The following is a 1,005,000-nucleotide window of genomic DNA, read 5'->3' on the forward strand; positions in this document are numbered from 1 at the left end:
TTACCTAGTGCGTTCAAGTCATGTCGGAAAAAGATTGCATTCACAAAGTCGTAATTACGAGATTTTGTTTGAGTTATAAAACTAGCCAAGTTGCATGTAGCCTACAAAACACTTAAGTATTGTCCAACATCGACAGAATGGCATATAGGCCTATAGGCCTACGATCAGTTTAAGGCACCGATAAATTGTAGCTATAAACATGAAAAAGAAAAACACACCCAGTGCACATTATTTATTTATAATTTTGTAGAAGATGTACAAATGGGCAGTGCTGCAATTCACAAATGCACAGGAAACGATTCACACTCAAAAAACAATGTAGGCCTTAGCCTTTTTTAAGATTTACGCAATTGAATTAATAGTAAAATTCTATCAAATTGAATTGAATAATCCTTACATATTTTAACTGAATAAGAGAATAAACATTGTTCAATTAAAATACAGAAGGATTATGTTTTTTTTTATCATACCTACCCCTACCCTTAAAACAATGCAAATATTTAGTCAAATAAATAAATATTGAAGTGCGCAAACTGCGCATGCGCAGTAGGACAATCTGACGGGTAAGATGAAATGTCAGGACACCGCATTTGCGCATGGAAGAGTGCAGCGAACAGTAGACGGCTGAGAGGACAGGAAAGTTCGCTTTTCTGAGGTGAGATTGAGAAACGTTTAATTTCGTAAGTTACGAAAATAACTTAAGAATAAAATAGGCTAATGACACTGACATAAAGCCTGACAATATCTCATCCGACCGCAAATTAGGCTGAATCGGAACAACACGTTTTTCTCAGGCACTCTTTACTTAAACTGCGTCTGACAAAAGTGTCAACAGCTTTTACGCACGGCTTTCAAAATCAAAGTCTCGCATAAGAAAAACAGAATTAATGTTGTTGTTTCTTTCACTGCGCGGTCTTGCGATTCACCAGTTGAAACACTGTGGACTTGTTCTTAGCCGAAGTCCTATTATCGCCTGGCTGGTTGTTGCAAAATAAACCCCAACCACTGGTTGGGGTTTATTTTGCAATCGTGACCATATCCTTGCATTTATATTCCGATATAGGCTACTTGAAGAAATGTTTCTCAGAGTTGGACTCAGGCCCATAATACAGCATTATCAAAGTAATAGCACAATCAAGACTAATAAGAGCGCTTACTTGCTGTGAATCAGGCAAAACCGCAGCCCCATAATATTTAGATGTGGGTGGCTGATATAGCGGGTTTAGTGTATGAAGTCTTGCAATCTCTCTCTTTTTATTTAATCCTGCTTGAGGACATACAATACATAATTAGACTACAGTGCTTAGAAACATTTATTATAATGAGCTGGAATGGCATGGTTCAATGGACTTTATGCGAAATCCATAACTTTAAGATTTAAGGTTTGTAATATTGTCATAAAATCAGTATTGTGTTCAAGCCCCAAGTCTTTTACTCTCTCTCTCTCTCTCTCTCTCTCTCTCTCTCTCTCTCTCTCTCTCTCTCTCTCTCTCTCTCTCTCTCTCTCTCTCTCTCTCTCTCTCTCTCTCTCTCTCTCTCTCTCTCTCTCTCTCTCTCTCTCTCTCTCTCTCTCTCTCTCTCTCTCTCTCTCACACACCCCTTTGAGCATCTTCATAGGAAAACCTAACACATTATTATGATCACACTGCACCTTATCATGTACAATAGAGACTTGAAATAAAAATGTATTGAGATCTAAACCCTAAATACTCAGGCTTTTTCCAACAATAGGGAAAGCGGCAAACATGTAATTTTCTCTCAAGGAGATAAGTAGGCCTACTTGCTTTTCAGCATGCAGGGTCCCTCTCCCCCACTATGCCACAGAGGCTTTAATTTCCCCTGTAATGATAGGGAAAGGTGACGCATAAACAGTGAAGCTCCTGACAGAAGCTTTGTGAAGACATTCAGTTTGAGACTAATTGTCTAAAGGTAAACACCTGCAGGTGCGCTTCAAGGCTGGTTAATGATACTACTCTACTGAAACTGAGATAAAGAAGGACTGAGGTAATGTAACTTAATCATAGCATGTACAGTTATGAAAAGGCAAATGCCAGTTTCTTGGCTTATTCGATTTAAATACAGAAAATACTGCAATATTTCATTAAAAATAAAAAATAAAATTATGAAAATTTTGGTGGCTTGACACATTTCTAACATTTCATTCAATTGACACCAAGGTACACCACAGCACAAACTATTGAACGGATATTGAACTTCAACTTCCAGTTGTCTGCTTTAATTAATCACTAGCCTAGCTGATGATTTGCAAATCGTTAGTCATTTTTTAATTAATTATTTCTTAGCCAATTATGCTATGAGGCTAACGAAATGTATCATTATGTTATTACTTAACATGGCTGATTGTTAATATGTCATTTTGGTTTTGACATCCACACTAAGCCATGGATTTCAATTATCTGTTTATTAGTTAAGCATGAATGAATGGATATTAGTGCACCCGTATTTTAAAGTGTTAACACTTTTTTCTATGCTTTCGTGCAAATCACCAAAATGTAGTTCTGTCATGAAATCTCTCGGAGCGTTTGACATGGTAATGCATATGACAATGTTGATATGTTTTGTCTTGGCGGAATAGATCTGCTGCGCTGCTGTTGGTTATTGCTGCCAATACATACACGACACACTGCTGTGAGCAAGTAAGACATGCTGCTGCTGTGCAATATAGCGTACATGAATTACCCGTAGCAGATCTATACAGGTGGAGCTGGGGAAGGTGGAGGGTTTCTGAAAGCGTTGCAACTGCTAAAGCAAATGCTGACCGAGTATTTGAAGGTTGAGCAGCGAGCTCATTGGCTACTGATACATCAGCTGTGTCCTTAGAGAACAATGTGATTGCAAGCAGATTGAGTTAAGGACCTTTCAGCCTGCGCCATCTAGAGTTTCATGACAGAACTTTGTATTTATGTTTTCTCATGAGATCCGGTTGGGTTTAGCGCTAACCGTTTCATGCTCTCAGAGCATTTTCTCCTTTTATGTTCAGGGTTTTCTTTAGTAATGTAGAAACTACACTGTAAAAAGTGAACAGTTGGATCAACTTAAAAAAAATTACTTCAATTGGTAACACCTAAAGAAATTAAGTTTTCTCAACTTAAATTATCACGTTTTATCATGAAAAATGTGATAATTTAAGTTGAGAAAACTTAATTTCTTTAGGTGTTACCAATTAAAGTAATTTTTTAAGTTGATCCAACTGTTCACTTTTTACAGTGTAGAAAGTTTAGAAAGTAAAATTTAAACGTTTTATATAACTAAACGCCAGTCAAAAATACTAGTGTTAAGTTATATACAAACAGAATCGTTTGAATTTTTGGTCATTGCTTTTGTAACCTCTTTAACTGAATAATTATTTAGAAATAATAAATCTGCTGTAGATTGATTCAGAGGAGTTTAATGATTAATTAAGATCATGATTTTTATAAAAGCCTTTTGTTTATTTATGGTCCCCGTCTTATCTCTGTGATTAAATGCCTTCAATATTTCTACTTGCTCTGCCCATACATCTGCATTTCCAAGCAGTGAACAGTTCTCATCTTTCACCCGCAAGACGAATTGATGTTCCCTGAGAAGTGAAGAGAGAGTTTATTTCTATTGCACATCTTCCAGCCATCACAAAATGTTTCCTTTGTGTTCCTCTCATGTGCGGCGCTTATGTTGCATTGACCCCTGCAAGCTGCCAGCGGGATGAATTATGACTGCGTGCCTGCGATGGATGCCCGCACCGTGTTGTGATGCAGGTCTCTGGTGCGTGTGTAGACTGGGGATGACCGAGTGACTGTTCATCATCAGCGCAGACTGAAGTAACAGCCCTGCAGGCCTGCCCAGATCGCGCTCTCAATTTCTTTCTCTCTTCGCCAGGACTCTTGTTGCCATGATAATGAATACAAATCTATCATCCGACTGTGTGCGATTGTGCCTCAGTGTATTGCTCAAAATTGCAGAAGCTTTGTGTCAGAGCAGCACAGTCTCTTGAAATGTTTCCAATCGCCTTTTCAAAAACAGTTTTTTGTGTTCGCGCAGTTTAAAGAGTGACCCGCTTTTTGTTCTCGCTCTCAGTCTCTCTTACACTTTCATGTGGTGCTCAGTCACCATGAAACCATGTTATGCATGTTTATTGTTTTCTGGCTTTACTCTCACCGTGTGCTAAGTTGAAATGATGGCTCCAATTTTAGACAGTCTCTTGTTGTTGACATATGTTTCTATATGGGGTGGCCGAGAGGATTTGCATCTAGAATTCACAGGAGGCTCAAATTCATCGAGCCCCGAACTGTCATTGCCCCTCTTAGGGGTTGAAACCAAGTCACAGCCATAGACTGTGTGCTCTCAATGTTTTTCATATTATAATCTTTGTTCAGAAAAGTTCACAGACTTTGCGACGTGTCCTCTAAATTTAAACTTTTTTTAATCACAATAAGCTCTGATAGTCTTTGTGTACTCGCTACTGTGTTTAGCTGTTACTAATAAGTGGAACACCAGAAAAGTATCTACTGACAGGAGTACTTTCCGACATTATCTGAGATATGGATGTGTGTGATGACAAGACAAAGTGTCTCTGACCTCTCTTCACCTCTTTCAAGTGTCTAATGCTCTCAGGTTGATAGCGGCATTGACCCAGGAAATGGAGCAGTGTGTGGGTGAAAGCTGAGGTAACGCATGGCCTGGAGACTGGCAGAGAGGACAGAAATTATATAATATTATACCATGGTCTGGGTGAATACTCGATTCTGATTGGCTGCAGGGTGTCCGTTAAAAAGTGATAATGTACACCTAAATAAACCGTCAGGTGTAACCAAGGAAACCAAGTTATTGTTTGTAACTTGTAACTTTAGATTTCGAATGTAAAACTAATTAAAATATAAACTAATGTTTTAAAAATGTGTTATTTGGCAAGTGACCATGGTATAAGCGGGTTAATGCCCTTCGAGGTGTCCATTGTCAGGTATTAATGGACTTCCGACCTCCGCTGCGCGTCGGACGGTTCACGCCTCGCCGTCGTCCATTAATACCTGATAAATAAAATAGCATAATATAAAAAAATTATGAAAAAAAATATATATAAAGATTTTTTTTATAATTAAATGTAAATAATATATAATATAAAAATAATATAAATAAAAAAAAAATGATGCCATTCAAGTACATTAGGGGTGAAATACAATTACAAACAAAATCTCTTTTGCAGGCTTTTTAGAGGCTGATCTTAAGTTTTTTTTTTACCAGTGCATTTCTGCAAATTTCAAAGGAGCAAAGATTTCAGTGTAGCAATGGGGACTGTCTTAATGAAACAGAAGTAGTGACAGATCTTTTCTTCCACATTGCGATGCACATCCAAATATAGCGATTTATGAAAAAAGAAAAGAAATTGTAGGGCAGGGACTATGGTTCTATGCATCGGTTTTTGATTTTGATGTCAGGGTATAAAGGACTCAAAAATGAATGCAACTTTGCAATCAGAAATGGATAAAATACTTCATAAAATAGATTTTATTTCATGCTGACTCTAAAAATGGCTAACCCCCTTGCTAGTGCACTGACAACTGAAGTAATGAGCAGACTGAGACACTATATTATATATAAAATATATTTATAAAAAAGATTTTAGAGTGACGTATAGAATGATTTCTGCAACTGCATTCTGAGCTTGTGAGTTAAAAATGTTTGGTAACCCAGACAAACACTATTGCAGCAGTCTATGTAACAAGCAAGTGAATGAATTTCTCAGAGAGGAAACAACAATACATAGATCCAGATAGTAAACCAAGTAGTGTAAGTTTGATATTTTTCTGACCGGTAGTGAACAGTCTTGTGAGGGCAGTGGAGAGTCTGCTAGCAGAGAGTCTTGTGCTGCTGATTACAGTGAAGTCTTCAATCAGATCAGACAGCTGACTGCTCCAATCAGCCTCCCTTTCCCTGCTTAGTTTGGACCAATCCGGTCAAACCCAATTACTGGAGTCACACTCTAATTGTCTGCCGACCCCATTGAACCACCACCACAATGAACTGGGTCAAAGACACAGCAGTAAGTTATTATTCTGATGTGACACAGCATGTGGCATACATGCATTATTGTTTGGGTATAGGACCTTTGTGATAGTAATTGATTGAAGATTGCGATTCCCTCTTGCTCATAGCTGTAGTTCTCAAATGACTTGCTGCTGGGAGGTAAAGTGAAGCTCTCGTTCACAGTGTGGGAACAGCTTTGTCACAGAACCCCAAACCATATGGGTTCATTCATTAAAGCCTGTTCTTTCTATGTGCGCACAGAACCTAATAATAGCACACAGTTCCTCAAGAGCTCCTTTATTTATTCTCAAAATTCAAAGCTGTGTCTTGTGAGGAGTTCAATACACCCTTATACATTCTGTATAGTCATGAGAGTTTCCCTGGTGATCCACCTTTTAGATTCGCCAGACCATTTTTAGCTACATGCATACTGTGCCCGAGGAAGAACTCTGAGTTGTGAGTAATGTTGACTCTGTCTATGTCTGTGTGGGTCACATTGGTCAGTGAGGCGATTTGCTGGCTCTAGGGTTTTCCTTAGACACTGTGGCTTCCAAACCACTGGCACCAGGAATATACAAGTCATTTTTTAAAAGAAAACATAAAAATATTACCAAAAAAATACCAACAAAAATAATAAATCTGTCACGTTTTTCACCCTCGTGTCATTCCAAACCTGTATGACTTTCTTCTCTGGAATTTAGAGAAAATATTTTACATAATACAGAATAAAAGCTTAAAGCTGCATTCCATAACTTTTTTGGGTTAAAAATGATCCAAAATATTTTGTTGAGCAAGTACATAACCAGGCAGTGTTCAAAACTATCTGCTTGCCTTAGCTCGATTCAAAATGGTAAGTTTGTAATAATGTTTTTAATTCCAGTGGTACTGCTGGATTTCTGTGGGAAATTCGAGCATGTCTTTGCGTCATTACGTCACATCTGTGCACATAAAGAAGGGGTCGCAGCTAGGTTGTATTGCGTGTGAGGATGTTGGAGGTGGAGATTTATAGCCTTTTCTCACAGCACTTGATATGATTAAACTTATCAATTTGATGACGGATCCAGAAAGGTTCAAATGACAATCACCAGTGACAAGTGGAAATTCACCCGTTGTAAAATGCAAAAGACTTCGGACTTCGGAGTGGCTACAGAAAAAAAGAGACTGCAACAGGGCCCATGCGAAAACAAGGATAAATATCCTTGGCATTCACGCAATGCTGATGTTGGTAACATTAACAATTTGAGAACAAAGTATAATTTGCACGGTTTGACGTGATATGATAAGCGATCGTTAGATTTAATCAGCCTTAAATTTCCCTTAGTTGGTCAGAACAAAAGTGGATGTTACTTGTTCAGACGACATTTTCCAGTGAAAATTCTTATGTTGGTCATACTTCCAAAAAGTAGAATCTGAGATTGCGAATGACACAGTATCCACACCGGAGCGGTTACTGACAGACACACATCTTCCTCAAAACATTGGATTCATCCGCGCTGTGCCATGCCGAGGCACAACCCACGTAAAGTTGATAATTCCGCGAATAACTGCAATTGCAGATTTCGAACAGAGATGGCGACAAAGAGGAGAAACTACAGATTGCAGCTTTAATAAAAGTTTGGAATGACATGAAGGCAGAATTTTCATATTTGGTCGAACTTTCCCTTTAACTCACACAACATGCAGTAAAAAACAACAACAAAATTCTTATTTCACACCCTGTTTATTGACCTTCTATGATGTACATGTGTTGAGTGACATGACTAATAGTGAAAAAGATTAACAGTGCTTATTTTTTCAACCCACTGCTTTTGTGTACATTAGTGCAGGAAGAGCCATAGTTCTCATTCATTGTCCGGCGAGTCGAATAGATAAAACCCACCGACAGCAATGAATGTGAATCAGGACCCAGAGCTGTGACAGTAGATGCAGAATACAGTCTCTCGCTTCACTGATCAGCTGGGACAGCTTTAGAGACACTACAGCAGCCATCTTGGCCAGCTCAGCAACAAAATGGACTCGCACATGTAGTTGCTGGCACTCAGAAGGTCCGTGTGGTCGGAGTGTGTTCAAGAGGCAGGGTACACTCAACACTCGATGGTTTCTTTGACTTGCAAACTCACCGACAGCGTTGAATGTTCACTGAGACTCGCCTTGGACTGCATATACTTTGGAAATGCTGGAATTGTGTGATTTGATAGACATGCACACCAAAAAAATTACATAAACACAGTTACGTACCTCACATGATACTACTTACATTCCCACCCCAACTAGTTTCAAATATGTTAACCACTTTAATACACATTAATAAATCTACGACCCATCCCTACAGTATGGTATATGTATTGAATATGTTTTCTTGGCCCTTAAAATACATATTGCAATGAAATTGCAATCAACCCAGCCTATATTTAGCATATATTTTGACCAGGACAAATACATGTTTGGGCCATATGAGACTGTGCTCTCACAGTCGCTGAGGGGAAGTTTTGTGTGAGCATTGGAGGCTTTGGAGATCTGGTCATATGCACAGGGAAGCGGGCGTAGAGCGCTGCATGAAGTATAGCATGAGCTCTGTGGGGTCTATTATCTGATTGTGGGGGGAAGGGACCAGGAGCTGAGAGTGAGCGGGAACAGAGGGTTGCCGATTGGAGAGAAAGAGAAAAATGTAAGGGGGAAGGAGGAATCAAGAGAGCGGGCAGAGTGGAGGTGGTGAGTGCATGTCTGGGCAAGGGGGTGTTGATCGATTCCAGGCTATGCATTTCCAGACAGACTGAATGGCAAAGGTCAAAGGGTCTCATTTCCTATGAAAGAGGGGCTGTCTGAAATGCGCCTCGTCCGTTTGTTTGCTCGATGCATTTGGAACACGCTCACGTATGCACGTGCAAACAGACGGTGCGGTGTGTATGCAATCTCAAACATGAAAGCAAGTTTTAAAAGACTTTTGGAAGGTTACATAACAACTATTTGCCATCAAAAATGGCAAAGAAACTGTTCTCAAGACCCACATCTGCAAGAAACGGGACCAGCTGTTGGCCTATGAGGTGAAGGTTGATCTTTGACTATATATGAGCAGGCAAAAGTAACAGGCCTGATGTTCATGTTTGTCCAGCCATTGAAATGACGGCCGTGTGAGATGCGGAAAAGAAAGGGGGAAGGGTCTGGAAGAAAAAATAAGGCTACCATGGCAGCCCCCCTCCCCCACTTGGGACTTGAACTCATGACCCTTTGGTGAATGAGTTCATAGGCATCACAGCCAGTTTTGTGGACCCGACAAGCTCGCTGGGAAACTTTTAAAACTGGATTTTAGAGTGTGAAACACGTAATTAGGAAACTTTAGCATATCTGACAAACTTATTAAAAGAAGCCAGGCTTTTACAACAATTTAAAAATCGTCTTAAAATAAAAAAATGACATCACGTTGACATTAGACATGAAAACAATACAAAAAAATCATAACACAAAGACACAAACCGCACATTTCCTGGGATGAAAAAAGTTCAGAAGTAGCACATTGTAACATGCTTGTGAAGTTCACATAGTAGTCTGTATGTTTGTATCTGTGCAAAAGCTGATCATTCATAGCATCCAAAAACTTCACGTCATTATTGTGCCGGTCAGTGCAATTTTGGGTGCAAGAGGATTATTGATGAAGATGTGGATAGCCCTTCCCCCTCGTCTGGCCAACTGGGTGTATGTCTACCTGCTCCAGACTAAATCAATAGTTTAATCCAATTGCCATTCACTTCCATGGGGATTGATATCACCTCACATGCATACACAAACATATGCGCTCACACACACACACACCATTAGGAGACCATTACACTCTCCATACTAATGTTTACAACCAACAATTAGTCAAAGTTAGCAGTTAAAAATGAAATAAAATACATTTATGTTTCTTAAAAAAAGAAAAATACAAGCCACGAAAATGTCCCAAAGCTTTAACTAGCATGCAAACACATGCAAACACAACACACATGCATGCCTTGGTGGATAACATCACATTAAAATGTCCTGCAGTGATGTCTGACCGCATAAGCAACACTTGTCACATTTGTCAAATCAAATTTGTATCACATTCTAACAGCATGACAATGCATCCTAATGAAAAAGTCCTCTCTCGCATGCGCTCAAACAGTCACAGTAGATCACAGGCTCTTGGTTTAGGGAGGTGGCAGGGGTTCGAGAAGAAAAACACACTTACCACAGTGACTCTCTCAGATGCATACACCCAGTCTGGCTCCAGTCGATCTCTGCCCCCCTCCATACGTCGAGCTTGGCCGTTCCACCCCTGCATTCCTTCACCTCCCTTTTTCTCTCTTCTATTTTAAAACTCTTCGTTCTCTTTCTACTCACCTTCCACCCTGACATCCCTTCGTGAATTCCATACCACCTCTTTCTATTCTCACCCCTTCCACCAGTCTCCTCTGGTTTTCTCGTCCCGGTCTCTCACTCTTCTTGAAGCCATCCTCTAGCCGCTGTTAACTTAACTGCAGTCGGTCTGGTGTTTCTCTTGCTGTGTGTGTGTGTGTCCGTGTAGAGAGAGAGAGGGAGTGCAAATCGGGACACACAGGCTAAGTCAGTTTGAATGAAAATTGTGAATGCGCTCCGCTTCCTTCTCCTCCCCCTCTCCCTCTGCCTCTCTCTCTCTCTCTCTCCCTCACTCTTCATTTCCTTCCCTCCCCCTTCATCCCCACCCTACTCTCTTGCGCACTCTTTTTTTCTCACTCTCTTTTGGGTGGCTGCTCCATCTGTATTTCCTCACATCTTCAAACATTTTCACACTCCAGACAGACATTTATATTTTTATACTTCCCCCCTTCCCTCGTGTTTCTCTCTCATCACTCTCTCTTTTTCTCCTCATTTAAACAAATGCACACACATTCATGCTTTCCTCACTGTGCGCCAGACACTTAACCATTTGTGTTCTGTGAGCCACTACCCTAAAAATAGTGTATACCGCTTGGTGCCAGACAATCTCAATGTTTATTTATTTTTTTATTTTTTTATTATTAATTTTCACATTTGTGTTTTGATTATTCTTACATATTATCCATATTTTGCTGTTTTTTTTGTTTTGTTTTTTAGCTTCAGTAACCAGTTTTGTAAATGCTCATTTGAACTCATCTTATGCTTAACTGTTTAATACACTGAAATTTAAGTATTTACAAAAGTTTATTTTACCCTATATTTAAACTCACACTATACTTTCAGATGCTGCATTAACGGATCCAGTGTCTGGTTGTGTCGCCATGCCTTTAACATTTTCCTCCCTCTCGTGCTCTCCATACTCTCTTCCTTTATGGTGACATATTGATCAGACATTACGGGAGGGGGTGGTGGAGTTGTAGTTTCTGAGGTCAGCGCCATGGCTAGACTGCCTCACCCCTACGCATGACCCCCGGCCCCCTCCCAACATGCCCTTGCTGAACCCAAGCTCCCCCTTTCCACACTGACCACTGATCGGCCTCAGCCACCATATCCGTCTGACATTGGCAACTGAGTATATGGATAGAGTGACAGTCAATAGTCAATACAGGACAGGTTGTGGAGGGTGGGGGAGGATCCAAGTCGATCGAAGGATGAATGAGGGAGACTGTAACATAGTACAAGGGATGAAAATTCATGTTGCGTTAAACCTGTTTGACTTTTTTTCTTCTGTGGAACATAAAATAAAATATCCAGAAAAATGCCTTAGTGCACTCAGAAAAATTCAGTTAAGCTTGTTCAGTGAACTTAATAAAATAAAGGAAAACGCCATGAAATTAGTTTAGGGCTGTTCAACAAGACTAAAACTAGTTCATTTAAACAAATAATGTTTTGCTGAACCACATGAATCAAGTTCCTGTGTTAGATAACTAGCAATAGCATGTTAGCATGAAAAAGACAATTGCATTTATTGTTATATGTAACATGAGGTGAGCAAGTAAGTTGCAGCTGATCTCATTACTGGGATGTAGTACTTCTTACTACTACTTGGTATATAGTTGTTGTTCACTGAGTGAAGCAATAGACTCCATGATCATCATGTAACCTCCTTCAGCACAATGGTAACCACACAACCTTAAAACAATAGAAACTCTTCAAAATATCCATCATAAGTGAGCATTAAACATTAACAAGCCTTTCTTTTTACTGAAAAATACATGCAATTATACTTAATTAATACTCTCCTAATGCAGTCTCAACTGCCCAGTTAAATGTCAATAAAAACGATTAACTTTGATATTTTTTTTTTGTCCACACTTTGGATATTCAGAATATCTCCTTTTGAGTTCCCTAAAAAGAAAGAATGTCACTTAGGTTTGGAACAACATGAGTGTGAATAAATGATGACAGACTTTTCATTTTTGGCCGAACTATCCTTTAAATATTGAATTAGCCATTTTAGTGTCATGGGGTTATGCGAACATTGCTTTTGACAATTGAGACCCAAGGATTCATGAAATATAAAGACAAAACAAAAGCAAAAATGAATGAGAAACAGTTTTCCATCTCCATCATCATTTAGCCTAGAATAAAGAGCAAACAAGACAGCAGTGACACTACCTGAAAAAACATGGTGGGCTTCCACTCCATTGCTTTCCACTGCCTATTATCTCAGTTCAGTGAGCTTGAAGGCAATAAGGCAGGCCAGGGACAGCACTTTTTAAAGCATTGGGACGCAGCAGTGGTGTGTCTGAGCTGAGAGTGTCTTGCAGAAAGTGCTACACTGTTAGAAAAGCTCCTCCATTTAGCAATCAGCCAATGTCTGGGTCCCTGTGGACACCCTGATTGACAGACAGAGTGCTTCAGTACATTATGAGGATTGAGAAACATCAGATACCGCTGCCCGAGGCTAAAGCAACATCCTCCTACCGGCTGAAAATCTTTAGTGATTGGATAACAGCAGTGTGATAATGCTAAGTGACCATTTCAATATACAACAGTAAGAGTAATTTATAACAGTGGAGAAGTTAAAAGCGGATCGTTAGGATTTCAGATGGTTCAGCCTCTGCCTGAAGCAAGCCATAGGTTTTCTCTCATTAATACTCGTCTCGAGTGACATGCGATATTTCTGTTAGGCATTTTGTAAATGCACCCTAATGACATTATTATTTCAACATTGACTGTAGCGGGGTTAAGTTACACACAGATAAGCCCCTGCAGTCTGCCACTGTTACATTATTAGAAACGTCTTCAAATGGGCTCCTACGCTTTCATTAGTGTATCTTAAGTGCATTTCATCATTAAGTGTGTTTCATTATTTGGCCTTTTACTGAAAATATGACCTTGTCTAGTTTGACATGAACGGGTCAGCTCTGCATTCACATGCTTTATTGCAGGAGAACTGCACGATCAGAATGAACAATCCTCTCCAGGAGCTGAGATACCAATCAGAAAAAAAAAGAGGCGAATGCTGCTTCGTGAGCCAGTGAATCAATACCAACCATCTTAGAAAGGACTGCATGGGGGAGCGAGCGAAAGACTAATGGAGGAGGACAAGCCTGAGAGAGGAAGAGTAAAGAGATTAATGTAAAAGAGGATTTCCCTTGAAAATGAATCAAAGTCAGCCATTGAAACAGAAGGTCAAAGGTAATGGGATTAATGGAGATAATTAACCCAACTCTTTTTTTTAAATTAACTCCTTTTAAAAGGCAGCAAAGATATTATTGGTTAGTTACGAAGAAACCATATGCTCACCAATCAAAAATACAGTAAAAAATGAGATATTATTACAATTCAAAAGAACTGTTTTCTACTTTAATATATTTTAAAATGTAGCCTAATCTATTCCAGTGATGGCAAAGCTGAATCTTTACTCCGGTCTTCAGAGTCACATGATCCTTCAGAAATCATTCTAATATGATTTGATGCTCAAGAAACATTTATTATTATCAATGTTAAAAACAGTTGCGCCGCTTAATGAATAGAAATTTCAAAAGAACAGCATATATATATACTTATACATGTAAATAAATATTTATTTTTGTAACATTGTAATTTTTGCAAAATATTGCTACGTAAAAGAAATTTGACAAAGAGATATATTTTTGATCAGTTTATTTAGTGTTGTGCTATTCTGTCATATAAAACAAGGTCAGCATGTTTTAATGTATTTGCAGTCAGCCACTTATTTGCACAACTTTAGCAGTAAAGTAACAGACTACAATATAATGTTGCTTACTTCCATAAACACATTATAATAATGATTCCCACTCACATTTTTTACTTTTCAATTCTTATCAACAGCTGATTCTTGCAAGCATGATCAATGGGGTCATTTGTGAGATACAGCATTCAATCTAACATGTTCATAAAGAAGTCTGTGCTTTCTATGTTATGTTGCTTTCCTTTCCTTTAACAGAAATGTCCAGGTCTTTTTGTATACCATCTAATTCATTGCTCTCATCCTCCATCACCACAGCTTTCCACGATTCCTGATGAAGCTTTTCATTCCTTTCAGTTATCTGGGGAGACGGGGGGGCTGTTGCCACCAGAGCAGGAGGAAGATGTTTGAACTCCTCCTCATTTATATCAAAATCCTTCATTTTATGATCAAGCACCCACCAGCGTCCCACAAAGCCCACATCCAGCACACGTTTGGGCAGCTCTGTCCAGGGCACCGAGATTGCTGAACAACGCGCCTCATACAGGCTGGACTCAGAGTTGTAGTCTGTGTAATAAGTCAAAGAGGCAATGCCCAGACTGGCATAGCGCAGCTTGCCCTCATTTCGCAGTTTCACGAGGGTCTGGACGTGTCCATCTGAGGTGCCACTGCGTATCCATGGTGACAAGAGAGCCAGGCGGTTGGAGGTTTCCAGCAGGCTGGTCTCAAAGGAACCATCATCGGGGTTGGTGTAATAGCAGGCGTACATTCCTCCTAGGAGACCCAGGTATACTGAAGCTTTGAGGGGTCGATCCCGAGCCCCCAAAACTGCCTCGCGACAAGCTTCCTTATAATCGCTTAAAAGACTACGGCACCATACACCTGAAAACAGTGAAGAAAATAGCAGATCTTGATTAACAACATTCAATTAATACAATTTTCCTATTGACACATTATACATAAAATAATGCAATAAAAAAAAAGTATACATGCAATACGGAAGCATCTTCTTCTTAGTAACAGACAGAGTTAGAAAATAGTCAGCAAACTAAATAGTTTTTTTTCCCCTCTGGTTTTCAATGCCATTCCATCTCCTATGGTTGTTTTTTCTAAAAACTTTAAGACTACGTTTGGATTTACTTGGTTAAAAACCTTTTCGAAAGTATCAACAGAATCCCCAGAAGCATTACAGCCCAGCAAAATAAGTTAAATTGACATTAGATTCTGACAGGATGAACACTGGTGAATTTTCTCATGATAGTTAAGAATTATGTGCGAGTCTTGAGTGTCCTATCCGTCATCGTGTAAATGACTTGATTCCAACAATTTGGTTATTTCAATGGAATATATGTTTAATACAAATACAGTTGTATATCTGTTGATACAATTAACACGCCTGCACTGCAGCAAATTCAGTGAACTAAAAGAAATGTACAAATGATTCACGTGACTGACCACCTAAAGGCAATATGAACATGAATTATCTTTCAACTTATGTACGACTACGAAGCAAAAAGAATACGCGTGTCTTAGTCCTACCTGCGCGACTGTTTATCAGTCTTTGCCATCGTGTGCCCTTGGTTGTCACTGTGGCTGCTGTGGAGCACCATCTCTTCAGCAGCCACGAGGCGGCCATGTTAGCAAATGAACTCACGAACTGTCACAGTTTACAGTTCACGGTGGATATAGCACAGGAAGAGCTTTCAGAAGACAGTTTCCAAACAGTCTCGACGCAGCAACGGTGGCGAAGGTGAAACTGAAGAGCCAAAATGGCGAGACGCACGGTACGTGAAATGTTATTAGTCCGGTGGGGAAACACAAAATGTCCTTTTCCGTCCCACCATGAAAAAATAAACCAAAAAGAGGGGAAGGGGTATTATTTGTCAGTATGTTTTTTTCAAATAATGTTTTTAAAGCGTTTTTGTCCTTATATTTTGTCCTTATATTAACTGAGTTATTGCTCAGTTTCTTTCATAAAAAATAAAGAGGTCTTTAATTTTTAAAATCTGTCCTTATTAATAAATATGTTTGTCAAAAGTATTTAATTATTACATAACAGTCAGAAACTTTAATTTATTTGATCAAAATAGTCAACAATGACAAAAAAAATAAAAATAGGACACAGAGGTTTTATTTAATCAAAACCCTTTTGGTTTTAGATGTAATACAACGTGCCTTGACGGTCCCTCATTTTGTGCCATCAATATACTGGAAAAATTATGAACAGGTAAAAAACAGAAAACAAAAACAGTTTTAATTCCGGCTTTGTTCCGGTCACATGTTCGTGTTTTGACGCACCGGAACCCTGCAGGTGACGTGGAATATGGGGACGATAACGTTAAATCCCTGATATTAAGACGGTATCAAATCTATTCTGGCTTCAATCGAATCGGTCAATGATTTTTTTTTAAATATCAGTTGATCAAAGTATACTGTTAAATAGCATCCGAGCTGACGGAACAATTTTTTTTTACCTGCTAGCTTGAAACAATCTAAATAGTTGAAGTTGCCAGAAGGAGTCAGCGTTGGCATAACGTTACTCCAGGATTAACGTTACCATATTGTAGCAGCCAGGTGAGTGAATTAGTGTAAATCTGATCTGATTTTAGTACTGACGGCTGTCGAATGATTTTGTTATGTTTATTTTCTTTTTCCCTCGCAGATATTATTCTAATGAGAACTCCCTGAGAGACGTGTAATCTCCAGTCATGACTAGCCCAGATGATTTAAAGTTTCAGGGTAACGTTAAATTAATCTGCCTCTGATATGTGCCACCTTGTTCTTGTCTCTGTCTCTCTGCTTTAATCTTCATTCTGCTCGTTTCCAGAGTTTGATGAAGCCGCAGATCTCCTGTCTTCAAATCCTGGAGCCTCAACCCTCAGCATCTCCAGCCCAGCAGCTGCAGCCTCCTCTGAAGAGGTGAAAGTTGACCTGTCAGACGATGAAGACAACCAGCAAGAGAGTTCAGAGGTGAGCTGCAGAACAAAACGGCAAATAAGGGCACACAAGTAGCTGCTTGCTTCACATGCCTCTTAGTTAGGATCAATGGTATAAGCCAGTTTGTTCATTATTCCCACAGTTGCTTGGAGGTGAAAAACAAACTGGTGGTTTTTGGACGTTTGAATACTATCAGTCGTTCTTCAACGTAGATACATTGCAGGTACGTTGATTTTTATATATATATATATATATATATATATATATATATATATATATATATATATATATATATATATATATATATATTAGCATTGTAAAATGTAGAAAAGGATTTCTACAGAACATCAACAACTCGGGTGCCCTAGTAATTGTATGTGCTGTTATCTTTATTATTGTAGGTGCTGGATAGGATAAAGGGCTCAGTTATGCCTTTACCAGGACGGAATTTCGTCAAACACCACATTAGAAGTAACCCTGACCTATATGGTAACGTACCATATTATTTTTAACCACTTTACAACACACCCAAACAATTTCTTTTATATTTGAGTGTATTGCTGGATTCTCAGACAGTTGATTTTTTTTGTTCCCCTTGCTCTCTGTCAGGTCCTTTCTGGATCTGTGTGACTCTAGTGTTCTCAGTGGCTATCAGTGGAAATCTCTCCAAATTTCTGAGTGAGATGGGAAACACAGATTTTCACAACAGGCCTGAATTCCACAGAGGTGAGAGGGCAGTAGGGATGGGAATTTGTAGAGAATGATTCTGCTTCTGATTTGACCTAACAATATACTTTACAAATATATTAAACAAAAAGAATAGAACTTGTTGTTAACATTTGTTTTTAATTCATATACATTAATTACATACTTATATGAACCTCCAATCAGATTTTAGATTCAGTGAACCCACAACTAATTTGAGTGTTTTCAAGTCATGTAGCGGTTTTGTTTCTGTCATTCGCTTCTGAATATACTAAAGGTTTTGTTCTGTTTTAGTCTCGATTGCAGCAGTGACCGTGTTCCTCTATGCATGGCTGGTGCCTCTAGGAGTTTGGGGCTTCCTAACGTGGCGTCAAAGTGTTGAGAGACAGATCAGCGGTTACACGTTTTTAGAGACTGTGTGTGTCTACGGTTACTCTCTCTTCATATATATCCCTACCTCGGTAAGTTTGAGATCATGTTCAAAAACACACGATCAAACTTCATCATGTTAGACCCAATAAGTCATGATCTCTGTTTTTAGATATTATGGACCATTCCCTTCAACTGGCTTCAGTGGCTGTTGATTGTTATTGCCATGGTGATCTCTGGCTCCGTGTTGGTCATGACATTCTGGCCGGCTGTTCGCGATGATACAAAACTAACGGCTTTCGCTACCATGGCAGTTATAGTGTCACTTCATGCTCTTCTGGCTGTCGGCTGCAAGGTGAGAGAAACTCATCAACTGAATATTCCAGGTCAAATACACCTTAAAAGTATTTAGCTATATCACAGAGAATATGTTTTTTGGTGCAATTCATTACTATAATTCCTGTTATCTATTTGTTGAAAGATTGCAGATTATTTGAAACAGTTTGATAGCACAGGGAATAAACATTTTAATATATGCTTTGTGCTTTCTTTCAAGTCTGTTACGTTTTACAAATCAAAGGATTGAGATCATATTATTTTCTGTGATATTTGACAACAGATGCCGTTAATAGAAGGTCAAGTGATTTATAATCTGGCATACACTACTATTCAAAAGTTTGGGGTCAGTATTTTATTTTTTTAAGAAATTTAAATTCTTTTTTAGCAAGGACCCATTAAATTGATCAAATGACAGTAAAGACATTTATAATGTTACAAAGATGTACATGAAAAAATTGTTTCAAATTAAGAAATATTTCTTGAGCTTCAAATCATATTAGAATGATTTCTTAAGGATCATGTGACACTGAAGACTTGATTAATGATGCTGAAAATTCAGCTTTGCATAAAAGGAATACATTTCAAATTCAATATAAATTTTGATCAAATAAATGTAGCCTTGGTGAGCATAAGAGTTAAAACCTGTTAACTCTTCTGTTAAAAACATTCAAATATATTACCGACCCCAAGCTTTTGAACGGTTGTGTATCCTTTGAGAATGACTGAAATACATAAAGCATAAACTCCCCTTTCAATTGTACATGAAGTGTCATTTGTGATTTCTTCTGGTACAGTTACACCATCCATTAAGACAAACGCTCAGCTTTAGTATTTAATACATTTTCTTCTCTCGTTTTAGCTCTACTTTTTCCAAGTGGCAGTGTACACAGGACCATCACACTCCGGAGAACAGATTACCCCAGCCTCAAATCACACATCATTTACCTCGGGAAAACCTCAATGACCAACTGAACTCAAGGGTCTTTAGATTCAAAGGACATGGAAAATGCAATGAAGTATGAGGTCTTAGAAGTGCAAAGTGTTATTAGTCTGTAACTAACCCAGCAGATAAAATAACCTCCCTCAGATCACAATTAAAATGATTTACTGATGACTTTAGTTTGTACTATTTTTCATGTACATATAGTGACCTGCCTGATATTATTTTCCTTGAGTGTTATGGTCACTTGTGTCAATTTTTGTGTTTCTTTTATTCAAGATGAAGTAATTTAAAAGTGATCATGCATTACTGTGAACTGATTTGAGGTTTGCCTTATAACCCCTGGCTGCTTTCTTTCCTTACAAGGCTACTTTATATTTTCTGTAAATTAAGAGAGGAAATACATGTATTAAGTATTTAATTTTGCTTTCCTGGGCAGTTTTCAGTTTGATGACACTGTGGAATAAAATTATTTTTGTCAGGGTGGACCTTTTCATTTTGAGCTTGTTTGGTATGCATGGATGTTCAGCCAGAATATCCATTACTCTCTGTCATTAACTCACCTCATGACTTTCCAAACACATATGACTTTTTTCTTCTTCTGTGGAACATAGATAATATTTTGAAGAATGTTGGTAAAAAAAAAACGTTTTGGTGTCCATTTACTTGCATTGTATGAAATAAAAACAACAAAAAAAACCCAAGACATTTCTCAGGATATATTTTATGCTCCACAGAAGAAACTCGTAGTTTTGAAATGACAAAAAGCAGAACTATCCTTTTCAGAAAGAAGATTCACCCAGAAATAGTTCAGATCATTCCCAAACCCTCATGTTGCTCCAAACCCGTATGACTTTCTTAACTAATCCAATCTACTCATTTTCATACAACAAATATGGACAGAGACCAATGGCTGACGAGCAGAAAGGGCATAAAAGCACCTTAAAAGTAGTATTCTGAAAAAAATACAATAGCTTTGTGTGATAGACAAATCTGTGTAGTTTTAATTCTATAGAAAAGAGCAGCTTAAACAGGCTGCAAAATTTCTTTTTTTGCGTTTCATGAAAGACAAAGCTAGAAAGTCATAAGTGTTGAACAACATGAGATATTAACACTTTACAATAATGCTTTGTGTGTTAATACAATAGCTAGCATGAACTAACAATTAACTCTTTTGAAGCTTTTATCTTGGTTAATATTAATTTCTACATATATTTTATACAACATTTCAAGTTGTAGGCTATAAATTAACATTACCACAAACAAATGAATTGACAATGAACAATAGTATATGTATAAACTAACATTAACCTTGATTAATAAATACTGTAAAAATTGTTAGTTCATAATATCAAATTTATATTAACAAACTGAACATCAATGTAAAATGTACTGAATTTATTTAATTTTTAATCTGTTTAAGATCTTCTTCACTGGAAAGCAGAAAATGAATCTTTAGCCATCTACAACCTATCCAGATCACGTGATTCCTCAAACCATCAAGTCTGATTTTATACTTTTTTTTTTGCACACTCATCCATAAAACATAACAAATGCTACTGTAAGCAGCCACACGTAGGGACTTCTCCATTAACATTTAATTTGCTCCTTTTTTTGTCTGTTGCTTTTTTTGTGAAAGAAAACTGAAACAAAACGTTAATTCTACAAACTAACAGACATGGTTGTTTTCATCTCATGAAAGTTGCTATTTCAAACCAAATGAACAGAAAAAAAAAATTGACTGGAAGCGGTGCATACGACTTCAAAGTCTTTGATGGGGTTTTCGTCATATCCCCGGTGTGGGAGGGGAAGGAGGGAGAGAGAGGAGGAAATGAGGAGGAAAGTTATAGCTAGTCGGGCGTCACTTGATCTCCTCCTTTCCTCAACGAGTCTCACAACACACAGAAGTTGACAAAATAAAGGTTCAAGGGATGTAAACTAGGATACTGCCATTCCAAACAGTTGTCCCACTGCAGCGGTCAGTGTGTGTCCACGGACCTCACGGTTTATATCATTTATCCTTCTGTCTTCTTCCCCCAGTTGCCGACTGTCCGTCCCAGCACTCCGCCGTCCTCCTTGGCTGGTAGTGGAGGGTTTGTTGCTGGTCTTTTTATTCCTGAAACCTTTTATGTCCTTAAAATTGACTGAGAATGAATCCGTCAATTTATAAGTCAGATTTGCTTCGTGTTGGAGTCGGGGGGGGGCGACAGAAGCGGTCTCGATAAAACCACGCTCAGAATTCACCTCAGGGAACACCAAGCAAAATACATAAATCTGGGACTGCACTACGTTAAAACAGTCAGAAATGGAATGAAAAGTAAGACGATCTCTATCTACGCTATGCTTGTCTACAGGCAGGATCCAGCGGTACTGTGCTAGTAGTCGTAATGAACTCTGCGAGCCTACAGCACGTGTCCATCTCTTCAGGTGAGCGATGAAAGGTTGTGAACATTACAGGTGAGTCGAGGTGGCTGTCAGAAGCCCATGCTGAGAGAGTCGAGATGTGATGGCCAGTCGATGGAAATGTAAAAAAGCAAACGGTGAAGAGTAGGTTCAACGTAGCTGGGCTTGTCAGGAACAGTAGCAAGATCCTGTAATAGATCTCCAATTCATATCAATAGTCAGTCGATGATGCGGCTAAAAAAAAAGTGGGAGTTCATGAAGGAAGGGGGAACATGTGCAGATTTGTAAAGCATTTATATATTTAAAAAAAAAACGTGTCCCGGCGACAGCGTTTCTCGGACCGAGTCCTTTCTGTTGAGTCTTGAGTCTCTGGTTTGTGCTTTTTCAGCATGCTTACAGACAAGTGCTGCCTCCTAGTGGCTGGTGTGGAGCAGGCGCTGCGTGCGGCTGGGGAGGGGAAGAGTAACAATGACACACCTCAGACGTGTTGAACTGGCCGAATGCCTGTGCACAGGGTCGTGGGACGGATATGTAAGAATAAAACACCAGTGAGATAAAGAAAGAGTTTAGAATATATATATACGTATACATGTATATCTATATATAGAGATAGCGAGAGAGAATATAAAGTCATGGTCAGAAACTGGTGCACTGGTTTTGGTATTCTGAATTTGGCTGTGGTTGATCTTCAGGGGTGGGGTGGTTGGGGGAATTGGACATGCAGAGGCCATCCCTTGGCCTTAGCTCCCGTAGTGCATGGTGTTGCTGGGGATGGCCATAGGAGATGCCATGGAGATAGCTGGGCCGCCCATGGTGAACTGGTTGGTAACGGGGTAATGAGGACTGCTGCTGCTGGGACCCTGCTGGGCAGTTGTGGCCCCTGAGAAGAGATAAAAGCAATTAGCAACATTGCATCCTTTGCATTTATGAACGCTTGGCGTCCAAGATGTTAAAGTCCAAGTCGGCTTGCTGTGATAGTCGGTGTTGGGCGGCGGTCGTCGTTCTGATTTTTATAGTAATAAAAATCATTCAGTTCAGTTAGAGAACAGACACTACAATTAAAAAACTGAACGTGTCTGCTTAATGCAGCTTGAGCCGAACGAGAGTCGCAGCCCAGATCAGCGGCAGGAGACAGATTTGATTTGACGATGGCAGATTTGGTTTCAAAGAGAAATGTAAAAGCGCTTATTTGGCAATATTTTGGATTTAAACCCAATGCTAATAGGGAACCTGCAAAGGATTAGCTGTGTTTTTCATTAAGAATAATAATAATAATAAATCCACCATTCAAACAATTGCTGCAAACAATTTTGGTGCCAATTCAAAAAATGCGCACGGACATTCATAAAGGTGCGTGTCCACTGGGGCACAGCGAGCGAGTGTTTTCAGTTCATTACAAGCGGCAACTTTCGTGTCTCTCTCTTGAAACCAACACGGAAGTGACTTAAACTGCAATTCGTCGACTGGCCGCTAGAGACTGGATGCAAAAGAGAGTCAATCCCATGTTAATATGCCCAACTTTACAGCAGAAAAAATATGTTTGCAGCCTGGTGCAAAAAGTGGTTTTGGTCTATATAGCTAATTTTGCCCTTTATGACAACTGTGAGGGGGGTGCATTTTTTATAATTCATCCGTTTAAATTATATTAAGCCTTAAAGGTCTGCATAATTAAGGCCGTGGTCACTTGGGTGACAGGTGGATTGTCGCTGGATCTCTGCCATGTTTGTGCTTTTTTCGGGATTATTAATTCATACAATTTAATTCACGCATTATACCTTCGTCCATGCCTTTGGATTCCGTCGTTGTCGAGTAGCGAGAGAACAGCGCTGTTTTTCAGTTGTTTTCCTCTGTGAACATGCACTAATGAACGTCTGACAATTTCGTTGCTTTTTTTTTTATTTTTAGATTTAAAAACGTCTATAGATATAGAGGCTACACTCGTTCTGCGGTACGGTTGCTCTCACGGAACAGATAGACTATAAATGCTTATTTAACTTTTTAGTGTTAAATATAAAGTACCGTCAGAAGAAATCCCGCAGGTGCTTCCTCCGTCCATGCAATAAATGCACATCCTTGAATGAGCGCGGATTTCGAGTGCATTTACTTGAACTTCTTAGGTAATATCTATGGTTTGACCCATTTGAGGGGCGGCCAAAATCTGAATTTAAAATGGACTGAATAAAGCTCTCTACGAACTATACTTTGGACTTAAGAGATCAAATCAAAGATCAATCACCACTAGGAATGTGCAAAACTACCTTTTTAACTAGTTAACTAATTATTTACGGTAGTCCCCCCCCCCATTTCATGAGAAAAAAATGAAAATTCTGTCATCATTCACTCATCAGTCATTCCAAACCCACACGACAAATGTTCATCTTTAGTCGAACATAAATGAAGATATTTGTAATATTCTTTCATCATCACAGGAGATCAAACCAATGAGGTTTCTTCTCAAGCATGAAACATCAACATCTCGCACATCAAGCGATGATCAATGTTTATATTTTAAATCTGTTCATTATATAAAGCATGTCATGTCTCTTTAGAAGACTTTGATTAAACCGCTCAATTCAGATTACTTTTACAATGTCTATGTAATTAACTGTGAAATGTTTGCTTACATGGACTTTCAATGAATGGACAAAAATATCTTCATTTGTGTTCTGAAAATGAACAACAGTCTTATTTTTTGTTTGATACAACATGGTGAGTAAATTACAGAATTAACCTTTCTGGGTGAACTATCACTTTAACCTGTAAAAGTGCAGGTCTTGTTTAACTATGTGAGGACATTAAGAGAAGCGACACTCACCCTGGACGATTCCGGTGCTCATTATAGAGCCCATTCTGGAGTGAGTGTGGTTCACAATCCCCGTGTTCACTGATGGGGAAAAAGACAAGACACCTCTCTTCAATTTACACAAAAGGAAAATGTGATTAACAAGAAACGTACACTTGACATGAAGCTGACGGAGACTAACTGTACTGTAGAATAGAAAATCTTAAACTTTAGTACTGTTGTGTAGAAAACCTTTCAATATCAATTAAATTCAATTGATTGTCCTGTAAATGGTTTTAGAAGAGATATATAATGTAAGCATGTAATGCATAGCTTACACTGAAGGGGTCATATCATACATACATTTTTTTCCCTGATGTCCAATCTGTTTTCTGCACTAACAATGGTTTAATGGCCATATTCAACCCTCTCCCAACCTTTATTATATACTAAGCTATACATTACATAATAATCTTGTCTCAAATGATCAAGTTAAAGATCAAAATATGATCCTTCATAAAGTGGCCCCTTTAAAATCACAATTTTTTAAAATTTTTGTTTATCTCAGCCTTTGGTTCATAAAGGGATAGTTCACCCAAAAATGTAAAATCTGACATTTACTCACCCTCATATTGTTCCAAACCTGCATGAATTATTTTCATCCTCAGAATATATTTTTAATATTCACTCATCATTTTTGTCCATCCACTAAGTTTTTGGTTGTGTGCAAAAAGACTCCTGGAACCAGCTAATCAAGCTCTAACCAGGCATACTAGAAAGTGTTGAGGCAAGCTAAACTCTGCAGGACAGTGGCCCTCCATGAGCAGGTTTGGAGACCCCTGCTTTATATAATGAACAGATTTAATTTAGGCTTTTATTCATATATAAACATTGATTGATCAACACGCTTGAGAACCAATGAGGTCTGAGCTTCTTTTTGAGCTTTACTTTTACCATGTCTTTCTGTAGAGTGGATTTGATGATGAGACAAGATTACAAAAATCTTTATTTGTGTTTCAAAGATTAAATAAAGTTAAGGATTTGGAGACAGAATTTTCATTTTTGGGTGAATGGTCTCTTTAATTGAACCACACCAGAGAACATTTCACTCCACATGTGTGTGTATGTGTGAGTGTGTATGTGTGTGTGTGTGTGTGTGTGTGTAAATATCCATACGTGCATGCGTGTCTGTACCAAGGGGGATGAGATTGTTGTGGGAGACTGTTGTCCCACTGCCGCCGATGACAGTGCTGAGATCATAAGCTGTAGGCATCCCTGACAGAGACAGCAAAATTTGAGTGACATTACTCCAGTTATGCAAAAGCAGTTGGATGGGAGGAATTGTGGCCAACTGCTGTAAATGTGAAAAGAAGACAAGAATGATTGTGTAAGAGCTACCTGACACGGCCATGCCTTGGCTCATGCTATAGGTTCCCCCAGTGTTCCACATGTTCTCTGAGGGGGAGGAATAGTGTGACCCTGGAGGTGGGGTGGGTGTTGTGCCCGTGTACCTGCAGAACACAACATAGCGTAAGCAACACACGTTTCAGACATCCTCTTATCGGTTTCCAAAGCGATGCGTCCTCTCACCGGAAGAAGGGGTTCTTGAGATCAAGTAGATTACTGGACTTGGAGCCTGTCTGGTCCACTTGAGCAACAATACTAATGTCATAGCTTTGTCTGTGAGGAAGTGGAAACAAATGAGGGAGTTAACCACCTAACGATAACGACCTGAGGGTTAACACAAAGAATTGAGTGTGCTCACCTCTTGTTGGCGATTAAAAGTGCAGTGCCTGACATTGTGTCCCCTGCCTTGGCAAAGAGAGGTGACTGCAGCAGACAGCGCACCTGGTACCAGTGAGTGAGGGGTTCGGTGGGGGCCGTAGAGAGCCACACGGTCATCCTGTACACAGAGAGACAGCACAAGTCACAACACTGGGATTACAAAACATTAAAATAAAACAAAATCCCCCTCACATACAAATTTCAAAATCACAAACATGATAATTGAATTAATGATTTAATGGAAAGAGAGGTGACTCAAGTGTGAAATCACTGTGAAGAGAATGTTTCGGAACATACGCTGATCCAATGAATGCGACATCAAACCAAAAAGCCAGCCCATGTACAAGCCCTGAATGCATCATGTGGAATTTGAAGGGGATTTCTATCCTGGGAAGAGCAAGAAAAGAACATATTAAAACATTTGACAGGCCAACACACTTCTTTTATACCATATTTTAAAATAAAAAAGGCTGCATTTAAATGCAATAAAATTATGCATTTGGTGGACCCATACTTGTAAAGATCGTCTTCTTTAGCTTCTAAAAAGTTGACCGTATATTTCACTGATTTGGCCATAAGGATCCTGATATCAAAAGTGTCCTGAAAGAAATGAGAGAATAAATGAGAGGTGGCAAGACATCCCAATATAACACTCATTTTTGCATGCGGAGGACGAAGAAACGGGTCAAATCAAACAGGACGACATGCTGTGAGGCCTCTTGTCAAGGACTGAGCCACAGTAAATCAGACTCAGTCCTAGCTCAGAGGGCTCTCCCGCCACAGCCTGAACTCTGGAGGATACTACAACAGCGCCCCCTAGAGCCAGACCACAGCAGGTCACTGTCCCAGCAGTGCAACACCATTACAGACACAACAAATGCCTGAACAGCTGACTATTGCTGGATATGAACCATACGCACAGACTTTAAACTACAATTATCATGTATGGAAATCAGTGGACTGAAAACAGAGCACACAATCGACAAGTTAAATTGGCCTCTCAAGGACACGAAAGTGGAAATAGCTCTGATGGCTTTCAAAACACTGAGGAGCCTAGATGAAAATCAACAACTAGAATTACATGCGTTCTCGTTCACAAAGACATGCTTCATAAACCTTCCTTGATGGATATAAATTTATTGCATACCCCCTGACCACAGACAAACAGCGAGCTGTACTTCACACATACTTCCCCGTGTCCTACATGAAACTACCATTGAAAACATTTTCCTAATCCATGAAGCATGGTGCCTTTCTCCATTTCCTAGAAACATCCTCACTGTTCTCATTTGGGCTCAAGTACGTAACTCAATCCTGTCCGTATTTACCCTCAAGCCCTCTATAGCCAGCTAGGAGACAAATCTCCAGTTACCTTCATACTTCATACACTATTTATCAGTATAATCTTTCCTCTGAAGGCACAAACACAAGCTAATGTGTTTTTATGGCTTTCTGCTTCATGAACTTTCCAAACCGTGGCTAACTCTAAAAAGCTAGCATGTACTTATGAATTAACTAGCATACACTCAATCTGCAAGTCATTCCCTCCCATTTCTCACCACAATAGGCTGTCTGAAGTATTCATCAACTGCAGCTCCTCTCAGCGCAGACAAATCCACCCCATGGAAAGATGGCTGGTACCTGAAAGACAGGAAATTTAAGTTTTTCAAGTATAAACAAAAGAAATCTTCCAGTTGTGTCTTAGTCATCTGCAACTATCTGTTTATTTACACTTTGAGTCTATCATTTGACATCTGCTACCTGTTACATGCTTATTTACTCACACTCGTAGTACATTTTGTGTCTTAACTCCCTCCCCACCCAATGTCTTATCCTCCTTTTAGAAAGCTCACCAGAAATTGGCCTTCGTAAACTGCTCCATGTAAAGCTGCTCATCTGTGAAAGGAGCGAGGTGAACGTCTCCAATGGTTGGAAACATTTTGCCTGTATAGAGAACAGAGGTGTGATATGTACAAATTGATGAAATAGTAGGGGGTCTAACGGTATATGCATTCATCCTGAAAATTTCCGGTAAGGGTCTTACGGTGCGGCATGTATGTGTACCAAACAAATACAGTGTTGTTTTAACCACTGCACATGCAGAGGTTCTCTGTGTTGGCAGTGTAATTTAAAAATGTTTACCCCCAAAACGGGACAATATAGTTTATTTTCGATATACAGTGATGTTGCGAACACATCTGAAAAATAACGAAGGACACAGTGAGCTACTGCCAGTTAAGTGCACGATACAAGTGGTCTTAAACATGAGACGTACTTTATATTAAGCGCTTCAAACTAAATCATAAACCTGCGTGGTTTGCCCTACTGTCAGATGCATGCGTTTAATGCGATTGAGATGCGTAGTCCTCAGTCCACAAATTGCATCTTACGGTTGTATACTTACTAGTAAATGTTTCAAATTAATGCAAGTATTTCCATTTTGCAAGCGAGTATGTTTAACTCAGCAGACTTTAATGAATGCTGGCGTACATATGTGTGTCAAATATAAGCACTTCAAACCCACCCAATTACAACCGCGCCATAAACTGCAGTGTGTGTTGCTGCCATTTGTTCAGTAAACCACTGATTAATGATAATAAGAAAAACGTGTTATTTTTCCACCCGTTGTAATGAAAGCATACCTAACCGTCATAGTGTACCGTTACACACCTTTATGACCTAAGCACATGTTAATCTTTTGTTGATTGGTTCTTTTTACTGAATAACCCTTTTCTTCTTACCGCTAGGCTTGAGGAATTTCTTGGCATGTAGATAGCTCTCCAGCATCCTTTCGTTGAACAACATGTAGCCCATGGGTTCAGAGATAATAATGTCCACCTGCTCGGGTAGGGACACTTCCTCCACTTTCCCAGGAATCACCACAACACGCTCTGACAACCTATTGCTGTTCACAAGAACCTGTGGACGCACAATTATTAGCACTACTATCACAACTTAGAATGACTTTCGATAAGTCAAGGTCAAAGGCAATCTTATAACCTCCTAGGGTTCTAACTTGTATCGATATTGGCTTTGGCATGATACCACATTTTGGTATTAATACTAAATTATTTTTTTGTCATACATTCCGATCCTTTTTCAGGAGGAGTAAAAATGACTCTCTATATTACTCAATACTTAATATATAAAATAATAATAATAATATTAATTTCATTATACAACCATACTTATTTAGTACCAGTATACTACACAACTCAATTATCTGCATATTTATTAACGTTAAACGTGATTTATTAATGATTCAATGTGATGTATACTCGTGAAATAAACACTACCATTTAAAACTTTGGGGTCAGTAAGAATTTTTGGAAAGAAATTAATAGCAACGATGCATTAAATAGATAAAATAATTAAATAAACAATAAAGACAGGTTAAAAAATATTTTTCTTTCAAAAAAAAAAATCACTTGATATTCATCAAAGAATCCTTAAATGTATCATGGTTTCCACAAAAATATTAATCAGGTATTTACTGGTTTCAACATTGATAAGAAATGCTTCTTGAGCAGCCAATCATCATATCAGAATGATTGAATACTGGAGTAATGATGCTGAAAATTCAGCTTTGTCAAGGGACTTCTTTTTGTAAACTTTTGAATGCTAGTGTTTGTTAGTGATTGAGGAATCTGTATGTCATACCTCTGCATGTTGAGCCATGGTGCTGGCCTCCACAGCATAAACTTTCCGGGCACCAGCCTGAGCTGCGAAAAATGATAGAATTCCAGAGCCACAACCTACATCCAGCACCACCTGAGACAAGGAGGACACAAGAGGGAGGAATGAGAACAAGAATCAATGCATTCAGATAATAATGCATTCAGAGAAGAATTCACAAAGGAATAACCTTTTTATTAAATGGAGTGTTTTACTTAATTGTAATAAGTTAACTGTTCCAGTTTCAGATATTTAGGTCTGGATAACATTAAATCTAAAAGTCAAGGTCATAACAGCCAAAATATTCAATAGCCACATTTTTTTCAAAAAAAAAAAAAAAAAAGAGAACAAGAAGTGCTACGGTAAGCTCAGAGAAAGCAGTTCTGAAACTACTCAACTCCATGCCAAGTCCTTTTAAAGTAGTAATTAATTTTTTTTTTGGCCAAAAATAGCCTTTAAGTTTCAGAATTCAGAAAATATCCTTGTTAGCTCAAAAACAGCTTTTATTGAAACCAAGCTCTTGTTCCTAATTTTGTCACATAGTGACATAAGAGTGTGACTAAAGACCGCCTCTGCAGAAGAAAATCAATGCCTACTTCTACATCACATCGTTGGCCCTGTTCACAGGTGCGTTAGTTAGATTAGAAGGAGAGAAGAGAGATACAGGATCACCGGACTAAAAATAACATCACCTTCCAAAGGATCCCAATACTAGGAAAGTGGTTATTTATTATGTGAATGTGACTGTCTCAGTAGAGCATTATTTGTTTGTTCGGAACATTTCACTGTGGATTCTTTAGTAAATCAGTCGCAATTTCAGTGCTGGCTTTGCAAACAGACTTTTCCTGTAAGATATGAACCCAACAGAAATACGACAAGTAACTAACTGTGTTAAATTCTAATGCCTGATCTGTGACAAGTGATTTCTAATTATGTAATGATTAATGTACAGTCAGACGTTCTTTATTGTCTTAAAACCGCTTATTGCCGTTTATGCGTCAGTAAATCAAGCCAGTGACTAAACGATCAATTTCACATTGTTTCTCTTAGTAGCATGAAAACAATGTTTTTTTTTTTTAAATTGTGATTAAATTATATACAGAAAGTGATCAAAGAACGCACAATCAGAGCGCAAGTTTATCAGTGACTGGTTCTGGACTCTCGCCAGAACTCCCGTTATAATCAATGACGCTGTCTACACTGCACAATGAATCTCTTACTGTATTCACATCGTGTTTACACTGTTAGTTATGATGGAAGCATTCATGAGAGTGCAGAAATAGAGTGGCAATGATGAGATCACTGCATTCACACGATCAACAGACTGTCTATCATCGGCTAATGCTTGTTGCTGCAATCTTTCATGCGATGGGAGTAGATCTAAATATAATGCTGTAATCAACACTTTCCACAATTAGTTAATCTTGACAGCTTTGATAGTAAAAACGTAGTAAAAAGATTTTAAGAGAGTTCCACATTTAATATTTATTTCATATGCAAAGATGAAAATGAAAATCGTAAGTGGGCATTTAAACTAAAGTCTCACCGCAGACACACCCCTTTCCAACAGGGTGGTCAAATCAGAAGTGCTCCCTTGTACCACTCAAATCTCACTGCTGACATTAGGTATGCTAACTTTCCACAGGGATTGAAAAATCAATTCCTATTAGTTCTATCTATTACATTATAACTGCACCTCAGGACACATTATATTTATAAAAAGAAAAGTTCATGACCCCTCCCTTTAACAGTACAAAGAGAGAAATAACAGTACTTTATCCTTGAAGTCTGTATGATTCTGGAGGATGGCTCGTTGATATGTTCCAGTTCGCACGTAATCCTGCATCATGTTTTGTTGCTGAGAGAGGTAGCCATAAAACTGAGAGAATAAAAATGAAAGACATTCAGAACATGATGGACCATTAGAATACAAAAGAACATTAGAGATTAAATGGTCGTCCGGATTCCTGTTATAACTCATTTAAAATGATCTCTTAAGGTTTTAAGATGAGTAAGAACAGGTTCATCAAATGTCGCCTTTGCATATGCATGTCAATTTGTGGCAAAACAAACCTGAAAATACTGTACAGCTGAGGACTCCTCCGTCCTCTCACTGAAGACCGAACGTTCGCCCCTGTGTCCACGGCAATTCTTCAGGAGGTTATAGAATGATGAGAAATCTGGCAAACAAAACAACAGTGGACACATTAGGAGATTACATGCTTCATTGCACCATCTCTTTATTCAGGTTTGCCTATAATCATTTAAATGAGTTTGTACACTATGAGTGACTGCAGCTGTGCTTGTCTGAATGTCTCAGCGAACTGATAAATCACCGTAAAGGGTGATGCGCTTGTAAAAGGAGGTGAACTTTACCTGCTGGAGATGCAAACTGCAGGAGGACACTGTTACAGCCCAGAGTAATGATGAAGGACTGCTTCCCAACACGACTGCATTCGGTCTCCCTTGATACTGAACACTTAAAGACACATGTCTCCTCATCTGTGGAGAAAAGCAATTACACGGATATTAACATTCATGTATGATAATCAATTTATACTAATTAATATAAAACAAACAGAAAATCCTGCCCAAAAAAGATCAATGTTTGATATTCATTGAAGAAAAACAGAATAAATGATTTGACAAATGATATTTAAGAGAGACACAAATTCTTCATAAACAAACAATTGTGTTCCATAGGGAAAAAAAAGAAAGTCATACAGGTTAAAAGATTTGGAACAACATGAAGGAGAGTAAATGACAGAATGTTCGCTTTTTGGGTGAACCATCGCTTTAAGATGGGTCAGTAGAAAGTTCAACAACAACAGCAACATTACTTTCAGCTTTATTTGAACTACACTAGCTCCTTAAAGGTTACTACTACAACCTAAACAAAAATGAAACCAAGCAAACCAAATTAGTCCTGTTCAAAGACACCCTGGCCTTCTAATCACTGCAACAGTAATCGGTAATGTTAGGATGAGGGATTTTGTCATTTATTTCCCCAGCTGTTGTAAGATTAGGTCAAGTCAAGTCAAGTCAAGTCAAGTTTATTTATATAGCGCTTTTCACAACACAGGCTGTATCAAAGCAGCTTCACAGCAATAAATTAGAACAATACATCAATGTTTGTTTCTAGTGGAACGTCTACGTTTGGTAATGCTCATCAATAGTATCGTTGATTGATTAATTAAATTAAATATCCCCAAATATCCCCAACTGAGCAAGCCAAAGGCAACAGTGGCAAGGAACCGAAAAACTCCATCAGGTGACCTAATGGAGAAAAAAAAAAACCTTGGGAGAACCCGGGCTCAGTCGGGGGCCAGTTCTCCTCTGGCGTTTAACTAGAGGTCGGATTTAACTGTAAGATTAAAAGTATTATATGAATGCCTGGCTGAAGAGATGCGTCTTTAATCTAGTTTTAAACTGGGAGAGCGAGTCTGAGCAACGAACAGTATCCGGAAGACTATTCCAGAGTTTTGGTGCTAAATGTGAAAATGCTCTCCCTCCTTTGGTGGATCTGGATATCCTAGGTATGACCAAAAGCCTCGAATTTAGTGATCTTAAAGAGCGCGATGGATTATAGGGCGATAGAAGATCCGTTAAATAGACTGGAGCTAAGCCGTTTAGGGCTTTATAAGTCAGTAGCAATACCTTGTAATTAATACGGGACTTTATAGGTAACCAATGTAGTGATGATAAAATCGGTGTTATATGATCATATTTTCTTGATCTAGTTAGAACTCTAGCGGCGGCATTTTGGACTAACTGTAGCTTGTTTATTGAGGATGCAGGACAACCGGCTAATAACGCATTACAGTAATCTAGTCTCGAGGTCATGAACGCATGAACTAACTTTTCTGCATCAGAAACAGATAGCATATTACGTAGCTTAGCAATGTTTCTAAGGTGGAAAAAGGCTGTTCTTGTAACATATGAAATATGATTTTCAAAAGACAGGTTGCGGTCTAATATAACACCCAGGTCTTTTACTGTAGAGGATGAAGTAACAGGACATCCTACTATGTTAAAGTTGTATTGCGAGAGGTTTTGTGGGTGGTTTTTTGAACCGATAAGTAGTACCTCTGTCTTGTCTGGATTTAATAAAAGAAAATTACGCGTCATCCAATCTTTTATATCTTTAACACACTCTGTCAATTTGGATAATTTAACGTTTTCATCCGGCCTTGATGAAATATAGATTTGAGTGTCATCAGCATAACAATGGAAACTAATTCCATGTTTCCTTATAATATTTCCAAGTGGCAGCATATATATTGAGAATAATAGAGGACCTAACACAGATCCCTGCGGCACTCCATAGTTTACTGGAGTTATGATAGATTTTTCTCCATTTAAATAAACAAAATGGTAGCGGTCAGATAAATACGATCTAAACCAGCTTAATGCTTGTCCTTGAACACCAGTATAATTTTGTAATCGATCTAAGAGTATTGTATGATCTATAGTATCGAACGCAGCACTAAGATCAAGTAAAACTAGTATTGAGATACAGCCTTGGTCAGAAGCTAAAAGTAAATCATTTGTGATTTTAACGAGCGCAGTTTCAGTGCTATGATGCGGCCTGAACCCAGATTGAAACTTTTCATAGACGTCATTTTCTTGTAAGAAAGAGCCCAGTTGAGCGGACACAACTTTTTCTAGTATTTTAGACATAAAAGGTAGATTTGAAATGGGTCTATAATTTACTAGATTATTCGGATCTAATTGTGGTTTCTTAATGAGAGGTTTTATAACTGCCAGTTTAAATGTTTTTGGAACATAACCTAAAGATAAAGACGAGTTAATAATATTGAGGAGAGGCTCTGCCACTACAGGTAACACTTCTTTCAATAGTTTAGTTGGTATAGGATCTAGTAAACATGTTGTTGTTTTAGATGAAGTAAAAAGTTTATTTAACTCTTTTTGTTCTATAGTTGTAAAGCACTGTAATTGTTCTTGCGGGGTGATAATTGAGGCTGAATTATAAGGCGCGATTGAGGATTGAACGTTTACAATTGTGGTTCTGATGTTTTCTATTTTCTCAGTGAAGAACTTCATGAAATCATTACTACTAAACTGTAATGGAATATTTTGTTCAGGAGACATCTGTTTATTTGTTAGTCTCGCCACGGTGTTAAATAAGAACTTAGGATTGTTATGGTTGTTTTCTATTAGTTTGCGGAGATGCTCAGCCCTGGCCGCTTTTAGGGCCTTTTTATAACGTGACATACTGTCTTTCCATGCGATTCTAAAGACCTCTAAGTTAGTTTGTTTCCATTTACGCTCTAAATTACGGGTTTCTCTCTTTAGAACACGCGTAGTATTGTTGTACCATGGTGCTTTACTTTTCTCTCTGACCTTTTTTAATCTAATGGGCGCAACAATATCCAATGATCCAGAGAGAATGGTGCTCATAGTGCTAGTTAATTCCTCAAGTTCATCTGTTTGTTTGGGTTCACTGAGCAGCTGAGACAGATCCAATAAGCTATTTGAAAAATGATCTATGGTGGATGGAAGGATTGTTCTGCCTAATCGATAACGCGGCGCAGCATGATATATTACAGGAGTACGTAATATGCAAGTTACCATGTAATGGTCAGTGACATCGTCACTTTGTGGAATGATATCTATATCGGTTGGATCGGTTCCATGTGATATAATTAAATCGAGTGTATGATTAAATCGATGAGTTGGTCCGGTAACGTTTTGCTTGACCCCAAAGGAGTTTAATAAATCTGTAAACGCAGCCCCTAACACATCATTTTGATTATCTACATGGATATTAAAGTCTCCAACAATTAATGCTTTATCGAAGTTAACTAATAGGTCTGAGAGAAGATCTGCAAACTCTTTTAGGAAATCAGCGTAAGGCCCAGGCGGTCTATATACGGTAGCCAAGGCTAGAGATAATAGGGATGTTTTTCGAACATCTAAGAGCGTAACATTTAGTACAAGTACTTCAAATGAAATAAACTTATAACCCGTTTTCTGAGTAACATTGAGAAAATCTCTATAGATTGTTGCAACACCGCCGCCACGACCATTCAGACGGGGCTCGTGCTTATAGGAGTATCCTGATGGAGTAGACTCATTTAGACCGAAATAATCATTTGGTTTAAGCCAGGTTTCAGTAAGGCAAAGTACATCGAAGCTATTATCTGTGACTATTTCATTTACAATAACTGCCTTAGGTGTGAGTGATCTAATGTTTAGAAGACCTAGCTTTAGAAATTGTTTTTGATTACCAATAGCAACATTTTCTGGTTTAATAACAATTAGATTTTTTCTAGATCCTGCAGTAGATTTATTATTTGATCTCACTAAACGAGGAATAGACACAGTTTCTATGCAATGTTCTACACTATTTATATCAGTTAATTTGGTGCAGCAGAGACTATGATTTGGACTTTTGGTTACTAGTCAAAAGGTATTTAACATTTTGGAGATGTTATCTGACAGAAGATCCGATCCGAATCTGCTTGGGTGTAAGCCATCAGCACGGTAAAGCCTAGGACGCTCCCAAAACAGATTCCAATTATTTACAAAGAGCAGTTTCTGCTCATTACACCATGACATTAACCATTCATTTAGCGCGAATAATCTACTAAACTTTTCATGACCTAGTCGGTACGTGGGAAGCGGTCCTGACACAATAATCGTTATATCAGGCGATGTGCTGCGTACCGTATCGATCAGATTCCTGAAGTTTTTCTTCAGAACTTCCGTCTGGCGCAGCCTGATGTCGGCCCCTCCCGCGTGCAGGACAACAGTTCCGACGCGCTCGTTCAGAATCTCGGGAACGTGAGCAGCGATTTCAGAAACACGAGCACCAGGAAAGCAGTGATTATGCACCTTACTTTTATTTAACGTAGCGTGTACGTGTCGAACGATGGAATCGCCGATGATCACAGCATCGCGTTCTGTTTCGCGAAGAGGGGAGAAACGGTTTTGTGTGGATATCTCGAAAACCGGGAGGGTCGGAGAGAGTTTTCTTGGTCTAGACCTGGCTCGCGTCTTCCGCTGCGGAAAAATCCAGGCTTCGTGATGGCATGTTGGAGCCGGGGTGAACGAGACCATGGCTGATCGCGACCTCGACGTTCGGGACCGATGTTGAGGAACGCACGGAGTAGACGAGGTCGGAGTCAGCGGGTTAGTAACGTTAATCTCTGATTTGTGTGCCTCGGCGCGCGATGTTTCAAGAGCTAACCGCCGGTCTATCAGCTCGGCTTTTCTTATTAAAAGGTCGTGGATCTGTTTCTCAACAGCTTCCAGCTCAGACTGCACCGCGTGCAGCTCAAATGTGTCCTCACCTGCACCAAAAGGTAAACTACTTACATTTGATATATTCGCCATTTCAGATGGACAGTAAGTTAAGTTAGCAACGACGCTACCAGTGATGCTATCAGTATTAATACTAATTTATGGCTTAAGTCTTGGATATAATCCGTCTTTTTACGGGTACGGGTGTAGAGTAGACGCACGATAGGCGAAAAAAATGTTTGTTTGTAAATGAGTGCGGAGAAGACGCGTTCAGCCGTGATCCACGGACGTAACCTATAAGAGTATCCAGCGTTGGATCACTATAGGTCAGGCTGTCCATAGACAGATTAGGCTAGTATTCATTTATATAAAACAAGTACAGTCTCTCTCTCTACAGTAATTTAAGAAAATACCTCTGAAACAGGGGCAGGGCACTGAAGCCATGAAAATCTAAGCATTAGAACAGGAGTGGTTCTTGGCATCTACTGTTCATAACGAACATCCTAAAAGACTTTTTACAACAAGCTAAAGAGACAACAGGTGTACCACAGTGAAAGTGAAAGAAACAAAGTGCTATAAAAACATGAATTAACAAGTCACAAGAGTGTGGAAGAGAGGAATTACTTCCTTAAAGTTGCATTCAACATGTTTTATTGGCTAAAAGTACAGTACAATAGTTTGGACTGGTGAATTTCACACAATTTGTTTTGTTTAAGCTTTGTAAAGCACTGGCTAAAAGTACAACACAAATACATTATTATTATTATTATTAACCCAGTCAATTGCACATTCACAACAACATGGACCATGTGACGTCAACATGGCAGCTAAGGGGGCGACCCGCTCCATGCATAATAAATGACTCGTATTCAATAATTATTCATCTCACACCAGTGTAAATCATTTTTATATTTCCACAAAATGTAAAAAAAAAAAAAAAAAACCTTCAGCACATTACCATCTCTTTATACGCAACAATGAATGAATATTTAAGAGCGTACAATCTCACGTGTGTACGCATAAAACGCGCAAAATATCCCTCTATCATAATATGCATTTTATATGCATATGGATTAGTGGCATGCATTTGGAGCTCGAAGAATCCAAACTTTTAAATAAGAAATCTATGGGCTGTGGGTCACGCATCTGTTTAAGTAAGACATTCATCTCATCCACGGGACATCGGCAGCATGAGGCTCCAAACAAAAGCCCTGAGATCTGAATGAACAGGCGGGACACTGGAGAAAAGGAGGCGGGGGACCCGCTATTGTTCCCCGCAGAACAAAGATGAATGGCCAAACGGTGCTGCCGTAAGAAACCTCCGCGTAATTTTACATTACTTTCGCAATGTTTTCTGCACTTTGTGAAAGCGAACCCGGACTGTTTCATGGTCCAGTATAGTAAAAGTAGAGAGGTGGCGCAGAACTGCGCAATCAATCAAGTTAACTCACAGCATCCATTCAGCCCAGCATCCAACCAGGTTAAAACAATTTCAATAAACACATCAAATGTTTACATAAATAAAACCAACGCAAATCATAACCAAAGAGGTTTCTGAAGCGTGATAGTATGACTCAAGGTTTAACTCAGACTGCGGCTAACTTTGTAGGCGCCAATCCACATTATCCAAATCTTTCCTTACTACCAGCTAATAATGTCTGGAAGAAAGCCTGACTGCCCGGGACATACATCTGGGAAAAAACCTCAAGCACAGGACATGCATTTATATTGTATACTGTAGAAACGCACTCAGTGCTGAATTCCTGAATCTCGTGCGTATTAGCTGGGTAGCTGCTAACTATAAGCAGCTTAACACAATACGAAGTGTTTACGGATGCTAACATGCTACGATCAACGTGGTTTGTGGCATGCATGTTACAACCGAAGCCCTGGCTCCAGCAACTTTACATGTTTTAGAGAGCATACAAGGGCACGAGAGCCGCATCTGAGGTCACAACAACTCAAAAGCAGCCTGTCCCTGTGATCAGGGCTTGCAACACACGCACATGCCGCACGCACATCACTCTCATTAAGCTAAGCTAGGATACACCGCTCAGCTGAGGCCGGATGCAAAGAGTTTAAAGCCAGCATCTACTCACTGTTCGAGAGGCTTATGAGAGCCGCGTCCTGGTTGGTTTTGATCTCTAGTCGCAGAGGCTGCTGCTCTGAATGTCGCTGTATGTCTCCATTGGCGTCTCCGATGGAGAGGAGGCGCACGCCTGGGAACACGGACACCGCCATCTTCGATCTGGGGAGAGTCATACAGGCAGCTCGCAGCGGCTCAGATCTCCCCTGGAGGAGTCAATGGTCAAGATACTAGGCCTGACTTACTACTGCCTCCACATGGCCACATCTTTTTTTTTTTTTTTTTTTTTTTTCAGCTGTAGTTCAATTTAAGACATTATATGGGTTATTAAGAAAAAAAAAGCAGGAGAGTAAACTAATAAACATGATATAGGAAATGTGTGGCATAAACCTGCTTTATTGTACAGTATGTGTAAATTTATTTTAAAGTAGGACACCACAGGTGAATATGGTAACAAAAAACAAAACAAACAAAAATATTAATCAGTACATAATAATACAGTTTTGAATGACGTTTTGTGAAATTTTATGTTTCAATATGCAAATATGACTATGTAATTTGCATACCTTTCCACAGAAATCTGAACAGTGAATAAAGCCAGGATAAAAATACTTTTGTTAACATATTAGTGATAAATGTTTCTACATGGGGGATTTTGGAAATCTTATTTTTTAATGACACCAGAAATCAAAAGATTTGTCATAAGCCAGAAAAACATGTTTTTAGGAATAAAATGCTATAAATCAGGAGGATATGTACAAACCCCTCTCTTCGTAATATAAACTTTGTTGTGTTTGCTACATACATTGGAGATATACTGTTATAGGTTTTATTCATATTTTAAATTATCTTTTGTTTTTATATTTTCTCTTTTCATTTTAAATGTTACTATAATTTACTATTTTTTGGTGTGTAATTTTGTGCTTATTTGTTTAAATATTTCTATATAGATTTCTTTTTATTTAAATTTTTTTTTACTTGTTTTAGTGCTTCAAATTCAAGGCAGCATCTCTATTATTCGTTTCATTTAGTCTAATATTTATATTTTGTCAGCTTTATTTCAATTAACCAATATTTGTAATAGTTTTATTAGTTAACAATGTTGTAAAAAAAACCTGTTGTAGTTGCTTTTAAAACCATAGAAAATTAAAATGTTGTTCAAACAGTTCAGACTCATTTTTATTAAATTTTTTTGAACGACATTTTGATTCAGTTTTTATATATATATATATATAAAAATGTATAGTATATAGTTAAGTATGTCTTAGTGCACACAAATCGAATGTTGTTCATTTAGGCACGATCACACTTAAAAGGCAAGACATACATGAGGTAAACAGACTGAAAAAGTTAACGACACAGGGCAGCAGAAAAACCCATGTACAAATGCCATTTGCATGAATGTCCAGTGGTTGACTGATAAAGACACAGTACAGATACATTTGCATGCAAGGGCAGAAAGTATATGCAAAAACAGGCCAGCTGATATGCTGCTCACAGTCAGTGGTGTTCAATTCATAGACTAAAGGTGCAACAGACAGACAGCACTCTTTCATGAGCAAATATCAGTAAAAAATAAAGATAAAAAAGATAATTCTCCACTTGAGTCTCTTGTGTAAACACTGTTTAACATTTATGAAACTACCATTACCCACCAGAAAATACATTTGACCAAAAAGTAGTACCTCACTCAGAAATTATTAAGAAAAGTGAATATATATCAGAAACAGCATCGATCTTTATCAAAAAAGAACCTGAGATTCAAGACATCTCTCTCCTTCAATGATTAATACAATTACCTTACACAAGTTTCTTGGCAATAACTGCCCATGTATAAGCCTAATCGTATCAATGAACAAATAAAGAGATTCAGTATTTCATCATAGACCGAACACATTACAACAAGAAAGAATTTCTTTTCTTTTTTTTTTATGGCTGGCATTCAAATTGACTTGGCTACACAGTAAGAAATGTATTGCATATTTTTACATACATGCCATCACTTCTCCAATGGACTGTTTGACCAACTGAGCACTTTAATTTCCTCCTGAAACCACCTACTAATGTAAGTTTTGCACTAGTATGTCCTTAATTAACAGTATACAAATTAACACTTTTAATCCACCCTTCAGGGGTTTTCTTCATAAATCACATTATTGAACGTGCAAGACTTCAAGTCACAATGCAGCTTACAAATTAAACAATTTAGTGTAATAGTGCTGATCCAGCTCTCAGCTCTGGGTAAAGGGGAACTGAGGGTAGTGTAGTGAAAGAGGAATGTTCAGTTTCTCCAGATTCTTCATGACTCCTTTAGAGGGAAGAGAGAGATAGACGTTCATATTCCTGCTTACATTCCGGTTAAACAGGAAATGTACAGAAAATAAAAAAAAGTAACACTGAGCTGATTGTTGGTACCTCAGAAGAGCGCACATGATTTGGGGGGTCGGAAAGGGTTGTCGCTGGATGGTACCCCCATGAGGAGAGGGTCCTTCTGGGCATTTTGCAAGCAGAAAGTCTTCAGATCTGCCGCAGCTTGAGAAACCTAGGAGGAAGGAAATATTATATAAAATATAGACAGAGAGAAACACCTTCTCCGTCAGTGGTTTTATTTTTATTAATCTCAACATTAATTACAAAGACATCCAAACTACCTTGTGAATCTGATGCCATGAGTGTGCCAAGCTGTCTTTCTACTTTGGACAATCTAAAATATAAAACATATTCTGGGTTGTTTAACACTTTTTTTGTTGTTGTTTACTAATTCCATATGTGTTCTTTCAAAGTTTGGATGTCTTCACCAATTACCATGCTGTATGAAAAGTGCTAATATAAATGCCTTGCCTTGAGTGTAAACGTACAATGAAGAAAATGATAAAAAATAAAGAAAAACCACTGAAGGAGAAGGTGTCCAAACTATTGGTTGGTACTGGATATATGCATATATCCAGATAAAAGTGGTTTGTGGAGCAATAAAGGCTTAACTGGCCATCACATTTTCCTAAATCACGCGGTCAGGAGTTACAGAGTTTATTTGATAAAGGGGTGGTGTGGCGCAATGGATAAGACACATGCCTTTGGTGTGAGAGACCCGGGTTCGAATCCACTGTGAGACACCAATGTGTCCCTGAGCAAGACACTTAACCCCTAGTTGCTCCAGAGGCGTGCGACCTCTGACATATATAGCAATTGTAAGTCGCTTTGGATAAAAGCGTCAGCTAAATGAATAAATGTAAATGTAATGATTCATGATAAATTTAATAATAACACAAAGCCTTGTGTTGTTTTTAGAATAGTGTGCTTTGGGGCCAGTGGTTACTAATATAGATTTGGATTATTCCGGCCAGCAAATGTGAGATTGTGTCACACACTCACAATCAACAAAGAGCTCCACTGTGCGATGCGCGCGACACCTCAACACACAGCAGTGTCGTGCGCGCGCTATTGCCTGAAAGTGAGTGGAGAGAGGGTTAAATCAAACACGACTGTGCACGAGAAATAGGTTGGAGCCTTTTAAGTTGAACTGTGATTATTATACACTTTACAAACGTTTAAAAATATTACTGTTAGGTGACAACGTTTGATTGCATCCGATTAAAAGCTAATAAGAAACCGAAGGTAATTGCAGATCCAGCCATTACGGTAGAAGCTGGCAAACAACTAAAATATGTATTATCAAATATTTTGTGGTATTACGCTTCATGTGTATTAACGTTAGATGTTGTAAAAGCTCTCACAAGGATCAAGAATTTTTTAAAAACAAAACAATAAATACACAAAGTAGCAGGATGTTCGGACAGGATCGACAGGTCTGTCAAGTCACACCCTGTTAGCAAAGATTCCCAATCTTTTGGGCTTTTTATTTTTTTTTATTCTCACTCACCTTAATTCTGCGGATTCCGGCTTCGAATCGCAGCTGCTTGACGGTTTTCTGCAGGCTCATCACACCGCTTGCGCTGTTGTTCGACATGTCTCCTGACAGATCGGGGAAAGTTTGCAACAAATGTCAAGACGAGCCTGACTTGACTTTGGGAATGACAACAACTGACTCAACTGCGCCTCTATCTTCGAAACCGACGCTGCGCCTGCGCATGAGGACAGATGTAACAAACTATCAAGATACAGGTTAAATAATTAACCCGAATATACCCCGTTGGCTTGTGTTGTTTTATGAGCTCATCATATTTCCTATTTTCTACCCACAACCCACTTTTTCTACATTTCATTTATTTTTATGTTTATATTACACTTTTTCTTTCTCTCGTGGGGACGTTAGCTGTCTGCACTTGTAATTTTAGGTTTCACTGGCTAAGACAAACGAATGAAAACGTGGGTTAAGTTGGTAAATGCATTATTAATATTGATGCTAATAAGACAATTTACACAAAAAGAAAGATTATGAATAAAGTCTCTCTACAGTGAATTGCGCCATCTTGCGTTGGCATCTAGTTTCACCATGTGGATCCGCTTCACCAGAGCCCTTTTCCAAGAGGAGCCTCCAAAGTCAGCTAAACATATTTCCTGTTCAGTTTGAATGGAAGCAACGGAGAAGATGTAACTTAGTCATGGTAGCAGAGACAAACTAACAAGATTAAAACATAACATATACAACATGATATAAAATTCCACAAAAAAAAAAAAACAAAAAACAAAAAAAAAAAACATTAAAACCTAATTAATCAGGAAAAAGTTTCATGCCTCCTTCAAACTCTTTATTATGCCTTATATTCACCAATAAATGTGGCTAATTTTTAATTATTCTGCATATTTTATTCTATATACTGTGTTTGTGTGGGGAAAGCTTGTCATATAGCCTAATAAATGTATTATATTCGCTATCTGTTTTACTTCTGATACAATTTTCCATGTCCACCCATTAAATCTTTGAGTAAAACAAAGATAGACAAGGCATCAGCAGACGTTATAGTAACACTTTCTCGACTTCACCATATCTCTCCTCAATGAGAGTCTCTGGCTTCACTATGAAGCTGCTGAATATATCACATCCGGGTCAATAGGGGTCGCGTGAGGGTTGCTCAATAAAAACATGCTGTTACGTGTGAGTATTAAACCGCCTTCTGTAAATTAAGAATTCATTTTAAAAAATGTGTCTCAGTATGTGAAACAACTCTTACCTTACTACAGTAGCAATGACATTTATGATAAACACGCTATTGTACAAATATTATTTTGCCAGCAGGATTGCTTTATGTAAAACTACTTGGTGTCTGTAAGTTTATGACTCAAATGTTTCGCTCGGTTTCACAAAATTTGCGTTTTTTAATTGACGCGTAATGTCAGCATTAAGTTGATTTGTGCTCGGCTGAGCGTCCCAGATATGTCAAGCTCGACCTTGGATACATGATGTTGACACTCTTTTCGTCCACTGCTCATCACCACAATAACTGTTGTCTTTTCAGAGGGTCTTACATTGTGGTGTTTCTGCACTCAAAGTCAACCGGTCCATTCATCTGAGTGCGCCATGGAGAAGTCCACTTATACCTATAGTTGTGGAGCAGACGGTAAGAGCACATTAGAAGCACGTTAATTACTTGCTGATCATATAGTATCATGACGTTACCTTTAGAGCCACTATCTGTAAATTGAACGGTTATCTTATTAAAGATGCAGCTTTTCAGTGTTGCAGGAACTTGACAGCTAGTCTTTCGTCTGTTTCAGGGACGAGGAGAGCGAGCCTATGACATCTACTCAAGGCTGCTTAGAGAGAGGATCATATGTGTTATGGGCCCAGTACGTTCAAATGAAAGGAACAACACACAGTAATCTAAAATGATTTCCAAAAAGCCTGTTCCAGTTGTTTTCTACCTGTTTTTCTGTCCTTTTCTTCATCTAGATCGATGACACTGTAGCTTCTCTGGTTATCGCTCAACTGCTCTTCCTTCAGTCAGAGAGCAACAATAAGCCTATTCACATGTACATCAACAGTCCTGGTGAGAGACACATACGTGCATTGACAGAAAAAAAAATTAAGCAGCTTCGTACTCTGATTATCAGGTTTATTAATTAGCATGGTCTAAATCTGTCCAGTTAAACATTTTCTGATGAGATTGCTTGATTCCTTTTTGGGAATTCACAGTCACAACAATATAGTACTGTAAATGAGATGGCAAATTGTGGATCAGAAATTACATTTTTATGTATGCACTACCATGTGCTGTATGCAGACAACACTTGAAAATGTGTATCTCAATTTCCATTCATTCACTTCAGTGTGACATCTTTACAGTGTCATAATGAGCACACGAAAAACAATTCTGAAATAGTCAGAATAAGTAATATGACAAAAGTGAATAATTTTTTTTTGTGTGTGTTTGAGGCATCATGTTTTGTCTCCGTCTTGCAGGTGGTGTGGTTACGGCTGGACTTGCGATCTATGACACCATGCAGTACATCTTAAATCCCATCTCTACCTGGTGTGTGGGCCAGGCTGCCAGTATGGGCAGTCTTCTTCTGGCCGCAGGAACCGCAGGCATGAGGCATTCCCTGCCCAATGCCCGAATCATGGTGCACCAACCCTCTGGAGGGACAAGGGTAATAATAGTGGATTAAAAGAAAAAAAAAGAGGGGGCTGCTTTCATAACTATGCCGAAAACTTTAACGCCATTATTTATCATTTCAGGGGCAAGCAACCGATATTGCCATCCAGGCAGAGGAGATTCTCAAACTGAAAAGACAGATCAACTACATCTATTCCAAACACACAGGGCAGAAATTGGAGATTATAGGTAATGTTGCTGTTACACACCTTTCATTAATATTATAATAATAGCTTTTTTTTATTTGGGTTATTGTGTCACTTCCTGACATCGTCACGTTTTGTTGTCTCTGCTTAGAGGGCGTGATGGAGAGAGACCGGTACATGAGCCCGATGGAAGCACAGGATTTCGGGATTATCGACAAGGTCCTGGTTCATCCACCACAGGCTGGGCAAGACGAGCCAGAACTTGTTCAAAAAGAACCCACTAGCCCTGCAAGCGCCTCCACCTCCCCTCAGCCTCAAGCCTCTGAGCCGGGCCAGTCCGGCAGCAACCCTCCCTCCTCATACAAACCTGAACCCTGAAATAGACTCCCAGCAGGAGCGAGTCAACTACTGCATCGCTGGTTCAGCGTTTCTTCTGGCAGATGTTTGAGGGGACAGTCACCAGCTCACACATCATATCTGAACCCTGCGACCTGCCTTTTGTATCTTTCATTTTATTATGTCTCACTAAGTCTAGTCCTGAGACACAGTACTGGAATCTGGACATTACAGATACAAGTGTGATGACACTCAGTCTGTTTTGTATTCTGCAAAAATGAGGTTTGATGCAAACAAACTAAATGGGAACACAAGATTACAGTACATGGCTTGATGTCTGTATATTATTTAGCCAGAGTATTACCATGTCACACAATAAAATACTTTGGATTGTAAATGTGCCCCTCAGTTTAATATAATCCCTATCAAAATTATTTGAAGCAAGAGTGTTTGTAAATTTTATTCAAATAAAATTTTGGGTAAATTAGGATGGTTTTCCTGTCTTTTTTTAAACTTTGTAATATTACTAAACTTGAAAGAGTACAAACGGCTCATGAAATCAGAATAGTTTACCACAGTCAAGTCAAGTCACCTTTATTTATATAGCACTTTACACAATTCAGATATAGTTTTAAAGCTGCTTTATAGTGATTACAGGAGAATTATTCATGGATGCAAACAGTTCATTTCTGCTGTAAAGAAGCTCTAAAGAAAGTAGTGTCATTCTTCAGCAGAAGTCAGTTCAGTGTTGATTCAGTTTGTTGTGAAGATCATGAATTATTTAGTTTATTTAATCTATAAATCAGTTCTGAAGAAAACAGTGTTGTCATCGTCCAACTCAATTCAGTTCTCATACAACAGCGTCAGTGCAGTCAGATCAATAATATAGCTGAATATTAAGAGGGACACTCTCATTCAAAACTTGGGCTTGGTATATATATATATATATATATATATATATATATATATTTTTTTTTTTTTTTTTTTTTTAAGAAATTAAAATAAGTATGCATTACATTTTTTAAAGTGACAGTAAAGACTTTTACATTACTATTTCAATTTCAAATAAATTCTGTTCTTTTGAACTTACTATTCATCAAAGAATCTAAAAAAAAAAAAATCACGGTTTCTACAGAAAGTACACATATTAACATTGATAATAATGAGAAATGTTTGTTAAGCAGCAAATCAGCATATCAGAATGATTTCTGAAGGATCATGTGACACTGAAGACTGGAGTAATGATGCTGAAAATTCAGCTTTGTCAGTTTTAATTTTTTTATGTTTTTCAATTTAAGTCTCTTATTTTTTACCAAGGTTGTAATTCATTTGATAAAAAATACAGTAAAAATGTGAAATATTATAACTACTTAAAATATTTCACATTTTTACTGTATTTTTTATCAAATGAATTACAACCTTGGTAAAAAATAAGAGACTTAAATTGAAAAACATAAAAAAATTAATCACAGACCCCAAACTTTTCAACATACTCTATGTCAAATGTCACTGAAACGTGTGTGATGTAATTTTCTAATGAATTAATGGTTGCAACATAAACCAAATTCCCAAAAGTAAAACAAAACCAAGAAACATGAACAAATGCAATCACACACATATAAATCCCCATCATGTTTCCTGAGGGTAAACATGTTTGACAGACTTTATTTTTGTACTCAACCATTCAGATGAAAATGACACATCAAGTATACAACTCATAAACTATAAATGCTTCTATATATTCCCCAATAGAAAACCCTAAACTGTATAGCAAAATATGTAGCAGTATATGATACTAAATTACCTCATTAAGTATCCAAACATAATGCTATCCATGTCCCTACAGTATTTAATTACAAATATGGATGATCCATTTCATTAAATTTCCCTAGACTGGGTTATTTTTTTATCCACAGATGTGAATAAACACATAAAAGTAGTGTATTAGAACAATGGTAGTTAAAATAAACTAATTATTATCAAGTAAATGGCCTCTTTCTCACCACAGAAGCATCCCGAAGAAGCAACTTATCTCAATGCTGACCTCTGGTGGTGTTTTGAATAACATCACAATTAAAAACCGAAATACAAAGGTTTGTGACACAGGCCAAATGCACGGTGACCAGACTCACTGTAACCAAACATTGGTGAAAGCCAAGGCATATGTTTTTGGCTCCCTGGCTGCAATCTGTCAGCATCAGACACATAACAGCCCTCACATAACAGAGCATGATGCCCAGCCCTTCTTCTTGGCAGTGGTGGCCCAGCGCAGCCAGCTGAGATTGCTTTCAGTATAGGGGGGGTAGCGCAGCACATTGACGCGCTCCAGCCCCCAGCCCCTCATCATGCAGCCACGCTTGTGACTGAATGTCTCAAAGCTCCAGCGACCGTGGTAGTTGCCCATCCCACTGGCACCTGGGCCGAACACAAACAAAAAGTCAGATTTTGCCTTCAATCACCTGAAGAAATGCACTGCAGTTGTAATTAAATTAAAGAAATGCATTCCGACTTACCCACTCCGCCAAAGGGTAAACCAGGAAGGGTCATGTGAGCTATTCCATCATTGGAACAGAAGCCTCCACTGCTGGTCCTCTCCAGAACTGTATTAACAACCTTAACAAAAATAGAGATATGCATCAATTCATAGCTCACTTCACACATTACTGTGTTAATCTAGTTAATGACTTTTGTTCTTTCCTTCCTTACTTGAGACTCATCAGAGAAGGCATAAAGTGCCAGGGGCTTTTCCCTCTCGTTCATGAAATTGATTCCTTCATCGAGCGACTTGATGGTCAGAATGGGGAGAATGGGGCCAAAAATCTCCTCCTGCATTAAAGCATCCGACTCCTTTACATCCACGACCACAGTAGGGGCTGAGATAGTCCAAGGAAAAGTAAAAGAGAGAGAATTCAGAATGTATTAATAGCTTAGTTGCCTTTTTATGTGAATGTATACTGCACATTTTAGGAAAAAATGCACACTACATACTGCAGAGGTAGTAAGAGTAGTATATAAGTATGATACAATACACTGAACTTCAAATGGATTTAAAAAAAGTATTATACAGAAGTCTTACCCAGGCTGCATTTATTTGATCAAAAATACAGTAAAAACAGTAATCTTGAAAATAATATTGATTTTACAATAAAATATATATTTATCACTAATATATTAAATATATATTTATGTTTATTACAATTAATCACATCTAACATAAGTTTTTGTTTATATATATGTGTGCATATATATATATATTAAATAAATAAATAAATAAATATATATATATATATAATATATATATATGTGTGTGTGTGTGTGTGCGCGTCACACACACGCGTGTATTTATTTAATATATATGCGCACATATATTATATAAACAAAAATTTTAATGTTAGATGCGATTAATCGTGATTAATACACACACACACACACACGTATATATATGTATATATATGTATATGTAATTTAGTAATACAACCCTAATCAATTTTGCTGTTGTGTCTAAATTGAACCAAATTCAATATGTATGTATGTATATGTGTATATATATATATATATATATATATATATATATATATATATATATATATATATATATATATATATATATAAATGTAATTTATTTATTCCTGTAATGGAATAAGTGAGTTGGTACTTATGATAATTTCTGATATTATCATCAAAATCCATTGTGCTGCTTAATATTTTGTGGAAACGGTGGTATATATATTTTTTTATATTCTTTGAATGATTGAATTTTTTTTTTTTTAATCGAAATCGTATGTAATAATAAATGCCTTTGCCCCTTTTGATCAATTGCAAAAAGTATTAGTTTCTTAAAAATAAATCTCACTGACCCCACACTTTGTGTCTATATACTGTACTTACCAAAGTACTTGGTCTCTTTGACACTCTCTCCTCCAATCACTACCTTTCCCTCAGACTTTTTTAGCAGCTCAACCAGTCGGTTCCAGTGCCTGTCTGTCACAATACGTCCCATGTCTGGGCTTTGCTGGGGCTCAGATCCGTAAAAGCTCTCCAGAGCCTCTTTTATAAAAGGTAACAGCATTTCTCTCGTCTCAGCGGTGCATAAAACATAGTCTGGAGCCACACAGCTCTGTCCAGCATTGAAAAACTTGGCCCACACCAGCCTCTTAGCAGCAGCTTTCATGTCTAGCCGGCCATATATTAAACAAGGGCACTTGCCACCCAGCTCCAGAGTAACTGGGGTGAGGTGAACCACTGCGGCCTGCAGGATGCAACGAGCCACTGACTGCGAGCCTGGAGGAGAAAAGACATGAGATGTTGAAGCAAATATGGAAAGGTGACAGCTTTTCTTGAATCTGTCTTTGATAACAATGAAAACTCAAACCTGTGTAGAAGATATGATCAAATCTATTCTCCAGCAATGTCTTGGTCTCTTCTGCTCCACCACAAATGACTGCATAACACTCCTACAAGACAAAACAAACACGGCACACATTACAGACCTTATCATGAACACAGTAGCACCATGAGACCAAGAAGTGTGAAGTTAGATCATATGGGTGTTTCCCAAAGATTACCTGGGACAGGTACTTAGGAATGAGTTCAGCAATAAGTTTTTCGGTTGCTTGACTTATTTCTGATGGCTTCAGAATCGCACAGTTACCTAATAAAAAAGATATTGCTATTAAACATATTGCAGATGTGATATAAGGCGTTGTTTGTGATTTTTTCAATGGAAGTCACCATGAAATCAAAATGGGCATTTCTTATTTTTTTATGAAATATTGCCGTGTTTATTACAAATGATTAATCTATGCACATCATTATTTTTTTTTTATTCATGAGCCCTTGTAATCTTTAATCAAATAACTTTCGTTTGGCTAAAATTCGTTTGGGTACTATACGGTTATCCGGACCACACATGACCACACGTAAATAAAATACACACACACACACACACACACACACACACACACACACACACACACACACACACACACACACACACACACACACACACACACACACTCACTCACACACACACACTCACACACACTCACACACACACTTAACCCTAACCCTCATGTGTGGTCCGGATAACCGTATAGTACCTTTGTTTGTTTTATATATGCTACAGATGTAGAAGACTAAATCGATGCAGGACTGAATCGATAACGACAGTAAAGGTGATTATAATGTATGTTCTCGCTTTGGTTCATAATTCAAAATTGGCAGATATAATTGGGTCTGAAGACACTGCAGTAGTTATTACAGTGAAAACTTGAGTAAAATTTAGAAGAAATAATAATTGTTCTTTTTATTTGGGGTTGGGTTTACCCAAACATCTCATACGGTGTTATCAAAAAGTAAATTCGGTAGTTTTCCATACATTAAATTGCAGGGCGATGACTGGCAGTCGAGATCAGTTGCAATTTTGCTTGGTTCATTGTACAATTTATAGTATAATACGATTTGAACCCAACTCCAATGCATACTATAAAATTACACCACTAGACTATCGTGACCATGGCCATATAACAGAAAAAGATATAGATGGTACCTGCAGCGATGGCACCAATCAAAGGTGACACAATTAGCTGAAGAGGATAGTTCCATGCTCCAATAATCAAAACGACACCTAATGGCTCCCTGCGGACAAAACAGTAATCCAGCTTTGTTGCCTGAAACACAAATGAAATAGGGAGAGGCAACAAATTAAAGTATTTTCAGGGAGATCATCCTCACATCTGTATTGACTAAACTTTTGGAAGGTTTCCATTAAACAATATTTGTTGGAGCTTTTTAATATTTGTGACCCTGGAACTCAAAACCAGTCACATGGGTCAATTTTTTTAAATTGAGATTTATACATCGTCTGAAAGCTGAATAAATAAACTTTCCATTGATGTATGGTTTGTTAGGATAGGGCAATATTTGGCCGAGATACAACTATTGAAAATCTAGAATCTGAGGGTGCAAAAAAATCGAAACATTGAGAAAATCGCCTTTAAATTTTTATATTTATGTTCGCGATTGTGCAGCATTCACTCACAAAAATAAATGTTTTATATATTTACGGGAGGAAATTTACTAAATATATTCATGGAACATGATCTTTACTTAATAACCTAATGATTTTTGGCATAAAAGAAAAATCGATAATTTTGACCCATACAATTTATTATTGGCTATTGCCACAAATATACCTGTGCGACATGTGACTGGTTTTGTGATACAGGGTCACATTTAGTAAGTGTTATAGCTCAAATATCAGTGTACGCGAAATTGTATTATTATCTTACCAAGTTTGTGTCCACATAAGAGTCCTGCATCCAGGTTTGCAGGTTGCTGATGGCGCAGCAAATGTCATTCACCACTATGTCAATCTCTGACAGCACTGCCTCAAACTTGGGCTGCAGGACAGACAAGATTAAAGCATCATTTGTGTGTCGAATTTAAAGTAATTGCATGTGAACCAGTGAATGTTTATACCTTAGCAAGGTCTTTATGCATTGCCTCCAATATCTGTGTTTCATTGTCTTCAAAAAGTGACATCATGGCCTTCAGTTGAGTCAAACGGAACTGGATGGGACGGGTCACACCAGAGCGGAAAGCACCCCGCAGCTTCTCCAGCACCTGTTTCTGGCTCTCCATAGTGAGAACACCTGTGCTGGAAATGGGGTTACAGAGGATGTCAAAAATGTGTGTGTACACAATATTTAGAATGTGAAACTTTCTAGATAAAGCGCAAGAAACGTCTTGGATCTGTACGTGTGCTCAGTGGGTTTCTCCATGGGATGATATGTAAGGGGCTTTAAAAACCAAACCCTCCATTTAGCCACATTTGTATTTTTTTTTTCTGCTTAAAACTGAAATCATACAAATGTGTTATTTCCCTACTACCTGACACAAATGTAAACCTGCAATAGCAGCTGTTTACAAATCATTACCCAGCAATCACAAACGATTGTGATTAGTCATGCTGACCAGCACTGAGAAAAGTAACAGGAACAAAGTAATAAACCCGTTGACGTCAAGTGGTTGTTGTCTGTCTGGACAATGATTGAATAACAGCACTGCGACACTTCGATGTGAAATACGTAGTGGACATTTAAAATAGGCGAATTATTATTTAGACATTACGCACCTCACAAATGTCAAACAACTTCCGGGCCGCGAAGCCTCGCCCATTTCGTTTCATTTAGATTACCCGCTTTTCTGTTTCTACAGTTATCTCCAGATTCGTTCGCTGTTAGCTACCTCACATATTTAATAGAAGGGGTTGTTTTGTAATCAAAATCCTACAACTCAACACAAGGGGAGAGATGCAGACAGGTCTCTAATATATGTCGCTTATAATAATAATTTGTCTCTCAGCTCTGCACAGTATGTTTGCACATCGCTATTGTTACTTTTTTCGCATTACCAAATCACAAAAATGCAATAGGCTATACAACGGAAAATAGAGAAGAGCCTTAAATAACACAACATGCTACAAAACATGTATGATAAATCGCAAGCACTTAACAAGATCGTCCAAGTGTGACAAACTATAGGCTACATACGATGAATAATCTTACCTTTAATGAAATAAACGTACCTTTCTCAGAAAATAATTCTTCTTACTGGTAGCCTACAACCCAGTGTTTTTCACTAACACGTGAAGACTATTTCCGGGTGTTCGAGTTTCATTCAAAAATTCAAGTTTGTCGAGTTTGGCATCTTAGTCATATACTGAAGCCCGAAAAACCTGCTGTTTATCCTTAACTTTGTAATCATACTAACACTTCAAACACACACACACACACATTGTTGTCGCGTATGTGTAAAGATCAACAACATGCAGCAGTTAGAGAAGTGCTCAACACGTTGGGCAAACTTTTGGACGCCTTTGTAGGCTAATATAAAAAGGGAGTTCATGTGGAACTAAACCTAAAATAACAGTTTATTAAAACAGAAACCAGATTTTTTTTCTCTATTTTCTTCTTCTTCTTCAAATAGGCCTGTTCAGACGGGAAATATAATCTTGCACTGACAGTTAATGTAGCTTTTTTGATCACACTAATAGCCGTTAATGCATATTACATTTGCACATAATAATCACCATTATCAGGCTTCGAAGCCCATATTAGACTTATTTTGTTAAAGCTGGCTTGTGCATATAGGCTAAGTAGCCTAATATTAAAATAAAATGTAACAATAAGGTAGCCAATGCCATTTGTGAGAATGTGATCAGAATTCTTGGAAGGAAGTGAGTAATGTGACCACTAGTCTCTATAAATTATCCATGGGTAATCTTTCAAATCATATAAATATCAAAAAGGATATTCAGATAGCCTATTAATTTAAGTTTTTTTTTTTAAATGTGTACAAGCTAAATGGCTGTTATAAGCATACACTTTAAAGGTAAAGAAGATTTTAAAGTGTAAGCCCCTTTTTATGATTTTTAATGATAATTTAATAAAACTGTTTGACCAGTGCATATTTAGATAATTCAGTCCCTGCTATACTGGAAATTAATAGTGATTTTACATTTGTTGCATCTTGCATATCTTTCTGTGTGTATTTAAAAAAAAAAAAAACTATTTTATTTAATGTTTTTTTTTATTTACGCATTTTTTATTTATTTTTTATTATTTATTAATTTTTAATGCACACTCTTTTAAAATTTATGAAAATATGTACTATTACCCCCCACCCCCCACATAAACACCATGTTAAAAAAAGAGCTAATGCACAGGTGCATGGCACAGCTGTTGATGTTTTGACTAACAAAATGAGTCGGTGTAACGCTTGAAAGCTTCACTAGTTTTAAGGGTGTTTCAGTGAGCTGTAATAAGCTTTGACCATATATTCTCTTGGGTAGACATGGTTTCAGGACTTGCCCCAGAGAATTTGACTCCTTCGAGTGGGCTAAAACTAGTTTCTTTCTTTTTGCATTATCATATGGTTGTGTTTGTGTCATTTTCATAAAATGACAGGTTAAATTTCACATTAAAAACTTTTTAATATTATTATATTCAATAAAATCTAAATTCCATCTACCGCATTTTGGACATTTAAAGACCAGAAAGATTTAATCTTTTGAAATTATATTTGTAATGTAAATCTACATAGTTTAGCTTAAAAAACCTGAAATCGTCATTTATTGTGTCAGTGAATAGTTTGACAAAAAGGGAACACTTTTTGTTACTTTTAAATGATGGTCATAGGGTGGATGAAGCTGTTTTCTCGCTAAAGGACAAATATATTTTTCGGTTTCTTTCTTTCTTATTTTATCTCCAATAAATTGTCATCACACAATGATAACTTGTCAGTCCCTAAATGGCCGTTGTTGTCTTAATCTGGTTTGAAAAAGTGGCTTCCACTTTTTGAGATTTAAGCAGACAAATAAAAATGAACAGCTTTTTAAATTGAAGAATTGAACAGCTACTATAAAATGATGCCATGTGAAATCATTATTCATAAAAGTATTTAGAGTGTAAAAATGATATTAGAAATAAATGTCAGCATTTTGATATTAACTGCATACTCTCAATAATTGTACAATTCATACAATTCAACAAAATGTAGTCTAAATATTTTGAAACAGCAATTTGTCTTTTTTTATCTGCGTGACGTCACCACCCTACAATTGACTTGGATATATATGATCAGTCCTCCATTGCATCTCATATGAGGTCTCTTCTTTGACTCAATCATGTCCAACAACCTGCTTTACCTTCTGCTTTTACTGGCCTTTGCAAGTGTGTGCTGTAATGTGAACCCTTATACCATCTCATATTGTACAGTAGAAATTGTTGTGTTCTTATTTCTGTTTTATTTTTCAATAGGAGTGAAAGGTCAGAATATGGAGTCCATTTCTTCTGAATCAGTGGCAAAGCCTGGAGAAACTCTGAGTCTTTCCTGTAGAGGATCAGGATTTACTTTCGGAAGCTACCACATGCACTGGGTCAGACAGCAACCTGGGAAAGCTCTGATGTGGATGGGCCGTGTCTATGCTAGTGGACAAGGACATGACTATGCCAAAAGTTTTGAGGGACGAATAGAAATGACTAGAGACAATTCAAAAAGCATGATGTATCTAAAACTATCTGGACTGACAGAAGAGGACACGGCTGTGTATTTCTGTGCAAGACAAGCACAGTGTCATGAACCTGTGTGCAAATAATACTAAAACTGTCAAAACACACATACGGTGTAAAACTGCAGTTATCATTTGTGTCAGTAGGTTGCAGTAGAATCCAAATAAAGTCAACAAGAAAAGTGACTCACAATCACAGAATATTTGCTTTTAAACACCTTCTCAAACATTCTAATTCATATTATATTAGGTTTGGTCTTTTAAGTGAATGAAAACAAAATATATAGATATGAAAAATTTCATACCAATCAAATAATGAAATTTAGAAATGTAATCAATGTTAAGTTGCCCTTCATACATTGGATTCTGGTTATCATCTTTGTAACCGTGGCTAATGGTCATCTCAGTGAACTTCCATCATATCCTCATTATGCAAATTCCCTAAATCCATTATGATACAAGTATTTATATGCTGCTGACTGAGTTGAGTGATGCTAGAAGTCTCATCAAATAGAGATGAAGATGAAGAATATACTCTTAATACTTATTTTGTTCAACCTATACTGTGAGTTATTTTAGGAGATATATACAGTATATCTTATGTATGTATATGTATATACATATATTGTTTAATAAAATAAAAAAACTACCCTACTTTCCCTTACAGGCGTGCAATGTCAAAAAATGGAGTCCATTGAAAGCACAGTTCAGAAAAAGCCTGGAGAAACTCTGACTCTGTCCTGTAGAGGATCTGGGTTCAACTTTGACTGCTGTAGCATGCACTGGATCAGACAACAAGCTGGAAAACCTCTTGTGTGGATGGGCCTGGGCTACAGTTCGGGAAGTGGACACAAGGCAGAATCCTTTAAGGAAAGACTTGAAATCAGCAGAGATGATTCGAAAAGCATGATGTATCTGAAACTGTCCGGACTGACAGAAGAGGACTCAGCTGTGTATTTCTGTGCTAAACAACCACTGTGACACAAACGTATGTGAAAATGATACAAAAACTGGTTTAGAAAGATATGACACACTTACAGTCTAAAACTGCAGTTCTCAATTTTGTCAGTAGGTTACAGTGTAATACAAGAAAAAAAGTCGTCCACTACACAGTGACTCACAGTCACAGAATGCATTTTTTTTTTTTTTTACTTCTCAAAACTTTATCAGGCACTCTATTAACAATCAAGATACATTGCTTATGGTTCCTCTTCACTGGATAAACACTTCACAAACACTTTGATTTTATTAGTTTTTCTCCTTTAAGTGCAATTAAGCTATATATACACTGTTAGAAAAATCTGTAGAAATTACAGTATTACTGGCAGCTACTTGCCAGTAACTTACTGTAGATTTAAATTGATGTTATTTACTGGCAATAATTTGTTTAAAATTAAATGAACATTAAACATTAACAAGTCTTTATCTTTACAGAATAAAACTAAAATAACATCCTCATGCAAAGCATTCTGGGAACCAAAATCTGAAGGAAAAAAACAGAAAAAGGATGATGAAGATTTCTGGTTCCCAGAATGCTTTGCATTAGATTGTAATTTTATAATTTTATTCTTTAAAGACAAAGACTTGTTAATGTATAATGTTCATTTAACTTTGAACAAACTGTTGCCAGTAAATAACATAAATTTAAATCTACAGTAAGGTACTGGCAAACAGCTGCAAAATTACAGCAAATTTTTTACAGTGTATATATGACATATGAATTTAAGCACTTAGCTACTACAGATATATGAATTCATATATTCAGTTCGTATATCATATAAACAGTCAAACCAAAACTTATTCAGACACCAGATATAATATTTTTTTTTTTACTAGTGGGTGCAGGACGTTCTAAATTATATCTTAATGCACTCATTTAATAAATCTCCTGTCAAAAATTGTTTGGAATTTTAAGAGGACAATTTCTAAAAAAAAAAAAAAAAAAAAAAAAAAGGTTTTTATGACACCATGCACCATCTAAATTATTAAATCTTGACAATGGTTTGAAACATGATTATTAGCCTACTGTATGTCATTAGACGGCAAGCATAGACTTTCCATTTTCATTCCGTGTAATAAAATCAATGTTTTCAGGCCACAATGATTTAAAATGATTCTAGCCTACTAATTTTTATTAATAAATTATTGTTTTGACATAATTTAACTAAAGAAAAAAAGCAACAACTAACACATGTGTTTATGTAAATTTTTTGCTTCAGATATAACCAGTGGACACGAGTCAGTTCATCTGATCTCTAGAGAAAGGGAAGAACTGTTCCTTTTCATTCAATCTGTCACGTCACCATGTTCTCTGCAGTTTTAGTCTTGCTTCTGGCAAGTGTATAAACTGTAAGTTTTTTTGAACATACAATTTTCTTGCAGATTTAGATGAAGCTTGTTAATAATCATTTTGTATGATTATTATTTTTCCCAACAGGTATTGATTCTTATGAACTCACTCAGCCTGAGTCTCTGACTGTCCGTCCTGATGCCTCTCTATCTATCACCTGTAAAGTCTCCTATTCAGTTACTAGCTATCATACAGGCTGGATTCGTCAGCCTGCAGGAAAAGCTCTGGAATGGATCGGAGTGATCTTGACTGATGGAAGGTTATTCTACAAGGATTCACTGAAAAGCAAGTTCAGCATCACCAGAGACACCACCAGTAACACAATAACACTGCTGGGAAATAATATGCAAGCTCAAGAAACAGCTGTGTATTATTGTGCCAGACGTACACAGTGAGTGACACCAACAGCCTCTCTGTACAAAAACATCTTCATATTCACATTAGGGTATTTATAATTTTGTCCTCAAAGGTTCACAACCGATATTCATAAAATGTTCATCATTCACAGCTGATATTCATTTGATGACATTAAAATGTATGTACACCAAATCATTTGTAAAAACAAGAATTACCTAATAAATCATTTGTAAACTGTCATTAACAGACACTAATACAGCATTATTTGTATCAACAAAAAGTCAATATTTCAGGCCATTACTCCATCAGCTCTTGCATCACTTTGCTTTCATCGCCTGTCAGTAAAGTTCTGTTTTGATAGAGCTTGTTTTGACCCAGTGTTACTGTTGTCTCAGAGGAAGATTGGAGTTTTCAGCCACTGTTTGAGCAGCACTTAAGAGTCTCATCCACAGATCTGTGTCCGCCAATGAACTGAAGTGCTTATTCTGTTTCTGTGTGCATGGAGTAGAAGCATAATAATGATTAAGTATGAAAGATAAAATAAAAAATGGATATTCAGGTCAAAACAACTCAAAATGATTTTACTGATATTCTACAAATGTTTGTTTTTGAAAATTATAACGTTGATGTCATTAAACTAAAGCAAAAGCTAATATATGTAAAGCAACAACAACTAATACAAATGTATATGTAAATATTTTGTTTCTTATTCAACTAGTGGACATGAGACAGATCATCTGATCTCTAGAGGAAGGGGAGAACTGTTCCTTTTCATTCAGTCTGTCCTGAAAACGTCACCATGTTCTCTGCAGTTTTAGTCTTGCTTCTGGCAAGTGTAAACTGTAAGTTTTGTGAACATACAATTTTCTTGCAGATTTAGATGGAGCTTGTTGATAATCATTTTGTATGATTATTATTTTCTCCAACAGGTATTGATTCATATGAACTCACTCAGCCTGAGTCTCTGACTGTCCGTCCTGATGCCTCTCTAACTATCAGCTGTAAAGTCTCCTATTCAGTTACTAGCTATCATACAGCCTGGATTCGTCAGCCTGCAGGAAAAGCTCTGGAATGGATCGGAGTGATCTTGACTGATGGAAGGTTATTCTACAAGGATTCACTGAAAAGCAAGTTCAGCATCACCAGAGACACCACCAGTAACACAATAACACTGCTGGGAAATAATATGCAAGCTCAAGACACAGCTGTGTATTATTGTGCCAGAGAATCACAGTGACAGATGCCAACAGCCACTCTGTACAAAAACTTAAATTAGGGTATTCATCATGTTTTTCATTAACAACAGATAACAGATTTACAGAACAAGAGATTTACAGATAAAGTATTCTTTGTTTCAATAAGAAGTCATTAAAATCAATAATCTCTTCTGTCTGTCACATTGGCTTTGCCTTCTTTGCTTAAGCCAGACTAGAAGGAAAATTGATGATTTTTATGGCTCTGCCTTTTGGTCAATAAAGTTCTGTATTGATGGCTTGTTTTCACAGTGTGTCAGAGTTTTTAGACACTGTTTCATCACCACAGATTTATGTCAGTCAATGAACGTCTCGGTTACGTTTGTAACCCTCGTTCCCTGAGTAGGGAATGGAGATGTTACGTCGGATGACGACGAATGGGGTTTCGCTTAGAAAGCCTATCATCTTCGAGTATATAAAACGAGCCAATGGCAATGAACGTAACGTCTCCCTTCCCTACTCAGGGAACGAGGGTTACATACGTAACCGAGACGTTCCCTTTCGTAGTCACTCCGAGTTACGTCGGATGACGACGAATGGGGTTCCCAGTGTAATCACGCCACCTCTCGACTGTCTTCCAGTGCCCTGCGTAAGTCTGAGCTCCCTGTCGTAAGACTGGCATGGACGAAGGACTCCTACTTAACACAGGAATACCAAGGTACACTGGGAAGCATATCTCAGTGGAAATATGCAATTATGCCCAACCCGAAGGGGGGGACTTGGAATACACATATGACCCCGAGGAGCTGCATATGGAGAATCACTGGGGTGTCCAGCCGCAGGTGGAATATTTCAACCCCAGGGGTGGCAAGGTGGCTTGCCAAGGGAAAGACACATGCTCAAAGAGGCTTACAGTGGAATACACATGTGGGGGTCGCCCAGTGGGGGAACCATGCACATGGAGGCACCTAGCCAAATGCGTGAAAGCTGCCAGTGGCATAACTCTGGTGTTGACGTCAACAGTGCTGGAGGAGACTCAGGGCTTATGAGGAGAATATCGCACGTATCCCGTCCGTGGAGAGGAATGGCGAGCAAGCGAAGACACCTGAGCAGAATCTAGCACCGGCTAGTTGAAGCGAGTACATGAAAAGAAACTGGCTCAACTCGGAGATTGTAGAATCTCGCGAATGTGTTAGGTGTCACCCAGCCTGCAGCTCTGCAGATGTCTGTTAGCGAGGCGCCATGCGCTAGAGCCCAAGAGGATGCCACACTCCGAGTGGAGTGGGCCGTCACACCAAGGGGGCATGGTCGACCTTGCTGCTGGTAAGCCAAAGCAATGGCGCCCACTATCCAGTGAGACAACCTTTGCTTGGAGAGAGCCTTTCCCTTCAGCTTCCATAACCATGACAGACAAAGAGCTGGTCTGAGGTCCTGAAACACTGCGTTCTGTCTACGTAAGCACGGAGGGCGCGTACTGGACAGAGCAGTGCCAAGGCTGGGTCTGCCTCCTCCAAGGGCAGCGCTTGCAGGTTCACCACCTGGTCTCGAAAGGGTGTGGTGGGAACCTTGGGCACATATCCAGGCCGGGGTCTCAGGATCACGTGAGAGTTAGCCGGCCCCAATTCCAGGCACGCTTCGTCAACCGAGAATGCCTGCAGGTCCCCTACCCTCTTGATGGAGGCCAATGCAACCAGGAGCGCTGTCTTCATAGACAGGAACTTAAGCTCCACTGATTGCAGAGGCTCAAAGGGAGCACTCTGCAGGGCAGTTAGAACCACTGAGAGGTCCCAAGAGGGAACAAGAGGAGGGCGAGGAGGATTTAGTCTCCTCGCTCCTCTCAGGAACCTGATGACCAAGTCTGCTTTCCAACGGACTTACCTTCGACTGCGTCGTGATGTGCGGCAATAGCGACAACGTACACTTTCAGGGTGGAGGGAGACAGCCTTCGCTCCAACCCTTCTTGCAGGAAGGAAAGCACAACACTGATCGGGCATTTCGTGGGTTCTTGTTGTTTAAAAGAACACCAGTTGACGAAGAGGTCTGTGGACAAGGCATAGGCATGGCATGTCTCGTGGGCAATGCTCTAGCGGAAGTGATGGTAGCCACCACCGCTGGTGGTAGGGTACTCAAACCTACCTCGTCCCGTCCAGGAACCACACGTGGAGGTTCCAAGATCGGGACGAGGGTGCCATAGGGTGCCCCGTCCCTGAGAAAGCAGGTCCTTCCTCAGAGGAATTGGCCAGGGAGGTGCTGTCGCGAGGAGAACTAGTTCTGGGAACCAGGTGTGGTTGTGCCAATAGGGGGCAACCAATATGACCTGCTCCTCGTCCTCCCTGATCTTGCGCAAGGTCTGCGCAAGAAGGCTCACTGGGGAAAACGCATACTTGCGGCCCCGCGGCCAGCTGTGCGCCAGTGCATCCGTGCCGAGCGTGCCCTCGGTCAGGGAATAAACAGGTCGCAGTGGGACGAGTTGAGAGAGGCAAACAGATCTATCTGAGCGTCCCCGAACTGATCCCAAATCAGCTGGACCGACTGGGGATGGAGTCTCCATTCTCCAGCGAGAGGCCGAAGCCGAGACAGCTCGTCGGCCGCCTGGTTCAGGTTTCCGGGATATAAATGGCTCGAAGCGACCTCAGATGCTTCTGACTCTAGGGCTGTCACTTTTGTGAAAAAATCCTGTTCGATTTTTTAAACATAAGTGTTCATTGAATCGATTGTAAAATCGATTTTCCATGTCTAAAGACGTTTCCATTTTAAACGCCAAATATGGGCAAATCAACGGACAACTAACAGGCATTAGGACGAACTTAAAGAGGGCTCGCCGCGCTTGAGACACGCACAAGTCAGCAATATTCCTGATGATTTATTGGCGTGAAGTTTCGTGCACAATGACAAACAGGAGTGCAACATTCTCGAAAAACAATAAGCAGAGTGGACTGCCATGACATCAATGAAAAACATTACTGCAGTCTTCAACGTGGCTGTGTTTACGATTAGAAATGTCAAACAAATTTCACCTACGTAAGCGATTGTAGACCGTAGTCCGAATCTGTATCTGCATGCATGAGACTGTCTGAATACTGGCAGAATTCAGTTTTGTTGTAAAAAGAGACACATTACGAAGAAGAAGAATTTGCTGTTTTGTGTGTTTGTCAGAGCCTGCAGTTGCTGTGAGAGGCGCGTTCGCTGCGTGCGTATCGTAACGAGCTGGACGCGCTCCGAGAAAAAAGACCGTTATAATCGATTCTCTATTTTCGTTTTCGAAACTTGCGTTGGTTGGTCTGATCGATTGTGCGATCGATTTTCGAACGAAAAGTGACAGCCCTATCTGACTCCATATGAGGAGGTGGCGGGCGAGTTGCGACATACGGCGGGAGCGTAGACCACCTTGTTGGTTGATGTACGCTACTGTCGCGGTATTGTCTGATCGGACTAGTACGTGTTGGCCCCTGAGCAACACATGGAAGCGGTGCAGGGCGAGACGTACAGCCAGCAACTCGAGGCAATTGACATGCCAAAGGCGCTGGGGTCCTGTCCAGGAGCCCGCGGCAGCATGACCATTGCACATGGCACCCCAACCCGTGGCAGAGGCATCCGTTGATACAACAACATGCCTGGAAGCTCGTTCTAAGGGAACTCCGGCCCGTAGAAAATTGAGGTTCGACCACGGGGTGAAGCTCTGACGGCAGGTCGGAGTCACTGGGACTCGGAGCGTGCCGTGTTGCCATGCCCACCTCAGGACTCGATTGCGAAGCCAAAGCTGAAGCGGTCTCATATGAAGCAATCCGAGCGGCGTTACTGCGGCTGCGGATGCCATATGCCCCAGGAGCCTCTGAAATAGTTTCAGTGGAACCGCACTCTTGCCCTCGAATTGGCGAAGGCAAGTCAGCAGTGACTGTGCGTGCCCGCTCGTAAGCTGCGCGCACATGGCAACCGAGTCAATTTCCATACCTAGAAAAGAGATCCTTTGCACGGGGCAGAGTTTACTCTTTTCCCAGTTGACCCGAAGGCCCAGACGAGCTAGGTGCCGGTGCACTAGGTCCCTGTGTTCGCAAACCTGGTCTCGAGAGTGAGCTAGGACTAGCCAGTCGTCGAGATAGTTCAGGATGCGAACCCCGTGTTCCCGTAGAGGAACAAGGGCTGCCTCGACGACCTTCGTGAAGACGCGAGGAGACAGGGCTAGCCCGAAAGGGAGAACCGCGTACTGGTATGCCTGCCCCTCGAAAGCAACCCGTAGGAACGGTCTGTGTCGAGGAAGAATGGTGACATAGATGTAGACGTCCTTCAGGTCGATCGCTGTCCTCGGTACAATGAAGTAGGGGCTGTAGAAGCCGGACTTCATTTCGGCTGGAGGGACAATCTCGATCGCACCCTTCGCCAGTAGGGTGGCGACCTCCACTCCACTCATGACAGGGGCATAGCCACCGACCATAGTGAAGCGGACTCCCCTGAAGCGGGGAGGAGACTGAGCGAACTGAATCGCGTAGCCGAGCCTGATGGTTCTCGCGACCCAACCGGACAGTCTGGGAAAGCTCCCAAAAGCTGTACCAGCGGGGTCAAGCGGACCAGACGTACACTGGTGGAGCAGCGAAGCGGAATGACCGGCCCGGACGTGGGTGGCATAGCAGCCCGGTGTGGGGGCATGGTCATTAGCCGCGCCCTGCCAGAGGAGGCCAGGGGGGGACCAGCGTCCCACGGGGGCGTGCTCTGGCAGGGGTCTGGCGACAGAGGGGGACGAGAGTGTCGAGGCTCGTGAGCGGCGCACACTGTCATCCAAAGCCTCTTGGAGCTCGGAGGAAGGGGCATCAGTTCTTGAAACAAAAGATTCTCCCCCGGCCCTCCACCGGGGGACGGAGTGGCCCTGCTACCAACTCCTGAGAAGAACTGAGCCCTAACTCCAAGCTGCCCGTCTCGAAAGTGCTGCTTAGCCTGGTGTTTGGCCAGCTAAGGGGCGGAGATGGGCCGTGCCGCCCTCCTGCATCCCCCTCCAGCCCGGGGCCGGTGAAGGCCCGAGGGGAGGAGCCGCAGGGAGGCGGCCTCGGCGGGGAGTAGACTAAGGAGACCGCTCGGGAGGATGACCATTGGTGCAGAAGGCCTCAGTCCACTTCAGGGGAGGGTCGAAGACTGTTGGGCGCAGTCCTCAACCACACCGCCGAGCAAACCACTCGTCTCAAGAATGCTGCTTAGCCTGGTGTTTGGCCGGCTAAGGGGCGGAGACGGCGGTGCCGCCCTCCTGCAACCCTCTCCTGCCCGGGGCCAGTGAAGGCTCAAGGGGAGGGGCTGCAGGGAGGCGGCCTCGGCGGGAAGCAGACTAAGGAGACCGCACAGACGGATGACCGTCAGTGCGGAAGGCCTCAGTCTGCTTCTGGGGGGTCAAAGACTGTAGGGTACAGTCCTCAACCACACCGCCGAGGAGCCCAGCCTGGGACATGGGGGAGCTGAGAAAATGAATTCCCAGACCCCCTCACATCAACCTGGCTGAGCCCATTCCTGGACCACAGCTGTGGACATCACCTGGCCCCGGGATCACGCAGGTACCGATGTCGCCCGTAGAACGAGGTCAGTAGTGTGCGTGGCGGATCGACCAGCCCAGACATGGGAGGCATAGCGTCCCTGCGTGGGGGCGTGGTCGAGTTTCCGCGTTCTGTCAGTGTTGGCCAGGGAAGGACCAGCGTTCCACGGCGGCCTGGTCTGACAGAACTCCCGAGTCAGCACTGCCTCGAAGGCGAAGGCGACACACAGCACTGCATGCCTGTGCCACGATAGTGACAGATAACATGATCGCCACGCGATCGAGTGCAGCGAAGGCGGAGGACGCCTGCGGGGCGCGACAAGTCACTGGACTCTCGCGAGCCGGAGGCGTCCTGATGCATGTCCGGGAGAAAGGCACTGGGAGCGAGTGCTGAGAGCAACACGCGCCCAGGAACCAATCGTAAGCCTACAGCGCTCGGGGGGAGGGCGACGCCACTCCAACCGATGCTTTCAGCTGCCCGGGAAAGCATGGCCATCAGCTCTGGATCTGACCCGACTAACGCTGACACTCCAGAGGGAGGCAACACAGTCGAATCCTCATTTCCAGAGGAATCAAGCCCGCTTTGTGATGCTGTGAGTGACATGACACCACCTGCTGGAGCCCCGAATGAAAACACTGGGTCCCCGAGAGGAACCAGGCATACACGGAAGCCCCACGGTTTGCGATGTGGAGGGAGGCGTGGCCCGAGGAATGCTCGTCGGTATTATGCCACACTGTAACCCTCAGATTTATACAGATCTCAAACATTAAAATATAAATCTGGACCAAACATATGTCAGCCTTTCATACCACCAGTTCTTTGATTTGAATATATGCAAATCACCTTCCCACTTTAAATGTGTCAATGTCTTGTTCAATGATCTAACCAGACATCTGAACTCTAGGAACAAAGTCTGTCTTTCTGGTTTAAACTTAACATACACCATGTTCTCCATGTCTCCAATCACTTCCTCATTCACATATACAGATGAGGAATTGCATAGAAATATTAAATAAAAAGCTCATTCCATCCCGCCCCAAACGAAGGCACAACAGAATTAACCATCAGGTCTCCGAGCAAAATGGACAAAATGGAAATCAAATTCGACGAACAGCATATATTTTGTATAATTTGAATGAGCAAACATATAGTTCATTATTATCGTTATTTCTCTTCCAAAAACATGAAATTATTTCCACAGAATAAACAAACTGCTTTTTAACAGAGTGTGCAGGTGCTCCTAACCATACATGTTACAGCAATACTTTTTCATTATTAAAGCAAACATTTATTTAAAATAAAGTTCATCACAGTATAATGCCAAATAATTTCAACATTTTTGTTGTTTGAGCATATAGAGGCCATTAGCTCTGATGAAAGTTGGATCTATGTTCAGTGTAAATGGCAATTCACAAATACGTAAAAAACTTTTTGAATGAATAAAATATAGAACATTTGAACATACTGATATGTGCAGAACTGTATGCAAATATTCTTTCTCCTCCTCTTTGTTTTAGTATTAAGGGGAAAAGAAACAGCTTACACTCTCACTTCTCAAACCATGGTCTCCTCATCTCTCTGGTTGTTTCTGCTGCTAGCAGCCGTCTCTCGTAAGTCTTCATAGTTTCTATAGAAATATTTCATAATAAAAATGTCTTATATGATTTTACAAAATGTTTATGTCTCTAAGATGTCAGGCCATATTTGTTTTCCCAGGTGTCCACTGTGTTGAACTGACCCAGACTGAATCTATAGTCTTAAGGCCTGGTCAGGTTTTGTCACTGTCCTGTAAGATCTCTGGATATTCAGTGACTGACAGCAGCTACTGCACTGGCTTCATACGACAGCCTGCAGGAAAAGCTCTGGAATGGGTCGGAGAGATATGTGGTGGCGGTGCCACATATTACAGTGATAAACTGAAAAGTAGATTTAAAGTTACCAGAGACTCTTCCAGCAGCACAGTGACTCTACAAGGACAGAATATGCGGACTGAGGACACATCTGTGTATTTCTGTGCCAGAGAGTCACAGTGACACAAACCACAAGCAGCTTTGTTCAAAAACATCTTGAATGAAAAGAGCAAGAGAAAGTTCCCCTACAGTAGGAATACAAAAATAACTTTTCAAAAGAGTTTTTGAATTTTTTTCTGAATGTAATTATTATTATTATTTTTTATATATTGTACAAGTTTGAAACATCACTGTTTACACAAACAGCCAACAAATGTTTGAGAAATGAGCTGCAGACCGGTCTTTGTTGGTGTAACCTAAGACAGTCATGTTGGTTCAATTAGATTAAATAATATTTTTGACTTAAATGCAACTAGTTCATTAGAAACCACATGAAATATATCTTTCATGTCGTGACTTCTAATGAACTGGTTATGACCCCTTTTTGTTGCTGTGTGCAGTCAGAGTAAAGTTATTAATCTCTAATGAGAATACTGCTGATATTACAATAGAGGGCACTGTCTGCCTTTGTGATGCCCAGTCCAGCAGATCAGATATTGTAGTATTAATGTAAATGGCCTTTTTATTTTTCTCTTGCTACATTTTCAAGCAATGAAACATACTGCTAATTTTAAAACTTTTTTTAAAGCATTGAAAAATCCCAACAAAACAGTCAAAAGAAACACACACACACACACACACACACACACGCACGCACGCACGCACGCACGCACGCACACACACACGTAATTCATACATAATTGAAATACATACACATTCATATAAATACTTCCCAACATAAATATAAAATATGGAAAAATGACCAAAAAACTAAAACAAAAAAACAAACAAAGGAGAATTACTCAAGTTCAGGAGCTTAAATTAATGAGTAAACAGAAATAAAAAACTGGTAAAGAAAAGTGATCATCTCAACCAGGCTTTCAGTTTTATTGCAATTCACTGATATGGGGAGAAAAGCAAATGTTTCTGATGTAGGCTCAACAGAAACGTATATACAGTATATATGTACACATAAATACATATGCATACATACAATACACATACATATGTGTAGATATATTATATATTTACACTAAATTCAAGGGCTAACAATTCTTTCTTTCTTTCTCAAAACACTGAGTTTTGTTGTCTAAGTGATCAATTCATGTATAAATGTTTCACACATGATCACTGGCTGTTGGTCATCAGTAAATGAATGTGGCATTTGAATGGCAGTGTTTCCCAAATGAAACAAAAGAGCTGTTAGTTTTTAATGATGTGTCTAATGTAGAGAACTGTGAGATATTTTTCATTTGCAAACTGAGTGTAAAGCGTATAATGTGCTTGCAGTTTTGCAGACTTGGTCTGAAGAGAAGGAACATGAGTGAAGGGTTTCAGTGAGTGGGCCTCAAGATCCACAAGCAATGAGAAAATACTCTAATTCTTTTTTGTCACTTTGATGTTCAACTCCACAAAAATACAACATTAAATGAGGAAAAATAAATAAAAATAATATAAAATAATAATAATTAAAACATTAATGTTGGTAATGTTTATGTAAAAGGCCTGATATATCCAAATAATGCAAGCATGAACAAAAACATTAGCTAAATTCTTTCAAATCAGATTTTGCTCTCATTAAATGTAAGTTTTGCATGATTCAGAGTGATACTGTAATAATTCAGTCAAAGAATACTTTCTTGATTTTATATTTTGATAGTTTGAATCACTTCAGTCATTATAATCTGTTTGTATTTTCTGCAAATGGACTTTAAATAAATGACTGACATCATCAAATTAAAAACTAAAAGGCTTGGACAGTGTGATGCCTTTTCATGTAATCCCAATATTCATGTTTGAGCATGTGAAGTTGCTTCGTTACTCTGTATGTTTATGTAAATCATCAGCTGCATATATTTAAACACCAGGCATGAGTCAGTTTATACATTCATCTGATCACTAGAGGGAGGGAAGAACCGCTTCAGTCCATTCAAACTGTGCCGTGAAACCATGATCTCTTTATCTTTAGTGTTTCTGGCTGTAGTATCCTGTAAGTTTAGTCGACTTTTCTGTGTGATACATCATTTTGTTGCAAAAAAAAAAGCTTGTTGTTAATGGTCTTTAAACTTCATACTATTTTACTAACAGGTATTATTTCATTTGATACAGGTATTGATTCATATGAACTCACTCAGCCTGAGTCTCTGACTGTCCGTCCTGATGCCTCTCTATCTATCAGCTGTAAAGTCTCCTATTCAGTTACTAGCTATGGTACAGGCTGGATTCGTCAGCCTGCAGGAAAAGCTCTGGAATGGATCGGAGTGATCTGGAGTGGTGGAAGCTTATACTACAAGGATTCACTGAAAAGCAAGTTCAGCATCACCAGAGACACCTCCAGTAACACAATAACACTACAGGGAAATAATATGCAAGCTCAAGACACAGCTGTGTATTATTGTGCCAGAGAATCACAGTGGCAGACGCCAACAGCCTCCCTGTACAAAAACTTAAATTAGGGTATTCATCATGTTTTTCATTAACAACAGATAACAGATTTACAGAACATGAGATTTACAGATAAAGTATTATATGTTTCAATAGGAAGTCATTAAAATCAATAATCTCTTCTATCTGTCACATTGGCTTTGCTTTCTTTGCCTAAGCCAGACTAGAAGGAAAATTTTTATGATTTTTATGGCTCTGCCTTTTGGTCAATAAAGTTCTGTATTGATGGCTTGTTTTCACAGTGTGTCAGAGTTTTTAGACACTGTTTCATCACCACAGATTTATGTCAGTCAATGAACTAAAATCTTTCTGTGTGATATGAGTCGCTTACAACAGTATTGATCAAAATTGATCTTCAATATTCTTTTTATTGATTTTAAAATTGCAATGCTGTTTTATTTAAAAAATGTAGACATAATATTCTTGTAATTTCATATTTTATAATATTCATATCTGAATTTTATATTATAATTAATAGCAATTACATTAAAATCCATTAAAGAATTTAAAATGAAAAGTAATGACTTTGTTCTCTAATAATAGAAAAATAACGGTATGTTTATACAGATCTCAAACATTAAAATCTAAATCTGGACCAAACATATGTCAGCCTTTCTTACCACCAGTTCTTTGATTTGAATATATGCAAATCACCTTCCCACTTTAAATGTGTCAATGTCTTGTTCAATGATCTAACCAGACATCTGAACTCTAGGAACAAAGTCTGTCTCTCTGGTTTAAACTTAACATACACCATGTTTAAAAAGTTTCTTCTATTTGTAATTCTGGCAGTTTTACCATGTAAGTCGCTGCATAGAATAATCATTATGAGTGCAATTTAACATTATAACATCTTCATAAATTTAATATTGTTTCTTTTTCCACAGGTATTGAATGTCAGACATTCACTCAGTCGGAGACAGTGGTTAAAAAACCGGGAGACTCTCATAAACTTACATGTACAATAACTGGATTTACATTCAGCAATCTCTATCTAAACTGGATCAGACAGAGCCCTGGGAAAGGTCTGGAGTGGATTGCATACATCAGCACATCCAGTTCTTATATCTACTATTCCCAGTCGGTCCAGGGAAGGTTCACAGTGTCCAGAGATGACTCCAGCAGTAAACTGTATCTACAGATGAACAGCCTCAAGACTGAAGACACTGCTGTGTATTACTGTGCTGGAGAGTCACTGTGAATGAGTTCAGGGTCAAAGCAATACAAAAAACACTTCCTCATTCACATATACAGATTAGGAATAGGCCTATTGACTGTATCAGTTGCATTGCATAGAAATATTAAATTAAAAACTCATTCAGTCCTGCCCCTATTTTGTGTTTGTAGAATTCGTCTGGTCTAAAATGCTCATGGATGCTTTTTACTGAATCAGAATCACAGTACTGTACAGTTCCCTTAGTCATCAAAAAACAAACATGCTCATATAATGACAAACTTAACAACACAAACAATGTTATCAGCACAGCTGTGAGTAGTCATCACAGATGTGATTATAGGCCTATTCAGAACAAAGGCACAATTGTGATATTGCTTTTAATACAATAGTTTGATAAACACTAAGTTAATACTGAGTAACAATGCCAGTTACTTTTCCTATTTTCAGTCTATCAACGAAGATATTTCCAAACGAAGCCACAACAGACATAACCATCACGTCTCCGAGCAACACACACTTATTACTTCCTGAATGAATCAGTGTTTTTGAACGAATAGGTTAAATAATGACTTATGAATGATTCACTCAGAAACTTGGCCATCTACTGGCGTAACGCTTTATCCTGCAGAAAGAATCGCGGCTCTCCCACACCAAGGCAAACTAGTCCGTCTGGATCGAGGAAATAGATGACAAAATGGAAATCAAATTCGACGAACAGCATATATTTTGTATAATTTGAATGAGCAAACATATAGTTAATTATTATCTTTATTTCTCTTCCAAAAACATTAAATTATTTCCACAGAATAAAAAACTGCTTTTTAACAGAGTGTGCACGTGCTCCTAACCATACATGTTACAGCAAGACTTTTTCATCATTAAAGCAAACATTTATTTAAAATAAAGTTCATCACAGTATAATGCCAAATAATTTCAACATTTTTGTTGTTTGAGCATATAGAGGCAATTAGCTCTGATGAAAGTTGGATCTATATGTTCAGTGTAAATGACAATTCACAAATACGTAAAAAACTTTTTGAATGAATAAAATATAGAACATTTGAACATACTGATATGTGCAGAACTGTATGCAAATATTCTTTCTCCTCCTCTTTGTTTTAGTATTAAGGGGAAAAGAAACAGCTTACTCTCTCACTTCTCAAACCATGGTCTCCTCATCTCTCTGGTTGTTTCTGCTGCTAGCAGCCGTCTCTCGTAAGTCTTCATAGTTTCTATAGAAATATTTCATAATAAAAATGTCTTATATGATTTTACAAAATGTTTATGTCTCTAAGATGTCAGGCCATATTTGTTTTCCCAGGTGTCCACTGTGTTGAACTGACCCAGACTGAATCTATGGTCTTAAGGCCTGGTCAGGTTTTGTCACTGTCCTGTAAGATCTCTGGATATTCAGTGACTGACAGCAGCTACTGCACTGGCTTCATACGACAGCCTGCAGGAAAAGCTCTGGAATGGGTTGGAATGATATGTGGTGGCGGTGCCACATATTACAGTGATAAACTGAAAAGTAGATTTAAAGTTACCAGAGACTCTTCCAGCAGCACAGTGACTCTACAAGGACAGAATATGCAGACTGAGGACACATCTGTGTATTTCTGTGCCAGAGAGTCACAGTGACACAAACCACAAGCAGCTTTGTTCAAAAACATCTTGAATGAAAAGAGCAAGAGAAAGTTCCCCTACAGTAGGAATACAAAAATAACTTTTCTAAAAGAGTTTTTGAATTTTTTCTGAATGTAATTATTATTATTTTGTTAAATATATTGTACAAATTTGAAACGTCAATGTTTACACAAACGGCCAACAAACGTTTGAGAAATGAGCTGCAGACCGGTCTTTGTTGGTGTAACCTAAGACAGTCATGTTGGTTCAATTAGATTAAATAATATTTTTGACTTAAATGCAACTAGTTCATTAGAAGCCACATGAAATATATCTTTCATGTCGGGACTTCTAATGAACTGGTTATGACCCCTTTTTGTTGCTGTGTGCAGTCACAGAAAAGTTATTAATCTCTAATGAGAATACTGCTGATATTACAATAGAGGGCACTGTCTGCCTTTGTGATGCCCAGTCCAGCAGATCAGATATTGTAGTATTAATGTAAATGGCCTTTTTATTTTTCTCTTGCTACATTTTCAAGCAATGAAACATACTGCTAATTTTAAAACTTTTTTTTAAAACATTGAAAAATCCCAACACACACACACACACACACACACACACACACACACACACACACACACACACACACACACACACACACACACACACACACACACACACACACACGCGTAATTCAAATACATACATAATTCATATAAATACTTCCAAACATAAATATAAAATATGGAAAATGAACAAAAAAAATAAAAGAAAAAAACAAACAAAGGAGAATTACTCAAGTTCAGGAGCTTAAATGAATGAGTAAACAGAAATAAAAATCAGGTAAAGAAAAGTGATCATCTCAACCAGGCTTTCAGTGACTCAGCAACAGTGTGAAACTACAGAGATTCTTTAAGCAGATTCGAGCAGAAGACAGTTCTAGAAAAATCACATCCAAAAATGTAATAATCCAACATTTAACAGAAAGTGAATGATGAGGTTTCCATCTTAATGCAATCATCTTTTTAGCAGCTGTGAGGCCAGCTAGAACTGTGTGTTTATGCTGATAATTAATATTCAACATTGTTAGCTTATTCAATAACAAGACAGACACCGTTACAGGTATTGTTGCTGAAACCAGATCAGACAATCTGATGATATAATAAAAATGTATTGCAATTCACTGATATGGGGAGAAAAGCAAATGTTTCTGATGTAGGCTCAACAGAAACGTATATACAGTATGTACACATAAATTATGCATACATAATACACACATACATATGTGTAGATATATTATATATTTAAACCATAAACAGAAATTCAAGGGCTAACAGTTCTTTCTTTCTCTCTCAAAACACTGAGTTTTGATGTCTAAGTGATCAATTCATGTATAAGTGTTTCACACATGATCACTGGGTGTTGGTCATCAGTAAATGAATGTGGCATTTGAATGGCAGTGTTTCCCAAATGAAACAAAAGAGCTGTTAGTTTTTAATGATGTGTCTAATGTAGAGAACTGTGAGATATTTTTCATTTGCAAACTGAGTGTAAAGCGTATAATGTGCTTGCAGTTTTGCAGACTTGGTCTGAAGAGAAGGAACATGAGTGAAGGGTTTCAGTGAGTGGGCCTCAAGATCCACAAGCAATGAGAAAATACTCTAATTCTTTTTTGTCACTTTGATGTTCAACTCCACAAAAATACAACATTAAATGAGGAAAAATAAATAAAAAGTATATAAAATAATAATACTTAAAACATTAATGTTGGTAATGTTTATGTAAAAGGCCTGATATATCCAAATAATGCAAGCATGAACAAAAACATTAGCTAAATTCTTTCAAATCAGATTTTGCTCTCATTAAATGTAAGTTTTGCATGATTCAGAGTGATACTGTAATAATTCAATCAAAGAATACTTCCTTAATTTTATATTTTGATAGTTTGAATCACTTCAGTCATTATAATCTGTTTGTATTTTCTGCAAATGGACTTTAAATAAATGACTGACATCATCAAATTAAAAACTAAAAGGCTTGGACAGTGTGATGCCTTTTCATGTAATCCCAATATTCATGTTTGAGCATGTGAAGTTGCTTCGTTACTCTGTATGTTTATGTAAATCATCAGCTGCATATATTTAAACACCAGGCATGAGTCAGTTTATACATTCATCTGATCACTAGAGGGAGGGAAGAACCGCTTCAGTCCATTCAAACTGTGCCGTGAAACCATGATCTCTTTATCTTTAGTGTTTCTGGCTGTAGTATCCTGTAAGTTTAGTCGACTTTTCTGTGTGATACATCATTTTGTTGCAAAAAAGCTTGTTGTTAAAGGTCTTTAAACTTCATACTATTTTACTAACAGGTATTACTTCATTTGATACAGGTATTGATTCATATGAACTCACTCAGCCTGAGTCTCTGACTGTCCGTCCTGATGCCTCTCTCTATCAGCTGTAAAGTCTCCTATTCAGTTACTAGCTATCATACAGGCTGGATTCGTCAGCCTGCAGGAAAAGCTCTGGAATGGATCGGAGTGATCTGGAGTAGTGGAGGCTTAGACTACAAGGATTCACTGAAAAGCAAGTTCAGCATCACCAGAGACACCTCCAGTAACACAATAACACTGCTGGGAAAGAATATGCAAGCTCAAGACACAGCTGTGTATTATTGTGCCAGAGAATCACAGTGGCAGACGCCAACAGCCTCCCTGTACAAAAACTTAAATTAGGGTATTCATCATGTTTTTCATTAACAACAGATAACAGATTTACAGAACATGAGATTTACAGATAAAGTATTATATGTTTCAATAGGAAGTCATTAAAATCAATAATCTCTTCTATCTGTCACATTGGCTTTGCTTTCTTTGCCTAAGCCAGACTAGAAGGAACATTTAGATGATTTTTATGGCTCTGCCTTTTGGTCAATAAAGTTCTGTATTGATGGCTTGTTTTCACAGTGTGTCAGAGTTTTAGACACAGTTTCATCACCACCAGTGGCGGACTGGCACCAAAAAGAGGCCCTGGCAATTTTAGCAGAGAGGCCACATTTGTCTTCTCAAGTCATCTGCAACCAACAAAGAAACATAACATTACACAAACAACACACTCCAATAATAGCTTAACCAAGACATGAAAAATAAATGTTTTACCTTCATGTGGTTACAGTAGCAGGTTGCGCAATAATTTGCTTTTCTCTGCCACTCTGTCAATCACATCATCTGTATCCAGTCTCATGAGGATCTCCTTCTCTGTTGCCATCAACATGAAGGCTTCCAAATTTTCCTCTCGCATTCTGCTCCTTAGACGACTCTTGATGAACTTCAGTGTCGAGAAGCTTCTTTCACATGCCACTTATGTGCAGGACAGGGTCAGCAAAAATTTGTAGGCCAACTGTATTTTGTGGTATGCATGTGAAAAAAACTTCAGCTGCTGGAGGAGAAAGTAGCAACACACAGCACAGTTCCTGCTGGCTGTGCATCTTTTGCTTACTAGATCAATTTCCTCCATGTCCTCCTGATTGTCTTCTTCCTCAGAGGTAAGAGACTGTGACTCTCTGGTTGTGTACTCACTGAGAGGGGACTTTTTAATAGTGTTCCAGTGGAGGGCCAGACTGCACAACTCAGACAGTAAATGTTCAACTGTTGCATCTTCATCAAATGGAATGAGGCATTTACTTATGTCCTCAAGTGCATTATGAGGGAGTCCATTTGAATTTATTTCTGGAAAATGAAGCGGATCAAGTAGTGATAAGTCAGCATAAAGTTTCCCGTGCTGCAGGAAGCGGCGGTGCATACATTCAGAGACTGTATCAAGAATGATGTTGTGAACATTGATCCTGTAAGCTGTCAGTGAGTCTTCAGTTGTGTTTTCTTCATCGGTAGACTCTCCTGGCATTGTTTTTCTTTTTTTCATCCGTTTTGATGGCAGTGAAGCCTGCACTTCCATCTCAGAATCCACATTTTGGAATCCACCATTAGCCCATTTCACAAAATTGTCTGCTGCGTCTTTCACTGTGTCAAAGTCTCTGACAAAGTCTTTAAGTTTGTGGTGTGTTTCTGTCACCATGCGATGGGCAGTCAAGAGATCCATGGCATTGGTTTGGAGATACTTTGACAAAGGCGATGTGAGTGTGAAAACACGCAGGAACAACTGTGCAGTGAGAACTGTCTCATATTTGAGGAGTGACTCAATGAAGGCATGTGCTTTTACACGTACAGCTGGCTTAAAGTGTGAATTGTCCTGAATTTTGGACAATGTTTCAACTAAGTCCACATACAAAGCATTCTTTGGCTGGGCAAAGGATCCAAAGATCTTCTTTAATGCAGCATCCTTTGAAGACCATTTTGTTTCCCCAATCAGGGAAATTCTTCTGTGTTGGGGGTCCTGACTTACACCTTCCCAAACATTCATTCTCTGATATGAGTCACGAAGAAACACTGCAATCTCATTAATCAACCCAAATAATGATGCTGCTGTTATCACAACCCCTGTGGTTTCAGACATAACCAGGTTTAGAACATGGGCATAACACCATATGTGCATTTGGGTTGGGACTTCTTTTGACAACCAGGCAGAGAACCCCCTGTATTGCCCCTGCATATTTGCAGCCCCATCTGTTGAGTTTCCAATGCAGTTTTTCACATCAATTTTGCAAGTGGCCAACGTCTCCTTGATGCTGCTGTCTGTTACATAGCGAACTACAACACTGCACTGATCTTTTGAGGTTATATCTTGAGTTGTGTCTATCTGTACAGTGTACATTTCAGCCTGGATTACTTCAGTCGCAATTCTTTCCTTGATGAGTTGCCGGATAGCCTCCACAACTGAACATACAGTAGTTTTGGACATTAATGTCACTAGTGAGCCTCTTCCTTTGCTTGATTGGCTTTTTTGGATGCAGTCTTGAACATGCTGCTGCAAACAGCTGTCATATTTGCTAAGAAGCAGAACAATTTCAAGAAAGTTCCCATGATCCACAGACATGTCTGCTAATGAGTGAGCTGCCTCATTTTTACTTCCACGGTAACTGAGTGCGCGTTTTCCTATCAGTTTTACCACATCAATGACACGCTCTAGGACTTGTCGCCTCTTGCGCACCTGTTCTCGGTGAGCTGACATCATATTTAAATCCAGCAGGTTAGGAATGTCTGCCTTATTTAACCATGAAAGGTAAGCATTCACACATTCTAGATGAATATGTGTGTTTTCATGACTGTTGAGCCTCTGATGTATGTGTCTCCAATCCTTACATCCTTGAATAAAGGCATTTGTGTCTGTCTTTTTAGAAAATGCCATACAAACTGCACAAAATAATGAGGGGTTTTCAGCATCATAACTCACCCATTTTCTTTGGGATCCATCTTTATGGCTGTAGCATTTCTTGACAGATTCCTGTGCATCAGAAGGCTGTTTTGGATTAAACTTGAAAAAAAATTCTCATTCCTCGATCCATTTTCTTTCACTCCGTGTTGTTGATATGCTCTCATTACCCATCATTCACTTGTCATTATCTATCATCTCATCAGGTCAATGATCGCGAGAAATTCCACATTCTCATCCTAGGGCGTCATATACTGACGCTTTTGAAAATTCTTCAATATCCGACGCACAGGGCACCCTTAGGCATCTCCGCTTTATTTATTTATTTAGCCTTTTTATATGGTTGTGCGCCACAAGTTGTGATGAGTGGCGAGCGAGCCGCTGGTGGTGCTGCCGCTTGCAGCCATTGCGCCAATAGGCGGCCGCTTCCTCGCTTTATTTAGCCTATTTATTTGTTTGTGATGCGGCCACGCAGTGGCATTTGCCCACATTGCCCAATGGCCAGTCCGTCACTGATCACCACAGATTTATGTCAGTCAATGAACTAAAATCTTTCCGTGTGATATGAGTCGCTTACAACAGTATTGATCAAAATTGATCTTCAATTTTCTTTTTATTGATTTTAAAATTACAATGCTGTTTTATTTAAAAAATGTAGACTTACTATTCTTGTAATTTCATATTTTATAATATTCATATCTGAATTTTATATTATAATTAATAGCAATTACATTAAAATCCATTAAAGAATTTAAAATGAAAAGTAATGACTTTGTTCTCTAATAACAGAAAAATAACGGTATGTTTATACAGATCTCAAACATTAAAATCTAAATCTGGACCAAACATATGTCAGCCTTTCATACCACCAGTTCTTTGATTTGAATATATGCAAATCACCTTCCCACTTTAAATGTGTCAATGTCTTGTTCAATGATCTAACCAGACATCTGAACTCTAGGAACAAAGTCTGTCTCTCTGGTTTAAACTTAACATACACCATGTTCTCCATGTCTCCAATCACTTCCTCATTCACATATACAGATGAGGAATTGCATAGAAATATTAAATAAAAAGCTCATTCAGTCCCGCCCCAAACGAAGTCACAACAGAATTAACCATCAGGTCTCCGAGCAAAATGGACAAAATGGAAATCAAATTCGACAAACAGCATATTTTGTATAATTTGAATGAGCAAACATATAGTTCATTATTAGGGCCCGAGCACCGATGGTGAGAGGACCCTATTGTTTTTGCTCCGTTTCTTCTTCTTCTTCTTCTTCTTCTTCTTCTTCTTCTTCTTCTTCTTCTTCTTCTTCTTCTTCTTCTTCAAAGTGAATCGCTTTTTAGAGGGCCTAAACATGCTCGAAAACTCATGAAACTTTGCACACGCTTCAGAAGTGGTGAAAATTTACGTGTGATATGGTTTTTTAAAATTGGGGGGGGGGGGGGGGGGGCAAATTCGGTACATTATTGCCCCCACATTTTGCCCCGGCTCCTGGTTTCACGTACAGGTATGAAATTTGGTACATACATGTAATGACCCAATACCTACAAAAAAGTCTCTTGGAGCATAGCCCTAAACACAACAGGAAGTGAGCTATTTTGAACTTCCTCTCAGATTTTGGGCAGTTTTTGCCATTTCCTGATGTTGTACTTTAACGAACTCCTCCTACAGTTTTGATCTGATCCTCTTCAAATTTGGTGAGTGTAATCTTAAGACCTTTGCGACGTTAAATTGCGAAGATCTTGAGTTTTCGTTGAAGGGTGTGCCCTCGGCGGCCTGACAAACGTACACCCAATTTCGGCCTTTTGGTGATATATGCATGATCAGATAAGTTCTCCGTCATTATTGCTTGCAGTTCCGATGTTGCTAGGCAACCACAGACAGCCTGCAGTAACTCAGGCATACATTTTTCAATCTGCCCCAAACTTCACATGTTTGATAAGAGTCCTGTCCTGAACACATGACCATGCCACTGATCTATGGACCATGCTCATATTTGATTATAGCAATAGCGCCACCTGCTGGTAGCAGGAAGTGTGGCAAATACAAAACGTGCTCGAAAAATCATGAAACTTTGCACACGCTTCAGAAGTGGTGAAAATTTACATGTGATATGGTTTTCAAAATTGGGTGGGGCAAAATGGCTTACTTATTGCCCCTACATTTTGCCCCGGCTCGACGTTTCACGTACAGGTATGAAATTCGGTACATACATGTAATGACCCAATACCTATAAAAAAGTCTCTTAGAGCATAGCCCTAAACACAACAGGAAGTCAGCTATTTTGAACTTCCTCTCAGATTTTAAGCAGTTTTCGCCATTTCCTGATGTTGTACTTTAACGCAGCGGTCCCCAACCTTTTTTGCGCCACGGACCGGTTTAATATCAGACAATATTTTCACGGACCGGCCTTTAAGGTGCGGCGAATAAATACAACAAAATATAAAAAAAATATAAAAAATAATTAAATATAATAATAAACGTGAATCCAATGTGTAGGCTTACTTGCAATTTTATTAACAGGGTACTCGTAATATCGCGCCTAAAGACAACTGAGAAAGCCTGAACACAAACAAAAAGCCCCCCAAAAGAAAAAATCTCCATGTTTACGGTGCTGATGCGATGTAAGGGTGGCGCTGCCAATAAAGCACCTAAAAGCTGTCACAAAGAACCGATTTTAAGAACCAAAATTAATGATTATGATTATGTAAAATATAGCAGGAGACATTTTAATTGTTTAATAATAAACAAGTGTTTTCTGTGCAAAGATGAAGTTGACAATGCTGACTCGATCTTCGCAGTATGCCTAGTGAACGCGCCAGAGAGAAATGCACATTTCATACCAATTACATAAGCAGAGAACAGTCAGTTTTCTTTTGTTTTGAATTGTTCTGTTTAAAATTAGACATTTCAAGCTTTCTATATCTCAGGTCTGTGGGGCAAGTAGGCTACCTTATACGCTGAATTTCGGTTAATTTATGAGATCAGCTCCAGTTCACGCGCCCGCGCCTCCGTGTCCTGATTAAATATTTTCTATTATATTTACTTCTTATTAAATCCAGGCAATTGGGTGATGAAACATTGATTAAAATTAAGATACAATTAATACAAAACGAAATACAATTTAAAGACTTTCTTTTTGTGCCGCTTTCAGAGCGCTCACGTCCGTAAGGGTGAACTGTCCCATCCGAACAATTATTATTATTATTATTATTATTTTTATTTTTTTGTGAAATAGGCTACATTTCTAAATGAATGCGACTTATAGTCCAGTGCGACTTAGGCTATATTCCCCTGGTTTCACAGACAGAGCTTAAGACTAGTCCTAGACTAAAATGTAAGTCTGAGCTGTTTCCACTGAAATAAACTTGCACTGACTGATCTTAAAAATATATCAGTGCCTTTTTAGTTTTAAGATGCACATCGGTAATGTTTTTTTCTAAGCATGTTTATAAAAATTACTTAAATGTCCTAATTGATCTATGGTCTAATCCTGGCTTAGTCTAAGCCCTGTCTGTGAAACCGGGCCATTATGTTTTTTCTTCTTCATGACGCATTTTTTTACTGATGCGACATATAGGCCTACTCCGGAGCGATTTATAGTCCGGAAAATACGTTGTTATATATTCTTTCTTTGAGGCCCGGAACCAAATGTCCCACGGACCGGTACCGGTCCGCGGCCCGGGGGTTGGGGACCTCTGCTTTAACGAACTCCTCATACAGTTTTGATCTGATCCTCTTCAAATTTGGTGAGTGTAATCTTAAGGTCTTTCCTAAAGGCGCCGGGTGGCGGCGGCAGGGGTGCAAGGGCCCTTTTCATCGCTGCTTGCAGCTTTAATTATCGTTATTTCTCTTCGAAAACATGAAATTATTTCCACAGAATAAACAAACTGCTTTTTAACAAAGTGTGAAGGTGCTTCCTAACCATACATGTTACAGCAAAACTTTTTCATCATTAAAGCAAACATTTATTTAAAATAAAGTCCATCACAGTATAATGCCAAATAATTTCAACATTTTTGTTGTTTGCGCATATAGAGGCCATTAGCTCTGATGAAAGTTGGATCTATGTTCAGTGTAAATGACAATTCACAAACTCGTAAAAACTTTTTGAATGAATAAAATATAGAACATTTGAACATACTGATATGTGCAGAACTGTATGCAAATATTCTTTCTCCTCCTCTTTGTTTTAGTATTAAGGGGAAAAGAAACAGCTTACTCTCTCACTTCTCAAACCATGGTCTCCTCATCTCTCTGGTTGTTTCTGCTGCTAGCAGCCGTCTCTCGTAAGTCTTCATAGTTTCTATAGAAATATTTCATAATAAAAATGTCTTATATGATTTTACAAAATCTTTATGTCTCTAAGATGTCAGGCCATATTTGTTTTCCCAGGTGTCCACTGTGTTGAACTGAGCCAGACTGAATCTATGGTCTTAAGGCCTGGTCAGGTTTTGACACTGTCCTGTAAGATCTCTGGATATTCAGTGACTGACAGCAGCTACTGCACTCATTGGATACGACAGCCTGCAGGAAAAGCTCTGGAATGGGTCGGAGCGATATGTGGTAGCGGTAGCACATATTACAGTGATAAACTGAAAAGTAGATTTAAAGTTACCAGAGACTCTTCCAGCAGCACAGTGACTCTACAAGGACAGAATATGCAGACTGAGGACACATCTGTGTATTTCTGTGCCAGAGAGTCACAGTGACACAAACCACAAGCAGCTTTGTTCAAAAACATCTTGAATGAAAAGAGCAAGAGAAAGTTCCCCTACAGTAGGAATACAAAAATAACTTTTCTAAAAGAGTTTTAGATTTTTTTCTGAATGTAATTATTATTATTTTGTTAAATATATTGTACAAATTTGAAACGTCAATGTTTACACAAACGCCCAATAAACGTTTGAGAAATGAGCTGCAGACCGGTCTTTGTTGGTGTAACCTAAGACAGTTATGTTGGTTCAATTAGATTAAATAATATTTTTTGACTTAAATGCAACTAGTTCATTAGAAGCCACATGAAATATATCTTTCATGTCGTGACTTCTAATGAACTGGTTATGACCCCTTTTTGTTGCTGTGTGCAGTCAGAGTAAAGTTATTAATCTCTAATGAGAATACTGCTGATATTACAATAGAGGGCACTGTCTGCCTTTGTGATGCCCAGTCCAGCAGATCAGATATTGTAGTATTAATGTAAATGGCCTTTTTATTTTTCTCTTGCTACATTTTCAAGCAATGAAACATACTGCTAATTTTAAAACTTTTTTTAAAACATTGGAAAATCCCAACAAAACAGTCAAAATACACACACACACACACACACACACACACACACACACACACACACACACACACACACACACACACACACACACACACACACACACACACAAACAGGCGCACACATCTTTGTGGGGACTCTCCATAGACGTAATGGTTTTTATACTGTACAAACTGTATATTCTGTCCCCTTACACTAACCCTACCCCTAAACCTACCCATCACAGGAAACTTTCTGCATTTTTACATTTTCAAAATAATATAATTTAGTATGTTTATTAACCCATTTCCCTCGTGGGGACCGCATGGTCCCCACAATGGAGGTGATCTCATGTTTTACTATCCTTGTGGGGACATTTGGTTCCCACAATGTAATATAAACAAAAACACACACACACACACACACACACACACACACACACACACACACACACACACACACACACACACACACACACACACACACACACACACACACACACACACGTAACTACAGAGATTCTTTAAGCAGATTCGAGCAGAAGACAGTTCTAGAAAAATCACATCCAAAAATGTAATAATCCAACATTTAACAGAAAGTGAATGATGAGGTTTCCATCTTAATGCAATCATCTTTTTAGCAGCTGTGAGGCCAGCTAGTACTGTGTGTTTATGCTGATAATTAATATTCAACATTGTTAGCTTATTCAATAACAAGACAGACACCGTTACAGGTATTGTTGCTGAAACCAGATCAGACAATCTGATGATATAATAAAAATGTATTGCAATTCACTGATATGGGGAGAAAAGCAAATGTTTCTGATGTAGGCTCAACAGAAACGTATATACAGTATGTACACATAAATATATACATACATACAATACACATACATATGTGTAAATATATTATATATTTACACTATAAACAGAAATTCAAGGGGTAATAATTCTTTCTTTCTCAAAACACTGAGTTTTGATGTCTAAGTGATCAATTCATGTATAAGTGTTTCACACATGATCACTGGCTGTTGGTCATCAGTAAATGAATGTGGCATTTGAATGGCAGTGTTTCCCAAATGAAACAAAAGAGCTGTTAGTTTTTAATGATGTGTCTAATGTAGAGAACTGTGAGATATTTTTCATTTGCAAACTGAGTGTAAAGCGTATAATGTACTTGCAGTTTTGCAGACTTGGTCTGAAGAGAAGGAACATGAGTGAAGGGTTTCAGTGAGTGGGCCTCAAGATCCACAAGCAATGAGAAAATACTCTAATTCTTTTTTGTCACTTTGATGTTCAACTCCACAAAAATACAACATTAAATGAGGAAAAATAAATAAAAAGTATACAATATAATAATATTTAAAACATTAATGTTGGTAATGTTTATGTATTTTCTGCAAATGGACTTTAAATAAATGACTGACAGCATCAAATTAAAAACTAAAAGGCTTGGACAGTGTGATGCCTTTTCATGTAATCCCAAAATTCATGTTTGAGCATGAGAAGTTGCTTCGTTACTCTGTATGTTTATGTAAATCATCAGTTGCATATATTTAAACACCAGGCATGAGTCAGTTTATACATTCATCTGATCACTAGAGGGAGGGAAGAACCGCTTCAGTCCATTCAAACTGTGCCGTGAAACCATGATCTCTTTATCTTTAGTGTTTCTGGCTGTAGTATCCTGTAAGTTTAGTCGACTTTTCTGTGTGATACATCATTTTGTTGCAAAAAAACCTTGTTGTTAAAGGTCTTTAAACTTCATGCTATTTTACTAACAGGTATTATTTCATTTGATACAGGTATTGATTCATATGAACTCACTCAGCCTGAGTCTCTGACTGTCCGTCCTGATGCCTCTCTCTATCAGCTGTAAAGTCTCCTATTCAGTTACTAGCTATCATACAGGCTGGATTCGTCAGCCTGCAGGAAAAGCTCTGGAATGGATCGGAGTGATCTGGAGTAGTGGAGGCTTAGACTACAAGGATTCACTGAAAAGCAAGTTCAGCATCACCAGAGACACCTCCAGTAACACAATAACACTGCTGGGAAAGAATATGCAAGCTCAAGACACAGCTGTGTATTATTGTGCCAGAGAATCACAGTGACAGACGCCAACAGCCTCCCTGTACAAAAACTTAAATTAGGGTATTCATCATGTTTTTCATTAACAACAGATAACAGATTTACAGAACAACAGATTTACAGATAAAGTATTCTCTGTTTCAATAGGAAGTCATTAAAATCAATAATCTCTTCTATCTGTCACATTGGCTTTGCTTTCTTTGCTTAAGCCAGACTCAAAGGAACATTTAGATGATTTTTATGGCTCTGCCTTTTGGTCAATAAAGTTCTGTATTGATGGCTTGTTTTCACAGTGTGTCAGAGTTTTCCAATCACTTCCTCATTCACATATACAGATGAGGAATTGCATAGAAATATTAAATAAAAAGCTCATTCAGTCCCGCCCCAAACGAAGGCACAACAGAATTAACCATCAGGTCTCCGAGCAAAATGGACAAAATGGAAATCAAATTCGACGAACAGCAAATATTGTATAATTTGAATGAGCAAACATATAGTTAATTATTATCTTTATTTCTCTTCCAAAACATGAAATTATTTCCACAGAATAAACAAACTGCTTTTTAACAGAGTGTGCAGGTGCTCCTAACCATACATGTTACAGCAAGACTTTTTCATCATTAAAGCAAACATTTATTTAAAATAAAGTTCATCACAGTATAATGCCAAATAATTTCAACATTTTTGTTGTTTGAGCATATAGAGGCCATTAGCTCTGATGAAAGTTGGATCTATGTTCAGTGTAAATGACAATTCACAAATACGTAAAAAACTTTTTGAATGAATAAAATATAGAACATTTGAACATACTGATATGTGCAGAACTGTATGCAAATATTCTTTCTCCTCCTCTTTGTTTTAGTATTAAGGGGAAAAGAAACAGCTTACTCTCTCACTTCTCAAACCATGGTCTCCTCATCTCTCTGGTTGTTTCTGCTGCTAGCAGCCGTCTCTCGTAAGTCTTCATAGTTTCTATAGAAATATTTCATAATAAAAATGTCTTATATGATTTTACAAAATGTTTATGTCTCTAAGATGTCAGGCCATATTTGTTTTCCCAGGTGTCCACTGTGTTGAACTGACCCAGACTGAATCTATGGTCTTAAGGCCTGGTCAGGTTTTGTCACTGTCCTGTAAGATCTCTGGATATTCAGTGACTGACAGCAGCTACTGCACTCATTGGATACGACAGCCTGCAGGAAAAGCTCTGGAATGGGTTGGAATGATATGTGGTGGCGGTGCCACATATTACAGTGATAAACTGAAAAGTAGATTTAAAGTTACCAGAGACTCTTCCAGCAGCACAGTGACTCTACAAGGACAGAATATGCAGACTGAGGACACATCTGTGTATTTCTGTGCCAGAGAGTCACAGTGACACAAACCACAAGCAGCTTTGTTCAAAAACATCTTGAATGAAAAGAGCAAGAGAAACAGTAGGAATACAAAAATAACTTTTCAAAAGAGTTTTTGAATTTTTTCTGAATGTAATTATTATTATTTTTTTTATATACAGTGCAATGCATAAGTTTAGATACCCATGCTAAAGTTGACTAAAAAGAGGAATAAAAAATCATCTTTTGGAAATTGAACTTAATGCCTTAATTTAAAAAATTAGGAAAAATCCAACCTTTAAGGACACCAATTTTCTTTGTGAATGAATAATGTTCTTCCTTAAAATACAGGGTGCATAAGTTTGGACACCCCTATGTTAAATTCCCATAGAGGCAGGCAGATGTACACACTTATGCACCCTGTATTTTAAGGAAGAACATTTATTTATTTACGATACATTATTCATTCAGACCGGTCTTTGTTGGTGTAACCTAAGACAGTCATGTTGGTTCAATTAGATTAAATAATATTTTTGACTTAAATGCAACTAGTTCATTAGAAGCCACATGAAATATATCTTTCATGTCATGACTTCTAATGAACTGGTTATGACCCCTTTTTGTTGCTGTGTGCAGTCAGAGTAAAGTTATTAATCTCTAATGAGAATACTGCTGATATTACAATAGAGGGCACTGTCTGCCTTTGTGATGCCCAGTCCAGCAGATCAGATATTGTAGTATTAATGTAAATGGCCTTTTTATTTTTCTCTTGCTACATTTTCAAGCAATGAAACATACTGCTAATTTTAAAACTTTTTTTAAAGCATTGAAAAATCCCAACAAAACAGTCAAAAGAAACACACACACACACACACACACACACACACACACACACACACACACACACACACGCACGCACGCACGCACGCACGCACGCACGCACGCACACACGTAATTCATACATAATTGAAATACATACACATTCATATAAATACTTCCCAACATAAATATAAAATATGGAAAAATGACCAAAAAACTAAAACAAAAAAAGAAAAAAAAGGAGAATTACTCAAGTTCAGGAGCTTAAATTAATGAGTAAACAGAAATAAAAATCAGGTAAAGAAAAGTGATCATCTCAACCAGGCTTTCAGTTTTATTGTAATTCACTGATATGGGGAGAAAAGCAAATGAAGAGTTCAGATGCAAAAACCTCTAAATGCAATCTGAAATTTCCTCCTTGAATGATCATTTTTATGAAGCTTGTATATTTAAGTTCAGTAATTTCACTTAAATAGCAATGAAAATTACCTATTAATTGCCATTTAAGTAAAATTATTGAAATTAAATATACGAGCTTGATAAAAATGATCATTCTAGATGAAAATTTAAGATGGCATTTAGAGGTTTTTGCATCTGAACTCTTCAAATGTTTCTGATGTAGGCTCAACAGAAACGTATATACTGTATGTATATACTGTATGTGCACATAAATATATACATATGCATTCATACAATACACACATACTATAAACAGAAATTCAAGGGCTAACAATTATTTCTTTCTTTCTTTCTCAAAACACTGAGTTTTGTTGTCTAAGTGATCAATTCATGTATAAGTGTTTCACACATGATCACTGGCTGTTGGTCATCAGTAAATGAATGTGGCATTTGAATGGCAGTGTTTCCCAAATGAAACAAAAGAGCTGTTTGTTTTTAATGATGTGTCTAATGTAGAGAACTGTGAGATATTTTTCATTTGCAAACTGAGTGTAAAGCGTATAATGTGCTTGCAGTTTTGCAGACTTGGTCTGAAGAGAAGGAACATGAGTGAAGGGTTTCAGTGAGTGGGCCTCAAGATCCACAAGCAATGAGAAAATACTCTAATTCTTTTTTGTCACTTTGATGTTCAACTCCACAAAAATACAACATTAAATGAGGAAAAATAAATAAAAAGTATATAAAATAATAATATTTAAAACATTAATGTTGGTAATGTTTATGTAAAAGGCCTGATATATCCAAATAATGCAAGCATGAACAAAAACATTAGCTAAATTCTTTCAAATCAGATTTTGCTCTCATTAAACGTAAGGTTTGCATGATTCAGAGTGATACTGTAATAATTCAGTCAAAGAATACTTCCTTCATTTTATATTTTGATAGTTTGAATCACTTCAGTCATTATAATCTGTTTGTATTTTCTGCAAATGGACTTTAAATAAATGACTGACATCATCAAATTAAAAACTAAAAGGCTTGGACAGTGTGATGCCTTTTCATGTAATCCCAATATTCATGTTTGAGCATGTGAAGTTGCTTCGTTACTCTGTATGTTTATGTAAATCATCAGCTGCATATATTTAAACACCAGGCATGAGTCAGTTTATACATTCATCTGATCACTAGAGGGAGGGAAGAACCGCTTCAGTCCATTCAAACTGTGCCGTGAAACCATGATCTCTTTATCTTTAGTGTTTCTGGCTGTAGTATCCTGTAAGTTTAGTCGACTTTTCTGTGTGATACATCATTTTGTTGCAAAAAAACCTTGTTGTTAAAGGTCTTTAAACTTCATGCTATTTTACTAACAGGTATTATTTCATTTGATACAGGTATTGATTCATATGAACTCACTCAGCCTGAGTCTCTGACTGTCCGTCCTGATGCCTCTCTATCTATCAGCTGTAAAGTCTCCTATTCAGTTACTAGCTATCATACAGGCTGGATTCGTCAGCCTGCAGGAAAAGCTCTGGAATGGATCGGAGTGATCTGGAGTGGTGGAGGCTTAGCCTACAAGGATTCACTGAAAAGCAAGTTCAGCATCACCAGAGACACCTCCAGTAACACAATAACACTGCTGGGAAAGAATATGCAAGCTCAAGACACAGCTGTGTATTATTGTGCCAGAGAATCACAGTGACAGACGCCAACAGCCTCCCTGTACAAAAACTTAAATTAGGGTATTCATCATGTTTTTCATTAACAACAGATAACAGATTTACAGAACAACAGATTTACAGATAAAGTATTCTCTGTTTCAATAGGAAGTCATTAAAATCAATAATCTCTTCTATCTGTCACATTGGCTTTGCTTTCTTTGCTTAAGCCAGACTCAAAGGAACATTTAGATGATTTTTATGGCTCTGCCTTTTGGTCAATAAAGTTCTGTATTGATGGCTTGTTTTCACAGTGTGTCAGAGTTTTCCAATCACTTTCTCATTCACATATACAGATGAGGAATTGCATAGAAATATTAAATAAAAAGCTCATTCAGTCCCGCCCCAAACGAAGGCACAACAGAATTAACCATCAGGTCTCCGAGCAAAATGGACAAAATGGAAATCAAATTCGACGAACAGCATATTTTGTATAATTTGAATGAGCAAACATAGTTAATTATTATATTTATTTCTCTTCCAAAAACATGAAATTATTTCCACAGAATAAAAAACTGCTTTTTAACAGAGTGTGCACGTGCTCCTAACCATACATGTTACAGCAAGACTTTTTCATCATTAAAGCAAACATTTATTTAAAATAAAGTTCATCACAGTATAATGCCAAATAATTTCAACATTTTTGTAGTTTGAGCATATAGAGGCCATTAGCTCTGATGAAAGTTGGATCTATGTTCAGTGTAAATGACAATTCACAAATACGTAAAAAACTTTTTGAATGAATAAAATATAGAACATTTGAACATACTGATATGTGCAGAACTGTATGCAAATATTCTTTCTCCTCCTCTTTGTTTTAGTATTAAGGGGAAAAGAAACAGCTTACTCTCTCACTTCTCAAACCATGGTCTCCTCATCTCTCTGGTTGTTTCTGCTGCTAGCAGCCGTCTCTCGTAAGTCTTCATAGTTTCTATAGAAATATTTCATAAAAAAAATGTCTTATACAAAATGTTTCCATGTCTCTAAGATGTCAGGCCATATTTGTTTTCCCAGGTGTCCACTGTGTTGAACTGACCCAGACTGAATCTATGGTCTTAAGGCCTGGTCAGGTTTTGTCACTGTCCTGTAAGATCTCTGGATATTCAGTGACTGACAGCAGCTACTGCACTGGCTTCATACGACAGCCTGCAGGAAAAGCTCTGGAATGGGTCGGAGAGATATGTGGTAGCGGTAACACATATTACAGTGATAAACTGAAAAGTAGATTTAAAGTTACCAGAGACTCTTCCAGCAGCACAGTGACTCTACAAGGACAGAATATGCAGACTGAGGACACATCTGTGTATTTCTGTGCCAGAGAGTCACAGTGACACAAACCACAAGCAGCTTTGTTCAAAAACATCTTGAATGAAAAGAGCAAGAGAAAGTTCCCCTACAGTAGGAATACAAAAATAACTTTTCAAAAGAGTTTTTGAATTTTTTCTGAATGTAATTATTATTATTTTGTTAAATATATTGTACAAATTTGAAACGTCAATGTTTACACAAACGCCCAACAAACGTTTGAGAAATGAGCTGCAGACCGGTCTTTGTTGGTGTAACCTAAGACAGTCATGTTGGTTCAATTAGATTAAATAATATTTTTGACTTAAATGCAACTAGTTCATTAGAAGCCACATGAAATATATCTTTCATGTCGTGACTTCTAATGAACTGGTTATGACCCCTTTTTGTTGCTGTGTGCAGTCAGAGTAAAGTTATTAATCTCTAATGAGAATACTGCTGATATTACAATAGAGGGCACTGTCTGCCTTTGTGATGCCCAGTCCAGCAGATCAGATATTGTAGTATTAATGTAAATGGCCTTTTTATTTTTCTCTTGCTACATTTTCAAGCAATGAAACATACTGCTAATTTTAAAACTTTTTTTTAAAAACATTGAAAAATCCCAACACACACACACACACACACACACACACACACACACACACACACACACACACACACACACACACACACACACACACACACACACACACACACACACGCAATTCATACATAATTCATATACATATACATTCATATAAATACTTCCCAACATAAATATAAAATATGGAAAAATGAACAAAAAACTAAAAAAACAAAAACAAAAACAAAGGAGAATTACTCAAGTTCAGGAGCTTAAATTAATGACTAAACAGAAATAAAAATCAGGTAAAGAAAAGTGATCATCTCAACCAGGCTTTCAGTTTTATTGTAATTCACTGATATGGGGAGAAAAGCAAATGTTTCTGATGTAGGCTCAACAGAAACGTATATACTGTATGTGCACATAAATATATACATATGCATTCATACAATACACACATACTATAAACAGAAATTCAAGGGCTAACAATTATTTCTTTCTTTCTCAAAACACTGGGTTTTGATGTCTAAGTGATCAATTCATGTATAAGTGTTTCACACATGATCACTGGCTGTTGGTCATCAGTAAATGAATGTGGCATTTGAATGGCAGTGTTTCCCAAATGAAACAAAAGAGCTGTTTGTTTTTAATGATGTGTCTAATGTAGAGAACTGTGAGATATTTTTCATTTGCAAACTGAGTGTAAAGCGTATAATGTGCTTGCAGTTTTGCAGACTTGGTCTGAAGAGAAGGAACATGAGTGAAGGGTTTCAGTGAGTGGGCCTCAAGATCCACAAGCAATGAGAAAATACTCTAATTCTTTTTTGTCACTTTGGTGTTCAACTCCACAAAAATACAACATTAAATGAGGAAAAATAAATAAAAAGTATATAAAATAATAATACTTAAAACATTAATGTTGGTAATGTTTATGTAAAAGGCCTGATATATCCAAATAATGCAAGCATGAACAAAAACATTAGCTAAATTCTTTCAAATCAGATTTTGCTCTCATTAAACGTAAGGTTTGCATGATTCAGAGTGATACTGTAATAATTCAGTCAAAGAATACTTCCTTCATTTTATATTTTGATAGTTTGAATCACTTCAGTCATTATAATCTGTTTGTATTTTCTGCAAATGGACTTTAAATAAATGACTGACATCATCAAATTAAAAACTAAAAGGCTTGGACAGTGTGATGCCTTTTCATGTAATCCCAATATTCATGTTTGAGCATGTGAAGTTGCTTCGTTACTCTGTATGTTTATGTAAATCATCAGCTGCATATATTTAAACACCAGGCATGAGTCAGTTTATACATTCATCTGATCACTAGAGGGAGGGAAGAACCGCTTCAGTCCATTCAAACTGTGCCGTGAAACCATGATCTCTTTATCTTTAGTGTTTCTGGCTGTAGTATCCTGTAAGTTTAGTCGACTTTTCTGTGTGATACATCATTTTGTTGCAAAAAAAAAAAGCTGGTTGTTAATGGTCTTTAAACTTCATACTATTTTACTAACAGGTATTATTTCATTTGATACAGGTATTGATTCATATGAACTCACTCAGCCTGAGTCTCTGACTGTCCGTCCTGATGCCTCTCTATCTATCAGCTGTAAAGTCTCCTATTCAGTTACTAGCTATCATACAGGCTGGATTCGTCAGCCTGCAGGAAAAGCTCTGGAATGGATCGGAGTGATCTGGAGTAGTGGAGGCTTAGCCTACAAGGATTCACTGAAAAGCAAGTTCAGCATCACCAGAGACACCTCCAGTAACACAATAACACTGCTGGGAAAGAATATGCAAGCTCAAGACACAGCTGTGTATTATTGTGCCAGAGAATCACAGTGACAGACGCCAACAGCCTCCCTGTACAAAAACATCATCATATCACAAATAAAGGCATTTAATATATTAAAATTCATTACAACAATTCTATCCTTAAAAAACATATTACACTAGTTCATAAAAGTGTGAGATGTTGTGGTTCTCATTACATTTTGTATTACAACCATGATGACTAGATTAAACGCTTACAAAAACTAAATAGACAGATTTTTTGAATACTTTTATTTACTCTGCAATGCAAAATAGGTAATAATAAAGCATGTGAATTCTAAAATGTTTAGAATTTAAAATATGGATCCAACATTGTTTAACACACATTGACATGCACCTGTTCCCACAGCCAACCTGTTCAAAGTAACTGTTAGGTCTGCTTACCGCAGGCTCGCACTTTCTCATCTCTGTCTTTATCCTCCTCACTATCCTCATCACTATCCTCATCATCAGCCACTGGAGCTGATGAAGGTCCTGCTGCTGCAGAAAACATTATGACACATTTTACAGCGTCTGCTTGAAGGGCCTGTGTCTATTTTTCACGCTATTTCTCTGCACATTCCTTGCGTTTCTTCTCCATCTCTCAGACTATTTTGACAGATACACACTGCACGCTCGCTCAAAGCCCAAAGGGGGAGGTGTTTAAAGATGTGATTGGACCAGCCCAGTGTCAATTAAGAAAAGATCCAATGGGCCAAGGTGTTTCATGGGCCGGTCTTAACGGACCATAAAACTCATACATCGGCGGCCCATTCGTTTTGCTTAATTGGCGGCGCTGGGTTAAGTGCGTGCCGGTGTAATGCATTAGTTAAAAAAAGTCTGCGTCAGTTTTTTTTATTTTTTTCTGATAAGTCCGTTCTATGAATACATTTAAGATTAGTAACGAGCCGTTCACAAAATACAACGAATCTTGCATAATTACCATTGCCCGCCTATATGTCATATTTCTTATATTTCGTTTACTTTGTGATATGGACCTAAGGGTCTGAAATAAAGAATGAATGAATATTCACGATAGTACAATATATTATGGCACATTACAGTCTTACAATAGCTCACATTATTCCTGTAAGGAGGCCAGCTAGCTACATCTCTCACTCAGATATTGATATTGACCTACATAGAGTTAGTATATTGTGTGTATACTGTTTCGTTTTTAATGCATCTTTATTTTTCACACTGTTCTAAGTATGAGTGCCATCATAAATTAATTAATTCTCATTTTAAGTACTATTTTAAATCTACATTTTAAGTACTAATTTAAATCTAATTTAAAAAGTACTATTTAAATCTATTTTAAGTAAGTTACTAATGTAAAAATGTTTATGGTTCTATTATTTCCATAGAACATCGATGAGAGTCAGTGTTGCAGTGGACAACTGTGAGGATGATCACAGCCACATGCCCCAGACCTGTGATGCAGAAACACAATGGGAGGATCCATCTGTCTCTGACCACAACTACGCTCCAAAATCTCAACTCTGCTGAGAAACGACCACCTTTGTCAGCTCTACACAGGGTCGACATTGATGCATTCCACTCAGTTGCTGAGCACCTTACCAGTTCATACACCAACAGCTTTCAGCTACACACTTAGTATCAGCTCCTGATGACTCTGATGAAGCTGCGTCTTAAAGGGTTAGTTCACCCAAAAATGAAAACTCTGTCAGTAATTACTCTCCCTCATGTTGTTCCAACCCCGTAAGACCTTCGTTCATCTTCGGAACACAAATTAAGATATTTTTGATTAAACTGAGAGCTGTCTCACTCCTCCATTTTTTTTATTATTATTATTTTTTTTGTTTTTCTTAATTTGTGTTCCGAAGATGAACGAAGGTCTTACGGGGTTGGAACAACATGAGGGTGAGTGATTACTGACAGAATTTTCATTTTTGGGTGAACTAACCCTTTAATTTATTGCAGGGTGATCTTGCTGAAAGGTTTGGTGTTTCTCAGTTCATTGTAAGCAAGGTGATTTCGCGTTGGCTTGACATCATGGAGGAGAAGTGTTTCAGAGAGCAGTTTCCAAACACAACATGTAGAGCACAATATATCAAAATATCGCAAATGTATATATCGCAATATGCATTTTTTTTTTTGCTTTAATAAGCTTTAATCAGTTTATATAATTCATACAGTGGAAAACTAAGCAGTGTTTTACTTTTACATTTGATTATTCAGTTTCTGTTGTTAAATAGACCTAATGTAGGATAACCTGAACCCCGTGGTTTACACTGATGTTAAAATAACACTTCTATATACAGTAAAACACTGATGTTCACTTTCACAAGTTGAAGGGATGTTTTCTTGTTACAAAAAGAATGTGAAACACATGTAGGTTATATAATTTTAAATCTAATTTAAGTTAATTTTATATACTTTAAGCATTATTGTATCGAAAATCGCATTGTTTAACGAGTTATCGCATTTTTCTTCAATATCGTGCACTTAATAACTTCGTCCAGGCGATGAAGTAATGGCAGATAGAGGCTTCACCATTACCGATCTCCTCTATGAAAGGAAGGTGAAACTTGTCCTCCTTGTGAATCTTGTAAAACAGATGTTACCTGTTATGAATAGTTATTTTTATAAACCTTGCAGTGTGAGCAGATGTTACCTGTTATGAATAGTTATTTTTATAAACCTTTACAATGTGCCCAGATGTTACCTGTTATGAATAGTTATTTTTATAAACCTTTACAATGTTCCCAGATGTTACCTGTTATGAATAGTTATTTTTATAAACCTTTACAATGTGCCCAGATGTTACCTGTTATGAATAGTTATTTTTATAAACCTTGCAGTGTGAGCAGATGTTACCTGTTATGAATAGTTATTTTTATAAACCTTTACAATGTGCCCAGATGTTACCTGTTATGAATAGTTATTTTTATAAACCTTTACAATGTGCCCAGATGTTACCTGTTATGAATAGTTATTTGTATAAACCTTTACAATGTGCCCAGATGTTACCTGTTATGAAGTTTTTTTAATAAACCTTTACAATGTGCCCAGATGTTACCTGTTATGAATAGTTATTTGTATAAACCTTTACAATGTGCCCAGATGTTACCTGTTATGAATAGTTATTTGTATAAACCTTTACAATGTGCCCAGATGTTACCTGTTATGAAGTTTTTTTAATAAACCTTTACAATGTGCCCAGATGTTACCTGTTATGAATAGTTATTTGTATAAACCTTTACAATGTGCCCAGATGTTACCTGTTATGAATAGTTATTTGTATAAACCTTTACAATGTGCCCAGATGTTACCTGTTATGAAGTTTTTTTAATAAACCTTTACAATGTGACCAATGTTACCTGTTATGAATAGTTATTTGTATAAACCTTTACAATGTGCCCAGATGTTACCTGTTATGAATAGTTATTTGTATAAACCTTTACAATGTGCCCAGATGTTACCTGTTATGAAGTTTTTTTAATAAACCTTTACAATGTGACCAATGTTACCTGTTATGAATAGTTATTTGTATAAACCTTTACAGTGTGAGCAATTTTACCTGTTATGAATAGTTATTTGTATAAACCTTTACAATGTGCCCAGATGTTACCTGTTATGAAGTTATTTTTATAAACCTTTACAGTGTGAGCAGATTTTACCTGTCAGTCATTTATTATAAAACAATATAATGTGAGCTCTGTAGATTCTCCTTAAAACTTAAATGAATTAAGTCTTCTAGTTAGAAGGAATAAGTCACGTCAAGTTTGCAAATGAATACCATCTTGGTTTATTACTTCCTGAAAACATCAAACACTTCTTACAACTGATTTAAAGTAACAACATGTAACTTTTCAACCTTCATAATATATTTCCAAGACCCTTGTGATAGTACATCGACTTACAATAGGTTGAATGAGACGTCTGCCAGAGCCTGACGGGGTCTGTATCGCTTTTACTGGCACTATGTAACTTCGGGGTGCGGGTAGTAACCAGCGCTCAAAAAGAACTACAAAATTCGACTGCTTTACGGCATACGTCACTTCGCCCACCACTTCCTCAAATGTGGCCAACCAGTGCGTTTGTTTTCGTACGTCTGTTTTCGTCATGGCTGAAGCAGCAGCGAAACGTAAGAAGTCCAAGGTTTTGTCGGAGTAGAGTCGGAAGAGGAAAAGGGAGAGTGATAAACTGAAAGGCAGGACGAGGATCAATATTGGTCGAGCGTTTGCTCGCTGGCGTTAGCTTATGGAGGAGGAGAGTTACCAGACCGATGCTGACTTGGCCGTCATGCTGTTGAACTAGTAAGTAACTGTAAATTGCTTGCATACTATCTTTAGTTTTTCTAATCTGTTGTCTGCCTGGCTACGTTACGGAAACTATCTGGTCCTCCATTTATCTTCATGAATCAGCTAGTAGATGAGCGAATTATCAATCTGGTAGCTAGTAAACTCTAACATGGTAGTTTTAGATGGTTAGGATGCTATCACTATCATTCTCGTTCAGATTTGAGCATTGCAATCGACATGCAAATCGCAAATGTTTGAGTTAAAATGTTTAGTCTACTAAACATGTATAAATTATGAAAGGGGGAAGATTAATAATATTATCATTGCCCATATGAAAAAAACCTGCATGCTTCATATACAGTAACCGTAAATCATTTTACGACAGCGGTAATGGACAATTCCGCTTCCAACCTGTAGGGCGACCGCAGAGGAAAAGTTCCATGTTGTTGCTTTAATACAACTTATTTAATCGTTCATATTTAACCAATTACCTAATCTCCTATCTTTAACCCTAAATATTCTCATTCCTTATTATTTACAAATAATTTTTTATTGCTGCTCCATCAACTCCTTCTGACAGGACGTAAGTTAGTTAAATATTCCCATAGGTTAACCTCTGGCCACGTTAACAATGACGATGGATGAGACAATGACTACGTTTACATGCAGCCAATATCCGGGTTAGGGTCACTATTTGGGTTTCTGAAACATTCGGAATAACCCGTTTACATGCGTGAGCAGAGAGAGTTACTCCTGTATACATGGAATTTGTAATCAGTTGGGAATATCCCGATGTAAACGGCGACGCACGGTTAGCGTCAGGACGTACGGACAACCTTAAGACGCAATATGCGTCATTTCCGATTCTTCTTCCTGTATCCAAAGACAACAACAACAGCAGCAGCACCCGGATAATGAATAGTTCGGGGCAGATAGCGATCGTCTTTGTTTGCGCTTTCCTTCTCGCTCCAAAAGTGTGTTGCTGTGCTGTGTCTCGCCATGTTAACCTCTACTTCTTGTTTACTTCCGGTATACTGCACGTGGGTTTTTTGTATGCGCCGTCTCTACTCAAAAGACCAAGATTCCTTGCGAATAGAACATGCGCAGAACACAAATCAATGTTCCTTTTGATGGGGATATGCCGATGCGCGTTTACATGACCAAATATTCGGGTTAGAAAAGGGGTACCCCAGGGGTAATATCCGGGTTTTTAAAAACCGGGATATGAGCATATCCGGGTTTTTGCCGGTGTTTACATGGCCGTGCGCGACCGGGTTATTGCTAATATCCCGGTTTTGAACGGGTTATTGGCTGCATGTAAACGTAGTCACTGTGAGATGAACTGATAGTCATACGAAGTTTTCTCCGTGCTCCCAATTTAAAACATTTACGGTATTAACGTTATTTGTCATTTTGATAAAGTTTTGGCTAACTATAAACAATCTTCTAACTACTGAAATAGCTACCGGATGTGCTGTGTCAGTTTAGCGGAAGTCGGATGACAAAATGCGGAAGCGCGAAGTATTAAAAGTGGGCGGGGCGGAATAAGGTGAATAGTCTAGTAAAGTAGTGTAGTTACCGATATTTTTAGTGTAATGCGTTACTTTACTTCGTTACCCAAAAAAGTAATATCGTTACTGTAATCCATTACTTTGTAACTCGTTACCCCCAACACTGGTTAATACTGAGTAACAATGCCAGTTACTTTGCCTATTTTCAGTCTATCAACGAAGATATTTCCAAACGAAGCAAAAAAAGAATTAACCGCCATCACGTCTCCGAGCAACACACACTTATTACTTCCTGAATGAATCAGTGTTTTTGAACGAATAGGTTAAATAATGACTTATGAATGATTCACTCAGAAACTTCGCCATCTACTGGCGTAACGCTTTATCCTGCAGAAAGAATCGCGGCTCTCCCACACCAAGGTAAACTAGTCCGTCTGGATCGAGGAAATAGATGACAAAATGGAAAGCAAATTCGACGAACAGCATATATTTTGTATAATTTGAATGAGCAAACATATAGTTAATTATTATCTTTATTTCTCTTCCAAAAACATTAAATTATTTCCACAGAATAAAAAACTGCTTTTTAACAGAGTGTGCACGTGCTCCTAACCATACATGTTACAGCTAGACTTTTTCATTATTAAAGCAAACATTTTTTTAAGATAAAGTTCATCACAGTATAATGCCAAATAATTTCAACATTTTTGTTGTTTGAGCATATAGAGGCCATTAGCTCTGATGAAAGTTGGATCTATGTTCAGTGTAATTGACAATTCACAAACTCGTAAAAACTTTTTGAATGAATAAAATATAGAACATTTGAACATACTGATATGTGCAGAACTGTATGCAAATATTCTTTCTCCTCCTCTTTGTTTTAGTATTAAAGGGAAAAGAAACAGCTTACTCTCTCACTTCTCAAACCATGGTCTCCTCATCTCTCTGGTTGTTTCTGCTGCTAGCAGCCGTCTCTCGTAAGTCTTCATAGTTTCTATAGAAATATTTCATAATAAAAATGTCTTATACAAAATGTTTCCATGTCTCTAAGATGTCAGGCCATATTTGTTTTCCCAGGTGTCCACTGTGTTGAACTGACCCAGACTGAATCTATGGTCTTAAGGCCTGGTCAGGTTTTGTCACTGTCCTGTAAGATCTCTGGATATTCAGTGACTGACAGCAGATACTGCACTGGCTTCATACGACAGCCTGCAGGAAAAGCTCTGGAATGGATCGGAGTGATCTGGAGTAGTGGAGGCTTAGACTACAAGGATTCACTGAAAAGCAAGTTCAGCATCACCAGAGACACCTCCAGTAACACAATAACACTGCTGGGAAAGAATATGCAAGCTCAAGACACAGCTGTGTATTATTGTGCCAGAGAATCACAGTGACAGACGCCAACAGCCTCCCTGTACAAAAACATCATCATCATACAGATTAAAAATGTTATGACGGTTTTCCGCAACAGTCTGATTTTCTCAGGAGCACATTAGGTTTGCAAAAGTCATAATGACATTATAGACATTAATTCAGCTGGTAAAAAATAAAATAAAAAATCCTATAAAAAATAAAATAAAATCAAGCCTAATGATACATTTGTGTAAATGAATTATTTATCAGCAGGAATTTGCACAAAAGAAATAAAAAACTCAGCAATCATCATCTTTTGCAGCACTTCATTTTGATATTTGCTTCAAGTTCTTTACAATTACAATTGAACTTTTAAATAAACTTTGATTTAAGGTAGTAGCCAGAAGCAAAACAATTAATTAATTAATTAATAAATGATAAAATAAAATGCATGAAAGTGTCATGATGACAACTGGTATGATAAATGTATACAAATTTGATTGCATATTACAGTATTTGAAAAGGTCAAAGTAATTCACAAAACAACAAATATAGTGAACATTAAAAAACTTTTTTTTTTTTTTCTTGATTCTTGATACAAATATCTTACAAATATCCTACAACTGTATACGGGATTCTGTTGGTAGTGACTCGTCAACAGTGCCATTAGATCTTAATATAGTATTAGATGTTAAAGCTCCACCCAAATGTAAATGACATAATGTACAGTATTTCTACCAGCAGTATTCAGTGACATTGTAGCAGTTGGTCTTCCTACATCGTCTGAAATGGCAGACATTTCATTCTTATTTTTTCTCCTGATGTGCTTTACTAGTATGTATCTCTATTTCTTGCTATTATTATTTAATTCTGGCTCCAGAATGTATTAATGGGTGTACTGTATATGATACTGTGGACAGGTCATCATAACTTTCAATTTTTTAGGTGTTAATGGTCAGAACCTGGAGTCCATCCCATCAAGTTCTGTTACCAAAAAGCCTGGAGAAATTTTGAACCTGTCCTGTAGAGGATCTGGATTTGATTTTGGACAATATGGCATGCACTGGATCAGGCAGCCAGCAGGGAAAGCACTGAACTGGATGGGAGCTATCTGGTATGATGCCAGTAAAACAGTGTATGCAAAAAGTGTTGAGGGACGAATAGAGATCACCAGAGATAATTCAAACAGCATCGTGTACCTGAAACTCTCTGGTCTGACAACAGAGGACTCAGCTGTTTATTACTGTGCAAGACATACACAATGGTGCAAAAAAAGCACTGGGCTGTACAAAAACATGTCAGGGAGGAAAATGGAGGGGTAGGGGTGGGAGAACCCCAACAGATGACGCTAGAGCACAGTACAACTTTGATCCAAAGAAACAAACACACCTCCCGCTGAAGGATAAAATGCATAAGCTTTATAAGAATATAAACTATTTAAATGCCCTTATTCCTGACCCTACTATATATGCCCTGAATGATCTTGACTGAATATATTTATCAATACTTAATTTATCATGAATTTAAAGTGTGTTCTATACTGTTCATATCACAGACAATACTAAAATATAACTTCATATACCACAGTACACCCATCATTATGTAAAAAAAAAAGAAAAAAAAAAAAAGCCCATAATACAAAATTATACATATAGTCTTCATAGTTTCTATAGAAATACTTCATAATAAAAATGTATTATATATTTATACAAAATGTTTCCATGTCTCTAAGATGTCAGGCCATATTTGTTTTCCCAGGTGTCCACTGTGTAGAACTGACCCAGACTGAATCTATGGTCAGACTGAAGTGTTGGTTGTGAAGATGTCAAGTGTGTTTAGACCTTTTGATTATTTGAAGGGACAACATTGTGTTGTAAAATTGTAAGTAAGGTTTTTACAGAGCTTTATTTGCACTTTTTGATTTTCAATACTTTGTACATTTAAATAAACTTCTAAATGTCTGTCCCTGTGCAACAGACAACAAAAAGCAGCTACAAACGTTTTATAAAATACATATACTCATCCTTGCACCAATTAATTGTGCAGCACTTTACATTTTACAATAAATTATATGTAATATCTAATGAAATTAACTTAGCTATACTGTGTAAGTTTTCCTAAAGTTTTATGATTTCATAAATGCACATGAATGATGGGATATGCTTAGCCTCAAATCTCTGAAGCGGTTGTCACCATAGATATCATATAATAACGGCTAGATGTCTCGTCCGCGCTGCTGGCCAATGGAGGTCGACGTCCGCACACGGCGGCCATCTTGCCACAGGGAGCTCGCTCACTCGTAACATTGTGTTTTATTGGTGCATGTACTTTTTAAATAACCATAACTTGCACAATGTTCTACCGATTTTCAAGCGGTTTGGTTTGTTATAAACGTCAGAGATGTAGTTATGACACTGCATACATATGAATAATTATAACAATGGACTTCCATATGAAAGAATTATAGCCACGTTAATAACGTTTGTAAGAAACCAAACCGTTTGTAAATCCGTCAAGTTTTCAGCGAGATAAGAGGATTTGTGTGTGTGCTGATCACTCAACTTAATTCAGATACTACAGAGCTCGCCAGAAAGCTTCCCTGTGACAAGATGGCCGCCGGTGATGCCTTCTTCTTCTTCTTCTTCTTTGGTGTTTATTGGCGGTTGGCAACCTAGCTTATTGGTGCATTACCGCCACCAACTGGAATGGAATATGGATCAAGTTATTTGCTTTTATACAAAACAAATAAACATAACAACCAAGTAAAACAAATAAACAAACTGGAAATAAAACATAACAAATAAACAAAAAACAAAACAAAACCGCTATATTCTATTATATAATTTACTTTCTTTCACAAATTTAATGATTTCATCATACAACTTACTATCTGTTTCCCTTAATAGACCTGAGAAAGTAAAGTCATGATGTTTTACTTTCTTCAATGCTTGAATAAGGTGACATCTCTCATTATTATATTTCCTACAATGGATTAATACATGCTCAACTGTTTCTTGTTGGCTACAGTGTATGCATTCCCCAGTTGGGTGTTTTCCAATTTTATATAGTGTACTGTTAAGTCCAGTATGACCTATTCTCATCCGAGTTATGATACTTCCTTCTCTTCGATTCCTACTCTCCCTCCTCCCAGCACCAACTTGTTTTTGTATGTTGTATAAATGTCTACCGGTTTCATTATCATCCCAATATATCTGCCATACTGATTGTACATATGTTCTTATGAGTACTTTTGCTTCTGCTTTGCTTAATGGGACCTGAAAATCTACTTGCTTTATTCTTAAAGTTTGTTTAGCCAGTATATCCACCTTCTCATTTCCTTCCACACCAACATGAGCAGGAACCCAAATGAAATGTGTAGAAATACCCATAACTTCCATATTATACATTTTACTGAATATTTCATTGATAATATCCATCCTAACTAATGACCTGCCAGACTGTATACTTTCTAGTGATGAGTAGCTATCTGATGCAATGACCGTGTTTTTAATTTTCTTCTCCTCTATCCACTGCAGGGCCAGTAATATTGCCAACAGTTCTGTTGCATATACTGACAAATGATTGGTTACTCTTTTCTTAATAAAACAATCTCTCACTGGAATATATACTGCTGCACCTGCAAATCCTGTTTCAGGATCTTTGGACGCCGGTGATGCCATTCGAGACTCCGCCTTAAGACATCTAGCCTTATATGGATATCTATGGTTGTCACCACCACGCCATCACCTTATCATGGATTGTCTGCACCTGTGCTCGTTTGTCCCTAATTAGTTTACCTTCTACACCTGTCTAGTTAGTTTCCTTCTGTGTATTTATACTCCCTGTTCTGTTCAGTCCTTGGTCGGTTCTCGTTTATGGTGATATGCTTCAGGTGTTTGTGTCTGTTCTGTCTGCATTTGTTAAATAAACCTTATTATTACCTTCATCATCGTCTGTTACCTTCAACAACCACATTATGAAATAAATGTTTTTCTCCAAAACACCCTAAAAGTTTTGACGAGTAAAATATCTCTGAAGTATATTCCCATTAATATTTACCTTTTTTTTAGCACACCAGGGTGACTAGGAACATGACATTGTCTAGCTTTGACTTCTTGTTTCACAGGAGTTTAAATATGAGGAAACACAAAGGCCAAATTCCCTAAATCATCCATCACAATGAGTAAAACCAAAGAATATAGTTCTGATGTGCATCAAAAGATTGTTGAGCATCACAAAATAGAAAGTGGCTGTAAGAAAATAGCTAAAGAATTGAAAATCCCCATTTTGACCATCAGGGCAAAATTTAAGATGTTCCAATCAACTAAAGATGTTACGAATCTGCTAGGAAGAGAATGTGTGTCTATATTGTCTTAATGCACGGTGAGGAGGAAAGTTTGAGTGGCCAAAGACTCTCCAAGGATCAAAGATGGAGAATTGCAGAGATTAGTTGAGGCTTGGGGTCAGAAGCCTACCAAAATAAAAAATAAATCAAACAACCCCTACATCCGCACATGTTGTTTGGGAGGGTTTCAAGAAAAATCCTCCTCGCTCCTCCAAAAACAAACTCCAGCATATTCAGTTTTCAAACGGCACAGGGTTCTGTGGTCAGATGACACAAAAAAAAAAGCTTTTTGGCAGCAAACACGCTAGATGGGTTTGGTGCACACAAGGATAAAAAGTACCCCATGTGTACAATTTAATATACCGTTTGATCTTTAATGTTGTGGGCATATTTTTCTGCTGGAGGTCCTGGACATCTTATTCAGATACATGGCATCGTGGATTCTATCAAATATCAACAGATAAAAAAACAAAACCTGACTGCCTGTGCTAGAAATCTTATAATGGGCCGTGGTTGGATCTACCAACAGGACAATGATCCAAAACAAACATCAAAATCAACACAAAAATGTGTTACGGAGAACAAAATGTAGCTTCTGCCATCACCGTCCCAGTTCCCTGACCTGATGAGTGGAGTGAACTGAAGAGAAGAAGCACCAACATGAATCTGGGAATCTGAAGGATCTGGAGAGATTCTGTATGAAGGAATGGTCTCTGATCTCGTCAGTTATTCTCCAAACTCATCAGGTATTATAGGAGTAAACTCAGAGCTGTTATCTTGGCAAAAGAAGATTGCAAAAAGTATTTAATAAAAGGGTGCCAATAATTGTGGCCAACGTGTTTCGGAGAAAAACATTTATTTCATTAAGTGTGTCCCCCCCCCCCCCACTTTCAATTATTTTACTTCAATGAAAGGTTAGATTTTTGCACATTCTTTGAATGAAAGATCAAAAGGATAAACAATGCAGATTTATTTTTTACAGCAATTTGTTATCATATTTAACAGGGGTGCCATTAATTTTGGCCACAACTGTACATGCATGTGCTCACATCATCTTTATTTATATAGTGCTTTATACAATAAAGATCGTTTCAAAGCAGCTTTACAGGGATAAACAGAAAAATAATGAGTCAGTGATGAAAACAGATTTAAATTCTGCTGTAAAAGAAAATAGTGTCATTGTTCAGCTGAGGTCAGTTCAGTGTTGATTCAGTTCGGTTCAATAACTGTGTAAAGATCATCAAATGCGACCCTGGATCACAAAACCAGTCACAAGTCGCACGCGTATATTTGTGGCAATAGCCAACAATACATTGTGGGTCAAAATTATCGATTTTTCTTTTATGCCAAAAATCATTAGGATATTAAGTAAAGATCATGTTCCATGAAGATATTTTGTAAATTTCCTACCATAAATATATAAAACATTTATTTTTGTGAGTGAATGCAGCACAATCCCGAACATAAATGGACAACTTTAAAGGCGATTTTCTCAATGTTTCCATTTTTTTGCACCCTCAGATTCCAAATTTTTAAATAGTTGTATCTCGGCCAAATATTGTCCTATCCTAACGAACCATACATCAATGGAAAGCGTATTTATTCAGCTTTCAGATGTGTAAATCATAATTTCAAAAAATGTATCCATGTGACTGGTTTTGTGGTCCAGGGTCACAAATATGAAATTAGTTCAATTCAGGTATCAGCTCCGGAGAAAACATTGATGTCATCATCCAGGGGTGCGTTTCCTGAAAGCATCGTTGGCCAACTATGGTCGCAAGTTCCGTCGTTACCAATAGAGTTCAATGGACATTGCGATGAACTTGCGACCATAGTTGGCCAACGATGCTTTCGGGAAACGCACCCCAGCTCAGTTCAGTTCTCATCCAATTGTGTCAGTACAGTCAGATCAATAATATTGTTGAATATTACGTGTCCCCAACTAAGCAAGCCAGAAGTGACAAGGAACCCAAACTCCATCAGTGACAGAAATGGAGAAATAAAAAACCTTGGGAGAAACTAGGCTCAGTTGGGGGAGATGTTCTCCTCTGGTCAAACAAACAAACATAGTGTGATTATGATTCCAGGCTTTATCACAAGTCAGATTGTGGACTGGCATCATTTAGAAAATTTCATCCAGTTCCTTCATCTTGAAGATTGGGATATATTACGCAGGCATATGGTGGTGAGGAGTCAAAGGGTCTGTGCAGAGGACTTATCTGGTTCTGGTCTTTGCTGAGGATCTGTGCGGATGGCTGTCGTATCGATGAGGTCTTCACAGGGGATCTGTCTCTAGGGCTTTTCTAGTTGTCATGGTCTTCGCTGACATTCAGTAGGCCTCTGACTCACGAATCCATCAATTGTATCTACCTGGCCTTTTGTAAAAGATGCCGCAGGCAATACCCTACTGTAGTTGTGGTCGTCATCAGGTGCAGGTCCGCAAGTGTGTATTGAGACAGGCCCTCTGAGTAGTTACTTGTTTTTGAATAATAATTACTTTACAACCATTAAAAAGGTAGCCTACATTCTGTGTAGAATGATTGTATGCAGAATGAATGCAATCCAGACGTACACATTTGTCATGTTGTCACTGTCATGTGACCCACCAGAGTTGGTCAATTCACTGCCATTCATAAATCCTCTTCTGTGGCTTCATGGGATAGTAAAGTGTCCACTGGATGCACACTTTGGAATCTTGTCAGAAGTAGTATGTCATCCAGGTATTTTTCGTCTACTTTTTTATGAATACTGAATTCGGACATACTACACTTTTCACATACTGTTTTTTAACTAAGTATTTAAGTATGTGTTTTTAACTACTATAGGGAAGCATGCGAGGTTAAGCTTTATTCCGATGGTTCACTTTAGACACTCTACGATCTAGTAACTTTGCAACTACATGTCAACTAACTCTCATTAGAGTATTAGTAGACTGTAGAAGACTGTTAGTAGACTAATAGTTTAGGGTTAGGTGTTAGGTTAGTAGAATAAGTTTCCATGTTTTAGCAAAGTTACTTATAGTCAGCAGAATATATAAAGTGGAAAAACTAAATAAAGTGTTACCATATGCGTTTTCAGATATAGCAAGAACGTTTCACTAAATATTAAAGAAAATCCTCATTGGCTGCTGCCCTTGATGCCCACAATGTTGTTTGGTGATGTGAAGAGCGAAAATTAGCTCATAAGCATCAGCTTCCTTTTATTACATGCATGTTCCTGTTTTCTTCTGTTTCCTTAATGTGTGTTAATAGTTCTCTTATGAGAGATTCTCTCGTACTGCGTAGAATACGCTAGGGGAAAATCCTTTTCCACGAGAATACTGAAGCCAAAAAATTATCCTTAATTTTTTATTAATGTAAAACGCGTTGCGGCAGAATACAGACATAGGCGAGGCAGCTCGAGCGCCTATTGGCTGGTCTGCTGGCAACTGCTTAAGCCTATCGAGCGAGACCTAGAGTGACGTCAGACCCAATGAGGGCGCTTCGTGCCCTCTTGCGTCACGTCCCGCCAAAACGGGCGTGGCTTAGGTCTATAAATACCGCTCGCAGGCCTTATATCTCTGATTTTTCATCCTTCAGCGAAGCAACTCACATCGCTGGATCCGAGAAGAAGCCGCGCTGTTGAAGAAGCACTTCAGCGGGACGAGTCGAGAAGCTGCTGGCCGCGCCACCTTCATCGCCTTCCTGCTGCGCTATCCGGCGTTATATCCTTTTCTCTTCTACTGTGCCTTGTGTGTGCTCGCCGCCGCGACACACACTCTCATTGGACTAAAAGAGCCGGGCGTCTTTTTCAAGACGCCCCTTTCCCGAGGATCACGCAGTTCTCGCGCTCGCTGACGGCGACTGCCCTCACTGCGAGCTAGGTACTGCCTATGGTGACTCTGAGGACTCACCTGGCATCCTTCTCCGAGACTGCTTCTCCGCCCTTCCAAGCCGCAAAGCTCGCCGGTTCGCCCGCTTGCCTTGCCTGCTTGGGGGATGATGCCTGCTCGCCCTCTGTTCGAGCTGCGCAACCGCGCCGTTCACAGGGGATGTCTGGAGCGGACCGTCATGGGGCTGGCTTTCTCTCTCCCTCTGTTCGAGCCGCGCAAACTGCGCTGCTCACAAGGGAGGCTGGAAGCGGATGGTCGGGGTTAGTTTTTCTCTACGTTACAAGAAAGCTACCTTACCCTGCGCCCCATTCACGCGTCACTCACCGGCGAAAGGAGAAAAGTGTTTACAGTCCCGTCGAGACCGGACTGACCTCATTTCTCACACATGTCTCAGTTCCCTGATCAGGCGACTGGAAATGTCTATACTGCAGCAAACGTGCCTGCTTTTTAATACACGCACGCCTGCAAGCAAACGCCGAAGAAAACATGTTGACGCTCTTTTATATGCTCGTGCATCTCAAAACCTTTGTGTTTCCCCCCTGTGGCTCAGTGGTGGAATCCAAGGTTTTTCACACGGGAGACCGGTGTTCGAATCCCGGTCTAACGGCAGATAAATTATGCCGCCAATGCTTCGTTCTGTCAGTTCCCTGGAAGGCGACTGCAGACGTGCATTTTGCAGCCGACGAGCGCGTTGTACAACCCGCTCGCCTGCACCCAGACACCGTTTCTATGGTTCCCGTGCGTCACTGGCGAAAGGAGAAAAGAGTGCTCTAGTCCCGCTGCGGCCGGGCCGATCTCAATTTCTCACACATTTCTCATTCCCCTCTGAAATTCAGGCGACTGGAAATGTCTATACTGCAGCAAACGTGCCTGTTTTTTAATACACGCACACCTGCAAGCAAACGCCGAAGAAAACATGTTGACGCTCTTTATATGCTCGTGCATCTAAAAGCCTTTGTGTTTCCCCCCTGTGGCTCAGTGGCGGAATCCTAGGTTTCTTCACACGGGAGACCGGTGTTCAAATCCCGGTCTAACGGCAGATAAATTATGCCGCCAATGCTTCGTTCTGTCAGTTCCCTGGAAGGCGACTACAGATGTGCATTTTGCAGCCGACGAGCGCGTTGTACAACCCGCTCGCCTGCACCCAGACACCGTTCCTATGGTTCCCGTGCGTCACTGGCGAAAGGAGAAAAGAGTGTTCTAGTCCCGCTGTGGCCGGGCCGATCTCAATTTCTCACACATTTCTCATTCCCCTCTGAAATTCAGGCGACTGGAAATGTCTTTATTGCAGTGAGCGAGCCTGTTGTTACACGCACGCCTGCAAACAAACGCCAGCATGTTGACGCTCTCTGATAATACTCGCGCTGACTGAAATCCTGTGTGTCTTCCCCTGTGGGCCAGTGGCAGATTCACAGACTTCCGCACGAGAGACCCGTGTTCGATCCCGGGTCTACCAGCAAATAAAATTATGCCGTCAATGCTCGCTCTGTCAGTTCCCTGAATAGGCGACTGCAGATGTGTATTTTGCAGCCAACGAGTGCATTGTACAACCCCCTCGCCTGCACCCAAACCTTGACGCTCGTCCAGTTCCACGAAATGTGACTGGTCCAGCGTATTTAGCAGCCAACAAGCCGGTTCCATTGCCCGCTTGCCTGCACAAAAAAAGCCATTTTTACGGCTACCCAGATAAATCCCTTAAAGAGTGTATTTTCTGGTGTCCCGGCCACGGCCGATGGTGTTTTCATGTGTAGAAAAAATGCCCACTACTCAGTGCCCATTCCTACACACAAGCACAGCCCTTCACACAGGGCTCGCGCACATAAAATCGATTGCGCTTTAAACGTAGCAAACGTGCCCACTACCCAGTGCCCACAAACGCTACTTCCCACATGTCTCACGGTCTCTGTAAATACAGGACCAGTATGCATACGCTCTGCTCACGCGAGCAATGCTGTAAAATTGGTGTATGTGCCCGCTGCTCTGCGCCCACGCCCACACACAGACATGAAACTAGCCCAGCCCTCCCCCTCTCAGTTAGACACTGCAGAGGAGTCGAGCGCGGGCATTCTGCCCGCTGTTATCAGCGCGCCCCCTGCCTCAGATGTCATGAGCGCGACGCTTATGTCCCAGCACACAAAAGCCGCTGTATCGCGAGCCGATCAGAGCGTGCTTCGCATCCAGCCCCTAGCTACTCGCGCACTTGCGTGGGAAAAGCTTCCCGGGGTTTCGAGATGGGTGCTGAACATCATAAAAGAAGGCTATTCGCTGCAGTTTCGCCGGCGCCCTCGCCGCTTCATGGCGCGCGTCGAGACCACGGTAGAATCGAAAGTAGCTCATCTACTTCGAGCCGAGATTCTGAAACTGTTGAGCAAAGGGGCTATAGAACCCCTATCTCAAGCTCAAAGCGAAGGGGGGCTTTACAGCAGAGACTTCCTGGTGCCCAAGAAGGACGCGTATTTTCAAATACAGATAGCGTCACGTCACAGGCAATTTTGAGATTCGCCTTTGAGGGCCAGGCATATCAGTACACAGTCCTGCCTTTTCGGCTTGTCCCTGGCACCCCGTACATTTACGAAGTGCATGGATGCAGCGCTCGCACCCCTCAGACTACGGGGTATACGAGAGCTGAACTATCTGGACGTCTGGCTGATTCTAGCCCAATCTCACTCTGAGCTTGTAGAGCACAGGACCATTTTACTCAATCACCTCGAGAATCTCGGTCTCACAGTGAACTGGGAAAAGAGCTCGCTATTCCCCAGTCAGATTATATCTTTTCTGGGAATAGAGCTGAACTCGCTGCTAATGACAGCACGCCTGTCATCTCAGCGCACACTGGACATTCGGCGCACAGCCGGCTCGTTCCGCTGCGGCGCGTTAGTCCCTCTCAAAACATTTTAAAGGATGCTAGGTCTGATGGCCTCAGCATCTTCAGTTCTCCAGTTGGGCCTTCTGCGCATGCGCCCACTGCAGTTCTGGCTCAGAAAGAGAGTACCACGCACAGCGTGGGCCTCCGGTCGGCTTCGCTTCAAGGTCAATCAAGCGTGCATTGCAGCTTTGAAACCTTGGGAGGCAAAAGACTGGTACCAATCAGGTGTAAGCCTGGGGACTTCCTCGAGAGTGATGGTGGTTTCCACGGGCGCATCCACCTCGGGATGGGGAGCACTCCTCGAGGGCAGACCGCTTTTTGGCCAATGGTCAAAGCAGGAGAAGCTCTTACATATCAACTGCCTCGAAATGTTGGCAGTGAGCAAAGCGCTCACGCGCTTTTGTCCCCTCATAAAGGGACACCACGTGCTAATACGTTCAGACAACGTCTCAGTGGTGTCCTACATAAATCGCCAGGGCAGCCTCAGGTCCCTGATTCTGTACAGGCTAACCAAGCGCCTCCTGATATGGGCCCGCAGCAACCTGCCCTCGCTGAGAGCGGCGCACGTGCCAGGGCTCCTAAATATAGGACCAGACAGACTGTCCAGGAACCAGGTTCCGACAGGGGAATGGTCTTTGCACCCGCAGACAGTCCAGCTGCTGTGGAAGAAATTCGGCAGAGCGGAAGTAGACCTGTTCGCGTCTCAAGAAAACGCTCACTGTCCAGAATTTTTCTCGAAGAGCAAGGACGCGCTGACCCACGAGTGGTCTCGCCGTCCTCTCTACGTTTTTCCCTCCGTCTCCCTCCTGACTCAGGTGGTAGAACGGGTCAGGGAAGAAGGATGCTCAGTGCTGCTTGTAGCCCCACTTTGGATGAGCCAACCTTGGTTCCCAATTGTGATGCAGTTAGCGAGCACCGCCCCGTGGCCAGTGCCTCTGAGGAGGGATCTCCTCTCTCAAGCCAACGGCTCGATCTGGCATCCTCACCCAAGAGCTGTGGTCCCTCCATGTGTGGGCCATCAACGGGTACCCGCTGACCTCCCACAGGGAGTGTTAAACACTATCACACAGGCCAGAGCTCCGTCTACGCGACGTCTCTATGCCTCAAAATGGTCAGTGTTCTCTAGCTGGTGCACAGCTCGTTGTGTGTCACCCCTGCATTGCGGTGTGACGGAGGTTCTCTCCTTCCTACAGGAGCTGTTGGATAAGGGCAGGTCCCCTTCCACGCTCAAAGTCTATGTAGCGGCCATAGCAGTGTTCTCTTCGACCACGCTTGGCCAGTCTATTGGAAGGAACGATTTAGTCATTCGCTTCCTTAGAGGAGCTAAGAGACTGAATCCTCCCAGACCTCCCACAGTCCCTATATGGGACCTTTCTACGGTACTGGAAGCCATGAAAGGTCAACCATTCGAGCCCTTGCAGAAGATTGATCTTAAACACCTGTCTTTCAAGACGGCGTTTCTTCTGGCTCTCGCTTCAGTGAAGCGCATAGGGGACTAACACGCGCTCTCAGTAAGCGCGACGTGCATGGAATTTGGGCCGAATGACTCTAGAGTTATACTCAAACCTAAGCACGGTTATGTTCCTAAATCCCTCAATACACCGTTCAGAGCACAGGTCATCTCCCTGTCTGCTCTGCCGGTCACTGAAGGAAATATGGACGAAAGCTCCCTTTGCCCAGTCAGGGCGTTAAGAGCTTATGTGTCTCGCTCGTCTGTTTTCTGACAGACGGAGCAGCTCTTTGTTTCGTTCAGCGGGCGTTCTAAGGGACTAGCCGCTTCGAAACAGACCCTATCCAGATGGGTAGTGGACGCAATAGCGCTAGCTTGCACAACCAAGGGCATGCAGTGCCCGCTGGGTGTCAAAGCGCACTCCACGAGAAGCATGGCTTCATCGTGGGCCTGGTAGAGTGGGATTGCCTTGCAAGATATTTGTATGGCGGCAGGCTGGGCCTCTCCGTCTACATTTATAAGGTTTTACAACCTAGAGGTTCCCGCACTACAGGCCAGACTACTGTCGGTCTAGTATGGCCAAATCTCATAAACTGACGCTGTCAGTTATGCAGCTATTTGAGTATTGCAGTCCTTGCTCTATGCTGCCATAAAGGAAGATAGTGGCTAAACCCCTCCTCTTCCAGGATTCCCTGTGAGTCCCCTGGGTGATTGTGTACTGTATGAACTCCGGGCTGTCACCCTTGAGTCTATAGTATCAGATCCCAGCACGCACGGCGTTTTACAGTAGGTTCCCCTAGCGTATTCTATGCAGTACGAGAGAATCTCTCGTAAGAGAACGTACTCGGTTACTAACGTAACCTCGGTTCTCTCTAGAGAGAGGAACGAGTACTGCGTATCCTGCCGTGCCTGCACGCGCTCTGGTTGCTTCGACTATGAAAAACCAGAGATATAAGGCCTGCGAGCGGTATTTATAGACCTAAGCCACGCCCGTTTCGGCGGGACGTGACGCAAGAGGGCACGAAGCGCCCTCATTGGGTCTGACGTCACTCTAGGTCTCGCTCGATAGGCTTAAGCAGTTGCCAGCAGACCAGCCAATAGGCGCGCGAGCTGCCTCGCCTATGTCTGTATGCTGCCGCAACGCGTTTTACATTAATACAAAATTAAGGATAATTTTTTGGCTTCAGTATTCTCGTGGAAAAGGATTTTCCCCTAGCGTATTCTACGCAGTACTCGTTCCTCTCTCTAGAGAGAACCGAGGTTACGTTAGTAACCGAGTACGTTTTCATCAGCTAACTCTTTTTGGTATGAAACATTTGTGACTTGCTGCATGCTAAGTTTTGCTCTACCCCTGCAGAACTGTATGCAAATATTATTTATCCTCCTCTTTGTTTTAGTATTAAGGGGAAAAGAAACAGCTTACTCTCTCACTTCTCAAACCATGGTCTCCTCATCTCTCTGGTTGTTTCTGCTGCTAGCAGCCGTCTCTCGTAAGTCTTCAAGTTTCTATAGAACTATTTCATAATAAAAATGTTTTACAGTATATGACTATACAAAATGTTTCCATGTCTCTAAGATGTCAGGCCATATTTGTTTTCCCAGGTGTCCACTGTGTTGAACTGACCCAGACTGAATCTATGGTCTTAAGGCCTGGTCAGGTTTTGTCACTGTCCTGTAAGATCTCTGGATATTCAGTGACTGACAGCAGCTACTGCACTCATTGGAGACGAAAGCCTGCAGGAAAAGCTCTGGAATGGGTCGGAGAGATATGTGGTGATGGTAGCACATAATACAGTGATAAACTGAAAAGTAGATTTAAAGTTACCAGAGACTCTTCCAGCAGCACAGTGACTCTACAAGGACAGAATATGCAGACTGAGGACACATCTGTGTATTTCTGCGACAGAGAGTCACAGTGACACAAACCACAAGCAGCTTTGTTCAAAAACATCTTGAATAAAAAGAGCAAGAGAAAGTTCCCCTACAGTAGGAATACAAAAATAACTTTTCCAAAAGAGTTTTAGAATTAGAGAAATGAAAGCTTTAGCATAAGTTCTGCCGGGAAGACTCAATTACTACGTCACCTATTGCCTTCACTTCTATCCAATCATATTCTTATGCTCACTGTATAAATCTCGGTACTTACACATGTTGAATTCGCAGATACTGAAGCGACGATTACACCCATCCTCCCCACCACCACCAGGATGGTCCTGTCCATACCTCCCGGGGGGGTCGACTGCGCCCCTGCCTTCGTCATCAGGCAGGAATTGCAGATCCGATACCCTCGGATTATGCATTACGGACACGGGGCCTATACGCCAAATGAGATCGTGTATTATCAGCTTGCTGAGCTGTCAACCCTGGTGAAAAAAAAATATGTTAAGTATACTTGAAGCCAGACTAATTATTAGTATACTTCAAGTGTGTTAATGATTAGTTAACTTAAAGTGTGCTATTTTGAAACAACTAATTTTGTACTAAGTATATTTTAGTAGTAATTAAGTTGTAGTAAAGCATAACTTTAAATGTATTTAGTGTACTTTTGTGTACTAAATTGGAACAACTTTAAGTATATTTAGTATATTTTAAGTATATGCCTGTGTAGGGACTAGTTACATACTTGATTAGTGTATTAAAGTGTACTTTATTTGTGTTACAAGTACATTACAAATTAATTACAAGTGTCTTCGAAATATACAAGAAATATACTGTAAATTTATTAAAAATCTATACTAAGTATACTTGCAGCCACACTAATTATAAGTATACTTCAAGTGTGTTAAGGATTAGTTAACTTTAAGTGTGCTATTTTGAAACAACTAATTTTGTACTAAGTATATTTTAGTTGTATTTAAATTGTAGTAAAGCATAACTTTAAGTCTATTTAGTGTACTTTTGTGTGCTAAATTGGAACAGCTTCAAGTATACTTAGTATACTTTAAGTATATGCCTGTGTAGGGACTATTTACATACTTGATAAGTGATAATAAAGTGTACTTTATCTGTGTTACAAGTACATTACAAAATCATTACGAGCAATATACAAGTCTATTATTTTTGAGTAAAAATGATTATTCTCCGTAATACCTTTGGCTTAATCCAAATACTACAAATAGCACACTTTGTCTTCAATAACAAATGCACATTAATAAACAAATATTACTTAGCTATACTTTGTACAATATACTTTAAAGCTATAGTAGGTAATGTTGGAGAGCTAGCAAGAAAGCGGCACCTCTTCTAAGCTCCACCCCCTCCCGTCAGTACTCCGTCCAAAGCTACGCCCCCACAAACATGAACGCGCATCCACAGTTGGAGTCAGCTGCAGGTCACAGAAAAGCAGAGTATTTTTGTCATGTTGGAATAAATATTTTGAAACGATAAATGCCTTTCCTTTACCATTTCAGCATAAACAAGCTATTACTTTTCTTACCTCCTTACATGCTAAATGAATAATGACAATGAATGTGGTATAACACTTTTTGTTTTATTTTTTTAAAAAACGAACAAGAGAGACCTAAGAGAAATACTTTTTTACACAAGTATCTGTACTTTCGCTGCTTTTGATTGTCATAAACAATCTGTATTTACATATAATAAATAATAAATAAATATATATAAGAAAAGGAGTGTCCAGGGATGGCTGACAGGTCAGGCTTTGCATGAGGCGTCGTCTGCTGTGGTGATCTACTCCTTTGGCAGTGATTTACCTTTAGGAAGAATATCACAATTACACATCTGACAATAATTACTGCATCTCAAAGACACACAAAGAATGACAACAAAACTTTGTTTCCATTTCACACAGTAACAAAAATTTCTTCTCGTAGCTAACAAAACACATATGCCACATCACCACAGTTGTCCCGTTTATAAGCAATATTAACGTCATTTTATCACAATTATAATGCAGACACTTGCGACTATGACTGTGCAATATGTTCAAAATGGCATGTCCTATAAGTCAGATAAGCAGACCTGTAACGCAACTGGCTTACACCGACAGAGAAGCTAATGTTAGCATTGCTAGTTAGCACTAGCTACGTGGCCTAACGTAACATATATCATGGAAATAACAAATCCCCCCGAAGCAAAACAAATAATTACCTGTTCAGCAGAAAGAACGCAACCTCGGCATCGCTTTTCATCACTTTTGCTCCCTCAGTTGTCTCCACCATTCAAATGCTGCAATGTTGACGCAAGTTTGTTCTCTGGCTTTATCCAGTGCCTGTTTCGTTGCAGCCTTTTCTGCCTCCGATTTTCTTTTTTTTAGGCTTTTTATCAGGTCGAGCAGTTACCAGCAAAGCTGGCACTGGTAGATTTTGCTGCATTTTCTCTTCCATTGTGCCGCAAACTCCTGCTTACTCGGTGTAAGATGCTGAGACCTATGTTTCCGAGAACGGTGACATGTGATGAGTGCACGCAGGGCAGCGCACGCAGTGGGGCTCGGGCACGAGACATGAAGGCATCTGATTGGTTCTTTACACTCGGACCGAGTGGCAGTGATTGGTCAGAGTTTTTACTGTCCTGCACCTGCTACAGAGGTCTGATTTTTTTTCATTCCTTTTTCTGAACACATAATGTTGACTACTCTCAGGATGGAAGGACCATTTCACCCAGTATAAAAAAAAGTGTTTCTGAACAGGATACCCTAGTGAGTGAACTTCCATTTTTGGCCATGCAATATAGCCAGTGTTTACTTGGCTGCATATTAAACGGCCACTTGTGACATCACAACCCAGTAGCTGCCACTTTCTGTACAGTAGAAAACACATTTTCTTGTGTGTTCCAATGGTGTGATTGTTGATGTAAAATTTGTAATGGATTTGTGTTTATTGTACATTGTGCCTATCTTTAACATTGTATAAACTTAAATTAAAAATCCTTAAATCACAATTACAAAAGTAGCCATTTGTACACTGCATACTCAAATCTATTTTAAGTAGATCAACAAAAGTATGTTTTCTTTAAATACACAAAAACTTAAAAGAACTTGTAGTGTACTTTTTAGAAATATGTTAAAAGTGTGCTTGTTTTTAGCATATTTCTTAAAAGTGTAATTAAGCATATATTTATTACCAATTTACTTATAGTGCACTTGTTAGAAATATATTGAAAGTATGCTTGATTTTAGCATATTTCTTAAAAATGTAATTAAGCATATATTTATTACCAATGTACTTATAGTGCACTTGTTAGAAATATATTGAAAGTATGCTTGATTTTAGCATATTTCTTAAAAATGTAATTAAGCATATATTTATTACCAATGTACTTATAGTGAACTTGTTAGAAATATATTAAAAGTATGCTTGTTTTTAGCATATTTCTTAAAAGTGTAATTAAGCATATATTTATTACCAATGTACTTATAGTGCACTTGTTAGAAATATGTTAAAAGTATGCTTGTTTTTAGCATATTTCTTAAAAGTGTAATTAAGCATATATTTATTACCAATGTACTTATAGTGCACTTGTTAGAAATATGTTAAAAGTATGCTTGCTTTTAAATATATTTTTTGAAAATATACTAAAGTACTATTATTTTAAAGTGTGTTAAAAGTTGTATTATAAAAATAGATAAAAAGCATGATGCTAATATACTTTTAAGATATTTAAAGATAGTATATTTTTTTTAAATATATTTGCAATGTACTATTGAAAAAGGGAATATATTTCAAATATAATAAAGTATACTTTTTTTTCACCAGGGAATAAATGTACGATTTGTTGAAATAATTCTCCCGAGTCTTTCTGGTAGAACTGTGAGATATTTTTCAATTGCAAACTGAGTGTAAAGCGTATAATGTGCTTGCAGTTTTGCAGACTTGGTCTGAAGAGAAGGAACATGAGTGAAGGGTTTCAGTGAGTGGGCCTCAAGATCCACAAGCAATGTGAAAAAAACTAATTCTTTTTTGTCACTTTGGTGTTCAACTCCACAAAAATACAACATTAAATGAGGAAAAATAAATAAAAAGTATATAAAATAATAATAATTAAAACATTAATGTTGGTAATGTTTATGTAAAAGGCCTGATATATCCAAATAATGCATGCATTAAAATTTGCTCTCATTAAATGTAAGTTTTGCATGATTCAGAGTGATAATAATTCAGTCAAAGAATACTTCCTTCATTTTATATTTTGATAGTTTGAATTACTTCAGTCATTATAATCTGTTTGTATTTTCTGCAAATGGACTTTAAATAAATGACTGACATCATCAAATTAAAAAACTAAAAGGCTGTGATGCCTTTTCATGTAATCCCAATATTCATGTTTGAGCATGTGAAGATGCTTCGTTACTCTGTATGTTTATGTAAATCATCAGTTGCATATATTTAAACACCAGGCATGAGTCAGTTTATACATTCATCTGATCACTAGAGGGAGGGAAGAACCGCTTCAGTCCATTCAAACTGTGCCGTGAAACCATGATCTCTTTATCTTTAGTGTTTCTGGCTGTAGTATCCTGTAAGTTTAGTCGACTTTTCTGTGTGATACATCATTTTGTTGCAAAAAAAAAGCTTGATGTTAATGGTCTTTAAACTTCATACTATTACTAACAGGTATTATTTCATTTGATACAGGTATTGATTCATATGAACTCACTCAGCCTGAGTCTCTGACTGTCCGTCCTGATGCCTCTCTCTATCAGCTGTAAAGTCTCCTATTCAGTTACTAGCTCTCATACAGCCTGGATTCGTCAGCCTGCAGGAAAAGCTCTGGAATGGATCGGAGTGATCTGGAGTGATGGAGATTTAGCCTACAAGGATTCACTGAAAAGCAAGTTCAGCATCACCAGAGACACCTCCAGTAACACAATAACACTGCTGGGAAATAATATGCAAGCTCAAGACACAGCTGTGTATTATTGTGCCAGAGAATCACAGTGACAGACGCCAACAGCCTCCCTGTACAAAAACATCATCATATCACAAATAAAGGCATTTAATATATTAAAATTCATTACAACAATTCTATCCTTAAAGAACATATTACTCTAGTTCATAAAAGTGTGAGATATTGTGGTTCTCCTTACAATTAGTATTACAACCATGATGACTATATTAAACGCTTACAAAAACGAAATAGATAGATTTTTTGAATACTTTTATTTACTCTGCAATGCAAAATAGGTAATAATAAAGCATGTGAATTCTAAAATGTTTAGAATTTAAAATATGGATCCAACATTGTTTAACACACATTGACATGCACCTGTTCCCACATCAGATTACTCTTTTTTTTTCGATTCTCTTTTCTGTTGATTCAGTTCAATTCAAGCAGCATGAATATATCATGTTATCTTTGACACTGCAAACAGCAGGAGCACATGTGTGGATGTGACACAATCAACAAACAAAAAATTAAATGAAGAAAATATACATTTCTTAATTTGTGTCCCATTTACAGAGAATTCTGTATTAAACATAACGGTGAACGGAAAGGTGTATGTTCACATTCACATCATACTGTTCTTAAATAATTTGGCCCTTCAGTCATGATTGTACCTTGTGACCCTCCCAATGCAAATCTAAACAATCCTGTATGTTTGCTTAGTATTTATGTGCTTCTGATTGGATCTGGAGAGTTACATCACCACTTTCAAGATGAACAATTTACTCTGCTTACTGCTGCTCTCATTCAGCGTATACCGTGAGTTTTCTCATGAGACACATTTCTATTATCAGCTCAAATACATATATTTCAAATTAAATCAGTCTTTTCAATCTTCCTTTTAGGTATATGTAACACAGGTCATTAACTCGGGTCACTAATATTAATAATTAGTATTCTTTTATTTATATCACTATAAACAAATAGTAAGAAAAGAACAACACAAAGTAAAATTTATTTATTTCATTATAAATAATCCAAAACAAAGAAGTTGAACTAAATCCTTATTGGTGAGGTGAAAGGTTAGCTCCGCCCCTGTTGGAAAGTTTCCAAAAAAAGATTGCGTACAAGCAGAGATGAGAGAGAGTAAAGCCGGTCGCACACCGGACGCGCAGCTCAGCGCCGCGCAGCTCAGCGCCACGTCTTTTAAATTCGAACACATTATTCTCTATGAGAGTACACACACCGGCGGCGTCTGTCCGCGGCGCCCAGCAACGGCTCAGGACCGTGTTCAAAACCCTGCCGCGCCACACAGCGCCATTTACATAGTTTTATATTAAATTTATATTTATGTGTCTCAAATCGTAGTTAATGTATATACGGACTTAACCCCGTGCTGCAATATACATTTAGTTTTATATTTATTTACAGAAATCAGAAAATTGCTGATGCTAACCGATTTTCAGGTGACAGTTGTCCTAGACGTGGCGCTGCGCGGCGCTGAGCTGCGCGTCCGGTGTGTGGCCGGCTTGGTCAGGGTATATTCTGGCAAACCGTTTGCCAATCACGTCTAGCAATCGGCAAAGCAAACTGTGGCACACGCCATTTACCAACAAGCGATGGGTAATTCGCAAAGCACAATGTTATTTTCTGTTTCCCCAGCACGATACCATTGAACGGCATAAAGTAAGAGGTTTGAGAAGTAAGAGGCGGGGCACCAGTTAAAAAATTTCAAAGTTAAAGTTCACGCAAACTGGTAGCCTATTAATAGACCAGGTTTAGTCAAATATTGATTGTTTATAGCTGAATTAGTTATAGGCTATATAGCCTACAATTATACACAACCGATTTTATTGGTTTATAGCCTACAGCAATCCTACGCATGTAGGCTACACGTCTGGTACGAGTTTATGAATGATCTATGACGCTGTTTGGCCGTAGGCTAGCCTACTACAGAAATATTAAGTGATAACGATTTCAGTAACAATCAATTGGATAATGTTTTGATGAACTTACGAATCAAGTTAGATGAAGTTACTGTAAAAATGTATTCGTATATAGCCTAGAGCTCAATTCACATCGTTTTCGTTTAAAAGTTTTACAAAAAAGTCATATTGTAAGCTTTATGGCTAGACGATATCACGAAATTTGTTGCTGATAAATGATACACTGTTTGAGAGTTAGCCTAGTTATATTAAATTAATTTACCCGATATATCAGTGCCACTTTTAGTGAGCAATGAGCATGACTGCATGAAATTACTGGCATGTCAAAGTCTGATATAGACAATATATTTTCCGCATGCTATGCATGGCTTCGTAATTTTACTTCATGCTTCTTCGTTTTTCCATTAGGATCTGTGAATAAACACAACATCGGGATTTTACACATGGTGTAGGCCTAATTCACTGTAGGCTATTTCAGTAAAACATCAGAAAACATCTTTATTTTAAAGCAAAACCACCGTGACAAATAAGACCATAATAGGCTACCAAATAGAACACAAGCCCTGCATGGCCATTGGGTTTTGTGCGTAAAATGGGAATAAAAACCGCGCAGTGCTAAAATGTGAAAATAAATAAAGAAATATATATTTTTTACTAAAACAGATATTATGTCGATCTTTAGGTTATGCAGATAGCTATATGTGACTGTTAATATTTGAAACCATTTTTATATACATTACACGCAGATTAAAACATGAACACACAATGCGGGGGTAGATAAATAAATAATTGGATTTTTAATGTCACAGTCGTAGGGCCTATGTGTCAGGTTTTAAAATCATCGGTGCCGTCACCAAGAGTTTGTTTGCAGCCGGTGTGAAAGCACAATGGGCACGCACGCGCAGCAAACGCTCTTTCCGACGCGCCACTCAGGCGTGCTGTATGAAACCGGCCTTAAAATAATTGTAATGTGGCGATCGGGTGCGGATATCTATAAATCAGAGAAAATTATGTTGCGGGTGGGTGGCGGTGCATTATTAATTAGAAGCAGCCGATTCGGGTGACGTTTAATATGATCCGCGCATCTAATGTAGGCCTATAGCCTCAGTATTAAACGATCAAGCTTTAGATGATTTTTTTTCCACAGAAAATGAATGACACAAAACCATTTAAAACTTACCATACATAGCCTACATGAAATAATAGCCTAGAATGCGTTATGCAATGATTTAATAAATTATGTTGGTTGGAAGTCTTATTTCTCTGATGATTGGCTACACTGAATTTCTGAAAATTTCTATAGTTCATAAAACGTTTTAAGTGTGGCTAGGCTACCCTGTACCATCTGGAAGCTTTACAGCATGGCCACCAGTTTGAGAACCACTATTAGGCTAAAATCTGTGTTAACGGACTTTACAATTATATTACAAAATGGAGGTATGAACTTAGATATTAAATTCGATATTTTATTAAGATATTACATAAGAATGGGGTTGCTCATGCCAATATCTTATATCGTTGGATTCTTTATTGGATTATAGGGGAGAGCGGGGCACAAAGTAACGCTTTTTGACTTTCTCAGTTTGTGTAAATCTACTTATGGTTCAGAGTATTTTTTTTCCCACATTAATTTACCACATGTCTTCTACAATTATGTGTTTTTGTTTTATTAATACAGTATATACTTTTTTCTTGATATACCCCGAAAGAATGGAAGTGAAATGTGACATGCCCCATAGGTAGGGTACATTGTAACATGTGTGGGGCACATTGTAACATGTGACCATATGACAGCTTAAAATGTTATCTGATCTAATAAAAAATATATACAAAACAAACTAAAATATTTTCTAAATAAAATAAATTAAAAAACGTTTTCATAATGACAATTTTTAATAATTAAATATAAACTCATTTTTGACTTTTGACTACGAACACATGAAAACACAGCTATACAACATAGTTCAAAACAAATAAATAATTAGTAATTTCTGAACATTGACTCTCAGTCAGTTATCACCTTTTTCTCACGTTTTCTCAATAAAATTAATAAAAGTATAGAATATAATACCATATTTCTAATAGGGGCACATTGTAACGCAGAGTGACAACATGCCCCCGCCTGCACAACTGGGATTTAAACCCGGCTAGTGTCTTCTGCTAGTTAGCGAAGCATTAAACAACTATCTCAACTGTTAAATAACATCTTAGAGATTAAAATAATATCAGATTTGTCTAATTTTAAATAAACACAAAAAATAGAGATGAAAAATTAATTTAAGTAAGAAATTTACTTTTGCTATGGTTTAATAAATGTCAATGGATATCTTCCAAAAAAAAAAAAATATATATATATATATATACACAAAGTTTCGTCATCCAAGCATGTGCGGAAGTATTTAAAACAAGCGTGTAACAACTAGCCCCGCGTTAGGTTGTGCCCCGCACTCCCATAGGCTATATTCTATCTATGTTCCAAATATAATTGCGTTCTACTAATTCAGCTATAAACAATCAATATTTGACTATTAAAATATAGACCTTGTCTATTAATACCTGTTTGCGTGAACTTTAACTTTGAAATTTTTTAACTGGTGCCCCGCCTCTTACTTCTCAAACCTCTTACTTTATGCCGTTCAATGGTATCGTGCTGGGAGAACAGAAAATAACATTGTGCTTTGCGAATTACCCATCGCTTGTTGGTAAATGGCGTGTGCCACAGTTTGCTTTGCCGATTGCTAGACGTGATTGGCAAACGGTTTGCCAGAATATACCCTGACCCGGCTTAAGAGAGATTGCGAACGACACGAGAGACACGAGAGATACCGAACGACACGACAGTGATAGCAGAGTAAATGATTTGAGAATAGCTGTTTAATAATCCAGCAATAGATCGTTAAAAGTGAGAAGTGGATTTATGTTTGAGTTTTGAGAAGTTCGTTGTGAACCTGATTGCGACAAGAAGATAAAACTAACGTGATAGGATCAATCTGGCGATCTTTTTCCTTGAAACTTTTTCTTCCTTTTGTTCTCTGATTTATATTTCTTCTTGGTGAGTACCGATTTCTTTATAAGAAATGTATTTTGGGAATGTGGAAACTGTTTTTGTAATCTTAATGTGTAAAATACATTGAAAAAATTATGAGTGATGTAAAAAAATTAGTTTGAAAATGCTTTAAGTGTTTCTGATATAATATATTAGTGCATATAGTTATGTTTAAATGTTTGAAAGACATACTTTTTGTTGAGATTATATTTTTCTCTATTGTAAAGTGTGTGCCATGCGGTGCTAGCTTTGCTAGCTCTGCATATAGACTCTAGTGTGTTAATTAAGCACATGGTGACTAGCATGTATTTGTTTCCTGTATCCAAATAATTGAATCAGACATTTTAGTAATTTGAAACTGTTTATTTGTATGTGTTTAACTGATGATTGTTTTGGCTTTGTTTTTGCAAGGCCGTTTTTTTTGTGTTTCTTGTTTTATTTCTCTCTTTTGTGAGTTCTGAATTGCTGCTGTGATCTTGAATTCTGTCCTGGCTGTGGATCCTTATCCCTGGTTTGGACTGGCGAGCCATCCCATATTCTCGTACCTGGAAACAGAGCAAAAGAGTTGTGAGAGTTGCAAGAAAGAGTTTTCTGATTGGTAGGACAGACTGCACACATTACGTTTTGTTTCTTTTTCCAAATTTTTCCTGGATTTCCCTGAGGACAAAGTTTTTTTCTTCTTCTTCTTCTATCTTCATGGACTGAACTCATTAATTCATTTTTTATGAACATTCCTATTTTTTGGGGGGGAATTTGAAATTGAGACATTGAACTTGAAATTGAGACACTGAGGTCAAATTTCAGAAACTGACATTGGGAATTGTTGACTGTTTCTGTGTTTATCATTTATTTCAAATACTGTGTTACTGTTATTCATTTGTTTTTATTTTGTTTTATTTCATTCTGCCAATTTCGAAAAATACAACATATGCAAGACAACAAACAAAGAGAAAAGAAATACACTTACCTTTTAATTAGCTACATTCCAGTATTCCGAGTGGTTCATTTATTTTATTAATTTTTACTATCATCTTTGCTAATAATTGCTTCTGTGAGTCGATCCGAAAATCTTCTGTTTCTGGTCCATGGTTTTGATTTTGTAGGATCTAGTATCTAGCCGGGTGTTACATATAAAATGTCAAACAATGGAGTCCATTGAAAGCACGGTACAGAAAAAGCCTGGAGAAACTCTGACTCTGTCCTGTAGAGGATCTGGGTTCAGCTTTGACTGCTGTAGCATGCACTGGATCAGACAACAAGCTGGAAAACCTCTTGTGTGGATTGGACGTGTTAATAGTGATAGCAGTGGACATGACTACACAGAATCCTTCAATAGACGAACTGAAATCACTAGAGATAATCAAAGAATATGGTATATCTGAAACTATCAGGCCTGTCAACAGAAGACTCAGCCACATATTACTGTGCAAGACAAACACAGTGACACAAAGTTATTGCACGGCTGAACAAAAAACACTTTGAGTGTTTCATCTCTTGTTGAGTTCAACAGGTGGCAGCAGAGAATAAACAATCCTGAAAATACAGACTAATGAGAAGATATACCATCACTGGTACTGTCACAGCATTATTATAGCCTATATTATAGTTACATTTACAGTGTAGTACATATGCTCAAACATTACACAGCACAAAGGTATATCTGACTCCTTTACCACAACACATGTTTTTTATATAGATTTGTGGTAGTGGCTACACATTTTACAGTGACAAACTAAAAAGTATGTTTCAGGTAACCAGAGACTCTTCCAGGAGTCTACAAGTGAAAGTGACTCTAAAAGGGCAGAATATAATAATAATATCAGCATCTTACTGTGCAGTGAATACAGTAATGAACTACAGGCAGTTCTGTTCTAAAACATCTTGAATGAAAAGTATAAAACAAAATCCTCTGACATATAGGAATATAAAAAAATGCATATTAATTGTATCCTAATTCAAGGGATTTCCCCGCCTTTTTTCCATTTACGTTTGCTTCATTATTACAGGTAAAAGCGAGGCCTTTAGACTCTCTGATGCAGGTCCAACTGACCTACTGCTATTGTTGCTTTCCAATATTGCAGTATAAGTTATATCAACCCCTGAAAAAGAATTAAAGTAGATGGAAAATTATAAAAAAAAAATCTTAATAAAACAAGCTTGATGTCATAAAATTCTCTAACGAAAGCAATAAATGATATGAACGTAACTTAGATATTTGTTAGCATGCAGAGTTGGTTAGTTACTCTGTATGTTTATGTAAATCATCAGTTGCATATATTTAAACACCAGGCATGAGTCAGTTTATACATTCATCTGATCACTAGAGGGAGGGAAGAACCGCTTCAGTCCATTCAAACTGTGCCGTGAAACCATGATCTCTTTATCTTTAGTGTTTCTGGCTGTAGTATCCTGTAAGTTTAGTCGACTTTTCTGTGTGATACATCATTTTGTTGCAAAAAAAAACTTGCTGTTAATGGTCTTTAAACTTCATGCTATTTTACTAACAGGTATTATTTCATTTGATACAGGTATTGATTCATATGAACTCACTCAGCCTGAGTTTCTGACTGTCCGTCCTGATGCCTCTCTATCTATCATCTGTAAAGTCTCCTATTCAGTTACTAGCTATAGTACAGCCTGGATTCGTCAGCCTGCAGGAAAAGCTCTGGAATGGATTGGATTGAGATTGCCAGAGAATCACAGTGACAGACGCCAACAGCCTCCCTGTACAAAAACTTAAATTAGGGTATTCATCATGTTTTTCATTAACAACAGATAACAGATTTACAGAACAACAGATTTACAGATAAAGTATTATATGTTTCAATAGGAAGTCATTAAAATCAATAATCTCTTCTATCTGTCACATTGGCTTTGCTTTCTTTGCCTAAGCCAGACTAGAAGGAACATTTAGATGATTTTTATGGCTCTGCCTTTTGGTCAATAAAGTTCTGTATTGATGGCTTGTTTTCACAGTGTGTCAGAGTTTTTAGACACTGTTTCATCACCACAGATTTATGTCAGTCAATGAACTAAAATATTTCTGTGTGATATGAGTCGCTTACAACAGTATTGATCAAAATTGATCTTCAACAATGTTTTTATTGATTTTAAAATTACAATGTTGTTTTATTTAAAAAATGTAGACTTACTATTCTTGTAATTTCATATTTTATAATATTCGTATCTGAATTTTATATTATAATTAATAGCAATTACATTAAAATCGATTAAAGAATTTAACATTAAAAGTAATGACTTTGTTCTCTAATAATAGAAAAATAACGGTATGTTTATACAGATCTCAAATATTAAAATCTAAATCTGGACCAAACATATGTCAGCCTTTCATACCACCAGTTCTTTGATTTGAATATATGCAAATCACCTTCCCACTTTAAATGTGTCAATGTCTTGTTCAATGATCTAACCAGACATCTGAACTCTAGGAACAAAGTCTGTCTTTCTGGTTTAAACTTAACATACACCATGTTCTCCATGTCTCCAATCACTTCCTCATTCACATATACAGATGAGGAATTGCATAGAAATATTAAATAAAAAGCTCATTCAGTCCCGCCCCAAACGAAGGCACAACAGAATTAACCATCAGGTCTCCGAGCAAAATGGACAAAATGGAAATCAAATTCGATGAACAGCATATATTTTGTATAATTTGAATGAGCAAACATATAGTTCATTATTATCGTTATTTCTCTTCCAAAAACATGAAATTATTTCCACAGAATAAACAATCTGCTTTTTAACAGAGTGTGCAGGTGCTCCTAACCATACATGTTACAGCAAGACTTTTTCATCATTAAAGCAAACATTTATTTAAAATAAAGTCCATCACAGTATAATGCCAAATCATTTCAACATTTTTGTTGTTTGAGCATATAGAGGCCATTAGCTCTGATGAAAGTTGGATCTATATGTTCAGTGTAAATGACAATTCACAAATACGTAAAAAACTTTTTGAATGAATAAAATATAGAACATTTGAACATACTGATATGTGCAGAACTGTATGCAAATATTCTTTCTCCTCCTCTTTGTTTTAGTATTAAGGGGAAAAGAAACAGCTTACTCTCTCACTTCTCAAACCATGGTCTCCTCATCTCTCTGGTTGTTTCTGCTGCTAGCAGCCGTCTCTCGTAAGTCTTCATAGTTTCTATAGAAATATTTCATAATAAAAATGTCTTATATGATTTTACAAAATGTTTATGTCTCTAAGATGTCAGGCCATATTTGTTTTCCCAGGTGTCCACTGTGTTGAACTGACCCAGACTGAATCTATAGTCTTAAGGCCTGGTCAGGTTTTGACACTGTCCTGTAAGATCTCTGGATATTCAGTGACTGACAGCAGCTACTGCACTAATTGGATACGACAGCCTGCAGGAAAAGCTCTGGAATGGGTTGGAAGGATATGTGGTAGCGGTAACACATATTACAGTGATAAACTGAAAAGTAGATTTAAAGTTACCAGAGACTCTTCCAGCAGCACAGTGACTCTACAAGGACAGAATATGCAGACTGAGGACACATCTGTGTATTTCTGTGCCAGAGAGTCACAGTGACACAAACCACAAGCAGCTTTGTTCAAAAACATCTTGAATGAAAAGAGCAAGAGAAAGTTCCCCTACAGTAGGAATACAAAAATAACTTTTCTAAAAGAGTTTTTGAATTTTTTCTGAATGTAATTATTATTATTTTGTTAAATATATTGTACAAATTTGAAACGTCAATGTTTACACAAACGGCCAACAAACGTTTGAGAAATGAGCTGCAGACCGGTCTTTGTTGGTGTAACCTAAGACAGTCATGTTGGTTCAATTAGATTAAATAATATTTTTGACTTAAATGCAACTAGTTCATTAGAAGCCACATGAAATATATCTTTCATGTCGTGACTTCTAATGAACTGGTTATGACCCCTTTTTGTTGCGTTGCTGTGTGCAGTCACAATAAAGTTATTAATCACTAATGAGAATACTGCTGATATTACAATAGAGGGCACTGTCTGCCTTTGTGATGCCCAGTCCAGCAGATCAGATATTGTAGTATTAATGTAAATGGCCTTTTTATTTTTCTCTTGCTACATTTTCAAGCAATGAAACATACTGCTAATTTTAAAACTTTTTTTTTAAAACATTGAAAAATCCCAACAAAACAGTCAAAATACACACACACACACACACACACACACACACACACACACACACACACGTAACTACAGAGATTCTTTAAGCAGATTCGAGCAGAAGACAGTTCTAGAAAAATCACATCCAAAAATGTAATAATCCAACATTTAACAGAAAGTGAATGATGAGGTTTCCATCTCAATGCAATCATCTTTTTAGCAGATGTGAGGCCAGCTATTACTGTGTGTTTATGCTGATAGGCCTAATTAATATTAAACATTGTTATCTTATTCAATAACAAGACAGGCACCGTTACAGGTATTGTTGCTGAAACCAGATCAGACAATCTGATGATACAATAAAAATGTATTGCAATTCACTGATATGGGGAGAAAATGTTTCTGATGTGGGCTCAACAGAAACGTATATACAGTATGTACACATAAATATATACATATGCATACATAATACACACATACATATGTGTAGATATATTATATATTTAAACTATAAACAGAAATTCAACGGCTAACAATTCTTTCTTTCTTTCTTAAAACACTGAGTTTTGATGTCTAAGTGATCAATTCATGTATAAGTGTTTCACACATGATCACTGGGTGTTGTTCATCAGTAAATGAATGTGGTATTTGAATGGCAGTGTTTCCCAAATGAAACAAAAGAGCTGTTAGTTTTTAATGATGTGTCTAATGTAGAGAACGTACTTGGTTACTTACGTAACCTCGGTTCCCTTAGAGATAAGGGAACGAGTACTGCGTTGAAAACGCTGTGGGAAAAGTCCTTTTCTCGAGAATATTGAAGCCTTTATTTTAAAACGCATTGCTGCAGCACATGCGAGAGCTAGAAGCTCGCGTGAGCATGCTGATTGGCTTGTGCAAAGCAACTGCACGAACCAATGGCGGAACAGCAGAGGAGCGCGAGCCAATCGGGGCGCTTGGCACTCTGCCAGAGTCAAGCGCGCGAAACTGCACGTGACAGAAGAGTATAAATTCACAGAGAATCCGCCATTTGACAGGTTTAAATCGACTGAAGCGAAAAGACACCTGCCATAAGAGACAATAGCACGGCAAGGCAACGCAGTACTCGTTCCCTTATCTCTAAGGGAACCGAGGTTACGTAAGTAACCAAGTACGTTCCCTTACGAGAACGTTCTCTCGTACTGCGTTGAAAACGCTGTGGGAACACTATTTAAAACGCCGTGCTTGTCGTCTTTGGCCAATCTGACTCACCGAGAGCTCCAGGAAGTACAGAATAGGATAAAGAGACCGAATCTTCGGGCCCTTAGATATCCAAACAGATAAAGCTGGGCCAAGGGCCAGTCTTAAGAATCCCACAACTCGAGATGACAACCAGTGTCTGAGTCAAAAACTAGTCTGGGTCCACAGAGCCAGCGTTAGATAGAGACTACTCATGCCTAAAAGGCAGGTACCATAGAGGTTTAAGATGCGGACGGAACGGACCAGCCGGCCGCCGCATACGTTAGATAGAGACTACTCATGCCTATAAGGCAGGTACCATAGAGGTTTAAGATGCGGACGGAACGGACCAGCCGGCCGCCGCATACGTTAGATAGAGACTTACTCATGCCTATAAGGCAGGTACCATAGAGGTTTAAGGTGCGGACGGAACGGACCAGCCGGCCGCCGCATAAGGTCCTACATAGGCATTTTCGTAACTAGTCTGGATCCATAGAGCCAGGGCCTAGCTAGAGAGAATTTGTACCTGCGGAGCAGGGACTTTTGGGTTGTAACGTTTCACAAATGTGGACGAAACAGACTAGCCGGTCATTGCACAAATGTGACAGAAGGAAATGTCAAAACTAGCCTGGGTCCGCAGAGCCAGAGCTTAGATAGAGAGAACTCGTGCCTGCAGAGCAGGAACTTCCAGGTTGTAAAATCTCACAAATGGGGACGGGACGGACCATCCGGCCGCCGCACAAATGTCTTCGATAGGAACACCACTTGACCAGGCCCACGAGGAGGCGACGCCTCTCGTGGAGTGAGCTCTAACACCTATGGGACATGTAAGGCCCAGTGAGGTGTAGGCCAGAGCAATGGCATCCACTATCCACCTGGACAGCATGAGCTTCGTGACAGGAAGACCTTTGGTTCGGCCCCCGAAGCAAACAAAAAGCTGTTCAGACTGTCTGAAAGAGGCTGAACGCTCTAAATAAATCCTCAAAGCCCTGACAGGGCAGAGTGTGAGAACATCACTGAACTCTTCTGAGATGGGAAGAGCTGACAGAGAAATAACCTGGGCTCTGAACGGAGTTGAGAGCACCTTAGGAATATATCCATGTCTTGGCCTAAGGATGACCTTAGAGTCATTGGGGCCGAATTCCAGACAGGAAGCGCTAGTAGAGAGCGCCTGTAAGTCACTTACTCTCTTGACTGACGCCAGTGCCAACAGCAGGGCGGTTTTCAGGGAGAGAGGTTTCAGGTCGGCTGACCGAAGTGGTTCAAAGGGAGGTCCCTTAAGAGCCCGCAGAACCAAAGAAAGGTCCCATGCTGGGACAGATGGCGGCCGAGCCGGGTTAAGCCTTCTGGCGCCCTTAAGGAAGCGAACTATAAGGTCGCATTTTCCTAAGGAGGCTCCGGCTTCCAATACATGCTGTGCAGCAATGGCTGCTACGTATACCTTGAGAGTGGAGGGGGAGCGACCCGCATCCAGCATCTCCTGGAGAAAGGATAGCACTCTTGGAATTTCACAAGTGTGTGGGTCGAGGTTTCGAGCTAAACACCAGCTGGAAAACACTGACCATTTATGGTGGTAGAGGCGTCTGGTAGATGGAGCTCTAGCTTCCCTGATCGTGTTCAGGACGCCCTCTGGGAGGTCCTGGGGTACCCGTTGAGTGGCCAAGCGTGTAGGGCCCACAAATCGGGACGGGGATGCCATATAGCCCTGCTGGCCTGAGCCAGGAGGTCGCGCCTCACTGGGATTGGCCAAGGGTCTGTCACAGACAGCCATATCAGCTCCGGGAACCAAGACTGGGTTCGCCATAGAGGAGCTATCAGGAGCACTGCGCATTTCGTGTCTCTGATCCATTCGATGACCTGAGGGAGCATCGAGACCGGAGGAAAAGCATAGAGGGGAAGGCTGGGCCAATCGTGGGCCAACGCATCCCTGCTCTTTGAAAAGAAGATTGGGCAGTGACGATTGTCTTCTGAGGCGAAGAGATCTACTTCCGCCTTCCCGAAGACCTCCCAAAGTAGGAGAATCGTCTGAGGGTGGAGAGACCATTCCTCTGGGGGAACCCTGCCCCGAGAGAGCATGTCTGCTCCTGTGTTCAACGTGCCCGGCACGTGAGCTGCCCTGAGCGAGCGCAGATTGGTGTGAGCCCATAACAGTAGCTGTGTGGCTATGGCAAGCAGGTTGCGGGACCTGAGGCCGCCCTGGCGAATTATGTAAGATACCACTGACATGTTGTCCGTCCGGACCAATACGTGGTGTCCAGCCAGGTATGGGAGGAAGGTTTTCAGGGCCAGAAAAACTGCCCTCATTTCGAGGCAGTTTATGTGTAGGCGTTTCTCCGAGCTCAACCAGAGGCCGGAGGCAGGCCTGCCCTCGTACAGGGCTCCCCAACCTAAGTTGGAAGCGTCTGTTGAAATCACTCTCCTCTTGGAGACCACCCCCATACTCACGCCCTGCTGAAACCAGCTGGCGTTCGTCCAAGGGGCCAGGGCTTGAACACAGCGCTGATCCACCTTGATAATCAATCGGCCTGAGTGCCAGGCGTGGGGTGGCACCCGAGGTGCTAGCCATAGCTGAAGAGGACGCATGCGCAGTAGGCCTAGTTGGAGTACTGATGATGCTGAGGCCATAAGGCCAAGGATCCTCTGAAACGTTCTGAGGGGTGCATGAGAGCCCTCCGTGAACGATGCGGCGAGCCGCTGAATCGATAGAGCACGGGCCGGGGAGGGCCATGCTCTCATAAGAACGGAGTCGAATACTGTCCCCAGGAACATGATACGTTGGCTGGGTGACAGAATACTCTTTGAAAAGTTCACCCTGAGCCCTAGACATTCTAGATGGCTGAGGAGCCAGGCTTTGTGAGTATGTGACTCCGCCTCTGACTGAGTCAGAATGAGCCAGTCGTCGAGGTAGTTTAGAATGCGCATTCCCCGCTGTCTCAGGGGGGAGAGAGCTGCATCCATGCACTTCGTGAATGTACGAGGTGCCAGAGCCAGTCCAAACGGTAGAACCGTGTACTGGTATGTCTGCCCCTCGAAGGCGAATCTCAAGAATGGCCTGTGGTGGGGATTCACTTGAATGTGAAAGTAAGCGTCTTTCAGATCTACTGAGAAAAACCAGTCGCCTGGGCGAATTTGCGCCAGTATATGTCTGGTCGTGAGCATCCTGAACGGCCGTGACATGAGAGCCTTGTTCAGATGCCTGAGATCTAAAATGGGCCTCAGGCCGCCGTCTTTCTTCGGAACGAGAAAGTAACGGCTGTAAAAGCCTGACTCGCTTAGAGAAGGAGGAACCCTCTCGATAGCCCCTTTTGCTAGCAGACTTAGTACTTCGGTGCGGAGGACATGACACAGTGTGCTGCTGACCGAGGTTTGAACCACAGCGCGAAAGCGCGGGGGTCTGCGTGCAAACTGAAGCGAGTAGCCGTGCTTTATGATGTTTATCACCCATTTTGAAACTCCTGGGATAGCCTGCCAGGCTAGAGCCCGAAGAGCCAAAGGCATCATCATATCTGGAACGCCCAGAGACGGGGGCTCGAACTGATATGAAGTCAGGGGAGAAATTTTGCTCGTTTTGTGCTCTGTGTGGGTCGCCGTTAAAACAGCGTTTGGGTGCAGGGGTGCGTAACACGTGACGGGCCCATTGTCTGCATACACAACTGCTCCAGCCGCCTGAACTGAAGAGGGGGCTGTGAGAAGCACTCGAGCGATCTTCGGGGCTGGTCCGGCCGCGGCGGGACATAGACCCCTTTTTCTGCCGGTTAGGACGGCTTCTTGGGCTCATGGTCGAGCGTCAGCTTCGGTCGAGGGCCCTGGCGCCTGGGAAACGGGAATCGTTTTGCTGGCTTCAGGCGTCGAGTGGTGTCAGCCGCGGGGCGGGGCTGGAGAACCTGAGACGCGGGCTTTTCCGGTCGCGGCGTGCTCTTGGGGCGCCGTTGGACCGAGCTAGAGCGCTTGGGCAGGAAGTGCCTCATAGCACTTGAAGCTTTCTGAGCCTCCGTGAAGCGATCAGCGAAGCCACTTACAGAAGGGCCGAAGAGACCTGATGGAGAGACTGGAGAGTCGAGGAAGGCAGTTTTGTCAGCGTCCCTGATCTCCGTTAAAGTGAGCCACAGGTGGCGCTCTAAGACAACCAGGCTAGACATATTGCGGCCCAGTGCTTGCGCGGTGGTCTTCGTGGCCCTCAGCGCCAAATCTGTAGCACTCCTGAGGTCTTTGAAGGTGTCTGGATCCGGGCCAGACTCGTCCATAGTGCGGAGGAGCTTAGCTTGAAACACCTGCAGGGTCGCCATAGCGTGGAGTGCAGAGGTGGCTTGACCGGCGGCAGCATAAGCGCGGCTGGCGAGAGCCGAAGTGGTCCTGCACGGCTTAGAGGGGTGCACGGTTTTAGCCCTCCAACCCCCAGCAGTGGGGGGGCATAAGTGTGCAGCGACCGCTTCCTCTAATGGAGGGAGAGAAACATACCCCTTCTCTTCAGCGCCGTCGACAGAGGAGAGCGTTGAAGAAGCTGAAGAGCGCGTTCGCGCTGAAAAGGGCGCGGGCCAGCTTTTAGTGAGCTCATCATGGACCTCGGGCATAGAGGGGGCGGCACGTTGACGAGGGGCCTGTTGGCGCCCCGGCAGGTACCATTCGTCGAGGCGGCTTTTGGTAGGCTCAGCTGGGGAAAGCCAGTCGAGTCCCAGTTCTTCGACAGCGCGAGACATGACACGGAAGAGTTCGGCGTCAATGCTCGCTCGAGTGTCAGTGGGATCCAGCTGAGAGAGGGGGGCGGGGTCCGCGGAGCCCGACCATTCCTCACTTTCAGATGCTGCCATAGAAACAGCGTCGTCCAGTTCTTCTGTTGACAGACCGAAAGAGACGAGACCTGCCGCTTCAGAAGAGGGGCGTTGGTCGCTCTGGGAGAACAGGACTGGAGATGAAGGCGCGGGCGAAGCGTGCGGGGAGAGACCCGGCGTGCATTCGTCCAGATGAGCGCGTTCAGGAGGCCTCTGGTCGCGCCGCTTCTTCCTACGGGGCTCACGGGGCGCCGGAGATGGAAGGTGGGCGGGAACACTCAGCGAGGCGGCGGAAGATCTGGCACGGAGCGTGGCAACAGGCATTCCGTCACAGTGGAGGCAGCCGCCTTTAGTGAGCGCTGCCTCGGCGTGCTCAGGGCCGAGGCAGGCAACACACCGAGAGTGTGTGTCAGAGGCGTGCAGGGAGACCCCGCATGAGTCACACACGGTGAGCGCCATTTGAAACAACGCCGCGCGCTGTGAAAACAGCGATTTGCTCTCTTAGAATGCTCTTTTGAGTTAGAAAAAAGGATACTCGTCGGATGCCACAGGGAAACGCTCAGCTTGGCAGACGCCGAGATGCGAAGCAGTTCCACTGGAAGGCTGTTCGACGACGAGCGGCTTCACTCTGGAGAGAATCAGCGACGAGGTGAGTCGAAAGCTGAAGGAGATAAAATCTGTCAAATGGCGGATTCTCTGTGTATTTATACTCTTCTGTCACGTGCAGTTTCGCGCGCTTGACTCTGGCAGAGTGCCAAGCACCCCGATTGGCTCGCGCTCCTCTGCTGTTCCGCCATTGGTTCGTGCAGTTGCTTTGCACAAGCCAATCAGCACGCTCACGCGAGCTTCTAGCTCTCGCATGTGCTGCAGCAATGCGTTTTAAAATAAAGGCTTCAATATTCTCGAGAAAAGGACTTTTCCCACAGCGTTTTCAACGCAGTACGAGAGAACGTTCTCGTAAGGGAACTGTGAGATATTTTTCATTTGCAAACTGAGTGTAAAGCGTATAATGTGCTTGCAGTTTTGCAGACTTGGTCTGAAGAGAAGGAACATGAGTGAAGGGTTTCAGTGAGTGGGCCTCAAGATCCACAAGCAATGAGAAAATACTCTAATTCTTTTTTGTCACTTTGGTGTTCAACTCCACAAAAATACAACATTAAATGAGGAAAAATAAATAAAAAGTATATAATATAATAATATTTAAAACATTAATGTTGGTAATGTTTATGTAAAAGGCCTGATATATCCAAATAATGCAAGCATAAAAAAAAAAAGCTAAATTCTTTCAAATCAGATTTTGCTCTCATTAAATGTAAGGTTTGCATGATTCAGAGTGATACTGTAATAATTCAGTCAAAGAATACTTCCTTCATTTTATATTTTGATAGTTTGAATCACTTCAGTCATTATAATCTGTTTGTATTTTCTGCAAATGGACTTTAAATAAATGACTGACATCATCAAATTAAAAACTAAAAGGCTTGGACAGTGTGATGCCTTTTCATGTAATCCCAATATTCATGTTTGAGCATGTGAAGATGCTTCGTTACTCTGTATGTTTATGTAAATCATCAGCTGCATATATTTAAACACCAGGCATGAGTCAGTTTATACATTTATCTGATCACTAGAGGGAGGGAAGAACCGCTTCAGTCCATTCAAACTGTGCCGTGAAACCATGATCTCTTTATCTTTAGTGTTTCTGGCTGTAGTATCCTGTAAGTTTAGTCGACTTTTCTGTGTGATACATCATTTTGTTGCAAAAAAAAAGCTTGTTGTTAATGGTCTTTAAACTTCATGCTATTTTACTAACAGGTATTATTTCATTTGATACAGGTATTGATTCATATGAACTCACTCAGCCTGATTCTCTGACTGTCCGTCCTGATGCCTCTCTATCTATCAGCTGTAAAGTCTCCTATTCAGTTACTAGCTATCATACAGCCTGGATTCGTCAGCCTGCAGGAAAAGCTCTGGAATGGATTGGAGTGATCTTGACTGATGGAAGCTTATACTACAAGGATTCACTGAAAAGCAAGTTCAGCATCACCAGAGACACCTCCAGTAACACAATAACACTGCAGGGAAATAATATGCAAGCTCAAGAAACAGCTGTGTATTATTGTGCCAGACGTACACAGTGAGAGACACCAACATCCTCTCTGTACAAAAACATCTTCATATTCACATTAGGGTATTTATAATTTTGTCCTCAAAGGTTCACAACCGATATTCATAAAATGTTCATCATTCACAGCTGATATTCATTTGATGACATTAAAATGTATGTACACCAAATCATTTGTAAAAACAAGAATTACCCAATAAATCATTTGTAAACTGTCATTAACAGACACTAATACAGCATTATTTGTATCAACAAAAAGTCAATATTTCAGGCCATGACTCCATCAGCTCCATCACCTGTCAGTAAAGTTCTGTTTTGATAGAGCTTGTTTTGACCCAGTGTTACTGTTGTCTCAGAGGAAGATTGGAGTTCCCTTTCGAAAGGGAACTCTACACTACGTCAGAATGACGCTATGGGGAACGCCTCAGGCGTGACAGGTGTCTGAAATAAATATCAACTCACGTCAATCATGTTGACCGGCGACAGCCCGTGAATCATCAGCTTGATTGATTAACACGCAACCTGGATGTATAAAGGGAAGCCTTGCACACATGACAACATCTTTTCGTCTTCAGGGACTGTTTTGTCTGGTAAGAATATCGCTTACAAAAAAATATGAAACGTGCAGAGAAGAAGCAGAGCTTCCGTAAGTGTGCAGACCCGTGCCCAAGGTTTTTGACGCCGGGTGACACACACGATCTGTGCGTTTTTTGTTTGGGTGAAGAGCATGCACGAGAGGTTCTCGAGAGAGCTTCTTGTGCGAACTTCGAGTGTTTTTCTTTGAAGACTCGCCGCTCTCGTCTGACCCTTTTCTCGAGGGAATAGGGTTCAGCTTCTGAGCCCCGTGGTACGGGTCCCGCTCGGGCTGAGGCTCAGCGGCGACTCTCATCATGGGGGTCCCAGAAGGAGCTGGCCGAGCGTCTTGAGAAGGAGGTTCACCTCTCAGACAGCTCGTCCGCTGACGAGAGTGAGCTGCAGGTAGATGATGACGTATTATCACCATCACCTAATGCGTCTGCAGCTGCTGCTCTTCCGGACGGGCAGGATATGGTTGATGTCGTCAGTCTGGCAGATACTGAGCCATCTCAACCATCCTGCCCTGTGTATGCAGAGCTGGTGGATGTTATGGGGTGCGCCACCGACAGATTACAGCTGCCGTGGAGGCGCGTCAGGGAAGAAGCCGCTCGTGGTCGTCTCAACGATCGGTTTCTTCCCAGCCATAGGCCACCAGCTCAGGTGAGCCTTCCATTCCTTCCAGATCTCCATGCTGAGATCAAGAAGGCATGGAAGAACCCATACTCTGCCCGTATTCATCCACATCAGCGGGGTAGTTTCGCTGCTGTGGATGGAATGGCGGAGCATGGGTATGTGTCAATGCCGCCCGTTGACGAGACGTTGGCTAACTATCTCGTCTCTGGGCAGGCGTCGACACTAAGAGCTCCTACCCTGCCATCCAAGCCGCTAAAAACAACTTCGCGCTTGATGGCAGAGCATACACAGCAGCGGGTCAGGCCGGTGCTGCTCTGCACACTCTCGCTGTGTTACAGGCATATCAGGCCGACCTGCTGCGGGATCTCGACCAGGGGGCAGGATTGTCCCCTGAGGCGGTCATTGAGCTGCGCCTTACCACGGATCTGGCTCTACGGGCTACCAAAAAATCTGCTGCCGCCATTGGCCGGTCAATGGCGGCTATGGTGGCCACGGAGAGGCATCTGTGGCTTAACCTGGCTGACATCGGGGAGAAAGAGAAAACCTTTCTTCTCGATTCGCCGGTTTCGCCCGCTGAACTTTTTGGCCCCTCCGTTCAGACAGTGGTTGAAAGGTTCAGGGAGGCGAGGGCGCGCTCAGCTGCGTTTAAGAGCTGCATACCGCTGAGATCCGAGTCCGCGCCCAAACAGGCGGGAAGGCCTGGCCAGTCTTGGTCTGAGGGCCATAGACAGGCCCAGAGGGTCAGCGTCTCTTCTCGTGCGCCTCCTCCTGTCCAGAGTAGGTCACAGAGGAGACGCAGTTCCCGCAGGAAGAAGGATCTGAGGGAGGTTATCCAGCAAAAGCGCACTCAGCGGCGCTAGGGATGATCTCCCCGGATGCCTTCTTCTAATGTTCCCCAGGTGTTTCTTACATCAGGCCTGGGGCTGGGCCTATGATGATAGTATCATGTCTGATGGCCCCCTCAGCCTGGTTAGTATGAGCGCCTCTTTCAGGCATGTAAGTGGTGAACCCAGGTACTCTTTTGGGAAAGAGGGAATTCCTGACGTGTCTTTACTTCACACGCCGCAGGTGTACTGTCTGGTCTTCCTTGTGTAATGTTTTTTGTGCGCAAATAACATATTTCTGTTTCTCTTACAGACCGAGTATCCTGTATAGAGTTTGGGGGCATGTTTTTGGTAAGAAGGTAAAAATCTAAGGGTCTTCCTTTTGGAGGTGCTGTATGGCAGGTAGTAGGCCTTTGCAGGCCTCCTTGACCAGACAGTCCTCTTTAAAAAAAAAAAAAAAAAAAAAAGGATATTGTGGTTATCAGGTCAGAGGCCTCACCAGGCCTTCCTGAATATGAGCTCCCACATACTGTGGTTGTATTTGAGCTCCCACATACTGTGGTTAGCAGGTCAGAGGCCTCACCAGGCCTTCCTGTATTTGAGCTCCCACATACTGTGGTTAGCAGGTCAGAGGCCTCACCAGGCCTTCCTGAATGTGAGCTTCCACATATTGTGGTTGAAGATGAGTTCCCACATACTGTGGTTAGCAGGTCAGAGGCCTCACTAGGCCTTCCTGAATATGAGCTCCCACACACTGTGGTTGAATATGAGCTCCCACATTCTGTGGTTATCAAGTTATAGGCCTCACTAGGCCTTCTTGAATATGAACTCCCACATGCTGTGGTTGTCAGGTCACAGGCCTCACTAGGCCTTCCTGAGTATGAGCTCCCACATACTGTGGTTGAATATGAGCTTCCACATACTGTAGTTGCCAGGTTATAGGCCTCACCAGGCCTTCCTGGTTATGAGCTTCCACATGTCAGGTTACAGGCCTCACCGGCCTTCCTGAATGTGAGCCCCCACATACTGTGGTCATCAGGTTACAGGTCTCATCAGGCCTTCCGGGTTATGAGCTCCCACATACTGTGGTCGCCAGGTTATAGGCCTCATCTGGCCTTCCTGGTTATGAGCTCCCACATACTGGGATATCAGGTTACAGGCCTCGCCAGGCCTTCCTGGTTATGAGCTCCCACATACTGTGGCGCCAGGTTACAGGCCTCACTGGCCTTCCTGAATGTGAGCTCCCACATACTGTGGTTGAATATGAGCTCCCATGTTATGTGGTTATCAGGTCAGAGGCCTCACTAGGCCTTCCTGAGTATGAGCTCCCACATACTGTGGTTGTATATGAGCTCCCACATACTGTAGTCGCCAGGTTATAGGCCTCACCAGGCCTTCTTGGTTAGGAGCCTCCACAGGTCAAGTTACAGGCCTCACCGGCCTTCCTGAATGTGAGCTCCTACATACTGTGGTCATCAGGTTACAGGCCTCATCTGGCCTTCCTGTATATGAGCCCCCACATTCAGTGGTCGGATATGAGCTCCCACTTACTGTGGTTATCAAGTCATAGGCCTCACCAGGCCTTCTTGAATATGAGCTCCCACGTGCTGTGGTCGCTAGGTCACAGGCCTCACCGGCCTTCCTGAGTTTTAACCTTCCACAATTAGTGGTCACCAGGCTTTAGGCCTCTTCGGGCTTTCCTGATTATAGGTTCCCACGTACGGTGGTTCCCTGGTTACAGGCCTCACCAGGCCTTCCTGGGTTTGAGCTTTCTCATGTCAGGTTACAGGCCTCTCCCGGCCTTCCCGAATGTGGGCTCACACATACTGTGATTTTAGAGTGATGAAGTACGTGCAAACCTTTACTTCATTCCTTTTGGTACATACGTTCCGTACCTTCTTTAACCCATGCTTTTGGTAAGTCACTCGACTTATGTCTTGTGTACTTTCTAAATCCATTTTCTATGGTAAGGGTCATGCGCGTATCGCTTCTGTCCCTTCCTATGTGGCTTAGACCCTGGTCTTTCACTTCGGGTCCCACTCTAGATACGTCCTGTCGTCACTTTATTACGACAGACGTTTTTCTCTAGCTAACTTCCACATTATGATGAGCTCCCACACACTGTGGTCATCGTGTTTCAGGCCTCACCGGCCTTCGCGAGTATGAGCTCCCACATGCTGTGGTCGCCAGGTTAGAGGCCTCATCAGGCCTTCTTGAGTTCAGAATGGCTAAGTACATGCACTTTCTTTCATGTTCTTTCTATATCCATATTTATGGTAAGGGTTGTGCGCTGTACGCTTATTCCCTTTTTTACGTGGCCCAGACTTTGGTTCTAGGGCTTTTCTGTAAGTAAGTTCCCACAAGTTGTGGTCCCCAGGTTACAGGCCTCACAGGCCTTCCTGAGTATGAGCTCCCACATACTGTGGTCGCCGGGTTACAGGCCTCACAGGCCTTCCTGAGTATGAGCTCCCACATATGGTGGTCGCCAGGTTACAGGCCTCACAGGCCTTCCTGAGTATGAGCTCCCACATACTGTGGTCGCCAGGTTTCAGGCCTCATAGGCCTTCCTGAGTATGAGCTCCCACATACTGTGGTCGCCAGGTTACAGGCCTCACAGGCCTTCCTGAGTATGAGCTCCCACATACTGTGGTCGCCAGGTTACAGGCCTCACAGGCCTTCCTGAGTATGAGCTCCTACATACTGTGGTCGCCAGGTTACAGGCGTCACAGGCCTTCCTGAAGGTAAGCTCCCACATATTGTGGTTGAATACAAGCTTCCCCATGTTGTGGTCGCCAGGTTAGAGGTCCTACCAGGCCTTCCTGGAGGTAAGCTCCCTTTAGGCCCTCACAGGCCTCCTCAGTGTTTTGAAACACAAACACTGGGTAGATCCATGGATCGAGTAGAGAAACTCCCCTCGCTGGTAAGGGTTGTAAAGCACTATGCTGAGTTATACTCTCCGGGATGTCCCGTCTCTGAGATCCGGGCTGAGTGGTTCACTGCCTGCTTCGCAGTCCCTCGGGTTGGATGCCTTCCTAAGGCAAGTTCCAGAGGCTCTGTCTTCAGACAGACAGGAAGTGGCCAGACTTTAGTGTCTTATGTAGTGACACCAGGTCAGGCCTGCCTGGTGGTATTTCAGGTGGCACGTTCCCCTGAGCAGTGACTGGCTGGGGTTCCCTCGAGTCCCCTAGCCACATTCCCTAGAAGGGACCCTTTCTAGTTTTTGAATTGTGGTCCTAGGCCTTTGAGCTGGCCCAGGTAGACCTTCCTTTAAAACTGTGAGGTTTTCTATGGTATCCTTTAGCTTGGGCTATGACCGTAGGGAATGCTGTCACTGACAGCCCAGTGTGACCTGAGGGCATGCACTCCCCTTAGCATGGTGGCGTTGGTATATCGTTCCCCATAGCGTCATTCTGACGTAGTGTAGAGTTCCCTTTCGAAAGGGAACGTCTCAGGTTACGACTGTAACCTATATGTTCCCTGAGAACAGGGAACGAGACACTACGTCTTCCTGCCATGCCTTGGGGCCTGCCTGCAACAGTCCCTTCAGATGATAGGATGTTGTCATGTGTGCAAGGCTTCCCTTTATACATCCAGGTTGCGTGTTAATCAATCAAGCTGATGATTCACGGGCTGTCGCCGGTCAACATGATTGACGTGAGTTGATATTTATTTCAGACACCTGTCACGCCTGAGGCGTTCCCCATAGCGTCATTCTGACGTAGTGTCTCGTTCCCTGTTCTCAGGGAACATAGGTTACAGTCGTAACCTGAGACGTTTTCAGCCACTGTTTGAGCAGCACTTAAGAGTCTCATCCACAGATCTGTGTCCGCCAATGAACTGAAGTGCTTATTCTGTTTCTGTGTGCATGGAGTAGAAGCATAATAATGATTAAGTATGAAAGATAAAATAAAAAATGGATATTCAGGTCAAAACAACTCAAAATGATTTTACTGATATTCTACAAATGTTTGTTTTTGAAAATTATAACGTTGATCTCATTAAACTAAAGGAAAAGCTAATATATGTAAAGCAACAACAACTAATACAAATGTATATGTAAATGTTTTGTTTCTTATTCAACTAGTGGACATGAGACAGTTCATCTGATCTCTAGAGGAAGGGAAGAACTGTTCCTTTTCATTCAGTCTGTCCTGAAAACGTCACCATGTTCTCTGCAGTTTTAGTCTTGCTTCTGGCAAGTGTAAACTGTAAGTTTTTTGAACATACAATTTTCTTGCAGATTTAGATAGAGCTTGTTAATAATCATTTTGTATGATTATTATTTTCCCCAACAGGTATTGATTCATATGAACTCACTCAGCCTGAGTCTCTGACTGTCCGTCCTGATGCCTCTCTATCTATCAGCTGTAAAGTCTCCTATTCAGTTACTAGCTATAGTACAGCCTGGATTCGTCAGCCTGCAGGAAAAGCTCTGGAATAGATCGGAGTGATCTGGAGTGGTGGAGGCTTATACTACAAGGATTCACTGAAAAGCAAGTTCAGCATCACCAGAGACACCTCCAGTAACACAATAACACTGCAGGGAAAGAATATGCAAGCTCAAGACACAGCTGTGTATTATTGTGCCAGAGAATCACAGTGACAGACGCCAACAGCCTCCCTGTACAAAAACTTAAATTAGGGTATTCATCATGTTTTTCATTAACAACAGATAACAGATTTACAGAACAACAGATTTACAGATAAAGTATTATATGTTTCAATAGGATGTCATTAAAATCAATAATCTCTTCTATCTGTCACATTGGCTTTGCTTTCTTTGCCTAAGCCAGACTCAAAGGAACATTTTGATGATTTTTATGGCTCTGCCTTTTGGTCAATAAAGTTCTGTATTGATGGCTTGTTTTCACAGTGTGTCAGAGTTTTTAGACACTGTTTCATCACCACAGATTTATGTCAGTCAATGAACTAAAATATTTCTGTGTGATATGAGTCGCTTACAACAGTATTGATCAAAATTGATCTTCAGTATTGTTTTTATTGATTTTAAAATTACAATGCTGTTTTATTTAAAAAATTTAGACTTACTATTCTTGTAATTTCATATTTTATAATATTCATATTGGAATTTTATATTATAATTAATAGCAATTACATTAAAATCCATTAAAGAATTTAAAATGAAAAGTAATGACTTTGTTCTCTAATAATAGAAAAATAACGGTATGTTTATACAGATCTCAAACATTAAAATCTAAATCTGGACCAAACATATGTCAGCCTTTCATACCACCAGTTCTTTGATTTGAATATATGCAAATCACCTTCCCACTTTAAATGTGTCAATGTCTTGTTCAATGATCTAACCAGACATCTGAACTCTAGGAACAAAGTCTGTCTTTCTGGTTTAAACTTAACATACACCATGTTTAAAAAATTTCTTGAATTTGTAATTCTGGCAGTTTTACCATGTAAGTCGCTGCATAGAATAATCATTATGAGTGCAACAATTTAACATTATAACATCTTCATAAATTTAATATTGTTTCTTTTTCCACAGGTATTGAATGTCAGACATTCACTCAGTCGAAGACAGTGGTTAAAAAAACGGGAGACTCTCATAAACTTACATGTACAATAACTGGATTTACATTCAGCAGTCTCTATCTAAACTGGATCAGACAGAGCCCTGGGAAAGGTCTGGAGTGGATTGCATACATCAGCACATCCAGTTCTCCTATCTACTATTCCCAGTCGGTCCAGGGAAGGTTCACAGTGTCCAGAGATGACTCCAGCAGTAAACTGTATCTACAGATGAACAGCCTCAAGACTGAAGACACTGCTGTGTACAGGCCCGGATTAAGAGGACTTTGGGCCCTGGGGCTATAGCAACACCAAGGGCCCCCTTTCATCTGATTGCCACGCCACAGTCTTCTACTGCAATAAATTTGTTTTATTGTTTTTAATCAATGTATTTAATTAATGTTTTTCTTTATCATTATTTATTATTATTATTTTTGCACACTAAATAGTCCAGGCTATTTAACACATTAACCCTCTACTGCACAGATTTTGATGGAACATCATGATAAAAATTACTCCACATAATTTCAAGGGACAAAGTAAGCATTAATAAAACATTTGCTTTCTAAAGCCCTAGATGGTAATTGTTTCTCATGTGGATATCTGTAAAAAAAATATTAATACATTTACACTGCATTTACAATTACATAAATGCTATGATTGTTATTTTATTTAATATTTAAATATAAAAATATTTATTTTTTAATTTCTAATTAAAGGGTACATTAAGTATGAAACTAAAACTACCAGTAGGTGGCAGCAAGTCACTGTCTTAATAAGCGAGTCATTCATTCATCCGATTTGTTCAAACGGCTGTTTGATTCAACGACGAAGCAAACGAGGAGTCAATGTATCATTAAATGAACCCATTCGTTCAAAACACAGATTATTCAGTAACGAATCACCCCTATCAGTTTCAGAGATTGTTTCTGCTGTGGTTTCATTTTGGAATTTCCATCGGCGAAATGACGATAAACTAAAACGTAACTCTCAATGTTAACTTATTGGTCAACCTGATTGTTGCATAACATATATAACATTGGCAATTGTGCTGATATTTGGGGAAAACTGCGCTTTTACTTGTGTGATATATTTATTTTATATTATGTAATATTACAATAAGACAAAAACTCATCGGGGCAAAAAATGCCCATGTACCTTGGATATATTGGACCTTGATGTTCGTAATTCGGCGGGGATTTTTACGCAGGTGGGTGGTGGGAGAAAAAACACTGACATTCCGATTCAAACTGCAAAAAATCACCTACTATATTCTATATAGCCCGTATTGAAAATACCTTACGACTCCACGAGAAACATCCAAATAGTGCTTAACTCATTAACTTACTTCAGCTGCTTGCTTCCCTTCTTCGACGTATAAAACACGCGGATCGGTGACGAGGCAGGAGGGTGAAGCTAACTGTGGGCTGCTGCCGCCATAGACATTATGTCTATGGCTGCCGCTGCACTCGGTGTCTTCCACGGGCACGGATGAAAGTGAACCCAAGTAGTTAGTTAGTTTAGGAATTTTTGCATCCCTTTTCTGCCTTTCGAGTTTGTTTTTCCTTTTTTGTGCACCACTATCACTTTTTTTTCATCATTTTTGAACTCCTGCGAGCGATTTATTCCCATGTTCTATATGAAAGCATAACGAAAAGAGGCGTTTCCCAACGTCATAGCGCAAATTGTAGAGTTAATTTGATTGGCCGGTGAATTATATCAGTCAGGCACATTTTCCAATAACTTCTTGTTATTTTATTATACACAAATCAACCACCTATGACTTGATAATCTCATTTCCTCCAGCCAATCACGGGCCCCCTAATCCCGTGGGCCCTGGGGCTTCAGCCCCACCTAGCCCTTATGTTAATCCGGCCCTGGCTGTGTATTACTGTGCTGGAGAGTCACTGTGAATGAGTTCAGGGTCAAAGCAATACAAAAAACACTTCCTCATTCACATATAAATATTAGGAATATTGACTTTATCAGTTGCATTGCATAGAAATATAAAATTAAAAACTCATTCTGTCCTGCCCCTATTTTGTGTTTGTAGAATTCTTCTGGTCTAAAATACTCATGGATGCTTTTTACTGAATCAGAATCACAGTGGCTACTGTACAGTTCCCTTAGTCATCAAAAAACAAACATGCTCATATAATGATGTCACGGGTGACAAAATGCTGGGAAAAGCGGAACCTTTGTTTTCTTTCCATGTTCCCCGAGGGGAATTATTTTGGTGTAACGCCTCACTCCGGTTCCGGGTGTAGCGGAGATATTGTCCGACCTGATTACCGCTGATGCACGGCAGGTGTGAGAGAGAGAGGAGCGGTGTTTGCACAGGTTTTCCGCTTCACAAGAGGAGGATAAAAGAGCCATTCAGAGTCGAGTTGAGGTCGACATCGACAGAGAAACAACTGCGGAAAGTTGAGCACGAGTCGACGAGCAGAGACATTGCTGAAGAGGAAGGTTTTTGTTTTGTTATTTCTTAGTTGCTTTGTTTATTTTGTTTGTTTTGTTTGCGGGTTCATGGCATAATCTGATTTGTGACTGGATCAGAATGGCAAATTATAGTGGAGTTTCAGAGGATGAAGATATGCAGATGGGTTGGGAAAAGAGTACGAGTAGGAAAGGAGGAGGGAGAAAAGAGTATAGAAAGAGTCAGATGACAAATAAGAGAACATTAGAAGAGGATGAAGAAATTCAAGAAGTAAGGAAAAAGATAATGATGGAAGAGTTTAAGATCATTCTTAAATTTAAAGTGGGGAATGAAATTACATCAGTTAGCCCGATCACTCTTACAAATGGATTGAAGAAAACGATTGGGGAAATAGAAATGGCGAAAGTGTTGCGTGATGGGAGTCTATTGGTGAAATGCAAAAATGTTGAGCAGAAAAATAAAACTATGAAACTGCAGTCAGTATTTAAGAAAGAAATAGTGGAGAAGAAAGTAATTGGTGAGAAGAGAGGAACTAAGGGAGTGATAACAGGAATTCCCATAGAAGAGAATCTGGAAGAACTAAGGGAAGTGATTAAAGGAGGAATGATCACAGAAATCACTCGAATGCAGGCTTTCAGGAATGGGGAAAAAACTGATAGCGAGTCCGTACTGCTACAGTTTAAAGATGAGGTGCTACCTATGAAAGTGATGGTAGGATATATGAGCTTTAACGTCAGAGAATATGTACCTCCTCCATTAAGATGTTATAAATGTCAGCGGTATGGACATACTGCAAATGTATGTAAAGGGAAACAGAGATGTGGTAGATGTGGAGGAGAACATGCATATGGAGAATGTGGGAGTAATGTTACAATAAAGTGTTGTAACTGTGGAGGGAACCACACAGCAGCATATGGGGGCTGTGAAGTCCGGAAAAAGGCAGTAGAGGTTCAAAAAGTGAAATCAAATCAGAAAGTAACATATGCAGAGGCTGTGAAAATATGTAATAATGAAAGAGGAAAAGAAGACATTGTTACGAATAAGGAAGGAACAGGGTCAGAACAGGAAAATACAGGAATGCTAATGGATAGGATAGTGCTTTTTGTAGCATATGTCATAAATTGTTCTGAACAAGCAAAAACAAAAACAGAGAAGATTAAAATCATAGTTAAGGCAGCAGCTAAGTTCCTAAACATGAAAGATTTGTCTTGGGAAAAGATACATTATGACCTTAACCATGGAGAAGGGAATGCAGATACGGCTTCTCAAAGCATAACTTAATGTTGGTAATTCAATGGAATGCTAGAAGTCTGTTAGCAAATGGATATGAGTTTAAGGGATATATTAATAAACTAGGAAAGAAACCAGATATCATTTGCGTTCAGGAAACATGGCTCAAACCTAATCTGGATTTCATTATTAAAGGATATAATACCATACGTGAAGATAGAATTGGAGGGGGGTGTGCAATATTTATTAAAGAGGGTATAGTTTATAGGAGGTTAAAAACAGTACAAGAATTAGAGGTAATAGTTATTGAAATATGGAACAAGAAGGAAAAGATTAAAGTGATTAACTTCTATAATCCATGTAAAAAGCTAGAGAGAGTACAACTAGAATCAATTCTGGAGGAGTGGAGAGGGAAAATTATCTGGTGCGGGGATTTTAATGCACATAGCAGAGTCGGCGCCAGGGCAGATCTACTGGAGGGGCATTGGGTCATCGGCGGGGGGGCACTGACGTTTGACAAATATTTTGACGCAGTGGCGACATCATAGTCCAACACAGCACAAATGCTATATAAAACTAAACACGTTTATTATTATTATTATTATTATTATTACAATTACATGGCTTGGTTGAATTCTAATATATAATGCGGTCTGTTATTTCTTGATAACAGCCGCTGCTAAGTATAACGTTAACACACCATTGCCATGAAAAACAGAGCCTTGCTATGGACGCAGGATTCTAACCGTAGAGACGGAACGGATTATTTTCTTTAGCGGACGCAATACAATAGTTTTTAAATAAATAAACTCCTTTTTAAATCAATATTTTGTGTCAAATTATTGATTTATTTTGTTGGTAGCCATGTAATGCAACCGCCTCGCTCTACATGATCCCTTACATATCTTCTTACAGGCAGCCAAGTATACACAAATGCAGATATTACTACACATTAATTGCGCAGATATTAACATAAATAAATACATAATCTCTGTATTACATACATACTACATTACATACATAGTCTCCAATACCATCTCTGCTGTTCTTCTTCGTGCAAATTTTTTTATTCCCCAAACTACTTCAGAGGACACTAACGTTAACAACTCGCTGGCAGACAAGACAGACCAGCTTTTGATATGAAGCAAAGTCTCATTTGGTAATTTCAAACACTTCAACTTTCAAATTTGGTAATTTTTTAAAGAAATGTAAACAATACCGTTTTGTGGCTCTTGAATGTGTCGGACAGATCGCTGTAGAGCCTCAGTTAAAGCTGCTCGTGAACCAATCATCTCTACCTTCTAGTTAATTTATATTTATAGCATCAAATAAACATGAATGAATATAAAAAGGAATGTTGTTTTGGAAAGACGTTTGTTGCCTACCCTCCGTTTTTCAAGTTCAAATCCTCATGTTAATCTACTATGATTGGTCAGATCGCCTGTCAAACAAACTGCTGTTTGAATACACCAAACACTAAAACTAAAACTCCCTAAAACTACCCGTCATTGTAACCTTAACCAATGAAATAAGCTGCAGGGCGGGATTTCTGCTTAACTGGTTTGCGCCCAGTGGAATTTTTTAAAAATATTTTTATAGAAAGATTAAAAATACGGGAGAAATTCGGGGAAATATTTAAACGGGATGATAGCGGGATAGTAATGTAAAATACGGGAGAATCCCGGTAAAAACGGGAGGGTTGACAGGTATGGGTAGGAGGGGCATCAATAACCGCTAGGGGGGGCACGGCCCTCGAATGCCCCACCACAGCGCCGACGCTGGCACATAGTAAGGTGTGGGGTGAAAAAGATGATTTAAATGGAGAAATTTTAGAAGAAATAATGGAAGAAAAGGAATTAGTATGTCTAAATGATGGGTCTGGTACAAGGATAAATTTAAGTAAGGGTACAGAAACTGCAATAGATCTTATGTTGATGTCCCAGTCTTTGGTAGGGATAAGTAGTTGGGAAGTAAATAAGGAAAGTACTATAGGGAGTGATCATTATCCTGTATATACAGAAATTGGAATAGAAAGGGACATGAAAAAGAAAGAGAGAGTAAGTAGGTGGAAATTTGAGGAAGCAGATTGGAACAAGTTTAGAATATTGTCTAAAGGGAAATTAAAGGAGGTTTGTATAAATCAGGGAGTTGAAGATCTGAATGAAGAAATAAGTGGTATTATTTTAGGTGCAGCTAAAGAGTCGATACCAAAAAGAGGAGGCAGTAGCAGAAAGAAAATAGTTCCTTGGTGGACGCAAGAATGCACAAAGGTAATTAAAGAGAGAAATAAAGCATTTAAAGTCCTGAAAAGTACACATAACTTTCAGAATTTAATTGAATATAAAAGGAAGCAGGCTGTAGTAAGGAAGACAATAAGGAGAGTTAAGAAAAACTTTTGGGGGAAGTATTGTGAGTCTCTAGGAAGAAGTACACCATTAGATAGAGTATGGGGTATGATTAAGAGAATGTCAGGAAATAAAAGAGAGTATGGTTATCCTATAATGAAAGAAGGAGAGAAAATAATAGTAGAGAGCAAAGGTAAAGCAGAGTTGCTGGCAAGGACATTTGTGAAAATACATAGCGATGGTAATTTGAGTAATGAGGAAAAGATACAGAGGGAGAAAACAATAAGAGATAGTGTCGAAGTAATACAGGTTGATGGGGACAATGAAAGTACCATAAATGTGATGTTTACAATGGGTGAGTTGAATAATGTCTTAAGGAAATCGGGAAAAACTACGCCAGGGAATGATCAAATAAGTTATTGTATGATAAAAAATTTAAATGATGAGAGTAAAGAAACATTATTAAAGTTATATAATAAGGTATGGGAAGTGGGATGTTTGCCAAAACAGTGGAAAGAATCAATTATTGTTCCCATATGTAAGTCAGGTAAGGATCCGACATTGGCAGATAGTTATAGACCGATTGCTTTAACTTCACATGTAGGGAAAATTATGGAAAAAATGATAAATGAAAGATTAAAGTATTATTTGGAGACAAAGGAATTGATAAAGGATTACCAGAGTGGGTTTAGAAAGGGACGAAGCACAATAGATCCGGCTATATGTTTAGAGAGTGAAATTAGAAAAGCTCAAATTAATAAAGAAAGTATAGTATCTGTATTTTTTTATGTTGAGAAAGCATACGATATGTTGTGGAAACAAGGACTAATGATTATGATTTATCAAATGGGAATAAGAGGGAGAATGTATAGCTGGATTAAAAACTTTTTAACTGATAGGTGGATCGCAATAAGAGTAGGGAAAGAATTGAGTACAAAGTATTTAGTGGAAAATGGAACTCCTCAAGGGAGTATAGTTAGTCCAGTTTTGTTTTCAATTATGATGAATGAAGTGTTTAGTAGAGTTGATAGATCTATAAGTGTTGCTTTATTTGCAGATGACGGGGTTATGTGGAAAAAGGGAAGGAATATAGAATATATAGTGAGGAAGATGCAAGAGGCTATTGGGAAGGTAGAGAGTTGGGGAATGGAATGGGGTTTTAGGTTTTCAGTGGCAAAGGCCAAAGTAGTCTGTTTTTCTCAAAGGAAAAATCAAGAACAGATTCAACTTAAACTTTATGATAAAAATCTAGAGAAAGTGGAATGTTTTAAATATCTCGGGATGTGGTTTGACAAAAAACTTAACTGGAAAATACATATTGAGAAAATTGTTGAGAAATGTAAAAGAATATTGAATGTAGTAAGATGTCTGAGAGGTAGAGAGTGGGGAGCAAGTAGGACCTCATTGAAAGCAGTATATATTGGGTTAATTAGGGCAGTTATTGATTATGGTTGTACAGTTTACCATTCTGCTTCAAGAATATTATTAAAAAAGTTGGATGTTATTCAAAGTCAGGCGCTGAGACTATGTTGTGGTGCTTTTAAAACAACCCCAGTAGCGGCTTTACAAGTAGAGATGAATGAGATGCCATTGGAGAATAGAAGAAATCAGATAGCATTAACGTACTGGGCAAATTTAAAAGGGCATAAGGAAAGACACCCGACTCAGAAGGTGTTACAACCTTGTCAAGAAAGGGAAAGACGACAGATTAAGAGCTTTGGTTGGATAATAATCGATGCAGTCAATGAGATAGGGATAGGAGATATGACGTTAAGTCCAACTGTGCCATTATCTAATGTTCCACCTTGGTTATTAGGGGAGTTAGAGGTAGATTTGCATCTTTTAGAGTTGAAAAAAGAGAATAGTATTAACAGGTGTCAGGTTTATAGATACATAGAGGAGAAGTATTCTATGTTTACTAAGATATATACAGATGCATCAAAAACAGAAGATAATAGAGTAGGAGCTGCGTTCATTATACCAGAAATGAATGTTATGTTAAATAAGAGAATTAATGACAAATTGTCAGTGTTCACAGGAGAAATGCTGGCCATGCTCTTAGCCCTTGAGTGGGTTGAAAATAGTAGGTCAAGGGAAGTGTTAATAGGGTCAGATTCATGCAGTGCGTTAATCAGTATTAAGAACATGCAATCAGAAGCAAGACAGGATATTTTGTTGGAGATAGCCCAAGCTGTTTATAGAATTAATAGAGTAGGTGTAGTGGTAAAATTCATCTGGATTCCAGCCCATATAGGAGTAGAAGGAAATGAATTGGCTGATAAATATGCCAAAAATGCTACCAAAAAAAACAGAGATAGATATGGTAATAAGGTATAGTAAGGCAGAAGTTAAAAGCATAATTAAAGCAGAAATGAGAAAGAAGTGGCAAGAGGAGTGGAATATAGAAACAAAAGCAATGTACTACAGTATCCAGAAGAGGGTAGGAGGTATGAGAGAAAATAATAGGAACAAAAAGGAAGAGGACATTATTTCGAGAATGAGATTTGGGCATACTGGATTAAATAGTACGCTTAAAATAATAGGGAAACATGAAACTGGGATGTGTGAGGTCTGTAATATTAACGAAACAGTAGAACATGTAATTATGAATTGTCATAGGTATAAGGAGGAAAGGATGAGGCTGAAAGACTGGTTTAGGAAAGAAAAAATTATATTTGAAATGAGGGAAATACTACAAATGAATTCAGGGCATGTAGGGTATAGAGCGATATTTGTGTTTTTGAATAAAACAGGGCTTAGTAGAAGGATATGAGTTTAGTTGTTTTAGAAAGTTGTATGTAATAATAATGATAAAGTATGAATATTAATAATGTTATTAGATATTTATGAAGCTATTTATTGGTTTTATATATGTATTTATTTATTTATTTATTTAAAGGATAGTGAGAGAAGGCTATTGTGATCCACACTCCATATCAGAAGGTGGCGGTAATGCACACTGAAAAGTTGTTTGCCAACCGCCATTAAAAGAAAGAAGAAGAAGAAGAAGAAGAAGAGTTGAGGTCGAGGTTGGAACTGGTAAAAGTCAATCGGTGTCCAGTTGATTAGTTGTTTGGCTGGGTCTCTGTCGTTGTGTTTTGGGGTAGAAGATCTCCTGTTTGAGTGCTTACATTTGATGCTGTGATCTTGTGTAAGTGAAGAACTGCCATTGGAGTCTGTCGTTTAGAACTGCTTGTGGAATACTACTGGATTGAACTGCTGCTTGGATTTGCGCTGGAGGAGGAAGGAAGAAAGATAAGTGAATTAATTTCATCATTGAATCAAATGTAAAGCTTGAAGAAAAGACTGTGAACGTGAAATTTACTGTTGAGGAGGACATCTGTTTCAGATACATTGGAGAGGAATTGAGAGTTGAATATTCCCGTTGAAATGCATGGATGAAGCGAGGCTTCTGATCAGCCCTACTGTGTGAGTGATTTGCAGTTGTTTGCCTTACCTGATGCACGTCGAATTAATGCTGTGGATTTGTAGTGAACACGAGTGCTGTGTGCTATGCTGAGAAGAGTCTTCCAACGCCTGCTTTCATTCTCGTGAGATGATCTACTGGTCTCCATCTAAATCCCAGAACGATACAACTGAACTGGTGAAGTAGCCTAATGCTTTGTATTGTCCTCTCTTCCACTGGATATTGTCGTGAAGTAATTCCTCATTGAAGGCTCCTGTTAATCCTCTCCTTCTCTCTGAAAGTACAAGTCTCGTGAAGAACCGTATGGCTGTGGAAAAGTCTGAATCGTTATACTTACTGACCGAGCTCTGAAGATGTACAACATCGCTGGTAAAGCTGCCTATTGAGTCTCTCGCTAATGTCTGATGAAAGTGTGTTGATGTTAAAGGTGCCATCCTTCAAAAAAAATAAATTCATACACCACATTCCATACCAGACGGGGGCAGTATACCTCCAGAAAGTGAGTTGGTCTACTCTAGAGTATGAATATGACATCTTCAAGCTACTCCCCTTCACCTTTGCCAGTGAATATGTTCATATTCGTTTTGTTCATATTACATTTTTATTGTTAGTTTAAATTACATTAATTTGACAGACTGCATTCGCTGATGTTGACCAAGCTAGCGCCAACTCCGAGCTGCCAACTCTCACGCATTCACCGTGAGACACACGCAATTGACACTTTTCACACGCTCTCACATCACACATAAATTTTCCCACGCACGGAAAAATCGCGAAGCAAAGAGGACACGGATACCGACAGACTAGACAGAGCGGGTTAGTTATGATATAAAAAAAATCTCAGCTCTCAGATTCTGTCAATTTTATTACTGAATTCAAACAATAAATACCGTTTTGGCGCTTGTAATTGTTACACGACAGATCCCTATCGCACGTGAACCGATCAACTCTACTAACGTTAGCTAATAGTAAAAAAAACACGAACTCTGTTGAAAGATACAGTAGGCTACAACTTACCAAAATGTATTCCTCATACTCCTACATAATATCGACCAATCAGTGTTTTTTATCAGCGTGAAGAGGTCAATAACACAGCTGGAGAACAATTATGTCAGATTTACCTCAGGAAAGCCATTTAATAAACATAATATAGGTCACGTAGTTGGCAAGAAAAAAGAGCTATAGAGATTGTGCTATGTGTACTATTACAATACTATATTTATGTGCGTTATATATACGTTTATCGAACAGCCTTCGATACGTTTCTATGTTATAACTTCCCGAAAAAACTACACAAACATATAAAACAAACTTCTAACGAAATACTAACAGCATCTTACTTCCCAATCCAAAAGAAATGTTGCAAGTTTGGAGTCGAACCTCATTTCTTTCATGTCCACTAGTTGTCTCCAGCGATGGAAAGCAGGTCCAATGTTTACTCTGGTTTTGTTCCTTTTTTTTATCAGATTTTATTTGAATGTAGTAGTGGGCTGTAGGCTACTTTCCACACGATTGACATCAGGTTCAAGTATGCCCACAAGCCGTGCGAGTTATTCGTGTATTGCATGTTTGACTGACTGGTGGTTATGTTGCCCGCATACCGCCTCCCATGGCCGAAACTGGTATTACGACACCTGTCGGGCCGTGGCTAGTAATGCTAATGCTAATTAAAGTTGATATCTCTGCAGCACTAACTTGACATTTTTTTAATGACATCATCGCCCTTATTTCTTCTCATTCTTTTGATGCGTGTAGGTCATTTTTTGGATATTTTTACCTCAATTTTTACATATGGCACCTTTAAGAGAAGAAACCTTACCTGTTACCTACCGTCCGAGTCCTGCAGATGTGCTGCAACGCTGTGAAGTGAGTTTTAAAGTCACCATTTCCCTCTCACGTCCTGATAAGCGAAGCTGCTGTTAAGAGAAGAAACCTTACCTGTTACCTACCGTCCGAGTCCTGCAGATGTGCAGCAACGCTGTGAAGGGAGTTTTAAAGTCACAATTTCCCTTTTCATGTCCTGATAAGATAATCTGCTGTTGGGTGAAGAAACATTACTTGTCACTTACCGTCTGAGACCTGCAGATGTACAGCAACGCTGAAGTGAGTTTTAAAGTTACGATTTCCCTTGCATGTCCTGATAAGAGAATCTGCTGCTGGGAGAAGAAACCTTGCCTGTTACTTACCGTCTGAATCCTGCAGATGTGCAGCAACGCTGTGGAGTAAGCCTTCCCAGCCACTATTACACCATTGGGTCTCGAAGACAGTGAATAATCGATCCAGCGGCTACTCCGGTCGAATAGCCTTAGAAGACAAGAGTTGCTTATTCTTTCCTCAAGTTGATTATTATTCAATAAAGATTGTTACTTGTGAACTAAATTACTTGCCTCTGTCTGTCTGTTGCGTGCCTGTGGTGTCGGCTCCTCACGGTGGTGTCTGGAGTCAAGGGCGGCTGGTCATCCGAGTCCGCCCCGGCCTGCACCGTGACAATGACAAACTTAACAACACAATGTTATCAGCACAGCTGTGAGTAGTCATCACAGATGTGATTATAGGCCTATTCAGAACAAAGGCACAATTGTGATATTGCTTTTAATACAATAGTTTGATAAACACTAAGTTAATACTGAGTAACAATGCCAGTTACTTTTCCTATTTTCAGTCTATCAACGAAGATATTTCCAAACGAAGCCACAACAGAATTAACCATCACGTCTCCGAGCAACACACACACTTATTACTTCCTGAATGAATCAGTGTTTTTTAATGAATAGGTTAAATAATGACTTATGAATGATTCATTCATCTACTGGCGTAACGCTTTATCCTGCAGAAAGAATCGCGGCTCTCCCACACCAAGGCAAACTAGTCCGTCTGGATCGAGGAAATAGATGACAAAATGGAAATCAAATTCGATGAACAGCATATATTTTGTATAATTTGAATGAGCAAACATATAGTTAATTATTATCGTTATTTCTCTTCCAAAAACATGAAATTATTTCCACAGAATAAAAAACTGCTTTTTAACAGAGTGTGCACGTGCTCCTAACCATACATGTTACAGCAAGACTTTTTCATCATTAAAGCAAACATTTATTTAAAATAAAGTTCATCACAGTATAATGCCAAATCATTTAAACATTTTTGTTGTTTGAGCATATAGAGGCCATTAGCTCTGATGAAAGTTGGATCTATGTTCAGTGTAAATGACAATTCACAAATACGTAAAAAACTTTTTGAATGAATAAAATATAGAACATTTGAACATACTGATATGTGCAGAACTGTATGCAAATATTCTTTCTCCTCCTCTTTGTTTTAGTATTAAGGGGAAAAGAAACAGCTTACTCTCTCACTTCTCAAACCATGGTCTCCTCATCTCTCTGGTTGTTTCTGCTGCTAGCAGCCGTCTCTCGTAAGTCTTCATAGTTTCTATAGAAATATTTCATAATAAAAATGTCTTATACAAAATGTTTCCATGTCTCTAAGATGTCAGGCCATATTTGTTTTCCCAGGTGTCCACTGTGTTGAACTGACCCAGACTGAATCTATGGTCTTAAGACCTGGTCAGGTTTTGTCACTGTCCTGTAAGATCTCTGGATATTCAGTGACTGACAGCAGCTACTGCACTGGCTTCATACGACAGCCTGCAGGAAAAGCTCTGGAATTGGTTGGAAGGATATGTGGTGGCGGTGCCACATATTACAGTGATAAACTGAAAAGTAGATTTAAAGTTACCAGAGACTCTTCCAGCAGCACAGTGACTCTACAAGGACAGAATATGCAGACTGAGGACACATCTGTGTATTTCTGCGCCAGATATAGACACAGTGACACAGAACAGTTACTGCCTTGTTCAAAAACAACATTGTCACTCACCACATGAATAATTTCAGTTCCAGATTATATTCAATGTCCAAAACATGTTCTAACCTTTGAAATTTGTTAGTAAAAGTTAAAATATTTATTTTTTATTTTTAAATAAGCAAATATTTCATTCATATCTGTCTTCACTACTTTCCACCCGAAAGCTCAGTACACTGACATAATCCTGCGTCCTATTAAATTGTGTTACAAGTGAATACTTGGCACATTTCACAAGAGGGCGCACTGCTCTCACATGTAGTCAAATCATGGAAAATACAATCTGATTCTCAGTAGAAAGATTCTCTAGATCTCTCTTTCCACTTCTAACACATTATTTCATGACAGTGAAGTCTCTTTTTATCGATATATAAAAAGTGCAATCTTCAGACAGAATAGATATAATTGCTGATACTGTGATCACTGAATTGTTGATTTATCGATCCATTCTCATGAACCTCATGATTATGAAAGCTTGACTAACCATTAACCTAATTTTCTGCAGTAATGTTAATAGTGCACGCTTGATATTTGTATCTGTAAAGTACTAAAAGTGTGTGTTGTATTTCTGTGTCTGAGAGCAGCTTTTCTACTTACTGAACACAACATGACTTAAGGAAATATTTATTGCCTGTACAGTGACCAAATTTAAGGGATTCTGTGTATATTCCAAGATACCCCCAGAAATATAATGAATCATAAAGGCCTTATAAGCATAGAATAAAGCCCAGAACACAAAAAGGCTACATTTAGTAAAAAGTTAATGTGTGTTCATATCTCGGTAAATTTGTAGCAAGACTTATAAAAACATTTATCACTTTAAATAATAATAATAATAATTACTATTACTGAAACAATAGAGAAATATTTGGAGACAAGAGAGTGTATATAAATAGTCACATTTACTGATGAGTTCCCCCTCAGGAAACACCTGTGTTTGGTTATTGCCTCTAAGAAAATAAGTGAATTTGCATGTATAGTTTCATAAGACTTGTTTAAACTCTATAACTATAATAAAGCATACATTTTTTTAAAGTAGCTATATCTAGTAACATACTCGCTCAAACATAAATGGAAGACATACAATCAAGAAATAGTTATTTTAAGTCTTCTCAGCAAATTATATCAGAATCAAATTATGTGACCCTAATGACTGTAAAATAATTGTAGAGAAGATCATACTTTTATTAAATTTTTTTATTTAAATACTGCTAATCAAACTAAACTAATTGTGACGTTTCATTAAAACTGCATGATTAATCGGACCTCACCTGCATTTTTGCCTTCAGCCTCTCCATCTCCCTGCTCTGTATGAGGTTGTCTGGGGGTTCTATTTATGTTGTCTTTAGGTTGATAAGAGCTGTGTCCACTCTGACCCGTTCCAATGCTTTCTGACCTACGATCATAAGAATTTCGGGGTTCTGGATTTTGCCATTCAATGTTGTCAAAAGATAGTTCAAAGGAAGAAGAAGTGCATGCCAAAACATTTAGAGACTGCTGAGGGAAGCCCATAAAAGATTATGGAAGGTTCCAACACCCATAAAGACTAAGAACATTAGAGCAATGATTGTCACAACCAGAGCCACTGTGTTGGCCCTACATGCTCGCCGTTGCATGCATGCATGTGCATGTTGTGTGTGTGCATGTGTTATCGCATGCAGTTTTCTTGTATTGTTCTAAATGTGTGATGTGCGTTTCCATCAACTCCCACCTTTGTGGTGTGAAAACTTTGTGACCTATTTTCATTCTGGATGATACAACTTTGTGAACTGCAATGTCATACACAAGTAGGGGTGGTAACACTACACAAATTGATATGTGCAAAAGCATGCATTATAGCATAATGTGTTTATTCTTACCTATTTCTGTGGTGGAATTCAAATGTAACTTGCAGAATGTGTCTCTGAAAAAATCTCACTATAATGCACAGACAAGCGGAGTGATACAAACAATGAAAAGTCGAAAACCTGTTGGACTTCATCCCTGGAAAGAATTTGAGGGCGGAACTAACGTTGCATAAAACATATACAGTATATAATGATTCATTCTTCGTAGACTTTAAAATAAGAACATTCTGTACGGACTATTTTTGAAAGGGCAAAGTTGTCAGACTAAGAACATTTTCAGTCTGAGTAAATATCAACAGCTTTCAAATATAGATTAAAACCAAAGTAAAATGAATTGCCTATTGAGACCAGTAACCAGTTGAAGTGCAGGTACAACTATCAAACAACATATCTAATCAGATTTTCTGTGCAAGCAGACGAAAAGAAAATGTGTTCGAGGAAACATACGTTTCATCCAAATCTAAAGACAAATATGATTAAATCAAATCAGTTTAATGAGAAAAGCATTGTTTACGTCTTGCACAACTAAATGGCTGTATGCAAATCTTCCTTCTTCTCTTTGTACAAAAGTGGAGTGTGTGTGTCTGTGTTTCATCAGGGGAAGTCAAATTACATTTATTTAAGCACCAAATCATGATCTTCTCATCAGCTATTCTACTGTTGGCAGCAGCTGCATCATGTGAGCTTCACTGATGGTTTATTTAAAGCACAAAATTAATGTCTTGACATACAAAATGTTTTGAGGCACAACTAATAATAACACATTAATCCATTGTTATTTTCAGGTGGTGTTTACTGTGTTGAGCTCACTCAACCTCAAGAGTCATTCTCCATTTGCAGGATTTCAGAACCAAGCTATTGCATTCACTGGATTCGTCAACCTACTGGAAAAGCACTGGAATGGCTGGGATATCTTTGCAGTAGTGGTAGCAGTAATATTACATATTAATTAAAGCTGCAAGCAGCATTTATCGGGGTTCAAGCAGTTAAGGCCTTTAAGCACAAAAGCATCAAAAGTTATTAAGTTTTATTGAACAAGCATGTAACCACTGATATAATAGATGGAAAAGACCATTTACAGCCAATACAGGCAATTTACCATAGGAAATATATGGTTTTAAAGCTTTTTAACAGTTATAGTACCACCTATGGTCCGATCTCCATGAAATTGTGCAGGCTAATTAAGGATGTTATGTCACATATGCTCACCAATTTTTTTTTAGGCTTTATAGGATTTTGCCACGCCCATTTTATAAATGACCCTATTAAAGCCATCCAAATGCAAAAGTTCAACTTTTTTTTATAATTATTGATCTAGAGAGTCCAGAGAATTGTCCTAGACTGGTTTGGTTCCGATCGGGCAAAAAACCTAGGACTAGTTTGCAAAAGTAGGTTTTTAACATGTTCACAAATATTTGTTGAACGGTTTGATTGACAGCAGTAGTTCTTGAGCCAAAGTTGTTCAGTATGAGGAGATCTATCAAATGATATGCATAATGTGTGGATGTGTGCAACACCACGTGATTACAGAGCCATACAACTCGTTAGCGCCAACTAGTGGCCGATTTGTTTCAAAATTCTTACAGACCTCTAGGGCCATAAGTCGAACATTCCATTGAGTTTTGTTCTGATCGACCTCCGTTAATCTTGTCTAATAGGTGCGCAACTTCATTGGCCGATGTCGGCCATGTTTTTTGAGATACGCCAATGTCCTCATAGACATACATGGCACCTTGGACCAAGACACTGCATACCAATTTTCAAGTCAATCGGACTAACGGTCAGGTGGTTGTAGCCCTTTTCACCCCCGTCACCTCAGATTGAGCTCTTACATACGTGTACCGAGTTTGGTGAAGCTATCTCATTTACTTCTCGAGTTATAGCTGTTTTAGTAAAATAGGCTCCTCCCACAACATCCTTTTTGGCGCCCCTTAGTGACCGTGAATAAAAATGTCAACTTTTTTTCGATAATTACTGATGTTCAGACTCCAGAGAACATTTCTGCACTGGTTTGGTTCCGATCGGGCGAAAAACCTAGGACTAGTTTGCAAAAGTAGGTTTTTAACTAAATTCAAAATGGCGGAAAAATTTGCATACCGGAAATGAGATCGGAGATATACGTTTTGTCTGTCCTGAGCCAAGGATTACAGTGATATAAGACGCTTGAGTCTACACCAAACCGTCTAGGAGTTATTAGCGATTTCATACTTTTGCTTGCTATAGCGCCACCTATTGGCCAATCGGGGTCATACTCTCTCAACCTCTCCTCGATTTTTGTACTACGATCTAGCAAAGTTTCAAGTCTCCAGCACTTACGGTTTGGGCTGCACAATGCGTTTTACAGCAGAAGAAAAATAATAAAAATCTGGACAATTACAATAGGGTTTCAGCACTACGTGCTTGAACCCCTAAATATTAAAGACAAGATCAGTTTCACGCAGGACACGTCCAAAAACACAGTGTTTCTAGGGAAAGTATTTTCAGACTGAAGACACAGCTGTATTACTGTGCAAGACAGACAAAGTGACATTAATCAGATATACCATCCATCCATCCATCAATCATCCAATAATGCTTTAAGATATGAAATTCATTTAGACAACATGTAAAAAAAAATTTGTGCAATTTATTTGGCCCCATCATCATTCCACAATTACATATTACAAATTTCTGTTTTTCATGAACAAAGGTTACAAGCAATGAAAGACTGGGGGAGGAGTTTATGCAAAACTGTGATGCATATTTCTCATAAGTGCTTTGTACCAGTGGAGTGTGTCTGTGTTCACTGACTGTATGTGGTTCCTGTAGAGGAGCAGCAATAATCCGCAATGACATCAATAATCAGTTCACTCCTGATATTTCTGTTTTTACATGGTCTGAATCTCATTCATAAATAATAATTTATGAATGCATATTTAATTTGTATTTGCTATTTAAATAACGTGGCACAAGATGTGAAAATAACTGCGTCAGGCTGAAAATATAGCAAAAAACACTTGTCGCACCTGGCGCTGGGTGTCTAAAATGGCCCTATAAATGCAAATGCACTTATTTTCTTTTTATAATTATTTAAATTATTTTTTTTGAAAAAAAAAGAGGAAAAGTCTTTTATCTATCTCTTATACATTTTTAGTGAGACTAATAAAAACATGTATCAATTTAAATAATTATAATAATTACTATTATTGAAACAACAAATCTATATGTAGACAAGAGAGTGTCTATAAAAAAAGACGCACTTACTGATGCGGTCAGGAAACATCTGTGTTTGGTTATTGCCTCTAAGAAAATAAGTGCATTTGCATTTATAGGGCCATTTTAGACACCCAGCGCCAGGTGCGACAAGTGTTTTTTGCTATATTTTCAGCCTGACGCAGTTATTTTCACATCTTGTGCCACGTTATTTAAATAGCAAATACATTTGCACCCAATTGTGCGCATATGGTCTGAAAACGAGGTGTGTTCAGGCGCATTGTTGGCGTGTTGCTATTTTGAGGCAACTGAAATAAACTGCGCCATTGACCAACTGAAACCTGGTCTAAAGTCAATGGCGCAGTATTTTTTTGTTATTTAAAGAGCGTGTTAGTAATGTGCGCCTATAGGCAGGTCCACAACGCGCGTACACTCTTCTTATTACACACACAGATATGCGCAGCAGCACGCAAATAAAAAAAAAACGAGTCAAATATTAAAAATAAAATAATTTCAGTGTAAAAGATTAATATTGTGTACATAAAGATATGGTGGAATCTGGCTTGTCACGTCGATGGTCTGCAGTCGTGCTTTAACCTCGCACAGGAGCAGATCCTTTTGCTCTCTGGAGACGTGTTCAGTCTTTCCGCTTGCAAATTCTTCCATGTAAATAGCGAATCAGACATGGCGTGAGTGCAACTGGCTTTTAAAGCGAATGGGAAATTACACGGATTGTTTTTTTCACGTTACGCCCTAAACACACCCATTACTCATTAATAGAATAGGGACAACCCTTTTAGACCATGCGCTGGGTGCGCCGACCATTTTTCCTGTCATTAAACTAGCAAAAGTGGATTTGGACACGCCTTAAGTGAACTTGCGCCCTGCGCTTTACACCATGCGCTTAGATCGTTAAAATAGGGCCCCATAGTTTCATAAGACTTGTTTAAACTCTAGAACAATAATATGTATGGGTAACTATAAAAACACATTTTGTTAAGCTATCTAGTATCTAGCAACATATAGCCTACTCACTCAAACAATAAATGGAAGACAGCACAACCAAGAAATGGTTATAAGTCTTCTCAGCAAATTATATCAGAATCAAATTGATTGACCCTGGTGACTAAAATAATTGTAGAAAATATCTTACTTTTTTTTTACTAAACTGATTGTGAAGTTTCAATAAAACTAGAGTTGGTTTATTGCACCTCACTTGTATTTCTGCCTTCAGCCTCTCCATCTCCCTGCACTGAGGAGTTCTATATTGAATTTAGGTTGATAAGAGCTGTAACGACTGAGACAAATAAACAAAGAATCTATAAAACCCCTCACCAACCACAAAACAGTGACAACCCCCAAAGGAACAGGCCTCTGGTTGCCATGGTTTTATGACCTGAAAGACTGCAGATCCTTGTTCTATAGGAAAGGAAAGACGCAACACAGACTCTTCAGCATTTATTTATACACTCACCTAAAGGATTATTAGGAACACCTGTTCAATTTCTCATTAATGCAATTATCTAATCAACCAATCACATGGCAGCTGCTTCAATGCATTTAGGGGTGTGGTCCTGGTCAAGACAATCTCCTGAACTCCAAACCAGAGAATGTCTAATATGGCGAGAAGTTTCACTCTCAGTACACTTCCGGCTTCTGAACTGGTTGCAGTTCCTCTCTGATTCCACATGAGGATGCTCACAGGACGAGTGCAGAATGAATGGAGGTCTATGGTGCTATACCAATAAAAATATACCACTTTTCTCAGGATATAATTTTTTGTCTAGTAATTTGAATGTTGTATTCGAAAGGAGATGCAAATAAATTACACATTGCTGGGTGTTAGATTTTTTGAGTCACTTATTTGCTTTAAAAAGTCTTTTAAAGTGTCAATGACGTCATACACATGTACGACCAGAGATACTGCTTTACGGCAATCCTTCAGTCACTCTGGTGCATTCGCGCTCTGCACTTTCTTTTCTCTCGAGGCATCGACAACACAGCTGACACAGGTAAATACACGTGCTAGACTTGTTTTTGTTTTGTTTGTTTGTGGTCCTGCTTTGGATGCCACGATGCCATCAAGCGGTATCTCTGGTCGTAATCAGTCCTTCACTAACCAATCAGCGTCCATTAGCAGAATTCTAGCGTGTTATGGGCAACAACAACTCAACCTGTAAGAAAACAAAAGGACATAAGTACTCGTTCATTCAACTTTCGACCTAAAACCCATGTTGAACTTGCAAAATCTACAATCAGATCTGAGATTTCTCAACGGCAATTGGGTGAAAGAGACAAATTTAGCCCCATTGACTCCCATTCATTTTGCACTCATGGCGATCGGCCCCAGTGGAACTCTGGTGGAACTACAACCAAAATTCGGTACAATAGGGCTTAATAGGGAGTGGGCAGGCTCTCCGTAGACGGGCTCTGTCCAAACTGAATGTCAGAATGGTGAAAGAAAGGAAGAAAGGTGATTTAAGCAATTTTGAGCGTGGCATGGTTGTTGGTGCCAGACGGGCCGGTCTGAGTATTTCACAATCTGCTCAGTTACTGGGATTTTCACGCACCAACCATTTCTAGGGTTTACAAAGAATGGTGTGAAAAGGGAAAAACATCCAGTATGCGGCAGTCCTGTGGGCGAAAATGCCTTGTTGATGCTAGACGTCAGAGGAGAATGGGCCGACTGATTCAAGCTGATAGAAGAGCAATTTTGACTGAAATAACCACTCGTTACAACCGAGGTATGCAGCAAAGCATTTGTGAAGCCACAACACGCTCAACCTTGAGGCGGATGGGCTATAACAGCAGAAGACCCCACCGGGTACCACTCATCTCCACTACAAATAGGAAAAAGAGGCTACAATTTGCACAAGCTCACCAAAATTGGACAGCTGAAGACTGGAAAAATGTTGCCTGGTCTGATGAGTCTCGATTTCTGTTGAGACATTCAGATGGTAGAGTCAGAATTTGGCGTAAACAGAATGAGAACATGGATCCATCATGCCTTGTTACCACTGTGCAGGCTAGCCTGGTGGTGGTGGTTGTAATGGTGTGGGGGAATCATTTCAAATTGGTTTCTTGAACATGACAATGAGTTCACTGTACTAAAATGCCCCCCACAGTCACCAGATCTCAACCCAATAGAGCATCTTTGGGATGTGGTGGAACGGGAGCTTCGTGCCCTGAATGTGCATCCCACAAATCTCCATCAACTGCAAAATGTTATCCTATCAATATGGGCCAACATTTCTAAAGAATGCTTTCAGCGCCTTGTTGAATCAATGCCACGTAGAATTAGGGCAGTTCTGAAGGCGAAAGGGGGTCAAACACAGTATTAGTATGGTGTTCCTAATAATCCTTTAGGTGAGTGTAGACAAACTGTTCTATGAATGAACGTGCACCCCAGGACATTGTGTATATGATTATTATTATGTCTTGTATAGTTTCTCTTGCATTTGTGTTTATTTCATGCATGCATTATGAGAGAACGTACTCGGTTACCTAACGTAACCTCTGTTCTCTCTAGAGAGGGAACGAGTATTGCGTAAGTTTAGCTTACGCTACGGGTAAAGTCATCTTTTCTCGAGATATGAAGCCAAAAATTATCCTTAATTTTTATATCTTGTCAACGCAGTGCGGCAGCAAGCAGACCTAGAGCAGGCAATCTAGCGTGCTGATAGGCTGCTCTGCGGCAACTGCAGCAGCCTATCACTGAGCCCTTGGCGTGACGTCACGCCCAATGAGCGCGAGCAGCGCGCCTACGCGTCACGGCCCGAGGCGGGGCGTGGCAGAGGGTATAAATATGGGCTGAGAGGCTGCTTTCACTGGTTTTTGTCGCAGAATCGAGAGAGCTCGTGGCGCGAGCACGGCGGGTTACGCAATACTCGTTCCCTCTCTAGAGAGAACAGAGGTTACGTTAGGTAACCGAGTACGTTCTCTTACGAGAGGTTCTCTCGTATTGCGTAAGTTTAGCTTACGCTACGGGAACTCCCTTGTCAACGCCGTGCGCGCCCGGCATCCACTGAATGAGTCCCAGGGAAGCCCGGGGAACACGAGAGTGTGAGCCAGGCGGCCAATGATATGGCTAGCGCAAGTACATAAGCACATAGTAGGGGGAACAGAACGGCGCGGCCGGTCTGACTAACCAACCCTTATATTGTACAGCTCAACCCGGAGGGCTAAATCAAACAGCAGTAGCCCGCGCACAGAAGTGGGCCGGCCTACGCGAGATTTAGACTGATAAAAGTTTAGCCTGCAGGGCGGGAACTTCTAGATTGTAAAATCTAACAAATGTAGACGGGGAGGCCCAGCCCGCCGCCGTACAAATGTCATGAATAGAAATTCCGCTAGACCAAGCCCATGACGAGGCCATGCCTCTAGTAGAGTGGGCTCTGATGCCCAAAGGGCATTGCAGGTCTTTAGACGCATAAGCAGCTGCAATAGCGTCCACTATCCATCTGGACAGAGTGTGTTTCGAGGCGGCGAGACCCTTGGTGCGCCCACCAAACGAAACGAAAAGCTGCTCCGAGCGCCTCATGGCGGCGGAGCGCGTAAAGTAATTTCTCAGCGCTCTGACAGGGCAAAGGAGATTACTGTCAACTTCGCTGCCGGTAGCCGGCAAAGCTGAGAGAGAAATGACCTGTGCTCTGAAGGGTGTGCCCAACACTTTGGGGACATAACCGTGTCTCGGTTTGAGAATGACTTTAGAGTCATTAGGTCCGAACTCGAGACATGCCGCGTTAACTGATAACGCATGCAGGTCACCCACACGTTTGACTGAAGACAGGGCTATCAGAAAAACGGTTTTGAGCGTGAGGTATTTCATATCCACAGTTTCCATGGGTTCAAAGGGATGCGCTTTCATGGCCTCTAAGACCAGGGAAAGATCCCAAATAGGAACCGAGGGGGGTCGCGGGGGGTTCATCCTCCTAGCTCCTCTAAGGAAGCGGATAATGAACTCATTCCTCCCTAATGCGCGGCCCAGCGCCGAGTCGGAAAAAGCTGATATGGCCGCAACATATACTTTGAGCGTGGAGGGGGACCTGCCCATGTCCAACAGCTCTTGGAGGAAACAAAGCACACGCGACACCTCACATGTTTGTGGATCCAGCCCTTGGGCGGTGCACCATTTATTAAACACAGACCATTTAGATGTGTAGAGCCGCCTCGTAGAGGGAGCTCTAGACTGTGTGATCGTGTTCACAACCCCTATTGGCAAGTCAACGGGTATCCGTTGACTATCCATACATGCAGAGACCAGCGCTCTGGATGAGGATGCCAGATCGAGCCGCGGGCTTGAGAGAGAAGGTCTCTTCTCACCAGTATCGGCCAGGGGTGTGTGTCCGCCAGCCGTATTAGATCTGGGAACCACGTTTGATTCTCCCAATACGGGGCTATGAGGAGCACCGTGTGGCGCGCTTCCCTGATTCTCCCGATGACTTGTGGCAGCAGAGAGACAGGGGGAAAAGCGTAAAGCGGGCCGCTGGGCCAGGTTTGGGCCAGCGCGTCCTCGCTCTTGGAAAAGAACCGTGGGCAGTGCGCATTGTCTTTTGACGCAAAGAGGTCGACTTTCGCTCTGCCGAAACGGCGCCACAGTGACTGGACTGTTTGGGGATGCAAAGACCACTCGCCCAGGGGAACGTTGTCCCTGGACAGTCTGTCTGGACCCTCGTTCAGGAGACCCGGCACATGCGCGGCTCTCAGCGAGCGCAGTGAGTGCTGAGCCCACACAAGGAGGCGTTCCGCCAGGGCGCAGAGTGTTTTGGATCTGACACCGCCCTGACGGTTCACATAGGCTACCACTGACATGTTGTCCGTGCGGACTAGTACATGGTGGCCCTGTAGGTATGGGAGGAAGTGCTTGAGCGCTTTCTCGACCGCCAGCATCTCTAGACAGTTTATATGAAGGTGACTCTCCTGGTCTGACCAAGGGCCATAGACCGGTCTGCCCTCTAATAGCGCTCCCCAACCTAGGTTGGACGCATCTGTCGAGACAACTTTCCGGTGCGAGACAACTCCCATCGTCACTCCCGTGCGATACCATTCGGCTGCTAGCCAGGGCTGCAGGGCTGAAACACAGCCATGATTCACTCTGACTCGTAAGCAGCCGGCCGTCCAGGCTCGGTGAGGCACTCGCGCTTTCAGCCAGCGTTGAAGCGGGCGCATGCGCAGTAAGCCCAGCTGGAGCACTGCTGCAGCTGAGGCCATATGCCCCAGGACTCGCTGGAATGTCCTCAGCGGAACCTGACTGCCCGTCTGGAAAGACGCGGCGAGATGTCGAATGCGGCGCGCGCGCTGCTCTGACAATCTGGCCGTCATAGCCACCGAGTCCAGTTCTATTCCGAGAAAGGAAGTCGACTGGCGGGGCAGTAATGAGCTCTTGGTCCAGTTGACCGAGAGACCCAAGCATTCCAGATGGCTGAGAAGCGCTGTTCTGTGAGACAAAAGCTCTGCCTCTGACTGCGCGAGAACTAGCCAGTCGTCCAGATAATTCAGTATCCGCATTCCTTGTCTCCTCAGAGGAGAGAGAGCCGCGTCCATGCACTTCGTAAATGTACGGGGTGCTAAAGATAGACCGAACGGCAGGACGGTGTACTGATATACCCGACCGTCGAAGGCGAATCTCAAGAATGGCCTGTGACGGGGTATTATCTGAATCTGAAAATATGCGTCCTTTAGATCGAGAGAGATGAACCAGTCTCCCGGGCGAATTTGCGCGAGGATTTGTCTGGTTGTGATCATTTTGAACGGCCGTCTCATGAGGGCTTTGTTCAAATGTCTCAGATCTAAAATAGGTCTCAGCGCTCCGTCCTTCTTGGGTACGAGGAAATAACGGCTGTAAAAGCCCGACTCGCTCAGAGAAGGATGCACCTGTTCTATAGCCCCTTTGTGCAGCAGCTTTGCTATTTCTGCCTGAAGCAGATGCGCTACTTCTGTATTCACTCTCGTCTCTGTCCGTGCTAGAAAGCGCGGGGGACGGCGAGCGAATTGAAGCGAATAGCCGTGCATTATAGTATTCAGCACCCATTCTGACACGCCCTGGATAGCTTGCCATGCTTTCGCACACATAGCTAGGGGTCGAATGATCTCTGGGTTCGGATCGCCGCGTTGGGCGGGATGGGGAACCTCTATCAGAGAGGACGGGGCGGCGCGCGCACTGCCGGTGCTCGAATACGGGGGCTCGCGAACAATAGTGACTGGCTGTACAGCACATAACGGCTCGGTCACTGGGGACGGGGCACATTCTGATGCTAGAAACCCGTGGCGCGAGAGCGGCATGGGGTTTAACGTGTTTGTTAGTAAGTGCGCGCGCTCGTGAGCGGGCACAGGGCTTACATATGCAACACGGCCAGTGTAAGGGAGCTTTAGAGGATCTGCATCCCGGGATAACTGTGTGACAGAGCGGGCAGTGGGTAGGTGTGGGCACGGGAGAGTGGGCACATTCTCTACCTTTAGCACTCGAGCGGCGCGTGCCCGCTTTATGAGAGTGCGCTCTGTGAGCGTTACCGGGGAGATCGTGTTTGCGTGTAGTGGTGAGCACTGGGGCGTGGGCACATATTCTACACTCATGACACCTTCGGCGTGAGCCGGAAAACCCGAAACCATACTCTTTATGAGATTTCTCTGGGTCGCCGTGAAAACGGCGTTTGTGTGCAGGCGAGAGAGTTGTATTACTGGCTCGTTGGCTGCGATGTAAGCTGCTGCAGTAGCCTTTTCTAAGGGGACTGACAGAGCTGGGCGCTTTGATGGCGGTCCGGCCGCAGCGGGACTCAGCCATCTTTTCCTCCTTGCAGCCGCTAGGAGGACTTCGCGGGCTCAGGCTTGAGCGTCACCTTGGGCCGGGGTCCCCGAGGGGGAGGCGGTCTGTGACGGCTGGTTGAGCGCGATCTAGGGCGGCCGCCCTGTCGTCACTGCGAAGACGGAGGCTGGGCAGAGCGCTGAGACGAGCTTCGTGCAGGAGGCTGATTCTGAGAGCGGCCTGCAGAAGAGCTCGAGCGGCGGGGCAGGAAGAGATTCATTGCCTGCGACGCCTTCTGCACCTCCGAGAAGCGATCGACGATCCCGGCGACCGCTGGGCCGAACAGGCCGGTGGGAGAGAGCGGTGCGTTGAGAAACACGGAACGCTCAGATTCGCTCATATCCGCCAGCGTCAACCAAAGGTGCCTTTCGGTGACGGTGAGCGAGGCCATAGATCTCCCGATGGCTTGTGCAGCGGACTTTGTGGCGCGAAGGGAGAGGTCCGTCGCGCTGCGCAGGTCCGTGAGAACGGCGTGATCCGGGCCTTTCTCGTCCAGCTCGCGGAGGAGATCGGCCTGGAGGATCTGGAGCACAGCCATAGAATGCAGGGCGGAAGCAGCCTGGCCGGCGGCGGAAAAGGCGCGGCCGACGAGTGCTGATGTGGTCCTGCAGGCCTTGGACGGCAGGGCAGACTTTGAGCGCCATCTCGCGGATGGCGGGCAAAGGTGCGTTGCCACAGCATCTTCCACCGGGGGAATTTGAGTATATCCCTTCTCGACGGCCCCGTCCACTTGGGAGAGGGTCGAAGAGACCGGTGAGCGGAGTCTAGCGGAGAATGGGGCGTTCCACGACTTAGAGAGCTCAGCGTGAAGCTCAGGCAGGAAGGGTGCTGACCTAGAGGCAGGCGCTGGGCGGCGGCTAGGCAGAAAACACCCGTCGAGTCGGTTAGGCGCGGGCGCCCTCGGTGGGGACCAGTCGAGTCCCAATTGGTCAACCGCTTTGGTGAGGAGGCGGAGAAGTTCCGCGTCGACACTGGCGCGGGACCGGCTAGACTCCTGTGCAGAGGAGGTGGAGCGGAGAGATCCAGACCACTCCTCGCTGTCCGAGGCCAGGAGAGAGCAGCTGTCCGTTAAAGCAGCGTCGTCCGCTTCATCCCCCGAGGCGACGGCAGTGCGGGCGAAGGCCGGCCGCTGCGCGTCGGGAGGGGGGAGAGGGGAAGGAGACAGCGAAGCTCGCGGGAGGGGTTCCGGCGCTTCTGAGAGCGGCGCTTCTTCTTGCGCGGCCCGGTGGAGGCAGACGGAGAGACAGCTGGAGCGTCGAACAAGGCGAGTCGAGCCCGCAGGGTCGACATCGGCAGTTCTTCGCACAGTTCACAGCCGCCCGCCGTGAGGGCGAGGACGGCGTGGTCCGGTCCCAGGCAGAGAGTGCAGATAACATGGCGGTCTCTGTCGCTGAGCGGAGCTTTACATGAAATACAATGCATAGTGAAAAGGATATATTCGCCGGATAGCGAAGCAGGCAGGGATTGCTGAAGGCGGCGAAGGCGGCCGGCTTCCTCAGGCAGAATCCTCGGCTTGCAAGGCGCTGGTTTCAACGGCGGCTTCCTCGGAGATCAGCGATGCGTAGAGCCTCGCTGAAAAGACAAAAATCAGTGAAAGCAGCCTCTCAGCCCATATTTATACCCTCTGCCACGCCCCGCCTCGGGCCGTGACGCGTAGGCGCGCTGCTCGCGCTCATTGGGCGTGACGTCACGCCAAGGGCTCAGTGATAGGCTGCTGCAGTTGCCGCAGAGCAGCCTATCAGCACGCTAGATTGCCTGCTCTAGGTCTGCTTGCTGCCGCACTGCGTTGACAAGATATAAAAATTAAGGATAATTTTTGGCTTCATATCTCGAGAAAAGATGACTTTACCCGTAGCGTAAGCTAAACTTACGCAATACGAGAGAACCTCTCGTAAGAGAACTACTAGTTAATGTAACCCCACCTTTATCGTGTCTCCTATCTAATTAATGCTCATTTAACGACTCACACTTTAGTGGACATCACCTCCTCATAGAATGCATTGTGTGTTTGTTATATTAACCAGATTATAAATGGACACAAACTGCCAGACCCGTTCTAACCATGCTCCATATGGATCATAAACCTCCCAACAGAGGAATTTTCCCACTTGGAAATTAGAGATGCACTGATACTAAATTTCTCACGATAGTTAGATTTTTCTTATGGAAAAGAAATCTCTCCCAAATAATGCTGCAAACTATACAGGGAACCCTCTCACTTGGTACACTATAATGTAAGAGTTTAAAATTAACAACAGAGCTATTATACTCAACTGCTATTTATTTCCAAATATAATATTTAGACTCAAATAAAAGCTGAAATGTTTGTATACAACTCAGTCACAGATAAGGTAGGTTTCATAAACACTTCACTGCAAATTTATTCAAACATACATATATAATTAACAGTAAATAAGCTCTTTAGTGTTTTTATAGCCAACTAATGAACTGACCACTGTTATAACTTTCCTGAGGTAAATGCAACATTAAGTGATATTGTTCACAAGAAGTTGGCTTCAAAACGTCATTTATTGTTTGAATTTCGTGAAACAATGTACAGAATTTGAAAGCTGAGACTTTGTTTCTTATCAGAAATAACAGAGCACAAAGGTCTTTGCGATGGGAGGCGCAACAAATAATGTTTTACTGTTTTACTGTAGAGAAAAACAGATGCAAATCTGGCAACCCTGCAAACTACAGGTGATTCATAGGATCAAATAAAGCCTGCATTAATGTCGCTATTTTTTAACTGTTTAAGTGTTATTGTTGCGTTAACTTCGACAGCCCTAAATTCAACACAAGAGAGATTTTCTTCACACACAGTATAAATTGTAGTCTGACACGTTTTTCAGCCCCCTTTTGATTGACAGGATATAATCAGCACTGACTCAGCTGTTTTCAAACAATCAGCCGACAGCAAAAATAATAGCTTTAATTGGCCGATACATCAGTGCATCTCTATTGAAAATTCCATCTTTCTCATTGGTCAAGCCAACCCTGAGAGGTGTGACTTTTCCCAGACTTTAGCATCCACACAAGTTCCTACCTCTCTTCCTGCTTCTGCTGGTCACTGTGCGTGTGTGGAACCGGAAACACATCGCGCCATGTGTAATTTCCTCGACCATGACGGAGTTGAACTAACCGTGCAAGTTCATCATATCTTCTTCATTCAACGCAGAAGAAATCGATTGTAACTTCAACACCATCGACTCACGGAGCCATCAAATCAGGTTTAGTAATAAGCCGTGAACCCTTCTACAAGGCTTTGAAAATAATAAGCTGATGGCTCTTTTCCATTACTTCGTTCCCTGTTTCCGTTTCCAGTTTCATTCTGTCACTTACCTCTTTACCCTGTATGAGTGATTGTGTGTATGTGTTGTGTAGATTAGTTGTGTTCGTGATTTAGTTAAAACTTGTGCACAATAAATATTTGGTTCTGATTCTCTGCTTGCCGCAAAGTCATAACGACTTCTGGTCTTGTTACATGCTCCAAGTGTAACAACAGAATGGAACAGACAGGTGAGTAAATGTAAAATGTGACGTTTATTTAAAGCAGAGGGTGGAGATGGCAGCGGGAACCAGGCGATGGTGACTTAGCTGGCTGTTGACTGATGTTTGGTTTCTGTACAGATGGTGAAGAGTTGAGACGGCAGACGAACTGGATCTTGAAGACTTGATGAACGGCAGATGGAAGACAGGACATCGAAGTGGCGAACTCAGGTGAGTATATACAGGTAAGAAGTCTGGATGTTTGTGTAGGACTGATGAGACAAGACCCTGATGTGAAGGTGAAGAAGGTTGATGAAGGAGTGCAGGTGCAGAGAATCAGTATACAGGTGATGATCTGCAGCAGGTGTGGTGATGGCTGACTAAGTGCAGGTGGGGACCAGGAGGGATGCTGGGAAATGTAGTGCTGTCGGGTACTGAGCTGGTGACTGGTGACTGTGACACTAAGCAATGTGCATGTTAAGAAATAATTATTTTTCTGTGGCCATGAAAAATACCCTTTCTTAGAATTAATGAATAATCAAAAGTGTTCGCTGGACAAACTGATTAATTGATTGTAATATGAATTTAGCTACATCAAGTTAATCAGATTAACTGATCCACATATTCATAATTAATCATAACAAGCATTTCCTCTTTGAGCTAATTTGTTACAGAGCTGTATCCACTTTGACCTGTTCCACTGCTTTCTGTCCTACGATCGTGAACATTTCGGTGCTATATGTATACATTGTCAGACTAAGTAATTTTTTTTTGTCTGAGTAAACAATGAGTTTGCAGTGCACTCTATGTTGGTCTCCCAAATCGATCCATCAAAAAATGACAATATATTCAAAACTCAGCCGCCCGGTTATTGACATACACAACTGCTCGTCAATATATTTCCCTGGTACTCTATGACTTGCATTGGCTGCCTATACAAGCACGTATCGAATTCAAAACACTGGTTTTTAACATATAAAGATATTCATTGGACGGCCCCTGGCTATCTCTGCAGTTTAGTTACCTCTCATACTCCAGCTCGCTCTCTGTGCTCTTCTAGGTCATGTATCCTTCAGCAGCCTCAATATATATTAAAGTCTATGGGTGGTCGAGCATTTTCGGTCTCAGCACCACGTCTATGGAATGCTCTACCATCGGGAATTAGAGACTCTCCAACGTTGGACTGGTTTAAGAATTATTTAAAGACACACCTTTTTAGAGCTGCTTATTGTAACTGAATGTGTTTGTTTTATTGTATTTTATTGTTGTTATTCTCTTTTTGTGTATTGTAGTGCTTTGAGTCTAAGAAAAGTGCATCAGAAATAAAAATTATTATTATTATTAAACATAGAAAGCTTTCAAATATAGATTAAAACCAAAGTACAATGTATTGCCTATAGAATCTATAATCATTTGTAAGTGAAGGTACAAAATCAAACAACGTAATTAGATTTTCTGTGCAAGCAGATGCAAAGAAAATGTGTTCAGGGAATTGAAATGTCCATCCAAATCTAATGACAAATATGATGAAATCAAATCAGTTTAATAAGAAAAGCATTGTTTTTTTACATCTTGTACAACTAAATGGCTGTGTCCAAATCTTCCTTCTGCTCTTTGTACAAAAGTGGAGTGTGTGTGTCTGTGGGTCATCAGGGGAAGTCAAATTACATTTATTTAAGCACCAAATCATGATCTTCTCATCAGCTCTTTACTGTTGGCAGCAGCTGCATCATGTGAGCTTCACTGATGGTTTATTTAAACTCTAAAGCACAAAATTAAGGTATTTACATATAGCCTAAATGTTTTGAGACATAATTAATAATAACACATTCTTTCATTGTTATTTTCAGGTGGTGTTTACTGTGTCGAGCTCACTCAACCTCCATCTTTGGTTGTGAAACCTCAAGAGTCATTCTCCATCTCCTGCAGGATTTCAGAACCAAGCTACTGCATTAACTGAATAGCCTACGTCAAAAAGCACTGGAATGGCTGGGATATCTTTGCATGGATGGTATCACTACTACAGACTCAGAAAAAATCATTTTCACGCAGGACACGTCCAAAAACAGTGTTTCTACAGGGAAATAATTTTTAGACCAAAGACACAGCTGTATTATTGTGCAATATACACTCTGAATGACCAAGACAGCTCTATACAAAAACGTGAATACATACATACTACTGCCATCCATCCATCCATCCATCCAATTATGCTTTAAAATATAAAAAAAACGACAATAATTTAAAATTTAGCCAACATCTTGTCATACATTTCATAAACACAAATATAATTTTGCTTACTTAATTTAGGCCCATTACATTTTTACAAATTTCTGTTTTTCATAAATAGGTACAAACAAGCAGTGATAGACTGGGGGAGGAGTTCATGCAAAACTGTGATGTATATTTCCCATGACTTGCACTGTACCTTTGGAGTGTGTCGGTGTTCACTGACTGTATGTAGAGGTGAATCGATCAGCAATGACAACAATAATCAATTCACTCCTGTTATTCCTATTTGTACATGGTCTGTAACTCATTCTTAAATAATAATTTATGAATGCCTATATATTTTTAGCAAGTTTTACATTTTGCTGTCCTCTCTCTTCAGATATCCATTGTCAGACCTTCACTCAGTCTCAGGCTGAGGTAAAAAGACCTGGTGAATCTTTTCGGCTGATCTGTACCGCCTCTGGATTTACATTCAGCAGCTACGCGGCTGCTGTGGTGAGACAGGGTCACGGTAAAGGACTGGAGTGGGTTGCATACATCAGCACATCCAGTTCTTATATCTACTATTCCCAGTCAGTCCAGGGAAGGTTCACAGTGTCCAGAGATGACTCCAGCAGTAAACTGTATCTACAGATGAACAGCCTCAAGACTGAAGACACTGCTGTGTATTACTGTGCTAGAGAGTCACTGTGAATGAGTTCAGGGTCAAAGCAATACAAAAACCACTTCCTTTCCTGTTGACTTCACTTATGATCCAGATGTACTGTTGCATTTCCAAGAGGTGGCGCTCGTCAAGTAGTCTTATCTGAGTGTTTTGAGCATCACTAAATTAATATTTTTCTTTGCTTTCTTTTTATGTATGGATTTTGTGTGTGTGTGTGTGTAAAATCTATGCCTATTGCATTGATCAAAGATAATAATTTACAGATATTTTTCAAAAATATATATATTTTCAAAAAGTCAAAGAAACGAACAAAAATAAAACTTCTTTTTGTTTTGTTTTTACAAACACACAAACACAAGAACATATTTTAATGGTTAAGCTACCTTAAGACTGCTTATTTAGACTTGGTTTCACAGACAGGGCTTAGATTAAGCCAGGATAAGGCCTTAGTTCAGTTAGGACATTTAAGTAGCTTTTATAAACATGCCTTATAAAAAAACATTACTGGTGTGCATCTTGATATAAAACAATGGCAGGGACATATTTTAAGATATGTCAGTGCAAGTTGCTTTCCGTTAAAACAGCTCAAACATGCATTTTAGTCTGGGACTATTAGGCTTAAGCCTTGCCTTTGAAACCGGTGGGCAATGTTTTCAGTAATGTAAGAATGTACTTCATCTATTATTCAAACACTTCTTTATGTAAAAAAAAAATGCTTTAAAAATATCAAATAGCCATAATCATTTAACATTTATGACATTTATGCAACACATTTTTTTTTTTTTGCTTACTTTATGTAGTACTATTATGCTCTTTCATTATGCATTATGGTCTTCGTTATTTATAAATTTGTGTATACAAATTCCTGTTTTTCACACACATAGGTACAAACAAGCATTGACAGACTGGAGGAGGAGTTCATGCAAAACTGTGATGTATATTTCTGTGTGTTCGTGTTCACTGACTGTATGTAGTTCCTGTAGACGAGAATCAAACAGCAATGACAACAATAATCAGTTCAGTTATTGTCCTGATATTACTACTTTTACATGGTTTGTTAATTTCTAAATAATAACAATAATATATGTATAAATAATTTTAGAAAGCACACTACAACAGGTCATTTTTTTTTCTTTTTTATAGTTTTACATCTTTCTGACTTTTTAGTCTTTTTTCTCTCTCTTCCACAGATATTCACTGTCAGACCTTCACTCAGTCTCAGGCTGAGGTAAAAAGACCTGGTGAATCTTTTCGGCTGGTCTGTACCGCCTCTGGATTTACATTCAGCAGCTACGAGGCTGCTGTGGTGAGACAGGGTCACGGTAAAGGACTGGAATGGGTTGCATTTATCAGCACATCCAGTTCTCCTATCTACTATTCCCAGTCAGTCCAGGGAAGGTTCACAGTGTCCAGAGATGACTCCAGCAGTAAACTGTATCTACAGATGAACAGCCTCAAGACTGAAGACACTGCTGTGTATTACTGTGCTAGAGAGTCACTGTGAATGAGTTCAGGGTCAAAGCAATACAAAAACCACTTCCTTTCCTGTTGACTTCACTTATGATCCTGTTGCATTTCCAAGAGGTGGCGCTCTTGCCACGCAGTCTTGGTTGCCTTTTTTGAGGATTACTCAATGAACTTTTGTCTTCTTGACCAAGAAACAGACAGTACAATTTTGAAAGTCTGAAGAAACATAAATAATTCTTCATACAGCAGCAGCTTTAGAGTAGCTTCATCATAAAATCGGTTCTCGACTGTGTGTGTCACATGTATGCTCTGTTTCAGTGTAGTTTCTGTATTCCCTTTTTCCTTTGTGGCCGTTTACACAACACCGTTTTCAACTAATAACACGACAACGCCATTTGAAAACGCGTTTGAAAGTGCAAGTTTTTGAAAATGATACAGTTATCATCTCAGTGTATTAAACTACAAAAACGCAAATATGTGAAAACTGTGGCGCCGTGTGCATGCGTATTACGTGTTCAGTCTATAGGCGCGCGTAGTGTTTCTTTTCAAATGACCTCGCCAACTACTGGCCTGGCATAGCCCTACAGTGTATTTAGTCATTTTCTTTAGTTCATTGTCTGGTATTGTAAACATTTTTGATTTACATGGTTGTGCATTCTTGTTGATCCTGTGTTTTCCTACATGATTCTGTTGGATTTTGTAAATTACTGCTCGGATTCTCCTGCGTTGTGCGCTCATTACAGCCACCGATCTGTTACAGTGTGTTTATAAAAAGTATATTTAATAACTTATTTTATAAAATATCAGTTAATTAACAGCTTTGATCAATGCAATAGGTGCCACAGGATATGTTTGCCCATTTTTTTTTAAAAAGGAAAAAGGATAAAAGTACACAAAAATTGTATTTCTGTAGTGCTGCGTTGAGATCTGTAAATTGTTCATGCGCTGAATAATGACAGATGGAATTTCTATAATTAGATTTATCATCCTTGTATAATTTTTTTATAAAACAGAAAAGAAACAAACAGAATATATTTTATCATTTTAATGACTCATTTATAATAAGCAAAATAGACTGCAATGTTGTCCTTTTTATTTAGGGACATTTTCATTTTAGGGTTGTCAGTTTAATTTAATTTGTTCACTAAAAAGCATTGATGCAAATCTCCTTCCTTATGTAAACAGGAGCATACAGACACAATAAAGAGCTTTTCAAGTCCTGTGGTGGAGAGTCACAGGTCCCATCTGAGAGACTTCAGACAGATAGAATCATGTACTTTATATTATTGGTGATGATTTTATCTACTGCGCTCAGTGAGTATCAGAATCAACACTGTAACACTATACTGTTTTATTAATGTTTTTCAGATGCTTGTCCTTTAAAATACAATTAGTCCAGGTTAATTTTGAAAGTGACAATGTGCATAACTCAATTCAATCAATGACAATATTTTTGTATGGATATTCCCAGGTGGTAATTGCATTGAGTTGAATCAGCCTGCTCTAATGGTGGTAAAACCTGGGGAATCATTTTCCATCGGCTGCGAGATTACAGGATATTCAGCGTCAGGAGGTGACTGTACTGTACCAACTGGATACGACAGTTAACTGGAAAAGCGATGGAATGGATAGGCTGGTTCTGTAGTTCTGGTAATACAGGGCACCAGCAACACAATGAAGAATAAGATCAGCTTCACAGCTGAAACTTCCAGCAACACAGTTTTCTTACGAGGTCAAAACTTTCAGACTGAGGACTCAGCGGTATATTATTGTGCACGAAATACACAGTGCCACAAATTGTCTGGGGACCCGTGCAATAATTCTTATATTTTCTCCATACCAGACTGTTTGGAAAGACACAAACTGAATATAATAAAAGTTTCTTGAATATTTCATTTATCATTTATTTGCATTTTATAAAACGTCTTTCTTCAGGTGCTATGTGACAGCTGCATCATTTATTTGCTTCTTCAGCTTCAATCTTGGTATATGAATTGTTTTTGCATTAGACATTTTGCACTATTTGGTGCTGACAGAACTGCCTCTGTAGATGATCTGTGTTCTACAAACCCAGTAAACTTAATAAACTACTTCATAAATTCATAAATCACACTCCTAAATTTTTTGATCACTGGAAATCATCTGGCATCATACGCTCTCCTTAAAGGATTTTGCAGGCGCTAACCTTTTAGAGGTTTCCCATCATGGGATCATTTGGGATGTCATTTTAATGCATACATTTTTTTTTTATATAATTACATTTTATGAATTAAACAGCTCATGCATGTACTTTATATATATATTTTTAAATAATCTCCTTATATAGAACCTTTTTGGTTAAAAAAGTTCTTTAAAATTGAGTGAAGCACTATTATAGGGCTCTATATAACCCACAGTTTGTGTTTGAATGGCAGCACAGGTTAACAGCTGTGTGTCATCAAGAGCCCTGAAGTTTAACTTCACATGGAATGGAATTAGAAGGAATTTGCAACTATACGGCAAATAGTTCAGTGTTTTGAATGAAATTCTTGAGGAACTTGAGGATTTTACAGTTCTCCATAAAATGATTGATGAATATTTCTACCTACACTTATTTTACCAATACTTTCATTAGACACTGGAATCAGATGAACTCAACAGACAAGTTAAAATATATGTTTATTAAACAATCTTAGATGTTAACAAAATGCATTAAAGTGCTTATAATGTGTCTTTTCAGTATGTTTCCTTCATCTGTTTATTTGGTCACATATGTTGTTATTTTATGTGGAAAGCAACTATACCAAATAAATGACAATCGCAACATCTTGGACAACTGAAGAGCTGTATGCAATTTTTCTACTTGTTCTTTATACAAAAGAGAAGTATCTACTTTGTAGATCTGTAGGAGTAATAAAGCTGCGTTCACTTCAAATCATGATCCTCTCATTAGCTCTTACACTGCTTGCATGAGCTTCACTGATGATTTATTTAAACTCTAAAGCAATAAAATGGGCTTCATAACTTACATTTACATTTCATCATTTAGCAGGCACTTTTTATTCAAATGAGGAGAACAATAGAAGTGACCAAACCAACAATAGGGCAACAAAAGTGCTGTGACAGTTTGCTCAGTACATTTAGCAAGGTGTTATTTATTTATTATTATTAAATAGATATATAGAGTCTATATGTATTAATGTGTCTAGTGTTGACGAGAACTTTAAGAGTCATTCTCCATCTCCTGCAGGATTTCAGAATCAAGCTATTGCATTCACTGGATACGTCAACCCACTGGAAAAGCACTGGAATGGCTGGGATATCTTTGCAGTGGTGGTAGCAGTAATATTAAAGACTCCATAACAACAAGATCAGTTTCAAGCAGGATATACATATACATATACATATACATCAAATTTCTGTTTTTCATAAACACAGGTAACAAGAAAGACTGGGGGAGGAGTTTATGCAAAACTGTGATGCATATTTCCCATAAGTGCTTTATACCAGTGGAGTGTGTCTGTGTTCACTGACTGTATGTGGTTCCTGTAGAGGAGCAGCAATAATCAGCAATGACATCAATAATCAGTTCAATCCTGATATTTCTGTTTTTACATGGTCTGTAACTCATTCATAAATAATAATTTATGAATGCATATTTAATTTTAGCAAGTTTACATTTAGCTGACTCTTAAGTTTTTTTCTCTCTCTTCCACAGATATTCACTGTCAGACCTTCACTCAGTCTCAGGCTGAGGTAAAAAGACCTGGTGAATCTTTTCGACTGGTCTGTACCGCCTCTGGATTTACATTCAGCAGCTACTGGGCTGCTGTGGTGAGACAGGGTCACGGTAAAGGACTGGAATGGGTTGCAACTATTGGCACATCCAATCAGATCTACTATTCCCAGTCAGTCCAGGGAAGGTTCACAGTGTCCAGAGATGACTCCAGCAGTAAACTGTATCTACAGATGAACAGCCTCAAGCAGTGCCGGCCCGAGCCTTTTGGGGGCCCTAAGCAGAATTTGATTTGGGGGCCCTCTCCCACCACGCGGAGTCACCTGTGCTTGACGATTATTGACACAATGTCACTCTATAATGTTACATTATAAATTAATACAATGAGGTTATGTATTAATACAAAATAAATAGCCTACTTAATAAAAAATAGATACTTAAATAAAAATGTTTTAACTTTTTCTTTACTCTTTTACTAACTCTTTGAAACTTCTGAAAACAAACTGTCAAAAAACATATAAAAAAAAAAAATATTTGCAAAATATCCTCCAACGTTTTGCAACCCTTTGCAGTTTGAATGATGTCTTATATGAACATGACGGAGTATGTGTTTATGTTTCCACTGTTCGATCACGCCTGCGCCTCACACACACACACACACACACACACACACACACACACACACTCACACACACACACACAACATATTCCAGCACTGCAATCTTGACATCGCAGCCTGTTCGTTATAGCCGTAATAAAATATAATAATAAAATAGTCAAACTAACATATAAAAATTACACTGCTCTTTAATAGTCAGTAGTAGCCTACAATTCGTACCATTCAGCGCTGCACCGCTCCACTGTGATGTTTCCAAGCACATTTTTGCGCATGTGAAGAGAATGATTTTTTCCCTCGATATTGGATTTCAAGCACATTTTTGCGCTTGTGAAGAGGATGATTTTTTCCCTCGATATTGGAACGTGGGTGAAGTACAAAGAAGCCTATAATAAAGAATAGTTTACCATCCAAATCCATCGCGAATGTTGAAACATTTTGATTCTAATGAGAGAGATCCGCTTTCACTTTCGCTTTAAATTATTTCGTTTTGGCTTGTTTATAGTTATTTTTTTATTCTTGTTCTGTTCTGAATATCAATAAATTTAAAGGATAAATCATTGATCAAATCAAATTTGTGTGAAATGGCTTAACATTACCGTGACTTTGCGCACGAATTTTCTATGCACGCGAGGTTATGCGCATATGACTCAAACACTGGCAGACACAGCAGCAGTTGTAGGCAGGTATATTGATCATGAAATCAGAATATTCTTGTCTTGAATTATTAATCCATTCATTAATTTATGTCACTTGTTTAATTTAATTAATATGTAAAAAAAAAAAAAAAAAAAAAAACTCGCTTGGGGGCCCCCTGGTGGCGAGGGGGCCCCAAGCAGCCGCTTAGTTCGCTTATGCCTCGGGCCGGCCCTGGCCTCAAGACTGAAGACACTGCTGTGTATTACTGTGCTAGAGCGTCACTGTGAATGAGTTCAGGGTCAAAGCAATACAAAAACCACTTCCTTTCCTGTTGTCTTTACTTATGATCCAGATGTACTGTTGCATTTCCAAGAGGTGGCGCTCTTGCCACGCAGTCTTGGTTGCCTTTTTTGAGGATCACTCAATGAACTTTTGTCTTCTTGACCAAGAAACAGACAGTACAATTTTGAAACTCTGAAGAAGCAAATAATTCTTTATTCAACAGCAGCTTTAGAGTAGCTTCATCATAAAATCGGTTCTCGACTTTGTGTGTCCCATGTATGCTCTATTTCAGTTCTACCAGAAAGACTCGGGAGATAAAATGATAACAAGTGTACATTAATAGCTCAGCAAGCATAATTTTATAAAGTCTTTGGCGTAGGCCCCGTCCTTAGCAAGCAATGCGAGGGTAACGGAATCTGCAAATCCCGCCTGAAGATGAAGGCAGATAATGGCTATAAAGCACAAGGTCGTGATGACCACACAGAAACGAAGCAGCGATGGACCACTTGACCCTGATAGGCTGCACATAAAAGCCATTGAGGCGCCAGGTAGTGATAGACCACATAAACATAATCCACATAAAGGTCAAGCTTGACCACAAGGCCACGATGGACCGCACATAAACACAAGGTCATGCTTGACCACACATAAGGCCGCGATGGACCAACATACCTCAAAGGGCACATGCAGACAAGCCATGCAGACTACACGGCCATGATAGACCACATATAGCTGGCCACGATGGCCATGAGACGCAAAAGACCACACACGGGACAGGCCACGATAGACCGAATGGCCATTGGACCACATAAAACCAAGGCCATGATGAGCCACGAGGCCATAATAGCCGCATATAGGACAAGGCAACGGTAGATGGGAGACCACATAGACGAGACCGCTTAGGAGCCACAACGGCCGCTAAAGCCACACAAAGACAACTTATGAGACAAGGCTGCTAAGCCACATAAAACCAAGGTCACGAGGACCACAGACCGCGATCGGCCACACTTAGGACAAGGCCACGATAGGCCACACTTAACAAAGGCCACAATGGACCACAGACCACGAATGGCCACACATAGGACAAGGCCGCAATAAGCCACAAAGCCGCTAAAGACCACACATAAACGGGCTAAACATAAACACGGCCATAAAGCCACATGAAACCACGACCTCTAGAGGTCACTAGACCACGATGGGCCTTGCAGGACAAGGCCACAGTAGGCCACACGGCCATGGGAGACCACAGAGACGAGACCGCTTAGGAGCCACAACGGCCGCTAATGCCACACAAAAGACAAGTTTCACGAGACAAGGCCGCTAGGCCACACAAAACCAAGGCCACGATGGACCACAAGACCACGATGGACCACAAGACCACGATGGGCCATAAGGACAAGGCCACAATAGGCTACATGGCCATAATCGACCACACAGAACACGGCTATGATAGCCACTCAGGACAAGTCCACAAACGGCCACAAGGCTGTGATGGACCACACATAGACGAGAGACAAGACCAGACCGGCCACACGAAAACGAGCCACATGGAGACAGACCACATTATCCGCTTATCGGGTAATGCGAGCTAGAGCTTCAGTGCAGATTAACTGAGACATGAAACACCACCACCACCAGTATTTGCATGAGGATTTACCTGAATCGTTACTGAAGAGCTTGCTGAGCTTCCAGAATGATTTTAGAATCAGTTCTTATATAATACTCGAATGCAGAGGAAAACCATCTGCCCAGCATCTTGATAGCTGAAGTAGAAATGCCACGATCAGCTGCTGTAGTGGCTGCCCCAATCCTGAAGGAATGACCAGTATGCTGGAAGGGAGACAGCTGTAGCTTTTGAGGACAGAACTAGATGAGTCCTGAACCAGGCTTTAGAGAGAGATGCTTCGTTAGGTAAGAAAATAGGGGGAGTGATCTGAGAATCTAGGGTGGATTTTTAGGAATTTAATCATAGATAGAAGGGACAAAATGTATTGCTAATTTTAGAAATTGTTAATGTGATACCAGAAACTTGAGTCCTTTGGAGTGCTTAAGAAAGAGTAAAGAAATTAGGTGAGAACGTGAATCAGAAAAAGAAAGACCATGGCAAGATCTGAGTGTTTAGATCTGAAGTAAATTCCCCTGGGTGCATGAGCCATGAATGCTGTTAAAACATGGCTACAATCTGAATATGAAAATAGAAAGAGAAGAGACCATTTCGGATGGGAGGTAATTAAAAGGGGGGTTCAATGGATTTCACTTTCTGTAATCCTGCTGTTAAAGCATTTCAACAACTGCAAAGTTACAACGCACAAAGTTAAGCATGGAAGATTTAATTAAAGTTATAATTTAACGGCATTAATTGCTGTTGTTTTATGTTTGAAAAATAGAGTGGTATATTACAGAAAACGAGCTGAGATCCGTAAAATAATATGCCCCCTATTGATTGGTTGAAGTCTGCAATCATCTAGGTATAAGTCGAGTTCTCTTACGAGAGGTCTCTCGTACTGCGTAAGTATCTTACGCTAGGGGAAAATCCCTTTCCCACGAGATACTGAAGCCAAGAAAATTATCCTTAATTTTGTATTAATGTAAAACGCGTTGCGGCAGCATGCAGACATAGGCAAGACGGCTCGTGTGCCTATTGGCTGCTCTGCGGCAACTGCAGCAGCCTATCGAGCGAGGCCTAGCGTGACGTCAGACCCAATGGGGTGCTTCGCGCCCACTGCGTCACGTCCCGCCGAAACGGGCGTGGCCTAGGCCTATAAATTCAGCTCGCAGGCAGCTATTTCTGATTTTTCATCTCTTCAGCGAAGCACACGCATCGCTGGATCCCGAGAGAAGCCGCGCCGTCTGAGAAAGCCTTTTCAGCGGGACGAGTCGTCACTGAAGTCGCTGGCCGCGGCGCCTTCAATCGCCTTTCTGCTGCGCTATCCGGCGTTATATCCTTTCTCTTCTACTGTGCTTTGTGTATGTGTGTGTGCTCGCCGCCGCGACACACACTCTCATTGCACTAAAAGAGCCGGGCGTCTTTTTCAAGACGCCCCTTTCCTGAGGATCACGCAGCTCTCGCGCTCGCTGACGGCGACTGCCCTCACTGCGAGCTAGTTACTGCCTATGGTGACTCTGAGGACTCACCTGGCATCCTTCTCCGAGACTGCTCCTCCGCCCTTCCAACCCGCAAAGCTCGCCGGTTCGCCCGCTTGCCTTGCCTGCTTGGGGGATGATACCTGCTCTCCCTCTGTTCGAGCTGTGCAACCGCGCCGTTCACAGGGGATGTCTGGAGAGGACGGTCACGGGGCTGGCTTTCTCTCTCCCTCTGTTCGAGCCGCGCAAACTGTGCCGCTCACAAGGGAGGCTGGAAGCGGATGGTCGGGGTTAGTTTTTCTTTACGTTACAAGAAAGCTACCCTGCCCCTGCGCCCCATTCACGCGTCACTCACCGGCGAAAGGAGAAAAGTGTTTACAGTCCCGTCGAGACCGGACTGACCTCATTTCTCACACATGTCAAACAAACAAACGCCAGCATGTTGACACTCTCTGATAATACTCGCGCTAACTGCATGCTTATGTGTCTTCCCCTGTGGGCCAGTGGCAGATTCTCAGATTTTCGCATGAGAGACCCGTGTTCGATCCCGGGTCTAACGACAATCAAAATTATGCCGTCAATGCTCGCTCTGTCAGTTCCCTGAAGAGGCGACTGCAGATGTGTATTTTGCAGCCAACGAGTGCGTTGTACAACCCCCTCGCCTGCACCAAAACAACGTTTCTATGGTTTTCTGTGCGTCACTGGAAAAAAGGAGAAAAGAGAGCGTTTATAGTCCCGCTGCGGCAGGACCGACCTCCATTTCTCATTTCCCTCTGAAGTTCAGGCGACTGGAAATGTCGATATTGCAGTTAGGGTTGCAAAATTCTGGGAATTTTCAAAGATGGAAACTTTCCATGGGAATTAATGGGAATTAATGGGAATTTAAGGGAATTAACAGGAATTTATGGGAATAAACGGGAATAAACTGGGAATTTTCAAAGTTGAAGGTTGGCTCTTATAGGGAACTTAAATATAGTTGAGGAAAGTATATTTTAGCATAATCTTGACTAAAACAAACAGATGCCATTCAAATACACTTGAATATCCATGCCATTCCTCAATCACATGCACATAGCACACTGCTTACTGCATGGCTGAGACCACACCCCCTACTGGCACTGTGCATGCCTCAATCACATGTACAGAAGCCCAAAGCACAAGACTATTGAAGGCACACATTTGAGCCTGTGGACTAAACAAAGTGAAGTAAGTTTTGATGATATTATGGGGAAATATATTTATTAAATGTTTAAATTGCAAATATCACATACAAATGTATTCATCTAGTAGATAGCAAGCTGATAAGTTAGATGCTAAATAAGCTAGCATAACTTTATTTACCACATAAGTAGGGCTGGGCGGTATGACGGTATATATCGTTACCGCGGAAGAAAATGTCAACCGTAACAGATTTTTTTATTCCGTGTATACCGCAACATGTAAATAAGTAGGCGTGGTTAACTCATGTGCAGCGTGCGTGAGACTGAGACACTGATATTTGTCAAAGAAATATGAAGAAAGACCAAGAGGATCCACAAAAGGAATTACGTTTTCAAAATTAACGTGATATTTTCAGGGGGAAGGCGCAGAAGTCAACTAGAGCAGTGCAGCACACTGAACGTTTAGAGAGACGCACATGCTCGCAACGGGGCTTACTTGACAACAAGTTCATATATCAATATCCTAACGAATAGAAATAACCTTAAATAATGTATCTATCCGTCTCTTATGTGTACAGTTACTTTCAGAGTGGACGCGCAAGCGGTTGCCATGGTAATGAATATTTCCAAAATTCCCCAGCTTAACTTCCCATGGAAATTTACCGGAAACTTTCCGGAAATTTACCAGAAATTTTCCGCCCCTTTGCAACCCTAATTGCAGTGAACGAGCCTGTTGTAATACATGCACGCCTGCAAACAAAAGCCAGCATGTTGACGCTCTCTGTTTCTATGGCAACTTCTCGCTCGTTCAGTTCCAGTAAATGCGACTGTTCCAGTGTATTCTGCAGTAAACAAGTCGGCGACACAAATGCCTGCACACAAATGCCGCTTTCACGGCTACCCAGATAAATCTCATAAGAGTGTATTTTCTGGTGTCCCGGCCACGGCCGATGGTGTTATATGTGTAGACAAAATGCCCACTGCCCAGTGCTCATTCCTACACACAAACACAGCCCGTCACACAGGGCTCGCGCACATGAAATCGACCCAGCTCGATTGCGCATTAAACGTAGCAGATGTGCCCACTGCCCAGTGCCCACAATCACTACGTTCTGCATGTCTCCAGGTTTCTGTAAAAACGAAACCAGTGTGCATTCGCTCTGCCCAGGCGGACAATGCTTTCGGTGTGATAAATGTGCCCGCTATTCCGCGCCCACATCCACACATAGACATGACAAATCCTACAGGATTCGCCCAGCCCTCCCCCTCTCGGTTTACCAGCGCAGAGGAGTCGAGCGCGGGCAATCTGCCCGCTGTCATCAGCGCGCCGTCTGCCTCAAGTGTCATAAACGCGACGCTTATGTTGCAGCACACCGAAGCCCCCCGGTCGCCAAGCGACCAGCGCGCGCTTCGCATTCAACCCTAGCCACCCGTGCAGATGCATGGGCGAGGCTGCCCGGGGTTTCGAAATGGGTGCTAGACATTATAGAAAGAGGCTATTCGCTACAGTTTCGCCGACGCCCGCGGCGCTATACAGTGAGCGTTGAGACCACGGTAAAAACAGAAGTAGCACACCTACTTCGAGCCGAAATTTTGAAACTATTGAGCAAAGGGGCCATAGAGCCGTTAACTCAAGCTCAGAGCGAAGGAGGGCTGTACAGCAGATACTTCCTGGTATCGAAAAAAGACGGGGGTCTCAGACCCATTCTAGATCTGAGGCAGCTGAACAAAGTGCTTGCAAAGCGACAGTTCAGAATGCTCACGACCAGAAAAATTCTCGCGCAGATTCGCAGAGAAGATTGGTTTGTGTCAATAGATCTGAAAGACGCGTATTTTCAAATACAGATAGCGTCACGTCACAGGCGATATTCGAGATTCGCCTTCGAGGGCCAGGCATATCAGTACACAGTCCTTCCGTTCGGCTTGTCCCTGGCACCCCGTACATTTACGATGTGCATGGACGCGGCGCTCGCACCCCTCAGACTACGAGGCATGCGAGTATTGAACTACTTGGACGATTGGCTGATTCTAGCTCAACCTCACTCGGTGCTCATAGAGTACAGGACCATTTTGCTCGATCACCTCGAGAATCTGGGTCTCAGAGTCAATTGGGCAAAGAGTTCTTTGTTCCCCAGACAGATAATATCTTTTCTGGGCACAGAACTGGACTCGCTGTCTATGATAGCACGACTGACACATTCAGCGCGCAGCGAGCTCTTTCCGCTGCGGCGCGTCTGTCCCGCTCAGGAAATTTCAGAGGATGCTGGGTCTCATGGCCTCAGCATCGTCAGTACTTCAGTTGGGCTTGCTACGCATGCGCCCGCTACAGTTCTGGCTGAAAGCGCGAGTTCCGTGCCGAGCGTGGGCTTCCGGTCTGCTTCGTCTCAAGGTCAATCAGAAATGCATCGCAGCTCTGAAACCTTGGAAAGCAAACGACTGGTACCAATCAGGTGTAAGCCTGGGGACTTCCTCGAGTGTGAAGGTAGTGTCTACGGACGCGTCCTCCACGGGATGGGGAGCGCTGCTCGAGGGCAGACCGTTCTTCGGCCAATGGTCAGAATGGGAGAAGCTTCTCCATATAAACTGCCTCGAAATGCTGGCGGTAGACAACGCGCTGACGCGTTTTCGTCCCCAAATACGAGGACACCACGTCCTGGTCCGCTCGGACAACATGTCAGTGGTGTCCTACATAAACCGCCAGGGCGGCCTCAGGTCCAGAAACCTGTACAGGCTGGCAGAACGCCTCCTGGTGTGGGCTCAGAGCAACCTGCTCTCGCTGAGAGCAGCGCATGTGCCAGGGCTCCTGAACGTAGGACCGGACAGACTGTCCAGGAACAATGTTCCAACAGGCGAGTGGTCTCTACACCCACAGACAGTCCAGCTTCTGTGGAGGAAATTCGGCAGAGCGGAGATAGACCTGTTCGCGTCTCAAGAAACGCTCACTGTCCAGAATTTTTCTCCAAGAGCAGGGACGCGCTGGCTCATGTTTGGCCTCGCCACCCGCTCTATGCATTTCCTCCCGTCTCTCTCCTGACTCAGGTGATAGAGCGGATCAGGGAAGAAGGATGCTCAGTGCTACTAGTAGCGCCGTTCTGGAAGAACCAGCCCTGGTTCCCAGTTCTGATGCAGCTAGAGAGCACTGCCCCATGGCCAGTGCCAGTGAGGAGGGACCTCCTCTCTCAGGCCAAGGGCTCGATTTGGCATCCGCGCCCAGAGCTGTGGTCCCTTCACGTTTGGGCCATCAACGGGTACCCGCTGACCTCCCAAGTGGAGTGTTAAACACGATCACGCAGGCTAGAGCTCCGTCTACGCGACGTCTCTATTCCTCAAAATGGTCAGTGTTCTCCAGCTGGTGCACGGCTCGTGGCGTGTCGCCCCCGGACTGTGGGGTGACGGAGGTTCTCTCCTTCCTACAAGAGCTGTTGGATAAGGGCATGACCCCTTCCACGCTCAAAGTTTATGTGGCGGCCATTGCAGCGTTCTCAAATGCAAAGCTTGGTCAGTCAATAGGAAGGAACGATCTAGTCATCTGCTTCCTTAGAGGAGCTAAGAGACTGAATCCTCCCAGACCTCCCTCAGTCCCCGCATGGGACCTTTCCACGGTGCTAGAGGCCATGAAAGGTCACCCATTCGAGCCTTTGCAGACCATTGGTCTTAAACACCTGTCTCTCAAGACAGTGTTTCTTCTGGCTCTCGCTTCAGTGAAGCGCATAGGGGACTTACACGCGCTCTCAGTGAGTGCGGGCCTAATGACTCAAGAGTTATACTCAAACCTAGGCACGGTTACGTTCCAAAATCCCTCAACACACCGTTTAGGGCGCAGGTCATTTCCCTGTCAGCCCTACCGGTCTCTGATGAGGAAGGAGACGCGAGCTTCCTTTGCCCAGTCAGGGCATTAAGAGCTTATGTGTCTCGCTCATCTGTCTTCAGACAGATGGAGCAACTCTTTGTTTCGTTTAGCGGACGCTCCAAGGGGCTGGCCGCGTCGAAACAGAGCCAATCCAGATGGATAGTTGACGCCATTGCGCTGGCATACACTTCCAAGGGCATGCAGTGTCCGTTGGGTGTCAGAGCGCACTCCACGAGAAGCATGGCTTCATCGTGGGCCTGATCGAGTGGGATTGCCTTACAAGATATATGTATGGCGGCAGGCTGGGCCTCCCCGTCTACATTTATAAGGTTCTATAACCTAGAGGTTCCCGCCTTACAGGCCAGGCTGTTGTCGGTCTAAATGCACCAGTACTGTCTGTCCCGATGCTATTGGTTCAGCATACTGTGTCTGCTGAGCGCTGCTCAACAGCAATGCTCACTGATCGACGTATAAATGGCAGGACCCACGATTTCCCATCAGCTCAGGCCGCACTCCGCCCTGGCTGTATGATGACATTTGCGTCTTAAGGACGCTGTTGCATGTGGAAGAGCGCGGCTCCGCCCCTCCCTCTTCCCGGACTCCCTGTGAGTTCCCCTGGCGATTATGCACTATATGAACCCCGGGCTTCGCCCCTGGGTCTTTGGTGTTGATCCCAGCACGCACAGCGTTTTACATTGGGTCCCCTAGCGTAAGATATTTATGCAGTACGAGAGACCTCTCGTAAGAGAACGTACTCGGTTACTAACGTAACCTCGGTTCTCTCTAGAAGAGGGAACGAGTACTGCGTATCTTGCCGTGCATGCACACGCTCTGGTTAAGCTTCGGCGATGAAAAACCAGAAATAGCTGCCTGCGAGCTGAATTTATAGGCCTAGGCCACGCCCGTTTCGGCGGGACGTGACGCAGTGGGCGCGAAGCACCCCATTGGGTCTGACGTCACGCTAGGCCTCGCTCGATAGGCTGCTGCAGTTGCCGCAGAGCAGCCAATAGGCACACGAGCCGTCTTGCCTATGTCTGCATGCTGCCGCAACGCGTTTTACATTAATACAAAATTAAGGATAATTTTCTTGGCTTCAGTATCTCGTGGAAAAGGGATTTTCCCCTAGCGTAAGATACTTACGCAGTTCGTTCCCTCTTCTAGAGAGAACCGAGGTTATGTTAGTAACCGAGTACAATCTTCCCGGCGGTCGGTTGACAAAACATCTCCATAAATGCCGAAACAATAACGAATTCAGAAAAGGGCGTAAAACAAGTTGAATAGGTAACTTAGGCCTACTGCTCCTTTAAGATGGAAGGCACTCTCACATTGGTGAGTGAGCAGATGAGTAGCGCGAGCTATAATATGGCATATGCATATAAAGCTGATTTAATATCTTAGTTGCTGTTAAGCTTGTTTTAATTTTATTCAGCAACCCAGTTGTTAGTATTTTCCAACTGCCCATGAGTGCATGGGATCAACGACGCTGAAAATAGATTACCACTGCGCTGTGGGATATCAGTTATGTGAATCTTTGCATACACTGTCTTGCTATAACCATTTCAGCGAGCTATCCGGCCCTACTGTTTAAAGCGTTACAGTATGTTGCATTACAGACTGCAGTATCGGCAGGTTTTTAAAAATTTATTTTTAAGAAAACTACCACGTCACCACAGTCGCCATTTGAACTTTACCGCTGATGAAGTGAACAGTAGAGTAGCAAGTTAATATACTTACCGGAATGAAGTTTAATCAAAGTAAAGGGGACATGTAAACAGTGGCCACTGGAAGCGCATACCAACGTAAAGCCTTGAAAGTGAAACTTGAAAAACCCTGTGTGGAGATCGTCTCTTATGAGATTTAAAGCTGCCATGCGCTTGTTTCCTACACAAGTGTGTCGCACTCGCGCACCGCAAAAGTTGCTGAGATCAACGATATGACTTGTGTTGTTATGGTTGGAATCGAAACGCGAGTGAGTGAACGCCGGCGTCGGTTTCTGCGAACTGAATGGAAGCTTAATTGGCGCCGTATCTGCGAACTCAGGCGAATGTAAGTACCATTCTTTTATACTGAGAGTGTTAACACGTGATTGGTTAGAAGTGAGTTAATACATGACGCGATGATTGAGTCTTCCTGGCAGAACTTAACGCTAAGCTTACATTTTAGTTTCTGTATTCCCTTTTTCCTTTGTGGACGTTTACAGGACACCGTTTTCAACTAACAACACGACAACACGTTTTAAGGGCCATTTGAAAACGCGTTTGAAAGTGCAAGTTTTTTAAATTGATACAGTTATCATCTCAGTGTAAACTACAAAAATGCAAATATGTGAAAACTGGCGCTATGCGCATGCGTATTACATGTTCAGTCTATAGGCGCGCGTAGTGTTTATTTTCAAAGTGACCTCGCCAACTACTGGCCTGGCATAGCCCTACAGCGTATTTAGTTGTTTTCACCGATCTGTGGGAATGGGGACTGTCTGTATGCGAAAAACACAAAGGAAAAAGTACATTGTTGTTCTGTAAACTTTCCCCAGTCAGTCTCCTAGATTGTTAATTTATCACCACACCTGTTTCTGTTCTCCCTGGCCTGACTACTCCACATCGATATAATGCTGCGTTCCAGGCAGGTTTTTGAGCACGTAAATCACGACTTCAAACCACGACTCACGACTTTGTAGCGTTCCAGGCCAGTCACGCCAAACTACCTGAGCACAAGAAATTGTGGTAGCTAGATGTAAACAAACCAGCATGGCGGACCTTACAGGGCTTATGCACATTTGTAATAATTTCTGTCGCCAAAGGTGCTTACTCCTTGTTTATTTATTATTATTAGGCCTATATTATTATTAATTTGACTGCAACGTTATATTGTCCTAAAGTGTATTCTTACCGTGTACCGCCTGCAGAGACACTGCATCCATAGGGGCTGCCATTGTTGTTTTGTATGGTTTCGCGGGCTATGTGATGTCAGAGCTCGTAACTAGGAGTACATCGATCTAGTATGAGTTCACGGGTGGGAAGTCACGGGTTTGACTGCCGTTCCAGTGCACTTTCACGGGTATAAGGTTGGAAAAACACTGGTTACAGGTTGCCTGGAACGCACCAAAAGCCCTGAGTTTTCTTTAGTTCATTGTCTGGTATTGTAAACATTTTTGATTTACATGTTTGTGCATTCTTGTTGATCCTGTGTTTTCCTACATGATTCTGTTGGATTTTGTAAATTACTGCTCAGATTCTCCTGCGTTGTGCGCTCATTACAGCCACCGATCTGTTACAGTGTGTTTATAAAAAGTATATTTAATAACTTATTTATAAAATATCAGTTAATTAACAGCGTTGATCAATGCAATAGGTGCCACAGGATATGTTTGGCCTTTTTTTTTTTAAAGGAAAAAGGATTAAAGTACACCAAAATTGTATTTCTGTAGTGCTGCGTTGAGATCTGTAAATTGTTCATGCGCTGAATAATGATAGATGGAATTTCTATATTTAGATTTATCATCCTTGTTATCATTTTTAATAAAACCACTGTCTAAAAGAAACAAACAAAAGATATTTTATCATTTTAATGACTCATTTACAATAAGCAAAATAGACTGCAATGTTGTTATTTTTATTTAGGGACATTTTCATTTTAGGGTTGCCATTTTCCTTTAATTTTTTCACTAAAAAGCATTGATGCAAATCTCCTTCCTTATGTGCATACAGACACAATAAAGAGCTTTTCAAGTCCTGTGGTGGAGAGTCACAGGTCCCATCTGAGAGACTTCAGACAGATAGAATCATGTACTTTATATTATTGGTGATGATTTTATCTACTGCGCTCAGTGAGTATCAGAATCAACACTGTAACACTATACTGTTTTATTAATGTTTTTCAGATGCTTGTCAGTCCAGGTTAATTTTGAGAGTGACAATGTGCATAACTCAATTCAATCAAGGACAATATTTTTTAAATGGATATTCCCAGGTGGTAATTGCATTGAGTTGAATCAGCCTGCTCTAATGGTGGTAAAACCTGGGGAATCATTTTCCATCGGCTGCAAGATTACAGGATTCAGCGTCAGGAGGTGACTGTACCAACTGGATACGACAGTTAACTGGAAAAGCGATGGAATGGATAGGCTGGTTCTGTAGTTCTGGTGATACAGGCACCAGCAACACAATGAAGAATAAGATCAGCTTCACAGCTGAAACTTCCAGCAACACAGTTTTCTTACGAGGTCAAAACTTTCAGACTGAGGACTCAGCGGTATATTATTGTGCACGAAATACACAGTGCCACAATGCACGATATAACCCACAGTTTGCGTTTGAATGGCAGCACAGGTTAACAGCTGTGTGTCATCAAGAGCCCTGAAGTTTAACTTCATATGGAAAGGAATTAGAAGGAATTTGCAACTATACGGCAAATAGTTCAGTGTTTTGAATGAAATTCTTGAGGAACTTGAGGATTTTACAGTTCTTCATAAAATGATTGATGAAAATTTCTACCTACACTTATTTTACCAATACTTTCATTAGACACTGGAATCAGATGAACCCAACAGACAAGTTAAAATATATGTTTATTAAACAATCTTAACAAAATGCATTAAAGTGCTTATAATGTGTCTTTTCAGTATGAAAGTTTCCTTCATCTGTTTATTTGGTCACATATGTTGTTATTTTATGTGGAAAGCAACTATACCAAATAAATGACAATCGCAACATCTTGGACAACTGAAGAGCTGTATGCAATTTTTCTACTTGTTCTTTATACAAAAGAGAAGTATCTGCTTAGTAGATCTGTAGGAGTAATAAAGCTGCGTTCACTTCAAATCATGATCCTCTCATTAGCTCTTACACTGCTTGCATGAGCTTCACTGATGATTTATTTAAATTCTAAAGCAATAAAATGGGCTTCATAACTTACATTTACATGTCATCAATTAGCAGGCACTTTTTATTCAAATGAGAAGAACAATAGAAGTGACCAAACCAACAATAGGGCAACAATATGTAAGTGCTGTGACAGTTTGCTCAGTACATTTAGCAAGGTGTTATTTATTTATTTATTTATTTATTTATTATTAAATAGATATATAGAATAGTTAGTGTTAGTATTAATGGGTCTAGTGTTGACGAGAACCTTAAGAGTCATTGACACGAAACGAGCGGTTTGTGTGAGAAAACTAACAGTATTTATAGCGTTTTTACCTCTTATACACAGCCACGTCCAAGTGATCTGATCTGACGTGTACGCAGACTGGTGCATAGATATATACACTAGATGTCGCCTTGTCTACAGCAGTTCATTGGAACGAATGTCTTCAAGGCGACATCTAGTGTATATATCTATGCACCAGTCTGCGTACACGTCAGATCAGATCACTTGGACGTGGCTGTGTATAAGAGGTAAAAACGATATAAATACTGTTCGTTTTCTCACACAAACCGCTCGTTTCGTGTCTTAGGCCATCAATGTGTACTTATGATGGGGAATTGTTTCATTTGGACGATGGGGAATTGTTTCAATTTGGACTCTGTGCTTGTGTTTTGAGACAGTGACCATAGACCTGCATTATATGACTGACAGACAAGAACGGTTTGACCTAAAAATATCAAAATTGAAACTACTGCGGAAACAAAGACACCTACATCTTGGATGCCCTTGAGGTAAGCTAAAACATATCAAAAATTAATTTCAAAGTGAACTATCCCTTTAATCAGATATAGCCTACCATCCCTCATCACACATCCATCTATCCACACTTTTCACCGATCCAAAAAAATGCTTTATAAATATCAAATAGCCATAATCATTTAACATTTATGACATTTATGCAACACTTTTTTTTTTTTTTTGCTTACTTTATGTAGTACCATTATGCCATATCTTTATGCCATATCCATATCATAGTACCATCTCTTTCATTATGCATTATGGTCTTCATTATTTATAAATTTGTGTATACAAATTCCTGTTTTTCACACACATAGGTACAAACAAGCATTGACAGACTGGAGGAGGAGTTCATGCAAAACTGTGATGTATATTTCTGTGTGTTCGTGTTCACTGACTGTATGTAGTTCCTGTAGACGAGAATCAAACAGCAATGACAACAATAATCAGTTCAGTTATTGTCCTGATATTACTACTTTTACATGGTTTGTTAATATCTAAATAATAACAATAATATATGTATAAATAATTTTACAACAGGTAATTATTTTTCTTTTTCATAGTTTTACATCTTTCTGACGTTTTAGTCTTTTTTCTCTCTCTTCCACAGATATTCATTGTCAGACCTTCACTCAGTCTCAGGCTGAGGTAAAAAGACCTGGTGAATCTTTTCGGCTGGTCTGTACTGCCTCTGGATTTACATTCAGCAGCTACGCGGCTGCTGTGGTGAGACAGGGTCACGGTAAAGGACTGGAGTGGATTGCATATATTGGTACATCCAGTTCTCCTATAAGCTATTCCCAGTCAGTCCAGGGAAGGTTCACAGTGTCCAGAGATGACTCCAGCAGTAAACTGTATCTACAGATGAACAGCCTCAAGACTGAAGACACTGCTGTGTATTACTGTGCTAGAGAGTCACTGTGAATGAGTTCAGGGTCAAAGCAATACAAAAACCACTTCCTTTCCTGTTGACTTCACTTATGATCCAGATGTACTGTTCCATTTCCAAGCAGTGGCACTCTTGTCAAGCAGTCTTATCTGACTGTTTTGAGCATCACTAAATTAACTTTTTTTTTGGTTTGTTGCTTTCTATGTATGGATTTTTTTCTGTGTGTAAAATCTACACCTATTGCATTGATCAAAGATGATAATTTACAAAATAAAAAAATAACAATAAAAGAGTCAAAACCCTTTTGTTTTTGTTTTGTTTTTACAAACACACAAACACAAGAACAAATTTAAAGGTTAAGCTACCTTAAGACTGCTGATTTAGACCTGGTTTCACAGACATGGCTTAGATTAAGCCAGGATAAGGCCTTAGTTCAGTTAGGACATTTAAGTAGCTTTTATAAACATGCCTTATAAAAAAATAAAACATTACTGATGTGCATCTTGAGATAAAACGTCTCGGGTTAGCTTCCCTGAGAAGGGAACGAGACACAGCGTCGTAAAAACGACACTTTGGGGACGCTCCCTAAGCATACGCCTCTGAAGTATGAATTAAACTATTCCAATCCTGATTGGTGTTGCGTCATGACGTAACATGTGACGGCATACCCGGAAGTATAAAGTTCCTTCCGAGGGAACAACAACACTTTGAGGAACGAATGCCCACTATGCCACGCACCAAATATGCCTGCCCTATGTGAAACTGTCTCAGGCACAAGCTAGGACAAGAGCTTGTCCCACGCCAACCTGGCGTGTTGGGGAGGTGCAGACTGTAAAACCTGATAAAGGTGTGTGGGGTAGCCCAACTGGCTGCCTCACAGATCTCCTGGAGAGGCAATCCCGAGTAGAGGGCCCTAGAGGACGCCATACCCCTAGTGGAATGAGCCCTCACGGCCAAAGTTGAAGGCAAATTACGCACCTGGTAGGCCGAGGCAATAGCTTGTATAATTAAATTGCTAATTGTTTGTTTGGATGCAGGGAGCCCCTTCTTAGGTGACCCAAAACACACCAACACTCAGTCCGACCTCCTCCAAGAAGAGGACCTCTCAAGGTAAATACTCTAACAGGACAGAGCACTTGGAGCCTCTCTTCTTCTGTCGACACATGTGGTGGAGGATGAAATTTCTGCAGGACCGTAGACCGTGCCATACTGAAGGGCACCTTGGCCACATAGCCAGGTCTCGGATGCAAGACGGTCTGAACTCCTGCCGGGGAAAACTCCAAGCATGCTGGCGATATTGCCAGGGCCTGGAGATCTCCAACCCTCTTAAGCGAGGTAATGGCAAGGAGAAAGGCCATCTTAAGCGTCAGGTCCTTAGCTGCTGCCGACTGAAGTGGTTCGAAGTGGGCCAGGGAGAACCCTTCAAGAACCACCGCCAGGTCCCAGGCTGGAACTCTGGTCCTGGTCTCAGAGGGATCTGCCATGGTGGACCTGCCAGGACTGCTAACCATACTCGGGCCGTCCAGAACGGGGCTACTAGAAGTAGTTTGACTCCGTCTCGAAGGACCCTCTCCAGAACTCCAGGGAGCAGGATTGGGGGAAATGCGTTCAAGCGCAGCCTCGGCCACACCTGTACCATGGCATCCAACCCCAGTGGGGCTGGATGTGTGAGAGAAAACCAAAGTGGACAGTGGGACGTCTCTCGAGACGCGAACAAGTCCACTTCCAATGGGCCAAATCTCTCCCATATCGACTTCACCACCTCTGGGTGAAGTCTCCATTCCCCGGGCCTCAGCCCCTGCCTCGACAGGATGTCTACTCCCTGATTCTGTACCCCCCGGGACATACATTGCTCTGAGAGACAACAGTTTCACAGGAGGATCTGATGCGCCAGTCTGGATAGAGGGCGTGATCTGAGTCCCCCCTGTCGATTCAGATAAGTGACCACCGTTATCCGACTGTATCAGGACGTGGTAGCCTTTGATGTCTGGGAGGAAGCTCCTCAGAGCTCTGAACACAGCCAACCTCTCTAGGCAGTTTATATGCCAAGAGCGATGATGGTCCTGCCACAGACCCCTGGCAAAGCGGCCGTCCATGACCCAACCAGTGAGAGAGGCGTCTGTCGAAACGGTTTTCCAGCAACATGACGCTCCCAACATTGGACCTTGGGACAGAAACCAAGGTTTCTTCCATATTGATAGGGAACGATGGCATCTGCGCGTAACCCTGATCATACGGAATGGACTTCCCCTTGGGGAAAACCCCTTGGCTGTCAGACACCACTGAAGGGGTCTCATGTGCAGGCCCAAAGGTATTATGTTGGACACAGCTGCCATGAGGCTCAGCAGTCTTTGAAATTGCTTTACATTGATGGAGTCTCAAGAGTCTCATAGGACCTCTTTCCCAAAGCCCTCTTCGCCTGAAGGACACCCTTCTGGGCAGAAGACTTCGAGTGAGAGCGTTTTCTCTGTTGCCAGGCTCCTGAGGGAGGGGCTCTAGAGGCAACGCTCTCCTTTTGTACCTGACGGTATGAGGAGCTTGTTGACGGCTGAGGCTGACCAGTCGGTACATCCTTCTTGGACTTGGATCTTGAGCGGCGAGGGAGAAATTGCTGGAACGCCGCAGACTGCTTCCTCGCCTCCTGAAACCTGTCAACGACAGTGTTTACTGCGTCACCGAACAGGCCAGAAGGCGAGAGTGGCGCATCCAGGAGAAATGACTTATCCTTCTCTTTTATACCTGATAGGTTCAGCCACAGATGTCTCTCCGTGGCTACAAGAGTTGCCATGGAGCGGCCAATGGCACAGTTCGTCTGAACTGTTCACTCGCCATAATGATCTGATATGAGACAGACAACACCAGATAGTACAGACAACAACAGAGAGCGCTTGCTGAAGAGCGAAAGCTAACGCGTGTGTGTGCTGGCATCACTTTTTATACTTCCGGGTATGCCGTCACATGTTACGTCATGACGCAACACCAATCAGGATTGGAATAGTTTCATTCATACTTCAGAGGCGTACACTTAGGGAGCGTCCCCAAAGTGTCGTTCTTATGACGCAGTCCGAGTTCGAAAGGGAACTCTGGCAGTGACATAATCTAAGATATGTCAGTGCAAGCTGCTTTCTGCTAAAACAGCTCAAACATGCATTTTAGTCTGCATAATAATTCTCCTGTAGGCAATAGACTGTAGCTAAAAATAACATTTAAAGAATATTTTTTTAACTACTGTAGATTTATTTTACCAATGCTTTTATTACACTTGAGAGACATGTTAATACCTTAACAAAACTTTAAAACAAACAAAGTCTTAGAAGTTAAAAAATGTCTTAAAGTGCTATAATGCATCTTTCCAGTTTTCTTCATGTTTATGTGGTCACAGATATTGTCATCTTTTGTGGAAAGCAATTATTATCTACCGAATAAATGACCAATCACAAAATCTTGGACAACCGAAGAGCTGTATGCAAATTCAATACTTGCTCTCTATATAAAAGAAGAGTATTTACTTTGTGCATCAGTAGGAGTAATAAAGCTGCATTCACTTCAAATCATGATCCTCTCATCAGCTCTTACACTGCTGGCAGCAGCTGCATCCTGTGAGCTTCACTGATGATTTATTTATACTAAGGGAATGAAATAAGCTTTATAACTGTTAACAGAAGTTTTGAGGCATAATTAATAACACATTCTTCCATTGTTATTTTCAGGTGGTGTTTACTGTGTCGAGCTCACTCAACCTCCATCTTTGGTTGTGAAACCTCAAGAGTCAATCTCCATCTCCTGCAGGATTTCAGAATCAAGCTATTGCATTCACTGGATACGTCAACCCACTGGAAAAGCACTGGAATGGCTGGGATATCTTTGTAGTGGTGGTAGCAGTAATATTAAAGACTCCATAAAAAACAAGATCAGTTTCACGCAGGACACGTCCAAAAAACACAGTGTTTCTACAGGGAAATAATTTTCAGGCTGAAGACACTGCTGTGTATTACTGTGCAAGAGACACAGTGATTAAACCAGACGCAGTTCTGTACAAGTACCTGAACACATTAATCAGATATACCATCCCTCATCACACATCCATCTATCCACACTTTTCATCAATCCAAAAAAATGCTTTAAAAATATAAAATAGCCATAATCATTTAACATTTATGAAACGTTCTGAAACATTTATGCAACAAATAATTTTTTTGCTTCCTACCATTATTTCTATATATTTGTGTACACAAATTCCTGTTTTTCATACACATAGGTACAAACAAGCATTGACAGACTGGAGGAGGAGTTCATGCAAAATTGTGATGTATTTCTGCGTGTTCGTGTTCACTGACTGTATGTAGTTCCTGTAGACGAGAATCAAACAGCAATGACAACAATAATCAGTTCAGTTATTGTCCTGATATTACTACTTTTACATGGTTTGTTAATTTCTAAATAATAACAATTATATATATAAATAATTTTAGAAAGCACACTACAACAGGTCATTTTTTTTCTTTTTTATAGTTTTATATCTTTCTGACTTTTTAGTCTTTTTTCTCTCTCTTCCACAGATATTCACTGTCAGACCTTCACTCAGTCTCAGGCTGAGGTAAAAAGACCTGGTGAATCTTTTCGGCTGGTCTGTACCGCCTCTGGATTTACATTCAGCAGCTACGCGGCTGCTGTGGTGAGACAGGGTCACGGTAAAGGACTGGAATGGGTTGCAACTATTGGCACATCCAGTTCTCCTATCTACTATTCCCAGTCAGTCCAGGGAAGGTTCACAGTGTCCAGAGATGACTCCAGCAGTAAACTGTATCTACAGATGAACAGCCTCAAGACTGAAGACACTGCTGTGTATTACTGTGCTAGAGAGTCACTGTGAATGAGTTCAGGGTCAAAGCAATACAAAAACCACTTCCTTTCCTGTTGTCTTTACTTATGATCCAGATGTACTGTTGCATTTCCAAGAGGTGGCGCTCTTGCCACGCAGTCTTAGTTGCCTTTTTTGAGGATCACTCAATGAACTTTTGTCTTCTTGACCAAGAAACAGACAGTACAATTTTGAAAGTCTGAAGAAACATAAATAATTCTTCATACAGCAGCAGCTTTAGAGTAGCTTCATCATAAAATCGGTTCTCGACTGTGTGTGTCACATGTATGCTCTGTTTCAGTGTAGTTTCTGTATTCCCTTTTTCCTTTGGGGCCGTTTACACAACACCGTTTTCAACTAATAACACGACAACGCCATTTGAAAACGCGTTTGAAAGTGCAAGTTTTTGAAAATGATACAGTTATCATCTCAGCGTAAACTACAAAAACGCAAATATGTGAAAACTGTGGCGCCGTGCGCATGCGTATTACGTGTTCAATCTATAGGCCAAGTAGTGTTTCTTTTCAAAGTGACCTCGCCAACTACTGGCCTGGCATAGCCCTACAGTGTATTTAGTCATTTTCTTTAGTTCATTGTCTGGTATTGTAAACGTTTTTGATTTACATGGTTGTGCATTCTTGTTGATCCTGTGTTTTCCTACATGATTCTGTTGGATTTTGTAAATTACTGCTCGTATTCTCCTGCGTTGTGCGCTCATTACAGCCACCAATCTGTTACAGTGTGTTTATAAAAAGTATATTTAATAATTTATTTTATAAAATATCAGTTAATTAACAGCTTTGATCAATGCAATAGGTGCCACAGGATATGTTTGGCCTTTTTTTTTAAAAAGGAAAAAGGATAAAAGTACACCAAAATTGTATTTCTGTAGTGCTGCGTTGAGATCTGTAAATTGTTCATGCGCTGAATAATGACAGATGGAATTTCTATAATTAGATTTATCATCCTTGTTATCATTTTTTAATAAAACAGAAAAGAAACAAACAGAAGATATTTGATAATTTTAATGATTCATTTATAATAAGCAAAATAGACTGCAATGTTGTTATTTTTATTTAGGGACATTTTCATTTTAGGGTTGTCAGTTTAATTTAATTTGTTCACTAAAAAGCATTGATGCAAATCTCCTTCCTTATGTAAACAGGAGCATACAGACACAATAAAGAGCTTTTCAAGTCCTGTGGTGGAGAGTCACAGGTCCCATCTGAGAGACTTCAGACAGATAGAATCATGTACTTTATATTATTGGTGATGATTTTATCTACTGCGCTCAGTGAGTATCAGAATCAACACTGTAACACTATACTGTTTTATTAATGTTTTTCAGATGCTTGTCCTTTAAAATACAATTAGTCCAGGTTCATTTTGAGAGTGACAATGTGCATAACTCAATTCAATCAATGACAATATTTTTGTATGGATATTCCCAGGTGGTAATTGCATTGAGTTGAATCAGCCTGCTCTAATGGTGGTAAAACCTGGGGAATCATTTTCCATCGGCTGCAAGATTACAGGATATTCAGCGTCAGGAGGTGACTGTACTGTACCAACTGGATACGACAGTTAACTGGAAAAGCGATGGAATGGATAGGCTGGTTCTGTAGTTCTGGTAATACAGGGCACCAGCAACACAATGAAGAATAAGATCAGCTTCACAGCTGAAACTTCCAGCAACACAGTTTTCTTACGAGGTCAAAACTTTCAGACTGAGGACTCAGCGGTATATTATTGTGCACGAAATACACAGTGCCACAAATTGTCTGGGGACCCGTGCAATAATTCTTATATTTTCTCCATACCAGACTGTTTGGAAAGACACAAACTGAATATAATAAAAGTTTCTTGAATATTTCATTTATCATTTATTTGCATTTTATAAAACGTCTTTCTTCAGGTGCTATGTGACAGCTGCATCATTTATTTGCTTCTTCAGCTTCAATCTTGGTATATGAATTGTTTTTGCATGAGACATTTTGCACTATTTGGTGCTGACAGAACTGCCTCTGTAGATGATCTGTGTTCTACAAACCCAGTAAACTTAATAAACTACTTCATAAATTCATAAATCACACTCCTAAATTTTTTGATCACTGGCAATCATCTGGCATCATACGCTCTCCTTAAAGGATTTTGCAGGCGCTAACCTTTTAGAGGTTCCCATCATGGGATCATTTGGGATGTCATTTTAATGCATACATTTTTTTTTTATATAATTACATTTTATGAATTAAACAGCTCATGCATGTACTTTATATATATATATTTTTAAATAATCTCCTTATATAGAACCTTTTTGGTTAAAAAAGTTCTTTAAAATTGAGTGAAGCACTATTATAGGGCTCTATATAACCCACAGTTTGTGTTTGAATGGCAGCACAGGTTAACAGCTGTGTGTCATCAAGAGCCCTGAAGTTTAACTTCACATGGAATGGAATTAGAAGGAATTTGCAACTATACGGCAAATAGTTCAGTGTTTTGAATGAAATTCTTGAGGATTTTTAAGGTTCTCCATAAAATGATTGATCAATATTTCTACCTACACTTATTTTACCAATACTTTCATTAGGAATCAGATGAACCCAACAGACAAGTTAAAATATATGTTTATTAAACAATCTTAGATGTTAACAAAATGCATTAAAGTGCTTATAATGTGTCTTTTCAGTATGTTTCCTTCATCTGTTTATTTGGTCACATATGTTGTTATTTTATGTGGAAAGCAACTATACCAAATAAATGACAATCGCAACATCTTGGACAACTGAAGAGCTGTATGCAATTTTTCTACTTGTTCTCAAAAGAGAAGTATCTACTTTGTAGATCTGTAGGAGTAATAAAGCTGCGTTCACTTCAAATCATGATCCTCTCATCAGCTCTTACACTGCTTGCATGAGCTTCACTGATGATTTATTTAAACTCTAAAGCAATAAAATGGGCTTCATAACTTACATTTACATTTCATCAATTAGCAGGCACTTTTTATTCAAATGAGGAGAACAATAGAAGTGACCAAACCAACAATAGGGCAACAATATGTAAGTGCTGTGACAGTTTGCTCAGTACATTTAGCAAGGTGTTATTTATTTATTATTATTAAATAGATATATAGAATATTTAGTTTTAGTATTATGGGTCTAGTGTTGACGAGAACATTAAGAGTCATTCTCCATCTCCTGCAGGATTTCAGAATCAAGCTATTGCATTCATTAGAGACGTCAACCCACTGGAAAAAGCACTGGAATGGCTGGGATATCTTTGCAGTAGTGGTAGCAGTAATATTAAAGACTCCATAAAAACAAGATCAGTTTCACGCAGGACACGTATATATATATATATATATAACAAATTTCTGTTTTTCATGAACAAAGGTAACAAGCAATGAAAGACTGGGGGAGGAGTTTATGCAAAACTGTGATGCATATTTCCCATAAGTGCTTTGTACCAGTGGAGTGTGTCTGTGTTCACTGACTGTATGAGGTTCCTGTAGAGGAGCAGCAATAATCCGCAATGACATCAATAATCAGTTCAATCCTGATATTTCTGTTTTTACATGGTCTGTAACTCATTCATAAATAATAAATTATGAATGCATATTTAATTTGAGCAAGTTTACATTTAGCTGACTCTTAAGTTTTTTTCTCTCTCTTCCACAGATATTCACTGTCAGACCTTCACTCAGTCTCAGGCTGAGGTAAAAAGACCTGGTGAATCTTTTCGGCTGGTCTGTACCGCCTCTGGATTTACATTCAGCAGCTACTGGGCTGCTGTGGTGAGACAGGGTCACGGTAAAGGACTGGAATGGGTTGCAACTATTAGCACATCCAGCTCTTATATCTACTATTCCCAGTCAGTCCAGGGAAGGTTCACAGTGTCCAGAGATGACTCCAGCAGTAAACTGTATCTACAGATGAACAGCCTCAAGACTGAAGACACTGCTGTGTATTACTGTGCTAGAGCGTCACTGTGAATGAGTTCAGGGTCAAAGCAATACAAAAACCACTTCCTTTCCTGTTGACTTCACTTATGATCCAGATGTACTGTTGCATTTCCAAGCAGTGGCGCTCGTCAAGTAGTCTTATCTGAGTGTTTTGAGCATCACTAAATTAACTTTTGTTTTTTCTTTGCTTTCTTTTTATGTATGGATTTTTTTTTTTTTTTGTAAAATCTATACACACCTATTGCATTGATCAAAGATGATTATTTTCAGATAATTTTCAAAAATAAATAAATAAATAAAAATAAAAGAGTCAAAGAAACAAAGAAAAACCTTTTCTTTTTGTTTTGTTTTTACAAACACACAAACACAAGAACATATATGGTTAAGCTACCTTAAAACTGCTGATTTAGACTTGGTTTCACAGACAGGGCTTAGATTAAGCCAGGATAAGGCCTTAGTTCAGTTAGGACATTTAAGTAGCTTTTATAAACATGCCTTATAAAGAAACATTACTGATGTGCATCTCAGTAGGAGGGATGCACATCAGTAGAAAGTAGGAGGGAGCACAGGCTCAGCTCCCTCCTACTTTCACTCACTCCTACGAGCCTACATCCCTACCAGAAGCCTACGATTGGTCAATGAGCGACGTCTCGTGGTTCCATTACAGAAAGCCACAAAATCACTTTCCAGAACATTCTCATTCACGGTTCCATGCTGGTGGAATACTCTCCCCACCCTCATCAGGAATGCAGAATCCCTGACAAAAGACAGCTGAAAACCCATCTCTTCCGTGAGCACTTAACCTCATAAAAAATAAAAAAATTAAATCTTTCCTTTTCTTTTAATCCTCACTAATCGGGCTTATGCTACTCTGACCAATGCCTGACTTTCGTATTTTGAGCACTTCTTCTGTTGTTTTTGCCTCCTCACAATGACTCGCTTAATTTAGTCCTAATTTGTAAGTTTCTTTGGACAAAAGCGTCTGCTAAATGACTAAATGTAAATGCATCTTGAGATAAAACGTCTCGGGTTACGTCTGTAACCCTTGTTCCCTTAGAAGGGAACGAGACACAGCGTCGTAAGAACGACACTTTGGGGACGCTCCCTAAGCATACGCCTCTGAAGTATGAATGAAACTATTCCAATCCTGATTGGTGTTGCGTCATGACGTAACATGTGACGGCATACCCGGAAGTATAAAGTTCCTTCCGAGGGAACTCGCACTGAGGGAACTCGCACTGCGTCGTAAGAACGACACTTTGGGGAACGAATGCCCACTATGCCACGCACCAAATATGCCTGCCCTATGTGAAACTGTCTCAGGCACAAGCTAGAACAAGAGCACTCGTGCACCCGGCGTGTTGGGGAGGTGCAGACTGTAAAACCTGATAAAGGTGTGTGGGGTAGCCCAACCGGCTGCCTCACAGATCTCCTAGAGGGGCACTCCTGAGTAGAGGGCCCTAGAGTACGCCATACGGACGCCATACGTACCAACGGTACAAGGAGCTTGTTGACGGCTGAGGCTGACCACTCGGTACAGCCTACTTGGACTTGGATCTTGAGCGGCGAGGGATTGCTTCCTCGCCTCCTGAAACCTGTCAACGACAGTGTTTACTGCGTCACCGAACAGGCCAGAAGGTGAGAGTGGCGCATCCAGGAGAAACGACTTATCCTTCTCTTTTATTCCAGATAAGTTCAGCCACAGATGTCTCTCCGTGGCTACAAGAGCTGCCATGGAGCGGCCAATGGCACGGGCCATCTCCTTAGTAGCCCGGAGAGACAAATCTGTGGTTTTACGCAACTCTGCAATATCTTCAGGAGTTGGTCCCTCGCCCAAGTCCTTTAAAAGGTCGGCCTGGTATGCCTAAAGAATAGCCATTGAGTGCAGACATGAACCAGCCCACTCGTTAGGAATCTAGGGCAGGGGTGCACACATCGTCTGAACTGTTCACTCGCCATAATGATCTGATATGAGACAGACAACACCAAATAGTACAGACAACAACAGAGAGCGCTTTCTGAAGAGTGAAAGCTAACGCGTGTGTGTGCCGGCATCACTTTTTATACTTCCGGGTATGCCGTCACATGTTACGTCATGACGCAACACCAATCAGGATTGGAATAGTTTTATTCACACTTCAGAGGCGTACACTTAGGGAGTGTCCCCAAAGTGTCGTTCTTACGACGCAGTGCGAGTTCCCTCGAAAGGGAACTATGGTAGTGACATATATGTCAGTGCAAGTTGCTTTCCATTAAAACAGCTCAAACATGCATTTTAGTCTGGGACTATACACTGTAAAAAAAAATCCTAATTTTACAGGAAATAACTGTAATTTTTTTTTAATTTTTTTTTTATTTTTTTTTAAAATTGTACTCAAAACACTGTAAAATTACAAATAATAGCTGTAAAATAAAAATTCTGCTGTTATTTTAGGTATTGTGACATTAATGACAAATTCCAGTAATTCACATTTTTTATACAGAAAATTTATTGTATTTTTCTTACAGTATTTGTTCCGTTTTCTTAAATTACATAAAAATGTATGTAAAATTACAAATATAATCTGTAATTAAACAGTAACAGAACAGTTAAATGATTAAATGGTCAAATGACTGTGAGCCCCCCAAAAAACTGTAAAACATCCTAAATTAAATAAACTTAAAAACACAGTTATTTTACAGGTATTTCCTGAATAATCACAATCATATACCTTCGTTGTAAAAACAATCGTAAAAAAAGGGTCAAATGACTGGCAGCTGCGGCTGCCAAACAAAAACCATAAAATTAAAGTAAAATATGCTAATTTAAATAAAGTGTAAAAATCTTTAAAATAAATTTGATGTCACCATGATTGAGATCAGTGTCTGCTTTAGTTGGGCTCATGACCCTTGAGTTTATAACTTTTGTTTTTCTCTTGCTGCTTTAAACTGTGTATTTGATACACATTTGTTATAGCAATAAATGCAGAAGAAGATATAAGATGATCTTGGTCAGTTAATGGTGATGTTATAGTCATCATGTGATGATCTGATTCACTGATATAACAGGCAAATCTCTTAATATATTAGTTTAGATTACATAATATGTAGATGGAATTTAGCTTTATACAAAGTCTATAATTAATGTCATAATTTTTCACATGACCCTTGAAATATTGTGGCATCTGTACTATAACAATCTGAAATTTAAAAACATATACTGTATATTATACAGAAAAGTTTTGAGCTGGTTCAATTATTTTAGTAGTATAGAGACATCAAGAATCAACATATGAATCTCAACCATGGTGACAACCAACAAAGCCTTTTTGTGACTTTATAGTAGTTAAGATTTTTTTTCATTGTCACCATTGTTGTGATTCATACGCTGATTCTTGATGTCTGAGTGAGTCTATATGATCCTGTCAAAACATTTTCTGTGTTATTACTTCATAAAATCTGAGTATCACAGCACTGCACCCAGCTAACAATTTTTGGTTTCCATAACGTTAGTTTTTGGTACCCAGAACATTCTCAGAATGTTAGTTTATGGTTTATTTTTTATGGTAACCACCCAGCAACGTTCTGGGAACGTTATTTTATTGTTACATAAAAATAAAACCAAAAAAGAACGTTCCCCTAACGTAAGTATTTGGTTCCCACAAAAATAACCAAAAAATAACATTAGGGGAACGTTCTGTGTTAACTGGGCAGGATCTTCTATAGAAGTTTTGTCATGTAAAGTTGACAACTAATATTTAACGACTTAATCAGACATTATACTTCAGATGGTATCAATGAAGCAGGACACTACATGATGACTATTATCACTAAAAAGTGACCAACATCATCTGATTCTGAGTTTCTCTTGGATTCCTACCATAACAAATATGCATCAGAGACTCACAGTTAAAGCAACCAGAGTAAAACTCATGTTAAACATGAAAAGGTCAAGAGCCCAACTAAAGCAAACACTGATCTCCATCATGGTGACATCAAACTTTATTCTTTTTAATAAAGCTTCAACTTCTAAACCACTGTTAATTCTCAATAAGAATGTTAGTATGAAAGAAATAAAGTCTGGATTGTAATAAGTGAAAATGCTGAGATCCTGAGATCTGGGGCCCGTTCTTCGTACGTCGCTAACTCACTTAGCTGGATTTGATTGTTGGGGATTTGGCATGATCTTGGATTGTTTGGTTCTTCGACGCTCATCCTGGACTTGCTGTCATAGCAACAGGTGCGCAATCTTAAACCTGCTCGGGAGCAGGCTTATTTCATGTTATCAGGATTAGACTGCGGCTTCATAAGCGGAGCTGATACGGGAAGTCCAGCGCAGCGCGATAGTGCACTCTCTGAGATATATATTTTTTCTCGTGACTCGTGAGATTGTCGTTTACATTATTAATTTGTTGGAAACGCACATTTATTTTCGACTTGTCGGAGTCTGGCTTTAACTACAGCACAAACTGTTTGCATTGCCCTAAGATTATTTGCGAGTGGCTCTTTCCTTTACACTATTGGAGATGCGGAGAACTTGATGGAAAGTGCTGTCTGTCGTGTCATTCGGAGTTTACCTGGCGCTTTTAGGTTTAAAAAAACAGGTTTAGGTTTTTTTTGTGTGGAATTTCCAAGCCACTTAAGACCCAATGTTGTAAAGCATTTTTTTTTAAAGCTTTTTTTTTTTATTTATTTTTTTTAGGCTGTCATAATTTTTTATGAAGATCATGCAATCATGACCATGCCGATTACAGTATATGTCACTCAGGCTTCACTAACGTGATTGGTAGACTATAGGCTATAGACTGCCATCAAGGCCTCAATAAGGGGATTATGTGAACAGATAGGGGGTTCACAATGTAAATGTGCAGCCCAGTTACTATTGTGATTCTTAATATTCCAGATTAGTAATATTATATAAAAAAAAAAAAGAAGGCAATTGACTAAAATCTTCCATATCACAAATGTGAAAGCAAAATGGCCAGGGTCTGTGCATGACTTAAGCATTTTCAGAGATTCACATTTATGCACATTATTTGAAAGTGGTAAGAAAAGTTACACAATTAAATATCAAGCTCACTGTATTACATACACTTATGCTGATCCTAACAGAACTGCATTTTTTCATAGGTGATTATGACATGTTCCTGCCTGCAGACAGGTGTTTTATGACCCCATTGACCCAAACCAGTTACAATGCAGCTCCAGGACAAGGGCACACATTGAAATGAACTTTGGCTAACTAAAGGGAAGATGTCAGTGTCTGAAAACTCTTGAGGGTTGCACACCTGACAGGGCCTGTGACATTGTTGCATGTGCCATATTACACAACATTGCCAAAAAAACACACTTTTCATTAAATGTTTAATAAAATACAAATATGCTTAGTTCCTTGAGTTTTATTTCAGTTGTTCTTTGTAAAGAAAAGCCAGTAGTCAAGTGATATTAGACACATGCCTCATGCAACAAATAAAAAGGAAAAGTTGGCTATACACTGCCCACCTGTAGGCCTATGTCTCCTCTGTCTGTGCAGACTCTTCTGTAGGCCTTTCTGTAGATGTGGAATCCTGAAACTTATATTGCAGCCATAAAGCATACAAGTATAAATGAAGTAAAGTTATTTATGCACTTGCAGGTAGGCTAGTTCCTCCATATGACAGTTATCTGAGAGGGTTTATTCACTGTCCAGTGCAATGGAAACAAATGGACATTATAAAGTCTTATACTTTATTTATTTTGGAAAGTTAGAAAATGTCCACTTACTGCACATATTTCAGCCACCACTTTCTTGGGAACAGATACAAGTGTTAATATTTTTACATTAACATAAGTTTATCAGTTTTCACTTTCACAAGTCAAAGCAATTCATCATTACTCAAGATTTAACAGTTGAAATGACTATATGGCCTTCATTTAATGCAGCTAAAATTATTTTACAGTGTAGGCTACTAAGATCTTTTCTTTTCTCAGCCTTTTTCTTGGTTGCTTTTATAATCAGACAACCATTTATTTAACAGTGCCTTTTATAAAAGAGACTATATAACAAAAAATACCATTTTGTAGAATATTTTTGTACTTCACTTTTATTTGTTCCCATGTTCTAGTGTGGTGACTCTGACATTACAATGAACAAAGTAATTATGCAATTATTAAAATACAAAAATATAGGCTAATAAGTGATAAAAACATCTAACATGGCCACTTCTAACGGATTTAAATTGTCTGCTGCTTTTTGCCAGCCCTCTCTCCTGGCTTTTGCAGACTTTGAGGTATTCCCTGGCGTTTTAATTAAACATTAAAATTCCGAATAAACTTTGACTATTAGTTCTTGCTCTGCTAAGGAGAAAAACTGAGCGCGCTCTTTGGCCACGCCCACGCTGAGCAGCCAATAGCAGCGTTGCTGATCAATGTTTCTACTATCGATACATATCCCCTTTTAACCAGCGCATGAACGCGCAATTATCTCAGATGACTCAAACCAGCTATACTAATCATATCCGGCAAGTGTGTTCGAAGAACCGAGTTAGCCAGGTCATGATTAGCACGATGATATCATCTTGGATGTCTCATTTGATCTCGGATGTTTTAAGCAACGTACGAAGAACGGGCCCCTGTTAGTGTTTAATGTTCTGTTGGGGTTTAAAGTGTTTCTGTATGGTGTGTGTTGTGTGTCACCATTGTGTTGAAGAGTAGAGCCTGAGCTTCAGTCCAGGATGAGCAAAGAAACACTGAAGAAATACTGAAAGAAAAATTCTGTAAAAGTTTTTTGCACTTCATTTAAATTAGGCTATTTTACTTTATTTTTACGGGTTTTTTTTGGCAGCCGTAGCTGACAGTCATTGGCCGTTTTTTAAAGATTTTATTATGACCGCTGCTAGCATAGCTAGCGAAAGCGGTCATATAGGGATTGTCAAAGTTTTTTTTTTTTTTTTTTTTGTCATCTACTGAATTTTTTCAGTAGATGACACTGAACCCCCCCGCACTGGGCCCCCCAAACCCAAAAAATTCAGTTTTTCCTAAATAACTACCTGAACCGTGGCACCGAGGATGAAGAAATGTTTATGGTATGTTGGTCTTAAGGGCCCACATCAACCTAGCCCATAATCGATTGTCAAAGTTTTTTTTTTTTTTTTTTTGGTCATCTACTGAATTTTTCGTCAACGATACCAGGGACACCGAAACACCGGGGAACATGAAATTTGGTGGGCATGTAGCCCCACTAGACTTTTACGGAAAAATTTCGTTTGGTCCCCGGGGGCCACTCCCCCCCTCGCGCTGGGCCCCCCCAAACCCCAAAAATGCAGTTTTTCCTAAATAACTACCTGAACCGTGGCACCGAGGATGAAGACATTGTTATGGTATGTTGGTCTTAAGGGCCCACATCAACCTAGCCCATAATCACTTATTAGTGATTTGCGCCCCTTCCCATAAAAAATGAAAATGCAATATTATTCTGCTTTAATCGCCCCTATCGCAGTTGAGATGTTCAGAACTGCACCATATTTCATGTGTATGATTAACTTGACATCCTCTGGGGGTATGCTAAGTTTCGTAGAATTTCATCCATGGGGGGGTATCAAATAAATTAATTTATGTGCACATTTAGTGACTGTACACTCATCGGCCTGTAGATGGTGCTGTTGAGCGAAGGGTTGCTGGTTTAGGATGATACTGTCACACACACACATGCAGGAATACAAACAAACGCAAGCATGCACACACACTGACATCCACATGCACAGACACACACACACACAAACACACACGCACACACATATGTACGCACGCATACATACACGCACAGACACACACACACACACACACACACAGACACACACATACACAAACACACACACATACACACACACACACACACAGACATGCACATACTACTACTTTTTTTAGGTATCAGCCATATACCCGATTTACCAATACCCAATGTGTTATGCTTGGGCAGTATACTAATGAGGTGGGTGGGACATGTTTCATGCCATGTTAGATCACATCCTGAGAGTCTACGCTTTCAGAAAATATATAGTTTATATTATTATTTATTTGTTCTTCCCTTTTATTATACAACAGTTTCAACATCATGCATGTGACAGTTAGACTTATATTGGTAGATACAATGCCTTAAACATAGATAAAATTAGTATCAGTGAATTAATTTACATAACTTTTAATGTAACCTCTGTCCTCTGATTCTTGCAAAATCCTCACATTTCATATAATATTTTACATCCTATGAATACATTTTAGCAGTGTTATGGACATAACATGAAATACACACACTTTACAAGTGTCCTACAAACTCTGTAAATTATTAAACAAACTACCAATGTAGCATGAAAAAGACTTGCTTGAACACAATAAGTGTGTTTTTGAAACTCATTTTTATAATACATTATGTAGGGAAAACCACTGTTATGAATGTGACATTTTCACATTACGGATGTTAAGTGTCTAAACTAATGACTTTTGATATAAAACTTAAATAGTAATAGCAAATAATTACAAAACTCTAAATTATCCATGATCCACAGGAATACTCCAGACAGTCTTTTAAAATATACAACTTATATACATAAACACGCAATACAGCCAAATTGCTCCACGTCATTTATTTTTGTGGAAAGCCAGTGCAGGCCTGAGCGGCGGTCATATTTTGTACCGCCATGCGGTACATCTAGTTTTTTACAGTGTAGGCTTAAGCCTTGTCTTTGAAACCGGTGGGCAATGTTTTCAGTAATGTAAGAATATACAATATACTTCATCCATTATTCAAACACTGCTTTATGTAAGTTATCTGTCAGGAGTGTGATGAAAGTATTGGTAAAATAATTCTCCTGTAGACAACAGACTGTAGCTAAAAATAACATTTGAAGAATATTTTTTTAATTAACTACAGTAGATTTATTTTACCAATGCTTTTATTACACTTGAGAGACACGTTTATACCTTAACAAAACTTTAAAACAAACAAACAAACAGTCTTAAAGTGCTATAATGCATCTTTCCAGTTTTCTTCATGTTTATGTGGTCCCAGATATTGTTATCTTTTGTGGAAAGCAATTATTATCTACCAAATAAATGACCAATCACAAAATCTTGGACAACCGAAGAGCTGTATGCAAATTCAATACTTGCTCTCTATATAAAAGAGGAGTATTTACTTTGTGCATCAGTAGGAGTAATAAAGCTGCATTCACTTCAAATCATGATCCTCTCATCAGCTCTTATACTGCTGGCAGCAGCTGCATCCTGTGAGCTTCACTGATGATTTATTTATACTAAGGGAATGAAATAAGCTTTATAACTGTTAACAGAAGTTTTGAGGCATAATTACACATTCTTCCATTGTTATTTTCAGGTGGTGTTTACTGTGTCGAGCTCACTCAACCTCCATCTTTGGTTGTGAAACCTCAAGAGTCAATCTCCATCTCCTGCAGGATTTCAGAATCAAGCTATTTCAGAATCAGAATCAGAATCAGAAAGAGCTTTATTGCCAAGTGTGCTTGCACCCACAAGGAATTTTTCTTGGTACTGAAGCTTCCAGTGCACATATACAAATACAAATACAACAAGAACATAGTAATACAAATTCTAAGAATGAAAATATATAAAAAATAAATAAAAATAGTATAAAAGTAAAAAAGTAGGGTCACAGTTGGGTTTAGTCTGAATAAACATTTACAGATTATGAACATATTTACAGTATTTTGAGTAGTATGAATAATATAAATATCACCTGAATTAGATAATATTACACTAGACAGTGGGAGTCTAGCGCATGTTACAGATTATAAACATATTTACAGTATTTTGAGTAGTATGAATAATATAGATATAAATATCACCTGAGTTTATTGCACTAGACAGTGGGAGTATTGCACTTACAATAAGTGCAAGAGCTGGGGGGCATGTTAAGTGTTCAGAAGGGAAATGGCCTGTGGAAAGAAACTGTTCCTGTGCCTGGAAGTTCTTGTGGCCAGTGATCTGTGTCGCCGTCCTGACGGTAACAGTTCAAACAGGGGGTGTCCAGGGTGAGTGGAGTCTGTGATGATTTTACCTGCTCTCTTCCTCACTCTGGAAGAGTACAGGTCCTGGAGGGTTGGCAGGGGGGCACCAATAATCCTCTCTGCAGTCCGGACTGTCCGTTGTAGTCTCCTGATGTCCGATTTGGTAGCTGAACCAAACCAGACAGTGATGGAAGTGCTTAAGACAGACTCAATGATGGCTGAGTAGAACTGGATCAGCAGCTCCTGTGGCAGATTGAACTTCTTCAGCTGGCGAAGGAAGTACAGTCTCTGCTGGGCCTTTTTCACAATGGAGTCAATGTGATTTGCCCACTTCAGGTCCTGAGAGATGGTAGAGCCCAGGAACCTGAATGACTCCACTGCTTCCACAGTGCTGTTCATGATGGTGAGAGGGGGGAGTGCTGGGGTGTTTCTCCTGAAGTCCACGATCATCTCCACTGTTTTGAGCGTGTTCAGCTCAAGGTTGTTATAACTGCACCAGACAGCCAGCTGTTCAACCCCCAGTCTGTAAGCAGACTCGTCACCATTTTGGATGAGACCGATGACAGTGGTGTCGTCTGCAAATTTCAGGAGCTTGACAGAGGGGTCTTTAGAAGTGCAGTCATTAGTGTACAGGGAGAAGAGCAGTGGGGAGAGAACGCACCCTTGGGGGGCACCAGTGCTGATGGTGAGGGTCCTGGATGTGAGTTTCCCCAGTCTCACTAGCTGCTGCCGGTCCGTCAGGAAGCTGGAGATCCACTGACAGATTGTGGTCTTGTGGTCTTGTGAACCACCTTTTCTTGTGAACTTATTGTATTAACTGGATACGTCAACCCACTGGAAAAGCACTGGAATGGCTGGGATATCTTTGTAGTGGTGGTAGCAGTAATATTAAAGACTCCATAAAAAACAAGATCAGTTTCACGCAGGACACGTCCAAAAACACAGTGTTTCTACAAGGAAAGAATTTTCAGACTGAAAACACTGCTGTGTATTACTGTGCAAGAGACACAGTGAGTGATTAAACAACACATTAATCAGATATAGCCTACCATCCCTCATCACACATCCATCTATCCACACTTTTCACCGATCCAAAAAAATGCTTTAACCCTTTCACTACAGTGGACAGCTATTAAAAAAGCATTTTCTTGAATTTGCATGGGTTTTTATGGCAAAGTTGCACATCAGCCTCTTCATTGGACCCTGGTGCATCATCCTATAAATTGCAACCAAGTGGCAAGCCGTTGTGTTTCGATTTTTTCCCCCTCCAAACCAAGATGGCCAAGGGTCAGTCAGACATTCCAAGTAGCTCCGGAATATCCACCCTTTCCTTCTATCCTAGGAGACTCTTGTAGGTAAAAAAAAATATTGTAGCATCAAGCAATATCTAATGAGTCATATCACAGTAAAATTTTCCAAGTTTTGATTTTAGATTGAGAGAAAACTCTGATTAATCACATGTCCACTGTAGTGGACGTCATGCATCAATTGCTATATTTCAGCGACAATTCATAATTATAATGTGAATATTGTTTTTGAAACTTAAAACTTAAAAACTTAAAAACTTAATCTGCAGTGACTTTTTTTACTGTAAATAAATGTATTTGTATTATTAGAATGTAATTTTCATTGACATCGAAAAAAATCATGTGATTACATAATGTATGACACTTGTAATGCATTACTTTACTTGTTAGATCAAAAAGTAATCTGATTTCGTTTTGCACGTTATTGTAATGCGTTTTTTTACTCATAACATCAAAAAGTAATCTGATTAGGTAATGCACATTACTTGTAGTTAATTACTTGTTAGATCAAAAAGTAATCTGATTAGGTAATGCATGTTACAATACATTACTCGTAACATAAAAAACAAATCTGATTACGTAATGCATGTAACACTTGTAACACATTACTTTACTTGTAACATCAAATAAATAATCTGAATGTTTTATGCATGTTACTTGTAATGCGTTACCCCCAACACTGATCATTTCAGATGAGATTGAAAAAACGTATCGCTAGGTTTTCTCAGAGGAGGGCTATGATAGAAATGTGCATGTCCATCTTGAACATAATCAGAATTATCAGCTAATAAGGGTAAATCTCCATACTCTGGTGCACTGGAGGGAGCATCTGAGTGGTTTCCACAGTTGTACCTTGACAGGCTGTAGAAAATTCTGATGGAATCATGTCCTCATGTTCTGATATCAAAGATACGCGAGGTGCAACTTGTATGAAGCCTTTGCAATATTTCGCATTTATATTTTTTGTATATATTTTATAGTTTTCACATGATTTGATATAATTGTATTGATTAGTTTGTTAAATTCACATACTTTATCTGTTTGATTATTGTCTTATATTTAATACAGTATATCTTCAGTTTAAACCATAACCACATGCTGTCCACTCAAGTGGACATCTGAAGATCTCTTTGAAAAATTGGTAAAAAAATAAAATAAAAATCAATTCTTGTTTTTCATGCCCTAAGAGCAATAAAAACACATAGGAAAAAAATCCTGACTGAGGTTATCATAATTCATTCATGAAAGGATTTTTGCTTACTTTGTAGTACTATTATGCTCTTTCATTATGCATTATGGTCTTCATTATTTATAAATTTGTGTATACAAATTCCTGTTTTTCATACACATAGGAACAAACAAGCATTGACAGACTGGAGGAGGAGTTCATGCAAAACTGTGATGTATATTTCTGTGTGTTCGTGTTCACTGACTGTATGTGGTTCCTGTAGACGAGAATCAAACAGCAATGACAACAATAATCAGTTCAGTTATTGTCCTGATATTACTACTTTTACATGGTTTGTTAATTTCTAAATAATAATTATATATATAAATAATTTTAGAAAGCACACTACAACAGGTCATTTTTTTTTCTTTTTTATAGTTTTACATCTTTCTGACTTTTTAGTCTTTTTTTCTCTCTCTTCCACAGATATTCACTGTCAGACCTTCACTCAGTCTCAGGCTGAGGTAAAAAGACCTGGTGAATCTTTTCGGCTGGTCTGTACCGCCTCTGGATTTACATTCAGCAGCTACGAGGCTGCTGTGGTGAGACAGGGTCACGGTAAAGGACTGGAATGGGTTGCAACTATTGGCACATCCAGTTCTCCTATCTACTATTCCCAGTCAGTCCAGGGAAGGTTCACAGTGTCCAGAGATGACTCCAGCAGTAAACTGTATCTACAGATGAACAGCCTCAAGACTGAAGACACTGCTGTGTATTACTGTGCTAGAGAGTCACTGTGAATGAGTTCAGGGTCAAAGCAATACAAAAACCACTTCCTTTCCTGTTGACTTCACTTATGATCCAGATGTACTGTTGCATTTCCAAGAGGTGGCGCTCTTGCCACGCAGTCTTAGTTGCCTTTTTTGAGGATCACTCAATGAACTTTTGTCTTCTTGACCAAGAAACAGACAGTACAATTTTGAAAGTCTGAAGAAACATAAATAATTCTTCATACAGCAGCAGCCTTAGAGTAGCTTCATCATAAAATCGGTTCTCGACTGTGTGTGTCACATGTATGCTCTGTTTCAGTGTAGTTTCTGTATTCCCTTTTTCCTTTGTGGCCGTTTACACGACACCGTTTTCAACTAATAACACGACAACACGTTTTAAGGGCCATTTGAAAACGCGTTTGAAAGTGCAAGTTTTCTTTAGTTCATTGTCTGGTATTGTAAACATTTTGGATTTACATGGTTGTGCATTCTTGTTGATGTGTTTTCCTACATGATTCTGTTGGATTTTGTAAATTACTGCTCAGATTCTCCTGCGTTGTGCGCTCATTACAGCCACCGATCTGTTACAGTGTGTTTATAACAAGTATATTTAATAACTTATATATAAAATATCAGTTAATTAACAGCTTTGATCAATGCAATAGGTGCCACAGGATATGTTTGCCCATTTATTTAAAAAGGAAAAAGGATTAAAGTACACCAAAATTGTATTTCTGTAGTGCTGCGTTGAGATCTGTAAATTGTTCATGTGCTGAATAATGACAGATGGAATTTCTATAATTAGATTTATCATCTTTGTTATCATTTTTAATAAAACCGCTGTCTAAAAGAAACAAACAGAAGATATTTTATCATTTTAATGACTCATTTACAATAAGCAAAATAGACTGCAATGTTGTTATTTTTATTTAGGGACATTTTCATTTTAGGGTTGCCATTTTCCTTTAATTTGTTCACTAAAAAGCATTGATGCAAATCTCCTTCCTTATGTAAACAGGAGCATACAGACACAATAAAGAGCTTTTCAAGTCCTGTGGTGGAGAGTCACAGGTCCCATCTGAGAGACTTCAGACAGATAGAATCATGTACTTTATATTATTGGTGATGATTTTATCTACTGCGCTCAGTGAGTATCAGAATCAACACTGTAACACTATACTGTTTTATTAATGTTTTTCAGATGCTTGTCCTTTAAAATACAATCAGTCCAGGTTCATTTTGAGAGTGACAATGTGCATAACTCAATTCAATCAATGACAATATTTTTTAAATGGATATTCCCAGGTGGTAATTGCATTGAGTTGAATCAGCCTGCTCTAATGGTGGTAAAACCTGGGGAATCATTTTCCATCGGCTGCAAGATTACAGGATATTTAGCGTCAGGAGGTGACTGTACTGTACCAACTGGATACGACAGTTAACTGGAAAAGCGATGGAATGGATAGGCTGGTTCTGTAGTTCTGGTAATACAGGGCACCAGCAACACAATGAAGAATAAGATCAGCTTCACAGCTGAAACTTCCAGCAACACAGTTTTCTTACGAGGTCAAAACTTTCAGACTGAGGACTCAGCGGTATATTATTGTGCACGAAATACACAGTGCCACAAATTGTCTGGGGACCCGTGCAATAATTCTCATATTTTCTCAATACCAGATTGTTTGGAAATACACAAACTGCATATAATACAAGTTTCTTGAATATTTCATTTATCATTTATTTGCATTTTATAAAACGTCTTTCTTCAGGTGCTATGTGACAGCTGCATCATTTATATCTACTTCTGCTGTTCAGCTTCAGTCTTGGTATATTAATTGTTTTTGCATGAGACATTTTGCACTATTTGGTGCTGACAGAACTGCCTGTGTAGATTATCTGTGTTCTACAAACCCAGTAAACTTAATAAATTACTTCATAAATTCATAAATCACACTCCTAAATTTTTTGATCACTGGAAATCATCAGGCATCATACGCTCTCCTTAAAGGATTTTGCAGGCGCTAACCTTTTAGAGGTTCCCATCATGGGATCATTTTGGATGTCATTTTAATGCATACATTTTTTTTAAATATAATTACATTTTATGAATTAAACAGCTCATGAATGTACATTATAATTTTTTTATTTTTTTTATAATCTCCTTATATGGAACCTTTTTGGTTTAAAAAGTTCTTTAAAATTGAGTGAAGCACTATTATAGGGCTCTATATAACCCACAGTTTGTGTTTGAATGGCAGCACAGGTTAACAGCTGTGTGTCATCAAGAGCCCTGAAGTTTAACTTCACATGGAATGAAATTAGAAGGAATTTGCAACTATACGCCAAATAGTTCAGTGTTTTGAATGAAAATAAAACACAATTCTCACTAGATACAAAATACAGAATTTTGGACATGCAACTTGGTGTGAACCATGTGAAATTCTTGAGGAACTTGAGGATTTTACAGTTCTCCATAAAATGATTGATGAATATTTCTACCTACTATTTTACCAATACTTTCATTAGACACAGGAATCAGATGAACCTGACAGACAAGTTCAAATATATGTTTATTAAACAATCTTAAATGTTAACAAAATGCATTAAAGTGCTTATAATGTGTCTTTTCAGTATGTTTCCTTCATCTGTTTATTTGGTCACATATGTTGTTATTTTATGTGGAAAGCAACTATACCAAATAAATGACAATCGCAACATCTTGGACAACTGAAGAGCTGTATGCAATTTTTCGACTTGTTCTTTATACAAAAGAGAAGTATCTACTTTGTAGATCAGTAGGAGTAATAAAGCTGCGTTTCACTTCAAATCATGATCCTCTCATCAGCTCTTACACTGCTTGCATGAGCTTCACTGATGATTTATTTAAAGTCTAAAGCAATAAAATGGGCTTCATAACTTACATTTACATTTCATCAATTAGCAGGCACTTTTTATTCAAATGAGGAGAACAATAGAAGTGACCAAACCAACAATAGGGCAACAATATGTAAGTGCTGTGACAGTTTGCTCAGTACATTTAGCAAGGTGTTATTTATTTATTATTATTAAATAGATATATAGAATAGTTAGTGTTAGTATTAATGGGTCTAGTGTTGACGAGAACCTTAAGAGTCATTCTCCATCTCCTGCAGGATTTCAGAATCAAGCTATTGCATTCATTGGAGACGTCAACCCACTGGAAAAGCACTGGAATGGCTGGGATATCTTTGCAGTAGTGGTAGCAGTAATATTAAAGACTAGGCTTCAAGACCATAAAAACAAGATCAGTTTCACGCAGGACACGTATATATATATATATATATATATATATAACAAATTTCTGTTTTTCATGAACAAAGGTAACAAGCAATGAAAGACTGGGGGAGGAGTTTATGCAAAACTGTGATGCATATTTCCCATAAGTGCTTTGTACCAGTGGAGTGTGTCTGTGTTCACTGACTGTATGAGGTTCCTGTAGAGGAGCAGCAATAATCCGCAATGACATCAATAATCAGTTCAATCCTGATATTTCTGTTTTTACATGGTCTGAATCTCATTCATAAATAATAATTTATGAATGCATATTTAATTTGAGCAAGTTTACATTTAGCTGACTCTTAAGTTTTTTTCTCTCTCTTCCACAGATATTCACTGTCAGACCTTCACTCAGTCTCAGGCTGAGGTAAAAAGACCTGGTGAATCTTTTCGGCTGGTCTGTACCGCCTCTGGATTTACATTCAGCAGCTACTGGGCTGCTGTGGTGAGACAGGGTCACGGTAAAGGACTGGAATGGGTTGCAACTATTAGCACATCCAGTACTTATATCTACTATTCCCAGTCAGTCCAGGGAAGGTTCACAGTGTCCAGAGATGACTCCAGCAGTAAACTGTATCTACAGATGAACAGCCTCAAGACTGAAGACACTGCTGTGTATTACTGTGCTAGAGAGTCACTGTGAATGAGTTCAGGGTCAAAGCAATACAAAAACCACTTCCTTTCCTGTTGACTTCACTTATGATCCAGATGTACTGTTGCATTTCCAAGAGGTGGCGCTCAACAAGTAGTCTTATCTGACTGTTTTGAGCATCACTAAATTAACTTTAGTTTTTTCTTTGCTTTCTTTTTATGTATGGATTTTTTTGTGAGTGTAAAATCTATACACACCTATTGCATTGATCAAAGATGATTATTTTCAGATAATTTTCAAAAATAAATAAATAAATAAAAATAAAAGAGTCAAAAAAAAAAAAAAAAAAACTTTTCTTTTTGTTTTGTTTTCACAAACACACAAACACAAGAACATATTTTAATGGTTAAGCTACCTTAAGACTGCTGATTTAGACCTGGTTTCACAGACAGGGCTTAGATTAAGCCAGGATAAGGCCTTAGTTCAGTTAGGACATTTAAGTAGCTTTTATAAACATGCCTTATAAAGAAACATTACTGATGTGCATCTCAGTAGGAGGGATGCACATCAGTAGAAAGTAGGAGGGAGCACAGGCTCAGCTCCCTCCTACTTTCACTCACTCCTACGAGCCTACATCCCTACCAGAAGCCTACGATTGGTCAATGAGCGACGTCTCGTGGTTCCATTACAGAAAGCCAAAAAATCACTTTCCAGAACATTCTCATTCACGGAGCAGAATCCCTGACAAAAGACAGCTGAAAACCCATCTCTTCCGTGAGCACTTAACCTCATAAAAAAATGAGTTTCCTTTTCTTTTCTTCTTCTTTAGTGATGCCTAATGGCGTGTGCGACTTCACGATGATATTGGTCCCGGTCTAGTACGGCGTGTAGAGTTTGTGCTGTTGTTAATTGTAGCCATGTTTTGATGTTACTGAGCCATGTCGTTTTTGGCCGTCCTGGTCGTTTTTTTCCTTCGATTTTTCCTTGCTGGATTTGCTTTAATAGCTGGTATTTTTGGTCGTTTCGGGCAATGTGGCCTAAGCAGTGACACTTCCTGCTAATGATGGTCTTCAGCAGTTGCCTGTCAGTGCCCATGTCTTGCAGAACTTGTGTGTTGGTGGTTTTGGCTGTCCATGGGATTTTCAGCATTCTTCGATACAGCCACATTTCGAAAGCTTCGAGCCTTTTTGTTGCTGTTGTTGTCAGTGTCCACGTCTCTACTCCGTACAGCAAAATTGACCAGATGTAGCATTTCAGTGTGCGCAGTTTCAGTGATGTACTCAAGTTGCGGCCTGAGAGGAGTGTTTTCCATTTAATAAATGCTTGCCTTGCTTGTTCAATTCTGCTCTTGATTTCGACTTCATGGTTCAACTGATCGTCAATGATTACACCAAGGTATTTAAATCGGTGTACTTGTTCCAATTTTTCGCTGCCCAGCTTGATTGTTGTTTCGCTTGTAGTTCGGCTGACCTTCATAACCTTTGTTTTCTTTTTGTTAATTCGTAAGCCCCATATTTGACTCTCTGCGGCAACTTCATCCAAGATTTGTTGTAGGTCTTGTTCCGAATCGGCCAGCAGTGCAGTGTCGTCGGCATATCTGATGTTGTTGATGTACTGTCCATTGACTTTAATACCAATGTTTTTGTCTGCTAGTGTTCGATCAAAAATCTGCTCCGAGTAGATGTTGAAAAGGATCGGTGACAGTGGGCAGCCTTGTCGTACACCTTTTTGTATTGGTGTTGGGTCTGTCAGTTCGTTGTCATATCGGAGTTGGGCTGTTTGCTTCCAATAAAGAGCAATGATGAAGTTGGTGTCGTTTTTATCTAGTCCCAGTTGTTTTAATAGAGCTGCTAGTCGGTCGTGGTCTACTGAGTCAAAGGCTTTCTCGTAATCTATGAAGCGCGGCGCCAAAGAGTTTGTGTATATAGTTTGTCCAGGTGTCCATTTTTTCTTGTTTATTTAGGATTGGTTGGTTGTTGTCCGCATACAAGGTTGCTGTTGGGGCTGGTCTGTAGATGTTACCAGCTTCTTTGAGCTTCTTGTGCAGATTAAAATTGTCATGTTTTTTAATTAGTTCTTAAATCTCTGCGCATTGTTCTTCCATCCACTTTTCTTTTGCCTGTCAGATTGCTTCTCTGATCTTCTGTTGCATTTGTTTGTACTTCTCCATGTTGTTGTTTTTGTACATTCTTCGTTTTCTCATTAGATCGAGAATATATTGTGTCATACATCGTTGTTTCTTTTTCGGTGACTGGTGTCCCAGCATGACTTCTGTTGTTTCTGTGATGCATTGTTTGAACGAGCGCCAGTACTCCTGAACATCTGCTGTTTCTGTTGTTATTGAGCAGATGCTATCGTTGAGATGTTGCTGTACTTGTCTTTTATTGGTGCTGTTCTTCAGTTTCTCCAGGTCTGCTCGTCTCGTCTTTGTACATTGTATTGATCGCAATTTGAGTCTTATTGTAGCTGTTACTGGGTTGTGATCTGACGATATATCGGCTCCAGGGTAGGTTTTTGCTGTAAGCACACTGGACTTAAACCTGATGTTAATTAGGATATAATCAATTTGATTCCTGACGATGTTGTTGTCGGAGTCTTGCGGCGAGGTCCATGTGTACAGTCGTCGAGGTGGTAATTGGAACCACGTGTTAGCAATACTGAAACGTTCTTCTTGGCAGAATTGAACCAGTCTGTCGCCTCGTCCATTCCTTGTTCCTAGTCCGTGCTCTCCGACAATGTTCTGCATTCGACCATGTCCGACCTTGGCGTTGAAGTCGCCAAGGATTATGGTGATGTCTTGTTTCTTCAGCGGCTTCAGCGTGTCGGTTAGTTGCTCATAGAACGATTCGATTTCATGATCTTGTTTGTCTGCTGTTGGAGCATAAACCTGTAAAATGTTCACGTTGACTTTGTTGCCTGCTAATTGTAGTAGTGCTATTCGTTCTGATACTGGGGTAAAGTTGATGACTTTATTTGCTAATTTCTTGTGTACTATAAAGGCGACACCGTATGTTTGTTTGGTGTTTTCTTCTCCTCTGGAGCAGAAGATGTGGTGTTCGCTCGATATAATCTTTTTTGTTCCAGGCCATTTAGTTTCGCTTAGACCAATTATGTTGATTTTAAGTCGATCCATTTCTTGTAATACATTGGCTAGTTTTCCTGCTTGAAGTAAGCTTCGAACGTTCCAAGTTGCTACTTTGAAAGGGTTCTTTGACGCAAGCTCGGAGATTCTTAGCACCCCTGTCCCATTTAAGGGATGCCGATACTCAGGGCCTTTGTTGATTTTGCTTGTCATTGAAGTTTTCAAGGGAGTTTGTTTGGCGGCTGAGGCTGACCACTCGGTACAGCCTACTTGGACTTGGATCTTGAGCGGCGAGGGATTGCTTCCTCGCCTCCTGAAACCTGTCAACGACAGTGTTTACTGCGTCACCGAACAGGCCAGAAGGTGAGAGCGGCGCATCCAGGAGAAACGACTTATCCCTCTCTTTTATTCCAGATAAGTTCAGCCATATGTAACCTTTGGCTAAATTATTAACTCCGACTACGCCACCTAGGTTACCTCTCAACCCAGGAAAGTAAATAATAAAAAATTACCACTAAAAGGAAATTTAAACCAAATGAATTACCACAATGAGAAGGACCCTGCTGGTTCGGTTTGCATCAAAGACAGAGACGTGACTTACAAAAGTACAATATTTATTGCTCACAGGAAAATTATTTAATTAAAAACCTCTAATAGGTCTCATTCACAGTTTACCAATTAGTTACCCACATTAAACAAGAGACCACAATTAGCTCACTTTCACAGAAAGGACAACCCACACAGCAAACCTGTGAGAAAACAATATTTAAAGCCGGTGACACCCAAAAATAAAACAAATACAAAAAGAAGGAAAATACACTCCCCCCTTCGGTTAAGCTTCACTATCGCAGTTCTTGCGGTGGTCAAATAGAGGCAAACTGGCAATTAGATTTATAAACAGCAAACAAACCAGAGAACAAAAAGAAAAGAAATGACAAACAGTCACAATGAAATTGCACTTCCAGTAGGGGCTAATGGCAATTAGATTTACCAAAAACAAACAATCAAAACAAGAAAAAAAGAAAAAGAAAATTACACGGTCACAATGACATTGCACTTCCTCCTTAAAACTAATATTTAAGATCGTTCAAGTGGCGCTAAATAGACTCCGCTACCAGCATAGTAATTGGATATAACAGCTCCCAGAGCGCAGTAGCATGACCTTTCATATGCGAGCAGAGCTCACAACGAGCGTGGTCGGAACCGTAGTCCAAAGCACTCCGCGTCAGTCGGGCGAACGGGACAGCGAATCAATTTCACCAATGGTAGTATTAAAAGAGAACAGCAGCTAGCGCTCCTGGGCCGCACCTATAATAAAAACATGAATAGGCTACATTATTTTCAATTGAGTTAACCCCCGAAGAGGAAACCGATCATAATGTTTCTTACCTCGTAGGGGAATTAAGTTAAAGCGAACGTTATACTCCCTGCACTTGCCACTTCACGCACACACCTTCCTGATGACAAACATGGGCTATATTTAGATCATAATAATCTGCGACTGAAAAGGACAATAAATCAAACCGCTCACCAGAAGATGCAAAGCAAAATACACCGGTATCCTATTTCTGGGCACCACACAGAGAGGAATCACAATGCTCCGCTTAAACAGGCTTTTTATCATGCCCTAGAACCTAACGCACCATCTATAATTGTGCCGCACAGGTGTTCTCACTATCAGGCTGCAGTTCAACGCCAGTAGGCGTGCCTTGCCAATTAAAATATACGCAACCACTTAGAGTTACCCCATTCCACTGAACCAAAACAAACACTCCAGATTATCCACCTGTCACATTCTACCCCCTGGTTTTAAATCCGGCGACCCGACGATATTAGCTCCAGGGCCTAAAAAGAGTGGGAAAATTGTTACTAACAGTTACTTGAGAATTCACAAGACCTCCTCCGCCCCCCATTGTCTCTGGCAAATGATGGACATTGGAATGGTAGCCTGCAGTTGTTCGGGTGGTCCGACGTAATGGTGCTCCTACCGTAATAGCGGTATCTTCAGAGGTCACAGAGGGATCACTAGGCAAATGACCATGGACCAGAGGAGGCTCAAGAACTGTACTAGATGATGTGGAGGCACCCTCAAGAGGTTGAGGCAGAAGAGGGACACCACGTGGGGGTGAATGAACAGTGAAGGGTACCGTCGTCGGGGGAGGGACTTCTTGCTCTGACGGCACCACCAGCCAGGTATCCAGTGCATCATCCTCCCCAGAGTCCTCCGATGATTGATCAGACTCGACAAGGAAAGAATTAAAGGGTTCTGCCACATTCTGGCCGGTCGGTTGGACTCTTAGCAGAGTACGGTGCACGTGTCTAACTTTCTTCAAATCCTCAACAGGAGCAATAGTATACACTGACCCCCCAGGTGTCGGGGCTCGCAGCACTTTATAAGGAACAGAACTCCAGCAATCTTGGATCTTTGCCCGGCCTCGCACACAAAGGTCCCGCAAATACACCAGCTGACCTTGACTCAAAGGCTCATCCTGTACTCTCCGATCATGTCGCTCTTTCCTACAGTCCGCTGCAGCCTTCATGCGACTTCTAGCTCCATCAAAGGCCACCTGAAGTCTTGCTTGGTGATCATTAATCCAATCGTGGACACTGCCGTGAGTCGGTGCATCAATTCTGCCCAAGAGGAAATCAACAGGCAACTGTGGGTCTTGCCCAAACATTAAGAAATATGGGGATTCACCTGTAGACTGGTGTGGAGTAGTGTTATACGAAAAAACCACTTGAGGGAGATAGGCTGCCCAGTTCTTCTTCTTACAGGAAGGCAGAGTACGCAGCAGATTGTGCAGCATGCGATTGAATCGCTCACATTGGCCATTTCCAGTAGGATGGGCTGGGGTGGTCCGACTCCGTTCAATGCCATACAAGGCACACAACTGTTGGATAAGAGTGCTTTCAAAATTCCTCCCCTGGTCCGAGTGGATGCGACCAGGAACTCCAAACTTGTAGAACCATTCATTCGCCAAAACCGTTGCCACCGTAGATGCTCTCTGGTCACGGGTAGGCACAGCTTGGGTGTACTTGGAAAACACATCTGTCAGCACGAGAACATTCTCCATTCCATCCTGGGATGGCTCAATCAAAGTGAAGTCGATGGCCAGAATTTGGTTAGGCCTTGAAGCCAACAAATGACCCATATATGTCTGCACTCGAGGGAAGACATCCTTAGCAACAGTACATCGTTCACATTGCTGGCACCAACGTTTCACATCCTCACTCATACCTGGCCAGAAACACCTTTGTCGCACCAGCTCGGTTGTACGCTCCACTCCCTGATGGCCGTGCTCATCATGAAGCTGCTGCATCACCATAGTCTTTAACGATGTCGGGAGCAACAGTTGAAGGAAGGCCTCACCGCCCTGGGGATGGTAACACTGACGATACACTACGCCATCCTTCACCTGTAAACGCTTCCACTGTTTCAGGAGTTTACCCGCATCTGCACACAGCTCTCGCCGCTCCTCAGGTGAAGGGTATTTCCCTCTTTTCCATAACTTCAGGAATACTCCCAATGCTGCATCTGCTTCCTGTAGCCTGTGTAAATCCGTAGAAGAATAGCCAGGGAAAGCGGTAATGGATGCTTGTACCCCTCTCATGGGTCTAATAGAAGCGACTTGTTGGAGAGGCTCTGGCAGGGAACTTCCTGGAATCATAGCCTCAAGCACAGGTCCAGCGGGATGCTGTCGCGAGAGGGCATCAGCGTTACGATTACTCCGTCCAGAGCGATACTTGATGCTGAAGTCAAAAGCGGCGAGTTGGGCAGCCCATCTCTGTTCTAAAGCGCCGAGTTTAGCGGTATTGAGGTAACTCAGGGGATTATTGTCCGTATATACCACACACTTGTGTCCAAGTAAATACTCACGGAACTTCTCGCTCATTGCCCATTTAAGGGCAAGAAATTCAAGTTTCATGGAACTATAATTGGACATGTTCCTCTCCGAAGGCCTTAAGCCGCGACTCGCATAGGCTACTGGTCGAACTCTGCCCTCCTGTTCCTGTGACAGGACGGCTCCCAATCCGCTATAACTGGCATCCACTTCTAAAATGAATGGCAAGGAGAAGTCAGCATAAGCCAGCACTGGAGCACTCACCAACCGTTGCTTCAGCGTATCAAAGCTCTGCTGACACTCCTCTGTCCAGGCCTCCTTGCAAGAACGGGCTGGGCCCTTCCGGTTAGCTCCAGTCAGGTCAGCTACCAGGCGATGAAGTGGGGCAGCCATTTTGGCAAAAGACTCCACGAATCGCCTGTAATAGCTTGCGAAGCCCAGAAATGACCGAAGTTCTGAAACCTGCTGGGGGGGCTGCCAATTAGCAACTGCCTCAATTTTCTTTGGATCAGTAGCCACTCCTTGGGCAGTAATCAAATGCCCCAGGTAGTTCACCTCAGACTGAAGAAACGAGCACTTCTCCAATTTGGCCTTTAATCCCTCTTGTTGTAGACGCTTCAGGACCACCTCCAGCCGTTGCAAATGTTCAGACACGGTGGAGGAAAAGACAATAACATCGTCCAAATACAGCAACAACGATTGGAAATGTTGCGAGCCAAACATACGCTCCATCAATCTCTGAAATGTGCTAGGTGCATTGCACAGGCCGAAGGCCATCCTATTCCACTCATATAGCCCAAAAGGTGTGCAGAAGGCAGTCTTCGGTCTGTCCTTTTCAACCACAGGGACCTGATTGTAGCCACTAGCAAGGTCCATTGTGGTGAACCACCTGGCACCTGCAAGAGCATCCAAGGATTCCTCAATTCTTGGTAAAGGAAACGAATCCTTTCTGGTCTTGCTGTTAAGTTGACGATAGTCAACACACAGTCGCAGGCTACCATCCTTTTTCTTCACCAGGACAATGGGAGAAGCATAGGGGCTGCTACTTTCTCTTATAATCTTAGTTTCCAACAACTGATTGATGTGAGCCTTAACGGCCTCATATTCTGATGGAGGAATGCGTCTATACCGCTGCCTAACAGGAACCTCATCAATTAAGGGAATCTCATGTGTGATCAACGTAGTACAGCCCAGATCACTATCATGCGTCGAAAACACAGAAGAATACCTGGACAATAAAGCCCTGACTTGACACTGTTCTTCAGGGGTCATCGGAGACAGATCAAGAGAATCTATCTTGTCTTGTAGAAGACCTACAGTCATTTGGGAAGATACGGTGGCCTGCAAGCGCAAGGGAACATCCTCTACACCTTGGGTTAAACTCACCACAGTTACAGGGCTGATAGTACCAAGAACCGTTCGTGCATAAAGGTTAACATCCACTACTCCCACATTAATGACTGGAACATAAACCTGTCCACGAACTACCCTAACAATGGCAGGGGAAGTCAAAAGACCGGCTGCTAGCCCACCACCAGAAGGCTCAAATACTACAGTCGATCCAGTATGCTGCTGGGAACAAGTCGCCGGAATAAACTTCAGGGTGCCACCTGGTACACAAATACACCTGCCCCCTCGAACCCGTACGCGAGCTGAAGAGTCCAAAGGGGCCTGAACTTGAGCTTGATGACACTTTTGTAAGGCTTGTTGCCAAGAGTCAGGGGCATGCTGCACTAAAGCGGTTTCAAAAAGAGTCGGTCCATACTGCCCAAACAATTCGTGGTAACATTCTCGAATGACATTCATGCCCAAAATACCGGAGACCTTAGTAGGAGTACCTGAAGAATCTTTAACTATGAGCACCCCACGTTTAGGAATCACTTTGCCAAAAACTTCCACATCCAACTCTAAATAGCCTATATATGGAATATCTAGACCATTGGCCGCCTTAAGCTGCAACCAGTGACATGAGTGGAGTTTTTCCGCACCCCACGGTTCAAAGTTCTGCAAATAAAAACTTTCCGTCACCGTTGACACCATTGAACCGGTGTCTAACAAGCAGGGAACTAACACCCCACCCACACTAACCGTCACATGGGGGCATGGTGATAATAACGGGGCCATGTGCTCTACCGGGGGAAAAACAGTATCTGAGCCAAACACATAACCTTCTGAACTGTGGCTCGGGAGCACAGAAGATTCTAGTTTTCCTGAAAGGTAACAGTGGACTGGGATCTTGGCACTACTGGCTGAGGGTGACGTGAAGGGGGGGGATTAACCCTCGGTGACAAACTTTGGGAACTACATTCACGGGCAAAATGACCAGGCTGTTGGCACTTCCTACAGATAACTGAACCCCTATTAAAGGGCGTTGGGGAAAAAGGGAGACTTCTTGGGGCATTTTGAAGCAAAGTCATATTACGGGTTAACTGATCAAGCTGTTCTTGTTGCTTTTTGAGCATCTCTTTTAGCTCCGATAATTCAGAGTTTGTGGAAGCTGGCGCAGCCCCATAAACCCCATACTGCTGCCCATAAGTAGAAGAGGTTGACAAACTACGAACCCCAGTACCCCTCAACATACCCTCCCTTTCCCATCTGATGGCTTCCCCTCTGACATCAAGTAAAGTCGCCCTAGAGTGTTGGCGTACAAACTGCTTTAATTCCCTGCGAAGGGCAGAATCCAGCACATACTCTACGAATTGGTCACGCAACAAGACCTCAGAATTGGGCATACCATTTGGAGCATTTTTAATTACTTTTGACATTAAGCCAAGAAGGGCATGTGAAAATTCCTGGAGTGTCCTGGATTCCTGGATGAAATCCTGCCGACTATACGCCAATTTGTAACCTTTGGCTAAATTATTAACTCCGACTACGCCACCTAGGTTACCTCTCAACCCAGGAAAGTAAATAATAAAAAATTACCACTAAAAGGAAATTTAAACCAAATGAATTACCACAATGAGAAGGACCCTGCTGGTTCGGTTTGCATCAAAGACAGAGACGTGACTTACAAAAGTACAATATTTATTGCTCACAGGAAAAATTATTTAATTAAAAACCTCTAATAGGTCTCATTCACAGTTTACCAATTAGTTACCCACATTAAACAAGAGACCACAATTAGCTCACTTTCACAGAAAGGACAACCCACACAGCAAACCTGTGAGAAAACAATATTTAAAGCCGGTGACACCCAAAAATAAAACAAATACAAAAAGAAGGAAAATACACTCCCCCCTTCGGTTAAGCTTCACTATCGCAGTTCTTGCGGTGGTCAAATAGAGGCAAACTGGCAATTAGATTTATAAACAGCAAACAAACCAGAGAACAAAAAGAAAAGAAATGACAAACAGTCACAATGAAATTGCACTTCCAGTAGGGGCTAATGGCAATTAGATTTACCAAAAACAAACAATCAAAACAAGAAAAAAAGAAAAAGAAAATTACACGGTCACAATGACATTGCACTTCCTCCTTAAAACTAATATTTAAGATCGTTCAAGTGGCGCTAAATAGACTCCGCTACCAGCATAGTTATTGGATATAACAGCTCCCAGAGCGCAGTAGCATGACCTTTCATATGCGAGCAGAGCTCACAACGAGCGCGGTCGGAACCGTAGTCCAAAGCACTCCGCGTCAGTCGGGCGAACGGGACAGCGAATCAATTTCACCAATGGTAGTATTAAAAGAGAACAGCAGCTAGCGCTCCTGGGCCGCACCTATAATAAAAACATGAATAGGCTACATTATTTTCAATTGAGTTAACCCCCGAAGAGGAAACCGATCATAATGTTTCTTACCTCGTAGGGGAATTAAGTTAAAGCGAACGTTATACTCCCTGCACTTGCCACTTCACGCACACACCTTCCTGATGACAAACATGGGCTATATTTAGATCATAATAATCTGCGACTGAAAAGGACAATAAATCAAACCGCTCACCAGAAGATGCAAAGCAAAATACACCGGTATCCTATTTCTGGGCACCACACAGAGAGGAATCACAATGCTCCGCTTAAACAGGCTTTTTATCATGCCCTAGAACCTAACGCACCATCTATAATTGTGCCGCACAGGTGTTCTCACTATCAGGCTGCAGTTCAACGCCAGTAGGCGTGCCTTGCCAATTAAAATATACGCAACCACTTAGAGTTACCCCATTCCACTGAACCAAAACAAACACTCCAGATTATCCACCTGTCACACATAGATGTCTCTCCGTGGCTACAAGAGCTGCCATGGAGCGGCCAATGGCACGGGCCATCTCCTTAGTAGCCCGGAGAGACAAATCTGTGGTTTTACGCAACTCTGCAATATCTTCAGGAGTTGGTCCCTCGCCCAAGTCCTTTAAAAGGTTGGCCTGGTATGCCCACAGAATAGCCATTGAGTGCAGACATGAACCAGCCCACTCGTTAGGAATCTAGGGCAGGGGTGCACACATTGTCTGAACTGTTCACTCGCCATAATGATCTGATATGAGACAGACAACACCAAATAGTACAGACAACAACAGAGAACGCTTGCTGAAGAGCGAAAGCTAACGCGTGTGTGTGCCGGCATCACTTTTTATACTTCCAGGTATGCCGTCACATGTTACGTCATGACGCAACACCAATCAGGATTGGAATAGTTTTATTCACACTTCAGAGGCGTACACTTAGGGAGTGTCCCCAAAGTGTCGTTCTTACGACGCAGTGCGAGTTCCCTCGAAAGGGAACTATGGTAGTGACATATATGTCAGTGCAAGTTGCTTTCCATTAAAACAGCTCAAACATGCATTTTAGTCTGGGACTATACACTGTAAAAAAAAATCCTAATTTTACAGAAAATAACTGTAATTTTTTGACGATCATTTTCTTTAATTTTAAATTGTACTCAAAACACTGTAAAATTACAAATAATAGCTGTAAACTAAAAATTCAGCTGTTATTTTAGGTATTGTGACATTAATGACAAATTCCAGTAATTCACATTTTTTATGCAGACAATTTATTGTATTTTTCTTACAGTATTTGTTCCATTTTCTTAAATTACATAAAAATGTATGTAAAATTACAAATATAATCTGTAATTAAACAGTAACAGAACAGTTAAATGATTAAATGGTCAAATGACTGTCAGCCCCCCAAAAAACTGTAAAACATCCTAAATTAAATAAACTTAAAAACACAGTTATTTTACAGGTATTTCCTGAATAATCACAATCATATACCTTCGTTGTAAAAACAATTGTAAATAAAGGGTCAAATGACTGGCAGCTGCGGCTGCCAAACAAAAACCATAAAATTAAAGTAAAATATGCTAATTTAAATAAAGTGTAAAAAACTTTAAAATAAATTTCATGTCACCATGATTGAGATCAGTGTCTGCTTTAGTTGGGCTCATGACCCTTGAGTTTATAACTTTAGTTTTTCTCTTGCTGCTTTAAACTGTGTATTTGATACACATTTGTTATAGCAATAAATGCAGAAGAAGATATAAGATGATCTTGGTCAGTTAATGGTGATGTTATAGTCATCATGTGATGATCTGATTCACTGATATAACAGTCAAATCTCTTAATAGCCTATATTAGTTTAGATTACATAATATGTAGATGGAATTTAGTTTTATACAAAATCTATAATAATTAATGTCATAATTTTTCACATGACCCTTGAAATATTGTGGCATCTGTACTATAACAATCTGAAATTTAAAAACATATACTGTATATTATACAGAAAAGTTTTGAGCTGGTTCATTTATTTTAGTAGTATAGAGACATCAAGAATCAACATATGAATCTCAACCATGGTGACAACCAACAAAGCCTTTTTGTGACTTTATAGTAGTTAAGATTTTTTTTCATTGTCACCATTGTTGTGATTCATACGCTGATTCTTGATGTCTGAGTGAGTCTATATGATCCTGTCAAAACATTTTCTGTATTATGACTTCATAAAATCTGAGTATCACAGCACTGCAGGCTCTTCTATAGAAGTTTTGTTATGTAAAGTTGACAACTAATATTTAACGACTTAATCAGACATTATACTTCAGATGGTATCAATGAAGCAGGACACTACATGATGACTAATATCACTAAAAAGTGACCAACATCATCTGATTCTGAGTTTTTCTTTGATTCCTACCATAACAAATATGCATCAGAGACTCACAGTTAAAGCAACCAGAGTAAAACTCATGTTAAACATGAAAAGGTCAAGAGCCCAACTAAAGCAAACACTGATCTCCATCATGGTGACATCAAACTTTAGTCTTTTCAATAAAGCTTCAACTTCTAAACCACTGTTAATTCTCAATAAGAATGTTAGTATGAAAGAAATAAAGTCTGGATTGTAATAAGTGAAGATGCTGAGATCCTGAGAGATCTGTTAGTGTTTAATGTTCTGTTGGGGTTTAAAGTGTTTCTGTATGGTGTGTTTCGTGTGTCACCATTGTGTTGAAGAGTAGAGCCTGAGCTTCAGTCCAGGATGAGCAGAGAAACACTGAAGAAATGCTGAAAGAACATTTCTGTAAAAGTTTTTTGCACTTCATTTAAATTAGGATATTTTACTTTATTTTTACGGTTTTTGTTTGGCAGCCGTAGCTGACAGTCATTGACCGTTTTTTTAAAGATTTTATTTTTTACAGTGTAGGCTTAAGCCTTGTCTTTGAAACCGGTGGGCAATGTTTTCAGTAATGTAAGAATGTACAATGTACTTCATCCATTATTCAAACACTGCTTTATGTAAGTTGTCTGTCAGGAGTGTGATAAAAGTATTGGTAAAATAATTCTCCTGTAGACAACAGACTGTAGCTAAAAATAACATTTGAAGAATATTTTTTAATTAACTACAGTAGATTTATTTTACCAATGCTTTTATTACACTTGAGAGACACATTTATACCTTAACAAAACTTTAAAACAAACAAACAGTCATAGAAGTTAAAAATGTCTTAAAGTGCTATAATGCATCTTTCCAGTTTTCTTCATGTTTATGTGGTCCCAGATATTGTTATCTTTTGAGGAAAGCAATTTTTATCTTCCAAATAAATGACCAATCACAAAATCTTAGACAACCGAAGAGCTGTATGCAAATTCAATACTTGCTCTCTATATAAAAGAGGAGTATTTGCTTTGTGCATCAGTAGGAGTAATAAAGCTGCATTCACTTCAAATCATGATCCTCTCATCAGCTCTTATACTGCTGGCAGCAGCTGCATCCTGTGAGCTTCACTGATGATTTATTTATACTAAGGGAATGAAATAAGCTTTATAACTGTTAACAGAAGTTTTGAAGCATAATTAATAACACATTCTTCCATTGTTATTTTCAGGTGGTGTTTACTGTGTCGAGCTCACTCAACCTCCATCTTTGGTTGTGAAACCTCAAGAGTCAATCTCCATCTCCTGCAGGATTTCAGAATCAAGCTATTGCATTCACTGGATACGTCAACCCACTGGAAAAGCACTGGAATGGCTGGGATATCTTTGCAGCGGTGGTAGCAGTGATATTAAAGACTCCATAAAAAACAAGATCAGTTTCACGCAGGACACGTCCAAAAACACAGTGTTTCTACAAGGAAAGAATTTTCAGGCTGAAGACACTGCTGTGTATTACTGTGCAAGAGACACAGTGATTAAACAAGACACAGTTCTGTACAAAAACCTGAACACATTAATCAGATATAACCTACCATCCCTCATCACACATCCATCTATCCACACTTTTCACCGATCCAAAAAAATGCTTTAACCCTTTCACGCATAGTGGTCACTACAGTGGACAGCTATTAAAAAAGCATTTTCTTGAATTTGCATGGGTTTTTATGGCAAAGTTGCACATCAGCCTCTTCATTGGACCCTGGTGCATCATCCTATAAATTGCAACCAAGTGGCAAGACGTTGTGTTTCGATTTTTTCCCCCTCCAAACCAAGATGGCCAAGGGTCAGTCAGACATTCCAAGTAGCTCCGGAATATCCACCCATTCATTCTATCCTAGGAGACTCTTGTAGGTAAAAAAAAATATTGTAGCATCAAGCAATATCTAATGAGTCATATCACAGTAAAATTTTCCAAGTTTTGATTTTAGATTGAGAGAAAACTCTGATTAATCACATGTCCACTGTAGTGGACGTCATGCATCAATTGCTATATTTCAGCGACAATTCATAATTATAATGTGAATATTGTTTTTGAAACTTAAAACTTAAAAACTTAAAAACTTAATCTGCAGTGACTTTTTTTACTGTAAATAAATGTATTTGTATTATTAGAATGTAATTTTCATTGACATCGAAAAAAATCATGTGATTACATAATGTATGACACTTGTAATGCATTACTTTACTTGTTAGATCAAAAAGTAATCTGATTTCGTTATGCACGTTATTGTAATGCGTTTTTTTACTCATAACATCAAAAAGTAATCTGATTACGTAATGCATGTTACTTGTAATGCGTTTCTTTACTCGTTACATCAAAAAGTAATCTGATTAGGTAATGCACATTACTTGTAGTTAATTACTTGTTAGATCAAAAAGTAATCTGATTACGTAATGCATGTTACCTGTAACACATTACTTTACTTGTAACATCAAATAAATAATCTGAATGTGTTATGCATGTTACTTGTAATGCGTTTCTTTACTCGTTACATCAAAAAGTAATCTGATTAGGTAATGCACATTACTTGTAGTTAATTACTTGTTAGATCAAAAAGTAATCTGATTAGGTAATGCATGTTACAATACATTACTCGTAACATAAAAAACAAATCTGATTACGTAATGCATGTTACTTGTAACACATTACATTACTTGTAACATCAAAAAAATCATCTGAATGTGTTATGCATGTTACTTGTAATGTGTTACCCCCAACACTGATCATTTCAGATGAGATTGAAAAAACGTATCGCTAGGTTTTCTCAGAGGAGGGCTATGATAGAAATGTGCATGTCCATCTTGAACATAATCAGAATTATCAGCTAATAAGGGTAAATCCCCATACTCTGGTGCACTGGAGGGAGCATCTGAGTGGTTTCCACAGTTGTACCTTGACAGGCTGTAGAAAATTCTGATGGAATCATGTCCTCATGTTCTGATATCAAAGATACGCGAAGTGCAACTTGTATGAAGCCTTTGCAATATTTCGCATTTATATTTTTTGTATATATTTTATAGTTTTCACATGATTTGATATAATTGTATTGATTAGTTTGTTAAAGGAGAACTTGGTAACTTTTCCTGTTCTGGTGATATTGGTGACTTTCCCCGCTCCCCCCAGCGTTCCCAGGCGGAAAACCAACCTTGCAACTTGGGGACTACCGTCCCGGCAAGATAGAAATTGGAAGTCTCGTGAGAAGCGAGAACTAGAACGAGAACGAGCGCGAAACACAAATTGCTTTTCGGCAATTCGACATAAACAAACACGCATGTATGACGTATTACCAGATTACCCACCTCGGTAGACATAGCTCCGCACGATACAGTTGGCTTGCTCCGATCAAAACAAACGCACATGAGCAGCGGTAGAGAGGGGGAGGAGGCCACCGCAAGTGAGTTTTTTTACGACCGTGTTGTGAAATATACGCCCCCCCCACAGCTGTAGGGGGAGCTCGTGGGGAAAACATGCGACAACAAAAGGGAAAATCAGCGAAGAAGTGACTAGAGTTTGCTAGAGTTACCGAGTTCTCCTTTAAATTCACATACTTTATCTGTTTGAATATTGTATTATATTTAATACAGTATATCTTCAGTTTAAACCATAACCGCATGCTGTCCACTCAAGTGGACATCTGAAGATCTCTTTGAAAAATTTGTAAAAAAATACAATAAAAATCAATTCTTGTTTTTCATGCCCTAAGAGCAATAAAAACACATAGGAAAAAAATCCTGACTGAGGTTATTATAATTCATGCATGAAAGGGTTTTTGCTTACTTTATGTAGTACCATTATGCTCTTTCATTATGCATTATGGTCTTCATTATTTATAAATTTGTGTATACAAATTCCTGTTTTTCATACACATAGGAACAAACAAGCATTGACAGACTGGAGGAGGAGTTCATGCAAAACTGTGATGTATATTTCTGTGTGTTCGTGTTCACTGACTGTATGTGGTTCCTGTAGACGAGAATCAAACAGCAATGACAACAATAATCAGTTCAGTTATTGTCCTGATATTACTACTTTTACATGGTTTGTTCATTTCTAAATAATAAAATAATTTTAGAAAGCACACTACAACAGGTAATTTTTTTTCTTTTTTATAGTTTTATATCTTTCTGACTTTTTAGTCTTTTTTCTCTCTCTTCCACAGATATTCATTGTCAGACCTTCACTCAGTCTCAGGCTGAGGTAAAAAGACCTGGTGAATCTTTTCGACTGGTCTGTACCGCCTCTGGATTTACATTCAGCAGCTACAGGGCTGTTGTGGTGAGACAGGGTCACGGTAAAGGACTGGAATGGGTTGCATACATCAGCACATCCAGTTCTCCTATCTACTATTCCCAGTCAGTCCAGGGAAGGTTCACAGTGTCCAGAGATGACTCCAGCAGTAAACTGTATCTACAGATGAACAGCCTCAAGACTGAAGACACTGCTGTTTATTACTGTGCTAGAGCGTCACTGTGAATGAGTTCAGGGTCAAAGCAATACAAAAACCACTTCCTTTCCTGTTGACTTCACTTATGATCCAGATGTACTGTTGTATTTCCAAGAGGTGGCGCTCTTGCCACGCAGTCTTAGTTGCCTTTTTTGAGGATCACTCAATGAACTTTTGTCTTCTTGACCAAGAAACAGACAGTACAATTTTGAAAGTCTGAAGAAACATAAATAATTCTTCATACAGCAGCAGCTTTAGAGTAGCTTCATCATAAAATCGGTTCTCGACTGTGTGTGTCACATGTATGCTCTGTTTCAGTTTAGTTTCTGTATTCCCTTTTTCCTTTGTGGCCGTTTACACAACACCGTTTTCAACTAACAACACCACGACACGTTTTAAGGGCCATTTGAAAACGCGTTTGAAAGTGCACGTTTTTGTAAATGATACAGTTATCATCTCAGTGTAAACTACAAAAACGCAAATATGTGAAAACTGGCGCTATGCGCGTGCGTATTACGTGTTCAGTCTATAGGCGCGCGTAGTGTTTATTTTCAAAGTGACCTCGCCAACTACTGGCCTGGCATAGCCCTACAGTGTATTTAGTCGTTTTCTTTAGTTCATTGTCTGGTATTGTAAACGTTTTTGATTTACATGGTTGTGCATTCTTGTTGATGTGTTTTCCTACATGATTCTGTTGGATTTTGTAAATTACTGCTCGGATTCTCCTGCGTTGTGCGCTCATTACAGCCACCGATCTGTTACAGTGTGTTTATAAAAAGTATATTTAATAACTTATTTATAAAATATCAGTTAATTAACAGCTTTGATCAATGCAATAGGTGCCACAGGATATGTTTGCCCATTTATTTAAAAAGGAAAAAGGTTAAAAGTACACCAAAATTGTGCTGCGTTGAGATCTGTAAATTGTTCATGAGCTGAATAATGACAGATGGAATTTCTATAATTAAGTGTGCTTGCTGAAAGCAGCACACTTATTGTTCTTCTTAAGTTTTCTTATTAAGTGTGCTTGCTGAAAGCAGCACACTTATTGTTCTTCTTAAGTTTTCTTATTATTATTAAGTGTGCTTGCTGAAAGCAGCACACTTACTGTTCTTCTTAAGTTTTCTTATTATTATTAAGTGTGCTTGCTGAAAGCAGCACACTTATAGTTCTTCTTAAGTTTTCTTCTTCTTCTTCTTCTTCTTCTTCTTCTTCTTCTTCTTCTTCTTCTTCTTATTATTCCCGGGAGAAAAATTTTGGCCAGCTCCTGCGCCTAGGCCCTTTGAGACAGAGACACCGTTCCAACTTTAAAACGTACGGTCAGTACCGGTTTAAGTTGCTCGCGAAGATGACATCACGAGTCCATGTCGTTTGTCCGCCACACTGGATTGAACAGAAAGCGAAACAAAATTTTCACAGGTTACAAATTTAGTCCGAACTTCACGAAACTGGACGTGCATGATCCTTGGACCAAGCCTCACAAAAGTTACTAGAAGGATTTTTGATTTTCGGAAGCGTTTGACCGTCACAGCCAAACGAAATCAGCGGCGTAGTTGCCAAAACAGGAAGTAGTTCATATTTCAGGAACTCTATCACGTATCGAAACCAAACTTTGTACATTAACTCAAGACTCCAATGTGGGGATGTACAAGATCTTTTTTTTTTTTTTTTTATCCAAAATTTTACATAATTTGGCAAACCCCCCCCCAGCTATTTGGTCAGCTCCTGCGCCTAGGCCCTTTGAGACAGAGACACCGTTCCAACTTTAAAACGTCCGGTCAGTACCGGTGTAAGTTGCTCGCGAAGATGACATCACGAGTCCATGTCGTTTGTCCACAATATTGGATTGAACAGAAAGCTAAACTAAAGTTTCACAGGTCACAAATTTGGTCCGAACTTCACGAAACTGGACGTACATGATCCTTGGACCAAGCCTCACAAAAGTTACTAGAAGGATTTTAGATTTTCGGAAACGTTTGCCCGTCACAGCCAAACGAAATCAGCGGCGTAGTCGCCAAACAGGAAGTCGTCCATATCTCAGGAACTCTGTCACGTATCGAAACCAAACTTTATACATGAACTCGGGACTCCAATGTGAGGAAGCACAAGATCTTTCAAGATAATTTTTTTTCATTTCAGGCTAATAGACAAACCCATTTACCTATGTCTATGCAAGAGTTTCACCTTTTAATGTTAATGCATTTAGACAGTAGGTGGCACTGTTGTATTACATTTCACAGAGCAGCCAAGTCAGTGTATAGACTGCATTCGTTTTTACCAGGTTTGTCTTAATAAATGCAGGCATGAATTTAGTTTTTTGCATTGGTCTATTTTAATCATCTTCATTTATTAATATATACAGATTTGTATGCATGAATTGTGCATTTCCAATCCTCAAAGCAGTTAATAATAAAACAAATAATAATAAAAAAAAAACTTTATACAAAATACATCATGCTCTTCTTCGATAACCGAACAAACAATTCATTGTCTGTGGCTGTGTTTGTGCACACGGGAAATATGCTATAATACATATAATACATAACAATAGAAAACAAGGAAAAACGCGCAGTCACATGCTCAAACAATCAACAGGTGCGTTCCATTTGACCATAAGTGGACTGCGAAGTGGACTTCACAGGGTTTTCCGCCATCTTAAGTTAGAGTCTAATCCGAAGGGAGCGAACATGTTCAGTTCGAAGGGCACTGCGCACGGCATAGGAAATAAGGGAACATCGATACATCACTTCACAGGAAGTGGAGAGCGATGATCACATGCACACACCCAACTGTCATTTCGCGCACCACGTCATCACCAGTCAGAACGGTCATACGATGGAGGAGTTTACGTATGTGTGCAAGTAATACATTTCGCCATTGTTATACAAATGACAGTATTTTTAACGGTTATTGTTGTGAATATTACATATACTATTTTTGATGATTATAATTTACCTCAGTGAATGCAGCCAGCTTAGCTAGTTTGTGAAGTAAAGTGATTTTATTTTAGGTAGTTGTAAAATAGTGCAATATAATTGTAAATATATAATATAATAATAAAAAATAAAATATGAATGTAGTCCTATATATATTTATGTTATATCATAATCTGCGCGACTCCGTCGTTGACTTTCTTTGATGACATTTGCAGGGCGTTTCAAATGAGCGGGTATTTTCAGTGAAGTCCACTTCAACTGATACCGTGCTCAGGGAGTAGGGGAGCATTGAACATTGCGCATGGACCCTGTCGAATGGAACGCACATTAGATGTGTAAAAACAAGTGGAAAGCGCGAGCGCGCCGCTGTCTCCTTTCCACAAGCGCTTGTTCTCCTGTGACGTATGTCGTTGCTATGCAACCGTGAACTGCGCTCTCCATGATGACAAGAGCTGTGTCTGAAATCGCTCCCTATCCACTAGTGCCAGTATAGTGCACTATTTAGGGTGTCGGCCATTTTGTAGTGGTGTCCGAATTCTGAGTGAACGACATCATTCCCTACATTCTTCACTACTTTTATCCACAATCCTCTCTGAATTCGAGTGTACATAGGATGTAGTACACTTGCTGAGACACTATTTCCCACAATCCAACACAATAAGGCGATAGAGCGCGAATGAAAAATAAACAAAAAATGTCACCATGGCAACGGTGCACGCGAGTTAGAAAACAATCATTTATAAGACCAGACGCCTGGTTATTTATTTATATATACCGTTATATCTATATTTGAATAAACCAATGTGTTGTGTAGTGTTTTGTTCTCTTTTATTTTCACATATAAATGTAAAAAGTAAATAAATATGACAAGCAAGTGTTTTTATTATCTTTTTTTTAATCAAATAACGCAATAAACGTGAAAAATACATACATACAATTGTTACATACAATTCATACAGCCAAAAAAAGGAAATATTAAAGATGGGTAGGTAATGTTTATGACAAATTGTCTGAGCTCTCTGGCGTGTGATAATTATGTCAGCGTCCGAATTCTTTGCTGATGTAGTGCACTCAACTGCCATTCACTATACGGGATTAGTGAACGAGTGAACGAGTGAGCGGTTTCAGACACAGCTAAGGAAGTATCAGCAAAAGATTAATAGATTTCTAGCCCTTGCATTAGCTTTACTACTAGATATATTTATGGAGATGGAAAATAATAAGGCGCCCTGTACAGCTATGATCAACTGTTCGGCCGAGCATTCAATGTTGTTACGCTGCAAGCTGATGGTTCGTTGCTGCCTCGCTCTATCACTCGCACACCATAAAGAACAAATTGTTTTTTAATGTTTCAATTTCGTGATTAAAATGACATAATTTGGAAGCGGATAATTTCTTCACAAACAGCTCATTATGACTCAATGTTAGAATGCTGCACCTACACTCGATAGTGTGAATAAGATCAGCGCAACGCAGACCACTGTATTGACAGGGTAAAACATATGATCTGTCTACGGCCAGGGCTCAGCGGAAGACAGAAAATGCCGGTCCAGCGCTGATTGAGGAATTAAATTCAAAAATAAAAGACAGTTTTACATCTTTTTTCTCGCATTCTCGCATTTTTTCTCGCATCTCGCATCTATCCACTACCTGCTAACGTTAGTGCACTGCACCCGAGCAAATGCATTTTTCTAGTTAGATTTATCATCTTTGTTATAATTTTTAATAAAACCGCTGTCTAAAAGAAACAAACAGAAGATATTTTATCATTTTAATGACTCGTTTATAATAAGCAAAATAGACTGCAATGTTGTCATTTTTATTAAGGGACATTTTCATTTTAGGGTTGCCATTTTCCTTTAATTTGTTCACTAAAAAACATTGATGCAAATCTCCTTCCTTATGTAAACAGGAGCATACAGACACAATAAAGAGCTTTTCAAGTCCTGTGGTGGAGAGTCACAGGTCCCATCTGAGAGACTTCAGACAGGTAGAATCATGTACTTTATATTATTGGTGATGATTTTATCTACTGCGCTCAGTGAGTATCAGAATCAACACTATACTGTTTTATTAATGTTTTGCAGATGCTTGTCCTTTAAAATACAATCAGTCCAGGTTCATTTTGAGAGTGACAATGTGCATAACTCAATTCAATCAATGACAATATTTTTTAAATGGATATTCCCAGGTGGTAAATGCATTGAGTTGAATCAGCCTGCTCTAATGGTGGTAAAACCTGGGGAATCATTTTCCATCGGCTGCAAGATTACAGGATATTCAGCGTCAGGAGGTGACTGTACCAACTGGATACGACAGTTAACTGGAAAAGCGATGGAATGGATAGGCTGGTTCTGTAGTTCTGGTAATACAGGGCACCAGCAACACAATGAAGAATAAGATCAGCTTCACAGCTGAAACTTCCAGCAACACAGTTTTCTTACGAGGTCAAAACTTTCAGACTGAGGACTCAGCGGTATATTATTGTGCACGAAATACACAGTGCCACAAATTGTCTGGGGACCTGTGCAATAATTCTCATATTTTCTCCATTCCAGACTGTTTGGAAAGACACAGACTGAATATAATACAAGTTTCTTGAATATTTCATTTATCATTTATTTGCATTTTATAAAACGTCTTTCTTCAGGTGCTATGTGACAGCTGCATCATTTATATCTACTTCTGCTGTTCAGCTTCAGTCTTGGTATATGAATTGTTTTTGCATTAGACATTTTGCACTATTTGGTGCTGACAGAACTGCCTCTAGATTCTCTGTGTTCTACAAACCCAGTAAACTTAATAAATTACTCCATAAATTCGTAAATCACACTCCTACATTTTTTGATCACTGGCAATCATCTGGCATCATACGCTCTCCTTAAAGGATTTTGCAGGCGCTAACCTTTTAGAGGTTCCCATCATGGGTTTGCGTTTGAATGGCAGCACAGGTTAACAGCTGTGTGTCATCAAGAGCCCTGAAGTTTAACTTCACATGGAAAGGAATTAGAAGGAATTTGCAACTATACGCCAAATAGTTCAGTGTTTTGAATGAAAATAAAACACAATTCTCACTAGATACAAAATACAGAATTTTGGACATGCAACTTGGTGTGAACCATGTGAAATTCTTGAGGAACTTGAGGATTTTACAGTTCTCCATAAAATGATTGATGACTATTTCTACCTACTATTTTACCAATACTTTCATTAGACACTGGAATCAGATGAACCCAACAGACAAGTTAAAATATATGTTTATTAAACAATCTTAAATGTTAACAAAATGCATTAAAGTGCTTATAATGTGTCTTTCCAGTATGTTTCCTTCATCTGTTTATTTGGTCACATATGTTGTTATTTTATGTGGAAAGCAACTATACCAAATAAATGACAATCGCAACATCTTGGACAACTGAAGAGCTGTATGCAATTTTTGCAATAAGAGAAGTATCTGCTTAGTAGATCTGTAGGAGTAATAAAGCTGCGTTTCACTTCAAATCATGATCCTCTCATCAGCTCTTATACTGCTTGCATAAGCTTCACTGATGATTTATTTAAATTCTAAAGCAATAAAATGGGCTTTATAACTTACATTTACATTTCATCAATTAGCAGGCACTTTTTATTCAAATGAGGAGAACAATAGAAGTGACCAAACCAACAATAGGGCAACAATATGTAAGTGCTGTGACAGTTTGCTCAGTACATTTAGCAAGGTGTTATTTATTATTATTAAATAGATATATAGAATAGTTAGTGTTAGTATTAATGGGTCTAGTGTTGACGAAAACCTTAAGAGTCATTCTCCATCTCCTGCAGGATTTCAGAATCAAGCTATTGCATTCATTGGAGACGTCAACCCACTGGAAAAGCACTGGAATGGCTGGGATATCTTTGCAGTAGTGGTAGCAGTAATATTAAAGACTCCATAAAAAACAAGATCAGTTTCATGATATATATATATATATATATATATATATATATATATATATATATATATATATATATATGTATACGTATATGAAAAACAGAAATTTGTAATATATATATATATATATATATATATATATATATATATATGTATACGTATATGAAAAACAGAAATTTGTAATATATATATATATATATATATATATATATATATATATATATATATAACAAATTTCTGTTTTTCATGAACAAAGGTAACAAGCAATGAAAGACAGGGGGAGGAGTTTATGCAAAACTGTGATGCATATTTCTCATAAGTGCTTTGTACCAGTGGAGTGTGTCTGTGTTCACTGACTGTATGTGGTTCCTGTAGGAGCAGCAATAATCCGCAATGACATCAATAATCAGTTCAATCCTGATATTTCTGTTTTTACATGGTCTGTAACTCATTCATAAATAATAATTTATGAATGCATATTTAATTTTAGCAAGTTTACATTTTGCTGACTCTTAAGTTTTTTTTCTCTCTCTTCCACAGATATTCACTGTCAGACCTTCACTCAGTCTCAGGCTGAGGTAAAAAGACCTGGTGAATCTTTTCGGCTGGTCTGTACCGCCTCTGGATTTACATTCAGCAGCTACTGGGCTGCTGTGGTGAGACAGGGTCACGGTAAAGGACTGGAATGGGTTGCAACTATTGGCACATCCAGTTCTCCTATAAGCTATTCCCAGTCAGTCCAGGGAAGGTTCACAGTGTCCAGAGATGACTCCAGCAGTAAACTGTACCTACAGATGAACAGCCTCAAGACTGAAGACACTGCTGTGTATTACTGTGCTAGAGCGTCACTGTGAATGAGTTCAGGGTCAAAGCAATACAAAAACCACTTCCTTTCCTGTTGACTTCACTTGTATTTCCAAGCAGTGGCGCTCGACAAGCAGTCTTATCTGACTGTTTTGAGCATCACTAAATTAACTTTTGTTTTTTCTTTGCTTTCTTTTTATGTATGGATTTTTTTTGAGTGTGTAAAATCTATACACACCTATTGCATTGATCAAAGATGATTATTTTCAGATAATTTTCAAAAATAAATAAATAAATAAAAATAAAAGAGTCAAAGAAACAAAGAAAAACCTTTTCTTTTTGTTTTGTTTTCACAAACACAAGAACATATATGGTTAAGCTACCTTAAGACTGCTGATTTAGAGTTGGTTTCACAGACAGGGCTTAGATTAAGCCAGGATAAGGCCTTAGTTCAGTTAGGACATTTAAGTAGCTTTTATAAACATGCCTTATAAAGAAACATTACTGATGTGCATCTCAGTAGGAGGGATGCACATCAGTAGAAAGTAGGAGGGAGCACAGGCTCAGCTCCCTCCTACTTTCACTCACTCCTACGAGCCTACATCCCTACCAGAAGCCTACGATTGGTCAATGAGCGACGTCTCGTGGTTCCATTACAGAAAGCCACAAAATCACTTTCCAGAACATTCTCATTCACGGTTCCATGCTGGTGGAATACTCTCCCCACCCTCATCAGGAATGCAGAATCCCTGACAAAAGACAGCTGAAAACCCATCTCTTCCGTGAGCACTTAACCTCATAAAAAAAATAAAAAAATAAAACAATAAAAATTCTTTCCTTTTCTTTTAATCCTCGCTTATCGGGCTTATGCTACTCTGAACAATGCCTGAACTTCGTATTTTGAGCACTTCTTCTGTTGTTTTTGCCTCTTCACAATGACTCGCTTAATTTAGTCCTAATTTGTAAGTCGCTTTGGACAAAAGCGTCTGCTAAATGACTAAATGACTAAATGTAAATACTTCTTGAGATAAAACGTCTCGTCTGTAACCCTTGTTCCCTTAGAGGGGAACGAGACACTGCGTCGTAAGAATGACACTTTGGGGACGCTCCCTAAGCATACGCCTCTGAAGTATGAATGAAACTATTCCAATCCTGATTGGTGTTGCGTCATGACGTAACATGTGACGGCATACCCGGAAGTATAAAGTTCCTTCCGAGGGAACTCGCACTGCGTCATAAGAACGACACTTTGGGGAACGAATGCCCACTATGCCACGCACCAAATATGCCTGCCCTACGTGAAACTGTCTCAGGCACAAGCTAGGACGAGAGAGCACTCGTGCACCCGGCGTGTTGGGGAGGTGCAGACTGTAAAACCTGATAAAGGTGTGTGGGGTAGCCCAACCGGCTGCCTCACAGATCTCCTGGAGGGGCACTCCTGAGTAGAGGGCCCTATAGAGGACCGCATACGGACACCATACGTACTAACGGTACAAGAAGCTTGTTGACGGCTGAGGCTGACCACTCGGTACAGCCTACTTGGACTTGGATCTTGAACGGCGAGGGATTGCTTCCTCGCCTCCTGAAACCTGTCAACGACAGTGTTTACTGCGTCACCGAACAGGCCAGAAGGTGAGAGCGGCGCATCCAGGAGAAACGACTTATCCTTCTCTTTTATTCCAAATTGTTACTAGTAATAATTGAATTAGAGAGCTCTATAATTGTAATTCTTACTAGTAATAACTGAATTAGAGAGCTCTCTAATTGTAATTGCTACTAGTAAGAATTGAATTGTAGAGCTCTCTAATTGAATTCTTACTAGTAAAAATGCATTTACGACGAGTAACGCTGGGTACAATTAAAGCTAAAACGGCTTGCCATAGGCACGATTATCATAATGAGATGGCACTGAATAGTGAGCTCCACAATGCAGTTGTTACTAGTAGGAATAGCTATTGTAGAGCTCTCTAATTGAATTGTTACTACTAATAATTGAATTAAAGAGCTCTACAATTGCATTCTTACTAGTAACAATTGAATTAGAGAGCTCTCTATTTCAATTGTTACTCGTAAGAATTACAATTAGCGAGCTCTCTCATTCAATTCTTACTAGTAACAACTCAATTGCAGAGCTCTTTAATTCAATTAGAGAGCTCTCTATTTCAATTGTTACTAGTAAGAATGCAATTGCAGAGCTCTTTAATTCAATTCTTACTAGTAACAATTTAAATAGAGAGCTCTCTAATTCAATTATTACTAGTAACAATTCCAATTGGAGAGCTCTCTAATTCAGTTGTTACTAGTAAGAATGCAATTGCAGAGCTCTTTAATTCAATTACAGAACTCTGCAATTATACATATCTTTAATTTGTTTTTTTACTAGTAAAAATTAAATTAGAGAGCTCTGTAACTGCATTCTTACTAGTAATAATTGAATTAGAGAGCCCTCTAATTGTAATTCTTTCTTGTAACAATTCAATTGTAGAGCTCTCTAATTGTAATTCTTACTAGTAACAATTCAATTGTAGAGCTCCGTAATTAAAAATGAATGGAAGTCAATGGAGACATATTACTAGTAACAATTCAATTGTAGAGCTCCGTAATTAAAAATGAATGGAAGTCAATGGAGACATATTACTAGTAATAATTCATTTGTAGAGCTCTCTAATTGGAATTGTTACTAGTAAGAATTGAATTAGAGAGCTCTCTAATTGTAATTCTTTCTTGTAACAATTCAATTGTAGAGCTCTCCAATTGTAATTCTTACTAGTAACAATTCAATTGTAGAGCTCCGTAATTAAAAATGAATGGAAGTCAATGGAGACATATTACTAGTAATAATTCATTTGTAGAGCTCTCTAATTGGAATTCTTACTAGTAATAATTGAATTAGAGAGCTCTCTAATTGTAATTTTTACTAGTAATAATTGGATTAGAGAGCTCTCTAATTGTAATTGCTACTAGTAAGAATTTAATTGTAGAGCTCTCTAATTGAATTCTTACTAGTAAAAATGCAATTACGACGAGTAACGCTGGGTACAATTTAAGCTAAAACGGCTTGCCATACTTCCTTTTACAGTACAGTTTCACTTTACTTACTGAGTAAATTGTCATGTTTTCCTTGGTAACGTTGCAGGACATACGAGGTAAAAAAAAAATTGTGACTATGCAGGGAATGATCAGATTATATGGTACAATTCCGGTAATACCATGGAAATAAACAAGGCTTCATTTTACAGTACAGTTGCACCCCAGTAAACACAGAACGTTCCCCTAACGTTCCCATATGGTTCCCATTTGGTTATTTTTTTGGGAACCAAATAAGAACGTTCTAGGAACGTTCTCTGTAGGTTTTATTTTTATAACCTAAAGAGAATGTTCTGGGAACGTTCCCTGCAGGTTATTATTTTATAACCAAAAGAGAACCTTCCCAGAACGTTCCCTGCAGGTTATTTTTAGGTTTTATTTTTATAAGAGAACGTTCTGGGAACGTTCCCTGCAGGTTGTAATTTTATAACCTAAAGAGAACCTTCCCAGAACGTTTCCTGCAGGTTATTATTATAACCTAAAGAGAACGTTCTGGGAACGTTCTCTGCAGGTTATTATTTTAATATCATACGTTCGCAATACCTACATGGCATAAATCCAGCAAAAAGCGCTCCCTAGTGGTGACATGTGATAGCTGATTTTAAAACACAAACCAATATTATATGTCAGCATAAACATACGTCGCTAGACAGGTAATGTCTAATCAAGCAAACGTTCACAATTTATCTATGACTGAAATCTTGCACAAATATGTAGAGGGAAAACTCAAGTGTATACTTTACATTTTGGACAACCATTGTTTTTTTACATTTACATTTTGGTTATTGTTTTTTTTCTCATTTTAGATGCTGGAGAAAACACAGCCAGGCTAAAGCATTCAAAGTGGAAACTTCTGTCGTGGCTCAATAATCCAGGATTGGGATGGTGGAAGGAGCAGATCAGAGATCAGTCAGAGATCTACTGGTGCCCCTGAGGAACTGATTTACCTAATGCGTCAAACATTACCAAACATTTTCATCACTCACCTTCATGTCGTTGCAAACCTGTAAGACTTTCGTTCATCTTTGAAACACAAATGTAGATCTTTTTAATGAAATCTGAGAGCTTTCTGGCCCTCCATTTCACAGTTTATGCAACTACAACTTTCAACCCAGTTAACACAGAACGTTCCCCTAATGTTATTTTTTGGTTATTTTTTTGGGAACCAAATACTTACGTTAGGGGAACGTTCTTTTTTGGTTTTATTTTTATGTAACAATAAAATAACGTTCCCAGAACGTTGCTGGGTGGTTACCATAAAAAATAACGTTCTGGGAACCATAAACTAACATTCTGAGAATGTTCTGGGTACCAAAAACTTACGTTATGGGAACCAAGAATTGTTAGCTGGGAAGGTAGTAAAGACATTATAACAATAATCAATATGACTAGTGGTTTAACCTCAACTTTATGAAGTGAATGCTTTGTGTGTGCAAAAAAAAAAACATTGCATCTTTATTCACAAAATATACATCTCTGACACGTGTTCACGGAGCACCACGATTCATCAGGGTTGTGTTGGCGAGAGAGAGATACATCATTTGTGAATAAAGACGTAATTGTTTGCGCACACAAGGCATCTGTTAAAAATATCTTCATTTGTGTTCTCCACAAAAGTCTTATGGGTTTGGAGCGACATGAGGGTCAGTAATTAATGACAGAATTTACATTTTTGTATGAACTATCCCTTTACTGTTTTCTAATTTGGTTATAATTGGTCATTGTTCTGTTTTATAAACATTTTCAATATTTTTAAGATTTATTGTTTTGAAAAAATGTTTATAAAGAAAAGAAAAATTTGACAAGTCACAGTAAAAACTTTAAAATTGTTTAAAAAAAATTATGTTTCAAATATATGCTGCTCTTTTGAAAGTTCTATTCAAAGAATACTGAAAACTGTATCGTAGTTTCCACAAAAATATGAAGCCGTACAACTGATAGTAATTAATTTTTTTTGAGAATCAAATCATCATATTATAATGATTTCTGAAGGATCATGTGACACTGAAGACTGAAGTAATGATGCTGAAAATTCAGCTTTGCATCACATGAATAAATTACACATTACTATATATTTGTATATTTATGAAAAGTTATTTTTATTGTAGTAATATTTCACAATATAACTGTTTTTAGGGTATGCTTTATCAAATGCAGGCTTAAGATGTGATCAGGAACGTGTTTTTTATGTGAAAGATGTATCTGATGTGTCAATAAATGGTCTGCAAATCTTTTATTAATTGTTTTATTATGAATATTAAATATATTCATTTATTCACGGTTGAAATTAGGCCTGAAAAAGACGTATTTTCAACTCACTTTACAACCTAATTTAGATTTATAATTTATGTTATACTTATATTATAAATTATAATATAGAAATGATATAAATATTAAAGATTTTTAATTTATTTTTCCTTTCGTTACCTTTCGGCAACGTTCCCGGAACGTTCCCCTAACCTATAGGGAACGTTCTGAGAACCTTCCGGGAACGTTCTGAGAACCTTCCGGGAACGTTCCGAGAACCTTCCGGGAACGTTCCGAGAACCTTTCGGCAACGTTCCCGGAACGTTCCCCTAACCTATAGGGAACGTTCTATTAACGTAAAGAAAACTGTTCCTGCGCGGTAGTTACCAGGTAAGTGTAAGGTAAATTATTTGATAAACCCTCTATAAATGTAGCAATGAACAACAACTATGTAAGACAAGGTAATTTATTGGAAACTACCGTCTTAATTTCAAGATAGTAATAAATAAACATGGACTGTTACCAACATAACCCTAGGACAACTACAAACCTAACTTGAATTGATGGGTAATACTGGAGGTGTTTCTAAATATTGCCTACATTCTGAGGAAGTACACAATTAAATTTGAGTTATTACCAACCTAAACAGGTAATAAGTACACAGTACTTTGTTGAGTTGATATTTAACAGTGGTGTTTTTTTTTCCCTGGTAGTTTCTCTGAAATTGCATACTAATTACCTTAAAGGAGAACTCCGGTCAATTTTAACATTGAGCTCATTTTTTTGTACATTTGGAGTGCTGTCAGTACAGAGAACAACGACAAAAATCGGTGTTGCCAACAACGTGTTATCCTCTTTTTAAAATTTGCACCCTGTTGACTTCAATGGGGCAAGTTTTAAACCTGCTTTTAGTCTCTTAACATCCTTGATGTGTCATTACAAGTGCCCAGGTCATGTGAGTGATTCCTTCAGAGTGAACGCGGGTGAATCTGACTGCAGTAGATGTGAAAGATATGAATAAAAATGATGTTTATTCAGCCAGCGCACATACCTGTTACATCCTGTTTTCGGTCGAAGTCCGAAAGTCCGCGCGTGATCATAGGTACTAAACCTACACTGTAAAAAATTTCTAACCCTCCCAAATCAAAAATTTCAAGTGACCGATAACATCTAAATTTTTCAATTGGCCCAAGTGAAATTCTGTAAATAAAATTAAATTGACAGATTTTCACTTGGGCCAATTGAAATTTACAGAATTGCACTTGGGCCAATTGAAAAATTTAGATGTTATCGGTCACTTGAAATTTTTGATTTGGGAGGGTTAGAATTTTTTTACAGTGTATTAGGGGACTGTAAAAGGAAGGGTTACCCACATTACTTTACTTGTAACATCAAAAAAATAATCTGAATGTGTTATGCATGTTACTTGTAATGCGTTACCCCCAACACTGATCATTTCAGATGAGATTGAAAAAACGTATCGCTAGGTTTTCTCAGAGGAGGGCTATGATAGAAATGTGCATGTCCATCTTGAACATAATCAGAATTATCAGCTAATAAGGGCAAATCTCCATACTCTGGTGCACTGGAGGGAGCATCTGAGTGGTTTCCACAGTTGTACCTTGACAGGCTGTAGAAAATTCTGATGGAATCATGTCCTCATGTTCTGATATCAAAGATACGCGAAGTGCAACTTGTATGAAGCCTTTGCAATATTTCGCATTTATATTTTTTGTATATATTTTATAGTTTTCACATGATTTGATGTAATTGTATTGATTAGTTTGTTAAATTCACATACTTTATCTGTTTGATTATTGTCTTATATTTAATACAGTATATCTTCAGTTTAAACCATAACCACATGCTGTCCACTCAAGTGGACATCTGAAGATCTCTTTGAAAAATGTGTAAAAAAATAAAACAAAAATCAATTCTTGTTTTTCATGCCCTAAGAGCAATAAAAACACATAGGAAAAAAATCCTCACTGAGGTTATTATAATTCATGCATTAAAGGGTTTTTGCTTACTTTATGTAGTACTATTATGCTCTTTCATTATGCATTATGGTCTTCATTATTTATAAATTTGTGTATACAAATTCCTGTTTTTCATACACATAGGTATAAACAAGCATTGACAGACTGGAGGAGGAGTTCATGCAAAACTGTGATGTATATTTCTGTGTGTTCGTGTTCACTGACTGTATGTGGTTCCTGCAATGACAACAATAATCAGTTCAGTTATTGTCCTGATATTACTACTTTTACATAGTTTGTTCATTTCTAAATAATAACAATAATATATATATATATAAAAATGATTTTAGAAAGCACACTACAACAGGTCATTTTTTTTCTTTTTTATAGTTTTATATCTTTCTGACTTTTTAGTCTTTTTCTCTCTCTTCCACAGATATTCACTGTCAGACCTTCACTCAGTCTCAGGCTGAGGTAAAAAGACCTGGTGAATCTTTTCGGCTGGTCTGTACCGCCTCTGGATTTACATTCAGCAGCTACGCGGCTGCTGTGGTGAGACAGGGTCACGGTAAAGGACTGGAATGGGTTGCAACTATTGGCACATCCAATGAGATCTACTATTCCCAGTCAGTCCAGGGAAGGTTCACAGTGTCCAGAGATGACTCCAGCAGTAAACTGTATCTACAGATGAACAGCCTCAAGACTGAAGACACTGCTGTGTATTACTGTGCTAGAGCGTCACTGTGAATGAGTTCAGGGTCAAAGCAATTCAAAAACCACTTCCTTTCCTGTTGACTTCACTTATGATCCAGATGTACTGTTGTACTGTTGCATTTCCAAGCAGTGGCACTCGTCAAGTAGTCTTATCTGACTGTTTTGAGCATCACTAAATTAACTTTTGTTTTTTCTTTGCTTTCTTTTTATGTATGGATTTTTTTGTGTGTGTAAAATCTATACACACCTATTGCATTGATCAGAGATGATTATTTTCAGATAATTTTCATAAATAAATAAATAAATAAATAAAAATAAAAGAGTCAAAGAAACAAAGAAAAACCTTTTCTTTTTGTTTTGTTTTCACAAACACTCAAACACAAGAACATATATGGTTAAGCTACCTTAAGACTGCTGATTTAGACTTGGTTTCACAGACAGGGCTTAGATTAAGCCAGGATAAGGCCTTAGTTCAGTTAGGACATTTAAGTAGCTTTTATAAACATGCCTTATAAAGAAACATTACTGATATAGGAGGGATGCACATCAGTAGAAAGTAGGAGAGAGCACAGGCTCAGCTCCCTCCTACTTTCACTCACTCCTACGAGCCTACATCCCTACCAGAAGCCTACGATTGGTCAATGAGCGACGTCTCGTGGTTCCATTACAGAAAGCCACAAAATCACTTTCCAGAACATTCTCATTCACGGTTCCATGCTGGTGGAATACTCTCCCCACCCTCATCAGGAATGCAGAATCCCTGACAAAAGACAGCTGAAAACCCATCTCTTCCGTGAGCACTTAACCTAAAAAAAAAAACAAAAAAAAAAATTCGTTCCTTTTCTTTTAATCCCCGCTAATCGGGCTTATGCTACTCTGACCAATGCCTGAACTTCGTATTTTGAGCACTTCTTCTGTTGTTTTTGCCTCTTCACAATGACTCGCTTAATTTAGTCCTAATTTGTAAGTCGCTTTGGACAAAAGCGTCTGCTAAATGACTAAATGTAAATGCATCTTGAGATAAAACGTCTCGGGTTACGTCTGTAACCCTTGCTCCCTTAGAAGGGAACAAGACACAGCGTCGTAAGAACGACACTTTGGGGATGCTCCCTAAGCATACGCCTCTGAAGGATGAATGAAACTATTCCAATCCTGTATAAAGTATAAAGTTCCTTCCGAGGGAACTCTCACTGAGGGAACTCGCACTGCATCATAAGAATGACACTTTGGGGAACGAATGCCCACTATGCCATGCACCAAATATGCCTGCCCTACGTGAAACTGTCTCAGGCACAAGCTAGGACGAGAGAGCACTCGTGCACCCGGCATGTTGGGGAGGTGCAGACTGTAAAACCTGATAAAGGTGTGTGGGGTAGCCCAACCGGCTGCCTCACAGATCTCCTGGAGGGGCACTCCCGAGTAGAGGGCCCTAGAGGACCGCATACGGACACCATACGTACTAACGGTACAAGAAGCTTGTTGACGGCTGAGGCTGACCACTCGGTACAGCCTACTTGGACTTGGATCTTGAACGGCGAGGGATTGCTTCCTCGCCTCCTGAAACCTGTCAACGACAGTGTTTACTGCGTCACCGAACAGGCCAGAAGGTGAGAGCGGCGCATCCAGGAGAAACGACTTATCCTTCTCTTTTATTCCAGATAAGTTCAGCCACAGATGTCTCTCCGTGGTTACAAGAGCTGCCATGGAGCGGCCAATGGCACGGGCCATCTCCTTAGTAGCCCGGAGAGACAAATCTGTGGTTTTACGCAACTCTGCAATATCTTCAGGAGTTGGTCCCTCGCCCAAGTCCTTTAAAAGGTCGGCCTGGTATGCCTGCAGAATAGCCATTGAGTGCAGACATGAACCAGCCCACTCGTTAGGAATCTAGGGCAGGGGTGCACATATCGTCTGAACTGTTCACTCGCCATAATGATCTGATATGAGACAGACAACACCAAATAGTACAGACAACAACAGAGAACGCTTGCTGAAGAGCGAAAGCTAACGCATGTGTGTGCCGGCATCACTTTTTATACTTCCAGGTATGCCGTCACATGTTACGTCATGACGCAACACCAATCAGGATTGGAATAGTTTTATTCATATTTCAGAGGCGTATGCTTAGGGAGCGTCCCCAAAGTGTCGTTCTTACGACGCAGTGCGAGTTCCCTCGAAAGGGAACTATGGCAGTGACATATATGTCAGTGCAAGTTGCTTTCCGTTAAAACAGCTCAAACATGCATTTTAGTCTGGGACTATAGGCTTAAGCCTTGTCTTTGAAACCGGTGGGCAATGTTTTCAGTAATGTAAGAATATACAATGTACTTCATCCATTATTCAAACACTGCTTTATGTAAGTTGTCTGTCAGGAGTGTGATGAAAGTATTGGTAAAATAATTCTCCTGTAGACAACAGACTGTAGCTAAAAATAACATTTGAAGAATATTTTTTTAATTAACTACAGTAGATTTATTTTACCAATGCTTTTATTACACTTGAGAGACACGTTTATACCTTAACAAAACTTTAAAACAAACAAACAAACAGTCTTAAAGTGCTATAATGCATCTTTCCAGTTTTCTTCATGTTTATGTGGTCCCAGATATTGTTATCTTTTGTGGAAAGCAATTATTATCTACCAAATAAATGACCAATCACAAAATCTTGGACAACCGAAGAGCTGTATGCAAATTCAATACTTGCTCTCTATATAAAAGAGGAGTATTTACTTTGTGCATCAGTAGGAGTAATAAAGCTGCATTCACTTCAAATCATGATCCTCTCATCAGCTCTTATACTGCTGGCAGCAGCTGCATCCTGTGAGCTTCACTGATGATTTATTTATACTAAGGGAATGAAATAAGCTTTATAACTGTTAACAGAAGTTTTGAGGCATAATTAATAACACATTCTTCCATTGTTATTTTCAGGTGGTGTTTACTGTGTCGAGCTCACTCAACCTCCATCTTTGGTTGTGAAACCTCAAGAGTCAATCTCCATCTCCTGCAGGATTTCAGAATCAAGCTATTGTATTAACTGGATACGTCAACCCACTGGAAAAGCACTGGAATGGCTGGGATATCTTTGCAGTAGTGGTGGCAGTAATATTAAAGACTCCATAAAAAACAAGATCAGTTTCACGCAGGACACGTCCAAAAACACAGTGTTTCTACAGGGAAAGAATTTTCAGGCTGAAGACACTGCTGTGTATTACTGTGCAAGAGACACAGTGATTAAACCAGACACAGTTCTGTACAAAAACCTGAACACATTAATCAGATATAGCCTACCATCCGTCATCACACATCCATCTATCCACACTTTTCACCCATCCAAAAAAATGCTTTAAAAATATCAAATAGCCATAATCATTGAACATTTATGACATTTATGCAACACTTTTTTTTTTTTTTTTGCTTACTTTATGTAGTACCATTATGCCATATCTTTATGCCATATCCATATCATAGTACCATATCTTTCATTATGCATTATGGTCTTCATTATTTATAAATTTGTGTATACAAATTCCTGTTTTTCACACACATAGGTACAAACAAGCATTGACAGACTGGAGGAGTTCATGCAAAACTGTGATGTATATTTCTGTGTGTTCGTGTTCACTGACTGTATGTGGTTAGCCTGGGTGCCAGCCCGAACCCCGCCCACAACATTTTTTGGTCGGGAAGTTCGGTCTGGACTCGCTCCGTTGAGGAGCTATTATGCCCGAAAAAAAATTGTTCGGACCAATCAAATTGTCAGGGCGGGCTTTATACGATGACGGACAGATGAGCAACGGTAACGTAATCATCCACGTCACCAAAAGACGACTGCTGCTGGAGAATTGAGATTTCACGAGTTCACATTTACAAATTAGTCAGATAGAATAAATGCGTATATAAGATTTCACACAAATAAGTCGATAGAATAAATGCGTATATGACGTGCTGTCCGAGGAGAGGGCCGTGGGCTCGGTAGCCATACTCCCCGTATTCCTGGTTGTGAGAGAACAAGACAAGAGTGAGGATTCGGGGTGGTGGAGGGATGCTGAAAAACTGTCAAGGAGTGTTAGGTAAGTTGACAGAGTGAATATGCTTCCTCATGCTGATAGATAGGGTAACGTTAGACATGGTATTGTTTGATGACAAGTTGATATTGGATTGATTATTTGTACGTGCTCCTCCCGAACTTTGTTTATGAAACATCATGTGTAGATTCCGCAATCGCGTCTGTTATAGAAGATATCCACAGCGCATTCATTTTAAAAGAGGAACAGAGAGCCGCGACATTTTGTTGGTTGAAAATATGAATGAAGAACATGCGTCATTTACTCCGTTGCTCTGATTGGTTGTAGGTCTATCCAATTGAGTGCAGAGTTATTTTTTTTCCTGGTTCGGTTGAGACACACCCCATAATCAAATCTCTATGGAGAAGTATCAGACTCACATTCTGACTAGAATATGAGTATGACGACGTCAGGCTAGTATGTGGTTCCTTTAGAGGAGAATCAAACAGCAATGACAGTTCGATTATTGTCCTGATATTACTACTTTTACATGGTTTGTTAATATCTAAATAATAACAATAATATATGTATAAATAATTTTACAACAGGTAATTATTTTTATTTTTCATAGTTTTACATCTTTCTGACGTTTTAGTCTTTTTTCTCTCTCTTCCACAGATATTCATTGTCAGACCTTCACTCAGTCTCAGGCTGAGGTAAAAAGACCTGGTGAATCTTTTCGGCTGGTCTGTACTGCCTCTGGATTTACATTCAGCAGCTACGGGGCTGCTGTGGTGAGACAGGGTCACAGTAAAGGACTGGAGTGGATTGCATATATTGGTACATCCAGTTCTCCTATAAGCTAAACCCTTTTGTTTTTGTTTTGTTTTTACAAACACACAAACACAAGAACATATTTTAATGGTTAAGCTACCTTAAGACTGCTGATTTAGACCTGGTTTCACAGACAGGGCTTAGATTAAGCCAGGATAAGGCCTTAGTTCAGTTAGGACATTTAAGTAGCTTTTATAAACATGCCTTATAAAAAAATAAAACATTACTGATGTGCATCTTGAGATAAAACGTCTCGGGTTAGCTTCCCTGAGAAGGGAACGAGACACAGCGTCGTAAAAACGACACTTTGGGGATGCTCCCTAAGCATACGCCTCTGAAGTATGAATTAAACTATTCCAATCCTGATTGGTGTTGCGTCATGACGTAACATGTGACGGCATACCCGGAAGTATAAAGTTCCTTCCGAGGGAACAACAACACTTTGGGGAACGAATGCCCACTATGCCACGCACCAAATATGCCTGCCCTATGTGAAACTGTCTCAGGCACAAGCTAGGACAAGAGCTTGTCCCATGCCATACCCCTATAGTGGAATGAGCCCTCACGGCCAAAGTTGAAGGCAAATTACGCACCTGGTAGGCCGAGGCAATAGCTTGTATAATTCAATTGCCAATTGTTTGCAATTGTCAATCCAAAACAAGTAATAAAAACTCAGTGAGTGTTTTAGCGCAATTTTCTCACGTCATGGGATCACAACACTCAAAATTCAATTTTTGAAGCATAAAGGAAAGATTTTTGATCAAATCTTTTTTTCTAATATTATTGTACATTTTAGAAGCTATCGATTGCAATTTGTTTCAACTCGATAGCTATTATGGTTGCCGAGAAATTTGCAAAAAAATGATTTTTTTCTGGAATTTCCAGGAAATCCAAAATCTTTTCCTGGATTTTTTTTGTGCGTTCCCGAGATTAGACCTTCCTTAACATAATGCCGAAAACCCGAAGTCTCTAGGTGGTCTGGTTGAGGAGTAGATAGAAGTGCAAGATTGGTGCGCACAGACAGAACAGAAATCATGAGTTAACAATCGCAATTTTGTCCGGTGGAAAATTGCGCTAAAAATGCTTTAAAAATATCAAATAGCCATAATCATTTAACATTTATGAAACGTTCTGAAACATTTATGCAACAAATAATTGTTTTGCTTCCTACCATTATTTCTATATATTTGTGTACACAAATTCCTGTTTTTCATACACATAGGTACAAACAAGCATTGACAGACTGGAGGAGGAGTTCATGCAAAATTGTGATGTATATTTCTGCGTGTTCGTGTTCACTGACTGTATGTAGTTCCTGTAGACGAGAATCAAACAGCAATGACAACAATAATCAGTTCAGTTATTGTCCTGATATTACTACTTTTACATGGTTTGTTAATTTCTAAATAATAACAATAATATAAATAATTTTAGAAAGCACACTACAACAGGTCATTTTTTTTCTTTTTTTAGTTTTACATCTTTCTGACTTTTTAGTCTTTTTTCTCTCTCTTCCACAGATATCCACTGTCAGACCTTCACTCAGTCTCAGGCTGAGGTAAAAAGACCTGGTGAATCTTTTCGGCTGGTCTGTACCGCCTCTGGATTTACATTCAGTGACTACTATGCTGCTGTGGTGAGACAGGGTCACGGTAAAGGACTGGAATGGGTTGCAACTATTGGCACATCCAGTTCTCCTATCTACTATTCCCAGTCAGTCCAGGGAAGGTTCACAGTGTCCAGAGATGACTCCAGCAGTAAACTGTATCTACAGATGAACAGCCTCAAGACTGAAGACACTGCTGTGTATTACTGTGCTAGAGCGTCACTGTGAATGAGTTCAGGGTCAAAGCAATACAAAAACCACTTCCTTTCCTGTTGACTTCACTTATGATCCAGATGTACTGTTGTATTTCCAAGAGGTGGCGCTCTTGCCACGCAGTCTTAGTTGCCTTTTTTGAGGATCACTCAATGAACTTTTGTCTTCTTGACCAAGAAACAGACAGTACAATTTTGAAAGTCTGAAGAAACATAAATAATTCTTCATTCAACAGCAGCTTTAGAGTAGCTTCATTATAAAATTGGTTCTCGACTGTGTGTGTCACATGTATGCTCTGTTTCAGTGTAGTTTCTGTATTCCCTTTTTCCTTTGTGGCCGTTTACATGACACCGTTTTCAACTAACAACACGACAACACGTTTTAAGGGCCATTTGAAAATGCGTTTGAAAGTGCAAGTTTCTCAGTGTAAACTACAAAAACGCAAATATGTGAAAACTGTGGCGCCATGCACATGCGTATTACATGTTCAGTCTATAGGCGCACGTAGTTTTCTATTTCGTTCTTCCTGACCGCCAGAGGCAGTGCTTCACACTGGATACTATCTTTCATTGCAAATGCATAGGTCGAGTCTAATACTAACAATGTCCCTCGTGACCAGGATGACTCGGGGTGCTCCCCTATTTAACCCCGTGACTTCCTGCAGACTGTCCCTATAATCTTCTCGTGTGCATGTATGCAGGTCGTAGATTATGTAAAAAAAAAAAAAAAAAAAATCTCGAATCCGTTCTTCACAGCTTCGCAACAGAAAGCATTTGTTGGTGTCTCGCGACTGCGCGTCCTCCAGAGGCTGCAACGGATTCAGTGGGATTCTATTGATAACGAAATAAAGCAACACTGCTGGTGAGTTTGTTTACATTTATGCTGGGGTTCGTTCTCGTTTTCCTGGCATTGTGTTGGTCGCTAGACAGAGTGTTTTCGCTCGTTGAAAGGGCCATAATAATATACACGCATTAATTATAGTATAGGATTTGTTATAGTATATTTTCATGTACACGTCAATAATGGTGTGTGTATAATATATTGTATGGAAATTATTTCTCTTTGGTAAGTTTTCTGGCAAGGCTTGCTTAGGACAGTGACAGTCAGAGTGATTCCGCTCGACCTACCAAATATCTTCCGAAACTAGAATGGAAAAGTTACCTCATAATTGCACATTGTGCATGGCTGTTCTCCAGGCGGATGATGGGCATGACTGCTGCCCTTCCTGTTTAGGCCTAGAACACCTTAAACAGGGCCTCACAGAAGACGCCTGCATGAATTGTAGCGTCATGTCTTGGGAGAGGAGGACTTCGAGGATAACTATGGTGGAAGGGCTTTTGGGAGAGTCGCTACCACCACCTCCACCACGTAAAACAACAAGCAAGCGTAAAAATACTGAATCAATCGGTGCTTCCGCTGGTAAAAGATCCAAGGAAGACCCTTTAGGGAAGAAGGTGGATGTGCTGACGGCTGAGTTTGCTCAGATTAAGTCTTTGCTTATGAAGTTGCAACCGGGCGAGAGACTAGTATCCTCAGTCGAAAGCCCTGCTATGGAGCCGCCTATTGGGGAGGAGGATGTTCTTTCAATGGCGGCTTCTCAAAGCCAATTCTATGATGATGATGATGATAGAGAAGTGGAGGTTATATCTGATCATCAATCCCAATTCTCCCATGATGGCTCCCAGGAAGCTGGCCATGGATCTGCAGAAAGTCCACAGTCAGAGCAAGAGCTGGTGAAGCAAGCTCTTCAGGCGGCATTGGCTCGCTTGGGTCTTGACACAGCCCCTGCGGTGGCAACCTCTTCTAGTGCTTTTTTCAGAGGTTCAGCGCAACCCTCTCCGCTTACAATTCCACCATCAAAGGATTATATCGAGGAGTTGCAAAGATGCTGGGCTAACCCTAGGTCTCTTACACACCCCACTAGTGCAAGCAGGGCATTGGCTGCGATGCAGGATGCAGATATTTATGGCTTGGGTCAGATGCCTAAGGTTGATCCATTTATTGCCTCTTTTGTTCTTTCCCCAGAGGAGGTATTGAGGCCTAATGTTTGTTGCCCCCGGCCTCAATGCAGGATTACAGATAATCATCTTATCCAGGCATATAACACGGCAGCACGAATGGGTCGCATTGGCAATTCTCTCTCCCATCTCATGTTGGCCCTGTCTCAGTCCCTTCAATCATCAGTGAGTGATCCTTTTAACCAAAACTTAAGTGATGCCTCCCTTCAGGCAATAGCATTCATGACAAGAGAGCTGGGAAGGCTTATGTCAACGCTCACACAAGCACGCCGCCAAGTCTGGCTTGCACAATCACCTTGTGTGAGGTGCCCCCCCACTCTAGAGCCTTGCCCCCCCAGCTGCCCCCCTAACTTTAATGATCCAAAAACTGTACTTACAAAAACAACCCACCACTATGTCCAATACATTTACCAAAAGTGAACAATTTAATTTTTAATTTTAAATGTATTATTCGCCCCTCCCCCCTGCCTCTCAAATAGTTACGTCCCTGATTCAAACGTGCAGAGCGGCGTTCGCTCAGTCTGGCTCACACACACAGCAAGTCTGCTGCGGTGCGTTGGTCCTGCAACCCGACTGGAGAGACTGAGCTGCCCCTGACAGAGCCTCTGAAGGTGAAGTGAGTTTCCCCAGGTGTAGTTTAAACACACGTTTAACTTAAAGTTACATTTGTAATGAATGTATTGTATGCTAAAGACGATTCAGTATCAGCAAAAACAGCGAGTCTATATACGTTAGCCAAAATCAGCGGTCAAATCGCTCCCTCGTGATTTGTAAGAGCACTCTTCCCTTTGATTAGCCTAATTTTGATTTTAGTAAAGACAAGAACAGCTTAATAAAAAATATAAAATATTGAGGGGCAGCGCTAGGGCTGGGCTAAGGCTTAAGCCCCGAATGTTTTTAGTAAAGCCCCGAATATGTTGTTAAATTGTCTTTCTCACAGAGCAAAGCAATAATCAGAAAAACAAATGTGAATAAGATTACAGCGGCCGCGATTACCTAATCATGAACAGTGCATATTACATTTTTATTTTTATTTTTCCCTTTGCATTGAAGGTACTTTTGACGTGCTTTTGCAGCGTTGAGCATTGTAGCCAATCACAGATATGTCTGTTGATCACATCGGCCAATCAGAGGCGTTTAAATGAGTCGCTGTGCTGAAGATGTGTTTTGCGCGAGTTCACGTTCGCAAACCTGTCATTATTGGCAATAAACTTAAGATGCAAATAAGAGATTCACTTGATATTATTATTATTGATGCTGCTCTGATGCACTACATCTGATGCACACGCTCTGTTTGTTGTTAGGAAGACTAAAAGTTCAGCGGTCTAACGTTAGCTCATCAATGTCAAAATGATTCAGTTAACGAATGCCTGGTAAAATGTAAGTAGAATTTTTTGTTTTATATTTGACTGTTTTACAATAGAAAAGTTCAACTACCGAGACAAGCAACGTATATTTTGGGCTTCGTGTGCACATCTAAACGATCAAATATGTCAAAATGGCTGTCTTGGAGATTCACTTAAACAGTTTATTCACTTAAATACAGTTTATGTCTTAAATGGGCGTTAATAGTTGGGAGAAAATATGATGCGTAATAATGATTAGATCTGCATTTGGTCTTAAAGGGGCAGCAGTCTAATAAACCTGCTGACGATTGCTCCATTAATGTGAACCAAACAACAAAAGGCAAAGAGAAAATCAGTCGCAGGTCTTGAATGAATAATTTTGGCTTTTATAACTTTAATCTATGATAACCTATGCAGTGTTATTTTAAATCTGACTTTATTAGATGTCTTTTTAGCCCATATTACTCCTGAACAGTAATGCCGACATTACTGAAATTAAAGCACTGGGTATATAATTTGTATATTTGTTTAATTGTTTACTTTTTTTGTTTGACCATGTGTTTGTACTTTGTTTTTGGTGTCCTATGTCTTCTGAATATAAAACACAAAAGCCTGCACCCTTCTGCATAACATGCATGTTTTATTTGTTTTGTTAAAGCATTGCTTTTTCTTTTGCTATAGATATTTATTTTACATTTCAAAATATAAAGCAATATTAAATGTGTTCATAATAGTTTTTTCCCCCTTTTTTTATATAACAAAAAGAACCGATAAGAATACCGTTAAAGTACCGGATCGATAAGGAGTATTGGTAAGAGTAGTAATACCGTTAAAACCTTAACGATACCCATCCCTATTGGCAGCAACGAATTAAAAGTTATGGCCAATTTAACTGCGATTTAAATTCAGTATATATACTTCTGCCATATGTTGCCACCCCTCAAAAATTCCTGCCCCCCTCTCGCCACCCCATAAATATTTTTCTAGATCCGCCCCTGGTCTGAGGCATATATGAGAACACTAAGGGACCTTCCAGTAGTTCCAGGGCAACTTTTTGGGCCAGCTGCACAGGAGACACTGGAGCGTAGTGTCCAGGTGAATCAGACCAGGCAGCAGTTTGCTGACCTGAGGAGAGTTCCACAGGCACAACTAGCACAAGTTCCAAATAGCACAACTCCTAGAGAAAGGTGCCATCGAACCAGTCGATTGGTCAGAACGGCTGGGTGGGTTCTTCTCCATTTACTTCCTCATTCCAAAGAAAGATGGCGGTGTAAGGCCCATACTCGACCTTCGCGGCCTCAACAAGTTCCTGAAGATCTTACCATTTCGTATGTTGCGCATAACCGATGTCCTTCAGGCGGTCAAGCAGCACCACTGGTTTACTACGGTAGACCTAAAGGATGCTTACTTACATATTCCAATTGCTCCTCAACACAGGCCGTTCCTCCGATTTGCATTCCAGGACCAGGTCTATCAATTCCGTGTCCTCCCATTCGGCCTTTCTCTATCGCCACGAGTCTTCACAAGGTGCATGGCGGCCACACTGGCTCCAAATCAAGCCACAGGGCTACAGGTGCTTCCATACTTGGACGACTGGCTCCTTTGCTCCCACTCTCAGGAGCAGGCAGTGTTAGAAATCACACAGCTGCTCGCACATATTACTCGACTGGGCCTTTCTGTGAATTTCAGCAAGAGCCGATTAATTCCAAGTCAGTCTGTGGGGTTCCTAGGTCTCACGCTGGACTCACGGTCAATGAAAGCCACTCCATCAGAACAACGAGTGGACAATGTACTACTCCTCCTTCAACGGTTTCAGAGGCATGCCAGACTTCCATTCAGGTGCTTCCTCAGGCTCACAGGTATGTTGGCGGCAGCAGCGGCAGTCATACCATTGGGCCTCCTTTCATTACGCCCCTTTCAAAGATGGGTGAACAGTCTCCACTTGAACCCCAGTTGGCACAAGAACAGGTTGATCAAGGTGACACCGCGATGCCTTCTGGCCCTGAAGTCTTGGAGGAGCAGATTGTATCTGACCAAGGGGGTTGTTCTGGGCATGATTTCCTCCCGAAGGGAGATAGTCCAGACCGATGCGTCCCTTACTGGCTGGGGGGCAGTCTGGCAACACAGAGCAGTCACAGGACAATGGGGTCCTCGGGAAAAGGGCGAGAATATAAATACCCTGGAACTTCGTGCAGTTTTGCGAGCTCTGAAGCACCTCGTTCCGTTTTTGAAGGGCAGGCATATTCTCGTCCGGTCGGACAACAGATCAGTGGTTTATCACATCAACCATCAAGGGGGCACAAGGTGTAGCCAATCCCCTCAGGTATCGCAGAAACTGCTGACTTGGGCCTTCCCTCGCTTTGCAAGCATCAGAGCAATGCATATTCCAGGGGTATCAAACGTGGTTCCAGATTTCTTGTCGCGCCACAGAATTCCGTCGACGGAGTGGAGGCTCAACCCAGAAGTGGTAGAGATGATATGGCAGCGGTTTGGCAGGGCAGAAGTGGACCTATTTGCCTCGGCGACAACGACCCACTGCCGTCTCTGGTTCTCACTAGCGGAGGAATCCAGTCCGCTGGGGCAGGATGCTCTAGCCCACGCCTGGCCAGATCAATTACTCTATGCCTTTCCTCCGATACCGATGATCGGGGTGACTGTTCACAGGGTTCTTCAAAAGCACCACAGGCTGCTGCTAGTGGCGCCAAACTGGCCGGGGAGACCTTGGTTTCCATTGATGTACAGGCTCCTAGACGGGGATCCTTGGACTCTTCCCAGGAGAAAGGATCTCCTTCAGCAGTTGGAGGGTCAGATTTGGCACCCGAATCCAGACCGCCTGCAGCTCTGTGTGTGGCCTCTGAGGGGCCGGAACCACTCTTTGGAGCCTGCGATCAAGGGGTCCAGAACACCATATTGAACTCGAGAGCACCTTCCACCAGGAGTGCTTATGCCTATCGATGGAAGCTTTTCTCTGATTGGTGTAGGGAGCAAGCAGTGGTCCCAGAACACTGCCCTGTTCCTCTGATTTTACGTTTTTTTGCAGTCACTATTAGAAAATAATAGAGCAGCTGCTACTTTAAGAGTTTATGTGGCTGCAATTTCAGCACATCACGTACGAATAGATGGTCAGCAATTGGGTTCTCATGCCTTGGTTACTCAGTTTCTTAGAGGTGCTCAGTGACTGCGCCCCCCTCAGGCCATTAGGGTTTCTTTATGGGACCTGGGCCTAGTCTTAAAGTCTCTTACATTGCCCCCGTTTGAACCTCAAGAGCAGAGCGATCTGAAGTGGATCTCATTGAAGGCAGCGTTTCTCTTGGCCATTGCTTCGACTAAGCGGGTGAGTGAACTCCACGCGTTATCAGTTAACACATCCTGTATGCGTTGGAACGCAGATGGCTCAGTTGTGACGTTATGGCCCAACCCAGCATTTCTCCCCAAGCGGCTTTCTGCCCTTTTTAGAAACCAGGCTATTGAGCTGGCAGTGTTTAATCCTCCGATGTCAAACACGCTGGAAGAAAGTGGAAGCACAATGCTCTGCCCAGTAAGAGCTCTCCGGGGCTATCTGAGGGCCACAGAAGTTTTTCGACAATCAGACCAACTTTTTCTCTGTTACGGGGGCCCAAAAAGAGGTCAGCCCCTCTCAAAACAGAGATTGTCGCACTGGGTAGTTGAGGTTATCACCCACGCTTACACATCTAATAATTTTCCAGTGCCTTTGGGGGTGAGATGCCATTCGACAAGAGGCATATCAACGTCTTGGGCTGCATTAAAAGGGGTCCTTCTAAGTGACATCTGTGCAGCAGCAGTGGTCATCAACAAATACCTTTGCCAGATACTATAGGGTCAATGTGGCTGCTTCCGGTAATATTGGAACAGCTGTCCTGTCGGGACCCTCAACTTCCTCTTAAGTGTGAGTAGGACCTCCTCGTGACCTTGTTGTTATAAGTCATCCAGTGTGAAGCACTGCCTCTGGCGGTCAGGAAGAACGAAATAGAACGAGAGTTACGTATGTAACTGCGGTTCTATGAGTTCTGGATGACCGCCAAAGCTTTCTTTCACTCGGAGTCAGGCGAGAAGATTCCGTAGGGACAGTCTGCAGGAAGTCACGGGGTTAAATAGGGGAGCACCCCGAGTCATCCTGGTCACGAGGGACATTGTTTGTATTAGACTCGACCTATGCATTTGCAACGAAAGATAGTATCCAGTGTGAAGCACTGCCTCTGGCGGTCATCCAGAACTCATAGAACCGCAGTTACATACGTAACTCTCGTTTCTTTTCAAAGTGACCTCGCCAACTACTGGCCTGGCATAGCCCTACAGCGTATTTAGTCATTTTCACCGATCTGTGGGAATGGGGATCGTTTTGACTGTATGTACGTGAAAAACGCAAAGGAAAAAGTATACATTGTTGTTCTATAAACGTGCCCCAGTCAGTCTCCTAGATTGTTAATTTATCACCACACCTGTTTCTGTTCTCCCTGACTACTCCACATCGATATAAGCCCTGAGTTTTCTTTAGTTCATTGTCTGGTATTGTAAACGTTTTTGATTTACATGGTTGTGCATTCTTGTTGATCCTATGTTTCCTACATGATTCTGTTGGATTTTGTAAATTACTGCTCGGATTCTCCTGCGTTGTCCACTCATTACAGCCACCGATCTGTTACAGTGTGTTTATAAAAAGTATATTTAATAACTTATTTATAAAATATCAGTTAATTAACAGCTTTGATCAATGCAATAGGTGCCACAGGATATGTTTGCCCATTTATTTAAAACGGAAAAAGGATAAAAGTACACCAAAATTTTATTTCTGTGGTGCTGCATTGAGATCTGTAAATTGTTCATGTGCTGAATAATGACAGATGGAATTTATATAATTAGATTTATCATTTTTGTTATCATTTTTAATAAAACCGCTGTCTAAAAGAAACAAACAGAAGATATTTTATCATTTTAATGATTCATTTATAATAAGCAAAATAGACTGCAAGGTTGTCATTTTTATTTAGGGACATTTTCATTTTATGTAAAATTTTGCACATTTAGCAAGGTGTTATTTATTTATTATTATTAAATAGATATATAGAATAGTTAGTGTTAGTATTAATGGGTCTAGTGTTGACGAAAAAAGATGTGTCTTCAGACGTTTCTTGAAAATGAATAAAAACTCAGCAGCTTGGGTTGAGTTAGTCATTCCACCAGCATGGAACAGTCAAGGTGAAGGTCTGTGAAAGTGATTGTGTGCCTCTTTGGGATGGTACCACAAGGCACTGTTCATTTGCAGAATGCAAACTTCTGGAGGGCACATAAGTCTGAAGTAGTGATTAACTGTCAGTAACTGTTACCAGAAGTTTTGAGGCATAATTCATATTCTTTCATTGTTTCATGTGGTTTACTGTGTTGTGCTCACTCAACCCCTGGAATGGCTGGGATATCTTTGCATGGATGGTAGCACTGGTACTACAGACTCAGTAAAAAACAAGATCAGTGTCACCCAGGACACGTCCAAAAACACATTTCTACAGGGAAAGAATTTTATTCTTTTATAATAATAAATCTTATTCTTTTTCTGATATGCTCGAGATTGCTTACATCACCCATAAATTTTATTCTTTTATAATAATAAATCTTATTCTTTTTCTGATATGCTCGAGATTGCTTACATCACCCATAAATTTTTTTAACACATGTAGTGGAAGAAGGAGTTCATGCAAAACTGATGTTTTTTTCTTCTTAAGCTGCAATTGTATGGCTGTATTTTCTGACAGCACAGATCCAAATACCAAAAAAGCTTTATATTTATTTTCAGAATACATTAATAGACATCTAGCAATTGTTCCAGATATCAAACAAGTACAGATTAAATGGTAAAAGCATTGACGTTTTACATCTTAGACAACTGGACGACTTTATGCAAATTATCCATCGGCTTTACGTAATAAAGTGAAGTGTGCCTCGGGGTTAGAAGGAACAATTCCTGTCATCTTAAATCATGATCTTCTCATCAGCTCTTCTACTGTTGGCAGCAGCTGCATCATGTGAGCTTCACTGATGGTTCATTTAAACGCTAAATAAATCAAATAAGGTGAGCTGTAAACATGCATATTTTGAGACAATTAATAATGCATTTCATTGTTTTTTTTCAGGTGGTGTTTACTGTGTCGAGCTCACTCAACCTCCATCTTTGGTTGTGAAACCTCAAGAGTCATTCTCCATCTCCTGCAGGATTTTAGAATCAAGCTATTGCATTCACTGGATACGTCAACCCACTGGAAAAGCACTGGAATGGCTGGGATATATGTGTAATGGTGGTGGCACTGAAACTAAAGAGTCATTAAAAAACAAGATCAGTTTCACGCAGGACCCGTCCAAAAACACAGTGTTTCTACAGGGAAAGAATTTTCAGGCTGAAGACACTGCTGTGTATTACTGTGCAAGAGACACAGTGATTAAACCAGACACAGCTCTGTACAAAAACAAAATACACAGAAGCTTAACTGTTTTATTCAAGTCAAAATATTATTTAACATTACATGACTGAATACATGACTATACAAACAGAAGTATTTTTTATGGTTAAGATCAGGTACAAACAATTCTTTAACAGGTAACAACTGCACATATTCACTTGCAATATATATATATATATATATATATATATATATATATATATATATATATATGCAGATATATATATATATATATATATATATATACACACACACACACACACACACACACACATATATGTATATATATATATATATATATATATATATATATATATATATATATATATATATATATATATATATACATACACACACACACACACACACACACATATATATGTATATATACTGTATACACACACACACACACACACACACACATATATATATACGCTTATGGCTTACTGTCTTGTTGATACCTATACCGATGAGTCTTAAAAAATATCCTTTGTTTTAAATTAAACTCACTTCCTCTGTTCCATACATTCAATTGGCCTACATTTTTAAAAGGTAATATGTGTGTTAGATGTTTTCTTTGCATAAAATTTCTCAGTAGTAGCAAGATATTTACTCCATAAATATGAATAAACACATGGGTATCTTGCTTCTCTTTGAGACTTTATTTTAAACATCAATAATATGATGTCAGGCAAATAAATTTGCATAATTTTTCATAATTATTATACGAACTATCGACAGACACATTTTTACGTTAATTAATTAATTAATGCAAATCTCCGCCTAAACAGGAGCACACAGACATAATAAAGGCTCTTAGTGTTTTACAGAGCCACAGTGAAATACAAACAGAATCATGTACTGCTTTTCAATACTGCTGGTTTTGGCAACTGCACCCTGTGAGTATCCTCAGCTCAACACACAAAAATGATAAACAGAAAACAGAGCTTAATTTGTATTACTGATATAATGCTTTAATGATTGTAGGTCTTTTCTGTATTGAGCTGAATCAGCCTCCTGTCATGGTAGTAAAACCAGGGGAAACATTCACCATCGCCTGTAAGATCACTGGATATTCAGCCTCAGGCGGTGGCTACACAAACTGGATCAGACATTCAAGTGGAAAACCGATGGAGTGGATTGGCTGGTTCTATACTTCCAGTAGCAATGGTGTCAAAGATTCACTGAAAAATAAGATCAGTTTTTCAGCTGAATCCTCCAGCAATGCAGTCATTTTAACTGGACAAAACTTCAACACTGAGGACACAGCTGTGTATTATTGTGCTCGCAATACACTGTGCCACAAACTGCCAAAGGACCTGCACAAGAACCTGTCTCTTCAATAAACACATTTCCAATAAAACAAACAGTTTATTTGTTGGCATAAAACCTCTCAGACTTTTTGTAGTATAGCTTATGACAAAATACCAAAGTTTGTGTGTCAAAGTCAAATAAATAAATATTTTGCACACGTAGGTCAAGTGATGTATTGCGTGTGTAAATCAGTTATCTTTAAGTGTTTGGTAACACTTTAGAATACTGTTCCATCCAGGCCCGGTTCTAGAACCAAATCACTGAGGGTGCTTCTGAATATAGTGAGGGTGCTGCTTACATAATCGTAGGAAATAGCTCAGTCATCAGTCTGAAACATAGTAACTCAAAATTGGGGATGTTGTATACAACAATACTGCTGTAATTGCTGTTAAATTAAACAATATACGATCTGGCAGTAAATTATAGAATAGCATGCAAACAAGCAGCAATCTTCACTTTGCAAAAACATTAACACTTAGTCTACCTACACTATGGTAATGCCTTTGTTGTAACCAACTTCAACGACAATTGAACACTCATTGAAGTCACTGCACACGTCTCTCTCCATGACGGTGAGAGACACATTTTTACATAACCAGGCAGAAAATGTACCAAGAACATCCAATCTAACTTGAACATAAACACACGTAACCAGGGCAGGACTTAGGGTGGTGGGGGCCCCTGGGCTTGAGTCACTTTCGGGTCCTACCTTCTATACTGTACATTACTTTAAATAGAACAAAATGATACATACACAAGCTATGTATTAGAGCTACACAATTCTGGATAAACTGAGTATAAAAATACAGATCACGATTCTGAACAAACAACTAAACAAAATAACACAATTTATGTTAATTGCTGAAGTCTGTTAAAAATGTTTAATTAATCTGAATTATAAAAAAAATAAAAATAAAAAAAAACTTGGGTTTGAATGAATGATTCAATTCCTCAATCAAATGCACTTGTTTCATAGATGAATCAGCATTTTTGAACGAATCTCCTGAATGAACGATTCAATGACAAATGTTTTTTAAAAGTCATTTGTCGCCATCTGGTGGCGTAACAATATAATCGATCCAATCGTTATTTGAAGTGCTAAGCTACTACTTTCAAAAGGTGACTGGTACCATAGATAGACAGTGTTACATGTTAAAAAACGTAATAATTTATTTATATGACCACTGATTGAAGCTTGAAAAAGTTTTTTCCAATAAATAAATAATGATTAAAAAAGTTCAAAGTAATCATAAGTTTATTGCAATGCACAAATGTCTTGGTCAGAATGAGGATAAAACACTTATTTACCTGGAAAACATGTGTTTTGATTGTGGCATTTCTTTGAGATTTAGAATCCAGTATTCCTATAGGCTAATTATTGTTTCTTTTATGAATTTAATGAAGAACTCTGTCTCGTATTCTGTCCAACCGATCCATGTAGGCTATTTTGTGTCCATTCGTTTTTCCTTTTTTAACCCGTAATTGAAAAACGAAAAATGAACGGTTGTTGTCTTTTTAAAGCGCAAAGTTGAACACCAACATTTTAATTTGAACTGGCTACACCAGCTGCTGCGCAAAAAAGTAAATATCGACGAATTTTCAGATTTTTGTTTATGACTTTTTGCCCCTTTATTAAACATTTAAAATATTCACAAATTAATATGGAAAACATGTCGATTTTACTGGTTTCAAAGGCCAAATTAGAACCTGAAATTGATGTTTTTCCCGCAGTGCTGAATGAGAAGAGCCATTAATATTATTAATAAACTATTGCTTTGGCTAAAATCACATCTCCATCTTCGCTGTTAAGCAGATGCGCTTTTAGAGAGAAATGCACATTTCATACAGATTAATCAGAAGGTATTAGCTTTCGATTCGAATTTGTTCATTTTAAAGTGGACATTTCAAGCTTTAGCCTACACAGGCTATATTTTGTTTCAGTTCTCGAGCTCCAGTTTACGGAGATCATGAAAGTGCGTCTGATTGTTTTCTTTTATTTTACAAAAGCACAACGTTTTCTTGTTATTGTGAGTTTACACAAATAAAAGTAGTTGGGAATAATGTATTATTATTTTCTGTATGACCAGAAATGATAGAGTATTTTAAGTTGTTTCCACTGTTGATAGGAAAATGCAAGTGTTCGCGCCCATGCAGTGCCATGCAGTGCGCGCTCCACACTCAGCTTTGTTCCTTTTTTGCATAAAAGCGTCTTCTAAATATAGCCTATTAAATGTTATAATTAAATAATATAAAATTATTATTATTTGCGTAGCTATACATGGACCTCGAACACACTGCGTCTTCTAAGTCAGGTGACTGTAAATGCGCAAAAACTGTTTCCATTGCAGTTTTGCGAAATATTCCTTTATCGAATTGCCTGAAAAACCACCTCATGCGAGCGTAAACATTTTTTTTTTTTTAGATAAACGGGAGTTTTTGCGAAATTGACTTGTTTCCATTGTGTTTATTTTCAATTTCAATTTCAATTTGCGCAATTTGAAGGGTAATGGAAACGCGGCTACTGTCTAATGCAGACAGGTTTTTTTCAACGGTTCGGCAGTAAACGAGGCACTAGCCTACGTAACTGCCAATAACCATCGCAATCAGCAAACCTAAATTATATTTTTCATTGCAGGGCAGGGCCAGGTAACAATGCTAGACCAATCAACAAACTTTAAATGAAAAATTAAATAACTGACATATTATTGAAAAAATCAAACGTAAACGGGCGGGGCCCCCTATTGGGCGGGGCCCATGGGCTTGAGCCCAGTCAAGCCCAATGGTAAGTCCGGCCTTGCACGTAACTTTACTAACACAAACCCCAACCATATTGCTGTAATAACGCATAAATCAACTCCCAACAAACAATTACCCATAATGCACTAGCGCTGACTGCCGGGTCTGTACAATATGACAACCATGACAACACATCAACACCCAATCAGTCATTCATTGTTAGCGTTATGCATAAACATATTGATAAAGCACTTCTGCAGTAACGTTATTACACCAAGGTATTGCTGCTATATTCTTTATGACAACTCCAATAACAACGACAAGCAGTTCAAAACAATTGACAGCAAAAGACCAAGAAGCTGCGCTAGCTTAACGTTACACAACACACATAACGTTACACAAAATACTTATTGAGCATGCTACAATTATTAATAATAATACTTACAGGTTGTGATTCGGAGGAGAAGCTAATCCAAATATATTCAGTACTGTAACCTTCCTTCAAACGGCTTGCTTGAGCCATTTTCTTATGTCCATGATGATTAAAAATGGATCGACACTTATTTTTACGTTACCTAAAGCCCCGTCTCAGAAAGTCAGCTAACAAAATTTCTGAGCGGGAAGCACGCACGCAAGCAAAGTGGGCAATTAAAGAGACAGCTTCACCTTTTGCGTATCGCGATCACGAAAGGACAACTACTACAATGCATTAAACATGAAAGCATAACGAAATAATTTATTTAATATATATATTTGTTTAATTTTATTAATTTATTTATTTTGTGTAGGCTATCCTATTATAGGCAAGAGTGTGAAATCCGTCTGTGTTTTATTTTCGGCAAAATCTCGTTTATGTGTGCTATTAATAATTTTTCATCTGAGGGTGCTTTCACTTTTATTTGAGGGTGCTTAGCACCCTCAAGCACCCCCGTAGAACCGGGCCTGGTTCCATCATTAATGAATAACTACACAGGAACAAATGAGTAATTCACTATTAACATTCTAGTAACTACTATTAACTAATAAGAAACATATCTGATTAATGAATTAGTAAGTAATAATGCTCAGTTGAATGAGGTACTTCACTATTAGCTGATCAGTAACTACTTTTTTTCATACCTTCTGGAGAACTACAGTATGGTTAATAACTAATATGAATAATGCATTATGTATAATTAATTCTAAAGTGAAGATCATGGTTACCCACTAGTAATGATTCAATTGTTACCAAACCCATGGGAAGGAATTACTATCCAAAAAACGAACAAAAACCTCAAAAGCTTACAATGACTGCAGCAATTACTAGGGAGTTATAATGCTTTTTAATTTAGAATACAAAGTTTTCGTAAAGACTACATCAAATGATACATTTAATGCTCTTTATTTAGTCATTTTGGAGTTTGACAGACTTTTTTTTAATTTAAATGGAAAAAGCAGCCAGAATAATCACATTTTCTGTTCCACAGAAGAGAGTAAGTCATACGGGTTGACATGAGATTGAATGATATGAGAGTGAGTAAATGATGACAGAATGTTAATATTTTTGGTGAACTATCCCTTTAATATTCACCCTGTACACACATGGTGGAACTGTCTCCAATACTCAATGCAAATTCTCCAGTATTTATATACCCAGCCCAGCCTTGGCTGTGAATATTTCTTGTGCTCCCACAAAACAGAGAAGAAGAACCACTCATAAAATCATGTTTTATCTGTCTGTACTCCTAATGTCTGCCATGCCTTGTGAGTAAAATTCTTCAAGGTTTTTAGAGGAGCATTAAACTGTTCAACATTGATACATCCATAATAACCACAAAAAGTCCATTTCAAAATGACGTTATTTGTGCTTAATTTGCAGATGTGTGCAGCACTGTGGAGCACAACCAACCAAGCTCACTTTCGGTAAAACCTGGAGAATCTTTTACCATGTCCTGTAAAGTATCAGGTTATGCTCTCAGTGATGGCTCCAAGGCACCTTCCTGGATTAGACAAGCTCAGGGGAAGATCCTCGAGTTCATTGGCATGATCCATGCTGGTGGTAGCATAGACTACAAGGACTCACTGAAAAATAAGTTCACCATCTCCAGAGACACATCTACAAGCACAGTATATCTTAAAGGACAAAATCTGCAATTTGAGGACACGGCTGTGTATTATTGTGTTCGGTATACAGGCACTGTGATGAATACCAGTTTAATGCTCATGCAAAAAACATGTGCACAAATACTTAACATGCATGACTAGTTTGGAAGTTGAATGCCATGGTAAGACCTTAATCATCAGACACGTTAAGAACTCTTTATCATTACTATTGAAAACAAACAATAATAATAATTGTTTTAATTATTTCAAAAAAATATTATTTAAAAAAAATATGTAATATATATATAAAATATTTGAAAATGACACAAAACCATGTTAATTATTAATTTATTTGTTTTTAATTTAAAATAATTTAAAGATACATGAATAATACTAGATACACATCAAACAACTAACTAACTAACTAAATAAATAAATATTAGTTCTAAATACAGATTTGAGTTTTAACATTTATCATGTTCTATATTGCAGATTGCTGGTGTCAGACACTGACAGAGTCTGAAGCTGTAATCACTAAACCTGGAGAATCCCATAAACTGACATGTACTGCCTCTGATTTGGACATTGATAACTACTGGATGGCTTGGATAAGACAGAAGTATGGAAAAGAGTTGGAATGGCTGGCATTGATCAGATATGATGGCCAGGATATGTATTACTCTCAGTCTGCCCAAGGACGGTTCACCATCTCCAGAGACAACAGTAAGAAGCAGGTGTATCTGCAGATGAACAGCCTGAAGAATGAAGACACTGCTGTGTACTATTGTGCCCGAGAGACACAGTGACTGAAATGACTGCAGCACTGTGCACAAAAACTGCCAAGACAATATAATGAGATATTTTCACATTTAATAATGATTGATGAGTTAGAAAACAGCATTTCTGGAGATTGTATTATTTGAATAATATTTTTTTTTAATAAAGCTTATGTTATTCTGTTGTTTGGTGATGTTTTTAACAATAAAAAAGGCGAATAGCTCCCAATGTTCTGTTGTTAAGACAGACTAGAGTCTCTAGAGTCTGTCTTAACAACAGAACATTGCAGAGGCTAAAGACACAGCTGTAGTAATGGGACTCTGCACATTCCTAAAACAGTCCTGTACCCACTCTCACCAGGACACGTCACTGTTTATCTGTTTGAAGAAACTCAGATTAAGTTACATGCTCGTGCCAGCTGTAACGAAAATAAAAAAATATATATATCAAGAGGTGGTACTATTGCCCTTGAAATGAACCTCAATGGACTCAAGCTCCACAAACTACAGTATTTGCTGTCAGGATTTCAATGCAAATTATCTGATGTGTGTTTCATATTTAAACAACTGCACTGTTGACTGGAGAACTCATCACTAGTTCAGCCTTGATATAAATCATGTTCACTTTGTATCTGTTGCTGTTGCTGGCCGCAGTGTCTGGTAAGTATATTCCCTGAACAAACTAAACTCTTTTCTTATTGTAAATACATACATGATCCTAATTATTTGTAAAATGTTTGTTTATCCACAGGTATTGACTCTCAGGTTGTGCTCACACAGTCTGAACAGTCAGTAGTTGTGGCTCCAGGTGGTTCCCACAAACTGACCTGTGCATGTAGTGGGTTTACTGTTAGTGGCACTAGCATGTACTGGATCCGTCAGGCACCTGGAAAAGGACTGGAATGGATTATTTATTATTATTCAGATTCTTCTAAGAGCTCAGCTCAGTCAGTCCAGGGCAGGTTCACAGCAACTAATGACAGCTCTAATTTCTATCTGCACATGAATCAGCTGAAGACTGAAGACACTGCAGTGTATTACTGTGCAAGAGACACTGTGGAAACACTAATACAGGCAGCTGTACAAAAACTCATAAGAAATGAGGTGGACATGGCTGAGTAACACTGAAAAAGGGAAGAGCCTCTGAAGTGACATAATGCCTGTCTGAAGTGTTTTGAATGTATTAAATACAAAAAACGTTAATATTAAAGGGTTAGTTCACCCAAAAATGAAAATTCTGTCAGTAATTACTCACCCTCATGTTGTTACAACCCCATAAGACCTTCGTTCATCTTCAGAACACAAATTAAGATATTTTTGATTAAATCTGACAGCTGTCTCACTCCTCCATAGGCTTCTAAGGGAATGAAACTTGCTGGCCCAAAAAAGTTATTAAAGAGATCGTTAATATAGTCCAAGTGACTACAGTGGCTCAATTTTAAGTTTATCAAGCGACGAGAATACTTTTTGTGCGCAAAAAAACAAACAAAAATAACGACTTTATTCCACTATTCATTTCCTTCTCTCTGGGCCTTGAGTCTTTTCACTTAGTGTTTTAGCGCAGCGCGTCTGTGTTGCACGTCACCACGTAGGCTCACTATTGGCCGACGCTTGTCATGGGTGTGATGCGTGTGATGTGCAACACGGACGTGCTACTAATAAACCTAATAAACTCCAAATCCGGCATACAAGGCAGATACATGTGGAATCACAACCTGTTACTGAAACTGACTTATGCCCAAAACTGACACACTAATCCGGAAAGGAGAGGGAACAACAACAATATACTAAAAAAAACAAATATTCATTCTAAACTAGAAATTAGTTTAGAAATTATAGGCACTGGGCAGTGCCGGTGAATTTCCAAATATGCATCTTTCCCCTGTAGATGCTCTGGTGCTCTGGTTGCATCTCTGAAACATTGACTCAATAACAAATAACAAACCATGAATAAATTACAGAACTGTACACTGATAAAGTAATATATCTTTTCTCACTTATCAAATGTTGGTCAAGATTTTTTCCCTTGTCTACTGTGATAATTTACAGATTACTCCATTAAACTACAGTGTTAGTCTGCAAACCTCCAAAGATGCAAATGATTTTGTGGGAAGGGTCAACGTCTCCCCGACTCCTGAAAGTGTGTTATAAGCTGAACTTTCAGTCAGTGCATGTGTTCAGTGACTAAAACAGCTTCAGTGTAACCTATAACTGTTTTACTGCCTCTTTCTGTTGTAATGGAGATGCTACTATATGGACTCCTACTGATGATTATTGCATGTGAGAAACTCCCATTTGTAGTAGATTATTATTTCATTGTTCTAAATCATCTAACATGATTTTTCCTCTGTATTTCAGGTGTAAGTGGTCAGTCTTTGACCTCCTCAGATTCTGTGGTGAAAAGACCAGGAGAATCAGTCACTCTGTCCTGCGGTGTCTCTGGATTCTCAGTGGGCAGCTATTACATGCACTGGATCCGTCAGAAACCAGGGAGAGGACTGGAGTGGGTTGGACGTATATCTGGCTCAAGTGCATATTATGCTCAGTCTCTACAGGGCCAGTTCTCCATCACCAAAGACACCAGTAAAAACATGCTGTATTTAGAGGTGAAAAGCCTGAAGACTGAAGACACAGCTGTTTATTACTGTGCAAGACAGTCACATGAAGACAAAAGACTGCAGGGCTGCACAAAAACTACTCATGTGATCTCTGAGGGCCCAAGGGCACTTTTTCAGTACACTTCCCTAACATTAAAATGCTACTTTATAAATATATTGATTTAAATCCTTAACATACTTCTTCATGGTCTTTCTAAATTAACCTAAAGCATTGTAAGCATTGATCTAATGCAGACAAATAAGTGACCTTTAATGCTTGTTAAATCCGTATGAGATTTTAGTAATTGACAGGGCTGGACTGGGACAAAAAATCGGCCCGGGCATTTTGGCCCAGACCGGGCCACTATGATCATAAACACCACCCATCTTTGCACGCCCTTAATTATATGCATACCAACTCCTATTCATTAAACCACTAATGCCATGTAATGAGTGAGTATAGGAACGAATGAGAGTTAACAGATGAAATAAGTACAAATTTGACATTTATTAATACAGTTGAACTACACTCCACAGTGGTGAAGCCTAAAACAAACTATAAGCTGCATTGGCATAGCAATACAAGTGTTTCTTACAGGATTTTTGGTAAAACTGTGGTGAGTGGACCTCGGTCCTTCTAGGGGGGTTCGGGGGCATGCAGAACGAAATTTTGACGCAAACTGCATCAAGCTTTTATTTTGGCGGAAAACATGGGTTTACAAATGCCTCTCATTAAATTTCTAGTGAATTGCGGTAATTGTCAACTATGCAGATGTGGAAATAATCTGTAACTGGGTTATGGTTTCCTACACTCATGACATAGCCTAAGTGTTTTGAAAGTAGTTTGGCTTACCGCAGGCTCTACACTTTCTCATCTCTCTCCTGATCCTCCTCACTGTCATCATCTACCACAGGAGCTGATGAAGGTCAGAAAACATATATTTTGACACATAAAGCATCTGCTTTAAGGGCCTGGTTCTATTTTTTCACACTATTTCTCTGCACATTCCTTGCGTTTCTTCTCCATCTCGCAGACTATTTTGACAGATACACACTGACACTGCTGCACGCTCGCTCACTCGTTTAAAGTTGTGATTGGGCCAGCCCAGTGTCAATCAAGAAAATAACCAATGGGCCGCTGATCTACGTGTTTCATGGGCTGGTCTGTCAGACAAAAAAAAACAACTGACTTTTTTTGACCAATGCATTACACCGGTGTGGTGAATAATCCAGTCACTCGGTGTGATGAGTCCGGGCTTAGGACCCCAGTAGTTTGCCTGATCTAAATCTGTTCTCGTGAACTTGTAATATACACAAATAAACATTATTTTATGGCTCTTTTAATAAATAAAAGTGTACTTGTAACATATTGCGCTGATTATTGCGATAAAAAATAATGACATAATTATTTGCATTACGAATTGCTGTGAATACGGTAAGGCAGTATCAGTGCAGTATAAGCTCAGGTAAAGCTCATAGCACGATCATCGGATAACGTTAGCTGTATGCTATGCTATTATCTAAGCTAACTAAAAAACACACTAACAACGTGAAAAGTTTAATTTCACAATCTATAGCTTCGGTTAAATACTAGTATATATAACTTATAATTTAAAATACATTAAATACATTAATGATTTGTTATAACGTAGTACAAACGTCTTCTATAATAAAGTGATTTTGTATGATTTATAACCAGGCACTAAAGCGATTACCCATAAAACGAGCTTTGAACCAATCGGATTGCTTGGGTCCTAAGCCCGGACTCCCACCGGGAAAATGACCGGTATGCCCGATGGCCAGTCCAGCCCTGGTAATTGATGACTTAGTCATGGTCAGAATGATTGGCACCCTTGGTAAATATGATCAAAGATGACTGTGAAAATAACTTTGCGTGGATCACGTTATGAAATGTATGTTGTTCTCCAAAACACATTGGCCACAATTATTGGCATATAAATTATTATGAGTATAATATCTCTGAACTTGAAGTATATTCCCATTAATATATAAAAAATAAAAAAATAAAATATAAGTATAACAGCAGGGTGACTAGGAACATGAAGGAACAGGAGTATAAATATGAGGAAATAAAAAGGCCAAATTCCCGTAATCATCCATCGCAATGACTAAAACCAAAGAATATAGCTCTGATAGATTCAGCACCTACAGTACATCACCACATATTGTTTGGGAGGGTTTCAAGAAAAATCCTCTGCTCTCATCCAAAAAACAAACTCCAGCATATTCAGTTGTCAGACGCTACTCTAAGAAACAAGGCTGGCTTCTATAGTCAAATGAAACAAAAAAATATATTTTTGGCAGATGGGTTTGGTGCAAACAGGGATAATAAATACCCCATGACCACAGTTATACTGCTGGATCTTTAATGATGTGGACCTATTTTTCTGCCAGAGGTCCTGAACATCTTGGCCAGATACATAGCTAATACCAAACAGATACACATTTCAAGCCTCTGCTTGAATTCTTGGCCTGGAGCCTCACGGAAGGTGATCTGGATGAATAAAAGGAAGAGCAATGACAGGGCAAGACAAGAGAGGACCAGGCCTGGGACATTTACATTATGTTTTGTTTATGTGTGTGCGGCAGTCTACCGTATGGGGGCTGCCGCTTTACTTTCATTTTGCGTTGGTTTATTTTATTATTAAAGTGTTGACATGTTTGCTGGTTCCTCATCCTTCTTTCCTGAACAACAAACCTTGTTCCAGCGCATAAAAATAGGTGGACTGAAACATACTGACCACAAAATGAAGCTTCTGCAATGGCCATCCCAGTCCTCTGACCTCAACCCTACAGAAGATGAGTGGTATAAACTGAGAGAATATTGTACTTATATGTAATAAACAAACAATACGTTGAAAGGCAGACATGGTTACAGAGGTTAATAAGGACACAGTAAATGTAAATGTAAATGTACCTTTAGAGGGCAGCCTATGCAAACCTACTTCTCCTTCTCCCCTTTAAAAGCCCCCACTCTATTCATCTACAGACACAAAACTTGTTTATGACTTTCCTGCATCAAGTTCCTATTTTCATAACATGGCAATGGATATTGTGTCTAAACTGTGTTTTATCTTCATGTTTGCCCTCACAGAATGTAAGAAAGGCTCCTGAAAACCTGTTGACAATCAGACATATATTCGTGTGCTGTTGTAAATGTTAATGTTGAACTGTTCATTTTTCAGTCTGTTGGTGTCAGACACTGACTGAGTCTGAGTCAGCGGTTATTAAACCTGGAGGATCTCACAGACTTACCTGTACAGCCTCTGGATTTAGTGGTGACCAGGACTTGTCCTGGATCAGACAGGCTGCAGGAGGAGGTCTGGAGTGGCTGGCATACATCTCATCTAGCAGTAGTTATATACACTACTCTCACTCTGTTCAGGGACGGTTCACCATCTCCAGAGACAACAACAAGAAACAGATGTATCTGCAGATGAATAATATGAAGAATGAAGACACTGCTGTATATTATTGTGCAAGAGAGTCACAGTGACAAATACAACTACAGTACTGTACAAAATCTGAAAACAACCATATAAACATAATCATTATATGCTCCTGTCACGGTGTGGTTGCAGCAAGGAGAGTTTAGGCAGAATCTAGATGCAGCAGTCAACTTTACTTAACAAATAATCAAAATAACAAACATTCAGGATATCAGGAGAATATAAAACGCAGGAGAGAAACAACCACTAACCAAATACATACTAATAGAAATAAGATTTATAGTGGTGTCCAAAACCATAGTGGACGTTATCGAGTGCACTCATTCAGTCCCTTAATACACCCCAATAACGAGTGTACAACTGATGTACGCTCAGTGACTAGAGAATACCCATAAAGCACTGTAAGAGTCGTGCCAAATGAATTCCCACGTCTGACCAGAAGATGGTGCCCACAGCTGAATCATCCATCCATCCATTTTCCAAATGCTGGTCCAATGTGGCTGCAGCGTAATATCATACAGGTATAAATTCATTTTTAATTGATTATTAAATTGTTTAATTAGGTTTATACACACTAGTTTCCATGAAAGAGTTCAAGATGTTTTCATGTTTTCATTTCTACTGGAGCTGCCAGTTTACCAAGATTCACTTGCTTTCATTCACTCCGTCAAGTGGACTATATTAGTGGAGTAATGCAGGGAATAGTGAATGAGGGTATAGGGGGCGATTTAGACCACAGCCAAGGTCAACTAAGGAAGACAGTAAATAAACGCAGGAGGGATCACAAAACTAAGCAAAGACAGAATATGAACCTGACAGGTCCTTAATGTTTTTATAGATATTAAATATTATAGATCCTTACAGATACTACATAATACCATAATACTAAGTATTACAGGCCTGCATACATATTAAATATGATTTAAGAGCAATGATGGACACAAAGCCATTTTTCTTACACAAAGCAATCAAATATCTTCAGGAGACTTCGCATGGAATCACGAGTCATATGGACAAACATCTACTCATGTCCTGTGGAACAATGTCTAACATGCTCCATACAAAAGAAATACAAGATGACAATTACCAAGCTTGGATACAATTTTTCTATATGACAATACAGTATGTAGGGTTGAGGTTTGAACCTGAGTCCCCTTTCTTAATGTCTTAACAATTAGACTTGAAGTACAGGAGAATTCATTCAGTGATCGCTTTCATTATTTTATTTATTTCTTTATTATTTCATCTTTTTATATTTCTAAGAAATTTCTTGTTTCTGGAATAGCAGGCATGATTCTAAACAAAACAACTTTGTATGCATTGACTTTCTTTGTATGGCCAAGGAAAGGCACACTAACAGACACACTAACAGCTATACCAAAAGTTCAAAAAAACAATAATAAAAACATCCAACATTTTCTACACCCACACCAATGATTGATTTATTCACTTTGATTTCCGCACTTGGCCAGAATTAGTAATTAATTAAAGGTGAACTAAGTAACTTTTTTTACCTTAACTGAACAGCTTCGGAGTCATTGGAATGGTTATATTACTTAGTTCGGGTTGAATGGTGGTCGTTTCGCACCCCCCTGGTGCCTGTGAGCGGAAAATATGCACTTGCAACTTTGGGGCGGCGGGCCACCGGCCGCCGCGTCAGGAAGTCTCGCGTGATATCAGGTAAACGATGTAAACAATTGCTTTACGGCCAAAAGAAATCTGCTAAAATGCCATCATTATTGCGCTCCCTCACGCTGTTCGAACCCGAATGAAGAAGACGTTTTAAAGAATGTCCCATCTGCTTTGATGTCGTTGATCTACTAGCCTCTGGTGTCTGAGAATAGCCAACGAGTTTTTACAACAGTGTTGTCAAATATCTATTCCGAAGCTGTGGGGGGAGCTCTAGAGAGAAACCTGCGAGCAAAAAGCGAGAATACAGCGAAGAAATCCCGAAGTTACTGAATGCAGCTTTAAATATAAAACATTGCTGAGAAATAACAAAATATTTTTCTTTCTGCCCAGAGTTTACGTTGATTTTATGATTTATTGCAATTTGAAATGTATTATTACAGACATACAATAAAATGTATGTCATCAAGCCTTTACTATCTTAAAAAATACTAAGATTCAAAGAAAACAGAATGTGAATATTGTATCAAATCAATCAGAATTCAGTCAATAATATTTGAATCCATTTTCTCAGTTCCAGTTTTGCCATAGTTAGGCCTATACCTTGTTTTGCCTTTGTATGCAAATTACCTGATTTAGGGAGGGTCAGTGAACAACTCTAAAAGTATTTGTTATAAAACCGAATTCTCAGTGTCCTGCAGCTGCAGTGCAATTAAATATTTTGCTCATCATTTTAAAGTTTTTGGGGTGATAATGGAAATGCTACTGCATGGAGTTCTGCTGTTGATTATTTCATGTGAGAAACTCTCAGTTCTTCTCAATTAATGGTGCTGTTTTAAATTAAATTAACGTTCATTTTCCATGTTGTTCAGGTGTTAGTGGTCAGTCTTTGACCTCCTCAGATTCTGTGGTGAAAAGACCAGGAGAATCAGTCACTCTGTCCTGCGGTGTCTCTGGATTCTCAGTGGGCAGCTACTGGATGAACTGGATCCGTCAGAAACCAGGGAGAGAACTGGAGTGGGTTGGACGTATAGCTGGCTCAACTGTATATTATGCTCAGTCTCTACAGGGCCAGTTCTCCATCACCACAGACACCAGTAAAAACATGTTGTATTTAGAGGTGAAAAGCCTGAAGACTGAAGACACAGCTGTTTATTACTGTGCAAGAGATTCACAGTAAGACAAAAGACTGCAGGGCTGAACAAAAACTGTCATGATCACTGAAGCAATTACTGCAAATTTTCCCACATTTCAATACATTACTTGTTTAGAGATGTAGTTTAAAATATCTTAATATTTCTGTATAAACAGCTTCCCAAATAAATGAGAGTATGAGTCTAGTCTGGTAATTAAGTAAGGTCCTAATTAAGATAATAGATTCCAAGCTTGGAGGGTTGATCACTGATTACCCTTTTCCTCCAGCATGAACCGGGTGCTATAGTTCAGAGCTAGAGCTATTGCCGGTTAGTGAGATATAGCCTGGTCTCATTGTTAATACGTAGGTATTAATACGTAAATTTCAAAGATAGAAAACATACTTTTTGTACGTTTGGATAGATGCTGAAATGTAGGCTATGGATGTATCTGCAACATTTAAACGTATCATTATTACGATTTTACAGGTACAAAACGTTAACTATTAACGAATCTTTCATATCATAAAGATATCTGTATAATTTCCCTTTTACCGTTTTATAGATAAATGTAAGATCCCTTAACCCTAATCCCAAACCTAAACATACCAATTTATAAACTGCGTAAAACGTATTAATGGACTGAGATGTGTAGGGAAATGGAGCTTTATAAACAATATAGCATTAAAATATAGGTCACTAATCCTACCATTACCATTAACCATTTCTTAAAACTAGAAGGTATTTTTAAGGTTTTAAAGTATAGTCCTGTTTAACTACAGGCTAATCCTTCGAAACGAGTTTGCAGCAGAAGGCACGAACAGAGCGAAATGTTAATATTTCTTAAATTAGCAAACTGCATTTAATAAATGCGACTGAAAACATAATTGATAAGACAATTGAGTGCAATAGAGTCAAAACATTAATGCCACGACTTTAATATGCATAGTTCATACGCAAATAATTTACGTTTTTTTGTGCTGTCTATACATACATATTTTACGTTTTAGTGATGTAAATGTAGCCGGTTCAGGCTCGCGTGTCCCTGTTACTCGGCTACCCCTCTGCGTTGTGTTGTGTTGTGCAATGAATAAAAACTGGAGTCCAATTGCTGGTTCAGAGGTTCTTTATCTGCCTGCATGCATGAGTTGGAAAATGCAGTGATTAATATGTTGCATTCAAAGAAGTGCATTTAGTCAGCCTTCTCCTCGCTCTGCTCAGACCTCCCGCGGACTGAAGCGAGTTCACAATGCACATATGCAATCTCATTTACAGTTATAAAGAATATAAAGAAAATAGTAATAATTAATATCACATCAGGTGCATCAACAGTCAGAGAAATAAAACAATATATATTTATATCTATCTCTAAATATACATTGTCACCAACTAATCTCATATGATATACATCTTTAAATCACCCACATTCCAGCATTTTATATAACCAATTCGGTTGAACACATATAACAAAGAGATCACAAAAACAATTCATAACCATACCTGCATGCATGAGTTGGAAAATGCAGTGATTAATATGTTGCATTCAAAGAAGTGCATTTAGTCAGCCTTCTCCTGTCAAACATTTGAACATAGAAAAAATATCAGCAGACACGCTTCACAGGCCAACTTTCACACTAATGTTAACATACAACACCACGTGAGACTGCATTCACTCGGTTAAACTTTCACTTATGCAGGAAAAACATATTCAAGAGGGAAGATCACATACATGTGCATACTCATTTACATTTTAACAAAACCGATCACTTAATTGGTGATTATTTTCACTTATAACACTCTTGTGAACGGGAGTGCACACAATACATACCTCGCTCTGCTCAGACCTCCCGCGGACTGAAGCGAGAGCGCGCGCAACGCGCAAATGACGTCACAACAGCGACGAACGCAAAACTCATAAACACATAAAAAATAATAATTTTCTTTTCTCTTCTTACATGCATATGTAACAGAAAAATGAGGATTTTGTGTGAATTTAAATTAAAACACAAGTTATAATTAATACCTGTTACATTCATACGTCAGTATTATACGTTTCTGTGTGTATAAAATGTAAGTAAGTGTGGTAGAACTACACTTTATGTAAAAATACACACGTATTCTCATGAGATCACGTTGCAGCCACATAACCTGCAGTGAGTGTACTGAACAGTCATACATAAGCATCTGCAAAATAAATCTGAAAATAATTCATACATTATTTGACTGAGATTCAACAATATTCAATCACAGTAAGATGAACACTAATCTTTATATCTCCATAAAGATAAAACTTTCAAGTGAATTACTGTAGTGGTAAATATCCTTTACAAAGTGCAAGATGAATCCAGTTAGGGTTGAATTTTTTTCTTTTGGTCTGACCTTCCTTTGATATAAAATCTGCTGGAGGATGGGCTATGCAAATTAAAATGTACATTCTGCCTTATAAACTCTTCATATTTATCTCCTTTTCAGTATTCTGTCATTGAGATTTTTAACAAAAACTGCTGCAAAAATGGTCCTCAGAATTACTTGTTGTTTCATTAGCCTTCTAGTCTCCATTGAAAGTAAGTAAGATTTATTTTTAAGCACTTCAGTGCATAAACATTTGATTAATTTTCATCTCTTTGATGTCAAGTCATATCTATTTTTCACTTTATTGATAAACCCCAAGCATCACGTAAATTCTCATTTTATTTTAACAGTGTGCAAAGGTCAAACACTGAACGAACATAAACTGTCCTGTACTTTCTCTGGGATTGAAGTTGATAATGCAGAAATTTCATGGATAAGACAGGCTGAAGGGAAAGGGCTCGAGTGGATCTCATATATTTCTGCTCCAAGCGGCAGTAGCAAATATTACTCTAAAACCGTTGAACGACGATTCACCATCTCCAGAGACAACAGTAAAATGCAGGTGTATCTGCACATGACAAATCTGCAGGCTGAGGACACTGGTGTTTATTACTGTGCCCGAAAAACACAAGAGACGGCTGTGCAGTACAATAACGTATGTGCTTTGGAGACATGCACTGTTCATGCCATATTTTATCAAAAACGCTCCAGATGGGTAATCTGAATTATTATTATTTTTTTTTAAATGACCCTTCTCTCATCAACATGGAAACAACGCATAGTAACGGCGCATAGCATAGACATGGAAGACGACACATAGTAACGACAGAGGGAAACAACGCATAGCAACGACACATAGCAACGACAGAAGGAAACAACGCATAGTAACGACGCATATAGCATAGACATGGAAGACGACACATAAGGTGTTTCTCAATGTCAAGGATACTTCCTTGGCAGGACTGGTCCTTCCAAGTCACTTCCTTCAGAGGCTAGGCGAGGCTCCTCTTTAGCATTCGGAGAACACATAAATGGAACAGGCTAGCAAGTGCACGTCAGTGTGTCATTACGTCAGTGAAAATGAAAAACAGAGCGTTGCTATGGACGCAGTTCTGTTCACTCAGGCAATATAATCGTTTTTTAAATCAATAAACTCCTTTTTAATCATATTGATTATTTGACTGTTAAGTGTGTTTAAACAGTGCGGGTCAATTTGACCCATAACATAATGGATGTAATTATTTTTTTAAACAAATGTTTGGTAACGTAAATATATTTACATTTGAAAGCATATTGATCCGTTAACGTCCAACATTTAGAATTTTTTGAACAAGATAGCAAAGCTGCGTGCATAGGATTGTGGGTGATTGAAAGCGCGAAGGCATCCTTTCCTGTATATGGGATATTTTTCGAACGAAGGACTCAGTCCTTGGTGGAAATTTCGAGGATCCTCGACATTGGAACAGTCCTTCGACGGATGTCGATGACGTAGCATCCTCGAAATTCTGGCTTCCGAGGATCCTTCCTTGACATTGAGAAACGCCTAGTGTAACGACAGAGGGAAACGACGCATAGCAACGACAGAAGGAAACAACGCATAGTAACGGCGCATAGCATAGACATGGAAGACGACACATAGTAACGACAGAAGGAAACAACGCATAGTAACGGCGCATAGCATAGACATGGAAGACGACACATAGTAACGACAGAGGGAAACGACGCATAGCAACGACACATAGCAACGACAAAATGAAAAAAACACATAGTCATGACACATGCAGCATTGACACGCAAGACGACACAGTCAAACGACAAGGACAGATGACAGGAGTAAGTTGAGTGGACAAAGACAAAAGTTGAGTCATGTGGGCAATCACATAGATAGTGAACAGACACATAGACATGGAAGACGACACATAGCAGAGACAGACAGACATGGTCATAAACAGTGAACAGACACATAGACATGGAAGACGACACACAGCATAGACAGATAGCATGTCGACATAATTTCGGCACAAATGGAACCCCATAGTGAGCTGCACTCTGTGGTGTGTCTCGGATGTTGCTGTTACATATGCAAGAGAGAGTTCAAATGTTAACTCTCAGGAGAGCCTTTTGTTTTCTCGAGGGGTAGCCCAGACTTGCTTGAAGAATTATTGATGTGTTGCATGTGTTACAGGTCCCGGGCAGTCGGGAGGACTGTAAGCAGTTTAAAAACTTAACTTAACAGTAAATGAGAGAGAGAGAGACAATAGTTAGTGGTTGCTTAAAGGTCCTCTTTGTTGTCTTTTAATCAATGTTGTACTTCAGAGTCATTAAGGCACTTTGAATCACAGGATTCATAAATACGTTGAAATACATATACCATATAGATACTTAAATCAATTCACAATAAATAAGTAAATAAATAAATCAAGAAACCTTAACCATATGTACAGACATGCTCTAGCCTAATTCACACAACTGGCTGTACTCGTAAGTATACACGAATGGACTTCTTTATGACAAAAGCATGTATGTATATGATATAGGCTATATGACATTAAAACATAAATAATGTTATGTAAAATAAAATAAAATAATGTAATGTAAATAAACATTTGATATGAAAATTAATTAATTTAATAACTAACCTTAACAGTAAATGAGAGAGAGAGAGAGACAATAGTTAGTGGTTGCTTAAAGGTCCTCTTTGTTGTCTGAGGATGCACCACAATCGTCACGGCAACTCCACTCTCTCAACTGTCAACCAGAATTCAGAAGATGCAGCTGAGCTGCCCAATGTAAACTCACTACAATAATAAAACATTTCACGAGTTCACATCTACATATCGTCACCTTCCTAAAATAATTGCCTAAGTCATTTTTTCAGGTTTCTCAGAAAACACAAAAAAAATGAAAAATAACTTCAGAGGTTCGGTCTTCTTGATGCAGCTCCCATCTTGAAAAGCTTGTAAAATTGCCTTTTAAAATGTTAAAATTGCTTGTAAAATCTTTTGACTTAGGCCAAATAAAATGGCCTAAGTCACACTCTTGACATAGGCCATTACACTGCAGGGGTAGAACTGCATGATCTGTTCAACTGAGGATGTGGGGATTTTACCAGAGGTGGCCAGCATCATGAGGAGATGACTTATGCAAAAAAATCATTTTTGTTAAAAAATGACTTAGGCAATTATTTTAGGAAGGTGACGATATAATAGTACAATAAGTTTATGCGTATTTGGCGTGCGGTCCGGGGAGAGGGCTCCGAGCTCGGAGTTAGGCCCGAACCCAGAGTACTCCCCCCAGTTGGTAAGTGTAGATGGAACTGGAAGTGAGGAGATGGGGTGGAGGAGGGATGCTGACAAACTTTCAATGAACAGAGATAGGTCTGTGAATTTATACTCTGTCATTGAGTTGATTACTGATTTATCTCCAGCTGTGCATAATTTGGTTAATTATCTGAACCTGCTCCTCCCGAACTTTGTTAATAAAACATCATTTCAGGAGTTCACATCTACATATAATAGTACAATAAGTTTATGCGTATTTGGCGTGCTGTCCGGGGAGAGAGCTCCGAGCTCGGAGTTAGGCCCGAACCCAGAGTACTCCCCTCATAAAAGCCAGGTGAGCGCAGGACAGCAATCGTAAAATGATGTGGAATTAATCCCCCCAAAAAGTGCAGGGCATGAGAAGGTATTTACTAAAAACAAGCTTGACTGTTCGACCGGGAGGGCTCTCACGACATCCGACGGGAACTTGGATGCTCACGGCATCGGACGGATAAGCCCATTCGGCAGTTGAACTGTCAACTTGATGACGCAAGATTTTTACGAGTGTGATTTGAGAGAGTTTAGCCATTCAACTGGGAGGGCCCTCGCAGCATCCGACGGGAACTTGGATGCTCACGGCATCGGATGGGTAGGCCTCGCCAGCGGAAGGGAGGGCGCCCGCTGGACTCTGTCGGGGGGCTCGACCAGCGCTTCGAAGGGGGCTGGGACACGGGAACAGAACCCTCTCAGCCCGACGAATGGGGAGCCCACACAGCGACACGAGCGCGGCCGTCCCACGACGACTAAGACGGGCAGACTCTCACTGCGATTCGAACAGGAGGGCTCGATCAGCGCTTCGGAAGGGGGGACAGAGCCTGGCCCTTGAACGAGGAGCCGTTACGTGTGCGAACGGGGGAGCCTGCCATTGTTTGTAAAAAAAAAAAAAACGCTGTATTGTAGATGTTTATTGTATCGAGCTTGAACGCAGCGAACCAAATGATACTGGAAGTGGGTTGGAACTTGGTACTGGTACTGAGAGTGACAATGGATGGAGCGCAGCAGGTGATGGAAATGAATGATTTAATTTTGATCTGATGTAGGTTTTGAACGCTTCTGATGTGGGCCGAGTAGGGATTTGAACATTGAACGTTTATACTGCAGTAAATCAACGAGAGTGGTACAGTTGGCGAATTGAAAATATAAACGAAGTGACCTTTTTGCTCGATCAGTTTACTACTTGTTTAATGAAGAAAATATGGTTTCGATATCTACGATCTGTAAATCTGAGATTGAAGGATGGGTATTTGAGTCGACGTTAGATGTCATAGTCAATTCGGAGCGGTGGAGAAAACCGAAGACAGCTAGGACAGACGAGCTTCCAGTGTGCAGACGGAGTTGGTGGAATGGTATGCGAGACAGTGTTGGAATACATTTGGTGAGTATGTCAATTGCAATAGATTGACTGGTATCCGGACGAGTGGGATAAGTTCTTGAATCCTTTAAGAGCATGGATGTTTGAGATTTATGGCGGGGGCAGGCTTACCGTAGACTAATTTATTGAAAACTGAATGCTGGTTAGATAGCTCTATTAAGCTTTTATGCTTCTGGCACCAACGTCCTGAATTTCTGGAAAGAGTAATGGGAGAGAGTCAGCGATTTGATTTTGTGCTCCTGGAATGTGTTTGGCAGTTATTACAAACTGATCAAGCGGAGTTCCAGATGAGGCATCTGAGGAGTGGCAATTAACGCGGGTGAGTAAGAACGACCTTTGCTGATGCAGTTGCCGCGAGGCTTACTTGTTATGAGTTTTAGCCACAAGAAAGCAGCGCGTTAATGACAGAAAATAATTTGGACCTACACCATTTAAACCGTGTTCCCCTCGTTATAACTGAACATCTGAATGCGATGCGAAATTTAACCACGGAGCGGAGCGCTCACGGAGTTCAGCCAACGGGGTTGAGAGCGTAGGCTGGCCGACCGGTACTGAATCTGCGGCGCTGCTCTTTGAGGGCCTGCGGCTTCGGCCTAGAGCTGCTGGAGAAACCCGTTCTTTCGTGTGAAGAGGGCGGCATTGCCCGAAACGCGAGCGTGGTGCTTTGCAGGCCTTATGACCATTCTCCATGGCAGGAAAAACGATACTTGAATGATCTGGTGTAGAATAAAAAAATAAATAAAATAAATGCGGAAGAAGATCGCTGGTATTTCGCCCGTGGTGGCAAGGATCCGTTTATTTGGCTTGACGCCCGCAATATAACACCCGAGGATTCTGGCAAATATTCCAAAAGGACGGAAAATTCCTTCATCGGATGGGAGAGCTTGATTCGGACATGTTGGGAAGATAGGGCGCAGCCAAATGCTGACAAACTTTCAATGAACAGAGATAGGTCTGCTGTGAATTTATACTCTGTCATTGAGTTGATTACTGATACCCCTTTTCCACCAACAAGAACCGGGTGCTGGTTCAGAGCCAGAGCCAGAGCTGGTTCAGAGTTGGTTCGACTGACGAGCTTACTAAGAACCGGTTTGCCTTTCCACCGGCTAGAGAGCCACAACAGAGCCAGATCTTACGTCACTGTATACGTCTCATGTTGCCCAGCAACCGCTAGTGCGGTAGCGCCAAACACAAACACGCCAGGCTTGTTCGAGATGCATCGGCTTCTCGCAGATCGATCGCCGCATGACATCAAAGCACTGCGATAGCGATCTAAAAGCACAAGGAGTCGTATGCTCTCCAAACACTCCCGCAGTTCAGATCGGTCCTCGCCGCTCCGATGCATCTCGAACAAGCCATCAACAATAACGGACGTTGCAATACTATGGATGCTCATGGGTTTGCAAAAATACATCGGAATCCAACGCGTTCGTGCAGCTCGCCGTAACTTACATAGACGGATATTATAATCGAGCTGCTATTAGCTCGACTAGCTGCTATTTAAAAATGGCGGTCACAAGTTTCTATTCGTCTTGTTGGTCACGGTAACCCCGCCCCCAGCCCCTGACGCAAGCGGTTCTTTCTTGGCTCCGTTCTAGACCCTGCAATGATTTGGTGCTACTTAAGAACCAGTTTCACTGGTTCGGAGCTGGTGCTTTGGCGGTGGAAAAACAAAGAACCGATTTGAAACTAGGCTCTGGCTCCGAACCAGCACCAGTTCTGCCTTGGTGGAAAAGGGGTATGATTAATCTCCAGCTGTGCATAATTTGGTTAATTATCTGAACCTGCTTGTTAATAAAACATCATATATATATATATATATATATATACAAGTAAACTGAAATAGACATAGGTAATAAAAGAAAGAAAGAAAGAAAGAAATATATACAAAAAAATCCAATATCCCTGTGACCCAACTAAATTCAGGGTGGTCACACATGCAATACATTGCGTTTTAATATATCGATGTTGCTAAAAGTTTTTTAAAACATCTTTAACATTATCTTTGGTCACTGTAAAACATATTGTAAAAAAAAGTAATTAACCTGGTTGCTTTAAAATTAAAACATTTAGTTAATACAATAAAGCAGATTGGTTTAAATCAACAGAAATGCAAAATATTATGTTATCTGAACCATGTAAATTATCGAAGTTGATTTGACAAAAGAAAAAAAATGTGATGTTACCTTAAAATCAACACGCAAATAAAATCCCATCCTATATCTACTTTCTAAATGCATGTTATGGATCTTATTATGAACAATTCAACCCTTTTTTTTTACCTCATAATCTTTAATGAAAATATCATTACTGGACTGAGAGAAAATAATAAACTGCAGACATATGCAGACTTGTTGCTACTTCTGTTGAATCGTGACACGATAGTTGTTTATGACTTCCTGATGACAACCCCTGTACACCCCGCACAACAGGCGGCTTGGGCGGACCCCAGTCGACTGTCCTGATAAACTCTACGCAGAGCTCGGTTAATCGCAACCAACCTGGGTTTCCTAACCTAAGGGATCTAAAGCCACTATAATATCAGACTTGATGACGCATAAGCGCAAACTTTCTGGATTTCTGAAATGGCTATACGCAATGGCTGATGGAGAGTAACCAAGATGTCGGTAACACCGATTTTGAACATCGAATAATGATGGTATGGGGGATACCATCGGTGTAACAAATCAAAAAAATGAGATGGGTGGGAACGCGCGCTGTGTTAACAAAAGCCGTAATAATGCCGTGTCGTAGTGATGACGCTGAAGCCAGGATCGTTCGCCAGCTGTGAAACGGTACGTAATGCGAAAGTTTATGATCGAGCTTTCCAAACTTAAGACGCTGCTGAGACATTACAAGTCACATCGATGTCACGTGTCTTTACGGGATTTTTACGGGTTGTGTGTGAATGCACTCTCTGATTCAGGAAAATCACTGGCAGTGTGAATGAATCAAAATCAAATCAAATGAACCCGGGTCAAATCCCGGGTCACTTTATCCGTGTATTTTCCAGAATCTTTGTGTGAAAGAGGCTTATTATTGTTTGACTTTGTGTAAGTAATGCTATTTTATAATTTTCTTCACAACTTCAATGTATATTCAACCATTTGAAATAAAAGGCTGAATCACTTAACCTGTTACTCTGAGCTGTGAATGTAATTCCACCACACAGTTCATGAGACGCAATTTCTGACATTCTTTCATACATACTAATGAATAATACATGAGATGAAAAGAATCATGTCAAAGTTATGAAATACTAAAGGAACATGCCCCTTCCCTCGTCTTAATGCTGCTGTGAACCGAAACCGTGTCGCGCAGTTCGCCAACAAAACCCAGCCATGGTATATTAATACCAAATCCCCTCCGCACATCTGTTAGTGGTGATCTAACGGTGCGCCCTAAGTGCACCTCCTGCAGCCGCTCTCCATGTTTTTACATGGCTATAGATTAAGACCAGCTCCCAGTGAATTACATCCTATGTGAGGAGACACAGGATCATTCATATGGCACCACACAAAAAAACACTCACGAGAAAAATCTCATATCTGCGCTTAAATTATTAAATTAGATTAAATTATATGAGAGTGAGTAAATGATGACAGAATGTTTTTTTTTTTTTTGGTGAACTATCCCTTTAATATTCACCCTGTACACACATGGTGGAACTGTCTCCAATACTCAATGCAAATTCTCCAGTATTTATATACCCAGCCCAGCCTTGGCTGTGAATATTTCTTGTGCTCCCACAAAGCAGAGAAGAAGAACCACTCATAAAATCATGTTTTATCTGTCTGTACTCCTAATGTCTGCCATGCCTTGTGAGTAAAATTCTTCAAGGTTTTTAGATTAAACTGTTGAACACATCGAATACACATTGAATACATCCATAATAACCACAAAAAGTCAATTTCAAAATGACGTTATTTGTGCTTAATTTGCAGATGTGTGCAGCACTGTGGAGCACAACCAACCAAGCTCACTTTCGGTAAAACCTGGAGAATCTTTTACCATGTCCTGTAAAGTATCAGGTTATGCTCTCAGTGATGGCTCCAAGGCACCTTCCTGGATTAGACAAGCTCAGGGGAAGATCCTCGAGTTCATTGGCATGATCCATGCTGGTGGTAGCATAGACTACAAGGACTCACTGAAAAATAAGTTCACCATCTCCAGAGACACATCTACAAGCACAGTATATCTTAAAGGACAAAATCTGCAATTTGAGGACACGGCTGTGTATTATTGTGTTCGGTATGCAGGCACTGTGATGAATACCAGTTTAATACTCGTGCAGCGACTTAACACTTAACATGCATGACTAGATTGGAAGTTGAATGCCATGGTAAGACCTTAATCATCAGACACCTTAAGAACTCTTTATCATTACTATTGAAAACAAACTGTGGAAATAATTGTTTTAATTCAAAATTATTACACACACACACACACACACACACACACACACACACACACGAATATGAAACCAAACCATGTTAATTATTAATTTATTTGTTTTTAATTTAAAATCATTTAAAGATACCAGAATAATACTAGATGCACATCAAACAACTAAATACATAAACAAATAAATATTAGAATTTGAAATACAAAGATTTGAGTTCATTACTCTTTATGCCTTGTATGGATCCATTATATATATCTGATTCAGTAATATTCAGTAACCCTTATTCAAATTCAGTACATCCGAAACTGAATATTTAATTAGATTATGCAAATTCATCTTCCTCTTGAACCTTCATAATAAGTTCTGTATCCCTGTACAGCTCGATAATTCAGTACAACAATATGGAGCATAACGTTTTGGGATTTACATACTGTTACTGGCTCCTCGATGTTTGATTCCAGTCTTTAATGCTCATAATATAATGCTTTATTTTTATCTGAATTTACCCACATTTATCATGTTTTATTTTGCAGAGAAGCACCGTGACTGAAATGACTGCAGCACTGTGCACAGAAACTGCCAAGACAGTATAATGAGATATTTTCACATTAATTAATGATTGAGTTAGAAAACAGCATTTCTGAAGATTTTAATATTTGAATAAGAACATTTCAATAAAGCGTACTCGGTTACTAACGTAACCTCGGTTCTCTCTAGAGAGGGAACGAGTACTGCGTAAGTCTTACGCTAGGGGAAAATCTCTTTTCCGCGAGATACTGAAGCCAAAAATTTTTCCCCATTGGAGCTGACGTCATGAAAAGGCCTTATCGATAGGCTGCTGCAGTTGCCGCAGGGCAGCCAATAGGCGCGCGAGCCGTCTCGCCTGTGTCTGCATGCTGCCGCAACGCGTTTTACATTATTTCAAAATTAAGGATAATTTTTGGCTTCAGTATCTCGCGGAAAAGAGATTTTCCCCTAGCGTAAGACTTACGCAGTACGAGAGAACCTCTCGTAAGATAACTTATGTTATTCTGTTGTTTGGTGATGTTTTTAACATAAAAAAAGCGAATAGCTCTCTAGAGTCTGTCTTAACAACAGAACAATGCAGAGGCTAAAGACACAGCTGTAGTAATGGGACTCTGCACATTCCTAAAACAGTCCTGTACCCACTCTCACCAGGACACGTCACTGTTTATCTGTTTGAAGAAACTCAGACTAAGTCACATGCTCGTGCCAGCTGTAACGAAATAAAAAAATGTTATATCAAGAGGTGGTACTATTGCCCTTGAAATGAACCTCAATGGACTCAAGCTCCACAAACTACAGTATTTGCTATCAGGATTTCAATGCAAATTATCTGATGTGTGTTTCATATTTAAACAACTGCACTGTTGACTGGAGAACTCATCACTAGTTCAGCCTTGATATAAATCATGTTCACTTTGTATCTGTTGCTGTTGCTGGCCGCAGTGTCTGGTAAGTATATTCCCTGGACAAACTAAACTCTTTTCTTATTGTAAATACATACATGATCTTAATTATTTGTAAAAAAAATGTTTGTTTGTCCACAGGCATTGACTCTCAGGTTGTGCTCACACAGTCTGAACAGTCAGTAGTTGTGGCTCCAGGTGGTTCCCACAAACTGACCTGTGCATGTAGTGGATTCACTCTTAGTAGCACTGACATGCACTGGATCCGTCAGGCACCTGGAAAAGGACTGGAATGGATTATTTATTATTATTCAGATTCTTCTAAGAGCTCAGCTCAGTCAGTCCAGGGCAGGTTCACAGCAACTAAGGACAGCTCTAATTTCTATCTGCACATGAATCAGCTGAAGACTGAAGACACTGCAGTGTATTACTGTGCAAGAGACACTGTGGAAACACTAATACAGGCAGCTGTACAAAAACTCATCATGAGAAATGAGGTGGACATGGTTACACTGAAAAAGTGGAAGAGCCTCTGAAGTGACATGAAGTGTTTTGAATGTACATACATTAAATACAAAAACCTGTAAATATTAAAATGATTCTTTATTTTTAATCTTAATGAGTCTGTTTCTCACAGTATGTCTCAGTATGAAGTATATCTGTTCAGTTTAGCATTCAGTCCCTTATATTAATAATAAAAACTTCATTACCTTTACTAATACATGGGTATTGTCAAGATGGAGCTTATATATAAAATTAAGATATGATATTTTAAATAATTCAAAAATTAAACTTAACATTCACCATGATGCACCAAGTGCACCTGTAACTCCAGCAACCTTTAACTACATCCTGATAAACTGCAAATTCAGCATACAAGGGAGATACATGTGGAATCACAACCAGTTCATGAAACTACTACTTTTGCCCACAACTGACACACTAATACCAATGTTATACTAATCCAGAAAGGAGAAGAAACAACAGCAATATGAGAAGAAACAACAGCAATTTTGTTACAGTCCTTTATTCACTTTCACATAAACATAACCCATCACATCTGTTTTTAATGTCAGATGAGGTGAGGTTGCATGCTCCTGCCTGCTTTGAAAATAATCACATTTATTCATGCTGCAGAAGGACATTGTTATATCCATATCAAGATGTGGCACTATTGTTCATGAAATGACCCTTAATGGCCACAATATCTAGTTTTTGCTAATTCGGGGTTTCTATGCAAATTATCTGATGTCTGTTTCATATTTAAACAACTGCACTGTTGACTGGAGAACTCATCACTAGTTCAGCCTTGATATAAATCATGTTCACTTTGTATCTGTTGCTGTTGCTGGCCGCAGTGTCTGGTAAGTATATTCCCTGAACAAAATAAACTATTTTCTTATTGTAAATAAATACATGATCCTAATTATTTATTAAAAAAATTGTTTATCCACAGGTATTGATTCTCAGGTTGTGCTCACACAGTCTGAACAGTCAGTAGTTGTGGCTCCAAGTGGTTCCCACAAACTGACCTGTGCATGTAGTGGATTCACTCTTAGTAGCACTGACATGCACTGGATCCGTCAGGCACCTGGAAAAGGACTGGAATGGATTATTTATTATTATTCAGATTCTTATAAGAGCTCAGCTCAGTCAGTCCAGGGCAGGTTCACAGCAACTAAGGACAGCTCTAATTTCTATCTGCACATGAATCAGCTGAAGACTGAAGACACTGCAGTGTATTACTGTGCAAGAGACACTGTGGAAACACTAATACAGGCAGCTGTACAAAAACACGTCATGAGAAATGAGGTGGACATGGTTACACTGAAAAAGTGGAAGAGCCTCTGAAGTGACATGAAGTGTTTTGAATGTAAATACATTAAATACAAAAACCTGTAAATATTAAAATGATTCTTTATTTTTAATCATAATGACTAGTCTGTTTATCACAGTATGTCTCAGTATGAAGTATATCTGTTCAATTTAGCAAACATTCCCTTATATTAATAATGGACTGGATTATTTTTTCTAATAATCCTACCACAAAACGATATATAGATATATAGATGTCTATATATCTATATACACTCACCTAAAAGATTATTAGGAACACCATACTAATACTGTGTTTGACCCCCTTTCGCCTTCAGAACTGCCTTAATTCTACGTGGCATTGATTCAACAAGGTGCTGAAAGCATTCTTTAGAAATGTTGGCCCATATTGATAGGATAGCATCTTGCAGTTGATGGAGATTTGTGGGATGCACATCCAGGGCACGAAGCTCTCGTTTCACCACATCCCAAAGATGCTCTATTGGGTTGAGATCTGGTGACTGTGGGGGCCATTTTAGTACAGTGAACTCCTTGTCATGTTCAAGAAACCAATTTGAAATGATTCGAGCTTTGTGACATGGTGCATTATCCTGCTGGAAGTAGCCATCAGAGGATGGGTACATGGTGGTCATAAAGGGATGGACATGGTCAGAAACAATGCTCAGGTAGGCCGTGGCATTTAAACGATGCCCAGTTGGCACTAAGGGGCCTAAAGTGTGCCAAGAAAACATCCCCCACACCATTACACCACCACCACCAGCCTGCACAGTGGTAGAAAGGCATGATGGATCCATGTTCTCATTCTGTTTACGCCAAATTCTGATTCTACCATCTGAATGTCTCAACAGAAATCGATTCTTTCCCATTCTGACATTCAGTTTGGAGTTCAGGAGATTGTCTTGACCAGGACCACACCCCTAAATGCATTGAAGCAACTGCCATGTGATTGGTTGATTAGATAATTGCATTAATGAGAAATTGAATGATCTATCTATCTATCTATCTATCTATCTATCTATCTATCTATCTATCTATCTATATATATATATATATATATATAATTAGGGGTGTGCATTGGCACTGCCCTCACAATTCGATTCAATTACGATTCACCAGGTAACGATTCGATTCAATTTGATTCTACGATGCATTGCGATGCATCAAAATTCTATTGCACGCAACAAGGCAAATTTTTCATCAGTCATGAGGCAATACAAGCAGTCAGATATTGAACAACAGATTTTATTGGCTGCTATGTGTTAGGGCTGGGCGATATGGACCAAAAGTCATATCCCGATATATTTAGGCTGAATATCGATATACGATATATATCCCGATATTTTTTCCGCAAAGTGAGAGCAAATGTTCAGTCAAAGTCAAAGCCAAATATGACGTCACAAGTAGTTTTATTAAAACCGGCTATTTCAGTGAACAGTTGCAAAATCAAATGAATAAATAATAAACAGGCTTCTTCACCTAAGTTATGGCTGCACGATTATGACAAAAGTCATAATTGCTGATTATTCCCTTCGAATTGTAATTTCGATTTATTAATTATGATTATCAAAGTTTACATTGAATATATATAAACAAATTTTGTGTAAACATGTTATAAGTTGCCTATATATATATATATATATATATATATATATATATACATACATACAAAACACTGAATAGCAGTCCCAAACTAGTTTTTGTTAATACAATGTTGGTATGAGCCACTACACTCATTTAAAAATATAAAAAATAACACAAAGAAAAACAAAGTGGCATTTCGGGGTTAATATGGAAACGACAGTTACCATGGTGAATACACAATATTAACAACAACTGTTAATGAAACATGGAAACTGCTCCTGGTGAATAGAATGAAAATCATACCTGCATTACTTTTATTTCGTGTAATTTACAACGTAGCGTTGCATGCTCGTAGTTTCTTTTGCACTTTATACAGTGAGGCAGTGAGATTTCTGTCATGCTAAGGTCACCTATTTAGGTAAGGAGGTCGGTCATGGAACCGTTCGACCAGTGGATTTTAAAGTTCGTGCCATCATAGATTTTCCCTCTTCTAAGTCAAAAAGAGAACTCCGGCGTTTTCTTGGCATGGCCGGGTATTACAGAAACTTCTGTAAAAACTTCTCAGATGTAGTAAGGCCTCTTACTGATACTCTTCGAAAAGATGTTTCTTTTGTTTGGAATTCTAATTGTCAAATTGCTTTTGATTCTCTAAAAACGTTGTTGGGTAGTTCACCTGTCCTTGCTGCCCCAGATTTCACCAAACCCTTTAAACTCGAAGTGGATGCCAGTGGAACTGGTGCGGGTGCTGTCCTACTACAAGAGGATGAACATGGAATCGACCACCCCGTGTGCTTTTACTCCAAGGAATTCAATCGACATCAGTTAAATTATAGTACTATAGAGAAAAAATGGCGTCAAGCTCCCTACTTTCCCAAAACCAATATTTACAATATATAAACAATCAGACAAACAAACTGAAAAGGGCGGTCCAAATCAGTGTCATAATCAGTAAATAATAATGATATAATTTAAATCACAAATTATGATCCCTTATTTTTCATAAGCCTGAATGCTCTTTAATGCTCCTTTTCAGAGCCTTCCTGACACTGTCTCCTTTCCAATGAATGCCTCTGGTATCAAAGAAATAAATAAAAATCCTTCCTGAGCCAAAAATTGGACTGTTGAAAATAACAGGACATATTGGGTCAATATCAAATATTTATAATTTATCAAATACAAGATTTGTTCCCCTTATTTACTGTAAAAACATTTAGATATTCAGATAATACATTAAACTACAGTGTTAGTCTTCAAACCTCCAAAGATGCAAATTATTTTGTGGGAAGGGTCAACGTCTCCCCGACTCCTGAAAGTGTGTTATAAGCTGAACTTTCAGTCAGTACATGTGTTCAGTGACTAAAACAGCTTCAGTGTAACCTATAACTGTTTTACTGCCTCTTTCTGTTGTAATGGAGATGCTACTATATGGACTCCTACTGATGCTTATTGCATGTGAGAAACTCCCATTTGTAGTAGATTATTATTTCATTGTTCTAAATCATCTAACATTAATTTTCTCTGTTTTTCAGGTGTAAGTGGTCAGTCTTTGACCTCCTCAGATTATGTGGTAAAAAGACTAGGAGAATCAGTCACTCTGTCCTGCGGTGTCTCTGGATTCTCAGTGAGCAGCTATTACATGCACTGGATCCGTCAGAAACCAGGGAGAGGACTGGAGTGGATCGGGTGGATTGACGGTGGCACTGGCACTAGTTTTGCTCAGTCTCTACAGGGCCAGTTCTCCATCACCAAAGACACCAGTAAAAACATGCTGTATTTAGAGGTGAAAAGCCTGAAGACTGAAGACACAGCTGTTTATTACTGTGCAAGAGATTCACAGTAAGACAAAAGACTGCAGGGCTGCACAAAAACTATTCATGTCTCTGAGGGCTCAAGAGCACTTTTTCAGTACACTTCCCTAAAATTCAGCAAGCTACTTTATAATATAAATTGATTTAAATCCTTAACATACTTCTTCATGGAGGTCTTTCTAAATGAGCATAAAGCACTGTGAGCATTGATCTAATGCAGACAAATAAGTGACCTTTAATGCTTGTTAAATCTGAATGAGATTTTAGTATCATGGTCAGAATGATTGGCACCCTTGGTAAATATGATCAAAGATGACTGTGAAAATAACATCACGTGGATCACATTATGAAATATATGTTGTTCTCCAAAACACGTTGGCCACAATTATTGGCATAGAAATTCTTATGAGTATAATATCTCTGAAGTATATTCCCATTGATATAAAAAAAAACAACAACAACTGGTTGACTAGGAAACATGAAATTGTCCAGCCATGACTTCTTGTTCCACAGGAGTGTAAATATGAGGAAATACAAAGGCCAAATTCCCGCAATCATCCATCGCAATGACTAAAACCAAAGAATATAGCTCTGATAGATTCAGCACCTACATCACCACATATTGTTTGGGAGGGTTTCAAGAAAAATCCTCTGCTCTCATCCAAAAAACAAACTCTAGCATATTAAGTTGTCAGACGCTACTCTAAGAAACAGGGCTGGCTTCTATAGTCAAATGGAACAAAAATATATATTTTTGGCAGATGGGTTTGGTGCAAAAAGGGATAAAACATACCCCATGACCACAGTTACACTGCTGGATCTTTAAAGGAGACATATCATGCTTTTAAATCGTTCCTTTTAACATATAAATCATACATTTGTAGTCTATATAAAGCAGAACTGCAATGCTTGGGTCTGAATTCCTCATTATTATAGCTCCACAGGCCCCCTTTTTACCCCTTTTCTGGTGTGCGTCTGACATCAACTCGTTTTGGTGCGGTCTCTTTAAATACAACTGAGACACTTCATACCCCGCCCCCTCTCCAGTTTGTAGAGGTTCAACTCCACCCCGTTCGGCCATTTTTGTAGTTTAATAGCAGAGATACGATTATAGCGGCACAGAAACTTTTTATTCACACGTTATTAACAAAATGTCAACAACGGAAGACTTGTCCAGCCAGCCTTACATGTTCGAGCCAGAGTCCGGAGCCGGAGCGAGATGAAAATGAAGACGACGAACCTGCAGAAGAACGTCTTCATATGGATGTATCGCAATGGTGTGTTACTTACTGTATTTACACATGAAACTTTGGTCTTCCGACCTTTTACCACCGTGTCGATTTATTTTGATTAATATGTGCGAGGGAGAGAGAGCAAGACAGCGTCTAGTATGGAGAAGGTTTACACTTTCGCCAGGGTCTGAAGAGAGAGAGTGAACGCGCGCGCGACCGGGTCTCTCTCTCTCTGCTCGTTCTTTCAGTTAAACATGCGCACTGTCATAAGCGCGGCAGTTCATCTACATTAGACGGTGTAATGAAGCGTATGGGTTACTACATCCAACAACCGAACATTTTAACTTACCCGCTCGTAACTTCTGCATCTTTTAGCTTGGACTACAAAATTGCAGCGAGAAATAATAATGGCGGATCGCTCGAAGTGTTGGGCTGGAAGTCAATGTCCTTATTTGGCAGTTCCGCTGCAAATACTGTGACGTGATTGTTCACAAAACGTCATAGATAACAGAAAAATCTGAACAGGTTGAAAAATATGACCAAAACAGAATATAAAGATATCAACGAAGCACCTGAAGAGAATAATTTCAACTTTTCTGTACTTCTAAACACTCCAAATATACAACAAAATGCATTTAAGGGCTAAAAAAGTGGATTTAGCATGATATGTCCCCTTTAATGATGTGGACCTATTTTTCTGCCAGAGGTCCTGAACATCTTGGCCAGATACATAGCTAATACCAAACAGATACACATTTCAAGCCTCTGCTTGAATTCTTGGCCTGGAGCCTCACGGAAGGTGATCTGGATGAATAAAAGGAAGAGCAATGACAGGGCAAGACAAGAGAGGACCAGGCCTGGGACATTTACATTATGTTTTGTTTATGTGTGTTTTCTTTATTTTCATTTTGCGTTGGTTTATTTTATTATTAAAGTGTTGAAATGTTTGCTGGTTCCTGCCTCCTCCTTTCCTGAACAACAAACCTTGTTTGCGCATAAAAATAGGTGGATTGAAACATACTGACCACAAAATGAAGCTTCTGCAATGGCCATCCCAGTCCTCTGACCTCAACCCTATGAGTGTACCAATATGGACCTAGGACTTTGAAGGACTTTGAAGGATCTGGAGAGATTCTGTATGTAGGAATGGTCTCTGATCTCTTGTCAGGTGTTCTCCAAACTCATCAGGCATTAAATGAGAAGACTCAGAGCTGCCATTAAATAAGATTAGACTTTAGAATTTTTTTAATAAAAGATCAAAAGGATTAAAAATGCAGATTTATTTTTACAGGCTACTTTGTTCATATTTACCCAATGTAATGATATATAATTTTAAAGAAAGAAATGTCAATTTCTAGCTAGAATAAAATCATTCTCAACTTAAAATGTAGTTGAGCTCTATAGCATTTCACTGTGTGATTTTTGAATGATTATCTTTTAAAAAGGGTTTCATTATAAACAGTGCAGAATCAATAATAGTAGTAATAAGCTTCTACAAAATTCATAATTAGCTACTATCTCTGAACTAGTAAATAAGAATAAACAAACAATATGTTGAAAAGCAGACATGGTTACAGAGGTTAATAAGGACACAGTAAATGTAAATGTACCTTTAGAGGGCAGCCTATGCAAACCTACTTCTCCTTCTCCCCTTTAAAAGCCCCCACTCTATTCATCTACAGACACAAAACTTGTTTATGACTTTCCTGCATCAAGTTCCTATTTTCATAACAGGGCAATGGATATTGTGTCTAAACTGTGTTTCATCTTCATGTTTGCTCTCACAGAATGTAAGAAAGGCTCTTGAAAACCTGTTGACAATCAGACATATGTAACCTAGCCCACTTAATGAGCTCACAGGTAAATCATGTTTATAAAATGAACCAGCAGTCAGGACTTTGGTATAAACGCTTTTACAGAGCAGTTTTATTTAACAAGTGCCTTATAGACATATAAAAGACACCTAGTCATCAACAGAACAAAATAAACCAACCCAGGCAGTACACTGAGTTACAAGTGGAGTGAAGAAATTAATACTCAAAACAAACCATTAATTCACCACAGCATTTACCTATATGTGACACCCTCACACCAAACCACTGCATCCAATGAAAGTAAACACCACACGTGCGCCCACTGTCCCTCAAGTGCACTCGCCTGGGAAAAGAACAAACAAAAACAAATTTAAACAAACAACTCAACAATCCTTCATTCCCATCCTTCATTCCATTCTCATTTCCCTACAAATGTCATCAAAGAGGGACTCACTCGACATTTGCTTGTCACACTTAAAACAGTTTCACGCGAGTTCAAGAACTCATTAAAACCTCATATTAGATAAAGACAGTAAGAAACAAAACTCTAAACAGATAACAATCGGTGCCAGTCCTTGTTTTAGTAACTTGTGCTTTCCACTGATATATTAGTCATCAGCCCCGCTCATGCAGAATCACAATGCTTGTTTTAGCAGTTTGCATTATACACTGAATCAGCTCGCCCCAGAACAAACAAAGAGCCCAGCTTCCCGTTCACCTTCTCGTCTACTGATCGTTTGTCTCACTTTAAATATGTTGTTTCACCTGGTCTTAATTGGTGTGATTATTAATTCTAACTAGGGTTGCAAAGGGGCGGAAAATTTCCGGTAAATTTCCGGAAAGTTTCCAGTAAATTTCCATGGGAAGTTAAGCTGGGGAATTTTGGAAATATTCATTACCACGGCAACCGCTTGCGCGTCCACTCTGAAAGTAACTGTACACATAAGAGATGGATAGATACATTATTTAAGGTTATTTCTATTCGTTAGAATATTGATAAATGAACTTGTTGTCAAGTAAGCCACGTTGCGAGCATGTGCATCTCTCTAAACTTTCAGTGTGCTGCACTGCTCTAGTTGACTTCTGCACCTTCCCCCCCGAAAATATCACGTTAATTTTGAAAACGTAATAATTTTTGCGGATCCTCTTGGTCATTCTTCATGTTTCTTTGACAAATATCAGTGTCTCAGTCTCACGCACGCTGCACGTGAGTTAACCACGCCTACTTATTTACATGTCGCGGTATACATGTAATAAAAAAATCTGTTACGGTTGACATTTTCTTCCATGGTAACGATATATACCGTCATACCGCCCAGCCCTACTTATGTGGTAAATAAAGTTATGCTAGCTTATTTAGCATCTAACTTTTCAGCTTGCTATCTACTAGATGAATACATTTGTATGTGATATTTGCAATTTAAACATTTAATAAATATATTTCCCCATAATATCATCAAAACTTACTTCACTTTGTTTAGTCCACAGGCTCAAATGTGTGCCTTCAATAGTCTTGTGCTTTGGGCTTCTGTACATGTGATGGAGGCATGCAAAGTGCCAGCAGGGGGTGTGGTCTCAGCCATGCAGTAAGCAGTGTGCTATGTGCATGTGATTGAGGAATGGCATGGATATTCATTTGAATGGCATCTGTTTGTTTTAGTCAAGATTATGCTAAAATATACTTTCCTCAACTGTATTTAAGTTCCCTATGAAGAGCCAACCCTCAACTTAGAAAATTCCCAGTTTATTCCTGTTTATTCCCATAAATTCCTGTTAATTCCCTTAAATTCCCATTAATTCCCATGGAAAGTTTCCATCTTTGAAAATTCCCAGAATTTTGCAACCCTAATTCTAACACCCTTACCAGTCATGCCCCACACAATTCTTCCCCAGGTCCTAGTGTCCCCCTCTCTGCCACACATATATTCATGTGTGCTGTTGTAAATGTTAATGTTGAACTGTTCATTTTTCAGTCTGTTGGTGTCAGACACTGACTGAGTCTGAGTCAGCGGTTATTAAACCTGGAGGATCTCACAGACTTACCTGTACAGCCTCTGGATTTAGTGGTGACCAGGACTTGTCCTGGATCAGACAGGCTGCAGGAGGAGGTCTGGAGTGGCTGGCATACATCTCATCTAGCAGTAGTTATATACACTACTCTCAGTCTGTTCAGGGACGGTTCACCATCTCCAGAGACAACAGCAAGAAACAGATGTATCTGCAGATGAATAATATGAAGAATGAAGACACTGCTGTATATTATTGTGCAAGAGAGTCACAGTGACAAATACTGTACAAAATTGGAAAACAACCATAAACGTTATCATTCTATGCTCCTGTCACGGTGTGGTTGCAGCAAGGAGAGTTTAGGCAGAATGTAAATGCAGCAGTCAACTTTACTTAACAAATAATCAAAATAACAAACATTCAGGATATCAAGAGAATATAAAACGCAGGAGAGAAACACCCATAACCAAAGACATACTAATAGACATAAGATTTCTAGTGGTGTCCGAAACCATAGTGGACGTTATCGAGTGCACTCATTCAATCCCATAATACACCCCAATAATGAGTGCACAACTGATCGTATGCTCAACGACTATACCATGCACTGTAAGGGTCATGCCAAATGAATTCCCACGTCTGACCAGAAGATGGTGCCCACAGCTGAATCATCCATCCATCCATTTTCCAAATGCTGGTCCAATGTGGCTGCAGTGTAATATCATACAGGTATAATTTCATTTTTAATTGATTATTAAATTGTTTAATTAAGGTTTATACACACTAGTTTCCATGAAAGAGTTCAAGATGTTTTCATCTTTTCATTTCTACTGGCGCTGCCAGTTTACCAAGATTCACTTGCTTTCATTCACTCCGTCATATTTGACATAGTTACCTTGGTTTGCCTTTGTATGCAAATTACCTGATTTAGGGAGGGTCAGTGAACAACTCTAAAAGTACTTGTTATAAAACCGAATTCTCAGTGTCCTGCAGCTGCAGTGCAATTAAATATTTTGCTCATCATTTTACAGTTTTTGGGGTGATAATGGAAATGCTACTGCATGGAGTTCTGCTGTTGATTATTTCATGTGAGAAACTCTCAGTTCTTCTCAATTAATGGTGCTGTTTTAAATTAAATTAACGTTCATTTTCCATGTTGTTCAGGTGTTAGTGGTCAGTCTTTGACCTCCTCAGATTCTGTGGTGAAAAGACCAGGAGAATCAGTCACTCTGTCCTGCGGTGTCTCTGGATTCTCAGTGGGCAGCTACTGGATGAACTGGATCCGTCAGAAACCAGGGAGAGAACTGGAGTGGGTTGGACGTATAGCTGGCTCAACTGTATATTATGCTCAGTCTCTACAGGGCCAGTTCTCCATCACCACAGACACCAGTAAAAACATGTTGTATTTAGAGGTGAAAAGCCTGAAGACTGAAGACACAGCTGTTTATTACTGTGCAAGAGATTCACAGTAAGACAAAAGACTGCAGGGCTGAACAAAAACTGTCATGATCACTGAAGCAATTACTGCAAATTTCCCCACAATTCAATACAGTACTTGTTTAAAGATGTCATTTAAAATATCTTAATATTTCTGAATAAACAGCTTCCCAAATAAATGAGAGTATGAGTCTAGGCTGGTAATTAAGTAAGTTCATAAAGAAAATAGATTCCAAGCTTGGAGGGTTGATCACTGATTACCCTTTTCCACCAGCATGAACCGGGTGCTATAGTTCAGAGCTAGAGCTATTGCCGGTTAGTGAGATACCAGCCTGGTCTCATTGTTAATACGTAGGTATTAATACGTAAATTTCAAAGATAGAAAACATACTTTTTGTACGTTTGGATAGATGCTGAAACGTAGGCTGGATGTATCTGCAACATTTAAACGTATCATTATTACGATTTTACAGGTACAAAACGTTAACTATTTACGAATCTTTCATATCATAAAGATATCTGTATAATTTCCCTTTTACCGTTTTATAGATAAATGTAAGATCCCTTAACCCTAATCCCAAACCTAAACATACCAATTTATAAACTGCGTAAAACGTATTAATGGACTGAGATGTGTAGGGAAATGGAGCTTTATTAACAATATAGCATTAAAATATAGGTCACTAATCCTACTCCTAACGTTACCCCTAAACCTACCCATAACCATTTCTTAAATCAAGAATGTATTTTTAAGGTTTTAAAGTATAGTCCTGTTTAACTACAGTAGGCTAATCCTCCAAAACGAGTTTGCAGCAGAAGGCACGAACAGAGCGAAATGTTAATATTTCTTAAATTAGCAATATGCATTTAATAAATGCGACTGAAAACATAATTGTTAAGACAATTGAGTGCAATAGAGTCGAAACATTAATGCCACGACTTTAATATGCATAGTTCATAATTTACGTTTTTTTTGTGCTGTCTATGCATACATATTTTACGTTTTAGTGATGTAAATACGTCAGTATTATATGTTTCTGTGTGTATAAAAAAAGATAAAACTTTCAAGTGAATTACTGAGTGGTAAATATCCTTTACAAAGTGCAAGATGAATCCAGTTAGGGTTGATTTTTTTTCTTTTGTCCTGACCTTCCTTTGATATAAAATCTGCTGGAGGATGGGCTATGCAAATTAAAATGTACATTCTGCCTTATAAACTCTTCATATTTATCTCCTTTTCAGTATTCTGTCATTGAGATTTTTAACAGAAACTGCTGCAAAAATGGTCCTCAGAATTACTTGTTGTTTCATTAGCCTTCTAGTCTCCATTGAAAGTAAGTAAGATTTATTTTTAAGCATTTCAGTGCATAAACATTTGATTCATTTTCATCTCTTTGATGACAAGTCATCTCTATTTTTCACTTTATTGATAAAACTCAAGCATCACGTAAATTCTCATTTTATTTTAACAGTGTGCAAAGGTCAAACACTGACTGAGTCTGAGTCAGTCGTCATCAAACCTGGGAACGAACATAAACTGACCTGTACTTTCTCTGGGATTGAAGTTAATAATGCAGAAATTTCATGGATAAGACAGGCTGAAGGGAAAGGGCTTGAGTGGATCTCATATATTTCTGCTCCAAGCGGCAGTGACAAATATTACTCTAAAACCGTTGAAGGACGATTCACCATCTCCAGAGACAACAGTAAAATGCAGGTGTATCTGCACATGACAAATCTGCAGGCTGAGGACACTGGTGTTTATTACTGTGCCCGAAAAACACAAGAGACGGCTGTGCAGTACAATAACGTATGTGCTTTGGAGACATGCACTGTTCATGCCATATTTTATCAAAAACGCTCCAGATGGGTAATCTGATTTGTTTTTTTTTTTGTTTTTTTAATGACCCTTCTCTCATTCATCAACATGGAAACAACGCATAGTAACGGCGCATAGCATAGACATGGAAGACGACACATAGTAACGACAGAAGGAAACAACGCATAGTAACGGCGCATAGCATAGACATGGAAGACGACACATAGTAACAACAGAGGGAAACAACGCATAGCAACGACACATAGCAACGACAGAAGGAAACAACGCATAGTAACGACGCATATAGCATAGACATGGAAGACGACACATAAGGTGTTTCTCAATGTCAAGGATACTTCCTTGGCAGGACTGGTCCTTCCAAGTCACTTCCTTCAGAGGCTAGGCGAGGCTCCTCTTTAGCATTCGGAGAACACATAAATGGAACAGGCTAGCAAGTGCACGTCAGTGCGTCATTACGTCAGTGAAAATGAAAAACAGAGCGTTGCTATGGACGCAGTTCTGTTCACTCAGGCAATATAATCATTTTTTAAATCAATAAACTCCTTTTTAATCATAATGATTATTTGACTGTTAAGTGTGTTTAAACAGTGCGGGTCAATTTGACCCATAACATAATGGATGTAATTATTTTTTTAAACAAATGTTTGGTAACGTAAATATATTTACATTTGAAAGCATATTGATCCGTTAACGCTCCGACTCCATTAACGTCCAACATTTTGAATTTTTTGAACAAGATAGCAAAGCTGCGCGCATAGGATTGTGGTTGATTTGAGAGCGCGAAGAGCGCGAAGGCTACACATATGCATCCTTTCCTGTATATGCGATATTTTTCGAACGAAGGACTCAGTCCTTGGTGGAAATTCCGAGGATCCTCGACGTTGGAACAGTCCTTCGACGGATGTCGATGACGTAGCATCCTCGAAATTCTGGCTTCCGAGGATCCTTCCTTGACATTGAGAAACGCCTAGTGTAACGACAGAGGGAAACGACGCATAGCAACGTCAGAAGGAAACAACACATAGTAACGACGCATAGCATAGACATGGAAGACGACACATAGTAACGACAGAAGGAAACAACGCATAGTAACGACACATAGCAACGACAGAATGAAAAAAACACATAGTCATGACACATGCAGCATTGACACGCAAGACGACACAGTCAAACGACAAGGACAGATGACAGGAGTAAGTTGAGTGGACAAAGACAAAAGTTGAGTCATGTTGGCAATCACATAGACAGTGAACAGACACATAGACATGGAAGACGACACATAGCAGAGACAGACAGACATGGACATAAACAGTGAACAGACACATAGACATGGAAGACGACACACAGCATAGACAGATAGCATGTCGACATAATTTCGGCACAAATGGAACCCCATAGTGAGCTGCACTCTGTGGTGTGTCTCGGATGTTGCTGTTACATATGCAAGAAAGAGTTCAAATGTTAACTCTCAGGAGAGCCTTTTGTTTTCTCGAGGGGTAGCCCAGACTTGCTTGAAGAATTATTGATGTGTTGTATGTGTTACAGGTCCCGGGCAGTCGGGAGGACTGTAAGCAGTTTAAAAACTTAACTTAACAGTAAATGAGAGAGAGAGACAATAGTTAGTGGTTGCTTAAAGGTCCTCTTTGTTGTCTTTTAATCAATGTTGTACTTCAGAGTCATTAAGACACTTTGAATCACAGGATTCATAAATACGTTGAAATACATACCATATAGATACTTAAATCAATTCACAATAAATAAGTAAATAAATAAATCAAGAAACCTTAACCATATGTACAGACATGCTCTAGCCTAATTCACACAACTGGCTGTACTCGTAAGTATACACGAATGGAGTTCTTTATGACAAAAGCATGTATGTATATGATATATATGACATTAAAACATAAATAAGGTCCTCTTTGTTGTCTGAGGATGCACCACAATCGTCACGGCAACTCCACTCTCTCAACTGTCAACCAGAATTCAGAAGATGCAGCTGAGCTGCCAAATGTAAACTCACTACAATAATAAAACATTTCACGAGTTCACATCTACATATAATAGTACAATAAGTTTATGCGTATTTGGCGTGCTGTCCGGGGAGAGGGCTCCGAGCTCGGAGTTAGGCCCGAACCCAGAGCACTCCCCCCATAAAAGCCAGGTGAGCGCAGGACAGCAATTGTAAAATGATGTGGAATTAATCCCCCCAAAAAGTGCAGGGCATGAGAAGGTATTTACTAAAAACAAGCTTGACTGTTCGACCAGGAGGGCTCTCGCGACATCCGACAGGAACTTGGATGCTCACGGCATCGGACGGATAAGCCCATTCGGCAGTTGAACTGTCAACTTGATGACGCAAGATTTTTACGAGTGTGATTTGAGAGAGTTTAGCCATTCAACTGGGCGGGCCCTCGCAGCATCCGACGGGAACTTGGATGCTCACGGCATCGGATGGGTAGGCCTCGCCAGCGGAAGGGAGGGCACCCGCTGGACTCTGTCGGGGGGCTCGACCGGTGCTTCGAAGGGGGCTGGGACACGGGAACAGAACCCTCTCAGCCCGAAGAATGGGGAGCCCACACAGCGACACGAGCGCGGCCGTCCCACGACGACTAAGACGGGCAGACTCTCACTGCGATTCGAACGGGAGGGCTCGATCAGCGCTTCGGAAGGGGGGACAGAGCCCGGCCCTTGAACGAGGAGCCGTTACGTGTGCGAACGGGGGAGCCTGCCATTGTTTGTAAAAAAAAAAAAAAAAAAAAAAAAAAAAAAAAAACCACGCTGTATTGTAGATGTTTATTGTATCGAGCTTGAACGCAGCGAACCAAATGATACTGGAAGTGGGTTGGAACTTGGTACTGGTACTGAGAGTGACAATGGATGGAGCGCAGCAGGTGATGGAAATGAATGATTTAATTTTGACTTGGTGAGCATTTGATGTGGAAGCGGCTGGATCTGATGTAGGTTTTGAACGCTTCTGATGTGGGCCGAGTAGGGATTTGAACATTGAACGTTTATACTGCAGTAAATCAACGAGAGTGGTACAGTTGGCGAATTGAAAATATAAACGAAGTGACCTTTTTGCTCGATCAGTTTACTACTTGTTTAATGAAGAAAATATGGTTTCGATATCTACGATCTGTAAATCTGAGATTGAAGGATGGGTATTTGAGTCGACGTTAGATGTCATAGTCAATTCAGAGCGGTGGAGAAAACCGAAGACAGCTAGGACAGACGAGCTTCCAGTGTGCAGACGGAGTTGGTGGAATGGTATGCGAGACAGTGTTGGAATACATTTGGTGAGTATGTCAATTGCAATAGATTGACTGGTATCCGGACGAGTGGGATAAGTTCTTGAATCCTTTAAGAGCATGGATGTTTGAGATTTATGGCGGGGGCAGGCTTACCGTAGACTAATTTATTGAAAACTGAATGCTGGTTAGAAAGCTCTATTAAGCTTTTATGCTTTTGGCACCAACATCCTGAATTTCTGGAAAGAGTAATGGGAGAGAGTCAGCGATTTGATTTTGTGCTCCTGGAATGTGTTTGGCAGTTATTGCAAACTGATCAAGCGGAGTTCCAGATGGAACTCTGGACAAAGGAAAGGACATAAATCTCAAACACTCTTACACAAAGGAAACCCTAATTGAGGAGTGGCAATTAACGCGGGTGAGTAAGAACGACCTTTGTTGATGCAGTGCATAGTTTAGTTTGTCGCGATGGACCAGGATTCTGTTAGTTGACCACTTTCCCCCCTGGGAAAGCCGTGACGACGATTGAAAGGAGCTGTCAACGGCTTAATCGAGGGGGAGAGAGAGATGTAATCGTAGAAAAAGGTTAAGCCATTCCACTGATTAGAGTAAGTTATCCATAAACTTAGGGCGAGGAGGTGCGTGATGAAAGGGCGGCCTTGCGGAATTGTGTATAGCATGGTTTAGGTGGCAGAGCGGCGAGAAGAATTCGCGTTTGGAATTATTTGGGCAGTCTATGAGGTTGGACGGAAGGACTGCCTCCGCTGTGAGAACGATGCTTGGAGAGAAGAGAAAACATAGATGCATGCAGTGTCCACTGGGAGACCAATGCTCGCTGGACAGAGAAGAGAGAAAAATGGATGCATGCAGTGTCCGCTGGGAGACCAATGCTCGCTGGACAGAAGATAAAACTTAGATGCATGCTACAGTACATCCTCTGGGAGACCGAAGCTCGCTGGACGGAGAAAGGCTGTAGCAGAAGATGAGATTAGCCGGAGAAACAGTTCTCCTGCTGGAGCAGACACATCCCTGCTAACAGTAGAGAAAATGAACTGGAGTAACAAATCCTGTGGGAGCAAAGGAAACCTCACTGCTGTGGCAGTAGAGAATTAGCCAGAGAAACAGCTTGTGGGAGCATAGGAGACATCACTACTGCGGCAGGGGAGAAAGTAGCTAGAATAACAGAAATCCTGAGGGAGCAAAGGAACCTCATTGCTGTGGCAGTAGAGAATTAGCCAGAGAAACAGTTCCTGCAGGAGCAGAGGAGACATTGCTGCTGCGGCAGGGGAGAAAATAGCCAGTAACAGAAAACCCATGAGAGCGAAGGAAAACCTTACTGCTGTGGCAGTAGAGAATCGGCCAGAGAAACAGAGCTCTTTCGGGAGCAGGAGACAGCAGTATAGAAAATTAGTCAGAGAAATAGAGTTCCTGCGGGAGCAGAGGAGACATCACTGCAGTGGCAGTAAACAAGATTAGCTAAAGAAACAGGGCTTCTGCGGGAGCAGAGGAGACAGCCTTGTTACAGCAGTATAGAAAATTAGCCAGAGAAATAGAGTTCCTGCGGGAGCAGAGGAGACATCACTGCAGTGGCAGTAAACAAGATTAGCTAAAGAAACAGGGCTTCTGCGGGAGCAGAGGAGACAGTCTTGTTACAGCAGTATAGAAAATTAGCCAGAGAAATAGAGTTCCTGCGGGAACAGAGGAGACATCAGTGCTGTGGCAGTGGAGAAAATAGCCGGAGTAACAGAAAACCTGTGGGAGCAGAGTAGACATCACTCCTGTGGCAGTGGAGAAAATAGCCGGAGTAACAGAAAACCTACGGGAGCAGAGGAGACATCACTGCTGAAGCAGTGGAGAATTAGCTGGAGAAACAGTTCCTGCGGGAGCAGAGAAGACATCACTGCTGAAGCAGTGGAGAATTAGCTGGAGAAACAGTTCCTGCGGGAGCAGAGGAGACATCACAGCTGTGGCAGGGGAGAAAAATAGCGAGAGAAACGGAAATCCTGTGGGAGCAGGGGAGACACTGCAGTGGCAGTAAACAAGATTAGCTAAGGGAACAGAGCTCCTGCGGGAGCAGAGGAGACATCACTGTTGCGGCAATGGAGAAAAAGCCGGAGTAAGATAAAACCTGTGGTAGCAGAAGAAAACATCACTGCTGCGGCAATGGAGCAAATAGCCAGAGTTACGGAGAACCTGTGGGAGCAGAGGAAACATCACTGCTGTGGCAGAGGAAAAAAATAGCCAGAGTAACATGAAACCAGGAAATGAGCTCCTGCAGTGTGTGGATGAGCAAAGGGAGGAGGAGAGTGGGGCTTGGAGAGCCGATGGTCATCTTTTTGTGCGTTAATCTAAGACGCGATGAAGAGGAGGTTAGAGATGAAATCCTTGCAGGATTATGCATTTCTGTTGTTTAAGTGGCCGAGCACAGATATCAGTTTGCTTAGAACGATATTGACTGTCTGAAAGGTGGACGAGATCCGAAAGTCCTATTTATTTATTTATTCTTTGCCGTGAGGACTGGAGATCAACTGTGTTCAAATTAATGGCCACGATTCGATGAGGCTGAACCCATGGTTTTAACCTGCGTTTGGAATCCAGCGCTTAGCCAAACTGCAGGGCTGAAAGATCAATTATTGAACGTTTGATGATTAACAACGTCAAAGTACACTCTGATTTAGATAACGATTGTTCGTTTATCTGTTGCTGGTTTCTAAGGAGACAGCTTACGTAAAAGACGACGCTTTGCATGAATTTAGTTTAGGCACTTTGTGTTTGTTTCAAGATCGCTGGTATTTCGCCCGTGGTGGCAAGGATCCGTTTATTTGGCTTGACGCCCGCAATATAACACCCGAGGATTCTGGCAAATATTCCAAAAGGACGGAAAATTCCTTCATCGGATGGGAGAGCTTGATTCGGACATGTTGGGAAGATAGGGCGCAACCAAATGCTGACAAACTTTCAATGAACAGAGATAGGTCTGCTGTGAATTTATACTCTGTCATTGAGTTGATTACTGATTAATCTCCAGCTGTGCATAATTTGGTTAATTATCTGAACCTGCTCCTCCCGAACTTTGTTAATAAAACATCATATATATATATATATACACAAGTAAACTGAAATAGACATAGGTAATAAAAGAAAGAAAGAAAGAAAGAAAGAAAGAAAGAAAGAAAGAAAGAAAGAAAGAAAGAAAGAAAGAAAGAAATACAAACAATCCAATATCCCTGTGACCCAACTAAATTCAGGGTGGTCACACATGCAATACATTGCGTTTTAATATATCGATGTTGCTAAAAGTTTTTTAAAACATATTTAACATTATCTTTGGTCACTGTAAAAAATATTGTAAAAAAAAGTAATTAACCTGGTTGCTTTAAAATTAAAACATTTAGTTAATACAATAAAGCAGATTGGTTTAAATCAACAGAAATGCAAAATATTATGTTATCTGAACCATGTAAATTATCTAAGTTGATTTGACAAAAGAAAAAAAATGTGACGTTACCTTAAAATCAACACGCAAATAAAATCCCATCCTATCTACTTTCTAAATGCATGTTATGGATCTTATTATGAACAATTCAACCCTTTTTTTTTTACCTCATAATCTTTAATGAAAATATCATTACTGGACTGAGAGAAAATAATAAACTGCAGACACATGCAGACTTGTTGCTACTTCTGTTGAATCGTGACACGATAGTTGTTTATGACTTCCTGATGACAACCCCTGTACAACAGGCGGCTTGGGCGGACCCCCCCAGTTGACTGTCCTGATAAACTCTACGCAGAGCTCGCGGTTATCGCAACCAACCTGGGTTTCCTAACCTAAGGGATCTAAAGCCACTATAATATCAGACTTGATGACGCATCAGCGCAAACTTTCTGGATTTCTGAAATGGCTATACGCAATGGCTGATGGAGAGTAACCAAGATGTCGGTAACACCGATTTTGATCATCGAATAATGATCGTATGGGGGATACCAAACGTGTAACAAATCTAAAAAATGAGATGGGTGCCGTAAGAGGCCTGACAAATTCATGGCCTGATTTGACTAGCGTGTGTATCAACAACAAAGAGCCAATATGTGTAATCCTCAGAAATGTTCTGGACGTGATTTCTGATTGTAGCAATGGGTTTGGAGTTACCGAAGTACTCTGTATGTGTAGGCTACTCTGTGTACACTATGTGTAGCCTACATATGTATCAGATGTATGTGTGACATTGGTTTCACAAATTGCTGATGATATCACCATCGACAATTTTTTTTAAACGCTGGTCAATTATGCCCTAGACCGAAACATGACAGTCTGCAGAGATTTTCTATTCTGGCTAGACCACCTGTAATGTCATTATAGCCCCTTTCACACAGTGCGATGATCCCGGGCAGGATAAATTGGCAGAACGCCTTCTGAGTGAACGCAAACACGACCCGGGATTGATGCCGGCATCGATGCCGGGTTGGGGACCTAGTAACATTGCAGTGTTCAGTCCCGGAACGCGCGCTGTGTTAACAAAAGCCGTAATAATGCCGTGTCGTAGTGATGACGCTGAAGCCAGGATCGTTCGCCAGCTGTGAAACGGTACGTAATGCGAAAGTTTATGATCGAATCATAGAAAAAAAATGCACAAGATCGAATCATAGAAAAAAAATGCACAAGCGTGGAAATCGCAGCTCATAAGCAAACTTAAGACGCTGCTGAGACATTACAAGTCACATCGATGTCACGTGTCTTTACGGGATTTTTACGGGTTGTGTGTGAACGCACTCTCTGATTCCAGAAAATCACTGGCAGTGTGAATGAATCAAAATCAAATGAACCCGGGTCAAATCCCGGGTCACTTTATCCGTGTATTTTCCGGAATCTCTGTGTGAAAGGGGCTTATTATTGTTTGACTTTGTGTAAGTAATGCTATTTTGCCATTTTCTTCACAACTTCAATGTATTCAACCATTTGAAATAAAAGGCTGAATCACTTAACCTGTTACTCTGAGCTGTGAATGTAATTCCACCACACAGTTCATGAGACGCAATTTCTGACATTCTTTCATACATACTAATGAATAATACATGAGATAAAAAGAATCATGTCGAAGTTAAGAAATACTAAAGGAACATGCCCCTTCCATCGTCTTAATGCTGCTGTGAACCGAAACCGTGTCGCGCAGTTCGCCAACAAAACCCAGCCATGGTATATTAATACCAAATCCCCTCCGCACATCTGTTAGTGGCGATCTAACGGTGCGCCCTAAGTGCACCTCCTGCAGCCGCTCTCCATGTTTTTACATGGCTATAGATTAAGACCAGCTCCCAGTGAATTACATCCTATGTGAGGAGACGCAGGATCATTCATATGGCACCACACAAAAAACACTCACGAGAAAAATCTCATATCTGCGCTTAAATTATTAAATTAGATTAAATTATATGAGAGTGAGTAAATGATGACAGAATGTTATTTTATTTTGGTGAACTATCCCTTTAATATTCACACATGGTGGAACTGTCTCCAATACTCAATGCAAATTCTCCAGTATTTATATACCCAGCCCAGCCTTGGCTGTGAATATTTCTTGTGCTCCCACAAAGCAGAGAAGAAGAACCACTCATAAAATCATGTTTTATCTGTCTGTACTCCTAATGTCTGCCATGCCTTGTGAGTAAAATTCTTCAAGGTTTTTAGAGCAGCATTAAACTGTTCAACATTGATACATCCATAATAACCACAAAAAGTCCATTTCAAAATGACGTTATTTGTGCTTAATTTGCAGATGTGTGCAGCACTGTGGAGCACAACCAACCAAGCTCACTTTCTGTAAAACCTGGAGAATCTTTTACCATGTCCTGTAAAGTATCAGGTTATGCTCTCAGTGATGGCTCCAAGGCACCTTCCTGGATTAGACAAGCTCAGGGGAAGATCCTCAAGTTCATTGGCATGATCCATGCTGGTGGTAGAATAGACTACAAGGACTCACTGAAAAATAAGTTCACCATCTCCAGAGACACATCTACAAGCACAGTATATCTTAAAGGACAAAATCTGTAATTTGAGGACACGGCTGTGTATTATTGTGTTCGGTATACAGGCACTGTGATGAATACCAGTTTAATGGTATTAACCAGTTTAACCAGTCACTTAACACTTAACATGCATGACTAGATTGGAAGTTGAATGCCATGGTAAGACCTTAATCATCAGACACGTTAAGAACTCTTTATCATTACTATTGAAAACAAACTGTGGAAATAATTGTTTTAATTATTTAAATAAAATCATTTCTTTATTATTAAAAAAGAAAAACAAAATTATTACACACACACACACGAATATGACACCAAACCATGTTAATTATTAATTTATTTGTTTTTAATTTAAAATCATTTAAAGATACCAGAATAATACTATCAAACAACTAAACAAATAAATAATAGAGTTCGAAATACAAAGATTTTAGTTCATTACTCTGTATGCCTTGTATGGATCCATTATATATATCTGATTCAGTAATATTCAGTAACCCTTATTCAAATTCAGTACATCCGAAACTGAATATTTAATTAGATTATGCAAATTCATCTTCCTCTTGAACCTTCATAATAAGTTCTGTATCCCTGTACAGCTCGATAATTCAGTACAACAATATGGAGCATAACGGTTTGGGATTTACATACTGTTACTGGCTTCTCGATGTTTGATTCCAGTCTTTAATGCTCATAATATAATGCTTTATTTTTATCTGAATTTACACACATTTATCATGTTTTATTTTGCAGAGAAGCACTGTGACTGAAATGACTGCAGCACTGTGCACAAAAACTGCCAAGACAGTATAAAGAGATATTTTCACATTAAATAATGATTGAGTTAGAAAACAGCATTTCTGGAGATTTTCATATTTGAATAAGAACATTTCAATAAAGCTTATGTTATTCTGTTGTTTGGTGATGTTTTTAACATAAAAAGAGTGAATAGCTCTCTAGAGTCTGTCTTAACAACAGAACATTGCAGAGGCTAAAGACACAGCTGTAGTAATGGGACTCTGCCCATTCCTAAAACAGTCCTGTACCCACTCTCACCAGGACACGTCACTGTTTATCTGTTTGAAGAAACTCAGACTAAGTCACATGCTCGTGCCAGCTGTAACGAAAATAAAAATATATATATATCAAGAGGTGGTACTATTGCCCTTGAAATGAACCTCAATGGACTCAAGCTCCACAAACAACAGTATTTGCTGTCAGGATTTCAATGCAAATTATCTGATGTCTGTTTCATATTTAAACAACTGCACTGTTGACTGGAGAACTCATCACTAGTTCAGCCTTGATATAAATCATGTTCACTTTGTATCTGTTGCTGAGAGTGGGTCTTTAAATACATCCTAATAAACTCCAAATCTGGCATACAAGGCAGATTCATGAGGAATCACAACCTGTTACTGAAACTGACTTATGCCCAAAACTGACACACTAATCCGGAAAGGAGAGGGAACAACAACAATATACTAAAAAACAAATATTCATTCTAAACTAGAAATTACTTTAGGAATTAGACAAAAAAATGGCCCGTCACTGGGCAGTGCTGGTGAATTTCAAAATATGCATCTTTCCACTGTAGATGCTCTGGAGCCAGTTGCACCAACAGGGCTTTACTAAGCCTGGTCCTAACTGCTAAGTAGGTCTTAGTTAAGACCAGTCTTTAGAGTTGACCTAACGTCTGTTGCACCAACCAAACTTAAGCCTAGGCTTAACTACGCCTGGTCTTAGCGTTGCGCGTTCATGTGTTCTTGACCAGCAGCGCGCGTTGCTAGGTTACGCTGTAAACTAAGGGCGGTGAGCAGATCGCGGAAGGCGACAGCTCAGTGCCAGTGACACTCTGCGGATGGCCCGACATGCGGTGGATTTGTGGACATTAATCATATCTCCAACAGTGTTTTGAAACGCACCATTTGCATAAAAACGTAGCGCTATTAATAGCTGTAATACTGGTGTCAATGCTGCGTTGTGGTCCGATACATACTGTAAGTCGGATGACAGCTCTTCAACAAGTTCATATATCCCTCCGACAGAATCGAAACCTCTCTATCAGCTCCTCATCATTGTAAAGGTCCAATGGATTGCTTCTGTCCCGAATAACTCTCTTCCGTCTAAAAGCCCGCTCATTGTAAAGTCTGTAACGTTATATAAGGCGCGCCATGTCTTTACTACTGTATTTACTTATGTGGTTACGAAGTGGTTACTATAGAAACATTATCGGATAACGGCTATTAACGCTATTATATGCCTAGATTTTGCATTTACGCCTGCTACTGACTAGGCGTAAGATTTACGCCCGGTCTTAGCGAGAAGAGGACTTAAGCCTGGATGGTGCAACGGTCGTAACTTTTAGGTCGGACTTAGAATGCTGAGTTAAGACCTACTTACCTTAAGACCAGGCGTACGCCCTGTTGGTGCAACTGGCCCCTGGTGCTCTGGTTGCATCTCTGAAACATTGACTCAATAACAAATAACAAACCATGAATAAATTACAGAACAAAGGTGTACACTGATAAAGTAATTTACATTTACATTTACATTTATTCATTTAGCTGACGCTTTTATCCAAAGCGACTTACAATTGCTATATATGTCAGAGGTCGCACGCCTCTGGAGCAACTAGGGGATAAGTGTCTTGCTCAGGGACACATTGGTGTCTCACAGTGGATTCGAACCCGGGTCTCTCACACCAAAGGCATGTGTCTTATCCATTGCGCCACCACCACCAAGTAATATATCTTTTCTAACTTATCAAAATGTTGGTCAAGGTTTTTTCCCTTGTCTACTGTGATAATTTGCAGATTACTGCATTAAACTACTAGCCTGGGTTTCCCCATACTGCCTTAAGCAGCGCGATTTTATTCAGCTGCAAGGTAGTCTGGCTACCATGGGCTAATTTTTCCCCTGAAATAGGGAACCAATCACAGAACGGGGAGGGAGCAGCAAGACGATGACGAAGTATATGCGACACACCGAAGCAGTTTGTTTATCTATGGATCCAACATGACAGACGTAAAAATATATGCATATTTAGTTTAGCAAGCAAACACATCTACAAAAATATGCCTGTATTTCAAGTTGATAAAATAATTTAAAATCCACATCAGTTTATTTGTGCCGACGCACCACCCCTCCCAGGATCTATAACGTTACCTAGGCTACTTCCACTTTTAAAAATTCATCATAACCGCGCGCGCGATCTGCTTGCAGTCGTCGAGATGGATGCTGAGGAGTTGAAGAAAAGAATAGCTAGTGGAGATTGTAAAGTTGTCGACAATACGTCATCAAAAATCAAGTCCAGTGTGTGGGAGAAATTTGGAGTTATCTGAAGAAAATATTTTACAAAGCTTTGCTGCAAACATTTTCGTGTTGGATAGCCGCAAATGTGGAACTTCATCCCTGAGGAAGCATGCAGATAACTGGTAACAAAGCCGTTCTATCGAACGGTATTTTTCATATTTAACACTGTTAGTAGGCCTATGTGTGGTGTGCAGGGCGTGTTTGAACCCAAAATTGTCAGATGTAGGCTAGACGAAATTGCGTGGCATATAGTGGTGTAGCCGCGTCTGTTCGATTTGTGTGGTAACGTTAGCCATGTTCTTCATGTATCGGCCTTTTGACAGCTTCGGCTGAAGTTGTCCTTGTGATAATTGTCGTGTAATAACTTCTGTATGACCTGGCAATAAACATTTTTGTAAGTGTCTATAATGTGATAGTCTAAACTGATTTTATTTCGGGTGCGGGTCGGGTGTCGGTTCTATTTTAAGCGGGTCGGTGCAGATTTTTATTAGTGCTGCTGTCGGAAAACGGGTCAGGTGCGGATTTACAAAATCGGACCCGTGCAGGACTCTCTGGTGTACACATAAATCTCTGACCCATCGTCGTCTTCTTCGTTGAATATCTGTCGCTCTACTTACGTCATCTGGTATAATTTGAAACGATTGGCAATAGAGCTGGTAAGTCCCGCCCCTTCCGTAAAACCCCGCTGGACCTCAAAGTTGAAAAACCGTCAATGCAAGTGAATGGGAGAAAATAATTATTTTCTGATCCCGTTTGAATTGTGCCATGAATTGAACATATGTTGTCTGTGAATTTTTTATATAACTTTTCATGTTACGAGTTTGACAGTATATGGTATGATTCTTCGGCTAGCAGTTGTGGAAAAGACATAACGAGAAAGACTACATATCGCCTATGTGACGTCACCCCATAAAGTTGATTTACCCGTGGTTTTCACCAACCTCAACGATTTTGTCCTCTCCCTGAAAGAAGGCGGTGAAGTGCATCAAAGACACAGCCATGTTTAGCGGGATCCGTGAGCTAGTGTCCGTGTGCTAGTGGTGTTGACGTTTCAAACGCGTCGAGAGTTGTAGTCCACAAAGTGCTCTCACACAAAATCTAACCGTATCAAACTTCTACCCGCTAAATTGTATCATTCTTTACACGAAAAGTTATATAAAAAATTCACAGACAACATATGTTCACATTCATGGCACAATTCAAACGGGACCAGAAAATAATTATTTTCTCCCATTCACTTGCATTGACGGTTTTTCAATTTTGAGGTCCAGCGGGGTTTTGCGGAAGGGGCGGGACTTACCAGCTCTATAAGCTACGTACAGGCGCATTTGATAGACATTTGTAGTGCCCAATAAACGGGTCTGGGCATTCGTAAACCACGCCTCAAATACGAGAAAATGAACATGTAGTATCCAGACCACGTCTCAAAGAGAAAGTGGTCTGATGTTAGCCAGGCTATTAAACTACAGTGTAAGTCTGCAAACCTCCAAAGATGCAAATTATTTTGTGGGAAGGGTCAACGTCTCCCCGCCTCCTGAAAGATTGTGTTATAAGCTGAACTTTCAGTCAGTGCATGTGTTCAGTGACTAAAACAGCTTCAGTGTAACCTATAACTGTTTTACTGGCTTTTTCTGTTATAATGGAGATGCTACTATATGGACTCCTACTGATGATTATTGCATGTGAGAAACTTCCATTTGTAGAAGATTATTATTTCATTGTTCTAAATCATCTAACATGATTTTTCCTCTGTTTTTCAGGTGTTAGTGGTCAGTCTTTGACCTCCTGCAGATTCTGTGATGAAAAAAACAGGAGAATCAGTCACTCTGTCCTGCGGTGTCTCTGGATTCTCAATGGGCAGCTACTGGATGCACTGGATCCGTCAGAAACCAGGGAGAGGACTGGAGTAGATCGGCCGCATTGATGGTGGCACTGGCACTATTTTTGCTCAGTCTCTACAGGGCCAGTTCTCCATCACCAAAGACACCAGTAAAAACATGCTGTATTTAGAGGTGAAAAGCCTAAAGACTGAAGACACAGCTGTTTATTACTGTGCAACAGAGTCACAGTAAGACAAAAGACTGCAGGGCTGCACAAAAACTATTCATGTCTCTGAGGGCTCAAGAGCACTTGATACTTTTGTAACAAGCCACTTTATTGATTTTTACTTTATTAAAATATTGATTTAAATCCTTAACTACTTCTTCGTGGAGGTCTTTCTAAATGAACAACAAACATTATAAGCATACCCGAATTCATGCAACAACAAAACAAAACAAAAAACATTCACAAATTAAAATGCAGCTCAGTTCTATGGCATTCCAATGTGTGATTTTTTTTTTTTTTTAACAACTGGAAAGTTAAATGTTACAGTACATTCATATAATTGAATATCTTTAAATGCTGATCTTTTGGACAGGTTTTCAGACAGAAATCATGCAAAGTTGTAAAGAAGCTTTAGGAAAATATATATAAACATTTTTGTAAAAATTCATAATTAGCTACTATGTCTCTGAACTAGTAAATAAGAATAAAAATATGTTGAAAGGCAGACATGGTTACAGAGGTTATTAAGGTTACAGAAAATAGAAACCTTTAGAGGGCAGGCAAACTTGTCCTCCCTTTTAAGCCCCACTGTATTCATTAACATACTTTATTAATCTACTCATTTGTGACTTTACTGCATCAGGTTACTGATTACATAACATGGTAATGGATATTGTATCTAAACTGTGTTTTATATTCATGTTTGCTCTCACAGAATGTAAGAGGGGCTTCTGAAAACCTGTTGACAATCAGACTTATTCATGTTTTAAATGTTAATGTTGAACTGTTTTTCAATCTGTTGGTGTCAATGCAGTACTTGAGTGTCTTGTTTTATTTATTTTCCTATAAAAGCAACAGAATTTAAATAATATCCAATGTATTCACAACAAAGCACATGAGTGTGAATCACGCAATATCGCCTTTGATTTCATAGGTGTCTGATCCACTATTTGTGCTATACAAGACGTGAGAACAACGGCTCAATGGTGGAAAAGGGCCGATCTGTTTGCCTGTACACATTCAACTACTGCACACTGAACTCTACAACTTCACTACAGTCCTTTATTCACTTTCACATAAACATAACACAACATCACATCTGTTTTAATAGAACTCAGATGAGGTTGCATGCTCCTGCCTGCTTTGAAAATAATCACATTTATTCATTCGGCAGAAAGACATTGTTATATCTATATCAAGATGTGGCACTATTGTTCATGAAATGACCCTTTATGGCCACAAGATCTAGTTTTTGCTAATTCAGGGTTTCTATGCAAATTATATCAAGAGGTGGTACTATTGCCCTTGAAATGAACCTCAATGGACTCAAGCTCCACAAACTACAGTATTTGCTATCAGGATTTCTATGCAAATTATCTGATGTCTGTTTCATATTTAAACAACTGCACTGTTGACTGGAGAACTCATCACTAGTTCAGCCTTGATATAAATCATGTTCACTTTGTATCTGTTGATGTTGCTGGCCGCAGTGTCTGGTAAGTATATTCCCTGAAAAAAAAAAAAAAAAAAAAATATTTTCTTATTGTAAATAAATACACAATACTTATTGTAAAAAAAAAATAAAATAAAAAAATTCTCCACAGGTATTGACTCTCAGGTTGTGCTCACACAGTCTGAACAGTCAGTAGTTGTGGCTCCAGGTGGTTCCCACAAACTGACCTGTGCATGTAGTGGATTCACTCTTAGTAGCACTGAGATGCACTGGATCCGTCAGGCACCTGGAAAAGGACTGGAATGGATTATTTATTATTATTCAGATTCTTATAAGAGCTCAGCTCAGTCAGTCCAGGGCAGGTTCACAGCAACTAAGGACAGCTCTAATTTCTATCTGCACATGAATCAGCTGAAGACTGAAGACACTGCAGTGTATTACTGTGCAAGAGACACTGTGGAAACACTAATACAGGCAGCTGTACAAAAACTCATCATGAGAAATGAGGTGGACATGGTTGAGTAACACTGAAAAAAGGGAAGAGCCTCTGAAGTGACATAAGGCCTGTCTGAAGTGTTTTGAATGTATTAAATACAAAAACCGTTAATATTAAAATGATTCCTTATTTTTAATCATAATGACATCAGTTTCCCACAGTATGTCTTAGTATGTAAGTATAAGCATATCTGTTCTGTTTAGCATACATTCCCTTATATTAATAATGGACTGGATTATTTTTTCTACCACATAACTTCATTAATTCAACTAATACATGGATGTTGTCAGGATGGAGCGATTTCAAACCGCGTTTTTGAGACTGTCTTTGTTCACTGCAGTTTTAAGGAGAAAATACTCAGCAATGGTGTTGACATGAATTTGCACATGGTTTGTCTAAAAGCATATTAAAAAAAAAACACATAGACATATAAACAACATTGAAAACTTGATTGTCACCAAAGGGTGTCTTTAAATACATCCTAATAAACTCCAAATCCGGCATACAAGGCAGATACATGTGGAATCACAACCAGTTACTGAAACTGACTTATGCCCAAAACTGACACACTAATCCGGAAAGGAGAGGGAACAACAACAATACACTAAAAAACAAATATTCATTCTAAACTAGAAATTAGTTTAGAAATTAGACATCTAAAAAAATGGCCTGTCACTGGGCAGTGCTGGTGAATTTCCAAATATGCATCTTCCCACTGTAGATGCTCTGGTGCTCTGGTTGCATCTCTGAAACATTGACTCAATAACAAATAACAAACCATGAATAAATTACAGAACAAAGGTGTACACTGATAAAGTAATATATCTTTTCTCACTTATCAAATGTTGGTCAAGATTTTTTTTCCCTTGTCTACTGTGATAATTTGCAGATTACTCCATTAAACTACAGTGTAAGTCTGCAAACCTCCAAAGATGCAAATTATTTTGTGGGAAGGGTCAACGTCTCCCCGACTCCTGAAAGTGTGTTATAAGCTGAACTTTCAGTCAGTGCATGTGTTCAGTGACTAAAACAGCTGCAGTGTAACCTATAACTGTTTTACTGCCTCTTTCTGTTGTAATGGAGATGCTACTATATGGACTCCTACTGATGATTATTGCATGTGAGAAACTCCCATTTGTAGTAGATTATTATTTAATTGTTCTAAATCATCTAACATGATTTTTCCTCTGTTTTTCAGGTGTTAGTGGTCAGTCTTTGACCTCCTCAGATTCTGTGGTGAAAAGACCAGGAGAATCAGTCACTCTGTCCTGCGGTGTCTCTGGATTCTCAATGGGCAGCTATTACATGCACTGGATCCGTCAGAAACCAGGGAGAGGACTGGAGTGGATCGGCCGCATTGATGGTGGCACTGGCACTATTTTTGCTCAGTCTCTACAGGGCCAGTTCTCCATCACCAAAGACACCAGTAAAAACATGCTGTATTTAGAGGTGAAAAGCCTGAAGACTGAAGACACAGCTGTTTATTACTGTGCAAGAGATTCACAGTAAGACAAAAGACTGCAGGGATGAACAAAAACTACTAATGTGATCTCTGAGAGCTCAAGAGCACTTGATACTTTTGTAACAAGCCACTTTATTGATTTTTACTTTATTCAAATATTGATTTAAATCCTTAACTACTTCTTCGTGGAGGTCTTTCTAAATGAACAACAAGCATTATAAGCATACCCGAATTCATGCAACAACAAAACAACAACAAAAAACATTCACAAATTAAAATGCAGCTGAGTTCTATGGCATTCCAATGTGTGATTTTTTTTTTTTTTTTTAACAACTGGAAAGTTAAATGTTACAGTACATTCATATTATTGAATATCTTTAATAAATGCTGATCTTTTGGACAGGTTTTCAGAAATCATGCAACAAGTTGTAAAGAAGCTTTAGGAAAATATATATAAACATTTTTGTAAAAATTCATAATTAGCTACTATGTCTCTGAACTAGTAAATAAGAATAAAAATGTGTTGAAAGGCAGACATGGTTACAGAGGTTATTAAGGTTACAGAAAATAGAAACCTTTAGAGGGCAGCCTATGCAAACTTGTCCTCCCTTTTAAGCCCCACTGTATTCATTAACATACTTTATTAATCTACTCATTTGTGACTTTACTGCATCAGGTTACTTATTACATAACATGGCAATGGATATTGTGTCTAAACTGTGTTTTATCTTTGTTTTTGCTCTCACAGAATGTAAGAAGGGCTTTTGAAAACCTGTTGACAATCAGACTTATTCATGTTTTAAATGTTAATGTTGAACTGTTTTTCAATCTGTTGGTGTCAATGCAGTACTTTTGGGTGTCTTGTTTTATTTATTTTCATATAAAAGCAACAGAATTTAAATAATATCCAATGTATTAACAACAAAGCACATGAGTGTGAATCACGCAATATCACCTTTAATTTCATAGGTGTCTGGTCCACTATTTGTGCTATACAAGACGTGATAACAATGGCTCAATGGTGGAAAAGGGCTGATCTGTTTGCCTGTACACATTCAACTACTGCACACTGAACTCTACAACTACAGTCCTTTATTCACTTTCACATAAACATAACACAACATCACATCTGTTTTAATGGAACTCAGATGAGGCTTCATGCTCCTGCCTGCTTTGAAAATAATCACATGTATTGATGCTGCAGAAGGACATTGTTATATCCATATCAAGATGTGGCACTATTGTTCATGAAATGACCCTTTATGGCCACAAGATCTAGTTTTTTGCTAATTCGGGGTTTCTATGCAAATTATCTGATGTCTGTTTCATATTTAAACAACTGCACTGTTGACTGGAGAACTCATCACTAGTTCAGCCTTGATATAAATCATGTTCACTTTGTATCTGTTGTTGTTGCTGGCCGCAGTGTCTGGTAAGTATATTCCCTGAACAAAATAAACTCTTTTCTTATTGTAAATAAATACATGATCCTAATTATTTGTAAAAAAAATGTTTATTGTTTATCCACAGGTATTGACTCTCAGGTTGTGCTCACACAGTCTGAACAGTCAGTAGTTGTGGCTCCAGGTGGTTCCCACAAACTGACCTGTGCATGTAGTGGATTCACTCTTAGTAGCACTGAGATGCACTGGATCCGTCAGGCACCTGGAAAAGGACTGGAATGGATTATTTATTATTATTCAGATTCTTCTAAGAGCTCAGCTCAGTCAGTCCAGGGCAGGTTCACAGCAACTAAGGACGGCTCTAATTTCTATCTGCACATGAATCAGCTGAAGACTGAAGACACTGCAGTGTATTACTGTGCAAGAGACACTGTGGAAACACTAATACAGGCAGCTGTACAAAAACTCATAAGAAATGAGGTGGACATGGCTGAGTAACACTGAAAAAAGGGAAGAGCCTCTGAAGTGACATAAGGCCTGTCTGAAGTGTTTTGTATGTATTAAATACAAAAACCCGTTAATATTAAAATGATTCCTTATTTTTAATCATAATGACATCTGTTTTCCACAGTATCTGTTCAGCATACATTCCCTTATATTAATAGTGGACTGGATTATTTTTTTCTACCACATAACTTCGTTAATTCAACTAATACATGGGTATTGTCAGGATGGAGCTTATTTAAATAAAAGATTAAGATATAAATAAATAAAAATTAAACTTGCAACATGCAAATTAGCCCCGCCTCCACTCAATCACTCACACCAGCTCAGAGATCCATTCAGTCAACTTAAATGCTGCACAATGGCAAGTAGAAGTACTGGTTTAATTCAGCCATATATGTTTGAACCAGAAACTGATTCAGAAGAAGAAGTGAAATAATGAATCATACAGGGTCGTACAAGTCGGTGTATCAGAATGGTAATGTGTTTTATGTATCGCTCTCTACAATGTCGAACACATAAAGGCAATTAATATGATTAGTCTTTTGCCTGAGTACGTTATCAAACAGCTAATAATGTGTTGCTAATGTTACACAAACCATGTTCCCGTTCGCCATCTCAGAGACAGACAGCTGCCTTCTAAAAATAAGCATCCTTACAAACGCTTTGAGCAACTCAGAACGTCAGTGGAGAAAATCATGAGACTCCCCTGCTTTGCAATATAGTAATGATATGCTAAAGCCCACCCGCACGTTGACGTGAATGGTTACAAGGTAGTTTGTGATGTAAAAAACACCGGTGATTTCAAACCACGTTTTTGGTTCACTGCAGTTTTAAGGAGAAAATACTCAGCAATGGTGTTGACATGAATTTGCACATGGTTTGTCTAAAAGCATATTATAAAAAGAAAAAAAAACACATAGACATATAAACAACATTGAAAACTTGATTGTCACCAAAGGGTGTCTTTAAATACATCCTAATAAACTACAAATCCGGCCTACAAGGCAGATACATGTGGAATCACAACCAGTTACTGAAACTGACTTATGCCCACACTAATCCGGAAAGGAGAGGGACCAACAACAATATACTAAAAAACAAATATTCATTCTAAACTAGAAATTAGTTTAGAAATTATAGACATCTAAAAAAATGGCCTGTCACTGGACAGTGCTGGTGAATTCCCAAATATGCATCTTTCCACTGTAGATGCTCTGGTGCTCTGGTTGCATCTCTGAAACATTGACTCAATAACAAATAACAAACCATGAATAAATTATAGAACAAAGGTGTACACTGATAAAGTAATATATCTTTTCTCACTTATCCAATGTTGGTCAAGATTTTTTCCCTTGTCTACTGTGATAATTTGCAGATTACTCCATTAAACTACAGTGTAAGTCTGCAAACCTCCAAAAGATGCAAATGATTTTGTGGGAAGGGTCAACGTCTCCCCGACTCCTGAAAGATTGTGTTATAAGCTGAACTTTCAGTCAGTGCATGTGTTCAGTGACTAAAACAGCTTCAGTGTAACCTATAACTGTTTTACTGCCTCTTTCTGTTGTAATGGAGATGCTACTATATGGACTCCTACTGATGATTATTGCATGTGAGAAACTTCCATTTGTAGAAGATTATTATTTCATTGTTCTAAATCATCTAACATGATTTTCCTCTGTATTTCAGGTGTCAGTGGTCAGTCTTTGACCTCCTCAGATTCTGTGGTGAAAAGACCAGGAGAATCAGTCACTCTGTCCTGCGGTGTCTCTGGATTCTCAATGGGCAGCTATTACATGCACTGGATCCGTCAGAAACCAGGGAGAGGACTCGAGTGGATCGGATATATAGACACTGGCTCAAGTGCATATTATGCTCAGTCTCTACAGGGCCAGTTCTCCATCACCAAAGACACCAGTAAAAACATGCTGTATTTAGAGGTGAAAAGCCTGAAGACTGAAGACACAGCTGTTTATTACTGTGCAAGAGATTCACAGTAAGACAAAAGACTGCAGGGCTGCACAAAAACTATTCATGTCTCTGAGGGCTCAAGAGCACTTGATACTTTTGTAACAAGCCACTTTATTGATTTTTACTTTATTAAAATATTGATTTAAATCCTTAACTACTTCTTCATGCAGGTCTTTGTAAGCATTGATCTAATGCATACAAATAAGTGACCTTTAATGCTTGTTAAATCTGTATGATATGTCAAAATGATTGGCACCCTTGGTAAATATGATCAAAGATGACTGTGAAACTAACATCGCGTGGATCACATTATGAAATATATGTTGTTCTCCAAAACACGTTGGCTACAATTATTGGCATATAAATTATTATGAGTATAATATCTCTGAAGTATATTCCCATTAATATAAAAAAAACAACAACAACTGGTTGACTAGGAAACATGAAATTGTCCAGCCATGACTTCTTGTTCCACAGGAGTGTAAATATGAGGAAATACAAAGGCCAAATTCCCGCAATCATCCATCGCAATGACTAAAACCAAAGAATATAGCTCTGATAGATTCAGCTCCTACAGTACATCACCACATATTGTTTGGGAGGGTTTCAAGAAAAATCCTCTGCTCTCATCCAAAAACAAACTCCAGCATATTCAGTTGTCAGACGCTACTCGAAGAAACAGGGCTGGCTTCTATAGTCAAATGAAACAAAAAAATATATTTTTGGCAGATGGGTTTGGTGCAAACAGGGATAAAACATACCCCATGACCACAGTTACACTGCTGGATCTTTAATGATGTGGACCTATTTTTCTGCCAGAGGTCCTGAACATCTTGGCCAGATACAAATACCAAACAGATACACATTTCAAGCCTCTGCTTGAATTCTTGGCCTGGAGCCTCACGGAAGGTGATCTGGATGAATAAAAAGAAGAGCAATGACAGGGCAAGACAAGAGAGGACCAGGCCTGGGACATTTACATTATGTTTTGTTTATGTGTGTGCGGCAGTCGACCGTATGGGGGCTGCCGCTTTATTTTCATTTTGCGTTGGTTTATTTTATTATTAAAGTGCTGAAATGTTTGCTGGTTCCTGCCTCCTCCTTTCCTGAACAACAAACCTTATTTGCGCATAAAAATAGGTGGATTGAAACATACTGACCACAAAATGAAGCTTCTGCAATGGCCATCCCAGTCCTCTGACCTCAACCCTATGAGTGTACCAATATGGACCTAGGACTTTGAAGGACTTTGAAGGATCTGGAGAGATTCTGTATGTAGGAATGGTCTCTGATCTCTTGTCAGGTGTTCTCCAAACTCATCAGGCATTAAATGAGAAGACTCAGAGCTGCCATTAAATAAGATTAGACTTTAGAATTTTTTTAATAAAAGATCAAAAGGGTTAAAAATGCAGATTTATTTTTACAGGCTTCTTTGTTCATATTTACCCAATGTAATGATATATAATTTTAAAGAAAGAAATGTCAATTTCTAGCTAGAATACAATCAATCTCAACTTAAAATGTAGTTGAGCTCTATAGCATATCACTGTGTGATTTTTGAATGATTATCTTTTAAAAAGGGTTTCATTATAAACAGTGCAGAATCAATAATAGTATAAACTTTAGCTATATACATTTATTATTATTATTATTATTATTCATAATTAGATACTATCTCTGAAGTAGTAAATAAGAATAAACAAACAATACATTGAAAGGCAGACATGGTTACAGAGGTTAATAAGGACACAGTAAATGTAAATGTACCTTTAGAGGGCAGCCTATGCAAACCTACTTCTCCTTCTCCCCTTTAAAAGCCCCCACTCTATTCATCTACAGACACAAAACTTGTTTATGACTTTCCTGCATCAAGTTCCTATTTTCATAACATGGCAATGGATATTGTGTCTAAACTGTGTTTCATCTTCATGTTTGCTCTCACAGAATGTAAGAAAGGCTCCTGAAAACCTGTTGGCAATCAGACATATATTCATGTGTGCTGTTGTAAATGTTAATGTTGAACTGTTCATTTTTCAGTCTGTTGGTGTCAGACACTGACTGAGTCTGAGTCAGCGGTCATTAAACCTGGAGGATCTCACAGACTTACCTGTACAGCCTCTGGATTTAGTGGTGACCCGCACTTGGCCTGGATCAGACAGGCTGCAGGAGGAGGTCTGGAGTGGCTGGCATACATCTCATCTGGTGGTGGTTCTATATACTACTCTCAGTCTGTTCAGGGACGGTTCACCATCTCCAGAGACAACAGCAAGAAACAGATGTATCTGCAGATGAATAATATGAAGAATGAAGACACTGCTGTATATTATTGTGCAAGAGAGTCACAGTGACAAATACAACTACAGTACTGTACAAAAATCTGAATGCAACAAACAAATGTTTGTCTGTATTTATGTAAATATAATCAACTGGAGCTTTACAACGTAACAAGTAAAACAGTTTTACATTAATTACTTTTCTCACAAATCACAAATATCATCTGAGCAATTACAGTAAAATTGTGTTAGTTTAAAACAGTTAGTTTTCTACTATAGAAAAATATTTTCATAGGTAGACTAGCCAATATGTATATCTTATGTAATGATAAACTGCCAATAAAAAGAACATGTATACCAATTTATGAGATGTAGGCTAAAAAAATCCTCTGTAGTGAGCATTGTTATGTTGTATTGTACGTTACATACGAATGAGAGGCACAAAACATAATTTCAATGAAATGCACCAAATATAGCTTCATTGTCTGACATAGGCGTACTTTGCAGGTGAGACAGTCGATTTTCCCCAGTCGATTTTCTCTCCACCACCTTTTGAAACATCTTGCTGCATGGATGTACGAAAAATCTCCATTTGATTAGCAATTAGTTCGTTTTGGTGATCTGGAGCTGGAATTTTATGTTTTTTAAACCATGTTGAGCGTTTGTTGCCGCTGTTATCAGATTCTTTATGCTCTTCACACAGACGAGTGCTTCAACCTATTGCTTAACGCCTTTGTGGGGATTCTATTAATTCCAGTGAAATCAGAAAAACAAAATGCACACAAACATGTCCATGCATCTTAATATACAATCACTGGTGATGAACACTTTTGGTTTTAATGAGAAAAAAAGAACCCAGAACCTCTCTGACACGCTTAACAAAAGTTTTACCACCAGGCACTTTTTTGTTTTTTGCACTCTCATGCTAATTTGCCCTATTAGTAAATCTGGCCCTTAAAAGTATAGTTCACCCTAAAATAAAATAAAAAACTTTCCCTTGCCTGATGATCTTTTATGTATGGATTTTGTCCAGTTTTAAGCCAAAATAAATAATTTATTTATTATTTTAAATTATTTGCACATTCGCCAGACGGTGAATGTGCAAGGAATTCAACCTGTTTAAGATACTTTTTCATGCACCAGCCCAAAAAGATGCACCCCAACTCCACTCTTTCATCTGGCTGCTATCGCGGTATAATAAAATTCCTAATTTTGCCGCAGAAGTTGAACCTCTGTCTGTGTACACTCGCATCAGACAGGGCTCAGATTTTGTCTGGTCGGAGGAGGCTCAGCAATGCTTCTTCTCAGTTCTTGTGCATGCGTCGTGGCGCTCTCGTGAACTCATGTCAGAGGCCCACACAGAAGAAAATGAATAGTTGAATAAAGTCGTTATTTTTATTTATTTATTTATTTATTGCGCACAAAATGAATTCTCATCGCTTGATTAACTTAAGGGTGAACCACTGTAGTCACTTGGACTATTTTAACGATGTCTTTACTAACTTTTCTGGGCCGGCAGATGCAATTACCTATAGCAGCCTATGAAGGAGTGACACAGCTCTCAGATTTCATCAAAAATATTTTAATTTGTGTTCCGAAGATGAACGAAAGTCTTACGGGGTTGGAACAACATGAGGGTGAGTAATTACTGACAGAATTTTCATTTTTGGGTGAACTAACCCTCACTGTAAAAAAATTCTAACCCTCCCAAATCAAAAATTTCAAGTGACCGATAACATCTAAATTTTTTCAATTGGCCCAAGTGAAATTCTTGTTGCAATAGTCTGTTAACATTGGCTCAATGAGAAATAATACGTCAGACTAACTGAAAAATTTAGATGTTATCGGTCACTTGAAATTTTTGACTTGGGGATGTAATTTTTTTTACAGTGCTTTAATAGTAAAAATAATGAATTAAGTATGATGTGCCTCCTCAAGTTAAGTCATGACACAATGACGCACTGACAAATCATTAACTAAAATATGAATAAACATATACAATAAGAGTGCCATCCTTATTCCTTTACACCCATGTTACAAAAAAAACAAAGATAAAAATTATGTGTAGTCCTTTTATTTTTATTTATACAAGTAAACATATATGGACTTAACATAAAGGCCAAACATACCTGTAAAGACACACATAAGGCACGTTTACATGTAAAATAGGGCATAAGCTATAAGCTAATGCTAATCAAAGCATATACATTTAAACAAAAAATAAAGTTAATTACTGTACATAACCTCCTGAAAACTCCCAAATACAACATACGTGCTAACAGGTCTTTAATTCTTAATTCTGTTTACCAAAGCAGTCAACATTTATGAGATTAAAATGCCAGCATTACCATATAGGATAACAAACCATAGACAGTATATAAACTGGACACAGCGACCCCATAGGATTCAACGGAGACAAGTGAAGTCAATTAGAAGCACTCACTTCCTGGGGGTTGAGCGTACTGCGCAGACTCAAACTGAGCTTGACGACGTAGATGTGACGTGAGCAACCCGTCTGTCTTCTAGTAGCTGTGCCAAGAGAAATCTGAATCATTCCCTTCCGAAACTTGCAGAGACAGAGAGTGTGAGTAGGAGGTGTCCATGAGCTAGCAGCAGGAGCAACTTTTGCTAAGTATTCTGATTAATTACTTTGTCATTTTGCCTCCACGTCCCCCGATTGCCCGCGAGCTTCTCCTCCTGTCCATACGGTAATTTCTCTAATATCTTCACTAATCATGAGTTCATGTATAAGTAACTATTAATTCAGGTATTAGTACATGATTATTCATGCCCTGTTATTGTAAAGTGTTACCAAAGCATTTTAGGACACAGAAGCTACAAAATCATATCCTGATTTAACTCAGTTAACAATCAAGTCAAGTCACCTTAATTTATATAGCTCTTTTTACAAATTCAGATTGTTTCAAAGCTTTACAGTAATAACAGGAAATGAATGCAAATTATTATTTTGTGGCTGTACAGCAGCTCTAGGAGAAAGTCATTTTCCAGCTTTTTAATATGCAAATGTTCACCATCCACATGAATAAATAAGAGTGTCAGTTCCTTCGAGTAGATCAGTCACTAGGACAAAAGCTTTGTGGATGTCCTGTCTGATTCGGAAATCAATCATGAGTCAAATTCTACTTGTTTTATGTGCCTTTGTGCCATGTGAGTGGATTCATTCAGTCACATCAGAAAAGTGAATCTTTCTGTTGCTGACTATTCAAATATTGATATAGTTAGAAACAGATGAAATGAGACGAAGTTTGGACTGACTCTCACAGTATGTTGTTAATGTTGTCTTTTACAGATGTTTCTGGCATCTCACTGACCTCGTCTCCTGCACAGATTAAAGCTCCTGGTCAATCAGTCAGGTTGTCCTGTCAGATCTCTGGATATGCCCTCAAAGACTATGGCACAGCTTGGATCAGGCAGTCTCCTGGAAAAGCCATGGAGTGGATTGGGATCATATGGGGTGGTGGATCAGTAGACTCTGGAAATTCCTTCAAGAGTCGCTTCACTATTTCCAGAGACACAGACCAGAATGTGCTGTACTTAGACATCAGCAGCCTGCAGACTGAGGACACAGCTGTGTATTACTGTGCAAAGACAGACACAGTGGCTCAGCCTAATGTGAGCAACTGACAAAAACAGATCTGTAAATCATCAACACAGTGATCAACACACTCAATACCTGCTTCATGCTCATGATCATATTCAGACACATTAACACACACACACACACACCAAGTGGACTTAATGTTATGACATCAAACATTATTGTTTTGAGTCTGTGAAACAAAATACTATTTGTTATGTTTCGGTTAAAAAATAAATATAACTTGTATTAATATATTACTATAATTTATATTAATAATAAAACATTTATAAAAGTTTATTGTAGAAATGTATCACAATACTAATATATATTATGGGTGTTTCTGCAACTATACGGGCACTTTTAAAGCTAGGGTAGGTAATATTTTTCAAAAAAAAAAACATTCCAAATTTGTTTAAACTGTCTTTATATACCAATACATAATTAAAATGTAAGTACTCTGAAAAAGAGAATATAAAAATCGAGTGACTGTAGACCTTTTAATCTGCAATAAACACAGCTCATTATTTCCATTCACTCCCACCCCCTCCCTTCTGAGCTCCTTCCAAAGTCACGCCCCCAAAACACATGAACGCGCGACGCCAAACGCTCAGGCTCAGCTGGAAGACGCATTTATTACCTGAGACAAGTGGAGAGGAGGGAGCGCAGTACATACAGTGACATCATGTCAGAATCACATGTAATAAAATACCTAACTTTATCACTATGAATATAAACAAATAAGTTCTCTTACGAGAGATACTCTCGTACTGCGTAGAATACGCTAGGGGAAAATCCTTTTCCACGAGAATACTGAAGCCAACAAAATTATCCTTTAATTTTGCATTAATGTAAAACGCGTTGCGGCAGCATACAGACATAGGCGAGGCAGCTCGCGCGCCTATTGGCTGGTCTGCTGGCAACTGCTTAAGCCTATCGAGCGAGACCTAGAGTGACGTCAGACCCAATGAGGGCGCTTCGCGCCCTCTGCGTCACGTCCCGCCGAAACGGGCGTGGCTTAGGTCTATAAATACCGCTCGCAGGCATTAATTCTCTGATTTTTCATCCTTCAGCGAAGCAACTCACATCGCTGGATCCGAGAAGAACCCGCGCTGTCGAAGGAGCACCTCAGCGGGACGAGTCGAGAAGCTGCTGGCCGCGCCGCCTTCATCGCCTTCCTGCTGCGCTATCCAGCGCCCATATCCTTTTTCTTACTCTGTGTGTGTGTGTTCGCCGGCGCGACTCACACTATCTAAAAGAGCTGCGTCTTTTTCAAGATGCCTGCTTGTGGCTCGTGCAGAGCCCCACTCAGCGACGGGGACCGCCATGTCATCTGCGCTTCCTGCCTGGGTCAAGAACACGCAGCTCTCGCGCTCGCTGATGGCGGCTGCCATCACTGCGAGCTGTTGCCTTTAGCGACTCTGAGGACTCGCTTGGCACTGTTCACCGAGACTGCGCCCACACCTGCTGTTGTGCCGCGCCGTAAAAAGCGCCGCGCTCAGCGGATCCCGGAGCCCTCTCTCAGCCGTCAAAGCTCGCCGGTGCGCCCGCCTGCTTCTCTGGTTTCATCAGCTTCGCTCACGGACGGACAGCGGCCGCGGTCTGCCGCCGCTTCTGTCGATGACGCTGATGAGATCGATGCGCTGCTTCGAGAGGAGGATTCCTGCTCTCTCATAGCATCAGGCAGTGAGGATTGGGCGGGCTCTGAGGACCCCACCCCTCCTGCCCGTGCTTCTACGGGAAAGAGAGCGAGCATTGAGGCGGAGCTCATGCGCGTGCTCACTCAGGCCACGGCGAGCCTCGGCCTCGAGTGGACCACGCCTGAGCAGCCTGCTCATAACCGGCTGGACGGCTTCTTCCTGCCTGGGGAGCGCGTTTCACCTGCATCCAAGCCAGCGCCCTTTCTTCCTGAGCTTCATGAAGAAGTCGCTAAATCTTGGAACTCCCCTTTTTCAACCAGGACTCGGTCCTCTGTCTCTTTGGCGTTCTCCGCTGTCGATGACGCAAAGAACAGAGGCTACCACTCCCTGCCGCCGGTTGAAGAGGCTATCGCAGCGCACTTATGCCCGCCCTCCGCTGGACGGCGTGCTAAGATGGCGCTGCCCTCAAAAGCCTGCCGCACGACGTCGACTCTGCTCCGCCGCGCTTTCTCCGCCGCCGGGCAGGCCGCGTCAGCGTTGCACACCATGGCCACGCTTCAGATATACCAGGCCGATCTCCTCCGCCAGATGGACGAGAAAGGACCTGACGCAATCTGTGTGCCGGACTTGAGGAGCGCTACAGACCTCGCTCTTCGCGCCACCAAGTCAGCAGCACAGGCCATCGGACGGAGCATGGCCTCGCTCACCGTGTCTGAGAGACATCTGTGGCTTACGCTCTCTGACATGTCTGAGTCGGAGCGCACCGCGTTCCTCGACGCGCCGCTTTCCCCTGCCGGCCTCTTCGGAACCTCGGTCAAAGATTTCGCCGATAGGTTCGCTGAGGTGCAGAAAGCGACCCAGGCCATGAAGCACTTCCTCCCGAAGCGCTCCAGTTCTGCAGCAGGCCGTGCGAAACCGTCTGCTCAGAGCTCACAGCCTAAGCCTCCGCCCGCCGCCTCCTCTTCTCAACACCGCCAAGCCCAGAGCTCGAGACCGCGCTCTCGCTCATCCGGCCGCCGCCCCGCCCCGCGTGGCCCGCGGCAGAAGGTTGTGTTGAAGCCAGAGGCCCCGAAATCATCCTAGCACGCCTAGGAAAGCGACGGTGTCCAAGTCCCGCTGCGGCCGGACTTCCACCAAAGCTTGCCGCTCGTCCAGTTCCAGGAAATGTGACTGGTCCAGCGTATTTAGCAGCCAACAAGCCGGTTCCATTACCCGCTTGCCTGCACACAAAAGCCGTTTTTACGGCTACCCAGATAAATCCCTTAAAGAGTGTATTTTCTGGTGTCCCGGCCACGGCCGACGGTGTTTCATGTGTAGAAAAAATGCCCGCTACTCAGCGCCCATTCCTACACACAAGCACAGCCCTTCACACAGGGCGCGCGCACATAAAATAGACTCAGATCGATTGCGCTTCAAATGTAGCAAAAGTGCCCACTACCCAGTGCCCACTAACGCTACTTCCCACATGTCTCACGGTCCCTGTGAATACAGGACCCGTATGCATATGCTCTGCTCACGCGAGCAATGCTGCAAAGGTGGTGTACGTGCCCGCCGCTCCGCGCCCACGCCCACACACAGACATGAAACTAGCCCAGCCCTCCTCCTCTCAGCTAAACACTGCGGAGGAGTCGAGCGCGGGCATTCTGCCCGCTGTTATCAGCGCGCCCCCTGCCTCAGACGTCATGAGCGCGACGCTTATGTCACAGCACACAAAAGCCGCTGCATCGCGAGCCGATCAGAGCGCGCTTCGCATCCGGCCCCTAGCTACTCGCGCACCTGCGTGGGAAAAGCTTCCCGGGGTTTCGAGATGGGTGCTGAACGTCATAAAAGGAGGCTATTCGCTGCAGTTTCGCCGACGCCCCCGCCGCTTCACGGCGCGCGTCGAGACCACGGTAGAATCGAAAGTAGCCCATCTACTTCGAACCGAGATTTTGAAACTGTTGAGCAAAGGGGCTATAGAACCCCTATCTCAAGCTCAAAGCGAGGGGGGGTTGTACAGCAGATACTTCCTGGTGCCCAAGAAAGACGGGGGTCTCAGACCCATACTAGATCTGCGGCAGTTGAACAGAGCGCTTATGAAGCGCCAGTTCAGGATGCTCACAACCAGAAAAATCCTCGCGCACGTCCGCCAGGGGGACTGGTTTGTGTCAATAGATCTAAAAGACGCGTATTTTCAAATACAGATAGCGTCACGTCACAGGCGATTTTTGAGATTCGCCTTCGAGGGCCAGGCATATCAGTACACAGTCCTGCCTTTCGGCTTGTCCCTGGCACCCCGTACATTTACGAAGTGCATGGATGCAGCGCTCGCACCCCTCAGATTACGGGGCATACGAGTGCTGAACTATCTGGACGACTGGCTGATTCTAGCCCAATCTCGCTCAGAGCTCGTAGAGCACAGGACCATTTTACTCGATCACCTCGAGAATCTCGGTCTCACAGTGAATTGGGAGAAGAGCTCACTTTTCCCCAGACAGATTATATCTTTTCTGGGAATAGAGCTGAACTCGCTGCTAATGACAGCACGCCTGTCATCTCAGCGCACACTAGACATTCGTCGCGCAGCCGGCGCGTTCCGCTGCGGCGCGATAGTCCCTCTCAGAGCTTTTCAAAGGATGCTCGGCCTGATGGCCTCAGCATCTTCAGTTCTCCAGTTGGGCCTTCTGCGCATGCGCCCACTGCAGTTCTGGCTCAGAAAGAGAGTACCACGCTCAGCGTGGGCCTCCGGTCGGCTTCGCGTCAAGGTCAATCGAGCATGCATTGCAGCTTTGAAACCTTGGGTGGCAAAAGACTGGTACCAATCAGGTGTAAGCCTGGGGACTTCCTCGAGAGTGATGGTGGTGTCCACGGACGCATCCACCTCGGGATGGGGAGCGCTGCTCGAGGGCAGACCGTTTTTTGGCCTATGGTCAAAGCGGGAGAAGCTCTTACATATCAACTGCCTCGAAATGTTGGCAGTGAGCAAAGCGCTCACGCGCTTTTGTCCCCTCATACAGGGACACCACGTGCTAATACGTTCAGACAACGTCTCAGTGGTGTCCTACATAAATCGCCAGGGCGGCCTCAGGTCCCTGACTCTGTACAGGCTAACCAAGCGCCTCCTGATATGGGCCCGCAGCAACCTGCTCTCGCTGAGAGCAGCGCACGTGCCAGGGCTCCTAAACATAGGACCAGACAGACTGTCCAGGAACCAAGTTCCGACAGGGGAATGGTCTTTGCACCCACAGACAGTCCAGCTGCTGTGGAAGAAATTCGGCAGAGCGGAAGTAGACCTGTTCGCGTCTCAGGAAAACGCTCACTGTCCAGAATTTTTCTCGAAGAGCAAGGACGCGCTGACCCACGAGTGGCCTCGCCGTCCTCTCTACGCTTTTCCCCCCGTCTCCCTCCTGACTCAGGTGATAGAACGGGTCAGGGAAGAAGGATGCTCAGTGCTGCTTGTAGCCCCACTTTGGATGAGCCAACCTTGGTTCCCAATCGTGATGCAGTTAGCAAGCACCGCCCCGTGGCCAGTGCCTCTGAGGAGGGATCTCCTCTCTCAAGCCAACGGCTCGATTTGGCATCCTCACCCAGAGCTGTGGTCCCTCCATGTGTGGGCCATCAACGGGTACCCGCTGACCTCCCACAGGGAGTGCTAAACACTATCACACAGGCCAGAGCTCCGTCTACGCGACGTCTCTATGCCTCAAAATGGTCAGTGTTCTCTAGCTGGTGCACAGCTCGTGGTGTGTCACCCCTGCATTGCGGTGTGACGGAGGTTCTTTCCTTCCTACAGGAGCTGTTGGATAAGGGCAGGTCCCCTTCCACGCTCAAAGTCTATGTAGCGGCCATAGCAGTGTTCTCTTCGACCACGCTCGGCCAGTCTATTGGAAGGAATGATTTAGTTATTCGCTTCCTTCGTGGAGCTAAGAGACTGAATCCTCCCAGACCTCCCACAGTCCCTATATGGGACCTTTCTACGGTACTGGAAGCCATGAAAGGTCATCCATTTGAGCCCTTGCAGGAGATTGATCTTAAACACCTGTCTTTCAAGACGGCGTTTCTTCTGGCTCTCGCTTCAGTGAAGCGCATAGGGGACTTACACGCGCTCTCAGTAAGCGCGACGTGCATGGAATTTGGGCCGAATGACTCTAGAGTTATACTCAAACCTAAGCACGGTTATGTTCCTAAATCCCTCAATACACCGTTCAGAGCACAGGTCATTTCCCTGTCTGCCCTGCCGGTCACTGAAGGAAATATGGATGAAAGCTCCCTTTGCCCAGTCAGGGCGTTAAGAGCTTATGTGTCTCGCTCGTCTGTTTTCAGACAGACGGAGCAGCTATTTGTTTCGTTCAGCGGACGTTCTAAGGGACAAGCCGCTTCGAAACAGACCCTATCCAGATGGGTAGTGGACGCGATAGCGCTAGCTTACACAACCAAGGGCATGCAGTGCCCGCTGGGTGTCAAAGCGCACTCCACGAGAAGCATGGCTTCATCGTGGGCATGGTCAAGTGGGATTGCCTTGCAAGATATTTGTATGGCGGCAGGCTGGGCCTCTCCGTCTACATTTATAAGGTTTTACAACCTAGAGGTTCCCGCACTACAGGCCAGACTACTGTCGGTCTAGTATGGCCAAAATCTCATAGCTGGCGTTGCCAGTTATGCAGCTATTGAGTACTGCAATCCTTGCTCTATGCTGCTATAAGGAAGATAGTGGCTAACCCCCCTTTTTTCTTCCAGGACTCCCTGTGGGTCCCCTGGGTGATTATGTACTGTATGAACTCCGGGCTGTCGCCCTTGAGTCTATGGTATCAGATCCCAGCACGCACGGCGTTTTACATTAGGTTCCCCTAGCGTATTCTACGCAGTACGAGAGTATCTCTCGTAAGAGAACGTACTCGGTTACTAACGTAACCTCGGTTCTCTCTAGAGAGAGGAACGAGTACTGCGTATCCTGCCGTGCCTGCACGCGCTCTGGTTGCTTCGACTATGAAAAACCAGAGAATTAATGCCTGCGAGCGGTATTTATAGACCTAAGCCACGCCCGTTTCGGCGGGACGTGACGCAGAGGGCGCGAAGCGCCCTCATTGGGTCTGACGTCACTCTAGGTCTCGCTCGATAGGCTTAAGCAGTTGCCAGCAGACCAGCCAATAGGCGCGCGAGCTGCCTCGCCTATGTCTGTATGCTGCCGCAACGCGTTTTACATTAATGCAAAATTAAAGGATAATTTTGTTGGCTTCAGTATTCTCGTGGAAAAGGATTTTCCCCTAGCGTATTCTACGCAGTACTCGTTCCTCTCTCTAGAGAGAACCGAGGTTACGTTAGTAACCGAGTACGATTTCTTTTAGTACTCACTATCAAGCTAGCATATCGATACTGGTAAAGTTTGATTCGGTAACGAGCTATAGGTAACGAGCTATACTTATAAGGCAAAACTAAAAACAGGTTGCATTGATACACGTTTTTCCATTACCATCAGTTGCACTGTGATGAAGGTGAATTTCGTGTAAGATTCATAACATATAACTTATGGTGTTTTGCATGTAAGAGTTTCCATGATGAAAACATTGTTGACTCTAATGAAGACTAACGTACACTCCGAGTCCGGAGACAAGTACCGCATCGTCGGTTCGAGGACAGGTCCGGGGTTGAGGGCGAAGCAGAGGAGGTCGTTCAAGAGTGCGGGCAGGGTCCGAGGAAGTAGTTTTTGCCTTGTTTGCCTTCGCTGACTGCATGCAGGTGCTTTGAGCCATAGATATCATATATAAACGCTAGATGCCTTATGGCGCAGTCACTTCCGGCATCATCGTTCGGCCATCTTGTGACAGTGCTCTGTGCATTAAGGTGAATGATCAGCACGCACACAAATCCTCTTATCTCGCTGAAATCTTGACGTATTTACAAACGGTTTGGTTTCTTACAAACGTTATTAACGTGGCTATAATTCCGAATGCTTGAAAATGTATGTTATAATTTTTCATATGTATGCAGTGTATGTATGCAGTGTCATAACTACATCTCTGACGTTTATAACAAACCAAACCGTTTGAAAATCGGTAGAAAAATGAGCAAGTTATGGTTATTTAAAAGTACATGCACCATTGAAGTAGTGAGCGAGTACACTGTCGCAAGATGGCCGCCACGTGCGGACGTCGACCTCCATTGGCCAGCAGTGCGCACGAGACATCTAGCCTTTATATATGATATCTATGCTTTGAGCTGAATATTTCCGGGAACGGTGACATGTGATGAGCGCACGCAGTGGGGCGCGGGCACGAGACATGAAGGCATCTGATTGGTTCTTTACACTCAGACCGAGTGGCAGTGATTGGTCAGAGTTTTTACTGTCCTGCAGCTGCTACAGAGGTCTGATTGTTTTCATTCCTTTTTCTGAACACATAATGTATTGACTACTCTCAGGATGGAAGGACCATTTCACCCAGTATAAAAAAAGTGTTTCTGAACAGGATTACCTACCCTAGCTTTAAGTCCCAGTGGTGAAATTTTAGATTTATGTTAAAATTTGTCATTTGAAGCTTCATAAATATAAACGTAGTGTCAATTCACACCTTGACATAAGAAATAATGAATAAATAATATGATTTAATGTAAAATTATGAAGCATTTATAGGTCCAAACTCCATTTTTGCTCATGTCCCACACCCATGGTTTCAATGTTGAGATACTTAAAATTAGCCCATTCTTTTACTATATGACATTATTTTAAATGAATTAGTTTTATATAGATATGACTTTACACCATCTTAAAGTAATTTTTTTGTTTACTGATTGTTTATATGATGTTTTTCATCTAAATAAACCTGTCCCACAATTTTGAGTCCTTACCGCAACACTGAAAAAGACTCTTAATATGACATTTCTTCAAAGCCAAACAAATCTAGTTTCTATGGAAACAGAAATTAGCATGTGAGCACATGTCTGACAGATTGGTCCACCTCCATTAGGTCACTCACAAGATCCAGAAAAAAATAAGATAAAGATCATCTTTTCTTCTTAAGTATTTATTGTGTGTCCTTACCATTCAGTTTAGTAATTGTGTATTTTGAATTACATTTTAAAAAATTATTTATATTACTGTTGAATACATATATTTGGTTGCTAAAAGTCAAAACTGTATCAGACCTTGCTAGCTGCCAGTTATCTGCAATATTAGCAAAAATGTCATTTCCACAGCACTACAGCATTTTTAGGTGTTGTGGTAAAGACTTTGTGTTGCGGTAGAGACACATTCAAGGTTTATACTGTATATTACATTGATCAGCCACAATATTTAAACCACTGATAGGTGTGGTGAATATAATTTATTATATCAGTACGATGGCACCTGTCAAGAGGATATATTAGGCAGCAACTGAACAGTCAGTTCTTGAATTTCATGAGTTGGAAGCAAAGAAAAGAGTAAGTGAAAAGATCTGAGTGACTTTGACAAGGGCCAAATGGTGATGGCAAGACAACTGCATCAGAACATCTCCAAAACAGCAGGTCTTGAGGGGTGTTTATGGTCTGTAGTGGTTAGCAGAGGTGGGAGTAAGTCACACATGTGCAAGTCACAAGTAAGTCTCAAGTCTTAACCTTCGAGTCTCAAGCAAGTCCAAGTAAATTTTTTTATAAAAGCAAGTCAAGTCAAGTCACTGCTTTATGTCAAGCAAGTCAAGTCGTAGCTTGGGTCACAAGTCACTGGCAAGTCATACAAACGTTTGATGATTTCACTGAATTTATATATTAAAATAAGTTAAAACTACAGAAGTTGTGGACTATGGTTTTATTTGCAATTTTTTTTTTAAATATGCATTTCCACATACAGCTGAGTGGTTACTACAATAAAAATCTAAATGTAACTGAAATTAGGCCAACATTAAAGCATGAAAAAATAAATATGCCTCAAACATTGCAGAAGACCATTAAAAGGTATTAAACAATTCACAATTCAAGTATAATGGTTCCTATGCCACCAAATGACAGTCTTCAAACTGGCATCCCCTTTATATAAGTTATATATTTTTAATTATAAAGTTAAAACCGCCAATAGGTGGCGCCAAATCACCGTCTTAATGTACGAGTCATAGAAGCATTCATTCAACTGATTTGTTCAAAACGGCAGATTCGTTCTGGAACTAAGCAACTAGAGCCGCGTTTCCACCGCAGGAACTTTCCCCAGGAACTAGGAACTTTGGGCTGGTACTCGATGTGTTTACACCGCAGGAACCAGGGTCTAAATGAAGTTCCGGGTAAATATTTCCCCCTCCGATAGTCCCTGCTCACGAGGTAGTACTTTTTCAAAGTTCAGGAACTTTCAGGGGTGGGACTTGTGCGCTGCACAAGCTGATTGGTTGTGTTCACGCCGCATTTTGGTTGGATGACTCCACGCAGCATTTTCTTTATTTTTAACCTCCCTTTTAAAAAGTGGCTTCATGCAGTAAAGTTGTCTGTCTGCAAATATGGAATTTAATAAAAAAAAACTGGGGGACTGGCGACGAGTTTCAGGCTTTATTATTTGGGTATTTGTGGAAGAGGAAACTTTCTGCGCGTTCGTCACAGCCATCTCACGGCCAATGTCCGCAATAGCTGATAACATACAATTTTATATCTAACGTTAGCATTACGAGCTCTGAACACGCTTTATCAGTGCTCGTCTCTTTTCTGCCACAGCTTTTAATATTAAGTCATTATATGTTTACACATTGTCATCTATTGCAAGGCAAACCATGTTACAAATTTACTATAACAGGATTGAAATAGCGCATTGAGGTTGGTAACAAACAACTATTTACAAGACTGTCACTATTTATGATTGATAGACGGGGTTCAGGCTTTTTTTAAGAGTATTTGCGCAAAAGGAAATTTTTGCGCGTTCGTCCCAGTCATCTCACAACGTACCTTGTCTAATTTTATACGCACACGAGCTTTCTGAACACGCTTTAGTGTCAGTGCTCGTCTATTTTGTTATGTTAATTAGCCTACCTCGTTAGTAAACCAATAACTGCAGCACAGTTTGAATCTCCTTCATACTTATAAATGTGGCGCTCAAAACTGATTACTGTCCGTCGCAGACTGGGAGGAGCAGTTGCGCGCAGTTTACCTTCCCGGTACTTTAGACCGCGGTGTAAACGCAGAAAGCAACCGGTCTGGGGCAAAAAAGGTTCCTGGGAAAAAAGTTCCTGGGACAAATTGTTCCGGGTAATTTCGGTGGAAAAGCGGCTTAGGTCACTGAATCACAAATACGCATAATTCTTTCTGTGGCTTGTTTGGAACTAGAAATAGAGCAAAAACAGAGAATATTTGGAATATTATGTCTAAAATGTCACATCACAATATTCACTCTTTGTGAAATGTTTTATAAAATCATTATCACATTTGCAATCGCGCCAATTTTCTGGAAATATTTTTTAATATCATGTTATAATTATGAAAATAACTCATACTAGGGCAATTTTTCCACCACATTTTGAATTTTGGGTGCATATTAAAGGGATAGTTCGGCCAAAAATTATATTTAACCCATGATTTACTCACCCTCAAGCCGTTCGAGATGTATATGTCAATCTTTTTTCAGACGAACACATTTTCAGTTATTTTAGAAAATGTCTTAGATCTTTCAGTGGTTATAATGTGAAGCTATGGGGTCCACCTCCTTTAAGTCCCAAAATGTGCATGCATCCTTCACAAAAGTACTCCATCCGGCTCCAGGGGGATAAACGAAGGCCTTCTGAGGGTAATCCGTGCGGTTTTGTCGTAAAAATATACATATTTAAAACTTTATAAACGAAAATAACTGGCTTCCGGGAGCGGTCGACGCACGTTCACGGAGATGGATGCTGGCGTATGACGTAGCGTAGGAAGCGTTGTGACGTAGAACGAACGTGACAGCGCAGCCAGAGAGCAGAGCAAAACAAAACTCTACGTTCGTTCTACGTCACAACGCTAGTTATTTTCGTTTACAAAAGAAACCAGAGGACAAAACAAAATACTGAAGGCCTCAAATTAAGTTTGTTGTTACAATAGACATGAAAATCCTTTTGTCCCAGTCTTTTCTGCAATATCTCTACTATCTTTGACAAAATACCTTCTGTTTTTATCTGTTACTGTTTTTCTCTACAGTAACCTATTGTTAAGGTTACATTATTAATATGTGTCATTAACATTGTGTCCCTTACTCCTTACCGATACAAACTGTCATTACCGCAGCAATGATTTATTTTAATTATTAATCAGATTTTTGTTTGCAAAAATTATTTTAACACTTCAGTAGAGATGATTTACACATTAAAATAATAATATTTGTCATAAAAAGCAAAATGTTTTATCTTTGGCATGTATGAAAGATATAAGGTTAACATCAACATTTTCCACGGCATAAAGAAAATCATAAAAAAAACTAATTTTAAATTACTTTTTAATATTAGTTTTTACAAAAATGGACAAATCTTGAAAGTAACTATGTAAATGTATACATTTATATAGAAATTAAAAAAGAAAAGTGTTTAAATTTAACGTTATTGTAATGTTGCGGTAAGGGCATTTTGTAAAAAGAAGAGATGAAAACCATAAAAAATAAATATGTTCCAGATTAAAATCTTAACGACTACATTCAGTTTTGGGTACATCTTTTAATGTATTATGGACTGTGATGGTTAAAATTGAAATTCATAAGGTTTTATTATTTTAAATTTGGGAGAGTCAAAAGTGCCCATAGTTGCAGAAACACCCATATAATATAGTGCACGATAGCAGCAGAGCTCCACAAGAGGGAGTCATTTACTTAAAATGAAACATGACCTTTTTCTGAAGACTTAACACAATTATCAAAAAATACATTGTCACATGAAAAATAATCAAAAACCAGCATACTGACATTGTTTAAATTACACACAAACAGCTAAATTTAAGTCCACAATAAACAATTCTGGACTAAGTAACTCCTCCTCCTCTCATAAATAATAATCATATTATAAAAGGCATGAGAAAGCAGACTATGCAAATGTGCTGTTTTACCTCTATATAACACACAAATGCAGCTCACTGTTCACTGTCCAGTGAAATATTATGAGCAGCATTTACATATAGCAAAAGTTTCGACAATGGTGTCAAGGAGCATTTGCCATTTCATCTTTATGGTGATTGTATCTCAACAAGGTAATTTTGACATTTGTGTTATTCTAGCAAACAGCACTTTGATTGATAGAAGCTCAATGTTAATATGATTTATGTCTTTTATGCCACAGGTATCAGGGGTGATGAAATTCGATTAGATCAGTCCTCTGCTGTGATAAAGAGACCAGGAGAAATAGTGAAGATCTCCTGTAAAATATCTGGTTTTACAATGACAGACTACTTCATGCACTGGATCAGACAGAAGCCAGGGAAAGCTCTGGAGTGGATTGGGAGAGTAAATACTGGCAGTAGTTCTAGCTCTGATTATCTTACTTATGCAGACTCTGTGAAAAATCACTTCACCATGAGTGAGGACGTGTCTCAAAGTACACAGTATCTTGAAGCCAAGAGTCTGAGAGAAGAGGACACTGCTGTTTATTACTGTGCTCGACAGACACAGTGACTCCATCTGTTGAAGCAGCTCTACAATAACCACAGAAAGAAAAAACAGGCTATGATTAATATTTTTACTATTATTATAATTCTGTTTTTTTTATTCAGATGCTTTCTTGTTTGAATCTGAAATCCACTCATCATTTCCATGACATTGAAAGGACAGAGTTTACTGATGGTGGGGATTGCAGTTTTTGATCTTTTTACTCCCATTCATTACTTGTTTCTAACTTGAATTATTTTTCTTTAATCCAACTTATCATTTCCAGAATTTGATACAATATTGTCTCTGTTACTCCGGGCCAAAAAGTTATTAATTCAATCAAATATACAGTACTCTTGCTTTAATTGCTTAAGTGATTGATAAGTGGGTACTTAGGGAAACATTGCCATATGGCAACACTGTACCACATTGGAAAATGGTCAAAAAAAGTCTATAAAATTATGATTTTCTTTTTAAATTAATTGCACACTTCTTTTAGAAATTGATAGATTTATATACTTGGAACTCATGCAGACCAAATATCCCTATCATTTAATCCCTATCATATTGCTGTATTTATTTTCTGAAATGAAGAAATCATTTTGTTATTTATACATAAATGCAAGTATACTACAATAAACACTGCAATCATATTGTTGATGATACTATCTATAAACAAATCCCAATGGGGAAATACATTACTGCAATTCCACTGTGGTACAGCATTGCCATATTAAAACATACCTATTTTTCCATATGGTACGGCGTTGCCATATGGCAGCATTGATATTTTCTCAATTTACAGTAAAACTATGTTAGACAAATTTGATTTGTGAATAAAAATATCAAATTTATTTATCAAAGATGCTGCAAAAAAGGACTCCCCCTTGAGAAGAGATGTTTAAAAATTAGAGCATTTTCTGGTGCACTTCAACAGGTGTCTCCGTGTGAGGAGAAAAAAATTGCATTAAGCCTCCCTCCCACTTTTGACCCCATTTAATTTGCTTACAGGGCCAACAGGTCTACAGAGGATTGCCACAGCCCTCCACAAGTCTAATGAGCAGACATACGTCTGGATTACTGCTCTACTGCCTCTATACATATGACTGTATCTCCACATTCTCCTCCAATCACATTATAAAATTTGCAGATGACACTACAGTGATTGGACTAATTTCTGCATGACGAAGTCCAAAAACTGACGTTGTGGGGCTCTGAAAACAACCTGTTTCTAAACACAAAGAAAACTAAAGAACTCACCTTGGACTTCAGGAAGTGCAGAGCTGAGCCCCCCTCCCATCTTTATAAATGGAGACTGTGTGCAAAGAGTTCACAGTTTTAAATTCCTGGGAATCCATATATCTGACAGTCTCTGCTCTTCCACAAACACGACAGCTGCTGTTAAAAAGGCACAACAGCGCCTGCATTTCCTGCAAGTCCTAAAGAAAAAACATCTATGTCCAAAGCTACTGGTGGTCTTCTACCACCCTGCTTCTCTGTGTGGTATGGGGCTGCTCAGAAGCTGACAAAAAAGCTCTACAGAAGGTCATAAACAGCACAGAACATGATTGGCTGCCCTCTCCCTTTACTGCAGGACATTGCAAACACACGCTACCCAGAGCAAAAAACATTGTTAAGGACTCAGGTAGGCGATACGAGGTGATTAAAATGCTCACTGCCAGATTCTTGAACAGTTTCTATCCAAAAGCCATCCAGTCCCAAACTAAGGGCTATCTATTTATATATGTCACTTACTGTGTGTGGACTGTGCAATAACTTTTTGAAACCCTTATCTTGCACTTTCTTATTTTACCTGCTGCATTTAGGTTTATGAAAGGAATGTGACTGTGTGGTTTACATGTATTGTAGCACCGCTGAGCAGTTTCTGAAATTGTTGTATTTCGATACAATGACAATAAAAGGCTTCTAATCTAATCCAATCCTAACCCTCTAGATTCATAACAAAACAATCTACAAAACAAATATAAAAACCTTTTTGATTATGCACAAGAAACATTATACACAAACACAAAGAGTAACAACACTCTAACTCGCATTTGGAGAGAGTCTGGACTGCAATGAGGCTTACATGCACAATCTCTCGCTCTCTCTCTCTGCATGTTGGGGGGTTGAGTTATGGGAGAAAGACACGGGTGAGAAGAGCGATTTGGGTTTTTCTACTATTTTTATGTTTTCTTTTGCTTTGTGTATAAATTGATTAACTTAATTTCAAGTATAATACGCTTCGGTTTTCGAAAGTTTTTGACTTCGTGGCGGAGGCCTGAGATGGAGGCTCACCCGAGTGGGGGTGTACTAGCCTCACTCTCGCTTCGCCATGTGGAATCAGGTATGTACCTGACACGGATTCTAATGTGGAAGACGTGCTTGTCGCTGTTGGTGAACAGATTGGATACGGAAATATAATTTCAGCATCAAGGATGAACAAAGCCGTGGTGGTTTTCCTTAAAGATGAAAGTTTGGTGAGTAAACTAACTGAAACTGACAAAAAAAGGGTGGGAGACATATTTAAATGAGCGATTTATATAAATGTACTCTTTGATTTGATGGTTGATGGGATGTTCAAAAATTAATTTAAACCTTCCTGTCCACCATGTCTCAATTCTGTCTCCTCAATGACCTTTAGCCAAGGCTTAAATGCTGCTTCCAAAAGCTCAAAATACCCATTATAAAAACATCCAACATTTATTAAACACACACAAAGTATATGATTTTTCAATTCATTCTATAAAACAAGAGGAGGGATTGTAAATCTTTAGGTTACTGACATAACCTGATTCCCTTTCTATATGGCAGACCAATCGCTGCAGCGATCAGAGAGTTCTGTCTCACTGTATATAAACCGTACCTGCTGTTTCTCACTTTCTTCCCCGTGGAATATTTTCAGAAGCTGTCATCAGTAGATGTTGGAAATTATTGCTCAACAGTTTACAAATGGAGCCGCAAGGCAATGTCCTAAACGCAATACATTCCTTAGGTTGTAGATGACTTTGTCACTTAAAGTGAGATAACTAACGTGTCAAGGCGGCTTTTCTGCTCTAAGTGTCCAATATACTTTTCCAAGTTTTTGGGGCACCTACCACGCACCAAAAAGAAGGAAAAAGGAGAGCTCTCTATTTGCAGCCCAGCTCAGCAGTTGTCCTGTTGTGGTGGACTTACCATAAAAAGAGGGTGCAGGCTCCATCATGGCCACTGTGAAAGAGCCGGAGGGCCCTGGAGGAAAAGGTCGTCCTCCACATCCTGGCGCTTTTGAAATGTGGATTTCTGCAAAGGGTTCACACGGTCTCTGCATCTCCTGTTTGGGTGCCACCCCTTCATCTGTACCACCCCAAATTGCATTAAATCTTCAAACCAACTTGAACACTAGATAGAAATCAGTATTATATGTTATTTTCTTAAAAGCAGTGTATCTATTCTGGTATTTATGTTACAGGCAATGTCCATATTTGATATCTAAGAGGTGACAGAGGGTCTGACCCATGTCAGGAATTGAACTTCAACTTTGATTCCTGTTCTTCATTGAGCATACGGGTATCTTTATGTGGTGTAACTGTAAATCCACTTACACAGACATAAAATAAAATGCATGTTGGCAAACCTCTGTACTGACCTTAAAAAGATACAGTAGAAAAATATTATCATAGGTACATGTATGTCTCAACTGTTAAACCACCAATAAAAAGAACAATTATACCCATTTATGAGAGTTTTCGGCTTAAACATCCTCTGTAGTGAGCATTGTTTTGTTGTATTGTGTATGTTACATACGAATGAGAGGCATAAAACATCACATCAATGAGATGCATAAAATACAGTGTCATTATAACCCGTCTGATAATGACTCTGTATAATTGTATGTGTTTTCCATAAATGTGTTTTTAGCTCAGTATTGTGTTTGACAAGTGTTTTATACTTGATCATTTTAATATATGCAAAACTGTTCAGTTTTTTTTCACCCCTCCATGTGTTTAAAGAGAGACGTTTATCTCCCAGTGGAGGAGAGAGCTGAAATCAGCATAAATCATGTTCCCTACATCTCTACTGCTGCTTTTGGCAGCAATGACCCGTGAGTGTCTTTATCAGCAAGTAATATAAAACAGATGTTGTGATGTATGTTTTGTTATTCTCTTTTGACAGGTGTGGAATGTAATATTATCCTCACTCAGCCAAACTCTATAGTTCTGCAGCCAGGAGACTCATTTACTCTCAAGTGTGAGGTGTCTGGATATTCTGTTACCGATAATAGTTACGCAACAGCCTGGATACGACAATCTGCAGGAAAAGCTCTGGAGTGGATTGTGCACATATGGGGAGGTGGAGACATAACCAAAAAAGACTCACTGGCAAACAAGTTCAGCATCTCCAAAAGTGACTCCAGCAACACAGTGACTCTTAATGGAAAAAATCTACAGTCTGATGACACAGCTGTGTATTACTGTGCCAGAGGACCACAACATGAGAAAACAGTACAAGCACTGTACAATAACCACTATAACATCCAGCATCTGTTTCTAAATCTCATTCATGGTTATATAACCTTGATTCTATTATCACATATTTTTTGTGTGAACTAATCTCTTTAATGATGCCTAATGAGCTTTCATTGAGTGCATTTTGTCCAGCTCTAAACCAATACAAATTACATGTAAGCCATAAATACAAGCCATGAAACTAGATGGATGTAAATTCAAGATTCATGTAATGTTATTCCTTGCCTGCATAATGTTGTTCCTAGCTCTCTGATCTCTTTGTGATAACGAGCCTATATGCAAACCAAAGATGCAAACACTTTATGAAAGCATTTTCGGTCACAGAAGCTGAAGCTACAAAATCATCCTGATTGAACTCAGTTGATAATATGCAAATGTTCACCATCCACATGAATAAATAAGAGTGTCAGTTCCTTCGAGTATCAGTCACTAGGACAAAAGCTGTGTGGATGTCCTGTCTGATTCGGAAATCAATCATGAGTCAAATTCTACTTGTTTTATGTGCCTTTGTGCCATGTGAGTGGCTTCATTGAGTCACATCAGAAAAGTGAATCTTTCTGTTGCTGACTAAATTATTCAAATATTTATATATTTAGAAACAGATGAAATGAGACTGGAAGTTTGGACTGACTCTCACATGTTGTTAATGTTGTCTTTTACAGATGTTTCTGGCATCTCACTGACCTCGTCTCCTGCACAGATTAAAGCTCCTGGTCAATCAGTCAGGTTGTCCTGTCAGATCTCTGGATATGCCCTCAAAGACTATGGCACAGTTTGGATCAGGCAGTCTCCTGGAAAAGCCATGGAGTGGATTGGGATCATATGGGGCAGTGGATCAGTAGACTCTGGAAATTCCTTCAAGAGTCGCTTCACTATTTCCAGAGACACAGACCAGAATGTGCTGTACTTAGACATCAGCAGCCTGCAGACTGAGGACACAGCTGTGTATTACTGTGCAAAGACAGACACAGTGGCTCAGCCTAATGTGAGCAACTGACAAAAACAGATCTGTAGATCATCAACACAATGATCAACACACTCAATACCTGCTTCATGCTCATGATCATATTCAGACACATTACCACACACACATACCAAATGGACTTAATGTTATGACATCAAACATTATTGTTTTGAGTCTGTGAAACAAAATACTATTTGTTGTTATGTTTTGGTTAAACAATAAATATAACTTGTATTAATATATTACTATAATTTATATTAATAATAAAACATTTATAAAAGTTTATTGTAGAAATGTATCACAATACTAATATATATTATGGGTGTTTCTGCAACTACGGGCACTTTTAAGTCACAGTGGTGAAATTTTAGATTTATGTTAAAATTTGTCATTTGATGCTTCATAAATATGAACGTAGTGTCAATTCACACCTTGACATAAAAAATAATGAATAAATAATATGATTTAATGTAAAATTATGAAGCATTTATAGGTCCAAACTCCATTTTTGCTCATGTCCCACACCCGTGGTTTCAATGTAAATTAGCTCATTCTTTTACAATATGACATTATTTTAAATGAATTAGTTTATATACATATGACTTTACACCATCTTAAAGTTTTTTTTGTTGTTTACTGATTGTTTATATGATTTTTTTCATCTAAATAAACCTGTCCCACACTTTTGAGCCCTTACCGCAACACTGAAAAAGACTCTTAATATGACATTTCTTCAAATCCAATTTTTTTTTTCTATGGAAACAGAAATTAGCATGTGAGCACATGTCTGACAGATTGGTCCACCTCCATTAGGTCACTCACAAGATCCAGAAAAAAATAAGATAAAGATCATCTTTTCTTCTTAAGTATTTATTGTGTGTCCTTACCATTCAGTTTAGTAATTGTGTATTTTGAATTACATTTAAAACAATTATTTATATTACTGTTGAATACATATATTTGGTTGCTAAAAGTCAAAACTGATGTATCAGACCTTGCTAGCTGCTATAGTTATCTGCAATATTAGCAAAAATTTCATTTCCACAGCATTACTTTGCCGCAGCATTTTTAGGTGTTGCAGTAAAGACTTTGTGTTGCGGTAGAGACACATTTAAGGTTTATACTGTGAAGGGGGTGGATTGGAATCCACTGCTGCTTCAATGTATATGTAATGAGTGATTATAATCAAGGGATTAATCAATATTTTTCCTTCTAAATATCAAATGAGTTGAATTACTTCTCTGGAGATTTTACTTTGTTATAGAAATTACCAGTGTGATTACTGAAATGTTCTTTTCATGTATTCTTTAATGTCTGTATTTGATATTTGAATGCAGTAACATTGCTTATTTATCCCAGCTTCCAGAAATTAAATAGGGACTGGTTTTGTGTTTGAGAAAGGTCTTCAACATGTTAAAATACATAGGGGTCATTGAAGTCTATAGTTTAGGGGCCATTTGTCAGTTAAAGCCTATACTTTCCAGTTAGACTAAAATGTAGCTCTTCTTGAGAAAGAACTTGTTATCTTGATGTTTTGAGACGTGACTCCTGTTTATAGTATTTGCCTGGTCCGATCACACAAAAGAGCTAAAAAAATTGCTGAAAAATGTAATGCTGCCCATGATAGAAAGGTGTCAGAACACACAGTGGATAGCAGTTTGCTGGTTTGCAGCAGAACAGACAAAGTCCTATGATGACCCCTGTCCACCACCGAAAGTGCCTACAATGGGCATGTGAGTGTCAGAACTGGACCACCCAACCAAGAGACAGCAGCAGGATGCACTATGGGGAGAAGGCAAACCGGCGTGATGCACAGGGCAATGTTCTGCTGGGAAACTTTGGGTCCTGGCATTCATGTGGATGCTACTTTGACACGTATCACCTACCTAAGATTGTTGCAGACCATGGCAATGGTGTTCCCTGAAGGCAGTGGCCTGTTTCAGCAGGATAATGCACCCTGCCACAATGCAAAAATTGTTCAGGAAGGGTTTGAGGGACATGACAAAGTGTTGCCGTGGCTTCAAAATTCCCCATATCTCAATCCGATTGAGCATCTATGGGATGTGCTTGATGAACAAATCTGATCCATGGAGGCACCACCTCACAACCTGATAACACAGGACACATACGGAGGTCTTGTGGAGTCCGCCTTGACATATCAGAGCTGTTTTGGCAGCATGAGGGGAAACTATGTGATATTAGGCAGGTGGTTTTAATGCTGTGGCTGATCAGTGTATATTGCAAATATTAAATCTATTGTAAACTAAATATAAACATGTCATTTTTGCAACCATTGATGATACCAGATTAACAATACAATGACAGAAGATGGGTAATGAGAAAAGACCCAAACAGATATGAAGAGTTATGGAAAAAGAGCATTAAATAGTCAAGTCAAGTCAAGTATATTTGTATAGCGCTTTTCACAATACAGATTGTATCAAAGCAGCTTCACAGTATTAAATTAAAATAATACAACAAGGTTTGTTTCTAGTGGAATTTATTGATAAAATCAAATTAGATATCCCCAGAATATCCCCAACTGAGCAAGCCAAAGGCAACAGTGGCAAGGAACCGAAAAACTCCATCAAGTGACCTAATAGTGTCCTAAAACTCCATCAGGTGACCCAATGGAGAAAAAAAAACCTTGGGAGAACCCAGGCTCAGTCGGGGGCCAGTTCTCCTCTGGCGTTTATTAACTAGAGGCCGGATTGTAATTTGAACTGTAAGATTAAAAATATTATATGAATGCCTGGCTGAAGAGATGCGACTTTAATCTAGTTTTAAACTGGGAGAGCGAGTCTGAGCAACGAACAGTATCAGGAAGGCTATTCCAGAGTTTTGGAGCTAAATGTGAAAATGCTCTCCCTCCTTTGGTGGTTCTGGATATCCTAGGTATGACCAAAAGCCTTGAATTTAGTGATCTTAAAGAGCGCGATGGATTATAGGGCGATAGAAGATCCGTTAAATAGACTGGAGCTAAGCCGTTTAGGGCTTTATAAGTCAGTAGCAATACCTTGTAATTAATACGGAACTTTATAGGTAACCAATGCAGTGATGATAAAATCGGTGTTATATGATCATATTTTCTTGATCTAGTAAGAACTCTAGCGGCGGCATTTTGGACTAACTGTAGCTTGTTAATTGAGGATGCAGGACAACCGGCTAATAAAGCATTACAGTAATCTAGTCTCGAGGTCATGAATGCATGAACTAACTTTTCTGCATCAGAAACTGATAGCATGTTACGTAGCTTAGCAATGTTTCTAAGGTGGAAAAAGGCGGTTTTTGTAACATATGAAATATGATTTTTGAAAGACAGGTTGCAATCGAGTATAACACCCAGGTCTTTTACTGTAGAGGATAAAGTAACAGGACATCCTACTATATTAAAGTTGTATTGCGAGAGGTTTTGTGGGCGTTTTTTTGAACCGATAAGTAGTACCTCTGTTTTGTCTGGATTTAATAAAAGAAAATTACGCGTCATCCAATCTTTTATATCTTTAACACACTCTGTCAATTTGGATAATTTAGCGTTTTCATCTGGCCGTGATGAAATATATATTTGAGTGTCATCAGCATAACAATGGAAACTAATTCCATGTTTCCTTATAATATTTCCAAGTGGCATCATATATACTGAGAATAATAGAGGGCCTAACACAGATCCCTGCGGCACTCCATAAATAAAAAAATAAAGACAGTGGAGGATAAACAAAAGAAACCAGAGGACAAAACAAAATACTGAAGGCCTCAAATTAAGTTTGTTGTTACAATAGACATGAAAATCCTTTTGTCCCAGTCTTTTCTGCAATATCTCTACTATCTTTGACAAAATACCTTCTGTTTTTATCTGTTACTGTTTTTCTCTACAGTAACCTATTGTTAAGGTTACATTATTAATATGTGTCATTAACATTGTGTCCCTTACTCCTTACCGATACAAACTGTCATTACCGCAGCAATGATTTATTTTAATTATTAATCAGATTTTTGTTTGCAAAAACTATTTTAACACTTCAGTAGAGATGATTTACACATTAAAATAATAATATTTGTCAAAAAAGCTAAATGTTTTATCTTTGGCATGTATGAAAGATATAAGGTTAACATCAACATTTTCCACGGCATAAAGAAAATCATAAAACCCCCTAATTTTAAATTACTTTTTAATATTAGTTTTTACAAAAATGGACAAATCTTGAAAGTAACTATGTAAATGTATACATTTTTATAGAAATTAAAAAAGAAAAGTGTTTCAATTTAACGTTATTGTAATGTTGCGGTAAGGGCATTTTGTAAAAAGAAGAGATGAAAACCATAAAAAAATAAATATGTTCCAGATTAAAATTTAACAACTACATTCAGTTTTGGGTACATCTTTTAATGCACTGTAAACCCGAATAAGTAAGCAGAACTTAAAAAAAGTGAGGCAATCAGTTGCCACAATTTTTTTAAGTTCATAAACTCAAACATTTGAGTACATCATCACTTATATTTTTGGAGTTTATTTTAAATATAATTTTAAATTATAATTAACTTAAATGTACTGATTAAGCAAACTCAAACATTTTCAGTTTCTGCTACTCAGAATATTTATTCATCTTTCTCATTGCAATAATTCAAGAGAACTTAAACATTTCAAGTTAAGAACAATTAAAAGCAGAGTACACTAGTTCATACATTTAACTTAAAACCTTCATGTAATCTCAATGAGAACACTTTCATTAGTATTAACTTATAGTTTAAACAAGCTAGTTTGCTAACATGTTATCATGTTAACAATAGAATGTTATACAGCACTTGCTGTATGAGTACAACAATATAAAGATTTTATTTGCTCTCAAATCAAGCCGCATACACCACTTGTCACCATGATGGTAACTATCCTAAAACCAACAATAACAGAAATTCTACTAAATTAGCATAACAAAACATTAATCACTACTAAATCTCCCACTTAACATTAATATATATATAAAAAAAACATTATATTACACTTAATTTTAGCATTTACTCTCCCATTCAAGTGACATCGGCAAAGCATGCTGGGAAATAGACATCCCAGCCGTTTCAGTTAAACTTAAGTTTGTTTAAATTAAAATAAATCATTTCATAAAACTCAAAACAATGAAACAGTTCAGTTTACTTAAAATATATCAGTTCTGTGAACTTGAAAGAAAAAGAAAGTGCTAAATACTCATAAAAGTTAATTTGACTGAACAAATTAGTTTAATTTAAGTTTGTCCTACTCAAACCAATTAATTATTTTGAGCGTTAGGGTTTACACTGTGTATTATGGACTGTGATGGTTAAAATTGAAATTCATAAGGTTTTATTATTTTAAATTTGGGAGAGTCAAAAGTGCCCATAGTTGCAGAAACACCCATATAATATAGTGCACAATAGCAGCAGAGCTCCACAAGAGGGAGTCATTTACTTAAAATGAAACATGACCTTTTTCTGAAGACTTAACACAATTATCAAAAAATACATTGTCACATGAAAAATAATCAAAAACCAGCATACTGACATTGTTTAAATTACACACAAACAGCTAAATTTGAGTCCACAATAAACAATTCTGGACTAAGTAACTCCTCCTCCTCTCATAAATAATAATCATATTATAAAAGGCATGAGAAAGCAGACTATGCAAATGTGCTGTTTTACCTCTATATAACACACAAATGCAGCTCACTGTTTACTGTCCAGAGAAATAATATGAGCAGCATTTACATATAGCAAAAGTGTCGACAATGGTGTCAAGGAGCATTTGCCATTTCATCTTTATGGTGCTTGTATCTCAACAAGGTAATTTTGACATTTGTGTTATTCTAGCAAACAGCACTTTGATTGATAGAAGCTCACTGTTAATATGATTTATGTCTTTTATGCCACAGGTATCAGTGGTGATGAAATTCGATTAGATCAGTCCTCTGCTGTGATAAAGAGACCAGGAGAAACAGTGAAGATCTCCTGTAAAATATCTGGTTTTACAATGACAAGCTCCTACATGCACTGGATCAGACAGAAGCCAGGGAAAGCTCTGGAGTGGATTGGGAGAGTAAACTCTGGCAGTAGTTCTAGCTCTAATTATCTTACTTATGCAGACTCTGTGAAAAATCACTTCACCATGAGTGAGGACGTGTCTCAAAGTACACAGTATCTTGAAGCCAAGAGTCTGAGAGAAGAGGACACTGCTGTTTATTACTGTGCTCGACAGACACAGTGACTCCATCTGTTGAAGCAGCTCTACAATAACCACAGAAAGAAAATACCAGTTAGGCTATGATTCATATTTTAGCTATTATTATATTCCCTCTGGTTTTTGAATTCAGATGCTTTCTTGTTTATTTCTGAAATCCACTCATCATTTGCACGACATTGAAAGGACAGAGTTTACTGATGATGGAGATCATGGAGTTTTCGATCTTTATACTCCCATTTATATTTCTAGAATTTGATACAATATTGTCTCTGTAACTCCAGGCCAAAAAGTGATTAGTTCGTTCAAATGTACAGTTTGCTTTAATTCCTGTAGTAATGCTAAAAAAATAAGCAAATCCACAGATCTGTCAGTGCCAGCAAGTGCTCAGTAACAACCACCACTCTCAGTCACATCCTGAAATGCCAAAACATCTCACTCCGTCCTCCTCACTGACCTCATTTAGCCAGGCCCTCATCAGGATGTCACACAAGCATCGCAGTCCTCCAGCAACATCATAGACCTACAGTACAAGCAGCTATAGCTAAAAAAAATACCTCATCAGTTGAATGTATATTAATCATGTGACAAATTTCCACATCAAATTATTACATTAATAAAGCTGTATGTAATCATGTCTGTTCGATGTAATCAAACTATTTCTATCTGAATTATCACAATTACACAATTTCTAGAAAATTAAACTTAACTGTATTACATTGACCAGATGTAGTTATAGTTGAGCAATAACTTAAGTGAAATGAAAGACATTTCCAGGTCTGTGACATGCATGACACTTGCAGTGTTTAATGAGCTTTGATGACTGATCTGAAAACAATTGACCATTAAAAAGAACAGCTGAACATCAGTTCACAAATAAAATATACTTGACATATGAAATTTGTGAATGCGTTCTTATAGTTATTTTTGGAATAAAACAAAAAATGCTTAAAAGCACTAACTTTATGAAATACTTAATTTTAATAAACAGAATAATAAACATTAAATTGTTTTCTTAATGTTGTAAGTAAATTTTCTTTAACATGAAAAAATGTCCATATTAAGTGTAAATTCAACATGAATTTACATAAAAACAATAAGAGATTTTGCCTAATTTCAGAACACCACTGCACACCACTGACCCAAACCATCATCTTTACATCACTTGCTGACTGCTACCACTATTACTGTTATGATTTCCCAGAAAATAATAATTATAGTTACAATATCACATTACCATTATTAGACAAAATGAGAAATACACAAATACTAAAACTGTGATGATATGTAAACAAACCTTTATAAATACAAATAATTTTGTAGGAAACCTATTTATAACTGTGCTATAAATCTGTGCTGTCAATTTAATCAGTACTTAAGTTGCAGTGCAGCTAAATATCATCTTATTCTTTTTATTTGACAGTTTTGGGGTAATAATAATATCTGTTACTCTATAGAGAAACAATTTTTCTGTATATTGCGGTCATCACATTGTTCTATTTCATTTATTATTAATTTTCATTATTAATTTTCATTATTAACACATTAATTTTCCATGTTTTTCTTTGACCTCTTGAAGAATCAGTCATTCTGTCTGGTTTCTCAATTAGCAGCTATCAGTGCTCAATTTAATCTTGCATCACACCAATATGAATTAAGCATGCACATTTTAAAAGATATGCAAGATAAAAAAATGTAAAACCTTTCCAAAAACACTGGCATAAAGCCCGTCATATGAAAATGTCATAATAAATAAACTATACTGACCAAATAAAAAAAACCTACAAAAGGACTATTGGGGAAAATGTGCTGAAGGGTTGACTCACACTCTTTTCATAGGTCAATTAAAACTAGTTAGTCTAGTCACTAAATCATTTTTGAGTCTTACATTTTTTTTACACTTCTTTTTTTCATGCTATACTCAACATTCAAATTAAACTTTCCCTCCCTCTTATGATTGGTATAACAGACTTATTCATCTCTCTGTTTCATGTGGTGTTCAATATTTCAGCTCAACCTCTAATAAATCATGTTCTGTATATTTGTTGACACTGGCAGCTTCATCCTGTGAGTTTTCTTTGTTATTATAACTATACTGTTAAGGAAAATTGCAAAAAATATGATAATAAAAGATTAGAGTAGCACAAGGTTTAAAACTGATTAACATTGAGGGCAGCACAGCATATTTTGTTTAGTTTTTAAGACCCTCCCTTATTCAAATGAAGTTTGAATTGTACAGTCCATTCTCTGTGTAATAAATGCTTGGATTTTTAAAAGCTTCTTCACACACCAGAAACATCATTTGGTCTGCATTGGTCTTAAAGGATGATGAACCTGAGTTATTTTACTCTCTTTGTACTGGTTTCATGTAAGTTGAAATCCCAGTCTCAATAAGAAACTTTCTGAATATGAATATTTAAATCCAATTCTGTTTTAATTATGTGAACATTCTGTCTTAGTTCCAGAGGCACATGGTCAATCACTGACCTCTTCTGGCTCTGAGGTAAAGAAACCTGGAGAATCAGTCACACTATCTTGTGTGGTTTCTGGGCTCTCCCTTAGCTGGCTGCACTGGATCCGTCAGAAACCAGGGAGAGGACTGGAGTGGATTGGCCGTATAGAGAGTGGCACTGGCACTATTTTTGCTCAGTCTCTGCAGGGCCAGTTCTCCATCACCAAAGACACCAGCAAAAACATGGTGTACTTGGAGCTAAAAAGCCTGAAGACTGAAGACACAGCTGTTTATTACTGTGCCAAAGAGTCACAGTAAGACAAAAGATTGCAGCGCCAATCAAAAACAGAAGTGCAGTCACATATGACTAGATCATGTTACATCCCTGGGAATTAAAGAGTTGCTCTGTTTGTAGATCCTCTTCAGCTACATTTGCCACTTTATACATTTAGTAAGTTTTGTTACAATAGGATAGATATAATATGCAAACTAAATCACATGAAGAACATACAAATATAATGCTTATTCTGATGAGTTAACGAAGGAGCATTTTGGACCCAATATATAGGCAACTTTAGGAAAATTTAACTTTCCAAGTAATTTACTGCAAGCATAAAAATTAAGTCTTTTTTTATGTTTGTTCGACTAAAAGTTTTCATTTGACTGAAGCACGACTTTATAGTTCCAAAATATTATTAGAACATTACAGTGATCTATGTGCAGCAGTACAGAGGGTTTGTCTTTCTCTTTATATTTGAGCCACTGGATGGCACTTTAAGTATGTTTTTTTTTTTTTTTTTTTTTATCACAATCCATTCATTAACACAAAAATACCTCCTCTTCTCCCAGTCTGCATCAAATTTAAGACCTCAAGAGATAAGCGGTATCTTTGGATGTGCAGCCTGAAAACTGAAGACAAAAACAACAACAGCTATAAAAATTAATCAATCATCAAAGCAAAATATATAGGTACCCTAAATGCTGGGGAATCATAAACCCTGAACACATCAGCAACATTGTTTAATATAATTTAGTTTGCTCAAGACAACTCGGCTAAATTGTTAACATTTGGGGGAATATTTTTGGTCGAATATGTTTGTATGAACATATTTCTCATGTGTAACTGATCTCTAGTTCAAGCTCAAGCATGAACAGAGCATGCTGCACATATTTTATACAATGTTAAATGTTATCACCTGTATGTAAGATTTCAACTTTGTTTTTTGTAATATAACAACAAATTATGAGTAAATGGCACAACAGAATCTTACGATTCTAAACAGTTTTGTATGTGTGTGTGTGTGTGTGTGTGTGTGTGTGTTTTGTATTTTTAATCACCCTTAACGATGTTATGCTATATGTGAGACCTTTATCCACATAGCTGGCTCCAAGCCTTCGATTTCTCTAAACCCTCTAAAAAAATCTATTTCTATGAAAACTATGTTATTTGGCCGACAACCCCTGTTATGGGAAAATTCAGCATTTCTTATAATCATTTGTTTCCAAACTGTTTAATCATATGTTTCTGTGAGGTTTTCCAGCAGCTGAGGAGGGGACAGGAAAGAGCAGGCCAATAAAACAGATGGGCAGGAAGATAGTGAAATACATGAGCACGAGAAAGAGTTTGGTTAGAAGAATACAGGGTTATTTAACTAATAAAAGAAGCACCAGGCTCTCTCCTTAGGGAAGTCATAAATGAAGGCCTTTGGGTGTCTCAGGGACAAAGAACAGTGTGACCTGCACCAGGGGGTAGAAACCAGTCCGAACTAGCTGAAGATAGGGGGTATCTTTCTGGAAATTTACAAGAAACCTGGAAGGAGGAGTTTTTTGCCAAGAAACTGTATAAAATGTCTATGCTTTATTGAGTCTATAGGTATTCTGTTTTCCAAACCGGGTAGCTGCGGTTTTTGTGAAAAGAATCCTCAAAGAATAAACTTTTCTCTTTATAACAGTTTTGCCTCTTGAATGTTTCTTACACCTGTTGATGCTGTGTTTTTTCATTGAGATTTAAAAATTGCTATTACAACCCCCACAGAGGACTGTTTTATAAACTGTTCAATGTCTAACCAATTATAACCACTGTCCACTTTAGTAGCATGCAGCTATATATATCTGAATAATAGGAGGGGCCCACCACTTAAGAACGTATTACTGCAAAATCTTAACATGTTCCCCAGTGTGTAACCACAAACAATAAAAACAGGAATTAACTTTTTATAACTTTATATCAGTTTAGGAAACAGAAGAAATAAACAAAACAATGCATTTATATGAAAATGAAATGAAATGAAACCAGTTAAACAAATGAAAGCAGTATCCACACAGATGGTCTGTAAAGAAAGACTTAATCAATAGAAAAATAATAACAAATGAAAATAAATAAAACTATCTAATCAGTTCAATCTTGTAGTTGAATGATTCTTTGAGTATTTAATGGAATCACTACAAAGAAAGTTGAACTAGTCAATTTTTAGGATGATGTCCAAGTCCAAAAAAAAGCCTTCAAGTGCTCTTCCAGTACTCCAAGGAAATCCACAAAAGAAACTAGATAGCCCACAGTCACATTCTTGTACTTAGGATACTTGATAATCCACAAGGTAATGCAGTGAGATCAATCCATTGGTTAGAAACCACTTGATGTCCATTTCAGTTGAGCCTTAGCAACTCATATGGATTCAACAGTCTCAAAATATAAAGTAACGTATAAAGAGTCCATCTAAAAAAGTAAAAGATATCTATCATATATTATATAAATCAAATGAAAACAATAACACAACATTAAGAGAAACAAAACTTACATGATTGAACTGGAAACAAAGTTTCTCAATCAGGACTCCAATGAGTGTTGCAGGAGGTGCTTGGATAAAACCACACTTCCCTTGTTGAGAAGTTGTGTGTCCCTAAGCGTCAAGGTGCCAAGCATGTGCCACACCCCACTTTGCTTGTTAATTTTCCTATTAAGTTTTAGCTCCACCCACCTAATCTCAAGCCAATTAGGACACTATCAGGCCTTATAAATTGCACCTGTGCCCACAGCACCTTCATTCTGGTGCACATGGATGCACTGTGCAGAGGACTGAGTTCTTCCTTTGTTTTTCCCTGCGTGTGTGTATTTGACCATGTAAGTGCTTATTTTGACACTTAATCATTATTCTGTATTAAGTTTATCCTAAATGTGTTTATTTTGCTGTATTTCTTGCTTAGGCATGTTCTTTAGTTATTTACATATGTATCTGAGATTATATTATGAGTAGATGACTTCATGTATTGTTTAAATTCCTTTATTTCCAGTGGATTTCATGTTGATTTCATGTTATGTTTATTGTGAACTAAAACATTGTATTTCTGTTCTTGTAGAAACCACACGCTCACACACATACATTCCTAATAAAGAAAGATGCCGTGTAATTGAAGTGACTAGACTGGATTGTTCTTACCGACACCTCCACTAGTTTTTTCAAGCCAGCCACCTACACATCTCTATCAATCCTCCTTTTCATGGTCCTTCGAGCCGGAGCTCATTGATGATCAGTGGATATGTCTAGTCACTCCCTGCCCTCATTGTCTCAGCATGAACGCCCACGTCGCCAAGCTCAGCTCCCCGCACGTTATGATGATTTCATCCTACAATATCCTCAGCGGTCGCAACCTACAGCAGAAGCACCAGAACAACAACTGCTCCATCCTGCAGATATTCCTGGTACTGGTCCTCATTATCAACCCTGGAAAGAAGATGAGTCTGAGGAAGAGCCAGAGGAGTTGGAATTGCCCACGGAGGGAGACATTCAGGAGGATATTCCACACCCTTATTCACCTGTCCTATCTGAGAGAGTGCAAACCCCTGAAGTTGAACACCAACATACCTCTCCAATAGCTCCCATTCCTGATACTCAGACTGCACTCCTACAGCAATTGGTAGAAGAATTAAGAAATCAGGGTAGACTAATCCAGCAGTGCATGCTTAGGAGCAGCACCCACTCCTCACGGTCTCGCTTGCCATCCCCTTGCCCTGATAATCTTAACCTTCAATCAGCAGCATCTCCACAAGCCCATACAGAGGACCATAGGCCCCCTCCTCTCCTACTTCAGCCACAGCTTCCATCTCCTCTGCCTCCTGTAAGTCGTGCCCCTCTTACCCAACCTATGCCACAGTCGTTGCAGAGCACGCATCCTCCTGGCTGTGGTCAGTTTCCTGTCACATATCAAGCACCAGCCTCATATAACCCCATGCACCCAGCCTATACACTGCCAAATCAACCTTTGCCTGGTGTTTTGTCCTATTCTGTCCAGCCGGCATACCAGCCTCTCAATGTGCAGCCCCACCACCTGACATCGGCTGCCCCTCTAAACCAGCTAGTTCCTCCTATTGTTCCCCTGCAGTTAAACCATAGGAGGGTAGAAGGTCCTTCTTTCCCTGATCTCACAAGAGAGGATGAATGTCAGTACATGATGTTAAAGATGGCCCTATCCAACTTGTTAGATCCAAGAGAATCAGAGCAATATAAATACCACATCCAATTGGATCATCTAAAGGTGGACCAGGCGAGGAGACTTGCTTTGGCTTATGTTTATGCCCCAGATCCTTATACTCGAGCTATACGAGCCCTAGATGAGCGTTACGGTCAACCTAGACAGCTTGCTTTGAAGGAGCTCCGGTCCATCATGGAGATGCCTGTTATTCGTACAGGTGATGGTAGAGGCTTGGACCAATTTTCTCTTCGAGTGCAAGCATTAGTAGGCCTCCTTCAATCCATGGGCCCTGAGGGTCTCTCTGAGCTTACCTGTGGCTCACATGTTGAGCGACTTCTAGAGAAACTTCCCCATGAGCAGTTCTGTCAGTTTAAGAGATGGATATGCTTGAGTAGACCAGGTTCCCTTTCCTATAACCTCCTAGATTTTTCCAACTGGCTACAACAAGAAGCCCGCTGCCAGCCTAGGAGAGAAAGGACCTTTCAGCCTATCCGGCAGAGGCCTCCTCCACCTCCTCACCCATTAAGAGGTACAACCATACTCCATGGTATTAAAACCTCCTCTCATATGACCTCCTCCAAAGCCCAAGTTCCCTCACCGAAAGTAATTCAGCCTCCTAACAACTTGGCTGAATCCTATCCAGTGTGCGCTTACTGCAATTCTACTGAACATCATGTCAGTAAGTGTGGTGATTTCCTCCAGCTCACCAAAGACCAGATAACTAATTGGATCAAGGAACAGAGACGTTGTTGGCGATGTTTACGAGATCACTTTACAACCCAATGTAACCTGAAAGGACGCTGCAGCCAGTGTAATGGGAAACACCTACACATCCTATGCAACGTTAATCAGAGGCAAGTGCAAAATCTATATCTTGACCACCCTAGTGACTGCAATAAAGTACTACTGAAGGTAGTTGAAGTGACCCTGCGCAGTGGAGACAGATCCTTAGACACTTATGCCATACTGGATGATGGGTCTGAAAGAACAGTCCTCCTTCACCCTGCTGCCCAAACACTTCAGCTAAAAGGTAAATCTGAGAGTCTACAGCTGAGAACCGTGAGACAGGATGTTCAGACTCTTAATGGAGCTTCTGTATCCTTCACCCTTATTCCTAAAGTGCATCCTAATAAGTCCTATGTCATCAGTCAAGCCTTCACTGCTGAACAACTATCCTTGTCAGAACATTCTCACCCGGTGAAATTCCTCCAGCGGCGCTACTCACATCTCCGTCAGTTCCCTCTCAAACAGCTTAATAGAGTAAGGCCACTTCTCCTTATAGGAGCTGATCATACACACCTTATCATCCCAACACAACCTGTCAAATTAGGCCCTCCTGGATCCCCTGTAGCAATCAAGACCCGGCTCGGCTGGACACTGCAGGGTCCTGCAAGAGATCTTTCTAGCTTATCTTCTACTTGTTCTCATTATATCTCCTTTAAATGCCCACCTGATGACATCCAGCATAATGTTCAGAAACTATGGCAGATTGATGCGTTACCACAGAGAAGCATGAAAGCAGTGGTTCGGTCCAAACAGGATCAAGAGGCAATGCACCAGCTTGAGACCCAAACTATCAGGACACCTGTTGACGGCGTTCTACGATATGCAGCACCCCTCCTCCGTGTAGACCCCTGGCCCCCTCTGAAGGCCCCCAAGGAGGCAGTAATTTCCCGTCTCCGCAGCTGTGAAAGGCGACTCCTTCAAAATCCACAACAGGCAAAGAACTATACTGGTGAGATCCAGAAATTAGTTAACGCTGGGTATGTCAAAAAGTTGTCATCCTCTGAAATAGAAGATACTCCTGAGTCCTGGTTCATACCCCACCACAATGTGCATCACAATGGTAAAGATCGCATTGTGTTTGATTGCTCCTTCTCCTTCCGAAATCAGTGTTTGAACTCGCAGTTACTTCCTGGACCAATCCTCGGGCCTTCCCTCCTTGGAGTTTTGCTCCGTTTTAGGCAGCACAAGATTGCAATCAGTGGAGACATTAAATCAATGTTTCACCAGGTGCGCCTATTACCCCAGGATAAACCTCTCCAGCGATTCCTCTGGCGTGACCTGGACTGTAAAGTTCCCCCAACTGTGTATGAATGGCAAGTCCTCCCCTTTGGCACAACCTCAAGCCCTTGCTGTGCCATTTACATCCTCCAGAGGATCATCAAAGATGCTCAGGCAGATGAGTGCATTCACAGTTCCATACACAGTAATTTCTACGTGGATAACTGTTTACAGAGTTTCCCCACTCCAGAGGAAGCCAAAGATCTCCTTAATAGCCTACGCACTACCCTCTCCTCTGGTGGCTTCGAAATCAGACAATGGGCCAGTAATGATCCTCAGGTCATCTGTCACCTCCCTCCTGAAGCCAGGTCAGAACAGACAGAGCTCTGGTTATCACACCATCCTTCTCTTGATCCCTTAGAGTCTACTCTAGGCCTCCTCTGGAACTGCCATACAGATACTCTCAGATACAGGCACAGAGCCATTGAATCTACTACTCCAACTATGCGTCATATTTACAGAGTCCTTGCTAGCCAGTATGATCCTCTTGGCTATATCCTCCCTTAAACCACAAGAGCCAAAATCATCGTCCAGCACTTATGGGGAAAGGCACGAGAATGGGATGACCCTAATCTCCCTCATGATCTCTTAAAAGCCTGTGCCCGGTTGCATAAAGCACCTTAAGTGTAATTTTCCCTTAAGTTCGCCCTTATGTTTCCCTTAAACCTAAGGGTGTTGCAGAAAAAAACCCTTAAGTGTTACTTAAGGGTTTCTTTAAGTGAAACGTCATAAACACTTAGAATTTCCCTTAAATGCTGTTTTTTCACTTAAATAATCCCTTAAAAAGCGTTAAGTGTTGCATAAAACCCCTTAACGGTCATTTCCCTAAGTATAACTTAAGGTTTGGAAATCGTAACCTTAAGGGTAACGCGGACAAAAATAAGACGACATGGCTGAATTTATGGAACCAGCTGAAGATCATTATGTGCCAAGAAGAATTTTTAGGGATAGGGAGAACCCTTTGGACCATTTTAGCGATGAAAAATTGTTGCAAGAATACCGATTTGATCGACGCGCAATATTTGCGCAATACATTGCTAACAAACTAGAGAGCGACCTTGACCATGTCACACATCGCAACCACTCTTTACCTGCGGTGTTACAAATGCTTAGCACTGCAGGTTTTTTTTTTTTTTTTTGCAACTGGGAGTTTTCAGTAGTGGGATATGTTTTACATGTGCATAAATCGGCTACCATTCAATAAATGTAGGCTACAATTAGTGTGTATCGGATTTTCAGGTGATATTCTCAATTCATTCAGTTAACGACGCTCTGAGGTAAAGTGTTCAGACTGCAGACTTATAGCAACGATTATATTTAATTGTACAGTACAGTCATAACATAACGTACAGACATTATCTTAATTCCATAATGTCCTTAAACATAACAATATTGCTGGCCATAAACTGAGAAAGTGCGCGTCCGGTGTGTGATACAGTTGTCCTAGACACGACGCGCGTTTTAGTGTTTTGCGTATCTATGGCAACAACAGACTTTTATAACGTGAATCCAGGATCGCTGTCGTGAAACACTTAAATGTTTCCCTTACCTAAGAGAACCGTTTAAGAGATTATATGCAACACCCTTAAGTTATTCTCTTAGGTAAGGGGAAATCGCCCCTTAAGTATCACACTTAAGGGAAAAACTTAAGGTGCTTTATGCAACCGGGCACTGGCTTTCATGGGAGAATGAACTTCCTAACCTCTCCACCATCACTTTGCCTCGCTGCCTCACACCTCATTCAGTAGACACCTCCTTAACCACTCAAGACCTCCACATCTTCTGTGATGCATCAGAGAAGTCCTATGGTGCGGTTGCCTACATGCGCACAGAAGATTGTCAGCAGCAAGGGAATGTGTCCTTTCTCATGGCGAGGTCCCGCGTTGCTCCCAAAAAACAACTTTCCATTCCACGACTTGAATTATGTGCTGCCCTCATAGGAGCTCAGCTATTCAGTCTCCTCCAAACAGAGCTCACCCTCCATATCAGAAAGACTATTCTGTGGACTGACTCTACCACTGTACTCCATTGGCTCACCTCTGACTCTTGCCGTTACAAAGTTTTCGTTGGAACCAGGGTAGCTGAGATTCAGGAGCTCACTAAAGGCCAGGAGTGGTGTTATGTGGATTCTAAGAACAACCCAGCGGACAACCTAACTAGAGGAAAGCTACTTGCTGAACTTAGTAGGCCCTGCAGGTGGAACCAAGGACCTGCCTTCATGTTTCAATCCCCCGAACTGTGGCCCACTAGCCCTGTCATAGATCAGTCTGATGATGCTGAAGAGTGCCGTAAGCCCAGCTTCTGTGGTGCTGTATCTCTCAGTCCATACCCCTCCATCCCTGACCCTAGTCAATTTGCCACCCTCCAAGATCTCCTTGACTGCATGGCCGCATCTCTTCATGGAGCGGCAAAGCCTCCATCAGCAGAAAACTATCGTGATTCAGAGACAGCCATCCTAAGACAAGCCCAGGTGGATTCCTTCAGGGATGATTTAGCCTGCCTTCAAACCCAAAAGCCCCTTCTTCCTTCAAGCCGTTTACTCTCCCTTGCCCCAGAGCTAGACCCAGCATCAGGGCTTATTCGAGTTGGCGGAAGGTTACGGCGAAGTAGTGATCTACCCCCTGATGCCATTCATCCAGTAGTCCTGGACCCTGCCCATCCAATCACAACGCTTATAATTAAGGATTGTGATGACCACTTACAACATCCTGGGCGAGAGAGGCTATTCGCTGAGTTAAGGAGGCGGTACTGGATCCTGAGGGGTCGTGAGGCAGTAAAAAATATCAGCATAGGTGCCCGAAATGCCAACAGTTCCGAGCACATCCTATTATTCCCCAAATGGCGGATCTCCCTCCCGCTCGCCTTCGCCTGAACACACCTCCATTCTATTCCACTGGGATGGATTGTTTCGGGCCCTATACAGTAAAGATTGGCAGACGAGCTGAGAAAAGGTGGGGAATAATTTTCAAATGTCTGACGACTAGGTGCGTGCATCTTGATCTACTCAGTCACATAAATACAGACTCCTTCCTGATGGCGCTCAGGCGCTTTATTGCTCGCAGAGGTAAACCATTTGAACTACTCTCTGACAGAGGTACCAACTTCATTGGCGGTAAGAGAGAGTTACTTGATGCCTATCAATCCCTGACCCCTGACCTTCAGGAAGCTCTAGCTAAGCAGAGGATTTCCTTCAAATTCAATCCTCCATACGCACCTCACTTTGGTGGAACCTGGGAGCGTGAAATACGCTCCATCAAAATCGCTCTGGAGACTACCCTCGGTGCTCAAATTGTCAGTGAGGAGGTATTACGCACAGTAATGATTGAAATTGAAGGCATCTTAAATTCCAAACCCATAGGCTATGTGTCTTCTGACATTGCTGACCCTGACCCGGTGACCCCTAACTTGCTGCTGATGGGGCGGCATGATGCTTCCCTTCCTCTGGTTACATATCCAGACTCTGAGCTGCACAGTCGCCGTCAATGGCGTCACAGCCAGATCCTTTCTGATCATTTTTGGGCCCATTTCCTTCGAAATTACCTTCCCTCTCTCCAGTCCAGACAGAAGTGGCGCACAGATCATCCTAACCTACAACCTAACACTGTTGTTCTAATACTAGATCCTCAACTTCCCAGATCCCAATGGTCAGTGGGTAAGGTCATCTCCCTTCATTCCAGCAAGGATGGCCGTTGTAGGGTTGCTGATGTCCAAGTCAAGGACAGGACATATACAAGGCCCATTGCCCGCCTCATTCCTCTTCCTGCCCTGCCTGATCTCCCCTGATTGATCAAATTTGCCATACAAATTTGGGGGCGGCTGTTGAGAAGTTGTGTGTCCCTAAGCGTCAAGGTGCCAAGCATGTGCCACACCCCACTTTGCTTGTTAATTTTCCTATTAAGTTTTAGCTCCACCCACCTAATCTCAAGCCAATTAGGACACTATCAGGCCTTATAAATTGCACCTGTGCCCACAGCACCTTCATTCTGGTGCACATGGATGCACTGTGCAGAGGACTGAGTTCTTCCTTTGTTTTTCCCTGCGTGTGTGTATTTGACCATGTAAGTGCTTATTTTGACACTTAATCATTATTCTGTATTAAGTTTATCCTAAATGTGTTTATTTTGCTGTATTTCTTGCTTAGGCATGTTCTTTAGTTATTTACATATGTATCTGAGATTATATTATGAGTAGATGACTTCATGTATTGTTTAAATTCCTTTATTTCCAGTGGATTTCATGTTGATTTCATGTTATGTTTATTGTGAACTAAAACATTGTATTTCTGTTCTTGTAGAAACCACACGCTCACACACATACATTCCTAATAAAGAAAGATGCCGTGTAATTGAAGTGACTAGACTGGATTGTTCTTACCGACACCTCCACTGGTTTTCAAGCCAGCCACCTACACATCTCTATCAATCCTCCTTTTCATCCCTCTTCCAAACAAACTGACTTCTTCTATACTGCTACCCTTTTAAATACAAGAGGTTCTAACGCTCATGCGCCCCCTAGTGGTGAGTATGAAAAAATACCAGAGTAACAGCCAATACTGTTACACAATGACTAATCTAATCTAAATCATCTGCTGTGTGAACTTTTTTTTTTTCTGTGTAGCTTTTTCTGGCAGGTTTGACAATGGAAATGCTACAGTATGTAGTTCTGCTGATGGTTATTTTATGTAAGAAACTCCAATTCATCCTGAATTATTACTCCAATTCATCTCACTGTTCTATTAGCCTACTGTAAATCATCTAACATGAATTCCTGTAGCGTAGAACATGGTGCTTTAGCAATGCCAGTGGATTTATTTCCCAGGAATGCATGATAAAATATGATAAAATCTGTAGGCCTATATCCTGATAGCAGTTTAAGTCACTTTGAATATCACGCAAATCTAATTACTCAAAAATAAATTCCCAGCAAACACATTTACGTTGTGGCAACGTCTGTGGCACGTTGCATTTCTTCTGTGGCAACGTCGCTGTCTACGTGCTCGCAACATTGTAACAACGTAGAATTGTAAGACGCGACAGGGCTGTAGCAACATTGTTGCGCGACATTAAGCAATAGTCAGGTCCCAAAATAGATACATAGCCCTGGATAAGATGCAGTAGGCATTTTTGAGGAAAAGTACTTCAAGTGTTGTTTCTATATGATTTTTAGGTGCTGAATCCATTTCTGCCATATAACAAGTTGTAAACGTCACTGTTTTGGCATAAACAATAAAAACAAAATGGCTGCCAAAAAAAAAAAAGTTTTAATGCATTTATTGCAGTTTAAACATTAAACATTAGAACTAAAACTATGCATTCTCAGAATATTTAAACATGTAAACAATGAAAAAACAACATTAACATGAAAGGGATAGTTTTTAATGGCTGCTGGAATTATGCCAAGGTACACTGGGAAGCATATATCAGTGGAAATATGCAATTATGCCCAGCCCGAAGGGGGGGACTTGGAATACACATGACCCCAGGGGGCTGCATATTGAGAATCACTGGGGTGTCCAGCCGCAAGTGGAATATTTCAAACCCAGGGGTGGCAAGGTAGCTTGCCGAGGGAAAGACACATGCTCAGAGAGGCTTACAGTGGACTAAACACGTGGGGGTTGCCCAGAGGCCGTGTTAGGTGTCGCCCAGCCTGCAGATCTACATATGTCTGTTAGCGAGGCGCCATGCGCTAGAGCCCAAGAGGATGCCACACTCCGGGTGGAGTGGGCCGTCACATCAAGGGGGCATGGTCGACCTTGCTGCTGGTAAGCCAAAGCAATGGCGTCCACTATCCAGTGAGACAACCTTTACTTGGAGAGAGCCTTTCCCTTCAGCTTCCCACCATGACAGACAAAGAGCTGGTCTGAAGTCCTGAAACAATGCATCCTGTCTACGTAAGTATGGAGGGTGCGTACTGGACAGAGCAGTGCCAAGGCTGGGTCTGCGTCCTCCAAGGGCAGCGCTTGCAGGTTCACTACCTGGTCTCGAAAGGGTGTGGTGGGAACCTTGGGCACATATCCAGGCCGGGGTCTCAGGATCACGTAAGAGTTAGCCGGTCCAAATTCCAGGCACGCTTTGTCACCCAAAAATGCCTGCAGGTCCCCTACCCTCTTGATGGAGGCCAATGCAACCAGGAGCACTGTCTTCATTGACAGGAACTTAAGCTCCACTGATTGCAAAGGCTCAAAGGGAGCACTCTGCAGAGCAGTTAAAACCACAGAGAGGTCCCAAGAGGGAACGAGAGGAGGGCGAGGAGGATTCAGTCTCCTCGCTTCTCTCAGGAAACTGATGATCAGGTCGTGCTTTCCAATGCACTTACCATCAACTGCATCATGATGTGTGGCAATGGCGGCACCATACACTTTCAGGGTGGAGGGAGACAACCTTCGCTCCAACCCTTCTTGCAAGAAGGAAAGCACGACACTGATCGGGCCTTTCGTGGGTTCTTTAAGTTTAGAAGAACACCAGTTGACAAATAGGTTCCACTTCAACGCATAGGCATGTCTCGTGGACGATGCTCTAGTCTAGCGGAAGTGATGGTAGCCACCACCGCTGGTGGTAGGGTACTCAAACCTGCCTCGTCCCGTCCAGGAGCCACACATGGGGGTTTCAAAGATCGGGACGAGGGTGTCATAAGGTGCCCCGTCCCTGAGAAAGCAGGTTCTTTCTCAGAGGAATTGGCCAGGGAGGTGCTGTCGCGAAGAGTACTAGTTCTTGGAACCAGGTGCGGTTGAGCCAATACGGGGCAACCAAAATTACCTGCTCCTCGTCCTCCCTGATATTGCGCAAAGTCTACGTAAGAAGGCTCACTGGGGGAAAACGCATACTTGCAGAGGCCCCGCGGCCAGCTGTGCGCCAGTGCATCCGTGCCGAGCGTGCCCTCGGTCAGAGAATAAAACAGGTCGCAGTAGCAAGAGTCGTGGGAGGCAAACAGATCGACCTGTGCGTCCTCGAACTGATCCCAAATCAGATGAACCGACTGGGGATGGAGTCCCCATTCTCCAGCGAGAGGCCGAAACCGAGACATATCAGCTGCACGGTTCAGGTCTCCCGGGATATAAATGGCTCGAAGCGACCTCAGATGCTTCTGACTCAATATGAGGAGGTGGCGAGCGAGTTGCGACATACGGCGGGAGCGCAGACCACCTTGTCGGTTGATGTACACTACTGTGGCGGTATTGTCTGATAGGACTAATACGTGCTGACCCCTGAGCAACGCACAGAAGCGGTGCAGGGTGAGACGTACAGCCAGCAACTCGAGGCAATTGACATGCCAAAGGCGCTGGGGTCTTGTCCAGGAGCCTGCGGCAGCATGTCCATTGCACATGGCGCCCTAGCCCATTATGGAGGCATCTGTTGATACAACAAGATGTCAGGAAACTCGTTCTATGGGCACTCCAGCCCATAGAAAACTGAGGTTCGTCCACGGGGTGAAGGTCTGACGGCAGTTACTGGGACTCGGAGCGTGCCGTGTTGCCATGCCCACCTCGGGACTTGATTGCGAAGCCAAAGCTGAAGCGGTCTCATATGAAGCAAGCCGAGCGACGTTACTGCGGCTGCGGATGCCATATGCCCCAGGAGCCTCTGAAATAGTTTCAGTGGAACCGCACTCTTGCCCTCGAACTGACGAAGGCAAATTAGCAGTGACTGCGCGCGCACACTCATAAGCTGCACGCACATGGCGACCAAGTTGATTTCCATACCGAGAAAAGAGATCCTCTGCACGGAGCAGAGTTTGCTCTTCTCCCAGTTGACCCGAAGGCCCAGACAAGCTAGGTGCCGCAGCACTAGGTTCCTGTGTTCGCAAACCTTGTCTCGAGAGTGAGCTAGGATCAGCCAGTCGTCAAGAGGAACAAGGGCTACCTCGACAACCTTTGTGAAGACGCGAAGAGACAGGGCTAGCCCGAAAGGGAGAACCGCGCACTGGTATGCCTGCCCCTTGAATTTTATATATATATACTGTATATATATATATATATATATATATATATATATATATATATATATATATATATATATATATATATATATATATATATATATATACTGGTATGCCTCATTTGCATATGTAAACATGACATTTCAGAAAACTTGTAATACAAAAAATGTCTGTCTCTATGTAAGTGAAAAACTGGAAAGGTTTTATGGTGATATCTATAACTTAAAATTTTTACCCTATCCACCTGTAGTGTTTTGGCTGTGAATAATGCACCTATTGTTTCAATGACAATTACAAGAAAATGGGACCCTTATTTCAATGTTATACGGTGGATCCTTATTCAGGAGACATTGAACTTTCTAAAAATGTGGTATAACAACTTTTCCTCAAAAATGCCTACAGGGTTACACAATCTTGAAGATTCGGACCTGACTAAACTGAGAGATGACGTTCTGACAATTTTTTGTTTTTATGCTAGATAGGCCTATAGATATCCCCCATTTAGCATTTTATGTTTTGAGGTTAATTTTTAATTAGTCAGATGTTAGATAATTATATAGTTTTTTTTTTATATATTGTTTATCTTTATTATTATTTATGGGGCTATCAATAAATTAGCCTAATTATAATCAACACCTGCAAGTGTACACTTCGAAGAGTAAAAATTACAGAAGGTTACGTTAATTCAACTTTATTAAAACGAAATGCATATTGTAATCAAATTGCACTTCCAAAAGTCATACATTTGTGAAAAAAGAAAAAAAAAAAACTAAATAAATGAATATACACATTTATACATTTATAAAATACATTTCAGAGAAAGTTTTTCTCAATCTTTTACACTGGCCGAATTGTATTTTTAATTTATATTTTTAATGGAAACTGTTTTCTATTTACAGTTAACTATTTTAACTGCACACTGATGTGCACTTGCAATTGAATGTCAAGGATACTTCCTTGGCAGGACTGGTCCTTCCAAGTCACTTCCTTCAGAGGCTAGGCGAGGCTCCTCTTTAGCATTCGGAGAACACGGGTGCTTCTCATTTCTTATTTGTGCATCCTTGTTTCCTTTCCTCGCTTCCTTTCCTCGCGTCTCAGCTCCGCCCCCTGTAGGATGCGAGGGAAGGCTGCAAGGAAAAGACGTGAGGACGGAGGAATCGAATGTAACTTTTTTTTATACATTGGAATCCTTGATCACTCGAGCGTCACTTCATTGCGTCATCAGCAGCGCTCAAAGGATCTGCCCTTATGTTGTTGGAGTTTGTTTATTTAAGAAATTCATAATAAATAATAATAAAGCAAGATACCCTGTTGAAATATGTGAGATGTGTGGTTTATAAACTGCAAAGGTAAAGTATACATTAAAATGATTGTGACCGATGTGAAGGGGGAGGAGAATTTAGACGTGCGTCACGTTTAAAGTGTAAGTTGCAGGTTAAATTTTTCACGAAGATAATGCAATGTGTTTATTAAACATAAAGATAAGAACTGCCCACCATTGTTTTTTATACCAAAATGCTGATATAATATGAAAAGTTGGCACTTTTAACAGTGGTTTTAACCGCTCCCGCTCCCTTCCACTAGATGGAGCGTGACGTCACAAGAGGAACTCACTAGTAGAGTTACCGGCATAGTCATAGCTATAGATGCCTTACATAACTACAGACAAGTTGGTTGTATGTTTTATTTGATAAAAAAATTATGGATAAAATAACTCAACTGTTAACATACTCGTGTGTGCTGACTTCAAGGGGACCGTGATCCTACACTGTTAACGATTTTCTTGTATTTTTACAGTACAGTACTGGCAGCACGGTGGCCAGCAAGTTACTGTATTTTGATTTACAGCAACTTTACTGTAATTTACTTTACAGTACACAATATCAGTACTGTAAACTACAAAACAGTACTTTACTGTATTTTTACTGTATTCTTGTAATGTTTCTGTTTCTGCTGTAATTAATTGTACAGTATTGTACTGTAAAATCTATATTGATACATTATTGCTAAATTTTATAATTTTCAAATTACTAATAATGATAATATTATATTTATATAATATTGAGTTATTATAGTATATACATTTACAGGTAATAATATTATACTGCAACTTCAGAATAACTGCAAATCAATCAATCCAAACAATGTTATTGTCAAAAACATTTTTTATTAATCAATTACACTATTGTGTATTTGTGAAAAAACATTTCATTTAGGAACACTACATGTCCAGTACACCAACACTTTACAGGTAAACAGCTTTTAAAGGGATAGTTAAAGGAACACGCCGACTTTTTGGGACTTCAGCTTATTCACTGTATCCCCCAGAGTTAGATGAGTCCACACACACCCTTCTTATCTCCGTGCGTGCTGTAACTCTGTTTGACGCACCCACCGCTAGCCTAGCTTAGCACAAAGACTGGAGGTAAACTACGGTGGCCGAGAAGGGTCACAACACATACAAACGCCACAACAACTTCATATTCAGAAAACAGCTTCGTCGATTTCACATCACGTACGCTGCAAATATTCACAGCACGAGCAAATAGGGAAACGAACTGCAAACTGCAAAGACACAACGGAAATGTTTCCAGGGGGGCCTTGATCAGTGACGGACCCGCATCCATCTGGTTGTCCTCGCGCTATCTGAATGTGCGCTTTTGTTGTCTATGTCTACAAGAGCAAGAGGTAAGTGTTTCTCTTTTATTATGACAGACTTGTAGACAACAAAAGCGCACATTCAGATATCGCGAGGACAACCAGATGGATGCGGGTCCGTCACTGATCAAGGCCCCCCTGGAAACATTTCCGTTGTGTCTTTGCAGTTTGCAGTTTGTTTCCCTATTTGCTCGTGCTGTGAATATTTGCAGCGTACGTGATGTGAAATCGACGAAGTTGTTTTCTGAATATGAAGTTGTTGTGGCGTTTGTATGTGTTGTGACCCTTCTCGGCCACCGTAGTTTACCTCCAGTCTTTGTGCTAAGCTAGGCTCCAGCTAGCATACTGCTCGCAATAAGTGACAAAATAACGCCAACATTTTCCTATTTACATGTTGTGATTTGTAAAGTCACAGCGTGTACAAATAACAAGGACACATGAGACACAACAATCTTCCAACTGTACACATACTGGGAACTATATTCTCAGAAGGCGAAGCACTGCTACTTCTGCGGAGTGATTTACTCGCAGCACCTGTGGTGAGGAGCAGATAGTTCGCTCAGAGTGTTGCGCTAATCACTCCGCCCAAGTAGTAGTCATTCGCCTACGAGAATATAGTTCTCAGTATGTGTACGGTTAGAAGATGGTTGTGTCTCATGTGACCTTGTTATTTGTACACGCTGTGACGACTATACAAATCACAACATGTAAATAGGAAAATGTTGCCGTTGTTTTGTCACTTATTGGGAGCAGTATGCTAGCTGGAGACATTTACCTCCAGTCTTTGTGTTAAGCTAGGCTAGCGGTGGGTGCGTCAGACAGAGTTACAGCACGCACGGAGATGAAAAGGGTATGTATGGACTTCACTTATCTAACTCTGGGGGATACGGTGAATAAGCTGAAGTTCCAAAAAGTCGGCGTGAGAGGTTGAGAAACTGCATGACTTGCAGCTGTAGATGGACACACTTTAAAATTTGGTTGGGACTTTGAGGTGGTACTGGAACCTGGCGGTGACCAAAACTGAAAAAGACATGACACACAAAAACACGTATGACAAATCCTGTTATCCACAGCACCAATAAAGATGAGCAGACAGTGTAAGAGATCAATTGTAAAATAAAATTTTGTAGAAATAACAAAAATTAAAAAAAACAGCCAATTAAAAAAATAAAAATAAAAATGTAACCTTTAGATTTTAAAACTTTAAGTTTAAAACATTGTATTAACATGGCTAATACTTACAGAAAACTCCTTCCCAGGCTGCAAATAAAATTCCCACGTCCCACACGTACAGCTGTAAGAAATCAAAATACATATTATTCAGTTAACTGTTATGTTTCTTGTTGAGGACATATATTTCATACATCTGCTTACAATACATCTAGGTTAACAAAAATAAGCTTCACTTTAAGCTTCACTTGACCTCTCTAAATATTCTAACTTGCTTTTTGGGCATGCATTTTACTTGTCTTTGTTGCCTAATAGATCATTATTAACTCTGATAGTTTTTTTTATTGATCAATTTACACCTTTATTTATATTTTTAATTATTATAGTAATCATTATTTGTCATTACAAATCACAATGCTACAGAAATGGGTCTCCAGCCTAAATAATAGAAATGAAATAAAAGGCTAAACTGGTACCAATAGCCAAACTCTCTTAGACCAAATCACCCATTTTGCGTTGCAAAGGAAAGTGCAGTATTTTTAACCCGTGTTTTCACGTGTTTTTCTGTCTAAACGACTTAATAAATTTGGTCCAGTATTTATCATAAAAGTTCGTAAAATCATAAAACCATCAAGTTCGCCATCCGAGAAACGGACTGCAAATATAGCATTTTGAGCAAAATAACGTACGTTATGTCTATTATAAGTGCTTGTTTTTACCACTGATGGGCTCGGATGTTATGGAAAGGATCCTTACAGATAACAGTTAACGTTAGACATTTTTGTTATCATAAGATCCTTCAAACGTAACGTTAACGTCAAATGCAGTAATTTTTATCTCGCAGACGATTGTATAACACATAACGTTAATTAACCACCTCGATTTGTCCTTCCACCGTTCCAACAATCACCAAGTCTGTTTTGGTCGAAATAAACCGTAAGGTAATGTTAATTCACTGTTCAAATCTCGAGTTAGATTTGAAAATGTCGAGACGGTCGAGACAAGCAGCGGGGTGAAAGAGCAGATCTAACTAACGGTGTTTTTGCAACCGTCGCTGGCTAAACTTCCACTGTCATTTGTACACTATAGTGTAAAATCCTAAAACCTTATTATAAAATTCAAAATTAACTTACCAAATTTCCAGATATCCGCAGAGTGAGATCCATTCATCCAGCGAGTGATCTGCTGCGATCTGCCTGCAGTTGAGTCTGACGTCAGTCAGGCGCGCGCTCTCTCTGTTTACAGCAACCCTGTATTATTGCCAGGCATTTTACAGCCAGGTTACAGCTAGGTTACAGCAACACTAAAATGTACTGTAAAATGTTCCCGCTCAAACAAAATTACCCACAATACAATGCAAATGACGGTACTTTACTGTAATATAGAAATGCAGTATTGTACTGTAGGTTATTACAGTACTGTGCTGCTAAATCTACAGCGACATTTAACAGTGTACCTGAAATGAGAATAAGCTATTCGCAAAACAAACGGGTTCAGGCACGTCAGATCAGCCGGTCGCGGGTCGAGCTGCTCCACTAAACTAAACGCGTTCACCTCACGGCAGCACACACTCTCCACTGCTGATAGCCCACACACACACAGTGATGGGGACATCGATCTCTCTTTTTCTTTTCTGACAATAAACATCGCTAATTAAATCGTGAGAAATTGATAACGCGTGGACTGAGGAAGGGTATTACATGACGTTTGAGGCGTCGATGAGACTAGCGATTGCGCCTGACGTGCATCTCTAACGTGCAGCTCTGATTTGGACTGACTTAACGTTACTGTAAGTAAATAATGTCTTCAGTCGTTGTCCCTCCTTGCTATTCTACATGACGGCAATATTTTGAAAAGACTTGCTTGTTCTGTTATATTATCCGGGTTAAGTTTGCACCAGGCTAGACTTGCTCTAACGTAGCTAACGTTACTCACCGGGACACCTGGCTAACCCTCCACTCATTCTCCTCACACCAAGCATTAATAACTCTTTGAGTGCCATGGCTCCCCTCTCTCACGCCTGACCAGTTAAAAATTGTAGGGCTGTGGTCCATAAAGAATTTGATGGTTTCCCACATCCTCAGTCGTTCTCCAAATAGCCATAATACAGTAGGAATCTAGCAGAGTATGGGTTGCGAGTTCCTCTTGTGACGTCATCACCCAGTAACTGAAAAACACGCTACGTTTGAAGAAACCCTAATAAATGTTATTTTAACGCATTTTAAGACAGAAATAATTAAATATATACATATAGAGCACTTTAATTTACACATTAATTGGCTGTGGTGGTTAACCTGCAACTTACACTTTAAGTCGTTCAAACTCTTCCGCATAGGATACACCTGTGTATCCTCGCTCATGACTCCTCAGGAAGCCTCCTAACTCCTCGATCCTCGACTCCTCGCGGTGCAATTAGAGAATTGAGATGTCCTTCAAGATGGCTGAGCTCGATCGGTTTCCGGGTCATAGGATGGAGGACGGAGGAGAGAGGAGACGAGGAGGGATATTGAGAAGCACCCCACATAAATGGAACAGGCTAGCAAGTGCACGTCAGTGCGTCATTACGTCAGTGAAAATGAAAAACAGCGTTGCTATGGACGCAGTTCTGTTCACTCAGGCAATATAATCGTTTTTAAATCAATAAACTCCTTTTTAATCATATTGATTATTTGACTGTCAGTGTTTAAACAGTGCGGGTCAATTTGACCCATAACATAATGGATGTAATTATTTTTTAAAACAAATGTTTGGTAACGTAAATATATTTACATTTGAAAGCATATTGATCCGTTAACGCTCCGACTCCATTAACGTCCAACATTTTGAATTTTTTGAACAAGATAGCAAAGCTGCGCGCATAGGATTGTGGGTGATTTGAGAGCGTGAAGAGCGCATCCTTTCCTGTAGGCTATATGGAATATTTTTCGAACAAAGGACTCAGTCCTTGGTGGAAATTCCGAGGATCCTCGACATTGGAACAGTCCTTCGACGGATGTCGATGACGTAGCATCCTCGAAATTCTGGCTTCAGAGGATCCTTCCTTGACATTTAGAAACGCCTTCTGACAATATTTTTATGCTATATCCCCCACTTTTTATCGTTTCTTGTTTATCTATATTATTATTTAATGGGGCTATCAACACCTGCAAGTGTACACTTTGAAGAGTAAAAATGACAGAAAGTTTCATTAATTCAACTATTAAATCTGCATATGGTAATCAAATTGCACTTCCAAAAGTAATACATTTGTAAAAAAAAAAAAAAAAAAAAAAAAGAAATAAACGAATATACAAATTTATAGTAGGCTATAGCCTTATATAGCCTATTATAGATAATAAATAAAACATAAAAAGCAAAGGCAGATCAGACCATTTAATGAACAAAACCGGGTCTGTATGGCAGACAGTAGCCGAAAGCCGGCCGATAAAGGTCGGAACCGGGGAAACATCCACAAATCCAGAGGAGCAAAGAAACGAATGAGATAGCGGAAAAATCAAATGACAAACTAAACAGTGCAAGCGAGGCTACACTAATCACATTAGAAATTAAAGTTGTAGGTTGTGTTTGATAGCTGAGGTAGGCTAAATTAAACGCAATACTCACATATCCTTGCTCGATGATGAATGAGAACACAATGAGCCCAACAGGTGGTTGGAATTTAAAAGGCTGATTTTCGCGCATAGTACATTATGTAGTCCAGTGGTCGTCCAGACACCCTAGGCACAACCTTAAGCAATGGCCATGAACGCTGGTTTAATGTCAACATTGTGACAACGCTGTAACAACCTTCACCACACAACGTATTTATAGCAACCTTTTGGCCATGTTGATAAAACGTTGTTAGAAGGTTGGCTACGTTGTGCCAACGTTCTGTGTTTGCTGGGTTGTATTTCATAATATTGTACGAAATGTTATTAAAATTATTATTATGAATATTACTAGAAATGTGAAATTATCAAGCAACTGTTCCTCTTAGGGTAGCCTACATATTTACATTTTATTATTATTATTATTTTATTTTTTTAAATAAATAAAAAAAAAAAAGTCAAAACAATGATGAAGATAACAGCGAAGCCTGCAAACCAGTATATAAACGCTAGAGGGCGAGAAAACAACATCTCTTTTTAAAAAAGAGATTGGCTTTAGGCAGCAATAATATATGATAGGCTATTTACAGACCGTTTTGTTTGTTTGTTTTTATGGGGACTTGATATTGATTGTTTGTGCATTTTACCTGCGTGTTTGTAAGTTGTTGGGTTTTTTTTTTTTGTTTTTTTTTTGTTTGTTTTTTTTGTTACTGTTTTAGGAGTTTGATCAATTGACTATCAGTAGGCCTGGAATGTTTGTTCGATTGTGGAAAAACGTGAAAATATGCACTTTTTTTCTTAAACGCGAATGCAGTTACTTTTTTAACAGAATTTGTCAAGAATGACACATGACATGCTCGCGCATGGTTTTTGCACTTGTGTGTGTGACTGTGACTACTACGGGGGCACGGCGATAAAGCCCCATACAAAAACTGTTCGGATAAAACCCATGACATATAACAATTATGGAGAGACAGATCCGTGTACATGCATGATTAAATGAATGATCTAATGTAGTCCAGGCTATTATTCGTTTTCGGCATATTCGGCAGGTCCTTCAGTCATGATAGAAACATTATTTTGTCAGGATTCGGAATTCGGTCTGGTTTACGCTTTGTCTTGTAAATATTAAAAAGAATGCATTTCAACTTTTGTAATGCACAAGGAAATTGGACAAATAAACATAGGTTGATATTAAGCAATTACATTTCTGAACTGCTAAAACAAATTCCTCGAAACCATCACCCACTTTATCAAAACCTTAAACACAAAACCAAATCTTTAAACTACATTAGAGAACATCTGACTCTTCTGACAAAACAATTACTGTAACTCAAAACAATTTTATCTGTGCTCAAAATCAAATAATGCTTTTAGATCTTACATCCAGTCAAAAATATAAACACTACAGATCATTTATTAGGCACTAAATGAAAAAAAGGAGGACACCGCATTCAAAGCATGCAGTTACAGGGAAAAAAAATGTATATTGTAACAATTACTAATTTTGCAATTTAAGTAAAAAAGTATAGTAGCCTAATCGCAGCTTAAGTTGTAAGGTGAATACATTTTACAGGCTATGCACTGCAAGTATAGCCTATAGTATTGTAGGCTACTGCATATTGTATAGAACAAGCGTGCCGCACAAGCCCTGAAAAGTGAAGCCAAAACGTCTCGATCGCCCCCCGGTGACTGGTCCTAGTATTAATAGGTCATAAGCCCCGCCTCCCCGTGTTAGTCAACGGGACGTGAGACCAACTAAACAATTAAAATTACACTTCAAATATCTTTTTTCCAAAGGTGGTTTCTTTCATTTGCTGTTGTTTTTATCACGCTGATGTAAGTTCAAGTGTCTGTTTCAAAAATAAGTTGCTTTTTAGTTAGTTACGTGATGCAGTGGTGTAACGTCATGATTGACAGCTGTGATTGACAGGTTCTCTGAGCGAAGTAGTCACTGAAGCACCAACGGACATTTTTTTCGGGATCTTCGGAGGATTGAGGAGATTGTATTTACTTTATTTTAACAAGCCTCTTGTCATACTGCAATATTTTTTTTTAAAAGTGTGCAGAATGCACTCTCCCTGAGTGCATTCTGCGAGAGTGAGGGCGAAGCCAGAGCCCGTCTACGGAGAGCCTGTCCACTCCCTATTAAGCCCTATTGTACCGAATTTTGGTTGTAGTACCACCAGAGTTCCACTGGGGGCGCTCGCCATGAGTGCAAAATGAATGGGAGTCAATGGGGCTAGACGGCTAAATTTGTCTCTTTCACCCGATTGCCGTTGAGAAATCTCAGATGTTATTGTAGATTTTGCAAGTTCAACATGGGTTTTAGGTCGAAAGTTGAATGAACGAGTACTTATGTCGTTTTGATTTCTTACAGGTTGAGTTGTTGTTGCCCATAACACGCTAGCATTCTGCTAATGACGTCAGCATTCTGACGTCATTGACATTTTGAAAGACTTTTTTAAAGCAAATAAGTGACTCTAAAAAATCTAACACCCAGCAATGTGTAATTTCTTTGCATCTCCTTTCGAATACAACATTCAAATTACTAGACAAAAAATTATATCCTGAGAAAAGTGGATTTTGAGGGGTATACCGCCATTGACCTCCATTCATTCTGCACTCGTCCTGTGAGCGCCCTCATATGGAATCAGAGTGGAACTGCAACCAGTTCAGAAGCCGGAAGTGTAGTGAGAGTGAAACTTCTCGCCATATTAGACATTGGGTGTTTCTCAATATGCGTTCTTCAGCAATCTTGCGTCCTTGTGTTCTCGTTTTACGTCATCATTAACCGTCGAAGTTCAGACCCAATCCTCAAGATCGCAAGTACAGAGGACGCATGAAAGAACCCGGATGTGTTCTTGATACCGAGGATGCATCGAATGCAGACTTGAGCTAGTACTCGCCTGGTGTCCCAGAAGTCATTGCGGCCGGTTCCGAGTTCGTTCTTCCAAGGAAGCTTGGCAAGACCGGTCTCCACGAGAACACAAGTCCGTTCTCTGCGTTCTTGGAATTGAGAAACAGCCATTCTCTGGCGAAGCGTTGATTTCGCGGCTTTACTTCCTGCTCACTACTGCGCAGGTCTGGTCCCGAGATCGCTACTGCGCAGGTCTGGTCCCAAGATCGCTACTGCGCAGACTCAAGTTCCAATATGTCAGCGCCATATCAGGACTCTGGCGGCTTCAGTTCTCATCAATGGAAGAGAGCGACAGGGCGTCGTCCATCTTTTTTTACAGTCTATGACTACAAGTAGGCTATAGCCTATAGTGTACTGCATATTATATAGAACTGAATGTCTGTTACACTTGCATACTGTAAAAATACAGTAGTCCAACTGCAAAAGCCCAAAAGGTCAACGAAATCTCTAAATGAAAAGCATGTTACAGAACACTCAAAAGCCTTAGCAACTGCAAAATTAGTCAGTGAGGAATTAATTCTGCCTCAACATCACATCTTGTGCTGGGTCCTCATAGGCAATGTCTCTTGGCAGGCAAAGGGAAAAACCCTATGTGCTGGATTTAGCCTTGACAACACTGTCCACACCTCGCTTTTTCTCGTCCTCATCCTCTTCCTCCTCGTCGCTTACACACACTCTTCCTCCTCTTGCTCTCAGATTGTTTCCATCTATTGTTGGTATCATTATTCAGTCCACCTGTGAACTCTGAACTGGCTCATATTTTGTACAGTTGGTTTGATCACATCATTAGAAATAAGTGTGGACAATTTTGAGTCATTTTGTGTAAACGATGACAACATCCCAGCCAACACACCCATGTGGGGCCCAAACGGGCTGTAAATGGGCTGATATCCGGGGCCAACCTGGGCTACCCAACTGGGAACCCAGCTAATTTTGGCCGCGGTTTCCGTGGTGGCCCCACATGTGTTAGCCCAGATGGGTTGATGATGGGCTCTTGATGGGCTCCATATCGGGCCCATGTGGGTAACCTAGGTAGCACCCATTTAGGGCCTACAGGAGTCTGCCCAGATGGGTTGATGATGGGCTCTTGATGGGCTCCATATCGGGCCCATGTGGGTAACCTAGGTAGCACCCATTTAGGGCCTACAGGAGTCTGCCCAGATGGGTTGATGATGGGCTCGTGATGGGCTCCATATCGGGCCCATATGGGTAACCTAGGTAGCACCCATTTAGGGCCTACAGGAGTCTGCCCACATGGGTTGATGATGGGACCCAGATAGGTCTTATCTAGGGCTCTATGGGCCACAACGGGTATATATATATGGGCTACAATATTTGTCTGTTTGGGTTACCTTATTTTACAGTAAACCCCTAAATACAATCATTACATGTAATCCACTAAACTATACTAAAATGTTAAAGGTATTCAATGAACTGAAACCAGTAGTTCACTTTTAAAGTTACTTTATTAAGTAAGTAGAAGTATCACAAAACAAGAAAAGAAAAAAGTTATATATATATATATATATATATATATATATATATATATATATATATATATATATATATATATATATATATATATATATGCACACGTTATATATGCATATCTGAAAAATTAACCATTTCACAAACAAAACAATAACCGTGCAGCTTCTCACTCCTCTGTTGTCGCTCTCCCAACGGCCCTTTGAAAAGAGAAAATAAATCAGTCAACCATTATGCCACTTTTTAAATTCCTTTTCACAGTTCAATCAGATGTGTCAGGTTAGCCTTTTGGTGCCCCACATCAAGTGTATCTAGATAAGGGGTTTGCAAACCTGTCCTGGAACACCCCCTGCACTGCACATATTGGAAGCACAAAATGTACATTTTGACCAACTTTTACCACTTTGAAGTAATTTCTAAAAAATAATTAGTGTTGTAGATCATTAAACCATTATGCTGCCTCATAAGTCTGTCTGAAATCAGAATAGTTACTGCTCAAATAAATAAAAACTAAACTAAATCGGTTTTGTGAGGCACCTTAGTGTGTAAACGCTGCCTGCTAAGTCGTTGCCTGATAGGGCAGCGAGGCAATGAGTCAGCTGCCTAAGTTTTCAGATGCAGACTTTGTACGTTTCCCTCATCTAATATACCGGATTCATCACATTAGCTCATTTATAGAAACTGCAAGATCTGAAGTGGGTGTGCAGTACTGAGGGTTCCCAGGACAAGTTAGAAAACCAAACATTTGCCCATCATTCATCCAACTCAAATATTGCTTATCACTTGACATGTAAGTAGTAGCAACTTTACAAAGTCTGCTCGCTCTAATGTTATGTTACAGAACATATTTCTCCTGTTTTACAACAATTGCACTGGCTCTTAGTTCAATTTTAAAAACTAAACAAGTTGGCTCCTTTATATCTTCTTCATATACACTTCCTCCACTACATCCTAAGATCGGCTTCTGCACTTACACTTGTTCTTCCACGCACTCGGACAACTTCCACGGGGTCACAAGCTTTTGGTTGTGCTGCTCCTGATGCCATCACTTCCTCTTCACTTCTTGCCTGCTGTCTGTACTATCCTGTATAAATAAAAGCAAGAAAACTCAATACAAAATAAGTCATGTACAAGATTTTCACTTTACAGTTCAATTAGTCGGGTAGAAAACAAAGTATACAACACAATCCATTCTAAAACACATTTTATGTATTCACACAAGCAATTCTTCAGAGCCCCAACAAGGAATTGTAAAAAAAAAAAATATTACTCCCATGTGTCAGTTACGATTGCTATAATGATAAGGTCATGATTTCATCTTTAAAACAGATGAAGAAATCAACAAATTGTGGTGTTGAGCTGAGAGGGTTGTGGACTGTTGCTCTTTGAATTATATCTTTCAATGCAGGTTTATATTGTTTCAACAATTTGCCTGACCCCTGGGGGCTCCGTATATTTCTGATAATATTTGTGGAGAAACATTACACTGTTTTAATTCAGAATCCTAACCATACATTGTAGACTACTAATTAAAAGTAATTTATTAAATCAAGTAAAATAAAAAATAACACAAAAGGCCAATGAATCTGTACCAGAAGTGATAGTGCAATGTAGCAGCTAAATAATAATCCTCCACCAAATTGCCAGTAATCAGCTGGTCCTTGGCGAATCTGAAGAGGGGGAAAGAAGAAATTATTCAATGAAAAGTCCTTAAAAAGCAGTATTTTCTTATATCATTTCTTCAAACAATCTTAAATTTAAAAAAAAAAAAAATGTTTGCCATTATAACATTCACACTACATGAACTGAGTAATGTCAAGGGCTGGGTAAAAAATATTGATTTCTCGATTTTATTTGATTCTCATTTTTACGAAACAATATCAATTCTTAAATCCCAAGAATCGATTAGTCAACCTGTTTTCAGTTGATGAATGAATGGAACATTGTAGCGTGCATCCCATCCAATTATGGAATGATTTTCCGGACTTTTTTCAAAAGGAATTGCAAATTGTATTTGCAATTGCGTTTTCAAATTGTGGACGCATAAAATGTGACATAATCCAAACGCAAATGCAAATCGCGCATTACCGTTTGCATGTTCGTTTAAGCCAGGGGTCACCAAACTAAGGCCCGCGGGCCGACTCAGGCCCGCCACCCCCCTTTGACTGGCCCCCCAGCCCCTCTGCCCCCCACTACTTGAACCGGCCCTATGAGGCAATCCCCAAAAGTCGTCATGGACGGTACGTCATGGTACGGGCGTCACGGTTTGGTGCATACATTTACACGGAGAATACACGGTATAAAAATACATAAAACTTGCGTGCAATTTAATTAATGTAATGCGGAACTACTGTTAGATACGCGGATTCTTAGGGACACCTAATCTGTAGCTCCGCCTTAGCTCTGAAGCTCTGAAGCAGGCTGCGGTGTAATTGCAATGCTGGAATATGTTCAGAGAGAGGTGTGGGCGCGATCGAAAAGTCGTAAAGTGTTTACTTATATTTGTGTGTGTGTGTGTGTGTGTGTGTGTGTGTGTGTGTGTGTGTGTGTGTGTGTGTGTGTGTGTGTGTGTGTGTGTGTGTGTGTTTGTGTGTGTGTGTGTGTGTGTGTGTGTGTGGCGCGGCCGCGATCGAACAGTGGAAACATAAAAACATACTCCGTCATTTAGTTTATGCAGGACATCATTCAAACTGCAAAGTGTTTAAGTTACTGTTAATTACATTTTTAAGGAAAACAAATATATTAATCTGAAATGTAGCAGATTAATTTTCAATTAATTTAGGTACAATTACCAAACATATCAAGGTATTTTTATTAATTGAATTAATGAACTAATTATATAAAACTATTGTCAGTGCACTACAAATAAACTGGTTCTATGCCTTTACTTTATTAATAAAACTTATTAAAAAAAATACAAGGCTTAAGACATTTATTTTTCTTTTGGTGGTCCAGCCTGAGACATGCACAAGCCTTCTGCATTTTTGTTTTGCTTTTCCCTTCATTGTACCCAACCGTGATGTCTGAACCGAGGTATGAACCGAACCGTGACTTCTGTGTACCGTTCCACCCCTAAAAGAGAGTGCAGAGTTTTCAAAGAACAGTGGACCAATGATTATTTGTGAAGAATAACTTTAAATAAAACAAAGTGTGAAGACTCGATTACAAGTTTTGCAAACCACTAGTAAAGATAAACAAATATGTGCCAGGAATCAAGTGTTGATATAGTAGTGTGGATATAGTAGTGGGGATGGCTGTGCCAGGCTAGTAATCTCTACTACACAATGAGGCCTGCTGGTGGTCATTTTGGTCTGGGTCATACAATTCTATGTTATATAGCTGACCCGGCCCCGGCCCCCCATCACAGTCAGGAACGATAATGTGGCCCCCAGAGAAAAAAGTTTGGTGACCCCTGGTTTAAGCGAACGCACAGTGACTGCCAAATTTAAAATGGAAATGCAAAGTCCGTTTGCAACTGTGTTTACCATATCTTACGAGTCTTGACCCTGTCATATTTAAATAGCAATTTCAATTACCACGTCTGCTTTTTCACTTTCTCAGCGTCGCGTATGTAGCCAGCCAAAACTCAAATGAAATCGCAATTCCCTAGTATTTCCATTTCCGATGCCTTACACGGAAACCTGTCAATCAGCGTCAAGGGTGGGATTATGCTATGGGGCGTGTTCGTGTTGGGACGTGACGTCACTCACAGTCGACGGTTAAGAGGTGATGCCCTGAACAGACAGATGCCGATTTACTTTAAACAATGGAGTTGGTGAAATTGTGGAGGACCTTATGATGCTCGCGCAGCAAGTTGATGACAGTACATCCTCTACAGATGTCCTCTTACTCAGAAGCCATTTCATTTTGGATAAGTTAAATGTTTTCGTGGCCTTGACCAACAGCAACATCAGTAATGTTGTCTTCGCCAACCTCAGTGAAGTAGCTAGGCTTTTGTGAAGGACAGGACAACTAAAGAACCTGGACGTCCTTTACTGGACATACCACAAGAGATGAGTGTCGGTGCTAGCTCTCACCCTTTCAAATAAGTGTTCTCAATTTGCGAAATTCAATAAAAATGCTGTCTGTTGCAGTTAAACCTGTGTGTGTGTGTGTGTGTGTGTGTGTGTGTCACTAGCGGCGCAGGATTTTGAATGTAGGTGGGCCTCCAGAAAACTGGATGGGCCAGTTAAAATAAGCCAAAAAAAAAAAAAAAACGGTTCCCCTTCATCTCCGTTTCAGCGCTTTTCTGCGCCACTGAGGACAGCAACTAACTAGCCTACCTGAATTTAATGCATATAGCATAGGTTTAAAAAACAAACCGGATATGTTTTGCTGCTTTTTTAATACAATTACAATTTAATTTAATGTATTGTTTAATACAATTATAGGCCTATTATTTTTTTAGTTTATTAACAGCAACAACAGCTGTAAAGATGAAGTTGACGATCTCCATATAGTGAACGCGCCTATAGAGAGAAATGCACATCATGGATTACATAATCAGAGAGTAGCCTTTTTCTTTTCGTTTTAAATTGTTAAAAAGACATTTTGGGCTTAAGATATATTTCATGTCTGTGAGGCATACGTTAAGTTTCGTTAAGTTAGGATGAGATGCGCTCCTGATCACGAGCAATGCAATGAGCGGTCATCCATGATTTTATTGTCTGCTATATTTCCTGCTTATTTATTAAATCCAGGCAATAAAAAAATTATTGGTTGATAAAAAAAATTATTGAAATTAAGATACAATTTATACAAAACGAAAAAGGCTTTCTACAAAACAAAACGTGGTCAAAATCACGTCTGACCCACATCTCTCGATATGCGCATCCTATCTTACTCGTGCGGTTCACTTTTCATAATCAACATGAAAAAATAACATTATAATATTTTAACAAATATGAAACTAAATGAGCTTATTTAATGGCTACAACACGTATAGTATACAGACTCTCTATTTGTACAAATTGCTGCACATTCATTTTATTCTGAATTTTGCACGCATTTAAAGGCATTTGTTTGCATGCATAGTAAAACATATCTGCAACATTTATCAAGTTCACTGATAATTATGCCTGATAATTATGAGAGAGAGAGAGAGAGAGAGAGAGAGAGAGAGAGAGAGAGAGAGAGAGAGAGAGAGAGAGAGAGAGAGAGAATGTTTGTTCCACTTTACATTTATGGTGTAGTCAATTTGTTTAGATTTATGTGGGATTTAATCATTTTAAATTAATCTCAACTGTGAAATGGACAAAAACAAGATTATACATAGGCTACTTTCAGACCAGTTAAATCAAACCCAGGTTTTTTTGTGTGTTTAGACAAATAATGTTACAAAAGTCACAAAATTCCATGACACTGAGATAAGGGAGATATGTTTTTTTGAATGGGGGGAAAATATCAAATGAGATCCAAACAGAACCCAAAGACAACATGAGGGTTTAAGAAATATTCATTTTAAACTAAACCAAAACCAAATCTTTATCTCAGTGTCATGGAATTTTGTGACTTTTGTTACATTACCTACATCTGTAGAGGATGTACTGTCATCAACTTGCTGCACAAGCATCATAAGGTCCTCCACAATTTCACCAACTCCATTGTTTAAAGTAAATCGGCATCTGTCTGTTCAGGGCATCACCTCTTAACCGTCGACTGTGAGTGACGTCACGTCCCAACACGAACACGCCCCATAGCATAATCCCACCCTTGACGCTGATTGACAGGTTTCCGTGTAAGGCATCGGAAATGGAAATACTAGGGAATTGCGATTTCATTTGAGTTTTGGCTGGCTACATACGCGACGCTGAGAAAGTGAAAAAGCAGACGTGGTAATTGAAATTGCTATTTAAATATGACAGGGTCAAGACTCGTAAGATATGGGAAACACAGTTGCAAACGGACTTTGCATTTCCATTTTAAATTTGGCAGTCACTGTGCGTTCGCTTAAACGAAAATGCAAACGGTAATGCGCGATTTGCATTTGCGTTTGGATTATGTCACATTTTATGCGTCCACAATTTGAAAACGCAATTGCAAATACAATTTGCAATTCCTTTTGAAAAAAGTCCGGAAAATCATTCCATATCCAATAAATCCAGCCCTAGTAATGTCATCTTTGAGACTGTTAGTTGTTACATGATGATTAAAAATGTAAACATAAACTTTAAGCATGGCAATCCCATCAGAAATGTGTATCATAGCAAGGGAAGCACACACATAAAAAACAAACAAAAAAACAATTGGTACCAAAATCAAACCATCAAATAATTTTACCTGCACCCATTTATCCTATTATGACACGTCTGAGGGTCTTTCCCTTTACGGTGTCCAGTGATTAAAGAAAGGACTGATGAAGGTGACATGAATCCACTTTCTGTGCGCCACTTCAGCAGAAAAAAGACAAAAGGACAAAAAAGTTACTCAGACTTGCTATTAGTAACGTTAACATTAAATGTCTTACTTTAAAGGTGAAAATCATACTTAATACTATATATTAAACCCAGTGTAGGTTTTTGAACAGTGGGTAAAATGAACTTACTGTAACAGTTAGTTGGTGAATGGGTCTGTTGGGTGTTCTCCCCAGATAAAAATTATTCCAATGCTTAATCTAAAAAAAAAAAAAAAAAAAAAAAAAAAAAAAGTAAACAAATATATTTCCAATACTGTTATCAGTGTTTGAAGAGGTTATGTAAACATACTTCTAACGAATAAATGACTGTTTTATCACTTTACTCATTCCAACGCTTTTTTTACCTCTCACCCAGCAAACACAGAACGTTCCCCTAACGTTCCCGTTTGGTTCCCATTTGGTTATTTTTTTGGGAACCAAACAAGAACGTTCTGGGAACGTTCCCTGTAGGTTATTTTTAGGATCTTTGTTTATAACATTAAGGGAACGTTCCCAGAACGTTCCCTGTAGGTTATTTTTAGGTTTAAATTTATAACCTAAAGAGAACGTTCTGGGAACATTCCCTGTAGGTTATTTTTTGGATATATTTTTATAACTTTAAGGGAACGTTCCCAGAACGTTCCCTGTAGGTTATTTTTAGGTTTAAATTTATAACCTAAAGAGAACGTTCTGGGAACATTCCCTGTAGGTTATTTTTAGGATCTATTTTTATAACTTTAAGGGAACGTTCCCAGAACGTTCCCTGTAGGTTATTTTTAGGTTTAAATTTATAACCTAAAGAGAACGTTCTGGGAACGTTCCCTGCAGGTTGTTATTTAATAACCTAAAGAGAACCTTCCCAGAACGTTCCCTGCAGGTTATTTTTAGGTTTAATTTTTATAACCTAAAGAGAACCTTCCCAGAACGTTTCCTTGCAGGTTTTAGGTTTTATTTGTATAACCTAAAGAGAACGTTCTGGGAACGTTCTCTGCAGGTTATTATTTTAATATCACTTAGCCTACTATTAACAGGCAGATTACCAACTGACAACGTCGTCAGTACGGTCCCCTAAGGTTATAAGATAACCAACAACGTTCAGATCTATTCGCAATAACTTTTTATTAATGATATTTTAAATTATGTTATATTTTAATTCTATATGTTTATTTAAATGCTGCATGACTTTGAAGTGTTTTAATGCGCATGCGCGTGATCAAACACTGGAGCACGTGCGCTGCTCGAGAGCAGATGGAAACGTCATCGACAACTGACAAACAACAAAACTCCCGTCTCTCGCTGTTGGTTTCACTGCTTTCAGGTAAGTTTAGACAACAAAATCTCACAAATAATACACACAAACGCCCCTGACACATTTCTTACGTGTAATTGACACGCTTCTGTTAAATATTTATTTTAAAGAAATGGTTTTATGTCTTTGAAAAAGTCCGTTAGCATCTACGCTAGCTAACCGGTTTCAAAAGACAACGTTAGGCCTAAGTTACGTTAAGTTGAGGTCTTATTTATGAAAGTTTGGGTTTTTAAACACATATTTAGTGTAGATAACAGTTTTTGATAGTTTTGCTGGTAATTTGTCAATGGGAAGTAAGCTAATTTATTTAGGCTAACCAAAAAGAATGCACTGTATTGTTAACTTAATCAGTGACGTTACTTACCAATATTGCTAAAATGTGATTTCAGAATAGCGAGAGAAAAAATAAAACTCTACAACAAGGGGTGAGTTATTGTTTAATCATGATGATAATTCCATATGCATTTATTTCACAATATATTATCTTAAGATTTGTATATATTTATCTTTTCTGCATTTCACCTCTGTTCTAGCTTGGTTCCTTGTAATAAACCTATCACATGTAATATTTTTGGCTCTGTGACAAACAGCATGTTATGTTCCTAGATCATCATGCTGTGATGGCCTGCTGCACTCCCTGTCCAAGAAAATCTCTATGAACCATATGACTAGTAAGCAAAACCACCTCAAACATGCAGTGCACTGCTGTCCAAAGGTTTGGGGTCTGTAAGATTTATGCTTTTGAAATAAGTCTCACATTTTAAAATCATTAACCCCAAGTTTTTTCAGTGAGATTGTCCTTGAGAAGCCTGTAAGCTAAATAATCAGCTAAATAATAGGCGACTAATACAATATTATAATGGTCATAGTTATAATAATTCATTTAACTATTATGATAACATGATATCCTGATGATTACTATATTTTATTTTATTTCTTTAGGTCTGTTTTGAATTATGTTGGCCAATGAGACTGACAACATACTGTCCAACTCAAAGGTATTTATGTATTTTTTTATTTTTTTTTATTGATCAATACTGAAATTCTTTGTACTTTTAAATGCGGTTCAGGGGGTCGACAACTTTAGGCAGTTATTTTTCACAGATTTATTTATTTAATGTTTATTTGACAGGGACAAATGCATAGAACATTGCTTTATAAAAAATACAAAGTAGATGCCATGCATACAGGTTTATAGCCATGACTAATTTGCAACCCCTAGATATCTTGGGCAGCTGTGGCTCATACTCTTAGCCTTTAAAAATGTTTGAATTGATATCCCCAATGCAATATCAGGGGGTAAATATATCATTAGAGTTCTTAAAGTTATGGCTTTGCTCTTGTTACCAGATGAGATAAAATCCCTATTGTTTGGCCCTGTATTCTTCAGGACAAGACCTTGATGCCATCCACAGTCAGTAGATGAAGAAGGTGAGTTTAGCCGAATTCAGTTCTCTTTCACTTTTTTTTTTTAGCTTAAACAGACACGTGCACGCAAAATGAAGTCAAAATGGCGAGTTTCCTCTTGTCTTGTGTTTTAAACAGAAAGAAAACGGATGCGTGTCATTTATATTAGTTCTGCGCATTCGTCTTAAAGGGACAGCAGCCTAACGTACCCGCAGCTGTGTCGCCAATGGTGATCAAACATCAAAAGAGAGAATGACTTGTAGCTTTAGCAAAGATACATTAATTTTATAGTTATTTTATTTTTACACTGAAGACTTATTTTACATTTTGATAAATCAATTTCTGTACCTGATAAGTTAGATTTAACTGAAAAACATAATGCACTGCTTATTTCAACTGTGTTTTTCTTCTATTGTATTTATCTATGCTTGTTATCTATTGTAATTTTCTATGCAGGTTCACTCTACAAAATCCCCCCAATAGAGGTTATGCGGAGCGCCCAGCGGTTGAACCGGAAAGAGGTCTAAGCATTTCCGCTTTTCACTTCCGTACACATCTGCAGCGGTAGGTGATCTCTGAGTTTACTGTTAATTTTTGCTTATTACACTAAAATTCTTACTTCTGTTTTAATTAAAATGTCACGAAGGCTAAAATATCAGAAAAGGGAACATCCGAACAGCAGTTTTTGTTGTGTGCCGGTCTGCTCTATGTCGGGGAAAATGAGTAGTACAAATAGGTTCTGTACTCATAAAGTGACGTCAACATCAGCAGTAGCATTCGCCGTCAGGCAAGTGTTATTTAAATAAACTCCTGATGTACTTACAAACTTTCCAATGCCTCGTTTAATGAGTACAGAACCTATTTGTACTACTGTAGTAGTTTGGTACCATTCTGGGCATTATTAGTGGGGTAATTTACCAGATACAAACCTGGAGCCGTTAGCGCATGCACTAAACCATACGGCTGATATCTCTAAATAAACTCTAAATTTTTCAATATTGTGCAGCACTAATATTGAGCATATCTTAAAGTGAACCTGGAATGATAATTTGTGATACCAGATGAGATGTATGTATGATAGATTTTGAACTGTACTATTTTTTTATTTCAGGTTTTCTGGGATCCCAGCGGAAGGCATCAAGGCATCAGATGTTGGCCTGGACAGATGCACCTGTAAACTACACCGACCTTTGCTTTTGCATGGATGGCTGATTATTACCATGTTCTGTGAGGGTTTCATTATAGCAAAACTGAGCACCTGTGACAGTGGAATTTGTAGGTGTAAAGTCACAGAGATTAAAAAAAAAAAATTGATAGCAGTTTCAAACTTTTTTTCACTTTCTTTCTCATAAACAACACAGCAGTTACAGGTTTTCAAATTCTTCATTGGAGGTGAGACTTATACATAAAAGGTAGAGCGAATTCGCAGGTCAGAGTTCACTAGACTTAAATATTATTTTCTCTGTTTTTTATTTGACTTCAGAGAGAGAGGCTTAATATGGGTATCCTTACCCCTATATAAAACATTCCTTTTTTGATTTGTAGTCTGAAATAATAAATAGTGCAATATAAATAAATGCAATGTAGTGTTTTGAAATATATAAATTTTTCTATACACATTGATGCTGAAATATCTGAATAAATACATGATACCAGCAGCGCTCGTGCTCATATCTCCTACAGCTTGTGATCCCAATTGTGATCCACAATCCCACCTCACTCTTTTCATTTGCTCCAGATGAATATTAATGCCATTACAGGGCTTGAATTTTGGCATGGGATTGTGTGTCCATGTAACGCGTTGTCTTTTAATTTTCTTGTTAAATTTGCAGATGGTGTTGGGAGTTTAAATGTTTTGAGCGGAGTGAAGATTGGCACATTCATGTATATTGTATATAAATGAATACTTTTTCAACTTTATAGCCAAAGTTATAGGCTACAGTTTGCAAAAAGATCGTTTTAATTAAAATGTTTGTGCAGTTTTATTTGAAATATTTTCATGTTTGAAATATTAAATGTAAATTACTGTTCCTGAATACATTTTGCTAACGCTGTTTTTAATGACTTATTTTAGGTTGATAATTAAACAATGAATAAACAAAAACATGGATTGTGTGCTGATTTATTTATTTAATACAAACTGATTGATTTACTTATTAGTGATAGTTTCTGTAAATTCAATTTATTGTAATAATATATTCATAGGATTCTTAAGTGTTTGAACAATAAACAATGTAGAATATGTTGTTTGTAGACCTACAATTTGTGTACAGGCATATCAGGATGTGTAGACGTTAGGAGAACGTTCCGGGAACGTTCTGGGAACCTTTCGGCAACGTTCCGGGAACGTTCCCCTAACCTTCCGGGAACGTTACGAGAACCTTGCGGGAACCTTTCGGGAACGTTCTGGGAACCTTTCGGGAACGTTCCGGGAACGTTCCCCTAACCTATAGGGAACGTTCTATTAACGTAAAGAAAACTTTCCTGGCTAACCAATAGGGAACGTTCTTGGGAACGTTCTGGGAACCAAAAACTAACGTTCCCAGAACGTTAAATTGTTAGCTGGGCATGCGTTTTTAAACTAACGTTAGCTGACATTAAACACACAACGTTACCAACAACAAAACACAGCAATGTCAGATGGTACTAAATTACATTTAAATACGTGCTTATATTGCTACAGCAGTACAAAAACACACACAGATAACTTATTGAACGTATAAGGTTGCATTAAGCCTATGACTGTTAACGTTACTCATGTCCATAAACGTTAACGTTAATTTAACTGACTGCTATAAGGACTGAAAAATGTTTTCTTACCTGATATCGCCAGTATTTTTACAGACCACGTACGAACCCTTCCTCTGTCCACATTCCAGCTTTTGTTCTTCATTGATATCAACTTAAATTCGCTCAAAATGTAAGAATTCAACAGGCAGATATAAAACTAGATTAAAAAGTTCGTCGAGACAAACTTTAAGTTGGCTTGAGAAAGCCGGACCAGAAAGTTTGAAGAAGTTTAAAATAGTTTGGAGTTTAAAGTAGTTTGAAGTTAGGGTTAGTTTAAAGTTTAAATTAGTTTGAAGTTTAAATTAGTTTAAAGTTTAAATTAGTCTAAAGTTTTAATTAGTTTAAAGTTTAAAGTAGTTTAAAGTTTAAATCAGTTTGAAGTTTAAAGCAGTTTAAAGTATGAAGTAGTTTACAGTTCAAAAGTTGTTGGGGGTTTTCTAGTGGGTTGCTAGGGTGTTCTGGGTGGTTGCTATGGTGTTGCTAGGCGGTTGCTAGGGTGTTCTGGGTGGTTGCTATGGTGTTGCTAGGTGGTTGCTAGGGTATTCTGGGTGGTTGCTAGGTGGTTGCTAGGGTGTTCTGGGTGGTTGCTATGGTGTTACTAGGTGGTTGGTAGTTGTCACAGATGGTTACTATGGAGTCTTTATAGAGTTCTTAGCATGATATAGCACTTAACTAATCGCTATTAGCATGTAGCTATTCACTGCTAGCATGTGTAGCATGTTGGAAGTGCTGTTTGCTAGCATGAGTCAAAAGAGCCAAACCTCATCTCTATACGATGTTCTGATACAGAGATATAGGTCTTGCAAAACGGTTGCTAGGGTACTCAAGTTTGGTTGCTATGGAGTTGCTTGGGAGCTGGAAGCTTTAAACTTAAGTTTAAAGTGGTTTGAAATTTAAAGTAGTTTACGAGTTTAGAGTTTAAGTTTAAATGAGTTTAGAGTGTGTGTGTGTGTGTGTGTGTGTGTGTGTGTGTTCGTTCACACACACACACACAGCACACACACACACACTCAGAGTTTATGAGTTTAGAGTTTATAAGTGTATAAATTGATGAGTTTATAAGTGTAAGAGTTTTTGAGTTTAGAGTTTATAAGTTTTAAATGAGTTTAGAGTGTATAAGTTTTAATGAGTTTAGAGTTTATAAGTTTAAATGAGTTTAAGAGTTCAGAGTTTATTAATTTATGAGTTTAAGAGTTCATAAGTCTATGAATTCATGAGTTTATAAGTTAATTAGTTTATAAGTGTATGAGTTTAGAGTTTATTAGTTTAAATGAGCCTCAATGACTCATATAGTATATAGAACGGCAGTTTGGTTTAGTCTTCAAGGTGTTTAGATTTAAATTTTTGTCGGTTGGTGAGTTTGAATCTAGATTTGAATTTTTTAGAACTCCCCATTGTAAGTCAATGGGAGTTTTTCCTAGTTTTGATCGGCATTTTTAGGAAAACCGTAAGTCCGATCAGTCTGAAAAGATATAGCAACTAACTTCAGATCAGTTTGAGTGTCTGAGCCGAGTTTGGAGTATGTAGAGTTAAAGCTCTAGGACGAGTTTGAGTCAACAGTTTTTAACAGAAGAATAATAATAATAACTAGATGCAAAAGTTCGTCGAGACAAACTTTAAGTTGGCTTGAGAAAGTTTGGACCAGAACGTTTTTTTTGCTAGGCGGTTGCTAGGGTGTTCTGGGTGGTTGCTATGGTGTTGCTAGGCGGTTGCTAAGGTATTTTGGATGGTTGCTAGGCGGTTGCTAGGGTGTTCTGGGTGGTTGCTATGGTGTTGCTAGGCGGTTGCTAGGGTGTTCTGGGTGGTTGCTAGGTGGTTGCTAGGGTGTTTTGAGTGGTTGCTAGGCGGTTGCTAGGGTATTCTGTTTGGTTGCTAGGGTGTTTTGGGTGGTTGCTAAGGTGTTCTGGGTGGTTGCTAGGCGGTTGCTAGGGTGTTCTGGGTGGTTGCTATGGTGTTGCTAGGCGGTTGCTAGGGTGTTCTGGGTGGTTGCTAGGCGGTTGCTAGGGTGTTCTGGGTGGTTGCTAGGCGGTTGCTAGGGTGTTCTGGGTGGTTGCTAGGGTGTTGCTAGGCGGTTGCAAGGGTGTTCTGGGTGGTTGCTAGGTGGTTGCTAGGGTGTTTTGGGTGGTTGCTAGGCGGTTGCTAGGGTATTCTGGTTGGTTGCTAGGGTGTTTTGGGTGGTTGCTAGGGTGTTGCTAAGTGGTTGCTAGGGTATTCTGGGTGGTTGCTATGGTGTTGCTAGGCGGTTGCTAGGGTGTTCTGGGTGGTTGTTATGGTGTTGCTAGGCGGTTGCTAAGGTATTCTGGGTGGTTGCTAGGCGGTTGCTAGGGTGTTATGGGTGGTTGCTAGGCGGTTGCTAGGGTGTTCTGGGTGGTTACTATGGTGTTGCTAGGTGGTTGCTAGGGTATTCTGGGTGGTTGCTAGGCAGTTGCTAGGGTGTTCTGGGTGGTTGCTATGGTATTGCTAGGCGGTTGCTAGGGTGTTCTGGGCTGTTGCTATGGTGTTACTAGGTGGTTGGTAGTTGTCACAGATGGTTACTATGGAGTCTTTACAGAGTTCTTAGCATGATCTTGGCATGATTTAGCACTTAACTAATCGCTATTAGCATGTAGCTATTTACTGCTAGCATGTATAGCATGTTGGAAGTGCTGTTTGCTAGCATGAGTCAAAAGAGCCAAACCTCATCTCTATACGATGTTCTGATACAGAGATATAGGTCTTGCAAAACGGTTGCTAGGGTACTCAAGTTTGGTTGCTATGGAGTTGCTTGGCAGCTGGAAGCTTTAAACTTAAGAAGTTTAAAGTGGTTTGAAGTTTAAAGTAGTTTACGAGTTTTTGAGTTTTGAGTTTATAAGTTTAAATGAGTTTAGAGTTTAAGTTTAAATGAGTTAAGAGTGAGTGTGTGTGTGTGTGTGTGTTCACACACACACACACACACACACTCACTCACTCAGACTTTATGAGTTTAGAGTTTATAAGTGTATAAATGCATGAGTTTATAAGTGTACAAGTTTCTGAGTTTAGTTTATAAGTTTAATTGAGTTTTGAGTTTATAAGTTTAAATGAGTTTAGAGTTTATATGTTTAAATGAGTTTAAAGAGTTCAGAGTTTATTAATTTATGAGTTTAAGAGTTCATAAGTCTATGAATTCATGAGTTTATAAGTTAATTAGTTTATAAGTGTATGAGTTTAGAGTTCATTAGTTTAAATGAGTCTCAATGGCTCTTATAGTATATAGAATGGCAGTTTGGTTTAGTCTTCAAGGTGTTTAGATTTAAATTTTCGTCGGTTGGTGAGTTTGAATCTAAATTTGAATTTTTTAGAACTCCCCAATGCAAGTCAATGGGAGTTTTTCCGAGTTTTGATCGTCATTTTTAGGAAAACCGTAAGTCCGATCAGTCTGAAAAGATATAGCACACTAAGTCAGAACAGTTTGAGTGTCTGAGCCGAGTTTGGAGTATGTAGAGTTAAAGCTCTAGGAGGAGTTTCATATAGAAATTTTTAGTCTCAGAAGAATAATAATAACTAGATGCAAAAGTTCGTCGAGACAAACTTTGAAGTTGGCTTGAGAAAGTTCGGACCAGAACGTTTTTTGCTAGGCGGTTGCTAGGATGTTATGGGTGGTCGCTATGGTGTTGCTAGGCGGTTGCTAGGGTGTTCTGGGTGGTTGCTATGGTGTTGCTAGGCGGTTGCTAGGGTATTCTGAGTGGTTGCTATGGTGTTGCTAGGCGGTTGCTAGGGTGTTCTGGGTGGTTGTTATGCTGTTGCTAGGTGGTTGCTAGGGTGTTCTGGGTGGTTGTTAGGCGGTTGCTAGGGTGTTCTGGGTAGTTGCTATGGTGTTGCTAGGCGGTTGCTAAGGTATTCTGGGTGGTTGCTAGGCGGTTGCTAGGGTGTTCTGGGTGGTTGCTATGCTGTTGCTAGGCGGTTGCTAGGGTATTCTGGGTGGTTGCTAGGCGGTTACTTGGGTGTTTTGGGTGGTTGCTATACTGTTGCTAGGGTGTTCTGGGTGGTTGCTATGCTGTTGCTAGGCGGTTGCTAGGGTGTTTTGGTGGTTGCTATGCTGTTGCTAGGCGGTTGCTATGGTGTTTTGGTGGTTGCTATGCTGTTGCTAGGGTATTATGGGGGGTTGCTAGGGTGTTGCTAGGCGGTTGCCAGGGTGTTCTAGGTGGTTGCTATGATGTTGCTAGGCGGTTGCTAGGGTGTTTTGGTGGTTGCTATGGTGTTGCTAGGCAGTTGCTAGGGTATTCTGGTTGGTTGCTATGGTGTTGCTAGGTGTTGCTATGCTGTTGCTAGGCGGTTGCTAGGGTATTCTGGGGGTTGTTAGGGTGTTGCTAGGCGGTTGCTAGGGTGTTCTAGGTGGTTGCTATGATGTTGCTAGGCGGTTGCTAGGGTGTTTGGGTGGTTGCTATGGTGTTGCTAGGCAGCTGCTAGGGTATGCTTGGTGGTTGCTAGGGTGTTGCTAGGTGGTTGCTAGGGTATTCTAGGTGGTTGCTAGGGTGTTGCTAGGCGGTTGCTAGGGTGTTTTGGTGGTTGCTATGGTGTTGCTAGGCGGTTACTAAGGTATTCTGGGTGGTTGCTAGGCGGTTGCTAGGGTGTTCTGGGTGGTTGCTATGGTGTTGCTAGGCGGTTACTAGGCGGTTGCTAGGGTGTTCTGGGCGGTTGCTATGGTGTTGCTAGGTGGTTGGTAGTTGTCACAGATGGTTACTATGGAGTCTTTATAGAGTTCTTAGCATGATCTTGGCATGATATAGCACTTAACTAATAGTTATTAGCATGTAGCTATTCAGTGCTAGCATGTGTAGCATGTTGGAAGTGCTGTTTGCTAGCATGAGTCAAAAGAGCCAAACCTCATCTCTATACGATGTTCTGATACAGAGATATAGGTCTTGCAAAACGGTTGCTAGGGTACTCAAGTTTGGTTGCTATGGAGTTGCTTGGGAGCTGGAAGCTTTAAACTTAAGAAGTGGTTTGAAGTTTAAAGTAGTTTACGAGTTTTTGAGTTTTGAGTTTATAAGTTTAAATGAGTTTAGAGTTTAAGTTTAAATGAGTTTAGTGTGTGTGTGTGTGTGTGTGTGTGTGTGTTCACACACACACACACACACACACACACACACACACACACACACACACACACACACACACACACACTCAGAGTTTATGAGTTTAGAGTTTATAAGTGTATAAATTGATGAGTTTATAAGTGTAAGAGTTTTTGAGTTTAGAGTTTATGTTTTAAATGAGTTTAGAGTTTATAAGTTTTAATGAGTTTAAAGTTTATAAGTTTAAATGAGTTTAAGAGTTCAGAGTTTATTAATTTATGAGTTTAAGAGTTCATAAGTCTATGAATTCATAAGTTTATAAGTTAATTAGTTTATAAGTGTATGAGTTTAGAGTTTATTAGTTTAAATGAGTCTCAATGGCTCATATAGTATATAGAATGGCAGTTTGGTTTAGTCTTCAAGGTATTTTGATTTAAATTTTGTCGGTTTGAATTTTTTAGAACTCCCCAATGTAAGTCAATGGGAGTTTTTGAATGAGTTTTTTCGAGTTTTGATCGTCATTTTTAGGAAAACCGTAAGTCGGATCAGTCTGAAAAGATATAGCAACGCGAGTCAGATCAGTTTGAGTGTCTGTGCCGAGTTTGGAGTATGTGGAGTTAAAGCTCTAGGAGGAGTTTGAGTTGTAAATTTTTATGGTCAGAAGAATAATAATAATAATAATAATAATAATAAGTTTAAATAGGATTTCAATATGTTGGCTCTCTCAAGCCAACTTAATAATAATAATAATAATAATAATAATAATAAGTTTAAATAGGATTTCAATATGTTGGCTCTCTCAAGCCAACTTAATAATAAGTTTAAATAGGATTTCAGTAAGTTGGCTCTCTCAAGCCAACTTAATAATAATAATAATAATAATAAGTTTAAATAGGATTTCAATATGTTGGCTCTCTCAAGCCAACTTAATAATAATAATAATAATAATAATAAGTTTAAATAGGATTTCAATATGTTGGCTCTCTCAAGCCAACTTTATAATAAGTTTAAATAGGATTTCAGTAAGTTGGCTCTCTCAAGCCAACTTAATAATAAGTTTAAATAGGATTTCAGTAAGTTGGCTCTCTCAAGCCAACTTAATAATAATAAGTTTAAGTACAATATCAGTAAGTTGGCTTTTCCAAGCCAACTTAATGACCCCTCAGGCAGCGCGCCCACTCGCAAAGCAGACAGCCGCGCCTCTGCTACCGCCGGCGTTTTTCCTCATTCGAATATTAATTTTCACCTTCGAAATTCTGTTTTTTAAAACTATTCGAATATATATTCGAATTTAGAATATTCGTTGACAGCCCTATGGGAGTTGTAGTGTCGTAGTGTCACACTTATTTCAGATGCCTTTTGAAAATACTACAATTACTCAACCCGCCAAAGTGGCTAGTTGGAGTGACTGTGTTACCCGCCACGAGCAAAATCCACCCGCATTTGGCGGGTTGGCGGGTGTTAATGTCAAGCCCTGCCCATAACGTGATTGAAATAAATAATATCTGAACTTGTAACAGTTTTGTTGCAAAGCACAATATTATGGTGAAATTAAATCTCGTGTTTGTTGGTTCTCTTCCTATTTGAAGGATAGGACTTTTTCAGTCAGTTTAGGGGATTTTTTTCTTCCATTGCACCTCTTGTGTGTGGGGTTCCACAGGGCCCTATACTGGGACCAATTCTATTTTCCCTTTGCTTCCTCTAGGTTCGATTTTTGAGAAATATGGAATTCAGTAACATCTGTATGCGGATGATTCTCAAATTTATTTACCACTGAAACATGGGCATAAATGTGCCATTCAGTCTCTTCATGCATGTTTGGCCGAAAGTTAAGTGTTGGCTTGCGAATAACTTTCTCCAATTAAATGAGGATAAGACCGAGATGATTTTATTTGGAAATAAGGGGTGTGTGGATGATGACTGCCTGGGGTTGTTTCCAGGGAAAAAACTGTCTAGCGTGAGGAACCTTGGTGTCATTTTTGATTCGGAGCCTAAATTTGACCGGCAAATCAATGCTGTCGTTAAGAATAGTTTCTTCCATCTTAGATCAAAATCTAAATTGAAATCTATCCTTTCTTTTGACAATATGGAGAAGGTTGTTCATGCCTTTGTGTCATCCCGTTTTGATTATTGTAATGTGTTGTATCTGGGTGTGAGTCAGGCTTCTCTCTCCCGTTTGCAGCTCGTTCAGAACTCAGCTGCCAGTCTTTTAACTGGTACTAAGAAGAGAGAGCACATTACTCCGGTGTTAATTAAACCACATTGGTTACCCATACGATACAGAATTCAATACAAAGCGCTGTTGTATGTTTTTAAGTCTCTGCATGACCTAGCACCTGAGTATGTTACTGATTTAATCAGCCGCTGTCAATCCAGTAGATCTCTGCGCTCAAATGATCAACTGCTTCTCATGGTTCCGCAATCCCCGTTTAAAATGAAAAGGTGATCGGGCATTCTCTGTTGCAGCTCCTAGGCTCTGGAATTACCTTCCTCTGTCTGTGAAAACTTGTCCTTCATTGGGTGTTTTTCAGAGTGCGCTTAAAACTTATTTGTTTTCTTTAGCATTTGATAATGCTTTGTAAGTTGTGTGTGTCATGTGTTTGCATTGTTTTATGTCTTTGTTTTTATTTTGCTTTATAAATAAAGTTGAGTTGAGTTGAGTTTGTTAAGTTAAAACGTTTCGGTTACTAACGTAACCTCTGTTCTCTCTAGAAGAGGGAACGAGTATTGCGTAGTTGCTACGCTACGGGAAAGCCTTTCTTTCTCGAGATACTGAAGCCAAAAAATTATCCTTAATTTTTATAATCTTGTCAACGCAGTGCGGCAGCCTGCAGACCTAGGGCAAGCTTACTAGCGTGCCCATTGGCTGCCCTGCGGCAACTGCAGCAGCCTACCGCTGAGCCCTTGGCGTGACGTCACGACCAATGAGCGCGCTTGGCGTGCTTAATGCGTCACAGCCCGCGAAAAGGGGTGTGGCTTAGCGTATATAAACAGGGCTCGGAGGCTGCTTCTCTGGTTTCTGTCGCATGAAGCGAAATGAGCTCGTGGCGCGAGCACGGTGGGCTACGCAATACTCGTTCCCTCTTCTAGAGAGAACAGAGGTTACGTTAGTAACCGAAACGTTCTCTTACGAGAGGTTCTCTCGTATTGCGTAGTTGCTATGCTACGGGAACGCCCTTGTCAACGCCGTGCGCGCCCAGCATCCACTGAATGAGTCCCAGGGAGAGCCCGGGGAACGTGATAGCAGAGAGCCGGGCGGCCCAAGAGGGCTAGCGCCGTACATAAGCACACACTAGGGGGTTAGGAGCGGCACGACCGGTCCGAACTGACAATTCCCTGCATAGTGCAGCTCAACCAGTAGAGCTAAATCACACAACGTAGCCCACGCACAGATAGTGGGCTGGCATACGCGAGACTTAGACTGATAACACTTTCGCCTGCAAGGCGGGAACATCCAGGTTGTAAAACCTAACAAATGTGGAGGGGGAGGCCCAGCCTGCCGCTGCACAAATGTCATGAATGGGAATCCCGCTGGACCACGCCCACGACGAGGCCATGCCTCTGGTGGAGTGAGCTCGAATGCCCAATGGGCACTGCAGGTCTTTAGACGCATAAGCAGCAGCAATAGCGTCCACTATCCATCTGGACAGGCTGTGTTTCGAGGCGGCGAGACCCTTGGTGCGCCCACCAAACGAAACAAAGAGCTGTTCCGAGCGCCTGAAAGCGGCGGACCGTGAAATGTAGTTTCTCAACGCCCTGACCGGGCAGAGGAGATTACTATCGGCCTCGCTGCCGTGCGTTGGCTGGGCTGAGAGGGAAATGACCTGTGCTCTGAAGGGAGTGCCCAAAATTTTGTGAACGTACCCATGCCTCGGTCTGAGAATGACTTTGGAGTCATTAGGTCCGAACTTGAGGCACGCGGCGTTAATAGATAACGCGTGAAGGTCTCCCACTCGTTTGACTAGGGCAAAACGGTTGCTAGGGTACTCAAGTTTGGTTGCTATGGAGTTGCTTGGGAGCTGGAAGCTTTAAACTTAAGAAGTGGTTTGAAGTTTAAAGTAGTTTACGAGTTTTTGAGTTTTGAGTTTATAAGTTTAAATGAGTTTAGAGTTTAAGTTTAAATGAGTTTAGTGTGTGTGTGTGTGTGTGTGTGTGTGTGTGTGTGTGTGTGTGTGTGTGTGTTCACACACACACACACACACACACACACACACACACACACACACACACACTCAGAGTTTATGAGTTTAGAGTTTATAAGTGTATAAATTGATGAGTTTATAAGTGTAAGAGTTTTTGAGTTTAGAGTTTATGTTTTAAATGAGTTTAGAGTTTATAAGTTTTAATGAGTTTAAAGTTTATAAGTTTAAATGAGTTTAAGAGTTCAGAGTTTATTAATTTATGAGTTTAAGAGTTCATAAGTCTATGAATTCATAAGTTTATAAGTTAATTAGTTTATAAGTGTATGAGTTTAGAGTTTATTAGTTTAAATGAGTCTCAATGGCTCATATAGTATATAGAATGGCAGTTTGGTTTAGTCTTCAAGGTATTTTGATTTAAATTTTGTCGGTTTGAATTTTTTAGAACTCCCCAATGTAAGTCAATGGGAGTTTTTGAATGAGTTTTTTCGAGTTTTGATCGTCATTTTTAGGAAAACCGTAAGTCGGATCAGTCTGAAAAGATATAGCAACGCGAGTCAGATCAGTTTGAGTGTCTGTGCCGAGTTTGGAGTATGTGGAGTTAAAGCTCTAGGAGGAGTTTGAGTTGTAAATTTTTACGGTCAGAAGAATAATAATAATAATAATAATAATAATAATAAGTTTAAATAGGATTTCAATATGTTGGCTCTCTCAAGCCAACTTAATAATAATAATAATAATAATAATAATAAGTTTAAATAGGATTTCAATATGTTGGCTCTCTCAAGCCAACTTAATAATAACTAGATTAAAAAGTTCGTCGAGACAAACTTTAAGTTGGCTTGAGAAAGTTTGGACCAGAAAGTTTGAAGAAGTTTAAAATTGTTTGGAGTTTAAATTAGTTTAAAGTAGTTTAAAGTTTAAATTAGTTTGAAGTTTAAATTAGTTTGAAGTTTAAATTAGCCTAAAGTTTAAATTAGTTTAAAGTTTAAATTAGTTTAAAGTTTAAATTAGTTTAAAGTTTAATGTAGTTTAAAGTTTAAATTAGTTTGAAGTTTAAAGTAGTTTAAAGTTTAAATTAGTTTGAAGTTTAAAGTAGTTTAAAGTTTAAATTAGCTTAAAGTTTAAATTAGCTTAAAGTTTAAATTAGCTTAAAGTTTAAATTAGCTTAAAGTTTAAATTAGTTTAAAGTTTAATGTAGTTTAAAGTTTAAATTAGTTTGAAGTTTAAAGTAGTTTAAAGTTTAAATTAGTTTGAAGTTTAAATTAGCTTAAAGTTTAAATTAGTTTGAAGTTTAAAGTAGTTTAAAGTTAAAAAGTTGTTGGGGGGTTTTCTAGTGGGTTGCTAAGGTGTTCTGGGTGGTTGCTAGGGTGTTCTGGGTGGTTGCTAGGGTGTTGCTAAGCGGTTGCTAGGGTATTTTGGGTTGTTGCTAGGGTGTTGCTAGGCGGTTGCTAAGGTATGTTGGGTGGTTGCTAGGCGGTTGCTAGGGTGTTCTGGGTGGTTGCTATGGTGTTGCTAGGCGGTTGCTAAGGTATTTTGGGTGATTGTTAGGGTGTTCTGGGTTGTTGCTAGGTTGTTGCTTGGTGGTTGCTAGGGTGTTCTGGGTGGTTGCTAGGGTGTTTTGGGTGGTTGCTATGGTGTTGCTAGGCGGTTGCTAAGGTATTTTTGGTGGTTGCTAGGGTGTTGCTAGGCAGTTGCTAAGGTATTTTGGTGGTTGCTAGGCGGTTGCTAGGGTGTTATGGGAGGTTGCTATGGTGTTGCTAGGCGGTTGCTAAGGTATTTTGGGTGGTTGCTAGGGTGTTGCTAGGCGGTTGCTATGGTGTTCTGGGTGGTTGCTATGCTGTTGCTAGGCGGTTGCTAGGGTATTCTGGGTGGTTGCTAGGCGGTTACTAGGGTGTTTTGGGTGGTTGCTATGGTGTTGCTAGGCGGTTGCTAGGGTGTTCTGGGTGGTTGCTAGGGTGTTGCTAGGCGGTTGCTAGGGTGTTTTGGGTGGTTGCTATGGTGTTGCTAGGCGGTTGCTAGGGTATTCTGGGTGGTTGCTATGCTGTTGCTAGGTGGTTGCTAGGGTGTTCTGGTTGGTTGCTAGGGTGTTCTGGGTGGTTGCTAGGCGGTTGCTAGGGTGTTCTGGGTGGTTGCTAGGCGGTTGCTTGGGTATTCTGGGTGGTTGCTATGGTGTTGCTAGGCGGTTGCTAGGGTATTCTGGGTGGTTGCTATGCTGTTGCTAGGCGGTTGCTAGGGTGTTCTGGGTGGTTGCTAGGCGGTTGCTAGGGTGTTCTGGGCTGTTGCTATGGTGTTACTGGGTGGTTGGTAGTTGTCACAGATGGTTACTATGGAGTCTTTACAGAGTTCTTAGCATGATCTTGGCATGATTTAGCACTTAACTAATCACTATTAGCATGTAGCTATTTACTGCTAGCATGTGTAGCATGTTGGAAGTGCTGTTTGCTAGCATGAGTCAAAAGAGCCAAACCTCATCTCTATACGATGTTCTGATACAGAGATATAGGTCTTGCAAAACGGTTGCTAGGGTACTCAAGTTTGGTTGCTATGGAGTTGCTTGGGAGCTGGGAGCTTTAAACTTAAGAAGTTTAAAGTGGTTTGAAGTTTAAAGTAGTTTACAAGTTTTTGAGTTTTGAGTTTATAAGTTTAATTGAGTTTAGAGTTTAAGTTTAAATGAGTTTAGAGTGAGTGTGTGTGTGTGTGTGTGTGTGTCTGAACTCTTGAACTCATTTAAACTTATAAACTCTAAACTCATTAAAACTTATAAACTCTAAACTCAAAAACTAGTACACTTATAAACTCATGCATTTATACACTTATAAACTCTAAACTCAAAAACTCTGAGTGTGTGTGTGTGTGTGTGTGTGTGTACACACACACACACACACACACTCAGAGTTTTTGAGTTTAGAGTTTATAAGTGTATAAATGCATGAGTTTATAAGTGTACTAGTTTTTGAGTTTAGTTTATAAGTTTAATTGAGTTTTGAGTTTATAAGTTTTAATGAGTTTAGAGTTTATAAGTTTAAATGAGTTTAGAGTTTATAAGTTTAAATGAGTTTAAGAGTTCAGAGTTTATTAATTTATGAGTTTAAGAGTTCATAGGTCTATGAATTCATGAGTTTATAAGTTAATTAGTTTATAAGTGTATGAGTTTAGAGTTCATTAGTTTAATTGAGTCTCAATGGCTCATATAGTATATAGAATGGCAGTTTGGTTTAGTCTTCAAGGTGTTTAGATTTAAATTTTTGTCGGTTTGAATTTTTTAGAACTCCCCAATGTAAGTCAATGGGAGTTTTTGAATGAGTTTTTCCGAGTTTTGATCGTCATTTTTAGGAAAACCGTAAGTCGGATCAGTCTGAAAAGATATAGCAACGCGAGTCAGATCAGTTTGAGTGTCTGTGCCGAGTTTGGAGTATGTGGAGTTAAAGCTCTAGGAGGAGTTTGAATTGTAAATTTTTACGGTCAGAATAATAATAATAATAATAATAATAATAATAATAATAAGTTTAAATAGGATTTCAATATGTTGGCTCTCTCAAGCCAACTTAACTAGATGCAAAAGTTCGTCGAGACAAACTTTAAGTTGGCTTGAGAAAGTTTGGACCAGAACGCTTTTTGCTAGGCGGTTGCTAGGGTCTTTTGGGTGGTTGCTAGGCGGTTGCTAGGGTCTTTTGGGTGGTTGCTATGCTGTTTCTAGGCGGTTGCTAGGGTATTCTGGGTGGTTGCTAGGCGGTTGCTAGGGTGTTTTGGGTGGTTGCTAGGCGGTTGCTAGGGTGTTCTGGGTGGTTGCTATGGTGTTGCTAGGCGGTTGCTAGGGTATTCTTGGTGATTGCTAGGAGGTTGCTAGGGTGTTCTGGGTGGTTGATATGGTGTTGCTAGGCGGTTGCAAAGGTATTCTGGGTGGTTGCTAGGCGGGTGCTAGGGTGTTCTGAGTGGTTGCTATGCTGTTGCTAGGGTGTTTTGGGTGGTTGCTAGGCGGTTGCTAGGGTGTTCTGGGTGGTTGCTATGGTGTTGCTAGGCGGTTGCTAGGGTATTCTGGGTGGTTGCTAGGCGGTTGCTAGGGTGTTCTGGGTGGTTGCTATGGTGTTGCTAGGCGGTTGCTAGGGTGTTCTGGGTGGTTGCTATGGTGTTGCTAGGCGGTTGCTAGGGTATTCTTGGTGGTTGCTAGGCGGTTGCTAGGGTTATCTGGGTGGTTGATATGGTGTTGCTAGGCGGTTGCTAAGGTATTCTGGGTGGTTGCTAGGCGGTTGCTAGGGTGTTCTGAGTGGTTGCTATGCTGTTGCTAGGGTGTTCTGGGTGGTTGCTAGGCGGTTGCTAGGGTGTTCTGGGTGGTTGCTATGGTGTTGCTAGGCGGTTGCTAGGGTATTCTGGGTGGTTGCTAGGCGGTTGCTAGGGTGTTCTGGGTGGTTGCTATGGTGTTGCTAGTGGGTGGTTGCTATGGTGTTGCTAGGCGGTTGCTAGGGTATTCTGAGTGGTTGCTAGGCGGTTGCTAGGGTGTTCTGGGTGGTTGCTATGGTGTTGCTAGGCGGTTGCTAAGGTATTCTGGGCGGTTACTAGGCGGTTGCTAGGGTGTTCTGGGCGGTTGCTATGGTGTTGCTAGGTGGTTGGTAGTTGTCACAGATGGTTACTATGGAGTCTTTATAGAGTTCTTAGCATGATCTTGGCATGATATAGCACTTAACTAATCGTTATTAGCATGTAGCTATTCAGTGCTAGCATGTGTAGCATGTTGGAAGTGCTGTTTGCTAGCATGAGTCAAAAGAGCCAAACCTCATCTCTATACGATGTTCTGATACAGAGATATAGGTCTTGCAAAACGGTTGCTAGGGTACTCAAGTTTGGTTGCTATGGAGTTGCTTGGGAGCTGGAAGCTTTAAACTTAAGAAGTGATTTGAAGTTTAAAGTAGTTTACGAGTTTTTGAGTTTTGAGTTTATAAGTTTAAATGAGTTTAGAGTTTAAGTTTAAATGAGTTTAGTGTGTGTGTGTGTGTGTGTGTGTGTGTGTGTGTGTGTGTGTGTGTACACACACACACACACACACACACACACACTCAGAGTTTATGAGTTTAGAGTTTATAAGTGTATAAATTGATGAGTTTATAAGTGTAAGAGTTTTTGAGTTTAGAGTTTATAAGTTTTAATGAGTTTAGAGTTTATAAGTTTAAATGAGTTCAAGAGTTCAGAGTTTATTAATTTATGAGTTTAAGAGTTCATAAGTCTATGAATTCATGAGTTTATAAGTGAATTAGTTTATAAGTGTATGAGTTTAGAGTTCATTAGTTTAAATGAGTCTCAATGGCTCATATAGTATATAGAATGGCAGTTTGGTTTAGTCTTCAAGGTATTTTGATTTAAATTTTGTCGGTTTGAATTTTTTAGAACTCCCCAATGTAAGTCAATGGGAGTTTTTGAATGAGTTTTTTCGAGTTTTGATCGTCATTTTTAGGAAAACCGTAAGTCGGATCAGTCTGAAAAGATATAGCAACGCGAGTCAGATCAGTTTGAGTGTCTGTGCCGAGTTTGGAGTATGTGGAGTTAAAGCTCTAGGAGGAGTTTGAGTTGTAAATTTTTACGGTCAGAATAATAATAATAATAATAATAATAATAATAATAAGTTTAAATAGGATTTCAATATGTTGGCTCTCTCAAGCCAACTTAATAATAATAAGTTTAAATAGGATTTCAATATGTTGGCTCTCTCAAGCCAACTTAATAAGTTTAAATACAATATCAGTAAGTTGGCTCTCTCAAGCCAACTTAACTAGATGCGAAAGTTCGTCGAGACAAACTTTAAGTTGGCTTGAGGGAGTTAGGAACAGAAAGTTTTTTGCTAGGCGGTTGCTAGGATATTATGGGTGGTCCCTATGGTGTTGCTAAGGCGGTTGCTAGGGTATTCTGGGTGGTTGCTATGGTGTTGCTAAGCGGTTGCTAAGGTATTTTGGGTGGTTGCTAGGGTGTTGATAGGCAGTTGCTAGGGTGTTCTGGGTGGTTGCTAGGCAGTTGCTAGGGTGTTCTGGGTGGTTGCTAGGCTGTTTTGGGGGGTTGCTAGGGTATTCTGGGTGGTTGCTAGGCGGTTGCTAGGGTATTTTGGGTGGTTGCTAGGCGGTTGCTAGGGTGTTCTGGTGGTTGCTATGGTGTTGCTAGCCGGTTGCTAAGGTATTTTGGGTGGTTGCTAGGTGGTTGCTAGGGTGTTCTGGGTGGTTGCTATGGTGTTGCTAGGCGGTTGCTAGGGTATTTTGGGTGGTTGCTAGGGTATTCTGGGTGGTTGCTAGGGTGTTTTGGGTGGTTGCTAGGCAGTTGCTAGGATATTTTGGGTGGTTGCTAGGGTCTTTTGGGTGGTTGCTAGGCGGTTGCTAGGGTCTTTTGGGTGGTTGCTAGGATATTTTTGGGTGGTTGCTAGGGTCTTTTGGGTGGTTGCTAGGCGGTTGCTAGGGTATTTTGGTTGGTTGCTAGGCGGTTGCTAGGATATTTTGAGTGGTTGCTAGGGTGTTTTGGGTGGTTGCTAGGGTATTTTGGGTGGTTGCTAGGGTGTTTTGGGTGGTTGCTAGGCAGTTGCTAGGGTTTTCTGGGTGGTTGCTAGGGTCTTTTGGGTGGTTGCTAGGGTGTTTTGGGTGGTTGCTAGGCAGTTGCTAGGGTCTTATAGGTGGTTGCTAGGGTCTTATGGGTGGTTGCTAGGGTGTTTTGGGTGGTTGCTAGGGTCTTTTGGGTGGTTGCTAGGGTGTTTTGGGTGGTTGCTAGGCGGTTGCTAGGATGTTTTTGGGTGGTTGCTAGGGTGGTTGCTAGGCGGTTGCTAGGGTGTTATGGGTGGTTGCTAGGCTGTTCTGGGTGGTTGATAGGCGGTTGCTAGGTTGTTATGGGTGGTTGCTATGGTGTTGCTAGGCGGTTGCTAAGGTATTCAGGGCGGTTGATATGGTGTTACTAGGTGGCTGGTAGTTGTCACAGATGGTTACTATGGAGTTTTTAGAGAGTTCTTAGCATGATCTTGGCATGATTTAACACTTAACTAATCACTATTAGCATGTAGCTATTCACTGCTAGCATGTGTAGTATGTTGGAAGTGCTGTTTGCTAGCATGAGTCAAAAGAGCCAAACCTCATCTCTATACGATGTTCTGATACAGAGATATAGGTCTTACAAAACGGTTGCTAGGGTACTCGAGTTTGGTTGCTATGGAGTTGCTTGGGAGCTGGAAGATTTAAACTTAAGAAGTTTATAGTGGTTTGAAGTTTACAGTAGTTTGAAGTTTATGACAGAGATAGATAGATAAATAAGTTATATAGATACACACACACACACACACACACACACACACACTCACTCAGACTACCTCGCTCACACACTCACTCAGACACACACACACACACACACACACTCTCAGAGTTTATGAGTTTAGAGTTTATAAGTGTATAAATTGATGAGTTTATAAGTGTACAAGTTTTTGAGTTTAGAGTTTATAAGTTTAAATGAGTTTAAGAGTTCAGAGTTTATTAATTTATGAGTTTAAGAGTTCATAAGTCTATGAATTCATGAGTTTATTAGTTAATTAGTTATTAAATTTAAGTTAATTAGTTTATAAGTGTATGAGATTAGAGTTTATTAGTTTAAATGAGTTTCATTGGCTAATATAAATAGAACGGCAGTTTGGTTTAGTCTTCAAGGTGTTTAGATTTGAATTTTTGTCGGTTGGTGAGTTTGAATCTGGATTTGAATTTTTAGAATGCCCAATGTTAAGTCAATGGGAGTTTTTCCGAGTTTTGATCGTCATTTGTAGGAAAACCGTAAGTCCGATCAGTCTGAAAAGATATAGCACACCGAGTCAGATCTGTTTTAGTGTCTGAGCCGATTTTGGAGTATGTAGAGTTAAAGCTCTAGGACGAGTTTGAGTCCGATTTTTTAGTAAGAAGAATAATAATAATAACTAGATGCGAAAGTTCGTCGAGACAAACTTTAAGTTGGCTTGAGAAAGTTTGGGCCGCAAAGGTTGCTAGGGTGTTCTGGGTGGTTCCTAATGTATTTTTTAGGGTATTTTGGGCGGTTGCTAGGGTGTTCTGGGTGGTTGCTAGGTGGTTGCTAGGGTGTCCTGGGTGGTTGCTAAGGTCTTTTGGGTGGTTGCTAGGGTATTTTGGGTGGTTGCTAGGGTGTTCTAGGTGGTTGCTAGGGTATTCTGGGTGGTTGCTAGGCGGTTGCTAGGGTTTTCTGGGTGGTTGCTAGGGTCTTTTGGGTGGTTGCTAGGGTCTTTTGAGTGGTTGCTAGGCAGTTGCTAGGGTGTTTTGGGTGGTTGCTAGGATGTTTTGGGTGGTTGCTAGGGTCTTTTGGGTGGTTGCTAGGGTCTTTTGGGTGGTTGCTAGGGTCTTTTGAGTCGTTGCTAGGCAGTTGCTAGGGTGTTTTGGGTGGTTGCTAGGGTCTTTTGGGTGGTTGCTAGGCGGTTGCTAGGGTGTTTTGGGTGGTTGCTAGGATATTTTGGGTGGTTGCTAGGGTCTTTTGGGTGGTTGCTAGGCGGTTGCTAGGGTGTTTTGGGTGGTTTCTAGGATATTTTGGGTGGTTGCTAGGGTCTTTTGGGTGGTTGCTAGGTGGTTGCTAGGGTGTTCTGGGTGGTTGCTAGGGTGTTTTGGGTGGTTGCTAGGGTATTTTGGGTGGTTGCTAGGGTCTTTTGGGTGGTTGCTAGGGTGTTCTGGGTGGTTGCTAAGCGGTTGCTAGGGTGTTCTGGGTGGTTGCTAGGGTCTTTTGGGTGGTTGCTAGGCGGTTGTTAGGGTCTTTTGGGTGGTTGCTAGGCGGTTGCTAGGGTATTTTGGGTGGTTGCTAGGGTGTTCTGGGTGGTTGCTAGGCGGTTGCTAGGATGTTCTGGGGGGTTGCTATGGTATTGAGGGCGGTTGATATGGTGTTACTAGGTGGTTGGTAGTTGTCACAGATGGTTACTATGGAGTTTTTATAGAGTTCTTAGCATGATCTTGGCATGATTCAACACTTAACTAATTGCTATTAGCATGTAGCTATTCACTGCTAGCATGTGTAGCATGTTGGAAGTGCTGTTTGCTAGCATGAGTCAAAAGAGCCAAAACTCATCTCTATACGATGTTCTGATACAGAGATATAGGTCTTGCAAAACGGTTGCTAGGGTACTCAAGTTTGGTTGCTATGGAGTTGCTTGGGAGCTGGAAGCATTAAACTTAAGAAGTTTAAAGTGGTTTGAAGTTTAAAGTAGTTTAAAGTAGTTTGAAGTTTATGATAGATATATAAATAAGTTAGATAGATACACACACACAAACACACACACACACACACACACACACACACACACACACACACACACTCACTCAGACTACCTCGCTCACACACTCACTCAGACACACACACACACTCAGAGTTTATGAGTTTAGAGTTTATAAGTGTACGAGTTTTTGAGTTTAGAGTTTATAAGTTTAAATGAGTTTAGAGTTCAGAGTTTATTAATTTATGAGTTTAAGAGTTCATAAGTCTATGAATTCATGAGTTTATTAGTTAATTAGTTATTAAATTTAAGTTAATTAGTTTATAAGTGTATGAGATTAGAGTTTATTAGTTTAAATGAGTTTCATTGGCTAATATATATAGAACGGCAGTTTGGTTTAGTCTTCAAGGTGTTTAGATTTGAATTTTTGTCGGTTGGTGAGTTTGAATCTGGATTTGAATTTTTTAGAACTCCCCAATGTAAGTCAATGGGAGTTTTTCCGAGTTTTGATCGTCATTTGTAGGAAAACCGTAAGTCCGATCAGTCTGAAAAGATAAAGCAACTCGAGTCAGAACAGTTTGAGTGTCTGAGCCGAGTTTGGAGTATGTAGAGTTAAAGCTCTAGGACGAGTTTGAGTGGAATTTTTTGGTAAGAAGAATAATAATAATAACTAGATGCGAAAGTTCGTCGAGACAAACTTTAAGTTGGCTTGAGAAAGTTTGGAGGAGAATGTTTTTTTGCTGGGCGGTTGCTAGGATGTTATGGGTGGTTGCTATGGTGTTGCTAGGGTATTTTGGGCGGTTGCTAGGGTGTTCTGGGTGGTTGCTAGGCGGTTGCTAGGGTGTTATGAGTGGTTACTAGGATGTTTTGGGTGGTTGCTAGGGTATTTTGGGTGGTTACTATGGTGTTCTGGGTGGTTGCTAGGCGGTTGCTAGGGTATTTTAGGTGGTTGCTAGGGTGTTCTGGGTGGTTGCTAGGGTGTTCTGGGTGGTTGCTAGGGTGTTCTGGGTGGTTGCTAGGCGGTTGCTAGGATATTTTGGGTGGTTGCTAGGGTATTCTGGGTGGTTGCTAGGCGGTTGCTAGGATATTTTGGGTGGTTGCTAGGGTCTTTTGGGTGGTTGCTAGGCGGTTGCTAGGGTATTTTGGGTGGTTGTTATGGTCTTTTGGGTGGTTGCTAGGCGGTTGCTATGGTATTTTCGGTGGTTGCTAGGGTCTTTTAGGTGGTTGCTAGGCAGTTGCTAGGGTATTTTGGGTGGTTGCTAGGGTGTTCTGGGTGGTTGCTAGGCAGTTGCTAGGGTGTTCTGGGTGGTTGCTATGGTGTTGCTAGGGTGTTTTGGGTGGTTGCTAGGCGGTTGCTAGGGTCTTTTGGGTGGTTGCTAGGGTCTTTTGGGTGGTTGCTAGGGTGTTTTGGGTGGTTGCTAGGCGGTTGCTAGGGTGTTCTGGGTGGTTGCTAGGCTGTTTTGGGTGGTTGCTAGGATATTCTGGGTGGTTGCTAGGCGGTTGCTAGGATATTTCTGGTGGTTGCTAGGGTCTTTTGGGTGGTTGCTAGGCGGTTGATAGGATATTTCTGGTGGTTGCTTGGGTCTTTTGGGTGGTTGCTAGGCGGTTGCTAGGGTGTTTTGGGTGGTTGCTAGGGTCTTTTGGGTGGTTGCTAGGCGGTTGCTAGGGTGTTTTGAGTGGTTGCTAGGGTCTTTTGGGTGGTTGCTACGGTGTTCTGGGTGGTTGCTAGGGTCTTTTGGGTGGTTGCTAGGCAGTTGCTAGGGTGTTCTGGGGGGTTGCTATGGAATTCAGGGCGGTTGATATGGTGTTACTAGGTGGTTGGTAGTTGTCACAGATGGTTACTATGGAGTTTTTATAGAGTTTTTAGCATGATCTTGGCATGATTCAACACTTAACTAATCGCTATTAGCATGTAGCTATTCACTGCTAGCATATGTAGCATGTTGGAAGTGCTGTTTGCTAGCATGAGTCAAAAGAGCCAAACCTCATCTCTATACGATGTTCTGATACAGAGATATAGGTCTTGCAAAACGGTTGCTAGGGTACTCAAGTTTGGTTGCTATGGAGTTGCTTGGGAGCTGGGAGCTTTAAACTTAAGAAGTTTAAATTGGTTTAAAGTTTAAAGTAGTTTGAAGTTTATGACAGAGAGATAGATAGATAAATAAGGTAGATAGATACACACACACACACACTCACAGACTACCTCGCTCACACACTCACTCAGACACACACACACACACTCAGAGTTTATGAGTTTAGAGTTTATAAGTGTATAAATTGATGAGTTTATAAGTGTACAAGTTTTTGAGTTTAGAGTTTATAAGTTTAAATGAGTTTAAGAGTTCAGAGTTTATTAATTTATGAGTTTAAGAGTTCATAAGTCTATGAATTCATGAGTTTATTAGTTAATTAGTTATTAAATTTAAGTTAATTAGTTTATAAGTGTATGAGATTAGAGTTTATTAGTTTAAATGAGTTTCATTGGCTAATATAAATAGAACGGCAGTTTGGTTTAGTCTTCAAGGTGTTTAGATTAGAATTTTTGTCGGTTGGTGAGTTTGAATCTGGATTTGAATTTTTTAGAATGCCCAATGTTAAGTCAATGGGAGTTTTTCCGAGTTTTGATCGTCATTTGTAGGAAAACCGTAAGTCCGATCAGTCTGAAAAGATATAGCACACCGAGTCAGATCTGTTTGAGTGTCTGAGCCGATTTTGGAGTATGTAGAGTTAAAGCTCTAGGAGGAGTTTGAGTCAGATTTTTTAGTAAGAAGAATAATAATAACCAGATGCAAAAGTTCGTCGAGACAAACTTTGAAGTTGGCTTGAGAAAGTTCGGACCAGAACGTTTTTTGCTAGGCGGTTGCTAGGATGTTATGGGTGGTCGCTATGGTGTTGCTAGGCGGTTGCTAGGGTGTTCTGGGTGGTTGCTATGGTGTTGCTAGGCGGTTGCTAGGGTATTCTGAGTGGTTGCTATGGTGTTGCTAGGCGGTTGCTAGGGTGTTCTGGGTGGTTGTTATGCTGTTGCTAGGTGGTTGCTAGGGTGTTCTGGGTGGTTGTTAGGCGGTTGCTAGGGTGTTCTGGGTAGTTGCTATGGTGTTGCTAGGCGGTTGCTAAGGTATTCTGGGTGGTTGCTAGGCGGTTGCTAGGGTGTTCTGGGTGGTTGCTATGCTGTTGCTAGGCGGTTGCTAGGGTATTCTGGGTGGTTGCTAGGCGGTTACTAGGGTGTTTTGGGTGGTTGCTATACTGTTGCTAGGGTGTTCTGGGTGGTTGCTATGCTGTTGCTAGGCGGTTGCTAGGGTGTTTTGGTGGTTGCTATGCTGTCGCTAGGCGGTTGCTATGGTGTTTTGGTGGTTGCTATGCTGTTGCTAGGGTATTATGGGGGGTTGCTAGGGTGTTGCTAGGCGGTTGCCAGGGTGTTCTAGGTGGTTGCTATGATGTTGCTAGGCGGTTGCTAGGGTGTTTTGGTGGTTGCTATGGTGTTGCTAGGCAGTTGCTAGGGTATTCTGGTTGGTTGCTATGGTGTTGCTAGGTGTTGCTATGCTGTTGCTAGGCGGTTGCTAGGGTATTCTGGGGGTTGTTAGGGTGTTGCTAGGCGGTTGCTAGGGTGTTCTAGGTGGTTGCTATGATGTTGCTAGGCGGTTGCTAGGGTGTTTGGGTGGTTGCTATGGTGTTGCTAGGCAGCTGCTAGGGTATGCTTGGTGGTTGCTAGGGTGTTGCTAGGTGGTTGCTAGGGTATTCTAGGTGGTTGCTAGGGTGTTGCTAGGCGGTTGCTAGGGTGTTTTGGTGGTTGCTATGGTGTTGCTAGGCGGTTACTAAGGTATTCTGGGTGGTTGCTAGGCGGTTGCTAGGGTGTTCTGGGTGGTTGCTATGGTGTTGCTAGGCGGTTACTAGGCGGTTGCTAGGGTGTTCTGGGCGGTTGCTATGGTGTTGCTAGGTGGTTGGTAGTTGTCACAGATGGTTACTATGGAGTCTTTATAGAGTTCTTAGCATGATCTTGGCATGATATAGCACTTAACTAATAGTTATTAGCATGTAGCTATTCAGTGCTAGCATGTGTAGCATGTTGGAAGTGCTGTTTGCTAGCATGAGTCAAAAGAGCCAAACCTCATCTCTATACGATGTTCTGATACAGAGATATAGGTCTTGCAAAACGGTTGCTAGGGTACTCAAGTTTGGTTGCTATGGAGTTGCTTGGGAGCTGGAAGCTTTAAACTTAAGAAGTGGTTTGAAGTTTAAAGTAGTTTACGAGTTTTTGAGTTTTGAGTTTATAAGTTTAAATGAGTTTAGAGTTTAAGTTTAAATGAGTTTAGTGTGTGTGTGTGTGTGTGTGTGTGTGTGTGTGTGTGTGTGTTCACACACACACACACACACACACACTCAGAGTTTATGAGTTTAGAGTTTATAAGTGTATAAATTGATGAGTTTATAAGTGTAAGAGTTTTTGAGTTTAGAGTTTATGTTTTAAATGAGTTTAGAGTTTATAAGTTTTAATGAGTTTAAAGTTTATAAGTTTAAATGAGTTTAAGAGTTCAGAGTTTATTAATTTATGAGTTTAAGAGTTCATAAGTCTATGAGTTTATAAGTGTATGAGTTTAGAGTTTATTAGTTTAAATGAGTCTCAATGGCTCATATAGTATATAGAATGGCAGTTTGGTTTAGTCTTCAAGGTATTTTGATTTAAATTTTGTCGGTTTGAATTTTTTAGAACTCCCCAATGTAAGTCAATGGAGTTTTTGAATTTGTTTTTTCGAGTTTTGATCGTCATTTTTAGGAAAACCGTAAGTCCGATCAGTCTGAAAAGATATAGCAACGCGAGTCAGATCAGTTTGAGTGTCTGTGCCGAGTTTGGAGTATGTGGAGTTAAAGCTCTAGGAGGAGTTTGAGTTGTAAATTTTTACGGTCAGAAGAATAATAATAATAACTAGATGCAAAAGTTCGTCGAGACAAACTTTGAAGTTGGCTTGAGAAAGTTCGGACCAGAACGTTTTTTGCTAGGCGGTTGCTAGGATGTTATGGGTGGTCGCTATGGTGTTGCTAGGCGGTTGCTAGGGTGTTCTGGGTGGTTGCTATGGTGTTGCTAGGCGGTTGCTAGGGTATTCTGAGTGGTTGCTATGGTGTTGCTAGGCGGTTGCTAGGGTGTTCTGGGTGGTTGTTATGCTGTTGCTAGGTGGTTGCTAGGGTGTTCTGGGTGGTTGTTAGGCGGTTGCTAGGGTGTTCTGGGTAGTTGCTATGGTGTTGCTAGGCGGTTGCTAAGGTATTCTGGGTGGTTGCTAGGCGGTTGCTAGGGTGTTCTGGGTGGTTGCTATGCTGTTGCTAGGCGGTTGCTAGGGTATTCTGGGTGGTTGCTAGGCGGTTACTAGGGTGTTTTGGGTGGTTGCTATACTGTTGCTAGGGTGTTCTGGGTGGTTGCTATGCTGTTGCTAGGCGGTTGCTAGGGTGTTTTGGTGGTTGCTATGCTGTTGCTAGGCGGTTGCTATGGTGTTTTGGTGGTTGCTATGCTGTTGCTAGGGTATTATGGGGGGTTGCTAGGGTGTTGCTAGGCGGTTGCCAGGGTGTTCTAGGTGGTTGCTATGATGTTGCTAGGCGGTTGCTAGGGTGTTTTGGTGGTTGCTATGGTGTTGCTAGGCAGTTGCTAGGGTATTCTGGTTGGTTGCTATGGTGTTGCTAGGTGTTGCTATGCTGTTGCTAGGCGGTTGCTAGGGTATTCTGGGGGTTGTTAGGGTGTTGCTAGGCGGTTGCTAGGGTGTTCTAGGTGGTTGCTATGATGTTGCTAGGCGGTTGCTAGGGTGTTTGGGTGGTTGCTATGGTGTTGCTAGGCAGCTGCTAGGGTATGCTTGGTGGTTGCTAGGGTGTTGCTAGGTGGTTGCTAGGGTATTCTAGGTGGTTGCTAGGGTGTTGCTAGGCGGTTGCTAGGGTGTTTTGGTGGTTGCTATGGTGTTGCTAGGCGGTTACTAAGGTATTCTGGGTGGTTGCTAGGCGGTTGCTAGGGTGTTCTGGGTGGTTGCTATGGTGTTGCTAGGCGGTTGCTAGGGTGTTCTGGGCGGTTGCTATGGTGTTGCTAGGTGGTTGGTAGTTGTCACAGATGGTTACTATGGAGTCTTTATAGAGTTCTTAGCATGATCTTGGCATGATATAGCACTTAACTAATCGTTATTAGCATGTAGCTATTCAGTGCTAGCATGTGTAGCATGTTGGAAGTGCTGTTTGCTAGCATGAGTCAAAAGAGCCAAACCTCATCTCTATACGATGTTCTGATACAGAGATATAGGTCTTGCAAAACGGTTGCTAGGGTACTCAAGTTTGGTTGCTATGGAGTTGCTTGGGAGCTGGAAGCTTTAAACTTAAGAAGTGGTTTGAAGTTTAAAGTAGTTTACGAGTTTTTGAGTTTTGAGTTTATAAGTTTAAATGAGTTTAGAGTTTAAGTTTAAATGAGTTTAGTGTGTGTGTGTGTGTGTGTGTGTGTTCACACACACACACACACACACACACACACTCAGAGTTTATGAGTTTAGAGTTTATAAGTGTATAAATTGATGAGTTTATAAGTGTAAGAGTTTTTGAGTTTAGAGTTTATGTTTTAAATGAGTTTAGAGTTTATAAGTTTTAATGAGTTTACAGTTTATAAGTTTAAATGAGTTTAAGAGTTCAGAGTTTATTAATTTATGAGTTTAAGAGTTCATAAGTCTATGAATTCATAAGTTTATAAGTTAATTAGTTTATAAGTGTATGAGTTTAGAGTTTATTAGTTTAAATGAGTCTCAATGGCTCATATAGTATATAGAATGGCAGTTTGGTTTAGTCTTCAAGGTATTTTGATTTAAATTTTGTCGGTTTGAATTTTTTAGAACTCCCCAATGTAAGTCAATGGGAGTTTTTGAATGAGTTTTTTCGAGTTTTGATCGTCATTTTTAGGAAAACCGTAAGTCGGATCAGTCTGAAAAGATATAGCAACGCGAGTCAGATCAGTTTGAGTGTCTGTGCCGAGTTTGGAGTATGTGGAGTTAAAGCTCTAGGAGGAGTTTGAGTTGTAAATTTTTACGGTCAGAAGAATAATAATAACTAGATGCAAAAGTTCGTCGAGACAAACTTTAAGTTGGCTTGAGAAAGTTTGGACCAGAACGTTTTTTTTGCTAGGCGGTTGCTAGGGTGTTCTGGGTGGTTGCTATGGTGTTGCTAGGCGGTTGCTAAGGTATTTTGGGTGGTTGCTAGGCGGTTGCTAAGGTATTTTGGGTGGTTGCTAGGCGGTTGCTAGGGTGTTCTGGGTGGTTGCTATGGTGTTACTAGGCGGTTGCTAGGGTGTTCTGGGTGGTTGCTAGGTGGTTGCTAGGGTGTTTTGAGTGGTTGCTAGGCGGTTGCTAGGGTATTCTGTTTGGTTGCTAGGGTGTTTTGGGTGGTTGCTAAGGTGTTCTGGGTGGTTGCTAGGCGGTTGCTAGGGTGTTCTGGGTGGTTGCTATGGTGTTGCTAGGCGGTTTCTAGGGTGTTCTGGGTGGTTGCTAGGCGGTTGCTAGGGTGTTCTGGGTGGTTGCTATGGTGTTGCTAGGCGGTTGCTAGGGTATTCTGGGTGGTTGCTAGGCGGTTGCTAAGGTGTTCTGGGTGGTTGCTAGGCGGTTGCTAGGGTGTTCTGGGTGGTTGCTAGGGTGTTGCTAGGCGGTTGCAAGGGTGTTCTGGGTGGTTGCTAGGGTGTTTTGGGTGGTTGCTAGGCGGTTGCTAGGGTATTCTGGTTGGTTGCTAGGGTGTTTTGGGTGGTTGCTAGGGTGTTCTGGGTGGTTGCTATGGTGTTACTAGGTGGTTGCTAGGGTATTCTGGTTGGTTGCTAGGGTGTTCTGGGTGGTTGCTAGGCGGTTGCTAGGGTGTTCTGGGTGGTTGCTATGGTGTTGCTAGGTGGTTGCTAGGGTATTCTGGGTGGTTGCTATGGTGTTGCTAGGCGGTTGCTAGGGTGTTCTGGGTGGTTGTTATGGTGTTGCTAGGCGGTTGCTAAGGTATTCTGGGTGGTTGCTAGGCGGTTGCTAGGGTGTTCTGGGTGGTTGCTAGGCGGTTGCTAGGGTGTTCTGGGTGGTTACTATGGTGTTGCTAGGTGGTTGCTAGGGTATTCTGGGTGGTTGCTAGGCAGTTGCTAGGGTGTTCTGGGTGGTTGCTATGGTATTGCTAGGCGGTTGCTATGGTGTTCTGGGTGGTTGCTATGGTGTTGCTAGGTGGTTGGTAGTTGTCACAGATGGTTACTATGGAGTCTTTATAGAGTTCTTAGCATGATCTTGGCATGATATAGCACTTAACTAATCGCTATTAGCATGTAGCTATTCACTGCTAGCATGTGTAGCATGTTGGAAGTGCTGTTTGCTAGCATGAGTCAAAAGAGCCAAACCTCATCTCTATACGATGTTCTGATACAGAGATATAGGTATTGCAAAACGGTTGCTAGGGTACTCAAGTTTGGTTGCTATGGAGTTGCTTGGGAGCTGGGAGCTTTAAACTTAATAAGTTTAAAGTGGTTTGAAGTTTAAAGTAGTTTACAAGTTTTTGAGTTTTGAGTTTATAAGTTTAAATGAGTTTAGAGTGTGTGTGTGTGTGTGTGTGTGTGTGTGTGTGTGTGTGTACACACACACACACACACACACACACTCAGAGTTTATGAGTGTAGAGTTTATAAGTCTATAAATGGATGAGTTTATAAGTGTACAAGTTTTTGAGTTTAGTTTATAAGTTTAAATGAGTTTTGAGTTTATAAGTTTAAATGAGTTTAGAGTTTATACATTTAAATGAGTTTAAGAGTTCAGAGTTTGTTAATTTATGAGTTTAAGAGTTCATAAGTCTATGAATTCATGAGTTTATAAGTTAATTACTTTAAAAGTGTATGAGTTTAGAGTGCATTAGTTTAAATGAGTCTCAATGGCTCATAGAACGGCAGTTTGGTTTAGTCTTCAAGGTATTTTGATTTGAATTTTCGTCGGTTGGTCAGTTTGAATCTAAATTTGAATTTTTTAGAACTCCCTAATGTAAGTCAATGGGAGTTTTTCCAAGTTTTGATCGTCATTTTTAGGAAAACCGTAAGTCCGATCAGTCTGAAAAGATATAGCAACTAACTTCAGATCAGTTTGAGTGTCTGAGCCGAGTTTGGAGTATGTAGAGTTAAAGCTCTAGGACGAGTTTGAGTCAACAGTTTTTAACAGAAGATTAATAATAATAATAATAAGTTTAAATAGGATTTCAGTAAGTTGGCTCTCTCAAGCCAACTTAATAATAATAATAATAATAATAATAATAATAAGTTTAAATAGGATTTCAATATGTTGGCTCTCTCAAGCCAACTTAATAATAATAATAATAATAATAATAAGTTTAAATAGGATTTCAATATGTTGGCTCTCTCAAGCCAACTTAATAAGTTTAAATAGGATTTCAGTAAGTTGGCTCTCTCAAGCCAACTTAATAAGTTTAAATAGGATTTCAATATGTTGGCTCTCTCAAGCCAACTTAATTAAAGCTGCAAGCAGCGATGAAAGGGCCCTCGCACCCGTGCCATCAACACTCGCTGGCTTTAGGAAGACAGAGCATGGTTGGGCAATGTACATTTAAGGAGGTATATATAGTAAGAGTATGTCAAAGTCAGTTACAAAATGTTTTGTATAATGGTGTTAATAGCATGCTTCATGACTATCTGAATATCGCTATGTAGATGTGTTCAGTGCAGGACTTTTATCAAACATGTGAAGTTTGGGGCAGATTGGACATTGCCTTCTTGAGTAACAACAAAGTCATGTTTCATTGAATTAGCATTCTTTAGCACTTAACTAAGCATTGTTAGCATGTTTTAACATGTTTCTAGCATGTTTAGAACTCAGTGGCATTTTTAACATGTTGCTAGAACGGCATCAACGTGTTAAACATGTCACTTCCTGTTGCCAGTAGGTGGCACTATTACTATAACTGAACATTCTCATGTAGATGTGTTCAGGACAGAACGCTTATCAAAAGTGTGAAGTTTGGGGCAGATTGGACATTCCATGCCTGAGTTACAGCAAATTCATATTTAATTGCAGTAATATCATTCTTTAGCACTAAGCTAAGTGTTTGCTAGCATGTTTTAGCATGTTTCTAGTATGTTGTTAGCATGTTTAGCACATGCTGGCACTTTTTATATGTTATTAGGAGTCCACAACAGTGTTTAACATGTCACTTCCTGTTGCCAGCAGGTGGCGCTATGACTGTAACTGAATATGAGCATGGTCATGTGTTCAGGACAGAACGCTTATCAAAAGTGTGAAGTTTGGGGCAAATTGGACATTGCCTTCTTGAGTAACAACAACATCCTGTTTCATTGAATTAGCATGCTTTAGCACTCAGCTAAGTTTTGCTAGCATGTTTTAACATGTTTCTAGCATGTTTAGAAGTCAATGGCATTTTTAACATGTTGCTAGAACGGCATCAACGTGTTAAACATGACACTTCCTGTTGACAGCAGGTGGCGCTATTACTATAACTGAATATTCTCATGTAGATGTGTTCAGGCCATGACTCTTATCAAACGTGTGAAGTTTGGGGCAGATTGGACATTCCGTGCCTGAGTTACAGCAAATTCCTATTTAATTGCAGTAATAGCATGCTTTAGCACTTAGCTAAGTGTTTGCTAACATGTTTTAGTATGTGTCTAGTATGTTGTTAGCATGTTTAGCACTTGCTGGCACTTTTTTATATGTTATCAGGAGTTCACAACAGTGTTAAACATGTCACTTCCTGTTGCCAGCAGGTGGCGCTATGACTGTAACTGAATATGAGCATGGTCATGTGTTCAGGACAGAACGCTTATCAAAAGTGTGAAGTTTGGGGCAGATTGGACATTCCATGCCTGAGTTACAGCAACTTCCTGTTTCATGGCGAAACATCAAAATTTGTCAGGCCGCCGAGGACCCGCCCTTCGACGAAAACTCAAGATCTTCGCAATTTAACGTCGCAAAGGCCTTAAGATTACACTCACCAAATTTGAAGATGATCAGATTAAAACTGTAGGAGGAGTTCGTTAAAGTACGAGGCCTGAAAATGGCAAAAAGTGCACAAAAATCAGAGAGGAAGTTGAAAATGGCTGACTTCCTGTTGTGTTTAGAGCTATGCTCCAAGAGACTTTTTTGTAGGTATTAGGTCCTTACACATATGTACCGAATTTCGTACACGTACGTGGAACACAGCAGGAGGCGCACTCCGTTGAACTTTTATAGGTGGCGCTATCGAGCCATTTTGACCCGCCCAATTCTGAAACCTATATCAGATGTAAATTTTCGCCAGTTCTGACGCGTGTGCAAAGTTTCGTGAGTTTTCGAGCATGTTTAGGCCCTCAAAAATGCAATTAAATGCGGAGAAGAATAATAATAATAAATATAGCTGCGAGCAGCGATTACGGGCCCAAGCCGGTGGCACCGCAACCCCGGTGCCTTTAGTTACCTAAAGGCACCGGGGTGGCGGTACCGCCGGCTTTGGCCCTCCATCGCTCCTCGCAGCTATATTTATATATATATATATATATATATATATATATATATATATATATATATATATATATATATATATATATATATATATATATATATATTATTGTTCAAAAGTTTGGGGTCAGTAAGATTTTTAATGTTTTTAGGAGAAGTCTCTTCTGCTCACCAAGGCTGCATTTATTGATTAAAAATACAAACAAAAACAGTAATATTGTGAAATATTATTCCAATTTAAAACAGCTGTTTTCAATTTTTAAATATTTTACATAGTAATTCATTTCTGTGATCAAAGTTGAGTTTTCAGCATCATTACTCCAGTCTTCAGTGTCACATGATTCTTCAGAAATCATACGAATATGATGATTGATGCTCAATAAATATTCATTATTATTTTCAATGTTGAAAACAGTTGTGTACAGTTTTTTTTTTTCAAAATGCTTTGATGAATGTAAAGTTCAAAAGAACAGCATATATTTCAAATATATATATTTTTAACATTATAAATGTCTTTACTGTAACTGTTGATCAGTTTAACTCATCCTTCATAAATAAAAGTACTGATTTATTTTATTTATTTCCCCAAAAAATAAAATTTTAATTATTACTAACCCAAAACTTTTGAGCGGTAGTGTTTAACGTTACAAAAGCTTTAGATTTCAGATAAATGCTGTTCTTTTGAACTTTCTATTCATTAAAAGACTGTACACAACTGTTTTCGACATTTAAAATAATAATGAATGTTTCTTGAGTATCAATCATCATATTAGAATAATTTCTGAAGGATCATGTGACAGTGACGACTGGAGTAATGATGCTGAAAACTCAGCTTTGATCACAGGAATAAATAACAGTTTAAAATATATTAAAATAGAAAGCAGCTGTTTTAAATTGGAATAATATTTTACAATATTACTGTTTTTGTTTGTATTTTTAATCAAATAAATGCAGCCTTGGTGAGCAGAAGAAACTTCTCTGTTATGTGCGCGCCACAGACTGCACGCACGTCCGCTTAGAGTTCCGCCTTTTGCCTTCCGTCAATATTACGTTATTAGAAAAATATTTTTTTAGAGAATCGATTTTTTGACATTTGTGAATCGATTCAGAATCGTCCACGTCCGCATCGCGATGCATCTAAGAATACATTTTTTCTCCCACCCCTAGATTTCATACAACAGGTTAATAAACAGTTACAATTAAGTCACTTACATTTTAGATGCAATGTTGACTGTTTTTGTTCTGTTTCAGCAGCGAAAATAGTTAAACAAAGATCACGGCAGAACCATCACGCATCACGTGTTTTCTCATAACTGAACGATTCAGCATTTTTAACGAATCGGTTGACTCAAAGATTGAATGATCAACCCAGAAACATCTGTCTTATTCATGATCGACTCATTCGAACGAATCGTTTGAACGAATGAATCAATGACTCGCTTATTAAGATGGATGCCTGGCGACACCTAATGGCGGTTTAGTGTTGTTTAAAAGCATCATTCTTTCCCACTTGTGTGTGATTTGTGTGTGCAACATTATCATTATTTTTCTTACACTATTATATTAGCGATTTAAAAGCACCCACTCGTGTCACACGTCGATTAACCGGTGGGAAAATATCCTCAGACACATACCTAATACATGTATATTTAAATACAATATTGGCCTACCTGGTAAAAAGTTTTATATACTACCCAGCTAACAGGGGACGTCCCCCGGACTTTTCGAACGTCCCCTTAGGTCCGCATTTGGTCCGCTTTGTAACGTTCCCGAGTGGACGTTCGGAGGACGTCCGCATTTGGTCCGCTTTGTAACGTTCGGTGACGGACATTCCGATGACGTTCGCATTTGGTCCGCTTTGTAACGTTCGGTGACGGACATTCCGATGACGTTCGCATTTGGTCCGCTTTGTAACGTTCGCTGACGGACATTCCGATGACGTTCGCATTTGGTCCGCTTTGTAACGTTCGGTGACGGACGTTCTGAGGACATTTGTCCGGGCCACTGTGCGAACGTCCCTATTTCGTCCCTCACCTGCCATTTCCATGACAACACTTGCAAAATCCAGTCGCACATGCGTTTTCTTTTATCATCAGACCTGACAGCTTGCAACTCAGACAAAAGAATAATTAAACAAAAATATAGGCTAAATGCAAATAAACTAAAAATATTTGAATTAATTGTAAAATTAAATTTGTTAAAAATGTTAGTGTTTTAATTATGTTAAGATAATAAAGTAACTTCTATCACTAGTTAAAGATGTAATCAAATCACAAGACTGTTTTCAGCGTTATAATTTAAACATCAAAATATGATAATTGATTCAAATATCATATTTTAATATGTGACCCTGGACCACAAAACCAGTCTTATGGGTAATGTTTTTTTTTTTTTTTTTTTTTATTGAGATTTATACATCTGGCCACGAACGTGACTCCTAAACGAAGACCATCAGAGGGTTAAGGTGGGATTCGTGGGAAATGTACAAAATATCTTCATGGAACATGATCTTTACTTAATATCCTAATGATTTTTGGTATAGAAGAAAAATCTATAATTTTGACCCATACAATGTTTTGTTGGCTATTGCCACAAATATACCCGTGCAACATAAGACTGGTTTTGTGATCCAGGGTCATATATAAGCTACAATTTATAGGCTATTCATGCATGAAGAAAATAAGGTTGAATGCAGGAGCTCTAAAAGAATGCATCGACTTGAGGAAAACGGCAGCCAAGGAAAACGTGAAGAATGGAAAAGCACATTGCTGGGAAGAAAGTGGAGAATAACACAGGTAAGACATAAAATTATCCTAACTGTCCTATCCTATCCTAAATTATCAAACTGTTGGTCAGGCGAAGGTGACTGGTTTTATTCAAAAGAAGTTATTTTAGGAAAAATGTTATTCTAATTATTGCACAATTATTCTGACTGATAGCACATGCAGCTCAAATAACAAAAAAGGAGTGTAATATAGCTACACGGGGAGAAACAAGCAAGTGACGATCAAGTGCACCTAAGCGAGTGACGTCATTCCTTATGGTACGCACCATGTATCCATGGCAACGCTCAGCTGTAGTGACAGTTATAACGGTCCTCCTCAGACGCGGCCTTGTGTTTTCTCTTTCGTCTGTCTAAAAGGTATTTTTAATTTTTAAATTAGTATACATTAGTTACCGTAACCACTGTCCATCTTTAAATTATATAAAAAATGTTACCTTTTAAAACGTTTGCTTAAGTTGTCTGCCGTGTAACGTTACCGCTGCAAACCGTATGCTAACACTACGAAGCTAATGTTATGATGAGACGAGACGACGTTATATTTAACGTATATGGATATATTATATAGACATATACAATCATAATACTACTGAATGTGTTTATTTTGTTGTTTTAGGTAGATGCCAAGGGGAAGAATTGCTGGACTAACCCCACAGCTGACGGACAAACACACACACACAGCTGCCAGCGCGTTTGAAGACACACACACACACTGAAAGAGCACAACACCTTTGTTCAAATAAAATACATTTACTTTGTTCCTTACAACGTGTGTGTTTTCTTTGGTTAGCCAGAAGTAGAATAAAATATAATGATATTCAGGGGACTAAACGCGAAAGTCCCCTAAACGTTCCGAATGGCCGCTGGTGGTCCTGTGAATGTCCTCTTGAACGTACGGAGGACGTCTTCGCGAACGTCCGCGGGACATCAAGCGGACTCCACATGGGGACGTTCGGGGGGACGTTCGCACAGGCCATTTAGGGGACGTTCTGGGGACCTTTTTTGTTAGCTGGGTATTTTGATATCCTTTTGGACACAAGAGGGCAGTATAGCCCTATGTTTGCTTTTTTGTTGAACCAAATAGCACTAAATAGCCTGTTTTAACTTTTTCATTCTTCTTGAATTGCAAAAACAGAATAAAATGGGTTTAGTTGTGATATTTGTATACTTTTATATAGAAATAAATGGTATATAATTACATTTTTAGAAGATTTTAAGTGTTTCCTTTTTGGACATTATTTAATCCCTCGCCATAGCAAAACCGTTTGAGATATTTATTGTCCATTCACAATTTAGCATATTTAATGTAGTTTCATCAAAAAAGTTTGGTACGAATAAAATAAATAGTTTAAGAGGAGTGGCTAAAAATTCAGAGGCTGATTTTGCAAAAAAATTCACATTCAGACCAAAATATCTGACTTCCTGATGGCCAGAGCTATTGAATGTAAATTTTGTCAAAAGCATGTTGAAAGTGACACACTTCCTGCTGCCAGTTGGTGGCGCTATAACTTTGACTCACAATAGCTACATCCATCTGATCGGCCTCTTACCATGAACACACTGCTGAAGTTTCATCAAGATCAGTTAATGTATGCAGAAGTTATTCCACTTCCGTGTTTCTCTTTTCTCGCCATAAATTCGATTCCTCGCCACAGCCAAACCGTTCGAGATATCAAAAATCCGTCCGCAATTTAGCATCCTCAAAGTCTTGACTACATGCACACCGAGTTTGAAGGGGACACAGTGAATTTTCTAGGAGGAGTATTTCACATTCCACAGCAAGTGTTTTCCAAACAACCCATAATAGCCGACTTCCTGTTGGGCTGGCGTAAAACTTGACCAGGGTAAAGTTGTTCGGCCCGATGAGATCTATATGTGTACCGAGTTTCATATTAATTCATGCGAGCGTGTTTGATATATGGATCAAGTTTTAGAACCCCGTTCAAGGGGGCGCTGTTGAGCCCCCCTGCCACGCCCGGGTACCAACTTCAGCCCGGCCCTGATGGCCGTGGGTTCTGACCTGTGTGCAAAGTTTCAAGAGTTTTTGAGCACGTTAAGGACCCCAAAAGCCCCTGAAACCTTGATTAACAATATAAAAGCAATAGTCAAACCCCCCCCCCCTCCCCTCACACACACACAGACACAGAGAGAGGGAGAGAAAATTCTTCAGAAAATCCACATTCAAACCAAAATATCTCTCTTCCTGTTGGTCGGAGATGGTTCATGTAAATTAGAAAGTTGTCCGTCTTGATGAGAACAATACACATACCAAGTTTTGTTGCTGTTGATAAAACTAACCCCCCCACTTATGACTAAAGGTGGCGCTACTGAGCCCCTCACCACGCCCGTTTCTGAAACTTTGCACATGTCTACTGGATAATAAATGTGATGTGTCTGTCGAGTTTCATGCAATTTCAAGTATGTTAAGAGTCTCAAAAGCATAAAAAAAGAATATTAAAGTTTGATGCGTTGCCACGGCAACAGTATCTAAGATATCAATAATCCTTTCACAGGTTTACATCTGCCGTGTGTCTACATTGTACACATAAAGTTTGAAGCAAATCTGGTAAAAATAAGACAGTGATTTCAAAGCATTTTAATAGTGATGTACTTCCTGCTGCCTGTTGGTGGCGCTATAACTTTGACTCACAATAGTCACATCTCTGCGATCGGCCTCTTACAACGAACACACTGCTGAAGTTTCATCAAGATCAGTTAATGTATGCAGAAGTTATAACACACTTCCTGTTTCATTTTTTCGCCATAAATTCGTTTCCTCGCCACGGCCAAACCGTTCGAGATATCAAAAATCCGTCCGCAATTTAGCATCCTCAATGTCTTGACTTCATGCACACCGAGTTTGGAGGCGAATCGATGAATTCCCTAGGAGGAGTACATTAAATTCCACAGCATGCGTTTCCAAACAACCCTAAATAGCCGACTTCCTGTTGGGCTGGCGTAAAACTTAGAGCACGAAAGTTGTTCGGCCCGATGAGATCTATATGTGTACCGAGTTTCATATTATTACATGCAAGCGTGTCTGATTTATGGACAAGTGTTCGGATCCCGTTCCAGGGGGCGCTGTCGAGCCCCCCTGCCACGCCCGGGTACCAGCTTCAGTCCGGCCCTGATGGCCGCGGGTTCTGACCTGTGTGCAAAATTTCAAGAGTTTTCGAGCATGTTAAGGGCCCCAAAAGTGGCCGAAAGGTTGACAAAATAATAATAATAATAATAATAATAATAATAATAATAATAATAATAATCCTACCGAAAACAATAGGGCCTTCGCCCCTTCAGGGCTTGGGCCCTAATAATAATAATAATAATAATAAATATAGCTGCGAGCAGCGATTACGGGCCCAAGCCGATGGCACCGCAACCCCGGTGCCTTTACCTAAAGGCACCGGGGTGGCGGTACCGCCGGCTTTGGCCCTTCATCGCTGCTCGCAGCTATATTTATATATATATATATATATATATATATATATATATATATATATATATATATATATACATACACATGGCTATAATGAACAGGCTGCGATGTCAAGATTGCAATGCTGGAATGTGTGTGTGTGTGTGTGTGTGTGTGTGTGTGTGTGTGTGTGTGTGTGTGTGTGTGTGTGTGTGTGTGTGTGTGTGTTTGCATGTGTGTGTTTGCATGTGTGTTCATGTTTTTCTATCCCGGTGGGGACTTCAACCTGAATGCACACAGACTCATGGGGACTCGTGTCACAGTGGGGACCTAAATAGAGGTCCCCATGGGTAAACAAGCTTAGAAATCATACACAATGAGTCTTTTTGGAAATGTAAAAATGCAGAAAGTTTTCTGTAATGGGTAGGTTTAGGGGTAGGGTTAGTGTGAGGAGATAGAATATACAGTTTGTAAAGTATAAAAACCATTAAGTCTATGGAGAGTCCCCACAAAGATAGTAAACCGTGTGTGTGTGTGTGTGTGTGTGTGTGTGTGTGTGTGTGTGTGTGTGTGTGTGTGTGTGTGTGTGTGTGTGTGGCGTGGGCGCGATGGAACAGTGGACACATAAAAACATACGTCATTATACAGGACGACATTTAAACTGCAAAGTGTTAACTTATATTTGTGTACTGTCGCAATAAGACACAACATTGTGCTTTTGTAAAATAATTTCAAGCAATCCACCCCCCTGAAAGGCGCTAATTTTAAAATTAAACTAAAATGCTCATGGCTGCACGGGCATTCATGGTGCGCATCCACGACAAGGAACGAGCAGAACAAAGTGGACGTTTTTCAGTTAATTCCTACTTCCAAAGGAATTCATTTGAAACGCCCGCTCAACCGCTCACCCTGTGGTCTGTGTGAGTCCTAATGCCCCAGTGTAGTGACGGGGACACTATACTGCCAAAAGAGCACCGTCCTTCGGATTAGACGTTAAACCGAGGTCCTGACTCTCTGTGGTCATTAAAAATTCCAGGATGTCCTTCGAAAAAGAGTAGGGGTGTAACCCCGGCATCCTGGCCAAATTTGCCCCTTGGCCTCTATCCATCATGGCCTCCTAATCATCCCCATGTACTGATATACTGATTGGCTTCATCACTGTCTCCTCTCCACCAGTAAGCTGGTGTGTGGTGGGCGTTCTGGCGCAATATGGCTGCCGTCGCATCATCCAAGTGGATGCTGCACATTGGTGATGGTTGAGGAGATTCCCCCCATCTATGTAAAGCGCTTTGAGGTCTCAGAAAAAGCGCTATATAAATGTAACAAATTATTATTATTATTATCAACCACTATCAATGTCAGTGCGGACGAAAATATTTACTTTCGTTTTTAAGTTTGCGATTCAAAAGCCCCCAGCGGTGTCACACGTCGATTAACCGGTGGTAAAATATTCTCACCGTCACATACCTAGTATATTTTTATGTAAATACAATAGTCCTACCTGATTTTGAACACAAGAAGGCAGTATAGCTCTATGAATGACTTGACTTTTATGAGACTAAATAGTACAATTTCTATTTTTAAACTTATAAATAATTATTAAATTTAAAAAAAAAAAGAATAAAATGAGTTTGGTTGTGATATTTGTATACTTTTATAGAAATAAATGGTGTATAATTACATTTTTAGAAGATGAGGCTTTTAGTGTTTAATTTTTGTACATTACTTCAGTCCCTCACTATAGCAAAACCATTTGAGATGTTTAATATCCGTTCACAATTTAGCATCTTTAATGTATTTTCATCATTTTGAAAAAGTTTGGTGTGAAAAAATAAGCCAGTTTGGAAGAGTAGCTAAAAACTCAGAGTCTGAAATATCCCAAAAATCCACATTCAAACCAAAATATCTGACTTTCTTTTGCTCTGAGCTAATGACTGTTAATTAGAAAGTTGTCCGGCTCGGTGAGACCAATCTATATACTCATGTTTGTAACTGTTGGTAAAACTAACCCCCCCACTTTTGTCAAAAGCATGTTGAAAGTGACACACTTCCTGCTGCCAGTTGGTGGCGCTATAACTTTGACTCACAATAGTTACATCCATCTGATCGGCCTCTTATCACAAACACACTGCTGAAGTTTCATCAATATCAGTTAATGTATGCAGAAGTTATAACACTTCGTGTCTCTCTTTTCTCGCCATAAATTCATTTCCTCGCCACGGCCAAACCGTTCAAGATATCAAAGATCCGTCCGCAATTTAGCATCCTCAATGCCTTGACTTCACGCTGACCGAGTTTGGAGACGAATCGATGTATTTCCTAGGAGGAGTACATTAAATTCCACAGCAAGCGTTTCCAAACAACCCTAAATAGCCGACTTCCTGTTGGGCTGGCGTAAAACTTAGAGCACGAAAGTTGTTCGGCCCGATGAGATCTATATGTGTACCGAGTTTCAAATTAATTCATGCAAGTGTGTTTGATATATGGACCAAGTTTTAGAACCCCGTTCAAGGGGGCGCTGTCGAGCCCCCCTGCCACGCCCGGCTACCAGATTCAGCCCCGCCCTGATGGCCGCGGGTTCTGACCTGTGTGCAAAGTTTCAAGAGTTTTCGAGCACGTTTAGGGACCCAAAAGCCCCAGAAACCTTGAAAAACAAATGAAAAAGTAAATCTCACTCAACTGACAAATCACCCCCACCCCTCACACACTCAGAGACAGAGAGAGAGAGAGAAAATTCTCCAAAAAATCACATTCAAACCAAAATATCTGACTTTCTGTTGCTTTGTGCTATTAAGTGTAAATTAGAAAGTTGTCCGGCTCGATGAGAACAATATACATACCAATTTTTGTGATTCTAGGAAAAACTAAGGCCCCATTTTTGACTAAAGGTGGCGCTACTGAGCCATTCCACCACGCCCGTTTTTGAAACTTTGCACATGTCTACTGGCTAATAAGTGTGATGTGTCTGTTGAGTTTCATGCAATTTCAAGTATGTTAAGAGTCTCAAAAGCATCAAAAAAGAATAATAAAGTTTGATGCGTTGCCATGGCAACAGTATCTAAGATATCAATAATCCTTTCACAGGTCTACATCTGCCGTGTGTCTACATTATACACATAAAGTTTGAAGCAAATCGGGTAAAAATAAGAGAGTGATTTCAAAGCATTTTGAAAGTGACACACTTCCTGCTGCCAGTTGGTGGCGCTATAACTTTGACTCACAATAGTCACATCCTTGTGTTCGGCCTCTTACAACGAACACACTGCTGAAGTTTCATCAAGATCAGTTAATGTATGCAGAAGTTATAACACACTTCCTGTTTAATTTTTTCGCCATAAATTCGTTTCCTCGCCACGGCCAAACCGTTCGAGATATCAAAAATCCGTCCGCAATTTAGCATCCTCAATGTCTTGACTTCATGCACACCGAGTTTGGAGGCGAATCGATGAATTCCCTAGGAGGAGTACATTAAATTCCACAGCATGCGTTTCCAAACAACCCATAATAGCCGACTTCCTGTTGGGCTGGCGTAAAAAGTAAAAGTACGGAAGTTGTTTGGCCCGATGAGATCTATATGTGTATTGAGTTTCATATTATTATATGCAAGCGTGTCTGATTTATGGACCAAGTTTTCGGACCGCATTCAAGGGGGCGCTGTTGAGCCCCCCTGCCACGCCCGGGTACCAGCTTCAGCCCGGCCCTGATGGCCGCGGGTTCTGACCCGTGTGCAAAATTTCAAGAGTTTTCGAGCATGTTAAAGGCCCCAAAAGTGCCCGAAAGGTTGACAGAAAAATAAGAATAATAATAATAATAATAAATAATCCTACCGGAAACAATAGGGCCTTCGCCCTTTCAGGGCTTGGGCCCTAATTAAAGCTGCAAGCAGCGATGAAAGGGCCCTCGCACCCGTGCCATCAACACTCGGTGGTTTTAGGAAGACAGAGCATGGTTGGGAAATGTACATTTAAGGAGGTATATATAGTAAGAGTATGTCAAAGTCAGTTACAAAATGTTTTGTATAATGGTGATAATAGCATGCTTCATGACTCAGCTAAGTGTTGCTAGCATGTTTAGTCTGTTTCTAGCATGCTCAGTACACAATAATTATGTGGTTAGTACTGCATTACTGTGTTAACCATGTCAGTTTCTGTTGCCAGTAGGTGGCGTTATGACTATAACTGAATATGAGCATGGATGTGTGTTCAGGACAGAACTCTTATCAAACGTGTGAAGTTTGGTGCAAATTGGACATTGCCTTCTTGAGTAACAACAAAGTCATGTTTCATTGAATTAGCATTCTTTAGCACTTAGCTAAGCATTGTTAGCATGTTTTAACATGTTTCTAGCATGTTTAGAACTCAATGGCATTTTTAACATGCTGCTAGAACGGCATCAACGTGTTAAACATGACACTTCCTGTTGCCAGTAGGTGGCGCTATTACTAGAACTGAACATTCTCATGCAGATGTGTTCAGGCCATGACTCTTATCAAAAGTGTGAAGTTTGGGGCAGATTGGACATTCCATGCCTGAGTTACAGCAAATTCCTATTTAATTGCAATAATAGCATGCTTTAGCACTTAGCTAAGAGTTTGCTAGCATGTTTTAGCATGTTTCTAGTATGTTGTTAGCATGTTTAACACTTGCTGGCACTTTTTTATATGTTATTAGGAGTCCATAACAGTGTTAACATGTCACTTCCTGTTGCCAGCAGGTGGTGCTATGACTGTAACTGAATATAAGCATGGTCATGTGTTCAGGACAGAACGCTTATCAAAAGTGTGAAGTTTGACGCAGATTGGACATTCCATGCCTGAGTTACAGCAAATTCCTATTTAATTGCAGTAATATCATTCTTTAGCACTTAGCTAAGTGTTTGCTAGTATGTTTTAACATGTCTCTAGTATGTTGGTAGGATGTTTAGCACCTACTGGCATTTTTTTATATGTTATTAGGAGTCAAGAACAGTGTTAAACGTCACTTCCTGTTGCCAGCAGGTGGCGCTATGACTATAACTAAATATGAGCATGGACATGTGTTCAAGAGATAACTCTTATCAAACGTGTGAAGTTTGGGGTAGATTGTACATTGCCTTCTTGAGTAACAACAAAGTCCTGTTTCATTGAATTAGCATGCTTTAACACTTAGCTAAGTATTGCTAGCATGTTTTAATATGTTTCTAGCATGTTTAGAACTCAATGGCATTTTTAACATGTTGCTAGAACGGCATCAACGTGTTAAACATGTCACTTCCTGTTGCCAGTAGGTGGCGCTATTACTATAACTGAATTTGAGCATAGACGTGTGTTCAGGCCATGATTCTTATCAAACGTGTGAAGTTTGGGGCAGATTGGACATTCCATGCCTGAGTTACAGCAAATTCATATTTAATTGCAGTAATAGCATGCTTTAGCACTTAGCTGAGTGTTTGCTAGCATGTTTCTAGTATGTTGCTAACCTGTTTAGCACTTGCTGGCTCTTTTTTATATGTTATTAGGAGACCACAACAGTGTTAAACATGTCACTTCCTGTTGACAGCAGGTGGCGCTATTACTATAACTGAATATTCTCATGTAGATGTGTTCAGGCCATGACTCTTATCAAACGTGTGAAGTTTGGGGCAGATTGGACATTCCATGCCTGTGTTACAGCAAATTCCTATTTAATTGCAGCAATAGCATGCTTTAGCACTTAGCTAAGTGTTTGCTAGCATGTTTTAGCATGGTTCTAGTATGTTGTTAGCATGTTTAACACTTGATGGCACTTTTTTTATATGTTTTTATATGTCCACAACAGTGTTTAACATGTCACTTCCTGTTGCCTGCAGGTGGCACTATGACTGTAACTGAAAATGAGCATGGTCATGTGTTCAGGACAGAACGTTTATTAAAAGTGTGAAGTTTGGTGCAGAATGGACATTGCCTTCTTGCGTAACAACAACATCCTGTTTCATTGAATTAGCATGCTTTAGCACTTAGCTAAGTATTGCTAGCATGTTTTAACATGTTTCTAGCATGTTTAGAAGTCAATGGCATTTTTAACATGTTGCTAGAATGGCATCAACGTGTTAAACATGACACTTCCTGTTACCAGTAGGTGGCGCTATTTCTATAACTGAATATTCTCATGTAGATGTGTTCAGGACAGAACGCTTATCAAAAGTGTGAAGTTTGGGGCAGATTGGACATTCCATGCCTGAGTTACAGCAAATTCCTATTTAATTGCAATAATAGCATGCTTTAGCACTTAGCTAAGAGTTTGCTAGCATGTTTTAGCATGCTTCTAGTATGTTGTTAGCATGTTTAGCACTTGCTGGCACTTTTTTATATGTTATTAGGAGTCCATAACAGTGTTAAACATGTCACTTCCTGTTGCCAGCAGGTGGCGCTATGACTATAACTGAATATGAGCATGGTCATGTGTTCAGGACAGAACTCTTATCAAACGTGTGAAGTTTGGGGCAGATTGGACATTCCATGCCTGAGTTACAGCAACTTCCTGTTTCATGGCGAAACATCGAAATTTGTCAGGCCGCCGAGGACCCGCCCTTCGACGAAAACTCAAGATCTTTGCAATTTAACGTCGCAAAGGCCTTAAGATTACACTCACCAAATTTGAAGATGATCAGATTAAAACTGTAGGAGGAGTTCGTTAAAGTACGACGCCTGAAAATGGCAAAAACTGCACAAAAATCTGAGAGGAAGTTCAAAATGGCTGACTTCCTGTTGTGTTTAGGGCTATGCTCCAAGAGACTTTTTTGTAGGTATTAGGTCATTACATGTATGTACCGAATTTCGTGCACGTACGTGGAACGTTGCGGGAGGCGCACTCCGTTGAACTTTTATAGGTGGCGCTATCGAGCCATTTTGCCCCGTCCAATTCTGAAACCTATATCAGATGTAAATTTTCGCCAGTTCTGACGCGTGTGCAAAGTTTTGTGAGTTTTCGAGCATGTTTAGGCCCTCAAAAATGCAATTAAATGCGGAGAAGAATAATAATAATTAAAGCTGCAAGCAGCGATGAAAGGGCCCTCGCACCCGTGCCATCAACACTCGGTGGCTTTAGGAAGACAGAGCATGGTTGGGAAATGTACATTTAAGGAGGTATATATAGTAAGAGTATGTCAAAGTCAGTTACAAAATGTTTTGTATAATGGTGATAATAGCATGCTTCATGACTCAGCTAAGTGTTGCTAGCATGTTTAGTGTGTTTCTAGCATGCTTAGTACACAATAATTATGTGGTTAGTACTGCATTACGGTGTTAACCATGTCAGTTTCTGTTGCCAGTAGGTGGCGTTATGGCTATAACTGAATATGAGCATGGATGTGTGTTCAGGACAGAACTCTTGCAAATTGGACATTGCCTTCTTGAGTAACAACAAAGTCATGTTTCATTGAATTAACATTCTTTAGCACTTAGCTAAGCATTGTTAGCATGTTTTAACATGTTTCTAGCATGTTTAGAACTCAATGGCATTTTTAACATGTTGCTAGAACGGCATCAAAGTGTTAAACATGTCACTTCCTGTTGCCAGTAGGTGGCGCTATTACTATAACTGAATTTGAGCATAGACATGTGTTCAGGCCATGATTCTTATCAAATGTGTGAAGTTTGGGGCAGATTGGACATTCCATGCCTGAATTACAGCAAATTCCTATTTAATTGCAATAATAGCATGCTTTAGCACTTAGTTAAGAGTTTGCTAGCATGTTTTAGCATGTTTCTAGTATGTTGTTAGCATGTTTAGCACTTGCTGGCACTTTTTTATATGTTATTAGGAGTCCATAACAGTGTTAAACATGTCACTTCCTGCTGCCAGCAGGTGGCGCTATGACTGTAAGCATGATCATGTGTTCAGGACAGAACGCTTATCAAAAGTGTGAAGTTTGGGGCAGATTGGACATTCCATGCCTGAGTTACAGCAAATTCATATTTAATTGCAGTAATATCATTCTTTAGCACTTAGCTAAGTGTTTGCTAGTATGTTTTAGCATGTCTATAGTATGTTGGTAGGATGTTTAGCACCTACTGGCATTTTTTTATATGTTATTAGGAGTCAAGAACAGTGTTAAACGTCACTTCCTGTTGCCAGCAGGTGGCGCTATGACTATAACTAAATATGAGCATGGACATGTGTTCAAGAGATAACTCTTATCAAACGTGTGACGTTTGGGGTAGATTGTACATTGCCTTCTTGAGTAACAACAAAGTCCTGTTTCATTGAATTAGCATGCTTTAGCACTTAGCTAAGTATTGCTAGTATGTTTTAACATGTTTCTAGCATGTTTAGAAGTCAATGGCATTTTTAACATGTTGCTAGAATGGCATCAACGTGTTAAACATGACACTTCCTGTTACCAGTAGGTGGCGCTATTACTATAACTGAATATTCTCATGTAGATATGTTCAGGACAGAACGCTTATCAAAAGTGTGAAGTTTGGGGCAGATTGGACATTCCATGCCTGAGTTACAGCAAATTCCTATTTAATTGCAATAATAGCATGCTTTAGCACTTAGCTAAGAGTTTGCTAGCATGTTTTAGCATGCTTCTAGTATGTTGTTAGCATGTTTAGCACTTGCTGGCACTTTTTTATATGTTATTAGGAGTCCATAACAGTGTTAAACATGTCACTTCCTGTTGCCAGCAGGTGGCGCTATGACTATAACTAAATATGAGCATGGTCATGTGTTCAGGACAGAACGTTTATTAAAAGTGTGAAGTTTGGCGCAGATTGGACATTGCCTTCTTGAGTAACAACAACATCCTGTTTCATTGAATTAGCATGCTTTAGCACTTAGCTAAGTATTGCTAGTATGTTTTAACATGTTTCTAGCATGTTTAGAAGTCAATGGCATTTTTAACATGTTGCTAGAATGGCATCAACGTGTTAAACATGACACTTCCTGTTACCAGTAGGTGGCGCTATTACTATAACTGAATATTCTCATGTAGATATGTTCAGGACAGAACGCTTATCAAAAGTGTGAAGTTTGGGGCAGATTGGACATTCCATGCCTGAGTTACAGCAAATTCCTATTTAATTGCAATAATAGCATGCTTTAGCACTTAGCTAAGAGTTTGCTAGCATGTTTTAGCATGCTTCTAGTATGTTGTTAGCATGTTTAGCACTTGCTGGCACTTTTTTATATGTTATTAGGAGTCCATAACAGTGTTAAACATGTCACTTCCTGTTGCCAGCAGGTGGCGCTATGACTATAACTGAATATGAGCATGGTCATGTGTTCAGGACAGAACTCTTATCAAACGTATGAAGTTTGGGGCAGATTGGACATTCCATGCCTGAGTTACAGCAACTTCCTGTTTCATGGCGAAACATCAAAATTTGTCAGGCCGCCGAGGACCCGCCCTTCGACGAAAACTCAAGATCTTCGCAATTTAACGTCGCAAAGGCCTTAAGATTACACTCACCAAATTTGAAGATGATCAGATTAAAACTGTAGGAGGAGTTCGTTAAAGTATGAGGCCTGAAAATGTCAAAAACTGCACAAAAATCTGGGAGGAAGTTCAAAATGGCTGACTTCCTGTTGGGTTTAGGGCTATGCTCCAAGAGACTTTTTTGTAGGTATTAGGTCATTACATGTATGTACCGAATTTCGTGCACGTACGTGGAACGTTGCGGGAGGCGCACTCCGTTGAACTTTTATAGGTGGCGCTATCGAGCCGTTTTGCCCCGTCCAATTCTGAAACTTATATATCAGATGTAAATTTTCGCCAGTTCTGACGCGTGTGCAAAGTTTCGTGAGTTTTCGCGCATGTTTAGGCCCTCAAAAATGCAATTGAATGCGGAGAAGAAGAAGAATAATAATAATAATTAAAGCTGCAAGCAGCGATGGAAAGGGCCCTCGCACCCCTGCCACCGCCACCCGGCACCTTTAGGAAAGGCCTTAAGATTACACTCACCAAATTTGAAGAGGATCAGATCAAAACTGTAGGAGGAGTTTGTTAAAGTACAACATCAGGAAATGGCAAAAACTGCCCAAAATCTGAGAGGAAGTTCAAAATAGCTGACTTCCTGTTGTGTTTAGGGCTACGCTCCAAGAGACTTTTTTGTAGGTATTGGGTCATTACATGTATGTACCAAATTTCATACCTGTACGTGAAACGTCGAGCCGGGGCAAAATGTAGGGGCAATAATTAAGCCATTTTGCCCCACCCAATTTTGAAAACCATATCACACGTAAATTTTCACCACTTCTGAAGCGTGTGCAAAGTTTCATGATTTTTCGAGCACGTTTTGTATTTGCCACACTTCCTGCTACCAGCAGGTGGCGCTATTGCTATAACCAAATATGAGCATGGTCATGTGTTCAGGACAGGACTCTTATCAAACATGTGAAGTTTGGGGCAGATTGGAAATTGTATGCCTAAGTTACTGCAGGCTGTCTGTGGTTGCCTAGCAACATCGGAACTGCAAGCAACATTAATATTGAACTTATCTGATCATGCATATATCACCAAAAGGCCGAAATTGGGTGAACTAGTGCAAAAAATGCCCGTGCAAAATCAGTTTTTGTGTGTGTTTTTAGTAATTGTTGGTTTGGTGTGTGCTCATTGTTACAATTACACAGCAAAAGTTCAGTGACATTTTTATTTGTGCATGGTAAAAAGCACACAGTGAACTCTGAGAAAACGCTATGCTTGAGCAAACAGTTTGTGAATAGGCAACTACAAATGATGCCCGTGAAAGAGACTGTGAACGCATTGAATAGGATATGTTTAGTTGGTGAATAGCATAGGCTACTATTACACAGTAGCGACAACGTTAAGCGCACCAGAATGAAATATAATATTCAGAAGTAAACACTAACAGCATAGCTGACTTACAGATTCAGTTTACATCCACAAATGAATAAGCACCTCGATTCAGGGAGCAGTGCAAAGTGCCCGTGCAAAATCAGTTTTTGTGAGCTGATCGCCGTCAAAAAAGTTCAGGAGATATTTCTTGCGATGGCAATATGATCAAAAATAACTTTATATTGATTCAATGGATTAATAGCATTTTGAAAAAAAAAAAAAGTCATGAATTTATTGCATTTTTGGGAAAAAATAATCCGTTTTTATAATAAATCTTAAAAAATTCAAATCCAGATTTTGATTTTCAATGTTGTTATAACCTAAAGATGCTATGTGAAAGTTTGAAACAGAAAATAGTGGTTTTCACACATTTAGTGGTTATCTCACATTCGAGAGATATGCGAATAACACACAGACAGACAGACGGACGTTTCTGTAATTTATAGATAGATGGATTTATCACGTTCGGGAACCAAACTATAATATTCAGAAGTAAACAGTGTAGCTGACTGAGTGTTTATGTCAGAATGTTTATTTTTAAACCACAGCCTTCTTGGGGCTTCTTTGACCGATACAACTCTCTAATGTCAGAATGTTTATTTTTAAACCACAACCTTCTAAAAATGATATATTTAACGATATCTTTTGCATTTCTCATCCAAACAATGTCAAACTTGGCACTGCACTTACTCGTGCCCGTGGCGAGACACCTGTCGAGTTTGAAATCAATCGGACTAACGGTTCGAGAGATATGCGAGGAACAGACACACACACACACACACAGACAGACAGACAGACAGACGTTCCTGTAATTTATAGATAGATGTTTGTCAGGCCGCCGAGGGCACACCCTTCGACGAAAACTCTAGATCTTCGCAATTTAACGTCACAAAGGCCTTAAGATTACACTCACCAAATTTGAAGAGTATCAGATCAAATCTGTAGGAGGAGTTCGTTAAAGTACAACATCAGGAAATTACGAAAAATGCCCAAAATCCAGGAGGAAGTTCAAAATAGCTCACTTCCTGTTGTGTTTAGGGCTATGCTCCAAGAGACTTTTCTGTAGGTATTGGGTCATTACATGTATGTACCAAATTTCATACCTGTACGTGAAACCAGGAGCCGGGGCAAAATGTGGGGGCAATAATTTACCGAATTTGCCCCCCCCCAATTCTGAAAACCATATCACACGTAAATTTTCACCACTTCTGAAGCGTGTGCAAAGTTTCATGAGTTTTCGAGCATGTTTAGGCCCTCTAAAAAGCGATTCACTTTGGAGAAGAAGAATAATAATAAACGGAGCAAAAACAATAGGGTCCTCTCACCATCGGTGCTCGGGCCCTAATTAAAGCTGCAAGCAGCGATGAAAAGGGCCCTCGCACCCCTGCCACCGCCACCCGGCACCTTTAGGAAAGGCCTTAAGATTACACTCACCAAATTTGAAGAGGATCAGATCAAAACTGTAGGAGGAGTTTGTTAAAGTACAACATCAGGAAATGGCAAAAACTGCTCAAAATCTGACAGGAAGTTCAAAATAACTGACTTCCTGTTGTGTTTAGGGCTATGCTCCAAGAGACTTTTTTGTAGGTATTGGGTCCTTACATGTGTGTACCAAATTTCATACCTGTACGTGAAACGTCGAGCCGGGGTAAAATGTAGGGGCAATAAGTAAGCCATTTTGCCCCATCTAATTTTTAAAACCACATCACACGTAAATTGTCACCACTTCTGAAGCGTGTGCAAAGTTTCATGATTTTTCGAGCACGTTTTGTATTTGCCACACTTCCTGCTACCAGCAGGTGGCGCTATTGCTATAATCATAATGAGCATTGGCATGTGTTCAGGACAGGACTCTTATCAAACATGTGAAGTTTGGGGCAGATTGAAAATTGTATGCCTGAGTTACTGCAGGCTGTCTGTGGTTGCCTAGCAACATCAGAACTGCAAGCAACATTAATATTGAACTTATCTGATCATGCATATATCACCAAAAGGCCGAAATTGGGTGAACTAGTGCAAAAAATGCCCGTGCAAAATCAGTTTTTGTGTGTGTTTTTAGTAATTGTTGGTTTGGTGTGTGCTCATTGTTACAATTACACAGCAAAAGTTCAGTGATATTTTTATTTGTGCATGGTAAAAAGCACACAGTGAACTCCGAGAAAACGCTATGCTTGAGCAAACAGTTTGTGAATAGGCAACTACAAATGATGCCCGTGAAAGAGACTGTGAACGCATTGAATAGGATATGTTTAGTTGGTGAATAGCATAGGCTACTATTACACAGTAGCGACAACGTTAAGCGCACCAGAATGAAATATAATATTCAGAAGTAAACACTAACAGCATAGCTGACTTACGCCCGTTTCACACATACTCCGTTTGCAGTGCGTATGGGGTGCGTATTTTTTTCCGTACCCATGTTAACAGGTTAGAGCTTTCACACTGCACACGGATGCAGTCCGGCGATCCGTTCCAGTTGCGGTGCGTATACAGCAGTGCAGCGATCGTTTCCGCACCGAGTCTATTTTTGCTGTGCTGCACGCGCTGAATTAAAGTGACAGTGCATGTTTCGTGGTCAAAATGAACACAGATTGACCTAAAAATGTAGCAATTTCACCATAAATGCGATTAATTAAATAAAATTTAGTAATCTCAACATAAATGTATTTAAATACTTTTTTTTTCACTTTAAGACCGGGGTAAAGCAAGGAAAGCTACAATTTACCTCAACAAGGTGACATAATGAACAACACTTGTCTCATTCGTGGAGGTGGAAAAACAAGTTCTTAGTGATATGCAAGATTTATTGTATTCAAATTTAAATGAAAAAGAAAAGGCATGAGAGTCGGCTGTTTTTGTCAATTTTAAGTTTTAATTTAAAATGTTTGCGATTTAATATAAAGTACATGGTTAAATATTTGCCCACTTGCTTGAGCAACTTAATATAAGTAAAAGTAATCCATTGAATAATAGGCTGACGTTGTTTAAATTGTGTATAAACGTGCGTCTGTTAAAGAGTGTATATGCGTACAAAGACAATCGGAATGCTGAGACGTTAAGATCGGGGTAAATCAAGGGAAAATACCATTTACTTCAATAAGACAACATAATGAACAACACTCGTCTCATTCGTTGAGGTGGAAAAACAAGTTATTAGTGACATGCAAGATTTATTGTATAAAGATTTAAATTATGCAAAAGAAAGGCAAGGGTATGAGTCTGCTGTTTTTGTCAATTTTAAGTTTTAATTTAAAATGTAGGCTATGCGATTTTAATAGTATAGCCTACATGGTAAAACATTTTTACCACTTGCTTGAGCAACTTAATATATAATTATATAGAAGTAATGCTTTTAATAATATGTTGTTTAAATTGTGTTTAAACGTGAATACGTCTATTAAACAGTGTATATGTGTACAAAGAGAATCGCAATGCTGACAAAAAAAAAAACTTTTTTAAAATAAAAGTTGCTGATAACTTCTGGATTTGAAATACAAATAGTGAGTATGTATTCGTGGTATAACAGCAGCGAATCAGTTACGCACTGCAAACGCAGCATATGTGAAAGCACTATTGCGCCTGCTGCTCCTGCACTGCATACGCACTGCAACACGCACCGCATATGCACTGCACACGGAGTATGTGTGAAACGGGCGTTACAGATTCAGTTTACATCCACAAATGAATAAGCACCTCGATTCAGGGAGCAGTGCAAAGTGCCCGTGCAAAATCAGTTTTTGTGAGCTGATCGCCGTCAAAAAAGTTCAGGAGATATTTCTTGCGATGGCAATATGATCAAAAATAACTTTATATTGATTCAATGGATTAATAGCATTTTGAAAAAAAAAAAAAAGTCATGAATTTATTGCATTTTTGGGAAAAAATAATCCGTTTTTATAATAAATCTTAAAAAATTCAAATCCAGATTTTGATTTTCAATGTTGTTATAACCTAAAGATGCTATGTGAAAGTTTGAAACAGAAAATAGTGGTTTTCACACATTTAGTGGTTATCTCACATTCGAGAGATATGCGAATAACACACAGACAGACAGACGGACGTTTCTGTAATTTATAGATAGATGTATTTATCACGTTCGGGAACCAAACTATAATATTCAGAAGTAAACAGTGTAGCTGACTGAGTGTTTATGTCAGAATGTTTATTTTTAAACCACAGCCTTCTTGGGGCTTCTTTGACCGATACAACTCTCTAATGTCAGAATGTTTATTTTTAAACCACAACCTTCTAAAAATGATATATTTAACGATATCTTTTGCATTTCTCATCCAAACAATGTCAAACTTGGCACTGCACTTACTCGTGCCCGTGGCGAGACACCTGTCGAGTTTGAAATCAATCGGACTAACGGTTCGAGAGATATGCGAGGAACAGACACACACACACACAGACAGACAGACAGACAGACGTTCCTGTAATTTATAGATAGATGTTTGTCAGGCCGCCGAGGGCACACCCTTCGACGAAAACTCTAGATCTTCGCAATTTAACGTCACAAAGGCCTTAAGATTACACTCACCAAATTTGAAGAGTATCAGATCAAATCTGTAGGAGGAGTTCGTTAAAGTACAACATCAGGAAATTACGAAAAATGCCCAAAATCCAGGAGGAAGTTCAAAATAGCTCACTTCCTGTTGTGTTTAGGGCTATGCTCCAAGAGACTTTTCTGTAGGTATTGGGTCATTACATGTATGTACCAAATTTCATACCTGTACGTGAAACCAGGAGCCGGGGCAAAATGTGGGGGCAATAATTTACCGAATTTGCCCCCCCCAATTCTGAAAACCATATCACACGTAAATTTTCACCACTTCTGAAGCGTGTGCAAAGTTTCATGAGTTTTCGAGCATGTTTAGGCCCTCTAAAAAGCGATTCACTTTGGAGAAGAAGAATAATAATAAACGGAGCAAAAACAATAGGGTCCTCTCACCATCGGTGCTCGGGCCCTAAATATAGCTGCGAGCAGCGATTACGGGCCCAAGCCGGTGGCACCGCAATCCTGGTGCCAGGGTGGCGGTACCGCCGGCTTTGGCCCTCCATCGCTGCTCGCAGCTATATTTATATTTATATATATACACACACACACACACACACACACACATATATATATATATATATATATGTGTGTGTGTGTGTGTGTGTGTGTGTGTATATATATATATATATATATATATATATATATATATAAATAAATTTAAGGGACAAGACACAGATAATTTTACTTGCCTGACCTGATTAGAACAAAGAAAAAAATTAAATAAAATAATAAGTAGGGGATCACTAAATCGAGAGAATATTCTGATTTTATGATACACTCAAAATATTCCACAACAAATCCTTTAAATGTAATGATATTCAGAACGGAACAAGAATAAATAAATAAAAAAAAACTATAAACAAAGCCAAAACGAAAAAAATAAATATAATAAAAAAAATTTTATTTCAAGCAATCCATGGCATGATTTATTTATTTTTTGGACTAAAACATTCTGGCTTTTTTAAACTCAAACATAATTCTTAAATTGAATAATAATAATAATAAAAGAATAAAATGGGTTTAGTTCTGATTTCGTTGAAATCGCTCGCTCTCCGTACCTAACTTTTCCTGAATACAATCACAATTGAAACAGTGACATTGATTTCATACAACAGGATATTAACAGTTAAAATGAGTCATTTACATTTTAGATACAATATTGACTGTTTTTGTTCTGTTTCAGCAGCGAAAATAGTTAAACAAAGATCACAGAAGAACGCATCTCACAGGAACGTGTTTTCTCATAACTGAATGATTCAGCATTTTGAACGAATTGGTTGACTCAAAGATTGAATGATCAATCCATAAACATCTGTTTATGTTTATGGATTGGATGTTTATGGATCCATGTTTATGGATCTGTAAATGTTTATGGATTACGAATCGTTTGAACGAATTAATCAATGACTCGATCATTAAGACGGTCATTTGGCGACATCTAATGGCGGTTTAGTGTTGTTTAAAAGCATAATTCTTTCCAACGTGTGTGTGATTTGTGTGTGCACCATTATAAATGTCCGTGCGGACGTCCGTATTTTTCTTTCACTTTTATATTAGCGATTTAAAAGCACCCGCTCGTGTCACACACGTCGATTAACCGGTGGGAAAATATCCTCAGACACATACCTAATAAATGTATATTTAAATACATTATTGGCCTAGCTGGTAAAAAGTTTTATATATTATTTTGATGTCCTTTTGGACACAAGAGGGCAGTATAGCCCTATGTATGACTTGAATTTTTTTTTTACTTTACTGTTTTAAAATTTAGAATAAAATTAGAATAAAATTCTTTTAAAAAACAGAATAAAATGGGTTTAGTTGTGATATTTGTATACTTTTATATAGAAATAAATGGTATAAAATTACATTTTTAGAAGATTTGAGGCTTTTAGTGCCTTTTGGAGGCTGATTTTGCAAAAAATCCACATTCAAACCAAAATATCTGACTTCCTGATGGTCGGAGCTAATTACTTTAAATTAGAAAGTTGTCCGGGTCGATGAGATCAACATACGTACTGAGTTGTGCTACTGTAGGTAAAACGACCCCCCCCCCCACTTTTGTCAAAAGCATTTTGAAAGTGACACATTTCCTGCTGCCAGTTGGTGGCGCTTTAACTTTGACACACAATAGTTACATCCATCTGATCGGCCTCTTACCATGAACAAACTGCTGAAGTTTCATAAAGATCAGTTAATGTATGCATTAGTTATAACACTTCGTGTTTCTCTTTTCTCGCCATTAATTCGTTTCCTCGCCACAGCCAAACCGTTCGAGATATCAAAAATCCGTCCGCAATTTAGCATCCTCAATGTCTTGACTTCACGCTGACTGAGTTTGGAGGCGAATCGATGTATTTCCTAGGAGGAGTACATTAAATTCCACAGCAAGCGTTTCCAAACAACCCTAAATAGCCGACTTCCTGTTGGGCTGGCGTAAAACTTAGAGCACGAAAGTTGTTCGGCCCGATGAGATCTATATGTGTATCGAGTTTCAAATTAATTCATGCAAGCGTGTTTGATATATGGACCAAGTTTTAGAACCCCGTTCAAGGGGGCGCTGTTGAGCCCCCCTGCCACGCCCGGTTACCAGATTCAGCCCCGCCCTGATGGCCGCGGGTTCTGACCTGTGTGCAAAGTTTCAAGAGTTTTCGAGCACGTTTAGGGACCCAAAAGCCCCAGAAACCTTGAAAAACAAATGAAAAAGTAAATCTCACTCAACTGACAAATCACCCCCACCCCTCACACACTCAGAGACAGAGAGAGAGAGAAAATTCTCCAAAAAATCACATTCAAACCAAAATATCTGACTTTCTGTTGCTTTGAGCTAATAAGTGTAAATTAGAAAGTTGTCCGGCTCGATAAGAACAATATACATACCAAGTTTTGTGATTCTAGGTAAAACTAAGCCCCCATTTTTGACTAAAGGTGGCGCTACTGAGTCCCTCACCACGCCCGTTTCTGAAACTTTGCCCATGTCTACTGGATAATAAGTGTGATGTGTCTGTCGAGTTTCATGCAATTTCAAGTATGTTAAGAGTCTCAAAAGCATCAAAAAAGAATATTAAAATTTGATGCGTTGCCATGGCAACAGTATCTAAGATATCAATAATCCTTTCACAGGTCTACATCTGCCGTGTGTCTACATTATACACAAAGTTTGAAGCAAATCGGGTAAAAATAAGAGAGTGATTTTAAAGCATTTTGAAAGTGACACACTTCCTGCTGCCAGTTGGTGGCGCTATAACTTTGACTCACAATAGTCACATCCTTGTGTTCGGCCTCTTACAACGAACACACTGCTGAAGTTTTATCAAGATCAGATAATGTATGCTGAAGTTATAACACACTTCCTGTGTCCCTTATTCGCCATAAATTCGTTTCCTTGCCACGGCCAATCCGTTCGAGATATCAAAAATCTGTCCGCAATTTAGCATCCTCAATGTCTTGACTTCATGCTGACCGAGTTTGGAGGCGATTGGATGAATTCTCTAGGAGGAGTACATTAAATTCCACAGCATGCGTTTCAAAACAACCCATAATAGCCGACTTCCTGTTGGGCTGGCGTAAAAAGTAAAAGTACGAAAGTTGTTCGGCCCGATGAGATCTATATGTGTACCGAGTTTCATATTATTACATGCAAGCGTGTCTGATTTATGGACCAAGTTTTCGGACCCCGTTCAAGGGGGCGCTGTCGAGCCCCCCTACCACGCCCGGGTACCAGCTTCAGCCCGGCCCTGATGGCCGTGGGTTCTGACCCGTGTGCAAAGTTTCAAGAGTTTTCGAGCACGTTAAGGGTCTCAAAAGTGCCCAAAAGGTTGACAGAAAAATAAGAATAATAATAATAATAAATATAGCTGCGAGCAGCGATTACGGGCCCAAGCCGGTGGCACCGCAACCCCGGTGCCTTTAGTTACCTAAAGGCACCGGGGTGGCGGTACCGCCGGCTTTGGCCCTCCATCGCTGCTCGCAGCTATATTATATATATATATATATATATATATATATATATATATATATATATATATATATATATATATATATATATACATACATACATACACACACATACATATATATGTGTATATATATATATATATATTATTGTTCAAAGGTTTGGGGTCAGTAAGATTTTTAATGTTTTTAGGAGAAGTCTCTTCTGCTCACCAAGGCTGCATTTATTGATTAAAAATACAAACAAAAACAGTAATATTGTGAAATATAATTCCAATTTAAAACAGCTGTTTTCAATTTTTAAATATTTTACATAGTAATTCATTTCTGTGATCAAAGTTGAGTTTTCAGCATCATTACTCCAGTCTTCAGTGTCACATGATCCTTCAGAAATCATACTAATATGATGATTGATGCTCAATAAATATTCATTATTATTTTCAATGTTGAAAACAGTTGTGTACAGATTTTTTTTTTTTTCAAAATGCTTTGATGAATGTAAAGTTCAAAAGAACAGCATATATTTCAAATATATATATTTTTAACATTATAAATGTCTTTACTGTAACTGTTGATCAGTTTAACTCATCCTTCATAAATAAAAGTACTGATTTATTTTATTTATTTCCCCAAAAAATAAAATTTTAATTATTACTAACCCAAAACTTTTGAGCGGTAGTGTTTAACGTTACAAAAGCTTTAGATTTCAGATAAATGCTGTTCTTTTGAACTTTCTATTCATCAAAGACTGTACACAACTGTTTTCGACATTTAAAATAATAATGAACGTTTCTTGAGTATCAATCATCATAATAGAATAATTTCTGAAGGATCATGTGACAGTGACGACTGGAGTAATGATGCTAAAAACTCAGCTTTGATCACAGGAATAAATAACAGTTTAAAATATATTCAAATAGAAAGCAGCTGTTTTAAATTGGAATAATATTTTACAATATTACTGTTTTTGTTTGTATTTTTAATCAAATAAATGCAGCCTTGGTGAGCAGAAGAAACTTCTCTGTTATGTGCGCGCCACAGACTGCACGCACGTCCGCTTAGAGTTCCGCCTTTTGCCTTCCATCAAAATTACGTTATTAGAAAAATATTTTTTAGAGAATCGATTTTTTGACATTTGTGAATCGATTCAGAATCGTCCACGTCCGCATCGCGATGCATCTAAGAATAAATTTTTTCTCCCACCCCTAGATTTCATACAACAGGTTAATAAACAGTTACAATTAAGTCACTTACATTTTAGATGCAATGTTGACTGTTTTTGTTCTGTTTCAGCAGCGAAAATAGTTAAACAAAGATCACGGCAGAACCATCACGCATCACGTGTTTTCTCATAACTGAACGATTCAGCATTTTTAACGAATCGGTTGACTCAAAGATTGAATGATCAATCCATAAACATCTGTCTTAATCATGATCGACTCATTCGAACAAATCGTTTGAACGAATGAATCAATGACTCGCTTATTAAGATGGATGCCTGGCGACACCTAATGGCGGTTTAGTGTTGTTTAAGAGCATCATTCTTTCCCACATGTGTGTGATTTGTGTGTGCAACATTATCATTATTTTTCATACACTATTATATTAGCGATTTAAAAGCACCCACTCGTGTCACACGTCGATTAACCGGTGGGAAAATATCCTCAGACACATACCTAATAAATGTATATTTAAATACAATATTGGCCTACCTGGTAAAAAGTTTTATATACTATTCTGATGTCCTTTTGGACACAAGAGGGCAGTATAGCCCTATGTTTGCTTTTTTGTTGAACCAAATAGCACTAAATAGCCTGTTTTAACTTTTTCATTCTTCTTGAATTGCAAAAACAGAATAAAATGGGTTTAGTTGTGATATTTGTATACTTTTATATAGAAATAAATGGTAATTACATTTTTAGAAGATTTTTAGTGTTTCCTTTTTGGACATTATTTAATCCCTCGCCATTGCAAAACCGTTTGAGATATTTATTATCCATTCACAATTTAGCATATTTAATGTAGTTTCATCATGTTGAAAAAGTTTGGTACGAATAAAATAAATAGTTTAAGAGGAGTGGCTAAAAATTCAGAGGCTGATTTTGCAAAAAAAATTCACATTCAGACCAAAATATCTGACTGCCTGATGGCCAGAGCTATTGAATATAAATTAGAAAGTTGTCCGGCTTGATGAGAACAATATACAAACTATTTTTTCTTTACTGTAGTTAAAACTAACCCCCCCACTTTTTTCAAAAGCATGTTGAAAGTGACACACTTCCTGCTGCCAGTTGGTGGCGCTATAACTTTGACTCACAATAGCTACATCCATCTGATCGGCCTCTTACCACGAACACACTGCTGAAGTTTCATCAAGATCAGTTAATGTATGCAGAAGTTATTCCACTTCCGTGTTTCTCTTTTCTCGCCATAAATTCGATTCCTCGCCACGGCCTAACCGTTCGAGATCTCAAAAATCCGTCCGCAATTTAGCATCCTCAAAGTCTTGACTACATGCACACCGAGTTTGGAGGGGACACGGTGAATTTTCTAGGAGGAGTACTTCACATTCCACAGCAAGCGTTTTCCAAACAACCCATAATAGCCGACTTCCTGTTGGGCTGGCGTGAAACTTGACAGAGGGAAAGTTGTTCGGCCCGATGAGATCTATATGTGTACCGAGTTTCATATTATTTCATGCAAGCGTGTTTGATATATGGACCAAGTTTTCAAACCCCGTTCAAGGGGGCGCTGTTGATCCCCCCTGCCACACCCCTTTCTGAAACTTTTCACATGTCTACTGGCTAATAAGTGTTATGTTTCTATCGAGTTTCATCCAATTTCAAGCATGCTAAGAGTCTCAAAAGCATCAAAAAAGAATATTAAATTTTGAAGCGTTGCCACGGCAACAGTATCTAAGATATCAATCATCCTTTCGCAGGTCTACATCTGCAGTGTGTCTACATTATACACATAAAGTTTGAAGCAAATCGGGTAAAAATAAGAGGGTGATTTCAAATTATTTTGAAAGTGACACACTTCCTGCTGCCAGTTGGTGGCGCTATAACTTAGACTCACAATAGTCACATCAGTGTGATCGGCCTCTTACAACGAACACACTGCTGAAGTTTCATCAAGATCAGTTAATGTATGCAGAAGTTATAACACACTTCCTGTGTCCCATTATTCGCCATAAATTCGTTTCCTCGCCACGGCCAAACCGTTCGAGATATCAAAAATCCGTTCGCAATTTAGCATCCTCAATGTCTTGACTTCATTCACACCTAGTTTGGTGGCGATCGGATGAATTCCCTAGGAGGAGTATTTCACATTCCATTGTATGCATTTTCCAAACAACGTATAATAACCGACTTCCTGTTGGGCTGGTGTAAAACTCAGAGCACGAAAGTTGTTCGGCCCGATGAGATCTATATGTGTACTGAGTTTCATATTATTACATGCAAGCGTGTTTGATTTATGGACCAATTTTTCCGACATAATTCCAGGGGGCGCTGTCGAGCCCCCGTGCCACGCCCGGTTACCAGCTTCAGTGCGGCCCTGATGGCCGCAGGTTCTGACGTGTGTGCAAAATTTCAAGAGTTTTTGAGCATGTTAAGGGCCCCAAAAGTGCCAGAGAAGTAGAAAATAATAATAATAATAATAATAAATATATATATATATATATAAATATATATAAATATAGCTGCGAGCAGCGATTACGGGCCCAAGCCGGTGGCACCGCAACCCCGGTGCCTTTAGTTACCTAAAGGCACCGGGGTGGCGGTACCGCCGGCTTTGGCCCTCCATCGCTGCTCGCAGCTATATTTATATATATTTATATATATATATATATATATATATATATATATATATATATATATATATATATATATATATATATATATATATATATATATATATACATACATACATACACACACATACATATATATGTGTGTATATATATATATATTATTGTTCAAAGGTTTGGGGTCAGTAAGATTTTTAATGTTTTTAGGAGAAGTCTCTTCTGCTCACCAAGGCTGCATTTATTGATTAAAAATACAAACAAAAACAGTAATATTGTGAAATATAATTCCAATTTAAAACAGCTGTTTTCAATTTTTAAATATTTTACATAGTAATTCATTTCTGTGATCAAAGTTGAGTTTTCAGCATCATTACTCCAGTCTTCAGTGTCACATGATCCTTCAGAAATCATACTAATATGATGATTGATGCTCAATAAATATTCATTATTATTTTCAATGTTGAAAACAGTTGTGTACAGATTTTTTTTTTTCAAAATGCTTTGATGAATGTAAAGTTCAAAAGAACAGCATATATTTCAAATATATATATTTTTAACATTATAAATGTCTTTACTGTAACTGTTGATCAGTTTAACTCATCCTTCATAAATAAAAGTACTGATTTATTTTATTTATTTCCCCAAAAAATAAAATTTTAATTATTACTAACCCAAAACTTTTGAGCGGTAGTGTTTAACGTTACAAAAGCTTTAGATTTCAGATAAATGCTGTTCTTTTGAACTTTCTATTCATCAAAGACTGTACACAACTGTTTTCGACATTTAAAATAATAATGAACGTTTCTTGAGTATCAATCATCATAATAGAATAATTTCTGAAGGATCATGTGACAGTGACGACTGGAGTAATGATGCTAAAAACTCAGCTTTGATCACAGGAATAAATAACAGTTTAAAATATATTCAAATAGAAAGCAGCTGTTTTAAATTGGAATAATATTTTACAATATTACTGTTTTTGTTTGTATTTTTAATCAAATAAATGCAGCCTTGGTGAGCAGAAGAAACTTCTCTGTTATGTGCGCGCCACAGACTGCACGCACGTCCGCTTAGAGTTCCGCCTTTTGCCTTCCATCAAAATTACGTTATTAGAAAAATATTTTTTAGAGAATCGATTTTTTGACATTTGTGAATCGATTCAGAATCGTCCACGTCCGCATCGCGATGCATCTAAGAATAAATTTTTTCTCCCACCCCTAGATTTCATACAACAGGTTAATAAACAGTTACAATTAAGTCACTTACATTTTAGATGCAATGTTGACTGTTTTTGTTCTGTTTCAGCAGCGAAAATAGTTAAACAAAGATCACGGCAGAACCATCACGCATCACGTGTTTTCTCATAACTGAACGATTCAGCATTTTTAACGAATCGGTTGACTCAAAGATTGAATGATCAATCCATAAACATCTGTCTTAATCATGATCGACTCATTCGAACAAATCGTTTGAACGAATGAATCAATGACTCGCTTATTAAGATGGATGCCTGGCGACACCTAATGGCGGTTTAGTGTTGTTTAAGAGCATCATTCTTTCCCACATGTGTGTGATTTGTGTGTGCAACATTATCATTATTTTTCATACACTATTATATTAGCGATTTAAAAGCACCCACTCGTGTCACACGTCGATTAACCGGTGGGAAAATATCCTCAGACACATACCTAATAAATGTATATTTAAATACAATATTGGCCTACCTGGTAAAAAGTTTTATATACTATTCTGATGTCCTTTTGGACACAAGAGGGCAGTATAGCCCTATGTTTGCTTTTTTGTTGAACCAAATAGCACTAAATAGCCTGTTTTAACTTTTTCATTCTTCTTGAATTGCAAAAACAGAATAAAATGGGTTTAGTTGTGATATTTGTATACTTTTATATAGAAATAAATGGTAATTACATTTTTAGAAGATTTTTAGTGTTTCCTTTTTGGACATTATTTAATCCCTCGCCATTGCAAAACCGTTTGAGATATTTATTATCCATTCACAATTTAGCATATTTAATGTAGTTTCATCATGTTGAAAAAGTTTGGTACGAATAAAATAAATAGTTTAAGAGGAGTGGCTAAAAATTCAGAGGCTGATTTTGCAAAAAAAATTCACATTCAGACCAAAATATCTGACTGCCTGATGGCCAGAGCTATTGAATATAAATTAGAAAGTTGTCCGGCTTGATGAGAACAATATACAAACTATTTTTTCTTTACTGTAGTTAAAACTAACCCCCCCACTTTTTTCAAAAGCATGTTGAAAGTGACACACTTCCTGCTGCCAGTTGGTGGCGCTATAACTTTGACTCACAATAGCTACATCCATCTGATCGGCCTCTTACCACGAACACACTGCTGAAGTTTCATCAAGATCAGTTAATGTATGCAGAAGTTATTCCACTTCCGTGTTTCTCTTTTCTCGCCATAAATTCGATTCCTCGCCACGGCCTTACCGTTCGAGATATCAAAAATCCGTCCGCAATTTAGCATCCTCAAAGTCTTGACTACATGCACACCGAGTTTGGAGGGGACACGGTGAATTTTCTAGGAGGAGTACTTCACATTCCACAGCAAGCGTTTTCCAAACAACCCATAATAGCCGACTTCCTGTTGGGCTGGCGTGAAACTTGACAGAGGGAAAGTTGTTCGGCCCGATGAGATCTATATGTGTACCGAGTTTCATATTATTTCATGCAAGCGTGTTTGATATATGGACCAAGTTTTCAAACCCCGTTCAAGGGGGCGCTGTTGATCCCCCCTGCCACACCCCTTTCTGAAACTTTTCACATGTCTACTGGCTAATAAGTGTTATGTTTCTATCGAGTTTCATCCAATTTCAAGCATGCTAAGAGTCTCAAAAGCATCAAAAAAGAATATTAAATTTTGAAGCGTTGCCACGGCAACAGTATCTAAGATATCAATCATCCTTTCGCAGGTCTACATCTGCAGTGTGTCTACATTATACACATAAAGTTTGAAGCAAATCGGGTAAAAATAAGAGGGTGATTTCAAATTATTTTGAAAGTGACACACTTCCTGCTGCCAGTTGGTGGCGCTATAACTTAGACTCACAATAGTCACATCAGTGTGATCGGCCTCTTACAACGAACACACTGCTGAAGTTTCATCAAGATCAGTTAATGTATGCAGAAGTTATAACACACTTCCTGTGTCCCATTATTCGCCATAAATTCGTTTCCTCGCCATGGCCAAACCGTTCGAGATATCAAAAATCCGTTCGCAATTTAGCATCCTCAATGTCTTGACTTCATTCACACCTAGTTTGGTGGCGATCGGATGAATTCCCTAGGAGGAGTATTTCACATTCCATTGTATGCATTTTCCAAACAACGTATAATAACCGACTTCCTGTTGGGCTGGTGTAAAACTTAGAGCACGAAAGTTGTTCGGCCCGATGAGATCTATATGTGTACTGAGTTTCATATTATTACATGCAAGCGTGTTTGATTTATGGACCAATTTTTCCGACATAATTCCAGGGGGCGCTGTCGAGCCCCCGTGCCACGCCCGGGTACCAGCTTTAGTGCGGCCCTGATGGCCGCAGGTTCTGACGTGTGTGCAAAATTTCAAGAGTTTTTGAGCATGTTAAGGGCCCCAAAAGTGCCAGAGAAGTAGAAAAAAAAAATAATAATAATAATAATAATAATAATAATAATAAACAATAATCCTACCGAAAACAATAGGGCCTTCGCCCTTTCAGGGCTTGGGCCCTAATAATAATAAACAATAATCCTACCGAAAACAATAGGGCCTTCGCCCTTTCAGGGCTTGGGCCCTAATAATAATAAATAATCCTACCGAAAACAATAGGGCCTTCGCCCTTTCAGGGCTTGGGCCCTAATAATAAACAGAGCAATTCCAAGAGGGTCCTCACACCATCGGTGCTCGGGCCCTAATAATAATAATAATAATAATAAACAGAGCAATTCCAAGAGGGTCCTCACACCATCGGTGCTCGGGCCCTAATAAATATAGCTGCGAGCAGCGATTACGGGCCCAAGCCGGTGGCACCGCAACCCCAGGCACCGGTGGTGGCGGTACCGCCGGAATATATATATATTTATATGTATTTATATATGTATATATATATATATGTAAGGGATAATGTATAGTGAGCCGGTTGTTATTGTGAATAACAACCCCGACAGGCTGAACGGGATCCCGACGCGAAGCGGAGGGATCTTGAATCAGCCTGAAGGGGTTGTTATTCACTATAACAACCGGCTCACTATACATTATCCCGCTTATTACATGGCTACCTACAAAATAAATAAATAATTTGCCGCGAATTATTGATTTTAAAAGGAGTTTATTGATTTAAAAACGATTGTATTGCTTCCGCCAAAGAAAATAGTCCATTCCGCGTCCATAGCAACGCGCTGTTTTTCATGGCAACGGTCTGTTATACTTCGCAGCGGTCTGTTATAAAGAAATAACAGACCGCATTCTACATTGGAATTCAGCCAAGCCATGTAATAAATATATATATATATATATATATATATATATATATATATATATATATATATATATATGTGTGTGTGTGTGTGTGTGTGTGTGTGTGTGTGTGTGTGTGTGTTTTTAGGAGAAGTCTCTTCTGCTCACCAAGGCTGCATTTATTTGATTAAAAATACAAACAAAAACAGTAATATTGTGAAATATTATTCCAATTTAAAACAGCTGTTTTCTATTTTAAAATATTTTACACTGTAATTAATTTATGTGATCAAAGTTGAGTTTTCAGCATCATTACTCCCGTCTTCAGTGTCACATGATCCTTCAGAAATCATTCTAATATGATGATTGATGGTCAATAAATATTATTATTTTCAATGTTGAAAACAGTTGTGTACAGATTTTTTTTTCAAAATGCGCTGATGAATGTAAAGTTCAAAAGAACAGCATTTATTTAAAATATAATTTGTTTTAACATTATAAATGTCTGTACTATAACTTTTGATCAGTTTAACTCCTTCTCGATGAATAAAAGTATTGATTTATTTTATTTCTTTCACCCAAAAATAAAATTAAAATTATTACTGACCCCAAACTTTTGAACGGTAGTGTTTAATGTTACAAAAGCTTTAGATTTCAGATAAATGCTGTTCTTTTGAACTTTCTATTCATCAAAGACTGTACACAACTGTTTTCGACATTTAAAATAATCATGAATGTTTCTTGAGCATCAATCATCATATTAGAATAATTTCTGAAGGATCATGTGACAGTGACGACTGGAGTAATGATGCTGAAAACTCAGCTTTGATCACAGGAATAAATAACAGTTTAAAATATATTAAAATAGAAAGCAGATGTTTTAAATTGGAATACTATTTTACAATATTACTGTTTTTGTTTGTATTTTTAATCAAATAAATGCAGCCTTGGTGAGCAGAAGAAACTTTGCTTAAAAACATTAAAAATCTTACTGACCCCAAACTTTTGGACAGTAGTGTATATATATTATATAAAAATGTAAGGGACAAGACACAGATAATTTTACTTGCCTGACCTGATTAAAACAATGAAAAAACTTAAATGAAAAAATAACTTGGGAATCACTAAAACGAGTGAATTAATCTGATTTTATGATAGAGTCAAAATATTCTACAACATTCTTTAAATTCAACGATGTTGAGAACGGAACAAGAATAAAAAAAGAACTATAAACAAGCTGAAACTAAATAAAATAAAAATGAAAACGAAATTAAGCAGTGTTGGGCTCACACAACTCTCTCATTAGAATCAAAATGTTTCAACATTTGCGATGAATTTGGATGCTAAACTATCCTTTATCATAGGCTTTGTACTTCACTCACTTTCCAATATCGACGGAAAAAATCATCCTATTCCAATAGAGTCTGGCTGCAGACTTGCACTTGCACTCTCAGACTTGCACTCTCAGACACCAGCGCTTCCTCTGCCTGTGACGTCACTCGCAATCTACACAAATTAACCGGAAATATGTTTCCAACAGTAAATATGTTATATTATTTATTTTTTCAGGAAATAATAATAAAAAAAAAAACGGCATATTTTTTTAAGTTATTAAACATTGTATCGTTAAAGTTGGTATTATAGCTTATATTGCTATCATATACTGTTGTGTACCAACATTAACACAACATTTCCCCAAAATCATGTTTAATCGGAGATACTAGATTTATGACTTGGGAGCAGGGAGATACGAGGTTACGCTGTCATTGATAAGAGTGGTACGGACACTGAAGTCGCTGCTGCCGGTGTTCTGACGGAACGACTGGCAGTGTTCATCAAAGTCTGCGGGCGCGTTGAGCCTTTTGACAAGAGAAGGCTTAAAGAGCTATTCAAATCTAATGATTGTGGTTACATACATCTTCCTAAACTCCATTTTAAACGTTTAAGAGATATGAGTGATGCAATACCAAAATACTAGGCTGTCTAGGCGGAAATTAGCCTAATCTGCACGCAAACTTGCCTTCGTGGCTCACGGGCTTCCTTCTGCACCGAAGCATTACAGTTATCGATTTTTAACAAAACATGCCTACTCAAATGTATCTAACCTAACTATTTTCACTCGTTATTGTCTAAAAAACATACAGAATTATCCAAAGATAGGCTTACTTAGCGCCAGTAACTTAGGCAGACCTTTTTTCTCCCATAAATTAAAACCTTGCTACTTGGGGTATTTTACATGCACAGTGCCAACTTCCAGTCAGTAAAATAATAATAAAAACAATAATTTAATGCTGGTATCCAAAACATTTAATTCAATTCATTATATTAGATACCTTTTAAAACTTCAATGTACACGTGTAATAAGTAGACATTTAAAATACATCAATAACTGATATCATAGTTTAACACAGATAAAATCAGAGTTAAGTCTTGCTTTACGTGTTGCTCGATGAGGATTTCTTAATCGCTGCGACTTTCAATCCTGAGGAGACAAACTGCCGCGGAGTGAAGAAGAGGTGGAGTTATGAGGATTCTCAGACAGTTGAAGTGTCCAATGGAGTTAAGAGATTTGCTCTCTAACTATTTTCAACACTTTAGATTGGTTAATAATTTGTGAAAATAACAGAACGTGGGGACTGACCAATAACATCGATTTGTGAAAAAATATTAAATTGACAAACTTTGAACATACGAGGTTTCCGCCAGACAGCGACCATATACATATATATATTTATGGTATATGATAACAGAAAAGATTTTTGAACGACATTGGGAGCTGTTCTCAATCCGACACAAACCACACTATGCGTCGATTGCAAGTGACGTCACTTGCAGAGGAAGCGCTGGTGTCTGAGCGTGCAGGTCTGAGAGTGCAAGTCTGAGAGTGCAAGTGCAGGTCTGCAGCCAGACCCTTCTCTGCTATTCACACGCGCAAAAATGTGCTTGGAAACATCACAGTGGAGCGGTGCTTACCAATTGAATGGTACGAATTGTAGTACTGACTATTTAAACAGAGCATTGTAAATTTTATATGTTAGGTTGACTATTTTATTAATATATTTTATTAAGGCTATAATGAACAGGCTACCTGATTTTGAACACAAGAGGGCAGTATAGCACTATGTTTGACTTTATTTATTTATTGTTTAGACTAAACAACCATTCTGGCAGTTTTTAAACTTAAACTTCATTCTTAAATTGAAATAAAAAAAGAATAAAATGAGTTAAGTTCTGATATTTGTATACTTTTATATAGTAATAAATGGTGTATAATTACATTTTTAGAATAAATTAGACTTTTAGCATTTCCTTGTTTGACATTACTTTAATCCCTCACCATAGCAAAACCGTTTGAGATATTTATTATCCGTTCACAATTTAGCATCATTAATATATTTTTATCATGTTGAAAAAGTTTGTTGGGAATAAAATAAACCACTTAGATAAAGGTGGCTAAAAATGAAGAGGCTGATTTTGCAAAAAAATCCACATTCAGACCAAAATATCTGACTTCCGGATGGTCAGAGCTAATGACTTTAAATTAGAAAGTTGTCCGGGTCGATGAGATCAATATATGAACTGAGTTTTTTTTACTGTAGTTAAAACTAACCCCCCCACTTTTGTCAAAAGCATGTTGAAAGTGACACACTTCCTGCTGCCAGTTGGTGGCGCTATAAACTTTGACTCACAATAGTTACATCCATCTGATCGGCCTCTTACCACGAACACACTGCTGAAGTTTCAACAAGATCAGTTAATGTATGCAGAAGTTATTCCACTTCGTGATTCTCTTTTCTCGCCATAAATTTGATTCCTCGCCACGGCCAAACCGTTCGAGATATCAAAAATCCGTCCGCAATTTAGCATCCTCAAAGTCTTGACTACATGCACACCGAGTTTGGAGGGGACACGGTGAATTTTCTAGGAGGAGTATTTCACATTCCACAGCAAGCGTTTTCCAAACAACCCATAATAGCCGACTTCCTGTTGGGCTGGCGTGAAACTGGACAGAGGGAAAGTTGTTCGGCCCGATGAGATCTATATGTGTTCCGAGTTTCATATTAATTCATGCAAGCGTGTTTGATATATGGACCAAGTTTTCAGACCCCGTTCAAGGGGGCGCTGTTGAGCCCCCCTGCCACGCCCGTTTCTGAAACTTTTCACATGTCTACTGGCTAATAAGTGTTATGTGTCTGTCGAGTTTCATCCAATTTCAAGCATGCTAAGAGTCTCAAACGCATCCAAAAAGAATATTAAAGTTTGATGTGTTGCCACGGCAACAGTGTCTAAGATATCAATAATCCTTTCACAGCTCTACATCTGCCGAGTATTTTCATTATACACATAAAGTTTGAAGCAAATCGGGTAAAAATAAGAGGGTGACTTCAAAGCATTTTGAAAGTGACACACTTCCTGCTGCCAGTTGGTGGCGCTATAACTTTGACTCACAATAGTCACATCCATGTGATCGGCCTCTTACAACGAACACACTGCTGAAGTTTCATCAAGATCAGTTAATGTATGCTGAAGTTATAACACACTTCCTGTTTCTCTTTTCTCACCATAAATTCGTTTCCTCGCCACGGCCAAACCGTTCGAGATATCAAAAATCCGCTGGCAATTTAGAATCATCAATGTCTTGACTTCATGCTGACCAAGTTTGGTGGTGATCGGATGAATTCTCTAGGAGGAGTGTTTTAAATTCCATTGCACACGTTTTTCAAACAACCCATAATAGCTGACTTCCTGTTGGGCGGAGCTAATGACATAGAGTGCGGAAGTTGTTCGGCCCGATGAGATCTATATGTGTACCGAGTTTCATACAAATATGTTCTTGTATGTGTCCAAGATTTCAGATTGCATTCTAGGGGGCGCTGTTGAGCACCCCTGCCACGCCCGGGTACCAGCTTCAGCCCGGCCCTAATGGCCGCGGGTTCTGACCTGTGTGCAAAGTTTCATGAGTTTTTGAGCATGTTAAAGGCCCCAAAAGCCCCCGAACCCTTGAAGAACAATAATAATAAATATAGCTGCGAGCAGCGATTACGGGCCCAAGCCGATGGCACCGCAACCCCGGTGCCTTTACCTAAAGGCACCGGGGTGGCGGTACCGCCGGCTTTGGCCCGTAATCGCTGCTCGCAGCTATATTTATATATATTTATATATATATATATATATATATATATATATATATATATATATATATATATATATATATATATATATATATATACATACACATGGCTATAATGAACAGGCTGCGATGTCAAGATTGCAATGCTTGAATGTGTGTGTGTGTGTGTGTGTGTGTGTGTGTGTGTGTGTGTGTGTGTGTGTGTGTGTGTGTGTGTGTGTGTGTGTGCATGTGTGTTCATGTTTTTCTATCCCGGTGGGGACTTCAACCTGAATGCACACAGACTCATGGGGACTCGTGTCACAGTGGGGACCTAAATAGAGGTCCCCATGGGTAAACAAGCTTAGAAATCATACACAATGAGTCTTTTTGGAAATGTAAAAATGCAGAAAGTTTTCTGTAATGGGTAGGTTTAGGGGTAGGGTTAGTGTGAGGAGATAGAATATACAGTTTGTAAAGTATAAAAACCATTAAGTCTATGGAGAGTCCCCACAAAGATAGTAAACCGTGTGTGTGTGTGTGTGTGTGTGTGTGTGTGTGTGTGTGTGTGTGTGTGTGTGTGTGTGTGGCGTGGGCGCGATGGAACAGTGGACACATAAAAACATACGTCATTATACAGGACGACATTCAAACTGCAAAGTGTTAACTTATATTTGTGTACTGTCGCAATAAGACACAACATTGTGCTTTTGTAAAATAATTTCAAGCAATCCACCCCCCTGAAAGGCGCTAATTTTAAAATTAAACTAAAATGCTCATGGCTGCACGGGCATTCATGGTGCGCATCCACGACAAGGAACGAGCTGAACAAAGTGGACGTTTTTCAGTTTATTCCTACTTCCATAGGAATTCATTTGAAACGCCCGCTCAACCGCTCACCCTGTGGTCTGTGTGAGTCCTAATGCCCCAGTGTAGTGCCGGGGACACTATACTGCCAAAAGAGCACCGTCCTTCGGATTAGACGTTAAACCGAGGTCCTGACTCTCTGTGGTCATTAAAAATTCCAGGATGTCCTTCGAAAAAGAGTAGGGGTGTAACCCCGGCATCCTGGCCAAATTTGTCCCTTGGCCTCTATCCATCATGGCCTCCTAATCATCCCCATGTACTGATATACTGATTGGCTTCATCACTGTCTCCTCTCCACCAGTAAGCTGGTGTGTGGTGGGCGTTCTGGCGCAATATGGCTGCCGTCGCATCATCCAAGTGGATGCTGCACATTGGTGATGGTTGAGGAGATTCCCCCCATCTATGTAAAGCGCTTTGAGGTCTCAGAAAAAGCGCTATATAAATGTAACAAATTATTATTATTATTATCAACCACTATCAATGTCAGTGCGGACGAAAATATTTTACTTTCGTTTTTAAGTTTGCGATTCAAAAGCCCCCAGCGGTGTCACACGTCGATTAACCGGTGGTAAAATATTCTCACCGTCACATACCTAGTATATTTTTATGTAAATACAATAGGCCTACCTGATTTTGAACACAAGAGGGCAGTATAGCCCTATGAATGACTTGACTTTTATGAGACTAAATGGTACAATTACTATTTTTAAACTTATAAATAATTATTAAATTAAAAAAAAGAATAAAATGAGTTTGGTTGTGATATTTGTATACTTTTATAGAAATAAATGGTGTATAATTACATTTTTAGAAGATGAGGCTTTTAGTGTTTAATTTTTGTACATTACTTCAGTCCCTCACTATAGCAAAACCATTTGAGATGTTTAATATCCGTTCACAATTTAGCATCTTTAATGTATTTTCATCATTTTGAAAAAGTTTGGTGTGAAAAAAATAAGCCAGTTTGGAAGAGTAGCTAAAAACTCAGAGTCTGAAATATCCCAAAAATCCACATTCAAACCAAAATATCTGACTTTCTTTTGCTCTGAGCTAATGACTGTTAATTAGAAAGTTGTCCGGCTCGGTGAGACCAATATATATACTCATGTTTGTAACTGTTGGTAAAACTAACCCCCCCACTTTTGTCAAAAGCATGTTGAAAGTGACACACTTCCTGCTGCCAGTTGGTGGCGCTATAACTTTGACTCACAATAGTTACATCCATCTGATCGGCCTCTTATCACAAACACACTGCTGAAGTTTCATCAAGATCAGTTAATGTATGCAGAAGTTATAACACTTCGTGTCTCTCTTTTCTCGCCATAAATTCATTTCCTCGCCACGGCCAAACCGTTCAAGATATCAAAGATCCGTCCGCAATTTAGCATCCTCAATGCCTTGACTTCACGCTGACCGAGTTTGGAGGCGAATCGATGTATTTCCTAGGAGGAGTACATTAAATTCCACAGCAAGCGTTTCCAAACAACCCATAATAGCCGACTTCCTGTTGGGCTGGCGTAAAACTTAGAGCACGAAAGTCGTTCGGCCCGATGAGATCTATATGTGTACCGAGTTTCAAATTAATTCATGCAAGTTTGTTTGGTATATGGACCAAGTTTTAGAACCCCGTTCAAGGGGGCGCTGTCGAGCCCCCCTGCCACGCCCGGCTACCAGATTCAGCCCCGCCCTGATGGCCGCGGGTTCTGACCTGTGTGCAAAGTTTCAAGAGTTTTCGAGCACGTTTAGGGACCCAAAAGCCCCAGAAACCTTGAAAAACAAATGAAAAAGTAAATCTCACTCAACTGACAAATCACCCCCACCCCTCACACACTCAGAGACAGAGAGAGAGAGAGAAAATTCTCCAAAAAATCACATTCAAACCAAAATATCTGACTTTCTGTTGCTTTGAGCTATTAAGTGTAAATTAGAAAGTTGTCCGGCTCGATGAGAACAATATACATACCGATTTTTGTGATTCTAGGAAAAACTAAGGCCCCATTTTTGACTAAAGGTGGCGCTACTGAGCCATTCCACCACGCCCGTTTTTGAAACTTTGCACATGTCTACTGGCTAATAAGTGTGATGTGTCTGTTGAGTTTCATGCAATTTCAAGTATGTTAAGAGTCTCAAAAGCATCAAAAAAGAATAATAAAGTTTGATGCGTTGCCATGGCAACAGTATCTAAGATATCAATAATCCTTTCACAGGTCTTTATCTGCCGTGTGTCTACATTATACACATAAAGTTTGAAGCAAATCGGGTAAAAATAAGAGAGTGATTTCAAAGCATTTTGAAAGTGACACACTTCCTGCTGCCAGTTGGTGGCGCTATAACTTTGACTCACAATAGTCACATCCTTGTGTTCGGCCTCTTACAACGAACACACTGCTGAAGTTTCATCAAGATCAGTTAATGTATGCAGAAGTTATAACACACTTCCTGTGTCCCATTATTCGCCATAAATTCGTTTCCTCGCCACGGCCAAACCGTTCGAGATATCAAAAATCCGTTCGCAATTTAGCATCCTCAATGTCTTGACTTCATTCACACCTAGTTTGGTGGCGATCGGATGAATTCCCTAGGAGGAGTATTTCACATTCCATTGTATGCATTTTCCAAACAACGTATAATAACCGACTTCCTGTTGGGCTGGTGTAAAACTTAGAGCACGAAAGTTGTTCGGCCCGATGAGATCTATATGTGTACTGAGTTTCATATTATTACATGCAAGCGTGTTTGATTTATGGACCAATTTTTCCGACATAATTCCAGGGGGCGCTGTCGAGCCCCCGTGCCACGCCCGGGTACCAGCTTCAGTCCGGCCCTGATGGCCGCTGGTTCTGACGTGTGTGCAAAATTTCAAGAGTTTTTGAGCATGTTAAGGGCCCCAAAAGTGCCCGAGAAGTAGAAAAAAATAATAATAATAATAATAATAAATATAGCTGCGAGCAGCGATTACGGGCCCAAGCCGGTGGCACCGCAACCCCGGTGCCTTTAGTTACCTAAAGGCACCGGGGTGGCGGTACCGCCGGCTTGGGCCCTCCATCGCTGCTCGCAGCTATATTTATATATATATATATATATATATATATATATATATATATATATATATATATACATACATACACACACATACATATATATGTATATATATATATATATATATATATATATATATATATATATATATATATATATATATATATATATATATATATATTATTGTTCAAAAGTTTGGGGTCAGTAAGATTTTTAATGTTTTTAGGAGAAGTCTCTTCTGCTCACCAAGGCTGCATTTATTGATTAAAAATACAAACAAAAACAGTAATATTGTGAAATATTATTCCAATTTAAAACAGCTGTTTTCAATTTTTAAATATTTTACATAGTAATTCATTTCTGTGATCAAAGTTGAGTTTTCAGCATCATTACTCCAGTCTTCAGTGTCACATGATCCTTCAGAAATCATACTAATATGATGATTGATGCTCAATAAATATTCATTATTATTTTCAATGTTGAAAACAGTTGTGTACAGATTTTTTTTTTCAAAATGCTTTGATGAATGTTAGTTCAAAAGAACAGCATATATTTCAAATATATAAATTTTTAACATTATAAATGTCTTTACTGTAACTGTTGATCAGTTTAACTCATCCTTCATAAATAAAAGTACTGATTTATTTTATTTATTTACCCCAAAAATAAAATTTTAATTATTACTAACCCAAAACTTTTGAGCGGTAGTGTTTAACGTTACAAAAGCTTTAGATTTCAGATAAATGCTGTTCTTTTGAACTTTCTATTCATCAAAGACTGTACACAACTGTTTTCGACATTTAAAATAATAATGAATGTTTCTTGAGTATCAATCATCATGTTAGAATAATTTCTGAAGGATCATGTGACAGTGACGACTGGAGTAATGATGCTGAAAACTCAGCTTTGATCACAGGAATAAATAACAGTTTAAAATATATTAAAATAGAAAGCAGCTGTTTTAAATTGGAATAATATTTTACAATATTACTGTTTTTGTTTGTATTTTTAATCAAATATATGCAGCCTTGGTGAGCAGAAGAAACTTCTCTGTTATGTGCGCGCCACAGACTGCACGCACGTCCGCTTAGAGTTCCGCCTTTTGCCTTCCGTCAATATTACGTTATTAGAAAAATATTTTTTTAGAGAATCGATTTTTTGACATTTGTGAATCGATTCAGAATCGTCCACGTCCGCATCGCGATGCATCTAAGAATAATTTTTTTCTCCCACCCCTAGATTTCATACAAATAAACAGTTACAATTAAGTCACTTACATTTTAGATGCAATGTTGACTGTTTTTGTTCTGTTTCAGCAGCGAAAATAGTTAAACAAAGATCACGGCAGAACCATCACTTATCACGTGTTTTCTCATAACTGAACGATTCAGCATTTTTAACGAATCGGTTGACTCAAAGATTGAATGATCAATCCATAAACATCTGTCTTAATCATGATCGACTCATTCGAACGAATCGTTTGAACGAATGAATCAATGACTCGCTTATTAAGATGGATGCCTGGCGACACCTAATGGCGGTTTAGTGTTGTTTATTCTTTCCCACATGTGTGTGATTTGTGTGTGCAACATTATCATTATTTTTCTTTCACTATTATATTAGCGATTTAAAAGCACCCACTCGTGTCACACGTCGATTAACCGGTGGGAAAATATCCTCAGACACATACCTAATAAATGTATATTTAAATACAATATTGGCCTACCTGGTAAAAAGTTTTATATACTATTTTGATGTCCTTTTGGACACAAGAGGGCAGTATAGCCCTATGTTTGCTTTTTTGTTGAACCAAATAGCACTAAATAGCCTGTTTTAACTTTTTCATTCTTCTTGAATTGCAAAAACAGAATAAAATGGGTTTAGTTCGATATTTGTATACTTTTATATAGAAATAAATGGTATATAATTACATTTTTAGAAGATTTTTAGTGTTTCCTTTTTGGACATTACTTTAATCCCTCGCCATAGCAAAACCGTTTAAGATATTTATTATCCATTCACAATTTAGCATATTTAATGTAGTTTCATCATGTTGAAAAAGTTTGGTACGAATAAAATAAATAGTTTAAGAGGAGTGGCTAAAAATTCAGAGGCTGATTTAGCAAAAAAAATCACATTCAGACCAAAATAGCTGACTTCCTGATGGCCAGAGCTATTGAATGTAAATTAGAAAGTTGTCCGGCTTGATGAGAACAATATACAAACTATTTTTTCTTTACTGTAGTTAAAACTAACCCCCCCACTTTTGTCAAAAGCATGTTGAAAGTGACACACTTCCTGCTGCCAGTTGGTGGCGCTATAACTTTGACTCACAATAGCTACATCGATCTGATCGGCCTCTTACCACGAACACACTGCTGAAGTTTCATCAAGATCAGTTAATGTATGCAGAAGTTATTCCACTTCGTGTTTCTCTTTTCTCGCCATAAATTCGATTCCTCGCCACAGCCAAACCGTTCGAGATATCAAAAATCCGTTCGCAATTTAGCATCCTCAATGTCTTGACTTCATGCTGACTGAGTTTGGAGGTGATTGAATGAATTCTCTAGGAGGAGTACATCACATTCCACAGCAAGCGTTTTCCAAACAACCCATAATAGCCGACTTCCTGTTGGGCTGGCGTGAAACTTGACAGAGGGAAAGTTGTTCGGCCCCATGAAATCTATATGTGTACCGAGTTTCATATTAATTCATGCAAGCGTGTTTGATATATGGACCAAGTTTTCAGACCCTGTTCAAGAGGGCGCTGTTGAGCCCCCCTGCCACGCCCATTTCTGAAACTTTTCACATGTCTACTGGCTAATAAGTGTTATGTGTCTGTCGAGTTTCATCCAATTTCAAGCATGTTAAGAGTCTCAAACGCATCCGAAAAGAATATTAAAATTTGATGCGTTGCCACGGCAACAGTATCTAAGATATCAATAATCCTTTCACAGGTCTACATCTGCCGTGTGTTTACATTATACACATAAAGTTTGAAGCAAATCGTGTAAAATTAAGAGGGTGACTTCAAAGCATTTTGAAAGTGACACACTTCCTGCTGCCAGTTGGTGGCGCTATAACTTTGACTCACAGTAGTCACATCCTTGTGATCGGCCTCTTACAACAAACACACTGCGAAAGTTTCATCAAGATCAGTTAATGTATGCAGAAGTTATAACACACTTCCTGTGTCCCATTAATCGCCATAAATACGTTTCCTCGCCACGGCCAAACCGTTCGAGATATCAAAAATCCGTTCGCAATTTAGCATCCTCAATGTCTTGACTTCATGCACACCTAGTTTGGTGGCGATCGGATGAATTCCCTAGGAGGAGTATTTCACATTCCATTGTATGCGTTTTCCAAACAACGTATAATAACCGACTTCCTGTTGGGCTGATGTAAAACTTAGAGCACGAAAGTTGTTCGGCCCGATGAGATCTATATGTGTACTGAGTTTCATATTATTACATGCAAGCGTGTCTGATTTATGGACCAAGTTTTCGGACCCCGTTCAAGGGGGCGCTGTTGAGCCCCCCTGCCACGCCCGGGTACCAGCTTCAGCCCGGCCCTAATGGCCGCGGGTTCTGACCTGTGTGCAAAGTTTCATGAGTTTTTGAGCATGTTAAAGGCCCCAAAAGCCCCCGAACCCTTGAAGAACAATAATAATAATAATAAATATAGCTGCGAGCAGCGATTACGGGCCCAAGCCGGTGGCACCGCAACCCCGGTGCCTTTAGTTACCTAAAGGCACCGGGGATGGCGGTGCCACCGGCTTTGGCCCTCCATCGCTGCTCGCAGCTATATTTATATATATATATATATATATATATATATATATATATATATATATATATATATATATCAGTGGCGATTTCTTTAAGACTGCAAGGGAAGCTCGGCTTCCCCTATAATGTCAAAAAATGAATGGTCAAATATGTACTATTGTATTAACATTTTATTGACTAAAAATGCGTTAGAAAACGTTCATCTCAAAGACGAGTTCGTTCAGAATCAGTTACATACAGCAGGTCGGCTGACTCGATTTCCTTCTCATACACTCCCGTAGCGTCAGTGCATTTCCCTGTTGAAGCCCAGCTTCCATTGACTTCAATGGGGCTGCTTCGAACAGTTTTTTTCAGCGCTTCGAAACTAGACGGTCATTGGATAAATGCTGCGATTATGTCCCGCCCATGGAAGCTCAGCTTCTCTGGGGGTGAACGGGGAGTGGGCTGGCCTGGACTCCGGGCTTCCCCGTGATGATTGGAGGGTCTGTCGAAAGACTGCATCTCCTTTTGATTGACAGCGATTTCATACAATAAAAAGTCGCTGATGTTGAAGCTGTTCGAGCTCAGTCCCATCGCGGATTTTTCAAAGACAAACTGCTGCAACCTATTTCCTATAACCTATTGGTATTTGCTTGTCGAAATTGCTAGCCAATTTTTATAATACATTTCACACAATTATACATTTATACCTTTATTATATTATCACTTATTATATATTTTTATATTATTATTATTAGTAATAATTCAAAAATAATTAGTAAAATAATTAAAAACAAATCTTATTATTAGTAGCATTATTATTATACTTTATTAAATTATTATTTATACCTTTATTATATTATTACATTCATTTTTCACAGAGCATTTTCTTGAAAAGGAACGTAGAATTTACGTATAAATAAATGAATAATTTTTATGATGTAGGCCGAAAATGAGCTTCCCCTCTTTGAAAGACCAGCAGCCGCCACTGATATATATATATATATCTATCTATATCTATCTATATATATATATATATATATATATATACACACACACACACACACACACATATATATATATATATATATATATATATATATATATATTTATTTATTTATAAGACAGAAAATATTACTTGTCTTACCTTATTCTGATTTTATGATACACTCAAAATATTCCACAACAAATCCTTTAAATTTAATGTAAAAATAAAAACGAAAGTAAGCAGTGTTGGTCTCACGTAACCCTCTCATTAGAATCAAAATGTTTCAATATTTGAGATGTATTTGGATGCTAAACTATTCTTTATTATAGGCTTTGTACTTCACTCGTGTTCCAATATCGATGGAAAAAATCATCCTCTTCACACGCGCAAAAATGTGCTTGGAAACATCACAGTGGAGCTCTGCTTACTGTGAATGGTACAGATTGTACTACTGACTATTTAAACAGAGCAGTGTAATTCGTTTATGTTAGGTTGACTATTTTTATTATTATATTGTATTAGGGCTATAATGAACAGGCTGCGATGTTAAGATTGCAATTCTGGAATGTGTGTGTGTGTGTGTGACGCGGTTGCGGTTGAACAGTGGACACAAAACATAAATAAAATGTTTTAGTTAATTCCTACATCCATAGGAATACATTGAAAATGCTCGCTCTACTCCGCACCATTATCAATGTCTGTGCGGACGTCTGTATTTTACTAGTATATAGTATACTATAGTTAGCGATTTAAAAGCCCTCAGCGGTGTCACATGTCGATTAACCGGTGGAAAAATTTTATCACAGTCACATCCCTAATATATTTATATATAAATACAATAGGCCTACCTGAAAGAGAATTTTACTTGCCCGACCAGAGCATAGCCTGTTTAGAACGTCAATAACAAAAAAATAACTTGGGAATCACTAAAACGAGAGATTATTCTAATTTTATTACATTCATTTTAAGTTGCAATCAGCAGTTAATAATAAATGTATTACTGATCAATGGTAACAAGGTTGCACTGCTGAGGCTCATGCTGCTTCTCCAGGAGAATTGTAAACAAATGAGCGCAGCACACAAAAAAGCAACACAGTTAACAACATACTGACTATAAAAATTACAAATATGGAGTTTTTATATATTTTATAACATATGATAGAGTTAAGCAACCTCACTTGACGAGTAGGCAACTATTTCCTGAATACAATCACGATTGAAACTGTGACATTGATTTCATACAACAGGTTAATAAACAGTTACAATTAAGTCACTTACATTTTAGATGCAATATTGACTGTTTTTGTTCTGTTTCAGCAGCAAAAATAGTTAAACAAAGATCACAGCAGAACCATCGCGCATCTAGGGATGGCTCGATACCACAATTTTGGTTTCGGTACGGTACCAGAACCTAATACCTCGGTATCGATACTAAATCGATACCACAGGTGACAAATAACCAGCCTCAAAATTTAAGTGAATTGAAACAGTTTTATTAAAAAACACTGCTTGAAACTCTGCTGCACCGAATGTGCAAACAAAAAGTTATCAAAATGTAAAAAAAAAAAATGTAATAAATAAAAAACAGTCAGGGAACTTACAGTAGGTTAAATTTTGATTTAAAAAAAAAAAGAAAAAAAAGAAAAGGACACCTGAAATGATACAATTAAAATAGGTTAATATCTATTATCTATAATAATTGATTAATATAGAATAATAATAGAATAATGAAATGAAATGTAAACCATTAGCTGTCATGCATCAACAGAATTATCAACATTTATAGCATTTATTCATCTTGGTTTGATTACTGTTTGGTTTGGGTTCATATTAGTTTAATGCATAAAGTAATGTTAACATGCTAAACATGTATTAGTATATTTAAATAATAATTACGGATTGATCTATTCTAGATTAATAAATGCTATAATACTGTCAGGTCAGGTTACCTAATGAATGTTGACAAATGTAGCTTAAATGTAAAGTGTTACTCTAACATTCATATTAGTATCCATATTACTACTATTACTCTCTCTCAGCTGATTCCTCAGTCGGTCGCCACAGCAGCAGTGATAGATATGCCTTTCATTTTACTATCACCAATACTAAAATTAATATCACTTATCTCTTTATTCATTCAAATTCAATTAATATATGATTGTTTGAAAGGGCAAAAAAATTATGAGAACTAAACTTCATTGGTTCTAGCGTGTCATGAAAGCACATTTGAGCTTTCGTGTTTACCATGTCATATTTAATTGATAAGCTCTATGTGCGCTGTGAATAAAAGTCTAAATTAAATCAGTTGAATGATGGACTCACGTGTCGATCTCTGAACTCTTTGAACAAGTCAGGATGATCAAGTGACAAGTGGTCAACGTTAGCCAGATTTGATGTGTTGCCTCCCGTGGCAAATTTAAAGCAGCGTTTGTACAGTGGTGCATTGAGGTCTGTTGCTTCACCTTTCTCATTACTTTTGTAGGCAAAGTAATGCCATATTTCACTCCTATTGCTCTCTTTATTTATTAATTTCGGGCGTGTAGAATGAGCTTCATCTGTTTGATCCATCGTGTTCCTCCGTTGTCACCGTTTGCCGGTTTTGCGTGACCCGCGTCAGTTTGGGTAGCGCACTGCCGCCGAGCGGTGAACTTCGAAACAGCAGCGCATCAAATACCGAAGTGAGCAAAATTATGATATTGTACCGTTTGAAATATAATATATACCGGTATTTTTGCAGTACCGGTATACCGCGCATCCCTACGCGCATCTCACCGCAACTTGTTTTCTCATTACTGAATGATTCAGCATTTTGAAACGAATCGCTTGACTCAAAGATTCAAGGGTCAATCCATAAACATCTGTCTCAATCATGAATGACTCAGTCATTGGAACGAATCGTTTGAACGAATGAATCAATGACTCGCTCATTAAGATGGTCGCCTGGCGACACCTAATGGCGGTTTAGTGTTATGTTTAAAAGTATCATTTTTTCCAACGTGCACCATTATCAATGTCCGTGCGGACGTCCGTTTTTTTACTTTCACTTTTATATTAGCGATTTAAAAGCACCCGCTTGTGTCACACGTCGCTTAACCGATGGGAAAATATCCTCACAGTCATATACCTAATAAATTTATATTTAAATACAATAGGCCTACCTAGTAAAACGTTTTATATACTATTTTGATATCCTTTTGGACACAAGAGGGCAGTATAGCCCTATGTTTGCTTTTTTGTTGAACCAAATAGCACTAAATAGCCTGTTTTTTTACTTTTTCATACTTCTTGAATTGCAAAAACAGAATAAAATAGGTTTAGTTCTAATATTTGTATAATTTTATATAAAAATAAATGGTGTATAATTAATTTTTTTAAAGATATGAGATGTTTTCTGATTCCTTTTTTGACATTATTTTAATCCCTCGCCATATCAAAACCGTTTGAGATATTCAATATCCGTTCACAATTTAGCATCTTTAATGTATTTTCATCATGTTGAAAAAGTTTGGTGTGAATAAAAAAAAAAACACTTAGCAGGAGTGGGTAAAAAGCAGAGGCTGAATTTGCAAATAAATCCACATTCAAACCAAAATATCTGACTTCCTATTGGTCGAAGCTAATAACTGTATATTAGAAAGTTGTCCGGCTCGATGAGACCAATGTACATACTGATTTTTAAAACTGTGGGTAAAACTAACCCCCCCACTTTTGTCAAAAGCATTTTGAAAGTGACACACTTCCTGCTGCCAGTTGGTGGCGCTATAACTTTGACTCACAATAGTTACATCCATCTGATCGGCCTCTTACCACGAACACACTGGTGAAGTTTCATCAAGATCCGTTAATGTATGCAGAAGTTATACCACTTCGTGTTTCTCTTTTCTCGCCATAAATTCGTTTCCTCGCCACGGCCAAACCGTTCGAGATATCAAAAATCCGTCCGCAATTTAGAATCCTCAATGTCTTGATTTCATGCACACCGAGTTTGGTGGGGATTGGATGAATTCTCTAGGAGGAGTACTTCGCATTCCACAGCAAGCGTTCTCCAAACAACCCATAATTGCCGACTTCCTGTTGGGCTGGCGTAAAACTTCGAGCACGAAAGTTGTTCAGCCCGATGTGATCTATATGTGTACCGAGTTTCATATCATTACATGCAAGTGTGTTTGATTTATGGACAAGTGTTCGGATCCCGTTCCAGGGGGCGCTGTTGAGCCCCCCTGCCACGCCCGGGTACCAGATTCAGCCCGGCCCTGATGGCCGCGGGTTCTGACCTGTGTGCAAAGTTTCAAGAGTTTTCGAGCACATTAAAGGCCCCAAAAGCCCCTGAAACCTTGAAAAACAGGAATTTTAAACAAATCTCACTCAAAAGACAAATCCCCCCACCCCTCACACACACAGAGACGCAGAGGCAGAGAGAGAGAGGGAGAGAATTCTACAAAAAATCACATTCAAACCAAAATATCTCACTTCCTGTTGGTCACAGCTTATGACTATAAATTAGAAAGTTGTCCGGCTTGATGAGAACAATATACATAACGATTTTTGTGACTCTACTTAAAACTAAGCCCCCATTTTTGACTAAAGGTGGCGCTACTGAGCCCCTCACCACGCCCGTTTCTGAAATTTTGCACATGTCTACCGGCTAATAAATGTGATGTGTCTGTCGAGTTTCATCCAATTTCAAGTATGTTAAGAGTCTCAAAAGCATCTGAAAAGAATATTAAAGTTTGATGCGTTGCCACGGCAACAGTATTTAAGATATCAATAAACCTTTCACAGGTCTACATCTGCCGTGTGTCTACATTATACACATAACGTTTGAAGCAAATCGGGTAAAAATAAGAGGGTGATTTCAAAGCATTTTGAAAGTGACACACTTCCTGCTGCCAGTTGGTGGCGCTATAACTTTCACTCACAATAGTCACATCCATGTGATCGGCATCTTACATCGAACACACTGCAGAAGTTTCAACAAGATCAGTCAATGTATGCAGAAGTTATAACACACTTCCTGTTTCTCTTTTCTCGCCATAAATTTGTTTCCTCGCCACGGCCAAACCGTTCGAGATATCAAAAATCCCCTGGCAATTTTTCATCCTCAATGTCTTGACTTCATGCACACCGAGTTTGGTGGTTATCGGGTGAATTCTCTAGGAGGAGTATTTCAAATTCCAGAGGATGCATTTTTCAAACAACCCATAATAGCTGACTTCCTGTTGGGCGGAGCTAATAACATAGAGTGTGGAAGTTGTTCAGCCCGATGAGATCTATATGTGTACCGAGTTTCATATTATTTCATATAAGCGTGTTTGATATATGGACCAAGTTTTCGGACCCCGTTCCAGGGGGCGCTGTTGAGCCCCCCTGCCACGCCCGGGTACCAGCTTCAGCCCGGCCCTGATGGCCGCGGGTTCTGACCTGTGTGCAAAGTTTCAAGAGTTTTTGAGCATGTTAAGGGCCCCAAAAGTGCCCGAGAAGTAGGAAAAAATAATAATAATAATAATAACAAATAATCCTACCGAAAACAATAGGGCCTTCGCCCTTTCAGGGCTTGGGCCCTAATAATAAGGCACCAAGGTTGCGGTGCCACCGGCTTGGGCCCGTAATCGCTGCTCGCAGCTATATTATATATATATATATATATATATATATATATATATATATATATATATATATATATATATATATATATATATATATACAGTGAGGAAAATAAGTATTTGAACACCCTGCTATTTTGCAAGTTCTCCCACTTGGAAATCATGGAGGGGTCTGAAATTGTCATCGTAGGTGCATGCCCACTGTGAGAGACATAATCTAAAAAAAAAATCCAGAAATCACAATATATGATTTTTTAACTATTTATTTGTATGATACAGCTGCAAATAAGTATTTGAACACCTGTCTATCAGCTAGAATTCTGACCCTCAAAGACCTGTTAGTCTGCCTTTAAAATGTCCACCTCCACTCCATTTATTATCCTAAATTAGATGCACCTGTCTGAGGGCGTTAGCTGCATAAAGACACCTGTCCACCCCATACAATCAGTAAGAATCCAACTACTAACATGGCCAAGACCAAAGAGCTGTCCAAAGACACTAGAGACAAAATTGTACACCTCCACAAGGCTGGAAAGGGCTACGGGGAAATTGCCAAGCAGCTTGGTGATAAAAGGTCCACTGTTGGAGCAATCATTAGAAAATGGAAGAAGCTAAACATGACTGTCAATCTCCCTCGGACTGGGGCTCCATGCAAGATCTCACCTCGTGGGGTCTCAATGATCCTAAGAAAGGTGAGAAATCAGCCCAAAACTACACGGGAGGAGCTGGTCAATGACCTGAAAAGAGCTGGGACCACCATTTCCAAGGTTACTGTTAGTAATACACTAAGACGTCATGGTTTGAAATCATGCATGGCACGGAAGGTTCCCCTGCTTAAACCAGCACATGTCAAGGCCCGTCTTAAGTTTGCCAATGACCATTTGGATGATCCAGAGGAGTCATGGGAGAAAGTCATGTGGTCAGATGAGACCAAAATAGAACTTTTTGGTCATAATTCCACTAAACGTGTTTGGAGGAAGAAGAATGATGAGTACCATCCCAAGAACACCATCCCTACTGTGAAGCATGGGGGTGGTAGCATCATGCTTTGGGGGTGTTTTTCTGCACATGGGACATGGCGACTGCACTGTATTAAGGAGAGGATGACCGGGGCCATGTATTGCGAGATTTTGGGGAACAACCTCCTTCCCTCAGTTAGAGCATTGAAGATGGGTCGAGGCTGGGTCTTCCAACATGACAATGACCCGAAGCACACAGCCAGGATAACCAAGGAGTGGCTCTGTAAGAAGCATATCAAGGTTCTGGCGTGGTCTAGCCAGTCTCCAGACCTAAACCCAATAGAGAATCTTTGGAGGGAGTTCAAACTCCGTGTTTCTCAGCGACAGCCCAGAAACCTGACTGATCTAGAGAAGATCTGTGTGGAGGAGTGGGCCAAAATCCCTCCTGCAGTGTGTGCAAACCTGGTGAAAAACTACAGGAAACGTTTGACCTCTGTAATTGCAAACAAAGGCTACTGTACCAAATATTAACATTGATTTTCTCAGGTGTTCAAATACTTATTTGCAGCTGTATCATACAAATAAATAGTTAAAAAATCATACATTGTGATTTCTGGATTTTTTTTTTTAGATTATGTCTCTCACAGTGGACATGCACCTACGATGACAATTTGAACACCCTGCTATTTTGCAAGTTCTCCCACTTGGAAATCATGGAGGGGTCTGAAATTGTCATCGTAGGTGCATGTCCACTGTGAGAATGTATTTATATATGTGTATATATATATATATATATATATATATACCGTTCAAAAGTTTGGGGTCAGGAAGATTTTTAATGTTTTTAGGAGAAGTCTCTTCTGCTCACCAAGGCTGCATTTATTTGATTAAAAATACAAACAAAAACAGTAATATTGTGAAATATTATTCCAATTTAAAACAGCTGTTTTCTATTTTAAAATATTTTACACTGTAATTAATCTATGTGATCAAAGCTGAGTTTTCAGCATCATTACTCCCATCTTCAGTGTCACATGATCCTTCAGAAATCATTCTAATATGATGATTGATGGTCAATAAATATTAATTATTATTTTCAATGTTGAAAACAGTTGTGTACAGATTTTTTTTCAAAATGCGTTGATGAATGTAATGTTCAAAAGAACAGCATTTATTTCAAATATAATTTTTTTTAACATTTTAAATGTCTGTACTGTAACCTTTGATCAGTTTAACTCATTCTCGATTAATAAAAGTATTGATTTATTTTATTTCTTTCCCCCAAAAATAAAATTTTAATTATTACTAACCCAAAACTTTTGAGCGGTAGTGTTTAACGTTACAAAAGCTTTAGATTTCAGATAAATGCTGTTCTTTTGAACTTTCTATTCATCAAAGACTGTACACAACTGTTTTCGACATTTAAAATAATAATGAACGTTTCTTGAGTATCAATCATCATAATAGAATAATTTCTGAAGGATCATGTGACAGTGACGACTGGAGTAATGATGCTAAAAACTCAGCTTTGATCACAGGAATAAATAACAGTTTAAAATATATTCAAATAGAAAGCAGCTGTTTTAAATTGGAATAATATTTTACAATATTACTGTTTTTGTTTGTATTTTTAATCAAATAAATGCAGCCTTGGTGAGCAGAAGAAACTTCTCTGTTATGTGCGCGCCACAGACTGCACGCACGTCCGCTTAGAGTTCCGCCTTTTGCCTTCCATCAAAATTACGTTATTAGAAAAATATTTTTTAGAGAATCGATTTTTTGACATTTGTGAATCGATTCAGAATCGTCCACGTCCGCATCGCGATGCATCTAAGAATAAATTTTTTCTCCCACCCCTAGATTTCATACAACAGGTTAATAAACAGTTACAATTAAGTCACTTACATTTTAGATGCAATGTAGACTGTTTTTGTTCTGTTTCAGCAGCGAAAATAGTTAAACAAAGATCACGGCAGAACCATCACGCATCACGTGTTTTCTCATAACTGAACGATTCAGCATTTTTAACGAATCGGTTGACTCAAAGATTGAATGATCAATCCATAAACATCTGTCTTAATCATGATCGACTCATTCGAACAAATCGTTTGAACGAATGAATCAATGACTCGCTTATTAAGATGGATGCCTGGCGACACCTAATGGCGGTTTAGTGTTGTTTAAGAGCATCATTCTTTCCCACATGTGTGTGATTTGTGTGTGCAACATTATCATTATTTTTCATACACTATTATATTAGCGATTTAAAAGCACCCACTCGTGTCACACGTCGATTAACCGGTGGGAAAATATCCTCAGACACATACCTAATAAATGTATATTTAAATACAATATTGGCCTACCTGGTAAAAAGTTTTATATACTATTCTGATGTCCTTTTGGACACAAGAGGGCAGTATAGCCCTATGTTTGCTTTTTTGTTGAACCAAATAGCACTAAATAGCCTGTTTTAACTTTTTCATTCTTCTTGAATTGCAAAAACAGAATAAAATGGGTTTAGTTGTGATATTTGTATACTTTTATATAGAAATAAATGGTAATTACATTTTTAGAAGATTTTTAGTGTTTCCTTTTTGGACATTATTTAATCCCTCGCCATTGCAAAACCGTTTGAGATATTTATTATCCATTCACAATTTAGCATATTTAATGTAGTTTCATCATGTTGAAAAAGTTTGGTACGAATAAAATAAATAGTTTAAGAGGAGTGAATAAAATTCAGAGGCTGATTTTGCAAAAAAAATTCACATTCAGACCAAAATATCTGACTGCCTGATGGCCAGAGCTATTGAATATAAATTAGAAAGTTGTCCGGCTTGATGAGAACAATATACAAACTATTTTTTCTTTACTGTAGTTAAAACTAACCCCCCCACTTTTTTCAAAAGCATGTTGAAAGTGACACACTTCCTGCTGCCAGTTGGTGGCGCTATAACTTTGACTCACAATAGCTACATCCATCTGATCGGCCTCTTACCACGAACACACTGCTGAAGTTTCATCAAGATCAGTTAATGTATGCAGAAGTTATTCCACTTCCGTGTTTCTCTTTTCTCGCCATAAATTCGATTCCTCGCCACGGCCTTACCGTTCGAGATCTCAAAAATCCGTCCGCAATTTAGCATCCTCAAAGTCTTGACTACATGCACACCGAGTTTGGAGGGGACACGGTGAATTTTCTAGGAGGAGTACTTCACATTCCACAGCAAGCGTTTTCCAAACAACCCATAATAGCCGACTTCCTGTTGGGCTGGCGTGAAACTTGACAGAGGGAAAGTTGTTCGGCCCGATGAGATCTATATGTGTACCGAGTTTCATATTATTTCATGCAAGCGTGTTTGATATATGGACCAAGTTTTCAAACCCCGTTCAAGGGGGCGCTGTTGATCCCCCCTGCCACACCCCTTTCTGAAACTTTTCACATGTCTACTGGCTAATAAGTGTTATGTTTCTATCGAGTTTCATCCAATTTCAAGCATGCTAAGAGTCTCAAAAGCATCAAAAAAGAATATTAAATTTTGAAGCGTTGCCACGGCAACAGTATCTAAGATATCAATCATCCTTTCGCAGGTCTACATCTGCAGTGTGTCTACATTATACACATAAAGTTTGAAGCAAATCGGGTAAAAATAAGAGGGTGATTTCAAATTATTTGAAAGTGACACACTTCCTGCTGCCAGTTGGTGGCGCTATAACTTAGACTCACAATAGTCACATCAGTGTGATCGGCCTCTTACAACGAACACACTGCTGAAGTTTCATCAAGATCAGTTAATGTATGCAGAAGTTATAACACACTTCCTGTGTCCCATTATTCGCCATAAATTTGTTTCCTCGCCACGGCCAAACCGTTCGAGATATCAAAAATCCGTTCGCAATTTAGCATCCTCAATGTCTTGACTTCATTCACACCTAGTTTGGTGGCGATCGGATGAATTCCCTAGGAGGAGTATTTCACATTCCATTGTATGCATTTTCCAAACAACGTATAATAACCGACTTCCTGTTGGGCTGGTGTAAAACTCAGAGCACGAAAGTTGTTCGGCCCGATGAGATCTATATGTGTACTGAGTTTCATATTATTACATGCAAGCGTGTTTGATTTATGGACCAATTTTTCCGACATAATTCCAGGGGGCGCTGTCGAGCCCCCGTGCCACGCCCGGGTACCAGCTTCAGTGCGGCCCTGATGGCCGCAGGTTCTGACGTGTGTGCAAAATTTCAAGAGTTTTTGAGCATGTTAAGGGCCCCAAAAGTGCCAGAGAAGTAGAAAATAATAATAATAATAATAATAATAAATATAGCTGCGAGCAGCGATTACGGGCCCAAGCCGGTGGCACCGCAACCCCGGTGCCTTTAGTTACCTAAAGGCACCGGGGTGGCGGTACCGCCGGCTTAGGCCCTCCATCGCTGCTCGCGATGGAGGGCTCCTCTTTTTAATGTTTTTAGGAGAAGTCTCTTCTGCTCTCCAAGGCTGCATTTATTGATTAAAAATACAAACAAAAACAGTAATATTGTAAAATATTATTCCAATTTAAAACAGCTGTTTTCAATTTTTTAATATTTTACATAGTAATTCATTTCTGTGATCAAAGTTGAGTTTTCAGCATCATTACTCCAGTCTTCAGTGTCACATGATCCTTCAGAAATCATACTAATATGATGATTGATGCTCAATAAATATTCATTATTATTTTCAATGTTGAAAACAGTTGTGTACAGATTTTTTTTTTTCAAAATGCTTTGATGAATGTAAAGTTCAAAAGAACAGCATATATTTCAAATATATATTTTTAACATTATAAATGTCTTTACTGTAACTGTTGATCAGTTTAACTCATCCTTCATAAATAAAAGTACTGATTTATTTGATTTATTTCCCCAAAAAATAAAATTTTAATTATTACTAACCCAAAACTTTTGAGCGGTAGTGTTTAACGTTACAAAAGCTTTAGATTTCAGATAAATGCTGTTCTTTTGAACTTTCTATTCATCAAAGACTGTACACAACTGTTTTCGACATTTAAAATAATAATGAATGTTTCTTGAGTATCAATCATCATATTAGAATAATTTCTGAAGGATCATGTGACAGTGACGACTGGAGTAATGATGCTGAAAACTCAGCTTTGATCACAGGAATAAATAACAGTTTAAAATATATTAAAATAGAAAGCAGCTGTTTTAAATTGGAATAATATTTTACAATATTACTGTTTTTGTTTGTATTTTTAATCAAATAAATGCAGCCTTGGTGAGCAGAAGAAACTTCTCTGTTATGTGCGCGCCACAGACTGCACGCACGTCCGCTTAGAGTTCCGCCTTTTGCCTTCCGTCAATATTACGTTATTAGAAAAATATTTTTTTAGAGAATCGATTTTTTGACATTTGTGAATCGATTCAGAATCGTCCACGTCCGCATCGCGATGCATCTAAGAATAATTTTTTTCTCCCACCCCTAGATTTCATACAACAGGTTAATAAACAGTTACAATTAAGTCACTTACATTTTAGATGCAATGTTGACTGTTTTTGTTCTGTTTCAGCAGCGAAAATAGTTAAACAAAGATCACGGCAGAACCATTACGCATCACGTGTTTTCTCATAACTGAACGATTCAGCATTTTTAACGAATCGGTTGACTCAAAGATTGAATGATCAATCCATAAACATCTGTCTTAATCATGATTGACTCATTCGAACAAATCGTTTGAACGAATGAATCAATGACTCGCTTATTAAGATGGATGCCTGGCGACACCTAATGGCGGTTTAGTGTTGTTTAAAAGCATCATTCTTTCCCACGTGTGTGATTTGTGTGTGCAACATTATCATTATTTTTCTTACACTATTATATTAGCGATTTAAAAGCACCCACTCGTGTCACACGTCGATTAACCGGTGGGAAAATATCCTCAGACACATACCTAATAAATGTATATTTAAATACAATATTGGCCTACCTGGTAAAAAGTTTTATATACTATTTTGATGTCCTTTTGGACACAAGAGGGCAGTATAGCCCTATGTTTGCTTTTCTGTTGAACCAAACAGCACTAAATAGCCTGTTTTAACTTTTTCATTCTTCTTGAATTGCAAAAACAGAATAAAATGGGTTTAGTTGTGATATTTGTATACTTTTATATAGAAATAAATGGTATATAATTACATTTTTAGAAGATTTTTAGTGTTTCCTTTTTGGACATTATTTAATCCCTCGCCATAGCAAAACCGTTTGAGATATTTATTATCCATTCACAATTTAGCATATTTAATGTAGTTTCATCATGTTGAAAAAGTTTGGTACGAATAAAATAAATAGTTTAAGAGGAGTGGCTAAAAATTCAGAGGCTGATTTTGCAAAAAAATTCATATTCAGACCAAAATATCTGACTTCCTGATGGCCAGAGCTATTGAATGTAAATTAGAAAGTTGTCCGGCTTGATGAGAACAATATACAAACTATTTTTTCTTTACTGTAGTTAAAACTAACCCCCCTACTTTTGTCAAAAGCATGTTGAAAGTGACACACTTCCTGCTGCCAGTTGGTGGCGCTATAACTTTGACTCACAATAGTTACATCCATCTGATCGGCCTCTTACCACGAACACACTGCTGAAGTTTCATCAAGATCAGTTAATGTATGCAGAAGTTATTCCACTTCGTGTTTCTCTTTTCTCGCCATAAATTCGATTCCTCGCCACGGCCTTACCGTTCGAGATATCAAAAATCCGCCCGCAATTTAGCATCCTCAATGTCTTGACCACATGCACACCGAGTTTGGAGGGGACACAGTGAATTTTCTAGGAGGAGTACTTCACATTCCACAGCAAGCGTTTTCCAAACAACCCATAATAGCCGACTTCCTGTTGGGCTGGCGTGAAACTTGACAGAGGGAAAGTTGTTCGGCCCGATGAGATCTATATGTGTACCGAGTTTCATATTATTTCATGCAAGCGTGTTTGATATATGGACCAAGTTTTCAAACCCCGTTCAAGGGGGCGCTGTTGATCCCCCCTGCCACGCCCCTTTCTGAAACTTTTCACATGTCTACTGGCTAATAAGTGTGATGTGTCTGTTGAGTTTCATGCAATTTCAAGTATGTTAAGAGTCTCAAAAGCATCAAAAAAGAATATTAAAGTTTGATGCGTTGCCATGGCAACAGTATCTAAGATATCAATAATCCTTTCACAGGTCTACATCTGCCGTGTGTCTACATTATACACATAAAGTTTGAAGCAAATCGGGTAAAAATAAGAGAGTGATTTCAAAGCATTTTGAAAGTGACACACTTCCTGCTGCCAGTTGGTGGCGCTATAACTTTGACTCACAATAGTCAAATCCTTGTGTTCGGCCTCTTACAACGAACACACTGCTGAAGTTTCATCAAGATCAGTTAATGTATGCAGAAGTTATAACACACTTCCTGTGTCCCATTATTCGCCATAAATTCGTTTCCTCGCCACGGCCAAACCGTTCGAGATATCAAAAATCCGTTCGCAATTTAGCATCCTCAACGTCTTGACTTCATTCACACCTAGTTTGGTGGCGATCGGATGAATTCCCTAGGAGGAGTATTTCACATTCCATTGTATGCATTTTCCAAACAACGTATAATAACCGACTTCCTGTTGGGCTGGTGTAAAACTTAGAGCACGAAAGTTGTTCGGCCCGATGAGATCTATATGTGTACTGAGTTTCATATTATTACATGCAAGCGTGTTTGATTTATGGACCAATTTTTCCGACATAATTCCAGGGGGCGCTGTCGAGCCCCCGTGCCACGCCCGGGTACCAGCTTCAGTCCGGCCCTGATGGCCGCAGGTTCTGACGTGTGTGCAAAATTTCAAGAGTTTTTGAGCATGTTAAGGGCCCCAAAAGTGCCCGAGAAGTAGAAAAAAATAATAATAATAATAATAATAATAATAATAATAATAAACAATAATCCTACCGAAAACAATAGGGCCTTCGCCCTTTCAGGGCTTGGGCCCTAATAATAAACAATAATCCTACCGAAAACAATAGGGCCTTCGCCCTTTCAGGGCTTGGGCCCTAATAATAATAATAATCCTACCGAAAACAATAGGGCCTTCGCCCTTTCAGGGCTTGGGCCCTAATAATCCTAACGAAAACAATAGGGCTCTGCGCCCTTTCAGGGCTTGGGCCCTAAATATAGCTGCGAGCAGCGATTGCGGGCCCAAGCCGGTGGCACCGCCACCCTGGTGCCTTTAGTTACACTAAAGCCATCGGGGTGGCGGTGTCACCGGCTTGGGCCCGCAATCGCTGCTCGCAGCTATATTTATATATATATAACAAAAAAAATATATATATACATTATATATATGTAAAAAAAAAAATATATATATATATATATATATATATGGTGAGGTCGAGGAACGGGCAGAGAAGAGCGAACGTTTTTGGACATTCATCATATTGCATTGGTTTTCATTTCTTGTCCTCAAACCGAGCACTAATCTGTTTATTTTTAAGTCACACATTCTCCATTGATTAAAAAAGACAATCAAATGTATTTTTTAATGGTAGTATTATTTTATACAGAAATAAATTATTTATAATTCAGATGAGAATAAAGTTAGTGTTAAGTAAAATTGTAAGGAAAACAAATATATTGATCTAAAATCTACTATCATTTGCTGCAAATAGGTTGACTATTTATATTTATTATTATATTTTATTACGGCTGTAATGAACCGGCTGCGATGTCAAGATTGCAATGCTGGAATGCACAGTGTGTGTGTGTGTGTGTGTGTGTGTGTGTGTGTGTGTGTGTGTGTGTGAGGCGTGGGCGCGATCGAACAGTGGAAACATAAAAACACAGGCTACTCCGTCGGTTTGTTCATACAGGACATCATTTAAACTGCACTGTGTTTACTTATATTTATGTACACTCGCAATAAAACACAACATTGTGCTTTTATAAAAAAACATTCAAGCAATCCCACCCCCGAAATGGCGCTATTTTTTAAATGAAACTAAAATGCTCACGGCTGCATGGGCAATAACACGTCTACAGCGAGGAATGAGCAGAACAGAGTGAATGTTTTTTTAGTTCATTCCTACTGGACGTCCGTATTTCACTTTCGCTCATCATATACTCACCCTCATGTTGTTTTAATCCTTTATGAATTTCTTTCTTCTGCTGAACAGAAAGGAAGATATTTAGGAGAATGTCAGTAACCAGACAGTTTCTGATCCCATTGACTTCCATAGTAGGAAAAAAATGTATACTATGGAAGTCAATGAGACCAGAAACTGTCTGGTTACTGACATTCTTCTAAATATCTTCCTTTCTGTTCAGCAGAAGAAAGAAATTAATAAAGGATTGAAACAACATGAGGGTGAGTATATGATGACAGAATTTTCAATTTAAAGTGGAGTATCCCTTTAAGTTAGCGATTTAAAAGCCCCCGCCGCGGTGTCACACATCAATTAACCAGTGGGAAAAAATTCTCAGTCACATCGCTATTATATTTATATATAAATACAATATACAATGGGCCTACCTGATTTTGAACACAAGAGGGCAGTATAGCCCTATGTATGACTTTTTTTTTTACTAAAAACCTGATTTTAAACTTGTACATAATTCTTGAATTGAAAAAAACTGAATAAACCCAAAACTAGTTCTGTTTCGGTTTAGTTCTGATATTTGTATAATTTTCTATAAAAATAAATGGTGTATAATTAAATTTTAAGAAGATATGAGATGTTTTCTGATTCCTTTTTTGACATTATTTTAATCCCTCGCCATGTCAAAACCGTTTGAAATATTTAATATCCGTTCACAATTTAGCATCTTTAATGTATTTTCATCGTGTTAAAAAAGTTTGGTGTGAATAAAAAAAAAAACACTTAGCAGGAGTGGGTAAAAAGCAGAGGCTGAATTTGCAAATAAATCCACATTCAAACCAAAATATCTGACTTCCTATTGGTCGAAGCTAATAACTGTATATTAGAAAGTTGTCCGGCTCGATGAGACCAATGTACGTTCTGATTTTTGTAACTGTGGGTAAAACTAACCCCCCCCACTTTTGTCAAAAGCATTTTGAAAGTGACACACTTCCTGCTGCCAGTTGGTGGCGCTATAACTTTGACTCACAATAGTTATATCCATCTGATCGGCCTCTTACCACGAACACACTGGTGAAGTTTCATCAAGATCAGTTAATGTATGCAGAAGTTATACCACTTCGTGTTTCTCTTTTCTCGTTATAAATTTGTTTCCTCGCCACGGCCAAACCGTTCGAGATATCAAAAATCCGTCCGCAATTTAGAATCCTCAATGTCTTGACTTCATGCACACCGAGTTTGGTGGGGATTGGATGAATTCTCTAGGAGGAGTACTTCGCATTCCACAGCAAGCGTTTTCCAAACAACCCATAATAGCCGACTTCCTGTTGGGCTGGCGTAAAACTTGACCGGGGGAAAGTTGTTCGGCCCGATGAGATCTATATGTGTACCGAGTTTCATATTAATTAATGCAGGCGTGTTTGATCTATGGACCAAGTTTTGGGACCCCGTTCAAAGGGGCGCTGTTGAGCCCCCCAGCCATGCCCGGGTACCAGCTTCAGCCCGTCCCTGATGGCAGGGGGTTCTGACTTGTGTGCAAAGTTTCAAGAGTTTTTGAGCACGTTAAGGACCCCAAAAGCCCCTGAAACCTTGATTAACAATATAAAAGCAATAGTCAAATCCCCCCCTCCCCTCACACACACAGAGACACAGAGAGAGGGAGAGAAAATTCTTCAGAAAATCCACATTCAAACCAAAATATCTCTCTTCCTGTTGGTCAGAGATAGTTCATGTAAATTAGAAAGTTGTCCGTCTTGATGAGAACAATACACATACCAAGTTTTGTTGCTGTTGATAAAACTAACCCCCCCACTTATGACTAAAGGTGGCGCTACTGAGCCCCTCACCACGCCCGTTTCTGAAACTTTGCACATGTCTACGGGCTAATAAATGTGATGTGTCTGTCGAGTTTCATCCAATTTCAAGTATGTTAAGAGTCTCAAAAGCATCAAAAAAGAATATTAAAGTTTGAAGCGTTGCCACGGCAACAGTATTAAAGATATCAAAAATCCTTTCTCAGGTCTACATCTGCCGTGTGTTTACATTATACACATAAAGTTTGAAGCAAATCGGGTAAAAATAAGAGAGTGATTTCCAAGCATTTTGAAAGTGACACACTTCCTGCTGCCAGTTGGTGGCGCTATAACTTTGACTCACAATAGTCACATCCATGTGATCGGCCTCTTACAACGAACACACTGCGGAAGTTTCATCAAGATCAGTTAATGTATGCAGAAGTTATAACACACTTCCTGTGTCCCTTATTCGCCATAAATTCGTTTCATCGCCACGGCCAAACCGTTCGAGATATCAAAAATCCGTCCGCAATTTAGCATCCTCAATGTCTTGACTTCATGCCGACCGAGTTTGGAGGCGAATGGATGAATTCTCTAGGAGGAGTACATTAAATTCCACAGCATGCGTTTTTCAAACAACCCTAAATAGCCGACTTCCTGTTGGGCTGGCGTAAAAAGTAAGAGTACGAAAGTTGTTTGGCCCGATGAGATCTATATGTGTACCGAGTTTCATATTATTACATGCAAGCGTGTTTGATTTATGGACCAAGTTTTCGGACCCTGTTCAAGGGGGCGCTGTTGAGCCCCCCTGCCACGCCCGGGTACCAGCTTCAGCCCGGCCCTGATGGCCGCGGGTTCTGACCTGTGTGCAAAGTTTCAAGAGTTTTCGAGCATGATAAGAGCCCCAAAAGTGCCCGAAAGGTTGACAGAAAAATAATAAATAATAATAATAAATTAAAGCTGCAAGCAGCATTTATCGGGGTTCAAGCAGTTAAGGCCTTTAAGCACAAAAGCATCAAAAGTGATTAAGTTTTATTTAGCAAGCATGTAACTACTGACATAATAGATGGAAAAGACCATTTACAGGAAATACCATAGGAAATATATGGTTTTAAAGCTTTTTAGCAGTTATAGCGCCACCTATGGTCCGATCTCCATAAAAATTGGCATGCTTGTTAATGATGTTATGTCACATATGCTCACCAATTTTTGTGAAGTTCTGAGTTTTCATTTAGGATTTATAGGCTTTTTAGTGTTTTTTTGCCATGCCCCTTTTCTAAATGACCCTATTACAGCCATCTACATGCAAAAGTTCAACTTTTTTTTGATAATTATTGATCTAGAGTGTCCAGAGAATTGTCCTAGACTGGTCTGGTTTCGATCGGGCGAAAAACCTAGGACTAGTTTGCAAAAGTAGGTTTTTAACATAATTACGAATATTTAATAAACGGTTTAATTGACAGCATTAGTTCTTGAGGCAAAGTTGTTCAGCATGAGCAGATCTATCAGATGATATGCATTTTGTGACGATAAGTGTAACACCACGTGATTACAGAGCCATAAAACTCGTTAGCGCCAACTAGTGGCCGATTTCTTTCAAAACTCTTAGAGACCTCTAGGGCCATGAGTCGAACATGCCCATCGAGTTTCGTTCCGATCGGCCTCCGTTAACCTTGTCTAATAGGTGCTCAAATTTCATTGGTCGATGGCGGCCATGTTTTTCGAGATACGCCAATGTCCTCATAGACATACATGGTACCTTGGACCAAGACACTGCATACCAATTTTCAAGTCAATCGGACTAACGGTCACGTGGTCATAGCCGTTTTCATGTTTTTTTCATGTTATAGCGCCACCTAGTAATCAATCGTCGCGATTTTTTTACTGTGACCCCAGATTGAACTCATACACATGTGCACCAAGTTTGGTGAAGATATCTAATTTCATTCTCGAGTTATAGCCATTTTAGTAAAATAGGCTCCTCCCACAACATTAATTTATCACCCCCCGGCGATCAGGAATCGAAATTTCGACTTTTTTTCGATAATTATTGATATTCAGACTCCAGAGAACATTTCTGCACTGTTTTGGATCCAATTGGACAAAAAACCTAGGACTAGTTCGCAAAAGTAGGTTTTTAACTAAATTCAAAATGGCGGACAATTTGCATACAGGAAATGAAATCGGAGATATACGTTTTGACCTTCAGGTTTCCAGCTTTCCAGTGATATAAGACACTTGAGTCTACGTCATACGGTCTAGGAGTTATGAGCAGTTTCGCGCTTTTGGTTGCTATAGCGCCACCTATGGGCCAATTGGGGTCATATTCTCTGAACCTCTCCTCGATTTTTGTACTACCATCTGGCAAAGTTTCAAAGCTCCAGCTCTTACGGTTTGGGCTGCACGATGAGTTTTACGGCAGAAGAAAAATAATAATAATAATAATAATAATAATAATAATAATAATAAAAATCAGTACAATTACAATAGGGTTTCAGCACTTCGTGCTTGAACCCCTAAATATAGCTGCGAGCAGCGATTGCGGGCCCAAGCCGGTGGCACCGCCACCCTGGTGCCTTTAGTTACACTAAAGCCACCGGGGTGGCGGTGTCACCGGCTTGGGCCCTCCATCGCTGCTCGCAGCTATATTTATATATATATATATATATATATATATATATATATATATATATATATATATATATATATATATATATATATATATATATATTAGGGGTGGCACGGTTCACAAAACCCACGGTTCGGTTCGTATCACGGTTTTAGGGTCACGGTTTTCGGTTCTGTACGGTTCATGTTGTTGTTTTTTCTTTTAATCTTTAACACTCCAAAAATTTACTTCAGCATATGATATATAGCTGAATTATCTAATTATTTATTTATTTATTTCATAAATGGGGTGTGTTTGCAAAATGCAGCTTCTCATTTCCCATTCTGAAGTAATATGAGTGAGCAGTCACCCTGAGGAAACTTTCAGTGGCCCTGGAGGTCCATCATCTGTAGAGCTACGTGGGCTGTGTTGGACCGTTATTTGTCAATTTATCCTCGTGTCTCGTCATCATAGGCGGGACATGTCCCCACCATTTTTTGCCAGGGTTGATATTATCTTGCAGCACGGGTGTACCAATACAAATAAATAAAACATTTCCAGTTAACTAGCAAAGTATTTGTTTCATTCGTTTGTTAAATAAGAAGCAATTTAGCGCTGAAATGTGTTTTTTTAATCAAGTGATCAAAGTGCTCGTTGCAGTTGCGATCAGTGGTGCTGATACAGTGTTCTCGTGGCTCGCACACACACCGCAGCGGCCGCACATTCATCACTCGGACGCGCGCTTCAATCCATTGAGGAGACTCAAGGCTACTCGTTCCGATTAAATAATAAAACAAAATTCATACAAATCGGTCCCTGCTTGATATACAACCGCTGATAAACATAATCGGTTTTGATAAAGAAAAAAATATATACGAGCGCAGATTAGAACTCAGAACCTTTGATACGCTTGGCAAGTTCTGCCACTGGACCATTAGGCTACGTGGAACAGTCGATCTATGTAGCCTATTTATTCACATGAAAAAAACAACATATAGTGGAGTAGATCTCATTAAATGTCTAGGTAAACTCAGTGTACTATATAAATCGATTGCTGGACATTGTAATGTAATTCTACATATGTCTGATTTATGATTTAGCATTGTATTAGCACGGGCACGAGGCTACATTGCGCATGCGTCGAACCGTGCAAACCGCGCGACGCACACGCGCACCGAACCGAGACAAGCGAACCGAACGGTTCGGATGTTTTTTCATGTACCGTGCCACCCCTAATATATATATATATATATATATATATATATATATATATATATATATATATATATGTAACAAAAAAATAATAATATATACATTATATATATGTAACAAAAAATAAATAAATAAATATATATATATATATGGCGAGGCGAGGAACGGGCAGAGAAGAGCGAACGTTTTTGGACATTCATCATATTGCATTGGTTTTCATTTCTTGTCCTCAAACCGAGCACTAATCTGTTTATTTTTAAGTCACACATTCTCCATTGATTTAAAAAGACAATAAAATGTATTTTTTAATGGTAGTATTATTTTATACCGAAATAAATTATTTATAATTCAGATGAGAATAAAGTTAGTGTTATTTAAAATTGTAAGGAAAACAAATATATTGATCTAAAATCTACTATCATTTGCTGCAAATAGGTTGACTATTTATATTTATTATTATATTTTATTACGGCTGTAATGAACCGGCTGCGATGTCAAGATTGCAATGCTGGAATGCACAGTGTGTGTGTGTGTGTGTGTGTGTGTGTGTGTGTGTGTGTGTGTGTGTGTGTGTGTGTGTGTGTGTGTGTGAGGCGTGGGTGCGATCGAACAGTGGAAACATAAAAACATAGGCTACTCCGTCGGTTTGTTCATACAGGACATCATTTAAACTGCACTGTGTTTACTTATATTTATGTACACACGCAATAAAACACAACATTGTGCTTTTGTAAAAAAACATTCAAGCAATCCCACCCCCGAAATGGCACTATTTTTTAAATGAAACTAAAATGCTCACGGCTGCATGGGCAATAACGCGTCTACAGCGAGGAACGAGCAGAACAGAGTGAATGTTTTTTAGTTCATTCCTACTGGACGTCCGTATTTCACTTTCGCTTTTAAAGGGATACTCCACTTTAAAATGAAAATTCTGTCATCATATACTCACCCTCATGTTGTTTTAATCCTTTATGAATTTCTTTTTTCTGCTGAACAGAAAGAAAGATATTTAGGAGAATGTCAGTAACCAGACAGTTTCTGATCCCATTGACTTTCATAGTAGGAAAAAAATGTATACTATGGAAGTCATTGGCCCTCATTTATCATTCTTGCGTAGAAACGGGCGTATATTGTCGTAAGATTATACTTACACTCCTCTCATCGCCTGATTTATGAAGCTGTGCGTACCTTTGAAATCCAGGTGTACGCAATACCTGCGCTTGATAAATGCCGCGGCTGAAAACGATCGTCATTAGAATAACACGCCCCTATATATTCAAGTCTCCTCTCCCCCCACGCCCTCATTTTATGCCATGGACACACGGAAGACGGCAAAGAAAAGAACTTCTTTGAGAAAGAGAAAGCGAAATCAGGGAAGTGGAAAGAAACAAAATTGATTTCTAGATTTTTATTATTAATGACGCTTATTGTTATTTAGAAGAAGAATGTCGTTATTATTATTATTTGTATTATTATTATTATTATTTAAAAGAAGAATGTCATTTTTATTATTTTGTCAGTCCGAATAATTTTTTTGGTCATTGAAAGCCTTTCATTACTAAACCCAGCCCGTGCACACCTGCCGGGCCTAACCCTGGCCTAACCATCGTTTCAAAGAATAGTACAACGGCGAGCGCGTCGAGTATGAACACCTCGTCCGTTTGGGGAGGTGCGCGCGCAGTCTGCGGAGACTCGCGCTGCGGAGCCAGGCGAAAGTATAAACCAGGCTTGAAACATCAGGTAAAGCACACAGGCTCGCAACTTAAGGAATACATATGCCTACAATTCAAATGCTTTGGTAAAGTCACACAAATTAAACATTGAAGTCAATGTTGCACAAAAATAAACACTGAAGTTTATAATTACTATGTTGTTGTTGTTTTTTTACAGTGGGTCATAATATATCATATCTTTTAGTTTGTCAGTGCGTTTTGTGGTGTTAGGAATTGTTTTTCTGCGCATTCCCGCACTCAAAACGTGCGTACACCACCTCCTGAGCTGGCGTAGGATTTGAGCGTGCCGTACGCCAACGTCCATATTGATAAATCTCAAAGTCACCGTGGTTTTGGGTGTAGGCCAGGTGTACGCACTTTTGATAAATGAGGGCCAATGAGACCAGAAACTGTCTGGTTACTGACATTCTTCTAAATATCTTCCTTTCTGTTCAGCAGAAGAAAGAAATTAATAAAGGATTGAAACAACATGAGGGTGAGTATATGATGACAGAATTTTCAATTTAAAGTGGAGTATCCCTTTAAGTTAGCGATTTAAAAGCCCCCGCCGCGGTGTCACACATCGATTAACCAGTGGGAAAAAATTCTCAGTCACATCGCTATTATATTTATATATAAACACAATATACAATGGGCCTACCTGATTTTGAACACAAGAGGGCAGTATAGCCCTATGTATGACTTTTTTTTTTTTACTAAATAGCGCATTCTGGCTGATTTTAAACTTGTACATAATTCTTGAATTGAAAAAAACTGAATAAACCCAAAACTAGTTCTGTTTCGGTTTAGTTCTGATATTTGTATAATTTTCTATAAAAATAAATGGTGTATAATTAAATTTTAAGAAGATATGAGATGTTTTCTGATTCCTTTTTTGACATTATTTTAATCCCTCGCCATGTCAAAACCGTTTGAAATATTTAATATCCGTTCACAATTTAGCATCTTTAATGTATTTCCATCGTGTTAAAAAAGTTTGGTGTGAATAAAAAAAAAAAACACTTAGCAGGAGTGGGTAAAAAGCAGAGGCTGAATTTGCAAATAAATCCACATTCAAACCAAAATATCTGACTTCCTATTGGTCGAAGCTAATAACTGTATATTAGAAAGTTGTCCGGCTCGATGAGACTAATGTACGTACTGATTTTTGTAACTGTGGGTAAAACTAACCCCCCCACTTTTGTCAAAAGCATTTTGAAAGTGACACACTTCCTGCTGCCAGTTGGTGGCGCTATAACTTTGACTCACAATAGTTACATCCATCTGATCGGCCTCTTACCACGAACACACTGGTGAAGTTTCATCAAAATCAGTTAATGTTTGCAGAAGTTATTCCACTTCGTGTTTCTCTTTTCTCGCCATAAATTTGTTTCCTCGCCACGGCCAAACCGTTCGAGATATCAAAAATCCGTCCGCAATTTAGAATCCTCAATGTCTTGACTTCATGCACACCGAGTTTGTTGGGGATTGGATGAATTCTCTAGGAGGAGTACTTCGCATTCCACAGCAAGCGTTTTCCAAACAACCCATAATAGCCGACTTCCTGTTGGGCTGGCGTAAAACTTGACGGGGGGAAAGTTGTTCGGCCCGATGAGATCTATATGTGTACCGAGTTTCATATTAATTAATGCAAGCGTGTTTGATCTATGGACCAAGTTTTGAGACCCCGTTCAAGGGGGCGCTGTTGAGCCCCCCTGCCACGCCCGGGTACCAGCTTCAGCCCGTCCCTGATGGCAGGGGGTTCTGACTTGTGTGCAAAGTTTCAAGAGTTTTTGAGCACGTTAAGGACCCCAAAAGCCCCTGAAACCTTGATTAACAATATAAAAGCAATAGTCAAATCCCCCCCTCCCCTCACACACACAGAGACACAGAGAGAGGGAGAGAAAATTCTTCAGAAAATCCACATTCAAACCAAAATATCTCTCTTCCTGTTGGTCAGAGATAGTTCATGTAAATTAGAAAGTTGTCCGTCTTGATGAGAACAATACACATACCAAGTTTTGTTGCTGTTGATAAAACTAACCCCCCCACTTATGACTAAAGGTGGCGCTACTGAGCCCCTCACCACGCCCGTTTCGGAAACTTTGCACATGTCTACGGGCTAATAAATGTGATGTGTCTGTCGAGTTTCATCCAATTTCAAGTATGTTAAGAGTCTCAAAAGCATCAAAAAAGAATATTAAAGTTTGAAGCGTTGCCATGGCAACAGTATTAAAGATATCAAAAATCCTTTCACAGGTCTACATCTGCCGTGTGTTTACATTATACACAAAGTTTGAAGCAAATCGGGTAAAAATAAGAGGGTGATTTCAAAGCATTTTGAAAGGGACACACTTCCTGCTGCCAGTTGGTGGCGCTATAACTTTGACTCACAATAGTCACATCCATGTGATCGGCCTCTTACAACGAACACACTGCTGAAGTTTAATCAAGATCAGTTAATGTATGCAGAAGTTATAACACACTTCCTGTTTCCATTATTCGCCATAAATTCGTGTCCTCGCCACAGCCAAACCGTTCGAGATATCAAAAATCCGTCCGCAATTTAGCATCCTCAATGTCTTGACTTCATGCTGACTGAGTTTGGAGGCGAATGGATGAATTCCCTAGGAGGAGTACATTAAATTCCACAGCATGCGTTTCCAAACAACCCATAATAGCCGACTTCCTGTTGGGCTGGCGTAAAAAGTAAAAGTACGAAAGTTGTTTGGCCCGATGAGATCTATATGTGTACCGAGTTTCATATTATTACATACTAGCGTGTTTGATTTATGGACCAAGTTTTCGGACCCCGTTCCAGGGGGCGCTGTCGAGCCTCCCTGCCACGCCCGTGTCCCAGCTTCAGCCCGGCCCTAATGGCCGCGGGTTCTGACCCGTGTGCAAAGTTTCAAGAGTTTTCGAGCACGTTAAGGGCCCCAAAAGTGCCCGAAAGGTTGATAAAAAATAATAATAAATAATCCTTAGAAGAACAATAGGGCTCTGCGCCCTTTCAGGGCTTGGGCCCTAATAATAATCCTAACGAAAACAATAGGGCCTTCGCCCCTTCAGGGCTTGGGCCCTAATAATAATAATAAACAGAGCAATTCCAAGAGGGTCCTCACACCATCGGTGCTCGGGCCCTAATAAGTTTAAATAGGATTTCAATATGTTGGCTCTCTCAAGCCAACTTAACTAGATGCGAAAGTTCGTCGAGACAAACTTTAAGTTGGCTTGAGAAAGTTTGGACCGGAACGTTTTTTGCTAGGCGGTTGTTAGGATGTTATGGGTGGTCGCTATGGTGTTGCTAAGGTATTCTGGGTGGTTGCTAGGCGGTTGCTAGGGTATTTTGGGTGGTTGCTAGGGTGTTTTGGGTGGTTGCAAGGGTGTTTTGGGTGGTTGCTAGGCGGTTGCTAGGGTATTTTGGGTGGTTGCTAGGTGGTTGCTAGGGTGTTCTGGGTGGTTGCTAGGATATTTTTGGTGGTTGCTAGGGTCTTTTGGGTGGTTGCTAGGCGGTTGCTAGGGTCTTTTGGGTGGTTGCTAGGGTCTTTTGGGTGGTTGCTAGGCGGTTGCTAGGGTGTTTTGGGTGGTTGCTAAGCGGTTGCTAGGGTATTTTGGGTGGTTGCTAGGATGTTCTGGGTGGTTGCTATGCAGTTGCTAGGGTGTTATGGGTGGTTGCTATGGTGTTGCTAGGCGGTTGCTAAGGTATTTTGGGTGGTTGCTAGGGTGTTCTGGGTGGTTGCTAGGCAGTTGCTAGGGTGTTATGGGTGGTTGCTATGGTGTTGCTAGGCGTTGCTAAGGTATTCTGGGTGGTTGCTGGGTGGTGGCTAGGGTGTTCTGGGTGGTTGCTAGGCTGTTTTGGGTGGTTGCTAGGGTATTCTGGGTTGTTGCTAGGGTCATTTGGGTGGTTGCTAGGCGGTTGCTAGGGTGTTTTGGGTGGTTGCTAGGGTGTTTTGGGTGGTTGCTAGGCGGTTGCTAGGGTCTTTTGGGTGGTTGCTAGGGGTCTTTTGGGTGTTGCTAGGGTGTTCTGGGTGGTTGCTAGGGTCTTTTGGGTGGTTGCTAGGCGGTTGCTAGGGTGTTTTGGGTGGTTGCTAGGATATTTTGGGTGGTTGCTAGGGTATTTTGGGTGGTTGCTAGGGTGTTCTGGGTGGTTGCTAGGCGGTTGCTAGGGTGTTCTGGGGGGTTGCTATGGTATTCAGGACGGTTGATATGGTGTTACTAGGTGGTTGGTAGTTGTCACAGATGGTTACTATGGAGTTTTTATAGAGTTCTTAGCATGATCTTGGCATGATTTAACACTTAACTAATCGCTATTAGCATGTAGCTATTCACTGCTAGCATGTGTAGCATGTTGGAAGTGCTGTTTGCTAGCAGGAGTCAAAAGAGCCAAAACTCATCTCTATACGATGTTCTGATACAGAGATATAGGTCTTTCAATACGGTTGCTAGGGTACTCAAGTTTGGTTGCTATGGAGTTGCTTGGGAGCTGGAAGCATTAAACTTAAGAAGTTTAAAGTGGTTTGAAGTTTAAAGTAGTTTAAAGTAGTTTGAAGTTTATGATAGATATATAAATAAGTTAGATAGATACACACAAACAAACACACACACACACACACACACACACTCAGACTACCTCGCTCACACACTCAGTCAGACACACACACACTCAGAGTTTATGAGTTTAGAGTTTATAAGTGTACGAGTTTTTGAGTTTAGAGTTTATAAGTTTAAATGAGTTTAGAGTTCAGAGTTTATTAATTTATGAGTTTAAGAGTTCACAAGTCTATGAATTCATGAGTTTATTAGTTAATTAGTTATTAAATTTAAGTTAATTAGTTTATAAATGTATGAGATTAGAGTTTATTAGTTTAAATGAGTTTCATTGGCTAATATATATAGAACGGCAGTTTGGTTTAGTCTTCAAGGTGTTTAGATTTGAATTTTTGTCGGTTGGTGAGTTTGAATCTGGATTTGAATTTTTTAGAACTCCCCAATGTAAGTCAATGGGAGTTTTTCCGAGTTTTGATCGTCATTTGTAGGAAAACCGTAAGTCCGATCAGTCTGAAAAGATAAAGCAACTCGAGTCAGAACAGTTTGAAGGTCTGAGCCGAGTTTGGAGTATGTAGAGTTAAAGCTCTAGGAGGAGATTGAGTGGAATTTTTTGGTAATAATAATAATAATAATAATAATAATAATAAGTTTAAATAGGATTTCAATATGTTGGCTTTCTCAAGCCAACTTAACTAGATGCGAAAGTTCGTCGAGACAAACTTTAAGTTGGCTTGAGAAAGTTTGGAGCAGACCGTTTTTTGCTAGGCGGTTGCTAAGATATTATGGGTGGTTGCTATGGTGTTGCTAGGGTATTTTGGGCGGTTGCTAGGGTGTTCTAGGTGGTTGCTAGGTGGTTACTAGGGTATTCTGGGTGGTTGCTAGGCAGTTGCTAGGGTGTTTTGGGTGGTTGCTAGGATATTTTGGGTGGTTGCTAGGGTCTTTTGGGTGGTTGCTAGGTTCTTTTGGGTGGTTGTTAGGCGGTTGCTAGGGTGTTTTGGGTGGTTGCTAGGATGTTTTGGGTGGTTGCTAGGGTCTTTTGGGTGGTTGCTAGGCGGTTGCTAGGGTGTTTTGGGTGGTTGCTAGGGTCTTTTGGGTGGTTGCTAGGGTCTTTTGGGTGGTTGCTAGGCAGTTGCTAGGGTGTTTTGGGTGGTTGCTAGGGTGTTTTGGGTGGTTGCTAGGGTCTTTTAGGTGGTTGCTAGGGTATTTTGGGTGGTTGCTAGGGTCTTCTGGGTAGTTGCTAGGCGATGCTATGGTGTTTTGGGTGGTTGCTAGGATATTTTGGGTGGTTGCTAGGGTCTTTTGGGTGGTTGCTAGGTTGTTCTGGGTGGTTGCTAGGCGGTTGCTAGGGTGTTCTGGGTGGTTGCTAGGGTCTTTTGGGTAGTTGCTAGGCGGTTGCTAGGATATTTTGGGTAGTTGCTAGGGTCTTTTGGGTGGTTGCTAGGCGGTTGCTAGGATATTTTCGGTGGTTGCTAGGGTTTTTTGGGTGGTTGCTAGGCGGTTGCTAGGGTATTTTGGGTGGTTGCTAGGATATTTTTGGTGGTTGCTAGGGTCTTTTGGGTGGTTGCTAGGCGGTTGCTAGGGTGTTTTGGGTGGTTGCTAGGATATTTTGGGTGGTTGCTAGGGTCTTTTGGGTGGTTGCTAGGCGGTTGCTAGGGTGTTTTGGGTGGTTGCTAGGCTGTTCTGGGTGGTTGATAGGCGGTTGCTAGGGTGTTATGGGTGGTTGCTATGGTGTTGCTAGGCGGTTGCTAAGGTATTCAGGGCGGTTGATATGGTGTTACTAGGTGGCTTGTAGTTGTCACAGATGGTTACTATGGAGTTTTTATAGAGTTCTTAGCATGATCTTGGCATGATTTAACACTTAACTAATCACTATTAGCATGTAGCTATTCACTGCTAGCATGTGTAGTATGTTGGAAGTGCTGTTTGCTAGCATGAGTCAAAAGAGCCAAACCTCATCTCTATACGATGTTCTGATACAGAGATATAGGTCTTACAAAACGGTTGCTAGGGTACTCGAGTTTGGTTGCTATGGAGTTGCTTGGGAGCTGGAAGATTTAAACTTAAGAAGTTTATAGTGGTTTGAAGTTTACAGTAGTTTGAAGTTTGACAGATAGATAAATAAGTTAGATAGACAGACACACACACACACACACACACACACAGACACACACACACACACACACACACTAACTCGCTCACACACTCACTCATAAACTCAGTGTGTGTGTCTGAGTTTAGAGTTTATAAGTGTATAAATTGATGAGTTTATAAGTGTATGAGTTCTTGAGTTTTGAGTTTATAAGTTTAAATCAGTTTAGAGTGTATAAGTTTAAATGAGATTAAGAGTTCAGAGTTTATTAATTTTATGAGTTTAAGAGTTCATAAGTTTATGAATTCATGAGTTTATAAGTTAATTAGTTTATAAGTGTTTATAGTTTACAGTTTATTAGTTTAAATGAGTCTCAATGGCTCATATAGTATATAGAACGGCAGTTTGGTTTAGTCTTCAAGGTGTTTAGATTTAAATTTTTGTCGGTTTGAATTTTTTAGAACTCCCCAATGTAAGTCAATGGGAATTTTTGAATGAGTTTTTTCGAGTTTTGATCGTCATTTTTAGGAAAACCGTAAGTGCGATCAGTCTGAAAAGATAAAGCAACTCGAGTCAGATCAGTTTGAGTGTCTGAGCCGAGTTTGGAGTATGTAGAGTTAAAGCTCAAGGAGGAGTTTGAGTCAGATTTTTTTCCGCTCAGAAGAATAATAACTAGATTAAAAAGTTCGTAGAGACAAACTTTAAGTTGGCTTGAGAAAGCCGGACCAGAAAGTTTGAAGAAGTTTAAAGTAGTTTGGAGTTTAAAGTAGTTTGAAGTTTAAATTAGTTTAAAGTTTAAATTAGTTTGAAGTTTAAAGTAGTTTAAATCTAAAGTTTAAATCAGTTTGAAGTTTAAAGTAGTTTAAAGTTTAAAGTAGTTTACAGTTAAAAAGTTGTTGGGGGTTTTCTAGTGGGTTGCTAGGGTGTTCTGGGTGGTTGCTATGGTGTTGCTAGGCGGTAGCTAGGGTATTCTGGGTGGTTGCTAGGGTCTTCTGGGTGGTTGCTAGGGTGTTGCTAGGCAGTTGCTAGGGTATTCTGGGTGGTTGCTAGGGTGTTCTGGGTGGTTGCTAGGGTGTTGCTAGGCGGTTGCTAGGGTGTTCTGGGTGGTTGCTATGCTGTTGCTAGGTGGTTGCTAGGGTATTATGGTTGGTTGCTAGGGTGTTTTTGGTGGTTGCTAGGCGGTTGCTAGGCGGTTGCTAGGGTATTCTGGGTGGTTGCTAGGGTGTTGCTAGGCAGTTGCTAGGGTGTTCTGGGTGGTTGCTATGCTGTTGCTAGGATATTGTGGGTGGTTGCTAGGGTGTTCTGGGTGGTTGCTAGGCGGTTGCTAGGGTGTTCTGGGTGGTTGCTATGGTGTTGCTGGGTGGTTGCTAGGCGGTTGCTAGGGTGTTCTGGGTGGTTGCTATGGTGTTACTAGGCGGTTGCTAGGGTATTCTGGGTGGTTGCTAGGCGGTTGCTAGGGTGTTCTGGGTGGTTGCTATGCTGTTGCTAGGCGGTTGCTAGGGTATTCTGGATGGTTGCTAGGCGGTTGCTAGGGTGTTGCTAGGGTGTTCTGGGTGGTTGCTATGCTGTTGCTAGGCGGTTGCTAGGGTATTCTGGGTGGTTGCTAGGCGGTTGCTAGGGTGTTTTGGGTGGTTGCTAGGCGGTTGCTAGGGTGTTCTGGGTGGTTGCTATGATGTTGCTTGGCGGTTGCTAGGGTGTTTTGGTGGTTGCTATGGTGTTGCTAGGTGGTTGCTAGGGTATTCTGGGTGGTTGCTAGGATGTTGCTAGGGTGTTTTGGTGGTTGCTATGGTGTTGCTAGGGTGTTCTGGGTGGTTGCTATGATGTTGCTAGGTGGTTGCTAGGGTGTTTTGGTGGTTGCTATGGTGTTGCTACGGTATTCCGGGTGGTTGCTAGGGTGTTGTGGGTGGTTGCTATGGTGTTACTAGGTGGTTGGTCGTTGTCACAGATGGTTACTATGGAGTCTTTATAGAGTTCTTAGCATGATCTTGGCATGATATAGCACTTAACTAATCGCTATTAGCATGTAGCTATTCACTGCTAGCATGTGTAGCATGTTGGAAGTGCTGTTTGCTAGCATGAGTCAAAAGAGCCAAACCTCATCTCTATACGATGTTCTGATACAGAGATATAGGTCTTGCAAAACGGTTGCTAGGGTACTCAAGTTTGGTTGCTATGGAGTTGCTTGGGAGCTGGAAGCTTTAAACTTAAGAAGTTTAAAGTGGTTTGAAGTTTAAAGTAGTTTACGAGTTTTGAGTTTACAAGTTTAAATGAGTTTAGAGTTTAAGTTTAAATGAGTTTAGAGTGTGTGTGTGTGTGTGCACACACACACACACACACACACTCAGAGTTTATGAGTTTATAAGTGTATAAATTGATGAGTTTATAAGTGTAAGAGTTTTTGAGTTTAGAGTTTATAAGTTTTAAATAAGTTTAGAGTGTATAAGTTTTAATGAGTTTAGAGTTTATACGTTTAAATGAGTTTAAGAGTTCAGAGTCTATTAATTTATGAGTTTAAGAGTTCATAAGTCTATGAATTCATGAGTTTAGAAGTTAATTAGTTTATAAGTGTATGAGTTTAGAGTTTATTAGTTTAAATGAGCCTCAATGACTCATATAGTATATAGAACGGCAGTTTGGTTTAGTCTTCAAGGTGTTTAGATTTAAATTTTTGTCGGTTGGTGAGTTTGAATCTAAATTTGAATTTTTTAGAACTCCCCATTGTAAGTCAATGGGAGTTTTTCCGAGTTTTGATCGTCATTTGTAGGAAAACCGTAAGTCCGATCAGTCTGAAAAGATAAAGCAACTAACTTCAGATCAGTTTGAGTGTGTGAGCCGAGTTTGGAGTATGTAGAGTTAAAGCTCTAGGACGAGTTTGAGTCAACAGTTTTTAACAGAAGAATGATAATAATAACTAGATGCGAAAGTTCGTCGAGACAAACTTTAAGTTGGCTTGAGAAAGTTTGGAGCAGAAACTTTTTTGCTAGGTGGTTGCTAGGATGTTATGGGTGGATGCTATGGTGTTGCTAGGGTATTTTGGGCGGTTGCTAGGGTGTTCTGGGTGGTTGCTAGGCGGTTGCTAGGGTGTTATGAGTGGTTACTAGGATGTTTTGGGTGGTTGCTAGGGTGTTGCTAGGGTATTTTGGGTGGTTACTAGGGTGTTCTAGGTGGTTGCTAGGCGGTTGCTAGGATATTTTGGGTGGTTGCTAGGGTCTTTTGGGTGGTTGCTAGGCGGTTGCTAGGGTATTTTAGGTGGTTGCTAGGGTGTTCTGGGTGGTTCCTAGGATATTTTGGGTGGTTGCTAGGGTCTTTTGGGTGGTTGCTAGGGTGTTCTGGGTGGTTGCTAGGCGGTTGCTAGGATATTTTGGGTGGTTGCTAGGCTGTTTTGGGTGGTTGCTAGGGTATTCTGGGTGGTTGCTATGGTGTTGCTAGGGTATTTTGGGCGGTTGCTAGGGTGTTCTGGGTGGTTGCTAGGTGGTTGCTAGGGTGTCCTGGGTGGTTGCTAAGATCTTTTGGGTGGTTGCTAGGCAGTTGCTAGGGTTTTCTGGGTGGTTGCTAGGCTGTTTTGGGTGGTTGCTAGGCGGTTGCTAGGATATTTCTGATGGTTGCTAGGGTCTTTTAGGTGGTTGCTAGGCGGTTGCTAGGATTTTTTGGGTGGTTGCTAGGGTCTTTTGGGTGGTTGCTAGGCGGTTGCTAGGGTATTTTAGGTGGTTGCTAGGATCTTTTGGGTGGTTGCTAGGCGGTTGCTAGGGTCTTTTGGGTGGTTGCTAGGATATTTTAGGTGGTTGCTAGGCAGTTGCTAGGGTTTTCTGGGTGGTTGCTAGGCTGTTTTGGGTGGTTGCTAGGCGGTTGCTAGGATATTTCTGATGGTTGCTAGGGTCTTTTGGGTGGTTGCTAGGCGGTTGCTAGGATTTTTTGGGTGGTTGCTAGGGTCTTTTGGGTGGTTGCTAGGCGGTTGCTAGGGTATTTTAGGTGGTTGCTAGGGTCTTTTGGGTGGTTGCTAGGCGGTTGCTAGGGTCTTTTGGGTGGTTGCTAGGATATTTTAGGTGGTTGCTAGGGTCTTTTGGGTGGTTGCTAGGCGGTTGCTAGGGTCTTTTGGGTGGTTGCTAGGCGGTTGCTAGGGTGTTTTGGGTGGTTGCTAGGATGTTTTGGGTGGTTGCTAGGGTCTTTTGGGTGGTTGCTAGGCGGTTGCTAGGGTGTTTTGGGTGGTTGCTAGGATATTTTGGGTGGTTGCTAGGGTCTTTTGGGTGGTTGGTAGGCGATTGCTAGGGTGTTTTGGGTGGTTGCTAGGATATTTTGGGTGGTTGCTAGGGTGTTTTGGGTGGTTGCTAGGCGGTTGTTAGGGTGTTTTGGGTGGTTGCTAGGGTATTTTGGGTGGTTGCTAGGGTCTTTTGGGTGGTTGCTAGGCGGTTGCTAGGGTCTTTTGGGTGGTTGCTAGGATATTTTGGGTGGTTGCTAGGGTCTTTTGGGTGGTTGGTAGGCGATTGCTAGGGTGTTTTGGGTGGTTGCTAGGATATTTTGGGTGGTTGCTAGGGTGTTTTGGGTGGTTGCTAGGCGGTTGTTAGGGTGTTTTGGGTGGTTGCTAGGGTATTTTGGGTGGTTGCTAGGGTCTTTTGGGTGGTTGCTAGGCGGTTGCTAGGGTCTTTTGGGTGGTTGCTAGGCGGTTGCTAGGGTCTTTTGGGTGGTTGCTAGGCGGTTGCTAGGTCTTTTGGGTGGTTGCTAGGATATTTTGGGTGGTTGCTAGGGTCTTTTGGGTGGTTGCTAGGGTGTTCTGGGTGGTTGCTAGGCGGTTGGTAGGGTGTTCTGGGTGGTTGCTAGGGTCTTTTGGGTAGTTGCTAGGCGGTTGCTAGGAAATTTTGGGTAGTTGCTAGGGTCTTTTGGGTGGTTGCTAGGATATTTTCGGTGGTTGCTAGGGTCTTTTGGGTGGTTGCTAGGCGGTTGCTAGGGTATTTTGGGTGGTTGCTAGGATATTTTTGGTGGTTGCTAGGGTCTTTTGGGTGGTTGCTAGGATATTTTGGGTGGTTGCTAGGTGGTTGCTAGGGTCTTTTGGGTGGTTGCTAGGTGGTTGCTAGGTTGTTATGGGTGGTTGCTAGGTGTTGCTAGGCGGTTGCTAAGGTATTCAGGGTGGTTGATATGGTGTTACTAGGTGGCTGGTAGTTGTCACAGATGGTTACTATGGAGTTTTTATAGAGTTCTTAGCATGATCTTGGCATGATTTAACACTTAACTAATCACTATTAGCATGTAGCTATTCACTGCTAGCATGTGTAGTTTGTTGGAAGTGATGTTTGCTAGCATGAGTCAAAAGAGCCAAACCTCATCTCTATACGATGTTCTGATACAGAGATATAGGTCTTACAAAACGGTTGCTAGGGTACTCGAGTTTGGTTGCTATGGAGTTGCTTGGGAGCTGGAAGATTTAAACTTAACAAGTTTATAGTGGTTTGAAGTTTACAGTAGTTTACAGTAGTTTGAAGTTTGACAGATAGATAAATAAGTTAGATAGACACACACACACACACACACACACACACACAAACACACAAACACACACACTAACTCGCTCACACACTCACTCATAAACTCAGTGTGTGTGTCTGAGTTTAGAGTTTATAAGTGTATAAATTGATGAGTTTATAAGTGTATGAGTTCTTGAGTTTTGAGTTTATAAGTTTAAATCAGTTTAGAGTTTATAAGTTTAAATGAGATTAAGAGTTCAGAGTTTATTAATTTATGAGTTTAAGAGTTCATAAGTTTATGAATTCATGAGTTTATAAGTTAATTAGTTTATAAGTGTTTATAGTTTAGAGTTTATTAGTTTAAATGAGTCTCAATGGCTCATATAGTATATAGAACGGCAGTTTGGTTTAGTCTTCAAGGTGTTTAGATTTAAATTTTTGTCGGTTTGAATTTTTTAGAACTCCCCAATGTAAGTCAATGGGAGTTTTTGAATGAGTTTTTTCGAGTTTTGATCGTCATTTTTAGGAAAACCGTAAGTCCGATCAGTCTGAAAAGATATAGCATACCGAGTCAGATCAGTTTGAGTGTCTGAGCCGAGTTTGGAGTATGTAGGGTTAAAGCTCTAGGACGAGTTTGATATAGATTTTTTTAGGGTCAGAAGAATAATAATAATAAGTTTAAATAGGATTTCAATATGTTGGCTTTCTCAAGCCAACTTAACTAGATGCGAAAGTTCGTCGAGACAAACTTTAAGTTGGCTTGAGAAAGTTTGGACCGGAAAGTTTTTTGCTAGGCGGTTGTTAGGATGTTATGGGTGCTCGCTATGGTGTTGCTAGGCGGTTGCTAAGGTATTCTGGGTGGTTGCTAGGCGGTTGCTAGGGTATTTTGGGTGGTTGCTAGGGTGTTTTGGGTGGTTGCTAGGGTCTTTTGTGTGGTTGCTAGGCGGTTGCTAGGTGGTTGCTAGGGTGTTCTGGGTGGTTGCTAGGATATTTTGGGTGGTTGCTAGGGTCTTTTGGGTGGTTGCTAGGGTCTTTTGGGTGGTTGCTAGGCGGTTGCTAGGGTGTTTTGGGTGGTTGCTAGGGTGTTTTGGGTGGTTGCTAGGCGGTTGCTAGGGTATTTTGGGTGGTTGCTAGGGTGTTCTGGGTGGTTGCTAGGCAGTTGCTAGGGTGTTATGGGTGGTTGCTATGGTGTTGCTAGGCAGTTGCTAAGGTATTTTGGGTGGTTGCTAGGGTGTTCTGGGTGGTTGCTAGGCAGTTGCTAGGGTGTTCTGGGTGGTTGCTATGGTGTTGCTAGGCATTGCTAAGGTATTCTGGGTGGTTGCTAGGTGGTGGCCAGGGTGTTCTGGGTGGTTGCTAGGCTGTTTTGGGTGGTTGCTAGGGTATTCTGGGTGGTTGCTAGGGTCTTTTGGGTGGTTGCTAGGCGGTTGCTAGGGTGTTTTGGGTGGTTGCTAGGGTGTTTTGGGTGGTTGCTAGGCGGTTGCTAGGGTCTTTTGGGTGGTTGCTAGGGTCTTTTGGGTGGTTGCTAGGCGGTTGCTAGGGTCTTTTGGGTGGTTGCTAGGGTCTTTTGGGTGGTTGCTAGAGTGTTCTGGGTGGTTGCTAGGCGGTTGCTAGGGTCTTTTGGGTGGTTGCTATGGTATTCAGGGCGGTTGATATGGTGTTACTAGGTGGTTGGTAGTTGTCACAGATGGTTACTATGGAGTTTTTATAGAGTTCTTAGCATGATCTTGGCATGATTTAACACTTAACTAATTGCTATTAGCATGTAGCTATTCACTGCTAGCATGTGTAGCATGTTGGAAGTGCTGTTTGCTAGCATGAGTCAAAAGAGCCAAACCTCATCTCTGTACGATGTTCTGATACAGAGATATAGGTCTTGCAAAACGGTTGCTAGGGTACTCAAGTTTGGTTGCTATGGAGTTGCTTGGGAGCTGGGAGCTTTAAACTTAAGAAGTTTAAATTGGTTTAAAGTTTAAAGTAGTTTGAAGTTTATGAGAGAGATAGATAGATAAATAAGTTATATAGATACACACACACACACACACACACACACACACTCACTCAGACTACCTCGCTCACACACTCACTCAGACACACACACACACTCTCAGAGTTTATGAGTTTAGAGTTTATAAGTGTATAAATTGATGAGTTTATAAGTGTATGAGTTTATAGTTTATAAAAGTTTAAATGAGTTTAAGAGTTCAGAGTTTATTAATTTATGAGTTTAAGAGTTCATAAGTCTATGAATTCATGAGTTTATTAGTTAATTAGTTATTAAATTTAAGTTAATTAGTTTATAAGTGTATGAGATTAGAGTTTATTAGTTTAAATGAGTTTCATTGGCTAATATATATAGAACGGCAGTTTGGTTTAGTCTTCAAGGTGTTTAGATTTGAATTTTTGTCGGTTGGTGAGTTTGAATCTGGATTTGAATTTTTTAGAACTCCCCAATGTAAGTCAATGGGAGTTTTTCCGAGTTTTGATCGTCATTTTTAGGAAAACCGTAAGTCCGATCAGTCTGAAAAGATAGAGCACACCGAGTCAGATCTGTTTGAGTGTCTGAGCCGATTTTGGAGTATGTAGAGTTAAAGCTCTAGGAGGAGTTTGAGTCAGATTTTTTAGTAAGAATAATAATAATAATAATAATAATAATAATAAGTTTAAATAGGATTTCAATATGTTGGCTCTCTCAAGCAAACTTAATAATAATAATAATAATAAGTTTAAATACGATTTCAGTAAGTTGGCTCTCTCAAGCCAACTTAATAATATGTTTAAATAGGATTTCAATATGTTGGCTCTCTCAAGCCAACTTAACTAGATCAAAAAGTTCGTCGAGACAAACTTTAAGTTGGCTTGAGAAAGCCGGACCAGAAAGTTTGAAGAAGTTTGAAGTTTAAAATAGTTTGGAGTTTAAAGTAGTTTGAAGTTAGGGTTAGTTTAAAGTTTAAATTAGTTTGAAGATTAAATTACTTTAAAGTTTAAATTAGTTTGAGGTTTAAAGTAGTTTAAAGTTTAAATTAGTCTAAAGTTTAAATTAGTTTAAAGTTTAAATCAGTTTGAAGTTTAAAGTAGTTTAAAGTATAAAGTAGTTTACAGTTAAAAAGTTGTTGGGGGTTTTCTAGTGGGTTGCTAGGGTGTTCTGGGTGGTTGCTATGGTGTTGCTAGGCGGTTGCTAGGGTGTTCTGGGTGGTTGCTAGGGTGCTGCTAGGTGGTTGCTAGGGTATTCTGGGTGGTTGCTAGGCGGTTGCTAGGGTGTTCTGGGTGGTTACTATGGTGTTGCTAGGTGGTTGCTAGGGTATTCTGGGTGGTTTCTAGGCGGTTGCTAGGGTATTCTGGGTGGTTGCTAGGCGGTTACTAGGGTATTCTGGGTGGTTGCTAGGGTGTTGCTAGGCGGTTGCTAGGGTATTCTGGGCAATTGCTATGGTGTTGCTAGGCGGTGTCTAGGGTATTCTGGGTGGTTGCTAGGCGGTTGCTAGGGTGTTCTGGGTGGTTGCTATGGTGTTGCTAGGCGGTGTCTAGGGTATTCTGGGTGGTTGCTCGGCGGTTGCTAGGGTATTCTGGGTGGTTGCTATGGTGTTGCTAGGCGGTTGCTAGGGTGTTCTGGTGGTTGCTATGGTGTTGCTAGGCGGTTGCTAAGGTATTCAGGGTGGTTGATATGGTGTTACTAGGTGGCTGGTAGTTGTCACAGATGGTTACTATGGAGTTTTTATAGAGTTCTTAGCATGATCTTGGCATGATTTAACACTTAACTAATCACTATTAGCATGTAGCTATTCACTGCTAGCATGTGTAGTATGTTGGAAGTGCTGTTTGCTAGCATGAGTCAAAAGAGCCAAACCTCATCTCTATACGATGTTCTGATACAGAGATATAGGTCTTGCAAAACGGTTGCTAGGGTACTCAAGTTTGGTTGCTATGGAGTTGCTTGGGAGCTGGAAGCTTTAAACTTAAGAAGTTTAAAGTGGTTTGAAGTTTAAAGTAGTTTACGAGTTTTGAGTTTACAAGTTTAAATGAGTTTAGAGTTTAAGTTTAAATGAGTTCAGAGTGTGTGTGCGTGTGTGTTTGAATCTAAATTTGAATTTTTTAGAACTCCCCATTGTAAGTCAATGGGAGTTTTTCCGAGTTTTGATCGTCATTTGTAGGAAAACCGTAAGTCCGATCAGTCTGAAAAGATAAAGCAACTAACTTCAGATCAGTTTGAGTGTGTGAGCCGAGTTTGGAGTATGTAGAGTTAAAGCTCTAGGACAAGTTTGAGTCAACGGTTTTTAACAGAAGAATAATAATAATAACTAGATGCGAAAGTTCGTCGAGACAAACTTTAAGTTGGCTTGAGAAAGTTTGGACCGGAACGTTTTTTTCTAGGCGGTTGTTAGGATGTTATGGGTGGTCGCTATGGTGTTGCTAGGCGGTTGCTAAGGTATTCTGGGTGGTTGCTAGGCGGTTGCTAGGGTATTTTGGGTGGTTGCTAGGGTCTTTTGGGTGGTTGCTAGGCGGTTGCTAGGGTGTTATGGGTGGTTGCTATGGTGTTGCTAGGCGGTTGCTAAGGTATTTTGGGTGGTTGCTAGGGTGTTCTGGGTGGTTGCTAGGCAGTTGCAAGGGTGTTATGGGTGGTTGCTATGGTGTTGCTAGGCGTTGCTAAGGTATTCTGGGTGGTTGCTAGGTGGTGGCTAGGGTGTTTTGGGTGGTTGCTAGTGTCTTTTGGGTGGTTGCTAGGCGGTTGCTAGGGTGTTTTGGGTGGTTGCTAGGATATTTTGGGTGGTTGCTAGGCGGTTGCTATGGTCTTTTGGATGGTTGCTAGGGTATTTTGGGTGGTTGCTAGGGTCTTTTAGGTGGTTGCTAGGGTCTTTTGGGTGGTTGCTAGGGTGTTCTGGGTGGTTGCTAGTCGGTTGCTAGGGTCTTTTGGGTGGTTGCTAGGCGGTTGCTAGGGTGTTCTGGGTTGTTGCTAGGCTGTTTTGGGTGGTTGCTAGGATATTCTGGGTGGTTGCTAGGCGGTTGCTAGGATATTTCTGGTGGTTGCTAGGGTCTTTTGGGTGGTTGTTAGGCGGTTGCTAGGGTGTTTTGGGTGGTTGCTAGGGTCTTTTGGGTGGTTGCTAGGCGGTTGCTAGGGTGTTTTGGGTGGTTGCTAGGGTCTTTTGGGTGGTTGCTAGGCGGTTACTAGGGTGTTTTGGGTGGTTGCTAGGGTATTTTGGGTGGTTGCTACGGTTTTCTGGGTGGTTGCTAGGGTCTTTTGGGTGGTTGCTAGGCGGTTGCTAGGGTGTTCTGGGGGGTTGCTATGGTATTCAGGGCGGTTGATATGGTGTTACTAGGTGGTTGGTAGTTGTCACAGATGGTTACTATGGAGTTTTTATAGAGTTCTTAGCATGATCTTGGCATGATTTAACACTTAACTAATCGCTATGAGCATGTAGCTATTCACTGCTAGCATATGTAGCATGTTGGAAGTGCTGTTTGCTAGCATGAGTCAAAAGAGCCAAACCTCATCTCTATACGATGTTCTGATACAGAGATATAGGTCTTGCAAAACGGTTGCTAGGGTACTCAAGTTTGGTTGCTATGGAGTTGCTTGGGAGCTGGGAGCTTTAAACTTAAGAAGTTTAAATTGGTTTAAAGTTTAAAGTAGTTTGAAGTTTATGACAGAGAGATAGATAGATAAATAAGTTAGATAGATACACACACACACACAAACACACACACACACACACTCACACAGACTACCTCGCTCACACACTCACTCAGACACACACACACACTCAGAGTTTATGAGTTTAGAGTTTATAAGTGTATAAACTGATGAGTTTATAAGTGTATGAGTTTTTGAGTTTAGAGTTTATAAGTTTAAATGAGTTTAGAGTTCAGAGTTTATTAATTTATGCGTTTAAGAGTTCATAAGTCTATGAATTCATGAGTTTATTAGTTAATTAGTTATTAAATTTAAGTTAATTAGTTTATAAATGTATGAGATTAGAGTTTATTAGTTTAAATGAGTTACATTGGCTAATATATATAGAACGGCAGTTTGGTTTAGTCTTCAAGGTATTTAGATTAGAATTTTTGTCGGTTGGTGAGTTTGAATCTGGATTTGAATTTTTTAGAACTCCCCAATGTAAGTCAATGGGAGTTTTTCCGAGTTTTGATCGTCATTTGTAGGAAAACCGTAAGTCCGATCAGTCTGAAAAGATAAAGCAACTCGAGTCAGAACACTTTGAAGGTCTGAGCCGAGTTTGGAGTATGTAGACTTAAAGCTCTAGGAGGAGATTGAGTGTAATTTTTTGGTAAGAATAATAATAATAATAATAATAATAAGTTTAAATAGGATTTCAATATGTTGGCTTTCTCAAGCCAACTTAACTAGATGCGAAAGTTCGTCGAGACAAACTTTAAGTTGGCTTGAGAAAGTTTGGAGCAGAACGTTTTTTGCTAGGCGGTTGCTAGGATGTTATGGGTGATTGCTATGGTGTTCCTAGGGTATTTTGGGCAGTTGCTAGGGTGTTCTGGGTGGTTGCTAGGCTTTTTTGGGTGGTTGCTAGGGTATTCTGGGTGGTTGCTAGGCGGTTGCTAGGATATTTCTGGTGGTTGCTAGGGTCTTTTGGGTGGTTGCTAGGCGGTTGCTAGGATATTTTGGGTGGTTGCTAGGGTCTTTTGGGTAGTTGCTAGGCGGTTGCTAGGATATTTTGGGTAGTTGCTAGGGTCTTTTGGTTGGTTGCTAGGCGGTTGCTAGGATATTTTCGGTGGTTGCTAGGTTCTTTTGGGTGGTTGCTTGGCAGTTGCTAGGGTATTTTGGGTGGTTGCTAGGATTTTTTTGGTGGTTGCTAGGATATTTTGGGTAGTTGCTAGGGTCTTTTGGGTGGTTGCTAGGCGGTTGCTAGGATATTTTCGGTGGTTGCTAGGGTCTTTTGGGTGGTTGCTAGGCGGTTGCTATAGTATTTTGGGGTGTTGCTAGGATATTTTTGGTGGTTGCTAGGGTCTTTTGAGTGGTTGCTAGGCGGTTGCTAGGATATTTTGGGTGGTTGCTAGGGTCTTTTGGGTGGTTGCTAGGGTGTTTTGGGTGGTTGATAGGATATTTTGGGTGGTTGCTAGGGTATTTTGGGTGGTTGCTAGGCGGTTGCTAGGGTGTTTTGGGTGGTTGCTAGGCGGTTACTAGGGTATTTTGGGTGGTTGCTAGGGTGTTCTGGGTGGTTGCTAGGCAGTTGCTAGGATATTTCTGATGGTTGCTAGGGTCTTTTGGGTGGTTGCTAGGCGGTTGCTAGGATATTTTGGGTGGTTGCTAGGGTCTTTTGGGTGGTTGCTAGGCGGTTGCTAGGATATTTTCGGCGGTTACTAGAATGTTTTGGGTGGTTGCTAGGGTGTTGCTAGGGTATTTTGGGTGGTTACTAGGGTGTTCTGGGTGGTTGCTAGGCGGTTGCTAGGATATTTTGGGTGGTTGCTAGGGTCTTTTGGGTGGTTGCTAGGCGGTTGCTAGGGTATTTTCGGTGGTTGCTAGGTTCTTTTGGGTGGTTGCTAGGCGGTTGCTAAGGTATTTTGGGTGGTTGCTAGGATATTTTTGGTGGTTGCTAGGGTCTTTTGGGTGGTTGCTAGGCGGTTGCTAGGGTGTTTTGGGTGGTTGCTAGGATATTTTGGGTGGTTGCTAGGGTCTTTTGGGTGGTTGCTAGGGTGTTCTTGGTGGTTGCTATGGTATTCAGGGCGGTTGATATGGTGTTACTAGGTGGTTGGTAGTTGTCACAGATGGTTACTATGGAGTTTTTATAGAGTTCTTAGCATGATCTTGGCATGATTTAACACTTAACTAATTGCTATTAGCATGTAGCTATTCACTGCTAGCATGTGTAGCATGTTGGAAGTGCTGTTTGCTAGCATGAGTCAAAAGAGCCAAAACTCATCTCTATACGATGTTCTGATACAGAGATATAGGTCTTGCAAAACGGTTGCTAGGGTACTCAAGTTTGGTTGCTATGGAGTTGCTTGGGAGCTGGAAGCATTAAACTTAAGAAGTTTAAAGTGGTTTGAAGTTTAAAGTAGTTTAAAGTAGTTTGAAATTTATGATAGATATATAAATAAGTTAGATAGATACACACAAACACACACACACACACACACACACACACACACACTCACTCAGACTACCTCGCTCACACACTCTCTCAGACACACACACTCACACACACTCAGGGTTTATGAGTTTAGAGTTTATAAGTGTACGAGTTTTTGAGTTTAGAGTTTATAAGTTTAAATGAGTTTAGAGTTCAGAGTTTATTAATTTATTGGTTTAAGAGTTCATAAGTCTATGAATTCATGAGTTTATTAGTTAATTAGTTATTAAATTTAAGTTAATTAGTTTATAAATGTATGAGATTAGAGTTTATTAGTTTAAATGAGTTTCATTGGCTAATATATATAGAACGGCAGTTTGGTTTAGTCTTCAAGGTGTTTAGATTTGAATTTTTGTCGGTTTGAATTTTTTAGAACTCCCCAATGTAAGTCAATGGAAGTTTTTGAATGAGTTTTTTCGAGTTTTGATCATCATTTTTAGGAAAACCGTAAGTCCGATCAGTCTGAAAAGATAAAGCACACCGAGTCAGATCAGTTTGAGTGTCTGAGCCGAGTTTGGAGTATGTAGAGTTAAAGCTCTAAGAGGAGTTTGAGTTGTAAATTTTTAGGGTCAGAATAATAATAATAATAATAATAACTAGATGCGAAAGTTCGTCGAGACAAACTTTAAGTTGGCTTGAGAAAGTTTGGAGCAGAATCTTTTTTGCTAGGTGGTTGCTAGGATGTTATGGGTGGTTGCTATGGTGTTGCTAGGGTATTTTGGGCGGTTGCTAGGGTGTTCTGGGTGGTTGCTAGGGTGTTATGAGTGGTTACTAGGATGTTTTGGGTGGTTGCTAGGGTATTTTGGGTGGTTACTATGGTGTTCTGGGTGGTGGCTAGGCGGTTGCTAGGGTATTTTAGGTGGTTGCTAGGGTGTTCTGGGTGGTTGCTAGGGTGTTTTGTGTGGTTGCTAGGGTGTTTTGGGTGGTTGCTAGGCGGTTGCTAGGGTATTTTGGGTGGTTGCTAGGGTATTCTGGGTGGTTGCTAGGGTGTTTTGGGTGGTTGCTAGGCGGTTGCTAGGATATTTTAGGTGGTTGCTAGGGTCTTTTGGGTGGTTGCTAGGCGGTTGCTAGGGTCTTTTGGGTGGTTGCTAGGATATTTTAGGTGGTTGCTAGGGTCTTTTGGGTGGTTGCTAGGCGGTTGCTAGGGTCTTTTGGGTGGTTGCTAGGCGGTTGCTAGGGTGTTTTGGGTGGTTGCTAGGGTCTTTTGGGTGGTTGATAGGCGGTTGCTAGGATATTTTGGGTGGTTGCTAGGATATTTTGGGTGGTTGCTAGGGTCTTTTGGGTGGTTGCTAGGCGATTGCTAGGGTGTTTTGGGTGGTTGCTAGGATATTTTGGGTGGTTGCTAGGGTCTTTTGGGTGGTTGCTAGGCGGTTACTAGGGTGTTTTGGGTGGTTGCTAGGGTATTTTGGGTGGTTGCTAGGGTCTTTTGGGTGGTTGCTAGGCGGTTGCTAGGGTGTTTTGGGTGGTTGCTAGGGTCTTTTGGGTGGTTGCTAGGCGGTTGCTAGGTCTTTTGGGTGGTTGCTAGGATATTTTGGGTGGTTGCTAGGGTCTTTTGGGTGGTTGCTAGGGTATTTTGAGTGGTTGCTAGGGTGTTCTGGGTGGTTGCTAGGCGGTTGGTAGGGTGTTCTGGGTGGTTGCTAGGGTCTTTTGGGTAGTTGCTAGGCGGTTGCTAGGATATTTTGGGTAGTTGCTAGGGTCTTTTGGGTGGTTGCTAGGATATTTTCGGTGGTTGCTAGGGTCTTTTGGGTCGTTGCTAGGCGGTTGCTAGGGTATTTTGGGTGGTTGCTAGAATATTTTTGGTGGTTGCTAGGGTCTTTTGGGTGGTTGCTAGGCGGTTGCTAGGGTGTTTTGGGTGGTTGCTAGGATATTTTGGGTGGTTGCTAGGGTCTTTTGGGTGGTTGCTAGGTGGTTGCTAGGGTGTTATGGGTGGTTGCTAGGTGTTGCTAGGCGGTTGCTAAGGTATTCAGGGTGGTTGATATGGTGTTACTAGGTGGCTGGTAGTTGTCACAGATGGTTACTATGGAGTTTTTATAGAGTTCTTAGCATGATCTTGGCATGATTTAACACTTAACTAATCACTATTAGCATGTAGCTATTCACTGCTAGCATGTGTAGTATGTTGGAAGTGATGTTTGCTAGCATGAGTCAAAAGAGCCAAACCTCATCTCTATACGATGTTCTGATACAGAGATATAGGTCTTACAAAACGGTTGCTAGGGTACTCGAGTTTGGTTGCTATGGAGTTGCTTGGGAGCTGGAAGATTTAAACTTAACAAGTTTATAGTGGTTTGAAGTTTACAGTAGTTTACAGTAGTTTGAAGTTTGACAGATAGATAAATAAGTTAGATAGACACACACACACACACACACACACACAAACAAACACACAAACACACACATACACACACCCACTAACTCGCTCACACACTCACTCATAAACTCAGTGTGTGTGTCTGAGTTTAGAGTTTATAAGTGTATAAATTGACGAGTTTATAAGTGTATGAGTTCTTGAGTTTTGAGTTTATAAGTTTAAATCAGTTTAGAGTTTATGTTTAAATGAGATTAAGAGTTCAGTTTATTAATTTATGAGTTTAAGAGTTCATAAGTTTATGAATTCATGAGTTTATAAGTTAATTAGTTTATAAGTGTTTATAGTTTAGAGTTTATTAGTTTAAATGAGTCTCAATGGCTCATATAGTATATAGAACGGCAGTTTGGTTTAGTCTTCAAGGTGTTTAGATTAAAATTTTTGTCGGTTTGAATTTTTTTAGAACTCCCCAATGTAAGTCAATGGGAGTTTTTGAATGAGTTTTTTCGAGTTTTGATCGTCATTTGTAGGAAAACCGTAAGTCCGATCAGTCTGAAAAGATAGAGCATACCGAGTCAGATCAGTTTGAGTGTCTGTGCCGAGTTTGGAGTATATAGAGTTAAAGCTCTAAGAGGAGTTTGAGTTGTAAATTTTTAGGGTCAGAATAATAATAATAATAATAATAAGTTTAAATAGGATTTCAATATGTTGGCTCTCTCAAGCCAACTTAATAACTAGATGCGAAAGTTCGTCGAGACAAACTTTAAGTTGGCTTGAGAAAGTTTGGAGCAGAACGTTTTTTGCTAGGCGGTTGCTAGGATGTTATGGGTGGTTGCTAGGGTATTTTGGGCGGTTGCTAGGTGTTCTGGGTGGTTGCTAGGTGGTTGCTAGGGTGTCCTGGGTGGTTGCTAAGGTCTTTTGGGTGGTTGCTAGGGTATTTTGGGTGGTTGCTAGGGTGTTCTAGGTGGTTGCTAGGGTATTCTGGGTGGTTGCTAGGTGGTTGCTAGGGTTTTCTGGGTGGTTGCTAGGCTGTTTTGGGTGGTTGCTAGGGTCTTTTGGGTGGTTGCTAGGCGGTTGCTAGGATATTTTGGGTGGTTGCTAGGCGGTTGCTAGGGTCTTTTGGGTGGTTGCTAGGGTCTTTTGGGTGGTTGCTAGGCGGTTGCTAGGGTGTTTTGGGTGGTTGCTAGGATATTTTGGGTGTTTGCTAGGGTCTTTTGGGTGGTTGCTAGGCGGTTGCTAGGATATTTTGGGTGGTTGCTAGGGTCTTTTGGGTGGTTGCTAGGCGGTTGCTAGGATAATTTAGGTGGTTGCTAGGGTCTTTTGGGTGGTTGCTTGGCTGTTGCTAGGGTCTTTTGGGTGGTTGCTAGGCGGTTGCTAGGGTGTTTTGGGTGGTTGCTAGGATGTTTTGGGTGGTTGCTAGGGTCTTTTGGGTGGTTGCTAGGCGGTTGCTAGGGTGTTTTGGGTGGTTGCTAGGGACTTTTGGGTGGTTGCTAGGGTGTTCTGGGTGGTTGCTAGGGTGTTTTGGGTGGTTGCTAGGCGGTTGCTAGGGTGTTTTGGGTTTTTGCTAGGGTTATTTTGGGTGGTTGCTAGGGTCTTTTGGGTGGTTGCTAGGGTGTTCTGGGTGGTTGCTAGGCGGTTGCTAGGGTGTTCTGGGTGGTTGCTAGGGTCTTTTGGGTAGTTGCTAGGCGGTTGCTAGGATATTTTGGGTAGTTGCTAGGGTCTTTTGGGTGGTTGCTAGGCGGTTGCTAGGATATTTTCGGTGGTTGCTAGGGTCTTTTGGGTGGTTGCTAGGGTATTTTGGGTGGTTGCTAGGATATTTTTGGTGGTTGCTAGGGTCTTTTGGGTGGTTGCTAGGCGGTTGCTAGCGTCTTTTGGGTGGTTGCTAGGGTCTTTTGGGTGGTTGCTAGCGTGGTTGCTAGGCAGTTGCTAGGGTGTTATGGGTGGTTGCTAGGCTGTTCTGGGTGGTTGATAGGCGGTTGCTAGGGTGTTATGGGTGGTTGCTATGGTGTTGCTAGGCGGTTGCTAAGGCATTCAGGGCGGTTGATATGGTGTTACTAGGTGGCTGGTAGTTGTCACAGATGGTTACTATGGAGTTTTTAGAGAGTTCTTAGCATGATCTTGGCATGATTTAACACTTAACTAATCACTATTAGCATGTAGCTATTCACTGCTAGCATGTGTAGCATGTTGGAAGTGCTGTTTGCTAGCATGAGTCAAAAGAGCCAAACCTCATCTCTATACGATGTTCTGATACAGAGATATAGGTCTTGCAAAACGGTTGCTAGGGTACTCAAGTTTGGTTGCTATGGTGTTGCTTGGGAGCTGGGAGCTTTAAACGTAAGAAGTTTAAAGTGGTTTGAAGTTTAAAGTAGTTTACAGTAGTTTGAAGTTTATGGCAGGTAGATAGATAAGTTAATAGATAGATAAACACACACACACACACACACACACACACACACACACACACACACACACACTAACTCGCTCACACACTCACTCAGACACACACACACACACTCAGACACACACACACGCACACTCAAGAGTTTGAGTTTAGAGTTTATAAGTGTATGAGTTTTTGAGTTTTGAGTTTATAAGTTTAATTGAGTTTAGAGTTTATAAGTTTAAATGAGTTTAAGAGTTCAGAGTTTATTAATTTATGAGTTTAATAGTTTATAAGTCTATGAATTCATGAGTTTATAAGTTAATTAGTTAATCTCATACACTTATTCTAATTATAAGTGTATGAGTTTAGAGTTTATTAGTTTAAATGAGTCTCAATGGCTCATATAGTATATAGAACGGCAGTTTGGTTTAGTCTTCAAGGTGTTTAGATTTAAATTTTCGACATACACACACACAAGCATGCACACACAGACTCTCACTCTCTCTCACACACACACACTATCTCTCTCACACACACACTCACTAACTCACTCACACACACACACACAGACAAGCTCATTAACACACACACACACACACACACACACACACACACTCACGCACATAGACACACTCTCTCTCTGTCACACACACACACACACACACAGAGTTTATAAGTGTACAAGTTTTTGAGTTAAGAGTTTATAAGTTTAAATGAGTATGTACAAGTATTTGAGTTTACACACACACACACGCTCTCTCCCTCTCTCTCACACACACACACACACACACAAACACACGTTTTGAGTTTAGAGTTCATTAGCTTAAATGAGTCTCAATGGCTCATATAGTATATAGAACGGCAGTTTGGTTTAGTCTTCAAGGTATTTTGATTTGAATTTTCGTCGGTTTGAATTTTTTAGAACTCCCATTGTAAGTCAATGGAGTTTTTGAATGAGTTTTTTCGAGTTTTGATCGTCATTTTTAGGAAAACCGTAAGTCCGATCAGTCTGAAAAGATATAGCAACGCGAGTCAGATCAGTTTGAGTGTCTGAGCCGAGTTTGGAGTATGTAGAGTTAAAGCTCTAGGAGGAGTTTGAGTTGTAAATTTTTACGGTCAGAAGAATAATAATAATAATAATAATAACTAGATGCAAAAGTTCGTCAAGACAAACTTTGAAGTTGGCTTGAGAAAGTTTGGACCAGAACGCTTTTTGCTAGGCGGTTGCTAGGGTCTTTTGGGTGGTTGCTAGGTGGTTGCTAGGGTCTTTTGGGTGGTTGCTATGCTGTTTCTAGGCGGTTGCTAGGGTGTTCTGGGTGGTTGCTAGGCGGTTGCTAGGGTGTTTTGGGTATTCTGGGTGGTTGCTAGGGTGTTCTGGTTGGTTGTTATGGTGTTGCTAGGCGGTTGCTAGGGTATTCTGGGTGGTTGCTATGGTGTTGCTAGGCGGTTGCTAGGGTATTCTTGGTGGTTGCTAGGCGGTTGCTAGGCTATTCTGGGTGGTTGCTATGGTGTTGCTAGGCGGTTGCTAGGGTATTCTGGGTGGTTGCTAGGCGGTTGCTAGGGTGTTCTGGGTGGTTGCTATGGTGTTGCTAGGCGGTTGCTAGGGTATTCTGAGTGGTTGCTAGGCGGTTGCTAGGATGTTCTGGGTGGTTGCTATGGTGTTGCTAGGCGGTTGCTAAGGTATTCTGGGTGGTTGCTAGGCGGTTGCTAGGGTGTTCTGAGTGGTTGCTATGCTGTTGCTAGGGTGTTCTGGGTGGTTGCTAGGCGGTTGCTAGGGTGTTCTGGGTGGTTGCTATGGTGTTGCTAGGCGGTTGCTAGGGTATTCTGGGTGGTTGCTAGGCGGTTGCTAGGGTGTTCTGGGTGGTTGCTATGGTGTTGCTAGGCGGTTGCTAGGGTATTCTGAGTGGTTGCTAGGCGGTTGCTAGGGTGTTCTGAGTGGTTGCTATGGTGTTGCTAGGGTGTTCTGGGTGGTTGCTAGGCGGTTGCTAGGGTGTTCTGGGTGGTTACTATGGTGTTGCTAGGTGGTTGCTAGGGTGTTCTGGGTGGTTGCTATGGTGTTGCTAGGCGGTTGCTAGGGTTTTCTGGGTGGTTGCTATGGTGTTGCTAGGTGGTTGGTAGTTGTCACAGATGGTTACTATGGAGTTTTGATATAGTTGTTTGCATGATCTTGGTATGATTTAGCACTTAACTAATCGCTATTAGCATGTAGCTATTCACTGCTAGCATGTGTAGCATGTTGGAAGTGCTGTTTGCTAGCATGAGTCAAAAGAGCCAAACCTCATCTCTATACGATGTTCTGATACAGAGATATAGGTCTTGCAAAACGGTTGCTAGGGTACTCAAGTTTGGTTGCTATGGAGTTGCTTGGGAGCTGGGAGCTTTAAACGTAAGAAGTTTGAAGTGGTTTGAAGTTTAAAGTAGTTTACGGTAGTTTGTAGTTTATGGCAGATAGATTGATAAGTTAATAGATAGATACATACACACACACGCACACACACACACACACACACTAACTCGCTCACACACTCACTCAGACACACACACACACACTCAGACACACACACACGCACACTCAAGAGTTTGAGTTTAGAGTTTATAAGTGTATGAGTTTTTGAGTTTTGAGTTTATAAGTTTAAATGAGTTTAGAGTTTATAAGTTTAAATGAGTTTAAGAGTTCAGAGTTTATTAATTTATGAGTTTAATAGTTTATAAGTCTATGAATTCATGAGTTTATAAGTTAATTAGTTAATCTCATACACTTATTCTAATTATAAGTGTATGAGTTTAGAGTTTATTAGTTAAAATTAGTCTCAATGGCTCATATAGTATATAGAACGGCAGTTTGGTTTAGTCTTCAAGGTGTTTAGATTTAAATTTTTGACACACACACACACACACACACACACACACATGCACACACAGACTCTCACTCTCTCTCACACACACACACACACACACACACACACACACACACCCACTAACTCACTCACACACACACAGACAAGCTCATTAACACACACACACACACACACACACACACACACACACACACACACACACACACACACACTCACGCACATACACACGCTCTCTCTCTCTCTCACACACACACACACACGTTTTGAGTTTAGAGTTCATTAGTTTAAATGAGTGTGTACGAGTATTTGAGTTTACACACACACACACACACACACACACACACACACACACACACACTCACGCACATAGACACACACGCTCTCTCTCTCTCTCTCTCTCTCACACACACACACACGTTTTGAGTTTAGAGTTCATTAGTTTAAATGAGTCTCAATGGCTCATATAGTATATATAATGGCAGTTTGGTTTAGTCTTCAAGGTATTTTGATTTGAATTTTCGTCGGTTTGAATTTTTTAGAACTCCCCAATGTAAGTCAATGGGATTTTTGAATGAGTTTTTTCGAGTTTTGATCGTCATTTTTAGGAAAACCGTAAGTCCGATCAGTCTGAAAAGATATAGCAACGCGAGTCAGAACAGTTTGAGTGTCTGAGCCGAGTTTGGAGTATGTGGAGTTAAAACTCTAGGAGGAGTTTGAGTTGTAAATTTTTACGGTCAGAAGAATAATAATAATAATAATAATAATAATAACTAGATTAAAAAGTTCGTCGAGACAAACTTTAAGTTGGCTTGAGAAAGCCGGACCAGAAAGTTTAAAATAGTTTGGAGTTTAAATTAGTTTAAAGTTTGAAGTAGTTTAAAGTTTAAATTAGTTTGAAGTTTAAAGTAGTTTAAAGTTTAAATTAGTTTAAAGTTTAAAGTAGTTTAAAGTTTAAATTAGTTTGAAGTTTAAATTAGCTTAAAGTTTAAATTAGTTTGAAGTTTAAAGTAGTTTAAAGTTTAAATAAGTTTGAAGTTTAAAGTAGTTTAAAGTTTAAATTAGTTTGAAGTTTAAAGTAGTTTAAAGTTTAAATTAGTTTAAAGTTTAAAGTAGTTTAAAGTTTAAATTAGTTTGAAGTTTAAATTATAGCTTAAAGTTTAAATTAGTTTGAAGTTTAAAGTAGTTTAAAGTTTAAATAAGTTTGAAGTTTAAATTAGCTTAAAGTTTAAATTAGTTTGAAGTTTAAAGTAGTTTAAAGTTTAAATTAGGTAGTTTAAAGTTAAAAAGTTGTTGGGGGTTTTCTAGTGGGTTGCTAGGGTGCTCTGGGTGGTTGCTAGGTGGTTGCTAGGGTGTTCTGGGTGGTTGCTATTGTGTTGCTAGGTGGTTGCTAAGGTATTTTGGGTGGTTGCTAGGGTGTTCTGGGTGGTTGCTATGGTGTTGCTAGGCGGTTTCTAGGGTGTTCTGGGTGGTTGCTAAGGTATTTTGGGTGGTTGCTTGGCGGTTTCTAGGGTGCTCTGGGTGGTTGCTAAGCGGTTGCTAGGGTATTTTGGGTGGTTGCTAGGGTGTTGCTAGGCGGTTGCGAAGGTATTGTGGGTGGTTGCTAGGCGGTTGCTAGGGTGTTCTGGGTGGTTGCTAGGGTGTTGCTAAGCGGTTGCTATGGTATTTTGGGTGGTTGCTAGGGTGTTCTGGGTGGTTGCTAAGTTATTTTGGGTGGTTGCTAGGCGGTTGCTAGGGTGTTCTGGGTGGTTGCTATGGTGTTGCTAGGCGGTTGCTAAGGTATTTAGGGTGGTTGCTAGGATGTTGCTAGGCGGTTGCTAGGGTGTTCTGGGTGGTTGCTATGGTGTTGCTAGGCGGTTGCTAGGGTATTCTGGGTGGTGTCTAGGCGGTTGCTAGGGTATTCTGGGTGGTTGCTAAGCTGTTGCTAGGTGGTTGCTAGGGTGTTCTGGGTGGTTGCTAGGCGGTTGCTAGGGTGTTCTGGGATGTTGCTCTGCTGTTGCTAGGTGGTTGCTAGGCGGTTGCTAGGGTGTTTTGGGTGGTTGCTAGGCAGTTGCTAGGGTGTTCTGGGTGGTTGCTATGGTGTTGCTTTGCGGTTGCTAGGGTATTCTGGGTGGTTGCTAGGCGGTTGCTAGGCGGTTGCTAGGGTGTTCTGGGTGGTTGCTATGCTGTTGCTAGGTGGTTGCTAGGGTATTCTGGTTGGTTGCAAGGGTGTTCTGGGTGGTTGCTAGGCGGTTGCTAGGGTGTTTTGGGTGGTTGCTAGGGTGTTCTGGGTGGTTGCTATCGTGTTGCTAGGTGGTTGCTAAGGTATTCAGGGTGGTTGATATGGTGTTACTAGGTGGTTGGTAGTTGTCACAGATGGTTACTATGGAGTTTTTATAGAGTTCATAGAATGATTTAGCACTTAACTAATCGCTATTAGCATGTAGCTATTCACTGCTAGCATGTGTAGCATGTTGGAAGTGCTGTTTGCTAGCATGAGTCAAAAGAGCCAAACCTCATCTCTATACGATGTTCTGATACAGAGATATAGGTCTTGCAAAACGGTTGCTAGGGTACTCAAGTTTGGTTGCTATGGAGTTGCTTGGGAGCTGGAAGCTTTAAACTTAAGAAGTTTAAAGTAGTTTACGAGGTTTTGAGTTTACAGGAGTTTAAAGGAGTCTAGAGTGTGTGTGTGTGTGTGTGTGTGTGTGTGTGTGTGTGTGTGTTCACACACACACACACACACACACACACACACTCAGAGTTTATAAGTTTAGAGTTTACAAGTGTATAAATTGATGAGTTTATAAGTGTAAGAGTTTTTGAGTTTAGAGTTTTTAAGTTTTAAATGAGTTTAGAGTTTATAAGTTTAAATGAGTTCAAGAGTTCAGAGTTTATTAATTTACGAGTTTAAGAGTTCATAAGTCTATGAATTCATGAGTTTATAAGTTAATTAGTTTATAAGTATATGAGTTCAGAGTTTATTAGTTTAAATGAGTCTCAATGGCTCATATAGTATATAGAATGGCAGTTTGGTTTAGTCTTCAAGGTATTTTGATTTGAATTTTTGTCGGTTTGAATTTTTTAGAACTCCCCAATGTAAGTCAATGGAGTTTTTGAATTTGTTTTTTCGAGTTTTGATCGTCATTTTTAGGAAAACCGTAAGTCCGATCAGTCTGAAAAGATATAGCAACTCGAGTCAGATCAGTTTGAGTGTCTGAGCCGAATTTGGAGTTTGTAGAGTTAAAGCTCTAGGAGGAGTAAGGGTAAGAATAATAATAATAACTAGATGCAAAAGTTCGTCGAGACAAACTTTGAAGTTGGCTTGAGAAAGTTCGGACCAGAACGTTTTTTGCTAGGCGGTTGCTAGGATGTTATGGGTGGTCGCTATGGTGTTGCTAGGCGGTTGCTAGGGTGTTCTGGGTGGTTGCTATGGTGTTGCTAGGCGGTTGCTAGGGTATTCTGAGTGGTTGCTATGGTGTTGCTAGGCGGTTGCTAGGGTGTTCTGGGTGGTTGTTATGCTGTTGCTAGGTGGTTGCTAGGGTGTTCTGGGTGGTTGTTAGGCGGTTGCTAGGGTGTTCTGGGTAGTTGCTATGGTGTTGCTAGGCGGTTGCTAAGGTATTCTGGGTGGTTGCTAGGCGGTTGCTAGGGTGTTCTGGGTGGTTGCTATGCTGTTGCTAGGTGGTTGCTAGGGTATTCTGGGTGGTTGCTAGGCGGTTACTAGGGTGTTTTGGGTGGTTGCTATACTGTTGCTAGGGTGTTCTGGGTGGTTGCTATGCTGTTGCTAGGCGGTTGCTAGGGTGTTTTGGTGGTTGCTATGCTGTTGCTTGGCGGTTGCTATGGTGTTTTGGTGGTTGCTATGCTGTTGCTAGGGTATTATGGGGGGTTGCTAGGGTGTTGCTAGGCGGTTGCCAGGGTGTTCTAGGTGGTTGCTATGATGTTGCTAGGCGGTTGCTAGGGTGTTTTGGTGGTTGCTATGGTGTTGCTAGGCAGTTGCTAGGGTATTCTGGTTGGTTGCTATGGTGTTGCTAGGTGTTGCTATGCTGTTGCTAGGCGGTTGCTAGGGTATTCTGGGGTTGTTAGGGTGTTGCTAGGCGGTTGCTAGGGTGTTCTAGGTGGTTGCTATGATGTTGCTAGGCGGTTGCTAGGGTGTTTGGGTGGTTGCTATGGTGTTGCTAGGCAGCTGCTAGGGTATGCTTGGTGGTTGCTAGGGTGTTGCTAGGTGGTTGCTAGGGTATTCTAGGTGGTTGCTAGGGTGTTGCTAGGCGGTTGCTAGGGTGTTTTGGTGGTTGCTATGGTGTTGCTAGGCGGTTACTAAGGTATTCTGGGTGGTTGCTAGGCGGTTGCTAGGGTGTTCTGGGTGGTTGCTATGGTGTTGCTAGGCGGTTACTAGGCGGTTGCTAGGGTGTTCTGGGCGGTTGCTATGGTGTTGCTAGGTGGTTGGTAGTTGTCACAGATGGTTACTATGGAGTCTTTATAGAGTTCTTAGCATGATCTTGGCATGATATAGCACTTAACTAATAGTTATTAGCATGTAGCTATTCAGTGCTAGCATGTGTAGCATGTTGGAAGTGCTGTTTGCTAGCATGAGTCAAAAGAGCCAAACCTCATCTCTATACGATGTTCTGATACAGAGATATAGGTCTTGCAAAACGGTTGCTAGGGTACTCAAGTTTGGTTGCTATGGAGTTGCTTGGGAGCTGGAAGCTTTAAACTTAAGAAGTGGTTTGAAGTTTAAAGTAGTTTACGAGTTTTTGAGTTTTGAGTTTATAAGTTTAAATGAGTTTAGAGTTTAAGTTTAAATGAGTTTAGTGTGTGTGTGTGTGTGTGTGTGTGTTCACACACACACACACACACACACACACACTCAGAGTTTATGAGTTTAGAGTTTATAAGTGTATAAATTGATGAGTTTATAAGTGTAAGAGTTTTTGAGTTTAGAGTTTATGTTTTAAATGAGTTTAGAGTTTATAAGTTTTAATGAGTTTAAAGTTTATAAGTTTAAATGAGTTTAAGAGTTCAGAGTTTATTAATTTATGAGTTTAAGAGTTCATAAGTCTATGAATTCATAAGTTTATAAGTTAATTAGTTTATAAGTGTATGAGTTTAGAGTTTATTAGTTTAAATGAGTCTCAATGGCTCATATAGTATATAGAATGGCAGTTTGGTTTAGTCTTCAAGGTATTTTGATTTAAATTTTGTCGGTTTGAATTTTTTAGAACTCCCCAATGTAAGTCAATGGGAGTTTTTGAATGAGTTTTTTCGAGTTTTGATCGTCATTTTTAGGAAAACCGTAAGTCGGATCAGTCTGAAAAGATATAGCAACGCGAGTCAGATCAGTTTGAGTGTCTGTGCCGAGTTTGGAGTATGTGGAGTTAAAGCTCTAGGAGGAGTTTGAGTTGTAAATTTTTACGGTCAGAAGAATAATAATAACTAGATGCAAAAGTTCGTCGAGACAAACTTTGAAGTTGGCTTGAGAAAGTTCGGACCAGAACGTTTTTTGCTAGGCGGTTGCTAGGATGTTATGGGTGGTCGCTATGGTGTTGCTAGGCGGTTGCTAGGGTGTTCTGGGTGGTTGCTATGGTGTTGCTAGGCGGTTGCTAGGGTATTCTGAGTGGTTGCTATGGTGTTGCTAGGCGGTTGCTAGGGTGTTCTGGGTGGTTGTTATGCTGTTGCTAGGTGGTTGCTAGGGTGTTCTGGGTGGTTGTTAGGCGGTTGCTAGGGTGTTCTGGGTAGTTGCTATGGTGTTGCTAGGCGGTTGCTAAGGTATTCTGGGTGGTTGCTAGGCGGTTGCTAGGGTGTTCTGGGTGGTTGCTATGCTGTTGCTAGGCGGTTGCTAGGGTATTCTGGGTGGTTGCTAGGCAGTTACTAGGGTGTTTTGGGTGGTTGCTATACTGTTGCTAGGGTGTTCTGGGTGGTTGCTATGCTGTTGCTAGGCGGTTGCTAGGGTGTTTTGGTGGTTGCTATGCTGTTGCTAGGCGGTTGCTATGGTGTTTTGGTGGTTGCTATGCTGTTGCTAGGGTATTATGGGGGGTTGCTAGGGTGTTGCTAGGCGGTTGCCAGGGTGTTCTAGGTGGTTGCTATGATGTTGCTAGGCGGTTGCTAGGGTGTTTTGGTGGTTGCTATGGTGTTGCTAGGCAGTTGCTAGGGTATTCTGGTTGGTTGCTAGGTGTTGCTATGCTGTTGCTAGGCGGTTGCTAGGGTATTCTGGGGGTTGTTAGGGTGTTGCTAGGCGGTTGCTAGGGTGTTCTAGGTGGTTGCTATGATGTTGCTAGGCGGTTGCTAGGGTGTTTGGGTGGTTGCTATGGTGTTGCTAGGCAGCTGCTAGGGTATGCTTGGTGGTTGCTAGGGTGTTGCTAGGTGGTTGCTAGGGTGTTGCTAGGTGGTTGCTAGGGTGTTGCTAGGCGGTTGCTAGGGTGTTTTGCTGGTTGCTATGGTGTTGCTAGGCGGTTACTAAGGTATTCTGGGTGGTTGCTAGGCGGTTGCTAGGGTGTTCTGGGTGGTTGCTATGGTGTTGCTAGGCGGTTACTAGGCGGTTGCTAGGGTGTTCTGGGCGGTTGCTATGGTGTTGCTAGGTGGTTGGTAGTTGTCACAGATGGTTACTATGGAGTCTTTATAGAGTTCTTAGCATGATCTTGGCATGATATAGCACTTAACTAATCGTTATTAGCATGTAGCTATTCAGTGCTAGCATGTGTAGCATGTTGGAAGTGCTGTTTGCTAGCATGAGTCAAAAGAGCCAAACCTCATCTCTATACGATGTTCTGATACAGAGATATAGGTCTTGCAAAACGGTTGCTAGGGTACTCAAGTTTGGTTGCTATGGAGTTGCTTGGGAGCTGGAAGCTTTAAACTTAAGAAGTGGTTTGAAGTTTAAAGTAGTTTACGAGTTTTTGAGTTTTGAGTTTATAAGTTTAAATGAGTTTAGAGTTTAAGTTTAAATGAGTTTAGTGTGTGTGTGTGTGTGTGTCACACACACACACACACACACACACACACACACACACACACACACACACACACACACACTCAGAGTTTATGAGTTTAGAGTTTATAAGTGTATAAATTGATGAGTTTATAAGTGTAAGAGTTTTTGAGTTTAGAGTTTATGTTTTAAATGAGTTTAGAGTTTATAAGTTTTAATGAGTTTAAAGTTTATAAGTTTAAATGAGTTTAAGAGTTCAGAGTTTATTTTTTTATGAGTTTAAGAGTTCATAAGTCTATGAATTCATAAGTTTATAAGTTAATTAGTTTATAAGTGTATGAGTTTAGAGTTTATTAGTTTAAATGAGTCTCAATGGCTCATATAGTATATAGAATGGCAGTTTGGTTTAGTCTTCAAGGTATTTTGATTTAAATTTTGTCGGTTTGAATTTTTTAGAACTCCCCAATGTAAGTCAATGGGAGTTTTTGAATGAGTTTTTTCGAGTTTTGATCGTCATTTTTAGGAAAACCGTAAGTCGGATCAGTCTGAAAATATATAGCAACGCGAGTCAGATCAGTTTGAGTGTCTGTGCCGAGTTTGGAGTATGTGGAGTTAAAGCTCTAGGAGGAGTTTGAGTTGTAAATTTTTACGGTCAGAAGAATAATAATAACTAGATGCAAAAGTTCGTCGAGACAAACTTTAAGTTGGCTTGAGAAAGTTTGGACCAGAAAGTTTGAAGAAGTTTAAAATTGTTTGGAGTTTAAATTAGTTTAAAGTTTAAAGTCGTTTAAAGTTTAAATTAGTTTGAAGTTTAAATTAGTTTGAAGTTTAAATTAGCCTAAAGTTTAAATTAGTTTAAAGTTTAAATTTGTTTAAAGTTTAATGTAGTTTAAAGTTTAATGTAGTTTAAAGTTTAAATTAGTTTGAAGTTTAAAGTAGTTTAAAGTTTAAATTAGTTTGAAGTTTAAAGTAGTTTAAAGTTTAAATTAGCTTAAAGTTTAAATTAGCTTAAAGTTTAAATTAGCTTAAAGTTTAAATTAGCTTAAAGTTTAAATTAGTTTAAAGTTTAATGTAGTTTAAAGTTTAAATTAGTTTGAAGTTTAAAGTAGTTTAAAGTTTAAATTAGTTTGAAGTTTAAATTAGCTTAAAGTTTAAATTAGTTTGAAGTTTAAAGTAGTTTAAAGTTAAAAAGTTGTTGGGGGGTTTTCTAGTGGGTTGCTAAGGTGTTTTGGGTGGTTGCTAGGGTGTTCTGGGTGGTTGCTAGGGTGTTCTGGGTGGTTGCTAGGGTGTTGCTAAGCGGTTGCTAGGGTATTTTGGGTGGTTGCTAGGGTGTTGCTAGGCGGTTGCTAAGGTATGTTGGGTGGTTGCTAGGCGGTTGCTAGGGTGTTCTGGGTGGTTGCTATGGTGTTGCTAGGCGGTTGCTAAGGTATTTTGGGTGATTGTTAGGGTGTTCTGGGATGTTGCTAGGGTGTTGCTTGGTGGTTGCTAGGGTGTTCTGGGTGGTTGCTAGGGTGTTTTGGGTGGTTGCTATGGTGTTGCTAGGCGGTTGCTAAGGTATTTTTGGTGGTTGCTAGGGTGTTGCTAGGCAGTTGCTAAGGTATTTTGGTGGTTGCTAGGCGGTTGCTAGGGTGTTATGGGAGGTTGCTATGGTGTTGCTAGGCGGTTGCTAAGGTATTTTGGGTGGTTGCTAGGGTGTTGCTAGGCGGTTGCTAGGGTGTTCTGGGTGGTTGCTATGCTGTTGCTAGGCGGTTGCTAGGGTATTCTGGGTGGTTGCTAGGCGGTTACTAGGGTGTTTTGGGTGGTTGCTATGGTGTTGCTAGGCGGTTGCTAGGGTGTTCTGGGTGGTTGCTATGGTGTTGCTAGGCGGTTGCTAGGGTATTCTGAGTGGTTGCTAGGCGGTTGCTAGGGTGTTCTGAGTGGTTGCTATGGTGTTGCTAGGGTGTTCTGGGTGGTTGCTAGGCGGTTGCTAGGGTGTTCTGGGTGGTTACTATGGTATTGCTAGGTGGTTGCTAGGGTATTCTTGGTGGTTGCTAGGCGGTTGCTAGGGTGTTCTGGGTGGTTGCTATGGTGTTGCTAGGCGGTTGCTAGGGTTTTCTGGGTGGTTGCTATGGTGTTGCTAGGTGGTTGGTAGTTGTCACAGATGGTTACTATGGAGTTTTGATATAGTTGTTTGCTTGATCTTGGTATGATTTAGCACTTAACTAATCGCTATTAGCATGTAGCTATTCACTGCTAGCATGTGTAGCATGTTGGAAGTGCTGTTTGCTAGCATGAGTCAAAAGAGCCAAACATCTCTATACGATGTTCTGATACAGAGATATAGGTCTTGCAAAACGGTTGCTAGGGTACTCAAGTTTGGTTGCTATGGAGTTGCTTGGGAGCTGGGAGCTTTAAACGTAAGAAGTTTGAAGTGGTTTGAAGTTTAAAGTAGTTTACGGTAGTTTGAAGTTTATGGCAGATAGATTGATAAGTTAATAGATAGATACACACACACGCACACACACACACACACACACACACACACACACTAACTCGCTCACACACTCACTCAGACACACACACACACTCAGACACACACACACACACACGCACACTCAAGAGTTTGAGTTTAGAGTTTATAAGTGTATGAGTTTTTGAGTTTTGAGTTTATAAGTTTAAATGAGTTTAGAGTTTATAAGTTTAAATGAGTTTAAGAGTTCAGAGTTTATTAATTTATGAGTTTAATAGTTTATAAGTCTATGAATTCATGAGTTTATAAGTTAATTAGTTAATCTCATACACTTATTCTAATTATAAGTGTATGAGTTTAGAGTTTATTAGTTTAAATTAGTCTCAATGGCTCATATAGTATATAGAACGGCAGTTTGGTTTAGTCTTCAAGGTGTTTAGATTTAAATTTTCCACACACACACACACACACACACACACACACGCACACACAGACTCTCACTCTCTCTCACACACACACACACTATCTCTCTCTCACACACACACACACACACACACACCCACTAACTCACTCACACACACACAGACAAGCTCATTAACACACACACACACACACACACACACACACTCACGCACATAGACACACACGCTCTCTCTCTCTCTCTCACACACACACACGTTTTGAGTTTAGAGTTCATTAGTTTAAATGAGTGTGTACGAGTATTTGAGTTTACACACACAAACACACAAACACACACACACACACACTCACGCACATAGACACACACGCTCTCTCTCTCTCTCTCTCTCACACACACACACGTTTTGAGTTTAGAGTTCATTAGTTTAAATGAGTGTGTACGAGTATTTGAGTTTACACACACACAAACACACAAACACACACACACACACACACACACACACTCACGCACATAGACACACACGCTCTCTCTCTCTCTCTCTCTCACACACACACACGTTTTGAGTTTAGAGTTCATTAGTTTAAATGAGTCTCAATGGCTCATATAGTATATAGAATGGCAGTTTGGTTTAGTCTTCAAGGTATTTTGATTTGAATTTTCGTCGGTTTGAATTTTTTAGAACTCCCCAATGTAAGTCAATGGAGTTTTTGAATGAGTTTTTTCGAGTTTTGATCGTCATTTTTAGGAAAACCGTAAGTCCGATCAGTCTGAAAAGATATAGCAACGCGAGTCAGATCAGTTTGAGTGTCTGAGCCGAATTTGGAGTTTGTAGAGTTAAAGCTCTAGGAGGAGTTTGAGTTGTAAATTTTTACGGTCAGAAGAAGAATAATAATAATAATAACTAGATGCAAAAGTTCGTCGAGACAAACTTTGAAGTTGGCTTGAGAAAGTTCGGACCAGAACGTTTTTTGCTAGGCGGTTGCTAGGATGTTATGGGTGGTCGCTATGGTGTTGCTAGGCGGTTGCTAGGGTGTTCTGGGTGGTTGCTATGGTGTTGCTAGGCGGTTGCTAGGGTATTCTGAGTGGTTGCTATGGTGTTGCTAGGCGGTTGCTAGGGTGTTCTGGGTGGTTGTTATGCTGTTGCTAGGTGGTTGCTAGGGTGTTCTAGGTGGTTGTTAGGCGGTTGCTAGGGTGTTCTGGGTAGTTGCTATGGTGTTGCTAGGCGGTTGCTAAGGTATTCTGGGTGGTTGCTAGGCGGTTGCTAGGGTGTTCTGGGTGGTTGCTATGCTGTTGCTAGGCGGTTGCTAGGGTATACTGGGTGGTTGCTAGGCGGTTACTAGGGTGTTTTGGGTGGTTGCTATACTGTTGCTAGGGTGTTCTGGGTGGTTGCTATGCTGTTGCTAGGCGGTTGCTAGGGTGTTTTGGTGGTTGCTATGCTGTTGCTAGGCGGTTGCTATGGTGTTTTGGTGGTTGCTATGCTGTTGCTAGGGTATTATGGGGGGTTGCTAGGGTGTTGCTAGCCGGTTGCCAGGGTGTTCTAGGTGGTTGCTATGATGTTGCTAGGCGGTTGCTAGGGTGTTTTGGTGGTTGCTATGGTGTTGCTAGGCAGTTGCTAGGGTATTCTGGTTGGTTGCTAGGTGTTGCTATGCTGTTGCTAGGCGGTTGCTAGGGTATTCTGGGGGTTGTTAGGGTGTTGCTAGGCGGTTGCTAGGGTGTTCTAGGTGGTTGCTATGATGTTGCTAGGCGGTTGCTAGGGTGTTTGGGTGGTTGCTATGGTGTTGCTAGGCAGCTGCTAGGGTATGCTTGGTGGTTGCTAGGGTGTTGCTAGGTGGTTGCTAGGGTATTCTAGGTGGTTGCTAGGGTGTTGCTAGGCGGTTGCTAGGGTGTTTTGGTGGTTGCTATGGTGTTGCTAGGCGGTTACTAAGGTATTCTGGGTGGTTGCTAGGCGGTTGCTAGGGTGTTCTGGGTGGTTGCTATGGTGTTGCTAGGCGGTTACTAGGCGGTTGCTAGGGTGTTCTGGGCGGTTGCTATGGTGTTGCTAGGTGGTTGGTAGTTGTCACAGATGGTTACTATGGAGTCTTTATAGAGTTCTTAGCATGATCTTGGCATGATATAGCACTTAACTAATCGTTATTAGCATGTAGCTATTCAGTGCTAGCATGTGTAGCATGTTGGAAGTGCTGTTTGCTAGCATGAGTCAAAAGAGCCAAACCTCATCTCTATACGATGTTCTGATACAGAGATATAGGTCTTGCAAAACGGTTGCTAGGGTACTCAAGTTTGGTTGCTATGGAGTTGCTTGAGAGCTGGAAGCTTTAAACTTAAGAAGTGGTTTGAAGTTTAAAGTAGTTTACGAGTTTTTGAGTTTTGAGTTTATAAGTTTAAATGAGTTTAGAGTTTAAGTTTAAATGAGTTTAGTGTGTGTGTGTGTGTGTGTGTGTGTGTGTGTGTGTGTGTTCACACACACACACACACACACACACACACACACACACACACACACACTCAGAGTTTATGAGTTTAGAGTTTATAAGTGTATAAATTGATGAGTTTATAAGTGTAAGAGTTTTTGAGTTTAGAGTTTATGTTTTAAATGAGTTTAGAGTTTATAAGTTTTAATGAGTTTAAAGTTTATAAGTTTAAATGAGTTTAAGAGTTCAGAGTTTATTAATTTATGAGTTTAAGAGTTCATAAGTCTATGAATTCATAAGTTTATAAGTTAATTAGTTTATAAGTGTATGAGTTTAGAGTTTATTAGTTTAAATGAGTCTCAATGGCTCATATAGTATATAGAATGGCAGTTTGGTTTAGTCTTCAAGGTATTTTGATTTAAATTTTGTCGGTTTGAATTTTTTAGAACTCCCCAATGTAAGTCAATGGGAGTTTTTGAATGAGTTTTTTCGAGTTTTGATCGTCATTTTTAGGAAAACCGTAAGTCGGATCAGTCTGAAAAGATATAGCAACGCGAGTCAGATCAGTTTGAGTGTCTGTGCTGAGTTTGGAGTATGTGGAGTTAAAGCTCTAGGAGGAGTTTGAGTTGTAAATTTTTACGGTCAGAAGAATAATAATAATAATAATAATAACTAGATGCAAAAGTTCGTCGAGACAAACTTTAAGTTGGCTTGAGAAAGTTTGGACCAGAAAGTTTTTTGCTAGGTGGTTGCTAGGGTGTTCTGGGTGGTTGCTAGGCGGTTGCTAGGGTGTTCTGGGTGGTTGCTATGGTGTTGCTAGGCGGTTGCTAGGGTATTCTGGGTGGTTGCTATGCTGTTGCTAGGCAGTTGCTAGGGTGTTTTGGGTGGTTGCTAGGCGGTTGCTAGGGTGTTCTGGGTGGTTGCTATGCTGTTGCTAGGCGGTTGCTAGGGTATTCTGGGTGGTTGCTAGGCAGTTGCTAGGGTGTTCTGGGTGGTTGCTATGATGTTGCTAGGCGGTTGCTAGAGTGTTTTGGGTGGCTGCTAGGCGGTTGCTAGGGTGTTCTGGCTGGTTGCTATGTTGTTGCTAGGTGGTTGCTAGGGTATTCTGGGTGGTTGCTAGGCAGTTGCTAGGGTGTTCTGGGTGGTTGCTATGATGTTGCTAGGCGGTTGCTAGGGCGTTGCTAGGGCGTTGTTAGTCGGTTGCTAGGGTACTCTGGGTGGTTGCTATGGTGTTGCTAGGCGGTTGCTAGGGTGTTTTGGGTGGTTGCTAGGTGGTTGCTAGGGTGTTCTGGGTGGTTGCTATGCTGTTGCTAGGTGGTTGCTAGGCAGTTGCTAGGGTGTTCTGGGTGGTTGCTATGATGTTGCTAGGCGGTTGCTAGGGTGTTTTGGTGGTTGCTATGGTGTTGCTAGGCGGTTGCTAGGGTATTCTGGGTGGTTGCTATGCTGTTGCTAGGCGGTTGCTAGGGTGTTCTGGGTGGTTACTATGATGTTGCTAGGTGGTTGCTAGGGTATTCCGGGTGGTTGCTAGGGTGTTGCTAGGTGGTTGCTAGGGTATTCTGGGTGGTTGCTTTGGTGTTACTAGGTGATTGGTAGTTGTCACATATGGTTACTATGGGGTTTTTATAGAGTTCTTAGCATGATCTTGGCATGATTTAGCATTTAACTAATCGCTATTAGCATGTAGCTATTCACTGCTAGCATGTGTAGCATGTTGGAAGTGCTGTTTGCTAGCATGAGTCAAAAGAGCCAAACCTCATCTCTATACGATGTTCTGATACAGAGATATAGGTCTTGCAAAACGGTTGCTAGGGTACTCAAGTTTGGTTGCTATGGAGTTGCTTGGGAGCTGGGAGCTTTATACGTAAGAAGTTTAAAGTGGTTTGAAGTTTAAAGTAGTTTATGAGTTTTTGAGTTTTGAGTTTATAAGTTTAAATAAGTTTTCAGAGTGTGTGTGTGTGTGTGTGTGTGTGTGTGTGTGTGTGTGTGTGAGTGTGTATACACACACACACACACACACACACACACACACACACACAGACAGAGTTTATGAGTTTAGAGTTTATAAGTGTATAAATGGATGAGTTTATAAGTGTAAGAGTTTTTGAGTTTAGAGTTTATAAGTTTTAAATGAGTTTAGAGTTTATAAGTTTAAATGAGTTTATGAGTTCAGAGTTTATTAATTTATGAGTTTAAGAGTTCATAAGTCTATGAATTCATGAGTTTATAAGTTAATTAGTTTATAAGTGTATGAGTTTAGAGTTCATTAGTTTAAATGAGTCTCATTGGCTAATATAGTATATAGAATGGCAGTTTGGTTTAGTCTTCAAGGTATTTTGATTTGAATTTTTGTCGGTTGGTCAGTTTGAATCTAAATTTGAATTTTTTAGAACTCCCCAATGTAAGTCAATGGGAGTTTTTGAATGAGTTTTTTCGAGTTTTGATCGTCATTTTTAGGAAAACCGTAAGTCCGATCAGTCTGAAAAGATATAGCACACTTGGTCAGATCAGTTTGAGTGTCTGAGCCGAGTTTGGAGTATGTAGAGTTAAAGCTCTAGGAGGAGTTTCATATAGAAATTTTTAGTCTCAGAAGAATAATAATAACTAGATGCAAAAGTTCGTCGAGACAAACTTTAAAGTTGGCTTGAGAAAGTTTGGACCAGAACGTTTTTTGCTAGGCGGTTGCTAGGATGTTATGGGTGGTCGCTATGGTGTTGCTAGGCGGTTGCTAGGGTGTTCTGGGTGGTTGCAATGGTGCTGCTAGGCGGTTGCTAGGGTATTCTGGGTGGTTGCTATGGTGTTGCTAGGCGGTTGCTAGGGTGTTCTGGGTGGTTGTTATGCTGTTGCTAGGTGGTTGCTAGGGTGTTCTGGGTGGTTGTTAGGCGGTTGCTAGGGTGTTCTGGGTAGTTGCTATGGTGTTGCTAGGCGGTTGCTAAGGTATTCTGGGTGGTTGCTAGGCGGTTGCTATGGTGTTCTGGGTGGTTGCTATGGTGTTGCTAGGCGGTTGCTAGGGTGTTTTGGTGTTTGCTATGGTGTTGCTAGGCAGTTGCTAGGGTATTCTGAGTGGTTGCTAGGGTGTTGCTAGGCTTTGCTATGCTATTGCTAGGCGGTTGCTAGGGTGTTCTGGGTGGTTGCTAGGCGGTTGCTAGGGTGTTCTGGGTGGTTGCTATGGTGTTGCTAGGGTGTTCTGGGTGGTTGCTGGGTGGTTGCTAGGCGGTTGCTAGGGTATTCTGGGTGGTTGCTAAGCAGTTGCTAGGGTGTTCTGGGTGGTTGCTATGGTGTTGCTAGGCGGTTGCTAGGGTGTTCTGGGTGGTTGCTATGGTGTTGCTAAGGTATTCTGGGTGGTTGCTGGGTGGTTGCTAGGCGGTTGCTAGGGTATTCTGGGTGGTTGCTAGGCAGTTGCTAGGGTGTTCTGGGTGGTTGCTATGGTGTTGCTATGCGGTTGCTAGGGTGTTCTGGGTGGTTGCTAGGCAGTTGCTAGGGTGTTCTGGGTGGTTGCTATGGTGTTTCTAGGCAGTTGCTAGGGTGTTCTGGGTGGTTGCTATGGTGTTGCTAGGCGGTTGCTAGGGTGTTCTGGGTGGTTGCTATGGTGTTGCTAGGGTGTTTTGAGTGGTTGCTAGGCGGTTACTAGGCGGTTGCTAGGGTATTCTGGGTGGTTGCTAGGCGGTTGCTAGGGTGTTCTGGGTGGTTACTATGGTGTTGCTAGGCGGTTGCTAGGGTATTCTGGGTGGTTGCTAGGCAGTTGCTAGGGTGTTCTGTGTGGTTGCTATGGTGTTGCTAGGCGGTTGCTAGGGTGTTCTGGGTGGTTGCTAGGCAGTTGCTAGGGTGTTCTGGGTGGTTGCTATGGTGCTGCTAGGTGGTTGGTAGTTGTCACAGATGGTTACTATGGAGTTTTTATAGAGTTGTTTGCATGATCTTGGTATGATTTAGCACTTAACTAATCGCTATTAGCATGTAGCTATTCACTGCTAGCATGTGTAGCATGTTGGAAGTGCTGTTTGCTAGCATGAGTCAAAAGAGCCAAACCTAATCTCTATACGATGTTCTGATACAGAGATATAGGTCTTGCAAAACGGTTGCTAGGGTACTCAAGTTTGGTTGCTATGGAGTTGCTTGGGAGCTGGGAGCTTTAAACTTAAGAAGTTTAAAGTGGTTTGAAGTTTAAAGTAGTTTACGAGTTTTGAGTTTACAAGTTTACAAGTTTAAATGAGTTTAGAGTGTGTGTGTGTGTGTGTATGTGTGTGTGTGTGTTCACACACACACACACACACACACACACACACATACACACACTCAGAGTTTATGAGTTTAGAGTTTATAAGTGTATAAATTGATGAGTTTATAAGTGTTAGAGTTTTTGAGTTTAAAGTTTATAAGTTTTAAATGAGTTTAGAGTTTATAAGTTTAAATGAGTTTAAGAGTTCAGAGTTTATTAATTTATGAGTTTAAGAGTTCATAAGTCTATGAATTCATGAGTTTATATGTTAATTAGTTTATAAGTGTATGAGTTTAGAGTTTATTAGTTTAAATGAGTCTCAATGGCTAATATAGTATATAGAACGGCAGTTTGGTTTAGTCTTCAAGGTATTTTGATTTGAATTTTCGTCGGTTGGTGAGTTTGAATCTAAATTTGAATTTTTTAGAACTCCCCAGTGCAAGTCAATGGGAGTTTTTCCGAGTTTTGATCGTCATTTTTAGGAAAACCGTAAGTCCGATCAGTCTGAAAAGATATAGCAACGCGAGTCAGATCAGTTTGAGTGTCTGAGCTGAGTTTGGAGTATGTAGAGTTAAAGCTCTAGGAGGAGTTTCATATAGAAATTTTAGTCTCGGAATAATAATAATAATGATAATAATAATTTAAATAGGATTTCAATATGTTGGCTCTCTCAAGCCAACTTAATAATAATAATAATAATAAGTTTAAATAGGATTTCAATATGTTGGCTCTCTCAAGCCAACTTAATAATAATAATAAGTTTAAATAGGATTTCAATATGTTGGCTCTCTCAAGCCAACTTAATACTAATAATAATAATAATAAGTTTAAATAGGATTTCAATATGTTGGCTCTCTCAAGCCAACTTAATAAGTTTAAGTAGGATTTCAGTAAGTTGGCTCTCTCAAGCCAACTTAATAAGTTTAAATAGGATTTCAATATGTTGGCTCTCTCAAGCCAACTTAATAATAAGTTTAAATAGGATTTCAATATGTTGGCTCTCTCAAGCCAACTTAATAATAAGTTTAAATAGGATTTCAATATGTTGGCTCTCTCAAGCCAACTTAACTAGAATGTACATTTCCTGAAGAAAATGTGAAGTGGTGCTTGCAGTGGCAAAATTCGCCACCCGGTTACTAGGGTGTTGTACATGATTGCATACGAGCCAACAACCATGTCTGTACGATGTTGTGGAGCTGAAATATGGCTTCTATATGTTGCAATATGGTTGCTAGGTGGCTCTAAACGGTTGCTAGGGTGTGAATACACAGTTACCATGGTGATATTTACAGACTAGTTTCCCAACCGAAACAAACAAACACACCCTCATGTCTATACGATGTCTATACGATGTTCTAGTGCTGAGATATAGCTCATTCATGTGTTTGTACGGTTGCTAGGGTACTCCAAATGGTTGCTAAGGTTTGTTTATACAGTTTATGGGGTAATATTTAAAGAGTATTTGCAAGTCCCCCAAATGCTATGCTTAGCTTAGCTTATATCTGATGACATTGTGTGTATGTTTTCTAGAATTAATGGAAAATCTGTATTAATACATTTTGTATTAATACATTTTCTTGGACAGAATGGAAATTGTAGTACCACATGGATGTACAGACGGTGGATCTGAAAGACGCATACTTTCACATTCAGATAGCTCTCATCACAGGCACTTCCTGGGATTCGTGTTCGAAGGTGTCACTCCTCACGTTCGAGAAAAACGCAGCTAGTGCTTTTCCCTTTGAGACTCAGTAGGGAGCGCGTATTAGTCTACCTAGACGACTAATGCAAAGAACTAAAGCCCCGCCTCACCCAGTTCGGGTACCGGACCTGGTTGAAACACTCATGCATTAGTGTTTCAACCAGGTCCGATACTCGAACTGGATTAGGCGGGGCTTTAAGGCCTCATTATACTTCTGCGTCGGACCTACGCCGGAGCCTATACGCCGTAGGCAACGTGTTGGTTTTAATTTATACTTCTGTGTCGTTGTCCGCGTTGACGCGCACCTAGGGAGCATGTGAAACCCCGAGGGAGGGGTTCTGGCAGACCAATCACCGCGCTTGTGTCCGCGTAGAATTGACGCGTTGTTACATTTTTGGAGAGGTGCACGTCAGGGTACGCCGTAGGGTACGCGCGCTACACAAAGCCTACGACGTAGCTACGGCGGCAGTTCGACGCAGAAGTATAAAACAGGCTTAAGACATGGTGGCTTCAGCTTTGGAGTTCCACCCGCAGAGCTTCTCTGAGGTTGTCCAGGAGAAGCCGGTTTCCCTTTGTGCTCAGGTGAACTCCGTCTCTGCACAGATGGGAGAGGCCGATGTTTCGATGGCGAATGGCGCGCATCTGTCTCCCTGCCAAGAAGCCGGTAACCTTCCCATTGATGAACTGCCGGCTGCGTTCCACGCCGTAGGCAGACCTGCCAATCTGACCTCTCCATTTCAAGCGTGGCAGAATGTATGAGAACACCAGCCTCGTCCTGGGAAACATCTCGAAACATGTGCCCAGGTCCCGCGTTATTTCCCTAAGGAAACTCAAGCGATCGCGGCCCTCCCGGAGCAAACTGTTTCCACCCAGGTGTATTATCAAAATGTCCGGAGCTTGAGCTCTGCTCCGAAGAGAGCGCAGAGCTGGAAGCAATTGCTCCCAGAGTCTACCTCCTCTGCCATCCCAAGTGATCTTCCCAGCAAACACAGAACGTTGGCACAACGTAGCCAACCTTTTAACAACGTTTTAACAACATGGCCAAAAGGTTGCTATAACTACGTTGTGTGGGAAGGTTGTTACAGCGTTGTCACAATGTTGACATTAAACCATCGTTCAGGGCCATTGCTTAAGGTTGTGCCTAGGGTGTCTGGGCAACCACTGGACTACATAATGTACTCGTCACTGCCCTGAAGCGCGAAAATCAGCCTTTTAAATTCCAACCACCTGTTGCTGGGCTCATTGTGTTCTCATTCATCATCGAGCAAGGATACGTGAGTATTGCGTTTAGCCTAACAGTTACCTCAGCTATCAAACACAACCTACAACTTTAATTTCTAATGTGATTAATGTAGCATCGCTCGCACTGTTTAGTTTTTCGTTTGATTTTTCATTTTTTTTTTCGCTATTTAGTCTCATTCGTTTTTTTGCTCCACTGGATTTGTGGATGTTTCCCCGGTGACACCTGCTTTCGGCTACTGTCCGCCATACAGACCCGGATTTGTTCATTAAATGTTCTGATCTGCCTTTGCTTTTTTATACTTTTATTTATACTGATTAGAAATAATTTTATTTATTATACTTAAAATAAATTTGTATATTCGTTTATTTATTTCTTTTTTCCCCCCAAATGTATGTATGTATGACTTTTGGAAGTGCAATTTGATTATATGCAGTTTTAATAAAGTTGAATTAACGAAACCTTCTGTCATTTTTACTCTTCAAAGTGTAGGCTACACTTGCAGGTGTTGATAGCCCCATTAAATAATAATATAGATAAACAATAAACGATAAAAAGTATATAATTATCTAACAAAATACACCATATAAAAATATTGTCAGAACGTCGTCTCTCAGTTGCTGAATGTCGCGCAACAACGTTGCTACAGCCCTGTCGCGTCTTACAATTCTACGTTGTTACAATGTTGCGAGCACGTAGACAGCGACGTTGCCATAGAAGAAATGCAACGTGCCACAGACGTTGCCACAACGTAAATGTGTTTGCTGGGTTACAGGGAAGATCGAGGTTTGCATCCAGGCCCTGCTCACATATGTGAGAACGCAACCTGCGCGTAATAGAACTGCCAACTATCCATACTCGTGGTGCCATCTCGAGTGGAGTGAGGGGAACTGCGATTTACCGCCAGTATTTATATGAGTGCTGCATGTTTGATTGGCTGTTTTTGCACATTCTACAGGCCCCACCCAACAGCACTTCAGAATAATAATTAGAATTATTAACGTATATGTATTCCAATTTATTGCTTATAAAACCAATTTATTGCTTTATTACATTTCAATATTTATATGGTAATATATACTGATTTTTAGCGTTTTGGATGTGCAGACCCTCTTACTATTTTAAAGTACCAATAACAATTAATAAAAAAATAAAAAATAACGTTACGATGTCCAGAAATTTAGAAACAGTGCATTGGGTTTAATTGATTGTTTAATGAGATCTAGCTGCTACTAGTTGTAGATCCTACTACCAAATATTTTCAGGTTGATAAATGCATATCCGCGATGATTGTTTGTCTACGTTAATAGTCCAGCGGTTGAACTTTTGCCTCTCGTGTCAGGGGTTCTAGGATCTAATCCGCAATCATAAAAGTTTTTTTTTTTTTTTTTTACTAACCAAACAGAATAGGCTGATTAGTGGTTGCATATAGAGCACAGACACTTAATTAGTGTGCATTTTTGTTGTTATTCCACCGGAAGCTCAGCACAGACGCACAACAGGTTTATATTGTGTTCGTTACCATGACTACCATCTGCACGTCCCTGCACGTGCTTCTTGTGTAGCCAGGTCGGAGCAAATGAAAAGAAATCATACAGCCCAATCTATAACTTAATACTGAGCAACAGTGCATCATTTGTATTGTTTTAAATGGCAGATTCGTTTGTGTGAAGGACCCAAGTAGAGGACGCATGTGCAGTTACTTTATAAAAGGCACTTAACTGTGACACCCCATCGATCATACTGCACATTTTCCTTTTTGTTTAAACCAATCATTGAAGTGTGTTAAATTATAATTCATTTTTATTGTTTTTTTTTAAATAATTGTTTAATTTTTTTTTGTTATGTAAAAAATTGTTGAATTAAAAAACAACTGTACTGTAGTTTAAAATTATAATATGACACCACACCTACTGTACCTACTTTGGTCATAACAGCAATCGCTGGAAGCCACTTCTGCTCATCAGATCGCATAGTTTATTGGAATATGAATAGAAATAATGATTTTGTCTAAATAAATGAAACAAACTTCTAAATGTATCAATATTCCTCCAATTATGCACACTTCTGGATTAAAATGCCATTTGGATGCTGTTCAGTGAAGCTGTGTGAAGACACGTTAACAGGTGTGTCTGAATATGAATGCATGTTATTCTTTTCAAAGCATCAAACATTAATTGATCGTTGATATCCTGTACATGTAGTGGTCTTGATTTTATAAATGCTGAGTATATAAAGCTCATTTAAATGTAAGCTTTTAAATGACCCGGCCTCTTACCATCTTAAAGAACCATCTGTGAATATACCTGGATCTTCTCTGAAGTTCACAAGAAAATATTCATAATGTGACAATGAGTAACTTTCAATACCATTCAATAAAGACAAAAACACAGTATGTGCCAATTAACCAAATGTTTATTTAAAAGATTTTTTTAAACGCCTGTTGTGTCAAATTCCACCCAGCAAATGGATTAGACCCTAGTGTTGTACTAGTTATTAATTTGTATTAAAATTATCTTTACAGCATTACCCCTAAGATTATAAAAAGCATTTTTTAAAATTATGTACTAGTTTAGCCTGAATGTGAATGTTAGCTATACTGTTCCCATGTCTTAGTGCTTTAATAGGTTATTTGCGTGTTAGGTCAAAAGTTTATTACCTGCCTGGTTCAGATTACACGATTTTAGCACGATTTTGGCACAATCCGTTTGACGTAGGGTGTCGTGGGGATTCGTAAACGACAATGGGTGTCGGGACGCAAGATTCGATCGTTTCATCTCATATAGCGTGTCATAGTGGGCGACAACCTCTGCGATGCTTCAGGACATCATGACAGAAAGACTAGCATGTTTAATTTTTGAACGGTCCTCCACGACGGGTTGAGTATGTGAGCGAGAGTGAGAGTGCGAACAACAGTGAGTGTGTGTGTGCGCCAGTGAGCGAGTGTGTGTGTAGTGAGCAGGTGTGTGTGCGCGAGTGTGTGAGCGAGGGACAGTGAGTGTGTGTGTGTGCTTGAGTGAGCGAGTGTGTGTGTGTGAGAGAGTGAGTGAGTGAGAGAGCGCAAGTGAGTGAGCGAGGGACAGTGAGTGTGAGTGTGTGTGTGAGTGTGTGCGAGTGAGCGTGTGTGAGTGAATGTTTGCGAGTGAATGTGTGCGTGTGACGACAAGCGATGACTGGTCGGAAAGCAACGTGTAGTCTGACATGTTTCTTGTTAGGAGTCAAAATCGTGTAATCTGACACCGTGACATTTTAACAGACACAAAAATCTTGTAATCTGAACCAGGCATTATTCATTGTGTCAGGCTGTCTGTTGCGATGTGTTCATTGCGCGAGTTCATATCATGATGACGATGAAAATTCGATGTATCGTTCAGCCCTAGTTGTGAATACATTTTGTAAAAATGCTCTTTAGTTGAATGAGTGGGTAGCTCTGAAAAGAGCCGTTGTTGCCTTTAAAAGGACATTTGGCTTCAACTTTGGAGTTCCACCTGCAGACCTTCTCTGAGGTTGCTCAGGAGAAGCTGGTTTCCCTCTGTGCTCAGGTGAACTCCGTCTCTGCACAGATGGGAGAGGCCGATGTTTCTATGCTGAATGGCGCGCATCTGTCTCCGTGGATATCCTGAGGGCAGAGGAGGTAAAACATATATGATAATGTTAGTGAATTTATTTGAATTGTTCTGATTCTCCAAGACTTATTAAGCAGCATAGTTGATGGGTCAAATGTAAGCCTGGCAAAATACCATTTTTGCTCTGTCACTTCTGAGAACCATCATGCATGTTAAAATCAAAGCTTTTCACATCAAATCATACACCTTTGAACAAAACCCATGGTTTTTCCTGCATTTAACTTTTTTAGCATTTATTAATCTTTGTCAGTGATTTTTAACATTTACTAATACTGGTACATTGTTAAAATTAAAAGTTTTAAGTGCTAACATTAGTAAATACAGTGAACTAACATGAATAAACATTGAACAGCAGTTTTTAAAATAAATAACATTGTCAAAAATAAATAAATAAAATTAAGTTCATACTGGAGTGATTAACATCATAAAGCGCAAAGCAAGTTGTTGTTAGCTACCTGTTAATTTTATTCAATTGTTAGCTATATGGTAGAAAATTAAGACTATTAGTTTAAATAAACCTTTTGATGCTACTTTTTTTAGTTTAACTTTTTAATATCAATATAACAAAATTATAATTTTATCTTACAAAACTATGAAATCCACTGGTAAAATCTGCTCTTTTTTTAAATAAGAGGGCAAGATAGGACAGCAGTGTCTGTTGGCCACCAACGAAGACCATTTTTGACCTGGGAAAAACAATGAAACCGTTGTATAATAAAATGCACTGAAACACTAGACCTTATCAGTAGTATTGACAAACTTTACCTCAGTCTGCTTCTTCCTCTGCTTCTTCATTCTTCAGCGTTGTCCTCAATGCCATAGATATTTGGACCTGTTCTCCGGGCATGAAACTAATAAATTAACAATGGGATCACTAATACACCCGGAACTAATAAACAAAAAAAAGAAAGAAATATAGAAATAAAACTTACGGAAAGAAATTGGCACGTAATCTGGTATCCAGCTCGTCATCGTCATTGATGTAGCACACGTGATCTTCTCAGACAATCTGACTTCATTTGGCTGGTTCCTGAAAAACATTAAAATCAAAATTAGATTCAAATATAACATTTCGATTCAAATGCGGTTATGAAAAGCAGTAGTACACCGACTGAAGCAAAATCTTTTAACACTTAGCTTTAGAAGGTATATTGCACACTCGTATCCAGACAGGACTGCTATGGTCTCCCAATTCTTCCTGCAACTTTATAGAAGTGCACATATCAATCATAAAATAGCAGGGGACTGCATATCCCGCACAGATTGTCACAAATTGTGTAGATTGAAATCAATTCAAGTAAAATGTATGTTATAAGGTCAAAATCAAACATTACAATGGTGTCTTGCTACTTCTCTCTTTCCCTTGTCTTTTATAACTTACTGCCACTGTTGCTCAATGACTGTCTGTGTCCTCCCTGGAGCTGTCACACTACTCCTCCATACTTCCTGCTGCTGCTGTGGTTGCTCCTTCCTCGTAGCTCAGTGGCATAAACCATAAACATGACCTAACCACAATCTAACCGCAACATGACCATACGCGCCAACCCGTTTGATTAAGGCTGTCGAAGCCCTGCTGATGTCATGTATCCAGGTCCATTGGCAACGGTTCCGTATGGCCTACCTAACAACCCGACCATACGCGCCCAACCGTTCAACTAAGGCTGTCGAAGCCCCACTGTCTCATTTAAAGCAAGGTTCAGTGGCAAACGGTTCCGTATGGCATACTAACCTACCGCAACACACAACAATACTGGTCCATCACAAAAACTCATTTACGCAAAATACAGTACACGGGATTGTGATAACTATGATAACTATGCAAGACACCTGACTGAAGGCACAAATCCGGATGAGAGATGTAAATATGATCCAATAGAGTGTTCTTTTTGGTTGTTGCTGTGGTGATCAGTTGCGTGTATCCTTTAGATTTAAACAATTCCAGAACAGTTTTATTCCCTGCGCAGAGTAGATCCTCATTAAAATCGCCACAGATTATTACAGGATGTTCGTCCATGATGTCCAAATAATCCAGCAGACTCTTCAAGTTTTCCAGGAATCCTTCGAATCCGTAGTGTGGTGGCCTGTAGACAGCAGCGATTGTTGCTTTGATCGGGCTATCTACTTTGATGACGACGTACTCCAGATCGGTCACATTTTGAACAAACTGCCTAGGCTGAGCTGAAATATGCTCTTTGCAATATATTGCTACTCCACCGCCAGCTTTCTGCGCAATTTCTTGGTGTGTCGAGTAGGAGACATGTCTGTTACGCAGAAACATGTTGTATCCTTCCAATTGGACGTGAGGTGTAGTGAATGATCCGGTCAGGTGAGTTTCCGTCATGCAAAGAATATCCGATAGAAGCAGTTCATGATGGCATCTGATATCTTCAATGTGGGATGACATTCCTTCTGTGTTGTGATGAATGATTTTAATCGTTTGATCCATGTTGGTTTCCCTCACCTGCTGCAAAAGTGGCATGATTCCTTCGAATGTTGCTCTGGTCATGTTATCCAACGAGGCTGTTACTGCAGGATCAGCATATATCTTCTTCTCATTGAAGTCTGTGATGTGCAATCCACGAAGTGAGGTCGTTCTGCTGAGGGCAACGTAGGCCATTCCCGGCTCGAAAATCTTCTTCAGTGACACCACGGCATTCTCCATGGTCATGCCTTGGACTTTGTGAGCTGTGCAGGCATAGGCTAACTTGATGGGGAATTGTCGACGAACTGCTCCTTTGCTAAGAGTTTCTTCGGATCTCTCGATGTAAACCAAGTCGTCTTCTTCACCTTGCACCCTTTTGCGGTGTTTCCTGCCTGCGTTTGGATTGTCGAGCTGAAGTCCTAACATTTGCACGGTGTCGATTCCATCTTTTGTCGTATTGCCAATGTTTGCAATCTTTCCAAAACACCCGTTGACTATTCCATCTTCAACGTCCAAATTTCTAGTCACCATTATGCGTACTCCCAACGCAATTTGTATGGTGTCAGGCAAGTTGTCCTTTTTTCCGGTGATGGGCTTCTTTTGTCTCTTCATCCCTCCTGTTCTGGGGTCTTTCCTGTAGTCCTCGGCATCGATGGTAACGATGTCAGTGTGAAGAGCATGGATTGTTTTGGTATTGTGTCCGTGAACTTCCTTGTTGGTGGCAAATATGTGAAGTGCATCACACGGGCAGTCTTTGGGGTCCTTCACAGCCTGGAGTAGCAAAGCTCTATCTACTTCGGCAAGATCATCGGTCTTCTGCTTCACCCGTAGGCGGTTTAAAAGTTGGGCAAAAGCCAGGTCTTCTTTCTGACGCATGATCTCGGTGAGGGTAATCATTTGGAAATGGTCTTTCCAGAAGTCCAAAACATCCTCTTCATACACACAGAGTGGTTTGGCTTTACCCAGAGGTGGCAGTTGGTAAAAGTCACCCACGGCGAGGACAGAGATTCCTCCGAAAGGTTTCTTGCTGCCTTTGATTTGCTGACATCTCCAGTTTATGTAGGCAAAAAGATCCTTCGAAATCATGGACACTTCATCGATGATAAGAATCTCCACGTCGCGTAGTCTTGCTCGTAGTTCATCTAGGGCATTTCCAAGTCCTTGATACGGTGGCTTCAGATTCCTTGGAAGTTTTAAGATGGAATGCAGAGTTTTACCGGATATGTTGAACGCTGCCGTTCCAGTAAACGCACTCAAGAGCACCGTAGGCACGGACAGATCTCCTTCCTCCCGTAGCCGAGGCAGTTGTCGCAGAATTTTGGTCGCTTCCGTGTATATGCACTTGATGACGTGTGATTTGCCACAACCAGCACCACCTGACATGAAGTAGAAAAACTGTTCTGGATTATGACCCCACACACGCTTCTGACACCACTGGCAGACCGTGTAGAATATGGCTGCCTGCGTCTCGTTTAGACTCCTGAACATATTCCTAACAAATTCGATGCTCATCTGCGGTGCCTCTATTTGTGGCACAACTCCATCTCCATGTTCAAGAATCTGAAATTCTGGGACATCGTCTTGTACATCCTCATCATCTGGATTGATGTCTTGTCGTTCTGCAACGCACTCTAAGCGATCCACTTCAATTTCAGGTGCAAAAGCGGTCCACGCATTCTCGGATGGCCCTTGCTGTTGCAGCTGATCGAACGCCTTATCCACCTAGTCGCTGTGTTTTTCAAACTTTTCCTTGTTTACTTGCACTACGGCGCAGACAGGGAAAAGCAAACCAGGGTGGGTAGGTAGTTCCACCTTTGCACTCTTGTAAAATGTCTCGTATGTCGGAAATCTAGGCGGTTTTAGCTGTTCGTTGCTCCGATGTGGCATATAAAGCTTAAGTAATCTACTGTAAAACTTTTCGGGTTGTTTTTCCTCCGAAAAACGTGCATACCTAATAACTGCAGCCTTCCCAGACGTTCTCTTCTAAAAAAAAACCATGCCGTTGAGCAGCTGGTGAACGTTCTTGCCTTTAGTTTGTTGACCGTACACGATGCGGCACTCCGAAGCAAAATCTGCCAGACACATCTTCTCAAAGTCACGCGTTTGAGGCCTTGCTCTGTATTTCTCTATCATCCCTGACATCCACACATCCTCCGAATCGGGATTTTTATTTTGTAGGACGCTTAGGGGAAGACTCATCTTTAGCGCGTCATCATCCGTCGGTAGAAACACAACACTTCGTGAACACTTCTTCAACGGTAAGCTGCATGTTCGTGCCACAGACTCCTGAGCGCTAACTTGCCTGTGTTTGGAGTAGGCTTGCATTATCTGCTTCATCTCATCTTCCTCGCTAACGTTCGTCTCACGCACACTCTTGATTACGTTCTTAAGTAAATCGCCCATTTCATGCTCCGGTTTGGAAATATACGAAAGCATATACATAACGCAGCTAAAAGCGTCAAGAACGAACTGAATGTCCATATTAGCGTTCCATGCCCTCAACAAATCGGGATTGTATCCATTCACCCAAGACTCCTTTGGATCACGCTTCAGCAGAATCACGTTGGCATTGGACAATGCTTCGACGTTCTCGTTGTAGTCATCAATGGACAACTTACTCTTTGTCAGTAGGTCTGACAAGCTGTCAAAAGAGGCTTGGGGGTCATTCAACAGATCCCACACCGGCTTGAGTTTTGTCCTGGCTTCGCTCATTGCCTTTTGAGCAGCCTCCCGTCTCAACTTCCTTCTGTCTGCTTGCTTTTGCTCTTTCACATGCTCTTCGTCAGGTCGCTGTGGTTGTTTAGATGCAAACATGCAGCTTCCAGATGGAGAAGTGTCCGTGTCATCCTCTTCTTCAGGACGCTGTGGTCGCGGACGAGTGATCGTGGTGCTAGACACCGGTAGTTTGGAGAACCCAAATCGACACAATAGATTTCCCTTCTTACAGGACTTTGAGTGGTTCCTGCTGTGAAGCTGGACCTCTGTGACGATCTTGTGAAGCTCAGGATCAGCCGAGGGATCGGGCAACTGACAGGTTATGTTGCGGTCAATAAAGTCACAAACATCCTTATCAGAGTCCTTTTCAAACTCGGGTGCGTCCTTTATCCAAACAAGAAGATGGATATGTGGGCTTCCTCTAGCTTGAAACTCCACTCGGTAAAAGTAGTCCTCAACTTTACCAATGGGTTGGGCAGGCGACAAAAGCAGATGAGTCATTAGCGCATCCACCCGCTTCTCAAACATACGCATGACAGTGATCGGATTGCTTCGGAGGATTTCAACACTTTGTCGTCCAGTCAAGCTCGGAAAAGTCAACGTGTTCACCTTGCTGGGCCTTGATTGCTGTAATTACTTCAGGCCATCTCATTTCGGCTGCACTGAATGTGCAAAAAAACGTAGGGGTTCCTAACTGTCTTATCATAGCCTGTAGATCCCTCAAAGTTTTCTCCCAATACGATGGAGAGCCTCTCAGTGGTTGCATGAACCGTGTGGCGTCTTTGTTGTGTACCAATCTTTCAATCTCCCGGTTGTCTTGAAGCAGTCTGTTAGAAATTCTTCGGCCGTCTCTTGTGAGAGGTTTGCCTTTTCGCAACTGAATGGACATGCTGTTTCTAGCCAGTTGCGTTTCTGTTACAAACTGAGCAAAGAAAAGATAACTCTGATCTTTTGCAAAACGCGTGTCCACCCTGAACAATCTCGCGTTGAAATACATACTGGGAGATATTGAAATTTGTCTTTCCTCGTCAATGGAATTCTGTCCAGTGGGGAATTGAACAGGGAACGCCATGGCTTCCAGCTTTGGGATTTTGAAAAATCCAACAGGCTTTTGTCCTTGTGCAGGTGCGATACTAAATATTCCCTCACCGTACGACAAGATCTCATGTCCGATGTCGGGCGGCTGCATGCACGTGTCTAATGTGAGCCCGGGTCGAAGCTCATCCTTTTCCTCGACGCTAACGTGTTGCTCATCCTGCTCAGCAACATCGACTTCTTGTTGCATCTCAGAGACTTCAGCTTCCTCGTCTAGGTGACTTTCAGAGACATCAGCTTCCTCATCTAGGGGACTTTTAAATATAGCAGTTTCTCTTATGGAGATATCCCTGTATTCTGAATGCATTGCTTTCAGCTTCGATAAAGCTGCAAGCACGTTATGCATATTCACCGTGTGGAACTGCTGGTATCCTTTGAACTTAACGTGTCTCTTCAGCTTCACCTGCAGCAGCTGGGCCTCACTTCTTGGTCTTGGCAGAGAGTTGACAGTCTTCTCCATCTCGGAGGGCACACACACAACGGCACCACGTACTGCTCTCTGCTGTCCTTTGGGTAATGCAATTATTTTTGCAAATGGTAAAATTTTTGCAATGAGTTGACGTTCAAGAACATTTAATTCATCCAATTCCGCAGGGATTGGTGGCAACTCCAGTTTGTTGGCTGCTGCAATTGAAGACATCTGTCCTCTCTTGAGGTGGCTGTCACAAGTGTGGCAAATCCATTCCTGTCTTCTCTCTTCTGGAACTACGCAGGAACCTGAGCAGGCATTATCACAAGCGTGAACATACTTCCCAGTTAGGCAAGACGCTGCAACATGAACGTTTTTGTAATAACTTGTTCTATTACAGACCTTGACTTGATTAGGAAACAGGCCTCTGTGACAGACTGTGCAGACATGTGTAGGGCCATGCTGAATCTTACACCGGAATGCATGTATGGCACTTTCCATCGCTTTGTTAACCACAGGCTGTGGTATTTCCTGGCTGAAACGGATATACGGTTTATATTTCTTTTTGATCCGCAGTGCGCATTGCAATCGATGAAGAACGTGGTATGTAACATCACTGACACATTTCTGGGTCTTGCGCAGGGTACATCGCAGGATGTGATGTGCTCTGAACTCTGGGTCACCTGCATATCTCTTAACCATGTAGGCTTTCATTTTCCTCTGGAAGAGAGTATCTGTGCTGTACCTCGTCTTAATGTATGCTTTCTTCTTCTTCTGGAAGAGAGCATCTGTGCTGTACCGCTTATTTATGTACTCTTTCTTCTTCTTCTGGAAGAGAGCATCTGTGGTGTACCGCTTATTTGTGTACTCTTTCTTCTTCTTCTGGAAGAGAGCATCTGTGGTGTACCGCTTATTCGTGTACTCTTTCTTCTCCTTCTGGAAGAGAGCATCTAAGCTATATCTGTTCTTACTGTATTCTTTCATCTTCTTCTGGAAGACAGAAGAAGTGCTGTACCTTTTCACTATGAAACTTTTCATTTTGTTTCGGAAGAGAGCATCCTGATTATACTTTACCTTAATTGCTTCTTTCTTCTTTGATTGGAATTGCAAAGAAGTAACATACCTATGTCTCTCATAATTCCTATTTTTATGTTTCCTGGTGGCATAAGATGCAGCTGTGTCCTTAGGATCTCCGCCTTGTTTTGAAATTTTAAATGTTTTACGCATTTCTTTTCTTCTCCTCTGCTTATTTGTTTTATGTACCACATCTTGGTTTTCAGCTCCTGAGCCAACTAGATTTACTTTGGCTCCTGCATTTGATACTGGTTCTGGTAGAGCTGAAATCACTTGTGATACCTGTTCACAAACAGATGGTGAAGGCAGTTGGACAGACTGTTGCTCCGTTTCAAATGATACAGGCATGAATTCATAGCTGGTCTCATCACCACGATCCCGGAAGATCTTGAGAACTCTGTCTGCCATGTCACTCAGGTGGGTGAAAGTCAACATGACAGCAGTTCCATGACCAGTAGGATGGGGCAAGCCTGCAGCAGTCCTCGAGTGAGAATCAAAGTATCCGTACCTTCCAGATCTGTCTCTGAACACAGCAATACACTCAGGAGCAACAAGGAGCAAAGCATGCCTGACATCTGTGGAGAGACACTGTAGCCTTTCAGTGAGAGGAATCCACCACTCTTCAGTGCCAGGGGTCCCTGTGGCTCTGAGGTATCCAAACATCACTCCTGACTTCAGCACATTGTGTGTCCGGTGAAATGATGCAACGCTCAACGGTACTTCCTCCATTGTCAGTTGGTTGCGATTATACCTCCCTTCATCAATAAGATGCATTTTAACACTGACATATAACGCATCTCCCTCCTCTAAAACTTTATCAAGGTCAGGCATCTTGAACGTAATCCCTTCACTCTGATTAGCTAAAAATGTCAACGCTACACACGTGCACTGATGATTTCTAGAGAAACTCTCATACCTATCATCACCTTGACAATGAGATGCCTGCACAGACACAACCCTGGGAGCAATATCACCACCTTCTGCATACGTTCTACCCGAAAACTGAGCTACAGCTGCACTGGTGCTTGCCTGTTCAACCTGTAAATAATCATTCATGGAATTAGGCTGTTGCTAAAAATTAGTGCTATAGAATCTGTGTTAAATTTTACATTTTAAATAATTATAAGCACTTCATAGTGTTTGGGACAAAGACATTTTTGCTAAACAGTATTAAAGATAAACTAAAAAACTAACGAAAAGACATTTAAAATTAAAGATTAATTAATTTATTTGATTAATTAGTGATTCAATTTAACAATTTACATTGTAATAAATGTGCTATACGGATTTGCATGTGTGTGAGACAGAACCGCTTTTATGGAAGTAAAATAATGACAAATGTTTTTTTAGTTTTTTTAAAGCTTGTAGAATTGCACTACTTGAAAAAAAATTACATAATACCATTATAATCTTGTTCATGGTAGAAACTTACATAATACCATTATAATCTTGTTCATGGTACAGAAAGCTGCTTACATGCACAAAACTAACTGTGAAGACTTAAAGGTGCATTAAGCAACTTTTCATGTTAAAAATACCCATTTTTCTAACCCATACATGCTTAAACAATTGCCTGATGGGCTGAATGAGCCCTTCTATGATCACTGCGATTGCCTCTATAATCCTGTACAGTAAAATAAATAAGAGGGATTCGGGACGGAATCGACTGGGCGTGACGTCATGCGCGTTCACGCTCACCTGGCTATGTCTGGCAGGTTTGTGTATTCGCCGCCATTATCCGCATCAGCGAAGACAACTCAAGCGACTTTTGCAAAAGTAGAAGATGGATTCAAAGAGACCGGCTTCTAGTTCATCCCAAACCCCAACGCAAACTCCACATAACCGCGTGCACAACTCTGGTTGCAGTTTCGCGTGTCGCCAGAAGGGGGCATAGTTCTGCAAAAACTCAGAGACTTGCGCAATGCACCTTTAAATGTAAACACGGCTTATGTGTCTTTATAAGCTTTTCCATATATATATACTGTTCATTCTATTGATCTATCATATTTTATCTTTCATTTAATACTAAAGCACATATTAAGTCAACAGCAGTGAGTAATTTATTTGTCCTTTGTTTGATTAACATTCAACAGAAGTATGCTCTCTCTCTCTCTCTGGTCAGTTAACGTTAATAATATTGCATGCCTCGTTTTACTTTCTTTGCCATTGACATACGACTGAACTACAAACTTTCCACTGACGTCTGTGAAAAAGGGATGTGCTCGACCAGCTCGCACGCGTCTGTGCCGCTGTGTGCTCAATCCACTGCATGTTTTTCTCTGATCAGCTCACGTACCACAGCTATGTGTTATTATATTTTGTTTAATACTCCACTAATAAGATACATTTACTTCATAAACAGCCTTCTTTTTTATTTAAAGTCATTAAGATTAGAATTGACTCCAGGCTGCGACCAAAAAAATTGTCATATACAACCATTTTTTGAGAATTTGCAAGTTAAAATTTGATGTGGTCGCATTTGTGAAATCGTGACAGCCCTTGTCCCAAACATTAAGGTGCCCTGAAATGAGCATGTTGCAAGACACAGATATCAATAGTACCTGGTTAATCCTGGAGGGTCTGGTCTGGTCATCCTCCAGGTCCAGCTTTCTCCAACGAATTTTTTGAGCCTCAGATCTCTTTCCTTTCCGTGGCATCCTTTAAAATATGAAGAGATAAAAAGAAATGACAAAAAACGATTCTTGACAAATGTATCTGTTTAACTCACTAATTTGAGTGAATTAACTAACTTCTAAAAGTAGAGATTTTACTTTCAAGTCTCAAATCATAAAAAATAGCCATGGATTTCTTTCTTAATACTCAAAACTAATACATATTTAAATGCACTTATTTGTAAGTCAAATTCATTTTAATTGACCCTTCGCTAAGCCCCGCCCTCCTTAGTTACTGTTGCTACGCCTGTCAAGCTTTTGCACCTGGCACGTCTATTACAGTATGTATGCACCGGTTTCAGACATTCCCAAGGAGATAATTATTCATTTTTGGGGAACAGGTGAAAATCTGAGCGAGCAAGACAAAAGGGACTGCAGTATGTATTCGAAGGATATATCCACAACATAATATGCAACCGATTAGAGATAATTAAAAAAAAATTGAAGCTAAAGCCTATACTGTAACGTTAGGTCCCAGCGCAAGCAGCCGACGCCTAATACGCTGACCATTCAAATGGGAAACATATTTTATTAACAAATATTAACAATATTTATTAATCAAACAGCTTATCCATAAGTATTGTGGAATAAACACAAGACATTAGCCTGACCATTTTTTCAATGATAACATTATTCCGCTTATATTTTTAGTGCGCCAGGCTACTGCTCACACGTCGTGGGTCACATAAGTGACTACTGTTACGAACTGATTAAATTTGGATACCAACTTTTTTTCTTGGAGATCTCCAGCAAGCCCCCTGATGTTCCCATCTTTTACTAACTACCTTTTACTTTTACTAGAACTAACACCGGGAGAGTCGCGATCGGATAGGGGTACTAGTTAGGCCGTCGATTAACAAAATGCTGAAATAAGTTATGTTAAAGTGAGCCTCCGTTTTGCCTTTAATCACACTGCTTGATCCACGAGCTGGACAATAAATTTATTCTAGAGCTGCTATAAAGCCAAAAAACTTTACTTTAAATTTCCTATTATCAATGTAAAGCTGCTTTGGAACAATCTACATTGTTAAAAGCGCTACATAAATGAAGATGACGCCCGGCATTTCTCCCCTTGGGTTTTAGGTTTCGGGAAGGGAACAAAATCCACCACCCCGTTCAAACTTTTAGGATACCGAGTATCGGATTTGCACAATCCATACGCACAACACTTCGGCATGTTTCCCTCGCTCGAAAGCTTGCCAGACCGCCCGCGCCTAGTTACGGTTGCTAAGCCACGATTGGCCTGCACTGTAAAAAAGAATACATTGATTTTATTGATATCTAATCAATAAAATTGAGGCAACAGATTACAAGCAATATTATTAATTAAATTTAACAAATTAGAATTGAGTAATAATTAATCAAATTAATTCCTTAAAAGTTAACCATTTAAAATGAGTAAAATTTACAAAATATCTTTTACTGGCAACATTGAAGACACCTGGGGCCCTATTTTAATGATCTGAAACGCAAGTGTCAAAGCAAGTAACTTTGTGGGCGGGTCTTGGCACTGTTGCTATTTTCCCGGCGGGATAAATGACTCTTGCGCCTGGCGCAAATCTAAAAGGGGTTGGTCTGAAGTAGCTTCATTATTCATAGGTGTGGTTTGGGCGTAACGTGAAATAAACCAATCAGAGCGACATCTCACATTCCCTTTAAGAGCAGGCGCGCTTGTTCTAAAGCGGATTCTATTATAACGGCGGATTTGCCAGACGCACGACAGGAGCGGTTCACAGCCGAGGAGACCGACGTTCTCGTCAGGGACATTGGGGATGGAGAAACACACCCAAATTAACTTCGGTTAAACAGGCGTATCACTATAGTCCCGCCCCCTTCGCTAACCCCGCTGGACCTCTAGGTTGAAAAATCGTCAATGCAAGTGAATGGGAGAAAATAATAATTTTCTGGTCCCATTTGAATTGTGCCATGAATGTGAACATATGTTGTCTGTGAATTTTTTATATAACCTTTTCAATAATAATTCTTTTCAACCTAGAGGTCCAGCGGGGTTTTATGGAAGGGGCGGGACTTACCAGCTCTATAGACCTAGGACAGAGCTAGCTAAGAAAAGGTTATCTGATGGTGTTGGTTGTGTTTTAACATAATCATTATTTCACAATTATTTGACCTGAATCACTGAACTCAGTGAAATCACTGAACTGTGGCGGTTTTCGGGCGTGGCTTAGCGAAGGGTCAATTGGACATTCTCACTAATGCCTCGTTTCCACTGAGCGGTACGGTACGGTACGGTACGGAACGGTACGCGTTTATTTGCGTTTCCACTATCAAAAGTTGTGAATGGTACCAAAATGCCGAACCGTACCGTACCACTTTTTAGGTACCCTTCCATTGGGGTACCTAGCACAGTGGAACGGTACTAAAAGGTGGAGCTAGACTCACTGCAGGACGTTGATTGGTTGACAGAGAATCGTCACTTGCGCGTGCTACACATAGCTACAAGAGGAATGACAACATAAGAAGCGCCATTTTTTAATATACAGTTTAATATAATACTACTGTTACTGTATCACGAAATGTAATTTTAAGAGTTTTTCAGGCGAGAATGTAGTTGTTTAAAGCTCAAATCTGTGGTTTATTTATAAAGATGATTTTTTTTTTCCCCGGTTGTGAGATCCATGCGTTCAGCGGGCGCTCGGCGCTCATGTTTCCCGGCTGGATGAGCCTTGCCTCGGCGTTCGTCGCAGACTCCGACGGTAGTGGTTAAACATAAGATATAATTCGTTTTGTGTAGACCTAACGGGCGATCTTTGGTCTCGTGAGTATATAATGAGTTCTCTGTCAATCGTTTTGGCTGAGGGCTAAGTTTAGTTTTATATTAATGTTATTTGTGTTTAACTACTTGTAATGTTAGAGCGCTGCATTTGGATATTTGACTGAATTGTTTGCTTTATTTCTTATTGTATAGCTTCTTGTACTTTACTTAAACTTTTATATAGGCTATTATTGATAAAACTGAAATTTTACAAAAAGAAATATGGTTTCTTGTCATTTTTTATTACAAGATTATCACTGATGTTTATTGCAACATTTGTACAAATGCATATATTGCCTGGAATATGTTTATTTTATTTATTTTTTTAAACGAAAAGAGGTAACGTTAGGGTTGTGTTTATATTTCGTTTCGTTATAACGTATAACGTGCAGTGAATAATCAATATGCGTTGCGCATGAACCACATTTGTGTCCCTATAATGTTTAATTTATTTAAATGAAAACGAAAAGAGGCAGAGTGGTGTTTTATAACATATTTCGTTTTATTGTTGCTTAAAATGTACAGACAGAGTAACCGAGATAACCGGTGTATCAGCGACGCTTTTAAGAACGCGCTGTACCATTTGCATGTAGGAGTCGCACATGGCAAGTACAAACTTTGCGTACTTGATATTGAGAAAAGCCTAATGTCGGCGCTTGTCTTCTTGTGACAAACATGTCGAGGAGCAAGAACAAGATCTGCTGCATGTCATCCATTGTAGTTTACTATGTTCTTCTTCGCGCGAAAATGACGTCGATCGAAACACCACGCCTATCAAGTAAGGGTACTGTTGGCAGTGGAAACGCTAGCCAGATCATGGTTAACAGACCCGAACCGTACCGTACTGTCCCGTACCGTACCGTACTGCTCAGTGGAAACGAGGCATTAGGTAGGCACATCCTTTGAACGTTCTCCAGATGTAACAGCTGTTGAGCCTAAAAAGATAAAACCTGTAGTACTCTCAGGAAGAAAACAAACAGTTAAACAAGAACAACGAAAGGGACACTGTGTAAACTTGTAAATTGCAATAAAGTTTTTTTTTGGGGGGGGGGGGGGGGGTCGTGTGATGGGGTGGGGGTGGGGGTGGAGGGGGTGGGGGTGGGTGGTGGGTGGGTGGTGACGGTAGAGGACGTGGGGGTAAGAAATGAAATAAACTGCTCTCTAAAACGGCAAAACCCAAGGAACCTGAAAAAGATATACAAACAGACATATTAAGGCACAGGGATGATTATGGCGATGGGATGAAAATACCATAATACAGCTTAAGAAACAATATTAATACTAACCAGAGAGAAAAGTGCAGCAGAAAATGCAGGTTGTGCTCTGATCAGTCAGTCTGAAAAAAATGACGACATCATAATGAAATATGACTTTATGATAATGATTATGATACTTTATGATATTTTATCTATATGAAGAATACATTTTAGGAATTTATCTCAAGAAAGTCTTTTTTTGAAAATACTCTTATATTTTCTAGAAGCAGAGTTATGTCAAATATGCGGCACAAAAATCTGTGATGGACCGACCATCCAGCAGGTTTACTATATAGGACTAGTGGTTTGGAGAATGGATGGGTAAATGTAGTCTTAATTGTTTGTGGCATAAACAAAACAGTTTTTTTTCTAATAGCTTTTATATCCCTGATCATTTTTAAACTATAACGATTTTCTTATCAACAAGCCAAATCTGAAGCATTTTGTATTTGTGGCCATGTCCCTAATTAACCCTTTACCTTTGAAATGCAGTAAGGAATGCTTTTGAAACAGTATTCTGAAACAGAGAAAAAGAGTGTCATAAAACTCAACACCACACTCACAAACCATGTAACTTGAACTTTCATTGCAAATAATAACACTGGAAAAAAAGCTGAAGATATGCACCTCACTCCAGTCTAAACTAAATGATTTCTACAAAAATGTTTGTCATTTTCTACAAAAATCTACACATTCTCATATATAACCTGAAAATACTGTAGTTTATTATGGTCAAATCTTGCTAACCACTATTAATAATAAAAATGGGTTAAGCACTTCTGAGTTCAGAGTAAATTATTTGTTTGTAACACTTTAGAGTATGGTTTGATTTGTTAACATTAGTTCATGTATTAGGCTAACTAACCATGAGCAATACATTTGTTCCTGTATTTATTAATCTTTGTTAATCTTAGTTAATAAAAATAAGCTTTTCATTGTTTCTTCATGTTTCTTCACAGTGCATTTACTAATGAATGTAATGTAATGTAACCAAATACAACTTTTGATTTCAAAAATGTAGACTACTAGCAAATGGTGAAATTAACATTAACAAAGATTAATAGTTTATTAATAGTTAATGTTAACTAATGTAGTTAACAAGAGTTTGATAAATGGAACCTTGTTGTAAAGTGTTACCAGTCTGTTATACACCGATTCAGACGTCTTGTGAGTTCAGTGTTGGACAGATCAGTTGTTTTAACAATTCATTAAAGTGAATCGGTTCAAAAGAGTCATTAGTTTGCGTGTCGGACGTGTACGCGTACGGTTGAGTGATTATCCCAGCAGTTAGGACATCGCACAAGATTGTGTCAACACAGAACACATTTCATCACTGAATAGTTTACCATCGTGTCATTTGATTTTGATAAATTGCGCGAGGGAGAGAGAGCAATAGATTGCTTTGAAGACGTGAGAGTGCGCGCGCGCCGCCGGGGCTCTCTCTCTCTCTCTGCTCGTTCTTTCACAAGAGCAGCAGAGCAGTCATCACTCACCGATCAAATAAAGCTCTGGCAGGACAAAAATTCGATTCTATATGTAGGAGAAACCCAGAAACAAAGCTGTCTATCAACAATGCAAAATTAATTTCTTACATACATTATATTTGCACTTTGTGGTTTATGATTAGAGAATTCTGTGACGGAGCGCGCACTGAAATTTCTTCACCGGTGACTAATCTAACCGCCTTTGATTGGACGTTGTATTTTTAAACTCAGCAGAAACGAGTGTGATTGGCACCAGTCGACATTATTTGATCATAATTCTTTATTACCAAAAAATATATTTTGAGGCCGACCCACAATCTATAAGGAATATCTGAAGGTTAAACACAAGAAAAACATTAATTTTGTCTCTCCATCACTCCTCAAAATACTGTGAATCTCGTCAACGTAGTACTCGATGTGTTATGCGTCACATCATGCTTTAATATTGACCAAAATTGCTGCAAATATATTGAAGCTGCCGTCTCTACCCTACTTGAAACCCATTCAAACAGATTGTAAACGGGGATTTGTGTAACATGAAGCACGTGACCGCAAGGCGCGAAAGTTATCAACTCACTCTTGAGAAATACCAGGGAAACACTCATGGGACTCCCGTTATATTAAAAGCTAGAGCACAATTAATATCTTACATAAATTATATGTGCACTTTGTGGTTTATGATTAGAGAATTCTGTCAGTGAGCACTGAAATCGGTTCTCTCACCAATAAACAAAAAAAACAATATTAACTACAACTCATTACAATATGAATAATATTACCTACATTTAATTCAAACAAAGAGCTGCATTTGACAATACAAGGCTTAATAAAACAGCATATTTGAAAACAACCGTCTCCACTTACCTCAAGAGAATACTGCGGGCTGTTGACCAGTTCTGCTCCAGTGAAGTCGATCTCTCAGCCAATCAGCGGCGAGCTTTGATTGTACAACCAATAGAATCGCACCTTCTAGTGATGAATCGGTCATAAACGATTCATTCATTGTAAACAAATCTATGACTCGGGATTATGAGCCGCTCACTCGTTCACTCATTCACTGATCCCTATATAGTGTGTGGAATTTAAGTGCACAATATCTGCAAGGAGTGAATGAAATAAGTAGCTGTGTCAGAAAAAGCTCACTTGTTCACTCATTCACTAATCCTTAGTGTATGGCATATCCGCAAGGAATGAATGAAGTGAGTAAGTTCGGACGCTGTGCGTAGGAAATTTGATTTGAATTGCTGCAGAAATGGCTTCGTCAGACGTAATCACGTGTGATTAAACTACTTTTATCTTACATGTTACTTACTTTATAAAATAATATTAATAACAATCGTAATGACTTTATTTTGTAATTATATATACCTCTGTGCCACCTTTTCATCGATTGAATTGGTTAATCATGGTTAATGTGTGTATAATCATTAAATACTACAAACAACAAACAAACACAAATAAACACACATTAACAATGGTAAATTATTTCATGTATTTATTGTAAAGTTTTTTTTTAGTTTGTTAGAAACTCTCACACTCACAGATGACATGGTCATTGAGCGCCCTCGGACGACCGTTATGATTACATTCAAATGAATAGGGTTGCTAAGGTATTCTGGGTGGTTGCTAGGTGGTTGCTAGGGTGTTCTGGGTGGATGCTAGGGCGTTGCTAGGGTGTTCTGGGCGGTTGCTAGGCAGTTGTTAGGTGTTCTTGGTGGTTGCTAGGCAGTTGTTAGGGTGTTCTGGGTGGTTGCTAGAGTTTTTGGGCGGTTACTAGAGCATTTCTAGACGTTGCTAGGGTGTTCAGGGTGGTTGCTAAGATATTTTTGGTAGTTGGTATGGTGTTACTAGGTGGTTGGTAGTTGTCAAATATGGTTACTATGGAGTTTTTATAGAGTTCTTAAAATCTTTAATAAAGAGTGCCTTTGCCTATGGCCGAATAGGCACAAGCATGGAGCAATATCGCAAGGCTACGAGTGTGATATTGCTTTAAAAAATGTTATTTTTTTTTTTACAAATTATTTATTGGTTTAGGGTGGTTGCTAGGGAGCGCTTAGTGGTTGCTAGGGTGCTGTAACTGGTTGCTAGGGTGTGGCTATGAAGATTTTAGGCCATTACTTATTGGCTGCTTGATAATATAAATCCTCTGAGGGAGAGAGAGAGGGAGAGACGCAGGGGTGACAGGCCCTTTGGAGTCTGTGTGTGTGTGAAAACGTCGGTTTGGATTTGAATATTTTTAGAATGCCCCATGTAAAGTCAATGGGACTTTTTTGGCCGCTTTTTCGTCCGCTGTGCGAACATCGTACACCCGATCGCTTAGAAAAGTCATAGCACACCTCTCCTCAATGAGCCGGTCGATTTGACACCTCACTCAGGGGTCTGAGACAAACGGTGCGGGGCGCATTAATCGCCAAACTTTTGTCCGGAATAATAATAAGAAGAAGAATACCTAGATGCGAAAGTTCGTCGAGACAAACTTTAAGTTGGCTTGAGAAAGTTTGGAGCAGAACGTTTTTTGCTAGGCGGTTGCTAGGATGTTATGGGTGGTTGCTAGGGTATTTTGGGCGGTTGCTAGGTGTTCTGGGTGGTTGCTAGGTGGTTGCTAGGGTGTCCTGGGTGGTTGCTAAGGTCTTTTGGGTGGTTGCTAGGGTGTTCTAGGTGGTTGCTAGGGTGTTTTGGGTGGTTGCTAGGCGGTTGCTAGGTTTTTCTGGGTGGTTGCTAGGCTGTTTTGGGTGGTTGCTAGGGTCTTTTGGGTGGTTGCTAGGCGGTTGCTAGGCGGTTGCTAGGATATTTTGGGTGGTTGCTAGGCGGTTGCTAGGGTCTTTTGGGTGGTTGCTAGGGTCTTTTGGGTGGTTGCTAGGCGGTTGCTAGGGTGTTTTGGGTGGTTGCTAGGATGTTTTGGGTGGTTGCTAGGGTCTTTTGGGTGGTTGCTAGGCGGTTGCTAGGGTGTTTTGGGTGGTTGCTAGGATATTTTGGGTGTTTGCTAGGGTCTTTTGGGTGGTTGCTAGGCGGTTGCTAGGATATTTTGGGTGGTTGCTAGGGTCTTTTGGGTGGTTGCTAGGCGGTTGCTAGGATATTTTAGGTGGTTGCTAGGGTCTTTTGGGTGGTTGCTAGGCTGTTGCTAGGGTCTTTTGGGTGGTTGCTAGGGTCTTTTGGGTGGTTGCTAGGCAGTTGCTAGGGTGTTTTGGGTGGTTGCTAGGATGTTTTGGGTGGTTGCTAGGGTCTTTTGGGTGGTTGCTAGGCGGTTGCTAGGGTGTTTTGGGTGGTTGCTAGGATATTTTGGGTGGTTGCTAGGGTCTTTTGGGTGGTTGCTAGGTGGTTGCTAGGGTGTTCTGGGTGGTTGCTAGGGTGTTTTGGGTGGTTGCTAGGCGGTTGCTAGGGTGTTTTGGGTGGTTGCTAGGGATATTTTGGGTGGTTGCTAGGGTCTTTTGGGTGGTTGCTAGGGTGTTCTGGGTGGTTGCTAGGCGGTTGCTAGGGTGTTCTGGGTGGTTGCTAGGGTCTTTTGGGTAGTTGCTAGGCGGTTGCTAGGATATTTTGGGTAGTTGCTAGGGTCTTTTGGGTGGTTGCTAGGCGGTTGCTAGGATATTTTCGGTGGTTGCTAGGGTCTTTTGGGTGGTTGCTAGGGTATTTTGGGTGGTTGCTAGGATATTTTTGGTGGTTGCTAGGGTCTTTTGGGTGGTTGCTAGGCGGTTGCTAGCGTCTTTTGGGTGGTTGCTAGGGTCTTTTGGGTGGTTGCTAGGGTCTTTTGGGTGGTTGCTAGGGTGTTCTGGGTGGTTGCTAGGCGGTTGCTAGGGTGTTCTGGGTGGTTGCTAGGGTCTTTTGGGTAGTTGCTAGGTGGTTGCTAGGATATTTTGGGTAGTTGCTAGGGTCTTTTGGGTGGTTGCTAGGCGGTTGCTAGGATATTTTCGGTGGTTGCTAGGGTCTTTTGGGTGGTTGCTAGGGTATTTTGGGTGGTTGCTAGGATATTTTTGGTGGTTGCTAGGGTCTTTTGGGTGGTTGCTAGGCGGTTGCTAGCGTCTTTTGGGTGGTTGCTAGGGTCTTTTGGGTGGTTACTAGCGTGGTTGCTAGGCAGTTGCTAGGGTGTTATGGGTGGTTGCTAGGCTGTTCTGGGTGGTTGATAGGCGGTTGCTAGGGTGTTATGGGTGGTTGCTATGGTGTTGATAGGCGGTTGCTAAGGTATTCAGGGCGGTTGATATGGTGTTACTAGGTGGCTGGTAGTTGTCACAGATGGTTACTATGGAGTTTTTAGAGAGTTCTTAGCATGATCTTGGCATGATTTAACACTTAACTAATCACTATTAGCATGTAGCTATTCACTGCTAGCATGTGTAGTATGTTGGAAGTGCTGTTTGCTAGCATGAGTCAAAAGAGCCAAACGTCATCTCTATACGATGTTCTGATACAGAGATATAGGTCTTACAAAACGGTTGCTAGGGTACTCGAGTTTGGTTGCTATGGAGTTGCTTGGGAGCTGGAAGATTTAAACTTAAGAAGTTTATAGTGGTTTGAAGTTTACAGTAGTTTGAAGTTTATGACAGAGATAGATAGATAAATAAGTTATATAGATACACACACACACACACACACACACACACACACACACTCACTCAGACTACCTCGCTCACACACTCACTCAGACACACACACACACACACACACACTCTCAGAGTTTATGAGTTTAGAGTTTATAAGTGTATAAATTGATGAGTTTATAAGTGTACAAGTTTTTGAGTTTAGAGTTTATAAGTTTAAATGAGTTTAAGAGTTCATAGTTTATTAATTTATGAGTTTAAGAGTTCATAAGTCTATGAATTCATGAGTTTATTAGTTAATTAGTTATTAAATTTAAGTTAATTAGTTTATAAGTGTATGAGATTAGAGTTTATTAGTTTAAATGAGTTTCATTGGCTAATATAAATAGAACGGCAGTTTGGTTTAGTCTTCAAGGTGTTTAGATTTGAATTTTTGTCGGTTGGTGAGTTTGAATCTGGATTTGAATTTTTTAGAATGCCCAATGTTAAGTCAATGGGAGTTTTTCCGAGTTTTGATCGTCATTTGTAGGAAAACCGTAAGTCCGATCAGTCTGAAAAGATATAGCACACCGAGTCAGATCTGTTTGAGTGTCTGAGCCGATTTTGGAGTATGTAGAGTTAAAGCTCTAGGACGAGTTTGAGTCAGATTTTTTAGTAAGAAGAATAATAATAATAACTAGATGCGAAAGTTCGTTGAGACAAACTTTAAGTTGGCTTGAGAAAGTTTGGAGCAGAACGTTTTTTTGCTAGGCGGTTGCTAAGATGTTATGGGTGGTTGCTTTGGTGTTGCTAGGGTATTTTGGGTGGTTGCTAGGGTGTTCTGGGTGGTTGCTAGGTGGTTGCTAGGATATTTTCGGTGGTTGCTAGGGTCTTTTGGGTGGTTGCTAGGCGGTTGCTAGGGTATTTTGGGCGGTTGCTAGGGTGTTCTGGGTGGTTGCTAGGCGGTTGCTAGGATATTTTCGGTGGTTGCTAGGGTCTTTTGGGTGGTTGCTAGGCGGTTGCTAGGGTATTTTGGGTGGTTGCTAGGCGGTTGCTAGGGTGTTTTGGGTGGTTGCTAGGATATTTTGGGTGGTTGCTAGGGTCTTTTGGGTGGTTGCTAGGGTGTTTTGGGTGGTTGCTAGGGTATTTTGGGTGGTTGCTAGGGTGTTCTGGGTGGTTGCTAGGCGGTTGCTAGGGTGTTTTGGGTGGTTGCTAGGATATTTTGGGTGGTTGCTAGGGTCTTTTGGGTGGTTGCTAGGGTCTTTTGGGTGGTTGCTAGGGTATTTTGGGTGGTTGCTAGGCGGTTGCTAGGGTGTTCTGGGTGGTTGCTAGGGTGTTTTGGGTGGTTGCTAGGGTATTTTGGGTGGTTGCTAGGCGGTTGCTAGGGTGTTCTGGGTGGTTGCTAGGGTCTTTTGGGTGGTTGCTAGGCGGTTGCTAGGGTGTTTTGGGTGGTTGCTAGGATATTTTGGGTGGTTGCTAGGGTCTTTGGGTGGTTGCTAGGCGGTTGCTAGGGTGTTTTGGGTGGTTGCTAGGGTGTTTTGGGTGGTTGCTAGGATATTTTGGGTGGTTGCTAGGGTCTTTTGGGTGGTTGCTAGGCGGTTGCTAGGGTGTTTTGGGTGGTTGCTAGGATATTTTGGGTGGTTGCTAGGGTCTTTTGGGTGGTTGCTAGGGTGTTTTGGGTGGTTGCTAGGGTCTTTTGGGTGGTTGCTAGGGTATTTTGGGTGGTTGCTAGGGTGTTCTGGGTGGTTGCTAGGCGGTTGCTAGGGTGTTCTGGGTGGTTGCTAGGGTCTTTTGGGTGGTTGCTAGGCGGTTGCTAGGGTGTTTTGGGTGGTTGCTAGGATATATTGGGTGGTTGCTAGGGTCTTTTGGGTGGTTGCTAGGGTCTTTTGGGTGGTTGCTAGGGTGTTTTGGGTGGTTGCTAGGGTATTTTGGGTGGTTGCTAGGGTGTTCTGGGTGGTTGGTAGGCGGTTGCTAGGGTGTTCTGGGTGGTTGCTAGGGTCTTTTGGGTGGTTGCTAGGCGGTTGCTAGGGTGTTTTGGGTGGTTGCTAGGATATTTTGGGTGGTTGCTAGGGTCTTTTGGGTGGTTGCTAGGCGGTTGCTAGGGTGTTTTGGGTGGTTGCTAGGGTCTTTTGGGTGGTTGCTAGGGTGTTCTGGGTGGTTGCTAGGCGGTTGCTAGGGTGTTCTGGGTGGTTGCTATGGTATTCAGGGCAGTTGATATGGTGTTACTAGGTGGTTGGTAGTTGTCACAGATGGTTACTATGGAGTTTTTATAGAGTTCTTAGCATGATCTTGGCATGATTTAACACTTAACTAATTGCTATTAGCATGTAGCTATTCACTGCTAGCATGTGTAGCATGTTGGAAGTGCTGTTTGCTAGCATGAGTCAAAAGAGCCAAAACTCATCTCTATACGATGTTCTGATACAGAGATATAGGTCTTGCAAAACAGTTGCTAGGGTACTCAAGTTTGGTTGCTATGGAGTTGCTTGGGAGCTGGAAGCATTAAACTTAAGAAGTTTAAAGTGGTTTGAAGTTTACAGTAGTTTAAAGTAGTTTGAAGTTTATGATAGATATATAAATAAGTTAGATAGATACACACACACACACACACACACACTCACTCAGACTACCTCGCTCACACACTCACTCAGACACACACACACACACTCACTCAGACACACACACACACACACACTCAGAGTTTATGAGTTTAGAGTTTATAAGTGTACGAGTTTTTGAGTTTAGAGTTTATAAGTTTAAATGAGTTTAGAGTTCAGAGTTTATTAATTTATGAGTTTAAGAGTTCATAAGTCTATGAATTCATGAGTTTATTAGTTGATTAGTTATTAAATTTAAGTTAATTTGTTTATAAGTGTATGAGATCAGAGTTTATTAGTTTAAATGAGTTTCATTGGCTAATATATATAGAACGGCAGTTTGGTTTAGTCTTCAAGGTGTTTAGATTTGAATTTTTGTCGGTTGGTGAGTTTGAATCTGGATTTGAATTTTTTAGAACTCCCCAATGTAAGTCAATGGCAGTTTTTCCGAGTTTTGATCGTCATTTGTAGGAAAACCGTAAGTCCGATCAGTCTGAAAAGATAGAGCACACCGAGTCAGATCTGTTTGAGTGTCTGAGCCGATTTTGGAGTATGTAGAGTTAAAGCTCTAGGAGGAGTTTGAGTCAGATTTTTTAGTAAGAAGAATAATAATAATAATAATAAGTTTAAATAGGATTTCAATATGTTGGCTCTCTCAAGCCAACTTAACTAGATACGAAAGTTCGTCGAGACAAACTTTAAGTTGGCTTGAGAAAGTTTGGAGCAGAACGTTTTTTGCTAGGCGGTTGCTAGGATGTTATGGGTGGTCGCTATGGTGTTGCTAGGCGGTTGCTATGGTATTTTGGGTGGTTGCTAGGGTGTTTTGGGTGGTTGCTAGGGTCTTTTGGGTGGTTGCTAGGGTATTTTGGGTGGTTGCTAGGGTGTTCTGGGTGGTTGCTAGGCGGTTGCTAGGGTGTTCTGGGTGGTTGCTAGGGTCTTTTGGGTGGTTGCTAGGCGGTTGCTAGGGTGTTTTGGGTGGTTGCTAGGATATTTTGGGTGGTTGCTAGGGTCTTTTGGGTGGTTGCTAGGGTCTTTTGGGTGGTTGCTAGGGTGTTTTGGGTGGTTGCTAGGGTATTTTGGGTGGTTGCTAGGGTGTTCTGGGTGGTTGCTAGGCGGTTGCTAGGGTGTTCTGGGTGGTTGCTAGGGTCTTTTGGGTGGTTGCTAGGCGGTTGCTAGGGTGTTTTGGGTGGTTGCTAGGATATTTTGGGTGGTTGCTAGGGTCTTTTGGGTGGTTGCTAGGCGGTTGCTAGGGTGTTTTGGGTGGTTGCTAGGATATTTTGGGTGGTTGCTAGGGTCTTTTGGGTGGTTGCTAGGGTGTTCTGGGTGGTTGCTAGGCGGTTGCTAGGGTGTTCTGGGTGGTTGCTATGGTATTCAGGGCAGTTGATATGGTGTTACTAGGTGGTTGGTAGTTGTCACAGATGGTTACTATGGAGTTTTTATAGAGTTCTTAGCATGATCTTGGCATGATTTAACACTTAACTAATTGCTATTAGCATGTAGCTATTCACTGCTAGCATGTGTAGCATGTTGGAAGTGCTGTTTGCTAGCATGAGTCAAAAGAGCCAAAACTCATCTCTATACGATGTTCTGATACAGAGATATAGGTCTTGCAAAACAGTTGCTAGGGTACTCAAGTTTGGTTGCTATGGAGTTGCTTGGGAGCTGGAAGCATTAAACTTAAGAAGTTTAAAGTGGTTTGAAGTTTACAGTAGTTTAAAGTAGTTTGAAGTTTATGATAGATATATAAATAAGTTAGATAGATACACACACACACACACACACACACACACTCACTCAGACTACCTCGCTCACACACTCACTCAGACACACACACACACTCACTCAGACACACACACACACACACACACTCAGAGTTTATGAGTTTAGAGTTTATAAGTGTACGAGTTTTTGAGTTTAGAGTTTATAAGTTTAAATGAGTTTAGAGTTCAGAGTTTATTAATTTATGAGTTTAAGAGTTCATAAGTCTATGAATTCATGAGTTTATTAGTTAATTAGTTATTAAATTTAAGTTAATTAGTTTATAAGTGTATGAGATTAGAGTTTATTAGTTTAAATTAGTTTCATTGGCTAATATATATAGAACGGCAGTTTGGTTTAGTCTTCAAGGTGTTTAGATTTGAATTTTTGTCGGTTGGTGAGTTTGAATCTGGATTTGAATTTTTTAGAACTCCCCAATGTAAGTCAATGGGAGTTTTTCCGAGTTTTGATCGTCATTTGTAGGAAAACCGTAAGTCCGATCAGTCTGAAAAGATAGAGCACACCGAGTCAGATCTGTTTGAGTGTCTGAGCCGATTTTGGAGTATGTAGAGTTAAAGCTCTAGGAGGAGTTTGAGTCAGATTTTTTAGTAAGAAGAATAATAATAATAATAATAAGTTTAAATAGGATTTCAATATGTTGGCTCTCTCAAGCCAACTTAACTAGATACGAAAGTTCGTCGAGACAAACTTTAAGTTGGCTTGAGAAAGTTTGGAGCAGAACGTTTTTTGCTAGGCGGTTGCTAGGATGTTATGGGTGGTCGCTATGGTGTTGCTAGGCGGTTGCTATGGTATTCTGGGTGGTTGCTAGGCGGTTGCTAGGGTGTTCTGGCTGGTTGCTAGGATGTTTTGGGTGGTTGCTAGGGTCTTTTGGGTGGTTGCTAGGCGGTTGCTGGGATATTTTGGGTGGTTGCTAGGGTCTTTTGGGTGGCTGCTAGGCGGTTGCTAGGGTATTTTGGGTGGTTGCTAGGGTGTTATGGGTTGGTTGCTAGGCGGTTGCTAGGGTGTTTTGGGTGGTTGCTAGGGTCTTTTGGGTGGTTGCTAGGGTGTTCTGGGTGATTGCTATCGTGTTCTAAGGTATTTTGGGTGGTTGCTAGGGTGTTCTGAGTGGTTGCTATGGTGTTGCTAGGGTATTCTAATGTATTTTGGGTGGTTGCTAGGGTGTTCTGGGTGGTTGTTAGGCAGTTGCTAGGGTTTTCTGAGTGGTTGCTATGGTGTTGCTAGGGTGTCCTAAGGTATTTTGGGTGGTTGTTAGGGTGTTCTGAGTGGTTGCTATGGTGTTACTAGGGTTTTCTAAGGTATTTTGGGTGGTTGCTAGGGTGTTCTGAGTGGTTGCTATGGTGTTGCTAGGGTGTCCTAGGTATTTTGGGTGGTTGCTAGGGTGTTCCGAGTGGTTGCTATGGTGTTGCTATGGTGTTCTAAGGTATTTTGGGTGGTTGCTAGGGTGTTCTGGGTGGTTGCTATGGTGTTCTAAGGTATTTTGGGTGGTTGCTAGGGTGTTCTGAGTGGTTGCTATGATGTTGCTAGGGTGTTCTAATGTATTTTGGGTGGTTGCTAGGGTGTTCTGGGTGGTTGTTAGGCAGTTGCTAGGGTGTTCTGAGTGGTTGCTATGGTGTTGCTAGGGTGTCCTAAGGTATTTCGGGTGGTTGCTAGGGTGTTCTTAGTGGTTGCTATGGTGTTACTAGGGTTTTCTAAGGTATTTTTGGTGGTTGCTAGGGTGTTCTGAGTGGTTGCTAGGGTGTTGCTATGGTGTTCTAAGGTATTTTGGGTGGTTGCTAGGGTGTTCTGGGTGGTTGCTATGGTGTTGCTAGGGTATTCTAATGTATTTTGGGTGGTTGCTAGGGTGTTCTGGGTGGTTGTTAGGCAGTTGCTAGGGTGTTCTGAGTGGTTGCTATGGTGTTGCTAGGGTGTCCTAAGGTATTTTGGGTGGTTGTTAGGGTGTTCTGAGTGGTTGCTATGGTGTTACTAGGGTTTTCTAAGGTATTTTGGGTGGTTGCTAGGGTGTTCTGAGTGGTTGCTATGGTGTTGCTAGGGTGTCCTAGGTATTTTGGGTGGTTGCTAGGGTGTTCCGAGTGGTTGCTATGGTGTTGCTATGGTGTTCTAAGGTATTTTGGGTGGTTGCTAGGGTGTTCTGGGTGGTTGCTATGGTGTTCTAAGGTATTTTGGGTGGTTGCTAGGGTGTTCTGAGTGGTTGCTATGATGTTGCTAGGGTGTTCTAATGTATTTTGGGTGGTTGCTAGGGTGTTCTGGGTGGTTGTTAGGCAGTTGCTAGGGTGTTCTGAGTGGTTGCTATGGTGTTGCTAGGGTGTCCTAAGGTATTTCGGGTGGTTGCTAGGGTGTTCTTAGTGGTTGCTATGGTGTTACTAGGGTTTTCTAAGGTATTTTGGGTGGTTGCTAGGGTGTTCTGAGTGGTTGCTAGGGTGTTGCTATGGTGTTCTAAGGTATTTTGGGTGGTTGCTAGGGTGTTCTGGGTGGTTGCTATGGTGTTCTAAGGTATTTTGGGTGGTTGCTAGGGTGTTCTGAGTGGTTGCTATGATGTTGCTAGGGTGTTCTAATGTATTTTGGGTGGTTGTTAGGGTGTTCTGGGTGGTTGTTAGGCAGTTGCTAGGGTGTTCTGAGTGGTTGCTATGGTGTTACTAGGGTTTTCTAAGGTATTTTGGGTGGTTGCTAGGGTGTTCTGGGTGGTTGCTATGGTGTTCTAAGGTATTTTGGGTGGTTGCTATGGGGTTGCTAGGGTGTTCTGGGTGGTTGTTAGGCAGTTGCTAGGGTGTTCTGAGTGGTTGCTATGGTGTTGCTAGGGTGTTCTAAGGTATTTTGGGTGGTTGCTAGGGTGTTATGAGTGGTTGCTATGGTATTCTGGGTGGTTGCTAGGGTGTTCTGGATGGTTGCTATGGTGTCCTGGGTGGTTGCTAGGGTGTTCTAAGGTATTTTGGGTGGTTGTTAAGGTTTTCTGGGTGGTTGTTAGGCAGTTGCTAGGGTGTTTTGAGTGGTTGCTATGGTATTCTGGGTGGTTGCTAGGGTGTTCTGGATGGTTGCTATGGTGTCCTGGGTGGTTGCTAGGTGGTTGCAAAGGTATTTTGGGTGGTTGCTACGGTGTTCTGGGTGGTTGCTATGCGGTTGCTAGGGTGTTCTCAGTGGTTGCTATGGTGTTCTAGGCGGTTACACACACACACACACACACATTAACTCACATACAATCACACACACACACACTAACTCGATAACACTTACACACTCAGAGTTTATACGTTTAGAGTTTATAAATTGAAATTAATATAATTGATAAATAAACACACACACACACTAACTCGCTCACACACTCACTCAGACACATGCACACTCAGAGTTTTTGAGTTTAGAGTTTATACGTTTAAAGCTCCAGTATGTGACTTTGGTATTTGACCACAAGAGGGCGCAGTTTCCAACAATAACAAAGGCGAAGCTTGATGACGCTATGAAGGAGGTGACGATGGGAGATGTGGTTTATAATGCGTTTTCACCATCTAGCGATGTATCTAAATGGAATTAATGAATCATGATCACGGATGAGGTAATTTATTCGTTTTTGTATTACCTGTATGTCTTATCGTATTATTTTATGTCATCATAATTAATGAACTGCAAGGGACGTGAAATGTTATGCTATATTAGGCTATCCCGTTACAACATACAGCTATTTGTCAAATGATTTGTTTGGTTAATGTTGTGCAGTTTTACGTTTTTTATGGGTAATGCCGTGTTATTTAACGTGTTCAAACCAATATCTAAAAGTAAATTTGAACGAACATTTGCAAGTAATGACTAAATATTTTTTTTAACATCATCTCCGATTGTAATTGTACTGCCATAATCTCGGTCACCACACGTGATAAAAAGCCTTACCAAAGTACAAAGAGCAATATAACTTTGTTTATAAGTGCTATTATTGACAGTTGCATGTCTTACCTGTCTCAATACACTCGCGAGAGAGTCTCTGACAAGTCCAGACGCGCAGCTCTCTCCATCTCGAAAACGCCTGCCGATATTTATCCGGGTTTTATTCCTCCGTTTGTCACACAGTCCGTGACTCCGCGTGTATCCGAATATGGACGCTTTCGTTTTGTTGGCACTTCAATACTCGCCAAAGAGTTCGTGATCCATAACAGCTATAACCATACAGTCTATGGCTATAACGCTTTAACCACCACTTCCGCATTTTACCATGCGATATTCCGGTGATGTGGGTCATATTTTTTATTTTATTCCTTTTTTTATTCTTTGTCAGATGTCTTTATTGTTTATTGTGATAAGAAAAAAACCTCAATAAAGTTGTAAAAAAAAAAAAAAAAAAAATCCGGTGTGGTGGAATATCCTATCACATGGTCCACACCGGAAAGAAGGATAGAGAGAGCGGACATTGCGTCACTGAGGCGCGACATTTCTTTTCCGGGACGGCCAGTTATTTAAAATCGGAATTTCTCTGAAATAAAAAATCTTTGGAGACTTTTGAGATATTGTAAGTACATAACTGGAGGAAATATATCACACTGTGCAAGTTATTTTTGGAAATTTTATTACAAAATCCCTACATATTGGAGCTTTAAATGAGTTTAGAGTTTATAAGTTTAAACACACACACACACACACACACACACAAGCAGACACGCTCACTAACTCACACACACTCTCTCACACACACTTTCACACACACACACACACACACACACACACACACACACACACACACACACACACACACTCACACACACACACACACACACACAAATTAACTCGCTCACACACAGACACGCTCACTAACTCACACACACACAATCTCACACACACAGATGCGCTCACTAACTCACACACACTATCTCACACACACGCACATACACTCATACAAGCCCACACGCACTCACACAAACTTTTTCACACACACACACAGACACGTTCACTAACTCACTCAGACACACACACTCAGAGTTTGAGTTTAGAGTTTATAAGTGCATAAATTGATGAGTTTATAAGTGTACAAGTTTTTGAGTGTATAAGTTTAAATGAGTTTAGAGTTCAGAGTTTATTAATTTATGAGTTTAAGAGTTCATAAGTCTATAAATTCATGAGTTTATTAGTTAATTAGTTATTAAATTTAAGTTAATTAGTTTATAAGTGTATGAGATTAGAGTTTATTAGTTTAAATGAGTTTCATTGGCTAATATATATAGAACGGCAGTTTGGTTTAGTCTTCTAGGTGTTTAGATTTGAATTTTTGTCGGTTGGTGAGTTTGAATCTGGATTTGAATTTTTTAGAATGCCCAATGTTAAGTCAATGGGAGTTTTTCCGAGTTTTGATCGTCATTTTTAGGAAAACCGTAAGTCCGATCAGTCTGAAAAGATATAGCACACCGAGTCAGATCTGTTTGAGTGTCTGAGCCGATTTTGGAGTATGTAGAGTTAAAGCTCTAGGAGGAGTTTGAGTCAGATTTTTTAGTAAGAAGAATAATAATAATAAGTTTAAATAGGATTTCAATATGTTGGCTCTCTCAAGCCAACTTAACTAGATGAGAAAGTTCGTCGAGACTAACTTTAAGTTGGCTTGAGAAAAGTTTGGAGCAGAACGTTTTTTGTTAGGCAGTTGCTAGGATGTTATGGGTGGTTGCTATGGTGTTGCTAGGGTATTTTGGGTGGTTGCTAGGGTGTTCTGGGTGGTTGCTAGGGTGTCCTGGGTGGTTGCTAAGGTCTTTTGGGTGGTTGCTAGGGTATTTTGGGTGGTTGCTAGGGTCTTTTGGGTGGTTGCTAGGCGGTTGCTAGGGTGTTTTGGGTGGTTGCTAGGATATTTTGGGTGGTTGCTAGGGTCTTTTGGGTGGTTGCTAGGCGGTTGCTAGGGTGTTTTGGGTGGTTGCTAGGGATATTTTGGGTGGTTGCTAGGGTCTTTTGGGTGGTTGCTAGGGTATTTTGGGTGGTTGCTAGGGTGTTCTGGGTGGTTGCTTGGCGGTTGCTAGGGTGTTCTGGGTGGTTGCTAGGGTCTTTTGGGTAGTTGCTAGGCGGTTGCTAGGATATTTTTGGTGGTTGCTAGGGTCTTTTGGGTGGTTGCTAGGCGGTTGCTAGGGTATTTTGGGTGGTTGCTTGGATATTTTTGGTGGTTGCTAGGGTCTTTTGGGTGGTTGCTAGGCGGTTGCTAGGGTGTTTTGGGTGGTTGCTAGGATATTTTGGGTGGTTGCTAGGTGGTTGCTAGGGTCTTTTGGGTGGTTGCTAGGCGGTTGCTAGGGTGTTTTGGGTGGTTGCTTGGATATTTTGGGTGGTTGCTAGGGTCTTTTGGGTGGTTGCTAGGGTGTTCTGGGTGGTTGCTAGGCGGTTGCTAGGGTGTTCTGGGTGGTTGCTATGGTATTCAGGGCGGTTGATATGGTGTTACTAGGTGGTTGGTAGTTGTCACAGATGGTTACTATGGAGTTTTTATAGAGTTCTTAGCATGATCTTGGCATGATTTAACACTTAACTAATTGCTATTAGCATGTAGCTATTCACTGCTAGCATGTGTAGCATGTTGGAAGTGCTGTTTGCTAGCATGAGTCAAAAGAGCCAAAACTCATCTCTATACGATGTTCTGATACAGAGATATAGGTCTTGCAAAACAGTTGCTAGGGTGCTCAAGTTTGGTTGCTATGGAGTTGCTTGGGAGCTGGAAGCATTAAACTTAAGAAGTTTAAAGTGGTTTGAAGTTTAAAGTAGTTTAAAGTAGTTTGAAGTTTATGATAGATATATAAATAAGTTAGATAGATACACACAAACACACACACACACACACACACACACACACACACACACACACACACACACTCACACTCACTCAGACTACCTCGCTCACACACTCACTCAGACACACACACACACACACACACACTCAGAGTTTATGAGTTTAGAGTTTATAAGTGTACGAGTTTTTGAGTTTAGAGTTTATAAGTTTAAATGAGTTTAGAGTTCAGAGTTTATTAATTTATGAGTTTAAGAGTTCATAAGTCTATGAATTCATGAGTTTATTAGTTAATTAGTTATTAAATTTAAGTTAATTAGTTTATAAGTGTATGAGATTAGAGTTTATTAGTTTAAATTAGTTTCATTGGCTAATATATATAGAACGGCAGTTTGGTTTAGTCTTCAAGGTGTTTAGATTTGAATTTTTGTTTGAATCTGGATTTGAATTTTTTAGAACTCCCCAATGTAAGTCAATGGGAGTTTTTCCGAGTTTTGATCGTCATTTGTAGGAAAACCGTAAGTCCGATCAGTCTGAAAAGATAGAGCACACCGAGTCAGATCTGTTTGAGTGTCTGAGCCGATTTTGGAGTATGTAGAGTTAAAGCTCTAGGAGGAGTTTGAGTCAGATTTTTTAGTAAGAAGAATAATAATAATAACTAGATACGAAAGTTCGTCGAGACAAACTTTAAGTTGGCTTGAGAAAGTTTGGAGCAGAACGTTTTTTGCTAGGCGGTTGCTAGGATGTTATGGGTGGTCGCTATGGTGTTGCTAGGCGGTTGCTATGGTATTCTGGGTGGTTGCTGGGCGGTTGCTAGGGTGTTCTGGCTGGTTGCTAGGATGTTTTGGGTGGTTGCTAGGGTCTTTTGGGTGGTTGCTAGGCGGTTGCTGGGATATTTTGGGTGGTTGCTAGGGTCTTTTGGGTGGTTGCTAGGCGGTTGCTAGGGTATTTTGGGTGGTTGCTAGGGTGTTATGGGTTGGTTGCTAGGCGGTTGCTAGGGTGTTTTGGGTGGTTGCTAGGGTCTTTTGGGTGGTTGCTAGGATGTTCTGGGTGGTTGCTATCGTGTTCTAAGGTATTTTGGGTGGTTGCTAGGGTGTTCTGAGTGGTTGCTATGGTGTTGCTACGGTATTCTAATGTATTTTGGGTGGTTGCTAGGGTGTTCTGGGTGGTTGTTAGGCAGTTGCTAGGGTGTTCTGAGTGGTTGCTATGGTGTTGCTAGGGTGTCCTAAGGTATTTTGGGTGGTTGTTAGGGTGTTCTGAGTGGTTGCTATGGTGTTACTAGGGTTTTCTAAGGTATTTTGGGTGGTTGCTAGGGTGTTCTGAGTGGTTGCTATGGTGTTGCTAGGGTGTCCTAGGTATTTTGGGTGGTTGCTAGGGTGTTCCGAGTGGTTGCTATGGTGTTGCTATGGTGTTCTAAGGTATTTTGGGTGGTTGCTAGGGTGTTCTGGGTGGTTGCTATGGTGTTCTAAGGTATTTTGGGTGGTTGCTAGGGTGTTCTGAGTGGTTGCTATGATGTTGCTAGGGTGTTCTAATGTATTTTGGGTGTTGCTAGGGTGTTCTGGGTGGTTGTTAGGCAGTTGCTAGGGTGTTCTGAGTGGTTGCTATGGTGTTGCTAGGGTGTCCTAAGGTATTTCGGGTGGTTGCTAGGGTGTTCTGAGTGGTTGCTATGGTGTTACTAGGGTTTTCTAAGGTATTTTGGGTGGTTGCTAGGGTGTTCTGAGTGGTTGCTAGGGTGTTGCTATGGTGTTCTAAGGTATTTTGGGTGGTTGCTAGGGTGTTCTGTGTGGTTGCTATGGTGTTCTAAGGTATTTTGGGTGGTTGCTAGGGTGTTCTGAGTGGTTGCTATGATGTTGCTAGGGTGTTCTAATGTATTTTGGGTGGTTGCTAGGGTGTTCTGGGTGGTTGTTAGGCAGTTGCTAGGGTGTTCTGAGTGGTTGCTATGGTGTTACTAGGGTTTTCTAAGGTATTTTGGGTGGTTGCTAGGGTGTTCTGAGTGGTTGCTATGGTGTTGCTAGGGTGTCCTAGGTATTTTGGGTGGTTGCTAGGGTGTTCCGAGTGGTTGCTATGGTGTTGCTATGGTGTTCTAAGGTATTTTGGGTGGTTGCTAGGGTGTTCTGGGTGGTTGCTATGGTGTTCTAAGGTATTTTGGGTGGTTGCTAGGGTGTTCTGAGTGGTTGCTATGGGGTTGCTAGGGTGTTCTGGGTGGTTGTTAGGCAGTTGCTAGGGTGTTCTGAGTGGTTGCTATGGTGTTGCTAGGGTGTTCTAAGGTATTTTGGGTGGTTGCTAGGGTGTTCTGAGTGGTTGCTATGGTATTCTGGGTGGTTGCTAGGGTGTTCTGGATGGTTGCTATGGTGTCCTGGGTGGTTGCTAGGGTGTTCTAAGGTATTTTGGGTGGTTGTTAAGGTTTTCTGGGTGGTTGTTAGGCAGTTGCTAGGGTGTTTTGAGTGGTTGCTATGGTATTCTGGGTGGTTGCTAGGGTGTTCTGGATGGTTGCTATGGTGTCCTGGGTGGTTGCTAGGTGGTTGCAAAGGTATTTTGGGTGGTTGCTACGGTGTTCTGGGTGGTTGCTATGCGGTTGCTAGGGTGTTCTCAGTGGTTGCTATGGTGTTCTAGGCGGTTACACACACACACACACATTAACTCACATACAATCACACACACACACTAACTCGATAACACTTACACACTCAGAGTTTATATGCGTTTAGAGTTTATAAATTGAAATTAATATAATTGATAAATAAACACACACACACACTAACTCGCTCACACACTCACTCAGACACATGCACACTCAGAGTTTTTGAGTTTAGTTTATACGTTTAAATGAGTTTAGAGTTTATAAGTTTAAACACACACACACACACACACAAGCAGACACGCTCACTAACTCACACACACTCTCTCACACACACTTTCACACACACACACACACACACACACACACACACACACACACACACACACACACTCACTCACACACACACACACACACACAAATTAACTCGCTCACACACAGACACGCTCACTAACTCACACACACACAATCTCACACACACAGATGCGCTCACTAACTCACACACACTATCTCACACACACGCACATACACTCATACAAGCCCACACGCACTCACACAAACTTTTTCACACACACACACACACACACACACAGACACGTTCACTAACTCACTCAGACACACACACTCAGAGTTTGAGTTTAGAGTTTATAAGTGCATAAATTGATGAGTTTATAAGTGTACAAGTTTTTGAGTGTATAAGTTTAAATGAGTTTAGAGTTCAGAGTTTATTAATTTATGAGTTTAAGAGTTCATAAGTCTATAAATTCATGAGTTTATTAGTTAATTAGTTATTAAATTTAAGTTAATTAGTTTATAAGTGTATGAGATTAGAGTTTATTAGTTTAAATGAGTTTCATTGGCTAATATATATAGAACGGCAGTTTGGTTTAGTCTTCTAGGTGTTTAGATTTGAATTTTTGTCGGTTGGTGAGTTTGAATCTGGATTTGAATTTTTTAGAATGCCCAATGTTAAGTCAATGGGAGTTTTTCCGAGTTTTGATCGTCATTTTTAGGAAAACCGTAAGTCCGATCAGTCTGAAAAGATATAGCACACCGAGTCAGATCTGTTTGAGTGTCTGAGCCGATTTTGGAGTATGTAGAGTTAAAGCTCTAGGAGGAGTTTGAGTCAGATTTTTTAGTAAGAAGAATAATAATAACTAGATTAAAAAGTTCGTCGAGACAAACTTTAAGTTGGCTTGAGAAAGCCGGACCAGAAAGTTTGAAGAAGTTTAAAGTAGTTTGGAGTTTAAAGTAGTTTGAAGTTTAAATTAGTTTAAAGTTTAAATTAGTTTAAAGTTTAAATTAGTTTAAAGTTTAAATTAGTTTGAAGTTTAAAGTAGTTTAAATTTTAATTTAGTCTAAAGTTTAAATCAGTTTGAAGTTTAAAGTAGTTTAAAGTTTAAAGTAGTTTACAGTTAAAAAGTTGTTGGGGGTTTTCTAGTGGGTTGCTAGGGTGTTCTGGGTGGTTGCTATGGTGTTGCTAGGCGGTAGCTAGGGTATTCTGGGTGGTTGCTAGGGTCTTCTGGGTGGTTGCTAGGGTGTTGCTAGGCAGTTGCTAGGGTATTCTGGGTGGTTGCTAGGGTGTTCTGGGTGGTTGCTAGGGTGTTGCTAGGCGGTTGCTAGGGTGTTCTGGGTGGTTGCTATGCTGTTGCTTGGTGGTTGCTAGGGTATTCTGGTTGGTTGCTAGGGTGTTTTTGGTGGTTGCTAGGTGGTTGCTAGGCGGTTGCTAGGGTATTCTGGGTGGTTGCTAGGGTGTTGCTAGGCAGTTGCTAGGGTGTTCTGGGTGGTTGCTATGCTGTTGCTAGGGTATTCTGGGTGGTTGCTAGGGTGTTCTGGGTGGTTGCTAGGCGGTTGCTAGGGTGTTCTGGGTGGTTGCTATGGTGTTGCTGGGTGGTTGCTAGGCGGTTGTTAGGGTGTTCTGGGTGGTTGCTATGGTGTTACTAGGCGGTTGCTAGGGTATTCTGGGTGGTTGCTATGCTGTTGCTAGGCGGTTGCTAGGGTATTCTGGATGGTTGCTAGGCGGTTGCTAGGGTGTTGCTAGGGTGTTCTGGGTGGTTGCTATGCTGTTGCTAGGCGGTTGCTAGGGTATTCTGGGTGGTTGCTAGGCGGTTGCTAGGGTGTTGCTAGGGTGTTCTGGGTGGTTGCTATGCTGTTGCTAGGCGGTTGCTATGATGTTGCTAGGCGGTTGCTAGGGTGTTTTGGTGGTTGCTATGGTGTTGCTAGGTGGTTGCTAGGGTATTCTGGGTGGTTGCTAGGATGTTGCTAGGGTGTTTTGGTGGTTGCTATGGTGTTGCTAGGGTGTTCTGGGTGGTTGCTAGGGTGTTTTGGTGGTTGCTATGGTGTTGCTACGGTATTCCGGGTGGTTGCTAGGGTGTTGTGGGTGGTTGCTATGGTGTTACTAGGTGGTTGGTCGTTGTCACAGATGGTTACTATGGAGTCTTTATAGAGTTCTTAGCATGATCTTGGCATGATATAGCACTTAACTAATCGCTATTAGCATGTAGCTATTCACTGCTAGCATGTGTAGCATTTTGGAAGTGCTGTTTGCTAGCATTAGTCAAAAGATCCAAACCTCATCTCTATACGATGTTCTGATACAGAGATATAGGTCTTGCAAAACGGTTGCTAGGGTACTCAAGTTTGGTTGCTATGGAGTTGCTTGGGAGCTGGAAGCTTTAAACTTAAGAAGTTTAAAGTGGTTTGAAGTTTAAAGTAGTTTACGAGTTTTGAGTTTACAAGTTTAAATGAGTTTAGAGTTTAAGTTTAAATGAGTTTAGAGTGTGTGTGTGTGTGTGTGTGTGTGTACACACACACACACACACACACACACACACTCAGAGTTTATGAGTTTAGAGTTCATAAGTGTATAAATTGATGAGTTTATAAGTGTAAGAGTTTTTGAGTTTAGAGTTTATAAGTTTTAAATGAGTTTAGAGTGTATAAGTTTTAATGAGTTTAGAGTTTATAAGTTTAAATGAGTTTAAGAGTTCAGAGTTTATTAATTTATGAGTTTAAGAGTTCATAAGTCTATGAATTCATGAGTTTAGAAGTTAATTAGTTTATAAGTGTATGAGTTTAGAGTTTATTAGTTTAAATGAGCCTCAATGACTCATATAGTATATAGAACGGCAGTTTGGTTTAGTCTTCAAGGTGTTTAGATTTAAATTTTTGTCGGTTGGTGAGTTTGAATCTAAATTTGAATTTTTTAGAACTCCCCATTGTAAGTCAATGGGAGTTTTTCCGAGTTTTGATCGTCATTTGTAGGAAAACCGTAAGTCCGATCAGTCTGAAAAGATAAAGCAACTAACTTCAGATCAGTTTGAGTGTGTGAGCCGAGTTTGGAGTATGTAGAGTTAAAGCTCTAGGACGAGTTTGAGTCAACAGTTTTTAACAGAAGAATAATAATAATAACTAGAATGTACATTTCCTGAAGAAAATGTGAAGTGGTGCTTGCAGTGGCAAAACTCGCCACTCGGTTGCTAGGGTGTTGTACATGATTGCATACGAGCCAACAACCATGCTTCTACGATGTTGTGGAGCTGAAATATGGCTTCTATATGTTGCAATATGGTTGCTAGGTTGCTAGGGTGTGAATACACAGTTACCATGGTGATATTTACAGACTGTTTTCCAACTGAAACTAATGAGCCAACCCCCATCTCTATACAATATTCTGATCCAGAGATGTAGGTCTTGTAAAATGGTTGCTAGGGTACTCTGTTTGGTTGCAATGGAGATGCTTGTCAGCTGCTAATGATGAAACTGCAAAGGCTTCTTGTCAGTATGAATGATATAAACCAACTCCCATCTCTATACGATGTTCTGATGCAGAGATATACATTTTGCTAAACGGTTGCTAGGGTACTCTATTTGGTTGCTAGCGAGTGGCTTGTCAGCTGCCAATCATGAAACTCCAAAGGCTTCTTGTCACTATGAATGATATAAACCAAATCCCATGCCTCTGCGACATTCAGAATGGAAGATATGCCTCTTTGGATATTGGTTGCTAGGGTACTCTGTTTGGTTGCTAGGGAGTGGCTTGTCAGCTGTCAATGATGAAATTCCAAAGGCTTCTTGTCAGTATGAATTATATAATCCAACTCCCATGCCTCTGTGACATTCAGAATGGAAGATATGCCTCTTTGTATTTTGGTTGCTAGGGTACTCTGTTTGGTTGCTATGGAGTTACTTGGCAGCTGCCAATGATGCAATTCCAAAGGCTTCTTGTCACTATGAATGATATAAACCAACTCCCATGCCTCTGTGACATTCAGAATGGAAGATATCCCTCTTTGGATTTTGGTTGCTAGGGTACTCTGTTTGGTTGCTAGGGAGTGTCTTGGCAGCTGTCAATCATGAAACTCAAAGGCTGCTTGTCAATTTGAATGATATAAACCAACTCCCATGCCTCTGTGACATTCAGAATGGAAGATATCCCTCTTTGGATTTTGGTTGCTAAGGTGCTCGACAATTGTTGCTAGGGAGGGGCTTGGAAGTGTTGAGGTGATTCATGATTGGCTGTTTGCTGCCCTGAGTCAAATGAGACCACCCCCATGTTTCTATGACAATTCAGTCCGGAGATATCTCTTTGAACTCTTTCAATGGAAGTCTATGGAACTTGTTGCTAAGGGGCTCTAAATGGTTGCTAGGGCGTGGCTTGATAGCTTCACAATGATCCAGAGAGACTGATTGGTCATCTGAGTAAAATGAGCCCTCCCCCTTGTCTCTATGACACTGTGATCCAGAGCTACGTTCAATACAAAGTCCCTATGCAATTTACCATAGTAGGAAAAGCATGTGTGTTTCACGGGACGTTCCTTCCCCATAGTAAGTCAATGGGGCAACTTTGGGCATCTCCTGCCCCCCAGGGGTGCAACTTTTACCCCATTGTGAGGTATGTTCTTACAGAGCCTATCAGCCTCTTCAAATGTGGCAAATCACATGTTTCTGCGAAATCCTTGCTCAGAGCTACGTGTGGTCAAAGTTCGTCGCAATGTTAAGTCAATGGGACTTTTTTGGCCGCTTTTTCGCCCCTGGGGCGAACACCGTACCCCCAATCACTTATAAAAGTCATAGCACACCATTCCCGAATAATCCGCACGATTTGACGCCTCATTCGTGTGTCTGTGTCAAAAGCTGCGGGACGAGTTACGCGCCAAACTTTGTCCAGAATAATAATAATAAGAAGAATAATAAGTATGCAAGAGAACACTAATGATGCCTTGCTTTCAGCAAGCACCATTAACTAGAAAAAAAAAGTTCGTCGAGACAAACTTTAAGTTGGCTTGAGAAAGCTGGACCAGAGAGTTTGAAGAAGTTTGAAGTTTAAAGTAGTTTGAAGTTTAAATTAGTTTAAAGTTGAAAGTAGTTTGAAGTTTAAAGTAGTTTGAAGTTTAAAGCAGTTTAAAGGTTAAAGTAGTTTAAAGTTTAAAGTAGTTTAAAGTTTAAAGTAGTTTAAAGTTTGAATTAGTTTTAAGTTTAAAGTAGTTGAAAGTAGTTTGAAGTTTAAAGTACTTCGACGTTTAAAGTAGTTTGAAGTTCAAAGTAGTTTAAAATTTAAATTAGTTTGAAGTTTAAAGTAGTTTAAAGTTTCAAGTAGTTTAAAGTTAAAAAAGTTGCTAGGCTGTTGCTAGGGTGTTCTGGGTCGTTGCTATGTTGTTGCTAGGCAGTTGCTAGGGTATTCTGGGTGGTTGCTATTGTGTTGCTAGGTGGTTGCTAGGGTATTCTGGTTGGTTGCTATGGTGTTGCTAGGGTATTCTGGGTGGTTGCTAGGCGGTTGCTAGGGTGTTCTGGGTGGTTGCTAGGATATTTTGGGTGGTTGCTAGGGTCTTTTGGGTGGTTGCTAGGGTATTTTGGGTGGTTGCTAGGGTGTTCTGGTTGGTTGCTAGGCGGTTGCTAGGGTGTTCTGGGTGGTTGCTAGGGTCTTTTGGGTAGTTGCTAGGCGGTTGCTAGGATATTTTGGGTAGTTGCTAGGGTCTTTTGGGTGGTTGCTAGGCGGTTGCTAGGATATTTTCGGTGGTTGCTAGGGTCTTTTGGGTGGTTGCTAGGCGGTTGCTAGGGTCTTTTGGGTGGTTGCTAGGATATTTTGGGTGGTTGCTAGGGTATTTTGGGTGGTTGCTAGGGTGTTCTGGTTGGTTGATAGGCGGTTGCTAGGGTGTTCTGGGTGGTTGCTAGGGTCTTTTGGGCAGTTGCTAGGCGGTTGCTAGGATATTTTGGGTAGTTGCTAGGGTCTTTTGGGTGGTTGCTAGGCGGTTGCTAGGATATTTTCGGTGGTTGCTAGGATATTTTTGGTGGTTGCTAGGGTCTTTTGGGTGGTTGCTAGGCGGTTGCTAGGGTGTTTTGGGTGGTTGCTAGGATATTTTGGGTGGTTGCTAGGGTCTTTTGGGTGGTTGCTAGGCGGTTGCTAGGGTGTTTTGAGTGGTTGCTAGGATATTTTGGGTGGTTGCTAGGGTATTTTGGGTGGTTTCTAGGGTGTTCTGGGTGGTTGCTAGGCGGTTGCTAGGGTGTTCTGGGTGGTTGCTATGGTATTCAGGGCGGTTGATATGGTGTTACTAGGTGGTTGGTAGTTGTCACAGATGGTTACTATGGAGTTTTTATAGAGATCTTAGCATGATCTTGGCATGATTTAACACTTAACTAATTGCTATTAGCATGTAGCTATTCACTGCTAGCATGTGTAGCATGTTGGAAGTGCTGTTTGCTAGCATGAGTCAAAAGAGCCAAAACTCATCTCTATACGATGTTCTGATACAGAGATATAGGTCTTGCAAAACGGTTGCTAGGGTACTCAAGTTTGGTTGCTATGGAGTTGCTTGGGAGCTGGAAGCTTTAAACTTAAGAAGTTTAAAGTGGTTTGAAGTTTAAAGTAGTTTACGAGTTTTAGAGTTTTGAGTTAATAAGTTTAAATGAGTTTAGAGTTTAAGTTTAAATGAGTTTAGAGTGTGTGTGTGAACACACACACACACACACACACACACACACACACACATACACACTCAGAGTTTATGAGTTTAGAGTTTATAAGTGTATAAATGGATGAGTTTATAAGTGTACAAGTTTTTGAGTTTAGTGTATAAGTTTAAATGAGTTTTGAGTTTATAAGTTTAAATGAGTTTAAGAGTTCAGAGTTTATTAATTTATGAGTTTAAGAGTTCATAAGTCCATGAATTCATGAGTTTATTAGTTAATTAGTTATTAAATTTAAGTTAATTAGTTTATAAGTGTATGAGATTAGAGTTTATTAGTTTAAATGAGTTTCATTGGCTAATATATATAGAACGGCAGTTTGGTTTAGTCTTCAAGGTGTTTAGATTTGAATTTTTGTCGGTTGGTGAGTTTGAATCTGGATTTGAATTTTTTAGAACTCCCCAATGTAAGTCAATGGGAGTTTTTCCGAGTTTTGATCGTCATTTGTAGGAAAACCGTAAGTCCGATCAGTCTGAAAAGATATAGCAACTAACTTCAGATCAGTTTGAGTGTCTGAGCCGAGTTTGGAGTATGTAGAGTTAAAGCTCTAGGGCGAGTTTGAGTCAACAGTTTTTCACAGAAGATTAATAATAACTAGATGCGAAAGTTCGTCGAGACAAACTTTAAGTTGGCTTGAGAAAGTTTGGAGCAGAATCTTTTTTGCTAGGTGGTTGCTAGGATGTTATGGGTGGTTGCTATGGTGTTGCAAGGGTATTTTGGGCGGTTGCTAGGGTGTTCTGGGTGGTTGCTAGGGTGTTATGAGTGGTTACTAGGATGTTTTGGGTGGTTGCTAGGGTATTTTGGGTGGTTACTATGGTGTTCTGGGTGGTTGCTAGGCGGTTGCTAGGGTATTTTAGGTGGTTGCTAGGGTGTTCTGGGTGGTTGCTAGGCGGTTGCTAGGATATTTTGGGTGGTTGCTAGGGTCTTTTGGGCGGTTGCTAGGGTGTTCTGGGTGGTTGCTAGGCGGTTGCTAGGATATTTTGGGTGGTTGCTAGGCTTTTTGGGTGGTTGCTAGGGTTTTCTGGGTGGTTGCTAGGTGGTTGCTAGGATATTTTGGGTGGTTGCTAGGGTCTTTTGGGTGGTTGCTAGGCGGTTGCTAGGGTATTTTGGGTGGTTGCTATGGTCTTTTGGGTGGTTGCTAGGCAGTTGCTAGGGTATTTTCGGTGGTTGCTAGGGTCTTTTAGGTGGTTGCTATGCAGTTGCTAGGGTATTTTGGGTGGTTGCTAGGGTGTTCTGGGTGGTTGCTAGGCAGTTGCTAGGGTGTTCTGGGTGGTTGCTAGGGTGTTTTGGGTGGTTGCTAGGCGGTTGCTAGGGTCTTTTGGGTGGTTGCTAGGGTCTTTTGGGTGGTTGCTAGGGTGTTCTGGGTGGTTGCTAGGCGGTTGCTAGGGTCTTTTGGGTGGTTGCTAGGCGGTTGCTAGAGTGTTCTGGGTGGTTGCTAGGCTGTTTTGGGTGGTTGCTAGGATATTCTGGGTGGTTGCTAGGATATTTCTGGTGGTTGCTAGGGTCTTTTGGGTGGTTGCTAGGCGGTTGCTAGGGTGTTTTGGGTGGTTGCTAGGGTCTTTTGGGTGGTTGCTAGGCGGTTGCTAGGGTGTTTTGGGTGGTTGCTAGGGTCTTTTGGGTGGTTGCTACGGTGTTCTGGGTGGTTGCTTGGGTCTTTTGGGTGGTTGCTAGGCGGTTGCTAGGGTGTTCTGGGGGGTTGCTATGGTATTCAGGGCGGTTGATATGGTGTTACTAGGTGGTTGGTAGTTGTCACAGATGGTTACTATGGAGTTTTTATAGAGTTCTTAGCATGATCTTGGCATGATTTAACACTTAACTAATCGCTATTAGCATGTAACTATTCACTGCTAGCATATGTAGCATGTTGGAAGTGCTGTTTGCCAGAGGTGGAAGTAACGAATTACAACTACTCACGTTACTGTAATTAAGTAGTTTTTTTGGGTACTTGTACTTTTTTGAGTATATTTTTAAATCTGTAATTTTACTTGTACTCAATTACATATTAAGCTAAGTAATCTACTTCGCTACTTGTAAAATCACATTTCGTTACTGAGTACAATTTGAATTGATATTCAAATCTTTGAATGGCATTTCGGTAGCCAATAAAAATATTCGATCGTAAACGGACCAATAAAACCCCTGATATTTGGACTGAATGAAAGCCGCCGCAGTCGCAGCAGGTTTTGAAGAGCTGATCATGAAGGAGGCGAGGAGCTCAGAGTGATTAATGGCTGGACTGAAAGTTTGGAACAACAAACTACATAGTAGTATTGTCAAAATATCTATATTTTACCAGCTGCGCGTTCTCATTCTCTCATCTCAACGACAGCGAGTTTGACACACCCGCCTCCTCTCAGCGCGGGATTGCAGGTAGGCCTATTACGCATAATTTTATTAATACCTGCAAGTTTCTATGGCATATTTTAATGGCAAATGTCACGAACAATATTATAACGCGAGGGCACATTCATGTAATCGCAGAAAACTGGACGCGAGCTCTCAAATATAGGAATGAACTGGACTCGGATATTGAGTGTGCGCTCTCGGACTGTGTGTCATATCATGTGCAATCGCGAATCTCTCCAAGTGGTTCTCACTGCAGACTCAAATGACGTCCAGCTCCAATCTCTCCATGCTCTTGAATTAAACGCTGTCAAAAGTTATGAAAAATCTAGTCTTTTTGCAAATTAAATTCAGTTTGAATTGAAATCAAGCTTCCTTGTGCTGTGTGTGAGCTATTGCAACAGTTCACGTTACCCTATTGTAAAGACAAATACACTGAGTGAGTAAATATTAGATTATTGTAATGGTTATTGATCAATGTTTAAATATGTAAACAAAAGCCTAAATTAAAATCTCACCTTATAAAGTGGACGTGTCTCTTTAGAAGACTTGAATTAAACTTTTCCATTCAAATAGATTACTGTTACAATGAGTGTTGTGCTTTTCAATGCTTGAAAATAATGATTGCCTTGACAAAATGGATGGACAAAAATGTAGATATTAAAATATTTAGTATGTAGTAGTTTTCCCGATGGTATAAAAAATTATAGGCTAGGCCTACTGAATATTGACATATTTCAAGGTGTCATATTGAAGTTAGAAATTCCAGTATCCACTAATTAATGTCCTTTGACAATAAGGTAAAAACGTGTTAAAAGTAGCTATTTTCTACATAAATCTATGATTTTGTTGAATATTTTTATTGGTAATGCATTAACTATCGCCAGCTAAAAAGTAATTAGTAACTAGTACTCTGAGTAGTTTTTGAGAAGAGTAATTTGTACTTTTACTTAATTACTTTTTTGACACCAGTACTTTTACTTGTAATTGAGTATTATTTCAGCAATGTAACGGTACTTGTACTTGAGTACAAATTTTCAGTACTCTTTCCACCTCTGCTGTTTGCTAGCATGAGTCAAAAGAGCCAAACCTCATCTCTATACGATGTTCTGATACAGAGATATAGGTCTTGCAAAACGGTTGCTAGGGTACTCAAGTTTGGTTGCTATGGAGTTGCTTGGGAGCTGGAAGCATTAAACTTAAGAAGTTTAAAGTGGTTTGAAGTTTAAAGTAGTTTAAAGTAGTTTGAAGTTTATGATAGCTATATAAATAAGTTAGATAGATACACACAAACACACACACACACACACACACACTCACTCAGACTACCTCGCTCACACACTCACTCAGACACACACACACACACACACTCAGAGTTTATGAGTTTAGAGTTTATATGTGTACGAGTTTTTGAGTTTAGAGTTTATAAGTTTAAATGAGTTTAGAGTTCAGAGTTTATTAATTTATGAGTTTAAGAGTTCATAAGTCTATGAATTCATGAGTTTATTAGTTAATTAGTTATTAAATTTAAGTTAATTAGTTTATAAATGTATGAGATTAGAGTTTATTAGTTTAAATGAGTTTCATTGGCTAATATAAATAGAACGGCAGTTTGGTTTAGTCTTCAAGGTGTTTAGATTTGAATTTTTGTCGGTTGGTGAGTTTGAATCTGGATTTGAATTTTTTAGAACTCCCCAATGTAAGTCAATGGGAGTTTTTCCGAGTTTTGATCGTCATTTGTAGGAAAACCGTAAGTCCGATCAGTCTGAAAAGATAAAGCAACTAACTTCAGATCAGTTTGAGTGTGTGAGCCGAGTTTGGAGTATGTAGAGTTAAAGCTCTAGGAGGAGATTGAGTGTAATTTTTTGGTAAGAAGAATAATAATAACTAGATGCGAAAGTTCGTCGAGACAAACTTTAAGTTGGCTTGAGAAAGCCGGACCAGAAAGTTTGAAGAAGTTTAAAGTAGTTTGGAGTTTAAAGTAGTTTGAAGTTTAAATTAGTTTAAAGTTTAAATTAGTTTAAAGTTTAAATTAGTTTAAAGTTTAAATTAGTTTGAAGTTTAAAGTAGTTTAAATTTTAATTTAGTCTAAAGTTTAAATCAGTTTGAAGTTTAAAGTAGTTTAAAGTTTAAAGTAGTTTACAGTTAAAAAGTTGTTGGGGGTTTTCTAGTGGGTTGCTAGGGTGTTCTGGGTGGTTGCTATGGTGTTGCTAGGCGGTTGCTAGGGTATTCTGGGTGGTTGCTAGGGTGTTGCTAGGCAGTTGCTAGGGTATTCTGGGTGGTTGCTAGGGTGTTGCTAGGCGGTTGCTAGGGTGTTCTGGGTGGTTGCTATGCTGTTGCTAGGTGGTTGCTAGGGTATTCTGGTTGGTTGCTAGGGTGTTCTCGGTGGTTGCTAGGCGGTTGCTAGGGTATTCTGGGTGGTTGCTATGGTGTTGCTAGGCAGTTGCTAGGGTGTTCTGGGTGGTTGCTATGCTGTTGCTAGGGTATTCTGGGTGGTTGCTAGGGTGTTCTGGGTGGTTGCTAGGCGGTTGCTAGGGTGTTCTGGGTGGTTGCTATGGTGTTGCTGGGTGGTTGCTAGGGTGTTCTGGGTGGTTGCTATGGTGTTACTAGGCGGTTGCTAGGGTATTCTGGGTGGTTGCTAGGCGGTTGCTAGGGTGTTCTGGGTGGTTGCTATGCTGTTGCTAGGCGGTTGCTAGGGTATTCTGGATGGTTGCTAGGCGGTTGCTAGGGTGTTGCTAGGGTGTTCTGGGTGGTTGCTATGCTGTTGCTAGGCGGTTGCTAGGGTATTCTGGGTGGTTGCTAGGCGGTTGCTAGAGTGTTTTGGGTGGTTGCTAGGCGGTTGCTAGGGTGTTCTGGGTGGTTGCTATGATGTTGCTAGGCGGTTGCTAGGGTGTTTTGGTGGTTGCTATGGTGTTGCTAGGGTGTTCTGGGTGGTTGCTATGATGTTGCTAGGTGGTTGCTAGGGTGTTTTGGTGGTTGCTATGGTGTTGCTACGGTATTCCGGGTGGTTGCTAGGTGGTTGCTAGGGTGTTGTGGGTGGTTGCTATGGTGTTACTAGGTGGTTGGTCGTTGTCACAGATGGTTACTATGGAGTCTTTATAGAGTTCTTAGCATGATCTTGGCATGATATAGCACTTAACTAATCGCTATTAGCATGTAGCTATTCACTGCTAGCATGTGTAGCATGTTGGAAGTGCTGTTTGCTAGCATGAGTCAAAAGAGCCAAACCTCATCTCTATACGATGTTCTGATACAGAGATATAGGTCTTGCAAAACGGTTGCTAGGGTACTCAAGTTTGGTTGCTATGGAGTTGCTTGGGAGCTGGAAGCTTTAAACTTAAGAAGTTTAAAGTGGTTTGAAGTTTAAAGTAGTTTACGAGTTTTGAGTTTACAAGTTTAAATGAGTTTAGAGTTTAAGTTTAAATGAGTTTAGAGTGTGTGTGTGTGTGTGTGTGTGTACACACACACACACACACACACACACACACACACACACACTTAGAGTTTATGAGTTTAGAGTTTATAAGTGTATAAATTGATGAGTTTATAAGTGTAAGAGTTTTTGAGTTTAGAGTTTATAAGTTTTAAATGAGTTTAGAGTGTATAAGTTTTAATGAGTTTAGAGTTTATAAGTTTAAATGAGTTTAAGAGTTCAGAGTTTATTAATTTATGAGTTAAAGAGTTCATAAGTCTATGAATTCATGAGTTTATAAGTTAATTAGTTTATAAGTGTATGAGTTTAGAGTTTATTAGTTTAAATGAGCCTCAATGACTCATATAGTATATAGAACGGCAGTTTGGTTTAGTCTTCAAGGTGTTTAGATTTAAATTTTTGTCGGTTGGTGAGTTTGAATCTAAATTTGAATTTTTTAGAACTCCCCATTGTAAGTCAATGGGAGTTTTTCCGAGTTTTGATCGTCATTTGTAGGAAAACCGTAAGTCCGATCAGTCTGAAAAGATAAAGCAACTAACTTCAGATCAGTTTGAGTGTGTGAGCCGAGTTTGGAGTATGTAGAGTTAAAGCTCTAGGACGAGTTTGAGTCAACAGTTTTTAACAGAAGAATAATAATAATAATAATAACTAGATTAAAAAGTTCGTCGAGACAAACTTTAAGTTGGCTTGAGAAAGTTTGGACTGGAAAGTTTAAAGTTTAAAGTAGTTTGAAGATTAAAGTAGTTTTGAAGTTTAATTTAGTTTAACGTTTAATTTAGTTTAAAGTTTAAGGAAGTTTGAAGTTTAATTTAGTTTAAAGTTTAAAGTAGTTTGAAGTTTAATTTAGTTTAAAGTTTAAAGTAGTTTGAAGTTTAATTTAGTTTACAGTTTAAAGTAGTTTGAAGTTTTTAGTTTAAAGTTTAAATTAGTTTGAAGTTTAAAGTAGTTTAAAGTTTGAAGTAGTTTAAAGTTAAAAAGTTGCTAGGGTGTTTCTAGTGGGTTGCTAAGGTGTTCTGGGTGGTTGCTAGGTGGTAGCTGGGGTATTCTGGATCGTTGCTAGGCGGTTGCTAGGGTGTTCTAGGTGGTTGCTAGGGTGTTGCTAAGCGGTTGCTAGGGTGTTCTGGGTGGTTGCTAGGGTTTTCTGGGTGGTTGCTAGGCAGTTGCTAGGGTGTTTTGGGTGGTTGCTATGGTGTTCTTAGGCGGTTGCTAAGGTATTCTGGGTGGTTGCTAGGCGGTTGCTAGGGTGTTCTGGGTGGTTGCTAGGCGTTTGATAGGGTGTTCTGGGTGGTTGCTATGGTGTTGCTAGGCAGTTGCTAGGGTATTCTGGGTGGTTGCTAGGCGGTTGCTAGGGTGTTCTGGGTGGTTACTAGGCGGTTGCTAGGCGGTTGCTAGGGTGTTCTGGGTGGTTGCTATGGTGTTGTTAGGCAGTTGCTAGGGTATTCTGGGTGGTTGCTAGGCGGTTGCTAGGGTGTTCTGGGTGGTTGCTATGGTGTTGCTAGGTGGTTGCTAGGGTGTTTTGATGGTTGCTATGGTGTTGCTAGGGTGTTCTGGGTGGTTGCTATGGTGTTGCTAGGTGGTTGCTAGGGTGTTTTTATGGTTGCTATGGTGTTGCTAGGCAGTTGCTAGGGTGTTCTGGGTGGTTGCTATGATGTTGCTAGACGGTTGCTAGGGTGTTTTGGTGGTTGCTATGGTGTTGCTAGGGTATTCTGGGTGGTTTGCTAGGGTGTTGCTAGGTGGTTGCTAGGGTGTTCTGGGTGGTTTCTATGGTTTTACTAGGTGGTTGGTAGTTGTCACAGATGGTTACTATGGAGTTTTTATAGTTCTTAGCATGATCTTGGCACGATTTAATACTTAGCTAATTGCTATTAGCATGTAGCTATTCACTGCTAGCATGTGTAGCATGTTGGAAGTGCTGTTTGCTAGCATGAGTCAAAAGAGCCAAACCTCATCTCTATACGATGTTCTGATACAGAGATATAGGTCTTGCAAAACGGTTGCTAGGGTACTCAAGTTTGGTTGCTATGGAGTTGCTTGGGAGCTGGAAGCTTTAAACTTAAGAAGTTTGAAGTGGTTTGAAGTTTAAAGTAGTTTACGAGTTTTTGAGTTTTGAGTTTATAAGTTTAAATGAGTTTAGAGTTTAAGTTTTAATGAGTTTAGTGTGTGTGTGTGTGTGTGTGTGTGTGTGTGTGTGTGTGTGTGTGTGTGTGTGTTCACACACACACACACACACACACACACACACACACACACTCAGAGTTTATGAGTTTAGAGTTTATAAGTGTATAAATTGATGAGTTTATAAAAGTGTAAGAGTTTTTGAGTTTAGAGTTTATAAGTTTTAAATGAGTTTGAGTTTTAATGAGTTTAGAGATTATAAGTTTAAATGAGTTTAAGAGTTCAGAGTTTATTAATTTATGAGTTTAAGAGTTCATAAGTCTATGAATTCATGAGTTTATAAGTCATATAGTTTATAAGTGTATGAGTTTAGAGTTCATTAGTTTAAATGAGTCTCATTGGCTAATATAGTATATAGAACGGCAGTTTGGTTTAGTCTTCAAGGTATTTTGATTTGAATTTTCGTCGGTTGGTGAGTTTGAATCTAAATTTGAATTTTTTAGAACTCCCCAATGCAAGTCAATGGGAGTTTTTCCGAGTTTTAATCGTCATTTTTAGGAAAACCGTAAGTCCGATCAGTCTGAAAAGATAAAGCAACGCGAGTCAGATCAGTTTGAGTGTCTGAGCCGAGTTTGGAGTATGTAGAGTTAAAGCTCTAGGAGGAGTTTCATATAGAAATTTTAGTCTCGGAATAATAATAATAATAATAATAATAATAATAATAATAAGTTTAAATAGGATTTCAGTAAGTTGGCTCTCTCAAGCCAACTTAATAACTAGATGCAAAAGTTCGTCGAGACAAACTTTAAAGTTGGCTTGAGAAAGTTTGGACCAGAACGTTTTTTGCTAGGCGGTTGCTAGGATGTTATGGGTGGTCGCTATGGTGTTGCTAGGCGGTTGCTAGGGTGTTCTGGGTGGTTGCAATGGTGCTGCTAGGCGGTTGCTAGGGTATTCTGGGTGGTTGCTATGGTGTTGCTAGGCGGTTGCTAGGGTGTTCTGGGTGGTTGTTATGCTGTTGCTAGGTGGTTGCTAGGGTGTTCTGGGTGGTTGTTAGGCGGTTGCTAGGGTGTTCTGGGTAGTTGCTATGGTGTTGCTAGGCGGTTGCTAAGGTATTCTGGGTGGTTGCTAGGCGGTTGCTATGGTGTTCTGGGTGGTTGCTATGGTGTTGCTAGGCGGTTGCTAGGGTGTTTTGGTGTTTGCTATGGTGTTGCTAGGCAGTTGCTAGGGTATTCTGAGTGGTTGCTAGGGTGTTGCTAGGCTTTGCTATGCTATTGCTAGGCGGTTGCTAGGGTGTTCTGGGTGGTTGCTAGGCGGTTGCTAGGGTGTTCTGGGTGGTTGCTATGGTGTTGCTAGGGTGTTCTGGGTGGTTGCTGGGTGGTTGCTAGGCGGTTGCTAGGGTATTCTGGGTGGTTGCTAAGCAGTTGCTAGGGTGTTCTGGGTGGTTGCTATGGTGTTGCTAGGCGGTTGCTAGGGTGTTCTGGGTGGTTGCTATGGTATTGCTAAGGTATTCTGGGTGGTTGCTGGGTGGTTGCTAGGTGGTTGCTAGGGTATTCTGGGTGGTTGCTAGGCAGTTGCTAGGGTGTTCTGGGTGGTTGCTATGGTGTTGCTATGCGGTTGCTAGGGTGTTCTGGGTGGTTGCTAGGCAGTTGCTAGGGTGTTCTGGGTGGTTGCTATGGTGTTTCTAGGCAGTTGCTAGGGTGTTCTGGGTGGTTGCTATGGTGTTGCTAGGGTGTTCTGGGTGGTTGCTATGGTGTTGCTAGGGTGTTTTGAGTGGTTGCTAGGCGGTTACTAGGCGGTTGCTAGGGTATTCTGGGTGGTTGCTAGGCGGTTGCTAGGGTGTTCTGGGTGGTTACTATGGTGTTGCTAGGCGGTTGCTAGGGTATTCTGGGTGGTTGCTAGGCAGTTGCTAGGGTGTTCTGTGTGGTTGCTATGGTGTTGCTAGGCGGTTGCTAGGGTGTTCTGGGTGGTTGCTAGGCAGTTGCTAGGGTGTTCTGGGTGGTTGCTATGGTGCTGCTAGGTGGTTGGTAGTTGTCACAGATGGTTACTATGGAGTTTTGATATAGTTGTTTGCATGATCTTGGTATGATTTAGCACTTAACTAATCGCTATTAGCATGTAGCTATTCACTGCTAGCATGTGTAGCATGTTGGAAGTGCTGTTTGCTAGCATGAGTCAAAAGAGCCAAACCTAATCTCTATACGATGTTCTGATACAGAGATATAGGTCTTGCAAAACGGTTGCTAGGGTACTCAAGTTTGGTTGCTATGGAGTTGCTTGGGAGCTGGGAGCTTTAAACGTAAGAAGTTTAAAGTGGTTTGAAGTTTAAAGTAGTTTACAGTAGTTTGAAGTTTATGACAGATAGATAGATAAATAAGTTAGATAGATACACACACACACACACACACACACACGCACACACACACACACACACACACACACACACACACTAACTCGCTCACACACTCACTCAGACACACACACACACACACACACACTCAAGAGTTTATGAGTTTAGAGTTTATAAGTGTATAAATTGATGAGTTTATAAGTGTATGAGTTTTTGAGCTTTGAGTTTATAAGTTTAAATGAGTTTAGAGTTTATACGTTTAAATGAGTTTAAGAGTTCAGAGTTTATTAATTTATGAGTTTAAGTGTTCATAAGTCTATGAATTCATGAGTTTATAAGTTAATTAGTTTATAAGTGTATGAGTTTAGAGTGCATTAGTTTAAATGAGTCTCAATGGCTCATATAGTATATAGAACGGCAGTTTGGTTTAGTCTTCAAGGTATTTTGATTTGAATTTTCGTCGGTTGGTGAGTTTGAATCTAAATTTGAATTTTTTAGAACTCCCCAATGCAAGTCAATGGGAGTTTTTCCGAGTTTTGATCGTCATTTTTAGGAAAACCGTAAGTCCGATCAGTCTGAAAAGATATAGCAACGCGAGTCAGATCAGTTTGAGTGTCTGAGCCGAGTTTGGAGTATGTAGAGTTAAAGCTCTAGGAGGAGTTTCATATAGAAATTTTAGTCTCGGAATAATAATAATAATAATAATAATAATAAGTTTAAATAGGATTTCAATATGTTGGCTCTCTCAAGCCAACTTAATAATAATAAGTTTAAATAGGATTTCAGTAAGTTGGCTCTCTCAAGCCAACTTAATAAGTTTAAATAGGATTTCAATATGTTGGCTTTCTCAAGCCAACTTAATAAGTTTAAATAGGATTTCAATATGTTGGCTTTCTCAAGCCAACTTAATAATAATAATAAGTTTAAATAGGATTTCAGTAAGTTGGCTCTTCAAGCCAACTTAATAAGTTTAAATAGGATTTCAGTAAGTTGGCTCTCTCAAGCCAACTTAATAATAATAAGTTTAAATAGGATTTCAATATGTTGGCTCTCTCAAGCCAACTTAATAAGTTTAAATAGGATTTCAATATGTTGGCTCTCTCAAGCCAACTTAATAAGTATGAGCAATAACAATAGTGTTGCTTTGAAAAGCACCACTAATAAGTTTAAATAGGATTTCAATATGTTGGCTCTCTCAAGCCAACTTAATAAGTTTAAATAGGATTTCAATATGTTGGCTCTCTCAAGCCAACTTAATAATAAGTTTAAATAGGATTTCAATATGTTGGCTCTCTCAAGCCAACTTAATAAGTTTAAATAGGATTTTAATATGTTGGCTCTCTCAAGCCAACTTAATAAGTTTAAATAGGATTTCAATATGTTGGCTTTCTCAAGCCAACTTAAAAATAATAAGTTTAAATAGGATTTCAATATGTTGGCTCTCTCAAGCCAACTTAATAATAAGTTTAAATAGGATTTCAATATGTTGGCTCTCTCAAGCCAACTTAATAATAATAATAATAAGTTTAAATAGGATTTCAGTAAGTTGGCTCTCTCAAGCCAACTTAATAATAAGTTACAATATCAGTAAGTTGGCTCTCTCAAGCCAACTTAATAATAAGTTTAAGTACAATATCAGTAAGTTGGCTCTCTCAAGCCAACTTAATAATCCAGGTCTGACGAGTAATCAATGCAAGCAGCAGCTCAGCTGCTCAGTGCGCGCCTATTTTAAATTTGAAAATACGTCCGTTACTCTCGGTCGGTGACTGAGCCGCGAAGAGCCGCGCACATTCTCATTGGACAGTTTCCTGGAAGACAGACAGATTAACCAATCATGCTTAAAGTAAAACGGCGAAACAACCAATAACAATAGTTTAATAACAGTTAACATAGCGGTGTATTGAGTTTTATTTGCAGTCTGTATTATTATTTAATTAATTAGTCAAATGACATGACAGTGTATGAATACAAATGTAATAATGCAATGTAAACGGTTAGGCAAGCAGACAAAATTGTAAATTCCAACAAAATCACATAAGGCAAAAGGTTTGAAACTATTATTGTTAATAATGATAATTATATTTTAACATATACTGAAGAGCTGTTATATAAAAAAAAATATGAAATGCTAATTAATTGTCACAATAATGTTGAAAGGCAGATATTTCTGCTGTATGTTGTTTCAAAATCTTGTAAAAATGTCAACGCTGATTTAGAAGTGTTTTAAATCTTTTACTTTTTTCTTTTCTTGTTTTGTGATACTTGTACTTGCTTAATAAAGTAACTTTAAAAGTGAACTACTGGTTTCTGTTCATTGAATACCTTTAACATTTTAGTATAGTTTAGTGGATTACATGTAATGATTGTATTTAGGGGTTTACTGTAAAATAAGGTAACCCAAACAGACAAATATGGTAGCCCATATATATACCCGTTGTGGCCCATAAGAGCCCTAGATAAGACCTATCTGGGTCCCATCATCAACCCATGTGGGCAGATTCCTGTAGGCCCTAAATGGGTGCTACCTAGGTTACCCACATGGGCCCGATATGGAGCCCATCAAGAGCCCATCATCAACCCATCTGGGCAGACTCCTGTAGGCCCTAAATGGGTGCTACCTAGGTTACCCACATGGGCCCGATATGGAGCCCATCAAGAGCCCATCATCAACCCATCTGGGCTAACACATGTGGGGCCACCACGGAAACCGCGGCCAAAATTAGCTGGGTTCCCAGTTGGGTAGCCCATGTGGGCCCCGGATATCAGCCCATTTGCAGCCCGTTTGGGCCCCACATGGGTGTGTTAGCTGGGGCAGGCTCTGTCCAGATTGTCCTCTGGTGTCTGCGGATGAATCCACGTTGACCTGGGAAACGTGATGTAAATGTTTGCGCGTGAATCCGTGGCCAACAAAACCAAAATTAGCTGGGTTCCCAGTTGGGTAGCCCAGGTGAGCCCCGGATATCAGCCCATTTGCAGCCCGTTTGGGCCCCACATGTGTTGGCTGGGAATCTTGTAAAAATGTCAATGTTGATTTAGAATGGTTTTTGTTAATCTTTTTCAACAACAAACTGACATTATTTCAACCATATTTCAACGTTGAAGGTCGGTCATGTGCTGGCTGGATATGTAGCCTACTCATTTCCCATTAGTGAACTGACTAGGTCTCACATAGGGAGCCCATCTGGGTTTGCCCATGTTGGACCTACTTAGTTGACCCAAGTGGGCCCCAGATAAGATGCCCATTTTGAGCCCATATCCACTCTGTCCCCTGTAGCCCATTTGTAACCCATATGGGCCCCAGATAAGAAGCCCATTTTTAGCCCATGTCCACTCTGTCCCCCTGTAGCCCATTTGTAACCCATATGGGCCCCAGATAAGAAGCCCATTTTGAGCCCATATCCACTCTGTCCCCTGTAGCCCATTTGTAACCCATATGGGCCCCAGATAAGAAGCTCATTTTGAGCCCATATCCACTCTGTCCCCTGTAGCCCATTTGTAACCCATATGGGCCCCAGATAAGAAGCCCATTTTGAGCCCATATCCACTCTGTCCCCTGTAGCCCATTTGTAACCCATATGGGCCCCAGATAAGAAGCCCATTTTGAGCCCATATCCACTCTGTCCCCTGTAGCCCATTTGTAACCCATATGGGCCCCAGATAAGAAGCCCATTTTGAGCCCATATCCACTCTGTCCCCTGTAGCCCATTTGTAACCCATATGGGCCCCAGATAAGAAGCCCATTTTGAGCCCATGTCCACTCTGTCCCCCTGTAGCCCATTTGTAACCCATATGGGCCCCAGATAAGAAGCCCATTTTGAGCCCATGTCCACTCTGTCCCCCTGTAGCCCATTTGTAACCCATATGGGCCCCAGATAAGAAGCCCATTTTGAGCCCATGCCCACTCTGTACCCCTGTTGCCCATTTGTAACCCATATGGGCCCCACATAAACGTGTTGGCTGGGATCGTTTTAGTCAGAGAAAAAAATATCATGGATAATTTGACAATAAATTTCGAATTCGAAAGAAATCAGGTTTTAAGGTTGGCTAATATGGAAAAGATAGTTTGTGTTTTTGTGCACTGAAGAAATTAAAAGTATCACTGTGATGCTGCCTTTGACTACTGGGGGAAAGGCACGTCTGTCACAGTGACATCTGGTAAGAACGAATCCTCTCAATAATCTTGGCACGTTTTAAATATTTGGCTAAATGTAAATGTCCGTTTCTAGTCCGTTTAGGCTAAGGGTAAATAAAAGTCTAAATAGTTCAATCTGTGGGTTATATAATAATAAATGAAAGCTACTTGTTAAGAGGTAAACATATGATATAGCTGCTATTTTTGTACAATATCCCCTGGTAAAATGTCAGTGTGACAATGCTTTTGACTACTGGGGTAAATTAACCATGTGTCACTGTCTCGTCAGGTAAGAAAAATATCCACCTACCAAATCAAAATCTAATTTAAGTAGCCTACGATAAATGTGTGTGCAGTTATTTTGGCGAAAAAAAAAAAAAGGTTTTTTTTTTACATTAAAGCAACATTTCAATGTCGAGATTTTCTTGTGCGATTAGACAATTAAAGTCAGGACATTAGTCTAAAGTAATTTAGAAACGCAAATATTCAGATTATGAATAATTAAATTCGAAATAATTGTATTTGTGCATTCAAATAAAACAAGGAATTGGCTACAGGTCGTTCAGCAGACTCTGAGCGTTGTATTTTTATACTGCACTGTAACATTAAAAATATATTGTGTAACTCGGCTTTCGACTACCGGGGAAGCGGCACCAAAGTCACCGTAACAAACAGTAAGATTTTATTATTAATTGCAAGGACATTTGTGTCGTAAAAAAAGACAAAATTTCACGTGTGTTTTATTATTTATTTATTTGTATTATATCTTTAACAGAGTTTTCTGTTGCAAACTGTCTTACTTTAGCTGTTGTCAATTTCATTAGATTTAAAAGACTACATCATTTTATAATGTTGTTCATGTTAAAAACGTACAAAAATACAACAGTAGTTATTCTTAAACGACTCCTTTCGTTGTACATTATTCTCTCATGTGTTGCCTTAAATAGCCGCTGAAAACAGCCGGAGCATAAATATAAGACTAAAAATCCTAACTAAACTGTAACGTCTCGTTTTAACTTTATGCACTGATATCCACTAATATAATGTGTTATACTGTAAGTTGTTGATTGCATCCCGATATTATTAAATAATATTAATTTAATAATAATAATAAATTGGCGTAGCTTACTGCCTTTATCTGTCAATGCATGAAGAGGACAATTGGAGATTTAACAACCGCTATTCAAGAAATTATTTCTAGCACAATCAGTGGCGGAACTAGAGTTTTATACATGGGGTGGCCAGGGGGTGGCCACTGCTACTTGCGGGGGTACACAGTACACACACACGCACACACACACACACACACACACACACACACACACACACACACACACACACACACACACACACAGTAGAAAAGCTTATGGAAGGAATTGGGTCACTCTGTTTGTGTCTATAAGTGTTGACCATCCAAAATATTTGCAGAAAACAAAGCTGAAGCACCAAGGAGATAAGATACCGTAGCACGTGTCTGTTATGAACTGCTGCATTTATTTACAAAAAAAATCACATTTACAAAAATTATTATTTTTTAATTAGATATAGCAGGCATCAAGCAGACATTTACTTGAAAAATTTAAACAATTTTATTGCCCATCAATATAAAATCTTATCCTAGGAAGATTCAATACAACATAATTCTTTCATTATAATAATTTATAATTATTCTTTCTAATTATAATTATTTAATTTATATATTTTTTGTGTGTGTTCATTTTTTGGTGAACTATCCTTTTAATCTGGCAAAATCTTCTCAACTTAAATTCCTGATTTGGGTATGTGATTGACTGCCTGTGTCTGGTAGATGCTCTGACCTGTTGCTGGTTCTGAAGTCTGACCACACTGACTCTGCTAGCCAGTGGTGATGCAAGGGCTGGGGTCTGATCTGCCTGTTAGTCCAGTCATTTTAAGCCAAAATGGGGGTCAACCTTGAACAAATTGCAACAGAAGCAAACTCAACTGATTTTGTATCCTCAATATGTCCTAAGTAAGGAAAAACAAGTCCCGAAGAATCCCATTAGGGGAACGTTTCGAAAAAGACCCAAATATAGCCTATTCATTCTTTCTCTCACATGAATAGGGTAAAAATTGTAACCTTTAAATATTACCATGAAAATTACAGAGTTGATTACTTACATCAAGACAAACAAAAAATGTATTACAAGTTTTTTTTTATTTTTTTTTTATTGTTTGTAAACATGGACAAATGGTGCATAATCTTATAATGTATGTGCTAATTTGCATAAATACCACAACAGATCTAAACATTGGGTATAGCCAGGTGAAAATGTCTTGTTGAATCTTGTTGACATATAACAGTAAAATACTTAATGTTAAGGTCTGAATGGAACCCATTTAGGCTACCCATGAGCATTAACACATAGAGGCAGGAAGTACTTTAGAAACCAGCCTTTATTTATTTTTAAGAGATGGGGTTTTGGGCGGGGTCCGTGGGACTGTTTCTGGGGGACGAGTCTGAGGGAAGAACAGGAGTAAGGAGAATGCAGAAGACAAAAGGTAGGTAAAATAAAAAGTGAATACCCAGAAACAGTTTTCAAAACTTTCCCCTAATGGGATTCTTCTGGACTTTTTTTTCCTTACTCAGGACATATTGAGGATACAAAATTATTTGAGTTTGCTTCTGTTGCAATTTGTTTAACCTTTTTTCATAAAATGACTGGACTATGTTTGTGCTTATTAAAAATAACTCTTAGCCTATCTCTCCCTTTCTTTTCATGTTTAATTGACCCTGTTCAAAAAATATGCCAAATTTAAAATATGATTCCAATCATATTCATATTCTAATCATCATCCAATTACCAACATTTTTATCTTAACTCTTTCCAGTATAAAAAAAATGGTGTTTTTGGTAATTTTCACAATTTCATGGCACCCCAGAATATTTTGTTGTATGAATATCTGAACATACCAAAAGAAAGAACAGACCCTGTGCTTTTAAAAATAAAAAATAAAATCTGTTTTGTTCTAGCTTCGTGCGTCTTTTTTATCAACACTTGAATGTTGGCAAGTTTCATAAAAAGCAACATGAGCAAAAAGCTGAGAAAATCGCATTTTTATCAAAGACTACATCTAGATCAGATTTAATGATGACCAAAACACAGTAGATCGAGTCCATCAACACCCTACACCCATAAAGCTTCACAGCCCTAGTGATCGCATTATGATATCGCTTTGTTTCTGCTCTTCTTTGCCTGCGTTTTGATCTCCTATCCTCACATTAGCTAGAACATTTGTATACTGTAACGTACACACGGCAAAGTAGCCTACTTTATATGCGTATTAGGCCGAATGTATTCGGAGCAAACCCCCCTGATGCTAAACCTTAAAAACTTACTTCAAATATGATGTTTTCTTATTCGGTGGTGAAGTTCGGTTTCTTCTTGCAACTATCTCTCGTCCTCTGCTCGTCCATTTGAAAACTGCGCGCGCACCGCGCCCGCGCTGCCGGCGAACGTTTTTTTTTTTTTAAATCAGCATTAGCAACTGCCAGTAGCAAATAAAAATTTGGGGTGGCACCCGGGGTGGCCAATCGCATGTCAGGGGTGTCCAGTGCCACCCCGGACCCCCCTCTGGCTCCGCCACTGAGCACAATAAAAAAAAAAAAAAAAAAAAAAACGGAACTTTTAGAAGTGCGAGGGGTGTTTGTTTGCAGTATTTTGGGGGCTATTTTTTATTTATTTTTAATGATACATTTTTCGTTTTTTTTTTTTTTTCATATGATTTCATAGGTCAAAGTTACAAACTGCTTTTACAATGCTTTTAGTTAAAATTCTCAAATGGTTGGAATTTTTAATACATTATTATTATTATTTTTTTTTTACACTTCATAAGTTACAAGAACTGTTTAATTTGAAACAAAATGAAAAGTCATTATGCAGTCATTATCCAGTAGCCTCATAAATTATTATTCGTTTAGATAATCCTTTATTTATTAGCCTATGGGCCTATGTCTGATAATAAATATGACTGTACATATATGCTATATGACATACAGCATCTACACTGTTAAAAATAAAGGTAGGCTACTTAAATTACATTGATGGTTCCATGAATAACCTTTAACGTCCATGGATCCTTTCCATTGCACAAAAGGTTCTTTAGATTAGCTATTAAAATGTTCTTCACGCTAAGAAAAAATGTTTCTTTTAAGAACTGTTCACTAAAGTTCTTTGAGGAACCCAAAATAGTTATTCAAATCTATCGCTGTGAAAACTCCCTTTGGAACTTTTATTTTTAAGAGTGTAAGAAAAAATTCCGAAATTTTCTGTTTTACGCGACCGACTAAGACTGAACAACAGTCAACCAAGGGGTAGTCTAATCAGTCTTATTTTTCTTATTCAAATTAGACCAATTTACTTGTTAAAGTAACTTAAAAAAAGATAGCGGTGTAATCTCAATCAATTTTTTATTTTATTTTATTTTATTTTATTTTATTTTATTTTGTATTCATTCATTCGTTCATTCGTTCTTTTGACATGCCTAATAGTGTTGCATAATCCTATGTTACGTTATGTTGTAGTTTATTGTCTGAGAAAGATGTAATGTCTCTACAGCTCAACCATCTCCGCCGAAGTCAATCTTCACCCTGTCTCAGTGTTCTGCTGGTTCTGATGGGTTCCTCACCGTCGGCTGCTTGACCAGAGGTTTCTCACCTGCGGACTCACTCACTTTCAAGTGGAAGGATACCACTAAGAAAGACCTGAATACTTTCGTGCAGTATCCAGCGTTCGGGAGTGACGGAGACTACACCAAAATCAGCCATATGCGTGTGAAGAAAAGCGACTGGAATCCTCAAAACCCTTACACATGTGAAGCTTCAAATTCCCAAGGCACTAAAACAGCTAAAGTAGCTCCACCAGGTAAGTCACATCTCTGAAATGTCTAACATTTTACATGTTACATTTTAGCTATGTGCTCTTTGTTATTGCTGTTGGGTTCAGTGTTTTGTATATTGCAGTGGGGTTATTGTTTCTTCGTGGAGGCTCATGTTTGAATAGACATTTTAGCACACTCTTATAGTTTTGTCAAATCATTGATTGAACTTTTTTAATACCAATGAACCTGCTTTTATATTTTTGTGCATGTCAAGCAGTTGTCCTTTATCAAAGTCTAATGACAGTAAATGTTTTACACTAGCTGAGAACAGCAAGGCTATAGATCTAAAAAACAGAACAGAAAAGTACATAATATGCTTAGTCCTTTAGAAATACTTTTTCTCTGACCTCATGCCAGGGAATACAATGGCATATGAGATTTCTTCTTGTTTTATAAACAAAAGATAAAGGAAAAAGAAAAAAAGAATAAGTTAAATATAAATATAGGCTACAACATTTAACATTGATGTTCAAACTCAAGAGCATCTGTGTGCTTTGCCTAATAAAGCATGTTGCACTATTTTCTTGCTTTTCATGTCCTCTCTGCTGTCTCCTGTATGTTGCCAGCTCCACAGCCTGCAACTGTCGTCTTAACAGTACCTACAATAAAGGAGTTAAAGAATGGGACAGCAACCTTCTCGTGTTTAGCCCGGCAGTTTTCGCCTAAAGCATACTCGTTTAAGTGGTTTCAGGATGATAAGGAGACAAATGCGATAGACACCTATGACACAAGTGAGAAGAATGCCTCAGTAACCTTGTATAGTGCCACAAGCATTTTTCAAATGAGTGCCGACAAATGGACGAACACAGACGTCAAAGTTATGTGCGAGTTCGGGCACAAGACGGGAAAGGAAGTCAGAGAGGCCCAATATACAGGTATGTTTTCTCTTGAGGACTGTGAATGTTTCTTTATTCATAATATGTTTATATGAGCTAATTCATGTGTCCCTCTCTATTGTATTGCTGTTGGGTCAAGATTGTGATGATTTTCTTTGAGGAGGCTCATGTTTGAAGAGACATTTTAGAACAATCTTTTAGTTTTGTCAAATCATTGGTTGAATTATTTAATGCCAATGAACCTGCTTGCTGTTGTGATGAACTAACTTCTATTTCAAATTTACACAAAGATACATTATTTTAAACTGATAACAATTCACAGATATAGACAAATCCCAAGGAACACATGAAATCATTATTTTCTTTCTTACTCCCTTGTAGATAAACTCACACTGACGCTAAAGCCACCAGCTGAGAGAGAACTTTTTATCAATAATAAAGTTGTCTTGGAAGCTGTTGTTTCTGGAGATGTAAAGACAGTGCAAGAAGCTTCAGTGTCATGTGAAGTGAACAATGTAAATGTCAGAATGGAGCCTGGAAATGTCATCTTTTCTAACAACAAAAAATCCCACAGATTTGAAGTTGATATCGATAAATGGTTTAAGGGTGAAATTGTCACCTGCACCATCCGTGACAGAGAAATCAAGCAGACGATCAATTTTAATAAAGGAGGTAAGTCAATTTAAAGCTTTCAAATACCTGACTTTGTGGCTCGATGTGCATTTGTAGATGTTGAAAGGTTGGAAATAAGTTTACTGCCTGCAAACCTGTTTGAAATGCTTTCCCTGTCAAAATGCTTTGACTGTCTTGAAGCTCTATTGTTATTCATTATTGTTTGATTCTTCTGTTTGTTTAATAAACCTTTATAACTTCTATTCAGATGAAAAGGAACCCAATGTTACCATTTACAGACCTGATCTTTACAAAGACAGTGTCTCTCTGGTGTGTGAGGTCACAAGCCCTAAACTTGGTGATGTCTATATCATGTGGAGAGTGGGCGAACAGCCTTACATAGAGGCCATAACCAGCGCTCCTATTCATCAAAAGTCTGTTCTCAGCATCTTAACAGTGTCAAAGACAGAGTATGAAGATCCCAAAACCACCATCAACTGCGCAGTCAAACATGCCAACATGAAGAATACAAGTGCTCCATTACAAGTGACAGCAAGCAAAAGTAAATGTCCAGTTTGTCCAGATTATTAACTTTTATCTGTTTGTTTGTTCATTTTCCAGTGCTTATGCTCCCTGTTGCTCACTTGTCAGATTATCTGTCTTTGATGTTTTTGTTCATTGGTCATTGTTCTGCTTTTTTACTTAACTGCATGGGTCAAACTTCAAAGCCAAATTCATGCTCAAAACTATGCTTAATTTGTTATTGCATGAAAATAAATATGAACAGAAACATAGTTATCATAATATCATAGTGTGAAAAAAAACAATAGTTTTCAAGAGCAAAAATGTATTCTGACCTGTGTGAGTTTAATGTGTTTGTTAAAATTGCGCATTTATGTTTTGTCCTGTGCTTACTGTACCGCTGTGTTCATGTCCTCTGATATAACAGTTTCATGTTGTATGTTTCAAATCAAAAATATTTCATTTTTGTTTGACATTTATGTTGTTTTACAATTTTAAGCAATAAATCTTTGTGTTTGCAACTCTGCATGATTTAGTCCAGCTCTTATGGTTCTTATAATCAGAAACTTTGCATGCTTTACATTCTGGTCCTGTTTTATCAGTATTTAGAAAAAATAGAATATTTTGCGATTCTGCACATAGTAAATCAACTTATGGTGACCACCAAAGTCACCAGTAAATATTGACATTTTTCAATCAATAAGGCATACAGATGATTTGTTGTAAGGATGTAGCAATATTCTATGTGTACTTGTATTATTAGTATGTCAGTATTAGTTAATATCTGAGATGAAGTTACTTGGGGAAAAAAATAGCAATATGCTTGATCATATTTTTATAAAGTTTATGGTAAAATGCAGAAAAAGAAAAAAAAAACGAGTAAGAGACAGAACAATGTTATTTGTTTGTCTCTTCTGTGTACATTTAGCTGTTTGTGCAAATGAATGTGTGTGAGTACACGCAGGCATTACATGTGGCCGCCATGTTCTTAATTATACACTAACTAGAAGCCTAGTAAGACACATTGGGCTTTAAATTCAGGATGTGTGATTTATGTTTGCATATACGTACTGGACAATGTGCTTATCCTGTTCATATGCCCCATGTACATGTGTTTTCTTTTCCAGGGGAGCCACCTGAGCCAGAGAAGGGCTTTGCTCTGAACTGTAATAAAGATGTTCTGGAGGAGGATGAGTTCAGAAGTCTCTGGTCCACTGCCACTTCATTCATCTTCCTATTCCTCTTTTCTCTGACATACAGCGCTGTACTTAGTCTCTTCAAGGTAACCCAAACATTACTAAATTGACTACAGAGCTTTTTAAATATGATAAATAAGATACTGTTAAAATTATATACATAACGGCTTCACTTTGGAAATGTGTTTTTTTATTATTGATCTTATTGACTTTTTCCAGATGAAGCACTGATGATTTTTTCCGAAGACTCCAACGTTTCTTATTCTGATGTTGAATCTACATAATTTGCCTCTATTCACACATTTTTGAAGATATTGACAAATATGCACTCATTCTTCACACACTCATCAATAAAGTCTTATTTTGTCTATTCTTTCAGGTTATCTAGATTATTTTCCTTCAAATATTTTATTTGGCAAGTGACATTATCTTGCCGTTTCAGTAGATGTTACAGGGATAGGTCCTTCAGAACATAAAATGTGTGAGCATTATATATACATACACTGAAAAATGGGGAAATGCTAAATTTATTTAATTATGTAATTACAATAAAGTAGAAAGACTGAAATTGCATTTTCTTGAAAATCATACTCCTGTAAAAAATAATTTAATCTTAATCAAGTTAAAGGTACAATATGCAAGAATTCTTTGCCTCTAGAGGGCGCTACATTCCAAACAACAACAACAACGGCATAGCTTGATGACGATGTGAAGAAGCGTGGAATGATGGGAACTGTCGTTTTAAACTCCACCGTGGATGTAAATCAGTCAGATGGGAATCGAAAAATCATGTTCATGGATGAGGTTAAGTTTTATTTTTATAATGACATGCTTTTTGTGGCGAGGGGTGCGTGGTTCAGCACGGTCTGTAATCTGCGAGAGAAGAGAGCGTCCCATCTCGGCAAGTAGGTCAAGTGCAAATGACGAACACCTGTGTCTTATTGCAGTGATCAGCGTGGAGAGACCGCTTATAAGCCGCGCGCTGGAACGAGAGAGAGACTGGAGAGAAAATTGGACGCAGAGAAAGAAAACCGGTGGATCCGAGCTCTCATTTTTGAACTGTTTTGTGCCGTCGCGGTTGCCACGGTGAATGCGCCTTGTGTGAGTCCCAGTACGAGTCCCAGTCACGCCGACCCCTGTTTTCTTCCTTCCTGACTCTCAGGGTTCTCAAGTTTTATCAAAAGCTTGGAGTGAGATCACATGCGGTTAGGGGAGGAGCCCTAATGGAGCCCCGATTAAAGTGAAATGTTCTAGCCTAAAAATGTTAGACGAGCTTTCTTCCAACTTACCTTCTCCATCACGACGTGTGTACGCGCGACGTTGTTGGTTACCTAGTAACGAACGTACGGTGGCCGAGAATGTTCCGTCAACTTCCGTGTGTTTGCGCATCTATTGGCGCTTTTCCACTACACAGTACCAGCTCGCCTCGGCTCGACTCGGCTTTGTTTGGTTTTCCACTGTGTAAAAGTTGTACCTGTACCTGCTTCCAGGTACTTTTTTTTCGTACCACCTCCGGCGAGGTTCTAACCGAGCTGAGGCGATACTAAAATGTGACGTGAAAACATGGCAGACTGCTGATTGGTCAGAGAGAATCGTCACTATTCACTGCGTCATCATTGCACGCGCCAGACGGAGTATCCTGAATAACCCCGCCATTTTTAAATAGTTTGACCAGAGATTGCGTGATATATCCATTACAAATATTATGGCAACTAGGAAGAATACGCCGTGGTCAAACAAGGAGGTGCAGACTTTCCTTTGTTTGCTTGCCGAAGAGAGGATCCAGCGAGAGCAGGTTGCCGAAGAGAGGATCCGCTACCTGTGTGGGTAGCGGGTGTGTGTCGCGTAGAAGATTATGTCATGGCAGTTTCCTGCGGCGTCGCTATAACGACCAGGTACTATTGTGGAGGTACTATCTGCAATGGAAAACGGAGCGAGCCGAGTCGAGTCGAGCTGGTACTGGTAATGGAAAAGCGCCATATGTTGCCTAGTAATGAACGCAATCTGGCCGAGATACGTGCTGGCGGCAGGAAACTTCACTTTGTGTGCCTGCGCCTCGTATACAACATTATATATAAAGCTTGCAGGACAACTTGGTTGGCATTGCCTTTTCAGCGTGAGAAATACACGGTGTGGCGTGTAAGCGTGTGAACTGGTTGAATTGCGTGTGTCTCACGGCCAATGTGTGAGACTTGAGAACCCTGGACTCTTGAACCTCATCACACTTTTATTTCATTAAAATGAATTAACCGCAAGAAAAGTAAGGTTTAATAATAAATTGGTTATCATAGATGTTACTGTATGTCGAATTCATTGTTGTGATAACGCGGCGCAGTTTTACATGTTCTAAACAATTGTTGTAAAAGTACATTTGAACATACCCACATCATTTGCCAAAATACTGATTAATCTTTATGTATAACACATGCTATATTTATTTACATGGCCATAAACACCAGGGGGCTGTTCCATAAACCAAGATTAGAGTATAAGCCAGGCTTATTTTGGTTAGTCAGACTTATTGTCGGTGGATTCTGTTTCATAAAGCAAACTTAAAATAGTTCAAACTCAGTTACCCTGGCAACTTATGCTGGGAAACTAGCCTGTCCAGGGCAGGCTAACTGTCAGGCTAAGCCTCAGCTGTTACACAGATCCTCTAACACTGACTGACAAGAACACAATGATATTACTGTAGGAAGTGAAATTTAAGAGTTATAATGTTCTATGACTTTAAATAGGATTTGGGATAATATCGCGAGAACGCGCCCCGTGATTTAGATCGGGGGAGAAATCAATCTGCGCAGTTGTGATAGTACAGAGGAAGAGATGAGATGCACTCTTTAGTAGGCTGCGGCCATTCACGATGTCGCCTCTGAATTGTTCAATAAACAAGTGTTGTCATCACCGGAGCACCTTGTCAGTGTCCTCCCTACAGTGGTGATAACCCAATAAAAAGGAACGAAGCCAAGAACCCACGGAACCGCGCTGGGTAAGATAACTAACGTTAAAGGATAACTCACGCGCGTTACACTGGTGGCAGCGCCGGTTGGCTTGTTTTCTGTTGGGACGCTTGTATTTTTCTCGCATTGAACGACGTGGATATCGCCGCTTTAACCTGCAGAGCCGTTTAAAGACTGTTTAATTTTTTTTTTCACGTGCTCTTTTTTTTGCAAGTTTGGATTACGTGCATCCCCCCTTGCTTAAAATGGCGGACGACGAGAATGACGCAGCTGCAGTGCAGAGAGACAGACACGCTGCAGATGAAGCAAGTTCACATCTGCCATTTAAAATTGATCTTCCTGCTCATTTTTCTGGAGATGGTAAAGAGCCTTTTAGTGCATGGATACAGAGATTTGAAGTGGCACTAAATGTCTCAGCTGCACCACTGGATAAGGCCAAACTTCTTCCAGTAAAGCTTACTGGTTCAGCATTTGCATACTGGCAGTCTCTCTCCCCCGGGGTGAAAGCTGACTATGATTTGACTAAAGCTAGTTTGAGCACTGTTTTTGGACGTACAACTTTTTTGGCCACATTTCAGACTTTTTTGAATGCTCGTCCCCGTAACCCACAAGAACCTCTTGAAGTTTATGCTGCTGAGCTCACAAATCTAGTGACTGAAGCATTTCCTCTGTACGATACAGCAGCACGGAATTGTGAAATTTTTCGCAGATTTGTGACCGGCTTAGATCCATCACTCCAACTGAAAATCCATGAGCACGGGGCTGTAACTTTAGACAATGCCTTGAAAGTGGCCACTCAATGTGAACGTGCTCAGTTGGCCATTAGTGTTGCTAACCCTTCACCTGTTATGCCTGTGACAGTAAATTCACAACCATCGGCCAACACAGTGACTGCAACTCACATCACTGAACTAGCATCAGCCATTGCTGAACTCCGAACGGACCTGCATTCCTTACGTCAGTCTCACCTGCGACGAACTGATGAGCGCATGGACCAGCTCTCGCGGCGGATTTCCAGCCTTCAGAATGATGTGACGTCTTCCACACACTCTCCACATCAGACCTGCGCAGCTGTGGACTATGACATCACCGCACGCCATCGCCAGCCTGATTGGGAAGATCATCATTACCGCCGGGACGATCATCACTACCGCCAGGACTGCTGCTGCTCTTCACAACGTACACAGAGAGGTCGACAGCAACACCCTCAGGATGACTGGTGTCCTCCACGACGCTACCATGGCCGTTCAGAAAATGACCGAGCATTTCCAAAGGATGACTTCTCTTGCCAAAGACAGCGCAGCTACTCCCCTTCCTCCCGCAGTCATGAGTCACAAGTTTCTCACACTACACAATCTGACCAATACACCCCCCATAAACATCATTATGGTAGCTCTAGCTCTGACCGCTCACCTACACGAGACCGCCGGCCTGATTTAGAATATGAACACAGAACCCGTCATGCTCGTTCACCCTCACCAAGGCCACAGTACAGAACTTCCAGTTACCACAGACACAGCTCTCCATCGCCACCCCCCCATTCCCAAAGTTCGCCAAGATCACCCACACGACATGTACATTTCTCCCAATCTCACAATGTGACGGACCCTTTCTCACCACATCGGGGAAACGAGTAGAAGCTGTCATTGGGGACCAAATGCCAGCTTCATCCCCAATAATGGTCCACTCTGGTACAGTTAGTCTTAAATCTACTCCACCTACACCATTCATTCAAATTGCACTGGCGGGTACCGAACTCCATGCTTTGGTCGATACTGGGTCAGGTCTCTCTCTCATTACTGATGACTGTCGGAGATCGATCCCAGTTTTGTCTACCCAGCCTATCAGTAAGTCATTTGTGTTAGCGTCATCTGTAACTGGACAGTTATTCGACATAATTGGCTCTGTGATAGCTCCCATACATATTGGAGATGTAACATTTTCTCATGTTTTCCATGTGGTACGCACAGCTACGCATCCTGTTCTAATAGGATGGGATTTCTTAATTGAACACACCGTCACTATTGACATACCACATGCAAGTTTACAACTGTATAACACGTCAGTTCCTCTTTCACCACCCCAGTCACTGATTCCAGTACAGAGTTATGCTGTCAGCGTCGCTCAGGTGACCATCCCGCCTATGTCAGAGATGGCAATCCCAATTTCTGTCAGAGATAATGGTGTAGCGAATCCTTTCACAGACACGTATGTTGGTATACTGGAACCTCAGCCCCCTCCAGTTGTGACTTTAGGTGTTGCTCGAACACTGACATCAGTTCAAAAGGGAAGGGGCATTGTTAGAGTGGTTAACCCGACTAACGAAACGGTCTCTCTTGAGGCTGGATGTCCATTAGGTCAGATTTTCTCTGTCACTGGCAGTACACTTGATGAGTATGCATTAGTCTCAGCTGTGACTACTTCCACAGAAGCTGTCCATCCAGTGCCTGATGTGCATTTGGAGGACACACACTTAAACGCTGAAGAACAGGCACAGCTCAAAAGCCTGCTGACAGAGTTCGCTAACATTTTTAGCTCCCATTCTCATGACTATGGGAAAACCAACCTGGTTGCACATAGTATCAACACGGGGGACGCTGCTCCAATAAAACTGCAGCCTTATAGAACGTCACCAGCTACTCAGGCAGTATTACAACAAGAGGTGTCGAGGCTTTTGGACCACAACATCATCGAGGAATCTCACAGTCCGTGGTCAGCTCCGGTCGTGCTTGTACGGAAAAAGGATGGCACACACCGGTTCTGTGTAGATTACAGACGTCTCAATGACGTCACGATCAAAGATTCACACCCTCTTCCTCGGGTGGATGATACCCTCGATAGACTTTCTGGGGCCAGAGTGTTTAGCACAATTGATCTAACTGCTGGGTACTGGCAAATACCACTCAATCCAGATGACAAAGAAAAAACGTCTTTCTCCACTGGTACAGGCCTATATCAATTCCGTATGATGCCAATGGGAATCTCAAATGCCCCGCCCAGTTTCCAGCGCTTAATGGAGCTTGTACTTCGGGGTCTGCACTGGAGTATTTGTTTAATCTACTTAGATGATATTATCGTCTACAGTGCTGATTTCCCACAACACCTTCAGCATCTGCGGGAAGTTTTTCAACGATTTCGTACAGCTGGCCTCAAACTTAAACCGTCCAAGTGCCATCTGGCATGTTCTTCTGTTACTTTCCTGGGCCACCGTGTTTCGAGTGCCGGTGTCGAGCCAGACCCATCTAACATAGACAAAGTCAAGACATGGCCAATTCCAACATCAGCCACACAGGTCAGGGCTTTCCTGGGTCTGTGCTCATACTATCGTCGATTCATTAGACAGTTTGCACGCACAGCTGAACCCTTGTACCATCTCACACACAAAGGAGTATCATTCTCTTGGTCGGCAGAAGCAAATGAAGCTTTCAGTGTACTGAAGCAGGAATTGACGTCACAACCAATTATGGCATTTCCAAATTTTTCAAATCCCTTCATCCTTTACACTGATGCTTCCCTTCATTCACTGGGTTCTGTTCTTTCACAACAAGTGGAAGGAAAAGAGCATGTCATTGCATATGCCAGCCATGTGCTGTCTGCCTCTGAAAGAAAATGGTCTACCTTTGATCGGGAATTGTATGCCATTGTGTGGTCAGTCCGTCATTTCCGACACTATCTTGCTTGTCATCCGTTCACCATCGTTACTGATCATAAGCCTTTGGTCGGTCTCAAGAAACTCCCTTTAGATCATGATCCTACAGGTAGATGAGCGCGTTGGGCTATAGAATTGGACCTGTATGACTGGCATGTCATTCACCGTAATGGTGCTAAACACCTTAATGCAGATGCCATGTCTAGGCGGCCAGAGACCGATCCTCTGGAACTGGACAGGTATCTTCAGAGCAACACGTCGACTGTCTCGGCAGCAACTCAGACCACATCAATAGCTTTGCAGGCAAACCCGATGTCGGCACACTCCCAAACACTGCCCATGGACAAAAATGGTCCTTTGCCCATGCTTGTTCCAAACCACACAACATCAAATCTGGTTCAAATCCAAAGTGATTGGAACGTCATGGGGCAACAAAAGTCAGACCCAGATATAGCTGTTGTTTTCTCTTGGATGGAAACAGGACGTAGACCACCCTTATGGAGGCTACGTGACGCTTCATCATACCTCAGAAAACTGTGGGCACAGTTTCGCCGCCTCGTCATTCATAATGGAGTGTTATGCAGACATTTGCGCAAATCCTTAGGTGACAATGCCTTGCAAGTTGTCATTCCTACATCGCTGATTCCTGAGATCCTCAGTCATGTCCATGGACACCCTTCAGTTGGTCATTATGGTTTGGCCAAAACGTTGGATAGAGCCATGCGGTCCTTTTACTGGCCTTACATGTCGTCAGACATTGCTAAACATTGCTCCCAATGTGCTGCTTGTCAGTCAAGGCGTTCTCCTGTGCCCCGCCTACAGGCACCACTCATTCCTATCTCTCCAGACCGTCCATTTCAAATAGTGGCCGCAGACATAACAGAGTTGCCAATGTCTACCAAGGGTAACCGTTATGTTCTAGTAATGATGGACCTGTATACAAAGTTTGTCAACCTCTACCCATTGAAGGATCAAACGGCTGTCTCAGTAGCAGGCTGCATCTTTGACCACTACATTCCACAACATGGTGTCCCTGAGGCCCTACACTCTGACCAGGGCAGACAGTTTGAATCTGACCTCATAAAGCATCTTTGTAACTTGCTATCAATCAAGAAGCTTCGTACGTCCCCTTATCACGCTCAATGTGACGGGGCTGTTGAGCGCTTTAATCATACTCTGAAAGATGAACTTTCCAAACATCTTTTTGCATCGGGCACAGAGTGGGACGAGCACCTCCCGCAGGTTGCATTGGCTTATAACACCACCAAGCACACTAGTACAGGATTGACACCCTTCTTTTTGGTTCATGGCCAGGAGGCACGCATTTCCCTGGACACACTGCTCCAGGATAATAATGCTCTTAGTACAGCGACAGCGGGCACGCCAGCAGCATATGCTAACAAGCTGCGCAAAAGATTGACCTCTGCTTACCGTTCTGCAACTGCTTACCGAGACAGGGCACAAGATCAACAACGCCTGAACTACGATCGTCATTTAAAATACACTCCTTATAACCGTGGTGACTTGGTGTTAGTGGATGATCCTGCCCACCGCCACAACAAACTGTGTCCACGTTGGGTGGGCCCCTATGAGGTTCTGCAACCAATATGCCCCTCTGGTATTTCCACCCCTGTTAATTTCGAAGTACGGGATGTATCCAAACCATGTGCAAAAGCAAAAATAATTCACTACAATCGCATGAAACCTTACATCACAGACTCAAAGAACACACACGCCCTTACTCCCCCTTCCTCCCCTGTTAAACCGAATACCCTGAATACATTATCAGGACTCCTCCCACCTCACATTACACCGGTGCCACCGGGACTCCCTGCACCCCAGGTTCCATTGGAGCCCACACCATTGCCCCAGTTGCAACCTCACATTCAACGACCTAGCACCCCACAACCATCCAGCTCTGCGCAAAATGCACAGGACAGCCATGTTACCCTGAACCCTGAACTGCTTCCTCTAACACTGTGCACACCTGAAGCTGGACTGTCAACAGGTGCTTATGAGGTTCCTGACACTCCAGTGTCTACTCGGGATGTGCTCCCTAGGACACGTCGGTTGCCTTACCATTTGAAGGACTTTGCACTTTACTGATTTGCTAAATGTTCTTTGTTCTCATGTGTTCTTTATATTAGGTGCAAAGTTAAATCAATGGGAATCTTTATTTAGAGCATGCTTATATATATAATTATATATATTGATGCCGTTAGGGGTCTATTTGAGTTATATGTTTTAGTATTGCTAAACATGTTTTTGTTAATTTCGACCCCTTTGATACAGATGTTGGAAAACATGTTAAAAAAAAAATTGTCTTAAGAACTATGTTATAGAAATGAGGACATTTCTTTTTGGGTAAGGGAGTATTATGTAGGAAGTGAAATTTAAGAGTTATAATGTTCTATGACTTTAAGTAGGATTTGGGATAATATCGCGAGAACGCGCCCCGTGATTTAGATCGGGGGAGAAATCAATCTGCGCAGTTGTGATAGTACAGAGGAAGAGATGAGATGCACTCTTTAGTTGGCTGCGGCCATTCACGATGTCGCCTCTGAATTGTTCAATAAACAAGTGTTGTCATCACCGGAGCACCTTGTCAGTGTCCTCCCTACAGTGGTGATAACCCAATAAAAAGGAACGAAGCCAAGAACCCACGGAACCGCGCTGGGTAAGGGAACTAACGTTAAAGGATAACTCACGCGCGTTACATTACCACTGACACTCTCTCATACCATTATTGGACTTTATTAATCACTATTAGTCCAAAAATAAATACACAGTATACAGAAAATCAACTTAAATAAGGCTACAATGATAAATTAGACAATATAGACACATATATACATATATATATATATATATATATATATATATATATATATATATATATATATATATATATATATATATATATATATATATATATATATACATATACATATACATATACATAATAAAATAATTTTTTTTTAATAAAACTGCACTGCGTTCTACAACTTGCTTTCAGTGGACTCCCTATAACAGTTCATTTGTTCAGACAGTTGCACTTGACACATTAGGCCCTAATGTGTCAAGTGCAACTGTCTGAACAAATGAACTGTTATAGGGAGTCCACTGAAAGCAAGTTGTAGTACTCAGTGCAGTTTTATTAATATCCAAAAACAAGATCAAACATAAAACAAAGGCATGGCATGAAACTCAAAACAAAAACAGGAAAATAGACATGCCGCTTACCACCAGTGGTTACACGAAACAATACTTGACAAAGACACATGGCAAACACAAGGGCTTAAATGCACACATGGATCCTTGTGGAAGAGTGAAAAGATTTGTAGATCTCTCTCAAATACTGGTAAAAACTGCTGATTTCAAGTATGGGTATTTTGGTACACTTTCCATGTCAGGTGGTACAACTATATTTGGGGTTTAAGATAACAAAACAAAATAATATGTATTATTTAAATGTACTAAGAATTCATTCAAACTAAATGGGTTTTATAGAATAAAGTGATATATGCCATGCATTTATCAAATTATTTCAAAAGGAAATAATGCACTTGGACACAAAAATATGGACGTCATGTCATTTACCCCTCTACATTTCAGAAGAACTGATAGAGTAAAGCTAACTAAACCAAACTGATTAATAAAGTAAAGCTTTCTAACATCATTGGAAGGTTTTGAGGAGTGTCACATCCCCAAAAGATGTGTTTTAAAAATGAATTTCTGTTCTTTCAGTTGTTCTGAAATTAAGACTGATTCATCAAACTGCAATGACATATTCCTAGAAAAGCTTTAGTTTAAGGCACTATTGCAATGTAGATGTGTTTCTCTCAGTTTCGGTTGTTGTATGTATTTGAATATTTTGTCTCTGGGGATTGAGAATCACCCAAGCAGACGGAGCAGCTGCAAACTTCTCAGCGCTCAAGGAAACGTTTTAATAATAGCCAAACTATAATAAACTTATCTACACGCAATACCTTAAGCTTGATGAGCTATACAATTCTAAACAATTTGCAATGCTGTAAAATTTATAAATTTATAAATGTATTTAATTGTAACAACATCCAATTATGGATTTATGTGTAGTCTACATTACAACTTATACTTAAGATTTACTTGAATTACATTTTGTGGTTAGGGTTAAGTAATTTTGCTTTGCTTTTATGCAAATGTGGTGGGCAAGTGTTTACTTTGACTAAGTTCTCTCTAATGAATTTCAGAATGTCAGAATTAGATCTATTCGAGAGCATCTATGTATTCAGGGTCTGTCTTTCTTCCTCTTTTTCCCCTCACACCTGCTGAAGTGAAACGTTCATGTTTATGACTAACAATTCTTGGAAATGTCAAAATGTTTACATTTCAAACCAAAGCCTGCAACAATTAAACATTAAATATATATTTTATCAATCCTATACCATGGTTTATTTTACTTACATTGCTTAGTTTTTTTACAATTGTTAAGTCTTTTTTTCTAAATTCTTAACACAATACACCTGCATCACACAAATAGTCAAACAGTTAATTTTCTGTCCAAAACCACATTTTGTTACATTAAATACACATTAAATACCAACTCTGCATTTCAAAATAAAAAAAACTTTTTTTTACAATTGTCAATTGACTTTAAAATTGTAAAGTCTTTTTTTCTAAATTCTTAACACAATACACCTGCATCACACAAATAGTCAAACAGTTAATTTTCTGTCCAAAACCACATTTTGTTACATTAAATACACATTAAATACCAACTCTGCATTTCAAAATAAAAAAAACTTTTTCTACATACACTAACTCTATCAAACAAACCTGATTCAGTGCCTAATAATTCTGTTAAAACACCATTTTTTTACCCACCTGGGATATATAGCCTATAGTTATTAATAGCACTGAATATCAAATTACTAACAGTTTATGGCATTACAAAAACTGCATTACTTGTCATGTTTCAGTTCTCTCAGCATACAGACATATATAATCCACAGTTTTTTTATAATTCACTTTCCTTATACTTTCAACCATTCTTGGTTAAGTGTTGAATGTATGCATTTTGTTGGCAATATACTTTCTAAAAGTGAAAGAGTCATTACTTGTCAAGTTCTCCTCTTGTTCAATTTCCAAAGGACACAAGGACAACTCAAATTTCCGACTCAAATCACTTTTTTTTCCTTTTAGCTTTGTCAGTTGATTGGTCTGTTCAATGAATTAGGTTGTAAACCTTTAAAGACAGAGAACAAAAATTACCATTTTTAATTAAACATTTAAAAGTTTAAGTTTAAAAGTTTTAATTAAACATTTTAAATACATTTCATGATTAATTACCCACTTAAGCCTTTTACATTGAATAAAGAACCCATTTAACAAAAATTAAATGAAATCAATGCTACAATGTGTTCCTTAACCAATCTACACAGCAGTTAGTTCAAACATATTAAGCAGCATTTCAAACACCATGAAAGTAAATGAAAAATTTCACCAACCATTGGCGTCTTTGGACTGAATCTACGAGTGAGTGAACTTGGATTGTCGTCGTCGTCGTCGTCGTCGTCTTCTTCTTCTTCTTCTTCTTCTTCTTCTTATAGGATTCCGGCAGTGTAGACGCTGCTGAGCGTATTACTGCCCTCCACAGGTCAAAGTTTAACTTGGATTGTCTTCTCTGTGAAGTTTGTTTGTTTAAATGACTGAGGACCTCATGTCTTCCCAGGTGCTCCAAATCAGTGATAATACCTGATCAGGTGATAAGCAGCCGGTTTGCTGCTGCTGGTGCATTCTGGGAAGTGTAGTTCTTTGACACCAATTTCTGAGATTCAACTCAACATTACTCTATAGAATGCACATAGGAAAAAATAGCAAGTAACATAATTGCTCAGGCACTGGTCAGATGGGTCCCCTACGCAGAACTTCAGTTGAAATTGCCTTGCAGGGGTGGGGGTGTCGATGGTGCCCCCTTGGTAGTTTGTGCTCTTTCACAGACCGTAACAGAAGATCCAACATATGTGGTTTTTGGTTCTGCATGTGTGAGAAAAAAAAAAAAAACATAAAGATGCAGAATATCACACATTCTTACTCCTCTCCCCTTCCTCTTCTCCTCCCTTGTCCTGAACTACTCCTGTCCTCCCTCAATATTCCTCTTCCTTGTCCAGATATTACAGTTTTTTACAATCGCTAGGACACAGTTTTCAACACACTTTTTCAAAATCCTTAACACAGTTCTCATAACCAGCTTGGCACAGCAGTTAATATCACATTCAAAATGCACTAAAGCTGATGAAACAATTCATTCAGGTCTCAAATCAACTCATTTTTCCAGAACATTAACAAAGGTTGACAACGAACAAACAAACTTTGTCACTCATAAAACAATGACCTAAGAAAATACAACGGGCAGCAGTACAGTACTGCTACCCGTTGTATTTTCTGGCAGTACACTATGTTTTCTTTGACACTCTCAGTCTCTGATGTTTATAATTCACTTATAAATTGGCCTGTAGAGTTTTGGTGATGTTTGTGTCTAAGTCAGAAAAGAACTGATGTAATTTGAAAGATGTAGTCATTGAATGGCAAAGCAATGACAAATGATCCCCAGTTTAGCTCACACAGACTGATGTTGTGCTCATGTGAAAGGTTTGAGAAATGTGTCCTAGGGATTGTAAAAAAAAAAAAAAAATGTCCCCCTCTCTCAATCCATATTGAACAAAACCAATTCTAAGAGTCCCGTTATTACTGTGTGTGTCCATGTAATGGAATAATTCAACACCTGACTATGTCTCCAGTCAACAGACTGAGAGTGATGTTTCTGTAAAATGTTTGTCAGCTGTTTCAACATTTTTAAAAATATTGCTGCTGTTGTTGCAGAAGTAGAGGCTTTATACTATATTTAAGGTTTGGAACATTATGTCTTCATTTCTGGCATGCTGCGTTTGACAAGAAAGATCCATGATTTTGGAATTGTGTAAGCTTGTGTGAGAAGAAAATGGAAGCATTTTAGAAACATGTTAACTGCATATTGTGTGAAAAAAAAAAAAAAAAGTTAGGTAGATAAGGTAAGTTCATAATTAGGGCCCAAAGTTAATTTAAGCCTTAAAAAAACATAATAAAAACATGAGAAATAAAAAAAGAGCATCCAGATCAAGAACAAAGAGGCCAGGGAAATATGATTTTGCACTTGATTTATTGAAATGTGTTTTCAATGTTACTTTAAAAAATACATTTAAAATAAAAAATAAACACACAAATACTTGTAACAATACATAACTAAAATATTTAAAAGAGCACGTTTCAAATTTGTGCATTTTTAAATGATGCACAAGTTTCATGCATTTGGATGAGGAGCACAAACCTGCTTGTTTTTGCCTTTGCGCCATCAAGTGGTAAAATTGACGTTAACCGGGAACAGTGAGAAAAACATATTTGATATGTTACTATTTTTCCCAATTGATTTGACACATTTCTTCAAATGAATGTAATTGTTCTCAAAACAATGAACACAGTTTAATATTCACTGCATAATGAAGCACTGCAAGTTTATTCTAGTAATGCATTTATTAAAAGTAAATACTATCTTCAGGTGTGTTCTCTATTGTTTTTTATAACATTATCGGCCATACACTAATGAAGATGGATGTTAAAATTTTTAAGTGGCCCATGAATAAACATAAGTATTTGATATGGTTTGGACCATTGTGCAATACAGCGGCCACAGTGATAAAAGTTCAGTGCAAGACACAAAAATTGGTTAACCGTAAAAAGGTTAACCTTTTCATCTGTAATGGTCCACAGCTTAATAGTCTATTGGCTACATTTCTAGTTTAAATAAATTCATGGCATAATAATGGCATTGCAAAAATATGCCTTTAAACATTTTAAATGCTTAGCTTTATTTAAAATGTGCTGAGTCCATCAAGAGGTTGTTGTAAAGCCTGTTGCATGAGGAGAATTTGAGGTGGCATGCATCACTGTGCATGGAATGGCCACAGTGAAACATTTCATTTCATAAACCCCTTACAATTAACAATGACCTCTTAAAACAGTCCTCAACAAACTTAGTGTATAATTTTTTATGGCATCTGAAAGAATTCTAGGACGGTAGAATATGACAGAAGGATTTCTCTGTTCTCTAAGAAGGTACTGGCAACATCTGTTCATCATTATGTGGACCTCTAGGTTAGGATGGGGAATGGTCTCCTATTCTCCCTATTCTAACACAGTATAGGGTCCTCTTGGCTGCAGATGTGCTTGTGGTAGCCAGAAACTGACCATATGAACTTGTTATTCAATGTATTCCTATATGATGGAAGGTATGTACTCTTATTGGTTAACTCTGTGTAACTCGCCTCATATTCTTACTATATATATTCAGACAAAAGTGCCAATAAAGTGAGATGAGATAACTTTCTCCCTCAGCACTGGGTCATTGAAATTAGGCATATTGGGACCGCAAATCTTACAGCGTCATTTTAGATTATTATTTTAAAAATCTCAAGTTTAAATTTTTAAGTTATACCCACATTTTATATAAACACTCAAACAAACTCTTTCTGGTATATTAATAAATAGTGGCATTGGCATATGGAAATTTAATGATTGCTAATCTTAAAGATAAATGTTTATTTTCTGATATCAGGATCTGACTGAATAGCTTTCTTGTGAGAGGTCTGTTTTTGTGATGGACTGTCTCTCTGTGTATGACGGGGGCACAGTATTTCAGTCAAATACAAAAATATCAGAAGCATCTGTAAATGAATTATCACTATAGTGAATCCAATTGTTAAAATAACATTATGCTCTCACTTCCATTTGGTTTCCAACAATAACCTTGTTATTTTATATATTTAGAATCAAAAATAATATTTACTTTGTTTAAACCACACTCTGCAAGCAGACTCAAAATATAGATTGGAACGTAAACACCAGGATCTGATGAAAAGCTTTCTTGTGAGAGGTCTGTTTTTGTTATGGACTGTCACTCTGTGTATACATGGGGTGGGGCACAGTATTTTAGTTCACAACAAAAATGTCAGAAACATCTGTAAATCTGAAAATCTCTTTTTCATCATCATGTTTCACCTTAAGGCTTCACACAGAGAATCTATAAGAAAATGTAAAAGGTTTATTTATTTATTTTACTTGACCATGTACACCAACTGGCATCACAGTTCAATTATTTATAGATGTCCCCGTTAATTTACAGTAAATTACAGGCAGCTAGATTTACCTGTAGAATGCTGTAATCTGAAGCAACAGTTTATTACTGTAAAAAATATTACAGTACTGTGCTGTAGAAAATATAGGCTGCACAGTTTAATACTGTCAGGTGTTCGGCTGCACATACACAAACTGTGTATTACTATAAAGTGTATTAAAGTACTCTAAAATGTGATCTTTACATTGTAACACTACTAGAATCTGACAATTTAAAATGTGCATTCTAAAATAAAAAACACACTGAAAATTGCTTGCAAACAAATGGCTCAAACAAAAGATGACCTTAAAACATGCTTTTATTAAAGCTAATACCTTTAAGTAATATTCCACCATGTTCCTCACTGACACGCTCTCAATTCATAAACATCAGGGCTTAAAGAAAATCCCAAGCTTTCCACTCATATAAACGACATTGTGATGGAGGTCATGTGTGTTCAACTCGTAAACACAATCTTTCCGACATGGCTTGAACGCACCATTACATTTAGAGCCTTTGCCATCACGATACGCTTATCATAGTAGTTGTGTAGTTGTGTTACTACTCACAACCCCATCTCAATTTGAAATACATATTATACCCTGCATTTTCTGTTATGTGGATTACAAAAGAGAACAACACAACACTAGATAAACTTTTAGATTTATTCTCATACAACATTAGATAAACTTTTACCATATGCCTTAGAACAGGCATACATAATTACATACATATATACATACATACATTACCTCTTCATAAAATACAAATATACTCTTAAGTCAGGCTTCAGTGAACACTAGCCAATTATTTTATATCAAAACAAAAAGTTTATAAAATATATATCAGCATTTTATACTTTTGGACTGATGGTTAAAGTCTTTTTCTGCACAGTTTTCCCAGTTACACACCTCTTTTCTCAGTGCAGCTTTGGTACTCCAGATTTATTCCAATAAAGTATCTGAAAAATAAGAGGAGAAAATTTTCAATTAAAATGATTAGCAGTGTATATTTAGGATTATCTAAAAAAATTTAACCAAAAACTACTGGATAATTCACTGAAGACTTGCATGGAATTAACTGCAGAGGTCATACAGAGTACATTTATAGTCACTAGATGCTAGCATGAGGCACATAAATGTGGATCTTATCCTGATAAACGAAAGTTATGTGTCAGTCTGGAGTGTGAGCTTTGTTTTAGAGAAACAAAATGCAGACATGCCTAATATGACATACTTACCAAGAAGGATCAAACAAGGAGACACAGGCAAGCATTTTCTCAAGGTCAGCAGGTGTGGCAGGTGTCTATTGGTAAAGAAAACAATTTAAGTTGACTGACAGTATTTGTATCTGCAAATAAAAAATGTAAAACTTAATGTGCTACTTGTTGCTTATATTCTACAGAGGCAATAGGCCTAACATAATCAGAATATGAATGGTTTATGTAAAAATGATAATTTTCTCATTTACTCACCCTTATGCAGATTTAAACTCAGATGATGCAAAAGACGATATTTCAATGGAAATTAAATGTCTGTTTGTCCCTACAATGGAAAAGAAGAGAATGGGGATCAATAAAGGGGAACACCAATAGTCATAGTAAGTGAAAGATAAAAGTAGCCTAATTTATTGTTTATGTCACATGTTTTAACCAGTTTTCTGAAGTGATTCAATTTGTGCAATCTAGCAATTGGAGTCTAGTTGTTGATGCTTTGGTCTCATATCTTTGATATTACATGAAACGACAGGTGACTTAAAGGGATAGTTCACCCAAAAATAAAAATTAGTCCATGATTTACTCACCCTGAAGTCATCCTAGAAGTATATGACATTCTTCTTTCAGACGAATACAATTGGAGTTATATAAAAAAAAAATGTCCTGGCTCTTCCAAGCTTTATAATGGTAGTGAATGGCAAGTCCATACAAGTGCATCTATCCATCATAAAAGTGTCCCAAACTGCTTTGAGGGGTTAATAAAGGCCTTCTGAAGCGATGCGTTGGTGTAATAAAAATATCCATATTTATAACTTTATTGACAAAAATAACTAGTTTCCGCCAGGCAGCCGTACGCATCAATTTACAGCGAAAGAGTAACACTTGAACTTGACGCACAAAGTAATGACGAATGCGGTAGCTGCTCAGCCCTATTTGTTAACTGGCATAAATCTGCCGGAAGCTAGTTATTTTAGTCGATAAAGTTTTAAATATGAACATTTTTCTTACAAGAATGCAACGCTTTGCTTCAGAAGGCCTTTATTAACCCCCCGGAGCCATTTGGGACACTTTTATGATAGATGCACTTCGATGGACTTAAAAAAAATGGTGCCCATTCACTCCCATTATAAAGCTTGGAAGAGCCTGGACATTTTTTAATATAACTCCGATTGTATTTGTCTGAAAGAAGAATGTCATATACACCTAGCATGGCTTCAGGGTGAGTAAATCATGGGCTAATTTTCATTTTTGGGTGAACTATCCCTTTAATGGTACTGTACCTTTATGTTCCTTTTGGAGCTTGAAGGTTTGGTCCCCATTCGCCTTCCATTGTTTGGGCAAACAGACATCATTTCTCCTTAACAATATCTTAATTTTTCCTCCAAGAGAAAGAGACAACATAGGGTAAAGTAAATGATGAGGAGCTACGGGTGTTAATAAAACAAATAGGCAAACTCACAGTTATTTAAAGAAGACTCCTTGCTTCTCTACAAAGTTAGCCTTCAGAAGTTTAACTATGACAAGTAAAACATAATGTAAAGAAGAGATATATATAAAAAAAAAAAAAGAATTCCGTCCGTCCATCTGTTATGCTGCTATTTCTGTAGCGGTTTGAACACGCACGTTCACAGTAGTCACACAAGAATTATGAATTTTGATCATTCCTCACCTATCTTTTGCTTCGATAAAGATTGGGACATGTGTCCCCCAGCCAGCAATGACATGTGGGGCCCAGATGAGGGCTTCATGGGCGGCAAATGTGGGCCCCATTATGGGCTTGCACCCGGGATCCACATTGGGGCAAGCCGTGGAAGCCCAGACGTACTAAAAGTGGGACCTGTAAGGGTACTGCATGGGTCTTAATTGGGCAATTCATGTCAGACCCATTTGGGCCCCACCTGCCCAAATGGGTCTAAAGTGGGCTTGCACCCAGGATCCAGCCGTGGCTACCCAGATGGGCTTTAAACGGGCTCTGTAAGAGTCTTATATGGGTCCTATCTGGGCAATTCATACCAGACCCATTGGGGCCCCACCTACCCAAAGGGGTTTAAAGTGGGTTTGCACCCAGGATCCAGCCGTGGATGCCCAGATGGGCTTTAAAAGGGATCTATAAGGGTGTTATGTGGGATCTTAACCGGGCAATTCATGACAGACCCATTTGGGCCCCACCTGCTTAAAGGGCGTTTAAAATGGGCTTGCACCCGGGATCCACACGGGGGCCAGCCGTGGATGCCCAGATGGGTTTTAAGTGGGACCTGTAGGGGTCTTATGTGGGTCTTAACTGGGTAATTCATGTCAGACCCATTTGGGCCCCACCTGCCTAAAGGGGTTTAAAGTGGGCTTGCACCAGGATTCAACCGTGAATGCCCCTATGGGCTTAAAGTGGGCTCTGTAAGGATCTTATGTGGGTCCTAACTGGGCAATTCCTGCAAGGCCTATCTAAGCCCAACCATGCCAAGTGTTTTAAGGAAACAATCTAAGAAAAACTAAAAATGAGGAATGAATATAAGTCCAAGATAAATACAAGACACTTGACGCTTTGAACTGCAAGAAATATATTGTTAAATTGAACAACAAAAATGATCTTTAAAAAACAATTTAAATGTCACAATGTAACAGGTACCGTAGCAACGGCACCATGGATAACAGATTAATTCCTGTAAAACAGGAGAGAAACGAGGAGACAGTGTTATCAGTTTCGAGCTCTCTGCAGTCATTTATTTTCTGAATTTTCTTCAGCAATCACATACAATGTACATACAATGATTGTTAAGTATCATTGTGTGTTTCACATATTATATGTTCAGTGTCTTTTTAACATTACAATGAATTTTTAGTGTCCATGTCAATGCAAAATCCATATTAAAATAAACCTCTTTCCACCAAATGCATGTTCACTTACTCTTCATGCTTGTATTTTATACTATTTATCAAAATGAAATGTAAAGACAATGGTAATATTCACCAGCTTTTTTTTAGATACTTAGAATCTTCCATTCACAGTATTTTATCAGTATCATGTTAATACAGTACTGCAAAATCATGCTCAGAACTCATAAAGTGATTAAAGTGTAACTTTTAACCTCGTTTTAAACTGTAAACATTTTTGTATAAACTCAAGAGCAAAAAAACATTTCCAACAGATGGTGGGAAACTGACATACAGTGAGCTAAACATATCTGTTAACATTACAAGCTCAAAAAAAAAAATATCTTCATGTACATATACACGGGGAAAGTGTGTGTTGAGCTGACTTGATCTCTAGTAATGTCTCTCGACCGTTACTCTGTAGGACTTTGCCCTCTCGTTTCAACTCATTTCAAACTAAATCAAAAACAGACCCTAACGAAGCTCATTTCACTAAAAACAGTTCACTCATATCTCACATACATTTCAGCATAGGTAAATGCTACTTCTGAGGTGTTTTTATACAATTACCCACCTGTAAAACAGGAGAGAAACGAGGAGACAGTGTTAACAGTTTCGAGCTCTCTGAAGGTGTGTTCCATTCGACAGGGTCCATACGCAGTGTTCACTGCTCCCCTACTCCCTGAGCACGGAATATCAGTCGAAGTGGACTTCACTGACAATAACCGCTCATTTGAAACGCCCTGCAAACGTCATCAAAGAAAGTCAACGACGGGGTCGCGCAGATTATGATATAACATAAATATATATAGGACTACATTCATATTTTAATTTTTATTATTATATTATATATTTACAATTATATTGCACTATTTTACAACTACCTAAAATAAAATCACTTTACTTCACAAACTAGGTAAGCTGGCTGCATTCACTGAGGTAAATTATAATCATCAAAAATAGTATATGTAATATTCACAACAATAAATGTTTAAAAATACTGTCATTTGTATAACAACGGCGAAATGTATGAATACTTACACACATACGTAAACTCCTCCATCGTTAGACCGTTCTGACTGGTGATGACGTGGTGCGGAAATGACAGTTGGGTGATCATCGCTCTCCACTTCCTGTGAAGTGATGTATCGATGTTCCCTTATTCCCTATGCCGTACGCCAGGGATCAGCAACTCCGGTCCTGGAGGGCCACTGTCCTGCAGAGTTTAGCTTCAGCCCTGATAAAAACTCACCTGCCTGTATCTATCTAGTAATCCTGAAAACACTGATTGCCTTGTTCAGGTGTGTTTAATTAGGGTTGGAGCTAAACTCTGCAGGACAGTGGCCCTCCAGGACCGGAGTTGCTGATCCCTGCCGTACGCAGTGCCCTTCGAACTGAACATGTTCGCTCCCTTCGGATTGGAATCTCACTTAAGATGGCGGAATACCCTGTGAAGTCCACTTCGCAGTCCACTTACGGTCAAATGGAACGCACCTTATGTCTGCAGTAATGAGAAACCCGCGCAACTCACGCAGCTACAGTAACTCGTCACTCTACACTGCCCCTACTGGCCTGGAGCAAACACTACACAATTCACTTTAAGTCAGGAAAATTCACATTAAAAATAAAACAATTGGGATACTTGTTTAAAACACAAATACAACACTTTTGTGGTTGTCACAACAACATACCGGTAAACAAATCAAAAATATATTTTAATTTAAGAAAAATCTCTGAAAAAAAACATCTCTCCAAAAAATACATTAATACAAAATTATTACATCGAACAACAAACATAATCTTTAAAAAACAATTTAAATGTCACAACATACTGGTAAATAAATCAAAAATATATTTTTATATATATTATCCCAGTTCAAACCCATGCCCACTTTGCCCATAAATGTACCATGCAGGACCCATATATGTGTTCCCAGTTCAAACCCATGCCCACTCGGCCCATAAATATGCCATTCAAGACCCATATATGTGTTCCCAGATCAAACCCATGCCCACTTGGCCCATAAATATGTCATGCAGGACCCATATATGTGTTCCCAGTTCAAACCCATGCCCACTCGGCCCATAAATAAACCATGCAGGACCCATATATGTGTTCCCAGATCAAACCCATGCCCACTTGGCCCATAAATAAACCATGCAGGACCCATATATGTGTTCCCAGATCAAACCCATGCCCACTTGGCCCATAAATAAACCATGCAGGACCCATATATGTGTTCCCAGATCAAACCCATGCCCACTTGGCCCATAAATAAACCATGCAGGACCCATATATGTGTTCCCAGATCAAACCCATGCCCACTTGGCCCATAAATAAACCATGCAGGACCCATATATGTGTTCCCAGTTCAAACCCATGCCCACTTGGCTCATAAAAATTCTATGCAGGACCCATATATGCATTCCCAGTTCAAACCCATGCCCACTCGGCCCATAAATATGCCATTCAAGACCCATATATGTGTTCCCAGATCAAACCCATGCCCACTTGGCCCATAAATATGTCATGCAAGACCCATATATGTGTTCCCAGTTCAAACCCATGCCCACTTGGCCCATAAAAATTCTATGCAGGACCCATATGTGCATTCCCAGTTCAAACCCATGCCCACTTGGCCCATAAATATGCCATTCAAGACCCATATATGTGTTCCCAGATCAAACCCATGCCCACTTGGCCCATAAATATGTCATGCAAGACCCATATATGTGTTCCCAGTTCAAACCCATGCCCACTTGGCCCATGCCTGTCCCTTATGGGGCCCATGTAATCAGCTCATATGGGCTTCCTATGTGGGACTCATACTACAAAACCTACATGGGACCCGCTGATTTCACCCAGCCAAAGCCCATGCCCACACAGTACCCATGGAACCCGTAGTTAACCCATCTGGGCCCCACGTGTCATTGCTGGCTGGGCCGTTGCATATGCATAAACTGTGCCTGACGGTAACGTTAGCAAATACAAACCAAATGCAGTCTGTGTAAGGAGCTCACAAGCATGCTATCGTTTTACTCGGTTACTTTTCCATGATTAAAACACGCTATCCTGTCATCTAATTACACTTCACTGGATCTTTATAATATGTTAATATTTAGACGTACTTGGTAACTTACAGATCAAATCAAAGAGTAGTTGCAAATAACAGCAGCAGATAATGGACGGTTAATCTCACATAAAAAAAAATATAACCACATAAGAAAAAAAGAAAACAAACATTTCACACAATTTTTTTTACTCAGATTAAGTTAAGGAAAATGTGCAAGTTGAATAAAAGTTTCTTACCCATTTGAATGTGATGTGATGACAGTCTGTACAATGGGCTCACGTTCCTGATGTGGTCAAAGTCCAAAGTCGCTTCATCCGATTTAAATCACAAAAACATCACTGGATGTTTAAAATGTAAGTAATAGGTAGTTCACATATAAAATAATACTAGGCAGAGCTGCAAAATGACCTCATGCAGATAAACTAAAATGTCTTCCTAAACTCACATGTGCATGGGAAAAAAAATATGGTATTATACTTTCAAATAACAATGTCTGTTGCTGGTCAACACGCAATTTGAAGCGACTAATTTCTCCCATAATGCATTGCAAAAACGGTAACTTACAATTATTACATGAAAACAGCATTTTGCTGTTACATTTTCATGTAAATTTACAAGACTTTTTTACAGTGTACATTCTGAAATAGAACAGAAATAAATAAAGAGATCTTTAATCATTCCGCTTTTCATAAAACATTTATTATTATTATTAGGCTATTATTAAATAAAATAGAAATGAAGAAGTGCTTTAGAGTTTGGCTCCAACTGTTCTACATCTTGTGTTGTACAAGGGGCAAACCTCAATATGACATGATCTATGAAGATGCACCTTTTTGTACAGCACTCTGCAGCACATCTCCGTTGAATTTACTGCATGTCATGACTCCTGAATATTATCGTATTGAGTGTGTGTATTTTGATGCCTCTTTCCCTAATATCCCATAATTATTATTTCCCTGCTATACAACCTTTTCAGTTTCACTAAAACCTTTGCATCTCCATTCACAATTACACTGTAATAATTTTGTTTGTTTTATTTCGTAAACTTAAATTACTGTGTTTATCCAATTGATTTGTCAAATGTATTTACATTGACCAATATATATATCAACTTTTGGGAGTAAGTAAAACTCAAAAAAGGCCATTCAAAAAAGAAACAAAATATGAGACAGACACACAGTTTAATTGGAGTAAATGAGATTGTTCTGTTGATAATCTTAGAGCTGTTGGTATTTAAAATCCAATCTTTATATTGTATTTTCTGAACTAAATATCACAATTAAAATTGAAACTAAAATGGCTAACTGTGACTGTTTATGTAAGATATTTTTAAAAGACCGGATAGATTCTTCCCACAAATATGCAGGTGTTTCCTGGTGATACTGTCAAAATGAAACCTCTCTGAGCTCCTGACTGAACTGTTAGAATAACCTTATGCTTTTCTTCTCTAGATACACACTGACATTTGGGGGTGGTTTCCCGGACAGGGTTTAAATTAAGCCAGGAGTAGGCCTTAATCTAGAATAGTTAATCGTGTCTTAAAAAATGGCTTTCTGTAACACAGATTAAGGGTACGGATTAGTTACACCTGGACTATGGAGTCCTGAACTAAAATAAACCAGATTAATTTAAAACCAACTATGCTAATCTGAATTAGCATGATAGAGGTTGCCTATAAAACATGGAATGAACCATGAAAAGCTTAAAATTGCATGGAACTGAGAAGCAAATCCAAGGAAACAATGGAATCAGAAAAAGACTGCAATCAAAATAAAAATTACTAAACAAAAGCAAATTATTTTTAAGCAAGCTAAATAAACTGCACACACCAGCTATGGAATAAAAGAAAAGAAATGCTGGAAGTCTGTTATATTTGTATGATACAGCTGCAAATAAGTATTTGAACACCTGTCTATCAGCTAGAATTCTGACCCTCAAAGACCTGTTAGTCTGCCTTTAAAATGTCCACCTCCACTCCATTTATTATCCTAAATTAGATGCACCTGTTTGAGGTCGTTAGCTGCATAAAGACACCTGTCCACCCCATACAATCAGTAAGAATCCAACTACTAACATGGCCAAGACCAAAGAGCTGTCCAAAGATACTAGAGACAAAATTGTACACCTCCACAAGGCTGGAAAGGGCTACGGGGAAATTGCCAAGCAGCTTGGTGAAAAAAGGTCCACTGTTGAAGCAATCATTAGAAAATGGAAGAAGCTAAACATGACTGTCAATCTCCCTCGGACTGGGGCTCCATGCAAGATCTCACCTCGTGGGGTCTCAATGATCCTAAGAAAGGTGAGAAATCAGCCCAGAACTACACGGGAGGAGCTGGTCAATGACCTGAAAAGAGCTGGGATCACCGTTTCCAAGGTTACTGTTGGTAATACACTAAGACGTCATGGTTTGAAATCATGCATGGCACGGAAGGTTCCCCTGCTTAAACCAGCACATGTCAAGGGCAAGGCCCGTCTTAAGTTTGCCAATGACCATTTGGATGATCCAGAGGAGTCATGGGAGAAAGTCATGTGGTCAGATGAGACCAAAATAGAACTTTTTGGTCATAATTCCACTAAACGTGTTTGGAGGAAGAAGAATGATGAGTACCATCCCAAGAACACCATCCCTACTGTGAAGCATGGGGGTGGTAGCATCATGCTTTGGGGGTGTTTTTCTGCACATGGGACAGCGCGACGGCACTGTATTAAGGAGAGGATGACCGGGGCCGTGTATTGCGAGATTTTGGGGAACAACCTCCTTCCCTCAGTTAGAGCATTGAAGATGGGTCGAGGCTGGGTCTTCCAACATGACAATGACCCGAAGCACACAGCCAGGATAACCAAGGAGTGGCTCTGTAAGAAGCATATCAAGGTTCTGGCGTGGCCTAGCCAGTCTCCAGACCTAAACCCAATAGAGAATCTTTGGAGGGAGCTCAAACTCCGTGTTTCTCAGCGACAGCCCAGAAACCTGACTGATCTAGAGAAGATCTGTGTGGAGGAGTGGGCCAAAATCCCTCCTGCAGTGTGTGCAAACCTGGTGAAAAACTACAGGAAACGTTTGACCTCTGTAATTGCAAACAAAGGCTACTGTACCAAATATTAACATTGATTTCCTCAGGTGTTCAAATACTTATTTGCAGCTGTATCATACAAATAAATAGTTAAAAAATCATACATTGTGATTTCTGGATTTTTTTTTTTTAGATTATGTCTCTCAAAGTGGACATGCACCTACGATGACAATTTCATACCTCTCCATGATTTCTAAGTGGGAGAACTTGCAAAATAGCAGGGTGTTCAAATACTTATTTTCTTCACTCTATATATATATATATTACAAACAGACTTCCAGAATTTCTTTTCTTTTATTCCATAGCTGGTGTGTGCAGTTTATTTAGCTTGCTTAAAATAATTTTCTCTTGTTTAGTATTTTTTTATTTTGATTGCAGTCTTTTTCTGATTCCATTGTTTCCTTGGATTTGCTTCCAGTTCTACCAGAAAGACTCAGGAGATGTAACAACAGTAAATTTATTAATAGCTCAGCAAGCATAGTCTTTGGCGTAGGCCCCGTCCTTAGCAAGCAATGCGAGGGTAACGGAATCTGCAAATCCCGCCTGAAGATGAAGGCAGGGGCGCAGCCGACCCCCTGGAGGTAAAGGAAGGGACCATCCTGGTGGTGGTGGGGAGGATGGAGGGAAAGGACCATCTTGGAGGAGGTTGGGGAGGATGGAGGTAATTGGCGCCGTCAGTATCTGCGAACTCAGACGGATGTAAGTACCATTCTTTTATACTGAGAGTGTTAACACATGATTGGTTAGAAGTGAGTTAATTCATGACGCGCTGATTGAGTCTTCCTGGCAGAACTTAACGCTAAGCTTACATTTCCATGCAATTTTAAGCTTTTCTTGGTTCATTCCATGTTTTATAGGCAACCTCTATCATGCTAATTCAGATTAGCACAGTTGGTTTTAAATTAATCTGGTTTATTTTAGTTCAGGACTCCATAGTCCAGGTCTAACTAATCCGTACCCTTAATCTGTGTTACAGAAAGCAATTTTTTAAGACACGATTGACTATTCTAGATTAAGGCCTACTCCTGGCTTAATTTAAACCCTGTCCGGGAAACCGCCCCTTCACGTTCAAAGGAATAATAGAGGAAGGTTTCTTAATAGTAAAACATCATTTTCTGATCATCATTATATTGCGGTAGCTATGACCATAACACAGAGCACTTCCCACCATAATATCTGGCGTTTTAACAATATATTATTGCAAGATAAGTCTTTTGTAAAAAATTTTACTCTGTTTTGGAGAGAGTGGATAGAGAAAAAGTTAAAGTATAAAACTTTAGGCCAGTGGTGGGATATTGGAAAATTACAGATCCAGCTCTTTTGTCAGCAATATACAAGAAGTTGTATGATGCACTGTAAAAATAAAAGGTGCCTGAAGGAACCTTTTGGGGTTCTTCACTTTGCCACACCGGCGGAACCGTCTGTAGATCCTCTAGGCACCCTTTAAAAAGGGGCGGTTCTCTGAGGAACCACACAGGTTTCCTGAGGAACTCTTATACAAGGCACTGTGTGGAACCACTTTGGGTGCCTCCAGGAACCAATATTCACCTGGGGGTATATAAGGAAGTGCGCTGGCAACATGCAGATATGTTTTCGCTTCGGAGCCAAGTTGATGTACTTCACTCCACAAGCCAATCCTGAGATTCATCTCTCTTCTCTTCGAACGAGCCTCTCTCCAAGTGTTGGTGTGACAGCGAGTTTTTGCCAGAGTGTGTGTGTTCTCTCCCTGGTCGCTTCAGCATTTGCAGAGAAATCTCCTTTCTAAAAGAGCTTGCACGCGGCACGTCTTTTTAAAGATGCCTCGCCCGTGCACTTCTGGTTGCGGTCTATTCATTTCTGACTCTGATGGGCACAATCGCTGTCTTGTGTGTCTGGGTATTGAGCACGCTAAGGCAGCGTTTGTGGATGAGTCATGTTCCCATTGCGGCAACATGCCCATCGCACGCTTACGGTCTAGACTCAATGACCTTCATGGTAGAGTCCCCTCATCCGCACCCCGATCTATGAGCTCCACGAGAGCTGGTACTTCGGCTGGCGGCCAGGGTGACCTGAGGGTTACGGTGTGGAACAAAGCGCCGACTATTCCACGCTCCACACCGTCCTTTAGTGCCGTGCAACCCGCGAACGTTTCAAATGAGCCTGCTGTACAGTCCTCGGACTTGCCGCGGGTCTCATTTGGTGCTCCAGAGGAAGATGTGATGTCGATCGCTGCATCACAAGGTGGGCAGGAGTCCTTGGGAAGTGAGGATTCGGCTGTGCTGCCACCTTCGGGTGTCCCAGCATTGCCCGAGTCTGATCCCGAGATGACGGCCATGCTTTCCCGGGCAGCCGCGGCCATCGGGCTTGAGTGGTCCCCGCCACCTGGTCCGGTGCGCTCGCGGCTGGACGATTGGTTTTTGGGTGCCGCCGCTGATCCCCGTCAGCGCGCGTCCTCAATGCCTTTCTTCCCGGATGTGCATGAGGAGGTCACGAGGTCCTGGAAGGCACCTCCTCCGCCTTGCCTCCTCTCGATCAGGCGGCCGCCAAAGGGTACACTGGGGTTCCCCAGGTTGAACACTCTGTTGCGATGCAACTGTGTCCTCAGATTGCTTCTTCCCGCGGTGACCCAAAGCACCCCTCCAAGGCCTGTAGGTTCTCCTCCACCCTTGTGGCGAAGGCCTATAGAGCTGCGGGGCTGGCGGCCTCCTCACTGCATGCCATGGCGACACTCCAGGTCTACCAGGCCCAGATGTTGCGTGACATGCACGAGGGGAGGACTGACCCAGGGCTCTTTGATGAGCTGCGTGCCGCCACCGACCTTGCTCTCCGAGCGACGAAGGTGACCGCACGCTCCCTGGGTCAGGTGATGTCCACTTGCGTGGTCCAGGAGAGACATCTGTGGCTCAACCTGGCCGATATGCGTGAGGCCGAGCGAATCCGGTTCTTCGACACTCCCATATCCCAGGCTGGCCTCTTCGGCGGGGCGGTTGAGGACTTTGCCCAGCAGTTCTCGGCCGCCCAGAAGCAGACTGAGGCTCTCAAACACGTCTTGCCCCGATGGCCCGCTGCTGCCTCCACCCAGCCGTCGGCACAGGTGCCTCAGTCTGCTCGCCGCCGAGGGCGCCCTCCTACGGCTCCCGCCCCTCCCGCACGGCCCCAGCAGCAGCCTCCATCCGGGTCGCGTCGCGGAGGACACCGTAGGAAGGCGCCACAGCCCTCTCCCGCCCCGTGCCCCGCTAAACGCCAGGCCAAGCGGCGCTCCTGAGACGGGCTGCTCAGAGATGGCGATGAGTTCTTGTCAGGAGACGGTAGCAGGGCCGCTCCTTCCCCCGGTGGAGGGCCGGGGGAGAATCCTTGGTTGTCCCACTCCCGCTGCTCGTCCCACGACGGGCAGCACCCTAATGTGGTTAAAGAAAGAACTCACTTCCCCATCTCTGAGCACACAGAGTGCGCGGATGACAGTGCGCGCCGCTCACGAGCCTCGCCACTCTCGTCCACTCTGTCGCCAGTCCCCTGCCAGAGCACGCCTCAGTGGGACACTGGTCCTCCCCTGGTGCACCGTCCTCTAGTGCCGTGCAACTCCCGCTGCTCGTCCCACGACGGGCAGCACCCTAATGTGGTTAAAGAAAGAACTCACTTCCCCATCTATGAGCACACAGAGTGCGCGGATGACAGTGTGCGCCGCTCACGAGCCTCGCCACTCTCGCCACTCTGGTGCCAGTCCCCTGCCAGAGCACGCCTCAGTGGGACACTGGTCCTCCCCTGGTCTCCTCTGGCAGGACGCGGCTAATGACCGGGCCCCCGCATCGGGCCGCTTTGCCACCCACACCTGGGCCGGTCATTCCGCCTCGCTGCACCACCGAGGGTACGTCTGTGGTCCGCATGACCCCGCTGGTACAGTTCCTGGAAGCCTGGTTAGAGCTTCCCAGGCTGTCCCGCTCGGTCGCGAGGACCATCAGGCTCGGCTACGCGATTCAGTTCGCGCGGTCTCCTCCCCACTTCAGGGGAGTCCGCTTCACTATGGTCGGTGGTAATGCCCCTGTTCTGAGAGCGGAGGTCGCTACCTTACTGGCGAAGGGTGCGATCGAGACTGTCCCTCCAGCCGAAATGAAGTCCGGCTTCTACAGCCCCTACTTCATTGTACCGAAGAAATCCGGTGGGTTACGGCCAATCCTCATCCCTTCACAGGATGCCGTTCAAGATGCTCACGGCCAAACGCATTTTCGAGTGCATACGGCCGCAGGATTGGTTTGCAGCGATCGACCTGAAGGACGCCTAGTTCCATGTCTCCATTCTTCCTCGACACAGACCGTTTCTACGGTTTGCTTTCGAGGGGCAGGCATACCAGTACGCGGTTCTCCCTTTCGGGCTAGCCCTGTCTCCTCGCGTCTTCACGAAGGTCGTCGAGGCAGCCCTTGTTCCCCTTCGGGAACACGGGGTTCGCATCCTGAACTATCTCGACGACTGGCTGATCCTAGCTCACTCTCGAGACCAGGTTTGCGAACACAGGGACCTAGTGCTCCGGCACCTAGCTCGTCTGGGCCTTCGGGTCAACTGGGAGAAGAGCAAACTCTGCCCCGCGCAGAGGATCTCTTTTCTTGGTATGGAGATCGACTCGGTCGCCATGTGTGCGCAGCTTACGAGCGAGCGCACGCAGTCACTGCTGACTTGCCTTCGTCAGTTCGAGGGCAAGTGTGTGGTTCCACTGAAACTGTTTCAGAGGCTCCTGGGGCATATGGCAGCCGCAGTCGCGCCGCTCGGGTTGCTTCATATGAGACCACTCCAGCTTTGGCTTCGCGATCCTGAGGTGGGCATGGCATCACGGCACGCTCCGAGTCCCAGTGACTCCGACCTGCCGTCAGACCTTCACCCCGTGGTCGAACCTCAGTTTTCTTCGGGCCGGAGTGCCCTTGGAACGAGATGCCTCCACCACGGGCTGGGGCGCCATGTGCAATGGACATGCTGCCACGGGCTCCTGGACAGGACCCCAGCGCCTTTGGCATGTCAACTGCCTCAAGTTGCTGGCTGTACGTCTTGCCCTGCACCGCTTCCATGCGTTGCTCAGGGGTCAACACGTACTAGTCAGGTCAGACAATACCGCGACTGTAGCGTACATCAACCGTCAAGGTGGTCTGCGCTCCCGCCGTATGTCACAACTCGCCCGCCACCTCCTCATATGGAGTCAGAAGCATCTGAGGTCGCTTCGAGCCATTTATATCCTCCGCAAGTATGCGTTTCCCCCAGTGAGCCTCCTTGCGCAGACCTTGCGCAAGATCAGGGAGGATGAGGAGCAGGTAATTTTGGTTGCCCCGTATTGGCCCAACCGCACCTGGTTCCCAGAACTAGTACTCCTCGCGACAGCACCTCCCTGGCCAATTCCTCTGAGGAAGGACTTGCTTTCTCAGGGACAGGGCACCTTATGGCACCCTCGTCCCGATCTTTGGAACCTCCACGTGTGGCTCCTGGATGGGACGAGGCAGGTTTGAGTACCCTACCACCAGCGGTGGTGGCTACCATCACTTCCGCGAGAGCATCGTCCACGAGACTATCCCGTCCACGAGACATCCTGATGCCTATGCGTTGAAGTGGAACCTCTTCGTCAGCTGGTGTTCTTCTAAACATCTAGAACCCACGAAATGCCCCATCAGTGTCGTGCTTTCCTTCCTGCAAGAAGGGTTGGAGCGAAGGCTGTCTCCCTCCACCCTGAAAGTGTATGTTGCCGCCATTGCCGCACATCACGACGCAGTTGATGGTAAGTCCTTGGGGAAGCACGACCTGATCGTCAGGTTCCTGAGGGGAGCGAGGAGACTGAATCCTCCTCGTCCTCCCCTCGTACCCTCTTGGGACCTCTCAGTGGTTTTAACTGCCCTGCAGAGTGCTCCCTTTGAGCCTCTGCAATCAGTGGAGCTTAAGTTCCTGTCAATGAAGACAGCGCTCCTGGTTGCATTGGCCTCCATTAAGACGGTAGGGGACCTGCAGGCATTTTCGGTTGATGAAGCGTGCCTGGAATTCGGGCCGGCTAACTCTCTCGTGATCCTGAGACCCCGGCCTGGATATGTGCCCAAGGTTCCCACCACACCCTTTCGAGACCAGGTGGTGAACCTGCAAGCGCTGCCCTCGGAGGAGGCAGACCCAGCCTTGGCACTGCTCTGTCCAGTACGCGCACGCCGTGCCTACGTCGACAGAACGCAGTGTTTCAGGACCTCAGACCAGCTCTTTGTCTGTCATGGTGGGAAGCTGAAGGGAAAGGCTCTCTCCAAGCAGAGGTTGTCTCACTGGATAGTGGACGCCATTGCTTTGGCATACCAGCAGCAAGGTCGACCATGTCCCCTTGGTGTGACGGCCCACTCCACGCGGAGTGTGGCATCCTCTTGGGCTCTAGCGCATGGCACCTCGCTGACAGACATCTGCAGAATTGCAGGCTGGGCGACACCTAACACATTCGCGAGATTCTACAATCTCCGAGTGGAGCCAGTTTCTTCTCATGTACTCGCTTCAACTAGCCGGTAATAGATTCTGCTCAGGTGTCTTCGCTTGCTCGCCATTCCTCTCCACGGACGGGATACGTGCGATATTCTCCTCAGGTGAGCCTAACAAGCCCTGAGTCTCCTCCAGCGCTGACGACGTCAACGCCAGAGTTATGCCACTGGCAGTTTTCGCGCTTGGCTAGGTGCCTCCATGTGCATGGTTCCCCCTCCGGGTGACCCCCACGTGTATTTCCACTGTAAGCCTCTTTGAGCATGTGTCTTTCCCTCGGCAAGCCACCTTGCCACCCCTGGGGTTGAAATATTCCACCTGCAGCTGGACACCCCAGTGATTCTCCATTTGCAGCCCCTCGGGGTCATATGTGTATTCCAAGTCCCCCCCTTCGGGTTGGGCATAATTGCATATTTCCACTGAGATATGCTTCCCAGTGTACCTTGGTATTCCTGTGTTAAGTAGGAGTCCTTCGTCCGTGCCAGTCTCATGACAGGGAGCTCAGACTTACGCAGGGCACTGGAAGACAGTCGAGAGGTGGCGTGATTTCACTGGGAACCCCATTCGTCGTCATCCGACGTAACTCCCTGACTACGAAAGGGAACGTCTCGGTTACGTATGTAACCCTCGTTCCCTGAGTAGGGAACGGAGACGTTACGTCTCCCTGCCACTTCCGCTGTACCGCTGGAACGCCTGAGTTCAGTCTCGGCTCCTCAGCGAAGACATATCTGCATGTTGCCAGCGCACTTCCTTATATACCCCCAGGGTGGGGCGGAGTTACGCTATGCAAATTCCGCAGACCCATGGCATTTCTTTGCCATTGGCTCGTTTTATATACTCGAAGATGATAGGCTTTCTAAGCGAAACCCCATTCGTCGTCATCCGACGTAACGTCTCCGTTCCCTACTCAGGGAACGAGGGTTACATACGTAACCGAGACGTTACCTTTGACTTCTATTATAATAAACAAATTGAACCAAATACAAAATAAGAATTGTTTATTACATATTTGATATTCATTTTTATACATACACTTCCATGCACATGGGAAAAAAGCTAACTATAGATTAATATCAATGAATACACAAAAAAATTGAATAATACATAAGCAAAATGAATAATCAACCATGTATATACAATAGAACAAGAAAAGACATGTCAACAAAATGCATGGAAACACATATGTTCCATGAAATAAATCAATGTAAAAAAATATACATTTTGACTAATTAAAAATGTCCATCTTTACTTAACTTTAAAACATTTGTGTTTCAGTCCGATGGTAAGTCTGACATCACTGTTTCCAAGTCCAAAAGCTCTATCAGATGCCAAAAACAAACACCAAACAGTGCTAATATGCACTCATTGTGCTGTAAAATTCCTGAAAATTATTATCCTAACCTTTATCTCTATACCGAAATCTCAGATGATTAGTTATTCAGCTATTTTGAATCATAAAATCTTGAAGTCTGGGATGCCGTGAGACTGGAGACTGTAATGTACACTATGGCTTTTGAAAAGCTTAAATGTGTGACTTGAATCAACAGTGTTCATAAATGGTTGTTGAGTATTCTCATGAAACAAGATAGAGGAAGCAGAAGTAGAGGCTTCGACCAGGAAACAGTATTAAGGTGCAGTAAAATTATCTGTTGTTCTGTGAATGTTCACTGGTGAATTCCAGTCATTTATAAGAATCCACACGATCAGAAATTTTGTTTGTGGTCAAAAATGTCACTATGGGACCAAGTTGGTGTGAGGTACTTAAAGAGTTAGAAAAGTGAAAATGTACAGCAGATTTGTTTTCCGTTTGTTTTTCCTCTTTTCTGGTGGATGGTCCAGGCACTACAGTGATTTTCAGGTCTACAGGAGGATTTTTATTCTTGTTCAAACTTGTATTTCAGCTTACCGAGATCCCTGCAAAGTACAAAATGTACTGTTAGTAAGGTTATTAAAGTGATAGTTTTAAAATTTAAATAATTTCCTCAGCCTAGTGACGTTCCAAACCTGTTTGACTTTCTGTCTGTGAACCCAAAAGCAGATCTCAGGCATAATGCAACCCCAGCCATTCAATTTCACTGCATGAAACACAAGCAGAAAAAAATTGTGTAATTCATTCATGAAACCATTCTTATGTTCACGTGTCTAGCTCAATTCAATGCAACAATTTATGTAAAAATGGTTAAGCTCCAAAAAATGTCCCAGAAAAGATCCTAAAAATAATCAATGAGTTCACAACTCATGTGTTATGGGTTGTGTTGTAAGTCTTCTGAAGCCATATAATAGCTTTTTCCTTCTTTTTCTTTTTTTGTCAAAAAAGACTAAACTTGAAGTTATAATTCAGAGTTAAAATGTAGCCTATATTCAAATATATTCAATACATTCAAATGCAAATGATAAAGATATAAGAAAAAATGCATAGCATTATTGGTGAACCAAACCTGTGATATTATTTTTCTGAGTAACATGAATGAGATTTGAGAGCATGAGGGAAGATTTTCAGAGAATAACTGATTAAAAAACACAAGTACACAGTCAAACAATACAATTTCACACAGAGAAAGTTCATAGTAATAATGTACTTGCATGTGGTGCAGGTTACTTACTGTAATTCAGTGTTGCCACTGAAATGTTAAGATTATTTTAGAAATGTTTTTCTGGGGAAACAAAATAACAAAGCTGATTATTCACAACATAATATTTATTGACCAGTAAATGGCTTTAAAATGTTTTTTGAGAGAATGAGGGCACATGTAGTAAGTAAAGTTAGGCTAAACAAAAACAGACCAAACTATATTAACCTGTTTTTGTTATTCATAACAAACGCCAATGAAGACAGCAGGAATCAGCTAAATTAGTTAGGCTATATCAGCAATTTGAAGACACAGTTGTACATAATATGTTGAATTGAATGACTAAATCAATCTAAGACAGTAAGTCAATAATTTCCATTTGTTCATTAACGTTAGATCAACGTAACATTAGTTAGCATCGCGGCTAAAACCTTCATACCAGATATTGTGCAATAAACGAGTGGTAAACACTGTAAAAACGTAGTAATGTATAATAAATTTAGTTTATATATATATGTGTGTGTTTGAATATATTAGTGAGTAGACTCTGTATTTATATTTATTTGGCGAGTTTACAAACCTTGTAACGGAGAGCCGAACAAACGGCGGAAGCTTTGATGAGAGGACAACCCAGTCTCATATAAAAATGTACCCTGACAACGTTGGTCCAAAGTGCAAAACATAGAGGGGTTACAATAATGGCCCTTAAATTGTATGACTGTTACAATTTGTTTTGCCTATTCTTTTGCAATTCTTAGACTATGGGCACTTTCATGTCCTTTGATCATATTTTATAAAAAAAAACATTTAATTTTGAAAAATTAACACTTTCATAGTTAAATTTTCAATGAAAGTACTTTAGGAACTTTTTACCGGTATAGTCTACGATGATTTTTTCACCTTTTTAAACATCATTATACATGCAAATATTGCTGTTTTGTGCTTGTCCCACACCCAGACTTCTGACCTTCAATAATGAAAAAGAATTGCCATCATTTCCACCACAACGCTGTAATGTCCCTTTAAAAAGTTTTTTTGAAAGATTGTTTGGGTAGTTTCTATGGAGATGAACAATGACATCACAGTACATGTCTGACATGGAGGAGATTTTAAATTTCTTCAGCAACTTGGAGAAGAAAACTCAAGGTAAATGTTGCTTAAAATGAAAATATTTTTATTGTATGTCATTTCCAAACATGGCGTAACAATACATGAGTTTGTAAATAAATTGATTTTTTTAACACAAATAGATGTATTTTACAAAATACTGTAGGATTATCATTTCCACCACCGTCATTTCCACCACATTACAATAATTTCCACTACATTACCTTCTTGGGTGGAAATGACAAAGGTGAGGTGGAAATGACAATTTATGCTTACAAGGAGGAATTCATAGATTGAGTGGCTACATATGAATATTTTATTTATTGAAATGTACAACGCTAATGTATTTATTCAAATATATATTTGTTTAAATGCCTTTTCATCTATTTTTAAGATGCTGCGGAAGTCAACAGGATAAAGGTCTCACTATTTGTGGTTAAAGTTGTTTACAGTAAGACTGTAACTGTTCATCTGGTTATGGAACCAAACAGACTAATGATAATGATTTGTTAAATGGGTTTCAAATAAATGTTTTCTGTTTTTCTACATGGATGTCCATTCATTGTCATTTCCACAACACCCAGTCATTTCCACCACCTCATAACTTTTTAAAAAATATGTACAAAATTCTAATCACTCATTAAAACTTTCTGCATAGTTTATGGGATAATGTTCCACTTAATGTAATAACACAAGTAGTTATTTTTCTGAAATGTATCTAACCAATGCAATATTATATTTCAGGTTGTGGTGGATGTAAGCTTTGTGTTTGGGCCTCATGACAATTAATTTACTTAATCCACAAATCTATGGTAATTGCAATATTACGGAGCCCCCCTAGTCCCACTTTGGCAAAAAAAAAAATTATTATAACTATCTTGTGGCCTCAAGATAGTATCTCGTGGCCTCAAGATACTAACTCGTGGCCTCAAGATAGTATATCTCGTGGCCTCAAGATAGTAACTCGTGGCCTCAAGATAGTAACTCGTGGCCTCAAGATACTAACTCGTGGCCACGAGAAAGTAAAGCTGTGTCTGAAACCGCTCACTCGTTCACTCATTCACTAATCCCTACATAGTGAATGGCAGTTGAGTGCACTACATCAGCAAAGAGTGAACGAAAATGAGTGAGCGAATTCAGACACTGACATAATTATCACGCGCCAGAGAGCTCGGACAATTTCGTCATAAACATTACATCACTCATTAAAACTTTCTGCATAGTTTATGGGATAATGTTCCACTTAATGTAATAACACAAGTAGTTATTTTTCTGAAATGTATCTAACCAATGCAATATTATATTTCAGGTTGTGGTGGATGTAAGCTTTGTGTTTGGGCCTCATGACAATTAATTTACTTAATCCACAAATCTATGGTAATTGCAATATTACGGAGCCCCCCTAGTCCCACTTTGGCAAAAAAAAAAATTATTATAACTATCTTGTGGCCTCAAGATAGTATCTCGTGGCCTCAAGATACTAACTCGTGGCCTCAAGATAGTATATCTCGTGGCCTCAAGATAGTAACTCGTGGCCTCAAGATAGTAACTCGTGGCCTCAAGATACTAACTCGTGGCCACGAGAAAGTAAAGCTGTGTCTGAAACCGCTCACTCGTTCACTCATTCACTAATCCCTACATAGTGAATGGCAGTTGAGTGCACTACATCAGCAAAGAGTGAACGAAAATGAGTGAGCGAATTCAGACACTGACATAATTATCACGCGCCAGAGAGCTCGGACAATTTCGTCATAAACATTACCTTTAATATTTCCTTTTTTGGCTGTATGAATTGTATGTAACAACTGTATGTATTTTTCACGTTTATTGCGTTATTTGATTTAAAAAAAAAAGATAATAAAAATACTTGCTTGTCATATTTATTTACTTTTTACATTTATATGTGAAAATAAAAGAGAACAAAACACTACACAACACATGTGTTTATTCAAATATAGATATAACGGTATATATATATATATATAAATAAATAACCAGGCGTCTGGTCTTATAAATGATTTTAGACACAGCTTAAGTTTTTTCAAGGCGAATGTTCCTTTTAATGTTTCCATGGCGACGCGTCACGCGATACACCGCAGCCACAATAATACTGTATGACAGATGTGTCGCTTTTATTTCGCTTTTCCTTTTTTATTCAAAATATTCACAAACTTGCTTACCATGTCATCAGCAGACGGATGTGGGCCACTTCAGGCAATGATGCGGCACTTCAGGCCTACTTATGGCCCGGACCAAATGTGTCTGAGCCTAAAGTGGCCCACATGTAAAATGGCAAATATGGCCCAAATATTTTAAATCACATGTGGGCCTTTTTAGGCAAAGATGCGGCACTTATGGCAATGTGTAATCTGAATGTGAGCCTAAAGTGGCCCATATGATAAATAATGAATATGGCCCAAATATCACAAACCAAATGTGAGCCACCTATGGCAAAAACGTGGCACAATCAACAATGACTAATCTGGATGTAAACCAAAAATGGCCCACATATGTTTCAGCAAATGTGGCCCAGTTTTCTTAAAACATATCTGGGCCAGTTTTGGCAAAGATATGGCACAGTGGCACTGTCTCATCTGGATGTGAGCCAAAAGTGGCCCACATATGATGCTTCAAATGTGGCCCAGTTATCTTAAACCATATCTGGGCCAGTTTTGGCAATGATATGGCTTAGTGAGCACTGGCTCATCTGGGTGTGAGCCAAAAGTGGCCCACATATAATGCTGCAAATGTGGCCCAGTTTTCTTAAAACATATCTGGGCCAGATTTGGCAAAGATATGGCTCAGTGAGCACTGGCTCATCTGGGTGTGAGCCAAAAGTGGCCCACATATGTTTCAGCAAATGTGGCCCATTTATCTTAAAACACATCTGGGCCAGTTTTGGCAAAGATATGGCTCAGTGAGCACTATCTCATGTGAGGCAAAAGTGGCCCCCATTTGACATGGCAAATATTGCCCAAATAATTAATTACAATTTGGGCCACGTTTGGGAAATATATACGGCACAGTCAGCATTGCTTAAATGATGTAAGTCTAACTTGGCTCACATTTGAAATTGGTAGGGACGGGGACATCAATATAAATATATTTTAAGTTTTGATCGAAATTATTGCTAAGGATATATCAGTGTCACTGGATATTGGTAGGGACACGTCCCTAGCGTCCCTACTAAATTCTACGCCCCTGCGTAAGTCCATTTCTGGATTGGATGCCATACTTCTGAAAATGGCTAATTTAGCTTAAAAGGGACAAAGATTGAAACTGTAATGGCCTGAATATTTTTTAAACATTTTTTTAACAACATTTAACAATATTTTTTGGTATGGATGGAGTAGACACTTAGGCTGGATGTGAGGCTACATGTACTTACATCTATGACGTATATGCTATTGCTAACATATGTTTTGTAGGTACAGTGTCTAGAAAAGTTCAAGTGTCTAGGTTCAAACTTATGAAGACTTTTTATGGTTTTGGGATGTGCAAGAAGATACTTTAGTTGCTGTTTGTGCAAAGCTTGGGGCACAGTGATTTTGCCAAGTACATGCTCCTGTATCAATATATTTTGTTGATCTTGGAACAACATTCCTGTCCATAAAAATAGTTCTAACCCTAACCCTAACCCTAAACCTACAATCAGAGGGAAATGATAATAACATTGATCTAAAAGCATGGTTGTAAGCCTAAACTTGACACAACTGCAAACTTCAAATCTAATTGGTCGAATACTGTTCCAGGATCAACAAAGATGTTGAGCCAGGAACATGTTGTAGCCTACTCGGTGTAACCTTGCTTATCTTGCTAGCAGTGTCATCTAACTTCTAGAGCAGACCTGGACAAACTTCCACTGGGGCCTCAAGATGACTTAAAATTATGACAAAACTAAATCCACCAAAAATCAAGATATTTCTCATTATTTGGCTATTTTTATAACAAATGTACAGGATTTGTTGTGGAGAATATAAGGGGACATTGAAGTCAAAAAGGTTGCGATTCACTGTTTGTCAAAGTGACCCCACAAAGGGTAATATTTTAAACTCCCTTAAAATATTTAAATATGTAAAATATTATATATATATATATATATATATATATATATATATATATATATATATATATATATATATAAACAATATTTTATTCTCAATAAACCTTACATTTTTCTTACATTTCTGGCTAAATATAATTGACATTTATACAACTGTCATCTTTAGGCTATAAACAATCTTTATTAAAGATTAAAAAATTATAATACTAATTGACACTATAATTGATGAAATACAATTAAATGAAGATGACAAATCAGCAGAACCTGCTATGAGAAAATATTATTTTGATATGTTTTCTTGAATACTTTTTCAAAGCCCTGCATTCATGACAAAATGTTCCCACTTTTTTGCTGATTAGAGATAAGATCTATTATGTTTAAATATAATATTTACTGCATTTGTAGTTGTCTGTGAAGAAAAAAAAAATCTAACTGACGATTTTCCAGTTCATGGCCCTTTAAATTTAAACGTTGCCGGAAAGCGCGAAAAAGGCGCTCAAAACCAAAACGTCAGAGGATTGTCAGGAGGACGGAGGACGGATACCGGTACTGCAAAAAGTCAAGGTAAGACATAAGCGATAAATGTTTCTTTTTGTTAGCGATTGCTTCGTTATATCAAGTTGGAGTCTGTTGTGTTATACCCAGCTAACAATGACCTGGCGGTCCACCAGCGTTTTTTGGGCGGCACAAAGTCAGCGGCTTGACACGGTCGGACCTCCGGCGGTACACCATCGGCAACCCGACCAATCTGAAAATCCCGTCGGTCTGCCAGCGTTTTTTGGGTGGCACGCCACCAGCGGTTTTCCACGGCTGGGCCACCGTCGGCACACCAGTGGCAAGCCGATAGACGGTCCACGTTTTTCTGAGCACTTACATGACATCTTTAATTTATAAATGTATATTTGTTTTAATTTATTTTTTACAGTTAAAAAGAATCTGAAAGCACAAAATAAAAAAATGGTGAAACTTATGAAGGTAAAATTATGCCATAAAGTATTGCATGCGCACGGTAAGATTTGTGAAAGTGTACATAAGTTTGCAAGCGTAAATTAAATTTGCATGCGCAAGAGAAGATTTGTAAAGGTGTAAATCGCCTTTCAAGTGTAAGAAAAAAATATTTGCAGCATTTCACTGTTACTCGTAAGTGTAATTCATGTATTGTGAAGCTGCAGCTTCATGCTAACGCAAAATAAATATGATCTGTATTCCTCTGACTTCCATTTTTCCGCGCTTACACTTTTGGCACGGTTTTTACGCTCAAATACGGCCAAAAGTATTGCAGGCCCGTGAACAGCAATTTGCGACCGAAAACAACAGAGTTAGGAACTGCAAAACAGATTCACTGCATAAAATCAAACTTTGTGTAAAAAAATTAACTGTTGCAAATGTCTAAATGTGTGCATAGGGCAACAAAGTTACCGAAATAACCCGATTTGTACAGTTACGTCTTTCTTTTACCTGCGCTTCCAGTTTTGGCACGATTCTCTCACTCACTGAGTTTTGCAAGCGCGAAGAGGAGGGCGGGACCACCTTCATCATTTAGCCAATCAGATGAGCTTCTCGCTGACTCTAGGTTTACTCTTATCTGATTGGTTCAATAAACACGCCAGTCACCAGAACACATCTTTATCTTCATTTGGCTCAGAAACCTTCTGGTTGCCGAAATGGTACTTTTAATGCACACATACATGTTAAATAAATAGATAAATAAATAAATAAATAAATAAATAAATAAATAAATAAATAAATAAATAAATAAGTCATGATTGCTTAATAACCTGTGCATCATTAGGCTGATTAAAGCTGACTAACATTCATACTGAATTTCAAGCTGGTGTTAACGTTACTGGATTGAAATGTGATATATTATATAGGCTAATCTGTTACACCACTGAGCAGATGTTAAACTTTACAATCAAAACATTTAATACCCATTCTTTATGTAATAATACAATTCTGATGCAGTGTTTTTCACATCATGTCTCTGTTCGTGGCATTTAACACTCAATTACATATTTTGAAATATTGTCTTGGTAGCACTGTCAATATTGATTCTGACTTAGTGATTACTTTCGTGTGACTGATCAAGCTATTATATGTAGCTAGTATAAATAACAAAATGCTTTCTCTGTGTCCAGATTTGACTGTAATGAAAAACTGATACTAAATCAACATAAACTCAACTTTGACAAAAAGTAACTAATTATGTCTGAATAAAAACCCAGCAACCAGGGAATATACAGCATCTTGATATGTTCATATATAGGGCTATACAGCCATCTAGTGGTTACACGATGGCATTGCAGGTGATAAATGGTGCATAATTTAGAGATGCTCTTAAATACACGAAAAAAATATAATTGTAACATAATAATAGTGGAATCCTCCCAATCAGTAGACAGGTGAAATTATGCATGCAGTAGTTCAGATAAAAAAAAAAAATTCTTAACACACCAGCTCGAAATTCATTATGGACTCATATAGTCATCCTAATGGTGCACAGCTTATTAAGCAATCATGACTTATTTGTTTATTTATTTGTTTATCTATTTATTTAACATGTATGTGTGCATTAAAAGTACCATTTCGGCAACCAGAAGGTTTCTGAGCCAAATGAAGATAAAGATGTGTTCTGGTGACTGGCGTGTTTATTGAACCAATCAGATAAGAGTAAACCTAGAGTCAGCGAGAAGCTCATCTGATTGGCTAAATGATGAAGGTGGTCCCGCCCTCCTCTTCGCGCTTGCAAAACTCAGTGAGTGAGAGAACCGGGCCAAAACTGGAAGCGCAGGTAAAAGAAAGACGTAACTGTACAAATCGGGTTATTTCGGGAACTTTGTTGCCCTATGCACACATTTAGACATTTGCAACAGTTTATTTTTTACACAAAGTTTGATTTTATGCAGTGAATCTGTTTTGCAGTTCCTAACTCTGTTGTTTTCGGTCGCAAATTGCTGTTCACGGGCCTGCAATACTTTTGGCCGTATTTGAGCGTAAAAACCGTGCCAAAAGTGTAAGCGCGGAAAAATGGAAGTCAGAGGAATACAGATCATATTTATTTTGCGTTAGCATGAAGCTGCAGCTTCACAATACATGAATTACACTTACGAGTAACAGTGAAATGCTGCAAATATTTTTTTCTTACACTTGAAAGGCGATTTACACCTTTACAAATCTTCTCTTGCGCATGCAAATTTAATTTACGCTTGCAAACTTATGTACACTTTCACAAATCTTACCCTGCGCATGCAATACTTTATGGCATAATTTTACCTTCATAGAAACTGACCTAATATCAAAAGCAAGTGTTGGTGGTATAAAAAAAATACTGCCTATGAGCATTTTTAGCACGCGTTCAAATGAAATATGGGGCTTGAGTGTTCGTAAAAACAATTAAAAAAATCTGAAATTATAAAAAAAAAGCCACAATTGTCCCACTATCACGTGCATGAGTGGTAATTTGCACCTATGAATGGGTCATAGAACTTCAAAATGAGTTTTAAATTCATGATTTAATAATGAGATTTTTATTCAAGTAAGGTTCTAATTCTAGATGTTTATGTTTGTAAATGCTGTGTGACTGTGACGCGTTATAATGTGCGTGCGCGTGAACACTCGAGTCGCCTTCAAACACTGGAGCGGAGATGAGTTGCCATGGAAACGGCGCGGCACCGCACTACCTCAACTGTCAGCAAAACTCCGTCTCTCGCTGTTGTTTTCACTGCTTTCAGGTGAGTTTAGCCTCTAAAATCACACAAATAATACACACAACTGTTCTTGACACTGCTCTTATTTATAATTGACACGCTTCTGTTGAATATTTACTTTATAGAAATGGTTTACAGGGTTTTTCCTGGCTCAAAATGAGGCGGAGGTGGTAAAATCCTAATAATGTATTTTAATAATAAGGTATTTTTTGTTGGGCATCATATAGCCTAATGTGTTTCCCACATTTATTTTTGTGGGTGTAGCTCGGTACCTCTAGGGGGGTCCGGGGGCATGCCCCCCCGGAAGAAAAATTTGTACATTTTAAAGATAAATTCATTAATCTGGTGCACTTTGAGTCACCCGAATCCACTGTTAAAAATAAATAATCCACCCGCAAACCGCCCATATTCTTTGATTTAGATATCTGCATCTGATCACCACATTACAATTATTCAAATTCTCAGTGTTAAGCATGATGGTAACATATCACACTGAAGTAGGCTGATTTAAAATGAACTTTTATTTAAAATAAAAGTTCTTCCTTTGGCAAAATTACATTTCCTGTTTTTACATTTTTTTGTACCTTATATAAAGGGCATTTCCCCCCTAATTTTATTACATGCATGCTCCATTTTTCATTTCAAATTCTTAAATTTGATCAATATATTCAATTAAAATAATAAGACACAGGCTGTTACCAATCAAATTAAATAATTTACATTAAATATTATAACTGTATTAAATGAGATTAATTTAAATATTTTTGAATATACAAATAAGGAATATTGAAAAGAATGATACTTTATGAAACTAAACCGCCAGTAGGAGGCAGCAGGCGACCGTCTTAATGAGCGAGTCATTGAGTCATTCATTCAAACGATTCGTTCAAACGGCTGATTTATTCAGAGTGATGCAGTTTATGAATGGATCATTGAATTTTTGACTCAACCGATTCGTTCGAAACGCTGAATCATTCAGTAATGCTTCAAGTGTTCGTTGCTGTGAGATGCGCGATGGTGCGTGATCTTTGTTTGGAACTATTTTCGCTGCAGAAACAGAACAAAAACGCAGTCATTGCGTCTAAAATGTAAGTGACTTAATTTTAACTGTTTAAAGAACTGTTATGAAATCAGTCTCGGTTTCAGTCTTGATGGCATTCAGGAAAACAGCACTCTTGTCGTGTGTAGCCTAGGCTATTGTTTCTTAACAACATTCTTAACAACATTGTTGCAACATTGTACCGTCAGTACATTAGGTAGGCCTATTATTATCAACTATAGGCTATCAATCGCCACTTACATTAAATTAAATTAAACAGAATCATCCTCACATTTTCGGTGATTCCCTAGATATTTTTTATTTTTAAATAAAAAATTGTTTTAATCAGGGTATTTGTTCGGTTGGACAAGTAGTACAATTCTCTCTCACTTTTCCCTTCAAAAAAAAGAAAAAAAAAAAACACGTGTCCCAGACAAGCGTTATTGTCAAGCCTTGATATTTTCCTTGATGGGTTTTCCCTGAAGAGAATTAACGTTACGTTGTTGAAAACGAAAGTAAAAGTGACGCACGTTCATTTCGTTTTACCGTGATGAGAGTTCCGTGTCTTTATTAAACTCAAAACATCATAATTTATCGGTCATCCACCCTCGATTAATTGGAATGGAATGTTTGTATTACTTGGCCCGCCCGACCTGCGGATTATCCGCGATCCGCGCAGCACTATACGGCTTGAGAATGGACACAAGCCGGTAACCGCAACAGAACCATCACGGTGGAAAAACTGTATCTGACCATGTGACTGTCCGAATTTTGTCGAGAGCCGGAGGCGGCACGAAATTTTACGGAGGCGGCCGCCTCATAATTCTCTATGCAGGAAAAACCCTGGTTTAGTGTCTTCGAAAAAGTCCGTTAGCATCTCAACCGTTTTCAGAAGAGTTAACGTTAAGGTTAGGCTAACTTTATAGCTTGCTTTTGTTTATGAAAGTTTGGGCCTTTAATCACATCTTATGTGTAGATGAGAGGTTTTGATAGTTTTGTAAAGATTTTGCTTTGAAGTGAGCTAATTTATTTAAAATAAACGTACTGTTAATCGGTGACGTCACTTAAGTTAAGTTACATGGAGTGCTAAAATTAGCTGAAACTAGCTAAATGGTTAACAAATATTGATAAAAATTGTTCTGTGATTTCAGCAGCAACAAAATAATCCCTCTACAACAGAGGGAAGCTCCACGACTTCAACATTTCTGAAGAAAGCTGCTGCCAGAGAAGTGGGAGACACAGGTGAAGTGAGGAAGCTCTTTAAATAACTTCATCCATTTTCATATCTGGAGAAGATGTTATTTTTCCCAAAAATACTAGTTAATGTTATCACATTGGACTGAAACTTAGTGACTTTTTGTTCGCAAAGGGTATAACTGCTTCTCAAATATTTTACAATTTTTGTTCTTTTTTACTACACTTGTGGTGTTCCTGGTCAAAAATGACTGGCCTACAAAAATAGCTTATAAATCACTTGTTATGCTATATTATCACCCAATTTTGGATTCAATCTTTCGTCAACTTGTTCTCTTGCAATTAGGACTGGTTTTATATTTCTATTTGCATCTGATTAATCGTAGGCCTCATTTATCTGAGAGAAGGCATTTATGAATAATTTTGGAAATATGAAATAAAATATGAAAACATTTGCACTGTTATATCAAACTATTCTACTTAAATGTTTCACAAGGAAGTTTGATTTGTTTTGTGTGTCTATGAATGTCAGACGGATGAATTAATATTAGATGCAGGTCAGGGTAGGATCAAGTTTCTCTCTGTGAAAAAGAATGTGTGTAATACTCAAAATAGTTTGTGTGTTTTAATGTGTGTGTGTGTTTGGGTAGCGTCTGTATGCATTTGGGTAGTGTGTGTATGCATGTATCGACACATGCACAGGTCCAAGGCCCGATGTTTGCAAGCACACATGCACATATGTGTACATGAACATAATGCACATGTTCATATTTTACTTAATACTTCCAAAATTATTCATAAATGCCTACTCTCAGATAAATGAGACCTACCATTAATCAGATGCAAATAGAAATATAAAACCAGTCCTAACTGCAAGAGAACAAGTGACAAAAGATTGAATCCAAAATTGGGTGATAATATAGCATAACAAGTGATTTATAAGCTATTTTTTGTAGACCTATCATTTTTGACCGGGAACACCACAAGTGTTATAGGGTTTTGAACACAACACAATGGGCCCTATTTTGCACCCAGCGCAATTGACTTTGTACACCGACGCATGTTTCATTTCCCTCATTCCCTCATTTCATCTTTTCCCTCCACAGACGCACGTCGGTAAATTAGGGAATGAACTTGCGCTCCCCGGGGCGGTTCAGCGCAAAGAGGAGGCGTGTTCCGGCGCAAACGTTCCCTCATGCTATTTTGCAGGTTTAGAAAACAATTCCGCCACTGACCGAAAAAAAATAGTTTAAAGTCAGTGTTGGTTGCGCATGTTATTCATATGCTATTTTAAGGGCGCATGCTTGGCCGTAATCAATGAAATGTGAGCACAACGCACACACACTTTGATTCTCTCATCTACACAGAAGCAGCAGTAAAGGAGCAGGGCTACATAAAGTCTATACTGGACTTCCCTTCATCTTTTACGCGCATTAATATCATCCTTAGGAAGAGTCCTGGTGGTAAGTTGGGGTTAGTCTTGAGCAGGAGTAAGTGCTGTGGGGTAAGAGCTTCCAGATCATTAATATCATTGGAAGGCATGGTAATAGCCCTACTATTCAGAATGGCTTCACATTCACAGAAGAACGTCTGAAGACATCCAAGTTTTGTTCTCTCAGTGTAGCACCCATGATTTTCCTGGTGGACCGGATGATTCTCTCCCACACCCCTCCATGGTGGGATCCGGATGGTGGATTGAATAACCGTCTGATGTCACGTTGGAGCAAGCTGTTCTCGATTTGTGAAGTATTCCACTCTATTATTGCCTTTCTGAGCTCATGATCAGCTCCAACAAAGTTGGTCCCATTATCAGATCTCATCTCCTTCACCTGACCTCTTCTCGCAATGAAGCGACGCAGAGCTTGAATAAAGGAGTCTGTTTCCAATGATGTTGCCATTTCTATGTGGACCGCACGACAAGCAAGGCAAGTAAATATCACCCCATATCTTTTTACAGATGATCTTCCACGTTTAATGTTGAATGGCCCAAATAGATCCACTCCAGTTCTGGTGAAGGGTGGCTCGTCTGGTACAACTCTGTTTCTTGGTAAGTCCGCCATCATTTGTGTGCCTGATGCACCATGTTGTCTTCGACAGATAGTACAACGTGATAGCATTCTTCTGATTGACGAGGGAGCATCGATAATCCAGTACTTTTGACGTACATGAGACAAGACATGATTAAGTCCACTGTGTCCCAGCCGCTCATGCGAATCCTGGAGAATCAGATCAGCCACACGATGATACTTAGGCAGGATCATCGGGTGCTTGGCTTTGGCTGGCATGGATGCTCGATTGAGCCTCCCTCCAACACGAAGGATTCCCTCTTCAAGTTGTGGATTCAGTCTGAAGATTCGACTACTCTTCTTGATGGAGTCCTTTCTCCGAAGAGCAGATATCTCTTCCTGAAACCTACTTTGCTGACAATGGCTGATGATATCCGTCTCAGCTTGTCGCAGATTGTCCACGGTCAGGTAAGTCTGTTTGAGACTCTTTTTGTAGCTCAACATCTCCCTGTTCACCCGTTGTTGATCACTGTACAATCCATTCATCTCCTTTCTCTTCCTTGACAGGTTTACCAGGGTTCCCTTGAGTTGTGTGAGCCTTCACAGCCTTCTTGAGGTGTATCCATGAAGAATAGTATTGAATTAGTTGTTGCATTGCATCAGTGCTTTCTTCTGCTGTTGTAGCATTGACAAGTATGCCTTTCTTGACCTCAGGATCTTCAGCTGTGAGCTCTTCTAGGTGATCATGTTTGTCTGGCCATTCCCTTTCAGGTTTAATGAGGAAGACAGGCCCTGCAATCCAAACTTCGTTCTTCATGAAGACACTCACCTTTTGTCCCCTGGAGGCGCAATCAGCAGGATTCAACTGAGTGTTGATGTAGCTCCATTGCTGCACTTTTAATGCTTGCAAAATTATGGCAATCCTGTTCACCACAAATGTCTTAAATCTGATGTTCTCATTTGCTAAGTACTTGAGTACGGCAGTACTGTCCGTCCAAAACCTGGAATCTGACAGTGGCAACTGTAGTTCTTTCTTCAGCATGACATCCACCTTCACAGCTAAGGCAGCCGCCGTCAGCTCCATCCACGGGATAGTTGGTGGTTTGAGAGGGGCAACCCTTGACTTTCCCAAGACAAATGAGCAGCATATTTGGTTGCTACTGTTCTTCTGGACTAAGTAAGTAACAGTACCATAGCCTGTTTCACACGCGTCACAAAAGTGATGCAGCCGAGCTTGCACTGTTTTCCCAAACTCAGGTGGTTTAAAGCACCGATCCACCTTAAAGTCAGTGAGCTGTTGAAGTTCTTCAGTCCACTCTGTCCATTGTTGTGCGAAATGTTCTGGCACATTGTCATCCCAGCCTGTTCTTAGTCTACACAATTCTTGCAGGATGTTTCTAGCAGGCAGTATGACTGGCGACAACATTCCCAGTGGGTCGTAGACTGAACTCATCGTAGACAGGATTCCTCTCCTGGTGAGAGGCTTCTGCTCTATGTGCACGTGGAACTTGAACTGATCTGACCGGATACACCACTGTACTCCCAAAGCTCTCTTGATGGCGAGTGAATCCTGGTCAAGATCGAGATCTTTGAGGCCATCCTTAAAAATATTCTTGTTTGCCGTAACCCGACCGACCCTGTCAATTTAGTACCGACCCAATTATTATTTTTTTTTTCCCTTTCAGTCCGACCGACTTGCCGGTTGTAAACTTGCGTTTAGACCGACCGATTTTTTTTTTAACTCTTCAAACAACTAATACAACTGCAATAAAATAATATTAGTTATTAAGTATTGTGAATATAAATTGCCTAGACCTACATACAAACATAAGCTACGTTCTTTCTTTTAAATAAAAACCCGTGGCGCGTCATCTATGATTATGTTTACACCATTGGTTAACCGTAAACGCATGTCACACTACTGCCTGCAAGCTAAGTTTGCTTCGTTTCATTCACTGTCAATGGTTCGCGCTTGGTAATGATGGCTGCGGCTTTACTCTAAAGATTATTTCATTTTTATATGTTGTTGAATATGGTTTATTAAAAATAAACATGCGAGAGCATGTTATAGGCTATATGTCATGTTTTAGTCAGATATGACGACGACGCTACTGCAACACGCATCGCCGCAGATGAGAAGCTGAGCATCAACGTGCAAACTATCGCAAATCAAAGTGAAAGTAAGTCGCTGACGCTTAACACACAATCATCATCATTAAATGTAAAGAAACGAAATGATCTTACCAGGGCTGTTTCCGCTTTCTCTTATTGCGGGCTTTGATTCAGAAATTTTAGCTGATGATAAATAAAATAATGTAGTCATAACTGTTGCTTTCGGTGACGTGCACTCCATTAAATCTACATATAGCGGTAATTGAAGATCGGATTTATATCCGCAAAAAAACAACACACATTTAGCCTATGTAACCAGGTGTAAATGGAATCGTTTTGATAAATCAGATTGCAATCCGATCTGAGAAAACGCATGAAGTGGCTTGGTGTAAACAGCCCTTAGACATAGGTGAAAAATGTCCCTCCCCCCCCCCCCCACCGACCCTGATTTTTTTTTTAAAAATGAAAAAATATATACTTTTTTATATTATTTTTTATATATATAAAAAAATATAGACCGACCTACCGACCCTTTTTTTCTTTTTTTTTGCTGTTACTGCAAACCAAAATATTTTTAAGGATGGCCTGACTTCTGTTGCCCGGTCCTCAAATTTTTAACAACACATTTCGATTGTTCGTCGTCCATTTTGTCAGTCTAAAACCTCCTGTTTGACAGATGGCCTTCAAGTCTTGGAGTAGTCTGACTGCTTCTTGTTCAGTGGCAACTGATCTCAAACAATCATCTAGATAAAAATGATTTAAGACTGTATCCACTACTGCTGCACCAAACATGTTCTTGTTGTCCTCGGCACACCTTCTCAATGCATTACAAAACACCTGTAAGCTCGATAAAGTCATCACTTTCTAGGCTACTCACTTCTAGGTCTGATACAGCTTTACATGAGACTGTCTTTTGGTCTCCCATAGTAGTGAGTAGGATGTTCACATTTTTTCCTTGCAGGTGAAGGTCGTTCGCCAGCTTGTTAGTGCAGAAGGAGGCGTTACTCCCTGGATCCATGAATGCATAACAAGTCAACACCTTGTTGCCTTTCTTTGCCTTTACTCTCACAGGAACGATGGCGAGGACACTACCTGTACCCCCGACCCCAGTCTGAGAGCATGCTTCCCCTGCATCCACGAATCCACTGACAACGGTTTGCTCTTTCTTTGGAGACTCCTCTTTTTGCTTCTCCTGTGAAGCCTCTTCCTTTGGTAAGTCTTTAAATTTCTGCTTTATGTGTAAGAGCGTAGGGTGTGTCGCTGAACATATCTGACAGCTCTTCTTTTCTTCACAGGCATTACTCATGTGTCCTCCTATAAGACAACTGAAACCAAGTCCTTTGCTCTTAAGGAATTCAAGCTTTTCTTTGTGCAACTTTCTTTGGAGTTTCTTGCACTGTTCCATGGTATGATCTTCCAGACAGAAGATACAAGGTTTCATGAAGGCTTTGTCCATGTTTGTTCCCTTCTCCTGAGCTTTCTTGTTTCCGGCACCAGCAGCATCTTTCTCAGCTTTTTGTTCTTTTACTTCAGTGGCTAGTTTTGTGATATTTTTCTTTCCACTTGACCTTTCAGTCTGACGCTTTGTTTGTCCTGAGATTTCACCAAACACAGGGTGTGCTGCCATTTCAGCCTGTGTGTTGACAAATGACACTACGTCTTTGAACTTTGTCCGCCGATCTTGCTTTTTCTGAATGTCTATGGCGACACTCCTGAATCTCTCTCTCAGCCTGTGGGGGAGCTTTGAGATGATCGTGCGCATGTTAGCAGCATTTTCCATCTCTTCTAAGTACTGCAGATCTGACATTGCATTATTGCAGTTTGTCAAAAAGAGGGCATATGCTTCAAGTGCCTTGGTGTCATCTGCTTTAATGGCAGGCCAGTTTAAAGCCTTGTCTAGATATGCCACGGATATCTTATATTAATCACCAAAGCGTTCCTTTAGCAGTCTCTTGGCTTCAGGGTAGCCCTGATCTGGATCCATATGAAAACAGCTGCGCACTAAGTCATTAGGATGTCCATATGTGTGCTGTTCTAGATAGTAAAGCCGATCTTTGCTGTTTTCAGTCTTACTTTCTATGCGGTGCTCAAAGGCTCTCATGAAGAGATGTTTTTTTTTACAGGTTCCACTTGCAACAGTCATGCAGCAGCAACGACGAACTTGTTGAGACCGTTAGCAATCCACTTAGCACTCACCAGCCATGAGCACAGCGCATGATAAGGCTAGTAGCCGAAAGTCGGATAGTTTTTCCAATTTACAAAAAAGAATGTAAGCTGACTAATACACTTATTTTAGTTGCTAATGAAATAAAATATTCTTAATAGAAGTAGCTAGAAGTTAGCAGTTAGCAGGTGAGAAAACCGTTCGCTTCCACAGCTCTCAACATCTGAATCACATAATGAGAATCAAGGTAATGTAGCCGGAGTTTGGCCGGTTCTTAAAGAGGCAGTACACTATTTTACCATATGTACTAAATCCTATAAGAACATGAATTCTAGTATGCTTTTAACCTTTTAAGTATTATTTAACATTTTAACCATTACATGAACTTCTAAATTAAATTATTTACCTTTTTAACATTAACTCTTATTCACATTACTATGAATTGTACTTTGGCCTCTACACTAATTAAGAAATCATTTTCTGTATATTATTTCTCTTTTCTGCATTTAACCTCTGCTGTAGCTTCTTTCCTTTTAATAAAACCTGTCATTGTATAATAATATTGTAGGCTCTGTGACGAATGGTTTGTTGTGTTCCTAGATCCTTCCATGCTGATGTCCTGAACCGTAGCAGAGTTGAGCTGATCATCATCTCTAAGGCGCTATCAACCAGATGACTAGTAAGTAAAACCAAGCCAAAGAAAAATGTACACTTGTGGACAATAAAGGAACTAAACTAAAACTTCAAACATACTCTAATGTTGTTGGTAAAAATATATATTTGTTTTGTAAGAAGTATCTTATGCTCACCAAGACTGCATTTATTTAATTTAAAATACAGTAAAAACAATAATAATGTGAAATAATATTAAAACATTTAAATAACTGTTTTCTATGGAGAAGCATCACATTATCCTTCAGAATTCATTCTAATATGATGATTTGATGAAACATTAATGATTATTATCAGTGTTGAAATCAGTTGTGCTGCTTCATATTTTTCATTTTCAGGATTATTCGATGAATAGAAAAAAAAAAAAGCATTTATTTGAAACAGAAATCTTTACTCTCAATTAAATGCATCCTTGCTGAATAAAATATGAATTTCTTAAAAAAAAAAAAAATTCTATTGAACCCAAACTTTTGAGTTTAGTAGTGTAAACTACCATTTATATATGTTCGGTCTATTTAACAATTAATCCTGGAGAGAGAAAAAAGAAAATGGAATAAACTGTTACACTGGTTTTCACAGAAATATTAAGCAGCACAATTGTTTTCAACATTGATAATACTCAGAAATGTTTAGGACGTTTGCATTGTGAGAATGTATAGTATTCAAATATAACAATGCTGACTTGTTAGGTCATGTTTTCCCATTAAAATCAGATGATTTCCTATTAATTCAATTGAATGTAAGGGAATAACTCTAGAATAACCTTCCTGATAATGTTTGGGGCCCAGAAACATGATCCTAATTTAAATCTAGATTAAAGACACATCTCTGGAGCCAAGCATTCAATTTACACATCTCATAATCTTGCACTACAGTTAATGTGATGAAATAGTAAAAAGTGCACATGATCATCTTTTGCCTGAAATAATATGTACAGCAGATATGCTAATCTTGCTCCTGTTGCTTCCCTGTTTCTATCTCAGGATGCCCAGCAAGTTCACTAGAGATTACAGCAGCTCCAGTGTGGATCCAGCCTCACTTGTGAAGACTTCTAATGACACCAACACTCACAAAGACTTCAGATGATGGCAACTATAGATGGACACAAAACTGCCAGATATTATCCTTATATTGCATTGGCCCGGTTTCACACACCGGGCTTAGATTAAGCCAGGATCAGGCCTTAGTGAAATTAGGATATTTAAGTAGCTTTTTAAAATTAAAATTAAAAGTACTTTAGAAAAAAAAAGAAGGAAAAAAAAAACATTACTGGTGTGCATCTTGAACCAAAACAATGGCACTGAAATATTTTAAGATATGTGAGTGCAAGTTGCTTCCAGTTAAGACAGTTCAAACATGCATTTTAGTCTGGGACTATCTTAAGCCTTTTCTGTGAAAAATATGTTCTAACATATTACCAACATTGTAAGAATAGCGGGTTGAAAATCTGCAAACTTACCCTTTAAAAATGTTGAAGGATAGCAATTAGGACTTTAATCTCATTATTTGTATTATCTTATGGACATTACTTTGTTGCCAGAAGATGCTCTCCAGTGAGTAGCAGTCGCCTCTGGCTGATTAAAGGATATTTTGCGATTGTATAACCTTGAACATGCATTTTTTGTAAAGCTGCTATGGAACGATTTGTATTGTGAAAAGCACTATATGGTTTTACTATGGTACAACTGTACCAACCATGTTATTATTATTTTATTTTTTTTAAACCATGGTTCAAGTAGTAATATGCATATGGTTATAGTCATGATTACCATAATTTTACTGCAATTATTACAGCAATATAATATTCAGCAATAATATTGCTGTAATAATTGCAGTAAAATTATGGTAATCATGACTATAACCATATGTTTTTAAACCTTTTTGTTGTGAAACCATGGTTCATTTTGTTAGCAACTATGGTTTTACTGCAAATGCTGTGGTAAAACCATGGTTAATTTTTATAAGGGTACAAATTATCCTACAATGTACTTGACTAATAGTCACATTGGATAAAATAATCTGATAAATGTTATGCAAATGTATCCATTTCATCTGTTCACTGAAAATTAATTTAATAAAAACAAATTTGCAACTGCTATTGAGACTGGTGTACATTGCTTTTTTATTATTATCAATAGTGTAAGGGCATTTTGGTTAGCATGAGTAACTGATTATTATAAACCGTGGACCGACCGTGGTCCGCCAGAAAACACTTATTATAAACCAGCGGCACGATAGCGGACCACCGTCGGGAAAGCGGCGGCAGCCGCTGGAGGTCCGCTAGAATAACGATGAGCAAAACGCCAGTGATCCGCCAGCGGCGTCCGCCGGTGGGCCGCCAACTTTGCCACCGGTGGTCCGCCACTGGCCCGCTGGACTCATGTTAGCTGGGTATAGAGTCGATGGAATAATTTCTATTCGAAGTTACATTATTTTGGCAGTTCAACTCTAAGCTAGATCTATTATGGTTGTCACGAATGCGAAATGAAAAAGTATCGATTGCTCGGCGCGCCATTAACGTTACATTGAGATTTGCTCATGTTGCTCCCTATCACTCTCCCAACCTTTAGTCAGTTCTGCACGGTTAAAGTATTTAACCCGTGTCTTATTTTGGCACAACAATGAAAAAAAAATAATAATAATATAGTGTAATTTGACATTCATGTTTATATACATTGGACATAATACTGCACTAGTTGTATTACTTTGTGACAGCAATGTTTCATTAACCCTAGGAATAATGCACAAATAAAAAAAAAAAAACTACATGCTTTTTCTTACAATAAAAGCTTTTATGAGATGATTACAAAGTAACAATAATAGATGTTTTGGGTTCAGGTAGACTATTTAAAAGTTGGGTCAGGTATTAGGCTATTCCTCTATGTATTTCACATTTTTATTATACCCTAGTAATTATAAAATTAACGTTAGTTGGCCTGCTTTATGTTTTGTTTAGTTTTTTTGGTCTGTTTTGAGTCAGGATGTTTTCACCTTAATAACATGTGTCAATGTGATTTGCTACAGAAAACTGCTGGTGGGAATAAAATAGCCTACAGTTTAAAACACATCTAGTGTGTTTGCTGCCAAAAAGCCCCTTTTTTTTGTTTCATCTTACCATAGAATCTGGTCCCTTTTGAAGTTCCAGTCGTGTCTGACAACTGAATATGCTGGAGTTTAATTTTAGCGGAGCGAGGAGGATTTTTCTTGAAACCCTCCCAAACAACATGTGGAGATGTAGTTTTTTTTTTTTTAGGCTTTCTGACCCCAAGACTCCAGTAATCTCTGAAATTCTCCATCTGTGATCCTTGGAGAGTCTTTGGCCACTCAAACTTTCCTCCTCACCGTCCATTAAGACAATATAGACACACGTCCTCTTCCTGGCAGATTCGTAACATCATTAGTTGATTATAACTTCTTAATTATTGCCCTGATGGTCAGAATGGAGATTTTAAATTCTTTAGCTATTTTCTTAGAGGCACTTTCTATTTTGTGATGTTCAACAATCTTTTGCTGCACATCAGAACTATATTCTTTGGTTTTACTCATTGTGATGGATGATTCAGGGAATTTGGCCTTTGTGTTTCCTCATATTTAAACTCCTGTGAAACAAGAAGTCATAGCTGGACAATTTCATGTTCCTAGTCACCCTGGTGTGCTAAAAAAGATAAATATTAATGGGAATATACTTCTGAGATATTTTACTCGTAAACAAAATCTAGAGGTGCCAATAATTGTGGCCAATGTGTTTTGGAGATAAACATTTATTTCATAATGTGATTTCCATTTTTTGACGCAGTCCGATCTTCCTAGCAGGCATCAAACTTGTTCCTTTTGGGCATCTGGAAGCAAAGAGTGTCCTTGGCCATGGCCAAAATGTTCTTTACATTGGCGCTGGCTAACTATGCATTAACTATGCGCTAATGCTTGTGTTACCTAATTGGGTCCTAAGATTTTAAAAGTTGTGTAGTCCATCCTTGCATTTCAATGTTATATTTTTTTAGGAACTGTCAGAAACAACAGACTGACAGCTGCGGCCACCGATCAAGAGATCGAATAATTTATTAAAAAATGGCTTCATCTTGCAAGTGACCGAGACGGAGGGAGAAGAGAAAGAGAAACGGAGGAGGGCCCAAGACACCAGTAAGTCAGTTACATTGCGTTTTTGCTAGATGTGTATAATACCATGGTCTGTCTGAATACTTTATTCTGATTGGCTGCAAGGTGTAGCCTAGCCATGTGTAACACTTTACAAGTTTAACTACTTTAGTTAACATGTGGCATGAACAATTCTTCTTCAGTATTTATTAGGGGTGGAACGGTACATGTATTCGTATTGAACCGAAACGGTACAGGCGTCACGGTTCGGTGCATGAATATACACGGAGAATACACGGTATAAAAATAAATAAAACTTGCGTGCAAATTAATTAATTAATGTAAAGCAGGACTACTGTTAAATACGCAGGTTCTTTAGGGACACCTAATCTGTAGCTCCGCCTTAGCTCTGAAGCTCTGTGTCTATAATGAACAGGCTGCGATGTCAAGATTGCAATGCTGGAATATGTTGTGTGCGTGCGTGTGTGAGAGAGAGATCGAGGCGCGGGCGCGATCGAACAGTGGAAACATAAAAACATACTCCATCATTTTGTTCATACAGGACATCATTCAAACTGCAAAGTGTTTACTTATATTTGTGTACACTTGCAATAAAACACAACATTGTGCTTTTGTCAAACTGTAACCTACAACTGTCACCCAACCAAAATCTCTCTCTCTCTCTCTCTCTCTCTCTCTCTCTCTCTCTCTCTCTCTCTCTCTCTCTCTCTCTCTCTCTCTCTCTCTCTCTCTCTCTCTCTCTCTCTCTCTCTCTCTCTCTCTCTCACACACACACACACACACACACACACACACACACACACTGTTTAAAAGCAAAAAATATTTATCCAACCCCATTTAAAAACAGTCTGGGTGCCATCTTTTGGACATTCATCATATTGCATTGGTTTTCATTTCTTGTCCTAAAAATAAACAGAGCACTAATTTGTTTATTTTTAAGTTACACATTCTACATTGATTAAAAAAGAAAATCAAATGTGTTTTTAATGGTAGTATTATTTTATACAGAAATAAATTATGTATAATTAACATGAGAATAAAGTTAGTGTTCATTAAAATTTTAAAGGTGTCATGACCCACATTTTGCATTTTTCCACGAGAATCAATGTATGCTATGATTGCCTAACGATTATACACTGGCCGGGAAGCCGATATTTAAAAGTGAAGCGTTTGTTTACCTCAGGGTTTGTAAAATATCCCACGTGCACGCGCACTCAAATACGAGATTTTGATTTCTACCCTGGCTTGACGTCACGACGGTGGAGGATATGCCATATATGGACAGCGCAGCAGGAAGCCACGCCCTACCCCTCTCCCCCTCATATTCATTCGGCAAAGAAAGATGGAGAAACCAAGTGTACACCTGCGTTGCTCTGTGGTTGACTGCCATAAACAGCATTCTAATGTGTTTTCTCTACCCAAAACGGACGAAACTATCAGGGATTAGTGGATGAAATTCATTTTTAATGACGCTGTCCCAACAACCCTTTCAACTGGCCTAACGTTTGGTGTCTGCGCTAAACATTTTACACAGGATTCATTTAGTAATTTGGGACAATATCAGGCGAAGTTGGCCTCGAAGCTCCGTTTGGGAAAAGGTGCCATCCCCACCATCAGAGACCTGCCTGAAATTGAAACGGTAAGACTGTGTTTTTATTGCTCTACTGTGTGTAACGTTACGTTAACAAACATCAGCAAACTGCTAATGCGGCTATTGTATGTAACGTTAGCTTCGAGATAAACACGGTGAATGGACTCTACGAATGCTATCCACATCTTTCCACTTTGTTTTACACAACAGTAGTGATGGTACAGGAGTCCATGGTCAGTGGCTAAAACTGTTTGCTAGACCATATCGCATATATCGATATAGTTCAAATTTGCGCTCTGCTCCCCGCGCCTCCGCTCTTCCTTTTCCACTCTGCGTGCGTGTTTAGAGCATGTTATGTTATGAGAGATGAATTATGACTACTTCAGAAACCCCAGCACAATAGGAACTACCAGACAGTGACATTAGTGTACGCTGAAATAAAGTCTTTCACTTCAGAAAAACTGACTTTCTTGTCCTGTCAGCCGTTATCCTGTGCTCGGAGCGCACACTCAATACACGCGTAAATGCGGAGGCGCCCGCGCTGTGTATCGCCTCACTGATCAAGGGCAAAAGAAACTACGAGCATGCAACGCTGTCAACCCCCCTCCTTCCTGCAACCAATCAACGCGCCCCTCATTTGCATTATTATAACGACCGTCCACGACAGCCAAAACATCGCATCAGATCTCGCGAGACAATAATGCCTTTAGAAATAAGGGTCTGAGGAGCTCTGTGTTTATTTTTGTTCCACTTTTTTTTTTAGAAGTGCCTGAAAGACTATAATAGAGCGTTGGGTATCCAAGGTAACACGAGGTCATGACTTCTTTAAGGAAAACAAATATATTGATCTGAAATGTAGCAAATTTATTTTAAATTCATTCAGGTACAATTACAAAACACATCTCAAGGTCTTTTTGTATTTTTATTAATTTAATTAATAAACTAATTATATAAAACTATTGTCAATGCACTACAAATAAACTGGTTCTATGCCTTTACTTTATTATTAAAACTTTTAAAAAAAATACAAGGCTTAAAGGAGAACTCCGGTCAATTTTAACATTGAGCAAATTTTTTTTGTAAATTTGGAGTGCTGTCAATACAGAGAACAACGACAAAAATCGGTGTTGCCTACACCGTGTTATCCTCTTTAAAATTTGCACCCTGTTGACTTCAATGGGGCAAGTTTTAAACCTGCTTTTAGACTCTTAACATCCTTGATGTGTCATTACAAGTGCACCAGCCATGTGAGTGATTTTATTCAGAGTGAACACGGTGAATCAGACTGCAGTAGATGTGAAAGATATGAATAAAAGTGATGTTAATTCAGCCAGCGCACATACCTGTATTTACTTCCTGTTTTCTGTCTAAGTCCACAGTAGTCGATTGTCGAGTTCACGCGCGTGATCATAGGTAACTAAGAAACAGTGGAGAACTCGACAATCGACTACTGTGGACTTCGACCGAAAACAGGAAGTAAATAAATGTGCGCTGGCTGAATTAACATCACTTTTATTCATATCTTTCGCGGCAGTGGCTCAGTGGTTCATGTAGATTGTCTACAAACCGGAAGGTTGGTGGTTCAATCCCCGGTTCCACCTGACCAAGTGTCGAGGTGTCCTTGAGCAAGACACCTAACCCCAGCTGCTCCTGACGAGCTGGATCGCCTTGCATGGCTGACACCGCCGTCGGTGTATGAATGAGTGAGTGAATGGGTGAATGTGAGGCAATATTGTAAAGCGCTTTGGTGGCCATTGGGTCTGTGAAAGCGCTATATAAATGCAGTCCATTTACCATTTACCATTTCACATCTACTGCTGTCAGATTCACCGTGTTCACTCTGAAGGAATCACTCACAGTAGAGGCTAAAAGCAGGTTTAAAACTTGCCCCATTTAAGTCAACAGGGTGCAAGTTTTAAAAAGAGGATAACACGGTGTAGGTGTTTATAACACGGTGTACTTGATCAACCTTGGATTTTTCTTAACCTGTAAAGCAGGTAGCTTACTATGTTGAACTGCGAATGAGATTCGTTGTGAATGTGGTTCTGTTAGACCAATTTTATGTCATTTGGTCAGGATATTAGTGAAATTCAGGAGGGGTGAATGTGACGGATGTTAATATTCATGAGTGAATATTCACTGAGAATACATGTATTTCACCAATAATCCTTCCTGTCAATTTTAGTTTATTTACTTTATATTACTGTGTCCAAGAAAAGGCTATAATTTGGTTTTTGACATCATTAGTATTCATTTGGTTAAAGAGTTTTGCAAATTTTTTTTTGTTGTTGACGTCGTGACGTCATTGCCGCTCACCTCGTGCTGCGTCCTCAGTCCGCTTTGAGCGCGCTGAGGAGAGGTAAGCAATTAGAGGTGCTCCTCTTATATAGGAGTATAAAAGTTATCCTAAATGTGATTAAGTTTATAACATGCTGTAATATTATTGTTAAGACTGTTATAAGTGTTGTAGGAAGTGTTTCATGAATGGATGGATAGGATTTGATAGCTTTATTACTGAGAACAGCAATTTGAGTATGTGTGTGCGTCAATAGAACGCGGTGAATTTTACTGATTCATTAACTGGTATTTGATTTGTGCAGGTGATTGAATCACAGAGTGAACACATTGTTGCTGTATTTTGTTTAATCCATCCAGGTATGTTTTATTTCTGTTAAATTTCCTAATGTATTCATTTTGTATCAGTTTGTTTCTTTACTAATTTGTGATTGACTTAAAAATAGCTGCAGGAGAATGTAATGTATGTTTGGTGTAAATGCTTGTGACAATTAATTTTGCCATTGTATGTAACATGTTTCACACACAGTATTTTTGATGTCATTATCATTGTGATGTGTGTTGAGTCCGCTTTGAGCGCGCTGAGGAGAGGTGATTGAATCACAGAGTGAACACATTGTTGCTGTATTTTGTTTAATCCATCCAGACGCTTTGAGCATGCTGAGGAGAGTACCATCTACTTCCTCGATGAAAATAAATTCTCCATGAGCAGCAGTTCCAGTGTCCGGTGTCTTCTCTGAATAAACCAACACAACGCAGATCATAACAGTGGGCAGATTTAGGCCGGTTACAGTGGTGCCGTGACCCGGATGAAGATCAGTTCGTCTTCCAGGATCTTCATCCAAGGACCAATGCCGTTTGGTTGCCGGTGGATGCTGCACTTCACTCAAGGTTTCAATCAATAGTAACACAAATAGGGTAAACGTACCTATTAAGCTCACCAAAATCTACATTGAGACATTTTTAGTGCACAAGATATTGGTTTTAGTACAAGAAGTTATTTTAAAATAAAATATTAATCTCTCACACTATAATATTTCATTTTATTTTAAATGACAAAAGTATTTCAATTAAGATGTACATCATTAAATATAAAAAGTCTGGCTGTGCTTAATGGGTACGTTTTGTACCCTTTAAGCACACCCCTGTTCCCAATAAGCTCACAACAAGTTTTATTAAAAATTCTTGTTTATTTTAAACAACCTTTTTAAGGAATAATTGAAAAAAGTTTTATTTGAAGGTACAGAGTCAATCACAAAAAAACAGAACACTAAAATCAAGCAACAAGGCATTCAATTTGATCAGGTAGCCTATCCTATTCATAGTGACGTGTCATTCAAACTCATTGCAACATCTAGACTAGTCCACGTTCAGCTATGTAACCCATATTGAAAAATCAAATAACAAAACAAACCAATGTGCTCCTTAAAGGGATACTCCACTTTTTTTGGAAATAGGCTCATTTTACAACTCCCCCAGAGTTAAACAGTTGAGTTTTACCGTTTTCGAATCCATTCAGCCGATCTCCGGGTCTGGCGGTACCACTTTTAGCATAGCTTAGCATAATGAATTGAACCGGACAAGACCATTAGCATCTCTCTCAAAAAAATGACCAAAGAGTTTCGATATTTTTCCTATTTAAAACTCGACTCTTCTGTAGTTACATCGTGTAATAAGACCGACGGAAAATGTAAAGTTTAAATTTTCTAGGCTGATATGGCTAGGAACTATACTCTCAAAATCGCACCTTTTCATTTTCAGTCCGTCTTAGTACACGAGGTAAAACGGTAAAACTGTTTATCTCTGGGGGAGTTGTAAAATGAGCTTATTTCCAAAAAAAGTGGAGTATCCCTTTAACTCTCTGGGTCAGAGCTTTCCTGTCTACTCCAAACTTCTTGGACAGATACGACAGGTTTCTGATGGCTCCTTCTTTGTATGACATGCCTCTTTCATCTTTGGGCATACACTATAGTTTCGTCTAGCTTTTGTCATCTTAAGACTGTGAAAATAAGTTTATTAATCATTTTTTTGAAGATTAACATAGTGACAACCATCAGTTAATATTTAAATTCTGATTATTAAGTATTTACATAGACGTTTAATGTGGGTGAGCTTAAAGGGAGCACACACTGTGCTTAATTGGAGCAAAAACATTTTTTAATTAATAAATATTAAATTAAAATTTAAAGGAAAATATTTAGCTAAATTAATAATCTAGGTAATGTATTAAGTTTATACCAATTTTAATATGAACAACTATTATAGACAATATCTATGAAATTATGCTTTTTCTAATTGATGTCACACTGAAGCTGTGTGATTGTCATAGTCGTGCACCCTTTAAGCTCACCTAACAATAATATGAATTCTTTAAAAATTACAGCAGTTTAAAACCACAGACTATCAATAAAATGTAAAATTATAATATTATGGATTTAAAAGTACAAGCCATTAATTCCTGTGAAGTAATATATTAATGTAGCACACAATCTTATACAGCTAGTAAGCTAGCTATGTTCGTAGCATCTGGGCTATGTTGCTAAAACTATCTTTTAGATCTAACTGTAATTATTTCCCACATCCAGGTTCCAGGTTATAATATTCAACAGTCTAAACATTAATCTCTTAATTTTGCAATAAGAAGATGTACTTCTTCAAAATAAAGGCTTAAACATATAAAAAATGCACATCTGAGGGGCTCCTCTTCTGGTGAAAGTTTTCAGACAGCTTTGAAAATAGCCGCCAGACAGTGTGAACACATGGACACACATATCTCAGTGTGCAATGGTCTGATTGGTTTAAAATTACAGGAGGTATATAGTAACAAACACATCAATTGGTTAATACATCAAATAGGATAATACATTGCTGTTTCTTTTTATAATCTGAGTTCCAAGATGGTAGTGTGCTTAATGGGTACTTGAGCTTAATAGGTACGTTTACCCTAGGTGAACTTTGCTGACCTGGACATTTCACTTCATACTTGGTGCCACCAGTTTTTATTTTTTCCCTTTGGTATCTTTTAATAACTTTCTTATCTTTATTTTTTTTTTACATTTGAGGTTTTCATTATTCATTGTTTGGTGAAATTATTTGTTAATGGGGAACAATGGCGCAGGGTTTCAATGCAGACAATTTTAATGCTGAGGGGGACATGTCAGATTTTAATTTTGGGAGAGGTCGACTTTTCAGTGACCGTACATTCACACCTGTTCCAGGGAGGGGTAAGGTAGAACGAATATCACCTGAACTTTGTTCCACTCGAGTAACTGAACAAACACCTAGTCATTTACGAGGTAATCCATTATCATTCTGCCCAGACATAAGTGATCCAGCATGGTCTAACCTTATAACACACATTGCTCAGGAAGTAGGAACTAGTATAATTTCTGCTCAAAGTGGGGTAGCGTATGGGGAAAGAGCATCAACCAATGCACAGACTAGAAGTTTAGGTGCAGCTCAGTCATTCTCAGAGACACCCTCACTTAATTTGACAGGAGTTAAACTAGTCATGCAGTCTGAAGCAAAAGAGCCCTCTGTTTTCCGAGGGGATGGAACAGATAAGTTCAGTGTGCATGAGTGGGAGGATTTAATGGACACTTACCTGCGTAAAAGAGGCATACCAGTGCTGGAGCACCATCATGAAATCCTTTCAAGGCTGATGGGTAAAGCAAAAGACATCGTTAGAATTACCCTTCGCAGTAACACTTCCCTAAGACCCTCTGAGAACCCCAAAGTGATATTTGATATCCTAAAACAGCATTTCAGCGAGGTCAGATATTCTTACATGCCTTTAGCTGATTTCTATGGCACAGTGCCTGTTGCCGGAGAAAACCCAATTGAATACTGGGTCCGTTTAAATAAGGCTGTGGATGTTGCAGAGGAGGCTCTAGCTAGGCTTGGGCGACAGATGGATAATCCATGCCAGGAGGCAGCCATGATGTTTGTCAAACACTGCCCGGACCCAACTCTGTCAGCCATTTTCCGCTTGAAAGCACCAGATAAGTGGACGGCAAGTGAGGTACAAGAGCATCTCGACAGGTATCAGACTGAGCAAAAAGAACAGTTGGCTGTCAAATCCAAGCGCAACTTTGTTGTGAGAAATGTAACAACTCATGCCCAGTCACCTATGGAGGGTGGGGTCATCACCAGTGTCCTTCCTGTTCTGTCATCTGATAATGTTAATGAAAGCACCCAATTTCATCCACAGAATGATGATAACTGCATGAAGACGCTCATCGGTTTACTTGATCGTGCTCTTTCCCAGAATAGTCAAGCAGAGATGAGGCGCACTCGGCCGAACCAATCCCTTGTGAGAGCATGTAAGGTATGCCATTCACTTGAGCATTCAACCTTAGCACATTGTCGACAACAACGACTTTGTCTTGCCTGTTTCCAGCCTGGTCACATAAAGAAAGATTGTGCTAATGTCCAACCCCGTGATCACAATCAGTTTGCCCAGCCACCTCAAGGTTCACCAACTTTAAAATAGTCAGCCCACACCAGGAGAGGGGACGTGTGGGTAGAGTTGAGCAAACCCTCGAAAATGTTGATCTCATGCAAGTTTACGAAAGTGCCTGTGCACAAGCTCCTGTTGAAGTCAAAGTGATTGCTCAGGATATGCAAACCCTTGAAGTTTTTGATGAATTGTTTTATGCACCCATCTGTGTCAATGACAAATTCCAGATGATGGGAATGTTGGACTCAGGATCCATGGCATGCACTTTCAGTGAAGCAGTAGAGAGCAGAATGCTGGATGAGGATGTGTTGCCAAAGCCCACACCATTGTTGCAGGAAATAATGTTAATAGGCTGTGGAGGTAAAGCAACTAAGCCAAAATGCATATATGAAGTTGAGCTGAAAGTGTATGGCGAGAGATGTTTAGTTCCTGTTCTAGTTGTGCCAGGACAAAGAGACGACTTGATCATTGGCACCAACTTGATTAAGTTCCTTATGCACAGGATGAAGATCAGTGATGATTACTGGAGGATTGTGTCTAACGGTGTCTCAGAGCCATCTTCATCGTGTGAACAATTCCTGGATGTCATGGCAAATACTTGCCGCTGGCGAGGTGGTCATCCACCTGACAAGGTTGGGACTGTAAAGCTTCAGCAGTCAGTTACACTTATGGCCAAAAAAGAGCACCTTGTTTGGGGAAGGCTACTGAGTAATACTGCTATGTCACCAGGGAGTACTGTAATTGTGGAGGCCACTTCTTCCAGATCCATGCCACGGGATATCATCATTGGCCGAGTTGTTACACCATTGTGGGGAGATCGTTGGGTTCCTCTAAAAGTTACCAACCTTTCAGACAAACCAGTCACCTTAACCCTCTGGGGACCAAGCTGTTTTTGGGGCCCTTGAGATGTTCTGACATGCTCTGACATTTGTGCTTTTTTCAGTTATTTATAAACATGTTAATGGCAAAGGTGTAAATTCACTCTATATAGCACAAACAGGCCTACCATAATATGCGAGCAACATGTATGTAGATGTTTGTATTTTTAAGAGAATAATGTTTATGCGTGGTTATTTAAAAAAATAAAAATGAAAGTTGCTGAAATAAGACCACAAAACTCATACAAAATATGTGCCCACAAGACTTTTGACTAATGGATGTTTTCTCTTCGAGTTCTAGCTTCAAAATTATGTGAAAATAGTCTTGCTTTATCGTTCACAAAAAAAAAATACATTTAAATGGTGTAAAACAGGTTTTGCTTGGAAAGCCAATATGCGAGGGGGAGGAGTAGTTTACACCTTAGTCCCACCCACTCTGCATAATGACTCTGCATAATTAGCCATTCATTCAGGTGTGACACTGACTGAGCCACAATGCAAGGACAAAATATATATTTAGAAGAAGACTTATATTGACCATTTAAGATTTTGCTTACATCTATCTTGTAAATATGTTTTGCTATTTTATTAAAAAGGTTACAATTACAACAATAATTACAATTTCAGCAATATTTCTGCAAAAAAGTACTCTTTCTTTGTAAAAAAAAAAAAAAAAAAAAGATTATAGGCCTACATTTTATCATATGTATTCATTAGTTTGAATATAGCCAACATTGGAACATCTTAGTCTATGACTTTATTTTTGACAAAATAGTATTTTATATATATGAGCAGAAAAGCTTATTTGATGTGACAGTATATTCTACAGTAAAAACTGTACCCAAATCTAGTCAACAAAATGTTGTCTTTCATACTTCGCCTGACTGTAACGTTGTTTTTATGAAATATTAGGGCATAGCCTATAAATGTTAATCTGCAGTTTAATACGTTGCTTATACAAATACATTTTATTTTCAACATATTTCAGTCGATTTTTACTCATCTCAGTAGGCTCTAGCAAAGCAGTTTATTCTTTCACACACAGACGCGCGATTCATATTTAGGCTAAACAGTCTTTACAAATATGTACCCTTCATTCATCTCACAGAAACGCAATTCATATTTAGGCTAAACAGTCTTTACAAATATGTACCCTTCATTCATCTCACAGAAACGCGATTCATATTTAGGCTAAACAGTCTTTACAAATATGTACCCTTCATTCATCTCACAGAAACGCGATTCATATTTAGGCTAAACAGTCTTTACAAATATGTACCCTTCATTCATCTCACAGAAACGCGATTCATATTATAGAAACGCGATTCATCTTTTTGTTTACATAGGCCTACACTAACGTTATTCCATATCGTTATTCCACATTAACACTTGAGAAAGGATAACTTAGCCTACCTCACTCCTCAGCGGGATCTGCTCCTCATATCAGCACGGAAAATTTTCTCCATAAGGTAGGCTATATTATGCCTCTTTGTTTACAGCTGATGTGGGGGCGTTTCACAGACTGAAATGGTTCTCAGAATTTGCGTTTGAATAGCGCGCGCTCTCCGGGGCGTGGTCAAATTACTGTGAATCATCTCGTAATGAGCTCGACTGGAGTCGCTCTCTTTTTATACAGATTACAGAAGCTGATAATATTTGTTTTTTATATAAATTACTTCATTTAAAAGCTGCGATCTCAAGCTTTATGCCCGTGGGTCTGTTTCCCTGTTTGACTGAATTTTCGTGGAGTTATAGATCATTTTCGAACGCGTTTCAAATGGGAGTTTACTGACAGAGAGAAGGCAGAAATAGCATCATGTTAGTTTTTCTTTATTTGTCAAAAAGCAAAACACTTTATTTTTATTGTGAGTATACAGAAAAAAAATAGAAACTGAACAGGATCGATTGATGTATTACACGAAAATGAAAGATCAAAATTAACAGAGCATTTTGTGTTTATTTTTCATTGCTAAAAAAAAAACGAGCAAAACGCGCGGGCGCGTTTTTGGTCCCCAGAGGGTTAAAAAGAAACCGTAAGCTTGCGGATGTGTTCCCATGCCTAGCTGTGGAAGATTTCGAGCTGTTGCAAGGTTTCAGTCAAGTTCAGATGCCCACGTCCGGGAATTCTTGTCAACTTGCACCGAGCACAGCTGATCTTAAACAAAGACTAAAGGCCATAGGCCTCAGTGACATCGACATTGACACATGCTCTGTCGGAGATGCAGCAAGAGAAAAGCTCGTTCAGCTGCTTGAGAATTACCATGATGTATTTTCTAAGCATTCTCTGGATTGTGGGGAGGTCAGTGGTTTTGTCCATCGCATTCGCTTGACAGACGAGTGTCCATTCCGACTGCCATACCGACGAGTACCACCTGCTCACTATCAAAAATTACGGCAAGTTCTCTCAGAAATGGAAGAACAAGGCATAATTCGAAAATCAGTGAGCGAGTATGCTTCGCCCTTGGTTCTAGTTTGGAAGAAAGATGGCGGCTTGAGGATTTGTACGGACTTTAGATGGCTGAACGCCAGAACCATGAAGGACGCACATCCGCTCCCACATCAGTCTGACTGTCTAGTTGCCTTGGGTGGAAACACTCTCTTCAGTACTATGGACTTAACATACGGATTTTATAACATCCCCATGGCTGAAGAAGATAAAAAGTACACAGCGTTTACTACTCCAGTAGGACTCCATGAGTACAACAGGATGCCTCAAGGGTTGTGCAATAGCCCAGCATCGTTTATGCGCATGATGTTGAGCATCTTTGGAGACCTGAATTTTAGTAGTCTGCTGTGTTACTTAGACGACCTACTGGTGTTTGCTCCTGATGAAAATGCAGCCCTGGAGCGGTTAGAGGTAGTATTCCAACGATTGAGGAGCCACAATCTAAAGTTAAGTCCAAAAAAATGCCATCTGATGCGAGCATCCGTTAAGTTCTTAGGCCACATCATTGATGGAAATGGTGTTTCTGTGGATCCTTCAAAGGTTGAGGCCATAGTCAAGCTGTCAAAAACTGATCTCATGGAAGAAGATGGGTGTACTCCATCTGTAAGGAGAATTAAGTCTGTTTTGGGAATGATCCTCTATTACCAGCACTTTATTCCAAATTGCTCCTCCATAGCCAAACCGCTCTTCTCTCTAACAGCTGGACAGAGAAAGAGGACAAAGGTCAAAACTGAAGCTAAGGCAGGCACATACAGAAAGCTCAAGCCAACTGACTGGACCTCAGAGTGTGATGATGCTCTTTCTAATCTGAAAGAAAGCCTACTGCACAGTGTGGTCTTAGCACATCCCGACTTCTCTCTTCCATTAATCTTGTCAATCGATGCTTCTTTGGATGGACTCGGGGCTGTGTTATCACAAATACCAGCAGGCGAGGAGAAAGCTCGTCCCATTGCATTCGCAAGCAAGTCCCTAAGTAACTCTCAGAGGAGATATCCGGCACACAAACTCGAGTTTTTAGCCTTAAAGTGGAGCGTGTGTGAGAAATTCAGTCAGTGGCTAAAGGGCCACACGTTCACTGTATGGACGGACAATAATCCGCTCACTTATATTCTAACCAAGGCTAAGCTTGATGCTTGTGAACAGCGCTGGGTGTCTAAGCTAGCTGCTTACACCTTCGACCTCAAACATATTGCTGGAAAGAAAAACACTGTGGCTGATGCTTTGAGCCGAGATCCTTTCGCAAAAACAATTAGTCACAGGCTCATCACAGAGCGATATGGCGGCTTACTCTCTGAAGCTGCAGGTGTAACTGAAGATGGAATTCAAGATACTTTCCGTTTGCAAGTGAACAGTCTTCATGCGTTGCCTCAGCCAAATTTTGCAGTGTCATGTGATCACACAGCAGTTGGAACACAATTGAACCTCCATAATCAGTGGGAGACTGTAATTGAGCTGAGGGCTATTCAGGCAATTCAGGCCATCCAGAATGCAGTACCTCTTGAGTATGACACAATCTCAGCAATCCCCCTTGAGGAGATTCAGCATGGCCAAGAGTCAGATCCAGTGATCTCCAAAATTATGACATATCTGAGTCAGAAGAAGCGACCATCAAGGCGAGAGAGGGCTGGAATGGATGCCAGGACTCTAGTTCTTCTTAAGCAATGGGATCGGCTGAAGATTCAAGATGGAGTAGTCTACCGTGTCTCAAAAGATCCTTTAAGCAAGTACAAGAGGTTTCAACTGGTGCTTCCTTCTAGTCTTAAGAGTAAAGCCTTAAATGGTGTACACAATCTCGCTGGACATCAGGGACAGTCAAGAACTCTCCAGCTAGCTCGACAACGCTTTTTCTGGCCTAGAATGGAGCGTGACATTAGGGACTATGTCAAGTGTTGTCAGAGATGTATATTGGCCAAAACACCAGAGCCATCTGCACGAGCCCCACTTGAGAGCATTAGAACTTCTGCCCCAATGGAGTTAGTGTGTTTGGATTTTTGGAGTGCTGAAGACAGCAAGCAGCGTTCTGTAGACGTATTAGTTGTGACTGATCACTTCACAAAGTTGGCCCATGCCTTTCCGTGTGTAAACCAGAAAGCAAAACAAATTGCGAAGAAGCTGTGGGATCACATCTTCTGTGTTTATGGTTTCCCAACACGCATTCACACGGATCAAGGGACCAACTTTGAAAGTACCATCATAGCAGAGCTGCTCAAGCTGGCAGGTGTTAAGAAATCCCACACTACATCATATCACCCGATGGGAAACGGTGGGACCGAGAGGTTTAATCGGACCCTGGGCAGTATGCTTCGTTCTCTGCCTCTCAAGGAGAAGCACAAGTGGCCCGAGCAGATACAGACTCTGACATTCGCATATAATGCCACAGTACATGAGACCACTGGTTATGCCCCATTCCAGCTAATGTTTGGTCGCATCCCAAAGCTACCTGTTGATGTCATGTTTGGGCAGGTGTTGCATGACTCTGTGATTGTTGACCATGGCAACTATGTGAAAACCCTAATGTCTTACCTGCATGAGGCGGCTCGAATTGCTCAGAAACACACTGAAAAAGAACAGAAGAAGCAGGCCAAGGGTTACAATCGGAAGGTCAAGGGCACAAGTTTGAACATCGGAGACAGAGTGCTCCTTGCAAACAAGAGTGAAAGAGGAAAGAGGAAGCTTGCCGATAAGTGGGACCCAACCATCTATACTGTAAAGGACCGGAATCTTCAAACAAACATATACAAACTGATTGACGAGGCAGGCAAATCTAAAGTTGTGCATCGAAATTTGATTCTTGACATCAGCTTCCTACCCGTTGTACCATCTCAAGATGACAATGACGTACAGTCTAATGCTGACAATGAGGAGAGCGAGTCTTGTGTGTCTGAGCCTTCTGACTCGTTTGAAGAGGAGAGTTCTGATGATAGAACGAGGGCATGGGTACTTGAAGGACAAGAACAGATTGAAGGACAAGAGTTTGTTGATGATGATGATCTGGACTCTGATCATTCAGTTCACAGTCAAAGAAGCGTCTGTGAACAAAATCCTAGTCAAAATGAGGCTGTTGGAGGTTCTGATCAAGTACCTGTTAGAGAGACTGAATCTTTTGCTAGTAATCATGACTCATTACCTGAAACTTTGAATGACACACACGATAACAGTATGACTGACACGCATGCACAAATTCCAGTTGACACATTGGGTGTTAGGACCCGTGCAGGCAGGATGGTCAAGAAAGTTAATCGTTTAATTGAGTCAATGGCACAGAGACCATTTTATGTTCAGAGAATGGGTTCATCTTTAGCAAGGAAATCAGGATAATTTCTTTCTTTATTTTAGAAGGATATTTGTTTCTATGAAGATACTGTGAAAATGTGTACAATGTGAATTTCAAAGTGTAATACAGACCAGATTTTTGGATGTTGTACAAGGCAGCATACTGTTCTAAGAATATCTGAGACTTGATCAACCTTGGATTTTTCTTAACCTGTAAAGCAGGTAGCTTACTATGTTGAACTGCGAATGAGATTCGTTGTGAATGTGGTTCTGTTAGACCAATTTTATGTCATTTGGTCAGGATATTAGTGAAATTCAGGAGGGGTGAATGTGACGGATGTTAATATTCATGAGTGAATATTCACTGAGAATACATGTATTTTACCAATAATCCTTCCTGTCAATTTTAGTTTATTTACTTTATATTACTGTGTCCAAGAAAAGGCTATAATTTGGTTTTTGACATCATTAGTATTCATTTGGTTAAAGAGTTTTGCAAATTTTTTTTTGTTGTTGACGTCGTGACGTCATTGCCGCTCACCTCGTGCTGCGTCCTCAGTCCGCTTTGAGCGCGCTGAGGAGAGGTAAGCAATTAGAGGTGCTCCTCTTATATAGGAGTATAAAAGTTATCCTAAATGTGATTAAGTTTATAATATGCTGTAATATTATTGTTAAGACTGTTATAAGTGTTGTAGGAAGTGTTTCATGAATGGATGGATAGGATTTGATAGCTTTATTACTGAGAACAGCAATTTGAGTATGTGTGTGCGTAAATAGAACGTGGTGATTGAGTATGTGTGTGCGTCAATAGAACGCGGTGAATTTTACTGATTCATTTACTGGTATTTGATTTGTGCAGGTGATTGAATCACAGAGTGAACACATTGTTGCTGTATTTTGTTTAATCCATCCAGGTATGTTTTATTTCTGTTAAATTTCCTAATGTATTCATTTTGTATCAGTTTGTTTCTTTACTAATTTGTGATTGACTTAAAAATAGCTGCAGGAGAATGTAATGTATGTTTGGTGTAAATGCTTGTGACAATTAATTTTGCCATTGTATGTAACATGTTTCACACACAGTATTTTTGATGTCATTATCATTGTGATGTGTGTTGAGTCCGCTTTGAGCGCGCTGAGGAGAGGTGATTGAATCACAGAGTGAACACATTGTTGCTGTATTTTGTTTAATCCATCCAGACGCTTTGAGCATGCTGAGGAGAGTACCATCTACTTCCTCTATGAAAATAAATTCTCCATGAGCAGCAGTTCCAGTGTCCGGTGTCTTCTCTGAATAAACCAACACAACGCAGATCATAACAGTGGGCAGATTTAGGCTGGTTACATAGGCAACACCGATTTTTGTCGTTGTTCTCTGTACTGACTGCACTCCAAATTTACAAAAAAATTAGCTCAATGTTAAAATTGACCGGAGTTCTCCTTTAAGACATTTATTTTCCTTTGGTGGTACAGCCTACAGACATGCACAAGAAAAAAAAAAATTGCCTTCTACATTTTTGTTTTGCTTTTCCCTCCATTGTACAGAACTCGTACCGAACCGTGATGTCCGAACCGAGGCATGAACCGAACCATGACTTCTGTGTACCGTTTCACCCCTAGTATTTATTAATCGTAATTAATGCTAATTGTGATGCTTTCTAATGCATTACTAAAATCAAAAGTTGTATTTGTTAACATTAGTTAATGCACTGTGAACTAACATGATCAAACAATGATTGACTGTAACTTTAAGAAAGCTTAATAAATAATGTAGTTAATGTTAGTTACTAGTTAATACATTAACTAATGTTAACAAATAAGACCTTACAGTGTTACCAAACCGTTTAATGCACTGGTAGTTCCAGTCCATTTATTCACCATTCAGTATTAATGTGCTGCTTTGATTAAAGCGCAGAGACAGCCGTTTTTAAAGTTTTTAAAACTTGCAGCTTCACTATTAGTAAATAGACGGTGTATAGACGCAGGTAATTCCTGAACGCATCTCTCACTACAGTGCCTACTTTTTTTGTTTTGTATTTATTTATTTTATTTTTTTATTATATTTTGTTTAGGGCTTTTTTTATTTAATTTGGCTTCTAAGTAGTTGTGTGTGTGTTTGTTTTGTACTTCAACACTATTGTATTATCAGCGTTCTGTTACTGATTCAACAGTTTTTTTTTTTTCATTTGTGTATCCAATAAAGGCTTGCAAGATTGCCATGATGCAGAAGGGCCCAGTCAAGGAGGTCAAATTCTATCATTTTGGATGGTTCCATTTGCCAAGGTTTTGTAGTGTGTTAACTTCTGTGTTGTCTGTTTTTTTGTTTTTTTGGATGACCAAGGCTACTGGAAACATGTTTTGTTTTTATTTAGTTTTTACTATGCTTTCTATGCATATATTTTATGTTTGTTTATTGTTTTTGTTTTTTTTAGATTGCTTTCCAGTTTTGAAAATGTAAACTTGCAGTGGGTTGTTCTTTGGCAATATGAATAAATTATGCAAATGTTTTCAGAAATGTGTTTGAATCATCTGTTATAACTTATCTTAACATAGAGGGGCCATTTTTACATTTTTCTTTTCTTTATGTTCGATATTGTTGATGCAGAGTTCACTTAGTGTCAGTGATATTCAGTCACTGAGTTTCCCAAAGTTTAAATGGCACAGCATGCACACACAAAAACACACATTTAAGGCTTATTTAGTTAATTCTTGGCTAATATGTGGCTGAACAAATGGCCTGCTTGTGGCCCAGATCTGGTAAACAGGAGTGGACCACCCAAGTGCCATCATTTCAGGTATACATATAAGGTGTCAAATCTGGGCCCGAATTAAAATGAACTGTGGCTCAGATTTGTGCCAGTTCTGCTTCATTTGTTTTGTTTATGGCTGACATGTGGCATTGCTATGGTTTAATTGTGGCCCAAATCTGGCAAACAGGAGCGGACCGCCCAAGTGCCATCATATTCATCTGGCCCACATACCGCGTGGAATGATGGCACTTGGGTGGTCCGCTCCTGTTTGCCGGATATGGGCCACAATTAAGCCATAGCAATGCCGCATGTCAGCCGTAAACAAAACAAATGAAGCAGAACTGGCCCATATCTGGCCCAGACACCAAAGTTGCTGTGGCCCAGATCCGGCCCACACTTGACACTTTCATCTGGCCCACATACCGCGTGGAATGATGGCACTTGGGCGGTCCGCTCCTGTTTGCCGGATATGGGCCACAATTAAGCCATAGCAATGCCACATGTCAGCCGTAAACAAAACAAATGAAGCAGAACTGGCCCATATCTGGCCCAGACACCAAAGTTGCTGTGGCCCAGATCCGGCCCACACTTGACACTTTCATCTGGCCCACATACCGCGTGGAATGATGGCACTTGGGCGGTCCGCTCCTGTTTGCCGGATATGGGCCACAATTAAGCCATAGCAATGCCACATGTCAGCCGTAAACAAAACAAATGAAGCAGAACTGGCCCATATCTGGCCCAGACACCAAAGTTGCTGTGGCCCAGATCCGGCCCACACTTGACACTTTCATCTGGCCCACATACCGCGTGGAATGATGGCACTTGGGCGGTCCGCTCCTGTTTGCCAGATGTGGGCCACAATTAAGCCATAGCAATGCCGCATGTCAGCCGTAAACAAAACAAATGAAGCAGAACTGGCCCATATCTGGCCCAGACACCAAAGTTGCTGTGGCCCAGATCCGGCCCACACTTGACACTTTCATCTGGCCCACATACCGCGTGGAATGATGGCACTTGGGCGGTCCGCTCCTGTTTGCCGGATATGGGCCACAGTCAAGTGTGGGCCTGATGTGGGCCAATTCGTCTTCATTTGTTTTGTTTACGGCTGACATGCGGCATTGCTATGGCTTAATTGTGGCCCAAATCTGGCAAACGGGAGCGGACCGCCCAAGTGCCATCATTCCGCGTGGTATGTGGGCCAGATGAAAGTGTCAAGTGTGGGCCGGATCTGGGCCACAGCAACTTTGGTGTCTGGGCCAGATATGGGCCAGTTCTGCTTCATTTGTTTTGTTTACGGCTGACATGCGGCAGTGCTATGGCTTAATTGTGGCCCATATCCGGCAAACAGGAGCGGACCGCCCAAGTGCCATCATTCCGCGCGGTATGTGGGCCAGATGAAAGTGTCAAGTGTGGGCCAGATCTGGGCCACACCAATTTTGCTATAACTAGCCCCTGAGAGTACGGCGCCACATTTAGAATGTTCAGTGCTGCCAGATTCAAACTGTGCTTTCGCGCATTGGCTGGCGCTGAGCCAGAGTCGGACGCGTTCAGCGCTGTCATCACAACTAAGCAGTTTTTTCAACTTCATAATGTTTATTTTTGGTTTCAGATATTTAAATACACATAAGCACGAGTAAAACAATACATTTGGAGTTTGTAAAACACACTGATGTCTGTGAAGCAGCAATAACAATCTATTCAAATATATTTTGCCGACATGTGTTATTCATATTAGACAAACATAGTGCAAGACAAGGAACTATAAAGTTTGCTCTATTCTTCTCAGTTCACCGGCCACTTTCTTGCATTTATTTCGGGAGAAACTGATGAATTTACGTGCTGTAAATCCGACTGACAGGACAACATTGCAGCGCCCATCTCATGTTATTATAGATCAAGATTATTTATAAAGGTTTTTAAACGAGCCAGAGTCGGACGCGTTCAGCGCTGTCATCACAACTAAGCAGTTTTTCAACTTCATAATGTTTATTTTTGGTTTCAGATATGTAAATACACATAAGCACGAGTAAAACAATACATTTGGAGTTTGTAAAACACACTGATGTCTGTGGAAGCAGCAATAACAATCTATTCAAATATAATTTTCCGACATGTGTTATCATATTAGACAAACATAGTGCAAGACAAGGAACTATAAAGTTTACTCTATTCTTCTCAGTTCACCGGCCACTTTCTTGCATTTATTTCGGGAGAAACTGATGAATTCACGTGCTGTAAATCCGACGGACAACATTGCAGCGCCCATCATGTTATTATAGATAAAGATTATTTATAAAGGTTTTTAAACGACTAAACACACTCACTTACACGTATGTGAGAATTGGAATATCAGGCTAGTTGATGACATGGTAAGCAAGTTTGTGAATATTTTGAATAAAAAAGGAAAAGCGAAATAAAAGCGACACATCTGTCATACAGTATTATTGTGGCTGCGGTCAATCGCGTGACGCGTCGCCATGGAAACATTAACATGGAAACGTTCGCCTTGAAAAAACTCACTTTCTCGTGGCCACGAGTTAGTATCTTGAGGCCACGAGTTACTATCTTGAGGCCACGAGATATACTATCTTGAGGCCACGAGTTAGTATCTTGAGGCCACGAGTTAGTATCTTGAGGCCACGAGAAATACTATCTTGAGGCCACGAGTTAGTATCTTGAGGCCACGAGTTACTATCTTGAGGCCACGAGATATACTATCTTGAGGCCACGAGTTAGTATCTTGAGGCCACGAGTTAGTATCTTGAGGCCACGAGATATACTATCTTGAGGCCACGAGATATACTATCTTGAGGCCACGAGTTAGTATCTTGAGGCCACGAGTTAGTATCTTGAGGCCACGAGATATACTATCTTGAGGCCACGAGTTAGTATCTTGAGGCCACGAGATACTATCTTGAGGCCACGAGATACTATCTTGAGGCCACGAGATACTATCTTGAGGCCACGAGTTACTATCTTGAGGCCACGAGTTACTATCTTGAGGCCACAAGATAGTTATAATAATTTTTTTTTGCCAAAGTGGGAATAGGGGGGCTCCGTACAATATAGGTATAAATTGGTAAAACTATGTGTGAAAGTGGTCTTACACTGTTAAGAAATTATGTATATCATAATAATTTTAAATAATAATCAAATATTTGCATGTGATGGAAATGACATTTGTTCAGTGCGGATCAGAAAATATGTCAAAAAACACCAATTTGTCTTATAATGTAAGTGCGTTCTCTTATGGATCATTAAACTAGACTAGTTATATTTAACTGTTAGACTGTGACAATTTTGATTTGAACACTTTTTTTTACCTCAAGTTCACAAGGCCAAAAGTGCCCGTAGTTGAAGAACCACTTCACGTGACTTTCAAGATTCCGGCTGTGAGAACAAAAAAACATGGCGGACATTTCTTTCATTTTTAGTGAAAAATCTATATTTTGAGTTAGTTTCTGCATAAAAATAAGCTTTGATTACATTTCTAGCGAGAAATATATATTTTATTTTCATAATATTCACTCAGTGAATGCACTCGCTTGCTCGTTGTTGCGAAGATTTTTCAGATCTCGCCAGAATAATGTGACACTGAAACGTTTTGGTTGCTATGGACGCTGCTATCGCCATATTTTGAGTTAGTTTCTGCATAAAATAAGTTTTGATTACATTTCTAGTGAGAAATATATATTTTATTTTCATAATATTCACTCAGTGAATATACATAATCACTCGCAGGCTACTCGTTGTTGCGAATATTTTTCAGATCTCGCCAGAATAATGTGAAACGTACTCGGTTACTAAACGTAACCTCTGTTCTCTCTAGAGAGGGAACGAGTATTGCGTAAGTAGCTTACGCTGCGGGAAAGTCTCCTTTCTCGAGATACTGAAGCCAAAAAATTATCCTTAATTTTTTAAAATCTTGTCAACGCAGTGCGGCAGCCTGTAGACCTAGGGCAGGCGACTCGCGTGCCCATTGGCTGCTCTGCGGCAACTGCAGCAGCCTATTGCTGAGCCCTAAGAGTGACGTCACGTCCAATGAGCGCGCTTGGCGCGCTTAGTGCGTCACAGCCCGTCATTAGGGGTGTGGCTTAGCGTATATAAGCAGGGCTCAGAGGCTGCTTCACTGGTTTCTGTCGCATGAAGCGAAATGAGCTCGTGGCGTGAGCACGGCGGGTTACGCAATACTCGTTCCCTCTCTAGAGAGAACAGAGGTTACGTTTAGTAACCGAGTACGTTCTCTTACGAGAGGTTCTCTCGTATTGCGCAAGTAGCTTACGCTGCGGGAACTCCCTTGTCAACGCCGTGCGCGCGCCCAGCATCCTGAATGAGTCCCAGGGAAAGCCCGGGGAACGCGAAAGCGGAGCTGGGCGGCCAAGATAGCACAGTACACAAGCACATACTATGGGGCATGGAGCGGCACAGCCGGTCCAACTGACACTTCCCACGTAGTGCAGCTCAACCAGTAGAGCTATCATACAACGTAGCCCGCGCACAGACAGTGGGCTGGCTACGCGAGACTTAGACTGATAACACTTTAGCCTGCAAAGCGGGAACTTCTAGGTTGTAAAACCTCACAAATGTATTGTGCCCAATATTTTGGGGACGTACCCATGCCTCGGTCTGAGAATAACTTTAGAGTCATTAGGTCCGAACTCGAGGCACGCGGCGTTAGTGGATAACGCGTGAAGGTCTCCCACACGTTTGACTGAAGACAGTGCTATCAGAAAAACGGTTTTGAGCGTGAGGTATTTCATATCCACAGTCTCCACGGGTTCAAAGGGATGTGCTTTCAGGGCTTCTAAGACCAATGAAAGATCCCACATAGGAACCGAAGGGGGTCGCGGGGGGTTCATCCTCCTCGCTCCTCTAAGGAAGCGGATGACAAACTCGTTCCTTCCTAATGCGCGGCCCGGCTCTGAGACAGAGAGCGCTGAAATGGCCGCGACATAGACTTTGAGCGTGGAGGGGGACCTGCCCGCGTCCAACAGCTCTTGAAGGAACACAATACTTGCGAAACCCCACATGTCTGTGGATCAAACCCTTTGGCAGTGCACCATTTGTTAAACACCGACCATTTAGACGTGTAGAGCCGCCTCGTGGAGGGAGCTCTAGATTGTATGATCGTGTTCATCACCCGTTCTGGTAGATCAGCATGTAATTGTTGAGGCTCCATGCATGCAGAGACCAGCGCTCTGGGTGGGGATGCCAGATCGAGCCGCGGGCTTGAGAGAGAAGGTCTCTCCGCACCGGAATCAAGGGGCTGAATCTGCCAATTGTATGAGTTCCGGGAACCAAGCTTGGTTCTCCCAGAACGGGGCTATGAGGAGCACTGTGTGGCGCGCTTCCCTGACTCTCTTGATGACCTGAGGCAGCAGAGAGACCGGGGGAAAAGCATATAGCGGGCCGCTGGGCCATGTCTGGGCCAGCGCGTCCTCGCTCTTTGAAAAGAATACTGGGCAGTGCGTGTTGTCTTTTGACGCAAAGAGGTCGACTTTCGCTCTGCCGAAGCGGCGCCACAGCGACTGGACTGTTTGGGGGTGTAGAGACCACTCCCCAGGGGGAACGTTGTCCCTGGACAGTCTGTCGGGGCCCTCGTTCAGATGGCCAGGCACATGTGATGCTATCAGAGAGCGCAGAGAGTGCTGAGCCCATACGAGGAGGCGTTCCGCCAGGGCGCAGAGCGTCTTTGATCTGACACCGCCCTGGCGATTCACATAGGCCACTACTGATGTATTGTCCGTGCGGACTAGAACATGGTGACCATGGAGGAATGGGAGGAAGTGTTTGAGCGTGTTTCGACCGCGGGCATCTCTAGACAGTTTATGTGTAGGAGATTCTCCTGGTCTGACCAGCGGCCATAGACCGGTCTGCCTTCGAAGAGCGCTCCCCAACCTAGGTTGGACGCGTCTGTCGAGACAACTTTCCGGTGTGAAATCACTCCCATAATCACTCCAGTGTGATACCATTCGGCTGCTAGCCAGGGCTGCAGGGCTGAGACGCAGCTCTGAGTCACTCTGATTAGCGAGCCGCCGGCCGCCCAGGCTCGATGGGGTACGCGCGTTCTCAGCCAGCGTTGCGCTGAAATGCTTTCAGAGGAACCCGGCTGCCTTCTTTGAAGGATGCGGCGAGGAGAGGATGCGGCGCGCGCGCTGCTCCGACAATCTGGCCGTCATAGCCACCGAGTCCAGATCTATTCCAAGAAAGGAAATTGACTGATGGGGCGAGAGCGAGCTCTTGGTCCAATTGACCGATAGACCCAGACCTTCCAGATGGCTGAGAAGCGCTGTTCTGTGAGACACAAGTTCTGTCTCTGACTGCGCTAGAACAAGCCAGTCGTCCAGATAGTTCAGAATTCGCATTCCCTGACGTCTCAGGGGAGCGAGAGCCGTGTCCATGCATTTCGTAAATGTACGGGGTGCTAGAGACAGGCCGAACGGCAGGACTGTGTATTGATAAGCTCGACCGTCGAAGGCGAATCTCAAGAATGGCCTGTGACGGGGAGTTATCTGGATCTGGAAATACGCGTCTTTCAGATCGAGAGAGATAAACCAGTCTCCTGGGCGGATCTGCGCAAGGATCTGTCTGGTTGTAATCATCTTGAACGGCCGTCTCATGAGAGCCTTGTTCAGATGTCTCAGATCTAAAATAGGTCTTAATGCTCTGTCCTTCTTGGGAACGAGGAAGTAACGGCTGTAAAAGCCTGACTCGCTCAGGGAAGGATGAACCTGTTCTATGGCCCCTTTGCGCAGCAGCTTCGCTATTTCTGCTTGAAGCAGGTGCGCTGTTTCCAAACTCACTTTCGTCTCCGTCTGTGCTAGAAAGCGCGGGGGGCGACGAGCGAATTGGAGCGAATTCTAGAAGCAGGCGCAGGGCGGCGGCTAGGTAAAAAGCACCCGTCGAGACGATTGGGCGCCGGCTCCTTAGGTGGGGACCAATCCAGTCCCATTCTCTCAACCGCTTGAGTGAGGAGGCGGAGAAGCTCCGCGTCGACACTGGCGCGGGATCTGGCAGACTCCAAAGTCGAGGGGGCGGAGCGGTGAGAGCCCAACCACTCCTCGCTGTCAGACGCAAGCAGAGAGCAGCTGTCAGAGGCGTCATCTGCATCATCTCCCAGGACGACAGCAGTGCGGGCAGAAGCCGGCCGCTGCGCGTCGGTGAATGGCGGGGGAGAAGGAGAGAGCGAGGCTCGCGGGAGAGGTTCCGGCGAGCACTCAGCTGTAGCGTCTAGTTCAGGCGGCCTTTGAGAGCGACGTTTCTTCTTACGTGGCCCAGAAGACGTGGCCGGAGAAGGTGGAGGTTCTTCAAATTTAGCGAGTCGAGCCCGTAGGATCGACATCGGTAACTCCTCACACTGTTCGCAGCCGCCCTCGGAGAGAGCGCGGGCTGCGTGGTCGAAGCCCAGGCAGAGAGCGCACACCACGTGGCGGTCTCCGTCGCTGAGCGCGGCTCTGCACGAGCCACAGGATGAGCGAGGCATTTGAAACAACGCCTCGCGCTCTTTTAGATGCAAGTGTGTCGCGGGGCGAGCACACAAACACACAAACACAGAGCGGATAGAAAGGATATATGCCGGATAGCACAGCAGGCAGGGAAGGCTGAAGGCGGCGAAAATGGCCGGCGTCCTCAGGCTGATATCCACGGCGTGCTGGTCGCTTGCTTCGATGGCGGCTTCCTCAGAGATGCGATGCGAAGAGCTTCGCTGAAGAGACAGAAATCAGTGAAGCAGCCTCTGAGCCCTGCTTATATACGCTAAGCCACACCCCTAATGACGGGCTGTGACGCACTAAGCGCGCCAAGCGCGCTCATTGGACGTGACGTCACGCTTAGGGCTCAGCGATAGGCTGCTGCAGTTGCCGCAGAGCAGCCAATGGGCACGCGAGTCGCCTGCCCTAGGTCTGCAGGCTGCCGCACTGCGTTGACAAGATTTTTAAAAATTAAGGATAATTTTTTGGCTTCAGTATCTCGAGAAAGGAGACTTTCCCGCAGCGTAAGCTACTTACGCAATACGAGAGAACCTCTCGTAAGAGAACTGAAACGTTTTGGTTGCTATATATATGGACGCTGCTATCGCCATATTTTGAGTTAGTTTCTGTATAAAAATAAGTTTTGATTACATTTCTAGCGAGAAATATATATTTTATTTTCATAATATTCACTCATAGAATGTACATAATCACTCGCTTGATCGTTGTTGCGAAGATTTTTTAGATCTCGCCAGAATAATGTGAAACTGAAACGTTTTGGTTGAGTCACGTGACTTCAAGAAGGATGGGGAGTGGGTAGTTGTTAGAGTATCTGGATCAAGTTCACAGTAGGTGGCGGTAATGCGCTATCTATCTATCTATCCATCCATCCATCCATCCATCCATCCATCCATCTATCCATCTATCTATCTATCTATCTATCTATCTATCTATCTATCTATCTATCTATCTATCTATCTATCTATCTATCTATCTATCTATCTATCTATCGGAGGGTGTTGTGAGGTTTTGTGCTCGTGCACGGCTGAAGAAGAAACTGGCTCAAAACCTCACAACACCCTCCCCCTGTCTGTGATTGGTTGGAAGTTGGAACACTATTTGTTTTGGTTTTGAGTGGTTGGTGAAACCAATTGTTTTTGTGTGCAGATCTCAGAGCCTAGGCTGCCTACAGAGACGCGTTTTTTTGACGGCATGCTTATGGGGCGGGCAGCTAGCGGATCGTTAGGAAAGATTATGAATGTGATAAAAAAAAAATGGGCCTGAAATCACTGATACAACCTTTAATGTGTGTTTTCCCTTCTTGTCAGCTTGTTCCAGAGAGTTACTATTGAAGTCTGAGTTTGCATCTTTAATCGGAGTCTTAAGTCTGTTCCTGAGAAAACCACAGTGTGACACGTAGGGGAAAGTGGGGTGAGTTGTGCCAGTTTTTACTCAAAGTGACTTTAAAGTGAGGCCATGGCAGTAATGCCTTCAACTTAAGGATGCACATATATTTCAGGATGTGTTGCATCCCTGAGAAAAATAACTTAGGATCTGAAATAAATTGTTTCAGAAATATAGCTTTTGGGAAAAAAGTGGTCTCATGGCACAACTTGCCCCTGGTGCGGGGGATGTTGTGCCTTTGGGGGAATACATTGGGGTAAATTGTGCCAGTGATTTCTGAAGTAAAACAGAACATTTTAATGTTATGAACCGTAATGCTATATGAAAGCAAGATACATTCAATACAAAATTACTCATTTAAGGTTTATTTAGATATTGTCACGCTGGATAGCATGCGTTTTTCCTACTATGGTCAATTGCATAGGGATTTTGTATTGAACATAATTCTGGATCACAGTGTCATAGAGACAAGGGGGCGGGCTCATTTTACTCAGATGACCAATCAGTCTCTCAGGATCATTGTGAAGCTATCAAGCTATGCCCTAGCAACCATTTAGAGCACCATAGCAACACAATATATGATATTTGTGAATCATTTCAGGCAAAAAGGCTTTGGCAATAGATGCCTGTTGACATAGCGCTGTCTGTCAACTATGTAACATATAAGAATAAAGTGACTAGGCTAATTTCTAAACATCCTATTGTGACATAGGCCACTTAAAAACGGAATAAAACTTCTCTTTAATAACATAGTGCAAACTCAAAACTGAAATCAGTGTTAGCTAAATTAAACAAATAGCAGGCAGGCCTAAGTCAAACAATGATGAGGCATGCCCATCTCCTCACTTCTCAAGATTATCCCCTGTGAGTATGTAGGTCTAGGTGGTCTGGATCTGGCACAACTTAACCCAGGCCCTTTGGCACAAATCACCCCAGACCCAAAAGTTTGAAAAACTAGCATGATCCAGCAGTTAAGAGCTAACATCATGCTAACTGTATAGACTCATTGTGTAGCCTACTAAAGCACGGATCACGGAAGCAAGCGTCGTTCGAAGCAAGCACTTCAGCGGGACGAGCCCTCGAAGCCGCTGGCCAACGCCGCCTTCTACAGCCGTACCTGCTGCGCTTTCCGACGCCTATATCCTTTATTGCTATATTGCTCTGTTTTCTGTGTGTGTGTGTGTGTGTGTGTGTTCGCTGCAACACTCACCCCTAAAAGAGCTGCGTCTTTTTCAAGACGCCTTCTCATGCAGCGCTCGCGCTCGCTCCGAGCCAATTGCCTACGGTGACTCTGAGGACTCGCCAGGCATCCTTTCCGAGGCTGCCCTTCCTGGAAGCGGACGGCGGGATTAGTTTTTCTTTACGTTACAAGAAAAGCTACCCTGCCTCTGCACGCGTCATTCACCGGCGAAGGAGAAAAGAGTGTTCTTAGTCCCACCGTTGGTCGGTCTGAACTCTTTTCTCTCACATTTCTCAGTTCCCTGTTCGGCGACTGGAAATATTATTGCAGCAAGTGAGTCTGTTACACGCTTGCCTGCCAGCAAACGCCGAAGAATACATGTTGACGCCGCTTCACAGCGCGCGTCGAAACTTCGGTTCCGCTGAATGTAGCACACCTACTTCGCGCCGAAATATCAAAACTGATAAGCAAAGGGGCGATAGAGCTTGTTCCCCGAGTTCAAAGCGAACAGGGGATATACAGCAGATACTTTCTAGTCCCCAAAAAGGACGGCGGTATCAGACCCATTCTGGATCTCAGACGACTGAACAGAGTATTAGTGAAACGCCGTTTCAAAATGCTCACAACCAGCAAAATTCTCGCGCATGTTCGCCGAGAAGACTGGTTCATGTCGATAGATCTGAAGGACGCGTATTTTCAAATACAGATAGCGTCACATCACAGGCGATTCTTGAGATTCGCCTTCGAGGGTCAGACATACCAGTATACAGTCCTGCCTTTCGGCTTGTCCCTGGCACCTCGTACATTTACGAAATGCATGGACGCAGCGCTCGCTCCTCTCAGACTCAGAGGCATGCGAGTGCTGAACTATTTGGACGACTGGTTGATCCTAGCCCAATCACGATCTCAGCTCATAGAGCACAGAGCCATTTTACTCGATCACCTCGAGAATCTTGGTATCACGGTCATTTGGGCGAAGAGTTCACTGAACCCCAGCCAAACGATTCCGTTTCTGGGTATAGTTCTGGACTCACAGTCTATGACAGCGCGGCTGTCGCCACAGCGCGTGCTGAACATTCAGCGCGCGGCGATGTCTTTCCGCCGCGGCGCTTTCACCCCGCTCAGAAAATTTCAAAGGATGCTGGGTCTCATGGCCTCAGCATCGTCAGTTCTCCGGCTGGGCTTGCTCCGCATGCGCCCGCTGCAGTTCTGGTTGAAAGCGCGGGTTCCGCGCAGAGCGTGGGTGTCCGGTCATTTACGCCTCAAGGTCGATCAGGACTGTGTCACAGCCCTGGTGCCTTGGATGGCGAACGACTGGTACCAATCAGGTGTAAGCCTGGGGACTTCCTCGAGGGTGAGGATGGTGTCTATGGACGCATCCACCTCGGGATGGGGAGCGCTGCTCGAGGGCAGACCGTCCTTCGGCCTATGGTCGGAATGGGAAAAGCTCCAACACATAAACTGCCTAGAAATGCTGGCAGTGCACAACGCGCTGACGCGTTTTTGTCCCCACATCAAGGACCAACACGTCATAGTCCGTTCGGACAACATGGCAGTGGTGTCCTACATAAATCGCCAGGGCGGTCTGAATTCCATACCCCTGTACAGGCTGGCGAAACGCCTCCTGCTATGGGCTCAGCACAACCTGCGCTCGCTGAGAGCAGTACATGTGCCCGGGCTGCTGAATGTGGGCCCGGACAGACTGTCCAGGAACAACGTTCCTACGGGCGAATGGTCTCTACACCCACAAACAGTCCGGCTGTTGTGGGAGAGATTCGGCAAAGCGGAGGTGGACCTATTCGCGTCCCGCGAAAACGCTCACTGCCCCGCATTCTTTTCAAAGACCGACAGCGCGCTGTCCCAAAAGTGGCCGCGCTGCCTGCTATACGCTTTTCCCCCCATCTCCCTCCTGCCTCAGGTGTTGGAACGGGTCAGGAAAACGAAATGCCCAGTGCTGCTTGTAGCACCGTTCTGGAAGAACCAGGCATGGTTCCCAGTTCTGATGCAGTTAGCAGACATCGCTCCATGGCCAGTGCCGTTGAGGAGAGATCTCCTCTCGCAGGCCAGGGGCTCGATCTGGCACCCACACCTGGAACTATGGTCCCTTCATGTGTGGGCGCTCAACGGATACCCGTTGGTCTCGCAGAGGGAGTCATGAATACCATCACGGAGGCTAGAGCGCCGTCGACCAGGCGACTCTATGCTTCAAAGTGGTCGGTTTTCTCCGGCTGGTGTACAGCTCGGAGCCTTTCACCCCTCGAATGTGAGGTAACGGAGGTTCTCTCCTTCCTACAAGAGCTGTTGGATAAGGGCAGATCCCCTTCGACGCTCAAAGTGTATGTGGCGGCTATTTCAGCGTTCTCCGGTTCAACGCTGGGTCAGTCACTGGGAAGGAATGATTTAGTCATCCGCTTCCTCAGGCGAGCTAGGAGACTGAATCCACCCAGACCTCCTTCAGTCCCTATGTGGGACCTTTCTACGGTCCTGGCGGCCATGAAAGGTGCCCCTTTCGAGCCTATCCAGTCTATTAGCCTCAAACATTTGTCTTTCAAAACAGTGTTTTTGATGGCTCTCGCTTCAGTGAAGCGCATAGGCGATCTGCACGCGCTCTCTGTGAGCCCGGCGTGCTTGGAGTTTGGTCCTAATGACTCTAAAGTCATACTCAAACCTAAGCACGGCTATGTGCCGAAATCCCTCAACACGCCTTTTCGGGCTCAGGTTATTTCCCTGGCTGCCCTGCCGGCATCGAGTGAGGAAGGGGACTCGAGTTTTCTTTGCCCTGTTAGGGCTTTAAGAGCTTATATGTCCCGCTCTGCTGTCTTCAGACAGACAGAGCAGCTCTTTGTCTCGTTCAGCGGACGTTCCAAAGGAATGGCTGTTTCGAAACAAAGTCTATCCAGATGGATAGTTGACGCCATAGCGCTGGCTTATACTGCCAAGGGCATTCCATGCCCGTTGGGAGTTAGAGCGCACTCTACGAGAAGCGTTGCTTCTTCGTGGGCTTGGTCCAGCGGGATTTCCCTACAGGATATATGTACGGCGGCAGGCTGGGCCTCTCCGTCTACATTTATCAGGTTTTATAACCTAGAGGTTCCCGCCTTACAGGCTAAGCTTTTGTCTGTGTAATCTGTTCAGCCGTCTAGTCAGACCGCTGAAACCCATGCGCAATGCGCTACCGACTATCTTGGGCAGAACTGTGTAAGACCCACATTTCCCACATTAGTTCAGGTTCCCTACCCTGTCTATGTGATGTTATACTTGCGTCTGTGGACATGTCTATTCTAGGACGCTACAGTATAGGGAATTAAGGCTCCCACCCTTATTCCCTGACTCTGTGTGAGTCAATCTGGTGATTATGCACTGTGTGCCTGAAATAGCTTCCGGTGATCAGTGTTTTTATCCCAGCACGCACGGCGTTTTGCAAGGGGTTCCCGTAGCGTTTTGATAAAACGCAGTACGAGAGAACTCTCGTAAGAGAACGTACTCGGTTACTAACGTAACCTCGGTTCTCTCTAGAAGAGGGAACGAGTACTGCGTTCTCTGCCGTGCGTACGGTTCACTCTGGTTCGCTTCGGCGATCAAAATCAAGTGAATCAGCCTTCTCGAGCACCTTTTATAGAGGTAAGCCACGCCCGTTTCGGCGGGAAGTGGCGAGGAGGGCGCAAAGCGCCCTCATTGGCCTGACGTCATCTCAGGCCTCGCTCGATAGGCTTAAGCAGTTGCCGCAGAGCAGCCAATGAGCGAGCAAGCCGTCTCGCCATAGCTGACTGCTGCTGCCGCAACGCGTTTTACATATATGAAAATTAAAGGATAATTTTTTGCTTCAGTGTTTCGTGAAAAGAGACTTTTCCCGTAGCGTTTTGATAAAACGCAGTACTCGTTCCCTCTTCTAGAGAGAACCGAGGTTACGTTAGTAACCGAGTACGTTTTCTGTATTGCTCAGAGAGAGAGAGAGAGAGAGAGAGAGAGAGAGAGAGAGAAAGGGTCTTATTTTGGTAATGTTCTTAAGATGATGTTGAGTTATATAATTATTTATCACCTTGTTTTTAAAAATGTTCTTGAATTTACAGAGTGAAATATAGGCCACACAATTTCTATCCCTCTATAAGCATCTATTTTTTGCATTAGTTCTTGCCCTTGTTTTTTTAAACATTAATTCCTCTTAGTTTATACTGACTTTCTTTTATTTTGAACAGTCTCTGAATACAATTTGGAAGTAAATTATTATACTTCATACATTATCTGTGCAGTGTAAAACTCAACTAAATCAACTAATTTTAATACATGTAATTTAATAAATAACATTTGTTGGTTCATAATAATCAGCCCGTTTTTCAATCATTATTGCTCTCTTTTGGATTTATATTAGTTTTATTTGTATGACCCCACATCTCCACACAATAAGTATAATGTATGGAACTATGAGGGAACAATACAATATATACAGTGGTGGTCAGAATTAATGGCACCCCTGGTAAATATGATCAAAAATGTCTGTAAAAAATAAATCTGCATTTTTTATCCTTTTTGATCTTTCATTCAAAAAAATTGCACAAATCTAACCTTTCATTGAAGTAAAATAATTGAAAGTGGGGAGGAAATCACATTATGAAATAAATATTTTTCTCCAAAACACGTTGGCCACAATTCACCCCTAGAATTGTATATATTCCCATTCATATTTACCTTTTTTTTTAGCACACCAGGGTGACTAGGAACATGAATTTGTCTAGCTATGACTTATTGTTTCACAGGAGTTTAAATATGAGGAAATTCCCTTAATCATCCATCACAACAGATAAAAAATATAAACCTGACAGCCTCTGCTATATAGAAATCTTATAATGGGCCGTGGTTGGATCTTCTTGGATCTTGTCATCAGGACAACGGTCCAAAACAAACATCAAAATCAACACAAAAATGGGTAACCGAGCACAAAATGAAGCTTCTACCATGACCGTCCCCTAAACTGAACCCTATAGAAAATGAGTGGGGTGAACTGAACAGAAGAAGCACCAACAGGAACTTGTGAATCTGAAGGATCTGGAGAGATTCTGTATAGAGGAATGGTCTCTGATCTCTTGTCAGTTATTCTCCAAACTCATCAGGCATTATAGAAGAAAACTCAGAGCTGTTATCTTGGGAAAAGGAGGTTGCAAAAAGTATTTAATAACAGGGAGCCAATAATTATGGCCAGCGTCTTTTGGGGAAAAGCATTTATTTTATAATGTGATTAACCCCCCACTTTCAATTATTTTACTTCAAAGAAAGGTTCGATTTTTGTGATTTTTTTTTTTTTGGAATGAAAGATCAAAAGGATAAACAATGCAGATTTATTTTTTACAGCCATTTTTGATCATATTTACCAGGGGTGCCATTAATTCTGACCACAACTGTATTAGCCTATGATTTTTCGTTCAAAATATGTTTTATTCTATTTAATTAGGCCTATTAGTAAATACAAGCACACATCTGTACTGAGGGCAGAAGCAGGAAGAGTTTGGTTCAGATTATTAGCCTATAAAAAATGCTTTCTAATTTCAGGGTCATCATGTTTTGAATATAAAGGCTAATGCAACATAAGTGCTGCAAATATTTCTGACCTATATCAGCTGTGAACAACAGAGAGGCGAGATAAGTTTTCACTGGATCCATTTATTCTGACCAAAGTTCTTTTGATCACGAACATCGCTGCTTCGTGTGGGTTTTTTGGTCAGTAACTCAAACGCATCAGTCACTGTGTCGATTACTTCGACTACTGGGGGAAAGGGACCAAAGTCACCGTTTCCTCAGGTAAGTTATTGCCGTTTATTTTCTGTTGTTTACTTTTTTGTTTGTTTGTTTGTTTTAACTTATTTTGGAAGATCAGGTAGTCTTTCTTGTCACAAAACTAACATGCAGACGTATTTACAATGTTTACCTTGGTTAACAGTGGAAAGATGCGTCGGTAACGGTAACTAAATAACGCGTAGCTAAAACTCCGATTAATGAAAGTGCAAATAACGTATCAAACTAAATCGTTTTGAGAACGTCGGCCTAGACAAAATATTGCCTATGAAAATGTATTATTGTAGTTATGGTATGGCTCTTATCGTGAACCTTCCCGCTGTGACGGTGCCTTTGACTACTGGGGAAAGGGAACAGCGGTGACTGTAACATCAGGTAAGAAGTCAAATTAATAAAATAGCTTACGAACCAAACAGCAAAATATGAATCGTTATGCATAGCTATGAAACCTATTTCTAGAGCCGATTATTCACTTATTAACAACACTTTTTAGTCAGAAAAAAAAATATCATGGATAATTTGACAATAAATTACGAAAGAAATCAGGTTTTAAGGTTGGCTAATATGGAAAATATCGTTTGTGTTTTTGTGCACTGAAGAAATTAAAAGTATCACTGTGATGTTGCCTTTGACTACTGGGGGAAAGGCACGTCTGTCACAGTGACATCTGGTAAGAAAGAATCCTCTCAATAATCTTGACACGTTTTAAACATTTGGCTAAATGTAAATGTCCGTTCTAGTTTCTTCGTTTTGGCTAAGGCTAAATAAAAGTCTAAATAGTTAAGTCTGTGGATTATATAGGCTAATAATAAATAAAAGCTACTGTTAAGAGGTAAACATATGATATAGCTGCTATTTTTGTACAATATCCCCTGGTAAAATGCCAGTGTGACAATGCTTTTGACTACTGGGGGAAAGGAACAATGGGCACTGTCTCGTCAGGTAAGAAAAATATCCACCTACCAAATCAAAATCTAATTTAAGTAGTCTACGATAAATGTGTGCGCAGTTATTTTGTCGAAATTTTTTTTTTTTTACATTAAAACAACAATTCAATGTCGAGATTTTCTTGTTATGCGATTAGACAATTAAAGTCAGGACATTAGTCTAAAGTTAGTCATTAGTCTAAAGATTATGAATAATTAAATGCGAAATAATTGTATTTGTGCATTCAAATAAAACAAGGAATTGGCTGCAGGTCGTTCAGCAGACTCTGAGCGTTGTATTTTTATACTGCACTGTAACATTAAGATATTACAAAGATATTGTGTAACTGGGCTTTCTACTACTGGGGAAGCGGCACCAAATAAGTCACTGTAACAAACAGTAAGATTTTATGATTAATTGCAAGGACATTTGTATCGTAAAAAAGACAAAATTTCACGTGTGTTTTATTTGTATTATATCTTTAACAGAGTTTTCTAGTGCAAACTGTCTTACTTTATCTGTTGTCCATTTCATTATATTTAAAATACTACATCATTTTATAATATTGTTCATGTTAAAAACGAACAAAAATACAACAGTAGTTATTCTTAAACGACTCTTTTCGTTTTACATTATTCTCGCATTTGTTGCCAAAGCCGCTGAAAACAGCCGGAGCATAAATATAAGACTAAAAATCCTAACTAAACTGTAACGTCTCGTTTTAACTTTATGCACTGATAGCCACTAATATAATGTGTTATACTGTAAGTTGTTGATTGCATCCCGATATTATTAAATAATATAAATATAATAATAATAATAAATTGGCGTAGCTTACTGCCTTTATCTGTCAATGCATGAAGAGGACAATTGGAGATTTAACAACCGCTATTCAAGAAATTATTTCTAGCACAATAAAAAAAAAAAAAAGCCGGAACTTTTTTGAAGTGCGAGGGGTGTTTGTTTGAAGTATTTTGGGGGCTATTTTTTATTTATTTTTAATGATACATTTTTCGTTTTTTTTTTTTTTTTTTTTTCATAATGATTTCATAGGTCAAAGTTACAAACTGCAATACAATGCTTTTATTTAAAATTCTCAAATGGTTGGAATTTTTATTACATTTGTTTTTTTAATTTACACTTCATAAGTTACAAGAACTGTTTAATTTGAAACAAAATGAAAAGTCATTATGCAGTCATTATCCAGTAGCCTCATAAATTATTATTCATTTAGATAATCCTTTATTTATTAGCCTATGGGCCTATCTCTGATAATAAATATGACTGTACAGGCCTATGCTATATGACATACAGCATCCACACTGTTAAAAATAAAGGTAGGCTACTTAAATTACATTGATGGTTCCATGAATAACCTTTAACGTCCATGGATCCTTTCCATTGCACAAAAGGTTCTTTAGATTGGCTATTAAAATGTTCTTCACGCAAAGAAAAAAACGTTTCTTTTAAGAACTGTTCACTAAAGTTCTTTGAGGAACCCAAAATAGTTATTCAAATCTATCGCTGTGAAAACTCCCTTTGGAACTTTCATTTTTAAGAGTGTAAGAAAAAAATAAAAGAAAAAAAAAATCTGCTAATTTTCCGAAATTCCAACATTTTCTGTTTTACGCGACCGACTAAGACTGAACAACAGTTAACCAAGGGGTAGCCTAATCAGTCTTATTTTTCTTGTTCAAATTCGACCAATTTACTTGTTAAAGTAAAAAAATAAATAAAATAAAAAAGCCAGTCTTAAAGAAGAAGAAGAAAAGATGACTTACTTGCAAGGTAATCTACGCAGTTTATCAACATGGCCACAGGACTCTGATGTAAAGCGAAGATATCGGTGTAATCTCAATCAATTTTTTTTTTTTTTTTTTTTTAATTTTATTATTATTTTTTTTTTTTATTCATTCATTCATTCATTCATTGGTTCATTCGTTCTTTTGACATGGCCTAATAGTGTTGCATAATCCTATATGTTACGTTATGTTGTAGTTTATTGTCTGAGAAAGATGTAATGTCTCTACAGCTCAACCATCTCCGCCGAAGTCAATCTTCACCCTGTCTCAGTGTTCTGCTGGTTCTGATGGGTTCCTCACCGTCGGCTGCTTGGCCAGAGGTTTCTCACCTGCGGACTCACTCACTTTCAAGTGGAAGGATACCACTAAGAAAGACCTGAATACTTTCGTGCAGTATCCAGCGTTCGGGAGTGACGGAGACTACACCAAAATCAGCCATATGCGTGTGAAGAAAAGCGACTTGGATCCTGAAAACCCTTACACATGTGAAGCTTCAAATTCGAAAGGCAATTTAACAGCTTTTTCACCAGGCAAGTCACATCTCTGAAATGTCTAACATTTTACATGTTACATTTTAGCTGCTTCATGTCTCTTTGTTATTGCTGTTGGGTTCAGTGTTTTGTATATTGCAGTGGGGTTATTGTTTCTTCGTGGAGGCTCATGTTTGAATAGACATTTTAGCACACACTTATAGTTTTATTGATCATTGATTGAACTTTTTTAATACCAATGAACCTGCTTTTATATTTGTGTGCATGTCAAGCAGTTGTCCTTTATCAAAGTCTAATGACAGTAAATGTTTTACACTAGCTGAGAACAGCAAGGCTATAGATCTAAAAAACAGAACAGAAAAGTACATAATATGCTTAGTCCTTTAGAAATATTTTTCTCTGACCTCATGCCAGGGAATACAATGGCATATGAGATTTCTTCTTGTTTTATAAACAAAAGATAAAGGAAAAAGAAAAAAAGAATAAGTTAAATATAAATATAGGCTACAACATTTAACATTGATGTTCAAACTCAAGAGCATCTATGTGCTTTGCCTAATAAAGCATGTTGCACTATTTTCTTGCTTTTCATGTCCTCTCTGCTTTCTCCTGTATGTTGCCAGCTCCACAGCCTGCAACTGTCGTCTTAACAGTACCTACAATAAAGGAGTTACAGAATGGGACAGCAACCTTCTCGTGTTTAGCCCGGCAGTTTTCGCCTAAAGCATACTCGTTTAAGTGGTTTCAGGATGATAATGAGACAAATGCGATAGACACCTATGACACAAGGAAGAAGAATGCCTTGTATAGTGCCACAAGCATTTTTCAAATGAGTGCCGACAAATGGATGAACACAGACGTCAAAGTTATGTGCGAGTTCGGGCACAAGACGGGAAAGGAAGTCAGAGAGGCCCAATATACAGGTATGTTTTCTCTTGAGGACTGTGAATGTTTCTTTATTCATAATATGTTTATATGAGCTAATTCATGTGTCCCTCTCTATTGTATTGCTGTTGGGTCAAGATTGTGATGATTTTCTTTGAGGAGGCTCATGTTTGAAGAGACATTTTAGAACAATCTTTTAGTTTTGTCAAATCATTGGTTGAATTATTTAATGCCAATGAACCTGCTTGCTGTTGTGATGAACTAACTTCTATTTCAAATTCACACAGATATACATTATTTTAAACTGATACCAATTCACAGATATAGACAAATCCCAAGGAACACATGAAATCATTATTTTCTTTCTTACTCCCTTGTAGATAAACTCACACTGACTCTGAAGCCACCAGCTGAGAGAGAACTTTTTATCAATAATAAAGTTGTCTTGGAAGCTGTTGTTTCTGGAGATGTAAAGACAGTGCAAGAAGCTTCAGTGTCATGTGAAGTGAACAATGTAAATGTCAGAATGGAGCCTGGAAATGTCATCTTTTCTAACAATAAAAAATCCCACAGATTTGAAGTTGATTACGATAAATGGTTTAAGGGTGAAATTGTCACCTGCACCATCCGTGACAGAGAAATCAAGCAGACGATCAATTTTAATAAAGGAGGTAAGTCAATTTAAAGCTTTCAAATACCTGACTTTGTGGCTCTATGTGCATTTGTAGATGTTGAAAGGTTGGAAATAAGTTTACTGCCTGCAAACCTGTTTGAAATGCTTTCGCTGTCAAAATGCTTTGACTGTCTTGATACACTATTGTTATTCATTATTGTTTGATTCTTCTGTTTGTTTAATGAACCTTTATCACTTCCTTTAACTCAGATGGACAGATACCCACTGTTACCATTCACAGACCTGATCTTTACAAAGACAGTGTCTCTCTGGTGTGTGAGGTCACAAGCCCTAAACTTGGTGATGTCTATATCATGTGGAGAGTGGGTGAACAGCCTTACATAGAGGCCATAACCAGCGCTCCTATTCATCAAAAGTCTGTTCTCAGCATCTTAACAGTGTCAAAGACAGATTATGAAGATCCCAAAACCACCATCGCCTGCGCAGTCAAACACGCCAACATGGGCGATAAAGAATCTCCATTACAAGTGACAGCAAGCAAAAGTAAACAGAAAGAATGTCCAGTTTGTCAAGATTATTAACTTTTATCTGTTCGTTTGTTCATTTTCCAGTGCTTATGCTCCCTGTTGCTCACTTGTCAGATTATCTGTCTTTAATGTTTTTGTTCATTGGTCATTGTTCTGCTTTTTTTACTTAACTGCATGGGTCAAACTTCAAAGCCAAATTCATGCTCAAAACTATGCTTAATTTGTTATTGCATGAAAATTAATATGAACAGAAACATAGTCATCATAATATCACAGTGCGAAAAAAACAATAGTTTTCAAGAGCAAAAATGTATTCTGACCTGTGTTTACGTGTTTATGTGTTTATGAGTTTAATGTGTTTGTTAAAATTGCGCATTTATGTTTTGTCCTGTGCTTACTGTACCGCTGTGTTCATGTCCTCTGATATAACAGTTTCATGTTGTATGTTTCAAATCAAAAATATTTAATTTTGGTTTGACATTTATGTTGTTTTACAATTTTAAGCAATAAATCTTTGTGTTTGCAACTCTGCATGATTTAGTCCAACTCTTATGGTTCTTATAATCAGAAACTTTGCATGCTTTACATTCTGGTCCTGTTTTATCAGTATTTAGAAAAAATAGAATATTTTTGTGATTCTGCACATAGTAAATCAACTTATGGTGACCACCAAAGTCATCAGTAAATATTGACATTTTTCAATCAATAAGGCATACAGATGTTTTGTTGTAAGGATGTAGCAATATTTTATGTGTACTTGTATTATTTCAGTATTAGTTAATGTCTGAGATTAAGTTACTTGGGGAAAAAATAGTAATATGCTTGAGCATATTTTTATAAAGTTTATGGTAAAATGCAGAAAACAAATGAGTAAGAGACGGAACAATGTTATATGTTTGTCTCTTCTGTGTACATTTAGCTGTTTGTGCAAATAAATGTGTGTGAGTACACGTATGCAGTACATGTGGCCGCCATGCTCTTAATTATACACTAACTAGAAGCCTAGTAAGACACATTGTACTTTAAATTCAGGATGTGTGATTTATGTTTGCATATACGTACTGGACAATGTGCTTATCCTGTTCATATGCCCCATGTACATGTGTTTTCTTTTCCAGGGGAGCCACCTGAGCCAGAGAAGGGCTTTGCTCTGAACTGTAATGAAGATGTTCTGGAGGAGGATGAGTTCAGAAGTCTCTGGTCCACTGCCACTTCATTCATCTTCCTATTCCTCTTTTCTCTGACATACAGCGCTGTACTTAGTCTCTTCAAGGTAACCCAAACATTACTACATAGCTTTTTAAATATGATAAATAAGATACTGTTACAATTATATACATAACAGCTTCACTTTGGATTGCATTATGTAACTAAAATGTTTTTTTATTATTGATCTTATTGACTTTTCCAGATGAAGCACTGATGATTTTTTCCGAAGACTCCAACGTTTCTTATTCTGATGTTCAATCTACATAATTTGCCTAATCACACATTTTTGAAGATATTGGCAAATATGCACTCAGCCTTCACACACTCATCAATAAAGTCTTATTTTGTCTATCCTTTCAGGTTATCTAGATTATTTTCCTTCAAATATTTTATTTGGCAAGTGACATTATCTTGCTGTTTCAGTAGATGTTACAGGGATAGGTCCTTCAGAACATAAAATGTGTGAGCATTATATAGATACATACACTGAAAAAATGGGGAAATGCTAAATTTATTTAATTATGTAATTACAATAAAGGGCAAGTCACACACAGAAATTTTGAAGTAGAAAGACTGAAATTGTATCTTCTTGAAAATCATGTCAATCATTTAATTTAATTATTTAATCTGTCAAAAAAATAATTTGTATGACTTTAGCATGAGGGCAAACATATGGGTCATTGACAAATATGGTTACAAAAACTTTTTTTTTTTACTTTTTTTTTAAAATCTTTTCAAAAACTGATGCAATGCAAATGTTTGAGTCATGAGCAATGTGTTTAAACAAGCTTCAGTTTTTAAAAAACATTTCAACGTGTTTATTTTTTTCTCTCTCTTTTTTATGTCAGGGTACAACCAAATATAGTTGTACCACCTGACATGGAAAGTGTACCAAAATACCCATACTTGAAATCAGCAGTTTTTACCAGTATTTGAGAGAGATCTACAAATCTTTTCACTCTTCCACAAGGATCCATGTGTGCATTTAAGCCCTCGTGTTTGCCATGTGTCTTTGTCAAGTATTGTTTCGTGTAACCACTGGTGGTAAGCGCCATGTCTATTTTCCTGTTTTTGTTTTGAGTTTCATGCCATGCCTTTGTTTTATGTTTGATCTTGTTTTTGGATATTAATAAAACTGCACTGAGCTCTACAACTTGCTTTCAGTGGACTCCCTATAACAGTTTATTTGTTCAGACAGTTGCACTTGACACATTAGGGGTTTAACCCTCTGGGCTTCTTCGCCCGAAAACGGGCGAAAACTTGAACGTTTCGAATTGTTTAATTTTTTTGCTTCATCGGATGGGGGTGAAACTTGGAGACTTTTCTTTTATTACCTATATGAACACACAAAAAAATCAAGGAGATGATTCTGATATGTTAAAGGGTCGTAAAAAAAAAAGTCACACTTAGCTTCCTCCCGCCCGAAAACGGGCGACATAGGAAATGAATGGGAAATACGAAAAAATAGGAAAACTCAGAGAAACTTTTGGTGGTACAAGCTACAGATCAGCCACTGTGCTGAAAAAAAGTGTACAGCAATGAAGGGGTGACACTCTAGAACATCAAGAGTGCAAAAAAGACACCCTCCCCCCCCACACACACACCCACACACACAAACACACACACACACACACACACACACACAGAGAAATGAACTGGTAAGACTGAAACAGCAAATTTTGCCCCAAACTATATAAAAATGATATAATCATAATAATTCCAAAACTATAGCAAGGAGAGTCAAAAGGTAGGTATCGTTTGAAAGAACTCTTTTTAAATTTTTTGAAAATATAAATTACATTACATTTGGACATTGTCCCGCCAAGAAACGGTGGATAAAAGACAATATATTTATATAATTTTTATTATGATTTTGCATATCTTTCATATTTCTCATGTAATAACTCAGGAAGGAAATAAGGTAGGAGGAAAATTCTTTTTTAGTGAAGTCCCCCTACATGTTAGCTGCATCTGGATAAAAAAATAATAATTTTTGGATAAAGGAATCAAAAATTACAGCATTTTGAAAAGAGATAGCCTTTTTGTACAGTCTTTCACACCCCCTCATGGGCAATTTTTTCTTCATGAAGAATATCTTGTCATAAAAGCAATAGATTGTTAATTTTGGGCTCATTTTAATTGTAATAATATGCTGTAAAAAATGAAGTGCCATTTTCAATTATCTGAGAATGTTTCATGAGCTGTATGATGTTTTTGACACATTGCAGTACATTATTTTATAGATTATGAAAAAAAGAGAAATTCTATGTATCAGCAAATAACTCAGCAATACTTAAGAGTTTTTCAAAGTGGATACATTCACTGTAAAGTTCAGACTCTAAGCTTTCAAATGACATCAACTTTGTGTTTATCAAGGCAAGATTTTTGAAAAATATGGTAATAAATATTTTCGCAGCTAGGTGGCGCCTGCTGGCGGTACACTTGGTTTTAGAGGGATTACTCAGCACTCGTTAGGAATTAATACATTTAATTAGATGCATTAAAAAGCTGAGATTCTAAGCTTTAAAATGATATATAATTTGTGTTGTTCCATTCAGTGGTTGATTAGTAATAAATTGTTTTCTTTCCGAATGGGAATAAATCAAATAAATAAATAAAAAAGCTATAGGCCGCCTATGGGCGGTTATAGGACATGACACAAATTAATAAATTTTGAAGCCACTAGGTGGCGCTCTTCTCACTTGAAATATATTTTTTTTTAGGCCTGCACTCTAATTTGATGTGAAATGTTGCATTTATTGAAAAATAAAATAAAATAAATAAAATAAAAATATATATATTTATTCTAATGGAAAAAATAGCTCATAAAAATTACATAATTAATGCAAAGTATCATAAAAAATTCTAAAAATTCTATATAATAATCAGAAAACATTATAGAACAAAACAATATTTGAATGGTTATCCTAGGACAAAGTTAAGTACAATTTTAAGGCTTCGCCCGTTTTCGGGCGGGAGGAAGCTAAGTGTGACCCAATTATGAAGAAGCCCAGAGGGTTAAGATAGCAAAACAAAATAATATGTATTATTTAAATGTACTAAGAATTAATTCAAACTAAATGGGTTTTATAGAATAAAGTGATATATGCAATGCATTTATCAAATTATTTCAAAATGAAATAATGCACTTGGACACAAAAATATGCACATCATGTCATTTACCCCTCTACATTTCAGAAGATTATCATAGAGTAAAGCTAACTAAACCAAACTGATTAATAAAGTAAAGCTTTCTAACATCATTGGAAGGTTTTGAGGAGTGTCACATCCCCAAAAGATGTGTTTTAAAAATGAATTTCAGTTTTTTTCAGTTGTTCTGAAATTAAGACTGATTCATCAAACTGCAATGACATATTCCTAGAAAAGCTTTAGTTTAAGGAACTATTGCAATGTAGATGTGTTTCTCTCAGTTTCGGTTGTTGTATGTTTTTGAATATTTTGTCTCTGGGGATTGAGAATCACCCAAGCAGACGGAGCAGCTGCAAACTTCTCAGCGCTCAAGGAAACGTTTTAATAATAGCCAAACTATAATAAACTTATCTACACGCAATATCTTAAGCTTGATGAGCTAAACAATTCAAAACAAATTGCAATGCTGTAAAATTTATAAATGTATTTAATTGTAACAACATCCAATTATGGATTTATGTCTACATTACAACTAATACTTAAGATTTTCTTGAATTACATTTTGTGGTCCATCTAAATGTATGCCGCTTGAAACATTTGCTGAAAAATATTTTAATCTCCAAGTAATTTTGCTTTGCTTTTATGCAAATGTGGTGGGCAAGTGTTTACTTTGACTAAGTTCTCTCTAATGAATTTCAGAATGTCAGAATTAGATCTATTCGAGAGCGTCTATGTATTCAGGGTCTGTCTTTCTTCCTCTTTTTCCCCTCACACCTGCTGAAGTGAAACGTTCATGTGTATGACTAACAATTCTTGGAAATGTCAAAATGTTTACATTTCAAACCAAAGCCTGCAACAATTAAACATTACATATATATTTTATCAATCCTATACCATCGTTTATTTTACTTACATTGCATAGTTTTTTTTTTTTTTTTTACAATTGCAAAGTGTTTAGTACTTTTTTTCTAAATTCTTAACACAACACACCTGCATCACACAAATAGTCAAATAGTACATTTTTGTCCAAAACCACATTTTGTTACATTAAATACACATTAAATAGCAACTCTGCATTTCAAAATGAAAAAAACTTTTTCTACATACACTAACTCTATCAAAACAAGGCAAACCTGATTCAGTATCTTATAATTCTGTTAAAACACCATCTTCTATCCACCTGGGATATTTGCAACACTATCTCACGACCTCACTCGTACGAATTTGTACGATTTGTCTAAACCCACGTGATGGGTAGGTTTAGGGGCGGGGTCAGGGGTAGGTCATTCGTATGAATTCATACGAATTGGGCAATTCGTAAAATATGTACGATTTTGCAAAAATCGTACTAATTCGTACGAGTGAGGTCGTATGAATTCGTACGAATTAGCCACCTCGTAGAATTTGTACGTTTTCACGTGAGATCAGGTTGATAGTTCATAATAGCACTGAATATCAAATCACTAACAGTTGATGGCATTATAAAAACTGCATTACTTGTCATGTTTCAGTTTTCTCAGCATACAGACATATATAATCCATTGTTTTTTATAATTCACTTTCCTTATACTTTCAACCATTCTTGGTTAAGTGTTGAATGTATGCATTTTGTTGGCAATATACTTTCTAAAAGTGAATAAGTCATTACTCTATAGAATGCACATAGGAAATCACTGCAAAAAGCACTGCAAGTTTATTCTAGTAATGCATTTATTAAAAGTAAATACTATCTTCAGGTGTGTTCTCTATTGCTTTTTATAACATTATCAGCCATACACTAATGAAGATGGATGTTAAAAATCTTAAGTGGCCCATGAATAAACATAAGTATTTGATATGGTTTGGACCATTGTGCAATACAGCGGCCACAGTGATAAAAGTTCAGTGCAAGACACAAAAATTGGTTAACCGTAAAAAGGTTAACCTTTTCATCTGTAATGGTCCACAGCTTAATAGTCTATTGGCTACATTTAGTTTAAATAAATTCATGGCATAATAATGGCATTGCACATCTCAAATATGCCTTTAAACATTTAAATGCTTAGCTTTATTTAAAATGTGCTGAGTCCATCAAGAGGTTGTTGTAAAGCCTGTTGCATGAGGAGAATTTGAGGTGGCATGCATCACTGTGCATGGAGTGGCCACAGTGAAACATTTAATTTCATAAACCCCTTACAATTAACAATGACCTCTTAAAACAGTCCTCAACAAACTTAGTGTATAATTTTTTATGGCATCTGAAAGAATTCTAGGACGGTAGAATATGACAGAAGGATTTCTCTGTTCTCTAAGAAGGTACTGGCAACATCTGTTCATCATTATGTGGACCTCTAGATTAGGATGGGGAATGGTCTCCTATTCTCCCTATTCTAACACAGTATAGGGTCCTCTTGGCTGCAGATGTGCTTGTGGTAGCCAGAAACTGACCATATGGACTTGTTATTCAATGTATTCCTATATGATGGAAGGTATGTACTCTCATTGGTTAACTCTGTGTAACTCGCCTCATATTCTTACTATATATATTCAGACAAAAGTGCCAATAAAGTGAGATGAGATAACTTTCTCCCTCAGCACTGGGTCATTGAAATTAGGCATATTGGGACCGCAAATCTTACAGCGTCATTTTAGATTATTATTTTAAAAATCTCAAGTTTAAATTTTTAAGTTATACCCACATTTTATATAAACACTCAAACAAACTCTTTCTGGTATATTAATAAATAGTGGCATTGGCATATTAAAATTTAATGATCGCTAATCTTAAAGATAAATGTTTATTTTCTGATACCAGGATCTGACTGAATAGCTTTCTTGTGAGAGGTCTGTTTTTGTGATGGACTGTCTCTCTGTGTATGACGGGGGCACAGTATTTCAGTCAAATACAAAAATATCAGAAGCATCTGTAAATGAATTATCACTATAGTGAATCCAATTGTTAAAATAACATTATGCTCTCACTTCCATTTGGTTTCCAACAATAACCTTGTTATTTTATATATTTAGAATCAAAAATAATATTTACTTTGTTTAAACCACACTCTGCAAGCAGACTCAAAATATAGACTGGAACGTAAACAACAGGACATGAGGACATTTTTTCTTGTGAGAGGTCTGTTTTTGTTATGGACTGTCACTCTGTGTATACATGGGGTGGGGCACAGTATTTTAGTTCACAACAAAAATGTCAGAAACATCTGTAAATTAATGATCACTTTATCCATAATGTGTTTCTCTTTTTCATCATCATGTTTCACCTTAAGGCTTCACACAGAGAATCTACAAGAAAATTAAAAAGGTATTATTTTAATTTTTTAATTTTTTTATTATTACTTGACCATGTACACCAACTGGCATCAACAGTTCAATTATTTATAGATGTCCCCGTTAATTAACAGTAAACTACAGGCAGCTAGATTTACCTGTGGAATGCTGTAATCTGAAGCAACAGTTTATTACTGTAAAAAATATTACAGTACTGTGCTGTAGAAAATATAGGCTGCACAGTTTAATTCTGTCAGGTGTTCGGCTGCACATACACAAACTGTGTATTACTATAAAGTGTATTAAAGTACTCTAAAATGTGATCTTTACATTGTAACACTACTAGAATCTGACAATTTAAAATTTGCATTCTAAAATAAAAAACACACTGAAAATTGCTTGCAAACAAATGGCTCAAACAAAATATGACCTTAAAACATGCTTTTATTAAAGCTAATACCTTTAAGTAATATTCCACCATGTTCCTCACTGACACGCTCTCAATTCATAAACATCAGGGCTTAAAGAAAATCCCAAGCTTTCCACTCATATAAAGGACATTGTGATGAAGGTCATGTGTGTTCAACTCGTAAACACGATCTTTCCGACATGGCTTGAACGCACCATTACATTTAGAGCCTTTACCATCATGATACGCTTATCATAGTAGTTGTGTTACTACTCACAACCCCATCTCAATTTTAAATACATATTATACCCTGCATTTTCTGTTATGTGGATTACAGAAGAGAACAACACAACACTAGATAAACTTTTTGATTTATTCTCATACAACATTAGATAGACTTTTACCATATGCCTTAAAACAGGCATACATAATTACATACATATATACATACATACATACATTACCTCTTCATAAAATACAAATATACTCTTAAGTCAGGCATCAGTGAACACTAGCCAATTATTTTATATCAAAACAAATATTTTATAAAATATATATCAGCATTTTATACTTTTGGACTGATGGTTAAAGTCTTTTTCTGCACAGTTTTCCCAGTTACACACCTCTTTTCTCAGTGCAGCTTTGGTACTCCAGATTTATTCCAATGAAGTATCTGAAAAATAAGAGGAGAAAATTTTCAATTAAAATGATTAGCAGTGTATATTTTTGATTATCTAAAAGATTTTTAACTAAAAACTATACTGGATAATTCACTGAAGACTTGGAATTAACTGCAGAGGTCATACAGAGTACATTTATAGTCACTAGATTCTAGCATGAGGCACATAAATGTGGATCTTATCCTGATAAACGAAAGTTATGTGTCAGTCTGGAGTGTGAGCTTTGTTTTAGAGAAACAAAATGCAGACATGTCTAATATCACTGTAAAAAATTATCGTGATTTTAACAGTTAAAGACTGTAAAAATGCTACAGTAAAAAAACTGTTAATTGGTTAACAGAAAGTTTCCGTACTATATACGGTAAATAACTGTGATAGATCTAATGGTACATTTAATTGTATAATTTTGTACATTGTATAATTTACAGTGAAAAAACGTAAATTGACATTCCCACAATTCCATGCGTGACACTTCACAGTTGATGTATTTTTGTTGAAATAACTATGTTTCGTCATAGTTTTCTTAGTTTTTTTTATAATCAGTTATGTACATTAGGGTTTTATATTACATTTAATGTTGTTAAATGAATGTTTATTGTATTTTTAAAATTTCATGTGTGTTACCATGATGGTGTTTAATGTTTGTGTGAATGACACTGTGCACCTTATATATATTTTAATTTTAACTTTGTTGTGGAAGAACTAGCCTACATGTAATGAGCATTGATTAATCATGTAACTCTCATTACTGCTGAGATTGTTGGTTTGTCAGTGTAATACTATGGTACAAAATAGAGATTAATACTTCAATAGGTCGGTAAATTAACATTATATCATATTACTTAAATCCAATGTTAAATATACATGTTTAAAATGTTAAATTTACATGTAACCCCGTAAGTATGTTTACGGTTTGATGTGTTTTTTACAGTATTGTTCTGGTAACCACAGCTGCCAGTTTTTTTCCGTAAAAACAACAGGATTTTTTTTACAGTGTGACATACTTACCAAGAAGGATCAAACAAGGAGACACAGGCAAGCATTTTCTCAAGGTCAGCAGGTGTGGCAGACATCTATTGGTAAAGAAAACTATTCAAGTTGACTGACAGTATTTGTATCTGCAAATAAAAAATGTAAAACTTAATGTGCTACTTGTTGTTTATATTCTACAGAGGCAATAGGCCTAACATATTCAGAATATGAATGGTTTATGTAAAAATTATAATTTTCTCATTTACTCACCCTTATGCAGATTTAAACTCTGATGATGCAAAAGACGATATTTTAATGGAAATTAAATGTCTGTTTGTCCCTACAATGGAAAATAAGAGAATGGGGATCAATAAAGGGGAACACCAATAGTCATAGTAAATGAAAGATAAAAGTAGCCTAATTTATATGGGTCACATGTTTTAACCAGTTTTCTGAAGTGATTCAATTTGTTTCACCATACATCTAGCAATTGGAGTCTAGTTTTTGATGCTTTGGTCTCATATCTTTGATCTTACATGAAACGACAGGTGACTTAAAGGGATAGTTCACCCAAAAATAAAAATTAGTCCATGATTTACTCACCCTGAAGTCATCCTAGAAGTATATGACATTCTTCTTTCAGACAAATACAATTGGTGTTATTATATATATAAAAAAAATGTCCCGGCTCTTCCAAGCTTTATAATGGTAGTGAATGGCAAGTCCATACAAGTGCATCTATCCATCATAAAAGTGTCCCAAACTGCTTTGAGGGGTTAATAAAGGCCTTCTGAAGTGATGCGTTGGTGTAAGAAAACTGGTGTAAGTGTAGCACTCCTGTAAGGGAGCACGTTTATCAATAAACAGTCAGATGAGATGCTTCATATACAGAGTTTTTACTTAGAATCAATTGTGGCAATAAATGAACAATTATACACTCAACAATGCATGAGCTCTCTTATATAATATTATACACAAGTGCATGAGCTCGTATGTACTTCCCCTTTAAATCAACGCATCCCAAGTTCACCGTGAATAAATGAGTGCACTTAAAGTAGTGCGCATCCTAAAACAGCGACACTCTATATTCACAAGCCCCAATCTCACATAAAACACATGTGACAACAGAGATCATACATCGACCTTTAACTAAACAGGGCAATTTATAAATTCAACCGTATACATTTAATCCTGGTCCCTACCGTTACATACACACATGAACGATTTGCGCGCGAACCGCGTGCTCCCCAGCTGATAACGTACTCGGTTACTAACGTAACCTCGGTTCTCTCTAGAAGAGGGAACGAGTACTGCGTAAGATATCTTACGCTAGGGGAAAATCCTTTTTCCGCGAGATATTGAAGCCAAAAATTATCCTTAATTTTGTAATAATGCAAAACGCGTTGCGGCAGCATGCAGACATAGGCGAGACAGCTCGCGCGCCTATTGGCTGCTCTGCGGCAACTGCAGCAGCCTATCGAGCGAGGCCTGGCGTGACGCCAGACCCAATCAGGGCACTTCGCGCCCGCTGCGTCAAGTCCCGCCGAAATGGGCGTGGTCTAGGCCTATAAATACCGCTCGCAGGCAGCTATTATCTGGTTTTTCATCATCGAAGCAACCAGAGCGTGTGCATGCACGGCAAGATACGCAGTACTCGTTCCCTCTTCTAGAGAGAACCGAGGTTACGTTAGTAACCAAGTACGTTCTCTTACGAGAGGTCTCTCGTACTGCGTAAGATATCTTACGCTAGGGGACCCAATGCAAAACGCCGTGCATGCTGAGATCTGACACCAAAGACCCAAGGGCGAAAGCCCGGGGTACATATAGTGCACAATCACTCAGGGAACTCACAGGGAGTCCAGGAAGAGGGAGGGGCGAAGCCGCACTCTTCCACATATGGTAGCGTCGCTGAGACGCGAATTTCATCATACAGACAACTGTGAACTGATGGGGGAATGTGGGTCTTACACAGTTTGCCCAGGCACATCTCGTGCTGCTACTGTTTTACTGTCGAACATTGAGCTGTGCTCAGTAGACGCAGCATTCTGAGCTGACGCATCAGGTCAGATAATACTGGTAAACTTAGACCGACAGCAGCCTGGCCTGCAGGGCGGGAACCTCTAGGTTATAAAACCTTATAAATGTAGACGGGGAGGCCCAGCCTGCCGCCATACAAATATCTTGCAAGGCAATCCCACTTGACCAGGCCCACGAAGAGGCCATGCCTCTCGTGGAGTGCGCTCTGACACCCAACGGGCACTGCATGCCCTTGGAGGCGTATGCCAGCGCTATAGCATCAACTATCCATCTGGATAGGCTCTGTTTCGACGCGGCTAGTCCCTTAGAACGTCCGCTAAACGAAACAAAGAGCTGCTCCGTCTGTCTGAAACCAGACGAGCGAGACACATAAGCTCGTAATGCCCTGACTGGGCAGAGGAGGCTCGCGTCTCTTTCCTCATCAGGGACCGGTAGGGCTGACAGGGAAATAACCTGCGCCCTAAACGGTGTGTTGAGGGATTTCGGAACATAACCGTGCTTAGGTTTGAGTATAACTTTTGAGTCATTAGGCCCAAACTCCATGCACGCCGCGCTCACAGAGAGCGCGTGCAGATCCCCTATGCGCTTCACCGAAGCGAGAGCCAGCAAAAACACCGTCTTAAAAGACAGGTGTTTCAAATCGATTGACTGTAAAGGCTCAAATGGCGCACCTTTCATGGCTTCCAGAACCGTAGAAAGGTCCCATACGGGGACTGAGGGAGGTCTGGGAGGATTCAGTCTCTTAGCCCCTCTAAGGAAGCGGATGACTAAATCGTTCCTTCCTATTGACTGACCAAGCGTTGTTTCTGAGAACGCTGCTATAGCCGCCACATAAACTTTGAGCGTGGAGGGGGCCCTGCCCCCATCCAACAGCTCTTGTAGGAAGGAAAGCACCTCCGCCACACCACAGTCTGTGGGTGACACACCACGGGCTGTGCACCAGCCCGAAAACACTGACCATTTCGGGGAATAGAGTCGTCTCGTAGACGGAGCTCTAGCCTTCGTGATCCTGTTTAATACTCCTTCAGGGAGTCCAACATGTACCCGTTGATGGCCCAGACATGAAGGGACCACAGTTCCGGGTGAGGATGCCAGATCGAACCGTGGGCCTGTGAGAGGAGGTCTCTCCTCACTGGTACTGGCCACGGGGCAGTACTTGCTAACTGCATCACGACTGGGAACCAAGGTTGGTTTTTCCAGAACGGTGCCACCAGCAGTACTGAGCATCCTTCTTCCCTGATCCGTTCTATCACCTGAGGCAGGAGAGAGACGGGGGGAAAAGCATAGAGTGGGCGGCGGGGCCACACATGGGCCAGCGCGCTCCTGCTCTTTGAGAAAAATTCCTGACAGTGAGCGTTTTCTTGAGACGCAAACAGGTCTACTTCCGCTCTGCCGAATTTCTTCCACAGCAGTTGGACTGTCTGTGGGTGTAGGGACCACTCGCCTGCCGGAACATTGTTCCTGGACAGTCTGTCCGGTCCTATGTTCAGGAGCCCTGGCACGTGCGCTGCTCTGAGCGAGCGCAGGTTGCACTGAGCCCATACCAGGAGGCGTTCTGCCAGCCTGTACAGGTTCTTGGACCTGAGGCCGCCCTGGCGATTTATGTAGGACACCACAGACATGTTGTCCGAACGGACCAAGACGTGGCGTCCTTTTATCTGGGGACAAAAACGCGTCAGCGCGTTGTCTACTGCCAGCATTTCGAGGCAGTTTATGTGCAGGAGCTTCTCCCGTTCCGACCACTGGCCGAAGAACGGTCTGCCCTCGAGCAGCGCTCCCCATCCCGAGGTGGACGCGTCCGTGGACACCACGTTCACCCCCGAGGAAGTCCCCAGGCTTACACCTAATTGGTACCAGTCGTTCGCTCTCCAAGGTTTCAGAGCTGTGACGCACTTCTGATTGACCCTGAGGCGAAGCGAACCGGATTCCCACGCTCTGCGTGGGACTCGCGCTTTCAGCCAAAACTGCAGCGGGCGCATGTGGAGCAGGCCCAGCTGGAGCACTGACGATGCTGAGGCCATGAGACCTAGCATCTTCTGAAATTTCTTGAGCGGGACAGACGCGCCGCAGCGAAACGCGTTCGCTGTGCGCTGAATGTCTACCGCGCGCTGTGGTGATAGTCGCGCTATCATGGACAGCGAGTCCAATTCTGTGCCCAGGAAAGATATCTTCTGACTGGGTAACAGAGAGCTCTTCGCCCAATTGACACTGAGACCCAAATCCTCGAGGTGATCGAGTAAAATGGTCGTGTGTTCCATGAGCACTGCGCGAGATTGCGCTAGAATCAGCCAATCGTCCAAATAGTTCAGCACTCGTATGCCTCTCATTCTGAGGGGTGCGAGCGCCGCGTCCATGCACTTCGTAAATGTACGGGGTGCCAGGGATAAACCGAATGGCAGGACTGTGTACTGATATGCCTGGCCCTCGAAGGCGAATCTCAAATATTGCCTGTGATGTGACGCTATCTGTATTTGAAAATACGCGTCTTTCAGATCTATTGACACAAACCAATCTCCTTGGCGAATCTGCACAAGGATTTGTCTGGTCGTGAGCATCCTGAACTGTCGCTTCACAAGCACTTTGTTCAGTTGCCTTAGATCTAGTATGGGTCTGAGACCCCCGTCTTTTTTCGGTACCAGGAAGTATCTGCTGTATAGCCCTCCTTCGCTCTGAACTTGAGAGAGAGGCTCTATGGCCCCTTTGCTCAATAGTTTCGTCACTTCGGCTCGAAGTAAATGTGCTACTTCTGTTTTTACCGTGGTCTCGACGCGCGCCACATAGCGGCGAGGGCGTCGGCGAAACTGCAGCGAATAGCCTCTTTTTATAATGTTCAGCACCCACTTCGAAACCCCGGGCAGCTTTGCCCATGCGTCTGCATGGATAGCTAGGGGTTGAATACGAAGCGCGCTCCGCTCGCTCAGCGATGGAGAGGCTTCGGCGTGCTGCAACACAAGCATCGCGCTCGTGACATTTGAGGCATGGGGCGCGCTGATAACAGCGGGCAGATTGCCCGCGCCCTCCTCCTCTGCGGTGGTCAGCCGCGAGGGGGAGGGCTGGGCGGTTCCCGTGGGAACTGTCATGTCTGTGTGTGGATGTGGGCGCGGGACAGCGGGCACATTTATCACACCGAAAACATCGTTCGCTTGCGTGAAGCGAGTGCACGTTGGTTTCGTTTTTACAGAAACCGTGAGACATGCACAACGCGGTGTTAGTGGGCACTGGGTAGTGGGCACTTTCACCATGCTTGAAGCGCAACCGATCTGAGTCGGTTTTATGTGCGCGAGCCCTGTGTGACAGGCTGTGCTTGTGTGTAGGGATGGGCACTGGGCAGTGGGCATTCTTACTACACATGAAACACCATCGGCCGTAGCCGGGACACCAGAAAATACACTCTTTTGGGGATTTATCTGGGTAGCCGTGAAAACGGCATTTGTGTGCAGGCAAGCGGGTGACAGAACCGACTTGTTGGCTGCAGAAAACACTGGAACAGTCACATTTGCTGGAACTGGACGAGCGAATAACTTTGGTGTGAGTCTGGCCGCAGCGGGACTCAAACACCGTCGTTTTCCTAGCTGTGCTAGGACGACTTCGGGGCCTCGGGCTTCACCGTAATCCTAGGTCGCGGGCCACGTGCAGCGGGGCGGCGACCGGATGAGCGGGAGCGCGGTCTCGCGCTTCGGGCCTGGCGGCGCTGTGAAGTGGAGGCAGTGGACGGTGGCTGTGGCTGTGAGCTCTGAGCAGACGGTTTCGCACGGCCTGCTGCAGAGCTGGAGCGCTTCGGGAGGAAGTGCTTCATAGCCTGTGACGCTTTCTGTACCTCTGCGAATCTCTCCGCGAAATCCTTGACGGAGGATCCAAAGAGGCCTGTGGCGGAAAGCGGGGCGTCGAGGAACGCGGTGCGCTCAGACTCGGCCATTTCCGAGAGCGTCAGCCAAAGATGTCTCTCAGTCACGGTGAGAGAGGCCATATTCCGTCCAATGGCTTGCGCTGCAGACTTAGTAGCACGGAGAGCAAGGTCCGTGGCACTCCTTAAGTCCGGCACGCAGATCGCGTCAGGCCCTTCCTCATCCAGCTTACGGAGGAGATCGGCCTGGAAGATCTGAAGCGTTGCCATGGTGTGCAGCGCTGACGCAGCTTGCCCGGCGGCGGAGAAAGCGCGGCAGAGCAGGCTTGACGTCGTGCGGCAAGCTTTAGAGGGTAGGGCCGACTTAGCACGCCGTCCAGCAGAGGGCGGGCATAAGTGGGCCGCTATCGCCTCTTCGACCGGCGGCAGCGAAAAGGCAGGAAAAATCCCCAGGCAGGAAAAATCCATCCAGCCGGTTGTGAGCGGGCTGCTCAGGCGAAGACCACTCGAGGCCGAGGCTCGCCGCGGCCTGTGCGAGTACTCGCATGAGCTCCGTCTCGATGGACGCTCTCTTGCCTGAAGACATGCGGGCAGGGGGCGCGGGGTCCTCAGAGCCCGCCCAATCCTCACTGCCTGACGCCAGGATAGAGCAGGAATCATCCTCTCCCAGCAGGGCTTCCTCATCCACGATGTCAACGGAAGCGGCGGCAGACGGCGGCCGCTGTCCGTCAGGAAGCGAGGGTGACGAAGCCGGGGAAGCAAGCGGGCGAACCAGCGCGCTTTGGCGGCTGAGGGAGGGTTCCGGGGCCCGCTGGGCACGGAGCTTTTTACGGCGCGACGCCGCGGCGGGCGGGGGAGCAGTCTCGGTGAAGAAGGCTAGGCGAGTCCTCAGAGTCGCCATTGCCATCAGCTCGCAGTGAGGGCAGCCGCCGTCAGCGAGCGCGAGAGCTGCATGTTCCTCACCCAGGCAGGAAACGCAAATCACGTGGCGGTCCCCGTCGCTGAGTGTGGCTCTGCACGAGCCGCAGGAAGGCATCTTTAAAAAGACGCTAGCTCTTTTAGAATGTGTGTCGCGGCGGCGACACACACACACAAAAGTACAGAGTAATAGAAAGGATATAAGCGCCGGAAAGCGCAGCAGGAAGGCAGGAAGGCGGCGCGGCCAGCGACTTCAGTGACTCGTCCCGCTGAAGGTGCTCTCTCTCAGACGGCACGGCTTCTTCTCCGGCTCCAGCAATGCGTGTGCTTCGCTTGAAGGATGAAAAATCAGATAATAGCTGCCTGCGAGCGGTATTTATAGGCCTAGACCACGCCCATTTCGGCGGGACGTGACGCAGCGGGCGCGAAGTGCCCTGATTGGGTCTGGCGTCACGCCAGGCCTCGCTCGATAGGCTGCTGCAGTTGCCGCAGAGCAGCCAATAGGCGCGCGAGCTGTCTCGCCTATGTCTGCATGCTGCCGCAACGCGTTTTGCATTATTACAAAATTAAGGATAATTTTTGGCTTCAATATCTCGCGGAAAAAGGATTTTCCCCTAGCGTAAGATATCTTACGCAGTACGAGAGACCTCTCGTAAGAGAACTCTAGCGTTTTACATTGGATTCACCCCGTATCGCACTTCACCCAATAATACAACACAATACCTAGCAAAAGTACATTTAGTAACACTGTGTTATGTACGCTTCAACAAATGTACGCTTCATATACCTGTAATGGAGCACGTTTATCAATAAACAGTCAGACGAGATGCTTCATATACAGAGTTTTTACTTAGAATGAAGCGTCTCGCGAGAACTCCCCAACTATTAGTAAACGCACGCGCACACACACGACCAATCAGATACACTCATCCCAAACATGTCATCATTAAATTTTTAACCTCATACGAAATCACTAAACATATGAATTAATGCAAAACATAACATTTCAACGTCCTTAACAACATTAATATTTTATAATAATTTAAACTGATTACTGGATTAAACCTCAGGTGAACACATACAGTAAATCTTGTTCACATTTTACTCTGCATATTACACTCTCCCCCTATTATTAAGATGTCGTCCCGACATGTAAACACTTATGAGGCAATAAACACATTCAACAGTCCCTTTATATTTCCATAGATACTTATTATGCAATACTAATTAGTGGTGTTAATAAGCAAATACCTGGTATTCTGAGTACATTGTCATTTTCTTTTCTTTTTTCACATTCTCTCTTTTTTTCAGTCCATTTCAATGGGATGGAAAATGCCATATATAGACAAGAGTCTCAGAGTTAGACAACAATAGTCCATTTGAAGCGTAGGGCGGCTTAACGTGGCTGTGTTCAGAGCCCTAAAACAGTCCATGTTATTTGCTCTCGCATGAAAAAAAATGGCAAAGAGACCTTCAAGGAAGAAAAAGATTCAAAAAGTGTCAAAAAGAAAGTCTCAAAGTGATTCCAAGTGTCCACATTTTCAAAACTGCACAACAGTCCATTGTTTTTTTCTCACTATGGGCAATAACAGTCTCTGGGTAATTTTCTGTATAGTGGCATTTCATGCCTTCGACACAGGGTCAAGGCTAGTTATGGGGTGAAATTTATGTGATAGTGCAATTCAAATTTAATAGCACACATATGAAGGCTGGGGGTAACAAAGGGGTGTTGATGACCAGGGTGTCACAGCTGTCATCCCACTAGATGCAAAGTGTGGGTAGTGGTTGTTGCCCACTATTGTTGCTACAAGCATGATGGGGACCCAAGATTGTCATAGGTAAACTTTTTAGGCGGTCGTCGTTTTCTCCTGGTGAACTGGTACCCGTTTTCTCCCTCGGAGGTCCTGTCTCTGGACCCAGGCACTGCAGCTGCTTCCCTCTCAGGTAAGTCTTGTTGCATTAGGTCAGCAGCTGGTTCATTTTCATTCGGTTCTTTTCTTATTTCAGGTACAGACTCTGGGAGATCCATCTCTGACTCAGCTGGAGGTGACTGTGGCCTTGGTTCCACCACTGGAGAGTTAGATCGAGGCTCAGAAGGTACTGACTGTGGTGATAACGCATTTCTTTTTTCTAGGCAATCACTGCTTTCCAGTGGTCTTATCTGGAAGGGCTCCACTTGAAAGTAGTATTCATCCTCTTCACTTTCATTATCGTACTCTGACTCACATTCTCTTCCCCGGGTGAGCTGAGTTCTGCTGTTTCTTGGTTTCTGTCCTTGTTTTAGTTTAGTACTTTGAGCTGGTGTGATTTCTAGAGGTAGATGGTCACATGGAAGGAGAAGATTGCGATGTAAAACTTGTTATCTGCCTTTACTCTGTTCAGGTTTTACTTCGTAGACTGGAGCACCATCTGCCACCTGGCGTGTAACAACATGAAACTCATCCTCCCAGAAATTTCGCAGTTTCCCAGTCCCACCTCTTGGAGTCAGGTTTTTTACAAGGACCCTGCTTCCTGGGAACAGGTCAGTACACCTCACTCGTTGGTCATAATTCCTTTTGTTTCTTTCTGCACACTTATTTGCCTGTTCTCTCGCAATCTCACAAGCTTCCTGCATTCCTTTTGTCCATCGTTCCATGTACTCACTGTAACTTTGGGAGTGATTGTCGGAGTTGAGTCCAAAGAGATCATCGATGGGCAACTTTGGTGAGCGTCCGAACAGCAATTGGAAAGGTGGGAAGCCAGTCACGTCACATCTGGTACAATTATAGGCAAAGATATATTTGTTCAATGCATCTTTCCAATTAGCTTTTTTTCTTTCAGTCAGGGTTTTCAGCATCTGCAATAATGTCCGGTTAAATCGATCCACCTGCCCATTACCCTGGGGGTGGTAGGGGGTGGTCCTTGAGCCGGCAACACCACTGTACTTTTTGAGTTGGGTGAGTAGCTGGTTTTCAAATTCTCCCCCTTGATCGTGATGAATTCGGGAGGGAAATCAAAACTTCAGAGCGAAATCATTGAATAACCGGTCAGCTACTGTTTTTGCAGATTTTGAGGTGGTGGCATATGCCTAGGCAAATCGAGTGAAGTGGTTGACAATTACCAAAATGTACTCATAGCCCCCTTTGCATTTGTCCAGATGGAGAAAGTCAATGGACACCAATTCAAATGGGTGGGTCGTTTTGATATTTTTAAGAGGCGCTCTTATCTCACGACAGGGTTTTTTTTTGTTTGATACAGCCGCAGGTTCTCAGAACATATTTTTCAATGTCTTTCTGCATGTAGGGCCAGAAAAACCGATCCCTAATGAGGCTTGTGGTGCGATCAAGTCCCTGATGGCCCATCTCATCATGCATTTTTCTCAGGACAGTTCTTTTGAATTGTGTTGGTAACACCAGCTGTTTTCTCTGAGACGTTTGGCGGAACAGAATGCCATGTTCATCTAGCTTCAGCTTATCCCACTTTCTCAGAAGAACTTTGGCCGGCGAGTTGACTGAACACCACTGCTGAGGAGGTCTAGATCCTGCTTGTAAGTGTTCACTTATTACTCTAATGTCCTTATCATCCTTTTGTGCTTGTCTGATTTCCTCTTTTGACAGGGGTTTGAGGTGTCCCTCATTTTTCTCCACACTTGCCAGTACACTCTGACAGGCTACTACAAAAGTCACATCTGGATTCCCTTGGGACTCCACAGCTTGGATCACGGCTCCCACACAGTCAGGTGAAAACTGCTCAGTACATTCTCTCATCGTCGTTTCCAGATCCTCTGGCATCCTGGAGAGTGAGTCAGCGTCTATGTTTTCTTTACCTGGACGGTAGCGGATGGTGAAGTGAAAATCTGCAAGCTCTGACACCCGCCTACACCCGGTGGCATTCAACTTCACAGAGGTCAGGACATAGGTCAATGGATTATTGTCACTGAAAACTGTAAAGGTTGGTGCATAGTACATGTAGTCTCTGAACTTTTCAGTGATGGCCCATTTCAGAGCTAAGAATTCCAACTTCCCACTGTGCAGATGGTAATTTTTCTCAGCCGAGAACCATAGGCAATTACTCTCAGCTTGCCAGTCTGCTGCTGGTATAAAACCAACCCTTGGTTGGACGCATCCGTATGAAGGATTAACGGTTGAGAGAAGTCGGGGAATCCCAGGATCGGAGGTTGAGTCAAGCAGTTAATCAACTTTTCTAGTATCTCCTGATGTTTTTCTGTCCACTCAATTAATTTACTTGATGGCACCACATGATTTCATTTGTTATTTCTTACTTTGTTACTTTGTGTCTCACCTTTCAATGTGGCCCAGCACCGTCCGTGTTACTTTTTAGCAGGTCATAGAGGGGACTGGCAATTCGGGAAAAGTCTTTAATGTATTGCCGATAATAGCTGAGCAGGCCCAGAATCTTGCGTAGTTCCCCCACCGTGCTTGGTGTCTGTTCCTTCAGTGCCGTTACAGCGATGGTGTCTGCGGGATCAATACGACTGCCTTCAGCTGACACAATTCTCCCCAGATATCGCACCTCTTTCTTAAAGAGCTCACATTTTCTTGGTTTTAACTTGACTCCACGGGACTGTAACCTCTGCAGTACTTTCTTCACCGCTTCCACTTGTTCATCGAAGGACTTAGTGAAGACTAGGATGCAAATTTTGTCTCTTAACCCTTCCAGGCTCTCTTCCATAAACCATTGGAACGCTGCAGGCGCATTCATAAGGCCGAAAGGAATACGAATCCATTCGTATAGGCCCCACGGTGTTGCGAATGCAGTCAGGTACCGGCTCTCTGGGGACATGAAACCTTGGTGGTAGGCCTTCCCTTGATCTAGCAGTGAGAACCACGCATTACCTCCCAGCCCATCTAGGATATCCTGCACCCTGGGTATTGGCTGGCGATCAGGGATTGTTTTGCTGTTCAGGTCCCTGTAATCAATACATAGCCTGAGGCTGCCATCCTTCTTACGGACGCAGACAATTGGGGACGAGTAAGGGGAATGAGAAATGGCCACCCACCCTTGAGCAATCAGGTCATGTAAATAGTCCTTCATCTCTTGATATAACGGTTTAGGGACTGATGTGTATGTGCGGGCAACAGGGGTGTTATCATTTAATAAGATACTCAGATGCAAACTTTTACTATTACAGCTATTATAAGTTTTTACTATTACAGCTATCGGGATTAACGAATCGTGAGAAGTTTTTTAAGTATTTAGATATATTTCAATCACATAAAAGGTTGCAGTGATGAGCATTGAGCAGATGACAGTCTGTTGATCGCGTGAAAAAAGATCTTATCATTGCAACGCAGTTTCTGCACTCACTAATGATTTCACCAATGCAAACATGAGGTATATAAATACAGTAAGAGCTTCGTTGTGCAATGTAACAGCGTCATTGATTTCATAACGAGTTTTGGCAAGTGTCCAGATAAACTCGCGCTGTGTGATTGATTGACAGCTTGGGCGATTAGAAAGGGATTGTTCTTTGATCACTTTCTGTATATTAATAACAGTTTAAGTAAGATTATTTTCATCCTTATGTGACAGGTGGATAATCTGGAGTGTTTGTTTTGGTTCAGTGGAATGGGGTAACTCTAAGTGGTTGCGTATATTTTAATTGGCAAGGCACGCCCACTGGCGTTGAACTGCAGCCTGATAGTGAGAACACCTGTGCGGCACAATTATAGATGGTGCGTTAGGTTCTAGGGCATGATAAAAAGCCTGTTTAAGCGGAGCATTGTGATTCCTCTCTGTGTGGTGCCCATAGGATACCGGTGTATTTTGCTTTGCATCTTCTGGTGAGCGGTTTGCTTTATTGTCCTTTTCAGTCGCAGATTATTATGATCTAAATATAGCCCATGTTTGTCATCAGGAAGGTGGGTGCGTGAAGTGGCAAGTGCAGGGAGTATAACGTTCGCTTTAACTTAATTCCCCTACGAGGTAAGAAACATTATGATCGGTTTCCTCTTCGGGGGTTAACTCAATTGAAAATAATGTAGCCTATTCATGTTTTTATTATAGGTGCGGCCCAGGAGCGCTAGCTGCTGTTCTCTTTTAATACTACCATTGGTGAAATTGATTCGCTGTCCCGTTCGCACGACTGACGCGGAGTGCTTTGGACTACGGTTCCGACCGCGCTCGTTGTGAGCTTTGCTCGCATATGAAAGGTCATGCTACTGCGCTCTGGGGGCTGTTATATCCAATTACTATGCTGGTAGCGGAGTCTATTTAGCGCCACTTGAACAATCTTAAATATTAGTTTTAATGAGGAAGTGAAATTTCATTGTGACTGTTTGTCATTTCTTTTCTTTTTGTTTTCTGGTTTGTTTGCTGTTTATAAATCTAATTGCCAGTTTGCCTCTATTTGACCACAGCAAGAACTGCGATAGTGAAGCTTAACCGAAGGGGGGAGTGTATTTTCCTTCTTTTTGTATTTGTTTTATTTTTGGGTGTCACCGGCTTTAAATATTGTTTTCTCACAGGTTTGCTGTGTGGGTTGTCCTTTCTGTGAAAGTGAGCTAATTGTGGTCTCTTGTTTAATGTGGGTAACTAATTGGTAAACTGTGAATGAGACCTATTAGATGTTTTTAATTAAACAATTTTCCTGTGAGCAATAAATATTGTACTTTTGTAAGTCACGTCTCTGTCTTTGATGCAAACCGAACCAGCAGGGTCCTTCTCATTGTGGTAATTCATTTGGTTTAAATTTCCTTTTAGTGGTATTTTTTATTATTATTTACTTTCCTGGGTTGAGAGGTAACCTAGGTGGCGTAGTCGGAGTTAATAATTTAGCCAAAGGTTACAAATTGGCGTATAGTCGGCAGGATTTCATTTTGTGTGTGAAGCAGAGACGTGACTGTTATTTTTGTTTGTGATACCAATTTATTTTTTTATTTTTACTTATTGTTTGGAACAGCAGCTAGCGCATTAGAATATTGTATTGTACTTTCCTCTCCTGTGTTTTTTTTGTTTTGTTTTTTGTGTTTGTTTATCATTTAGATCGTCACTATGGAGGAGGAGATGCAACAATTGCGAGATATGGTAGCCCAACTCAAGGCTGATAATGAACACCTGCGACAAGAACGCTTAGGGGTTCAGGCAGGACCGAGTGTTGCGCCCTCTGAATCTAATCAAAGGGGGGCAGGGTTGGACATGGGCTCAAGATCCTCCTCCAATGGTAATTCAGTGGTGACTGAAAGGTTGATTTATGTTCCTAGGGAGAGGAAATGTCCTGTTTTTAGGGGCCGCACCGGAATTTCTTTGGCTGATTGGCTAGAGGAAGTGAAGGCCAGCATGCGTGTTCGCCATTTATCTAATTTTGATAAAGCACATTTCCTGTATGACCATTTAGAGGGGGAAGCTAGGGAAGAAATCAAATTTAGACCTAGTGATGACCGGGAAGACCCAGATAAAGTTATTGAAATACTTACTGAGCTGTATGGCTGCCCAGATTCATATATTGTTTTGCAGGAGAATTTCTTCTCTCGACGACAGCTAGAGGGGGAGACACTCCAGGAATTTTCACATGCCCTTCTTGGCTTAATGTCAAAAGTAATTAAAAATGCTCCAAATGGTATGCCCAATTCTGAAGTCTTGTTGCGTGACCAATTCGTAGAGTATGTGCTGGATTCTGCCCTTCGCAGGGAATTAAAGCAGTTTGTACGCCAACACTCTAGGGCGACTTTACTTGATGTCAGAGGGGAAGCCATCAGATGGGAAAGGGAGGGTATGTTGAGGGGTACTGGGGTTCGTAGTTTGTCAACCTCTTCTACTTATGGGCAGCAGTATGGGGTTTATGGGGCTGCGCCAGCTTCCACAAACTCTGAATTATCGGAGCTAAAAGAGATGCTCAAAAAGCAACAAGAACAGCTTGATCAGTTAACCCGTAATATGACTTTGCTTCAAAATGCCCCAAGAAGTCTCCCTTTTTCCCCAACACCCTTTAATAGGGGTTCAGTTATCTGTAGGAAGTGCCAACAGCCTGGTCATTTTGCCCGTGAATGTAGTTCCCAAAGTTTGTCACCGAGGGTTAATCCCCCCCCTTCACGTCACCCTCAGCCAGTAGTGCCAAGATCCCAGTCCACTGTTACCTTTCAGGAAAACTAGAATCTTCTGTGCTCCCGAGCCACAGTTCAGAAGGTTATGTGTTTGGCTCAGATACTGTTTTTCCCCCGGTAGAGCACATGGCCCCGTTATTATCACCATGCCCCCATGTGACGGTTAGTGTGGGTGGGGTGTTAGTTCCCTGCTTGTTAGACACCGGTTCAATGGTGTCAACGGTGACGGAAAGTTTTTATTTGCAGAACTTTGAACCGTGGGGTGCGGAAAAACTCCACTCATGTCACTGGTTGCAGCTTAAGGCGGCCAATGGTCTAGATATTCCATATATAGGCTATTTAGAGTTGGATGTGGAAGTTTTTGGCAAAGTGATTCCTAAACGTGGGGTGCTCATAGTTAAAGATTCTTCAGGTACTCCTACTAAGGTCTCCGGTATTTTGGGCATGAATGTCATTCGAGAATGTTACCACGAATTGTTTGGGCAGTATGGACCGACTCTTTTTGAAACCGCTTTAGTGCAGCATGCCCCTGACTCTTGGCAACAAGCCTTACAAAAGTGTCATCAAGCTCAAGTTCAGGCCCCTTTGGACTCTTCAGCCCGCGTACGGGTTCGAGGGGGCAGGTGTATTTGTGTACCAGGTGGCACCCTGAAGTTTATTCCGGCGACTTGTTCCCAGCAGCATACTGGATCGACTGTAGTATTTGAGCCTTCTGGTGGTGGGCTAGCAGCCGGTCTTTTGACTTCCCCTGCCATTGTTAGGGTAGTTCGTGGACAGGTTTATGTTCCAGTCATTAATGTGGGAGTAGTGGATGTTAACCTTTATGCACGAACGGTTCTTGGTACTATCAGCCCTGTAACTGTGGTGAGTTTACCCCAAGGTGTAGAGGATGTTCCCTTGCGCTTGCAGGCCACCGTATCTTCCCAAATGACTGTAGGTCTTCTACAAGACAAGATAGATTCTCTTGATCTGTCTCCGATGACCCCTGAAGAACAGTGTCAAGTCAGGGCTTTATTGTCCAGGTATTCTTCTGTGTTTTCGACGCATGATAGTGATCTGGGCTGTACTACGTTGATCACACATGAGATTCCCTTGATTGATGAGGTTCCTGTTAGGCAGCGGTATAGACGCATTCCTCCATCAGAATATGAGGCCGTTAAGGCTCATATCAATCAGTTGTTGGAAACTAAGATTATAAGAGAAAGTAGCAGCCCCTATGCTTCTCCCATTGTCCTGGTGAAGAAAAAGGATGGTAGCCTGCGACTGTGTGTTGACTATCGTCAACTTAACAGCATGACCAGAAAAGATTCGTTTCCTTTACCAAGAATTGAGGAATCCTTGGATGCTCTTGCAGGTGCCAGGTGGTTCACCACAATGGACCTTGCTAGTGGCTACAATCAGGTCCCTGTGGTTGAAAAGGACAGACCGAAGACTGCCTTCTGCACACCTTTTGGGCTATATGAGTGGAATAGGATGGCCTTCGGCCTGTGCAATGCACCTAGCACATTTCAGAGATTGATGGAGCGTATGTTTGGCTCGCAACATTTCCAATCGTTGTTGCTGTATTTGGACGATGTTATTGTCTTCTCCTCCACCGTGTCTGAACATTTGCAACGGCTGGAGGTGGTCCTGAAGCGTCTACAACAAGAGGGATTAAAGGCCAAATTGGAGAAGTGCTCGTTTCTTCAGTCTGAGGTGAACTACCTGGGGCATTTGATTACTGCCCAAGGAGTGGCTACTGATCCAAAGAAAATTGAGGCAGTTGCTAATTGGCAGCCCCCCCAGCAGGTTTCAGAACTTCGGTCATTTCTGGGCTTCGCAAGCTATTACAGGCGATTCGTGGAGTCTTTTGCCAAAATGGCTGCCCCACTTCATCGCCTGGTAGCTGACCTGACTGGAGCTAACCGGAAGGGCCCAGCCCGTTCTTGCAAGGAGGCCTGGACAGAGGAGTGTCAGCAGAGCTTTGATACGCTGAAGCAACGGTTGGTGAGTGCTCCAGTGCTGGCTTATGCTGACTTCTCCTTGCCATTTATCTTAGAAGTGGATGCCAGTTATAGCGGATTGGGAGCCGTCCTGTCACAGGAACAGGAGGGCAGAGTTCGACCAGTAGCCTATGCTAGTCGCGGCTTAAGGCCTTCGGAGAGGAACATGTCCAATTATAGTTCCATGAAACTTGAATTTCTTGCCCTTAAATGGGCAATGAGCGAGAAGTTCCGTGAGTATTTACTTGGACACAAGTGTGTGGTATATACGGACAATAATCCCCTGAGTTACCTCAATACCGCTAAACTCTGCGCTTTAGAACAGAGATGGGCTGCCCAACTCGCCGCTTTTGACTTCAGCATCAAGTATCGCTCTGGACGGAGTAACCGTAACGCTGATGCCCTCTCGCGACAGCATCCCGCTGGACCTGTGCTTGAGGCTATGATTCCAGGAAGTTCCCTGCCAGAGCCCCTCCAACAAGTCGCTTCTATTAGACCCATGATAGGGGTACAAGCATCCATTACCGCTTTCCCTGGCTATTCTTCTACGGATTTACACAGGCTACAGGAAGCAGATGCAGCATTGGGAGTATTCCTGAAGTTATGGAAAAGAGGGAAATACCCTTCACCTGAGGAGCGGCGAGAGCTGTGTGCAGATGCGGGTAAACTCCTGAAACAGTGGAAGCGTTTACAGGTGAAGGATGGCGTAGTGTATCGTCAGTGTTACCATCCCCAGGGCGGTGAGGCCTTCCTTCAACTGTTGCTCCCGACATCGTTAAAGACTATGGTGATGCAGCAGCTTCATGATGAGCACGGCCATCAGGGAGTGGAGCGTACAACCGAGCTGGTGCGACAAAGGTGTTTCTGGCCAGGTATGAGTGAGGATGTGAAACGTTGGTGCCAGCAATGTGAACGATGTACTGTTGCTAAGGATGTCTTCCCTCGAGTGCAGACATATATGGGTCATTTGTTGGCTTCAAGGCCTAACCAAATTCTGGCCATCGACTTCACTTTGATTGAGCCATCCCAGAATGGAATGGAGAATGTTCTCGTGCTGACAGATGTGTTTTCCAAGTACACCCAAGCTGTGCCTACCCGTGACCAGAGAGCATCTACGGTGGCAACGGTTTTGGCGAATGAATGGTTCTACAAGTTTGGAGTTCCTGGTCGCATCCACTCGGACCAGGGGAGGAATTTTGAAAGCACTCTTATCCAACAGTTGTGTGCCTTGTATGGCATTGAACGGAGTCGGACCACCCCAGCCCATCCTACTGGAAATGGCCAATGTGAGCGATTCAATCGCACGCTGCACAATCTGCTGCGTACTCTGCCTTCCTGTAAGAAGAAGAACTGGGCAGCCTATCTCCCTCAAGTGGTTTTTTCGTATAACACTACTCCACACCAGTCTACAGGTGAATCCCCATATTTCTTAATGTTTGGGCAAGACCCACAGTTGCCTGTTGATTTCCTCTTGGGCAGAATCGATGCACCGACTCACGGCAGTGTCCATGATTGGATTAATGATCACCAAGCAAGACTTCAGGTGGCCTTTGATGGAGCTAGAAGTCGCATGAAGGCTGCAGCGGACTGTAGGAAAGAGCGACATGATCGGAGAGTACAGGATGAGCCTTTGAGTCAAGGTCAGCTGGTGTATTTGCGGGACCTTTGTGTGCGAGGCCGGGCAAAGATCCAAGATTGCTGGAGTTCTGTTCCTTATAAAGTGCTGCGAGCCCCGACACCTGGGGGGTCAGTGTATACTATTGCTCCTGTTGAGGATTTGAAGAAAGTTAGACACGTGCACCGTACTCTGCTAAGAGTCCAACCGACCGGCCAGAATGTGGCAGAACCCTTTAATTCTTTCCTTGTCGAGTCTGATCAATCATCGGAGGACTCTGGGGAGGATGATGCACTGGATACCTGGCTGGTGGTGCCGTCAGAGCAAGAAGTCCCTCCCCCAACGACGGTACCCTTCACTGTTCATTCACCCCCACGTGGTGTCCCTCTTCTGCCCCAACCTCTTGAGGGTGCCTCCACATCATCTAGTACAGTTCTTGAGCCTCCTCTGGTCCATGGTCATTTGCCTAGTGATCCCTCTGTGACCTCTGAAGATACCGCCATTACGGTAGGAGCACCATTACGTCGGACCACCCGAAAAACTGCAGGCTACCATTCCAATGTCCATCATTTGCCAGAGACAATGGGGGGCGGAGGAGGTCTTGTGAATTCTCAAGTAACTGTTAGTAACAATTTTCCCACTCTTTTTAGGCCCTGGAGCTAATATCGTCGGGTCGCCGGATTTAAAACCAGGGGGTAGAATGTGACAGGTGGATAATCTGGAGTGTTTGTTTTGGTTCAGTGGAATGGGGTAACTCTAAGTGGTTGCGTATATTTTAATTGGCAAGGCACGCCCACTGGCGTTGAACTGCAGCCTGATAGTGAGAACACCTGTGCGGCACAATTATAGATGGTGCGTTAGGTTCTAGGGCATGATAAAAAGCCTGTTTAAGCGGAGCATTGTGATTCCTCTCTGTGTGGTGCCCATAGAATACCGGTGTATTTTGCTTTGCATCTTCTGGTGAGCGGTTTGCTTTATTGTCCTTTTCAGTCGCAGATTATTATGATCTAAATATAGCCCATGTTTGTCATCAGGAAGGTGGGTGCGTGAAGTGGCAAGTGCAGGGAGTATAACGTTCGCTTTAACTTAATTCCCCTACGAGGTAAGAAACATTATGATCGGTTTCCTCTTCGGGGGTTAACTCAATTGAAAATAATGTAGCCTATTCATGTTTTTATTATAGGTGCGGCCCAGGAGCGCTAGCTGCTGTTCTCTTTTAATACTACCATTGGTGAAATTGATTCGCTGTCCCGTTCGCACGACTGACGCGGAGTGCTTTGGACTACGGTTCCGACCGCGCTCGTTGTGAGCTTTGCTCGCATATGAAAGGTCATGCTACTGCGCTCTGGGGGCTGTTATATCCAATTACTATGCTGGTAGCGGAGTCTATTTAGCGCCACTTGAACGATCTTAAATATTAGTTTTAATGAGGAAGTGAAATTTCATTGTGACTGTTTGTCATTTCTTTTCTTTTTGTTTTCTGGTTTGTTTGCTGTTTATAAATCTAATTGCCAGTTTGCCTCTATTTGACCACAGCAAGAACTGCGATAGTGAAGCTTAACCGAAGGGGGGAGTGTATTTTCCTTCTTTTTGTATTTGTTTTATTTTTGGGTGTCACCGGCTTTAAATATTGTTTTCTCACAGGTTTGCTGTGTGGGTTGTCCTTTCTGTGAAAGTGAGCTAATTGTGGTCTCTTGTTTAATGTGGGTAACTAATTGGTAAACTGTGAATGAGACCTATTAGATGTTTTTAATTAAACAATTTTCCTGTGAGCAATAAATATTGTACTTTTGTAAGTCACGTCTCTGTCTTTGATGCAAACCGAACCAGCAGGGTCCTTCTCATTGTGGTAATTCATTTGGTTTAAATTTCCTTTTAGTGGTATTTTTTATTATTATTTACTTTCCTGGGTTGAGAGGTAACCTAGGTGGCGTAGTCGGAGTTAATAATTTAGCCAAAGGTTACACTTATAAGAGAAACGATGTGAAGTTGATCACTACTTCCATTGTAAATCACTACTTACCGCTTGCTGGAATATAGTTGAAATTGTCCCCTTCGTCAGTATGAAACGCTGAGAGAAGCCTGCTTGATATTATCCCAGGTTAGAAAAACAGTCAGTGGTGAAATGGACAGAGCAAACTAACAACTTCGAATTAAACTTTTGCGGTATCCGATTATAGATAAACATCAACCACGTCTGTCGTTCGCCATCAATACGCCTGTGTTCCTGTGGGCGGAGGTTAGTCAAAACACGGTTCTAGTGACGTAATTAAAGAAGGAAGTAGAGGGGTGTAGTCCAATCGAGCCGTTTTTTGTAGTCAACTTCTGTTAAATAAAATATCTCGCTTGGCATTGAACTTTGAGCTTTATAATTTTACAGATATTATTTATACTCTAACAACAACATTACACACTAACTAAAGTTTGAAACATGAGATCACGAAGAACGGGACCTTTAAATGGCTCACATCCACTGGAGGGTCCCATCAATCTGTATTGGGAGATGGTTCAGTGATCTCTGGTAGGACCTGCGTAACAGGTGCTGTGGTTTCACACTGTGCATTTGATATTGGTAAAACAGTAGGGCTGGGGTAAACGATTATTAATTAAACGATTAGTCGGGCGATTATTTTATCGATTAGTCGACTAATCTAACGACTAATTGGAATTATTTATCCTGTCTGTTATTCGCATATCTCTGTCGAACCATTACTCCGATGGATTTCAAACTCGACAGCTGTCTGGGCACGAGTAAGTGCAGTGCCAAGTTTGATTTTGTTTGGATGAGAAATGCAAAAGATATAATACACTCACCTAAAGGAATATTAGGAACACCTGTTCAATTTCTCATTAATCCAATTATCTAATCAACCAATCACATGGCAGTTGCTTCAATGCATTTAGGGGTGTGGTCCTGGTCAAGACAATCTCCTGAACTCCAAACTGAATGTCAGAATGGGAAAGAAAGGTGATATAAGCAATTTTGAGCGTGGCATGGTTGTTGGTGCCAGACGGGCCGGTCTGAGTATTTCACAATCTGCTCAGTTACTGGGATTTTCACACACAACCATTTCTAGGGTTTACAAAGAATGGTGAGAAAAGGGAAAAAGATCCAGTATGCGGCAGTCCTGTGGGCGAAAATGCCTTGTTGATGCTAGAGGTCAGAGGAGAATGGGCCGACTGATTCAAGCTGATAGAAGAGCAACTTCGACTGAAATAACCACTCGTTACAACCGAGGTATGCAGCAAAGCATTTGTGAAGCCACAACACGCACAACCTTGAGGCGGATGGGCTACAACAGCAGAAGACCCCACCGGGTACCACTCATCTCCACTACAAATAGGAAAAAAAGGCTACAATTTGCACGAGCTCACCAAAATTGGACAGTTGAAGACTGGAAAAATGTTGCCTGGTCTGATGAGTCTCGATTTCTGTTGAGACATTCAGATGGTAGAGTCAGAATTTGGCGTAAACAGAATGAGAACATGGATCCATCATGCCTTGTTACCACTGTGCAGGCTGGTGGTGGTGGTGTAATGGTGTGGGGGATGTTTTCTTGGCACACTTTAGGCCCCTTAGTGCCAATTGGGCATCGTTTAAATGCCACAGCCTACCTGAGCATTGTTTCTGACCATGTCCATCCCTTTATGACCGCCATGTACCCATCCTCTGATGGCTACTTCCAGCAGGATAATGCACCATGTCACAAAGCTCGAATCATTTCAAATTGGTTTCTTGAACATGACAATGAGTTCACTGTACTAAAATGGCCCCCACAGTCACCAGATCTCAACCCAATAGAGCATCTTTGGGATGTGGTGGAACGGGAGCTTCGTGCCCTGGATGTGCATCCCACAAATCTCCATCAACTGCAAGATGCTATCCTATCAACATGGGCCAACATTTCTAAAGAATGCTTTCAGAACCTTGTTGAATTAATGCCACGTAGAATTAAGGCAGTTCTGAAGGCGAAAGGGGGTCAAACACAGTATTAGTATGGTGTTCCTAATAATCCTTTAGGTGAGTGTATATCGGTAAAAGAAGCACTTAGAAGGTTGTGGTTTAAAAATAAACATTCTGACATAAACACACTGTCAGCTACAATGTTTACTTCTGAATAATATAGTATAAATGTGATAAATCCTTTTTTTTTATGCAGTTAATCCATTGAATCAATATAAAAGTTATTTTTCACATTGAAACTGTTGAAAATACACAACAAAGTAAGTTGATCCACATATGACAGCCTCTGAACTTGGTCAATACTAATCTGGACTAAACATAGGCTACATTCAATCAGCCATAGCTAAGAAATACCTTCTGAACGACGGCGACCTTCTTTTTTGACGGCTATCAGCTGTAAAATGGCTTAGGTCCTGCTCAGTTTTCGTTGACTTTGAGTACAAGAATATAACGTTTTTTAAAAGATCCCCTGGGGTTAACGTGTCAGCATTCGACATAAGTTTGACGCTGTCGTGTGAGAACAAGCAACAGTCGGCATTTCTCTTCCTCTCGCGTGCCTCATCTTCTTAATCTCCTCACGTAAATGATTAGATTTCGATGGCTTACGTTTCTTCCCTACGGCAGAATCCACCACAGGTTCATCAATGCCGTCAAATGTATTACTTTTTTTGTTTGTTTGTTGATCAAAAAGTGCAAAGTAGATAAGGAAAACTAGGATGCCGGGTGTCAGAGCGCCACCGTTACTGTTTACAATGCGTGGAATGGTGCGCTGTGATTGGTTGAGCGGATTTATGGCATTCTGCAGAGAAAGGAGACTGGCGTTTGTCGCGGTTTGGAAAGAAAGGGAGAAAACATGGCAGAATAACACGGCGGGCAGTGTGTGTGTGGCGAGCTGTACCTCCGGGAATGGTGCAAAAAATAAAAATAAAAAATATGACGTCGACGTCATCGACGCACCGCTACAGCACTATAAAACAGACTTAACTGGCTGCAGAATTCCTAGCTCTGTTCTACCCCCGAGCGTGATGTTGTGATCTGTTCCATTCTGCACATTGATAGTAATTATTGGGCGGCCCCCCTTTTCCAGAAGGAAGAGAGTATCAAAGAGTTCAAGGCCATCTGGGTACATTGGGTTAACATGTGGCTCAAACAGTAGCACTGTATCTTGTTTCACGTGAGGCATTTTTACCAGACACTGAATTTGCATAATGGTGAGCTTCTCTATGTTCACAGGTTCCTTCCTGGTTATTACTACGTACTCGCTGAGCCCCTCTGCAGTCACCAAATTGATGAAGGTATGTACACTTTTCTTCTTTATGCTAGGGAAAGCACTTCTGACAGTTCTGTACAAACAAGCATTAGTCACATCAAGGGATCCACTTTCGCTTCGTCTCATTATTTGTTCTATCACGTTATACCCGACGATAGGTCTGGGCAGTTCTTGGTCCTTCAAAACAAGCACAGAAATGTTTAACTCTTTCTCATTGGTTACAGGGGATGCCAACTTGAAAGTCAACTCCACCCATCCACTGTATGGCATGTTCGCTCCATTTGCTGCCACCAGGCGCAGACTGTCTGGCGCTTCGGTCGCATCGGAAATATTTCTCAGTGTCACTTTAGGTGCATATTTGGCTTTCCACTCCTCATCTATAATGCATACTTGGGAGCCTGTATCCCATAATGCTTCAGTCTTTTTTCCCTGTAGATAACAGGTAACAAGGCACTGTTTTCCCACTAAGGACGTGATGGCAGAATGCTGGTTAACTTGACAAGGGGCAGTTAAAATACTATCAAACGTATTATCAAGCGACTGGGACTCAAACTGTCTCTGATGGCCAATGCTACATTCCTCATGTTCTTGGGACTTCTCTGACGCTCGGGTCACACCCTGTCCCTTGGAGGTAACCCGCTCCTGTTTAACGGAACTCCACGCTGAGGTCTGGCACCTTTACTCTTACAGCCAGCTGAGAAGTGCTCGCTGCTTCCACAGTGGTAACAATGGGTGCAAGGTTCTTCTGCGTTGCGCTGATGGAAATGGAAACATTGTCTGGCTCGTGAGGGACGGGACTGGCGGAACTGATAGGGGTGCTGTCGTGGTGGCTCCATATACTGCTGTGGATAATACTGCGGTGCTGCAAAGCTTGACGGCTGAGTTACATAGTTGACGGACATGGGGTGCTGCTGAGAAGGATACACATACGGCTATCCATGGTGCATCTCTATTATTGAATGGTGCTGCTAAGAAGGATACACATACGGCTATCCATGGTGCATCTCTATTATTGAATAATTCTGACGTGACTGGAGAGAATGTTCTGGTGGAACAGTGGACAACTGAACTGGGTTTGCAGGTGGGGCAGGTATTTTCTGTTCCCTCACCTGTTGTTGGCTTTGTGAGAACTGGTGTGGAGACATGTATGGGCCTCCCTGCCGTTGGTATGTAGCCATCTCGGGTTTCCAGGTCTGATGCTCTTGGACTTGGGTCCATCCTGATGTCTGTTGGGACACTGCTGATGCTGGGTCTTTGTCGTAAACTGCAAAACACTGCTGAGGGACAGGTAAGGGCTGCTGGATGGACTCTTTAATCTGTATGATATCATCACTAAGGCTTTTCAGTTGTGACATTAACCCTTTCGCACGTACGATCACACCGGTGTGATCAGTCTAGGCTGGTCCCTGGAGCGTACGATCACACCGGTGTGATTAGAACGGTCAGTGCATGACGTGATCAACTGCTAAATTCAAATGTGCTTTCGCGCGTTGGCTGGCGCTGAGCCAGAGACAGGCGCGCTCAGAGCTGTCATATATCACAACTTTTCAGTGTTTTCAACCACATAATGTTTATTTTAGGTTTCAGACATATAAGTACTAAAAAAACAATACATTTAGAGTTTGTAAAATACACACTGATGTCAAAGGAAGAGGCAATAATAATCCTTTCAAATATAATTAGTTTTATTCTTATCAGATACACATTGTGTAAGTAACTTTAAAGTTTACTCTATTCTTCTCCCAGTTCACCTGCCACTTACTTTTATGTATTTCGGGAGAAGTGGATGAATTCACGTGTTGTAAATCCAACAGATCCGATTCTCTTAACTGCGTCTGCGGCACAAACTAAAATGGTGGCGCCCATCGCGCATACAGCTCAACTAACGCGATCGTTATAAAGGTGTTTAAACAACAAAACACTTCCACTTGCATATATTTGACAATCAGAATATCAGATATTTCATGCCATATCCAACAAATTTGTGAATATTTTGAATAAAAAAGGAAAAATGACATAAAAGCAGATCATCATTCATTCAGCTCTGTTGTTGCTGCGGTGTGTCACGCGACAAGCAATGACGCGTCACCATGGAAACCATAAAGTGACACATTCTAAATAACGGTCGCCTTGAAAAACTCACGCTGGGGGGTCAGCTAGAATATTTTAAACTTACGTATGAAAGGGTTAAATCAAACTTTGACTGTTTGGACTGAAGCTTTTGTTCAGGGGCAGGCTCATTCAACTGTACAGCATGAACAGTACCATTCTTTTCATATTTTCGCTTATTTTGTCTTTCAGATTCATTGGAACAAGCTACATTGAGTTTCTCCAGCAACACTTCGTCTGGGACAGCGGGATCTGAAAGGTATGGTTGAAGGTGGCTTTGGATGCGGTCGTTTTGTAATCCAGTCAAGACGGTGTGCAAGAACATATTCTGAACTAGGGCGGGATCATATTTCAACCCGGAGTCATCCTCCTGAGAAGCAAACAGAATTTTCTGTCTCAGATCAAGAGCTCGAATTAGGAAGCTTTGTCGGGTTTCTCTAGCGTGCTGAGCTTCTTTGGTGAGCTGCTTATATAATTCAGTCGCATTTTTCTCCTGATAATGAGAACGAAATATCCGCCTTAGCGTCGGGAGTGTCAGCCCTGCCTTCCCCTCAAGATAGCTCCGCAGCTGAAGCCCTGGTGTGATAGCCCTGATGACAAAATCTTCTATTTCCTGTTCTGCATAGCCCTTTTTAAGTCCACCTTCTATCTGCCGTGCCAGACTGGAGAATGAGAGACGGTCCTTCTGCCCTAGATCTCCTATTAGACCAGAAATTTTGCAGTCTTTCTGCCATGTCACGTCCACTTGCCTCTGATATGTGGGTGAAAAATAAGCTGGGTTCTGGGCTGCATATGTCTGTCTGTCTGCTGTATTTTGTAATGCTGTGGGGCTAATATACATGGTAGAAAACAATTCAGCTGTACTTTCTCCACTTTCTTGTACTGTTCTCTGGGCTGTGTTAACATCTCCAAGTTTAATTTTCTCCCTCTCTGTATCTTTTTCAGGAGCATTACTCGTGATTCCCGTGAGCTGGATCTGTCATGATCCTGGTTCTTCCTTTACTTTGTCTCCCCCCTCTGGTCACACACACACTCACACACACATACACACACACACACACACACACATTTACGCTCTCACACCCCTGATTACTTCATTGGTCATTACGCACACACATCGCCTTCTTCCCAGGTGTTCTCTTTCATTACTTATTATCCTCATCATCAGTTACACACCAGTCATCACTTTCCCTAATTATCTTCTCTTTTTCTAGCCTTGTTTTCCCCTGTCTCTTTGCCAGATTATTTCAGAAGCTATGCGTACGAATTCTCTGCCAAACATCCTGCCGTGTCGAAGTCCTCCCAGCAAGCAATTTCGCGTCTAATAGACGTCTAATAGCCGTCTAAACACAGCCCAGACGTCTAGGCTAAATCAAGGCTAATTTTGGGCTGTCAGTGAAAATCTAATAGACGTCTAAACATAGCCCAAGAATAGACAGCTATTGAATGACTACATATATACGTCTAATAGACGTCTAACCATAGCCCAAGAATAGACAATCAGACAGCTATTGAACGACTATATTTATACGTCCAATAGACGTCTAACCATAGCCCAAGAATAGACAGCTATTGAACGACTATATTTATACGTCCAATAGACGTCTAACCATAGCCCAAGAATAGACTAGTCATCAATTAGACCGCTATTAAACGACTACATATATACGTCTAATAGACAAACAATATGGGTCTAGGCTAAAACAAGGCTGATTTTGGGCTGTCAGTGAAAATCTAATAGACGTCTAACCATAGCCCAAGAATAGACTAGTCATCAATTACACTACATATACATGTAATAGACAACAAAATGAGGCATAAGGATTCTTTTCACTCAAATATAACAGGTTCTCATAAATGAAAATCCATCCAAACTAATTGAATATAAAGGGATTTATTTTGAACAATTATATAGACAACAACAACTTAGACAACATTCAAACATAAAAATGAACAAATAAAACATAAAGTATGTAAAACAAATTAAGATATTAAAATGTTTAAGAATTAACTGTTTACTTTTGATCCATAACCCCCACCCCCTGCCCTCCCTGGTGCTTGTTTGAAATGATTAGAAATTGCATTTTTTATTTCACATTCCGTAGCTGATGGAAAGCTGGTCATCACTGCGTCTGCCAAATGAGAAAAAGGAAATAATTATTGCTCAAGAAAAGCATTGTTGACAGTCATTTAACTAATTACAGTCAATCACTTTTGCTAGGATGCACACTAGAGCTGGCCAATATAGAGTTAACAGAATATAGATTGAGACTATATAATTTATATCAATATAGACAATAATTTATATCAATATTATAAATTAATTAATATCAATAATTGAACATTTTTGCTCGCGTAATGGTGATGCAATACGGGGTGTAACGATACGCGTATTGTATATATATATACATACACACACATATATAGGCTATATACATACATATATACATCTGAAATTTTCTTCTCGAATGTTCATTTTTATCAAGCTCATATATGCAAGTTCAGTAATTTCACTTAAATGGCAATGAAAATTACCTATTAATTGTCATTTAAGTGAAATTACTGAACTTACATATATGAGCTTGATAAAAATGAACATTCGAGAAGAAAATTTCAGATGGCACTTAGAGGCTTTTGCATCTGAACTCTTCATATATGTGACCCTGGATCACAAAACCAGTCTTATGTTGCACGGGTATATTTGTGGCAATAGCCAACAAAACATTGTATGGGTCAGAATTATAGATTTTTCTTTTATGCCAAAAATCATTAGGATATTAAGTAAAGATCATGTTCCATGAAGATATATTGTAAATTTCCCACCTTAAATATATAAAACATTATTTTTGTGAATGGATGCAGCACTATCGCCAATAGAAATGGACAACTTTAAAGGCGATTTTATCCATGTTTCGATTATAAAAATTTAAAGTACTGCGGAAACAAAGACACCTACATCTTGGATGCCCATAAGGTAAGCTAAAACATATCAAAATTTTATTTCAAAGTGAACTATCACTATAAGTCATTCTTTATCACTTACTCATATAACTCTAATAAACATAAAAAGATACTTATAGGCGTAGTTCACTTAAAAAAAAAAAAAAAAAAAAAAAAAACATGTAATCATTTACTCACTTTCACTTGGTTCCAAACCTGTATGGCTTTCTTCTGTTGAACACACACAAAAAATATATTTTGATGAATGTTGGTAACAAGACATTTAATGGTAGTCATTGACAAGTGTTCTGTATATTCAATTGTTGTACTTTGTTGACCGATTGCTGGATAATTTGCAATAAACAGTGTCTTTAAATCAAATAAAGTGGATTACATCACTCCAGTTCTGAGGTTTTTACACTGGCTATCTGTCTGTCAAAAAATTCATATCAAAAAACTACAGTTGGTTATTAAATTAACATTTTAAGGCCAAAGTAAATTTATAATCTTCTGATGCACTATGAAGAGCAGACCTCTCAGGTCATCTGGGACAGTAGCCAGCTACTTTTATATCTCCAAAGTCAAAACAAAACATGGAGAACAGCATTCAGTTTTATATCTGAAACAAATTCACTGAAAACTGAATGTATGCTGCATATTGTAATTATTTATAAACAAGTGTAAAGACTTTATGTTTGCCACTACCTTTTATTAATTGGAAAGGAATTTTTTTTTTAAATAATTTCTTTTCATGTTGCACTATGCTGCTGTTAAATTTTATGTAAAGTAGGAATTTGCTTTAAATCAAAAACTTGTATTTATTACTCTAATTTAAAAACAATATACTGGTATCTTTATAATAATAAAAAATAGTAATGAATAGTTTCATGCTTACCACATTCATTGAATTTAGATACATTTGCAATAACACGAGCAGGTAACGTTAACTTTTTGGAGAAAAATACTACTCTGCAATGTTAATGTTAAAATGTCACGGTTTCTACACATTATAACAACTAGGCTAACTAATTTAAACAATGAACATATCAAAAATAACACGCATACTTACAAGATCGAAGTAGAAATGTGAAGGTTTTCACTCAGACTGTTGCTCGCCCGTTGCTCTCCGACAGCTGCCTCGTGTAAAATAAAATGGCGGAAATGTTTATCGCGAAATTTGGCTAAAGTGATCTAGTCGCGCAATGCCAGTAGTCCCAGTAGACATGTCTCAGTAGTGTTTCGATTGTGCCATCTAGCGGTTGGGAAATGCAATTGCATGTGATTAGATTTTTTATCGTAGATTGTGTATGAATGTTATGTTTATGTGTGACAGAAAACATATTAAGCTGTGTGAGCGAAAACATTTCAAAGACTAATATTCTTATACTATATCGCTGGTCTGAATCTGGGCTATAGCCAAGCCGTACGTAGACCAGATTGCCTTGATTTCGCCAGGTGGGCTAAAGCAGGGGATATAGCCCGTCCAATTCGGAGCTAAATCGTGACTACAGATCGACCATGTCTTGAAATTACATATTGAATCTTGTAGATATCATACCAATGCGAACATGATGGAATATCAACCATTTCATGCACTGCCTGGCAAAAAACAACAATTAATCAGTTTTGACTAAAAGTGGGCTACAATAGCCGGGTCTGAATACGAGCTAAATTGTGGCTACGCACAGCCTAAACATATAACATGTAAAATAAAGTAAACCAAACAACTTGTAATCACAGTAGACTTTGCTTACATGATGGAATATCATACATCTCACAAGTTATTTTGGAAAAAAAATACATTTATCCAGATTAAATGTTATTTGGGCTAAAAGTGGGTTACGCATAGCCGGGTCTGAATACGAGCTAAATCGTGGCTACGCACAGCCTACACATATAACATGTAAAATAAAGTAAACCAAACAACTTGTAATCACGGTAGACTTTGCTTACATGATGGAATATCATACATCTCACAAGTTATTTTGGATAAAAAAATACATTTATCCAGATTAAATGTTATTTGGGCTAAAAGTGGGTTATGCATAGCCGGGTCTGAATACGAGCTAAATCGTGGCTCCGCACAGCCTATAACATGTAGCCTAAAATAAAGGAAGCCAAACAACTTGTAATCACGGTAGACTTTGCTTACATGATGGAATATCATACATCTCACAAGTTATTTTGGAAAAAAATACATTTATCCAGATTAAATGTTATTTGGGCTAAAAATGGGTTACGCATAGCCGGGTCTGAATACGAGCTAAATCGTGGCTACGCACAGCCTACACATATAACATGTAAAATAAAGTAAACCAAACAACTTGTAATCACGGTAGACTTTGCTTACATGATGGAATATCATACATCTCACAAGTTATTTTGGAAAAAAAATACATTTATCCAGATTAAATGTTATTTGGGCTAAAAGTGGGTTACGCATAGCCGGGTCTGAATACGAGCTAAATCGTGGCTACGCACAGCCTACACATATAACATGTAAAATAAAGTAAACCAAACAACTTGTAATCACGGTAATCTTTGCTTACATGATGGAATATCATACATCTCACAAGTTATTTTGGAAAAAAATACATTTATCCGGATTAAATGTTATTTGGGCTAAAAGTGGGTTACACATAGCCGGACTATATCGGGTCTATATTTAACCCAGACGTTGAAAAGACGGCTATTGCTTGCTGGGAGCAGTCAGTTAATAACAACTAACCAAGTCTAAAAACACACGTTAACGTTAATCCTCCGGCAATTTCTGTCATCCGTTTATCGAAAACATTTCTCAGAAAACTCGACGTTTTTCTACCAAAATAATATTTTTCAATAAAAAAAATAAGTACACAAAACAAAAACACATACTGGCCTGAAAATTGTGTGTTTGAAATGGATAAACATACCTGATCACAGGAGAGTCCGTTGAGTACCGAGGCGATGCTTCTGTGTAGACTTGATCACGCGCTTAAAAACGTGCACGCGCCACCTAACGGTAGATCTAGTAGGCAGCAGCATTTTTGAAAAAAAGAAGCGGGATCGGCAAAATGGTTCCTCACGGTTCCTCCGCCGATCTCCGGAGTGTGCAGTGAATTGGAGTGGCTGTAGACTCATCCCGCCGATGGTTTACCCACCTAAGTTTTTTGGTGTGCAGGGGAAAACCCCCTTACGATACTTTGCCGCTGGTGCCCTCCAATTGCCAACGTTGGTAAGACCGAACGTGCTGTCTGGGAAGCGTCTCGTGAGAGGTGAGAACTCCCCAACTATTAGTAAACGCACGCGCGCACACACGACCAATCAGATACACTCATCCCAAACATATCATCATTAAATTTTTAACCTCATACGAAATCACTAAACATATGAATTAATGCAAAACATAACATTTAAACGTCCTTAACAACATTAATATTTTATAATTATTTAAACTGATTACTGGATTAAACCTCAGGTGAACACATACAGTAAATCTTGTTCACATTTTACTCAGCATATTACATAAGTTGGTGATGCGTTGGTGTAAGAAAAATATCCATATTTATAACTTTATCAACAAAAATAACTAGTTTCCGCCAGGCGGCCGTACGCATCGATTTACAGCGAAAGAGTAACACTTGAACTTGACGCACAAAGTAATGACGAATGCGGTAGCTGCTCAGCCCTGTTTGTTTGAACTGGCATAAATCTGCGGAAGCTAGTTATTTTAGTCGATAAAGTTTTAAATATGAAAAGTTTTCTTACAAGAATGCAACGCTTTGCTTCAGAAGGCCTTTATTAACCCCCCGGAGCCATTTGGGACACTGATGGATAGATGCACTTCGATGGACTTAAAAAAAACGGTGCCCATTCACTCCCATTATAAAGCTTGGAAGAGCCAGGACATTTTTTAATATAACTCCGATTGTATTTGTCTGAAAGAAGAATGTCATATACACCTAGCATGGCTTCAGGGTAAGTAAATCATGGGCTAATTTTCATTTTTGGGTGAACTAGCCTACAGCTACAGGTGTTAAACCAAATAGACAAACTCACAGTTCTTTAAAGAATGAGTCCTTGCTTCTCTACAAAGTTAGGCTTCAGAAGTTTAACTACAATGACAAGGAAAACATAATGTAAAGAAGAGATACCAAAAAAAAAAAAAAATAGTCTCAATAAAAAAGAAAAATCAGAAAATTATCGACATTCCGTCCGTCCATCTGTTATGCTGCTATTTCTGTAGCGGTTTGAACACGCACGTTCACAGTAGTCACACAAGAATTATGAATTTTGATCATTCCTCACCTATCTTTTGCTTCGATAAAGATTGGGACATGTGTCCGTTGCATAATGCATAAACTGTGCCTGACGGTAACGTTAGCAAATACAAACCAAATGCAGACAAATTCTACGAGGTGGCTTATTCGTACGAATTCATACGACCTGACCCCGCCCCTAAACCTACCCATCACGTGGGTTTAGACAAATCGTACAAATTCGTAAGAGTAAGGTCGTACGAATTAGTACGAATTAGCCAACTTTTTATCATTCGTACGAATTCGTACGAATTGGTCGTGAGATAGCGTTGTTTTACTCGGTTACTTTTCCATGATTAAAACACGCTATCCTGTCATCTAATTACACTTCACTGGATCTTTATAATATGTTAATATTTAGACGTACTTGGTAACTTACAGATCAAATCAAAGAGTAGTTGCAAATAACAGCAGCAGATAATGGACGGGTAATCTCACATAAAAAAAATATAACCACATAAGAAAAAAAGAAAAACATTTCACACAATTTTTTTTACTCAGATTAAGTTAAGGAAAATGTGCAAGTTGAATAAAAGTTTCTTACCCGTTTGAATGTGATGTGATGACAGTCTGTAGCCTACAATGGGCTCACGTTCCTGTGGTCAAAGTCCAAAGTCGCTTCATCCGATTTAAATCACAAAAACATAACTGGATGTTTAAAATGTAAGTAATAGGTAGTTTACATATAAAATAATACTAGGCAGAGCTGCAAAATGACCTCATGCAGATAAACTAAAATGTCTTCCTAAACTCACATGTGCATTGGAAAAAAATATGGTATTATACTTTCAAATAACAATGTCTGTTGCTGGTCAACACGCAATTTGAAGCGACCAATTTCTCCCATACTGCATTGCAAAAAACGGTAACTTACAATTATTACATGAAAACAGCATTTTGCTGTTACATTTTCATGTAAATTTACAATACTTTTTTACAGTGTACATTCTGAAATAGAACAGAAATAAATAAAGAGATCTTTAATCATTCCGCTTTTCATAAAACAATTATTATTATTATTATTATTAAATAAAAAAGAAATGAAGAAGTGCTTTAGAGTTTGGCTCCAACTGTTCTACATCTTGTGTTGTACAAGGGGCAAACCTCAATATGACATGATCTATGAAGATGCACCTTTTTGTACACCACTCTGCAGCACATCTCCGTTGAATTTACTGCATGTCATGACTCCTGAATATTATCGTATTGAGTGTGTGTATTTTGATGCCTCTTTCCCTAATATGCCATAATTATTATTTTCCTGCTATACAACCTTTTCAGTTTCACTAAATTATGTTTTATTAACAAGGTTCGGGAGGAGCACGTTCAGATAATTAACACAAGTGGAGAGCACTCAGCAATCAATGGTAAGAGGTGTATATATACTCAGCAGTCTCACCTCATTCCATTGACAGTTTTGCAGCATACTAGCAGCTATGTCTCAAACAAGCTCTTCCGACGAAGACGTAAACATCACCAGGGATGCACCTTCGCACTCCGCCGATCCCACGGTCATCCCTTCTACGCCGGTCGTCGCACTTGAGCCCCCGGCTTCTCCTCGCGGACGCACACCGGCCCGAACAGCCCGGCGCTCAACAAGATGCCGAGACCAGTCTTCGCCGCCCCCCGGCAAGACTCCCATCTTCTTCCCCAGCTTCCTCCTACCGCTCGGCCGTCCCGACGATCCCACCCATCGGGAAATGGACCGTAGCTGGACTGAGGCAAGCGCTGGGTAACTCAGACTTACAAGCTTCGAGGAAAATGAGTAAAGCGGAGCTGTATGCTCTGTATGTCTCCCTTCAGTCAACTCCCAAGACGACTCACAGGCAGAGCAAAGCCCGCAGGGCTCAAAATTCGCCTGCCCAGTCACCACCGTCGTCTTCCCGCACAGGATGCGGCTCGCTTCGGCCATCGAGTCGCCGCAGCAACAGGCCCTCAGCGAGCCTGGGCCAAGCTCCAGATTTCGCCATGGCAGGTCCACTACCACCTTTCGATGAGGCACAGCCCTCCACCTCTGCTTCCGCTGCCGCAGCGCCGCATGCAGCCGGGCCCAGCGGCCTCCCCGCAGCCGGGCCCAGCGGCCTCCTCACAGCCGCTCAGTTTTATTCTCCCGTTGTTCATAACCCTTTTCCTTTTCAGTGGCCTCCAGCTCCAGTGGCAGACACTAGCGCGAAGCTATCGCCGCTAGCATCACAGACCCAACAATGTCAACAGTTCTACCCAACAGGTTACAACCCCGCCCATTTCCAGTGGCCTGCAGCTCCAGTAACTCAAACGAGCGCGGGCCCGCCTCCGCTTGCAGCTCAAGCTCACAGTGCTTGATATCATCCCTCACATCCTCCAACTAACTTTCCTTTTCAATCTTCAGCAGGTCATCCAATTGCAAGGGCACCGCCGACATTCGCAGCCCCGGATTATACCCTTCCCAGCTCTATCATACAAACTAAATCACCATATTCTCTCTTCACAGCCACTCCGATGCACGTGCCGTCCAACGCAGTTGCTATGGAACCCCCACCAGTTTCCCAATCCATTCGCGCTCATATCCTCTCAGGTGCGGATGTAGACTTATCTTCTCTGCTGTCTCTCCTCCCCGCAGCTGAATCAGACCGCCAAGTGGATTGTGGTGATTTCTCGGTTACCCTGAAAAACACAAACACTCACTCATCTCGCGTCCTTTCATTTCCCGAATTTACGATCGCTTTTTCACGTTTCACTGAAATCATCTGTTCAGCCTTCCCCCACAGGCGGCGCGAACTGAACGATTATCAAGCAATCATTGCCGAGCTCGCGCTGTCCTATGGGGGCGGGCATTTCTACACGTACCATAAACTTTTTTCAGCCAAAGTGCCGTGCGAGTCGCACAATGGAATCAGTGCGCATACTGGGGTGCACTTGACTCGGATCTCCACAGCAGGGTATTTTTAGGCTGCAAAAACATTACCTGCGCAGTTTGCAGGTCAGTGGCGCACCCAACCGCATCATGCCCACAGGTTAACCCTTCTTCTCTTCCCTACGTGGGAATAAGCAATGCTAAATCCACCAGCTATGTGCCGCGTGCTGCAACCACCAGCGCAATACAGGACTCTGCTTTTGATGAAAGCAGGCAGCCTTGTAATCATTTCAACGCGGGCAAATGTCAAAGATCGCGCTGCCGGTTTATGCACATCTGCAGCTTTAGTGGCGGCGCCCATGCTCGCATTGTATGTCCAGTCTTCAAGTCAACTCCTGTGAATATTTCGCGCATGCACTTCGAACTAGCTCATCACCCGGATGCCGAATTTACTGATTATCTGCTGTCAGGTTTAAAAAACGGCTTTAAACCCGGCTTAGAATGCCCGCTTTCCCAAAACATCATATGTAATAATCTCCAATCCGCCCTTATAGAACCTGAAGTTGTAGACAAACTGATCAAAAAAGAAGTTGAGTCAGGCTTCATGATCGGTCCGTTCGACAATCCTCCATTTAATCTGTTTCGTATCAGCCCCATTGGAGTGGCTACAAGGAAATTCTCGGGTAAAAAAAAACGTCTAATAATCGACCTGTCAGCCACGCATAATTCCCCGTTCCCAAGCATAAACAGCTTGATCCCTCTTGATGAATTTTCGCTCAAATACCACGACATAGATCAGGCTATCGACATGATCAAAATCGCAGGTCTGGGTGCTTGGCTTGCAAAACTCGACGTTACATCTGCTTTCAAAGAAATGCCTATCCGTCCAGGTTCATGGCACCTATTTGGAGTTCGCTGGCTCGGGAAATATTATTTTGCAGTACGTTTAACATTCGGATGCAAAAGCAGCCCTAAAATATTTGACATGCTATCAGAAGCCGTTTGCTGGATCTTGTCGAACAACTACGCCATTCCTTACCTCATTCACCTGCTAGAAGATTTTCTAATAATCTCGCCTCCCGATGCTATCCCAGCCGCGCACATCCTCACGGTACAAAACGTTTTCTCTGAGCTAGGAATTCCTATCGCACAGGAAAAAACCATGGGCCCTGCAACATCTATCAAGTTCCTAGGAATTAATTTGGATTCAGACAAATTCCAAGCATCCCTCCCCAAAGAAAAAATCGACCTAATAATCCTCGTCTCTTCTACTTCCCTTGAAAAATCTAATTTTTCAAAACACGAACTCCTGTCCCTGCTCGGACATCTAAACTTCACAATGCGCATCATCCCACAGGGCCGCCCCTTCATCTCGCATCTCCTCTCACTCGTGTCCTCTGTCCACTCGCTAGAAGACCGCATTTCTATAACTCAAGCATGTCGCAACGAACTCAGGCTATGGTTAACATTTCTAAAACAGTGGAACGGCCTATCCTTTTTCTACAACAACCTTGTTTCATCCCCCACCGACATCCAATTGTTCACAGACGCCGCCCCCTCAATCGGGTTCGGGGGATTTTATCAAGGTCGTTGGTTTGCGGCTCCGTGGCCACCACAGCTCCAGGACATATCTTAATCCTCAGCTCTATTCGAGCTTTACCCTCTCGTAGTAGCAGTTTTCCTGTGGGGAAAAGAATGGGCCTCTAGTAGCGTTTTAGTGCATTGCGACAATGACGCAACAGTGCATTGCATTAACAAAGGCCGTTCCCATTCACCCGCTCTGATGCCACTCTTAAGGCGTCTCATCTGGATTTCAGCTTGCGACCAATTCATTATCATTGCTAAACACATCCCTGGGTCAAAAAACCAAATCGCTGACTCTCTGTCTTGTTTTCTGTTTCAGAAATTCAGGATGCTGGCTCCAGAGGCGGATCAATTCCCAACTCCAGTTCCTCGCTATTCAGAACTAATATTCCCGTAACCCACCCGTTAAAACCCCTGCTTGACCCATCACTCGACACTATCCTCCAAGCAGTATCTCCCAGGACCCTTCAATCCTAAGTTACTGCTTGGAGATGTTTTAAAACATTCCATGTCTCTTATAACTTGCCTTTCCCTGATTTTTCTCTTCTTTCAATCACTTCTTTTATCTCCTACCTCAGAGGTTCCCAAACTTTTTGCCTCGGGCCCCCCCTATACATATGGGTCACATCTCGCGCCCCCCATCCCATCCCACCCCACCCGCTCTTACATTATGCACCAACACATTGATGTAGGCTAATTGACATTTATTAGCATTTTACTAAATACATTTTAATTCACAATTAGTAGGCCAAACATATTTATTGATAAATGTATTCTTAATACATTTCCGTAGGCTACTTAAAATTAGTCAAATGGATAAAATTCACGCTGGGAACGCAGCATTTGTATTCTGGGCTAATTACTTCATTTAACTATGTACGGTATAAAGAATATCTTAAACATACAGTGTTATTAGTTTTTGCACTCACTCCAATTAATGAGATGGATGAGCCTGATGCTGGTAACACAACATTTGTATTCTGGGCTTTATGCTTGATACTGATAAACGTAGTTCATCTTCAACTCTCGTAAGTCGTGACCGTTGTTTGTTTTTAATGCAAGTAAGCGAAGAAAATGTAGCTTCACAGAGATAGGTCGAGGCAAAGGGAATCAGTTCATCCAAAGCGATTTCAGATAATCCCGGGTATTCCCCTGCAACTGACAGCCAGAATTCATCCAACGGAGTTGAAACAAAGGCTGCTCGCAGGGTCCTGTCACTGGATAGGTCCAGCAGTGAGTCCTGTAGTCCCGATGACAGGTTGCTGCCAGTGGTGGTGGCAATAAACGGCTGTCGGATCCATTCGTTGTTTTCATTTGTCTCTTCCTGAAAGTACCGCTTGAAATGTCCAATAAGTCCGCGTAAATGATTAGTCATCAATGTTTTTGTCCCGTCATCCAGAAGCAGCTCATTCTCCTCAATAAATTCATGTAGTCCATCAAACATCTCCACACTTCCTTTTTCTATTTGTGCTGTCCATCGCTCCATCTTCTTTACAAATCCGATTACTTTGTCGGCTAATGACATAATGTTGGTATTGGGGCCTTGCATTGACATATTAAGTCCATTCAGTCTATCAAATATATCTGCCAAGTAGGCCAGGTTTGTCAGAAATGTAGGATCTGTCAGACTTTCTGCGTAGGGAGACTGTATATCCAATAAGAATAGTCGCACTTCATCTCTCATTTCAAAAAGACGCCGCAATACTTTACCTCGCGACAACCACCTGACTTCAGTGTGCAACAGTAAAGATTCATGTTCAGATCCCATTTCTTTGCACATAACTGCAAACAGTCTCGTATTGATGGGACGTGCTTTTATTACGTTAACAATTTTAATTACTGTTTGAAGCACGCAACTCAGTTCATTATCAAGGGCCTTGGAAGCAAGAGCTTCCCTGTGTATAAAACAATGGGTGAATCTTACGTGTGGTGCAACTGCTTGTATCTTCGCCTTTAGACCCTTATGTTTGCCCATCATAGCACCAGCTCCATCCGTACACACGCCCACACAGTTATCGAAACTCAGTCCCGCTTCCTGCATCTTACTTTCAAGTTTGTTGAATATATCCTGTCCTGTGCATGTCCCATCCAGCGTAGTGCAAAATAACATATCTTCGTGTAGTTTCCCCTCATAGCAGTATCTGACAAATATGAGCAGCTGTGCTGCATTTGATATATCTGTCGATTCATCAAGTTGTAGGGAAAATTTTCCGGATTTTTTTATACGATCAATAAGCTGAATCTTTATGTCGTTTGCCATGTCATCTATTCGTCGGGCAATGGTGTTATCTGACAGTGGGACCTGTTTAAGCTGACTCGCTATTTTTTCATTATCCATAGCTTGACACATGGCTATTGCTGCAGGGAGAATAAGCGTCTCGCCAATTGTGTGTGGCTTCTTAGATTTTGCAATGAGGTATGAAACTTCATAAGATGCAGCCTGGAGTTTGGTAGTTGTTGTAGTCTGTGAAGTCAATACTTGCTTTTGACCACGCAAATCTTGCTCTTTGCGACGAAAAAAATCTTTTGTTTTATCAATGTGTGTTGGGTGTTTGGTATGTAAATGTCTCTTCATTTTCACCGGCTTCAAACTGTCATTTGCTAGTACCTCCGTACACATTACACATTGTGGACGTGCATCCCCATCAACCATAAGACACGTAAATCCATACCGAATGTAATCGTCGTTATATCTCCTTCGCTTTGCTGAATTTAAGTGGGCCTGCAAATGCTTGCGTTTCCCTCGCACTTTCACTGGCACCACCGTATCCCCCGCCAGGCTATGCACAGTTCCCACGGGTCTTTCGATCTGCATTGGATCTGCCTCCACAGGTTCTGCCTCCTCTTGCCTCGGTGTGTCATTGTTAGATTTCGGATTATCTGTGTTTGCTCCAGTTATTTTAGGCGCAGAATCAACGATTATATTTTTACGAACCAGCCAACGATCCATCTTATTTTCTTAACTCTGAAAATATTTGCTAGCTGCTAGCGGGTATTGTGATCGCCCCCTAGTGACAATTAATGCAAAATACAAAAATTGTCATTAACCAGAACAAAACATAATTTTCCCTCTCAGCTTTTCACTCGCGCCCCCCCAATGGCAACGTCGCGCCCCCCTTTAGGGGCGGGCCCCACACTTTGGGAACCACTGTCCTACCTTAACATCATTAAGGGTCTACAAGTCGGGTCCATTAAAGGTTATTTGAGCGACATCCAGTTTTTCCATAAATTGATGTACGGCGCTCCTTCCACGGAGATAAACAATTCACAAACCTCCCTCCTGATTAAAGGGATTCAAAGATCCCAGCCCACCCGCCCCGACGCCAGACAACCCATAACACTAGACATTCTCACCAAATGTATTCAGGCCCTCCGCACAGGCTACCAGCCCCTCGGTTCTGCTCGCACACTCGATGCTATGTTTATCCTAGCCTTTTTTGGTTTTCTTAGATGCTCGGAACTCGCCATCACTTCTAAATTCGACCCAAAAATCCACCCCACCATTTCAGACTTACCAGTACTAGACGGCGAAACCATTTCATATTTGATTAAACAAAGTAAAACTGACCAAACCAAAAAAGGTCATTTCATCTACATTTTTAACCTCGCTTCGCAAATCCAACCATACCAGTCAATTCTGGCATATCTGCAATGGAGAAGTTCCCAGGCTAAATCTCCCCTGGAACCCCTGTTTTTAGACGAATCCAAAAAACCTGTGACACGTTTTTGGTTCCAGAAACACCTCAAATCTGTTCTCCAACAGTCAGGCATTCCAGCAAAGAATTTTTCAAGTCACTCATTCCGCATCGGGGCAGCAACTTCAGCAGCCCAAAAAGGCCTCTCCCAACAGCAGATTCAAGCCCTTGGGAGATGGTCCTCTGATGCTTTCCAAAGCTATATCAGGACCAACCGGTTCCACGTTAAAAAAGCTCACCAAACCCTCATCGAGTAAAAAAAAAAAAAGGTAGAGCACTCAATCCCCTCTTTCTCCTCTTTCCTCTTTCCTGTCTCCTCTTTCCGTCCAGAGAGCATTGGTCTCACAGCGGACGGAGTGAGAACTTTCCCAGTAGAGCACTTAAGTTTTCTCTTTCATCCAGTGAGCATTTGGTCTCACAGCGGATGCAGTGTGAGAAAATCTCCTGGGCAAGCACTCATTTTCCTGTTTCCTTTCCGTCCAGCGAGCATTGGTCTCACAGCGGACGGAGTGAGAACTTTCCCAGTAGAGCACTTACGTTTTCTCTTTCATCCATTGAGCATTTGGTCTCACAGCGGATGCAGTGTGAGAAAATCTCCTGGGCAAGCACTCATTTTCCTGTTTCCTCTTTCTGTCCAGCGAGCATTGGTCTCACAGCGGACGGAGTGAGAACCTTCCCGGTGGAGCACTTACGTTTTCTCTTTCATCCAGCGAGCATTTGGTCTCACAGCGGATGCAGTGTGAGAAAATCTCCTGGGCAAGCACTCATTTTCCTGTTTCCTCTTTCTGTCCAGCGAGCATTGGTCTCACAGCGGACGGAGTGAGTACTTTCCCGGTAGAGCACTTACGTTTTCTCTTTCATCCAGCGAGCATTTGGTCTCACAGCGGATGCAGTGTGAGAAAATCTCTCGGGCAAGCACTAATTTTTCCTCCTTTCTGTTTCCTCTCTGTCCAGCGAGCATTTGGACTTAGCGGAAAAGCACAAATCCTGTAAATCCGGTCATTGTAAAACTACAACCGCTCCCCGTTCGCAGACCAACAGGGGCCGTCAGTCCAGACAGTGAGCCACCATTACGGGCCTCCCCGGTCAAGCATCCAGGCCCCTTCTCGAGATGCCAGCCCGCCAAACTCGGCACTCATTTGGGTGGTCTTTAGTCCGGCGGCTGTCCTCTGCTCTTTAGCCTTTGGGGGGAGTACTCTGGGTTCGGGCCGAACTCCGAGCTCGGAGCCCTCCCTCCGGACAGCACGCCAAATACGCATTAAACTTTACCCCTTCAAATGATATGTAAGTGTGAACTCGTGAAATTATGTTTTATTAACAAGGTTCGGGAGGAGCACGTTCAGATAATTAACACAAGTGGAGAGCACTCAGCAATCAATGGTAAGAGGTATATACTCAGCCAGGGGCGCTGCTAAGGATTTTGGGCCCCATGAAAAGAATCTTGACAGGGCCCCCAACACAGCTGAGACTTTTTTCATATTAATTTACATAAAATCATGGTTTATGGTATTTTGACCATCATTCTCATATATTTAAGTCAATCAAACAATTGAACATCCCATGTCCACATCCATAATTTGTCCTCTGTAATACTGCACTACTTCAGTACTGTATAATGTATATACTGTGCATAGCTGTACATGTGTCATATAGTGTATTCACATATATTTATATTTGTATGTATGTGAGGCAAAGCCGTGCACCCGCTGCACCCTGCTCTATTGAAACGTGCTAATTTGTCGAAAAATGCTACCGTAGAGACCTGGGGCCTCATGTACAAAGCGTGCGTACGCACAGAAAAGTGCCGTAGGCTACGATCATTGTCACGGGCGGTCCACTAACAATTTAGGCCTACTTACAAACCCACCTTTTCATGTGAAATATTGGGTAACATACTGTCGACCCTTTGCCTCTTTCCAGGGTTTCCCCAGGTTTGATCACCCCAAATTTAAGACTTTTTTAAGACCACTTTAATGAAAATTAAGACCTACATCGCACCCATTATGCAGTCGTAAAACACCAGATCAAATCCCAATAATGACTATTACTAACAAATGTTTTAATTAAAAATACATTTATTTTAAAAAAAACTCATTCAACACACTGCAAAGTGATGTTTTTGGTAAATATCAAACATTCATAACAATAAACAGATAAACTAACTTTTCAAATCGTCTTAGTAAAGTTTCTCAGCATTCAAATTGCTTCAACCATTGCTTCAGAGGGGTAGACAGATAGGTAAGAGAGATATAGATAGTAGGGGTGTAACGGTTCACAAAATTCACGGTTCGGTTCAATACGATACACTTGTGTCACGGTTTGGTACGTTTTCGATACAGCAAAAAGAAATAAATGCCAGAGAATTTTTTTTTATTATTATTATTTTATTTATTAAAACTAATACACTTTGACCAATGATGGAGCTATAATAGACTCTTCTTAGGAGCATAAACAAAACAGCTCCTTGGAAAAAAATGAAATGTAACCTAATACTGCAGAAGTTATAAACAAAGGTCTATTTTTAGTTCAGATTAACATTTGAGGGCAGCAATTGTATTCATAATGTCAAAATAAAACCGACGTAATGTTACTTGAAGGCTTTAGCCTACTATTCCTGCCAAACTTCCATGGTTGCAGGTAGTGTTTCTAAAGTAAATCCACGGTGAATGTTGCTGATCTGTGGACACTATAGTTCATTCATGGCACAATGTTTCTTCCTGGCTTCCACGCGCTGTTTGATCCGTTAAAAACGGAGAAATGTGAATGTTTCTCACTAGATCTCGCAGCGATGTTATTACTTCTGTGGCGAATTCAAATTATTTATTTACTGGATCTCTTATTACCGCTGTGTAACAGTGTCGCTTGATCAAGATCGCTCGCGCTGCACTGGTCTAAACTGATAAGCGGTCCTTCAGTTCAACCACACAATAACGAGTAGCCCAGTTTCGTTCCGCTTACATTACGTTTGCACATTTGATGTTGGACAATGTTGTGGTCGCGCCGGCGTCTCTTATATTATGAGCGCGCTTGCCACGCGCAACGCGCCTACATTTGAAATAATGAAATTTTGGTCGGCAGGAAAAATGGTCCAACAAACCGTTCGGTTCTATGATACTTCATCACACCGGCGCTAAGTGAAGTCAAGCTGTTTGTGTTGCCTGGATACAATTTGGGCGGACTGAACCATTTTATGATAATCGAGAGGGGGAGAGGGGCCCACGGACGTTTGTGTTTCCTAAACAAATAAAAAAAATTGACACCAGGAAACAGCAAATAGAATAATTTAAAGTTAATAATTTTTACTATCAAATATTTTTTTTAGCACCACAATTTTATTGGGGGCTTCTCTGGGCCCCTTTTAGTCATGGGCCCCGAGAATCGTCATCGTTTACCCCCCCCCCCCCCCCTTTACAGCGCCCCAGTACTCAGCAGTCTCACCTCATTCCATTGACAGTTTTGCAGCATCCCTCCACCACCCCTTCTCCATGCTTCTAGTCCTAAACACTTACATACGGGGGAGTACTCTGGGTTCGGGCCGAACTCCGAGCTCGATCGGAGCCCTCCCTCCGGACAGCACGCCAAATACGCATTAAACTTTACCCCTTCAAATTATATGTAAGTGTGAACTCGTGAAAACCTTTGCATCTCCATTCACAATTACACTATTACACTGTAATAATTTTGTTTGTTTTATTTCGTAAACTTAAATTACTGTGTTTATCCAATTGATTTGTCAGATGTATTTACATTGACCTATATATATAAACAAACTTTTGGGAGTAAGTAAAACTCAAAAAAGAAACAAAATATGAGACAGACACACAGTTTAGTTGGAGTAAATGAGATTGTTCTGTTGATAATCTTAGAGCTGTTGGTATTTAAAATCCAATCTTTATATTGTATTTTCTGAACTAAATACCACAATTAAAATTGAAACTGAAATGGCTAACTGTGACTGTTTGTGTAAGATATTTTTAAAAGACCGGATAGATTCTTCCCACAAATATGCAGGTGTTTCCTGGTGATACTGTTAAAATGAAACCTCTCTGAGCTCCTGACTGAACTGTTAGAATAACCTTATGCTTATCTTCTCTAGATACACACTGACATTTGGGGGCGGTTTCCCGGACAGGGTTTAAATTAAGCCAGGAGTAGGCCTTATTCTAGAATAGTTAATCGTGTCTTAAAAAATGGCTTTCTCTAACACAGATTAAGGGTACGGATTAGTTACACCTGGACTATGGAGTCCTGAACTAAAATAAACCAGATTAATTTAAAACCAACTGTGCTAATCTGAATTAGCATGATAGAGGTTGCCTATAAAACATGGAATGAACCAAGAAAATCTTAAAATTGCATGGAACTGAGAAGCAAATCCAAGGAAACAATGGAATCAGAAAAAGACTGCAATAAAAATAAAAATTACTAAACAAGAGCAAATTATTTTTAAGCAAGCTAAATAAACTGCACACACCAGCTATGGAATAAAAGAAAAGAAATGCTGGAAGTCTGTTTGTAATAAATATATATATATGTGTGTGTGTGTGTGTGTGTGTGTATATGTATCCAAGTAATACACGTGTCCACTTTGAAACACAATGTTCATCTGAAGTTACACCTGCCTCCTGGTAGGTTTAATTTAAGCCTTGATTTAGTCCTGGAGGAAATCTAGTCTTCCTCCAGGAAATCATCTTATTAAACTCTGGACTAAACTAAATCTAGGACTATTTAAAGCCTTGACCGAAAAAGCTAATTTCTGCTAATCTGGTTTAAAGGGCAATTTTAGTCTAGAATTAGGCTTAATCTCTGTTCAGGAAACCACCCCTTGTATGTTTAACAGTAGTCTTTTTGATTTTGTATATTTTTGCATCAAGCATGTTATTATTACTTTGTTTAAACCATATACTCTGCAAGCAAATATGAACTTGTACTTGAACTTTATTGTGCACTGTCACGAGTCAATGTGTAAGTAAGTGCACGAAGACGAATAGCTCAATCAAAAGTCTTTAATCCAATAATCCTAAGAATACATATAAGAATCATGGGGGAAATTCATCCACCATCATAACCAAGACAAGACTCAACAAAGAACTGAACAAAACAGGGAATATACACAGGCTAAATGAATTAATTGAACAACAGGTGAATGGAATAATAATCAAGGGAACAAACTGGCACACTCCATGAAACTAGGTCAAACGACAGGGCAAACAGGAAAACAGAATCAAAACAGAGAATATATGTTACAGTACGCCCCCTCCAGAAAGGTGCATCGTCATGCCTTAACAGTCCAACTGAGGAGGGTGGGCGGAGGCTCCGGTGGAGGACGAGGAACAGGAAAGAGACAAACACAGTAGGAGCAGACAAAGCAGTCTATGAGGAGTGGAAAAAGGGAGCCAGAGACCAGCAGAATGGAATACCATGGCAGCGTTGAGGAAGGGAGGAGCCATGGTGGAGAAGCCCTCAATGACACCATGGTGATGACTGATTGAGATGGAGACCACAGTGGAGGACAGGGCAGTTTCCAGCCTTTTTGGCACCCTAGGCGAGAAAATATTGTACATTTTAAGGTTAAATGCATCAATCTGGTGCACTTTGAGAGTTTGAAATTAAGAGCTTCAACCGCCTTCAATCCATCAACTGCACAATGAACAAAGAAAAAGCATTGACTTACCTGGACATTAAAGAGGGCTCAAACACCTTTTTTTAGTTATGATATAGAGTCTCAAGTCTAAATTACATGCCTGGACATTAAAGAGGGCTCACACATCTTTTTTAGTTATGATATAGAGTCTCAAGTCTAAATTACATTATCACTGGTGTTTATGATTTATATAAATATTCCTATGATGTAAAATCCATATAGCCTATAAATGTACTGTATAAATGAAAATGAATATTTCAAAAGAATATTTTACATTACTCTATAGGAAATTTACAATACTTTCGTCCTAATTTCTTCACTTGCAAGAAATAAACCCTCGAGCTTTTAATTTGGAGAAAACTCCATATCACCATGCTGACCACGTGAGCAAAGTGCACACTTCTTTTTAAATCAGGCAGCACAAACAGAATGCCATATTATATAGGATACTTTAGTCTTTTGCTGTTTTATAAAGCCACAAAGCCATTTCATGTACATTTTACATCTCATGTGTTGGGAAAAGGGAGAAGAGCGAGTTCGGCAAAAGGCGGATTCGAACTCAGGTCGAACGCGTCAAAAGCTACTTTCAAGGACCTCACACCCTACACCCTATGCCACTGTAGATATTTAGAGGCGGTATCTTTTTGCCAAAAAGACAGGCACTTAGTGCAAATATAATATAATAGAAATAATAATAATAATAATAATAATAATATAATATAAATACATATAAATAAAAAAAATATCTTGGTGGGGTGGGGGCTCTCACTGCTGCCCCCAAGCTGTTTACGCCCTGGGCGACCGCCTAGTTTGCCTATGCCTGAAACGGCCCTGGTGGAGGAGTCCCAGTTGGAATGGAGGAGACGGCAGGAGCGAGTGAGGGCTTGGAGGGTTGACATGGAGCCCAGGGATTCTCTTGTCAGGACGGAGGTGATGACTGGAAGCTAGATTGTGCATCCATGCAGCGCAGCGGGGTGGATAGATGAGTTGGGGTGCTGAAAGGGACCAGCGGAGGCGGGGTCGACACACTAGCTGGCTGTGGTAGAGGAGGTAGGAGAGGGAGGCTGGGCGGGAATTCTGGAGACACAGATAAGTCTGAGCTGGGCGGGACCAGTGGGGATTGGAGAAAAATGGATACATCCTTTTTAAACTCATTCACACCATAACTGTCCACAGAGATCGGATCCAGCATCACCTCGACTGTGGACATGCGGGCAGGGTTTCCACTCCCTCCCCTCAACTCCACGAGCAGCCCCACAGGAATGGTCGATGTAGCCGACACACAAACCTGGTAAGACTCTGGCTCTGGTTTGTCTCTCGCTACAGGCCTAGGTTCTCCGTCTGCGGTGGGCTCATAATCTTCGTCCTGATCATGGCTGTTGGCTGGCTGGTCTCTGGGTGCGGAGAGGGGCTAGCGATGTCCTTCTCAGCTGGGCAGATGGTAAATGGAGATCCGCTACATACCAGCACCCACTCCACAAACACTGCAAAATCTTGCCGTGGACTATCCACTGGTGTGCCTTGGACTGCTCGCTATAAGGCTGGTGTAATAAAAGACACGTAGCGAGTGGTCTGGGTAGTGAGTTTGACACGACAGGTTGACTAGGTCCCGGGTATGGTCATCCAGTTGGACAGGCAGGTCCATGGGGCAAAAATAAATAAAAAATGACAAAAATATGGACGTAGTGTCTGTGATGTCATCCGTAGGTTTCTGAAGAGAATTTTTTAAGCCCAAAGTGGGCAGAGCCTGCTGTCGCCATCTTGGCAGAGCGTCACTCCCGGATAACTGAAAATGGGCAAAGGAGTGGGATTAGCTAAGGTGACCAGACAGCAGAAAAATGGCTAGCAAGCAAGCAAATTGTATTTATATAGCAAACAGATCAATGCAGTTAAAAGTGCTTTACAGGCAAAAAAGAAACAATAGATACAATAGTAGACCCAGTAAAATACTAGCCTGGTTCTGCCCTCCTGCGTACTTCCGCTCAATTTTATTTCCCTTCAGTACTACGTCTGGGATTGTGGTGTATTCTTTGGTTTTCTCCGGCCAAATTTTTGGCGGCCCAATCAGCGAAGAGAGGAAGTGGCTGAGAACGATGACATTGATGTTGTGCGTTAGTTTGAGTTGTAGGGTTACGTCACGACCAAAGGTTAGCGATTGGTTATGGCAGATCCAGAGTGACTCTGGGCAGATCCAATAGTTTTAAACTTCAACAGAATACGCTTCAACGGAAGCGTTAACTTCCGCCTACAAGGAAGTTAACGCTTGTCAATGGAGAGAGGCCAGACTCTCTGTACAAATGAAATGTACGAGAGTCTGGTAGAACCAGGCTAGTAAAATACAAGAATAAGAATAAAGTTAAGGATAATTCAATTCAATTCAATTCAAATTAATTTGTATAGCGCTTTTCACAATACACATTGTTTCAAAGCAGCTTTACAGAAAGTGCATTTCATAAATGTACATAGAAAAATAAAGTTAGTTAATCATGTATTAATTTAGGGCATAACATCACTGGCGTTGAGTCGTCTCTTCACAGGTGTCCAGTCGTCTCTTCACGGGTGTTGGGGCATCTGAAGTCTCCATGAGAGGCTGGATACAAACTGGAGCTGACGAACCTAGCGTCCCGAGATAACAACAGAAAAGCAGATGGGAAATAATTAGCATAGCTGCTGTTCATAATATTAATGCATTTGATCCGATTTAACTGTAGTATAAAAGGTAATCATTATGTGAATGCTTGGCTAAAGAGATGCGTCTTTAATCAAGTTTTAAACTGGGACAGCGAGTCTGAACGTCGAACAATATCAGGAAGACTATTCCAGAGTTTAGGAGCTAAATGTGAAAACGCCCTCCCTCCTTTAGTGGACTTAGTTATCCTAGGAATGACCAGAAGCCTCGAATTTAGTGATCTTAAAGAGCGCAATGGATTGTAGGGCGATAGAAGTTCCGTTAAATACACTGGAGCTAAACCATTTAGGGCTTTATAGGTCAGTAGCAATACTTTGTAATTGATACAAAGTAGAGATGATAGAATTGGTGTTATATGATCATATTTTCTTGATCTAGTAAGAACTCTAGCAGCTGCATTTTGGACTAACTGTAGCTTGTTTATTGAGGATGCAGGACAACCAGCTGATAAAGCATTACAGTAATCTAATCTTGAGGTCATGAATGCATGAACTAACTTTTCTGCATCAGAAACAGATAGCATATTACGTAGCTTAGCAATGTTTCTCAGGTGGAAAAAGGCTGTTCTTGTAACATATGAAATATGATTTTCGAAAGACAAGTTGTGGTCTAATATAACACCCAGGTATTTTGCTGTAGTGGATAAAGTAACAGGACATCCTTCTAAATTAAAGTTGTATTGCAAGAGGTTTTGTGGGCAGTTTTTTGGACCAATAAGTAATACCTCCGTTTTATCTGAATTTAATAGGAGAAAATTACACGTCATCCAGTATTTTATATCTTTAACACACTCTGTCAATTTAGATAATTTAGCGTTTTCATCTGGTCGTGATGAAATATATAATTGAGTGTCGTCAGCATAACAGTGGAAATTAATTCCATGTTTTCTTATAATATTACCAAGTGGCAGCATATATATTGAGAATAGCAGAGGGCCTAACACAGATCCTTGCGGCACTCATAGTTTACTGACATTATCTTCGATTTTTCCCCATTTAAACAGACAAAATGGTAGCGGTCTGATAAGTACGATCTAAACCAGTTGAATGCCTGTCCCTGAACACCAGTGTAATTTTGTAGTCGATCTAAGAGTATTTTATGATCTATGGTGTCGAACGCAGCACTAAGATCGAGTAAAACTAGTATTGAGATACAGCCTTGGTCAGAAGCTAGAAGTAAATCATTTGTAATTTTAATGAGCGCAGGTTCTGTGCTATGATGCGGCCTGAATCCTGACTGAAATTTTTCATAGATATCATTTTCTTGCAAGAAAGAGCACAATTGAGCGGACACAACTTTTTCTAATATTTTAGACATAAATGGAAGATTTGAAATGGGTCTGTAATTTGTTATTATGATCTAATTGTGGTTTCTTAATGAGAGGTTTTATAACTGCCAACTTGAATAATCTTGGAACATGACCTAAAGATAAAGACGAGTTAATAATATTGAGAAGAGGCTCTTCCACTACACGTAACACTTCTTTCAGTAGTTTAGTGGGTATTGGATCTAATAAACATGTTGTTGGTTTAGATGCAATGATAACTTTATTTCGCTCTTCCTGTCCTATAGTTGTAAAGCGCTGTAGTTGTTCTTGAGGGGCGTTAATTGAGGCTGAATCATAAGACACCATTAAAGATTGTACATTTACAATTGTGTTTCTGATGCTTTCTATTTTCTCACTGAAGGATAAGGATTAACTAAGCCATAAAATAACAAAAAAATTAAGAAAAACATATGAAATAGGCCTATATAAAATGCAGATTGTAGAATTGAAATAATCCAAGATATTTGAAATGAACAAAGACATTTGCTTGACTGTTTTTCTACCACAAGGACCATTTGGAGTTCCTATAGGCACAGATGGCCTGATAGTGATCTAGGCCTGTAGGCCAAAATGTTTGTATTTTGGGGGTCAATTAATTGTCACACCTTTAGTATGGTGGGGGAAGTTCGAATTATCTGATTGGTCAGTTTAAACGTCTCACAGTTGGGTTAAAGTCACATGGTCAGGAAAGGATAAAAGAAGATTGAAACTGTTGCTCTGTCTCTTTTGATGCTCTGGCTCTCTGATTCTCTGGGTCCATTTCTTGGGGCTCTCTTCCTTTACCTCCTCTTTCCTCTCTCTCTTTCTCTCTCTCTCTCTAGGGATTGTGGGTAGTGGGAAGAAATAGAGTTCGGGAGCATGCTTTTGAGAGTTTGTTTACTTTAATCTTTTTTTTTTTACGTTTCTTTTTTTTCTTTTTTTCTTTTTGATTCCGTTAAAGGATTACATTTAATTAACAAACTTTTTTTGATCGCAGACTGAGGTCAGACAACATAGATAAATGGGGTCAAGCGAAGATTTCTCACGCTTGACGGATTGAAATGCACATCTGATGATTCAATATCTGTGGAATATGTGGTGGTTGCAGTCAGCGAACAGGTTGGGTTAAATATCAAGTCAGCTTCAAGGATGAACAAAGCTGTTGTTGTTGTTTTTCTTGCCGATGTTCAGATGATTGATGGTTTGGTTGAACGTGGAATAGGGCTTGGGCGTCGTGACGTCATACTTGGCGTGGCGGCCATGTTGATGGCCTCGCGAATGTAAACATACAGCAAGTCGAACGAGGAGAAGCAGAGTTGGGAGAAAGAAAAGAGATATTAAAGTCCCGAAAATGATGTGGAATTTACGGGGATACGTTAAATAGGGAAGCCAGGGACCAGTAACGTTATGTGGACAAAATCGGCAAAAAAGTGTAGTTAGTAGCTGTCAACCCTCCCGTTTTTTCCGGGTTTCTCATGCATTTGAGCTCTTTTCCCGCTGTCTTCCCGTTTTAGTATTTTCCTATAAAATATCCCGAAAAATTAAAATTTCAACATTCATCTTTCTGTTGCTATCCCTCTGCTGACAGCAAAAATTCGTACTACAAAACTGCAGCATTAACTAAGCGAGTTGTGAAGCTAGGTCTAACGTGACTTTGCTTACAGATTGGCATGAAATCGTGCTCTCACAACAACCACGCTGTTATCTTAAAAAGGCCAATATCACGCTACGGTTGCCTTCAAGTAAGCAAAACGATGCTTTGAAAACATCTGTTTCGCTGGAAGGGCAAGGGGGTAGCAACAAGACAAACAGTACAGAGACTGACAGGTCCGATGGAAGGGCTAACATTAATGTTATGAGAGTAAGGTATTAAAATACGGGATATTTTACAGGAAAATTTGTCCACATACTGGTCCCTGCATGGTTTCCCTATTTAACGTATCCCGGTAAACTCCACATCCTTTTCGGGATTTTAACATCTTTTTTCTTTCTTTTCTTCTCCCAACTCTGCTTCTCCTCGTTCGACTTGCTGTATGTTCACATTCGCGAGGCCATCAACATGGCCGCCACGCCAAGTATGACGTCACTACGCCCAAGCCCTATTACGATTAATGATACGTTTGTGCCAGTAGGCCTACTGCCGTTATCGAGTCCATCAAAGAAAATCGTACTATAGAACGTTCCTCCATTCATTAAGACTGAATAAGGCGTTCTTGAAAGATATGGCAGATTAACAGCACCTTATAAAAATGATTCCGCTGGGTCTGAAAAATCCGAATATCAAGCACGTTTTAGACGCTTTACGTACATGATATTGAACGAACAACAAGATCCGCTCAACTTAGCTGTGAAACTTACAAACGAAGGCAAAGATTATACAGTCTTTCAGTGTTGTAATGTAACGGAGTACAAATACTTCGTTACTGTACTTAAGTAGAAATTTCACGTATCTGTACTTTACTTCGTTATTTAAATTTATGTCAACTTTCACTTTTACTCCACTACATTTCCTAGATAAAATGTATACTTTTACTCCGCTATATTTCCACTAAGCATCTTCGTTACTCGTTACTACAAAATAAAATCAGAAGAAATGTGTGCGACTACAATAAGGGAGGTTTGGCGAATCACTGCTCCTAGATTGCAGTACGCACGCTCCGCACGGCGCGCGCTCTATTTCAGCGTAATGCTTGTTTGTTGCCATGCCAAAGGAGGAGGAAGCACAACTGAAACCGCCATGGAAGCACGAGCACCTGCTGGAGGACCTGGAGCACGTTTAACCAGAGCTGCCAACTCTCACGCATTCACCGTGAGACACATTTTCACACGCTCTCACGCCACACATGCATTTTCTCACGCACAGAAAAATCGCGAAGCAAAGAGGACACGGAGACCGACAGACTAGACAAAGCAGGTTACTTTATGACAACTTACCGAAATGTATATTCCTCATACATAACATCGATCAATAAGTGTTTTTCATCAGCGTGAAGAGGTCAATAACATAGCTGAAGGACAATTATGTCACATTTACCTCAGGAAAGCCATTTAATATATAGGCTAGCCTATAGGACAGTTGGCAAGAAAAAAAATTGCTATAGAGAGTGTTTTGCTAAATATGTGTTCTATATTACATATTTATTATATTTTTACTTATATCATTAAAGGTTTTATTATAATAATAAAAAACGCATTATATTTAACCTTAAATAATAGCCTACTACCAGCTGATAGGGCTCTCTCTGTATGTTTACAGCATTAGGTGAGTTGGTTTTTAAAAAAAAAAAAAAAAAATTGAGAAAAATTAACGCCTATCTTGTGTAGCCTACCTAATATTTATACAAATGAGTCAAAATTAAATCAAATCACAATTGAATTAAAATAATAAAAAAGCGTAGCTTACCAGAAATTGTACCATGTAAACATTGTAACATGTCACTAAACCTAATAAAATTCAGTTTAATTACAAAAATGTTAGTGACAATCACAACCCAGCTAACAGGGAACGTTCTCAGAACATTGGCTAACGTTCTCTGAAAGTTCTCTAAAAGTTATCAAAAACGTTCGTGTTGTAACGTTCTTATAACCTAAAATTGTTAGCTGGGAATACACTTATTGTGATGCAATTTTTTTTTACAGCTAAAGGTACATGCAGTGGGAAATAAACGATAACACAAGTAGCCTACAGTACAGGCTACACAGAAGCGTTATCGCCTTAAGAAAATTGTAACAAAGGTAAAAAAGGTTAAAAAAAACACAGTAAACCGTAAATGTAAAGAAGTCATAATTATTATATATTACATAATTATTAATAAACGCTTCTGTCTGCTTAGTTCTCCAAAGGTTGCTTTGTTCATTGCCATTTTGTCTGAAACTCTCAAAACCGTTGTTCAGTTTCACAACCTTGTAGACGTTTGGAGAGAAGCCTTCCCTAGAGATAAACATACACATTGTTAAAAATTAATTCTAACACTGTCTCTGGTGCAAGACTTGATAGATTTTACGTTCAAAGGAATAATAGAGGAAGGTTTCTTAATAGTACAATTTTGCCAACATCATTTTCTGATCATCATTATATTGCGGTAGCTATGAGCATAACACAGAGCACTTCCCACCATAATATCTGGCGTTTTAACAATAGATTAGTCAAGATAAGTCTTTTTTACATTTTTTTTTTACTCTGTTTTGGAGAGAGTGGAGAGAGAGAAAATTAAAGTATAAAACTTTAGGCCAGTGGTGGGATATTGGAAAAGTACAGATCCAGCTCTTTTGTCAGCAATATACAAGAAGTCGTATGATGGAACTGAAAGAAAAGTTCTTGGAAGTTCTTGGAAGTTCTTGAAAAGGTCCAGTTCTTGGAAGAGCAAATTCTCAAGCTAAGCAGCTCCATCACTGATGGTGACGAGACAGAAACTGCAAAAATGCTTAAAGAGTACAATTTGATTTTAAAGAATTTGTATGAAGAAAGAAGTCGTTGTGCATCCATACGAGGAAAATATCTTCATTTAAACAGCATGGATTCTTCTACGACTTTCTTTTTTTCATTGGAGAGGAATATTAGAGAGAAGAAAAATATAAATTATCTTAAATTGCCAAATGGAAAAGAGATAATGGAAAAGAAAGAAATAATTTCACAAACTTAATTTTTTTATGAAGATTTATATACAGCACAACATTGTGACCTTGAAACAACTAATCAGCTTTTAGATGGACTTCCACACCTTAAAAAAAAGAAGATAAAGCTGAGTTAGACAAAGCCTTTTCATTTCACGAGTTAACTGAGGCTGTTCAGCAGCAATCCTCAGGAAAATCACCAGGGTTGGATGGTTTGACTTCGGATTTCTACAAAGCCTTCTGGTCCCTCATTGGACAGGATCTGTATGATGTGTTTTGTGAAAGTTTTGAATCAAAAATCTTACCCCTGAGTTGCAGAAGAGCTGTAATCATTATTTTACCCAAGAAAGGAGATCTTGGCCTATTAAAGAACTGGCGACCAGTTTCTCTTTTGGGAACTGACTATAAAATATTATCTAAAGCTCTGACAAATCGTCTCAAGGAATTTTTAGCATCCATTATTCACGAAGATCAGTCCTATTGTGTACCAAAGCGGTCTATATTTGACAATCTTCTTCTTGTGCGGGACATGTTGTATTCAACCGAACTGCATAAGTTTGATCTTAGTCTTGTTTGTTTGGACCATGAAAAAGCCTTTGATAAAGTTGACCATGAATATCTGTTCAAAATACTTGAAGGCTTTGGCTTTGGAAAACAGTTTACTTCATGGATAAGACTTCTGTATAAAGATGTTTATAGTATGCTGAAAATTAATGGAATTCTGACAAGACCTTTTTTTCTGGCCTCTTGTACACAATTTCCATTGAACCAATGTTGAGGATGTTGAGAGAGAAGCTGCAAGGATTGTCGGTTCCATCATCTTGCCTCTCAAATACTCCATCAGTGAAATGAACAGCTTATGCCGACGACATCACAGTGATCATTAGATCAAAGAGGATGTTAAAGGGTTAGTTCACCCAAAAATGAAAATTCTGTCAGTAATTACTCACCCTCATGTTGTTCCAACCCCGTAAGACCTTCGTTCATCTTCGGAACACAAATTAAGATATTTTTTATTAAATCTGAGCGCTGTCTCACTCCTCCATAGGCTTCTAAGGGACTGAAACAACATTATTGGCTTCTTCCAGGGGTTCTTTGTCTTCCTGTTATTGAGGGCGATCAAGGACTACTTCATCTAGCCTCTAAGGTGAAAGCCATGAGGTTACAAACTGCCCAAAAACTGCTTTATTCTTCGGACTCTGTACCGTGGATCAGTTTTGGTCTTGCCTTTCTATGGGGAAAAAACAAGATGGGTTTTGATAAGCAAATGTTTCTGATCTCAGAAAATGTTGTAAAGGACATGTTTAAGATAAAGTTTTATGGATCTGTGTTTGAAGCTTGGAGTTATTTTAAGCCGGAGCGAAAAGAGCATTTCGGCTTTAATGAACCACTTTTTCACAATCCCTGGTTTTCCCATACTTTTATTATGTCTAGCATTGATATTTCTAGCTTTGGTTTAGCTGGTGTAACTAAAGTTGGAGATTTGATTGATTTGACAAATAGAGAGTGGGTTTCAGTACAACATTTTACTACAAATATTGGAGGTAGATCAGAGAGAATTGTTGGAAATATATTAAAGAATTTGAAAACATCTTTTCCTAGATCTTTGTGGGGATATATAACAAATTGTATGTCTGGTAATAATCATTCAGAAGTTCTTTTTCCAGAAGTGTATAACACCACAGGTAGACCAACATGGGAATGATAATGATGATAATGTGAACTTGTTGCTCTCTTTTAAAGGTTTACAAAGCCTTCCTTTTTCTATAGTGAACAAACAAAATGTATATAATGTTTGTGTAACCCAGGTCATTAACTCGGGTCACTAATATTAATAATTAGTATTCTTTTATTAATATCACTATAAACAAATAGTAAGAAAAGAACAACACAAAGTAAAATTTATTTATTTCATTATAAATAATCCAAAACAAAGAAGTTGAACTAAATCCTTATTGGTGAGGTGAAAGGTTAGCTCCGCCCCTGTTGGAAAGTTTCCAAAAAAAAAGATTGCGTACAAGCAGAGATGAAAGAGAGTGAGAGAGATTGCGAACGACACGAGAGACACGAGAGATACCGAACGACACGACAGTGATAGCAGAGTAAATGATTTGAGAATAGCTGTTTAATAATCCAGCAATAGATCGTTAAAAGTGAGAAGTGGATTTATGTTTGAGTTTTGAGAAGTTCGTTGTGAACCTGATTGCGACAAGAAGATAAAACTAACGTGATAGGATCAATCTGGCGATCTTTTTCCTTGAAACTTTTTCTTCCTTTTGTTCTCTGATTTATATTTCTTCTTGGTGAGTACCGATTTCTTTATAAGAAATGTATTTTGGGAATGTGGAAACTGTTTTTGTAATCTTAATGTGTAAAATACATTGAAAAAATGATGAGTGATGTAAAAAATTAGTTTGAAAATGCTTTAAGTGTTTCTGATATAATATATTAGTGCATATAGTTATGTTTAAATGTTTGAAAGACATACTTTTTGTTGAGATTATATTTTTCTCTATTGTAAAGTGTGTGCCATGCGGTGCTAGCTTTGCTAGCTCTGCATATAGACTCTAGTGTGTTAATTAAGCACAATGGTGACTAGCATGTATTTGTTTCCTGTATCCAAATAATTGAAACAGACATTTTAGTAATTTGAAACTGTTTATTTGAATGTGTTTAACTGATGATTGTTTTGGCCTTGTTTTTGCAAGGCCGGGTTTTTTGTGTTTCTTGTTTTATTTCTCTCTTTTGTGAGTTCTGAATTGCTGCTGTGATCTTGAATTCTGTCCTGGCTGTGGATCCTTATCCCTGGTTTGGACTGGTGAGCCATCCCATATTCTCGTACCTGGAAACAGAGCAAAAGAGTTGTGAGAGTTGCAAGAAAGAGTTTTCTGATTGGTAGGACAGACTGCACACATTACGGTTTTTTTCTTTTTCCAAATTTTTCCTGGATTTCCCTGAGGACAAAGTTTTTTTTTTCTTCTTCTTCTTCTATCTTCATGGACTGAACTCATTAATTCATTTTTTATGAACATTCCTATTTTTTGGGGGGGAATTTGAAATTGAGACATTGAACTTGAAATTGAGACACTGAGGTCAAATTTCAGAAACTGACATTGGGAATTGTTGACTGTTTCTGTGTTTATCATTTATTTCAAATACTGTGTTACTGTTATTCATTTGTTTTTATTTTGTTTTATTTCATTCTGCCAATTTCAAAAAATACAACATATGCAAGACAACAAACAAAGAGAAAAGAAATACACTTACCTTTTAATTAGCTACATTCCAGTATTCCGAGTGGTTCATTTATTTTATTAATTTTTACTATCATCTTTGCTAATAATTGCTTCTGTGAGTCGATCCGAAAATCTTCTGTTTCTGGTCCATGGTTTTGATTTTGTAGGATCTAGTATCTAGCCGGGTGTTACATTTGTGTAAAGTCTTTCTTTGCTGGACAGTTAAGAGAGAGAAGAGATACAAAATGGAGATCTCATCTCTCAGTGACAGAGAATAAATCACCTTCATGGCGGTTATTTTATAAAAAAAAAAACATGCCAAAAAGGTCTGGTGATTTACAGTGGCGGATTTTACATTGTGCATTACCAACAAAAGTTTTTCTGTTTAAATGTGAATATTCAGATTCTTCATTTTGTACTTTGTGTAATGAACTTGACACAGTCTTTCTTGTTTTCTGCGAATGTTGTAAATTATCTCTGCTTTTAATGTTTTGGATAGAATTTTGAGTAGTTTATGGATAATTATTTTAAAAACAGTGTTTATTTTTGGGTGGAAGTATTCTCGCGATAAGTGGGACATCTGTACTTTTTCTAATTTTTTGGTTGGTCAAGCAAAATTGGCCATTTGGAAGGCTCTTTCTCTCTCTCTCTCTCTCTCTGGTAACATTTTTCAAATATGCTGGATACAATTAATAATATAAATAATCATCATCTCATACATCTATTTTGAAACTATTTTAAGTGTAACCATAACCATATTTTGTCATTAAACATTTTCAATTACAACTAATGTGCTAACTGGTTTTGATTGACTATGAAGTGCTACAAATCAGGTAGCAAAAAAGTGAAGTGCTACACCAGGGTGACTAGGAACATGAAATTGTCTAGCTGAGTTATTGTTTCACAGGAGTTTAAATATGAGGAAACACAAAGGCCAAATTCCCTTCATCATCCATCACAACAGACAACAAATATAAAGCGGACTGCCACTGCTAAATCTTATAATGGGCCGTGGTTGGATCTTCCATCAGGACAACGGTCCAAAACAAACATCAAAATCAACACAAAAATGGGTAACTGAGCACAAAATGAAGCTTCTGCCATGACCGTCCCAGTCCCCTAAACTGAACACAATAGAAAATGAGTGGAGTGAACTGAAGAGAAGAAGCACCAACATGAACTTGTGAATCTGAAGGATCTGGGGAGGTTCTGTATGGAGGAATGGTCTCTGATCTCTTGTCAGTTATTCTCCAAACTCATCAGGCATTATAGAAGAAAACTCAGATCTGTCATCTTGGGAAAAGGAGGTTGCAAAAAGTATTTAATAACAGGGAGCCAATAATTATGGCCAGTGTGTTTTGGAGAAAAGCATTTATTTTATAATGTGATTTACCCCCCACTTTCAATTATTTTACTTCAATGAAAGGTTAGATTTTTGTGAATTTTTTGAATGAAAGATCAAAAGGATAAACAATGCAGATTTCTTTTTTACAGCCATTTTTTATCATATTTTCCAGGGGTGCCATTAATTCTGACCACAACTGTATTATGATTTTTCGTTCAAAATATGTTTTATTCTATTTAATTAGGCCTATTAGTAAATACAAGCACACATCTGTACTGAGGGCAGAAGCAGGAAGAGTTTGGTTCAGATTATTATCCTATAAAAATTGCTTTCTAATTTCAGGGTCATCATGTTTTGAATATATAAGGCTAATGCAACATAAGTGCTGCAAATATTTCTGACATATAGATCAGCTGTGAACAATAGAAAGGCGAGATAAGTTTTCACTGGATCCATTTATTCTGACCAAAGTTATTTTGATCACATGAACATCGCTGCTTCGTGTGGGTTTTTTGGTCAGTAACTCAAAGGCATCAGTCACTGTGTCGATTACTTCGACTACTGGGGGAAAGGGACCAAAGTCACCGTTTCCTCAGGTAAGTTATTGCCGTTATTTTCTGTTATTTACTTTTTTGTTTGTTTGTTTGTTTTAACTTATTTTGGAAGATCAGGTAGTCTTTCTTGTCACAGAAACTAACATGCAGACGTATTTACAATTTGTACCTTGGTTAACAGTGGAAAGATGCGTTGGTAACGGTAACTAAATAACGCGTAGCTAAAACTCCGATTAAAGAAAGTGCGAACTAACGTATCAAACTAAATCGTTTTGAGAACGTCGGCCTAGACAAAATATTGCCTATGAAAATGTATTATTGTGGTTATGGTATGGCTCTTATCGTGAACCTTCCCGCTGTGACGGTGCCTTTGACTACTGGGGAAAGGGAACATCGGTGACTGTAACATCAGGTAAGAAGTCAAATTAATAAAATAGCTTACGAACCAAACAGCAAAATATGAATCGTTATGCATAGCTATGAAACCTATTTCTAGAGCCGATTATTCACTTATTAACAACACTTTTAGTCAGAGAAAAAAAAATATCATGGATAATTTGACAATAAATTACGAAAGAAATCAGGTTTTAAGGTTGGCTAATATGGAAAAGATCGTTTGTGTTTTTGTGCACTGAAGAAATTAAAAGTATCACTGTGATGTTGCCTTTGACTACTGGGGGAAAGGCACGTCTGTCACAGTGACATCTGGTAAGAAAGAATCCTCTCAATAATCTTGGCACGTTTTAAATATTTGGCTAAATGTAAATGTCCGTTTCTATTCCGTTTTGGCTAAGGCTAAATAAAAGTCTAAATAGTTCAATCTGTGGGTTATATAATAATAAATGAAAGCTACTTAAGAGGTAAACATATGATATAGCTGCTATTTTTGTACAATATCCCCTGGTAAAATGCCAGTGTGACAATGCTTTTGACTACTGGGGGAAAGGAACAATGGTCACTGTCTCGTCAGGTAAGAAAAATATCCACCTACCAAATCAAAATCTGATTTAAGTAGCCTACGATAAATGTGTGGCAGTTATTTTGTCGAAAAAAAATGTTTGTTTGTTTTTTACATTAAAGCAACATTTCAGTGTCGATATTTTCATGTTATGCGATAAGACAATTAAAGTCAGGACACAGTCTAAAGTAATTTAGAAACGTAAATATTCCGATTATGAATAATTAAATTCGAAATAATTGTATTTGTGCATTCAAATAAAACAAGGAATTGGCTACAGGTCGTTCAGCAGACTCTGAGCGTTGTATTTTTATACTGCACTGTAACATTAAAAAGATATTGTGTAGCTGGGCTTTCGACTACTGGGGAAGCGGCACCAAAGTCACCGTAACAAACAGTAAGATTTTATGATTAATTGCAAGGACATTTGTATCTTACAAAAATTCACGTGTATTTTATTATTTATTTATTTTTATTATATCTTTAAGAGAGTTTTCTATAGCAAACTGTCTTAATTTAGCTGTTGTCCATTTCATTAGATTTAAAAGACTACATAATTTTGTAATATTGTTCATGTTAAAAACGAACAAAAATACAACAGTAGTTATTCTTAAACGACTCCTTTCGTTGTACATTATTCTCTCATGTGTTGCCTTAAACTGCTCAATAGCCGCTGAAAACAGCCGGAGCATAAATATAAGACTAAAAATCCTAACTAAACTGTAACGTCTCGTTTTAACTTTATGCACTGATATCCACTAATATAATGTGTATATTTTAAGTTGTTGATTGCATCCCGATATTATAAAATAATAACAATAATAATAATAATAATAATAATAAACTGGCGTATAGCTTACTGATTTAGAAAGGTAGCCTTTATCTGTCAATGCATGAAGAGGACAATTGGAGAATTAAAATAATGTTTTTTGTTTAACAACCGCTATTCAAGAAATTATTTCTAGCACAATAAAAAAAAAAATAATAATCCGGAACTTTTGGAAGTGCTAGTGGTGTTTGTTTGCAGTATTTTGGGAGCTATATTTTTTAATGATGCATTTTTCGTTTTTTTTTTTTTCATATGATTTCATAGTTCAAAGTTACAAACTGCTATACAATGCTTTTATTTAAAATTCTCAAATGGTTGGAATTTTTATTAAATTTGTTTTTTAATTTACACTTCATAAGTTACAAGAACTGTTTAATTTGAAACAAAATGAAAAGTCATTATGCAGTCATTATCCAGTAGCCTAATAAATTATTATTCGTTTAGATAATCTTTTATTTATTAGCCTATGGGCCTATGTCTGATAATAAATATGACTGTACATATATGCTATATGACATACAGCATCTACACTGTTAAAAACAAAGGTTCTTAAATTACATTGATGGTTCCATGAATAACCTTTAATGTCCATGGATCTTTTCCATTGCACAAAAGGTTAGTTCTTTAGATTAGCTATTAAAATGTTCTTCACACTAGAAAATAAGTGTTCACTAAGGTTCTTTGAGGAACCCAAAATAGTTATTCAAGGCTATCGCTGTGAAAACTCCCTTTTGGAACCTTTATTTTTAAGAGTGTAAGAAAAAAAAAAATTCCACTAATTTAGAATTCTGAAATTCAGAAATTTTAGGTTTTTCGCGATCGACTAAGACTGACCAACAGTTAACCAAGGGGTAGCCTAATCAGTCTTACTTTTTTTATTCAAATTAGACCAATTTACTTGTTAAAGTAACTTACTTAAAAAAAAAAAAAAAAGTTATGAAGTTTATCGAAAAAAGAAGGTATTAAAGAAGAAGAAAAGATGACTTACTTTCAAGGTAGCCTTAAGCAGTTTATCAACATGGCCACAGGACTCTGATGTAAAGCGAAGATAGCGATGTAATCTCAATCAATTTGTTTTTTATTTTTCATTCATTCATTCATTTATTCATTCGTTCTTTTGACATGGCCTAATAGTGTTGTATATGTAGGCCTATGTTGCGTTATGTTGTAGTTTATTGTCTGAGAAAGATGTAATGTCTCTACAGCTCAACCATCTCCGCCGAAGTCAATCTTCGCCCTGTCTCAGTGTTCTGCTGATTCTGCTGGGTTCGTCACCGTCGGCTGCTTGGCCAGAGGTTTCTCACCTGCGGACTCACTCACTTTCAAATGGAAGGATACTAAGAAAGACCTGAATACTTTCGTGCAGTATCCAGCGTTCGGGAGTTACGGAGACTACACCAAAATCAGCCATATGCGTGTGAAGAAAAGCGACTGGAATCCTCAAAACCCTTACACATGTGAAGCTTCAAATTCCCAAGGCACTAAAACAGCTAAAGTAGCTCCACCAGGTAAGTCACATCTCTGAAATGTCTAACATTTTACATGTTACATTTTAGCTATGTGTCTCTTTGTTATTGCTGTTGGGTTCAGTGTTTTGTATATTGCAGTGGGGATATTGTTTCTTCGTGGAGGCTCATGTTTGAATAGACATTTTAGCACACTCTTATAGTTTTGTAAAATCATTGATTGAACTTTTTTAATACCAATGAACCTGCTTTTATATTTTTGTGCATGTCAAGCAGTTGTCCTTTATCAAAGTCTAATGACAGTAAATGTTTTACACTAGCTGAGAACAGCAAGGCTAAAGATCTAAAAAACATTAGAACAGAAAAGTACATAATATGCTTAGTCCTTTAGAAATACTTTTCTCTGACCTCATGCCAGGGAAAACAATGGCATATGAGATTTCTTCTTGTTTTATAAACAAAAGATAAAGGAAAAAGAAAAAAATAATAATTTAAATATAAATATAGGCTACAACATTTAACATTGACGTTCAAACGCAAGAGCATCTGTGTGCTTTGCCTAATAAAGCATGTTGCACCATTTGTTTTATTATTATTATTTTATTTTTTTACTTCGTTAGACAGGGACATTGTACATTAATAAAAACATTCCTGTAAATGTACCAGAATTAGCCAAAGGCTATTTTTCATCCATAGTCCCTGGACAAGATGTTACAAGTCACCCTAAAGAAAATGTGATTAAAAATACATAATAGAAAATTGAATCATTACATTTTGAGAAAAAGCAAGCATTTTCTTGCTTTTCATGTCCTCTCTGTTTTCTCCTGTATGTTGCCAGTTCTACAGCCTGCAACTGTCGTCTTAACAAGACCTACAGAAAAGGAGTTAGAGAGTGGGACAGCATCCTTCTCGTGTTCAGCCCGGCAGTTTTCGCCTAAAGCATACTCGTTGAAGTGGTTTCAGGATGATGAGGTGAAAAATGCGATAGACACCCGTGAAACAAGTGAGAAGAATGCCTCAGTAACCTTGTATAGTGCCACAAGCATTTTTCAAATCAGTGCCGACACATTGAAGAACAAAGACGTCAATATTAAGTGCGAGTTCGACCACAAGATGGGAAAGCAAGTCAGAGAGGCCCAATATACAGGTATGTTTTCTCTTGAGGATTGTGAATGTTTCTTTATTCATAAGATGTTTACCTCTCTCTAAATCTGTTGCATGTCTGATTTTTGACCATAGCTTCTATGCAAGACTGCAGCAATATTGCTGTTGATATAGTCCAAGTTACATCCCTGAAATGTCTAACATTTTACATTTGACAATGTAGCTACTTCATGTGTCCCTCTCTATTGTATTGCTGTTGGGTCAAGATTGATGATTTTCTTTGAGGAGGCTCATGTTTGAAGAGACATTTTAGAACAATCTTTTAGTTTTGTCAAATCACTGATTGAACTTTTTTAATGAACCTGCTTTTATATTTTTGTGCATGTCAAGCAGTTGTCCTTTATCAAAGTCTAATGACAGTAAATGTTTTACACTAGCTGAGAACAGCAAGGCTAAAGATCTAAAAAACATTAGAACAGAAAAGTACATAATATGCTTAGTCCTTTAGAAATACTTTTCTCTGACCTCATGCCAGGGAAAACAATGGCATATGAGATTTCTTCTTGTTTTATAAACAAAAGATAAAGGAAAAAGAAAAGAATAATAAGTTAAATATAAATATAGGCTACAACATTTAACATTGACGTTCAAACTCAAGAGCATCTGTGTGCTTTGCTTAATAAAGCATGTTGCACCATTTTTTTTTTTTTTTTTACTTAGTTTGACAGGGACATTGTACATTAATAAAAACATCCTGTAAATGTACCAGAATTAGCCAAAGGCTATTTTTCATCCGTAGTCCCTGGACAAGATGTTACAAGTCACCCTAAAGAAAATGTGATTAAAAATACATAATATAAAATTGAATCATTACATTTTGAGAAAAAGCAAGCATTTTCTTGCTTTTCATGTTCTCTCTGTTTTCTCCTGTATGTTGCCAGTTCCAGATCAGCCTGCAACTGTCGTCTTAACAGAACCTACAAAAAAGGAGTTAGAGCGTGGGACAGCATCCTTCTCGTGTTCAGCCCGGCAGTTTTCGCCTAAAACATACTCGTTGAAGTGGTTTCTGGATGGTAAGGAGGTGAAAAATGCGATAGACACCTATGACACAAGTGAGAAGAATGCCTCAGTAACCTTGTATAGTGCCACAAGCATTTTTCAAATCAGTGCCGACAAATGGACGGACACAGACGTCAAAGTTAAGTGCGAGTTCGACCACAAGATGGGAAAGCAAGTCAGAGAGGCCCAATATACAGGTATGTTTTCTCTTGAGGATTGTGAATGTTTCATTATTCATAAGATGTTTACCTCTCTCTAAATCTGTTGCATGTCTGATTTTTGTACATAGCTTCTATGCAAGACTGCAGCAATATTGCTGTTGATATAGTCCAAGTTACATCCCTGAAATGTCTAACATTTTACATTTGACAATGTAGCTACTTCATGTGTCCCTCTCTATTGTATTGCTGTTGGGTCAAGATTGATGATTTTCTTTGAGGAGGCTCATGTTTGAAGAGACATTTTAGAACAATCTTTTAGTTTTGTCAAATCACTGATTGAACTTTTTTAATGAACCTGCTATTATATTTTTGTGCATGTCAAGCAGTTGTCCTTTATCAAAGTCTAATGACAGTAAATGTTTTACACTAGCTGAGAACAGCAAGGCTATAGATCTAAAAAACATTAGAACAGAAAAGTACATAATATGCTTAGTCCTTTAGAAATACTTTTTCTCTGACCTCATGCCAGGGAAAACAATGGCATATGAGATTTCTTCTTGTTTTATAAACAAAAGATAAAGGAAAAAGAAAAGAATAATAAGTTAAATATAAATATAGGCTACAACATTTAACATTGACGTTCAAACTCAAGAGCATCTGTGTGCTTTGCCTAATAAAGCATGTTGCACCATTTGTTTTATTATTATTATTTTATTTTTTTATTTAGTTTGACAGGGACATTGTACATTAATAAAAACATTCCTGTAAATGTACCAGAATTAGCCAAAGGCTATTTTTCATCCGTAGTCCCTGGACAAGATGTTACAAGTCACCCTAAAGAAAATGTGATTAAAAATACATAATAGAAAATTGAATCATTACATTTTGAGAAAAAGCAAGCATTTTCTTGCTTTTCATGTCCTCTCTGTTTTCTCCTGTATGTTGCCAGTTCCACATCAGCCTGCAACTGTCGTCTTAACAAGACCTACAGAAAAGGAGTTAGAGAGTGGGACAGCATCCTTCTCGTGTTCAGCCTGGCAGTTTTCACCTAAAACATACTCGTTGAAGTGGTTTCTGGATGATGAGGTGAAAAATGCGATAGACACCCGTGAAACAAGTGAGAAGAATGCCTCAGTAACCTTGTATAGTGCCACAAGCATTTTTCAAATCAGTGCCGACACATTGAAGAACAAAGACGTCAATATTAAGTGCGAGTTCGACCACAAGATGGGAAAGCAAGTCAGAGAGGCCCAATATACAGGTATGTTTTCTCTTGAGGATTGTGAATGTTTCTTTATTCATAAGATGTTTACCTCTTTCTAAATCTGTTGCATGTCTGATTTTTGACCATAGCTTCTATGCAAGACTGCAGCAATATTGCTGTTGATATAGTCCAAGTTACATCCCTGAAATGTCTAACATTTTACATTTGACAATGTAGCTACTTCATGTGTCCCTCTCTATTGTATTGCTGTTGGGTCAAGATTGATGATTTTCTTTGAGGAGGCTCATGTTTGAAGAGACATTTTAGAACAATCTTTTAGTTTTGTCAAATCACTGATTGAACTTTTTTAATGAACCTGCTTTTATATTTTTGTGCATGTCAAGCAGTTGTCCTTTATCAAAGTCTAATGACAGTAAATGTTTTACACTAGCTGAGAACAGCAAGGCTAAAGATCTAAAAAACATTAGAACAGAAAAGTACATAATATGCTTAGTCCTTTAGAAATACTTTTCTCTGACCTCATGCCAGGGAAAACAATGGCATATGAGATTTCTTCTTGTTTTATAAACAAAAGATAAAGGAAAAAGAAAAAAATAATAAGTTAAATATAAATATAGGCTACAACATTTAACATTGACGTTCAAGCTCAAGAGCATCTGTGTGCTTTGCCTAATAAAGCATGTTGCACCATTTTTTTTTTTTTTTTTTACTTAGTTTGACAGGGACATTGTACATTAATAAAAACATCCTGTAAATGTACCAGAATTAGCCAAAGGCTATTTTTCATCCGTAGTCCCTGGACAAGATGTTACAAGTCACCCTAAAGAAAATGTGATTAAAAATACATAATAGAAAATTGAATCATTACATTTTGAGAAAAAGCAAGCATTTTCTTGCTTTTCATGTTCTCTCTGTTTTCTCCTGTATGTTGCCAGTTCCACAGCCTGCAACTGTCGTCTTAACAGAACCTACAAAAAAGGAGTTAGAGAGTGGGACAGCATCCTTCTCGTGTTCAGCCCGGCAGTTTTCGCCTAAAGCATACTCGTTTAAGTGGTTTCTGGATGGTAAGGAGGTGAATAATGCGATAGACACCTATGACACAAGTGAGAAGAATGCCTCAGTAACCTTGTATAGTGCCACAAGCATTTTTCAAATCAGTGCCGACAAATGGACGGACACAGACGTCAAAGTTAAGTGCGAGTTCGACCACAAGATGGGAAAGCAAGTCAGAGAGGCCCAATATACAGGTATGTTTTCTCTTGAGGACTGTGAATGTTTCTTTATTAATAAGATGTTTACTTCTCTCTAAATCTGTTGCATGTCTGATTTTTGTACATAGATTCTATGCAAGACTGCAGCAATATTGCTGTTGATATAGTCCAAGTTACATCCCTGAAATGTCTAACATTTTACATTTGACAATGTAGCTACTTCATGTGTCCCTCTCTATTGTATTGCTGTTGGGTCAAGATTGATGATTTTCTTTGAGGAGGCTCATGTTTGAAGAGACATTTTAGAACAATCTTTTAGTTCTGTCAGGTCCATTAAGTCAAGAACACACAGACAATAAAAATAAAGAATTTTTATTGAATAGATTGCAAACAAGTTGATGTTCCTGAATTGAAATTTGGCGGTATGGCTCTGTTCAGGGAGTCCTCTGACCTTTCATGAGCACCATGAAATAGCAGAGAGTCAGAGGACAGCAGCAGCAGCATTAGGGAACGCTCACACAGTTTAGGACTATGAGAGCTAAAATATCCCCCTGTGAACAGAGCAAGCAACATGACATAAAGCAAATGCCACGTTATGCATAAGGAGGAGGTGGCGGGCAGCAGAAGCAAGCAGCAAACATGTATGAGCAAACTGAATGTGCTTTAAATAGGGCGCCTTGTTTGAGCTTTGGCCATTGAGCAGAGGGGAGTTAACGAGCTAATGCTGCTCAGCTGGAGCAGATCAGCTGACGGGACAGTGTTGTTAGCAAACAGCATTAGCAGCGTCTTGACTACTTGGCCTGCCAGAACTAACGCTGATGCTCAATTTTTGTCAAATCATTGATTGAACTTTTTTAATGAACCTGCTTTTATATTTTTGTGCATGTCAAGCAGTTGTCCTTTATCAAAGTCTAATGACAGTAAATGTTTTACACTAGCTGAGAACAGCAAGGCTAAAGATCTAAAAAACATTAGAACAGAAAAGTACATAATATGCTTAGTCCTTTAGAAATACTTTTCTCTGACCTCATGCCAGGGAAAACAATGGCATATGAGATTTCTTCTTGTTTTATAAACAAAAGATAAAGGGAAAAAAAAAATAATAATAAGTTAAATATAAATATAGGCTACAACATTTAACATTGACGTTCAAGCTCAAGAGCATCTGTGTGCTTTGCCTAATAAAGCATGTTGCACCATTTGTTTTATTTTTTATTTTATTTTTTTATTTAGTTTGACAGGGACATTGTACATTAATAAAAACATTCCTGTAAATGTACCAGAATTAGCCAAAGGCTATTTTTCATCCGTAGTCCCTGGACAAGATGTTACAAGTCACCCTAAAGAAAATGTGATTAAAAATACATAATAGAAAATTGAATCATTACATTTTGAGAAAAAGCAAGCATTTTCTTGCTTTTCATGTCCTCTCTGTTTTCTCCTGTATGTTGCCAGTTCCACATCAGCCTGCAACTGTCGTCTTAACAAGACCTACAGAAAAGGAGTTAGAGAGTGGGACAGCATCCTTCTCGTGTTCAGCCCGGCAGTTTTCGCCTAAAGCATACTCGTTGAAGTGGTTTCTGGATGATGAGGTGAAAAATGCGATAGACACCCGTGAAACAAGTGAGAAGAATGCCTCAGTAACCTTGTATAGTGCCACAAGCATTTTTCAAATCAGTGCCGACACATTGAAGAACAAAGACGTCAATATTAAGTGCGAGTTCGACCACAAGATGGGAAAGCAAGTCAGAGAGGCCCAATATACAGGTATGTTTTCTCTTGAGGCCTGTGAATGTTTCTTTATTAATAAGATGTTTACCTCTCTCTAAATCTGTTGCATGTCTGATTTTTGACCATAGCTTCTATGCAAGACTGCAGCAATATTGCTGTTGATATAGTCCAAGTTACATCCCTGAAATGTCTAACATTTTACATTTGACAATGTAGCTACTTCATGTGTCCCTCTCTATTGTATTGCTGTTGGGTCAAGATTGATGATTTTCTTTGAGGAGGCTCATGTTTGAAGAGACATTTTAGAACAATCTTTTAGTTTTGTCAAATCACTGATTGAACTTTTTTAATGAACCTGCTTTTATATTTTTGTGCATGTCAAGCAGTTGTCCTTTATCAAAGTCTAATGACAGTTAATGTTTTACACTAGCTGAGAACAGCAAGGCTAAAGATCTAAAAAACATTAGAACAGAAAAGTACATAATATGCTTAGTCCTTTAGAAATACTTTTCTCTGACCTCATGCCAGGGAAAACAATGGCATATGAGATTTCTTCTTGTTTTATAAACAAAAGATAAAGGAAAAAGAAAAGAATAATAAGTTCAATATAAATATAGGCTACAACATTTAACATTGACGTTCAAACTCAAGAGCATCTGTGTGCTTTGCCTAATAAAGCATGTTGCACCATTTTTTTATTTTTTATTTTTTTTATTTAGTTTGACAGGGACATTGTACATTAATAAAAACATTCCTGTAAATGTACCAGAATTAGCCAAAGGCTATTTTTCATCCGTAGTCCCTGGACAATATGTTACAAGTCACCCTAAAGAAAATGTGATTAAAAATACATAATAGAAAATTTAATCATTACATTTTGAGAAAAAGCAAGCATTTTCTTGCTTTTCATGTCCTCTCTGTTTTCTCCTGTATGTTGCCAGTTCCACAGCCTGCAACTGTCGTCTTAACAGAACCTACAAAAAAGGAGTTAGAGCGTGGGACAGCATCCTTCTCGTGTTCAGCCCGGCAGTTTTCGCCTAAAACATACTCGTTTAAGTGGTTTCTGGATGGTAAGGAGGTGAAAAATGCGATAGACACCTATGACACAAGTGAGAAGAATGCCTCAGTAACCTTGTATAGTGCCATAAGCATTTTTCAAATCAGTGCCGACAAATGGACGAACACAGACGTCAAAGTTAAGTGCGAGTTCGACCACAAGATGGGAAAGCAAGTCAGAGAGGCCCAATATACAGGTATGTTTTCTCTTGAGGCCTGTGAATGTTTCTTTATTCATAAGATGTTTACCTCTTTCTAAATCTGTTGCATGTCTGATTTTTGTACATAGCTTCTATGCAAGACTGCAGCAATATTGCTGTTGATATAGTCCAAGTTACATCCCTGAAATGTCTAACATTTTACATTTGACAATATAGCTACTTCATGTGTCCCTCTCTATTGTATTGCTGTTGGGTCAAGATTGATGATTTTCTTTGAGGAGGCTCATGTTTGAAGAGACATTTTAGAACAATATTTTAGTTTTGTCAAATCACTGATTGAACTTTTTTAATGAACCTGCTTTTATATTTTTGTGCATGTCAAGCAGTTGTCCTTTATCAAAGTCTAATGACAGTAAATGTTTTACACTAGCTGAGAACAGCAAGGCTAAAGATCTAAAAAACATTAGAACAGAAAAGTACATAATATGCTTAGTCCTTTAGAAATACTTTTCTCTGACCTCATGCCAGGGAAAACAATGGCATATGAGATTTCTTCTTGTTTTATAAACAAAAGATGAAGGAAAAAGAAAAGAATAATAAGTTCAATATAAATATAGGCTACAACATTTAACATTGACGTTCAAACTCAAGAGCATATATGTGCTTTGCTTAATAAAGCATGTTGCACCATTTTTTATATATTTTTTTATTTAGTTTGACAGGGACATTGTACATTAATAAAAACATCCTGTAAATGTACCAGAATTAGCCAAAGGCTATTTTTCATCCGTAGTCCCTGGACAAGATGTTACAAGTCACCCTAAAGAAAATGTGATTAAAAATACATAATAGAAAATTGAATCATTACATTTTGAGAAAAAGCAAACATTTTCTTGCTTTTCATGTTCTCTCTGTTTTCTCCTGTATGTTGCCAGTTCCAGATCAGCCTGCAACCGTCGTCTTAACAAGACCTACAGAAAAGGAGTTAGAGAGTGGGACAGCATCCTTCTCGTGTTCAGCCCGGCAGTTTTCGCCTAAAACATACTCGTTGAAGTGGTTTCTGGATGATGAGGTGAAAAATGCGATAGACACCCGTGAAACAAGTGAGAAGAATGCCTCAGTAACCTTGTATAGTGCCACAAGCATTTTTCAAATCAGTGCCGACACATTGAAGAACAAAGACGTCAATATTAAGTGCGAGTTCGACCACAAGATGGGAAAGCAAGTCAGAGAGGCCCAATATACAGGTATGTTTTCTCTTGAGGCCTGTGAATGTTTCTTTATTCATAAGATGTTTACCTCTCTCTAAATCTGTTGCATGTCTGATTTTTGACCATAGCTTCTATGCAAGACTGCAGCAATATTGCTGTTGATATAGTCCAAGTTACATCCCTGAAATGTCTAACATTTTACATTTGACAATGTAGCTACTTCATGTGTCCCTCTCTATTGTATTGCTGTTGGGTCAAGATTGATGATTTTCTTTGAGGAGGCTCATGTTTGAAGAGACATTTTAGAACAATCTTTTAGTTTTGTCAAATCACTGATTGAACTTTTTTAATGAACCTGCTTTTATATTTTTGTGCATGTCAAGCAGTTGTCCTTTATCAAAGTCTAATGACAGTTAATGTTTTACACTAGCTGAGAACAGCAAGGCTAAAGATCTAAAAAACATTAGAACAGAAAAGTACATAATATGCTTAGTCCTTTAGAAATACTTTTCTCTGACCTCATGCCAGGGAAAACAATGGCATATGAGATTTCTTCTTGTTTTATAAACAAAAGATAAAGGAAAAAGAAAAAAATAATAAGTTAAATATAAATATTGGCTACAACATTTAACATTGACGTTCAAACTCAAGAGCATCTGTGTGCTTTGCCTAATAAAGCATGTTGCACCATTTTTTTTTTTTTTTTTTAGTTTGGCAGGGACATTGTACATTAATAAAAACATCCTGTAAATGTACCAGAATTAGCCAAAGGCTATTTTTCATCCGTAGTCCCTGGACAAGATGTTACAAGTCACCCTAAAGAAAATGTGATTAAAAATACATAATAGAAAATTGAATCATTACATTTTGAGAAAAGCAAGCATTTTCTTGCTTTTCATGTTCTCTCTGCTTTCTCCTGTATGTTGCCAGTTCCACAGCCTGCAACTGTCGTCTTAACAGAACCTACAAAAAAGGAGTTAGAGAATGGGACAGCATCCTTCTCGTGTTCAGCCCGGCAGTTTTCGCCTAAAGCATACTCGTTTAAGTGGTTTCTGGATGGTAAGGAGGTGAAAAATGCGATAGACACCTATGACACAAGTGAGAAGAATGCCTCAGTAACCTTGTATAGTGCCACAAGCATTTTTCAAATCAGTGCCGACAAATGGACGAACACAGACGTCAAAGTTAAGTGCGAGTTCGACCACAAGATGGGAAAGCAAGTCAGAGAGGCCCAATATACAGGTATGTTTTCTCTTGAGGATTGTGAATGTTTCATTATTCATAAGATGTTTACCTCTCTCTAAATCTGTTGCATGTCTGATTTTTGTACATAGTTTCTATGCAAGACTGCAGCAATATTGCTGTTCATATAGTCCAAGTTACATCCCTGAAATGTCTAACATTTTACATTTGACAATGTAGCTACTTCATGTGTCCCTCTCTATTGTATTGCTGTTGGGTCAAGATTGATGATTTTCTTTGAGGAGGCTCCTTTAGAAATACTTTTTCTCTGACCTCATGCCAGGGAAAACAATGGCATATGAGATTTCTTCTTGTTTTATAAACAAAAGATAAAGGAAAAAGAAAAGAATAATAAGTTAAATATAAATATAAGCTACAACATTTAACATTGACGTTCAAACTCAAGAGCATATATGTGCTTTGCCTAATAAAGCATGTTGCACCATTTTTTATATATTTTTTTATTTAGTTTGACAGGGACATTGTACATTAATAAAAACATCCTGTAAATGTACCAGAATTAGCCAAAGGCTATTTTTCATCCGTAGTCCCTGGACAAGATGTTACAAGTCACCCTAAAGAAAATGTGATTAAAAATACATAATAGAAAATTGAATCATTACATTTTGAGAAAAAGCAAGCATTTTCTTGCTTTTCATGTTTTCTCTGTTTTCTCCTGTATGTTGCCAGTTCCAGATCAGCCTGCAACTGTCGTCTTAACAAGACCTACAGAAAAGGAGTTAGAGAATGGGACAGCATCCTTCTCGTGTTCAGCCCGGCAGTTTTCGCCTAAAACATACTCGTTGAAGTGGTTTCTGGATGATGAGGTGAAAAATGCGATAGACACCCGTGAAACAAGTGAGAAGAATGCCTCAGTAACCTTGTATAGTGCCACAAGCATTTTTCAAATCAGTGCCGACACATTGAAGAACAAAGACATCAATATTAAGTGCGAGTTCGAGCACAAGATGGGAAAGCAAGTCAGAGAGGCCCAATATACAGGTATGTTTTCTCTTGAGGATTGTGAATGTTTCTTTATTCATAAGATGTTTACCTCTTTCTAAATCTGTTGCATGTCTGATTTTTGACCATAGCTTCTATGCAAGACTGCAGCAATATTGCTGTTGATATAGTCCAAGTTACATCCCTGAAATGTCTAACATTTTACATTTGACAATGTAGCTACTTCATGTGTCCCTCTCTATTGTATTGCTGTTGGGTCAAGATTGATGATTTTCTTTGAGGAGGCTCATGTTTGAAGAGACATTTTAGAACAATCTTTTAGTTTTGTCAAATCACTGATTGAACTTTTTTAATGAACCTGCTTTTATATTTTTGTGCATGTCAAGCAGTTGTCCTTTATCAAAGTCTAATGACAGTAAATGTTTTACACTAGCTGAGAACAGCAAGGCTAAAGATCTAAAAAACATTAGAACAGAAAAGTACATAATATGCTTAGTCCTTTAGAAATACTTTTCTCTGACCTCATGCCAGGGAAAACAATGGCATATGAGATTTCTTCTTGTTTTATAAACAAAAGATAAAGGAAAAAGAAAAAAATAATAAGTTAAATATTAATATAGGCTACAACATTTAACATTGACGTTCAAGCTCAAGAGCATCTGTGTGCTTTGCCTAATAAAGCATGTTGCACCATTTGTTTTATTTATAATTTTTTTTTATTTAGTTTGACAGGGACATTGTACATTAATAAAAACATCCTGTAAATGTACCAGAATTAGCCAAAGGCTATTTTTCATCCGTAGTCCCTGGACAAGATGTTACAAGTCACCCTAAAGAAAATGTGATTAAAAATACATAATAGAAAATTGAATCATTACATTTTGAGAAAAAGCAAGCATTTTCTTGCTTTTCATGTTCTCTCTGCTTTCTCCTGTATGTTGCCAGTTCCACAGCCTGCAACTGTCGTCTTAACAGAACCTACAAAAAAGGAGTTAGAGAGTGGGACAGCATCCTTCTCGTGTTCAGCCCGGCAGTTTTCGCCTAAAACATACTCGTTGAAGTGGTTTCTGGATGGTAAGGAGGTGAAAAATGCGATAGACACCTATGACACAAGTGAGAAGAATGCCTCAGTAACCTTGTATAGTGCCACAAGCATTTTTCAAATCAGTGCCGACAAATGGACGGACACAGACGTCAAAGTTAAGTGCGAGTTCGACCACAAGATGGGAAAGCAAGTCAGAGAGGCCCAATATACAGGTATGTTTTCTCTTGAGGATTGTGAATTTTTCATTATTCATAAGATGTTTACCTCTCTCTAAATCTGTTGCATGTCTGATTTTTGACCATAGCTTCTATGCAAGACTGCAGCAATATTGCTGTTGATATAGTCCAAGTTACATCCCTGAAATGTCTAACATTTTACATTTGACAATGTAGCTACTTCATGTGTCCCTCTCTATTGTATTGCTGTTGGGTCAAGATTGATGATTTTCTTTGAGGAGGCTCATGTTTGAAGAGACATTTTAGAACAATCTTTTAGTTTTGTCAAATCACTGATTGAACTTTTTTAATGAACCTGCTTTTATATTTTTGTGCATGTCAAGCAGTTGTCCTTTATCAAAGTCTAATGACAGTAAATGTTTTACACTAGCTGAGAACAGCAAGGCTATAGATCTAAAAAACATTAGAACAGAAAAGTACATAATATGCTTAGTCCTTTAGAAATACTTTTCTCTGACCTCATGCCAGGGAAAACAATGGCATATGAGATTTCTTCTTGTTTTATAAACAAAAGATAAAGGAAAAAGAAAAAAATTATAAGTTAAATATAAATATAGGCTACAACATTTAACATTGACGTTCAAACTCAAGAGCATATATGTGCTTTGCCTAATAAAGCATGTTGCACCATTTTTTATATATTTTTTTATTTAGTTTGACAGGGACATTGTACATTAATAAAAACATCCTGTAAATGTACCAGAATTAGCCAAAGGCTATTTTTCATCCGTAGTCCCTGGACAAGATGTTACAAGTCACCCTAAAGAAAATGTGATTAAAAATACATAATAGAAAATTGGGTAACACTTTAAAATACGGATCCTTCGTTAATGAATAACTACACAGGAACAAATGAGTAACACAATATTAACAATCTAGTAACTACAATTAACTAACAAGTAACTCTGATTAACGAATTAGTAAGTAATAGCACACAGATTTAAGTGGTAGTTCACTATTAACTAATCAATAACTACTATTTTTTTAATACTTCACAGAGAACTACTGAATTTTTTTACAGATTTAAGTGGTAGTTCACTAATAACTAATCAATAACTACTATTTTTCAATACTTCCCAGAGAAATAATGAAAAAAATTCACAATTCATGCAAAACTAATTAATAACTAATGCAGGACAAATTACTAGCACTAGATTAACATTACTGCTAGATACTGTACACTAATTATCAATATGTAGTAGCGTAGCAGACTTATGATTTGGGAAAGCTGTCAATAATTAGCCTATGCACTGCTGTCTTTTAGAGAACTATTCATAAACTAAATAATTTTTAAGAATTGTTTTTTATAAATGCACTTGTCTGGAACACTTACCCTGTGGCCGATTTTCCGGCATTCCTCTGGACTGGCTTTGAATAACTAGACTCATCATGGTGAGTACTGGAACATACTGAGTCATCAGCCATCCAAATACCAGTTATTTTATTATAGCTTGAGTCATTTGAGACACTTGAGTCATTACTAGTTAGTTAACATGATCTTCACTTTAGAATACGGATCCAAATAATTAGTAGTTCCTATAGGGGTATGTAGTAACACTTGAGTCATTACTAGTTAGTTAACATGATCTTCACTTTAGAATACGGATCCAAATAATTAGTAGTTCCTATAGAGGTATGTAGTAACACTTGAGTCATTACTAGTTAGTTAACATGATCTTCACTTTAGAATACGGATCCAAATAGGGGTATGTAGTAACACTTGAGTCATTACTAGTTAGTTAACATGATCTTCACTTTAGAATACGGATCCAAATAATTTGTAAGTCCTATAAAAGTATACATTAACACTTGAGTCATTACTAGTTATCATGATTCCATGCTGTAGTTACTAATGAAGAGCCAACCCGAAAGGGTAGAATCATCTAATCATTCACAGGATATATATACACACACATATTTATATATATATATATATATACATATGAACAAAGAGACATACATAAAAACAATTTTGAGAGGTAGGTTAAATAATAAAATAACTGGTATTTGGATGGCTGATGACTCAGTATGTTCCAGTACTCACCATGATGAGTCTAGTTATTCAAAGCCAGTCCAGAGGAATGCCGGAAAATCGGCCACAGGGTAAGTGTTCCAGACAAGTGCATTTATAAAAAACAATTCTTAAAAATTATTTAGTTTATGAATAGTTCTCTAAAAGACAGCAGTGCATAGGCTAATTATTGACAGCTTTCCCAAATCATAAGTCTGCTACGCTACTACATATTGATAATTAGTGTACAGTATCTAGCAGTAATGTTAATCTAGTGCTAGTAATTTTTCCTGCATTAGTTATTAAGTTTTGCATGAATTGTGAATTTTTTTCATTATTTCTCTGAGAAGTATTAAAAAATTGTAGTTATTAATTAGTTATTAGTGAACTACCACTTAAATCTGTAAAAAAATTCTGTAGTTCTCTGGGAAGTATTAAAAAAATAGTAGTAATTGATTAGTTAATAGTGAACTACCACTTAAATCTGTGTGCTATTACTTACTAATTCGTTAATCAGAGTTACTTGTTAGTTAACTGTAGTTACTAAATTGTTAATATTGTGTTACTCATTTGTTCCTGTGTAGTTATTCATTAACGAAGGATCCGTATTTTAAAGTGTTACCGAAAATTGAATCATTACATTTTGAGAAAAGCAAGCATTTTCTTGCTTTTCATGTCCTCTCTGTTTTCTCCTGTATGTTGCCAGTTCCACATCAGCCTGCAACTGTCGTCTTAACAAGACCTACAGAAAAGGAGTTAGAGAGTGGGACAGCATCCTTCTCGTGTTCAGCCCGGCAGTTTTCGCCTAAAACATACTCGTTGAAGTGGTTTCTGGATGATGAGGTGAAAAATGCGATAGACACCCGTGAAACAAGTGAGAAGAATGCCTCAGTAACCTTGTATAGTGCCACAAGCATTTTTCAAATCAGTGCCGACACATTGAAGAACAAAGACGTCAATATTAAGTGCGAGTTCGACCACAAGATGGGAAAGCAAGTCAAAGAGGCCCAATATACAGGTATGTTTTCTCTTGAGGATTGTGAATGTTTCATTATTCATAAGATGTTTACCTCTCTCTAAATCTGTTGCATGTCTGATTTTTGTACATAGCTTCTATGCAAGACTGCAGCAATATTGCTGTTGATATAGTCCAAGTTACATCCCTGAAATGTCTAACATTTTACATTTGACAATGTAGCTACTTCATGTGTCCCTCTCTATTGTATTGCTGTTGGGTCAAGATTGATGATTTTCTTTGAGGAGGCTCATGTTTGAAGAGACATTTTAGAACAATCTTTTAGTTTTGTCAAATCACTGATTGAACTTTTTTAATGAACCTGCTTTTATATTTTTGTGCATGTCAAGCAGTTGTCCTTTATCAAAGTCTAATGACAGTAAATGTTTTACACTAGCTGAGAACAGCAAGGCTAAAGATCTAAAAAACATTAGAACAGAAAAGTACATAATATGCTTAGTCCTTTAGAAATACTTTTCTCTGACCTCATGCCAGGGAAAACAATGGCATATGAGATTTCTTCTTGTTTTATAAACAAAAGATAAAGGAAAAAGAAAAGAATAATAAGTTAAATATAAATATAGGCTACAACATTTAACATTGACGTTCAAGCTCAAGAGCATCTGTGTTCTTTGCCTAATAAAGCATGTTGCACCATTTTTTTTTTTTTTTTTTTAGTTTGGCAGGGACATTGTACATTAATAAAAACATCCTGTAAATGTACCAGAATTAGCCAAAGGCTATTTTTCATCCGTAGTCCCTGGACAAGATGTTACAAGTCACCCTAAAGAAAATGTGATTAAAAATACATAATAGAAAATTGAATCATTACATTTTGAGAAAAATCAAGCATTTTCTTGCTTTTCATGTTCTCTCTGTTTTCTCCTGTATGTTGCCAGTTCCACAGCCTGCAACTGTCGTCTTAACAGAACCTACAAAAAAGGAGTTAGAGAGTGGGACAGCATCCTTCTCGTGTTCAGCCCGGCAGTTTTCGCCTAAAACATACTCGTTGAAGTGGTTTCTGGATGGTAAGGAGGTGAATAATGCGATAGACACCTATGACACAAGTGAGAAGAATGCCTCAGTAACCTTGTATAGTGCCACAAGCATTTTTCAAATCAGTGCCGACAAATGGACGAACACAGACGTCAAAGTTAAGTGCGAGTTCGACCACAAGATGGGAAAGCAAGTCAGAGAGGCCCAATATACAGGTATGTTTTCTCTTGAGGCCTGTGAATGTTTCATTATTCATAAGATGTTTACCTCTCTCTAAATCTGTTGCATGTCTGATTTTTGTACATAGTTTCTATGCAAGACTGCAGCAATATTGCTGTTGATATAGTCCAAGTTACATCCCTGAAATGTCTAACATTTTACATTTGACAATGTAGCTACTTCATGTGTCCCTCTCTATTGTATTGCTGTTGGGTCAAGATTGATGATTTTCTTTGAGGAGGCTCCTTTAGAAATACTTTTTCTCTGACCTCATGCCAGGGAAAACAATGGCATATGAGATTTCTTCTTGTTTTATAAACAAAAGATAAAGGAAAAAGAAAAAAATAATAAGTTTAATATAAATATAGGCTACAACATTTAACATTGACGTTCAAACTCAAGAGCATCTGTGTGCTTTGCCTAATAAAGCATGTTGCACCATTTTTTATATATTTTTTTTATTTAGTTTGACAGGGACATTGTACATTAATAAAAACATCCTGTAAATGTACCAGAATTAGCCAAAGGCTATTTTTCATCCGTAGTCCCTGGACAAGATGTTACAAGTCACCCTAAAGAAAATGTGATTAAAAATACATAATAAAAATTGAATCATTACATTTTGAGAAAAAGCATTTTCTTGCTTTTTAATGTTCTCTCTGCTTTCTCCTGTATGTTGCCAGTTCCAGATCAGCCTGCAACTGTCGTCTTAACAGAACCTACAAAAAAGGAGTTAGAGAGTGGGACAGCATCCTTCTCGTGTTCAGCCCGGCAGTTTTCGCCTAAAACATACTCGTTGAAGTGGTTTCAGGATGATGAGGTGAAAAATGCGATAGACACCCGTGAAACAAGTGAGAAGAATGCCTCAGTAACCTTGTATAGTGCCACAAGCATTTTTCAAATCAGTGCCGACACATTGAAGAACAAAAACGTCAATATTAAGTGCGAGTTCGAGCACAAGATGGGAAAGCAAGTCAGAGAGGCCCAATATACAGGTATGTTTTCTCTTGAGGCCTGTGAATGTTTCTTTATTAATAAGATGTTTACCTCTCTCTAAATCTGTTGCATGTCTGATTTTTGTACATAGCTTCTATGCAAGACTGCAGCAATATTGCTGTTGATATAGTCCAAGTTACATCCCTGAAATGTCTAACATTTTACATTTGACAATGTAGCTACTTCATGTGTCCCTCTCTATTGTATTGCTGTTGGGTCAAGATTGATGATTTTCTTCATGGAGGCTCATGTTTCAATAGACATTTTAGCACACACTTAGAGTTTTGTCAAATCATTGATTGAACTTTTTTAATACCAATGAACCTGCTTTTATATTTTTGTGCATGTCAAGCAGTTGTCCTTTATCAAAGTCTAATGACAGTAAATGTTTTACACTAGCTGAGAACAGCAAGGCTAAAGATCTAAAAAACATTAGAACAGAAAAGTACATAATATGCTTAGTCCTTTAGAAATACTTTTCTCTGACCTCATGCCAGGGAAAACAATGGCATATGAGATTTCTTCTTGTTTTATACACAAAAGATAAAGGAAAAAATTAAATAATAATAAGTTAAATATAAATATAGGCTACAACATTTAACATTGACGTTCAAACTCAAGAGCATCTGTGTGCTTTGCCTAATTAAAGCATGTTGCACCATTATTTTTTTATTTTTATTTTTTTTTATTTAGTTTGGCAGGGACATTGTACATTAATAAAAACATCCTGTAAATGTACCAGAATTAGCCAAAGGCTATTTTTCATCCATAGTCCCTGGACAAGATGTTACAAGTCACCCTAAAGAAAATGTGATTAAAAATACATAATAGAAAATGGAATCATTTCATTTTGAGAAAAAGCATTTTCTTGCTTTTCATGTTCTCTCTGCTTTCTCCTGTATGTTGCCAGTTCCACAGCCTGCAACTGTCGTCTTAACAGAACCTACAAAAAAGGAGTTAGAGCGTGGGACAGCAACCTTCTCGTGTTTAGCCCGGCAGTTTTCGCCTAAAACATACTCGTTGAAGTGGTTTCTGGATGGTAAGGAGGTGAAAAATGCGATAGACACCTATGACACAAGTGAGAAGAATGCCTCAGTAACCTTGTATAGTGCCACAAGCATTTTTCAAATCAGTGCCGACAAATGGACGAACACAGACGTCAAAGTTAAGTGCGAGTTCGACCACAAGATGGGAAAGCAAGTCAGAGAGGCCCAATATACAGGTATGTTTTCTCTTGAGGCCTGTGAATGTTTCTTTATTAATAAGATGTTTACCTCTCTCTAAATCTGTTGCATGTCTGATTTTTGTACATAGCTTCTATGCAAGACTGCAGCAATATTGCTGTTGATATAGTCCAAGTTACATCCCTGAAATGTCTAACATTTTACATTTGACAATGTAGCTACTTCATGTGTCCCTCTCTATTGTATTGCTGTTGGGTCAAGATTGATGATTTTCTTCATGGAGGCTCATGTTTCAATAGACATTTTAGCACACACTTAGAGTTTTGTCAAATCATTGATTTAACTTTTTTAATACCAATGAACCTGCTTTTATATTTTTGTGCATGTCAAGCAGTTGTCCTTTATCAAAGTCTAATGACAGTAAATGTTTTACACTAGCTGAGAACAGCAAGGCTAAAGATCTAAAAAACATTATAACAGAAAAGTACATAATATGCTTAGTCCTTTAGAAATACTTTTCTCTGACCTCATGCCAGGGAAAACAATGGCATATGAGATTTCTTCTTGTTTTATAAACAAAAGATAAAGGAAAAAGAAAAGAATAATAAGTTAAATATAAATATAGGCTACAACATTTAACATTGACGTTCAAACTCAAGAGCATCTGTGTGCTTTGCCTAATAAAGCATGTTGCACCATTTTTATTTTATTTTTTTATTTAGTTTGACAGGGACATTGTACATTAATAAAAACATTCCTGTAAATGTACCAGAATTAGCCAAAGGCTATTTTTCATCTGTAGTCCCTGGACAAGATGTTACAAGTCACCCTAAAGAAAATGTGATTAAAAATACATAATAGAAAATTGAATCATTACATTTTGAGAAAAAGCATTTTCTTGCTTTTCATGTTCTCTCTGCTTTCTCCTGTATGTTGCCAGTTCCAGATCAGCCTGCAACTGTCGTCTTAACAAGACCTACAGAAAAGGAGTTAGAGAGTGGGACAGCATCCTTCTCGTGTTCAGCCTGGCAGTTTTCGCCTAAAACATACTCGTTGAAGTGGTTTCAGGATGATGAGGTGAAAAATGCGATAGACACCCGTGAAACAAGTGAGAAGAATGCCTCAGTAACCTTGTATAGTGCCAAAAGCATTTTTCAAATCAGTGCCGACACATTGAAGAACAAAGACGTCAATATTAAGTGCGAGTTCGAGCACAAGATGGGAAAGCAAGTCAGAGAGGCCCAATATACAGGTATGTTTTCTCTTGAGGCCTGTGAATGTTTCTTTATTAATAAGATGTTTACCTCTCTCTAAATCTGTTGCATGTCTGATTTTTGTACATAGCTTCTATGCAAGACTGCAGCAATATTGCTGTTGATATAGTCCAAGTTACATCCCTGAAATGTCTAACATTTTACATTTGACAATGTAGCTACTTCATGTGTCCCTCTCTATTGTATTGCTGTTGGGTCAAGATTGATGATTTTCTTCATGGAGGCTCATGTTTCAATAGACATTTTAGCACACACTTAGAGTTTTGTCAAATCATTGATTGAACTTTTTTAATACCAATGAACCTGCTTTTATATTTTTGTGCATGTCAAGCAGTTGTCCTTTATCAAAGTCTAATGACAGTAAATGTTTTACACTAGCTGAGAACAGCAAGGCTAAAGATCTAAAAAACATTAGAACAGAAAAGTACATAATATGCTTAGTCCTTTAGAAATACTTTTCTCTGACCTCATGCCAGGGAAAACAATGGCATATGAGATTTCTTCTTGTTTTATACACAAAAGATAAAGGAAAAAAATAAATAATAATAAGTTAAATATAAATATAGGCTACAACATTTAACATTGACGTTCAAACTCAAGAGCATCTGTGTGCTTTGCCTAATTAAAGCATGTTGCACCATTATTTTTTTTTTTTATATTTTTTTATTTAGTTTGGCAGGGACATTGTACATTAATAAAAACATCCTGTAAATGTACCAGAATTAGCCAAAGGCTATTTTTCATCCATAGTCCCTGGACAAGATGTTACAAGTCACCCTAAAGAAAATGTGATTAAAAATACATAATAGAAAATGGAATCATTTCATTTTGAGAAAAAGCATTTTCTTGCTTTTCATGTTCTCTCTGCTTTCTCCTGTATGTTGCCAGTTCCACAGCCTGCAACTGTCGTCTTAACAGAACCTACAAAAAAGGAGTTAGAGCGTGGGACAGCAACCTTCTCGTGTTTAGCCCGGCAGTTTTCGCCTAAAACATACTCGTTGAAGTGGTTTCTGGATGGTAAGGAGGTGAAAAATGCGATAGACACCTATGACACAAGTGAGAAGAATGCCTCAGTAACCTTGTATAGTGCCACAAGCATTTTTCAAATCAGTGCCGACAAATGGACGAACACAGACGTCAAAGTTAAGTGCGAGTTCGACCACAAGATGGGAAAGCAAGTCAGAGAGGCCCAATATACAGGTATGTTTTCTCTTGAGGCCTGTGAATGTTTCTTTATTAATAAGATGTTTACCTCTCTCTAAATCTGTTGCATGTCTGATTTTTGTACATAGCTTCTATGCAAGACTGCAGCAATATTGCTGTTGATATAGTCCAAGTTACATCCCTGAAATGTCTAACATTTTACATTTGACAATGTAGCTACTTCATGTGTCCCTCTCTATTGTATTGCTGTTGGGTCAAGATTGATGATTTTCTTCATGGAGGCTCATGTTTCAATAGACATTTTAGCACACACTTAGAGTTTTGTCAAATCATTGATTTAACTTTTTTAATACCAATGAACCTGCTTTTATATTTTTGTGCATGTCAAGCAGTTGTCCTTTATCAAAGTCTAATGACAGTAAATGTTTTACACTAGCTGAGAACAGCAAGTCTAAAGATCTAAAAAACATTATAACAGAAAAGTACATAATATGCTTAGTCCTTTAGAAATACTTTTCTCTGACCTCATGCCAGGGAAAACAATGGCATATGAGATTTCTTCTTGTTTTATAAACAAAAGATAAAGGAAAAAGAAAAGAATAATAAGTTAAATATAAATATAGGCTACAACATTTAACATTGACGTTCAAACTCAAGAGCATCTGTGTGCTTTGCCTAATAAAGCATGTTGCACCATTTTTATTTTATTTTTTTATTTAGTTTGACAGGGACATTGTACATTAATAAAAACATTCCTGTAAATGTACCAGAATTAGCCAAAGGCTATTTTTCATCTGTAGTCCCTGGACAAGATGTTACAAGTCACCCTAAAGAAAATGTGATTAAAAATACATAATAGAAAATTGAATCATTACATTTTGAGAAAAAGCATTTTCTTGCTTTTCATGTTCTCTCTGCTTTCTCCTGTATGTTGCCAGTTCCAGATCAGCCTGCAACTGTCGTCTTAACAAGACCTACAGAAAAGGAGTTAGAGAGTGGGACAGCATCCTTCTCGTGTTCAGCCTGGCAGTTTTCGCCTAAAACATACTCGTTGAAGTGGTTTCAGGATGATGAGGTGAAAAATGCGATAGACACCCGTGAAACAAGTGAGAAGAATGCCTCAGTAACCTTGTATAGTGCCACAAGCATTTTTCAAATCAGTGCCGACACATTGAAGAACAAAGACGTCAATATTAAGTGCGAGTTCGACCACAAGATGGGAAAGCAAGTCAGAGAGGCCCAATATACAGGTATGTTTTCTCTTGAGGCCTGTGAATGTTTCTTTATTAATAAGATGTTTACCTCTCTCTAAATCTGTTGCATGTCTGATTTTTGTACATAGCTTCTATGCAAGACTGCAGCAATATTGCTGTTGATATAGTCCAAGTTACATCCCTGAAATGTCTAACATTTTACATGTTGCATTTTAGCTACTTCATGTGTCTCTATTGCTGTTGGGTTCAGTGTTTTGTATATTGCAGTGGGGATATTGTTTCTTCTGGAGGCTAATGTTTGAATAGACATTTTAGCACACTCTTATAGTTTTGTCAAATCATTGATTGAACTTTTTTAATGAACCTGCTTTTATATTTTTGTGCATGTCAAGCAGTTGTCCTTTATCAAAGTCTAATGACAGTAAATGTTTTACACTAGCTGAGAACAGCAAGGCTAAAGATCTAAAAAACATTAGAACAGAAAAGTACATAATATGCTTAGTCCTTTAGAAATACTTTTTCTCTGACCTCATGCCAAGGGAATACAATGGCATATGAGATTTCTTCTTGTTTTATAAACAAAAGATAAAGGAAAAAGAAAAGAATAATAAGTTAAATATAAATATAGGCTACAACATTTAACATTGACGTTCAAACTCAAGAGCATCTGTGTGCTTTGCCTAATAAAGCATGTTGCACCATTTGTTTTATTTATTTTTTTATTTAGTTTGACAGGGACATTGTACATTAATAAAAACATCCTGTAAATGTACCAGAATTAGCCAAAGGCTATTTTTCATCCGTAGTCCCTGGACAAGATGTTACAAGTCACCCTAAAGAAAATGTGATTAAAAATACATAATAGAAAATTTAATCATTACATTTTGAGAAAAAGCAAGCATTTTCTTGCTTTTCATGTCCTCTCTGCTTTCTCCTGTATGTTGCCAGCTCCACCGCCAGATCAGCCTGCAACTGTCGTCTTAACACAACCTACACTTAAGGAGTTAGAGAATGGGACAGCAACCTTCTTGTGTTTAGCCCGGCAGTTTTCGCCTAAAGCATACTCGTTAAAGTGGTTTCTGGATGGTAAGGAGGTGAAAAATGCGATAGACACCTATGACACAAGTGAGAAGAATGCCTCAGTAACCTTGTATAGTGCCACAAGCATTTTTCAAATCAGTGCCGACACATTGAAGAACACAGACGTCAAAATTAAGTGCGAGTTCGTGCACAAGGCTGGAAATGAAGTCAGAGAGGCCCAATATACAGGTATGTTTTCTCTTGAGGCCTGTGAATGTTTCTTTATTCAAGATGTTTACCTCTCTCTAAATCTGTTGCATGTCTGAGCTTCTATGCAAGACTGCAGCGATATTGCTGTTGATATAGTCCCACCAGGTAAATTACATCTCTGTATTGCTTTTGGGTCAAGATTATGATGATTTTCTTTGAGGAGGCTCATGTTTGAAGAGACATTTTAGAACAATCTTTTAGTTTTGTCAAATCATTAGTTGAATTATTGAATGCCAATGAACCTGCTTGCTGTTGTGATGAACTAACTTCTATTTCAAATTCACACAGATATACATTATTTTAAACTGATACCAATTCACAGATATAGACAAATCCCAAGGAACACATGAAGTCATTTTCTTTCTTACTCCCTTGTAGCTAAACTCACACTGACGCTGAAGCCACCAATTGAGAGAGAACTATTTCTCCATGATAAAGTTGTCTTGAAAGCTGTTGTTTCTGGAGATGTACAAAAGACAGTGCAAGAAGCTTCAGTGTCATGCACAGTGAAGAATGGACCTGTATCTAGTGAGAATATCATACCAGGAAATGTCTTTACTGACAATTCACTGTTTATGAGAATCCACAATGTCACCATTGATAAAAAGACATGGTTTGATGGAGAAATAGTCACCTGCACCATCCATGACACAAATAATAACAGAGAAATCAAGCAGGAGATCCATTTTGATAAAGGAGGTAAGTCAATGTTATTTCCAAATAATTGACTTTGTGGCTGTATGTGCATTTACAGGTGCAATTATAATTTTATGAAAATGGAATATAACAATTTTTCTGGCAAAAACTGCAAGCCCATTTGAAATGCTTTCGCTGTCAAAAAGCTTAGACTGTCTTGATACACTATTGTTATTCATTATTGTTTGATTCTTCTGTTTGTTTAATGAAGCTTTATCACTTCCTTTAACTCAGATGGACAGATACCCACTGTTACCATTCACAGACCTGATCTTTACAAAGACAGTGTCTCTCTGGTGTGTGAGGTCACAAGCCATAAACTTGGTGATGTCTATATCATGTGGCAAGTGAACGGAAATCCTTACAGAGAGGCCATAACCAATTCTCCCAAATGTAAAATGGACACCAAATCTGTTCTCAGCATCTTAACAGTGTCAAAGACAGAGTATGAAGATCCCAAAACCACCATCACCTGCGCAGTCAAACACGCCAACATGAAGAATACAAGTGCTCCATTACAAGTGACAACAAGCAAAAGTAAACAGTCAGAATGTCCAGTTTGTATCAAAGATTATCAGTGTTAACTTGTATCTGTTGGTTTTGTTCATTTTCCAGTGCTTATGCTCCCTGTTACAATTCACAGATATACACCTAAATCCAAATTTACACATGAAGTTATGTACTTTCTTACTCCCTTGTAGCTAAATTCACACTGACGCTGAAGCCACCAATTGAGAGAGAACTATTTCTCCATGATAAAGTTGTCTTGGAAGCTGTTGTTTCTGGAGATGTACAAAAGACAGTGCAAGAAGCTTCAGTGTCATGTACAGTGAAGAATGGACCTGTACCTATCAAGAATATCAAACCAGGAAATGTCTTTACTGACACTTCACCGTTTATGAAAATCCACAATGTCACCATTGATAAAGAAACATGGTTTGATGGAGAAATAGTCACCTGCACCATCCGTGACACAATTAATAACAGAGAAATCAAGCAGGAGATCCATTTTGATAAAGGAGGTAAGTCAATGTTACTTCCAAATAATTGACTTTGTGGCTGTATGTGCATTTACAGGTACAATTATAATTTTATGAAAATGGAATATAACAATTTTTCTGGCAAAAACCGCAAGCCCATTTGAAATGCTTTCGCTGTCAAAAAGCTTAGACTGTCTTGATACACTATTGTTATTCATTATTGTTTGATTCTTCTGTTTGTTTAATGAACCTTTATCACTTCCTTTAACTCAGATGGACAGATACCCACTGTTACCATTCACAGACCTGATCTTTACAACGACAGTGTCTCTCTGGTGTGTGAGGTCACAAGCCATAAACTTGGTGATGTCTATATCATGTGGCAAGTGAAGGGACATCCTTACATAGAGGCCATAACCAGTTCTCCCAACTGTAAAATGGACAACAAATCTGTTCTCAGCATCCTAACAGTGTCACAAAAAGAGTATGAAGATCCCAAAACCACCATCACCTGCGCAGTCAAACACGCCAACATGAAGAATACAAGTGCTCCATTACAAGTGACAACAAGCAAAAGTAAACAGTCAGAATGTCCAGTTTGTATCAAAGATTATCAGTGTTAACTTGTATCTGTTCGTTTGTTCATTTCCAGTGCTTATGCTCCCTGTTGCTCACTTGTCAGATTATCTGTCTTTGATGTTTTTGTTCATTGGTCATTGTTCTGCTTTTTTTACTTTACTGCATGTGTCAAACTTCAAAGCCAAGTTTCACTCAAAACTATGCTTAATTTGTTATTGCATGAAAATAAATATGAACGGAAACATAGTCATTATAATATCATAGTGTGAAAAAAAACAATAGTTTTCAAGAACAAAAATTTATTCTGACCTGTGTGAGTTTAATGTGTTTGTTAAAATTGCGCATTTATGTTTTGTCCTGCTTACTGTACCGCCTTTTCATGTCATCTGTAACAGTTATGTTTGTAATGTTCTATGTTTCAAATCAAAAATATTTCATTTTGGTTTGACATTTATGTTGTTTTACAATTTTAAGCAATAAATCTTTGTGTTTGCAACTTTGCATGATTTAGTCCAGCTCTTATGGTTCTTATAATCAGAAACTTTGCATACTTTACATTCTGGTCCTGTTTCATCAGTATTTAGATAAATTAGAATATTATTGTGACTCTGCACACAGTAAAGCCTCTTATGGTGACCACCAAAGTCACCATATTGACATTTACAATCAATAAGGCATGCAAATGTTTTGTTGTAAGGATGTAGTGTGTACTTATATGTCAGTATTAGTTAATGTCTGAGATGATACTTGGGGGGAAAAAAGTAATATGCTTGAGCATATTTTTATAAAGTGTATGGTAAAATGCAGAAACAATGAGTAAGAGAGAGGACAATGTTATATGTTTGTCTCTTCTGTGTACATTTAGCTGTGTGTGCAAATGAATGTGTGTGAGTACACGCAGGCATTACATGTGGCCGCCATGTTCTTAATTATACACTAACTAGAAGCCTTAGACACATTGGGCTTTAAATTCAGGATGTGTGATTTATGTTTGCATATACGTACTGGACAATGTGCTTATCCTGTTCATATGCCCCATGTACATGTGTTTTCTTTTCCAGGTGAGCCACCTGAGCCAGAGAAGGGCTTTGCTCTGAACTGTAATAAAGATGTTCTGGAGGAGGATGAGTTCAGAAGTCTCTGGTCCACTGCCACTTCATTCATCTTCCTATTCCTCTTTTCTCTGACATACAGCGCTGTACTTAGTCTCTTCAAGGTAACCCAAACATTACTAAATTGACTACAGAGCTTTTTAAATATGATAAATAAGATACTGTTACAATTATATACATAACGGCTTCACTTTGGATTGCATTATGTAACTAAAATGTGTTTTTTTTATTATTGATCTTATTGACTTTTTCCAGATGAAGCACTGATGATTTTTTCCGAAGACTCCAACGTTTCTTATTCTGATGTTGAATCTACATAATTTGCCTCTATTCACACATTTTTGAAGATACTGACAAATATGCACTCAGCCTTCACACACTCATCAATAAAGTCTTATTTTGTCTATTCTTTCAGGTTATCTAGATTATTTTCCTTCAAATATAATGTGTGAGTATTACTTTTATAGATACATACACTGTAAAATGGGGAAATTTTAAATTTATTTAATTATGTAATTACAATAAAGAGCAAGTCACACACAGAAATGTTGAAGTAGAAAGACTGAAACTGTATTTTCTTGAAAATCATACTCCTGTAAAAAATAATTTAATCTTAATCAAGTTTAAATCATAAATTAATTCAATCAATTAATGTAATTATTTAATCTGTCAAAAAAACATTTTATTACTTTAGCATGAGGGCAAACATATATGTAGGTCATTTGACAAATATGGTTACAATTATTTATTTTTTTTCAAAAATTGATGCAATGCAAATGTTTGAGTCATGATCAATGTGTTTAAACAAGCTTCAGTTTTTAAAGGGATACTCCACTTTTTTCGGAAATATGCTCATTTTACATCTCCCCCAGAGTTAAACAGTTGAGTTTTACCGTTTTAGAATCCATTCAGCCGATCTCCGGGTCTGACGGTACCACTTTTAGCATAGCTTAGCACAGATCATTGATTCTGATGAGTCCAGTAGCATTTCTTTCAAAATGACCAAAGAGTTTCAATATTTTTCCTATTTAAAACTTGACTCTTCTGTAGTTAAACCGTGTACTAAGATCGACGGAAAATGAAAAGTTGCGATTTTCTAAGCCTATATGGCTAGGAACTACTCTCATTCCGGCGTAATAATCAAGGAACTGTGCGGCTGTACCATGAGTGCAGCAGGCGTAATGATATGACGCAGCGCCTGAAAATAGGTCTAATAGGTTAGACAAACTTAGTCCCGGTCACGTTGGAAGAAGTTACCGAGCTGGGGACTATTTTCAGGCGCAGCGTCATATCATTACGCCTGCTGCACCCATGGTACAGCCGCACAGTTCCTTTATTATTACGCCGGAATGAGAGTAGTTCCTAGCCATATAGGCTTAGAAAATCGCAACTTTTCATTTTCCGTCGATCTTAGTACACGGTTTAACTACAGAAGAGTCAAGTTTTAAATAGGAAAAATATTGAAACTCTTTGGTCATTTTGAAAGAAATGCTACTGGACTCATCAGAATCAATGATCTGTGCTAAGCTATGCTAAAAGTGGTACCGTCAGACCCGGAGTTCGGCTGAATGGATTCTAAAACGGTAAAACTCAACTGTTTAACTCTGGGGGAGTTGTAAAATGAGCTTATTTCCAAAAAAAGTGGAGTATCCCTTTAAAAAACATTTCAAACTGTTTTTTTTTTCTCTCTCTTTTTTTATGTCAGGGGGTACAACCAAATATAGTTGTACCACCTGACATGGAAAGTGTACCAAAATACCCATACTTGAAATCAGCAGTTTTTACCAGTATTTGAGAGAGATCTACAAATCTTTTCACTCTTCCACAAGGATCCATGTGTGCATTTAAGCCCTCGTGTTTGCCATGTGTCTTTGTCAAGTATTGTTTCGTGTAACCACTGGTGGTAAGCACCATGACTATTTTCCTGTTTTTGTTTTGAGTTTCATGCCATGCCTTTGTTTTATGTTTGATCTTGTTTTTGGATATTAATAAAACTGCACTGAATTCTACAACTTGCTTTCAGTGGACTCCCTATAACAGTTCATTTGTTCAGACAGTTGCACCACTTGAGACTTTAGGGGTTTAAGATAACAAAACAAATATGTATAATATGTATTATTTAAATGTACTAAGAATTCATTCAAACTAAATGGGTTTAATAGAATAAAGTGATATATGCCATGCATTTATCAAATAATTTAAAAAGGAAATAATGCACTTGGACACAAAAATATGCACATCATGTCATTTACCCCTCTACATTTCAGAAGATTATCATAGAGTAAAGCTACTAAACCAAACTGATTAATAAAGTAAAGCTTTCTAACATCATTGGAAGGTTTTGAGGAGTGTCACATCCCCAAAAGATGTGTTTTAAAAATGTATTTCTGTTCTTTCAGTTGTTCTGAAATTAAGACAGATTAAACTGCACACAATGACATATTCCTAGAAAAGCTTTAGTTTAAGGAACTATTGCAATGTAGATGTGTTTCTCTCAGTTTCGGTTGTTGTATGTATTTGAATATTTTGTCTCTGGGGATTGAGAATCACCCAAGCAGACGGAGCAGCTGCAAACTTCTCAGCGCTCAAGGAAACGTTTTAATAATAGCCAAACTATAATAAACTTATCTACACGCAATATCTTAAGCTTGATGAGCTATACAATTCAAACCAATTTGCAATGCTGTAAAATTTATAAATTTATAAATTGATTTCATTGTAACAACATCCAATTATGGATTTATGTGTAGTCTACATTACAACTTATACTTAAGATTTACTTGAATTACATTTTGTGGTCCATCTAAAAGTATGCCGCTTGAAACATTTGCTGAAAAATATTTTAATCTCCAAGTAATTTTGCTTTGCTTTTATGCAAATGTGGTGGGCAAGTGTTTACTTTGACTAAGTTCTCTCTAATGAATTTCAGAGTGTCAGAATTAGATCTATTCGAGAGCGTCTATGTATTCAGGGTCTGTCTTTCTTCCTCTTTTTCCCCTCACACCTGCTGAAGTGAAACGTTCATGTTTATGACTAACAGTTCTTGGAAATGTCAAAATGTTTACATTTCAAACCAAAGCCTGCAACAATTAAACATTAAATATATATTTTATCAATCCTATACCATGGTTTATTTTACTTACATTGCATAGTTTTTTTTACAATTGCAAAGTGTTTAGTACTTTTTCTAAATTCTTAACACAGCAACCTGCATCACACAAATAGTCAAATAGTTAATTTTCTGTCCAAAACCACATTTTGTTACATTAAATACCAGCATACCATATTCTGCATTTCAAAATAAAAAAAATATAAAAAAATTCTGCATACACCAACTAAACAACTTTTTTATAATTCACTTTCGTTATACTTTCAACCATTCTTGGTTAAGTGTTGAATGTATGCATTTTGTTGGCAATATACTTTCTAAAAGTGAATGAGTCATTACTCTATAGAATGCACATAGGAAAAAATAGCAAGTAACATAATTGCTCAGGGCACTGGTCAGATGGGTCCTCTACGCAGAACTTCAGTTGAAATTGCCTTGCAGGGGTGGGGGTGTCGATGCCCTTGGTAGTTTGTGCTCTTTCACAGACTGTAACAGAAGATCCAACATAGATTTGGTTTTTGATTCAATCGCTATATTGGACACAGTTTTCAATACACTTTTTCACAGTTCTCATAACCAGATGTAGTCATTGAATACCTACATTTTGTGCCAAAGCAAAGACAAATGATCCCCAGTTTAGCTCACTCAGACTTATGTTGTGCTCATGTGAAAGGTTTGAGAAATGTGTCCTAGGGATTGTAAAAAGAACTAAATCAATGTTTTTTTTTTCCCCCTCTCTCAATCCACACTGAACAAAACCAATTCTAAGAGTCCCGTTATTACTGTGTGTGTCCATGTAATGGAATAATTCAACACCTGTCTATGTCTCCAGCTCTGACTGAGAGTGGAATCTCAATATTTCAGTGATCTGTTTCTTTAAAATGCTCATCAGCTGTTTCAACATTTTAAAAAATATTTTTTGAATACTTTTGAGCTGCTGTTGTTGCAGAAATAGAGGCTTTATACTATATTTAAGGTTTGGAACATTATGTCTTCATTTCTGGCATGCTGTGTTTGACAAGAAAGATCCATGATTTTGGTATTGTGTAAGCTTGTGTGAGAAGAAAATGGAAGCATTTTAGAAACATGTTAACTGCATATTGTGTGAAAATATAAAAAGTAGACTACTTAAAAAAAAAAAAAAAACTAGATAAGTTCATAATTAGGGCCCAAACTTTATTTAAGCCTTAAAAAAACAGAAGAAAAACATGAGAAATAAAAAAAAGAGCATCCAGATAAAGAACAAAGAGGCCAGGGAAATATGATTTTGCACTTGATTTATCGAAATGTGTTTTCAATGTTACTTTAAAAAAATAATAAACATTTAAAATAAAAAATAAACACACCAATACTTGTTAAAATACATAACTAAAATGTTTAAAAGAGCACGTTTCAAACTTGTGCATTTTCGAAATGATGCACAAGTTTCATGCATTTGGATGAGGAGCACAAACCTGCTTGTTTTTGTAAAGGCCTTTGCGCCATCAAGTGGTAAAATTTATGTTAACCGGGAACAGTGAGAAAAACATATTTGAAATGTTACTATTTTTCTCAATTGATTTGACACATTTCTTCAAATGAATTTAATTATTCTCAAAACAATTAACACAGTTTAATATTCACTGCATAATGAAGCACTGCAGTTTATTCTAGTAATGCATTTATTAAAAGTAAATACTATCTTCAAAACTACAGGTGTGTTCTCTATTGTTCTTTTTTTTCATATACCATTCAGATACAAATACACTAATGAAGATACATTGTTCATCCACCTCAGTGTTCTTGACTTTAATTCTGAAATTGTTTTGGACATTTGCAGAACTTGCCATGCCAAGGCTGTCTCAAAACTACAGATGTACAACTATCAGCAATCATAATACTCATAAAAATAGATGTGTAATGCCATATAACACTTTGGATCTGTTTAGCTTCTCCCAAGAAGAGGCCATGAGCATGATTCCCATTTCTTTTAAAAGTCTGCATCTTTTACATCTCTTCACTTCTTTTCCATCCTGCTGTCCCCTTTCTTTCTGTTCATGTCTTCTTGCAATTTCTCCTCTTATTCGTTCCACTAATGCCCTTTTCCTTTTACCTTTTACCCATTCTCCACTTTATGCCCTCGCCTTTTCTTAAACTCTCTCCTCCTCTCCCCTCATCTTTTTCTACCTGTTCCACTCTTCCTCTCGTTACACCCCTTCGCCAACTCTCTCCACCACTCCCACACATCTTTCTTTTCCCCTTATTATGCTTTCTTATTATTTGTATAACAATGTTTGTTACTTTTGAAAAAGAAAAATTATACAATTGTGATTGCTGTGTAAATTTCCTGTGATGTGTAGATTATCAACCCTGCAGATATCAGTTTGGGGCCTACTGAAATCATTCCATGTGCAATTGAGTGTTAATTGTTTTGAAAGCAGTGATCTGAGCTTAGAGAAGAAAATCTATTGTAGATCTAACATTCATCTAGAACATCTATTTTTAAAAAAGAAAAAAAAAAGAAAAAAGAAAAAAAAGAAACACAACTTCACAACGGCCACATGCATTTATGTCAGGACCACTAGTCAAATATGACAATTAGCATACAGATTGGCGGTATGGTTCTGTTCTGGGACAGAACTCCCTGTGCATCCATGCAGCCTATAGCATGGATAAGAGCAGGGAGAGCAGCAATAACCCCTAGATCTAGAATAAATGTTCTTCTCCAAACTCAGAACACTGCTGAAAAAAAATCGTATTACTGACTTGACTATTGATCTGATTTTAGATAATTTTATTTCTTATGATGCATCCCATTCTTGTATAATTTAAATATATTTTTTTATGTGTTGTTCCTGAATAAAAAGGAAAAAGTATACTTATCCACTCAACTGGGTCTTCTAAATACACAAATAGTAGGGAATAGGAAATGTCCTGAGACCATTAGGCCTATGTGACATCAGCTATAGTGAGCAAACTAGAATACTCACCATTTTTGAGAGAGACAGAGTGATGTCAACATTTCACATTGGGGATTATTATTACTCCGGGACTACACCCCTTGTCTGTTCCCAGCATAGAGTTCTATTATCGACTAGCATAATCAGTCCAGCATAATGTGACATCCATTGTCTTTATCAGTTTGTGCCTTTTACTTTTCCCAAAATGAGTGTTTTTTGGCCCCTGAGACCAAACGGGGCCAAGTTGGGAGTGGTCATTATCAACTTGTGATGGCCCAAAGTATGAGATAATAGGAAATAATAGTGAAAAAAAGGTAGCAAAAACATCCTGAGGAGTGGACCTGGCTCCTGGCCTAAAAAGGACAACTGCCATTATCTGGAGGCAACAAACATTTAAAGGGGTCATATAATGGTACATGCACTTTTACAAGTTGATTGCACTGAAATGTCTGTTGGCAGTGCCTGTACACAACCATCCTATCGTGATAAAAATCCATCCAGTGGTTTTGTTTTAATCTCCTTATATGTTTGACCCTCTCTGAAATCAAGCCGTTCGATATTGTGACGTCATAAGATCGTACGCCCCTCCCGCTATTGAGATTGACAGCCGTGTTTCAACACAAGACCCGCCCTGAGCGAGCTGTGACAGCCGTCATAGTAGTCCGCCATTGTTGTTATGCTGGAGTAGAATGCAGTGGGTAAGCGTTTCGTATTAGTTTGAAGGTACCCCCGGGAGCCGCCATTGGCTAACAAGCCTTCACCTGCTGTTAGCATCCCATTGACTTCCATTCATTTTGGCGTCACTTTGACAGCGAATAACTTTACATCTGAGGCGTTTAAAGACTCCATTTGTCCATTATTTATTTCTAAAGAAACACGACAATGTATAAAAGGCTCCATTACCTTGTATCTTACGTTATGGCCCCGTAGAAGCAGTTTTTGTAAAAGTAGGCTAACGATTGCGTCAAAACCACGCGACTCTCTGGAAATTACCGTAGAGACAGGAAGAGAAGCTCGCGGGCAATTTGGGGGACGCGGAGGCATAAAGTCAAAGGAGAAGCCCATAGAGAGTCATGACGTTGCTCCTGCTCCTAGCTCATGGACAGCTCCTTCTCACACTCTCCGTCTCTGCAAGATTCGGAAGGGAATGGTTCCGATTTCGTCAGGCACAGCTGCTAGAAAACTTACAACTGTCAGGCAGGCTGCTCACGTCACATCCCCGTCGTCAAGCTCAGTTTGAGTCTGCGCAGTACGCCTGGCAATCAGGAAATGACTGCTCCTTATGTGCTTCAACTTCTCTCCGTTGAAACCTATGGGGTCGCTGTGTCCAGTTTATATACTGTCTATGGTAGAATGGCGTCTAAGCGATTGTGGTGTTCAGTTCTTAGATGTAATAAGGAACACAGCAGTCATTTGGATGTTCCTAAATCCGAGCCGTTGAAGATGCAGTGGCTGAGTTTTGTTTTTGAAGCATATGCCCAAAGGATTGACGCTGGGATTCCCTCACGGGGATTCCCCACGATCGTCCATGCTTTCATGTTTGCGCGAATCATTTCACACCAGACAGCTTTACAAACGAGAAAAAACGGATCGGTACCAACGTGCTCCTGCTGAACCTCCAGAAGATGTGAGTGTAATGTTTTATTAACCTTTATATTAGTATTTATATTAATCTTTGCGAAATTTGCCAGCCTTGCTGCAGGCTTCACGATGAATGCGTCTAAGGTTTACACTCAGGGTACATTACAGCATGTTTTCTATGTACGACATTCTCAATATATTTCATAATCCCACGTTTATAATGAACAACACGTGGTTATTGTGTTAGAAATGGTGTACTGTATGCACAGAACAGAGGGGCGGGGTGAGCAAAGCTCGTTATCATTTAAAGACACATGCACTGAAACGGCGTGCTGAAAACAGAGCTGTTTTTGACCAGGTAAAATGAGTGTTTTCTTACAATACTAATGAGAATTTTTAATTAAAGTATATTACAAACTTTTAATTTAGACCCTATAAAGAATCATATTAGCTTGTACAAAAATGGCATTATATGACCCCTTTAAATGCTAAATAGTCCAGTACTGTGACGCGCCAGTAGGCAGAGCTAAAAGTCAGAGGAATCACCAGGGTTAAACCAGAGCCATAGAGAGAAAGAGTTGCGACACTCTTTGATGTCGCCGCTAAGGCTGTCACGTGGTTCATGTACGCCCCAATAGTTCTAAAACATACGCTGGCTGTCATGTTCTTCTATGGGACAGACAGCAGCGATTGCATTATTGAACGGTAAATATAAAATAAAACACACCCCAAGTACTTTTTCAGCTGTTATTGCATTTTGTTAATGTCAGTTTTGCATTTGGAGACAAGTTTTAGGCTATATTTTTGGAGGGAAAAGCTTAGTGTTCATGTTCGCATGGGTAGTAGCACTGGCTTTAGCGGCTCTAACTTAACTTTTGATTCACGTGATTTTGCTTATAAATTTTGATTCAGCCATTAGCCTACCTTCGTGATCACGCAAAGAGGTCTGCCGTGGCGGTCCGTTCAGAATTCGCTTAAAGGTGCCATATGTAACAATTGAGGTAAAAATATCCCAAAAATGAGCTACACACATCAAAAGAATGAGAAGAAATAAGGGCGATGATGTCATTAAAAAAATGTCAAGTTATAGTGCTGCAGAGATATCAACCTTAATTAGCATTAGCATTACTAGCCACGGCCCGACAGGTGTCGTAATACCAGTTTCGGCCATGGGAGGCGGTATACGGGCAACATAACCACCAGCCAAACATGCAATACACGAATAACTCGCACGGCTTGTGGGCGTACTTGAACCTGATGTGGAAAGTACAGCCCACTACTACATTTCAGTTCAGGGAAGAGAGCGGAAGGATGGCTGAAGCCCTTGGCAAGAGACCCCTACCACCACCCGCTGCAGGGAAAAAAACGCGCTCTGAAGCACAAATAAAATCTCAAAAAGCTATCCGCCACACTGGCGGGTGAACGATCATACCAAAATATGACATTTTAAGCGCGCACGCGCTCTTCTGCCTCTAAGAACTAGCAGAGAGAGAGAGCGAGCCCCGGCCGCGCGCGCGCGCACTCACTCACTATATTCAGAGCGGTCAAGTTTCCCCGTACTTTTTGACAAGCGTCCTTGACAGGGCGGCCAGAGCTTCTTTGCAGCTCAAGTCGGCGGCGGTGTATACAGTTTTAGTAACGCTCTATCTGTTGACGGCGCTGAGGAAAAAGCTCCCGCCACTGGAAGAAGCTGTCGCCGCCCATTTGTGTCCTCCTGCGCACCCATCAAAGCCGTGCAGAACGTCTTCAGCACTCACGGATCGCGCATACTCCGCCGCTGGCCAGGCTGCTTCTGCTTTACACACCCTGGACGCACGAAACGTAACGGAAAACATTGCAAGGTGTAATGAGACCGAATGTTTTTTGGTGACTAATAATAACTTAACTAGAAGTGGTATTGCTAATGAAAATCAAACTTGATATATGCTGCTAAATTAGCTTCAGGCGGGCAGCGTAACACTCTAAATAGATGTTGTCCCTATTTTAACTTGTATATGTGCAGCTAAGAAGGTAGGGGCGGAGCATAGACCAATTCACTTTCTGGAGGTATACTGCCCCCATCTGGTATGGAATGTGGAGTATGACTTGATTTTTTTTTGCCAGACATGACATATGGCACCTTTAAGCTAGCTCACTTATTCTGATGAAAGTGGCCACCCCAGGACCACAACGTGAAACATTATCATGTTAAGACTAAGAATATTATTTTAATATTAAGCCATAGCCTACACATTATCAAAACTATAACAGATTAAAACGAATTTAAGCATTGCTGATACAAAAGAAAGTTTTCAAATAAACTATTTTTATTAAACAATGACAGACAACAAAAATGTGTGCTTGTGTGAACAAGAAAAGCAAAAATCAGGGGCAGGTGATCCATGAAACAGACAGGACTGGTGATGGTCATAACAATCCTAGAGGTCCAGCATTGTTCTCACAAGCCGCTTCACTCAAGACAATAAAACATAATGAAAAGTTAGTATATCCCAAAAAATTAAATTAAATAAAAGTTGCTATAAAGGTGGCAGCGATTCATTACCGAACTCTTAAATGACGAAGTCGCGCTAGCTAACTAGCTAAGTTAGCAGGCAGTGCTTGAAAATTGGTTGAAACAACTAACATAAAATATAAATAATTACGCTGTGCATGTACAAATGAAGACCAGTATAAGCATCGCAAAGGGCCTCTGATACAAAATAGACAGTTGACCATTCAAAAGAGGTCGATATTTCAACAACTCAACTCTGGAACAACTCGACGCGCAGCAATGTAAGTGAATGGGGTCCAACGCCAAAATGACAGTGTTTAGAACTATTCCGCTCTTCAAATCCCGGAAGTGGGCGGTTAAAAGCGCCGCCATTATTTACAACGGAGGTCTATGGGAGTGTCGCAACTCTTTCTCTCCATGGCTCTGGGTTAAACCAGAGCCATAGAGAGAAAGAGTTGCGACACTCTTTGATGTCGCCGCTATGGCTGTCACGTGGTTCATGTAAGCCCCAATAGTTCTAAAACATACGCTGGCTGTCATGTTCTTCTATGGGACAGACAGCAGCGATTGCATTATTGAACGGTAAATATAAAATAAAACACACTTCAAGTACTTTTTCAGCTGTTATTGCATTTTGTTAATGTCAGTTTTGCATTTGGAGACAAGTTTTAGGCTATATTTTTGGAGGGAAAAGCTCAGTGTTCATGTTCGCATGGGTAGTAGCACTGGCTTTAGCGGCTCTAACTTAACTTTTCCATATCATTCATCTGATGATGGACGTCTCATGATATTTATTTTAGCACAACTGGGCTGTATTAGGCTATTGATTCCCGTGATTTTGCTTATAAATTTTGATTCAGCCATTAGCCTACCTTCGTGATCACGCAAAGAGGTCTGCCGTGGCGGTCCGTTCAGAGTTCGCTTAAGCTAGCTCACTTCTTCTGATGAAAGTGGCCACCCCAGGACCACAACGTGAAACATTATCATGTTAAGACTAAGAATATTATTTTAATATTAAGCCATACACATTATCAAAACTATAACAGATTAAAAACGAATTTAAGCATTGCTAATACAAATGAAGGTTTTCAAATAAACAATTTTTATTAAACAATGACAGACAACAAAAATGTGTGCTTGTGTGAACAAGAAAAGCAAAAATCAGGGGCAGGTGATCCATGAAACAGACAGGACTGATGATGGCCATAACAATCCTAGAGGTCCAGCATTGTTCTCACAAGCCGCTTCACTCAAGACAATAAAACATAATGAAAAGTTAGTATATCCCAAAAAAATTAAATAAAATAAAAGTTGCTATAAAGGTCGCAGCGATTCATTACCGAACTCTTAACTGACGAAGTCGCGCTAGCTAACTAGCTAAGTTAGCAGGCAGTGCTTGAAAATTGGTTGAAACAACTAACATAAAATATAAATAATTACGCTGTGCATGTACAAATGAAGACCAGTATAAGCATCGCAAAGGGCCTCTGATACAAAATAGACAGTTGACAATTCAAAAGAGGTCGATATTTCAACAACTTAACTCTGGAACAACTCGACGCGCAGCAATGTAAGTGAATGGGGTCCAACGCCAAAATGACAGTGTTTAGAACTATCCCGCTCTTCAAATCCCGGAAGTGGGCGGTTAAAAGCGCCGCCATTATTTACAACGGAGGTCTATGGGAGTGTCGCAACTCTTTCTCTTTATGGCTCTGGGTTAAACTAAAAGCCTCTTCCGTGTTTCCCAACAGCCTAATGAACTTTCGATGCGATATTAATAATTCACTGTTGGATTATGGCACTTTCTGAAATGCTTTTCTTAGCAGTGGCTGTTTTATTTTATTTTATTTTATTTTTTATTTTTTTTTTTTTTTGCGAATTGTGCGGTTAAGAAAACGTTTATCTTCAAAAATGCACCGTTTTTGTGAACAGGGTTCCCATGCACGATCATGGACATCAATATCAGATTTTCAGGAATATTAATTAAAATGAATAAAATATTAAAGATTAATGGAAAAGTTGGCTTGGAAGATTGTAAGTTTAGCGTCTGATAATTTTATTGAGATCACTTTATTCAAGTCACTTAATTTATTCTTAATTTTCACTTAAATTCTTATTTTCAACAACATCCTGGCAGTAGAGTTTAAAATCTCCTGAAAGACAAAAAACATATATTGCTACACACATAGGCTATAGCCTACATTAAATTAAAGCATTTACATGCAGGCTGTGATAAATAAAAGAACAAGAAAAAAAGTGAAAAAATATTGCTCCATAATATAGCCTAGCTCCTTTTTTTTTTTTTTTTTGTATGCTGGATTATTTGTTGTTTGAAATACTTTTACGGTAATTTCCTGAAAAGTCTGTGGATTCTCTCTTAGGCTATAGGTTATAAACACTAGAACTGGAGCATTAGTTATTGTCTGGGATTACGCCACTGTGATAACAACTACCACGATGATTTACACGTGTACATAAACCCTAGGATACCCGAGACTAATGCCCTGTCCAAATACCCACACTTGCGGTCTTTGCACTTGACTTGACCACTTGTCTACTTACATGACGTATTTTATTTTATTTGGCCCAAGTGTTCAAGTGGGCGTGAAGAGTGCAAGTGTGTGTAGAATTTTAATTACCCGATAGGACACACAGTGTTGGATTATTATTAAAAATGTTTTAAGTGTTTACAGATAATTGCCTACTTAAATGCTTTGCTTAAAAAAAGAAAAATCTAGTCTGTTCAATTACAGAAGTCGCTATTGTACGTACGTAGCCTACTTATAACGTATAAAAAGTTGTTGCAAAATTGTACAAATATACAGCCTAGTAGCCTACTAATCTTTGCACCAATAAAATATGCAAAACTTCATGTTTTACTACCAAATTGTAATGTCTAATTAATTTAATTTACAGTGGATTGGTATGTTTTCCTCGACATCTCGCGATTTCGGGGCACGCGAGTTGCCGAACATAATGCATGATGTAGCCTAGGCTATAGGCTTAGCCTTGAATCCCGCTTAGCCTCATAGACAGTAGCCTATATTTAGGCTCTAAAAAGAACCGGGCTGCGTTCAGCCCCGACAAAACGTTGCACAACGTTTTTTAAACAGAAACGGTGATGCGTTGAACACACTGTTCTGATGACGCAAGAGTTGCAACCAGGGGCGTCGCTAGACACCTTTTACTGGGGCACGTGCCCCAGTATAAATCTGCTGTGCCCCAGTAAATCTGAAGTTTGAGTTTAACAATTTATTTTATTTGTCAGTGTATTTAATAGAAATTATATTATAGGGTAATAGAAATTCTCTATTTGCAACGCAGTAATAAAACAATCAACGCTTGTAAAAGCAACGCAGTTTAACCGAAAACAGAAACTGAACCTCGCGACAGAAATCCATGTCCGCGCGCGTCTGTTTCCAAGCAACTGCAGTGCAGCGCGCACATATTTGAACACACTGAAGTCCGGTCAGGTGTTGACACGCTATTAAGGTAGGCTATGAAAACATGACGAAACAAAAGTTTGTAAATAATACAAATAATCGTATTTTTATTCATTATTGGCTTCTGTAGATGTGTGTCATGTAGATGGACATCAGAATTTTTTTTTTGTACGAAGCAGGGACAGGGAAGCAGAAAGGAGAGATGATAAGTTTGAGGGAGGTAAGACTTGATGAACAATTCTTAGGGCGCCAAAGCGATGGTAATTTTTTTTTTTTTTTTTTTTTTTTTAAATCTATACGTAGCTGCTGTTGTGCGTTTCTAAATAATTTCTGCATGTCCTCAATGTTATATAACTTTTTAGAAGACTAACAGGCTAGAGTAGGATATTCCATCATAGAATTTTGACATAGAGAGGGGAGGGGGGGCAATATCGCGAGCAGGCGGGGGCGCCGTGAGCGCTGAGCGAGCAGGTACGAGTCGAAAAAGTAAGATGGATAAAGCAAAAAAGCTGTCGGGACTAAAAATAGAAAAAGAAAGAGGGAAAAGGAGATGGCATGTCAAGTGATGCGCCAGCAGCTAAATAAGTGGATGGTGAAAGGCAACAGCATTTAAAGTGTGACGTCCACGCATGTAGGCTAGGAGATTCCCTGTGGGCCGACGTGCTTTTTGGGCCGATACATTCTAATAGGCTATTTTTTTTTTTTTTTTGTCTTTGTCTTAACGGCCCATAAAACTCGTACATCGGCGGCCCATTCGTTTTGTTTTGTTTTGCTTAATTGGCGGCGCTGGGTTAGTGCCGTTGTAATGCATTGGTAAAAAAAAAAAAAAAAAAAAAAAAAAAAAAAATTCAGCGTTAGTTTTTTTGTTGTTGACATTTTTCATTAAACACGTAGATCAGCGGCCCAATCACATCTTTAATGTGAAGTATAGAAATTAGTACAAAACTAATTATGAAAGTGTCTATTACTATCATGGTATTAATATTATAACTATTATTATGTAGTAGTGTAATGTAGACAGACACTGTTACTAAAAAAGGTTTGAATTTTTCTTTGTTTAATTTGCACATTGAATATGGGTTGGAGCTTTTAATTTTGAACTCTCAAAGTGCACTAGATTGATGAATTCAACATTAAAAACCACAAAATTTTCTTATGGGGGGGGCATGCCCCCGAACCCCCCTAGAGGGACAGAGGTACACTCAGCAGTGGATTCATCACTGTGAAGTATAGTTCAATTTGATTAATAAATTACAATTTTGTACTTATTTAATATGTTAATTATTACTCGTTCCTCACTCATTACATGGCACAGTCATTGTTTTTGTTTTGGGGGGGGGGAGGGGGCGCCAAAATTGTTGCTGCATACCCCTCTGACCCTGGGTAGTTGCGCCCCTGCATACATACACACACTCACTCACACACACACACACACACACACACACACACACACACACACACACACACACACACACACACACACACACACACACACACACACACACACACAGTGCTTTAGAAATAGAGTTGAGTTTCTGACTTGCCATTTTTGCATATTCAGTGTGTGTGTGTAGATCCGTATATATTTATATACATATATGAGCTACAATATATTGTTTCACAGCAGCTTCACAACAGTAACAAATTAAAAAATCGCTTGAAAAGCAGCTTGGCCAACAAGCCAATAGTGTCAATATTCAGTTAATAGTCACTTCAGTGTTGATTCAGTTCAGTTCAATAACTGTAACATTAATCAAACATCCTGTATAATATATACAGTGTTTTTGGGCACATGTACGTGTGACAAACTCCCATACACTTCCACTGCACACTGAACATGCAAAAGACACAAGATAGTAGTGTTTTACATAATTCATATATGTGTGTATGTGGGCTAATCATTTTATGTTTGTGTGTAGAGTTACTACGCAAAAACAAAATTTTTGGAAGAGTTAAAATAGTTTTGAATGTTGACAATACACATTAACATTTTGTAGTGTGGATCATTCATTGCAACATTTATCCTTTGTTTAAGAATCTGTTTTCTGCTTAATAAATCATTTATGCTATGCTGCCCTAACATTCTTTTAAAGCTATTGTTATCCAATTTTTTGCCTTTCAAACACCTTAAAATACACATATGTAGGTCTGAGAAATCCAAATTTTCTCGGGGGAGCATGCCCCCGAACCCCCCTAAGTTACCCAACTACCCAGCCTGGTGTTTTTAAAACAAACGCCCCTGCCTGCAGCGCTGTATAGCACAGAAAATGCACACAATGCTGTTCTGTACTACTGTCTTTGATTGTTTGTGATAACAATGAATCATTCTTTCGGATATGAAATTTATATTTAATTGACCTATCGGTAAGCCACGGCCTCCTTACTTAGTTACTTTTGCTATCTCAGACAAAAATGGGGGACCTGTGCCCCAGTAGAGCTTTATGTCTAGCAACGCCCCTGGTTGCAACTATGGCAGCTGAGAAGGCCATTCTTTGTGTTCTTTGTTTAGAATTTTCGGAGCCTTATGAAGTCGGTATAAATATGTGTTTAATACTACAAAATATGCCCGATGTTACAGTTACTGCACTTGGCGCCCAGAACAAAAGAGAACAATCTCAATTAATCGAGTGAAGGGATTTAAACTGAAATGGAAGCACACATCTTACCTAATTCAGACTAAAACACATCTATTTAGCCTCACATACTGACTTTATTTGTAGTTCATACTGTTTTAATACCCTGTATTTTCTTTCTCATTTTTAGGAAAAGCACTTAATTACCATTGTTTATTTCTATACCAAATGTCATACACTTGCAATGAAGCTAAAAATATAAACAACTATCATTATGTTGATATCCTATATTTTTACAATAAAACTTACGACAAACATGTCTCCTAATATCCTCAGTTGTTGCATATACCGAGCTGCATCGAACACATTTGTAAATTAAAGCTGCAAGCAGCATTTATCGGGGTTCAAGCAGTTAAGGCCTTTAAGCACACAAGCATCAAAAGACATTACGTTTTATTTAGCAAGCATTTAACAACTGCCATCATAGATGAAAAATTCAATTTACAGCCAATACAGGCAGTTTGCCATAGGAAATGCATGGTTTTAAAGCGTTTTTACAGTTATAGCACCTTTTTGCCTGAGTCTTCTTACAGTCTTGCCTGATCTCCACCACTTTTATTAGTAGTACTCAAAGTGTGCCTATATATATATATATATGTGTCAAATTTGTTGTAAATATGTAATTTTGATAAGGAGTTTAGACAATTATATTCAGTGGCGTAACGAGCCAACACCGGGCCCTTAAGTAGGATTATCAAGGCGGGCCCCTTGATGACGCAATTGATGACATTGATGACGCAATGTCCGCGAGTAGGCTACCATGAATAGGGCAGGATATGATCATACACAGCATATAAGAGATGAGATGACTAACAAAATCAGGAGGAGCCTACGCTCACCAAAAAAAAAAAAAAAAACACTGGTGACAGCACACCATAACACATTGTTAGGCCTAGGTCCAAATACATAAAAAAGATGCTCTCTTACATTATAGCGGGATTTTCCGGGCTTTCGTATGTGCAACTGCAAAGTTGTCGATTAGATCAGGATTGTGCGCACAGGCATTCTCAATTGACCCTTCGCAGGGAGTTTGATTGACAGGCGATCTGACTAATCATAATCCGCCATTTTGTCCCACAAAGCAGTCAGGAGAGTTAGGAGATTAACATTGGAGGATTTAAATTTGAAAAACAAAGTGTACTAACGTCTTAGCACTTTAAAACAACATTCTTTTAATGCTATAAATTAACTAGAAGGAGATGATCGGTTCACGAGCAGCTTTAACTGAGCCTCGAGTCTACAGCGATCTGTCAGACACATTAAAGAGTCACAAAACGGTATTTATTGTTTAAATGTCTCTAAAAAATGACTACATTTGAAAGGTGAGACTTTTGGCGCTTTTCCATTACCAGCTCAGCTCAACTCAACTCGACTCGGCTCGGCTCGGCTCGCTATTCGCTCCGTTTTCCATTGCAGATAGTACCTCCACAATAGTACCTGGTCGTCATAGCGACGCCGCAGGAAACTGCCGTGACTTAATCTTCTACGCGAGATACATCCGCTGCCACACACACAGGACAAATCGAGTGTATGCTGTTTTTGGATGTTTTTGTTTTTGCTGTTTTTTATTCAGGATACTCCGTCTGGCGCGTGAATAGTGACGATTCTCTCTGACCAATCAGCAGTCTGCCGTGTTTTCACGTCACATTTTAGTATCGCCTCAGCTCGCTTAGAACCTCGCCGGAGGTGGTATGAAAAAAAGTACCTGGAAGCAGGTACAGGCACAACTTTTACACAGTGGAAAACCAAACAAAGCCGAGTCGAGCCGAGCCGAGGCGAGCTGGTACTGTGTAGTGGAAAAGCGCCATTTGTTTCATATCAAAAGTACTTGTCTGTCAGCACGCAGTCTCCTCTCTGATCCGCAATGTATTTTTCACTGCGTGAGAACGTGGTGTGAGAGTGGCGTCGCTTGTCAGACATAGCAACAGTAAGTAAAGTGAGCGGGTCTTTGCGAATGGTCAATGACAGTATGGACGGGGATTCGCCACTCCCAATTCAAAACAAATTTCATCACAATCCATCATTGTTCGTTTCAAACATGTGAGAGCATCAAAATGATCCATGAGTGAAATTGATTGGATTTAATTCATTTTTTTTGTCAGTTCCTATCATAATTTTAACATGTTGGCGTTATTGTTTAGCTATTTACCTATGTTTTCAAATTTCCTTTGTTTTTTTGTTGTTGTCTCGATCGGACTAACGGCTTTGAAGATGAACAAAACATTTTAAAGCTCTAAATGACACTTACAAAAACCATAAGGCGAAACATGGCATGTTTGGTATTGTTGGACTCGGCAAGGATTCAGGAGTCTTAGGAGGTCACTCCTGTGAAAAAACACTGGCTTGAAACTTCTAAGGCTCTTTCAAGGCATTGTGCCAATGACGTATACTGAGTTTTTTTAGATACACCAATGTTCTCATAGACTATCATGGCACCCTGGACAAAGACACTGCGTGCCAATTTTCAGTAGACTAACAGTTGGGTGCAATTATAGCTATTTTCATGATTTTTTTCACTGTTATAGCGTAACCAAGTGGCCAATTGTCACGATTTTTTTCATGCCAACTCAGATTGAGCTTATGAACATGTGTCCCAAATTTAGCGAAAATATCTCTTTCCGCTCACAAGTTATAACCATTTTATAGTGCCACCAAGTGGCCAATTGTCATGATTTTTTTTCACGTGACCTCAGAATGAGCTCATGAACATGTGTCCCAAGTTTTGCCAAAAATATCTCTTTCCGTTCACAAGTTATAACCGTTTTATAGTGCCACCAAGTGGCCAATTGTTGCGATTTTTTTTTCAAGTGATCTCAAATTGAGCTCAGGAAGATGTATCCCAAGTTAAAGGAGTCATAATGTTGTGTTACCTTGGATACCCAAATGCTCTATTATAGTATTTTAGGCACTTCTAAAAAAGAAAAGTGGAAAAAAAATCAACACAGAGCCCCTCAGACCCTTATTTCTAAAGGCATTATTGTCTCGCGAGATCTGATGCAATGTTTTGGCTGTCGTGGACGGTCATTATAATAATGCAAATGAGGGGCGCGTTGATTGGTTGCAGGAATGTATTTTACTACTTCCAAGCGGTACAAAAACATAGACAAAATACTGCAATAGCTCAATAAATGTGACGGTACTTATTGTTAGTGAAATTGTAATCACAACCAAAGAAAAAAGAAAAAATACACCATTGCCAGATACATTCTTACAGAAGCCCCACTAACTGAAAGCTATTTTCAAACTGCATGTTTTGCATGAGTTTGGCTAATAATGTTTAGTGGTATATTGTTTTCATACTTGCATTTAAACAGTTTTAGCCACTGAGCATGGACTCCTGTACCGTCACTACTGTAGCTGCTAGTGTAAAACAAAGTCGAAAGATGTGGCTAGCATTCGTAGAGTCCATTCCCCGTGTTTACCTCGAGGGGTAACGTTACATACAATAGCCGCATTAGCAGTTAGCTGCTATTTGTTAACCACAGTAGAGCAATAAAAACACAGTCTTACCTTTTCAATTTCTGGCAAGTCCCTGATGGTGGGGATGGCACCTTTTCCCAAACGGAGCTTCGAGGCCAAGTTCGCCTGATACTGCCCCAAATTTGTAAAAGATTCCGGTGTAAAATGTTTAGCACACACACCTAACGATACGCCACTTGAAAGAGTTGTTGGGACAGCGTCATTAAAAATGAATTTCATCCACTGTTCCCTGATAGTTTCGTCCGTTTTTGGTAGATAAAACACATTTGCATGTTGTTTGTGGCAGTCACCCACAGAGCATCTCAGGTGTGCACTCGATTTCTCCATCTTTCTCGAGTCAACTAAACTGAATCTGAGGGGGAGAGGGGCGGGCTTCCCGCGGCATAGGTTTGCGGTGTCCATATTTGGTATATCCTCCCCCGTCTTGACGTCAAGAAGGGGAAGAAATCAAAATCTCTTTTTTTCGTGCGCGTGCACGTGGCCTATTTTACAAACCCCGAGGTAAACAAACGCTTCACTTTTAAATATCGGCTTCCCGGCCAGTGTATAATCATTATGCAATCATAACATACATTGATTCTCGTGGAAAAGTGAAATTTCTACATTATGACTCCTTTAAGCAAAAAAATCTCTTTCCATTCACAATTTATAACCGTTTTAGTAAAAATGGCCCTGGTGCCATCAAATATTTTGGTTCCCCTTATTGACCGTTAATTGAAAATTTGAATTTTATGGATGATTATTGATTGTCAGACTCCAGAGAATATTCTTGCAGTGGTTTGGTTCCGATCGGGCGAAAAACCTCGGAGAAGTTCGCAAAAATAAGTTTTTCAAAAAAATGCAATTTACTCAAATTGGCTCCTGAAGGGCGTGCAAATCGGAGATAGCCATTTTGTCCGCCTCGAGCCAAGGATTCCAACGATATAAGACACTTGATCCTGGGATAAACGGTCTAAGAGTTATGAGCAATTTTGAACTTTTGGTTGCTGTAGCGCCACCTATGGTCCATTCGGGGTCATACTCTGATAGGTTGCCCCAAATTGAGGCCTACCATCTGGCCAGGTTTCAAGTCTCTAGGCCTTACGGTTTGGCCTGCACGATGCATTTTACAAATCCTTACAATTACAATAGGGTTTCAGCATTTCATGCTTGAACCCCTAATAAGAAGGAAGGCTTTTAGCCAGTTATAGCGCCACCTATGGTCCGATCTCCATGAAACTCTGCATGCTTCCTCACCATGTTCTGACACATATGCTCATACATTTTTGTGAAGTTCTGAGTTTTCCTTTGGGATTTATAGGCTTTTGAGTGTATTTTGCCACGCCCCTTTTCTAAATGACCCTGTTACAGCCACCCAAATGCCAAAGTTCAACTTTTTTTTTGATAATTATTGATCTAGAGAGTCCAGAGAATTGTCCTAGACTGGTTTGGTTCCGATCGGGCGAAAAACCAGGGACTAGTTCGCAAAAGTAGGTTTTGGACAAAATTCGACATAGCAGAAAATTTTCCCTGCCTAAATCAAAATCGGAGATAGCCATTTTGTCCGACTCGAGCCAAGGATTCCAACGATATTAGACACTTGATCCTGGGACAAACGGTATAAGAGTTATGAGCAATTTTGAACTTTTGGTTGCTGTAGAGCCACCTATGGGCCATTCGGGGTCATACTCTGATAGGTTGTCCCCAAATTGAGGCCTACCATCTGGCCAGGTTTCAAGTCTCTAGGCCTTACGGTTTGGCCTGCAAGAATGCGTTTTACAAATCCTTACAATTACAATAGGGTTTCAGCATTTCATGCTTGAACCCCTAATTACTTTCCTTGAACCCATTGTGCGAGTTCACTTTAATACCGCGTGCTTTATATACATGTTGCTGCTGATTGGGCTGCAGTTCTGACACACCCACCAAACAAGAGAAAACGTATCTCAAACCCCGTTGCACAGATTAGATTTCGATTTTTGGATGGAACTGTTTTCTCATTTTTCTTTTCAATATTAAATCAAGAAACGACTGAACGAATGATACACGGATTCAGAAGCTCGAGATTTCTTTAAGTGCTGATGCTGTGCCGAATTTCGACCCCCTGCCAAATTATTCCCCCTCATTGAAGTCCGTAGGCTACCTGAATGCCTAATCCTAACCCCACCCCTAATTCTAACCCCTCCCCCTAATCCTAACCCCTCCCCCACAACTAATCCTAAACCTACCAATGCTATTTGGCGGGGGTCGAAATTCGCCACAACACCGATCGTAAAGAGTCGTAAAGAGTGTCCTTGAGGAACATGGCGGAATACCACAATAGGCTACTTAAAGCCTGCACAAAATATTATAGCACTATACCAAAATATGTAAAGATAAATCTTCAGTGTCTTCATTCATTAAAAAAAGAAACGAAAATAAAATAAAATAAAAACATGCCTAATGCACATTTTTTTGATCTTAATTTTCTTGAAGTGAACCTTGCTGTATTTTTGTGTAATTAATTAAGAGAAAGTACACCGCAGTCTTACTCCAACGAAGGTGAGTTAAACGCGCCTGCCGCCGTAAACACGACTTCCCACTTCGTAAATACGAACTTCCCAGTAGGACTTGAATGGATGATAGGCTATATGACAGTCTTACGCACTTCCTTCCTGTCGCCTGACCGCACTTTCGAGTGGCTAAGACCGCAAGTGTGAGTATTTGGACAGGGCATTGATGAGCCTTTCTTGTCCACGAAACAGAGAGGAAACCTATACATAACATCAAACGAAAGCTATCGAAACATTCACTGAGCAAGACGAATTAAGTGTTTTTACTTTTTAGTTTTACACAATTTAAAAGAATTTAAAATGTTTTAATTGACTCATGCTAATAGCTTTATAAGCAGCCTGGCCTTTAGGGAGCATTAGTTTCCACCTATAGAATTTAGGCTTGTTTTCAGGTCATTGGTTAAACAGAATTCAGTAGGCCTAATTATATGTTGTTTATTCTTTGTCTGGTACAGTCTGCTCAACGTGATCTCATGAGAATACGTGTGTATTTTTACGTAAAGTGTAGCCTAGTTCTACCATTCGTACATTTATTTAATACTGACGTATTTACAGCACTAAAACGTATAAAATGTACGTATTGACAGCACAAAAACGTAATTTATTTACGTATAAACAACTTTACCGACGTACAAATTTGTACGTGTTCGTATTTAACTTATGCATATTAAAATCGTGGCATTAATGTTTTGACTCTATTGCATTCAATTGTCTTATCAATAAAATTTTCAGTCGCATTAATTAAAGGAGAACTCCGGTCAAATTTAACATTGAGCTAATTTTTTTTGTAAATTTGGAGTGAATATCTGACTGCAGTAGATGTGAAAGATATGAATAAAAATGAAGTGAATTCGGCCAGCGCTCATACCTGTATTTATTTCCTGTTTTCGGTCGAAGTCCACAGTAGTCCATTGTCGAGTTCTCCACTGTTGCTTAGTTACCTATGATCACGCGCGTGAACTCGACAATCGACTATGGACTTCGACCGAAAAACAGGAAATAAATACAGGTATGAGCGCTGGCCGAATTAACTTCATTTTTTATTCATATCTTTCACATCTACTGCAGTCAGATTCACCGTGTTAACTCTAAAGGAATCACTCACATTGGCTGGGCACTTGTAATGACACATCAAGGAGGCTAAAAGCAGGTTTAAAACTTGCCCCGGTGCAAATATTAAAAAGAGGATAACACGGTGTAGGCAACACCGATTTTTGTCGTTGTTCTCTGTACTGACAGCACTTCAAATTTACAAAAAAATTAGCTCAATGTTAAAATTGACCGGAGTTCTCCCATACAGTTTAACGTTAGGCTACTCATAAATTAACATTTCGCTCTGTTCGTGCCTTCTGCTGCAAACTCGTTTCGGAGGATTAGCCTACATGGTGTTAAACAAGAATACACTTTAAAACCTTAAAAATACCTTCTTTAATCGTTTAACCATTTTGTAATATTTGGTTTATTGTGAGACACAAAAGGCGTTTTCTCCTATAGACCCATAATACACTAAAACACAACATACACTACCGTTCAAAAGTTTGGGGTCAGTAAGATTTTTAATGTTTTTAAAAATAAGTATCTTCTGCTCACCAAGGCTGCATTTATTTGATTAAAAATACAAACAAAAACAATAATATTGTGAAATATTATTCCAATTTAAAACAGCTGTTTTCTATTTTAATATATTTTAAACTGTAATTTATTTCTGTGATCAAAGCTGAATTTTCTGCATCATTACTCCAGTCTTCAGCGTCCCATGATTCTTCAGAAATCATTCTAATATGATGATTTGATGCTCAAGAAATATTCATTATTATCATCAATGTTGAAAACAGTTGTGTAAATTTTTTTTTCAAAATTCTTTAATGAATAGAAAGTTCAAAAGAACAGCATTTATTTAAAATAAAATATTTTCTAACATTATAAATGTCTTTACTGTAACTTTTGATCAGTTTAACTCATCCTTGATAAATAAAAGTATTGATTTATTTTATTTCTTTCCCCAAAAAATAAAATAAAAATTCGTACTGACCCCAAACTTTTGAACGGTAGTGTTTAATGTTACAAAAGCTTTAGATTTCAGATAAATGCTGTTCTTTTGAACTTTCTATTCATCAAAGAATTTTGGAAAAAAATTGTACACAACTGTTTTCAACATTGATAATAATAATGAATGTTTCTTGAGCATCAAATCATCATATTAGAATGATCATGTGACACTGAAGACTGGTAGCCTGGGTTTCCCCCTGCTGCTTTGCGCACAGCGCGATTTTATTCACGCTGCTAGGCAGCCTGGATACCATGGACGGATGGACCAGATTTTCCCCTCAAAAAGGGAACCAATCACAGAACGGGGAGAGAGCAGCAAGACGATGACAACGTCTATACGACACACCGAAGCAGTTTGTTTATATCTATAGATCCAACATGGCATCAGACGCGAAGTTACCTTTCGATGCAGCCTTAGATAGTGTTCTAAGTAGTTTAGAACGCAAGTTTATTTCGTCTTCTTTCTCGTCGAATTTCTGTCGCTCTACATGTATACGTCATCTGGTAAAATTGAAACGATTGGCTATGAGCTACGTACAGGCGCATTTGATAGACATTCCTAGAGCCCAATAAACGGCTCTGGGCATTCGTAAACCACGCCTCAAATATGACAAAATTAACATATGGTTCCCAGACCACTACCGTTCAAAAGTTTGGGGTCAGTCAGATTTTTTATGTTTTTAAAAGAAGTATCTCCTGCTCACCAAGGCTCCATTTATTTGATTAAAAATACAAACAAAAAAAGTAATATTGTGAATAGGGCCGTGACATTAACGCGTTAATTTCGATTAATTAATCTGAGACAAAATAGCGCGTTAAAAAAAATAACGCAGATTAATCCATTCTGTATTGACCTTTGAACCTGGAGCCGTTATAGCCACAATTCGACTGTAAAATGAAGGAGGGAGACGAGAACGCGCTGGCGCTGCCTGAATCATTGATTGGAACATTTACTTATAAAAAACAGCCGGCATTTCAACGTTGATTCACCGGTGAACGTAAGGGACCAAGGTCGAATCAATGTTGGATTATGTTTCGATTGTGCAAAACGAATCAACGTTGAAATCGTGACGTTGTTTCATTGTTGATTTCGTGACGTTGTTTCACCGTCTCTTCTTTCAATATGGGTGAATAAAGATTGTATGTCGACGTTGCTTCGGTTTTGCAAATTTGAATCAGTTGAATCAACGTTGATATCGTGACGTTGTTTCACCGTATTACCTGGCTTTCATCATGGGATAATGAGTCATGACAATGCTGACTGAATTTGTGATTAACTGTACACTAAAATATTGTTAACTGTCAAATTACTTGCAGCAATGGCTTAATTAAACACATTTAATAAAAATATAACACATGCTCAAGATTGTAAAACAAGTTTTATTCTGAAAAAACAAAAGTCTAAAAATACTTTCTAAAACAGATGAAAAACATCTCAAACTTTAAATTTCAGCATTTTCGAAGTAATGTTAAAAACCTGTAAAGCAAGTGTAAATAATGTTTATAATTTAATGTTTAATATCAAATGTATAATTTAATAATGTTCAATAATTTAATAATGTTCAATTGTATTGTATTGATTATTTGCTAGGCACAATTATTTCAATGCTCACCCTTTGAACATTTGAACATTATTTCAATAACATGTTCAACACAATTATTTTTAATTGATTGACAGCCCTAATTTATATGCAATTAAAATGCGATTAATTTCGATTAATTAATTACAAAGCCTCTAATTAATTAGATTAATTTTTTTAATCGAGTCCCGGCCCTAATTGTGAAATATTATTCCAATTTAAAACAGCTGTTTTCTATTTTAATATATTTTAAACTGTAATTTATTCCTGTGATCAAAGCTGAATTTTCAGCATCATTACTCCAGTCTTCTAGCCTGGCTAACGTCAGACCTCTTTCTCATTGAGACGTGGTCTGGGACCCACATGTTCATTTTGTCATATTTGAGGCGTGGTTTACGAATGCCCAGAGCCGTTTATTGGGCTCTAGGAATGTCTATCAAATGCGCCTGTACGTAGCTCATAGCCAATCGTTTCAATTTTACCAGATGACATATACATGTAGAGCGACAGAAATTCGACGAGAAAGAAGACGAAATAAACTTGCGTTCTAAACTACTTAGAACACTATCTAAGGCTGCATCGAAAGGTAACTTCGCGTCTGATGCCATGTTGGATCCATAGATATAAACAAACTGCTTCGGTGTGTCGCATAGACGTTGTCATCGTCTTGCTGCTCCCTCTCCGTTCTGTGATTGGTTCCCTTTTTGAGGGGAAAATCTGGTCCATGGTATCCAGGCTGCCAATGGGTGTGGCTGGCGTAAGAAGGGCTCACAGGCTGAAATTCTGATTTTCATGTCTTCAACGAAGCTCTTCGCATCGCTGGATCTTGAGAGCCGCCGCCGTTGAATTCTGCGACCAGCAAGCTTAGGAAGCGTCTGAGGAAGCCGGCCGCCTTCAGCCTGCGCAAAGCTCCGCCCAGCGTCCAGCTCGACCTCCGTCTTCGCAGCGACGACAGGGCGGCCGCCCTAGATCGCGCTCGACCAGCCGCAACAGGCCGCCTCCCCCGCGGGGACCCCGGCCTAAGATCGCGCTGAAACCCGAGCCCGCGAAGTCCTCCTAGCAGCTCGAAGGAGGAAAAGACGGTTAAGTCCCGCTGCGGCCGGACCACCGTCAAAGCTTCACACTCTGTCAGTCTCCGTTGTCATGGCTACTGCAGACGTTTACCTCGCAGCCAACGAGCCGGTAAATCTACCCGCTCGCCTGCACACAACCGCCGTTATCACGGCGACCCAGAGAAATCTCAAAAAGAGCATTATGTCTGGTTGTCCGGCTCACGCAGAATGTGTTTCAAATGTAGAAAATGTGCCCACTTTTCTGTGTTCACCCCTACACTCAAGCACTATAAACCCTGTGTCTCTCACAGAGCCCACTCTCATAAAGCGGACAAAAGCCGCTCGAGTGTTAAATGTAGGTCACGTGTCCACATCCCCGTGCCCACACCTACTCACTGCCCGCTCTGTTACACGGCCTCTCACTACCGGTCATATCTCAAATGTAAGTCCTGTGCCCGCCCTCGAGCGCTCGTACATACTTACAGACACTTCTCCCCCGGCGCCGCTCTCGCGCGCCATTCCTCGCACAATATGTTCCCCGTCCAATGCCACCGGGACATTGTGTGTAAATCGGCCAGCCATCGCTGCATGCGAGCCGCCGTATTCAAGCACCTCCGAATCAGGTTCTCGAGCCCGCGGAACGCGGCAATCAGAGCCCGGAGGCCATTCTGCCCCTAGCCGTACACGCGAAAGCATGGGAAGCTATTTCAGGGGCGTCAGAATGGGTGCTGAGCAGAGTAAGAGAAGGCTATTCATTGCAGTTCGCTCGCCGTCCCCCGCACTTTCAAGCGCTGACCGAGACGAGAGTGAATGGGGAAGTATCACACCTACTTCGTGCAGAAATAGCGAAACTTCTGTGCAAAGGGTTTATAGAACCGGTACCCCCTTCTCTGAGCGAGTCAGGCTTTTACAGCCGTTACTTCCTCGTGCCCAAGAAGGACGGAGCTCTGGATCTGAGATATTTGAACAAAGCTCTTATGAAAAGACCGTTCAAAATGCTCACAACCAGACAGATCCTCGCGCAGATTCGCCCGAGGGACTGGTTTATTTCCCTCGATCTGAAAGACGCTTATTTTCAGATCCAGATAGTACCCCGTCACAGGCCATTCTTGAGATTCGCCTTCGACGGTCGGGTATATCAGTACATTCACAAAGTGCATGGACACGGCTCTCGCTCCCCTGAGAGGTCAGGGCATGCGAATTTTGAACTATTTGGACGATTGGCTGATTCTAGCACAGTCAGAGGAAGAACTTATCTCTCACAGGACAGTGCTTCTCAGCCACCTGGAAAGCCTGGGTCTCACGGTCAACTGGACCAAGAGCTCGTTACTGCCCAGTCAGTCAACCTCTTTTCTGGGTTTGGAACTGGACTCTGTGGCATTGACGGCCCGGCTGTCGACACAGCGCGCGCGCCGTGTCCAACACCTTGCCGCATCTTTCCAGTTGGGCAGCGCCGCGCCTCTAAAAATATTTCAGAGGATGCTGGGTTGTATGGCATCAGCTGCAGCAGTGCTTTAGCTGGGTCTTCTGCGTATGCGCCCGCTACAACGCTGGTTGAACGCTCGAGTGCCACACCGAGCCTGGGCGTCCGGCGGCATTCGAATCAGAGTGACTCAGAGCTGCGTTTCAGCACTGAGACCCTGGTTAGTGGCCGACTGGTACCAGCGGGGAGTGACAATGGGAGCCGTCTCACACCGAAAAGTTATCTCGACGGACGCATCCAACTTAGGTTATGGCGCTCTTTTCGAGGGCAAACCGGTCTTTGGCCTGTGGTCAGACCAGGAGAAATGCCTCCACATAAATTGTTTGGAGATGATAGCGGTCGAGAACGCGCTCAAGTGCTTCCTCCCACAAATACGGGACCACCATGTGCTAGTCCGCTCGGACAACATGTCTGTGGTGTCCTACGTGAACCGACAGGGTGGTGTCAGATCCAGGAATCTCTGCAAACTGACAGAACGCCTTCTCGTGTGGGCTCATCACTTGTTGCGCTCGCTGAGAGCCGCGCACGTGCCGGGCCACCTGAATGTCTGTCCAGACAGTCTGTCCAGAGACAACATTCCCCCGGGAGAATGGTCCCTGCACCCTCAGCCAGTCCAGCTACTGTGGCGCTTGTTCGGCAGAGCGGAAGTCGACCTCTTTGCGTCAAACGACAGCGCTCACTGCCCGACGTTTTTTCTCAAAAAGCGAGGACGCGCTGGCCCAAACCTGGCCCAGCCGCCCGCTGTATGCTTTCCCCCCGATCTCGCTGTTACCACAAGAGGATCAGGGAAACGCGCCACTCAGTGCTCCTCATAGCCCCGTGATGGGAGAACCAAATCTGGTACCCAGAGCTAGTGAGGCTGTCGCACTCAGCCCCGCCTTTAGGCGTTCTGAGCAGCTCTTCGTTTCGTTTGGTGGGCGCACCAGGGGTCTCGCCGCCTCGAAACAGAGCCTGTCCAGATGGATAGTGGACGCTATCGCAGCAGCTTATGCGTCCAAACACCTGCAGTGCCCTTTGGGCATCAGTGCTCATTCCACTAGAGGCATGGCCTCATCGTGGTCTTGGTCCAGCGGGATTTCTATTCACGACATCTGTATGGCGGCAGGCTGGGCCTCCCCCTCTACATTCGTGAGATTTTATAACCTGGAAGTTCCCGCCTTGCAGGCTAAACTGTTATCAGTTTAAGTGATATGTATGTTCTGCCCAGTCGCTCATGTGCAGACTACTTTGTGTACTACTAGCTTTTCTGGTAAGCTGCACTAAGGGAATGAGATTCTCTAAATACAGACCGGCGGAGCCGCTCTTTATTTTTTTTTTCCCATCACGCGCTTGTGCACTGGCGCTGGCCCGCGTTGATGGCCGCCTATTCTCCACTCAGCTGCGCTAGGGGTTTATACTCTCTGTGCATAGACCGGCGGAGCCGCTCTATATTCTCCCTTTCATGTGCTTATGTACTGTGCTGGCCCGCGCTGCTGGCCGCATTCTCCATGTTTATACAATAGACCGGCAGAGCCGCTCTGTATCCCTATGAAGTGCTTATGACATGTGCTGGCCCGCGTTGCTGGGCCGCCTGTTCCCGCATGTTGTGTTCCCCGGGGTTCCCTGGGACTCATGCAGTGGATGCTCGGCGCGCACGCCGTTGACAAGGGGTTCCCGTAGCGTAAGCAACTTACGCAATACGAGAGAACCTCTCGTAAGAGAACGTACTTGGTTACCTAACGTAACCTCTGTTCTCTCTAGAAGAGGGAACGAGTATTGCGTAACCTGCCGTGTCGCGCCATGAGCTTATTCGCTTCAGTCTATGAAAACCAGAATTTCAGCCTGTGAGCCCTTCTTTTATACACGCTAGCCACACCCATTCTGGCGGGCTGAGGTGCATGGAGGGCGCGACGTCACGCAGGGCTCACTGGTAGGCTGCTGCAGTTGCCGCAGGACAGCCAATGAGCACGCTTATACAGCCTGCTATTCAGATCTCGAGAAAAGACAACTTTACCCGTAGCGTAAGCAACTTACGCAATACTCGTTCCCTCTTCTAGAGAGAACCGAGGTTATGTTAGGTAACCGAGTACGTTTTTCTTTATAATTGTAGCCTACCTAGTTTTAAGAAATTGTTAGGTTTAGGGGTAGGATTAGTGGCTCAAACTATTTTTGAATGCTATATTGTCAATAAAACTGCCATTTCCCTACACATATCTGTCCATTACGTTTTATCCTTTTAATATTGTCAATAAAATGGGTATGTTTAGGTGTGGACCGTGTGGGAGTAGGGTTAAGGGATCTTACATTTATAATCTATAAAATGGTAAAAAGGAAATTATACAGATCTTTATGATATGAAATATTCGTAAATAGTTTACGTTTTTTAGCTGTAAAAACATAATAATGTTACGTTTAAACGTTGCAGATACGTCCATATTATACGTTTCAGCATACATCCAAACGTACAAAAAAGAACGTTTTTTATCTTTGAAAATTACGTATTAATACCTACGTATTAACAATGAGACCAGGCTGGTCTAGTGTATATTTGACTGTGCTTATATTGACATTTCAAGTAGGCTATTTGAAGGGATGGTAAAAATCTTAAGCGGCCCATGAATAAACATAAGTATTTGATATGGTTTGGACCATTGTGCAATACAGCGGCCACAGTGATAAAAGTTATGACAAAAACCTCAGTCCAAGACACAAAAATTGGTTAATCGTAAAAACCTATTCATCTTTTCATCGGCTACATTTCTAGTTTAAATAAATTCATGGCATAATAATGGCATTGCACATCTCAAATATGCCTTTAAACATTTTAAATTCTTATAGCTTCATTTAAAATGTGCTGAGTCCATCAAGAGGTTGTTGTAAAGCCTGTTGCATGAGGAGAATTTGAGGTGGCATGCATCACTGTGCATGGAGTGGCCACAGTGAAACATTTCATTTCATAAACCCCTTACAATTAACAATGACCTCTTAAAACAGTCCTCAACAAATTTGTGTATAATTTTTTATGGCGTCTGAAAGAATTCTAGGACGGTAGAATATGACAGAAGGATTTCTTTGTTCTCTAAGAAGGTACTGGCAACATCTGTTCATCATTATGTGGACCTCTAGGTTAGGATGGGGAATGGTCTCCTATTCTCCCTATTCTAACACAGTATAGGTTCCTCTTGGCTGCAGATGTGCTTGTGGTAGCCAGAAACTGACCATATGGACTTGTTATTCAATGTATTCCTATATGATGGAAGGTACACTCTTATTGGTTAACTGTGTAACTCGCCTCATATTCTTACTATATATACTCAGGCAAAAGTGCCAATAAAGTGAGATGAGATAACTTTCTCCCTCAGCACTGGGTCATTGAAATGAGGTATATTGGGACCGCAAATCTTACAGCGTCATTTTAGATTATTAAATCTCAAGTTTTAATTTTTAAGTTATACCCACATTTTATATAAATACTCAAACTAGCTCTTTCTGGTATATTAATAAATAGTGGCATTGACATATGAAAATGTAATGATCGCTAATCTTAAAGATAAATGTTTATTTTCTGATACCAGGATCTGACTGAATAGCTCTCTTGTGAGAGGTCTGTTTTTGTGATGGACTGTCTCTCTGTGTATGACGGGGGCACAGTATTTCAGTCAAATACAAAAATATCAGAAGCATCTGTAAATGAATTATCACTATAGTGAATCCAATTGTTAAAATAACATTATGCTCTCACTTCCATTTGGTTTCCAACAATAACCTTGTTATTTTATATATTTAGAATCAAAAATAATATTTACTTTGTTTAAACCACACTCTGCAAGCAGACTCAAAATATAGACTGGAACTTAAACACCAGGATATGATGAAAAGCTTTTTTGTGAGAGGCCTGTTTTTGTTATGGACTGTCACTCTGTGTATACGGGGGGGTGGGGCACAGTATTTTAGTTCACAACAAAAATGTCAGAAACATCTGTAAATTAATGATCACTTTATCCATAATGTGTTTCTCTTTTTCATCATCATGTTTCACCTTAAGGCTTCACACAGAGAATCTACAAGAAAATTAAAAAGGTATTATTTTTTCTATTTTTTTTTATTTATTTATTTATTTTATTTTTTTATTACTTGACCATGTACACCAAGTGGCATCACAGTTTAATTAGTTATAGATCCTAAATGATATATACATTCTGAAATATTAATAATTTATTAAATAAAAAAGAAATGAAGAAGGGCTTTATAATAGAGTTTGGCTCCAAATGTTCTACATCTTGTACAACAATGTTAAGGGGCAAACCTCAATATGACATGATCTATGTATGAAGATGCACCTTTTTGTACAGCACTCTGCAGCACATCTCTGTTGAATTTACTGCATGTCATGACTCCTGAATATTATCGTATTGAGTGTGTGTATTTTGATGCCTCTTTTCCTAATATGCCATCATTATTATTTTCCTGCTATACAACCTTTTCAGTTTCACTAAAACCTTTGCATCTCCATTCACTATTACACTGTAATAATTTTGTTTGTTTTATTTCGTAAACTTAAATTACTGTTTTTATCCAATTGATTTGTCAAATGTATTTACATTGACCAGAATATATATATATATAAACTTTTGGGAGTAAGTAAAACTCAAAAAAGCCCATTCAAAAAAGAAACAAAATATGAGACAGACACACAGTTTAGTTGGAGTAAATGAGATTGTTCTGTTGATAATCTTAGAGCTGTTGCTATTTAAAATCCAATCTTTATATTTGCTGAACTAAATATCACAATTAACTGTGGCTAACTGTGACTGTTTATGTAATATATTTTTAACAGACCGGATATATTCTTCCCACAAATATGCAGGTGTTTCCTGGTGATACTGTCAAAATGAAACCTCTCTGAGCTCCTGACTGAACTGTTAGAATAACCTTATGCTTTTCTTCTCTAGATGCACACTGACATTTGATGTTTAACAGTAGTCTTTTTGATTTTGTATATTTTTGCATCAAGCATGTAATTATTACTTTGTTTAAACCACATACTCTGCAAGCAAATGTGGACTTGTACTTGAACTTTATTGTGCACTGTCACGAGTCGCTGTGTAAGTAAGTGCACGAAGACGAATAGCTCAGTAGCCCTCAATGACACTGATTGAGATGGAGACGACAGTGGATGACAGGGCAGTTTACAGCCTTTTTGGCACCCTAGGCGAGAAAATATAGTACATTTTAAGGTTAAATGCATCAATCTGGTGCACTTTGAGAGTTTGAAATTAAGAGCTTCAACCGGCTTCAATCCATCTACTGTGCACATTGAACAAAGAAAAAGCATTGACTTACCTGGACATTAAAGAGGACTCAAACATCTTTTTAGTTATGATATAAAAGTCTCAAGTCTAAATTTAATTATCACTGGTGTTTATGATTTATATAAATATTCCTATGACATAAAATCCATATAGCCTATAAATGTACTGTATAAATGAAAATGAATATTTCAAAAGTATATTTTACATTACACTATAGGAAAATACTTTTGTCCTAATTTCTTCACTTGCAAGAAATAAACCCTTGAGCTTTTATTTTGGAGAAAACACCAGATCACCATGAGCAAATTGCGCACTTCTCTTTAAATCACACAGCACAAACAGAATGCCAAATTATATAGGCTATATAGGATACTTAATTAAAGTCTTTTGCTGTTTTATAAAGTCACAAAGCCATTTCATGGTTTCGATTTTAGTTCGTTGGCAAAATATAACGCTAGAGACATTTATGCTAGGCTATACATTTTACATCTCATGTGTTGGGAAAAGGGAGAAGAGCGAGTTTGGCAAAAGGCGGATTCGAACTCGGGTCGAACGCATCAAAAGCTACTTTCAAGCACCTCACGCCCTACGCCCTATGCCACTGTAGATATTTAGAGGCGGGTGTCTTTTTGCCAAAAAGACAGGCACTTAGTGCAAATATAATAGAATAGAAATAATAATAATAAAATACATATAAATAAAAAAATCTCTTGGTGGGGGCTCTCACTCTTGCCCCCAAGCTGTTTACGCCTTGGGTGACCACCTAGTTTGCCTTTGCCTAGAAACAGCCTTAGTGGAGGAGTCCCAGTTGGAATGGAGGAGACGGCAGGCCGGGGTGGAGCCAGAGGGAGCGAGGACAGAGGCAAAGGGATGGAGAGACAAAGCACAGCCAGAGGAGTGGAAGACCGTGGTGTAGTAGGGTACACACTTGCCAGGACGGAGCTGATGACTGCAAGCTAGATTGTGTATCTATGCAGCGCAGTGGGGTGGATAGATGAGTTGGGGTGTTGAAAGGGACCAGCGGAGGCGGGGTCGACACACTAGCTTGCTGTGGTATAGGAGGTAGGAGAGGGAGGCTGGGTGGGAATTCTGGAGATACAGAAAAGTCTGAGCTGGGCGGGACCAGTGGGGATTGGAGAAAAAGGGATACATCCTTTTTAAACTCATTCACACCATAACTGTCCACAGAGATCGGATCCAGCATCACCTCGACTGTGGACAGGGTTTCCACTCCATCCCCTCAAACTCCACGAGCAGCCCCACAGGAACGGTCGATGTAGCCGACACACAAACCTTAAGAAAATTATAACAAAGGTAAAAAAACACGGTAAACCGTAATGTAAAGAAGGTTTGAATATTCTTTTCTTTTTTAATGGAGAGAAAAGAATCCTTAGCCTGTGTTCAGACGCCTTTTGTCTCTTTATTAATAGTCAGCATCATGGCATCCTTAAACTTTGGATATTTTAATGTTAATGGGTGTTGTGGTGCTGAAAAAAGGTGTGCTTTGTTTGATTTTTTTTTTATTGGAAAATAAAGTTTTTCTGCAAGAAACACACACAGATTTGAATAATCAGGTGCAATGGCAAAGTGAGTGGAAAGGCAAATCTTTCCTTAGCCATAGTTCAAATGTTAGTGCTGGTGTAGCAGTTCTTATTTCTTCAGATATACAAATACAAGATAGCAGAGCTGAAGAAATAATACCTGGCAGAATGCAAATTATAGAATTTAAGTTATATGAGTTATTTTTTTTTCTCTTATTAACATTTATGCTAGCTCCTAATGATGGTGTAGAAAGAGTTTTTTTTTTTTTGTTTTTTTTTAATAAAAAAAAAATATTTCAAAAATACCAAATAATAAAATAATAATTTTAGCTGGTGATTTTAATTGTACTCTTGATTACACTATGGATCGGAATCATGTTGAACCTCACAATTTGTCTGAAACTCTCAAAACAGTTGTTCAGTTTGTGACGTGCCTCTGGGCCCGTATTATTGTAATGAGTGTTGGGGGGGGGGGGGGGGTTTGAGCTAATCATGATGTGAAACACCTGCAGATAATGATAAAAGGTGAGGAGTCACAGACTTCAGCCTTTTTGGTTACCCCTTTGTCATTTGTTGTTTTGAGTTGCTGCTTTATTTATTTATTATTAGTTTGCTTTGTATTAGTTATAGTTTGGGAAGTTTGCAGGCCTGTATTCTTTGGAGTATACATTTTGTTTATTATGTAGCTTGTTCTTTATGTTGATTTTCTGAACGGAATGTTTTCCGTGGTGTTTATTTTGGTTATGTTTGATTAAACAAATCTTTTAAATTCGCTTTCATTCTCGTTGCCTCCCTCATTTGTCGCGGCTCAGAGCCGGCCGTGACAAATATGGGGGCTCGTCCAGCCATTCGTTGTAATCAGGAACACCGGTTGGTTATTTCCTGGTTATTTCCGACTCTGTGAGCGAGCGTACAGCGTGCGCTGTTTAGTTTGTTTGGGAGGCTTCGAGACGAGTAACAGTTGATTGGAGAATAAGCATATGATTTTGGTTATAATTTGAATTTGGAAAACACTTTGTGTAAGTTAATATAGCCTAGTTGCTGTTGCGTATTGTTTGGACTGTAGAAGAGACGAATTTGGTAAGTTACAAATTAACTGAATAACTTGATTGTATGTGTACAAATATATGTATTTATCAGTGTTTTTTTGGGGGTTTTTTTTGGTGTTGTTTTGCTTAGTGATTGGTTTTGTTTGTTTGGTAATTTCGTTAGGGGTAGCAGAAAAGTTAAAATATGACTTCCAATATTGAAGAGTTCATTCATAATCCGTCGGAAGATCTTTTAAATGAGTTTTCAAAGGATCAGTTGTTAGCGCTTGCGAGTCATTATGATGTTGTGCTTTCTGTTGCTGATAAACGGTTAAAGGAAAATTTAAAATCGTTCTTGACAGCTGCTTTAATAGAACAGAATGTTCTTGAAGAAAAACAGACAGTGTCTACTGTTCAAACTAGCAGAATGTATTTGACTTATGAGCAACAGAAGGATTTACTTTTGATAGAAATGAAGTCTAAGGAAAAAATCGAACAGCAAAAAATTGAAGCAAGACATGATATTGAAAACAAGAGATTGGAGCTTGAGCGTTATAAATTGGATTTGATAAATGCTGGGAAAATTTCTAGAGGAGCCAGAAGATCTTCTGGTGAGGGTAGTGACCAGGATTTGCTTGATTTTGATGTGGTCACAAATTTAAAACTGGTGCCCAAGTTTGATGAAAGTGAAATTGATTCCTTTTTTTCACTGTTTGAGCGAGTAGCTGGTACTAGAGGTTGGTCTGATTCAGAGCGTGTTTTGCTATTGCAATGCGTTTTCACGGGAAGAGCTCAAGAGGTTTTTTCTTCATTAAGTACGCAGGATGCGGAAACTTATGAATGCGTTAAATCAGCCGTTTTGAAAGCTTATGAATTGGTACCAGAAGCATATAGACAGCGATTTAGAGGTTGGCAAAAATCTGAAAGACAAACGCATGTGGAATTTGTGAGAGAAATTCAAACTCATTTTACCCGCTGGTGTTCTGCTTCTAATGTCGAAACTTTAAGTGACTTGAAAGAGTTAGTATTGTTAGAGCAGTTTAAAAATTCAGTGCCACCCCGTATTGCTACTTATGTAACCGAGGCTAAAGCTCGTACGGCGTATGATGCTGCAGTTCTTGCAGATGAATATGCTTTAATTCACAAAAATCAGTTTGGACAGAAGGCATTTAGAGAAATTAGACGAGAACCGGGTTGGGTTGTACATGATAAGAGTAGAGAAAGTCCGGATATGTTTAGAGGAAGGTCGTTACATTCACCTGGGGAGATTGAATTAGGTGATGTGTGTAATTATTGCCAGGCCAAAGGGCATTGGAAAAATGAATGTCCAATGCTAAAAGCCAAAGCTCAATATTCATCAGGAAATAGAAAGCCCCAAAATGTGCTGTTGGGAGCAAAATCAGTAGGACTAGTAACATCCATTCATCCGTCATCCGAACCAGCCATTGAAAGTGATTGCGAAACCTTGAATTCTAGTTTGTCTCCATTTATCACAGATGGTTGTGTCTCACTAATAGGTTCTAACGAGAAAAAACAAGTAAAAATTCTGAGAGACACAGGTGCGACGGAATCGTTTATTTCTGAGAATGTTCTGTCTTTCTCCAGTGAATCTTATACGGGAAGCAATGTTTTGATTAGAGGAATAGGACTGAATGTAGTATCCGTTCCTTTACATAAAGTGATGATGGTCTCAGATTTGGTTCAGGGAGAGGTAACACTTGGGGTACGTCCCTGTTTACCAGTGGTAGGTGTAGACATTATTCTTGGAAACAATTTAGCTGGAGGTAGAGTGTGGTCTGCTGGTTCCCCAGCTTTGATAGTGTCTCCCTCTGTATTGATTTCAGAGGGGTCAGAGGATGAAAATGCCCAGAGTTTTCCAGAAGTATTTGTATCTTCTGTTGTGACTCGTGCTGGGAGTAAATCTTTATCTGGGACTCAGTCAGATGTTAAGGGAGATTGTAAGACACTGACTAAAATACCATCAGTTTTGACTATCTCACGTAGTGATTTGGTGAGAGAACAACAGGCAGATGTCTCGCTTGTTGACTTGTTTGACAAGCTTCTGTCTCCAGATGTCCTGCAAGATACAGCGTCAGGGTATTATCTGGATGGAGAAATATTAGTCAGAAAGTGGGTGCCCCATGGTAAAGATTTTGTAGGAGACCCGATTGTTGTTCCAAAAAATCTCCGTGATCTTGTTTTGATGACCGCTCATGATTCTTCAGGACATTTGGGTGTTAAAAAGACGTATCAATTAATTTTGAAAAGTTTTTTTTGGCCCAAGCTTAAACGAGACGTGTCTGCATACATTAAAACCTGCCCTACTTGTCAGTTGACTGGAAAACCCAATCAGATCTTGAGACCAGCACCGCTTTTTCCTATTCCCGTGGTTAGCCAACCATTTGAACATTTAATTGTGGATTGTGTGGGTCCCTTACCCAAGTCGAAGGCAGGTAGTAAATATTTGCTTACGATAATGTGCCAAACCACTAGGTTTCCAGCTGCATATTCGTTACGCTCAATTACTACAAAGACCGTTTTAAAAGCCTTAACGCAATTCATTGCTCTGTTTGGAATTCCTAAGGTCATACAAACGGACCAAGGATCAAATTTTACTTCGAAAATATTTGCTCAAATCTTAAAGCAGTTGCATGTTAAACATCAGAAAGCTAGCGCATACCACGCTCAAAGTCAGGGGGCGCTAGAACGCTTCCACCAGACACTGAAGTCGTTGCTAAGATCTTATTGCACGCACATGAAGGGTGATTGGGAAGACGGTTTGCCCTGGCTTCTTATGTCTGCTAGGGAAGCGTCACAGGAAAGCACAGGGTTTAGTCCAAATGAGCTTGTGTTTGGACATTCGGTACGTAGTCCAATGTCACTTTTGTCTGAGGATTTGAAGGATGTCAATCCACCGAAGAATTTGTTAAATTATGTAAGTGATTTTCGTAGGAGATTGTATGAATCCTGTGCACAGGCAAAGGCGAATTTGGGGCATTCACAAGATAGAATGAAGCGGTTATTTGACCGTCGGGCAGAGGTTCGAATATTTAAGTCTGGTGACCAGGTACTCGCTTTAGTGCCAGTTGTGGGTTCTCCTTTTCAGGCAAAATTTGTAGGCCCTTATACGGTGTTGCGTCAGGTTTCAGACTTGAATTATTTGATTGAAACTCCTGATAGGAGAAAGAAGGTTCGTGTTTGTCATGTGAATTTACTGAAACCCTATTATGTACGTGATGCTGTTAAAGATGCTACCCAAGGGGATGCTAATTCCACTTTGAGTTCGGAGATTCTAGAAGGATTCCAAGTGAAACCTGTGCTTGTGGTTGGTGCAAGGGTGGAAACATCTTCAAGAGCTGTTCAGGCGGTGCCTGTTTCGGACGATGAGGGTCTAGATCCGGGTGAATCTGTTACACAGGGCTGTTTGGAAAACACAGAGGCACTTAAAAATTTGGCCGTGATGTTGAAGCATCTCCCTGACGTTCATTCCTCTGATGTGACTGCCTTATGTACGTGATGCTGTTAAAGATGCTACCCAAGGGGATGCTAATTCCACTTTGAGTTCGGAGATTCTAGAAGGATTCCAAGTGAAACCTGTGCTTGTGGTTGGTGCAAGGGTGGAAACATCTTCAAGAGCTGTTCAGGCGGTGCCTGTTTCGGACGATGAGGGTCTAGATCCGGGTGAATCTGTTACACAGGGCTGTTTGGAAAACACAGAGGCACTTAAAAATTTGGCCGTGATGTTGAAGCATCTCCCTGACGTTCATTCCTCTGATGTGACTGCCTTAATAAATGAGTATGTCTCTCTTTTCCCAGATACTCCCACACAGACGAATTTAATCGAACATGATATTGATGTGGGTGACGCAAAACCCGTTCTTCAACACTATTACCGTGTTCCGTTGGAGAAAAAGCGACATCTAGAGGCTGAGGTTGAGTATTTGTTAAAAAATGGGTTAGCGGAGCCTTATTCCAGCTGGGCGTCTCCATGTATTCTGGTTCGAAAAGCTAACGGCTCTTTTAGATTTTGTACAGACTACAGGAAAGTAAATGCACTAACTAAACCTGATTCCTTTCCTTTGCCACGAATTGAAGATTGCATTGACCAGGTTGGGTCTGCCACTTATGTTAGCAAATTTGATCTGCTAAAGGGTTATTGGCAGGTGCCTTTAACAGCTAGAGCCCAAGAGATCTCTGCATTTGTTACTCCGTCAGGCCTATTTTCCTATAAGGTTATGAGTTTTGGCCTGAGAAACGCTCCAGCTACGTTTCAACGATTAATGAATCGAGTTATTTCTGGCCTGGAAGGTTGTGCAGTTTATCTAGACGATGTAGTCGTCTATAGTGACACTTGGTCCGAACATCTTTGTCGGATTAGAGCTTTGTTTGATCGTCTGGCTGCGGCTAACCTTACGGTTAATTTGAGCAAGTGCGAATTTGCTAAGGCCACTGTAATCTATCTGGGCAAGGTCGTAGGTCAGGGCCATGTATGTCCTGTTCGAGCTAAAGTGGCCGCAATCGATCAATTTCCTACTCCTACAACTAAAAAAGAGTTAATGAGGTTTCTTGGGATGGTTGGGTTTTATAGGGGATTCTGTCAGAATTTTTCTACTGTGGCAGCTCCTCTTACCAACCTGCTTCGAGATAAGATCAAATTTGAGTGGACTTCTGTGTGTCAGAGAGCATTTGAGGATGTTAAGTCTCTTCTCACTGTGTCTCCAATTTTGGCAGCACCTAGACTGGATAAACCCTTTAAATTGCAAGTTGACGCTAGTAATGTGGGAGCTGGAGCTGTGTTACTGCAGGCCTCAGAGGATGGTGCCGACCGTGTGGTGGGGTACTTCTCTAGAAAGTTTAATGCTTATCAACTTAACTATTCAGTTATTGAGAAAGAAGCATTAGCTTTGATTTGGGCATTAATCCATTTTGAAGTTTATGTGGGTTCAGGTGTAGGCCCATTGGTGATTTTTACAGATCACAACCCTCTAACATTCCTTCATTCCTTGCAGAATCCAAACCAGCGACTCATGAGATGGTGTATCTTCCTACAAGGGTATCATCTTGATATAAGACACATCAAGGGAACCGAAAACGTGATTGCGGATGCTCTATCAAGAGTATAATGTGTTGCTACAATGTTGTGTCTTCTGTTTTTCTGTTTCTTTCCCCTACCTGTCTCTTCTCCTAGGTGCCGAGGTTGATGAGTAGTAGGGGGAGATGAGTGGATTCTGGAAGATGTGACTTCGGAGTTATTTGAGAGTTATAAATTCTAGTCAAGATTTATTTTTTATTTTTTTTTGGTATGTGTACATCCCAGTTTAGTTAGAGGGGGGTGGGGCTTGTTTTTTTGTTTTGGGTGGTAATCCTGAGTGGGGGTACACTTCAGTGTCCTTCGGCAGTCCTGTTTATGGGATTGTTGAGGATGCTGAGTTTAGTGTTTAAAGCCGCCCCGAGCTCGGCAAGCCACTGAAGACTAGAGAGGCTTTAGGTAGTTTGTGGTGTTAGTTAGGAGGTTGGGATGTACCCTATTGGAATTATGTTTGTGTATATATATTTTTTGTTTTTGTTGGTGTGTGTGGTATAGGGGTTTACCTTTTTAAGGGAGGGTGTGTGACGTGCCTCTGGGCCCGTATTATTGTAATGAGTGTTGGGGGGGGGGGGGGGGGGGGTTTGAGCTAATCATGATGTGAAACACCTGCAGATAATGATAAAAGGTGAGGAGTCACAGACTTCAGCCTTTTTGGTTACCCCTTTGTCATTTGTTGTTTTGAGTTGCTGCTTTATTTATTTATTATTAGTTTGCTTTGTATTAGTTATAGTTTGGGAAGTTTGCAGGCCTGTATTCTTTGGAGTATACATTTTGTTTATTATGTAGCTTGTTCTTTATGTTGATTTTCTGAACGGAATGTTTTCCGTGGTGTTTATTTTGGTTATGTTTGATTAAACAAATCTTTTAAATTCGCTTTCATTCTCGTTGCCTCCCTCATTTGTCGCGGCTCAGAGCCGGCCGTGACAAGTTTCACAATCTTGTAGACGTTTGGAGAGAAGCCTTCCCTAGAGATAAACAATACACATGGTTGAAAATTAATTCTAACACAGTCTCTGGTGCAAGACTTGATAGATTTTACGTTCAAAGGAATAATAGAGGAAGGTTTCTTAATAGTAAATTTTGCCAACACCATTTTCTGATCATCATTATATTGCGGTAGCTATGAGCATAACACAGAGCACTTCCCACCATAATATCTGCCGTTTTAACAATAGATTATTGCAAGATAAGTCTTTTGTACAATTTTTTACTCTGTTTTGGAGAGCGTGGAGAGAGAGAGAAAGTTAAAGTATAAAACTTTAGGCCAGTGGTGGGATATTGGAAAAGTACAGATCCAGCTCTTTTGTCAGCAATATACAAGAAGTCGTATGATGGAACTGAAAGAAAAGGTCCAGTTCTTGGAAGAGCAAATTCTCAAGCTAAGCAGCTCCATCACTGATGGGGAAGAGACCGAAACTGCAAAAATGCTTAAAGACTACAATTTGATTTTAAAGAATTTGTATGAAGAAAGAAGTCGTTGTACATCCATACGAGGAAAATATCTTCATTTAAACAGCATGGATTCTTCTACAACTTTATTTTTTTCATTGGAGAGGAATATTGGAGAGAAGAAAAATATAAATTATCTTAAATTGCCAAATAGAAAAGAGATAATGGAAAAGAAAGAAATAATTTCACAAACTTAAATTTTTTATGAAGATTTATATACAGCACAACCTTGTGACCTTGAAACAACTAATCAGCTTTTAGATGGACTTCCACACCTTAAAAAAAGAAGATAAAGCTGAGTTAGACAAAGCCTTTTCATTTCACGAGTTAACTGAGGCTGTTCAGCAGCAATCCTCAGGAAAATCACCAGGGTTGGATGGTTTGACTTCGGATTTCTACAAAGCCTTCTGGTCCCTCATCGGACAGGATCTGTATGATGTGTTTTGTGAAAGTTTTGAATCAAAAATCTTACCCCTGAGTTGCAGAAGAGCTGTAATCATTATTTTACCCAAGAAAGGAGATCTTGGCCTATTAAAGAACTGGCAACCAGTTTAACCTTACTATAAAATATTATCTTAAGCTCTGACAAATCGTCTCAAGGAATTTTTAGCATCCATTATTCATGAAGATCAGTCCTATTGTGTACCAAAGCGGTCTATATTTGACACGGGACATGTTGTATTTAACCGAACTGTATAAGTTTGATCTTGGTCTTGTTTTTTTGGACCAGGAAAAAGCCTTCGATAAAGTTGACCATGAATATCTGTTCAAATACTTGAAGGCTTTGGCTTTGGAAAACAGTTTACTTCATAGATAAGACTTCTGTATAAAGATGTTTATATTCTGACAAGACCTTTTTTTCTGGCCTCTTGTACACAATTTCCATTGAACCAATGTTGAGGACGTTGAGAGAGAAGCTGCAAGGATTGTCGGTTCCATCATCTTGCCTCTCAAATACTCTCGAAATTAACAGCTTATGCCGACGACATCACAGTGATCATTAGATCTGAAGATGATGTTAAACATCTAATCTCATGCCTCAACATTTATGAGAGTGCTTCTTCGGCACGTGTCAATTGGGAAAAAACAGACACTTTATTATTAGGTCATTGGTCGAATCAGAATCTACCGCAACTTCCACATCAGTGCCTTTGGAATAAAGAAGGTGTAAAGATACTTGGACTGTTCTTTGGGACTGAACAGTTTATGAAAAAGAATTGGGAAGGACTTCTAGAAAAAGTGACAGGCAAGCTCCAGAGATGGAAATGGATTCAAGCCCAGCTTTCTTACAGAGGCAGAGTGTTAGTAGTGAACAATCTAGCCGCCTCGATGCTGTAGCATCGTCTTACAGTGTTAGACCCTCCGAAAGAGCTTTTATCGCAACTTCAAAAAGCCTTTGTTGACTTTTTTTGGGGGGGCCATTATTGGCTTCTTCCAGGGGTTCTTTGTCTTCCTGTTATTGAGGGCGATCAAGGACTACTTCATCTAGCCTCTAAGGTGAAAGCCATGAGGTTACAAACTGCCCAAAAACTGCTTTATTCTTCGGACTCTGTACCGTGGATCAGTTTTGGTCTTGCCATTCTGTGGGGAAAAAACAAGATGGGTTTTGATAAGCAAATGTTTCTGATCTCAGAAAATGTTGTAAAGGACATGTTTAAGATCAAGTTTTATGGATCTGTGTTTGAAGCTTGGAGTTATTTTAAGCCGGAGCGAAAAGAGCATTTCGGCTTTAATGAACCACTTTTTCACAATCTCTGGTTTTCCCATACTTTATTATGTCTAGAGTTGATATTTCTAGCTTTGGTTTAGCTGGTGTAACTAAAGTTGGAGATTTGATTGGTTTGACAAATAGAGAGTGGGTTTCAGTACAACATTTTACAAATATTGGAGGTAGATCAGAGTTGATCTACCAGATCATTGTTGGAAATATATTAAATAATTTGAAAACATCTTTTCCTACATCTTTGTGGGAATATATAACAAATTGTATGTCTGGTAATAATCATTCAGAAGTTCTTTTTCCAGAAGTGTATAACACCACAGGTAGACCAACATGGGAATGATAATGATGATAATGTGAACTTGTTGCTCTCTTTTAAAGGTTTACAAAGCCTTCCTTTTTCTATAGTGAACAAACAAAATGTATATACTGTTTGTGTAAAGTCTTTCTTTGCTGGACAGTTAAGAGAGAGAAGAGATACAAAATGGAGATCTCATCTCTCAGTGACAGAGAATAAATCACCTTCATGGCGGTTATTGTATAAAATACACCTACCAAAAAGGTCGGGTGATTTACAGTGGCGGATTTTACATTGTGCATTACCAACAAAAGTTTTTCTGTTTAAATGTGAATATTCAGATTCTTCATTTTGTACTTTGTGTAATGAACTTGACACAGTCTTTCATGTTTTCTGCGAATGTTGTAAATTATCTCCGAATTTTGAGTAGTTTAGGGATAATCTTTTCAAAAACAGTGTTTATTTTTGGGTGTAAGTATTCTGGCGATAAGTGGGACATCTGTACTTTTTCAAATTGGTTGGTCAAGCAAAATTGGCCATTTGAAAGGCTTATAAAATTGAAATGGAAGGACAAAAAGTTCATATGGTAAATTTATTCAAGGCCTTGGTTGAATCTAGGATAAGATTAGATTATGAATTTAATAAAATGAATTGTAATCTCCTAATGTTTGAGAAGAAATGGTGTGTAAACAAAAGTTTAATTTGTATAGAAGGTGAAGATCTCTTTTTTTAAATGGTAATGTTTTGATAAAAAAAATATGTTTTTTAGATGTTAAAAAGTTTTTTAATGGTGGAATAAATCGCTTTAAAAAAGTCAAAAGTCTCTCTCTCTCTCTCTCTCTCTCTCTCAAATTCAAATGAGCTTTATTGGCATGACTTGTACAGTATTGACAAAGCATTGGGCATTACATAAGCAATGAACAAATAATCAATAAAGTCAATAAATCAATCAGTAAACAATTGCATGAATACATTTATATAAACAAGAGGGAAAAAAAAGAAAGACAAAAAAAAAAACACCTTTGTACATTTGTACCAACATTCAGACAAGATAAGAATGATTCTGACTTTAGTTTTGTCCACTGGCTGACTCTCATAGTTTGTGGCAGGCTGTTACGTATTTTGCTGCTGTTGTGATTGAGCTGGAGTTTTCTCCCAAAATATGATTTAATTTTTCTGAATTTGGTAATGACATAAAATTTGATTCTAGTTGTTGGAATCTAGTGAAATAGTCTGATCTAATGCTGTGATAGTGATCACAGTGTATCAGGAACTGTTCTTCTGTCTCCACCTCTCTCTGAGAGCGCAGTGAACAGAGTCTCTGCTCTCTCGGCTGCCATATCTGCCTGTGTCGTCCTCTCTCTACAGCCAAACAGTGGTCACTCAGCCTGTACTTGGTTAGGGTCTTTCTCACTTTATGCTCTTTCACACAGCTCAAGTATTCTGCTGGTTTATAATCTCTTTTCAGGTGTAAATAGAGTTCCATCTTCTTTTGTGATTTAGTATATACTGATCAATAAGGGGTATTGTCCTAATTCAGCTCTGCACGAGTTGTTTGGTGTCGCTCTGTTTACTTTTTGGATTCTTGTACTAATTTGGGTATGCAGAGTTTTCGATTTCCTCTTTTTCCCATTTTGAAAAATCTTGGGTTTTTAGAGGTCCCCATATCTCACTGCCATACAGAGCAATTGGTTCAACTATTGCTTTTAGGATTTTTAGCCAGATTTGAATTGGAATTTCATGTCGAATAGTATTTTAATCATGTAGAAGACTCTCATTGCTTTTGCGTTCAGTTCTACGAGACTCGGGAGATAAAATGATATAACAAGTGTAAATTTATTAATAGCTCAGCAAGCATAATTTTATAAAGTCTTTGGCGTAGGCCCCGTCCTTAGCAAGCAATGCGAGGGTAACGGAATCTGCAAATCCCGCCTGAAGATGAAGGCAGGGGCGCAGCCGACCCCCTGGAGGTAAAGGAAGGGACCATCCTGGTGGTGGTGGGGAAGATGGAGGGAAAGGACCATCTTGGAGGTGGTTGGGGAGGATGGAGGTAATTGGCGCCGTCAGTATCTGCGAACTCAGAGGAATGTAAGTACCATTCTTTTATACTGAGAGTGTTAACACGTGATTGGTTAGAAGTGAGTTAATACATGACGATGATTGAGTCTTCCTGGCAGAACCTAACGCTAAGCTTACATTTCATTCACAGCCAGATTAAAGTTCCCTGTTGAACTCAGTTTTAGTCCCAGATATGCTCTGAAGACGTATTTATTTTGCCTACACCTGATCTATTTTGTAAAAGCAATATTTTTTGTCTTTGCAAAGTTAATTTTGAGAGCCCACGTTTGATTGAATGTCTCTGTGACGTCGAGGAGCTGTTGTAGTCCCTCTTTTGTTTTTGACAGGATGACTAAATCATCTGCAAAGAGGAGACATTTAATCTCTGATTCCGTCAGGGTTGGGCTGGGGGCAGTGGAATTATTTAAGGCTTTGGCTAATTCGTTTATAAAAATGTTAAATAGAGTGGGGCTCAATGGGCAACCTTGTCTGACTCCTTGATGTTGGGAGAAAAATTCTGTTCGGCTTATTTCCTATTTTCACAGCACATGTATTGTTTTTATACATGGTGCTTATCAAATCAAATGTTTTCCCTCCAATCCCTTTTTCCAGTAGTTTTAGGAAGAGTCCTTTGTGCCAGATCGAATCGAAAGCCTTCTCAAAGTCAATAAAGCAAGTGACCCAGCTAGCAGGGAACGTTCTCAGAACGTTGGCTAACATTCCCTACAAGTTTGGTTAATGTTTTAAAGAAAACATTTGAATGTAATGTTCAAAGAATGTTTTGAGGATGTTTTCTTATTCCAAATAATGTTTCTATAAGGTTAAATGTAAACTAAGATATAACGTTTTAACTGTAACATTTTGAGGATGTTTTTAGAGAATGTTTTCCTACACAGCAAAAACTCCAGTGTTAAATTAACTCTCCTGGGAGTTTATTTGACTCCACACTCAAAGGGTTAAAGTGTTAAAATATGAGTGTTAAATGAACACTGAAGAGTGTTAAAATGAATGAGATAATTAAGTGATAAATTGTGTGATGATTGTCCATTATTGAAGACACCTGATGTTAACAAGCAGAATCACCAAAGGAGAAAATCTCATTTTAAGTTACCATTATGGTGATTAACGTTTGCTTTAGTTGGGCTCTTGACCCTTAAACTACTAACTTTAGATTTTGTCTGGCTGTTGTAACTAAGTTATAACTTTCAGCTGAACAAAGATAAAAGGTGATCAGGTGGTGTTGGTTATGTTTTGACGTAATCATCATTTGACCTGAAACACTAAGCTCATTTACACATAGTAATTTATCAGATGCTTTTATCCAAAGCAACTTACAACAGATGACTAAACTTTAGAGAGTATTGATTGCAGCAGTCTGGTGGTTTTATAGCATACGATTTGTAGCATTTTCCATAGAATCCAAAATATATCTTGAAAGTTCTGTTCAAAATATTTTATTTAGACACACAGACATCAAGATTCAGCCTGAGAATCTCAACAATGGTGACAATAATAAAGCATGTTGCATTCTGGGTGCAACCAATCAAAACTCATTCATGGCTCCCATCATGCATTGCGTTATGAATAAATTATGATCTGAATTGTCTTAGTAATTTCCTTTTCCTAACTAAATATTTCGTGTGTCACCATTGATGCGATTCATACACTCACATTTTTTTTTCAAAACAACTTTTAAGAAAGCCGTTGAAATATATAAAATTCTGGATCTTATGTTGTAGATTCACTGTGATGATGTAATCAACAATATAAATTTAAGTCAGAGATTAAGCTCTAAATGAGTTTTGTGATTCAGGACAAATGATGATTATATCAAAACATAATCAACAACATCTGATAATCTTTTCTCTTTGTTCATATGGGAGTTATAACTCAGTTACAACAGCCAAACAATATTTAAAGTAAAAATGTAAGGGTCAAGAGCCCAGCTAAAACAAACACTCATCACCATAATGGTAACTTAAAATAGTGCTTTTCTCCTTCAGTGATTCTGCTTGTTAACATCAGGTGTCTTCAATAATGGTCACTCATCGCTCATCGCTTTTATCACTGGAGTTTTTGCTGTGTACGTTTTAGGAGAACATTCTGGGAACCAAAATAAAACTACCCACTGAAAACATTATTAGAACTTCATGGTAATGTTCTCAGAACGTTTTTAGAACAAAACATTTCTAGCTGGGGAAGACTTTGGGTTTATTTTGGTATCCATGTTTATCGATGATCGTGTGGAGTAAATGTGGTCAGATGTTCTGTGTTTGGCCAGAAATCCAACTTGACTTTTGTCCAGAATTTTGTGTGTTTTGAGAAAGTTCTGCAATCTTATATTAATAATTGAACAGAATATTTCCCCCAGTTTAAATATGAGGAAACACAAAGGCCAAATTCCCTTAATCATACATCACAACAGATACAAAATATAAACCTGACAGCCTCTGCTAGAAATCTTATAATGGGCCGTGGTTGGATCTTCCATCAGGACAACGGTCCAAAACAAACATCAAAATCAACACAAAAATGGGTAACTGAGCACAAAATGAAGCTTCTACCATGACCGTCCCAGTCCCCTAAACTGAACCCTATAGAAAATGAATGGGGTGAACTGAACAGAAGAAGCACCAACATGAACTTGTGAATCTGAAGGATCTGGAGAGATTCTGTATGGAGGAATGGTCTCTGATCTCTTGTCAGTTATTCTCCAAACTCATCAGGTATTATAGAAGAAAACTCAGATCTGTTATCTTGGGAAACAGAGGTTGCAAAAAGTATTTAATAACAGGGAGCCAATAATTATGACCAGCGTCTTTTGGAGAAAAGCATTTATTTTATAATGTGATTAACCCCCCCACTTTCAATTATTTTACTTCAATGAAAGATTAGATTTTTTTTTTTTTTTTAATGAAAGATCAAAAGGATAAACAATGCAGATTTATTTTTTACAGCCATTTTTGATCATATTTAACAGGGGTGCCATTAATTCTGACCACAACTGTATTATGATTTTTCGTTCAAAATATGTTTTATTCTATTTAATTAGGCCTATTACAAGCACACATCTGTACTGAGGGCAGAAGCAGGAAGAGTTTGGTTCAGATTATTAGCCTACTAAAAATTGCTTTCTAATTTCAGAGTCATCATGTTTTGAATATAAAGGCTAATGCAACATAAGTGCTGCAAATATTTCTGACCTATATCAGCTGTGAACAATAGAAAGGCGAGATAAGTTTTCACTGGATCCATTTATTCTGACCAAAGTTCTTTTGATCACATGAACATCGCTGCTTCGTGTGGGTTTTTTGGTCAGTAACTCAAAGGCATCAGTCACTGTGTCGATTACTTCGACTACTGGGGGAAAGGGACCAAAGTCACCGTTTCCTCAGGTAAGTTATTGCCGTTATTTTCTGTTATTTACTTTTTTTGTTTGTTTGTTTGTTTTAACTTATTTTGGAAGATCAGGTAGTCTTTCTTGTCACAAAACTAACATGCAGACGTATTTACAATGTTTACCTTGGTTTACAGTGGAAAAATGCGTCGGTAACGGTAACTAAATAACGCGTAGCTAAAACTCTCCGATTAAAGAAAGTGCGAACTAACGTAGCAAACTAAATCGTTTTGATAACGTCGGCCTAGACATATTGCCTATGAAAATTTATAATTGTGGTTATGGTATGGCTCTTATCGTAAACCTCCCCGCTGTGACGGTGCCTTTGACTACTGGGGAAAGGGAACAGCGGTGACTGTAACATCAGGTAAGAAGTCAAATTTTGAAGCTTACGAACCGAACAGCAAAATATGAATCGTTGTGCATAGCTATGAAACATATTTCTAGAGCCGATTATTAACTTATTAACAACACTTTTTAGTCAGAGAAAAACATATCATGGATAATTTGACAATAAGTTACGAAAGAAATCAGGTTTTAAGGTTGGCTAATATGGAAAAGATCGTTTGTGTTTTTGTGCACTGAAGAAATTAAAAGTGTTACTGTGATGATGCCTTTGGCTACTGGGGGAAAGGCACGTCTGTCACAGTGACATCTGGTAAGAAAGAATTCTCTCAATAATCTTGGCACGTTTTAAATATTTGGCTAAATGTAATTTTCCGTTTCTAGTTTTGGCTAAGGCTAAATAAAAGTCTAAATAGTTCAATCTGCGGGTTATATAATAATAAATGAAAGCTACTTGTTAAGAGGTAAACATATGATATAGCTGCTATTTTTGTACAATATCCCCTGGTAAAATGCCAGTGTGACAATGCTTTTGACTACTGGGGGAAAGGAACAATGGTCACTGTCTCGTCAGGTAAGAAAAATATCCACCTACCAAATCAAAATCTGATTTAAGTAGCCTACGATAAATGTGTGCGCAGTTATTTTGTCGAAAAATATTTTTTTACATTAAAACAACATTTCAATGTCGAGATTTTCTTGTTATGCGATTAGACAACTAAAGTCAGGACATTAGTCTAAAGTAATTTAGAAACGCAAATATTCAGATTATGAATAATTAAATTCGAAATAATTGTATTTGTGCATTCAAATTAAAACAAGGAATTGGCTACAGGTCGTTCAACAGACTCTGAGCGTTGTATTTTTATACTGCACTGTAACATTAAAAAGATATTGTGTAACTGGGCTTTCGACTACTGGGGAAGCGGCACCAAAGTCACCGTAACAAACAGTAAGATTTTATGATTAATTGCAAGGACATTTGTATCGTAAAAAAGACCAAATTTCATGTGTTTTATTATTTATTTATTTATTTATATTATATCTTTAACAGAGTTTTCTATTGCAAACTGTCTTACTGTAGCTGTTGTCCATTTCATTAGATTTAAAAGACTACATAATTTTGTAATGTTGTTCATGTTAAAAACGAACAAAAATTCAACAGTAGTTATTCTTAAACGACTCCTTTCGTTGTACATTATTCTCTCATGTGTTGCCTTAAACTGCTCAATAGCCGCTGAAAACAGCCGGAGCATAAATATAAGACTAAAAATCCTAACTAAACTGTAACGTCTCGTTTTAACTTTATGCACTGATAGCCACTAATATAATGTGTTATATTTTAAGTTGTTGATTGCATCCCGATATTATTAAATAATAATAATAATAATAATAATAATAATAATAATAATAAAAAACTGGCGTATAACTTAGGCTACTGATTTAGAAAGGTAGCCTTTATTTGTAAATACATGAAGAGGACAATTGGAGATTTAAAAGAATGTTTTTTGTTTAACAACCGCTATTCAAGAAATTATTTCTAGCACAACGAAAATAAAAAAATAAAAAAAATAAATAAAAAAACGGAACTTTTAGAAGTGCGAGTGGTGTTTGTTTGCAGTATTTTGGGGGCTATTTTTGTTTAATGATAGGCCTACATTTTTCGTTTTTTTTCATATGATTTCATAGTTCAAAGTTACAAACTGCTATACAATGCTTTTATTTAAAATTATCAAATGGTTGAAATTTTTATTAAATGTTTTTATTTATTTATTTACACTTCATAAGTTACAAGAACTGTTTAATTTGAAACAAAATGAAAAGTCATTATGCAGTTATTATCCAGTAGCCTAATAAATTATTATTTGTTTAGATAATCCTTTATTTATTAGTCTATGTCTGATAATAAATATGACTATATATGCTATATGACATACAGCATCTACACTGTTAAAAATAAAGGTTCTTAAATTACATTGATGTTTCCATGAATAACCTTTAACGTCCATGGATCTTTTCCATTGCACAAAATGTTATCTATTAAAATGTTCTTCACACTAAGAAAAAAAAAAAAAAAAAAAAAAAACTTTTCTTTTAAGAACTGTTCACTAAGGTTCTTTGAGGAACCCAAAATAGTTATTCAAGATTATCGGTGTGAAAACTCCCTTTGGAACTTTTATTTTTAAGAGTGTAAGAAAAAATAAAATAAAAATAAAAATCTGCTAATTTTCCGAAATTCCAAAATTTTATGTTTTACGTGACCCACTAAGACTGACCAACAGTTAACCAAGGGGTAGCCTAATCAGTGTTACTTTTTAATTCAAATTAGACCAATTTACTTGTTAAAGTAACTTATTTAAAAAAAAAAAAAAAAAAAAAAAAAGTTATGTCTTAAAGAAGTAGAAAAGATGACTTAGCCTACTTGCAAAGTAGTCTAAGCAGTTTATCAACATGGCCACAGGACTCTGATGTAGAGCGAAGATAGCGGTGTAATCTCAATCAGTTTTTTTTTTTTTCATTCATTCATTCATTTGTTCATTCGTTCTTTTGACATGGCCTAATAGTGTTGCATAGGCCTATGTTGCGTTATGTTGTAGTTTATTGTCTGAGAAAGATGTAATGTCTCTACAGCTCAACCATCTCCGCCGAAGTCAATCTTCACCCTGTCTCAGTGTTCTGCTGATTCTGCTGGGTTCGTCACCGTCGGCTGCTTGGCCAGAGGTTTCTCACCTGCGGACTCACTCACTTTCAAGTGGAAGGATACCACTAAGAAAGACCTGAATACTTTCGTGCAGTATCCAGCGTTCGGGAGTAACGGAGACTACACACAAATCAGCCATATGCGTGTGAAGAAAAGCGACTGGAATCCTCAAAACCCTTACACATGTGAAGCTTCAAATTCCCAAGGCACTAAAACAGCTAAAGTAGCTCCACCAGGTAAGTCACATTTCTGAAATGTCTAACATTTTACATGTTACATTTTAGCTATGTGTCTCTTTGTTATTGCTGTTGGGTTCAGTGTTTTGTATATTGCTGGATATTGTTTCTTCGTGGAGGCTCATGTTTGAATAGACATTTTAGCACACTCTTATAGTTTTGTCAAATCATTGATTGAACTTTTTTAATACCAATGAACCTGCTTTTATATTTTTGTGCATGTCAAGCAGTTGTCCTTTATCAGAGTCTAATGACAGTAAATGTTTTACACTAGCTGAGAACAGCAAGGCTAAAGATCTAACAAACAGAACAGAAAAGTACATAATATGCTTAGTCCTTTAGAAATACTTTTTCTCTGACCCCATGCCAGGGAAAACAATGGCATATGAGATTTCTTCTTGTTTTATAAACAAAAGATAAAGAAAAAAAAAAAAAAAAAAAAAGTTAAATATAAGTATAGGCTAAAACATTTAACATTGACGTTCAAACTCAAGAGCATCTGTGTGCTTTGCCTAATAAAGCATGTTGCACTATTTTCTTGCTTTTCATGTCCTCTCTGCTTTCTCCTGTATGTTGCCAGCTCCACCGCCAGATCAGCCTGCAACTGTCGTCTTAACAGTACCTACAAAAAAGGAGTTAGAGAATGGGACAGCAACCTTCTTGTGTTTAGCCCGGCAGTTTTCGCCTAAAGAATACTCGTTTAAGTGGTTTCAGGATGGTAAGGAGACAAATGCGATAGACACCCATGACACAAGTGAGAAGAATGCCTCAGTAACCTTGTATAGTGCCACAAGCATTTTTCAAATCAGTGCCGACAAATGGACGAACACAGACGTCAAAGTTAAGTGCGAGTTCGAGCACAAGACGGGAAAGGAAGTCAGAGAGGCCCAATATACAGGTATGTTTTCTCTTGAGGACTGTGAATGTTTCATTATTCATAATATGTTTACCTCTCTCTAACCTGTTGCATGTCTGATTTTTGTACATAGTTTCTACGCAAGACTGCAGCAATATTGCTGTCGATATAGTTCCCCCCTCCCTTGAAGACATGCTGAAAAATAGACGAGGAGAGCTGAAGTGCATAGCTTCTGGAGAAGATTCAGGATTCAAAAAAATTGAGATTAAAGCAAATGATTTCATCATCGCTGAGGCATCAGAGGACGATGTCAAGACCAAAATAAAAGTGGAACTTAAAGCCCCTATAGGCTATGAAGAATGGAGCAATGGCACAATATTTACGTGCACAGCTGAACACAAAGCCCTATCACAGCCCAAGGAGGAGAAGTTCACCAGAGAAAAAGGTATGTTTTTTTCTTTTTGTAAAATATTGCACAGTTCTTGCTTCCACAAGGTCTCTTGATATATACAGTCTTCATTACAATTGACAATGAAGTTTATCAAAAAATAATAACAAGAAGAAAATGAGTGACTCTGGTCTTAATTGTGAACTTGTCTTACTAGGTAAAGAACGCAAGAGACCCTCTGTTTACCTGTTAGCACCCCCAGAGTACAAAGAGGGGGAAACGGTCACCCTGACATGTTATGTGAAGGATTTCTACCCCAAGGAGGTGTTTGTGTCTTGGCTTGTTGATGATGAACCTGCGAATGGGTACAAGCACATAACTAGCCAGCCAATGCAGAATGATAAATACTTCTCGGTCTACAGTCAGATCACAGTGGATTCTTCCGAATGGAAGAGTGGTACAGTCTACAGTTGTGTAGTGTACCATGAAACCATTGATGAAACAATGCGCGTACTGACAAAATCTATTGCTGATAATATTGCTAAGCCAGGTGTAATTAATCTAAGCATGAATACCCCTGCATGCTGCAAGGAATAGATCGTTATGCATGTGATGTCTTCCTGTGATGCTTGTTGAGTGTTTATCTTGTTCATCTTGTGTTTCTTTTTGTTTTTGAGTTACATGTCCATAATTGTAAGTGTGTTCGTCTTTAATGTTTGTGGCTTCTTGCTTTTTGAGAGATTTTCATGCATATCACATTTAGTAAAAGACTAATAAAAAAAGAAACTAAGCATATTTCCTGTGCACTTAATTTATGTTTTCATGCCAGTTTTACATGTGTCTGTCCCTGTGTATATGTGAGCATATAAGGTCACAAAGACATCATACCATAACATCACTCCAAATAAATAGACATTTAAAAAATGAAAACATTAAACAGTTCAAATAATAATACATCGAAGTGAGACATTTTAAGAGTAGGCTACTTTAAAATATATATACTTACAATTTTTAAAATAATTTTATTCAGAAGACAAAGTACCATTAGCAGGCACATAAAACTCTAAATAATGAGAGTAAATGCTTACTGGTCGGTGTGTGTATTGTACGTCATTTGAACGGTTTGATATTATGATCACTCAGACACATAATGCTCTCCATTTTTTATAGTTCAGGGCATAGAGAATGATAATTCTTAGTCTCATCGGTTCATCTACAGCATGCCAAGACACATTCACAACTTCTTTGCCGTTTTGATTGATACATTCATGGTCACCTTTCTTTAAATATTTGATTCAATTATGTAGTAAGCAGGTTAAGATAAATAAATAAAAATCATAAAATTTCAGAAAAAATATGATTCATTAAAGGTTCTTTGTCCCTTATTCTAATTGGTTTAATTTGACTGCATATTCCTGCCTTTAGTCCACCTGTCTAATTTTAAATAAGGATGGACAGGTGAATTGATTAAAATCTTCAAAATCCTGCCTTTAGTCTATTATTTTTTAATAGTTTAAAATCATCACAGACACCAGGAATATGCCAGACTCTTATACTCAGCTTGTGTTGGACAGTGTCTTAATGTGAATGTGTTCTTGTTGGTTTCCGCAGCGTGGATCGTGTGGATAGAGCATCCCCTGTTTGAACCCATTGATACAGATGACAGTGGCAGTTCAAACACTGCTGTAACCTTTGTTTTCCTTTTCCTCATCACCTTGTTCTACAGCATAGGAGCTACTTTTGTTAAGGTATACACTTTTAGACTTTTTCTAGCTAATTTTCTATTGAGGATAAACATGAGACAAGATTTTATAGGAGCATTTGAGTTGGTTATCATTTGGAGAAAGATGATGCCAAAAAATTGGCTTTGTATCTTTATTGACATTTATTTTATTGGCATGTTAAACAGAAATTGTTTTCATTGCTGTAATTGGTGTCAAATTATACTTTCAGGTGAAATGAAAGATCCCTTTAAGGACATGATGCAAGGCCTTTCAGAAGAACAGCTTTAAGACTATGACAGTTATTCTTTTTCTTCTTTTTTTTGTAAATATGTGATTGTGCAGTTTGTTTGTTTTTAGATTTTACTTTAATAAAAGAAAGAAATGATTTGACTTCTCTTGTATTTTTTTTTTTTTTGACATCTCAAGGAAAAAACTGATTTGCATGATAAACTAATGTTGCTCTAAAAATGTTTATATACACTGCCACTAGGTTTTGAATTATTTTCTTAATTTTTGAATATAATAAACTGCACATACATTTCTTAAATCAAATCCTTAATTTTCTCCAAATCTGCAAGACTTTGTTCATTGGGTGACTGAAGCACGGCATCTTTGTGTGAATATTTGTAAGTGTGAAATTTCATGCTGCAAAGTATATTAAAACATAAATTGCATAACAGGAGAGTAAATTTATGTAAATGGAAAGGTGTCTTTCCTGTGCAGATGTGCTAAACCCTGTCTCAAAGATGCAGATGGGTTTCAGTTCTGCTTTTGGTTGCTATTTCAGCTTGACTGTTACTTAACGCTTCCATCTGCTATTCGCTATGTTTTCTGAAGCATGTTTTTTCATTTCCTTTTCTGTCCATCTTTTTTTTTCTATTCCAGTATCTGCAACTTTTAAAACTCTCATGATGTAAATAACCACCCACTGAAGCATGAACAGGGCGTATCATTATATTGCCTATTTGAATTTATTGAAAAAGACTAGTATTCGTATGATTGATTAAGATTTTCATAAACTTTGTACCTCTTATATGTTCTGTTTAAACCACATTGCAAGTTAATTGATTCTTTCTTTGTTTCAATAGTAAAACGTGTCACTCCTCCCACTATTGCTCTGCTGAGTAGAGAGGAAGGTGATAGCATCGTGTTGCAGTGCCAGTTGAAGGATTATTACCCAGACAAACTTACTGTACAATGGCTTAGTGGGAATCAGTCTGTCAGTGCTTCTAAAAATAAAATGTTGCAGACCACTGATAAAGTGGAGAAAACATTTACTTACATAAGTCAAATATCTATCGATGCTCAATATGAAGACACAAAGTACACTTGTAAAGCCAGCCATAACTCTAAAGAGTTCAAGCTAGAATATGACATTTGCATGGGTAAGTTGAAAAAAAAAATGAAGATGAATCATATATGACAGTATAATTAGTATATAAGCATCATCATTCTATGAATCTAACTTTATTAATTTCACATTTACAGCAAAGTCTGTGTTCAAACCTTCAGTCCAAGTGAGAGCCCATATCAGAGACATTTTAAAGGAGAACGAAGTCACAATTTCTTGTACTGTTGAAGCGCCACACAACACTGAAGTGTTTTGGTTGGCAAACGGCACCAATGAAAAAGGCACCAGGGCTTCCACCAGGGCTTCCAATAAAATTGTGAGCAACTTGACTTTGTCGAGAGACGAGTGGTTGAATCTGAAGACCATTGTTTGTACTGCTAAACATCCATGTTTCACAGAGAACAAAACAATTCAAATGGGTAAGTTGTTTATTTTGCACTGATCAAGTGTGACAATTAAGGTTCTGAAAACCACATATTGTGTATGAAAATGTATGTTTGATCTTCAGATGATATGAAGAAGGATCCTGTAGTGATGATCAGGAAGAAATCAGCTCAGTCAGGCACTGCTTTGCTGGAGTGTGTTGTAAAAGATCTCCCCTCTGGTGAGGTCTGCATCAACTTCCAGGCCAACAGTACTGATATCTCAAATTTCACTTGTGTGGACTGGACCCCTTCTGAAAACATTTGGTCCCTGACCACACATTCTGCAATCCCTAGAGAGAACCAAAAGAAGGGAAACAACTTTACCTGCGAAGTACACAGACCCTTCAAAAGCTGGGCATCAGAACCTGCTGGAAACCTTTGTGGTAGGAAATATTTAATCGGTAACACTTTACAAAAAAATATCTTGTTTGTTAACATTCGACATTTAAAAAAAATACTTCAATATAGCACTGGTCCGGGTGTGTGTGTGTGTGTGTGTGTGTGTGTGTGTGTGTGTGTGTGTGTGTGTGTGTGTGTGTGTGTGTGTGTGTGTGTGTGTGTGTGTGTGTGTGTGTGTGTGTGTGTGTGTGTGTGTGTGTGTGTGTGTGTGTGTGTGTGTGTGTGTGTGTGTGTGTGTGTGTGTGTGTTCACAACTCACTGTTCTTAATGTGTGTGCACTAACTTGGATGGGTTAAATGCAGTGGACAATTTCTGAGTATGAATCCCCTAGAGTTGGCCTTAACTTCACTTCACTTCACTATGTTTTTACAAAACGCATCACCTTTGTTTATTTTAGTTAATAACATGTCCATGTTAGTTCACAGTGCATAATGTTAACAGATGCAACTTTTGATCTTAAAAAAATGTATAAGTAAATGTTGAGATTAGCATAAACTAATATTAGCAAATGCTGTAAACTTATTCTTTATTGTTAGTTCATGTTAACTAATGTAAGCAATTGAAACCTTCTTGTAATATGTTATCATTAATTATATCAGAGACATTAATTCATGGATTGAAATGAATTTTACTAATATATGGATGTATTATGTTTTCTTCACTGGACATTTGATAACTTTTGTTCCCCTTAGATGATCCTACCATAGAGCTTGTTGTTGTTCCCAGTGTGGGTCAGTCTAGTTCAGAGCCACAAAGACTGCTGTGTTCTGGAAAAGGATTTGACCTGAAGATCAAGTGGTTTTCAAAATCTGTGGAGAAACCCTACACAGCTTTAGAGGTCTCAGTGATGGAAAATGGCTGTGTGAAAGTGGACAGTGAGATATTGGTGCCACAGCAAGAGTGGGATCAAGGGGTCACTTACACCTGCCAAATTGTCGATGAACACAGTGGGAAAACTGCTAATAAAAGCACCAGTATTTGTGCAGGTAAACATGCCTTATGTGACTTCTCTCTCTCTCTCTCTCTCTCTCTCTCTCTCTCTCTCTCTCTCTCTCTCTCTCTCTCTCTCTCTCTCTCTCTCTCTCTCTCTCTCTCTCTCTCTCTCTCTCTCTCTCTCTCTCATAGTTCAAATAACTTTGAATGAGGTGCATATATATGTGCACAATCGTATAATTCATGAATGTGAATTCATCTGAATTCATTCACTTGTAAAGCCAGCCATAACTCTAAAGAGTTCAAGCTAGAATATGACATGTGCATGGGTAAGCTGAAAATAAAAATGAAGATGAATCATGTATGACAGTAAAATTAGTATATAAGCATCATCATTCTATGAATCTAACTTTATTAATTTCACATTTACAGCAAAGTCTGTGTTCAAACCTTCAGTCCAAGTAAAGAGAGCCCCTCTCAGAGACATTTTGAAGGAGAACAAAGTCACAATTTCTTGTATTGTTGAAGCGCCACACAACACTGAAGTGTCATGGTTGGCAGACGGTACCAGTGTAAAAGACACTAGGGCTCCCAAAGACCTCAATACAATTGTGAGCAACTTGACTTTGTCGAGAGACGAGTGGTTGAAACTGAAGACCATTGTTTGTACTACTAAACATCCATGTTTCACAGAAGAGAGCGATCCAATTCAAATTGGTAAGTTTTTTATTTTGCACTGATCAAGTGTAACAATTTAGGTCCTGAAAACCACATATTGTGTATTAAAATGTATGTTTGATCTTCAGATGATATGAAGAAGGATCCTGTAGTGATGATCAGGAAGAAATCAGCTCAGTCAGGCAATGCTTTGCTGGAGTGTGTTGTAAAAGATCTCCCCTCTGGTGAGGTCTGCATCAACTTCCAGGCCAACAGTACTGATATCTCAAATTTCACTTGTGTGGACTGGACCCCTTCTGAAAACATTTGGTCCCTGACCACACATTTTACAATCCCTATTGAGCACCAGAAGAAAGGAAACAACTTTACCTGCAAAGTTCACAGACCCTTCAGAAACTGGGCATCAGAACCTGCTGGAAACCTTTGTGGTAGGGAACAGTTAATCGGCAACTCTTTACAAAAAAGTTCTTGTTTGTTAACATTTGACATTTAGAAAAATACATCAATATAGCATTGGTCCGTGTGTGTGTGTGTGTGTGTGTGTGTGTGTGTGTGTGTGTGTGTGTGTGTGTGTGTGTTCACAACTCACTGTTCTTAATGTGTGTGCACTAACTTAGATGGGTTAAATGCAGAGGACAATGAATCCCCTAGAGTTGGCCTTAACTTCACTTCACTTCACTATGTTTTTACAAAACGCATTCACCTTTGTTTATTTTAGTTAATAACATGTCCATGTTAGTTCACAGTGCATAATGTTAACAGATGCAACTTTTGATCTTAAAAAAATGTATAAGTAAATGTTGAGATTAGCATAAACTAATATTAGCAAATGCTGTAAACTTATTCTTTATTGTTAGTTCATGTTAACTAATGTAAGCAATTGAAACCTTCTTGTAATATGTTATCATTAATTATATCGGAGAGATTAATTCATGGATTGAAATGAATTTTACTAATATATGGATGTATTATGTTTTCTTCACTGGACATTTGATAACTTTTGTTCCCCTTAGATGATCCTACCATAGAGCTTGTTGTTATTCCCAGTGTGGGTCAGTCTAGTTCAGAGCCACAAAGACTGCTGTGTTCTGGAAAAGGATTTGACCTGAAGATCAAGTGGTTTTCAAAATCTGCGGAGAAACCCTACACAGCTTTAGAGGTCTCAGTGATGGAAAATGGCTGTGTGAAAGTGGACAGTGAGATATTGGTGCCACAGCAAGAGTGGGATCAAGGGGTCACTTACACCTGCCAAATTGTCGATGAACACAGTGGGAAAACTGCTAATAAAAGCACCAGTATTTGTGCAGGTAAACACGCCTCATTTGCTCTCTCTCTCTCCCTCTCTCTCTCTCTCTCTCTCTCCCTCTCTCTCTCCCTCTCTCTCTCTCTCTCTCTCTCTCTCTCTCTCTCATTGCAATGAGGTGCATATATCTGTGCACAATCTTATAATTCTTGAAAGTATGTTGTAGTTTCTTCCTTACCTGTAATATCTTAACAAATAAATTTACCGTCCAACAGTGATTTCACCTTCCAGTCAGCAGTCAGCGGTCTACCTTCAAGGTCCTGTAAATCATGTGAGATCTGGCACACCTCTGAATTTGACCTGTTTGATTGTTGGTCAGAATGTCAATTATTTCTCCATCCAATGGAAAAAGAATGGAAATGACTTTGACCAAAAACCTATAGATCATGCCGATGGCACTCAAAGCAAGAAAAGTATTTTGGAGGTTTCATATAAACAATGGAATACATATGCTGTCTTTACCTGTGAGGTAAAGCATTTGTGCTCTAATGTCACACAGCAGCAGAACATCTCAAAAAACAGAGGTGAGCTCTTACAGTTCTCAGTCTTCTGTTAAAGAGTTTTATCTTTACTAATTGTTGCCAAATGTTCACAGACCCCAAACAACCCATTGTGAGGATCCTCAGACCCTCAGACAGCTATCTCTCTGGACAAAATCCTAGCCTTCTTTGTTTCATCACCGGTTTCTTCCCATCTGATATCTCTGTGCAGTGGCAACTAAATGGGAAGCAATTCAATGAGTCTCACTTCACTAACAGTCCTGCGGTTGCTCACACTTCAGGAGGTTTTTCAATGCATAGTGCCCTTATATTGCCTGCATCACAGTTGAGAGAAGGCGTGTACTCTTGCATTGTTTCTCACGAGTCATCCCAAAGTCCATTTATCGCAAATTTGGAGAACTTGTACGGTGGGTGCCATCAGATCGATCTATCTGTCTTTCTAGAAGACAGTAAATACGAAGATGGCAAATACAACAGAATATATTTGCAATACATATACCTCTCTGTATACTCTATTATCTGATCTGTTTCTCTCACTGTTTTTTATTTATTTATTTAGCCTCTTTGATCCACTCTGCTCCATCTGCAAAGCTACTGCAGGGTGCTAGTGAGCTGGTGTGTCTGGCGTATGGTTTCAGCCCTCCTGCTATCAACATCACCTGGCTGCTTGGGATGAATGAAATGTTTGCCCACAATGACACCAACCCCGCAAAAGGCCCTGATGGCAAATTTAGTATCCGAAGTCACCTGCAGCTCTTGCCTTCAGATTGGGCACCTGGTGAAGTGTACACATGCAGGGTCACTCATGTAACTGGTACCCAGTTGCTTAACATCTCCAAAAAATCAGGTATGCAATATTTCATGCACTGAAACCCAAGTTTATCAAGGAAATAATTGAGTCAATAAACTTAAGAAATGTCATAATTTTCAAATGTGATATTAATTGTTTCCTCGGTTTGCATTTTACAGCATTATTTGAAGAGGCTATATATATAAATGAGAACAAACCCGAATATATTGTGCAGGACACCATTGAAGAGACCTGGAACATGGCCTGTGCCTTTCTCACCCTCTTCCTCCTCTCTCTTCTCTATGGGTGCACAGTGACATTGGTCAAAGTGAAGCCTAAATGAGCAACATTTGGTGTGTGGGTGTGTGTGTGTGTGTGTGTGTGTGTGTGTGTGTGTGTGTGTGTGTGTGTGTGTGTGTTTTCATGGCTTATGGCTTCTTTTGCTTTTAGTTTTTTTTTTTTTTTTAGTTTAGTTTATTCATTTTCTTTAACTTTTCTTAGCTGTGCAAAAGTGATATGGTACAACTTTTGGCCTCGTGGACATTTAAATATAATTTAATAAATGTTTTAACACTTTTTACTAATTGATATAATCTGTCTACTAACAATATCTAACATTGTATAAACATTACGCAGGAGATTTCTGTCAAAGTTCCATTGTATCTCAAATTGTGCATTGTGAGAACATTCTGTAACAAAATAACATTTTTGAAATAAAATTGTCAAACTCTATTGTTTTGCTAAGGCTAATTTCACTGCCAGAATTTTAGATTTGACCCTGTTTAAAAAATATTTACACACTATTTGAGTAATTTGACAAATTACAGCTTGAGTGAACATTATGCAGAATAAATAAAAATGGTTTCTTTTCATTTCACTCTTTCTTTGTAATGATTATGTAATAATTCAGATTTTTACGATGGATTTTCATAGTTTAAAATTAAAAGTTTGGGACAACGGATAAAGTATAAATCAGTGGTAAAGCTTCACAGAACAATAAATAAACAATAAATAAATAAAAATCTGCTTTGTGTTCAATGCACACAGACTCGCACTCACTGCAGTAATTTGGTGATAGGAGAAACGAAGCTTTTCAATGCTTCGAATCACTTGAACCACTTGCTTTGCGAAATGATTCACTGTTTCGAAGCGTTCGAAACGCGGCACTCTGGTGACCCCTATAGGCTACCTGCCAGAACGGTGTAAATGCAACACAAACTCATTCGAAACATGCATAAAACACCTTTTACAAACCCATTGCAAATGTTTTATTGAACGTTAAATCTATGCAAATAACTATATCATCTAATAAGATTAAATATCAAGTGCCGGGCCAGTGTAATCAATTTTCAGGGCATGTTTTGTTTGTTCCATGGCTCAGCTAAACAGGTCAATAAGAGACTATTAACTACTTTTTTATTTTACTAATGTACCATTAATACATCTACAAATGTATAAAACTGATCAGAGATCAGGTAAAACCGTAAAACCCTTAGACACTTGTTCAATGGTTCGCCGCTGGAGGGCGATCTCGTGAGTCCGCATGGTTCATGGAGATAGGTCTGACTGCACCATAGATATATACCATAGACTGTAAAAAAATATGGACGTAGTGTCCGTGACGTCACCCGTAGGTTTCTGAAGAGCATTTTTGAAGCCTAAAGTGGGCGGAGCCGGCCGTCGCCATCTTGGCCTTGCGTCACTCCCGGATAACAGAAAATAGACAAACAGGCGGGGCGTGAGTGGAGCTGAGGAGCCTGGCCTGGCTATCTGAAATCACCTACCTAGCTCGACGTGATCGAGTTAGCTGATGATGTAAAGCCAAATAAACGTTCCTATTTTTGCCCTTCGAAATATTATAATAGTTAAAAGACATGGCTACAAGTGAGACTGTGTATTACTTCGAGAGTGTTTGTGTGTGACAGTGATTTATGTGCATACATGTCCGTCACTCTTTCATGGTCCGTCAGCGCGGCATTGCTCAAGTTCGTAGAGAGCTTATTCAGTCCATTTTAAATTCTGATTTTGGCCGTCTCTCAAATCGGTTAAACCATAGATATATTGCCTTTGAAGTGCAAGTAAAAAAAATCCGCGCTAGAAAATCCGCGCTCATTCATGTGCATTTATTGCATGGAAGGAGAAAGCGCCGACGCCTGCATGATTTCATCTGACGGTACATAAGCATATTATAATCCATCTGTTCCGTGAGAGCAGAACGAACGAGTATTTATTGACGTTTTAAATTTGAAAACCCCAAAAAGCAACGAAATTGTCAGACATCCATTAGTGCAGGTTCACGGAGGAAAACAACTGAAATACAGCGCTGGTTGTTCTCTCGAACGGTAACGACGGAATCCAAAGACGTGGGCTTTGTACCCAAGTATTAAATTGTATGAAATAATCCCGAAAAAAAGCACAAACACTGCAGAGATGGCAAGTTCAGCAGCAACATTTGCTGAGGTGAAGTGACGGCTAGTAACAGCAGACAAACGGCTAGCACTGACAGCGGCAATCTGTCACTCAAGTGGCCACTGGCCACACCCTTAAATTTAAATATTAATCAACTAAACGGACGAGTTATAAAATAATTCACCCCCCTCACAGTTGTTATGAAGGGCAAAATTAGCTGTATAGACCAAAGCCACATAGAGATCCAGGCTGTAAACATATTTTTTTCTGCTGTAAAGTTGGTAATTTTAACATGGGGGAGATACAGATTTGACTCACTTCTGCAGCCAGGCCAAGCGGCCAGTCAACGAATTGCAGTTTAACTCACTTCCGTGTTGGTTTCAAGAGAGAGACGAGGAGGTTGCCGCTTGATATATACACTAGATGTCGCCTGGGCTACGGCAGTTTGTTGAAACGAATGCGTCAATAGAGTCGCCATCTTGGAACAGGGGAGCCCCTCCTCTTTAATGCATCAGCGTCAATGTAGGCAAAGGTCTAACGGAAATAAAATCACCATAAATCGTAATGAATGCGATTTTCTATTTTTTATGGTTCGTTCCAACGGTCAGAAATGTATTTATAATTGAGTACAGAGGTAATTTAAGGTTTTGATATTAAGATAATTACTTCTTTTTCAAAATATAATGCATAGTGCTAGTAGGCCTAAGTTTATTAGTCACATTCTTCCACTTGAGTAAACTTAGAATGAACTATCGCTATATAATATATATATATAAATGAGCAAAACTTGGCCACTAAATATTTAATATTCAATTATTTTAATGATCACAATTAAAGTTTTAATTTTATTAAATTGAACAAGTGCAACATTTAGCATTCAATCAAATATTCTAAAAGATGTTTTATTAATAATAATGTTATTTCAACATAATATCTCATTATTTTGACATAATATGTGTGCGTGCAACAAGCAAGAAGTGCATGTGTAAATCCGGTGACGCGTGCATTAATTTTTGTTAACAAACTTCTGACAGTAGGTGTGTTCGACATCGGCTGCGGCTGGATGTATCCAGAGCCATAGAGAGAAAGAGTTGCGACACTCCCACAGACCTCCGTTGTAAAAAATGGCGGCGCTTTTAACCGCCTACTTCCGGGATTTGAAGATCGGATTAGTTCCAAACACTGTCATTTGGGCGTTGGACCCCATTCATTTACATTGCTGCGCGTCGAGTTGTTCCAGAGGTAAGTTTCTGAAATATCGACCTCTTTTGAATTGTCAACTGTCTATATTGTATCAGAGGCCCTTTGCGATGCTTATACTGGTCTTCATTTGTATATACACAGCGGAATTATTTATATTTTATCTTGGTTGTTTCAACCAATTTTCTAGCATTGCCTGCTTGCTAGTTAGCTAGCGTGACTTCGCCAGCTGTGAAGGTAGCATCTAATTAGTTTGGTAATGAATCGCTACCACCTTTATAGCAACTTTTTACAATATAGACAGTTGACAATTCAAAAGAGGTCGATATTTCAGAAACTTACGTTACCTCTGGAACAACTCGACGCGCAGCATTCACCACTCAAACTCAGCCAACAGGTCACATAATGAAAAGTTAGTATATCCCAAAAATTCAATTAAATAAAAGTTGCTACCCATGCGAACATAAACACTAAGCTTTTCCCTCCAAAAATACAGCCTAAAACTTATCTAAGTAATTAGTAATATACAGTATTTCGTTGTCACCCTGCCTCTCCAAATGCAAAACTGACATTAACAAAATGCAATAATGCAATAACAGCTGAAAAAGTACTTGGGTGTGTGTTTTATTTTATATTTACCGTTCAATAATGCAATCGCTGCTGTCTGTCCCATAGAAGAACATGACAGCCAGCGTATGTTTTGCAACTATTGGGGCTTACATGAACCACGTGACAGCCATAGCGGCGACATCAAAGAGTGTCGCAACTCTTTCTCTCTATAGAGCTGGTAAGTCCCGCCCCTTCCGTAAAACCCCGCTGGACCTCAAAGTTGAAAAACCGTCAATGCAAGTGAATGGGAGAAAATAATTATTTTCTGGTCCCGTTTGAATTGTGCCATGAATGTGAACATATGTTGTCTGTGAATTTTTTATATAACTTTTCATGTTACGAGTTTGACAGTATATGGTATGATTCTTCAGCTAGCAGTTGTGGAAAAGACATAACGAGAAAGACTACATGTCGCCTATGTGACGTCACCCCATAAAGTTGACTTACCCGTGGTTTTCACCAACTTCAACGATTTTGTCCTCTCCCTGAAAGAAGGCGGTGAAGTGCACCAAAGACACAGCCATGTTTAGCGGGATCCGTGAGCTAGTCCGTGTGCTAGTGGTGTTGACATTTCAAACGCGTCGAGAGTTGTAGTCCACAAAGTGCTCTCACACAAAGTCTAACCGTATCAAACTTCTACCCGCTAAATTGTATCATTCTTTACACGAAAAGTTATATAAAAAATTCACAGACAACATATGTTCACATTCATGGCACAATTCAAACGGGACCAGAAAATAATTATTTTCTCCCATTCACTTGCATTGACGGTTTTTCAACTTTGAGGTCCAGCGGGGTTTTGCGGAAGGGGCGGGACTTACCAGCTCTATAGGCTTGTTCGACTTCATGCAGCTCTGCGCAGACTGATCGGCGGCTGACTTGAAGTAGTGCATGCCGGTTAGAAATTTTGTCCGACTTAATCCAGCGCTGACGCCACGTGACTGTGACGTATGCCATCAAAGTACCGCGAGAGCGATTCGAGAGTAGCCGGAGAACTCAGCCAGCGCAGCTTCTCAAGAGCGGCTGCACTGGGCTGCAGGAGCTCTGATGACGACACAGCTATTCCACGATTGGCCAGATCCATTGCATGACAACGATCACATGTGTTGCGTGTTTATTCAAACACCTTTAGTTCATCTAAAGCGCACAAATCAGTTTTTTTATAACAGTAAACACTCTTTTCATGTAGTTGCGATGTTATATTGTGTCATGTTTATCAAAATAAAACTGATTAAAAAACGTAGACTCCACTTCATTGATATAGCTTATGTTGAACTTTATTCTTGTTCAAACAGACGCTGTGTGAAGCAGTACATAAAGTATTGAATGAAAATGTCTCTGAAACATTATTTGGCAAATACTGCATTTATTTCACTTCAGCTGTGGTAAAGAATGCAAACACCACGTGAGCGGTCACTACGGGAACCAGAAAGTGTCCGACTTCACATCTCCGTTTGCAGCTCCTCCCCGCCTGCACGCGGCTACTCTCGCCGATTACACAGCGTCTGTTTGAACAAGAATAAAGTTCAACATAAGCTACTATCAATAAAGAGTCTACGTTTTTTAATCAGTTTTATTTTGGTAAACATATGTCATATGACATAATATAACATCGCAACTACATGAAAAGAGTGTTTACTGTTATAAAAAAAACTGATTTGTGCGCTTTAGAGGAACTAAAGGTGTTTGAATAAACACGCAACACATGTGATCGTTGTCATGCAATGGATCCGGCCAATCGTGGAACAGCTGTGTCATCATCAGCCCACGTGCAGCCCAGTGCAGCTGCTCTTGAGAAGCTGCGCTGACTGAGTTCTCCGGCTACTCTCGAATCGCTCTCGCGGTACTTTGATGGCATACGTCACAGTCATGTGGCGTCGGCGCTGGATCAAGTCGGCAGAGCCCGTCTACGGAGAGCCTGCCCACTCCCTATTAAGCCCTATTGTACCGAATTTTGGTTGTAGTACCACCAGAGTTCCACTGGGGGCGCTCGCCATGAGTGCAAAATGAATGGGAGTCAATGGGGCAAGACGGCTAAATTTGTCTCTTTCACCCGATTGCCGTTGAGAAATCTCAGATCAGATTGTAGATTTTGCAAGTTCAACATGGGTTTTAGGTCGAAAGTTGAATGAACGAGTACTTATGTCGTTTTGATTTCTTACAGGTTGAGTTGTTGTTGCCCATAACACGTTAGCATTCTGCTAATGACGTCAGCATTCTGACGTCATTGACATTTTGAAAGACTTTTTAAAGCAAATAAGTGACTCTAAAAAATCTAACACCCAGCAATGTGTAATTTCTTTGCATCTCCTTTCGAATACAACATTCAAATTACTAGACAAAAAATTATATCCTGAGAAAAGTGAATTTTGAGGGGTATACCGCTATTGACCTCCATTCATTCTGCACTCGTCCTTTGAGCGCCCTCATATGGAATCAGAGTGGAACTGCAACCAGTTAAGAAGCCGGAAGTGTAGTGAGAGTGAAACTTCTCGCCATATTAGACATTCTCTGAAGTCGGACAAAATTTCTAACCGGCATGCACTGCTTCAAGTTAGCCGCCGATTGGTCTGCGCAGAGCTGCATGAAGTCGAACAAGCCTAGTGTCTGCTGCAAAGATGAAGTTGACGATCGCCATATCCGTAGTGAACGCGCCTATAGAGAGAAATGCACATGAATTACGTTATCAGAGAGTAGACTTTTTCTTTCGTTTTGAATTATTTCGTTTAAAGACTCTTCAAGCTGTGTATTTGATGTATTTCTCATGTCTGTGTGAGGCATACTGAGTTTCGTTAAGTTAGGATGAGATGCGCTCCAGTTAACGTGCAATGCAAGTGACCGCGCGGGCGCCTCTGTGATTATTAACAGGCAATTTGTTGATGAATAAAATTGATTAAAATTAAGATACAATTTATACAAAACGAAATTAACTTTAAAGAAAGGCTTTAAACAGTTGACATTTTCACAAATTCCAGTGTCCTTCCACACCTCCATCCCCAGTTTGCAAGGAAAAAAACAAGCCCTTGAGCCCACTGTATCCGTGTGCAAAACTCACACATAGCCTACATAAGATTTGTGGAATTTTATGTATAATAATCATGGATGTACAGTACTGTTTGAAGATTGACAGGGAGAGGACAAGCATACTATTAGGACTGCACTTACAGGTTACAAGCGTCACACTGTTTTTTTTTTTTTTTTTCATTAAAAGGTTTGAGTAGGCTACAATCGGTAAAAAATCAAAAGTTAGGAAAAACACAGCACAACACACCCAAAAGTGGATATTGAGGATCAACTCCTGCATATTGTACATTTTAAACACAAGGGTTATTTCAAATAATATCTAAAGAGTACAGCACATCCAGAGTTCATTTTCTGTGTGAGAATCACAGTTCATTTTCTTCCTCCAAGCAGAGAAATGTTAGCCTGGTTAAAACCAGACCATTCTCAGTAGTAACTTATTTGCAGAGCAAATCTAAATTTGCCGGAAGTTGTCTGGGTTTTCCCAGGCTAGAGAAATGTACACTTAACTTATAAAAAAACAACTTGACTACTACCATCCACAGAGTAAATGTAATCCCATGCTATCTGGTTAAGATTTCGTTCGTGTGAACATCCATACGCAGCACAAAAGTCCGGCATCATCCATGAATTTGAAGTACAGGCGGAGATAGCAGCGTTACCTAGCTAATTCCTATGACAAGTCAAAAAAATTATCATATAAAAACAAAGGTTGAGCGTTTGAACATTTGATTTAATTGCTCTAAATAAATAATAGTACTTTTACTTTTTAACTCCAACCCTACTCAAACTTATCCTATGTGTTTGCATGTTTAATGGGATGCATTCATAGATAGATGTGAAATATTATTATAACAAAATATAAATACAGAAATATATAATTGTTTGTGTTTTGTTAGCTTAAGTTTCAGTGTGGATTGTTTGTGTAACCTTTAGACGTTAATGAAGATAATTTAATATTTTGTCTAAATCATGCAGAAAACCATCTAATTCCGAAGGGACTACTATTAAATATGTGTACCTTGAAATGCAATGCAAGTCGCTTTGGATAAAAGCATCTGCCAAATGAATAAATGTAAAATAATATCTATTGCCACTGTATATTAAAAAATAACTCCAGATATGTGAAATAAAATACAATTAATGCAATTCTCATGGTCAGAAAATTTAACAAATGCTATAAAATACAACGCTTAACAACAAATTAAATCACAAACCATAAATATGTAACCTAACAAAGTGATACAATCCAACTGTAAAATAACAATACATGATCAAATGCCATCGTCACAACAATTCTCACTTAGTCACATTTATTAAGTCAAGTCACCTTTATTTATATAGCACTTTTTACAATACAGATTGTTTCAAAGCAGCTTTACACGGATCATAGGAAAACTAGATGTACCGCATCGCGGTACAAAATATGACCGCCGCTCAGGCCTGCACTGGCTTTCCACAAAAATAAATGACGTGGAGTAATTTGGCTGTATTGCGTGTTTATGTATATACCTAAAAAAAGTAATAGTATGTGCATGTCTGTCTGTGTGTGTGTGTGTGTGTGTGTGTGTGTATGTGTGTGTGTCTGTGTGTGTGTGTGTGTGTGTGTGTGTGTCTGTGCGTGTATGTATGTGTGCGCGTGTGTGTTTGTGTGTGTGTGTCTGTGCATGTGGATTTGTATGGGTGTGTGTCTGTGCGTGTGGATGTCAGTGTGTGTGCATGCTTGCGTTTGTTTGTATTCCTGCATGTGTGTGTGTGACAGTATCATCCTAAACCAGCAACCCTTCGCTCAACAGCACCATCTACAGGCCGATGAGTGTACAGTCACTAAATGTGCACATAAATGAATTTATTTTATACCCCCCCATGGATGAAATTCTACAAAACTTAGCAGAGGATACCCCCAGAGGATGTCAAGTTAATCATACACATGAAATATGGTGCAGTTCTGAACATCACCAAACGAAATTTTTCCGTAGAAGTCTAGTGGGGCTACATGCCCACCAAATTTCATGTTCCCCGGTGTTTCGGTGTCCCTGGTATCGTTGACGAAAAATTTGCGGGGGGGGGGGGGAAGTGGCCCCCGGGGACCAAACACCAACATACCATAAAAATTTCTTCATCCTCGGTGCCACGGTTCAGGTAGTTATTTAGGAAAAACTGCATTTTTTTTGGGTTTGGGGGGGCCCAGCGCGGGGGGGGAGTGGCCCCCGGGGACCAAACGAAATTTTTCCTTAGAAGTCTAGTGGGGCTACATGCCCACCAAATTTCATGTTCCCCGGTGCTTCGGTGTCCCTGGTATCGTTGACGAAAAATTTACGGGGGCCCCAGCGCGGGGGGGGGGGAAGTGGCCCCCGGGGACCAAACGAAATTTTTCCGTAAAAGTCTAGTAGACCAACATACCATAAAAATTTCATACACATGAAATATGGTGCAGTTCTGAACATCTCCACTGAAGATAGGGGCGATTAAAGCAGAATAATATTGCATTTTCATTTTTTTATGGGAGGGGCGCAAATCACAAATGAGTGATTATGGGCTAGGTTGATGTGGGTCCTTAAGAGCAACATACCATAAAAATTTCTTCATCCTCGGTGCCACGGTTCAGGTAGTTATTTAGGAAAAACTGAATTTTTTGGGGTTTGGGGGGGCCCAGCGCGGGGGGGGGGAGTGGCCCCCGGGGACCAAACGAAATTTTTCCGTAGAAGTCTAGTGGGGCTACATGCCCACCAAATTTCATGTTCCCCGGTGTTTCGGTGTCCCTGGTATCGTTGACGAAAAATTTACGGGGGCCCCAGCGCGGGGGGGGGGGGGGGGGGAAGTGGCCCCCGGGGACCAAACACCAACATACCATAAAAATTTCTTCATCCTCGGTGCCACGGTTCAGGTAGTTATTTAGGAAAAACTGCATTTTTTTTGGGTTTGGGGGGGCCCAGCGCGGGGGGGGAGTGGCCCCCGGGGACCAAACGAAATTTTTCCTTAGAAGTCTAGTGGGGCTACATGCCCACCAAATTTCATGTTCCCCGGTGCTTCGGTGTCCCTGGTATCGTTGACGAAAAATTTGCGGGGGCCCCAGCGCGGGGGGGGGGGAGTGGCCCCCGGGGACCAAACGAAATTTTTCCGTAAAAGTCTAGTAGACCAACATACCATAAAAATTTCTTCATCCTCGGTGCCACGGTTCAGGTAGTTATTTAGGAAAAACTGCATTTTTTTGGGTTTGGGGGGGCCCAGCGCGGGGGGGAGTGGCCCCCGGGGACCAAACGAAATTTTTCCTTAGAAGTCTAGTGGGGCTACATGCCCACCAAATTTCATGTTCCCCGGTGCTTCGGTGGCCCTGGTATCGTTGACGAAAAATTCAGTAAGGTGACGGGAAAAAAAAAAAAAAAACTTTGACAATCCCTATATGACCGCTTTCGCTAGCTACGCTAGCGGCGGTCATAATAATGCAACAAAGTTTGTCTCGGCAGATCTTTAACAAAATAGTGTCATAATCCAACTGAAGTAGGTTCAGTGTTGATTCATTTCTGTTGTAAAAAAAGTTATTCATTCAGTTAATTAATCTATATAACGTTACGTTAGCCATTCTGGAGAAAACTGTGATGTTATCATCCAGCTCAGTTCAGTTCTCATATAATGGTGTCAATGACAGATCAATAGTATTGTTGAATATTAACTTACAAAATACTTAGAGCCGTTTTGTATAAGCGTAACGTTAAGTATGTTGTAGCCAACAAAGATATAACTTATTTTTAGCTTCTTCTTTTCCGTGTTCTACCGTGTTAAACATGAACTCCGTCCACTTCCGGCATCAGACTTTGACCCCGCCCACTTCCGGCATCAGACTGTCAGGCTGGAGCTGTCGTCCTCACAATGTTATGACGTATGGTTCTGCGGTTCTGCAGTTTGTTATTATTGGCAGAGATGACGGGCTCTGTTATTGGGTTCATGGGCTAACAGTGATCATCGCCCCCCAGCGGTGAACCATTGAAATTTCGAAACGTTTCGAAACAGTTATGGCGTTACGAAGCCTCGTTCAGAGCTCGTTTACGGAAATCAGGTGAGTTCCCTTTCGAACGGTCACTTCGTATTGCGTAGCTATACGCAGTGGGGAAACTCCTTTTCCTCGATTTACTGAAGCTTTTGTTTAAAACGCATTTGCAGCTGCACAGCTAGCACATTGAGCGTCCAGTTCGCTCATAGGCTGTGCTGCAGCAACTGCAAAAACCAATGGCGCGGGCGCCTCTGACCTGCAGCCAATGAGCATCATTGCACGTCAGAGCTCCGCAAGGGGGCGTGGCCCTTGCCTATATCAGAGCCCCGAATTCGCTATTATAGCAGATTTTACTCCTTCAGCGACAACTGCATGTCCCTGACTGATTACTGCAAGCTTCGCCGTAGATCAAGCCTTTCAGTTTGAGCGAGCATTCCTGCCAGCGGATCACGCCCTTTCTGCCGTTTTCCCCCTCACGCCGTCTCACCTGTGGCTATCCGGCGACGACGACTATATCCTTTCTATTATTGCAAAATGTCTAGTTCATCCTGTGCCACGTGCAGTCTCAAGCTGCACAAGGCCGATGGACACGCGAGCTGCGTTTCTTGTCTGAGAATCACCCACGCGGAAAACACACTCTCTGCTAGCGGATGTGAGGCCTGCGAAAGCTTGCCGATCTCTGTGCTGCGAGCGTGGCTAGCTCTCTTACGAGACGGTGAGGCCGCGTCACCTGCGCTTCCCTTCCCGGCACTACTACAGCCGTGGAAGAAGAAACGCCGCAGCCAAAGACCCCCCGAGGGCATGGAAATAAGCGAATGCACGCTGGCCGAGTCCCCACGTGCTTCAACTTCTCCGGAGACGACACCCTCCCCCGTTCTCTTCGAAGAAGACCAGCGCCCCCCCAGCCACGTGGCGGGCCTTGTCTCATTCGGGGGACCGAGCGACCACGAGGACAGCCTGTCTATCGCTGCATCTGAGGAGGAATGGCCGGGCTCTCTCGACCCCATCAGAGCTTCTCAGTCTTTGGACAGCTTTGCAGCGACCAGGACCAATTCCGACGCCGAGATGCTTCGGGTCCTAACCAAGGCTGTTGCGGACCTCTAGCTCGAGTGGGCCTCGCCCGAGGAGCCGCCCCGTAGTCGGTTGGATGGCTGGTTTCTCTCGGGGCGCCAGCAGGCCCCTCGTCACAAACCAGCAGCATTTTTCCCCGAAGTCCACGAGGAGCTGACTAAGGCGTTGCACGCTCCTTACTCAGCGCGGGTGGGTTCATCGGTTTCCGCGACACTCTCCTCTGTGGATGGTGCAGCGGAAAAGGGCTATGAGTGTTTGCCGCCCCTCGAAGAGGCCGTGGCAGCTCATTTGTGCCCGAACACGGCGCCTAGCTGGCGAGCTAGAGCTACCCACCCCAACAAACCCTGTAGAGTTACTTCAGCCCTCGCTGGTCGCGCGTATCCCGCCTCCGGCCAGGCTGCAGCGGCTCTACACACCATGGCTGTGCTGCAAGTGTACCAGGCCAAGCTCCTCCAGTCGATGGACAAGGTTGGGCCTAACCCCGAGGCCTTCAGTGATCTGAGGAGCGTGACGGACTTAGCCTTACGAGCTACAAAGGCTACAGCACAGGCCATAGGGAAAAGCATGGCGAGCTTGGTTGTGTTAGAGTGCCACCTCTGGCTTAATCTAACGATTTCTCGGCGCCCCCGTATCCAGCGCCGGCCTCTTCGGCCCTGCGGTTAAGGGGTTTTCAGAGAGATTCACCGAGGCACAGAAGGCGTCCCAGGCCATGTGACACTTCTTGCCAAAGCGCTCCAGCTCTACGTCCAACAAGGCCAAGCCAGCTTCTTCGCCGCAACCAGCCAAACCAGCGAAGCAGGTATCTCAGCCCCGCCCCGCGGCAGATACCTTCCGCCAGCCGAGATCGGCTAAACGCTACCCGATGCCCCGGCGCCAAGGCCCGCGGCCCAGCGGTGTGAGCGACCCGGTGCCACCGAAGTCATCCTAGCAAGGATGAAGAGAGAGGGTTCGTGTCTCGCGCTAGCCGGACCGCCCTTGAAAAAACCTGCACTACTTCCCTGTTTAGCTCAGGCGGCTGGGGATTTTATTATTGTAAACAGGCCTGCAGCAGTGAGCGTGCCTCTACAAACAAACGCCGTTTTCACGGCGACCCAAATAAAGCACAAAAAGAGTATGTTTCACAATCACAACTCATGGTTTCACGGTCCCCCTACACTAGGTGGCCCCCTCCATGTTGTAACACTGTCTCCCCCACAGGCAAAAGCTTGTGCAGTCAGTCAAACACTCAATATGTGCACAAATCACAAAATAAGGGTAATAAGTCCCCTCACGGTAGGCGACTCATCCCAAACAGTGGTTCGATCCTTAGCCACAAGGGTGCAGGCCTGGCAAGCCATCCCCGAAGTGTCGAGTTGGGTCTTAAACATTATAAAGTTAGGCTACTCGCTTCAATTTGCTCGCAGACCCCCAAAATTTCAGGCGGTTGTCGAGTCTTCAGTGAGAAGCAGCATGGGTCACGTGCTTCGCATCGAAGTACAGAATTTGTTAGCAAAAGAGGCGATAGAATCAATCACTCCCGCGCAAACACACTCGGGGTTTTACAGCCGTTATTTTCTAATTCCGAAAAAAGATGGCGGCCTCAGACCCATACTAGATTTGAGACATTTGAACAAAGCTCTCATGAGACGGCCGTTCAAGATGTTGACTATCAAACACATCCTCGCGCAAATTCGCCCGGGGGACTGGTTTGTAACAATGGATCTGAAAGATGCATACTTTCATATTCAGATAGACCCTCGTCACAGGCCATTCTTAAGATTCGCCTTCGAGGGGCAAGCTTATCAGTACACGGTCCTTTTGGTCTGGCCCTGGCACCCCGTACATTCACGAAATGTATGGATGCAGCACTTTCTCCTCTGAGACATCAGGGAGTTTGCGTGAAGAACTATCTTGGCGACTGGCGCAATCGAGAACAGAGCTAATAGATCACAGGGATTTGATTCTTGGCCATTTGAAATGCCTGGGTCTCACAATCAATGTTGCCAAGAGCAAACTAACACCCAGCCAGAGTATAGTCTTTCTGGGCACAGTTTTAGACTCTATGACGATGACAGCGCGGCTCACACCAGAGCGCGCGCTCTCAGTGCGGACGCTGGCAGCCTCGTTCAGAGCGCGCGAACGCGCACCCCTGAAAAAATTTCACAAACTTCTGGGTCTTATGGCAGCGGCATCGTCAGTACTCTGTTTGGGACTAATGCGCATGCGCCCGCTGCAGCACTGGCTGAAGCGTCGTGTGCCAACCCATGCGTGGCAGTCCGGCAGCCTGCGCATCATTGTTTGAAAGCCCTGGTTCCCTGGCGAGTTCAGGACTGGTACCTCAAGGGTGTGACTATGGGAGTAGTTTCCAGAAGGAAAGTGGTGTTTACAGACGCATCCAACCTGGGTTGTGATGCTCTGCACGAGGGCAAGCCTGTCTCCGGCCTCTGGTCGAGCACGGAGCAGAGCTTACATATCAACTGTCTGGAAATGAAAGCGGTTGGTTTGGCCCTAAAAGCCTTTTTCCCAAACCTAAAAAGTCACCATGTCCTGGTCCGCATGGACAACATGTCAGTGGTGGCTTATATAAATTGCCAGGGCGGCATCAGGTCGAGCAGCCTGTGTGCCATGGCGAGAGACCTCCTCATGTGGGCACAGAGCAATCTGTGCTCTCTGAGGGCAATGCATATCCCGGGTGTTCAAAATCTGGGCGCGGATATGCTGTCACGGGGCAACACTCCCCCAGGCGAGTGGTCCCTGAACTCACAGATGGTTCGTCTGATATGGAGTGTGTTCGGAGAGGCCGAAATAGACCTTTTCGCCTCGAGATCCAACACTCATTGCAAAATATTCTTCTCGAAAAGCAGTGATGCGTTGACCCATCTTTGGCCCAACTGTCCCCTTTATGCTTTTCCCCCTGTATCGATGATTCCACAAGTCATAAAGAGGGTCAGGGAGAGCGGGCGCCCAGTCCTACTGGTGGCCCCTCTCTGGAGATCCAGACTGTGGTTTCCGGAGCTGATTCAGCTGTCAGATACAACCCCATGGCCTGTTCCTATGAGGAAAGACCTCCTCTTTCAGGTCAAGGGAACGATATGGCATCCGCGACCCGATTTGTGGGCCCTCCATGTATGGCTCCTAAACGGGTACCCGGGGACCTCCCCGGAAAAATTCTAAACACTATCTCAGAAGCTAGGGCTCCGTCTACTAGGCGCCTATATGCTTTGAAATGGTCAGTTTTTTCCAGCTGGTGCTTGAAAAACTGTGTGGACCCGGAGTCATGTGAGATAGCTGTGGTACTCTCCTTCCTGCAGGAGCTGTTGGACGCGGGTTGCTCCCCGTCCACGCTCAAAGTGTATGTGGCAGCTATTGCAGCGCATCATGCTCTGGTGGCTGGCCAATCGATAGGAAGAGATGAGCTGGTGGTGTGTTTTCTGAAGGGCGCGAGGAGAATGAACCCCTCCAGACCCCCTTCTGTGCCCATCTGGGACCTGTCTCTGGTCCTGAGGGCCTTAAAGGGCCCACCATTTGAGTCACTTCAGTCGGTTGATCTGAAACCTCTCTCGCTAAAGACTGCTCTCCTGTTGGCACTGGCATCTATCAAGCGAGTAGGTGATCTGCAGGCGCTCTCTATGAGCCCTTCATGTTTAGAGTTTGGTCCAGGTGACACTAAGGTCATCCTCAAACCCAGACATGGTTATGTTCCTAAAGTGCTCTCAATGCCGTTCAGAGCACAGGTCATTACATTATTAGCTCTTCCCCCTTCTGAGGAGGATGGGGAGATTAATCTTCTCTGCCCTGTCAGAGCACTGAGAATCTATCTGGAGCGTTCTGCGTCTTTCAGACAGTCAGAACAGCTTTCTGTCTGCTTTGGTGGCCGATCCAAGGGTGATCCAGTCACTAAGCAAAGATTATCTAGATGGATTGTGGATGCTATATCTATGGCTTATATCTTTCTGGGCCAGGTTTGTCCCATAGGTATTAAAGCCCATTCGACTAGAGGCATGGCTTCGTCGTGGGCTTGGTCATCTGGTCATCTGTTGTTGTTGTTTTTTTCAAGATATTTGTGATGCGGCCGGCTGGTCCTCGCCTTCCACATTTATGAAATTTTATAACATGGAAGTGCCTTCGCTGCATGCGAAGGTATTGGCGATATGATGAAGGCCCGGCGGGTGCCCGGTCTCGTCTGCATTGTACTGTGCATAATCACATACACATTAATAAAAACCCGCTTGCTGGTTATATTTTTATTATACTGATAGCCCAGACGATGTCCGGGTTCATTGGTATTATATTAACATATATTTCATAAGACCCGACGGTGTCTAGTCTAATATATATATATATATATATATATATATATATATAAATGGTTTCGGGCTTGTTTTGGGCTCAGGTATCCTGAGTTCATTTTGGCGACCGGTTACTTTGTGTGCGGCGTTTTGCAGGGCGTCCCCACTGCGTATAGCAACACAATACGAAGTGACCTTTCGAAAGGGAACTACTCGGTTACTGTCGTAACCTCAGTTCCCTGAGATAGGGAACGAGTATTGCGTTGCCAGCCGCACTATAGTAACCAGGTGAGTTGTCGCTTCAGTCGTTGAAACCTGCTATAATGGCGAATTCGGGGCTCTGATATAGGCTAAGGCCACGCCCCCTTGGGGAGCTCTGACGTGCAATAATGCTCATTGGCTGCAGGTCCGAGGTGCCCGCGCCATTGGTTTGTGCAGTTGCTGCAGCACAGCCTATGAGCGAACTGGATGCCCAATGTGCTAGCTGTGCAGCTGCAAATGCGTTTTAAACAAAAGCTTCAGTAAATCGAGGAAAAGGAGTTTCCCCACTGCGTATAGCTACGCAATACTCGTTCCCTATCTCAGGGAACTGAGGTTACGACAGTAACCGAGTAGTTTGGCAGAATTTTTTTTTTTTTTTTTTTTTACAGTCTGTGGCTCCGAACCATAGCTCCAAACCACTGATTCGAAACGCCCATCACTATCAGTAATTATTCGGTACAGCAGGTGGCAGTAAGTCTCAATGAAACTAACGACAATCTCAGAGAAGAAGAATCATCGTTGTGGGGATTGTGTTGTGTCTATGGCTTTTTACAGTCTATGGTCTATGGCTGCGTCCGAAACCGCATACTCAGTGAGTAGGTACTTCATTTCAATAAGTACTTACTTAACGAGCGCTAAAAGAGTAGGTACTTTATAGCCAGATCTCGTTGAGTATGAATGCGAACCAGACATCTGCCATGTTGACGTTATCATGTGACCTACGACGCGTTATCACACGCGCAACAACTTAAAAGATTTGAACGACACGTTTAAATCTCTATCTGTAAATATCTTGATATTGATTAAACTTGCTCATTTTGTGGTCTTTTTGAAGAAACTGCTGCCCATTTATTTTGTGAATACATTTAGGGTTGATTTGAGTTCTTATATTTAACCCTACTATGTGACCCACCGTTTTATCCTTAAAGGGGTCATATAATGCCATTTTTGTACAAGCTAATATGCTTCTTTATGGTATAAATTAAAAGTTTGTAATATACTTTAATTAAAAATTCTCATTAGTATTGTAAGAAAACACTCATTTTACCTGGTCAAAAACAGCTCTGTTTTCAGAACGCCGTTTCAGTGCATGTGTCTTTAAGTGATAATGAGCTTTGCTCACCCCGCCCCTCTGTTCTGTACACCATTTTTAATAATAACACAAAAACCATAACGCGTTGTTCATTATAAACGTGGGATTATGAATTATATTGAGAACGTCGTACATAGAAAACATGCCGTAATGTACCCTGAGTGTAAAAATAGCTGCATTCATCGTGAAGCGTGCAGCAAGCGATTTGCAAAGATTAATATAAAGGTCAATAAAACGTTTCACTCACTTCAGTTCTTCTGGAGGTGCAGCAGGAACACGAATAGTTGGTACGGATCCTTTTTCCAGAAGCAGCTTTTAGCAAAACCATCTTTATACTGACCTCGTGTGTAAAGCAGTCTGGTGTGTGAAATGATTCGCGCACACATGAAAGCATTGACGTTGATCGTGGGGAATATTCCCTTCGAAAGCAAAACTCAGCCATTGCGTCTTCAGCGGTTCGGATTTAGGAACATCAACATGACTGCTGTGTTCATTATTACACCCAAGAACAGAACACCACAATCGCTTAGACGCCATTCTGCTCACAGACAGTCAGAGACAGTGCTCCAGCGAGACGCGCGGACTATGATTGACAGCTCGCTCACGAGCGAGGGCGGAGTCTGTGTTTGAACTGCGGCTGTCAATCAACTATCGTGGGAGGGGCGTCCGACCGTGTGACGTCACACGGTCGAACGGCTTGATTAGAGACAGGGAAAAACATATAAGAAGATTAAAAAAAAAAACACTGGATGGATTTTTATCATTTTATGATGGTTGTGTACAGGCACTGCCAACACACATTTCAGTACAATCAACTTGTAAAAGTGCATGTACCATTATATGACCCCTTTAACGATATTAATTTTTATTACGGAATCCCAAAATTGTCATCTCTTGAATATATTGTTCATTTCTTTATTTTATATCCAAACATCCACAAGCAAAAGCGGCTAACTGCTTTTTGTTTTCCTCTTTTTCTTGTTGAATTTAACTCTCGTTTCATCCCTCAGGCCTAGGCCTATAAATAACAAAAAATGCATTTTTTAAATGTATTATAATGAATAATAATCATTACTATTAAAAATTAATATTACCCCAGAATGCATTGCATTGCCATCCCACCACAAAACATACAATAATAACAACGATAAATGCTGACCATTTGACAATACTTAATTATATTAATTTTTACTGAAAATGATATAATTCAATAAAACAAAATGTAATGTATGTCATATGACATAGCTATGCATGAATATACTCTAGATGTGTATATAGTGAACATATCTACATTTTCATTCAAACAATTAAATAAAGCATTAATTAAATAATTATATTTTATTTACTGACAACAATGAGAAATATTAATAAATTAATAAAAGAATGAATGAAAGTCACCATCACACAATAAACAAATGCATATACAAGTCAACACATGAAACAAAGCTTTATTCAAACTACAATCATGTATGTAGACTACAGGCGCTGAACCCCAAATCCTTCTGCCATCTCATCACAGCGGTTCCCATTCTGCGGCTTTATTCTGACGAATCAGCTGACCGCCAGAGGTTGTTGCGTGATGTGTTGTGCTTCACAATCTGAGGCAATAAAGGCAGATGGAGTGATGGAGGGTCTCGTAAGCGCAGGTGGAGTGATGGAGGGTCTCGTAAGGGCAGGTGGAGTGAAGGGCAGGTGGAGTGATGGAGGGACTCATCCATGGCACCATCTCCAGGATTCAGCTCTGGGCTCCGCATCCTCAGTGCTCACACCAGCCTGCTGACATTTCAGATCCTACAAAAATGCACAAACATAAACACAAAAGCAGTCATTTTAACCGTACAATGTCATTTGATTTCAGAATCATTTAGAACGCTTTTTTTCACAAATGCCGCCATCATCTTTCCTTGCAGGTCCTGCTCCACCACAAAAGCTATGCAGCAAATGCACAGAAATCAAGAATCAGAAAAGTGCTGTGATAGCTCTGTTTGAAATTACGATAATTAAATAAACTACTAATTAAGATTTAAATAGTTGTTGTTATTCATTTCTGTAGTATACTCACTCAAAGCCTTTGATGGCAGCATTCAGCTTCATGAGCCACTCTCCACCGGATAAACACACATCTGTTCATCTGTCCCTGTAACATCCAGACAAGATTCACATTACCTCTGTGATGAGCTCAACACTACATTTACATGTTGAGGTTGTTTTAACTTTTTATCCAACATAAATGTTCCTCAATTTATCAACAGTAATGGACAAATAAAATAGATAACTTATGTTTAGTTACTTTATAGATTTGTTCTACATAATAGCACACATACATCACTCAGATGTCTATTTCATGTTGTGATGTGCTCTTCTGCAATACTTATTGAAGATTTTCCCGTCAGATGTAAATAGACATTTAAAATAAGCGTCTTTAAGATGTATATGGTTTATGTAAATCCACTTTAGAGATGCAACTTACTGGAGCTCCCCTGTTAGCTAACGTTATACATAATAAAACGTGTTTTTACAGCAAAATTACAACTATACTATACTGTGTAATGTCTTTACACCTTCAACAATTCAACAGTTTACTCTACAGTAGTTCAACACATGCAATTTTAACACAAGGAACGTGTTTACTCACATTTGAAATCACCCGCGTCGCTGATCTCTGCGATGTTTGATAATGACGTATCCTCTCGCGTGGCCTCCTGGGATAGAAGAGTATCCATCGGTTGAGCACTCGAAAATCTGGCCGAAAGCAGTAAGCCATCCGGGAACTTCTCGCCTACTCTTTTATGAATACTGATGTTTCGAACGTACTGTTTTCGACTACTATATAGTAGGAAAGTAGACATATTCGAACGCACTTAAGTCCGAATCCCGCGATAATTAGTACATCATCCAGGTAATTCTTGCCTAATCTTTTGGATTCATACATACTTTTTCGCTCGCCTACTTTTTTTCCCATACTAAATAGTAGGGAAGTATGCGGTTTCGGACGCAGTATATGAATGTGAGCTGCTTCCATCTTATCCCTAATTTTGTTAGTGTACCTTTTTAAAGAGAGTTTTATATATCTAGGCTATTTATCGAATACCCAAATAAGAAACAATATCAGTAGCCAGACGAGGTGCTACAAGTATTGTTAAGTGAAGTGGATCATCGGACCTTCTCTATTTGTCCGGTTGAAGGTAACATTACATCCGTTCATATATACATCAACATAGCACAACTAAAGATTTTATGGTGAGTTATCTTTCATCATCTCGTTTCGAGATCCACCTAGGGGAAGGGCATCCGTACCTGACCTCTGCAGAAGCATCCAATTGCACCAAGTCTGGCTAGACAGACAGAAGCGCGCAGCCAATGCCAGGTAAGGCCACACCCCTTACCTAGGCATATAACTTCTCCGCTCGCTGCTATTCCTCAGTTGACATTCGCTTCTCGCGATCTCTGCACTGACACAGTTCGGTTGGATTAACGTTACACTGCTCACTTTCGAGTCTTTAGGAGGACATATCGCCAGATCAGCCTCCGCCAGACGTGAGTGACAGTAGTTTCTTCAGCCTATCCGCTGTGTTTTTTGCATCCGGAGCCGTCCGCACTCTCGCTGTCCTTCACCTGCTCCTCCTTACATGGCTGCCCGCCACGGATTTTTCCGAGTTCTTCACCGCTGGCCCACCCATGGCTATGTAACCGTCTAAACCGCTGCTTCTCCGGGGAACAGCCTATCACGACGAGCCTGCCTGGCCGCGTGTGGTGCTCTCATCGCCGCTAAGGACCCTCTCGTTCTGCGCGGTCTGCTTGGGCTTTACACGCTCAAGAAGCTTAGGAGAACCCGGAGAATTGCGGTCAATGTAATTGCTGTCCATGTAACGTTAGCTTTTACTAAGCCGGCTTTTAGTTGCACGACACAGCGCGCCGTGCTCGGCCTTTCTGACTCGGATGGAGGACACGGTGATGATAACGCGCTACCGGGGGACTCCCGGAGCGCCACCTCTCTAAAATATTTAAGCTGACATCAGCCCAATCCGCATTCCCTGAAGAAGACATATTCGCGGGAAAACCTCACTCTCGTTGACGAACCGGCCGGTTCCGGCGACGGGGATGACGCGGTCCTTTTAACGTTCCCTAGGCTAGCGCTCACGCGGCTTTGCCTCAGTAACGTTACATCCTCCTGGAAGTTTGTGAGTGAGCGGCCGTTCGTCTCAACATTGTGTGGCCAGCTCCACAGGAGGAAATAACTCTTAAAAAAGTTTTTTCCAGCGTTCACGAATAAGCACGGCTGGAGCGTCCCGCTACACTGTTAACACGGCCTCACGGGCCTTGATGTGTTATGATTGCTACGTGTTGAGGCTTTCAGTTTATGCCTTCCTAGGAAGGTGGCCCCGAACGCAAGCGGCCTGCCTGTTGTTCGATCGTTGGGAGTATCGAGCCCGCTTTCACGGACCACGAGCCCTCCGGATTCTCTCCCGGTCCCGGAACCCCTGTCCAAAAGACACAGGGTCTCCCGCGGACGGTCGGTTAATCCCGTCTCGTGGCTGCCCAGCCCGTGTGTTTAGTGGATGCTGTCGTGAGGAAAAGTACATAAGCAGTGTTACCACATGGCACGCACTTGGTTCCCCTCACCCGGTTATTAAAGGCTTCGGCCCCAGTGTTTTCCCAACACAAAACACACATTACTAAACAACACATTTAACAAACGAATCAGATGAATTCGTACAGATTTATATATCTGCCAACATAGAGAGCAAATCTCTCTGATCCCATGCATGTCGCCCTGAGTCTGTCCACAAGAGGGCGCCATTGCCTCACAAATCAACCAGATGGGCTCACACAGCTCAGTTGCGGCTGCCCAGCCCGTGTTTTAGTGAACGTTGTGTGTGGAAGGCTTCGGCCCCTGTGTTCCCCAACACAAAACACACACATTACTAAACAACACATTTAACAAACGAATCAAATGAATTCGTGCAGATTTATATATCTGCCAACATAGAGAGCAAATATCTCTGATCCCATGCATGTCGCCCTGAGTCTGTCCACCAGAGGGCGCCATTGCCTCACAAATCATCCAGCTGGGCTCACACAGCTCAGTTGCGGCTGCCCAGCCCGTGTTTTTAGTGGACGTTGTGTGTGGAAGGCTTCGGCCCCTGTGTTCCCCAACACAAAACACACACATAACTAAATAACACTTTAAAACAAACAAATTAAATAAATCCGTTACAGAGAGAGTATCTCTCTCCGCGGATTTTATTTTTCTGCCTGCACTTGAGACTGCCCGGTTCATGTGTTCAGGAGATGTGTGTTTTCCCCCCACTTAAATCAGGGGGCACTTTGTGAGGGAAAGTTAAGCACAATGGACACCACACTATGTTCCCCTCACTCTGTCAATAAGGCTTTCGGCCCCAGTGTTTGCCCAACACAAAACACACAAAGTTACGAATCAAATGAATACGTTTTGGAAAGAAGACCTCTCTCCACAGAGAAAACTTCTCACTGCAGAGAGAGGAAATCCCTCCGAACCCCTGCATGTCGCCTCTAGTGTGCCCACTAGATGGCGCATTTGCATCACAAATGATCCAGCTGGGCCCATACAGCCCCGCTCGGGCCCGAGCGGGGGAGCTCGCGAGTCGCGAAGCGGCTTGGCAAGCAGTTTCAGCGCCCGAGTGGGTTTCGCGTACCGTAACCCAGGGTTACAGGCTGCAGTTTGCAATAAAACCTCCGCATTTTAACGGCATTCTCTCTTCTCACACAGAAGAAAACGCCTCACACATTCTGAAAGAGGAAATTTCCTCCCTCCTAAACAAGGGAGCTATTCAGATGGTGCCACCCAATCTGATAATCCATGGTTTTTATTCCTGGTATTTTCATTATCCAAAAGGCGTGGCGCCCCCCGCCCTAATATTGGACCTTCGAGTGTTGAACAAACATTTGAGGAAATACAATTTCAGAATGTGACAAAAGGCTCTCTCGCCCGTGCCATAAAGCAGAACGACTGGTTCACATCAGTCGATCTGAAAGATGCTTTCTTTCACATAAGCATCTACCCTCCACACAGGAAATATCTTCGTTTCGCCTACCAAGGCATTTGTTACGAATTCACAGTTCTTCCGTTCAGGCGCAATTTGAGTCCCCGAACTTTCTGTCTGTGTGTGGAGGCGGGCGTGGTGCCCCTGAGACTAGCAGGGCTAAGAATTCGTACTTACATAGACGATTGGCTCATCATAGCCAAATCAAGAAGAAGGTAGTGATGGGGACGAGACCACCTATGCCAAGTCAGAGTCAAGACCGAGTCTTTGAAGGGTCGAGTCCGAGTCGAAACCGAGTCCATTGGTTTTCAAATTCAGTCGAGTCCGAGTCAAGACCGAGTCTTTGAGGAAGCAAGTCCGAGTCGAGACCGAGTCTTTAGGAGTCGAGACCAAGACCATAAAAACATGTCAGTTTTCATATTCATGATTTAATCACCCCAGTTTATAATCAACAGTTAGGCCTACAGACTAAGCTAGATTGGGAATTGTTTAGAGGAGCAGTCTTAACGTCTTCATATGAACTATGCTTTTACTATCATTAAAAAAATCCCTACCACATGCATCATCTTCTGCCTATTTTTCTAAACTGCTTCAACAGTGCTGCTCTGTCATCAACATGTTAAGCCCACCCTGACTTTTTTAATCATAGTTAGGACATGCAGAGCAAATTAACATTTTCTAGTGGTATTTATTCTAGTGGACTAGTGATGGGGACAAGACCGCCTATGCCGAGTCCGAGTCAAGACTCAGTCTTTGAAGGGTCGAGTCCGAACAAGTCCGAGTCGAGTCCGAGAAAGTAGAAAACGGTCTCGAGACCGGACTCGAGTACTACATCACTAGGAGAAGGTGTCGCTGGTCACCGGCCGGGTGCTCGCGCACATCACATCCCTCGGGTTCAAGGTGAATGCGAGCAAAAGCAATCTGACTCCCAGTCAGAATGTCATTTTCCTGGGCTTGGAATTGAACTCAGTCTCCATGCGAGCGCGTCTCTCTCAAGAGCGCGTTCGCTCGCTGATGGACTGTCTGTCTCAGTTCAGAGAAGGGGCGAGAGTACAATATCGCACATGATTCAGGCTGCAGGGTCTCATGGCTTCATCTATCCAAGTTGTGCCAATGGGTCTCCTGAGAATGAGAGCGTTCACGAAATGGGTTTTGTCACTACATTTCAGCCCGATTTGCGATCTCTGCCGCTCGGTAACAGTGCCTGCTCGGCGGCCCTGTGCCATTGGGAGAGCGAGAACTTTTACGCACGGGGAACCCCCCTCGGGACGGTTATGATGTGGAAAGTTGTGACGACAGATGCGTCCTTAACAGGCTGGGGAACCACCCAGGAAGGCAGAATACTAAACGGTCTGTGGCTGAGCAGACTACGTTCAGCGCACATTAACTATTTGGAGCTTTTACCATTTGGAAAGCTCTGAATCATATTCTGCCTTGCCTGCAGGGACATCCCGTTCTAGTACGGTACGATAAAACCACGGCAGTGGCTTATATCAACCGTCAGGCCAGCAGCCATATCACCCTGTAGCCCAAGACTGGTTGCCCACTGAAGCTAAGCAGGGCTGAGCCTGGTTAGTACCTGGATGGGAGACCTCCTGAGAAAAAAACAGGTTGCTGCTGGAAGAGGTGTTAGTGAGGCCAGCAGGGGGTGCTCACCCTGTGGTCTGTGTGGGTCCTAACGCCCCAGTGTAGTGACGGGGACACTATACTGTCAAAGAGCACCGTCCTTCGGATGAGACGTAAAACCGAGGTCCTGACTCTCTGTGGTCATTAAAAATCCCATGGCATTTCTCGTAAAGAGTAGGGGTGTAACCCCGGTGTCCTGGCCACATTCCACACATTGGCCCTTACCAATCATGGCCTCCTAATAATCCCCTTACATTGAATTGGCTCTATCACTCTCTCTCCTCTCTCCACCTATAGCTGGTGTGTGGTGAGCGCACTGGCGCCGTTGTTCTGTGGCTGCCGTCGCATCATCCAAGTGGATGCTGCACACTGGTGGTGGTTGAGGAGAGACCCCTGATATGATTGTAAAGCGCTTTGGGTGTACAGTAGTACATATGAAAGCGCTATATAAATGCCTCATTCTATTCTATTCTATTCTATGTGCTCATCGAAACTCCACGCTCTAGCTTACAGGTTTTTGATGTGGAGCAGACGGGTTTTTCTGTCATTACGCGTGACTCATGTTCCGGGCATTCTGAACAGAGGCGCCGGATCTGCTATCGAGGGGAAACCCAATCTACGAGGATTGGCGTCTTCACCCGTAGATAGTGAAGATGTTATGGATGAGATTTGGACAGGCAGCCGTAGATCTTTTCGCCTTGCGCGAAAACCACCATTGTCCTATGTTCTTCTCGCTAAAGGACATGGACGCGCCCCTCGGGGCAGTCGCACTGGCCCACCCATGGCCCAAAGTACAGCTGTATGCTTATCCTCCCCTGTGTCTGATAATTTTCACACTGGCCAGGGTGAGAGAGCCCAGCCTGTCTCTCATTCTGATAGCACCCAGGTGGCCCAAAGCCCCGTGGCTGGCAGAGATAATCCCTCTGTTATACGCTGAGCCATGGCACCTCCCCCCTCGCACGGACATACCGTCCTAAGCCAAAGGGGAGATTTACCACCCCCATCCGGACAGGGTGGCTCTCTGGGCCTGGCCCGTGAGAGGACGAACCTAAATGCACTGGGGCTCCCGCCGCGTGTAATCGCCACTACTCAGAATGCCAGGGCCGTTTCCACGCGATCCCTATATGGCTGTAAGTGGCAAGTGTTCAATGGGTGGTGTGATGGGCGTGGTCTCACATCTTATCAGTGCTCGGTGCCTGATATTTTGGGTTTCATGCAAGACCTCATAGAAAGAGGCAGGTCCTTTTCCACCATTAAGGTCTACATGGCTGCGATTTCAGCCTGTCATGTGGGTTTTGAGGGCTCCACCTTCACACCCTCTAACCCGCATTTTTATGAAGGGTGCACGCCGCTCTTTGCCGGTCATCAGGAGATCTGTTCCAGAGTGGGACCTCTCCATGGTGCTGGAAGCGAGGCCTCTGTATCTTTTGAGCCTCTGGGGAGTATTTCCCTTAAGCTGCTGTCCCTCAAGACAGCTTTGCTCTCGGCCGTGGCATCTGCTAAACGGGTCAGTGAGCTACATGCACTCTCGGTTCACCCTTCGTGCGCCAAATTCTCCGTAAGTGGAGATAGGGTTTCCCTTAAGCCTAACCCGGCCTTCATGCCGAAATGCTTCCCTGCGTTCACTTTGGAGGTTTTGGAGCTATCCGCTTTTCACCCTCCACCTTTTTGCCTCCCCGGAGGATCAGAGGCTGAATGAGGCTTTGTTCAGGAGAGTGCCACTGCAGGACATCTGCTCCGCTGTCAGCTGGGCCTCTCCTCATACCTTTGAGCGTTACTACCGGTTGGATGCCACCAGAACCTCGGTGGCACACTCGGCCCTAGGGGTAGGGTCCTCTTAGCCCTTTCCCACAGCCCCGTTGGGTTAACCAACGAGGAGTGAATAGGCCAGCTGGCCATGTTCATTCCTGTCACCAAGCATTTGCATTCCTTCTTGGGTTTAGCTATGTGCATTAGTGGTGCGGGGGCCATTATCATGTATGGGTCTCATGCATGTTTCATGCCCTGCTTGTCCACAACAGTTTAGCGTGGCGTCACCTTTGCAGGGTCATGTTTGTGGGACGTGTCAGGCACCGCCTCTCTGAGGTGACCGTCCTTCTCTGGCCTTCAGAACCTCACTGTGAGTGTATTGGGCAATCGGGGAGCTGTCCATGTCTCTCCCATAGGTGGATCTCGAAACGAGATGATGGAAAAGAACAATAGGTTACTGTCGTAACCCCGGTTCTCTGAAACATCGAGTGGAGAGATCCACCAGCGTTGCCCTGCTTGCCGCACGAGAAGCGAATATACTTACTGAGGAATAGCAGCGCGTGGAGAAGTTATATGCCTAGGTAAGGGGTGTGGCCTTACCTGGCATTGGCTGCGCGCTTCTGTCTGTCTAGCCAGACTTGGTGCAATTGGATGCTTCTGCAGAGGTCAGGTATGGATGCCCTTCCTATAGGTGGATCTCTCCACTCGATGTTTCAGAGAACCGGGGTTACGACAGTAACCTATTGTTTTGCGCGTTGTCTACCTTAAATGCATGTTCTGTCTTAATGTTAAATGAATAAAATCAATGTCGGCGAATTCATCCACTGTAATAAGGATATTGAGAACATGTGCTGTCCACTGCCATTGTCTTTTAAATCAAGACTTATTTAAAGCGTGAATCTAACAATAACAACGTAAGGGAGCCAGCCTGTCATTAATGGGTTCATTTACCCATGACCTGCTGACTGTTCATTTCCATCTTTATTAACGTTACATGGCTAACGTTACTTAATTTTTTTTGTTTGTTTTTTAAATCATACCACCGTAACGTTAGAACCATTGAAATGCACATCACAATGTATCATGCGAAAATGACTATTTATCTGAAATTCAAGTTACGTTCAAGTTTTTGTATGGACTAGGTAAGTAAAAAAATATATTAAAAAAATGAAATGAAATATGAAAAAAATATGTGGGCCAACATCACATGACCAGAATTCAGAGGCCCATTTCAAAAAACTTGTTATATGTTCTTGCAGGTTATTTAGGGTACTTCTTTCTCTGCAGTGATGACGTCACTGGTAAGTGCCTCAGCATCTAGTTGTAATCATGTCCAACACCAGTCAGATTTGGCAGAATGCAAATTGTGTCATTTTAGAAGTGATGTATACATTTTTATCTATAATATCATCAAACTGTACACTTCAGCAGTACACACTCTTAGAAGTATAATTTTCTCTCAGCCCTAAGAGATTGTTTGACCTAAAAATATCAAAATTGAAACTACTGCGGAAACAAAGACACCTACATCTTGGATGCCCTTAAGGTATGTTAAAACATACCAAATTTTAATTTCAAAGTGAACTATCCCTTTAAAGCCTGCACAAAATATTATAGCACTATACCAAAATATGTAAAGATAAAGCTTTCAGTGTCTTCATTCATTAAAAAAAAGAAAAAAAAAGAAAAGCAAAACACGCCCAATGCACATTTCTTTGACCTTCATTTTCTTGAAGCGAACCTTGCTGTATTTTTGTGTACTTACACCGCAGTCTTACTCCAACGAAACGCGCCTGCCGCCGTAAACACGACTTCCCACTTCGTAAATATGAACTTCCCAGTAGGACTTGAATTGATGATAGGCTATATGACAGTCTTGCGAACTTCCTTCCTGTCGCCTGACCGCACTCTCGAGTGGCCAAGACCGCAAGTGTGGGTATTTGGACAGGGCATTGATGAGCCTTTCTTGTCCACGAAACAGAGAGGAAACCTATATGTAACATCAAACGAAAGCTATCGAAACATTCACTGAGCAAGACGAATTAAAGTGTTTTTACTCTTTAGTTTTAATCAATTTAAAAGGATTTAAAATGTTTTTATGACTCATGCTAATAGCTTTATTAGCAGTCTGGCTTTTAGGGAGCATTAATTTGCCTCCTATAGAATTTAGGCTTCTATGAGTTTTCAGGTCATTGGTTGATTTATTCTTTTATTCTTATTCTTTGTCTGGTACAGTCTACTGCAGGGGCGGTCTGGCCATCGGGAGCACCGGGACATTTCCCGGTGGCCTGCCGGCCGTTCTGGCCTGCCGGCTGCCGCTGTGCAGACGATCAGCCTGGCATGTGATAGGCTGGTGTGCAACTACGAATTAATTGACGGATCTCTCAATGACGAATCAGGCAATGGCGGAGTGAAAATGACACTCCCACCCAACGTCAGTGACGCACTGCCTACAGGTGCTGCGTTCCAGTCCACTTTTAGACACGCACTTGCGGACTTCCCTAAGCACTTCCCCTCGGGGGAATCCCTGCCGCCATTTTGAAGTGCGTTCCACTTCGTGAAGTGGACGAGGGAAGTTTATATGGACAGACCCTCGTTCCCTCGATTTTGACCGAGGGAGCGAGTCTACTTCATATGTACACTTCAGGCACCTATATGTCCCACAATGCTGTACGATTGTGACGTCACCGCATATCTCGTCTAATCACCATCACAACAGACAACTCTATGATATATTAATTGTTTTATTTAAAACAACCGAAACACACATATAAACATTTGGATGCTGCATTAAACAAATTCTTAAAAGAAAAAAAATGAAAATAATAAATCAACTCCACAGCTGATTCCAAGTGTCACGGCACACACAATGGGGAGACAGCAGATCCAAGTGCAGTTAGATATATTTATTTGGGGTAATCCGTAAAGCGTAATCCAGTCCAGGCAAGGGTCAAATACCATGTAAGCAATCCAACAAGAATAACAAAATACAAGAACAGGCAAGAAACCAACCAGGAAGTGTGAGGACATCTAACAAGGACTCGACAACTAACACAGAAACAGCCAGGGTATATATACACACACAGATCTAACAAGGTGATGGGAAACAGCTGAGTGCAATGAACTGATGAGTGACAGACAGAATGCTGGGAATTGAAGTCAAATGTGAAAGACACCGTGAGAACGAGGACCTCTAGTGACAACCCAGGGAAACACAACCAGACACTGTGACAGTACCCCCTCCCTACGGAGCGGCTACCAGACGCTCCATAACGTAACTACAACACAACACAAGAGTTCAGGACGGGAGGTGGACTGTTGGAGGATCAGGGGGAGGGATGGGGGGGCAGGTCCATGGAGGGAAACGGGGACAGGGAGTGACAGTTCATCTGGCGGCCAGGGCGGAGAGACCACAGTTCATCGAGCGGCCAGGGCGGAGACTCTCCCTCGGGCGCCCAGGGCGGAGCGGACAGTCGATCTGGCGGCCAGGGCGGAGAGTTTCCCTCAGGCGGCCAGGGCGGAGCGACCAGTTCATCGGGTGGCCACGGCGGAGACGACCCCTCGGGCGGCCACGGCGGAGACGACCCCTCGGGCGGCCACGGCACAGATACCGGCTCAGGAACTGGAACAGACCCCACCGGCTCAGGAACAGACACCACCGGTTCAGGAACAGACACCACCGGCTCAGGTTCAGGAACAGACACCACCGGCTCGGGAACTGGAACAGACACCACCGGCTCGGGAACAGGAACAGACACCACCGGCTCGGGAACAGGAACAGACACCACCGGCTCGGGAACAGGAACAGATACCACCGGCTCAGGTTCAGGAACAGACACTACCGGTTCGGGAACAGGAACAGACACCACCGGCTCAGGCACAGGAACAGACACCACCGGCTCAGAAACAGGAACAGACACCACCGGCTCAGAAACAGACACCACCGGCTCAGAAACAGACACCACCGGCTCAGAAACAAAACAGACACCACCGGCTCAGGCTCAGGAACAGGCACCACCGGCTCAGAAACAGGAACAGACACCACCGGCTCAGAACCAGACACCACCGGCTCAGACACCACCGGCTCAGGCTCAGGAACAGGCACCACCGGCTCAGGCACTGGAACTGGCACCACCGGCTCAGGCTCAGGAACAGGCACCACCGGCTCGGGCACTGGAACTGGCACCACCGGCTCGGGCACTGGAACTGGCACCACCGACTCAGGCACTGGAACTGGCACCACTGGCTCAGGCACTGGAACTGGCACCACCGACTCGGGCACTGGAACTGGCACCACCGGCTCGGGCTCAGGCACTGGAACTGGCACCACCGGCTCAGGCACTGGAACTGGCACCACCGGCTCAGGCACTGGAACTGGCACCACCGACTCGGGCACTGGAACTGGCACCACCGACTCGGGCACTGGAACTGGCACCACCGGCTCGGGCTCAGGCACTGGAACTGGCACCACCGGCTCGGGCTCAGGCACTGGAACTGGCACCACCGGCTCGGGCTCAGGCACTGGAACTGGCACCAACGGCTCAGGCACTGGAACTGGCGACACTGGCTCCGGCTCTGGAACAGACGACACTGGCTCCGGCTCTGGAACAGACGACACTGGCTCCGGCTCTGGAACAGACGACACTGGCTCCGGCTCTGGAACAGACGACACTGGCTCCGGCTCTGGAACAGACGACACTGGCTCCGGCTCTGGAACAGACGACACTGGCTCCGGCTCTGGAACAGCAGACACTGGCTCCGGCTCTGGAACAACAGACACTGAAGGTTTGAAGGGCATCTCCAGGATCCGAGCTAAACGCTCTAAATAGCCGATCAGTGCCCCCCCCGGCCATGAGAATGGGCATCTCCCGATCTGTCTCCGACTGGGCAGACCTGGCTTGAACCATCTCTGGCTGGGCAGATGTGACCTGAACAGTCTCTGACTGGGCAGACGGGACGTGAACAAACTCTGGCTGGGCAGACGGGATGTGAACAGTCTCTGGCTCGGCAGACGTGACGTGAGCAGTCTCTGGCTGGGCAGACGGGATGTGAACCGTCTCTGGCTGGGCAGATGAAACGTGAACAGTCTCTGGCTGGGCAGACGGGCTGTGTCTCCTCCTCCTCCTCCTCCTCCGTCCATGATGGCGTGTCGGTGGCATCGAACTTACCATCTCTGGGGAAGTTACCGTCTCCTGTACGAGCCTGGCGGCTATGGTCTCCTCATTCCTTCTAGCACACATTGAAAAATATGCAAACAAAGAAATCGAGGATCCTCCATCATCTCCCGGAGGGAAAATCTCGCTACGCGGGATCCTCATACCGACCGGATCGTACCCGTACTGCTGGATCTATTAGTGGTCGAGTCCTTCTGTCACGACACACACAATGGGGAGACAGCAGATCCAAGTGCAGTTAGATATATTTATTTGGGGTAATCCGTAAAGCGTAATCCAGTCCAGGCAAGGGTCAAATACCATGTAAGCAATCCAACAAGAATAACAAAATACAAGAACAGGCAAGAAACCAACCAGGAAGTGTGAGGGCATCTAACAAGGACTCGACAACTAACACAGAAACAGCCAGGGTATATATATACACACAGATCTAACAAGGTGATGGGAAACAGCTGAGTGCAATGAACTGATGAGTGACAGACAGAATGCTGGGAATTGAAGTCAAATGTGAAAGACACCGTGAAAACGAGGACCTCTAGTGACAACCCAGGGAAACACAACCAGACACTGTGACACCAAGTGAACAAGGGCTTAGGGCGTTCCAGTTCAGCCCATTGCAGTTTCCGCCAGTTGTGGGCACTCGCAATGACGTACATCCGAGTGAATGAGACGGAGGGAAGTTAGCGAGTGAAGGGCATGACAATTTTGGACTGGAACGCAGCAAGGGTATATCTGACTAAATCGTTCAAAAAATGGAGCGTAAACGCAGAGGAGCAGAGAGGGAGCGTATAAAAAGGAAAAAAGCCTTGGCCACAGACGCAGCAAGCTGCTGCAAAATCCCAGCCATGTTCGCCAGTAAGGGAACAGGTCGGTCAAGATTACATTTACATTATATTTATCATAATTTGGCAGACGAACGCTTTCATCCAAATCACTTAGATAATCACAATAGATAAAATTAAACCTACAAACGAGCAACAATATGTAAGTGCTGCTGTGCTGTGTCAAGTCTCGTTTCATCTACATGTAGCATATTTTTTATATAATAAATAAAAATGAATAAAAAGTAGACAGAATAGTGTTAGTGCAGGGCTCGACATTAAGGCTTGTCTGCTTGTCCGGGACAAGTGGATTTTTTTGTAGGACAAGTGGAATAGAAAATTAGTTGTCCCACTGGACAAGTTAAATTTCAAACAAAATAAAATGCCATGTTACTTCACGTTATGTGCCACTCATTACGTCTATAATTTTACATATTTAATTTTACCGATTTGAGACGTCGCATAACTGCCAGATTCAAACTGTGCTTTCGCGCGTTGGCTGGCGCTGAGCCAGAGTCGGAAGCATACAGCGCTGTCATATAATGTAAAGTGGTTAGAAAAAAAATCGGAATCGGCAGGTCAAACTCAATGAAAAACCGGAATCAGCCTAGAAAATTGTAATCGGTGCATCTATGTCTACAAAATTATTTTAGATATCGTTAGCCTCATAGCATAATTGCCTAAGTCATATTTCAATGTCTTTGGAAAACAAGAAGAAACAAAAAATGACTTAGGCAATTATGCTATAACCTGTTACATTAATAGGGTTAGCCTACAAGTTTATCAGTCCAGTAGATTACATGAATAGGGTGGTGGTGACTGCAGCAGCAGAGGTGGCCTGGCAGTGGAGTCAAATTCCCGGCCTGAATTATTGTCCCAGTCCGCCACTGCCACCGATTAACATTACAGCCATTAATAGTCAACCTATTGGAAAAGGAATTACTCATCAAACTGTTCCAGTTACCATCAAGATAGGCCTGTTTCACTCAGAAACCATCTCCTTGTATGTGACTTCAACGCCCCAGCATCCGATAATCCTAGGAAATCCATGGCTGACCATTCACGACCCACTGATTTCATGGAGTTCCAAGGAGCTCACAAAATGGTCACCACATTGTTTCTCACGTTGCCTCCAAATTCGGACACAACACCCTTGTCTAACCACAAGTATTGAGAGTCCTGTAACTAATGATCATGTGTATATTCCCCCAGAGTATTCTGACTACAGCGAGGTCTTCAGCAAGATCAAAGCCACCCAACTACCTCCTCATCGCCCATGGGATTGTGCAATTGAAATGTTACCCAACACTGCACCCCCTAAGAGCAAGGTCTATCCACTAACCATTCCTGAAACACAAGCCATGGAGAATTATATTGAGGAGGCTTTGGAATCTGGCTTCATCCGTCCTTCCACCTCACCCGCTGCTTCCGTTTTTTTCTTTGTGGAAAAGAAAGATGGAGGTTAACGCCCCTATATAGATTACCGTGGTCTCAATTCAGTCACCATTAAGAACAGGTACCCACTCCCATTAGTTCCTTCTGCATTAGAACAGTTACGAGAAGCCACCATCTTCACTAAATTAGATCTACGCAGTGCCTATAATTTAATCCGAATCAGAGAAGGTGATGAATGGAAGACAGCTTTTATCACCACCAGGGGGCACTATGAATATTCTGTTATGCCTTATGGCCTGTCTAATGCTCCTTCCGTGTTTCAATCATTTATATATGAGATTTTCCGTGATGTTCTGAACCACTACGTCATTGCCTACATCAGGGGTGGGGAACGTCGGTCCTGGAGAGCCACTGTCCTGCAGAGTTTAGTTCCAACCCTAATCAAACACACCTGAACCAGCTAATCAATGTCTTTAGGATCATTAAGGCTACAATCAGATGAGTTTTTATCAGGGTTGGAGCTAAACTCTGCAGGACAGTGGCTCTCCAGGACCGACGTTCCCCACCCCTGGCCTACATTGATGACATTTTGATCTATTCTAAGTCACGTGAGCAACATATCCATCATGTAAGAAATGTCCTGTCTCGACTGTTGGCTAACCATCTATACGTCAAAGCCGAGAAATGTGAATTTCACGTTTCTAACACCACCTTCCTCGGATACAAGATCAGTCATAAAGGAGTGGAGATGGATACAGCAAAGGTCAGAGCTGTCACGGAGTGGCCACGTCCTACCACGGTCAAGGAATTGCTTAGATTTTTGGGTTTTGCAAATTTTTATAGGAGGTTTATCCGCAATTACAGTACCATCGCAAGCCCCCTTACATCGCTACTTAAGGGAAAACCAAAGAAATTGTTATGGACTCAGCATGCACAGTCGGCCTTTGAAGCCCTAAGGACCAGCTTTACTACAGCCCCAATCCTGAAACATCCAGATCCGGACTTACCTTTCATTGTGGAAGTAGATGCTTCTGACTTTGGCATTGGAGCAGTATTATCTCAGAGACATGGTAACCCAGGTAAATTGTTTCCTTGTGCTTTTTTCTCTAGGAAACTGACTACTGCAGAGAGGAACTATGATGTTGGTAATAAGGAACTCTTGTCCATAAAAGCAGCACTGGCAGAATGGAGACACTGGTTGGAGGGAGCATGCCATTCATTTCAAGTCATTACAGACCACAAGAATCTGGAATATATCAAGTGTGCAAAGCGTCTCAATCCAAGACAGGCCCGGTGGTCATTATTTTTTACAAGATTTCAGTTCACAGTCACTTATCGCCCGGGAAGCAAGAACAGTAAGGCTGATGCCCTTTCAAGAAGGTATGACTCAAATGAAACTTCCTGCTGCCAAGGACCAATTCTACCTCCTTCAGTCATTGTGGCACAGATTCGTTGGGATATGATGGAAGAATTACAACGAGAAGAACAGAAAGAGCCATCTCCTCCTGAATGTCCTCCTGGCCGGCATTTTGTCCCAAGGTCTCTTCGCCAACGAATCACGCAATGGGTGCACACATCGCTGAGTTCCGGGCATCCTGGCATTCAACGGACAATTGAACTGGTGCGTAACTCCTTTTGGTGGCCTAATTTGATTAATGATGTTTCTGAGTATGTCAAGCCTTGCAGTGTGTGTGCTCAGTCCAAGACACCCCGGGAACTACCAGCTGGTCTTCTAGAACCCCTGCCAATCCCTCAGCGCCCCTGGTCTCATCTAGCTGTGGATTTTGTTACAGATCTGCCCTGCTCCAATGGTAACACCACAATTCTAACAATTATAGATCGTTTCTCAAAGGCATGTCGGCTAATTCCACTAAAAGGCTTACCTACAGCAATGGAAACTGCACAAGCATTATTTCACCATGTTTTTCGTGCTTATGGAATACTGGAGGATATAGTTTCTGACAGGGGTTCACAGTTCACATCCCGTGTATGGCAAGCTTTCTGTAAGCAATTGGACATAAATGTAAGCTTAACTTCTGGCTATCATCCCCAGGCTAATGGACAGGTTGAGAGGTTGAATCAAGAATTGGGGCGGTATCTCAGATCTTACTGTAGTCGAGAGCAGCAACGTTGGAGTAACTTTTTACCTTGGGCGGAATATGCACAGAATTCACTCACCCATTCATCTACAGGACTCACCCCCTTCAAGTGTGTTCTAGGGTATCAGCCTTCCATGTTCCCTTGGTCTGGAGAACCTTCGGAGGTGCCTGCGGTGGACGACTGGGTCAGAAGAAGTGAACGGGTGTGGAACAGTGCCCATGTGAGACTGCAGAGGGCAATCAGAGCCCAGAGAATTAAAGCAGACTGCAGGAGGCGTCCCCATCCGAACTACCAGCAGAAGGTCTGGTTGTCAACCCGAGATCTACGGCTGCGGTTGCCCAGCAGGAAACTCAGCCCACGGTATGTAGGCCCGTTTCGTATCTTACGACAAATTACATACAGGCTAGAGCTTCCTGCTCATTATCGTATATCTCCTTCTTTTCATGCATCTCTGTTAAAACCGGTCCACCCTACTTCCGGCCCCACTACGGAGGAGAGAGAACCCCCCCCACCACTTGAGATTGATGGAGCTCCGGCTTACCTGGTAAAGGAAATCCTGAAGTCCAGGCGTCATGGGGGCCGGTTGCAATACCTAGTGGACTGGGAGGGCTATGGCCCAGAAGAGAGATCATGGCTGGCTGCCAAGGACATCTTGGACCCATCCTTGATCCAGGATTTTCACCAGGCATACCCTGATCAACCGGCACCCAGACCAAGGGGACGTTCACGAAGAACACCTGGAGGTGTTCATAGGAGGGGGGATTCTGTAACATCTGCATCTGCCATTCAGTCCTTCAACCGCCAGAGGGAGCCATCCCCTGAATACTGAATACTGCCACATCACTTCCTGTTCCTATCAGTTATAAGCAATGTTGTTTGTTCATCATGTTGCGAAGTATTGCCAGGTTACCCTGTCTCTTTCGAGTGTTTTGCTTATCCCTATTTTGGTTTTGTGATATTGCCTGTTTGTGACCACGATTCTTGGATTATCGGATTTGGACTTGTTTGCTATTTTAGAGTGCTTCTACTGTTATCGACCCTGCACCTATTTGTTGACTACGATACTCGCCTTGATTCTCTATTTGTTTGTACTGCTGTGTTAAATAAAGCACTGCATATGGATTCAAACATTCAACCGAGTCAATCATCGTTACACAGTTGTGGTCAGAATTAATAACACCCCTGGTAAATATGACCAAAAATGCATGGCTGTAAAAAATAAATCTGCATTGTTTATCCTTTTGATCTTTCATTCAAAAAATTCATAAAAATCTAACCTTTCATTGAAGTAAAATAATTGAAAGTGGGGGAAATCACATTATGAAATAAATGTTTTTCTCCAAAACACGTTGTCCATAATTATTGGCACCCCTAGATTTTTTTACGAGTAAAATATCTCTGAAGTATATTCAATACCTTTTTTTAGCACACCAGGGTGACTAGGAACATGAAATTGTCTAGCTATGACTTATTGTTTCACAGGAGTTTAAATATGAGGAAACACAAAGGCAAAATTCCCGTAATCATCCAGATAAAAAATATATCACAACAGATAAAAAACATAAACCTGACAGCCTCTGCTAGAAATCTTATAATGGGCCGTGGTTGGATCTTCCATCAGGACAACGGTCCAAAACAAACATCAAAATCAACACAAAAATGGGTAACTGAGCACAAAATGAAGCTTCTGCCATGACCATCCCAGTCCCCTAAACTGAACCCTTTAGAAAATGAGTGGGGTGAACTGAACAGAAGAAGCACCAACATGAATCTGAAGGATCTGGAGAGATTATGTGTGGAGGAATGGTCTCTGATCTCTTGTCAGTTATTCTCCAAACTCATCAGGCATTATAGAAGAAAACTCAGATCTGTTATCTTGGGAAAAGGAGGTTGCAAAAAGTATTTAATAACAGGGAGCCAATAATTATGACCAGCGTCTTTTGGAGAAAAACATTTATTTTATAATGTGATTAACCCCCCACTTTCAATTATTTTACTTCAATGAAAGGTTAGATTTTTTTTGATTTTTTTAATGAAAGATCAAAAGGATAAACAATGCAGATTCATTTATTTTTTATCATATTTTCCAGGGGTGCCATTAATTCTGACCACATTATGATTTTTCGTTCAAAATATGTTTTATTCTATTTAATTAGGCCTATTAGTAAATACAAGCACACATCTGTACTGAGGGCAGAAGCAGGAAGAGTTTGGTTCAGATTATTAGCCTACTAAAAAATGCTTTCTAATTTCAGAGTCATCATGTTTTGAATATATAAAGGCTAATGTAACATAAGTGTTGCAAATATTTCTGACCTATAGATCAGCTGTGAACAATAGAAAGGCGAGATAAGTTTTCACTGGATCCATTTATTCTGACCAAAGTTATTTTGATCACATGAACATCGCTGCTTCGTGTGGGTTTTTTGGTCAGTAACTCAAAGGCATCAGTTACTGTGTCAGTTACTTCGACTACTGGGGGAAAGGGACCAAAGTCACCGTTTCCTCAGGTAAGTTATAGCCGTTATTTTCTGTTATTTACTTTTTTTGTTTGTTTGTTTGTTTTAACTTATTTTGGAAGATCAGGTAGTCTTTCTTGTCACAGAACTAACATGCAGACGTATTTACAAATGTTACCTTGGTTAACAGTGGAAAGATGCGTCGGTAACGGTAAATAAATAACGTGTAGCTAAAACTCTCCGATTAAAGAAAGTGCGAACTAACGTATCAAGCTAAACGTCGACCTAGACAAAATATTGCCTATGAAAATGTATTATTGTGGTTATGGTATGGCTCTTATCGTGAATCTTCCCGCTGTGACGGTGCCTTTGACTACTGGGGAAAGGGAACAGCGGTGACTGTAACATCAGGTAAGAAGTCAAATTAATGAAATAGCTTACGAACCAAACAACAAAATATGAATCGTTATGCATAGCTATGAAACATATTTCTAGAGCCGATTATTAACTTATTAACAACACTTTTTAGTCAGAGAAAAAATCTCATGTATAATTTGACAATAAATTACGAAAGAAATCAGGTTTTAAGGTTGGCTAATTTGGAAAAGATCGTTTGTGTTTTTGTGCACTGAAGAAATTAAAAGTGTTACTGTGATGATGCCTTTGGCTACTGGGGGAAAGGCACGTCTGTCACAGTGACATCTGGTCAGAAAGAATCCTCTCAATAATCTTGGCACGTTTTAAATATTTGGCTAAATGTAATTTTCCGTTTCTAGTCCGTTTTGGCTAAGGCTAAATAAAAGTCTAAATAGTTCAATCTGTGGGTTATATAATAATAAATGAAAGCTACTTGTTAAGAGGTAAACATAGCAGCTATTTTTGTACTATATCCCCTGGTAAAATGTCAGTGTGACAATGCTTTTGACTACTGGGGGAAAGGAACAATGGTCACTGTCTCGTCAGGTAAGAACTATATCCAACTACCAAATCAAAATCTAATTTAAGTAGCCTACGATAAATGTGTGCGCAGTTATTTTGTCGGAAAAAAAAACATAGTCAGGACATAGTCTAAAGTAATTTAGAAACGCAAATATTCAGATTATGAATAATTAAATTCGAAATAATTGTATTTGTGCATTCAAATAAAACAAGGAATTGGCTACAGGTCGTTCAACAGACTCTGAGCGTTGTATTTTTATACTGCACTGTAACATTAAAAAGATAGGCTATTGTGTAACTGGGCTTTCGACTACTGGGGAAGCGACACCAAAGTCACCGTAACAAACAGTAAGATTTTCTGATTAATTGCAAGGACATTTGTATCGTAAAAAAAGACAAAATTTCACGTGTGTTTTATTATTTATTTATTTTTATTATATCTTTAACAGAGTTTTCTATTGCAAACTGTCTTACTTTAGCTGTTGTCCATTTCATTAGATTTAAAAGACTACATAATTTTGTAATATTGTTCATGTTAAAAACGAACAAAAATACAACAGTAATTATTCTTAAACGACTCATTTCGTTGTACATTATTCTCTCATGTGTTGACTTAAACTGCTCAATAGACGCTGAAAACAGCCGGAGCAAATATAAGACTAAAAATCCTAACTAAACTGTAACGTCTCGTTTTAACTTTATGCACTGATATCCACTAATATAATGTGTAATATTTTAAGTTGTTGATTGCATCCCGATATTATTAAATAATATTAATATAATAATAATAATAATAATAATAATAATAATAATAATAATAAACTGACGTAGCTTAGCCTACTGATTTAGAAAGGTAGCCTTTATCTGTCAATGCATGAAGAGGACAATTGGAGATTTAAAAGAATGTTTTTTGTTTAACAACCGCTATTCAAGAAATTATTTCTAGCACAATGAAAATAAAGTAATAAAATAAAAAACGGAACTTTTAGAAGTGCGAGGGGTGTTTGTTTGCAGTATTTTTGGGGCTATTTATTTTTTAATGATACATTTTTCGTTTTCTTTTTTTTTTTTTCATATGATTTCATAGTTCAGATTTACAAACTGCTATACAATGCTTTTATTTAAAATTCTCTAATGGTTGGAATTTTTATTAAATTTGTTTTTTAATTTACACTTCATAAGTTACAAGAACTGTTTAATTTGAAACAAAATGAAAAGTCATTATGCAGTCATTATCCAGTAGCCTAATAAATTATTATTCGTTTAGATAATCTTTTATTTATTAGCCTATGGGCCTATGTCTGATAATAAATATGACTGTACATATATGCTATATGACATGCATCTACACTTTTAAAAATAAAGGTTCTTAAATTACATTGATGGTTCCAAGAATAACCTCTAACGTCTATGGATATTTTCCTTTGCACAATCTTTAGCTATTAAAATGTTATTCACACTAAGAAAAAAAAAAGTTTCTTTTAAGAACTGTTCACTAAGATTCTTTGAGGAACCCAAAATAGTTATTCAGGGCTATCGCTGTGAAAACTCCCTTTTGGAACCTTTATTTTTAAGAGTGTAAGAAAAAAAAATGTTTCCACTAATTTTCTGAAATTCCGAAATTTTATGTTTTTTCGCGACCGACCGACTAAGACTGACCAACAGTTAACCAAGGGGTAGCCTAATCAGTCTTACTAACTTTTTGAAAAAAAAAAAAGTTATGGCCAGTCTTAAAGAAGAAGAAGAAAAGATGACTTATTTTCAAGGTAGTCTTAAGCAGTTTATCAACATGGCCACAGGACTCTGATGTTAAGCGAAGATAGCGATGTATTCTCAATCAGTTTATTTTTTATTTTTTATTCATTCATTCATTCATTCATTGGCTCATTCGTTCTTTTGACATGGCCTAATAGTGTTGTATATGTAGGCCTATGTTACGTTATGTTGTAGTTTATTGTCTGAGAAAGATGTAATGTCTCTACAGCTCAACCATCTCCGCCGAAGTCAATCTTCGGCCTGTCTCAGTGTTCTGCTGATTCTGCTGGGCTCCTCACCATCGGCTGCTTGGCCAGAGGTTTCTCACCTGCGGACTCACTCACTTTCAAGTGGAAGGATGCCACTAAGAAAGACCTGAATACTTTCGTGCAGTATCCAGCGTTCGGGAGTGACGGAGACTACACCAAAATCAGCCATATGCGTGTGAAGAAAAGCGACTGGAATCCTCAAAACCCTTACACATGTGAAGCTTCAAATTCGATTAAGTCTTTATCAGCTAAAGTAGCTCCACCAGGTAAGTCACAAATCTGAAATGTCTAACATTTTACATGTTGCATTTTAGCTACTTCATGTGTCTCTATTGCTGTTGGGTTCAGTGTTTTGTATATTGCAGTGGGGATATTGTTTCTTCTGGAGGCTAATGTTTGAATAGACATTTTAGCACACTCTTATAGTTTTGTCAAATCATTGATTGAACTTTTTTAATGAACCTGCTTTTATATTTTTGTGCATGTCAAGCAGTTGTCCTTTATCAAAGTCTAATGACAGTAAATGTTTTACACTAGCTGAGAACAGCAAGGCTAAAGATCTAAAAAACATTAGAACAGAAAAGTACATAATATGCTTAGTCCTTTAGAAATACTTTTTCTCTGACCTCATGCCAAGGGAATACAATGGCATATGAGATTTCTTCTTGTTTTATAAACAAAAGATAAAGGAAAAAGAACAAAATAATAAGTTAAATATAAATATAGGCTACAACATTTAACATTGACGTTCAAGCTCAAGAGCATCTGCATGTGTGTTTTGCCTAATAAAGCATGTTGCACCATTTGTTTTATTTATTTATTTATTTTTTATTTAGTTTGACAGGGACATTGTATATTAATAAAACATTCCTGTAAATGTACCAGAATTAGCCAAAGGCTATTTTTCATCCGTAGTCCCTGGACAAGATGTTACAAGTCACCCTAAAGAAAATGTGATTAAAAATACATAATAGAAAATTGAATCATTACATTTTGAGAAAAAGCAAGCATTTTCTTGCTTTTCATGTCCTCTCTGCTTTCTCCTGTATGTTGCCAGCTCCACAGTCTGCAACTGTCGTCTTAACAGAACCTACAAAAAAGGAGTTAGAGAGTGGGACAGCAACCTTCTCGTGTATAGCCCGGCAGTTTTCGCCTAAAACATACTCGTTAAAGTGGTTTCTGGATGGTAAGGAGGTGAAAAATGCGATAGACACCTATGACACAAGTGAGAAGAAGGCCTCAGTAACCTTGTATAGTGCCACAAGCATTTTTCAAATCAGTGCCGACACATTGAAGAACAAAGACGTCAAAGTTAAGTGCGAGTTCGACCACAAGATGGGAAAGCAAGTCAGAGAGGCCCAATATACAGGTATGTTTTCTCTTGAGGATTGTGAATGTTTCATTATTCATAAGATGTTTACCTCTCTCTAAATCTGTTGCATGTCTGATTTTTGTACATAGCTTCTATGCAAGACTGCAGCAATATTGCTGTTGATATAGTCCAAGTTACATCCCTGAAATGTCTAACATTTTACATTTGACAATGTAGCTACTTCATGTGTCCCTCTCTATTGTATTGCTGTTGGGTCAAGATTGATGATTTTCTTTGAGGAGGCTGATGTTTGAAGAGACATTTTAGAACAATCTTTTAGTTTTGTCAAATCATTGATTGAACTTTTTTAATGAACCTGCTTTTATATTTTTGTGCATGTCAAGCAGTTGTCCTTTATCAAAGTCTAATGACAGTAAATTTTTTACACTAGCTGAGAACAGCAAGGCTAAAGATCTAAAAAACATTAGAACAGAAAAGTACATAATATGCTTAGTCCTTTAGAAATACTTTTCTCTGACCTCATGCCAGGGAAAACAATGGCATATGAGATTTCTTCTTGTTTTTTAAACAAAAGATAAAGGAAAAAGAAAAAAATAATAAGTTAAATATAAATATAGGCAACAACATTTAACATTGACGTTCAAGCTCAAGAGCATCTGTGTGCTTTGCCTAATAAAGCATGTTGCACCATTTGTTTTATTTTTTTATTTATTTTTATTTAGTTTGACAGGGACATTGTACATTAATAAAAACATCCTGTAAATGTACCAGAATTAGCCAAAGGCTATTTTTCATCCGTAGTCCCTGGACAAGATGTTACAAGTCACCCTAAAGAAAATGTGATTAAAAATACATAATAAAAAATTTAATCATTAAATTTTGAGAAAAAGCAAGCATTTTCTTGCTTTTCATGTCCTCTCTGCTTTCTCCTGTATGTTGCCAGTTCCAGATCAGCCTGCAACTGTCGTCTTAACAGTACCTACAGAAAAGGAGTTAGAGAGTGGGACAGCAACCTTCTCGTGTTCAGCCCGGCAGTTTTCGCCTAAAACATACTCGTTTAAGTGGTTTCAGGATTATGAGGTGAAAAATGCGATAGACACCCGTGAAACAAGTGAGAAGAAGGCCTCAGTAACCTTGTATAGTGCCACAAGCATTTTTCAAATCAGTGCCGACACATTGAAGAACAAAAACGTCAATATTAAGTGCGAGTTCGAGCACAAGATGGGAAAGCAAGTCAAAGAGGCCCAATATACAGGTATGTTTTCTCTTGAGGATTGTGAATGTTTCTATATCCATAAGATGTTTACCTCTCTCTAAATCTGTTGCATGTCTGATTTTTGTACATAGATTCTATGCAAGACTGCAGCAATATTGCTGTTGATACAGTCCAAGTTACATCCCTGAAATGTCTAACATTTTACATTTGACAATGTAGCTTTTTCATGTGTCCCTCTCTATTGTATTGCTGTTGGGTCAAGATCGATGATTTTCTTTGAGGAGGCTCATGTTTGAAGAGACATTTTAGAACAATCTTTTAGTTTTGTCAAATCATTGATTGAACTTTTTTAATGAACCTGCTTTTATATTTTTGTGCATGTCAAGCAGTTGTCCTTTATCAAAGTCTAATGACAGTAAATGTTTTACACTAGCTGAGAACAGCAAGGCTAAAGATCTAAAAAAACATTAGAACAGAAAAGTACATAATATGCTTAGTCCTTTAGAAATACTTTTTCTCTGACCTCATGCCAGGGAAAACAATGACATATGAGATTTCTTCTTGTTTTATAAACAATAGATAAAGGAAAAAGAAAAAAATAATAAGTTAAATATAAATATAGGCTACAACATTTAACATTGACGTTCAAGCTCAAGAGCATCTGTGTGCTTTGTCTAATAAAGCATGTTGCACCATTTGTTTTATTTATTTATTTTTTTATTTAGTTTGACAGGGACATTGTACATTAATAAAAACATTCCTGTAAATGTACCAGAATTAGCCAAAGGCTATTTTTCATCCGTAGTCCCTGGACAAGATGTTACAAGTCACCCTAAAGAAAATGTGATTAAAAATACATAATAGAAAATTGAATCATTACATTTTGAGAAAAAGCAAGCATTTTCTTGCTTTTCATGTTCTCTCTGCTTTCTCCTGTATGTTGCCAGCTCCACAGTCTGCAACTGTCGTCTTAACAGAACCTACAAAAAAGGAGTTAGAGAGTGGGACAGCAACCTTCTCGTGTTTAGCCCGGCGGTTTTCACCTAAAACATACTCGTTAAAGTGGTTTCTGGATGGTAAGGAGGTGAAAAATGCGATAGACACCTATGACACAAGTGAGAAGAAGGCCTCAGTAACCTTGTATAGTGCCACAAGCATTTTTCAAATCAGTGCCGACAAATGGACGAACACAGACGTCAAAGTTAAGTGCGAGTTCGACCACAAGATGGGAAAGCAAGTCAGAGAGGCCCAATATACAGGTATGTTTTCTCTTGAGGATTGTGAATGTTTCTTTATTCATAAGATGTTTACCTCTCTCTAAATCTGTTGCATGTCTGATTTTTGTACATAGATTCTATGCAAGACTGCAGCAATGTTGCTGTTGATATAGTCCAAGTTACATCCCTGAAATGTCTAACATTTTACATTTGACAATGTAGCTACTTCATGTGTCCCTCTCTATTGTATTGCTGTTGGGTCAAGATTGATGATTTTCTTTGAGGAGGCTCATGTTTGAAGAGACATTTTAGAACAATCTTTTAGTTTTGTCAAATCATTGATTGAACTTTTTTAATGAACCTGCTTTTATATTTTTGTGCATGTCAAGCAGTTGTCCTTTATCAAAGTCTAATGACAGTAAATGTTTTACACTAGCTGAGAACAGCAAGGCTAAAGATCTAAAAAACATTAGAACAGAAAAGTACATAATATGCTTAGTCCTTTAGAAATACTTTTTCTCTGACCTCATGCCAGGGAATACAATCTCATATGAGATTTCTTCTTGTTTTATAAACAAAAGATAAAGGAAAAAGAAAAGAATAATAAGTTAAATATAAATATAGGCTACAACATTTAACATTGACGTTCAAGCTCAAGAGCATCTGTGTGCTTTGCCTAATAAAGCATGTTGCACCATTTGTTTTATTTTTTTTTATTTTTTTTAGTTTGACAGGGACATTGTACATTAATAAAAACATCCTGTAAATGTACCAGAATTAGCCAAAGGCTATTTTTCATCCGTAGTCCCTGGACAAGATGTTACAAGTCACCCTAAAGAAAATGTGATTAAAAATACATAATAAAAAATGTAATCATTACATTTTGAGAAAAAGCAAGCATTTTCTTGCTTTTCATGTCCTCTCTGCTTTCTCCTGTATGTTGCCAGTTCCAGATCAGCCTGCAACTGTCGCCTTAACAGTACCTACAGAAAAGGAGTTAGAGAGTCGGACAGCAACCTTCTCATGTTCAGCCCGGCAGTTTTCGCCTAAAGCATACTCGTTTAAGTGGTTTCAGGATGATGAGGTGAAAAATGCGATAGACACCCGTGAAACAAGTGAGAAGAATGCCTCAGTAACCTTGTATAATGCAACAAGCATTTTTCAAATCAGTGCCGACACATTGAAGAACAAAGACGTCAATATTAAGTGCGAGTTCGAGCACAAGATGGGAAAGCAAGTCAGAGAGGCCCAATATACAGGTATGTTTTCTCTTGAGGATTGTGAATGTTTCTTTATTCATAAGATGTTTACCTCTCTCTAAATCTGTTGCATGTCTGATTTTTGTACATAGATTCTATGCAAGACTGCAGCAATATTGCTGTTGATATAGTCCAAGTTACATCCCTGAAATGTCTAACATTTTACATTTGACAATGTAGCTACTTCATGTGTCCCTCTCTATTGTATTGCTGTTGGGTCAAGATTGATGGTTTTCTTTGAGGAGGCTCATGTTTGAAGAGACATTTTAGAACAATCTTTTAGTTTTGTCAAATCATTGATTGATCTTTTTTAATGAACCTGCTTTTATATTTGTGTGCATGTCAAGCAGTTGTCCTTTATCAAAGTCTAATGACAGTAAATGTTTTACACTAGCTGAGAACAGCAAGGCTAAAGATCTAAAAAACATTAGAACAGAAAAGTACATAATATGATTAGTCCTTTAGAAATACTGTTTCTCTGACCTCATGCCAGGGAATACAATGGCATATGAGATTTCTTCTTGTTTTATAAACAAAAGATAAAGGAAAAGGAAAAAAATAATAAGTTAAATATAAATATAGGCTACAACATTTAACATTGACGTTCAAGCTCAAGAGCATCTGTGTGCTTTGCCTACTAAAGCATGTTGCACTACTTTCTTGCTTTTCATGTCCTCTCTGCTTTCTCCTGTATGTTGCCAGCTCCACCGTCAGATCAGCCTGCAACTGTCGTCTTAACAGTACCTACAAAAAAGGAGTTAGAGAATGGGACAGCAACCTTCTTGTGTTTAGCCCGGCAGTTTTCGCCTAAAGAATACTCGTTTAAGTGGTTTCAGGATGATGAGGTGAAAAATGCGATAGACACCTATGACACAAGTGAGAAGAATGGCTCAGTAACCTTGTATAGTGCCACAAGCATTTTTCAAATTAGTGCCGACACATGGACGAACACAGACGTCAAAATTAAGTGCGAATTCGAGCACAAGATGGGAAAGGAAGTCAGAGAGGCCAAATATACAGGTATGTTTTCTCTTGAGGATTGTGAAGGTTTCTTTATTCATAATATGTTTACCTCTCTCTAACCTGTTGCATGTCTGATTTTTGTACATAGCTTATATGCAAGAGTGCGATATTCCAGTCAATATAGTCCCCCCCTCCCTTGAAGACATGCTGAAAAATAGACGAGGAGAGCTGAAGTGCAACTCTTCTGGAGTAAATCCAGGATTCAAAAAAATAGAGATTAAAGCAAATGATTTCATCATCGCTGAGGCATCAGAGGAAGATGTCAAGAACAAAATAAAAGTGGAACTTAAAGTCCCTATAGGCTATGAAGAATGGAGCAATGGCACAACATTTACGTGCACAGTTGAACACTCAGACCTATCACAGCCAAAGGAGGAGAAGTTCACCAGAGAAAATGGTATGTTTTACTCTTTTTGTAAAATATTGCACAGTTCTTGCTTCCATAAGGTCTCTTGATATATACAGTCTTCATTACAATTGACAATGAAGTTTATCAAAAAATAATAACAAGAAGAAAATGAGTGACTCAGTATTCTGGTCTTAATTGTGATCTTGTCTTACTAGGTAAAGGTAAAGAAAGCAAGAGACCCTCTGTTTACCTGTTAGCACCCCCAGAGTACAAAGAGGGGGAAACGGTGACCCTGACATGTTATGTGAAGGATTTCTACCCCAAGGAGGTGTTTGTGTCTTGGCTTGTTGATGATGAACCTGCGAATGGGTACAAGCACATAACTAGCCAGCCAATGCAGAATGATAAATACTTCTCGGTCTACAGTCAGATCACAGTGGATTCTTCCGAATGGAAGAGTGGTACAGTCTACAGTTGTGTAGTGTACCATGAAACCATTGATGAAAAAATGCGCGTACTGACAAGATCTATTGCTGATAATACTGATAAGCCAGGTGTAATTAATCTAAGTATGAATACCCCTGCATGCTGCAAGGAATAGATCGTTATGCATGTGATGTCTTCCTGTGATGCTTGTTGAGTGTCTATCTTGTTCATCTTGTGTTTCTTTTTGTTTTTGAGTTACATGTCCATAATTGTAAGTGTGTTCGTCTTTAATGTTTGTGGCTTCTTGCTTTGTGAGAGATTTTCATGCATATCACATTTAGTAAAAGACTAATAAAAAAAGAAACTAAGCATATTTCCTGTGCACTTAATTTATGTTATCATGCCAGTTTTACATGTGTCTGTCCCTGTGTATATGTGAGCATATAAGGTCACAAAGACATCATACCATAACATCACTCCAAATAAATTGAAATTTAAAAAATGAAAACATTAAACAGTTCAAATAATAATAGATCGAAGTGAGGCATTTTAAGAGTAGGCTACTTTAAAATATATATACTTACAATTTTTAAAATAATTTTATTCAGAAGACAAAGTACCATTAGCAGGCACATAAAACTCTAAATAATGAGAGTAAATGCTTACTGGTCGGTGTGTGTATTGTACGTCATTTGAACGGTTTGATATTATGATCACTCAGACACATAATGCTCTCCCTTTTTTTATAGTTCAGGGCATAGAGAATGATAATTCTTAGTCTCATCGGTTCATCTACAGCATGCCAAGACACATTCACAACTTCTTTGTCGTTTTGATTGATACATTCATGGTCACCTTTCTTTAAATATTTGATTCAATTATGTAGTAAGCAGGTTAAGATAAATAAATAAAAATCATAAAATTTCAGAAAAAATATGATTCATTAAAGGTTCTTTGTCCCTTATTCTAATTGGTTTAATTTGACTGCATATTCCTGCCTTTAGTCCACCTGTCTAATTTTAAATAAGGATGGACAGGTGAATTGATTAAAATCTTCAAAATCCTGCCTTTAGTCTATTATTTTTTAATAGTTTAAAATCATCACAGACACCAGGAATATGCCAGACTCTTATACTCAGCTTGTGTTGGACAGTGTCTTAATGTGAATGTGTTCTTGTTGGTTTCCGCAGCGTGGATCGTGTGGATAGAGCATCCCCTGTTTGAACCCATTGATACAGATGAGAGTGGCAATTCAAACACTGCTGTAACCTTTGTTTTCCTTTTCCTCATCACCTTGTTCTACAGCATAGGAGCTACTTTTGTTAAGGTATACACTTTTAGACTTTTTCTAGCTAATTTTCTATTGAGGATAAACATGAGACAAGATTTTATAGGAGCATTTGAGTTGGTTATCATTTGGAGAAAGATGATGCAAAAAAAATGGCTTTGTATCTTTATTGACATTTATTTTATTGGCATGTTAAACAGAAATTGTTTTCATTGCTGTAATTGGTGTCAAATTATACTTTCAGGTGAAATGAAAGATCCCTTTAAGGACATGATGCAAGGCCTTTCAGAAGAACAGCTTTAAGACTATGACAGTTATTCTTTTTCTTCTTTTTTTGTAAATATGTGATTGTGCAGTTTGTTTGTTTTTAGATTTTACTTTAATAAAAGAAAGAAATGATTTGACTTCTCTTGTATTTTTTTTTTGACATCTCAAGGAAAAAAACTGATTTGCATGATAAACTAATGTTGCTCTAAAAATGTTTATATACACTGCCACTAGGTTTTGAATTATTTTCTTAATTTTTGAATATAATAAACTGCACATACATTTCTTAAATCAAATCCTTAATTTTCTCCAAATCTGCAAGACTTTGTTCATTGGGTGACTGAAGCACGGCATCTTTGTGTGAATATTTGTAAGTGTGAAATTTCATGCTGCAAAGTATATTAAAACATAAATTGCATAACAGGAGAGTAATTTTATGTAAATGGAAAGGTGTCTTTCCTGTGCAGATGTGCTAAACCCTGTCTCAAAGATGCAGATGGGTTTCAGTTCTGCTTTTGGTTGCTATTTCAGCTTGACTGTTACTTAACGCTTCCATCTGCTATTCGCTATGTTTTCTGAAGCATGTTTTTTCATTTCCTTTTCTGTCCATCTTTTTTTTTCTATTCCAGTATCTGCAACTTTAAAAACTCTCATGATGTAAATAACCACCCACTGAAGCATGAACAGGGCGTATCATTATATTGCCTATTTGAATTTATTGAAAAAGACTAGTATTCGTATGATTGATTAAGATTTTCATAAACTTTGTACCTCTTATATGTTCTGTTTAAACCACATTGCAAGTTAATTGATTCTTTCTTTGTTTCAATAGTAAAACGTGTCACTCCTCCCACTATTGCTCTGCTGAGTAGAGAGGAAGGTGATAGCATCGTGTTGCAGTGCCAGTTGAAGGATTATTACCCAGACAAACTTACTGTACAATGGCTTAGTGGGAATCAGTCTGTCAGTGCTTCTAAAAATAAAATGTTGCAGACCACTGATAAAGTGGAGAAAACATTTACTTACATAAGTCAAATATCTATCGATGCTCAATATGAAGACACAAAGTACACTTGTAAAGCCAGCCATAACTCTAAAGAGTTCAAGCTAGAATATGACATTTGCATGGGTAAGTTGAAAAAAAAATGAAGATGAATCATATATGACAGTATAATTAGTATATAAGCATCATCATTCTATGAATCTAACTTTATTAATTTCACATTTACAGCAAAGTCTGTGTTCAAACCTTCAGTCCAAGTGAGAGCCCATATCAGAGACATTTTAAAGGAGAACGAAGTCACAATTTATTGTACTGTTGAAGCGCCACACAACACTGAAGTGTTTTGGTTGGCAAACGGCACCAATGAAAAAGGCACCAGGGCTTCCACCAGGGCTTCCAATAAAATTGTGAGCAACTTGACTTTGTCGAGAGACGAGTGGTTGAATCTGAAGACCATTGTTTGTACTGCTAAACATCCATGTTTCACAGAGAACAAAACAATTCAAATTGGTAATTTGTTTATTTTGCACTGATCAAGTGTGACAATTTAGGTTCTGAAAACCACATATTGTGTATGAAAATGTATGTTTGATCTTCAGATGATATGAAGAAGGATCCTGTAGTGATGATCAGGAAGAAATCAGCTCAGTCAGGCACTGCTTTGCTGGAGTGTGTTGTAAAAGATCTCCCCTCTGGTGAGGTCTGCATCAACTTCCAGGCCAACAATACTGATATCTCAAATTTCACTTGTGTGGACTGGACCCCTTCTGAAAACATTTGGTCCCTGACCACACATTCTGCAATCCCTAGAGAGCACCAGAAGAAGGGAAACAACTTTACCTGCGAAGTACACAGACCCTTCAAAAGCTGGGCATCAGAACCTGCTGGAAACCTTTGTGGTAGGAAATATTTAATCGGTAACACTTTACAAAAAAATATCTTGTTTGTTAACATTCGACATTTAAAAAAAATACTTCAATATAGCACTGGTCCGGGTGTGTGTGTGTGTGTGTGTGTGTGTGTGTGTGTGTGTGTGTGTGTGTGTGTGTGTGTGTGTGTGTGTGTGTGTGTGTGTGTGTGTGTGTGTGTGTGTTCACAACTCACTGTTCTTAATGTGTTTGCACTAACTTGGATGGATTAAATGCAGAGGACAATTTCCGAGTATGAATCCCCTAGAGTTGGCCTTCACTTCACTTCACTTCACTATGTTTTTATAAAACGTATTCACCTTTGTTTATTTTAGTTAATAACATATCCATGATAGTTCACAGTGCATAATGTTAACAGATGCAACTTTTGATCTTAAAAAATGTATAAGTAAATGTTGAGATTAGCATAAACTAATATTAGCAAATGCTGTAAACTTATTATTTATTGTTAGTTCATGTTAACTAATGTAAGCAATTGAAACCTTCTTGTAATGTGTTATCATTAATTATATTGGAGACATTAATTCATAGATTGAAATGAATTTTACTAATATATGGATGTATTATGTTTTCTTCACTGGACATTTGACAACTTTTGTTCCCCTTAGATGATCCTACCATAGAGCTTGTTGTTGTTCCCAGTGTGGGTCAGTCTAGTTCAGAGCCACAAAGACTGCTGTGTTCTGGAAAAGGATTTGACCTGAAGATCAAGTGGTTTTCAAAATCTGCGGAGAAACCCTACACAGCTTTGGAGGTCTCAGTGATGGAAAATGGCTGTGTGAAAGTGGACAGTGAGATATTGGTGCCACAGCAAGAGTGGGATCAAGGGGTCACTTACACCTGCCAAATTGTCGATGAACACAGTGGGAAAACTGCTAATAAAAGCACCAGTATTTGTGCAGGTAAACATGCCTTATGTGACTTCTCTCTCTCTCTCTCTCTCTCTCTCTCTCTCTCTCTCTCTCTCTCTCTCTCTCTCTGTCTCTCTCTCTCTCTCTCTCTCTCTCTCTCATAGTTCAAATAACTTTGAATGAGGTGCATATACATGTTCACAATCGTATAATTCATGAATGTGAATTAATTTGAATTCATTCACTTGTAAAGCCAGCCATAACTCTTAAGAGTTCAAGCTAGAATATGACATGTGCATGGGTAAGCTGAAAAGAAAAAATGAAGATGAATCATGTATGACAGTAAAATTAGTATATAAGCATCATCATTCTATGAATCTAACTTTATTAATTTCACATTTACAGCAAAGTCTATGTTCAAACCTTCAGTCCAAGTAAAGAGAGCCCCTCTCAGAGACATTTTGAAGGAGAACAAAGTCACAATTTCTTGTATTGTTGAAGCGCCAAACAACACTGAAGTGTCATGGTTGGCAGACGGTACCAGTAAAAACGGCGCCAGGGCTCCCAAAGACCTCAATACAATTGTGAGCAACTTGACTTTGTCGAGAGACGAGTGGTTGAATCTGAAGACCATTGTTTGTACTGCTAAACATCCATGTTTCCCAGAAGAGAGGGAAACAATTCAAATTGGTAAGTTGTTTATTTTGCACTGATCAAGTGTAACAATTTAGGTCCTGAAAACCACATATTGTGTATGAAAATGTATGTTTGATCTTCAGATGATATGAAGAAGGATCCTGTAGTGATGATCAGGAAGAAATCAGCTCAGTCAGGCACTGCTTTGCTGGAGTGTGTTGTAAAAGATCTCCCCTCTGGTGAGGTCTGCATCAACTTCCAGGCCAACAGTGCTGATATCTCAAATTTCACTTGTGTGGACTGGACCCCTTCTGAAAACATTTGGTCCCTGACCACACATTTTACAATCCCTATTGAGCACCAGAAGAAAGGAAACAACTTTACCTGCAAAGTCCACAGACCCTTCAGAAACTGGGCATCAGAACCTGCTGGAAACCTTTGTGGTAGGGAACATTTAATCGGCAACTCTTTACAAAAAAGTTCTTGTTTGTTAACATTTGACATTTAGAAAAATACATCAATATAGCATTGGTCCGTGTGTGTGTGTGTGTGTGTGTGTGTGTGTTCACAACTCACTGTTCTTAATGTGTGTGCACTAACTTGGATGGGTTCAATGCAGAGGACAATTTCTGAGTATGAATCCCCTAGAGTTGGCCTTAACTTCACTTCACTTCACTTCACTATGTTTTTACAAAACGCATTCACTTTTGTTTATTTTAGTTAATAACATGTCCATGTTAGTTCACAGTGCATAATGTTAACAGATGCAACTTTTGATCTTAAAAAAATGTATAAGTAAATGTTGAGATTAGCATAAACTAATATTAGCAAATGCTGTAAACTTATTCTTTATTGTTAGTTCAAGTTAACTAATGTAAGCAATTGAAACCTTCTTGTAATATGTTATCATTAATTATATCAGAGACATTAATTCATGGATTGAAATGAATTTTACTAATATATGGATGTATTATGTTTTCTTCACTGGACATTTGATAACTTTTGTTCCCCTTAGATGATCCTACCATAGAGCTTGTTGTTGTTCCCAGTGTGGGTCAGTCTAGTTCAGAGCCACAAAGACTGCTGTGTTCTGGAAAAGGATTTGACCTGAAGATCAAGTGGTTTTCAAAATCTGCAGAGAAACCCTACACAGCTTTAGAGGTCTCAGTGATGGAAAATGGCTGTGTGAAAGTGGACAGTGAGATATTGGTGCCACAGCAAGAGTGGGATCAAGGGGTCACTTACACCTGCCAAATTGTCGATGAACACAGTGGGAAAACTGCTAATAAAAACACCAGTATTTGTGCAGGTAAACATGCCTTATGTGACTTCTCTCTCTCTCTCTCTCTCTCTCTCTCTCTCTCTCTCTCTCTCTCTCTCTCTCTCTCTCTCTCTCTCTCTCTCATAGTTCAAATAACTTTGAATGAGGTGCATATATATGTGCACAATCGTATAATTCATGAATGTGAATTCATCTGAATTCATTCACTTGTAAAGCCAGCCATAACTCTAAAGAGTTCAAGCTAGAATATGACATGTGCATGGGTAAGCTGAAAATAAAAATGAAGATGAATCATGTATGACAGTAAAATTAGTATATAAGCATCATCATTCTATGAATCTAACTTTATTAATTTCACATTTACAGCAAAGTCTGTGTTCAAACCTTCAGTCCAAGTAAAGAGAGCCCCTCTCAGAGACATTTTGAAGGAGAACAAAGTCACAATTTCTTGTATTGTTGAAGCGCCACACAACACTGAAGTGTCATGGTTGGCAGACGGTACCAGTGTAAAAGGCACTAGGGCTCCCAAAGACCTCAATACAATTGTGAGCAACTTGACTTTGTCGAGAGACGAGTGGTTGAAACTGAAGACCATTGTTTGTACTACTAAACATCCATGTTTCACAGAAGAGAGCGATCCAATTCAAATTGGTAAGTTGTTTATTTTGCACTGATCAAGTGTAACAATTTAGGTCCTGAAAACCACATATTGTGTATTAAAATGTATGTTTGATCTTCAGATGATATGAAGAAGGATCCTGTAGTGATGATCAGGAAGAAATCAGCTCAGTCAGGCACTGCTTTGCTGGAGTGTGTTGTAAAAGATCTCCCCTCTGGTGAGGTCTGCATCAACTTCCAGGCCAACAGTGCTGATATCTCAAATTTCACTTGTGTGGACTGGACCCCTTCTGAAAACATTTGGTCCCTGACCACACATTTTACAATCCCTATTGAGCACCAGAAGAAAGGAAACAACTTTACCTGCAAAGTTCACAGACCCTTCAGAAACTGGGCATCAGAACCTGCTGGAAACCTTTGTGGTAGGGAACAGTTAATCGGCAACTCTTTACAAAAAAGTTCTTGTTTGTTAACATTTGACATTTAGAAAAATACATCAATATAGCATTGGTCCGTGTGTGTGTGTGTGTGTGTGTGTGTGTGTGTGTGTGTGTGTGTGTGTGTGTGTTCACAACTCACTGTTCTTAATGTGTGTGCACTAACTTGGATGGGTTAAATGCAGAGGACAATTTCCGAGTATGAATCCCCTAGAGTTGGCCTTGACTTCACTTCACTTCACTATGTTTTTACAAAACGCATTCACCTTTGTTTATTTTAGTTAATAACATGTCCATGTTAGTTCACAGTGCATAATGTTAACAGATGCAACTTTTGATCTTAAAAAAATGTATAAGTAAATGTTGAGATTAGCATAAACTAATATTAGCAAATGCTGTAAACTTATTCTTTATTGTTAGTTCATGTTAACTAATGTAAGCAATTGAAACCTTCTTGTAATATGTTATCATTAATTATATCGGAGAGATTAATTCATGGATTGAAATGAATTTTACTAATATATGGATGTATTATGTTTTCTTCACTGGACATTTGATAACTTTTGTTCCCCTTAGATGATCCTACCATAGAGCTTGTTGTTATTCCCAGTGTGGGTCAGTCTAGTTCAGAGCCACAAAGACTGCTGTGTTCTGGAAAAGGATTTGACCTGAAGATCAAGTGGTTTTCAAAATCTGCGGAGAAACCCTACACAGCTTTAGAGGTCTCAGTGATGGAAAATGGCTGTGTGAAAGTGGACAGTGAGATATTGGTGCCACAGCAAGAGTGGGATCAAGGGGTCACTTACACCTGCCAAATTGTCGATGAACACAGTGGGAAAACTGCTAATAAAAGCACCAGTATTTGTGCAGGTAAACACGCCTCATTTGCTCTCTCTCTCTCCCTCTCTCTCTCTCTCTCTCTCTCCCTCTCTCTCTCCCTCTCTCTCTCTCTCTCTCTCTCTCTCTCATTGCAATGAGGTGCATATATCTGTGCACAATCTTATAATTCTTGAAAGTATGTTGTAGTTTCTTCCTTACCTGTAATATCTTAACAAATAAATTTACCGTCCAACAGTGATTTCACCTTCCAGTCAGCAGTCAGCGGTCTACCTTCAAGGTCCTGTAAATCATGTGAGATCTGGCACACCTCTGAATTTGACCTGTTTGATTGTTGGTCAGAATGTCAATTATTTCTCCATCCAATGGAAAAAGAATGGAAATTACTTTGACCAAAAACCTATAGATCATGACGATGGCACTCAAAGCAAGAAAAGTATTTTGGAGGTTTCATATAAACAATGGAATACATATGCTGTCTTTACCTGTGAGGTAAAGCATTTGTGCTCTAATGTCACACAGCAGCAGAACATCTCAAAAAACAGAGGTGAGCTCTTACAGTTCTCAGTCTTCTGTTAAAGAGTTTTATCTTTACTAATTGTTGCCAAATGTTCACAGACCCCAAACAACCCATTGTGAGGATCCTCAGACCCTCAGACAGCTATCTCTCTGGACAAAATCCTAGCCTTCTTTGTTTCATCACCGGTTTCTTCCCATCTGATATCTCTGTGCAGTGGCAACTAAATGGGAAGCAATTCAATGAGTCTCACTTCACTAACAGTCCTGCGGTTGCTCACACTTCAGGAGGTTTTTCAATGCATAGTGCCCTTATATTGCCTGCATCACAGTTGAGAGAAGGCGTGTACTCTTGCATTGTTTCTCACGAGTCATCCCAAAGTCCATTTATCGCAAATTTGGAGAACTTGTACGGTGGGTGCCATCAGATCGATCTATCTGTCTTTCTAGAAGACAGTAAATACGAAGATGGCAAATACAACAGAATATATTTGCAATACATATACCTCTCTGTATACTCTATTATCTGATCTGTTTCTCTCACTGTTTTTTATTTATTTATTTAGCCTCTTTGATCCACTCTGCTCCATCTGCAAAGCTACTGCAGGGTGCTAGTGAGCTGGTGTGTCTGGCGTATGGTTTCAGCCCTCCTGCTATCAACATCACCTGGCTGCTTGGGATGAATGAAATGTTTGCCCACAATGACACCAACCCCGCAAAAGGCCCTGATGGCAAATTTAGTATCCGAAGTCACCTGCAGCTCTTGCCTTCAGATTGGGCACCTGGTGAAGTGTACACATGCAGGGTCACTCATGTAACTGGTACCCAGTTGCTTAACATCTCCAAAAAATCAGGTATGCAATATTTCATGCACTGAAACCCAAGTTTATCAAGGAAATAATTGAGTCAATAAACTTAAGAAATGTCATAATTTTCAAATGTGATATTAATTGTTTCCTCGGTTTGCATTTTACAGCATTATTTGAAGAGGCTATATATATAAATGAGAACAAACCCGAATATATTGTGCAGGACACCATTGAAGAGACCTGGAACATGGCCTGTGCCTTTCTCACCCTCTTCCTCCTCTCTCTTCTCTATGGGTGCACAGTGACATTGGTCAAAGTGAAGCCTAAATGAGCAACATTTGGTGTGTGGGTGTGTGTGTGTGTGTGTGTGTGTGTGTGTGTGTGTTTTCATGGCTTATGGCTTCTTTTGCTTTTAGTTTTTTTTTTTTTTTTAGTTTAGTTTATTCATTTTCTTTAACTTTTCTTAGCTGTGCAAAAGTGATATGGTACAACTTTTGGCCTCGTGGACATTTAAATATAATTTAATAAATGTTTTAACACTTTTTACTAATTGATATAATCTGTCTACTAACAATATCTAACATTGTATAAACATTACGCAGGAGATTTCTGTCAAAGTTCCATTGTATCTCAAATTGTGCATTGTGAGAACATTCTGTAACAAAATAACATTTTTGAAATAAAATTGTCAAACTCTATTGTTTTGCTAAGGCTAATTTCACTGCCAGAATTTTAGATTTGACCCTGTTTAAAAAATATTTACACACTATTTGAGTAATTTGACAAATTACAGCTTGAGTGAACATTATGCAGAATAAATAAAAATGGTTTCTTTTCATTTCACTCTTTCTTTGTAATGATTATGTAATAATTCAGATTTTTACGATGGATTTTCATAGTTTAAAATTAAAAGTTTGGGACAACGGATAAAGTATAAATCAGTGGTAAAGCTTCACAGAACAATAAATAAACAATAAATAAATAAAAATCTGCTTTGTGTTCAATGCACACAGACTCGCACTCACTGCAGTAATTTGGTGATAGGAGAAACGAAGCTTTTCAATGCTTCGAATCACTTGAACCACTTGCTTTGCGAAATGATTCACTGTTTCGAAGCGTTCGAAACGCGGCACTCTGGTGACCCCTATAGGCTACCTGCCAGAACGGTGTAAATGCAACACAAACTCATTCAAAACATGCATAAAACACCTTTTACAAACCCATTGCAAATGTTTTATTGAACGTTAAATCTATGCAAATAACTATATCATCTAATAAGATTAAATATCAAGTGCCGGGCCAGTGTAATCAATTTTCAGGGCATGTTTTGTTTGTTCCATGGCTCAGCTAAACAGGTCAATAAGAGACTATTAACTACTTTTTTATTTTACTAATGTACCATTAATACATCTACAAATGTATAAAACTGATCAGAGATCAGGTAAAACCGTAAAACCCTTAGACACTTGTTCAATGGTTCGCCGCTGGAGGGCGATCTCGTGAGTCCGCATGGTTCATGGAGATAGGTCTGACTGCACCATAGATATATACACTAGATGTCGCCTGGGCTACGGCAGTTTGTTGAAACGAATGCGTCAATAGAGTCGCCATCTTGGAACAGGGGAGCCCCTCCTCTTTAATGCATCAGCGTCAATGTAGGCAAAGGTCTAACGGAAATAAAATCACCATAAATCGTAATGAATGCGATTTTCTATTTTTTATGGTTCGTTCCAACGGTCAGAAATGTATTTATAATTGAGTACAGAGGTAATTTAAGGTTTTGATATTAAGATAATTACTTCTTTTTCAAAATATAATGCATAGTGCTAGTAGGCCTAAGTTTATTAGTCACATTCTTCCACTTGAGTAAACTTAGAATGAACTATCGCTATATAATATATATATATAAATGAGCAAAACTTGGCCACTAAATATTTAATATTCAATTATTTTAATGATCACAATTAAAGTTTTAATTTTATTAAATTGAACAAGTGCAACATTTAGCATTCAATCAAATATTCTAAAAGATGTTTTATTAATAATAATGTTATTTCAACATAATATCTCATTATTTTGACATAATATGTGTGCGTGCAACAAGCAAGAAGTGCATGTGTAAATCCGGTGACGCGTGCATTAATTTTTGTTAACAAACTTCTGACAGTAGGTGTGTTCGACATCGGCTGCGGCTGGATGTATCCAGAGCCATAGAGAGAAAGAGTTGCGACACTCCCACAGACCTCCGTTGTAAAAAATGGCGGCGCTTTTAACCGCCTACTTCCGGGATTTGAAGATCGGATTAGTTCCAAACACTGTCATTTGGGCGTTGGACCCCATTCATTTACATTGCTGCGCGTCGAGTTGTTCCAGAGGTAAGTGTAACCCTGACTTAATTTCAGGATTAATAATACGAATTGTATATAGTTTATATCAATCATAACGTGTAGTTATATGATTGTTAACTGAAATATAATGTAAGAGGAAAAATTAAAAATGAATGTAGAAGAGGAATAATTCGAATAAGATGTATTATAGAATTGACCAATGAGAGAAGACTGAAAAAACTCCGCCCTGCTGAGTCACTAGAAGCAGCGCGATCTAACGCTGAGAGGAGAGCAATAAGCTAGATTAAGTATTCTCTTAAGAAAAGAAGGAAATAGGTGTAAATTGTTGATTTTGTCTAGAAACGGTTTGGATTTCATGAAGAGACAGTTGTGTTGAAAGAATCCAGTTAATTTTATGTTCGTGTGGATGTCAATGTTCAAGTATTATCGTCTGGAAATACTGGATGTGGTGAGTTATTGTTTGATTGTTGTTTATTTTGAAATAAGCACAAGACAATTGTGATAACAAATGTTTATTGAAACTGTAAGATGTTTGTGTTATTTGTATGTGATTTTGCAATGTTAAAGTTTAATAGTTTAGTTAATTAGTCTCACACGGAGCTGTAGTTCACGTGGCTTTGACGTGATACACGTGACCCTGAAAAAAAAGAAGTTAATGCAAAATTATTGTAAATATTGTATTATGAGAATAGTGATTGTAATATAAGGAAACTACTTACCTAATGGATATTGAACACAGATAAATATATATTGTGTTGCGATCTCTGGCTTTTTAATAGGTCAGGTTTTTTTGAATTCATCGGAAAGTTCCGTTGATGGCGAGCCACCCAATCGAACGTTAGGAGAAGCAAGAGGACAGCAGAGACCTCAAGTTGTGTTTCATTCTACCCTTCAGGAAGGATGTTTTTTATCCTTTTCTTTTCTGAATGGAACTGTGAATTAACAGATGCATCGTTGGATTTGAGATAAGTGACTGAGCGAAATCTGATATCAGTGACTGATTGAACTGAACTGTGATTTGATTTCAAAGAGTTTTCCTTGAGGGGGTTATCTTATACACAGTGTATCTGGTGTTACTAGGGTTAATTCACTGTGACGGTAACAGGTGACTGTAAACCAGTGATAACTGATTATTTGAAGGTTTTTTTATTTCTTTTACATTGAAAAAAGATGTGATTTATTTGTTGTTTTTATTTTTCTATTGTTGATTTAAATTGTTTCTTTTGAAAAGGCCTACTTTTATTTGGGGAAATTATTCAAAGTAAAGTACTTACCGCATTATTGGCTCCTGTGTTCTTCAGTGAATATCCACTACCTCCAGTAGCCGTTCCTGTGATTTTCTGGTGCGCAATTGGTCCGTTTATAAAGCCCAAAGTGTAAATAATTGTAATGCTGTTTTGCTATTAGAGTCTGCTAACTAATACAGGCACTTCATTTTGAATTATTTAATTTATGTTACCCGCTACATAGAAAACTTTGGCGAGCACAGCCAGGAGGTGGTGTTCTATTACTGAAGAAACACAGGGTGAGTAGTTCAAAAAGGCCGTTGACAAAATGGAAGTAATTGTCACTGAAGGTATCAAGGTCCCTAATGCAGTGATAGTTAGTGGAGTAACAGGAACTGAAGATGATGAGAAGTTACTTGAAGTCTTGCAGAAATACGGGTCTATAGCTAAAATAATTAAGGTTGAAGATCCTGAATCTGAATTTCACCAAAACTTGATTGTTGAGTTTAGCAGTGGGAATGCTATGCAAACTTTAGAGCCTGTATTACCTTTCACCCACAAGTTGATTGACAACCCTGAAATCAGCTACGTAGTGAGGTCTCTATCCAGTGTGTATACCAAACAGTTGGGAGGAGATGCCACCAGGTCTTATCTTAAAGGGTTGAGAGAAATAGCAATGCTCAGTGGAGTTAACTTTGAGACCATGCTAAGTGAAATGCTAACTGAGATGAGCTCTGAAGTTTTTCCCTTGTGTGCTGAGGCAGGCACTGCTGACAAACATTCTGAAACTAATGTTGATCAGGACCAACTGGAGAAAACCACATCAGCAATGGGTGAGACACTTTCAGCAGGAGGCCAGCAAGTGACATCTGCTGCTACTTGTGTGAGTAACTCAATTCTTACTTCACCTACTGTACTGAACCCACCTGATGTACAAAGATTAGTTGTTGAGCATGTGGTGCGGACTGAGGAAGTAAATTCTCAAGCACTCACAACCACAAGGCTCAGAGCTTTCTCTGGGAGGATTCCCAGGCCTGTGAATGAGGTAGAATATGACACGTGGCGCACAAGTGTGGACTTCATCCTGCGAGACCCTGCCATATCTAAATTTCATGGGTCACGGAAGATTTTAGACAGCCTTCTACCCCCGGCTGCTGACATTGTGAAGCATTTGGGCCCTGAAGCCTCTCCATCCGATTATCTGCAACTACTTGATTCAGCTTTTGGCACTGTAGAGGATGGTGACGAGCTTTTGGCTAAGTTCATGAATACTTTTCAGAATGCAGGTGAAAAACCTTCAGCTTATTTGTCTAGACTTCAAGCTGCGTTGAGTATAGCTGTTAAGAGAGGTGGTGTCTTGTCCGGTGAAGCAGACCGGCATCTGTTGAAACAGTTCTGTCGGGGCTGCTGGGATAACAACCTAATAGTAGACCTGGGTCTGGAACAAAAACGTGAGAATCCTCCTTCTTTTGCACAGTTGTTACTGATGTTGCGAATTGAAGAAGACAAATATGCGACCAAAGCAAAGCGCATGAGACAACATTTGGCTGGAGTGAAGCAGCGTGTTCAAGTCCACACTCAAAGAACATGGGTGGTGGATGAGACTGATCAACCAGGGAACCCCGATGTGCTGTCAGTCGCATCTGAGACTAAGGAGCTAAGGAGGCAAATAGCCAGTCTTCAGAGTCAGCTGGCAAGACTGACTACTAATGCTGGAGCTGTCAAGAAAATTACTGTGCCAGTCAAAGCTCGGAAAACCCTTGTAGTGGAAAAGAAACCCCAGAAAACAAATTTTGAAGCTACAGCGATTGAAATGAGGAATCAAGTTGAAAAGCCCAGGCCATGGTATTGCTTCAAGTGTGGAGAAGACGGACACATAGCAATCTCTTGCAACTCCGAACCAAATCCAAAACTTGTGGCAGAGAAACGCAAGTTGCTGAAGGAGAGACAGTCCAAATGGGAGTCTCAGAATGCTGTCATGAAAGAGGCTTTAAACTAGAACCGGTTCCTATTGAGGGGCGAATCGGAACTGAAATACTTACTAGTCCCACCAAGACTAAAGCTTCTACTTGCAGCCAATGCCCTAAGAATCCAAACTTGAAAGCTAAACTCCCCAAAGGTTTAGTTGGCGCTAAGTGCATTGCGCTAATTGATATTTCAGGGCAAGAATGTCGTTGTTTGATTGATACTGGTTCGCAAGTAACCACTGTTCCTTTTTCCTTTCATGCACAGTATCTTTCAGATCACCCCATTCATCCTCTCTCCGACTTACTAGAGGTAGAAGGAGCAAATGGTCTTTCTGTGCCGTACCTCGGGTATGTGCACCTGAATATAACCTTTCCAGCAGAATTTGTTGGCGTCAGAACTGAGATTCCCACCGTTGCTTTGGTGGTGCCGGACATTAATTCCCACACCCAATCTTTGGTTCTAGTCGGAACAAACACTCTGGACATTTTGTATGAAGGACATCTGAAACTAACATCCTTCCCTTTCCTTCCAGATTTGTATGGTTATAGGGCTGTCCTATACACTCTTGAACTACGGCACAAACGCTGTGAAACTGGTATTCTTGGTCATGTCAGACTGAAGAGTCGGACGCCTGAAGTCTTGACCGCTGGTCAAACAGTTGTCTTGGAGGGTGCCGTTCATGTATTGGAAACTCCAGTTGACAAATGGGTTGTGGTGGAGCACCCGACTGTATCGTCCTTACCAGGGGGAGTTGTAGTGAAGTGTTGTTTACTTACCCTTCCTCCTGAAAAGTCAGGATGTCTTCCTGTAGTCCTCACTAATGAGGCCGATCATGATGTGATAATCCCACAAAGGTGCATCATTGCTGAAATGCATGCTATGGAGTCCGTGCTTTCATCTAACAGCGCTGTATCCAAGTCTGACTCACAGAGCATTGAACCTGCGATGGGTAAAGAGTCAAAGGTGAATTTGGATTTTGGTAATTCGCCATTGTCACAAGAGTGGAAAGATCGGATTACTAAGCAGCTTAACGAAATGCCTGAGGTCTTTGCCCACCATGAACTAGACTTTGGATGGACTCAGAAAGTAAAGCACCGTATCAAGCTGAATAACGAGACCCCATTTAAGCAAAGAGCACGACCCATTCATCCGCAAGATTTTGAAGCTGTGCGCAAACATCTTCAAGAGCTTCTGTCGAGCGGTATTATCCGTGAATCAGAATCTCCTTTTTCTTCACCTATAGTGGTGGTTAGGAAAAAGAACGGCGATGTCCGACTTTGTATTGATTACAGGAAGTTGAATCTGCAAACGATAAAGGACGCATATGCCTTGCCTAACTTGGAAGAGACATTTGCGGCTCTGAATGGTTCAAAATGGTTCACCGTGCTTGACTTAAAGTCGGGATATTATCAAATTGAGGTAGAGGAAGCCGATAAACCCAAAACCGCTTTCGTGTGTCCCTTAGGATTTTGGGAATTCAACAGGATGCCTCAAGGAGTGACCAACGCACCGAGTACCTTCCAACGGTTAATGGAGAAGTGTATGGGAGATATCAACTTGAAGGAAGTACTCGTGTTTCTAGACGACTTGATTGTATTTTCCAAGACCCTGGAGGAACACGAAAGGCGTTTACTGCACGTGCTTACTCGTTTGAGGGAATACGGATTAAAGCTGTCACCAGAGAAGTGTCGATTTTTTCAAACCTCTGTGAAGTACTTGGGTCACATTGTGTCCGAGCGTGGGGTAGAAACTGATCCGGAGAAGATAGAGGCCATAAAGACCTGGCCACGTCCTAAAACCCTTAAAGAGTTACGGTCATTTTTAGGGTTTTCTGGTTACTACCGGAGATTTATAAAGGACTATTCCCAGATTGTGAAGCCCTTGAATGAATTGACCTCTGGATATCCTCCGTTGAGAAAAGGTGTCAAAAGGCTTGGTAAAGAAGATCAGTACCACAATCCCAAAGAGCCATTTGGTGGTCGTTGGACCCCTTCTTGTCAAACAGCATTTGAAACCTTGATCATCAAGCTCTCTACTGCTCCTGTCCTGGGTTTTGCTAATCCTAAGCTTCCTTACATTCTTCATACAGATGCCAGCACCTCAGGATTGGGGGCTGCGCTGTATCAGGAGCAGGACGGGCAGCAACGAGTCATTGCTTTTGCCAGCAGGGGGCTATCCCGGAGTGAATCTCGTTACCCAGCGCACAAACTTGAATTCTTAGCGCTCAAGTGGGCGGTAACAGAGAAATTCCATGACTACCTTTACGGCAGTTCATTCACGGTTGTTACTGACAGCAATCCGTTGACTTACCTGTTGACGACTGCCAAGTTAGATGCTGTCAGCTACCGATGGCTCGCTGCTTTATCCACGTTCTCATTCACACTCCAGTACCGAGCTGGTAAGCAGAATGTTGATGCAGACAGTTTGTCTAGACGACCGCACGGGGAGTTGGCAGATGATCAACTGTCAACAAAGGAAATTGAAAGGATTGAAAAGTTTGTTCAGTATCACACAGCTGATGCCAACGCCTCCTGTATCACTGATTCTGATGTGGTTAAGGCCATTTGTGAAAAACACCTTGTACAGCAGAACAACGATCCTGCTTACTCCTTGGTCATGTCTCTTGCTATTCATCCCGATGCAGTACCGGACTGTTATGTGCAAGAGGATGTTCTAAATGGGTCATCAGCTATACCTCACTTGACTAAAGAAGAGCTAGCCGAAAAGCAGAGATCTGATCCAGTAATTAGGGAAGTGATAATGTATCTGGAATCTGATGAAAGACCTCCTCCGGTTGTTAGGAAGGAAATTCCGGATTTCCCTTTTTACCTGCGAGAGTGGGATCGCCTAGAGATGAAAGAGGGAGTTTTGCACAGAAGGCGACAGGATGGAGATTCTATCACGTACCAGTTGGTGTTGCCTGAGGAACTCAGATCCTATGCCGTAAACCAATTACATGACCAGATGGGTCATATGGGCATAGAAAGGACCCAGGATTTGGTCCGAGCGCGGTTTTATTGGCCGAGAATGGGTTCTGAGGTAGAACACAGAATAAAGACCTGTAATCGCTGTGTGCGGAGGAAAGCTTTACCCCAGAGAGCCGCACCTTTGGTGAATATTCAAGCATCACGACCACTTGAACTGGTCTGTATGGATTTTCTTTCCCTCGAGCCTGATAATAGCAACACTCGGGATATCCTTGTAATTACAGATTTTTTCACTAAATATGCTGTTGCTATACCAACACCCAACCAAAAAGCCAGGACTGTTGCAAAAAGCTTATGGGAACAGTTTATCGTGCATTACGGTTTCCCAGAACGCTTGCATAGTGATCAAGGGCCAGACTTCGAGTCGCATACGATCAAAGAGCTTTGTGCAATAGCTGGAATACAGAAAATTCGCACTACACCTTATCACCCTCGAGGGAATCCAGTGGAGAGATTCAATCGTACACTCTTAGGTATGCTGGGAACTCTAGAGGAGAAAGATAAGAGTCGTTGGAAGGAGTTTGTCAAACCCTTAGTTCATGCGTATAACTGTACTAAGCATGAGAGTACAGGATTTTCTCCGTATGAATTAATGTTTGGGCGACAACCTCGGTTGCCACTTGATCTGGCATTTGGGTTGCCTAGAGAAGGAATTTCACAGACATCACATTCCCAATATGTGCAACACTTGAAGTCACACTTAAAAGAGAGCTATGAGATTGCTACACGCAATGCGCTGAAACTTGCGGAAAGGAATAAAGTTCGCTTTGATAAGCGTGTGACTGAGTCTACTTTGGAGGTAGGAGATCGTGTGTTGGTGCGAAATGTTAGGATCCGTGGGAAACATAAACTCGCTGATAAGTGGGAGTCTGAAGTTTATGTAGTGATGAAGCGAGTGGACAATTTACCTGTCTATACAATTCGTCCGGAGACGAAGGATGGTCCAGTTCGTACTCTGCATAGAGACTTGCTACTTCCTTGCGGATTTTTGCCTGTTCCTGAAACTGTGGATCCTATTGTACCGAAGCCTGTCTCGAAGCCTAGGACTAGGTCGAGTCTTGGTGTGCAAGAGGAACAGGAGGAGCTGACTGTTAATTCAGAAATGGACAATGAAATCTCTGATTCTGCATTTCGCAATTATCCAGTTGAGAAAACAAAGTTCATAACTTACCATGACTTTCCTAGACAAAGTGATGTCTTACCTGTTGTAACTCCAGGAAGTTCTTTACCTGTGGGTAACACAGAAGAAATTCAATCACCTGAAATGGTAGAAGAACACTCACCTGTGGAAGTTTCCGCTAAAAACTCACCTGATGTTGCAGCATCTGTTGAGTCGACCCATACGCCTGAAACAGAAAATATTAATGGAGACAATGTTGGAGGAGAGACCGGTGAGGATAACAGCCCTTTGAATGAAGACAACACTGTTGTGGAAACTGAGTGCAGACGTTCTACAAGGGAAAGGACAAAACCTAGGATACTTACCTATCCAAGTCTTGGAAATCCCTTGATCCAAGTAGCCCAATCTTTGTTCCAAGGATTGAATACTGCTTTTGTAACTGCCTTGAGTGGTATTGCAAATCCTAGTGAGTTGACTGAAATATCTCAAACACAGATTGTGTGAGGGTTAAATTACCTTAACTTGTGTTCCGAGGACGTACACAGTTAGGAGGGGAGGATGTAACCCTGACTTAATTTCAGGATTAATAATACGAATTGTATATAGTTTATATCAATCATAACGTGTAGTTATATGATTGTTAACTGAAATATAATGTAAGAGGAAAAATTAAAAATGAATGTAGAAGAGGAATAATTCGAATAAGATGTATTATAGAATTGACCAATGAGAGAAGACTGAAAAAACTCCGCCCTGCTGAGTCACTAGAAGCAGCGCGATCTAACGCTGAGAGGAGAGCAATAAGCTAGATTAAGTATTCTCTTAAGAAAAGAAGGAAATAGGTGTAAATTGTTGATTTTGTCTAGAAACGGTTTGGATTTCATGAAGAGACAGTTGTGTTGAAAGAATCCAGTTAATTTTATGTTCGTGTGGATGTCAATGTTCAAGTATTATCGTCTGGAAATACTGGATGTGGTGAGTTATTGTTTGATTGTTGTTTATTTTGAAATAAGCACAAGACAATTGTGATAACAAATGTTTATTGAAACTGTAAGATGTTTGTGTTATTTGTATGTGATTTTGCAATGTTAAAGTTTAATAGTTTAGTTAATTAGTCTCACACGGAGCTGTAGTTCACGTGGCTTTGACGTGATACACGTGACCCTGAAAAAAAAGAAGTTAATGCAAAATTATTGTAAATATTGTATTATGAGAATAGTGATTGTAATATAAGGAAACTACTTACCTAATGGATATTGAACACAGATAAATATATATTGTGTTGCGATCTCTGGCTTTTTAATAGGTCAGGTTTTTTTGAATTCATCGGAAAGTTCCGTTGATGGCGAGCCACCCAATCGAACGTTAGGAGAAGCAAGAGGACAGCAGAGACCTCAAGTTGTGTTTCATTCTACCCTTCAGGAAGGATGTTTTTTATCCTTTTCTTTTCTGAATGGAACTGTGAATTAACAGATGCATCGTTGGATTTGAGATAAGTGACTGAGCGAAATCTGATATCAGTGACTGATTGAACTGAACTGTGATTTGATTTCAAAGAGTTTTCCTTGAGGGGGTTATCTTATACACAGTGTATCTGGTGTTACTAGGGTTAATTCACTGTGACGGTAACAGGTGACTGTAAACCAGTGATAACTGATTATTTGAAGGTTTTTTTATTTCTTTTACATTGAAAAAAGATGTGATTTATTTGTTGTTTTTATTTTTCTATTGTTGATTTAAATTGTTTCTTTTGAAAAGGCCTACTTTTATTTGGGGAAATTATTCAAAGTAAAGTACTTACCGCATTATTGGCTCCTGTGTTCTTCAGTGAATATCCACTACCTCCAGTAGCCGTTCCTGTGATTTTCTGGTGCGCAATTGGTCCGTTTATAAAGCCCAAAGTGTAAATAATTGTAATGCTGTTTTGCTATTAGAGTCTGCTAACTAATACAGGCACTTCATTTTGAATTATTTAATTTATGTTACCCGCTACATAAGTTTCTGAAATATCGACCTCTTTTGAATTGTCAACTGTCTATATTGTATCAGAGGCCCTTTGCGATGCTTATACTGGTCTTCATTTGTATATACACAGCGGAATTATTTATATTTTATCTTGGTTGTTTCAACCAATTTTCTAGCATTGCCTGCTTGCTAGTTAGCTAGCGTGACTTCGCCAGCTGTGAAGGTAGCATCTAATTAGTTTGGTAATGAATCGCTACCACCTTTATAGCAACTTTTTACAATATAGACAGTTGACAATTCAAAAGAGGTCGATATTTCAGAAACTTACGTTACCTCTGGAACAACTCGACGCGCAGCATTCACCACTCAAACTCAGCCAACAGGTCACATAATGAAAAGTTAGTATATCCCAAAAATTCAATTAAATAAAAGTTGCTACCCATGCGAACATAAACACTAAGCTTTTCCCTCCAAAAATACAGCCTAAAACTTATCTAAGTAATTAGTAATATACAGTATTTCGTTGTCACCCTGCCTCTCCAAATGCAAAACTGACATTAACAAAATGCAATAATGCAATAACAGCTGAAAAAGTACTTGGGTGTGTGTTTTATTTTATATTTACCGTTCAATAATGCAATCGCTGCTGTCTGTCCCATAGAAGAACATGACAGCCAGCGTATGTTTTGCAACTATTGGGGCTTACATGAACCACGTGACAGCCATAGCGGCGACATCAAAGAGTGTCGCAACTCTTTCTCTCTATAGAGCTGGTAAGTCCCGCCCCTTCCGTAAAACCCCGCTGGACCTCAAAGTTGAAAAACCGTCAATGCAAGTGAATGGGAGAAAATAATTATTTTCTGGTCCCGTTTGAATTGTGCCATGAATGTGAACATATGTTGTCTGTGAATTTTTTATATAACTTTTCATGTTACGAGTTTGACAGTATATGGTATGATTCTTCAGCTAGCAGTTGTGGAAAAGACATAACGAGAAAGACTACATGTCGCCTATGTGACGTCACCCCATAAAGTTGACTTACCCGTGGTTTTCACCAACTTCAACGATTTTGTCCTCTCCCTGAAAGAAGGCGGTGAAGTGCACCAAAGACACAGCCATGTTTAGCGGGATCCGTGAGCTAGTCCGTGTGCTAGTGGTGTTGACATTTCAAACGCGTCGAGAGTTGTAGTCCACAAAGTGCTCTCACACAAAGTCTAACCGTATCAAACTTCTACCCGCTAAATTGTATCATTCTTTACACGAAAAGTTATATAAAAAATTCACAGACAACATATGTTCACATTCATGGCACAATTCAAACGGGACCAGAAAATAATTATTTTCTCCCATTCACTTGCATTGACGGTTTTTCAACTTTGAGGTCCAGCGGGGTTTTGCGGAAGGGGCGGGACTTACCAGCTCTATAGGCTTGTTCGACTTCATGCAGCTCTGCGCAGACTGATCGGCGGCTGACTTGAAGTAGTGCATGCCGGTTAGAAATTTTGTCCGACTTAATCCAGCGCTGACGCCACGTGACTGTGACGTATGCCATCAAAGTACCGCGAGAGCGATTCGAGAGTAGCCGGAGAACTCAGCCAGCGCAGCTTCTCAAGAGCGGCTGCACTGGGCTGCAGGAGCTCTGATGACGACACAGCTATTCCACGATTGGCCAGATCCATTGCATGACAACGATCACATGTGTTGCGTGTTTATTCAAACACCTTTAGTTCATCTAAAGCGCACAAATCAGTTTTTTTATAACAGTAAACACTCTTTTCATGTAGTTGCGATGTTATATTGTGTCATGTTTATCAAAATAAAACTGATTAAAAAACGTAGACTCCACTTCATTGATATAGCTTATGTTGAACTTTATTCTTGTTCAAACAGACGCTGTGTGAAGCAGTACATAAAGTATTGAATGAAAATGTCTCTGAAACATTATTTGGCAAATACTGCATTTATTTCACTTCAGCTGTGGTAAAGTATGCAAACACCACGTGAGCGGTCACTACGGGAACCAGAAAGTGTCCGACTTCACATCTCCGTTTGCAGCTCCTCCCCGCCTGCACGCGGCTACTCTCGCCGATTACACAGCGTCTGTTTGAACAAGAATAAAGTTCAACATAAGCTACTATCAATAAAGAGTCTACGTTTTTTAATCAGTTTTATTTTGGTAAACATATGTCATATGACATAATATAACATCGCAACTACATGAAAAGAGTGTTTACTGTTATAAAAAAAACTGATTTGTGCGCTTTAGAGGAACTAAAGGTGTTTGAATAAACACGCAACACATGTGATCGTTGTCATGCAATGGATCCGGCCAATCGTGGAACAGCTGTGTCATCATCAGCCCACGTGCAGCCCAGTGCAGCTGCTCTTGAGAAGCTGCGCTGACTGAGTTCTCCGGCTACTCTCGAATCGCTCTCGCGGTACTTTGATGGCATACGTCACAGTCATGTGGCGTCGGCGCTGGATCAAGTCGGCAGAGCCCGTCTACGGAGAGCCTGCCCACTCCCTATTAAGCCCTATTGTACCGAATTTTGGTTGTAGTACCACCAGAGTTCCACTGGGGGCGCTCGCCATGAGTGCAAAATGAATGGGAGTCAATGGGGCAAGACGGCTAAATTTGTCTCTTTCACCCGATTGCCGTTGAGAAATCTCAGATCAGATTGTAGATTTTGCAAGTTCAACATGGGTTTTAGGTCGAAAGTTGAATGAACGAGTACTTATGTCGTTTTGATTTCTTACAGGTTGAGTTGTTGTTGCCCATAACACGTTAGCATTCTGCTAATGACGTCAGCATTCTGACGTCATTGACATTTTGAAAGACTTTTTAAAGCAAATAAGTGACTCTAAAAAATCTAACACCCAGCAATGTGTAATTTCTTTGCATCTCCTTTCGAATACAACATTCAAATTACTAGACAAAAAATTATATCCTGAGAAAAGTGAATTTTGAGGGGTATACCGCTATTGACCTCCATTCATTCTGCACTCGTCCTTTGAGCGCCCTCATATGGAATCAGAGTGGAACTGCAACCAGTTAAGAAGCCGGAAGTGTAGTGAGAGTGAAACTTCTCGCCATATTAGACATTCTCTGAAGTCGGACAAAATTTCTAACCGGCATGCACTGCTTCAAGTTAGCCGCCGATTGGTCTGCGCAGAGCTGCATGAAGTCGAACAAGCCTAGTGTCTGCTGCAAAGATGAAGTTGACGATCGCCATATCCGTAGTGAACGCGCCTATAGAGAGAAATGCACATGAATTACGTTATCAGAGAGTAGACTTTTTCTTTCGATTTGAATTATTTCGTTTAAAGACTCTTCAAGCTGTGTATTTGATGTATTTCTCATGTCTGTGTGAGGCATACTGAGTTTCGTTAAGTTAGGATGAGATGCGCTCCAGTTAACGTGCAATGCAAGTGACCGCGCGGGCGCCTCTGTGATTATTAACAGGCAATTTGTTGATGAATAAAATTGATTAAAATTAAGATACAATTTATACAAAACGAAATTAACTTTAAAGAAAGGCTTTAAACAGTTGACATTTTCACAAATTCCAGTGTCCTTCCACACCTCCATCCCCAGTTTGCAAGGAAAAAAACAAGCCCTTGAGCCCACTGTATCCGTGTGCAAAACTCACACATAGCCTACATAAGATTTGTGGAATTTTATGTATAATAATCATGGATGTACAGTACTGTTTGAAGATTGACAGGGAGAGGACAAGCATACTATTAGGACTGCACTTACAGGTTACAAGCGTCACACTGTTTTTTTTTTTTTTTTTTCATTAAAAGGTTTGAGTAGGCTACAATCGGTAAAAAATCAAAAGTTAGGAAAAACACAGCACAACACACCCAAAAGTGGATATTGAGGATCAACTCCTGCATATTGTACATTTTAAACACAAGGGTTATTTCAAATAATATCTAAAGAGTACAGCACATCCAGAGTTCATTTTCTGTGTGAGAATCACAGTTCATTTTCTTCCTCCAAGCAGAGAAATGTTAGCCTGGTTAAAACCAGACCATTCTCAGTAGTAACTTATTTGCAGAGCAAATCTAAATTTGCCGGAAGTTGTCTGGGTTTTCCCAGGCTAGAGAAATGTACACTTAACTTATAAAAAAACAACTTGACTACTACCATCCACAGAGTAAATGTAATCCCAAGCTATCTGGTTAAGATTTCGTTCGTGTGAACATCCATACGCAGCACAAAAGTCCGGCATCATCCATGAATTTGAAGTACAGGCGGAGATAGCAGCGTTACCTAGCTAATTCCTATGACAAGTCAAAAAAATTATCATATAAAAACAAAGGTTGAGCGTTTGAACATTTGATTTAATTGCTCTAAATAAATAATAGTACTTTTACTTTTTAACTCCAACCCTACTCAAACTTATCCTATGTGTTTGCATGTTTAATGGGTGCATTCATAGATAGATGTGAAATATTATTATAACAAAATATAAATACAGAAATATATAATTGTTTGTGTTTTGTTAGCTTAAGTTTCAGTGTGGATTGTTTGTGTAACCTTTAGACGTTAATGAAGATAATTTAATATTTTGTCTAAATCATGCAGAAAACGTTTCGGTTACTCACGTAACCTCTGTTCTCTCTAGAAGAGGGAACGAGTATTGCGTAGTTAGCTTACGCTACGGGAAAGCCTTTCTTTCTCGAGATACTGAAGCCAAAAATTATCCTTAATTTTTATAATCTTGTCAACGCAGTGCGGCAGCCTGCAGACCTAGGGCAAGCTAACTAGCGTGCCCATTGGCTGCCCTGCGGCAACTGCAGCAGCCTACCGCTGAGCCCTTGGCGTGACGTCACGACCAATGAGCGCGCTTGGCGCGCTTAATGCGTCACAGCCCGCGAAAAGGGGTGTGGCTTAGCGTATATAAACAGGGCTCGGAGGCTGCTTCTCTGGTTTCTGTCGCATGAAGCGAAATGAGCTCGTGGCGCGAGCACGGCGGGCTACGCAATACTCGTTCCCTCTTCTAGAGAGAACAGAGGTTACGTGAGTAACCGAAACGTTCTCTTACGAGAGGTTCTCTCGTATTGCGTAGTTAGCTTACGCTACGGGAACGCCCTTGTCAACGCCGTGCGCGCCCAGCATCCACTGAATGAGTCCCAGGGAGAGCCCGGGGAACGTGATAGCGGAGAGCCGGGCAGCCCGAAGAGGGCTAGCGCCGTACATAAGCACACACTAGGGGGTTAGGAGCGGCACGGCCGGTCCTAACTGCCAATTCCCTGTATAGTGCAGCTCAACCAGTAGAGCTAAATCACACAACGTAGCCCGCGCACAGATAGTGGGCTGGCATACGCGAGACTTAGACTGATAAGACTTTCGCCTGCAAGGCGGGAACATCCAGGTTGTAAAACCTAACAAACGTGGAGGGGGAGGCCCAGCCTGCCGCTGCACAAATGTCATGAATGGGAATCCCGCTGGACCATGCCCACGACGAGGCCATGCCTCTAGTGGAATGAGCTCGAACGCCCAATGGGCACTGCAGGTCTTTAGACGCATAAGCAGCAGCAATAGCGTCCACTATCCATCTGGACAGGCTTTGTTTCGAGGCGGCGAGACCCTTGGTGCGCCCACCAAACGAAACAAAGAGCTGATCCGAGCGCCTGAAGCGGCGGACCGTGAAATGTAGTTTCTCAACGCCCTGACCGGGCAGAGGAGATTACTATCGGCCTCGCTGCCGTGCGTCGGCAGGGCTGAGAGGGAAATGACCTGTGCTCTGAAGGGAGTGCCCAAAATTTTTGGAACGTACCCATGCCTCGGTCTGAGAATGACTTTGGAGTCATTAGGTCCGAACTCGAGGCACGCGGCGTTAACAGATAACGCGTGAAGGTCTCCCACTCGTTTGACTGACGACAGTGCTATCAGAAAAACGGTTTTGAGCGTGAGGTATTTCATATCCACAGTTTCCAAGGGTTCGAAGGGATGCGCTCTCAGGGCCTCCAAGACCAGAGAGAGATCCCACATAGGAACCGAGGGGGGTCGCGGGGGGTTCATCCTCCTGGCTCCCCTAAGGAAGCGGATGACGAGCTCGTTCCTTCCTAATGCGCGGCCCTGCTCAGAAACCGAGAGCGCTGAAATGGCCGCAACATAGACTTTGAGCGTGGAGGGGGACCTGCCCGCGTCCAGTAGCTCTTGAAGGAAACACAGTACTCGCGATACCCCACATGTCTGTGGATCGAGCCCCTTAGCAGTGCACCATGTGTTAAACACTGACCATTTCGACATGTAGAGCCGCCTCGTAGAGGGGGCTCTAGATTGTATGATCGTGTTCATGACCCCGTCTGGCAGATTAGCGTGTAATCGTTGAGGCTCCACGCATGCAGAGACCAGCGCTCTGGATGGGGATGCCATATCGATCCGCGTGCTTGAGAGAGGAGGTCTCTCCTCACCGGTATCGGCCAGGGGGCTGAGTCTGCCAGCTGTATTAGATCCGGGAACCAAGCTTGGTTCTCCCAGCATGGGGCTATGAGGAGCACTGAGTGGCGCGCTTCCCTGATTCTCTCGATGACCTGAGGCAGCAGAGAGACCGGGGGAAAAGCGTACAACGGGCCGCTGGGCCAGATCTGGGCCAGCGCGTCCTCGTTCTTCGAGAAGAACTCTGGGCAGTGAGCGTTGTCTTTTGACGCAAAAAGGTCGACTTTCGCTCTGCCGAACCGTCGCCACAGTGACTGGACTGTTTGGGGGTGTAGAGACCACTCCCCAGGGGGAACGTTGTCCCTGGACAGTCTGTCGGGGCCCTCGTTCAGGTGGCCAGGCACATGCGCGGCTCTCAGCGAGCGCAGAGAGTGCTGAGCCCACACGAGGAGGCGTTCCGCCAGGGTGCAGAGCATCTTTGATCTGACACCGCCCTGGTGATTCACGTAGGCCACTACCGATGTATTGTCCGTACGGACTAGAACATGGTGACCGTGGAGGAATGGGAGGAAGTGTTTGAGCGCTTTCTCGACCGCGAGCATCTCTAGACAGTTTATGTGTAGAAGATTCTCCTGGTCTGACCAGCGGCCATAGACCGGTCTGCCTTCGAAGAGCGCTCCCCAACCTAGGTTGGAAGCGTCTGTCGAGACAACTTTCCGGTGTGAAATCACTCCCATAGTCACTCCTGTGTGATACCATTCGGCTGCCAGCCAGGGCTGCAGGGCTGAAATGCATCCCTGATTCACTCTGACTCGCAAGCCGCCGGCCGCCCAGGCTCGGTGGGGCACGCGCATTTTCAGCCAGCGTTGGAGCGGGCGCATGCGCAGTAAACCCAGCTGGAGCACTGCTGCAGCTGAGGCCATATGCCCCAGGATACGCTGGAATGTCCTCAGCGGAACCCGGCTGCCTATTTGGAGGGATGCGGCGAGAAGGCGGATGCGGCGCGCGCGCTGCTCCGACAGTCTGGCCGTCATAGCCACCGAGTCCAGTTCTATTCCAAGAAAGGAAATTGACTGACGGGGTGATAGCGAGCTCTTGGTCCAGTTGACCGAGAGACCCAGCTCCTCCAGATGGCTGAGAAGCGCTGTTCTGTGAGACACAAGTTCCGTCTCTGACTGCGCTAGAATAAGCCAATCGTCCAGATAATTCAGTATTCGCATTCCCTGTTTCCTCAGGGGAGCGAGGGCCGTGTCCATGCATTTCGTAAATGTACGGGGTGCCAAAGACAGGCCGAACGGCAGGACTGTGTACTGATATACTCGACCCTCGAAGGCGAATCTCAAGAATGGCCTGTGACGGGGAGTTATCTGGATCTGAAAGTATGCGTCTTTTAGATCGAGAGAGATAAACCAGTCTCCTGGGCGAATCTGCGCGAGGATTTTTCTGGTTGTGATCATCTTGAACGGCCGTCTCATGAGGGCTTTGTTCAGATGTCTCAGATCTAAAATAGGTCTGAACGCTCCGTCCTTCTTGGGCACGAGGAAGTAGCGGCTGTAAAAGCCCGACTCGCTCAAAGAAGGATGAACCTGTTCTATAGCCCCTTTGCGCAGCAGCTTCGCTATTTCTGCTTGAAGCAAGTGCGCCGCTTCTGAACTCACTCTCGTCTCCGTCTGTGCTGTATAGCGCGGAGGGCGACGAGCGAATTGAAGCGAATAGCCGTGTTTTATAGTTTTCAGCACCCATTCTGACGCGCCCTGAATCGCTTCCCATGCTTCCGCATGCATAGCTAGGGGTCGAATGGTCTCTGGGCTCAGATCGCCGCGCTGCGCGGGATGGGGAGCCTGTATCAGAGAGAAAGGCGCGGCGCGCGCGCCGCTGGTGCTCGAACACGGGGGCTGGTAAACAGTATTGGCCGACTGTACAGCGTTCAGTAGCTCGGTCCCATCGGATGGAGCGTGATTTGCTGTCAAACAACCCAGGCGCGAGAGAGGCGTGGGGATTATCATGTCTACAAGTGAGTGCGCGTGCTCGTGAGCGGGCGCAGGGTTTACACTTATGACACGGCCAGTGTTTGGGAGCTTTAGAGGATCCGTGACCCAAGGTAACTGGCTGGCAGAGCGAGCAGCGGGTAGGTGTGAGCACAAGGTTGTGGGCACATTCCCTACATTTAATACTCGAGCGGCTTGCGACCGCTTTATGAGAGAGCGCTCTGTACGCGTTACCATGGGGACCCTGTTTGTGTGAAGCAGTGAGCACATGGGAGTGGGCACATTTTCTACACTTATAACACCCTCGGCTTGAGCCGCTGTTGCCCGGGGTAACCAAGTGGCAGAGCGAGTTAGAGGTAGATGTGAGCACAGAGTTGTGGGCACATTTACTACACTTATTACTCGAGCGGCGTGTGACCGCTTTATGAGAGAGCGCTCTGAACGCGTTACCATGGGGATCATGTTTGTGTGAAGCAGTGAGCACGTGGGAGTGGGCACATTTTCTACACTTACAACACCTTCGGCCGGAGCCGGAAAGCCCGAATTTACACTCTTTCTGAGATTTATTTGGGCCGCCGTAAAAACGGCGTTTGTGTGCAGGCGAGCGAGTGGTATTACTGGCTCGTTGGCTGCGGTGTAAGCTGCTGCAGTAGCCTGCACTGAGGGGACTGACAGAGCTGGGCGTTTTGATGGCGGTCCGGCCGCAGCGGGACTCAGCCATCTCTTCCTCCCTGCGGGTGCTAGGAGGACTTCGCGGGCTCAGACTTCAGCGTTATCTTGGGACGCGGACCCCGGGGGGGCGGCGGTCTGTGACGGCTGGTCGAGCGCGACCTAGGGCGGCCGCCCTGGCGTCGCTGCGAAGTGGTTGGTGGCCGAGACGAGCGCTGTGTGGAGCTGCGCGCAGGAGGCTGAGCTTGAGAGCGGCCTGCGGCTGGGCTCGAGCGGCGAGGCAGGAAGAGATTCATAGCCTGCGACGCCTTCTGCACTTCAGAGAAGCGGTCCACAATCCCGCTGACCGCAGGGCCGAAGAGGCCGGTGGGCGAGAGCGGGGCGTTGAGGAAGACAGCGCGTTCTGACTCACTCATATCCGCCAGCGTCAACCATAAGTGTCTGTCGATGACGGTGAGCGCGGCCATAGATCTGCCGATGGCTTGTGCAGCGGTCTTAGTAGCACGGAGCGAAAGGTCCGTCGCGCTGCGCAGATCTGTTAAGGCTGTATGATCCGAGCCCTTCTCGTCCAATTCGCGGAGGAGGTCGGCTTGCAGGATCTGAAGAACAGCCATCGAGTGCAGGGCAGAAGCAGCTTGGCCGGAGGCGGCGAATGCGCGGCCGGCGAGAGCTGATGTGGTCCTGCAGGCTTTAGACGGCAGGGCAGACTTTGAGCGCCATCTAGCAGACGGCGGGCAAAGGTGCGTTGCCACCGCTTCCTCAACGGAAGGGATGCCGGTATAGCCTTTCTCGGCGGCCCCGTCCACCTGGGAGAGAGCCGAGGAGACAGACGAGCGGAGTCTAGCGGAGAAGGGCGCGTTCCACGACTTCGACAGCTCCTGGTGGAGCTCAGGCAGGAAGGGTGCTGACCTAGAGGCTGGCGCTTGGTGGCGGCTAGGCAGAAAACACCCGTCGAGTCGGTTAGGCGCGGGCTCCTTGGGTGGGGACCAGTCCAACCCCAGTCGGTCGACCGCTTTGGTGAGGAGGCGGATAAGCTCCGCGTCGACACTGGAGCGGGACCTGCCAGACTCAGGAGTCGAGGAGGCGGAGCGGTGAGAGCCCGACCACTCCTCGCTGTCCGAAGCAAGCAGAGAGCAGCTGTCAGCGGCGTCATCTGCTTCATCCCCTGAGGCGACGGCAGTGCGGGCAGTAGCCGGCCGCTGCGCGTCGGTGAAGGGCGGGGGAGAAGGAGAAAGCGAGGCTCGCGGGAGGGGCTCCGGCGAGCGCTCAGCTATAACCACCGGCTCTGGAGGCCTTTGAGAGCAGCGTTTCTTCTTACGCGGCCCTGAAGAGGCAGCCGGGGAAGGTGGAGGATCGTCAAACATGGCGAGTCGAGCCCGCAGGGTCGACATCGGCAAGTCCTCACACTGTTCGCAGCCGCCCGAGGAGAGGGCGCGGGCTGCGTGGTCGAAGCCCAGGCAGAGAGCGCAAACCACGTGGCGGTCTCCATCGCTGAGCGGGGCTCTGCACGAGCCACAGGATGAGCGAGGCATTTGCAACAACGCCTCGCGCTCTTTTAGATGCAAAAGTGTGTCGCGGGGCGAACACACAAACACATACAAAACAGAGCAGTAAAGGATATGATCGCCGGATAGCGAAGCAGGCAGGGAAAGCTGAAGGCGGCGAAGGCGGCCGGCGTCCTCAGGCTGAGATCCTCGGTGTGCTGGTCGCTTGTTTCGACGGCGGCTTTCTCAGAGAGCAGCGATGCGAAGAGCTTCGCTGAAAAGACAGAAATCAGAGAAGCAGCCTCCGAGCCCTGTTTATATACGCTAAGCCACACCCCTTTTCGCGGGCTGTGACGCATTAAGCGCGCCAAGCGCGCTCATTGGTCGTGACGTCACGCCAAGGGCTCAGCGGTAGGCTGCTGCAGTTGCCGCAGGGCAGCCAATGGGCACGCTAGTTAGCTTGCCCTAGGTCTGCAGGCTGCCGCACTGCGTTGACAAGATTATAAAAATTAAGGATAATTTTTGGCTTCAGTATCTCGAGAAAGAAAGGCTTTCCCGTAGCGTAAGCTAACTACGCAATACGAGAGAACCTCTCGTAAGAGAACCATCTAATTCCGAAGGGACTACTGTTAAATATGTGTACCTTGAAATGCAATGCAAGTCGCTTTGGATAAAAGCATCTGCCAAATGAATAAATGTAAAATAATATCTATTGCCACTGTATATTAAAAAATAACTCCAGATATGTGAAATAAAATACAATTAATGCAATTCTCATGGTCAGAAAATTTAACAAATGCTATAAAATACAACGCTTAACAACAAATTAAATCACAAACCATAAATATGTAACCTAACAAAGTGATACAATCCAACTGTAAAATAACAATACATGATCAAATGCCATCGTCACAACAATTCTCACTTAGTCACATTTATTAAGTCAAGTCACCTTTATTTATATAGCACTTTTTACAATACAGATTGTTTCAAAGCAGCTTTACACGGATCATAGGAAAACTAGATGTACCGCATCGCGGTACAAAATATGACCGCCGCTCAGGCCTGCACTGGCTTTCCACAAAAATAAATGACGTGGAGTAATTTGGCTGTATTGCGTGTTTATGTATATACCTAAAAAAAGTAATAGTATGTGCATGTCTGTCTGTGTGTGTGTGTGTGTGTGTGTGTGTGTGTATGTGTGTGTGTGTTTGTGTATGTGTGTGTCTGTGTGTGTGTGTGTGTGTGTGTGTGTCTGTGCGTGTATGTATGTGTGCGCGTGTGTGTTTGTGTGTGTGTGTCTGTGCATGTGGATTTGTATGTGTGTGTATGGGTGTGTGTCTGTGCGTGTGGATGTCAGTGTGTGTGCATGCTTGCGTTTGTTTGTATTCCTGCATGTGTGTGTGTGACAGTATCATCCTAAACCAGCAACCCTTCGCTCAACAGCACCATCTACAGGCCGATGAGTGTACAGTCACTAAATGTGCACATAAATGAATTTATTTTATACCCCCCCATGGATGAAATTCTACAAAACTTAGCAGAGGATACCCCCAGAGGATGTCAAGTTAATCATACACATGAAATATGGTGCAGTTCTGAACATCTCCACTGAAGATAGGGGCGATTAAAGCAGAATAATATTGCATTTTCATTTTTTATGGGAGGGGCGCAAATCACAAATGAGTGATTATGGGCTAGGTTGATGTGGGCCCTTAAGAGCAACATACCATAAAAATTTCTTCATCCTCGGTGCCACGGTTCAGGTAGTTATTTAGGAAAAACTGCATTTTTTTGGGTTTGGGGGGGGCCCAGCGCGGGGGGGGAGTGGCCCCCGGGGACCAAACGAAATTTTTCCTTAGAAGTCTAGTGGGGCTACATGCCCACCAAATTTCATGTTCCCCGGTGCTTCGGTGTCCCTGGTATCGTTGACGAAAAATTTACGGGGGCCCCAGCGCGGGGGGGGGGGAAGTGGCCCCCGGGGACCAAACGAAATTTTTCCGTAAAAGTCTAGTAGACCAACATACCATAAAAATTTCATACACATGAAATATGGTGCAGTTCTGAACATCTCCACTGAAGATAGGGGCGATTAAAGCAGAATAATATTGCATTTTCATTTTTTATGGGAGGGGCGCAAATCACAAATGAGTGATTATGGGCTAGGTTGATGTGGGCCCTTAAGAGCAACATACCATAAAAATTTCTTCATCCTCGGTGCCACGGTTCAGGTAGTTATTTAGGAAAAACTGAATTTTTTGGGGTTTGGGGGGGCCCAGCGCGGGGGGGGGGGAGTGGCCCCCGGGGACCAAACGAAATTTTTCCGTAGAAGTCTAGTGGGGCTACATGCCCACCAAATTTCATGTTCCCCGGTGTTTCGGTGTCCCTGGTATCGTTGACGAAAAATTTACGGGGGCCCCAGCGCGGGGGGGGGGGGGGAAGTGGCCCCCGGGGACCAAACACCAACATACCATAAAAATTTCTTCATCCTCGGTGCCACGGTTCAGGTAGTTATTTAGGAAAAACTGCATTTTTTTGGGTTTGGGGGGGCCCAGCGCGGGGGGGGGAGTGGCCCCCGGGGACCAAACGAAATTTTTCCTTAGAAGTCTAGTGGGGCTACATGCCCACCAAATTTCATGTTCCCCGGTGCTTCGGTGTCCCTGGTATCGTTGACGAAAAATTTACGGGGGCCCCAGCGCGGGGGGGGGGAAGTGGCCCCCGGGGACCAAACGAAATTTTTCCGTAAAAGTCTAGTAGACCAACATACCATAAAAATGTCTTCATCCTCGGTGCCACGGTTCAGGTAGTTATTTAGGAAAAACTGCATTTTTTTGGGTTTGGGGGGGCCCAGCGCGGGGGGGAGTGGCCCCCGGGGACCAAACGAAATTTTTCCTTAGAAGTCTAGTGGGGCTACATGCCCACCAAATTTCATGTTCCCCGGTGCTTCGGTGTCCCTGGTATCGTTGATGAAAAATTTACGGGGGCCCCAGCGCGGGGGGTAAGTGGCCCCCGGGGACCAAACGAAATTTTTCCGTAAAAGTCTAGTAGGTCAACATACCATAAAAATTTCTTCATCCTCGGTGCTACGGTTCAGGTAGTTATTTAGGAAAAACTGCATTTTTTGGGGTTTGGGGGGGCCCAGCGCGGGGGGGGGGAGTGGCCCCCGGGGACCAAACGAAATTTTTCCTTAGAAGTCTAGTGGGGCTACATGCCCACCAAATTTCATGTTCCCCGGTGCTTCGGTGGCCCTGGTATCGTTGACGAAAAATTCAGTAAGGTGACGAAAAAAAAAAAAAAAAAAAACTTTGACAATCCCTATATGACCGCTTTCGCTAGCTACGCTAGCGGCGGTCATAATAATGCAACAAAGTTTGTCTCGGCAGATCTTTAACAAAATAGTGTCATAATCCAACTGAAGTAGGTTCAGTGTTGATTCATTTCTGTTGTAAAAAAAGTTATTCATTCAGTTAATTAATCTATATAACGTTACGTTAGCCATTCTGGAGAAAACTGTGATGTTATCATCCAGCTCAGTTCAGTTCTCATATAATGGTGTCAATGACAGATCAATAGTATTGTTGAATATTAACTTACAAAATACTTAGAGCCGTTTTGTATAAGCGTAACGTTAAGTATGTTGTAGCCAACAAAGATATAACTTATTTTTAGCTTCTTCTTTTCCGTGTTCTACCGTGTTAAACATGAACTCCCTCCACTTCCAGCATCAGACTTTGACCCCGCCCACTTCCGGCATCAGACTGTCAGGCTGGAGCTGTCGTCCTCACAATGTTATGACGTATGGTTCTGCGGTTCTGCAGTTTGTTATTATTGGCAGAGATGACGGGCTCTGTTATTGGGTTCATGGGCTAACAGTGATCATCGCCCCCCAGCGGTGAACCATTGAAATTTCGAAACGTTTCGAAACAGTTATGGCGTTACGAAGCCTCGTTCAGAGCTCGTTTACGGAAATCAGGTGAGTTCCCTTTCGAACGGTCACTTCGTATTGCGTAGCTATACGCAGTGGGGAAACTCCTTTTCCTCGATTTACTGAAGCTTTTGTTTAAAACGCATTTGCAGCTGCACAGCTAGCACATTGAGCGTCCAGTTCGCTCATAGGCTGTGCTGCAGCAACTGCAAAAACCAATGGCGCGGGCGCCTCTGACCTGCAGCCAATGAGCATCATTGCACGTCAGAGCTCCGCAAGGGGGCGTGGCCCTTGCCTATATCAGAGCCCCGAATTCGCTATTATAGCAGATTTTACTCCTTCAGCGACAACTGCATGTCCCTGACTGATTACTGCAAGCTTCGCCGTAGATCAAGCCTTTCAGTTTGAGCGAGCATTCCTGCCAGCGGATCACGCCCTTTCTGCCGTTTTCCCCCTCACGCCGTCTCACCTGTGGCTATCCGGCGACGACGACTATATCCTTTCTATTATTGCAAAATGTCTAGTTCATCCTGTGCCACGTGCAGTCTCAAGCTGCACAAGGCCGATGGACACGCGAGCTGCGTTTCTTGTCTGAGAATCACCCACGCGGAAAACACACTCTCTGCTAGCGGATGTGAGGCCTGCGAAAGCTTGCCGATCTCTGTGCTGCGAGCGTGGCTAGCTCTCTTACGAGACGGTGAGGCCGCGTCACCTGCGCTTCCCTTCCCGGCACTACTACAGCCGTGGAAGAAGAAACGCCGCAGCCAAAGACCCCCCGAGGGCATGGAAATAAGCGAATGCACGCTGGCCGAGTCCCCACGTGCTTCAACTTCTCCGGAGACGACACCCTCCCCCGTTCTCTTCGAAGAAGACCAGCGCCCCCCCAGCCACGTGGCGGGCCTTGTCTCATTCGGGGGACCGAGCGACCACGAGGACAGCCTGTCTATCGCTGCATCTGAGGAGGAATGGCCGGGCTCTCTCGACCCCATCAGAGCTTCTCAGTCTTTGGACAGCTTTGCAGCGACCAGGACCAATTCCGACGCCGAGATGCTTCGGGTCCTAACCAAGGCTGTTGCGGACCTCTAGCCCGAGTGGGCCTCGCCCGAGGAGCCGCCCCGTAGTCGGTTGGATGGCTGGTTTCTCTCGGGGCGCCAGCAGGCCCCTCGTCACAAACCAGCAGCATTTTTCCCCGAAGTCCACGAGGAGCTGACTAAGGCGTTGCACGCTCCTTACTCAGCGCGGGTGGGTTCATCGGTTTCCGCGACACTCTCCTCTGTGGATGGTGCAGCGGAAAAGGGCTATGAGTGTTTGCCGCCCCTCGAAGAGGCCGTGGCAGCTCATTTGTGCCCGAACACGGCGCCTAGCTGGCGAGCTAGAGCTACCCACCCCAACAAACCCTGTAGAGTTACTTCAGCCCTCGCTGGTCGCGCGTATCCCGCCTCCGGCCAGGCTGCAGCGGCTCTACACACCATGGCTGTGCTGCAAGTGTACCAGGCCAAGCTCCTCCAGTCGATGGACAAGGTTGGGCCTAACCCCGAGGCCTTCAGTGATCTGAGGAGCGTGACGGACTTAGCCTTACGAGCTACAAAGGCTACAGCACAGGCCATAGGGAAAAGCATGGCGAGCTTGGTTGTGTTAGAGTGCCACCTCTGGCTTAATCTAACGATTTCTCGGCGCCCCCGTATCCAGCGCCGGCCTCTTCGGCCCTGCGGTTAAGGGGTTTTCAGAGAGATTCACCGAGGCACAGAAGGCGTCCCAGGCCATGTGACACTTCTTGCCAAAGCGCTCCAGCTCTACGTCCAACAAGGCCAAGCCAGCTTCTTCGCCGCAACCAGCCAAACCAGCGAAGCAGGTATCTCAGCCCCGCCCCGCGGCAGATACCTTCCGCCAGCCGAGATCGGCTAAACGCTACCCGATGCCCCGGCGCCAAGGCCCGCGGCCCAGCGGTGTGAGCGACCCGGTGCCACCGAAGTCATCCTAGCAAGGATGAAGAGAGAGGGTTCGTGTCTCGCGCTAGCCGGACCGCCCTTGAAAAAACCTGCACTACTTCCCTGTTTAGCTCAGGCGGCTGGGGATTTTATTATTGTAAACAGGCCTGCAGCAGTGAGCGTGCCTCTACAAACAAACGCCGTTTTCACGGCGACCCAAATAAAGCACAAAAAGAGTATGTTTCACAATCACAACTCATGGTTTCACGGTCCCCCTACACTAGGTGGCCCCCTCCATGTTGTAACACTGTCTCCCCCACAGGCAAAAGCTTGTGCAGTCAGTCAAACACTCAATATGTGCACAAATCACAAAATAAGGGTAATAAGTCCCCTCACGGTAGGCGACTCATCCCAAACAGTGGTTCGATCCTTAGCCACAAGGGTGCAGGCCTGGCAAGCCATCCCCGAAGTGTCGAGTTGGGTCTTAAACATTATAAAGCGAGGCTACTCGCTTCAATTTGCTCGCAGACCCCCAAAATTTCAGGCGGTTGTCGAATCTTCAGTGAGAAGCAGCATGGGTCACGTGCTTCGCATCGAAGTACAGAATTTGTTAGCAAAAGAGGCGATAGAATCAATCCCTCCCGCGCAAACACACTCGGGGTTTTACAGCCGTTATTTTCTAATTCCGAAAAAAGATGGCGGCCTCAGACCCATACTAGATTTGAGACATTTGAACAAAGCTCTCATGAGACGGCCGTTCAAGATGTTGACTATCAAACACATCCTCGCGCAAATTCGCCCGGGGGACTGGTTTGTAACAATGGATCTGAAAGATGCATACTTTCATATTCAGATAGACCCTCGTCACAGGCCATTCTTAAGATTCGCCTTCGAGGGGCAAGCTTATCAGTACACGGTCCTTTTGGTCTGGCCCTGGCACCCCGTACATTCACGAAATGTATGGATGCAGCACTTTCTCCTCTGAGACATCAGGGAGTTTGCGTGAAGAACTATCTTGGCGACTGGCTGGTGCTGGCGCAATCGAGAACAGAGCTAATAGATCACAGGGATTTGATTCTTGGCCATTTGAAATGCCTGGGTCTCACAATCAATGTTGCCAAGAGCAAACTAACACCCAGCCAGAGTATAGTCTTTCTGGGCACAGTTTTAGACTCTATGACGATGACAGCGCGGCTCACACCAGAGAAAATTTCACAAACTTCTGGGTCTCATGGCAGCGGCATCGTCAGTACTCTGTTTGGGACTACTGCGCATGCGCCCGCTGCAGCACTGGCTGAAGCGTCATGTGCCAACCCATGCGTGGCAGTCCGGCAGCCTGCGCATCATTGTTTGAAAGCCCTGGTTCCCTGGCGAGTTCAGGACTGGTACCTCAAGGGTGTGACTATGGGAGTAGTTTCCAGAAGGAAAGTGGTGTTTACAGACGCATCCAACCTGGGTTGTGATGCTCTGCACGAGGGCAAGCCTGTCTCCGGCCTCTGGTCGAGCACGGAGCAGAGCTTACATATCAACTGTCTGGAAATGAAAGCGGTTGGTTTGGCCCTAAAAGCCTTTTTCCCAAACCTAAAAAGTCACCATGTCCTGGTCCGCATGGACAACATGTCAGTGGTGGCTTATATAAATTGCCAGGGCGGCATCAGGTCGAGCAGCCTGTGTGCCATGGCGAGAGACCTCCTCATGTGGGCACAGAGCAATCTGTGCTCTCTGAGGGCAATGCATATCCCGGGTGTTCAAAATCTGGGCGCGGATATGCTGTCACGGGGCAACACTCCCCCAGGCGAGTGGTCCCTGAACTCACAGATGGTTCGTCTGATATGGAGTGTGTTCGGAGAGGCCGAAATAGACCTTTTCGCCTCGAGATCCAACACTCATTGCAAAATATTCTTCTCGAAAAGCAGTGATGCGTTGACCCATCTTTGGCCCAACTGTCCCCTTTATGCTTTTCCCCCTGTATCGATGATTCCACAAGTCATAAAGAGGGTCAGGGAGAGCGGGCGCCCAGTCCTACTGGTGGCCCCTCTCTGGAGATCCAGACTGTGGTTTCCGGAGCTGATTCAGCTGTCAGATACAGCCCCATGGCCTGTTCCTATGAGGAAAGACCTCCTCTTTCAGGTCAAGGGAACGATATGGCATCCGCGACCCGATTTGTGGGCCCTCCATGTATGGCTCCTAAACGGGTACCCGGGGACCTCCCCGGAAAAATTCTAAACACTATCTCAGAAGCTAGGGCTCCGTCTACTAGGCGCCTATATGCTTTGAAATGGTCAGTTTTTTCCAGCTGGTGCTTGAAAAACTGTGTGGACCCGGAGTCATGTGAGATAGCTGTGGTACTCTCCTTCCTGCAGGAGCTGTTGGACGCGGGTTGCTCCCCGTCCACGCTCAAAGTGTATGTGGCAGCTATTGCAGCGCATCATGCTCTGGTGGCTGGCCAATCGATAGGAAGAGATGAGCTGGTGGTGTGTTTTCTGAAGGGCGCGAGGAGAATGAACCCCTCCAGACCCCCTTCTGTGCCCATCTGGGACCTGTCTCTGGTCCTGAGGGCCTTAAAGGGCCCACCATTTGAGTCACTTCAGTCGGTTGATCTGAAACCTCTCTCGCTAAAGACTGCTCTCCTGTTGGCACTGGCATCTATCAAGCGAGTAGGTGATCTGCAGGCGCTCTCTATGAGCCCTTCATGTTTAGAGTTTGGTCCAGGTGACACTAAGGTCATCCTCAAACCCAGACATGGTTATGTTCCTAAAGTGCTCTCAATGCCGTTCAGAGCACAGGTCATTACATTATTAGCTCTTCCCCCTTCTGAGGAGGATGGGGAGATTAATCTTCTCTGCCCTGTCAGAGCACTGAGAATCTATCTGGAGCGTTCTGCGTCTTTCAGACAGTCAGAACAGCTTTCTGTCTGCTTTGGTGGCCGATCCAAGGGTGATCCAGTCACTAAGCAAAGATTATCTAGATGGATTGTGGATGCTATATCTATGGCTTATATCTTTCTGGGCCAGGTTTGTCCCATAGGTATTAAAGCCCATTCGACTAGAGGCATGGCTTCGTCGTGGGCTTGGTCATCTGGTCATCTGTTGTGGTTGTTTTTTTCAAGATATTTGTGATGCGGCCGGCTGGTCCTCGCCTTCCACATTTATGAAATTTTATAACATGGAAGTGCCTTCGCTGCATGCGAAGGTATTGGCGATATGATGAAGGCCCGGCGGGTGCCCGGTCTCGTCTGCATTGTACTGTGCATAATCACATACACATTAATAAAAACCCGCTTGCTGGTTATATTTTTATTATACTGATAGCCCAGACGATGTCCGGGTTCATTGGTATTATATTAACATATATTTCATAAGACCCGACGGTGTCTGGTCTAATATATATATATATATATATATATATATATATATATATATATATATATATATATATATATATATATATAATGGTTTCGGGCTTGTTTTGGGCTCAGGTATCCTGAGTTCATTTTGGCGACCGGTTACTTTGTGTGCGGCGTTTTGCAGGGCGTCCCCACTGCGTATAGCAACACAATACGAAGTGACCTTTCGAAAGGGAACTACTCGGTTACTGTCGTAACCTCAGTTCCCTGAGATAGGGAACGAGTATTGCGTTGCCAGCCGCACTATAGTAACCAGGTGAGTTGTCGCTTCAGTCGTTGAAACCTGCTATAATGGCGAATTCGGGGCTCTGATATAGGCTAAGGCCACGCCCCCTTGGGGAGCTCTGACGTGCAATAATGCTCATTGGCTGCAGGTCCGAGGTGCCCGCGCCATTGGTTTGTGCAGTTGCTGCAGCACAGCCTATGAGCGAACTGGATGCCCAATGTGCTAGCTGTGCAGCTGCAAATGCGTTTTAAACAAAAGCTTCAGTAAATCGAGGAAAAGGAGTTTCCCCACTGCGTATAGCTACGCAATACTCGTTCCCTATCTCAGGGAACTGAGGTTACGACGGTAACCGAGTAGTTTGGCAGAATTTTTTTTTTTTTTTTTTTTTTACAGTCTGTGGCTCCGAACCATAGCTCCAAACCACTGATTCGAACACCCATCACTATCAGTAATTATTCGGTACAGCAGGTGGCAGTAAGTCTCAATGAAACTAACGACAATCTCAGAGAAGAAGAATCATCGTTGTGGGGATTGTGTTGTGTCTATGGCTTTTTACAGTCTATGGTCTATGGCTGCGTCCGAAACCGCATACTCAGTGAGTAGGTACTTCATTTCAATAAGTACTTACTTAACGAGCGCTAAAAGAGTAGGTACTTTATAGCCAGATCTCGTTGAGTATGAATGCGAACCAGACATCTGCCATGTTGACGTTATCATGTGACCTACGACACGTTATCACACGCGCAACAACTTAAAAGATTTGAACGACACGTTTAAATCTCTATCTGTAAATATCTTGATATTGATTAAACTTGCTCATTTTGTGGTCTTTTTGAAGAAACTGCTGCCCATTTATTTTGTGAATACATTTAGGGTTGATTTGAGTTCTTATATTTAACCCTACTATGTGACCCACCGTTTTATCCTTAAAGGGGTCATATAATGCCATTTTTGTACAAGCTAATATGCTTCTTTATGGTATAAATTAAAAGTTTGTAATATACTTTAATTAAAAATTCTCATTAGTATTGTAAGAAAACACTCATTTTACCTGGTCAAAAACAGCTCTGTTTTCAGAACGCCGTTTCAGTGCATGTGTCTTTAAATGATAATGAGCTTTGCTCACCCCGCCCCTCTGTTCTGTACACCATTTTTAATAATAACACAAAAACCATAATGCGTTGTTCATTATAAACGTGGGATTATGAATTATATTGAGAACGTCGTACATAGAAAACATGCCGTAATGTACCCTGAGTGTAAAAATAGCTGCATTCATCGTGAAGCATGCAGCAAGCGATTTGCAAAGATTAATATAAAGGTCAATAAAACGTTTCACTCACTTCAGTTCTTCTGGAGGTGCAGCAGGAACACGAATAGTTGGTACGGATCCTTTTTCCAGAAGCAGCTTTTAGCAAAACCATCTTTATACTGACCTCGTGTGTAAAGCAGTCTGGTGTGTGAAATGATTCGCGCACACATGAAAGCATTGACGTTGATCGTGGGGAATATTCCCTTCGAAAGCAAAACTCAGCCATTGCGTCTTCAGCGGTTCGGATTTAGGAACATCAACATGACTGCTGTGTTCATTATTACACCCAAGAACAGAACATCACAATCGCTTAGACGCCATTCTGCTCACAGACAGTCAGAGACAGTGCTCCAGCGAGACGCGCGGACTATGATTGACAGCTCGCTCACGAGCGAGGGCGGAGTCTGTGTTTGAACTGCGGCTGTCAATCAACCATCGTGGGAGGGGCGTCCGACCGTGTGACGTCACACGGTCGAACGGCTTGATTAGAGACAGGGGAAAACATATAAGAAGATTAAAAAAAAAACACTGGATGGATTTTTATCATTTTATGATGGTTGTGTACAGGCACTGCCAACACACATTTCAGTACAATCAACTTGTAAAAGTGCATGTACCATTATATGACCCCTTTAACGATATTAATTTTTATTACGGAATCCCAAAATTGTCATCTCTTGAATATATTGTTCATTTCTTTATTTTATATCCAAACATCCACAAGCAAAAGCGGCTAACTGCTTTTTGTTTTCCTCTTTTTCTTGTTGAATTTAACTCTCGTTTCATCCCTCAGGCCTAGGCCTATAAATAACAAAAAATGCATTTTTTAAATGTATTATAATGAATAATAATCATTACTATTAAAAATTAATATTACCCCAGAATGCATTGCATTGCCATCCCACCACAAAACATACAATAATAACAACGATAAATGCTGACCATTTGACAATACTTAATTATATTAATTTTTACTGAAAATGATATAATTCAATAAAACAAAATGTAATGTATGTCATATGACATAGCTATGCATGAATATACTCTAGATGTGTATATAGTGAACATATCTACATTTTCATTCAAACAATTAAATAAAGCATTAATTAAATAATTATATTTTATTTACTGACAACAATGAGAAATATTAATAAATTAATAAAAGAATGAATGAAAGTCACCATCACACAATAAACAAATGCATATACAAGTCAACACATGAAACAAAGCTTTATTCAAACTACAATCATGTATGTAGACTACAGGCGCTGAACCCCAAATCCTTCTGCCATCTCATCACAGCGGTTCCCATTCTGCGGCTTTATTCTGACGAATCAGCTGACCGCCAGAGGTTGTTGCGTGATGTGTTGTGCTTCACAATCTGAGGCAATAAAGGCAGATGGAGTGATGGAGGGTCTCGTAAGCGCAGGTGGAGTGATGGAGGGTCTCGTAAGGGCAGGTGGAGTGAAGGGCAGGTGGAGTGATGGAGGGACTCCATCTCCAGGATTCAGCTCTGGGCTCCTCATCCTCAGTGCTCACACCAGCCTGCTGACATTTCAGATCCTACAAAAATGCACAAACATAAACACAAAAGCAGTCATTTTAACCGTACAATGTCATTTGATTTCAGTATCATTTAGAACGCTTTTTTTCACAAATGCCGCCATCATCTTTCCTTGCAGGTCCTGCTCCACCACAAAAGCTATGCAGCAAATGCACAGAAATCAAGAATCAGAAAAGTGCTGTGATAGCTCTGTTTGAAATTACGATAATTAAATAAACTACTAATTAAGATTTAAATAGTTGTTGTTATTCATTTCTGTAGTATACTCACTCAAAGCCTTTGATGGCAGCATTCAGCTTCATGAGCCACTCTCCACCGGATAAACACACATCTGTTCATCTGTCCCTGTAACATCCAGACAAGATTCACATTACCTCTGTGATGAGCTCAACACTACATTTACATGTTGAGGTTGTTTTAACTTTTTATCCAACATAAATGTTCCTCAATTTATCAACAGTAATGGACAAATAAAATAGATAACTTATGTTTAGTTACTTTATAGATTTGTTCTACATAATAGCACACATACATCACTCAGATGTCTATTTCATGTTGTGATGTGCTCTTCTGCAATACTTATTGAAGATTTTCCCGTCAGATGTAAATAGACATTTAAAATAAGCGTCTTTAAGATGTATATGGTTTATGTAAATCCACTTTAGAGACGCAACTTACTGGAGCTCCCCTGTTAGCTAACGTTATACATAATAAAATGTGTTTTTACAGCAAAATTACAACTATACTATACTGTGTAATGTCTTTACACCTTCAACAATTCAACAGTTTACTCTACAGTAGTTCAACACATGCAATTTTAACACAAGGAACGTGTTTACTCACATTTGAAATCACCCGCGTCGCTGATCTTTGCGATGTTTGATAATGACGTATCCTCTCGCGTGGCCTCCTGGGATAGAAGAGTATCCATCGGTTGAGCACTCGAAAATCTGGCCGAAAGCAGTAAGCCATCCGGGAACTTCTCGCCTACTCTTTTATGAATACTGATGTTTCGAACGTACTGCTTCCTTCACGTACTGTTTTCGACTACTATATAGTAGGAAAGTAGACATATTCGAACGCACTTAAGTCCGAATCCCGCGATAATTAGTACATCATCCAGGTAATTCTCGCCTAATCTTTTGGATTCATACATACTTTTTCGCTCGCCTACTCTTTTTCCCATACTAAATAGTAGGGAAGTATGCGGTTTCGGACGCAGTATATGAATGTGAGCTGCTTCCATCTTATCCCTAATTTTGTTAGTGTACCTTTTTAAAGAGAGTTTTATATATCTAGGCTATTTATCGAATACCCAAATAAGAAACAATATCAGTAGCCAGACGAGGTGCTACAAGTATTGTTAAGTGAAGTGGATCATCGGACCTTCTCTATTTGTCCGGTTGAAGGTAACATTACATCCGTTCATATATACATCAACATAGCACAACTAAAGATTTTATGGTGAGTTATCTTTCATCATCTCGTTTCGAGATCCACCTAGGGGAAGGGCATCCGTACCTGACCTCTGCAGAAGCATCCAATTGCACCAAGTCTGGCTAGACAGACAGAAGCGCGCAGCCAATGCCAGGTAAGGCCACACCCCTTACCTAGGCATATAACTTCTCCGCTCGCTGCTATTCCTCAGTTGACATTCGCTTCTCGCGATCTCTGCACTGACACAGTTCGGTTGGATTAACGTTACACTGCTCACTTTCGAGTCTTTAGGAGGACATATCGCCAGATCAGCCTCCGCCAGACGTAAGTGACAGTCGTTTCTTCAGCCTATCCGCTGTGTTTTTTGCATCCGGAGCCGTCCGCACTCTCGCTGTCCTTCACCTGCTCCTCCTTACATGGCTGCCCGCCACGGATTTTTCCGAGTTCTTCACCGCTGGCCCACCCATGGCTATGTAACCGTCTAAACCGCTGCTTCTCCGGGGAACAGCCTATCACGACGAGCCTGCCTGGCCGCGTGTGGTGCTCTCATCGCCGCTAAGGACCCTCTCGTTCTGCGCGGTCTGCTTGGGCTTTACACGCTCAAAATGCTTAGGAGAACACGGAGAATTGCGGTCATTGTAATTGCTGTCCATGTAACGTTAGCTTTTACTAAGCCGGCTTTTAGTTGCACGACCCAGCGCACCGTGCTCGGCCTTTCTGACTCGGATGGAGGACACGGTGATGATGACGCGCTACCGGGGGACTCCCGGAGCGCCACCTCTCTAAAATATTTAAGCTGACATCAGCCCAATCCGCATTCCCTGAAGAAGACATCTTCGCTGGAAAACCTCACTCTCGTTGACGAACCGGCCGGTTCCGGCGACGGGGATGACGCGATGTCTTTTTAACGTTCCCTAGGCTAGCGCTCACGCGGCTTTGCCTCAGTAACGTTACATCCTCCTGGAAGTTTGTGAGCGAGCGGCCGTTCGTCTCAACATTGTGTGGGAAGCTCCACAGGAGGAAACAACTCATAAAAACATTTTTTCCAGCATTCACGAAGCTCATAAGCACAGCTGGAGCGTCCCGCTAGACTGTTAACACGGTCTCACGGGCCTTGAGGTGTTACAATTGAAATTGAATCAAATGAATTTGTGCAGATTTATATATCTGCCAACATAGAGAGCAAATATCTCTGATCCCATGCATGTCGCCCTGAGTCTGTCCACCAGAGGGCGCCATTGCCTCACAAATCAACCAGCTGGGCTCACACAGCTCAGTTGCGGCTGCCCAGCCCGTGTTTTTAGTGGACGTTGTGTGTGGAAGGCTTCGGCCCCTGTGTTCCCCAGCACAAAACACACACATAACTAAATAAAACTTTAAAACAAACAAATTAAATAAATCCGTTACAGAGAGAGTATCTCTCTCCGCGGATTTTATTTTTCTGCCTGCACTTGAGACTGCCCAGTTCATGTGTTCAGGAGATGTGTGTTTTCCCCCCACTTAAAAATCAGGGGGCACTTTGTGAGTGAAAGTTTAGCACAGTGGACAACACACTATGTTCCCCTCACTCTGTCAATAAGGCTTTCGGCCCCAGTGTTTGCCCAACACAAAACACACAAAGTTACGAATCAAATGAATACGTTTTGGAAAGAAGACCTCTCTCCGCAGAGAAAACTTCTCACTGCAGAGAGAGGAAATCCCTCCGAACCCCTGCATGTCGCCTCTAGTGTGCCCACTAGATGGCGCATTTGCATCACAAATGATCCAGCTGGGCCCATACAGCCCCGCACCGGCCCGAGCGGGGTCGCTCACGAGTCACGAAGCGGCTTGGCAAGCCGTTTAAGCGCCCGAGTGGGTTTTGCGTACCGTAACCCAGGGTTACAGGCTGCAGTTTGCAATAAAACCTCCGCATTTTAACGGCGTTTTCTCTTCTCACACAGAAGAAAACGCCTCACACATTCTGAAAGAGGAAATTTCCTCCCTCCTAAACAAGGGAGCGATTCAGATGGTGCCACCCAATCTGATAAACCATGGTTTTTATTCCTGGTATTTTCATTATCCAAAAGGCGTGGCGCCCCCCGCCCTATATTGTACCTTCGAGTGTTGAACAAACATTTGAGGAAATACAATTTCAGAATGTGACAAGGCTCGCCCGTGCCATAAAGCAGAACGACTGGTTCACATCAGTCGATCTGAAAGATGCTTTCTTTTACATAAGCATCTACCCTCCACACAGGAAATATCTTCGTTTCGCCTACCAAGGCATTTGTTACGAATTCACAGTTCTTCCGTCCGGGCGCAATTTGAGTCCCCGAACTTTCTGTCTGTGTGCGGAGGCGGGCGTGGCACCCCTGAGAGTAGCAGGGCTAAGAATTCGTACTTACATAGACGATTGGCTCATCATAGCCAAATCGAAGAAGAAGGTAGTGATGGGGACGAGACCGCCTATGCCGAGTCCGATTCAAGACCAATTCTTTCAAGGGTTGAGTCCGAGTCGAGACCGAGTCCGTAGGTTTTCAAATTCAGTCAAGTCTGAGTCAAGACCGAGTCTTTGAGGAAGCAAGTCCGAGTCGAGACTGAGTCTTTAGAAGTCGAGACCAAGACCATAAAAACATGTCAGTTTTCATTTTCATGATTTAATATCACCCCAGTTAATAATCAACAGTTAGGCCTACAGACTAAGCTAGATTGGGAATTGTTTAGAGGAGCAGTCTTAACGTCTTAATATGGACTATGCTTTTACTATCATTAAAAAAATCATGCATCATCTTCTACCTATTTTACTAAATGATGTTTTATAAACAAAGTTCGGGAGGAGCACATTCAAATAATCAATCCAATCTACTCGTCATCAAACAATTATGTCTACCCTAATCAGCATGACAAGAAGTATATATATATCCACTCTGTCAACTCACCTAATATTCCGTGACAGTTTTCCAGCATCCCTCCACCACCCCGACTCCTCACTCTTGGCTCAATCTTTTACAGCCAGGAATACGGGGGGAGTACTCTGGGTTCGGGCCGAATACCGAGCCCGGAGCCCTCTCCTCGGACAGCACGCCAAATACGCATCTATTTCTATCTGACTTATTTGTAAGTGTGAACTAGTGAAACTGCTTCAACAGTGCTGCTCTGTCATCAACATGTTAAAGGGGGGGTGAAATGCTCATTTTCACTCAATCTCCTGTTAATCTTGAGTACCTATAGAGTAGTAATGCATCCTTCATATCTCCAAAAAGTCTTTAGTTTTATCATAGCAGTTTTACTCACCGTCCGGTTCCAACGCACGACCGCGAACCTTTATCATTGTGATTGCTCGATCCTTAAGCATTAGACGATCTGCAAATCCGTCGATCTGGGCTTTGTTTATAAAACAAGCATCGTCGAAATGCAGGGAACAAACAGTCTTGCACAACCTCCGTTGATGCTCTGAAAAAACAAACTCCATCCACTGCTCCCTTAACGCCGGGTTCTTTGGCAATCTGTGCAGGGTTGTCTTGCCCTGGCAACCAAAAACCCACTTCTTTGGTGACATTGACTTCCCTAAAGCCGAGCATAGCGCTTTGATGAGGTACTGCTTTCGTTCTCTTGCTCTGGTCTACGAGTGTGCGCGCGCCCGCGGTTCTTCCGGCAGAAGTGCCCTTAGGACCCGAATAAGGAAATTCCGTTACATCTGACGTCACACATGCCCATACTCGAAAAAAACTTTCCGAAACTTGTGACAAACCGGAAGGAGTATTTTTGGAACAGGAATACTCCTTCAAACGTACAATTTAATTTTTGAAACTTTGTCCATGTTTAGCATGGGAATCCAACTCTTTAACAGTGTAAAAAAACTCAGTATGCATGAAATAGCATTTCACCCCCCCTTTAAGCCCACCCTGACTTTTTTAATTAATAGTTAGGACATGCAGAGCAAATTAAAATTTTCTAGTGGTATGTATTCTAGTGGACTAGTGATGGGGACGAGACCGCTTATGCCGAGTCCGAGTCAAGACTGAGTCTTTAGGATCGAGTCCGAGTCAAGACCGATTCTTTGAAGGAACAAGTCCGAGTACTACATCACTAGGAGAAGGTGTCGCTGGTCACCGGCCGGGTGCTCGTGTACATCACATCCCTCGGGTTCAAGGTGAATGCGAGCAAAAGCAATCTGACTCCCAGTCAGAATGTCATTTTCCTGGGCTTGGAATTGAACTCAGTCTCCATGCGAGCGCATCTCTCTCAAGAGCGCGTTCGCTCGCTGATGGACTGTCTGTCTCAGTTCAGAGAAGGGGCAATAGAGTACAATATCGCACATGATTCAGGCTGCAGGGTCTCATGGCTTCATCTATCCAAGTTGTGCCAAGGGGTCTCCTGAGAATGAGAGCATTCACGAAATGGGTTTTGTCACTACATTTCAGCCCGATTTGCGATCTCTGCCGCTCGGTAACAGTGCCTGCTCGGCGGCCCTGTGCCATTGGGAGGGCGAGAACTTTTTACGCACGGGGAACCCCCCTCGGGACAGTTACGATGCGGAAAGTTGTGACGACAGATGCGTCCTTAACAGGCTGGGGAACCACCCAGGAAGGCAGAATGCTGAACGGTCTGTGGCTGAGCAGACTACGTTCAGCGCACATTAACTATTTAGAGCTTTTATCATTTGGAAAGCTCTGAATCATATTCTGCCTCGCCTGCAGGGACATCCCGTTCTAGTACGGTACGATAATACCACGGCAGTGGCTTATATCAACCGTCAGGCCGGCATGTGCTCGTCGAAACTCCACGCTCTAGCTTACAGGTTTTTGATGTGGAGCAGACGGGTTTTTCTGTCATTACGCGTGACTCATGTTCCGGGCATTCTGAACAGAGGCACCGGATCTGCTATCGAGGGGAAACCCAATCAACGAGGATTGGCGTCTTCACCCGTAGATAGTGAAGATGTTATGGATGAGATTTGGACAGGCAGCCGTAGATCTTTTCGCAATGCGAAATACCGGTTGGATGCCACCAGAACCTCGGTGGCACACTCGGTCCTAGGGGTAGGGTCCTCTTAGCCCTTTCCCACAGCCCCGTTGGATTAACCAACGAGGAGTGTATAGGCCGGCTGGCCATGTTCATTCCTGTCACCAAGCATTTGCATTCCTTCTTGGGTTTAGCTATGTGTATTGGTGGTGCGGGGGCCATTATCATGTATGGGTCTCATGCATGTTTCATGCCCTGCTTGTCCACAACAGTTTAGCGTGGCGTCACCTTTGCTGGGTCATGTTTGTGGGATGTGACAGGCACCACCTCTCTGAGGTGACCGTCCTTATCTGGCCTTCAGAACCTCACTGTGAGTGTATTGGGCAATCGGGGAGTTGTCCATGTCTCTCCCATAGGTGGATCTCGAAACGAGATGATGAAAGAGAACAATAGGTTACTGTCGTAACCCCGGTTCTCTGAAACATCGAGTGGAGAGATCCACCAGCGTTGCCCTGCTTGCCGCATGAGAAGCGAATATACTTACTGAGGGATAGCAGCGCGCGGAGAAGTTATATGCCTAGGTAAGGGGTGTGGCCTTACCTGGCATTGGCTGCGCGCTTCTGTCTGTCTAGCCAGACTTGGTGCAATTGGATGCTTCTGCAGAGGTCAGGTACGGATGCCCTTCCCATAGGTGGATCTCTCCACTCGATGTTTCAGAGAACCGGGGTTACGAAAGTAACCTATTGTTTTGCGCGTTGTCTACCTTAAATGCATACTCTGTCTTAATGTTAAATGAATAAAATCAATGTCGGCGAATTCATCCACTGTAATAAGGATATTGAGAACATGTGCTGTCCATGCTGGTTTTTGCTAAAAAAAAAGTTTACAACAGTCTTTTAAATCAAGACTTAAAGCGTGAATCTAACAATAACAACGTAAGGGAGCCAGCCTGTCATTAATGGGTTCATTTACCCATGACCTGCTGACTGTTCATTTCCATCTTTATTAACGTTACATGGCTAACGTTACTTAATTTTTTTGTTTGTTTTTTAAATCATACCACCGTAACGTTAGAACCATTGAAATGCACATCACAATGTATCATGCGAAAATGACTATTTATCTGAAATTCAAGTTACGTTCAAGTTTTTGTATGGACTAGGTAAGTAAAAAAATATATTAAAAAAATGAAATGAAATATGAAAAAAATATGTGGGCCAACATGTTGATCACATGACCAGAATTCGGAGGCCCGTTTCAAAGAACTTGTTATATGTTCTTGCAGGTTATTTAAGGGTGCTTCTTGCTCTGCAGTGATGACGTCACTGGTAAGTGCTGTAACGTATGCGACTCGGGGTAAATATGAATTAGCTCAAGAATATGGGGAATCTTGGGAATATTAATATTTATGACTCATGGTCATAATTCATAAGTCGCATGTACATTTATTTTATCAATTATCGAGCTTACCTTGTTCTATAACTATCTGACCAACATTTAATTCGTCCAGCGAAACAAATGTAAAATCATTACAGTCAAGAAGAGGTATTCACAAACTTCAAGAGAGTTTCATGTCCTGGCCACGGACACCCAACTTTCTGAGTTTATAAATTAAAACTACTGAATGTAGTCTAATATCGAGCTTGTAGCTTAAATAAGATCTTTGATTTCATTGACTTCATGAAAAGTGGATTCTTCAAACACAGAGGCAGTGAAAAGTATAAATGGATTTTAATAAGTGTAACTAGATTATATGAGCTACGAATATAAAACGTACGTAAAAATGCAAACAATAATCAAACAAACATTTAAACAAACAAGAACATAAGTGATCAGAATGAAATGAAATAAAGAAAGCAAGAAAGAAATATAGAGAAGGGAAAAGCTAGTAATTATTACATACAGAAACCTAGGTTCACGAGACACCGGGAAACAGCTTTTATCAGACAATGTACTTGCGATTCTGTGCCCTTTCGGGTGAGGCTGATGCTGAGGGTGGCGTCCTGTTTTTGCTGGGTCTTCCGGTGCCGCGAAGTTCGAAAAGGCTCACTGAATGTAAAGTTACCGGAAACTCAGATTCATCTCCCTGGATGGGAGAGGTTTAAAGTCTTTGTTGCAAGGGACGCAGCTACGACTCGGACATGTGCTCGCTCGATAGAGAAGACTAAGGCCTTCTTAGGAGTGGAGGAAGGGTGAGAGGTCAGGGATGAGAGCGACCGGAGAAGAGAAGAGGTGGGATCGATGAGAGAAGAGGAAGATAAGAGAGAGAGTAAACTGAAGGCTTGGACTTTATCAATGTCCAATGTCCCGCCCCCTTTCTTGTGCAGGACGAATCGGCTGTCGAGGTTTTCCAGCGGGAAGATCCCTTTGTGTGTTAATGCAGCTCGACCCACGTGTGGAATCACGAGGGGGCACAATATGATATTATGCTCGGGGTATTAAAATGCATGGAACCATAACGTTTATCACAGTCCCTTACCAAAAATCTCCTTCGTCTCGCGACGAGGATTAGAACAACACCAAAAACGAATAGTGACATAGATAGCAACATAGAGATACATTCATATGCATCATTATACACAAATAACTTTGATTAAACACACAATAAATTGTCAGTGCTTCCGTTATGGCGAGTGACGACACTTTGAGGAACATAGGAATACATATCAACATTTAAAGAGTTTACTCTGAAGAGTTTCATGGAAAGTTCCATGTGTGTGTGTGGTGTGTGTGTCTCTATGGCTTGTCACGTGATCCCAAGGCATGGGGGGGGGGGGGTGTTCGATTGGAAGATGGCATTCAGCAAAGACAATGGCAGTTCTGTGGGCCAGCCTGAGGTGTTTCAGAATTGATGCTGGTAAGCAGATGGTCCTGGAGAACTGAAAGGAGTCAGTCTTTTAAATTTGCCTTCAGTACACAAAGAACTAATGTTAGACATAGTAAGGGAATTGTCGTAGCACCCCGTGACAGCTTGAGAAACAATATAGACCTGTTTGTTTATTTCATTAAGTCGTGGTAAACATTAACCAGCAGAACAAAAACGATGTGTTTTTCGATCAACATGATACACTTAACTAGAAACAGATGTCGTTGTGGCTACAGTGCCTCAGCATCTAGTTGTAATCATGTCCAACACCAGTCAGATTTGGCAGAATGCAAATTGTGTCATTTTAGAAGTGATGTATACAGGTGCTCTGATGCGACACGTTTTTTAGGCCAAAACATTTTTTGTCACATACAGCAAACATCTCCTCACTATCCGCTAGCTGTCTGTCCCCTCAACACACCGTTCACTAGTTCACACTTACAAATAAGTCAGATAGAAATAGATGCGTATTTGGCGTGCTGTCCGAGGAGAGGGCTCCGGGCTCGGTATTCGGCCCGAACCCAGAGTACTCCCCCCGTATTCCTGGCTGTAAAAGATTGAGCCAAGAGTGAGGAGTCGGGGTGGTGGAGGGATGCTGGAAAACTGTCACGGAATATTAGGTGAGTTGACAGAGTGGATATATATATACTTCTTGTCATGCTGATTAGGGTAGACATAATTGTTTGATGACGAGTAGATTGGATTGATTATTTGAATGTGCTCCTCCCGAACTTTGTTTATAAAACATCATTAAAAAAACTCGGTCTCTCTAGACACCACATGACTGACAGACAAGAAGTTTGACCTAAAAATATCAAAATTGAAACTACTGCGGAAACAAAGACACCTACATCTTGGATGCCCTTAAGGTATGTTAAAACATACCAAAATTTTATTTCAAAGTGAACTATCCCTTTAAAGCCTGCACAAAATATTATAGCACTAAACCAAATTATGTAAAGATAAAGCTTTCAGTGTCTTCATTCATTAAAAAAAAAAGAAAAAAACACACCTAATGCACATTTCTTTGACCTTAATTTTCTTGAAGTGAACCTTGCTGTATTTTTGTGTACTTACACCGCAGTCTTACTCCAACGAAACGCGCATGCCGCCTTAAACACGACTTCCCACTTCGTAAATATGAACTTCCCAGTAGGACTTGAATTGATGATAGGCTATATGACAGTCTTGCGAACTTCCTTCCAGTCGCCTGACCGCACACTCGAGTGGCCAAGACCGCAAGTGTGGGTATTTGGACAGGGCATTGATGAGCCTTTCTTGTCCACGAAACAGAGAGGAAACCTATACGTAACATCAAACAAAAGCTATCGAAACATTCACTGAGCAAGACGAATTAAAGTGTTTTTACTCTTTAGTTTTACACAATTTAAAAGGATTTAAAATATTTTTATGACTCATGCTAATAGCTTTATTAGCAGTCTGGCTTTTAGGGATTATTAATTTGCCTCCTATAGAATTTAGGCTTCTATGTGTTTTCAGGTCATTGGTTGAATAGAATTCAGTAGGCCTAATTATATGTTGTTTATTCTTTGTCTGGTACAGTCTACTGTATATTTGACTGTGCTTATTTGACATTTCAAGTTGGCTATTTGAAAGAATAGTAAAAATCGTAAGCGGCCAATGAATAATCACAAATATTTGATATGGTTTGGACCATTGTGCAATATAGCGGCCACAGTGATAAAAGTTATGACAAAAACCTCAGTCCAAGACACAAAAATTGGTTAACTGTAAAAAAGGTTAACCTTTTCATCTGTAATGGTCCACATCTTAATATAGTCTATTGGCTACATTTCTAGTTTAAATAAATTCATGGCATAATAATGGCATTGCACTTTAAACATTTTAAATGCTTATATATGATATAGCTTTATTAAAATGAGTCCATCAAGAGGTTGTTGTAAAGACTGTTGCATGAGGAGAATTTGAGGTGGCATGCATCACTGTGCATGGAGTGGCCACAGTGAAACATTTCATTTCATAAACCCCTTACAATTAACAATGACCTCTTAAAACAGTCCTCAACAAATTAGTGTATAATTGTTTTATGGCGTCTGAAAGAATTCTAGGATGGTAGAATATGACAGAAGGATTTCTTTGTTCTGTAAGAAGGTACTGGCAACATCTGTTCATCATTATGTGGACCTCTAGGTTAGGATGGGGAATGGTCTCCTATTCTCCCTATAACACAGTATAGGGTCCTATTGGCTGCAGATGTGCTTGTGGTTACCAGAAACTGACCATATGGACTTGTTATTCAATGTATTCCTATATTATGGAAGGTATACTCTTATTGGTTAACTCTGTGTAACTCGCCTCATATTCTTACTATATATATTCAGACAAAAGTGCCAATAAAGTGAGATGAGATAACTTTCTCCCTCAGCACTGGGTCATTGAAATTAGGTATATTGGGACCGCAAATCTTACAGCATCATTTTAGATTATTATTTAAAAAATCTCAAAATTTTTCTTAAAAAATCTCTTACATTTTTAAGTTATACCCACATTTTATATAAACATTCAAACCAGCTCTTTCTGGTATATTAATAAGTAGTGGCATTGGCATATGAAAATTTAATGATCGCTAATCTTAAAGATAAATGTTTATTTTCTGATACCAGGATCTGACTGAATAGCTCTCTTGTGAGAAGTCTGTTTTTGTGATGGACTGTCTCTCTGTGTATGACGGGGGCACAGTATTTCAGTCAAATACAAAAATATCAGAAGCATCTGTAAATGAATTATCACTATAGTGAATCCAATTGTTAAAATAACATTATGCTTTTCTTCTCTAGAGGCTCAGTTTCATTTGGTTTCCAACAATAACCTTGCTATTTTATATATTAACAATCAAAAATAATATTTACTTTGTTAAAACCACACTCTGCAAGCAGACTCAAAATATAGACTGGAACTTAAACACCAGGATCTGGTGAAAAGCTTTCTTGTGAGAGGTCTGTTTTTGTTATGGACTGTCACTCTGTGTATACCTGGGGTGGGGCACAGTATTTTAGTTCATAACAAAAATGTCAGAAACATCTGTAAATTAATGATCACTTTATCCATAACGTGTTTCTCTTTTTCATCATAATGTTTCACCTTAAGGCTTCACACAGAGAATCTACAAGAAAATTAAGGTATTATTTTTATTTTTGAAATTTTTGAATTTTTTTTATTACTTGACCATGTACACCAACTGGCATCACAGTTCAATTAGTTTTAGATCCTAAATGATATATACATTCTGAAATAGAACAGAAATATATAAAGAGATCTTTAATCATTCCGCTTTTCTTACCATTTTTTTTTTTTTTTTATTAAATAAAAAAGGGCTTTATAATAGAGTTTGGCTCCAAATGTTCTACATCTTGTACAACAATGTTAAGGGGCAAACCTCAATATGACATGATCTAGCCTATGTATGAATGCACCTTTTTGTACAGCACTCTGCAGCACATCTCCATTGAATTTACTGCATGTCATGACTCCTGAATATTATTGTATTGAGTGTGTGTATTTTGATGCCTCTTTACCTAATATGCCATAATTATTATTTTCCTGCTATACAACCTTTTCAGTTTCACTAAAACCTTCACATCTCCATTCACAATTACACTATTACACTGTCATCATTTTTTTTTTGGTTTATTTCGTAAACTTAAATTACTGTGTTTATCGTTATTTACATTGAGCAAAATATATATCTCAACTTTTGGGAGTAAGTAAAACTCAAAAAAAGCCCATTCAAAAAAGAAACAAAATATGAGACAGACACACAGTTTCGTTGGAGTAAATGAGATTGTTCTGTTGATAATCTTAGAGCTGTTGGTATTTAAAATCCAATCTTTATATTGTATTTGCTAAACTAAATATCACAGTTAAAATTGAAACTGAAATGGCTAACTGTGACTGTTTATGTAATATGTTTTTAACAGACCGGAAAGATTCTTCCCACAAATATGCAGGTGTTTCCTGGTGATACTGTCAAAATGAAACCTCTCTGAGCTCCTGACTGAACTGTTAGAATAACCTTATGCTTTTCTTCTCTAGATGCACACTGACATTTGGGGGCGGTTTCCCGGACAGGGTGTAAATTAGGCCTGGAGTAGGCCTTAATCTAGAATAGTTAATCGTGTCTTAAAAAATGGCTTTCTGTAACACAGATTAAGTACGGATTAGTTACACCTGGACTATCAGTCCTGAACTAAAATAAACCAGATTAATTTAAAACCAACTGTGCTAATCTGAATTAGCATGATAGAGGTTGCCTATAAAACATGGACTGAACCAAGAAGAGCTTAAAATTGCATGGAACTGAGAAGCAAATCCAAGGAAACAATGGAATCAGAAAAAGACTGCAATCAAAAAAAAAATTACTAACACGAGCAAATTATTTTTAAGCAAGCTATAAACTGCACACACCAGCTATGTAATAAAAGAGAAGAAATGCTGGAAGTCTGTTTGTAATATATATATATATATATATATATATATATATATATATATATATATATATATATATATATACTAAACATATTTATGAGGTCATTCTCAACTAAACAGGTAATTCTCTTTAAGTTTTCAGATTTCTGTCCAACTCAAATCACACACAAATGCTCTCTAAGCATTGGTTAAATATTCTGTTCTCTTTCAATAGAGAAAAAAAAAATCAGCTGCATTAAAGACAAACTTACACTGCAAACAATTATTATAAGAATAAAATTGAGCTGAGCTGACAGAGACATTCTCATTCACCTTTTAATTTACAGTATAAAAAATTAACTGACATGATATTCTTCATAACATCTCCTTTTGTAAGTCTTCATAAATATGGAACAAAATACAGGCAAGTGAGTGATAAGTGTGATGTGGAGTGCCCGTGTGAGCAACTGGAGGACACTCTCTCCCTGTATTATGTTTCACCTTGGACTCATTATGTTTAATTATGTTTCAGTTGTGTTTGATTACTGGTGATTGAGTTCCTTATTTAAACCTGTATGTTTCCTTTGTTCAGTGCTGAGTATTGTACGTGTCACACTGCTTGATCTAGCTTTGTTTCTAAGTTTTCTAGTATTTAGTCTCCGTGTTTCTGACCTCTTGTCTGCCTGCTTTGATTACCCGACTGCTTGTTCCCTGTTTGTACTGCTGCTGATTTGGACTGCTTATCTGGACTCTGACTACTGCCTGTTTCCCCGTTTGTGCTCTTTGGATTGTCCTTCAATAAAAGCCTGCATTTGGATCACCTGTCTGTTTCCCGGTGCAGTTCGTGACAGAATACTCAGCCTATACAGATCCAGCGGCTGAGAAGGTCCCGGTCCTCGAGATGCATCCTGTGGCAAAGATAATGTGTCTCCGTCAGGGAGATCGTTCCATTGAAGAGTACGTGGTGGACTTTCTGGAACTGGCTCCCCAAACTCCCCTGGACGAGGAATGTCTAATGATATTCTTCCGCGGAGGTCTGTCGGAACCACTGTATTCGTATATGCCCATTCATGGTTCGTACAGCAAGTTAGTCCAGTATATTGAGTGCGCTCTTTCCATGAGCGGTTCTACGTTTTCGGTGGGCTCTGCGAGAGAGGAACAAGCGCATCAGGAAAGCTTCATTGAACCAGCGCTTCACTCTAGCTCCGCCAAGTTCACGCCACTCAACAGCCCCGTTGAACCGGTGTTTTGTGAAAGGTCTGTCAAACCTCCACCACGAGTGCATCATGTGGGCTTTATTGCTCTGGCGTCTCAGATGCGCTCTGCCGCACCAGCACCCCAGATGAATTCCGTTAAGACACCGCTTCAGGAGGGTCTCGCGACTCTCGCTGATTCTGCGCATCTAGTCAGCCCCGCCGAACCGGCGCTTCCAGAGAGGATTGAGTCAAGTGAGTTGAGTCCTGCCGAGTCAAGTGAGTCGAGTCCCGCCAAGTCAAGTGAGTCGAGTCCCGCCAAGTCAAGCGAGTCTAATGAGTCAAGTCCCACGGCCGAATCTACGAAGTCAAGTCTCACGGCCGAATTTAAGGAGTCAATTAAGTGAGTCTGCCATCGAACCGAATGAGTCAAGTGAGTCACTTCCCGTCTGTAGTGAATCAAGTCCCCTGAGTGAGTCAAGTCCCGCGGCCGAATCTACGAAGTCAAGTCTCACGGCCGAATCTACGGAGTCAAGTGAGTCTGCTATCGAACCGAATGAGTCAAGTGAGTCACTTCCCGTCTGTAGTGAATCAAGTCCCCTGAGTGAGTCAAGTCCCGCGGCCGAATCTACGAAGTCAAGTCCCCTGGCCGAATCTAAGGAATCAAGTGAGTCAATTGAGTCAAGTGAGTCTGCTATCGAACCGAGTGAGTCAAAGCCACCATGCCCTGCTTTTACACCACGCCGACGCAGGAGAAAGAGGAGGACTCGCAGGGTTTGGCTGACTCCAGAGGGCGTTCCCAGGCTCCTCGCGCTGCCGGCCCCGCCTCTGCGCCTCGCCCTGCCGGTCCCGCCTCTGCGCCTCGCGCTGCCGGTCCCGCCTTTGCGCCTCGCCCTGCCGGCCCCGCCTCTTCTCCCCGCGCTGCCGGCCCCGCCTCTTCTCCCCGCGCTGCCGGCCCCGCCTCTTCTCCCCGTGCTGCCGGTCCCGGCTCTTAAGCTCCGTGAGGTTGTTTTGGAGCTTGTTTCCAGCCCGGAGGCTGGAACCTTAAAATTTCCCAAGTACTTTTTGGGGGGGGGGCAGTAGGGGTCCGAAAAGGGCCATGGAGGCGAGGGCGACATGGACCACCACACCACTGCCTACTCCTGAGGGGGTCATGGAGGTGGCAGCTACATGGACATTGACACAACCTCCTAGACCTGAGAGGGCCATGGAGATGGCTCCTACATGGACTTTTATCCCACTGTTGATTATGCCTGAGCTTCCCATGTTACTGGTTCCTTCCAGCTTTGCCAAATGTACTCTGCCCTGGTCTTGTGCCAAGCATGCTCTGCCTTGGCTGCCTGCGGAGCGTGCTTTCATGTGGACTCATGTTCTGCTCTGGTCTCCAGGCCCCAGGTCTCTCCATGCACCTGGCCTACTGCCTCTCCACGGGCCTGGCCCTCCATCCCAGCCCCCGTTGACCTCCCCCCAGAGCTCTTAAGAGCGTCTGGAAGCCGCTCCTTTGGTGGGGGGCTATGTGATGTGGAGTGCCCGTGTGAGCAACTGGAGGACACTCTCTCCCTGTATTATGTTTCACCTTGGACTCATTATGTTTAATTATGTTTCAGTTGTGTTTGATTACTGGTGATTGAGTTCCTTATTTAAACCTGTATGTTTCCTTTGTTCAGTGCTGAGTATTGTACGTGTCACACTGCTTGATCTAGCTTTGTTTCTAAGTTTTCTAGTATTTAGTCTCCGTGTTTCTGACCTCTTGTCTGCCTGCTTTGATTACCCGACTGCTTGTTCCCTGTTTGTACTGCTGCTGATTTGGACTGCTTATCTGGACTCTGACTACTGCCTGTTTCCCCGTTTGTGCTCTTTGGATTGTCCTTCAATAAAAGCCTGCATTTGGATCACCTGTCTGTTTCCCGGTGCAGTTCGTGACAATAAGACTAATACCTAATAGTGTTATAATAATAAAACAGCCCTGACTCCTAAGCTCGATCAAGCTTTATTCTATGCAAAAATAAATCATCACATTACTGTAATTATATTATTATTGTTAATATTATTGCTATTATTAGTAGTATTGCATTATCTAATAAAGAGATAATGAATTTAATAAATTCTAATAAATTTACTGCTAGTTATTTAGCTCCAGCTGGAGAACATTCACCTCTCACGGCTCGTCTTGTGCCGGGGGCGATATTTTTTTCCCAGGATGGTAGGGGAAGACTCATGAATATTAATTAGGGAAGTCATCCCTGATTGGTCTGATGACCTACCCCTAAACCTACCCGCCACTGGAGGTCTGATGATCTACCCCTAACCCCGCCCTAAACCTACCCGTCACTGGGGTTAAGACCAATCAGGGATGACTTTCCTAATTAATATTCATGAGTCTTCCCCTACCATCCTGGGAAAAAAAATATTGCGTGCAGGGGTGATTCCTCTTTAAGTGCTTTAACATGCATGTTGCGCTCCCGTGAAGCAAGTCCCACCTAGCATGTATAGAGCTGGTAAGTCCCGCCCATCCGTAAAACCCCAAGTGGACCTCTAGGTTGAAAAATCGTCAATGCAAGTGAATGGGAGAAAATAATTATTTTCTGGTCCCGTTTGAATTGTGCCATGAATGTGAACATATGTTGTATGTGAATTTTTTATATAACTTTTCATGTTACGAGTTTGACAGTATATGGTATGATTCTTCGGCTAGCAGTTGTGGAAAAGACATAACGAGAAAGACTACATGTCGCCTATGTGACGTCACCCCATAAAGTTGACTTACCCGTGGTTTTCACCAACTTCAACGATTTGTTCCTCTCCCTGAAAGAAGGCGGTGAAGTGCACCAAAGACACAGCCATGTTTAGCGGGATCCAGGAGCTAGCTTCCGTGTGCGAGTGGTGGTGACGTTTCAAACGCGTTGAAAGCAGTGAAGAGTTGTAGTCCACAAAGTGCTCTCACACAAAGTCTAACCGTATCAAACTTCTACCCGCTAAATTGTAGCATTCTTTACACGAAAAATTATATTCAAAATTCACAGACAACATATGTTCACATTCATGGCAAAATTCAAACGGGACCAGAAAATAATTATTTTCTCCCATTCACTTGCATTGACGATTTTTCAACCTAGAGGTCCAGGGGGATTAGCGGAAGGGGCGGGACTTACCAGCTCTATTGCACACGACAGTATTCTTGGTTTGAAGTTTTGTGAAACTTTAACACACCTTGCTAGTTCGGATTCGTTTGCACTCCGTCATAATTCGCGCTGTGTTTTCTTCTACCGCAATAGCATTTGTAATGGCTGCATTACACTCTAGCGCTACAGCGCCGTAGCGGTCAAATCGCGATACAGGCCTATCCACGACTTTCCCGAACTCTGACCTTTCCCGTGATCGCTATGGCAACGTAGAACAAGCCGGTAACGAACTTCCGGTTTACGTTAGCCTGAAGATACCGCTATCAGAGAGCCTCAACAAGCACAAACAACTTGCTTGGATAATGAGGAGTAGAGCTTAGATCGGGCCCAAAAAAAATCAAGCTCGACCCTACCTAAGCCCGTTGTGTCCGAGCCGGCCCGACACATTAACTGTAATTATGAGACCGAGCCCAATTTTGACCCAATCATTTTTAATACGTGGGCCGTTATAACCAGGGGCGGTGCCAGATATTTTTTAACGTGTGCTGAGGGGGTGTATATATTATATTATATATATTATATATAAATACTTTTAATAAATGAGCAAAAATTGGCCACTTAATATTTAATATTCAATTATTTTAATGATCACAATTAGGCCCGGTTTCACAGACATGGCTTAAGCCTAGTCCCAGACTAAACTGCCCACTTGAGCTGTCTTAACTCAAAGCGACTTGCACAGATATATATTAAAATAGTCAAAGATTTAGCCTGTTCTGGATTAAACAAAGCCGATTGCAAGAGGAAGGATTATAGCTAGTCTATGACTAAATTGAATCTTAAATGAATCCTTCAAAGAGGCAGGTTTAACTCCTGCTTAGTACTGTTTGTGAGGGAGCATGGAATATTTGGAATATCTAAATGAAAACCAACATGCACAACAGAGGCCAGCCAGAGTACTTGTGGATAGGAGTGATCCATTACATTACTTTGATGACACAGCTTTTCAAGACCGCTTTCGTATGTCCAAGGAAAATGCAGTGGAGATAATATCTTTGCTTGAGCCTAGACTTTCCTGTCTGTATCTGAGAGGAAGGCCTTTACCCATTTCTCTCCAAGTTCTGCTCACACTGAGGTTTTTTGCATCCGGGACCTTTCACCGTGAAACTGGTGATTTGTGTGGTGCCAGTGAAGCAACTGTGTGTAGAATAGTTCACAAAGTCAGCAGAGCCATTTGTGAACTGAGGAGTCTTTACATAAAGTTTCCTGATGCTGCTGACCAAGCCAAATATAAAGTGCAATTCTATGAATATGGGCACTTCCCAGGTGTCATTGGCTGTATAGATGGATGTCATGTTCCTGTCAAGTGTCCATCAACCCCTGATGCTGAGGAGTACAGGAACCGTAAGAACTGGTTTTCTATCGAGTTTTCAAACATTGTTGCGCGCTGGAAAGGTTCAACTCACGATTCAAGGATTTTTGTCAACTCTTCATTATGTGCTCAGTTTCAGAGTGGACAGTATAGTGGACTTCTACTTGGTGACAGTGGATATGGTCAGAGTAACTTTTTATTCACTACATACATAAATCCCACAACAGCTGAGCAGCAAAGATACAACAGAGCTCATATCCGAACAAGAGGCATGGTTGAACGCATGTTTGGAATATGGAAAAATCGATTCCAGTGTTTACGTAATACACTTTGCTTCAGGCCAAGGAGATGCTGCAAGGTCATCATTGCTACAGCGGTGCTGCACAACTACCTGAAGCAGCGCTGCTGTCCTGATCCTCCAATGGAAGATGACGATGAAGCAGATGTGCCCATGACTGAGGCAGCCAGTGACCAATGAGGACTTGCACACAGAGTTGCTTTCACATTGCAGCACTTCAGCTAGATGAGATGTATTTCAATATGGAATGTATTCATTATGCCTTATTTTGCCTTGATAATTTTTGTTCTGTACAAAATTAAAATAGTGTGCAGCAAAATTAAAAAAAAATTACTAAACCAATACTGGTTGAAAATGAAGTTTGTGGTTGTTTAAATACACTCAGTCATGAATATCTAAATGACAAAAGGTTTATTTTTGTTTTTATTGTTAAGTTGGCTTGGAAAAGCCAACTTACTGATATTGTACTTAAACTTATTATTATTAAGTTGGCTTGAGAGAGCCAACTTACTGAAATCCTATTTAAACTTATTAAGTTGGCTTGAGAGAGCCAACTTACTGAAATCCTATTTAAACTTATTATTAAGTTGGCTTGAGAGAGCCAACTTACTGAAATCCTATTTAAACTTATTATTAAGTTGGCTTGAGAGAGCCAACATATTGAAATCCTATTTAAACTTATTATTAAGTTGGCTTGAGAGAGCCAACATATTGAAATCCTATTTAAACTTATTAAGTTGGCTTGAGAGAGCCAACATATTGAAATCCTATTTAAACTTATTATTATTATTATTATTAAGTTGGCTTGAGAGAGCCAACATATTGAAATCCTATTTAAACTTATTATTATTATTATTATTATTAGTGGTGCTTTTTTGAAAGCATCACTATTGTTATTGCTCATACTTATTATTATTCTTCTACTTCTTATTATTCCGGACAAAAGTTTGGCGCGAAACTCGCCCCGCACCGTTTGTCACAGACCCCTGAGTGAAGTGTCAAATCGACCGGCTCATTGAGGAGAGGTGTGCTATGACTTTTCTAAGCAATCGGGTGTACGATGTTCGCACAGCGGACGAAAAAGCGGCCAAAAAAGTCCCCATTGACTTTACATTGGGAGTTCTAAAAATATTTGAATCCCAACCGACGTTTTCACACACACACCACTCCAAAGGGCCTGACACCCCTGCGTCTCTCCCTCTCTCTCTCCCTCAGAGGATTTATATTATCAAGCAGCCAATAAGTTATGGCCTAAAATCTTCATAGCCACACCCTAGCAACCAGTTTCAGCACCCTAGCAACCACTAAGAGCTCCCTAGCAACTACCCTAAACCAAAAAAAAACATTTTTTTATTTTTTTTATATTTTTTAAAGCAATTTTACTCTCGTGGCCTTGCGATATCGCTCCATGCTTGTGCCTATTCGGCCATAGGCACGAGGCCGCAGGCCGAGTGCCGTACAGAAGGCACTCGTTATTAAAGATTTTAAGAACTCTCTAAAAACTCCATAGTAACCATCCTTGAGAACTACCAACCACCTAGTAACACCATAGCAACTACCAAAAATACCTTAGCAACCACCCTGAACACCCTAGCAACGTCTAGAAATGCTCTAGTAACCACCAAAAAACTCTAGCAACCACCCAGAACACCCTAGCAACTGCCTAGAAACCACCCAGACCACCCAGAACACCTAGCAACTGCCTAGCAACCACCCAGAACACCCTAGCAACTGCCTAGCAACGCCCTAGCATCCACCCAGAATACCATATCAACTGCCTAGCAACACCATAGCAACCACCCAGAACACCCTAGCAACGCCCTAGCAACCACCCAGAATACCCTAGCAACCGCCTAGCAACACCATAGCAACCACCCAGAATACTCTAGCAACTGCCTAGCAACTCCATAGCAACCACCCAGAACACCCTAGCAACTGCCTAGCAACGCCCTAGCAACCACCCATAATACCCTAGCAACTGCCTAGCAACACCATAGCAACCACCCAGAACACCATAATAACCACCCAGAACACCCTAGCAACCACCTAGCAAAGCCCTAGCAAGCACAAAGAACACCCTCGCAACACCCTAGCAACAACCTGAACAACATTAATAAGCCATATCTCAGCACCAGAACATCGTACAGACATGTTTGTTGGCTTGTATGCAATCATGTACCTCACTCTAGCAACCGAGTGGTGAGTTTTGCCACTGCAAGCACCACTTCACATTTTCTTCAGGAAATGTACATTCTAGTTATTAGTGGTGCTTTTTTGAAAGCATCACTATTGTTATTGCTCATACTTATTATTATTCTTCTACTTCTTATTATTCCGGACAAAAGTTTGGCGCGAAACTCGCCCCGCACCGTTTGTCACAGACCCCTGAGTGAGGTGTCAAATCGAGCGGCTCATTGAGGAGAGGTGTGCTATGACTTTTCTAAGCGATCGGGTGTACGATGTTCGCACAGCGGACGAAAAAGCGGCCAAAAAAGTCCCCATTGACTTTACATTGGGCATTCTAAAAAAATTCAAATCCAAACCGACGTTTTCACACACACACCACTCCAAAGGGCCTGACACCCCTGCGTCTCTCCCTCTCTCTCTCCCTCACAGGATTTATATTATCAAGCAGCCAATAAGTAATGGCCTAAAATCTTCATAGCCACACCCTAGCAACCAGTTTCAGCACGCTAGCAACCACTAAGAGCTCCCAAGCAACCACCCTAAACCAAAAAAAAACATTTTTTTATTTTTTTTATATTTTTTAAAGCAATTTTACTCTCGTGGCCTTGTGATATCGCTCCATGCTTGTGCCTATTCGGCCATAGGCACGAGGCCGCAGGCCGAGTGCCGTACAGAAGGCACTCGTTAGTAAAGATTTTAAGAACTCTCTAAAAACTCCATAGTAACCATCTTTGACAACTACCAACCACCTAGTAACACCATAGCAACTAACAAAAACACCTTAGCAACCACCCTGAACACCATAGCAACGTCTAGAAATGCTCTAGTAACCACAAAAAACTCTAGCAAGCACCCAGAACACCCTAGCAACTGCCTAGCAACCACCTAGAACATCTAGCAACTGCCTAGCAACCACCCAAAACACCTAGCAACCACCCAGAACACCCTAGCAACTGCCTAGCAATGCCCTAGCATCCACCCAGAATACCATAGCAACTGCCTAGCAACACCATAGCAACCTCCCAGAACACCCTAGCAACCACCTAGCAACGCCCTAGCAACCACCAAGAATACCCTAGCAACTGCCTAGCAACCACCCAGAACACCTTAGCAACTGCCTAGCAACACCATAGCAACCACCCAGAACACCCTAGCAACCACCTGGCAACAGCATCTTGCTGGCAACATGCTAATCAAGCTAGCATCATGCTGGCAACATGCTAATCAAGCTAGCATCATGCTAGCAACATGCTAATCATGCTAGAATCATGCTAGCAACATGCTAATCAAGCTAGCATCATGCTAGCAACATGCTAATCATGCTAGCTTTATGCTACCAACATGCTAATAAAGCTAGCATCATGCTAACAACATGCTAATCAAGCTAGCATAATGCTAGCATCATGCTAATCAAGCTAGCATCATGCTAGCAACATGCTAATCATGCTAGCATTATGCTAGCAACATGCTAATCAAGCTAGCATCATGCTAGCAACATGCTAATCATGCTAGCAACATGCTAATCATGTAAGCATCTAGCTAAAAACATGCTAGCAAATCCTAATCATGCTAGCATTATGCTACCAACATGCTAATAAAGCTAGCATCATGCTAACAACATGCTAATCAAGCTAGCATCATGCTAGCATCATGCTAATCAAGCTAGCATCATGCTAGCAACATGCTAATCATACTAGCATTATGCTAGCAACATGCTAATCAAGCTAGCATCATGCTAGCAACATGCTAATCATGCTAGCAAAATGCTAATCAAGCTAGCATAATGCTAACAACATGCTTATCATGTTAGTATCTAGCTAAAAACATGCTAGCAAAATGCTAATCATGCTAGCTTCTTGTTAAAAGCATGCTAGCAACATGCTAATCATGCTAGCATCTTGTTAAAAGCATGCTAGCAACATGCTAATCATGCTAGCATCATCCAACCAACATGCTAATCATGCTAACAACATGCTAATCCTGCTAGCATCATTTTAACAGCATGTTAATCATAGTAAATCATGCTGGAATGTAGTAAATCGTAATAAATCATCTTAGAAACATGGTAAATCGTGGTAAATAATGCTAAAATGTGGTATATCATGGAAGCACAACATGTTAATTGTGTTAGCATCTGCCCAGTGGTGAATTTTGCCACTGCAAGCACCACTTCACATTTTCTTCAGGAAATGTACATTCTAGTTATTATTATTCTTCTGACCGTAAAAATTTACAACTCAAACTCCTCCTAGAGCTTTAACTCTACATACTCCAAACTCGGCTCAGACACTCAAACTGATCTGACTCGCGTTGCTATATCTTTTCAGACTGATCGGACTTACGGTTTTCCTAAAAATGACGATCAAAACTCGAAAAAACTCATTCAAAAACTCCATTGACTTACAATGGGAGTTCTAAAAAATTCAAACCGACGAAAATTCAAATCAAAATACCTTGAAGACTAAACCAAACTGCCGTTCTATATACTATATGAGCCATTGAGACTCATTTAAACTAATGAACTCTAAACTCAAAACGTGTGTGTGTGTGTGTGTGTGTGTGTGTGTGTGTGTGTGTGAGAGAGAGAGAGAGCGTGTGTGTGTGTGTAAACTCAAATACTTGTACATACTCATTTAAACTTATAAACTCTTAACTCAAAAACTTGTACACTTATAAACTCTGTGTGTGTGTGTGTGTGTGTGTGTGTGACAGAGAGAGAGTGTGTCTATGTGCGTGAGTGTGTGTGTGTGTGTGTGTGTGTGTGTGTGTGTGTGTGTGTGTGTTAATGAGCTTGTCTGTGTGTGTGTGTGTGAGAGAGATAGTGTGTGTGTGTGAGAGAGAGTGAGAGTCTGTGTGTGCATGCTTGTGTGTGTGTATGTCGAAAATTTAAATCTAAACACCTTGAAGACTAAACCAAACTGCCGTTCTATATACTATATGAGCCATTGAGACTCATTTAAACTAATAAACTCTAAACTCATACACTTATAATTAGAATAAGTGTATGAGATTAACTAATTAACTTATAAACTCATGAATTCATAGACTTATAAACTATTAAACTCATAAATTAATAAACTCTGAACTCTTAAACTCATTTAAACTTATAAACTCTAAACTCAATTAAACTTATAAACTCAAAACTCAAAAACTCATACACTTATAAACTCTAAACTCAAACTCTTGAGTGTGCGTGTGTGTGTGTCTGAGTGTGTGTGTGTGTCTGAGTGAGTGTGTGAGCGAGTTAGTGTGTGTGTGTGTGTGTGTGTGTGTGTGTGTGTGTGTGTGTGTGTGTGTGTGTGTGTTTATCTATCTATTAACTTATCTATCTACCTGCCATAAACTTCAAACTACTGTAAACTACTTTAAACTTCAAACCACTTTAAACTTCTTACGTTTAAAGCTCCCAGCTCCCAAGCAACACCATAGCAACCAAACTTGAGTACCCTAGCAACCGTTTTGCAAGACCTATATCTCTGTATCAGAACATCGTATAGAGATGAGGTTTGGCTCTTTTGACTCATGCTAGCAAACAGCACTTCCAACATGCTACACATGCTAGCACTGAATAGCTACATGCTAATAACGATTAGTTAAGTGCTATATCATGCCAAGATCATGCTAAGAACTCTATAAAGACTCCATAGTAACCATCTGTGACAACTACCAACCACCTAGCAACACCATAGCAACCGCCCAGAACACCCTAGCAACCGCCTAGTAACCGCCTAGCAACACCATAGCAACCACCCAGAACACCCTAGCAACCGCCTAGCAACCACCCAGAATACCTTAGTAACCGCCTAGCAACACCATAGCAACCACCAAAACACCCTAGCAACCGCCTAGCAACACCCTAGCAACCACCTAGAATACCCTAGCAACCACCTAGCAACACCCTAGCAACCACCAAGCATACCCTAGCAGCTGCCTAGCAACACCATAGCAACCACCCAAACACCCTAGCAACCGCCTAGCAACATCATAGCAACCACCTAGAACACCCTAGCAACCGCCTAGCAACACCCTAACAACCCCCAGAATACCCTAGCAACCGCCTAGCAACAGCATAGCAACACCTAGCAACACCATAGCAACCAACCAGAATACCCTAGCAACTGCCTAGCAACACCATAGCAACCACCAAAACACCCTAGCAACCGCCTAGCAACATCATAGCAACCACCTAGAACACCCTGGCAACCGCCTAGCAACACCCTAGCAACCCCCCATAATACCCTAGCAACAGCATAGCAACCACCAAAACACCATAGCAACCGCCTAGCAACAGCATAGCAACCACCAAAACACCCTAGCAACCGCCTAGCAACAGCATAGCAACCACCCAGAACACCCTAGCAACAGTATAGCAACCACCCAAAACACCCTAGTAACCGCCTAGCAACCACCCAGAATACCCTAGCAACCGCCTAGCAACAGCATAGCAACCACCCAGAACACCCTAGCAACCGCCTAGCAACCACCCAGAATACCTTAGCAACCGCCTAGCAACACCATAGCAACTACCCAGAACACCCTAGCAACCGCCTAACAACCACCCAGAACACCCTAGCAACCACCTAGCAACAGCATAACAACCACCCAGAACACCCTAGCAACCGCCTAGCAACACCATAGCAACCACTCAGAATACCCTAGCAACCGCCTAGCAACACCATAGCAACCACCCAGAACACCCTAGCAACCGCCTAGCAACACCATAGCGACCACCCATAACATCCTAGCAACCGCCTAGCAAAA

General features: G+C 40.4%; 10 protein-coding genes, 4 long non-coding RNA genes and 6 gene segments (V, D, J or C); 17 read left to right on the top strand and 3 right to left on the bottom strand.

Moving 5' to 3' along the window:
* Nucleotides 1–14,055: 14,055 nt before the first annotated feature.
* Nucleotides 14,056–17,035, bottom strand: timm29 (translocase of inner mitochondrial membrane 29). Its single transcript, XM_081363536.1, has 2 exons — nt 15,656–17,035; nt 14,056–14,998 (listed from the first exon to the last, which is right to left on the bottom strand). The coding sequence occupies exons 1-2, from the start codon at nt 15,750–15,752 to the stop codon at nt 14,343–14,345; spliced, it is 753 nt and encodes a 250-aa protein (XP_081219662.1). The 5' UTR covers nt 15,753–17,035; the 3' UTR covers nt 14,056–14,342.
* On the top strand, nt 15,786–19,892 carry yipf2 (Yip1 domain family, member 2). Of its 3 annotated transcripts, none has more exons than XM_081363255.1 (10): nt 15,786–15,900; nt 16,598–16,690; nt 16,779–16,855; nt 16,944–17,086; nt 17,196–17,276; nt 17,455–17,542; nt 17,663–17,779; nt 18,053–18,219; nt 18,300–18,482; nt 19,326–19,892. In XM_081363255.1, the coding sequence occupies exons 3-10, from the start codon at nt 16,825–16,827 to the stop codon at nt 19,428–19,430; spliced, it is 915 nt and encodes a 304-aa protein (XP_081219381.1). In that variant the 5' UTR covers nt 15,786–15,900; nt 16,598–16,690; nt 16,779–16,824; the 3' UTR covers nt 19,431–19,892. The 3 variants fall into 3 exon arrangements, with proteins under 3 accessions (XP_081219381.1, XP_081219379.1, XP_081219380.1); XM_081363253.1 differs by lacking the exon at nt 15,786–15,900 and adding an exon at nt 16,397–16,476; XM_081363254.1 differs by lacking the exon at nt 15,786–15,900 and adding an exon at nt 16,424–16,508.
* A 1,094-nt stretch (nt 19,893–20,986) lies between these two features.
* On the bottom strand, nt 20,987–39,641 carry carm1 (coactivator-associated arginine methyltransferase 1). 3 transcript variants are annotated; one of them, XM_081362573.1, is made up of 16 exons: nt 39,417–39,641; nt 32,428–32,553; nt 32,125–32,231; nt 31,826–31,930; nt 30,037–30,147; nt 29,118–29,295; nt 28,230–28,320; nt 27,936–28,017; nt 26,891–26,976; nt 26,674–26,763; nt 26,357–26,494; nt 26,182–26,271; nt 25,990–26,102; nt 25,786–25,866; nt 24,625–24,693; nt 20,987–22,689 (listed from the first exon to the last, which is right to left on the bottom strand). In XM_081362573.1, exons 1-16 carry the CDS (start codon nt 39,577–39,579, stop codon nt 22,550–22,552), a joined length of 1,770 nt encoding a protein of 589 aa, XP_081218699.1. In that variant the 5' UTR covers nt 39,580–39,641; the 3' UTR covers nt 20,987–22,549. The 3 variants fall into 3 exon arrangements, with proteins under 3 accessions (XP_081218699.1, XP_081218698.1, XP_081218697.1); XM_081362572.1 differs by having other exon boundaries at nt 25,768–25,866; XM_081362571.1 differs by having other exon boundaries at nt 25,786–26,102; nt 39,417–39,592.
* A 4,675-nt stretch (nt 39,642–44,316) lies between these two features.
* Nucleotides 44,317–46,945, top strand: clpp (caseinolytic mitochondrial matrix peptidase proteolytic subunit). Its single transcript, XM_081381626.1, has 7 exons — nt 44,317–44,459; nt 44,821–44,922; nt 45,080–45,151; nt 45,255–45,351; nt 45,765–45,952; nt 46,041–46,146; nt 46,255–46,945. The coding sequence occupies exons 1-7, from the start codon at nt 44,448–44,450 to the stop codon at nt 46,479–46,481; spliced, it is 804 nt and encodes a 267-aa protein (XP_081237752.1). The 5' UTR covers nt 44,317–44,447; the 3' UTR covers nt 46,482–46,945.
* A 484-nt stretch (nt 46,946–47,429) lies between these two features.
* aldh3b1 (aldehyde dehydrogenase 3 family, member B1) lies at nt 47,430–54,317 on the bottom strand. Of its 5 annotated transcripts, none has more exons than XM_081362836.1 (10): nt 54,028–54,317; nt 52,920–53,097; nt 52,730–52,840; nt 51,988–52,108; nt 51,005–51,090; nt 50,812–50,893; nt 50,328–50,720; nt 49,146–49,312; nt 48,953–49,052; nt 47,430–48,854 (listed from the first exon to the last, which is right to left on the bottom strand). In XM_081362836.1, exons 2-10 carry the CDS (start codon nt 53,079–53,081, stop codon nt 48,655–48,657), a joined length of 1,422 nt encoding a protein of 473 aa, XP_081218962.1. In that variant the 5' UTR covers nt 53,082–53,097; nt 54,028–54,317; the 3' UTR covers nt 47,430–48,654. The 5 variants fall into 5 exon arrangements, with proteins under 5 accessions (XP_081218962.1, XP_081218965.1, XP_081218964.1 ...); XM_081362839.1 differs by having other exon boundaries at nt 52,920–53,092; nt 54,028–54,203; XM_081362838.1 differs by having other exon boundaries at nt 54,008–54,093.
* A 96,136-nt stretch (nt 54,318–150,453) lies between these two features.
* On the top strand, nt 150,454–160,026 carry LOC308703911. The gene is made up of 3 exons (XR_014031750.1): nt 150,454–155,965; nt 158,922–159,014; nt 159,115–160,026. It is a non-coding gene; the product is annotated as an uncharacterized lncRNA (long non-coding RNA).
* A 96,961-nt stretch (nt 160,027–256,987) lies between these two features.
* On the top strand, nt 256,988–259,277 carry LOC308696030 (Ig heavy chain V region 914-like). The segment is given in 2 exons: nt 256,988–257,012; nt 258,967–259,277.
* A 3,996-nt stretch (nt 259,278–263,273) lies between these two features.
* LOC308697650 (immunoglobulin gamma-1 heavy chain-like) lies at nt 263,274–724,256 on the top strand. The gene is made up of 10 exons (XM_081377034.1): nt 263,274–263,316; nt 263,929–264,090; nt 265,605–265,908; nt 716,555–716,613; nt 719,567–719,866; nt 720,451–720,750; nt 721,093–721,383; nt 721,596–721,889; nt 722,992–723,146; nt 723,285–724,256. The coding sequence occupies exons 1-10, from the start codon at nt 263,289–263,291 to the stop codon at nt 723,294–723,296; spliced, it is 1,905 nt and encodes a 634-aa protein (XP_081233160.1). The 5' UTR covers nt 263,274–263,288; the 3' UTR covers nt 723,297–724,256.
* LOC308697685 lies at nt 300,970–304,970 on the top strand. The gene is made up of 4 exons (XR_014030988.1): nt 300,970–301,313; nt 302,463–302,860; nt 303,457–304,399; nt 304,495–304,970. It is a non-coding gene; the product is annotated as an uncharacterized lncRNA (long non-coding RNA).
* LOC308697676 (immunoglobulin heavy constant mu-like) lies at nt 335,510–626,209 on the top strand. The segment is given in 6 exons: nt 335,510–335,616; nt 335,695–336,001; nt 622,317–622,656; nt 624,389–624,682; nt 625,770–625,924; nt 626,058–626,209.
* On the top strand, nt 363,263–802,385 carry LOC308697667 (immunoglobulin heavy constant mu-like). The segment is given in 8 exons: nt 363,263–363,326; nt 792,053–792,118; nt 795,069–795,371; nt 796,168–796,476; nt 797,375–797,689; nt 798,603–798,914; nt 799,814–800,125; nt 801,545–802,385.
* ighd (immunoglobulin heavy constant delta) lies at nt 370,050–879,658 on the top strand. Of its 3 annotated transcripts, XM_081377044.1 has the most exons (7): nt 370,050–370,157; nt 370,247–370,574; nt 793,382–793,431; nt 875,683–875,988; nt 876,569–876,886; nt 876,978–877,289; nt 877,450–878,579. In XM_081377044.1, the coding sequence occupies exons 1-7, from the start codon at nt 370,103–370,105 to the stop codon at nt 877,827–877,829; spliced, it is 1,749 nt and encodes a 582-aa protein (XP_081233170.1). In that variant the 5' UTR covers nt 370,050–370,102; the 3' UTR covers nt 877,830–878,579. The 3 variants fall into 3 exon arrangements, with proteins under 3 accessions (XP_081233170.1, XP_081233172.1, XP_081233171.1); XM_081377046.1 differs by lacking the exons at nt 370,050–370,157; nt 370,247–370,574; nt 793,382–793,431; nt 877,450–878,579 and adding exons at nt 873,304–873,625; nt 878,844–878,980; nt 879,186–879,658; XM_081377045.1 differs by lacking the exons at nt 370,050–370,157; nt 370,247–370,574; nt 793,382–793,431 and adding an exon at nt 873,352–873,625.
* On the top strand, nt 407,290–410,063 carry LOC308693370. 2 transcript variants are annotated; one of them, XR_014030442.1, is made up of 6 exons: nt 407,290–407,423; nt 407,605–407,669; nt 407,941–407,996; nt 408,389–408,429; nt 408,862–408,969; nt 409,517–410,063. It is a non-coding gene; the product is annotated as an uncharacterized lncRNA (long non-coding RNA). The 2 variants fall into 2 exon arrangements; XR_014030443.1 differs by having other exon boundaries at nt 408,349–408,429; nt 409,517–409,654.
* LOC308692258 lies at nt 673,953–680,087 on the top strand. Its single transcript, XR_014030319.1, has 3 exons — nt 673,953–674,049; nt 678,885–678,963; nt 679,940–680,087. It is a non-coding gene; the product is annotated as an uncharacterized lncRNA (long non-coding RNA).
* Nucleotides 805,345–813,131, top strand: LOC308697674 (Ig heavy chain C region-like). The segment is given in 6 exons: nt 805,345–805,490; nt 806,181–806,492; nt 807,399–807,710; nt 810,452–810,763; nt 811,660–811,971; nt 812,659–813,131.
* LOC308697643 lies at nt 815,150–822,875 on the top strand. The segment is given in 10 exons: nt 815,150–815,407; nt 816,318–816,629; nt 817,532–817,843; nt 818,756–819,076; nt 819,476–819,796; nt 820,028–820,330; nt 820,495–820,815; nt 821,047–821,349; nt 822,414–822,568; nt 822,720–822,875.
* On the top strand, nt 879,557–886,067 carry LOC308697637 (uncharacterized protein). The gene is made up of 12 exons (XM_081377008.1): nt 879,557–879,582; nt 880,045–880,341; nt 880,445–880,726; nt 880,816–881,115; nt 881,824–882,117; nt 882,497–882,781; nt 882,871–883,170; nt 883,756–884,049; nt 884,261–884,569; nt 884,641–884,952; nt 885,105–885,392; nt 885,515–886,067. Exons 2-12 carry the CDS (start codon nt 880,197–880,199, stop codon nt 885,676–885,678), a joined length of 2,973 nt encoding a protein of 990 aa, XP_081233134.1. The 5' UTR covers nt 879,557–879,582; nt 880,045–880,196; the 3' UTR covers nt 885,679–886,067.
* Nucleotides 886,068–923,894: 37,827 nt separating this feature from the next.
* Nucleotides 923,895–934,741, top strand: LOC308697690 (Ig heavy chain C region-like). The segment is given in 9 exons: nt 923,895–924,656; nt 927,529–927,834; nt 928,626–928,937; nt 929,845–930,156; nt 931,065–931,376; nt 932,282–932,593; nt 933,296–933,613; nt 933,705–934,013; nt 934,181–934,741.
* Nucleotides 934,742–936,296: 1,555 nt separating this feature from the next.
* LOC308697727 (uncharacterized protein) lies at nt 936,297–944,822 on the top strand. The gene is made up of 15 exons (XM_081377198.1): nt 936,297–936,316; nt 936,779–937,075; nt 937,178–937,459; nt 937,549–937,848; nt 938,487–938,780; nt 939,135–939,419; nt 939,509–939,808; nt 940,381–940,674; nt 941,014–941,298; nt 941,388–941,687; nt 942,279–942,572; nt 942,778–943,086; nt 943,158–943,469; nt 943,622–943,909; nt 944,032–944,822. The coding sequence occupies exons 2-15, from the start codon at nt 936,931–936,933 to the stop codon at nt 944,193–944,195; spliced, it is 3,852 nt and encodes a 1,283-aa protein (XP_081233324.1). The 5' UTR covers nt 936,297–936,316; nt 936,779–936,930; the 3' UTR covers nt 944,196–944,822.
* Nucleotides 944,823–997,281: 52,459 nt separating this feature from the next.
* LOC308692263 (putative nuclease HARBI1) lies at nt 997,282–998,232 on the top strand (the record flags this gene model as incomplete). Its single annotated transcript, XM_081368103.1, has 1 exon — nt 997,282–998,232. One exon carries the CDS (start codon nt 997,282–997,284, stop codon nt 998,230–998,232), a length of 951 nt encoding a protein of 316 aa, XP_081224229.1.
* Between the last annotated feature and the right edge of the window lie 6,768 nt (nt 998,233–1,005,000).

The sequence above is a fragment of the Scardinius erythrophthalmus genome (assembly GCF_964197995.2).
Source record: "Scardinius erythrophthalmus genome assembly, chromosome: 1".
NCBI lineage: Eukaryota > Metazoa > Chordata > Actinopteri > Cypriniformes > Leuciscidae > Scardinius > Scardinius erythrophthalmus.

What these genes read in the sequence shown, in the direction of transcription:
- timm29 (XM_081363536.1), bottom strand. Translation starts at nt 15,752, where the DNA reads ATGGCCGCCTCGTGGCTGCTGAAGAGATGGTGCTCCACAGCAGCCACA. An exon ending in ACTGATAAACAGTCGCGCAG is followed by an intron (nt 14,999 to 15,655) that starts GTAGGACTAAGA and finishes CACTGTTTTCAG; the next exon opens with GTGTATGGTGCCGTAGTCTT.
- yipf2 (XM_081363255.1), top strand. Translation starts at nt 16,825, where the DNA reads ATGACTAGCCCAGATGATTTAAAGTTTCAGG. An exon ending in AGATGATTTAAAGTTTCAGG is followed by an intron (nt 16,856 to 16,943) that starts GTAACGTTAAAT and finishes GCTCGTTTCCAG; the next exon opens with AGTTTGATGAAGCCGCAGAT. An exon ending in AAGTAACCCTGACCTATATG is followed by an intron (nt 17,543 to 17,662) that starts GTAACGTACCAT and finishes GCTCTCTGTCAG; the next exon opens with GTCCTTTCTGGATCTGTGTG.
- carm1 (XM_081362571.1), bottom strand. Translation starts at nt 39,579, where the DNA reads ATGACTCTCCCCAGATCGAAGATGGCGGTGTCCGTGTTCCCAGGCGTG. An exon ending in ACTTCAGACAGCCTATTGTG is followed by an intron (nt 26,977 to 27,935) that starts GTGAGAAATGGG and finishes CATTTCTTTCAG; the next exon opens with GACACTTTTGATATCAGGAT. An exon ending in GTCGCATTCATTGGATCAGC is followed by an intron (nt 26,495 to 26,673) that starts GTATGTTCCGAA and finishes CTCTGTGTACAG; the next exon opens with GATGACCGTGTGGCTCTCTA.
- clpp (XM_081381626.1), top strand. An exon ending in CTATAGTTGTGGAGCAGACG is followed by an intron (nt 44,923 to 45,079) that starts GTAAGAGCACAT and finishes CGTCTGTTTCAG; the next exon opens with GGACGAGGAGAGCGAGCCTA. An exon ending in AACCCTCTGGAGGGACAAGG is followed by an intron (nt 45,953 to 46,040) that starts GTAATAATAGTG and finishes TTATCATTTCAG; the next exon opens with GGGCAAGCAACCGATATTGC.
- aldh3b1 (XM_081362835.1), bottom strand. Translation starts at nt 53,618, where the DNA reads ATGGGCGAGGCTTCGCGGCCCGGAAGTTGTTTGACATTTGTGAG. An exon ending in CTTATGTGGACACAAACTTG is followed by an intron (nt 52,109 to 52,729) that starts GTAAGATAATAA and finishes TTTGTGTTTCAG; the next exon opens with GCAACAAAGCTGGATTACTG. An exon ending in CAAAGAGACCAAGTACTTTG is followed by an intron (nt 49,313 to 50,327) that starts GTAAGTACAGTA and finishes GGACTATCTCAG; the next exon opens with CCCCTACTGTGGTCGTGGAT.
- LOC308697650 (XM_081377034.1), top strand. Translation starts at nt 263,289, where the DNA reads ATGCTGAAAAACTGTCAAGGAGTGTTAG. An exon ending in GTGTATTACTGTGCTAGAGC is followed by an intron (nt 265,909 to 716,554) that starts GTCACTGTGAAT and finishes CAAACGCATCAG; the next exon opens with TCACTGTGTCGATTACTTCG. An exon ending in GATCAATTTTAATAAAGGAG is followed by an intron (nt 721,384 to 721,595) that starts GTAAGTCAATTT and finishes CCTTTAACTCAG; the next exon opens with ATGGACAGATACCCACTGTT.
- ighd (XM_081377044.1), top strand. Translation starts at nt 370,103, where the DNA reads ATGGTGTCAAGGAGCATTTGCCATTTCATCTTTATGGTGCTTGTATCT. An exon ending in GGTGCTTGTATCTCAACAAG is followed by an intron (nt 370,158 to 370,246) that starts GTAATTTTGACA and finishes TTTATGCCACAG; the next exon opens with GTATCAGTGGTGATGAAATT. An exon ending in AGCTAAAGTAGCTCCACCAG is followed by an intron (nt 875,989 to 876,568) that starts GTAAGTCACATT and finishes GTATGTTGCCAG; the next exon opens with CTCCACCGCCAGATCAGCCT.
- LOC308697637 (XM_081377008.1), top strand. Translation starts at nt 880,197, where the DNA reads ATGTTGCAGACCACTGATAAAGTGGAGAAAACATTTACTTACATAAGT. An exon ending in AGAATATGACATTTGCATGG is followed by an intron (nt 880,342 to 880,444) that starts GTAAGTTGAAAA and finishes TCACATTTACAG; the next exon opens with CAAAGTCTGTGTTCAAACCT. An exon ending in GAGCGATCCAATTCAAATTG is followed by an intron (nt 882,782 to 882,870) that starts GTAAGTTTTTTA and finishes TTTGATCTTCAG; the next exon opens with ATGATATGAAGAAGGATCCT.
- LOC308697727 (XM_081377198.1), top strand. Translation starts at nt 936,931, where the DNA reads ATGTTGCAGACCACTGATAAAGTGGAGAAAACATTTACTTACATAAGT. An exon ending in GAGGGAAACAATTCAAATTG is followed by an intron (nt 939,420 to 939,508) that starts GTAAGTTGTTTA and finishes TTTGATCTTCAG; the next exon opens with ATGATATGAAGAAGGATCCT. An exon ending in TAACATCTCCAAAAAATCAG is followed by an intron (nt 943,910 to 944,031) that starts GTATGCAATATT and finishes TGCATTTTACAG; the next exon opens with CATTATTTGAAGAGGCTATA.